Source organism: Neoarius graeffei, chromosome 8, assembly GCF_027579695.1.
Source record: "Neoarius graeffei isolate fNeoGra1 chromosome 8, fNeoGra1.pri, whole genome shotgun sequence".
Taxonomy (NCBI): domain Eukaryota; kingdom Metazoa; phylum Chordata; class Actinopteri; order Siluriformes; family Ariidae; genus Neoarius; species Neoarius graeffei.
The window spans coordinates 70,954,357-71,932,265 of NC_083576.1; the positions used below are offsets into that span (position 1 = coordinate 70,954,357).

The 977,909-nt window shown below is 42.5% G+C and overlaps 10 protein-coding genes across 15 annotated transcripts in view; 2 read left to right on the forward strand and 8 right to left on the reverse strand.

Moving 5' to 3' along the window:
• The window catches only part of kctd15a (potassium channel tetramerization domain containing 15a), a 45,137-nt gene extending 36,801 nt beyond the window's left edge, over positions 1 to 8,336 (reverse strand). The window contains exons 1-3 of the mRNA XM_060928171.1: positions 7,500 to 8,336; positions 3,952 to 4,127; positions 785 to 929 (exon numbers count right to left, since the gene is read on the reverse strand). Of these exons, the coding sequence (XP_060784154.1) occupies positions 785 to 929; positions 3,952 to 4,127; positions 7,500 to 7,511 (333 nt within the window). The 5' untranslated portion in view covers positions 7,512 to 8,336. The remainder of the gene's footprint in view (positions 1 to 784; positions 930 to 3,951; positions 4,128 to 7,499) is intronic.
• A 17,208-nt stretch (positions 8,337 to 25,544) lies between these two features.
• si:ch211-269c21.2 (carbohydrate sulfotransferase 8) lies at positions 25,545 to 181,885 on the reverse strand. The gene is made up of 5 exons (XM_060928172.1): positions 181,831 to 181,885; positions 118,920 to 119,110; positions 31,781 to 31,812; positions 26,307 to 26,771; positions 25,545 to 26,141 (listed from the first exon to the last, which is right to left on the reverse strand). Exons 2-5 carry the CDS (start codon positions 119,077 to 119,079, stop codon positions 25,545 to 25,547), a joined length of 1,254 nt encoding a protein of 417 aa, XP_060784155.1. The 5' UTR covers positions 119,080 to 119,110; positions 181,831 to 181,885.
• A 57,605-nt stretch (positions 181,886 to 239,490) lies between these two features.
• adal (adenosine deaminase-like) lies at positions 239,491 to 272,031 on the reverse strand. Its single transcript, XM_060928173.1, has 10 exons — positions 271,906 to 272,031; positions 258,116 to 258,246; positions 250,354 to 250,414; positions 250,179 to 250,266; positions 250,021 to 250,102; positions 248,405 to 248,531; positions 241,643 to 241,723; positions 241,409 to 241,547; positions 240,351 to 240,451; positions 239,491 to 240,264 (listed from the first exon to the last, which is right to left on the reverse strand). Exons 1-10 carry the CDS (start codon positions 271,948 to 271,950, stop codon positions 240,073 to 240,075), a joined length of 1,047 nt encoding a protein of 348 aa, XP_060784156.1. The 5' UTR covers positions 271,951 to 272,031; the 3' UTR covers positions 239,491 to 240,072.
• A 348-nt stretch (positions 272,032 to 272,379) lies between these two features.
• Positions 272,380 to 274,000, reverse strand: cplx3a (complexin 3a). Its single transcript, XM_060927027.1, has 3 exons — positions 273,843 to 274,000; positions 272,729 to 272,816; positions 272,380 to 272,604 (listed from the first exon to the last, which is right to left on the reverse strand). The coding sequence occupies exons 1-3, from the start codon at positions 273,998 to 274,000 to the stop codon at positions 272,380 to 272,382; spliced, it is 471 nt and encodes a 156-aa protein (XP_060783010.1).
• A 19,513-nt stretch (positions 274,001 to 293,513) lies between these two features.
• csk (C-terminal Src kinase) lies at positions 293,514 to 374,042 on the reverse strand. Of its 3 annotated transcripts, XM_060928176.1 has the most exons (14): positions 373,878 to 374,042; positions 373,602 to 373,772; positions 343,163 to 343,307; positions 341,354 to 341,467; positions 341,083 to 341,195; positions 330,750 to 330,969; positions 311,048 to 311,141; positions 306,694 to 306,759; positions 306,251 to 306,350; positions 305,804 to 305,894; positions 302,534 to 302,607; positions 299,513 to 299,708; positions 299,334 to 299,420; positions 293,514 to 294,517 (listed from the first exon to the last, which is right to left on the reverse strand). In XM_060928176.1, exons 3-14 carry the CDS (start codon positions 343,175 to 343,177, stop codon positions 294,335 to 294,337), a joined length of 1,353 nt encoding a protein of 450 aa, XP_060784159.1. In that variant the 5' UTR covers positions 343,178 to 343,307; positions 373,602 to 373,772; positions 373,878 to 374,042; the 3' UTR covers positions 293,514 to 294,334. The 3 variants fall into 3 exon arrangements, with proteins under 3 accessions (XP_060784159.1, XP_060784157.1, XP_060784160.1); XM_060928174.1 differs by having other exon boundaries at positions 373,602 to 374,042; XM_060928177.1 differs by lacking the exons at positions 373,602 to 373,772; positions 373,878 to 374,042 and adding an exon at positions 343,417 to 343,509.
• A 9,686-nt stretch (positions 374,043 to 383,728) lies between these two features.
• On the reverse strand, positions 383,729 to 404,744 carry edc3 (enhancer of mRNA decapping 3 homolog (S. cerevisiae)). Its single transcript, XM_060928178.1, has 7 exons — positions 404,622 to 404,744; positions 399,516 to 399,695; positions 399,084 to 399,373; positions 388,934 to 389,275; positions 388,635 to 388,788; positions 388,228 to 388,445; positions 383,729 to 385,548 (listed from the first exon to the last, which is right to left on the reverse strand). The coding sequence occupies exons 2-7, from the start codon at positions 399,677 to 399,679 to the stop codon at positions 385,214 to 385,216; spliced, it is 1,503 nt and encodes a 500-aa protein (XP_060784161.1). The 5' UTR covers positions 399,680 to 399,695; positions 404,622 to 404,744; the 3' UTR covers positions 383,729 to 385,213.
• A 304-nt stretch (positions 404,745 to 405,048) lies between these two features.
• On the forward strand, positions 405,049 to 419,419 carry kxd1 (KxDL motif containing 1). Of its 4 annotated transcripts, XM_060928181.1 has the most exons (6): positions 405,075 to 405,195; positions 410,767 to 410,853; positions 414,693 to 414,794; positions 414,883 to 415,035; positions 415,127 to 415,173; positions 418,372 to 419,419. In XM_060928181.1, exons 3-6 carry the CDS (start codon positions 414,700 to 414,702, stop codon positions 418,617 to 418,619), a joined length of 543 nt encoding a protein of 180 aa, XP_060784164.1. In that variant the 5' UTR covers positions 405,075 to 405,195; positions 410,767 to 410,853; positions 414,693 to 414,699; the 3' UTR covers positions 418,620 to 419,419. The 4 variants fall into 4 exon arrangements, with proteins under 4 accessions (XP_060784162.1, XP_060784164.1, XP_060784163.1 ...); XM_060928179.1 differs by lacking the exons at positions 405,075 to 405,195; positions 410,767 to 410,853 and adding an exon at positions 405,049 to 405,068; XM_060928180.1 differs by lacking the exon at positions 410,767 to 410,853.
• A 14,788-nt stretch (positions 419,420 to 434,207) lies between these two features.
• ergic2 (ERGIC and golgi 2) lies at positions 434,208 to 461,070 on the forward strand. The gene is made up of 14 exons (XM_060928183.1): positions 434,208 to 434,381; positions 434,691 to 434,824; positions 436,330 to 436,438; positions 438,945 to 438,991; positions 439,255 to 439,322; positions 439,407 to 439,447; positions 441,031 to 441,132; positions 441,289 to 441,384; positions 448,234 to 448,289; positions 448,498 to 448,596; positions 448,792 to 448,889; positions 453,099 to 453,261; positions 453,348 to 453,427; positions 459,831 to 461,070. Exons 2-14 carry the CDS (start codon positions 434,719 to 434,721, stop codon positions 459,894 to 459,896), a joined length of 1,131 nt encoding a protein of 376 aa, XP_060784166.1. The 5' UTR covers positions 434,208 to 434,381; positions 434,691 to 434,718; the 3' UTR covers positions 459,897 to 461,070.
• Positions 461,071 to 463,457: 2,387 nt separating this feature from the next.
• Positions 463,458 to 470,995, reverse strand: si:ch211-127m7.2 (uncharacterized). The gene is made up of 3 exons (XM_060928184.1): positions 470,748 to 470,995; positions 470,568 to 470,640; positions 463,458 to 464,719 (listed from the first exon to the last, which is right to left on the reverse strand). Exons 1-3 carry the CDS (start codon positions 470,888 to 470,890, stop codon positions 464,417 to 464,419), a joined length of 519 nt encoding a protein of 172 aa, XP_060784167.1. The 5' UTR covers positions 470,891 to 470,995; the 3' UTR covers positions 463,458 to 464,416.
• Positions 470,996 to 488,936: 17,941 nt separating this feature from the next.
• Positions 488,937 to 974,308, reverse strand: magi2b (membrane associated guanylate kinase, WW and PDZ domain containing 2b). The gene is made up of 24 exons (XM_060928197.1): positions 973,790 to 974,308; positions 858,543 to 858,659; positions 716,182 to 716,301; positions 702,636 to 702,851; positions 688,560 to 688,779; positions 687,732 to 687,811; positions 650,112 to 650,169; positions 649,883 to 650,004; positions 638,688 to 638,870; positions 619,767 to 620,275; positions 607,869 to 608,034; positions 574,637 to 574,668; positions 548,019 to 548,196; positions 541,238 to 541,273; positions 532,206 to 532,321; positions 531,526 to 531,721; positions 520,906 to 521,085; positions 520,510 to 520,695; positions 518,521 to 518,977; positions 515,235 to 515,427; positions 512,399 to 512,542; positions 512,082 to 512,220; positions 498,075 to 498,163; positions 488,937 to 488,993 (listed from the first exon to the last, which is right to left on the reverse strand). The coding sequence occupies exons 1-24, from the start codon at positions 974,085 to 974,087 to the stop codon at positions 488,937 to 488,939; spliced, it is 4,092 nt and encodes a 1,363-aa protein (XP_060784180.1). The 5' UTR covers positions 974,088 to 974,308.
• Positions 974,309 to 977,909: the final 3,601 nt, after the last annotated feature.

The following is a 977,909-nucleotide window of genomic DNA, read 5'->3' on the forward strand; positions in this document are numbered from 1 at the left end:
TGGTGCAAAGATATGAAGTTATCTTCTTGTGTTGAAAATATTTCACGATTCGAAGATAAACTTCATATCTTCATGCCACCATGTAATACCGTCTATGTATAAGCTGCAGTATTGCAATACACGAGTTGTACAGGTGTATATGTTCCAATATATCCCATCCATCCATCCATCCATTATCTGTAGCCACTTACCCTGTTCTACAGGGTCGCAGGCAAGCTGGAGCCTATCCCAGCTGACTACGGGCGAAAGGCGGGGTACACCCTGGACAAGTCACCAGGTCATCACAGGGCTGACACATAGACACAGACAACCATTCACACTCACATTCACACCTACGGTCAATTTAGAGTCACCAGTTAACCTAACCTGCATGTCTTTGGACTGTGGGGAAACCGGAGCACCCAGAGGAAACCCACGGGGACACGGGGAGAACATGCAAACTCCACACAGAAAGGCCCTCGCCGGCCACGGGGCTCGAACCCGGACCTTCTTGCTGTGAGGTGACAGTGCTAACCACTACACCACTTAATTATTTTATTAATTTCTAAAATTAATGTTATGTAATTATTTAATTTATTTTCAGAAGGCTTGACTGACTAATATTTTAATATTTACACTGAATATCTCAGTGTTGTATTTTCTTAATTTGAAAAGCAATAAAAATAATGTGTGTATATATATATATATATATATATATATATATATATATATATATATATATATATATCCTCTAAACAGTGAAAGGAATGTGCATTATGTTCCAGTTCTTGGGGAACAATTTTACCTTGAAGTCTTCAGGAAGAAGCAGTTTGCTGGTGCGGAGGTAGCTGAGAATGTAACGGAAAATCTCCCCGTCTCGGTCAATAAAGTAGTGCTGTTTGAGACTGTCCAACACGATCGGCTCGGTGCCGTTAAACAGCCGACTGATTCTGATGAGGACAGAAGAATAAACAGATCATGAATTCAACCCTGATGCAGAGGCTGACTAATAATTACAATCCTTTAACAGAACTGGAGCAATATGGCCATTTTAAATGCAGTAAAAAAATAATGGAGTTTTATTGTTGAACCTGGTTTGAAGAATGAGGTCGAACATTTGGTTTCATGTCTTATGCTATTTCTGCTCTTGTGTTAAATCAACTTAAATCTTGTCATTGCAAAGATGTTCTCATTTCATTTCATTCTCTCCCTCTCTCTCTCTCTCTCTCTCCCTCCCATTCTGGAAACTGATGCAAAACACTTAATAAGAAAACCAATTCCCCCTTTTGTGCCTGCGGTGCTTCTTTTCTCATATGGTCTTGCAGTTCCCCCAGTTAGAATTTCACCATATAGCTTCAGGCAATCTTAGTTTTTCATCTCCGTTTCTTTTTCTTTTTTTTCTCTAAAAAGCAATTAAAATGCTGCCTGCTTCCCCCCCACTTCCCCTATGCTGCTCTCCTCCTCCTCCTCCCTGTCTCTCTATCTACATTATTAAATCAGAGAAGGCCATGGCATGTGTTAAGCTGAGCAGATGTGAGGGTGTGCTCTTCTCTCGCTCTCCTCATACTCTCCTTTTCCTAACAGGTGGTGCTCTTTTCCACCCGCCTCTCATGGGGGAGAGAATTATCAGCAGGACCTCTGAGGATTGAGGATGAGATGCAGCAGGTAGGAATTTCACAGCACCACAAGTGGGAACACACTGCTCCTTTTCATTTGTCTGATTAACACGGACTTCTGTTTGATTCACAATCCAGAAAGCAGATCCGAATCATCTATAGACAATATCCGAACCTGCTACAGTTTCTCTGCAGCATCTGTTTCCTTGCGGTCAATGAGACGCATCGCAGCTGTGACATGACATCAGTTTTCCTCTCATGCAGGATTATGTTCAGTACGGTTTCCTCCACTTTTTATTTGTGTACAAATGACATAGCTTTGACATCATTAAAGACACATCAGCTTTTCTACGGAATAGTGATTTTTGTCTCAGTGAGTTCAGCATTTCTGCTAATAGCTCTGTTATTCAGAGGGAGGGCTGATACTGAGACAAATATACTGAGGATGCGAATGAGGGGGTGGAATTTTAGAGAAGAATTTTCGATCCTCCTGCATAGCCCTGCTGCTTGTGTTTACAGAAAAACTGCAGTAGGCCATGAGGTCTTTGCTTGGCAAAACTAAGAACCACCTGTTCAAACCTCAAAAATGAATATTGCAACAGTGCGGATAAATTTCTGTCAGAAGAGCTCTTAAATTTGGCTTATTTGTCATTAAATAAACATAAATTGTGCTTAATATCGGTTCTGGGGTCATTAAAGGAACAGTCCACCATACTTCCATAATGAAATATGCTCTTATCTGAATTGAGACGAGCTGCTCCGTACCTCTCCGAGCTTTGCGCGACCTCCCAGTCAGTCAGACGCAGTCAGACGCGCTGTCACTCCTGTTAGCAATGTAGCTAGGCTCAGCATGGCCAATGGTATTTTTGGGGGCTGTAGTTAGATGCGACCAAACTCTTCCACGTTTTTCCTGTTTACATAGGTCTATATGACCAGTGACATGAAACAAGTTCAGTTACACAAATTGAAACGTAGCGATTTTCTATGCTATGGAAAGTGCGCACTATAATGACAGGCGTACTAACACCTTCTGCGCGCATTGACAGCGCATTGATACGGAGCTCAGATATCAATGCGCTGCCGAAGCGCGCAGAAGGTGTTAGTACGCCTGTCATTATAGTGCGGACTTTCCATAGCATAGAAAATCGCTACGTTTCAATTTGTGTAACTGAACTTGTTTCATGTCACTGGTCATATAGACCTATGTAAACAGGAAAAACGTGGAAGAGTTTGGTCGCATCTAACTACAGCCCCCAAAAATACCATTGGCCATGCTGAGCCTAGCTACATTGCTAACAGGAGTGACAGCGCGTCTGACTGCGTCTGACTGACTGGGAGGTCGCGCAAAGCTCGGACAGGTACGGAGCAGCTCGTCTCAATTCAGATAAGAGCATATTTCATTATGGAAGTACAGTGGACTGTTCCTTTAAGGGAGTATAAGCAGTTTACAAGCCAATCTCTTGCACATCTGTGGTCTATACGTGATTACCACAAACAATAATTTCAATGTTTCCCTGAAAAAAAACAAAAAACCACCACCCAAGTACAATGTTTTTCGCAAACTGCATTTAATTATGTCTAGCTCATCCAATCAGACATAGGGATCGACATGTGGATCTGATGGATACTGTAACTTTTTTTTTTTTAAAGCATGACTGGAACTACTTTTTACTCTTTTTAAAATTGTAATAAAATTCCATGAGCTTTCATAAAGCTTTTTCTCGTGTCTGATTCATCCTAACACTTTAAATGATCACGTTAATAGATAGAGTTGAATTTGTGTTGTATAGTTAGATATTTTAAATATTCATTCATTCAGTCATTCATTCGTCTTCAGTTAGCGCTTTATCCTGATCAGGGATGTAGTGGATGCCCGGAAGACATGGGAATACACCCTGGATGTATCACCAGTCCATTGTAGGACATGCAACGCACACACATTTACGTTTTGGCCAAATTGTATTAGCAATCCACCTATTAGCTTGGAGGAGGAAACCCGGGAACCCTGAGGAAACTGATGTGGATAGGACTCAAGTTCAAGCTCAGGATCAAACCCATGTGGATAGGATCCAAGTTCAAGCTCAGGATCAAACTGAGGACAATGTGTTGAAATTCATGTTAGTCTCACTTACACACACACACACACACACACACATTAGATGCAATAAATAGAGATTAGGTCAAAACCCCCTGGAGTATTCCTTTAAGAATAAAAAAAATGATTCAAATGTATTTATAGCCAAGCACTTAGAGCATTCAAAATAGATCTGAGGAGGCAATCCATGACATTTGAAGCATCATCATGTTGTCTCTAAGTTTATTCTCACTTCCAACATAGGATATAAATGCGCCCTACCTTGAGTCTGGGTACTTTGTGAGTGTAGCCAGGCTGCTGGTGTACATGTGTCCTCCTACATCGATGTGAACGGGGGCGTTGGCTTTAGTCAGCTGAGCAGGAAGAGGGATGCCCTGCGCAGCCAGAGGAGACACTGGAGAGCGGGTCAAAGACAGGCGAGACATGCTTCTTCCCTCCTGCAGATCAGCACACACAACACACTCTCAGCAGAGCACACACCACCCCACACACACCTGCAGCACTGCTGCTCCGAGTCAGTCTTCTCCCTCCTGATTCCCTGAGCGTAAATGCATGCTTCGGGCCTGTCAACACCTATGAGATCACTCGGCATCCACCTTGTTCCACATTTCGCTCAAGAATTAGCAGCACACCTCTAATTAAGAGAATTTGCATTGCGTCCCCCCCCCCCCCCCCAGAACTGGAGGGGAGGAAAGGATGAGGCTTATTAACGAGCACGAGAAAGGAAGAGAGACAGAGAGGGATAGATCGTACTGTAGGTGTCTACCTGCAGGGAACACTGGGAAAGTGTAAACTCCTAATTAAAGGGAGTGGGAGTGAATGTGAGTGTGAGATGTGAAAAGTTTGACGGCATCCAGAGGTTTGGTTTGGAGCCTAATAAATCAGCATCTTCAGGTGATGTAGAAAAGCAAGTCTTAAAGAAAACTCAGAGATTCAGAATCAAAACATATTAAAATAAGGCACATTACTGTGGTGTTGGTCAGGAGTTAAGAGTTTAAATAATGTTATTGTTAAAAGCAGAAAGTTTGAGAAGTAGAAGTTAACAATCTAGATTGATAAATCAGAGAGAAATTAATTCAGGATGCATTGAGCCACTGATCAGTTTTGGGACTGATACCAGCCTGAAACTCTGGATCAGATGTATATTATTAAATGTTGACTAACTCAGTACAGATGTTGCATTGAACACAGGAAACAAATCAACTCAAATCCTGCCACCATCACGCCTCTGATGTCTCACATCACAAAACTGAATCAGTACCAGATATCAGCGCATGCTCACAACTCAGATATCTGTGCTGTACTGAAAAAGGAAAATGTGCGATCAGTGCTCTCCTACAAATAACAATAGCTGTTCAGCTGGAAGCAAATCAGCATTAGAGTGAACACTGTAGGTCTTCATTAAAACGCAGTGTGAATGCAGTACAGTACAGTAGATGTTCATTCAATTTGGTTTTCTGCCTTTTTTTGGAAACACATCTGTCATTTACAGTTGCACCCTTTCAGAAATCGAACCCGCCATTATGGAGTTAAAAAAACAACAACACCGCCTGCAAATGTTAAGCAGATGGTTAAAAGCTGTTTTGCTCGGGGCACAATGCTGTCGGCGAACCATGTTCATTCATTTTCATCTGGGGTTTAAACTTCAATAACAAGATCAAACACAAACATGGGACGATTCGGATTCGGAAGATCTGGACGGCTCACCTCATCAAAGACATCAACACAAATGCTGGGTCAGAGGCAAAGCAGGTTAATCCGAGAGGTAAAAGCAAATCTAAATGTATCTGAATGATATACAGTATGCAACACCATGCATTCACACTTGCAATAATGAAAATGTGGATACTTTTAGGAACTAATGATGCTGAAAGAAAAAAAAAAAGGTTCCTGGAGATATTTCAACTCAAAGAACCTTTCAAAGATCTTTCAGTAACCTTTTCCCCGAACAATGTGGTTCAAACAGTGATTTTTTAAAAATGGCTTTAAAAATAAATACATACATACATACATACATACATTACAGGCGCCCAGAGCTGAACTCCAGCAAACCAAAAGGTGAAGGGATGAAATGAACGGTTCAGTATCATCTACTATACCAAGTCTGAAATACTTTCAAAACCACAAAGTAGCGATGAACTATACCATAATGCTGATTAGGGATCATACCTTTTGACACATTAGTCTTTATAGTAGGAGTTCACCTTCTCTCAGGTTACAGTATGAGAACTAATAATCCTATGGGTCAAATCACAAATAGGCTACATCACTACTTTGGTAGGCTATACTGTATGAGTGCACTATTGAAACTATGCAATAATGGCACATCAATCCTAGTGCACTAATCTGATCAGGAACTCTCTCTCTCTCTCTCTCTCTCTGATAGGCTATATGAGTGCACTATTGAAACTATGCAATAATGGCACATCAATCCTAGTGCACTAATCTGATCAGGAACTCTCTCTCTCTCTCTCTCTCTCTCTGATAGGCTATATGAGTGCACTATTGAAACTATGCAATAATGGCACATCAATCCTAGTGCACTAATCTGATCAGGAACTCTCTCTCTCTCTCTCTCTCTCTCTCTCTCTGATAAGCTATATGAGTGCACTATTGAAAATATGCAATAATGGCACATCAATCCTAGTGCACTAATCTGATCAGGAACTCTCTCTCTCTCTCTCTGATAGGCTATATGAGTGCACTATTGAAAATATGCAATAATGGCACATCAATCCTAGTGCACTAATCTGATCAGGAACTCTCTCTCTCTCTCTCTCTCTGATAGGCTATATGAGTGCACTATTGAAACTATGCAATAATGGCACATCAATCCTAGTGCACTAATCTGATCAGGAACTCTCTCTCTCTCTCTCTCTCTGATAGGCTATATGAGTGCACTATTGAAAATATGCAATAATGGCACATCAATCCTAGTGCACTAATCTGATCAGGAACTCTCTCTCTCTCTCTCTTTGATAGGCTATATGAGTGCACTATTGAAAATATGCAATAATGGCACATCAATCCTAGTGCACTAATCTGATCAGGAACTCTCTCTCTCTCTCTCTCTCTCTCTTTGATAGGCTATATGAGTGCACTATTGAAACTATGAAATAATGGCACATCAATCCTAGTGCACTAATCTGATCAGGAAGTCTCTCTCTCTCTCTCTCTCTCTCTCTGATAGGCTATATGAGTGCACTATTGAAACTATGCAATAATGGCACATCAATCCTAGTGCACTAATCTGATCAGGAACTCTCTCTCTCTCTCTCTGATAGGCTATATGAGTGCACTATTGAAACTATGCAATAATGGCACATCAATCCTAGTGCACTAATCTGATCAGGAACTCTCTCTCTCTCTTTGATAGGCTATATGAGTGCACTATTGAAACTATGAAATAATGGCACATCAATCCTATGTAGTGCACTAATCTGATCAGGAACTCTGTGTGTGTGTGTGTGTGTGTGTGTGTGTGTGTGTGTGTGTGTGTGTGTGTGTGTGTGTGTGAGATTGAGGATAACTCAAGTCCTTTAGAAATAACTTTCGGAAATTGCTCGATACTTCAGCGCTCAGAGATCTCAACCGATTCGATTATTCGGACAAAATCGACGCTCCGAATCCTGCAAGACATTTAAATCTGCACAAAAAGAAGAAGAAGAGGAGCTCGGCGCGCACCAGCGGTGTGTACAGTAACCTATGTGAGGTCGCTGTAGCTTTAAAAGTCGGTTAACGCACACAGAGAGGAGACAGAGAGAGTTTCCACTAAAAGCGGCTCCATGGGGACGGAAGCTCAGGCTTACCTTGGAAGTCATGGCTCAGTCGGCGTCGCTCGCTTTAAAACATGAGCTCGGTCGTGTCTTGGCCTTTTTTTTCTTGTTTTGTTTCTTTCTTTTTTTTTCTGTACGATTCCGTTTTTGGTTGGAGGGAGAGAGAGAGAGAGAGAGAGAGAGCGCTGAAGCCAGAGATCCTTCCCGAATAACAGTGGAGGAGAGCTGAACAGGAATTCTGGCTCGGGGCTCTGAAAACGGCCCCGGGGGGAAAAGGATTAGGGCTCCAATCAGCTCCGCTCTGCCCGCCTCACCACATTAACATCTCATCCTCAACCTCATCCTCATCCTGCTGCGTGCGCGCGCGCGCTCCTCTGTCATCCTTTAGGCTCACATTTTTATTTGAATTCATTTTCATTTCTATCTCAACAAACTCTCTGTGCGTGTGTGCGCGGTATTGGCGCAAAATCCCGTGCGTGTGTGCGTGCGCAATATTGGCGCAAAATCCCGTGTGTGTGTGCGCGCGCGCGCGCTGTGTGTGTGTGTGTGTGTGTGTGTGTGAGAGAGAGAGAGAAAGATAGAGAGAGAGATAACAGTTTAGATGGTTACCTACAATGTCACCTGAGATGATTATTTAGGTTTGTCATGGTAGTGGGGTGATGATGGTGATGATGGACCTTTTCTAAATAAAGCTAAAATTCATCACTGTTTTTTTTCCCGTCTAAAATAACAATCTAGCCCTTATCTTTGCATCTCTCTCTCTCTCTCTCTCTCTCCTGCGCTCTCTCTCTCTCTCTCTCTCTCTCCTGTTGTGTGTCCGTTCAAACCGGAGTGACGCGGATCGGCGCGCGCCGCACGACAGAGCACAAAGCGCTTCCGGCCACGCGCGCCATTTCAATTACAGCGCGCGGCTGGATGGACGCGACCGACTTTAATGGCATGTGTTCGGAGAGAGAGAGAGAGAGAGAGGGAGAGAGAGAGAGAGAGGGAGGTTCAGCCTGCAGTGGAAAAACAAGCAGATTTTAGATCTACATCAAAGGCGAAAGTTATTTTGTTTTTTTTTTCAGACGCGCGCGCTCTTTGAACCCAAACTCTTTAACCCAAACTCTTTGTTTCCTCCAGAGTGGATGAGTGGCGCCTACCAGTGACCACACCACAGCCTGCTTCTGTGTCAAGAAAGAAGCACAAAGTCATCAGATTACAATATCTGAAATGTTCGGCCAGATATGTTTGTAGGGGGAATTTTTTTTTTTAACAGAGCTTCCTTTAGCTCATCTCATCTCATTATCTCTAGCCGCTTTATCCTTCTACAGGGTCATAGGCAAGCTGGAGCCTATCCCAGGTGACTACTGGCGAAAGGCGGGGTACACCCTGGACAAGTCGCCAGGTCATCACAGGGCTGACACATAGACACTCACACCTCAATTTAGAGCCACCAATTAGCCTAACCTGCATGTCTTTGGACTGTGGGGGAAACCGGAGCACCCGGAGGAAACCTACATAGACATGAGGAAAACATGCAGACTCCACACAGAAAGGCCCTTGTCGGCCCCTGGGCTCGAACCCAGGACCTTCTTGCTGTGAGGCAACAGTGCTAACCACTACACCACCGTGCCACCCTATAAGGGAATGTGTGGATACGTCCATCCATCCATCCATCCATCCATCCATCATCTGTAGCTGCTTATCCTGTTCTACAGGGTCACAGACAAGCTGGAGCCTATCCCAGCTGACTATGGGTGAGAGGCGGGGTACACCCTGGACAAGTCGCCAGGTCATCACAGGGCTGACACAACCATTCACACTCACATTCACACAACTACGGTCAATTTAGAGCCACCAATTAGCCTAACCTGCATGCCTTTGGACTATGGGGGAAACCGGAGCACCCGGAGGAAACCTACACAGACATGAGGAAAACATGCAGACTCCACACAGAAAGGCCCTTGTCGGCCCCTGGGCTCGAACCCAGGACCTTCTTGCTGTGAGGCAACAGTGCTAACCACTACACCACTGTGCCGCCCTATAAGGGAATGCGTGGATACTTCCATCCATCCATCATCTGTAGCCGCTTATCCTGTTCTACAGGCCCGCAGGCAAGCTGGAGCCTATCCCAGCTGACTATGGGTGAAAGGCAGGGTACACCCTGGAGGTTATCGCAGGGCTGACACAGAGACAAACAATCCATTCACACCTCTGGTCAATTTAGAGTCACCAGTTAACCTAACCTGCATGTCTTTGGACTGTCGGGGAAACCGGAGCACCCGGAGGAAACCCATGCAGACACAGGGAGAACATCCAAACTCCACAAAGAAAGGCCGTCGTCAGCCCCTGGGCTCGAACCCAGGACCTTCTTGCTATGAGGCAACAGTGCTAACCACTACACCACGGGAATGTGTGGATACTTATTACATCATAATTAGGCCTGTATAGAATAATATCTTATACAAAGTCGCTTGTCTAGGTCACGTGACATTGTTGATTGATTTATGGAGCACTGAAATGTCTGTCTGTGTGATTTATTGCAAATAGTTTTTTTTTTTCTTCTCTTTCAGGAAAGATTAGCCTTGAAGTGATTTCCATTTCCATTTGGACCAAAGGAGCACCCAGTTTTTTTTTTCTTCCCCACTCCCTAGATAAAACATACAGCAAATGCAACACTTTGCATTTGCATTCAAAATTAGGCTATGTTTCAAATTATTTGGACTAAACGATATTGCCAACTGATTCCTTTTTTCCTAGCCCTCGGCTGAAATTAGTTTCCCTCGTCAGAGCAAAGCAGCAGGAAGACAAGATATTTTTGCTCAATTAAAGCAGCAAGCCTGGAGTTAGTTCGATTACTTGAGGCAGGAGGAAGATGTAAATTTAAAGATTTAAATAGCTTAGGATGTCACCTCGAGCGCCTGCACTTAATTTCCTTCATTTACGGGGGATGTGAAAAAGAGATGGGAATAAACGGGTTATCCAAATGATGTGCATCCCAGTAACACAGCCTCTGTGTGGATACAACACTATCTATCGCCCCATGTTGCAGCTTCCATTCAAGTTCATGGAAATTGCCTGGAGGAAAAAACAACAACAAAACAAAAAAAACCACCAGCATCTCTGTCTGTCTGTCTGTCTGTCTGTCTCTCTCTGAGATTTTGGAACAGCATAACTGTTTGAAGAGATCTTCATAAACCTGTATGCAAACTAGGTTGCATGCTCCACATACATATGATCAAACACACACATACACACACACACACACATATATATATATATATATATATATATATATATATATATATATATATATATATATATATATATATAATTAAATGAGTAGACATTCATTTAAAATATGGGTGAATTGTCACATAAGTCATACGAATCCTCATTTTAATCATTTTTTATTCCCATATGCGTTTTGATTTAAAGAACGACATTTATCTCATTAACAAAGTAAATATTGTCTATTTAGCATCATATTAATGATCACATTTTGAAAGCGCCCTCCGACACCTTTACGCCTCAGAGGCGCCATCTGTTGGATATTTTCAGTATTACACATCTAGGTATCATTTATATCCCCAGTTCACGTGACTCTGCACCTGTTCCGGAAGTAGCCTATCACTGCCTGGTTCGAGTGACCCCGGAAGTACACCTGTGCGCTAATGGAGAACATAATAAAATATAACAGCCTTAATCTATCTTTCTTATAATGTGAATGATCAAAACTTCAGTTTCCACTTTCTAATCAATTAATTTCTAATTCGAGATTTAATGATGATAATATGCTCATGTTAACTTGCCTGAATGTAGTATTTACTGCAAACAATAAGTATTTGCTTAGTCGAATCAACTGATAATCGTAGATACAACTTCAACCCTAACACGGTGGTGTAGTGGTTAGCGCTGTCGCCTCACAGCAAGAAGGTTCTGGGTTCGAGCCCAGCAGCCGGCGAGGGCCTTTCTGTGCGGAGTTTGCATGTTCTCCCCGTGTCTGTGTGGGTTTCCTCCAGGTGCTCCGGTTTTCCCCACAGTCCAAAGACATGCAGTTAGGTTAACGTGGGGCGACCTTGGGCTGAGGTGCTCTTGAGCAAGGTACCGAACCCCTGACTGCTCCCTGTAGTGTGGCTGCCCACTGCTCTGGGCGTGTGTGTGTGTGTGTGTGTTCACTGCTTCCGATGGGTTAAATGCAGAGGATGAATCTCACTGTGCTTGAAGTGTGCATGTGACAAATAAAGGTTTCTTCTTCTTCTTAAAGGTGACATACCCTTTTTCCACAAGTTGAGTCAAGTCGTTTATTTCTGTAGCGCTTTTAACATTAAACATTGTCGCAAAGCAGCTTTAAGAATTTGAATGATTTAAAACATGAGCTAATTTTATCCCTAATCTATCCCCAATGAGCAAGCCTGTGGCGACGGTGGCAAGGAAAAACTCCCTCAGGCGACACGAGGAAGAAACCTCGAGAGGAACCAAACTCAAAAGGGAACCTATCCTCATTTGGGCAACAACAGACAACATGACGATAACATTAACAGTTTTAACTGTTTTTGTTGATGTTATAATTCTTCATTGATGGAAACTTGAGTGCAAAACTGTTCATGGCAACTGTAGTCCTCAGCCATAAAAGCATTACTGTAAGCGTCCAGAGCATCTTCCAAGTTGACACAGCTCTCTGAGGTCTTAATGAAATGTCTGTGACATGCTTAGTCAAAATAGCACAAGGATAAAACACCACAGCTCCCTTTTCACCCTAAATGGCTGATTTGAGTGACTGTTCCTTTAAATGATAATGAGCCACTGCTTGTCCCGCCTTCCTCTTTCTCATGAATATTCATTTACAAGCTATGAGTGGAGATACTCAAATGAGGGGGTGGGATTATTCTAATAAGCTTCACTTGTGACATAGCAGGGGAACCAAGTCTTGTTGAAGCTCATTTTCTGAAATAGGCAGCCCAAAAGAAACTGATTGGGTGTCTTATTTCAGAGTTTGTGGGTTGGTAGACCCTTCAGATACCCAAGTGTAATAATAATAATAATAATAATAATGGTTTATTAGCATAATCCAAAACAAAATTTGGCTCTTACAATGCTAAACTAAACTATAAACAAAGACACACTTAATAAAAATAGGCTAAGGATATGAAAAATTCTAAACAAAAAAGAATAAAAGGGAAAAATATCTAATTATATCCATGTATAACTAAATCTAAGAAAAATCTACAACCCCGATTCCAAAAAAGTTGGGACAAAGTACAAATTGTAAATAAAAATGGAATGCAATGACGTGGAAGTTTCAAAATTCCATATTTTATTCAGAATAGAACATAGATGACATATCAAATGTTTAAACTGAGAAAATGTATCATTTAAAGAGAAAAATTAGGTGATTTTAAATTTCATGACAACACCACATCTCAAAAAAGTTGGGACAAGGCCATGTTTCCCACTGTGAGACATCCCCTTTTCTCTTTACAACAGTCTGTAAACGTCTGGGGACTGAGGAGACAAGTTGCTCAAGTTTAGGGATAGGAATGTTAACCCATTCTTGTCTAATGTAGGATTCTAGTTGCTCAACTGTCTTAGGTCTTTTTTGTCGTATCTTCCGTTTTATGATGCACCAAATGTTTTCTATGGGTGAAAGATCTGGACTGCAGGCTGGCCAGTTCAGTACCCGGACCCTTCTTCTACGCAGCCATGATGCTGTAATTGATGCACTATGTGGTTTGGCATTGTCATGTTGGAAAATGCAAGGTCTTCCCTGAAAGAGACGTCGTCTGGATGGGAGCATATGTTGCTCTAGAACGTGGATATACATTTCAGCATTGATGGTGTCTTTCCAGATGTGTAAGCTGCCCATGCCACACGCACTAATGCAACCCCATACCATCAGAGATGCAGGCTTCTGAACTGAGCGCTGATAACAACTTGGGTCGTCCTTCTCCTCTTTAGTCCGAATGACACGGCGTCCCTGATTTCCATAAAGAACTTCAAATTTTGATTCGTCTGACCACAGAACAGTTTTCCACTTTGCCACAGTCCATTTTAAATGAGCCTTGGCCCAGAGAAGACGTCTGCGCTTCTGGATCATGTTTAGATACGGCTTCTTCTTTGAACTATAGAGTTTTAGCTGGCAACGGCGGATGGCACGGTGAATTGTGTTCACAGATAATGTTCTCTGGAAATATTCCTGAGCCCATTTTGTGATTTCCAATACAGAAGCATGCCTGTATGTGATGCAGTGCCATCTAAGGGCCCGAAGATCACAGGCACCCAGTATGGTTTTCCGGCCTTGACCCTTACGCACAGAGGTTCTTCCAGATTCTCTGAATCTTTTGATGATATTATGCACTGTAGATGATGATATGTTCAAACTCTTTGCAGTTTTACACTGTCGAACTCCTTTCTGATATTGCTCCACTATTAGTCGGCGCAGAATTAGGGGGATTGGTGATCCTCTTCCCATCTTTACTTCTGAGTGCCGCTGCCACTCCAAGATGCTCTTTTTATACCCAGTTATGTTAATGACCTATTGCCAATTGACCTAATGAGTTGCAATTTGGTCCTCCAGCTGTTCCTTTTTTGTACCTTTAACTTTTCCAGCCTCTTATTGCCCCTGTCCCAACTTTTTTGAGATGTGTTGCTGTCATGAAATTTCAAATGAGCCAATATTTGGCATGAAATTTCAAAATGTCTCACTTTCGACATTTGATATGTTGTCTATGTTCTATTGTGAATACAATATCAGTTTTTGAGATTTGTAAATTATTGCATTCCATTTTTATTTACAATTTGTACTTTGTCCCAACTTTTTTGGAATCGGGGTTGTATGAATAATGATAATAATAAACAGCATGTAGCAAAAAAAACAAACAAACAAGCAAACCAACAACTAATGATTATAATTAATACTAAGTATGTACAGACCTGGCGACTTGTCCAGGGTGTACCCCGCCTTTCGCCCGTAGTCAGCTTGGATAGGCTCCAGCTTGCCTGCGACCCTGTAGAAGGATAAAGCGGCTAGAGATAATGAGATGAGATGAGACTAAGTATGTACAGTATAAGCAGTGCAAAACTATGAGCATTTGTTATGTGCGCGAGCAAAAAATAACTTTTTAGTAAGGTTGAATTGTTCATTTAAACTGGTACAGTTTCTTACATTTTTGGGAAGGGAATTAAATGTGTTAGAAGCGCTATCTTGAAAAGTTCTTGATATTAATGCCACCTGAAGCTTAAGCTCACTAGATGAGCGGAGAGACCGTGCTGGTACGTGTTGTTCTAACTTAAGATTAGAAGGCCAATGACTACAATGCAATGCCTTAAATTAAACTCTCTACGCTGTACAGTGGGAAGCCAGCCTAGTTTAAGAATATCAGATGTCTGCGGAATAAAATACTTAGTTTCAAAACTCGCAGCAGCCAGCTGTAAACGCTTAACAAGATAATCAGGCATGGGATAAGATACTGAATCATTACAATCTAATTTAGACAAAATAAGGGACTCAATTAATTGTTTCCTTATGTGAAACGGAGCAAAGTTTTTAAGTTTTCTAACAGCTAAAGTCCCATAGCAGCTAGAGATCTTTGAGTTGATATCATTGTTCCACTTCAAATTTTCTTGAATCTCAGTTCCAAGGAGAAGTGTATGTGTACAAGTACCGAACAAGTGAGTTTTTCATAATATTAACCCTTTAATGCGAAATAAATGAATGCTTTCTGAAATTGGACAAGTGAAGATTGTAAAAACATCATCTGATCTTTTTCCAGTCCTCAGCTGGCAGTTTCAGTGAGTCTGTGATCACTGTAGCCTCCGAGTCCTGTTCTTGGTTGACAACCTGATATGTTCTTCTGCTGTTATTGTAGTCCATCTGCTTCAAGGTCTGACGTGTTGCTTTTCTGCTCACCATGGTTGTAAAGAGTGATTATTTGCATTACTGAAGCCAAAGCCTGTATTTGCATGATTTCATGCATTGCACTGTTGCCACGTGATTGGACAATTGTATGACTGAGTAGGTGTACAGGTGTTCATAATAAAGTGGTTGGATAGTATGTACAGTGGAGGAAATAATTATTTGATCCCTTGCTGATTTTGCAAGTTTGTCCACTGACAAAGAAATGAACATTCTATAATTTTAATGGTAGGTTTATTTTAACTGTGAGAGACAAAACATCAAAAAGAAAATCCAGAAAATAACTTCATATAAAAGATATAAACTGATTTGCATTTCTTTGAGTGAAATAAGTATTTGAACCCTCTAGCAAACAAGACTTAGTATTTGGTGGCAAAACCCTTGTTGGCAAGCACAGTGGTCAGACGTTTCTTGTAGTTGATGACCAGGAGGAATTTTGGTCCACTCCTCTTTGCAGATCATCTCTAGATCATAAAGGGTTTGAGGCTGTCGCTTCGAAACTCGGAGCTTCAGCTCCCTCCATAGGTTTTCTATGGGATTAAGGTCCGGAGACTGGCTAGGCCACTCCATGACCTTAATGTGCTTCTTCTTGAGCCACTCCTTTGTTGCCTTGGCTGTATGTTTTGAGTCATTGTCGTGCTGGAAGACCCATCCATGACCCATTTTCAGTGTCCTGGCAGAGGGAAGGAGGTTGTCACTCAGGATTTTACGGTACATGGCCACGTCCATTCTTCCGTTGATGCGGTGAAGTAGTCCTGTGCCCTTTGCAGAAAAACACCCCCAAAGCATAATGTTTCCACCTCCATGCTTGACAGTGGGGATAGTGTTCTTCGGGTCATTGTCAGCATTTTTCTTCCTCCAAACACGGCGAGTTGAGTTAATGCCAAAGAGCTCGATTTTGGTCTCATCTGACCACAGCACCTTCTCCCAATCACTCTCAGAATCATTCAGGTGTTCATTGGCAAACTTCAGACGGGCCTGCACATGTGCCTTCTTGAGCAGGGGGACCTTGCGAGCACTGCAGGATTTTAATCCATTACGGTGTAATGTGTTACCAATGGTTTTCTTGGTGACTGTGGTCCCAGCTGCCTTAAGATCATTAACAAGCTCCTCCCGTGTAGTTCTAGGCTGATCTCTCACCTTTCTCGTGACCATTGATACCCCACGAGGTGAGATCTTGCGTGGGGCCCCAGACCGAGGTTGATTGATGGTCATTTTGTATTTCTTCCATTTTCGAACTATTGCACCAACAGTTGTCTCCTTCTCACCCCGCTTCTTGCTTATGGTTTTGTAGCCCAGTCCAGCCTTGTGCAGCTCTACAATCTTGTCCCTGACATCCTTAGATAGCTCTTTGGTCTTGCCCATGTTGGAGAGGTTGGAGTCTGATTGATTCTGTGGACAGGTGTCTTTTATACAGGTGTCAATTTAAGACAGCTGTCTTTAATGCAGGTAACGAGTTGATTAGGAGTGTCTAACTGGTCTGTGGGAGCCAGAACTCTTAATGGTTGGTAGGAGATCAAATACTTATTTCACTCAACGAAATGCAAATCAATTTATATATTTTAGAAAATGTGAGTTTCTGGATTTTCTTTTTGATATTCTATCTCTCACTGTTAAAATAAACCTACCCTTAAAATTATAGACTGTTCATATCTTTGCCAGTGGGAAAACTTACAAAATCAGCAAGGGATCAAATAATTATTTCCTCCACTGTATGTTCTACTAAATAGAACAGACACAGATGAGAGAGTCTTCGCTACATCTTCAGTCAGTCCACACTTCTGTTGCTTTCCGGTTCCCTGTACAGTTGGGTCACATAGTCAAAATCCTACCCTTGTTCACCATTATGAGATTTGTTGTGTGATTCTTCAGCTAGATTAATGACCCAGTTGTTTAACTACAAACACCAGGCAGACAGAGAGTCAGATCTGTTTTGTAGGATTCTAAGGAACAGAACAGCGATACATTTCTTTGTTCTGTAACCTTGATGACAAATAGCAGCTGATTTGATGTGCCCTTTGAGTGCCGCAATCTGAGATGTCAGAGCCCAAGGCCGTCCCTCAGAGAGAGAGAGAGAGAGAGAGAGAGAGGGAGGGGTAATAAGAGGGGTGCAGGATGAAAGTGCCCTGAATGCCCCAGGCAAGGGGAGAAGGGACAAGCTTACTGTCGAACATGAGGGGAAGATTTTTAAGCAGATCACTGCTGATGTAAAGAAACAACAATAACTATAGAAAAGAAGCTTTCACATACATTCTTAATTATAAAAATATACAGTTTTATGTTGGAATCCTATTACGCAATTGACCTTAAAAACTGAACCTGTATAACGCAGTTCCACTGTACATGCCATACAAGAACCATGAATTAAAGACATATCTATAACAGGAGTCAAACAAATTTGTTGTATTACACCCTGTACTCGAGTTGAGGGGGGATGGGGGGATGCCATCCCCCCGGAATAAAAAATGGTCAAAATCATCCCCCCTCTAAAACAGGCATCCCCCCTCCCTTCCCTTGAGCAATTTTATCAATAAATGTGGGCATTACTTCTATTTAACATTGGAATTAGAAATGCCATTCCACGTAGCTTTGCTGAAACTGAGCTACCGCGAGAGAGGGCACGCGCAAACGAAGCGTTTGAGGAGGTGACATTCATTTGGGGTTCCGTTATTTTTAATTTCATTTGGCGTCAGTGACAGCAGCGGATTGCAGCATCATGGCCAAGCGGAGTGGACAGCAAGACCTAAGCAAGTTCGGATTTAAGATCGCAAGAAAAAACATTTCAGGAGGTAAGTCAAGAGTTATGAATATCAGTCACACTTTCTGTGAGCCCACTATCATGCTGTAAAGTTACCGATATAGAGCCTAATTTGTGGGCGGCGGATAACAACACAGCTATCATAATGAATGTTAGTTTGGAGTCTAGCCAGCTATCGATAGCTTACTCAGGTTCATGTTAGCTTTGATTTCTTGTATAAGGCCATTAATTTAATCAGTCTGGACATTCGTTTGTTATTCTTCAGGCAACAAAAAGTGTTATTCAAGACAGGAAGGCTAAAATAAACGACACTAGCAGTTTTGAAGGCTTCATTGCCTCATTAGAGAGCCGGTCACAACATGTAAGGCAGAGCAGGATTGGTGTAGGACTTGACAAAGTGTCTGCTAAAATGCAGCTTTCTTTTTCTTTGTCATAGGCTCTTCTTCTGTCTCCTCAATGGGCCTTTTCCCCTTTCCAAAGAAACTTTCCAAAGATGCCTGCTTTTAACTCATTTTGCTAGCTTGTATCCAGTATGTATCAAAGTGCTGGTATGTATCGAAGCAAAGTATCAAAGTATCCAAGGCAGCTCCTTGGTAACCGTCAACGTTAAGGTGTCACGTGACCTAGATAACAGCGGGAATCAACGTTACAGAAAGAATCCGGTCATTTTTCAAAGTTCAAATCCTCGTTCAGATAATAAATAAATCAGAAATAACATTATAAGTACTTTTCTTTCCATTATAATAATAACAACCGGTATGGACATGTATAATTTGCATTACTCATAAGAATAAACACAATAATAACAAAAAGGAAAAAACAAAAAATGCATAATGCCTCAAACATCTTTTAGGAAGTTTAGTCTGATTTACAATTTACTGTTGCTTGTTTTAGCTTATTGGTTCCCTACCTACCTCTGTATTTAACTCAATGTTCCCAATGTTCAGCTTTGAATAAAAATTCTATTGACTTGATATGAAAAGATTCAGTTGTTCATTTACATTGCCTGCTGAGGTTTTAATAAATTATTTACCAAACGATTTAAAAGGAGCCTACCATGACTATGAAGTTACACTTCAAATTTGTCATCTGCATTTCACCCTAATATGGAGAATGTGGTTGGTATGTCAGCCAGGAGACTGACTAAATATGACGCATGACATCCACACTGTGCATGTTTTACAGTAAAATACCAGTGTAGTATGTTTTTTACAATAATAAAAAGGGTACACATTGTGTACTACACACTTTATCAGCACAAAATACTGTATGTCTGGTAAATGAACAAGGTCCACAGACCTACTGTACGTTGTGTGCAAACCCTCCTAAAAGCAAACCAGTTTCCCACCGACGGACCGACCGATGGGTCGACACGCGACTAAAAATTTCACCATCCCCCCGGTTTGATTTTACAACTCGACCACTGATTACACCATCTTAAAACCAGTTTATTTGGTTAAAATTTGGTAATCTACTTCCCCAAATAATCTAATCTGAATACAACATCATCACCAGCAGGAAAGCAATAAGGCAATGGCACATAGATATAATACATTCGACTTTAAAATTAAGACTCTGTCATTACTTTGTGAGGTACATACTTTTTAAAAATACATTATTACATGGTTTCCTTCAAACTCAAACATTTCCAACAAGTACAAATGGGGATATGTGGTGAGTGGCAGTATGCTGTAAGGATAAAGGCATGCTACACTGTGTTGTATGGGCTGTACAGAACACCAAGTCACATCAGACATCCACATCATGGACTTCAAACATCATTTATCAGTGACCCAATAAGAGTGTGTTTAAGCTACTGGTGGCATCATGACACAAAAACTGTGCAAAGTGAGAAAGGTTCAAGACAACAAATTTAAAGTGAAATGGATGATCATTTTAGAACAAATAATCAGATTAAAGTGGAAGGCTGTTCAAAGAGATACAACGAAAGAATTCTGCACTGTATTGGACTATAGAGTAAACCTGGTCAATAACAATGAATAAAGAATTCATGCTTCATTTAAATCCTTAAAATTGTATCACTTAATCCTTAACTATACAACAGCATTACTGAATTCTCAATTCTGATTGGTCAGAAGGTGTTAATTTTCTTTTGTATAAATACACAGGTGGTTATAGGAAATCGTGCGTGCTGATTGGTTGGGAAATTCAGACTATTTCTCGATAATCATCTCAAGCAACTCCGCAAAATGGCGGCTAATTGCTTTGTCAACGTAAGTGAGGAAGAATTACAAATGATGAAAGAAAATGCTGTTCCTAAAAGCACTAAAGATGCTACGAAGTTTGGTCTAAAACTATTCAAAGGTAAGGTGGGATTGTGATTTATTTTATCCATTATAAAAAAAAAAATTTTATGTGAATCGGCGTAGATAAGTGACACAAGTCTGCGCCACGCCTTTATTACATTTGCATGCTGCTTTTGACGTTTGAAATAAATTACTTTTTTTTTCATATGATTGTTTGAGAAAAAAAAAATCACCTGTGTATTTATACTAAAACAATTATCTGCCTCTGCCTCAGGTTCAGTGAATACTGGTGAATAATAACCTCGACTTTGTCGCGATTATTATTCATCGATATTCACTTCACCTTCGGTGAATAATTGTTAAATAGCAGAAGCACTCCTTCTAATACGTTTCCATAGTAACAACTCAATCACATGGACTTTTATTGCAGACGCTCACATACTTTAAGCCTAAGTAAACAGTCAAGCTTGCATTGATTTATCCTTGTGCATAATTTACCACTTACCAGGTTAAACAAACAAACAAACAAACAAACAAACAAACAAACAAACAAACAAACAAACAAACAGAAAAGTCATTTGTTTGTTTGGAAGTTATGGCCGGAAGTTATGGCCGATTAGGTGTTTTTACAAGATTTGACCTTGGTGACCTTGACCTTTGACCTTGACCCACCAAAAACTAATGATGTCTTTGTGTGACCCTAGTGAGTTGTCCTGTGCATTTTGGTGAAGATTGGTCAAGAAATGACGACACTAGAGCACCAACAAACAGACAAACGGACAGATCAACATACTTGAAAAAATCTTCAATTTTCGCAAGTAACAAACAAACAAACAAACAAACAAACAAACAAACAAACAAACAAGCAAACAAACAAGCAAGCAAGCAAGCAAACAAACAAACAATTTATTTGTCCAAATCCATTTTAAAATGTCAGGTAAAAAAAACCAAAAACAAAAACATGTCTACCATTTCAGACTTAAAGAGTAGAGACAGCTGTGAAACCTCAGCTGGATTGTGTGGATTTTTAGGAGATTCTGTATTTAACAGTAAAAAAGTACATTACTGATATAGTTCTTTTACATATCAGTTGTTTAACGTCCACATAGCTGATATTTCCACTGTTGATATGCTGTTGGAATGTGTCTGAGTACTGATTGCGCGCCAGAGCAAGAAAAAGCATATTGAATCACTTTCTAATGATCATAACCATTCACTATTATCACTATATTCACTAACCTCATGCCTGTGTTACCTTCTGGCTCTCTCCTTTTAGTTATGCTGTCATAGTTAGTTGCCGGAGTCCCTGCTTGTACTCGGTGCAATATGTATACTGTTCCTACTTATTCAGGTGACATTGGGCATACCTAACAACCTGTGTTCCCCCCCCCCCAAATCTGTCCCTCTGAGTTACATGGAGTCAACAGGAAATATTTTGGTGGAGACGGTGGGGACCTCGACTGGCTATCGTAGCCTGCAGGGAATCGGCTGTCAGACTTTCTGTCGCATGTCCCAGACCCGGTGAAATGTAACTGAATTGTCTTGGCCAGCCCTAAGGGTCCCATCTGCATCTCATCATTGCTGAGGAGTGTGCTCCCATCACCCAATCAAGCATCCAGCCAGAGCAGGTCATGATATTTTTTTTACCATATTAACATGCCATTGTTGTGTGTTATGCCTGATTTAAAGACTCTCGTCTCTGCGAGCCTACCACACAGATTTAATACTTGTCATTTTTAGGGCATACCTAACAACATGTGTTTTCTTTCTCTCCCCCCCAATCTGTCCCTCTGGGATTGAGATGCTGGCCTCTTCTGCCCCTCGGACCTGCTTGATCCATCCTGGTGCCCTGTGTCTGGTCGGAGTTTTATCGCACCGCTCCTGTGAAGGACGGCCCCATGAGGACAGTTGAGGGTTATACCTGGAGGATGCTCTGGACTCTTACAGTAATGCTTTTATGGCTGAGGACTACAGTTGACTTGCTAACTTTAGGACTGCAGTTATCATGAACAGTTTTGCACTCAAGTTTCCATCAATGAAGAGTTATAACATCAACGAAACTGTCCTCATGTTAAAACTGTTAATATTATAGTCAGACTGTCTGTTGTTGCCCAAATGAGGATGGGTTCCCTTTTGAGTCTGGTTCCTCTCGAGGTTTCTTCCTCATGTCGTCTGAGGGAGTTTTTCCTTGCCACCGTCGCCACAGGCTTGCTCATTGGGGATAGATTAGGGATCAAATTAGCTCATGTTTTAAGTCGTTCAAATTCTGTAAAGCTGCTTTGGGACAATGTTTATTGTTAAAAGCACTATACAAATAAACTTGACTTGACTATTAGTGTTAGATTTGACACTTTGTTGTAGGTCTATTTAATTTTTTTTAGTTCAAAATTTTTGGCCCCAAATCAAAAGCACTGTTTTTGACACTTTTTCGTACAATGTTTGTCATGCCACCCCTAATAAATACAGTGAACTGATGTATACTCATCTCATATTATTTAAAGGGGATACGCAGGACCTTTATTTTTAAATAAATTTCTGAGTGGATAGTATCTCCATCCTTGACTCTTGTATGCTGCATAAATAGGAATAAAAAAAAATTTTTTTTGAGAGTTAAAATCGACCGCAAAGTTGGCATTCGAGCTGCCCTGCTGAGCCAGCCAGCCCTGAGCGCGTGATGTCACAGCGGTAACCGGTTTTAAGGCCGAGGCCTTTGACAGCTATAGACCAAAGTCATATAAATAAAAATTTATGGTGAAAGTAAGAAATACCGTTACCGACTTGCTCAACTAAGACTGATTTGACTTCACTGATTGGGGGTTGACTCTCATTAAAACAGGATAGGGTGTTATAACTTATGCAACATACATGTACATGCATGCATTCTCACTGATAAAATGTAAAAGGCTAATTAAATAATCAGATGAACTGAGACAATCGCATTCTGAAGCAAATTAAATAATCTTATACCGGTAACTTAAATACACAATACAAGTTACATGTATTAATCTAAATGCAGGTAAACAACGTGTGTCGTTTTTGTTGTTTTGTATCCAAATGAGAGTCGGAGCTTACCCGTCTGTGTTCTCGCTTCTTGAAGGCCGATCTTGTGGCCGATTGTTTTGAAACAATCTGACTTTCAGTTGTTCGTTCAGTTCTCCGTTCATTCGCTTCTTCCACGTAAAGGCGAGATGGCAGCAATATCCAGCGGAAAAATCAGACGGCTGCTCCACTCATTCTCCATTTTCTCCATACTGAGTACTCCGCCATTACTGCTCGGCTCAGGCAATTACTAAAACCTGGGATGGGACGGGACGTCACCGGTTTTAGCAACAACCACAGGGAGGTCACTGCCCGAGCAATAATATGTCATGTGTTTTAGTATAGCAGAAATGGCGATGAGACCGATAGCCTTCCTGCTGTGACGTTATGGATGTCAAGGTCATTCACTCAGACCGCTACCTATATGAATCATTTTAATCGTAAAAATTACTATATTACATTTATTGTTAATGCTTAAAACTATTCCTGTGCCATTCTTGAGGTCTCAAGTCATTTATAAATGAAAGCCAGGCCATGGCTCTGCGTATCTCCTTTAAGCTGAACATACTGTACATTGGTACATTTTATTCATCACACTACCCAGTTGATTTTATTTCCCTTTAATGAACTCCAAACATTCTCCATTTATCTTTAAGCCGAGTACAGAGCATGTGAGTTAGGGAGAAAGGGGTGGAGCTTCAAGCAGCGCCGGTTAATATTGCGAGTACAAAACGTATACGCAAATCATTTCAGGTTCATACCTTTGCTGGTGGGGCGGCATGGTGGTGTAGTGGTTAGCAGTGTTGCCTCACGGCAAGAAGATATTGGGTTTGAACCTCATGGCTGACTGGAGACTTTCTGTGTGGAGTTTGCATGTTCTCCCCGTGCCTATGTGGGTTTCCTCAGGGTGCTCTGGTTTCCTACAGTCCAAAGACATGTGGATTGGGTCAACTGGCTACTCTAAATTGCCCAGGAGTGTGAATGGTTGTTCATCTCTGTGATAGATTGGCGACCTGTACAGGGTGAACCCCACCTTTCGCCCAAAGTCAGATGGGATTGGTTCCAGGCAGCATCCCCCACGCCCTTGACTGATAAGCATTATAGATGTCCAATTGTTCATCTGCTGTTTTACTGTGGAGAAAAAAACGGCCCTTTTGGCGTATTTTTAAGTGACAACTGGTACTAGAGTTCCCCAATGTTAAAATGCATAAGCGCTTCTCAGCAAAATGTGTAATGGTTGGCAAGATGTGGTAATATAATACAATCTGCGTAAACGTCAATGGATATCGTGGCAGTGTAAAATCGTGTGGAGATGATTCAATCATTATATCGCGCAAACCTATTAATAATAAACAAATATTTGTTAAAAAAGTGTTATTTAGCAACAAAACATACTGTATAAATGCCACTCCTTTCTGTAAGGAGATGTTTCTTGAACATTTATGAATGCAGACTTCAGTCAGTGTGAGAGCTCTGAGGTAAAGCTGTTCTATTAAGTTTTCTGTCCAGTCATTCTGTCTTCAGGACAGATAGCGGTGTGCTTTGCGATTTTTTAGTTATACTGAGGTTTTTTGTTTCTTTTTAGCTTCAAGAAAGAGAAAAAGAGAGGCTAGGTGAGGGAGCAACTTCTCATAGCTGTTATAATGAAAGTGATAGCAGGAACTAACCTGTTTCACAGGCACTATGCAGTATGAGAGGAATAAAGCATTTTGTTTTATCCAAATAAAAATGTGTTTCCAATAACAGCACACATCATATTTCATTCCTTCATAATATCCTTGTTTATGCCCTGAGAAGGATTAGCATTCCATCCAGGGTGTATTTCCTGCCTCGTTTCTGGTGTTCTGGGGATAGGCTCTGGATCCACCAGGAAAAAGCAGATACTGAAAGTGAGTGAGTGAGCCAGCGAGTGAGCGGACGAGTGAGTGAGAATACCATATTATGCCATCTGAAAGAGTAGTGCAGGCTTGCACAGACCAGTTTGCCAGAATAACCAGACTGATGAATTACATTAAACAGAGAAATTAAACAAAGAAAACAATTAATAATTAGACAGACGTAAAACACAAACAATAGCCGAACAGTTGAAAAGTTCTCGGTCTACATTCACAAACTCCTTAGTACAAATCTGAGAATGGCCTGGAATAGTTAAACATTAGATAATCCATATAGAAAAAGTCATACGTTTTCTGCCTCTCATTTAAAGTCAGCTGAGAAAAATACTCCTGTGTAATGCGTGAGGACGTCCTGGCTGCATTTGGGTTCCTGTCTTTAATGCTGGGGAAAGTCAGGTTCGCAGGTGCTCCGATATGCCTGAGGAGGAAATTGGCTTCCTCCTCGATTGTCTCAAACTTGCCAATGAAGTCATAGTCTATGAGGCAGGGGCTGCAGAGCTGCACCACGCGTTCCCAGTGGATATCCATCCCCACAGGACGCCGAACATCAAGCAGGTACTGGATGAACTCTTTGAAGGTCATACCCTCTCCAGTGAGCAGGGCTGACCTTGATGCGTTAGCACGGTACTTGGCGATGATGGGCTTCCCAAACACTGGGTGATAGTATGAGTTTGGGCTCTCAAACTTGTCCCGAAAAGCTGAGACAAGCCTCTCGAAGGGCTCCCTCAGGAAGAGCACTTTGGTGTAGGTTTTCAGACGACGGGCAATCTGTTTATGGTCGAAGGAATCCAGTCGCTTTAAATGGTTTGCATAATGCACCTGTTCAAGGAACAGGGAGAAATTAAACAGCAAAGACAGTAAAAATGTGAAATATATTACAATCACTGCCATAAAGATCAATTCCAGTTTAATACTTTTATAGATCTTTAATGAAAATGAAACTAGAATTGGTGACTCTTGCTTTAGGATGTTCCCATAATGCACCTGTTCGTGTCGGAGCTCCTTTGTGGAGGACGCCTGGCCCTGCAGGACCATCAGCACACGCTTCCAGTTGGAGCAGCCGGCCTTGGGCACCTCGCAGTACAGGAGCTTGTGTGTGTCCTCTACATAGATGCGGGACACATGCCTGCGGCTTACGGTCCTCGTGAGGCTTCTGTATTTGGCACACACGTCTCTCATCAGCTTGCGGCGAGACCGCTGTATTTGGGTCAACCTGTGGATGTGATTGGAAGCCTGGCCAGCAGGAGTGATGTTGAGCTGCCGAGGCAGGGCTGAGCTCTTCAGAAGAAGCTTGCGATAGTTCTTGGTGATTTGAGGGGCCATGCCTTTGGGGTGAGCGACAGGAGTGCGCTGGTTCCAGAAATGTACTGGGTGAACATGACTGAGTTTTTGGCCGTCTTTTGGACTAGAGGTGTGTGTGTTATTGTCTAGACAATACAGGCACTGGTCCTGCAAAGAAAATGAAGTTTTCGTTATAGATAACCTATACAGTAGCAGAACACAGGGTGTGCTAAGAGTAACAGAGCAGTCACTGAAACAATCATGTGGTTAATGATTACTTATCATAATTGTCTTGATTTCAGATTTAGAGTGACGTGGAGAAACAAAACTTTACTCAAATAGAAAATAAGTGATTCTAAGAGCGATATAGCCTACCACACTAAGTCTAAAAAAACTGAATTATTATGTCTGGACATATATTTGCAAATAAGGCTGTATATTCACAGATAAATGATAATCAGGATTAATTTGTTCATTATAGAAATCATGATGGTTTATCACTTACTCGTGTATTTTAGGAGACAATCATTTGATTGTACTTTATCATTTTATTGCTTTAATGTAACAGAAACCTGCACATTTAAATGAATGAATGAATGTTAAAATGGTTAAACATGAGGGAGCTCATGGCTTTATACGCCACAGTCAATAAAACTTGTTGTTTAATGTATCTAATGTACACTGCCTGGACAAAAAATGTTGCCATTTGGATTTAAATAAGCAAATACTTAAAGGTAGACTGCCTTTCAGATTTTTCAAGTGTAGGTCATAAAAAGAATTTTCCTTGACACGCAATTATTTTTGTTTAGTGGACTGAAAGCTACTGAATTCGAATCACAGACTTCCAATTTTATTAGATTTTCTAAATAGAACAATTCATGAATTTAGCGCCACGTGGCCCTAAATTCTCCGCTATTTTTTCCTGCTTCACCATGACCCAATGCAAGATACTACGTCATGCATCATGTGGTGGGCTTTCCCCATTCACGCAAGGCATTGTGGGATACAAATTTGAAACAGGAGAGAAAAACGGAGGACGTGAGCATGTGAATCAAATGTGAAAGACCGACTACAGTAACGGAAAGCGAGAAGAAAAGACATTATGTTGCGAAGGAAAGGAAACGCAGGACCAAACTAATAAATATCGGCGGTCAGCGAGCACCTCGGTGTGATCAGCTGTTCGTTTAGCAACAGAATGATGGAACTGTCAGTGCACGGTCAAGCTAAACCTGTAGATGGCAGTAATGTAACACTGTGGATGCCAGCTGCTGTAAAACCCAGAAGAAGAAGAAGAAGGTAAACCTACACATGTGCACACGGACTTCCTCTGTCTGCTTGACTGCACGAAGCGAGCGATTTCATGCACTCAGGAATCCCCTCAAATTAAATAACTTCCTAGCCACAGAATGGCCTGATATTTTTTTTGAGATATTACAGAAATAAACATATATCACAATGACCAAATTTCAGAGGGAAATAAATTTCACCGATTTTATGAAATCGAAAGGCTGTCTTGCTTTAAAAGCTTTTGTTTTGATAATTACTGCAGTGATTAATGTGCTTCAGCTGGCAATAATTATTTTAACCCAAACTGATGCAGTGAGTAGCTTCTCATTTCTTAAACATCCATGTCAGAAGATGTATCCCGTGATCTTGGAAAAGATGCTACTGTGTTTCAGAAAGGTCAAATTATTGGCTTGCATCAAGCAAAGAAAAGAACTAAGCAGATTACTGAAAGGACTGAAAATGGGTTAAGAACTGTCCAACACATTTTTAACACCTGGAAGGATAGTGGTGAACCGTCAACTTCATAGAAGAAATGTGGTCGGAAAAAATCTTGACTGACCATGATCAGAGATCATGTCAAAACTTGGTGAAGTTGAATCATTTAAAAAAACAAACAAACAAACAAACAAACAAAAAACCAATCGACAGTAGAACTCACGGCTATGTTTAAATAGTGAAACTAAGAGCATTTCGACATGGATAATGTGATGAGAACTGACAGGATTGGGATTAAACAGCTGTGTGGTCGTAAGAAAACCACTTGTTATTGAGGCTAATCAGGAGAAAAGGCTTCAGTTTGCTAGGGAGCATAAAGAGAAAAAGGTCACGTGGTCTGATGAGTCCAGATTGACCCTATTCTTGAGTGATGGGCGTGTCAGGGTAAGAAGGGAAGCACATGAAGCGATGCACTCATTATGCATAGTGGCCGCTGTACGCACCTCTGGAGGCAGTGTTATAATCTGGGGTTGCTTCAGTTGGTCAGGTCGAGGCTCAGCAACGTTATGGGGAAATAAAATGAAATCAGCTGACGACCTGAATGTACTGAATGACCAGGTTATCATCACATCAATGGATTTTTTCTTCCCTGATGGCACGGGAATAAAATTAGGGCTCAGATTGTGAAAGAGTGGTTCAGGGAGCATGAGGAATCATTTTCACACGTGAATTGACAACCACAGGGTTCTGACCTTAACTCTATTGAAAGTCTTTGGGATGTGCTGGAGAAGACTTTATGGAGTATTTTGACTCTCCTGTCATCAAGACAAGATCTTGACAAAAAAATAAATAAAAATGAATGTAGTTCTGGATGGAAATAAATGTTGTAATGTTACATAAGGCTGATGAAACAATGCCAGTGCAAATGCAGGCTGTAATCAAAGTTAAAGGTCAAACAACATATTAGTGTGCAACATTTTGTCCAGGCAGTGTTTCTAAGCCAATTTGTTACCTCTGTAGAAGCTCATGAATTTCAGTCAATTACGTGTCATTAATTGTGGAAACAAGTAAAATTTTTTAAATTCTCAGTTTCTCACTGCTGCAAACGACTTCTATTAAATAGAATTATTAATGTATTGCACTTCTGCTATGTATGATTTCAAAAGGTAGACCAGTAACTTTATGATATTTTTCAAAGCTCATTTTGAACACATTTCCCAAAGGGAAATTTATGTTGAAATGCTGAGACATAGACAGGTAGCAGATTAAAGGAAAATCCAACATAAGCTGTCTTAATAAGGTGTTGGGCCACCACAAGTCACAAAAACCAGCTTGAGTACACAAGTCTTTGGAACTGTACTGGAAGAATGAACACCAAAACCAAAATATATTCCCTCGGTTTGTGTTTTGATGATGGTGTCTGACACTTCACTCCAAAATCTCTCAACTGGGTTGAGATCTCGTGACTGAAGACCAGAGCATATTATTTACAGTTGTGGTCAGAAGTTTACATACAGTGGCATGAATGTCATCTTGGATATGAATATCATGGCAATATTTGGGCTTTCAGTAATTTCTTTGAACTGTTCTTTTTCTGTGCCAGAATGATTGTACAGCATACAGCTTTAATTTAAAACACTAGAATTTGGTGCACAAGTTTTCATTTTCTTTGGGTTTTCTGAAATCAACACAGGGTCAAAATTATACGTACAGGGTCAAAAATATACATACTCTCACTTAGATTATTAATTCAGAGGTGCTGAAACTTCCAAATTGTCTTTTATTTTGCCAAGGCCGAGGTCTCTTAGCTTCCTGTTCGTGATCGTGATTGACTACAGCTGGTAGCTTCTCTGTGCCTTCATAAAAAGGGTTTGTTTACAGCACTCAATGGATTGATCAACACACAGTAAAATGGGAAAGTCCAAGGAACTCAGTGCAGATCTGAGAAAGAGGATCGCAGATATACACAACTCCAGAATGTCTCTTGGAGTCATTTCTAAACAACTGCAAATTCCAAGATCAATTCAAACAACTGTATCCAAGTTATTGTGAGGTGTAGTCACTTTGCCAAGCCACTTTGCGTCAAGAAAACCCAAACTGTCACCCTCAGCTGAAAGGAAATTGGTTTGGATGGTCAGGAACAACCTGGGAACCACCATGGCACAGCCCTGCCATGAGCTGGAAGCTGATGGTTCACTGTCTACAGTTCAGATGACCATGGACTAAGAGGCTGCTATCCAAGAAATAACCCCCTGCTCCAAAATTGACACCTTCAAGCTTAACTAAAGTTTGAAGCTGACCACACGGACAAAGAAAAAGCCTTCTGGAGGATAGCTGTATGGTCAGATGAGACAAAGATTGAGTTGTTTGGCCACAATGACCACCACGTACAGAGGGACACTGTACCAGCTGCTGGTGGTGGTAGGATCATCATGCTCTGGGGCTGTTTTGCTGCCAGTGGAACTGGTTCATTGCACAAAGTGGATGGAATAATGAAGAAAGAGGACTACCTCAGAATTCTTCAGCATAAACCATCAGAAACTTGAACACGACTTGGGACTTACAACAGGACAATGGACCCAAAGACGCATCAGAGCCGGTTGTGGAGGATAAAGCAGGCTAACATTAAGCTTAAAACAAGTCCTGACTTCAACCCTATTGAAACTCTATGGACCGTGCTTATAAGTCGAGTCCATGACAAGAAAAAAAATTTTAATTGAACTCTACCAATTCTACCATGAAGAGTCATGAAATATCCAACCAGAATTCTGCCAGAAACTTGTTCATGGTAAACAAAAATGTTTGGTCAAGGTGAATCTTGTGAAGAGACATTTTACCCAAATATTAGGTGTGCTGTATGTATATTTATGACCCTGTATGTATAATTTTGACCCTGTGTTGATTTCAGAAAACCCAAAGAAAATTAAAACTTGTGCACCAAATTCTAGTGTTTTTTTTTTAAAATTAAACATGTGTGCTGTACAATCATTCTGGCACAGAAAAAGAACAGTTCAAAGAAATTACTGAAAGCCCAAATAGTGCCATGACATTCATATCCAAGATGACATTCATGTCACTGTATGTAAACTTCTGACCACAACTGTACATCATCAAACCATTGAGTGAACCCTGTGGAGGAGGGCGGAGTCATATTGGAATAGATCACTCCCATCAGGATATAAATATTTCATTATAGGATGAAGGTGATCAGCCAGAAGAACTATATAACTTAAATAATTGCCCCCTATAGCATGAAAGAGCAACTGTTTTTTACCTTTGTCACCTGCTGATTGACATTATATTTGTTCAACCCCAACCACAGTGTGGCGCTCTTGTGCAATTTTTAGGTCTGCTAGTTAATTTAGAAGAAACGGACCACTTTTAACTGAGATGATGGGATTAGTTCCTTGAGATTTTATTGTAATGCACAGAAAATGTGAACTTAATTTACTCACCGACGGCTGCTGTGGGAATATGAGCTTTCTACCTACACAAGAAGAGAAACAGAGCAACGTTTTAATTTAGTATCTTTTCTCACAGTGACTAAAGCAGTGATGTGCGTCTGAGCAAGCAGTTCTTAAAAAACATTAAATCTCTCTCATTTGCTTTACATCAACTCCTCGAGATGTACTGAAAGAAAGGAATAAGGAGATGGAGCAATGCGTTGTATGGAAGAGACAGGCAAAGGGAGGCTGACTCCCACAGCCAGCACTAATGTTTATGCCACTGCTCACTGCAGCATCCAGATGGCAACTCAGCAGCGTCAGGAACACCATTCACACCAAGGTTAGTGTATGCAAACGCATAGGTGTGCACAAGAAGAACAAGAAGTTATCATAAGCAAACAAAAAAACCTGCCTAAGTCAGTACCATTCTTTATAAATAACAGCAAAGCAAGCCCAATGAGAATGATGTACCTATTAGTTAAAGGCACTCCGGGATTTAAAAAAAAAAAATCTCTGCTGCGTTAATACGTTTTGGCAAGTGTGTCTAAAACGTGATATCTCACTTGTGCAGAGTTTGCAAAATTATTGACAGCTGAGGCTTCTCCCCAGCTGCTCTTCACTAACAGCAGTGCCTGACTCTCCAGCATAAAGCAGAGATTAGACCAGGACGTGCGTGAGTCACACTCAGACAGGCACAACTTTGGATGAGGTGTCTCGGTGCCTTGACACTGGATTTATCGTGTGCTGGAAATGTAATCTCTTTATCTTTCTTCTTATTATATATCTTTCCTGTATTATAGAGTTAATAAGCTCCTTGTTGAAGAGACTACTGATGAAATAGAATCTGGTACATAATTAGGAATGTAATGTAATCTTTTCAACCAAAGGAGTAACTTTGATTTTGACATTGGTGGGGACACAAAAGTGATCCCGGGCGGCACGGTGGTGTAGTGGTTAGCGCTGTCGCCTCACAGCAAGAAGGTCCGGGTTTGAGCCCCGTGGCCGGCGAGGGCCTTTCTGTGTGGAGTTTGCATGTTCTCCCCGTGTCCGCATGGGTTTCCTCCGGGTGCTCCGGTTTCCCCCACAGTCCAAAGACATGCAGGTTAGGTTAACTGGTGACTCTAAATTGACCGTGAGTGTGAATGGTTGACTGTGTCTATGTGTCAGCCCTGTGATGACCTGGCGACTTGTCCAGGGTGTACCCCGCCTTTCGCCCGTAGTCAGCTGGGATAGGCTCCAGCTTGCCTGCGACCCTGTAGAACAGGATAAAGCGGCTAGAGATAATGAGATGAGATGAGACAAAAGTGATCCAAGGCAGAGCTTCTGAAAGGTGGTTTTTTCCCATTAGCAATCATAATTTCATGTCATGCAGATCTTATAGGTTAATGAGGGCAGCTGTGGCCTAATGGTTAGGGAGTTGGTCTTTGGATCCCAGGGTTGTAGGTTCAAATCTCACCCTTACATCTCCATCCATGGCTGAAGTGCCCTTGAGCAAGGCACCTAACCCAACATTGCTCCAGGGACTGTCTAACACCAAGTTACATTGCTCCAGCATTCCTTTTCTCTGCAGCTATGCAGTAGCCTAGCTCTGATGCGTCCTGTCACGTTGCTAAACCTGCCTAAGGAGCCGCAGCAATACTTTTATGAAGGGTTTCCATACATCAAAAGGATTTTGTTGAGTTTTTAAAGCTCGACGGAAACCCTGCACTTACATTCTTGACTTTGAAGAAGAATGAACGAATGTCTCGTTTCTTGGGAGGGGGGGGCCGTCATCCATGATACTCAAGTCAGCATGCGAGTCGTAGGGCAAGCATGCATGGACAATTTGTAGGCTGACGGAGAGTGGGGGGTGCGTGAGGTAGGTCAGGTGTGTACGTGTGAGATACGGGGGGTTGATGGGCGGGTAGTCACGGCTGCTGTGGGAAGTGTGCTGCTTTTACAGCAGATGGAGTGACAGCTGGGATAGCCAACCATGTAAGTTAGTGAGAAACAGGTAGCTAATCAGAGAATGATATCTACGTTAGAGGGGTGATTATTAGCAGTGTTATACATTTAACCCTTTGTGTGCCATATAATCATTGCTCAGATTAGGACATCGGTTTTATTGATCGTGATTACACAGTAGCAGCTGAATATTGGTAAGGACACGTCCCTAGCATCCCAAGGTGCTTCCGAAGTAACTGGTGGTGTATTGGGTTTTAACAGACCTGTGTGAACAAAAACAATGTCCTGGTTTAATAAACACATAAAAAGAAAGGGTCATACACTCACCAGGTGTTTGCTTGTTCATTCAAAGTTGTAAAATCATACAGATACAGGTCAGTGGCTTTAGATAACGTTCACATCAAACATCAGAATGGATGAAAAATGTCATCTCGGCGACTCAGCATGAGTGTTGGTGTCAGATGGGCAGGTTTGAGTATTGAGTTCGTTTTTCCTGCACGGAGAATGGCCAGGAAACTAGCTAGACTGATTCAAATGGACAGGAAGGTTACGGTAACCACTGTTTACAGCTACGGTCAACAGAAAAGCACCTCAGAATGCACAACACGTCAACCCTTGAGGCGGATGGGCTACAAAAGCAGAAGACCACATCGAATTCCACTCCTGTCAGCCAAGAACTGGACTCTGAGGCTACAGTGGACACACGTTCACCAAAACTGGACAGTTGACGAGTGAAAAAATGTTCCCATCTTCAATTGTTCAGTTGTTAGCCTGTACTCACTGTAGCGGTCACTGCTGGTGAGAGTATGAGAGTTGGTGAGAGTTAACATTATTAACAGAAATCTTCAACGACAGTCTGGCGTAATGTAGCACTGTTTTTCAATGTTACCATCACCTTTTTGTCACTTTTGGTCACTTTATTTGCATCTCAGAAAAACTATTATTATTTTTAATCGTTATTTCATCTCATCTCATTATCTCTAGCCGCTTTATCCTGTTCTACAGGGTCGCAGGCAAGCTGGAGCCTATCCCAGCTGACTACGGGCGAAAGGCAGGGTACACCCTGGACAAGTCGCCAGGTCATCACAGGGCTGACACATAGACACAGACAACCATTCACATTCACACCTACGGTCAATTTAGAGTCACCAGTTAACCTAACCTGCATGTCTTTGGACTGTGGGGGAAACCGGAGCACCTGGAGGAAACCCACGCGGACAACATGCAAACTCCACACAGAAAGGCCCTCGCCAGCCACGGGGCTCGAACCCAGGACTTCTTGCTGTGAGGCGACAGCACTAACCACTACACCACTGTGCAGCCCTAATCGTTATTTAATTGTTGCATTTATTTAGTTTCATAGTTATAACTGGTGGAATGATTGTTTTCTAAATGAACTGCTGGATATTTGAATTTCCCCTTGGGATAAATAAAGTATCTATCTATCTATCTTTGTCTGTCTGTCTGTCTGTCTATCTATCTACCTACCAACCAACCAACCATCCCTATCTTCTTATGCTGGGCAATAATATTACTATTTGGTACAACATCCTTTCATTTGCAAGCATTATTCTTATTTAAGTCTCACTCTTGTATTGTCGTGTACAATTATGTTCATAGCCGGTGTTTTTTCGTTTTGTTTTTTTTTTGGTTACTTTAAGCACATATTCCATCCTCATTATTTGTTATGCTATGGAATAACATTCACTACCTGGGGCAATATTCTATTTCTATTTGACTTCCAAGTGTTCTATTAGTGCAATATTCTATTTTAGTTGAAGTACTATTCTTATTTAAAGGTAGACTGCCTTTCAGATTTTTCACGTTTAGGTCATAAAAAGAATTTTCCCTGATACCCAATTATTTTTTTTAATGGACCGAAAGCTACTGAATTCGAATCACAGACTTCCGATTTTATTTTATTTTTTTCCTAAAAGAACAATTAATGAACTTAAATCCACGTGGCCCTAAATTCTCCGCCATTTTTTTCTTGCTTCACCGTGACCTCATTCAAGATACTACATTATGCATGACGTGGTGGACTATCCCTGTTCACGCAGGGCATTGTGGGATACAAATTTGAAACAGGAGAGAACAATGTCGGACGTGAGTGTGCGAATGAAACGTGGAAGACCGACTACAGTAACGGAAAGTGAAAAGAAAAGACATTATGTTGCGAAGGAAAGGAAACGCAGGACCAAACTAATAAATATCGGCGGTCAGCGAGCACCTCGGTGTGATCAGCTGTTCGTTTAGCGAAAGAATGATGGAACTGTCAGTGCACGGTCAAGCTATACCTGTAGATGGCAGTAATGCGACACTGTAGATGCCAGCTGCCGTAAAACCCAAAAGAAGACGACGACTCAGATAAACCTGGGCGTGCGCACACGGACTTCCTCTGTCTGCTTGACTGCGCGATTTCATGCACATTATTTGCTCGGGAATCCCCTCAAATTAAATAACTTCCCAGCCACAGAATGGCCTGTTTAAGATATTACAAAAATAAACATATATCACAATGACCAAATTTCAGAGGGAACTGAATTTCACCGATTTTATGAAATCGAAAGGCAGTCTACTTTTAAGCTCCATTCTTATTTAGTTGTGTATATTACGTACATAACCCGCGTTTTTACTTTTTTTATTTTTATACATCAATATATATATTTTTTCTATAGGTTTTTATATTTTATTGCACTCTATTTTTGGTTACTGTTTATTCCTGACTCTTTTTCTATTCCTGAGCTGCTGTAACATGTCAATTTTCCCACCGAGGGATGAATAAAGTTTATCTTGTCTTATTTTATCTTATCTTACTATCTTTAGGACACTGTAAGTCTACAGTAAATCCTGATGGTGCCACAGCCATTCGAGTCAAAGGCACAGATCAAGTTGATCAGGGACCAGTTTCCCAAAAGCATCGTCAAATTAAACTCATCATAATTTGTAGAGATGGAGTTTTATGTGATGCTCAGAAACTCTCATCTAATAATGAACTTTGAGTCGCAATGCCTTTGGGGTACTCGTCTCAGATCAGAGTGACACGAGCATCTGTTAGCTCGGTTACTAATCAGTGCTTCTCTTCTCCAAGTGCGTTTAGCTTGCCTACCTAGTTAGAGCTGAGTGCACACTTTTACGACAGAGTAAGAAGGCAGTGCATTGGGTTTCACAGATGTTACTTCATTACTGCAGTCAACAAAAATACAATTACATATACAGTGGGGCAAAAAAGTATTTAGTCAACCACCAATTGTGCAAGTTCTCCCACTTAAAAAGATGAGAGAGGCCTGTAATTTTCATCATAGGTACACTTCAACTATGAGAGACAGAATGGGGGGAAAGAATCCAGGAAATCACACTGTAGGATTTTTAATCAATTAATTGGTAAATTCCTCGGTAAAATAAGTATTTGGTCACCTACAAACAAGCAAGATTTCTGGCTCTCACAGACCTGTAACTTCTTCTTTAAGAGGCTCCTCTGTCCTCCACTCATTACCTGTATTAATGGCACCTGTTTGAACTCGTTATCAGTATAAAAGACACCTGTCCACAACCTCAAACAGTCACACTCCAAACTCCACTATGGCCAAGACCAAAGAGCTGTCAAAGGACACCAGAAACAAAATTGTAGACCTGCACCAGGCTGGGAAGACTGAATCTGCAATAGGTAAGCAGCTTGGTGTGAAGAAATCAACTGTGGGAGCAATTATTAGAAAATGGAAGACATACAAGACCACTGATAATCTCCCTCGATCTGGGGCTCCACGCAAGATCTCACCCCGTGGGGTCAAAATGATCACAAGAACGGTGAGCAAAAATCCCAGAACCACACGGGGGGACCTAGCGAATGACCTGGAGAGAGCTGGGACCAAAGTAACAAAGGCTACTATCAGTAACACACTACGCCGCCAGGGACTCAAATCCTGCAGTGCCAGACGTGTCCCCCTGCTTAAGCCAGTACATGTCCAGGCCCTTCTGAAGTTTGCTAGAGAGCATTTGGATGATCCAGAAGAGGATTGGGAGAATGTCATATGGTCAGATGAAACCAAAATAGAACTTTTTGGTAAAAACTCAACTTGTCGTGTTTGGAGGAGAAAGAATGCTGAGTTGCAGCCAAAGAACACCATACCTACTGTGAAGCATGGGGGTGGAAACATCATGCTTTGGGGCTATTTTTCTGCAAAGGGACCAGGACGACTGATCCGTGTAAAGGAAAGAATGAATGGGGCCATGTATCGTGAGATTTTGAGTGAAAACCTCCTTCCATCAGCAAGGGCATTGAAGATGAAACGTGGCTGGGTCTTTCAGCATGACAATGATCCCAAACACACTGCCTGGGCAACGAAGGAGTGGCTTCGTAAGAAGCATTTCATGGTCCTGGAGTGGCCTAGCCAGTCTCCAGATCTCAACCCCATAGAAAATCTTTGGAGGGAGTTGAAAGTCCGTGTTGCCCAGCGACAGCCCCAAAACATCACTGCTCTAGAGGAGATCTGCATGGAGGAATGGGCCAAAATACCAGCAACAGTGTGTGAAAACCTTGTGAAGACTTGCAGAAAACGTTTGACCTCTGTCATTGCCAACAAAGGGTATATAACAAAGTATTGAGATGAACTTTTGTTATTGACCAAATATTTATTTTCCACCATAATTTGCAAATAAATTCTTTAAAAATCAGACAAATGTGATTTTCTGGATTTTTTTTCTCATTCTGTCTCTCATAGTTGAAGTGTACCTATGATGAAAATTACAGGCCTCTCTCATCTTTTTAAGTGGGAGAACTTGCACAATTGGTGACTGACTAAATACTTTTTTGCCCCACTGTACATAGTTAATGGTTAATAGTTTAAGATACCGATAGTAAAAAATACAAATCAGTTCGCCTCTCCCCTTTCTGAATACGATATAAATATTCTCTAACACCTTTACTTATGCTTTGCCTTTATAACTGCAGTCAACATTTTTACATACGGCACCTTTAAACAGCTTTTCAAATTCGTTATTCTCTAGAAAGCTGTGGATTATAACGATATTTTCCCCTGACAAAAACAAACACACCACATTTTGCACTTTCATTTTGTAGTTAACAGTCACTTTATCATCTACTATTGAGTGTGCTTGAAGGGTTAACTACAAGAAATCACACAAATCACTTCATCTCGAGCAGACTGAAAGCCATTATTGAGGAAGTAATGAGTGCATTATGGCTTGCCACGATCAATAATGCAAGCAAATAATCAATAAAATAGTAACAATTGTTAGTGAATAGTAAATGTAAGTGTTAGTTTCTCCCACTTCAATTACCAGCGCATGCTTTTTCTAATCAGATTATGGAATCAAGATTAATAATAACACTGATAATTACCTTTTTTAAACTTATTTTTTATTAAAGCTTGATCATTTTTGCATTCATATACAATGCTTCTGCTGTTTTGTTTTTACATTCAAAATGAAGGCGGCACGGTGGTGTAGTGGTTAGCGCTGTCGCCTCACAGCAAGAAGGTTCTGGGTTCGAGCCCCGTGGCTGACGAGGGCCTTTCTGTGTGGGGTTTGCATGTTCTCACCATGTCTGTGTGGGTTTCCTCCGGGTGCTCCGGTTTCCCCCACAGTCCAAAGACATGCAGGTTAGGTTAACTGGTGGCTCTAAATTGACCGTAGATGTGAATGGTTGTTTGTCTCTATGTGTCAGCCCTGCGATGATCTGGTGACTTGTCCAGGGTGTACCACGCCTCTCGCCCATAGTCAGCTGGGATAGGCTCCTGCTTGCCTGTGACCCTGCACAGGATAAGTCAAATTTATTTGTATAGCGCTTTTAACAATAGACATTGTCGCAAAGCAGCTTTACAGAATTTTAGTGACTTTAAACATGAGCTAATTTTATCCCTAATCTATCCCCAATGAGCAAGCCTGTGGAGACGGTGGCAAGGAAAAACTCCCTCAGACGACATGAGGAAGAAACCTCAAGAGGAACCAGACTCCAAAGGGAACCCATCCTCATTTGGGTGATAACAGATAGTGTGATTAGAACATTTTAACAGTTTTAACATGAAGTCTGTTTTGTTGAAGTTATAAACTGTTCATTGATGGAAACTTGAGTGCAAAACTGTTCATGACAACTGCAGTCCTAAAGTTAGCAAGTCAACTGTAGTCCTCAGCCATAAAAGCATTACTCTGAGTGTCCAGAACCGTCTTCCAAGCGTGACTTTCGACTTTCCATATGGGGCCGTCCTCCACAGGAGCGATGTCATGAGACTCCAATATGGATAATGGATGGATGGAAGATGGATTCAAAATGAAACAATAAACTTCCCGCTGATAGTTATAAATATTTTCATCTCATCTCATTATCTCTAGCCGCTTTATCCTGTTCTACAGGGTCGCAAGCAAGCTGGAGCCTATCCCAGCTGACTACGGGTGAAAGGCGGGGTACACCCTGGACAAGTCGCCAGGTCATCACAGGGCTGACACATAGACACAGACAACCATTCACACTCACATTCACACCTACGGTCAATTTAGAGTCACCAGTTAACCTAACCTGCATGTCTTTGGACTGTGGGGGAAACCGGAGCACCCGGAGGAAACCCACGCGGACACGGGGAGAACATGCAAACTCCACACAGAAAGGCCCTCGTCGGCCATGGGGCTCTAACCCGGACCTTCTTGCTGTGAGGCGACAGCGCTAACCACTACACCACCGTGCCGCCCTACAAATATTTTGAATGAGTAAATAAATAAGTATAAATAAAATATAAGGGAAAAAAAGGGAGGAGAGGGAGGAGCGTGTACCGTATGGTGTATATGTACGATATAGTGGTATACGAGTTTGGCTGTGCAGGAGAAATCAAATCACTTGCTGTGATAGCAGAGCGGTAGCAGGACCCCATCTTTTGAAAAATATGTGTCCTTCCTTGAAGTCTCAGAGAGTACGTTATCTTTTTCATCTGGAAATAGTATTTGCAGTAGGTATTATTTTTGCTCTACTCTCAAAACCTGCTGGGGATAGGCCCAGTAGTGCCACCTTTGGATCTCTTGTGAGATTCAGATGAAATATTTCCGTAAGTGTCTCAAACACCTCTTTCCAAAATTTACTCAGTTTTGGGCACGCCCAAAATCTGTGAGTATGGTTGCCAATTCGTGAGCCACATTTTCTAACATAATTACCCTTTTTAAAAGAAAGTTCTGGGATTTTTATTAACCTGGGCCCTATTTTCCTACCTCTTTGGGTCCAAATATTTAATAGGGACAAAAACAATTGAAACCGGTCCATGAACATTTAAATCCCTTGATTATAATTTTAACAATGTTTTTATTTATACTCCTATATAATTAGAAATGCACTTGCATGAAGCAGGCTTTTGGACAGACTATGGTTATTCAAAAAGGAAAGAGATTTTGAATTTCAAATAGATTCCACAACATAATCATTATGTCTCCTCTGTTTTATTCATAGATGCAGAACCCTGCTGATGTCCCCAGGTTTCAGCATAATATTTGTCCCTACATGGCGCTCAGCTTTAAGCTCATAAAGAAAGCAGAAAGCTGTGTAAGTGCCACGTCTGCTGACTCAATGTGCCAAAGTGACACAATATACCACCACAAATGCACCGCTACCTGCAACTGAAGCTTGAAATCATAACTGTTCTGCACTTACCATATGAAAGCATGGTAAATAAAAAGGATTGTGCATAGTGACCTGACAACAGCACTGAAAAATGGTCTTGAACTAAAACTAACCTGCAATGTACAAGCAACGTGGAATAAGTGAAGGAAAATGGAAGCAGGGAGGAAAAGTACAGATGATCTGTGTTAAATGGCTAAATGTCGTCAGTGAGCTCTCCTCCCTACAGGTCCTGGCACATCTCATAGGTCTATTAGATCAGAGTCATGGAACAGACAGGCAGAATAAACGACACGACTCGGAGCTGGAGAGCAGCACGTCAGCACAGTGGGTGCTGGCAAAGATGAAGCACTGCACATAGTGCTCTGATTCAACTCTCCTTATAGCCTTCAGGATAATGTGAAGCAGAGTTACTGTTCCCACCCTGACGTTGACTGTTTTCCAATGAATGGACACGCCAACGTGTTTTATTCCTCCTATACCACATCAATTTGGAATGTTACTGACAAAGTGCAAATATCTCTGTCCTGTAGACTTTTCTGTGCTGGAAAATATAATGCTACATATAATGCTTTAGAGATTTAAAATTGCATTGCATTGTGCAGACACAGACCAACCAGTTTAACAGCAACACCTGAACATTCATGCACTTATCCAACCAGCCAAACATGTAGCACTGGCGCAGTGAATGAGATCATACGGATACAGGACAAGAGAGTTTCAATGTATAATACAACAAAACGGGGAAAACATACAGTATGATCTCTGTGATTTTGACTGTGACATGGTTGTTGGTGCCAGATGGGCTGGTTTGAATATTTCAAAAACTGGGATTTTGATGCATAACCTGGTGACTTGTCCAGGGTGTACCCCGCCTCTCGCCCATAGTCAGCTGGGATAGGCTCCAGCTTGCCTGCGACCCTGTAGGACAGGATAAAGCGGCTGCAGATGATGGATGGATGGATTTTGATGCACAACAGCAGAGGTGGACACAGTACCCAACTTCATTACTTAAAGGTCATAGGCAACGGTCGGAGGTGAAACGTAGAATATCAACTTTATTGTCTAGAAGAATGACGCAAAAAGCGAATTCAATCTTCCTAGTGTCTAATTTGCACCCTAAAGTTGAATAAAACGGTTAAAATGTACTGTTTTGCTCAATTTCCGAAGGTTTGTTTACATCTCACTTATGCGCACTTTCACCGCCAGGGGACCATCATCGTGACGTCATTTAAGCCAAACAGACTGGGAGCAGTTCTGTGTTTACCTGCGAACCGAGCACACATGTACGGACTTTGGTCGTGGGAGGTTGTGTAAAATGTCTGAAAGCGATAGCGATTTTGAAGTAGGAACTCTCCAAATTAAATATTGAGAGGTGAAACCACATATGTATGAACCTCTGGTCGTTGCGAAGCAATCGGTGAATGTGGCTCACTGGTTTGACCGGGCGGCCTCGGAATCGGACAGCGACTCAGCCGACTCTGATCGCGGTGACCCCGGACCTCAACAAGGCTCGCGCCTGAACGATTTATCCTGGTAATATGATAAATTCCTACTTTCGTCGAAATACTAAATAAGAGCCCTTTTGAAGAATAATTAAACCGCCCTCCCCAGTGGATACAGGTAACGATTACTGGACAGTGCACTGGTAGGCCACATTAGCCTGCCATCCGCGGCATTATACTATTTATAGCCTACCCTAAGCGAGGAAATATCCCTTTGTCTCATTTCCACAGTGATCGTACAGGATCCCTCAGGATTCTTGACTTGTCAATTGCAAGCAAAAGTAAACATGTTTACCTCCAATCTTCTCCTTTTTGCTTCAGCATTGCTGGTCTGTTTCTTCTTTGACTGCTTGATTTTGTTTCACGCGCACAATCCACTCTCTCCGCCTCATCTCCTCTTCCGGAAAAAAACAACCCTCTGGCTTCACGCACACAATCCACTCTCTCTGCCTCGTCTCCTCTTTCGGAAAAAGTCAACCCACTCGCTCCGCCTCTTCTCCTTTTTCGGAAAAAGCCAATCCTCTCGCTCCGCCTCTTCTCCTCTTTTGGAAAAAGCCAACCCACTCGCTCCACCTCTTCTCCTCTTCCGGAAAAAGCCAATCCACTCTCTCTGCCTCTTCTCCTCTCTCAGATAAAGGTAAAAACTTCTTCCTGAACTGGTCCCGTTGTTACAATTCACTGCACAACAATAAGGCATGGTTTATCTTTAGAAATTCCTGAACGCATGCCTGCACTCAAGCTGAACGGCAATATAAGTAAACGGAAGTGGACTCAACTCAAATGGTTTGTTTGGCTTAAATGACGTCACGCGCCGAGTGGTCCCGAAAATAGCCGAACAGAAATTCGCCACGGTCCGCGCTAACTTATTTTAATTATTACTTATTAACAATACTTTTTGGGACCAGAAGAAAATTACAGAGGGTTTTTTAACATATAAAGTTTCAAATGTGCATAAAATTAAAACCGTTGCCTATGAGCTTTAAGTCAGAGTACAGATCCCACTGGTCAAATGTTACTCTGATACAAGTGAAAGTTGTCCAGTCAATTTTTTACTTAAATTAAAATACTGAAGTACTTGCTTTCAAAAATACTTAGGTATTAAAAGTACATTTTCTGTCAATGCATTGTTGTATTATTGCCACAACGCTTACAAAACCTAATGCCTCTGAAGCAACTGACTGGATTTACTGACTAGCTTGTAGAACCTGTAGAATAAACACCTGGTAGAATGTTACAAAATGAAACACAACTGAACTGAAAAAGAGCCACTGTCATTTTCATTTTTTTTAAATTATAACACTCCTCCCCACCCCCACAAAGCAGCATGGTAGTGTTCTGACCCAGCTCTGGCAGTGTGTGCACACATGCATGTGTATGTTAATCAGGAAGACAGTGGAATAGCTGTAAACGCAGTTGCTCGGAAAATAAAAATGACAATCCAACCTGCTTAAAACTCAGGTCCACACCTCGAGTTTAATAACTACCCAACAGCAACACTGCTTTAAGCAAGACAAAAAAAAAAAGTGCAAGACCATCATCTGACATCAAAACAAAAATTCCAACAATTTGTTGTGACTGACTAGTACAATACTGTCCATCTCACAGGTCTCACATGCGCATGTATTCATGCACATATGAATCTGCCTGCGGAATCATGGTGGTTTAACATTAAGCTAGCTAGTCAGCTAGTCACCTGACATGCTAGCAAAATCTTTTCAAACTCGAAATCATATTGGGTAGTTAACGTTACTAGAAAAGAAAGATTTCTACATTTTGTTTATTTGGCAAGATTATGCTAAAACATATTTCTGAAAGCACTTCAGATAAGTTAACATTATTCATGTTAGCGTAACTCTGTTTTCACATGCTAACTAAGTGTCCAAGTTAACTAGCTATGTGTTAACGTTAGCCGTGGACAAGGCAACGGCAACTTGGCGGGAAAATCCATAGAAAGTCATTTGACTAATCAGACTGCATAGCTATTGCAACATTATCGCTAGCTCTAAAAGCACAGACTACTTCGTTGTAAGCTTTCTCTTGGAATAAAACATTTAACCTCAATATGCTTCTGTAGGCTGGACGGCAAGTTTTTGTAGGCTGTGATGTGCTCCATTTTAGGCAAACAAAACAAACATTTAAAGCAAAACAACTCTTTAATCCTTTCAGAAAACTGAAACATGGGTTCTAGGTATAGAACCATGGGTGTGTGCGTTCCTCACAAGAACCATCTCCTTCCATTCTGCTATCAACTGATTGTGTTAAGTAACGCTGCTGAGAAATCACTGATCTTGATTTTATCCAGTCTATGGACGTGACGTGACCCTAGTGATTACTGATAGGCTGTCTCAGTGTCACCTGCGAAAAAACCAATTACGTTTTAGAAAAGAAGGAAAGAAAAAACATCCACTTTCAAACCCACTTCATAGGAATGAGTAACGAGGACCTTGACAGAAATGTAGTGGAGTGAAAAGTACGATATTTGTCTTTCAAATGTAGTGAAGTTAAAGTCATAAGTTGCCAAAAAAAACATTAATACTCAAGTAAAGTACAGATACTCAAAAAGTGTACTGAAGTACAGTACTCAAGTAAATGTACTTCATTACTGTCCACCTCTGCACAACAGTCATTTTACATAGAATGGTGCAAAAAAAACAAAAAACATCCAGTGAGTGACATGGCCTAATGGTTAGAGAAGCTGCTTTGGGACCAAAAGGTTGCTGGTTTGATTCCCTGGACCAGCAGAAATGGCTGAAGTGCCCTTGAGCAAGGCACCTAACCCCCAACTGCTTCCCAGGCTGCTCTGGGTATGTTGTACATCGCTCTGGATAAGAGCATCTGGTAAATGCCTGTAATGTTACGTGACGTAATGCGATGTGAGCGACAGATCTACAGGTGAAAAAAGAGATCAGGGTGAGAATGACCAGACTGCTTCAAGCTGACAGGAAGTTTATCTGTCCATTATCCATAACCGCTTATCAGCAGGCAAGCTGGAGCCTATCCCAGCTGACTATGGGTGAGAGGCGGGGTGCACCCGGGACAAGTCGCCAGGTCATCACAGGGCTGACACAGAGACAAACAACCATTCACACCTACGGTCAATTTAGAGTCACCAATTAACCTAACCTGCATGCCTTTGGACTGTGGGGAAAACCAGAGCACCCGGAAGAAACCCACTCAGACACGAGGAGAACATGCAAACTCCACACAGAAAGGCCCCCATCAGCCACTGGGCACAAACCCAGAACCTTCTTGCTGTGAGGCGACAGTGCTAACCACTACACCACCGTGCTGCCACAGTAAGGCTACAGTAACTCAAATAATCACTCTTTACAACTGTATTGAGCGGAAAAGCATCTCAGAATGCATCGCATGACTACGTAACCTTAAAGTGCCATTCCACCATTGGATGTATTCTTTGGCATAAAATACAATATATTTTATGACAACATGACTAGACAGAGAAATCTTTTAGCTTCAAAATGATATATCAAACATAATTTTTTGACAACGACAAGTATATTAATTTTGCGAACAAAGTCACCTACCCTTTTAATTTCCGCGCGGTAGTGAAACGTGATGTCATCAGCAGGTTCCCCTTCTTGTGTACCACGTGTCGGTCTATTTTTAGACCAGGAAACCCCCAAAGTGAGAGAGTCATTTCTCCTCGTATATGGGGGCCAAAAAATTTGCGAAAAATTTTGAGTTAATCTTTCAGTTAGCTAGATTTATTGGTATTAGCTAGATTTATTGGTATTATTTTTATCGCGTTCTATCCACGATTGCTGATAATATGTGCCACGTCACACGTCACGTGGTACACAAGAAGGGGAACCTGCCGATGACATCACGCGTGGAAATTAAAAGGGTAGGTGACTTTGGTCGCGAAATTAATATACTTGTCGTTGTCAAAAAATTATGTTTGATATATCATTTTGAAGCTAAAAGATTTCTCTATCTAGTGATACCATTTATATATGTTGTCAAAATATATTGTATTTTATGCCAAAGAATACATCCAATGGTGGAATGGCACTTTAAGGTGGATGGACTACAACCGTAAATGACCACACCATGTTCTACTCCTGTCAGCCAAGAACAGGAAAGTGAGCTGATCAGCTAAAGATTGAAATAAAAGACTAGGGTAGTCAGTCGTGTAACTTTAATATTCACATTGTAGAGGTGCTACGCGTTAAACCACAGACTTCTAAAAACAGCACTGTGGTTAATTTTAGCTTTTATCATCCATCAGTGCCTAAGTTGACAGGTGTGCGTAAGCCAAAGTAGGGCAGAGACACAGGCGTATTCATGAATAAAAAAACCTGTCATTGTGGCACAGCTGATTTACATTCCAGTCCTGACATGGGAAGAATCAAGCGCTCACCAAAAACAAGCAGACTTTAGTTACTGGGTAATAAGGTTAGACAGATCATTATCCAGTTCATGCACATGATCAAGATTAAATGAACCTCAAAATGTTAAATCAATATAAGGTCATATGTGGTATCGGTGGTTAATTGCACTCATAATTACCGAAGCAAAGCAGATGGTGTCATGGATTATTTCACACACACACACGCCGTACTGCGACGGCTCCTGCGAAGCCTGAGCCTAATCTTAGCACCGACTGCCAGTTTCAGTGTCTCAGACTCGGTGGTGTGTGTGTGTCAGTATGGGGGCTGATATCCATGTTTCAGAAAGTGTTGTTCCATGGTGTGTGTGGTGTGTGATGTGTGTGCATGTGTGTCAGGTACGGTAGTTCTAAAAAAGAAGGCTGTAAGAAATATCCAAAATTGGTGTTCTCAACAATACCAGCAATTGTATCTTGAAAAACAAGTTCGAATGTTTATATATTTTAGGACCCTCCACAATTATTGGCACCCCTTGTAAAGATTAGTAAAAAGGGTTAGAAAAAAATTCACTTTTTGTTGAAGTAGTTTCATCTCACACTGAAAAAATTAGAAAACTCTAACCTTTAATTGAAATAAATGTATTCAGAGAAAAACAAATCCATCAAGAAATAACTATTTTCAACAAAAATACGTGTGGCATTTATTATTGCCACAGCTGGAAATGATAGTGAACACAATGTAACTGAAGCATGTTTCCCATTTAAATTGTACAGTATTTGAGAGTTAATAGGAGCGTGAAGGAACTTTCAAGCTCTAGTCCATGACTTCCTGATTAACTGGGGGACCAATATGAGGTGACACAGAGGCCAAATTCCCTTAGTCGTCCATCAACATGGGAAAGATAAGAGAACACACAAACCAAATGACGGAGAAGTGTGTTGACCTTCATAAGTCAGGGAATGGTTATTAAAAAAAAAAAAAAGCTACTTGCCTGAAAATGTCCATTTCTACTGTTAGGGCAATAATAAAAAAGTGGACACCAACTGGAACTGGTACAAACTCTCCTGGAAGAGAACCAAGCTTATTTTCTCCCCACATACTGTACAGCGAGGAGGAGGGTAAGAGAGGGGGAAAAATATCCAAGGATCACTGTTGGTGAATTACAAGAAAAAGTAAAACCTTAGGGTTTCCAAGTCTCCAAAACCACCATCAGATGCCACCTTCGTGCCAACAGATTACTTGGAAGGTCTACCATAAAAAAGCCTTTGTCAGTTAACCACAAACACATAAGCGCCTAAAGTTTGCAAAACGCTACTACAACTTTGACTGAACCCATGTTCTATGGTCTGATGTAAAAAAATAAATAAATTTTAAAAAATGGAACCTTTTGGTAATTAACACTCAAAGTGGGATTGGCATAAAAAAAGGATGGCTATAATGAAAAGAACCTGAGCCCTACTGTAAAATATGGTGGAATTTCTGTGATGTTTTGTGGCTGTTTTTCCTCCAAAATCCATGGAAGCCTTGTTAGGGTACATGGCATCATGGACTCCATGAAATCCCAGGACATTTTAAATCACAATCTGGCTGCCTCGGTTAGAAAACTAAAACTGGGTCGTCACTGGATCTTCCAGCAGGACAATGATCCAATGTCCAAATCAATGCGAAAATAGTTCACTGAGCACAGACTCAAGCTTCTGCCCTGGCCATCTCAGTCCCCTGATCTGAACCCCCGTGAAAACCTGTGGGTTGAGCTGAAGAAGAGAGAGCACCAGAGAGGGCCTCGGACCCTGGATGATCTGGAGAGATTGTGTAAAGCAGAACGGTCTCAGATGCCCTGCTCTGTATCTCCAACCTTATACAACATTATAGGAGACTCAGGGCTGTTTTACTGGCAAAGAGAGGTTTTACAAAGTACTGTATGAAATGTAGGGGTGCCAACACCGGCGCTTTAAGGGGGGGGCTTCGGGGGGCTCAAGCCCCTGGGCCACAGCCAATCAGGGGCCTCGTAAAGGGGCCTTGTAATATTAATAAAATAATAAACTGTCGGAATCGTGGGCCTGCATTAATGTACGGATAGAAATAAGGTTAGAAATAAATGAGCGCACAGTAGCCTGCTGTAAGAGACATGGTGGATGTGGTTCGCGAAACGAACACCCACAACTGTACCAGAATAAAATGTAACAAAATGTAACGTCACGCACGAAAGCGCGCCAAAGACTGCAGACTACAGAGACACAAATTTAGAGGCTTTGAAAGATGAAGCGTTCACATGTTAGCGGGGCGCATAAAAGGAAAAAAAAAAGAGAGATGCAGGTAATGATAGAATCGTTGCCTAAAGTCACAGACTTTTTTAAGGTAAGGATCACCAATCTGTTCAGAATATCAGCTTTTGAATACGTGTCGTGTGATTTGAGTTATAATCCTGTTAGTTTATATATATATATTTCGATGGGGATAATAAAATGTCTAAAACAGCATCTACTGAAGAAATTGATGAAAAGATTGTAGCCTATAATTTTCACAGTTTGGGCAGCAGACAGAGTAAGCATACTGAGGGGAATAGCAATACAAAGCTAGCGCAGATCCACATTTCTCGCTAGCTGTGTTGGGTGTGTTGTTAACCCGTGTGAATTTAAGTGAAATACTTGAGAAGTTCTGTGGTCAAGACAACGTTTTAAGGTAAGGACATTTGATTATTAATGTTTGCCCGCCGTGGCTTGTTGTTGACGAAAGGCCCACATGATTTTGCCTTATGCAGCTATTGCTAGCGTCATGCTTTGAACTAGGTTAAGCTCATTTGCGCTAAAGGATGGGTTTATTGAAGGACTTTGATGTAGCTAGTTTCTTTTTAAAAAATCGTATGCTCAAAACAGTATGCCCGTGTTCATCATGTTTAACTTTTTTCTTGATGGAGTGCGTGAAATATTGTTGCAAGTGGTATTTCGATGCAGTCATGTCAAAAAGGCAGTTGAATGCACGGTCTTATTCAAGGAGAAGGAAGACTTGCATGATGCTTGAACATAGATCGGTAAAATAGACCCTAGTAGGACTCGGTTTCGTGTATTTCGGTCTGTAGAGTTATGAGTTTGGCTGCTGTCCATGGTGTTTACGTTTCATGTGGCCGCCGAGCCAAGTACCTTGACTTGAGTGAATGTTTGTTTTCATGCCGCCGAGCTATTTTTATGCATTTTATTTTTTAAAAGGACTGGTCTGTAGGTGTGTGTGTTTTATGTTTACAACACATAGGTCTACATTATAGCGCACGCGCGCTTGTGTGGTTATCTCTGGCCATGCCCCTGCGTGAAAGTTACGCAGTATCACTGTCCTGTCCGTGGTAATAATCAGAACCGGCTCTGTAATGATATTGCGTGCGTTCTTCTCTCCCTCTGTGGTCGGATGCGTTGAGCGATGTGAGCGTGGGCCTTACGCAGCTACGCTGAGCCAAACGTAACCTATCGTAGGCTTCTAGGCTATTTACGTGCTTACACTGTAAATGCTTGACACGTATTGCAAATAAAATAAGAGTGTTTTCCTGGCCAACGGTAAGGGTAGGGTTGACAGGTAGCCTATGAGGGGCCTCAAAAAACCCAGTAGCCCCTGGGCCACGGGTGTTGATAAAGCGCCCCTGATAGTGGCACATGTATTTTTGTTGAAAATAATTATTTCTTGATGATGGATTTGTTTTTCTCTGAATAAATTTATTTCAGTGAAAGGTTGGATGCATTTTTCTCATTTTTTCAATGTGAGATGAAGCGACTTCACCAAAAGCTGGATTTTTTCGAAACCTTTTTACTCATCTTTACAAGGGAGGCCAATAATCATACAGGACGCTGAATAACGCAAACCTGACGTAACATTAAAATATTAAAACAATTTACATAAAGGACATAAGTACATTTTGGTATCATCCCTTATTAACATGGATGCTTGTGTTTCACCTATTATAGCTATGTTCTAGCTATAGAATAGTTTATCCCTATGCCCTGGTTTATCCCAAGTGCAAGACCAGACACTTTGTCTACATCCTTGTCTCACAAAAATCTTCAGATTTAAATCCCACTGTCGAAATATCCTACATCTGCAGCGGTGGACAAATCACTATCCTGACCACCAATCATTTCATCATGAAGAGGCATGGGAACTGATAACATTTTATTGATTCGGATGTCATTATCGATTCGGCTTATCGGTCTAATTCTCTATCGATTCCTGATCATTTATCTGTGTGGAACAAAAAGCAGGCCTACACAGGTTTTCAGTGTCAGTGCATCTGTTTTAGTCGAATGTCTGCCTAATAACATTTGAACGTGTTAAAATAAATTTCAGTGCTCCTTTTCTTTAAAGGATATAACTAGGAAAACAAATATAAAACTGATGAAATGAGAGAATATTTGTCCAGCATTGTTTTTCATTTCTTAGTCAAAGAAATACTGTAAAGCCTGCCTGCGTGGCGCTAACGTTATTATAACATAGGATATTTATCCTGAGCGAGAGATGTGCTGTTCGTCTGGGAAACAGCGGCGCTCGTGTGTACTGTCAAATACACAACACTCCTGGAATTTTAGCCTATGAAAGATGTTTCAACATATTGTTGGTGTTTCCATTCTTACTCGAAATTACTATTTTGCAGACATTGCAAATAGCACTGTTGTCATCATTCTTTGTGAAATGAAATCACACTTTGGACCACTTCTTCCTCTCCGCCATGACACCTTCTTGTTGCAGCAGCGTAGACGCAGAGTTTGATGAGTTTTTGCAATGTGCAAGTGTCAGAAAAACATGGTGGCATCGATAAAAGGAATCAGAGGCATACGATTCCAATGGATCGAACAATTTTGGACCGGTTTTCGATTCCAATCCCTAATAGTGAATATTTCTCAGTGGTGTCCAGTGACGGTACAGAAAGCGGCCCACACTTTCTTTTTTTTTTTTCAGGCCCTGCCCTCCACCTACTGCACTACACATGAACCGAAGACATGGCAGGGTTAATACAGTTAACAAAAATGAAGATTAAAATAAAACTAGCAGCGAAAAAAAATTCTTTTTTTTTGAGGCTTCAATGTCAGGAAGGACATTTTAACAGTTGTGTACAAAGCACTCATTGAATCAGCACTTACTTTCAATGTCTCATCCTGGTTCAATTTCATTTCTGTTAAGAACAAGTCAAAGCTTTCTCTGATCATTAATCAAGCAAGTAAAATAACGGGTGAAAACCAAACTCAATTATCTGTACTCCATGCACAAGGAGTTAAAAGGAAGGCTAACCACATTATAGCAGATTCCACCCACCCGCTGCACGTCTTTCCAGTTACTAGCATCAGGTCACCGCTACAAAGTCCCCTTTGCCAAGAAAAACATTTTCCGTAATTCATTCATTCCCACTGCTATAAAAACCTTAAATAAACAATAACATCTCTCGATTTCTATAACCACCGCAATTATATAAACACAAGGCCAATCAGCACATAAACTGTACCATCAGCATTATCATTTTATTCTCCTGTTCCCATCTATCTATCTATCTATCTATCTATCTATCTATCTATCTATCTATCTATCTATCTATCTATCTATCTATCACTAGCTACTTTTATTCTGTTTTTATGAAAATGCCCTTTGTATGTCAATTGTCTGATTGCTGTTTTTGTACGTTGTTGAGCTATGCCTAAGATGATTTTCTGTCTTGACAGACAATAATGTTTTTCTGATTCATCAACTGAAATAAAAATAAAAACGACAACTTTGGAAAAAAAAAACAACTAAATAAAAACTACAATGAACAATGTAACACAAACTAAAATGAACCAGAATTGCAAATAAAATCAGCTTCATTTTCATTTTCGTTTCGTTTTTCCCCTGGAGACAGTAATGGACTAATTCCAGAAGGTGGCAGTAATGTAATGCCAACTAAAACTAGTCAATTCCTCAAAATAAAACTAAAAAAAAAAACTACTTGGGCACTTGTAAAACTACGGAGCCTCTAAAGGGACATGGGTAAAAAAATTTTTTTTGAAAGTTTCTCATGTGCACTATGGTGTACACAATGTCTGTCAGTTGATGTTTGATACCTTCTGGTACATCTCAGGGCGGCACGGTGGTGTAGTGGTTAGCGCTGTCGCCTCACAGCAAGAAGGTTCTGGGTTCGAGCCCTGTGGCCGGCAAGGGCCTTTTTGTGCGGAGTTTGCATGTTGTCCGCGTGGGTTTCCTCCGGGTGCTCTGGTTTCCCCCACAGTCCAAAGACATGCAGGTTAGGTTAACTGGTGACTCTAAATTGACCGTAGGTGTGAGTGTGAATGGTTGTTTGTCTTTGTGTGTCAGCCCTGTGATGACCTGGCGACTTGTCCAGGGTGTACCCTGCCTCTCGCCCGTAGTCAGCTGGGATAGGCTCCAGCTTGCCTGCGACCCTGTACAGGATAAGTGATAATGGATGGATGGATGGTACGTTTTACGTTCTCGCATATATCCGTCTGTACAGCCATTCTCCTCTCAGAAGCGCTTCATCACATTTATGGAGTTAAAGTGCATATCACGGGTAAATTCAGGAGCAAGATCAATGTAATTCTCCTATTTTATATTAAACTTTGGTCAAATATGTGTCACATTTTGCATTTTGTGTAATTTTTTTACCTTACGCAATACCAGAAAAATTCAGTTGAAATCAAGCCATTTGAGGCGAATTGGTCCGCCTCTGAAAAAACTTGGCATTTGGATTTCCCGGCAAACATTGATTTTCATGACGTCACGTGCGGGACGCCTCCTTCTGAATCCTACGTCAGCGCTGGTTTGTTTATGAGAAAACGACCTGGTGGTTTTCTGCAAATTTCTTCAACGTTATCACGTAATTATTAAAATGGTTAACAGATGTATCGTAGGAGGGTGTAGCAACACCAATCTTGATGGGATGAGTACTCATCGTTTCCCACATTGCGCTCAGGTGACAATTCCATATTTCAATGCAAAATCGCTAGCTGCTAAACTTGGTCTACACAGACTGTGCACTGAAACCGTGCAAGCTCGCGCAGCCTGCTGGCGCTTCCACAGGTGACGTCGCGAATCTGGCTCCGGACTCCCTTGGGATTTTTCCAGATGCGTTTTGTTATTTTATTTTTTTCTGCTGTAGACAGATGGCCTTGTGCAAAATTACCGTTCTGGATGAGTGTGTAAAGGGACATTCTTTCATATAAGAAAAACGAATTTGGTCCAGGATATGCACTTTAATGCTTCTCTCAGGTCGACAAAACAAAAACTAATGACATTTTCCAAACTATAATAAATCCGGGACACTGTCTGATTGCTGGTAGGAACTGTTTTTACTAAGCTTATTAATTAGCTTGACCAGATCTTTCCAGAATCAGGTATACAGAGGGATATGGAAACAGTGACTACACTGAGAAAAATACAGTACAGCACGCCAAAAAATCTGTTACTAATGCTCACACGACACAGCCACCTCACATTTAAACACTTCCTCAAGCAAAAATGAAGACACTAACCAGACAAGCAGTGTCTTTATGTTAAACCACAGCCAAAAGACTTTCTTCCTTTTTGCTGAGGATACAAAGACGATCTTTCTTCACCAGAGACATTATGATCATCATGATACAACAGAGACGACTTCTACATAAAACAAGTACTTCGCTTACTTTCCACAGTCTGTTTTAATGCATTAGAGTTACAGCTATAAAGTTACAGAGTACAGCTATAAACGTGCTTCCTTCACCAGACTCTCTTGAAGTTAATCCGTTTATGTGGAGCGGCCACCATACAAGTTCCTGTGTCCCTGCTTTCACTTGGACGTTATCTGATCTCAGCCATGCTATACATCAATAATTATATCCGACAGACAGAAGATGGAAGAAAAGTAAATGTATTTTTCGGACTAAAGGTTTTTTTTGTTTGGGTCACTAAACGACTGATTGGATTGGGGAGACGGACGGACGTGACGGGTGAATGAATGCAAAGATGGATGGATAGAAATGAGCTGCCTCAGTCCTTTTTTATCTTCCTACCAGACTCCAGACTATTTACAACACAATTCATACCGGTAATACAGCAGAAGAACACCTACACTCACCCTCAATTCTTTTTTTTTTCTTAAAAAAAAACCCTTTCAAGTACACTTTGGGAGTGTGAATGTCTGGAGCAGCCTGGTCTTTTATTTAGAGTCTGTCTCCTCATTTATTGTCAGGCACTTCACTTGTTTACTCCTGTTGCGTTAGCAGACCCCCTGATGCCGCTGCCGTCTGTTGTGTGCTGCTGTGCTGAAAGTCAGAAAGTGCGTGTTTCCTCATCAGTGAGCTTCTGTCTCTGCCCTCTACACACCCACGACGAGCCTGCATGCTCTCCAACTCTTCATTAACTTTATTAGCATGCATCGCTCTCCTTACTTCTAAGGTTTCTAACTCTCTAAAGTGCAGAGTTGATTCTCACATTATGGACACCTAGCAACATTGTAATTATTTATAAGAAAAGAAAACACGATTATGATACAGCCAGGACACGAATCCCGGTGACTATTAACCAACTTTACTAAAGCACAGACTATGACAACAATAATATGTTCAGTGACGAGTAAACACCGATTACTTGGTATGTGTATGTCTGTCCTGTTTTATCACTCAGGCCACTTATTACTGGTATGTATACCCAGATTTGTATACAGACAGGACTTGATGGTTTCACTGGACCCTACCAAAAATCTTTTATTGGCAAGATGTATGCTAGCTGGCTGGACCAAAATGGACTGGACAGAAATAGATCTGATGCAGATTCCGGCTCACCAAGGAATATACCTGGCTGGATAGGAAAAGAGGAACAGATGGGGCTAACCCTTAGAAAATATGAGACAAAAGGTCATGCAGCTCTGCCATGCATGAAGTGTAATTGGTAAATAAGATATTCTGAGGGCGGCACGGTGGTGTAGTGGTTAGCGCTGTCGCCTCACAGCAAGAAGGTCCTGGGTTCGAGCCCCGGGGCCGGCGAGGGCCTTTCTGTGTGGAGTTTGCATGTTCTCCCCGTGTCCGCGTGGGTTTCCTCTGGGTGCTCTGATTTCCCCCACAGTCCAAAGACATGCAGGTTAGGTTAACTGGTGGCTCTAAATTGACCGTAGGTGTGAATGTGAGTGTGAATGGTTGTCTGTGTCTATGTGTCAGCCCTGTGATGACCTGGTGACTTGTCCAGGGTGTACCCCACCTTTCGCCCGTAGTCAGCTGGGATAGGCTCCAGCTTGCCTGTGACCCTGTAGAAGGATAAAGAGGCTAGAGATAATGAGATGAGATGAGAAGATGTTCTGACCAATGACTGCATCTCAGTCATTTGTGGCCAGATCCTGATATTGCTAGTAGTGTTTGTTGTTAAGCTTTGGTGACCTGTCCTGATATGCGATCTCCAACATAGACCAAAGCCGTCCATTTGTCCACTGGTCTGCAGTGGTTAGGGCATGAGAAGCAAAGACATCTGGTTGTTCGATGTCATCCTGCAGCTGTCAGAACACCACATCTGCAACACTGCAGCAGCGAACATGTAACAACTAAGAATGGTGGAAGAAAGATGAAAGGCTTGAGCACACTCAATTTGCTCCTTTTTTAAAAGGAGCCTGTGAATGGGGTACCATAGTCTATGAGTATTTGCAGACAGAAGCATGGAAAATATGCAGAATCGCTCCAAAAAAGCAAACCTTATTAGCACAAATGGATTCTGATTAGAGAGAGGTGATGCCCTCAACTGACAGTCGGAGCCCACACAACATGAAGAAAAAGAAGAACTATTTATTTGTCACATGCACACTAAAATTTGTCCTCTGCATTTAACCCATCTGAAGCAGTGAACACACACATACCGGTAAGTGAGCAATGAATACACGTACATACCCAGAGGAGTGGGCAACTACACTACGGCACCCAGGGTGCAGTTGGGGGTTAGGTGCCTTGCTCAAGGGCACTTCAGCCCAAGGCCACCCCATGTTAACCTAACCGCATGTCTTTGGGCTGTGGGGGGGAAAACCCACTCAGACACAGGAAGAACATATGCAAACTCCACACAGAAAGGCCCCTGTTGGTCACTGGGCTCAAATCCAGAACCTTCTTGCTGTGAGGCGACAGTGCTAACCACTACACTACCATGCTGCCACAGTCAGGCCATCCATCCATCCATCCATCCATCCATGTAGCCGCTTATCCTGTTCTACAGGGTCGCAGGCAAGCTGGAGCCTATCCAGCTGACTATGGGCGAGAGGCAGGGTACACCCTGGACAAGTCGCCAGGTTATCGCAGGGCTGACACAGAGACAAACAACCATTTACACTCACATTCACACCTACGGTCAATTTAGAGCCACCAGTTAACCTAACCTGCATGTCTTTGGACTGTGGGGGAAACCGGAGTACCCGGAGGAAACCCACACAGACACAGGAAGAACATGCAAACTCCACACAGAAAGACCCCTGTCGGTCACTGAGCTCAAACCCAGAACCTTCTTGCTGTGAGGCGACAGTGCTAACCACTACACCACCGTGCTGCCACAGTAAGGCTACAGTAACTCAAATAATCACTCTTTACAACTGAACCAAAGCCAAAGGGCATACCTGTGTTTATAAAACAGTACAGAACAACTAAAGAGGTCATGTAACAGAATGCTAACCTTGGCAAGCTAGACAATCCTTGGAAGACAAAGGAGGGCAAATGGTGTGTGGTGAGTCAGTCTATTTCCACAAGGAAGAGTATACAGTTAGGTCCATAAATATTTGGACACAGGCAACATTTTTCTAATTTTGGTTCTGTACATTACCACAATGAATTTTGAACAAAACAATTCAGATGCAGTTGAAGTTCAGACTTTCAGCTTTAATTCAGTGGGTTGGACAAAATTATTGCATAAAAATGTGAGGAACTAAAGCATTTTTTAAACACAATCCCTTCGGGAATTAGACACAGTCTCAGCATTTAAGTCTAGGCTGAAAACATATCTGTTTAGTCAAGCTTTTTGTTAATGGTATTTATGAGGTAAAGGTGTAGATCTAGAGGGTCCTCAGACATAGTGTTTTGGTAAACTGGGATGTATGGATGCTGTCAGTCCCCACTCGCTTGCTCACTCGAGTTTGTTGACTGTGTAGTGGTTGGCTGCTTTATGTCCCGGGGCTCCCTCATGCCTGTGTTACCTTCTGGCTCTCCCCTTTTAGTTATGCAGTCATAGTTGCCGGAGTCCCTGCTTGTACTCAGTGCAATATGTATACTGTTCCTACTTATTCAGGTGACATTGGGCATACCTAACAACCTGCGTTTTCTCCCCCCCCCCAAAATCTGTCTCTCTGAGTTACATGGAGTCAACAGGAAATCTTTTGGTGGAGAGGGTGGAGACCTCGACTGGCTATCGTAGCCTGCAGGGAATCGGCCGTCAGACATTCTGTCGCATGTCCCAGACCCGGTGAAATGTAACTGAATTGTCTTGGCCAGCCCTAAGGGTCCCATCTGCATCTCATCATTGCTGAGGAGTGTGCTCCCATCACCCAATCAAGCATCCAGCCAGAGCAGGTCATGATATTTTTTAACCATATTAACATGCCATTGTTGTGTGTTATGCCTGATGTAAAGACTCTCATCTCTGCAAGCCTACCACACAGATTTAATACTTGTGTCATTTTTAGGGCATACCTAACAACCTGTGTTTTCTCCCCCCCCAATCTGTCCCTCTGAGTTACATGTTGGTCCTGGGATTGAGATGCTGGCCTCTTCTGCCCCTCGGACTTGCTTGATCCATCCTGGTGCCCTGTGTCTGGTCGGAGTTTTATCGCATCGCTCCTGTGAAGGACGCCCCTATGAGGACAGTTGAGGGTTATACCTGGAGGATGCTCTGGACTCTTACAGTAATGCTTTTATGGCTGAGGACTACAGTTGACTTGCTAACTTTAGGACTGCAGTTGTCATGAACAGTTTTGCACTCAAGTTTCCATCAATGAAGAGTTATAACATCAACGAAACTGTCTTCATGTTAAAACTGTTAATGTTATAGTCATGCTGTCTGTTGTTGCCCAAATGAGGATGGGTTCCCTTTTGAGTCTGGCTCCTCTCGAGGTTTCTTCCTCATGTCGTCTGAGGGAGTTTTTCCTTGCCACCGTCGCCACAGGCTTGCTCATTGGGGATAGATTAGGGACAAAATTAGCTCATGTTTTAAGTTGCTCAAATTCTGTAAAGCTGCTTTGCGACAATGTTTATTGTTAAAAGCGCTATACAAATAAACTTGACTTGACTTCATTTCAGGGGCTCAAAAGTAATTGGACAAATTAAATAATTGTAAATAAAATGTTCATTTCTAATACTTGGTTGAAAACCCTTTGTTTGCAATGACTGCCTGAAGTCTTGAACTCATGGACATCACCAGACGCTGTGTTTCCTCCTTTTTAATGTTCTGCCAGGCCTTTACTGCAGCGGTTTTCAGTTGCTGTTTGTTTGTGGGCCTTTCTGTCCGAAGTTTAGTCTTTAACAAGTGAAATGCATGCTCAATTGGGTTGAGATCAGGTGACTGACTTGGCCATTCAAGAATATTCCACTTCTTTGCTTTAATAAACTCCTGGGTTGCTTTGGCTTTATGTTTTGGGTCATTGTCCATCTGTATTATGAAACGCCGACCAATCAGTTTGGATGCATTTGGCTGGATTTGAGCACACAGTATGTCTCGGAATACCTCAGAATTCATCCGGCTGCTTCTGTCCTGTGTCACATCATCAATAAACACTAGTGACCCAGTGCCACTGACAGCCATGCATGCCCCAGCCATCACACTGTCTCCGCTGTGTTTTACAGATGATGTGGTATGCTTTGGATCATGAGCTGTACCACACCTTTGCCATACTTTTTTCTTTCCATCATTCTGGTAGAGGTTGATCTTGGTTTCATCTGTCCAAAGAATGTTCTTCCAGAACTGTGCTGGCTTTTTTTTTAGATGTTTTTTAGCAAAGTCCAATCTAGCCTTTTTATTCTTGAGGCTTATGAGTGGCTTGCACTATGCAGTGAACCCTCTGTATTTACTTTCATGCAGTCTTCTCTTTATGGTAGATTTGGATATTGATATGCCTACCTCCTGGAGAGTGTTATTCACTTGGTTGGCTGTCGTGAAGGGGTTTCTCTTCACCATGGAAATTATTCTGCGATCATCCACCACTGTTGTCTTCTGTGGGCATTGACCCACCATTGACCAGTGCTTTCTTTCTTTCTCAGGATGTACCAAACTGTAGATTTTGCCACTCTTAATATTGTAGCAATTTCTCAGATGGGTTTTTTTCTGTTTTCGCAGCTTAAGGATGGCTTGTTTCACCTGCATGGAGAGCTCCTTTGACCGCATGTTTTCTTCACAGCAAAATCTTCCAAATGCAAGCACCTCACCTCAAATCAACTCCAGGCCTTTTATCTGCTTAATTGAGAATGACATAATGAAGGAATTGCCCACACCTGCCCATGAAATAGCCTTTGAGTCAATTGTCCAATTACTTTTGGTCCCTTTAAAAACAGGGTGGCGCATGTTAAGGAGCTGAAACTCCTAAACCCTTCATCCAATTTTAATGTGGATACCCTCAAATGAAAGCTGAAAGTCTGGACTTTATGTCCATGTCCATTATATAACTATAACCTGAATATGTTTCAGTAAACAGGTAAAAAACAAAATTTGTGTCAGTGTCCAAATATATATGGACCTAACTGTATGGCTTATGCATTGGCAGGTAAAAAAAAATCCTTTTATGTATCCAGGTTTAAGAGAGTTGCTGCTAAGAGTTGTTAATTAAGATCAGAAGAATGTTTTAAAAAATATATGACTCGCGCTGGCGGCACGGTGGTGTAGTAGCACTGTCGCCTCGCAGCAAAAAGATTCTGGGTTCATGGCCTTTCAAAGCCATACACACCTCTTTGTGAGAATATACGTACACACCATTTGCCCTCCTTCATCTTCCAAGGTGAACATTCTGTTACATAACATCTTTAGTTGTTCTGTACTATTTTATAAACACAGGTATGCCATTTGGCTTCAGTTCATCCTGCAGCTGCTTCCAAGGGAGATGTCTGCAGTTATTTCTGGCAGGGTCACTACATATCTCAGTGACACTGTAGTGCACCGGGTGGCACGGTGGTGCAGTGGTTAGCACTGTCGCCTCGCAGCAAGAAGATTCTGGGTTTGAGCCCAGTGGCCAACAGGGGCCTTTCTGTGTGTGGAGTTTGCATGTTCTCCCATGTCTGTGTGGGTTTCCTCTGGGTGTTCTGGTTTCCCCCACAGTCCAAAGGCATGCAGTTAGCATGGCTACTCTAAATTGTCTATAGGTGTGAATGGTTGAAAGGAGTAAACCTCTATATACAGTAAATAATCTAGTAGAAGGCAATGGGAAACCACTACTGTAATTCTTCTCTAGAAACTTGGACCTGTCATCAGGCAGAACACTAAAGATGATGATGACTTGCATCCAGAAGTGGCTGTGAGTGCTTTCTTGTTGCTGTCTGGACTGGTACAGAATGGCAATTGATGAAAACAGTTTCTACATAGTTGCCCAAAAGCAAGGCACTGGTCTTCTCAAGATGCATTCAGATGCAACACACAATCTTCAGAAACATGCCAGATCTTTTCCTATACTTGTTAACTATCATCTGCATTGGAGAAATGGTTCTTATGTCATGGTATAGGTATGATCTCTAATGCTGAATTAAGTAGAAGTTGTGTACTTTGCAAGGAATGTAGATCATTCAACAACCAAATCTAGTTTTCACTAATTGTTGAGGACAAAATTGAAATCACACTTGGTTGTCGAATGCTTGGCATTTCTTACTAGGCAGACTCATCATCAGACTCCAGAAGCAATTTCTTCCGGATTGTATTGCCCAGTGTGCCTTCGATTACTTGATTATATAGCACAACGATCTGCAATCTTATCCGCAACGGGTTGGCATGTGCTGCAGATTTTCATTTCAGCCAAATCGAAGCTACAGCTCATGGTCTTCTGAAGACTCAATTGATTAAACAAGTGGAGGTTGGCTACTGCTTGGGTGGAATGAAAACCTGTAGGCACATTTGCCCTTTATGGGACTCCTGATAAGGTGTATGAAAAAGACACGACGTGGCTAGAACATGTCATTCAGCCTTATCAACTTGAACCAGTCCATTGGGTCTTTGATGGCGTTTTCTCTGATGGACTGTGTACTGTTGTAATAACATACTCTGCTTGCTAGCAAAGTGAGATGTGAGAAGGTGAGTTGCAACATTGAATGTTATAGCCTGGCTGAGTGCCCGAAAGATGCATTGCTCCTGTGTCCTGAGGCAGTCCATGAGAATGGCAGTTTGTCTGGTTTGCCACTCTGCTGATAGTTATATCAATGGGCATTAAAACTTGAGAGTGTACGTCACCATGGGATGAGAGGCTCTTCTTGAACTAAGGGTGTATCTGTAATCATTCTATCCACATTCACTGGATATGAGCAATCACACGCTCTGACTGGCTACTCTACTACTAGGATCTCATCTCATTATCTCTAGCCGCTTTATCCTGTTCTACAGGGTCGCAGGCAAGCTGGAGCCTATCCCAACTGACTACGGGTGAAAGGCGGGGTACACCCTGGACAAGTCGCCAGGTCATCACAGGGCTGACACATAGACACAGACAACCATTCACACTCACATTCACACCTACGGTCAATTTAGAGTCACCAGTTAACCTAACCTGCATGTCTTTGGACTGTGGGGGAAACCGGAGCACCCGGAGGAAACCCACGTGGACACGGGGAGAACATGCAAACTCCGCACAGAAGGGCCCTCGCCGGCCACGGGGCTCGAACCCGGACCTTCTTGCTGTGAGGCGACAGCGCTAACCACTACACCACCGTGCCGCCCCTACTACTAGGATATCAGCTTATATACCATGAGTAGAGAAAAACAAAATGGCGGCGCGTGTTGCTGAACCGACCAAGGATGAAATAAAAACTCTATTGGAAAACAAAACCCCAAAATTATCAAGTATTTAAAAGAAACAGAAATAGCTAAATATCTATTGTTCTACACTCCAACCCAGTCAGTGGCAGTAATGCATCTTTAAGTTGGTTTGCCAACCACCAAAAAACCCTAAAGAAGAAGAAGAAGGAGAAGACGAACCCCCCCCCCAAAAAAAACACAGCAAAATATGGAACAAAAATATTTGATGGTAAAAACACATCTTTTATTTTTCAAGAATTATTATTATCACATTTTTCACAAATTGTTACTGTCATTTTCACCGGTTTGTTTACATCCTAAGCGGAAATGATTTTGTCAGACATTTTGTATAAAGTTTTTATTTATTGAATTTGCAAAAAATAAAAATAAAAATGATCCGTTTCTCAAAATCCAGTGAATGTGGATAGAATAAAACAGCTATTCCACTCAATCTTGTCGTACATGGCTTATAGCTGACTTGGTGCTACGTGCTATCAGCTCATGTACGACTCGATTTCGTGGAATAACTTAATTGTTTAGTGCTTCATATAGATGCAGCTGTATCTGTATTCAGATTTAAACATCCCATCACTAGGCTCATGTAAACACTGTAAAACACTCGGGTGAAAAACCCAGACATGGAAATGCCAGCACTTTCAGCGTGATCTATGAATTCAGACTCTTCCCCAACCCGATATGACTCGTGATGTGTGCGGAACTGTTTTTTTTTTTATCCCAGTGATGAATTTAGTTGGTTCTGTTTCCCAAAATATAAACAAGCAAGTAGACTATTGCCGCTTTTCCACTACAAACGCGGCTGAGCCGTGCCGTGCTGTGCTGTGCTGAGTCGAGCTGAGTCGGGCTGAGCGGGGCTGTTGGAGTTGCATTTCGACTACAACCGCGCTGAACCGTGCTGGCTGGAAGTGGGTGGACATATTGGGTGGAGTTAGCGAAAGTGGGTGGACGTCACGTGATGTCGTTAAGCAGCGCAAACAGTGACATCAGTGACATCAGCGGAACAAGTCAGAGCCGGGCCGGGGGCGGGGCAAATGACCGGGCCCTTTATTAAAGCTTATCATAACATCATTTTAGGCTACAAAATGTCCGCAACTGCGGTGTTTACCAATTTCAACACTACCGGGTGCAACTATGTTATTTAGTACATCAAGTCCTTCAAACGAACATGTAACTCAGAAACAAAAAACATTAGGATACTGTACATGGCTCATAATAAAACATCAATAGCCTATACTGCGCACATTATTTGAAGGGCATACGAATGAGCGCTCAGAGGTTGCAACGGTGACAGGAAGAGTCAGAAATAAAAGGAGGGCGGTGCAAACCTCACTGAATGCACTGTGTTTACCAATTTCAACACTACGGGGTGCAACTATGTTATTTTGTACATTAAGTCCTTCAAACGAACATGTAACTCAGAAACAAAAAAACATTAGGTGACATACTGTACATGGCTCATAATAAAACATCAATAGCCTACTGCGCGCATTATTTGAAGGGCATACGACGAGCCTTGCGCTCCGTGAACTCGTCCACAATGCTCTGTATGTCACTGATTCAGTGAGCTTTTAAGCGGTAGTCTCACGACCCGAATAGTAAACAATAAACATGGAGGACATGGAGTCGTTAGTGTTGCTGGTCTTGGTGCTGTGGCTTTTTGTCACCGACAACGCCAACAGATACTGGCAAGAGCGTATAGATGAGGCGAGGCGCATAAGGCTTCAGAAATCCTCGTAATTCGTAATTATTCTTCTTCCGGGTTTGCGGTGTTTACAGATTCCAGCGCGCTCGCGGGGCGTGTGTGGGCATGTGAGGACACTCCTCCTCACCAATCAGTGCACAGGGGAGTGTCTGCTCACGACCCCAGCCTCACTCGGCATGGCTTGGCTCGCTTCAGCCCCACTCCAAAATGGTGCGAGTTTTAGGGGCTAAGCAGGGCTGAAACGAGCTGAGTCGTGCTGGTTTTTGGTAGTCGAAACGCGAGCCGTGTCGGGCTGAAGTGAGCTGAAGCGAGCTGAAAAAGGGTAGTGGAAAAGGGCCATAATTTAACCACCATGACCCTGAATGACCAGGCAGTTACTAAAGACCGCTGTATATTCATGCCAATTACTATGGTCTTTATTTCAGCTTCATATCTGACAGCTTACTCACACCCACATGGAACTAAAAACCTCCTGCTCATGTGGCATTTTTGTTGCATTCGATGGGACTGCAATGCCAATGCACACCTTAGATGCTATAGGGACCATTCTGGCAATGTAAATAATATATACTACAGAAACAGCAAAGGATGAGGGGAAGGCAAGTTTTAAAAAGGCCATCTTCATTCATTGCCAATTGTTTGGCGCTTTAAACCTTTTTTAACACAGTTCAAACATCTTCATTTTTCTTCACATCGTTTTTCCATTAGATTCCTTTAACGAGACCCGGGAGATGCAGCCTGTGAATACGCCATGATTCTACAAAAGACTGTGTTTGAATAGTTCTCTTTCTGGCTAGTTACTGTGCTCACCTGTCTCTTATCCCACCACGTATGCAGTACAGAGCTGTGTGCATGATTCATTGCTGAGTCACAAGCAGCTGGAAGCTGGTTTCTCTCATGGGACACCACTGAGACCTCGGCCTGATTCTCATGCACTGGCTGAGATGAAGAGATTCAGAGCGAGTGAGCTACTGTGTGCCAGAGGCTCTGAATTGTGTGAAAATATGCCGTATATCTCATGCACGGATGCTGTTTACGCTGCCACATATTACAGCCCCTCATATCTCTCTGTATATGAATGCACAATATTGATGTGAAATGCAATTCTGGGAACAAATTAACGTAGAGATCTCACTTTGAGATTACTGTGGAGTGAAGCAAAAGGTCACCTGCAGCTTGTCATAGATCCTCAGCGCACATGAAGCGCACTGGCTAATATTAAGGCTGAACAAACAAACAACCTAAAAGCCATCGCTTCTTTTAACTTCAGTAATAAGCTCTGATATTGTTTCCCGGATGCTTGACACGACCTTCTTCCTGAAGGATGATGAGGCTGCTGTGTTCCACCTTTTGTTTGCGTAGATTCGTTTTCAGATATAATGAAAATGGATTACTCTCAAAATGAAAATCCAGGTCAGCCCACAAACAGGATTGTGCAAGTGCTCTGCTGCATGCAGAGGATTTGAGCGTTTTCAGTGTTTACAAGTGGCGCAGGAATGTGTGCCGATCTACCTGTATTGATCTTGAGCGGTTTCCTAGGGTAATAGAGCACTCTGCCCTGCTGCTCTGCCAAGCTTTTCTGTATTCTACATGGCTGCTTTGACATTGAAAGTCTTTTGCTTGCACAAAACTATTCCTCATTCTGGACTGAAAACTTTCGAGAGCGAGGTTATCTTTATAATGAGATGAATCAACTGAATAGATTTGTACATACGGATGCAGCAACAGATATTTTGCAAAAGACAAGCCTGAGGTTTCCTGAGGCTGAGTCAAAGAGAATCAGAAATAACCACAAAGTATAGAGTTCACCCAGGGCAATAAGCAAGAATGAGAAATCTCAAGCAAACAAAAGCTAGAACACTATAAAAAAAAAAAAAGGTATTAAAAGTTTGTGTTTTTGCACCACCTGATCCACTCTCACCTCCATGTCTCATCTCATTTTCTCTAGCCACTTTATCCTGTTCTACAGGGTCGCAGGCGAGCTGGAGCCTATCCCAGCTGACTACGGGCGAAAGGCGGGGTACACCCTGGACAAGTCGCCAGGTCATCACAGGGCTGACACATAGACACAGACAACCATTCACACCTACAGTCAATTTAGAGTCACCAGTTAACCTAACCTGCATGTCTTTGGACCGTGGAGGAAACCGGAGCACCCGGAGGAAACCCACGTGGACACGGGGAGAACATGCAAACTCTGCACAGAAGGGCCCTCGCCAGCCACGGGGCTCGAACCCGGACCTTCTTGCTGTGAGGCGACAGCGCTAACCACTACACCACCGTGCCGCCCACCTCCATGTCTTCTTCATAAAACCATGAGTAAGCAATGGGTACAATTACATCCAGTTCTCCAGTTTTACAATAAGACAAACACTCACCAAGGTACTGTACTTCTGTATAAGAGCCCAGAGATTGTTCTGTTATGGGCCTCCAGTTATTTCATTTGTGGGCACTCTACTGGAATAGCACACACTGACCCCCAAAAGAATGAGCCATGAAGGTTTGAAGAACATCATATATAGAAAAGGGAATAAATCGAATGCAATGCTACTCTTGTCCATTAGTGTGAAATGGCTTTGTAAAGGAAGTGGAAACCGTCAAAAACAGAAACTACACAACATACAAAAGCCAGAAAACAATCCATTCTCCTTGTGGAACTGAATAGCAAGACTCAATACTTCTTTTGTTCTATAGCATGGTGTTTATTTCTCAAGAAAACAAAACTGACAGTGATTTTCTAAGCATGGTGTACAAATGTGTATGGAATTTGTGTGTACAAATACTTCACTGTAAAGGATGTGATTTACTAAAATGAACACGAGCTTAGATTTGTGTAAATATTTTTTGATAGTGGTGAAAAACAAAGCTAAAAGCCTATTGTGTTTGTTGAGGAGTGTTTTGTGTTCAGTTAAATCATGGGTCTGGGCTGCTAATATGTTTAGCTAACTAAGAAGGTATCAGTGTTAAACAAATAATAAGGTGACCAGACGTCCCCATTTTCCGGGGACAGTCCTCGTTTTTGGTGGCCTGTCCCTTGCTGGAGGTGTCCCCGGAAATGTCCCCGTTTTTAACCATGACCCAAAAAAAAAACAAAACAACCCAGACTAAATTGTCCGAAATCACTCCCTACTCACTATATAGGGCACTACATAGTGGGGATGCCATTAGTGAGGATTATTCCACCCTATATAGTGCACTCAAAGTATCCCACAATGCATCACAAAAAGTAGTATACAACCGATGGTCACAAACCAAAGCAATATATCCCATCATGCATTACGGTCGCGCTGAAAGAAATCAAATTAAAAGTCTCAAATTTGATTTAATAAAAGGCAGCGGCAAACAAGAAAGTATTCAGCCTTGATTTAAAAAAAAAACCCTGAAAGATGCAGGTACTTTGTATTGATTAATGTGGGAAATGCGCTCAGTATAATATAGATTTATCACAAAAATACATGCATGTATTTATTATTTTGAAAACCCACCAGCCGCCTGATCTGGCACGTTTTAATTGTGCGACAGTAATGATGTAAATACCGGCGCGACGGAATAGTGTCTGAAGGCGTTTTTTCATTGTACCAATGAGCTCACTATATAGTCCTCTATATAGTAATTCCCTATATAGGGAGTAGGGAGTAGTGAACAAGTGAGCGATTTCGGACACAGGGACAGACTGAAACATCTACCAGATTTCAGCAGATGCTTCGCATATTATTTTGTGGCTTGCTTTAAGATGGGCTCAGGCCAATAGTAGAGATGTTCTCGAACACCTCTGGCGATAGCCTTTCCAGTATTTTGATTGGTGGAGCTGAGGAACAACTTTTTAGCGGCGTGCTAGAATCTTTGCCTAAACCAAAGTCATTCATTCAGCTTTGACAGATCGCTTCATCCGCTCCTGGACAGGTGAACCATAGACTTTTCTTGTAGGCCTAAGTGACATTGTTTGTCATCTATGTTATTTAGCCTTTAAACGTGTAAGCTACATTTTGCGTTGTTGTATATGACATAACATTGCTTGCCACACTGTATTGAGATGTAGCGGTTGACCTAACAAACCGTAGCCTACGGTGGCCGATGCTAGCAGGAGAAAGCTCAGTGCGGTGCCAATCAATCAGTTGAAGTTGTTGCTAGATGTAGTGTTGCTGTAACAGAAATCCAGCTGAGGTAAAATTGTAACAGTTCAACGGCATAAGCTAACTTACACACAAATTGGTGTGTTATCCCACAGAGTAGCTGGCTATGTAAAGTTGTAGGCTTATGGTAATGGTACCACAGTGTCAGTAATTTGTAGTGATGTGTAGCGGAGTACACATTTTGATTAAGGCTACTCATTTAGGCGAGGTCATCAGTTCAGCTATGGCTACAATTTAGGCTATGGGAGATCAGGAATCATTTGTATCCTCAATAATAATAATAATAATAATAATAAAAAATTACTGGGTGGCATGGTGGTGTAGTGGTTAGCACTGTCGCCTCACAGCAAGAAGGTCTGGGTTCGAGTCCCATGGCCGGCGAGGGCCTTTCTGTGTGGAGTTTGCATGTTCTCCCTGTGTGGGTTTCCTCCGGGTGCTCCGGTTTCCCCCACAGTCCAAAGACATGCAGGTTAGGTTAACTGGTGACTCTAAATTGACCGTGAGTGTGAATGGTTGTTTGTCTCTATGCCCATGTTTACATTAGACCGTATCAGCGGATCATCAGATTAACGTTTTTAAAACGATTAGTGTGCACACAGCAACACCAATACACGATTTGCGTGCACACAGCAATGCCAATACACGGATACGCTCGGCTCCGCAGGCATCCTGCGCTCCAAATCACTCCGCCCTGAACAGCGAGTGCCCTCTGGAGGGTGCGCACTCCGGCCCTGCGCAGCTCACAGAGCCCGCGAGTGAAGTGAACAAGCTGTGATTCGGGACTGAGCCGCTGTGTGTGTGATCCCAGCGCACATCACTTACCACTTGCAAGTGGAAGGATGGCAAGCCTAAAGACAATCATAACTACACAATGGGCAGTATTTGCATCAGTATTTGCAGTATTTTCATACTTTTATACTCTTTAATGAAAGGTGATACAAGGCGGAAGTCCGCGCCGTTTTTCAGCAGTCGCGTCACATGACCAACGCCAGCGAATCAGGAAGGTGGATGTCACAGTGACGTTGTCCAATGACGACGCCAGCTAGAGCTCAGCACAGCGTATCCGCTTATTCTGAATGTTTACACAGCACCGGAGCTGACACGATCTGGATTGAATACGTGGACCCTGGCGGATTCCCGTTTCCCGGCGTTTCCAGGCGGTTTAATGTAAACGGACAGTGCGAAGAAAACGAGACAGATACGGTCTAATGTAAACGTAGCCTATGTGTCAGCCCTGTGATGATCTGGCGACTTGTCCAGGGTGTACCTCGCCTTTCGCCCACAGTCAGCTGGAATAGGCTCCAGCTTGCCCGCGACCCTGCACAGGATAAGTGGTTACGAATAATGGATGGATAATAAATTACCATACCTTGAAATTGCTTGGATTGAAGTAAACTGTTTATTTAAATTGTGTTGTGCGTTTTGTATATTTTTAAAATACATTGTCCATTACTAGTGACATATATAGTAATTAATTTAATATATTTACTTTCATGCGTCTAAAACATCTATTTCAGCTCGCCTATAATGTAAGAGTTGATAAATCTAAACTATGTATCCATACCAGAGATTTTCACATTGTCTTTAATCAACGTTAACCTAAAGCAGTTGCAGAATCGGCCTACGGTGCACTCAGTGAGGAAAATCCCACTTTTTATGCAATGCATGATCAAAATACATGAAAACTAGAAATGTCCCCCCTTTTTATTACAAAGATGAAAACATGAGATGTTTTAATGACACCGAAAATGTCCCTGGTTTTCTTCTCAGAAATCTGGTCACCTTAAATAAATAGACTAGTGATTAAGCTCAAATCTTAGATTGGGCATGTTAATGAAAGCATGGGCTTATCTCCTTGAGTTGGAGGATGTAACACACACACTCCGGCATCCAGAGAGAGCAATTTTTCAGGGATCACACATTTTTCAGCTGAAAGCTCTGAGTAGCTCAATAGCAGATACTGATTCCCAACACCAGTACTGATAAATTGATGCCATTAGCTGGGACCTCATTTTAAGAGGGAAACCAGGCACACAAATGTGCTACCTGTGCATGCTCAAGTCCTTTCAACCAGATCATTTTTGGCTATGTGATTTCAGACTGAATTTAGGAATATAGCAGTGGCAGCTCCTGAATTTTTTTTTTTTTTTTTTTTGGGGGGGGCAATTTTCCCCCATTATGTCTACACGGACCATAAATGTCCACAGGACTGAAGTAAATTGACCTAGGTAGCAAATCAATTGGCCGAACTTGTTTTTGCCTGGTAAATTCAGATATTAATACAGACAATATCTCTTCTCTCCACTAGGTGGCAACACTGAACAAGTTCATCTCATCTCATCTCATTATCTGTAGCCGCTTTATCCTTCTACAGGGTCGCAGGCAAGCTGGAGCCTATCCCAGCTGACTACGGGCGAAAGGCGGGGTACACCCTGGACAAGTCGCCAGGTCATCACAGGGCTGACACATAGACACAGATAACCATTCACACTCACATTCACACCTACGGTCAATTTAGAGTCACCAGTTAACCTAACCTGCATGTCTTTGGACTGTGGGGGAAACCGGAGCACCCGGAGGAAACCCACGCGGACACGGGGAGAACATGCAAACTCCACACAGAAAGGCCCTCGCCGGCCCCGGGGCTCGAACCCAGGACCTTCTTGCTGTGAGGCGACAGCGCTAACCACTACACCACCGTGCCGCCCACTGAACAAGTTAAAGGTGGCAAACTAAGGTAGCCTAGTAAACTAGACCCACCCGCCTAGCGGCCAAAAATATTTTTGCCTACGAGTGCCTATACCTAACAACCTGTGTTTTCTTCCCCCCCCCCCCCCCCCAATCTGTCCCTCTGAGTTACATGTTGATCCTGGGATTGAGATGCTGGCCTCTTCTGCCCCTCGGACCTGCTTGATCCATCCTGGTGCCCTGTGTCTGGTCGGAGTTTTATCGCACCGCTCCTGTGAAGGATGGCCCTATGAGGACAGTTGAGGGTTATACCTGTTAAAACTGTTAATATTATAGTCAGGCTGTCTGTTGCTGCCCAAATGAGGATGGGTTCCCTTTTGAGTCTGGTTCCTCTCGAGATTTCTTCCTCATGTCGTCTGAGGGAGTTTTTCCTTGCCACCGTCGCCACAGGCTTGCTCATTCGGGATAGATTAGGGATAAAATTAGCTCATGTTTTAAGTCGTTCAAATTCTGTAAAGCTGCTTTGCGACAATGTTTATTGTTAAAAGCGCTATACAAATAAACTTGATTGATTGATTGATTGATTGATTGATGTCAATGAACACAAAAGGCTTTAGTTATTTAGCTATATACACACAAGGTTTTGTAGTCAGTGCAACTTGGCTTAACAAGTTGGAAAAAAGGTAAGGTGCTGCTGGCTCCAATGAACACATACGGTATACTGTACAATATATAAAAACTGAAAATATGCTTAATTTACACCAAGTCAGAGAGAACTTGAGGCTACTGAAATATTCCAAGCATGGCAATGTTAAACTGCCATTGGTAAAACAAAAACATGGCAATGTTAAATTGCCATTGGTAAAACAACTGCCATTGGTAACACACACACAAAACCTTTTACCTAGTAAATTCAAATATCAGATATCACTGTACCGTCTGCTGTGCTACTTCCAGGGTGGAAGAGAACGCAAGGGTAGCAAAAAAGAGCATTGACTACATCCCAGCCAGCTAGCCAAGTTTTCCGGTGGTACCAGTTCTTGTTAAAACCTCTTGAGCAGGTCTTCTCCCCCTTCGTAGACACTTGCTTGATGTTTAAATTCGGTCTAGGAGGTCCTAGCTGTTTGATTGCCGTTTTCTCCTCATTGGTACGACAACTAAAGGGAACTTCTTTCAGAGACGCTATCGTATTGTTGCACTCAACACTCGCCATCTTCTTCATAGAATGTTCACACATTTCCCGCGCAAGTTGCGTTTTCCAGCCCAAAATTATGTTCAGAACCCGCCAAAATGCACTTAAAACCGCCCAATCTGGCAACACTTGCGCGGCGCAACAGGCGTATGACGTAAGCACGCTGCTTGTGCGAGCACATAAAACCTAATAGAAAATGCACTGGGAGCATGATTTTCGAAAAAAACGTACGTACCATTAGTGTCAATGGGAAATTTTGGGGCAAATCTGAACCTGACAGAAATCGCACCAAAAGGGCGTGGCTACACCAGGCGCGACCTTAGCCTGATTGGACAATGACATTACTGTTGCCGTGGTAGTAGGAGTAGATAAAAAAAAAAATCTCCCTCCCTGTTTGGGAGTGCGTCGCCCAAATCGCCCCTATTAACGAGCCGCCAGTGGAATATAGTGGTAATTTCCCAGCCATCACCGAGTAGGATTATGCCTGCAGTTTTCAATTCAATCATTTCTTTTATCCAGTTCCTAATAAAGGCCCACTGGGGCAAGAATCACAGAGCCCCATCCTTGCACTATGACCTTTTTTTTTTTTTTTAGTCTAGGAGGAGGAATAGACAGGTCAGGTAATGGGGTTGCCAGACCATGCTAATTTAAACAATACCCTGTGGTTGCCAACATCTCCCAGCTCATCTCATTATCTCTAGCCGCTTTATCCTGTTCTCCAGGGTCGCAGGCAAGCTGGAGTCTATCCCAGCTGACTACGGTCGAAAGGCGGGGTACACCCTGGACAAGTCGCCAGGTCATCACAGGGCAAACTCCACACAGAAAGGCCCTCGCTGGCCACGGGGCTCGAACCCGGACCTTCTTGCTGTGAGGCGACGGCGCTAACCACTACACCACCGTGCCACCCCAAGAAGTATTATGAAGAGGATATCATAACGTACATCAGATATGTGTGTGCACTGCAGTGACCTTGTTTTCCACGTAAAAGCTGAGAAAAGGGAGAAGAATGTGTCTCCCTTTTCTCAGGCCAAATGTTTTGTGCTAGTTTCAGGTCTTTTGCATGTTTTTAGATGCAATCGGGCTAGAAATTTAGATCAAAATCAAAATCTCTGCTTCAGAAAAAAAGTCCCCCCTCCCCCCTCCATGTTTCTCTGTGGCACGAGTAAAATGTCAGTCTTTTTGATTTACAACTCCAATTCCAAAAAAGTAAACCCAATATGTCACTGAAAATAGTACAAAGAAGACATATCAAATGTTCAAATTGATAAATGTTATTGTTTTTTGAAAAATATATGCTCATTTTGCATTTGATGCCAACAGCAAATTTTAAAAAAGTTGGGACGGGGCATGTTTACCACTACGTTGCATCACCCCTACTTTTAACAACACTGTAAATGTTTGGTAACTGAGGAAACCAATTGCTGTAGTTTTGAAAGAGAAATATTGCCCCATTCTTGCCTGATATACAATTTCATTTGCTCAATAGTTCAGAGTCTCCTTTGTCATATTTTGCGCTTCATAATGCACCAAATGTTTTCAATGGGAGACAGGGCTGTCCTGCAGGCAGGTCAGTTTAGCACCTGGACTCTTTACTATGGAGCCATGCGGTTGTAATATGTGCAGAATGTGGTTTGACATTGTCTTGCTGAAAGAAGGAAGGCCTTCCTTGAAAAAGACATCATCTGGATGGCAGCATGTTGCTCCAAAACCTGCATACATCATTCAGCATTAATGATGTCTTCCCAGATGTACAAGCTACCCATGTCATGTGCACTAATGGACCCCCCACACCATCACAGATGCTGGCTTTTGAACTGTGCACTGATAACAAGCCGGATGGTTCCTCTCCTCTTTAGCCTGGAGGACGTGGTGTCCATGATTTCAAAAAAAAAATTTCAAATCTCGATTTGTCAGACCAGAGGACAGTTTTGCACTTCGCCTCAGTCCATTGTAAAAGAGCTCGGACCCAGAGAAGGTGGTGGTGTTTCTGGATATTGTTTATATCTGGTTTTAACTTGCATTTGTGGATGCAGTAATGAACTGTTTTCACAGATGATGGTTTTCTGAAGTGTTCCTGAGTCCATACAGTGATTTCCACTACAGACACATGTCTGCTTTTAATGCAGTGTTGCCTGAAAGCCTGAAGATTGCAGGCATCCAATGTCAGTTTTCAGCCTTGTCTCTTGCATACAGAGATTTCTCCAGATTCTCTGAATATTTTAATGATATTATGTACCATAGATGATGTGATCCACAAATTCTTTGCAGTTTTACATTGAGGAACGTTATTCTTAAATTGTTGCACTGTTTGCCCATGCAGTCGTTCACAGAGTGGTGAACCCCTCCCCATCTTTACTTCTGAGAGACTCCGCCTCTCTGGGATGCTCTTTTTATACCCAATCATATTACTGACCTGTTGCCAATTTTTAACATTGCACAATTTTTCCAGTCTTTTGTTGCCCAGTCCCAATTTTTTTTTTGAAACATGTTGCTGGAACTAAACTCAAAATGAGCATATATTTTTCAAAAAACAATAACATTTCTCAGTTTCAGCATTTGATATGTTGTCTTTGTCCTATTTTCAATGAAATACAGGGTTTCCATAATTTGCAAATAATCGTATTCCGTTTTTATTTACATTTCACACAGCGTTCCAACATTTCTGGAATTGGGGTTGTAGTTTTGGATGGATTAGTATTTCTATTTGAAACTGAATTCCAACTTGATTTGTGCATGGGAGAGGTCTAAATTTTATTCATAAGAAACTATTCAAAACCTTTTCGAAACAAATGAGAGACCTGATCTGAAGAGACAATACAATACTAAGTTTTTGTACGTCCCCCCCCCGCTGCTCCATACCTTGTCACATAATCAGCATGAGTCTTATAAGTTGAATCAGATATGTGGATTGAGATCCATGCTTTAGCCCAGTGGGTATTTAATACATTCTTCTGCATCTCCTATAAAGCTTACAACTTTATATCCACTCATCCCAGCTTCTGTCTAGGTCAAAACCATAATAAGACCCAATAAATATGAGAACAAGAGGATGACTCATTATGACTCATGAGGTGATTAGTGCCACATAACCAAGGCAGAGCTGATATATGGCACAGATTTGAGCCACACTAAGAGGAATACTGAGAGAAATACTATTTTACAAAGTCATTCATTAAGATGAATTATATTGGCTGGGTGATATAGCAATTCTTACATTTATTGAGCATGAGATCAGATTTCAAAACGACATAATATCTCACTATTGGTCCTGTAATTAAGCAGATGGCTTACAGAAGCTCGTGACAGTGTTAAATGCTCTAGAGACAAAACTATCAGCAAGCATCACAACATCTCAGAAGAGAAGGGAAGTGAGGATAATTACTGGGAAATACAGAGAGCAGTGTTTGTAGAAGACATTAAGCCATCATTCACCTGGATATACAGGACTGTGTAAAAGTCTTAGGCACCCTATATTTTTTTCATACAAACTTTGTTATAGATTTCCATTTTATGACTTCTACATTATTGAGTCGGTACAAAAACATTTTAGAGCTCCAAATGTTCGTTTTCCAGCGCAAAATTTAATGTTACAGAAAAAAAAATGTTTGTACATACCTGAGCAGTATATTACATAAGAGAGCACTTTTCAGATTATAAAAGAAAGCATAATGAAGGCTGCTGGGTTTTGGTGCAAAATTAAGACGCGAATGTGGCAGTCAAAGTGTCCAGAAGAACTGTGGCTGGTTCTGTAAGATGCTCAGTAAAACCTACAGCTCATTTCCTTATCAAACTGCACTCACTGTACCTGAGACGACTATTTTTTTTTTAAAGCAAAGGGTCGTCTCACACCAAATATTGACTTTGTTTCATTTATTATGGCTTACTGATTACTGGTTATAGTATTTTTTTTAACACTGAAACATTTCATTTCATGATTTTTAAGCCGGGGCGGCACGGTGGTGTAGTGGTTAGTGCTGTCGCCTCACAGCAAGAAGGTCCGGGTTCGAGCCAAGTGGCCGGCGAGGGCCTTTCTGTGTGGAGTTTGCATGTTGTCCACGTGGGTTTCCTCCAGGTGCGCCGGTTTCCCCCACAGTCCAAAGACATGCAGGTTAGGTTAACTGGTGACTCTAAATTGGCCGTAGGTGTGAATGTGAGTGGTTGTCTGTGTCTATGTGTCAGCCCTGTGATGACCTGGTGACTTGTCCAAGGTGTACCCCGCCTTTCGCCTGTAGTCAGCTGGGATAGGCTCCAGCTTGCCTGCGACCCTGTAGAACAGGATAAAGCGGCTAGAGATAATGAGATGAGATTTTTAAGCCATTTTTGGTTGACAGCATTTCTTTACATGTGCCTAAGACTTTTGCACAGTACTGTATATAGTTTTCATCTTCATCGGGGACTTGTGAGCCACCATGCCACCCTCAAGACATTATGAGATGTGTAAATGTAAATACTTGTGAAGAACTTCTTTCCTTTCTGTCACAAAACTGCAATTTCATTTTACCTTTATACAAGGATGTTTCGAAAAATTTGATATCATTTCACAATCTTTGCCAATTCTCGTTCAATTGACCTCAAATTTTAACAGCATGTGTGGAAACAGGTCAAAATTATATGTTTAATGGTTTTTTGGTTTTATCTTTTTAGGTATAGAAATACCATTCAATGGAAAAGAAAAGGCGTTTTGTGTGTTAGAGGACGCTCGAGTACGCACAGTCGAACAAGACTGTGCAGCGTGCATTTATGAGAGACAGAATTCTCTAAAAATGCACCAAGTGGGCGGCACGGTGGTGTAGTGGTTAGCATGGTCGCCTCACAGCAAGAAGGTTCCGGGTTTGAACCCAGCGGCCGGCGAGGGCCTTTCTGTGTGGAGTTTGCATGTTCTCCCCATGTCTGCGTGGGTTTCGTCCAGGTGCTCTGGTTTCCCCCACAATCCAAAGACATGCAGTTAGGTTGACGTGGGGTGGCATTGGGCTGAGGTGCCCTTGAGCAAGGTACTGAACCCCTGACTGCTCCCCGGGCGCTCTGGTGTGGCTGCCCACTGCTCTGAGTGTGTGTGTGTGTGTGTGTGTGTGTGTGTGTGTGTGTTCACTGCTTCAGATGGGTTAAATGCAGAGGATGAATTTCGCTGTGCTTGAAGTGTGCATGTGACAAATAAAGGTTTCTTCTTAACTGCAATGCAGATTTGGACATGGCACAAACGGTTCAAAGAGGAAGGCCGTCTGTGTGTGCAGGGCAAAAGGATTTGGATGACCACCAGCATCGGAAAAGACAGTCGAGGGAGTGGGTTCACAAATATTGAAAATTGGTGAAATCGTTCATGGAATCGACATACCTTTGAATTTCTCATTCAAATGTTGAGGAATAAATTGTATATCGCTCAACATTAAAGGGCATATCACAGGTAAATTCAGGAGCAAGATCAATGTAATTCTCCTATTTTATATTAAACTTTGGTCAAATATCTGTAACATTCTGTATCCTCTGCAATTTTTTTACCTTGCGCAATACCAGAAAAATTCAGTTGAAATCAAGCCATTTGAGGCGAATTGGTCCGCCTCTGAAAAAACTTGGCATTTGGATTTCCCGGGAAGCGTTGATTTTCGTGATGTCGCATGTGGGACACCTCCCTCTGAATCCTACGTCAGCGCTGGTTTGTTTATGAGAAAACGACCTGGTGGTTTTCTGCAAATTTCTTCAACGTTATCACGTAATTATTAAAATGGTTAACAGATGTATCGTAGGAGGGTGTAGCAACACCAATCTTGATGGGATTAGTACTCATCGTTTCCCAAAAGACCGGACAATGAGAGAGAAATGGGAGCACTTGGTCTACACAGGCTGTGCACTGAAACCGTGCAAAGCTCGCGCAGCCTGCTGGCGCTTCCGCAGGTGACGTCACGAATCTGGCTCCAGACTCCCTTGGGATTTTTCCAGACGCGTTTTGTTTTTTTATTTTTTTCTGCTGTAGACAGATGGCCTTGTGCAAAATTACCCTTCTGGATGAGTGTGTAAAGGGACATACGGTACTTTCATATAAAAAAAACGAAATTGGTCCAGAATATGCACTTTAAGCCTGCTCAGTTTCTTTTGCCTAGACTATATAGTTTCTGGGATATTTACATCTCAAATTATATCAAATTATTTTGAAACACCCTGTATTTCATGCAAGTTATGCTCAGAGAATTAAAGACTGAATGTGTCAAATGAACAAAGGTCATTAATTAATATCTAAAAGAGGTGTAAGATACTAAATATGTTTTAATACAGAGCTGTGGATAAGAGACGAAACATAAGCAAACCTCTGCTTGAACATTGGCCAACACAAAATTGTGAAAAAACAAACTGTAAATGCAACCGACAATTTGTATTGAGCCATGTAACATATTCCAGTGAGAAATCCATCTATTCCAGCTGGCCGGATCTAGCACAGAGCGGCTGCATGCACCGAAAGGTCTGCACTTGGATGGGTTAAAATAATTAGGTGCTTGTCATGAGAAAGTGGGTTGTGGTGCAATGTTCCTTGAATGCAAGCCCTACAGTAAATTAAATCCAGAAATGCCAAGTATCCAATTTCTTACCATTGCCATTATGGCCACCCACCCATATCCATTTATCAATTTCACCCAGTGATGGCTCTCTGCAGTATATCACAGCAGTGTCTGCTGCGAGGAATCTGTAAACAGCCTCAACTCAAAAACCCACAGTGAGATGGACTTCTTAACACACATACACAATATTGTGTATCTATACCGCTTATCCGTCGTGGTCTCAGACACAGTCGGTCTTTAGTATCAAATAGTAAGTAACAATATTTACAACAACACATTAATGAGGAAGTTAATGTTTACAGACCGTGAAATCTTTCCACATTAAGAGTTGTCCGAGATCTTGCTGTGGTTGCACCAACTCCAAGAGATGAATTAAACCCAGTCTGATCTATTCCAGACCTTTTTTATTGATTCTGTCTGCAGTTAAATTTAAAGCTACTTTCCATCAGGAACAGAGTGTGTTAGTGCTTTCTCATCTATTAGTCTGTTTGCTTAGTCCAAGATAGAATTAAATTTACAGTATACTTTGGGTTTCTTTCCTTTTTGGACATTAGCAGATTCTTGGACATTTTCAAACAAACAAAATATGGTTTCATTGATTTCACTGTTAGAAATATGGTCATAGAAAATCACAGAAATGAACTGAGCACATACAACCCCGATTCCAAAAAAGTTGGGACAAAGTACAAATTGTAAATAAAAACGGAATGCAATGATGTGGAAGTTTCAAAATTCCATATTTTATTCAGAATAGAACATAGATGACATATCAAATGTTTAAACTGAGAAAATGTATCATTTAAAGAGAAAAATTAGGTGATTTTAAATTTCATGACAACAACACATCTCAAAAAAGTTGGGACAAGGCCATGTTTCCCACTGTGAGACATCCCCTTTTCTCTTTACAACAGTCTGTAAACGTCTGGGGACTGAGGAGACAAGTTGCTCAAGTTTAGGGATAGGAATGTTAACCCATTCTTGTCTAATGTAGGATTCTAGTTGCTCAACTGTCTTAGGTCTTTTTTGTCGTATCTTCCGTTTTATGATGCACCAAATGTTTTCTATGGGTGAAAGATCTGGACTGCAGGCTGGCCAGTTCAGTACCCGGACCCTTCTTCTACGCAGCCATGATGCTGTAATTGATGCAGTATGTGGTTTGGCATTGTCATGTTGGAAAATGCACCGTCTTCCCTGAAAGAGACGTCGTCTGGATGGGAGCATACTGTATGTTGCTCTAGAACCTGGATATACCTTTCAGCATCGATGGTGTCTTTCCAGATGTGTAAGCTGCCCATGCCACACGCACTAATGCAACCCCATACCATCAGAGATGCAGGCTTCTGAACTGAGCGCTGATAACAACTTGGGTCGTCCTTCTCCTCTTTAGTCCGAATGACACGGCGTCCCTGATTTCCATAAAGAACTTCAAATTTTGATTCGTCTGACCACAGAACAGTTTTCCACTTTGCCACAGTCCATTTTAAATGAGCCTTGGCCCAGAGAAGACGTCTGCGCTTCTGGATCATGGTTAGATATGGCTTCTTCTTTGAACTATAGAGTTTTAGCTGGCAACGGCGGATGGCACGGTGAATTGTGTTCACAGATAATGTTCTCTGGAAATATTCCTGAGCCCATTTTGTGATTTCCAATACAGAAGCATGCCTGTATGTGATGCAGTGCCGTCTAAGGGCCTGAAGATCACGGGCACCCAGTACGGTTTTCCGGCCTTGACCCTTACGCACAGAGATTCTTCCAGATTCTCTGAATCTTTTGATGATATTATGCACTGTAGGTGATGATATGTTCAAACTCTTTGCAATTTTACACTGTTGAACTCCTTTCTGATATTGCTCCACTATTTGTCAGCACAGAATTAGAGGGATTGGTGATCCTCTTCCCATCTTTACTTCTGAGAGCCGCTGCCACTCCAAGATGCTCTTTTTATACCCAGCCATGTTAATGACCTATTGCCAATTGACCTAATGAGTTGGAATTTGGTCCTCCAGCTGTTCCTTTTTTGTACCTTTAACTTTTCCAGCCTCTTATTGCCCCTGTCCCAACTTTTCTGAGATGTGTTGCTGTCATGAAATTTCAAATGAGCCAATATTTGGCATGAAATTTCAAAATGTCTCACTTTCGACGTTTGATATGTTGTCTATGTTCTATTGTGAATACAATATCAGTTTTTGAGATTTGTAAATTATTGCATTCTGTTTTTATTTACAATTTATACTTTGTCCTGGGCGGCACGGTGGTGTAGTGGTTAGCGCTGTCGCCTCACAGCAAGAAGGTCCGGGTTTGAGCCCCGTGGCCGGTGAGGGCCTTTCTGTGCAGAGTTTGCATGTTCTCCCCGTGTCCGCGTGGGTTTCCTCCAGGTGCTCCGGTTTCCCCCACAGTCCAAAGTCATGCAGGTTAGGTTAACTGGTGACTCTAAATTGACCGTAGGTGTGAATGTGAGTGTGAATGGTTGTCTGTGTCTATGTGTCAGCCCTGTGACGACCTGGTGACTTGTCCAGGGTGTACCCCGCCTTTCGCCTGTAGTCAGCTGGGATAGGCTCCAGCTTGCCTGTGACCCTGTAGAACAGGATAAAGCGGCTAGAGATAATGAGATGAGATGAGACTTTGTCCCAACTTTTTTGAAATCGGGGTTGTAGATCGAAAAGTATATAAAGATCTAGAATAAAACAGAAGGATCTTTGTGTTCTTTTGGCCAAATACACAAACTATTGCACTTCTGGAGCACTAGCTCTGTCCTTTGACACTTATTTCTCAATCTATTGTGCTAGCTTAGCAGCTTGCATGTTAAAAATGCTAACTTGCATAGCATGTTAAAGAGGAACTGGAGGCAATTTTTTTATTATCAAAATTCTATTTCTCTCATTTTATTAAATATCGTAATGCATTTTTGATAGCTATTATGTCACTGCTATAGCAAGTTATGAGTGTTTGAAATATGTTATGGAATATATCAGTCCATATGTCAAAGCAATGGCCATAAACGAGATTCGTTGAGACCTGTGCGAGACATCGTAGGACGGAAGTAAAACATACAGCGGAAATCAAACCAACGTTGTCAAAAGACGTGCGCGCCCTCTTTCGAATGCTGACGTAATCAAGCCGGAAGTTTTGTTTGTTTTGATAACAATCAGGAAAATTTGAAGAAAATAGGCAGTAATCGTCATTTAAACTCATTTTTGTGCAATATTTCGTTTAGAAAACAGTTTTCAAAATGGTGGCCTGACACCTGGCTGACATTTCACGTTTCAAAGTCTCACACAAGTCTGGTGAAGATTGCGAGGATAAGCAACGCCTGCCGTGGACCAAACGAACTGCATTCAACATGGCTAAAAACTGAACAGGCCGATAAGTATAATATTTAATTGCAATTAGTTGCCAATACGAGTCACGATATAAGGCTACTAAAACCGAAAACGTAATTGAATAACATGTTAATTAAAAGCAAGTTTAAAAATGACTTCAGTTCTCCTTTAAATTTTGGGTCGATTCAGGGTTAAATCAAGACAGTATTTAATTAGGGTTGAATCAGGATTCAATCAAAATTGAAACAGAGTTAAATCAGGGTTAAATCAAGGGTTGAATTAAGCTTGAATCAGGGTTAAATCAGGATTGAATCAAGATTACCAGTTTGAAAGAGTATTGAATGATGCCTGAAACAGGATTGAATCAGGGTTCGATCAGAACTGAATCTGAGTTAAACCAGGATTAAATGAATGTTGAATCAAGGTTGACTCAAGATTGAATCAAGGTTAAACCAGGGTTGAAACCAGATAGAATCAGGATTCAATCACAGGTGAATCAGATGCAGGTTAAATAAGGATTGAAACTGGGTTGACTCAGGGTTGAATCATGGCTGAATTAGGATTGAATTAGAGTTAAACAAGGGTTGAATTAAGATTGAATCAAGGTTAAATCAGGAGTGAATCCAGATTACATCAGTTTGAAACAGTCTTGAATGAGGACTGAAACGGGATTGAATTCGGGTTCAATCAGAATTGAATCAGAGTTAAACTAGGATTAAATTGGGATTGAATTAGGATTTAATTACAATTGAAGCAGATCAAGGTTAAATAAGGATTGAATCAGGGTCAAATCAAGACTGAAACTGGGTTGAATGAGGGTTAAATAAGGACTGAATCAGGGTTGAATTAAGATTTAAAAAGGGTTGAATTAGTGTTGTTCACGTTGTAACATTCCATACCTTCACACGTTTGGAGTTAAAACACCAGAGTTCAAGTCAAACTGACTAAACTGACTAAAATATTTGTCAAAGTGCCATGTGAAACTGCACTGAAATGAAGTTGTCATCCTGTCACGCTAAACTATTTTCAGAATGAAAGAGGAGAAAAGGACAGAGCTAAATAGAGCAAATAAAAAAACAAAAATATGCAATTCTGGTTTGTTTTATGTGGTATTTGTATTAGAATACACTAAGGTTTTTTTGGCCACATGATGAAAGATTAGAGAACAGACATGTTTACCATGCCAAACTCTCAAAAATGTCTCAAAATCACTAAGAGAACTTTTTTTTTTAAAGATTTTTTTTTTTTTTGGGGGGGTGGCTTTTTTCACCTTTATTGGATAGGACAGTGTAGAGACAGGAAATGAGCAGGAGAGAGAGACAGACAGACAGAGAGAGAGGGAGGGATTGATCGGGAAATGACCTCGGGTCAGAATCGAACCCAGGTCCCTGGATTTATGGTGTGGCGCCTTATCCACCTGAGCCACAACACCCCCACTAAGGGAACTTTTTAAGAAAACAATTATTCTAGAACACGAAGAAAAGCATTGTAGACAGGAGTGGAAAGCATCGGTTCTGAAAACGTCTTGCAGTTCCTTGATTGGCACCACACGCATCAATGACAGAAATATTTGTATGCAGAGAAGTGCCTCAGTAATACACTTAAGACAATGTGTCAAGTCTTGTCCCAAGGAATGCAAATTTATTACAGCCTGTAGAACACTGGATCTGATGAGAATGACAAATGAAGAACGAGGATCTAATAGATGGATGGATGGATAATAGGACATAACATTATAACGCACCATCTTTCTCTAGAAGATCTCACATTTATTTCAATTACTGTAGGAACATTATAGGCAGCAACAATCCTCTGAATTCATCCATCCCACTGAAACATAACGCATGACATTTAAGTGACATTTACTTTAAATGGCTGCGGCTTAAGTTAATGTGTGGCAAATTAATTATTTAATTGAGACACTCTATCAACGGTTTCTGAAATGCACTGAAAATGTGAAGGGATTTCAGCATTTTCACATGGAATGTAAGTTGCACGTTTCTCTATAAAAAAGCAGAGGGGTTTTTTGAGACTTTTAGAGACAACAGTTAGTGCTGAACTGAGTTTGAACTGTGTGAGCTGTGTTGAAGGATGTCTTGGTTGCTGATGGTCCAGAACGCTGATGATGGAATCAGAAAAAGTGTCTTTCAGCACAACATGTCACAGCCTGGGTTTGAGAGAAAGCTAATGAGTATTTGAAAGACGCTTTACTCACTCTTACCCATCAGCATCCCAGAATCAAAGCTGGTAGAATCTAATTTGGCATAATGTGCATTTTTGCCTCATCTTGTATATGCACAGTCATAGAAATACAAAACTTTAGGGGAAGAGAAAAATGATTTGAATTTAATCGTGTTTTGGTGTTTAATTACTGAAAAGCTTTATGATAACATCATAGATATCTGAAGATGCTAAAAATAATGGTTCTCAAAACAGAGGCTTTTTTGGCACAGTGCTGGAAATTACAACCAACAATCACTAAAATTATATTTAGCATTGATTTTTTTTTTTTTTACAGATTTTAATCCAAAAACCAAGAAATGAAAAACAAGTAGACTTACAAATAAAGTCAGCATGGATAATAGAAACCTCAGGAATAAGGGCCCGGTCCCATAACACCGATAACTATAACTACGGTATACCTATAACTATAGCAATGACTATACCTGTGGCTGAATTTAGTTCTAGTCTGGAGCAGTCACACCACAACTATAATCCCCACTATAATATCGCTTGTCCTGACACTCAGGGAAATAAATGCATGCAACTTAGGAATAGTCATGGAAGTTTTTTCCAAGTAGTAGCACATTATTCCGGGTCGTACTGTACAGCTTGGACTTCAAAACAACCCATGCACACACTCCGGTGGTTGATAAAATATGGATAGGTCACAGACTATGGAAATATAATAAAAAAGGATACACAATACATCGTGGTTACGGATTTTAATACGGATGCATCACGGATGCTAATAATTTACAGATTGATCACGGACATTCCAGTATATTACAGATCGGTTACCGAGTTCATACAGATGATGTCTCATCTCATCTCATTATCTCTAGCCGCTTTATCCTTCTATAGGGTCGCAGGCAAGCTGGAGCCTATCCCAGCTGACTACGGGCGAAAGGCGGGGTACACCCTGGACAAGTCGCCAGGTCATCACAGGGCTGACACAGACACAGACAACCATTCACACTCACATTCACACCTACGGTCAATTTAGAGTCACCAGTTAACCTAACCTGCATGTCTTTGGACTGTGGGGGAAACCGGAGCACCCGGAGGAAACCCACGCGGACACGGGGAGAACATGCAAACTCCGCACAGAAAGGCCCTCGCCGGCCCCGGGGCTCAAACCCAGGACCTTCTTGCTGTGAGGCGACAGCGCTAACCACTACACCACCGTGCCGCCCTACAGATGATGTATCACGGATAAAAAATTAAGAAGTTTAAAACAATTAAATGCCAAACGTTCATAATTAAAATATCCTACCTGCATTTATATGTTTACTTTAGGCCACACCAGTTCAATTAGTTGGTTCTCGGAATCACCGCTTGCAGAAAATGCAAAATGAAAAAATAAAATAAAATCGAAATCAAACTCCCGCCAACAGAAAAGGTCACGTGACGTCGAAAACCAATCAAATCGCCCCTTTCACTTTCGATAAAGACTTGTGGAAGAAACATGCCTGTGGAGGGGAGTCCTGCAAAGCCTGTGTTTGTGATTGTTAGGATATTCAGCGAACAGAAGCGTAAAATCTTTGACAGGTGTGTTGAAATTCTGTTTACTGGTTTGCCTGTATTGTTTGGTCTATTTCCACCGCTAATTTTACCATCAGAGCATTTTTTAAATTTTATTTTTATTTCGCCCGCTCGCTTCATATTTTTCCTGAAAAAATCCGAGACCCAACTAATTAAATTGGTGTGGCCTTATTAATTTACTATTGATATTTCACAGAAAATCACATATCTGTGAATAAAAGATCCGTGCTTTGTATTATAGTTTTTTATTTTCCGTGAATCTGTATTCTGTGACTTCATGATGCAACAAGGATGTACAAAGACGCTCGGGGAAAACAGCATGTGCTCAGAAAACGACACGTAAACAATTACCTGATTGGTCAGATGTTTTATCGGATCAGGTCCAGGCCTGGAAAAAATCGCTCCAGAAGCAATCTCACCGATACGGATAAACCCAGGCCTGGGCTATAAGGATCGTTGTCGGTCTGGTGTGAGCACCAACCACATAAACTGCAGGGGACTGACTTATTTATAGTTATTGTTATAGTTATCATTATCGGTATTGTGGGACCGGGCCTTAAAAGTTTCTCTGTCCAATAAATAGGCAAGATATTACTGTATACATTTCAATAATAAGCCTAATATCTGAATAATAAGTGGAAGTTCATAACCAATCTGGGAACTATATATTCCAGTTAAATTGGTGCCTCGGTGTAAGAGTTAGATACGTAAGAGTCTGAGAATCCCTGGACTAAGAACCATCCTGCTTTCCTTTCCCACTCTAAATAAAAAAAAGGAGTGTGTGGTGTATGAAGAGTAGCCGCTGGCCTCATTGTGTCAGAGTCTCTGCAGTTTGTAAGACCTCTGCTCTGGGTAGCAGTAGGTGGGCAGGCGGTGGCCTTGAATAGGAATCAATTATGGCACGTGTGGTGGAAAAAGCTGGACACAAAGCCATATCCACGTCTACAGGGAAGGCGATAACCTTGACTTGTTCCTGATGTAAGCGTTTTGGTCGCATATTATGCAAAGAGGCATGGCCTCTCATCATCACCCTTCTTTAAAAAAAAAAAAGCAACAATAGGCTATGCTACTTCAGCATAATATGCTCAATGTCATGAATATATTAAGTCTCAGTGACACTAGATGAAAAAAAAAGACAAACTGCATGCTTTGTAATATGGAATGGCATTACCATGAACCGTTTAGTCAGATGGAGGGATGATACAGTTCGAACCACCCAAAACACAAATAAAAAGAGAAAAATCGAAACTGGGGACTCAGAGTGGTTGTGACATTCGTTTTATGAACAGACACCTGCTGCTTAGCCTTGGATGAGTTTGATTTGAAAGATCAGACTTTAGAACATGACCATGCTTTTTTTTTTTCCTTTTTTTTTTTTACAAATCCTCCCAACATACACTGTGTATATATACACCACTGTGCAAAAGTCTTAGGCACCCTTTGTTTATACAAACTTTGTTACAGATTTCTATTTTATGACTTCTACATTATCGAGTCGGTTCAAAAACATTTTAGAGTCTAAACGTTCGTTTTCCAGCACAAAATTAAATGTTACAGGAAAAAAAAAAGTTTGTATCTGAGCAGCATATTCCATAAGAGATGACTTCAGATTAAAAAAGAAAACATAATGAAGGCTGCTGGGTTTTGGTGCAAAATGAAGAAGCAAGTGTGACAGTCAAAGTGTCCAGAAGAACTGTGGCTGGTTCTGGAAGATGCTCAGTAAAACCTACAGCTCATTTCCTTATCAAACTGCACTCATTGTACTTTTTTTTTTTAAAGCAAAGGGTCGTCTCACACGAAATATTGACTTTGTTTCATTTATTATGGCTTACCGATTATTGTTTATAGTATTTTTTTAATGTTGATATATATATATATATATGGCGGCACGGTGGTGTAGTGGTTAGCGCTGTCGCCTCACAGCAAGAAGGTCCTGGGTTTGAGCCCCGGGGCCGGCGAGGGCCTTTCTGTGCGGAGTTTGCATGTTCTCCCCGTGTCCGCGTGGGTTTCCTCCGGGTGCTCCGGTTTCCCCCACAGTCCAAAGACATGCAGGTTAGGTTAACTGGTGACTCTAAATTGACCGTAGGTGTGAATGTGAGTGTGAATGGTTGTCTGTGTCTATGTGTCAGCCCTGTGATGACCTGGCGACTTGTCCAGGGTGTACCCCGCCTTTTGCCCGTAGTCAGCTGGGATGGGCTCCAGCTTGCCTGCGACCCTGTAGAAGGATGGAGCGGCTAGAGATAATGAGATGAGATATATATATATCACAGGTGGCTTCTCCAGTGAGGAGAGGGAGGAAGATCCTCCTTAAAAATTCTAAGAATAAAAAGTTGAAATTGTCTTGACCAATTTAATGAATTGCTGTCCTTGAATATTACTATTTTACTGCCAAATACGACATGTACATTATATTCGTTTCTCTGGGTGAAATTACATTAGCACCCCCTATCGCTCGCTATTAGAAATTACTGCACGGAGGATCTTCCTCCCTTCGGCTCCCATTCACTCCGATTCAAACAGTCTCCGGCACTGGCGGCTCGTGGTTAACATAGACTTCAATGAGAGAGAGGAGGAAAATCCTCCTCTAAGAGGGTGGGACTAGCTAAGAGATCTGACAAGTGCTACAAAATATCAACCAATAGGCTGCAGCCCTAGTTGCGCAATGAACCAATAAGTAGAGGCCTTAGCTGCCTGGGGGGAGGGGTTATCTTATCAAACTTAACTTCTAGATCCGGTGACTCGGGCACTTCGGCAGTCAGAGTGAGAACGGCGAGGTGGAAGTGGATTGACTATGTTATAGATATTCTACGAATAAAGTAATGGAAACAGAGGACGTGGTGAATGTTTTGCTTGCAAAACCCTTCCATGGGCTGAGCTACAGTGAAAAATTAGCCATCAAAGCAGCAGGTAGACCAACCCCTAAAATCGAAATCACAAAACCCAATGGCAAAGGCAGTACAGTGAATGCTACATGGTTTGCTAGGTACACATGGCTCACTGGTAGCGTTACCACCCATCGATTATATTGCTGGCCCTGTTTGCTAATGAACAATGCCAAATCACAAGCGTGGAGTGTTCATGGTTTCAATGATTTAAAAAATCTAGATAGGGCAACCAAACGCCATGAGAAGTGTCAAGACCACGTTGGTGCTGCTATCCGACTGTCCTTACTAGGCACCATGCCAATAGATAGGGTGGTAGACGAGGGTGTGCGGCTGCAAATCCAGCAGCACAATGCTAAAGTGAGTCGCAATAGAGAGGTATTAAAACGTCTGATAGATGCAACAGCCTACCTAGGCATGCAAGAGTTGTCACTGAGGGGACATGAAGAAGGGGGGAATTCGGACAATAAGGGCAATTACAGGGAGCTAGCGGAGGTTATTGCTCGCTATGATCGTGTTCTGGCAGAGCATCTGGAAAGTTCGACTGTCTTCACAGGCATGTCAAAAACAATCCAGAATGATCTAATATCCGCTATAGCTGGTTCAATTAATTCAGAAATCCAAAAGCAACTTAACACGGCACCCTTCTTCTCGTGGCAAATCGACGAGACCACAGACATAAGCTGTCATTCACAACTGTCTGTCATCTTGCGCTATGTCGATAATCAAGGTACAATTCAGGAACGCTTTCTAGGATTTTTTGATGTGTCCAGTGGTCGCAGTGCACAATCCTTGTTCGATTTCGTGCAGACTGAGTTGTCAGGTTTCAATTTCAAGGATAAACTTGTCGCTCAGACTTACGATGGTGCCGCGGTCATGGCCTCGGACTTGAATGGCCTTCAGGCTAAAGTGAGAGAATTGGCTCCCTGTGCAACGTTTGTCCACTGCTATGCACATCGCTTAAACCTAGTTTTAAGTCAGGGTGTTAAGACCATTCCCCAAGCAAAATACTTCTTTGCTCACTTGGGTGGCTTCACGTCTTTTTTCTCCAAGTCCAGCAAGAGGGTTTCTTTACTCGAGGAGTTCAGTTGCGCCCGCGTTCCCCGGAGCGCTCCCACTCGCTGGAACTTTTCCTCTAGGGTCGTGAACACGGTTGCTTCAAATTATGACGAACTACTTCAGATTTTCGAGAACATTACTGAGCGCCCAATGATGGATGATGAGACAATACGTTTAGCTGATGGTTTGAGGTCGAAAATGCAAGAGTTTGAATTTGCGTTTTTACTCTTCACTTTTGAGCAGTTGTTTTCGCACACTGACGTGGTGTTTGACATCTTGCAGCACAAATCCATGGATGTCGCCTTTTGCAAACGGCGAATAGAGAATCTCCTGCAAATATTGGATGAGCTAAAAGTACAGAGCGCCTTTGACAAAATCTACGCCAGGGCTGCCTCTCTAACAGAAGACCCTGACTTGTCTCACAGGGTCAAAAGAAGGCTGCTTAATCCCCGTCAGTCCTACAGAGCACTTTATGATTCCATCCACGACAACTTGCGCACTCAAATAACTCAGCGCTTTCAACACCTCGACCGCTTGCGCTTCATGGAGCTTTTGGATGCGGCGAAATTCGACTCGTTCAAAATATCATTTCCTACGCAGCTACTGTCAAATTTGATGGAGACATATGGCCACCTTTTTGATCAAGAAAAGCTGAGAATCGAACTGCAGCATTTTTATCACAATGCAGAAATAAATTCATCAAGAAAACTTTGCGATGCCCTTGGCTTCATGAAGTCCAGCGGTCTTGATGGGGCGATGCCACAGTTGTACAGGCTCATGTCCCTGATTGGAACAATTGGCGCAACCTCTGCAGGGGTTGAAAGGAGTTTTTCGTGCCTCAAGAGAATTAAAACGTACACACGCAACGCAATGGGGCAGGAGAGATTAAAACATCTGGCCATTATTTCAATTGAAAAAAAGATTCTCAAGACACTCCAAAAAGATCCAGCGTGGTACGATCAGGTCACAGATAGATTTGCAAATCAGACAGCACGGAGAATTGACTTGATATATAAATAGGGAGCCTCAATCAGTTGGCCTGAATCATTCCTTAACATCAATGTTTGTCTTAAACACGGCTATATCCCATGTAAATAGTTGTGAAATAATGTTATTGTTGTTCTTTTACTTGTTGACTGTTGCCAGTTGTTTGACACCGTGGAAAGGATGTTAATGAATTATTCAGGAAAAACTATTATCAACTCAACCTGTGCGTGTAACTATAGCCGGTCCAGCAGGTGCGGTCGCATTGGGGCCCGTGACCTTCAACCAAGCATTCCTTCCTCCCTCACTTTTACAAAAGCCAGCCGCCACTGATATATATATATATATATATATATATATATATATATATTAGGGTGCATCAGTTGCCCTCACTTTCATAAAATCTGATGCATTTTTGTTTGGGTGTTCCTTTTCACCAATAAAGACATCCTGTAAAATTTTTGACCATATTCAAAAGTCTAATGGTGGCACCATGAGGTTCCTTTTTTGCCAAAAAACGCTTATTTTATGTTTTCGCATAAGGTTTGAATCACAATGTTGGACACCGTTTATTGATTTCTTGTGAGCCAGAGATGATGTTAAGAACCTTTGCAAGGGATTGAGAAGCGTTAATGTGATTCATAATACGTTTGTATTGTTTAAAAGTAGTTGAACAATGATTCAATGAACAGCTAAAACTCAAACTGTGCTTGATAATATATTTAGAATATGTACTAAAAATGTGTATCTAAGGCCCACTTTACACGGGGACGGTCTGAAACAAAAACGCAAAAGTCCGTTTTCGTTCTCACTTTTTTCCGCGTCTACACGACCGTTTTCAAGGCGGAAATCTGTGTCTATACGGTGACGCATAAATGTGTGGAATTCAATTGGATGTTGTAATAGAGTATGCCGAGCGGATGGAGTAGTCAGTCAGAATGATGAGCAAAACAAGGAAAATTCTTGTACAAAAATAGTTTTCTTTTTATTCTTAAGCCGGCAGTTAACACAAACAGGACAAACAAACAAAAAAAAACACTGATGACAAAACCAAACAAAAAAAAAATTCTGGGACAAAATGCCCACGCAAGCTAGACTACTCTGGCATTACTCACACAGAGCTCAAGTCACGCGTCCTCTCCCTGCAGAGGCCATCTCCTGAATGAACAGTGCAGCGCATATTTAAAAGACTACGGCACAGTCTTAACACAATTAAAATCAATCAACACATCTAGACAGATTTTAACAGTTCTAAACATTTTCACTGCATGCATTACACTCCTACAACAATGTGCAGACCTTAAATATTACAACAAACACTTACGTAAGATTTTTAGACCATTTCTCTCCGCTCTAATGAGCTGCTTTCCCGCGCATCGCGGAAGAAACCTTGAAAAGCGCTTTCAGACCTGCACTCTGCTTTGGTCCCGCACCCGGAAGACTACAGCAGGTAAATGGCTACAAACATTTCTGGCTGATGTTAGATAAACTCTAGCAGAAAAGGATTCAGATGTTAAACGTGCGCACTTAATGAATCTTTACACGCTATTGTTTATAGTGAAAACTAATAAATGCTTGCGCTGTTTAAACCTGTGTCGCATCTTTTACTATGAACACATGGACCAAACATTTCAGGTTTACATATCTAAAAGTTGTAACAAATGTACCCGTAACAAAACATACTTGTAAAGCCCCCATTACCAAACCCACAACAAACATACAACACCGATTGTATTTGGAACGTCTTTGCAACTGTGGTTTAGTCCATTGCACTTGACCATTGAAACATGACCAGCAGGAGGAACCGCTGTTTAGTGACAGACGCATTGCGCTCTGTCACAGATGTGCATGCCAGGCGGTGCTGTGAAAGACCTCCGCTATGTCTGCACGCATGCGCAACGTCTTCCGTCTTGTCTGATCTGCACATCTGCGCCGCGAAAACTTTGACTACCCTGGCTATGGTAAGTAAGAAAGTAAGTAAAAAAGTAAGAGCATGCTATACCCGCCTCTGTTCATTAACGGTATATGTGCAGATTCGGTATAGGTGTTCGAAGGACTCCTGGACGTTTATTAAAGCTGCCAGAGCAGCTTGAAGGTCCGTTGGATCGATGTAATCAGACATGCTCTTACTTTTTTACTTACTTTCTTACTTCCCGGGCTGGCATGTACAGTATATGACATATGTATGACGTAAACGCATAGCCGACGTGAGCAGATCCGAGCAGAGTTTGGCGTATTGGGTAGTTTAGACGGATATGCAATGGGGGCTGTTTTTAACTTATCCACTCTGGAAGGCGTTTTCAATTTTTTCCGTTTTTCAGCCTCGGAAACGCCATCCCCGTGTAGACGAAAGGGACTTCCGATAAAACATTTAGTCGTTTTTACCCGACAGCGTCCTCGTGTAAACGGGCCCCAAGATATTTGGTATACTCTATAAAGTGCCATAATGTTTCATGAAAAGTGATTGAAGTGATTTGTCATAAAAGTCATAAAATAGCAGCTTTTTCCATAACTTTGAGCTCCTGGTGCCACCATTAAACTTTTGAATTTTGTCAAAATATTTCACCCAGTGTGTTTTTTCTTACCAAAAGGAACATAAAAACAAAAATGCATCATGATCGGAGGAACTTTTCATTTTTAGGGGGCAACTGATGCACCCTAATATATATATATATATATATATATATATATATATATATATATATTTAAATTTTATATAATACACACACACACGTTCATCTCTATAATGAAAATTTTTTTTTGTAATTTAATTCAAAAAGGTTAACTTTCATATATTCTATATACATTACATGTACAGTGAAATATTTCAAGACTTTTTTGGTTTAATTTTGATAATTATGGCTTACAGCTCATGAAAATCAGAAATCCAATATCCCACATTCTTAGAATATTTCCAAAGATCAATCAAAACAGGATTTACAATATAGAAATGCCCAGCTTCTGAAAAGTACAGTATGTTCATTTACACACTCAATACTTGGTTGGAGCTCCTTTACCTTGAACTTTTTCATGATATTCTAATTTTCTGAGATGCACTACTAGGATATGTGTGTGTGTGTGTGTGTGTGTAAGTACATATAGAGATCACTTACACAGTTCTGCAGAACAAAATCACTCAGTCCATCATTTCAAGATTTAATTGGGCGGCACGGTCCCTCACAGCAAGAAGGTTCTGGGTTCGAGCCCAGTGGCTGGCGGGGGCCTTTCTGTGTGGAGTTTGCATGTTCTCCCTGTGTCTGTGTGGCTTTCTTCCGGGTGCGCTGGTTTCCCCCACAGTTCAAAGACATGCGGTTGGGCTGAGATGCCCTTGAGGGAGGCACCTAACTCCCAACTGCTCCCCGGGCGCTGTTAGCATGGCTGCCCACTGCTCTGGGTATGTGTGTGTGCTAATTGCTCACGTGTGCATGTGCATGTTAGTGTTCACTGCTTCAGATGGGTTAAATGCAGAGAGGAATTTCACAAGTGTGTGATGAATAAAGTTGTTGTTGTTCTTCTTCTTAATAATGTCAAAGAATTTTAAGCTTACTGACTACAAAAAATAATCATTAGAGCAACAGTTAGCAATAAGCATGACTAGCTGTTTGGAATCATCAGTTTATACATTATATACAGTATCTATTCATCCATCTATCCATCCATTTCCCATACCGCTTATCCATTGCGGGTTGCGAGTGAGCTGGAGCCAATCCCAGCTGACACTGGGCAAGAGGCGGATACATCCTGAACCAGTCTATCACAGAGACATACAGACAGCTATTCTAGTTCACATTCACACCTAAGGGAAATTTAGAGTAGCCAGTTGACCTAATCTGCATGTCTTTGGACTGTGGGAGGAAACCCACGCAGAGTCAAGTCAAGTCAAGTTTATTTCTATAGCGCTTTTAACAATAAACATTGTCGCAAAGCAGCTTTACAGAATTTGAACGACTTAAAATATGAGCTAATTTTATCCCTAATCTATCCCCAATGAGCAAGCCTGTGGCGACGGTGGCAAGGAAAAACTCCCTCAGATGACACGAGGAAGAAACCTCGAGAGGAACCAGACTCAAAAGGGAACTCATCCCAATCCGGGCAACAACAGACAACATGACTATAACATTAACAGTCCTAACAAAGTCAGCTTCGTTGATGCTATAAACCCCCACCAACGGAAACCCGAGTGCAAAATATGCCATCTAATCACATCCTTGTTATGTTGTGACTTTCAATTGTATGTTGTATATGTACGGACAGGTTGACGGCTAATTTCGCTGGTACATGTGACTAGTGACAATAAAGGGCATCATCATCATCAAAAACCGTTCACGACAACTGCAGTCCTAAAGTCAGCAAGTCAACTGCAGTCCTAAAGTCAGCAAGTCAACTGCAATCCTAAAGTCAGCAAGTCAACTGCAGTCCTAAAGTCAGCAAGTCAACTGCAGTCCCCAGCCACAAAAGCACCACTACAAGAGTCCAGAGCATCCTCCAGTCCTCCAACTGTCCACATGCGGCCGCCCTCCACAGGAGCAATGCAATGAGACTCCAACCAGACACAGGGCACCAGGATGGATCAGGCAGGTCCGAGGAGCAGAAGAGGTCAGCATCTTAATCCCAGGACCGACATGTAACTCAGAGGGACAGATTTGGGGGGGGAACCCATGCAGGCAAAATGAGAACATGTACAACCCCGATTCCCAAAAAGTTGGGACAAAGTACAAATTGTAAATAAAAACGGAATGCAATAAAATAAAAATGCTTTGTTCTTCACAGTCCAGTGAATGTGGATAGAATAAAACAGTTATTCCACTCAAGCTCATCATACATGGCTTATAGCCAACTCGGTGCTACGTGCCTCATCGGCTATCAGCTCATACAACTCGATTTCGTGGAATAACTGTTAACTGTAGGTCCTGTCATATCAATCAATAGTCAAGTTTTTTCTTTCTGATCCTTAACTACAACCCCGATTCCAAAAAAGTTGGGACAAAGTACAAATTGTAAATAAAAATGGAATGCAATGATGTGGAAGTTTCAAAATTCCATATTTTATTCAGAATAGAACATAGATGACATGTTTAAACTGAGAAAATGTATCATTTAAAGAGAAAAATTAGGTGATTTTAAATTTCATGACAACACCACATCTCAAAAAAGTTGGGACAAGGCCATGTTTACCACTGTGAGACATCCCCTTTTCTCTTTACAACAGTCTGTAAACGTCTAGGGACTGAGGAGACAAGTTGCTCAAGTTTAGGGATAGGAATGTTAACCCATTCTTGTCTAATGTAGGATTCTAGTTGCTCAACTGTCTTAGGTCTTTTTTGTCATATCGTCTGTTTTATGATGCGCCAAATGTTTTCTATGGGTGAAAGATCTGGACTGCAGGCTGGCCAGTTCAGTACCCGGACCCTTCTTCTACGCAGCCATGATGCTGTAATTGATGCAGTATGTGGTTTGGCATTGTCATGTTGGAAAATGCAAGGTCTTCCCTGAAAGAGACGTCATCTGGATGGGAGCATATGTTGCTCTAGAACCTGGATATACCTTTCAGCATTGATTGTGTCTTTCCAGATGTGTAAGCTGCCCATGCCACACGCACTAATGCAACCCCATACCATCAGAGATGCAGGCTTCTGAACTGAGCGCTGATAACAACTTGGGTCGTCCTTCTTTAGTCTGAATGACACGGCGTCCCTGGTTTCCATAAAGAACTTCAAATTTTGATTCGTCTGACCACAGAACAGTTTTCCACTTTGCCACAGTCCATTTTAAATGAGCCTTGGCCCAGAGAAGACGTCTGCGCTTCTGGATCATGTTTAGATACGGCTTCTTCTTTGAACTATAGAGTTTTAGCTGGCAATGGCGGATGGCACGGTGAATTGTGTTCACAGATAATGTTCTCTGGAAATATTCCTGAGCCCATTTTGTGATTTCCAATCCAGAAGCATGCCTGTATGTGATGCAGTGCCGTCTAAGGGCCCGAAGATCACGGGCACCCAGTATGGTTTTCCGGCCTTGACCCTTATGCACAGAGATTCTTCCAGATTCTCTGAATCTTTTGATGATATTATGCACTGTAGATGATGATATGTTCAAACTCTTTGCAATTTTACATTGTTGAACTCCTTTCTGATATTGCTCCACTATTTGTCGGCGCAGAATTAGGGGGATTGGTGATCCTCTTCCCATCTTTACTTCTGAGAGCCGCTGCCACTCCAAGATGCTCTTTTTATACCCAGTCATGTTAATGACCTATTGCCAATTGACCTAATGAGTTGCAATTTGGTCCTCCAGCTGTTCCTTTTTTGTACCTTTAACTTTTCCAGCCTCTTATTGCCCCGTCCCAACTTTTTTGAGATGTGTTGCTGTCATGAAATTTCAAATGAGCCAATATTTGGCATGAAATTTCAAAATGTCTCACTTTCGACATTTGATATGTTGTCTATGTTCTATTGTGAATACAATATCAGTTTTTGAGATTTGTAAATTATTGCATTCCGTTTTTATTTACAATTTGTATTTTGTCCCAACTTTTTTGGAATCGGGGTTGTACACAGAAAGGCCCCAGTCGCCCTGCTGGTTCCAACCCAGTGCCTGATTGCTGTGAGGCGACAGTGCTAACCACTACACCACCATTTATACAGTATAAGAGAATCAAAACACAACAGGATGTGCTGTTACAGGAAACTAATCAACATCAGGTTACTGTGATGTGACCTGACACAAAACATCAGTTACTGGTCCCACCCCAAAGGAGATTATTTTCCAGTAACATCACTTCTTAAATTGTTTTATTCCTCTTATAGCACAACAATTTGTCACTGATCTTTAGATGATGTTGTTAGCTTTAGATTATGTTGAGTGTGTGCTATACAAGTCCCTGTAAATGAGCTGGTACAATAGAAACAATCAGGTATTAGAACAAGTACATAAGCCAGGAGTCCTGCCAGAGCAGAACTGCTGTTACAGAAAATGAATCAACAGCTACTGACAAGCGTTCAACAGAACTGTGGTAGAATATATACAGTATATATATGCCATCTAATCCCCCTGCAGAACTCACATCCTGCAGACATCATAAACATTAATAACTTTCATTATTTTGTTCCGAGCAGTCTGTAATCATGCCATCATGCAGCCAGAGTGTCAAACCTTTCACTCTCTTATGGCCTCAAATTTTGTATTCACGTTGATCTTGTTATGTTGTGACCCAGCTTTCCTGACCTTGAATCAAAACACGGTGTTACACTCTTTCCTTTCTGCTGAGGCGTGCTGGAGTGTTGACTTGAATAGTGTAGTTTTTTTTCTACACACTTTACCTTCTTCCTCTGGGTTTGGAACCCTAGGGAGGAAAATGTAATCTACAGCTTCACACCTCAGACTAACTGGAGGCAGAAATGCTTTGCTGTGGTAGAATGGATCTCGCAGGATTGTCTTAGCTTAATTAAGTGACAGTCAATACGCACTAAATAAACACTGACTTTCTGCAGCTGCTGCTTATGACCCTGTATCATATTGGACAAGAAGTGGCTTTGAAATGGTAACCGGTCATGTATCGATCACTGATGCTCATCACTCGGCTACAGGATATCTAAATTAACCACTCATCAATTCATTGATTAGGATGAGGTATTACGTGTGGTTTTAAACATTGTCCTTTCTGGACTGCAGGACGTGGATATATTTTTAACCCTCATCCTACCATGCTATTTTACACCTTAATCTTACCATGTGGGGTCCGTTTGGACCCCAATACTTTTCTTTAAAATTAAAGCTTATAAAGACAAAATCACCAGATAAGTTTTGTTCAGGGCGGCACGGTGGTGTAGTGGTTAGCGCTGTCGCCTCACAGCAAGAAGGTCCGGGTTCGAGCCCCGTGGCCAGCGAGGGCCTTTCTGTGCGGAGTTTGCATGTTGTCCGCATGGGTTTCCTCCGGGTGCTCCGGTTTCCCCCACAGTCCAAAGACATGCAGGTTAGGTTAACTGGTGACTCTAAATTGACCGTAGGTGTGAATGTGAGTGTGAATGGTTGTCTGTGTCTATGTGTCAGCCCTGTGATGACCTGGCGACTTGTCCAGGGTGTACCCCGCCTTTCGCCCGTAGTCAGCTGGGATAGGCTCCAGCTTGCCTGCGACCCTGTCGAATAGGATAAAGCGGCTAGAGATAATGAGATGAGATGAGATGAAGTTTTGTTCAGAACATCTTGTATTAATAACAGCAATACACTAAAGGGCCCAAGGCATAAAGAACACACTTAACCTTCATCCTACCAGCCAATTTTACATACACAAACTACCAGGCGGGGTCCGTATGGACCCCAGGAGGGAATACCTTGAAATCAATGCAGTAAGAACCAATTCAATGCAGCAAACAGACATAACTTTATTGAAGAACAAAATCCACTATGGCTGAATATCAATGATGTATTATAAATGCAATAACATTGCAATAATATTGCAATAACTAGCATACATGTAGCAAATTATAGCGCCACAAAAAAAAATTGGCATTATATACATGATTTTTGCAGCTCATGCAGCTGTAAAACATTCTGGATTACAACTTAGGTCTTTTCTTACAGAATTTAAAACAAAAAAGTAATTGTAAAATAATTTAGGGCTTTTGTTTTGCAGCCTGTGCTTATTGCAGCAGTGGGGTCCACACGGACCCCAAGAAGGAATGCCTTGGTAGTTTCATTATGGAACATAAAAGAAATAAAAGAAGTTAACTTTCAGTGTGCTATTCAATTATAAAATGAAAGACAGATAAACTTTACTCTGGGGTCCGGTTGGACCCCAGTAACAAATTAATTATACCTTCACAATGCAAAAAGCTGATCTTCCGGTGCTTTAGTGTTTTAATTAAGACATAAATTCCGACAAATTCATAAAACGGTGAGGCAGTATGTCACATATTTTTAAAATGGCAAACAAACATATAGGTGCGGGGTCCAGATGGACCCCACTTGGTAGGATGAAGGTTAAGAGATGAGACTGTTAAGATACGGTCAAACAAGTCAAGTTTTATGTTTACGGGATATACCCAATTGATTACGATTTATACTAGGTATAAAGGAAGCCATGGCCTAAAGGTTAGAGATGCAGCTTTGGGACCAAAAGTTTGCTGGTTTGATTCCCTGGATCAGCAGGAATGGCTGGCGTGTCCTTAAACAAGGCACCTGCTCCCCAGGCTGCTCTGGGTACACTGTATGTCGCTCTGGATAAGAGCATCTGCTAAATGCCTGTAATGTAATAAATAAGTACAGTGATGCAATGTGAAGTTCCCCATCAAGCTACACTAAATGGCCGAGAGTTTTAGTTACACCTATTTGCGCTTGTTGAACATTTAATTCCAGATTTATTCCTGCTTTGCTGTGATAAGCACCTCCACTCTTCTGGGAAGGCTTTCCACTTGACTTTGGGGCGTGGTTGTGGGGATTTGAGCATTAGTGAGGTCAAGCAATGATGTCAGGTGAGGAGGCCTGGGGTGCAGTTGGTGTTCCTGTTCATCCCAAAGGTGATCAGTTGAGGCTGATCAGTTGAAAGGGTTGAGGTCAGGGCTCTGTGCAGGACACTAGAGGTCTCCCACTCCAACCTTGGTAAACCAAGCCTTCATTGCGCTCACTTTGTGCACAGGGGTATTGTCATGCTAAAACAAGTTTGGGCTTCTTAGTTCCGGTGAATAATGCTACAGTATATAAATAGATCCTATACAATTGTGTGCTTTCAATTTTGTAGTAGCAGTTTGGGGAAGGACTACAGATGGGTGTGATGGTCAGGTGTCAACAAGCCTTCGGCCATATAGTGTATGATTCATAGAATATGCAGTGGGGGAACTGTTATTATTAGAGCTGGGACTTGAGCTCAGCCAAACCTTAGCCAGACACCAAAAAGCCACAGGGCAAAGGATTTTGCAAGGGATTAATGACAGGCTGCCAGGTCACTTCATTGTGTGCAATTGTCTATGTTGATTTTAAAAGTAACTAAGTAAATTACATGGGGAAACGAATACTTAAGTCTGAGTGAAAAATACTGTATTGAGCGTGCGTGGAAGAAAAGTCTGGAGACAGAAATCTTAGTTTCTCGGTCGTTAGCCTGTGCTACTTACTCTTGATAGCACTGGCTTGACTGCTTTAACGCTACTGATGAACGCTACACCGGCTGGAAGGTGACTGCACTGCCGCACCAACGGCGCCGACTTGCGGACGGTTAAGCTAGCATTGGCGTTCAAGAAGGCCGAGGGCGATAAATTTTTGGTCCCTCCCACTATGAATCAAAATCTGATTGGTTAATTCATCTGTCACTTCCTATATAAGCATACATTGCCGTGGCCTTCTGTCCCGTCCTAACCAATGAGTGAGCAGCTCTAAACTCTTCTCAGTCTAGAGACAACAAACAAACAAATCTCACTGGATAACTCTATGTCAATGTTTTCAGGACAGTAACGCTTTCATTTCTGAAGCAAATTTGATAGGAAATAAGGCCAAATTAGAATTAGAAGAGAATACTTATAATGAAGGGGCGGCACGGTGGTGTAGTGGTTAGCGCTGTCGCCTCACAGCAAGAAGGTCCTGGGTTCGAGCCCCGTGGCCGGCGAGGGCCTTTCTGTGTGGAGTTTGCATGTTGTCCGCGTGGGTTTCCTCTGGGTGCTCTGGTTTCCCCCACAGTCCAAAGACATGCAGGTTAGGTTAACTGGTGACTCTAAATTGAGCGTAGGTGTGAATGTGAGTGTGAATGGTTGTCTGTGTCTATGTGTCAGCCCTGTGATGACCTGGCGACTTGTCCAGGGTGTACCCCGCCTTTCGCCCGTAGTCAGCTGGGATAGGCTCCAGCTTGCCTGCGACCCTGTAGAAGGATAAAGCGGCTAGAGATAATGAGATGAGATGAGATGAGACTTATAATGAAATTATGAAAGAAATTAAAGAATGAAAGAAATTAAATATAACATTTGAAATGCTGATATGTTTGGGCCTTCTCTGAAGACCCTGATGATTCCCCTCTGAGAATATGTATATCTGAAATTGCATAAATATATAAATATACAGTACAAATAACAATAGTGCACACATATATTTGCTTCTGTAGAACAATAGTGAAGACATCAAAACTATGAAATAACATTTGTATGGAATTATGTGAGAATTTTCGTATTTTAGATTCTTCAAAGTAGCCAGCGTTTACCTTGATGACGCTTTACACACTACTGACATTATCTTAACCAGCTTCAGGACGCAGTCACCTGGAATGCTTTTCAATTAACGGGTATGTCTCGTCAAAAAAGTTAATTAGTGCAATTTCTTGCCTTCTTCATGTGTTTTAGATCAAGCAGTAAATAGTAAATAATAAAAATACAGTAAATAGCCCTACTCCATAACAGTGTGGTGGTGCAGTGAGTAGCACTGTACCTCACAGCTCCAGTCTCACTGATCTCAGGTTATTGTCTGTGTGGAGTTTTGCATGTTCACTCCATCTCTGCGTGGGTTTCCTCTAGGTTCTCTGGTTCCCCCCCCCACCTCCCAAAAACACGCAGATAGGCGGCTTTTCTGTGCCAAACTACCCCAAGGTGCCAATATGTGTCCCACCTTGCACCTAAAGTTCCCTGGATACCCTGTGTGACCCTAACCAGGATAAAGATAAATAAATGACTGCAGACTTGTTATTTGCATCACTGGCATGAATCTTTTCACAGACATAAAATTGGTCCTGCCTGTGGTTTATGCAGTGTGTAAAGTGAGCTCCATGGCAATTAAATTAGGATGGGAGGCTGCTGGAGAAGCTTGTGATAATGTAGCTCTCTTCCTCCTACTGAGTACAATATGCTCCACGCAGACTGAACTCCGTTTCGAATTGGAGAGCTCATTCTAAGAGCTGCACAAGCACTTTTGTTGAGACCAAATGATATCACTCTAGTCAGATAATCTCATTGTAATGGTGCTATATCTGACTGTGAGCCTCTCCTGGAGATCTGATAAATCATTATCTCTATGTTAATTACTGAGTTCAGGGGTGTGGCACATCTGTCCCCTGCTTTACAGTAGGCACCATGGGGATATTTTGAAAATTCTGTTTTAATCAACAGTTCTATAGCCTCGGTCACAACCGGCCGTACGTGCTCCTACGGCCGGTCTACGTGCAAAAAACGCAAGAAACGCACGGAGGGCGCGCGTGAAACGGACGGCGGGCGCACGTGTGACGTGCTGATTTTCGAGCCGTAGACCGGCCGCAGACCGGCTGCAGAGGTTCTTTGTCATGTCAAACAAACTCTACGGGCGTTTACGTTTTTTTCAGGTTGTAAGACAAACTTACGGCCAACGTGCATCTTTCTCCACAAACAAAAAAAATGCAGCGATTTGGGAAACGCCAAAAATCGCACGGCCAAAAAATCGTACGTCCGGTTGTGACCTAGGCTTAAGGGATGAATCGTGTTCTTTTTTTCTGTAGTGATTTAACAAATGGCTTTAGGTTTTTTTTTTTTTTTAATCTATTTAGTCTTGTGCAGAAAAAGGACACGTTCAATCTCAATTTAGGTCAGATGAATGTCTTTTTCTACTTTACAAGAAAATTAATTAACACTTTCTGAAGCAATTTCCGGTCTTAATCCTAGAAATAGACTTATTATTAAATTACTGTGCCAGCTGTGATACCCCTTTTTAGTTGTTGCCTAGGCTTGTAGTACTGGAGTCCGACTCGTGCCCTAATTTTAAGGACTTGTGACTCGACTTGGACTTGAGCACTGATGACTCGGACTCATGCATTAACTGCATTCGGATTCGTAAACTGGAGACGAGGACTCGGATTTTTTCTTTATTTTTTGTAACACGCCAAAATGATTTGCCATAAGATATTTATATCTACATTCATTTTGTACTAATTTCGTGCAAGTGTGTCACACCTGCGTGCCTTGGCGCATGCATTAGGTAGACTCTCGGGTGCGTTCTGGACAGCGCGCGCGCCAAGAGGACTCTCGCGCGTGCCGTAAACGACTCGCACCTGCATGGTGCAATCAGCGCGCCTATATAAAAACTGTGAAAACACACTTACTTTGCGAAGTATTGAGCTGTGTTGCTGACATGTTACTGAGCCTTATTTCCTTGTTTGGTTTCCTGATCCCTGATTTCCTGTTTCTCGTCTTTGATTCTGCCGAGTCTACGATAGCCTGTTTGTGCCTCGCTCGACCTATTGCCTGTTTCACTGTTTTACGATTTTGCCTGCCGTTCTGGATCGTTTCTGTCTTCACTTGTATTAATAAACACACCTTCTGCACTTACATCCGTCTCCCAACCATCTCTGACAGAATACTTCACACTCCCTGACAAAGAGAAGCACATTCACCTGTTCATACGTCATGCTCAGGAACAAACTAATGTTAATGGCGCTAAAACAGCCACCGTCAAATGGTGCGGTTGGGGTCTTGTTCTCGGATTCGACTCGGATCAATAGTGGACTTGCCTCGATTTTTTTTTAATGACTTGGAGTTGAATACTGGGGACTTGAGACTGGACTCGGACTTGAGGTTTAGTGACTCGACTACAACACTGTTGTTGCCTAATTGACAAACAGCATGAAAACGCATCATTCCTCTGAACAGTTTCACTGAGGTCCTAAAATGGCCTTTTTCTGTCATAAATGAAAATGATGCCAATTCTGTAGGAAAGATGCTTGCATCGCTGCCTCTATGGCTCTGAGCAACATGGCTAATTAACACCTAGTTTTGAGTGGTGGACAAAATCATGCAAAACTGGATGCCATTAAATGTCCATTAAAAGTTTGTGTCTAAACTCAGCTTTATACTGTGTGATTACAGCAGTATTTTAAGATTATGACTTGTCGCACTGTATGAGATGATCCCAATGAAGTCGGCTGAATTCTACAACAGCCTGTGCAATAACATTCTCCATGTTAGATTACTGATGAAGAGCCTCTAACAAGAGACATGTGATTTAAGACAATTACTACTGTACATTCTGCTTAAGTCATTAATCACATGCTGAAAATGAGGTCACATAATTCTATCCAGATTCACTGGATATGAGCAATCGTGCACTGTAAAAAAAGAATAGTTGAGAATACTTGAAATTTCAAGGCAACAGTCTGCATTAAGAATTTTATGTTTTGCCAACGATGTGCCCATGATAATCCAAACTATGATAAAACTGTTATCTTTATTAAGAATTCTTAATTAAGTCAATTTTCAATTCCTCATTCTGCCAACATAGATTTCTCTTTTTGCTGAACAGTGGCATTCACAGTAGTACAAAAAGGCAATTGAGGTTATCAGACTTTTTTGGGGGGCTTTTTTCACCTTTATTTGGATAGGACAGTGTAGAGACAGGAAATGAGCGGGACGGGAGCAGGAAATGACCTCGGGTCGAAATCGAACCCGGGTCCCCAGATTTATGGTATGGCGCCTTATCCACTTGAGCCACACCCACAACGTGGGTTTTAAAAACTTTATTTCAATATTGAAGTTTTGTAATTGTGTAGAACAATGAAAAAAGGCATGTATAGTTTAATGATAAATTGTGATAAGCTCAGGGGCGTTGCGGCTCAGGTGGATAAGGCGCCATACCATAAATCCGGGGACCCGGGTTCGGTTCCGACCCGAGGTCATTTCCCGATCCCTCCCTGTCTCTCTCTCCCGCTCGTTTCCTGTCTCTACGCTGTCCTATCCAAATAGAGGTGAAAAAAGCTCCAAAAAAATCTAAAAAAAAAAAATTGTGATAACCTCAATTGCCTTTTTGTACTACTGTGAATGCCACTGTTCAGCAAAAAGAGAAATCTATGTTGGCAGAATGAGGAATTGAAAATTGACTTAATTAAGAATTCTTAATAAAGATAACAGTTTTATCATAGTTTGGATTATCATGGGCACATCGTTGGCAAAACATAAAATTCTTAATGCAGACGGTTGCCTTGAAATTTCAAGTATTCTCAACTATTTTTTTTTACAGTGTGTGCTCTGATTGGCTACTCTACTCTATGCTAGCTCATATACCGTGAGTAGAGAAAAACAAAATGGCGGCGTGTGTTGCTGAACCAACCGAGGACGAAATAAAAACTCTACTCGAAAACAAAACCCCAAAAATTATCATCAAGTATTTAAAAGAAAAAGAAATAGCTAAAAGAATATAGTCGTTGTCCCCCCACACACACACTCCAGCCCAGTTGGTAGCAGTAATGCACCTTTAGGTTGGTTTGCCAACTGCCAAAAAAAACCCTAAAGAAGAAGAGAATCCCAGAAAATACAAAAAAGCAACAAAATATGGAATAAAAGTATTTGATGGTACTTTTTTATTTTTCAAGAATTATTATTATTATAGCATTTTTCACAAATTGCTCCTGTCATTTCACCGGGTTTGTTTACATCCTAAGTGGAAATGATTTTGTTGGACGCTTTATATAAAGTTTTTATTTATCAAATTTACAAAAAATAAAAATGCTCCGTTTCTCAAAATCCAGTGAATGTGGGTGTAATAAAACAGTTATTCCACTCAATCTCGTCGTACACTGGCTATCAGTTAATGTACGACTCGATTTTGTGGAATAACTGTTAAATATTCGTCAAAGGGAGCTTGAGGTACAGTATAATAAGGCTATTTCTCTGTCGATTAGTTTACGTTTTGCCGTATTTGCCCATATCAGATGCATTTCATATAATCCTATGTCATGCTCCTATGTGTTGGAAGTGTTTTGGCAATGATCACGCTGAGATTTTATTAAAACTGCCAGGATTTTATCACTGGCAGTTGTTGGTCATGTGAAATTATGAATTCTAAAATCGCAGAAATTGGACATTAAGACTTATGGAATATGTAATTAGCCACATATTTTGCATATGCATATGTATGAGGGATAGACTAGCACTCTGCGTGCTGCTACATGTGCATTTATGCTTCTTTTTTACATAACACAAAAGGTATTTTGCACAGAATGCAGCCTAATTATGCCTGAAAATAAGCACAAACAGCTTAATACAGCTGCCCTAGTATGTTCAGGATTTTGTATAACTCATCTCATCTCATTATCTCTAGCCGCTTTATCCTGTTCTACAGGGTCGCAGGCAAGCTGGAGCCTATTTTGTACAACTATATAGGCTTATTATACACTACCGTTCAAAAGTTTGGGGTCACTTTGAAATGTCCTTATTTTTGAAAGAAAAGCACTGTTCTTTTCAGTGAAGATCACTTTAAACTAATCAGAAATCCACTCTATACATTGCTAATGTGGTAAATGACTATTCTAGCTGCAAATGTCTGGTTTTTGGTGCAATATCTCCATAGGTGTATAGAGGCCCATTTCCAGCAACTCTCACTCCAGTGTTCTAATGGTACAATGTGTTTGCTCATTGCCTCAGAAGGCTAATGGATGATTAGAAAACCCTTGTACAATCATGTTAGCACAGCTGAAAACAGTCGAGCTCTTTAGAGAAGCTATAAAACTGACCTTCCGTTGAGCAGACTGAGGCTACGTTTACATTACGTCGAATCAGCGGATCATCAGATTAACGTTCTTTAAACGATTCGCGTTTACACTAAAACCGTTAGCCGTGTACATAGCAACGCCAATACGCGGATACGCTCGGCTCCGCAGGCATCCTGCGCTCCAAATCACTCCGCCCTGAACAGCGAGTGCCCTCTGGAGGGTGCGCACTCCGGCCCTGCGCAGCTCACACAGCGCGCGAGTGAAGTGCACAAGCAGTGATTCGGGACTGAGCCGCTGTGTGTGTGATCCCAGCGCATATCACTTACCACTTGCAAGTGGAAGGATGGCAAGCCTAAAGACAATCATAACTACACAATGGGCAGTATTTGCATCAGTATTTGCAGTATTTTCATACTTTTATACTCTTTAATGAAAGGTGATACAAGGCGGAAGTCCGCGCCGTTTTTCAGCAGTCGCGTCACATGACCAACGCCAGCGAATCAGGAAGGTGGATGTCACAGTGACGTTGTCCAATGACGACGCCAGCTAGAGCTCAGCACAGCGTATCCGCGTATTCTGAATGTTTACACAGCACCGGAGCTGACACGATCTGGATTGAATACGTGGACGCTGGCGGATTCCCGTTTCCCGGCGTTTCCAGGCGTTTTAATGTAAACGGACAGTGCATCCGCGAAGAAAACGAGACAGATACGGTCTAGTGTAAACGTAGCCTGAGTTTCTGGAGCATCACATTTGTGGGGTCGATTAAATGCTCAAAATGGCCAGAAAAATGTCTTGACTATATTTTCTATTCATTTTACAACTTATGGCGGTAAATAAAAGTGTGACTTTTCATGGAAAACACAAAATTGTCTGGGTGACCCCAAACTTTTGAACGGTAGTGTATTTGTATCCATTTATTTATTCTCTTATATGCTTGGCTATTACGAATATGAGTCATGGTGGACACGAGTAAAGCAGCCAGTGCACTAAATTAACAAATCTGAGCCCAGACATTTTGAAATGAACTGTGAAAAATGTATTCTATTGATCATGTTTCATTACTTTCAATCAGAGCATTTTGCATTTTAGTCATTTACAGATCGCCCAAAGTAAAGCGCTGATACGGATGAGCAGGTAAATCACCAGTGTGCAGTATGTACTGTACAATGGTTCAATACCCAAATACTACCCTAGTTGTGTAAGCCAGTTTGCTGGTTGATGCTTTGTGTTTTTCCACATATCCAGAAAAATTGTTTTTCCTTTGCGATGTACACATAGTTCTATAAAGTGCAGCATCCTCTCCAGTCCGTACTAAGACCGGTGCAAAGTATTTCCTAGTACAGTACTGTGCAAAAGTCTTAAGTGCATGCAAAGAAATGCTATCGACCAAAAATGGCTTAAAAATCATTAAATGAAAGGTTTCAACATTAAAAATACTATAAACAATAATCAGTAAGCCATAATAAATGAAACAAAATCAATATTTGGTGTGAGATGACTTTTTGCTTTAAAATAAAATAGTAGTCTCGGGTACAGTGAGTGCAGTTTGATAAGGAAATGAGCTGTAGGTTTTACTGAGCATCTTCCAGAACCAGCCACAGTTCTTCTGGACACTTTGACTGCCACACTCGCTTCTTCATTTTGCACCAAAACCCAGCAGCCTTCATTATGTTTTCTTTTTTAATCTGAAAAGTGCTCTCTTATGTAATATGCTGCTCAGATACAAACTTTTTTTTCCTGTAACATTTAATTTTGTGCTGGAAAATGTTTTTATACTGACTCAATAATGCAGAAGTCCAACCATCCATCCATTATCTGTAGCTGCTTATCCTGTTCTACAGGGTCGCAGGCAAGCTGGAGCCTATCCCAGCTGACTATGGGTGAGAGACGGGGTACACCCTGGACAAGTCGCCAGGTCATCACAGGGCTGACACATAGAGACAAACAACCATTCACACTCTCATTCACACCTACGGTCAATTTAGAGTCACCAGTTAACCTAACCTGCATGTCTTTGGACTGTGGGGGAAACCGGAGCACCCGGAGGAAACCCACGCGGACACGGGGAGAACATGCAAACTCCGCACAGAAAGGCCCTTGCCGGCTGCTGGGCTCGAATCCAGGACCTTCTTGCTGTGAGGCGACAGTGCTAACCACTATGCCACCGTGCCGCCCAATGCATAGTTCATAAAATAGAAATCTATAACAAAGTTTATATGGAAAAAAAACAGGGAGCCTAACACTTTAGCACAGTACTATAGATTATGTAATAATCCAATCAGACAGTCATACCTACAATCATGCAGGTACAAGTCAAGAGTTTCAGTAAATGTTCACATTAAACATCAGAATGGGGGGAAAAGGGCATCTCAGTGACTTTGACTGTGGCATGGTTATGCCAGACATGCAGGTTTGAGTATTTCAGAAACTGCTGATCTCCTGGTATTTTTATGCACAACAGTCTCTAGAGTTTACACAGAACGGTATAAAAACTTAAAAACATCTTGTTGATGACAGAACTCAGAGACGAATGGCAAGACTAGTTTCCTCGCCCGGGACGGAGTCCACCAGGGGGCGAGGTATTGTTTTCGGTTGGGTTTCTTTGTTTCTTTGTTAACGATATTACGGGAAAACGGCTGGATCAATCTTTATGAAACTTTCAGGATAGATGGGCATTGGTCTCAAATAGAACCTCCAACATTTTGAGGGTCATTCGGTCAAGGTCACCAAAAAGGTCAAAATCGTTTTTGTTGTGTCTACTGCCTTATATAGAGTCTCTAGCCACTACGTCATCGTGCTGTAAGAATGTAAGAGTGTAGCAGTCGTGCACTGCGCATGCGCATACACGGGTTCTGATTAAAATGGCCGGTGAGTGTATACAATTCGGTTCACCTCATCTCATCTCATTATCTCTAGCCGCTTTATCCTTCTACAGGGTCGCAGGCAAGCTGGAGCCTATCCCAGCTGACTACAGGCGAAAGGCAGGGTACACCCTGGACAAGTCGCCAGGTCATCACAGGGCTGACACATAGACACAGACAACCATTCACACTCACATTCACATCTACGGTCAATTTAGAGTCACCAGTTAACCTAACCTGCATGTCTCTGGACTGCGGGGGAAACCGGAGCACCCGGAGGAAACCCACGCGGACACGGGGAGAACATGCAAACTCCGCACAGAAAGGCCCTCACCGGTCACGGGGCTCGAACCAGGACCTTCTTGCTGTGAGGCGACAGCGCTAACCACTACACCACCGTGCCGCCCAATTCGGTTCACCATTTGAAATAAATGGACTAGACTAAAGAAATCACTTTCAGACATGTTTATGCTTATTACAGAGGGAAAGTGCGTTCCACTGAGCTCTAGTGCTGGGCCATTTCCGGGAAATAAGAGTTTGGGTCATGGCGACAGCGTATGTGTGTCAGCCTCGGTTCGGAGGTTTCAGTTTCGAAAACTGTAAGAGGTAAGAGTAGAATAATATAAAGTACAGACTCGTCTCGTCTCGTCTTCTTCCGCTTATCCGGGGCTGGGTCGCGGAGGCAGCAGTCTGAGCATGGAAGCCCAAACTTCCCTTTCCCCAGACATCTCGGCCAGCTCCTCGGGAAGGACACCGAGGCGTTCCTAGGCCAGCAGAGAGACATAGTCCCTCCAGCGTGTCCTGGGACTTCCCCGGGGCCTCCTCCTGGGGGGACATGCCTGGAACACCTCCCCAGGGAGGCGTCCAGGAGGCATTCGAAAGAGATGCCCGAGCCACCTCAGCTGATTCCTCTTGATGTGGAGGAGCAGCGGCTCTACTCCAAGCTCCTCCCAAGTGACTGTGCTTCTCACCCTCTCTCTAAGGGAGCGACCAGCCACCCTGCGAAGAAAACTCATTTCGGCCGCTTGTATCCGCGATAAAGTACAGACACTTGGTATATTTTACTTCTGTGATTTTTAAATTATTCATTTTTGGATTACACTTCATTTTTGTGCCTACTGTCTCATAGAGTAAATATATATGGTATATTTACTGTATGGACATGGGATCAGAAAATAATTTTATTTATAAGTAGTAGTCACATGTACCCATAGGGCACCTATTTTTTTCATGATATCTTCCTTCATATTCATCATACACTATATTGCCAAAAGTATTTGCTCACCCATCCAAATTATCGGAATCAGGTGTTCCAATCACTTCCATGGCCACAGGTGTATAAAATCAAGCACCTAGGCATGCAGACTGTTTTTACAGTTTGGAGCTGGCCCCTTCCTCTTCCAACATGACTGTGCACCAGTGCACAAAGCAAGGTCCATAAAGACATGGATGACAGAGTCTGGTGTGGATGAACTTGACTGGCCTGCACAGAGTCCTGACCTCAACCCGATAGAACACCTTTGGGATAAATTAGAGCGGAGACTGAGAGCCAGGCCTTCTCGTCCAACATCAGTGTGTGACCTCACAAATGCGCTTCTGGAAGAATGGTCAAAAATTCCCATAAACACACTCCTAAACCTTGTGGACAGCCTTCCCAGAAGAGTTGAAGCTGTTCTAGCTGCAAAGGGTGGACCGACGTCATATTGAACCCTATGGATTAGGAATGGGATGTCACTTAAGCTCATATGTGAGTCAAGGCAGGTGAGCAAATACTTTTGGCAATATGGTGTAAGTGCGACTGGGCGAGGTTTGTTTTGCCTGGCAACACTTGTTTGAGTTGACACACAGGAAGGCTATGATAACTCAAACACTGTTGATAACCATAGAAAAGCATCTCAGAATGCACAATATACTGTACACCTTAAGGCAAATGGGCTAACAACAGCAGAAAACCACATTGAGTTCCAGTCCTGTCAGCCAAGAACAGGAATCTGCAGCTATAATGGGAAGAAATTCACTAAACTAGGCAGGTGAAGATTGGAAAAAGGCCAGGTGATGCTTTTCCAATCTTCACCTTTCTATTTTCTGTGAGTATGTGCCTACTGTTCTCAGACACATGATGGGAAGGTCAATTTCAACTATACTAGACCCAACGGCAAACCCAGAATCCACAAGCAGTCCATTACCTTCAAATATTTGAACTGTTAATGACTATTCAGTATGAAAATTGAATTAGGAGGCAGCTTTGATGGGCTACAGATGCATTTCTACTGATAGTACAGTTGGTGCTGTTGCATTAATAACCACTAACAGATAAGAGCTTGTGTTCAGTCTTTGATTTAAGGCCACTCTTGGATTGTTTTTTTTTTTCTAAGGTGGGGTTTACATTAGACCGTATCAGCGGATCATCAGATTAACGTTTTTAAAACGATTAGTGTGCACACAGCAACGCCAATACACGATTTGCGTGCACACAGCAACACCAATACACGGATACGCTCGGCTCCGCAGGCATCCTGCGCTCCAAATCACTCCGCCCTGAACAGCGAGTGCCCTCTGGAGGGTGCGCACTCTGGCCCTGCGCAGCTCACAGAGCGCGCGAGTATAGCGCACGAGCAGTGATTCGGGACTGAGCCGCTGTGTGTGTGATCTCAGTGCATGTCGGGCATGCGCGTCACTTACCACTTGCAAGTGGAAGGATGGCAAGCCTAAAGACAATCATAACTACACAATGGGCAGTATTTGCATCAGTATTTGCAGTATTTTCATACTTTTATACTCTTTAATGAAAGGTGATACAAGGCGGAAGTCCGCGCCGTTTTTCAGCAGTCGTGTCACATGACCAACGCCAGCGAATCAGGAAGGTGGATGTCACAGTGACGTTGTCCAATGACGACGCCAGCTAGAGCTCAGCACAGCGTATCCGCGTATTCTCAATGTTTACACAGCACCGGACCAGACACGATCTGGATTGAATACGTGGACCCTGACGGATTCCCGTTTCCCGGCGTTTCTAGGCGTTTTAATGTAAACGGACAGTGCATCCGCGAAGAAAACGAGACAGATACGGTCTAATGTAAACTTGGCCTAAGACACGAGTGTATTTTGAGAGAATGAAAGAATTTTGAACAATATCCACTCATTTATACTGTTCACAGGAATCTCGTAGCTATATCTGATGTGTTTTTATCTTCAGTATCGGCTTCTGAAAACCACAGGCAAGCATAATACTCTGTTATAGTATACAGTTCATAAATTTTGCATAGGTACTGTGCAAAAGTCTTAGGCTCATGTAAAGAAATGCTATTGACCAAAAATGGCTTAAAAATAATGAAATGAAAGGTTTCAACATTAAAAAAACAAACCTATAAACAGTAAGCAGTAAGCCATAATAAATGAAACAAAGTCAATATTTGGTATGAGACGACCCTTTGCTTAAAAAAAAAATTAGTCGTCTCAGGTATAATGAGTGCAGTTTGATAAGGAAATGAGCTGTAGGTTTTACTGAGCATCTTATAGAACCAGCCACAGTTCTTCTGGACACTTTGACGGTCACACTCGCGTCTTCATTTTGCACCAAAACCCAGTAGCCTTCATTATGTTTTCTTTTTTATCTGAAAAGAGCTCGCTTATGTAATACGCTGCTCAGATACAAACTTTTTTTTTTTCCTGTAACATTTAATTTTGTGCTGGAAAACGAACGTTTGGAACTCTAACATGTTTTTGTACTGACTCGATAATGTCTCATCTCATCTCATTATCTCTAGCTGCTTTATCCTGTTCTACAGGGTCGCAGGCAAGCTGGAGCCTATCCCAGCTGACTACGGGCGAAAGGCGGGGTACACCCTGGACAAGTCGCCAGGTCATCACAGGGCTGACACATAGACACAGATAACCATTCACACTCACATTCACACCTACGGTCAATTTAGAGTCACCAGTTAACCTAACCTGCATGTCTTTGGACTGTGGGGGAAACCGGAGCACCCGGAGGAAACCCACGCGGACACGGGGAGAACATGCAAACTCCGCACAGAAAGGCCCTCGCTGGCCACGGGGCTCGAACCCGGACCTTCTTGCTGTGAGGCGACAGCGCTAACCACTACACCACCGTGCCGCCCCCACTCGATAATGTAGAAGTCATAAAATAGAAATCTATAACAAAGTTTGTATGGAAAAAAATAGGGTGCCTAAGACTTTTTGCACAGTACTGGATATGGAATTATGTGGAAAACAAAAAAAAAGTGTTAAAAAACAAAAAAACTTTCATATTTTAGATTCTTCAAAGTAGCCACCATTTACCTTGATGACACTTTGCACACTATTGACATGCCCTGTGTCCGAAATCGCTCCCTACTAGGGTGCATCAGTTGCCCTCACTTTCATAAAATCTGATGCATTTTTGTTTGGGTGTTCCTTTTCACCAATAAAGACATCCTGTAAAAATTTTTGACTATATTCAAAAGTCTAATGGTGGCACCATGAGGTTCATTTTTTGCCAAAAAACGCTTATTTTATGTTTTCGCGTAAGGTTTGAATCACAATGTTGGACTCCATTTATTGATTTCTTGTGAGCCAGAGATCATGTTAAGAACCTTTGCAAGGGATTGAGAAGCATTAATGTGATTCATAATACATTTGTATTGTTTAAAAGTAGTTGAACAATGATTCAATGAACAGCTAAAACTCAAACTGTGCTTGATAATATATTTAGAATATGTACTAAAAATGTGTATCTAAGATATTTGGTATACTCTATAAGGTGCCATAATGTTTCATGAAAAGTGATCGAAATTTTGTCATAAAATAGCAGCTTTTTCCATAACTTTGAGCTCCTGGTGCCACCATTAAACTTTTGAATTTTGTCAAAATATTTCACCCAGTGTGTTTTCTTACCAAAAGGAACATAAAAACAAAAATGCATCATGATCGGAGGAACTTTTCATTTTTAGGGGGCAACTGATGCACCCTACTCCCTATATATGGCACTATATAATGAGGACACCATTTTGTAGTGCTGTCCGAAACGATAGTGAGGATTATTACACCCTATATAGTGCACTCAAAGTATCTCACAATGCATCATGAAAAGTAGTGTATAACCGATGGTCACTAACCAAAGCAATATCATGCACTGCGGTCACACTGAAAGAAATCAAATTAAAAGTCTCAAATTTGATTTAATAAAAGGCAGCAGCAAAGAAGAAAGTACCGGTATTCAGCCTTGATTTAAAAGAACTGAAAGATGCAGGTACTTTGTATTGATTAATATGGGAAACGCGCGCAGTATAATATGGATTTATCACAAAAATACATGCATGTATTTATTATTTTGAAAACCCACCAGCCGCCTGATCTGGCACGTTTTAATTGTGTGACAGCAATGATGGACTAGTGTCTGAAAGCGTGTTTTCATTTTACCAATGAGCTCACGATATAGTCCTCTATATACTAATTCTCAATATAGGGAGTAGGGAGCAGTGAATGAGTGAGTGACACAGGGATTATCTTAACCAGCTTCATGAGGTAGTCACCTGGAATGCTTTTCAATTAACAGGTGCCTCGTCAAACATTAATTAGTGCAATTTCTTGCCTTTTTAATGCATTTGAGATCAAAGAGTAAATAATAAATCATAAAAATACAGTAAATAGTCCTATTCCACACCTGTAGTAATCCATATTATGTCAAGGACCGCTCAACTAAGTAAACAGAAACAACATCCATCATTACTTTAAGACATGAAGTGACTTTTAATTCATAAAAATAAAGAAAAGCCATTGAATTAGAAGGTGTGTCAAAACTTTTGATTGGTACTGTATGTTTACTAGTACATGCAGGGGCGGTCCTGGGGGCGGGCCGACTGGGCAGCCGCCCAGGGCGGCATCGCGGGGGGGGGGGGGCGCGGCACGAGCGCAGGCGCGAAAAAAAAAAGGTCCCCCCCCCAAAAAAAAGGTCCCCCCCCCCAAAAAAAAAAACAAGACAGGCGTGTGTGTGTGTGTGTGTGTGTGTGTGTGTGTGTGTGTGTGTGAAGTTGCGCAGGTGACATCATCAGTGTGCGTGTGTGCCTAACTTGTCGTAGCCCCATAATATGCACAATCCCGCCAGCGGAACGTTGTACTAGTCATCAAAAAGACTTTACTACAATAGTACTACACTACTATGACATTACACAGAGTCTTAAGTAATACATTACGACTTGATCATTGCCATTCTGGTAACAGCAAATTTATAACGGGCCGTGTCCGCGACGTACAACACACGACGAGAAATGTTTAAACGACCATGTAAAGCTGTTAACATTCTGTTGGCTAATACAGAGCGCAACGCGGGGGTGGGGTTACGAGCGCGGGCGCGAAAAAAAAAAAACGGCCCCCCAAAAAAAGGTCCCCAACCCCCCCCCCAAAAAAAAGACGGGGTGTGTGTGTGTGTGTGTTTACGAGCGCGGGCACGAAAAAAAAAAAAAGGTCCCAAAAAAAAAAAAAGGTCCCCAAACCCCCCCCAAAAAAGACAGGCGGGGGTGGCGCCAGCAGGGGGTTTCGCCCGGGGAGTAAATCACTCTAGGATCGCCACTAGTATGTGTATCGACTTTGGTTCAAACTCCCAGGCTAAACGTATATATGTTAATGAGATGGCTTTGTTAATCTCCTGGTGTTTTTCTACACAATTCTGTATGTGTTGCAAGAAGCCATTTGTCATGTCATATATAATATAATGCAATCTGAACAGAATAATACATGCTCTTAAAGGCATAGTAACAAAAACGGTCTCATTAAAAAGTTCAGAGTAACAATTTAGACACGAAACTGAACCGAGCAAAGTTTAAATAATTATAGAACTTTGAAAACGAGAGCAAAAATTTTATAAAAATAGATTTTACTCATTAGTACAGCACCACTGACCTGCTACCAGTCACACTGTCACAGCAATAAAGTCATTTTGAAGATGATTATATGTCTGTTTATTCATTCAAAGCAGCTTATATAACCTACATAGCAACTTACAACTGTGATTAGGGTTTATGTTCGATATCTGTGACCCATCTATGATCAGGCTTTATGATTTGTTGAAGCAAACCCAGAACATTCCTGGGATCATGGAAGTATTGATCGCTGGAAGAACAAGTTGAAACTATAGACAAGAAGATACCATACAGATGGAGGAGAAGCCCTCCGGACGTTATTGAATTGTTTCTTTAGTTGCCTTCCACTGAGTGCTTACACAGGTTCAGTCAATAGTAATTGATTTGATTCTCTCATCACTGGTCTAGCTATTCTCTAATAGTCAGAACAATGCTTCTCATGATTTAATTATTTGCAGCTACTTTTACCATTCATACAAATTTAAGGTGCCATTTTTGAGGAAAGAAATGCTGAAATGTTGCACGTTAAATACAACTTTCCAGCGAACCTGCAGATTTCATTTCAGCCTTCAGGCATTTTTCTTTGAACTGGGCTGGTAATTGGAAAGTTCAAGATGACAGGAAGGCTATGGTAATAACCTTAATAACCAAATAACCGCTCTTTATAACTGTGGTGAGCAGAAAAGCTGATGGACTACAAGAGCAGAAGAGCACTTGAAGATTGGAAGAAGAGCCTTAAATGCGTTTCTTTCCGTTGGCTTTTTGGAAGCAAAACAGGAAGCCAGCAGAAATTGTTTTACTTTTTGTAAAGCCTAGTACTGACCTCTGTTTTTCAGAGTAAGATAGAGACATACCGTAAAGGGATGAAGAAAAGACATCCTTAGATAACAAACCGCATGTGTATGGCTCCCATGTGTAGCTCAAAATTAGTGTAATATTATTTTCTCATAATGCTCCGCTCGCAGTTATTGCCTGCTCAGTGTGAAAATGTTGAAAACCAAGCTCGTATCTGCTATTTCCAATGATCCAACAGGGAAGATGTAGTGTAATATAGCCTACTAAACATGCTATAGTATGATACCTCTATCAGCCTAAACATTAGATTGATAGAGCTGTTTTAGTATTGACGTTCCTGTAAGCTCTGACACTATGCAGAACGAGCTATGGATTTAATTTAATTTAATTTAATTATTAGGGAACACTTTGGAAAAAGCAGCATATGGCGGTGCTGCATTGGGAGTCACCTGCGCAATAAGCAGTGATGTGATACTCATTAGTCAGAGAGGCAAAGCAAGAAAATGACATTCTGCTTAGTACAGCACATGAAGTAATGCTCAGTGAAAAGTTGGACAAACCTGGAGCCTGTTCATGGAGGGTTTCGGTGACGTACTGTAAGTGCAGCAGGAGCAGCAAACCTCCGGCACTGAACAGCAGCAGGAACAAGAAGATGTATGGCAGCCTCATGGTGGCCAGGCGCAGACACCTTCTGCCTCGGTCTATCACCTTACAGTCCATGGCCTACCGAGTATGGCCCTAAGCCTGGAGCCTACAAACACACACAAAAACACACATAATGCTTTTCTTCAGACAAAATCAATGGCTTTTCCAATCCAAAAGTTAAACATGGGACACTTGATGTACACATGGTACACTGCCTGGCCAAAAAAAAAAAAAAAATCACCATTTGGATTTAAATAAGCAAATACTTAAGCGCTTTTGATTGGATAATTACTGCAGTGATTAATGTGCTTCAGCTGGCAACAATTCTTTAACCCTAACTGATGCAGTGAGTAGCTTCTCATTTCTTAAATAAACATGTCGGAAGATGTATCCCGTGCTCATGGAAAAGATGGTACTCTGTTTCAGAAGGGTTAAATTGAAGAGTTTGGTTCCAAAACGCGATAAACGCCAAATTTGAAAAATTGAAACTCCCGCCACCAAACCATCAGCAATTATCATATCTTACTAGTACCATATTCAGTTTTCGCCAAGACACAATATATGCCATTGATTTACACACTGCATTACGGCCTTTCATTCCAAAACGCGACAAGCACCATCACCGATTTTTCTCAAAACTAGACATATCCATTTGGCCAATCAGAGGCCGCCATTGGCATGAAGTATTCTGAGATGGCTGCGCCCATGAAGTAGGAAATCGCTTTGTCACTTCTTGCATTTATTGGACAATTTCAGGCTGAATTATGAATAATTTCGATAAAATGATCTAAAAAAATAAAATAATCTATAAAATTAAATAATCTGTCATGAAGGAACAGGGTTAAATGCACTTTAAATACAACCCCGATTCCAAAAAAGTTGGGACAAAGTACAAATTGTAAATAAAAACGGAATGCAATAATTTACAAATCTCAAAAACTGATATTGTATTCACAATAGAACATAGACAACATATCAAATGTCGAAAGTGAGACATTTTGAAATTTCATGCCAAATATTGGCTCATTTGAAATTTCATGACAGCAACACATCTCAAAAAAGTTGGGACGGGGCAATAAGAGGCTGGAAAAGTTAAAGGTACAAAAAAGGAACAGCTGGAGGACCAAATTGCAACTCATTAGGTCAATTGGCAATAGGTCATTAACATGACTGGGTATAAAAAGAGCATCTTGGAGTGGCAGCGGCTCTCAGAAGTAAAGATGGGAAGAGGATCACCAATCCCCCTAATTCTGCACCGACAAATAGTAGAGCAATATCAGAAAGGAGTTCGACAGTGTAAAATTGCAAAGAGTTTGAACGTATCATCATCTACAGTGCATAACATCATCAAAAGATTCAGAGAATCTGGAAGAATCTCTGTGCGTAAGGGTCAAGGCCGGAAAACCATACTGGGTGCCCGTGATCTTCGGGCCCTTAGATGGCACTGCGTCACATACAGGCATGCTTCTGTATTGGAAATCACAAAATGGGCTCAGGAATATTTCCAGAGAACATTATCTGTGAACACAATTCACCGTGCCATCCGCCGTTGCCAGCTAAAACTCTATAGTTCAAAGAAGAAGCCGTATCTAAACATGATCCAGAAGCGCAGACGTCTTCTCTGGGCCAAGGCTCATTTAAAATGGACTGTGGCAAAATGGAAAACTGTTCTGTGGTCAGACGAATCAAAATTTGAAGTTCTTTATGGAAATCAGGGACGCCGTGTCATTCGGACTAAAGAGGAGAAGGACGACCCAAGTTGTTATCAGCGCTCAGTTCAGAAGCCTGCATCTCTGATGGTATGGGGTTGCATTAGTGCGTGTGGCATGGGCAGCTTACACATCTGGAAAGACACCATCAATGCTGAAAGGTATATCCAGGTTCTAGAGCAACATATGCTCCCATCCAGACGACGTCTCTTTCAGGGAAGACCTTGCATTTTCCAACATGACAATGCCAAACCACATACTGCATCAATTACAGCATCATGGCTGCGTAGAAGAAGGGTCCGGGTACTGAACTGGCCAGCCTGCAGTCCAGATCTTTCACCCACAGAAAACATTTGGCGCATCATAAAACGGAAGATATGACAAAAAAGACCTAAGACAGTTGAGCAACTAGAATCCTACATTAGACAAGAATGGGTTAACATTCCTATCCCTAAACTTGAGCAACTTGTCTCCTCAGCCCCCAGACGTTTACAGACTGTTGTAAAGAGAAAAGGGGATGTCTCACAGTGGTAAACATGGCCTTGTCCCAACTTTTTTGAGATGTGTTGTTGTCATGAAATTTAAAATCACCTAATTTTTCTCTTTAAATGATACATTTTCTCAGTTTAAATATTTGATATGTCATCTATGTTCTATTCTGAATAAAATATGGAATTTTGAAACTTCCACATCATTGCATTCCGTTTTTATTTACAATTTGTACTTTGTCCCAACTTTTTTGGAATCGGGGTTGTAGAAAGGGATAGGTAGCATTTTGGGGGAAAATGTCGTGGTGTGGATATGTAGCGACTTGACAAAAAAAAATTTACTTGGTTCAGTTAAAAGCTGTTAATTAGTTCTGGATTTCATTTTTGAAGTTTATTATCATTCAGGAGTTAGTCAATAAATTTTAAAACAGGATACAGTGGTTTTCTTTCGATTACGTTCATTATGTCTTATATTGAATATTGTTAGTTTTTTCTTTTTTATCAGACATCTAAATTTTTAGGCTTTTAATTTTTTAGGTTTGTTTACCTGACATGTTTCGACGTACGACTGTCGTCTTCCTCAGAGTGTCACCGGATGTTATTGGTGACGCATCTTTTATCAGCTGATGTTTCCGAAGGCGTGGCCTTCCTGTCTGGATTGACAGGTCGGTCACGCCTTCTACTGTCAGTTCGTCCCCTGCAAGATGGCACTCCAGGTATGGGAGAGCATGTATGCTCCTTCATCTCGGTTGATGGTCCTCGGACTTCGCTTACGGATCTCTATGGCCTCCCTGAATGCCAGAGTCATACGCACAGAAGATAATAAACATCAGCGCTGGATCAGGGAGGCCATAGAGATCCGTAAGCGAAGTCCGAGGACCATCAACCGAGATGAAGGAGCATACATGCTCTCCCATACCTGGAGTGCCATCTTGCAGGGGACGAACTGACAGTAGAAGGCGTGACCGACCTGTCAATCCAGACAGGAAGGCCACGCCTTCGGAAACATCAGCTGATAAAAGATGCGTCACCAATAACATCCGGTGACACTCTGAGGAAGACGACAGTTGTACGTCGAAACATGTCAGGTAAACAAACCTAAAAAATTAGATGTCTGATAAAAAAGAAAAAACTAACAATACAGTGGTTTTCCTTTTATCACTTCCTGTAACCAGAAAAAGTGATTTTTCTCAAATCAGAATTGGATATATAGCGTTTTGGAACCAAACGCTTCAATTATTGGCCTGTACCAAGCAAAGAAAACAACTAAAGAGATTGCTGAAATGATTGGAATTGGATTAAGAACTGTCCAACACATTATTAAAACCTGGAAGGACAGTGGTGAACTGTTAACTTTGTGGAAAAAATGTGGTTGGAAAAAGATCCTGACTGACCATGATCAGAGATCACTTAAATGCTTGGTGAAGTCGAATCATTTAAAAAAATAAAATAAAAATCAACAGTAAAACGCACGGCTATGTTTAATAGTGAAAGTTAGAGCATTTCTACACTCACAATGTGATGAGAACTGACAGGATTGGGATTAAACAGCTGTGTAGTCATAAGAAAACCACTTGTTATTGATGCTAATCAGGAGAAAAGGCTTCAGTTTGCTAGGGAGCATAAAGAGAAAAAGGTCACGTGGTCTGATGAGTCCAGATTGACCCTATTCTTGAGTGATGGGCGTGTCAGGGTAAGAAGGGAAGCACATGAAGCGATGCACTCATCATGCATAGTGGCCGCTGTACACACCTCTGGAGGCAGTGTTATAATCTGGGGTTGCTTCAGTTGGTCAGGTCGAGGCTCAGCAACGTTATGGGGAAATAAAATGAAATCAGCTGACGACCTGAATGTACTGAATGACCAGGTTATCATCACATCAATGGATTTTTTCTTCCCTGATGACACGGGAATAAAATTAGGGCTCAGATTGTGAAAGAGTGGTTCAGGGAGCATGAGGAATCATTTTCACACGTGATTTTTCTGGCTACCACAGAGTCCTGATCTTAACCCCATTGAGAATCTTTGGGATGTGTTGGAGAAGACTTTACGCAGTGGTTCGACTCTCCCATCCTCTACACGAGATTTCAGTGAAAAATTAATGCAACTCTGGGCTGAAATAAATGTGATATTGCATAAGCTTATCGAAACAATGCCACGGCAAATGCGGGCTGTAATCAAAGCTAAAGGCGGTCCAACAAAATATTAGAGTGCATGATTTTTTTTTTTTTGGCAGGGCAGTGTATAATGGATTAACATTTACCACTAACTCTCAGGCAATGTACAGAAGTACTTGCGAACTTAAATAATCTCCAAGACAATTCATTATTAACAAGGGTACACAAAACAATGCGTTCTCTAAAATAGAGAGGCTCCCTGCGAAAACAGAAATTGAGTAATATTTTACCAGTCTCTCTTTTTTTTTGTCCCTGTGCCCCAGACTCACAAAAGCTAAAATGATCAGCTGGCATAAAGAAACTAAATAGTTAATATCATATATCACAGACTTGTATTTAAGCATTTGGTACTAAAATATGTCCCCATATTGGGGATGTAACAAAATATAAATACAGTATTTCAATTGAACATAAAATGCAAAAACAAATACAGATACAATAATATGCAGTATTCTTTTTTTTTTTTTTAGCTTCCCAGGACATCTGCTTGAGACTAGAGGTGTGCATCCGGACTGAAATCCAACATCCCAACAAAAATGTGTGAGTGGCAAATTTTTACTTTCATACTCTCCCAGGGCATTAACCTGGAACTCACGGGACAGAGCCAACATTCATTTACCAATAACAGGCACACTATTCTTCCCCCCCCCCCTATCTGTCACTAGTGGTTTGCTCCAGGAGCCAGACCTAAACCCTGCTTTACTGAGCTCCAAAATAAAACTATAATTCTATCATGTTTTGTACAAACTAGCCTGCAATTCACAAGAGAAATATGGAGCCGCTACTCCATAACTCATTAAGTCCACGCTTTGTGTACAGGTCAGCATATCTCTGCTGGGTCTCCAAAAAATAAGCGTTTAATTCATTATCAAAATACGAACTTGTTCATGTTCATTGCATGTGTTTTTTGTTATTTTTAAAAGAACATTCAGCATCATTTTAAAAAAATATCATGATAACAAAATCCAGTTTAAAGGACCCTGTGGCAGGTGGAGAAGAAGAAGACTTTATTTGTCACATGCACACTCAAGCACAGTGAAATTTGTCCTCTGCATTTAACCCATCTGAAGCAATGAACACGCACACCCACAGCAGTGGGCAGCCATACTACAGCGCCCGCGGAGCAGTTAGGGGTCAGGTACCTTGCTCAAGGGCACTTCAGCCCAAGGCCACCCCACATTAACCTAACTGCATGTCTTTGGACTGTGGGGGAAACCGGAGCACCCGGAGGAAACCCACGCAGACATGGGGAGAACATGCAAACTCCCCATAGAAAGGCCCCGCCATCGGCCACTGGGCTCGAACCCAGAACCTTCTTGCTGTGAGGCAACAGTGCTAACCACTATGCCACCGTGCCGCCCAGGCGTGGTTAAGCAGGACTCTGCAGCAGGTGTATGTGGGGAATGAGCAAATTAATTACCGGTGTCTTATTTGTAAATGCGCATTTAAAGCTAGGGTTGGTTATTTATTTTAGAAAGATTTCTGTTAGAGTTCTTGAAATTCTCTTTACACCCTGATAGCAATGAATAAATCAAAAGATCTGACAATAGAAAGGAAAAAAAAATGCTGTCTGTGACAGTCACAGGGCTGTTAAAAGTCCATCTAAACATTTCAGTCAGGCGGTCCACCTACCTGCCTACCTGCACGCTCTCTGACCGTACACTCGTTGTATGTAACCGGAGTCTTTCACAAGGCTAGGCAGACATATTGTAGACATATTACACAGTCAGTAATTAATTTGTCTTCAACAATGTGCAATTATTGGTACTTGTACGCATCACTTTTACCTATGTGCAATACTGGCGCTTGCCCTACACTCCTTCCCCACACTACCCCCCAAGCATGCACATCTCTTAATTATTTATATTTCTATTTTCACTTTAATTTTCTTCCATTTTTATATTTAGGACTTTGAATCTTTTTTTGTTGCTATACTGTTAAACTCCTGTAGGGCTCCAACGCTGAGAGACTTGTTTCTGGTTCTTATCTTGTCCAACGCATTTCACTGTAAGTTGACCCCGTGTTAAAGGGGAACTGAAGTCATTTTTAAACTTGCTTTATTTCTTAATTAACGTGTTATTCAATTGTGTTTTGGTTTTAGTAACCTTATATCGTGACTCGTATTGGCAACTAATTGCAATTAAATATTATACTTATCGGCCTGTTCGATTTTTAGCCATGTTGAATTTGGTTCGTTTTAGGGCTGAACGATATATCATTAAAAAACCGCGATCTCGGTTCACACCTACATGCGATTCACTTTTTGATTAGAGACGATTCTTCTGTTTGTTTTTTTTTCATCACGAGCCGCGTCACACTTTAGTTTCCCTCTGTGCTCCCGTAAAGTCCACTGTAGTTGCTTTCTCCCTCAACCAATCCTAAATGCACCTGCACATCATGTGGTTGCGCGTACTGTAGCAGCAGGCTTTCTCCCTAAACCAATCATGAATGGACCTGCACGTCACGTGATTCAGCGGCAAGCAAGGCAGAAATGAGCACAGCAGCATGAGTGAGTGAAGAGATATGCGAAGTCTGCATGAGGAAAATGGAGGATGATGAAAACCCAGGTGTTAGCGAAGAGAGCCAGGTAAGTCGTCCAACACAGTTTGTTCCTAAGAGAGGTTCGCATTCTTTGGTGTGGCAATATTTCGGGTTTAAACCAGACGGATATCCACGGCTGTCTGTGCTGGCGAGGAAATATTTAGGCATTCCCGCCACAAGCTCACCCTCTAAGCGGCTGTTCAGTACAGGGGGGAACATCGTGACTTGTCTCCGGTCATCACTGAAGCCTCAAAATGTTGACAGACTTGTGTTCTTGGCAAAGAATCTTTGAGCCAATTATGCAGGGCCATGTCCAGGTCCATATTCAGCCCTTTGTGCTTTATGTTAAAAATCACATACGTTTTTTGCACTTAACGAATGGCCAACTTAATAGTTTTTAATAGTTTTTTCCCCCTTTTGTCAGAATTGTTGGTTATGGTTCAGTCAATGGGTCTTCTCTGTTTTTATTACAGTGTTCTGGCCAACACAATGTGTGTAAATGCCTGTTGTAGGTGAACTTCATAGAGTTCATTGCAGTTCATTTTAGAAGTAATTGGGTCTTCTCTGCATTTTTTATTTTATTTTTTATTTTATTGGTGGGGCGGCACGGTGGTGCAGTGGTTAGCGCTGTCGCCTCACAGCAAGAAGGTCCTGGGTTCAAGCCCCGGGGCCGGCGAGGGCCTTTCTGTGTGGAGTTTGCATGTTCTCCCCGTGTCCGCGTGGGTTTCCTCCGGGTGCTCCGGTTTCCCCCACAGTCCAAAGACATGCAGGTTAGGTTAACTGGTGACTCTAAATTGACCGTAGGTGTGAATGTGAGTGTGAATGGTTGTCTGTGTCTATGTGTCAGCCCTGTGATGACCTGGCGACTTGTCCAGGGTGTACCCCGCCTTTCGCCCGTAGTCAGCTGGGATAGGCTCCAGCTTGCCTGCGACCCTGTAGAAGGATAAAGCGGCTAGAGATAATGAGATGAGATTTTATTGGTGTTCTGGCTAACAGAATGTGTGAATATCTGTTCTAGGTGAACTTCATGGAGGTTATAGCCATGGACATTGTGCACATTGCACATTACCACAACTGCCTTGACCGTATTAGTCGTGCTGTATTTTACTTTAAATATTTTTGGTATGCAAATTGAATAGTAAATTGATTTTGGATTTGAGTTGAATAAAGATTTAAATTTGTTTTTAAAAAAAATCGTGCAGAGAATCGTGATATCAGTTCTTATCAAGAAAATCGTGATACACATTTTTTCCAGAATCGTGCAGCCCTAGTTTGTTTGGTCCACGGCAGGCGTCGCTTATCCGCGCGATCTTCACGAGACTTGTGCGAGACCTTGAAACATGAAGTGTCAGCCAGGTGTCAGTGCCGCCATTCTGAAAACTGTTTTCCAAACGAAATATTGCACAAAAACGAGTTTAAATGACGATTACTGCCTACTTTTTTCAAACTTTCCTGGTTGCTATCAAAACAAACAAAACTTCCAGCTTGATTACATCAGCGTTCGAAAGAGGGCGTGTGTGTCTTTTGACAACGTTGGAAGATGTTGGTCACTTTGATTTCCGCTGTACGTTTTACTTCCGTCCTACGATGTCTTGCACAGGTCTCAGTGAATCTTGTTTACGGCCGTCGCTTTGACATATGGACTGATATATTACAGAGCATATTTCAAACACTCAGAACTTGCTATAGCAGTGACAAAATAGCGATAAAAAATGCATCCATATATTTAATAAAATGAGCTGAATAGAATTTTGATCATAAAAAAATCTGCCTTCAGTTCTTCTTTAACATACATATGACCAATAAAACTGAACTAAACTGAACATATTCCAAAAGCTACCGATCAAGTCGACATCTGTGAGTACTAACAATAGCCATGTTTGGTGTTTACATGCATTATGATAATGTTAGGTGTTTTCTTACAAGGAATGAGACATGATGTATGAGTGATTTTCTGTGTGTGTGTCAGCAGATCTGAACCGAACTGAGCCAAAGCAGTTAAATTTCTGTTTGATTTCTTGTGTTTTTTGCCTTTTTTCCCAGTGTAGGAACAAACACAGATGACAAAAAAAAACAACCCACCACTCCCCAGTCATCTCACCCTGAGTCGGCTGTGTCCTGGAGCTGCTTTGTCTCACAGACCCTGTTTTGACTAGCAGCAGCACTGTGTTCCAGCTTCGCTGTGGATTTTTTGGATCTGTCTGGAATGTAACTGTAGCGAGAATAGCGTGTGGGTGGAGCACAGAGGACGGCAGGACAGAGATCAAGGTTCACAGAAGGCTTTATTGCCGAACTTTTCAGTCTCACAATATAAAACCAACAGTCAGAGACACGCACGCACACACACTGTTGTCTCTGCTGGGGAAGAACCTCCTTTCCGCTCTCCCTTTCCCTCCTTAAGAAGGGCGCGGTTTACTGGGGAAAACACACATAAAACACAGGTTAATTACCCTCAGGTGTCGCGATTCTGCCACTTACCTTCCCCGACTCCGCCCTCCTGTCACAGACCGGCGCTTGACCACGCCCCCGCTGCCACATACCCCCACCGCCCGACTCAGGCCGGGCGCCTGTCCGGCCCGCAGCCGACTCCCCCCCCCTTGACGGGAGAGGAAGTCCGCCATGACCATCTGCGCCCCCGGCCTGTGGACCACCTTGAAGTTGAAGGGTTGGAGTGCCAGATACCAACGGGTGATCCGCGCGTTGGCATCCTTCATGCGGTGGAGCCACTGGAGGGGCGCGTGGTCCGAACAGAGGGTGAAAGAGTGCCCCAGCAGGTAGTAACGGAGGGCGAGGACCGCCCACTTGATCGCCAGGCACTCTTTCTCAATGGTGCTGTAGCGCCCCTCACGCACTGACAGCTTTCGGCTGATGTATAGGACGGGGCGATCCTCTCCCTCCACCCGCTGGGACAAAACGGCTCCCAGCCCTCTGTCCGACGCATCCGTCTGCAACAAAAAAGGGAGAGAGAAGTCAGGGGAGTGCAAAAGTGGCCCCCCACACAGTGCAGCCTTTACCTCAGAGAAAGCCCGCTGGCACTGCTCCGTCCACTGGACCGGATCTGGCGCCCCCTTTTTAGTGAGGTCAGTCAGCGGGCTGGTGACGTCCGAATAATTAGGTATAAACCTACGATAATAGCCAGCCAGCCCCAGGAACTGTCTCACCCCCTTTTTGGTCTTGGGCCTCGGGCAGGCCGCAATTGCTGCTGTCTTATTAATTTGGGGACGCACCTGCCCGTTACCCAAGTGGAAGCCCAGATACCGTACTTCCACCCGCCCAATCGCACACTTCTTCGGGTTGGCAGTGAGCCCCGCCCGCCTCAGCGACCTAAGGACTGCCCTCAGGTGTTGCAGGTGCCGCTGCCAGTCATTACTATAAATAATGATGTCGTCTAGGTAAGCGGCCGCGTAGGTGGCGTGGGGCCGGAGGACCCGGTCCATCAGCTGCTGAAACGTAGCGGGCGCCCCAAACAGCCCAAACGGAAGTGTGACGAACTGGTGTAAGCCGAACGGTGTGGAAAAGGCCGTTTTTTCCCGGGATAATGGAGTCAAGGGGATCTGCCAATATCCCTTCGTCAAATCCAGTGTCGAGTAAAAGCGAGCCGTGCCTAGTCGATCGAGCAGCTCATCAATACGAGGCATTGGGTACGCGTCGAATTTAGACACCGCGTTGACTTTTCTATAGTCCACACAGAACCGGATCGAGCCGTCGGCCTTAGGAACCAAGACCACCGGGCTGCTCCAGTCACTGTGGGACTCCTCGACGATGCCCATTTCGAGCATGGCCTGAAGTTCTTCCCGAACCACCTTTTTTTTGTGTTCGGGTAATCTATAAGGACGGCTGCGCACTACCGCCCCCGGGGGCGTCTCTATGTGGTGTTCTATGAGGTTAGTGCGACCGGGCAGGGGCGAGAACACATCCGAAAACTCGGCCTGCAACTGGGCGACCTCCGTGAGTTGGGTCGGGGAGAGGTGGTCTCCACAGGGGACCGGAGAGGTACGAGATGCCAATGTGCCTTTTTGGACCTCTGGCCCCAGCTCCGCCTTCTCCGGAACTACCGACACCAACGCCACGGGGACCTCCTCATTCCAGAGTTTTAGCAGATTGAGGTGGTAGATCTGTAGCGCCCCCTCCCTGTCCGTTCGCCTAACCTCATAGTCGACGTCCCCGACTCGCCGTGTGACCTCAAAGGGTCCTTGCTACTTGGCGATTAATTTGGAGCTCGACGTGGGCAACAGGACGAGTACCTTATCTCCCGGAGTGAACTCTCTAAGGCGCGTGCCCTTGTTGTACAGGCGGGTTTGCCGTTCCTGGGCCTGCCGCAAATTCTCCTGAGTTAGGTGGGTGAGCGTGTGGAGTTTTGCGCGCAGATCCATAACGTACTGAATCTTGTTTTTGCTCTGTGAAGGTCCCTCCTCCCAATTTTCCCGCAGTACATCTAAGATGCCGCGCGGCTTACGCCCATATAATAATTCAAACGGGGAGAACCCCGTGGAGGCTTGGGGGACCTCTCGCACTGCAAACAGCAAGGGTTCGAGCCACTTATCCCAGTTACGTGCGTCCTCACTTACGAATTTTTTGATAATATTCTTGAGGGTGCGATTGAACCGTTCAACTAAACCGTCCGTCTGTGGGTGATAAACGCTGGTGCGGATCGGCTTAATACCCAGTAGCCCATACAGTTCGCTCAGTGTTCGTGACATAAACGAGGTGCCCTGGTCAGTCAGAATCTCTTTCGGGATTTCAACCCGGGAGATGACGTGGAAGAGGGCCTCTGCAATACTGCGTGCTGAGATATTGCGAAGAGGCACCGCTTCCGGGTATCGCGTTGCATAGTCCACCAGAACCAATATAAAGCGGTACCCTCGTGTTGACCGGTCTAATGGCCCGACGAGATCCATCCCAATTCTTTCTAACGGGGTCTCGATTAATGGTAGGGGGCGCAAGGGCGCTTTTGGAATGGCCGCTGGATTTACTAACTGGCATTCGCGGCACGCCGTATACCACTTACGGACGTCGCCGCGAATCCCCGGCCAATAGAATCGGGCCATTATCCAGGCGAGTGTCTTATCCTGCCCGAGGTGTCCAGCCATGGGATTAAAGTGAGCCGCCTGGAATACCAATTCCCGGCGGCTCTTTGGAATTAACAACTGGGTGACCCGCTCTTTCGTCTGAGTGTCCTGCGTCACTCGGTATAACCTATCCTTCAAAATAGAAAAATGGGGGAAGGACGGGGTGGCATTCGGCTGGAGCGTTTGACCATCGATTACTCTCACTTGGTCAAACGCGTGTCGCAGAGTCTCGTCTCGCGATTGTTCCAGTGGGAAATCCGCGAGGGATTCCCCAATAGAAATAGGAGGGGCCGGGGGCTCCTCACTCTGTCGCGGAGATGACGTAGACGGCTCTGCGACCGCAGCTCCAGCCAAAGAGACACCGGGACCCTCCCCTATCAACCGGCAGGACCCACTCTTTACTAGGCGTGCCATCAAACCCCGAAATCCCGGCCAATCAGTACCCAAGATCAAAGAGTGGGTAAGGCGAGGATTAACCGCCGCCTTCACTATTGATTTTTCCCCTCTGAAATGTATGTGGACCGACACCAACGGGTAGCTGTGAATATCCCCGTGCACACATAACACCTTCACCCCTTGTGCTCCCCCCAATGCCTCGTCTTGCACCAGGCTTTGGCGGATCCAGGTCTGATTGCAGCCTGAATCCACCAACGCCTGATATGTAGCCCCTTGTACACTTACCAGTATGCAATACGCTCCGGCCCGATCGAGGGCAGCCTCTGGCGCGTCGGGGATCCGCACCACCGCCCCCACCTCCATCGCTGCACACTGTTGCTGCAGGTGGCCCGGTTCCCCGCAGCGCCAGCAAACCAGCCCGGGCCTTCCCTCTGCAGCTGTGTTCTGAGGCTCACTCACCTGGGGGGGGGGAGAGACAGACACAGAAGGGAGAAACGGGAGGGCACCACGGGTACAGTGGGCCGGCTGGGGTGGAGCCGGCCCCCGCCTCCGTGGTGGGGGAATGGGGCGAGGACGGGACACGGGAGGAGGGGGGGAGAGAGAGAGGAGAGGAGAGAGAAGATGATGTCGTTGGTTGTCCTGCCGCCGGAACAGCCGCCAGATGATCCTCCGCCAGTCCTACGGCCTGATCCAGCGACGCCGGGTGGTGGCACTGGACCCACTCCGCGGTTCCGGCTGGTAAGCGGGCGATGAACTGTTCCAGCGCCACCTGGTCAATGATTCCCTCGGCGTCGCGATCTTCGGCCCTCAGCCACCGCCAGCAGGCGTCCCGGAGCTGCTGGCCGAACGCGAACGGGCTGTCAACTTCCTCCATCCGAAGCGCTGGCGCTGCTGCTCCGGCGTGCGCCCCACGCGCTGGAGGACAGCCCGGCGAAGGTCGGCGTAGGCCAGCCGGCGATCGGCGGGGAGCTGTAGTGCGGCCAGCTGCGCCTCTCCCGTCAGGAGGGGGAGGAGGCGCGCCGCGCGCTGCTCCATCGGCCACCCCGAGGCTTCGGCAACCTGCTCGAACAACGTGATGAAAGCCTCGGGGTCGTCCTGCGGGCCCATCTTAGTTAAGGTGAGGGGAGACGGGCCCGCGGCCGGGGTGCTGGTGGACCCCGCCGACGCGAGGAGACGCCAGAACGCCTCTCGATCTTCCTGCTGAGCCAGCACCAGGGCTTCGAAGCGGCGCTCCTGCTCCTTCCGGAGCGTGACGAGTGCCTGGTGCTGGCTCTGCTGAGCCGTGGCGAGGGCGTGGACCAAGTCCGCGAACGGGGAGGATTCCATGGGGCTGCAGGACTGATGCTCCACCTTCCCGGGTTTCAGCACCACTGTAGCGAGAATAGCGTGTGGGTGGAGCACAGAGGACGGCAGGACAGAGATCAAGGTTCACAGAAGGCTTTATTGCCGAACTTTTCAGTCTCACAATATAAACCAACAGTCAGAGACACACACGCACACACACTGTCGTCTCTGCTGGGGAAGAACCTCCTTTCCGCTCTCCCTTTCCCTCCTTAAGAAGGGCGCGGTTTACTGGGGAAAACACACACAAAACACAGGTTAATTACCCTCAGGTGTCGCGATTCTGCCACTTACCTTCCCTGACTCCGCCCTCCTGTCACAGACCGGCGCTTGATCATGCCCCCGCTGCCACAGTAACAAAACCCAAAAAGTAAACCTAATAAAATATGTGTTTTTATATTTCTTCCCTAATTTGGTCCTGGCGGCACGGTAGTGCAGTTGGTTAGTGCTGTCGCCTCACAGCAAGGTGGTCCGGGTTCGAGCCCCGTGGCCAGCAAGGGCCTTTCTGTGCGGAGTTTGCATGTTCTGTCCGTGTGGGTTTCCTCCGGGTGCTCTGGTTTCCCCCACAGTCCAAAGACATGCAGGTTAGGTTAACTGGTGACTCTAAAGTGAGTGTGAATGGTTGTCTGTGTCTATGTGTCAGCCCTGTGATGACCTGGTGACTTGTCCAGGGTGTACCCTGCCTCTCGCCCGTAGTCAGCTGGGATAGGCTCCAGCTTGCCTGCGACCCTGTAGAACAGGATAAAGTGGCTACAGATAATGAGATGAGAATTTGGTCCTCCAAGCCACCTCTCCCTTATCATGGGATAGCTACCAACTAGGACGCGTGCTTCCTCTGCATCTTTTTGATGAAATGCTGCTCTGCTATCCACCCTCTTCCACATACATGAGCGTTCACCTACAATTAGCTACTGTCACTGAGTGCGTTTACATGCACATAGAGAAAATTGAATTTCTGCCGTTGCTTGACTGAAATCGAAGTTCTAAATGCCATGGATACACCTTAGCTAGGCTGAAATTGAACCGAACTTGATTTCTCGTAATCGAGCTACACGACCTAGATTATGCGATTTTTGCCGAGCTACTTAGTGCATGTAAACCCTATCGAGCTACGTAGTTGAGCTACTTACTTCAGCACTGCCCCTTCCGGACGTGATGAGTGATGAGACCACAAGCAGGAAACACGACAGCCTCGGTCGGCATGACAACAGTAGTAGCGAGCAGCAGAAGAGGTCAGGAGGAACAAACGAAGAAGAAAAAATGGCGAGCAGAAATGTGAACTTCTGGAGTAATGAGGAGACAGAGTTCATGCTCATTCAGCTTAAGGAGTTGAATATATTAAAATTCATGGACGGGAGAAAAACGCGCAATGGAGAACATGGAACTGATAACTTTGTTTACACTCTTGAATAGCTCTTCTTCATGACGACAACCGGAAGTGTACCAACACGATGGGGCGTGTAGCACCACCTGTGGCTCGGGTGCACAATGTACCTCACACGATAGCTCGATTTCCTTGTGTGCATGTAGGATTGGATTTCTCTGGCACCCCTGCTGGGACCCTTTGCTCGATTACCAACAGCAGCTCGATTTGGATGTGCATGTAAACGTACTGACTGTGATTGACATGAGCGAAAGAGTAAACCCATCCCTCCCACCCAGAGAGTTCGACCAATTGGAGAGCTTGCCCTCTTGGACTCCCGCCCACAGATAGCTGTGGCATCTTCAGGATTTAAACTTGAGATCTCTAGACGATGGGGTAACCACTCTTCTGTTGTGCCAGCTGGAAGCGCCAGATGGCTGTTGCTGTCACATATAATCTTTCCTTGATTTAGGAAAGACATCATTGTGTTGAAAGATACATAGTTCTCTAGCTCCCTTAGGCACATCAGAAAACTTTCCAGGAGTCTGGAGAACAATTATGAACTAAAGTAAAGTAGCTGATGAACTGTACAAGTACAGGATTTAGCCATAGGAATAATACAGTCGTGTTCTGCAAATTGCTATTTGTTGTTATCCTTTGTAAATGAAGAAAAAAATCTTATTATTCCCAGCAGTCCTGTATTTTTCAGTGACCCTGGAGGCGTAGTAGAAGGGTTCACTTAAAAAAAAAACTTCCAATCTAGACCATGACTATTACCGGTTTAAATCCAAATTCAGATATTGATAGAAATATTTTGAGCACTAAATTAATACAGATACAGTACAGACTAGAAGGGCACTCGGTAGCATGCATACCTCTGCCAAGAAAGAAAGCAAGATAGACAAACAGATAGATAGATTGTATTCAAACCTCTTGCAGTAAAATACTGAATTACATGTGGTTGTGCAATATACAATAACAATTACAAAATAGTTAGCACAAATATTTTGAGCCACATATTCGAATTTACATCAAAATATAATCAATTGTTCCTTGGCCCATGGCCAACCTTTTACTCAAAATTTCATCAAAATCTGTTCATTTCTTTTTGAGGTATGTTGGGAACAAACAAACAAACGGAAACGAAAACATAACCTCCTTCAACAAATTTGGCGGAGGTAATAATGCCATTGTGTTACAGCCCCAGTACATATACAAATCAAATGAGAAGCCAAATACAAAAGGAGTCATCAGATTACATATCCTCCCGGCCCCCACATGAAACCCCACTCCAAATTTTCCTAAGTTGAATTGGCTGCCATGGAAATACGGGAAAATTAAAAATCACAGAAATCCCAAAATGTCAAAAGGCACAACTCCTCTAGTCACTTAACATAACTGTCAGGTTTCATGAAAAAATTCCTAATAGTTTTTAAGCAGGGCTGCCAACTTTTCGAAATACCTTGGAGTGAGATTTTTTTTTTGGGGGGGGGGGGGGGTGTCGATGGCAAAATTTTTCCGCACACCATGCAGTAAGTGGGAATTTTGTATTCAGTTTGATATTCACTTGTCCCCCTGCATTCTGGTGTTTTGTTTGTGGGTCGTCCAGCTGGAGATGGACAATGGGGGGGGGGGGGGGGGGGGGGGGGATTGAGATTTTGGATTTAGTAGATGTTCCTGCATTCTGGTGGATTTTTGGAGTGGCCTGCTGTGCCATACCTACATTCTTACACACCCTGACTTGCCAGGCCTTCAGCTTGTGGCCAACAAAAGCACCAAGTTTTGGCTTAAAAGCCCCCACGCTAGAAAACTACAGATGACTGCCAATGTTCCTGTAGCCCTATAGACCTGTGTTTCAGATTTAAAGGCAAGTTCATGTTTGAAAATATTTCATCAGCTAAGCCTAAACACCTTCTGAATTGAAACTAAATGTTAAGTTTTTAATAACTGTTGCAAAAATAAGATTGTCCCTCACTGACTATTCATTATGCATTTAAGGGCTTTCCCCACCACTGGGTTCAGCAGAAGATTGGCATGGGGAAAAATATCAACAGCAAAAGAACAAATAAAATGCTTAAACAGTAAGCAAAATGTGCATGTGCTACAAGAAACATTAAAATGATTAAGTTTGAACAGTATTGAAACACAAAAAGCTGAACCTTGGCCATAGGTGGGAATGTGCACACAAAGTTGGGCTTAAAAATTTTGGTCATACTTAAATAAGCTATATTAATATTTTTCTTATTAATTTATTTCTTATCTATGTTTCTTATTAGTAATAGAGCATTCATCAGGGCCTGTTATCTGACAAATATTCTCTACCTGTCTTGCCCTCTGTGAAACCCTGTCTCCTCAGTATATTGTTCTCTGTCTTTTTTTTTTAATTATTCACAAGTTCAAGTTCTTTGATATTACAGGTGACCATGCTTTATTTAATTTAACTGAGCAATTACATACATCATAAATAATTAAAAATAAATACCCTGTAAATAAACAATAGGTATGGTGGCTAATGGCTCTTCTTTCATTTGTAATATTATCTCTTACTTGCTTTATTTTACAACATTTCCAGTATGGCTTCAAATAAAGTCATAAAGTATGATAACATACAGTAAACAAACTAAAAATGCGCCTTAATAAACGTGTGCTAAGGAGGTGCTCTCCCATGCTGCTTGTTGGGGAAGATAGAGGCTGTGGCACGGCAGTAGGCCTATAATGATTTAGCATGCCTAGTACACAGCTCTCGATATGGCATTAAATATTCTCACAACACTTATAGGCTAAAACGATTCAGAAACTTTATATAAGTTCATAATTACGCCAGTAACACCACACATTGCCGTGCATATGTACAAACCTGTCCGAGACACCCGTCTTCAACTCGGATACCTTCTTCTCTCTCCTCTTCCTCTAAATTGACGGTAGCCAATTATCCAACTTCCAGCGAGTGCAGCATCATTAGATGCGCCACCTACCATAGGGGAGTGTGTACAGAAGGGAACACCTCTCTGCCTGTTTAGCCGTGCGTAAGGCGTAATTGATCAATCGCAAGTGGTTGGCGCGATGCAATGGGTAGCCTAGATTAGATAGATAAACTAGATTTTTTTCTAGCGTGAGAAATCGGAGGTACGGCATGTGAGCGTGTGAAGACAATCAAATGCGTGTGTCTCACGCTCATTGCGTGAGAGTTGGCAGCCCAGTTTTAAGTTATGCTCCAGAAACTAAATTTTTACAGACGGACAGAAAGACAGATGGACGGACGGACAGAGCGATAGCTATATCCCTCCGCATTATATGCCAGGAGGATAATAACGAGGACCAATTTCTTAAGGTCACAAAAACAATGCCTTTAGTATATGAGATATTGCGAAAAGGGTTTTCATTTGGCAGATCCCTTTATCCAAAGTAACTTACCATTTCAAATCTGAGGGCTAATAGCCTAACAGTGGCAGCTTGGTGATACCAGAATTTGAACCATCAATCTTCTAGACAGAAGTTCAGAGCTCAAGCCTCTGAGCCACCACTGTGTTTTCCACAAAGTGTTTTCTGTACAACGCTTTCCAACCTTTTTACTCTTTACCTTGTTCTGTACTTACATAATTTCATTTAATGCCAAGTCAGTTACACAATTATTCAGAATGTGTGCAGTTGTTTCTTTCTCATGTTTGGCATTTAGAGTACAATGTGTGCTCGTTGGATAACAAGGCTGCTAAATTGCACACTTTTGTCAGACATGCTATAACAGTAAAGATGAGGATGTTTTCACCAAGTGCTGTTTGCTGTGTCTCGCCAAGTTATGAGTCACCATTTTCAAAAATTGCCAGCAATATTCCAAAAATGATTCACAACAGTTCGGCGACATCCTAAACCACAGATCTTAAACTGTAATGTCTCATCTCATTATCTCTAGCCGCTTTATCCTGTTCTACAGGGTCGCAGGCAAGCTGGAGCCTATCCCAGCTGACTACGGGCGAAAGGCGGGGTACACCCTGGACAAGTCGCCAGGTCATCACAGGGCTGATACATAGACACAGACAACCATTCACACTCACATTCACACCTACGGTCAATTTAGAGTCACCAGTTAACCTAACCTGCATGTCTTTGGACTGTGGGGGAAACCGGAGCACCCAGAGGAAACCCACGTGGACACGGGGAGAACATGCAAACTCCGCACAGAAAGGCCCTCGCCGGCCATGGGGCTTGAACCCAGACCTTCTTGCTGTGAGGCGACAGCGCTAACCACTACACCACCGTGTCGCCCGTGTGACACATAGATGAAGAAAAAATTCGAAATGGGTTCACTAACAGTGAATTTGCTGAGGTTTTGCTGCACAAAGAGCAAACAGAGCAGCGGTCATGTGCTTCCAGAATGCAGTGACCTGTATGTCAACAAAAACAACACATTGGATTGTGGGAAGAGTAAGCCGGCCCCTTTAAAATGGTGGCTCTTGAGGAATTCATTTCTAATTCATTGTGGGTGTAATCCTTTTCATATGTTGCTCAGGTAAGAGCCTAAATAGGTTCACACACAATATTTTTGAAAGATTTATATTCAGTGTAGTCTTTTTTTGTGATGCTTTAGTTTTACAGAGTAAGTAGTAAAGACATGTTTAAGGTGTCACGTTACTGTTATATTTAACTGTCCTAAGAGTCGCCATAAACAATGTGCTCAAAATGCTAGTTTTTGAGAAGCATGCTCTATTTTATGATAGATGTCATGACATACTTCAAGGTATGTACGGTAACAAGTCACCCAATTCATGATTTGATTCGATTCACAATATTCTGTTCAAGATTAGATTTTCCTACGATATTTTTGAAAGAAAAAAATTAAATGAAGAAAATTGTATTACCTAAAAAAATGCAACATTTGTTTTCCAATTCTTTATCAACTTAAATATTCCATTTGTTAAACTAAAAAGCACCCTTTTATTTCATTTTCTTAATAACCAATAATAATTATTTACCCAAATTTGTAAAGATTGGAGTAAAAACATAGGTGTAATAGTCTCATCTCATGATCTCTAGCCGCTTTATCCTGTTCTACAGGGTCGCAGGCAAGCTGGAGCCTATCCCAGCTGACTACGGGCGAAAGACGGGGTACACCCTGGACAAGTCGCCAGGTGTACCCCGTGACACATAGACACATAGACAGGGCTGACACATAGACACAGACAACCATTCACACTCACATTCACACCTACGGTCAATTTAGAGTCACCAGTTAACCTAACCTGCATGTCTTTGGACTGTGGGGGAAACCGGAGCACCTGGAGGAAACCCACGCGGACAAGGGGAGAACATGCAAACTCCGCACAGAAAGGCCCTTGCCGGCCACGGGGCTCGAACCCGGACCTTCTTGCTGTGAGGCGACAGCGCTAACCACTGGTGTTAGCACTGGTGACCACTGGTCTATTACCTAAAATATTCCTTTTATTAAAAAATGAAAAGTGTTTATAACAAAAAGGCCTTTTCTTAATAAACTTTTATAAATATTTGTACTACCTCCATTTGCTTCTCTGTCCTTCAACTTTCAGCAGTCTGTAAAAAGAGACCTCCAATTTCTTGTCAAATCTATTTGTACAGTCACTTACATAACAGTCCTAGTTTAAATCTGTTTATGTGTTTTAGCAGCATTAGAGCTGTGTTACTTCCTCCTACAGTGAAGTCAGGTGTATTCCTTCTTCTTTCAGCTGCTCCTGTTAGGGGTTGCTACAGCGGATCTATTCCGCATATTTGATCTGGCATAAGTTTACACTGGGTGTCCTTCCTGACACAACCCTCCCCAATCTATCCTGGCTTGGGACCGGCTTGGGCTTGTACAATCCCAGTGGCTGGGTATTGTACCTAACCTGCATGTCTTTGACTGTGGGGGAAACCAGAGCACCCAGAGGAAACCCCTGCAGACACGGAGAGAATATGCAAACTCCACACAGAAAAGCCCCCGTCGGCCGCTGGGCTCGAACTTTCTTGCTGTGAGGCAACAGTGCTAACCACTATTGCCTAATCATGCTTTATATAATTCATAAACAAAGAAAATAACCATCTGAAAGGAAAACTCAATAAAATCCGAGCTCACTGACTCAAACCACTGCACTACTATGCCGCCCTCTGTTGTATGTTATTGCTCCCTCTGCTGACTAAAAACTACACAATTACAGTAAGGGAAAACTAAGAGATTACGCAGCCTGATAATAATTGCGATTCATTTTTTAAATTTCATTGATTCATATCGGGCGGCACGGTGGTGTAGTGGTTAGCGCTGTCGCCTCACAGCAAGAACGTCCGGGTTCGAGCCCTGTGGCCGGCAAGGGCCTTTCTGTGCGGAGTTTGCATGTTCTCCCCGTGTCCGCGTGGGTTTCCTCTGGGTGCTCCGGTTTCCCCCACAGTCCAAAGACATGCAGGTTAGGTTAACTGGTGACTCTAAATTGACCGTAGGTGTGAATGTGAGTGTGAATGGTTGTCCGTGTCTATGTATCAGCCCTGTGATGACCTGGCGACTTGTCCAGGGTGTACCCCGCCTTTCGCCCATAGTCAGCTGGGATAGGCTCCAGCTTGCCTGCGACCCTGTAGAACAGGATAAAGCGGCTAGAGATAATGAGATGAGATGATTCATATCGTCATAAAGTTGTATCACAATTGTACAATATATCGTTACATGCCTACATATATCATTAAAAAATTCTAACATTTGGCAAAATGACATTGTACTATAATTTCCCCTAACAAGTCAGGATTTCCATCATGATCATGCTAATTCAAGTCAAGTGTTAACAAAGAACTTGATGTTACTTTAGAAAGAATAAAAATTGATCAGGGTGTGTCCATGTGTCTAAGGCAACGTAATAACACCCAGTACATCCACAGACAATGTTCTGTTTTTCATGTTTATCTAAAACTCTTGATAAAATGTAAAGGAAGCACTGGGAATTTTGCTCAGCACCTCTAGGACCTGGACCGTAGATAGAGGCTGACTTTTTTTTTCCGGGAATCCTGTGGGACTCCCACAGGATGGGAGTCAGTTTCACTATTAATCAGGTCACTGGGAATCAACAGGAGCAGGAGGGATGGGAATCCTAACAATCTGTCAGTTTATATATATATATATATATATATATATATATATATATATATATATATAATATTCAGTTCTAATATGAATAAACAATACTTTCTCTATTTCAAACATGAAAACAGGATTGGGTGGTAGTCATTCTTCTAGGACTGGGATGAGACTGGAATTTTTGAAATTCTGTCATGGGATTGAGTATTTTTGTGGGAATGGGAAGGAACAGGAGTGAAGATCCAGTCCCATGTCACCCTCCACTACACACGACTCCGCTTGCACACTGTGCTACCTCCACACTGCTTTTATAATATCATACCTCCTTTTATAATATCATGATGATTATAATACCATGAATATCAAACAGCACATAACGATGACAAAGCTTAGCAACAACTCGGCAGCATTCCAGTAATACCGTGTGTGACATAATCACAACAAAAGCCCTGTGCTCATAACAAACAAAACCTGAAATTTTTCATCAGGCCTATGGTGCATTTTAATCACGCCCACCACTCCAGATCCATATAATCATGTTTATTTACTCCATGCTTAACGCATGTTGAACATTTCAAAAATGATGAACAGCGAAACTGTTCAGTGAGAAATTGGCAAATTAGCATTGCTAGTGCGAATGTGTTGGGCTCATAACCTGCTAGTAAGTTATCTGCTACTTATAACGAATCAGTTTCCTGTGTTTACACTTCCTGTGCTATCTTTAATAATCCCTTCACTAAAATAAACGCTGTTGAATTCTTGAATCTGATTGGGCAGGTGTTGAATATTCTATAGCAGCAGTTTTGGCAGTCGTGCTTGTATGGTGGACATCCATGTAACCTAAAACTAACAATTAAGGCTCTTTAAGAAATGTAATTTAACAAAGAAAGAAATAATCATTGATATGAGGATGCTTTCTGTAATGAGAAGTTTTCCACCACATGATAGTCTTCAGGACAGAGACAAAACAAATACACACACACAAAAATACAGCTGGTCATGTTTGACTGATAGACAGACAGACTGATTGATTGATTGATTGATTTACTTTATTGATCCCAAGCTGGGAAACTGTTTTGTTGCAGTAGCAAGTTATCAGACATGTAAAAAGGAAAAGACATTCTGTACAACATAAAATAGAATAAAAAAAAAAAAAAGATTCCAAGAACAAGTAGCCTATACAATATATACAACCCCGATTCCAAAAAAGTTGGGACAAAGTACAAATTGTAAATAAAAACGGAATGCAATGATGTGGAAGTTTCAAAATTCCATATATTCAGAATAGAACATAGATGACATATCAAATGTTTAAACTGAGAAAATGTATCATTTAAAGAGAAAAATTAGGTGATTTTAAATTTCATGACAACAACACATCTCAAGAAAGTTGGGACAAGGCCATGTTTACCACTGTGAGACATCCCCTTTTCTCTTTACAACAGTCTGTAAACGTCTGGGGACTGAGGAGACAAGTTGCTCAAGTTTAGGGATAGGAATGTTAACCCATTCTTGTCTAATGTAGGATTCTAGTTGCTCAACTGTCTTAGGTCTTTTTTGTCGTATCTTCCGTTTTATGATGCGCCAAATGTTTTCTATGGGTGAAAGATCTGGACTGCAGGCTGGCCAGTTCAGTACCCGGACCCTTCTTCTACACAGCCATGATGCTGTAATTGATGTAGTATGTGGTTTGGCATTGTCATGTTGGAAAATGCAAGGTCTTCCCTGAAAGAGACGTCGTCTGGATGGGAGCATATGTTGCTCTAGAACCTGGATATACCTTTCAGCATTGATGGTGTCTTTCCAGATGTGTAAGCTGCCCATGCCACACGCACTAATGCAACCCCATACCATCAGAGATGCAGGCTTCTGAACTGAGCGCTGATAACAACTTGGGTCCTCCTTCTCCTCTTTAGTCCGAATGACACGGCGTCCCTGATTTCCATAAAGAACTTCAAATTTTGATTCGTCTGACCACAGAACAGTTTTCCACTTTGCCACAGTCCATTTTAAATGAGCCTTGGCCCAGAGAAGACGTCTGCGCTTCTGGATCATGTTTAGATACGGCTTCTTCTTTGAACTATAGAGTTTTAGCTGGCAACGGCGGATGGCACGGTGAATTGTGTTCACAGATAATGTTCTCTGGAAATATTCCTGAGCCCATTTTGTGATTTCCAATACAGAAGCATGCCTGTATGTGATGCAGTGCCGTCTAAGGGCCCGAAGATCACAGGCAGCCAGTACGGTTTTCCGGCCTTGACCCTTACGCACAGAGATTCTTCCAGATTCTCTGAATCTTTTGATGATATTATGCACTGTAGATGATGATATGTTCAAACTCTTTGCAATTTTACACTGTCGAACTCCTTTCTGATATTGCTCCACTATTTGTCGGCACAGAATTAGGGGGATTGGTGATCCTCTTCCCATCTTTACTTCTGAGAGCTGCTGCCACTCCAAGATGCTCTTTTTATACCCAGTCATGTTAATGACCTATTGCCAATTGACCTAATGAGTTGCAATTTGGTCCTCCAGCTGTTCCTTTTTTGTACCTTTAACTTTTCCAGCCTCTTAGTGCCCCATCCCAACTTTTTTGAGATGTGTTGCTGTCATGAAATTTCAAATGAGCCAATATTTGGCATGAAATTTCAAAATGTCTCACTTTTGACATTTGATATGTTGTCTGTGTTCTATTGTGAATACAATATCAGTTTTTGAGATTTGTAAATTATTGCATTCTGTTTTTATTTACAATTTGTACTTTGTCCCAACTTTTTGGAATCGGGGTTGTATATACACACACATATATATCGGGGTTGTGTACACACACACACACACACATATATATATATATATATATATAGAGAGAGAGAGAGAAGCATGGTGGTGTAGTGGTTAGCACTATCGCCTCATAGCAAGAAGGTTCTGGGTTTGAGTCCAGCAGCTGATGAGGGCCTTTCTGTGTGGAGTTTGCATGTTCTCCTCATGTCTGCGTGGGTTTCCTCCAGGTGCTCCGGTTTCCCTACAGTCCAGCAGGTTAGGCTAATTGGTGGCTCTAAATTGATTGGAGGTGTGAAAGTGTGTCTCTGTGTGTCGGCCCTGTGATGACCTGGCGACTTGTCCAGGGTGTACCCCGCCTCTCACCCATAGTCAGTTGGGATAGGCTCCAGCTTGCCTGCGACCCTGTACAGGATAAGTGGCTACAAATGATGTGTGTGTATATATAATGTGTATATGTGTGCCAAGCACGCAAGAGCGGTGGATGTATGTGCACAAGTATTTATTTTAATAAAGTGCATATAGACCCCTTCGCAGTAAACGTCATTCATACGTAAGAGGAAATTGCGCGCGCAGCCTGGACCCAAAAAAGACTCAGCGACGGTAGAGACGAGAAGAAATATTTGGAAGAAATGCCTAGTTGTTGTGTTGTCGGGTGTCAGAATCGTAGCAGTGATGGGGTTAAAATGTACAGAATTCCAGCAGGATCTCACCCATTCCAAAAAAATCGCCGACGTCTATGGCTACGAGCCATCAAACGTGTAGACTGGGATGAAAGCACCATCAAAAATGTGCGGGTTTGCAGCACCCACTTCATCACAGGTAAGATCAGGCTATTTATTAAATCTTTCTTTTTTATTCTTTCTAGTCTTCGTTTACTGATGTAGCAAAATACTTTGGTAACATTTGTCTGATTAGCTGGGTTATAATTACACAATGTAATGAATATTGTTAGCATGTTAACTTAGCTTTGCATGCAATTTATTTGTAGGAGAGGTCTCGCTTGACTCAAACAGTCCAGATTTTGTGCCATCATTATTTGTGTATGCCGAAAATCACAATTTTAAAGCAAGGATGGAAAGGTAACATTGTGTGCCCTCACTCTAAATGCCAACTTGCGTTGACTGCTCTAACCTAGCTCCCGCCCCGTTCAGTTTCATTTCTGGTCTCTGCCTCTCGCTTTTTACGCAGCTCTGATTTCTCTTAGCTGCACTCTTTACACTATCATTCCTTTCATGCCATTACCTCCTGCAAATTGCTGTTTAGTGTTGGTATTTGCTGTTGTAGCTAAAGCCACATTGCCATCACATCACTGGCATAATTTGATTAAAACAAAATGAATATGAATGTCCCATTGTTAATCAAGTTGTAGTCTCGCTGTAACCAGAATGTTGATGGCAGGCTACTTTTGTAAATAGGTGGGTTTTTTTTTTTGAGTTTGACATTTTTTGTAAATAGTATGACTGCCTTCAGATATCAGAGGAAAATGAGGAGGGAACTTACTAACATCGTCCGTTCACTCTTTAATTAAATACGGATCCGGTAGGCGATGTCCACTTGTTAGAGTTAACTTATTTATGTAGCATTCTCGATCTTGTAACGACAATTGTTTGGCATAATCTGACAGCTCATAATGCCGGTCTATGGGCAGCGCCATTGTTTCTGAGTCCAGGCTGCGCGCGCATCCTGGCAACAGTCGGTTTGTTTACAGACATGCGAAGGGGTCTATATGTACACAAAGTGCATAAAACACATACAAAAGCAAACAGTCCAAATCGGCAGGCAAGGTCATAAACGAGAATACAGGCAAAGGGTTAGTCGAGGCGCAAACAGTATGTCAGAGGCAAAACAAGAACGAGAACTAGAAACAGGAATCGAGAAACCAGGAAACCACAAACACGGGAAGAAAGGCTCAGTAATGCACACTTAAAGGGCATATTCTGGACCAATTTCGTTTTTTTTTTTTATATGAAACTATGTCCCATTACACACTCATCCAGAAGGGTAATTTTGCACAAGGCCATCTGTCTTTTGCAGAAAAAAATAAAATAACAAAACGCATCTGGAAAAATCCCAAGGGAGTCTGGAGCCAGATTCGTGACGTCACCTGCGGAAGCGCCAGCAGGCTGCGCGAGCTTTGCACGGTTTCAGTGCACAGCCTGTGTAGACCAAGCGCTCCCATTTCTCTCTCATTGTCCGGTCTTTTGGGAAACGATGAGTACTAATCCCATCAAGATTGGTGTTGCTACACCCTCCTACAATACATCTATTAACCATTTTAATAATTACGCGATAACGTTGAAGAAATTTGCAGAAAACCACCAGGTCGTTTTCTCATAAACAAACCAGCGCTGACGTAGGATTCAGAGGGAGGCGTCCCGTACGTGACGTCACGAAAATCAACGTTTCCCAGGAAATCCAAATGCCAAGGTTTTTCAGAGGCGGACCAATTCGCCTCAAATGGCTTGATTTCAACTGAATTTTTCTGGCATTGCGCAAGGTAAAAAAATTGCAGAGAATGCAGAATGTGACAGCTATTTGACCAAAGTTTAATATAAAATAGGAGAATTGCATTGATTTCGCTCCTGAATTTACCCGTGATATGCACTTTAACGTAGCGTAATACTTCGCATCGCCTTAGCATCAGCGCAGTCCTTAAATAGCCCAACACATAGTTCTCTAATTGAGTTCAGGTGCACCTTGTTCACGGTGCACGTGCTGGAGCTCACTCGATGCGTGCGCAGCCTGAGGCACGCCTTCAGGTGCACGTGCCACAGCGCACAGGACTGACATATATATATATATACACACACACACACACACACATATATACAGGGTGTTTCAAAAAATTTGATAACATTTCACAATCTAATAACTTTTCCAATTCTTGTTCAATTGACCTCAAATTTTAACAGCATGTGTGGAAACAGGTCAAAATTTTATGTTTAATGTTTTTTGTTTTTATCTTTTTAGGTATAGAAATGCCATTCACTAGAAAAGAAAAGGCGTTTTGTATGTGTTAGAGTATGCTCGAACACAGTCGAACAAGACTGTGCAGCGTGCATTTATGAGAGAGAGAGAGAGAGAGAATTCTCTGAAAATAAACCAACTGCAATGCAGATTTGGACATGACACAAACGGTTCAAAGCGTAAGGCTGGGGGCGTCGTGGCTTAGGTGGATAAGGCACCATACCATAAATCCGGGGACCCGGGTTCGATTCTGACCTGAGGTCATTTCCTGATCCCTCCCCGTCTCTCTCTCTCCCACTCATTTCCTGTCTCTACACTGTCCTATCCAATAAAAAAGCCCAAAAAATATTTAAAAAAAAAAAGAGGAAGGCTGTCTGTGTGTGTCTGTATCTCAGGCGGCGTGCATATTGAAAACTTGTGAAATTGTTCATGGAATCCACATACCTTTGAATTTCTCGTTCAAATTTTGAGGAATAAATCTTATATTGTTCTCCATTAAGCCTGCTCAGTTTCATTTGCCTGGACTATGTAGTTTCTGGGATATTTACATCTCAAATAATATCAAATTATATATATGCACTTTGTACATGTTACCAAGAAACCAGAGTCCTCTGTCCTGAAGACCTTCCTGTAGTGAAAAACTTACTGTAATAAGTAAGTTTTCTCTCTTATAGAACAAAACCCATTTCTATTGTGCAAACACTCATATCACATAAATCCCCCACAGACTGAAGCTGTCCTGCCCCTGCCTGGTTGGCATTACCCAGCTAGCCTGGGAAGACAACTCTTGGCAGCACCACTATACTAAGCTATAACAGGTGATTCAAAATGTTGAATAATAAACGTGGCTTTCTAAGCTCACAGCTAATGTAGCACGCTAGCATTATTTGTGGTTGGCACTGAATTTGGGTGGCAACAGGCCTATCTGTTTTTTGACGTTCATTGTTGACTGGGCTGGCAAAAAATAAGAAAAACACAACGCTGTTATGAAAGTCAAGTGTACTCGTGGATGATCTGAACAACTGATATGTCTGTCAGTTATTCTTATCAACGAACACAATTTTGTGTCAGCATTATGAACAGGTTTTTTTCTGCATCATCAGAAGTGTGCGACCAGAACAGTGTTGGTAGAGGAACAATTGTTTATAACAGTTAGACAGTAATGGTTTTTATTACAACCCCGATTCCAAAAAAGTTGGGACAAAGTACAAATTGTAAATAAAAATGGAATGCAATAATTTACAAATCTCAAAAACTGATATTGCATTCACAATAGAACATAGACAGCATATCAAATGTCGAAAGTGAGACATTTTGAAATTTCATGCCAAATATTGGCTCATTTGAAATTTCATGACAGCAACACATCTCAAAAAAGTTGGGACGGGGCCAATAAGAGGCTGGAAAAGTTAAAGGTACAAAAAAGGAACAGCTGGAGGACCAAATTGCAACTCATTAGGTCAATTGGCAATAGGTCATTAACATGACTGGGCATAAAAAGAGCATCTTGGAGTGGCAGCGGCTCTCAGAAGTAAAGATGGGAAGAGGATCACCAATCCCCCTAATTCTGCGCCGACAAATAGTGGAGCAATATCAGAAAGGAGTTCGACAGTGTAAAATTGCAAAGAGTTTGAACATATCATCATCTACAGTGCATAATATCATCAAAAGATTCAGAGAATCTGGAAGAATCTCTGTGCGTAAGGGTCAAGGCCGGAAAACCATACTGGGTGCCTGTGATCTTCGGGCCCTTAGACAGCACTGCATCGCATACAGTGCTTCTGTATTGGAAATCACAAAATGGGCTCAGGAATATTTCCAGAGAACATTATCTGTGAACACAATTCACTGTGCCATCCGCCGTTGCCAGCAAAAACTCTATAGTTCAAAGAAGAAGCCGTATCTAAACATGATCCAGAAGCGCAGACGTCTTCTCTGGGCCAAGGCTCATTTAAAATGGACTGTGGCAAAGTGGAAAACTGTTGTGTGGTCAGACGAATCAAAATTTGAAGTTCTTTATGGAAACCAGGGACGCCGTGTCATTCGGACTAAAGAGGAGAAGGACAACCCAAGTTGTTATCGGCACTCAGTTCAGAAGCCTGCATCTCTGATGGTATGGGGTTGCATTAGTGCGTGTGGCATGGGCAGCTTACACACCTGGAAAGACACCATCGATGCTGAAAGGTATATCCAGGTTCTAGAGCAACATATGCTCCCATCCAGACGACGGCTCTTTCAGGGAAGACCTTGCATTTTCCAACATGACAATGCCAAACCACATACTACATCAATTACAGCATCATGGCTGCGTAGAAGAAGGGTCCGGGTACTGAACTGGCCAGCCTGCAGTCCAGATCTTTCACCCATAGAAAACATTTGGTGCATCATAAAACGGAAGATATGATAAAAAAGACCTAAGACAGTTGAGCAACTAGAATCCTACATTAGACAAGAATGGGTTAACATTCCTATCCCTAAACTTGAGCAACTTGTCTCCTCAGTCCCCAGACGTTTACAGACTGTTGTAAAGAGAAAAGGGGATGTCTCACAGTGGTAAACATGGCCTTGTCCCAACTTTTTTGAGATGTGTTGTTGTCATGAAATTTAAAATCACCTAATTTTTCTCTTTAAATGATACATTTTCTCAGTTTAAACATTTGATATGTCATCTATGTTCTATTCTGAATAAAATATGGAATTTTGAAACTTCCACATCATTGCATTCCGTTTTTATTTACAATTTGTACTTTGTCCCAACTTTTTTGGAATCGGGGTTGTAAGAATACATCTTCACATCACCACAGTCGCAGCCCTAGGGCTGAATTGATGTTGTGACATTACAAAATACAATTGTTAACATTAAAAATAGCGTAAAAGATCAATATTCAGATTTATACTCCTAATTAAAACATAGAAAGAACATTTGAACAGTTAAGTGTTGATTAAACGAACCATGTGCGGGATGGCACTAGTTCTGTAACGTTCAGTTCGACACTTAAGAATGTCCAGATTGCTAGCAGAACGGGTTTGACGGCAGCTAATGTTCACTCTTGTAGGCGGTAGAAGATGGCGATATTGTTCAGACACTAAGAGTGATTTAGCAAACTTTAAAGTCAGAGTCGAACGTCTGGAGTGAAGAGATGGCAAACCAAGGTATGCGCAAGCTTCGGTGTAGCAGGTGAAATCATGTCCCAATATGATACGTACCACCCTACGCTGGATTTTTTCAATCTCATTGTTCAACAATGTTGTCAAACCTGGGTGCCAGACAGGGGCTGCGTACTCAGTAACAGGTCGTATGTAAGAAGTATACACAGTAACAAGATCATCCTTTGAAATGTGAAAATGCTTTAGTCTACGGAGAAGAAATAACCGCTGACTTGCTTTGTTATAGATGTAGTTGACATGTGTATTCCATTTTAGGTCCGACTGCAAGTAAACTCCTAGGATCCTCATGACTCCCACTCATTACAGAACTATATAATTTATCTTGAGCAAGGGGGGAGGATACAGAGACCTGCTGAACTGGACACGAAGGACCTTACATTTACACGGGTGAAGGACCATGTGGTTTTCCTGAGACCATGTATTCATCTCATCTCCCATCTCATTATCTCTAGCCGCTTTATCCTTCTACAGGGTCGCAGGCAAGCTGGAGCCTATCCCAGCTGACTACGGGCGAAAGGCGGGGTACACCCTGGACAAGTCGCCAGGTCATCACAGGGCTGACACACAGACACACAACCATTCACACTCACATTCACACCTACGGTCAATTTAGAGTCCCCAGTTAACCTAACCTGCATGTCTTTGGACTGTGGGGGAAACCGGAGCACCCGGAGGAAACCCACGCGGACATGGGGAGAACATGCAAACTCCGCACAGAAAGGCCCTTGCCGGCCACGGGGCTCGAACCCAGGACCTTCTTGCTGTGAGGCGACAGCGCTAACCACTACACTACTGTGCCGCCCGTTTCTGATTTCCAACAAGTTCAAATCATCAACAAACTTCCACCTCTTGGAAGAAGCTTGGTGTGCCGCACCATTTATATAAGCTATAAAGATGAGTGGACCGAGGAGTGTTCCCTGCGGAAGGCCACATGTTACTGAAACACTGTCAGAAAGGACTCCATGATAACAGACCGCCTGTCGTCTGTTCGTGAGGAAATCAGCGATCCATCTGACTAAAGATGGCTGTAATCCAAGCTCGATCAGTCGGCATATCATAAGGGAAAACAGAAAACAATTTGCACAGCATTCCACAGCAAATATAACTATAAACAGTTAAAAAAACATGCCCTGCCATTCAATAATAAATTAATAATGAACAAATTTATCAGCAATTGGGAAATCGCTGTGGTATAAAACACATCTCAGGATGTTCTGTTATTAGAAGATAGTCACCGCTAAAGTAGTGATAGCTTCGCATCAGGCTGCATCACACCACCCTGTTGTTGAATATTTTCCTATAACGTCAAGCCCCCATGTGTTTTATTCCTTATACACTCACCGGACACTTTATTAGGAACACCCACCCACCCACCTGCTGTTTGATGCAGTTCTCTAATCAGCCGATCCCTTGACAGCAGTACGATGCATAAAATTATGCAGATACAAATCAAGAGCTTCAGTTCATGTTCACAATGTTCAAGCATCAGAATCGGAAAAATTGTGATCTCAAAGTATGACTTTCACTGTGGCATGGGTGCTGGTTTGAGCCAGATGGACTGGTTTGAGTATTTCAGAAACTGCTGATCTCCTGGGGTTTTCACACACAACAGTCTCTACACAGAATGGTGCGAAAAACAAAAAACACTGAGTGAGCGACAGTTCTGTGGGTGGAAATAAATGCCTTGTTGATAAGAGAGGTCAGAGGAAAATGACCAGATTGGTTTGACCTGCCAGGAAGGATCTAGTAACTCATAGCAACTCTTTACAACAATGTATCTGTGATGAATCTCAGTCATCCAGGTACATAGTAATCTGTGGTTGGTTGAAGAGAGCAACTGGACTTGCTTGAAGATTCTTGAAAACGTTTCGCCTCTCATCCTAAAGGCTTCCTCAGTTCTGTCTGACTAAAGGGAGTATCCAGTATTTATCCTCTCATGGATCACCATAGAATCCGAATCAGAATGCTGATGGCTGCATTGTAGGTGGCTGATAAAAGATGACGGAGATTCATCACAGATATGTTTCTACACACTTTGGGATGAGTTCCCTTCGACTGGTGCGGGAGTATGAGAGGACTTCCAGAAAACTGGCAGACATCTTAGGCCAAGTTTACATTAGACCGTATCTGTCTCGTTTTCTTCGTGGATGCACTGTCCGTTTACATTAAAACGCCGGGAAACGGGAATCCGCCAGGGTCCACGTATTCAATCCAGATCGTGTCTGGTCCGGTGCTGTGTAAACATTGAGAATACACGGATACGCTGTGCTGAGCACTAGCTGGCTTCGTCATTGGACAACGTCACTGTGACATCCACCTTCCTGATTCGCTGGCGTTGGTCATGTGACGCGACTGCTGAAAAACGGCGCGGACTTCCGCCTTGTATCACCTTTCATTAAAGAGTATAAAAGTATGAAAATACTGCAAATACTGATGCAAATACTGCCCATTGTGTAGTTATGATTGTCTTTAGGCTTGCCATCCTTCCACTTGCAAGTGGTAAGTGACGCGCATGCCCGACATGCACTGAGATCACACACACAGCGGCTCAGTCCCGAATCACTGCTCGTGCACTTCACTCGCGCGCTCTGTGAGCTGCGCAGGGCCGGAGTGCGCACCCTCCAGAGGGCACTCGCTGTTCAGGGCGGAGTGATTTGGAGCGCAGGATGCCTGCGGAGCCGAGCGTATCCGTGTATTGGCGTTGCTGTGTGCACGCGAATCGTGTATTGGCATTGCTGTGTGCACGCTAATCGTTTTAAAAACGTTAATCTGATGATCCGCTGATACGGTCTAATGTAAACCCCACCTTAGCCAGAGAGGATTGTTCATTTTGTCAACCTGGAATGACCATCATTGAACAGAGGTGGGTGTCTATGACATCTTTTATCAGCCACCTACAATGCAGCCATCAGCATTCTGATTCAGATTCTATGGTGATCCATGAGAGGATAAATACTGGATACTCCCTTTAGTCAGACAGAACTGAGGAAGCCTTTAGGATGAGAGGCGAAACGTTTTCAAGAATCTTCAAGCAAGTCCAGTTGCTCTCTTCAACCAACCACACTTTACAACAATGGTGAGCAGAAAATCATCGCAGCATGTAACAGCAGAAGACCACATTCGGTTCCACTCCTGCAGACAAGAACAGGAATCTTAGAATCAAGAACAAGTTCCTATTAAAGTGGCCAGTGAGGATAAATTGTGGATTCTTATATTTTCAGCACCATTTCAGTGTAGAATGTTACTTCAATAGGAAAAGAGGAAAAGTAATAGATCCAAATGCTCATAAAAACATGGCGAATTAGATACAAATCATTTTTAAATATCATTACAACCTATTCCTCTGCATCCATTCAGTGTGTTCTTTCGCAGATGGGCCACATCAGTCCCAAAGGAAACCACCAAAATTGTTTGCTTGATGCATGCAGTTTTGCTTTTTTTTGCAATCACTGGAGATGGTGGCTTTCTTTAACAACAGCTCTGAGTAAAAAATACCCAGCACACCTGCTCACATCTCTTCACCCTCCATCCCTTTATCTTGACTTGATTGCTTTCCTCTGGACTTGACCACTTCCCTCATTACCCGCAGGCTGGCGGCACTGCTGCTCCCTGACCTGTGAGATAGAGGGATTTTAAAGTGTCGGCAGCAGCAGATAGACATCTGATGGATGTAATCTCGCATCCGGTGATCTCAGGGGAAGTGGAGGGTCTTTGTCTAATGAAGTTGTGGACAGTAGAAATAGAGGCAGAGACCTCGGTAGTGACCCAGGGCACCTCAGACACAAGGGTCTGCAGTGCAGAAACAGATACTAGTCACATGACATGTTTTATTCTGACACCTGTCCTCATCTCTGTCTGAACATGTTAAACGTAATCTATGATACATTATTATATGAAGAAGGGGAAAAAAAATATTCACAGGAATCATGCAGCATTTTGAGAAGACCATTAGTACTGAAGTCCTGTCACTTTCTCGCCATGCTCGTCGTTCTGTAATGAAATGAATACGCTCGTCACATCTCAAGCCATTATTCTTATTCCCCTGGTTGCGTGTCTCATTGCAAGTGCACTCAATGATCTTTTTGGTCTTTCGTCTAATTCTCAGACAGATAATATTCCTGGAATGTAATCAGAAATCTGCCCATATTAATGATAATGAGAATATAATTCACTGAGTGTGCTGTGGTCTGTCCCTGCCATAACTAATTACATTGCTCAGAGAGTGGAAATGTAATAATGGAATTTGAAACCACAGCACAGGTTTAGGTGTTTAAATATGCTCAGAATAAATGCAATATACTTGATTTTCTCAGACAAATAGACTTCATTTCCTGTAATTATGGAATAAACTCTGTGTGCTCAGTGGCACTGATTATGCATATGCTTATCACAAGCCGATAAAGTAACATAAGGGATTTGTATGACTAGTAGAAATGAGAGTGTAGGTCTAGTTCTCAAAATTCACTTCATTCAAGTCTGGGAGAAAAAAAAAAAAAAAACTCAGAAAGTTTGCTTTAGTGACTCATTAAACCAAAGAGTCTATTAAGATTGAGCTCCGAATTGAAAAAGAACGATCTTATTATTATTTTCTGCTAAACCAAAGATTTCTGCAGATTTATATCATATTAACACTGATTAACTTGACATTGAATCTTCATCATCCGTTTATTCTCTGTATATCACTCGCATTTATCTTTATCTATATTCCCAGCTCACCTAATGCAGTTAACTGCCTAAATGCACCAGAAATGACTGCAACCATCAGTCAAGGCCTTCACAAAATCAAGAACTGTCGCTAATGTGATCTCAGACATGTCTTGCAAGCCTAATAATAATAATAATAATACCCAAAATGTCGCTTCTGTGACAAGTTTGACGAAACAATAGCTCACCTGGTATCCGCTTGCTCAGTTCTCACACCCAATGAATACATGAATAGACATGGCAGAATCAGACAATACCTTCATTGGAAAATATGCCAATATTTTTGCCTTCCATCAGCTGACAAGTGGTACGAGCACAAACTCCCACCAGTCACAGAAAATGAGCAAGCTACTATTTTATGGGATTTTAACAAACACTGACAGAATCATACAAGCAGACATACTACAACCCCGATTCCAAAAAAGTTGGGACAAAGTACAAATTGTAAATAAAAATGGAATGCGATAATTTACAAATCTCAAAAACTGATATTGTATTCACAATAGAACATAGACAACATATCAAATGTCAAAAGTGAGACATTTCGAAATTTCATGCCAAATATTGGCTCATTTGAAATTTCATGACAGCAACACATCTCAAAAAAGTTGGGACAGGGGCAATAAGAGGCTGGAAAAGTTAAAGGTACAAAAAAGGAACAGCTGGAGGACCAAATTGCAACTCATTAGGTCAATTGGCAATAGGTCATTAACATGACTGGGTATAAAAAGAGCATCTTGGAGTGGCAGCGGCTCTCAGAAGTAAAGATGGGAAGAGGATCACCAATCCCCCTAATTCTGCACCGACAAATAGTGGAGCAATATCAGAAAGGAGTTCGACAGTGTAAAATTGCAAAGAGTTTGAACATATCATCATCTACAGCGCATAATATCATCAAAAGATTCAGAGAATCTGGAAGAATCTCTGTGCGTAAGGGTCAAGGCCGGAAAACCATACTGGGTGCCCGTGATCTTCAGGCCCTTAGACGGCACTGCATCACATACAGGCATGCTTCTGTATTGGAAATCACAAAATGGGCTCAGGAATATTTCCAGAGAACATAATCTGTGAACACATATCTAAACGTATCTAAACATGATCCAGAAGCGCAGATGTCTTCTCTGGGCCAAGGCTCATTTAAAATGGACTGTGGCAAAGTGGAAAACTGTTCTGTGGTCAGACGAATCAAAATTTGAAGTTCTTTATGGAAATCAGGGACGCCGTGTCATTCGGACTAAAGAGGAGAAGGACGACCCAAGTTGTTATCAGCGCTCAGTTCAGAAGCCTGCATCTCTGATGGTATGGGGTTACATTAGTGTGTGTGGCATGGGCAGCTTACACATCTGGAAAGGCACCATCAATGCTGAAAGGTATATCCAGGTTCTAGAGCAACATATGCTCCCATCCAGACGACGTGTCTTTCAGGGAAGACCTTGCATTTTCCAACATGACAATGCCAAACCACATACTGCATCAATTACAGCATCATGGCTGCGTAGAAGAAGGGTCCAGGTACTGAACTGGCCAGCATGCAGTCCAGATCTTTCACCCACAGAAAACATTTGGCGCATCATAAAACGGAAGATACGACAAAAAAGACCTAAGACAGTTGAGCAACTAGAATCCTACATTAGACGAGAATGGGTTAACATTCCTATCCCTAAACTTGAGCAACTTGTCTCCTCAGTCCCCAGACGTTTACAGATTGTTGTAAAGAGAAAAGGGGATGTCTCACAGTGGTAAACATGGCCTTGTCCCAACTTTTTTGAGATGTGGTGTTGTCATGAAATTTAAAATCACCTAATTTTTCTCTTTAAATGATACATTTTCTCAGTTTAAACATTTGATATGTCATCTATGTTCTATTCTGAATAAAATATGGAATTTTCAAACTTCCACATCATTGCATTCCATTTTTATTTACAATTTGTACTTTGTCCCAACTTTTTTGGAATCGGGGTTGTAGTTAAGGATCAGAAAGAAAAAACTTGACTATTGATTGATATGACAGGACCTACAGTTAACAGTTATTCCACGAAATCGAGTCGTATGAGCTGATAGCCGATGAGGCACGTAGCACCGAGTTGGCTATAAGCCATGTATGATGAGCTTGAGTGGAATAACTGTTTGATTCTATCCACATTCACTGGACTGTGAAGAACAGCACATTTTTATTTTTAGCAAATTTGATAAATAAAAACTTTATCTAAAATATCCGACAAAATAATTTCCGCTTAAAATATAAACAAACCAGCGAAATGACAGTAGCATTTTGTGAAAAATGTTATAATAATAATAATAATAATAATAATAATAATAACTGAAAAAAAGGACGTTCTTCACATCAAATACTTTTATTCCATATTTTGTTGCTTTTTTTTGCATTTTGGGGGGTTTTGTTTTCAAGTAGAGTTTTTATTTCATCCTCAGTTGGTTCAGCAACACGCGCCGCCATTTTGTTTTTCTCTACTCACAGTATATGAGCTGATATCCTAGTAGTAGAGTAGCCAATCAGAGCGTCCAACTGCTCATATCCAGTGAATGTGGATAGAATAAATAGAAATATTTCTGTGAAAGAATTTGAAAAAGTATCAAAGAATAAAGACCTACAGACTGAAATAGAAAGAATGTAGCACTTTAAGACCACAATTGTACCAGTGGTTCTTGGAACTTTAGGTCTGATAAAGAAAGACACTGAGAAGCATCTTGAAAAAAAATCCCAGGGAAGCCAAAGATAAAAGAAATCTAAAAAATAGTTTTAAATCGTACAACTCATATCTTAAGAAAAGCCCTCTCGCTTTGACATATTTTTCTATGGCTAAGGATATAAGCGACGACTTTCCCACTGCCTCAGACCTCTGGTTGTGGCCCGGCAGTGGGATTGTAACAAAAGCTGATATAAGGATTTGAAAAATATAATAATAATAATAATAATAATAATAAAGTACCTTTCTAACACTCAAGGTTGCTGTACACAAATATACACCAAAATAGAGTAAAATAGTAGGAAGGGAAGTGCTGGGAAAACCTAAAGGGAACCATTGGGAGAAAAAGATTTTCCACCCACTTTTCTCCCCAGTTTCTTCCCAATCACCTGCCACTCACCCACCATCCAGTTCTCCCCTATCACACCACCTGGGAGAGTGAAGGCTAACAAGAGCTTCCTCTGATACTTTTAAAGCCAGCATTTTTTTAAACTGCTGTTCCTGTTGCGCCACAAGGCAGTGTCACACACTTGAAGGAAAGTGTTATCTGCCCTCTTCCTCATACATGAGCTCACAGAGCCTATGATAGGCTAGTGTTGCCATGATTAACAAGACCAAAGAGAAAGAGTAACAGCATTCCTTCCACCCAGACAGCATGGCCAATTTTGACTCCCAACCATGAATAGCTGTAGCACTGTTGGGATTTAAACTCATGATCTCCTGACGAGGCGGCACGGTGGTGTAGTGGTTAGCGCTGTCGCCTCACAGCAAGAAGGTCCTGGGTTCGAGCCCCGTGGCCGGCGAGGGCCTTTCTGTGCGGAGTTTGCATGTTCTCCCCGTGTCCGCGTGGGTTTCCTCCGGGTGCTCCGGTTTCCCCCACAGTCCAAAGACATGCAGGTTAGGTTAACTGGTGACTCTAAATTGACCGTAGGTGTGAATGTGAGTGTGAATGGTTGTCTGTGTCTATGTGTCAGCCCTGTGATGACCTGGCGACTTGTCCAGGGTGTACCCCGCCTTTCGCCCATAGTCAGCTGGGATAGGCTCCAGCTTGCCTGCGACCCTGTAGAAGGATAAAGCGGCTAGAGATAATGAGGTGAGATCTCCTGACGATAGGGCGTACACTACCGTTCAAAAGTTTGGGGTCACTTTGAAATGTCCTTATTTTTGAAAGAAAAGCACTGTTCTTTTCAATGAAGATCACTTTAAACTAATCAGAAATCCACTCTATACATTGCTAATGTGGTAAATGACTATTCTAGCTGCAAATGTCTGGTTTTTGGTGCAATATCTCCATATGTGTATAGAGGCCCATTTCCAGCAACTATCACTCCAGTGTTCTAATGGTACAATGTGTTTGCTCATTGCCTCAGAAGGCTAATGGATGATTAGAAAACCCTTGTACAATCATGTTAGCACAGCTGAAAACAGTTGAGCTCTTTAGAGAAGCTATAAAACTGACCTTCCTTTGAGCAGATTGAGTTTCTGGAGCATCACATTTGTGGGGTCGATTAAATGCTCAAAATGGCCAGAAAAATGTCTTGACTATATTTTCTATTCATTTTACAACTTATGGTGGTAAATAAAAGTATGACTTTTCACGGAAAACACAAAATTGTCTGGGTGACCCCAAACTTTTGAACGGTAGTGTATGTTGTTCTGTTCTGACAAAAAAAAGGTATGTTTTAAGCTGACTCTTAAAATGTAAGAAAGAAGTGCGGTCGCAAAGATTTTGCTGGACGGCATCCCAAAGCTTGGGGGTTTTGGCACTAAATGATGTCCCATATTGGTGCAACTGGAGTTCTGAGCATGGTGTAGGGCTTTAGGAGCCAGGCTTGTAGTACTCGAGTCCAGGACTCGGACTCGAGCCCGACTCGTGCCCTAATCTTAAGGAATTGTGACTTGACTTGGACTTGAGCACTGATGACTTGGACTCGTGCATTACCTGCATTCGGACTCGTAAACTGGAGATGAGAACTCGGATTTTTTCTTTATTTTTGTAACATGCCATAATAATTTGGCATAAGATATTTATATATACAATAATTTTATACTAATTTCGTGCAAGAGATGCACATTCACCTGTCCATACGTCATGTTCAGGAACAAACTAACGTTAATGGCGCTAAAATGCCTGGAGAGAAGCCCCTAGGATTGTCCGCTTTGCTTATACAGATTTCTCGTGCAGTGGGAAAAAAATGCACTGCTATGTGTTCCATATGTAGAAGAACTATCGAGGAGACGACGGGGACGACCTCGAACTTCAATCGTCATTTGGTAAGACTCCACCCAGAGAAGGAAGTGACACGCTATGTTCATTGCCCTGTTGATAGCGGGGCTTGCTTGCTGAGCGATGAACTAGCTAGTGTTAACCCTTTCTCACGTTATTTGCCTTGTTGATAGTGGGCGGGGCTTGCTGAGCGACGAACAAGCTTATCATCTGTAGCCTTTTAACTAAAATGGGGCAGTCGAGCAGTAACGTTAATCCAACACAGTAGCAGAGACGCTTTCACATAAAGGCAGCAACAGCCACCGTCAAATGGTGCGGTTGGAGTCTTGTTCTCGGACTCGACTCTAAACTTTCTTTAATGACTTGGATTCGAAGACTGGGGACTTGAGACTGGACTCGAGGTTTAGTGACTCGACTACAACACTGGTAGGAGCTCAGAGAGAAAAGGCAGGGCGAGGCCATACAGTGTTTTACAAGTGAGATTGCACAAAGAACGTTTTGTTTGAGTAAGGACTCTTGCAGATAAAGTTTAAATATATTTTAGTCTATTTCAAAGTTTTACCAAAAAATGCCAAAGTAGAGCGAATTAGTGTTCCAAGCATGAGGTTATGAAGGCATGAACCAGGGTTTCAGCCTATTTCAAACTAATCAGGTCAGACAATACTGTGCACGGATAAAAATAAATTGTGAATGAATATAAGGTTCTCATGAAAGTGTGTTGTCAAATACCTAGAGTGAGAACATTTGTAGAAGGAATGAATTAATAATGAACGAAAATGTTGAAAAGTAATACTCACACTCATACCAAACCACAGGAAAGCAGTTTGACCGAGTATGAGTGTGAGGATTACTTTTCACCACTTTTCAGTCGATATCTCTCCTTATCTTGACGTGAAACTGGATTACAGCATGTTAGTGATTGTTCTAATTCTCCACCCTTAATACTCAGCTCAAATTCAGGATCAAATTCAGCAGGAAGGTAAAAGGTATTTAAAATTCTAATACATTCAGGGGAAAAGATACTTTTTCCAGTGGGTGCCTTGTTAAAGACAATTTAATATTTAAACGCAGTTGGAAGTCATTTTCTTCAGATATAATGTTACGGAATTGATCTTCTCTGTCAGCAATAGAAAGTGCTTTGAAACCACATAATGTACAGATTACAGGAATACAGATTATGGATTATGCCTGGATGATTCAGACTTTTTTGTTAAATGTATTAACTAAAATGTTAAACTGCTCATTCATTTATTCATCTTTAGTAACTCTTTTATTCTGTTCAGGGACACAGTAGATTAGTGTTCATGGAAACACTTGGCATGGGGCAGAAATACAACTAGAATATGACGCCACTGCATCATAAGGGACCATGCATACGCGGTCACAGATTCAGTCATATCTAGGGGCAATTAAGAGTCGTTAATCCACCTACCTGCATGTTTTTTAGGAAGTGGAGAGGCCGAGGAAACCAGAGAATGAAAAAAAAAGCCAAATGGACACAGGGAGAACATGAGGAACTCCAGAAAGTTGCAGTTCTGCAGGCGGAAATGCTTGTTTGATGAGAGATGTCGCAGCAGAACTTTTTTGTTTCTTTTTTTACACCATTGTGTAAACTCTATAGACTATGTGCACAGAGCCCGGTCCCTCGATAACTATAACTATGACTATACCTGTGGCTGAACATAGTTCCAGTCTGGAGCAGTCACACCACAACTAGAATATCGCTTGGTCCTGGCACTCAGGGAAATAAATGTATGCAACTTAGGAATAGTCATGGAAGTTTTTTCCAAGTAGTAGCACATTATTCCGGGTCGTACTGTACAGCTTGGACTTCAAAACAACCCATGCACACACGAAATATGGATAGGTCACGGATTACGGAAATATACCGTAATAAAAAAAGAATACAAAACACAGCGTGGTTACGGATTTTAATACGGATGCATCACGGATGCTAATAACTTACGGATTGATCACGGATGTTTCAGTATATTACAGGATTGGTTACCGATTTCATACGGATGATGCATCACGGATAAAAAAAAATTAAGAAGTCTAAAACAATTAAATGTTTGGACTGCCGAAGTTCATCATTGAAACATCTTACCTGCATTTATATGTTTACTTTATTAATTCACTATTGATATCTCATCTCATCTCATTATCTGTAGCCGCTTTATCCTGTTCTACAGGGTCGCAGGCAAGCTGGAGTCTATCCCAGCTGACTACGGGCGAAAGGCGGGGTACACCCTGGACAAGTCGCCAGGTCATCACAGGGCCGACACATAGACACAGACAACCATTCACACTCCCATTCACACCTACGCTCAATTTAGAGTCACCAGTTAACCTAACCTGCATGTCTTTGGACTGTGGGGGTAACCGGAGCACCCGGAGGAAACCCACGCGGACACGGGGAGAACATGCAAACTCCACACAGAAAGGCCCTCGCCGGCCACGGGGCTCGAACCCGGACCTTCTTGCTGTGAGGCGACAGCGCTAACCACTACACCACCGTGCCGCCTTCACTATTGATATTTCACAGAAAATCGCATAACTGTGAATAAAAGATCCGTGCTTTGTATTATATTTTTTTATTTTCCGTGAATCTGTATTCTGTGACTTCATGATGCAACAAGGATGTACAAAGATGCTCGGGAAAAACAGCTGGTGCTCAGACAACAACATGCAAACAATTACCTGATTGTTTCATCAGATGTTTTATTGGATCAGGTCCAGGCCTGGAAAAATCGCTCCAGAAGCAACCTCACCGATACGGATAAACCCAGGCCTGGGCTATAGGGATCGTAATCGGTCTGGTGTGAGCACCAACCACATAAACTGCAGGGGACTGACTTATTTATAGTTATCGTTATAGTAATCGTTATAGTTATAAGTATTGTGGGACCGGGCCTTAAAAATCACAGGAGTTTCGCACAGTTTCTAAAATACTCTAACCATGCCACAGTCAAAGATACTGAGATTTAACTTACCTGTAAATGCATGATTTCATGAAATACCCTGTTGCCACACAACTGGCTGACTGGATAAATGCATCACTGTGCAGGGATACAAGTATTCTTGGTCGGTGAGTGTATATTGTTCACATGATTGACTGGAAAAATACATTTTACGACAGTATTATCATAATCAGGACATTTACCTTATCAGTGATTACTTACAAGTACATTTATTATTAAAAAATATAGAAAAAGAAACAGAATTACCAAAGAAATACAATATGAAATATTGAAAAAGTTCATTTGACTGAGTGGTTATCATTAAATATGTACATTTATCCTGAGTATTGCTCCCAAGTCTAAATGATCAGATAAAAACTGGCAGTGCTCTCCGGCTGTCCACAAGGCTCATGCTAATTTGATTGTGTTTCATATTGATTTCTTCACCTTGAATAAGACATTGCCTTGGAAGTGAAGAAAGTGCCCCTGACGTGACCCGCAGTTTTCCCTCGCTGTAGTCACTTTAATATTGATGGCTGTACACGTCAGACCTGTGCTTTGATTCTTAAGCCTGTGTGAGTGTGGCATTTACTGTGAGAATAAACGGTTTAGAAACCAACATCATTTTCCATTAAACTAATTGCATCGAGGAATAACTTGCAAATGAAGGGAAAGACGGGGAAGAAGGCTATAAACAGCTTGTATGCTTTATCATATAGAACCATGTAGTGTAAATATAAATTAATTTTTGCATGATTAAAAATGTAAAAGACTAACGTTTTTAATGTAAAACTGATTCAATTACAGAGAGTACCACTGAAGTGTAGTTTTCATTCAAATAAACATTCATTCATCTTCAGAATGTGCTTTATACCGAATTTTTTCCAGTAGACTGACTCACAGCTCCAAGGTTCCCGTTGTGATCCTGAGCTTGGGTTACATACCATCTGTGTAGAGTTTTGCACGTTCTCCCCATGGGTTTCCTCCTTTCTTCTCCTTCCACCTAACAACATGCTAGTAGGCAGATTAGCAACACTAAATTGCCTATGTGGTGCTAATCCAGGGTGTATTTCTGCCTCATGCCCATTGTTCCCGGGATCCAGATGCTCCGGATCCAGCATGACACTGACCAGGATAAAGCACTTACCAGAAGGTTATATACACACACACACACACACACACACACACACACACACACACGTACATACATACACACAACCCCTGGCAAAAAGTATGGAATCACCAGTCTTGGATGAGCACTCATTCACACATTTTATTCTGTAGAACAAACTCAGATCACAAACATGATATAATAATAATAATAATAATAATAATAATAATAATAATAAAGTCATTCCAAAGTGCACCTTCTTGGCCTTCAGAAACACTAAAAGAAATGAAGAAAAAGCATTGTGGAAGTCAGTAAATGTTACTTTTATAGACCAAGCACAGGGAAAAAAATATGGAATCACTCAATTCTGAGGAAAAAAATATGGAATCATGAAAAACAGACAAACAAAAGAACATTCAAAACACATCACTAGTACTTAGTTGCACCACCTCTGGCTTTTATAACGGCTTGCAGTCTCTTAGGCATGGACTTGATGAGTGACAAACAGTATTCTTCATCAATCTGGTGCCAACTCTCTTTGATTGCAGTTGCCAGATCAGCTTTGCAGGCCGGAGCCTTGTCGTGGACCATTTTTTTCAATTTCCATCACAAGTTTTCCATTGGGTTGAGATCTGGACTATTTGCAGGCCATGACATTGACTGGATGTGTCTTTCACCAAGGAATGCTTTCACAGTTTTTGCTCTATGGCACGATGCACTGTCATCTTGGAAAATTATTTCATCATCCCCAAACATCTTTTCAATTGAAGGGATAAGAAAACTGTCCAAAATGTCAATGTAAACCTGTGCATTTATTGAAGAAGTAACCACAGCCATCTCCCCAGTGCCTTTGCCTGACATGCAGCCCCATATCATCAAGGATTGTGGAAATTTGGATGTTTTCTTCAGACAGTCCTCTTCGTAAATCTCACTGGAACGGCACCAAACAAAAGTTCCAATGTTGTCCAATGCAGATTCGTGATTCATCACTGAAGATAACTTTCATCCAGTCATCCACAGTCCATGACTGCTTCTCCTTAGCCCATTGTAGTCTTGTTCTTTTCTGTTTAGGTGTCAATGACGGTTTTCTTTTAGCTTTCCTATATGAAAATCCCATTTCCTTTAGGCGATTTCTCACGGTTCGGTCACATACATTGACTCCAGCTTCCTCCCATTTATGCTTCATTTGTTTTGTTGTACTTTTTCGGTTTTCAAGACATATGGCCTTAAGTTTTTTGTCTTGACGCTTTGATGTCTTCCTTGGTCTACCAGTACGCTTGGCTTTAAAAACCTTCCCATGCTGTTTGTACTTGGTCCATATCTTAGATACAGCTGACTGTGAGCAGCCCACATCTTTGGCAACCATGCGTGAAGAGTTACCTTCTTTAAGAAGTTTGACAATCCTCTCTTTTGTTTCAAGAGACATCTCTCTTGTTGGAGCCATGATTCTTGCCAATCCACTTGGTCCAGCAGCCCTCCAAGGTGTGATAACTGCACTGTTTCTAACTGCAGACTAACGAGCAGATCTAATCTGAGGCAGGTGTCAATTTAGGGAAAGGAAATTGACTGGGTGAGTCCTTATTTTCTACCTGAAAATTGAGTGATTCCATATTTTTTTCCTCAGAATTGAGTGATTCCATATTTTTTTCCCTGTGCTTGGTCTATAAAAGTAACATTTGCTGACTATCACAATGTATTTTCTTCGTTTATTTTAGTGTTTCTGAAGGCCAAGAAGTTGCACTTTGGAATGACTTTATTATTGTATCATGTTCGTGATCTCAATTTGTTCTACAGAACAAAACGTCTGAATGAGTGCTCATCCAAGACTGGTGATTCCATACTTTTTGCCAGGGGTTGTATATATATATATATATATATATATATATATATATATATATATATATATATATATTGTCTCTGCAGATACCTCGTGTCAAATCATTTGGTAAATCATCATTTGTTTATACATCCATTAAAGCATTCAATAATCTGCCATCTGACATAAGATCATGTAGGACATTAAATAGTTTTAAATTTGCTGTCAAGCGTCATTTTTTTAGTGAATTGTATCGCCAGGAATTGAGCACTTTTATGTATTTTTAGATAGGTTATTTTTCCGTTTTCCCTGTCATTTTTGTTATCTCACAGGTTCTTCTATCATTATTTAGGTCTAGTCTATATTCTAAGTATATTATTTTTTTATATTTTTGCTATTATTATTATTATTATTTACAGTATTATTTTTTCTTTTTCCCGTCAGTATTATTATTATTATTATTATTATCTTTTTTATTATTATTATTATTATTATTATTACATACAAACATTTTTACCTGTAATCATGATTGCCACGTGACCAATAGGACCACACTGGAAATAAGCAATTTTGCTTTCATGTGTTATCCTGGTTTTTAATTGTCATATTTACATGTATAGTGTTTGTATGATTATTATTTACTGAATAAACAAATCAATATATATATATATATATATATATATATATATATATATATATATATATATATATAGATAGATAGAGAGAGAGAGAGAGAGAGAGAGAGAGAGAGTGTGCAAAAGTCTGAGGCAGCCTTTTTTTCATACAAACTTTGTTATAGATTTCTATTTTATGACTTCTACATTCCAAGCGTTCATTTTCCAGCACAAAATTAAAGGTAGACTGTCTTTCAGATTTTTCAAGTATAGGTCATAAAAAGAATTTTCCCCGACACCCGATTATTCTTGTTTAGTGGACTGAAAGCTACTGAGTTCAAATCACAGACTTCCAATTTTATGAGTTTTTTTAATCGAACAATTCATGAATTTAGCACCACGTGGCCCTAAATTCTCCGCTATTTTTTCCTGCTTCACCATGACCTAATTCAAGATACTACATCATGCATCACGTGGTGGGTTTTCCCCGTTTGCGCAAGGCATTGTGGGATACAGATTTGAAACAGGAGAGAACAATGGAGGACGTGAGTGTGCGAATGAAACGTGAAAGGCCGACTACAGTAACGGAAAGCGAGAAGAAAAGACGTTATGTTATATACGAAGGAAAGGAAACGCAGGACCAAACTAATAAATATCGGCGCTCAGCGAGCACCTCGGTGTGATCAGCTGTTCGTTTAGCGACAGAATGATGGAACTGTCAGTGCACGGTCAAAGTAAACTTGCGCATGCACACACGGACTTCCTTCGTCTGCTTGACTGCACGAAGCGAGCGATTTCATGCACATTATTTGCTCAGGAATCCCCTCAAATTAAATAACTTCCCAGCCACAGAATGGCCTGATATTTTGTGAGATATTGCAGAAATAAACATACATCACAATGATCAAATTTCAGAGGGAACTAAATTTCACTGATTTTATGAAATCGAAAGGCCATCTAGCTTTAAAGGTTTGTATCTGAGCAACATATTACCACTTTTCAGATTAAAAAAAAACATAATGAAGGCTACTGGGTTTTTGTCATGCTCCGCCCTGGACTTCCACTCTGGAGATTACTTATCTCCCAGGTCAGCGCTAATCCGGCGGGAATTCCATCTTGCCTGCATCTCTGCTTTGTATATAAACGCCGTTCTCAGACAAGGACTTCGCCCGAACGTCTCGTCAGTTTTTCTTGCTGTTTCTGTGCCCTTTATGCCTTCATGGTTTTTTGCTCTCGAGCCTGCTTGTTTCTTGTCACGGTTTTTGCTCCACGTTTTGTCTTTTTCATTTTTTTTTTGTGCTAGCGGTTTTTTGTCCTTGCCTGCCTTGTTTTTTGTCCCAAGTTTTGTCTGGACTATTTTTCATGTTCTTTGTGCTAGCATTTTTTTGTCCTTGCCTTCCTCACTTTTTGTCCCAAGTTTTGTCTGGACTATTTTTGCTATTTTTCGTTTGTTAACTTTTTGCCTCAATTAAGGGCGTATTCACACCTACATTGTTTGGTCCAGACCAAACGACCAAACGACCCAAATTTCCCTTGGTCTGGACCTTTTGGGTTGGTCTGAATACAACCCACTGAACTCTGGTCCGGACCAAACAAGTGGACCGAGACCGAGCTGCAAGGTCGGACTCGGTCCGGACCAAAGGAACCCTGGTGCGGATCTTTTGGAGGTGTGAAAGCAGACCGGACCTAATCTGACAGTTTTGCTTTTTTGTACCTCGGGAGCTTCCGTCGTTTGTCGAGCATTATGGGAAACAGAGTCTTGACACTCCACCGCAAAGTGCAAACACTGTTTCGGTTGTCAAGGGAACCTTACAACAGTCGTTCAGTCATTCAGACCAGTGGTAGGCTAGACTACAGAGTACAAAAAATGAGTAGGGGGCAAACGTGGGCCGAGGAAGAAACGCGTACCCTTGTGGATATATGGGCAGATGTCCACATATCTGAGCTTTTGGAGAGAACACACAAAAATGCCGACGTGTTTGCTGTATTCAGTGAGAAAATGAAGGAGAAGGGGTTCATGCGCTCCCCAGAACAATGTCAGCTAAAAGTGAAGAAACTCCGTCAGACCTACATTAAAATCAGGGACATTCTTTCAAAAAGTGGCGGTACTAGCGACTTGCGTGAAGAGCCAGAACTGTCACAACATGATGTGCGCTCATCAGCGCTATCCTCCGTGACTACTTTTGAACTTAACGCTTTGCGCGCGTGTCGTCTCTGACCAATAGCTGAACGACCTCAGGGCGCGTGGCTTTGTTGACAGATTTTGGTCCGCTTACTAAAATGTACAGTGTGAAAGCGAACCGCACCAAAATGAAAAAATTAAAAAAACATTTGGTTCGGACCAAAGCAAGTGAACTATCGAACTATCCTGGTCTGAATACACCCTAAATCACCTTTTTTATTGGGATTACTTGTCAGTGTTCTGCTTTTGGATCCTATCGCACCTCATCTCGCCACCCTTAACAGTTTTGGTGCAAAACTAAGAAGCAAGTGTGACAAAGTGTCCAGAAGAACTGTGGCTGGTTCTGTAAGATGCTCAGTAAAACCTACAGCTCATTTCCTTATCAAACTGCACTCACTGGACCTGAGACTTTTTTTTTTGAAAGCAAAGGGTCGTCTCATACCAAATATTGACTTTGTTTCATTTATTATGGCTTACCGATTACTGTTTAGTACTTTTTAATGTTGAAACATTTCATTTCATTATTTTTACGCCATTTTTGGTCGACAGCATTTCTTTATACGTGCCTAAGACTTTTGCACAGTACTGTATATCTCTGTTCCCTCTGCATGAAGAATATAAGTATACACTCTTAAGTTTGACTAAATCCCTAAGGGTTCTTTGGTTGACCTATTAGTGGAACCAAAGAACTATTTCCCTAGAACTCATTGAGGAAACTAAGGCGGCTTAACCTTTAACTATACAACATGCCCTCGAAGAATCCTTGAATAACCACAATAATTGGTATGCAAATTAATATTCAAAAAGCCTCCGTGTTCACCTGCTAACACAGACCCACCCTTTGCGCCACAATACCCAGGTTATCTGTGACTGTGACTTTCACCAACAACTGAAGAGAGAGCCGGTGCTCAAGAAATAATTATATTAAGGACTAGTGTAAAACATTTTGTGTGTCACATCAACTGTTTTTTTTTTTTTCCACAACCGCTTCAGCTCTGTCCTTGGGTTCAGTTGTTCCCTGTGGCTCAGTTTAGCAGCTCACATGTCCAGAAAAAAAGGCTCACGTCCCAAAATACATGACATGTTTGGTTCACTCTGTACAGCTGAGTTGAATCAGGACTGCTTTCTTGATGCAATGAATCTGCACTATAGGTGGAATAATGCTGCGTTCATGTGCTATGGGAAGACGATATTTTCCAGTTGGGAAGTGGTATTTACCAGTGTGTTGTGTTCATATGCTTTTGTTGTTGTTGACAAATTAAAGATGGTGGACCAGATTCAGAATCAGGCCTGTTATTTGGCTAAAACAATTATAGATTGCCTTGTTCATCAGCTGCAGCAGGAATATGAGTTATCAAAAGTCAAAAGGTAAATAATGCTGAATATTTCCTCATCAGGGCGGCACGGTGGTGTAGTGGTTAGCGCTGTCGCCTCACAGCAAGAAGGTCCTGGGTTCAAGCCCGGGGCTGGCGAGGGCCTTTCTGTGCGGAGTTTGCATGTTCTCCCCGTGTCCGCGTGGGTTTCCTCCGGGTGCTCCGGTTTCCCCCACAGTCCAAAGACATGCAGGTTAGGTTAACTGGTGACTCTAAATTAACCGTGAGTGTGAATGGTTGTCTATCGCTACGTTCACACTGCAAGGCTTAATGCTCAATTCCGATTTTTTTGTGAAATCCGATTTTTTTGTGAGGTCGTTCACATTAACAAATATATGCGACTTGTATGTGATCCTCAGTATGAACGAAAAGCGACCTAAAAGTGTTCCGCATGCGCATTGCAGGATACGACGACGTCACACGCAGTGAGCATGGCCAGTGTTTACGTAAGTAAAACCGCCCGGTTGCGGTATGACCCATCCAATCTAGCTTGAATAGCTGTATCCCCCCAAATGGAAATCAGCTCCCTAACCTCGGCGTCCTTCCACTGAGAAGATTCAGAACCTTCACAGCCCGAAGCGTCCCTCGCATTGATGTCATGCGCAGGGGCGCAGATACGTTTTTTGAACTGGGGGGGACAAAAAACTGGGGGGGACAAAGCTGCCAGCAAACCAACCCCAACCCCGATATGCCTGTCAAACTTGTTGTTAGTAACCATAGCAACCAAGCTCGAGCTCGCAACCTGTGCAGTCTGCACAGCTCAACCAACCGAATATCAGTCTTTGTTTTGTTTTATGTGAGTTGTTGCAACTATGTATACACTGCCGTGCACCTCAATAAACCGAATGGTAATTAGTCTTTTGATTTTTCCGTGAGGTTTGCCTTATGCAAAGAAAGACAGCATAGACGTTTTTTCCTCCCTATAAGTGGGGGGGATCGAACGAGGTGAATTTAAATCTGGGTGGGACGAGTCCCACCCTCTATCTGCGCCCGTGATTATGCGCCATGTTGTTGTAACTTTTTTTGAGAGACCCGCCGCCTACTTCAGCGCAGAATAGTGACGTTTGTGGCTTGTTGATGACGTGTAAGTCGGATGAATGCGACCTGGCGGTTCAGACTGAAGTCGCATATGAAAAGATCGGATAGGAATCGGAATTAGGACCACATATCCAAACGGCCTGGGTCGGATTTGAAAAAATCGGATCTGTGTCGTTCATATTGTCAATAAAAGATCGGATACAGGTCACATATGGGCGAAAAGATCGGATTTGAGTCACTTCAGCCTGCAGTGTGAACGTAGCCTTAGTGTCAGCCCTGTGATGACCTGGCGACTTGTCCAGGGTGTACCCTGCCTTTCGCCCGTAGTCAGCTGGGATAGGCTCCAGCTTGCCCGCGACCCTGTAGAAGGATAAAGTGGCTAGAGATAATGAGATGAGATGAGATTTCCTCATCATGACAAGTAGAGATTTTCTTAACACATTGAATGCCACGCAGTTTTTGGAAATTTGGCTGTAGCCACAATGAGAGTAGCCAGTATCTAGATCATTGTTGGCGTTCTTTGGACAGCCACAGAATATTTTGTATTAGGCTATAATATACATATTATAATAATATAATATACATAACATGACTCGTTTAAAAGGTGAGAGTCAGCTTTCCGTAGGTGAAAACCACTTCTTTCTTGGTTCATAAGCTAGTCTTGTACCGCTCACCGCCATGTTGAAAAGGTTAAAGTTCATCTCATCTCGGCAACTTGTGTATCAAAATTTTCTACGAGTTGCCCAGTGGAAAATACCACAAGAGGGGGCGTTCATGTGTGCTTTCCATGTCGGCGTTTGGTATTTACCATAATTCCCATAGCACATGAACGCACCATAAGACCACATCGCATGGTGTCCGACCAGCTGAAATGGAAGTAAAAACAAACAAACAAACAACAACAAACACTGCACCAAGATTCAAATTAAACGATATGTTCAGCCTGACAGAGAACCGTGTTGTTTACATATGCAGGCATACAGTGCTGAAACAGTAAACACATCCATCACAACAGTCCAAATTCACACACACAAATGAAACCACAACACCCTGACCTTCACCTCATGAGTCGATATGTGTGTTTGCATGCAATCAGAATTTCACTCAGTCATAACACCCTGCATAGAGGCTCATGCTCGCTCGCTCTCTTTCTCTCTCGCTGTCACACACACTATTAGAAATGGACTCGGTGCCATATGTTGACCTCCCATACACATGAGGTGTGCTGTCTCCTGAGGGAAATCAATCACACACTAATGCTGGCTAGGGCTCCTTCCGAAGCAGCTGTTCAGCCTGATGATCTTTAAACAAGAGAGTAGAGCGGCTCTAACTATCCGCATGACCCCAACCCTTCACCCATCCACTCCGCACCCCCCACCCCAACCCCTGCGGCTCTGCTCTGTACTCCAGCCTGGCATCCTACAGTGCGGAGCACTGAGCAGCTTACTGAATGTTAAACCTTTCGTTCTCGTAGGGCCTTATTAATCATACAGAGTGAGAACTGATCCTGTTGCTTTCTCTGCTGGCTGCCTACCACAGTCCTTGACATTCATCCTCACAAGAAGTCTGACAAACGCAGTCAGAAATATTGTGTGGGTTTGTCAGTGTGTGTGCCAGGTATTCTAATGCAGTTTGTGTGTGTGTGCGCTTTTGAAGCTGTTCGTCCTTTCATAAACGACTATACATTACAAACTAAAGCAAGACCACAAGTTAGGTGCAGCAGACCACATGCAGGATTACGTAGCTGTTGGACCATCCTCAGGACAGCAGTGGAGTTTTCAGACAGTGTGTACATGTATTGTATTACATTCATCAATTATGTCATGTGTTTCCATGGGCGGTTTGCGAAATGTCCTTTAGCCTTTCACTGCTGTTGGCTGGATATTTTCGTTTGGGGGACTTCTTTCTCGACTTATGTTCACACTAGCAAGCGATAACACGACAAACAAGTGTTCATTTACTATGTACAAGTACAACACAGAGCTGGGATTTCAGCAACAGCACAACAATTCTATGCAAATTAGGTAGGACAATGTAAAGAGATTAAACCAATGTAACAAGCAACCGATATTAGTTCTTTTGCGTTTAACATACCTTAGGGCCCGTCCACACGAGTACGTTTTTGTCGAATCCGCATAAATACTTTATCGTTTCGGCCTCGCGTCCAGACGGATCTGGCTTTTTCGAGGTGTGAGACCGGTATTTTTTGAAAACAGGTCCCAGAGTGGGAAAATCCTAAAACGCCGGATAGCCCGGAGTTGTCTGGACGGCGAATGCGGATGTTTTTCAGAAACGATTTTTTAAGCCCCGCCTCTCTAACCTTTAACCTCAGCCACCGCCGCTAGACGCGTCATAACAACAACAATGGTGGACTACAGGCTTGTGCTCGTACTGCAGAAACAACTCTCAGAGTTGCGCTGGCCATGATCGTCCTCTTCTCGTGTTATGAGCTTGTTTATAAACAGCGCGTGACCTTTATACGCATGCTCCATGGCTTCTCTTCCAGTTTTAGTGTATTGGTGTGGCGGCATCACAGTGCCACATACAGGCCTGGCATATGTACTACAGCGTTTTGGGTCGTTTCCAGTGAATCCGTGTGGATGCAGATATTTCTGGAAACGACGCCGTGTTTACGGAGATTTTTTTCAAAACGACAGCGTATTGGGTGAGGCCGCGTACTCATGCCACAACTCTGGTAAAATGCAACTGAATTGAACGAAATTGCAATATGCGTATTAGCAACATGTAACAAAGAATCCTGTCAAGTTTCATGAAATTCCTCCAAAAGAATTGCAGAGGAGTTGATTTCAGAAGGTGAGTACCCTTCCCAGGACAGACAGACGGACGGACGGATATTCACCACGACATAATCCCTCTTTGGGCCTTTCAGCCAACTGGGGATAAAAATGCAAGACCGTGTGCACGCTCATAAGGAGCAAAGTCCAAGTGACGTGAGCAATTTGTTGCTTGCTAGTGTGAACAAAGGGTGAACCCAGCAATTATGCTAAAGTTGACTTGCTTACTACCGCAAGTTGGCCTAGTGGTTAGCGTGTCTGCCTCTTGACTGGGAGATTACAAGTTCTACTCGCAGTTGGGTCATACCAAAGACCATCATAAAACTGGTACCTACTTCCATCTGGCATGGCATGCTGCAATACAGATGCGAGTAGGGAGTCAAACTCTTGTGGTTACCAGAGGACTAGCCCCCACCCCCCCACAGTAACCTTAGCTATGTACAGGCAAGAAGGTGAGGGCTATAGAAATGGAGATCGGTGCCACACCCATATGTCTCAAAGAGCTGGGTCGTACTGGGACAGGAGATTGCCTGGGAAGACCAGATCCTGGCATGGGAGGGACTTTGATGTTGATGATGACTAATTAACTTACTTCATTTAACCACTCTAGCTCTTTCCGTCCACCTTTTAGTAGCAGACAATGAAATCCAAAAAAAAAAAACCTTCTACCTCATGGTTATTGCTAATGCATTACAACTTGGCCTTTTGATTGTAAAAATAAGAAATCTGAGGCCCAACAGCGAAGCAAGCGCAAAGAGAAAGAACTGGATGAGGCAAACAAACCCGACAACAAACTGTTACTGTACTTTTAATGCTCCTACTAGTAACTAGTTAGCTAACAGGTACAATTTATGCTATATTGATCAATCTTGGTGTAGTATATAGAAACGCCAACACACTTTGCATAAAGTCTCTCATTTCTTGGTCACGACTCGTAGTTATTGCCCGTGAACCTGATTTCCTCTGAATGGTGCTCTTCTTATATATGTTTTCACTGTGTTCTGTCAAAATGACGTAAATCGCTCCCTGCATCTCCTCAGTGACGTAGACTCAGCCCTAGCGGAAGTCTCCAGCGAGGAGCGCTGACTGCGAGGTCCCGTACAATCGAAACTCTCAGGCAAGTGGGGGAGGGGATTCCCCGCCGAGGCTGTGTGCAGTGTGTTAGCGTGAGCATGTAGCCTATGGGAAATGAATAGTGTGTTGGATTAGCACTCATCCAAACATTGTCTTGGGCCCCTCTGGGGTGTCACCAATCCGTTTGCAAAGTATAAAGAACGTGCGTCCAGCCGTGTCGATTTACAAAAGGTGAACAGACAGAGAGACAGACTTTAGTAAGATAGATAGTTTTGGATATTAAACAGATATAGATATACCGGTCACAAGAAGATTAGCTTTCTTCATCTCATTAACTCTAGCCACTTTATCCTGTTCTACAGGGTCGCAGGCAAGCTGGAGCCTATCCCAGCTGACTACGGGCGAAAGGCGGGGTACACCCTGGACAAGTCGCCAGGTCATCACAGGGCTGACACATAGACACAGACAACCATTCACACTCACATTCACACCTACGGTCAATTTAGAGCCACCAGTTAACCTAACCTGCATGTCTTTGGACTGTGGGGGAAACTAGAGCACACCCACGCGGACAACATGCAAACTCCGCACAGAAAGGCCCTCGCCGGCCACGGGGCCTGAACCCGGACCTTCTTGCTGTGAGGCGACAGCGCTATACCACCGTGCCGCCCCGATTAGCTTTCTTAGGCTACGTTCACACTGCAGGCTGAAGTGACTCAAATCCGATCTTTTCGCCCATATGTGACCTGTATCCGATCTTTTATTGACAATATGAACGACACAGATCCGATTTTTTCAAATCCGACCCAGGCCGTTTGGATATGTGGTCCTAATTCCGATTCCTATCCGCTCTTTTCATATGCGACTTCAGTCTGAACCGCCAGGTCGCATTCATCCGACTTACACGTCATCAACAAGCCACAAACGTCACTATTCTGCGCTGAAGTAGGCGGCGGGTCTCTCAAAAAAAGTTACAACAACATGGCGCATAATCACGGGCGCAGATAGAGGGGGGGACTCGTCCCACCCAGATTTAAATTCACCTCATTCGGTCCCCCCCACTTATAGGGAGGAAAAAAACGTCTATGCTGTCTTTCTTTGCATAAGGCAAACCTCACGGAAAAATCAAAAGACTAATTACCATTCGGTTTATTGAGGTGCACAGCAGTGTATACATAGTTGCAACAACTCACATAAAACAAAACAAAGACTGATATTCGGTTGGTTGAGCTGCGCAGACTGCACAGGTTGCGAGCTCGAGCTTGGTTGCTATGGTTACTAACAACAAGTTTGACAGGCATATCGGGGTTGGGGTTGGTTTGCTGGCAGCTTTGTCCCCCCCAGTTTTTTGTCCCCCCCAGTTCAAAAAACGTATCTGCGCCCCTGCGCATGACATCAATGCGAGGGATGCTTCGGGCTGTGAAGGTTCTGAATCTTCTCAATGGAAGGACGCAGAGGTTAGGGAGCTGATTTCCATTTGGGGGTATGCAGCTATTCAAGCTAGTTTGGATGGGTCATACCGCAACCGGGCGGTTTTACTTCCGTAAACACTGGCCATGCTCACTGCGTGTGACGTCGTCGTATCCTGCAATGCGCATGCGGAACACTTTTAGGTCGCTTTTCGTTCATACTGAGGATCACATACAAGTCGCATATATTTGTTAATGTGAACGACCTCACAAAAAATCGGATTTCACAAAAAAATCGGAATTGAGCATTAAGCCTTGCAGTGTGAACGTAGCGTTATTGTTTACAAAATAAGGGTGTGGAAGTCTGCATGTGTAAATACTTTATGTGGAAAATCAACGTGAGAAGGGGTCAAGTTCCACCACTAATTCAGCATATGGTATGAATGTTTTTACAAGTCCCCAGCTCGATGAAAAATGTCTCAAATGAAACCGTGAATGCGTCCTACACCGACGGTTCCTATCGTTAAGCGCTTGTTTTAAAGCACACCAGCTCTGCACACAGCAAATATCCATTAGCATTGTGCTAAAACAGTATGAGAACTCCCACAAGTGTCGTTTCCTCAGAATTAAAGGAAGCCATTATGGATGCTGCAGCAGCAGAAGTCAAAATCACTTTCAGCCAGTGGAAGAGCTTTTACATAACAGACAACACAGCACTAACCAACCAAAGAAACTAAACCTCCATGGTGGGGGGGAGCTGTTTCCCTGTCATTCATAATTCACCGGCTGCACTCTGAATAACAGCCTTTGAGGAATAGTTTGACATCCCAGATGAATAATTAAAGGGTGCCCTTTCCCCCATTAAAAGAGACAGACAGACAGCATTTCTATCGTCTGATTGGTCAGACGCTGGTCTCTAAAGGCTGCTCCGGCTTTTCCAAATGCCATGCTGTCAGAACTTCAAATAATAAGTCAATTACACTTTTCATCAGGCATGCATTTCATGCCAATAACTTTTTTTCTTTTAATGGATGATTGTTATAAGTTTTTAAATCATTATTAGTCATGTAGAAGCAGACGGCTGTTTAGGGATGTTTTTAATCTTGTCGATTAGAATGAACTTTCTAGCTATGGTTATTATTATTATTTTTTTTATATATACCTGCAGTCGTTAGTGTTGCTTCACTTGCAGACACTGGAATCTGAAATTGAACATGCACAGAATTCTGGGAAACAGAATACTGAAATCTTACATTTAAAATCCATGAGTCTCAATAGTTGCCTTCGCATCAATGCCACACAAAGCCAACGGTATACTGCCAGAAACAGGGGTACAGTAGGAGTCCATTTCTGCCCCCCAAGGTACAGTCTACACTAATGTACCCCCTAGGGCTCATTTTTGGACCTCAAGGTAACTATTACCCCTTTTCCACCAAATCAGTTCCAGGGCTGGTTCGGGGCCAGTGCTGGTGCTGGTTCACAACTTGTTCAACTCGCGAGCCAGCTGAGAACCAGTTTGCTTTTCCATAGCTCGCGGTGCTAAGAGGAGACACGTCATTACGTCGCTGTATACGTCAGTTACGTCGCTGTATACGTCAGTTACGTCGCTACGTTTGCATAAACCTTGGCGCGAATATCGAAGCAAAAACAACACGGAAGAAACAGCAGCAACAACAATAATAATAATAATAAATGACTTCGCGTTTGTACAGCTGCTGCTTCTCGTCGCTTAAAAATGGCGATCTTTCGCGATCTTGTTATTGTTGTTGGTCTTAACAACTCCGCCCCCCGCTGACATAAGCGGTTCTTTCCTCTGGCCCAGCAGAGAGTTGGTGCTAGCCTGGAACCGGTTTTTCTGGCCCCAGAGCCAGTTCTTTGTCAGTGGAAACAGAAAACCCGGTTCCAAACTAAGCACTGGCCCCGAACCAGCCCTGGAACTGCTTTGGTGGAAAAGGGGCATATGTGTATCTTTTCAGGGTCAGAAAGGTACATATATGTTCACAAGCAGTATATAAAGGGTACAAATAAGTACCTGAGAGGTAACTGCCCCAGTGACAACCCACTGTACCCCTAAAGGTACAATAACATAGTTTATTTTCTGAGAGGCTTCTTCTTCTTCCTCCATGTCCAGCACTGTTGCCAGATCAGGGTCCGTGTGGACCCTATTGATCCATATGTCATATTAAAGGAGAACTGAAGGCAAATGTTTTATTATCAAAATTATATTTCTCATTTTATTAAATATAGGAATGCATTTTTTATCGCTATTTTGTCACTGCTATAGCAAGTTATGAGTGTTGGAAATATGCTACGTAATAGATCAGTCCATATGTCAAAGCAATGGCTGTAAACGAGATTCGTTGAGACCTGTGCGAGACATCATAGGACGGAAGTAAAACGTACAGCGGAACTCAAAGTGACCGACATCTGCCAACGTTGTCAAAAGACGCACGCACCCTCTTTCGAACGCTGACGTAATCAAGCCGGAAGTTTTGTTTGTTTTGATAGCAAATCAGGAAAGTTTGAAAAAAAAGTAGGCAGTAATCGTTATTTAAACTCGCTTTTGTGCAATATTTCGTTTGGAAAACAGTTTTCAAAATGGCGCCGCTGAGACATCACGTTTCGAAGTCTCGAACAAGTCTCGTGCAGATCACATGGATAATCGACGCCTTCCGTGGACCAAACGAACTAAATTCAACATGGCTAAAAACCGAACAGGCCGATAAGTATAATATTTAATTGCAATTAGTTGCCAATACGAGTCACAATATGAGGCTACTAAAACCGAAAACGTAACTGAATAACGTGAATTAAGAAATAAGGCCACACCAATTTAATTAGTTGGTTCTCGGAACCGCCGCTTGAAAAAAATGCAAAATGAAAAAAAAAATCGAAATCAAACTCCCGCCAACAGAAAAGGTCACGTGATGTGAGGTCACGTGATGCCGAAAACCAATCAAATCGCCCCTTTCACTTCAGATAAAGACTTGTGGAAGAAACATGCCTGTGAAGCGGAATCCTACAAAGCCTGTGTTTGTGATTGTTAGGATATTCAGCGAACAGAAGCGTAAAATCTTTGACAGGTGTGTTGAAATTCTGTTTACTGGTTTGCCTGTATTGTTTGGTCTATTTCTACCGCTAATTTTACCATCAGAGCATTTTTTTTCGCTTCATATTTTTCCTGAAAAAATCCGAGAACCAACTAATTAAATTGGTGTGGCCTACAGTAAAGCAAGTTTAAAAATGACTTCAGTTCTCCTTTAATTGGGGCATAGTTTTACACCGGATGCCCTTCCTGCTGCAGCCCTCCCATTTCTGGACTTGGGGAAACAACCATTCACAACTATGGACAAGTTAGAGTAGCCAGTTAACCTAAGTGCATGTCTTTGGAGGAAACTGGAGCACCCAGAGGAAACCCATGCAGACAACATGCAAACTCCATACAGAAAGGCCCCCATCAGCCACTGGGCTCAAACCCAGAACCTTCTTGCTGTGAGGCAACAGTGCTAACCACTACACCACCATGCTACCCGTACTTTATTTTCTGAGAAAGTATAGGCAGATTCTACCGTAACTGGATCCATTAACCACTTGCCCACAAAATAAGAAATTTTTCTTGTCCTTTTTTCAGTGAGGTAATATTTTCAAGATTGAAAATATGGTATTTGGTCTTCTAAAACAGCACACCATTTAAAAATACACTGAGTATATCAATAAAAGATTTTTAAAGAATAAAGTTCTATTTCTTTGACATATCTGACAGACATAACTCCCATTTTAAAAATCACTTTCATTATCCCTGTTGCTATCGTCAGTGAATTTCTGTCAGATGACCTGACGATAGACTCGGCCATTATGGATCTTTGGTAGTTACTGTGTGGAAGCAGGCTTTATCATTTTTGGGTGTCAACAGATAGAGTTGAAATAGATTAACAGCGAAAAAACTATTTCGTTCACGAGAGAAGCCCACAGTTATTTTTAAAAAATGCTATCGTCAGTCTGTCAGTCAAATGCACCTGACGATAGCAAAATTCAAGCCCTCGCCACGCACATGTTGACGGACGCAAAGAGGAAATTCTACTGCGCATGATTTTTGTGACGGCAGACATTTACTTCCGGGCAAGACTTGGAGTTCTGACAGCTAGATTTCATCAAATAAATCAAGGTAAGATTTTCTGTCAGCTATCCTGACGATAGAAATTTTTGACGATAGAAACATTGAGAATATATTTGTGCATTCATATTTAAATTTTTCTGGAGGAAAACTATCGTAAGTTGAGATAAATCAGAGCCACTTGCGACCCTTTCGGCCGACAGGCCATTTCAATGTGTTATTTCCCCACGAAAGTGACACAGTCGTGTCTATCGTCACTGTTCTGACAATTATTGTTGATATTTCAATTTTGAAAATAAATTTTATCTTTTTTATTTCAATATTTTATTTTATTATTTGGTTCTAGTAATGAGGTATTTAATATTATTACTAAATTTGTCAGATTAATAATGTAAGAAACAGTTTTGTTGCTATTGTCATCTAGAGTGTCTGTCAGAATATGATGGTAGACGTTAGTTTGTCTGTCAGATTTTGATGATAGAAACCGATGTGTTTCTATTGTCATTTAGCATGTCTGTCATGTCAGGCTTTTATTAATTAGTTACCAGGACTACTGTCCTAAAATTTACTGTGAATGTCCAAGACCCCAAATGCTACTAGAAAAAAACTTAATAGAATGATCAAAATAATCAATTCAGCAATTTAAGGAGATGGGACTTAACTGGCCTCTGTTATGGTAGAATCTGCCTATGCTGTTAGGGCGGCACGGTGGTGTAGTGGTTAGCGCTGTCGCCTCACAGCAAGAAGGTCCGGGTTCGAGTCTCGTGGCCGGTGAGGGCCTTTCTGTGCGGAGTTTGCATGTTCTGTCCGCATGGGTTTCCTCCGGGTGCTCCGGTTTCGTCCAAAGTCATGCAGATTAGGTTAACTGGTGACTCTAAATTGACCGTAGGTGTGAATGGTTGTCTGTGTCTATGTGTCAGCCCTGTGATGACCTGGCGACTCGTCCAGGGTGTACCCCGGCTTTCGCCCGAAGTCAGCTGGGATAGGCTCCGGCTTGCCTGCGACCCTGTAGAACAGGATAAAGCGGCTAGAGATAATGAGATGGGTATACCGTTAATGAGATCAATGAAGTAATAAAGTGCTGCTTTGATTTTTTGTGGGGTGGGGTGGGGTGGGGTGGGGTGTTTGAAGAGTCCTGCTCCACTAAGCCCTGGTCTTTAGTCTGCATCCATTTCCCATTGGCTGGGTGGGAGGAAGAGCAGCCTTGTAGCCTACTATTTATAGCCTGGTGAGAAATAATTCAAAGCTATCCGAGAGAAGATCTCGCAAATCTCTGACAGCAGGAGGAATGGCTGAGGAAATCTTTTGTCTGTCTCCCTAACACTGAGATGATGTTATGTAATGTGCTTTTCCTGTCTGGGAATCAGTAATGGGAATGATCTGAACATGGGACAGTGTTTACAAACACTCTTTAATAGCTAATTATTATTATTATTATTATTATTATTTACACAAAGAGAGAGAGAGAGAGAGAGAGGAGAGAGAGAGGGGCTGGTGCAATAAGATTTACTCACTCATTGTAGTCTAACAATAATGTAATACATCTTTATGATGTTGTGTTTGATTATATTTTGAGTTCAGATGCAATTTAAAAAAGAAAAAAAAAAGAGAAAAAAAGAACCAAACCCCAACACTGACCTTAAGTGTCTTCATTGTGCTCAGAAAGTCCTCTTAGTCGCTTTTCAGTTTTTCCTCAAAACTCTAGCAGAAGCATGGAGAGAGAGAGACAGACAGACAGACAGACAGAGAGAGACAGACAGACAGACAGACAGAGAAACCCAAGTAGCGCGCGCGCGAACGCGGAAGCCGCTTTATCTTTCCAACTTGCGTCGCGTGCCAGGTGTCCGCGAGGTGAGGAGCTCTGCGTCCGCGTGACGCTGCGCTCGTGTACGGCTGAAAGTGTAGCGCGCGCGTTGGCGCATGCCCGCTTCTGTTGCTGCGCTCCCTCGAGACGCTGCGCGCGCGCACTGCCAAGCAACAGCTCCATCTCCAGCACCAAAGCAGCGACGCGACGCGACGACAGCGTCTGCCAAGTTCACCCTGCTTCTGCCTCTGCTTCTTCTTAATGGTTCTGCGCCTCGGTTTCAATTACGACTGGTTGAAGAATCACGGTTTTAACTCCATAAAACACACACACAGTGCATCACAGACAGACAGACAGGCCATTGTTCCATGTTTGAGACAGTCCAGGTGGAGCAAATCCCAGGAGAAATAGGAAAACTCACTCCTGGAGCTTGAATCAACCCGACTGTTGTGTGATTTCTGTGATCCCGCTTTAGTGCACAAGCTGTTTAGGATCAGCACTTCCCATGACTGTAGAATCGTTCTAGACCTGGGCGGCACGGTGGTGTAGTGGGTAGCACTGTCGCCTCAAAGCAAGAAGGTCCTGGGTTTGAGCCCAGCGGCCAGCAAGGGCCTTTCCGTTGCCCCTTTTCCACCAGGGCTGGTTCGGGGCCAGTGCTTAGTTTGGAACCGGGTTTTCTGTTTCCACTGACAAAGAACTGGCTCTGGGGCCAGAAAAACCGGTTCCAGGCTAGCACCAACTCTCTGCTGGGCCAGAGGAAAGAACCGCTTACGTCAGCGGGGGGGGGGAGTTGTTAAGACCAATAACAAGACCGCGAAAGATTGCCATTTTTAAGCGACGAGAAGCAGCAGCTGTACAAACGCAAAGTCCTCCATTATTATTATTGTTGTTGTTGTTGTTGTTGTGTTTGCTTCGATATTCGCGCCAAGGTTTATGCAAACGTAGCGACGTAACTGACGTATACAACGACGTAACTGACGTATACAGCAACGTAATGACGTGGCTTCCCTTAGCACCGTGAGGTATGGAAAAGCAAACTGGTTCTCAGCTGGCTCCCAAGTTGAACGAGTTGTGAACCAGCACTGGCCCCGAACCAGCCCTGGAACTGATTTGGTGGAAAAGGGGTATGTGTGGAGTTTGCATGGTGTCCGTATGGGTTTGCTCCAGGTGCTCCGGTTTCCCCCACAGTTCAAAGGGATGCAGGTTAGGTTAATTGGTGGCTCTAAACTGTAGGTGTGAATATGGGTTGTCTATGTGTCAGCCCTGCGATGACCTGGTGACTTGTCCAGGGTGTATCCCGCCTCTCACCCACAGTCAGCTGGGATAGGCTCTAGCTTGCTTGTGACCCTGTAGGACAGGATAAGCAGCTACAGATAATGGCTGGATGGATGTTCTAGACCTTTTCCACATTCGTAGTGTTACAGGAGTTTCACAGCAACAGAAGTGATTAAGTACTTCTGCTGGGATCAGGATACCTTGGATGGGCTTCGAGCTCAATTGCGCAGGCCAAGCGTATCACATATCTCCACTGCCGATTCCCAGGTTAGCAGCTATTAACACTACTGACGCACTCCAACAACGAGTTCCTATTCACTCTAAGCTACCTGGGTGTAGGAGTGTCAGGGAATGATCTGAGCTACTTATCAAGTTTGGTCTTGAACCTTATCAGGGTAGTAGTAGTAGTTTCATATGGTGTCACACCTCCAGATGAGCATCTCTAAGCCAGTTGTCAAAGGTGTCACCTCCTTCATGTATAGTGACATAACCCCCTGGCACTGCTGTTACTGGGCAATGCAACACTAGGTGGTCAGTGTCTTGTGGGGATTCCTGACATTTAGGGCATATATGTATCCCCAACAGGTGGCATGGTGGTGTAGTGGTTAGCACTGTCCCCTCACAGCAAGAAGGTTCTGGGTTCGAGCCCAGCGGCTGACGAGGGCCTTTCTGTGTGGAGTTTGCATGCTCTCCCCATGTCTTTGTGGGTTTCCTCTGGGTGCTCTGGTTTCCCCCACAGTCCAAAGACATGCAGGTTAGGCTAATTGGTGGCTCTAAATTGATTGTAGGTGTGTGTGTGGTTGTTTGTCTCTATGTGTCAGCCCTACGATGACCTGGTGATTTGTCCAGGGTGTACCCTGCCTCTCACCCATAGTCAGCTGGGACCCTGTACAGGATAAGTGGCTACAGATAATGAGTGGATGGATGGATGGATGGATGTAGCCCCAATGACTCAAACTGTTGGCTGTTCTGGCATGTCTTGATCTAAGTCTGTTTGCTTGAGTCCATTCTCTTTTATTTTGGTTGAGGAAGCCAGGTAGTGGATTGGTGGGGTCCTCTATTAGTTCCCCAACTCTGGGAGCATTTTGGTTCCATTCCTCTCTCCAAGAATTTTTGATGTTGAAGTTTTCCTTCTTGGTCTTATAGAAGGGTTTTCTTGATTTTAATCTTGAGGTGGTAGGTGCTACTGCTATTATTTGTTTGAGCAGTATGGCACTTTCTGTGTTTGAGATGCACTGGTGTTGTTTTAGAGTGATCTCTGTGAAGATGTGGTGGAGCAATGTTGCTCATTGTTGGTAGCCATGTACTGGTATTGATTTGAATGCACCAGATATGATTTGCATGCTACCTCATTAGGGTAGGGATTGACTTGATGTTTACTGGCACCACATTGTAGAGAGCTGGTGCAACCAATGAAAAAGAGTTGAATATCATTGTGTTGACACTGCTGTACCGTGAGTTGTCAAGAGGTCTGATACATGTCATTCCCCTTCTAGCACATTCATTGAACTCAATATTGATACAATTGGGTACAAGGTTGTTCTAGATCTTCCAGACCAAGATAATAATCAGGCTACCAATATGTTTGTCTTTCACGATGGTCAACATGTCAGATTAGGTAATCATAGTGCCTTAAATTATTGTCATGTCTTGGTCGGAAGACTGGCACCACTACAAGTTTGACCCTGACCAATCAATCATAGATCATGTCCCTGTGTCGGGGAGGAGGGTCAAGAAATTGTTAATCGTGACATTAAGGAATATAATGTAGGAGTTTTCAAACTATACTCTCAGAAAACAAAGTATATTATTGTACAGTGTATTAGGGATACACTGGCTTGTCACTGGGGCAGTACCCTCTAAGGTATTTATTTGTACCCTTTATACAGTGCTTGGGAATGTATATGTACATTTTTGGCCCTAAGAGGTCCAATAATAAGCCCTAAGGGGTGCATTAGTGTAGATTGTACCATGGGGTACAGAAATGGACTCCTACTGTTCTCCTATTTCTGACAGTGTAGACAAGAAAATACAAAAAATTCTGGCATGCTACAGTTTTCACTGGGGTGTCGTGGGGCATCCCAGACATCACATTACCGTTCTTCGATTATGTCACACTACAAGGCCCCTTAGTCATTCCTGACATTCATATTCTGCCCTGAGACTTGAAATTTGTTGGCCAAGTTAAAATTGCATAAAAATTGCACAAAAAAATTGTGTAGCCTGATCCCACCATTATGGAATCACAATGTTGTTATTTGTAAATAAGTTTGACTCCCCTAACGTCAATATTTTTTGTAAATTCGTGACAATAATTCCAATAAAATATATATCAGTTTCAGATGGTAACACTATAAAATGTGGAAGAGTTCAAAGGGAGTGAATACTTATGCAAGCCACTGTCGGTTCTACAGGGATGAAAGAGAGAAGGAGAAAAGAAAGAATGAATAAATGAAAGAAAGAAAGGTAAGCATGGATGGATCCATCCATCCATCTATCTGTCAATGCTTACCTTTCTTTCTTTCTTTCTTTCTTTCTTTCTTTTCTCCTTGATGGATGGATGGATGGAGAAATGAATCAAGGAAAGAAGATAAAAGAAATGAGATAAAAAAAAAGAAAGGAAGAAAAGGGGAAGAAACAAGGAAACATTTAGACTGGGTATGGTCCAAGCCGCGGCACGGTGGTGTAGTGGTTAGTGCTGTCGCCTCACAGCAAGAAGGTCCGGGTTCGAGCCCCATGGCCGGCGAGGGCCTTTCTGTGCAGAGTTTGCATGTTCTCCCCGTGTCCGCGTGGGTTTCCTCCGGGTGCTCCGGTTTCCCTCACAGTCCAAAAGCATGCAGGTTAGGTTAACTGGTGACTCTAAATTGACTGTGAGTGTGAATGGTTGTCTGTGTCTATGTGTCAGCCCTGTGATAACCTGGCGACTTGTCCAGGGTGTACCCCGCCTTTCGCCCGTAGTCAGCTGGGATAGGCTCCAGCTTGCCTGCGACCCTGTAGAACAGGATAAAGCGGCTAGAGATAATGAGATGGTCCAAGCCATTGGATTTAATGAAGATATTAACGATGGAGAAAAGTTAAGGATAGGAAGAAAGAGAAATGAGTGGTAATGTTTCAAAATCAACATTTCCAGTGCAATATTTACATTCTGAACATTTTATCCTCCTCTATCACTCACTTTCAGTAAGCAATTATACTGGCTTGGATTGTGGTGATTCTGGAGACGCCAGTCCATTGCAGTGCAACATTCACACACTCATTCACACCTAAGGGCAATTTATTTTAGAAAATCCACATACAGGCATGTTTTTGTACAGATGGAGGGAAAAGAAGTACCCAGATGAAACCCACAAATACATGGGGAGACCATGAACAGAAACTCCATGCTGGCAGTAACTCCAAGTTCAGGACTGGGACGCATCACTACATGCTGCGCCACCATGCTCCCCATCTATCCATATAAACAGATTACTCAATCAGTAAAATCATGAATCAAGAAAGTTCATCCGAGATCATGCCAACCCTGTGATAAACACACAGCCATTATGGGAAGCAAATGCTAATTTCCTCAAACATTCATAAAACCAAATCAAATCATCTCAAAGCATAAACTGAAATAGCAGAGCTGCATGTAATGCAGTTATCACTTACAAAACCATAGTGTATTGAAAAAGCTTAGCATCTGCATACAAAATAATTTGACTATCAAGCGGACTGTCTCCCACCAAATGAAACTAATACATTAATGAGTCGCACCCCAACAGATTTCTGGCTCTGAGATTAAATTATAATGAGGTACTCGGGTGGTGTGCCTCACACCGATCCTGAAAAAGTGAATAGTATATTAAACTCCCTTAAGTGCCAACAAATTATTCAGTTATTCATCTAAGCACATTATTCTAATTCAGGAGCTACATGAAAGTAATGTATTTATGATCAGGCCATTTCTAGCTATGAGCAGTATAAATAGTTACGAAGTAGCACCTCAGAGCCACCAGAGCTGCCGATGAGAATGCAGAGGAGCCAAATAGCATGTTGATTACGGCCATCAAATATTCAGAAGCAGCTACAGTTAAAGAATTTAAGTCTAAACCCACCAGTGGGTGTTAAGAGGTTTTAAGAGGCTTGAAACCGAAATAATCAGTGTTGGATGTAGCAAGCTAGCAATCCTGCTAAATGTAGTAAGTACTGTACATTTTGTAATTGCTTGGCAGTAGGTGAACTGTTTTCAAAATAATGTAGATCTCATCTCATCTCATCATCTCTAGCCGCTTTATCCTTCTACAGGGTCACAGGCAAGCTGGAGCCTATCCCAGCTGACTACGGGCGAAAGCTGGGGTACACCCTGGACAAGTCGCCAGGTCATCACAGGGCTGACACATAGACACAGACAACCATTCACACTCACATTCACACCTACGCTCAATTTAGAGTCACCAGTTAACCTAACCTGCATGTCTTTGGACTGTGGGGGAAACCGGAGCACCCGGAGGAAACCCACACGGGGAGAACATGCAAACTGCGCACAGAAAGGCCCTCGCCGGCCACGAGGCTCGAACCCGGACCTTCTTGCTGTGAGGCGACAGCGCTAACCACTACACCACCGTGCTGCCCGTGAATGTGTCAATATAATAAAAAGAAAATCACACGTTGGCTTGAAGATATGAAGTTTATCTTCTCGTGTTGAAAAACTCATATTTTCCACATGAAATACTTCATGGATCTGAGTGACATACTTAACAGTTATTCCATGAAATCGAGTCGTACATGAGCTGATAGCCGATGAGGCGCGTAGCACCAAGTTGGCTATAAGCCATGTACGACGAGATTGAGTGGAATAACTGTTTTATTCTATCCACATTCACTGGATTTTGAGAAACAGAGCATCTTTATTTTTTATTTTTTGCAAATCTGATAAATAAAAACTTTATACAAAACATCTGGCAAAATAATTTCCGCTTAGGATGTAAACAAACCGGTGAAATGACAGTAACAATTTGTAAAAAATGCTTTAATAATAATTCTTGAAAAAAATACATCCTTACCATCAAATACTTTTATTCCACATTTTCTTGCTTTTTTTTAGTATTTTTTGGGGTTTTGTTTATGAGTAGAGTTTTTATTTTGTCCTCGATTGGTTCAGTAACACACTCCGCCATTTTGTTCTTCTTCTTCTTTAAGGTTTTTTGGTGGTTGGCAAACCAATTTAAAGATGCATTACCGCCACCGACTGGGCTGGAGTGTGGAACAGGAGATATTGGGCAGGGGGGAAAAAAAACTATATTCTTTTAGCTATTTCTGTTTCTTTTAAATACTTGATAACAAAGCCACCATTTTGTTTTTCTCTACTCACAGTATATAAGCTGATATCCTAGTAGTAGAGTAGCCAATCAGAGCGTGCGATTGCTCATATCCAGTGAATGTGGATAGAATATTTCCTGATATTTAACTCCAGTGACGTCACTCCCAGTGTTTTCCTGCTGACTAGATGCGCGTTGTCAAAATGGTGAACCAATTCAAAATTAAAATTCTTTTGATCAACTTGCATTGTTTTTTTTGTGTGGATGTGTCCATATAATATAAAGAACATTACAAAATGGTGTGAAGATATGATGTTTATCTTATGCTGAAAATATTTTTACTTGTTCGCTTCACTCAGTCGTGATCTATACATTCACCACTTGAAGATAAACTTCATATCTTCGCGCAACCATGTAATATCATAGATAGATAGATAGATAGATAGATAGATAGATAGATAGATATTTCACATAACCAGTTCAATAATATAATTTTTCAAATCAAATGAATCACAATGTTCAAACTGTTGCATCCATTCAAACCAAAGTTCAGTTCTTGTGTTTCATGCATCAGCCAATAAGAAATAACAAGTAATGGTGACAAGCTTGAACTAACTACAGTAGCTACAGTAGATATTTCCAGAGTTGAAGTAAACCAAGAGTAGTAGTTAACTGCTTGTACTAAGAGTGTTTTACAAATAGAAACGCAAAATCATCCACCCATCCATACGTTATCTGTAGCCGCTTGTCCTGTTCTACAGGGTCGCAGGCAAGCTGGAGCCTATCCCAGCTGATTATGGGCGAGAGGCGGGGTACACCCTGGACAAGTCGCCAGGTTATCGCAGGGCTAACAAAAGCAAAATCAGTGTTATGGTATACGCTCTAAAAGCATGTAAATTATATTTTGTGCAATAAACGAATAAATAGCTGCACAAATGACACCACAGTTGCTTTTCCTCAGTAGCTTCAGTGAGGAAAAAACTAGCTTTAATATATTGAGCAATATTTTTTAAGTGTAGCTAGCTTCTTGATAAAAAAAAAAGGTAATTTAGCAGTAGCTTAGCTACTTTAAAGCACAAGTACCTTCTAGCTTGAAAGGTTACAATTGCACAGTGGCTTCCCCAGCATTACAAATAATTATAATTTAAATTATTAAGACAGGGTGGGGCGGCACGGTGGTGTAGTGGTTAGCGCTGTCGCTTCACAGCAAGAAGGTCCTGGGTTCGAGCCCCGGGGCCGACGAGGGCCTTTCTGTGTGGAGTTTGCATGTTCTCCCCGTGTCCGCGTGGGTTTCCTCCGGGTGCTCCGGTTTCCCCCACAGTCCAAAGACATGCAGGTTAGGTTAACTGGTGACTCTAAATTGACCGTAGGTGTGAATGTGAGTGTGAATGGTTGTCTGTGTCTATGTGTCGGCCCTGTGATGACCTGGTGACTTGTCCAGGGTGTACCCCGCCTTTCGCCCGTAGTCAGCTGGGATAGGCTCCAGCTTGCCTGCGACCCTGTAGAAGGATAAAGTGGCTAGAGATAATGAGATGAGATGAGAAGACAGGGTGGCATTCATTTTCTCTCTCTCTCTGTCTCTCTTTTATATGGGTTGCCATGTGGTTCTCCTGTTTCCACACACCTCCCAAAAAGATCCTGCTAGGTGGATTTGCTTAGCTAAATTGTCTCTTGATGTGAATTAGCATGTGACGGTTTGTGTATGGTCCCCTGTGTCCCATCCAGGTTATGAATAATAGTTTTATACTGCATTTAGTGCTCAAGCTATAAACAAATCTAACTGATGATTACAGATTACTCTGCACTGATGCAAAATTGCATGCCTGTCTTGTAGTCTGTCAAAATGACCAACAGCCTTTCTCAAAAGATGTCCTGACTCAGATATTATTCATAACCACTTTAATGTTGTAAATTAGTGATGCTCAAAGTGATTTATTTTTAAATTTTTGTTCCAGTGGTGGAAATGATAACTTTATGAAAGGTATGATATTTATTATTGTGTTCCATTGTAGCTACCTATCGCAGCTTGTATCAAATATAAGACATTGGTGCTCGCTTACCAGGCTATCAAGGGGTTAGGGCCAGCATACCTCCAGAGTCAGCTAGAACCCTGCTCTCTGCTGTTACTGTTTGCCTGGCCCCTCCTCCTCTCCTCTCCGCTCCTGCCCAGCCTGCTCAAGACAGCTGTCTGTCCTGGTTCCCCGTTGGTGGAATGACCTTCCCATTGAGGTCAGAACTGCCGACTCCCTAACCACTTTCAATCACAGACTGAAGACTCACCTCTTCAGGCTGCACCTCTCCCCTGCTTCTCTGCTCACTGTGTAACTGCGTATCGGTCTAGACCAACCCAGGCTGTTTACTGTCTAGCCTGGGATTAGCCATTTGAGTTTTATTTTTCTCTATTTAGTTGTACTTTGTGGGGCGGCATGTTGGTGTAGTGGTTAGCACTGTCGCCTCACAGCAAGAAGGTCCGGGTTTGAGCCCGGCAGCCAACGAGGGCCTTTCTGTGTGGAGTTTGCATGTTCTCCCCATGTCCGCGTGGGTTTCCTCCGGGTGCTCTGGTTTCCCCCACAGTCCAAAGACATGCAGGTTAGGTTAACTGGTGACTCTAAATTGACCGTAGGTGTGAATGTGAGTGTGAATGGTTGTCTGTGTCTATGTGTCAGCCCTGTGATGACCTGGCGACTTGTCCAGGGTGTACCCCGCCTTTCGCCCGTAGTCAGCTGGGATAGGCTCCAGCTTGCCTGCGACCCTGTAGGACAGGATAAGCGGTTACAGATAATGGATGGATGAATGGATAGTTGTACTTTGTCAGTTCATTTGCATGGATGGTTTGTTTCCTTGGCTGTTTACTGAGTGTTGGTACTTCAACAGAATATTGCACTTAACAATTATTCCATAAAATCAAGTCGTAGATGAGCTGATAGTCGACGAGGCATGTAGCGCTGAGTTGGCGATAAGCCATGTACGACGAGATTGAGTGGAATAATTCTTTTATTCTATCCACATTCACTGGATTTTGAAAAACGGAGCATTTTTAATTTTTTCAGATTCGATAAATAAAAACTTTATACAAAACGGCAAACAAAATAATTTCTGCTTTGCGGACACATGACAAATCGAATACATGCATGGTAAAATTTTATTTTTCTTAGAGCTTTTGAACCAATCTAAAAAAATTCAACAAATTTTAATGCATAAAGATGAAGAATATAAACCAACCAGCGAAATTACAGGAGCAATTTGTGAAAAACGCTATAATAATAATTCTTGAAAAATAAAAAAAGATATGTTCTTACCATCAAATACTTTCATTCCATATTTTGTTGCTTTTTTTTGTATTTCTTGGGTTTTGTTTTTGAGTAGAGTTTTTATTTCGTCCTTGGTTGGTTCAGCAAAACGTTCCACCATTTTGTTTTTCCTCTACTACACAGTATATGAGCTGATATCCTAGTAGTAGAGTAGCCAATCAAAGCACATGATTGTTCATATCTAGTGAATGTGGACAGAATAACAAGTGTTATTATGTCACTAGAACTTTCTTGTCTAGAAGTTCAGAACTTCGTGTACCTGACTTTTGCACTTGTTGTACGTTGTTCTGGATAAATGCCCTGTAATGTAATTGTGTTCTTCTACAGTAGCCTATTTGTCAGGTCACATTACATTACTTCATGTATGCAGACACAACATACAGTTAGGGGTACTTGCTCAAGGGCACTTCAGCCATTCTTGCTGGTCCAGGGAATCAAACCGGCAACCTTTTGGTCCCAAATTTGCTTCTCTAATCATTAGGCCATGGCTTCCCCACATAAAACTAAAAAACAAGTCGGCTTATACCGTAAATAATTAAATAATGTCAGCTTGGAGCGCATGTCCAATAAATAGCCAGATTATGATTGTCTAAAACATGTAAGTTTCTGGGGCGGCACGGTGGTGTAGTGGTTAGTGCTGTTGCCTCACAGCAAGAAGGTCCTGGGTTCAAGTCCCGGGGCCGGCGAGGGCCTTCCTGTGCGGAGTTTGCATGTTCTCCCCGTGTCCGCGTGGGTTTCCTCCGGGTGCTCCGGTTTCCCCCACAGTCCAAAGACATGCAGGTTAGGTTAACTGGTGACTCTAAATTGACCGTAGGTGTGAATGTGAGTGTGAATGGTTGTCTGTGTCTATGTGTCAGCCCTGTGATGACCTGGCGACTTGTCCAGGGTGTACCCTGCCTTTCGCCCATAGTCAGCTGGGATAGGCTCCAGCTTGCCTGCGACCCTGTAGAACAGGATAAAGCGGCTAGAGATAATGAGATGAGATGTAAGTTTCTTCATGTATGCAGAGAAAGCTTTTGCAAAATGTGGCCTGATTTGAGTTTAGGTTATATTTTATCCTTGTAGTTTAAGCATTTTATATTTATCTCTCTTCTCCTGTGGTGACATGAATTTGTCTATCCGATGCATTTGAATTCAGTAGAGGCACAAGACAAGGGCGACCACTATCACATCTAGTTTTTGTTCTTTCCTAAAGAACTAAAATCATTAGTTCAAGCAATGCAGTAGCACTGAGTCACCTCCTCAAATCACTCTTTCGCACTCTAGACATCATCTTTCCCTTTTTAGGGATGACATCTTGTTGCACCTAGCAAAGATATGATCCTCTATCTCACAGCGGCTTAAAATATTTAACAACTCCAGATGCAGAAGTGGATATAAAATTACTAAGACAAAGTGCATTCTAATGCCCTTGGCACAATCCCACAAGCATGCCTACATAATTCCCGTTAGCACTGATTTATCCAGCAATACAGACTAAGCCTTCACTCCAGTCACGCTATAGATCAGTCAGGACCTACAGAGATGTGGCTCTCTGCAGAGACCGGGAATAGATAATCCACACTTTCCAAGTTTTGCATTTTATTCCTCATAAATCCACTTTGTTTGAACAAAAGGTTTGTTAGGGAAATTGCTTTAAAGCTAGCAAAGAATTGAGCTGGAATAAGAAAACAAATGTAAAACTTTACAAAGACAGACTTACAAATGGGGATTTGAAGATGAGAGATGTTCTGGAGGAATAAAGATTTTGTGAACCTTGAGAGGCTTTTTCCAGTTATAGCAAAGAAAAGAACAAAAATGCACTGAATAAAAAATCAGTGGTCATTTAATGTGTCACAAGACATTTGTAAGTTTATGGGCTTAGGTGACCTTTTTTCTTTTTTTTTAAATATATCCAGTTTCTCCAGTAAGATAAACTGTTTGTCTTTAAGGACTGCCAAGCAGTACTGTACACAACCTCTATAATAACATCAAGGAGAGAGATTTGTTGGCACTTGTGTCTCAAACATTGCAGTTTGGGTTTTTTTTCTCCCAGGACATTCTTGCTTTCTGGCGGCACGGTGGTGTAGTGGTTAGCGCTGTCGCCTCACAGCAAGAAGGTCCGGGTTCGAGCCCTGTGGCCGGCGAGGGCCTTTCTGTGCGGAGTTTGCATGTTTTCCCCGTGTCCGCGTGGGTTTCCTCCGGGTGCTCCGGTTTCCCCCACAGTCCAAAGACATGCAGGTTAGGTTAACTGGTGACTCTAAATTGAGCGTAGGTGTGAATGTGAGTGTGAATGGTTGTCTGTGTCTGTGTGTCAGCCCTGTGATGACCTGGCGACTTGTCCAGGGTGTACCCCGCCTTTCGCCCGTAGTCAGCTGGGATAGGCTCCAGCTTGCCTGCGACCCTGTAGAACAGGATAAAGCGGCTAGAGATAATGAGATGAGACATTCTTGCTTTCTGTATTTAAGACTACGATGTGCTTTACATGCTTATAGTGTACTGTGGGACTCAGCGATCAGCCGTCACACTCTAATGAACTGTTTGAAGTTTACAAATACATGTGGAGCTGTTTCTCTGATTTACAATAAATTACTCTTGGATTCCTCCCACACACTCTCACTGACTGTGATATGGGACAGAACGTTTATTGTTCCAATCAACCTAGGATTGGAAATAAGAAGGCATTTCCAATATTGGTAAAGCACAACATTTTTAACAATAATAAAGGAAGCTTATACTGCTTCTTATATATTTTGCACAAGATGAAACGCCTGTTTATGTTTCGATTTACTCACAAAATCAGTGAGCGCACATATCCACAGTTGCCAAATTTTGGGATCAACATTTGGATTAAATTTGTCCTCAAGATTTGTCCTATTTGTACATATATTTCATATTTGGTCACAGTTTTAGCCAATTATGTCTAACAAACTGTTCATTCACATTGACTGACACGTTAAGGCCAAACTTTGAAGGTGAGCATGTTTTGATTATTCTTAACTCTAGGAATTCCTAAATGGTCTCTGTACTACTTTTGAAGAAGGCCAGAGATATACAGTACCAGTCAAAAGTTTGGACACCCTTACTCATTCATAGGTTTTTCTGTATTTTGACTATTTTCTACATTGTAGAACAATACTGAAGACATCAAAACTATGAAATAACACCTGGAACATATATGAAATTATGTGGTAAACAAAAACAAAATATATTTAATATTCTAGATTATTCAAAGTAGCCAACGCTTACCTTGATGACACTTTGCACACTACTGCCATTATCTTAACCAGCTTCATGAGGTAATCACCTGGAATGTTTTACAATTAACAGGTGTGCCTCGTTAAAAAAGTTAATTAGTGCCATTTCTTGCCTTCTTAAAGGAACAGTCCACCGTACTTCCATAATGAAATATGCTCTTATCTGAATTGAGACGAGCTGCTCCGTACCTCTCCGAGCTTTGCGCGACCTCCCAGTCAGTCAGACGCGCTGTCACTCCTGTTAGCAATGTAGCTAGGCTCAGTATGGCCAATGGTATTTTTGGGGGCTGTAGTTAGATGCGACCAAACTCTTCCGCATTTTTCCTGTTTACATAGGTTTATATGACCAGTGATATGAAACAAGTTCAGTTACACAAATTGAAACGTAGCGATTTTCTATGCTATGGAAAGTGCACACTATAATGACATGCGTACTAACACCTTCTGCTTGCTTCGGCAGCGCATTGATATCTGAGCTCCGTATCAATGCGCTGCCGAAGCGCGCAGAAGGTGTTAGTACGCCTGTCATTATAGTGCGGACTTTCCATAGCATAGAAAATCGCTACGTTTCAATTTGTGTAACTGAACTTGTTTCATATCACTGGTCATATAAACCTATGTAAACAGGAAAAACGCGGAAGAGTTTGGTCGCATCTAACTACAGCCCCAAAAAATACCATTGGCCATACTGAGCCTAGCTACATTGCTAACAGGAGTGACAGCGCGTCTGACTGCGTCTGACTGACTGGGAGGTCGCGCAAAGCTCGGAGAGGTACGGAGCAGCTCGTCTCAATTCAGATAAGAGCATATTTCATTATGGAAGTACGGTGGACTGTTCCTTTAAAGGAGAACTGAAGTCATTTTTAAACTTGCTTTATTTCGTAATTAATGTGTTATTCAATTACGTTTTCGGTTTTAGTAACCTTATATCGTGATTCGTATTGGCAACTAATTGCAATTAAATATTATACTTATCGGCCTGTTCGGTTTTTAGCCATGTTGAATTTAGTTCGTTTGGTCCACGGCAGGCGTCGCTTATCCGTGCAATCTTCACGAGACTTGTGAGAGACCTTGAAATGTCAAGTGTCAGCCAGGTGTCAGTGCCGCCATTTTGAAAACTGTTTTCCAAACGAAATATTGCACAAAAACGAGTTTAAATGACGATTACTGCCTACTTTTTTCAAACTTTCCTGGTTGCTATCAAAACAAACAAAACTTCCGGCTTGATTACATCAGCATTCGAAAGAGGGCGCGCGTCTTTTGACGACATTGGAAGATGTTTAACTTCCGTCCTACGATGTCTCGCACAGGTCTCAACAAATCTCGTTTATGGCCATTGCTTTGACATATGGACTGATATATTACAGAGCATATTTCAAACACTTATAACTTGCTATAGCAGTGACAAAATGCTATCAAAAATGCATTCCTATATTTAATAAAATGAGATAAATAGAATTTTGATAAAAAAATTGCCTTCAGTTCTCCTTTAATGCATTTGAGATCAAACAGTAAATAATAAAAATACAGTAAATAGCCCTATTCCACAAGTGTAGTAATCCATATTATGTCAAGAACCACTCAGCTAAGTCCAGTGAAATGACATCCATCATTACTTCAAGACATTAAGTGTCTTTTAATGAATAAAAATAAAGAAAAGCCATTTAATTAGAAGGTGTGCCCAAACTTTTGACTGGTACTGTCCGATGATTTTAGTATAGTGTACTATATCTGTTTAATCTGGCTACACTAAATTGTCCATAGGTGTGAATGTGTGTGAATGGTTGTTTCCCGAGCCCGGAAATGGGAGGGTTGCATCAGGAAGGGCATCCGGTGTAAAACTATGCTCCAGTTAATATGACATGTGGATCAATAGGGTCCACATGGCAGCGACCCCACACACGTAAGTGGAACAAGCTGGAAGATGTGAGTGAGTGAGTGAGTGAGTGAGATACTATATCTGTTTAATACACCACAATGCTCTCTTTGCCTGTTTCATCTTGAAAAGAAGGCATGGTCAGAGCACAGGGTCAGAGATGCATACTGTGAAATGTGATAATACATTTTCAAATTTGTGAAAGCATGACTCTCATGGGTTTTGCATTTTCTCTCCATGTTTTGTGGGTTTCCTCAGGGTTCTCCAGTTTCTTCCTACTGTCTAAAAACCGGCCGGTACGTGAATCAGCTGTTCTAAATTGCCCCATGTGTAAATGATGGCCTGCCATCTATTAGACTGGTATCCCATCTGGGGTGAAGTCTCCTACCGTGCACTCAGGCTACGTTTACATTAGACCGTATCTGTCTCGTTTTCTTCGCAGATGCACTGTCCGTTTACATTAAACCACCTGGAAAAGCCGGGAAACGGGAATCCGCCAGCGTCCACGTATTCAATCTAGAGCGTATCTGGTCCGGTGCTGTGTAAACATTGAGATACGCGAATACACTGTGCTGAGCTCTAGCTGGCGTCCTCATTGGACAACGTCACTGTGACATCCACCTTCCTGATTCGCTGGTGTTGGTCATGTGACGCGACTGCTGAAAAACGGCGCGGACTTCCGCCTTTTTTCACCTTTCATTAAAGAGTATAAAAGTATGAAAATACTGCAAATACTGATGCAAATACTGCCCATTGTGTAGTTATGATTGTCTTGCCATCCTTCCACTTGCAAGTGGTAAGTGATATGCGCTGGGATCACACACACAGCGGCTCAGTCCCGAATCGTGGCTCGTGCACTTCACTCGCGCGCTGTGTGAGCTGCGCAGGGCCGGAGTGCGCACCCTCCAGAGGGCACTCGCTGTTCAGGGCGAAGTGATTTGGAGCGCAGGATGCCTGCGGAGCCGAGCGTATCCGTGTATTGGTGTTGCTGTGTGCACGGCTAACGGTTTTAGTGTAAACGCGAATCATTTTAAGAACGTTAATCTGATGATCCGCTGATTCGACGTAATGTAAACGTAGCCTCAGTGTTCCTGGATGCACCATGACCCTGAACAAGTTAAAGCACTTAAGGAAGATGAAACGGAAACAACTCTCATGGTTGATTCCAATGGGTCAGGCCTGTGTCATGCTGTACAAGTCCTTGTGTAAGTTGTTACTACAGAAGAGATAGCATATCAGAATGAATGCATTAATAAAATCCTGAGATTTAAATTGTAACCGAAGCTATTGTCAGAGCTGCTGTGATAGAAAACAAGATCAAATGTGAGCTACTGCTCACTTATGTATCCCCCCGCTCTCGCTTATATCAGAATGCAAGCAATCGAAGGAATAGGACACTTATTATGAATGTTGACTTCAACAAATAATGAACCCTGAAACAAGTAAGTAAAGAGCAGTGTCTCTCCCCAGGGATTTCAAATAGCATCCTGGTAAACTGTCATTTTGAAATAGCATTTTGCTTCTCAAAATAGCATCAAAACCCACCCTGTATGTTTCGTAAATACATACCGGGCGGCACGGTGGTGTAAGTGGTTAGCACGGTTGCCTCACAGCAAGAAGGTTCCAGGTTCGAACCCAGCAGCTGGCGAGGGCCTTTCTGTGTGGAGTTTGCATGTTCTCCCTGTGTCTGCGTGGGATTCCTCCGGGTGCTCCGGTTTCCCCCACAGTCCAAAGACATGCAGTTAGGTTGACGTGGGGCGGCCTTGGGCTGAGGTGCCCTTGAGCAAGGTACCTGACCTCTGACTGCTCCCTGGGCGCTCTGGTGTGGTTGCCCACTGCTCCGAGTGTGTGTGCATGCGTTCACTGCTTCAGATAGGTTAAATGCAGAGGATGAATTTCACTGTGCTTGAAGTGTGCATGTGACAAATAAAGGTTTCTTCTAAAACATTCAGTCAGTAAACAGAAAGTCGATGTGCGACAGACCTGAAAATGGTACACATGGTATAGAACCCCAAGCTGAAGCTCAGTACCAAATATCAAGCAGTTGTGATTTGTGGTTGCTGAGAAAAGTGTTACGAAGATTTTGTAAATCCACGCTATATGTTTTGTAAATACATTCAGTCGATAAACAGGAAGTTGATGTGTGACAGACCTGAAAACGGTATACACGGTATGGACCCTTTTCACGTGACGTCACGACAAACGCGGCCGCCATTTTGGACATGTACTACCAGTAGTTTACCACAGCCAACATTGAGGAACGGCAGCAAAGAAAGTGTTTATTTTCAGCAAGACTTCCATCATGCCACTATATTGTTGTGCACCTGGATGTAGTAACCATCAACAAACAAGGCAAGGGTTATCATTTTATCGGATCCCGGTAGATGCTGACCGACGGAGAAGATGGATAGCGGCATACCAACGCTTGTGTAGTGACCACTTTGTTGGAGGTAAGACGAATAAAATTAGCCAGAAAAGGCATTACATTGCTGTTAACATTCCATTCTAGTTTACTGTAATTATGATCTGGCAGCTATTTACACCGGATCCAGTGTAAATAGCTGCCGGAGCCAACATCCAAGGTTCTGGAGCACGCTAGCTCGCGGCCGGCCGGAGCGCGCGGCCGGCCGGAGCGCGCTCCGGCAAGCTCAGACGTTGGCTCCGGCAGCTATTTACACTGGATCCGGTGTAAATAGCTGCCAGATCATAATTACAGTAAACTAGTAAATACAGTTTTCTGCATCTCGCTCCTTTTTCTTTTATGTTTGTTGCCTTCCTCGCATTCAAACCGATTCGAGCCGAAGTCCACTACATGTCCAAAATGGCGGTCGCGTTTACGAAGGTCACGTGACTGAAAAGGGTCTATAGAACCCCAAGCTGAAGTTTGGTACCAAGTGGCTATGATTTGTGGTTGCTGAGAAAAAGGGTGCTTCGGACAGACGGAGATACGGACGGATGGATGGACAGAGGTAAACCAGTGTGTGTGTCCCCCCCCCCTTGGAGCAGGGTATAATAATTAATCAACACCTTCTGGTCAATTAGAATTGAGAATTCAACTATTTTCTTTGATCTTATCATGAATATCCTCTCAGTTTAAAACAGAAAAGCACTTGTTTTAAGTTGAGGCACAAAGAAATAACGGAGTATTGATTGATTGATTTTGTGATTCATGCACTTGCACTGTCCCTCGAGTGCTCACATCAGTTTTCCAATAACATGAAGACTGAAAGTCAGCGAGCCCGGATTTTGTAGAGTTTTCCTTTCAGGTGGTTATTTTCTTTGTTTATGAATGATATAAAGCATTATTATAGCAGTGGTTAGCATTGTCGCCTCACAGCAAGAAGGTTCCGGGTTCAAACCTCACAGCTGACGGGGGCCTTGCTGTGTGGAGTTTGCATGTTCTCTCCATGTCTGCATGGGTTTCCTCCAGGTGCAAAGACATGCAGTTAGGTTAACTGGCTACTCTAAATTGCCCATAGGTGTGAATGGTTGTTTATCTGAGGAAGTGTGAGTGATGATCCATCTCAGATGCCTCCAAGCCCAGAGAAGTCGACGGCGCTTCTGGACTGTTTGCATCAGGCTCCTTTTTTGCACAGTAAAGTTTTAACTGGTATTTGTGGATGTAACACTGTATTGTGGTACTTGACAAAGGTTTGCCAAAGTAATCCCGAGCCCATGTGGTTATATCAGCTATAGATGAATGACTGTTCTTGATGCAGTGCCATCTGAAGGATGAGAGATCACAGGTGTTCAGATTAGGCTTGTGCCCTTGCCCCTTATGCACTGAAATTCCTCCGGGTTCTTTGAATCATTTAATGTTATTATGCACCGTATAGGGTGAAATATCCAAATTCCTTCATAGCTTTCTTTGAAGAATATTGTTTTTAAACATTTCAATAATTTTTTCATGCATTTGTTGACAAACTGGGGATCCTCATCCCATCTTTGCTCCTCAAAGACTAGGCCTTTCCTGGATACTAATTTTATACCAAATCATGATTACAATCACCTTTTGACATCACCTGTTTCATATCATATCATTATTTAATAGTTTTACCTCATTACTAGCCCTAAACTGCCCTGTCACCCCTTTTTTGGAATGTGTTGCAGGCCTGAAATGCAGGAATGGATGTATCTTAACAAATGAAATGAAGTTGACCAGACAGAACATGAAAGATCTTGGGTTCATTCTGTCTGCAATTAAATAAAAGGCAAAATAAATTTAGAAATCACTGCTTTCTTTTTTTATTTGCATTTTCCATAACATTCAAACTTTTCTTCTTTGGGGTTGTCATAATGATGCTTGCTTTCTTTACTTACTTTCCTGACGCTCTGTAGGTTAATTGGCCTGCCAGTTGCCAGCCTCTTACGAGGCCATCTACATCTTATCATGAGCACACTTCATCCACTGCCAGCTTGCTTGACCTGTCACAGCTTCCTCAGATAAACAACCATTCACACCTATGGGCAATTTAGAGTAGCCAGTTAACCTACTCTAAATTGCCCAGAGGTGTGAATGGTCATGTAGAATAAAACTGCAGGCACTGAGCAAATAAACTTCTCATAACAAAACGTCTCATCTCATTATCTGTAGCCGCTTTATCCTGTTCTACAGGGTCGCAGGCAAGCTGGAGCCTATCCCGGCTGACTACGGGTGAAAGGCGGGGTACACCCTGGACAAGTCACCAGGTCATCACAGGGCTGACACATAGACACAGACAACCATTCACACTCACATTCACACCTACGGTCAATTTAGAGTCACCAGTTAACCTAACCTGCATGTCTTTGGACTGTGGGGGAAACCGGAGCACCCGGAGGAAACCCACGCGGACACGGGGAGAACATGCAAACTCCGCACAGAAAGGCCCTCGCCGGCCACGGGGCTCGAACCCGGACCTTCTTGCTGTGAGGCGACAGCGCTAACCACTACACCACCGTGCCGCCCATAACAAAACGTAGCTTATAAAAAAAAAAAAATCAAAAGATTCTAGACACTCCATGAGAAATGTGAGACCAGTTAGGCCCTTGACTTTTCCTCTGGCATTTTTTTTCATCACACACTCACCTCAAAATACACCAAGTTGTCAACTTTACATACTGACCCCCCCCCCAAAAAAAACCCTACATCTTAGCAAATGAAAATAAAATATCTTGAATATAGTCTATCTAGTATTTCCTATTATAACATTACAATAAATCAAATATCTGATTTTAAACCTATCAAAATAATCTGGTTTTAATTGTGGATCTTTTTTCAGATTTGAAATATTAATTTAAAGAAAGGAGAAAAATTATCAGCCAATCAAATAAGAAAATGTAAATCTTGGAATTTGTAAAAGCATCTAAAAACATGCGGAATAAGTTTAGATTTGATTTTTTATAATAATAATAATAATCTCATAAGAATTCTCATCTCCTCTAGCCGCTTTATCCTTCTACAGGGTCGCAGGCAAGCTGGAGCCTATCCCAGCTGACTACGGGCGAAAGGCGGGGTACACCCTGGACAAGTCGCCAGGTCATCACAGGGCTGACACATAGACACAGACAACCATTCACACTCACATTCACACCTACGGTCAATTTAGAGTCACCAGTTAACCTAACCTGCATGTCTTTGGACTGTGGGGGAAACCGGAGCACCCGGAGGAAACCCACACGGGGAGAACATGCAAACTCCGCACAGAAAGGCCCTCACCGGCCCCGGGGCTCAAACCCAGGACCTTCTTGCTGTGAGGCGACAGCGCTAACCACTACACCACCGTGCCGCCCCTCATAAGAATTATTAGGTATATTTACCCATATTCAAATCACCCATATTTTTACTTGCTAAGATCATTTTAAAAACACACACACACACATCTCATTGTTCATTAACACACTGAACTCAGGGACCACACATCTCACTTTACCTCGCTCATTTGCACTATTCCGCACTACCTCATCTTAACAGCTGCTAGTTTGTTTATACTGCTTATTTCATGTTTCATGTTTACCTGCTATACCTCAAGTGCCCTTGACTGTTTGGTTATTTGAACCAATTTATGTATATATGAGTGTTTAGTCTACGTCTAGTTCTTATCTAGTGTTTATACTCTTTATTTATACTGTTTATATTGTTTGAGTGTTTAGTCTATGTCTAGTTCCTATCTAGAGTGTTTATACTGTTTATATTGTTTGCTTTTTTCAATTATTCTATTTTTATTTATTGCATTGCCTGTTTGCACCGTGGGTCAGAGAGGACTGATATTTCATCTGTGCTGTATGTCGAGCATGTATAGCATATTTGGCAATAAAGTTGACTTGACTTAAATGCAGTGCATGGGAATTAAAAGGATCATGTGATTTTTCTGTAGGGGTCTTAAGACTTCCTTACTTGTTAACAAAATAGCTCTGGTGCAAAATGAAGTAAACGTCAGCCACTAAACACGTCTTGAGTAAATAACGATGTTTAAGTTAGGAGAGAACTGCTTTTCGTTTTGGCAGACATATCTCTTTGTCTCAATTTTATATTATGTTTTATCATTATAAGAGCTAAAAGAAAATCTAGTGTGAACCAAATTAATGAAAAGAGAGTGGGCTCTCACTGAGCAGGGTCATAAGCATAGATCTGCTTGCTGGGAGGCTTTTTTTATGGAGAGGAATGATAAAGATGGAGCATCACAGTATCCTCCTGGCGTGCGGCAAACACAACATCGCACTCTGCTGGTGTTCTGTGCCGCATACTGCAGCACACAAGCAGAAGTGTCTTGGTGAGGTCTTTGGACTGAACCATTTCACTGATCACAGCATCCTGGACCTTAACAGAACTTATAGAACATGTGAACACACTGTCAGTGGAGTGTTGTGTGTTTAGTTTGAACAGCACTTTGTTTCCTGAGACTCTCTCTCTCTCTCTCTGAGGCAGTCTCAGAAGACATCATCCTAACTACTGTGACTGAACACACATACTCCGAGACCTCATGATTACACCATATTCAGCAGAGATAAATGTTTTTAGTGTTTATGTCAGACAGACATCACATTATTTTACTGGCTACTATATCTGTGTGTGTGTTTGTGTGAGAGGTCTATCGTGAATTCGGATATATTCCCCAGTTTCAGTTCTGAAGGTGATTCAGCCTCAGGTACAGTGGTGCTTGAAAGTTTGTGAACCCTTTAGAATTTTCTATATTTCTGCATAAATATGACCTAAAACATCATCAGATTTTCACACAAGTCCTAAAAGTAGATAAAAGAGAACACAGTTAAACAAATGAGACAAAAATATTCTACTTGGTCATTTATTTATTGAGGAAAATGATCCAATATTACATATCTGTGAGTGGCAAAAGTAAGTGATCCTCTAGGATTAGCAGTTAATTTGAAGGCGAAATTAGAGTCAGGTGTTTTCAATCAATGGGATGACAATCAGGTGTGAGTGGGCACCCTGTTTTATTTAAAGAACAGGGATCTATCAAAGTCTGATCTTCACAACACATGTTTGTGGAAGTGTATCATGGCACGAACAAATGAGATTTCTGAGGACCTCAGAAAAAGCGTTGTTGATGCTCATCAGGCTGGAAAAGGTTACAAAACCATCTCTCAAAAGTTTGGACTCCACCAATCCACAGTCAGACAGACTGTGTACAAATGGAGGAAATTCAAGACCATTGTTACCCTCCCCAGGAGTGGTCGACCAACAAAGATCACTCCAAAAGCAAGGCATGTAATAGTCAGCGAGGTCACAACAGACCCCAGGGTAACTTCTAAGCAACTGAAGGCCTCTCTCACATTGGCTAATGTTAATGTTCATGAGTCCACCATCAGGAAAACACTGAACAACAATGGTGTGCATGGCAGGGTTGCAAGGAAAAAGCCACTGCTCTCCAAAAAGAACATTGCTGCTCATCTGCAGTTTGCTAAAGATCACATGGACAAGCCAGAAGGCTATTGGAAAAATGTTTTGTGGACAGATGAGACCAAAATAGAATTTTTTTGGTTTAATTGAGAAGCGTTATGTTTGGAGAAAGGAAAACACTGCATTCCAGCATAAGAACCTTATCCCATCTGTGAAACATGGTGGTGGCAGTATCATGGTTTGGGCCTGTTTTGCTGCATCTGGGCCAGGACGGCTTGCCATCATTGATGGCACAATGAATTCTGAATTATACCAGCGAGTTCTAAAGGAAAATGTCAGGACATCTGTCCATGAACTGAATCTCAAGAGAAGGTGGATCATGCAGCAAGACAATGATCCTAAGCACACAAGTCGTTCTACCAAAGAATGGTTAAAACCCTTTGGTGACTGACCCCTTGAAAATGGTTCCTCCAGGAACCATGACATTTCAGTTGTCAAGACAACGGAAAAACTAAAATACAAATACAAATACAAGAGCATTTTGTTTTGTGCACAAGAGCATTGTGACGTATCTTTCTGTTTTTGTATTTTAGTTTTTCCGTTGTCTTGACAACTGAAACGTCATCGTTCCTGGAGGAACCATTTTCAAGGGGTCAGTCACCAAAGGGTTAAAGAAGAATGAAGTTAATGTTTTGGAATGGCCAAGTCAAAGTCCTGACCTTAATCCAATCGAAATGTTGTGGAAGGACCTGAAGCGAGCAGTTCATGTGAGGAAACCCACCAACATCCTAGAGTTGAAGCTGTTCTGTACGGAGGAATGGGCTAAAATTCCTCCAAGCCGGTGTGCAGGACTGATCAACAGTTACCGGAAACGTTTAGTGTTGGTTAGTGAATACGGACCAAAGAACATGCGTGTAGATGGATTGGCTAAAATTAAATTGTCCATAGGTGTGGATAAGGGTGTGAACATGTGTCCAGTGATGGATTAGTAGCCCATCCAGGGTGTATTCACACCTCACGGGAATTGTTTCCAGATCCACTGTGACCCTGAGCAATCAATACATAATGTGTCACATTTTCATGGAATTTAAAATTCATTCATTCATTTTTTATTTCCAGAAACTCTCAGATAAAAGCAGGAATACACCACAGATGAGTACATGTAGGAGATACAGTATATAGAGTAGCCAGTCCACTCTCTGAGAGGTTATAAGAAAATGGAGCCTCTATTTTATATATATATGAGCAATCACGTGCTCTGATTGGCTGCTCTACGACTAGGCTATCAGCTCATATACCAGGAGTAGCGAAAAAGAAAATGGTGGCGCATGTTGTTGAACCAACCAAGGATGAAATAAAAACTCCCCAAAATTAAAAAAGCAACAAAATATGGAATAAAAGTATTTGATGGTAAAAATGTGTCATTTTTATTTCAAGAATTATTATTATAGCATTTTTCACAAATTATTATTGTCATTTCACTGGTTTGTTCAGTGGAAATGATTGTGTATGAAGTTTTTATTTATTGAATATCGAAAAAAATAACAGTGAAAATGCTCTGTTTCTCAAACTCACTGGAGTTAAATATTGGGAAATATTCTATCCACATTCACTGGATATGAGCAATCACACGCTCTGATTGGCTACTCTTCTACTAGGATATCAGCTCATATACCGTGAGTAGAGAAAAACAAAATGACGGCTTTGTTATCAAGTATTTAAAAGAAACAGAAATATCTAAAAGAATATAGGGTTTTTTCCGCCCCAATAGCTCCTGTTCCACACTCCAGCCCAGTTGGTGGCGGTAATGCATCTTTAAATTGGTTTGCCAACCGCCAAAAAACCTTAAAGAAGGAGAACAACAAAATGGCGGAGCGCATTGCTGAACAAACCAAGGACGAAATAAAAACTCTACTCGTAAACAAAACCCCCAAAAATACAACAAAAAAGCAAAGAAATATGGAATAGAAGTATTTGATGGTAAGGACTTTTTTTTCCAAGAATTATTATTAAAGCATTTTTCACAAATTGTTACTGTCATTTTGTCGGTTTGTTTACATTCTAAGTAGAAATTATTTTGTCAGAAGTTTTGTATAAAGTTTTTATTTATAGGATTTGCTAAAAATAAAAATGCTCTGTTTCTCAAAATCCAGTGAATGTGGATAGAATAAAACAGTTATTCCACTCAATCTCGTCGTACATGGCTTACAGCCAACTCAGTGCTACATGCCTCATCGGCTATCAGCTCATGTACGACTCGATTTCGTGGAATAACCGTTAAATAAATGAGTGAGTGAGAGAGTCAAAAGTTTGGACACACCTTCTAATTCAATGTTTTTCTTTATTTTTATAAATTAAAAGAGACACTTCATGTCTTAAAGTAATTGATGGATATCGGTTCTCTTTACTTAGTTGAGCGGTTCTTGACATAATATGGATTTCTACAGTTTTGGAATAAAATGTACTGAAAACCATATTTAAAGGGATAGTTCAGGATTTTTGACATGAATCTATATGGTATCCCCGTCAGCAGTGTCGTGCATCCACACTGACTTACCCCCGACAGTGTTCTGTGAGCCTAGATATTGTACAGTGTTGGTCAGTGCACAAGTAGTTCCGGCAGGTTTGCTGGGGTCTGCAAAGTAACACGTTTTTCTTCTCAAAACAGCTCGTGTTCGAATGAGTGATTTATTAGCATAACAAAACCCTTGTAGTCCAAAAAGTCACACCTTGTAATTGCTTGGGGCTACTTTCTCTCAATAGCGATCAGTGCGCGCTGTCACTGCTAACAGTTGTGTGCGAGCTAGCCAACAACTTTCATTAGTTGTTCGACAGTGTTTAGCAGCAACAAATTGCTTTCCTCCTCAGTATACAAGTGCGCTTCCATGGCAGGGAAAAAGAAACTACCACTGCTGCCTATGTAGTGCCCTATTTATACAAATAGGAGTCATTCAGGATTCAGCCATGACACGGAGCAAAAACATGGCTGAATCCTGAATGACTCCTATTTGTATAAATAGGGCACTACATAGGCAGCAGTGGTAGTTTCTTTTTCCCTGCCATGGAAGCGCACTTGTATACTGAGGAGGAAAGCAATTTGCTGCTGCTAAACACTGTCGAACAACTAATGAAAGTTGTTGGCTAGCTCGCACACAACTGTTAGCAGTGACAGCGCGCACTGATCGCTATTGAGAGAAAGTAGCCCCAAGCAATTACAAGGTGTGACTTTTTGGACTACAAGGGTTTTGTTATGCTAATAAATCACTCATTCGAACACGAGCTGTTTTGAGAAGAAAAACGTGTTACTTTGCAGACCCCAGGAAACCTGCCGGAACTACTTGTGCACTGACCAACACTGTACAATATCTAGGCTCACAGAACACTGTCGGGGGTGAGTCAGTGTGGATGCACGACACTGCTGACGGGGATACCATATAGATTCATGTCAAAAATCCCGAACTATCCCTTTAAAAATCGTCACCCCAGTTATAGCGATGTCGCTTCAGAGAAATCTTGGGTTGAATTTTAAGAAATGAAAGTTCAGTTTTTTCGGACATGATTCTGTTACTGACTTTTCTTTCCTCATAAAAGATTTTGCGTTCAGAGTTAAACAGAGCCAATTTTTCTATGCTTTTTAGGGTCAAAAGATACCACATACAGTGTGAAAGTTTTATTTAATACCATTATCTTGAGTACTGCAACTAAAAAAACAAAGTTACCACATTTTGCTGTGAATGTAATTCTGTTACTGAAGAACTACCCATATATACAGTGGGGCAAAAAAGTATTTAGTCAGCCACCAATTGTGCAAGTTCTCCCACTTAAAAAGATGAGAGAGGCCTGTAATTTTCATCATAGGTATACCTCAACTATGAGAGACAGAATGGGGGGAAAGAATCCAGGAAATCACATTGTAGGATTTTTAATGAACTAATTGGTAAATTCCTCGGTAAAATAAGTATTTGGTCACCTACAAACAAGCAAGATTTCTGGCTCTCACAGACCTGTAACAACTTCTTTAAGAGGCTCATCTGTCCTCTACTTGTTACCTGTATTAATGGCACCTGTTTGAACTCGTTATCAGTATAAAAGACACCTGTCCACAACCTCAAACAGTCACGCTCCAAACTCCACTATGGCCAAGACCAAAGAGCTGTCAAAGGACACCAGAAACAAAATTGTAGACCTGCACCAGGCTGGGAAGACTGAATCTGCAATAGGTAAGCAGCTTGGTGTGAAGAAATCAACTGTGGGAGCAATTATTAGAAAATGGAAGACATACAAGACCCACTGATAATCTCCCTCAATCTGGGGCTCCACGCAAGATCTCACCCCGTGGGGTCAAAATGATCACAAGAACGGTGAGCAAAAATCCCAGAACCACACGGGGGGACCTAGTGAATGACCTGCAGAGAGCTGGGACCAAAGTAACAAAGGCTACCATCAGTAACACACTACGCCGCCAGGGACTCAAATCCTGCAGTGCCAGACGTGTCCCCCTGCTTAAGCCAGTACATGTCCAGGCCCGTCTGAAGTTTGCTAGAGAGCATGTGGATGATCCAGAAGAGGATTGGGAGAATGTCATATGGTCAGATGAAACCAAAATAGAACTTTTTGGTAAAAACTCAACTTGTCGTGTTTGGAGGAGAAAGAATGCTGAGTTGCATCCAAAGAACACCATACCTACTGTGAAGCATGGGGGTGGAAACATCATGCTTTGGGGCTGTTTTTCTGCAACGGGACCAGGACGACTGATCCGTGTAAAGGAAAGAATGAATGGGGCCATGTATCGTGAGATTTTGAGTGAAAACCTCCTTCCATCAGCAAGGGCATTGAAGATGAAACATGGCTGGGTCTTTCAGCATGACAATGATCCCAAACACACCACCCGGGCAACGAAGGAGTGGCTTCGTAAGAAGCATTTCAAGGTCCTGGAGTGGCCTAGCCAGTCTCCAGATCTCAACCCCATAGAAAATCTTTGGAGGGAGTTGAAAGTCCGTGTTGCCCAGCGACAGCCCCAAAACATCACTGCTCTAGAGGAGATCTGCATGGAGGAATGGGCCAAAATACCAGCAACAGTGTGTGAAAACCTTGTGAAGACTTACAGAAAACGTTTGACCTCTGTCATTGCCAACAAAGGGTATATAACAAAGTATTGAGATGAACTTTTGTTATTGACCAAATACTTATTTTCCACCATAATTTGCAAATAAATTCTTTAAAAATCAGACAATGTGATTTTCTGTTTTCTCATTTTGTCTCCCATAGTTGAAGTGTACCTATGATGAAAATTACAGGCCTCTCTCATCTTTTTAAGTGGGAGAACTTGCACAATTGGTGACTGACTAAATACTTTTTTGCCCCACTGTATGTATGTATGCATGTGTGTGTGTGTGTGTGTGGGCTGTCAGGTTTTACCTTCAAAACCAGAAGCAGGTGTAACAGCCACAGCCAGTCTCCAGAAGCACTGTGACAGATTCTCTGAGATGTTTAGAAAAACATACCAGCTCAGTTCTTTATAAAACTGTGGAATATGTACCTCATACTACTGATGCATTTTTAAAAAGCAAAGGGTTTTCACACTAAATATTGACTTTGCTTAGATTATTACTGTTTACTCATCTTTATATTAGAATTTTTAAATAATTTAATTCCATTTAATTTCATTATTTTTTTGAAGGTACCGTTTCCATTTTTAATTGAAAAACTAGAAATATCTATTCATTGGAAAACTACAGTATATTACAAACAGAATAAAGATCTGAAAATGATCAATGCTGACATAAATTGGAAGAAACATTTATATCTTATGGTCAAAGATCATTTACGATGAATACAATATACACCCATGATAAGAATATATTACATTATCGATAAAATGCATTGATTCTTGCGCTCTGGATTTAATGCATAAAATTTAATATGGCTCCCTTATGCATACTTATTGTGCAAAACTGAGAAACAACTGGGGAAAATGCAAAACATAGGGCAGAGAACCTGTGTGTGTGTGTGAATGTAGATACGGATGCCTGTGGAATATTCCATAGTGTAGAAGGATACACTGCTCTCAAGGACACAGCTGTGGATTACTAATGGAGTCAGTGAGGAGAACCAAGCATGTGCTGCGAAATGTTTATATTTATGAGAGATATAGCAGTAATCTCTTCTGAAATAAATGCAAATAATATCATTGAATACATTATATCAGATGAATAAAAATAATTACACAAAAAAGCTCCACACAGACAGAAAAGCAAACTCGCAATCAAACCCCTGACCCTGGAGCTGTGACATGTCAATGCCACCTGCTGTGCCAAGATACTAATATACGGTATAGAAAAACAGACTTGGTTTAATAATTGAATGATTGCCTTATTCCCGGAAAGGCATGCTGTATTAGGAAAACAATCAATCAGTGATGACGAGAAGCAGTTTCTGATACGACCTTGAAGCTGATTATTGTCGTATAATAGCAGTTTCTGAAGTTTTTTTTTTCTTATATCACAGTAATTTTCCAGCAATTACATTTTTTCAATTAATAACCAGCATGTCTTACCTTTAATTATCAGTTTACAGTTTAACATCCGTGAAGCAAGTTACTTCCTGTTTCCACTGACATTATAACACCTACAAACAGTCATTCCTTCACCAGTTTCTCTTTCTTCTTATTTGTGAAATTAATTAGATTTTTAAATAAAACAGCTTGTCATTTTACCAAGGATGTTTACTGCACCATATAAACGATTCTAAGTTTTCTTCATTAAATACCAATGCATTTTTAATCCATTTATTATTACGTTTAGATTATATGGAGCGTCTGCCAAGTCCCTCGGTAAGTTGCGATAACATATTAGAAGAAGCAGGTTGATATAAACTTGCCTTACATTTGGCACTACTGTTCCCTTCTGACCAATCAGCTTCGAGACGCACTTTATATCCATCTCTCCTGCAATCTCTAACCTAACATCCTGCATGGAATCTCCACCCATCCATTTATTCCACCTGCTCAAGTAGTTATGAAGCATCTCACCAGAGGTGGGTAGTAACGCGCTACATTTACTCCGTTACATTTACTTGAGTAACTTTTTGGATGAATTGTACTTGTAAGAGTAGTTTTAATGCAGCATACTTTTTACTTTTACTTGAGTACATTTGTGAAGAAGAAGCGGTACTTTTACTCCGTTACATTGGGCTATATTCTGCTCATTACTCGCTACTTTATTTTTATTGATCCGTGCGATGCGTGGTCTGTTTGTTTATGTTTTGTCGAGACTTCCAGCAGAGGCTCTGTCACATGACCGCATCTCACCGATCAAATGGAGCAGCCAGAGCCATAGTGGGAGGAGCTATGGTTTAACTCCGATTCGCCAATCACACAGAGCCAAGCTGCCGTGCGCGCCCGCACACAAAATTCCCGCGGCAAGAGCAGTCCAGGTGGAAAAGAGCACGGAAGCAGAAGAAAAATGGCAGAGACAACGGCCAGCGTTTCTCATCAAGCCGAAGAGGCACACCCCTGGCCACACATACAAACCATGTTCACTCTCCAAACAACAAAAAATAATAGTTATGTTATGCAGTGTCACACGTGTCTCCCCAAACCAGTGGACGTTTCAGCTTATAAAAACTCAACACCGAATTTGAGGAAACACATTGCGGTAAGTAGGCTGTGTGCTTTTGGCTGTCTTCGTAGGCAGACGTTAGCCCTGTTGTAACATCATAAATAACTGTAAAATACATTGTTTTGTGGAAATGTATTGATGCACTGCGGCCTCAAGGCCAATTTATGCTGACAACCCAGGCCTCGCAGACGGCGTCGCAGATAGCGTCTGCGTAGCCCCCCCCACCTTCGCAGACGCTCTGCGCGCACCTCCCAAAAATTGTGACCACCGCAGAAGCCTCGCAGACAGCGTCGCAGACAAGAGGGCTCTGATTGGTCCACTCTACATCCGCTGTACACGCACTTCCGCTTCCCTACTTTTCCGGTTTGGTTTGTTTTCACGACCGCCATTTTTAAAAACACGAGCGAAGATGGAGCAGCACGAAGAGCGGTTGATCGAGGAAGTGAGGAAGTACGTACATCTATACGACTCCGGTTCTAGTCATTATAAGTAACCGGAGGATAAACACTCCACTAACCACACCCACCAACTACTCCTAGCAATTTCGCGACTTCGCGCCCCCTTGCGTTGTGGCGGTGAATAACATCGTGCACGCCTATTACTCCTCGCTCAATGATAAATTACAACTGTCTGCGAAAAGCTATCTGCGAAAGCCTTGTCGCAAGAGCATGCAGAGGCCTTAACACACACACACACACACACACACACACCAGAGGACCAAGAAATACAACTATAAAAAATCTTCCTAACAATCACTTTTTATTGATGTGAAACCAAAAAATGCTCATGAAAATAAGGTTGCTCGCCTAATGTCAGCTCCTCAATAGCATTACAGTTGTACACGGCTCTGGTCAAAAACAGGGAATGGAAAACTGGTGAAAACTTACTAAATAACAAAACTCGTAACATATCGTTTGTGAAATCTCCATTTTTCAAGCTACTGTATTTGTTGTGGATTAGAGGGATTTGTGAAGACTTTAGGTGTTTTTTTCTGTGAGATTTGTTTTATTATTTGTCTACAAGTGCTTGTTCACAAAAGGAAGGGCATTAGCTTGTTAGCTTGACCGCTTGCTAGCAATCCCCACCACCACCCAGCCAAGCTGGGCACTGGCAGCTAGTTAGCAACCTTTTTGCTTGTTACTTCCACTTGCTAACTCCTCTGCGAGATGGATTCAGTAGACAACTTTTTGGGAGATGAAAGGATTAACATCGTTGATCGCATCTTACAGGATTATTTTCAGTCTTTTTCATACAAGGAGATATTATGTGTGATGTTCAGCTGCTGTTAAAGCTGAACAGTCACTTCACGGAGTGAACATGCATGCGCACACACAGTGTTATGGTTTATGTGCAGACTGCCTTTTTCTTCTTTTTCTTTGTAACCTCTACCCATGGGCGCCGCCAGGGGGGGGGAAAGGTTAGAACAATTCTAGGGGCCCAGCACTGCCATGGGGCCCTTTAAGGGGCTGATAATATGCTTTTAATGATTTTAATAAGACTTTTGAAATAACAACAATGCAATATTCCATCTGGTAAAATGAGCTAATTGAACAAGGTTGTCTATTTCTTGAGTTCTTCAACATATTGTCATTTAACCCTCCCCCTTTTGCGAAATGGTACGGTCCAGTTCTGGTAGAAGCGCGATGCGTTAAATCTGTGTGCTGATCAGTGCAACGCTACTTGCTGCTGTGTCGCGGTGCAGCAGCCAGCCAGCCAGCAGTGGAGTGCGTACAGTCTATGATCGCTAAATATGAAGAGTGGCTGTCAAAAATGTAAAGAAAGGCAGCTGAAAGCTGAGAGGGACCGGAGAGGCAGGCAACTGGTCACTCAGTTTTTCCCAAAGAAAGGTAGCTATCGCTCACGTGTGTGTTCAAAATATCAGCAAATGGTAAATGAACAGTATGAACGTGGTTGGATTAGCCTATCAAGAGAACACTTTTACAGTTTGTACAGTGACATTTTTTCCATTTTAATAACTGAACTGACTTGTGTGATAATAAACAAGATGAAATATTACGTTATGCTGGTGCTAATAACTAGTGCTAATAACCAGTTTCATAACTAATGAGGTGCCCTAAATATGCACAGATTCAGGCTCAAGGGGACCTCCGCCCTACCAAACCACTGAACCCCCCTTTGGAGAAGGAGGTAAGCAGCAATACAGCCCATAAATGCTTTAGGATTGAAGTTTTTAATGAGTGAGCGCCATATACAGTTTGCTAGATTAAAGTGTTGCTAATAAACTTTTTCTATGATTTATTAGCAGTCACATCACACATTTCACTACCAATTGTCCTAGCACAAGAAGGCATGTGGCAAAATCTTGAATTTTCATTTGTGATTGTAAATGCACCAGAATTAGTCACTGTCCAGTTTTCATCTAGTCCCCGGTAGGTTCTCATCTCATCTCATTATCTGTAGCCGCTTTATTCTGTTCTACAGGGTCGCAGGCAAGCTGGAGCCTATCCCAGCTGACTACGGGCGAAAGGCGGGGTACACCCTGGACAAGTCGCCAGGTCATCACAGGGCTGACACATAGACACAGACAACCATTCACACTCACATTCACACCTACGGTCAATTTAGAGTCACCAGTTAACCTAACCTGCATGTCTTTGGACTGTGGGGGAAACCGGAGCACCCGGAGGAAACCCACGCGGACACGGGGAGAACATGCAAACTCCGCACAGAAAGGCCCTCGCCGGCCCCGGGGCTCGAACCCAGGACCTTCTTGCTGTGAGGCGACAGCGCTAACCACTACACCACCGTGCCGCCCCCTGGTAGGTTAATACATAAAATGTAATAACAAAGTCACAAACTCAAGGTCCATGGGCTATCAAAAGTCAAATAATGACAATAGTGCAATTGTGACGAGGGTGGGCAAAGTTGGGGGGCCCAAAATTCTAATCTTTCATGGGGCCCAAAATTTCTGGCGGCGCCCCTGCCTCTACCCATTGTTTTGTTATTATGTTACTTTGTAAAGATTTAATTAATTAATATTTAATTTATTATTGTTTTCACCTGTTCACGGCTAAAAGGTCACAGCTTCACAGTGCAAAATTGAGAGCCAGCTGCTGTTAAAGCTGAACAGTCACTTCATGGAGTGAACGTGCACGTGCACACGTGCGCGCGCACACACACACACACACACACACACACACACACACACTGTTATGGTTTATGTGCAGACTGCCTTGAGCTTCTTGTTATTGTTAATACACAGAACTACACACACACAGTTTATATGTGTGAAATATATATGAAATCTCTGCCTGTTATGACATCCTGATCAATAAACAAAAGTTACTCAGCAGTTACTCAGTACTTGAGTACAGGGGCGTGTTTAGCCTATTTTTGGGGGTGCTCAAGCACCCCCAAAAACGAGCTCAGCACCCCCTAGCTCAGCACCCTCAAAAACACTGCTTTTGGACGTAATTTTCAGAAATAAGTGCCCTTGCACACTGCGCAATGAATGTGTGCGCGGGTGTGTGTGTGTTCTTGAATTCACCTGTTACATGATAGTTCTATGACCAGTAAAATACCTCTCCTCCTTGCGTCCCCTCTGATTGGGTTGCCTGTCCGCGCGAGTGCTTGCTACGACATGGTGTTTTTTTTTAACTGGATTCCACGCCGATGAGGAACTCGAAGTAGCACCTGAGTATTACCGGCATAGCGAGATTTGAAGGTACGGACTGGAGTTACAATTGTTAAACACAGCACAATAATGTAAAATCTAATAATAAATAAATAAACTAATATAAAATCATAATAATACACACTATTATTACACAATAACACATTAATTAACAATTACCACTGTTCAAAATGAATAGCTCCAACATTACAAATGCAGTAGTAGGTCTTGTTTAGTTAAAAATATAACGCAAATATTTGTGTCAGTGGTTGTAAATGTGTAGATATCATAGTTTATTGGGTCAGCTTCTGTTAAAACATTGCATAAGTCTAGTCTTGTCTAGTCTAGTCAAGTCTAGTCTAAATGCGGAATAAACGTGGAAACACTGTCGTTCAAGCCAGGTGCCTCTGTCAGCTCTGGGGGCTAAGCACCCCCAAAGATCAGATGCTAGAATCGCCCCTGCTTGAGTAGTTTTTTCACTTAGTACTTTTTATTCTTACTCGAGTAATTAATTGGACAACTACTTTTTACTTTTACTTGAGTAATATTATTCTAAAGTAACAATACTCTGACTTGAGTACAATTTTTGGCTACTCTACCCACCTCTGCATCTCATGAACTGCAAAAAAGAAAGATTTCCTCAGTGCAGTGGCTTCTCAAAAACACATCCAGACTCCTATATGCTACATGATCTCAAAGTCTCAACTACTTTCATTTTTGCTTTCATTCTTTTCTTCAAAATAATGAACGTCTGTGCTGCATCAGTAAATCCTGGTGCTGAGCTGAGACTGTCACTGGAGTGCAGATACACAACTATAGGCGACAGCTGTCACTCACATGAACCCAGAGGGAGCCCAGACGCCACTCACTGCGTATCTCCAACTGGCAGGTGGCAGCTGTCTCCATCATGGCAGATGCTGACACTTTAAATGCCATGTGCTTTGTGGAGATCTGAACTGACACAATGCTTGCTAAGAGCACAGCCCATTCGCTAATGATGTATGTCCTTACAGTTAATTAGTTAGTTAGTTTGGCCGGGCACCGCCTGAACGGATAATCACATCATCAGTTTTTCTTTCGCTAATCAGATACAAGGTATGCCACTCTTGCTGGAGCAGTTGATGCCTTGCTCAAGGGCACTTCCGTCAGTTCTGCTAATCCAGGGATTCAAACCCGCAAACTTTTGGTCCCAAAGCTGCTTCTCTCACCATTAGGCCATGGCTTCCCATCCTATGTGTTTTTTTCCCCCTCAAACTGTTGCCACAAAGTTGGAGGCACCTGATTGTCTAGAAAGTCTTTGCATGATGTAGCATGAAGATTTCCCATCACTGGAACTAAGGGGCCCAAATATGTTCCAGCATGACACACATGACCCTGTGCACAAAGTAAGCTCAATGAAGATATAGTTTGCCAAGGTTGGAGTGGAAGAACTTGAGTGTCCTGCACAGAGCCCTGATCTCAGCCCCTTTGGAATGCTGATTGGCCTCAGGTCTCCTCACCTGACATCAGTATCTGACCTCACTAATGCTCCTGTGGCTGAATGAGCACAAATCCACACAGACATACTTCAACATCTAGTGGAAAGCCTTCCCAGGAGAGTGGAGGTGATTATAGCAGCAAACGGGGAATAAATCTGGAACGGGATGTTCAACAAGCACATGAATGTGATGGAGAGGTGTCCACAAACTTTTGGCCATAGTGTATTAGCAGCAAATCTTGCCTGATGTAGGCCATTATCTCCCAGTTTTCATCCTGGGTGTTTGGAAATAGCATCAGGAACTGCTGATCTATTCACAGGGGTTTTCTTCAACCATCAACCAACAGCATTCCTTCGATACATTGCTATTGTGCAGGAGAAAATGTTGTGTAATGGGGGAAGCCATGGTCTAATGGTTAGAGAAGCAGCTTTGGGCCCATAAGGTTGCTGGTTTGATTCCCTGGACCAGCAGGAATAGCTGAAGTGCCCTTGAGCAAGACATCCAACCAGGGTACTTTCCCAAAAACAAGATCATGTCAATATTACAAAAAGTTTTTGAAAGAAATTTAGTAGAGATAAATGCAGTTTAATAGCATGAAAGCCATTACAGATTTCTGTTGGTTTTGTAACAGTCTGCACTCTGCAATAGTTAGTAATAATTTTCCAATATGGCTGACATCATGTCTATACTGAACCTTTAGATGGGGACTTGTGACTCCTTCCAGATGCATCTGATGGCTTTCTAAGTAAGAAATAAAGTATTGCATATAGTAATGCTGTAGTCAAGACCACCAAAACTGAAACCAAGTTATGACCAAGACCAGAGTGTATCGAGACCAAAACATGACCAAGACTCTGAGGGGTTGAGATCAAGTCAAGACCAAGGCAGGGCGAGACCAAGTCAAGACCAGAATCAGACCAGTGTGTTTTGTGAAAGGGGGCGGGAAGGAGTGTCGGCCATTAACAGAAAGAACATTTTCAAATTAGCAATGAATCATGTTATTGGTCGTATCTGAAGCAGGAAATTTTACATCCAATCACAGTAACGATGTTAACAAATAAATCAGACAGTACACAGGTAATTTAGTGAAATCCCCACAGTTGTGGTCTTGACCAGTCTCATCTCATCTCATCACCTCTAGCCACTTTATCCTGTTCTACAGGGTCGCAGGCAAGCTGACTACGGGTGAAAGGCGGGGTACACCCTGGACAAGTCGCCAGGTCATCACAGGGCTGACACATAGACACAGACAACCATTCACACCTACAGTCAATTTAGAGTCACCAGTTAACCCAACCTGCATGTCTTTGGATTGTGGGGGAAACCCATGCGGACACGGGGAGAACATGCAAACTCCGCACAGAAAGGCCCTTGCTGGGTATGGGGCTCGAACCCGGACCTTCTTGCTGTGAGGCGACAGCGCTAACCACCACACCACCGTACCACCCTGTCTTGAAATAAAATCCCAAGTCCTCTATGTCTGAAACCGAGACAAGACCGAGTAAAAACGTGGTTGATTCTGAGACGAAACCAATGCCTTCAAAAAGTGGTCTTGAGATCAAGCTCAAGTACTACAACACTAGCCGACAGCACAGCATGGTAAGATATTACATTCACTTAGGTATTTTCCACCTTGGGAACCCACACATCTGTTCAATTTTGATGGGAGAAATGTTGGTTTGGTTCATCTTCGACTCGTTCAGTATCATGCTGGCTGAATGGAACATATCTGATATACCACTCAACACCAGCCAATATTATTTAAAATGTCAATTAGGTCCACAAATATGATTTGATAAAATTTTTAATTTTTCTCTGATTATACTAAAATGGACTTTGCAGGTTTTGTACAATTTACCTTTGCAGGTAAATGTACACTTAGTACATTGAGGATTGTAAAAGAAAGCATTAATACCAATGGACATGCATCCAATCCATCCATCCATTATCTATACCGCTTGTCTGTCAGGGTTCCAGGAAAAGCTGGAACTAATCCCATCTGACTTTAGGCAAGCGGTGGGGTCCATCTTGCACAGCTCACCAATCTGTCACAGGGTTAACGGAGACGGACCACCATTCACACCTGTGGATAATTCAGAGTAGCCAGTTGATCTAATCTTTAGACCGTGGGAGGAAACTAGAGCACCCAGAGGAAACCCACATAGGCATGAGGAGAACATACAAACTCTGCACAAAAAGGCCCCAATCAGCTGCAAGTTTCGAACCCAGAACCTTCTTGCTGTGAGGTGACTGTGCTAACCACTGCACCACTGTTATACATACAACTTCCAAACTATTTCCTAACTTTTTGTTTAACTTGTTGAGGAGAAACTGAGGTAAAATCTGTTTCCTGTTTGCTCCCTCCATCATCCTTGGAGTAAATAATTCAATGCTGCCATCAGCATCACTGATCTCATGTGCAACAGCCCTGTCAGACAGCACAAACCTACTTGACAGTGTGTCAATTTCTCCATCAGCTTATAATTATTCTTGCTTAAAGTGTCACCTCAAGGTCCATCATAATAAGGATGTGTTCGACTACCAGGAGAATAAACTCAAACCTGCTCCTGGAAGCTCGTCTTATTGGGATTAAATCTTGAACAAAATCATGCCAGTTCCTGAAAACGTACATCACTGAGTGTATGAGGGAGGCAACATCTTTTTAAGGCATCATTTGCATTAGAGATGAATATTTTAGCTCCTTGAGTAGAACAGTGCCCAAAGAGGAACGCATTAGCACTTGATTTATGCATCACGGTTATGAAATTGGAAGCCATCTTGCAAAAACAGTTTGCAGCTCAGTTTCCAAGGTGGTTCAATTAATTCATTCATCATCAGTAACGTCTATCCTGGTGGGTTCAGAGCCGATCCCAGGAACACTGGCTGTGAGGTGGGAACCCATACTGGATGGAACGCCAGTCTATCACAAAGCAAAACTGACTAGAACAGTTTATCTGTGAACATATGTAATGGATGATTCACACAGATTGAGGACTTCATCATCGAGCTACTGTTAATCTTCAAATCAAGTTTATTTGTATAGCGCTTTTAACAATAAACATTGTCGCAAAGCAGCTTTACAGAATTTGAACGACTTAAAACATGAGCTAATTTTATCCCTAATCTATCCCCAATGAGCAAGCCTGTGGCGACGGTGGCAAGGAAAAACTCCCTCAGATGACATGAGGAAGAAACCTCGAGAGGACCCAGACTCAAAAGGGAACCCATCCTCATTTGGGCAACAACAGACAGCCTGACTATAATATTAACAGTTTTAACAGGTATAACCCTCAACTGTCCTCATGGGGCCGTCCTTCACAGGAGCGGTGCGGTAAAACTCCGACCAGACACAGGGCACCAGGATGGAAATCTTCTGATAGCTACTGAAGGAGAGGAGTAGAAACAAGACGAAGCTCATCTCATCTCATTATCTGTAGCCGCTTTATCCTTCTACAGGGTCGCAGGCAAGCTGGAGCCTGTCCCAGCTGACTACGGGCGAAAGGCGGGGGACACCCTGGACAAGTCGCCAGGTCATCACAGGGCTGACACATAGACACAGACAACCATTCACACTCACATTCACACCTACGGTCAATTTAGAGTCACCAGTTAACCTAACCTGCATGTCTTTGGACTGTGGGGGAAACCGGAGCACCCGGAGGAAACCCACGCGGACACAGGGAGAACATGCAAACTCCGCACAGAAAGGCCCTTGCCGGCCACGGGGCTCGAACCCGGACCTTCTTGCTGTGAGGCGACAGCGCTAACCACTACACCACCGTGCCGCCCAAGACGAAGCTTATGATACAAAATCTATTTTATTAAAGCATGACCCAGAAATGTTATGTAGATATTTGCATGTACTGTAAATGTGATTGTTTTGTGTAATGAAAGAGAAAACATGTTCCTCCAGTCATCATCTCTGACACACAGTCAGGACTGCAACACATCACTAGCTAGATTAATGGGTGCTAAAAGAGATCTCACACACACACACACACACGCACGCACACCACTAACATGGCATTAAAGCAGCCTGTCCAATGCACATGATTGCATCAGCTCATTTCTCTCTGCAATTACCACCCTGAGTCCTCCAACACCTTAATCATGTTATGTAAAAGCTAATGCGTGACCCGGTTCAGCATTGTACCCGACACACACACACACTTATCTGCTGAACTTCTAAATAAATAAATACATACATACATACATACATACATACATACATACATACATACATACAGTTGTGCTCATAAGTTTACATACCCTGGCAGAATCTATGATTCTTTGACCATTTTTCAGAGAATATGAATGATAACACAAAAACATCTTTTCCACTCATGCTTAGTGGTTGGGTGAAACCATTTATTGTCAAACGACTGTGTTTTCTCTTTTTAAATCATAATGACAACAGAAACTACCCAAATGACCCTGATCAAAAGTTCACATACCCTGGTGATTTTGGCCTGATAACATGCACAGAAGTTGACACAAATGGGTTTGAATGGCTACTAAAGGTAACATCCTCACCTGTGATCTGTTTGCTTGTAATCAGTGTGTGTGCATAAAAGCTGAGAGAGTTTCTGGGATCCAGACAGACTCTTGCATCTTTCATCCAGCCACTGACATTTCTGGATTCTGAGTCATGGGGAAAGCAAAAGAATTGTCAATGGATCTATGGGAAAAGGTAGTTGAACTGTATAAAACAGGAAAGGGATACAAAAAGATATCCACGGAATTGATGATGCCAGTCAGCAGTGTTCAAACTGTGATTAACAAATGGAAAATCAGGGGCTCTGTTAAAACCAGGCAAATGCCACAAAGTATCTCGCCTACAATATGCCAAACAGCACAGAGACAAGACTCAAAACTTCTGGAACAAGGTAATTTGGAGTGATGAGACCAAAATTGAACTTTTTGGCCACAACCATAAATGTTACATTTGGAGAAGTGTCAACAAGGCCTATGATGAAAGGAACACCATTCCTACTGTAAAGCATGGAGGTGGATTGCTGATGTTTTGGGGATGTATGAGCTACAAAGGCACAGGAAACTTGGTCAAAGTTGAAGGAAAGATGAATGCAGCATGTTATCAGCAAATACTGGAGGCAAATTTGCACTCATCAGCCCGGAAGCTGCGCATGGGACGTACTTGGACGTTCCAACATGACAACGATCCAAAACACAAGGCCAAGTCGACCTGTCATTGGCTACAGCAGAACAAAGTGAAGGTTCTGGAGTGGCCATCTCAGTCTTCTGACCTCAATATCATTGAGCCACTCTGGGGAGATCTCAAGCGCGCAGTTCATGCAAGACAGCCCAGGAATTTACAGGAACTGGAGGCTTTTTGCCAAGAAGAATGGGCAGCTTTACCATCTGAGAAAATAAAGAGCCTCATCCACAACTACCACAAAAGACTTCAGGCTGTCACTGATGTTAGAGGGGGCAATACACGGTATTAAGAACTGGGTTAATGTAAACTTTTGATCAGGGTCATTTGGATGTTTTTTGTTGTCATTATGATTTAAAAATAGAAAACACAGTTGTTTATCAATAAATGGCTTCACCCAACCACTAACCATGAGTGGGGAAAAAAGTTTTTGTGTTATCATTCATATTCTCTGAAAAAAGGCCAAGAAAGCAAAAATTCTGCCAGGGTATGTAAACTTATGAGCACAACTGTACATACATACAGTACATAAATAAATAAAACAAGATATGTTCAGATCGGGGGCGGCACGGTGGTGTAGTGGTTAGCGCTGTCGCCTCACAGCAAGAAGGTCCTGGGTTCGAGCCCCGGGGCCGGCGAGGGCCTTTCTGTGCGGAGTTTGCATGTTCTCCCCGTGTCCGTGTGGGTTTCCTCCGGGTGCTCCGGTTTCCCCCACAGTCCAAAGACATGCAGGTTAGGTTAACTGGTGACTCTAAATTGACCGTAGGTGTGAATGTGAGTGTGAATGGTTGTCTGTGTCTATGTGTCAGCCCTGTGATGACCTGGCGACTTGTCCAGGGTGTACCCCGCCTTTCGCCCGTAGTCAGCTGGGATAGGCTCCAGCGCCCCTGTAGAACAGGATAAAGCGGCTAGAGATAATGAGATGAGATGAGATGTTCAGATCGGGGGCGGCACGGTGGTGTAGTGGTTAGCGCTGTCGCCTCACAGCAAGAAGGTCCTGGGTTCGAGCCCCGGGGCCGGCGAGGGCCTTTCTGTGCGGAGTTTGCATGTTCTCCCCGTGTCCGCGTGGGTTTCCTCCGGGTGCTCTGGTTTCCCCCACAGTCCAAAGACATGCAGGTTAGGCTAACTGGTGACTCTAAATTGACCGTAGGTGTGAATGGTTGTCTGTGTCTATGTGTCAGCCCTGTGATGACCTGGCGACTTGTCCAGGGTGTACCCCGCCTTTCGCCCGTAGTCAGCTGGGATAGACTCCAGCTTGCCTGTGACCCTGTAGAAGGATAAAGCGGCTAGAGATAATGAGATGAGATGTTCAGATCACAGTGTCACTGCTGGGTTGTGAATCAGCCCACAAGTACATAACCAACAGCAGTCCTGGAGTCAGAACCTGACACTGATGAAGGACTAGAGGATAAAAGGGTCACACAGTGCAGTGTGTAAAAACTCCAGCAATGCTTTTTTTTGTACCTGATACACTCATACCAATACCACACACACACGCCCACGCCATTACTATGCAGGCTAAGAATGTTCCACAACCCCGAGTGCAGGAATTTTCTCAGCGCTCCATTTTCACTCTTCAGTTTTAAACCTAACCCTAACCTCGGTGAACAAAAGGAATCCTTTTGGCTCTTTTTAGTTTCTTAAATAAAAGCTACATGTCTTGCATAAAATAGTAGCAGTTTCCCTCTTGAGGACCGGCCAAATGTCCCAATAAGGTCAACACTCTCAGATATTCCTATTCTTGTAAGGATATTTGGTCTCTGTCCAGATTACACGCCCGCCCGCCCGCCCCCACACACACCTTACTATTAATATAAATACCTCCTATTGACCTAATTATTAAGGCAGCCATGGCCTGAAGGTTAGAGAAGCAGTCTTGGGCCCATAGGGTTGCCAGTTTGATTCCAAGGACTGGCAGGAAAAATGTGAGGGGGTTGAGTGAATGAACAGCACTTTCCCCTCCCTCTGGGGGTTAGTGAAGCACCTACTGTAACCCCCAGCTGCTCTCTGGGAACAATAGCATAGCTGCTCACGGTATGTGTGGGTGTGTGTGCTCATTGCTCACGTGTGTGCTCATTGCTTCAGATGGGTTAAATGCAGAGGAGGAATTTTGCTGTGCTTGAGTGTTCATGTGACAAATAAAGTCGTCGTCTTCTAACACCAACCCTCACTTTAACCTAATGAACAAAAGGAAACCTTTTTTTTTTTTGGCTCTTTTTAGTTTTTTAAATAAAAGCTTCAGGTCTTCAGGGGGCAAGCAATTAACTTTTTGATGACCAAATGTCCCAATAAGGACAAAACTTTAAGGTATTCCTATATAAAACACACACACACACCTTACTGACATTCCACTGGCCTAATTATTAACCATGTTCCTCCTAAACCAAATCCCAACATTAAAGATATATTTTTTGGGGGGGGCTTTTTTTCACTCCTATTATTGGACAGGATAGTGCAGAGACAGGAAACGAGCGGGAGAGAGAGACAGGGAGGGACCGGGAAACGACCCCGGGCCAGAACTGAACCTGGGCCCCCGGACCCACGGCACGGCGCCCCATCCACCCAAGCCATGACGCCCCCACCAAATCCCAACATTAACCTCAGAACTGTTAGGAAGACAACTTTTGGCACTGCAGTTTTTGTGTGTTGGGGGAGCCAGTTTTCAACACACACACACACACACTGTGTAGCAGGCCACCACAGGGACACTACTGTACAAAGATGGAAAGGAAGTGGAAAGACAAAGAAAAGTGCAGACAAAGGAAAGGAAAGAGAAGAAAAGGAAGGTGCAGACAGGGAAAAGGAAAGAAAACATAAGAAAAGAAAAGGAGAAGAAAAGAAAGGTGCAGACAAAGAAAAGGAAAGAAAAGAAAATATAGAAAAGGAAAAAAAAGAAAATCGGACACAACAATGTTTCCAAAAAAAAAAACTTTTCAGTTCTGTGTTGTGCTACAATCCAACAACTTTCATTGTTTTGTCTCTTGGAAGCTTTTTCTAAGCTAATTAAAGGGCAGTGTTGGCTGGCGAGAGATAATCGTGAATTTAGTGTCAGTGCGACACCGCTTTTGATCCCACAGGGAAGACCCAAGCTTAAAGTGCATATCACAGGTAAATTCAGAAGCAAGATCAATGTCTCTCATCTCATTATCTGTAGCCGCTTTATCCTGTTCTACAGGGTCGCAGGCAAGCTGGAGCCTATCCCAGCTGACTACGGGTGAAAGGCGGGGTACACCCTGGACAAGTCGCCAGGTCATCGCAGGGCTGACACATAGACACAGACAACCATTCACACTCACATTCACACCTACGGTCAATTTAGAGTCACCAGTTAACCTAACCTGCATGTCTTTGGACTGTGGGGGAAACCGGAGCACCCGGAGGAAACCCACGCAGACACGGGGAGAACATGTAAACTCTGCACAGAAGGCCCTTGTCAGCCACGGGGCTCAAACCCAGACCTTCTTGCTGTGAGGTGACAGCGCTAACCACTACACCACCTGCAAGAATTCTCCTATTTTATATTAAACTGTGGTCAAATATCTGTCACATTTTGCGCAATTTTTTTTACCTTGTGCAATACCAGAAAAATTCAGTTGAAATCAAGCCATTGGTCCGCCTCTGAAAAAAACTGGCATTTGGATTTCCCAGGAAACATTGATTTTCGTGACGTCACGTGCGGGACGCCTCCCTCTGAATCCTACGTCAGCGCTGGTTTGTTTATGAGAAAACGACCTGGTGGTTTTCTGCAAATTTCTTCAACGTTATCGCGCAATTATTAAAATGGTTAACAGATGTATCGTAGGAGGGTGTAGCAACACCAATCTTGATGGGATTAGTACTCATCGTTTCCTACATTGCGTTCAGGTGACAATTCCATATTTCAATGCAAAATCGCTAGCTGCTAAACTTGGTCTACACAGGCTGTGCACTGAAACCGTGCAAGCTCGCGCAGCCTGCTGGCGCTTCCGCAAGTGACGTCACGAATCTGGCTCCAGACTCCTTTGGGATTTTTCCAGACGCGTTTTTTTTATTTTATTTTTTTCCTGCTGTAGACAGATGGCCTTGTGCAAAATTACCCTTCTGGATGAGTGTGTAAAGGGACATTCTTTCATATTAAAAAAAACGAAATTGGTCCAGAATATGCACTTTAATATTAACTAACTACAGCTTACACTTGTAACACGCTGCACCACTTTGGATTTATGAGCAGGCAGCACACATATACACACTCGATATTGGTGCTGCAAACACTTTGGTGGTGTTTCTGAGGGTTTTTTTAATGATGGTGCTCCTAGTTTTCTGAAATGTGAGCATCAGTGCCGAAACGAAGTCTGTTTGAGGCCTGCTTTTAAGTCAGTTATGAATTAATAAAGAAATGATTAACATCCAAAAACGTAGACACAATGCTTTCTAGCACAACTCAAAACATCTGCGGTGCGCTAATTGCAAGTCAGATGACATCCTTGTGTCCCTTCCCTTCTCCGGCTCCTGTGTTTTTAAAATATAGGTCAAGTGGCTTATTACATTGTGTAGAGACCTGATTGCCAAAGATCTGCTTGCCTCAGTCCTTATTTGTCCTCATACGTCTTATTCAGGTGTCTGTTCTCTCACACCACCTGCCTCTTTGCTTCTTCCTGTCTCCAATTAGATTCTGCCTTCTGAAATATTTCAGTCAAAATCAGCTCATTTCTCATTGAGAAATATTCAGTACTACTACTACTTAGGTCAATGTCTCAGGACAACGAGAATGATAACGCCAAACGTTCCTATCCAACATGCTAGATTCCAGCTCGTCGATGTGTTGCAGGCCTGTCTCTCTGAGGAGCGTGTCGACGAATGTTGACTGTGGTCTTCCATGTGACGAGGAACTGTGGGTTGGCAGGTGACGACTTGTCTCTGAACACGTGACCAGCAAGATTGAGTCTACGGATTCGAATAGTATCAGAGACTTTTGGTAGTTTACCATATAGCGTCTTGTTGTCAACTCTGTCCCTCCAACATTTAGAACCTTCCTCAACATGTGGGTATAGGTGCTATCTAGAGATATCTCTTCCTGCTTGGTCAGCGACCAAGTGGAGCTTCCATACAGAAGGATCGTTTCAATGGTTGCTTGGAATAACTGTATCTTGATCTTGTTTGGCATATCACTAGTCCAGATTTTGTTGAGCTTGTGTGGAGATTTCCAGGCAAGGGCTTTGCGAGTATAGATCTCTCTCTCTTTGTTGCACCAACAGCCAAGGTATTTAAAATCTTGATTACCACACTCAGTCGAGGCTTGATTTATTTGCAACCCATCCACAGTGTGCAATGGTTGAACATTCACATTGAAGTACATTGCTTTTGTCTGGCCTGAATTGATTCTCAAGCCGACTTTAAGGCACTCCGATTCAACAGCATGAAGCAGTTGGCGAGCTTGGGTGATTTCATTCGACAACACCACAAATTCAATACTTTCACTAATATTTCAAAAGTAAATAGCGTGCATGTCTTACTGCACTGTGTATAAAAAGAAAAAAATCTCAGTCCCACTCTTGTGACCCAGTTATCACTTAATTGCTGATTAAGGTTCATCTCATCTCATCATCTCTAGCCGCTTTATCCTGTTCTACAGGGTCGCAGGCAAGCTGGAGCCTATCCCAGCTGACTACAGGCGAAAGGCGGGGTACACCCTGGACAAGTCGCCAGGTCATCACAGGGCTGACACATAGACACAGACAACCATTCACATTCACACCTACGGTCAATTTAGAGTCACCAGTTAACCTAACCTGCATGTCTTTGGACTGTGGGGGAAACCGGAGCACCCGGAGGAAACCCACGTGGACACGGAGAGAACATGCAAACTCCGCACAGAAAGGCCCTCGCCGGCCACGGGGCTCGAACCCGGACCTTCTTGCTGTGAGGCGACAGCACTAACCACTACACCATCATGCCACCCTGATTAAGGTTCAGGTCTTGAAAAATATACTCAGAGATTTGTGCACTTTTCAGGATTTTGAAGGTTGCAAATTATTTGACTAATATTCCATTATTTGACTGAATGTACAAGTCAGAAAATTTGCTAGTTTTCATAACCTACAGGTCTATTTTGGCTAAAAAGAAATAAAAATTTTAAAAAATAATAATAAAAAAGCTACATTTCAGCATTTGAAGAAGTGCATTGTATATGACATGAAAAATTGATGCTTACCTTGATGTTGGTATTTTTCAGAAATAAAGGCGTCACCTCAGTGTCTTACACCAGATGTTTACTCAGCTTATAGAAATCCAGCAAACTATGACTTCAGGTCACACCAGCGCTGACTTTGGCCAAGCAGGTCGAAGCAGGTACGAATTGTACATTAGACGCTAAAGTTCAGGCTGTCCTGTTTTTTTTTCCCCCTGAAATAAGATGCATCTTATGATTCCACTCTCCAACTCTGTAACAAGCTTTCAAGACATCTGCAGATTTCACCATTAGCGAAATAATGCCTGGTGGTACTGATGCAGGAGCCGTTCTTCTCCTTGGACAACCAATTTGCTTTTACCTCACAAAAGCTTCATCAACATCAGCTAATGAAACAGAAAAAGGAAGCTCCTGCCATTTTGGCTCACCATTCACCATTTAGCGAAATACAGTACCAGTCAAAAGTTTGTACACCTCTACTCATTTATAGGTTTTTTTTTTTGTCCAGTATTTGGACTATTTTCTACATTGTAGAACAATACTGAAGACATCAAAACTATGAAATAACATGGAACACATGTGGAATATGTTAAACAAACAAACAAAAAAAGCATTTAAAATTTTTATATATATTTCATATTTTAAATTATAAATACTGCAGCTTTCCACACTATTGCCATTATCTTAACCAGCTTCATGAGGTAGTCACCTGGAATGCTTTCCAATTAACAGGTGCCTCGTCAAAAGTGAATTATTGCAATTTCTTGCCTTTTAATGCGTTTGAGCTCAAACAGTAAATAATACCAATAGTATTAATACTAATAGTAATATACAGCAAATAGTCCTATTCGACAACTGTAGTAATCCGTATTATGTCAAGAACTGATCAGCTAAGTAAAAAGAAATGACATCCATCATTCATTTAAGACATGAAGTGTCTTTTAATTAATAAAAATAAAGAAAAACCACTGAACTAGGAGGTAGTAGTTTCCACACAAATAGCTGCAGTGCATCAGATCACTGCAATTCCACAATGAGCAAGCAGCACGCTCCAGTGAACAGCAGGAACTTAAATATAAGACCGTACAATAAGCATTTTTAATAGAGTAAACATACCTTTCCCAGTCATGAATCATGGTACTGCCATTTAACTGCGTGATCACAGAGGTGGTACTTTTAAATCCTGGACAGACTGGAGTGATAAAAGAGAGCAGCAGGCATCAGGTGGCCCACACTGAGCTGCAGTGACTAAAGGCAGCTGTGGACTGGGAGGCATTTTGCCACCAGCAAAATGCACCAAGGGAGCAGTTGGGGGTTAGGTGCCTTGCTCAAGGGCACTTCAGCTCAAAGCCGCCCCATGTTAACCTAACTGCATGTCTTTGGACTGTGGGGGAAACCGGAGCACCCAGAGGAAACCCATACAGACACGGGGAGAACATGCAAACTCCTGTAATTCTGTTTTCGTAGAGCTACCCTAAAGCACTTTGCATAAGAAAGGTTCTATTGGTATAATGGATAAATCATTGTTGGAATTCCATTCTATCAAACCTTAAAAACCTGACTGTCTTAACAGCCAAGTCAAGTTTATTTGTATAGCGCTTTTAACAATAAACATTGTCGCAAAGCAGCTTTACAGAATTTGAACGACTTAAAACATGAGCTAATTTTATCCCTAATCTATCCCCAGTTTTAAGTTTTAACAGCGGCATGAAAACTTTTGTTGTTCTAACATGCCTGTCCATTGTACCATGCATTGAGCTCGGGTGTATTTATGCTGCCTTTTCATATCCAGTATGTCGTCAGACCTGTTCTCCTACTTTCTTACTTTACCTTCTACTGCTTTCTGGTTCTTCTTAATCACACCACACTTCAACCATGCTCGCCTTGTGGCAAGTCGTCTTCTCTATGGATAGGTTTTTAAATTAAAATGGATTTTGGCTGGAGGATATGTTAGACACATCATGCCATGTTGCTTTTGTCTCTACAATCAAAATAGCTCATTTAATAGAGAAATAAATACATTTCATGAGCTCTTGAAAGGAGATGTTCTCCCGGTGTCTGCGTGGGTTTAGGTGGGCAGCGCAGTGGTGTAGTGGTTAGCACTGTTGCCTCACAGCAAGAAGGTCCTGAGTTCGAGCCCAACGGCCATTGAGGGCCTTTCTGTGTGGAGTTTGCATGTTCTCCCCATGTCTGTATGGGTTTCCTCTGGGTGCTCCAGTTTCCCCCCAAAGATATGCAGGTTAGGCTAATTGGTGGCTCTAAATTGACCGTAGGCGTGAATGTGAATGGTTGTTTGTGTCTCTGTGTCAGCCCTGCGATAACCTGGCGACTTGTCCAGGGTGTACCCCGCCTCTCACCCATAGTCAGCTGGGATAGGCTCCAGCTTGCCTGTGACCCTGTAGAACAGGATAAGCAGCTACAGATAATGGATGGATGGAACTCTTTAGTATCAAATTAAAGGGGAACAGAGGGCAATATATAGCGTAAATATAACAATAAAACACACGTTAACGAACCTTATTCAAGACTTACAAAAGTTTTTTGTTCTAAGGTTGGAAAGTTATAGTGTTTTGAAAGTAGCTCGAGCAAACTATTTCCGCAGTTTGAACAGCCCGCCATGATATTAATTTTATCCAGTCAGAATGCACGTTCATTTTCTCTGCGTAACACTCATGACGTATGTATGTGCCCAGTTGTGTTGGCTCATTGAGGTTGGGAATAGCTTGTGTGAATCGGAAAGTAGGATGAATTGTAAGTGATCGGCTACACAATGCCACAGTGTGTTGCTTTCGGGTGTAATAACAGGACCAATGGAAAGCATAACGATCCTCCAGACGTGTCTTTTGCGGGATCTCTTCATATGATTCGACAGAGCTGTCGCTTTCACTTGATGCGCCCGACGCCATGATTACACGCTTCTCTCCTAGTGCAGTGGGTAGCGCTGACGTCACGGTCTTTTAAAAATGGCAACTCTTGTGCCGTTTAGCGTACCGACTATTATATTTACAATTACCAAGATATTTCATTGTTTTCTAGTATATAAATTTGATAGAATACTTAAGAATACGTTACTTTGTCACATCAGCAACTGTATATACAACCCCGATTCCAAAAAAGTTGGGACAAAGTACAAATTGTAAATAAAAACGGAATGCAATAATTTACAAATCTCAAAAACTGATACTGTATTCACAATAGAACATAGACAACATATCAAATGTCGAAAGTGAGACATTTTGAAATTTCATGCCAAATATTGGCTCATTTGAAATTTCATGACAGCAACACATCTCAAAAAAGTTGGGACAGGGGCAATAAGAGGCTGGAAAAGTTAAAGGTACAAAAAAGGAACAGCTGGAGGACCAAATTGCAACTCATTAGGTCAATTGGCAATAGGTCATTAACATGACTGGGTATAAAAAGAGTATCTTGGAGTGGCAGCGGCTCTCAGAAGTAAAGATGGGAAGAGGATCACCAATCCCCCTAATTCTGCGCCGACAAATAGTGGAGCAATATCAGAAAGGAGTTCGACAGTGTAAAATTGCAAAGAGTTTGAACATATCATCATCTACAGTGCATAATATCATCAAAAGATTCAGAGAATCTGGAAGAATCTCTGTGCGTAAGGGTCAAGGCCGGAAAACCGTACTGGGTGCCCGTGATCTTCGGGCCCTTAGACGGCACTGCATCACATACAGGCATGCTTCTGTATTGGAAATCACAAAATGGGCTCAGGAATATTTCCAGAGAACATTATCTGTGAACACAATTCACCGTGCCATCCGCCGTTGCCAGCTAAAACTCAATAGTTCAAAGAAGAAGCCGTATCTAAACATGATCCAGAAGCGCAGACGTCTTCTCTGGACCAAGGCTCATTTAAAATGGACTGTGGCAAAGTGGAAAACTGTTCTGTGGTCAGATGAATCAAAATTTGAAGTTCTTTATGGAAATCAGGGACACCGTGTCATTCGGACTAAAGAGGAGAAGGACGACCCAAGTTGTTATCAGCGCTCAGTTCAGAAGCCTGCATCTCTGATGGTATGGGGTTGCATTAGTGCGTGTGGCATGGGCAGCTTACACATCTGGAAAGACACCATCAATGCTGAAAGGTATATCCAGGTTCTAGAGCAACATATGCTCCCATCCAGACGACGTCTCTTTCAGGGAAGACCTTGCATTTTCCAACATGACAATGCCAAACCACATACTGCATCAATTACAGCATCATGGCTGCGTAGAAGAAGGGTCCGGGTACTGAACTGGCCAGCCTGCAGTCCAGATCTTTCACCCATAGAAAACATTTGGCGCATCATAAAACAGAAGATACGACAAAAAAGACCTAAGACAGTTGAGCAACTAGAATCCTACATTAGACAAGAATGGGTTAACATTCCTATCCCTAAACTTGAGCAACTTGTCTCCTCAGTCCCCAGACGTTTACAGACTGTTGTAAAGAGAAAAGGGGATGTCTCACAGTGGGAAACATGGCCTTGTCCCAACTTTTTTGAGATGTGTTGTTGTCATGAAATTTAAAATCACCTAATTTTTCTCTTTAAATGATACATTTTCTCAGTTTAAACATTTGATATGCCATTTATGTTCTATTCTGAATAAAATACGGAATTTTGAAACTTCCACATCATTGCATTCCGTTTTTATTTACAATTTGTACTTTGTCCCAACTTTTTTGGAATCGGGGTTGTATTATATTTGGTACCCCTTTAAACCAACCTGTATGCAAGTCTTCCTGTGCTGTGTGTAAGAAGAAAAAAAATCTGAATTAACCAGTTATTACTTGGTGATCATGGTTTCAAGTTTCGATAAATATACTCTAAGCCTGATAACTTGTGCACTTTTCAGACCACAGGCTTCAGGATCTTGAAGATTGCAATCAAGATCTCTCTTTACACTTCCACGTGCCGGTTTCCGATGGAAAAACAAACATTTAAACTCTGAAACAACACAGACCAACATAGCTATAAAAGGACAAAAAGTATTGCTTTTTAAAAAATAAAGTTGTTAGTCTTTGCCCTATTGTTGAATAAAACTGGTGACACTTATTAAAAAAAATGTAGTGCAGCCCCAGAGGTAGTAGTTTCCACACAAATAGCTGCAGTGCATCAGATCACTGCAACTCCACAATGAGCAAGCAGCACGCTCCAATGAACAGCAGGAACTTAAATATTAGACCGTACAATAAGCATTTTTAATAGAGTAAACATATCTTTCCCAGTCATGAATCATGGTACTGCCATTTAACTGCGTGATCACAGAGGTGGTACTTTTAAATCCTGGATAGACTGGAGTGATAAAAGAGAGCAGCAGGCATCAGGTGGCCCACACTGAGCTGCAGTGACTAAAGGCAGCTGTGGACTGGGAGGCATTTTGCCACCAGTTAAAGAGATTGACAGCGAGAAAAATCAATACAGGTTTGGATGCAAACAGGTGAAATGTCACATGAAAGCACATACACTTTAAATCCCACAGCTTTTAAAATGTACAGACATATAGGACCTAAATCACATCTAGGACCTCATTGATCATTAATCGGTCAGCAACATGAGAAGGCTTCTCAATCTTTTATCACTGTAAAAGAGTCGGCTCCGGCGGCACGGTGGTGTAGTGGTTAGCGCTGTCGCCTCACAGCAAGAAGGTCCTGGGTTCGAGCCCCGGGGCCGGCGAGGGCCTTTCTGTGTGGAGTTTGCATGTTGTCTGCGTGGGTTTCCTCCGGGTGCTCCGGTTTCCCCCACAGTCCAAAGACATGCAGGTTAGGTTAACTGGTGACTCTAAATTGACCGTAGGTGTGAATGTGAGTGTGAATGGTTGTCTGTGTCTATGTGTCAGCCCTGTGATGACCTGGCGACTTGTCCAGGGTGTACCCCGCCTTTCGCCCGTAGTCAGCTGGGATAGGCTCCAGCTTGCCTGCGACCCTGTAGAAGGATAAAGCGGCTAGAAATAATGAGATGAGAAGAGTCGGCTCCATCTTTAGTTCTGCTGAGTGAATCGTTCCGTACATCAACACCATTTCTCCACTCCAGTGATTTGCATCCATGATTAGTGAAGACACAACCATATGGATGTCCGGTAGATACATAAATAACAAAATGGCTGATGTAGTATGACAGCTGTTACCAATCGTGATCATGGAGGAAACCCATCCTGTGGACTGTCACTGTTTTCTCTACTTTAATACACCCACAGTGACTCAGAGAGGGGCTTTTAATGAACTGATGAGAAGGAAGGGTTTGAGCAAAGAAAAATAAATAAATATGTAGAGCAAGCTAACTTTAGGGAACAGGTTGTGACTCAGTGCAGCAGATCGGAATAAAAATCTTTTTAGTTGTGCTTCTGCCCTCTGCTGGTAATCTCATCACACACACACAATCAAGCCAGAAAGTCTGCACACCCCTTTCACCTTCTCGACATTTTATTACGTTACAGACTTATTCTACAATAGATTGAGCTCATTTTTGTCACAAAATAGCCCATAATGACAAAGCGAAAGCAGGTTTTTAGAAAATATGCAATTTTATTTTACTGACAAAAATAGGTTATTTAGTGGTTATATATATATCTGTACAGGGCGGCACGGTGGCGTAGTGGTTAGCGCTGTCGCCTCACAGCAAGAAGGTCCGGGTTCGAGCCCCGTGGCCGGCGAGGGCCTTTCTGTGCGGAGTTTGCATGTTCTCCCCGTGTCCGCGTGGGTTTCCTCCGGGTGCTCCGGTTTCCCCCACAGTCCAAAGACATGCAGGTTAGGTTAACTGGTGACTCTAAATTGACCGTAGGTGTGAATGTGAGTGTGAATGGTTGTCTATGTGTCAGCCCTGTGATGACCTGGCGACTTGTCCAGGGTGTACCCCGCCTTTCGCCCGTAGTCAGCTGGGATAGGCTCCAGCTTGCCTGCGACCCTGTAGAAGGATAAAGCGGCTAGAGATCATGAGATGAGATGAGATATATCTGTACACACCCTTAGCCTAATACTTGGTTGATGCACCTTTGGCAGCAATTACAGCTTCAAGGCGTCTTGGGAAAGAAGCTACGAGTTTGGCACACTTGTTTCTGGACATTTTTGCCCATTCCTCTTGGCATATCCTTGCAAGCGCCGTCAGGTTGGATGGGGAGCATCGGTACACAGCCATTTTCAGCTCCTTCCACAGATGTTCAATCGGATTCAGGTCTGGGCTCTGGCTGGGCCACTTAAGGACATTCACAGACTTTTTCCAAAGCTACTCCTTTGTTCTCTTGGCTGTGTGCTTCAGGTAGTTGTCATGTTGGAAGGTAAACCTTCGCCCCAGTCTGAGGTCCAGAGTGCTCTAGAGCAGGTTTTCTTCAAGGATCTTGGTGTACTTAGCTGATCTTCTGAAAGGTTCTCCCATCTCCACAAGGATACGCTGGAGTTCTGTCAGAGCAACCCTTGGGTTCATGCTCACCTCAATGGCCAAAGCCCGTCTTCCCCGATCGCCCAGTTTGGCGGCCAGGTCTAGGAAGATTCTTGGTGGTTCCAAACTTCTTCCATTTACAAATGATGGTGGCCACTGTGTTCTTTGGGACCTGTAAAGCTGCAGCAATTTTTCTGTACCCTTCTCCAGATCTATGCCTTGTCACAATCCTGTTTCTGAGGTCTGCAGATAATTCCTTTGAACCCATGGCTTGGAGTTTGCTCTGACATGCACTGGCAACTGTGGGACCTTATATAGGCAGGTGTTGGCAATCCCCAATCATGTCCAATCAATTGAATTTACCACAGGTGGACTCCAATTAAGTTGTAGAAACATCTCAAGCAGTATCAGTGGAAACAAAATGCACCTCAGATCACTTTTGGGTGTCATATCAAAGGGTGTGCACACTTGTAAAATATGATATTTTACATTTTGATTTTTAATAAATTAGCACAAATGTCTAAAAACCTGCTTTCACTTTGTCATTATGGATTATTCTGTGTGGAATTTTGTGACAAAAATGAACTCAATCTATTGTAGAATGTATATATAATGTAATAAAACGTGGAGAAGGTGAAAGGCGTGTGCAGACTTTCCGGCTTGACTGTATATATAGTGTTTGTGTGTGTTTGAGAGAGAGAGAGAGAGAGAGAGAGAGACACACACACATTCTAGAATTCGAGGTGCATTTCGCGTCTCTGAGATAAACCTTTTATTTTTCACAAAACAAATCTTTACTGAATCAGTTTTGAACAATAATGCAAACTATGACAAACTTTCACCAATAGCGATGCTTGATGTACATTTTAGACCCAAATTATCCATAAAACATGAACTAAATGACTCCCACTCCTCCCCCCACATTACTGGCTGTCTTCGACTACTGAGTCATACATTCAACTCGAATAAACATGAAGTGATTCAGTCTAACAGTCTGTTTTTTGGGGGCTAATCTGTTAACTGTTATATCATCAATTGCATAGAAAGTCTATCTTCTGTATCATGATATTTCAGTCATTAAAATATATTTTTTATCCGTCCCAATGTTCTTGTCAACTCTGTTAACTCTGTTATAAAACCGCATAAAATCCACAGAGACTTTTAATAATACGCATGACACCTGCACCGAGAGATGTCACTTCCCCTGGCTGGAAACTTCAGAAAGGCAGTGAGGTGTGTTACGTTTCTTCTCTCATTAATTTGAACAAAATGTTGAGGATACGCCAACAGTAGATTAATTATTCGTCAAATCTGTCATTGTGATATTGGAGTGAATCTCTCATTTTTAAAAAAAAACTATGATTAAAGTCCATAAAATTCAGTTTTTATACACGTCACATGGTCGCTAGTTTGAGGTTAGCATGTGGAGTTAAGACACAAAATGGTGGAAAATGTCAACTCTGTTATCGTCAATTCTGTTGATGGATTGCCCAGTTTAGTGATAACAGAGTTGACGATGACTATTAGAGTCAACGCTTGAAATGTACCCGCAATTATAGAATGGGCCATATAGTGGTGCTTGAAAGTTTGTGAACTCTTTAAAATGTTCTATATTTCTGCATAAATATGACCTAAAACATCATTAGATTTTCACACAAGTCCTAAAAGTAAAGAGAACCCAGTTAAACAAATGAGACAAAAATATTATACTTGGTCATTTACTTATTGAGGAAAATGATCCAATATTACATATCTGTGAGTGGCAAAAGTATGTGAACCTTTGCTTTCAGTATCTGGTGTGACTGCCTTGAGCAGCAATAACTGCAACTACTGTAAACGTTTCCGGTAACTGTTGATCAGTCCTGCACACTGGCTTGGAGGAATTTTAGCCCATTCCTCCGTACAGAACAGCTTCAACTCTGGGATGTTGATGGGTTTCATCACATGAACTGCTCGCTTCAGGTCCTTCCACAACATTTCGATTGGATTAAGGTCAGGACTTTGACTTGGCCATTCCAAAACATTAACTTTATTCTTCTTTAACCATTCCTTGGTAGAACGACTTGTGTGCTTAGGGTCGTTGTCTTGCTGCATGACCCACCTTCTCTTGAGATTCAGTTCATGGACAGATATCCTGACATTTTCCTTTAGAATTGTCTGGTATAATTCAGAATTCATTGTTCCATCAATGATGGCAAGCCGTCCTGGCCCAGATGCAGCAAAACAGGCCCAAACCATGATACTACCACCACCACCACGTTTCACAGATGGGATAAGGTTCTTATGCTGGAATGCAGTGTTTTCCTTTCTCCAAACATAACGCTTCTCATTTAAACCAAAAAGTTCTAATTTGGTCTCATCCATCCACAAAACATTTTTCTAATAGCCTTCTGGCTTTTCCACTTGTCCTGCAGATGAGCAGCAATATTCTTTTTGGAGAGCAGTGGCTTTCTCCTTGCAATCCTGCTATGCACACATTTGTTGTTCTCCTGATCATTAACATTAGCCAATGTGAGAGAGGCCTTCAGTTGCTTAGAAGTTACCCTGGGGTCCTTTGTGACCTCGCCGACTATTACACGCCTTGCTCTTGGAGTGATCTTTGTTGGTCGACCACTCCTGGGGAGGGTAACAATGTCCTTGAATTTCCTCCATTTGTACACAATCTGTCTGACTGTGGATTGGTGGAGTCCAAACTCTTTAGAGATGGTTTTGTAACCTTTTCCAGCCTGATGAGCATCAACAGCGCTTTTTCTGAGGTCCTCAGAAATCTCCTTTGTTCGTGCCATGATACACTTCCACAAACACGTGTTGTGAAGCTCAGACTTTGATAGATCCCTGTTCTTTAAATAAAACAGGGTGCCCACTCACACCTGATTGTCATCCCATTGATTGAAAACACCTGACTCTAATTTCACCTTCAAATTAACTGCTCATCCTAGAGGTTCACATACTTTTGCCACTCACAGATATGTAATATTGGATCATTTTCCTCAATAAATAAAAGACCAAGTATAATATTTTTGTCTCATTTGTTTAACTGTGTTCTCTTTATCTACTTTTAGGACTTGTGTGAAAATCTGATGTTGTTTTAGTTCGTATTTATGCAGAAAATTCTAAAGGGTTCACAAACTTTCAAGCATCACTGTATGTGTGTGTGTGTATATAAGAGCAGCATTGTTTACTAAAAAGCAGTTCAATGACTCATTAAAGTAAATATACAATCATTGTTTAATTCCAAACAGAGTGAAACAGCACAAGCACTGATCTACTCCCTTATTTAAGTCGTCTCATAAGCTGCCAGTTGGTAATTTATTATAAAAACACTTTAGTGTAATTGGAGATAATTAATGACAGAGATAACAAATGGCTAAACAGCACAACATCAAAATCACAGATTATTCAGTGCTACAATATAAAGTGAATATTACCCAACAGTAACATTAGAAACTTAGAAAAAGTTGACACAGATGCATAAAACATGGACGGATTAGTAAATCCAGGACCTTTTTTTCACAGGAACCAGTAAACAGTGCCCTGGATCGAACTGCTATTTTCCGAGCATCGTGAATTTAAAACATAAACTAAAACTGTAGATGTCAGGTATAAGGGTCAGGTCTGTGTCGGTAATCACTTGAGGGAGGGAATATATATATAGTAGAAGTGAAAGTACTCCTACAAACATTTGAACAAGTTAATACAGCTAAATTCAAGTACTTCTAGTATCTCGAGAACATCATCTACCCCCACCCAGTCAAGCAAAGAGAGATCAGACCAATACGGAGATCATCCTCATCAGGGAAGGATGTGAGGTTTTAACTCAGCCCACCTCTGCTCCAGACTCTGCTTTAAAGCCTCTGGGGCAAAGCTGTACTGAATTGCCTGCTGGGAAAGAGACCACATGGCCTCCTGACTGAGGCCGAATGTAGACGCAGCCAAGTGATACTCCTGAGAGAGATCGGTGCAAAACACCCCCTTATCATCCGTCTGAGTGGGGAAACAGGAAAACGAGGATGATGAAGTTGTGTTATTTTAAACCTGTCAGTACAAACCAAAATAAGAGAGACACTCACACAAAGCACGCATGGGTGCTGGCGCTCGTACCAGTACTGGAAATGATGCTTGTCATACGAAGGTACTGTGTGAACTTTGACATTAGAGGTCAGGCACAACTCTGGAAAGAAAACGATGAAAGGTGAATCGTATCTTAAACTTAAAGCAACACTAAATGAAAATCAGGGCTTTGAACCGGTTCAAGGAACGAAAACGAAAACCAGGAACTTTTTCTATTTCACATGGAACAGAAATGAAACCAGAAACTTTATTATTTTTTATGTTCCGGGACAGAAACGCTTATTAAAAATAATGGTAACCGGTTAATACCGGTTTTTATTTCGTTCCTCAAAGTTTCCGTAGCCTACAAATAAAAAAGTCATTCTTCTCCTGCGCAAGTTTCTTTGACCCGCTGGGGTTCACTTCCTGTGTGACGTTCGCTGACTGAATGGAGAGAGCGGGAGGGTGGACTACTATCACGTCTCCACATCTTAAATAAGAGGTAAATATTGCAGTCTATCGTTATTCAAAAACGTCAATTTCAAACAAGATAACATGTTTGTCCACGTTAATGAGAGGCTCGCGAACATTAAATGACGTTAACCTCTGTTAGCCTATCAATGCATAGGGCCTGACTAGCCTTTGGTAACACACTAAACGAATTCTCTTTCATTTTTGGCACTTTTTCTGTTTGTGTCGATGGGAAGACATACTGAGAATCCAAATCGCCAACATTTGAAATAATAATCGTTTTGAATTATTTCTTGTCTTATTTAATGAAGGTTGTAATAGAATTAGCCTACATTTGGCTTAAGCTGGATGAGACAGAGACATAATTTTATAGCCATTTGTTAAACAGCTGACAGGGAACGTAATTAACCGTTCCGGGAACGAAATTTTTTTGTTCTAACCGGTTCGGGAACGTCTATTTAATGGTGAAACCCAAAACCGGAAACGTTAAAATTCCGTTTCTGTTCGGAATGAACCAATAGGAAAAAAATTCTGGTTCAAAGCCCTGATGAAAAGTAAAGGCTGATGAAAATTACTAAGGCTGAGATCCTAATTCGAGATTCCTCACCCAAAGGGATGTTTAGTTTACAGACTTTATCCACAAGGCTGTCCGAACCCCCAACTTCAGGGTGTAAAAACGTTCCATGGCCAATTCTGTCTGGAGGTAAATCCAACAGCAACTCCGACTCCTCCTTCTGGGAACGAACCTAAAACAACACGGTCAAATAGTATAAGGCTGGGGTTCAACAACAACAACAAAAAAAGGTTGATAAAAGATTGAAAAGTGTTGCTATGAATAAACCTCGGACATATGCAAAGCCAGCTTGAGCCCACAGTTCCTGGCCCTCTGAAGAGCAGGAAGGAAGTCTTTTCCATGCCCGACCTTTTAAAGGCCAACACAAAACACTTTTAAAAGCCTGATACAATAAAAACAATAAAGCAAATGGGCATAAAAATTGAATCAGGGAATTAAATTTAAGATTAATTAAGATCATTTTACATAATGGTACTAATGCAATTCAAGGCCATTAGTGCAACAATGAGAACTGACTGATGCTGATGATGTAACATGACAGCTTTACTCTGAAGAGGTGAGGGAGTTAATGAAAACTGGCACTTGAAATGTGTAAAAGCATCTAAAAACCAGCTGAATTACATTATATCGGCTTTATAATGATCTCATTATAAGACATTTACGGTACATTTACCCAGAACTTGCTAAAACATTGTTTTTTGCATTGCATCAGCAAACTATGTGTCAGACAACTGAATTTACACTTCTGTGAATGTGAATATTCACACAAAGCAGGCAAAGCCAAGAAAAAAAAAAACATCATCTACTGCATTAAACAAAGGAATGCTGAAGAAGAAAAGGTTTCACTGCTAAACAAAGCCAGCAAGCATTCTGTATTTAGTACAGTCTGCACTTTAGTACAATCTGCATTTCTGCAAGTGGCAAAAGTTGTAGTTAAACAGACACACAATTGTTTTGGTGCAAAAAAAAAAAAATTATTCTGTTCACATTCACTGGATATGAGCAATCACGCGCTCTGAGTGGTTACTCTACTACTAGGATATCAGCTCATATACCGTGAGTAGAGGAAAACAAAATGGCGGAGCACGTTGCTGAACCAACCGAGGACGAAATAAAAACTCTACCTGAAAACAAAACTCCAAAAATTGTTAGAGTATTTAAAAGAAACAGAAATAGCTAAAAGAATATAGTTTGGGGTTTTTTAATTGTTTTCCCCCCCAATTCTCCTGTTCCACACTCCAGCCCGGTTAGTAGCGGTAATGCACCTTTAAGTTGGTTTGCCAACTGCCAAAAAACCCTAAAGAAGAAAACCCCAAAAAATACAAAAAAAAAAGCAACAAAATCTCATCTCATCTCATTATCTCTAGCCGCTTTATCCTTCTACAGGGTCGCAGGCAAGCTGGAGCCTATCCCAGCTGACTACGGGCGAAAGGCGGGGTACACCCTGGACAAGTCGCCAGGTCATCACAGGGCTGACACATAGACACAGACAACCATTCACACTCACATTCACACCTACGGTCAATTTAGAGTCACCAGTTAACCTAACCTGCATGTCTTTGGACTGTGGGGGAAACCGGAGCACCCGGAGGAAACCCACGCGGACACGGGGAGAACATGCAAACTCCACACAGAAAGGCCCTCGCCGGACCCGGGGTTCGAACCCAGGACCTTCTTGCTGTGAGGCAACAGCGCTAACCACTACACCACCGTGCCGCCCAAGCAACAAAATATGGAATTAAATATGTATTTTATGGTAAGAACGTATCTTTTTTATTTTTCAAGAATTATTATTATTATTATTATAGCATTTTCACAAATTGCTCCTGTCATTTCACCAGTTTGTTTACATTCTAAGCCAGACCTGGGCATTGTATGGCCCCAGGGCCACATCTGGCCCTTTACCTGTCCCTGACCAGCCCGCCTGAGGTCAACGTGAAATTACAAATTAAACATAAATAAGTCTACATCAGGCGGCACGGTGGTGTAGTGGTTAGCACGGTCGCCTCACAGCAAGAAGGTCCGGGTTCGAGCCCCGTGGCCGGCGAGGGCCTTTCTGTGCGGAGTTTGCATGTTCTCCCCGTGTCCGCGTGGGTTTCCTCCGGGTGCTCCGGTTTCCCCCACAGTCCAAAGACATGCAGGTTAGGTTAACTGGTGACTCTAAATTGAGCGTAGGTGTGAATGTGAGTGTGAATGGTTGTCTGTGTCTATGTGTCAGCCCTGTGATGACCTGGCGACTTGTCCAGGGTGTACCCCGCCTTTCGCCCATAGTCAGCTGGGATAGGCTCCAGCTTGCCTGCGACCCTGTAGAACAGGATAAAGCAGCTACAGATAATGAGATGAGAAGTCTACATCATGCACACCATACAATGCTGCGATGCTTTTATTTTGAAGTTATTTTATTTTATTTTGAAATCCACTGCTTTTTTTTTTTTATTATTTATGTACGTTCATACATTCATGTGTGTGCGTATCCATCGTTCTTGTTACTGTTTACATGAGATGTGAGTTAGCTGCTAGCCCTCAAAAATGTGGTAACTGGACAACAACCAAATAGAAATAACACATCGAACTTGTATAAAGTTGATTAAATGCTGTTCTTTGAAATACTGCAAAAAAAAAAAAACATGTACATTTTCAATTTGGCCTGCTCTACATTTTCATAGCGTAATCAAAACCAGACAATTTGTTGTTTTAACAAAGTTAAGTTGAGCAGTGTTAAGTTCAGCCTTTTGGTTCGGCCCTCCACGACAGTCCAAGTTTCTCATGTGGCCTCTCGGGAAAATTAATTGCCCAGCCCTGTTCTAAGCGGAAATGATTTTGTCTAATGTTTTGTATAAAAAGTTTTTATTTATCGAATTTGCAAAAAATAAAAATGCTCCGTTTCTCAAAATCCAGTGAATGTGGAAATAATAAAACAGATATTTCACTCAATCTCATCATACATGGCTTATAGACCCTTTTCACGTGACGTCACGACAAACGCGGCCGCCATTTTGGACATGAACTACCAGTAGTCTACCACAGCCAACAACGAGGAACGACGGCGAAGCATCGAAAGGAATATAGCCATCAAAGAAAGTTTTTACTTTCAGCAAGACTTCCATCATGCCATTATATTGTTGTGCACCTGGATGTAGTAACCATCAACACACAAGGCAAGATTTATCATTTTATCGGATCCCGACAGATGCTGACCGACGGAGAAGATGGATGGTCTCTAAAATATTGGCAAAATGATGTTTATTGACATAGCAATTGTGTGTAACGGGAAGCATTTGCATATCCGAAGTGTTGTGTTTACATCAAAGATAAAATAAACCCATATGACAACGACTGCTGCTGCCAGGTTGGGGACACAAACTAGTAGAAAGGAAGTGTGCCAACAGTGCCAACACACTTCCTTTGTGGTCGATTCTGCTTTAAGGTAAGATGCATTTAATAATTCGTCTGCTGTGGGTTTGGAATCGGTAGCCTGACCGATTCGTTCATGTTTGTGGTGCCATTTGTTTGTTGACGCGTGTTGAAATGGAAGATTGGTTGTTGACATGATTTCCAGTGATGCTTTGGTGCTGCTGTGGATCAGATGTGTTGAGTAGCCTGACTGTTTTGTTTTTTTTTCTTGCGTGTGGCATCATTGTTGACGCGAGGTTGTTTTTTGAACATGCCAATGCGGACACGATTTCCCCTGATGAGTTATGACTTCAGACGCGATGCGTGTGTGGAGTCCGCGTGATATGTGCGTAAGATAGGCTTCTCATGTGTTTGGAGATCCGCGCTCTGAGACAAGCGCAAGCACCCCCCCCCAAGGGAAAAAAAGGGACCCCCCGAAAATATCGGCATAGTTCGAACACTGGGTTGGAGAAAGTAATGGCAAATAGTGAGTGCACAAACCATAGAAGGTAAACTGTACACAGCGCCAGGGCAGTGTGATGGTATGTCTACTTTTAGATTGTGTTAGCTTATCAATGAACACACTCGTCACTCGACGAGTTTCACGTCTTTACGACGGATACTTAAATGTGTGTTGGGTATTATTGTTGCGGTCTAAGCAGTCATTGTAGCAGCTAGATGAGCGAGAACCGAAAGGGTCTGTGCCGTAAACCGTTATTTCTTCATGTCCAAAATGGCGGTCGCGTTTACGAAGGTCACGTGAGTGAAAAGGGTCTATAGCCAACTTGGCGCTACGCACCTCATTGGCTATCAGCTCATGTACGACTCGATTTCGTGGCATAACTTAATTATATCAACAATACATCATTACATATAGTTGTGCTCATAAGTTTACATACCCTGGCAGAATTTGTGAAATATTGCCAAAAAAAAAACTATGCCAAACAGCACCTAGACAAGACTCAAATGTTCTGGAACAAAGTCATGCTTTTGACTGGCAATTCGACCCTGAAGTCCATTTTTGTTCAAGTACCAAGGAGATGCATTGTGAAAATGCCACAGCACTTTTTTCCCCCCAGAGAAGCCTGTATTTCAGCTGAAGTTGCTTGTGGGTTGTTGTTTTGCTTTTTTTTTCCCCGCATCACAACCAATTTTCCTGGCAGAAGTGGCTGAAATCTTTGTTCGTCTTCCTGACTGTGGCTTGAACCCTTCATTTTCCACTTATCAGAGTTTGAACACTATTGACTGACATTTTCAAATGTTTGGAAATCTTTTTTTTTTTTTAATCCTTTCCCTGATTTATAAAAGTCCAACACCCTTTTCTTGCAGGTCCTTTAACCGTTCTTTTGCTTTCCCCAGTAAAGTCAGTGCAGCCCTGGATGAAACGTGCAGGGGTCTCTAAAGAGCTAAGAAACACACTGACTATTTATACACAGACATTAATTACAATCGAACAAATCACAGGTGTGGAAACTTAGCTTTAAACCTATACATTTAAACCTGTGTGTGTTAACTTGTGCGTATATTATCAGGCCAAACATTTAAGGGTGTGTAAACTTTGGATTGGGGCCATTTGGATGAATTCAGTTATCATTATGATTTAAAAAGAGCACACACAATTAAGGATCCCTTTAAACAGCTTTAAGGCCCGGTCCCACTGCACTTACGGATGCAAAGAGGATGTAAAACGTAAAAAAATCTTTGCCATCCGTTGGAAAACGCTATGCAGGCTTTCGTCTAAATGGGGGAACAGGGGCGCTGCGCCCTCTTGCTCTCGGCGTGCGCCCCCTTACCGACTCCGTGAAAACATCCCAGCAACACTACGTGACAATGTGTCTGATCATCAAATATGTTATAATTGCTCCAAAAATATTCCAATCATAGTAGATACACCGCCAGACGGTGCAAAAACAATCCGAATTGGCGTTTTCCAGACTGAGGCGCCATGTTGTTTAGTTGTTTACTTGTCGCGGCTGCTCTCGCGAGATTTGACATGGGTTACATACAAGGTCAGCTGACTTGTAGAGCGAGATTTCTTGAGACTGAATGACCTTTCACCCACCGGCGCGGGAGCTTTTGACAGATGTAGTTCGCGAGTTGTTTTTGTTGACACTTGGGCATTTAAAGATGTCATCCCGCGGCACGAAGCGGAAGAAAGCCAAAGACTGTCCGGGGCAGAAGAAGATTACTTCTTTTTCAATGTTGACAGACAATTTGTTACAATTTCCCTCTCAGATAGCCTCAGAATGTCCCATTGGAGCATTTTTCAAAGGCTTTGCACGGCGGGGAGGGGGGGGGGGGGGAGACAACCGGCACCATCTCTCCCCCCTGCTTCGCTCCCTCGCCATGGTGAGCGCCATCATACTAAATTTTTCTAGAAAAAAACCCTGCTATGCATCCGTTGTGTACTCATTGCATACGTGCTTCATACGCTCTATCCATCGAGCATCCGTCCACTGTGATTTCATCCGCGCAAAAAGTTTTGAGCTGCACAAAACTTTTAGAACGGATGAACTTTCCGCCGCGTACGATGTAAATCCGCGACATATACGAGCAACAAACGTTCTATGTCCGTTATCATCCGTTAAACGTCTGCTGTATCCTCTCTGCATCCTCTGGGCATCCTCGCAACTCACATCCACTGCAGCTGAAAACGGAAAGAGGGAGGAAAGATAAGGTACATGAAACGTCTATTCATCGTTAGTAGCACGGAAATAGAAAGGATGTAAGCGTATGCATCTCGTATATAAAGTATTCAAAACGGACAAAGCGTTTATATCTGGGATGTATCTCGTATATTTAGGATGTCTGGAGTATGTCTAGAGTATGTAGAAGGACACCTAGCGGACAATCGGTCTGCATCCGATATACATCCGCGCAACATCCCCTTTGTTTCCGTTAGGCGTACGTGATGCATCCCCTTCATCCGCTATGCATCCGCTCTTTCTGCTATGCGTCCGCTTCTCAGTTATCACCGGTAACCCCTTCGGAGCTGTCATCCACTTCCATCCGCTTTCATCCGCTAGGCTTCCTATGAACATGCGTTTAACATCCCCGCTATATACTACCCACGTCCGTTCTTTTCCGTTCTGTTTTCGCAAATTTTCGCCAATTTTGTCCATTTCTGGAGCGGATGAAAATGGATAGAGCCACCCCCGAAATTTTGCTCGTCCGCTGTGTCCTTTTTGCATACGTTTTGTGTCCATCGGCCAGTGGGACCGGGCCTTTAATAATGATGTTTAAAAAGCAAACGTTCATTAAACTCTTTATACGTCTCAACCTCCGACAAAAGCGTCTTTTCTTTCCTCAGTTCTTTCCTTTGATTGATGACTTTTGTAACACCTGCTTAAATTAAGGTGTGTTTTATGTAAATGAGCTGTATGTGAGGGTTAATTGGGGTGTGACACAGGGATATGATACGTCAATAAGGAACCAGTCGGGAGGGATCTGTCATCCAGGCAGCTGAAGCAGACTCATTTGTGCTCAAATCACTGCTCATTTTGAATTAGACGCAGATTTGTTCCTACGTCACTGTGTGCCATTAAATCTGTACTCGTCTCTATGCAACTTTGATAATTAAGGGCCAATGTGTAGAACAGGGAATTCAAGCTAATCCACTCAAGCAGCTGTACTAACTGTAGGGTCACCGCTGAGGTCCAGTCCCACCACCACACCATCACTGGACAACATGAAATCCTCAGCTAGCTTCACCGTCTCCATAGCAACCTCAGGGCCATTGCTGCGGTCCACGGCCACAAGAAACCTGTTCAACAGAAATTAATTTAAACGGGACATATTATGAAAAAGGGCGGCACGGTGGTGTAGTGGTTAGTGCTGTCGCCTCACAGCAAGAAGGTCCGGGTTCAAGCCCCGTGGCCGGCGAGGGCCTTTCTGTGCGGAGTTTGCATGTTCTCCCCGTGTCCGCGTGGGTTTCCTCCGGGTGCTCCGGTTTCCCCCACAGTCCAAAGACATGCAGGTTAGGTTAACTGGTGACTCTAAATTGAGCGTAGGTGTGAATGTGAGTGTGAATGGTTGTCTGTGTCTATGTGTCAGCCCTGTGATGACCTAGCGACTTGTCCAGGGTGTACCCCGCCTTTCGCCCGTAGTCAGCTGGGATAGGCTCCAGCTTGTCTGCGACCCTGTAGAAGGATAAAGCGGCTACAGATAATGAGATGAGATATTATGAAAAAAAAAAAAAGTCACTTTTTCAGTGCTTGTACACGTACATTTGGGTATCTGGAGTCTACCAACTCACAAACTCCGTAATAAGACACCCAGTCAGTTTCTTTTGTGCTGACTATTTCAGAAAACATGGGCTTCAACAAGCTGTTCAGATTTGTCTCCTCTTTCTATGTCACAAGTGGAGCTCATTAACAGTTATTCCATGAAATCGAGTCGTACATGAGCTGATAGTCGACGAGGCGCGTAGCACCGAGTCGGCTATAAGCTATGTACGACGAGATTGAGTGGAATAACTGTTTTATTCTACCCACATTCACTGGGTTTTGAGGAACAGAGCATTTTTATTTTAATTCTTTGCAAATTCGATAAATAAAAACTTTATATAAAACGTCTGACAAAATCATTTCCGCTTAGAATGTAAACAAACCGGCGAAATGACAGGAGCAATTTATGAAAAATGCGATAATAATTCTTGGAAAAAAAAATTTTCTTACCATGAATACTTTCAAATAAAATCATATGTTACTTTTTTTGGGTTTTGTTTTCGAGTAGAGTTTTTATTTCGTCCTCGGTTTGTTCAGCAACACGCTCCACCATTTTGTTTTTCTCTACTCACGGTGTATGAGCTGATATCCTAGTAGTAGAGTAACCAATCGGAGTGCACGATTGCTCATTTCCGGTGAATATGGATAGAATAATTTGAATTACTCCGCCCTCTCATCTGAGTATCACTCATGGCTTGAGAACTGCCCTTGTGAAAGAACATTCATGAGGAAAGTGCTTCCTGATTAGCTAGTGGAATGAGGGGGGAGGGGAGTGAACAGTGTCTCATTATCATTTAAAGGAACAGTCACTCAAATCAGCCATTTTGAATAGGACTATTTAGACAGGGTGAGAACGGAGCTGTGGTGCTTTATCCTTGTGCTATTTTGACCAAAGCATGTCACAGACATTTCATTAAGACTTTAAGGAACTGTGTCGACTTGTGGAAAAGGGGTACAATCTGTGACCTTTAATGTGTGCCATGATGCAGAGAATTCAACTGAAACGTTTAGGAAGGACTTACAAACCTCACATCTATGTCCACTCCTTCTTGCTTACACTGGCGAATGGCTTCAAGAACTGTCTCAATATATCTTCTTTTCGACAGACCTTGACCAAAAAATTCAGAGTTCATCACCTATTTTAGAATTGTGTCACCACATTTTTGACGTCCGCTAACAAGTACCTGTTCTGGTTTCTTCTCGCGGAGTGCTGCGCAGTTCCATGTACTTCACCCCATCTGCAGCAAACTCCTCAATAACAGCTTTGGCAATCTGTTCAAATTAATATAAAAAAAAAAAATCTACCAAACATTTCACCAGGGGTTCGACACTGAAAGTCAAAATCAAAACTCAATTTACCATCAAAATGTCTTCCTCGGAATCAACAAGTTGATGGATCACTTTGAAAAGCTGGAAGCATCTTTCGAAGGGAATAATGCAAGTGAAATCAGTGATCAGACAGACATGAATATGACACAAACTACATCAGGTTCAGAGAAGTAACAAGTAATCGTTCCTGAATGTTTCATGTTTCGCATCACACTCTCAGACTTCTATAAGAAAGGTAAGAGAGGAGCCAGTAGACCGCGAAAAGAGTTGCAGGACGACCTGAAAGCAGCAGGAACAACAGTTATACAGACAACAATAAGCAATAAACTGCACCGTATTCATCTCCAGTCATACACCTCACACTAAACTTCTCTGCTAAAAAACATAGTACAGAAATGTAAACAAATCAGAACTTCAGAATAAATAAATCGGAGTAAAATTCTTTGGCAATAATTCAGCACTTTATATTTGGAAAAAGAAGGTTTGCGCGGGGCGGCATGGTGGTGTAGCGGTTAGCACTGTTAAGGCCTCTGCATGCTCGTGTGACAAGGCTTTCGCAGATAGCTTTTCGCAGACAGTTGTAATTTATCGTTGAGCGGGGATAATAGGCATGCGCGATGTTATTCACCGGCACAACGCAAGGGGGCGCGAAGTCGCTAGGAGTAGTTGGTGGGTGTGGTTAGTGGAGTGTTTATCCTCTGGTTACTTTGGCCCAATCCCAATTCTAATTTCTACCCCTACCCCTCCGCCTTCCCCTCCGCCTTCCCCTTGGCCCTTCCCCTTGAAACTGAGCTACAAGGGATAGGGCTTGAAATTCAACCCTTACGTATTGGGATAGCCCTTCAACGATCGCATACGTCATCGCGTACCTCCGTCAGCGTTTACGTTAGCAAAACGCGACCAAATGCGTCATTGGCTGCGACCAGCCGCTACAGTCAGAGCCAGAGGCAGAACCAGAAATCTCTGCTGGCAGGGTGTGATTTGTTAACTAACACCACTGAATGGGATATCTTTGGCGCTTCGTGCACCACATCCGACAGAATGAGGTGTCAGAACACTCATGTAAACAATAAAAGCGAGAATAACAGAACAAAACGTACGCAGTAAAGCAACCGAAAACAATACTCACTCCCAAAGCTTTTTAGCAGCAGCTTGGATTTCAGAAATCGCTGCTCATTCTCAGCTCGAAAGCGAATCAAGCGGCGTGTTTCCTCTGGATAACAACTTAAAACACGTAAATAATGGAGAAAATACATTTATGACAATCTTTCGCCGCGGGAACCGCCATCTTTATGAAATCCGCATGAAATCTCGCTGAAATCCGCATGGCATTGTGGGAAATCACTCAAACCCCTTCGTTCGGAGTCTGCTCCAGGAAAATCTCCGTTTGGAGGGGTACAGAAGCCCTCCCCCTTCCCCTACCCCTCCGCGTTAACTGGGATTGGGATACCCCTACCCCTTCACGTGAACGCGCAAAATGGAGGGGAAGGGCTAAGGGGTTGGTCCAAGGGGTGAAATGGGATTCGGCCTTATAATGACTAGAACTTTTTTTTTTTATAATGACTAGAACTGGAGTCGTATAGATGTCCGTACTTACTCAATCAACCGCTCTTCATGCTGCTCCATCTTCGCTCGTGTTTTAAAAATGGCGGCCGTGAAAACAAACCAAACCGGGAAAGTAGGGAAGCGGAAGTGCGTGTACAGCGGATGTAGAGTGGACCAATCAGAGCCCTCTTGTCTGCGACGCTGTCTGCGAGGCTTCTGCGGTGGTCACAATTTTTGGGAGGTGCGCGCAGAGCGTCTGCGAAGGTGGGGGGGCTACGCAGACACTGTCTGCGACGCTATCTGCGAGGACTGCGTTGTCAGCATAAATTGGCCTTTACCCCACAGCAAGAAGGTTCTGGGTTCGAGCCCAGTGGCCGGCGAGGGTCTTTCTGTGTAGAGTTTGCATGTTCTCTTCTCCCCGTGTCCGCATGGGTTTCCTCCGGGTGCTCTGGTTTCCCCCACAGTCCAAAGACATGCAGGTTAGGTTAACTGGTGGCTCTAAATTGACCGTAGGTGTGAATGTGAATGGTTGTCTGTGTCTATGTGTCAGCCCTGTGATGACCTGGCGACTTGTCCAGGGTGTACCCTGCCTCTCTCCCATAGTCAGCTGAGATAGGCTCCAGCTTGCCTGCGACCCTGTAGGACAGGATAAGCGGGAGGGAGGGATGGATGGATGGATGGATGGATGGATGGATGGAGTGTACGATCCCAAGAACACCAGACCCACAGAGAAGTACAGAGCTGAGAGCATCATGATACAAGTGCTGCTTCTCTGCAGACGGTACTGGAGCATAACACATCATCGACGGAAACATGAATGGAGTGATGTACCGGGATGTATTAGAGGAGAATTTAATATCAACAGCCAAGAAACTGACTTTAGGGAGAAAACAGACATTTCAACAATAACCACGATCATACAGCTAAAATAGCTTGAGACTGCTTTATGGAAAAATAAATAATAAGAAGGTGGTGAAGGAGCTTGCATGGCCTAACAGATTAAACCGAAAAACAATCAATCAAAGCTGGAACATTGAGGGATCTTCTTTAAGAAGAACTTTATTGATCACACGTACACTTGTGAAATTCCTCCTCTGCATTTAATCCATCTGAAGCAGTGAACACACACACACAGACACACAGACATTCCCCCAGAACAGTGGGCAGCCATCCGAACAGCGCCCGGGGAGCAGTTGTGGGTTTGATGCCTCGCTCAAGGGCACTTCAGCTCAAGGCCGCCCCATGTTAACCTCACCGCATGTCTTTGGACTGTGAGGGAAACCAGAACACCTGGAGGAAACCCACACAGACACAGGGAGAACATGCAAACTCCACACAGAAAGGCCCTCGCCGGCCACTGGGCTCGAACTCAGAACCTTCTTGCTGTGAAGCGACAGTGCTAACCACTACACCACAGCAATATTCTGGGATTTCTGCGTAAAAACGGTGACAGAAACCCAACAGTGTCCTGATTAATAACAGACCTGTGGTGATTAAATAATTCATTTGTTTATAAAAACTGAAAAGTTTACTGGCTGAATGGAACACCAGTGGACTGAAAGAAAGGGTTAAATACCCCAAATAAAAGTGTCCGAATACTTTCTCCTCACTGCATGTGTGTAATATCTGAGATGTGTGTGACAGACTGTCCTTTTCACATTACAGAGAGTGAGTCATGACAAAAGGTTGACTTCTTGCTTTTGGTTCTTTTAACTATTTTTTTTTTCTTGCCATTTACAAAAACATTTCATTTCCCATTTCTTGAAATCTTTTTTTTTTTTTTTTTTGTAGATACAATATATTAACCAAATATACCGTGCACTGACAGGCTCCGGTTGAAATTATGGATTAGCTTCGGTGACTGGCATCGTACTACTTTGTGAGGGACGCAGCCCTGAAGACCATAGACCTATGCCAATCACCGAAGAGAATCCATAATTACCGGAGCCTCTCAGTGCATGGTATATTTTAGATTTATATCCCTCATCAAAAAAATAGGTACCCTATGGGTACATTTGGCTACTGATTATAAATAAAATAGTTTTCTGATCCCATGTCCATACAGTAAATATAGCATGTATACATGTCATCAATGATACTCACCACATCTCTTGCAAGCATCACTAAGCTGTGAGCAGCATCAGGGCTCGGAGTATTTTGTTTCCTGTGTTTCGTTCAAAATACAGCACTGTGAACCAGATCTATTTTCGAAATAGTAAGAAAGCACTTGTTCATGAATTGTCTTAGAAGCATTATTTAGTACTAATGAGCACATTTTGTTTAATAAGTGTAGTGTCTCATCTCATCTCATTATCTCTAGCCACTTTATCCTGTTCTACAGGGTCGCAGGCAAGCTGGAGCCTATCCCAGCTGACTACGGGCGAAAGGCGGGGTACACCCTGGACAAGTCGCCAGGTCATCACAGGGCTGACACAGACAACCATTCACACTCACACCTACGGTCAATTTAGAGTCACCAGTTAACCTAACCTGCATGTCTTTGGACTGTGGGGGAAACCAGAGCACCCGGAGGAAACCCACGCGGACACGGGGAGAACATGCAAACTCCACACAGAAAGGCCCTCGCCGGCCCCGGGGCTCGAACCCAGGACCTTCTTGCTGTGAGGCGACAGCGCTAACCACTACACCACCATGCCGCCCCTAAGTGTAGTGTAAAGACTCTAAAATAATAAATAAAATAAAAAAAATTATAGCGAATAGAAGACGTTTGATATCGGCTTCTCAATAAATCTGCCTAAAACTTACAAAACCTTTAATTTGACCTTTCAGAAGGACCAAACAAAAGCTGTAATAATCAAAAGGTACATTTTCTTAAAATAAACACCACTTAGTTGATATCGAATCAGTAGCCTCAGCGAACCACGAGGTGAATCTCGTTTATCTTTTTACCTGACGATTATCTTCCGATACTATGAAGTTATAACGAGGTTTCTCTTATTTTGTTTCTGGTTCTGATTGGTTTCCGAAGTTTATCAAGAAGTAGAACGGGTAATCGAACTTGATCAGGATAAGTGCTGATTGGTTACGAAGTTTCGCTATTGTTACACCCATTCTTCCAACACGATATCGCGGCTTCGCCACTCGTTCTTATGTACTTTTGATAACGCAAATCGTATCGCGAGATCACGATTCGCCGTTCTGGTGATTATAATGCTTATGCGTATGCGCAGTGCGCTACTGTTACACTCATTCTTACAACACAGTGACATGGTGGCTACTGCCTCGCTTTGCCTCTATGAGGCAGTAGCCACAAAAATTTCCAAACTAAAAGTGTTAAGATTGAATCTCGGCATAAACTCACTGGAGGCAGCCATGTTTGTTGTTTACATCGGAACGACCTTCAACCTGTGCATGTGCAACATACCATGCTTTTTTTTTTTTTAACTTTACTTATTTATTTGACCAATCATCCATGATGCTATCGCCTGCCTCGCTAGGCATGATCATGATATGTAGATCTTCACACACACACACACACACACACACACACGTTTGCGGAGCCACAGCTGTGACTCGAGTCAGCTATATAGCTTGAAATTGTGACGTCAGTTCATGGCATATTCAGGATATACCATGACTGACTCACACCATATCCATTTTTTTTATTTTTTACGTCATGGGATGCATTGCTTAAAGCTAGACTGCCTTTCAGATTTTTCAAGTGTAGGTCATAAAAATAATTTTCCCGACACGCAAGTATTCTTGTTTAGTGGACCGAAAGCTACTGAATTCGAATCACAGGCTTCCAATTTTATTCATTTTTAAAAAATAGAACAATTAATGAATTTAAAGCCATGTGGCCCTAAATTCTCTGCTATTTTTTTCCTGCTTCACTATGACCCAGTACTACGTCATGCATCACGTGGTGGGCTTTCCCCGTTCGCGCAAAGCATTGTGGGATACAAATTTGAAACAGGAGAGATAAATGGAGGGCGTGAGTGTGCGAATGAAATGCGAAAGACTGACTACAGTAACGGAAAGCGAGAAGAAAAGACACTATGTTCTATACAAAGGAAAGGAAACGCAGGACCAAACTAATAAATATCGGCGCTCAGCGAGCACCTCGGTGTGATCAGCTGTTCGTTTAGTGACAGAATGATGGAACCGTCAGTGCACGGTCAAAGGTAAACTTGCACATGCGCACACATACAGACTTCCTCTGTCCGCTTGACTGCGCGAAGCGAGCGATTTCATGCGCATTATTTGCTTTAGGGGTCAAGGGTCATCCATAATTTTCATCATTATCATGAGTCTACAAAGAGTAGACTTTTGAGCAACCCCCCCTCCCCCCAAAAAAAGTGTACATTAGCGGACAAAAAAAATGATGGATCTACGTGGAATAGGAATTCAAAATAAAACCATGTCTTGTATTACTTTTTATTAAAATCGGATGACAGGACAATACAAAGATTCACAAGAGAAGAAAAGAAGACACAAGACGGGTCCAGAAGTTTTTATAGAAAGCAGGCGATTCATTTTTGAAAATTAGGGACTGTCTTTTTAAGGGGAGCTGACTAACTGTATAAAATTCAACTGACTGCTGACGCAAGTACAAAATACCCATGTGATATCCTACATACCGTTTTACGAGAGAAATAATCCCGAATTGTAAAAGTCGACTTGATTTTTTTCCATCCGGACAATCGCTTGCCGGCACAGCTCAGCTTGCTTTGAAATGGCCCTTTTCCACTACCCTTTTTCAGCTCGCTTCAGCCCGACACGGCTCGCGTTTCGACTATCTCAAAACAGCACGACTCAGCTCGCTTCAGCCCTGCTTAGCACCCAAAACTCGCACGGTTTTGGAGTGGGGCTGAAGCGAGCCAAACTGAGCTGAGTGACGCTGGGGGCGTGAGCAGACACTCCCCTGTGCACTGATTGGTGAGGAGGAGTGTCCTCACATGCCCACACACGCCCCGCGAGCACGCTGGGATCTGTCAACACCGTAAACCCGGAAGAAGAAGAATTACGAGAATTTCTGGAGCCTTATGCACCTCGCCTCATCTATACGCTCTTGCCAGTATCTGTTGGCGTTGTCGGTGACAACAAGCCACAGCACCAAGACCAGCAACACTAACGACTCCATGTCCTCCATGTTTATTGTTTACTATCCGGGTCGTGAGACTACCGCTTAAAAGATCACTGATGTCACTGTTTGCGCCGCTTAACGACATCACGTGACGTCCACCCATTTTCGCTAACTCCACCCAATGTGTCCACCCACTTCCAGCCAGCATGGTTCAGCGCGGTGGTCATCGAAATGCAACTCCAACAGCCCCGCTCAGCCCGACTCAGCACGGCACGGCTCAGCCCGACTCAGCCGCGTTTGTAGTGGAAAAGTGGCAAAACATTCGTTTTTGATTCTTTCCAAGCAGCCTGTCCTGCCCTAACTGCCTCCTCTCAGATGAATGCAGGAAACAATAAACGTTTAAAAACTGCTCGTACTCGTTTGAAGGAGTCTTGTGAATAGCGGTATTTCTGCTATTCACAAATTTGTAAATGCGGTCAAAATCTGGGTCAGCCATTGTTGTTGTATTGACGAAAGAAAGCGTGTAGAGCTAGCTGGCAACACCGATGTGGCGCGAAATTTTTAACATGGCGGCCGCCAATTCACACATTGACGGATCATCATTTTTTCATTTTTAAAAAAAGTGTACGCCTGGTCATTAACCCCCTCCCCCCCGCGTACGGTTTGTACGCTCATGATAATGATGAAAATTATGGATGACCCCTTAATCCCCTCAAATTAAAAAACTTCCCAGCCACAGAATGGCCTGATATGAATATTTTGTGAGATATTACAGAAATAAACATATATCACAATGACCAAATTTCAGAGGGAACTAAATTTCAGCTATTTTATGAAATCGAAAGGCAGTCTCTCTTTAATCAATGGTGGCACTATTTTATGTCATGTGAGCCAATCCCTGCATGGGGATTTTTTGATGAGGGATATATTGTAAAATATCTGTATTTTCATCTTGTCATCTGGAAAACATGGGAGATGCAAACTATTGCTCTCAACTGCTTCTCTAAGTAATTTTGCTTTGAAGAAAACAAATCTTAAAAACTTTCTCTTTTTATAGTTGCACCAGCAGACTGGACTGGATCTTCATGAGTGCAAAAACACACACAATACCATCTTACTAATCTATACCATTAGTGCACTACGAGTAGACTTGTACTATTGAATGACACTGTTCAGTAAAGTGTCGAATACACACTCAACTCAGACAGTGTGCGCTTCTGTCCGCCGTAGATGGCCGTCCTGCTGGACTCGATGTTTAGATGCGGTTTCCGGGTGATGAGTTTCTCCATCGTTGCCAAGCTGAGAGAGCCATTAAGATGTGCATGGAGCTCCTGTAAGCAACAATAAAAGCAGTTTTGAACACATCAATCTGGGACGCTGATGAAGTTTCTGCTGTAAGAAAGATAAGGAGGATAAACGATGGAGGAAAGAATGATACAAGTCAGGGTGTGCTGACATACAGTGGTGCTTTAAAGTTTGTGAACCCTTTAGAATTTTCTATATTTCTGCATAAATATGACCTAAAACCTCATCAGATTTTCACACAAGTCCTAAAAGTAGATAAAGAGAACCCAGTTAAACAAATGAGACAAAAATATTATACTTGGTCATTTATTTATTGAGGAAAATGATCCAATATTACATATCTGTGAGTGGCAAAAGTATGTGAACCTCTAGGATTAGCAGTTAATTTGAAGGTGAAATTAGAGTCAGGTGTTTTCAATCAATGGGATGACAATCAGGTGTGAGTGGGCACCCTGTTTTATTTAAAGAACAGGGATCTATCAAAGTCTGATCTTCACAACACGTGTTTGTGGAAGTGTATCATGGCACGAACAAAGGAGATTTCTGAGGACCTCAGAAAAAGCGTTGTTGATGCTCATCAGGCTGGAAAAGGTTACAAAACCATCTCTAAAGAGTTTGGACTCCACCAATCCATAGTCAGACAGATTGTGTACAAATGGAGGAAATTCAAGACCATTGTTACCCTCCCCAGGAGTGGTCGACCAACAAAGATCACTCCAAGAGCAAGGCATGTAATAGTCGGCGAGGTCACAAAGGACCCCAGGGTAACTTCTAAGCAACTGAAGGCCTCTCTCACATTGGCTAATGTTAATGTTCATGAGTCCACCATCAGGAGAACACTGAACAACAATGGTGTGCATGGCAGGCTTGCAAGGAGAAAGCTAGTGCTCTCCAAAAAGAACATTGCTGCTCATCTACAGTTTGCTAAAGATCATGTGGACAAGCCAGAAGGCTATTGGAAAAATATGTTTTGTGGACGGATGGAGACCAAAATAGAACTTTTTGGTTTAAATGAGAACGTTATGTTTGGAGAAAGGAAAACACTGCATTCCAGCATAAGAACCTTATCCCATTTGTGAAACATGGTGGCGGTAGTATCATGGTTTGGGCCTGTTTTGCTGCATCTGGGCCAGGACGGCTTGCCATCATTGATGGAACAATGAATTCTGAATTATACCAGACAATTCTAAAGGAAAATGTCAGGACATCTGTCCATAAACTGAATCTCAAGAGAAGGTGGGTCATGCAGCAAGACAACGACCCTAAGCACACAAGTCGTTCTACCAAAGAATGGTTAAAGAAGAATAAAGTTAATGTTTTGGAATGGCCAAGTCAAAGTCCTGACCTTAATCCAATGGAAATGTTGTGGAAGGACCTGAAGCGAGCAGTTCATGTGAGGAAATCCACCAACATCCCAGAGTTGAAGCTGTTCTGTACGGAGGAACGGGCTAAAATTCCTCCAAGCCGGTGTGCAGGACTGATCAACAGTTACCGCAAACGTTAAGTTGCAGTTATTGCTGCACAAGGGGGTCACACCAGATACTGAAAGCAAAGGTTCACATACTTTTGCCACTCACAGATACGAGTATGTAATATTGGATCATTTTCCTCAATAAATAAATGACCAAGTATAATATTTTTGTCTCATTTGTTTAACTGGGTTCTCTTTATCTACTTTTAGGACTTGTGTGAAAATCGGATGATGTTTTAGGTCATATTTATGCAGAAATATAGAAAATTCTAAAGGGTTCACAAACTTTCAAGCACCACTGTAGGAAAATAACAGACAGGGCTGTGTGATGTGGCCAGACACAAAGCCGAGTCACTGTTCCATCCTCAAACTGATTATTTTCCAATAACAGCATGTGCTCAAATGTTTTATTATTCTTATTTAAAAAAGAGATTATTTAAAACAAAATGTTTTATTAATGACTCACAAATCATTTATAGTTCGGTTTAATGTTGTAGAACATTCCTAAAACAACTTGGCTCCCATTATTATTTACACTATAGCAGCTATAAACAGTTGTTCCCTCACCTGTCTCTCTTTTTTTCTCACTCTTGAAGAAAAAAAAACAAAAACAAGTCCTCTGTCGTGAAGACTTTCCCATTGTGGAAGACCTACTGACGGTTACAACTGACACTGGAGACTCCTTCCAAAATGTTAAACATCTCCTCACAGAAAACATCACCATATCAACATTTATACTTTTTTCTTTGTTAAAGAACGTTATTAATTAATTTATTACTATTTTTAGAGTAAGTGGAGCATCCTTCATACACGGTCCTACAGTGTTGTAGTCGAGTCACTAAACCTCGAGTCCGAGTCCAGTCTCGAGTCCCCAGTGTTCAAGTCCAAGTCAAGTCCACTACTGATCCGAGTTGAGTCCGAGAACAAGACTCCAACTGCACCATTTGACGGTGGCTGTTTCAGCGCCATTAACATTAGTTTGTTCCTGAACATGGCGTATGAACAGGCGAATGTGCGTTCTCTTTGTCAGGGAGTGTGAAGTATTCTGTCAGAGATGGTTGGGAGACGGATGTAAGTGCAGAAGGTGTGTTTATTAATACAAGTGAAGACAGAAACAATCCAGAACGGCAGGCAAAATTGTGAAACAGGCAATACGTCAAGCGAGGCACAAACAGGCTATCGTAGACTCGGCAGAATCAAAGACGAGAAACAGGAAATCAGGGATCAGGAAACCAAACAAGGAAATAAGGCTTGGTAATGTGTCAGCAATGCAACTCAATACTTCGCAAAGTAAGTGTGTTTTCACAGTTTTTATATAGGCGTGCTGACTGTGCCTTAATCCTGTGCAGGTGCAAGTCATTTACGGTGCGCGCGAGAGTCCGCTTGGCACACGTGCTGTCCGGAGTACACCTGAGAGTCTATCTGATGCACGCGCCAAGGCGCACAGGTGTGACACTCTTGCACAAAATCAGTACAAAAGTTAATGTCGATATAAATATCTTATACCATATTATTATGGCATGTTACAAAAAATCAAGAAAAAAAAAATAAAAGAGTTCTCATCTTGAATTTATGAGTCCGAATGCAGTTAATGCACGAGTCCAAGTCCAAGGGCAGCACGGTGGTGTAGTGGTTAGCACGGTCGCCTCACAGCAAGAAGGTTCTGGGTTCGAACCCAGCGGCCGGCAGGGGCCTTTCCGTGTGGAGTTTGCATGTTCTCCCTGTGTCCGTGTGGGTTTCCTCTGGGTGCTCCGGTTTCCCCCACAGTCCAAAGACATGCAGTTAGGTTAACATGGGGTGGCCTTGGGCTGAAGTGCCCTTGAGCAAGGCACCTAACCCCTGACTGCTCCCCGGGCGCTCTAGTGTGGCTGCCCACTGCTCTGAGTGTGTGCGTGTTCACTGCTTCAGATGGGTTAAATGCAGAGGATGAATCTCACTGTGCTTGAAGTGTGCATGTGACAAATAAAGGTTTCTTCTCAAGTCCGAGTCATCAGTGCTCAAGTCCAAGTTAAGTCACAAGTCCTTAAAATTAGGGTACAAGTCGGACTCGAGTACTACAAGCCTGCAATCCTGTGAATGAACTGTTACTATAGACACCATAATGCGTTAGAACGAGCGCATTACTATAATTACAGCCGGCACTACTGTCAGAGCTGCTGTTATAGAAAATTAACCAATCAATGTCATCCAGAATTAAGAAACTAATACAGAAGGATGATACACAAAGTTTCATAATTATGAAAGTAAATGAAATGCACAAGAGAACTGGTGTAAACTGATGCTCTGAACACAGTATATCAGCTTTTATGCAACAAGTCGTGGTATTTTCAGCCAATTTGTATTTGTTAAATATAATTATTTTGGATAATTTTATTTTAAAGTGCATATCACGGGTAAATTCAGGAGCAAGATCAATGTAATTCTCCTATTTTATATTAAACTTTGGCCAAATATCTGTCGCATTTTGTGCAATTTTTTTTTACCTTATGCAATACCAGAAAAATTCAGTTGAAATCAAGCCATTTGAGGCGAATTGGTCCGCCTCTGAAAAAAATTGGCATTTGGATTTCCCGGCAAACATTGATTTTCATGATGTCGCGTGCGGGACGCCTCCTTCTGAATCCTACGTCAGCGCTGGTTTGTTTATGAGAAAACGGCCTGGTGGTTTTCTGCAAATTTCTTCACACCGTTATCACGGCTCATCTCATTTCATTATCTCTAGCCACTTTATCCTTCTACAGGGTCGCAGGCAAGTTGGAGCCTATCCCAGCTGACTACGGGCGAAAGGCGGGGTACACCCTGGACAAGTCGCCAGGTCATCACAGGGCTGACACATAGACACAGACAACCATTCACACTCACATTCACACCTACGGTCAATTTAGAGTCACCAGTTAACCTAACCTGCATGTCTTTGGACTGTGGGGGAAACCGGAGCACCCGGAGGAAACCCACGCGGACACGGGGAAGGGTGTAGCAACATTACATTCTTCATCCAAAGGTGAAGTAACATTGCGCTCAGGTGACAATTCCATATTTCAATGCAAAATCGCTAGCTGCTAAACTTGGTCTACACAGGCTGTGCACTGAAACCGTGCAAAGCTCGCGCAGCCTGCTGGCGCTTCCGCAGGTGACGTCACGAATCTGGCTCCAGACTCCCTTGTGATTTTTCCAGACGCGTTTTGTTATTTTATTTTTTTCTGCTGTAGACAGATGGCCTTACCCTTCTGGATGAGTGTGTAAAGGGACATTCTTTCATATTAAAAAAAATAATTTGGTCCAGGATATGCACTTTAAATAATAACAATAATGTCATGTTTTACTGATCTCATAATTTCAAGTTTAACAGAAGTATACAGAATTCTGAAGACAGTTTTACAGCGATTCTTCTTCTTCCGGCTGTTCCCGTTAAGGGTCGCCTCCATCTCCTCCTGTCCTCTGAATCTTTTTCTGTAGCTCCAACCGTCCTCATCCATCAGTCTCATCTTTGCTCTTCCTTTTTTCCTTCTACCTGGCAACTCCATCTCCAGCATTCTTTTCCCAGTATACCCTAGATCTCTCCTCTGTACATGTCCAAACCATCTCAATCTCGCCTCTCTCACTTTGTCTCCAAGCCGTCCTACATGTCCTGTCCCTCGAATATTCTCGTTTCTCATCCTGTCCAACTTTCTCACTCCCAATGAGAATCTCAGCATCTTCAGCTCTGCCTCCTCCAGTTCAGCCTCCTGTCTTTTTGTCCAAACCGAACAACATAACTGGTCTTCCTACTGTCTTGTACACTTTTCTTTTCGCTCTTCTGTCACAAATCACAGTTTGTAAAACAAATCATAGTTTCACAAATCAGTTTTACATCGATTAGGAGAAAGAAAGGACTCTTTGCCAGTATTCGGTACTGGAAATTACTGTGTAATCTCTTCAAATACGTATATAAAGTATTTTTAAGTATTAAAAGTTAAAGAATGTTCCCATTTTGTGGGAAAAAAGGCGAAAATACAGTACATGTCCTGCTTTTGTCAGTAAATGTCTCCATCTAGTGGAAACAGGCTGCAACTTCAGTCTGACTTTTAATGTGAATCAGAACATCCGAATAAAAAACTGCTGAATAAAACAAAAACCCAGAATATAAGTTACCTCTATAAGTATTGGCACCCTTCGCCTCAGCCACGTTCCTATTATATCATGTTTTGTAGTTTATCTTTACAACTACACCAACAGGGGTGCAAGTATAAAATTTTCAAAAACCTGAAAAGTCTGACAAAGTCATGGGGGGGTGAGCCCCCCTTAGGACTCGAAAAAACATTTAAATTACAAGTTAAAATAGTTCTTTCTCATGCAATCTCATGCAAACATTTATAATATTAATAGTTATATGATTTGCATGTTCAGGCGGCACGGTGGTGTAGTGGTTAGCGCTGTCGCCTCACAGCAAGAAGGTCCGGGTTCGAGCCCCGTGGCCGGCGAGGGCCTTTCTGTGTGGAGTTTGCATGTTCTCCCCGTGTCCGCGTGGGTTTCCTCCGGGTGCTCCGGTTTCCCCCACAGTCCAAAGACATGCAGGTTAGGTTAACTGGTGACTCTAAATTGAGCGTAGGTGTGAATGTGAGTGTGAATGGTTGTCTGTGTCTATGTGTCAGCCCTGTGATGACCTGGCGACTTGTCCAGGGTGTACCCCGCCTTTCGCCCGTAGTCAGCTGGGATAGGCTCCAGCTTGCCTGCGACCCTGTAGAACAGGATAAAGCGGCTAGAGATAATGAGATGAGATTTGCATATTCACATCAAATGTTTAATACATTTCATCAATTCATCTGAAATAATATTTCAAGTACAAGGCTTGATATTTCAAAACATCTAGCAACTACTAATTTAAATGTTGAAACAACCATTTCTAATATGCTTTTGCTGTGATACCTTTTTTACAATATATACACAGCTTGAGTTAAAATAAGGGACCACATGTCTTGATGTCCTCAGAAACTCCTGGATTTTAGCAAATAAGATTCAGCTTTCTCCATATACAAAAATATCTATATTTTATAATCCATTGCTGACTACAAATGAGTTTTCAACCTAACAACCACATTAGAAAAGATGATAAAAAGCTAACAAACTTATTTCAAGACCTACCTTACTTTTATTTAATACAACCCCGATTCCAAAAAAGTTGGGACAAAGTACAAATTGTAAATAAAAATGGAATGCAATAATTTACAAATCTCAAAAACTGATATTGTATTCACAATAGAACATAGACAACATATCAAATGTCGAAAGTGAGACATTTTGAAATTTCATGCCAAATATTGGCTCATTTGAAATTTCATGACAGCAACACATCTCAAAAAAGTTGGGACAGGGGCAATAAGAGGCTGGAAAAGTTAAAAGTACAAAAAAGGAACAGCTGGAGGACCAAATTGCAACTCATTAGGTCAATTGGCAATAGGTCATTAACATGACTGGGTATAAAAAGAGCATCTTGGAGTGGCAGCGGCTCTCAGAAGTAAAGATGGGAAGAGGATCACCAATCCCCCTAATTCTGCGCCGACAAATAGTGGAGCAATATCAGAAAGGAGTTCCACAGTGTAAAATTGCAAAGAGTTTGAACATATCATCATCTACAGTGCATAATATCATCAAAAGATTCAGAGAATCTGGAAGAATCTCTGTGCGTAAGGGTCAAGGCCGGAAAACCATACTGGGTGCCCGTGATCTTCGGGCCCTTAGACAGCACTGCATCACATACAGGCATGCTTCTGTATTGGAAATCACAAAATGGGCTCAGGAATATTTCCAGAGAACATTATCTGTGAACGCAATTCACCGTGCCATCCGCCGTTGCCAGCTAAAACTCTATAGTTCAAAGAAGAAGCCGTATCTAAACATGATCCAGAAGCGCAGACGTCTTCTCTGGGCCAAGGCTCATTTAAAATGGACTGTGGCAAAGTGGAAAACTGTTCTGTGGTCAGACGAATCAAAATTTGAAGTTCTTTATGGAAATCAGGGACACCGTGTCATTCGGACTAAAGAGGGGAAGGACGACCCAAGTTGTTATCAGCGCTCAGTTCAGAAGCCTGCATCTCTGATGGTATGGGGTTGCATTAGTGCGTGTGGCATGGGCAGCTTACACATCTGGAAAGACACCATCAGTGCTGAAAGGTATATCCAGGTTCTAGAGCAACATATGCTCCCATCCAGACGACGTCTCTTTCAGGGAAGACCTTGCATTTTCCAACATGACAATGCCAAACCACATACTGCATCAATTACAGCATCATGGCTGCGTAGAAGAAGGGTCCGGGTACTGAACTGGCCAGGCTGCAGTCCAGATCCTTCACCCATAGAAAACATTTGGCGCATCATAAAACGGAAGATACGACAAAAAAGACCTAAGACAGTTGAGCAACTAGAATCCTACATTAGACAAGAATGGGTTAACATTCCTATCCCTAAACTTGAGCAACTTGTCTCCTCAGTCCCCAGACGTTTACAGACTGTTGTAAAGAGAAAAGGGGATGTCTCACAGTGGTAAACATGGCCTTGTCCCAACTTTTTTGAGATGTGTTGTTGTCATGAAATTTAAAATCACCTAATTTTTCTCTTTAAATGATACATTTTCTCAGTTTAAACATTTGATATGTCATCTATGTTCTATTCTGAATAAAATATGGAATTTTGAAACTTCCACATCATTGCATTCCGCTTTTATTTACAATTTGTACTTTGTCCCAACTTTTTTGGAATCGGGGTTGTAATTGAAAGGTAATCAAATGTCAAAAAAAAAAAAAAGTTTATAAAAGCAGATACTTGTGATGAATAATTTCAATTCTAGAAGAAAGCACACTGCATTTGCACATCACACAATATCAGATGACAATTTAAATCACCAATAAATGTTTTGAATTCACTTATTACTACATAGCACAAAAATCAGAAAAGCCAATATGTGAAACATGTGAAAACACATGGTATTCACTAGGTACAGGGAGGAAGAAGGGTGGGACGAGCACTAGGGTTTTTTGCACATATTTTTATTTACTTTGTTTATTTTCTATTTTGTTGGTACAGGCAAATATGTTTAATTACTTGTGTTCAGGAGTATGTGATTTAAAAATAGTAAATAAAAATAATAATAACAAAGATAAATAATATATGAGTGATTCCACGCTTATGGGTACTGAAATGGGGACATGAACTTATTTTTAAAAATTCACCTAAAACCATTTCTTTTTTTTACCATCAGGTCACAAAACATGTAGTCTTTAATGAATGATATGTTAAAAGATAACTTTAATTTTCTGAGATGTAATAAAAACATATTTATATGCCAAAGTCAGAACGTAACAGAAGTGTTGTGGACATATAGATTCTCAATTTTAACAATGTAGAATTACTTTTTGAAACATAGGAAGGTGATGTTTTAGCAAATATAATTAATAAACATGTGTAGTAGAATAAACATACACATTCTTTCAATAAGATTAACATGGTATAGAGCTAGATTGTAATTAATTTGTAACAGACGCGAGATGGACAATCGTAACAGAAGTAATGTAACAGACATCATTTTGGAACTCATAGGCTTGACTTTGGCATATAAATATGTTATTATTACATCTCAGAAAATTAAAGTTATCTTTTAACATATCATTCATTAAAGATTACATGTTTTGTGACCTGATGGTAAAAAAAGAAATGGTTTTAGGTGAATAAGTTCATGTCCCCATTTCAGTACCCATAAGCGTGGAATCACTCATATATATATATATATACATATACATATATACACACACACACAGAGGAAGTAAATCTCATCTCATCATCTCTAGCCGCTTTATCCTGTTCTACAGGGTCGCAGGCAAGCTGGAGCCTATCCCAGCTGACTACGGGCGAAAGGCGGGGTACACCCTGGACAAGTCACCAGGTCATCACAGGGCTGATACATAGACACAGACAACCATTCACACTCACATTCACACCTACAGTCAATTTAGAGTCACCAGTTAACCTAACCTGCATGTCTTTGGACTGTGGGGGAAACCGGAGCACCCGGAGGAAACCCACGCGGACACGGGGAGAACATGCAAACTCCGCACAGAAAGGCCCTCGCCGGCCACAGGGCTCGAACCCAGGACCTTCTTGCTGTGAGGCGACAGCGCTAACCACTACACCACCGTGCCGCCAGAGGAAGTAAATAGTATTATTAATTAATTGGAAAGGGGGTAGGACTAAATAAGCTAATGCTTCTTCCTACTCCTTTTCAAACATGTTAAGGGTTGTTTAACAATCAGGGGACAAAGTTTGTGTCACAGGGGTCCAAAATTCAAATTGATTCAAACTGGTTCTTGTACCAGTTTTTAAGTGAAGGACAAGTTAAAGAACAGATTTCAGGTAATTTTTTGACATGTGTGTATGGTAGTTTTGTGTAATCTGCTATAAGATGGGAGAAACAAATGAAGTGATTCTCGGAGAGGACTTTTTTTTTTTTTGACAATTCAGAATCCGCTACTTCCATAGTGCTTTTAAATATAAGGCTGTAAGCTTTGTGTTAGTTGTCTCTAATATTTATGTCCCAATATCTTGACCACATTTTAGGATGAAAATAATCATTTTAGATATGTTAGTTTATATTGAAAAATTAGCTGTCTCGGACGGAGAGGACATTTTTTTGACACAATTACATACTAATTTGATCAAAATAGTCTGAAAACTTACTGCCATTCAACATTAAAACTTAACTATGTTTCCAATGATATGGAACCAAATATTTGTTTTATGGTATAAAGAATGATTTAAGTGCATCCCTTTTGGAGATACCTGTGGTCAAAAAAGCACTTTTTCTAAATGACACGAGTAATTTTGCTAAATATGACACATATTGCCATACATTCACCAAAAATAACGTTATCACCAAAAAAATTTTTTTGCATGGTAAAGAGAGCTGTCACAGGGCTACAATAAACAACCAAGTTTATTTAGTCAAGCCTTTTGATATTGAAGATAAGTGTTAAACGTGATTTTTAGCTTGCGTACCCTGATTGTAAAACAACCCTTAATATTGTTTCCATTGTTTTTATTTGTTCTTTTGTTTGTTTGTTTTTCTCTTCTGTTTTGTACTACTTTGACATGTTTGAAATAAAGCCTTCATCAATATTAGATTAGATTCAACTTTATTGTCATTACTCAGTATAAATACAGGGTAACGAAATGCAGTTAGCATCTAATCGGAAGTGCAAATAGCAGAAATGCAGTATAATACAAATAAATATAGTATGTGCAGATAAGCAATATGTATAGATGAATGCAGTTATGTACAGCTAGTGATGGTTATAGTGAGTAGAGAATGTACAGATAAATAAAGAGGATGTTCAATAGTTCTGTGCAGTATATGTACGGTAGTTAAGGGAGAAGTAATTACAGGTAGGGCTATAAAAAAGGGTGGTTATAATTATAATTATCCTAAGGCTATATACAGAAGTAACTAACTTGCTATGCAGATGTCTTGTGAATATAAAAGAACGAGTTGAATAGGCATACAGAATATACACATATACATCTGTGCAGTATATGTACAAAAGTTATGGGAGAAGTATGTACAGGTAGGGCTATAAAAAAAAAGGGTGGTTATAATTATTCTTAAGGCTATATACTGATGTACTAACTTGCAATACGGATGTCTAGTGAATATACAAACAATAAGAGTTAAATAGGCATTTTGAATATACACATGTAAACTCAAGTGTGGATGTAAGCATATACATATACACACATATGCAAGACTGGCTGTGTAAATAGATCCAACAGTAGAGAATATTGATGAATATGATGAATATGTACAGCTATAGAAGAGCAATTCCAGCGTTATGGACGTGACACTTGAACTCAAAATGGCAACAAATGACCCAGTGCATGTTTTATTGTCTCCCAGTATTTAAACAGGTGTTTCATATTTTAAGGCTGTACCATACTGGAGAAGTGATAGAACAAGAACAATTCCCATAGTACATCTAGGGCATGGCAGAAAATGCCAATAAAAGATGCGTTATGGATGTGACAGAAAAAGTATCACTTTTCTTGGGTGACTGTACATTTTTATCAAACTCTGTGAAATTGTAAACCTAATGTCGAAATGGAGATATCCGTTTGATAGAGGGGTCCAAGGTGAATATTAAAAAATCTTTGTTTAAAATATTTTGTATTTCATGCAGAGTTTCGGAAGGAAAAGTCAGCGTTACGGATGTGACGAAATTCCGTTATGGATGTGACGCGTCTGAAATGGACATGGCATATGTTTAGAAAATCAGCAATTTAACCACCATAACCCTTTGAAAAGTAACATTTTAAACAATATCTCAATGAACACAAACAATTTCCAAAATGTTGACAAGACAAAGTTTAATATAACATCTGTTTAACTCATAACGTGAAAGTAAGGTTAATAATATAACTTGGATTACACATTTTTCAGTTTTACTCAAATTAGGGTGGTGCAAAAATGAGTACACCCCACAACAAAAACTACTACATCTAGTACTTTGTATGGCCTCCATGATTTTTAATGACAGCACCAAGTCTTCTAGGCATGGAATGAACAAGTTGGCGACATTCTGCAACATCAATCTTTTTCCATTCTTCAACAATGACCTTTTTTAGTGACTGGATGCTGGATGGAGAGTGATGCTCAACTTGTCTCTTCAGAATTCCCCATAGATGTTCGATTGGGTTCAGATCAGGAGACATACTTGGCCACTGAATCACTTTCACCCTGTTCTTCTTCAGAAATCCTACAGTGGCCTTAGATGTGTGTTTAGTCTTGTTGGAAAAGTGCACGACGACCAAGGGCACGGAGTGATGGTAGCATCTTCTCCTTCAGTATAGAGCAATACATCTGTGAATTCATGATGCCATCAATGAAATGCAGCTCGCCGGCCCCGGGGCTCGAACCCGGACCTTCTTGCTGTGAGGCGACAGCGCTAACCACTACACCACCGTGCCGCCCCTGTACATACATTTCCTAGATTAAAAATTGTATTTTATTAGTGTGGTTTACTTTAACTGTTTGGATGACATGACTTCATTTCAAGTCATAAGACAGACAGCAGACAAATACTGTTCAATTTAATCTGTTGACTGTTTAAATCTGGTCTACTCCACAGACAAGAGAAACACAACAGTTCCTGATGAACTCAGGACTGTTGAGGGAAGGAGTAATGTTTTGCACTTTGTTTTCTGCATTCTTGGATAAGCAGACATACATGGTGGTTGTGTTTTTGTTCTCTTTTTTTCCTCTCTAAGTAAAAATGTCCCCAAGGTTCACAAAGAGAGTCCCTACACCAAGAACAATTATGCACTTACATTTACAGTGATATTAAGTTCTCAATATATTTAGGGGGCGGCACGGTGGTGTAGTGGTTAGCGCTGTCGCCTCACAGCAAGAAGGTCCTGGGTTCGAGCCCCGGGGCCGGTGAGGGCCTTTCTGTGTGGAGTTTGCATGTTGTCCCCGTGTCCGCGTGGGTTTCCTCCGGGTGCTCCGGTTTCCCCCACAGTCCAAAGACATGCAGGTTAGGTTAACTGGTGACTCTAAATTGACCGTAGGTGTGAATGTGAGTGTGAATGGTTGTCTGTGTCTATGTGTCAGCCCTGTGATGACCTGGCGACTTGTCCAGGGTGTACCCCGCCTTTCGCCCGTAGTCAGCTGGGATAGGCTCCAGCTTGCCTGCGACCCTGTAGAAGGATAAAGCGGATAGAGATAATGAGATGAGATGAGAATATATTTAGATTAGATTTTAAAAGTTCATTGTTGCCCACTTGTACATTATACATTTTTACAGCATTGGCAAAAAAGCATTTCAAGCTTTAAGTATGAGTAATTGCTTTCTTGATCACCCCTTTACTAAAAACACCTACAAAATAAAACATACCACTGCTGCGGGCACCCCACCGCATGGGAGTCCCTTATTTTCATTTCTGAATGGTGGCAACCCTAGTACTAGAAATTGAATGAGGTTTGAACCGAAAAAACCGGAGCTTCCGGCACATGCCGGAAAACGTGCACCCATGCACCAACTGGATGAAGTTTTTCTTCGTGTATCTGAATCGTAAAGGTTCTTCAATCGGGTTTAGGCTCCTAGCTGTTGTTAGCAATATGCTAATTTCCTTCCTGTCTCAATAAACAAAATAAAAAAAAATCAACAGCTGATTAAATACGAACCCTTCTACTTACCACTTTAGGTATCTGTCGATAGAAGAGATCAACCTCCGTGTCCATTAATACTTTTGCTTTATATATATATTTATAATTTTATGCAAAACAGTGCTATTTTTGTATACAATTAACCCGGATTGCTTTCCTGGTTGCACAAAAAAGTGCGTCACTAATAGTGTTCCCTAATACACACAACCTCGCGCAGGTAGTTCCGGCCTTTATTTGCATTCATGCTTTGCAATACTGACACATTAATAGACTTTATCATCATCATCAACAACAAGATATATGAATAATGAGTTTAACAATTATACAAAAATGTACATTAAGTACAAGTTAAAGCGTATTGTGTAGGATATTTGCATAGACTAGAGTATGTGTAAGGAATGTGCTGTTTATGCTTAAATAAGTGATGATTATTAGGAGACCTAATATAAACATATCTCAGATTAGCTCTCTCATCCTGAGCTCTACTGTGTATTAAAGCCTCAATTACATGAGTTCACATTTTTCTGCTGTCTCTTTGAGGTCTCCGAATGTAGCCTGCGCTTTGTCCTTCAGCTGGTCCATATCCACATCCTGTAAGCTGCTGAGATGACCCAGGACTGACTGTTTGTGCTTTTCCTCTTGGTTGTCCTCTGCGATCATCTTAGCTAGCTCTGAGGGCAGCTCCACGTCCTTGTCTGCTGCCTGGATTTGTGTTTCATCCAGCTCGCTCTAAGGTAAGACAAACCCAAGCAGGTAGGCCCAAGATACAGTGAAGAACATTATATACTATATGAGGAGAGGCATGTTAAGCATATTGTACTATAGCTTGGATTTGTTGTGTGATGCTACTTACCTTGGGCAGCCTGTATTTGTCCCTAAAGTGGCTCCTGACTGTGGCTCTCTCTGCTTTCCTCTGTGCAACGCTGGCTTCTCGCTCCATCCTAAGTGAACATGATACACATAATTGGTTTGTAGGATAGTAGACTGAAAAAAAAAACATCTTTAACCAAACATATTTCTCTATGTGTCAAGTTTATAGTGTGAAATGTTCCTGGAGATATACTTGATTGGTCAATCAGCTGCTTTGGTTAAACTCACACAGCAACACAAATTCACACTGTAAAGCTCACTCTACTTCCCTCAGCATTTTATCTTCCCTTCTCTTCCCTTCCCCTTCCCTCCTTCCTGTTTGTCCATTTATTCCTTCCTTGAAATGCCCGTGTGTGTGAATGTGCGATGGACTGGTGTCCCGTACCAGATGTATTCCTGCCCTGTACCCAGCATTCCCGGGATAGCCTCTGGATTCACTGAAGCTAAATGAATGAGTAAATGTCGTAGATGAATGAACATATCAGATGTTTATGCCTTGAAATGTTATAAGATTCCATCCAGAAAACGCACATGATGGAAAGAATAAATAAGATGAGCACATCTGGGGAGAAATAATAGAAATAAAACCTACTCCCAGAATGTGCATCACATCAAGAATAAATTAATATGTGGGGTTCAGTAACTCAAAGAGAAAACTGATTGAGGTGCTGAATAAGAAGAATGCGTATATTTCTAGGTCACTGTGGTGTACATTACTGATTGAAAGTACACTGGTCTGTAATTTAAAACCTAATACCTTCTTTTATTACATGAGATAGAGGTGATGAGGCTATTTTTATATTGTAGGATGGTGGAAACTAAATACTGGGCTCAAATATTTCTGCAAAACTAGTTTTAAAGGTTATTTGAATGTCATTAAAAACTTTTTTTTAAATGCCATTTTAAAAGATGAACAGATTTTTCATTGGATATGGGATCTTAAGACTTTACTGTCATGCCTAAAAGAATAGATTATTATTATTATTATTATTATTATTATTATTATTATTAATGCAACTCTCTTAAGGTGCAGAAGAAAAACACTGCATGAGCTTTTCTCAGCAATAACTTCAGAAATAAGACGTGACCTTACTTACTTCTCCTCTGCCAGCTGCTGCTGGTATTCCTCAAACTCCTCCTGTGTCATCCCCTTAGCCGTGGCTTCGGACTTCTCCCCTTCGGCTTTCTCTTCTCCGAGACCCCCAGTGAGATCCTTCAGCTGTCCACCTATCATGTGTTTCACCATGAACGCCATTGTTCCACGTCTCCTCAACACAAAACCCTTCACAAACACTTCAGAACTGGATTGAAATAGTAATCAGTACTCGGTGTCAAAACATGAAGTAAAACTCCAAATCAAGTGTCCATCTGTGTGGAGCTTTCAGAAGGGTTCCTGCTTCAACACCAGATTCTCGTGGACAGCTCCGTCTCAGTGCATGTGACCATGTGCTCTCTGTCTCTGCCTCTCTCTATATAAATCCATCATGTCCTGTCTGTTTCCTGCGCTCTCTCACTCTCCATCTCTGTCTACAAAGCTGATACTGTACTGTTTCTGTCCCTCTGTCTATGCTGTATATACAACAGTACTTAATAGCATAGAATTTATGTGTACATATCTGAGGTAAGCAGATTAACTTTTGTCAATTAACTTTAATTCAATTAAATTTAAATGTATACATGGTGCTACATTTAGATGCTGCATTTAGGCATGATGTTTCTACTTCCTTGGCATCTCCTGATTTTTTTACATTTTTTAATTTTTATTTAATTTTTTAACTCCCTCTGAAAGTAGACTTTATGACAATGAGCCAGGTCATGATTTTGAGCCTCATGTTTTTTGTTGTTGTTTTTGTTTTACGTTTTTGAAATATCCTTTAACAGTTATTTCACTAAATCGAGTCATGCATGAGCTGATAGCCGATAAGGCGTGTAGCACCGAGTTGGCTATAAGCCATGTATGACGAGATTGAGTGGAATAACTGTTGTTATATGTGCACAATACTGTGCAAAAGTCTTAGCCCCCTTTTTTTCATACAAACTTTGCTATAGATTTATATTTTATGACTTCTACATTATCGAGTCGGTACAAAACCATTTTAGAGTCCAAGTTTTCGTTTTCCAGCACAAAATTAAATGTTACAGAAAAAAATAAAAAGTTTGTATCTGAGCAGTATATTACGTAAGAGAGCACTTTTCAGATTATAAAAGAAAACATAATGAAGGCTACTGGATTTTGTGGCAAAATGAAGACGCGAGTGTGACAGTCAAAGTGTCCAGAAGAACTGTGGCTGGTTCTGGAAGATGCTCAGTAAAACCTACAGCTCATTTCCTTATCAAACTGCACTTATTATACCTGAGACTACTTTTTTTTGAAGCAAAGGGTCGTCTCACACCAAATATTGACTTTGTTTCATTTATTATGGTTTATAGTATTACTGGTTATAGTATTTTTTATGTTGGAACGTTTCATTTCATTATTTTTTAAGCCATTTTTGGTCGACAGCATTTCTTTACACGTGCCTAAGACTTTTGCACAGTACTGTATATATATAAATATAGAGAGGATATTACATGGTAGCGTAAAGATATGAACTTTATCTTCGAGTGGTGAATGTATATATCATGAGTGAGTGAAGCGAACGAATAATATATATTTCAACATGAGAAGATAAACTTCATATTTTTGCACCACCGTGTAATGTTCTTTATATTATATAGACACATCCACAAAAAAAAGCCCTGCAGGTTAATCAAAAGAATTTAAATTTTGAACTGGTTTGCCATTTTAACAACACGCGTCTAGTCAGCGGGAAAACACTGGGAGTGATGTCATTGGAGTGAAATATTGGGAAATATGTCACTCAGATCCGCGATGTATTTCGTATGAAAAATGCAAGTTTTTCAACACGAGAAGATAAACTTCATATCGTCAAGCCAATGTGTGATTTTCTTTTTATTATATCGACACATTCATAAACAAAATGCACCCAAATTTATCAAAACAAATTGATTTCCTGACAAGAGACATATATATATATAGAGAGAGAGAGAGGGCTATCGCGTGACGTCACCGTACCGCGAGATTTTGTTAGGGCGCCATATTGGAAGACCTCAAGTACATACATACTTCTCACAATATTAAACAAACTACGAGTGAGAGTGAAGCGACACTTATCTGTTTTTATTTATATATCTTTGAATTATTTGGACATGGGGAAAAACTATATTTAAAATCCAAAGAGGGATGGAGAGAGGAAAATTAAAACAAAAGAAAGAAATGAAATATATAACATAAATGTGATAAAATTAAGGATGTTTTTATTCAGTAAACAGTTAAAAAAATGTTCTACAACACTCTAGCCTAGTGACTTACCAGTAACAAAATGGCCTGAACATATTCTGTACTGTTGTAGATTTGAAGTATTCAGATCCGCTCTGCATAAAGCAGCTAAATACTCTCTCTGTCTCCTGGCAGAAAGCTCCTTGGTTTGCTCCCCTTGTGTCTCAATCACAGCTGGTATTCTGTAGAACAGTGGCGGCTGGTAGTCTTTCAAACAGGGGAGGCTGGTCGGTTACGACATTTCCAGATTTTAAAAGAAAAAACATCAATTTTGCCCATACTCTTGCCTCTGATCTGGCTGATTGTTGGCAGCATCACAAACTGTGAAATAACAGGTTATTTTGGCCCATTAGCCTACTGTCCAATATACATGATGGTGGTGTTGGGGGGAGGGGTATATTTTAACATTTTATATTTTAAAATTGTGGCATGTTGTTTAAAAATTGATCATTATTGAAAGCAGCTCTTTGTCAGGAACCTCAGCAGTAGAGCTGGGTGCCACACATTTCATTCAATGACACTTTCCCTATATTTTACTTATTTTGACTGAGAAATGTTTTACTGACAATTTTGATAACCCTTCACTTTTAATCCAGGTCTGTAGTGTGAAATGTTCTCGGCTGTGTTTTTGTTTAAAAATGTTTTCCAAATTGTAGCTGTGTTTAATTCATATCCAGAAAAATACTCAGCATAAACATTTTAAATAGATTCTATATTTTTGGTCCATCCATGACATATTACTAAAGTAGCCTATTTACTGTTGTTGATGTGGGTCACTTGCTGTTAGCCAATTCACTTTCTCGTACCAGGAGAGCTGAAAGGAACGAGTATTATTCCCTACCTTTTTCACCAAGTCAATTTGAGGCGTTGGTCTACCCTGCTCTTTAATTTTAATTTTTTCCTCGAAAGGAAGACTGGCAAATGGCTTCGCCAAAATTAAATCAGCAATGCTTGGCATCCGTGCGCAGCTTTCTTGCTAGCTGACTAGCCCCCTCAAGTTCAAGTTCAGTCACTCAAATAAACGAAATTTCTGGAACTAAGATAGCAAACTTGACAACACTATATTTACACTTTATTTACAATGAAAATATATACAAACTAAAAAAGCTGGTAGAAACCGTATGTAATGAATGAAATCGAAATGTAAGCTGATCTCTTACAATACACCACAGCACTTGCGAATCCGCATGGGACTGAACTGAGATTCACCGCTGTGTTAGGACTTGGACTGTTTTGGCCTCTAGAGGCCGCTGTTATTTCCTTTTCGTGTCATATTTATTTTGGCCTCTAGAGGCCGCCACTGTTCCTGTGTTTTGTGTTTTTTTTGTTAATTGCCTGTTAGTCCTAATTATCTTCACCTGTGTCCTTAATTAGTTTGTGTATTTATACCCCTGAGTTCAGTCCTCTTGTCACGGAGTCTTTGTGCTGTTATGTTTATCTCCAGTTTCCTTTGTACTGTGTTTTTTGATCTTCTTAGCTTTTGAATTTTTGCACTTTGCTTTTCTTTTGGATTATACTCTTTGGTTTTTTTTTTGTCTTTTGTTTTGCCCTGTATATAGTGTATATAGTTTAAATAAACCTTTTGATTCTTTTTCTACTTCCGCCTCACGCCTCTGCATTTGAGTCATCCCCCTGGTGGCCTAGTGGGGGTTTGCTGGATTATCACACCAACGAACCAGGTTCTAATCCCAGCAAAACCTTAACAGAAAGACTCCGTCATGACCGACTCAGCAGAGGCTGCTTCAACTGTCTACCCGGCCAACCTTCAGGGAATTATGGCAGCTTTGACACGCTTCGGAGCGACCATGGACGCTCATGGACGTACGCTCACCAGCCAACGTGAGGCCCTCGCTCGCCACGAGGAACTGCTTCAGCAAATTGGGAAAACCCTGGCACAGCTGACATCTCTGCCTGCATCTCCTGCTCCTGATCCAGTTCCTGCTCCTGATCCAGCTCCCACTCCTGCTCCAGTGCCTCCTGCAATGCTGCCTTCTTCACCTCGCGAACCCAGCCTTCCTGCACCACAGAGGTATGACGGCAAGCACAGTGAGTGCCGAGAGTTCCTTACCCAGTGTCAACTCACCTTTGAGCTTCAGCCTACCACCTACACTACGGATCGCCGCAAGATTGCCTTTGTGATCACCTTATTAGCTGGTAAGGTGCGAGCCTGGGCTACTGCTATCTGGCAAAGACAGGGACCTGAGTGCTTTGATTTCCAGCTGTTTTCTGAAGAGATGCTTCGGGTCTTCGATCAGGCAGACATCAGTACCGACGCAGCCCGAAAGCTCATGTCCATCCGGCAAGGAGGAAGCGTCGCAGATTACGCCATCTCGTTCCGAACACTCGCAGCTGTAAGTGGATGGAACGAGACTGCCCTGGTGTCAGCCTTCCACCATGGTCTGTCTGACCCCATCAAGGACAGTCTGGCCTCTATTGGATGCCCAAGTGACCTCGAAACCCTCATCTCACATGCTATTCGTCTGGACAACAGGATGAGAGAACGCCACCAAGCCTTGAGCCCCCCCAGCCTCCCTACCTCTACCTGGAGACCGTCTACCTCCTTCAGTGACTGTCCAGAACCCATGCAAGTGGGTCGTACTCGCCTCTCCGCATCTGAGAGGGAGCGCAGAAGGAGGGACAAGTGCTGCATCTACTGTGGCAAGCCTGGTCACTTCCGAGCATCATGTCCCGAACTCTTGGGAAAAGGACCGCCCCGTCCAGCCGAGGGAGGGTTGTGACGGGGCCTACCCTCTCTCCCGGACTCCCTGGCCAAGGAATCTACATCCCGGTCTCCATCTCCTGGGGTGAGTCTGTCCACTCTTGTCAAGCTTTGATAGACTCAGGGGCGGCTGGGAACTTTATGGATATCCACTTCGCCCAAAGCATCAATGTCCCGACTGCGCCTCTTGAAGTCCCACTGTCTGTGTCTGCCCTCGATGGTCAAGCGTTAGGTGATGGAAGAGTCACCCAAGTTACTTCTCCAGTCTTCCTCCAGTCTCAAGGTCACAAGGAAGAAATATCCCTGCACCTGATTCCTTCACCTGAGTTCCCAGTTATTCTAGGCCTTCCTTGGCTTACTCGCCACAACCCTCGCATAGACTGGGTAACAAGCCAGGTTGTGGAATGGGGCCCTGCATGCCATGCCTCTTGTCTGCTCTCTAGCTCTCCTGTGTCTCCTGCCGAGCCCCCTGATCTCACCGAGTTATCTCAAGTTCCCACAGAGTACTGGGATCTCAAGGAGGTATTCAGCAAGAGCAGGGCCGCCGTTCTTCCTCCGCACCGGGCCTACGACTGTGCCATCGACTTGCTCCCTGGGACTACCCCTCCTCGTGGCAGACTGTTTTCACTCTCTCAGCCAGAACGCAAGGCCATGGAGGAATACCTCAAAGATGCCCTGGTCTCTGGGTTTATTCGACCCTCCACTTCACCTGCTGGAGCCGGCTTCTTCTTTGTCGGCAAGAAGGATGGGGGGCTCCGACCATGTATTGATTACAGGGGCCTGAATAAGATCACTGTGCGCAACCGATATCCCCTTCCGCTGATGTCCACAGCTTTCGACCTGCTCCAAGGCGCCACCGTCTTCACCAAGTTGGACCTACGGAACGCATACCACCTCATCCGTATCCGACAGGGAGACGAGTGGAAGACTGCCTTTAACACCCCGTCTGGGCACTACGAATACCAGGTGATGCCCTTCGGACTCACCAACGCACCAGCTGTTTTTCAGGCCCTAATCAACGACGTCTTAAGGGACATGATTAACCTATACGTTTTTGTCTACCTCTACGACATCCTTATCTTTTCCAAGACCGTGCAGGAGCACCGCCACCATGTCCGCCAGGTTCTCCAGAGGCTGCTACAGAACAATCTGTTCGCCAAGGCCCAGAAATGCGAATTTCATGTTCCCGAGGTCTCCTTTCTGGGATTTATTGTACGGACAGGCCAACTCCAAATGGACCCTGCCAAGACCCTGGCCGTCCGGGATTGGCCTACTCCCAAGTCCGTTAAGGAGGTTCAGCGGTTCTTAGGATTCGCTAACTTCTACCGCAAGTTCATCAGGAACTTCAGTTCTGTGGCAGCACCCATGTCAGACCTCACCAAAGGGACAGGTGGATCTTATGGCTGGTCTCCTCAGGCAGAAAAGGCGTTCAAAGACCTCAAGGACCGCTTCTGCACGGCACCCATTCTGGTTCTCCCGGACACCTCCCAACCATTCATCGTGGAGGTGGACGCCTCGGACAGTGGTGTCGGCGCGGTGCTCGCTCAACGTTCGGAAGGAAAGCTGCACCCCTGCGCTTACTTCTCCCACCGCCTGAGTCCTGCTGAGTCCCGGTACGATGTGGGGGATCGAGAACTGCTAGCGGTCAAACTGGCCCTTGAGGAGTGGAGGCACTGGCTGGAGGGAGCACAACATCCATTCCTGGTTTGGACTGACCACAAGAACCTGGAGTACCTCCAGCAAGCCAAGAGACTTAACCCTCGACAGGCTAGGTGGGCCCTGTTTTTCAGTCGGTTTGACTTCACCCTCTCATACCGCCCCGGCTCCAAGAACACCAAACCTGACGCACTGTCCAGACTGTTCTCTGCCACTAACAGGGAGAATGAAGTCGGGCCTATTATCCCTGTGTCCCGGATTGTGGCCCCTGTCCGCTGGGGTATTGAGGAGGCTGTCCGACGAGCCCAACGCCAGGACCCCGGTCCTGGGACGGGGCCACCAGGCCTCTTGTACGTCCCACATCAAGCCCGGGCCAAGGTTCTCCAGTGGGGTCACTCTTCCCCTCTCACCGCCCACCCAGGAGCTCGGAGGACCCTGGACTTCCTGAAAAGACGCTTCTGGTGGCCTAACATGGAGAAGGAAGTAAGGTCATTTGTCCTGTCCTGTGAGGTTTGCACCAGAACCAAGAACCCACGACAGCGTCCCCAGGGTCTCCTGCATCCTCTGACCATTCCCCGGCGTCCCTGGTCCCACGTGGCAGTCGACTTTATCACGGGTCTCCCTGAGTCACAAGGTAACACGGTCATTTTGGTCTTAGTTGACAGATTCTCCAAGGCCTGCCGCTTCATACCACTGTGCAAACTCCCCTCTGCTCTTGAAACTGCGAAACTTTTGTTTAATCATGTCTTCCGAGTCTTTGGTCTTCCACAGGACATCGTCTCAGACCGAGGGCCCCAGTTCTCCTCCCGAGTGTGGCACGGGTTCTGCAAGGTCATCGGAGCCACTGCCAGCCTCTCCTCTGGGTTTCACCCACAGTCCAATGGTCAGACGGAGAGGCTCAACCAGGACCTGGAAACCACCCTGCGAGGCCTGGCTATGGATAACCCGACATCGTGGAGCACCTGGCTGCCATGGGCGGAGTACGCCCACAACACCCTGCAGTCATCGGCCACCAAGCTGTCGCCATTCCAGTGCCAATTCGGGTTCCAGCCACCTCTGTTCCTGGACCAGGAGGAGGACGCGGGGGTGCCCTCGGTCAACCAATATGTGAGACGGTGTCGCAAGACCTGGAGCAAGGTCAGGAAGACCCTCATACAGACCTCCAGAACCAACCAGACTCAGGCCAACCGCCATAGAAGACCTGCACACGCTTTCCGCCCGGGGCAGCGTGTTTGGCTGTCCACTAAGGACCTTCCACTGCAGGTGGAGAACCGCAAGCTTGCTCCTCGCTACATTGGCCCCTTCAAGGTGGTGCGCAGGGTGAACCCTGTCTCCTACCGGCTCCAGTTGCCCCGGACTCTGAGGATCAACCCCACTTTCCATGTTTCCCTGTTACGGCCCGTACTGACGTCTACGTATGCCCCTGCCCCTAGGAACCCCCCACCCCCCCGCATCTTCCAGGGGCAGACTGTGTTCACTGTGAATCGCCTGCTTGACTCCCGCCGGGTCCGCGGCGGGTTGCAATATCTGGTGGACTGGGAGGGCTATGGTCCTGAGGAGCGCTGCTGGGTTCCTGCTCGGGATGTCCTTGATAAAGAACTATGTCGGGACTTCCATTCGGCCCATCCGGATCGCCCTGGGAACGTCAGGAGACGCTCCTAGAGGGGGGGGTCCTGTTAGGACTTGGACTGTTTTGGCCTCTAGAGGCCGCTGTTATTTCCTTTTCGTGTCATATTTATTTTGGCCTCTAGAGGCCGCCACTGTTCCTGTGTTTTGTGTTTTTTTTGTTAATTGCCTGTTAGTCCTAATTATCTTCACCTGTGTCCTTAATTAGTTTGTGTATTTATACCCCTGAGTTCAGTCCTCTTGTCACGGAGTCTTTGTGCTGTTATGTTTATCTCCAGTTTCCTTTGTACTGTGTTTTTTGATCTTCTTAGCTTTTGAATTTTTGCACTTTGCTTTTCTTTTGGATTATACTCTTTGGTTTTTTTTTTGTCTTTTGTTTTGCCCTGTATATAGTGTATATAGTTTAAATAAACCTTTTGATTCTTTTTCTACTTCCGCCTCACGCCTCTGCATTTGAGTCATCCCCCTGGTGGCCTAGTGGGGGTTTGCTGGATTATCACACCAACGAACCAGGTTCTAATCCCAGCAAAACCTTAACACGCTGCCTGTCTATAGTTGAAACGAGCTGTCAATCAAAGAAAATATCCGGCCGCTTTCACCAATCACCAGTCTCCTCGCGGAAAGCTTTGCCATGTCCCTCCCATGTGAGGCTCGGAGTCCGTAGGCGGGCATTTTCGCAGTATTTGTCCAATAACCATCTTGCATTTTGAGATTGAAAAGCGCAGAGCTCCCAAATGCCATTGCAGTCCACTGAGGCTGGGAGTCCGTGAGACTCCGTGGGCGGGCGTTTTCGCAGTATTTGTCCAATAACCGTCTTGCATTTTGAGATTGAAAAGCGCAGAGCTCCCAAATGCCATTGAAGTCCACTGAGGCTGGGAGTCCGTGAGACTCCGTGGGCGGGCGTTTTCGCAGTATTTGTCCAATAACCGTCTTGCATTTTGAGATTGAAAAGCGCAGAGCTCCCAAATGCCATTGAAGTCCACTGAGGCTGGGAGTCCGTGAGACTCCGTGGGCGGGCGTTTTCGCAGTATTTGTCCAATAACCGTCTTGCATTTTGAGATTGAAAAGCACAGAGCTCCCAAATGCCATTGAAGTCCACTGAGGCTGCGCTGCATCGTGCTGTCACGAGGGGGAAAACTCACGCGCACATTAAAGTTATAAGGGCGTTTTTAGAGGAGGCTGAGCCTCCCTCGTTGTCTTAGAGCAATCGCCCGTGCTGTAGAAAGACTTCTTTTCACCTTTCCCATCAGCTTTGTTAGAACACCCTAACACAGCACAAAAGTTTACCATTGTAGGTTGTTTGATGAACCAAGTGCATGAAATTCTAACGAAAACACCCTAGTCATTAGACACACTAAATGTGTCAGTGGCTGGCTGTAATAAACGCAGCCAAGGGACAAAACCATCAATTAGAGTCAGTTTCTCAACATATCGCTTCCTTTCAGCAGGCTTCAGGGTTTTGAAATAATCTGCCATGTCCACAGATCATGCACAGACTTATCCATTATATCCACAGTTTTTTGCCAAGTCTCACACAGGTTTCTTTCAAGTCTACTGTTGGGCCAATAAATCATAAATAAAACAGCTCAGATTTGTTTGTTTAAGTCGTTTGCCACTCCACTTTATTCTCGTGGGTTCACATACCGCTGCCGTTATTTCCCCCTAATCACGAGTTTGTTGGTCTTCCAATATGGCGCAGGGTCTGTTTACTTCCGGTTCCGGGTGACGTCAGTAATATCCCTCTATATATGTTATTTACCAGCTGGGAGGCCCGTATGGTGAAATACTGTGACCGAGGTCTTGAAAGTACTGAGTGAGGCCCTCTGGGCCGAGGTCAGTATTCAAGGCCGAGGTCACGGTATTTCACCATACGGACCGACCTTAAGCTGGTAAATAATATATTTATTTTTTTCTTTACCAAATTCTAACAGAAAACAAGAGCGCCCAAAAGGGAAAACCGAGCCGAGCCGCCATTTTGAATCCTCATTCACGGCTGTAATGCAAATTGCTCCCTCTTCGGTATACAAGTGCACTTCCATGGCAGGAAAAAAACTACATTTTGCTGCCTATGTAGTCCCCTATTTATACAAAATTGAGTCATTCAGGATTCAGCCATGTTTTTGCTCGGTGTTAGCAAGTTACAGGTTTTTAGCTTTCTCCTGAAATGTTTTATTTTATTTTGTCTTCCTCAGGGTAGTAAAGCTCGCTTTCGCTGTGAACACTGTCGTTATCGTTATCCATGATGTAAAATTAATGCTATTTTGAATCCTCATTCACGGCTGTAATGCAAATTGCTTCCTCCTCGGTATACAAGTGCACTTCCATGGCAGGAAAAAAAAACTACATTTTGCCGCCTATGTAGTCCCCTATTTATACAAATAGGAGTCATTCAGGATTCAGCCATGTTTTTGCTCGGTGTTAGCAAGTTACAGGTTTTAGCTTTCTCCTGAAATGTTTTCTTTTATTTCTTCTTCCTCAGGGTAGTAAAACTCGCTTTCGCTGTGAACACTGTCGTTATCGCTATCCATGATGTAAAATTAATGCTATTCTCCTGAGAAATGCTGGCAAAAATGTATAAGACTTTTGATAATCTTTTAAATAAATCTTATAAAAAAAAGATAAATGTTGACAAAAAAATGCTACTATGTTTATTGTTGTGAACGAGCGAGTCGCCAGAGGTCCGTAACCAGGGTCCATACCGTAGGATACAGACCCGCTCGCCAGCCAATCAGAGTGCAGGATTTGGACCGCGAAAAAAATAGAGATTTATGTCATGGTTTTGGTTCTCCATGTCCTGGATGGAGCTTGTATGAAAAATACGAGTGGTGTATTTCCCAGTAAGCACTTGTGTCCATATAATATATATAGATATATACACCAATCAGCCATTACTTTACCATCTTACCAGAATCTGAGGTTCAGTCAGTATTTCATCACCAGGTCCAAACAGAAGTTTACCTTTTCATGAGGGTTCTTTGTGTTCCAGCTTTCCAAAATAGATCTACATGGAACCTTTCCTGAAATCAAACCACTCTTTTATGGTTCTTATTTCAAACCCTTATATTTGAAGATTTCTCCAGACAAACGGGCTAAAAAGTGTATGAAAGCAGAACATCTACTTGAACATGCTAGGCTAAAGCTGTCAAAAATGTTTTTGAATCTGCTTGCGAGTCGAGTGTTTTTTGTGTTTCTTGCTTGGTTGAAGCAAGTCTCTGCTGGCGACTCATCCAGGGTGTCATCGTTTAGCATGTTCCCTGACCTACGGATACAAGCCGAGAGCCTGAGGTAGAAGCGGCACCGTTTGCTCTGATGCACATCTTAGTTCTTGACTCATTAAACAAAAGCTTATTCATGAATTGATTTCGCCACTGATTATGCAACATTTCTTTAAACCCCACATGAGAGATTGAGCCTGGAGAAATGGATTACGTTAAGATGACAAGATCTCACCAAAACTTGACATCTCAAATGCCTTAAAGCTATGTGAGAAAGCTCGAGGAGGTGGAGCAGCCAGAATAAAACAAAACAAAAAACTCTCCTCCATTTCATATCTTAGCATAGTAAACAAAAATGTGTATTTTATCTGGAATATATTTCTCTGATGTAGCATGTTTTGTTGTAGCCCTAGAACAGAGTCACTGTAATACAGAATCCGTGACATGCACTTATAAAGGTTTATGTTTCAGCCTGACTGCAGCGTCATCGGTTCTCTTCTTTTTGGGATATTGTTACTGCAACATCCTGTCAGCTGTATGGTGTTCTACGCACAGCAGAGGAGAAAAGCAGAAAAATGAGAACTCTGCAGTCTGAAAAGGACGTCCATGATACGGGACGCACAGATAACAACTATGACTTTTTCCACTTTACTTTTTCATCTCTTGTGGAACAAAACAAATATTTTAAAACCTTAAACATGGCCTCCAACGTTTGTATGTACATTCTTAGAAAAGAAAGCATTTCTTGAAAGGTTCTTCGGATACTTGAGAGTTCTTTGTGTCCTAAGTGCAACCTGAGGAGCAATTTTTCCCCAGTAGAACAACAAATGAGTAAAAACAATTCCCCAACATTGACATATCCTGTAAGTCAGTGGTTGTCAAAGTGGGTTCCATTAGGCATAGTCAGAGAGTCTGTGATTTTTTTTTTTTTGTAAAAGTTTGTTTCAGTGTTGGAAAAGCCAACTCGCCATTATCAAGTGCATTGCCTGACCCCCCAAAAAAGTCACCATTTGGATTTAAATAAGCAAATCCTTAAGAGCCTTTGATTGGATAATTACTGCAGTGATTAATATGTTTCAGCCGTCAACCATGATGCAGTGAGTAGCTTCTCATTTCTTAAACCAATATGTCAGAAGATGTGTCCCGTGCTCATAGAAAAGATGTCACAGTGTTTCAGAAAGGTCAAATTATTGGCCTTCATCAAGGAAAGAAAACAACTAAGGAGATTACCGAAATTACTGGAATTGGGTTAAAAACTGTTCAACACATTATTCAAACCTGGAAGAATAGTGGTGAACCATCAACTTTGTGGAAGAAATGTGGTTGGAAAAACTCTTGACTGACCATGATCAGAGATCAATTAAACACTTGGTTAGATTAATATGGGACGGCCTTGGGCTGAGGTGCCTTTGAGCGACGCACCTGACTCCCAACTGCTCCCCGGGCGCTGTTAGCATGGCTGCCCACTGCTCTGGGTATGTACAGTATGTGTGTGCTCGTGCATGTGTGTGTTCACTGCTTCAGATGGGTTAAATGCAGAGAGGAATTTCACAAGTGTGTGATGAATAAAGTTGTGCTTTCTTTCTTTCTTGAAGTCGAATCATTTAAAAAAGACACTAGAACTAATGGCTATGTTTAATAGTGAAAATACGAGCATTTCAATGGGGATAATGTGACGAAAACTCAAAGGACTGGGAACTAAACAGCTGTGTCCATCAGAAAAATCACTTCTTAGTGAGACTAATCAGAAGAAAAGGCTTCAATTTGTTCTGGAGCAGAAAGACTGGACTCTACAACAATGGATAAAGGTAATATGGGTCTGATGAGTCCAGATTGACCCGATTACTGAGCAGAGGTGGACAAAGTACCCAACTTCAATATTTAAGTCAAAGTACAGATCCCACTGGTCAAATGTTACTCCGATACAAGTGAAAAGTTCATTCATTCATTCATTCATTCATTCATTATCTCTAGCCGCTTTATCCTTCTACAGGGTTGCAGGCAAGCTGGAGCCTATCCCAGCTGACCACGGGCGAAAGGCGGGGTACACCCTGGACAAGTCGCCAGGTCATCACAGGGCTGACACATAGACACAGACAACCATTCACACTCACATTCACACCTACGCTCAATTTAGAGTCACCAGTTAACCTAACCTGCATGTCTTTGGACTGTGGGGGAAACCGGAGCACCCGGAGGAAACCCACGCGGACACGGGGAGAACATGCAAACTACGCACAGAAAGGCCCTCGCCGGCCCCGGGGCTCGAACCCAGGACCTTCTTGCTATGAGGCGACAGCGCTAACCACTACACCACCATGCCGCCCCCAAGTGAAAAGTTGTACAGTCAAATTTTTACTTAAGTTAAAGTACTGAAGTACTTGCTTTTAAAAATACTTAAGTATTAAAAGTATATTTTCTGTCAATGCATCGTTGTATTATTGTCACAACGCTTATAATACTTCATGCCTCTGAAGCAACCGACTGGATTATTTTGTGAATTCACAAAACAAACGCATGCTGTGCCATCATGGCGGTTTAACGTTAAGCTAGCTAGTCAGTGAAACTCCACCTGACATGCTAGCAAACTCTTTTCAAACTCAAAATCATATTGGGTAGCTAACACTACTAGAAAATAAAGATTTCTACATTTTGTTTATTTGGCAAGATTATGCTAAAACATATTTCTGAAAGGACTTCAGATAAGTTAACGTTATTCATGTTAGCGTAACTCCGTTTTTACATGCTAACTAACAGTGTCCAAGTTAACTAGCTATGTGTAAACGTTAGCCGTGGACAAGGCGATGGCAACCTGGCGGGAAAATCCATAGAAAGTCATTTGATTAACCAGACTGCATAACTATTGCAACGTTATCGCTAGCTCTAAAAGCTCAGACAACTTCATTGCAAGCTTTCTCTTGGAATAAAATGTTTATATACAGTGCCTTGCAAAAGTATTCATACCCCTTGAACTTTTTCACATTTTTCCACCTTACAACCACGAACTTAAAAGTTTTTTTATTGAGATTTTATGTGATAGACCAACACAGAGTAGCACATAATTGTGAAGTGAAACGAAAATGATAAATGGTCTTCAAAATTTTAAACAAATAAAAATCTGAAAAATGTGATGTGCATTAGTATTCAGCCCCCCTGCGTCAATACTTTGTAGAGCCACCTTTTGCTGCAATTACAGCTGCAAGTCTTTTGTGGTATGTCTCTACCAGCTTTGCACATCTAGACACTGAAATTTTTGCCCATTCTTCTTTGCAAAATAGCTCAAGCTCAGCCAGATTGGATGGAGAGCATCTGTGAACAGCAATTTTCAAGTCTTTCCACAGATGCTCAATGGGATTTAGGTCTGGACTTTGACTGGGCCATTCTAACACATGAATATTCTTTGATCTAAACCATTCCATTGTAGCTCTGGCTGTATGTTTAGGGTCATTGTCTTGCTGGAAGGTGAATCTCCTTCCTAGTCTCAAGTCTTTTGCAGCCTCCAACAGGTTTTCTTCCAGGATTGCCCTATATTTAGCTCCATCCATCTTCCCATCAACTCTGACCAGCTTCCCTGTCCCTGCTGAAGAAAAGCATCCCCATAGCATGATGCTGCCACCACCATGTTTCACAGTGAGGATGGTGTGTGCAGGGTGATGAGCAGTGTTAGTTTTCCGCCACACATTGCGCTTTGCATTTAGGCCAAAAAGTTCAACTTTGGTCTCATCTGACCAAAGCACCTTCTTCCACATGTTTGCTGTGTCCCCTACATGGCTTCTTATGCCTGTCTTTCAACAATGGCTTTCTTCTTGCCACTCTTCCAAAAAGGCCAGATTTGTGGAGTGTACAACTTATAGTTGTCCTGCGCACAGATTCTCCCACCTGAGCTGTGGATTTCTGCAGCTCCTCCAGAGTGATCATGGGCCTCTTGGCTGCTTCTCTGACCAGTGCTCTCCTTGCTCGCTCTGTCAGTTTAGGTGGACGGTCATGTCTTGGTAGGTTTGCAGTTGTGCCATACTTTTTCCATTTTTGAATGATGGATTGAACAGTGCTTCTTGAGATATTCAGAGCTTGGGATATTTTTTTTATAACCTAACCCTGCTTTAAACTTCTCCAGAACTTTATCCCTGACCTGTCTGGTGAGTTCTTTGGGCTTCATGATGCTGTTTGTTCTTCAGTGTTCTCTAACAAACCACTGAGGCCTTCACAGAACAAGTGTATTTATGCTGAGAGTAAATTACACACAGTAGGACTCTTAACTAATTAGATGACCTCTGAAGGCAATTGATTGCACTGGATTGTATTTAGAGGTATCAGAGTACAGGGGGCTGAATACTAATGCACACCACATTTTTCAGATTTTTATTTGTTTAAAATTTTGAAGACCATTTATCATTTTCGTTTCACTTCACAATTATGTGCTACTCTGTGTTGGTCTATCACATAAAATCTCAATAAAAAACTTAAGTTCGTGGTTGTAAGGTGGGAAAATGTGAAAAAGTTCAAGGGGTATGAATACTTTTGCAAGGCACTGTACCTCAATATGCTTCCGCAGGTTGGACAGCGAGTTTTTGTAGAACGTGATATGGTTCGTTTTAGGCAAAGCAAACATTTAAAACAAAACAAATCTTTAATCCTTTCAGAAAACCGAAACATGGGTTCTAGGTATGGCCATGGGTGCATGCGTTCCCCAGAAGAACCGCCTCCTTCCATTCTGCCATCAACGGATCGTGTTAAATAATGCTACTGAGAAATCATTGAACTTGATTTTATACAGTCTATGGACGTGACCCTAGTGATTACTGATAGGCTGTCTCAGTGTCACCTGCGAAAAAAATATCACGTTCTAGAAAAGAAGAAAAGAAAAAACATCCACTTTCAAAGCCACTTCATAGTAATGAGCAATTACCTTGATAGAAAATGTAGTGGAGTGAAAAGTACAATATTTGTCTTTCAAATGTAGTGAAGTTAAAGTCATAAGTTTCCAAAAAAAAAAATACTCAAGTACAGATACTCAAAAAGTGTACTGAAGTACAGTACTCAAGTAAATGTGCTTCGTTACTGTCCACCTCTGTTCCAGAGTGATGGGCGTGTCAGGGTAAGAAGGGAAGCACATGAAGCGATGCACTCATCACGCATAGTGACCACTGTACACACCTCTGAAGGCAGTGTTATGATCTGGGGTTGCTTCAGTTGGTCAGGTCGGGGCTCAGTAACGTTATGGGGAAATAAAATGAAGTCAGCTGATAACCTGAACGTACTGAATGACCAGGTTCTCATCACATCAATGGATTTATTTCTTCCCTGATGGCACGGGCATAAAATTAAGGCTCAGATTGTGAAAGAGTGGTTCAGGGAGCATGAGGAATCACTTTCACACATGATTTTTCTGGCCATCACAGAGTCCTAACATCTTAACCCCATTGAAAGTCTTTGGGATGTGCTGGAGAAGACTTTACAGAGTGGTTCGACTCTCCTATTATCAAAAGATCTCAATAAAAATTTACGCAACTCTGGATGGAAGTACATGTTGTGATGTTGCATAAGGTTGTTGAAACAATGCCACGACGAATGCGGGTTGTAATCAAAGTTAAAGGCGGTCCAAAAAAAACGTGTACAACTTTTTTTTGGCCAGGCAATGTAGTCGATGGCAGGTTTAATGGTTTCTTCAACTGAATGGGTTTAATGCGAATCTAATTAACTGAAAAACAAGTAATCCTATAAACTTGGATGTAATGTGTCCTGTCAGGGGAAAGTTAAGCAATATAAGCCCAATGGCTCTTTTAAGTCGCCAAACAATGTACACATTTGAATAATATTTAAATTGTTGGATTGTGTTCATAAAATAAATCTATGTGGAGGGGGTCAATGGAATTAATTTTAGTCCCTGGCTGCAAAAACTTTGAGAATCCCATTTGTTGGGACAATGACAAATGTCATTCTGTTTCCAAAGAACTACCCTATGGTAGGACTTAAATGTGCTCGTATGGTAGCTCAGAGGTTAAATGAATACTGCTGTTTCAGCCTAATCTGTATCTAATGTGTCTATATTGTATTTGTGATTACTGTGGAAAAAACTGTAACACATTAAAAACCTATTTAAAATCACACACAAGCTATTGGTAGGTTAAACATATATTTAACAGTTATTCCATGAAATCGTGTCATACATGAGCTGATAGCCGACGAGGCGCATAGCACCAAGTTGGCTATAAGCCATGTACGACGAGATTGAGTGGAATAACTGTTTTATTCTATCCACATTCACTGGATTTTGAGAAACGGAGCATTTTTATTTTTTGCAAATTCAATAAATACAAGAGTGCTCTGAGAGCACAATATCCCCCACTGGGAACTAGGCCATAACTCTAGTAAAATGTGACTGAATTGAACAAAATTACAATATGCGTATTATCGACATACAACAAAGAATCGTGCCAAGTTTCGTGAAATTTCTCCAAAAATTGTGAGAAGAGTTGATTTTAGAAGGCGAGTACCCTTCCCGGGACGGACAGACAGACATCCCCACGACATAATCCCCCTTTGGGCCTTTCGGCCAGCGGGGGATAAAAACTTTGCCAAATTGCATGAAATTCCTCCAAATATTGTGAGGAAAATTGATTTCATAAAGCAAGCACACCTTGATGAAATTGCCAAAGTACAAGTTTGTTAATAATCAAGGGTATGACTCTGGTAAAATGTGCCCAAATTTATTGAAATTTCAATATGCGTATAACTGTCATATAACAAAGCCTTTTGCCAAGTTTGGTGAAATTCCTCCATAAATTGTGAGAGTCGATTTCAGAAGAACATACACCCTCATGAAATTGTCAAAGTACAAATTATTTAATCAAGGGTCAAAACTCTAGTAAAATTTTCACAAATGAAATTAAATCGCAATATGCGTATTACCGTCATATAACAAGGCCTTTTGCCAAGCTTCGAGAAATTCGTCCAAAAATTGTGAGAGGAGTTGATGTCAGAAGGCAAGCACACCATGAAATTGTGAAAGTACAAGGTTGTTAATCAAGGGCCACAACTCTGGTAAAATGCGACCGAATTGAACAAAACAATATGCGTACTACCAACATATAACAATGGCTTTTGCCAAGTTTCATGAAATTCTTCCAAAAATCATGAGAGGAGTTGATTTCAGAAGGAAAACACGCTCTTATGAAATTGTCAAAGTATAATTTTGTTAATCAAGGGCTGTAACTCTGGTAAAATGTGACGCAATTTAACAAAATTACAATATGTGTATTACCAACATATAACACAGAATCCTGCAAAGGTTCGGTAAATTCCTCCAAAAATCATGAGAGGAGTTGATTTCAGAAGGTGAGCACCCTTCCTGGGACAGATGGACATCGCCACGACATAATCCCCCTTCGGACCTTTTGGCCAGCAGGGGATTTAAAAAAAAAAAAAAAACTTTATACAAAATGTCTGACAAAATAATTTCTGCTTACAATGTAAAGAAACTGGCAAAATGACAGCAGCAATTTGTGAAAAATGCTAAAAAAAATTATTGAGGAAAAAAAAAAAAAAGATACGTTCTTCCCATCAAATGCTTTTATTCCATATTTTGTTGCTTTTTTTGGGGGGGGGGTATTTTCAAGTAGAGCTTTTATTTTGTCCTCGTTTGGTTCAGCAACACGCTCTGCCATTTTGTTTTCCTCTACTCATGGTATATGAGGGCGGCACGGTGGTGTAGTGGTTAGCGCTGTCGCCTCACAGCAAGAAGGTCCTGGGTTCGAGCCCCGGGGCTGGCGAGGGCCTTTCTGTGTGGAGTTTGCATGTTCTCCCCGTGTCCGCGTGGGTTTCCTCCAGGTGCTCCGGTTTCCCCCACAGTCCAAAGACATGCAGGTTAGGTTAACTGGTGACTCTAAATTGAGCGTAGGTGTGAATGTGAGTGTGAATGGTTGTCTGTGTCTATGTGTCAGCCCTGTGATGACCTGGCGACTTGTCCAGGGTGTACCCCGCCTTTCGCCCGTAGTCAGCTGGGATAGGCTCCAGCTTGCCTGCGACCCTGTAGAAGGATAAAGCGGCTAGAGATAATGAGATGAGATGGTATATGAGATGACAGCCTAGTAGTAGAGTAACCGGCCAATCAGAGCGTGCAATTGCTCATATCCAGTGAATGTGGAGATATATACACATCTCCTCAATAAGTGCAATTTTCAAATGTAAAAAAGAAAGAATCAGCAGTCTTCAGTACAAGCAGACAACTTTATATTTTCTTTCATCATCTTCTTACACTTTGCATACAAAATGCTTTTTTTTTTTCCATGGATCAAAAACATAAATCAGCAAATCTCTCTTCCCATACCACCCCCCCAAGCACCCACCACCCCCTGACCCCTTCCCATTTCCCCAATGTGAATTCACACATGCTTCAAGTTCAGTCTTTTCCAGGGTTAAGAAAGAGAGTCCCATTTTTTTTTTTTAACCAAATAAAAAGACATTAAAATTAAGGTGTGGACACTGAATAAAACTCTAACAGCAACAGCTCAAGGGCAGGGAAGAGTCCAGTGCTCCAGAAACACAAGTTCCACAGAGGAGGACACACAAACGAACACTTGCACATCCACACAAATCCACGGTCATGTGAACACACAGCTTAAAGAGGAACCAGTCTGTATGACGCTGCGCTGTGTGAGCATGATTTAGCAAAGAGGGGAGACGGTAAGACAGTGACTGAAAGATAAAGACGAAAAGGTCAAAAGAAGCTGGAGACTTAAATTATTTAAAAAAAAAATACAAAAGAGAAGGCCCGCCTCTCCGATTCTATAAAACAAATCATGAAGGCACAGCAAAAGAAAGGAACAAATTTTAAAAAAAAGGTGAGGATCGGTAAAACAATTTGGCCATAATTATATTTTCCATATTCGACTCTTCTTTTTCAAGTGTGTGATAATGGAGTGCTGTTCTGAGAGTGTGTATGTGTGTGTGTGTACAGTTCTGTACAGTCCTCCGTGCGCCCTCTCGCTCTCTCTCTTCCTCTCACAGGGAGAGTCCGTCTCGGTGTCCTTGCTCTCACAGGTACAGCTCTTTATCTTGGATGAGCTGCAGGTTCTCTCTCAGTGTGTCGAAGCTGGGCCGCATCACCGGCTCCAAAGTCCAGCACTGCTTCATGATGTCGTACACAGCAGGAGGACAGCCGTCCGGGGCGTCCATCTTGTAGCCCTTTTCCACGCGTGGCACCACGTCTTTCAGAGGCTGCAACAAGACAGACATTTAAGTTGTATTGGTTCAATTTGTGCAATTAAATTCTTCTGAGGTTTAAAATGAATAAAAATAAATGAATCAAAATCATCTAGGGGCGGCACGGTGGTGTAGTGGTTAGCGCTGTCGCCTCACAGCAAGAAGGTCCAGGTTTGAGCCCCGTGGCCGGCGAGGGCCTTTCTGTGTGGAGTTTGCATGTTCTCCCCGTGTCCGCGTGGGTTTCCTCCGGGTGCTCCGGTTTCCCCCACAGTCCAAAGACATGCAGGTTAGGTTAACTGGTGACTCTAAATTGACCGTAGGTGTGAATGGTTGTCTGTGTCTATGTGTCAGCCCTGTGATGACCTGGCGACTTGTCCAGGGTGTACCCCGCCTTTCGCCCGTAGTCAGCTGGGATAGGCTCCAGCTTGCCTGCGACCCTGTAGAACAGGATAAAGCGGCTACAGACAATGAGATGAGATAAAAATCATCTATATTTGCAGCAGACAAACCTATAAATTGTGGACTACTATGCCCCCTGCTGGACACTACCATGTGTTACAAGCTCAGGTATCGTAAATTTAAAGATTTTTTTTTTAATTGTTTTGTCCAGTTTTATTAAAATACAAGATCAACTGTGAGCTACTGCTCACTTGCATATCCCACCGCTCTTGCTTATATCAGAATGCAAGCAATCGAAGGAATAGGACACTTATTATGAATGTTGACTTCAACCAATAATTAACCCTGAAACAAGTAAAGAGCAGTGTCTCTCCCCAGGGATTTCAAATAGCATCCTGGTAAACTGTCATTTTGAAACAGCATTTTGCTTCTTGAAATAGCCTCAAAATCCACTGGATATGTTTCGTAAATACATTCAGTTGGTAAACAGGAAGTCGATGTGCGACAGACCTGAAAACGGTACACACGGTATAGAACCCCAAGCTGAAGCTCGGTACCAAATATCAAGCAGTTGCAATTTGTAGTTGCTGAGACAAGGGTTATAAACATTTTGTAAATCCACCCTATATGTTTCGTAAATATATTCAGTCGGCAAACGGTATAGAACCCCAAGGTGAAGTCTGGTACCAAGTGGCTATGATTTGTGGTTGCTGAGAAAAAGGGTGTTTCGGATGGACGGAGATACGGACGGATGGATGGACAGAGGTAAACCAGTATACCCCCCTCCTTCAGAGTGGGGGTATAATAAAAATGTGCAATAATATGCGAAACACCACACAGAACATAACCCGGGCTCAAACTCAAACCTGGGACCCTGGAGCTGTGAGAGGACAAACGCTACCTACTGCACCACTGGGCCACCCACAGAGCAGTATGATGCACTGCTGCTGCAAAGTATATAGCAATTTGCCAACACAACAACTTTTTACATTTATTAAAGAATGACTCCATGGTTTTTTTAATAAGTGTACAGAGATGTGACAGCATATAGATATAACTAAATACAAGTTAAAACTATGTCTTTGTTTCCAATAAGAGCTGTGATAGAGGTTAGTTTCGATAACATCAGCTAACTGACTAATCTCATCTCATCTCATTATCTCTAGCCGCTTTATCCTGTTCTACAGGGTCGCAGGCAAGCTGGAGCCTATCCCAGCTGACTACGGGCGAAAGGCAGGGTACACCCTGGACAAGTTGCCAGGTCATCACAGGGCTGACACATAGACACAGACAACCATTCACACTCACATTCACACCTACGGTCAATTTAGAGTCACCAGTTAACCTAACCTGCATGTCTTTGGACTGTGGGGGAAACCAGAGCACCCGGAGGAAACCCACGCGGACACGGGGAGAACATGCAAACTCCACACAGAAAGGCCCTCGCCGGCCACTGGGCTCGAACCCGGACCTTCTTGCTGTGAGGCGACAGCGCTAACCACTACACCACCGTGCCGCCCCTAACTGACTAATCCTTGATACTATTTTATTCATTTAGCTGCAATTTAACACAAGCTCCACATTCATAATGTTTGAACACTGCATTTACTCGTGTACTCTGGCGCTTCTTTGTTATATATTTATGAAATGAGACCGTCAGTGACTGCGTAGCTCACTCCGGCCCTGTCTAGTCCAGAAGGAATGATCTAAAGTGGGCTATCTTGTACAATAAATGTTGCAAGCTATATACAAGCTATATATAGAAGTTCTATACACCAAGAATACCGACCTATTTGCCAGAAAGAATCCAAAACGGCGAGGAACTGACAGAGAAGCAGCGATTTTTGTTGCACTGCTCATTAAGGCTTAATTAGTCCATAACTTCATTAGTAATTATAATTCAGCAAATCTGGGTAGAAGTTATATGCACCCTAGGTACCCCTACCTTCATGCCAGAAAGAATCAAAATCGGTGAAGAATTGAGGGAGAAGAAGCGATTTGTCTGGAAACTGCTCGTTAGGATTTAATTACTCCATATCTTCATTATTAATTGCAATTATGCAAATTTGGGTAGAAGCTACAGTATACAGTGGTGCTTGAAAGTTTGTGAACCCTTTAGAATTTTCTATATTTCTGCATAAATATGACCTAAAACATCATCAGATTTTCACACGAGTCCTAAAAGTAGATAAAGAGAACCCAGTTAAACAAATGAGACAAAAAATATTGTACTTAGTCATTTATTTATTGAAGAAAATGATCCAATATTGCATATCTGTGAGTGGCAAAAGTATGTGAACCTTTGCTTTCAGTATCTGGTGTGACCCCCTTGTGCAGCAATAACTGCAACTAAATGTTTCCAGTAACTGTTGATCAGTCCTGCACACCAGCTTGGAGGAATTTTAGCCCATTCCTCCGTACAGAACAGCTTCAACTCTGGGATCTTGGTGGGTTTCCTCACATGAAGTGCTTGCTTCAGTTCCTTCCACAACATTTCGATTGGATTAAGGTCAGGACTTTGACTTGGCCATTCCAAAACATTAACTTTATTCTTCTTTAACCATTCTTTGGTAGAACGACTTGTGTGCTTAGGGTTGTTGTCTTGCTGCATGACCCACCTTCTCTTGAGATTCAGTTCATGGACAGATGTCCTGACATTTTCCTTGAGAATTCGCTGGTATAATTCAGAATTCATTGTTCCATCAACGATGGCAAGCCATCCTGGACCAGATGCAGCAAAACAAGTCCAAACCATGATACTACCACCACCATGTTTCACAGATGGGATAAGGTTCTTATGCTGGAATGCAGTGTTTTCCTTTCTCCAAACATAATGCTTCTCATTTAAACCAAATATTCTATTTTCATCTCATCCATCCACAAAACATTTTTCCAATAGCCTTCTGGATTGTTCACGTGATCTTTAGCAAACTGCAGACGAGCAGCAATATTCTTTTTGGAGAGCAGTGTCTTTCTCCTTGCAACCCTGCCATGCACACCATTGTTGTTCAGTGTTCTCCTGATGGTGGACTCATGAACATTAACATTAGCCAATGTGAGAGAGGCCTGCAGTTGCTTAGAAGTTACCCTGGGGTCCTTTGTGACCTCACTGACTATTACACGCCTTGCTCTTGGAGTGATCTTTGTTGGTCGACCACTCCTGGGGAGGGTAACAATGGTCTTGAATTTCCTCCATTTGTACACAATCTGTCTGACTGTGGATTGGTGGAGTCCAAACTCTTTAGAGATGGTTTTTTCACCTTTTCCAGCCTGATGAGCATCAACAATGCTTTTTCTGAGGTCCTCAGAAATCTCCTTTGTTCGTGCCATGATACACTTCCACAACCATGTGTTGTGAAGATCTGACTTTGATAGATCCCTGTTCTTTAAATAAAACAGGGCGCCCATTCACACCTGATTGTCATCCCGTTGATTGAAAACACCTGACTCTAATTTCACCTTCAAATGAACTGCTAATCCTAGAGGTTCACATACTTTTGCCACTCACAGATATGTAATATTGGATCATTTTCCTCAATAAATAAGTGGCCAAGTATAATATTTTTGTCTCATTTGTTTAACTGGGTTCTCTTTATCTACTTTTAGGACTTGTGTGAAAATCTGTTGATGTTTTAGGTCATATTTATGCAGAAATATAGAAAATTCTAAAGGGTTCACAAACTTTCAAGCACCACTGTATGCACCCCAGGCAGACCCACCTTCCTGCCAAAAAGACTAAAAATTGGGGTAGGATTGAGAGAAAAGAAGCGATTTTTGTGAAATGTGGACGACTCCGGATGGACAACAGACAACACATTATGGCATAAGCTCGACTGTTGACTGGATGAGCTAATAATTTATTGATCAATGAATTAATAATTCATTGACCGTCTACATTTTCATTGAAATCTACATTACATCCATGGGGGGAGCCATGGCCTAATGGTTACAAAAGCAGCTTTGGGACCAAAAGGTCGCTGGTTCGATTCCCTGGACTAGCAGAAATGGCTGAAGTGCCCTTGAGTAAGGGACCCCAACTGCTCCGCAGACTGTTCTGGGTATGCTGTACATCGCTCTGGATAAGAGCGTCTGCTAAATACCATTAATGTAATGTAACGTATAGTTATATTTAGTGTTGAACACCTCTGTTCGAAGTGTAGAAGTTAATTTTTTTAATCAGTTGCATCACAGCAGCACCAGACTCTCTTTCTTCCATCTCTCTCTCGAGGTTAATAAAGTGTAAAATAAACAAATAATAAATATTTTAAAAATGCAGTTTGTCATTTTACCAAGAAACTAAAGCTTTAAAATCATTAAGACTTTCCTCTGATGTAAATCAAGGACTTTACCTTTGACAAAGTCGCAGAAAACAACAATTGCATATTTTTCTTTCTGAAAAGAAATACTGGACTAAATAACCTTGAATACTCACAATTCTCGGATACGGTACGCGACCAAAGGAATAGATCTCCCAGAGCAATATTCCATAACTCCATACATCCGACTTGGTGGAGAATTTCTGTCCAGACACACAGGAATAATCGAATTTAGCCGTGGTCTTCATTACAACTATCTACAGTTTACCTGTCTATTCAAACACACACGCACTACCTTTTCTCTCAGGGCTTCAGGGGACGTCCATTTGATGGGCAGCTTAGCCGTGTCCTGAGTGGACGATGCCTCCTTGGTCAAACCGAAATCACTGACTTTAGCGATGTTGTCATCGGAGACTAAAACATTCCTAGCTGCCAGATCTCTATGGACGAAGTTATTAGACTCCAGATATGCCATGGCCTCGCACACGTCCCTGCACAGAGAGGCCGAGAGAAAGCATTTAATCCGAACAGCAGTAATTCCTAAAATTATTACAGTGATAAGAAGCTGGAATTTATCCACACCAACTTAAAAGGTCTAGTCAAGTCAAGGTGACTGAATTATAGCACACATTTCATGAGATACTATTCATTCTTCCTGCATTTTCAATCTAAGCTCTATCTGCCATATCCATAGCACGTGATTACCACAGACAAGAATTAATCACATTTCTCTGTACAAAAAAAAAAAAAAAAGAGACCAGAAATCCTGTTTACTCTCAACTCATTTATAATGAAATTTAAGGACGACGAGAAATGTTTATGCAAAACACATTTTATACACAAATTTGCCCTTTCAGAGATGGACAGCTTTTCAGAAGGAAGAATCTTCTCATTCACACTTTCTTCACATTCCATGTATGAAACTTAGAGAGTGGTGAAGCAGTGTTTTGTTTTTATGCACCAAACATCCGTGAGGCTCCATCTATCACCGATTTAAAAAAAAAAAAAAAAAAAAACACCCATATTTTTCCCACTTTAGTATTTTAAAAGCTTTTATTATTTGCCTTACTTTGACTGGGAAAGTTATGTTTACATTACATTTATATACATTTTCAATTATTGTCCATTTTTAAACATTTTATATATTTAATTATTATTTTATTCTCTGTCACTGCTATTATTTATTATACAGGGTTAGTAAAATTTTATGTTAACACTTAAATGGTGGTGTAGTGGTTAGCGCTGTCGCCTCACAGCAAGAAGGTCCGGGTTCGAGCCCCGTGGCCGGCGAGGGCCTTTCTGTGTGGAGTTTGCATGTTCTCCCCGTGCCCGCGTGGGTTTCCTCCGGGTGCTCCGGTTTCCCCCACAGTCCAAAGACATGCAGGTTAGGTTAACTGGTGACTCTAAATTGACCATAGGTGTGAATGTGAGTGTGAATGGTTGTCTGTGTCTATGTGTCAGCCCTGTGATGACCTGGCGACTTGTCCAGGGTGTACCCCGCCTTTCGCCCGTAGTCAGCTGGGATAGGCTCCAGCTTGCCTGCGACCCTGTAGAAGGATAAAGCGGCTAGAGATAATGAGATGAGATGAGACTTAAATGGTAGAAACCAATCGGATCTGTAGTGGAAGTTCATCAATGGCGTATTGCTGTGCCATCTGTAAGTAGACGTCTGATGTCATTGTTGGGGTGTCAAAAAAGTAGGGCCCAATTACGCCAGCAGCAGTCTCGGCGCACCACACATTCAGGAGAAAAATAATCCATTAGTGTTAACATAATTTTGACCAGAGGTGGACAAAGTACCCAACTTCATTACTTAAGTCAAAGTACAGATCCCACTGGTTAAATGTTACTCTGATACAAGTGAAAGTTGTCCAGTCAATTTTTTAAGTTAAAAGTACTTGCTTTTAAAAATACTTAAGTATTAAAAGTACATTTTCTGTCAACGCATCGTTGTATTATTGCCACAACGCTTACAAAACCTAATGCTGTTACCAAAGACAGAAATGTGAATTCACAAAATGAACGCATGCTGTGGAATCATGGTGGTTTAACATTAAGCTAGCTAGTCAGTGAAACTCCACCTGACATGCTAGCAAACTCTTTTCAAACTCGAAATCATATTGGGTAGCTAACGCTACTAGAAAAGAAAGATTTCTACATTGTTTATTTGGCAAGATTATGCTGAAACGTATTTTTGAAAGGACTTCAGATAAGTTAAAGTTATTCATGTTAGCGTAACTCTGTTTTTACATGCTAACTAATAGTGTCCAAGTTAACTAGCTATGTGTAAACGTTAGCCGTGGACAAGGCAATGGCAACTTGGCGGGAAAATCCATAGAAAATCATTTGACTAACCAGACTGCATAGCTACTGCAACGTTATCGCTAGCTTGAAAAGCACAGACAACTTCGCTGCAAGCTTTCTCTTGGAATAAAATGTTTATATACCTCAATATGCTCCCGCAGGTTGGACGACAAGTTTTTGTAGGCTGTGATGTAGTTCGTTTTTGGCAAACAAAGCAAAAATTTAAAATGAAATGAATCTTTAATCCTTTCAGAAAACTGAAACATGGGTTCTAGCTATAGAACCATGGGTGCGTGCGTTCCCCAGATGAACCGCCTCCTTCCATTCTGCCATCAACTGATCATGTTAAATAACGCTGCTGAGAAATCATTGATCTTGATTTTATAGTGTATGGACGTGACGTGACCCTAGTGATTACTGACAGGCTGTCTCAGTGTCACCTGCGAAAAAACCAATCACGTTTTAGAAAAGAAAAAACATCCACTTTCAAAGCTGCTTCATAGTAACGAGGACCTTGATAGAAATGTAGTGGAGTGAAAAGTACGATATTTGCCTTTCAAATGTAGTAAAGTCATAAGTTTCCAAAAAAAAAAAAAAGACTCAAGTAAAGTACAGATACTCAAAGTGTATTTAAGTACAGTACTCAAGTAAATGTACTTCGTTACTGTCCACTTCTGATTTTGACTAACCCTGCATATTTATTATCTGTTTGCTTTACTAATTTATTTTATTTATTGTTTTTTGTTTCACAATAAAGCACTGTGCTGCATTTAAATGTATGGTGGGTGCTACAGAAATAATAATAATTAATAATAATAATTAGTTGTGTGTCTCAGTTTCTGCATGATCCGTTTCCAGTTCAACAGCTGCTCTTAAACAGTTTAGGAGAAGCAGATTTTCTATTCTTTCTTAGTAAATATGTACACTACAGCTCTGGTGGATAGAGACTGGGCTGAAAACCACTGAAATATTCCTCTTACCATACTTCGACCAGACCAGTTTAAAAACTCACATGGAGAACTTGAGCAAACAGTCTCCTCCAATAACAGTGCGTCCTCTGGAGCGGAGATAGTCCACCAGGCTTCCCTGCAGAGACACATCATCATTCTGTATTAACGCAGCCTTCCTTTCAATTTGCTCATAAGTTCAGTAAATAAATATGTGCCCATTCGGTCACTCATGATTCACTAGATTACGTTTCATTCTCAAGGTGTTGGACATAAACATTACTAATCTTCAAAAGATAATCCAGTTCACCTAAAAGCTTTGGAAATGTATTTGCCACTGGAAAACAGATAAGTACAATGCTAATGTAACTGGAGTCTACATTAAATTCAGCAAATACGGTGCATTTCTCATCTAACCCATTAACACTGAAAAACCATGCTGTCATTCTGAACATGAAGACCTTCCACATCCAGTGTGTTACAATCCAAAAAGATTTCACCAAGTTATATAAGGAGTGAAAGTCTCTGGGACGTGCTGTTATAGTAAATCACTCATTTTTGAGATACTGTATTAACAAGAATTTCCTATAGACAGACAGATGGCTTGGCAGACTAACGGACAGACCTATAGTTTAAATAAATAAATTATATACACACACATACATTATATATATATTGTGTGTGTGTGTGTGTGTGTGTATATATATATATATATATTTTATATATATATATATACACACATACACACACACACTATATATATATATATATATATATATATATATATATATATATATATATATATATATATATATCTCTGTGGAAACACACATTATATATATATAATATAAATAAAAAGTGTGTGTTATATATATATATATATCTCTGTGGAAACACACATTTTATATTTATATATATATATATATATATATATATATATATATATATATATATATATATATATATATATATAAATATTTTTTTTTTTAATATATATAAAATCTTTTTTTTTTTTTCCCATGTGACGTTAAAAGGGCATATTCTGGACCAATTTCGTTTTTTTTTTTTCTATGAAAGTATGTCCCTTTACACACTCATCCAGAAGGGTAATTTTGCACAAGGCCATCTGTCTACAGCAGAAAAAAATACAATAAAAAGTGAAAGTGCGTTCCACTGAGCTCTAGCGCCGGGCCATTTCCAGGAAATAAGAGTTTGGGTCATGGTGAAAGCGTATGCGTGTCAGCCTTGGTTCGGGGGTTTCAGTTTCGAAAACTGTAAGAGGTAAGAGTAGAATAATATAAAGGACAGACACTTAGTATATTTTACTTCTGTGATTTTTAAATTGTTCATTTCTGGATTACACTTCACTTTTGTGGCTACTGCCTCATACAGTAAAAAAAAATATATATATATATATATATATATATATATATATATATATATATATATATGCGCTATATTTCTGCATGGTATCAGAAAACTATTTTATTTATAAGCAGTAGCCACATGTACCCATAGGGTACCTATTCTTTTCGTGACCTCCTCCTTCATATTCATCATAAGTGCTACCGGGCGAGGTTTGTTTTGCCTGGCAACACCTGTTACAAAAGGAGACGTTACACAGAATTCCGGAAGAAGTCCATTTCCAAAACCTGAATATTTAGCCGATTACAACAATATGGATGAGACATTTGAATTTGATGGCCAGCTCTATTTCTTTGAACCAGGGTGTGTATAACAGATGGGCAAACCTAACAACCTATTCTCTCTCTCTCTCTCTCTGTTGAGTTACACGTTGATCCTGAGATACCACTGATGCTGGCCTCTCCTGCTCTTTGGACTTGCCTGATCCATCCTGATGCCCTACTTCTGGCTGGAGTCTCATCACATTGTTCCTGTAGAGGACGGCCCCATATTTATAGACAGTCGAAATATGCAGTTAGAAGATGGCTCTGGACACTTATGGCCCTTTTCCACTACCCTTTTTCAGCTCACTTCAGCCCGACACGGCTCGCGTTTCGACTACCTTAGAGCAGCGCGACTCAGCTCGCTTCAGCCCTACTCAGCTCCCAAAACTCGCATGGTTTTGGAGTGGGGCTGAAGCGAGCCAAACCGAGCCGAGTGGGGCTAGGGGCGTGAGCAGACACTCCCCTGTGCACTGATTGGTGAGGAGGAGTGTCCTCACATGCCCACACACGCCCCGCGAGCACGCTGGGATCTGTAAACACCGTAAACCCGGAAGAATAATAATTACGAATTACGAGAATTTCTGAAGCCTTATGCGCCTCGCCTCATCTATACGCTCTTGCCAGTATCTGTTGGCGTTGTCGGTGACAACAAGCCACAGCACCAAGACCAGCAACACTAACGACTCCATGTCCTCCATGTTTATTGTTTACTATCCGGGTCGTGAGACTACCGCTTAAAAGATCACTGATGTCACCGTTTGCGCCGCCTAACAACATCACGTGACGTCCACCCACTTTCGCTAACTCCACCCAATGTGTCCACCCACTTCCAGCCAGCACGGTTCAGTGCAGTTGTAGTCGAAATGCAACTCCAACAGCCCCACTCAGCTCAACTCAGCCCAACTCAGCACGGCACAGCTCAGCCCAACTCAGCCGCGTTGGTAGTGGAAAAGCGGCATTGGTTTTGCTACGATGGTTAAGGACTACAATTAACATGATAACTTTAGCACTGTCGAACAGTTCCGCACTCAAGTCTCCATCATTTGTCATGAACAGTCCAGAACGTCAACAAAACAGGCTTCACGTTAAATCTATAATGAATTTCCTGGTTACACAGTTGTACTGTGTGACTATACAGGATACAGTTACAGAAGTGAGTTATTTATAAATCTGTCATCACCCAGATGAGGATGGGTTCCCTTTTGAGTCTGGTTCCTCTCAAGGTTTCTTCCTCGTGTCGTCTGAGGGAGTTTTCCCTTGCCACCATCAACTCAGGCTGGCTCATCAGGGATAAAATTAATTCATATGTTTAAAAAGTCTTTAATTTTCTGTAAAGATGCTTTGTGCCAATGTCTGTTGTTAAAAGTGCTATACAAATAAACTGACTTGAACAGCCTCCATGTGATAATCGACTACGCAGTTTCTTCACAGTTATTGGGGTAACCAGACACAGGTGCATCTCTGTAGGGATCCTTTCCATGTTGCCAGACACTTATATTGTTTAGCTGTTTGCAATTGCTGGGTCTAGTATTCTAAATGTTTACCCTAGTAAAAATTTGGATCCAAAAAGATGGGAAAATAGGACCGGGGTTTAAAAAAAAAAAAAAAATAGCGGAGTTTCTTTTAAACGCGATTCAGGTCACTGACCTTAGCCATGTACTCCGTGACAATGAACAAGCTGCCTTTCTCTTCCACAATCACGCCCAACAGCTGCACCAGGTTATTGTGTCGCAGCTGCCTAAAAAAAAAAAAAAAAAGTCATGGACCAGATTTAATATTTCACCAAGTTCAAGTACCATCATCAGAGCACAAAAATATAGGAGAACATTCACTTTAGTGGGTTAAGAATAACTGCTGACTGGACACCAACACACAGTGTACCTTAGAGACATCACTTATATAATAATTTCTCCTCTCTCTGTACTGCACATATACACACACACACACACTTCATCCAATCCTACCCTGTAACATGCTCCATAGTATTCCGCTCTAAATAATTATCCACTCTGTAACTCTTTGTACATGTCAAATCAAGCTTCAACTTGAACATGGAAATTTCATAAGCGAGTCATGAAAGAGCTGAGAACTTACGTCATGACCGAGGCCTCTGCGATGAAGGCCTGTGCTGTAGCGTCATGTTTGATGCATTTCACAGCTACTTTAGTGCCTCTGTAATCCCCCACCATGACATCTGAGCAAAACATGTCATTCACTCAATAATTAGCACCATGCTTTGAGGTTGTTTTTTTTTTAAATCTTATTTTTGGAGATGGATATGTTGCTCGATATTTTTTTTAAACCTGTTCAAGCATCACATCAGATTCAAGTCAGGAAATGGTGAAAAATACAGTAAATAAATATCAGCGGTCATCTTACGAAAGAGGAAACAGGAAATATCACCTTAGAGCACTAAAATGAGCAATGGACAGCTTCTCCATTACAGAAGCACTGATCAATCAATGAGTCATGCAAAATGCTCTTACATGTTAATAGAATAATTTGAATACCCTGAGATAGACGAGTGTGAAACATACCTCCAAATTCACCCTTTCCAATAGTTTGTATGAGTTTCAGTTCCTTGAGGTTGAGTGCCCATCCACCTGTGCAATAGAAACAGGAAGTGAGACTACGGCTGCCAGCATTGAACCAAAACACCATAACGAAGGAGCTTTGCAAATAAAATGCGTTTCTTTTTATATACAGTCAGGTCTGTAAGTATTTGGACAGTGACAAGTTTTGTAATTTTGCCTCAGTACACATCACATCACATCACAACACTGCGAGTTGGCCTAGTGGTTAGCATGTCCGCCTCTCGAACACTGCAATACAGATGCGAGTGGGGAAGTCAAACTCTCACGGTTACCAGAGGACTAGCCCTCTACTGTAACCCTAGCTGTATAGGCGAGAGGGTGAGGGCTGTAGAAATGGAGATTGGCGCCACATCCATACACCTTAAAGAGCTGGTTAGTACTGGGACAGGAGACTGACTGGGAAGATCAGATTCTGGCGTGAGAGGGACTTTGACACATCACAACAGATCTGAAATCAAGCCATCAAGATGTAACTGAAGTGTAGACTTTCAGCTTTAATTCAAAAATACTTCATTAACCTTTTAGGAGTTACAGCCATTTATTTCATAGTTTAAAGGCTCAGAAGTAATTGGACAAACCAACAATTATAATGATTATTTTTAATATATACACGCAAATCCGGGGCGGCACAGTGGTGTAGTGGTTAGCGCTGTCGCCTCACAGCAAGAAGGTCCGGGTTCGAGCCCCGTGGCCGGCGAGGGCCTTTCTGTGCGGAGTTTGCATGTTCTCCCCGTGTCCGCGTGGGTTTCCTCCAGGTGCTCCGGTTTCCCCCACAGTCCAAAGACATGCAGGTTAGGTTAACTGGTGACTCTAAATTGACCGTAGGTGTGAATGTGAGTGTGAATGGTTGTCTGTGTCTCTGTGTCAGCCCTGTGATGACCTGGCGACTTGTCCAGGGTGTACCCCGCCTTTCGCCCGTAGTCAGCTGGGATAGGCTCCAGCTTGCCTGCGACCCTGTAGAAGGATAAAGCGGCTACAGATAATGAGATGAGATGAGATGAGCTTCGTCTTGTTTCTACTCCTCTCCTTCAGTAGCTATCAGATTTCCATCCTGGTGCCCTGTGTCTGGTCGGAGTTTTATCGCACCGCTCCTGTGAAGGACGGCCCCATGAGGACAGTTGAGGGTTATACCTGTTAAAACTGTTAATATTATAGTCAGGCTGTCTGTTGTTGCCCAAATGAGGTTGGGTTCCCTTTTGAGTCTGGGTCCTCTCGAGGTTTCTTCCTCATGTCATCTGAGGGAGTTTTTCCTTGCCACCGTCGCCACAGGCTTGCTCATTGGGGATAGATTAGGGATAAAATTAGCTCATGTTTTAAGTCATTCAAATTCTGTAAAGCTGCTTTGCGACAATGTTTATTGTTAAAAGGGCTATACAAATAAACTTGATTTGAAGATTAACAGTAGCCCAATGATGAAGTCCTCAATCTGTGTGAATCATCCATTACATATGTTCACGGTGGTGTAGTGGTTAGCGCTGTCGCCTCACAGCAAGAAGGTCCGGGTTCGAGCCCCGTGGCCGGCGAGGGCCTTTCTGTGTGGAGTCTGCATGTTCTCCCCGTGTCCGCGTGGGTTTCCTCCGGGTGCTCCGGTTTCCCCCACAGTCCAAAGACATGCAGGTTAGGTTAACTGGTGACTCTAAATTGACCGTAGGTGTGAATGTGAGTGTGAATGGTTGTCTGTGTCTATGTGTCAGCCCTGCAATGACCTGGCGACTTGTCCAGGGTGTACCCCGCCTTTCGCCCGTAGTCAGCTGGGATAGGCTCCAGCTTGCCTGCGACCCTGTAGAAGGATAAAGCAGCTAGAGATAATGAGATGAGACACGCAAATCCTTTACAGTCAGTCAGTCAGTCAGTCAGTCAATGACCACCTGAAGTCTAGAAGCCACAGACATCACCAAATGCTGAGTTTCCTCCCTTGAGGTGATTTGCCTTCATTTTTGTCTTCAGTAAAGCCCGGCGCACACGGGCGACTTCTCATCGCAAGCGTACTACGATTTTTGGACGCAAGTTTCCCGTCTTGGGTAGCTGTGTGCGCGCGTTATCTGCGACCAGTGAGTGATTTGGGGTGGGGAATGCAAGTCACGTGTAAATCACATGACTACTTTGTGGGCAGCGATTGGTTTAGCCTTTGGAGGTGATCGCTTTGTTATCGCAAAGACACGCACACGCGGCGATATCTCCGCAACAAGTCAGCAACTTGCGATTTTTTGTCACAGAATATCAAGCATGTTTGATACCTGTGATGTCACAAGCAAAAAAAAATTTTTTTTAAACAAACAAACAAAAAAAACCCTGCTGTTGCAAATATCCGCACACGAAGCAATTTTTCACTTACGTCAAAAAGTTGTACGACTAAGCAATTTGGAGAAAAAAATAAAATAAAATATTCGCCCGTGCACCAGGCTTTGGTGAAAAGCATGATCAATTGGGTTGAGGTCAGGTGACTGACTCGGCCAATTAAGGACATTCCATGTCTTTGCCTTAAGAAGCTCTTGGTTGCTTTTTTCGTGGTATGCTTTGGAACATTATCTCTCTTTATTATACAGCACGAGCTACTTCTAGTAAAATCATGCGCTCTGATTGGTTCCTTGCTGGGCAGAATTTCCCTGTAATACCCGTGGACGATTATGGACTTTCTTTCCAAGGCGCCGGCTTGCAATGTTGTAAAAAAACAAACAAAACAACAAAAAAGATAAATTGGAAATCAAAATAAAATAAAAAATGGCCAAACAAGAGTCACAGAGTTATTCAAAAAATGAGCAACGAAGAGTGTTCAAAAACCGCGAACAGAAATTCAGGTTTTGAAACCGCTAGCCGTTAGTCTACACTTCAAGAACATCTTGATCGCTTTATTTCGAATCCATTGTGATGGTGTCCAGAGGCAAAATTATGAAAACTGTGTTACTGTCCAAATACCTATAGACCTGACTGTATGTACAATCCCAATTCCAAAAAAGTTGGGACATTGTGTAAAACATAAATAAAAAACAGAATGTGAAGATTTGCAAATCATGGAAACCCTATATTTCATTGAAAATAGTACAAAGACAACATATCAAAACACTGAAACTGAGAAATGTTATTGTTTTTTGAAAAATATATGCTAATTTTGAATTTGATGCCAGCAACCAGCAACACGTTTCAGAAAAGTCGGGACGGGGCAACAAAAGACTGAAAAAAAAAAGTGTAATGCTAAACAAACAAAACAAAACAAAAACCCCACACAACTAATTTGGTTAATTGGCAACAGGTCAGTAACATGACTGGGTATGCCAAACTACTTTCTGCACATATTAAACTGCATGGCTCCATAGTAAAAGAGTCTGGGTGCTAAACTGGCCTGCCTGCAGTCCACACCTGTCTCCCATTTAAAACATTTGGCACATTATGATGCGCAAAATACGACAAAGGAGACCCCAAAGTATTGAGCAAATGAAATTGTATATCAGGCAAGAATGGGACAACATTTCTCCTTCAAAACTACAGCAATTGGTCTCCTCAGTTCCCAAATGTTTACAGTGTGTTGTTAAAAATAGAGGTGACGCAACACAGTAGTAAACACGCCCCGTCCCAACTTTTTTGAAACGTGCTGCTGAAATCAAATTCAGAATGAGCATTTTTTTTTTTTTCAAAAAACCATAAAATTTCTCACTTTCAACATTTGATATGTCTTTGGACTATTTTCAAATGACTTCCATGATTTACAAATGATCACATTCTGTTTTTAATTACAGCTTACACAGCGTCCCAACTTTTTTTTGGAATTGGGGTTGTAATAGAACCACCCTTCTAGCACGCAATTCTAAATGTAGTAGTTCATGACTCCACACTGAATCCACATTGTACCAGTCGCAGGAAACAGAAGGAACCCCAACCTCTCGGCCAGATCCAATAAATCTTATACAGATTCTTCAGGCTAATCATTCTCAAGGAACTTCGAGAAATATCTGGTCATTTGGCATCCAAAGCCTGTATTAGAAATCCATTATTTTTAAGACATCATTTATTGTGTCCAGAAATACCGAAGAGTGTTCTGCTGCTGTTGGCTTACAGCCAAAATGCAAGGGGGACGCGGCTAGAGATAATGAGATGAGATGAGTTCATACTTATTACTGTCATTAGTATTATGCTGTATCTTATTTTGTAACACACTACACATTTTATAGAGAATACCATAAAGTCATACACAAGATTTCATAAAATAGAGGTGAAAGAAACAGCACTTTAAACTTATTTCTCCAAATGGACAAGAAGCTGCAATAATAAGAGAGGAATGGAGGATGTTCTACGCTCTTACTTCTAGAGAACTCATCCTGCGCTGCCACGGTTCCCTCCATGAGTTTGGGTTTGATGAGCCTGGTGCAAAGTCCATCTGCATCTTTTGTGTAGTGCTGCACACAAAGATCAACACAATCAGAACTGTATTAGACACAGTGCAGATCTTGGGCAGATTTGTTTTGTCTCCACCTTTATCAGCCAGCCATGAAGTTAGAAAATACATCTATACTCATTTGCTGTTGCGTTTCTGTAACGTCTTATATACAGAAGGCAAGAGTGAGCCAAGCTGCAGTTTCTTTTGTTTCCTACATCAACAATTCATCAACAGAGGGCACTCTCAGACACTTAAATTTCTTTTAATAATGAGAAATAAAACAGAAGGTTTTAGAACTTTGAAATATTTAAAAACAAAGAAAGTAAAAATGTTCAATATCTTGAATAGTTAATATTCTGCACTATTTCTGGGTCCGGGCGGCACGGTGGTGTAGTGGTTAGCGCTGTCGCCTCACAGCAAGAAGGTCCTGGGTTCGAGCCCCATGGCCGGCGAGGGCCTTTCTGGGCGGAGTTTGCATGTTCTCCCCGTGTGTTTCCTCCGGGTGCTCCGGTTTCCCCCACAGTCCAAAGACATGCAGGTTAGGTTAACTGGTGACTCTAAATTGACCGTAGGTGTGAATGTGAGTGTGAATGGTTGTCTGTGTCTATGTGTCAGCCCTGTGATGACCTGGCGACTTGTCCAGTGTGTACCCTGCCTTTCGCCCGTAGTCAGCTGGGATAGGCTCCAGCTAGCCTGGGCCCGCCCATCCTAAGCGTGACGCAACACGAGGGCCTGTTCCGAGCTTAGTCTGGCCAGGCAGGCTATCTACAGCATTTCCAAGCTCCCGAAAAATCGGGAACCAATCAACTTTGAGCATCTCCAACGGCCCTGGGTAGAGGCGTGTTCAAGGCAGTGACGTAGTAGAACTGCGACCGGAAGCCATAGATTGTTTACAGAATCTATGCCAGAAGCGCTTCATTCACATCACGAACATGGAGCAGCGGCAAGCCTTTAACACAGCGGTAGATGCTGTATTGAAAGCATTCAACGGGAAGTTCTCATTGAAAACGGAGCAAAGAGCAGTCCTGGAGGTATTTATTGAAAGGAAGGACGTTTTCGCCTTGCTCCCGACCGGCTTCGGTAAGAGTTTAATCTACCAGTTAGCCCCCAGTTTCCGTCGCGTCACATACGTCAGAGGAAAGAGTGATGTGATTGGTTTAAGCTTCGTCACAGCCTTTTCTGGCTTCGACCAGTAGCAAACTGAAGCATTTCAGGGAGGCGGGTCAACCACGGGCTCTGGGAAACGGTTTGGCTTAATAGCTTGGCCAGACCAAATGCTCGGAGAGCTTTGAAGTCGCGTTAGCCAGGCTAGGCTCCAGCTTGCCTGCGACCCTGTAGAACAGGATAAAGCGGCTAGAGATAATGAGATGAGATTTCTGGGTCCCTATTTAAATGTAAACAAATGTGTGCTACTGGCCATGTTAACTGCTTTGTACAAACGATTTTGACTGATTTTCCTCATGTCTAATCTCTTCTATTGAAGCATGTGTTCAAACAGCTCTCCAATGGATTTGTGAAATGGCTCAAACTTGTAGAGTCCATGCCAGCTCGAGTGATCACGGTCATTAAAGCAGAAAAGGGAAGAACCAAAAATACTAAGAAATTCATGTAAATATTTCAAAGATTCTCCTTTTCACTCAAACTCTTCTCAACAGTGGTGAACCATTACTATTAGAGCTGGAACTTGAGCTCAGCCAAAACTTAGCCAGACACACCAAAAAAAAGCAACAGGGCAAAGGATTTTGTAAGGGATTAGCGGCAGGCTGCCAAGTTGCTCCGTTGTGTGTAGCTGTTGATGCTGATTTTAAAAGTAACTCAGTAAATTACATGGGGAAATGAATACTTAAGTCCGAGTGAAAAATACTGTATCGAGCGTGCAGCGTGGAAGAAGAGTCTGGAGACGGAAATCTTAGTTTCTCAGTTGTTAGCCTGTGCTACTTGCTCTCGATAGCACTGGCTTGACTGCTTTATTAGCATTCGCTAACACTACTGATGCACGCTACACTGGCTGGAAGGTGACTTCACTGCTGCACTGACTCGTGGTTAAGCTCGCGTTGGCGTTTGAGAAGGCTTAGGACAATACATTTTTGGTCCATCCCACTATAAATCAAGACCTGATTGGTTAATTCATCAGTCACTTCCTACATAAACATAGCCTGGGAAATCCCGTGCTGCTTTGCACAATCGTTCCGATCTGAAAAGACGGCATGGAAACTATGGTCTAAAGGCTCGCCTGAGTTAGGGAGCCAATCAGAGAGTGGGGGAGGGGTGGAAAGACGGTGACGCGTACTACTCGACAAACGGAAGCTTGTAGTTTATTTGGGACTGTTTACGGATCACATTTAACATGGCGGCGAGCGATACGAACCAAACTTTCGATCAAGCTTTAGACACTGTTCTGAATAGTTTAGAGCAAAAGTTTGTTTTAAAAAAAGAACAGCGTTTGGCGTTACAGTCTTTCTTCGCCTCTTCGTCGCTCTAACTACGTCACCGGGTACAACTGCCATGATTGGCCATGGGCTACGTATACGCCAAATGATAGACATTCGCAACATCCAATAAACGGCCGTTGACAATCGTAAACCACACCTCCCCTACGAGAAATTCAATAGGCGGATTCCAGACCATATTTCACTTGTGATATGGTCTGGTGTTAACCAGACTAACATAAACATACACTGCCATGGCCTTCTGTCCTGGCAATGAAGTCCAGCTCTAAACTCTTCTCAGCATAGATAAAACAAACAAACAAACAAACAAAAAATCTCATTGGATAACTCAATTTTCATGTTTTCAGGACAGTAACCCTTTCATTTCTGATGCAAATTTGATAGAAAATGAAGCCAAAATAGAAGAGAATAATTATAATGAAATTATGAAAGAATGAAAGCAATTAAATATAACATTTGAAATGCCGATATGTTTGGGCCGTCTCTGAAAGCCTCGAAGGCCCTGACGGCTCCCCTCTGCTTCTCAGTGGTAAAATTTGTAATGAAAATTGGTGAATTCAGTTGGAAAAGAATGCAAAATAGAAGCACTTTCACTATTTGAAAATGCTCAGGCTTTTGGACCTTACTGATTGTACACTGACAGCTATAGTAAAGTGCGCAACCTTGTATCCTGAAAATGCACACCTTCAAAACATACAGACTCTGCAGACTGTCTTAGTGTCAAAGATCTTTGCAGGATAGAAAAGAAGATAGCATAACCATTGCAACAGAAGAAGTGTAATAATCGTGCCTCTTAAATGCTTGACCTTCCTCTTTGTCACTTCCTTTTCATCAACTTTTCCAGGAACTGGAGTGCAGGCAACAGGTGAGGCAAAGCAATGTACGTAAGAGAGAGAAAGAATGCTTCACTGGCACACTATCCAAAACAAATCTCACACACACACACACACACACACAGACATACACACCAAACCCACAACTGATACCCAGGATAGGACTCGCATGGCTCCATGAACACACCAGTGATGCATTAGTGATGTAAATGATGGCTAAATAAGTCAGACTTTTTTTTAATCACTAAACTCCACAACGAAGTAACCTTGCTTGCGCTCAAGCTCATGCTATGAGTTCTTCAAACTTTACTGCTGAACGCTATACATTTACGTGAAATCAGGTCTCACAGATCAATAAAGTATCATTTTACGGTCATCTCCTGTCTCGGCTAATGGGTTTTACTGAGCGCACTGAGGTGCTGTAATTCAAACTGAGAACAAAAACAGTCCATCAGTTCAATAGGCATCCATTTAATACAAATGGAGAATCAACAGTATTTAAAAAAAAATAACCTGAAACATGTCTAGACAGCAATTTGTTATTGAGAACAAGTACAGAATTACAAGACACTGTGTGTGAGATATATATAATTTTAACACACACATTATAACAGTCATTCCACAAAATCAAGTAATACATGAACTGAAAGCCAATGAGGCGCGTAGCACTGAGTTGGCTATAAGCCATATACGATGAGATTTATGGCGTATTCACACCTACGTTGTTTGGTCCGGACCAAACGACCAAACGAACCAAATTTCCCTTGGTCCGGACCTTTTGGGTTGGTCTGAATACAAACCACCGAACTCTGGTCCGGACCAAACAAGCGGACCGAGACCGAGCTGCAAGGTCGGACTCGGTCCAGACCAAAGGAACCCTGGTGCGGATCTTTTGGAGGTGTGAAAGCAGACCGGACCTAATCCGACAGTTTTGCTTTTTTGTACCTCGGGAGCTTCCGTCGTTTGTCGAGCATTATGGGAAACAGAGTCTTGACACTCCACCGCAAAGTGCAAACACTGTTTCGGTTGTCAAAGGAACCTTACAACAGTCGTTCAGTCATTCAGACCAGTGGTAGGCTAGACTACAGAGTACAAAAAATGAGTAGGGGGCAAACGTGGGCCGAGGAAGAAACGCGTACCCTTGTGGATATATGGGCAGATGCCCACATATCTGAGCTTTTGGAGAGAACGCACAAAAATGCCGACGTGTTTGCTGTATTCAGTGAGAAAATGAAGGAGAAGGGGTTCACGCGCTCCCCAGAACAATGTCGGCTAAAAGTGAAGAAACTCCATCAGACCTACATTAAAATCAGGGACATTCTTTCAAAAAGTGGCGGTACTAGCGATGCAAAAAAGAAATTCATCTATTGCGTGAAGAACCAGAACTGTCACAACATGATGTGCGCTCATCGGCGCTATCCTCCGTAGCCGCCTTGCCCTTTGTCGTTGATAAATTACTATGCTGTTGTACAAGTAATCGCACAATTGTGAAAACAGTAAAAACTGGAAAAAACATATAGCTTTGATGACATTAAAAAGAATAACAGCACGGAAAGCCTCCATGACTACTTTTGAACTTAACGCTTTGTGCGCGTGTCATCTCTGACCAATAGCTGAACGACCTCAGGGTGCGTGGCTTTGTTGACAGATTTTGGTCCGCTTACTAAAATGTACAGTGTGAAAGCGAACCGCACCAAAATGAAAAAATAAAAAAAACATTTGGTTCGGACCAAAGCAAGTGAACTATCGAACTATCCTGGTCTGAATACACCCTGAGTGGAATAACTGTTTTAATCTAACCACATTCACTGGATTTTGAGAAAAAGAGAGTATTTATATTTTTTGTAAATTCGATAAATTAAAAACTTTATACAAAATGTCCGGCAAACTAATTTCCGCTTAGAATGTGAACAAACCGGCAAAATGACAGTAACAATTTGTGAAAAATGCGATGATAATAATTCTTGAAAAAAAAAACCCATCAAATACTTTTATTCCATATTTTGTTGCTTTTATTTTGTATTTTTTTTTTGGGGGGGGGGTCGAGTAGAGTTTTTATTTTGTCCTCAGTTGGTTCAGCAACACACGCCGCCATTTTGTTTTTCTCTCCTAGTAGACTAGCCAATCAGAGCATGCGATTGCTCATATCCAGTGAATGTAGACAGAATAAACACACACACTGTGTGCACGTGCATGTGTGTGGAAAAAAACCACAAACAAACAGACCGTCCAAGAGTATGTAACAATTTAAACAAATGCAATAATGGTTGGGTTTTGAAAGAACAGAGGGAGCGAGCAGGAAGTAAGAGCTGCTCAAATGTGTCACCAAACCACTATAACACCTCGTCCAAATGTCTTCACATTCACCCAATCAGCACACGCCTCACAAACACATCGTCCCTGTCAGTAAGGAAATAGTAGCAGATAACTTGTACATTATTTCTTAAAAAAAAAACACACATTTGAAATGCTTGCAATCTGAAACTACTCCTGATGTTTCTCCTCCGAAGTGCAACATAGAGCAGAGTTCAAAACTCATTGATTAGCACTTTTGCAGGACATTTTTGGAGGCAAAATAGTTTCAGCAGCTTATGAGCTACTGATCAAGCAAACGTTAAACATTTAGTGATGCCAGGAAAAAAAATAAAGTGCTATGAGGACCTGCAAATAAAATGTGTGTGTCTATACATTTGTGTGCGTTTCTTCACACAGAAGTTCTCTCTGCCTCTGTGGCTGTGTTTGATGTGGGCTGCTTCCTGTTTTGGCTATTTTGAGCCCGTCTGTGACCATCATTAAATAAAAAAAGAAAAAAAAAAAGAGATGGTAGAGAAGAAAGTTTGTTTGACGTATATTTGGGGTGTACAGTTCACATCAAAACTAAAATAAGCTACATTAGGAACTCAGCAACTGCTTTATAAAAATAAAAAATAAAAAATAAAATAAAAAAAACCACAACCAACCAACCAAACAAACAAACAAAAAAAAAAAAGTCCAGACAGGAAGTACACACAGTCCTACTTGGCGGAATATTGTACAATGTTTGTATGGCAACAAATTAAGTTCTGTGTTATAAAATGATATGATCCAAACAACTTAATTCAGTGATCAAACAGGTGAATCAGGCAACACTGATTTTAAAAGGTGGCTGAAAGTGTATTGGCCTAATCACAACATTTTGAAAATTTAAAAGTTCTGTTAATACTGTCTTCATACTGTCCGTTAATACTGTCTTCATATTAATAGCTTGAACACAGATTTTTTTTTGACTACCTGACTATTTTCTGAAGATGGCCACTACAACTAAATGAAACACTGACAAGTACGTGTGTAAAACACTGTTGAAATGTTTACCTCGAAAAGGAAACACTATTCTGTATTAACCTTCTGTCTGCGGCTTCAGTCTTTGCTTAGTGTTTCACTTTGTATTCATTGCTAATTGAATTTCATACTTTTTTTTAACATTCTGCCCTAGGGCTTGACTGATAAGGGATTGTCGTCACTGATGCGGATTTTTTAAAAAGTCTGTGATTTCCCATAACTGATCATCAGCTGATACCTACCCCTCAAGAAAAAGAAAGAGAGACAAACGTCTTCATTCAAACAGAAATGTGTTAAAATATTGCGAATAGTTTAAAAAAAAAAAAAAACCACAACCTTAAATCAGGCCTAAATGTAAATTAAAAAAAAAACAAACTTTGAATTATGCAATGTTAATATCTCATCTCATCTCATCATCTCTAGCTGCTTTATCCTTCTACAGGGTCGCAGGCAAGCTGGAGCCTATCCCAGCTGACTACGGGCGAAAGGCGGGGTACACCCTGGACAAGTCGCCAGGTCATCACAGGGCTGACACATAGACACAGACAACCATTCACACTCACATTCACACCTACGGTCAATTTAGAGTCACCAGTTAACCTAACCTGCATGTCTTTGGACTGTGGGGGAAACCGGAGCACCCGGAGGAAACCCACGCGGACACGGGGAGAACATGCAAACTCCGCACAGAAAGGCCCTCGCCAGCCACGGGGCTCGAACCCGGACCTTCTTGCTGTGAGGCGACAGCGCTAACCACTACACCACCATGCCGCCCGCAATGTTAATATAACTATGATAATCCTTCTGTGCAATTTATTAATAATAATAATAATAATAATAATAATAATAAAAATAGTACTTTTCTCACACCCAAGGTCACTTTACAGTTACAAAACAATCAATCAATCAATCAATCAAGCAATCAGAAGGGAGGGGAAAAAAATAAATAAAATAAAATCCACCAAAAGTGGTCAGGATGCAACTCCAGTGGCGTAGCTGCTCACAGTCCCACCAAAAGGTGCACAAAGTAAAATTTTACTTTCTTTTTTAATTCATGTAGTAGAAACTGTCAAAAAAAAAAACCACACACACACACACACACACACACACACACACACACACACACACACAAAAAAAAAAAAACCTGTGATTTCCCATAACTGATTATCAGCTGATAGGTAACCCATCAAGAAAAAGAAGAAAAAAGACAAACATGTTTTCATTTAAACAGAAATATGTTAAAATATTGTGAATAGTTAAAAAAAAAAAAGGGGGGGGGGAACCCTCAAGGAGGCCTAAATGTAAATTAAAAAAAGAAAAAAAAAAAATTATGCAATGTTAATATAACTATGATAATCCTTTTGAGTATTTTAATAATAATAAGCTTATATTAAAATGTATTAATTTTAACTTATTAAAAAAAAATCTGTACATATGCCATTAATTTATGTGTCCAAACTAAACTGACCATTTTAAAAATAGCTGATCGCCTTCATCTGTGACGCTCTGCTGCTCGCTTTTTTCTAGGTTGAATTGTCGCTCTCACCCACTGATGCACTCACACACAGAAAATAGCAGGCTGTAGTCACGCGAGGCACAAAGCTGACTTGTCCATTACATAGCTAGTAAACATCCAACATAAAACATTCCACGTTGTTCATGGACACGAACTGACAGACTGCCGAGAGGTTCTACTCATTACACTGGAAACAAAACATTTCAAGGCAACAAGTTGCATCAGGGATTTTTTTTCTCTTTTGGTACGTCTGTGTATTTAAACGGGAGAAGTAAAGCATTGTCTGTAAGTGAAAGTGTTAGGACTAGGACTGTTTTGGCCTCTAGAGGCCGCTGTTATTTCCTTTTCATGTCATGTTTATTTTGGCCTCTAGAGGCCGCCACTGTTCCTGTGTTTTGTGTTTGTGTTAATTGCCTAATTATCTTCACCTGTGTCCTTAATTAGTTTGTCTATTTATACCCCTGAGTTCAGTCCTCTTGTCACGGAGTCTTTGTGCTGTTATGTTTATCTCCAGTTTCCTTTGTACTGTGTTTTTTGATCTTCTTAGCTTTTGAATTTTTGCACTTTGCTTTTCTTTTGGATTATACTCTTTGTTTTTTTTTTGTCTTTTGTTTTGCCCTGTATATAGTGTATATAGTTTAAATAAACCTTTTGATTCTTTTTCTACTTCCGCCTCACGCCTCTGCATTTGAGTCATCCCCCTGGTGGCCTAGTGGGGGTTTGCTGGATTATCACACCAACGAACCAGGTTCGAATCCCAGCAAAACCCTAACAGAAAGACTCCGTCATGACCGACTCAGCAGAGGCTGCTTCAACTGTCTACCCGGCCAACCTTCAGGGAATTATGGCAGCTTTGACACGCTTCGGAGCGACCATGGACGCTCATGGACGTACGCTCACCAGCCAACGTGAGGCCCTCGCTCGCCACGAGGAACTGCTTCAGCAAATTGGGAAAACCCTGGCACAGCTGACATCTCTGCCTGCATCTCCTGCTCCTGATCCAGTTCCTGCTCCTGATCCAGCTCCCACTCCTGCTCCAGTGCCTCCTGCAATGCTGCCTTCTTCACCTCGCGAACCCAGCCTTCCTGCACCACAGAGGTATGACGGCAAGCACAGTGAGTGCCGAGAGTTCCTTACCCAGTGTCAACTCACCTTTGAGCTTCAGCCTACCACCTACACTACGGATCGCCGCAAGATTGCCTTTGTGATCACCTTATTAGCTGGTAAGGCGCGAGCCTGGGCTACTGCTATCTGGCAAAGACAGGGACCTGAGTGCTTTGATTTCCAGCTGTTTTCTGAAGAGATGCTTCGGGTCTTCGATCAGGCAGACATCAATACCGACGCAGCCCGAAAGCTCATGTCCATCCGGCAAGGAGGAAGCGTCGCAGATTACGCCATCTCGTTCCGAACACTCGCAGCAGTAAGTGGATGGAACGAGACTGCCCTGGTGTCAGCCTTCCACCATGGTCTGTCTGACCCCATCAAGGACGGTCTGGCCTCTATTGGATGCCCAAGTGACCTCGAAACCCTCATCTCACATGCTATTCGTCTGGACAACAGGATGAGAGAACGCCACCAAGCCTTGAGCCCCCCCAGCCTCCCTACCTCTACCTGGAGACCGTCTACCTCCTTCAGTGACTGTCCAGAACCCATGCAAGTGGGTCGTACTCGCCTCTCCGCATCTGAGAGGGAGCGCAGAAGGAGGGACAAGTGCTGCATCTACTGTGGCAAGCCTGGTCACTTCCGAGCATCATGTCCCGAACTCTTGGGAAAAGGACCGCCCCGTCCAGCCGAGGGAGGGTTGTGACGGGGCCTACCCTCTCTCCCGGACTCCCTGGCCAAGGAATCTACATCCCGGTCTCCATCTCCTGGGGTGAGTCTGTCCACTCTTGTCAAGCTTTGATAGACTCAGGGGCGGCTGGGAACTTTATGGATATTCACTTCGCCCAAAGCATCAATATTCCGACTGCACCTCTTGAAGTCCCTCTGTCTGTGTCTGCCCTCGATGGCCAAGCGTTAGGTGATGGAAGAGTCACCCAAGTTACTTCTCCAGTCTTCCTCCAGTCTCAAGGTCACAAGGAAGAAATATCCCTGCACCTGATTCCTTCACCTGAGTTCCCAGTTATTCTAGGCCTTCCTTGGCTTACTCGCCACAACCCGCACATAGACTGGGTAACAAGCCAGGTTGTGGAATGGGGCCCTGCATGCCATGCCTCTTGTCTGCTCTCTAGCCCTCCTGTGTCTCCTGCCGAGCCCCCTGATCTCACCGAGTTATCTCAAGTTCCCACAGAGTACTGGGATCTCAAGGAGGTATTCAGCAAGAGCAGGGCCGCCGTTCTTCCTCCGCACCGGGCCTACGACTGTGCCATCGGCTTGCTCCCTGGGACTACCCCTCCTCATGGCAGACTGTTTTCCCTCTCTCAGCCAGAACGCAAGGCCATGGAGGAATACCTCAAAGACGCCCTGGTCTCTGGGTTCATTCGATCCTCCACCTCACCCGCTGGTGCCGGCTTCTTCTTTGTCGGCAAGAAGGATGGGGGGCTCCGACCATGTATTGACTACAGGGGCCTGAACAAGATCACTGTGCGCAACCGATATCCCCTTCCGCTGATGTCCACTGCTTTCGACCTGCTCCAAGGCGCCACCGTCTCCACCAAGTTGGACCTACGGAACGCATACCACCTCATCCGTATCCGACAGGGAGACGAGTGGAAGACTGCCTTTAACACCCCGTCTGGGCACTACGAATACCAGGTGATGCCCTTCGGACTCACCAACGCACCAGCTGTTTTTCAGGCCCTAATCAACGACGTCTTAAGGGACATGATTAACCTATACGTTTTTGTCTACCTCGACGACATCCTTATCTTTTCCAAGACCGTGCAGGAGCACCGCCACCATGTCCGCCAGGTTCTCCAGAGGCTGCTACAGAACAATCTGTTCGCCAAGGCCCAGAAATGCGAATTTCATGTTCCCGAGGTCTCCTTTCTGGGATTTATTGTACGGACAGGCCAACTCCAAATGGACCCTGCCAAGACCCTGGCCGTCCGGGATTGGCCTACTCCCAAGTCCGTTAAGGAGGTTCAGCGGTTCTTAGGATTCGCTAACTTCTACCGCAAGTTCATCAGGAACTTCAGTTCTGTGGCAGCACCCATGTCTGACCTCACCAAAGGGACAGGTGGATCTTATGGCTGGTCTCCTCAGGCAGAAAAGGCGTTCAAAGACCTCAAGGACCGCTTCTGCACGGCACCCATTCTGGTTCTCCCGGACACCTCCCAACCATTCATCGTGGAGGTGGACGCCTCGGACAGTGGTGTCGGCGCGGTGCTCTCTCAACGTTCGGAAGGAAAGCTGCACCCCTGCGCTTACTTCTCCCACCGCCTGAGTCCTGCTGAGTCCCGGTACGATGTGGGGGATCGAGAACTGCTAGCGGTCAAACTGGCCCTTGAGGAGTGGAGGCACTGGCTGGAGGGAGCACAACATCAATTCCTGGTTTGGACTGACCACAAGAACCTGGAGTACCTCCAGCAAGCCAAGAGACTGAACCCTCGACAGGCTAGGTGGGCCCTGTTTTTCAGTCGGTTTGACTTCACCCTCTCATACCGCCCCGGCTCCAAGAACACCAAACCTGACGCACTGTCCAGACTGTTCTCTGCCACTAACAGGGAGAATGAAGTCGGGCCTATTATCCCTGTGTCCCGGATTGTGGCCCCTGTCTGCTGGGGTATTGAGGAGGCTGTCCGACGAGCCCAACGCCAGGATCCCGGTCCTGGGACGGGGCCACCAGGCCTCTTGTACATCCCACATCAAGCCCGGGCCAAGGTTCTCCAGTGGGGTCACTTTTCCCCTCTCACCGCCCACCCGGGAGCTCGGAGGACCCTGGACTTCCTGAAAAGACGCTTCTGGTGGCCTAACATGGAGAAGGAAGTAAGGTCATTTGTCCTGTCCTGTGAGGTTTGCACCAGAACCAAGAACCCACGACAGCGTCCCCAGGGTCTCCTGCATCCTCTGACCATTCCCCGGCGTCCCTGGTCCCACGTGGCAGTCGACTTTATCACGGGTCTCCCTGAGTCACAAGGTAACACGGTCATTTTGGTCTTAGTTGACAGATTCTCCAAGGCCTGCCGCTTCATACCACTGTGCAAACTCCCCTCTGCTCTTGAAACTGCGAAACTTTTGTTTAATCATGTCTTCCGAGTCTTTGGTCTTCCACAGGACATCGTCTCAGACCGAGGGCCCCAGTTCTCCTCCCGAGTGTGGCACGGGTTCTGCAAGGTCATCGGAGCCACTGCCAGCCTCTCCTCTGGGTTTCACCCACAGTCCAATGGTCAGACGGAGAGGCTCAACCAGGACCTGGAAACCACCCTGCGAGGCCTGGCTATGGATAACCCGACATCGTGGAGCACCTGGCTGCCATGGGCGGAGTACGCCCACAACACCCTGCAGTCATCGGCCACCAAGCTGTCGCCATTCCAGTGCCAATTCGGGTTCCAGCCACCTCTGTTCCCGGACCAGGAGGAGGACGCGGGGGTGCCCTCGGTCAACCAATATGTGAGACGGTGTCGCAAGACCTGGAGCAAGGTCAGGAAGACCCTCATACAGACCTCCAGAACCAACCAGACTCAGGCCAACCGCCATAGAAGACCTGCACACGCTTTCCGCCCTGGGCAGCGTGTTTGGCTGTCCACTAAGGACCTTCCACTGCGGGTGGAGAACCGCAAGCTTGCTCCTCGCTACATTGGCCCCTTCAAGGTGGTGCGCAGGGTGAACCCTGTCTCCTACCGGCTCCAGTTGCCCCGGACTCTGAGGATCAACCCCACTTTCCATGTTTCCCTGTTACGGCCCGTACTGACGTCTACGTATGCCCCTGCCCCTAGGAACCCCCCACCCCCCCGCATCTTCCAGGGGCAGACTGTGTTCACTGTGAATCGCCTGCTTGACTCCCGCCGGGTCCGCGGCGGGTTGCAATATCTGGTGGACTGGGAGGGCTATGGTCCTGAGGAGCGCTGCTGGGTTCCTGCTCGGGATGTCCTTGATAAAGAACTATGTCGGGACTTCCATTCGGCCCATCCGGATCGCCCTGGGAACGTCAGGAGACGCTCCTAGAGGGGGGGGGTCCTGTTAGGACTAGGACTGTTTTGGCCTCTAGAGGCCGCTGTTATTTCCTTTTCATGTCATGTTTATTTTGGCCTCTAGAGGCCGCCACTGTTCCTGTGTTTTGTGTTTGTGTTAATTGCCTAATTATCTTCACCTGTGTCCTTAATTAGTTTGTCTATTTATACCCCTGAGTTCAGTCCTCTTGTCACGGAGTCTTTGTGCTGTTATGTTTATCTCCAGTTTCCTTTGTACTGTGTTTTTTGATCTTCTTAGCTTTTGAATTTTTGCACTTTGCTTTTCTTTTGGATTATACTCTTTGTTTTTTTTTTTGTCTTTTGTTTTGCCCTGTATATAGTGTATATAGTTTAAATAAACCTTTTGATTCTTTTTCTACTTCCGCCTCACGCCTCTGCATTTGAGTCATCCCCCTGGTGGCCTAGTGGGGGTTTGCTGGATTATCACACCAACGAACCAGGTTCGAATCCCAGCAAAACCCTAACATGAAAGTATACCTGACCTTCGTTCTATAATGGAATAGCTTTGGTTTATTAAAATGTTCCTCCACCAATTACATGCTTTTGAATAAAAAAATAAATAAAATTGCGTAAACATATTGCTTACAAATTCAAGCTAATAAATGTCAGTGTTGAAACTTCGCTCCAAGATCGTTTTGCATGGTCATTTGACTGCAGCTAGTTTAGCATGCTACTTCAAACGATGCTTAACTTGCACCCTTGTTAAAATTTGTGTGCGAGGACTTATCATGTGAGAGGCAGTTAATATGAGTGAGTGATTTTTTTTTTAATGCCATGTCAGCACCTGAGGCTCTCTCATGGCAAAAACATTTTTAGCAGATAGTACAATTACTTTATAACTAAATAATTAAAAAAAAAATTTTTTTTTTTAAATAAATAAATGAGTTACTTTCAAAACACGTGACAGAAACTAACACTTTCGGTGGAGGCACCTTCTGAAAATCATCATCCAAGATATTTTTCCGAGTAAAAAAGTTCTCGTGGTGTGTAGCCCAGGGCAGCAGAGTAAAATATGCTCGATTATCAACAATGTCTTGCAAAGATGGCATGTTGGTGGTTCTTCACCTTTTAATCAAAAACCGCGGGTGAGCTTTGTAGGTCCTATCCGACGCCTGGTGTAGCGTATACCACTTGGTCGTGACTATTTTGGAATGGGGATAAAAATGTCTTTTTAACACCAGGGTTAATTTCGTGCAACTTATTTTCAGGACATTTATCCCATTCAGTTTGCCACATCTCTTAAACACAGAGTGCCAGTGCAGGTCTGAGATCCGAGGCTGGTATTTCTCCAATGAAGGCTCGAGGCAGTACATATCTGCGTGTGTGAAGTAATATAATTTGCTTGTGAGCATGTTTTATCACGTTTGTGATACACAACATAAATCTGATTCCAAAGGAGGTCAGTTGACTTACTAACTTAGACAGCAAGCTTGACACGGATTTCTTAGTAAACATATGCAAGTAATGCATTTGTTCTAGCTAATATCGCCTCTATCAGAGGTGGACAAAAGTACCCAACTTCATTACTTAAGTCAAAGTACAGATCTCATTGGTTAAATGTTACTCCGATACAAGTGAAAAGTTGTACAGTCAGTCAATTTTTTTACTTAAAAGTACTGAAGTACTTGCTTTTAAAAATACTTAAGTATTAAAAGTACATTTTCTTTCAACGCATCGTTGTATTATTGCCACAGCGCTTACAAAACCTAACGCCGTTACCAAAGACAGAAATGTGAATTCACAAAACGAACACATCCTGTGCCATCATGGTGGTTTAACGTTAAGCTAGCTAGTCAGTGACGCGCCACCTAACATGCTAGCAAACTCTTTTCAAACTCGAAATCATATTGGGTACCTAACGCTACTAGAAAAGAAAGATTTCTATATTCTGTTTATTTGGCAAGATTATGCTAATACAATTCTGAAAAGACTTCAGATAAATTAACGTTATTCATGTTAGCGTAACCCTGTTTTTACATGCTAACTAATAGTGTCCAAGTTAACTAGCTATGTGTAAACGTTAGCTGTGGACAAGGCGATGGCAACTTGGCGGGAAAATCCATAGAAAGTCATTTGACTAACCAGACTGCATAGCTATTGCAACGTTATCGCTAGCTCTAAAAGCACAGACAACTTAGTTGCAAGCTTTCTTTTGGAATAAAACGTTTATAGACCTCAATATGCTTCCGCAGGTTGGACGACGAGTTTTTGTAGGCTGTGATGTGGTTCGTTTTCAGTAAACAAAGCAAATATTTAAAACGAAACGAATCTTTAATCCTTTCAGAAAACTGAACCATGGGTCCATAGGCCATGGGTGCGTGCGTTCTCCAGAAGAACCGCCTCCTTCCATTCTGCCATCAACTGATCGTGTTAAATAACGCTGCTGAGAAATCATTAAACTTGATTTTATACAGTCTATGGACGTTACGTGACCCTAGTGATTACTGATAGACTGTCTCAGTGTCACCTATGAAAAAACCAATCACGTTTTAGAAAAGAAAAGAAAAAAACAATCACTTTCAAAGCTGCTTCATAGTAACGAGGACCTTGATAGAAATGTAGTGGAGTGAAAAGTACAATATTTGCCTTTCAAATGTAGTGAAGTCAAAGTCATAAGTTTCCAAAAAAAATTATTCAAGTAAAGTACAGATACCTCAAAAAAAAAAAAAAAAAAAAGTGTACTTAAGTGCAGTACTCAAGTAAATGTACTTCGTTACTATCCACCCCTGACCTCTATAAATAAAACAGCATTTACCTTCACTTGAGGTTCACAATCATGATGGCTTATGCAGCACGTTTCGGCTCACTGCTCATCAAAGCCACACGTACAGTGGGGCAAAAAAGTATTTAGTCAGTCACCTATTGTGCAAGTTCTCCCACTTAAAAAGATGAGAGAGGCCTATAATTTTCATCATAGGTACACTTCAACTATGAGAGACAGAATGAGAAAAAAAATCCAGAAAATCACATTGTCTGATTTTTAAAGAATTTATTTGCAAATTATGGTGGAAAATAAGTATTTGGTCAATAACAAAAGTTCATCTCAATACTTTGTTATATACCCTTTGTTGGCAATGACAGAGGTCAAACGTTTTCTGTAAGTCTTCACAAGGTTTTCACACACTGTTGCTGGTATTTTGGCCCATTCCTCCATGCAGATCTCCTCTAGAGCAGTGATGTTTTGGGGCTGTCGCTGGGCAACACGGACTTTCAACTCCCTCCAAAGATTTTCTATGGGGTTGAGATCTGGAGACTGGCTAGGCCACTCCAGGACCTTGAAATGCTTCTTACGAAGCCACTCCTTCGTTGCCCGGGCGGTGTGTTTGGGATCATTGTCATGCTGAAAGACCCAGCCACGTTTCATCTTCAATGCCCTTGCTGATGGAAGGAGGTTTTCACTCAAAATCTCACGATACATGGCCCCATTCATTCTTTCCTTTACATGGATCAGTCGTCCTGGTCCCTTTGCAGAAAAACAGCCCCAAAGCATGATGTTTCCACCCCCATGCTTCACAGTAGGTATGGTGTTCTTTGGATGCAACTCAGCATTCTTTCTCCTCCAAACACGACAAGTTGAGTTTTTACCAAAAAGTTCTATTTTGGTTTCATCTGACCATATGACATTCTCCCAATCCTCTTCTGGATCATCCAAATGCTCTCTAGCAAACTTCAGACGGGCCTGGACATGTACTGGCTTAAGCAGGGGGACACGTCTGGCACTACAGGATTTGAGTCCCTGGCAGTGTAGTGTGTTACTGATGGTAGCCTTTTTTACTTTTACTTTGGTCCCAGCTCTCTGCAGGTCATTCACTAGGTCCCCCCATGTGGTTCTGGGATTTTTGCTCACCGTTCTTGTGATCATTTTGATCCCACGGGGTGAGATCTTGCATGGAGCCCCAGATCGAGGGAGATTATCAGTGGTCTTGTATGTCTTCCATTTTCTAATAATTGCTCCCACAGTTGATTTCTTCACACCAAGCTGCTTACCTATTGCAGATTCAGTCTTCCCAGCCTGGTGCAGGTCTACAATTTTGTTTCTGGTGTCCTTTGACAGCTCTTTGGTCTTGGCCATAGTGGAGTTTGGAGTGTGACTGTTTGAGGTTGTGGACAGGTGTCTTTTATACTGATAACGAGTTCAAACAGGTGCCATTAATGCAGGTAACGAGTGGAGGACAGAGGAGCCTCTTAAAGAAGAAGTTACAAGTCTGTGAGAGCCAGAAATCTTGCTTGTTTGTAGGTGACCAAATACTTATTTTACCGAGGAATTTACCAATTAATTCATTAAAAATCCTACAATGTGATTTCCTGGATTCTTTCCCCCCATTCTGTCTCTCATAGTTAAAGTGTACCTATGATGAAAATTACAGGCCTCTCTCATCTTTTTAAGTGGGAGAACTTGCACAATTAGTGGCTGACTAAATACTTTTTTGCCCCACTGTATAGTGAATCCTTCAGACTAACCGGTCAGCTGCGTAACTCAGAATCAGTCAGTCACTCATTCACTCACTTCTTCCAGCTTGTCCCACTTACTGTAAGTATGTGGTTGCGTCGCTGCCATGTGGACCCGACTGATCCACCTATTTATGTCGAATGCCCGTCCTGCTGCAACCCTCCCATTTCCAGGCTTGGGAAACAACCATTCACACATACATTCACACCTATGAACATGAAAACTCCACACAGAAAGCTCCCCGCCAGCCACTGGGCTCAAACCCAGAACCTTCTTGCTGTAAGGAGACAGTGCTAACCACTGCACCACCATGTCGCCCAGCTGTGCAACTCAGAATAAAAGGCACCTTACTGGCCCTTGATCGGCCTCGTTTCAGCAGATACCAATAAGCCCCATTATCTACCGATCTTATCGGCCTCTTAATACATTGGTGGGGCCCTGCTACGTACATGTAGACACCATTCACTATTCAAACTAACTGCGTATTTTGGCCACAAAACCAACATAAATGTCATTAGAATGCAATTGTGGGTTTGGGTTCCTAGGGGCCTTGAACATAAACGAGCACAGAATCAAATCTGGAGAACATAAATCATTAAATTAGATTTAGATGCTCATCTACCTTAACGTTCTGTAATGTTTTTAAATTGCAAGTTTTCGTTTGTAAAATGCACAACAGAGATGTCTATTTTGGGAAGCTACATCATCCTTCCTGGTACAAACCTAGCCTGGGAAATCCCATGCTGCTTTGCACAATCGTTCCGATCTGAAAAGACAGCATGGAAACTATGGTCTAAAGGCTCGCCTGAGTTAGGGAGCCAATCAGAGAGTGGGGAGGGGTGGAAAGACGGTGACGCGTACTACTCGACAAACGGAAGCTTGTAGTTTATTTGGGACTGTTTACGGATCACATTTAACATGGCAGCGGGTCCAGCTTCTCTCATATTTGTCTTGCACAAACGGCAGTAATCGTTCGGTGCCATTGTTTTCCTATTTTTGTTTTGCCTTCTCTTTCTCTTTCCTTCTCTTCTTTGCCTCTTCGTCTCCTTCGTCGCTCTAACTACGTCACCGGGTACAACTGCCATGATTGGCCATGGGCTACGTATACGCCAAATGATAGACATTCGCAACATCCAATAAACGGCCGTTGACAATCGTAAACCACACCTCCCCTACGAGAAATTCAATAGGCGGATTCCAGACCATATTTCACTTGTGATATGGTCTGGTGTTAACCAGACTAGTACAAACCCGCACCATTGTTAGTGTCCCACCCCCCTCGCTCCTTCCTATGAGACATTAAGCCACCGTATCTTTTTGAACTGCTGCTCATGCAGTCACAGGGTGTGGTAACACACTCAGGAAAAAAAAGTGCTATCCACCATCTTCCGCATACATGAGCTCTCAGGCACCTGTGATTGGGTAGTGCTGCTCCCTTTAGACGTAGGCTAGGCCATTCCTCCGACCCAGATAGCACGAATACTTCTGCTTTCTTAGACTCAGACAAGGATAGCTGTGGTGTCATAAGGATTCAAGTTCATGGATTTAAAAGGGTCAAAGAGTAAATTTTTCTTTAACACTGGAAAACATACACTTGCAGATTAGACAGGACACTTATGATACTCACCTTCATTAATGTCCTGTCATTTTAAAAATGTTATGAAGGTTTACTCCTATAAAACGCACAATATTTTCCCAGGTAGTAAACCAATGTTTGTTCAACATCCATTTTGGGTTAATCAGCCAATGCTGGTTTTATAGGTGGCTGAAAATCTATTGGCCCAATGTCTGTTCACGTGTTCAGTTATACAGTCACATTTACACTTACTATAATGGCAGAGCGCTTAAAAAAAAAAAAAAAAAAAACCCTTCCATTTACATCACCAAAACAATCTCAAAACCCCAGATTCTTTTTCTGTGATTCTCACCTCAACGAGCTGCATGAGGTTCTCAAAGTACACCTCCTCATCGATGGTGAGTTTTCCGTTGTGGTAGATGATGCGATAGTGCTCCACTTTGCCTTCAGAGCTCACACAGAGCGTGTAGTCTCCGGGGTAGTTGGTGCTCTCACGCACCAGAAACAGCCCTGTCTCAGGCGGGTAGAGCAATCTCTCGGCCTGGTCACGCGTTATCTTACCATGGAACCATCTGAGGAAGACAAAGCAAAATACACGCTCAACACTGCAGGACCAGCACTGGGCAGTGCACTACATTCAGTATACACAGGGTATTTACTGTACACTAAGGACACACAATTCGGTTTTTATAGTGAGCACAATTTTTCTCTTCCCCAGTTATTAAACAATCTACAGCAATGTTAGTTAGTGAGCTTAGTTAAAGTAACTGGGAACAGTGAGATCGGCTTCAACTGACTTAGGGTCAAATCAAAAGCACTCATTGTCTCGTCTAAATGCGATGGCAATTTTTATGTATTTACTTCAAGTCTAATTATTTTTCTGTTTAGCAATTAAAAGGGGGGAAAAAAGCCTGTGTATAAGAAGCAGACTTAATTTTATGCAAATATAATAAATGTGAAAAAGCTGATTTCAGGTTGCCGTTCAGTAAAGCCATTTTGTATGATGGCGTATTAGGGCTGTGGTAGGTACTGTAGGTGGGTTGGATGGATGGATGGATGGATGGATGGATGGATGGATGAAAAAAAAACAGAACTAGAGAAAGAAAGAAAAAAGAACTAGAGAAAGAAAAGAACTAGAGAAAAAGAAAAAACTAGAGAAAGAAAAGAACTAAAGAAAGAAAGAAAAAAACTAGAGAAAGAAAGAACAGAGAAAGAATGAATGAAAAGAACTAGAGAAAGAACTAGAGAAAGAAAAAATAGAGAAAGAACAAAAAGAACTAGAGAGAACGAACAAACTAGAGAAAGAAAGAACTAGAGAAAGAAAGAAAGAAAGAAAGAAAGAAAGAAAGAAAGAACTAGAGAATGAATGAAAAGAACTAGAGAAAGAAAGAAAAGAACTAGAGAAAGAAAGAACAGAGAAAGAATGAATGAAAAGAACTAGAGAAAGAACTAGAGAAAGAAAAAATAGAGAAAGAACAAAAAGAACTAGAGAGAAAGAAAGAACTAGAGAAAGAAAGAACTAAAGAAAGAAAGAAAGAAAGAAAGAAAGAACTAGAGAATGAATGAAAAGAACTAGAGAAAGAAAGAAAAAAACTAGAGAAAGAAAGAACAGAGAAAGAATGAATGAAAAGAACTAGAGAAAGAACTAGAGAAAGAAAAAATAGAGAAAGAACAAAAAGAACTAGAGAGAACGAACAAACTAGAGAAAGAAAGAAAGAACTAGAGAAAGAAAGAAAGAAAGAAAGAAAGAAAGAAAGAAAGAAAGAAAGAAAGAACTAGAGAATGAATGAAAAGAACTAGAGAAAGAAAGAAAGAAAGAAAGAAAGAACTAGAGAAAGAAAGAGAGAATGAACTAGAGAAAGAAAGAAAAGAACTAGAGAATGAATGAAAAGAACTAAAAAAAGAAAAAGAAAAGAACTAGAGAAAGAAAGAACTAGAGAAAAAGAACTAGAGAAAGAAAGAAAAGAACGAACGAGAGAAAGAAAGAAAAGAACTAGAGAAAAAGAACTACACTGCAAAAAATGATATCTTAGCAAGTGAAAATATCTTGAAAATAGCTGAAACGATCTAGCATTTCTTATTAGAAGAAAACAAGACACCAATCCTGAGATTATTAAACCTAGTTCTAGACTGCAACCAACTTATTCTAAGATGTTTTACCAAGTGTAATTATCTTACTGCACTGGCAGATTATTTCACTTGATTATAGTCTAATGTTCTCAAATTTATTATGTTTTTCCTTATATTAGGATGGCTAGTTTTTGCAGTGGAGAGAGAGAAAGAAACTAGAGAAACTAACTAGAATTATTAATGCTCTGCATAATGCTATGCTACACCTAAATTAAATTATGCTACACCTCAGCTTAACCTCAGTAACCAAAATGAAACTTTTTGGGGGGTTTTGTTTGTTTGTTTGTTAATAAAAGCTTCTGTTAAAAATAAACAAACAGTTTTCCTAATGGGGAGCAGCCAAACATCCCCACAAGGTGGAAACCGTCAGATATTCCTTTCCCTGTGGGGATATTTGATCCCCACCAAGATATAAACACACTGAAACGCAGAGTAAAGCAAAAGTTCAGGACAAGAAAAGGCAAATTACAAGGTTCCAAAAGGAGCACAGCGTCGGACGCTTCTGCGGAGACTCTGGCATCAGAACCGTTCAATCTACGTTTCACGATTCCCACTGAATCTTAGCCTCCAGCATAAACCTGACCACTGAAGAGAAAGGAACGGAACCCGTTTGCATAATCTGCTGCATCCAAGTAGTTAAAGCTTGCATATAGAAAATGTATGAAGGTCAGTGGGGACGTTATCAGATGTACAGCAGCAGTCCGTTCAGAGCTGCTAGTATGACAAGTAAGATGATGATCGCAGTTATTTTGGTCAACACTAAACTACAATTATCCAGCAAGTTAAGGAACAAAACTGTTTTATTATTTAAAATGTACACAATTGCATAGGCTTTACTTTCACATTGCACATTATAAACCATCCTTCAAAATTCTAATTCTTTGCATTAAAAGAAGACAATTATTATGTAATATTAATAAATTAGCTCTTTAAACGCTGTATACAGTATAAACATGACTGCAACTTAAATCAATAAAGAGGATGTCATTGGTCAGAAAGCTAAACCATACCACAGAGTGACTGAATTCTTGAGTTCGATTGGTCAGAAGGTGGGGATTAATTCTAGATAACGACAGCACGGCTCAGACAGTGGTTTCAGCCATAACATGAACGACCAGAGCGTCACCGACGCAGCAGCTCACACGGCCGTACCATGAGAAACCAGACTCGTTTATAATTAGCCAAGTTGTTCTTCATGAGAACAATTAGATCAGTTTGATCTTCAAAACAAAATCAGAATCAAAATCCATTGAAAATTCAGGGAGGAGGAGTAGCAATTTTCCTGAAAGTTCATTAACCGGTCTAATTAGCAACTTCATCTCATCTCATCTCATTATCTCAAGCCGCTTTATCCTTCTACAGGGTCGCAGGCAAGCTGGAGCCTATCCCAGCTGACTACGGGCGAAAGGCGGGGTACACCCTGGACAAGTCGCCAGGTCATCACAGGGCTGACACATAGACACAGACAACCATTCACACTCACATTCACACCTACAGTCAATTTAGAGTCACCAGTTAACCTAACCTGCATGTCTTTGGACTGTGGGGGAAACCGGAGCACCCGGAGGAAACCCACGCGGACACGGGGAGAACATGCAAACTCCACACAGAAAGGCCCTCGCCGGCCCCGGGGCTCGAACCCAGGACCTTCTTGCTGTGAGGCGACAGCGCTAACCACTACACCACCGTGCCGCCTAATTAGCAACTTGTTAATGAGAAATCACAAAACCAGGGAGTCACTTTGGTGCAGACTGATTAGCTCTTCCAAACAAAATCAGAATCAAAATCCATTGAAAACTCAGGAAGGAGTCACGATTTTTGTGAATTGTGGATGGACGGATAACGCGTGATGGCAATAGCTCATCACCCTACGGACGGTGAGATAATAATAATAATAATAATAATGTTTAAAGGAGAACTGAAGTCAGGTGATCTTGCTTTATTTCTTAATTAACGTGTTATTCAATTATGTTTTCGGTTTTAGTAACCTTATATCGTGACTCGTATTGGCAACTAATTGCAATTAAATATTATACTTTGAATCTTTCATTACAATTCAACTCCACCTTACATATCCTAAGTTTACTGCGACTATTTTCTCAGTCATTCAGAGTGAGCTCCTTCTAGATGCTGTACTGTACATACTCTAGACCAGACAAGTGCCTTCAAAAAGGCTATGAGTGAGTGGAGGGCGTTTTAGTGAGGTCTTTTTGGAATGCTGTGAGTTAAGTTCAGTGTTGTTGTTTTTTTTATATTTTTTGGGGGCTTTTTTTTTCATCTTTATTGGATAGGACAGTGTAGAGACAGGAAATGAGTGGGAGAGAGAGAGAGAGAGAGATGGGGAGGGATCGGGAAATTACCTCGGGTCAGAATCGAACCCGGGTCCCCGGATTTATGGTATGGCGCCTCATCCACCTGAGCCACGACGCCCCCATTTTATTTTTGTTTGTTTGGTTGGTTTTTTTTGTGCCTGATCTTGTAAACCCCTCGTACACATGAATAGTCAGTGCCCCCAAAATGCACTGTTGCTTTGGCGTTGTGTAAGCACTGCAAGTCAAAATGCGTAGACTTTATTTATTTTTATTTTTTGGTGCCTGAGGTCCTGGGGAAGTGGAATCTTAAGAGATGTTTTAATGTTTGAATGTTTGAATATTGAAATGGGGAAAAAATAAACTTGTTGCAATGCTACACGTGTCGTCAACTTGATTCAAGATAGTCTCTGGTCTCATATCTAGAGTATTTTACTAATTACAGGTCACAAAAGGAGAATCTTTTAAGCTAGCAATGCTTAGTTGTAGAATTTAACAATCCTAATATTAGTATATTTATCTTAAATTCAGTTTTTACTGCTAAGACTTTGTCATGAATTTAAGTGAAATACCCTTAAAATGAAATAAATAAAAATGACTTGAATGGCTAAATGTAAGAAGTACGATCTTGTTATAAGAACTATTTTGATTATTTTGAGTTAGTCAGATCTCGCATAATAAGTTCCCCAATCTTATTTTGGAATTATTTCATCTAAAAACAGGTTAGATTTTTCATCTTACTTTAAGAAATCTTACCGAGTCAAATTTGACTAGTTCCATTGGCAGATTTTTTTCACCTGATTCAAGCAAATCAGATCAAATTTGCTTTGTTTTAATCTTTTATTTCTTATTTTTGAAAGGCCATTTTTTGCAGTGTGTGCTCGGTTCGCAGGTAAACACAGAACTGCTCCCAGTCTGTTTGCCTTGAATGACGTCACGACGACGGTCCCCTGGCGGTAAAAGTGCACGCAAGCGAGATGTAACCAAACCTTCGGAAATTGGGCAAAACAGTATATTTTAACCGTTTTATTCAATTTTAGGGTGCAAATTAGACACCAGGAAGATTGAATTCACTTTTTGGGTCGTTCTTCTAGAAAATAAAAAGTTGATATTCCACGTTCCACCTCCGACCCTTGCCTATGACCTTTAAGACCTCAGGGAACTGTGTCAACTTGTGGAAAAGAGGTATAATAGGTCACCTTTAAGGAGAAGCTCATAACTTAACCCTCTAAAAGTGTAAAGTCAGTCTGAACATCATCAGCATTGCAGCGGATTACTTAAGGAATAAAACATGCAATGTTAATAATTTTCCAATATTGTCTCAAACATTTACCAAAGTTTACTACAGCACATTTGCCAACAATTATTATATACACAAGGGTAAGTCAAAAAGCTCGAAGACAGATGTTATAATTTCAAAAAGGTGTCCGATTTTAATAACTAAAACATGTTAAGATACGTCTCTCAGGCGTCTCGAACAGCTTTGACAAGTTTTACCATTATATCTTTGTCAAGTGTTGAGCTGTGTTATGTTTTATTCGATCAGGTTTTTCAACCCTCAAAAATGAACAATTTTGAAATCAGAGCAAAGATAAAAATTTTGAACCAAACTCGAATGGAAACCTGTTAAAATTATTCAAGCTTTGCAACAGGTTTACGGGGACTCTTCACCATCTAGAGCTGTTATTTATGCTTGGGTTAAGCAATTTAAGGAGGGTAGGGAAGAGCTCCAAGATGACCCGAGGGAAGGAAGGCCTTCCAATGCAAAAAATGAACAAAAAGTCGAGCTCGTGCAGAATCTGGTGGAAGATGATGATCACGGAATCACAGTTGATGCAATCGCCAACGAAGTTGGAATCTCACATGGTTCAGCTTTCTCAATTCTGACAGAAGATCTTGGTCTGAGTAAGCTTTCAGCTCGTTGGGTCCCGAAAGCATTGCGTGAGGATCAACTGGCTCAATGATCTGACCATTCTTTAGCACTTCTGACCAGAAATGAAGCAAATGAAACCAATTTTTTTGAACGGTGCGTCACTGGAGATGAAACATGGATTTACCGATACGACCCAGAAAGGAAAATGCAATCAAAACAATGGCTACCAAGAGGAACAGCTGGGCCTGTGAAGTTCAAAGCAAACAGGTCCGTTCAAAATGTTATGGCAACAGTTTTCCGGGATTCAGAAGGAATAATCCGAATAGATTTTCTCGAAGGACAGAGAACAGTAACTGCTAGCTATTATGAAGGAGTTTTGCAAAAGCTGAAGACTGCACTGGCCAAAAAAAAAAGTTGCAGAACAAAGTTGCACTGCCAGATCCTTTTCCATCTTGCTCGTAACACATTGGCACACTCAGCAAAGACTGTTAGGGCTATCTTATGTGAATTTCAATGGGAAATTCTTCCACACCCTTCTTACAGCCCTGATCTAGCGCCATCTGATTTTTTTTCTTTTCCCAAAACTGAAAGAACGTTTGAAAGGAACTCGATTTCAGTCCTTAGACGAGGCAAAGAAGCAGGTTGTGACCTGGTGTGAAAGACATCCCCCAGAATTCTACAAAGAAGGAATTCTCCAATGGAAACACCGCTTGCAGTAGTGTTTAGACTTAAAGCTCATAGGCAACGGTTTTAATTTTATGCACATTTGAAACTTTATATGTTAAAAAACCCTCTGTAATTTTCTTCTGGTCCCAAGAAGTATTGTTAAGAAGTAATAATTAAAATAAGTTAGCGCGGATCGCGGCGAATTTCTGTTCGGCTATTTTCGTGACCACTCGGCGCGTGACGTCATTTAAGCCAAACAAACTGCTTGAGTTGAGTCCACTTCCATTTACTTACATTGCCGTTTGGCTTGAGTGCAGACGTGCGTTCAGGAATTTCCAAAGAAAAAACATGCCTTATTGTTGTGCAGTGAACTGTAACAACGGGACCGGTTCAGGAAGAAGTTTTTACCTTTTTCCGAGAGAGGAGAAGAAGCGGAGCGAGGGGGTTGGCTTTTTCTGAAAAAGGAGAAGAGGCGGAGTGAGTGGGTTGGCTTTTTCCGAAAGAGAAGAGGCGGCGCGAGAGGGTTGGCTTTTTCCAAAAAAGGAGAAGAGGCGGAGCGAGTGGGTTGGCTTTTTCCGAAAGAGGAGACGAGGCAGAGAGAGTGGATTGTGTGCGTGAAGCCGGAGGGTTGGCTTTTTCTGGAAGAGGAGAAGAGGCGGAGAGAGTGGATTGTGCGCGTGAAGCCAGAGGGTTGGCTTTTTCTGGAAGAGGAGAAGAGGTGGAGAGAGTGGATTGTGCACATGAAGCCAGAGGGTTGGTTTTTTTCTGGAAAAGGAGAAGAGGCGGAGAGAGTGGATTGTGTGCGTGAAACACAATCAAGCAGTCAAAGAAGAAACGGAGCAGCACCGCTCAAGTAAAAAGGAGAAGATTGGAAGTAAACATTTTTACTTTTGCTTGCAATTGACAAGTCAAGAATCCTGAGGGATCCTGTACAATCATTGTGGAAATGAGACTAAGGGATATTTCCTCGCTTAAAGTAGGCTATAAATAGTATAATGCCGCGGATGGCAGGCTAATGTGGCCTACTGGTGCACTGTCCAATAATCGTTCCCTATATCCACTAGGGAGGGCAGTTTAATTATTCTTCAAAAGGGCTCTTATTTAGTATTACGACGAAAGTAGGAATTTATCATAACTACCAGGATAAATCGTTTGGGCGCGAGTCTTGTTGAGGTCTGGGGTCACCGCGATCAGAGTCGGCCGAGTTGCTGTCCGATTCCGAGGCCGCACGGTCAAACCAGTGAGCCATGTTCACCGATTGCTTCGCAACGGCCAGAGGTTCATACATATACGGTATGGTTTCACCTCTCGATATTCAATTTGGAGAGTTCCTACTTCAAAATCGCTTTCATTTTACACAACCTTTCACGACCAAAGTCCGTACACGTGTGCTCGGTTCGCAAGTAAACACAGAACTGCTCCCAGTCTGTTTGGCTTAAATGACGTCACGACGACGGTCCCCTGGCGGTGAAAGTGCGCGCAAGCGAGATGTATACAAACCTTTGGAAATTGGGCAAAACAGTATATTTCCACCGTTTTATTCAATTTTACGGTGCAAATTAGACACCAGGAAGATTGAATTGGCTTTTTGGGTCATTCTTCTAGACAATAAAGTTGATATTCTACATTTCACCTCCGACCGTTGCCTATGACCTTTAAATGGCAGATATGTAGAGAAATAGCTTTGTTATTTTCATAAATAAAAATTTTTTTCAATTTGTCTTACAACTTCTTGACTTCCCCTCATGCGCGCATGTGTGTGTGTGTGTGTGTGTGTGTGTATATAAAATTAAAATTTTTAAAATGTATGAGACATCATTTTTATTCATTTATAATTAATATTGATTAATTTAAAATTAATGTTGTGGAACATTTGCCAAACAAATTTGTTCCTGTTCTCATTTGCATCACAGCAGTTATTAACTACTGGCTCACTTTCTCTTGAAGTTAATAAAACAGACAAATGAAGGAAAAAATTTTAAAAATAAAAACATGCAGCTTGTTATCGAGAAACCACAAAACGAACCGTCTTTGTGGCAGAAAACCGAAGGAAGATCTCAAACGTACTCGAAGTTATGATCCCAATTGAAATGTGAATGAAGAGTGTTGAAAGTTCATTTTCCACTTATAAATCTTTGGAGCAGATGAGGTTGGTGTATGCGACGGTGGATATAATGGCAGGCAGTAATTGAAGAATGACGGCAGTGCTCTTTCCGATGAACTCCATCTCGATATCCACGTGGAGCTTTGCATATCAGAAATATTGAGTGGACTGGGTTGTTTTTTCCATTTCCTGTTCCTGATTAACCTGAACAAGGATATTTATGATATAGTCTGCCTCATCCTGCTTTGAAACCGCCGACTGCTGATTTAAATGAGGCAGCAAGCGCGAGTGCTGGACATACTATCAGGAAGATGTGTCATGAGAATGACTATAATAAGAGGACATCGATGATATCAAGAACATACGGGCCAAGTATAGCTCATCCATGCTAAATGTGGCGTCTATTCTCCTGCATGTCTCGCTATATTTAACAAGCTCTCTTTCTCTTCTACACCCCCCCCAACACACAGTGAAGGCATCTGTCTCTCTCTCTCTCACACACACACACACACACAAACACACACACACACGACTCACAAATCTATGATTTGTCTGTTTGATTTTATAAAATCCGTTACCTGATAGACCGTTCTCACCTACAGAATTTTTACTTTTACTGTCTTATTGTGATTAAACCTCATCTTCACAGCTATAGTAAAATAAAAATACACCCAAACTCAGAGTTAAAGATTCCTTAAAGAAAATTCCTAAAAATCAGCAGGAGCATTACACAATTTATGCACACTATTTCACAAAGCACAAAAAGTGACAGTAACAGCACTATAATTTTTTTTAATATAAATACGCAGGTGATTATAGCAAATCGCGTGTGCTGATTATCAAGAAATAGTCAGAATTTCTGGACCAATCACCTCGAGCGACTCGGCAAAATGGCGGCCAATCGCTTGGTCGCTGTAAGTGAGGAAGAATTACACGTTATGAAAGAATAAACGCTGTTCCTAAAAGCACTAAAGATGCTACGAAGTTTGGTTTGAAACTATTCAAAGGTAAGACAGGATTGTGATTTATTTTATCGATTTCAAAACAAAGTATTTTATGTGAGCCGGCATAAATAAGTGACAAGTCTGCGTCGCACCGTTATTACATTTGCATGCGGCTTTTGAAGATTGAAAAAAAATTTTTTTTTTAAAATAACCACCTGTGTATTTATACTAAAACAATGATCCGTCTCAGGTTCAGTGAATAATAACAGAGGTGAACAATTGTTAAATAATAACCTCAATGTCTGATGCTCATTTTTACATATTTAGCTAGAATAAGGATTTCCTCACTTGAATTTTTTTAAATTTCTTACGCTATACACGATTCACAACTCTCTTCACACATGAAAATCTACATGGATTCTTCAGTGGCAGAAAAAAATTATAGTAAAATATCACGAGTAATAAACGTCACTTTTGGAGCAACCATTTACATGTTTTCTATCTGTTATATATTTTTTTTAAAAAATGAACATCTGTATAAAAAGAAATTAGCATCAATGCTCAGCATTTAGTTCGAGATCTTATTCTACACGATGAGTTAAACGTTTGAAAAGTGAAATTTGTTCTCATGGCCCTCATCATAATACACCAGTACTTACGGCATGAGGCTGAGCTTCCCGCCGGACTTCACCCCTTCACGCTTCTGGACGTAGTTTGCTGGGATGGTCCCCTCTCGCCCCACTGTGTTTTTGGCTTTGTACCAGTTTGGGTCCTGTTATTTTTTTAAAAAAGGTAGTATTTCTGTGAAACTGACTCTGAAACACAAGCAGCAGGTCCTATTACAGGAGAGGACACTGAGAACACAGTGGTGTCAGGAGCATTAATTAATCTTCTGTCACACAGACACACAGGAATGGTGACGACCCTCACCTTAGTGACTCCTATAATGGTGAGGACATCTCCTTTACACAGGGGCAGATCCTGATCGGTCGTGCCTTGGAAGTTGTACCTGGCCACACACTCCGTGCCTGGAGGCCAGATCGTCTAAAGAGGGAGAGATGATGCAATGCTGCTCAGTTAGTGGACACAACACACACACACACACACACACACACAAAAATAAATAAATAAATAAATAAATAACCATACACACACACACGGTCTGCACTTTTGTACTAATTTTTTAAAATCAAATCACTATTTTTGGTTTTTGCACCGAATTAAACAATTAACTGCCATTTTGGAGATTTTATAGCTGAACATTGGCTTAATATTAGATCCTGGATTTTGATAACTTCCTGTTAACAAGTGATAACTTTCTATTTGGTTCCAATTAACATTTAAACAAAAGCACTTGATTAATAAATGTCCGAGAACCTACTGAAGAGATCGGTTTTTCTTTTCTGATCCTTGTCCTGAAACCTGGAGTATAAACTGATAGATGTCCATCCCATATCCTCATTATCTCTAGCCGCTTTATCCTGTTCTACAGGGTCGCAGGCAAGCTGGAGCCTATCCCAGCTGACTACGGGCGAAAGGCGGGGTACACCCTGGACAAGTCGCCAGGTCATCACAGGGCTGACACATAGACAACCATTCACACTCACATTCACACCTACGGTCAATTTAGAGTCACCAGTTAACCTAACCTGGATGTCTTTGGACTGTGGGGGAAACCGGAGCACCCGGAGGAAACCCACGCGGACACGGGGAGAACATGCAAACTCCACACAGAAAGGCCCTCGCCGGCCATGGGGCTCGAACCCGGACCTTCTTGCTGTGAGGCGACAGCGCTAACCACTACACCACCGTGCCGCCCCATCCCATATCTTTTTCTTTAAAATTATTTTTTCACTGAAGCACTGAAACATCCCCCCCACACACAGGAAAAAAAAAAAAAACAACATACACCGTACACAAAACTGCTTTCATGTAAACATTTTCAGTTCCAAGCTTTTCAGTTTGTTACAGGATCAGATTCGAGTCAGTCATTCTTTATTTCCCGAATATCTGATCCACCATTTTGTCTGACATTTGGTCTCAACTTAAGAGCGATTCCGGTCCTGAAATCGGTACCTTCTCTATTTATAAACGTACACCGATAAATAACAAGAGTCATCAGGAGATGACATATCCCCTCAGCCCCGACATGAAACCCCACTCCAAATTTTCCTAAGTTGAATTGGTTGCCATGGAAATACGGGAAAAAAAAGGGGGAAAAAAACAGAAATCCCAACATCATGTCAAAAGGCACAACTCGTCTAGTCACTAAACGTAACTGTCAGGTTTCGTGGAAAAAAAAAAAAATACATATCCTAATAGTTTGTGAGTTATGCTCCGGAAACTAAAATGTTTACAGACGGACAGAGCGATAGCTACATTATGTGTCAGGGGGATAAAAAGGCTCTTAATGCATGATGAGAACATTTCCTTTCTAAATTGGCTGCAAAATTTTGATAAATAATTGCAGCTTCGGTATCAAAACACACACACACACACACACACACGGTTATCTTTTAGCAATAATTATGAAGCTCTAAACCACGAAAACTTCGAAGACCAGGAAAAAAAAAAAACCTCAAGACTATTACATAACACTGGATACACTTTAAAAAAAATTTTTTTAAATAAAAAAACACACATCAAAGATGACACCCAGCATGTCACGGTCTTGTTTAGCAATATCTATACGAGGCAGCAGACACTAATTCATTCCCACTCGTGTGTTTTCACTCTCACCTGTACAGCAGACATGTTGAAGTGGGTGAAAGGACAGAAGGAAAGAGGGAGAGAGGGAAGGAGAAGATCCTCTCAGCGTCCCAGCAGGTGGAGAAACACCATCAGCGCTGAAGCCACACCATCCACCATCAAATGCGTCCAGAACCTAAACACAATAAGATAAAAAACAAAACACAGATATAAAATGATCTAAAATACGATGGAAACAGGATAACGAACAGCTCAATGAGAAGACTTGCGAAACGACAACGTACCAGCATGACCTCTTTATTCACAACCTCATTGTACTATGCGAGGCTGTGACACTCTTTAACCTGTACTCAAATATGAATAAATGACACTTCAGACTTGTCTAAAACCACTAAGTCCCTCCCAGAATCAAGCGATCAAACCAACCAATTCTTCAGAAGAAGTGAACGAGCAGCTTAATAACAGGAAGCACAAACACTTTCGAAGAGGAAGTGTCGGCTGCAGATTTTCCGATGCCTCAGACAGGAACTGGGGCTGTACGAGCAGTGCAGAGCATTGAGTTTGTTTTTAAATGCAGACAAAAAGCGCGGGAGGATCAGGACTGTCTAAAACCACACTCCTCAATATTATCACATGAGCTTACTATAAAGGGAAAAAGAACGCCGGAATATTTTTCACCTTACCACATGAACACATCTGCCTACTGCAGCTGGGTCACAGCGCAACCCATAAACAGAACTGGACAAGGAAATCCTTTTTCTGAACTCAAAAAAGGAAATATCGTCACGTTTTTTCTGTAATAAGGTTTGGACAGTTTAATACAGCACAGCTCTGGTGAAAATGTCCAAGTTTCAGCTAGCACTTCCTGTTCAGAGTTACTGTCATGTACCCCTGACTGCACTTCCTGTTTTCACTGCACTAAGGCCTGCTTTCTGGAAGTTACTTACTGTTTCTCGGTCATCTTAATTAGGCAAAAATGGATTAGTCAGGCTTTAGGAACACACATGCAAACACACAAAGACAGACACACACACACACAAAAAGAGAGAGAGAGAGAGACGCACATGGAGAAACAGGAGAGACATACACAGAGAGGGAGAAAGAAACAATGAGAGACATACATGGAGAGACAGAAAAATGAACAGACACAGATGGATACACAGAGACTCACAGAAAGACACACAGGACGACATGGAGAGACAGAGAGGGAGGGAACGAAAGAGGTAGGGGACTTGAACAGACACAGGGAGAGCTACACAGAGACTCAGACAGAAGGACAGGACATGGAGAGACAGAGAGAGAGAGGAGGGGACATGGAGAGAGATACACAGAAGGACATGGGAGGGGGAGAGAGAGAGAGAGAGAGAGAGAGACAGAAACATGGATACACAGAGACTCACAGAAGGACATGGAGAGACGCACATGGAGAAACACAGTGGAAGAGACATACAGAGAGAGAGAAAAATGGACAGACAGATGGATCCACAGAGACTCACAGAAGGACATGGAGAGACAGAGAGGGAGGAAGAGAAAGAGGTGGGGGACTTGAACAGACACAGGGAGAGCTACACAGAGACTCAGAGACGGAAGGACATGGAGAGACAGAGATACACAGAGAGAGAGGAGGGGACATGGAGAGACACAGGGAGAGATACACAGAGACAGACACAGAAGGACATGGGGAGAGAAAAAGAGAGAGTGAGTGGGTGACACACAGAGGGACACACAGGCAGACCTACAGAGACAGACACACACACACAAAATACTAACTCCAGGTTTGCACAAGAAATATACATCGAATATCACAAGAAGCATTTAAAAATAAATAAATTTAAAAAAAAAAAATCACCAAACATATGATAATTAAAAAGACCCACAGGTTTATACAGCTATATTTTGAATTATCCAGACTGTCAGCTGAAATTTTATATCGAGCCACCAAAATGAAACACATCACAAGTCCACAGCCATAGTTAGTTATTGTGCATTGTTGCTATGAGTTTTACAATATGAGCTCACTTCCTGTGCTGCTCTGAGCAACGCTCTTGTCGTTAGTTCATGATGAACATTATGGGATGGGTGTAGGCTTGAGGCACCGACCGCAGCTCCTGTACGCAGCAGCCTTTACAGTTAGGGCATATAAGCCACTTCCCTTTAAAAACACACTCTTCCTCTGCTGTTCTGATGGCCTAATTTTACACCGCCTGGACAGGAACAGCATGAATCATTAAAAGATAGGACGCATGCTGTCAGGCCTGAAGGGAGACTTGTTATTTCAGACGAGTCGAAAGTTCAGACAGTTAATGGCCAGCTTGCTAAAATGCTATTTCATGTCTCAGAAAAAAAAAAAGACTTTAACAGAACAAATCTGTGAAGTGAAACAACAAACAAATTGAAACATTTGAAGAAAACTGATGTTCCACCCATTCAAAGGGTCTGAAACTTATTGTACACAAGTTTCGGAATCTTAAAGGTCGCGATTTTGACATTTTCCTTTAATTTGTCATCCGTCTGTAGTTACACAGTTTAAAAAAAAAAAACAAAACAAAAAAAACATCATGCATCTAATAATCACAGGAAATCAATACAATAAAATGTACAATCAAAAAATTTAAGCTTTTTTCACACACACACACACACACACACACACACACACACACACACACACACACACACACAAAAAGTTCTCTGGTCGTTCTTAAACCTGATTTATTCCTCAACTCATGAGCCTAGTGAAATTTATTCACCAATCTGGGCCTCCTCGTGAGAACAGCTCATCGTTACCGTCAGCAATGATGAAGACAGGAGGCGTGTTTAACAGGCTGATTCTTCAGCTGCTTTTCAGTCTCGAATGACAGAACTTTCTAAGATCAGACTGTCATTTCACCATCTGTGACATTCGACTACAGTCAGGAAGAGGACGCATGCGTGCATGTACTTACAGCACATGTTCAGTCGTTAAGAGCGAAAGCATGAAACGGCAGTCAGTGCACAGCAAGATGCTTGAACACATTTTACATTGAACTCCATGTTCGACTGGGAAGCCATGGTCTAATGGTTAGAGAAGCAGATTTGGAACCAAAAGGTTGCTGGATTGATTCCCTGGACCAGCAGGAATGGCTGGAGTGCCCTTGAGCAAGGCACCTAACCTCCTACTGCTCCCCAGGGTGCTCTGGGTGCGTTGTACGTTGCTCTGGATAAGGGCGTCTGCTAAGTGTCTGGAATGCTTCAAGAAAACACTTTAAAACATACTGATATTAAAATATACAGTCAGGCCGAAAAGTCTGCACAGACTTATTCTACAATAGACTGAGTTCATTTTTTGCCTCAAACATCAACACACAATCGCCAATAATTATGAAGTGAAAGCAGGTTTTTAGAAAATATGCGATTTTATTTCACTGACAAAAATAGGTTATTTAGGGGTTACATATCTGTACACACCCTTAGCCTAATACTTGGTTGATACACCTTTGGCAGCAATTACAGCTTCAAGACGTCTTGGGGAAAGAAGCTACGAGTTTGGCACACTTGTTTCTGGACATTTTTGCCCATTCCTCTTGGCATATCCTTGCAAGCTCCATCAGGTTGGATGGGGAGCATCGGTACACAGCCATTTTCAGCTCCTTCCACAGATGTTCAATTGGATTCAGGTCTGGGCTCTGGCTGGGCCACTCAAGGACATTCACAGACTTTCTCCGAAGCTACTCCCTTGTTCTCTTGGATGTGTGCTTCGGGTCATTGTCATGTTGGAAGGTAAACCTTCGCCCCAGTCTGAGGTCCAGAGTGCTCTGGAGCAGGTTTTCTTCAAGGATCTTGGTGTACTTAGCTGCATTCATCTTTCCCTCCATCAGGACTAGTCACCCCCCCCCATTTCCGCTGCTGAAAAACATCCCCACATCATGATGCTGCCACCGCCATGCTTCACTGTAGGGATGGCATTAGCCAGGTGATGAGCGGTGCCTGGTTTCCTCCAGACGTGACACTTGGTATTCAGACCAAAAAGTTAAATTTTGGTTTCATCAGACCAGAGAATCTTGTTTCTCATGGTTTGAGAGTCCTCTAGGTGCCTTTTGGCAAACTCCAAGCGGGCGGTCATGTGCCTTTTACTAAGGAATGGCTTCCATCTGGCCACTCTACAATCAAGGCCTGATCTGTAGAGTGCTGCCTGGATGGTTGATCTTCCGAAAGGTTCTCCCATCTCCACAAGGATACGCTGGAGCTCTGTCAGAGTGACCCTCGGGTTCATGCTCACCTCCCTGGCCAAGGCCCGTCTTCCCTGATTGCTCAGTTTGGCCAGGCGGCCAGGTCTAGGAAGATTCTTGGTGGTTACAAACTTCTTCCATTTACGAATGATGGTGGCCGCTGTGCTCTTTGGGACCTGTAAAGCTGCAGCAATTTTTCTGTACCCTTCTCCAGATCTATGCCTTGTCACAATCCTGTTTCTGAGGTCTGCAGATAATTCATTTGACCCCATGGCTTGGAGTTTACTTTGACATGCACTGTCAACTGTGGGACCTTATATAGGCAGGTGTTGGCAATCCCCAATCATGTCCAATCAATTGAATTTACCACAGGTGGACTCCAATTAAGTTGTAGAAACATCTCAAGCAGCATCAGTGGAAACAAAATGCACCTCAGATCACTTTTGGGTGTCATATCAAAGGGTGTGCACACTTGTGTACATATGATATTTTACATTTTGATTTTTAATAAATTAGCACAAATGTCTAAAAACCTGCTTTCACTTTGTCATTATGGGCTATTTTGTGTAGAATTATGTGACAAAAAATGAACTCTATCTATTGTAGAATAAGTCTATAACGGAATAAAATGTGGAGAAAGTGAAAGGGGTGTGCAGACTTTCCGGCTTGACTGTATATTTATATTTGTCATGTGTTTAGAGATTGTGAGAAGTTAGCGGTTGTTACAAGGCGACATTGCTAGCGCAGCTACAATGATATTTAATATGATATGACAGTGGACAAGGGTCTTCTTTTCTCATTCACCATTTTCCAGCAACTTGTTCAAGAACAAGCAAACACTGGACTCAAAGTCCCAGAATGCAATCCTTCCTGGCTAGTTATTAGTGATCATTAGCATGAAAGTCAAAGATTTAGAACCTGATCTGTTCAAGTGTACAGATGAGAATGGGAGAGGATTAGACAGACAAAAGGACTAAAGCACCGCTGCATTGCTCTGTTCAGGTACAGCTGAAGTAAGGCTACATCCACACGACAACGGCAACGAGATGTTATTTAAAAATATATCGCGTCCAAATGGGCAACGATCAGTAAAATATCAGGTCCATATGGCAACGCAACGCTTGCTGAAAACGATGCAATACACATGCCACACCTCTAGGGGCGCTGTAAGACGGTCCCTTCGGAGACACCAGAACAATAGAATAAGTAAGGACACATGCGCATAAACTATTATGCGTGAGACTTCATATTAGCCACAAAGTCAGGAAAATCTGTTTGTAAAATTACGTTATAATAACCAAATACAATGAAAAGTATTTTTCCAGTCTCACCTGTGAAAGGTAATCCCATGTGATCTCGTTTGGACGGCAAACCTGTTGGTACAGTTAAACGCAGCTAATCTTTATTCTCCGCTTTGACCTTTCCAATATGGCGGCGAGGATGACCTATGATTCTACGCAGAAGGCGGCGTCTTTAATGGTCCGGAATAAATTGAATACTACACGTTGATGGATTAATTTGTTGTTTCTCACCTGTGAAAGGTAATCCCATGTGATCTCGTTTGGACGGTAAACCTGTTGGTACAGTTAAACGCAGCTAATCTTTATTCTCCGCTTTGACCTATCCAATATGGCGGCGAGGATGACGTATGATTCTACGCGGAAGGTGGCGTCTTTAATGGTCCGGGATAAATTGAATACTACACGTTGATGGATTAATTTGTTGTTTCTCACCTGTGAAAGGTAATCCCATGTGATCTCGTTTGGACGGTAAACCTGTTGGTACAGTTAAACGCAGCTAATCTTTATTCTCCGCTTTGACCTATCCAATATGGCGGCGAGGATGACCTATGATTCTACGCGGAAGGCGGCGTCTTTAATGGTCCGGGATAAATTGAATACTACACGTTGATGGATTAATTTGTTATTTCTCACCTGTGAAAGGTAATCCCATGTGATCTTGTTTGGACGGTAAACCTGTTGGTACAGTTAAACGCAGCTAATCTTTATTCTCCGCTTTGACCTATCCAATATGGCGGCGAGGATGACGTATGATTCTACGCGGAAGGCGGCGTCTTTAATGGTCCGGAATAAATTGAATGCTACGTTGATGGATTAATTTGCTCCTCTACGCCCTTTTTGAGGAATGTATTGTCGGACTTAAACCATCATCTGAAGAGGTGAGATCGCTCCTTTTTTTCGCTATTTTTGCTGGCGGGATTGACTCTGCCCTACGGGCTATTCTCTCTCTCTCTCTCTCTCTCTCTCTCTCTCTCTCACTTTGCACCATTACACAATAAATATTCACAGTGAAAATATTTTGTAAGCGCGTTTCATGAACCAAGTTATAGGATTTGTTGACAACTCGCATCGCAATGAGAAGATCATTGGCACTACTGGTGTTAAGAATCAGACCATTTCATAAATGAATATTTTGCTGTAGAGCTGCAGTGTTTGTACAATTGCATGTTTTTGCTTCACTATTACTGTCACTATTCTGCTACTTGCATTACTACTGTGAACTAACACTGAACATAATAATAATAATAATAATAATAATATCCAAGCTCGTGTTTCACTTTCACTAGTGCTCTGTAAGGCTTTTTCCTGGTGATATTCGTTACACTTCTACCCGGCGTGAAGCACTCACAGTCATGTGGTTGTGACGTCATCGTAAACAAATCCGTTCTACTCATCCAGACGACTTCACAACGGCAACGTTGCCAGATCTTTCCACTCTGGAACCCGTTCTCAAAAAGATTGCGTTTTGGGCACCCAAAACGCTGGTGCCGTGTGGACGCCAGGCCTAAACAATAAGCAATTGTATCGGAGTCACCTGAATCCGTTGCCGTGTGGACAGGGCCTAAGAGCTCAAATCTTATTGGTGCCGGTATCAGTGTTTAGTATAAATACACAGGTGATTATAGTAAATCACGCATGCTGATTGCTCAAGAAATTCTGACCATTTCTCGATAATCACCTCGAGCGACTCAGCAAAATGGTGGCCAATCGTTTTGTCACCGTAAGTGAGGAAGAATTACAAATTATGAAAGAAAATGCTGGTCCTTAAAGCACTAAAGATGCTACAAAAAGTTTGGTCTAAAACTATTCAAAAGGTAAGGTGGAACTGTGATTTATTTTAGCGATTTCAAAACAAAGTATTTTATGTGGGTCGACAGGGATAAGTGACAAGTCTGCGACACGCCTTTATGACATTTGCATGCCGCTTTTGAAAACCGAAATAAATTTTTTTAAATACAGTTTCTTAAAAATAAATCACCTGTGTATTTATTGTAAAACAATTATTCACTGCACCTGAGGTGAAGATCAGTGATTATTCTTTCCACATTCACTGGATATGAGCAATCACACGCTCTGATAGCCTTGTAGTAGAGTAGCCAATCAGCTTATATACCGTGAGTAGAGAAAAACAAAATGGCGGAGTGTGTTGCTAAACCAACCAAGGATGAAATAAAAGCTACTCGAAAACAAACTCCCCCCCCCCCCCCCAAAAAAAAAAAATGTAAAAAAAATAAAAATATGGAATAAAAAAAGTATTTGATGGTAAGAACATGTCTTTTTTTTATCTCACCTCATCTCATTATCTCTAGCCGCTTTATCCTTCTACAGGGTCGCAGGCAAGCTGGAGCCTATCCCAGCTGACTACGGGTGAAAGGCGGGGTACACCCTGGACAAGTCGCCAGGTGATCACAGGGCTGACACATAGACACAAACAACCATTCACACTCACATTCACACCTACGGTCAATGTAGAGTCACCAGTTAACCTAACCTGCATGTCTTTGGACTGTGGGGGAAACCGGAGCACCCGGAGGAAACCCACGCGGACACAGGGAGAACATGCAAACTCCGCACAGAAAGGCCCTCACCGGCCACGGGGCTCGAACCCAGGACCTTCTTGCTGTGAGGCGACAGCGCTAACCACTACACCACCGTGCCGCCGTCTTTTTTTATTTTTCAAGAATTATTATTATTATCGCATTTTTCACAAATTGCTCCTGTCATTTCGCCGGTTTGTTTACATTCTGAGCGGAAATGATTTTGTCAGAGGTTTCGTATAAATTTTTTTATTTACTGAATTTGCAAAAAATTAAAAAGGCTCCATTTCTCAAAACCCAGTGAATGTGGATAGAATAAAACGGTTATTCCACTCAATCTCATCGTACATGGCTTATAGCAGACTCAGTGCTACGCACCTCGTCAGCTATCAGCTCATGTACGACTTGATTTCGTGGAATAACTTAAACAATGACCTTGACTTCGTCTCTTATTATTCACTGATATTCACTTCACCGTCGGTGAATAATTGTTACGGAGTCGCAATCCAGTGTGGGTAAGAAAGAAAACCGTTAACCAAAGTGAAAATAACCTGAAAATTTTGAAACTCAAAATGTCAACACCACTGAAGATCCTGTATTGGTTATAAATAATGATGTGCGAGTCGTTCGGGGTGGATTTTTCCTTTAAGCTGTTAAACAGCCATCGTTGTCTATAAGCTCTTTAACCTACAAAGATAATCACTGCAGAAACACATGGACGTCACTGCAGAGGGGAAAAATATGATGCAATCGCGTGAAAACACCTTGGAAAAAAAAAAATGTATACCACAACAAAAAAAGAGGATGTTGCCATTTGCCAAACAGCACAAACTGTAAGTTCGATGAAATACAAGCTTGACATTTTTATTTTCATGTATTCGCTAGTAAATAATCGAGACGTTTCATTCTTTTGTGTGTAACAGTGCAGGGTGTGCCCAGACTTGTACCCCATAAAAATGATATCACTTGAGGAATGCATATTCAAGGCACAAGAGCACTTTTCATCGCTGGTCTTTTTAAGAAAGCCTGCACACATGAGGCAACTGGATGCCTGCATGCTGCTCAATGAGACTGAATTCATCTGGATGAAAAATTCATGGAAAATTCCAGAGGAGCCAAAGCTTTTCTCCTCATTCACACAGCACACACAAGTGCTTCTGTATGTCTCCAGCATGATCAGATGAGCCCGGTTCTGTGCACACGGTCTGAATCAAACAAGCACAAGAGGCGGCTTTGAGGAGGAAGGACTGATTTCTCGTGGCAGATTTGTGGGACGGTGTGTTTGCTTGTTTGTCACACAGGGTGTGATATGCATCAGTATGTATAAGTTGGGTGTAAACCTGATCATTAGGTTTCATAAAGAATGCCTGATCAAAGGACTATGGAGAAGGCAGATAAGGTCAGTCTCATCATCATCATCGTCAAGCTGAAAGTCTACCAAATGATAAAGCTAATCAAGAGATCGGCATCACACGCCACACTGAGAAGACCAGAGATGTCGAGCCTGACTGGACTTGAAAAGGAAAGACTGAGAGGGCAACATGAGGAACCAGGAAGTTAGCCTCAATAAGAGTGTGGAGACATGATGTGCAGGCAGATAGGCAATGCAGAACAGAAAGAGGCACACCTGCAGCTTTACAGGCTTCCAGCAACGTCCTTCATGTCGTCTCAAAAACAAGGTGAACCATCAGAGCACACGGAATCAACCACCCTGCTTACGCACTACAGAAACACACTTATTATGAAGTAATATTACACAGACATGAGTGCTTTACTGGGAAATACACCACTCGTATTTTTCATGCAAGCTACATCTGGGACACAGAGAACCAAAACTGTGACAAATCTCTGTACGTCACTCGTGAGGAAATCGATGAATTGTTTTAAAAAGAAAAATCACATGTTGGCTTGAAGACATGAAGTTTATCTTCTCGTGTTGAAAAATTCGCATTTTTCATATGAAATACAGTGGCATTTAAATAATATTGGCTGGCGTTGAGTGGTACTTATCTTCGATTCATTCAATATCATGCTAGCTGAATGGAATATATCTGATATACCACGGAAAAAAGCCATCCAATATCTCATCTCATTATCTCTAGCCGCTTTATCCTGTTCTACAGGGTCGCAGGCAAGCTGGAGCCTATCCCAGCTGACTACAGGCGAAAGGCAGGGTACACCCTGGACAAGTCGCCAGGTCATCACAGGGCTGACACATAGACACAGACAACCATTCACACTCACATTCACACCTACGGTCAATTTAGAGTCACCAGTTAACCTAACCTGCATGCCTTTGGACTGTGGGGGAAACCGGAGCACCCGGAGGAAACCCATGCGGACACGGGGCATGCAAACTCCACACAGAAAGGCCCTCGCCGGCCACGGGGCTCGAACCCGGACCTTCTTGCTGTGAGGCAACAGTGCTAACCACTACACCACTGTGCCACCCAAAAAACGTGGTCGAAAAATATTTTCACTAATATACTTTTACAAAAAAAAAAAAAAAAAAAAAAACACTCATTTACTATGGAATCAATTTTGTGCCAAAAATGTTCATACAATACTTTTGAAATATCAAACAAAAACGACAAATCAAAATACAAAAAAGGAAAAAAAAGTCAATTTTTTTAGACTGGCAAACAAATTATTCGTGTAATCGTGCAAAATATCAGTCTATTACTCTTCAGAAACCTTTTATTTTTGTTCCGCGTCTTTCTCAGTTTTGTTTGACGTAATTTATTTTGGTTGCAATTCCAGCTTTCTCGTTTGCGCTCCCTGACTTTTTGCTTGCAGTTTTGGCACAAACTTCACGTGTGGGTGGGCTGTCCAGGAATGCATTCCCATTGGCTAACTTGTGTTTGACTGACAGCTACGCTCAGCCATTCCCTACTCGGATTCTGGCGGACTGTGTGACGAGTGACCGATCCATTGACGGTAAACAAGGATGGAGTGGACTTCAGTGGAGACTATGATATTGAATTTACACTTTGTTGAATTAATTCAATATCATAGTCGCCACTGAAGTCCTTGTTTACCGTCAATGGATCGGTCACTCGTCAAACAGTCCGCCAGAATCCGAGTAGGGAATGGCTGAGCGTAGCTGTCAGTCAAACACAAGTTAGCCAATGGGAATGCATTCCTGGACAGCCCACCCACACGTGAAGTTTGTGCCAAAACTGCAAACAAAAAGTCAGGGAGCGCAAACGAGAAAGCTGGAATCGCAACCAAAATAAATTACGTCAAACAAAACTGAGAAAGACGCGGAACAAAAATAAAAGGTTTCTGAAGAGTAATAGACTGATATTTTGCACGATTACACGAATAATTTGTTTGCCAGTCTAAAAAAAATTGACTTTTTCCTTTTTTTGTATTTTGGTTTGTCGTTTTTGTTTGATATTTCAAAAGTATTGTATGAACATTTTGGCACAAAATTGATTCCATAATTTACTAAAAGCATTACAAATGAAGAGCTGCGTCAAGTATTGCTCAATATAACCTACATAACATTCAGTTCATGATCATACAGTGGTGTCTTCATAAAATACATTTTTCAATACAGCAAAAAAGAGAATTGTTTGAATATACAGTACCAGTCAAGTGTTTGCACTCATGTTCTAATTCAATAGTTTTTCTTTATTTTTATGAATTAAAAGTCACTTCATGTCTTAAAGTGATGATGGATGATGTCGTTTCTCTTTACTTAGTTGAGCGGTTCTTGACATAATATGGATTACTACAGTTGTGGAATAGGGCTATTTACTGTGTTTTTATTGTTTACTATTTATGGTTTGATCTCAAAACACATTAAGAAGGCAAGAAATTGCACTAATTAACGTTTGACGAGACAGACCCGTTAATTGAAAAGCATTCCAGGCGACTACCTCATGAAGCTGGTTAAGATAATGCCGATAGTGTGCAAAGCATCATCAAGATAAACACTGGTTACCTTGAAGAATCAAAAATATGATTTTTTTTTTTGTTTACCACATAATTCCATATGTTATTTCATAGTTTTGATGTCTTCGGTATTGTTCTACAATGTAGAAAGCAGGTTTTTTCTGTAGTTTAACTATGAATGAGTAGGTGTGACCAGCATGCTTAGGAGAAGTATGTTTCAAACCTCAGAAACCCGTACAGATTTGAGATAAAGAGAAAACTACTTTCTCAGAACAGAGAAGTGGGCTTGATTACATTTAAGTGTTCATTGACCTCACATAGAGGCGGCACGGTGGTGTAGTGGTTAGCGCTGTCGCCTCACAGCAAGAAGGTCCGGGTTCGAGCCCTGTGGCCGGCGAGGGCCTTTCTGTGTGGAGTTTGCATGTTCTCCCCGTGTCCGCGTGGGTTTCCTCCGGGTGCTCCGGTTTCCCCCACAGTCCAAAGACATGTAGGTTAGGTTAACTGGCGACTCTAAATTGAGCGTAGGTGTGAATGTGAGTGTGAATGGTTGTCTGTGTCTATGTGTCAGCCCTGTGATGACCTGGCGACTTGTCCAGGGTGTACCCCGCCTCTCGCCCGTAGTCAGCTGGGATAGGCTCCAGCTTGCCTGCGACCCTGTAGAACAGGATAAAGCGGCTACAGATAATGAGATGAGATGACATCACATAATATAAGCTGCATTATTATGTATTATTATGTAGTCCGTTGAAATTTATTGCTTGAATCAATTCCTGGACATTATCAAAACAAGAGCCTCACATCAAACAATACTTAAATAATATTCATTAAAGCTTCCATATTTAACGAAGCAAACCTGGTGGCCATGTTTGTTTACATATGGTCAGAGTTGCTTGCTAGTGCGGAACTTTAACACGTAATACGTACCTTATTAACCCCGCCGACAGTAGTCGGAGGGGTTATTATTTTCACCTGCGTCAGTCTGTGTGTGTATCTGTCTGTCTGTCTGTCTGTCTGTGTGTCTGCAAGATATCTCAAGAACCAATGGATCGATTTGGACCAAATTTTGTACGTGTTGCCAATCACCCAGGAAGGAAACCATTAAATTTTGGAGGTCAAAGGTCAAGGTCATGGCAGAACTTCGAAATTTTCGCCCAATGTATTTTAATAGGGAAAAGGCGGGGTTTGCACTCGTTAGAGTGTCCCTGTCTAGTTGCATTTTCCATTCACCGCGTAAGTTTACTGCAGGCACCGCCGGCGAAGAAAGAAATGCTTCTGCGCATGCACAGCAGAAAACTCTTTCATGGAATATTCGCATCAGCTCCGACGTGTGCCGTACTGTTGTCTTGACAACCATGCGATATCGTAAACCATATTCAACGCTCATTTTCCATTGGGTAGAATGACATTATACACGTAGGATAAGCGATACGCTCACAATATTGCATGCTATCAAACCGAATTAATAAAACCGCTAGAAGGGAATAGAACACGTTTTTATTCCATCGAAAAAGTATCCTGTATGTATAATAAAATATGATACGCCACAGCGGTACACCTGTAGAGACGTCCGAATCACTACGTTTCGTCACAGCCATTCACAAATATCATTACTATTTCTAGAGTCGTCTTATTTGGTCAGTGCTAATATTCGTTAGTAAGGTGCGTTTACTTCTCGGATGAAACAAAACAGTGTCTCCTATTTATTCATATTAATTCCTGGATACTTTATTCACTAATCTGTTGTTTTTCATCAAGCTGGAGATGAAATTTAGCTTAAATCAAATCACTGGGTGCTTTTAGAAAGTAAATACAGGAAACCTACAAGACAAATACGTGTCCTTAGACACACATCTGCCTGCCCCTTTCTAGCAAATCAATAATTGATAGTTAATATAATAATAATTCCCCACACTCGGCCACTTTAAGGAATATTCCAGTGGAGTGCATGAGCCAGGAGTGCATGCGTAATTACTCAGGACAAGAACCGACATGTTTCCCTGAACTGAGAAATGAACAGAAATCTTGTTTACTCAAAAGCAGCTGTTGCATTTTGTCAGTTAGTATTTAAAGCATGATTATATTATGCATATTTACGAGGGGTAGACAAAAGAAAAAAATTATTATTTTGCACCGTTTATTACAAATAAGCGTCACAAATAGGTGTATCATTTGTCTGCATTATCTCCATTTTGTTCAGTGTTCCAGCACTAAACAAGGGTCTGTGTTCCTTTTGAAAAAAACGTGATTCAATTCGAATTTGTCGCACTTTTAAGCTTGTTATTTGGCTCACCCTTGTACACCTATAAGCATTACACTCTAATAATAAAGCCTCAGGATGACAAAGACAAATTCTTATCAAAATTATTTTGTTATTGTAGTTTTATCTAAATTTCCAGTGAAAAAAAAAAAAAAAAAAGCTTTTTTTTGGCTACCCATCAGAATTCCCACCAACCATTACATTACAGGCACTCTTATTCAGAGCAACATACAACATATCCAGAGCAGTTGGGGGTTAGGTGCCTTGCTCAAGGACACGTCAGCCATTCCTGCTGGTCCAGGGAATCGAACCAGTGACCTTTTGGTCCCAAAGCTGCTTCTCTAACTATTTGGCCATGGCTTCTCCAGCCAGCTGTCCTCTATCTTACAACACCAACCAATTGGGGACGTACTGACTTCACGCGTCTCAGAGCCAACCTTACCTCACCTTTCTGGAGCTGCTGCACATGCTGCATCACAGGGCAGCGTACCATGCTTGTAGGAAAGTGCCATCTACCCTCTTCTACATACATGGCCTCAAGGGCACCTACAATTGGCTAGTGTTAATGTGTGTGAGAGAGAGAGAGAGAACGTACACCATTCTGCCACCCATCCCTCCCAAAGGCCAACTTGGCTCTCGCTTACAGATGGTTGTTGCATCATTGGGATTCAAAATTGTGATCATATGACAATGGAAAATATGCAACTCCATTGGTAATGCATGATCACAAAACCCAAAGGAGAAGCATCCTCTCTGATTTCCAGCTTAATTAACAAATTTGCAGATATTCAACAGATATTAGGATATAAAAAAAAACCACCCACACAACAGTGAATTCCTTTAATGCCATCAGTGTTCCGAGATCTGAAAGAGGAAGCAGTTACAAGCATGTTGCGGAATGATTCTTCCCTCAAAAGGAGTGTGTGAGGGCAAGATCAGACAGGCCATGAGTGCTCTGACCCTTGGTCATGGAGCACTCTTATTCTCGCTATTACTCACATACAAGCTCATTTCCTATAATTAACTAGATACGAACCTCCCTTAAAACAGATCTGACTTTATTGCATTTATCCAAACAAACACCATTTCATTTAATACTTGCTCAAGCGCAGAGTCAAATCAAAGAAAGCTATAAAAATCAATCGGAAGTAGCTTGCAGCTCAGATATCTCAAGTTAGCTCTGGAACTGAAGCCCACATGTGGATCAGTCAGAAGCCTGGGTGTCTGCGAGAAGCAGGTTTCAAATTCAAGATACTCACTTTTGTGGGCAGCTGCAGAAAATAAACCCTACTCCTTATTGACCTGCAAACAAAAGTTCTCATTTGGTATGGAGCCAGGTTTGCACTTAATGGTGGTGTGATGCATCTTGATAAGCCATGTTTCCAAATCCCACCGTCTGCTGCACTGCACATATTGACTTATGGAAGAATGATTTTTACTTGCTGGATTAATAAGTGTACACGGATGACTGATGAACTTCGGTGAAACACTGAAGAAACTGTGCAAAATAAATAAAGGCACAAAGCTGTCAAAGACCTCTCCTGCTATAAGTAAGTCTCCTCACTGTTGAAGCAGCATTATGTAGATATTTTAAGGTAAAATCGCAGCTTGAAAATCATTTCATGTTACACTGACATTTAGCCTGAGAATCGCTCGTCTTCCATCTTGTCTCAGCGCCTGTTTCGCCAGTTACAGCACAATGTACCTCTGGTGGCACGTCCTGGAGACCTCCCACGAGAAATGCCTAACGCTTTATGGCACTTGCTAGATAGCACTCGGACACTGGTAGAGGTAATAAGTGCCCTTGTGCAGTGTTGTAGTCGAGTCACTAAACCTCGAGTCCGAGTCCAGTCTCAAGTCCGAGTCAAGTCCAAGTCATTAAAAAATAAAAATAAATAAATTGAGTCGAGTCCGAGAACAAGACTCCAACCACACCATTTGACGGTGTCTGTTTCATCGCCATGAACATTAGCTTGTTCCTGAACATGACGTATGGACAGATGAATGTGCGTTCTCTTTGTCAGGGAGTGTGAAGTATTCTGTCAGAGATGGTTGGGAGACGGATGTAAGTGCAGAAGGTGTGTTTATTAATACAAGTGAAGACAAACAATCCAGAACGGCAGGCAAAATTGTAAAAAAGCGAAACAGGCAACAGGTCAAGCGAGGCACAAACAGGCTATCGTAGACTCGGCAGAATCAAAGACGAGAAACAGGAAATCAGGGACCAGGAAACCAAACAAGGAAATAAGGCTCGGTAATGTGTCAGCAATGCAACTCAATACTTCACAAAGTAAGTGTGTTTTCACAGTTTTTATATAGGCACGCTGATTGTGCCTTAATCCTGTGCAGGTGCGAGTCGTTTACGGTGCGAGCGAGAGTCCGCTTGGAGCGCATGCTGTCTGGAGCGCCCGAGAGTCTATCTGATGCACGTGCCAAGGCGTGCAGGTGTGACACTCTTGCACCAAATTAGTACAAAATTAACATAGATATAAATATCTTATGCCAAATTATTATAGCATGTTACAAAAAGAATTAAGAAAAAAATCCAAGTCCTCGTCTCCAGTTTACGAGTCCTAATGCAGTTAATGCACAAATCCAAGTCATCTGTGCTCAAGTCCAAGTCGAGTCATGAGTCCTTAAAATTAGGGCACGAGTCAGACTCGAGTACTACAAGCCTGCCCTTGTGTCAGTTTGTTGGCTAGCTTGTCCACTCCCAAGTTTGCATCACTTTACAGTATGTCGGGGTATCCAGGCTTTGTAAGATTAATTTAGTTGACTAGTTGTTCTTTGTCCATAAGCATCCCCAAGCATTAGGTATGTTGGTACGGTATTAGCAGCATATTGTCAACAGTTCTGGTTACATTAGCTTTGCATGCTACTATTTTGAGCGGTGTGCAATATTTGTGCAAACGTTAACTGCCGCACAGCAAAAGAAAACGTCCGAGTTTGCACGTTTACTTCAAGACATAAGTAGTTACACTACCGTTCAAAAGTTTGGGGTCACCCAGACAATTTTGTGTTTTCCATGAAAAGTCACACTTTTATTTACCACCATAAGTTCATCTCATCTCATCTCATTATCTCTAGCCGCTTTATCCTTCTACAGGGTCGCAGGCAAGCTGGAGCCTATCCCAGCTGACTATGGGCGAAAGGCGGGGTACACCCTGGACAAGTCGCCAGGTCATCACAGGGCTGACACAGAGACACAGACAACCATTCACACCTACTGTCAATTTAGAGTCACCAGTTAACCTAACCTGCATGTCTTTGGACTGTGGGGGAAACCGGAGCACCCGGAGGAAACCCACGCGGACACGGGGAGAACATGCAAACTCCACACAGAAGGGCCCTCGCCGGCCCCGGGGCTCGAACCCAGGACCTTCTTGCTGTGAGGCGACAGCGCTAACCACTACACCACCGTGCCGCCCCCACCATAAGTTGTAAAATGAATAGAAAATATAGTCAAGCCATTTTTCTGGCTATTTTGAGCATTTAATCGACCCCACAAATGTGATGCTCCAGAAACTCAATCTGCTCAAAGGAAGGTCAGTTTTATAGCTTCTCTAAAGAGCTAAACTGTTTTCAGCTGTGCTAACATGATTGTACAAGGGTTTTCTAATCATCCATTAGCCTTCTGAGGCAATGAGCAAACACATTGTACCATTAGAACACTGGAGTGATAGTTGCTGGAAATGGGCCTCTATACTAGTCTGGCTAACGCAACTTCAAAGCTCTGCGAGCATTGGTCTGGCAAAGATATTAAGCCCAACCGTTTCCCAAAGCGCGTGGTTGACCCGCCTCCCTGAAATGCCTCAGTTTGCTACTGGTCGAAGCCAGAAAAGGCTGTGACGAAGCTTAAACCAATCACATCACCCTTTCCTCTGACGTATGTGACGCAACGGAAACTGCTTGAGTAGCAGGAAGAAGATAAATACCTCCAGGGCTGCTCTTTGCTCCGTTTTCAATGAGAACTTCCCGTTGAATGCTTTCAATACAGCATCTCCCGCTGTGTCAAAGGCTTGCCGCTGCTCCATGTTCGTAATGTTTCTAGTGAATGAAGCGCTTCCGGCATAGATTCTGTAAACAATCTATGGCTTCCGGTCGCAGTTCTTCTACGTCACTGCCTTGAACACGCCTCTACCCAGGGCCGTTGGAGATGCTCAAAGTTGATTGGCTCCCGATTTTTCGGGAGCTTGGAAGAGCTGGAGATAGCGCCTCTGCATGCTCTTGCGACAAGGCTTTCACAGATAGCTTTTCGCAGACAGTTGTAATTTATCGTTGAGCGGGGAGTAATAGGCGTGCGCGATGTTATTCACCGCCACAACGCAAGGGGGCGCGACGTCGCGAAATCGCTAGTAGTAGTTGGTGGGTGTGGTTAGTGGAGTGTTTATCCTCCGGCTACTTATAATGACTAGAACTGGAGTCGTATAGATGTATGTACTTCCTCACTTCCTCGATCAACCACTCTTCGTGCTGCTCCATCTTCGCTCGTGTTTTTAAAAATGGCGGTCGTGAAAACAAAACAAACCGGGAAAGTAGGGAAGCGGAAGTGCGTGTACAGCGGATGTAGAGTGGACCAATCAGAGCCCTCTTGTCTGCGACGCTGTCTGCGAGGCTTCTGCGGTGGTCACAATTTTTGGGAGGTGCACGCAGAGCGTCTGCGAAGGTGGGGGGGCTACGCAGATGCCATCTGCGAGGACTGTGTTGTCAGCATAAATTGGCCTTAAGTTCGCAACAGGCCCCCGTGTTATGTCACACTTAGGATGGGCGGGCCCAGGCTACCTCTATACACTTATGGAGATATTGCACCAAAAACCAGACATTTGCAGCTAGAATAGTCATTTACCACATTAGCAATGTATAGAGTGGATTTCTGATTAGTTTAAAGTGATCTTCATTGAAAAGAACAGTGCTTTTCTTTCAAAAATAAGGACATTTCAAAGTGACCCCAAACTTTTGAACGGTAGTGTATCTGTCTCACAGATAACAGTAAAACAATGACAACCTGACAGCAGAGTGCACATCCCTGTCAATGTTATTTATGAAAGGCTGTAACCTTATCGGTGTTATCCCTGCCTCACTGAGAGTTATAGTTTTTCCAGATGACACAAGTCAACTAACCTTGGTTCCATCTCAGGCTAGCATGCAAATATATAAATTCATCTTACGGCAAAACATTTGGTCAGCCTTTCTCAATCTCACACCAAATAAACCTTGAAATAAATAAAACTATGCAGTCATATTTGTGTAATACATTACAGGATTTTACAAGATCTACCTTATCGGTTGACATAGTTCTTTGGTTTCTGCCGATTCCGTATCCTTCAGTTCGTAAACAAATGCACGCGGACGGTTGTCCATGAGGGGAGCTCAAAGAGCGATTTTTATTTACAACAGTGGTGTAAAAGTGAATTACACTCCATAACTATAGAGGGAGCCCAGGAGCAAAAAATAACACTTCTCGCATAATACTGCTTTAAACACAAAGACGTTAACCAAACTTGAATAATACCTTTTACATACAATGTAAAGACACCAAACTAACCCCAAATCTCTCACCCAAAACACTGGCCAATGACTTGCTGAAGAAGATAAGAATCATATACTTGTTTGTTTCCCTTAGTTTATACTAACGCACTTAACTAGCTTGCAATATGTTATTACTTTAAATTAGCTACCGATGTGTAGCCTAGACAACTGATGTCAATTACTGAAACATGGACTTGGGCAGCACAGCATAGCTTTTACATGCTAGCAAATGCATTTATTTTTTAAATCTGTCTTACCCCTCAGACTACGGAAGTTAGACTGTTATGCATTGGAAAAAAAAAAACATAACATTGCAAACCTTTATCAACTTCTAAATACCACAGAATGGAGAAACCATTCTACAGAATCCAGACATTCAGTTTCAAAAGGCACAGTAAAATAACCACTAAACATCATGAAAACTTTTTTTTTTTAATCCTCTCGCAAATTCCCTCATGGATCAAGCATAAACCTCAAATACTAAAGCATCAATTCTTCAGCCTAGGAGGCAGGGCAGATATTACAGCTATCTTCAGTAGGCATGTAACGATTCAGTTCATGATTTGATTTTCCCAGGATATTTTTGAGAAAACTAAAAAAAAAAAAAAAAAAAAAAGAGAGAAAACTATTTTTAAAAAAGCAACATCTCATCTCATTATCTGTAGCCGCTTTATCCTGTTCTACAGGGTCGCAGGCAAGCTGGAGCCTATCCCAGCTGACTACGGGCGAAAGGCGGGGTACACCCTGGACAAGTCGCCAGGTCATCACAGGGCTGACACATAGAAACAGACAACCATTCACACTCACATTCACACCTACGGTCAATTTAGAGTCACCAGTTAACCTAACCTGCATGTCTTTGGACTGTGAGGGAAACCAGAGCACCCGGAGGAAACCCACGCGGACACCATGCAAACTCCGCACAGAAAGGCCCTCGCCGGCCACGGGGCTCGAACCCGGACCTTCTTGCTGTGAGGCGACAGCGCTAACCACTACACCACCGTGCCGCCACTAGAGTAAGATATATTTTTTTAAAAAGTTAACAACAAATAGGCCTCTTCTTCATAAACATTTATACTACCTCCATTTGCTTGCCTTTTCTTTAGGTTTCAGCAGTCTGTAAAATGAGAGCTCTGATTTCTGATTAAATATATTTGTACAGTCAATCATACAACACCAGCTCTTTCCCAGTTTAGATCTGGTTTTTGGGTATTTTTGCAGCATTCGAGCTGTGTTACTTCCGCCTAGGGTGAAGTTACTTGCATTCCTGCTATTGTACATTATTGAGCCCTCCACTGTCTAAACAGCGCAATTACAACCTAAGAGATTACACTGCCTGATAATCATTGTTCATTTTTATTTCAATTCAAACTGTCACAAATTTGTATCATGATTTCTTATTGCATGGTATACTTTGTTATATGCCTAACCTTCAGTTTGCAAATTATGAGAATAACTACTTACATTTCAAGTCAAACTCGACAGGACTTGAGTTTTGGTTTTTTGCTTCAGAGAACACATTCATGATTCAGTGGCAGGTGCTTAGAGAGAAAAGCTAAAGATTAGAGGTATTTGTTCACAGCCATATTGCACAGCAGGAGAAACAGCTAGGTCTCTGAACGTTCCGGGAAAAGTTGCATTTGTATGCAAAGCAGCGGGATTATAAAACAAACAGCGTGTATAAAGATTCAGACATGCAGACTGAGACATCACATCACATAACAATGTTTCAATATTACATTTTAATAACATCACACCGGCCTATCCTTTTACTGTGCTTTAAAACATTATTACAATGCTGGATTTTTTTAATTCGCTTTATTCAGAGGGGTTAAAGCTGGGATGTGAAAATTTTAGCCAGTTAATTACAGTGTGTGCGCGCGCGCGTGTGTGGGGTGGTGGTGAGGAGTTCCTTTCAATTTGTTCAAACTTCAAAACTACTGAGGAACCAAAACTGCCAAAAGGTATAGAGATGATTGTTTTGCAAGTTTCAAAATATCTCTACATGTGTGCACAAGTACTGCATAACTACACAGGGCTGGAGAATTAATTATCAGCTCATGCCTCATTTCTGCGAGAGTCCTAATAGTTTTAATTTTAAAAATAGTTTCAACACTATTAGAAATATATACAAGTGCTGACCCATTACTATTAGAGCTGGGACTTGAGCTCAGCCAAAATTTAGCCAGACACCAAAAAAGCAACAGGACAAAGAATTTTGTCAGGGATTAGCAGCAGGCTGCCAGGTCGCTCCGTTGCGTGTAGCTGTCTATGTTGATTTTAAAAGCAACTAAGTAAATTACATGGGGAAATTAATACTTAAGTCTGAGTGAAAAATACTGTATCGATTGTGCAGCGTGGAAGAAGAGTCTGGAGACAGAAATCTTAGGCCCTGTCCACACGGCAACGGATTCAGGTGAATCCGATAAAATTTTTTATCGTTTCGGCCTGGCGTCCACACGGCACCGGCGTTTTGGGTGCCCCAAAACGATATTTTTTGAGAACGATTTCCAGAGTGGAAAAATCTGGCAACGGCACCGTTGCGAAGTCGTCTGGATGAGTAGAACGGATTTGTTTACGATGACGTCACAACCACATGACTAGAACAAGCTAGCCTGGGCCCGCCCATCCTAAGCGTGACGCAACACGAGGGCCTGTTGCGAGCTTAGTCTGGCCAGGCAAGCTATCTACAGCTCTTCCAAGCTCCCGAAAAATCGGGAGCCAATCAACTTTGAGCATCTCCAACGGCCCTGGGTAGAGGCGTGTTCAAGGCACTGACGTAGTAGAACTGCAACCGGAAGCCATAGATTGTTTACAGAATCTATGCCGGAAGCGCTTCATTCACTAGAAACATTACGAACATGGAGCAAGTTCTCATTGAAAATGGAGCAAAGAGCAGCCCTGGAGGTATTTATTGAAAGGAAGGATGTTTTCGCCTTGCTCCCGACCGGCTTCGGTAAGAGTTTAATCTACCAGTTAGCCCCGTCGCGTCACATACGTCAGAGGAAAGAGTGATGTGATTGGTTTAAGCTTCGTCACAGCCTTTTCTGGCTTCGACCAGTAGCAAACAGGCATTTCAGGGAGGCGGGTCAACCACGCACTTTGGGAAACGGTTGAGCTTAATATCTTTGCCAGACCAAATGCTCGCAGAGCTTTGAAGTCGCGTTAGCCAGACTAAGAACAAGCAGCACTCACTCATTCACGCCGGGTAGAAGAAGGGGTTTATGCGCATGCGTCCTACTTCTTCTATTGTTCCGGTGTCTCCGATGGGACCGTCTTACAGCGCACGTAGAGGTGTGGCATGTGTATTGCATCGTTTTCAGCAAGCGTTGCGTTGCCATATGTACCTGATATTTTACTGATCCGTTGCCCATGTGGACGCGATGTTTTTTTTTACCCGCTAAAAAAAAATCTCGTTGCCATTGTAGTGTGGATGTAGCCTTAGTTTCTCGGTCGTTAGCCTGTGCTACTTGCTCTCAATAGCACTGGCTTGACCGCTTTATTAGCATTCGCTAACACTACTGATGAACACTACACTGGCTGGAAGGTGACTTCACTGCTGCGCTGACGGCACCGAGTCGCGATTAAGCTCGCGTTGGCCTTCGAGAACGCCGAGGACAGTAAATTTTTGGTCCCTCCCACTATAAATCAAAATCTGATTGGTTAATTCATCTGTCACTTCCGACATAAACACACACTGCCATGGCCTTCTGTCCCAGCAATGACGTCCTAACCAATGAGTGAGCAGCTCGAAACTCTTCTCAGCCTAGAGACAACAAACAAACAAACAAATTTCACTGCATAACTCTATAGTAATGTTTTCAGGACAGTAACCCTTTCATTTCTGAAGCAAATTTGACAGAAAATGAGGCCGAATTAGAAGATAATTGTAATGAAATTATGAAAGAATGAAAGCAACTAAAGAATAGAAGAAATTAAATATAACATTTGAAATGCTGATATGTTTAGGGCTTCTCTGAAAGCCGAGAAGGCCCTGATGCTTCCCTTCTAGATTTATATAAATCAATGGCAAAAAAAAAATCTACTTTTGAATATTAAATCACAATCTGGGATCTTCAAATCACATGACACAGACCTATCGAATTTCATTTGGTAAACTTTTTTGACCATTTTTGTTGCTTGATGAATGAAAGCAGGTCTGAATAAACAGATCACTTGCAGCATATTTTAATTTCACATTTTTAAACCTTAATTTTCTTACATAATAAACTAAAATTAGTGCCTAAAAGCAACACAAATCTACATTCGTAACAATTTCTAACGCCACTTTTTAAATGTTTCGTTTGTCTGTGGCTGGATTCCAAATGGTGAGAAGATTACAAACATAATTCAAGAAAGATGACAAGCGGAGTAAACGAATCGAACTCAACACCTACAGCATTGATATTGGGGGGGCTCTGCAACCAGGAAGCCATTTAAGAGGAACCATTTCAGACATTCGGCCTTGCTCTTGTCAAGATCAGATTTAAAATCTAATCAGTTCATCCGCTGGTTACGAAGATTTTTCCATTTACAAACGTTGAAGAAGAAGTGTTCATTCTTGAGATACCTCGTTAACGAGAATCTCAGACGGATATTGCTTTTTTGGATATAGTGTGTAGAATTGTAGCACTACTCCTACTACTACAGTACATGTTTGCAGTATAAAAATATTTGCATAATAATATGCCTTTAAATACTAAACCTTTCATAAAACCTACGCTTTGAATATGACACAACCGAACTGCAGTTCAAGTACGATAGATGTTAAACATGCAAGGCTGAAATGAGTTGGGCTTTGTGCACCAAAAATAGAAGCTGGAAGGAAGACGTGCAGTTTGAGCCCACAGCATGTCCTTCGCCTCGGTAATTATTCCAATCCAACCTCTCCATTTCTCTGCCTCCGCTTCACTCTACTCTACTCTCACAGATCGGGGTCTCTCTGATCACAATTCCCTCATCCAGCTCTGCTTGGTGATCAGTCCGGACCTCGTCAACACTACAAGTAATCCAGCAAGCAGCGAGTCGGCGAAAAGGAGCTGCAAAGTCAAAACAAGAGGATTCCAGGAACTTAAAAAAGGATCTAAGGAAGAGAGCTGGGTTTGTAATAACATGTAAGGAAGCAATGCGGGTTTGTGTCGTCTCTGTGTGTGTGTGTGAGACAGTTGACAAAAAACACAGGAGAGTTGGCCAACCTTACTCCACCCTGAGCAGCTACAGATGTTTGTCTTTCAGAGACTTGAGCTCTAGACCAACGAAACAGCTGCATATATCTGGGAAAATTCCATAAACAAACAATCAAACTGTGAGGTGAGCAATACAAGTTCTCTATCATTCATCAAGGGCCGTTCATCTTGACGCGGACTGTGTGAGTGCAATCAATAAAGATCTTCTGACTAATTCACAGTTATTCCACGAAATCGACTCGTACATGAGCTGATAGCTGACGAGGTGCGTAGCACCGAGTTGTCTATAAGCCATGTATGACAAGATTGAATGGAATAACTGTTTTATTCTGTCCACATTCACTGGATTTTGAAAAATGGAGCATTTTTATTTTTTGCAAATTTGATAAATAAAAACTTTATACAAAACGTCCGACAAAATAATTTCCGCTCAGAATGTAAACAAACCGGCGAAATAACAGTAGTGATTTGTGAAAAATGCGATAATAATAATTATTGAAAAATTAAACAAATATTGGGTGGCACGGTGGTGTAGTGGTTAGCGCTGTCGCCTCACAGCAAGAAGGTCCTGGGTTCGAGCCCCGGGGCCGGCGAGGGCCTTTCTGTGTGGAGTTTGCATGTTCTCCCCGTGTCCGCGTGGGTTTCCTCCGGGTGCTCCGGTTTCCCCCACAGTCCAAAGACATGCAGGTTAGGTTAACTGGTGACTCTAAATTGACCGTAGGTGTGAATGGTTGTCTGTGTCTATGTGTCAGCCCTGTGATGACCTGGCGACTTGTCCAGGGTGTACCCCGCCTTTCGCCCGTAGTCAGCTGGGATAGGCTCCAGCTTGCCTGCGACCCTGTAGAAGGATAAAGCGGCTAGAGATAATGAGATGAGATAAACAAATATATATATTTTTTTAAATATACGTTCTTGCCATCAAATACTTTTTATTCCATATTTTGTTGCTTTTTTGGGGGTATTTTTTAGGGTCTTGCTTTCGAGTAGAGCTTTTATTTCGTCCTCGGTTGGTTCAGCAGCACGCTCCGCCATTTTGCTTTTCTCTACTCATGGTATATGAGCTGATATCCTAGTAGCAGAGTAGCCAATCAGAACACGCGATTGCTCATATCCGGTGAATGTGGATAGAATAATCACCTTTATCCAGTAGTGAAATATTTCTATCCTGATGGCAGTGGTCTCTTTCAGGATGACTCCACCTCAATGTGCAGAGCAAAAGGGTTCACTGAATGTTTTGATGATGATCAGAACAACGATGTAAATCACATCCTATGGCCTTCACAGTAATCAAGCAGCAGCATAATTCAATATTTCTAGAAGATTTTGTTTTGCAGCATGTTAGACCTTCGAACATCATAACAACATTCAATGCTTAAAAGGTAGACTGCCTTTCAGATTTTTCAATTGTAGGCCATAAAAAGAATTTTCCCGACACGCAATCATTTTTGTTTAGTGGACCGAAAGCTACTGAATTCGAATCACAGACTTCCAATTTGTATTCGTTTTTTAATTTTTTTTAAAAATAGAACAATTAATGAATTTAGTGGCCCTAAATTCGCCGCTATTTTTTCCTGCTTCACCGTGACCCAATTCAAGATACTACGTCATGCATCACGTGGTGGGCTTTCCCCGTTCATGCAAGGCATTGTGGGATACAAATTTGAAACAGGAGAGAAAAACGGAGCACGCGAGCGTGTGAATGAAACGTGAAAGACCGACTACAGTAACGGAAAGCGAGAAGAAAAGACGTTATGTTATATACGAAGGAAAGGAAACGCAGGACCAAACTAATAAATAAATATCGGCGCTCAGCGAGCACCTCGGTGTGATCAGCTGTTCGTTTAGCGACAGAATGATGGAACTGTCAGTGCACGGTCAAGGTAAACCTGCGCATGAGCACACACACGGACTTCCTCTGTCTGCTTGACTGCGCGAAGCGAGCAATTTCATGCACATTATTTGCTCGGGAATCCCCTCAAATTAAATAACTTCCCAGCCACAGAGGTATTACAGAAATAAACATATATCACAATGACCAAATTTCAGAGGGAACTAAATTTCACCGATTTTATGAACTCCAAAGGCTGTTTCTCTTTAAGCTCTTCATCACCACCATCATAAGACTAACCGAGGGAATATATACTCCAGTATCATTCCAGAAACTTGTCAAACCTGTGCCATTTTTAAACTTTCATCACTTCTGGAGTTTTAACAGTCCAGCTGCACCATGCTTGATGATTTCTGCATCATATATACAGGCTGTGGATGCGAAGGTGTAATTAGTGTGGCAGTGGCACAGCTTCCATCCTGCAAATGTGCTCTTACAAGCCGTACTGTCGCGTTCATGTTCCTGATGCGCCATTTGAATAAACCCCGAGACGTTGGTGTTTCCGTCATTCAGTTTGCATCTTAATTAAGCGTGCGTGGTACATCACAGGATCGACGGGAGTGTGTCCTGCTGATGCAGTGTGACAGCTTGTTTACAGTCACACTGACACTCGGCCTTCTGAACAGTTCCTTCTCTGTGAGAGCGGCTTGTGCTTGAGAGAAGGCAGCTGCCAAAGTCAAAGGCCCGGGGGATGCACACCAAACGCAACGTTCATCCTGTTTACACTCTGCCTATGAGGGTGGATTTCAACTGAACACTTTATCAAGAGACCATGTGCAAGTGAAGCACGCTGGAGCTGCTGCAAGCGATGAAAGCATCAAAGCCAAGCCTGTTTTCTAAACCACTGCATGCTTGAAAGGTAGCTGCGTTTGTGCTGGATGGAAACTGTAAACAATGTGATCGGTTCGGACTACTGTAAATACCACAAATCGGGGCCTATAGAAGCCTGAATAAAGACATTTCGCCACGTTTCAAGGCATATAGGAAAGGAGGCTGAGTAAATAAAAAATAATTCAGGGGAAACCCTAACACAAATAACAGGACTGAGTGTCTAAACACATGCAAAACGAAAATGTCTCTGGAACAGTTAAAAAAAAAAAAAACTCCTCTCAGAGGTCAAATTGTAAAGCTTATGATCAGTCTTACAAAGGCATCCCATTAGTTACCAATCAAAATATTAGCGTCAGTATTATAGTATCAATACTACTGTCAAGAGCACTGCGCATTATCAGTACAAAGCTGATCTGTAATAACACGGCTGACTGTGTGGGATGGTGCAGGCTGTGGGATTTGATTGGAACTTGCCGGAGTGCCAGTGAGGTCAGAGTGTTCGCTTTGTGCCGAGAAGGAGGAAGTGACCTTCTGAGGCCAGCGCAACTAAATCCATCTCTTGTTCAATAATTCAAATCAGCTCCAAAAAAACCACACTGGGCCTTTTTTTGACACCAGAAGACGACAAGCATTTGAATAATTGCCCATTTGACTAGTGGGAATTTTGTGTGTGTGTGTGTGTGTGTGTGTGTGTGTGTGTGTGTTCCATAATATTTTAATAACAAAAGGAGGCATTTTTCTGAACACTGGTACGCTTACTAACATTAATGACCAATTTGAGGCAATACTGTATCCATGTTTAGATGATTAGATATGTGAAAATGTACCATGCATTAAAACAGACAATTCTGGCAAGTATGAGACTTATTAAAATCTCTAAATCTCTCTCGCTCATTTTATCACACACACACGCACTTAATTCAGTGGTTTTTAATAAATAAAAATAAAGATGGAACTTCATATCTTAAAGTAACGACGCACTGTCGTTTCTCTTTACTTAGTTCAGTGGCTCTTGACATAATATGGATTACTGCAGTTGTTGAATAGAGCTATTTAGTGTATTTTTATTATTTACTATTTGATCTGAAACACATTAAGAAGGCAATATATATTTAACATGCACAATATTAATGTTCTGGAAATTTCATATTATTACCATGATCATTTATTTAGTAAGCGGTTTATCCTGTTCAGCGTTGCAATGGACCACACATTCACACACACATTCACACCTAGAGACAACTTCGAGACACCAGTTAACTTGCCAGCATGTTTTAGGACGCAGGAAACAAAGGATCACCGCAATTTTTTACAATTTTCCATGACCAACTTGATGTTGAAACGATTACAACGATTACTATTTCTTCAATTAAAATTATACTTGAAACCCAAAGGACTTTTTTAGGTCTTACAATTAGATTAGATTTTAGATATAGATTTATTGTCATGTCACAATTTATATATAGGAATAAAAATGAGTGAAGTCGCAAAACTCCAATGACGTGTCAGGCAGTTAAAGACGAACAAAGTAGATGGAAGGGGAAAAACAAAATACAAAAAGATATACGTTGTTTACATAGAAACAAGAATTTTCGTATAGAACAAGGCAATGAGTAGTGATGCAGCCTCTGAAGAAACAGCATGCAGTATGAAACACAGATAGTAACCGAACCCAAGTTCAGGCTTGAACTGAGGACCGTGAAGCATGTGAGACCGCGAGTTACCCGCTGCACCACAGAACTGACCCACCATGCTACAAGATTAAACAGTTGCCATTAAATTTTCTGACATCAATAATGATTCATCACGGTATATATTTACTCTTCTCAGGGAAACTGAAATCACACGCCTTTTCCAAGGACAGTGAAAGACCCTTCATCTCTCATTAAAAAAAAGATGCTCACTTACAAAGTAGAACGCAGAAACGTTGTTGTTTTGAAGTATCCATGTTAACAATGTCATTCTGATCTATTGTCTAAATGATCAGCGCAAGACTACGACTTCCACATTCTTGCATTGTCAGAACTGCCATTTCTTCAGTTCCCAGATTTGTAATGAGGTAAGGACATAAAGCCATCACATCCCCACGGTCCAGTTAACCATAATGCACTGGGGGGGTCAATCCACAGCCCGAGTAAAGAACTCACGTCCTCCACTCAGACACACTGGCTGGACTCAACAGGACATTGTGCGCCATTTTAGTCTACGTTACTGGGAATTTACCAGACCGTTACCAAAACCCACTTGAGAGCTGGTCACAAAGAGACAGTGAAGCTTCACCACAGCCACTTGAGACAGCAGAAGTGGGACAGCTGAGCCATGTGGAGGCCAAAACCCCTCGACATTCTTCATATCCTGTACAATGTGCCCATTTTAAGTGTTCTTCAAATGACTACATTGTGTACGGAGTAGAAATGAACTTGTGCATGGATGAGCAGTGAGAAGAAAGACGTCAGCTCAATATAACAAACATAAAAGAAGAAGAGACCCGAGTTATGACATGATATGCAAGTTGTGATTTCATGGATTTGTGAACACTATAGTGACCAAAAGGAAGCGGGTTCGAGGTGTTAAACATCCATCAGGAGATGATAATAACAACAAGTCAGGTTCAATGCCCGAACTGATAATCTGCATCATCAGTTTTTCTTTGGCTAATCAGACACAAGGTACGCCACCACTCTTGCTGCCAGAGCGGTTGGGCGCCTTACTCAAGAGCACTTAAGCCAGTCCTGCTGGTCCAGGGAATCGAACCAATAACCTTTTGGTCCTAAACCTGTGTCTCTAATCATTAGGCTATGGCTTCCCCTAAATAACAATAATAATACTACTGACCTGCTTGCTGAGTTGAGTTTTGCAGCCCTCACTGATGACTGATGAATAGTAAATTAGGATGTTTTCCAGATTTTTCTCCTAATAATTCGTCTTCAGGTTTCAGGTTCGAGTCAAAACCATGCAACAGTCAGCCGAGCAGCTCTTCCTGTCCTTCTCTCAAGTGAGATTCAGCTTGTTTCATCAACACAGACAATAGAGGAGGAGAAGGCGTAAACCTAAAGCCTTAAAACATTGTGCAAGCTTCAGTCACAGCAACACTGTAGCCAGCGCTCTCACCATAAACCGGATCAAAGCAAAGGGCTGTACCGCAACACCTTAGACAAAGACTCTCACGCGCTCCGCCTGTGTTGTCGCACGTTTCCAGTCTGTAATGAGAGCGAAGCCCTTCAACAAACCTGCTCCCTCTCTCTCTCTCTCTCTATCTCTCTCTCTCACTCACTCACTCACTCACGTGCGCGCCCTGAAAAGGAAGCAGACGACTTCTCTTTTTTTCTTTTCTTTTTTTTCCATCACCATGCCAACCGACCCTAAGCGACATGACATAGAGAGATTCCAAACACAAGCATTCATACTCGCGTGCTAAAAGTATGACGTAAATGGTATACAAAAACAAACCTTTTATACTATTTAGTACACTAGTAGCCTGGACTGGGTTGTGCTCGAGGCCCCTGAGTCTTACACTACAGTAGGTTCACAAACTGCATCACGTTTGTTGTTTGTTTTATTTTTACAAATATTTAATATTTATGTCTATCAATGCACGGTGGTGTAGTGGTTAGCATGGTCACCTCACAGCAAGAAGGTTCTGGGTTCGAGCCCAGAACCCAGCAGCCGACGAGGGCCTTTCTGTGTGGAGTTTGCATGCTCTCTTGGTGTCTGCATGGGTTTCCCCCACAGTCCAAAGACATGCAGGTTTGGTTAATTGGTGACTCTAAATTGACCGTGAGTGGTTGTTTGTTACTATGTGTCAGCCCTGTGATAACCTGGCGACTTGTCCAGGGTGTACCCCGCCTTTCGCCCGTAGTCCACTGGGATAGGCTCCAGCTTGCCTGCGACCCTGTAGAACAGGATAAAGCGGCTAGAGATAATGAGATGAGATGTTTCTGTCTATCTATGCACGGTGGTGTAGTGGTTAGCATGGTCACCTCACAGCAAGAAGGTTCTGGGTTCGAGCCCAGCAGCCGACAAGGGCCTTTCTGTGTGGAGTTTGCATGCTCTCTTCGTGTCTGCATGGGTTTACTCCGGGTGCTCCGGTTTCCCCCACAGTCCAAAGACATGCAGGTTTGGCTAATTGGTGACTCTAAATTGACCGTGAGTGTGAGTGGTTGTTTGTTTCTATGTGTCAGCCCTGTGATGACCTGGCGACTTGTCCAGGGTGTACCCCGCCTTTCACACATAGTCCGCTGGGATAGGCTCCAGCTTGTCTGCGACCCTGTAGAACAGGATAAAGCGTCTAGAGATAATGAGATGAGATGAGATGTTTCTGTCTATCTATGCATGGTGGTGTAGTAGTTAGCACTGTCACCTCACAGCAAGAAGGTTCTGGGTTCGAGCCCAGCAGCTGACGAGGGCCTTTCTGTGTGGAGTTTGCATGTTCTCCTCGTGTCTGCGTGGGTTTCCTCCGGGTGCTCCGGTTTCCCCCACAGTCCAAAGACATGCAGGTTAGGTTAACTGGTGACTCTAAATTGACCGTAGGTGTGAATGTGAGTGTGAATGGTTGTCTGTGTCTATGTGTCAGCCCTGTGATGACCTGGCGACTTGTCCAGGGTGTACCCCGCCTTTCGCCTGTAGTCAGCTGGGATAGGCTCCAGCTCGCCTGCGACCCTGTAGAACAGGATAAAGCGGCTAGAGATGATATGAGATTTATTTATTGAGGAAAATGATCCAATATTACGTATCTGTGAGTGGCAAAAGTATGTGAACCTCTAGGATTAGCAGTTAATTTGAAGGTGAAATTAGAGTCAGGTGTTTTCAATCAATGGGATGACAATCAGGTGTGAGTGGGCACCCTGTTTTATTTAAAGAACAGGGATCAATCAAAGTCCGGTCTTCACAACACGTTTGTGGAAGTGTATCATGGCACGAACAAAGGTGATTTCTGAGGACCTCAGAAAAAGTGTTGTTGATGCTCATCAGGCTGGAAAAGGTTACAAAACCATCTCTAAAGAGTTTGGACTCCACCAATCCACAGTCAGACAGATTGTGTACAAATGGAGGAAATACAAAACCATTGTTACCCTCCCCAGGAGTGGTCGAACAACAAAGATCACTCCAAGAGCAAGGCGTGTAATAGTCGGTGAGGTCACAAAGGACCCCAGGGTAACTTCTAAGCAACTGAAGGCCTCTCTCACATCGGCTAATGTGAATGTTCATGAGTCCACCATCAGGAGAACATTGAACAACAATGGTGTGCATGGCAGGGTTGCAAGGAGAAAGCCACTGCTCTCCAAAAAGAACATTGCTGCTCATCTGCAGTTTGCTAAAGATCACATGGACAAGCCAGAAGGCTATTGGAAAAATGTTTTGTGGATGGATGAGACCAAAATAGAACTTTTTGGTTTAAATGAGAAGTGCTATGTTTGGAGAAAGGAAAACACTGCATTCCAGCATAAGAACCTTATCCCTTCTGTGAAACATGGTGGTGGTAGTATCATGGTTTGGGCCTGTTTTGCTGCATCTGGGCCAGGACGGCTTGCCATTGTTGATGGAACAATGAATTCTAAATTATACCAGTGAATTCTAAAGGAAAATGTCAGGACATCTGTCCATGAACTGAATCTCAAGAGAAGGTGGGTCATGCAGCAAGACAACGACCCGAAGCACACTAGTCATTCTACCAAAGAATGGTTAAAGAAGAATAAAGTTAATATTTTGGAATGGCCAAGTCAAAGTCCTGACCTTAATCCAATGGAAATGTTGTGGAAGGACCTGAAGCGAGCAGTTCATGTGAGGAAACCCACCAACATCCCAGAGTTGAAGCTGTTCTGTATGGAGGAATGGGCTAAAATTCCTCCAAGCTGGTGCGCGGGACTGATCAACAATTACCGGAAATGTTTAGTTGCAGTTATTGCTGCACAAGGAGGTCACACCAGATACTTAAAGCAAAGGTTCACATACTTTTGCCACTCACAGATATGTAATATTGGATCATTTTCCTCAATAAATAAATAATCAAGTATAATATTTTTGTCTCATTTGTTTAACTGGGTTCTCTTTATCTACTTTTAGGACTTGTGTGAAAATCTGATGATGCTTTGGGTCATATTTATCCAGAAATATAGAAAATTCTAAAGGGTTCACAAACTTTCAAGCGCCACTGTATCTCGTAAACTCAGGTAATAATACACTGTCAGAAACAAAGGTACAGTAGGAGTCCATTTCTGTCCCACAAGGTACAATCTACACAAAATATAACCCCTAGGGCTCATTGTTGGATCTTTTCTGCGCCATGATGCATACATGTCTCCCAGCATTGTATAAAGGGTACAAATAAGTACCTTAGAGAATACTATGAGCAGCATGGTGGTGTAGTGGTTAGCACTGTCGCCTCACAGCAAGAAGGTTCTGGGTTCGAGCCCAGCGGCCAACGGGGGACCTTTCTGTGTGGAGTTTGCATGTTCTCTCCGTGTCTGTGTGGGTTTCCTCCACAGTCTAAAGACATGCAGTTAGGTTAACTGGCTACTCTAAATTGCCCATCTATGTGAATGGTTGAGAGGAGAAAAACTCTATAATAATCCAGTAGAAAGCAACAGGAAACCACCACTGTAATTCTTCCCAAGGAACTTTGATGGCTGAAGCAATCAGGGCGGACCTGTCATCAGGCAGAACATTAAAGAGAGAGAGAGAATTACCACAGCGACATGCTGTTGTACCCATAAAGGTATAATAACGTACTTCATATTCTGAGAGTGTACATAATATGGTAGTCTATGTGAATTTTCATGTCTCCGTGGGTTTCTTCAGGGTTCACTGGTTTCCTCCCATGTCCCAAAAACATGCCCACAGGTAGGTATACTGCTACTCTACATGTGAATGTGTGTCCATGACACCCTGTTACTCCTTTTCGGCCAACAGGGAATGTGTTCTTGGAACCTTGGCGCCAGCTAGTGAACTGGCCTACGTTTTCATCAGTTTTGAGCGGAACTGTTGTAATCAAGGATGCATCATGAATGGATGGCGTTGTACAATGCACAACAGTAATAAACCATAGCAGTAAGACAGCGGTGCACATCATTGATTACCTGCGAGCTTTTGTTCTGTTATTGCAGAAGTTTGTTTGCGTTCCATCCTCTTCTGTTGTGTTCTCCCATTGCTGTGCTCTGCTTCCTCTCCAAACTAATGACACACCCACTGATGTCCTTACAGCTCATGCTAGAAAAATGAGCTATACTAGTGCATCTCAAAAAATTAGAATACCATGAAAAAGTTCCTTTTTTTCATAATTTAATTCAAAAAGGTAAACTTTCATATATTCTATATTCATTACATGTAAAGTGAAATATTTAAAGTCTTTTTTGTTTTGATTTTGATGATTATGGCTTATAGCTCATGAAAATCAGAAATCCAGTATCTCAAATTATTAGAATATTCCCTAAGATCAATTAAAAAAAAAAAGGATTTACAATACAGAAATGTCCAACTTCTGAAAAGTATATTAATTTATACACTCAATACTTGGTTGGGGCTCCTTTACCATGAATTACCGTATCAATGCGGTGTGGCATGGAGGTGATCAGTCTGTGGCACTGCTGAGGTGTTATTGAAGCCCAGGTTGCTTTGATAGTGGCCTTCAGTGTATCTGTATTTTTGGGTCGGGTGTTTCTCATCTTCCTCTTGATAATACCCCATAGATTCTTTATGGGGTTCAGGTCAGGCAAGTTGGCTGGCCAATCAAACAGTAATATCATGGTCAACAAACCATTTGGTAGTAGTTTTGGCACTGTGGGTAGGTGCGAAGTCCTGCTGGAAAAAGAAATCAGCATCTCCAAAAAGCTCGTCAGCAGATGGAAGCATGAAGTGCTCTAAAATCTCCTGGTAGATGGCTGTGTTGACTTTGGACTTGATAAAATACAGTGAACCAACACCAGCAGATGACATGGCACCCCAAATCATCACAGACTGTGGAAAGCCTCTCCACTCTTCCTCCAGACTCTAGAGCCGTGATTTCCAAATTAAATGCAAAATGTACACTACTGTTCAAAAGTTTGGGGGCACCCAGACAATTTTGTGTTTTCCATGAAAAGTCACACTTTTATTTACCACCATAAGTTGTAAAATGAATAGAAAATATAATCAAGACATTTTTCTGGCCATTTTGAGCATTTAATCGACCCCACAAATGTGATGCTCCAGAAACTCAATCTGCTCAAAGGAAGGTCAGTTTTATAGCTTCTCTAAAGAGCTCAACTGTTTTCAGCTGTGCTAACATGATTGTACAAGGGTTTTCTAATCATCCATTAGCCTTCTGAGGCAATGAGCAAACACATTGTACCATTAGAACACTGGAGTGAGAGTTGCTGGAAATGGGCCTCTATACACCTATGGAGATATTGCACCAAAAACCAGACATTTGCAGCTAGAATAGTCATTTACCACATTAGCAATGTATAGAGTGGATTTCTGATTAGTTTAAAGTGATCTTCAGTGAAAAGAACAGTGCTTTTCTTTCAAAAATAAGGACATTTCAAAAGTGAACCCAAACTTTTGAACGGTAGTGTACTTTCATCTGAAAAGAGGACTTTGGACCACTGAGCAACAGTCCATTTCTTTCTCTCCTTAGCCCAGATAAGACACTTCTGACATTGTCTCTGGCTCAGGAGTAGCTTGATATTAGGAATGCGAAAGTTGTATCCCCTTTCTTGAAGATGTCTGTTCGTGATGGGTCTTGATACACTGACACCAGCCTCAGTCCACTCCTTGTGAAGCTCTCCCAAGTTCTTGAATCAACTTTTGACAATCCTCTCAAGACTGCGGCCATTCCTGTTGCTTGTGCACCTTTTCCAGCCACCCTTTTCAGCAATGACCTTTTGTGGCTTACCTCCTTGTGGAGGGCAGCAGAGATCATCTTCTGAACAACAGTCAAGTCAGCAGTCTTCCCCATGATTGTGGTTGTGTGTACTGAATTAGACCGAGAGATACACTGTGTTCATACTGTTTTACTCAAACTCGAAATGAAATATTCTAATATTGAGATTTTTTTTTTGTTTTTGTACTGTATGCCATACTGATTAAAATTAAAATAGAAAAATGCTTGAAACATTTTAATTTGTGTAATGAGTATAATATAACATTTTCACTTTCTTACATAACTGATAGAAAATATTGAACTTTTTCACAATATTCTAATTTTTTGAGATGCACTGGTATTTTGGTTCCAGCTAGGAACCAGCTTTTCAGTTTGTGAACCGATATATTTTTGGCCGAAATCCTCTGAACGGTTTAAAATTTGGTGCATGAATCAGAACGGAAGCCGTTCCCTGTTGGTCAACAAGGGGTATCTGATGGACTGGCGTCCGGGTGTCCCCTTCAAATACCCCCTTTCAGTGCTAGTTCCAGTGCAGAGTTGGTTCAACTTGCAAACCTTCTAAAAGGTTTGCTTTTCCACAGGTGAAAGAGCCACACCATTATATCACTGTAATGTCTGTGTGCATCTCTGATTTCCCAGCAACACTAACACCAAGCACAGCAACAACACTGGTGGACTACTGGATTAAGCAAACGAGGCACTACACTAGCACTGTTCCCCCCCTTTAATATTAGTCAAAAGATTTTAGTTGGTCACAATAATCTCAACCCATCCCCTGGTGTAAGTGGGTCCTGGTTCTAAACTAGCAATGTTGGTGCTGCTCTCAATCCCGTTTTCCTGGAAGACAGCTGGATCTTTCACTAATGAAATGCAAAGAACTGGTTCGAGATTAGGCACTAGTTCTGAGCCGGCCCTCGAACAGCCTTGGTCCAGGGACTGGCTCCAGAGCCACTGTGACCCTGACCAGGATAAATGCAGTTCTTGAAGATGAATTAAAAAAAAAAAAAAAAAAAAAAAAAGCCAAAAAGAGCAAGGAATCTAATTACATGTCTGGGTTTTTAGACCAGAGGCCACCACGTATTCTTTGATAGAACAAAGTTGTATTTCCATGCAGTGGTTCTCAAGCAGGGTCTGTAAAACAACCACAGGGTCCACGATTTTCTAATTTTGTTACCTACCAAAAGTATTTTATGCCAATAAATGTCAAATGGAATCTCATTACAGTTGTAATAAAATGGGTTCTGTGGGTGGAAATTCGGGAGGAGGAACCACAGCGGCTCCAATAAATGGGTCAAGAAATTTGTGCCCAATTTTAAAAAATTACGTTTTTTTTTAAACAAACAAATCTGTGCTTGGGGGGGGGGGGGGGGGGGGAGTTTTCAGAACTGCTGGTTCACAGAAATGGACAAAAACTGCTCAGCGTTTTGAGGACAGGACAGACCATACCACTGGAAGTACCACAGAGTTTGTACCATGTGGAGATGTGAAACAGTCCCGTTGTATTCTGGTCTGGCATCGCCACCTTGTGAGGAATCTGCAGTTTGTTATTAGCTTTGTATTAAATAACTCGAATACTAAAATGGAATCCTGCATGAAAAACCTGGTCCAATTGTATTAATAAATCATGGTTTATTACTTTAGGCAAGATTGAGTGCTAAAACTCACCGTTATATGAGGTCATGTTCCTTATATGTAGGCTGTACGCAATGCATAAAAAGGTAGATTCGGATGTATAAATCCTATTACAGGACAACAGAACTGCAGTAAAGACTTTTATTCATTCAATCTCAAGTTTAACATTTCAACTGAGAGAACTTTCAACTGGATTAAGTCAACAATAAAATGTATTGACACCCAAACCCTTCTCAAGATTGATGTTATACATCAGTGACTTGGAAATAAGATCATTCTTTCACAAACCAAGCCACAGTAGTCAAACTAAGTCATACTTTGCAATTAGTTTATGCTCCAGGAGAGTGAAATAGTGTCAGTTTTGTTGTAAGCTTTTCTTAGACACAGTGGATAGTGGAAAGGGGGGGGAGAAAAAAAAAAAAAAGACCAACAGGAAATGTTTTGCATTTTTAAGATAGCCCCAAGTCTTAACAGTGAACATGACTACAAACAAAACAAAAACACCACAAGGCCCCATTATGACCAATATTGGCTTTAGATGACCAGGGGGGCCAACACCCACTCTCACTGCAATACAAGAAAGTAAAAGGGAGAAGAAAAAGAAAAGAAAATTGGCTAATGACAACTGCAAATGACCACAGGAAAAACATCATAGTTTGGGTGTCGTGTTTTTCCTCCACAAAACATTTTGGGTCTGTTTTCAGAGATAATCCAGTTAACAAACCTCTCTGGGGGCCATGGGGGTTTAAATCTCACATTCCTGGAATGATACAAGTGCATTTCCCTGCACACAATATGCTCAACTCCGTGCTTAAGCTAGAACACACAGTCACTGCTTTTTATTTACTTTAAAAAAAAAAAAAAAATCCGCTGAAGTGAAGCGAGGCCAATGGGTTTGAGCTGAACCGCAATATTTAATTAAAAAAAAAAAAATCATTGCAATAGAAATAAACCTTGACCAAAATCAAGTCTAGCTTCATTTCAGGTTTCCAAAACTCCAGATATCGAAAGCGTTGGGTGGAAAAATACATACAAAATGCAAATAAATGAGGTTATTCTTTAGGAATATTAGAAAGATTCAGTTTCCACCTTTCTTGCTTACAACACACTTAAACAATTTTTAAAAAAATTCATAATGCTGAAAACTATACCAGAACATCTTACATTAAAGGCCAGTTAAAAGTCAGTCAGTTGTGTGACAGCCTACTGCCTTGACAGACACGCCCGATCTCAAAACACACACTGATTCTACTTTTACCAAAAATTCACTGCACAGATTTAAGACTGCAAATAAGTCGATGACAACAAGACAAAAACCCAAACCCTGCTGGCTGCAAATTAGAGAACTTATTAGCAGCTGAAAGCTAGACATCTTTATACCCATATTTTAAGTGTCTCTGCTTTCTGACACCAATATCTTATGCTTCAGGAAAGATAGTTCAGGTGCTGCTGATCCGTTACGGACGTCTAGAGTTCAACTCAGCGACACATTTGGCACTTTGTACAACATTTTTACAACTGCCTTCTGGTCTTTTCCTATATGATTGAACATGCTGATGTTACGCCTCTCATACTTTACATTTTCCTCTCAACACAGGACAGGTAAGGATCCTAGCTTTGTATTTTGCAAAAACGAAAAGCATCATCGAAAACCACCCTTCTCATTTTAAAGACTTATCAAGCAGTTCTTCTCTCAAATTAGCTAATATTCACTGCTTGACAAATAGTGAGTGAACAGGTGACCGGGAACAGGCAACAATATACTGTTATCGTCACCCATTAAAGAAGCACTTCATAGACATTTTCTCTTAATTCTAACATCGCCCACAACATATCTATAACTTTCACTACATTTCACAACAGGTGGCCTATCCAGGAATTCCCATACAGCCACTTTAATGCTAACACTGGAAACAGAGAGAGGGGAGAACAAAAACATTACCCATGTGGCTCCTTAAAGTGCCATTCCACCATTGGATGTATTCTTTGGCATAAAATACAATATATTTTGACAACATATATAAATGGTATCACTAGATAGAGAAATCTTTTAGCTTCAAAATGATATATCAAACAATTTGACAACGACAAGTATATTAATTTTGCGACCAAAGTCACCTACCCTTTTAATTTCCGCGCGTGATGTCATCGGCAGGTTCCCCTTCTTGTGTACCACGTGACGTGGCACATATCAGCAATGGCGGATAGAATGCGATAAAAATAATACCAATAAATCTAGCTAATACCAATAAATCTAGCTAACTGAAAGATTAACTCAATTTTTCGCAAATTTTTTTGGCCCCCATATACGAGGAGAAATGACTCCCTCACTTTGGGGGTTTCCTGGTCTAAAAATAGACCGACACGTGGTACACAAGAAGGGGAACCTGCCGATGACATCACGTTTCACTACCGCGCGGAAATTAAAAGGGTAGGTGACTTTGGTCGCAAAATTAATATACTTGTCGTTGTCAAAAAATTATGTTTGATATATCATTTTGAAGCTAAAAGATTTCTCTGTCTAGTCATGTTGTCATAAAATATATTGTATTTTATGCCAAAGAATACATCCAAATGGTGGAATGGCACTTTAATCATACTTTGTCATGTATCAAATGCAGCATCTTGAATACCATGATGCTTTCCTAGTCATGTGTGATGTTAAGTTAAACTGTGGAAACCTCTCCATGTATATCCAAATCCATTTGTAAATTTCATGACTGACAGTGCATGACAAACAGGCCTAAAGAAAAGAAACAAAACCCATTAAAAAAAAGGGGGGGGGGGAATAAAATGACAAAATTCTACAAAACTTAAGGGGAAAATGAAAAAAAAAACAAAAAAAAAACACATCGCTATTTAACAAGACAGTAAAAATGTTTTACGTTGAACAATTCAGGTTCCTTTTCTAAAGCAACCAAATTGTAGATTTTCTTTAAAGACAACTCAGTTTAAAGTAAAACTGAAAAAGTGTTCAAATACAAACAGCTTGGACTTTGACAGCTTACTGTTGTATCTCTGTTCATCCTGAAACTCGTATAAAAGTGCGCAACGTCACATCGTATATGTGTAGCTCCGTTTCCAAATAAGGTTCTATTATAGTCGCATCACACAAAAGGTACCTAAACTGCTCCACAACTCTTATACAAAAAATAAACCATCTGAATAAGTGAGGTGGAATGTTGGTGTTTGTCTGTCATTCAGGCCAACAAATAAAATTAGCCAGAATGGTACTGAGAAAACCAAGAAAGGATATTTTCAGTAAGAATCCTACCTGCTTGGGCAACAGAAAGTCGAACAAGGCTTTGATTACCTCTTTAAATAACCCAAAGACTTTAGATTCTGCAAACCAGTGCTTACTTTGATCACATTTGGCACAAGCTTGGAGGGGAAAAAAAAAAAAAAAAAAAAATCCCTAACTGCTACAATTCCCCCCCAGACAAAGAAAAACCAAATTCATCTCAATACAAAAGAACTCGAGCACTGAAAGGAATCTAAGCAACATAGACTGGTTAACTCAGATAAACGAGTCCCAAGCAGGATTATTCTGGTTCTGTGTTGATGTCATCTTTATACAGCATTTAACAAGATGAAACATCGCATCTTTGTGCAAATGGATCTGAGCTCCGCAGCTCAAACCACATCATTCGTCTGTAAAGACTAACAGTCTTTCATTGTTTCTTTAAATTCAAAACAACATGCGGAAAGTGTCAGAGGCTGGTTCCACGGTAAACACACGGACAGATGGAAAGTAGGCGGAACCACAAGCTGGGTGTGTTCCTCCAGTCTTCTTCCCTTTTCCCAACTCACCATCCAGGATTTGAAGATCGCTTTAAAGAACGCAAAAGAAAAACGATGCTGAATTCAGTACAACAGAAAGGGCTCGCTCACACCGATATCTGATCACCCCGGGATTTAAGGCAGGTTCTGGCTAACTGACCCTGGGCCAGTATGTTTACGTCGAGTGCAGCGGGATGACGAACTTGCAGCCGAAGGGCGAGTGGTACTTGATGCCCACTTCCTGAAACACTTGGCACGGGATGCCAATGTCGCACAGGTAGACTCTACCTGCTCTCTCTGGCAGTGGGAGCGGAAGGCCCAGACAGAGGGACCACTTCGCCTCCACAGCTTGCTCCTGCCCGCTCACTGGAGGATCTATACTCAGCACAGGGGCTCGGTTCTGATTGGCCCAGTCAGCCGCTACCCGGTACCACGGCTGCTCACTCAGGAAAGTGTTCTCGTGAGAGTCCAGACAGTTTATGACCAGGTCCACTGGGGTATCTGGTAAATCTGAGAGAAAACAGAAAAAGATAGTGACTTAACTTTATGCATACAAAAAATAAACCCAAATTGGCGAGACCTCAATTTAGAGGTAAATTCAAAAATCAATATATTTCACCAATGTTTATTTAAACAAAAAGAAGTTCTACCATTTTACAACTTCAAAGCAATGTGACTTTTCCCTTCCATTGCTCACATCACAAAAGGCTGCAACTACCTTCAACCCCATTTCCAAAAAAGTTGGGATGCTGTGTAAAGACAGAATGCAATGATTTGCAAATCATGGAAACCCGATACATTTCATTGTTGAAATGTTGAAAATTTTCCAACATTCAATGTAAAATTGCAAATGATTTGGGGATCATGTCATCTACAGCTACAGATTTCCAAAGAACATTAAAAGAGAGTCAGAGAATCCGGAGAAATCTCTGTACGCAAGAGACAAGGCTGATCTTCAGGCCCTCAGGTGACGTTGTATGAAAAACAGACAATTCTGCAGTGGAAGTTACTGCATGGGCTCAGGAACACTTTAAAAAAAAAAAAAAAAAATCATCTCTGAACACAGTTCATCACTGCATCCACAAATACAAGCTCAAATTCTACGGCGTAAAGACGAAAACCATAACAAAATAATATCCAGAAACACCACCACCACCACCTTCTCAGGGCCCAAACTTTTATGATGGACTGAAGCAAAAGTGGAAAACTGTACTGTTAGACTGGTACAAAAATTCAAAAAAAGTGCTTATTTAAGGAGTTAAAGGCATTTTTGAGACAAAGTTGGCAAACAGTCTTATTTTGTCAATTTGGGTGTGCCGAATTCAAATCTGCAATATGCCGAGCTCTATCTGACCTCTGTTGACCTCTAGAGGTCATTGAACTTTGGGCCTGTAAACGTCTCAGCTGAACCCAGTTTCTCAGCTTTCTAAGGAATGAAATGTACTAAAATGATTAATGAAGTTAGCAAATGGCCTTGTTTGTTAAATGTTTGGGTGCTGAATTCATTTTTCATTTGTAAAACGACATATGACCTCTGATAACCTCAAGGTCATTAAACTTGGCCTATAGGCCTATGCATTTAACGGCATTTTTAAACTGACTTTACTCCCCCAAAAAGAATATGAACAGACAAAAAACAAATAGAAAGGAACAAATACAACATTAAATGCCAGTCCATGTGACTTACTTTTCACAGTGAGAATGCCTAGGCGATCACCTTACATAACATTGCATTACATTTAGCGGTTATTGTTTATACAAAGCTACTGAAAAAAGGACAGATTCAGCAGCATATAAAATGTGGGGGCATACAGGTTAATCAGGGTTAGTATATATGAGAGTTTTTTTCTTTGTTTTGTTTTAAATGGGGTAAAGCCTTTACAAAAAACAAAGAAAAAAAACTCTCATATATACTAACCCTGAAAAAGCACTGAGCATCTAAACCTTCAAAACCTCCCAACACAGCAAAACTGAAACGCAACTGAGGTTTTTGTTCATGACTTGATTTGCGATTAGCTCCTGTTACAAATAAGCAAATAATACAGGCTTTAAAGGAACAGTCCACCATACTTCCATAATGAAATATTCTCTTATCTGAATTGAGACGAGCTGATCCGTACCTCTCCGAGCTTTGCGCGACCTCCCAGTCAGTCAGACGCGCTGTCACTCCTGTTAGCAATGTAGCTAGGCTCAGTATGGCCAACGGTATTTTTTGGGGCTGTAGTTAGATGCGACCAAACTCTTCCGCGTTTTTCCTGTTTACATAGGTTTATATGACCAGTGATATGAAACAAGTTCAGTTACACAAATTGAAACGTAGCGATTTTCTATGCTATGGAAAGTCCGCACTATAATGACAGGCGTACTAACATCTTCTGCGCGCTTCGACAGCGCATTGATACCTTCACTCCTCTTCGGGCACGGCCAGGCGGGCGAATGTCCTGGTCCATCCGCCCTGTCTAAAAAATGGTACAACTCGAGCCCCATGGTAAAATTGGGACTGTCATTTTTCCGCATGAGGCCCATGGTAAAACCACACTTCCAGGAGGCTGCCGTCTGCCTCCCAAGCCGGCCGAGAGCGCTCCTCGTCGGGCACGGCCAGGCGGGCGAATGCCCTGGTCTGTCCGCCCTGTCAAAAAAAAAAAAAAAAAAAAAGTACAACTCCGAGTGAAGGTATCAATGCGCTGCCGAAGCGCGCAGAAGGTGTTAGTACGCCTGTCATTATAGTGCGGACTTTCCATAGCATAGAAAATCGCCACGTTTCAATTTGTGTAACTGAACTTGTTTCATATCACTGGTCATATAAACCTATGTAAACAGGAAAACCGCGGAAGAGTTTGGTCGCATCTAACTACAGCCCCAAAAAATACCATTGGCCATGCTGAGCCTAGCTACATTGCTAACAGGAGTGACAGCGCGTCTGACTGACTGGGAGGTCGCGCAAAGCTCGGAGAGGTACGGAGCAGCTCGTCTCAATTCAGAGAACATCATATTTCATTATGGAAGTACGGTGGACTGTTCCTTTAACCTTGCTAAAGAACAGCATCCCTTTTGATTTGCATTATACTGCTGATTTTCTTTACTCAAGTCATAAAAATAAATATTTGAATACTGAAATGTGCTTCAATGCCAAGTTTACACAGGAGTTACTATTAAGTACAGCACTAACATGTTTGATTGCACAGGTACCTTTGACGCTGGAAACCTGTTTGCCACCCGTCTTGCTGAACAGTGCAAGTTCACTATTGATGGCTTCTAGCATCTTGACAAAGTTTGGGAGGAAGAGGACGACCTCCACTTCATGGTTGGCCAAGTGGCGGCCGCAGCTGATTCCCTGAGCTCCCTGTACATGCGGCCCGCACAGCAACGCCACCGTTGGACGCTGGTGCAGATTTTTAGGTGTAAGCCTACAAACAAAATTAGTATAAATAACACAGTCCTTGGTTTTTCATAAACATAGATGTACACTGGTCTGGCCAAAAGCACCACCTGAAATATGAAGCTTGCTCAAGTGATTATTACGCATCTTGATTAAAATTAAGAATTCAAAATAACTAATGCCCCATACAGCGTTCAACACCGTTATTCACACTGACCTGTTTGGGCCTCCAAGCAGTGTGAGAGCCATCTGACTGGCACACACACCGGTCATCTCCAGCCTGCGCTCCAGAGAGAGACCGTAATTCTCAGCCACACTCAGCAAGCGCTTGTGCAATTCATATGAGATACTGGGGACCACCAGCCCCGAATCTTGAAATACAAAAAAAAGAGCCCATGTTAAGTTATTACTTACACGATCTCAAACAAAAACTCAATCTTAGAAACAAATAACAATTACAACCATCTTGTAAAAAACACAATCATCAGTAATTTGCAATATTCACCATATTCTTACCAGTGCTATATTCCTTTGCCCCCGACTGAGGCACTATGATCTGTCTGTACACGACAGGCTTGGCTTCCAGAATGTTCTCGTCATGTCTGTAACGCGAGGGCGTCTGCTCTGCAGGATTCCCCCGTGTCCGTGCACCGTTACCTCTCCGATCTGACGAATCGATCTGCGAGAAGACGGCGGCTTTGTCGAAGAGAGCCAAGTTCCCCTCAAAGTCAAAGTCCTCATCTAGAACGTCATCCATGCCATCGCCAAAACATTCATCATCTTTGTTCTTCATTTGGCCATTCTTTGAGCCGTTCTTCTTCGGCGTGACCTGATTTGCTCCTCTACTGCTGGACGACCCTGAAAGGAAAAGAAACAGGCGCCAATTATTCAAGCCACATTCACTGGATATGAGCAACTGCACACATTGATTGGCTACTCTACTCCCAGCTCATATACCATGAGTAGAGAAAAACAAAATGGCAGCGTGCTGCTGAACCAACCGAGGACGAAATAAAAACTACTCGAAAACAAAACCCCCCAAAATTAAAAAAAGGCAACAAAACAGAATGAAAAGTATGTGATGGTAAGAACGCATCTTTTTTTCAAGAATCATTATTACAGTATTTTTCACAAATTACTACTGACATTTCACCGGTTTGTTTACATTCTACACTACCGTTCAAAAGTTTGGGGTCACCCAGACAATTTTGTGTTTTCCATGAAAAGTCACACTTTTATTTACCACCATAAGTTGTAAAATGAATAGAAAATATAGTCAAGACATTTTTCTGGCCATTTTGAGCATTTAATCGACCCCGCAAATGTGATGCTCCAGAAACTCAGGCTACATCCACACGACAACGGCAACGAGATGTTATTTAAAAATATATCGCGTCCAAATGGGCAACGATCAGTAAAATATCAGGTCCATATGGCAACGCAACGCTTGCTGAAAACGATGTAATACACATGCCACACCTCTAGGGGCGCTGTAAGACGGTCCCTTCGGAGACACCAGAAGAATAGAAGTAAGGACACATGCGCATAAACTATTGTGCGAGACTTCATATTAGCCACAAAGTCAGGAAAATCTGTTCGTAAAATTACATTATAATGACCAAATACAATGAAAAGTATTTTTCCAGTCTCACCTGTGAAAGGTAATCCCATGTGACCCCGTTTGGACGGTACAGTTAAACGCAGCTAATCTTTATTCTCCGCTTTGACCTATCCAATATGGCGGCGAGGATGACGCATGATTCTACGCGGAAGGCGGCGTCTTTAATGGTCCGGAATAAATTGAATGCTACACGTTGATGGATTAATTTGCTCTTCTACGCCCTTTTTGAGGAATGTATTGTAGGACTTAAACCAACATCTGAAGAGGTGAGATCGCTCCTTTTTTTCCCTATTTTTGCTGGCGGGATTGACTCTGCCCTAAGGGCAGAGTCTCTCTCTCTCTCTCTCTCACTTTGCACCATTACACAAATATTCACAATGAAAATATTTTGCAAGCACGTTTCATGAACCAAGTTATAGGATTTGTTGACAACTCGCATCGAGTTCGTTACACTTTTACCCGGCGTGAAGCACTCACAGTCATGTGGTTGTGACGTCATCGTAAACAAATCCGTTCTACTCATCCAGACGACTTCACAACGGCAACGTTGCCAGATCTTTCCACTCTGGAACCCGTTCTCAAAAAGATTGCGTTTTGGGCACCCAAAACGCCGGTGCCGTGTGGACGCCAGGCCTAAACGATAAGCAATTGTATCGGAGTCACCGGAATCCGTTGCCGTGTGGACAGGGCCTCAATCTGCTCAAAGGAAGGTCAGTTTTATAGCTTCTCTAAAGAGCTAAACTGTTTTCAGCTGTGCTAACATGATTGTACAAGGGTTTTCTAATCATCCATTAGCCTTCTGAGGCAATGAGCAAACACATTGTACCATTAGAACACTGGAGTGAGAGTTGCTGGAAATGGGCCTCTATACACCTATGGAGATATTGCACCAAAAACCAGACATTTGCAGCTAGAATAGTCATTTAGCACATTAGCAATGTATAGAGTGGATTTCTGATTAGTTTAAAGTGATCTTCATTGAAAAGAACAGTGCTTTTCTTTCAAAAATAAGGACATTTCAAAGTGACCCCAAACTTTTGAACAGCAGTGTAAGCGGAAATGATTGTCAGACAGTCTGTACAAAGTTTTTATTTCTCGAATTTGCAAAAAAGCTCTGTTCCTCAAAAGCCACTGAACGTGGATAAAATAAAACAGTTATTCCACTCACTCAATCTCATCATACATGGCTTATAGCCAACTCGGTGCTATGTGCCTCACCAGCTATCAGCTCATGTACGAATTGATTTCGTGGAATAACTTAAATATACAAATTATAAGCCCATTATACCTTTAGTGGTGAAAATCTAAAAACTGCTGTTCCAACAGGGTGTAAAAGTTACACCAACCCAGAAGCGTGTGCAAAGTCAGATTCTACTCTGTTCACTGCAATGGTGTCATGAGAAACCGCTTCATTTGTGGGTTTTGACAAATGATTTATTAAATTACTGAGATGGTGGCAGGAAGTTTTGGATTGGGGGGGGCATGCCGTGCGCTGAAAGCGCAGGGTCATGCCACCCCCGGGAAATTTTGGAATTTTTAACCCTCCAAAACACTATTTCCCACATTTTGAGAGGCAAATTTTGGTGGAGTAAAGCTAAGTTTAATGTCTCTATTAGAGTACGTTTCATCCATGTATTTTTTTTCTAAATGAAACAGAACCAATGATATAACCCAGCTACGTCTACTTAGTACCGTTGAGAGGATAACACCCCCTTAGCATGGGTTTGGTACTTTCTACTGTGTTTGCATGTGAGTAAATACACATACAACGTTCAAATGTACCTTGCTTAATTGAAGGAACCAAAGTAGTGCATTCTCTCATTACGAAAGACGAGAAGGCAGCAGCAAAAGATTTGCGAAATTTGACTTGGGATGTTAAAATTTATACTGAAAACTTACCTCGTTATCATCAAGCAACTTGGGTGCCTTTGTCAAGCCCAGAAAGTTTGCAATGGATATTTGTCTGAAACTTCTCTTCATACTGATTTTCAGTGAGTGGTCAGGGCAGCAAGCAAATTCATATACACTTGTGTTCAAAATAATAGCAGTCCAACACGACTAACCAGATCAATCACTGTTTTTGGTGGAAATTATATTACTACATGGCAAATAATTTACCAGTAGGTGTAGTAAAGTCATAGAAAACCAACAGACCCAACATTCATGATATGCATGCTCCTGAGTCTGTGTAATCTAATAATTAAGTGAAAGGGACGTGTTCAAAATAATAGCAGTGTGGAGTTTAATTAGTGAGATCATTCATTCTGTGAAAAAACAGATGTCAATCAGGTGGCACTAATTTAAGGATGAAGCCAGCACATGTTGTACATCCATTTCTCTCTGAAAACATGAGAAACATGGGTCGTTCCAGACATTGTTCAGAAGAACAGCGTGCTTTGATTAAAACGTTGATTGGAGAGGTAAAACGTATACTGTAAAGAAGTGCAGAAAATGATGGGCTGCTCGGCTAAAATGATCTCCAGTGCTTTAGAATGGACAGCAAAACCAGAGAGACATGGAAGAAAACAGAAGACTACCATTCGAATGGATCGAAGAATAGCCAGAATGGCAAAGACTCAGCCAACGATCAGCTCCAGGGTGATCAAAGACGGTCTGAAGTTACCTGTGAGTACTGTGACAATTAGAAGATGCCTGTGTGAAGCTAATCTATCGGCAAGAAGCTCCCGCAAAGTTCCACTGTCTCGTCTTCTTCTGCTTATCCAGGACCGGGTCGCGGAGGCAGCAGTCTAAGCATGGAAGCCCAAACTTCCCTTTCCCCAGACACCTCGGCCAGCTCCTCGGGAAGAACACCGAGGCGCTCCCAGGCCAGCCGAGAGACATAGTCCCTCCAGCGTGTCCTGGGTCTTCCCCGGGGCCTCCTCCCGGGGGGACATGCCTGGAACACCTCCCCAGGGAGGCGTCCAGGAGGCATCCGAAAAAGATGCCCGAGCCACCTCAGCTGGTTCCTCTCGATGTGGAGGAGCAGCGGCTCTACTCCGAGCTCCTCCCGAGTGACTGTGCTTCTCACCCTATCTCTAAGGGAGCGCCCAGCCACCCTGCGAAGGAAACTCATTTCAGCCGCTTGTATCCGCGATCTTGTTCTTTCTGTCATTACCCAAAGCTCATGACCATAGGTGAGAGTCGGAACGTAGATCGACCGGTAAATTGAGAGCTTCGCCTTTTGGCTCAGCTCCTTCTTCACCACGACGGACCGGTAAAGCGACCGCATCACTGCGGAGGCTGCACCGATCCGCCTGTCGATCTCACGCTCCATCCTTCCCTCACTCGTGAACAAGATCCCGAGATACTTAAACTCCTCCACTTGAGGCAGGACTTCTCCACCAACCTGGAGAGGGCAAGCCACCCTTTTCCGGTCGAGAACCATGGCCTCGGACTTGGAGGTGCTGATTCTCATCCCAGCCGCTTCACACTCGACTGCAAACCGCCCCAGTGCATGCTGAAGGTCCTGGTTTGAAGAAGCCAACAGGACAACATCATCCGCAAAAAGCAGAGATGAAATCCTGTGGTTCCCAAACAGGATTCCTTCCGGCCCCTGGCTGCGCCTAGAAATTCTGTCCATAAAAATTATGAACAGAACCGGTGACAAAGGGCAGCCCTGACGGAGTCCAACATGCACTGGGAACAGGTCTGACTTACTGCCGGCAATGCGAACCAGACTCCTGCTCCGTTCGTACAGGGACCGGACAGCCCTTAGCAAAGAGCCCCGAACCCCATACTCCCGAAGCACCCCCCCACAGAATACCACGGGGGACACGGTCGAATGCCTTCTCCAGATCCACAAAGCACATGTGGACTGGTTGGGCAAACTCCCATGAACCCTCGAGCACCCTATGAAGGGTATAGAGCTGGTCCAGTGTTCCGCGACCAGGACGAAAACCGCATTGTTCCTCCTGGATCCGAGGTTCGACTATCGGTCGAATTCTCCTCTCCAGTACCCTGGAGTAAACTTTCCCTGGGAGGCTGAGAAGTGTGATTCCCCTATAATTGGAGCACACTCTCCGGTCCCCTTTCTTAAAAAGAGGGACCACCACCCCAGTCTGCCACTCCAGAGGCACTGTCCCCGACCGCCACGCGATGTTGCAGAGGCGTGTCAACCAAGACAGCCCCACAACATCCAGAGACTTGAGATACTCAGGGCGGATCTCATCCACCCCCGGTGCCTTGCCACCGAGGAGCTTGCAAACCACCTCAGTGACTTCGGCTTGGGTAATGGACGAGTCCACCTCTGAGTCATCAGCCTCCGTCTCCTCAGTGGAAGACATGACGGTGGGATTGAGGAGATCCTCAAAGTATTCCTTCCACCGCCCGACAATGTCCCCAGTCGAGGTCAACAGCTCCCCACCCGCACTGTAAACAGTGTTGGCAGAGTACTGCTTCCCCCTCCTGAGGCGCCGGACGGTTTGCCAGAATTTCTTCGAGGCCGACCGATAGTCCTTCTCCATGGCCTCCCCGAACTCCTCCCAGTTCCGAGTTTTTGCCTCCGCAACTGCCCGAGCTGCAGCACGCCTGGCCTGCCGATACCCGTCGGCTGCCTCAGGAGTCCCGGAGGTCAACATGGCCCGATAGGACTCCTTCTTCAGCTTGACGGCATCCCTTACTTCCGGTGTCCACCACCGGGTTCGGGGATTGCCGCCACGACAGGCACCGGAGACCTTGCGGCCACAGCTCCGAACAGCTGCGTCCACAATGGAGGTAGAGAACATGGTCCACTCAGACTCAATGTCCCCCGCCTCCCTCGGAAGCTGGGAAAAGCTCTCCCGGAGGTGGGAGTTAAAGACCTCCCCAACAGAGTGCTCGGCCAGACGTTCCCAGCAGACCCTCACCATACGTTTGGGCCTGCCAGGTCTGTCCAGCTTCCTCCTCCGCCAGCGGATCCAACTCACCACCAGGTGGTGATCAGTTGACAACTCAGCCCCTCTCTTCACCCGAGTGTCCAAGACATAGGGTCGGAGATCAGATGACACGACTACAAAGTCGATCATCGACCTCCGACCTAAGGTGTCCTGGTGCCACGTGCACTTATGGACACCCCTATGCTCGAACATGGTGTTCGTTATGGACAAACTGTGACTAGCACAGAAGTCCAATAACAAAACACCACTCGGGTTCAGATCGGGGAGGCCGTTCCTCCCAACCACGCCCCTCCAGGTGTCACTGTCATCGCCCACGTGAGCATTGAAGTCCCCCAGTAGCACAATGGAGTCCCCAGTCTGAGCACCCCTCAGTACCTCTCCCAGGGACTCCAAGAAGGCCGGATACTCTATACTGCTATTTGGCCCGTAGGCACAAACAACAGCAAGAGCCCTCTCCCCAATCCGAAGGCGCAGAGAGGCGACCCTCTCGTTCACTGGGGTAAACTCCAACACATGGCGGCTGAGCTGGGGAGCTATAAGGAAGCCCACACCAGCCCGCCGCCGCTCACCACGGGCGACTCCAGAGAAGTGGAAAGTCCAGCCCCTCTCGAGGAGCTGGGTTCCAGAGCCCAAGCTGTGCGTGGAGGTGAGCCCGACTATCTCTAGCCGGTACCTCTCAACCTCCCGCACAAGCTCAGGCTCCTTCCCCCCCAGCGAAGTGACATTCCATGTCCCAACAGCCAGCCGCTGTGTCCGGGGATCAGGTCGTCGAGGCCCCTGCCTTCGACTGCCACCCAATCCACACTGCACCAAACCCCTACTGCTACCTCTGTGGGTGGTGAACCCACAGGAGGTCGGGCCCACGTCGCCTCTTCGGGCTGAGCCCGGCCGGGCCCCATGGGCAAAGGCCCGACCACCAAGCGCTCGCATACGAGCCCCAACCCCGGGCCTGGCTCCAGGGTGGGGCCCCGGCTGCGTCCTACCGGGCGACGTCACGGTCCTGGATTTTTTCTCCATAGGGGTTTTTTGGTGAACTGCTCTTGGTCTGGCCTGTCACCTAGGACCTGTCTGCCTTGGGAAACCCTAACAGGGGCATAATGCCCCCGACAACATAGCTCCTAGGATCATTCAAGCACACAAACCCCTCCACCACAATAAGGTGGCAGTTCTAGGAGGGGAAGTTCCACTGTTAAAAAAAAAAAAAGACGTGCTGAAGAGGATACAATTTGCCAAAGAACACATCGACTGGCCTAAAGAGAAATGGAAAAACATTTTGTGGACTGATGAAAGTAAAATTGTTCTTTTTGGGTCCAAGAGCCGCAGACAGTTTTTCAGACGACCCCCAAACACTGAATTCAAGCCACAGTACACTCTGAAGACAGTGAAGCATGGTGGTGCAAGCATCATGATATGGGGATGTTTCTCTTACTATGATGTTGGGCCCATTTATCGCATACCAGGGATCATGGATCAGTTTGCATATATCAAAATACTTGGAGGTCATGTTGCCTTATGCTGAAGAGGAAATGCCCTTGAAATGGGTGTTTCAACAAGACAATGACCCCAAACACACCAGTAAGCGAGCAGCATCAGGGTTCAAGACCAACAAAATGAAAGTTATGGAGTGGCCAACCCAATCCCCGGACCTTAATCCGATAGAAAACTTGTGGGGTGACATCAAAAATGCTGTTTCTGAGGCAAAACCAAGAAATGCAGAGGAATTGTGGAATGTTGTCAAATCATCCTGGGCTGGAATACCTGTTCACAGGTGCCAAAAGTTCTCAGAAACCGTGGTTATACAACTAAATATTAGTTTAGTGATTCATAGGAATACTAAATCCTTAAGATTTTTTCAGTTTATACAGTAAATATTTGGAGTTTGTAATGAAAAATGCAGACACTGCTATTTTTTTGAACAGCCCAATGCTCATTTTTCTTCATTTTCTGTAAAATAATTAAAATATTCATACATTTTTCTTCATGTTTTGATGTAGAATATAATGTGCATTGTTCCCAATGCATGGAAATAAAAACTATTATAAGGATTTTGAGCTTTACTCACGTTTTTAAACACACTGCTATTATTTTGAACACAACTGTAGATCTAGAGCAGCATCAAGTTTTTGGGCACCCAAAACTGCTTGTACGCCTCATGAACGCTATTTAGCCATCCGAACAGGACACGAGTTATCAGTCAGATACAAATGTAGCGACAAATGTCATAGCCTTGCTGTCACAGGGTCCCCACGGAGACCAGACATGTCGAGACAGTTGCCACAGCAACAGGTTAATTAGTCCACAGAATATTCATAAATCAGCTTGTCTACTAAAAGTGATGGGTTTTGCAGTTCTGCATAAGCCAAATAAGGAAAATCCCAGAAAGTGGAGGCAATCGGTGACATCAGGGCCAGGCTAATTTGCATCAGTTTTGGTGTGAATGGGTGCTACCAACCTACATGTTTTGTTTTTTTTCCATTTCCGGTTGAGAGTACGTCATGCGCGTTCTGGCTGCCGCTTCTCACCAGAGCTTTTTTATTTTATTTTCATTTTATTTAGTTATTTTTTTTTCCTGTGTGTTTGTGTAGTTTGATGTTTGAGTGTTTTGTCCACCGGTTGTGGTGTAGCTCCAGACCCAGTTTTGGGTGTCGGTTCCTTCCAGGCCTTGGTTCACTGTGGGTGATGCCTGTGCTCCCAGCTATGGACTGCAGTGAGCTCGTTGCTCATTTTACATCGTGGTTGTCCAGCGCTCTGTGCTTTAATGCTTGGCATGATGTTACGAGCGATGTTGCTCGGTGGTGTCGCGGCAGCTGTGCAGGCGGTTTGGGACACACCAGCGCTCTGCGTGGCGGAGCTTCTCTGCTCGCTTTGTGGATCCACGGCGCGGTGTTCGAACGATGTTGCTGACAGCGTCACGGCGGCGGTGCTGGAGATGTGGGACTCGTTTTCGTGCGCCTTTTGGTGGGACTGTGGCTGCTACACCACGGGAATTACATCCTGACCCCTATTTGGTGGACTTTTTACTTTTTATTTATTATTATTATTTTTTTTTTTCCCTTGTCTATAATTGTAAAGGGTCCTTGGGTTTCTTGAAAGGCGCTATATAAATTTAACTTATTATTATTATTACTACATTACAAAGGAATACTGCCGGGATGAAGGGACGCAGCAGGATTTAATAAGGAAAAACAAAGGTGTGCAGCAGGCTGTTTATTCACACAACTCTCTCCTTTTCTTCCTTGTAAACAGTCAAAGGACTCTCCCCCCCACTGAATTAATAATAAATTTATAGTATTATTTGGGGAAGCCATGGCCTAATGGTTAGAGAAGCAGCTTTGGGACTAGAAGGTCCCGGTTCAAGTCCCTGGACCAGCAGGAATGGCTGAAGTTCCCTTGAGCAAGGCACCTAACCCCCTACTGCTCCTCAGGCTACTCTGGGTATGTTGTTCTGGAGAAGAGCATCTACTAAATGCCTGTAATGTAATTCATCAGAATTTGTTTGACAACAATTTGGTCAATATTTTGTTGTCCTGTCCATTTTGTGTATTTATTGAAAGTTTTACATTAATCTCACACTCGTGCATGCACCCTTTATGCAGTCCTGAAGAAATGACACTGCATTCTAATGTACAGAACCAGTCAAAAGTTTGAACACCCCGACTCGTTCATAGGTTTTTCTGCATTTGGACTAATTTTCTACATTATACAATACTGAAGACATCAAAACTATCAAGGAACATAACGGAATGATATGGTGAACCAAAAGTATTTTTAAAAATATTTCATATTTTAGATTCTTCAAAGTACCCACCATTTACCTTGACACCACACTATTGTCATTATCTTAACCAGCTTCATGAGGTGGTCACCTGGAATGCTTTTCGATTAATAGGTGCCTCGTCAAAAGTTAATCAGTGCAATTTCTTGTCTTAATGCATTTGAGAACAAAAATACAGTAACTAGCCCGATTCCATAACTGCAGTAATCCATACTGTCAAGAACAGCTCAACTAAGTAAAGAGAAACGACATCCATCGTTACTTTATGACATGAAGCGGCTTAATTCATAAAAATAAAGAAAAACCATTGAATTAGAAGGTGTCCAAGCTTTTGACTGGTATTGTGTAAAAATTATATAAACGAATGCGTTGTGCAAGCAGTCCTTGTATACTTACAAGAGTTGTGTCTTCGTCTGAAGCCTTTACTCTGGCCTGCCAGCTCTACATGGCGTTCTACATAGCTCTTGGAGTAGTGCTGTGAAGGAGACATGCCTCCATCACGCAGCCTGGGCTCAGCTTTGGGCACATTTACAGGAGCACTGTTGCCTCCGCTGTTACCTCCACCTTTGTCCTTGCGTCCAGTGTAACCAGTTATGGAGGAGCTAGATTCAGGAACACTCCGCTTCGTGATTCCATTGGAGCCATTACGAATTTCCAAGATTTTGAGCTCTTTGATGTCCATAGCGCTGTGAACACACAAAAGGAGAAGCACTGTCAGAATGCAGGAAATATTTCATCTAGACAATAACATCCCAGAAGCACAACAGGCTTAGATGTACTCATCTGTGATTGTTACACAGGGGATGAATTTTGAACCTGAGCCCCTACCTGAAAGTGACCTCAGGCACTGGACACTTGATGCCATTGTGAAACGGTTGTTTGAGAGAGATGGTTTGACTGGCCTGATCAACCGAGGACACTTCTCCTTGGTACACTCCCAAAGTCGGACCACAATTGATCGAAACAAGGCTGCCCAACCAGTCTGCTGCCATTCTGTCTGATAATCACCTTTATATCAGGGGAGAAAAACAAAAAACAGAGTAATGTGGACAGGATTATAGCTTAAGCCACATCCAGGTGTGTTCAATCCTGCAGACGGAGTCAGGCATCTTCCCAATATAGTCTATATTCTACACAAGCTAGAAACCTCACCGGTTTGCAACACATTGTTCAAGCAAATGATGTGTGTGCCAGTATTGACCGATTTATTAATTAAAAGAAATTCCATATTACTATAGGCTCTTGCAAAAATGCCCAGCTATGTCACAGGGTTTTATTTGAGCTGGCTGGTATTTCCCAGCACATCCACCAAGTTAACTAGCTAGTTTTAATATAAAAAAAAAAAAAAAAGGTCAGCCTGACTTATAATTAGCTACCAAGCAGATGTACATGTACATTTTAAAATCAGTACTGCACAAAAGTCTTAGACGCATGTAAAGAAATGCTGTAGACCAAAAATAATTAAACGAATTGTTTCAACATAAAAAAAAAAGTATTTTAAACAGCAATAAGCCATAATAAATGAAACAAAGTCAATGTTTGGTGTGAGATGACCCTTTGCTTTAAGAAAAAAAAACAAAAAAAACCCCCAGTAGTCTCAGGTCCAATGAGTGCAGTTTGATAAGGAAATGAGCTGTAGGTTTTACTGAGCATCTTACAGAACCAGCCACAGTTCTTCTGGACGCTTTGACTGTCGCACTTGATTTTTAATTTTGCACCAAAACCCAGGAGCCTTCATTATGTTTTCTTTTTTAATCTGAAAAGTGCTCTCTTATGCAATATGCTGCTCAGATGCAAATTTTTTTTCCTGTAACATTTAATTTTGTGCTGGAAAACGAACATTTGGAACTCTAAAATGTTTTTGTACTGACTCGATAATGTAGAAGTCATAAAATAGAAATCAATAAAGTTTGTACAAAAAAAGGTACCCAAGACTTTTGCACAGTACTGTATTTAGACACTACTGTGCAAAAGTCTTAAGCGAATGCAAAGAAATGTTGTAGAGCAAAAATGTTTCAAAAATAATGTTTCTACATTAAAAAATACGATAACGAGTACAACAGTAAGCCATAATAAATGAAACAAAGTCAATGTTTGGTGTGGGACAAGTCCTCCCTTTGCTTTAAATAAATAAATAAATAAATTAGTCTCAGGTACAGTGAGTGCAGTTTGATAAGGAAATGAGCTGTAGGTTTTACTGAGCATCTTCCAGAACCAGCCACAGTTCTTCTGGACACTTTGCCACATTCGCGTCTTCATTTTGCACCAAAACCCAGCAGCCTTCATTATGTTTTCTTTTATAATCTGAAAAGTGCTCTCTTACGTAATATGCTGCTCAGATACAATTTTTTTCCTGTAACATTTTAATTTTGTGCTGGAAAACGTACTGACTCAATAATGTAGAAGTCATAAAAATCTATAACAAAAGTTTGTACAAAAAAAAGGTACCTAAGACTTTTACACAGTACTGTATTTAGACCTGTGCAAAAGTCTTAAGCACATCCAAAGAAATGCTGTAGAGCAAAAATGTTTTAAAAATCATGAAATTAAACGTTTCTACATTAAAAAATACGATAACGAGTACGACAGTAAGCCATAATAAATGAAACAAAGTCAATGTTTGGTGTGGGACAAGTCCTCCCTTTGCTTTAAGAAAAAAAAAAAAAAAAAAGGTCTTAGGTACAGTGAGTGCAGTTTGATAAGGAAATGAGCTGTAGGTTTTACTGAGCATCTTATGCCGCTTTTCCACTACCAACGTGGCCGAGTTGGGCTGAGCCGTGCCGAGTTGGGCTGAGTCGAGCTGAGTGGGGCTGTTGGCGTTGCATTTCGACTACAATCGCGCTGAACCGTGCTGGCTGGAAGTGGGTGGACACATTGGGTGGAGTTAGCGAAAGTGGGTGGACGTCACGTGATGTTAGGCGACGCAAACAGTGACATCAGTGACCTTTTAAGCGGTAGTCTCACGACCCGGAGAGTAAACAATAAACATGGAGGACATGGAGTCGTTAGTGTTGCTGGTCTTGGTGCTGTGGCTTGTTGTCACCGACAACGCCAACAGATACTGGCAAGAGCGTATAGATGAGGTGAGGCGCATAAGGCTTCAGAAATTCTCGTAATTCATAATTCTCCTTCTTCCGGGTTTACGGTGTTTACAGATCCCAGCGTGCTCGCGGAGCGTGTGTGGGCGTGTGAGGACACTCCTCCTCACCAATCAGTGCACAGGGGAGTGTCTCCTCACACCCCTAGCCTCACTCAGCTCGGTTTGGCTCGCTTCAGCCCCACTCCAAAACCGTGCGAGTTTTGGGGGCTGAGCAGGGCTGAAGCGAGCTGAGTCGTGCTGTTCTTAGATAGTTGAAATGCGAGCCGTGTCGGGCTGAAGTGAGCTGAAAAAGGGTAGTGGAAAAGGGCCATTACAGAACCAGCCACAGTTCTTCTGGACACTTTGACTGTCACACTCGCTTCTTCATTTTGCACCAAAACCCAGCAGCCTTCATTATGTTTTCTTTTATAATCTGAAAAGTGCCCTCTTATGTAAATATGCTGCTCAGATGCAATTTTTTGTAACATTTAATTTTGTGCTGGAAAACATACTGACTCGATAACGTAGAAGTCAAAAAGAAACGTATAGCAAAGTTTATATGAGAAAAAAATAGGGTGTCTAACACACAAACACACAAGTGCATCTCAAAAAATTAGAATACCATGAAAAAGTTCCCTTTTTTTCCTCATAATTTAATTCAAAAAGTTAAAAACTTTCATATATTCTATGTTCATTACATGTAAAGTGAAATATTTAAAGCCTTTTTTTGTTTTAATTTTGATGATTATGGCTTATAGCTCATGAAAATCAGAAATCCAGTATCTCAAATTATTAGAATATTCCCTAAGATCAAGCAAAAAAAGGATTTACAATACAGAAATGTCCAACTTCTGAAAAGTATATTAATTTATACACTCAATTGGGGCTCCTTTACCATGAATTACTGTATCAATGCGGTGTGGCATGGGGGTGATCAGTCTGTGGCACTGCTGAGGTGTTATTGAAGCCCAGGTTGCTTTGATAGTGGCCTTCAGCGTATCTGTATTTTTGGGTCGGGTGTTTCTCATCTTCCTCTTGACAATACCCCATAGATTCTCTATGGGGTTCAGGTCAGGCAAGTTGGCTGGCCAATCAAACACAGTAATATCATGGTCAACAAACCATTTGGTAGTAGTTTTGGCACTGTGGGTAGGTGCGAAGTCCTGCTGGAAAAAGAAATCAGCATCTCCAAAAAGCTTGTCAGCAGATGGAAGCATGAAGTGCTCTAAAATCTCCTGGTAGATGGCTGTGTTGACTTTGGACTTGATCAAATACAGTGGACCAACACCAGCAGATGACATGGCACCCCAAATCATCACAGACTGTGGAAACTTCACACTGGGCTTCAAACACCTTGGATTCTGTGCCTCTCCACTCTTCCTCCAGAACCGTGATTTCCAAATTAAATGCAAAATGTACTTTCATCTGAAAAGAGGACTTTGGACCACTGAGCAACAGTCCATTTCTTTCTCTCCTTAGCCCAGATAAGACACTTCTGACATTGTCTCTGGCTCAGGAGTAGCTTGATATTAGGAATGCGAAAGTCGTATCCCCTTTCTTGAAGATGTCTGTTCGTGATGGGTCTTGATACACTGACACCAGCCTCAGTCCACTCCTTGTGAAGCTCTCCCAAGTTCTTGAATCAACTTTTCTTGACAATCCTTTCAAGACTGCGGCCATCCCTGTCGCTTGTGCACCTTTTCCAGCCACCCTTTTCAGCAATGACCTTTTGTGGCTTAAGGCCAATTTATGCTGACAACCCAGTCCTCGCAGATAGCGTCGCAGACAGTGTCTGCATAGCCCCCCCCACCTTCGCAGACACTCTGCGCGCACCTCCCAAAAATTGTGACCACCGCAGAAGCCTCGCAGACAAGAGGGCTCTGATTGGTCCACTCTACATCCGCTGTACACGCACTTCCGCTTCCCTACTTTCCCGGTTTGGTTTGTTTTCACGACCGCCATTTTTAAAAACACGAGCGAAGATGGAGCAGCACGAAGAGCGGTTGATCGAGGAAGTACGTACATCTATACGACTCCAGTTCTAGTCATTATAAGTAACCGGAGGATAAACACTCCACTAACCACACCCACCAACTACTCCTAGCGATTTCGCAACTTCGCACCCCCTTGCGTTGTGGCGGTGAATAACATCGCGCACACCTATTACTCCCCGCTCAACGATAAATTACAACTGTCTGCGAAAAGCTATCTGCGAAAGCCTTGTCGCAAGAGCATGCAGAGGCCTTTACCGTCCTTGTGGAGGGCATCAGTGATCATCTTCTGGATGAGAGTCAAGTCAGCAGTCTTCCCCATGATTGTGGTTGTGTGTACTGAACTAGACCGAGAGATACACTGTGTTCATACTGTTTTACGCAAACTCAAAATGAAATATTCTAATATATTTTGAGATGGGGTTTTTTATGTTTTTGTACTGTATGCCATACTGAGTAAAATTAAAATAGAAAAATGCTTGAAACATTTTAGTTTGTGTAATGAGTCTATAATATATAACATTTTCACTTTCTTAAATAACTGATGGAAAATATTTAACTTTTTCACAATATTCTAATTTTTTGAGACACACATACATACATACATACATACATACATACATACATACACACACACCACGTAGTCAGGACTTCCTAAAAACACCAATACTTGAAATACACACAAAGAAACCAGCAAACCAAAAACAGTTATGTCGGCTGACTTATTTCTCTACGACAAAATTACGCAATAATTAGCAGCTAGCTAGACGAATGCTAGCTTTTGGCTAATTAGCAACTCGCTTGCTAGCTCGCTTATAGGTCACAGTTTTGGTCGGTTTTAACGAATTATACTCAAATACACACCTGGCAAAATTCAACCGAATTTTAAATTAGTAAACGATGAGATGAGACGTTTCAATAAATTTGCGTAGTGCAGCTTTTTTTTTTCCTCTCTCACACTCTTTCTTCTCCTCTTCTTCTTCTTCTCCTCCTCACACGCCACTAAGGGTCAATATAGAGCGCCGTGTTTGCACAAAACTCACTACCACCACCTGCTGTTAAGGAGGTAAACATGAGGCGGAAGTAACAGGAAAAAAAAACATATATTTTATACTTTATATTCAGAATAACAGACACATTCCGATTGTTTATTAGGTCGAGATATTAAAATTGTATTACAAGTCCCGGAAAAGAAATAAAACAGCTAATTTATCCGATAAAGATGAATGTTTAAAAAAAAAAAAACTCCGGTAGTGACACTCATGTCACGTGACATATCCACTCATGTCACATGACTGCATCCACTGATAGGTTTGTTTATGTACACAAAGGTGGCGAGTGTATTTATTTGCTGTTGCATATTATGAAGATTTTTTTAAATATATATATTTGAAGATTTGTAACACCACCTGGGTTTGGGAAGAAAGAGGCCTGTCAGGTAATAGCAGTGTTTGGTATATAGCTAGTTAGCTACATTGCTAATTACAGTAGTGTTCTAGAGCAACTGTTATATTTACTACAGAGAGGTGAGGTTTGTTTTGCTCTGATGGATCATTTATGAAGACTTTTGCATGTGTGCTAATTAGATAATGAACAGATTCGCATTTATTTGTTTTAAATTGCACTTTAGGAGATTTTAGTTATAGCACTACTTTTCTTTTAGGCTTACAACACACTGCAGCTGCTTTACAGCTGATATGTATAATATACAGTACTGTACAGAAGTCTTGGGCCTCCTGTTTTTTCATACAAACTTTGTTATAGATTTCTATTTGATGATTTCTACTTTTTTCTTTTTTTGAAAAATATTTTTATTACATTTTCTCAAAACGCAAAACACACCGAACTGCTCAGACACGACAGAAAAGGGAAAAAAACCCAGCAGAATGTGGGCATGTGGGTACAGTAAATAGAAAATAATTATGAAAATAAAAATAAATGACAGTGGGAACAATCTCCATCCAGCCCCCTCCCTTTCTTGAAGTGTGCATGTGACAAATAAAGGTTTCTTCTTCTTCAATCTCCTGCAGCAAGACATGGCAGAATCCAGAGAGGAATCAATTGAGGTTTTTCACCCACGTGACCAAGTCATGTGATGCATCGTTAGGCTGCCATTTTGGACGTCACGGCTCGAATCAGTTTGAATGCGAGGAAGGCGACAAACGAAAAACATAAAAGAAAAAGGAGCGAGATGCAGAAAACACCTTCACTATCCAGCGACGAAGGGCATTTACAGGGCGAGCAGAGGGAGAGGTATTTGCAAAAATTGAGGTTAGCAGGCTTAGAGAACGACGTTTACCTGCTTCCACCAGGATTGTTCACTGACGTACCGAAGTACACGAAGCCCTCGTCTTTACCTGACTTCGGCCCACATGATCTGTATACCTATGTCGTTAAAAACCCATCGCCATACACAGGTATTGATCTGAAAGCGTATAAGAGTTTGGATGCCTACAAATATTTTGTGTCAGGCTGGGTAACATGCCTACATCAGCGGGTCGTCCCTGGAGCCGGTGGTCGCCATCTTATTACAGCTAAGGTTTGTTCACATTTTCATTTACTTTCGGTCCTCAGGATAAACAAAATGTTATTAAATGTCACTGAAATAACTTCTTAGTCTGTTGAGACATGGCCCGTTATAAATTTGCTGTTACCAGGCAATGACCAAGAACTGTATTATTAGGGTCGGTGTCTCTGTTGTAGCAGTGTACTAGCAGCTAGCTGTTAGCACTAGCTAATGTCAACAACATAGTAGCTAGTATGTTACTGTAGCAATGTTTACATTCAGTCATTTGGATGACTGTTAAAACCTTTCAGTCTCAAGTTTTTCCTTTACTGTATTTACTAGTTTACTGTAATTATGATCCGGCAGCTATTTACACCAGATCCAGTGTAAATAGCTGCCGGAGCGCTTGCTCCCCCTCAAATTAAGCAGCACACTCCGGCTTGCTCCCGGAGTGCTCCGGCCGAGGTTCCGGAGCGCGCTCCGGCTTGCTCCCCCTCAAATTAAGCAGCGCGCTCCGGCTTGCTCCCGGAGTGCTCCGGGAGCAAGCCGGAGCGTGCTGCTTAATTTGAGGGGGAGCAAGCCGGAGCGCGCTCCGGCAGCTATTTACACCGGATCCAGTGTAAATAGCTGCCGGATCATAATTACAGTAAACTAGTAAATACAGTAAAGGAAAAACTTGAGACTGAAAGGTTTTAACAGTCATCCAAATGACTGAACATAAACATTGCTACAGTAATATACTAGCTACTATGTTGTTGACATTAGCTAGCTTGACCTTCAAAATGGCGGACACCGGGGCGTCACATGACCCTGTGACGTCAGGTGAAAAACCTCAATACAGAGCGTACAAACATAGCAAGGCTACAAGGTGTTTGTTAGATAGTGAGCACTTAAAACAAAGTCACGAAGACAGACTAGGCTGATCTGGGAAATCCACGAAGCAAGGAAGGGCCCAATATGCTGCAAGTAAGGGTCCCAGACCTTATAGAAAGCATCTATTTTGGAGTGAAGCATGCACGTGATGTATTCACTAGGAATGCAGTCCATAACAATGTTGTGCCATGATTTTTTTTGTTGGAGCAACATTCTTGATCCAGAAGAAGACACTTCAAGCACAGTGAAATTCATCCTCTGCATTTAACCCATCTGAAGCAGTGAACACACATATGTAGCCACACTAGAGCGCCCGGGGAGCAGTCAGGGGTCAGGTACCTCGCTCAAGGGCACCTCAGCCCAAGGCCGCCCCACATCAACCTAACTGCATGTCTTTGGGGGAAACCGGAGCACTCGGAGGAAACCCACACAGACACGGGGAAAACATGCACACAGAAAGGCCCTCGCCGGCCGCTGGATTTGAACCCGGAACCTTCTTGCTGTGAGACGACCGTGCTAACCACTACACCACCGTGCCGGCTCTCTCTAGAATGTTCTTTCTAGCAGCAAAAGTCAGTATATTGAAAAGTCTCCTGTGTTTAGTACTGTCAGTGATCTGACCATCTGGGAGACCAAGTATCAGGCACATAGCCTAGGGTCCATCCGTATTGGGACACCAAAGATAGCAGTCAGTTCATTCACAATACTAGACCTTTGTAACTTCACACTTGACCAGAAGCAATGAGCATAATTACCGGTCTCAGAATTGCATTTCCAACAAAGCGGGGAAATATTAGCGTCCATTTTGTTCTTGACAACAGGTGTTATATGTGTGCAATGTACAATTCTGAACTGTATGGATTTGGTGCGGTTACGCACAGAAATGTTCATGGCTTGAGATCAGACTTCCTGCCAGTCAGCATCATCTATAGCAACGCCTAGATCTTTCTCCCAAGCTTGCTTGATGGTTTGTGAGGTAAGAGGAGAATTAGAGTTCAGGGCTCTGTAAAAAATAGTAACGTATTTCTTATTAATCTGTAGAGACAAGGCCTTCTCCACACATGAAGTGGTGTTATTAGTCATTCAGGTGGTGAAATCTCCAATTTGTAAATATCTGTAGAAATCACCTTGATTAAATAAACCAAATTGCTGTTGCAACTGCTGAAAGGATAGTAAAATCTGGGCTTTAAATAGATCACCTATTTTCTTCAGCCCTTGGGTGCTCTATGCTTTAAAGCCCTGGTCCTTACAGCCTGGCAGGAAGTCCGGGTTATCAAGAATGGGAGTGAGAAGAGATGATAAATGAGCCCGGCCTTCTATAGGCAAGGCAAGGCAAGTTTATTTATATAGCACATTTCATACACAATGGCAGTTCAATGTGCTTTACAGAAGTAAAAACAAAAACAGTAAACAATAGAGAAATAAAATTACATAAAATAATTTTATCTTTATTCTAAAATAATTAATTAAAAGAATTAAAAGAAAATAATAAGAATTAAACAATAGTAGAAATAAAATATTAAAATGCCAAAAAGAAAAAGGAGAAAGAGAAAAAAAAAAAACCTAGCAGAATAAAATAGAATAAAGTTAAAATAAATTTAAAACATGCAGAGAAAAAGATTATAAAAAATGTAAAATATTAATTATTTAACAGAAAGCATCTGAAAACAGCTTGGTCTTTAGTCTAGATTTGAAGCTGCCAACAGCAGGAGCATTTTTAATGTCCTCTGGCAGTTGGTTCCATAGCTGCACTGCATAGTAGCTAAAAGCTGCTTCACCACACTTTGTTTTAACAACTGGTTTTAATAGTAAATTTTTCTGCTGCGATCTGGTAGATCTGATTGGGTTCGGCCGCTGCAACATATCAGAGAGGTAATTGGGCCCTGTACCATTTAGAGATTTGTACACCAGCAGCAATGCTTAGAGGGAATGGATCTCCAGGCTCTGATGGTACTGAGAGTAATAGGGTTAGAGCAGTATTTTTAACAGATTCAAGATTATTCAAAAACAATAGATTCAACAAGGGACACTTCGACTGAAAGGATTCAATATCATGCCAAATCGAGGCTAGATCACATTTGTGCCAGCTTGCAATCACCCGCAGGTGTGATGCCAGTTGGTAAAATCTAAGATTTGGTACTGATGATTTCTACATTATTGAGTCGGTACAAAAACATTTTAGAGTTACAAATGTTCATTTTCCAGCACAAAATTAAATGTTACAGAAAAAAATGTATATATCTGAGCAGCGTATTCCATGCGAGAGCACTTTTCAGATTAAAAAAGAAAACATAACGAAGGCTGCTGGGTTTTGGGGCAAAATTAAGAAGCGAATGTGACAGAGTGTCCAGAAAAACTGTGGCTGGTTCTGTAAGATGCTCAGTAAAACCTACAGCTCATTTCCTTATCAAACTGCACTCATTGGACCTGAGAGACGACTGTTTTTTAAAGCAAAGGGTGGACTTGTCTCACACCAAATATTGACTTTGCTTCATTTATTATGACTTACTGTTGTACTCGTATTTTTTAAATGTAGAAACATTTAATTTCATTATTTTTAAGACAGGGGCGGCACGGTGGTGTAGTGGTTAGCGCTGTCGCCTCACAGCAAGAAGGTCCGGGTTCGAGCCCCGTGGCCGGCGAGGCCCTTTCTGTGCGGAGTTTGCATGTTCTCCCCGTGTCCGCGTGGGTTTCCTCCGGGTGCTCCGGTTTCCCCCACAGTCCAAAGACATGCAGGTTAGGTTAACTGGTGACTCTAAATTGAGCGTAGGTGTGAATGTGAGTGTGAATGGTTGTCTGTGTCTATGTGTCGGCCCTGTGATGACCTGGCGACTTGTCCAGGGTGTACCCCGCCTTTCGCCCGTAGTCAGCTGGGATAGGCTCCAGCTTGCCTGCGACCCTGTAGAACAGGATAAAGCGGCTACAGATGATGAGATGAGAGATTTTTAAGACATTTTTGCTCTACAGCATTTCTTTGCATGTGCCTAAGACTTCTGCACAGTACTGTGTATATACACATCAATATTATGTGTAATTAGGTATTAAACACATTTTATTGGAAAAGGATTTTCTTTTCCTGTTCATTTATTTTTTGACCCAAAACACTGGACGCTAATGTCCAAAAGTGTTTGTCATAGGAAACCTTACGAATCATGTTCTGAATTTCTTCTGCAGTTTTGTTATTAAAAAGAGATCAATTCATTATATCACAATTTTGGACCTGGTGTCTGAGATTTGCTCTCGTCTCGGGGGGATGCTATGAGTGTTTCTTATGATGAATGTTGTGTCTGGAAGAAGTTAAGCCATTGATGCGAATCTGTGCTGGAGCTCAAGTCCAAATGTTTTTAGATGTTGAGATCAGACTGATGATAGAATGCAGAATATTGTGAAAGGAGAGGCGAAGTGGATGATCTGTAACTTTAGTACCTCGGAGCAGGGGCAGGGGGAATAGATGTGCTAGCAGGGATGTAAGAAATGTCTTATTTGAGCTGAGAGATTTCAGCTTGCTTCAGTGATGCATCTGACGTTGTTGGCAGTGATTAAGAAGGCACAGTCATGGGTGTAATGAATGTGAACGAGTTGGATTGTTTATTCATTTACATATTTAATCAACCTTTTTGCTCTCTTAAGGGAAGGGAAGGGAAGCTAAAGTAGACAGACTAAGCTCATATTGTCCCATCAAAATACAAATCACACAAAAGGACAGACGGCAGAGCTGTAAGTTTAATGTTTTGTAAGTTTGAAGGATTTGGAACATTTTATTAAAAAATTAGAAATCACAAATATAGCTGCTGGTCTGATTTTAAGTGTGTGTGTAATGTTTGCGCCATATCATTATTATTATACTAATCAATGTGACCTTGTGCTACAATGCATTGGTCAACCGTAATAGTTTCATTGTTGAGCCTTTGATAGATATTACATTTTGCCCCTGACTTCACTGCCTAGAAAATGGAAAAACGTCCAAGAGAACACAATCGAAGGGCAGTCCCAGTGCATTAATGTGTTGGAGCGTCCCTAGATATTTTCTTTGGCATGTTCCTGGTTAACTTTACATTTTCTTAAAGGAACAGTCCACCGTACTTCCATAATGAAATATGCTCTTATCTGAATTGAGACGAGCTGCTCCGTACCTCTCCGAGCTTTGCGCGACCTCCCAGTCAGTCAGACGCAGTCAGACGCGCTATCACTCCTGTTAGCAATGTAGCTAGGCTCAGTATGGCCAATGGTATTTTTTGGGGCTGTAGTTAGATGCGACCATAACGTACTAACACCTGCGCGCTTTGGCAGCGCATTGATACGGAGCTCAGATATCAATGCGCTGCCGAAGCACACAGAAGGTGTTAGTACGCCTGTCATTATAGTGCGGACTTTCCATAGCATAGAAAATCGCTACGTTTCAATTTGTGTAACTGAACTTGTTTCATATCACTGGTCATATAAACCTATGTAAACAGGAAAAACGCGGAAGAGTTTGGTCGCATCTAACTACAGCCCCAAAAAATACCATTGGCCATACTGAGCCTAGCTACAATGCTAACAGGAGTGACAGCGCGTCTGACTGACTGGGAGGTCGTGCAAAGCTCGGAGAGGTACGGAGCAGCTCGTCTCAATTCAGATAAGAGCATATTTCATTATGGAAGTACAGTGGACTGTTCCTTTAATATAACATACTGTATAACAGCTTTTATTCTATCCACATTCACTGGATATGAACAGTAGCATGCTCTGATTGACGACTCTACTTCTAGGCTCATATACTGTGAGTAGAGAAAAACAAAATGGCGGAGCGTGTTGCTGAACCACCCGAGGACAAATAAAAACTCGACTCGAAAACACACACACACCCTCCAAAATTATCATCAAGTATTTAAAAGAAACAGAAATAGCTAAAATAATATAGGTTTCCTGTTCCACAGTCCAGCCCAGTCAGTGGCGGTAATGCAAATTTAAGTTGGTTTTCCAACTGCTAGAAAACCCCCAAAAATACAAAAAAGCAATAAAATATGGAATAAAGATATTTCATGGTAAGAACTAGAGATGCACCGATTGCAATTTTTTGGGCCGATTCCGATTTCCGATTTTCCATGGAGTGTGACCTGCCGATACCGATTTTGGCCGATTCCGATTTCATTTTTTCAAACCACTTCACAGCACACAAACTATTTTCTTTTTATCTTTTCTTTAATAGAACATTCTGCCAGATTTTCAGTAATAAATTTAACACCTCAAAGGTTGAAAACAAACAAAAAGACATTGTTCTTTGTAAAATCTTTCTTCATGTTTGGTATTAACATATTAATTCCTGAAATAGGAAATTCACACAAACATTTTTTTCTTTTCCCATCCAATATCTGGCACAAAACCAACTTCCCCCTCATATATTATTTGCCTACTGCTATGGAACACACTTTCATAAGCCTGTTTAGATCTGAAAACTTGTGCCTTATAGAACAACCCATTTCTTCATTCAGTATCAAAATACAAAAATAATTTCCAGTCATACTTATACCATAGCCATTCTATCATCTTTGTCAAATGTGTATTTGTAGAGTAATTTCCAATGGAATCAAGTGCAACCAAGGCTGTAAAACAAACAAAAAGGCATTTTTTTCTTTCTCTCTTTGTACAAATCTAACTAGATGTTTGGTAATAGGCTAACATTCCTGTAATGGGAAATTCACACAACCACAAACGTTTTCTTCTTTTCACATCCAATATCTGGCACAAAAATAATTTCACTATATGTGGATATCCAAATATAGTGAATTTCGTTGTTGTTAACGGCGCGCGCACCGGAGCTCGTTAGGCGCGCAGGACTGACACTGTTCTGCGCAAGCGCAACACAATCGGACTAGAAAGCATGTTCAAGCTGCCAGTGGAGCTGCAGCCTTTTAGTTGCGAATTACGAGTATTTCCACTTTCATCTCTATGTGATACACAAGTTTTGATCGGCAGAAAATCGGCATATTTTAATTTTGACCGGCCGGTCGCCGGTCATGGCCGATCACGTGAAAATCGGCCGATTCCGATCGGCAGCCGGTCAATCGGTGCATCTCTGGTAAGAACATATCTTTTTTTTATTTTTCAAGAATTATTATTATAGCATTTTTCACAAATTGCTCCTGTCATTTCACCAGTTTGTTTACATTCTAAATGGAAATCATTTTATCAGACGTTTTGTATAAAGTTTTTATTTACAATTTTGCAGAAAATAATAATGCTCCGTTTCTCAAAATCCAGTGAATGTGGATAGAATAAGGGCCCGTTTACACGAGGACGCTGTTGGGTAAAAACGACTAAATATTTTATCAGAAGTGCCTTTCGTCTACACGGGGACGGCGTTTCCGAGGCTGAAAAACGGAAAAAATTGAAAACGCCTTCCAGAGTGGATAAGTTAAAAACAGCCCCCGTTGCACATCCGTCTAAACTACCCAATACGCCAAACTCTGCTCGGATCTGCTCACGTCGGGTACGTGTTTACGTCATACATATGTCATATACTGTACATGCCAGCCCGGGAAGTAAGAAAGTAAGTAAAAAAGTAAGAGCATGTCTGATTACATCGATCCAACGGACCTTCAAGCTGCTCTGGCAGCTTTAATAAACGTCCAGGAGTCCTTCGAACATCTATACCGAATCTGCACATATACCGTTAATGAACAGAGGCGGGTATAGTATGCTCTTACTTTTTTACTTACTTTCTTACTTACCATAGCCAGAGTAGTCAAAGTTTTCGCGGCGCAGATGTGCAGATCAGACAAGACGGAAGACGTTGCGCATGCGTGCAGACATAGCGGAGGTCTTTCACAGCACCACCTAGCCGCCTGGCATGCACATCCAATTGAATTCCACACATTTATGCGTCACCGTATAGACGCAGATTTCCTCCTTGAAAACGGTCGTGTAGACGCGGAAAAAAATGAGAACGAAAACTGACTTTTGCATTTTTGTTTCAGACCGTCCCCGTGTAAAGTGGGCCTAAAACAGTTATTCCACTCAATCTCGTCGTACATGGCTTATAGCCAACTCGGTGCTACGTGCCTCGTCGGCTGTCAGCTCATGTGCAACTTGATTTCATGGAATAACAGTTAAGTATATTTATAATGTTGGGGGGGTTTTTGGGAAGATTAGGTCTCTGACCGTTGGCGGGCTCGACATTTGAAAGATTCCCACCCATCTTCAGGAAGTTCTGCCCCCAGGATTTTATGTGGCTCTTATAGTGTCTGTAAAATAACTGAGAGAAGGGCCGTCCAAACACAAACAAGCATTCCAAGCAGCGGGTTTTCTCAGGGATGTGAATAATTTAAAAAAACAAAAGAAAAGGAAAAAATTAAGGAATAAAAAAAAAAATCAACTATTGTACTTGTAAGTTTATCATACAGTAAAGGAAAGTGATGGGGGAGAAAAAATGATTAGGTATTTACTCCTCTACTGATTTGTAACATACATGGCCAGGAGCTCATATGTTCGAACACATTTCATGTTATATAAATGTTTTGACACGGTGCGTAGTACAGTATCAGCTAAAGCGGACCCTCCTGCTTGTTTTAAAGCTGCAGAATGGAGCCGACTGCCTCTGGAATCTTCTGCAGCAGGATGCTGAGTATGGTCAACTCAGAGGACGTAAACGCAATCATCCAGGCCCAGAGACACATGTGAGTTCTTTTCAAATCATCACATTTTCATACCATTTACCACGAAGAGGCTGTAATTCTAAACACTTGTGCAACTCACTCTGTTAAGGCTGGACCGCTTCGAAAAGACCAACGAGATGCTCATTAACTTTAACGGCTTGTCCAATGTGCGGCTGCAGCAGATGAACGACCGCTTTCTGCTCCACACTCGCACTTTAATTGAAATGAAGAAGGACTTGGACAGCGTTTTTCGCCGAATAAGGTTATCTTTTTGCTTGGCATAAGATGGCGGTATGAGGGATAGTTTTTATGTGAACGGACTAATTAAATGTTAATTATTGAATCCTTTGCAGGACATTGAAAGGCAAGATTGCCAAGCAGTATCCAGAGGCCTTTAGCAGTGAGTTTTACTTTTTTTTTTCTTATCATGATATTAAAGTATTCCTCAAATTGTCATTTTAAACCTGTAAAAATAATCAAAGTAGAATAATACATTGATGTTCTGTTTTGCATAAAATGGCCTCAAATCAATCAATCAATCAAAGTCCTTCCCACGCCATGTGGCGCATAGGGCGGCGTCGATCTCCGTAGCCCTCGGCTTCTTGCCTATTACATAGCTAGGGTTACAGTGGGGGGCTAGTCTTCTGGTAACGGCGAGAGTTTGACTCCCCACTCACATCTGTATTGCAGCGTGCCTTGCCAGATGGCAGTAGGCACCGTTTTCATGATAGTCTTTGGTATGACCCGACCGTGAGTAGAACTCGTAATCTCCTGATTGAGAGGCGGACACGCCTCTTTTTCCTTATAAGAAATACTAGGGTTTATAAATATACAAATTCCTCCATTCCTTCCTTCTACCTTCATGTCTTCATGCCATTTCAAATAGCTAGCTGGCTCAATAACAGCGAATAATTTAGTTCAGAAATGTGATTTCAGTATCTGAGCTTCTGTGACTAAAAGTTTCAAGTTACTGTGTAATTCTCTCATAAATTACATATCAGAAATTTTTGGTTAAAAGCTGTTTGACATTTTGTGACATCACAAACTGACCTCTATCTATCTATCTATCTATCTATCTATCTATCTATCTATCTATCTATCTATCTATCTATCTATCTATCTATCTGATTTAACAGTGTTACATGAGGTTACTTTGTGATGTCACAAAATTGTACTTTATTAGATTGATTTGATTGATTACTGTTAGCGCTGTCGCCTCACAGCAAGAAGGTCCGGGTTCGAGCCCCGTGGCCGGCGAGGGCCTTTCTGTGTGGAGTTTGCATGTTCTCCCCGTGTCCGCGTGGGTTTCCTCCGGGTGCTCCGGTTTCCCCCACAGTCCAAAGACATGCAGGTTAGGTTAACTGGTGACTCTCATAAATTACATATCAGAAATTTTTGGTTAAAAGCTGTTGGACATTTTGTGACATCACAAACTGACCTCTATCTATCTATCTATCTATCTATCTATCTATCTATCTATCTATCTATCTATCTATCTATCTATCTGATTTAACAGTGTTACATGAGGTTACTTTGTGATGTCACAAAATTGTACTTTATTAGATTGATTTGATTGATTACTGTTAGCGCTGTCGCCTCACAGCAAGAAGGTCCGGGTTCGAGCCCCGGGGTCGGCGAGGGCCTTTCTGTGCGGAGTTTGCATGTTCTCCCCGTGTCCGCGTGGGTTTCCTCCGGGTGCTCCGGTTTCCCCCACAGTCCAAAGACATGCAGGTTAGGTTAACTGGTGACTCTAAATTGACCGTAGGTGTGAATGTGAGTGTGAATGGTTGTCTGTGTCTATGTGTCAGCCCTGTGATGACCTGGCGACTTGTCCAGGGTGTACCCCGCCTTTCGCCCGTAGTCAGCTGGGATAGGTTCCAGCTTGCCTGCGACCCTGTAGAACAGGATAAAGCGGCTACAGATAATGAGATGAGATGAGATGATTGATTACTTTATTGATCCCAAGCTGGGAAATTTTGTTACAGCAGCAAGTTATCAGGCATGCAAAAAGAAAAAGACACAAAGTACAACATAAAATAGAATTTTAAAAAAATCACAAGAACAAGCCAACTCTACAATATACAGAAAAAAAGTAACGATATAAAAATATATCTGTAAATGTACCTTGTACATGTGAATATGCATTAAAAGTAGACGGCCTTTCGATTTCATAAAATCGGTGAAATTTAGTTCCCTCTGAAATTTGGTCATTGTGGTATATGTTTATTCCTGTAATATCTAAAAAAAAACCCAGGCCATTCTGTGGCAGGGAAGTTATTTAACTTGAGGGGATTCCTAGCAAATAATGTGCATGAAATCGCTCACTTTGCGGAGTCAAGCAGACAGAGGAAGTCCGTGTGCGCAAGAGCAGGTTTACCTTAGTCATCTTCTTCTTTTGGGTTTTACGGCAACTGGCATCCACAGTGTCGCATTACTGCTATCTACAGGTTAACTTGACACATCATTCTGTCGCTAAATGAACAGCTGATCACACCGAGGTGCTCGCTGAGCACTAATATTTATTAATTTGGTCCCGCGTTTCTTTTCCTTCGCAACATAACGTCTTTTCTTCTCGCTGTCCGTTACTGTAGTCGGTCTTTCACGTTTCATTCACACACTCATCTCATTATCTCTAGCCGCTTTATCCTTCTACAGGGTCGCAGGCAAGCTGGAGCCTATCCCAGCTGACTACGGGCGAAAGGCGAGGTACACCCTGGACAAGTCGCCAGGTCATCACAGGGCTGACACATAGACACAGACAACCATTCACACTCACATTCACACCTACGCTCAATTTAGAGTCACCAGTTAACCTAACCTGAAACCGGAGCACCCGGAGGAAACCCACACAGGCATGGGGAGAACATGCAAACTCCGCACAGAAAGGCCCTCGCCGGCCACGGGGCTCGAACCCGGACCTTCTTGCTGTGAGGCAACAGCGCTAACCACTACATCACCATGCCGCCCTCATTTCCACACTCGCGTCCTCCATTTTTCTCTCCTGTTTCAAATTTGTATCCCACAATGCCTTGCATGAACGGGGAAAGCTCACCATGTGATGCATGATGTAGTATCTTGTATTGGGCCATGGTGAAGCAGGAAGAAATAGAGAACTTAGTGCCACATGGCCCTAAATTCATGAATTGTTCTATTAAAAAAACTAATAAAATTGGAAGTCTGTGATTCGAATTCAGTCGCTTTTGTTCCACTAAACAAAAATAATTGGGTGTCGGGAAAATTCTTTTTATGACCTACACTTGAAAAATCTGAAAGGCAGTCTAGCTTTAATAGTGAAAAGAGTTAAAAATGTGAATTATGATGAATGAAGATAAAAACCATGCAAAGGTAGCAGTATTGAATGAAAGATAAATAAAAACAAATAAACTAATGGTGTAAAGTGACTGGTGACCGAAGTATATAAATAAGTATATACAGTATACTGAGAAAATCTGAGGTTTAATGTGAGGTCAAGGCCGTTCGCTGCTCTTTTATTCATGCAGTAAAGCACTGAATGTTGTTCTTTAGTCTTTTTTGCTTTTCACAAACTGTCCCTTTTTCTTTTCCAATTTTACCTCATCTTTTTTTTATTCATCCACAGACATTCGTGAAGCTTCCAGTCTGGAGGATGATGATGATGACTTTGACCCTGTCCCCCCCAGTGTAGCCACAACCACGGCCACCTCTGAACAGAGCACTGAATCTTGTGACACGAGCCCTGGCGTTATCTCTCCGACCATCAGCCGCTGCTCTGAGGAGCTTTCTCAGGAGAATCCAGACACTCCAACCTCGACCAGCCCTGAGAGGGCAGTGCTGCTGGATGAAGGCCCAGATTCAGTCAATATCTAGAGAATCTATAGATTTTTGTGGACATGTTGCTAAAGATTTGGAATAGCCGTGTGCTTTGCATTTATTAGCCGGAGTGTGTTTGATGTAACAGGTCATTGCACGCTGTTTACTATGAGGAAGTGAATGCTGCTGTACTTGTGATATAATGTTGAAAATGTTTTGCCATATTTCTTGTGGGATTCACTAATTCTTCATCAGGTCTTCTTAAGTCCAGTCATGCAGACGTACTACTCCGAAACATTACCCAGAGCTAAAATATGCTGTAAATGTGTTTGCTAAATGTGTTTTTAGTCAAAACGATCAGCTCTTGAAGTACGTGAAAATTTTGTCGATTTTTCTTTTCATTTTTAGATAATGTTATATGGTGTTTTATTATTTCAGATGAAGTTTCATGTCCGATTAAAGTAATATGTATTGCCTAATAAAGTTCTACAATCTTTTAATCTCTAACTTATGCTGGTTTTGTACACATGATGTTTTAATTACTGATTCGTTAACTGATGTGGAATGAATCCATTTGTTTTAGTGTCTGTAACAGTTATACAGTTTGAATTGTCTTGGTGGTTTGCTTAGCTATTCCAACTGGGCCATGTAAAATAAATATGACCGTGTGGAAAGACAGGTTTGATATCTTATTGTGAATACAATGATCACATTAAGGTCTCTGTTAGGATGAAGAAGTGTTTGTGTATGCTTCATTCGCACGAGCAAATATAACCTGTACTGGTGTTTTGTGTTCCCATCAAACAATGTTAACACGTTTTTATAACCAAAAAATAAATAAAAATCCGTTAACATTATGTTGACTCATGATTATAACAAAAGTTATCCATCTATCCAGAAAGCCTACAGTAAAAATATTAACGTCTATCAGATTGTGGTGGTATTTTGCATGATTTTCTATATTCCTTGTTTATTTACATGTATAGATCGGGAAAAAAAAAACCCTACCCATATTATTTTTTTCCATTTCATTTCAATTACTCTAATGCGAGCCAAGAAAATTGATTTGTAAGTACAGATTAGTTGAAACTTTTATTTTTCTAATTTACCTACCAAAATAATAAGAAGAAAACTTTGTTCGTCACATGCACACTTCAAGCACAGTGAAATTCATCCTCTGCATTTAACCCATCTGAAGCAGTGAACACATGTGCACGCACGCGCGCGCGCACACAGAACAGTGGGCAGCCCGGGGTTCAGTACCTTGCTCAAGGGCACCTCAGCCCAAGGCCGCCCCACGTCAACCTAACTGCATGTCTTTGGACTGTGGGGGAAACCGGAGCACCTGGAGGAAACCCATGCAGACACGGGGAGAACATGCAAACTCCACACAGAAAGGCCCTCACCGGCCACTGGGTTCGAACCCGGAACCTTCTTGCTGTGAGGTGACCCTGCTAACCACTACACCACCGTGCTGCCCTATAATAAGCACATTATGTATATCTAAGCACACTATTTGACTCTTAGCCTGTGATGTGAGCCATATATTAACATACATTTGTATGTAAACAGACCCGTTTTCGTTATTTTGACCTTTAAACTTGCATGTAGTTACGAGGTACACAGACTTGCCTCTCAAATTAAGAGGTCAGGAAATATACACAGTGCTTAAAACCCCGACACTACACTACACAGTGCTGTGCTGAGAATAGTTCACCACCCAAATCTTTCTGTGGATGAACCCTTTCTTTCTGGATAATCACAGTCTTTGGATATTGTAAGCTTGTACCTAAGGACTGCTGCTGTATTCATAAAGACAGTCCTGTGCTCAACTCAGGACTTGTTCATTCTGGAAAGTTTGACTTTATAATACAGTATACACTTATAGATGAGTAATGATTTATCATTCCAGTATCCAGTACCACCCAGAAGAGGATGGGTTCCATTTTGACTCCAGGTCCTCCTTAAGGTTTCTTCCTCATGACGTCTCGGGGAATTATTTCTTGCCATTGTCACCTCTTGCTTGCTCATCCATCCATCCATCCATCCATTATGAATTAAGTCGTTTATTTGTATAGCGCTTTTAACAATAAACATTGTCGCAAAGCAGCTTTACAGAATTTGAATGACTTTAAACATGAGCTAATTTTATCCCTAATCTATCCCCAATGAGCAAGCCTGTGGTGACAGTGGCAAGGAAAAACTCCCTCAGATGACATGAGGAAGAAACCTCGAGAAGAACCAGACTCAGAAAGGGAACCCATCCTCATTTGGGCAACAACAGACTACATGACTATAACATTAACAGTTTTAACATGGTCAGTTTCGTTGATGTTATAACTCTTCAATTGATGGAAACTTGAGGGCAAAACTGTTCATGACAACTGCAGTCCTAAAGTTAGCAAGTCAACTGTAGTCCTCAGCCATAAAAGCATTACTGTAAGTGTCCAGAGCGTCTTCCAAGTGTGACTGTCAACTGTCCATATGGGGCCGTCCTCGACAGGAGCGATGTGATGAGACTCCAACCAGACGTAGGGTATTAGAATGGATCAGGCAGGTCCGAGGAGCAGAAGAGGTCAGCATCTCGATCTAAGGATTGACATGTAACTCAGAGGGACAGATGGGGGAAGAGAGAAAACACAGGTTGTTAGGTATGCCCAATGTCACCTGAATAAGTAGGAACAGTACACATTTTGCACTGAGTACAAGCAGGGACTCCGGCAAAACTAACTATGACAGCATAACTAAAAGGGGAGAGCCAGAAGGTAACACAGGCATGAGGGCGCCCCGGGACATAAAGCAGCCAGCCACTACACCGTCAACAAACTCGAGTGAGCAAGTGAGTGGGGGACTGACAGCATCCATACATCCCAGTTTACCAAAACACTCTGTCTGAGGACCCTCCAGATCTACTCCTTTACCTCATAAACACCATTAACAAAAGGCTTGAGTAAACAGATATGTTTTCAGCCTAGACTTAAATGCTGAGACTGTGTCTGATTCCGAAACATTACTTGGAAGGCTGTTCCATAACTGTGAGGCTTTGTAAGAAAAGGCTCCGCCCCCTGATGTAGCCTTCACTATAGACCCCTTTCACATGACGTCACCGTGCCGCGAGATTTTGTTAGGCGCCATATTGGAAGACCAAGTACATGCACTCACAATATAAAACAAAGTACGAGAGAGAGTAAAGTGACACGATGGATGATAATTCTGGTTATGTGAGTACATTACCAGCTGCAGAAAGGGCACGGTATGTGGAGAAACTGGCTGTGATTGATGGGTTTGACCCATATGATAAGACTCGCGGCAAGGGAGAATGGAAACATAAGGAGGACCGGACACCAATTCTGCCATCTGTTTGCTACCCAGACATTGTAAACTATTTGTTGTTTACACCCAGTGCCTACACTCAGTGTTCGAACTATGCCGATATTTTCGGGGGGCCCCTTTTTTTCCCTTGGGGGTGTGTGTGCTTGCGCTTGTCTCGGAGCGCGGATCTCCAAACACATGAGAAGCCTATCTTACGCACATATCACGCGGACTCCACACCTCCACACACGCATCGCGTCTGAAGTCATAACTCATCAGGGGAAATCGTGTCCGCATTGGCATGTTCAAAAAACAACCTCGCGTCAACAATGATACCACACGCAAGGAAAAAAGAACAGTCAGGCTACTCAACAACCAACCTGGCAGCAGCGAGCAAGCCCCAAACCATCCTAAATTATTATTATTATTAAATTGTAGAAGTCTGGGAGGCTTGCTCCTCATACAGTTATCAACTTGGGGCCAATTTAGCATGTTTTAAATCTGAATTTCTTGCGTTTGCTTACCTCAAAGTGTCCGCAGATCATGCACAGACTTATCCATTATATCCACAGTTTTTTGCCAAGTCTCACACAGGTTTCTTTCAAGTCTACTGTTGGGCCAATAAATCATAAATAAAACAGCTCAGATTTGTTTGTTTAAGTCGTTTGCCACTCCACTTTATTCTCGTGGGTTCACATACCGCTGCCGTTATTATCCCCTTATCACGAGTTTGTTGGTCTTCCAAAATGGCGCAGGGTCTGTTTACTTCCGGTTTCGGGTGACGTCAGTGAAAGGGGTCTATATGAGGTACCAGCAGATAGCCTGCACCTTTTGATCTAAGTAGGCGTGGCGGGTCATAGAGGACCAGAAGTTCACTCAGGTACTGTGGTGCGAGACCATTCAGTGCTTTAAAGGTCAATAGTAGTATTTTATAATCAATATGAAATTTGATTGGGAGGCAATGCAGTGTGGATAAGACGGGGTGATGTGGTTATATTTTCTAGTTCTAGTAAGGACTCTTGCTGCTGTCTATTATGAGACGTTACAGTCTATCCCTTATCACTTAGGGTCATGATGTAAGCTGGAGCCAATCCCAGTTTAGAGGCGGGATACACCCTGGACAGGTTGCGGACACAGAGACAAACAATCTATTGCCATCCATCCATTATCTGTAGCCGCTTATCCTGTTCTACAGGGTCGCAGGCAAGCTGGAGCCTATCCCAGCTGACTATGGGTACCTGGACAAATCGCCAGGTCATCGCAGGGCTGACACATAGACAAAGACAACCATTCACACTCACATTTACACCTACGGTCAATTTAGAGCCACCATTTAACGTAACCTGCATGTCTTTGGACTGTGGGGGAAACCAGAGCACCTGAAGGAAACCCACACAGGTACAGGTAGAACATATACACAGAAAGGTCCCAGTTGGATGCGGGGTTTGAACCCAGAACCTTCTTGCTGTGAGGTGACAGTGCTGCCACCCTGGCTTGTTCATTAGGAATCTAAATCTGTATCTGGATTTCTATATGAATATATAGATATATTATGAAATGCATTTAAAAAATGCAAGGCCAAAGAGAAGATACATGGATGTGGCATACTTGCCAACCCTCCCAATTTTGGCGGGAGGCTCCCGATTTTAGCCTCTGTCTCCCGCCTCCCGATCATATTTGTTAAAAACTGGATAATCTCCCGGTTTGGGGAAATCCCTACCACCAAGTTAAAAATACTCCCGATTATGTCCAATCAGAATCGTATGAGAAACACTGCTGACGTCAACTGATTTTTAACCAATCAACAAACAGAACAACAGTCACTTCTGTAATGTAGGATTCACCCAGGCTGTCCGACATTTTTTACAAGCATTCATTCATCATCACGGCCACTAAACCCAATACCAAACGGCAAAAATATGAATGCAAATACCAGGTTGCATGGGAGAATGAATTTCTATGGATAATGTTCGACCAGCCAGTTACACGTTTTAAGGTAAAGATACCTTAAATCAGAATATAATGGACATTTGAGTGTGAAATTAAACTAGTCTTCCATACCATTTCAGAAACAAACTGTCCAACTTCTAAAGTGTTGAGTGAAATTTTGCATGGCAGAGAATTTGTTTGGTGAGTGTATTTGAATAGTGTCGTAGTGTCTTAGTGCTATTTTGAATTTATGTTTGAAAGTTTACAAGTGAATTATCTGGAAAGTGACTGATTTTGATCGAGTTTTGAGGTTTTAAGTGAAAGATTACTAGTGAGTGTATTTTGGTCGTACTAAAATTTTGCGTTCGAGTGAATTTCTTTGTGGAGTATGTTTTGATAGTATGGTAGTATTTATAGTGCCATTTTTACATTTTGTTTGAAAACTTTCAAAGTTTGCAAATGAGCAAATTCCTCTGATGTATTCCGATAAGATTTTGATAGGATTTCTAGTGCTTTTTAAAAATTCTGTTGGAAAGTGTTTAGTGAGAGAGATGCATTTTAGTAGTACTAAGACAGTGCAGTATTTATTTAATTGAGTTGTTACTATTTTGGGGCGGCACGGTGGTGTAGTGGTTAGCGCTGTCGCCTCACAGCAAGAAGGTCCTGGGTTCAAGCCCCGGGGCCGGCGAGGGCCTTTCTGTGCGGAGTTTGCATGTTCTCCCCGTGTCCGCGTGGGTTTCCTCCGGGTGCTCCGGTTTCCCCCACAGTCCAAAGACAAGCAGGTTAGGTTAACTGGTGACTTTAAATTGACCGTAGGTGTGAATGTGAGTGTGAATGGTTGTCTGTGTCTATGTGTCAGCCCTGTGATGACCTGGCAACTTGTCCAGGGTGTACCCCGCCTTTCGCCCGTAGTCAGCTGGGATAGGCTCCAGCTTGCCTGCGACCCTGTAGAAGGATAAAGCGGCTAGAGATAATGAGAATGAGAATGATGATATTATAGTTCTCTGTATTTTTACATGAGCTTACAGAAGGAAAACACATTTGATGCAATCCAGTAATACTTTCATTCACTGTGACTATTTTTAGAAATTATAAACATTCTTCTAAAGAAGTTTGGGTGAGACGAGACAGTTTGGGTGAGACGGCTGTGGAGTTCCTAACGAGATTGTTTAATAAGATCCTAGAGAATGAGAAAATGCCGAATGAATGGAGAAAGAGTGTGCTAGTCCCAATATACAAGAATAAGGGAGATGTACAGAGCTGCAGTAATTACAGAGGAATAAAATTGATGAGCCACACCATGAAGCTATGGGAAAGGGTATTGGAGGCGAGATTGAGAAGAGAGGTAGCAATCTGTGAACAGCAGTACGGGTTTATGCCAAGGAAGAGCACGTCGGATGCAATTTTTGCTTTAAGAATGTTAATGGAGAAGTACAGGGAAGGCCAGAGAAAGCTACATTGTGTGTTTGTAGACCTGGAGAAGGCATACGATAGAGTGCCGAAAGATGAGTTATGGTATTGTATGAGAAAGAGTGGAGTGAATGAGAAGTATATTAGAGTGGTGCAAGACATGTATGAGAACAGTGAAACAGCAGTGAGGTGTGCAGTTGGAACGACTGAATGGTTCAAGTTGAAGGTGGGACTCCATCAAGGATCTGCTTTGAGTCCTTTCTTGTTTGCCATAGCAGGGCTCGAAATTCGCGGTGGTCCGGTCGCCCGAGGCGACTTAATTTGTCATTTGGCGGGTAATTCCTGTCACTAGCCAGCCTGGCTGGCTAGTTGAAAATAAAAAATATATATGAAGTGAAGATTCAGACACGGCGGCACGGTGGTGTAGTGGTTAGCGCTGTTGCCTCACAGCAAGAAGGTCCGGGTTCGAGCCCCGTGGCCGGCGAGGGCCTTTCTGTGTGGAGTTTGCATGTTCTCCCCATGTCCACGTGGGTTTCCTCCGGGTGCTCCGGTTTCCCCCACAGTCCAAAGACATGCAGGTTAGGTTAACTGGTGACTCTAAATTGACCGTAGGTGTGAATGTGAGTGTGAATGGTTGTCTGTGTCTATGTGTCAGCCCTGCGATGACCTGGCGACGTGTCCAGGGTGTACCCCGCCTTTCGCCCGTAGTCAGCTGGGATAGGCTCCAGCTTGCCTGCGACCCTGTAGAACAGGATAAAGCGGCTAGAGATAATGAGATGAGATGAGATTCAGACACACCGTCAACTAAAGCCGCCACATATTAAGTGTGTGCCGTGTCTGTGTTAATTGATGTGTTTATCGGCAGGACAGAAAATACCGAAGAATTCCGAATCATATCGTGTACGAGTCAGGCTGTCGTTTTTTTCACTACTGCACATGCATATAACGCACAGTGTTGCCAGATACTGCTGATGTTTTCCAGCCCAAAATATGTTCAAAACCCACCAAAATACACTTAAAACCACCCAAAATGTAAAATGTACTTGATGCCTATCTTGTAAAGTAAAAATATGCAGCTAAAGACCAGTATACTATTTGTAAATCGAACAACAATGCAAACAACTTCTACAGTAAATGGCAACATGAGACCGTCAGTGCTGCAGGTGAAAAATCTGCTGTCTGGTACTAGGCTCCGTATGGTTGAATCAGATTATAACTTTGCAATCATCTGCTGTGTTCTGAATCCTACATGCACCAGTAGGTGACGCACATGCAGAATATTATGTAGGCTATGTTAGGCTATGATGCAAATCTGACATCTGCATTGCTGAGGTTATTTATTTTTTATTTGTCTTTTATTTATTTATCTTTTTATTTATCCTGTTTGTTTTATTAATTTTATAGTCCTAGTTATTCTGCTTAATTTTTTTTTGTCTACATCCATGTAATTTCGTCATCTGTTATCCTGATACTGTACTTTTTTTTTGTATTTTTCCCACTTTGGCATCTTGACTAGCCGTCGTTCACTAACTGCACTCTGTGTCGTGTGATGCCCACGATCTCTGACTGGGTCACAGAAGTGTTTAATATGGATTGGATTGGATGTAGACTAGTGGACGTATAGTACATAGAATGTGCTGCATCAAAGTCCTTCTAAGGCTATATAAGTGTCTCTGGCTGTATTCTCACACAGAACGTTGGTGCGAAATATTTATAAACATCTGATAAAAACCCGCCAAACTAATGTCAAACCCGCCCAATTTTTGTCAACCAGCCCAAGCCATTTTTTGCCCGCAAAGTAGAATTCAAAACCGCCCAGTCTGGCAACACTGATAACGCATCTCGTTTGAATATCGCTGTCTCGCTGAGCCGTGACGCTGACATAGCGCGCAGGCAGACATTTGCCGGCATTTTTAAATCCCTGCTGTCCTGTCCCTATTCTCATTCACTACGTTTACATGCACATAGAGAGAATCGAATTTCTGCCGTTGCTCGACTGAAATCGAAGTTCAAAATGCCATGTATACACCTTAATTTGGCTGAAATTGAACCGAACTTGATTTCTCGGAATCGAGCTACACGACCTAGTTTATGCGATTTCTGCCGAGCTACTTTGTGCATGTATACCCTATCGAGCTAGTTGTCGAGCTACTTCCGGAAGTGACGAGTGACGAGACCACAAGCGGGAAACACAACAGCCTCGGTCGGCATGACAACAGTAGTAGCGAGCAGCAGAAGAGGTCAGGAGGAACAAACGAAGAAGAGAAAATGGCGATGTAGAGCTCTCTGAAGTGTGGGTGGAGCACAGAGGACGGCAGGACAAAGCTTCTGGTACTAATAGGCTTTTTATTGTCAGGCTTTTCAGTTTAACAGCCTACTTTTATTCTTGAGAGAAAAACAAACAAACAAACACACACACTGTGTTCTAGTCCCGGGATGAGCTCTCCCTCTGCCTCCTTAAATAGGGCGCGGTTACTGGGAAGACACACAAACACAGGTTAATTACCGTCAGGTGTACCGTCGTTCTGCCACTCACCTTCCCTGGCTCTGCCCTCCTGTCACAGACCGGCGCTTGACCACGCCCCCACTGCCACAGGCAAGCAGAAACGTGCACTTCTGGAGCAATGAGGAGACGGAGTTCATGCTCATTCAGCTTAAGGAGTTGAATATATTAAAATTCATGGACGGGAGAAAAACGCACAATGGAGAACACGGAACTGATAACTTTGTTTACACTCTTGAATAGCTCTTCTTCATGACGACAACCGGAAGTGTACCAACACGATGGGGCGTGTTGCGCCACCTGTGGCTCGGGTGCACAATGCACCTCACACAATAGCCCGATTTCACTGTGTGCATGTAGGATTGGATTTCTCTGGCACCCTGCTGGGACCTTCAGCTCGATTACCGACAGCAGCTCGATTTGGATGTGCATGTAAACGTAGTCATTGTCACCACCGTATGTACTGTTTAAGATCTCTTTCATATTGTCATTAATCACCATTTGCCATAGATTAATTATGCAGGGCCAAACTTAGTGTTTAGAGTGCAGGGAAAGGCCTACCGGCACTTCTAGATGGCTATTGTTTGTGCATCTGACTCATTCAAAATATTCGCTTGAAACATATTGTCATTTTCCTTCTTCATCTGTATAATCTTTGTCTAGTATCAAAAAGTAAAATAATTCACACTGGCTGTTAAAAACTTCATTTATTGGTTAAAACTTTTGTTATTACAACTCCGGTAGCAATTCACTCACCGGCGTTCAAAACGTACTTCTGTGTCTCGTTTGGGGAAACAGAGGGACTGTTCCACTGGGGGGGAAATAGAGTGGTTTCCCGGGTTCTTTGTGGGGCCATCCTTAAAAAAAAATCCATTTCCTGTCCACCGGGTGAGCAAAAAAGTTTTCAGTCGGGAGGGAGGGATTTTTTTTTTTTATGGATGGATAAGAAATCGCAATGCTGTGTTTGCTTTTTCTTTCAGTACTTTTTTATTACAAAAGCAGACACATTTAATAAAATATGACAGTTTAATCAACTGAAACTTGTACAAAAACTTTAAGTTAGCATTTTAAATGCTGACTGCAAAATTTGCAAAACTTTTACAAAGGTACTTAAAATGTCCGACGCACGGACTTTTTGTAGTTCTAAATCGAGCGTTAGGCCTAGTTCGGATGAAATTACACTATTAAAATGATCACTGAATGATTTGTTTTTCTGAATCTTTACTATTTTGTTGTTCGCTAGAATACCATTTTGCGATTTCACACTTAAGCAAATGTTTGAAAACTCCGGATCTCCTTCCTTCATGGTGGCTGCCATTTTTTTTGTGCCGCACGGCGCATGCGCAGAGCTGATTCAATTCTATATTCTGCGCGGAATGCAGGGCTTTCCACAAGCGCCGGCTGCCGGCCACACAATTAAGTCCAGCCAGCTACTTTAATGACTATTATTTTTGTAGCCCACAGGGTCTAAATATTAATTTTCGATTTTAATAAAATTAAATGTTTATCTAACGGACTGACAATAATGTCAAACTGAACCGCACTCATTTAAGTTGTGATTCGCGCTGTTTGTACCGATAATAACCACAAATTCCCCGCCGACTTCGTTGATCAAGGGAGAGTAACTCATCCGCGGCCCCGACATGCGGTGTGTGCGCGCTCACTCGGCGGAGGCAGTAGTGTGTCGGGGCCGTCGGAGGCGACATCAGAGGGAACAGAAGCAGAGATGATGCTTATTTTGTCTCCGGTAAACCAGTCTTCTCTCGTTCAATTACGTGCTGGCATCAAAAGGCACCGTTGGTTGTAAATGAAACCAAACTGAGTTGTTGGAGTGTATTTGCATACACAAATGGAGAAATGTTCGCTGAGTGTTTAATTGTGTAGCCACCACTGCAGACCGTTGTCGTTGTTAATTCATAGCATGCTCAGCTGCGTGAATGTGTCATGCACCGAAAATAAGAGATTTACAAGCCAGGAACGCCTCATGATGCAATACGCAAGAAAAGAAAGAAGATTTACTGCCATTTTACTTTGTATTTGAGTAAAGTGAATAAATAAATGGTCTGTGGAAAATACATTTAATCCTGGGAACTGCGTGCACAGGAGTTTATTTTGTGTTTCCTCGCCCCCGGCTGTCTACTTGTTTGTCATGGCTGGCTAGTATGAGCCTTAGTGGAAAGCCCTGGGAATGCGTAAATGTCAAGTTCGAGTTTAGATTTACGAACCCGAAAAAAATGTCGAAAAACCGGCGTTAAAAAAAAAAATTTAAACCACACAAACGGCACTCACCCGGCCGGTGGACCGGAAACAGAACATTTTTTAATAATGGCCTGGGGTAGCCCATTGTGATGGGGGATTTTAGGGGTAATGACTTGAAAGCCATTTGGAGGGTTCAATAAGGTATTTTTGTGCATGCCAGTTATTGTATGCATTTTTGTGTTATGTTTTCTTATTTGATTTATTATTTGGTAATAATTATGTTGTTTAGTTAATTGATTATTTTTGACAGTGGGGCTATCGTTAGCAATGCTCTATATTAGGCCTAAGAGCCCTCAGTAGGTGAGGGTTGATGGTGAAGTGAATCTCATCTCATTATCTCTAGCTGCTTTATCCTTCTACAGGGTCGCAGGCAAGCTGGAGCCTATCCCAGCTGACTATGGGCGAAAGGCGGGGTACACCCTGGACAAGTTGCCAGGTCATCACAGGGCTGACACATAGACACAGACAACCATTCACACTCACATTCACACCTATGGTCAATTTAGAGTCACCAGTTAACCTAACCTGCATGTCTTTGGACTGTGGGGGAAACCGGAGCACCCAGAGGAAACCCACGCAGACACGGGGAGAACATGCAAACTCCGCACAGAAAGGCCCTCGCCGGCCCCGGGGCTCGAACCCAGGACCTTCTTGCTGTGAGGCGACAGCGCTAACCACTACACCACCGTGCCGCCCCGGTGAAGTGAATGTGGCTTGTTAATTGAAGTTGCTCTTGATAGTAGTTCAGGGTCTGAGGACTTAGCCTGGCTATTTATGCTTGTTTATTTTTGTTTTGTACAGTTTTTGTATATTTTTTCACGCACGCTTGCCATTGTAAATATTTGCACACTTGTAAAAAAAGAGCAAAAGAAAGAAAAAATAAACGAAGGCTTTTCATTGAAAACTATTTGGTCTCCTCCGTCTTCTCTGCTGCTGTGTCTATCCTGCCATAATCATGGTAATCACGTTATCAAATTCAATAGATGTGGCCACATTATCGCCCACTTAAACACGTGTTTTTGTTGTTGTTTACATCTACATCTGCCAAAGCTACGTTGCGATGTGGAATTTTCTGAAAGGTGTACAGAAACCGGCAGAGACGAGGACAAAGCGACCTCGGTCTGAAGAGGAGATAAAGGCCGCCGATAAAGCGTACGAGAAGGAGAAACGACAAAGGACTTATAAGCAAATGTGGGAGCAGGGTAGGCCTTGCTGCGATACAATTTTTATGGAATAATTAATTTTTTTCAAGTTGATTCCTAGTCAATATGAAGCTCCTAATGCTTTCTCTCTCATAAATGGTTAAATACAGAAAGCATGTTGGACATATTTTGGGTGCTATCGTCATGATAGTAAGTATATGGGTTTTCAATACTCATACGCCAAGTTTTCCAATATATTATTTGTTGATATTATATTATGGTGCTCTGTGTTGTTCTCATTTATGTATTTAACAACAGTTTCAAAAATACTCTGGTCTTGAAATAAATGCACATTAGTTATGAACAATGGTAACTACTCTCTTTTGTGTTATTTTTGACAGAAGTAAAATTCATACATGAACAAATTTTGGCGAGTTGATTTTCTGTTTGGCGAGTTACTTTGGAAGGTAACTAGTCCGGCTGGCTGGTGAAAAAATATATGAATTTCTAGGCCTGCATAGTGATGGATAGCTTGACGGACGAAGTGAGGCAAGAGTCACCATGGAACATGATGTTTGCGGATGATATTGTGATATGTGGTGAAAGTAGAAAGGCGGTTGAGCTGGGTTTGGAGAGATGGAGGTATGCATTGGAACGAAGAGGAATGAAGGTGAGCAGTAGCAAAACAGAATACATGTGCATCAATGAGAATGGGGATGAGAGTGTAGTGAAGATGCAAGGAGTAGATGTAAAGAAAGTTGGTGAATTCAAGTACCTGGGGTCAACTGTGCAGGAAAATGGGGGCTGCGATAGTGAAGTGAGAAAGAGAGCACAGGCAGGGTGGAGCAGTTGGAGAAGGATTTCGGGAATCATTTGTGATAGGAAAGTCCCAGCAAAAGTGAAAGGTAAGATGTATAAGACAGTAGTGAGACCAGCTGTGATGTATGGATTGGAGACCGTACCCTTAATGAAGAGACAGGAGGCAAAGTTGGAGGTGGCGGAGTTGAGGATGTTAAGGTTTGCGATGGGAGGTTGGACAGGATAAGGAACGAACACATCAGAGGGACAGCACATGTGGAGAGCTTGGGAATTAAGCTAAGAGAGATGAGACTGAGATGGTATGGGCACATCCTGAGAAGAGATGCAGAGCATGTGGGAAGGAGAATGTTGAGGATGGAGCTGCCAGGCAAACGAAAACGAGGAAGGCCAAAGAGGAGATACATGGATGTGGTGAGAGAGGACATGAAAGTGGCAGGTGTGGTCGAGAAGGATGTGGAAGACAGGGAGCAATGGAGATGAAAGATCCGCTGTGGCGACCCCTAATCGGGAGCAGCCGAAAGAAGAAGATAAACATTCTACTAAAGCATCACTTGTGTTATTTTCTGTGGATCTCTGTATGTATACAATATTCAGGCATGAGATTTTTCAGCTAAAAATCTGATTTAAGACTTCCCTTTCATTGTTATTATTTTAAAATTCAAGACAAGAGTATTATTTCAGATTTTTCACTCTGAGCTCTCTCATGCCTGACACATGAATCCCATAACCTATAGTAATTATTCTTCTCCGCGCTCTCGCGGAAGGCAGTCGCATTTCTCTGCCTCTCCCTTCCCTTATCTTTCCTGCTTCTGCTGTCTTGTCTGTCTAGTGTCTATACTTTTGAAAGACTCTCTCCGCACTGCTCTCCAAACTAAAAACCATGGAATTGATAAACTGGTCTCTTCATGCAATTGACACAATCTTCTCGACGAGCAGCCTGGGTTCGGGGGAACCGGCCTGTCCTGCTGGAACGTTCGTAGCTGGCTACACGATGGACGCATGGGAGAAGTGGCGGGTCGTGTGCCTGGCGGTTCTTTCTGTGGAGGACATTGAAGACATCTACCTATTCGGAACCATGATTACAGGACTTTTGCTGATTGGATTAGGCATTGCCCTGGTTTATTGAGGAAATCAGAAAACGGTGACAGCTGTCCAAAGCCCCATAAAGCTGCCCGACATGATTGAAGCGGTGGGCAGAGCTGTGGGCACTCAGACTGTGGCTATTCAGAACTTGAACCGCAACATGGATAACATCATGGAGAAGCTTTCGGCTTTGCAGAGGAAAACGGATTCGGAGACCAGAATGGACAATCAGAGTAGTCGTGTAAAGGAATGCGTCTACTCGCCCCAAGACCAAACAATCCCAATCTTATCTGCTTTCGGCTCCCTCAGACAGCACTGGCCTTGGCCAAGGCCGTTGGTGGGGAAACAATTCCCCCCCGGAGGTCACTGCTGTTAGACTCCCTCGTATTCCTCCCCCCCTTCCCACGGTCGCTACTACCCCCAGTGTGACAAGCGGGTGCATGACCAGCACCATCATGGCTGCAGGAACAGTTTCTCCCCCATGAGAATTTTGAAAAGTTGCTAAGTATGATGTGGTGAGAAAGGACATGAAACTGGCAGGTGTGGTCGAGAAGGATGCTGAAGACAGGGAGCAATGGAGACTAAAGAGCCGTTGTGGTGACCCCTAATCGGGAGCAGCCAAAAGAAGATGATTTTAAAAAATACAAATAAAAACAGGGCGGCACAGTGGTGTAGTGGTTAGCGCTGTCGCCTCACAGCAAAAAGGTCCGGGTTCGAGCCCCGTAGCCGGCGAGGGCCTTTCTGTGCAGAGTTTGCATGTTCTCCCCGTGTCCACGTGGGTTTCCTCCGGGTGCTCCGGTTTCCCCCACAGTCCAAAGACATGCAGGTTAGGTTAACTGGTGACTCTAAATTGACCGTAGGTGTGAATGTGGGTGTGAATGGTTGTCTGTGTCTATGTGTCAGCCCTGTGATGACCTGGCGACTTGTCCAGGGTGTACCCCGCCTTTCGCCCGTAGTCAGCTGGGATAGGCTCCAGCTTGCCTGCGACCCTGTAGAACAGGATAAAGCGGCTAGAGATAATGAGATGAGAATGAGACTGTACAGAGGAGCCACCAGTGGTCCTGATGTAGCTGCTGTTCTGAATGGTGAATCAAAAGAATCAAACTCGCCAAGATTCGGTTCACATCATCAGGTGGTTCAAATGAATCGACTCAGGAGTCCAGGAAGTACAACAACTCCCATGATGCAACAGCAAGGCATCGTCACGACTCCACTCCAGCCTCAAAGCCCTAGCGGGTCTGTCTGATACAACATTTTTCATTTTTACTCCGTTTACATGTTTACTAACCCCGCTTTCACAGGGGGAATGTTTGGATTCGGTACAGTGAATCAACGATGATTATTTAACACAGAATTTTACAGGTAGGTGCATTTAAAGCTAGCTAGCTTGTTACTAGCGTGTGAAATTACAGGTGTTTGCTAGCCGTAGCTGGTCATTCCGGTGGTTGTTTAGCTTCGGGTCTAAATAATAATAATTTCTTTTTTTAGTTTTCTTTCTTCTCGGTGTCAGACAGACAGTTTGGAAATGGCTTCAGTATAGCTGTTAGAGAGAAGCTAACAAAAGTCGCTAGCTGGAGTTAAGAGATAGCAATGCGTGCTAGCTGCTAATATTGTGGTTCTGTAGAGTAATAAAACAGATGTTCTGGTATTTATCTGATGAATTCCTCACAGGTTTCAGGAGTGCTCTGGTTCTCCAAAGATGCGGAGACTGTCTCGAAAGAAAGCTCTGAATTTAGTAAAGGAGCTGGATGCTTTCCCTAAGGTTCCTGAGAGTTATGTAGAAACAACAGCTAGTGGAGGAACTGGTGAGTTCTCATCCCATTCAGTTCATCTACAGGTTCCCACAAGCCTGGTTCTGGTCCTGAAGCACCAGTGGGTGTGTTAGAGCAGGGAAACCACTCAAATGTGCAGGCAGTCGGTCCTCCAGGTCCAGGCTTGTAGAAACCTGTGATTTAGAGTGTTTTCACACCTGGTCCCCTTTAAAGGAACCAGACTCAGTCCTCTTTCTGTTCACACCGGTCCTCTAGAGCCCTCAGACCCCCAGTGCATGGAATTCTGGGTAATTTTCTCTTGAATCAAAATGTCTGCTGCCATGCTTGCCCTGCTGTATTCTTTGATCAAAATAGTGCGGATTAAAGGAACAGTCCACCGTACTTCCATAATGAAATATGCTCTTATCTGAATTGAGACGAGCTGCTCCGTACCTCTCCGAGCTTTGCGCGACCTCCCAGTCAGTCAGACGCGCTGTCACTCCTGTTAGCAATGTAGCTAGGCTCAGTATGGCCAATGGTATTTTTTGGGGCTGTAGTTAGATGCGACCAAACTCTTCCATGTTTTTCCTGTTTACATAGGTTTATATGACCAGTGATATGAAACAAGTTCAGTTACACAAATTGAAACGTGGCGATTTTCTATGCTATGGAAAGTGCGCACTATAATGACAGGCGTACTAACACCTTCTGCGCGCTTCGGCAGCGCATTGATACGGAGCTCAGATATCAATGCGCTGCCGAAGCGCGCAGAAGGTGTTAGTACGCCTGTCATTATAGTGCGCACTTTCCATAGCATAGAAAATCGCTACGTTTCAATTTGTGTAACTGAACTTGTTTCATATCACTGGTCATATAAACCTATGTAAACAGGAAAAACATGGAAGAGTTTGGTCGCATCTAACTACAGCCCCAAAAAATACCATTGGCCATACTGAGCCTAGCTACATTGCTAACAGGAGTGACAGCGCGTCTGACTGACTGGGAGGTCGCGCAAAGCTCGGAGAGGTACGGAGCAGCTCGTCTCAATTCAGATAAGAACATATTTCATTATGGAAGTACGGTGGACTGTTCCTTTAAGGAAAATAAATTTTTATATATATATATATTAGTTATATTATTGTGGCCGACTCATCAGTCAGTAAGTTCAGAGAACTGTAAAGCGGCTGTGGTAAGTTCCAAAAGGAAGCTGAGTTTCCCTGCTACAGTCACGTGACCAACTACGGCAAACGAAAAAGGTTAAACTACAGTGAAAAAGGCGAAGTGAACCCGGTGCGCTTTTTGTTCACAATGCGCAGATTAGGCGAACCGTACCGTTGATTTTTAGCGAACCGTATTGAGACCACCTCCTGAGGTGGTCTCAGTTCGGTTCGCTTTAAAGGGGTCTGGGTACGGTTGGAGTGTTCACATATGTGCAAAAAATGCCGAGTCATCGATCTGAGTTCGGTTAGATGGCTGAAAGGGACCAAGTGTGAAAACACCCTTAATCCTACTGGTCCATTAGGTGAAGGGGTGTGTTTCTTTGTTTTTTCTTTCCTCAGTGTCTCTGATCGCCTTCACTGCCATGGCACTGCTGGCCTTCTTTGAGTTTTTTGTCTATCGGGACACGTGGATGAAGTACGACTATGAAGTGGATACAGATTTTACAAGGTAATCAATTTTCTTCATTAACGCATCACACACTGTACAAGACTGGGTTGTCTGTATGCAGTCGAATGATGCAATCGGGCCGGCACGGTGGTGTCACCTCACAGCGAGAAAGTTCCGGTGTTCTGATAAACGGTCCTACATCCGCAAAGCGTCCTACGGTAGGAGGGGATGTCAGACATGTCTGTCGAACAGTCCTACATTGCAGGAAATCCTACAGTGTGATTTAACTTTTAGTCATAGTTCGCGTTTTTTCCCTCTGCAAAGAACATGCTTCTACATTGATACAACGTCCACCAACCCTGTCAGGATTCATATGAATGTAGGACGTTCTGACAGTTCAAACGACTCCGTCAGAATATGCTTTTACATTCATATATTAATGTAGGAAGTTCTGACAATTCAAACGACTCCGTCAGAATATGCTTTTACATTCATATATTAATGTAGGACGTTCTGACAATTCAAACGACTCCGTCAGAATATGCTTTTACATTCATATATTAATGTAGGACGTTCTGACAATTCAAACGACTCCGTCAGAATATGCTTTTACATTCATATGAATCTAGGACGCTCTGACTCTTCAATTGACCCTGTCAGAATATGTAGAATTAAGGTTGTTTTTTTTGTCACTATTCACAAGTACCATTTGCTCTATTAAAATGAGTGTAGGACGTTATTACAATTCAAATGACGCCGCAGGACGTTCTCATAACTCGTATGACCCCATCAGAATATGCTTCTACATTAATAAATGAATGTAGGATGTTCTGGCAATTCAAAAGACCCCTTCAGAATATGCTTCTACATTAAAATATGAGTGTATGTTCTGATCTGTAGGATGAATATGCCCAAACCCCAAGAAATGGCGTGTTGTGTTGTGCGCGTGCGCAGTGGGGCTTTGAAGGACGAGTAGGGTGTAGAGCAACTACACCAGCTGATCAGATAGGTCAGAAGTTGAAGCGCTTTGGTGGAAGATCGTGAAGGGGAGATATTTCAGATGTATTGCAAGACTCCCGCAATGGTTAGAAATCAGCATTATGTTAGATGAAGTAGTAAAGATTGAATGCACGCCGTTAATCTGCACCGTTTATTCTGCACCGTTTATAGCACAGCTGATGTAGGACAAAAATCCGTTCAAATGCCAAGAAATGACGTTTTGTGCTCTGCGCATGCGCAGTGGGGCTTTGTAGGGCGCATTGACGTGTAGGACAGTTTATCAGAACACCGGGTTTGAATAAGTCAGCCGACAGGGGCCTTTCTGTGTGGAGTTTGCATGTTTTCTTCGTCTGTGTGGGTTTCCTTCACAGTTCAAAGACATGCAAATTCGGTACAATGGGGCCACTGTAACTGGCGCAAGCTGTGGTGGTTTCCCAGCCATAATGTATGTACGTGTATACAGTGTTTCTCCTACGTTTACTGGTTTGGGGTGGGGGATGCTGAATGAGCATGGTCACTTGCAGGACCCCTCCCTGCGGCTCCTGTTGCACAGAATTTGGATCTGAACAAACCGTTAAAGGAGTTGTTTTAAAGTGCATATCACGGGTAAATTCAGGAGCAAGATCACTGTAATTCTCCTATTTTATATTAAACTTTGGTCAAATATCTGTCACACTTTGCATTTTGTGCAATTTTTTTTACCTTGCGCAATACCAGAAAAATTCAGTTGAAATCAAGCCATTTGAGGTGAATTGGTCCACCTCTGAAAAAACTTGGCATTTGGATTTCCCGGGAAACGTTGATTTTCGTGACGTCGCGTGCGGGACGCCTCCTTCTGAATCCTACGCCAGCGCTGGTTTGTTTATGAGAAAACGACCTGGTGGTTTTCTGCAAATTTCTTCAACGTTATCGCATAATTATTAAAATGGTTAACAGATGTATCGTAGGAGGGTGTAGCAACACCAATCTTGATGGGATTAGTACTCATCGTTTCCCAAAAGACCGGACAATGAGAGAGAAATGGGAGCGCTTGGTCTACACAGGCTGTGCACTGAAACCGTGCAAAGCTCACGCAGCCTGCTGGCGCTTCCGCAGGTGATGTCACGAATCTGGCTCCAGACTCCCTTGGGATTTTTCCAGACGCTTTTTTTTTTCTTTCTGCTGTAGACAGATGGCCTTGTGCAAAATTACCCTTCTGGATGAGTGTGTAAAGGGACATACTTTCATATATTTAAAAAAAAAAACAGAAATTGGTCCAGAATATACACTAAGTCTTCACATTTGTTTTAGAACAATAATTAGAACAATTTTTACAATAGAACTGCACTCCTGCCCCCCCCCAACCAACCTTTTTGTGTGTGTGTTGGGGGGCGTAGGGTCCCATGGGGTTTGGTGGGGGGAGTGCTGCCAACCTAACACCCCCCAATATAATGATAGAGGAAACACTGCTATATCTTGCTATGGCAAAGCTAAATAAAAATTTTATGAAAATGTTAATGAATGAGACTATGAATAGATCAAAAGTCTTGACTTCTGATTTTTTTTTTCTTTTCCTCCTCTCTTCCAGTAAATTAAGAATAAATATAGATATTACAGTCGCCATGAGGTGTCAATGTGAGTATGTTTTTTTTTTTTAATATGCAAAAGGTCACATGACAAACTATGTATAAACAGACTAATTGATTCAATGAAAGGCAGGTTGAGTTTGAAGAGCAGATATTTTTCCCAGAACTGGCCGAATGATTTTCAGTCAAGGAGTTGTGTTGAGATTTTGTTGAATACACTGTCTGAGTGCTTCATGTGATTTGATGATCTGTTCTGGAAAACTGAATGAATCGCATTCATTCCATCTCGTGAAATTGTCTTTATCTGTCTAGTTGTGGGTGCAGACGTGTTGGACCTGGCTGAAACTATGGTAGCATCCGATGGCTTGAAGTATGAACCGGTGAGTATGAACACAATGGGCACAGCTGATGTGAATAATGTCTTGCGGCAGTGGTTATAGCATGTTTTTATGGCTCTTTTGCAGGCGATGTTTGAGCTGTCTCCTCAACAGAGACTATGGCACAGGTAAATTAATCGCGCTCTCTTTTATATGTTAGATGCTATCGAAATGGCCAGCGTGTTACTTTCCTATCACAGCAGCTCTGATGTTCGTGCCAGTTGTAAAAGATTATCATTTCTGTTCTAACAGCATACATAGGGATTTGTATCTACATGGTCTGCACTGTACATTCCAAATTTTTTTTTAAATTTATATATAAAGTATTCAATTGATGATACGGTGAAGCTTTCTCTTCGGAGACATTTAATTAATTAATAAATATTTAGTGAAGGCATGTCTGATCTGTCATCTTGTAACAACAGGACAGAAGACTTTACCCTATGCAGGTTCTTGGGAACATAGCAAGCAGTGTTTTAATCTTTAACTTCATGAGGGAGAAAAAAAAAGTCTGAGTGACAGAATGACCTTTATAACTTGTTTCTGGGACGTTCACAGCATTCATTGTACTGTAGCTATAAATGCATAAGTGCGATGCATCATATTTCAATCGATATAAATAATGTTGGGAAATTACTGTGATGTAAGGAGAAAACACTTTGGGATGTGCAGTTATTGGAAAATAATCATCCTTTGGGTAACAATAATAGAACTCTGCTTTGTGTCGTGTCAGATAGCATCTCGCCACCCTGTCGCTGATTTGTTTTCCTATAGTAAAACACTCCGGAGTGTTTTTTTATTCCTTAAATATACTCTAGAAATAAATATTCTCCTAAAATCCAGGTGATAAGGTATTAGTATGTGCAGTTTACTTGACCACATGAATAAGGATCGTGTGTTATAGGTTTGCATGCAAACTCGTCTCTAAATGTTTGTTCCTTCTAGCATTTCAGCAGTTAAAGGAACAGTCCACCGTACTTCCATAATGAAATATGCTCTTATCTGAATTGAGACGAGTTGCTCCGTACCTGTCCGAGCTTTGCGCGACCTCCCAGTCAGTCAGACGCAGTCAGACGCGCTGTCACTCCTGTTAGCAATGTAGCTAGGCTCAGTATGGCCAATGGTATTTTTTGGGGCTGTAGTTAGATGCGACCAAACTCTTCCGCGTTTTTCCTGTTTACATAGGTTTATATGACCAGTGATATGAAACAAGTTCAGTTACACAAGTTGAAACGTAGCGATTTTCTATGCTATGGAAAGTGCGCACTATAATGACAGGCGTACTAACACCTTCTGCGCGCTTCGGCAGCGCATTGATATCTGAGCTCCGTATCAATGCGCTGCCGAAGCGCGCAGAAGGTGTTAGTACGCCTGTCATTATAGTGCGCACTTTCCATAGCATAGAAAATCGCTATGTTTCAATTTGTGTAACTGAACTTGTTTCATATCACTGGTCATATAAACCTATGTAAACATGAAAAACACAGAAGAGTTTGGTCGCATCTAACTACAGCCCCAAAAAATACCATTGGCCATGCTGAGCCTAGCTACATTGCTAACAGGAGTGACAGCGCGTCTGACTGACTGGGAGGTCGCGCAAAGCTCGGAGAGGTACGGAGCAGCTCGTCTCAATTCAGATAAGAGCACATTTCATTATGGAAGTACGGTGGACTGTTCCTTTAAGCTTGTTTTTTGTTTTTATTTTTATCAGGACACTCCTGCTGATTCAGGACCGACTGCGTGAGGAGCACTCCCTCCAGGACGTCCTGTTCAAAAATGTGATGAGAGGAGCCCCCACTGCACTACCCCCAAGGTCAGTCCTCGTCTCCTCGCAGTCTGTTTTTTCTTAACACATTCTTCACGTAGCATCAGATCTGGAAACAAACATGCTGGTGAAAGTTGAGAAAATTGGTATCGTGCTGTCTCAGGAGTGCAGTTAATCAGTGTCCTGTTGCTTTCCTCGCCTCAGGGAGGACAGTCCTGTACAGCCACTCGACGCATGCAGAATACACGGACACCTCTATGTTAATAAAGTGGCTGGAAACTTCCACATCACGGTCGGCAAGTATGCATTTCCCCCACCATCACCCCTGCGTTTATTGTTAAACCCTTTTGTAAGTTGGTGATAGACATTTGCTACTTAACGACCTGTGAAACATCATGACATTTACAGTGGTGCTTGAAAGTTTGTGAACCCTTTAGAATTTTCTAGATTTCTTCATAAATATGACCTAAAACATCGTCAGGTTTTCACACAAGTCCTAAAAGTAGATAAAGAGAACCCAGTTAAACAAATGAGACAAAAATATTATACTTGGTCATTTATTTATTGAGGAAAATGATCCAATATTACACATCTGTGAGTGGCAAAAGTATGTGAACCTTTGCTTTCAGTATCTGGTGTGACCCCCTTGTGCAGCAATAACTGCAACTAAACGTTTGCGGTAACTGTTGATCAGTCCTGCACACCGTCTTGGAGGAATTTTAGCCCGTTCCTCCGTACAGAACAGCTTCAACTCTGGGATGTTGGTGGGTTTCCTCACATGAACTGCTCGCTTCAGGTCCTTCCACAGCATTTCGATTGGATTAAGGTCAGGACTTTGACTTGGCCATTCCAAAACATTAACTTTATTCTTCTTTAACCATTCTTTGGTAGAACGACTTGTGTGCTTAGGGTCGTTGTCTTGCTGCATGACCCACCTTCTCTTGAGATTCAGTTCATGGACAGATGTCCTGACATTTTCCTTTAGAATTCACTGGTATAATTCAGGATTCATTGTTCCATCAATGATGGCAAGCCGTCCTGGCCCAGATGCAGCAAAACAGGCCCAAACCATGATACTACCACCACCATGTTTCACAGATGGGATAAGGTTCTTATGCTGGAATGCAGTGTTTTCCTTTCTCCAAATGTAATGCTTCTGATTTAGACCAAAAAGTTCTATTTTGGTCTCCTCTGTCCATAAAATGTTTTTCCAATAGCCTTCTGGCTTGTCTTTTAGCAAACTGCAGACGAGCAGCAATGTTATTTTGGAGAGCAGTGGCTTTCTCCTTGCAACCCTGCCATGCACACCATTGTTGTTCAGTGTTCTCCTGATGGTGGACTCATGAACATTGGCTAATGTTAATGTGAGAGAGGCCTTCAGTTGCTTAGAAGTTACCCTGGGGTCCTTTGTGACCTCGCCAATTATTACACGCCTTGCTCTTGGAGTGATCTTTGGTTGACCACTCCTGGGGAGGGTAACAATGGTCTTGAATTTCCTCCATTTGTACACAATCTGACTGTGGATTGGTGGAGTCCAAACTCTTTAGAGATGGTTTTGTAACCTTTTCCAGCCTGATGAGCATCAACAACGCTTTTTCTGAGGTCCTCAGAATTCTCCTTTGTTCATGCCATGATACACTTCCACAAACATGTGTTGTGAAGATCAGACTTTGATAGATCCCTGTTCTTTAAATAAAACAGGGTGCCCACTCACACCTGATTGTCATCCCATTGATTGAAAACACCTGACTCTAATTTCACCTTCAAATTAACTGCTAATCCTAGAGGTTCACATACTTTTGCCACTCACAGATATGTAATATTGGATCATTTTCCTCAATAAATAAATGACCAAGTATAATATTTCTGTCTCATTTGTTTAACTGGGTTCTCTTTATCTACTTTTAGGACTTGTGTGAAAATCTGATGATGTTTTAGGTCGTATTTATGCAGACATATAGAAAACTCTAAAGGGTTCACAAAGTTTCAAGCACTACTGTACACCAGAGTAATTATTTAAAGCATTCTGTATGGACCAAAGGTTTTCTCATGCAGCCAGTATGAATTTAGCATTTTGTATTTATGACCATTGTTCAGGAAAAATAAATGTTCTGCATAGAGCCAAGTGTAAAGTCTGAGTCAGTTACCACATTTCCATTCATCATTAATCACTAAAGCAAGCTTTTATTCAGTTGATGCATATTACTTCCTCAGAATGTTTTTGCATGACATTGAAATATGTTCTGTTCTCAGTGTTAAGTAATTTCTTGATTTATTTTTTTTCGGAATGTGCTTGAGTGATTTTTTCAATTAATATGAGATTGAATCAGTTAGTAATATCCAGTATGCATTATGGTCCCTACTGCTTCAGTGAATAAATAAATATATACATGCATCCATATGTGGGCCTTCCCTAAACTTCAGCCACATGAACTAAGCCCAAACCTCTTTTAGCATGACAATGCCCCTGTGCACAAAACCAAGCTCCATGAACACGTGCTTTCTCAAGGTTGGTGTAGAAGAACTTGAGTGTCCTGCGCAGAGCCCTGACCTCAACCCCACTGAACACCTCTGGGATGAACTTTTTTGGGGGATGAACAGGTGGTGTAGTGATTAGCACTGTCGCCTCCACAGCAAGGAGGTTCTGGGTTCTAGCCCAGTGGCTGACGGGGGCCTTTCTGTGTTGCGTTTCCCCCACAGTCCAAAGACATGCAGGTTAGGTTAACATGGGGCAGCCATGGCCTGAGGTTGGGCTGAAGTAAGTGTGTGTGTGTGTGTTCACTATTTCAGGTGGGTTAAACGCAGAGGAGGAATTTCACTGTGTGCTTGAGTATACATGTGACAAACAGGGCTCGAATTATTTTTTCTCTTTCTCCACCAGCCAGCTGGACTAGTTCCCTTCCAAAGTAACTAGCCAAACAGAAAATCAACTCGCCAAAATTTGTTCATGTATGAATTTTACTTCTGTCAAAAATAACACGAGAGTAGTTACCATTGTTCATGACTAATGTGCATTTATTTCAAGACCCGAGTATTTTTGGCCCTTTTCCACTACCCTTTTTCAGCTCACTTCAGCCCGACACGGCTCGCGTTTCGACTACCTCAGAGCAGCACGACTCAGCTTGCTTCAGCCCTACTCAGCACCCAAAACTCGCACGGTTTTGGAGTGGGGCTGAAGCGAGCCAAACTGAGCCGAGTGGGGCTAGGGGCGTGAGCAGACACTCCCCTGTGCACTGATTGGTGAGGAGGAGTGTCCTCACATGCCCACACACGCCCCGCGAGCACGCTGGGATCTGTAAACACCGTAAACCTGGAAGAAGAATTACGAGAATTTCTGAAGCCTTATGCGCCTCGCCTCATCTATACGCTCTTGCCAGTATCTGTTGGCGTTGTCGGTGACAACAAGCCACAGCACCAAGACCAGCAACACTAACGACTTCATGTCCTCCATGTTTTATTGTTTACTATCCGGGTCGTGAGACTACCGCTTAAAAGGTCACTGATGTCACTGTTTGCGCCACCTAACGACATCACGTGGCATCCACCCACTTTCGCTAACTCCACCCAGTGTGTCCACCCACTTCCAGCCAGCACGGTTCAGCGCGGTTGTAGTCGAAATGCAATGCCAACAGCCCCGCTCAGCTCGACTCCGCCCAACTCAGCACGGCACGGCTCAGACCAACTCAGCCGCGTTGGTAGTGGAAAAGCGGCATTAGATACTGTTGTTAAATACATAAACAAGAACAACATAGAGCACTATAATATCAACAAATAATATATTGAAAAACTTGCCAACTTGGTGTATGAGTATTGAAAACAAATATACTTACTATCATGACGATAGCACCCAAAATATGTCCAACATGCTTTCTGTATTTAACCATTTATGAGAGAGAAAGCATTAGGAGCTTCATATTGACTAGGAATCAACTTGAAAAAAATTAATTATTCCATAAAAATCGTATCGCAGCCAAGGCCTACCCTGCTCCCACGTTTGCTTTTAAGTCCTTTGTCGTTTCTCCTCTTCAGACCAAGGCCGCTTTGTCTCTGGCGGTTTCTGTACACCTTTCAGAAACTTCCACATCGCAATGTAGCTTTGGCAGATGTAGATGTAAACAACAAAAAGACACGCGTGTTTTAAATGGGCGATAATGTGGCCACATCTATTTGAATTTGATAAAGTGATGTGGCAGTGGGGGCGTGGCCAAGCGGCGGTCTGTGAATGGAGGGCGGAGTCAGGGAAGGTAAGTGGTGGAATCATTGCACCTGATGGGGATTAACCTGTGTTTGTGTGTCTTCCCCAGTGACCGCGCCCTTTAAAAGGAGGGGAGAGCAGAGAAAGGGAGCTCTCTCTCCCCAACCAGAACACGTGTGCGAGCGCATGCGTGTGGCTGGGAAGTGATAAAAGACTGAAAAGCTAGCAATAAATAGTTCATTGAAAACGCAGTTCTGGCCTGTCGTACTTCTGTGCTCCACCCACCTGGTCCAATACTACACGTGATTACCACGATATTCAACGAGATGCGTTATATGCATGCGCAGTAGTGAAAAAAACGACAGCCTGACTCGTACACGATATGATTCGGAATTCTTCGGTATTGTCTGTCCTGCCGATAAACACATCGATTAACACAGACACGGCACACGCTTAATATGTGGCGGCTTTAGTTGACGGTGTGTCTGAATCTCATCTCATTATCTCTAGCCGCTTTATCCTGTTCTACAGGGTCGCAGGCAAGCTGGAGCCTATCCCAGCTGACTACGGGCGAAAGGCGGGGTACACCCTGGACAAGCCGCCAGGTCATCACAGGGCTGACACATAGACACAGACAACCATTCACACTCACATTCATACCTACGGTCAATTTAGAGTCACCAGTTAACCTAACCTGCATGTCTTTGGACTGTGGGGGAAACCGGAGCACCCGGAGGAAACCCACGCGGACACGGGGAGAACATGCAAACTCCACACAGAAAGGCCCTCGCCGGCCCCAGGGCTCGAACCTAGGACCTTCTTGCTGTGAGGCGACAGCGCTAACCACTACACCACCGTGCCGCCGTGTCTGAATCTTCGCTTCATATATAATTTATTTATTTATTTTCAACTAGCCAGCCAGGCTGGCTAGTGACAGGAATTACCCGTCAAATGACAGATTAAGTCGCCTCGGGCAACCGGACCACCGCGAATTTCGAGCCCTGACAAAGGCTGCTTCTTCTTAACTTGAACACCATCTGAGCCCACAAATCCCCACAGCCACACTCCAAAATCTAGTGGAAAGCCTCCCCTGAAGAGTGGAGGTTATTATAACTTCAAAGAGGGACTAAATCTGGAATGGCATGTTTATCAAGGACATATGGTGGTGCAGTGGTTAGCACTGTCGCCTCACACTAAAAGTCCTGGGTTTGAATCTCATGGCCAACGGGGGCCTTTCTCTGTGGAGTTTGCACGTTCTCCCTGTATCTATGTGGGTTTCCTCTGGGTGCTCTGGTTTCCCCCACAGTCCAAAGACATGCAGATTTGGTAAAATACCCAGCCACCGGGGTTGCACAAGCCAGTGTATACTTGGCACCAGTCCCAAGCCCAGATGGCTGCATTAGGAAGTATCCGGTGTAAAACCTATGCCAAATCAAATATGCAGAACAGATCCGCTGTGGTGACCCGTAACGGGAGCAGGCAAAAGAAGATATGGCCATATGATCAGGTGTTCAGAAATTTTGACCGTGTATTGGTGAAGAATGATGAATACTGTCAGGATATTCAACAGTTATTCTACGAAATCGAGTCGTACATGAGCTGATAGTAAGTGCCAAGTTGGCTGTAAGCCATGTATGATGAGATTTGAGTGAGTGGAATAATTTTTATTCTATCCACGTTCGCTGGATTTTTGAAAAGCATTTTTATTTTTTTGCAAATTTGATAACTTTATCCAAAACGCCCGACAAAATAATTTCTGCTTGGAATATAAACAAACTGGCTAAATGACAGGAGCAATTTGTGGAAAAATGCGATAAATAATTCTTGAAAAATAAATGTTCTTACCATTTAATACTTTTATTCCTTTTTTTTGGGGGGGGTGTTTTTCAAGTAGAGTTCTTAGTTCATCCTCAGTCGTTTCAGCAAAACATGCCGCCATTTTGTTTTTCTCTACTCACGGTATATGAGCTGATAGCCTCATAGTAGAGTAGCCAATCAGAGTGCGCGATTGCTCATATCCAGTGAATGTGGATAGAATATTGGTTATTCGTTATGACTGGGATTTCACACCGTACTTCACAGTAATGAGGCCCTTGACCACTGCAGGAACTGAAAATATGATGTGAAGATTTTTGGTGCAAAAAAAATTGTAGTTCCTTTTGAACTGTTGGGGTTGAGTTTGAATGCTGAATGTAGCTGATTGGTCAAATGCAAGCTTGACAGACTGAACAATGTTCTGAGGTGGTGTTTACATTAGACCGTATCAGCGGATCATCAGATTAACGTTTTTAAAACGATTCGCGTGCACACAGCAACGCCAATACACGGATACGCTCGGCTCCGCAGGCATCCTGCGCTCCAAATCACTCCGCCCTGAACAGCGAGTGCCCTCTGGAGGGTGCGCACTCCGGCCCTGTGCAGCTCACAGAGTGCGCGAGTGAAGCGCACGAGCAGTGATTCGGGACAAATAGCAGGAAGTGAAGTCCGCGCCGTTTTTCAGCAGTCGCGTCACATGACCAACGTGGCATGACCAACGCCAGCGAATCAGGAAGGTGGATGTCACAGTGATGTTGTCCAATGACGACGTCAGCTAGAGCTCAGCACTGCGTATCCTCGTTCCTCAATGTTTACACAGCACCGGATCAGATACATACTGGGTTGAATACGTGGGCCCTGGCGGATTCAAACTGTTCCGCCTATGGAGTCGTTTCCTGACGTTTTAATGTGCACGGACAGTGCATCCGCGACGAAAACAATACGGATACGGTCTAATGTAAACACCACCTGAGTCAGTAGGCGCTTCACTAACAAGAAGTTACTCAAGTTATATCACGCACAGAATCTAAACGAATGCGTCTCCCATTCAGCATCCTGCTTCAGCATTCAGAACAGACTCCATCTGCAATGCATACATTACCTTATCTTTTCACACAAGTGTGTATTCTGTATTGCAGGGCCATCCCACATCCAAGAGGCCATGCTCACTTAGCAGCACTCGTCAGCCATGAAAGTAAGTTGAGGGAAAGATCCAGGACTGACAAGCACCAGTGTTTTACTTGTGTGTAAATGGACACTTTGCTGCTGTTGATATTAAAGTAAAACCAGGAGCTTGTAAGTGATCTAAAGATGGGGGGGTCGTTTTATTGCCATTGAAAATTTATGCAACCCCATCCTGTGAGTGCTGCAGTCTTTCATGCAGTGTTCTTATCAATCCACAGCGTACAACTTCTCCCACCGAATAGACCACTTGTCGTTCGGCGAAGTAATCCCAGGCATTCTGAACCCGCTGGATGGCACAGAGAAAGTGTGCACAGATCGTAAGTGACCTGGAAAACAGGTTTCACAGCACAGCACCCGTGTGATCCTCAGCTCATACCAGGAAATCACATTCCTTATAAAGAAGTGTAGTGCTTTGTTTACAGCATAAAAGCTCTGTTAATTCTTTTGTTTGCTTTTTCTTTCATCCTAGTATTTTGTCTGTTTATTCCTTTTTAATCTGCTGTTTCTGCCAGGTAATCAGATGTTTCAGTACTTCATCACCATTGTACCGACTAAACTGGAGACCTACAAAGTGACAGCTGATACGCATCAGTACTCCGTTACAGAACGGGTAGGTTCATGAAGACACGTGGTACTTGTGCTTTTGAAACCACAACTACTTTTTTTTTTTTTATTTAAATTCTTGAAAATGCAGAACTTCTAAAGCAGTGGCACAGTTCTTAATTCACTGAATTATGGTGATTCACTACATGTACTGAGATTTTGTCATCAGCTTAAGATGGAGAATAAAGATCCAATGTCTTTTTGCTGAGAACGTTTGCTTAAAAAAGGAGCAAGTGTGAAAATGAAAAGGTGTGGTCTGTTTTCATGTGGAAAGGACTAGAACCTGTTGCAGAACTAGTGACAAAGGCATCTGATGATCCTGCTTACAACTGGCTTTACTTGTCACTAAATAGTAACACGTAGAATTGTATTTCAAATTAAAACCAGGTAATACACAACAGGCTGAAAGAAAAATGCCGCTAACTATACATAAAGTCTGATTTAATCGAGAAAAGTGACTTGTGTAGTGATGCAGTTCTAAAAGTTTGAAAACTAAGCCAGCAAAGACAGCACAGCAAATCTTTCTCTTAAATCTGATTTTTAGAAAAAGTAAAATGTTTGTTCAGATCTTACTTTCCATTGGTTGCCATAACAGTACAGATGTGTGTTTTGAGGAGTATGAGGCAGTCAAGTTAAATAGCTGGTGGTGTTTTCTACCATGGCAATGTCTAGAGCGCGCATAAGCTCCAGCTCTACAGTCTATAGAGATCTTGCAGTCACGTGACCGGAAAGTACACAACCGCCATCTTGTCGGTCAAAAATACCGCTGAATACTGCTGCACTCGTGTACAGAATGGATCAATTTCAACCGACGGACTACACGGCTCATTTTTCTAATGAACAGATAACTAGATATATGTCTAAAATAAACGATCTACAGATTTGTGACCCTTATAGCTTACCGGACGGAGTTTTCACGACCGGATTTTGAACTGCCAGTGGAATACCCGGACGTGTATAATTACCTCATTAACTTTCCCTCGCTGTTCAGTGGTGAAGCACTGCGTGCTTATAAATCTCTGGACAGTTATCTCTACAGAAATTCAGGATTTGTCAGCGACTCAGATGTGGCATCTTGTAAACAAGAATCCTCATTGGATGGGTAAGTCACTTAAGTATTGAGTATAGCACTGACCAGCCGATTATAGAATAGAATAAGGTAATTCCAGCTGTAATTCCAAATTGTCCGTCTTGTTTACATGGATCTGGCGTTGGAGAGGTAGAGGCTTGGCAGTGGAGATTTGAGTAGCTGTTTTCTGAGCTTAGTCAACAGGCCGGCTCTGCAGCCTCGCTTTTGCTTCCGCTCCTGGCGCCGCCTCCTTCGCTTTGCTTCCGATAACAATCCACGGAGACCCCGCTGGTCTCGCTATCTTGTCCGGAATTTTTTTTTTTTTCTCGTCCGGAATGTTGTGCATGCGATGGAAATCGCTACAAACCGTCATTTTCTGCTGGAAACCAATGTCCAGTAAGTCCATACGGTTGTAGTGGATATTGAAGTCCGGTACAGACGAACAACACGCAAAAATACACACAAAAAACATAAAAAACGTGCACAGGTAGGGAGAGCTTGTAGCCGCAGCCGTTGTAGTAGAATTGTATATAGTAGGGTTTTCCAGAAGAAAAGGTAGAAGTAAAAGCAGAAGTAGAACTAGAAGTAGAAGGCGGAATATGGCGTTTGACCGACAAGATGGCGTCTGTCACAATCTGGATCGGCTGTGACGTCACATGCAAGTGCTCCATAGTTTTCCCAGACCTGCCTTCAGCTCTGCTTTTATGTATTTACATCCCCCACCACCTGATTTTCTCCTTAAAGCAGATACGCAGAACCTTTATTTTTAAATGCATTTCTGAGTGGATAGTATCTCCATCCTTGACTCTTGGATGCTGCATAAATGGGAATAAAAATATGTATTTTTGAGAGTTAAAATTGACCACAAAGTTGGCATTCGAGCTGCCCCGCTGAGCCAGCCAGCCCTGAGTGTGTGACATCACAGTGGAAACCATTTTTAAGGCCAAGGCCTTTGACAGCTATAGACCAAAGTCATATAAATAATTTATGGTGAAAGTAAGAAATACGGTTACCGACTTGCTCAACTAAGACTGATTTGACTTCATTGATTGTGGGTTGACTCTCATTAAAACAGGATAGGTGTTATAAGTTGTGCAACATACATGTACATGCATGCATTTTCACTGATAAAACGTAAAAGGCTAATTAAATAATCAGATGAACTGAGACAATCACATTCTGAAGCAAATTAAATAATCTTATACCGGTAACTTAAACACACAATACAAGTTACATGTGATAATCTAAATGCAGGTAAACAACGTGTTGTGTTTTGTGTTGTATCCAAATGAGAGTTTGAGCTTACCCGTCTGTGTTCTCGCTTCTTGAAGGCTGATCTTGTGGCCGATTGTTTCAAAACAATCTGACTTTCAGTTGTTCGTTCAGTTCTCCGTTCATTTGCTTCTTCCACGTAAGGGAGAGATGGCAGCAATATCCAGTTTAGAAATAAGACGGCTGCTCCACTCGTTCTCCATTTTCTCCATACTGAGTACTCCTCCATTACTGCTCGGCTCAGGCAACTACTAAAACCCAGGACGGAACGGGATGTCACTGGTTTTAGCAACGACTGCAGGGAGGTCACTGCCCGAGTGATATGTCCTGTCCCGTTCCGTCTTGGGTTTTAGCAACAACCCTCGGCTCACTCCGGAAGGACTGGTGGAACTGAACTTTCCTTTTTAAAAATTTTTTTAAAAATAATTACTTTTTCTTGTTTTCTTTTCCTTTAATTGTTGATACTGCACCCTCTTTCAATATGGGCTTATAGCCAACACTCCTCAACAGATCAGAGGTCTCATATGAGTCTTCAGTAAAATGTGCAGAGCAGAGTAGAGACCACTTCGTAGGCGCCCAATGTGCACGTGAACTACTCGCAAAACGCGTCCAAATCTTTGCAGTTTGAACATTCTTGGGCCATGAATGTAACGTAAATCCACCTTCTGTCATGTTGCTGCACCGGCCAGCAACACATCTACATGGCATGGCGATAAATTAGCTCAAAATGGAGAATCGGCGTTGCAGTCAGCTGTGTTTTAGTGTAGCGGAAATGGTGATGAGGCCATTCTGCGGTGATGTTACGGACGTCAAGGTCATTCACTCAGACCACTGCCTATATAAATCACTTTAATCGTGAAAATTACTATATTAGATTTATTGTTAGCGCTTAAAACTATTCCTGTGCCATTCTTGAGATCTCAAGGCATTTATAAACGAAAGTGAGGCCATGGTTTTGCGTACATGTTTTTAATTTGCTCTTAGCTAATTCCCACCGTCCAGCCAGCTCTCCCCTATCACATGACAGATGCCAACCAAGGAGGGTGAAGGTTATGACGTGCTTCCTTTGAGGCACATGCTGCTGATGTAACACTCTGAGGAAAGTGCTATCTACCCACTTCTGCATGCATGAGCTCACAGACACCCACGATTGGCTAGTGTCGCTGTGATTGATGGGGGAGGGAATTCACGTTCCCTTCCTCCCTCCCTGAGAGCATGGCCAGTTTTGCTTTCTTGGACTCCCGGTCACAGATAGTTATGGTATCATTTGGATTTGGAGACTCAAACTCTCTCTGATAGCTCCGTTGTTCTTGTTGAAGATATCTGATGTTGAGAAGTGCTGAGCAAGCCTCAGCATCATGAGCAAAAAGGACAGCTATGTTTCCTGTTAGTTCTATGTCGTGCGTTATGACTAAGCTAAATAAGAGATTTGTTTTTCATTAACGTTTATTTTTTAATATCTACTCATGGTCTTTTATACAGGGATATTACTCTTATTTCTGTTAGAAAGGAAGGCATTGTCTCAGTTTTGGATGTCAGAGATTCATTCTGATCGTTGAATTGCTTTTTAAGGCTTGCAGCATTTTTTTTTTTGTGTGTGCGTGCTTCATTTTGTCAAGTAAATTAGATTTGGTAAGAAAGTAAAATGGCTAAGTGATGGAGGACAAATGTGAGTCCTGTGGCTGGTATTTATCCAATAATGGCTGGAGCAACAGACAGAGAATCAATATATAAAGCCCTAGATTTAAAACCTCACTCTAACAGCAACTATTACTATACCTGACTGAAAACATTCTGCTTTATTTTCACTCCAGATGTATTTGTTGTCTTCTATATGTATCAGTTTAGAGCTGCTGAATCTTTTGGTTGTTGCAGGAGCGGGTGATTAACCATGCAGCAGGAAGTCATGGGGTGTCGGGAATTTTTATGAAGTATGACCTCAGCTCACTCATGGTCCGAGTAACAGAGCAGCACATGCCGTTGTGGCAGTTCCTCGTGCGTTTATGTGGCATCGTCGGAGGCATCTTTTCTACAACAGGTACAATAAACATACTTGGTGGGGTATTTTTATTTATTTTTTCTTTAAATATAAAGAATACTGCATTAGTGTTTGTTTTTCCCCAGGCATGTTGCACAACCTGGTGGGCTTCTTCGTAGACGTAATCTGCTGTCGCTTTAAACTTGGAGTCTATAAACCCAAACAGGTACCTTATTTTTCTACTTTCGCAACGTTTTCATCCCAGCAAATTGAGGTATACGTAATAACCCTAATATGATACTGTTTTCAAATATTTTTACTTCTACAATGCTTTTCAAAACTGTTTTGTCAGAAGGTGTTGAGAGATATATAAATATTTTTTTCCATGTGTTTATTGAACATCCCATTCCAGATTTAGTCTTCCTTTACTGTTTACTCTCCACTCTTCTGAGAAGGCTTTCCACTAGATTTTGGCGTGGGGATTTGTGTTCATTCAGCTAACAGAGCATTAGTGAGGTCGGGTGAGGAGGACTGGGGTGTAGTCGGGGTTTCCAGTCATCCCAAAGGTGTTCAGTGAGGTTGAGGTCGGGGATCTGCAATTCTTCCACTTGTACTTGAGTTCTTCCACTCCAAGCTTGGCATACCGTGTCTTCATGGGGGTTGCTTGGTGCACAGGGGCGTTGTCAGGCTGGAACAGGTTTGGGCCTTTTTTCTTTTCCCCCCCAGTGAAGGGAAACTGTAGTACTACAGTGTATAAAGACATTCAACACAATTGTGTTTCATCTTTGTGGGAACAGTTTAGGGAAGAAACACACGGGTGTGATCGGGTGTCCACATACTTTTGGCCATGTTGGGTGCTCCAAGTAAAATGTTTACTTAAAGGTGGAGTACGAGATTTTGGAATAACTGTTCCCGCAAGCCATATTTTGAAAAGAAACACGCCTGCCGCCGCGGCACGGTGGTGTAGTGGTTAGCGCTGTCGCCTCACAGCAAGAAGGTCCGGGTTCGAGCCCCGTGGCCGGCGAGGGCCTTTCTGTGTGGAGTTTGCATGTTCTCCCCGTGTCCGCGTGGGTTTCCTCCGGGTGCTCCGGTTTCCCCCACAGTCCAAAGACATGCAGGTTAGGCTAACTGGTGACTCTAAATTGACCGTAGGTGTGAATGTGAGTGTGAATGGTTGTCTGTGTCTATGTGTCAGCCCTGTGATGACCTGGCGACTTGTCCAGGGTGTACCCCGCCTTTCGCCCATAGTCAGCTGGGATAGGCTCCAGCTTGCCTGCAACCCTGTAGAAGGATAAAGCGGCTAGAGATGATGAGATGAGATGAGAACACGCCCGCCCTCGCCATGCTCCCACCCCCCGCGTCTCCACCCCTCCTCCCCCTCCCCCGCGTCTCCACCCCTCTCCCTACCCGCGCCTCCAAAGCATGTTGCCAAAACCATGTTTATGTGAACATAATGGTACTTACAGGTCAGAGCCTGAGAGTGAATCCGAACGAATAGTGGATACGGGAGGAGGAGGTGGTTTCAAAAACCCATGCTTCATTGGTGTCGAACTGGCTTGTGCCATGCCTTCATAACTAAGAAAACAATAAATAAGAGTTATCGTTTGTGCCACATACAGCTAAGCTAACAAATCGTTTGTATGCATGAAATAAATACCATGGAAAAACTACCATCAAGGACGTAATACGACTATACGCGTTAGTATAACAATCCGTGTCAGCTAACTTTGCAAATCATGCTAACTTGGCAAAACCTACATTGTGGTCCATATCATCGGTTATGCTCTGGCTGCCAGGGTGTACACTTGTTAAAACGACAACACTGTCCTATCTGAAAATGTAATAAATACATAATGTTATCTTACCTATCGAGTAGAAACAGGCCCACCATTGCATGGTAGGCTATCTATCCGTTGCTTTGAAATGGCTGGAGTGGTCCCTGTGCATACTGTACGCGCAAGGGTAGGAGGGGTGGGGTTTGGGGTTGCGGGCTTCAGTCTGATTGACGTTCCAATCATTTTGAGGTGGTTACCTTGATAGGATTTGATGGCATTTTTCCTTTATTTTACACTGTAGACTGGATTAAAATATTTCGTTTTTGGGTCAAACCTTCTATTGTACTGCTTGCAACATGGGTGTGAGGAGCCTTTCAAGCAATATGGTAAAAAATACTCCTGAAAAAAATCTCGTACTCCACCTTTAATGATTTTGGAAGTGTCGGAGCTTTGTAGCAGACGCTCTACTCAGGCTTGTACTCGAGTCCAGCTTGTGCTTGTAACTCGACTTGGACTTGAGCACTGACTCGGACTTGTGCATTAACTGCATCAGGACTTGGATTTTTTTTTTTTACTTTTTTGGTAACGTGCCATAATAATTTGGCATAAGATATTGATATCTACATTAATTTTGTACTAATTTCATGTCAGAGTGTCACGCCTTGGCGCGTGCATCAGATAGACTCTTGGGTGCGCTCCGGACAGCGCCTGCCAAGCAGACTCTCACCTGCACAGGATTAAGGCCCTATATAAAAACTGTGAAAACACACTCACTTTGCAAAGTATTGAGTTGCATTGCTGACACGTTACTTTTCCTTGTTTGGTTTCCTGATCCCCGATTTCCTGTTTCTCGTCTTTGATTCTGCCGAGTCTACGATAGCCTGTTTGCACCTCATTCGACCTATTGCCTGTTTAACGATTTTGCCTGCCATTCTGGATTGTTTGTCTTCACTTGTATTAATAAACACGCCTTCTGCATTTATATCCGTCTCTCAACCATCTCTGACGGAATACTTCACGCTCCCTGACGCACATTCACCTGTTCATACGTCATGTTCAGGAACAAACTAATGTTATGACGCTAAAACAGACACTGTCAAATGGTGCGGTTGGAGTCTTGGACTCGACTCAAATATATATATATTTTTTTAAATTGACTTGAACACTGGGGACTTGAGACTGGACTCGGACTCGAGGTTTAGTGACTCGACTAGAACACTGACTGTTATCCAGAGCAATGTAGAATATAGCCTGGGGAGCAGTTGAGAGTTCAGGGACTTGAACCAGTGACCTTTTGTTCCCAAAGCTGCGGCTTCGCTGAAGTTAGCAGCTGAACTCAACATTCATAACAGTAAAGCTCTGTTGGGATTTGAACCCAGGATCTCCTGTTTACAAGATAGGTGCTTTAACCTACTTCAGCCATAGGGCTTGGTCAGGAACTTGCTTGTTTCACAGGTTTGCACAACAAATGGTGATAAATGTAACTGATTAAAATCATGATGTGTTCTTTAATAAATGTGGTGTTCAGGTTGTATAACGCGAACCAGTAAACTTTGAAAAACTCTGACTTATTAGCAATATTACCTTCATAATTAAAGAAGCTAGTTTTGTACTAGATGCTTTGGCTTGTTAGCTACATTTGAGCATTTGGAGTGGTTCTGTATATTGTCGAGGTTTTATTTTTGAGTGAGCTCTCCTGTCAAAGGAATTATGTAGAGTAAACCAGGAGGTCAGGGATCTGCAGTAAGTAGTAAGCCAGGAGATTCAGCGTTTGAATAGATTTGCTTTTAACCTACAAGAGTTCACCAGAGATGTAAAAATACAGCTTTCCAAAGGTATTTTGTTCCTTTTTAAAAATGAGTCGACGCAGTTTTAAAAATCTTGTTCTGTATTTCCAGGGAACTAACTCGCCATATATTTTGATGCTAATCTAAAACCTAGAAATGTCAATGCTAGTCGACGCATTTGTGAGTTTTGCCTACAGTGGTGCTTGAAAGTTTGTGAATCCTTTCGAATTTTCAATATTTCTGCATAAATATGACCTAAAACATCATCAGATTTTCACACAAGTCCTAAAAGTTGATAGAGAACCCTGTTAAATAAACGAGACAAAAATATTATACTTGGTCATTTATTTATTGAGGAAAATGATCCAATATTACGTACACTATATTGCCAAAAGTATTTGCTCACCCATCCAAATTATCGGAATCAGGTGTTCCAATCACTTCCATGGCCACAGGTGTATAAAATCAAGCACCTAGTCATGCAGACTGTTTTTACAGTTTGGTGCTGGCCCCTTCCTCTTCCAACATGACTGTGCACAAAGCAAGGTCCATAAAGACATGGATTACAGAGTCTGGTGTGGATGAACTTGACTGGCCTGCACAGAGTCCTGACCTCAACCCGATAGAGCACCTTTGGGATGAATTAGAGCGGAGACTGAGAGCCAGGCCTTCTCGTCCAACATCAGTGTGTGACCTCACAAATGCGCTTCTGGAAGAATGGTCAAAAATTCCCATAAACACACTCCTAAACCTTGTGGACAGCCTTCCCAGAAGAGTTGAAGCTGTTCTAGCTGCAAAGGGTGGACCGACGTCATATTGAACCCTATGGATTAGGAATGGAATGTCACTTATGGCCCTTTTCCACTACCCTTTTTCAGCTCACTTCAGCCCGACACGGCTCGCGTTTCGACTACCTCAGAGCGGCACGACTGGGCTCGCTTCAGCCCTACTCAGCACCCAAAACTCGCACGGTTTTGGAGTAGGGCTGAAGCGAGCCAAACTGAGCCGAGTGGGGCTAGGGGCGTGAGGAGACACTCCCCTGTGCACTGATTGGTGAGGAGGAGTGTCCTCACATGTCCCCACACGCCCTGCGAGCACGCTGGGATCTGTAAACACCGTAAACCCGGAAGAAGAAGAATTACTTATTATGAGAATTTCTGAAGCCTTATGCGCCTCGCCTCATCTATACGCTCTTGCCAGTATCTGTTGGCGTTGTCGGTGACAACAAGCCACAGCACCAAGACCAGCAACACTAACGACTCCATGTCCTCCATGTTTATTGTTTACTATCCGGGTTGTGAGACTACCGCTTAAAAGGTCACCGTCACTGTTTGCGCCGCCTAACGACATCACGTGACGTCCACCCACTTTCGCTAACTCCACCCAATGTGTCCACCCACTTCCAGCCAGCACGGTTCACTGCGGTTGTAGTCGAAATGCAACTCCAACAGCCCCACTCAGCTCGACTCAGCCCAACTCAGCACGGCACGGCTCAGCCCAACTCGGCCGCGTTGGTAGTGGAAAAGCGGCATTAGGCTCATATGTGAGTCAAGGCAGGTGAGCAAATACTTTTGGCAATATAGTGTATCTGTGAGTGGCAAAAGTATGTGAACCTCTTGGATTAGCAGTTAATTTGAAGGTGAAATTAGAGTCAGGTGTTTTCAATCAGTGGGATGACAATCAGGTGTGAGTGGGCACCCTGTTTTATTTAAAGAACAGGGATCTATCGAAGTCTGATCTTCACAACACATGTTTGTGGAAGTGTATCATGGCACGAACAAAGGAGATTTCTGAGGACCTCAGAAAAAGTGTTGTTGATGCTCATCAGGCTGGAAAAGGTTACAAAACCATCTCTAAAGTGTTTGGACTCCACCAATCCACAGTCAGACACTGTGTACAAATGGAGGAAATTCAAGATGATTGTTCCCCTCCCCAGGAGTGGTCGACCAACAACGATCACTCCAAGAGCAAGACGTGTAATAATCGGCGAGGTCACAAAGGACCCCAGGGTAACTTCTAAGCAACTGAAGGCCCCTCTCACATTGGCTAATGTTCATGAGTCCACCATCAGGAGAACACTGAACAACAATGGTGTGCATGGCAGGGTTGCAAGGAGAAAGCCACTGCTCTCCAAAAAGAACGTTGGTGCTTGTCTGTAGTTTGCTAAAGATCATGTGGAAAAGCCAGAAGGCTACTGGAAAAATGTTTTGTGGGTGGATGAGACCAAAATAGAACTTTTTAGTTTAAATGAGAAGCATTATGTTTGGAGAAAGGAAAACACTGCAGTCCAGCATAAGAACCTTATCCCATCTGTGAAACATGGTGGTGGTAGTATCATGGTTTGGGCCTGTTTTGCTGCATCTGGGCCAGGACGGCTTGCCATCATTGATGGAACAATGAATTCTGAATTATACCAGTGAATTCTAAAGGAAAATGTCAGGACATCTGTCCATGAACTGAATCTCAAGAGAAGGTGGGTCATGCAGCAAGACAACGACCCTAAGCACACAAGTCGTTCTACCAAAGAATGGTTAAAGAAGAATAAAGTTAACGTTTTGGAATGGCCAAGTCAAAGTCCTGACCTTAATCCAATCGAAATGTTGTGGAAGGACCTGAAGCGAGCAGTTCATGTGAGGAAACCCACCAACATCCCAGAGTTGAAGCTGTTCTGTACGGAGGAATGGGCTAAAATTCCTCCAAGCCGGTGTGCAGGACTGATCAACAGTTACCGCAAATGTTTAGTTGCAGTTATTGCAGCACAAGGGGGTCACACCAGATACTGAAAGCAAAGATTCACGTACTTTTGCCACTCGCAGATATGTAATATTGGATAATTTTCCTCAATAAATAAATGATCAAGTATAATATTTTTCTCATTTGTTTAACTGGGTTCTCTTTATCTACTTTTAGGTCATATTTATGCAGAAATATAGAAAATTCTAAAGGGTTCACAAACTTTCAAGCACCACTGTATATCCCATAAGTCACAGTGTTTGCTGTAGCAGTACACTAGACTATTTCAAACCCTGAAAATGTGTTGTAACTTGAATCCTCTGTGTTGTCGCAGGTCAGTCTTGTGGATGGCCATGCAAACAGCCAAACGCCTCTACTGTCAGAGAACGGTGGACTCTAGCAGCTCTGTGTTGGTTCCCCTGTACCCAAGCCGAGACACAAGCACATCATGGGACTAAACTAAAGACGAGCAGCTCGCCAAAGCTGCTGTCATTGACTTCTCTGGCAGTGTGGTATTGTGAAGGGCTGCCTTCTCCAAGCACATAACTGTAACTCAGGCTGTAAACAAAAGTGTTGATTTTGCTTTCATTCCCAGCAGGACACGTCAACATTTCTGTCATTATGATGAGTGTTAATCATCTATCCTGCATTTCCACATTCAGCATCTTCGATGTTACATTCTGAGAACCTGTTTTTTGTTTTTCTTTAAAAAAAAAAAAAGTGCTTGTGAGAGGCAGTGCTGTCATTTTGAAACCAGCCTGAGAGTTTAAATATGTTTTAGACTCGTTTATTTTTTGTTCAGCCTTCACTACAGTATCATCCACTTTTTACCCAGACTCCTTTGATAATTTTTTTTTTTTGTATAATAGCAATGCCACTCGAGATGTGACTCTTGTATCATTAGCCCTAACTGATAAATTATGACTTATTTTCCAAGTGGGGTGGGTAATTTAACAAATTCAGTGAATCGGGGAAACCTGGAAGATGCAATGACTTATAAGTATTCTGATTTATGTGGAAGTCACATCGTGTTCAGCCTTGAATGATTAGATGTATGTGGATATGGAGTGTGTTTTGGATTTGTTTTTAGCAATTGGGCACTTTTTCCTCAGGATGATGTGCAGTCGAAAATAAATGATACTGGATTGAAGAGTGGCTCTGGGACTGAAAAGAGGAAAACTCCTGAGAACTTGAATTCTGCATGGCTTCTGTTTTGTGTTGGACAGGTAGAGTGTATTTGGTAGCACTAGATGAATGTATATGTAATGGGAAAGTTGACTTGGGTGTTTTTTTTAACTACAAGGATTAGCTGTAGCAAGGGAATTTATCAGCAGTTAGTTGAATGGAAGGTTTTAGACAGATCAGTGTGATTTTGGTTATACGTTTTACAGTGGTTATAAAAATTTGATTGCTCGATCACCCTCTTATGCGTATTCCTCATCTATTGTGTTTATCTGAAACCGAAAGGGTTTAAGAATGTAACTTGTACACACATCTGATGGACCGTCTGTGCTTGTGTTGGTTTGAGTCCTTTGCTCTGATGCAAGTCTTGATAAAATCTTGTTTTCTCTGTCTGTCCTGTTTTTGGAGAAATACCTAATATTACTCTTGGGTATAAACAGACACTTTATTGCCAAGTATGACGAACATACTGGGAATTCTTCAGCTTTGGTGACAGTCAACATGTAAAATCATGCAGAAGGTGTACAACGTATGACGTTTTATTCATGGCAGCTGTTTAGATCTTCTCACTTTTCATAGAAATTCAGTCAGACCATACCAATTGTACTTTTTAGTAATAAAACCTGTGTGTGGGGTACCAGTCAAAAGTTTGGACACGCCTTCTAATTCAATAGTTTTACTTTATCTTAATTAATAAAGACATTTCATGTCTTAAAGTAATGATGGATGTCGTTTTTCTTTACTTCGTTGAGCAGTTCTTGACACATGGATTTACTATAGTTGTGGAATAGGGCTATTTACTGTATGTTTGTTATTTACTCTTGGGTCTCAAATGCATTAAGAAGGCAAGAAATTGCGCTAATTAACTTTTGACGAGGCACGTGTTAATTGAAAAGCATTCCAGGTGACCACTTCATGAAGCTGGTTAAGAAAATGACGATAGTGTGCAAAGCATCAAGGTAAATGCTGGCTACTTTTGAAGAATCTAAAATTTCAAACATCAACACTTTTTTCTGTTTAACACAATTCCATATGCTATTCCATTGTTTTATCATCTTCAGTATTCTTCTACAATGTAAAGTCAAAATACGGGAAAAACTTAGGAGTAGGTGTGTCCAAACTTTCGACTAGTATTGTATACAAATATACAGAGCTGACACATTTAAATAAAAACCTGAATAAAGTACAAATTTTGCACACAGACAGCAATTTGCATCCTATGATATTGTTTGCATGTAAAAAAATGCAAAGCGACTATGATTTAGGCTCAAGCTGGCCAAAGGAAATGTGTTTCTGAAATAGGGATTGTTATTGGGCAGGAGGGCAAGTGCTTCAGTTCCTAAGTGTTTAACCTCCTAGGGCTTAGCGGTCACATGCGTGGACAGCACTTTTTAGAAATTCGGAACAAGAATCCACATATGTGGACATACTTTTTCTCTAAAAGTACATCTTATCAAAAGATGATGCTTAGTTTTTATTCTAATCAGGTTCTAATAAGCCCAAATAGCAAAGAGAAATAAAAAATGCATGTAAAAAAACAGCTTGGGCCTTAGGAGGTTAAGTAAGAACTGAATAAGTGACTGATGTGATATATGCATTTAGGTTTAGAAAGCAAACAGGGATGAAAACTGATTGAAGCACAGGATGTGATGAGTCTCAACAAAAATCAACAATCATCCAGAGATGTGTGTAATAGTAGAGCTGTCGGGTATAAATCACCTCACTACACGGCCGAATGCATATTGCAGGGCTCGTTGGTGCAAAAAGTATCCATGCTCTCGACTAGTTGGTGCGTGAAAGCATGTGTGGTGTAACACAGAAAAGTACTGTAGGGTGTTTTTTAACCCCTACACTGAGGATGTTCAGGGGCGCTGGGAGATCTTTTACTCTGGTATGGTTTAAGTCCACTTGTGCCCTTAAAGACGGGACACGATGCAGAGAGCTTCTGACTGATCTTTATCCTATGGCATTAACATTTACATCCTGGTCTCTAACAGGATGACTCCACTCCCACCCACAGACCATGAAGGTTCACTAAGTGGTTTAATGAGGATGTAAAATCATAAGCTATGGGCTTTGCAGTCATTATCTCTTTTAGCATAATTGAATAATCGTTCACGGGAGAGTTTAAGATGACATGTTGAGACAGTGCTCTACACCACCATCATCCTAACATCAGTTAAGGGAATATCTTTTGGAAGAACAGCTTTCATCAGTCCAGTACCCTTCCAGAGACTTGCAGTATCTTTACCAAGATGGCTTGAATCTGTTCTGGTAGTTGGTGGTGGCCCAACACTTTACAAAAACAAGTAATGTTTAATTTGCCACCCTTTATTTATACCTATATCTCTTCTGTTCACTTCCCTCTAAAACCCAAGCTCTAACGAGTTTAACTGATGCCGACCTAAACTTTGTGGCAACGCCGGACACTCAGCATGACAGCTTTGCACAGAATTAACTGGTGAATTACTAGCTTCTCAGTAGGGTGCATCAGTTGCCCTCACTTTCATAAAATCTGATGCATTTTTGTTCGGGTGTTCCTTTTCACCAATAAAGACCTCCTCATTCTCATTATCTGTAGCCGCTTTATCCTTCTACAGGGTCGCAGGCAAGCTGGAGCCTATCCCAGCTGACTACGGGCGAAAGGCGGGGTACACCCTGGACAAGTCGCCAGGTCATCACAGGGCTGACACATAGACACACAACCATTCACACTCACATTCACACCTACGGTCAATTTAGAGTCACCAGTTAACCTAACCTGCATGTCTTTGGACTGTGGGGGAAACCGGAGCACCCGGAGGAAACCCACGCGGACACGGGGAGAACATGCAAACTCCGCACAGAAAGGCCCTCGCCGGCCCCGGGGCTCGAACCCAGGACCTTCTTGCTGTGAGGCGACAGCGCTAACCACTACACCACCGTGCCGCCACCAATAAAGACATCCTGTAAAATTTTTTGACCACGGGGCGTCGTGGCTCAGGTGGATAAGGCGCCATACCATAAATCCGGGAACCCAGGTTCGATTCCGGCCCGAGGTCATTTCCCGATCCCTCCCCGTCTCTCTCTCCCGCCCATTTCCTGTCTCTACACTGTCCTATCCAATAAAAAGGTGGAAAAAGCCCAAAAAAATATCTTTAAAAAAAAAAATTTTTTTTTGACCATATTCAAAAGTCTAACGGTGGCACCATGAGGTTCATTTTTTGCCAAAAAACGCTTATTTTATGTTTTCGCGTAAGGTTTGAATCACAATGTTGGACTCCACTTATTGATTTCTTGTGACCCAGAGATGATGTTAAGAACCTTTGCAAGGGATCGAGAAGCGTTAATGTGATTCATAATACATTTGCATTGTTTAAAAGTAGTTGAACAATGATTCAATGAACAGCTAAAACTCAAACTGTGCTTGATAATATATTTAGAATATGCACTAAAAATGTGTATCTAAGATATTTGGTATACTCTATAAGGTGCCATAATGTTTCATGAAAAGTGATTGAAATTTTGTCATAAAATAGCAGCTTTTTCCATAACTTTGAGCTCCTGGTGCCACCATTACACTTTTGAATTTTGTCAAAATATTTCACCCAGTGTGTTTTCTTACCAAAAGGAACATAAAAACAAAAATGCATCATGATCGGAGGAACTTTTCATTTTTAGGGGGCAACTGATGCACCCTACTCCTCAGTTTTGCTGCAGTGAACACAAAACCCTTCAGTACTCATGTTTCACCATCAGCTAAAAAAAAATCTCTCGCAGCACCTGCAGAGCTTCATGATCATAATCACTCCGAGAGTTGTCCTTCTCAGACTCGACTTCCTTCTCCAAAACCACTGATGAAGCTCGACGCCGCTCATCAGAGTTCTCTGATGCACTACTGCGCCGTCTCTCCTCTAAACGCTTGCTGTATGGTACTGTCTCTTGCTCAGCAATATCCACGGCTGCCTCTGAAACTTCAGAGTCCGTCGTCTCTTCGTGATCAGTCTCTGGAATCACTGTCGTTTCAGTGTGCGATGGAGCACATCTGTCTGCTGCAGCTGTCTTTCATATAAAACACAAACAAGGTTACAGGATGGATAGATAGGATGCAACAAAAGACATGATGCATTGTGGATAATGTAACTACCTTTATGTTCTGAACAATCTTAGGGAGTTGATAAAGGGTTAGAATGTAAAGGGGATTCAGGAGTATAACCGTGCTGATGAATCCAACGAGGTCTGAGAAGTTAACAGATGCCAAAACACAGGCTAAGCTGCTCAAATATGGAATGCTATATTTGTCAATATTAAATAAATAAAATAGAGATAAATGCAGGGCGGCACGGTGGTGTAGTGGTTAGCGCTGTCACCTCACAGCAAGAAGGTCCTGGGTTCGAGCCCAGGGGCCTTTCTGTGTGGAGTTTGCATGTTCTCCCCGTGTCTGCGTGTGTTTCCTCCGGGTGCTCCGGTTTCCCCCACAGTCCAAAGACATGCAGGTTAGGTTAACTGGTGACTCTAAATTGACCGTAGGTGTGAATGGTTGGTTGTCTCTATGTGTCAGCCCTGTGATGACCTGGCGACTTGTCCAGGGTGTACCCCGTCTTTCAGCCATAGTCTGCTGGGATAGGCTCCAGCTTGCCCACACAGCATAAGCGATTATGGATAAATCCAGCAATGTAATTAGTTAGATAGATAGCTGGATAGGTTTCTCTTTCAAAGGACTACTTTTATTCATTTCAGGAGACTTATTTCCTAATGCCACATTTATTTCTCAGATCTTCATTTCCATCTGTTGTTATAATCAAATGAATGGGGTGTGGTTATCTCAGATTCAGACCAAAGCAATAGCACTGAATACACAAGAAAGCCATGAAATTTTAGGATAACAACAATATTCATCATAAGCTTGTGAAATTCCTCTCTGCATTTAACCCATCTGAAACAGTGAACACACATGAGCAATGACAGCGCGCACACCTCCCCCCCAGAGCAATGGGCAGCCATGTTAACAGCGCCCGGGGAGCAATTAGGAGTTAGGTGCCTCGCTCAAAGGCACCTCAGCCCAAGACCATCCCATATTAACCTAAATGCATATCTTTGAACTGTGAGGGAAACTGGAGCACCCGGAGGAAACCCACACAGACACGGGGAGAACATGCAAACTCCACACAGACACGGGGAGAATGTGCAAACTCCACACAGACACGGGGAGAATGTGCAAACTCCACACAGACACGGGGAGAACATGCAAACTCCACACAGACACGGGGAGAATGTGCAAACTCCACACAGAAAGGCCCTGCCAGCCGCTGGCCTTGAACCCAGAACCTTCTTGCCGCAAGTTGACCGTGCTAACCACTTACACCACCGTGCCGCCCTTTTCTCACAGATGGAAGGACAGTAGTCTCCATGGCCGTTCCTCATTGTTCATTTGCGTACGAAGTCCGACTTTGAGAAAAGCATCTCAGAATTATTAAGGTGCTGCCAACCTTGTCAACAGGACGGTATTTCGGAGCCCATCGATGTCTTCTATATTGCCTGCACAACAGCTTGCTTATATAGAGTCGGTACCAAAAAAAAAAAATCTCCTCAGAAGTGCTTAGCTCTGAAATGTCACTAAAACTCAAAATTTGCAGCACTGCTGCAGTGCTGTTGCTTTGGTCTGAATCTGTGATAGCCACACCCCTTTCATTTGAATTTCCTCCTGGGAACCAAGAAAAAAAAAATCTTTCAATTTCTCTTTTGTTGTGATTTCCTTACTAGGAATTTCCCAGCGACCCTCCTAGTCACATGATATATCATTGGAAAGCCCAGGATGTACTCTTTACAAGACACCAGGATTCAAGTGAATAGCTTGAAAAAGAGTAAGAGGGTGTGCACGTAAAACAAATTTCAACTACAGAGGACACAAGTCTATGGGTTGGCTCTCAGGAGGATATAACATGTAAATTTAAAGAAGAAGCTGGGAATAAATGTGGCATTAGTATAGGTAATCGTATGGTTCCTCGCAAAATTAACGATTAATTTCACAAGTGATTTCGAGGTTTTGAAAATTGCCCAAGTCATGAAGCGACGAGGGCAGTTTCAAAACTTTGAAATCACACGTGAAATTGATCCTTAATTTTACGAGGAACCATACGATTAGTTGTTTATAATATATAGGGCCAAATTCATACTTCGGAAGCCATTCAAGTTCACAACATTTGTCATTCACGTTTTCTGAACCAATCAGGGCGTGAGACTATCTTGCACGTTTGAATCAGTTTCTAAAGCATTCCTTGTTTTCGCAAATCTCTCGCTTTTCCCTCGAGGACTTTTCGTGATTCTTGAAAAGTAACATCTTTCAGGATGGATCCTGGATATTTCTCTCGTCTCATATGCCGATCCAATGCTGCCTGCATTACTTTAAGAGAGTCTGGTTCGTAGTTTTCTCCATTTTCTTTTCTCACTTCTGCATAAAACTGTGATAGCACCTTGTCTAGCATTCATATGCCACTAGAGAGTCATTTATTTGTCTTTCTGCGGCCCATTTCTTAAACACGGAAAGCCAAAGATTCGTACTTTTTTGGTATTTTCATTTTCGCTTGCAGCTTTCAACTGGTTTATCATTTCTTCGTCAAATATAGCGAAACGCGGCATTGCTGAGTCAGCCATTTTGTTGACAAAATTTGCTAATTTTTGTAACCGTAACCAAGCAACGAACTAGCCAGTAGCATTTCAGAAATACAGCCCCGTGTTAAAGTGCATATCATGGGTAAATTCAGGAGCAAGATCAATGTAATTCTCCTATTTTATATTAATCTTTGGTCAAATATCTGTCACATTCTGCATTCTCTGCAATTTTTTTACCTTGCGCAATACCAGAAAAATTCAGTTGAAATCAAGCCATTTGAGGCGAATTGTTCCGCCTCTGAAAAAACTTGGCATTTGGATTTCCCGGCAAACATTGATTTTCTTGACGTCATCTGCGGGACGCCTCCTTCTGAATCCTACGTCAGCGCTGGTTTGTTTATGAGAAAACGACCTGGTGATTTTCTGCAAATTTCTTTAACGTTATCACGTAATTATTAAAATTGTTAACAGATGTATCGCAGGAGGGTGTAGCAACACCAATCTTGATGGGATTAGTACTCATCGTTTCCCAAAAGACCGGACAATAGAGCCCTGCACTCCCGCGGGAGTCCCACGGGACCCGACGCAAAGCAGTACGCCACGCGGGACAAATTTTGAAAGCTCATTGCGGGCGCGGGCGGGAGGGGGAGTGCACAATGCGGGAGCGGGCGGGAGAGGTGATAAGCTGCAGTCCCGCTAACTAAAAACGTGTTTAAAATAAAATTAATAAATTATTAATTTATGTCTATCATATATAATTTGTGCTGGATATTTTATTTGGCATTAATAAAAACATTTTAAGATGCCTAAATTTGCGGATGTGGTCTAATCTCGCGTACGTTTCCGATTCCTTTCCGCTCTTCCGTGTTTGAGATCTCCGATCATGGCAGAAGAGCAGAGCTCCTCTAGTGAAGCTCACAGTGCTTCAGAAGTAAGTGCTGCTTTAAAAAGAGCTACATTTACCGTTAAAAAGTCAAGAGTCCTGAAATCAGACCTTTGGAAGTCGTTCTCACTCGTGTACGACGCAGAGCTCAGCATGTTTAATTCCCCAAGCCAATGACAATTTGGCTGGATTTGCGGGCGGGAGCGGGACTGAAAATCATAATTCTTTGCGGGAGCGGGATTGCACAATGCGGGAGCAGGACTGAAAATTCTGTCCCGCGCAAACCTCTACCAGACAATGAGGTGGTGTTTACATTAGACCGTATCAGCGGATCATCAGATTAACGTTTTTAAAACGATTCGTGTGCACACAGCAACGCCAATACACGGATACGCTAATCACATGACTAATTAGACGGCACATAAGTTGAAATGTGTCAGTGCGGCTCAGCGCTTCCTCCTCAGCGGCTGCGCTCCAAATCACTCCGCCCTGAACAGCGAGTGCCCTATGGAGGGTGCACACTCCGACCCTGCGCAGCTCACAGAGCGCACGAGTGAAGCGCACGAGCAGTGATTCGGGACTGAGCCGCTGTGTGTGTGATCCCAGTGCATATCGGGCATGCGCAAGTCACTCACCACTTGCAAGTGGAAGCATGGCAAGCCTAAAGACAATCATAACTACACAATGGGCAGTGTTTGCATCTTACCATGAACAACATTAAGAATGACAAAGCAAAGCATTATATTCATACTTTTATACTCTTTAATGAAAAACAAAAAGGTGATACAAGGTGGAAACAATAGCAGGAAGTGAAGTCCGCGCCGTTTTTCAGCAATCGCGTCACATGACCAACGCCAGCGAATCAGGAAAGTGGATGTCACAGTGACGTTGTCCAATGACAACGTCAGCTAGAGCTCAGCACTGCGTTTCCTCGTTCCTCAATGTTTACACAGCACCGGATCAGATACGAACTGGGTTGAATACGTGGGCCCTGGCGGATTCAAGTTGTTCCGCCTGTGGAGTCATTTCCCGGCGTTTTAACGTGAACGGACAGTGCATCCGCGACGAAAACGAGACGGATACGGTCGAATGTAAACACCACCTGAGAGAGAAATGGGAGCGCTTGGTCTACACAGGCTGTGCACTGAAACTGTGCAAAGCTCGCGCAGCCTGCTGGCGCTTCCGCAGGTAACGTCATGAATCTGGCTCCAGACTCCCTTGGGATTTTTCCAGACGTGTTTTGTTATTTTATTTTTTTCTGCTGTAGACAGATGGCCTTGTGCAAAATTACCCTTCTGGATGAGTGTGTAATAGGACATACTTTCATATAAAAAAAAAAACAACAACAACACGAAATTGGTCCAGAATATACACTTTAAGGGAAAAAAAAAGCCCTCCTTGATTCACCAATCAGAATTGAGTAATTTGTCCCTATAAGGAAATAAAAAGGTACCCTTGAAACACGTCATTTTGAAAAGAAAATATTTATGAAACAATATTGACTCATTTATTGATGTCGGAAACGCATTTGTGTATTCATTCATTCACTTATGCCGCTTTTCCACTACAAACGCGGCTGAGTTGGGCTGAGCTGTGCCGTGCTGAGTCGAGCTGAGCGGGGCTGTTGGAGTTGCATTTCGACTACAACCGTGCTGAACCGTGCTGGCTGGAAGTGGGTGGACACATTGGGTGGAGTTAGCGAAAGTGGGTGGACGTCAGGTGATGTCGTTAAGCAGCGCAAACAGTGACATCAGTGAGCTTTTAAGCGGCAGTCTCACGACCCGAATAGTAAACAATAAACATGGAGGACATGGAGTCGTTAGTGTTGCTGGTCTTGGTGCTGTGGCTTGTTGTCACCGACAACGCGGACAGATACTGGCAAGAGCGTATAGATGAGGCGAGGCGCATAAGGCTTCAGAAATTCTCGTAATTCGTAATTCTTCTCCTTCCGGGTTTGCGGTGTTTACAGATCCCAGCGCGCTCGCGGGGCGTGTGTGGGCATGTGAGGACACTCCTCCTCACCAATCAGTGCACAGGGGAGTGTCTGCTCACGCCCCCAGCCTCACTCGGCTCGCTTTGGCTCGCTTCAGCCCCACTCCAAAACCGTGCGAGTTTTAGGGGCTAAGCAGGGCTGAAGCGAGCTGAGTCATGCTGGTTTTTGGTAGTCGAAACGCGAGCCGTGTCGGGCTGAAGTGAGCTGAAAAAAGGTAGTGGAAAAGGGTTATTATTTATTTTTGACTTCAGTGGCACTCCATAGTCAAACTGATACACCATCAGTGCCAGATTCCTTATTATTTTTTAAATCCATATTTACTGCCAAATAAAGGTGCTATTATTATTATTATTATTATTATTATAACCCATGTCCCATCTTTAGGGGCTGTGTAAACAGGATTTCTTCCTTGAAAGCCTCACCTCTCTGTTCTCTCTCTCCAGAACACTGAGTGCTGTTTCCACAAGCTCCTGTTCATTCATCCAGTACATCATTCTACAAACAAACAAACAAAACCCATCTGTTCACCAAGACATCATTTCTGCTTACAAATAAGTATCAGGGGAAAATAAATCCCATTCAGCTTATTTCTATAACTATACCTTTTGGTGCACTTTTTTCTTACACATCTGTCAGGGTTTATTTCCGGTTTCCTCTTTACTGCCTCTCTCATCTGCTTTTCTTTACCACTTTTATTATCAGATGCGACCATCCAGACTGGAAGATTCCGTTTTGCAGACATCATAAATCAACACTCAATTTTAAGCTAATCATAAACACAATGAAACACACCACTCCACACCATTTCCTGTCTCGTTGTCGCCATGTTTTCCTTCTTCTTCTTCTTCTTTTTAATGGCAGATTGTCACAATCTGTGTATACCGCCACCTACTGTACAGGAGTGTGTGAAGGGACTGGACAGATTCTATGTCAGATTACTAGGCTACAAAAAAATAAAATAAAAAAATTTATATTCTTTTCATTAGACCTGTATCATTAAGATAAATGATTAGTGCTTTAATTCTATTTCGCTGTATTCCTTCTTCCTTTAGTATGTTGTGAATGTCTGAGCCTGCTTCAAGCTCCAACCATTTCTGTCTTTGAGAACTGTATTTACTACAATGGAATAAAACATGCTCAACATCTTCCTTAACTCTACATCCTTGACAAAGACCATCACTTTTACCTAATATCTGTAATGTTGCGTTAAGACCTGTGTGTCCCAGTCTTAATCTTGTATATACTACCTCCTCATTTCTGTTAAATCCCATTGATGTTATTCTTTTCCCCCATACCTGACTCTGCATATTAAAGTATTGTCTACCTTTGGGTTCTGTTTCCCATTCTTTTTGCCATCTTTTCATAATCTCTGTTTTTTTCATTCTCATAGGGTGCGTCTCAAATCAACACGACCCACACACTATTTTATGAACCATGTGCTATGTGGTAAATACCAGAGGTGGACAAAGTACCCAACTTCATTACTGAAGTCCAAGTACAGATCTCACTGGTCAAATGTTACTCCAATACAAGTGAAAGTTGTCCAGTCAAATTTTTACTTAAGTACTTGCTTTTAAAAATACTTAAGTATTAAAAGTACATTTTCTGTCAACGCTCCACCTGACATGCTAGCAAACTCTTTTCATCTCATCTCATACAGGGTCGCAGGCAAGCTGGAGCCTATCCCAGCTGACTACGGGCGAAAGGTGGGGTACACCCTGGACAAGTCGCCAGGTCATCACAGGGCTGACACATAGACACAGACAACCATTCACACTCACATTCACACCTACGGTCAATTTAGAGTCACCAGTTAACCTAACCTGCATGTCTCTGGACTGTGGGGGAAACCGGAGCACCTGGAGGAAACCCACGCGGACAACATGCAAACTCCGCACAGAAAGGCCCTCGCCCTCGCCAGCCACAGGGCTCGAACCCGGACCTTCTTGCTGTGAGGCGACAGCGTTAACCACTACATCATGGCTCATCTGTCCTCAAAATTTCATCAAAATGTGTTCACAACTTTTTGAATTACATTGGGAAGAGACAAATGGAGGTAAATGTATAACTTCCTCCAACCCAGTTGGTGGACGTAATGAATGAACAGTATAAACATTAAGAGCCAAATCCTTTAAGTGAACGTTGAGAGCCAAATCTTTTAGGTGAACGTTGAAAGCCAAATCTTTTAGATGACCGTTGAGAGCCAAATCTTTGAGGTGAATGTTAGGAGCCGAATCTTTGAGGGGAACGTTAGGAGCCGAATCTTTGAGGGGAACGTTGAGAGCCGAATCTTTGAGGTGGACATTGAGAGACGAATCTTTGAGGTGAACGTTAGGAGCCGAATCTTTGAGGTGAACGTTGAGAGCCGAACCTTTGAGGTGAACATTGAGAGACGAATCTTTGAGGTGAACGTTAGGAGCTGAATCTTTGAGGTGAATGTTAGGAGCTGAATCTTTGAGGTGAACGTTAGGAGCCGAATCTTTGAGGTGAATGTTAGGAGCCGAATCTTTGAGGGGAACGTTAGGAGCCGAATCTTTAAGGTGAACGTTGAGAGCCGAATCTTTGAGGTGCACGTTAGGAGCTGAATCTTTGAGGTGAACATTGAGAGCCAAATCTTTGAGATGAACATTGAGAGCCGAATCTTTGAGGTGAACGTTAGGAGCCGAATCTTTGAGGTGAATGTTGAGAGTCGAATCTTTGAGGTGAATGTTAGGAGCCGAATCTTTTAGGTAAACGTTAGGAGCCAAATCTTTTAGGTGAACGTTAGGAGCCGAATCTTTTAGGTGAACGTTGAGAGCCGAATCTTTGAGGTGAATGTTGAGAGTCGAATCTTCGAGGTGAACGTTAGGAGCCGAATCTTTGAGGTGAACGTTGAGAGCCGAATCTTTGAGGTGAACGTTAGGAGCCGAATCTTTTAGGTGAACGTTAGGAGCCGAATCTTTTAGGTGAACGTTAGGAGCCGAATCTTTGAGGTGAACGTTAGGAGCCGAATCTTTGAGGTGAACGTTAGGAGCCGAATCTTTGAGGTGAACGTTAGGAGCCGACTCTTTGAGGTGAACGTTGAGAGCCAAATCTTTGAGGTGAACGTTGAGAGCTGAATCTTTTAGGTGAACGTTAGGAGCCTAATCTTTGAGGTGAACGTTAGGAGCCGAATCTTTGAGGGGAACATTGAGAGCCGAATCTTTGAGGTGAATGTTGAGAGCCGAATCTTTGAGGTGAACGTTAGGAGCCGAATCTTTGAGGTGAACATTGAGAGCCGAATCTTTGAGGTGAATGTTGAGAGCCGAAACTTTGAGGTGAACGTTAGGAGCCGAATCTTTGAGGTGAACATTAGGAGCCGAATCTTTGAGGGGAACATTGAGAGCCGAATCTTTGAGGTGAATGTTGAGAGCCGAATCTTTGAGGTGAACGTTAGGAGCCGAATCTTTGAGGTGAACATTGAGAGCCGAATCTTTGAGGTGAATGTTGAGAGCCGAAACTTTGAGGTGAACGTTAGGAGCCGAATCTTTGAGGTGAATGTTAGGAGCCGAATCTTTGAGGGGAACGTTAGGAGCCGAATCTTTGAGGTGAACGTTGAGAGCCAAATCTTTGAGGGGAATGTTAGGAGCTGAATCTTTGAGGTGAACATTGAGAGCCAAATCTTTGAGATGAACATTGAGAGCCAAATCTTTGAGGTGAACGTTAGGAGCCGAATCTTTTAGGTGAACATTAGGAGCCGAATCTTTGAGGTGAATGTTGAGAGTCGAATCTTTGAGGTGAACGTTAGGAGCCGAATCTTTGAGGTGAACGTTAGGAGCTGAATCTTTTAGGTGAACGTTGAGAGCCAAATCTTTGAGGTGAATGTTGAGAGCCGAATCTTTGAGGTGAACGTTAGGAGCCGAATCTTTGAGGTGAACGTTGAGAGCCGAATCTTAGAGGTGAACGTTGAGAGCCTAATCTTTGAGATGAACATTGAGAGCCGAATCTTTGAGGTGAACATTAGGAGCCAAATCTTTGAGGTGAACATTAGGAGCCGAATCTTTTAGGTGAACATTAGGAGCCGAATCTTTGAGGTGAATGTTGAGAGTCGAATCTTTGAGGTGAACGTTGAGAGCCGAATCTTTGAGGTGAATGTTGAGAGTCAAATCTTTGAGGTGAACGTTAGGAGCCGAATCATTGAGGTGAATGTTGAGAGCCTAATCTTTGAGGTGAACGTTAGGAGCCGAATCTTTGAGGTGAACGTTGAGAGCCTAATCTTTGAGGTGAACGTTAGGAGCCGAATCTTTGAGGTGAACGTTGAGAGCCTAATCTTTTAGGTGAACGTTAGGAGCCAAATCTTTTAGGTGAACGTTAGGAGCCGAATCTTTTAGGTGAACGTTGAGAGCCGAATCTTTGAGGTGAATGTTGAGAGTCGAGTCTTTGAGGTGAACGTTAGGAGCTGAATCTTTGAGGTGAACGTTGAGAGCCTAATCTTTGAGGTGAACGTTAGGAGCCGAATCTTTGAGGTGAACGTTGAGAGCCTAATCTTTTAGGTGAACGTTAGGAGCCGAATCTTTGAGGTGAACATTAGGAGCCGAATCTTTGAGGTGAACGTTGAGAGCCGAATCTTTGAGGTGAACATTAGGAGCCGAATCTTTGAGGTGAACGTTGAGAGCCTAATCTTTTAGGTGAACGTTAGGAGCCGAATCTTTGAGGTGAACGTTGAGAGCCGAATCTTTGAGGTGAACGTTAGGAGCCGAATCTTTTAGGTGAACGTTAGGAGCCGAATCTTTGAGGTGAACGTTAGGAGCCGAATCTTTGAGGTGAACGTTAGGAGCCGAATCTTTGAGGTGAACGTTAGGAGCCGACTCTTTGAGGTGAACGTTGAGAGCCAAATCTTTGAGGTGAACGTTGAGAGCTGAATCTTTTAGGTGAACGTTAGGAGCCTAATCTTTGAGGTGAACGTTAGGAGCCGAATCTTTGAGGGGAACATTGAGAGCCGAATCTTTGAGGTGAATGTTGAGAGCCGAATCTTTGAGGTGAACGTTAGGAGCCGAATCTTTGAGGTGAACATTGAGAGCCGAATCTTTGAGGTGAATGTTGAGAGCCGAAACTTTGAGGTGAACGTTAGGAGCCGAATCTTTGAGGTGAACATTAGGAGCCGAATCTTTGAGGGGAACATTGAGAGCCGAATCTTTGAGGTGAATGTTGAGAGCCGAATCTTTGAGGTGAACGTTAGGAGCCGAATCTTTGAGGTGAACATTGAGAGCCGAATCTTTGAGGTGAATGTTGAGAGCCGAAACTTTGAGGTGAACGTTAGGAGCCGAATCTTTGAGGTGAATGTTAGGAGCCGAATCTTTGAGGGGAACGTTAGGAGCCGAATCTTTGAGGTGAACGTTGAGAGCCAAATCTTTGAGGGGAATGTTAGGAGCTGAATCTTTGAGGTGAACATTGAGAGCCAAATCTTTGAGATGAACATTGAGAGCCAAATCTTTGAGGTGAACGTTAGGAGCCGAATCTTTTAGGTGAACATTAGGAGCCGAATCTTTGAGGTGAATGTTGAGAGTCGAATCTTTGAGGTGAACGTTAGGAGCCGAATCTTTGAGGTGAACGTTAGGAGCTGAATCTTTTAGGTGAACGTTGAGAGCCAAATCTTTGAGGTGAATGTTGAGAGCCGAATCTTTGAGGTGAACGTTAGGAGCCAAATCTTTGAGGTGAACGTTGAGAGCCGAATCTTTGAGGTGAACGTTGAGAGCCTAATCTTTGAGATGAACATTGAGAGCCGAATCTTTGAGGTGAACATTAGGAGCCGAATCTTTTAGGTGAACATTAGGAGCCGAATCTTTGAGGTGAATGTTGAGAGTCGAATCTTTGAGGTGAACGTTGAGAGCCGAATCTTTGAGGTGAATGTTGAGAGTCAAATCTTTGAGGTGAACGTTAGGAGCCGAATCATTGAGGTGAATGTTGAGAGCCTAATCTTTGAGGTGAACGTTAGGAGCCGAATCTTTGAGGTGAACGTTGAGAGCCTAATCTTTGAGGTGAACGTTAGGAGCCGAATCTTTGAGGTGAACGTTGAGAGCCTAATCTTTTAGGTGAACGTTAGGAGCCAAATCTTTTAGGTGAACGTTAGGAGCCGAATCTTTTAGGTGAACGTTGAGAGCCGAATCTTTGAGGTGAATGTTGAGAGTCGAGTCTTTGAGGTGAACGTTAGGAGCTGAATCTTTGAGGTGAACGTTGAGAGCCTAATCTTTGAGGTGAACGTTAGGAGCCGAATCTTTGAGGTGAACGTTGAGAGCCTAATCTTTTAGGTGAACGTTAGGAGCCGAATCTTTGAGGTGAACATTAGGAGCCGAATCTTTGAGGTGAACGTTGAGAGCCGAATCTTTGAGGTGAACATTAGGAGCCGAATCTTTGAGGTGAACGTTGAGAGCCTAATCTTTTAGGTGAACGTTAGGAGCCGAATCTTTGAGGTGAACGTTAGGAGCCGAATCTTTGAGGTGAACGTTGAGAGCCGAATCTTTGAGGTGAACATTGTGAGCCGAATCTTTGAGGTGAACTTTGAGAGCCGAATCTTTGAGGTGAATGTTGAGAGTCGAATCTTTGAGGTGAACGTTAGGAGCCAAATCTTTGAGGTGAACGTTGAGAGCCGAATCTTTGAGGTGAACGTTGAGAGCCGAATCTTTGAGGTGAATGTTGAGAGTCAAATCTTTGAGGTGAACGTTAGGAGCCGAATCTTTGAGGTGAATGTTGAGAGCCTAATCTTTGAGGTGAACGTTAGGAGCCGAATCTTTGAGGTGAACGTTGAGAGCCTAATCTTTTAGGTGAACGTTAGGAGCCGAATCTTTGAGATGAACATTGAGAGCCTAATCTTTTAGGTGAACGTTAGGAGCCGAATCTTTGAGGTGAACATTGAGAGCCTAATCTTTGAGGTGAACGTTAGGAGCCGAATCTTTGAGGTGAACGTTGAGAGCCTAATCTTTTAGGTGAACGTTAGGAGCCGAATCTTTGAGGTGAACGTTAGGAGCCGAATCTTTGAGGTGAACGTTGAGAGCCGAATCTTTGAGGTGAACGTTGAGAGCCAAATCTTTGAGGTGAACGTTAGGAGCCGAATCTTTGAGGTGAACGTTGAGAGCCAAATCTTTGAGGTGAACGTTAGGAGCCGAATCTTTGAGGTGAACGTTGAGAGCCGAACCTTTGAGGTGAACATTGAGAGACGAATCTTTGAGGTGAACGTTAGGAGCCGAATCTTTGAGGTGAATGTTAGGAGCCGAATCTTTGAGGGGAACGTTAGGAGCCGAATCTTTAAGGTGAACGTTGAGAGCCGAATCTTTGAGGTGCACGTTAGGAGCTGAATCTTTGAGGTGAACATTGAGAGCCAAATCTTTGAGATGAACATTGAGAGCCGAATCTTTGAGGTGAACGTTAGGAGCCGAATCTTTGAGGTGAAAGTTGAGAGCCGAATCTTTGAGCTGAACGTTAGGAGCCGAATCTTTGAGGTGAACGTTGAGAGCCGAATCTTTGAGGTGAACGTTAGGAGCCGAATCTTTGAGGTGAACGTTGAGAGCCGAATCTTTGAGGTGAACGTTAGGAGCCGAATCTTTGAGGTGAACGTTGAGAGCCGAATCTTTGAGGTGAACGTTAGGAGCCGAATCTTTGAGGTGAACGTTGAGAGCCGAATCTTTGAGGTGAACGTTAGGAGCCGAATCTTTGAGGTGAACGTTGAGAGCCGAATCTTTGAGGTGAACGTTAGGAGCCGAATCTTTGAGGTGAACGTTGAGAGCCTAATCTTTTAGGTGAACGTTAGGAGCCGAATCTTTGAGGTGAACGTTAGGAGCCGAATCTTTGAGGTGAACGTTAGGAGCCGAATCTTTGAGGTGAACGTTGAGAGCCTAATCTTTTAGGTGAACGTTAGGAGCCGAATCTTTGAGGTGAACGTTGAGAGCCGAATCTTTGAGGTGAACGTTAGGAGCCGAATCTTTTAGGTGAACGTTAGGAGCCGAATCTTTTAGGTGAACGTTAGGAGCCGAATCTTTGAGGTGAACGTTGAGAGCCTAATCTTTGAGGTGAACGTTAGGAGCCGAATCTTTGAGGTGAACGTTGAGAGCCTAAACTTTGAGGTGAACGTTAGGAGCCGAATCTTTGAGGTGAACGTTGAGAGCCTAATATTTTAGGTGAACGTTAGGAGCCGAATCTTTGAGGTGAACATTAGGAGCCGAATCTTTGAGGTGAACGTTGAGAGCCGAATCTTTGAGGTGAACGTTAGGAGCCGAATCTTTGAGGTGAACGTTGAGAGCCTAATCTTTTAGGTGAACGTTAGGAGCCGAATCTTTGAGGTGAACGTTGAGAGCCCAATCTTTGAGGTGAACGTTAGGAGCCGAATCTTTGAGGTGAACGTTAGGAGCCGAATCTTTGAGGTGAACGTTAGGAGCCGAATCTTTGAGGTGAACGTTGAGAGCCTAATCTTTGAGGTGAACGTTAGGAGCCGAATCTTTGAGGTGAACGTTAGGAGCCGAATCTTTGAGGTGAACGTTGAGAGCCGAATCTTTGAGGTGAACGTCGAGAGCCGAATCTTTGAGGTGAACGTTGAGAGCCGAATCTTTGAGGTGAACGTTAGGAGCCGAATCTTTGAGGTGAACGTTAGGAGCCGAATCTTTGAGGGGAACGTTGAGAGCCGAATCTTTGAGGTGGACGTTGAGAGCCGAATCTTTGAGGTGAACGTTAGGAGCCGAATCTTTGAGGTGAACGTTAGGAGCCGAATCTTTGAGGTGAACGTTAGGAGCCGAATCTTTGAGGTGAACGTTGAGAGCCGAATCTTTGAGGTGAACGTCGAGAGCCGAATCTTTGAGGTGAACGTCGAGAGCCGAATCTTTGAGGTGAACGTTAGGAGCCGAATCTTTGAGGTGAACGTTGGGAGCCGAATCTTTGAGGTGAACGCTGAGAGCCGAATCTTTGAGGTGAACGTTAGGAGCCGAATCTTTGAGGTGAATGTTAGGAGCCGAATCTTTGAGGTGAACGTTGAGAGCCGAATCTTTGAGGTGAACGTTAGGAGCCGAATCTTTGAGGTGAACGTTAGGAGCCGAATCTTTGAGGGGAACGTTGAGAGCCGAATCTTTGAGGTGGACGTTGAGAGCCGAATCTTTGACGTGAACGTTAGGAGCCGAATCTTTGAGGTGAACGTTGAGAGCCGAATCTTTGAGGTGAACGTTGAGAGCCGAATCTTTGAGGTGAACGTTAGGAGCCGAATCTTTGAGGTGAACGTTGAGAGCCGAATCTTTGAGGTGAATGTTGAGAGCCGAATCTTTGAGGTGAACGTTAGGAGCCGAATCTTTGAGGTGAATGTTAGGAGCCGAATCTTTGAGGGGAACGTTAGGAGCCGAATCTTTGAGGTGAACGTTGAGAGCCGAATCTTTGAGGTGAACGTTAGGAGCCGAATCTTTGAGGTGGACATTGAGAGCCAAATCTTTGAGATGAACATTGAGAGCCAAATCTTTGAGGTGAACGTTAGGAGCCGAATCTTTGAGGTGAATGTTGAGAGTCGAATCTTTGAGGTGAACGTTAGGAGCCGAATCTTTTAGGTGAACGTTAGGAGCCAAATCTTTTAGGTGAACGTTGAGAGTCGAATCTTTGAGGTAAATGTTGAGAGTCGAATCTTTGAGGTGAATGCTGAGAGCCGAATCTTTTAGGTGAACGTTAGGAGCCGAATCTTTTAGGTGAACGTTGAGAGTCGAATCTTTGAGGTGAATGTTGAGAACCGAATCTTTGAGGTGAATGTTGAGAGCCGAATCTTGGAGGTGAATGTTGAGAGCCGAATCTTTTAGGTGAACGTTGAGAGTCGAATCTTTGAGGTGAATGTTGAGAGCCGAATCTTTAAACGTTAAGAGCCGAATCTTTTAGAGGAACGTTAAGAGTTGACACTTTCAGAAGGTAATGTTATTTTTTTACTATAAGGAATAAGACTTCACATAACATCTTATTAGTTGAATATTTATCTTATAACCATTTTTTTCCTCTATACTGTATGGGTTCATACATACAATGTTTGGTTGCAAAAGCACGATACAACATGTAAGTTGTGGTGTCAAAAGACTGATAAATGACTTTTTTTTTATTCATTGGATTTAAATTTAATTGAATTTAAATGTAAAAACAGATGCATTCATTCTCAAACTCTCCTGACATCTAGTGGTGAGATCCTGTCATTACAAGTAAAATCATTCACACCACGGTGATTAATACGGTACATTAGAAGCTGATTTTGTCCATCCATCCATCCATTATCTGTAACTGCATTATCCTATACAGGGTCACAGGCAAGCTGGAGCCTATCCCAGCTGACTACGGGCGAAAGGCGGGGTACACCCTGGACAAGTCGCCAGGTCATCACAGGGCTGACACATAGACACAGACAACCATTCACACTCACATTCACACCTACGGTCAATTTAGAGTCACCAGTTAACCTAACCTGCATGTCTTTGGACTGTGGGGGAAACCGGAGCACCCGGAGGAAACCCACGCGGACACGGGGAGAACATGCAAACTCCACACAGAAAGGCCCTCACCGGCCCCGGGGCTCGAACCCAGGACCTTCTTGCTGTGAGGCGACAGCGCTAACCACTACATTATCATGCCGCCCATTAAAAATCATTAACTCTTTAATTTTTACAAAGCTTTTTTACTGTTCTGCTGCAATCCAAACATTCATAAGTTACAGCTAGTCCAAAATTTTGCTGCTTGAATTCTATCTGGGCAGCGCAAATATGATCACATAACACCAACTCTCAACGAACTGAATCTTTTGCCTGTGTCTGATTTATTAACCATAAGAGATGCCGTACTTATATATAAATATACGGCAAATCTTGCCCCTAATTATTTTACTAGCTTGTTCAGGAAACGCTCCAGTATACATCCACATAATACCAGGAATAGTAACAATCTAAATATCCCTAAGTGTTGTACTGCCAAGGCACACAACTCATTTCTTTATCGAGGGGTCTCTGTCTGGTCTGGATCTCACTCCCAGAGGCAATTTCCAAGTCTCTATAAGCATCAATTTTTAAACGTAACTTAAAATTGCATCATTTTGAGAGGTGGCTGAACACCGAGTCCTGATAAGTTTGATGATAACATTGTAAATAGTACTCTTATTAGGTTTTAATAATAATAATAATAATAATAATAATAATAATAATAATAATACCTTTCTATATACTTCCATCGAATATTTTCATTTATTTCTATATTATTTGTAATGGGGCGGCACGGTGGTGTAGTGGTTAGCGCTGTCGCCTCACAGCAAGAAGGTCTGGGTTCGAGCCCCGGGGCCGACGAGGGCCTTTCTGTGTGGAGTTTGCATGTTCTCCCCGTGTCCGCGTGGGTTTCCTCCGGGTGCTCCGGTTTCCCCCACAGTCCAAAGACATGCAGGTTAGGTTAACTGGTGACTCTAAATTGAGCGTAGGTGTGAATGTGAGTGTGAATGGTTGTGTGTCTATGTGTCAGCCCTGTGATGACCTGGCGACTTGTCCAGGGTGTACCCCACCTTTCGCCTGTAGTCAGCTGGGATAGGCTCCAGCTTGCCTGCGACCCTGTAGAAGGATAAAGCGGCTAGAGATAATGAGATGAGATGAGATTATTTGTAATTAGAATTATTTATATTTTATAAGCACTTGTAAATTAGGTCTGAAGACCCCATTTTGGGAACCTAATAAAGATTATTAGCTCATCCGGCCAACAGGCGATGAGTTTATCCCATCATGTGCTGTCCATCGTCTGGCGTCGTCCACATTTCACGAAAATCGCTTCTTCTCTCTCAATTCTTCACTGATTTTTATTCTTTTTGGCAGGAAGGTAGGTCTGCCTGGGGTGCATATAGCTTCTACACAAAATTGCAAAATCGCAATTAATAATGAAGATATGGAGTAATTAAGCCCTAACAAGCAGTCTTCACACAAATCACTTCTTCTCCCTCAATTCTTCACCGATTTTGATTCTTTCTGGTGTGAAGGTAGGGGGACCTAGGGTGTATATAACTTCTACCCAGATTTGCTTAATTACAATTATTAATGAAGTTATGGACTAATTAAGCCTTAATGAGCAGTTCAACAAAAATCGCTTCTTCTCGGTCAATTCCTCGCTATTTTGGATTCTTTCTGGCAAATAGGTTGGTATTCCTCGGGTGTATATAGCTTCTATATATAGCTTGTATCGTGTACATAGTTTGCAAAATTTATTGGGCAAGGTGGCCCACTTTAGATCGTTCCTTCTGGACTAGACGGGGCCGGAGCGAGCTATGCCGTCATCGACGGTCTCTACTGGCTCGACAAAATAGAGATTTGTGGCAAGGCTACTGGCTTGGCGCACCAACTCCATTGGCGATTTTTGCAAACATTTAGAACAAAATACAATATAAACTTTCTGAAACGTAAGCACTTTAAGGAGCTCAAAAAAAATACAAGTCTTTCATTCTGATCATTTCTTTTATTTGCGTTGTTCAGTACCGTTAACAACCGCTCACACTCATAGAAACGGACATGAGTATAATGAGTACTATAAAATGAATACTTTACACCATGTCAAGAGTTTATTTGACAGTATTTCAGAATATCATACAGGTAAACAAGAGTTTAGCAAAATTTAATATATCCGCACTGTTGCATTTCATAAAAATATTTGATCACTTAAGTCTTTGAAACTATCAATAATACATTAAACCATATTTATAGGAGTACAGCTGTACAAGGTAAATACACATCTAACACTACACAGTAATATCGATCTGAAATGGGCCCCTTGAATGTGCCATCTTTCACAGATTCAATATTTTCCTCAGTAATATAAAAGTTTTTTTTGTTTGTTTTTGTTGTTTTTTTTTCCCACAGCAGGCAGGATACAGCTTCATCAGGAAAAGCTTGAGCTGTGCAATAGATGCTCTGTCTTTCTCTTCCTACGTCTCCACATGTAAACAGCGATTAAATCTAACACACTTCAACCACTCGGTTGCGAATCAGTAACTGGTACAAATGCAGGTTGTAGGTACAAAACTATCAGGGCCATATTATGAACACTTTCAGGGCATTTTCACATTTTCACTGTGGCACATTATCTTCTTCTTGTTTTTTTTTTTTCATCACATTTCCCCCAAAATTTAGGTCTCTGATATGTGACTGGATTGAATGCAGCTTCGGTATTGATCTTAGATATAAATGTTTCCATACTGCTTCGTATTTATTAGTTACATTCCATGTACTTGAGTATCGTCTTGTGTTGGCACGGTTCTCAGGCTGTGTGTGGGCTGGAGAGCAGCAGAGGCCCGCTGTAGTTTCATCACAACATACTGCACATGAAGGCGAAGCAGAGAGAAATGTTTGCATGTCTTACAGAATCATTTTATGGCACAAATTACTTCTTACACTGAAAGTAGCCGAGCTTCCACTCTTACACGCGATGCAGTGATCCGATCGGTCACGCTTACTTTTCAGCTAAAGACTAAAAGATGTTATGAGACTAAAATGTTACAACCTCAGGCATGTACCAGTGAAAAATATGCAGGGTGAGTTCGAAATGTAGAACTGCTTCACAAGTGATAGTGACTCATGCGCTCCAGTAAGGTCAGCTGGGAGAATCGAGTGTCTCTCTAGTGAGAAATGTACGTCTAATGTAGCCAGGACTTTCGTAACACAACCTTTTAAAGAATATTAAAATAATACTCGATTGGCATTTTCCAACTTCATCTCAATCTCCTGAATCTGTAGTACAGTATGTGATTACTACAGACAAGAATTTTGACACTTTTCCCTGCACTAAGAAATATTCTCGCTATATTCGTCTGAGCCAATTCCCACCCACCAGCCAGCTCTCTTCTATCAGAAAACTGCTATCAACCAGGGAGGGTGAAGGCCAACACGTGCTTCCTCCGAGACATGTGAAGCCAGCAAACCTCACTGATCACAGAGCAGCATAACACACTTGGAGGAAAGTGCAATCTGCCCTCTTCTGCATACATCAGCTCACAGGCAGCCGTGATTGGTTAATTGGTTAATTGCTGTGACTGACAGCAGAGAGACAGTATGACATCCCTCCCACCCTGAAAGCACGGCCAATTTTTGCTCTCTTGGAATCCTGGCTATAGATGACTCATGGCCCACAGCATCTTCTGAAGTCAAACTAGATCTCGTGAATGAAAAGGGAGCCCAGAAGATTATTTGATTAAAAATGAGCTTATGATGGAAGTCCAAGACCAGTAGACCTCCTCGGCTCCATTAGAGTGCTGTGGTCATGTGGTTTGAAATGGGTAAACAAATGCCTACACACCTCATGTGCTTGTATGGATTATCTAGGATATTCAGGAACTACAAAGTCTGAGATATAGCTCAATATGATGCATCATACATACAGGACACTTTTTCGATGGAATAAAAACATGTGTTCTATTCCCTTCTAGCGGGTTTCATTCATTTGGTTTGATAGCATGCAATATTGTTAGCCTGTCGCTTATTATGTCACTCTACCCAATGAAGAATGAGTGTTGAATATGGTTTACGATATTGCATGGTTGTCAAGACAACATAATGTCACACATCGGAGCTGATGCGAATATCCAATGAGAGAGTTTTCTGCTGTGCAGAAGCATTTCTTTGTTCGCCAGGAAAGAGAAAGACACGTTGAAAGGCTACCAAAACTTCATTATATATTCTTCCCGAATATTTACAAGAGAAAAACATACCAATGGACATCGAAAAACTGGAAAAGAGACACGTCGGAGATGTAAAACTTCTGCGCTAGCGAGCGACTGTGACAATTTGTAAACAAACATGGCCACCAGGTTTGGTTCGTTATATACAGAAGATTTTGAGAGAATTTTGAAAGAGAAAGCCGTGCTGAACACTCAAAAGGCTACCAAAACTTCATTAGATATTCACGCATATTTACAAGAGAAAAACAGGAGTTTTTGGAGTTGGACTTTTTTGGAGTTGAATCGTTTTTACTGTTAGAACTTTGACTTTGTACATGTACATTGGATTGACAGAACACTGAATTACATTTGATCAGAATCAGCATTGGATATTGGTAAGTTACCCCCCTGTTCTTAACTTTTTGTAAAATCTATAATTGTTCCATTAAATGTGTATGTATAATAATAATAATAATAATAATAATAATAATGGCTTTTTTCATGGTACATCAGATATATTCCATTCAGCTATAACTCATCTTCAACTCATTCAATATCATGCTAGCTGAATGAAATATAGCTGATACACCACTCAACGCTAGCCAATATTATTTAAATATTGCGCAGCTTATGGCTGCAATAACAATTCAACTGATAGTAGTCGATCATTTCATTCTTTTCCGAGCGATAAAAGACTACAGGAGGTAAGAAATTATTAGATTTACAAACAAATTCACATTGTTTGGAAGTTGTGCACGCTGTAGTATTGAAACCTTCATTTGCCACACTTTGAAAGATGATTTGCGATAGTAATCGTGGACACATCATTTTATCAAGATTTTTTTGTCCAAATTGTATCACTGGCTGCACTCGTAGAGCTATTAGCGACCGCCATTTTGGATTTGTGTTTACCCATTTCAGATCACATGATCTTGAGTCTGAGGAGGTTTGTTGTCAGGGCACACAAGAAATGTTAACAGAAACCATTTTTTTTGTACAATGCTTTAATGAATTCCTTGAACGGATTCTTTGTAAATTCAAAATCTGTAGAATTTGTTCGATCAGAGATGGGACCAATTTTCAAGACAAGAAACACAGAAGTGTCTGACTTTCCAGCTGACACTTGGATATGGATGTCACCAAACATCTTGGAAGGGAGCTGTAGTTTTATGCTATACACTCATTTATCTTGAGCGACTGTTTATCCTGGTCAGCGTCGTGGTGGATCGAGAGCCAGTCCTGGGAATACACATAGGCGTTAGAGGTGATTTTTGAAATCAGGTGAATTTGGAGTCACCAAGGTGATTCTAGATGTACTGAGGTGAATTAGGATTTAGGGTTGGGTTTAGGGTTGGGTAATCTAGTGGAATGTTTGATTTCTTTGTTGCACCTGAATTTTCTGTGGTGTAGTGATGAACGGGTGGACTTCAAAGCAGAAGATCCTGAGTTTGATTCCCAGCAAGGACAGTAACAAGAGTCATCAGGAGATGACATATCAACCCCCCATGAAACCCCACTCCAGATGTTCCTAAGTTGAATTGGTTGCCATAGAAATATGGGAAAAAAATAAGAATCACAGAAATGTCAAAAACCACAACTCCTCTAGTAACTTAACTGTTAGGTTTTGTGAAAAAATTCCTAATAGTTTTTGAGTTATGCTCCAGAAACTAAAATGTTTACAGACAGACGGACGGACAGCGCGATAGTTATATCCCCCCACATTATATGCCGGGGGGATAAAGAGTGTGTGTGTGTGTGTGGGTGGGGTGGGTGGGGGGCACCAAATAAAATTTGAAAGATAGGTATATAAGTGTAATTCTGGGTAGAGAGGTATAAGAGGATAGAAGATATAAAGGGGATGGGGTGAGTGAGAAACTTGGGGGGGGGGTGAATAGAGAGTGGTTGTCGAAGTATTGTCTTTCTTTTATGAACCCCTTAAAAAAAATCCAAGCCCCTTTTTGTTTTAATGACCCCCCCCCCCCCAAAAAAAAAAAAAAAAAAAAAATCCTTTTATGAATGTCAACCTCATTCACCGAAGTAAATCTAGAATCACCTTGGTGAATCCAGACTCACCTGATTTCAAAAATCACCTGTAACGTAGGCATAATTTCGAGTTGCTAATCCACCATCATACACTCCACAAATTTACTGAGAGAATTCAATCACTTCCCTTAGACTTTCGTGATAAGTGAGTTTCAGAGAAACAGATTATGCTTTTGTTTTTTCTCAGTATGGGGAAATTTGCAATTCTTGACCTTCATACCCACACGTTTGTTATGATTTTTAATTATGCTCTTACTTCTTTTAACAGCGCTGGTTATTATCTAGGCTGTGCATGGTAGATGGAATGTCTTGACTGATTCTCTTGCCTGGTATTATGTCACGGTGTTAGGTACTAATTGTCTCATACTTCAAGAAAAAAGGTGGTTTAAAATTAAATCTGCATGGAGTGAATGGTATAAGGAACAAAAAAGTAGAACTAACCAATAAGTCAAAACGTTATAGCGCTTTTCCTGGAGTACCAAGCACATACTGATGGACACTATTTTCAGAGACATTCCCAACAACTCTGAGAGCTGCATGTTTTAATGTAGAAAAGGAGAAATCTCCAATCTAGTCCGCGTAAGGACTATGTGTTGTCTTGGAAAACGAGTTTCATGCTGTATCCATTCCTGCCAATAAGGCACTCTGTCCCATACAACTGGGTCTCTGTTCACACTATACACACTCTGTTATTCCCCCAAATCCCACAAGCTCACACGTTCATGAGCAAACACTTTCAATTTACTTCGACTCCCATAGTCTCAGATAGCACAGTTCAATCCCCCATTTTCTGGATGTAATCCAACCACATAGCTTCCACCTACTAAGGTCCGTTTAGCTTGATGGCCTTGAGGCAAAAGGAGACGACAGAGGGCCGATTATAAGGATCGGGACGGGGCCCCGGCCCCACAGTGGTGTGGTTCATGAAGCACAGTACAGGGACAATGAGGCTGGAATGACACACTGAGGCTTCTGCGAAATCCTGCACAAAGCGTAATACGCAGGTTTGGCTCGGTAGTCCACAGTCGTTTTAAAAAAAAAAAAAAAAATCTTGCCTTCATAACATAAATGGAGTGCATTTCATATTATTATAATAATGTATTACCAACATGATACTGTAGAGGTACAAGTCTTCACGATTGTGTCGCTGACTGATATGTTTATTTATATGATGCTGTTTGTTGATTTTCCCTTTGTTTATGATAATAAAAAAAAATTATAATTCACAATTGACAGCTTTTCTTCGCTAAATCATGTTTTCTCGACCGAAAAATGGTATGCGATGAAATGATCTTCGGCTCGTTTTATCTTTCCGTTCACATCGGTGCACATGGGAAGGTCTACTCTGGACTAACACTGACAAATAATGAAACACAATACTGCAGAAATATTCCAGTTCTTCATGGATTTCTGGTGGCTGTGGTACCTTTCATGCTACACATAGGTATTTGAATTTCTTCACTGGTTGCCCCAGGGATTAAAGGGGCCTGTTGTATAAGCAACTCAAAATAATACAAGCAAACCCTCCGACATGATCAATCAACCAAGTATGTGAACGGGATTGAATCCCGATCAGATGGTGAGTGGAGCACAATGAGAGCGAATCCAATGGGCAGGAAGATCAGACTTAAACAGTCCGGTCTGGTCTTCTTGGACGTCCTTGGATCCAGAGTCAAACTGCCGAGTGCCTGTGCAAGCCAGGTGGGTTAAATCTGGCCTGGTGGCCCTTCCACGTTTTCATTACCACAAAAAAAAAAAAATTAAAAAAACAAACCAAACAACAACAACAAAAAAAAAAACCCGGATCAGACAATCCACGACTGGCATTCATCTACTGACTTCATACCAGACACTGTTTATCCTTTCCCAGGACTTTCCTTCCTGTTCATACACAGCTCTTCTGGATGGACCTGCCACCCCTGCTCTGTGTGCAACTCTACAATGCTGGTGGCACTGAGCTAAGCTGGCCTCCAGTGAGCACCATGTCTGGTCCAGGCCCAACATGCAGTGCCTGTGAGAGAGAAAGAGACAGCGGGGAGCGGAGCGAGTCCAGGGGGCAGGGCTGGGTGAGATGATGGGCAATGACGAAGGGCACAAATCGATTAACGGAGCCACGCTACTTCCGGCAAGGCAGCGGGGGCTGGAGGGTCAGAACTCCAGGAGGTGGCACCGTCTAGGGAAAAACAAAACAAAAAAACAAATGTCATACATCACCTTAAAATAAACTGTTAATATACCAAACTGCATTAAGGCTTCAGCAAAAGTAGCAGTATTTGGATTAGATCAGGGGTTCCCAAACATTTAGAGCAAAATGTACCATATGAATTTTCTGCAACTCCAAGCCTTGACTACAATATTGTATTGCTTCCATGCCAGAAACAGAAAACCGGATCAGTATCAGGTTTTAGTATAAATACACAGGTGATTATAGGAACTCGCGCATGCTGATTGGTCGAGAAATTCGGACGATTTCTCGATAATTACCTCGGCAAAATGGCTGTCAATTGTTTTGTCACCGTAAGTGAGGAAGAATTAAAAATGATGAAAGAAAATGTTGTTCATAAAAGCACTAAAGATGCTACGAAGTTCGGTCTAAAACTATTCAAAGGTAAGGTGGGATTGTGATTTATTTTATTGATTTCAAAACAAAAGTATTTTATGTGACTCGGCGTAGATAAGTGAAAAGTCTGCACGACGCATTAGATTTGCATGCTGCTTTTGAAGATTGAACTAAATGATCTTTTAAATATGATTTTTATTGTATTTTTTTGAATAATCACCTGTATATTTATACGAAAAAAATTATCTGCTTCAGGCTCAGTGAATATCGGTGAATAATAACCTCGACTTCGTCTCGGTTATCATTCACCGATATTCACTTTGCCTTTGGAGAATAATGGTATAATAAGTAATACATGTTGTTATTTAACATACAGGACACTTTCTCGATGGAATAAAAACATGTATTCTGTTCCCTTCTAGCGGGTTTCATTCATTTGGTTTGATAGCATGCAACCGGAGCTCTTATTTTATTTCTTTTTCTATTTTTTTTCTTTCCTGTGTGTTTGTGTAGTTTGATGTTTGTTTGAGTGTTTTGTCCGCCGGTTGTGGTGTAGCTCCAGACCCAGTTTTGGGCGTCTGTTCCCTCCAGGCCTTGGTTCGCTGTGGGTGATGCCTGTGCTCCCAGCTGTGGACTGCAGTGAGCTCGTTGCTCAATTTACATCATGGTTGTCCAGCGCTCTGTGCTTTAACGCTTGGCGTGATGTTCCGAGCGATGTTGCTCGGTGGCGTCGCGGCGGCTGTGCAGGCGGTTTGGGACACACCAGCGCTCTGCGTGGCGGAGCTTCTCTGCTCGCTTTGTGGATCCATAGCGTGGTGTTCGAGCGATGTTGCTGGCGGCGTCACGGCGGCGGTGCTGGAGATGTGGGACTTGTTTTCGTGCGCCTTTTGGTGGGACTGTGGCTGCTAAACCACGGGAATTACATCCTGACCCCTACTTGGTGGACTTTTTACTTTTTATTATATTTTTATTTATTTATTTATTTATTTCCTTGTCTATAATTGTAAAGCGTCCTTGGGTTTTTTGAAAGGCGCTATATAAATTTAACTTATTATTATTATTAATATTGTTAGCATATCGCTTATCCTACATGTATTACGTCATTCTACCCAATGGAGAATGAGCGTTGATTATGGTTTATGATATTGTATGGATGTCAAGACAACATGACGTCACACGTCGGAGACGTAAAACTTCCGCGCTAGCGAGTGACTGTGACAATTTGTAAACAAACATGGCCGCCAGATTTGCTTCGTTAAATACGGAAGATTTTGAGAGAATTTTGAAAGAGAAAGACGTGTTGAACACCCGAAAGGAATGTGTATGAATAATAATAATAATAATATTGGCTGGCTTTTTTTCATGGTATATCAGATATATTCCATTCAGCCAGCATGATACTGAATTTGTCTTCTACTCGTTCAATATCATGCTAGCTGAATGGAATACATCTGATATACCACTCAATGCCAGCCAATATTATTTAACTGTTTATTGTGATGAGATACTTTCACATTATTACGACATACAAACTTATCATGTTATAAGAAGAACTATTTCCAATTATAACAATAACAACGATAATTTATCTTATGATGTGAAACATTTCATGTTAAAAAAACAAGATAAATAGTACAGTGTTATAACTAGAAAAGTTTCGTTATAATGGGAAAAGTTTGTATATTGTAGCAACGTGAATATATCTTGTTAATACATGAAAGCTATCTTGCAATAACAGTAAACTTTTCACGTTATAACATGACACTGCTCCGTTTTTCTTTTCCTGGCATGGTAGCAATACAGCAAAACGCTTCTGTACTGAACCATCCTGCATTTTATTCCAGATTTATTTGGACATGTCAGTAACATACTGTACTGTATGTGTAATGTGAACGATGCCTACAAACAGAGATCACTGTTTTCAGTAGACGCAAAGGTACATTTGTTTACTGTTTGTTTTTTTACAGTGTTATTAACCATAAATCTGTGTAAATCCATATTCAATAAATGCTTCCACAGAGTTTCATGTTTGATTTCTGTTGCTCCACTGAGTCAGAGTCACTTGACGTTACTGAGGAACTTGCAGCAGTAGATGGACAAAGAAATCTGTCCATTTTTATCACTAAGCTCCGATACTACTAAGGCTGAAGGACTCAAGGACGGTCTCAAGAAGTTCTCTCTAATTGGGCTTGTCTCGGTCTTGGACATTTGTCTCACTAACTATGGTCTTGGTCTGTAAAAATAATGGCAGTCATTTTATCAAGCTGGATATGACCAGATTTATTCATAAATTGTTTGCATGAGCATTTTTAGGGCGGCACGATGGTGTAGTGGTTAGCACTGTCGCCTCACAGCAAGAAGGTTCTGGGTTCGAGCCCAGCGCCTTTCTGTGTGGAGTTTGCATGTTCTCCCCGTGTCTGCGTGGGTTTCCCCCACAGTCCAAACACATGTGATTAGGTTCACATGGGGCAGCCATGGCCTGAAGGTTGTGCTGAAGTGCCCTTGAGCAAGGCACCTAACCTCCAACTGCTCCCCGGGTGCTGTAGCATAGCTGTCCACTGCTCTGGGTATGTGTGTGTGCTCAGTGCTCACTTGTGTGTTCACGGCTTCAGATGGGTTAAACGCAGAGGAGGCATTTCCCTGTGCTTGAGTACATGTGTGATAAATAAAGGCTTCTTGTCTTTATACAAGGAATTTGGTATTCGTGAAAATCCTGTACATTTATGCAGAAGAAGACTAATATAAATGATTGTTTGGCTTCACATCATAAAACTGTGATGAGTTACTGCACTTTTATATATAGATTACATTGTGAAATTGAAATAGTTGGTGTATTTTTAGTTAGGCACACAAATTTAATGACAATGAAACGTTTGTGAATCCCTGCCCTTTCATATTAATGGCATTAACTAAAGAAATATTAAAATATGAAAAAAATTAAAAGAAGCAAGCTGGGTTGTCTACTCCCGAGTGTGGTGTGGACCATTTGCGTCCTGCTTTTTTTAAACATGGCCTCGGGGAGGATGTGAGGGATTTCTCGTGGCAAGTTGCCGAGTCACTTCATTTCAAATTCAAAAATGAGCAGACAGCAGTTTTTATGCATGATGTGCTTGGTGTCCACTATCACCTCGGTACAGTAGATCTATTTTTTTCTTCATTTTCATGTCAAGCCATTTTCTTTTCACCATCTAACTCTACTCCTTTTCTGTAATTTGGCTCCAGATGTTGGCCTTTTGGGTGCTGTGTTGTACTTTGCTGGCAGAGTTGTGAGTCTAATGCCGCTTTTCCACTACCAACGTGGCTGAGTCGAGCCGAGCGGGGCTGTTGGAGTTGCATTTCGACTACAACCGCGCTGAACCGTGCTGGCTGGAAGTGGGTGGACACATTGGGTGGAGTTAGCGAAAGTGGGTGGACGTCAGGTGATGTCGTTTGGTGGCGCAAACAGTGACATCAGTGACCTTTTAAGCGGTAGTCTCACGCCCCGGATAGTAAACAATAAACATGGAGGACATGGAGTCGTTAGTGTTGCTGGTCTTGGTGCTGTGGCTTGTTGTCACCGACAACGCCAACAGATACTGGCAAGAGCGTATAGATGAGGCGAGGCGCATAAGGCTTCAGAAATTCTCGTAATTCGTAAATCTCCTTCTTCCGGGTTTACGGTGTTTACAGATCCCAGCGTGCTCGCGGGGCATGTGTGGGCATGTGAGGACACTCCTCCTCACCAATCAGTGCACAGGGGAGTGTCTCCTCATGCCCCTAGCCCCACTCGGCTCGGTTTGGCTCGCTTCAGCCCCACTCCAAAACCGTGCGAGTTTTGGGGGCTGAGCAGGGCTGAAGCGAGCTGAGTCGTGCTGTTTTTGGATAGTCGAAACGCGAGCCGTGTCGGGCTGAAGCGAGCTGAAGTGAGCTGAAAAAGGGTAGTGGAAAAGGGCCAAAAGTAACCTTCACTTCTACCTCTCAGAGAGTCTATTTCAGCTGTGTGGGCTTTGCCTTTTATGGAGCGTTGTGGGCGTCACCAAATGCAAATCAGCTGTGCCTAGTACACGCCTGGTAATTTACGGGTGATTGGTTTTCATTGAACTGGCTTCTGCAAACATTTACACACGACTTTAATAAAAGATAAAGATAAATGTTTAAGATGATAAATGAAGCCCAGTGTTTGTGTTGTCTTTTATTTTGACATACACAAAGTTTGACAAGAAGTAATTTCTTCTTCTGGAAAACACAGAGGAATCATTGACACAATACGTGAAAGAAGCCAACATGCTGAAGTACAAGCCTGGGCTCGAAAAAGGTTTGAAGTTCGGTCCTGGTCTTGACTCTACACTGACAGCAACAGGGGTACAGTAGGGGTCCATTTCTGTCCCCCAAGGTACAATCTACACTAATGTACAGTGATGCTTGAAAGTTTGTGAAGTCTTTAGAATTTTCTATATTTCTGCATAAATATGACCTAAAACATCATCGGATTTTCACACAAGTCCTAAAAGTAGATAAAAAGAACCCAGTTAAACAAATGAGACAAAATATTATACTTGGTCATTTATTTATTGAGGAAAATGATCCAATATTACACATCTGTGAGTGGCAAAAGTATGTGAACCTCTAGGATTAGCAGTTAATTTGAAGGTGAAATTAGAGTCAGGTGTTTTCAATCAATGGGATGACAATCAGGTGTGAGTGGGCACCCTGTTTTATTTAAAGAACAGGGATCTATCAAAGTCTGATCTTCACAACACATGTTTGTGGAAGTGTATCATGGCACGAACAAAGGAGACTTCTGAGGACCTCAGAAAAAGCGTTGTTGATGCTCATCAGGCTGGAAAAGGTTACAAAACCATCTCTAAAGAGTTTGGACTCCACCAATCCACAGTCAGACAGATTGTGTACAAATGGAGGAAATTCAAGACCATGGTTACCCTCCCCAGGAGTGGTCGACCAACAAAGATCACTCCAAGAGCAAGGCATGTAATAGTCGACGAGGTCACAAAGGACCCCAGGGTAACTTCTAAGCAACTGAAGGCCTCTCTCACATTGGCTAATGTTAATGTTCATGAGTCCACCATCAGGAGAACACTGAACAACAATGGTGTGCATGGCAGAGTTGCAAGGAGAAAGCCACTGCTCTCTAAAAAGAACATTGCTGCTCGTCTGCAGTTTGCTAAAGATCACGTGGACAAGCCTATTGGAAAAATGTTTTGTGGGTGGATGAGACCAAATTAGAACTTTTTGGTTTAAATGAGAAGCTTTATGTTTGGAGAAAGGAAAACACTGCATTCCAGCATAAGAACCTTATCCCATCTGTGAAACATGGTGGAAGTAGTATCATGGTTTGGGCCTGTTTTGCTGCATCTGGGCCAGGACGGCTTGCCATCATTGATGGAACAATGAATTCTGAATTATACCAGCGAATTCTAAAGGAAAATGTCAGGACATCTGTCCATGACCTGAATCTCAAGAGAAGGTGGGTCATGCAGCAAGACAACGACCCTAAACACACAAGTCGTTCTACCAAAGAATGGTTAAAGAATAAAGTGAATGTTTTGGAATGGCCAAGTCAAAGTCCTGACCTTAATCCATCGAAATATTGTGGAAGGACCTGAAGCGAGCAGTTCATGTGAGGAAACCCACCCAACATCCCAGAGTTGAAGCTGTTCTGTACGGAGGAATGGGCTAAAATTCCTCCAAGCCGGTGTGCAGGACTGATCAACAGTTACCGCAAACGTTTAGTTGCAGTTATTGCTGCACAAGGGGGTCACACCAGATACTGAAAGCAAAGGTTCACATACTTTTGCCACTCACAGATATGTAATATTGGATCATTTTCCTCAATAAATAAATGAGCAAGTATAATATTTTTGTCTCATTTGTTTAACTGGGTTCTCTTTATCTACTTTTAGGACTTGTGTGAAAATCTGATGATGCTTTAGGTCATATTTATGTAGAAATATAGAAAATTCTAAAGGGTTCACAAACTTTCAAGCACCACTGTACCTCCTAGGGCTCATTATTGGACCTCAAGGTAACTATGTGTACTTTTTTAGGGCCAAAATATACATGCATGTTCCCAATCAGTATATAAAGGATACAAATAAGTACCTTAGAGGGTACTGCCCCAGTGACAAGCTGTTGTGCTGCTAAAGGTACAAAAATGTACTTTATTTTCTGAGAGTGTAGCTAGTCCTGGTCTTGGACTTGACAATGGCAGTCTTGTGGTCTCACTGTCTATTTATTTTTATATCACTATAAAAATATAGCGGCTGGAGCTGCTCTGACGGCTCCAGCCATTAGTTTCTAGTGATTTATGAAAAGTGGTAAGTGGCCTTCTACTGGATTATTATAGAGATTTTCACCTCTCAACCATTCACACCTATGGGCAATTTAGAGTAGCCAGTTAACCTAATCACATCTTTTTGGACTGTGGGGAAACCAGAGCACCCAGAGGAAACCCAATGTGCAAGCTCCACACAGAAAGGCTTCCATCAGCTGTGAGATTTGAACCTGGAACCTTCTTGCTGTGAGGTGACAGTGCTAACCATTGCACCACCTGGACTCACTATAGATTCACCAATTGTTAATGTCACCCAATGTAGCGACTTGGAGGAAAACTGCAGAAATTTGGGATGATGAAAAATGTGACAACACCAGCCAATAAACATGCACCATCTTTTTCTTTACCTTCATCTTCTTTCACTGAGCCCTCGTGGTGATCTAAAGGTGGTGTCCATTATGTACAAAATGTAAAGTACTCTGTGTTTGTTCATAATGATTTTTTAAAATTATATCATTTAGTCTATTATTTCATCCATTATCCAGTAACACCGGTCCATTATCAAATTATCTCTTCCAATAGCAATAATACATTTCAATTAAGAGACAAATAAGGAATGTGACCATTTTAAACAATGACAAGAAGTTTGACATTTACTAAGTTATTCCATGAAATCGAGTCGTACATGAGCTGATAGCTGACAAGGCGCGTAGCACCGAGTTGTCTATAAACCATGTACAGCGAGATTGAGTGGAATAACGGTTTTATTCTGTCCACATTCACTGGATTTTGAGAAACGGAACATTTTTATTTTGATTTTTTGCAAATTTGATAAATAAAAACTTTATACAAAACATCTGACAAAATAATTTCCGCGTACAATGTAAACAAACCGGCGAAATGACAGGAGCAATTTGTGAAAAATGCGATAACGATAATAATCCTTGAAAAACAAAAAAGATACATTCTTACCATCAAATTCTTTTATTCCATATTTTGTTGCTTTTTTTGTATTTTTGGGGTTTTGTTTTCGAGTAGAGTTTTTATTTCGTCCTCGGTTGGTTCAGCAACACGCTCGGCCATTTTGTTTTTCTCGACTCACGGTATATGAGCTGATATCCTAGTAGTAGAGTAGCCAATCAGAGCGCGCGATTGCTCATATCCAGTGAATGTGGATAGAATAACTGAAGAATGTGGATCTAAATAGTATTAACAAGCCAAAATTAAAATGTGAAATTTAAATGCTTTATTATACTATAAAATTATTATGCAATTATTTCACATATTTTATCACGTTGACCACACATCAGTAAAATATGATGCTGTTTTCCTAAAACATTACGTAAACATTACTAAAGTCAAAAGCTAGGTGTAATTGATTTAAAAAGTAAGAGTTGAAGATGAGCTGCAGTGCTGGTGTCTGTCTTGGTTTTAAATGTTTATGTATCACCCATGTGCGGCTATTAAAGTCCATCTCTGCTTTACATATCCAGCACAGCATCATGCTGGAAAAACCTTCCACACTTCCGACTTTACAGGTCTTGCCTTCTTTGACTCTTTTCTCGTTGCAGACGTTGTTTAAAGTTCTGTCTGTGTGATGTGCGAGTTCCTTGCAAGTGGTGTTGCTGCGAAACCCGAAGCAGTGTATGACATTCTACGCAACAATACAATATCTCGTATTATTCCATCCATGTTCACTGGATATGAGCAATTGCATGCTCTGATTGGCTACTCTACTGCTAGGATATCAGCTCATATGCCGTGAGTAGAGAAAAACAAAATGGCGACGCGTGTTGCTGAACCAACCGAGGACGAAATAAAAACTCTACTTGAAAACAAAACCCCCCAAAAATACCAAAAAAAAAAAGCGCAACAAAATATGAAATGAAATTTGATGGTAAGAACACACCTTTTTTATTTTTCAAGAATTATTATTATAGCATTTTTCACAAATTGCTCCTGTCGTTTGTTTACATTCTAAGTGGAAATGATTTGGTCAGACGTTTTGTATCAAAGTTTTCATTGATTGAATTTGCAAAAAATCAAAATAAAAATGCTCTGTTTCCTAAAATCCGGTGAATTTGGATAGAATAAAACAGTTATTCCACTCAATCTCGTTGTACATGGGTACAGCCATCAGCTCGTATTCGACTCGAGTTATTCTGTGGAATAACTGTTAAATATAATGTTTTTGTCACTCGTAAAATCCATGTTGATGTAAAGACAGTGTTTTCATTGTGTGTGCAGGAGAGGGCGCAGAAAATTACAAACCGCCCCTTTAAAGGTGTAAGTAGCAAGCAAGTCATTAATAAAAAGCACTCTATCTGCTGGAAAACAGGTATTATGTGTGAATAAAAGAAGGAAAGAAGCAGAACCAGAGAAAAAAGAAAACAAAACAACCAAGCATGCAGTTTGCCACAAACCGTATCTTTAGAGTGTCCCATTATGAAGAAATAAGGAGAGGCAAGAGTGTCGCTTTTCATGCACATGGAAAGGTTGGAAGGTACCATTCCTACGAGACAGGGAGTAAAGACCTACTCTATCACTGGTATTAAGAGTAAAAGCAGAAGGAGAAGACGAGTTAATACTACAAGCAGTTAGAGAACAGCATGGTGCAAAATAACGTCTTATCTCTACTAGCCAGGTTTCAGCTTGCTGATTTTCCGACGTCCGCTTTGTCATTAGAGTCTGGCAAAGCAGCTCAAAGCTGGCTCAGTCATCCTGCTTTTACTTTCTGATCCAAATGTGAATTTGTGTGATGAGGCTGACTGGCTCCTTGCCAGAGACCTGAGTGCTCTCTCTCTCTCTCACACACACACGCTTCGTGTTCAACGAAGTGATTAGAAATAAAGGTAGCCAAGCGCACTGACAATTAAAATTATATAAACTATTAAAAACAAATCAGCTGCCTCTGTATACCGTGAACTTCTCAACGAAGCAGGTGCTATCCTTAAATTGCCTTCATTAAGGTTGCTGACTTTTTCAGCCATCAGTAAAAAAAAATAAAAATAAAATAAAAATTCGTACATTCTTATGGATTTTTCATTTCGAGCGACTAACTGAACCCAGCCAGTAGAGACCAGAGAATAAAGAATGACATTTCAGAGAAAATTTATCAAACACACATTTTTCCTCAAATGTAGTCAATCAACCATTTCGAGTCTTGATATTCTCTCATTCTGAGCTTTGAAAATAATGTTTCTAACAGGTCTAAAGGGAAGACGATCGTGAGAGCAACACTGAATTTATGACAAAATGTGCTTCATTTCACAGACCCAAAAAAAAAAAAAAAATCACAAGTATTAATAGAGAAAGTCTATATTTCATGGTATTTGTTCAAAATCATTTCAATCACACAGGACGAAGAGTAAGAGCAGCCAAGCCTAAAATAAGCACACGTACTTACCTCAGTGCCTGTGGTGACTGACTGTGCTGCTCGGCTTCACGCGCTTCAGTCTGAGATCAACAGGCACAGTTCAGGCATGTCAGCGTAATTCAGCGAGATTAGGCAATCTTGCTTCAAAAGGCTTCCAAAAAATTGACAGTGTGGCGTACGCCTCTTGTGCAATGTTTGTAGATGTGTATTTCTGATGTACGTCGCTTTTCTCAAAGTCATGAATGGGAGTGTTGAGTGAGTTTTAAATCCACTGTCGAAAGGAGAACTTTCTCATGTCTAATCTAAACTTTCTAATCTTTGCTTTCAAGAATTATACTGGTGCTTCGTCATTCCGTTAACGAAGATACCAGCTAATGTTAGGGGCTTGGCTGAATGTTTGGTTTCAACCAAAAAGCTTGCTTATATTCTAGATTTCATGTCAAATTGTCAATAAAATAAAATAAAAAAAAAACACCTGATTTCAGGGACCATGATGCATTTTTCTCAGCCTTCACTTTGGTTGGACTCCATTTATAGCTATCAGGGACAATACAGTATAGAGCCAAAATATATAATCCTTAATCCTACCATGATTATTATTATATTACATTACATTACAGGCATTCAACAGACGCTCTTATCCAGAGCAACGTACAACAAACCCAGCAGCCTAGGGAGCTAGGTGCTTTGCTCAAGGGCACTTCAACCATTCCTGCTGGTTCAGGAAATCAAACTGGCGACCTTTTGGTCCCAAAGTTGCTTCTCTAACCATTAGACTATGGCTTCCCTGATGTGTGTTGTGCCAAAGGAATTTTTGAAACCAGATGCTCTGTTTACAGAATGTGTAGAAACAGCATTGAAAAGCGCAAAATATTTTGCACCGTTTTCGTTAGCTGATCCAGTAACTATTAATGATTATTATACATACAGGACACTTTTTCCATGGAAGAAAAACACGCATTCTATTCCCATCTAGCAGGTTTATTGATGGCATGCAATATTATCATATTGCTTATCCTCCATGTATTACGCCACTCTCCCCAATGGAGCATGAGCATGCAATATTGTTATAATATTGCGTGTTGTCAAGACAACACGACGTCACACATCGGAGCTCATGCAAAGATCCAGTGACAAAACTTTTCTGCTGCGCACGCGCACGATCATTTCTTTGTCAGCCAGGAAAGAGAGAAGATCCAGTTCTAGGTTTAAGCACTAAATAAATCAACTGAAAACTGAAACGAAAGATGTGCTGAACACCGGAAAGGCTACCAAAACTTCATGATATGTTCTTCATGCATATTTACAAGAGAAAAACATACCAATGGACATCGAAAAGCTGGAAAAGAGACACGTCGGAGATGTAAAACTTCTGTACTAGTGAGTGACTGTGACAGTTTGTACACAAACATGGCGGTGAGGTTTGCTTCATTAAAAGCAGAGATTGAAAGAGACAGACGCACTGAACACCCGAAAGGCTACCAAAACTTGACTGGATATTCTTCATGCATATTTACAAGAGAAAAACATACCAACGGACATCGAAAAACTGGAAGAGAGAGCAATAGTGGAAATATTTTGTCAAAGTTCTACTTGGAGGTGAGGAAAAGTGACGGAGACTTTTACAAGAGGACTTCACTCAGCAAAGCCCTTTTGTTTTGAACAACTGCGATGTAACAATTAGCTACGACCAAAAGTAACTTTGAACTTGAACTGTCTACCTGTATATAGCTTGTATATAAGTTGGGTTGTTGTTCAGGCGTTTTGGACTTGTACTATTTTTATGGTTAGAACTTTGACTTTGTACAGAACATTGAATTACATTCGATCAGAATCGGCATTCAATATTGGTAAGTTACCGCCCTGTTCTTAACTTTTTGTAAAATCTACAATTGTTCCATCGAATATGTATAATAATAATAATAATACTGGCTGGCTTTTTTCGTGGTATATCAGACATATTCCATTCAGCTACTCGTCTTCAACTCATTCACTATCATGCTAGCTGAATGGAATATATCTAATATACCACGAAAAAAGCCAGCCAATATTATTTAAATAATTCCCTCAATAGCGTCCCTACGGGATACATTTACCACTTTTAACATTATCCATGACTGTGTTGGACTGAGGCTGGTTCTAGAGGACTTGAGACAGGGACTCGTTTTAAATGACTCCTGTGTAGTTACTGTCCAGAACTGGAAATGAATCAACGCTCGACTTGACAGTGTCCATTCATTGTCCATGTACTGACTGATCCTGAGTTCTGGTTTCCATGTTTTCAACACTGCATGTTCAGAGGTTAGAAAGAATAAAAACACATTTTATGACTATCTTGTATCAACAACAGTTCCAGCTTTGTTGGTAACATTTTGTACAGGTTAAAGATGGTCCTGTATTAGAAACGGAGTATCGGCGACTAATATTCTGACATAATCTCCCATAGGGGTGCTATTGAGGTGATTATTTGTTGATAGTTACTGGATCAGCCAGCGAAAATGGTGCAAAATATCACACGCTTTTCAACATCATTTCTATGCATTCTGTAAACAGAGCATCTGGTACAAAAATCCCGTGGCAGACATATATATTTTTAAGCACTTGATTACAAACTTCAAAGTATATTATAAAACAGATTTATATAGGTCTATTACAACCCCAATTCCAAAAAAGTTGGGACAAAGTACAAATTGTAAATAAAAATGGAATGCAATGATGTGGAAGTTTCAAAATTCCATATTTTATTCAGAATAGAACACAGATGACATATCAAATGTTTAAACTGAGAAAATGTATCATTTAAAGAGAAAAATTAGGTGATTTTAAATTTCATGACAACAACACATCTCAAAAAAGTTGGGACAAGGCCATGTTTACCACTGTGAGACATCCCCTTTTCTCTTTACAACAGTCTGTAAACGTCTGGGGACTGAGGAGACAAGTTGCTCAAGTTTAGGGATAGGAATGTTAACCCATTCTTGTCTAATGTAGGATTCTAGTTGCTCAACTGTCTTAGGTCTTTTTTGTCGTATCTTCCGTTTTATGATGCACCAAATGTTTTCTATGGGTGAAAGATCTGGACTGCAGGCTGGCCAGTTCAGTACCCGGACCCTTCTTCTACGCAGCCATGATGCTGTAATTGATGCAGTATGTGGTTTGGCATTGTCATGTTGGAAAATGCAAGGTCTTCCCTGAAAGAGACGTCGTCTGGTTGGGAGCATATGTTGCTCGAGAACCTGGATATACCTTTCAGCATTGATGGTGTCTTTCCAGATGTGTAAGCTGCCCATGCCACACGCACTAATGCAACCCCATACCATCAGAGATGCAGGCTTCTGAACTGAGCGCTGATAACAACTTGGGTCGTCCTTCTCCTCTTTAGTCCGAATGACACGGCGTCCCTGATTTCCATAAAGAACTTCAAATTTTGATTCGTCTGACCACAGAACAGTTTTCCACTTTGCCACAGTCCATTTTAAATGAGCCTTGGCCCAGAGAAGACGTCTGCACTTCTGGATCATGTTTAGATACGGCTTCTTCTTTGAACTATAGTGTTTTAGCTGGCGACGGCGGATGGCACGGTGAATTGTGTTCACAGATAATGTTCTCTGGAAATATTCCTGAGCCCATTTTGTGATTTCCAATACAGAAGCATGCCTGTATGTGATGCAGTGCCGTCTAAGGGCCCGAAGATCACTGGCACCCAGTATGGTTTGCCGGCCTTGACCCTTACGCACAGAGATTCTTCCAGATTCTCTGAATCTTTTGATGATATTATGCACTGTAGATGATATGTTCAAACTCTTTGCAATTTTACACTGTTGAACTCCTTTCTGATATTGCTCCACTATTTGTTGGCGCAGAATTAGGGGGATTGGTGATCCTCTTCCCATCTTTACTTCTGAGAGCCGCTGCCACTCCAAGATGCTCTTTTTATACCCAGTCATGTTAATGACCTATTGCCAATTGACCTAATGAGTTGCAATTTGGTCCTCCAGCTGTTCCTTTTTTGTACCTTTAACTTTTCCAGCCTCTTATTGCCCCTGTCCCAACTTTTTTGAGATGTGTTGCTGTCATGAAATTTCAAATGAGCCAATATTTGGCATGAAATTTCAAAATGTCTCACTTTCGACATTTGATATGTTGTCTATGTTCTATTGTGAATAGAATATCAGTTTTTGGGATTTGTAAATTATTGCATTCCATTTTTATTTACAATTTGTACTTTGTCCCAATTTTTTTTGGAATCGGGGTTGTATATTTTTCCATGTAACACTCTTTGTAGTTTTATTTTATTACTTTTCTGTATTTTTGTATTTTGATATTCATGTGTTTTTTTTTAGATATTTTTCCCTTTTTAGCACAAGGGGCAATTTTCAGTTGGGCCACGAGCCCTGTTATTGTCCCTTGCCACCATGTTGATTGTTTTATTTATTATTTTGTATTTTTTTGTGTTTGGTTGCATTTAATTCTGTTTGTTTTTGTATTTATTGTAATCATTTTATGTTTTTGTGGCAAACCACAATAAACTAAACTAAACTAAAGTTTGTGGACACCTGACCATCACACCTATATGTGGTTCTTCCCCAAACTTAGAAGCACATAATTGTATAGAATGTCTTTGTAAACCTGTTCCAGCCTGACAGCGTCCCTGTGCACAAAGCGTGCTCCATGGTTTGTCAAAGTTGGAGTGGAAGAACTCGAGTAGGCTGTACACTCCTTACCTCGACACCAATAAATACCTTTGGGATGAATTTGAACGCTGACTGCACCCCAAGTCTCCTCATCCAACACCATGACCTGACTTCACTTATGCCCTTGTGGCTGCTGTGCTCCAAAATTTAGTGGAAAGCCTTCCCAGGAGACTGGAGGCTGTTATAGCAGAAAAGGGAGACCAAATCATCTTAATGCCCACGGATTTGGAACAGGATACTCAATAAACCCATATGGACATGACGGTCAGGCGTGCACAAACTTTTAGCCATATACTGTATAATCATAAATCAGCACGCATTTGCCTCAAAAACACAATTTGTCTAAGTAAACCTGTTTTCCTCATTAGTTTTATACAATGTGCATTTACAGCATTTGGCAGGTGCCTTTATGCAGAGCAACATCAGCAGAATTCATATTCATAAAAAAACAAGATCAACTGTGAGCTACTGCTCACTTGCGTATCCCCCCGCTCTCGCTTACAGTGGGGCAAAAAAGTATTTAGTCAGCCACCAACTGCAAGTTCTCCCACTTAAAAAGATGAGAGAGGCCTGTGATTTTCATCATAGGTACACTTCAACTATGAGAGACAGAATAGGGGGAAAGAATCCAGGAAATCACATTGTAGGATTTTTAATGAATTAATTGGTAAATTCCTCGGTAAAATAAGCATTTGGTCACCTACAAACAAGCAAGATTTCTGGCTCTCACAGACCTGTAACAACTTCTTCTTTAACTTCTACACTGTCCTATCCAATAATAAAAAGGTGAAAAAAACCCAGAAAAAAATCTTTAAAAAAAAAGAGGCTCCTCTGTCCTCCACTCGTTACCTGCATTAATGGCACCTGTTTGAACTCATTATCAGTATAAAAGACACCTGTCCACAACCTCAAACAGTCACACTCCAAACTCCACTATGGCCAAGACCAAAGAGCTGTCAAAGGACACCAGAAACAAAATTGTAGACCTGCACCAGGCTGGGAAGACTGAATCTGCAATAGGTAAGCAGCTTGGTGTGAAGAAATCAACTGTGGGAGCAATTATTAGAAAATGGAAGACGTACAAGACCACTGATAATCTCCCTCGATCTGGGGCTCCACGCAAGATCTCACCCTGTGGGGTCAAAATGATCACAAGAACGGTGAGCAAAAATCCCAGAACCACACGGGGGGACCTAGTGAATGACCTGCAGAGAGCTGGGACCAAAGTAACAAAGGCTACCATCAGTAGCACACTACGCCGCCAGGGACTCAAATCCTGCAGTGCCAGACGTGTCCCCCTGCTTAAGCCAGTACATGTCCAGGCCCGTCTGAAGTTTGCTAGAGAGCATTTGGATGATCCAGAAGAGGATGTCATATGGTCAGATGAAACCAAAATAGAACTTTTTGGTAAAAACTCAACTTGTCGTGTTTGGAGGAGAAAGAATGCTGAGTTGCATCCAAAGAACACCATACCTACTGTGAAGCATGGGGGTGGAAACATCATGCTTTGGGGCTGTTTTTCTGCAAAGGGACCAGGACGACTGATCCGTGTAAAGGAAAGAATGAATGGGGCCATGTATCGTGAGATTTTGAGTGAAAACCTCCTTCCATCAGCAAGGACATTGAAGATGAAACGTGGCTGGGTCTTTCAGCATGACAATGATCCCAAACACACCGCCCGGGCAACGAAGGAGTAATAATAATATAATAATAAGTTCAACTTATATAGCGCCTTTCAAGAAACCCAAGGACGCTTTACAATTATAGACAAAGAAAAAAATAATAACAATAAAAAATAATAAATAAATAAATAAATAAATAAATAAATAAAAAGTCCACCAAGTAGGAGTCAGGATGTAATTCCAGTGGTGTAGCAGCCACAGTCCCACCAAAAGGCGCATGAAAACGAGTCCCACATCTCCAGCACAGCCGCCGTGATGCCGTCAGCCACATCGCTCAAACACCACGCCGTGGATCCAGAAAGCGAGCACAGAAGCTCCGCCACGCAGAGCGCTGGTGTGTCCCAAACCACCTGCACAGCCGCCGCGACGCCACCGAGCAACATCGCTCGGAACATCACGCCAAGCATTAAAGCGCAGAGCACTGGACAACCACGAATGTTAAATGAGCAGCGAGCTCACTGCAGTCCACAGCTGGGAGCACAGGCATCACCCACAGCAAACCAAGGCCTAGAGGGAACCAACGCCCAAAACTGGGTCCGGAGCTACACCACAACCGGCGGACAAAACACTCAAACAAACATCAAACTACACAAACACACAGAAAAAATAAATAAATAAAATGAAAATTGAAAAAGAAAGAAAAAAAAAAGCTCTGGTGAGAAGCGGCAGCCAGAATGCGCATGATGTACTCTCAACCGGAAACGGAAACCAAAAAAAGTACCATTAGTGGCTTCGTAAGAAGCATTTCAAGGTCCTGGAGTGGCCTAGCCAGTCTCCAGATCTCAACCCCATAGAAAATCTTTGGAGGGAGTTGAAAGTCCGTGTTGCCCAGCGACAGCCCCAAAACATCACTGCTCTAGAGGAGATCTGCATGGAGGAATGGGCCAAAATACCAGCAACAGTGTGTGAAAACCTTGTGAAGACTTGCAGAAAACGTTTGACCTCTGTCATTGCCAACAAAGGGTATATAACAAAGTATTGAGATGAACTTTTGTTATTGACCAAATACTTATTTTCCACCATAATTTGCAAATAAATTCTTTAAAAATCAGACAATGTGATTTTCTGGATTTTTTTTTCTCATTTTGTCTCCCATAGTTGAGGTGATGAAAATTACAGGCCTCTCTCATCTTTTTAAGTGGGAGAACTTGCACAATTGGTGACTGACTAAATACTTTTTTGCCCCGCTGTATATCAGAATGCAAGCAATCGAAGGAATAGGACATTTATTATGAATGTTAACTTTAACCAATAATTAACCCTGAAACAAGTAAGTAAAGAGCAGGGTCTCTCCCCAGGGATTTCAAATAGCATCCTGGTAAACTGTCATTTTGAAATAGCATTTTGCTTCTTGAAATAGCGTTAAACTACACACTATATGTTTCATAAATACATTCAGTCGGTAACCAGGAAGTCGATGTGCGACAGACCTGAAAACGGTATACACGGTATAGAACCCCAAGCTGAAGCTCGGTCCCAAATATCAAACAGTTGTGATTTGTAGTTGCTGAGAAAAGTGTTACGAAAATTTTGTAAATCCACGCTATATGTTTCGTAAATACATTCAATCAGTAAACAGGAAGTCGATGTGCGACAGACCTGAAAACAGTATACACGGTATAGAACCCCAAGCTGAAGTTTGGTACCAAGAATTCAGTGGCTATGATTTGTGGTTGCTGAGAAAAAGGGTGTTGTGGACGGACGGATGAACGGACAGAGGTAAACCAGTATATCCCCCCACCCTTCGGAGCTGGGATATATATGAGTGATTCCACGCTTATGGGTACTGAAATGGGGACATGAACTTATTCACCTAAAACCATTTCTCTTTTTACCATCAGGTCACAAAACATGTAATCTTTAATGAATGATATGTTAAAAGATAACTTTAATTTTCTGAGCTGTAATAAAAACATATTTATATGCCAAAGTCAAGCCTATGAGTTCCAAAATGATGTCTGTTACATTACTTCTGTTACGATTGTCCATCTCGCGTCTGTTACAAATTAATTACAATCTAGCTCTATACCATGTTAATCTTATTGAAAGAATGTGTATGTTTATTCTACTACACATGTTTATTAATTATATTTGCTAAAACATCACCTTCCTATGTTTCAAAAAGTAATTCTACATTGTTAAAATTGAGAATCTATATGTCCACAACACTTCTGTTACGTTCTGACTTTGGCATATAAATATGTTTTTATTACATCTCAGAAAATTAAAGTTATCTTTTAACATATCATTCATTAAAGATTACATGTTTTGTGACCTGACGGTAAAAAAAAAGAAATGGTTTTAGGTGAATTTTTAAAAATAAGTTCATGTCCCCATTTCAGTACCCATAAGCGTGGAATCACTCATATATATATATATATATATATATATATATATATATATATATATATATATATATATATATATTACACACACACACACACACACACACATAAACCTGCAACTGAAATGGATTTCATGAGATGTTTCAGGCCACAGCTTCTCTGTGAGCCTGGAATCTGCATCAGTGACACCAAACTATGTGCTGAGAGAGAAAGTGGTCTGGATTTAAGTTTGCTGCAATAGTTTGTGGGTTCCCCCCCACTTTAAACGTAATGTCAGAAAAAACATAACAATTTGTGCTATTCGGGGAGAGTGTGTGCTGATTTATGTTTGCAGGTTGTGTGTTATGGTGCTGAACCGGAGGATAAAAGCGTTTCTTATGAGCTAGCCATATTAGCTTTAAAAAAAACAAAACTAAACTAAACTTCAGACACTATTGACTGATCGACTACATTTGGGGTACATAGGAAATTGTGTCAATTTCATATTTGGATTTAAAGTCATTCATAATAAAAGGTAATATTTCCAGAGATATACAGTGGATATAGAAAGTGTACACACCCCGTTAAAATTATAGGTTTTTCTGATGTAAAAAAAAATGAAACCACGATAAATAATTTCAAAACTTTTCCCACCTTTAATGTGACCTATAACCTGTACAATTTAACTGAAAAACAAACAAATCTGTTCAGGGGGAAAAACATAAAAAATAAAAAATGTACAATAACGCTACGTTCACACTGCAAGGCTTAATGCTCAATTCCGATTTTTTTGTGAAATCCGATTTTTTTGTGAGGTCGTTCACATTAACAAATATATGCGACTTGTATGTGATCCTCAGTATGAACGAAAAGCGACCTAAAAGTGTTCCGCATGCGCACTGCAGGATACGACGACGTCACACGCAGTGAGCATGGCCAGTGTTTACGGAAGTAAAACCGCCCGGTTGCGGTATGACTCATCCAATCTAGCTTGAACAGCTGTATCCCCCCAAATGGAAATCAGCTCCCTAACCTCTGCGTCCTTCCATTGAGAAGATTCAGAACCTTCACAGCCCGAAGCGTCCCTCGCATTGATGTCATGCGCAGGGGCGCAGATACGTTTTTTGAACTGGGGGGGGGGACAAAAAACTGGGGGGGGGGGGGGGGGACAAAGCTGCCAGCAAACCAACCCCAACATGCCTGTCAAACTTGTTGTTAGTAACCATAGCAACCAAGCTCGAGCTCGCAACCTGTGCAGTCTGCGCAGCTCAACCAACCGAATATCAGTCTTTGTTTTGTTTTATGTGAGTTGTTGCAACTATGTATACACTGCTGTGCACCTCAATAAACCGAATGGTAATTAGTCTTTTGATTTTTCCGTGAGGTTTGCCTTATGCAAAGAAAGACAGCATAGACGTTTTTCCCTCCCTATAAGTAGGGGGGACCGAACGAGGTGAATTTAAATATGACTCGTCCCACCCTCTATCTGCGCCCGTGATTATGCGCCATGTTGTTGTAACTTTTTTGAGAGACCCGCCGCCTACTTCAGCGCAGAATAGTGACGTTTGTGGCTTGTTGATGACGTGTAAGTCGGATGAATGCGACCTGGCGGTTCAGACTGAAGTCGCATATGAAAAGAGCGGATAGGAATCGGAATTAGGACCACATATCCAAACGGCCTGGGTCGGATTTGAAAAAATCGGATCTGTGTCGTTCATATTGTCAATAAAAGATCGGATACAGGTCACATATGGGCAAAAAGATCGGATTTGAGTCACTTCAGCCTGCAGTGTGAACGTAGCCTAAGTTGGTTGCACAAGTGTTCACACCCTTAAACTAATACTTTGTTGAAGCACCTTTTGATTTAATTACAGCATTCAGTCTTTTTGGGTCGGAGTCTATCAGCCTGCCACATCTAGACTTGGCAATATTTGCCCACTCTTCCTCGCAAAAGCGCTCCAAATCTGTCAGATTGCGAGGGCATCTCTAATGCACAGCCCTCTTCAGGTCACCCCACAGATTTTCAATTGGATTTAGGTCTGGGCTCTGGCTGGGCCATTCCAAAACTTTTGTCATGCTGAAAGATGAAATTCCTCTTCATCTTTCGAGCAGACACCTGAAGGTTGTGGGCCAAAATTGACTGGCATTTAGAACTGTTCATAATTCCCTCCACCTTGACTAAAGCCCCTGTTCCAGCTGGAGAAAAACAACCCCAAAACATGATGCTGCCACCACCATGCTTCACCGTGGGTATGGTGTTCTTTTGGTGATGCGCAGTGTTGGTTTTGCGCAAAACATACCTTTTGGAATTGTGGCCAAAAAGTTCAACCTTGATTTCATCAGACCATAACACATTTTCCCACATGCTTTTGGGAGAATTGATGTATTTTTTTTTGCAAAATTTAGCCGGGTGTGGATGTTTTTCTTTGACCCTACCTCATAGTCCAGACATATGGAGAATACGGGAGATTGTCGTCACATGTAGTACACAACCAGTACTTGCCAGAAATTCCTGCAGCTCTTTCAGTGTTGCTGTCGGCCTCTTGGCAGCCTCCCTGACCAGTTTTCGTTTTGTCTTTTCATCAATTTTGGAGGGACATCCAGTTCTCGGTAATGTCACTGTTGTCCCATAGTTTCTCCACTTCTTGATGACGGGCTTCACTGTGCTCCATGGTATATCTAATGCTGTGGAAATGTTTTTGCACCCTTCTCCTGACTGATACCTTTCAACACTGAGATCCCTTTGATGCTTTGTAAGCTCTCTGTGAACGCTGGCTTTTGCTGGAGGCTGCAACTGAGTAAATATCTGAACTTTATTTGGGGTTAATCAGAGTCATTTTAATTGATGGCAGGTGTGAACCCAAAAAGACTGAATGCTGTAATTAAACCAAAAGGTGTTTCAACAAAGTATTAGTTTCAGGGTGTGCACACTTACGCAACCAGCTTATTTATTTTTTATATTTTCCTCCTGGGGCGGCACAGTGGTGTAGTGGTTAGCGCTGTCGCCTCACAGCAAGAAGGTCCGGGTTCGATCCCTGTGGCCGGCGAGGGCCTTTCTGTGTGGAGTTTGCATGTTCTCCCCGTGTCCGCGTGGGTTTCCTCCGGGTGCTCCGGTTTCCCCCACAGTCCAAAGACATGCAGGTTAGGTTAACTGGTGACTCTAAATTGAGCGTAGGTGTGAATGTGAGTGTGAATGGTTGTCTGTGTCTATGTGTCAGCCCTGTGATGACCTGGTGACTTGTCCAGGGTGTACCCCGCCTTTCGCCCGTAGTCAGCTGGGATAGGCTCCAGCTTGCCTGCGACCCTGTAGAACAGGATAAAGCGGCTAGAGATAATGAGATGAGATGGGATTTTCCCCCTGAACAGATTTGTTTATTTTTCAATTGAATTGTACAGGTTATAGATCACATTAAAGGTGGGAAAAGTTTTGAAATTATTTATCGTGGTCTCATTTTTTTTACATCAGAAAAAACGATAATTTGAATGGGGTGTGTACACTTTCTATATCCACTGTGTTTAAGTTCATACAGCAGAGAAAGCACATTATGATTGTTCTTACAATATACTTGATAATATGCTATATATACACACACATATTCCATGAAATCGAGTCGTACATGAGCTGATAGCCAACAAGCTGCGTAGCCATGTACGATGAGATTGAATGGAATAGCTGTTTAATTCTATCCACATTCACTGGATTTTGAGAAACAGAGCATTCTTACTGCTATTTTTTGCAAATTCGATAAATAAACCTTTACACAAAACGTCCGACAAAATCATTTCCGCTTAGAGGACACGTGACAAATTGCATACATGCGTAGTAAAATGTTCAAATTTGACAAGATTTACATCAACAGGCATTTATTTAATTCTTTCTTGGACATTTCGGTTGTGTAATTTTCAAACTTCTTTGAGCTTTTGAACCAGTCTAAAAAAATTAAACAAATTTTAATGCTTAAAGACGAAGAATGTAATCAAACCGGCAAAATAACAGGAGCAATTTGTGGAAAATGCTATAATAATAATAATAATTATTATTATTATTATTATTATTTAAAAATAAAAAAAAGATATGTTTTTACCATCAAATACTTTCATTCCATATTTTGTTGCTTTTTTATTTTTGTATTTTTTGGGGTTGTGTTTTCGAGTGGAGTTTATATTTCATCCTCAGTTGGTTCAGTATCACGCTCCGCCATTTTGTTTTTCTCTACTCACGGTATACGAGTCGATATCCTAGCAGTAGAGTAGCCAATCAGAGCATGCGATTGCTCATATCCAGTGAATGTGGATAGAATAAAAATGATATATAAATATGTCTGTAAGGTGATGAGTGTAATATGATACAGACCATATTCAGGTACCTGCCCTGTGCCCCGTTTGAGCAGCAGACGCACTCGTCGGCCACCTGCCTTGATGAGCTCAATGGCCCGGGCGTGACTCATGTCCCGTGTGCTCTCGCCATTTATCTCAATGATCTGATCACCCACCTAAACACACACACAAAAAAAAAAAATCACGACATTTTCTGTCTCTCCAAGCCTAATTCCCAGAAACAGATTATAATGACCAAATTCATTTAGAGAGCATCCTAGAGACAATCTGGTGTCTGGAACATTGAGGCTTCTGGGACACACCCATGCACTGACACACACACACTGGACTGACCCTCATCCTGCCGTTACGTATAGCGGGGCCGTCCTCAGCCAGACGGAGCACGAACAAATCCATCTTGTACTCTCTCCCTCCTCTGATGCTGAAGCCGAAGCCCTTGACACTCTTCTCCAGCTCGACTGTGAAATAATCGTAGTCCTGTACAGAACACAACACACGAGTCACTGCTCTTCTCGCTTTCAGCACTGCTTACTCGATTACATTTCCTCACTGCAAGTGACACTATATTAATGCTCATGTTCTAATGGAGTTTTAATTCCCATGCCCAGGGTAAGGCTGAGTCAGCACCCACACGCAGCTGAGACTCGAACACAAGCTTCTGTTTCAAAGATTCTCTTAAACACGGGGCTGCACAATAACGCCGGAAACGTGAATTGTGTTTATCTTTCTCGATACGGAAATTAAAGTTATCGCAGAAAAACTTCAGGCAGTTTATGAGCAAAATAGTTTTATTTTCAATGAAATCAGGCTAGATATAAACACAAACAAACTCAATACATATGGTCAGCGACAGAATTATTGACACCCCTCAGAATAAGCCAGAATGATTGTTTAAAATGAACAGTACATGCAACAAGTGATACAGTATTTTCAGCTGGAATATATAGGTTGCTGTCTGGTTTTATTTCAACGCAATAATAAATTTTAGTATAAATATAAGTGATGAACCATTACTATTAGAGCTGGGACTTCAGCTCAGCCAAAACTTAGCCAGACACACCAAAAAAGCCACAGGGCAAAGGATTTTGTAAGGGATTAGTGGCAGGCTGCCAGGTCGCTCCATTGTGTGTAGCTGTTGATGTCGATTTTAAAAGTAACTACGTAAATTACATGGGGAAATAAATACTTAAGTCTCAGTGAAAAATACTGTATCGAGCGTGCAGCGTGGAAGAAGAGTCTAGAGACAGAAATCTTAAGCTACATCCAAACGACAACGGCAACGAGATTTTTTTTTTAAAATATCGCGTCCACATGGGCAACGGATCGGTAAAATATCAGGTACATATTATGGCAACGCAACGCTTGCTGAAAACGATGCAATACACATGCCACACCTCTACGTGCGCTGTAAGACGGTCCCATCGGAGACACCAGAACAATAGAAGTAGACGCATGCGCATAAACCCCTTCTTCTGTAGCATCAGCCACATAAAGTTTTGATTATTAATCAGTAGCGTAAAACGAAAGATGCGGAAAGAGGAATGAATGGGGGTAGATGGAAGCCGGTACGCCAACATTCTGAGATCCTCCAGAATTCTTTAATGGTCTGGAATAAATTGAATGCTACACGTTGATGGATTACTTTGTTCTTCTACGCCCTTTTTGAGGAATGTATTGGACTTAAACCAACATCTGAAGAGGTGAGATCGCTCCTTTTTTTTCCCCTATTTTTGCTGGCGGGATTGTTTTTGTTTTTGGAAAGCAGTGAAAATATTTTGTAAGCGCGTTTCATGAACCAAGTTATAGGATTTGTTGACAACTCGCATCGAGTTCGTTACACTTCTACCCGGCGTGAAGCACTGACAGTCATGTGGTTGTGACGTCATCGTAAACAAATCCGTTTTACTCATCCAGACGACTTCGCAACGGCGCCGTTGCCAGATTTTTCCACTCTGGAACCCGTTCTCAAAAGATTTCGTTTTGGGGCACCCAAAACGCCGGTGCCGTGTGGACGCCAGGCCGAAACGATAAACAATTTTATCAGATTCACCTGAATCCGTTGCCGTGTGGACAGGGCCTTAGTTTCTCGGTCGTTAGCCTGTGCTACTTGCTCTCGATAGATAGCACTGGCTTGACCGCTTTATTCACATTCGCTAACACTACCGATGAACGTTACACTGGCTGGAAGGTGACTTCACTGCTGCACTGACGGCGCCGACTCACGGTTAAGCTCGTGTTGGCCTTCGAGAAGGCAGAGGGCGGTAAATTTTTGGTCTCTCCCACTATAAATCAAAATCTGATTGGCTAATTCATCTGTCACTTCCGACATAAACATACACTCCTGTGGCCTTCTGTCCCGGTAATGAAGTCCTAACCAATGAGTGAGCAGCTCGAAACTCTTCTCAGCCTAGAGACAACAAACAAACAAATCTCACTGCATAACTCGATTTTAATGTTTTCAGGACCGTAACCCTTTCATTTCTGAAGCAAATTTGATAGAAAATTAGAAGAGAATAATTAAAATGAAATTATGAAAGAATGAAATAAATTAAATATAACATTGAAATGCTGATATGTTTGGGCCTTCTCTGAAGGCCCTGATGATTCACTTCTGATAAATACACAGGTGATTACAGAGAATCGTGCGTGCTGATTGGTCGAAAAATTCGGACTATTTCTCAATAATCATCTCGAGCGACTCGACAAAATGGCGGCCAAATCACTTTGTCACCGTAAGTGAGGAAGAATTACAAATGATGAAAGAAAATGCTGTTCCTAAAAGCAGTAAAGATGCTACGAAGTTTATTCTAAAACTATTTAAAGGTGCGCTGGGATTGTGATTTATTTTGTCGATTTCAAAACAAAGTATTTTATGTGACTCGGCGTAGATAAGTGATACAAGTCTGTATGCACCGTTATTACATTTGCATGCTGCTTCTGAAGTTTGAAATAAATGATTTTTAATATGATTTTAAAAAAATAATAAAATCACCTGTGTATTTATACTAAAACAATTATCTGCCTCAGGCTCAGTGAGTATCGGTGAATAATAACTCAGATGAAGTATGAAGACGATAATATGACGACAGTTCATGTGAGGTCATGTGACTGTGATATCAACCCACTCCATTAGCTCCATTCTCCACACGCTTGGTGTTTGCAGTCCTACCTGTGGCCTGTAATCTGGGATTGAATGCTGTCTGTAGTCGATGAGAGGAGGCGGGTGTCTGTAGTCCATAGTCGGAGGCTGTCTGTAGTCTGCTACTGGGGGATGTCTGTAGTCCACCGGAGGCTGTCTGTAGTCGGTGTACGGCGGCTGGCAGATATCCGGTTTAACATCCTGTCTGGCTTTTACCTCCGACCTGTAGCTACCAACAGGTTTCAATTAGAAGAAAGCCCAGTGATGTAGTAACGGCATGCACCATGTTTTCCACATGTCTCTACACCACACTCCTGCCAGTCGGGTGTTCAAGATGCTGCCGTAACGTTTTACACATCCAACAGCTTTTTCAATGTCAGCAGTCCATTAACATAAAGCTTCAGAAGCTTTGCTTTCCTCTGTCTTTGAGCTAGAGCCAAATCTGCCAAGGCTCAGTTCTACTCTAAAAGCTGAGTAAGACATGTGGACAGATCCCTGAGCCAAGAGTCATGTTTTATTGAGCAGATATCTGCTGGTAAATAATTCAGAATCAGAAGCTAAGCGACAATATGAACTGAGTGAAAGAATAGTTTGGTTCTTCAGGTACCAGAACTCATCAGCCCAAAGAACAAAAGAAACGTTTAATATCAAACAGCATCCGATTCTTCAGTCTGAGGTACAAAGGTATGTACTGAGGTACAAAGCAAATCTAAAATGTGTCTAAAATGTTTCATACTTAAAATTAAACCAAATATGGAACTAAAGAAAGCAAGAATTTCTCGCATTTTTCGAAAAGTAAATTTACCACATTCTGAGGCCCACTTTACACGGGGACGGTCTGAAACAAAAACGCAAAAGTCCGTTTTCGTTCTCACTTTTTTCCGCGTCTACACGATCGTTTTCAAGGAGGAAATCTGCGTCTATACGGTGACGCATAAATGTGTGGAATTCAATTGGATGTGCATGCCAGGCGGCTAGGTGGTGCTGTGAAAGACCTCCGCTATGTCTGCACGCATGCGCAACGTCTTCCGTCTTGTCTGATCTGCACATCTGCGCCGCGAAAACTTTGACTACTCTGGCTATGGTAAGTAAGAAAGTAAGTAAAAAAGTAAGAGCATACTATACCCGCCTCTGTTCATTAACGGTATATGTGCAGATTCGGTATAGATGTTCGAAGGACTCCTGGACGTTTATTAAAGCTGCCAGAGCAGCTTGAAGGTCCGTTGGATCGATGTAATCAGACATGCTCTTACTTTTTTACTTACTTTCTTACTTCCCGGGCTGGCATGTACAGTATATGACATATGTATGACGTAAACGCGTACCCGACGTGAGCAGATCCGAGCAGAGTTTCGCGTATTGGGTAGTTTAGACGGATATGCAATGGGGGCTGTTTTTAACTTATCCACTCTGGAAGGCGTTTTCAATTTTTTCCGTTTTTCAGCCTCGGAAACGCCGTCCCCGTGTAGACGAAAGGCACTTCCGATAAAATATTTAGTCGTTTTTACCCGACAGCGTCCTCGTGTAAACAGGCCCTCAATGTCCAAGCGTTTTCTCGAGGCACTCCAGCTATCAGAATCAGAATCACTTTATTGCCAGGTATGTTACACACACGAGGAATTTGACTCCGGTTCGACTTCGCTTTCATAGTACAGACAGAAAAAAGTATAGAAAGAAAAGAAAAAACACACACACACAGAGTCTCACTGCAGTGAACTCCAGGGGGAGAATCGCGTTTCTACAGCGACGGCCTTGAGGCAGTGCTGGCTAGGGAGCCAAGATAAGATTGGAATTTGTTTAGACTTAAGATGGGTAGACGTGTCCTTTTTCGCCTAACCCGCTTGTCCATTCTGGTCACCAAAACGATCCATTTCTCTTTGCAAAGCCATCAACTTCTCCACGATGTTATCCATGTTGCGATTCAAGTCCTGAATAACTACAGTCTGAGTGCTAACAGCTCTACCCACCGCTTCAATCATATCGGGCAGCTTTGTGGGGCTTTGAACAGCTGCCACCATTAACTGATTTCCTCGATACACCAGGGCAATGCCAAGTCCAATCAGCAAAAATCCTGTGATCATGGTTCCGAATAGGTAAATATCCTCAATGTCCTCCACGGAAAGAATCGCCAAGCACACCACACGCCACTTCTCCCAGGCATCCATGGTGTATCCGGCTGTAAACGTTCCGGCAGGACAAACAGGTTCCCCCGAACCTAGACTTCGAGTCGAGAAGATTGTGTCAATTGCGTGAAGTGACCAGTTGATCAGATCCATAATTTCGATTCAGAGAGCAGTGCAGGAAGGGTCTCTCAGACAAGACGAGTCCACAGAAGCAAAGCAGGAGAGAGGCTTGTCAGGAAGGGAGAGGCTGAGAAAATGATAGATGAGAGGAAAAAACACCCACACATTTCGCTCCTATCAGGACCGGACTGTGTAGGCATTAAAAAACCCCTCAGTGCAGCATTCCGTGAAGCACGGAGAAGAATTAACACAACAATTACACAAAAACATAGAAAGTACGAGAGAGCAAAGTCCCGTGGCAGACGTCTGCGGCGCCATCTTGGATCCCACATATTTATCATCTTCCTGCAGCAGTGCTCCTCATTCTTAACAAAATCACCTTCACTACTGGTGGAATGTAACAAATACATGAGCGGGTGTATAGACTGTCCTTAAGACAGGTTTGATGATTAACAGTTAATCCACAAAATCCAGTCCGTACATGAGCTGATGGCTGATGAGACGCGTAGCACCGAGTTGTCTATAAGCCATGTACGATGATATTGAGTGGAATAACTGTTTTATTCTATCCACATTCACTGCATTTTGAGAAACGGAGCATTTGTATTTTTTGCAAATTTGACAAATAAAAACTTTATACAAAACGTCCGACAAAAAAATTTCCGCTTAGAATGTAAACAAACCGGCGAAATGACAGTAGCAATTTGTGAAAAACGCGATAATAATTTTTTGAAAAATAAAAAAAGATATGTTCTTACCATCAAATACTTTCATTCCATATTTTGTTGCTTTTTTTTGTATTTTTGGGGTTTTGTTTTCGAGTAGTTTTTATTTCGTCCTCGGTTGGTTCAGCAACACGCTCCGCCATTTTGTTTTTCTCTATTCATGGTATACGAGCTGATAGCCTTGTAGCAAAGTAGCCAATCAGAGCGTGCGATTGCTCATATCCAGTGAATGTGGACAGAATAATACACTTTATTCTAAAATGCTGTTAAATTCTCAAACTGCACAACTGAAGTAGTTCTATGTGCTGTATGTGTTTGTCCCCCCCATAAGAATGTGATACACTGTACCTGCTGTCATGGAGGTAGAGCTGAGGCGGCACTGCGACTGGCACCCCGCCTATGGTGGTAAGCTGAACAGCTGGGACACCTGGGATGACTGGGATTGCCTGAACAACAGGGACGCCTGAAACAACTGGGACGGCCTGGACGGTTGGTAGAGGGACACTCTGATCCCCCGCTGGTCCTGCCTGACTCACTATCGGGCCTGAGTGCACTAGCTCGACGCCGGGCTGAGTAGTGGGCTGGTTGGCCTGAGTGACCGGTGTGGTGCTCTGTGCTCCTGCAGGACTTGGCTCCATTCGCTGGGGGCTGGACTGTGTGGTGGCGGGGCTCGGGTGGGGGGCTGGGGGGCTTGGGTTGGCCATGCTGGGACTCGGCTGATTTGCAGAGGTCGAAGGGCTCTGCTTCTGAACCACCAGGGGGCTCTGTTTCTCTGAGGTAGGGCCAGAGTGGGGGCCATTTACATCTGGCAAGGGAAAAGAATGAGCAAGTAAAATGCAGCTTAAAAACAGGAATAGTCAACAGCTGCATTTTCGCTGACTGGCTGTACATGGGGGGAAAAACCCAACAACAACTGAGCAGCAATCAAGGGAGACGGAGGCATCAGACTATCATTAGCACAGACTGTTTACAGATGGTTTGACATTATATAAAAGTAGAGCTGCACAATATATGAACACTATAACAAGCTACAATATATTATTATTTGTGCAACCAATCAGAGGTGCTAAATAAAATTCTGCGAATGTTTGGATACATCACGAGATTATAGTTCTGAGCCTAACTCCACCCACTGCATAAATTTAAAAATGCTTAAAAAAAAATAATAAAAAAGTAGGCAAGGGGCTGGGGGTGGAGTAGAGGGGGTAAACTCCTGTGAATGATGAGCTTCTACGGTATTTGCATATGACTGAAAACGAGTGTGGTTTCACTCAGCGGTAGGGATTGAGGGAGGTGGGCCAGTAAAACGTGTGAACATTTTTTAAAAAATATAAATTTCAAGACGCAGAGAAGCACCATACAGTCGACTCTACGTCAGCATCAGCCTTGCAAGGTTCAGGATGATTTTAACCAGTAGATGGCATTTTGAGCCATTTTCAACTCATAAAATGCAGGTTTTTTTATTTTAAAACAGATAATTTTGTCAATATGAACCCCAGTATTGTGTTTCATCACAGTACAGTCATATCATTTAGTTTACAGCTCAAAAACAAATGAATAGTGAAAGAAGAGTGACCCATAACATTGCAAGTCAAAGACAATATCATGACAATGTACGACTAATGCTGCGTTCATGTGCTATGGGAAGATGATATTTTCCAGTTGGGAAGTGGTATTTACCAGTGTGTTGTGTTCACATGCTTTTGTTGTTGTTGACAAATTAAAGATGGTGGACCAGATTCAGAATCAGGCCTGTTATTTGGCTAAAACAATTATAGATTGCCTTGTTCATCAGCTGCAGCAGGAATATGAGTTATCAAAAGTCAAAAGGTAAATAATGCTGAATATTTCCTCATCATGACAAGTAGAGATTTTCTTAACACATTGAATGCCACGCAGTTTTTGGAAATTTGGCTGTAGCCACAATGAGAGTAGCCAGTATCTAGATCATTGTTGGCGTTCTTTGGACAGCTACAGAATATTTTGTATTAGGCTATAATATACATATTATAATAATATAATATACATAACATGACTCGTTTAAAAGGTGAGAGTCAGCTTTCCGTAGGTGAAAACCACTTCTTTCTTGGTTCATAAGCTAGTCTTGTACCGCTCGCTGCCATGTTGAAAAGGTTAAAGTTCATCTCATCTCGGCAACTCGTGTATCAAAATTTTCTACGAGTTGCCCAGTGGAAAATACCACAAGAGGGGGCGTTCATGTGTGCTTTCCATGTCGGCGTTTGGTATTTACCATAATTCCCATAGCACATGAACGCACCATAATACTAGTGCTCATAAAAAAAAAAATCCTAATCATTGTTAAACATTCTGTCTGACCTTCCTCGGGGATGATGTGCAGAGTAACAGTGAGTCCTGCATCTTTGATCAGCTTCACAATGTCAGCATGAGGCATGTTGATAATAGACTGATTGTTGACAGCCATGATGCGGTCGCCAACCTTCAGCTTCCCGCAGCGGTCAGCCGGACTGCCCTCGATTATGCGTCCAATTTTGTGTGGCACGGCTAAAATGAAGTGTGCGAGATCAGTTTGACTTCAGACAGTAACAACAGAAACATGGACGACATGCAATCAGTTCACTGAATGAAGCAGCTCAGACACTAGACACTCTGATTTATCAACTTTTAGGATTATAGTTGGTACTTTAAACCCAAAAAAGGAATGAGTGCTGTATGGTCTTGCTAAGCAAGTGAAACAAGGAAACAGAGACTAACAGATTGTGGTGGTGTTCTCCGGTCTGTTCAGAGAGCTGATGATGACGAAGCCGAAGCCTTCGGTCTCTTTGCGGTGGATGACTACATCAGTGGTGGGCGGCAGGTTGACTGGACACACGGCACGGCTTCGGGGAGAGCTGCTCTGATTGGCTGCTGATCCGTTCTCTCCACAGGGTTGGCCTGCAGGGGGCAGCAATCGCAATCTGAGCCGCTGCTTAATATAGGCTTTAGCTTCCCAAACACAGGAAAGCTATGCTGTTCTGACCACAGACAGGATGGCTGACCAATTAAAGAGTCATCAACTGTCAGTGAACGAACCCACAATTCTGTTTATCTTTCAGCACTGAAGTGACGCTCAAATGTTTGGTTTTTAAATGTGGCTTCTGCTGACCATTTGGCTCCGCCAGCTTGCCATTTTGGCGAGGATAATATACACTTAAAATACACTGGCCCCAGGATAATACATATTAATCACTCATTAGCCTTCCAGACACATGAATAGATACTTAATAGATTGAGCTGGCAGCAGGATGCACGATGGCTACACTGAGCACAGCATAGTGTCCAAGCAAAACCACAAAAACTGCCCTCACTGACCGCAAAGCTGCACACAACAGCATCCTAATTCTTAGAGCCTGCAGTACTACTGACACTGGATGCTAATATAGTGCTCTGCTGGCTTTTTTAATGGTAAAGATTTTCGACTGAATCTCTCACACTCGCAGGGCAGCACTTTTGTGGGTGTAGATCTGTTCACATGTATCCTTTAAAGTAATCAGTGGTTATTGATCGTTTCCTTTTTAGAAATAGAGCATGAATATTTAAAAATCTAGAAATTGGAAAGTTCAGCTCCAAAGCAGATCCTGTCCAGATGCAGTCAGATATTTCAATTTGGCAATATTTCCTGTAGAAACTTCATGTCACTCAGACGGTTCATTTAGAAGAGATTAGTTTTACTGAAAACTCGATATAACTGGATTGTTCAGACCTTAAAATATGTAAAACATTACTGATTTACCCTGCTGCTTTCCTTCCAATTAACCTGCAGTGTTCTCATCTCATCTCGTTATCTCTAGCTGCTTTATCCTGTTCTACAGGGTCGCAGGCAAGCTGGAGCCTATCCCAGCTGACTACGGGCGAAAGGCGGGGTACACCCTGGACAAGTCGCCAGGTCATCACAGGGCAGACACAGACAACCATTCACACTCACATTCACACCTACGGTCAATTTAGAGTCACCAGTTAAAGGGATAGTTCGGGATTTTTGACATGAATCTATATGGTATCCCCGTCAGCAGTGTCGTGCATCCTCACTGACTTACCCCCGACAGTGTTCTGTGAGCCTAGATATTGTACAGTGTTGGTCAGTGCACAAGTAGTTCCGGCAGGTTTCCTGGGGTCTGCAAAGTAACACGTTTTTCTTCTCAAAACAGCTCGTGTTCGAATGAGTGATTTATTAGCATAACAAAACCCTTGTAGTCCAAAAAGTCACACCTTGTAATTGCTTGGGGCTACTTTCTCTCAATAGCGATCAGTGCGCGCTGTCACTGTTAACAGTTGTGTGCGAGCTAGCCAACAACTTTCAGTAGCTGTTCGACAGTGTTTAGCAGCAGCAAATTGCTTTCCTCCTCAGTATACAAGTGCGCTTCCATGGCAGGGAAAAAGAAACTACCACTGCTGCCTATGTAGTGCCCTATTTATACAAATAGGAGTCATTCAGGATTCAGCCATGACACGGAGCAAAAACATGGCTGAATCCTGAATGACTCCTATTTGTATAAATAGGGCACTACATAGGCAGCAGTGGTAGTTTCTTTTTCCCTGCCATGGAAGCGCACTTGTATATTGAGGAGGAAAGCAATTTGCTGCTGCTAAACACTGTCGAACAACTAATGAAAGTTGTTGGCTAGCTTGCACACAACTGTTAACAGTGACAGCGCGCACTGATCGCTATCGAGAGAAAGTAGCCCCAAGCAATTACAAGGTGTGACTTTTTGGACTACAAGGGTTTTGTTATGCTAATAAATCACTCATTCGAACACGAGCTGTTTTGAGAAGAAAAACGTGTTACTTTGCAGACCCCAGGAAACCTGCCGGAACTACTTGTGCACTGACCAACACTGTACAATATCTAGGCTCACAGAACACTGTCGGGGGTAAGTCAGTGTGGATGCACGACACTGCTGATGGGGATACCATATAGATTCATGTCAAAAATCCCGAACTATCCCTTTAACCTAACCTGCATGTCTTTGGACTGTGGGGGAAACTGGAGCACCCGGAGGAAACCCACGCGGACACGGGGAGAACATGCAAACTCCGCACAGAAAGGCCCTCGCCGGCCACGGGGCTCAAACCCGGACCTTCTTGCTGTGAGGCGACAGCGCTAACCACTACACCACCTGCAGTGTTGTTAATCCATCCATCCATTATCTGTAACCGCTTATCCTTATCCTATCCCAGCTGACTACGGGCGAAAGGCGGGGTACACCCTGGACAAGTCGCCAGGTCATCACAGGGCTGACACATAGACACAGACAACCATTCACACTCACATTCACACCTACGGTCAATTTAGAGTCACCAGTTAACCTAACCTGCATGTCTTTGGACTGTGGGGGAAACCGGAGCACCCGGAGGAAACCCACGCGGACACGGGGAGAACATGCAAACTCCACACAGAAAGGCTCCTGTCAGCCACTGGGCTTGAACCCAGAACCTTCTTGCTGTGAAGTGACTGTGCTAACACTACACCACCGTGCCACTAATAATAATAACAACAACAACAACTTTATTTAGCACTCTTTTGAGAAAAAGATAATTGTATAATTAAAGAGGATTTCTACAGAAAAGGAGCACAAGTCACTTGGAAGTAGTTAAGACTAATCGAGCCAAGAGGCTTGGGCCAAGCGATAATAGTTATAAATTGTAAATTGCAGCAGAATACATCAATAACTCTCACATGCAAGAAAATGTCACCCACCCACCCACAAAAAAATCAAACACACACACACAAAAAGCCTAAGGGGAAAAAAAATCTAGCAAGGAAAATATACAGACAAGAAAATTTCGACATGAAACGAAATCAAAGAATTAACTCAAGTGACTAGCTATCAATATAGCTATCCAGAAGAGAATCAGTTCATAGTCTCTTGAAGGAAGAACGGGACTTACATTTGAAGTTCTCTTGAACTGAATTCCAGATTTTAGGACCAAGAAAACGTCTGTTAAATTTTCCATAGTTAGTTCTAATTTTCGGAAGGTAGTACGACTTCTTACTGGCAAGTTTAGTGTTATATTGATATATTCTGCTTATAGCTGTGGAGAAACAATTCCCCCATGGGTGTAGACGTCAAGTGTTAATTTCCCCATGGTTGCTGAGTCAGTTTTAGATTAAAATTAACTCATCTCATCTCATTATCTCTAGCCGCTTTATCCTTCTACAGGGTCGCAGGCAAGCTGGAGCCTATCCCAGCTGACTATGGGCGAAAGGCGGGGTACACCCTGGACAAGTCGCCAGGTCATCACAGGGCTGACACATAGACACAGACAACCATTCACACTCACATTCACACCTACGGTCAATTTAGAGTCACCAGTTAACCTAACCTGCATGTCTTTGGACTGTGGGGGAAACCGGAGCACCCGGAGGAAACCCACGCGGACACGGGGAGAACATGCAAACTCCGCACAGAAAGGCCCTCGCCGGCCCCAGGGCTCGAACCCAGGACCTTCTTGCTGTGAGGCGACAGCGCTAACCACTACACCACCGTGCCGCCATTAAAATTAACTTTAAAATGTTATCAACGTTCAGTCCTTTTAATCTACAGTACCAGTTCGGACACCCCGACTCATTCAGAGGTTTTACTGTATCGTGACTATTTTCTACATTGTAGAACAACACTGAAGACATCAAAACTATGAAATAACATGTGGAACATCAATTGATGATGTTTTGCATACCATTAGCATTATCTTAACCAGCTTCATGAGGTAGTCACCTGGAATGCTTTTCAATTAACATGTGTGTCTCATCAAAAGTTAATTAGTGCAAGTTCTTGCCTTCTTAATGCGTTTGAGATCAAATAGTAAACAGTAAATAATAAAAATATAATAAATAGCCCTATTCCACAACTGTAGTAATTCATATTATGTCAAGAACCGCTCAACTAAGTAAAGAGAAACGACATCCATCATTACTTTAAGACATGAAATGACTTTTAATTAATAAAAATAAAGAAAAACCACAGAATTAGAAAGTGAGTCCAGACTTTTGACTGGTCCTGTACTTCGCTAAAGTGTAAGAAGAAACTGTAACTAAAAAGTTCAAGAGCATATTCATTATAAAATACTGCTGCACGGGTCATTCTAGAATTTGAGGTAGATTTCACATCTCCGAGATAAACCTTTTGTTATTTTCCTCAAAATAAATCTTTATTGAATCAGTTTTGAACAATAATGCAAATTATGACAAACTTTCATCAATAGTGATGCTTGATGTACATTTTAGACCCAATTTATCCATAAAACATGAACTAAATGACTCCCATCCCTCCCCCCACATTACTGGCCGTCTTCGACTTTTGATTCATCCTTTCAACTTGAATAAACGTGAAGTGATTCAGTCTAATAATCTGTTTTTTGGAGCTTATTCTATTAACTGTTACAACATCAATTTCAGAGAAAGTCTATATTCTGTATTATGTGAAATTTCGGTCATAAATCTCTCTCTATTTTTTTTTTATCTGTCCCAATGTTCTTGTCAACTCTGTTAACTACGTTATAAAACTGCATAAAATCCACAAAGACTTTTAATAATACACATGACACCTGCACCGAGTGATGTCACTTCCCCTGGCGGGACACTTCAGAAAGGCAGTAAGGTGTGCTCTGTTTCTTTTCTCAGTAATTTGAACAAAATGTTGAGGATTTAATACACCAACAGTAGATTAATTATTCGGCAAATCTGTGATTGTAATATTGGAGTGAATCTCTCTCCTTTTTTAAAAACAATAATATGATTAAAATCCATAAAATTCTGTTTTTATACACGCCACGTGGTCGCGAGTTTGAGGTTAGTGTGTGGAGTTAAGACACAAAATGGTGGGAAATGTCAACTCTGTTAGCGTCAATTCTGTTGATGGATTGCACCGGTTTAACGGTAACAGAGTTGACGATGACTAACAGGGCCAACGCTTGAAACGTATCCGCAATTATAGAGCGGGCCGCACACAGCAGTTTATAAAAGTTATGTAGTTAATGTATTCTGCCTTTTCACTCAATACAGGAAAACATCTGAAGAATGACCTCAGTTAGGTAAGCAGTTTAGTTTTCTTGCCATAAAATGTCCAGCAAATAGATTTAAAAGTGATCCAGAGCAGTATATAAACTCTGCCAAAAAAAACAGTAGAGCAGTTCAGGGCAATGAAAACTAAAATGAAAGGCAGAAGCAGAAAGTCAAAAACCAGCAGCTGTAAATTTGAATCGGGAGTCAAATGGAGCAAAACTGGCCGTGCTCTCAGTTTGGGAAGGAAGTTATACTCTCTCGAACCTATCATGGCCATGTGAAAGCTTGTGCATGCAGAAGAGGGCAGATAATGCTTTCCTTTAAGTAGGTTACACTGCCCTGTGATGCAGCACGAGCAGCTTTTTTAAAAAGACGCACTGGCTGGATTCATGTGTCTCGGAGGAAACCCATATTAGCCTTCCCACCCACGAACTGTGGAAACTGGGAAATTGGCAAATGGGAGAAAAACAAAGGGTGTTTTCACACCTGGTCCCCTTTAAAGGAACCAGACTCAGTCCTCTTTAAGTGGACCAAAAAGTGGACCAACAGAAAAAGAACTCAGTTCTTTTTGTGTTCATCTCATCTCATTATCTCTAGCCGCTTTATCCTTCTACAGGGTCGCAGGCAAGCTGGAGCCTATCCCAGCTGACTACGGGCGAAAGGCGGGGTACACCCTGGACAAGTCGCCAGGTCATCACAGGGCTGACACATAGACACAGACAACCATTCACACTCACATTCACACCTACGGTCAATTTAGAGTCACCAGTTAACCTAACCTGCATGTCTTTGGACTGTGGGGGAAACCGGAGCACCCGGAGGAAACCCACGCGGACACGGGGAGAACATGCAAACTCCGCACAGAAAGGCCCTCGCCGGCCACGGGGCTCGAACCCAGGACCTTCTTGCTGTGAGGCGACAGCGCTAACCACTACACCACCGTGCCGCCCGTGTTCACACTGTGAATTTATTACAAAGAGGAGTGGGTTCTCTTTCTGGTCCAGTTAAGCTTTGATGGGGCCTCAGTCCTCTTTCTGTTCACACCAGGTCCTCTAGAGCCCTCAGACCCCCAGTGCACGGAATTCTGGGTAATTTTCTCTTGAATCAAAATGTCTGCTGCCATGCTTGCCCTGCTGTATTCTTTGATCAAAATAGTGCAGATTAAGGAAAATAAATTTATTATATTATATATATATATATAAACATTATATATTTATAATATAGTTATATTACTGTGGCCGACTCATCAGTCAGTAAGTTCAGAGAACTGTAAAGCGGCTGTGGTAAGTTCCAAAAGGAAGTTGAGTTTCCCTGCTACAGTCACGTGACCAACTACGGCAAACGAAGAAGGTTAAACTACAGTGAAAAAGGCGAAGTGAACCCGGTGCGCTTTTTGTTCACGATGCGCAGATTAGGCGAACCGTACCGTTGATTTTTAGCGAACCGTACTGAGACCACCTCCTGAGGTGGTCTCAGTTCGGTTCGCTTTAAAGGGGTCTGGGTACGGTTGGAGTGTTCACATATGCGCAAAAAATGCTGAGTCATCAATCTGAGTTCGGTTAGATGGCTGAAAGGGACCAAGTGTGAAAACACCCAAAAACAGGAGTAACAAACAGAAAACAATATTTTGATGAGTTCTACATGCAGGTAAGTGAGAGTGAGCTAATTCATAGTGGCTCCAGAATTTATGGTGGTTTTTAAAAATGTAATTTAACCACTGCACACTTCATCAGTCCCAATCACACACACACAAACAGTCTCTTTCACTTGTGCTGCTGTTTTTATTTCTCAGCCTGAATAAATAGACCAGACTCTTTTGGAGCGAGTGAGAAACTGATGAGGTGCTGAATGAGGGTACAGGTTATACGAGGCAAAGTTTGGGGTCTAAAAACAGGACTGTAAAGTGGTGTGTTTGCGATACAAAAACAGTATAAACAAGCAGAAATATTTTTATTCCTTCTCTGATAATATTGATTATATAAGAGGTTTTTAAGTGGTGATAAAGTCCTTGCAATAATCATTTGATATATTTACAATTGCAGGGATTGACCAAGGATGGCTCACGAGACATAAAATAGTTCCACCACCGATTAAGCAATGTATCTAGTGACGTTTAAAAAAAATAAATAAATAAAAATATGGTGTTAGTCAATCATGGTATATCCTGGATATACCATGAACTGATGTCACAATTTCAAGCTATACTGCCGACTCAAGTCTTTTTTTTTTTAAGGAGAACTGAAGTCATTTTTAAACTTGCTTTATTTCTTAATTAACGTGTTATTCAATAAAGTTTTCGGTTTTAGTAACCTTATATCGTGACTCGTATTGGCAACTAATTGCAATTAAATATGATACTTATCGGCCTATTCGGTTTTTAGCCGTGTCGAATGTAGTTCGTTTGATCCACGGCAGGCGTCACTTATCCGTGTGATCTTCACGAGACTTGTGCGAGACTTCGAAACGTCAAGTGTCAGCCAGGTGTCAGTGCCGCCATTTTGAAAGCTGTTTTCCAAACGAAGTATTGCACAAAAATGAGTTTAAATGACGATTACTACCTACCGGTACTTTTTTCAAACTTTCCTCATTGCTATCAAAACAAACAAAACTTCCAGCTTGATTACGTCAGCGTTCGAAAGAGGGTGCGCGCGTCTTTTGACAACGTTGGCAGATGTTGGTCGCTTTGATTTCCGCTGTACATTTTACTTCCGTCCTACGATGTCTCGCACAGGTCTCAACGAATCTCGTTTACGGCCATTGCTTTGACATATGGACTGATATATTACATAGCATGTTTCAAACACTCATAACTTGCTATAGCAGCGACAAAATAGCGATCAAAAATGCATTCCTATATTTAATAAAATGAGATAAATAGAATTTTGATAATAAAAAAAAATTGCATTCAGTTCCCCTTTAACAATAAAGACAGACAAAAATAGAAGTCATTAATACAATCAAAACAAAAACATTAACATTTCAGCCAGGGGGATTTTCAACTGAACACATTAAAATAACCAGACAAATCAGTAGTTTTAATAGCTTTCTGATTTTGAGAGCCAGTAATTGTTTTTATGTATTGCTTGGTCTCTTTTTTAAATACCAAAAATAACAGTTCGTAACTGACTCAAGTCACAGCTGTCACTCGACGGGCATTTATGTGTGTGCAGACCTACGTCTCATTATTATACCTGCCGAGGCAGGCGATAGCATGGCAATCAATCAATAAATATTTAAAAAAGGTTAAAAAAAAAGCGATAGCAAGGTACAGTGCATATGCGCAGGTTGAAGGTTGCACTGATGTAAACATCAAACATGGCTGCCTCCAATGAGTTTATGCCGAGATTCAATCTCATAGACAAAAGTTAAAAAGTTAACACTTTTAGTTTGGAATTTTTTGATGAGGGATATAAATCTAACATACCATGCACCAAGAGGCTCGGTGTCTCCCATAACCCGGTACGGAAAGTATGAACCGGAACAGGATGGTACATTACAATAACGTTACGTTTTCTAAATATTCAGGGGTTTCGTACTTAACATCTTGTACTCACACGTATCCCTCTCATGTATTCTTTGATCATCCAGTATTATTATATCCTGTCACATTGTATTAACGTTATATTCACAATATTTTCAATCGAAATTGATCTAAAAGCCCGGAACTCCAATTACGGAATATACCTCGGCGTGACGTCACAAAGAAATCACGCGTGGCGGATAAATTTGTTGAGAAAACTGATCGATACAGAACCATTCATGTAAAAAGGCTTTACTGTAGTTGTACGTTACCGGAAGATTCAGATTTGTATTTTATGTGCAATGAATGTAAAATGTGGTTTCACACTGATTGTGAAAACGTGGGCCATAAAACAGAAGCACAGATCAAAACAGATAAGAACTTGAAATGTATACAATGCCAGCTGAAGAAACAAAAAGGTAGAGGTAGGGGAAGAGGCAAGAAATTGTAAAATAGGTGGATAAACAGTAGTTAAGTTATATGTTTTGACAATAACACAACTAAACAATATATTTTGTTCTTCTTCTAACTTTATTTATCATACGTGATGGGACGGGTTCATCTATAAAGGCGGGATGACTAATGTAAATACCGATTAATAAAAAAGTGGACGTGACGGATGTGTCTGTGAAACTGGAACAAAAAAGGTAAGATTATACATCATCTCATCTCATCTCATTATCTCTAGCCGCTTTATCCTGTTCTACAGGGTCGCAGGCAAGCTGGAGCCTATCCCAGCTGACTACGGGTGAAAGGCGGGGTACACCCTGGACAAGTCGCCAGGTCATCACAGGGCTGACACATAGACAACCATTCACACTCACATTCACACCTACGGTCAATTTAGAGCCACCAGTTAACCTAACCTACATGTCTTTGGACTGTGGGGGAAACCGGAGCACCCGGAGGAAACCCACGCGGACACGGGGAGAACATGCAAACTCCGCACAGAAAGGCCCTCGCCGGCCACGGGGCTTGAACCCGGACCTTCTTGCTGTGAGGCAACAGCGCTAACCACTACACCACCGTGCCGCCCATTATGCATCATGTAAATAAATAAATGTCACAAAAATGGTATTGCGGGACGGAACACTTGTTATACATGGGACGGAACAGCATATAAAAACCAGGAAGGAAAATATAAGAAAATACGTGACACTAGATTAAAATACATGACGGTACTGTTCCGTCCCGTACCGGGTTATAGGAGATGCAGAGAGGCTCCGGTAATTACGGATTCTCTTTGGTGACTGGCATAGGACTATGTTCTTCACGGCTGTGCCCCTCACAAAATCATACTATACCAGTCACTTCAGAGAATCCATAATATCAACCGGAGCCTCTCAGTGCACTGTATATTTAATTACTATCAACAACAATGTGAAATAACTTTTTAAAAATTGATTTTTATTGTTATTGACAGCATTGAGAGTCTCTCAGTCAAAAGCAGTCTGGACCACCACGAACCTGAGAGTTTAAAAGGCTAACAATGATGTCATGTCCATCTTATGACCTCACAGGTGTCAATCACACACTATTTAAATAAATCAGTAGAACCGATGGCAGCCTTGTTTGAGATTCACACACAAGTCCAGTCACCTACAGTTACTCAGGTTAGAGAGCACAGCTTCCTCTGGAGACAGAAATTCTGATCTTATACACTTAGCACTAGCTACTGTGCCATTGCATGCATTAATATTTATTTAGACTTGCCTTATGTTGTGAAATGCAATACAGCTACACTGACATGGTTAATAAAGTCCTGCATTATTGAACAGGTGTATGGTTTGGTCTGATGCTGTGTGGAACTCACTGGGATGAGGCACGACTCTGCGTCTCACAGTAAGCGTCACTTGGCCGTTGCGTGCCGCTGCATGCATGAGGTCAATGACATAACTGTGTGGTCGACCCGCCACTGGCATCCTGTCTACAGACACCAGCTCGTCACCCGGGCGCAGACGCCCATCCCGCTCCGCCGGGCTGTTCTCGATAATCGCTCCAATTACGATCTGTGACAGTTAATCAGAGGTGAACATATATTAATATAAAGGCAACAGGGCTTTACTACTATTTATTACTATGAAGCAAACACAGTGAGGTAACAGGAAGAAGCAGAGGTTTGTTTGTAGACCCCAGACGGTCCCTTATTGCTAATATGTTTGTGGGCTTTATCTGGAGTGCTAGTCACAGCTAGATTAAAAAGTGCAACTGAGTGGGCAGTTCTACCCACGATAACAAGCAATTATTATGCAGGAAGAAATGCTGAAGATGACAAGCTAAGCTCTGTCCTGCCAAGAGACAGCAAAGAAAAGCAATTCAGCTTCCAACAATCGCCTGTTGTTCTGGTATATCTCAGCCTGCTCGTTAAAGCTCAGATTTGCAACTTCTATTTGATTTCCTCTCTCTCTCTCTCTCTCTCTCTCTCTCTCTCATTTCCTGAGCTGGAATGAGGAAAACGGATTGCTGGGATCTCCTCGGTCGCCCCATACGAGCCTTGTCACGGGCCTCCGGACTCACAGCCTGCACCGCCTCGTCTCCTCCGAGGATGCGGAAGCCGAAGCCCGTCTTCTCTCTCAGCAGGTGAACTTCTACCTCTTGGTACTCCACACCTGAAAAAACAGAGGAGCTACGTTCATAAATAGCTAAACAGGATTACTCTGAGAGCACAATATCCCCCGCTGGCAACTATGCCAGAACTCTGGTAAAATGTGACTGAATTGAACAAAATTGAAATATGTGTATTACCGACATATAACAAAGAATCCTGCCAAGTTTTGTGAAATTCCGCCAAAAATTGTGAGAGGAGTTGATTTCAGAAGGCGAGTACCCTTCCTGGGACAGACGGATGGATGGACAGACTTCGCCAAGAGATAATCCCCCTTCGGGCCTTTTGGCCAGTGGAGGAGGATAAAAATTGTGAGGGAAGTTGATTACAGAAAGCAAGCACACCTTGATGAAATTGCCAAAGTACAAGCTTGTTAATAATCAAGGGCATAACTCTGGTAAAATTTGCCCAAATTAAACGAAATTTCAATCTGTGTATAACTGTCATATAACAAAGCCTTCTGCCAAGTTTGGTGAAATTCCTCCACAAACTGTAAGAGGAGTTGATTCCAGAAGAACGTACACCCTCATGAAATTGTCAAAGTACAAGTTATTTAATCAAGGGTCAAAACTCTGGTAAAAATTTCACAAACGAAATTAAATTGCGATATGTGTCATATAACAAGGCCTTTTGCCAAGCTTCGAGAAATTCATCCAAAAATTGTGAGAGGAGTTGATGTCAGAAGGCGAGCACACCTTCATGAAATTGTGAAAGTACAAGGTTGTTAATCAAGGGCCGCAACTCTGGTAAAATGTGACCGAATTGAACAAAATAACAACAATATCCGTACTCGTGACATATAACAAAGAATCCTGCCAAGTTTCGTGAAATTCCTCCAAAAATTGTGAGAGAGTTGATTTCAGAAGGTGAGCACCCCTCCCAGGACGGACGGACATTGCCACGACATAATCCCCCTTTGGGCCTTTTGGCCAGCGGGGGATAAAAAAAAAAAAAAATAAAAAACAAAATGAAGGCATCGGACAAACCAAATTGCATGTCAAGCACATCTCAGTGTGTTGATCCTAAGCTCATGATATTGTGATTTGCATCTTCTCTCCAAGCATTTTCTCTGGGTTCTATGGTTTCATCCCATCTCCCAAAAAACATGGCTGTCATTGGACTGGCTATGCTAACTACAACACACCCCTAGGTGCTCCTGAGTGTGTGTATGATGCCCTGCAATGGACTGGTGTCCCATCCCGGGTGTATTTGCACCTCACACTCTGTGTTCCTGGCACAGGTTCCAGATCTACCGCAATCCTAACCGGAATAAAGCAGTTTCTGATGATGCATGAATGAAAGGTTTAATATAATTCTGACTATCACTGAGTTACGGTATTACTATGTTTTGCTGACAGTTTGTCATGTTCTTGCAGTAATACTGACACAATATATGCTGTGCCACATGTATTTGGTCTGAATTATATACACTCACCAGTCACTTTATGAGGTACACCCATCCACCTGCTGTTTGATGCAGTACTCTAATCAGCCGATCCCTTGACAGCAGCATGATGCATAAAATCATTCAGATACAAATCAAGTGCTCTGTGTTCCTGGCACAGGTTCCAGATCTACCGCAATCCTAACCGGAATAAAGCAGTTTCTGATGATGCATGAATGAAAGGTTTAATATAATTAATGTTCACAATGTTCAAACATCAGAATGGGAAAAAACTGTGATCTCAAAGTGCGACTTTCTCTGTGGCATGGGTGTTGGTTTGAGCCAGATGGACTGGTTTGAGTATTTCAGAAGCTGCTGATCTCCTGGGGTTTTCACACACAACAGTCTCGAGAGTTTACACAGAATGATGCAAAAAACAAAAAACATTGAGTGAGGGAGCGACAGTTCTGTGGGTGGAAATAAACGCCTTGTTGATCAGAGAGGTCAGAGGAAAATAGCCAGATTGGTTCGAGCTGCCAGGAAGGATCTAGTAACTCATAGCAACTCTTTACAACCGTGGTGAGCAGAAAAGCATCTCAGCATGCAACAGCAGCCTATTTCGCTGCCTTGAGATTTGACTCAGATGTCCTCATTTGATAGCTATACTATATAGCTATATGAATTACATATATAGCTATACATATATAGCTATATGAATTACAGTCAATGCCTAAAACATTCTTCCAGCTGGATATGTTTTGGTATGGTGTACAAACAGTCACATGACCCTGTATTGGTCATGTGGTGTCCTGTCATTGTCTGACAGTGTGTTATTTACTTTTTTTGCTCTTTTAGTGTGTTTTGGAGCAAATTATGGCAAGAAAGAGATATACTGCAGGAGAAGTGAGGGACATAATATTTAGGGAGACAGAACATAGAATTGGGAAGTAGTGATGAAGATGAAAGTGGAAATAAGAGCAGTGGAAGTGATTATCAGGGCAGTGGTGCTGATGGATCATCTAGTGATGACAATGAGGACCGCATACCTGATTTCGTCATCAGAGGTAGGAGGCAAGTTGTAGCTAGAGGCCTTGGTAGAGGCAGAGTTAGAACTAGAGGTGGTGGAAGAGTAATGCCTAGAGGGAGAGGGCCACGCAGGTGAAGTGGTAGGGTGCATGTATGTGGTGGTGCACGTGGTCGAGGACATGGTACGGGAGGAGATAGTGAGACTGAGAATGATGCTGCTGTTGTAATGTTCACATTACAATTAATTATGGGTGGCAGCCAAGGGGTTAAAGCAGGGGATCCGGCCCGCAAGATGATTCATAATTACTCACACACACATACAAAAATTAAATTAGAAAAAATGAGACCGCAATTAATAAAATAGGTGAGTGGTTGTCTTTCTGGGCCAAGGTCAGGGTCCTGAACCCCCACGAGCAGAGCGTGGTCATGCACGGTCACGTCACGTCATTTAGTAGGCATAGACAGACTGTTTAACGATTTCACCAAAATGCACCATGGTGAGTCTGAAGAAGAGAAAGGTAGATGCGGACTGTCACGCTCTTCAGGAAAAATGGACAAACGATTATTTTTTTCGTAGAAGTAAAAAGCAAGCCAGTTTGCTTAGTTTGTGGGGAAGCATTTGCAGAGATGAAAAAGGCTAACCTGGAGCGTCATTACAGCACCAAACACGCCAAGCTGGACGAGCTGAAAGGACAAGTGCATGTGGATAAAATTAATGCTCTTTGGCAGAGTTTGGGTGCCCAACAAGCAACATTCACAAGACCTCAAGGTAACCAAGAAAACGTTACACAGGCTAGTTTTGTGGTAAGTGAGCTAATCGCTAAGAAACTGAAACCACATTCAGAAAGGGAGTTTGTGAAGGAGTGCCTTGTTGCTGCCGCGGAACTGCTCGCACCGGACAAAGTGAAACTTTTCCAAAGTGTCAGTTTGTCTCGAAGAACCGTCTCCGATCAGATTACTGACATGGCACAAGACATTGAGAAAACACTGAAGGATACCGCGAGGGATTTTCAGTTTTTCTCTTTAGCCTGAGATGAGACAACAGACATCACAAATACTGCCCAACTCGCCATTTTTGTGCATGGGATTACAGCTGAGTTTGATACGCGGGAGGAAATGCTGTCTTTGCAAGCCGTGCATGGCACTACCAAAGGTGAGGATTTGTTTGAGCTGCAAAGCAACGATGAGCTCAAAGCTAGGTACAACAACCTTCCTCTGATTGAGTTCTACAAACTGTATGTGTGTCCTGAGGATTTTCCCACTCTGAGGAGACATGCACTGAAGTTTGCATCACTGTTTGGGACAACCTACTGCTGTGAGCAGTTCTTCTCAAAACTGACCCTTGCAAAGAATCGGTTCTGCTCAAGACTGACTGACCCAAACCTGGAAAACCAGTTGCAAGTAGCATTGTCATCTGTACCAGCTGACATTAGATGCCTCGCCAAAGAGAAGCAGTTCCAGCCTTCACATTAGGTCGGCCAGATATAATAATAATTGGTAAAATATTATTATATTGTAGCATCTTCATTACATAAAATGCTCAAAGTGCTTTACATCAGTACATATAAAATCAATAAGAATACAAGACTAAAACTAGAGCATTAAAACAATAAGAGGTGGATAAAATTTAAAAAGAAAATGGGAAGATTAAAAAGGGATAAAACAGAAAGTTGCACCAATAAAGTTGCTTTTTTTATTTGAATAGCATGAAAGAAAGCTAAAATAAATGGGCTGCATCTTACAATTTTCAGCAGAGGTTATGGGTTAAAAAAATTTAGTTTGGCCCCCACAGGATGTTATAAAACTTGAAATGGCCCTTGATAGGAAAAAGGTTCCCCACCGCTGGGTTAAAGGAACCACCAGCCTCTTTGAAATTCTAGTAAGAAGAAGAAGAAGAAGAAACCTTTATTTGTCACATGCACACTTCAAGCACAGTGAAATTCATCCTCTGCATTTAACACATCTGAAGCAGTGAACACACGCACACACACTCAGAGCAGTGGGCAGCCACACCAGAGCGCCTGGGGAGCAGTCAGGGGTTCGGTACCTTGCTCAAGGGCACCTCAGCCCAAGGTCGCCCCACGTTAACCTAACTGCATCTCTTTGGATTGTGGGGGAAACCGGAGCACCCAGAGGAAACCCACGCAGATAGGGGGAGAACATGCAAACTCCACACAGAAAGGCCCTCGCCAGCGGCTGGATTTGAACCCGGAACCTTCTTGCTGTGAGGCGACCGTGCTAACCACTACACCACCATGCCCACCACTACACCACCGTGCCGCCCACAAGATGTATGATGTCGACAAGGTGCCCTTAGAGTCCCCTCTGCTCTTTAACATCTACAAGTACTGTGTGGTGAGAGTAGCCTGCAGCGAAATACTGAAAATGTTCCCCGAGACTGGCTTTAGACTGGAGTACTGCATTCCAAATGAAGTATCACCATGAGAACTACGTCACAAAGTACCATCATCGGGTCGCAGTCAAATCACTGAACTACTCTACGCTGATGACCAGGTTATTTTTGCAAACTTAGCAGAGGAACTTCAGAGCATTCTTTCAATCTGTGACAACACTTTCAAACGATTTGGGATGCAACTATCCCATGACAAGACCGAGACAATGGCATTCAATATAGGTGAAGAACTGATGCAACGGGAGAGTCTCATAACTCTTGGAGAAAACAGGATAAAGAATGTCAGAAGTTTCAAGTATCTTGGGTATACCATCACAAACTCTGAACACACCTCATTCTCCGTCCACGCAAGAATCGGGGCAGCATTCCAAAAATGGAATGAGTTAAAGGATGTGTTGACCGACAAGTGCATATGGCTGGTGACTAGAGTTAAATTTCTGACAACATGTGTACGATCACGCCTGCTCTATAGTGTCCAAGCGTGGGAACTGTCAGAGTATGAGCTCAGCAAAGTGGAAGTAATATGGCATGACTTTCTTAGAAAAATGGTCCGTGGAGGTTTTGAGAGCAAGAATGCTCTGAGTTGGGTTGATTGTAGAAAGGATAAGGATCCGAACACACAAGTGGACGGTGATATTAACTGGAGCTTTAAGACAGCCAACAGAGATCTTGCATGTGACGTCACAGCCAATCCAGATTGTGACAGACGCCATCTTGTAGGTCAAACGCCATATTCCGCCTTCTACTTCTAGTTCTACTTCTGCTTTTACTTCTACCTTTTCTTCTGGAAAACCCTACTATATACAATTCTACTACAACGGCTGCGGCTACAAGCTCTCCCTACCTGTGCACGGTTTTTATGTTTTTTGTGTGTATTTTTGCGTGTTGTTCATCTGTACCGGACTTCAATATCCACTACAACCGTATGGACTTACTGGACATTGGTTTCCAGCAGAAAATGACGGTTTGTAGCGATTTCCATCGCATGCACAACATTCCGGACAAGAAAAAAAAAAAAAAAAATTCCGGACGAGACCAGATTGCGAGACCAGCGGGGTCTCCGTGGATTGTTATCGGAAGCAAAGCGAAGGAGGCAGCGCCGGGAGCCGAAGCAAAAGCGAGGCTACAGGCAGAGCCGGCCTGTTGACTAAGCTCAGAAAACAGCTACTCAAACCTCCACTGCCAAGCCTCTACCTCTCCAACGCCAGATCCATGTAAACAACACGGACGATTTGGAATTACCTTATTCTATAATCGGCTGGTCAGTGCTATACTCAATACTTAAGTAACTTACCCATCCAGTGAGGATCATTTTCTTGTTTACAAGATGCCACATCTGAGTCGCTGACAAATCCTGAATTTCTGTAAAGATAACTGTCCAGAGATTTATAAGCACGCAGTGCTTCACCACTGAACAGCGAGGGAAAGTTGATGAGGTAATCATACACGTCCGGGTATTCCGCTGGCAGTTCAAAATCCGGTCGTGAAAACTCCATCCGGTAAGCCATAAGGGTCACAAATCTGTAGATCGTTTATTTTAGACATATATCTAGTTATCTGTTCATTAGAAAAATGAGCCGTGTAGTCCGTCGGTTGAAATTGATCCATTCTGTACACGAGTGCAGCAGTATTCAGTGGTGTTGTTGCCCGACAAGATGGCGGTTGTGTACTTTCCGGTCACATGACTGCAAGATCTCTATAAACAGATATATACGGGATATAACCTGAACACTCTCAATTCGTGACTTTTGCTATCTGCAACATCTCAAATATATAGGTCACGTATGCTGGCTGGAAAACGGCGAACCCCAGAAGCAGGTGCTGCTAGACATGAGAAATTCAAGAAGGATGTGTGTGGCAGTGGGGGCGTGGCCAAGCAGCAGTCTGTGAATGGAGGGCTGGGTCGGGAAAGGTAAGTGGCTAAGTCCTTCTACCTGCTGTCAATTATTGTGTGTGTTTGTTACAGGGATGGAGCATAAAAGGAGAGAGAGCAGAGAAAAGGGGCTCTCTCCCCGACTACAACCCATGTGTGAGTGAGTGAGTGAGTGAGTGAGTGAAAGAAAGAAAGCTGAAAAGCTCAATAAAGTGTGTGTGTAACCATCAAGACTCGCCTGCCATGCTTTTGTGCTCCACCCACATCAGGAACTGTTATAGTGGTGCTGAAACCCGGGAGAACAGAAGGAAGCCACCTCCAGATGGTCCCCTGCCAGCTCGATGGCTCATTCCAGCGACACCGGGCGGTGATACTGGACCCATTCCACCGTTCCTTCCGGAAGTCGAGAAATAAACTGTTTCAGTGCCACCAGATCGATGATCTCATCAGCGTTGCGGTCTTCCGCCCTCAGCCACCGCCGGCAGGCGTCCCAGAGTTGCTGGCCGAATGCAAACGGCCGGCCGACCTCCTCCAATGCCAGCGTCCGGAAGTGCTGGAGATGTTGCTCCAGGGAGCGGCTGAGCCGCTGCAGGATGGCTTTCCTCAGGTCAGCATAGACCAGTCAGCTGTCAGCAGGGAGCTGCTGTGCTACGCCTCACCAGTCAGGAGCGGGAGGAGGCACGCTGCATGCTGCTCCAGCGGCCACCCCCACGCCTCAGCTGCTTGCTCGAAGAGAACGAGGAACGCTTCTGGATCGTCCTGCGGTCACATCTTCATGAGGGTGGCGGCAGTGGTGGCCAATGCCCCTGCTGACGCAAACAGGTGCTGGAACGCCTGGCGATCTTCCTGCTGGGCCAGCATCAAGGCTTCGAAGCGTTGCTCCTGTTCCTTTCGGAGGGTGATCAGCGCTTGATGCTGGTTCTGCTGGGCGGTAGCGAGGGCAAGGATGAGCTCTTCGAATGGGGAGGACTCCATGGGGTGGTTCCCTTCTGTTCTCCCGGGTTTCAGCACCACTGTAACAGTTCCTGATGTGGGTGGAGCACAAAAGCACGGCAGGCGAGAGTTGATGGTTACACACACACTTTATTGAGCTTTTCAGCTTGCTTTCTTTCTTTCTTTCTCTCACTCACACATGGGTTGTGGTCGGGGAGAGAGCCCCTTTTCTCTGCTGTCTCTCCTTTTATGCTCCATCCCTGTAACAAACACGCACAATAATTGACAGCAGGTGGAATGACTTGGCCACTTACCTTCCCCGACCCCGCCCTCCATTCACAGACTGCTGCTTAGCCACGCCCCCGCTGCCACAATATGGAATAGAGTAGAAAGGCTGCTGAGCATCGACGCGCAGCAGGCTAGAAGGACCATGGTAGATAGAGTGAAGTTTATGCAACTGCTGGATCGTGTATTCAGTCAGGAGCGCCCCAAGGCTGTGTGTGAGCCAAGAGTGAAACCATGATGATGATGATGATGAGAAGAAGACCACACTGGGTTCCGCTCCCGCCAGCCAAGAACAGGAATCTTAGAATCAAGAACAAGTTCCTATTAAAGTGGCCAGTGAGTGTATATATTTATATTTACTGAAAAATTCAATACATTTAATAACTTGCCATTTCACTTCAACTCAATGTCTCCTAATACCACATCAATATCTTATTTTGCGGAGATATTTGCCACAATAGCTCATTATTTTTGAGTTACTACTCTCATTATTTCTACATATTCTTTAATATTTAACACCCCACAATCTATCAGTAAGACTGCTTTATTGAAAAATTAGATTATAATTCTTATTCTTCATGCTGCCTCTTATACAGCAAATAAGCCAAAGGTCGTTTTATTTACTGAAATTTATTTGACACATATATGTCTAATGATTGACAAGTCATTAAATGCGTTTAATCCAGACAAAACCCAAAGCCAGTCAGGGGAAAAAAAAAAAACAAAACCATCCCAGCAGTATGAATCATTCATTTGAAAATCATTCATAATTCATTTTGCTTCATTTTGTGTACATACAGTATGTAGGTCACCTGACACAGCACACACAGTGGTGCTGAAGCTTATGATGTAGTACTGAGCAGTCATGCTGTTACATATGTAGATAAATACAGCCCTGAGATCCACTGGGAATATAACGTACACAGATGTATAAGCTATTGAATCTGGTACAACCGGGTGTACGCGCTATAACAAGGAAAAACAAATTGCTGCATAATGGACTTGCCTGTTGAGTCAGTCAGTGTTCGTGGTGGGCCAGGCTCTGGAAGAAAAATAACATGGAGATCGTAATCAGAGAGGCTTTATAACGCTAAATGGTGCTTGTGTGTGGATGAATAGTGTAGATTGGTATTCATTCACGTGTGATTACAGTCAAATGTGTGGGTGAGTGAGTGTGTGTGTGGTTACATAATGTCAGAATGATTACTTCACAGCAAGAAGAATGTGCGCTGTAATGACCTCGGGGTATCATAGCCAAATCCTGGACTGACTGAAGGCCAGGTCTGTCAGTGAGTTTAAAGTGCATATCCTGGACCAAATTCGTTTTTTTTTATATGAAAGTATGTCCCTTTACACACTCATCCAGAAGGGTAATTTTGCACAAGGCCATCTGTCTACAGCAGAAAAAAAATAAAATAACAAAACGCGTCTGGAAAAATCCCAAGGGAGTCTGGAGCCAGATTCGCGATGTCACCTGCGGAAGCGCCAGCAGGCTGCGCGAGCTTGCACGGTTTCAGTGCACAGTCTGTGTAGACTAGACCCCGAAGCCGCCGCCAGGCGCCGCTAAAACCGCCATTTAGAATTTGAGCCGCCACCAGCCAGTAATTTTGTAAGCCAATTTGAGCCGCTATCTAAGAAAATTTGGCTGAGCCACTAAGAATTGTGTACATCAAATAATGGGTTTATCCACATCATGAGCTACAAGAAAAGTGACACAAACATGATCAACTGTACACACTAGTAGTAACACAATAGAGACGTATAGGCATACACTGTAGAGATTTAGAACTGATATCACAGCACAGAGAGCCACCACAAGCTTGCCGTTGTGACTACCTGTCTGGCTTCCCGCCCCTCACACCGTTACCACGATACACTGGGGAACCCGGGAACCCACCCAGAGCATCAATCGACTCCGATATCGACGAGATGGCTGCATTCTTTGCCGCTGCTGAGGGAAAGTGTAAAGGTATTTTTTTTTTGTTTGTTTGTTTGTTTCACATACTTCGAGATTGATAAAAAAAAAGTACTCCACCACTCTACTTTCATCATAGTAAGATAGCTGCCAGTCCTTCACTGGTCATTGCTAGTGAGAGTAGATAGCTAGATGCCTTCCTCGAACAATCCAGATTAGCTTATTATTAGCATTGAACTACAATCTTGCTAGATTTATATTTACAATGAAGTAAGAGACCAGGGGACCTGTGGTAATTTGCTATTTATTCCCCCCATTTGTTTGATCCGTTCGCCCGGATATATGCCACACAATGACGTCCAGTATCAGCCATTTGTAGCCATACACATTTTGGTGGCTGCAGCAGCCATTAAGGTTTTGGCTGAGTCAGCTAGCCAGCCAATAATTTCATCAGCCAGCCATTATCCTGAAAACAAACGGCTTCGGGGTCTAGTGTAGACCAAGTTTAGCAGCTAGCGATTTTGCATTGAAATATGGAATTGTCACCTGAGTGCAATGTGGGAAACGATGAGTGCTAATCCCATCAAGATTGGTGTTGCTACACCCTCCTACGATACATCTGTTAACCATTTTAATAATTACGTGATAACGTTGAAGAAATTTGCAGAAAACCACCAGGTCGTTTTCTCATAAACAAACCAGCGCTGACGTAGGATTCAGAAGGAGGCGTCCCGCACGCGACGTCATGAAAATCAATGTTTCCCGGGAAATCCCAATGCCAAGTTTTTTCAGAGGCGGACCAATTCGCCTCAAATGGCTTGATTTCAACTGAATTTTTCTGGTATTGCGCAAGGTAAAAAAATTGCACAAAATGCAAAATGCGACAGATATTTGACCAAAGTTTAATATAAAATAGGAGAATTACATTGATCTTCCTCCTGAATTTACCCGTGATATGCACTTTAAAGTAATGCTACAACAATCAAGGCTTTTAATAAAACAACTAGTGCTGTTTCATCACTGGACATACTTTTTGTTTTTTTCTGCATCCCTGCATTTCTCTATGGGTGCGAGGAATGGCACGGCATACTTTTTTCCCCCCGTCAATCACAGTAACACTAGCCAGTGGTGGGTGCCTTTGAGCTGATGTATGCAGAAGAGGGTTGACAGCACTTTCTGCCAAGTGTGTTATAGTGTTGTAGTCGAGTCACTAAACCTCAAGTCCGAGTCATTAAAGAAAATTTCAAGTCCGTTTGACGGTGTCTGTTGCTGCCTTTACGTGAAAGCGTCTCTGCTACTGTGTTGGACTAACGTTACTGCTCGACCGCCCCATTTTAATTAACAGGCTACAGATAAAAAGCTTGTTCATCGCTCAGCAAGCCCCGCCCACTATCAACAGGGCAAATAACATGCGAGAGGGTTAACACCAGCTAGTTCATCGCTCAGCAAGCAAGCCCCGCTATCAACAGAGCAATGAACATAGCGTGTCACTTCCTTCTCTGGGTGTGGTCTCGCCAAATGACGATTGAAGTTTGAGGTTGTCCCCGTCGTCTCCTCGATAGTTCTTCTACATATATAGTGCATTTTTTCCCACTGCACGAGAAGTCTGTATAAGCAAAGCAGACAATCCTAGGGGCTTCTCTCCAGGCATTTTAGCCCCATTAACGTTAGTTTGTTCCTGAACATGGTGTATGAAAAGGTGAATGTGGGTTCTCTTGCACAAAATTAGTGTAAAAATGAATGTAGATATCAATATCTTATGCCAAATTATTATGGCATGTTACAAAAAATAAAGAATAAAATCCGAGTCCTCGTCTCCAATTTACGAGTCCGAATGCAGTTAATGCACGAGTCCGAGTCATCAGTGCTCAAGTCGGACTCGAGTACTACAAGCATGGTGTGTTACTGTGGCTTCATGTGTCTCAGAGGAAGCATGTAATAGCCTTCACCCTCCTCTGTTGGTAACTGTCATATGACAGGGGAGAGCTAGGTGACAGGTGGGAACTGGTCAAAGTTAAATTAGGGAGAAAATACTTCAGATTTATACAAGTGTACTGCCTATATAAGCTCTATGCTCAGATATACAGTACTTTGCAAAAGTCTTAGGGCCCGTTTACACGAGGACGCTGTCGGGTAAAAACGACTAAATATTTTATCGGAAGTGCTTTTCGTCTACACGGGGACGGCGTTTCCGAGGCTGAAAAACGGAAAAAATTGAAAACGCCTTCCAGAGTGGATAAGTTAAAAACAGCCCCCGTTGCATATCTGTCTAAACTACCCAATACGCGAAACTCTGCTCGGATCTGCTCACGTCGGGTACGCGTTTACGTCATACATATGTCATATACTGTACATGCCAGCCCGGGAAGTAAGAAAGTAAGTAAAAAAGTAAGAGCATGTCTGATTACATCGATCCAACGGACCTTCAAGCTGCTCTGGCAGCTTTAATAAACGTCCAGGAGTCCTTCGAACACCTATACCGAATCTGCACATATACCGTTAATGAACAGAGGCGGGTATAGTATGCTCTTACTTTTTTACTTACTTTCTTACTTACCATAGCCAGAGTAGTCAAAGCTTTCGCGGCGCAGATGTGCAGATCAGACAAGACGGAAGACGTTGCGCATGCGTGCAGACATAGCGGAGGTCTTTCACAGCACCGCCTAGCCGCCTGGCATGCACATCCAATTGAATTCCACACATTTATGCGTCACCGTATAGACGCAGATTTCCTCCTTGAAAACGGTCGTGTAGACGCGGAAAAAAGTGAGAACGAAAACGGACTTTTGCGTTTTTGTTTCAGACCGTCCCCGTGTAAAGTGGGCCTTAGACCCCCTATATATTTTTTTTCATACAAACTTTCTATTTGATGATTTCTACATTATCGAGTCAGTACAAAAACATTTTAGAGTCCAAACGTTCATTTTCCAGCACAAAATTAAATGTTACAGGAAAAAAAAAGTTTGTATCTGAGCAGCGTATTACATAAGAGAGCACTTTTCAGATAAAAAAAGAAAACATAATGAAGGCTGCTGGGTTTTGGTGCAAAATGAAGAAGCGAGTGTGACCGTCAAAGTGTCCAGAAGAACTGTGGCTGGTTCTGGAAGATGCTCAGTAAAACCTACAGCTCATTTCCTTATCAAACTGCACTCACTGTACAAACTACTATTTTTTTTTAAAGCAAAGGGAGGACTCGTCTCACAACAAACATTGACTTTGTTTCATTTATTATGGCTTACTGTCGTACTCGTTATAGTATTTTTTAATGTCGAAACATTTAATTTCATTATTTTTAAAACATTTTTGCTCTACAGCATTTCTTTGCATGTGCTTAAGACTTTTGCACAGTAATGTCTAAGTACAGTACTGTGCACAAGTCTTAGGGTGTATTCAGACCAGGATAGTTCGATAGTTCACTTGCTTTGGTCCAAACCAAATGTTTTTTTTATTTTTTCATTTTGGTGCAGTTCGCTTTCACACTGTACATTTTAGTAAGCGGACCAAAATCTGTCAACAAAGCCACGCGCCCTGAGGTCGTTCAGCTATTGGTCAGAGACGACACGCACACAAAGCGTTAAGTTCAAAAGTAGTCACGGAGGATAGCGCTGATGAGCGCACATCATGTTGTGACAGTTCTGGCTCTTCATGCAATAGATGAATTTCTTTTTTGCGTCGCTAGTACCGCCACTTTTTGAAAGAATGTCCCTGATTTTAATGTAGATCTGACGGAATTTCTTCACTTTTAGCCGACATTGTTTTGGGGAGCGCGTGAACCCCTTCTCCTTCATTTTCTCACTGAATACAGCAAACACGTCGGCATTTTTGTGTGTTCTCTCCAAAAGCTCAGATATGTGGACATCTGCCCATATATCCACAAGGGTACGCGTTTCTTCCTCGGCCCACGTTTGCCCCCTACTCATTTTTTGTACTCTGTAGTCTAGCCTACCACTGGTCTGAATGACTGAACGACTGTTGTAAGGTTCCCTTGACAACCGAAACAGTGTTTGCGCTTTGCGGTGGAGTGTCAAGACTCTGTTTCCCATAATGCTCGACAAACGACGGAAGCTCCCGAGGTACAAAAAAGCAAAACTGTCGGATTAGGTCCGGTCTGCTTTCACACCTCCAAAAGATCCGCACCAGGGTTCCTTTGGTCCGGACCGAGTCCGACCTTGCAGCTCGGTCTCGGTCCGCTTGTTTGGTCCGGACCAGAGTTCGGTGGTTTGTATTCAGACCAACCCAAAAGGTCCGGACCAAGGGAAATTTGGTTCGTTTGGTCCGGACCAAACAACGTAGGTGTGAATACGCCCTTAGGTACCTTATTTTTTCGTACAAACTTTGTTATAGATTTCTATTTTATGACTTCTACATTATCGAGCCAGTACAAAAACATTTTAGAGTCCAAACGCTCGTTTTCCAGCACAAAATTAAATGCTACAGAAAAAAAAATGCTTGTATCTGAGTAGCACATTACATAAGAGAGCACTTTTCAGATTAAAAAAGAAAACGTAATGAAGGCTACTGGGTTTTGGTGCAAAATTCGAAAGAAAGAAAGAAAGAAAGAAAGAAAGAAAGAAAGAAAGAAAGAAAGAAAGAAAGAAAGAAAGCACAACTTTATTCATCACACACTTGTGAAATTTCCTCTCTGCATTTAACCCATCTGAAGCAGTGAACACACACACACACACGTGAGCAATGAGCACACACACATACCCACAGCAGTGGGCAGCCATGCTAACAGCGCCTGGGGAGCAGTTGGGACTTGGTGCCTCGCTCAAGGGCACCTCAGCCCAAGGCCGTCCCATATTAACCTAACTTAATTAAGAAGCGAGTGTGACAGTCAAAGTGTCCAGAAGAACTGTGGCTGGTTCTGTAAGATGCTCAGTAAAACCTACAGCTCATTTCCTTATCAAACTGCATTCATTGGACCTGAGGCGACTATTTTTTTTTTTTAAAGCAAAGGGTCGTCTCACACCAAATATTGACTTTCATTTATTATGGCTTACTGTGTACCGTTTATAGTATTTTTTTTAACGTTGAAACATTTCATTTCAGTATTTTTTTAAGCCATTTTCGGTCGACAGCATTTCTTTACATGTGCCTAAGACTTTTGCACATTACTGTCGTTATAGAATCAGACATCATAGTTACGCTCTGTAAACAGTGGATAATTGTGCCCATTATAGCTGTTTGGAGACTGTACGGGTTGAGTGCCTTTCTTTGAGAAATCCTGCCTTTTCTTTGCTGTTATTGTTTGGGTTATGGAGAAAGAGAAGATATTATAGTCATCTTCCCTTTTTGTTTGGAATAAGCAAGGTACTTAAAAAATCTCTTGCTTATTATTTTGATGTTACTCACCTAGATACTACAGTACTTCTCCAGCAGCAAGCATCTCTTCTGGTTTTTCAATGCATTTTGCATCAAAGCGACAAATCCGCTGTCTGGTTTCTTTGACTTATAATTACTATTTACAACCTTTGCTTTCCCATTCCTACACTGGTCCCAACTGTTCACATGTTTTTAGAGATGAACAAAAAAACCTCATATTTTCAAATAAAAATAAGCTTAGCTCACATCTTTCGCTGTATAATCCCTGTACTAGTAGAACTGTTCTTCTAAAGAGCACAGTAACCTGATGCAGAAGTGACTGTGTCCTGAATACACATGCACGCGCGCGCGCACACGCACACACACACACACACACACACACACAGCTCCGGCACATGATACACTGTGCAGAGGTCAGCGTTGGGTCACACTCACTGCAGAGCAGCATCTGAGTTCAGCTGTTTTAAAAGGTGAAGGTGAAGTGAGATGGAACGTTCCCCTCACACCTCCTGAGAAAGTGCTTGAGTCAAGAAGCCGTGTAACTTACGTCTGCTCTCGTATAAAGCTCGAGATTTCTCGTAGAGGTCGTAGGGGTCAGGTTTGCTGAGGTGAGCTCCGTCCGGGTCAGGGGCCGATGTGCAGTGGAGCGTCTGACCCACATGAGCAGCAGTGTGAGGGAGGCCAGGGGCTGAGAGGCCGGTCTGGGGGCTTCCCTGGGGGTCCCACTGCACGCACACACACACACAAAATAATCAGATCCAATTATGTAGTCCATGTTAAGAGTCTTGGTGCTGCAAATATGTAATCTTTTATTTTTCAGACTGTTCAGTAGAAACAAAATATTGTGATATTAAATAATCTTTTTTTTAAATTTATTAATTGGTTCGTCTATAGCAACGGGAAACTTTGTACATGTGTAGGTGGGTGTGTGGGGGATTTATCTGGCAACCCCTCAAATGGTTTGACACTCTCCCATTTTGGTCTTTTTTTCCCCTCTTATTCTTCTACTTGCAATAATTTAAGCATTGGTTATAAGGCACTTCTATATAAAAATCTAAAAAAAAAAAAAAGACACAAATACAGTCAACTAATAGCAACTGGAATCAAATATATGACAGAAAAATCACAAAAATCTGTCTCTGGCAAATGTTTAAAACCAAGCAAATTGATTTGTACAGCTGCAGTGGGTTCAGTAAGCAGAAAAGCTGAAGGTTTTGGATCATTTTTATTCAACAGACTTGCTGTTTGTTTAGCTGAAGGTGCACTGATTCTGAGTTCTGTTCAACTAGAAAAAGCAGGAAAAGCACAACGTAACATCACTCGGTGTTGGATTTCTAATTTCTGATCTCTGACTTCACAGAGAGGCATTAATGTGACATTACACGAACATGGCAGCATGCAGGGAGATTTATACCACTAATGGTAAATAAATAAGATTTTTTTTTTTACAACCCCAGTTCCAAAAAAGTTGGGACAAAGTACAAACTGTAAATAAAAACGGAATGCAATAATTTACAAATCTCAAAAACTGATATTGTATTCACAGTAGAACATAGACAACATATCAAATGTCGAAAGTGAGACATTTTGAAATTTCATGCCAAATATTGGCCCATTTGAAATTTCATGACAGCAACACATCTCAAAAAAGTTGGGACAGGGGCAATAAGAGGCTGGAAAAGTTAAAGGTACAAGAAAGGAACAGCTGGAGGACCAAATTGCAACTCATTAGGTCAACTGACAATAGGCCATTAATGTGACTGGGTATAAAAGGAGCATCTTGGAGTGGCAGCGGCTCTCAGAAGTAAAGATAGGAAGAGGATCACCAATCCCCCTAATTCTGCACCAACAAATAGTGGAGCAATATCAGAAAGGAGTTCGACAGTGTAAAATTGCAAAGAGTTTGAACATATCATCATCTACAGTGCATAATATCATCAAAAGATTCAGAGAATCTGGAAGAATCTCTGTGCCTAAGGGTCAAGGCCGGAAAACCATACTGGGTGCCCGTGATGTTCGGGCCCTTAGACAGCACTGCATCACATACAGGCATGCTTCTGTATTGGAAATCACAAAATGGGCTCAGGAATATTTCCAGAGAACATTATCTGTGAACACAATTCACCGTGCCATCCGCCGTTGCCAGCTAAAACTCTATAGTTCAAAGAAGAAGCCGTATCTAAACATGATCCAGAAGCGCAGACGTCTTCTCTGGGCCAAGGCTCATTTAAAATGGACTGTGGCAAAGTGGAAAACTGTTCTGTGGTCAGACGAATCAAAATTTGAAGTTCTTTATGGAAATCAGGGACGCCGTGTCATTCAGACTAAAGAGGAGAAGGACGACCCAAGTTGTTATCGGCGCTCAGTTCAGAAGCCTGCATCTCTGATGGTATGGGGTTGCATTAGTGCGTGTGGCATGGGCAGCTTACACATCTGGAAAGACACCATCAATGCTGAAAGGTATATCCAGGTTCTAGAGCAACATATGCTCCCATCCAGACGACGTCTCTTTCAGGGAAGACCTTGCATTTTCCAACATGACAATGCCAAACCACATACTGCATCAATTACAGCATCATGGCTGCGTAGAAGAAGGGTCCGGGTACTGAACTGGCCAGCCTGCAGTCCAGATCTTTCACCCATACAAAACATTTGGCGCATCATAAAACAGAAGATACGACAAAAAAGACCTAAGACAGTTGAGCAACTAGAATCCTACATTAGACAAGAATGGGTTAACAATCCTATCCCTAAACTTGAGCAACTTGTCTCCTCAGTCCCCAGACGTTTACAGACTGTTGTAAAGAGAAAAGGGGATGTCTCACAGTGGGAAACATGGCCTTGTCCCAACTTTTTTGAGATGTGTTGTTGTCATGAAATTTAAAATCACCTAATTTTTCTCTTTAAATGATACATTTTCTCAGTTTAAACATTTGATATGTCATCTATGTTCTATTCTGAATAAAATATGGAATTTTGAAACTTACACATCATTGCATTCCGTTTTTATTTACCATTTGTACTTTGTCCCAACTTTTTTGGAATCGAGGTTGTAGTTCTAATGAATTAAAATACAGAGTTGAGTCAAAGTTAATGAAGAACCTGACAAAGTTAATCACAAAATGGAGCATTCGCTTATTCAGCAATGTAGCTGTATAGCATAGAACATTATTATACATACAGGACACTTTTTCCATGGAATAAAAACTGTTCCCTTCTAGCAGGTTTCGTTCATTTGGTTTGACAGCATGCAATATTGTTAGCATATCGCTTATCCTACATGTATTACGTCACTCTACCCAATGGAGAATGAGCATTGAATATGGTTTACGATATCACATGGTTGTCAAGACAACATAATGTCATACGTTGGAGCTGATGCGAATATCCAATGAGAAAGTTTACTGCTGCGCATGCGCACAAGCATTCGCTGGCGGTGCCTGCAGTAAACTGTTACAGTGAACTGAAAATGCCATAAGATACGTATTACAAGCAGTTACAAGCAACATCCCCTCCTTCTTAACTTTTTGTAAAATCTATAATTGTTCCATTGAATGTGTATAATAATAATAATAATAATAATAATAATAATAATAATAACAACAAACAACAACAACAACAGCAACACTGGCTGGCTTTTTTCGTGGTATATCCGATATATTCCATTTAGCTAGCATGATATTGAACTCATCTTCGACTTATTCAGTATCATGCTAGCTGAATGGAATATATCTGAAATACCACGACAAAAAGCCAGCCAATATTATTTAAATATCTCCTTTAAGATTCAGTAACAGCACAGAATTTTCAGTTGTGGATTTTCATTTATACTGTAGTGTAAATTGTTATTCACTCCAATTTGCAGTCTCTGCATACGTGCGAATGCATCTCTTTATGGATGAAAGACGTTCAGACACCCCCCCCCCCCGATATCCAAACCCTGGAAAAAATATGAAGAACTTTACACATCTGACATGTTTGTTTGGAATGCAGCCGAAGCCTCGCCTTGATTCTTTAGTCTTTTGTCATATTCTTTCATCTTCTATCTAATAAGCTCCTGGCAGACAACAAGAAGGAGAGAAAATCAAGTTTCAGAGATAACGTTGATTTAAAAAAAAAAGTCGGTATCCATAAAAAATGTTCTTCATAAGAGATGAATGTACACGAACAGTGTAAGTGTTTTCCATGTGTTGCCCTACATTTTAATCCTTTAAAAGGTCCATCATGGTGCCTTGTGCCATGAAAGATCATGAAGGATCGTGTCTTACATACTGTTTAATAATTTAGGACTGATTTGGCAAAGACAAACATTTCATTTTCACGCAAAGATCTGTAAAGCTACGGTCACACTATAGCTCGTGATGCTGTGCGATGGGTTATCGATGAAAATGAGGCGTTTTGATGGCAATGCATGCCGATGTACAGGAGAGCTAAAAGCTGTGGTCACACAGCAGGCAAACACTTGACTGTCATGTCGTCGCGCACTCATGGAGTGCGTTGTGTGCACTCTTTCTTGGGCCACAGTCATTATGGGAAACACCTGATGCTGACTTGAGCACAATCAGCACACGCATATAAGAACACTGTTTTCACCGAGACTTTACAAAGTATCATCATTATCACTGTTACATTTGTTTCTAGCCATGTTGATGACACTGGTTAAATACTCTGCTTTATAATTCTGTTTTGGTTTCGTTTGTGTTTTGTTACTCTGATCTTGCCCCACATTTTGTTTTTGTAAATATCCACCTGCTAATAAACACTCTTCCTGCACTTACATCCGTCTACTGCTGCATACCTGACAGAATACTTGCAAAGTCTTTGTGAAAACAGCGTCCTGATATGCGTGTGCTGATTGCACTCAAATCAGCATCAGTTGTTTTCTATAATGACTGGGTCCCAAGCGTGTGCACAATGTGTTCTGAAGGATCCCCGAATGTAAATGCACTTTTTAAGTCTCGGCGAAGGTAAGGATATGTCGAGCTACTGCTCCTGCGAGCATCAGGGACATGGATTTGAGACAAATACATCAAGAGGTTCGATGAAGGTTTTTTTGAGCTTTGGGAAATATTCCCAAACTCATCTGAGAATATTCACTGCTTAGTTTGCTGATGAAAACATCGCCACCAAACTTCAATGCATGCATTGAAATTTTTCATGACGTTTTTTGGTCACTCACAAGGCGGGGGCAAAAAAAAAAAAAAAAACTCGTGAAGCTCAGAGAACATTCGCCGTGCATTGGACGATTGGTGGTGATGCGACCAATTTGCGACCAATTTTTCATCGCCAAGTATTCGCATCGCAAACCCATCGCGAGCTGTAGTGTGACCAGGGCCTAACGCACACACAAAAAAAAAGACTGGCAAGAAGACAGTCATCTACTGTATATCCCCCGCCCTATATACCAAGTTTCAAGATATTATTTGTCACATTTTTCAAGTTCTGCTGCAGGAAACCAACCCTACCTCTTTACACTGACCTCAGCAGCCCATGGCATAAGCCCACCGGACCTGTTAAACCTGTTAAATTAAAATTTCTCACATTTCTTAGTACCAAAAGGCACATATAGATTACTTAATACCCACTTTCAAGACCGTACCACTCATAGTTTTCAAGTTCTGCTCTGGAAACAAAACCTACCCCTAAGACTAAAATTTAAATTTCTCAAATTTCTTAGTATGAAAACACACATCTACATCCCCTTGTTAACATGTATACCAAGTTTCAAATCCATATCATGAATAGTTTTGGATACATGCTCCTGAAACAAACATTGCTCTTAGAAACTAAGTCAAAATCTATTTTTTATGTAAAAATTTGAAAAATACTTTTTTTCAAAAATCGAAAATAACAAAAGGCACCAGTTCACATGTTGCTTGATATGTATACAAAGTTTCATGAAGACATCTTCAGTAGTTTTAAATACGTGGCCTGGAAATGAAAACGTGACCAGACGGACAGTCGGATGGACCGCCAAACTTTGTTTGGGCGGGGGATAAAAATCCACTTGTAGAGTCATAGTTTAGTAGTAAAAACAATATCCATCCATACATTGTGTATACTGTTTATCTGTTATGAGTCGAGAGGTGGGGTACATCCTGGACAGAACACCAGTCTATCACAGGGCTGATCGACACTTTTTGTGATTTTTATTTGGATTCTAAACCAGAATTCTGCTAAGTTAAATCACAAATATGTCGCTTTTCAAACAAGACCTTTTAAATAAATCATCAATTTTGTTATTCAGTCCCTAAACCAATCATAAATCAGGTTTATGTGCTTCATCAATCCCTCTGTGCTGTAAAACACTACATACTGACATGTTTATTAACTCGGTATAAAAGAAGAGGTGTGTATCAGTAACGGTTAATGACTATTAGCGCCACAGACAAACCACAAAGGTAGAGTATAGCTATTAAAGTGTCCAGGCCAAGACCTAAATTGTGTTATGTACTTAATGATGTATTAATAGGCTGCTCTCAGATCCAAACCGGACGCTAAATGGTGCTTAAATGGCGGTGCAGTTGGAGAGGAAACCAATTATACAACAGACTTGCTAGCATTGTAAGAGAGATACATGTTTTGTGCTCGTAGTGCTTAATTAAAATGATAGAGATGCACTAGATCAATTTTTTTTTTTAGTTTTGGGTTGTTTTCAAGTCAAATTCAAATACATCATATCATGAGCCCACTGCTTGACATTTTTTTTTTCGTCAAGTATGTTTTATTATAGGCGGCACGGTGGTGTAGTGGTTAGCGCTGTCGCCTCACAGCAAGAAGGTCCGGGTTCGAGCCCCGTGGCCGGCGAGGGCCTTTCTGTGCGGAGTTTGCATGTTCTCCCCGTGTCCGCGTGGGTTTCCTCCGGGTGCTCCGGTTTCCCCCAAAGACATGCAGGTTAGGTTAACTGGTGACTCTAAATTGACCGTAGGTGTGAATGTGAGTGTGAATGGTTGTCTGTGTCTATGTGTCAGCCCTGTGATGACCTGGCGACTTGTCCAGGGTGTACCCTGCCTTTCGCCCGTAGTCAGCTGGGATAGGCTCCAGCTTGCCTGCGACCCTGTAGAACAGGATAAAGCGGCTAGAGATAATGAGATGAGATGAGATGTTTTATTATCAGTAGATTGTATATGTATACTGTTCCTACTTATTCAGGTGACATTGGGCATACCTAACCACCTGTGTTTTCTTTCTCTCCCCCCCACCCCAAATCTGTCCCTCTGAGTTACATGGAGTCAACAGGAAATCTTTTGGTGGAGAGGGTGGAGACCTCGACTGGCTATCGTAGCCTACAGGGAATTGGCCGTCAGACATTCTGTCGCATGTCCCAGACCCGGTGAAATGTAACTGAATTGTCTTGGCCAGCCCTAAGGGTCCCATCTGCATCTCATCATTGCTGAGGAGTGTGCTCCCATCACCCAATCAAGCATCCAGCCAGAGCAGGTCATGATATATTTTTTACCATATTAACATGCCATTGTGTGTTATGCCTGATGTAAAGACTCTCGTCTCTGCGAGCCTACCACACAGATTTAATACTTGTCATTTTTAGGGCATACCTAACAACATGTGTGTTCTCCCCCCCCCCATCTGTCCCTCTGAGTTACATGTTGATCCTGGGATTGAGATGCTGGCCTCTTCTGCCCCTCTGACCTGCTTGGTCCATCCTGGTGCCCTGTGTCTGGTCGGAGTTTTGTCGCCCCGCTCCTGTGGAGGACGGCCCCATGGGGACAGTTGAGGGTTATACCTGTTAAAACTGTTAATATTATAGTCAGGCTGTCTGTTGTTGCCCAAATGAGGATGGGTTCCCTTTTGAGTCTGGTTCCTCTCGAGGTTTCTTCCTCATGTCGTCTGAGGGAGTTTTTCCTTGCCACCGTCGCCACAGGCTTGCTCATTGGGGATAGATTAGGGATAAAATTAGCTCATGTTTTAAGTCGTTCAAATTCTGTAAAGCTGCTTTGCGACAATGTTTATTGTTAAAAGCGCTATACAAATAAACTTGAAACTTGAGATTGCATAATGTAGGACAGGAAAACAGTCTACATCTTCATTATGAAGAAAGAAAAAGAGAAAAAAAATACAAAGAAATACAACAAATGGTGTCCCACCTAAATAAACACAAAAGTACACTGTTAGTATTCTTGGGTTTCATGTGACGTCACATCCGCCTCATTAGTTATGCAAAACTTTAGCTGGTGGTCTACCAAAGCTCAGTTTGACAAAGCGTTTGTACGGAGAAGGTGCATTGCTTGCAGGAAAAATGCCTTACGCTTGCGCTGCTTTCGAACTGGTCAAACCGTGAAACTGATAAACGTTTCTTCAGAGTTCCCTGTGAACTAATAAAAAAGGGTGAACGAACACAGGATTTCACAAAAAGATGTCGAGAAAGGTGGCTTTTGAACCTCTCACTGAAATCGAAGGGAGCCGAGTCGAAGCATGCTCGAGTTTGCAGTGATCACTTGGTGAAAGGTTTGTATCTCCCTCTCAGCTACATCCTTAGTGTTTTCCAAGTACTTTTCTTGCTATGTGTCATTATTTTACAGTACTTTTTTTAGTCACGAAGCGTTAAAGTCCCCAGCTGTTTCTTTATTTCCTCCTCACAGAGTCCATATGCATGCAGGTCGCGACAAAATTCTTACCCAGCCATACAGTTACAACGCGCTGTGATCACTACTTCTTCTTGTTTAACTAAGATCCAGGTCTTTAAAGGGGTTTCTGATGATCTTTGTGAATGATTTAGCTGAGAGATAAGAGCCAACACAAGTGAGAATCAAGCCAACTGTTGTTTGTTTACACTTCAACTTGCAGCGCTTCGTTGTAAAGACGTGAACGAAAAGTTTAAAAAAACATACTTACACGGGCAAAAACAATATAGGATTCATTCAGCAGCGCATTGATAGCGAGATCCTTTACCCAGACACATACAAAAAAGTTGTAAGCCTCCATACTCTTCTACACTTTCATCTGTTTTGTGGTGTAGAAGGACGTCTGCAACTCCAGATAGTTCGAGATGTTGGGGAACTTGACTGAAGGGTAGTTTTCGAGATCATACGACAAATCCTTCTTTCCCAGACTGCAGGGGTCGATTCCATTGCACACAGCAATCTTCTGAATATATCTAAAGCGAGCAGTGGCTTCTAGATTACGAGCATACTCTGATAAGTTATCGCTAGGTGTTTGCGTTACGGCAGCCGTTTTGGTTTGCTAGATCACCAGCAGTTTTACTGGAAGTGAGATCGGTAAAAAAAAAAGTCACGTGACTGAAACCCAAGAATACCTTCCCTCTCTACCCCCTTCTGCTCAGAACATTATACAGTACCAGTCAAAAGTTTGGAAACACCTTCAAATTCGATGTCTTTATTTTTTTCCTACATTGTAAATTAATACTGAAGTCATCCAGACGATGCAGCAACACGTAAGGAATCATTTAGTAAACTTTAAAATGTTAATCAAACCAAAATATGTTTTAGATTCTTCAAAGTCGGCACCTTTTGCTTTGATTACAGCTTTGCACACTCTTGACATTCTCTCAATCAGCTTTATGAGGTCATCACTCAAAATGGTTTTCCAACAGTCTTGAAGGAGTTCCCAGAGGTGCTGAGTACTCGTTGGCTGCTTTGCCTTCACTCTGCGGTCCAACTCATCCCAAACTTTTTCGGATTGACTGACCTTCATTTCTTAAAGTAATGATGGACTGTTGTTTTTCTTTACTTAGTTGAGTAGTTCTTGGTATAACATGGATTAGAACAGCACTCAAATAGGGCCATTCACTGTATACCAACTCTACCTCTTCACAACACAACTGATGGTCTCAAACACATTAATACCCTGTCCACACTAGGGATTTTGTACTGATACGAAACTACTTTCATACCGCAACATCTGTCTACACTAGCAACTATACCGGTACTGTAGTGGTATAACTGTATCGGTACGAAACCCACAAATGTATGGGTTTCGTACCGGTACAGTATCGGTACTCAGTGGCGGCTGGTAGTCTTTCAAACAGGGGAGGCTGGTCGGTTACGATATTTCCAGATTTTAAAAGAAAAAACATCAATTTTGCCCATACTCTTGCCTCTGATCTGGCTGATTGTTGGCAGCGTCACAAACTGCGAAATAACAGGTTCTTTTGGCCCATTAGCCTACTGTCCAATATACATGATGGTGGTGTTGGGGGGGGGGTATATTTTAACATTTTATATTTTAAAATTGTGGCATGTTGTTTAAAAATTGATCATTATTGAAAGCAGGTCTTTGTCAGGAACCTCAGCAGTAGAGCTGGGTGCCACACATTTCATTCAATGACACTTTCCCTATATTTTACTTATTTTGACTGAGAAATGTTTTACTGACAATTTTGATAACCCTTCACTTTGAATCTAGGTCTGTAGTGTGAAATGTTTTCGGCTGTGTTTTTGTTTAAAAATGTTTTCCAAATTGTAGCTGTGTTTAATTCATATCCAGAAAAATATATATTCCAATATAATATACTCAGCATAAACATTTTAAATAGATTCTATATTTTTGGTCCATCCATGACATATTACTAAAGTAGCCTATTTACTGTTGTTGATGTGGGTCACCAGCCCACGACTGACCAAATCACGGATCCGGGTTTAATCAAGAGGCATGGCCAACAATACATTTTCCTCGTCACTGAACTTGCTGTTAGCCAATTCACTTTCTCGTACCAGGAGAGCTGAAAGGAACGAGTATTATTCCCTACCTTTTTCACCAAGTCACTTTGAGGTGTTGGTCTACCCTGCTCTTTAATTTTAATTTTTTCCTCGAAAGGAAGACTGGCAAATGGCTTTGTCAAAATTAAATCAGCAATGCTTGGCATCCGTGCGCAGCTTTCTTGCTAGCTGACTAGCCCCCTCAAGTTCAAGTTCAGTCACTCAAACAAAATTTCTGGAACTAAGATAGCAAACTTGACAACACTATATTTACACTTTATTTAGAATGATAATATATACAAACTAAAAAAGCTGGTAGAAACCGTATGTAATGAATGAAATTGAAATGTAAGCTGATCTCTTACAATACACCACACCACTTGCGAATCCGCATGGGACTGAACTGAAATTCACCGCTGCCTGTCTATAGTTGAAACGAGCTGTCAATCAAAGAAAATATCCGGCCGCTTTCACCAATCACCAGTCTCCTCGCAGAAACTGCCATGTCCCTGCCATGTGAGGCTGGGAGTCTGTAGGCAGGCATTTTCGCAGTATTTGTCCAATAACCGTCTTGCATTTTGAGACTGAAAAGTGCATCGCTCCCAAATGCCATTGAAGTCCACTGAAGCTGGGAGTCCGTGAGACTCCGTGGGCGGGCGGTTTCGCAGTATTTGTCCAATAATCGTCTTGCATTTTGAGATTGAAAAGCGCAGAGCTCCCAAATGCCATTGAAGTGCACTGAGGCTGGGCTGCATCGCGCTGTCACGAGGGGGAAAAACTCACGCACACATTAAAGTTATAAGGGAATGATTTCGCACTGTAGTGGGTTGAGCACATATATTTCTATGATTCTGGATCTGAAATAGCAATGTTATAAGGTCGGCTATAACATAAGCCTAGCGCAATTCATCCTACATGATGTTCGCCATTTTTAGAGGAGACTGAGCCTCCCTCGTTGTCTTAGAGCAATCGCCCGTGTCGGTACTGTAGCGCTTCGCTGTAGTGTGGACAGATGATGTTAGGACTTGGACTGTTTTGGCCTCTAGAGGCCGCTGTTATTTCCTTTTCGTGTCATATTTATTTTGGCCTCTAGAGGCCGCCACTGTTCCTGTGTTTTGTGTTTTTTTTTGTTAATTGCCTGTTAGTCCTAATTATCTTCACCTGTGTCCTTAATTAGTTTGTGTATTTATACCCCTGAGTTCAGTCCTCTTGTCACGGAGTCTTTGTGCTGTTATGTTTATCTCCAGTTTCCTTTGTACTGTGTTTTGTGGATCTTCTGAGCTTTTGCATTTTTGCCTTTTTCTTTTTGAATTATACTCTTTGTTTTTGTTTTTTTTTGTTTTGCCTTGGATTGTATATAGTGTACATAGTATAAATAAACCTTTTGTTACTTTTTCTACTTCTGCCTCACGCCTCTGCATTTGAGTCATTCCCCTGGTGGCCTAGTGGGGGTTTGCTGGATCATCACACCAACGAACCAGGTTCGAATCCCAGCAAAACCCTAACAGAAAGACTCTGGCATGACCGACTCAGCAGAGGCTGCTTCAACTGTCTACCCGGCCAATCTTCAGGGAATTATGGCAGCTTTGACACGCTTCGGAGCGACCATGGACGCTCATGGACGTACGCTCACCAGCCAACGTGAGGCCCTTGCTCGCCACGAGGAACTGCTTCAGCAAATTGGGAAAACCCTGGCACAGCTGACATCTCTGCCTGCATCTCCTGCTCCTGATCCAGTTCCTGCTCCTGATCCAGCTCCCACTCCTGCTCCAGTGCCTCCTGCCATGCTGCCTTCTTCACCTCGCGAACCCAGCCTTCCTGCACCACAGAGGTATGACGGCAAGCACAGTGAGTGCCGAGAGTTTCTTACCCAGTGTCAACTCACCTTTGAGCTTCAGCCTACCACCTACACTACGGATCGCCGCAAGATTGCCTTTGTGATCACCTTATTAGCTGGTAAGGCGCGAGCCTGGGCTACTGCTATCTGACAAAGACAGGGACCTGAGTGCTTTGATTTCCAGCTGTTTTCTGAAGAGATGCTTCGGGTCTTCGATCAGGCAGACATCAGTACCGACGCAGCCCAAAAGCTCATGTCCATCCGGCAAGGAGGAAGCGTCGCAGATTACGCCATCTCGTTCCGAACACTCGCAGCAGTAAGTGGATGGAACGAGACTGCCCTGGTGTCAGCCTTCCACCATGGTCTGTCTGACCCCATCAAGGACGGTCTGGCCTCTATTGGATGCCCAAGTGACCTCGAAACCCTCATCTCACATGCTATTCATCTGGACAACAGGATGAGAGAACGCCACCAAGCCTTGAGCCCCCCCAGCCTCCCTACCTCTACCTGGAGACCGTCTACCTCCTTCAGTGACTGTCCAGAACCCATGCAAGTGGGTCGTACTCGCCTCTCCGCATCTGAGAGGGAGCGCAGAAGGAGGGACAAGTGCTGCATCTACTGTGGCAAGCCTGGTCACTTCCGAGCATCATGTCCCGAACTCTTGGGAAAAGGACCGCCCCGTCCAGCCGAGGGAGGGTTGTGACAGGGCCTACCCTCTCTCCCGGACTCCCTGGCCAAGGAATCTACATCCCGGTCTCCATCTCCTGGGGTGAGTCTGTCCACTCTTGTCAAGCTTTGATAGACTCAGGGGCGGCTGGGAACTTTATGGATATTCACTTCGCCCAAAGCATCAATATACCTACTGCACCTCTTGAAGTCCCTCTGTCTGTGTCTGCCCTCGATGGCCAAGCGTTAGGTGATGGAAGAGTCACTCAAGTTACTTCTCCAGTCTTCCTCCAGTCTCAAGGTCACAAGGAAGAAATATCCCTGCACCTGATTCCTTCACCTGAGTTCCCAGTTATTCTAGGCCTTCCTTGGCTTACTCGCCACAACCCTCGCATAGACTGGGTAACAAGCCAGGTTGTGGAATGGGGCCCTGCATGCCATGCCTCTTGTCTGCTCTCTAGCTCTCCTGTGTCTCCTGCCGAGCCCCCTGATCTCACCGAGTTATCTCAAGTTCCCACAGATTACTGGGATCTCAAGGAGGTATTCAGCAAGAGCAGGGCCGCCGTTCTTCCTCCGCACCGGGCCTACGACTGTGCCATCGACTTGCTCCCTGGGACTACCCCTCCTCATGGCAGACTGTTTTCCCTCTCTCAGCCAGAACGCAAGGCTATGGAGGAATACCTCAAAGACGCCCTGGTCTCTGGGTTCATTCGACCCTCCACCTCACCTGCTGGTGCCGGCTTCTTCTTTGTTGGCAAGAAGGATGGGGGGCTTCGACCATGTATTGACTACAGGGGCCTGAACAAGATCACTGTGCGCAACCGATATCCCCTTCCGCTGATGTCCACTGCTTTCGACCTGCTCCAAGGCGCCACCGTCTTCACCAAGTTGGACCTACGGAACGCATACCACCTCATCCGTATCCGACAGGGAGACGAGTGGAAGACTGCCTTTAACACCCCGTCTGGGCACTACGAATACCAGGTGATGCCCTTCGGACTCACCAACGCACCAGCTGTTTTTCAGGCCCTAATCAACGACGTCTTAAGGGACATGATTAACCTGTACGTCTTTGTCTACCTCGATGACATCCTTATCTTTTCCAAGACCGTGCAGGAGCACCGCCACCATGTCCGCCAGGTTCTCCAGAGGCTGCTACAGAACAATCTGTTCGCCAAGGCCCAGAAATGCGAATTTCATGTTCCCGAGGTCTCCTTTCTGGGATTTATTGTACGGACAGGCCAACTCCAAATGGACCCTGCCAAGACCCTGGCCGTCCGGGACTGGCCTACTCCCAAGTCCGTTAAGGAGGTTCAGCGGTTCTTAGGATTCGCTAACTTCTACCGCAAGTTCATCAGGAACTTCAGTTCTGTGGCAGCACCCATGTCAGACCTCACCAAAGGGACAGGTGGATCTTATGGCTGGTCTCCTCAGGCAGAAAAGGCGTTCAAAGACCTCAAGGCCCGCTTCTGCACGGCACCCATTCTGGTCCTCCCGGACACCTCCCAACCATTCATCGTGGAGGTGGACGCCTCGGACAGTGGTGTTGGCGCGGTACTCTCTCAACATTCGGAAGGAAAGCTGCACCCCTGCGCTTACTTCTCCCACCGCCTGAGTCCTGCGGAGTCCCGGTACGATGTGGGGGATCGAGAACTGCTAGCGGTCAAACTGGCCCTTGAGGAGTGGAGGCACTGGCTGGAGGGAGCGCAACATCCATTCCTGGTTTGGACTGACCACAAGAACCTGGAGTACCTCCAGCAAGCCAAGAGACTGAACCCTCGACAGGCTAGGTGGGCCCTGTTTTTCAGTCGGTTTGACTTCACCCTCTCGTACCGTCCCGGCTCCAAGAACACCAAACCTGACGCACTGTCCAGGCTGTTCTCTGCCACTAACAGGGAGAATGAAGTCGGGCCTATTATCCCGGTGTCCCGGATTGTGGCCCCTGTCCGCTGGGGTATTGAGGAGGCTGTTCGACGAGCCCAACGCCAGGACCCCGGTCCTGGGACGGGGCCACCGGGCCTCTTGTACGTCCCACATCAAGCCCGGGCCAAGGTTCTCCAGTGGGGTCACTCTTCCCCTCTCACCGCCCACCCGGGAGCTCGGAGGACCCTGGACTTCCTGAAAAGACGCTTCTGGTGGCCTAACATGGAGCAGGAAGTAAGGTCATTTGTCCTGTCCTGTGAGGTTTGCACCAGAACCAAGAACCCACGACAGTGTCCCCAGGGTCTCCTGCATCCTCTGACCATTCCCCGGCGTCCCTGGTCCCACGTGGCAGTCGACTTCATCACGGGTCTCCCTGAGTCACAAGGTAACATGGTCATTTTGGTCATTGTTGACAGATTCTCCAAGGCCTGCCACTTCATACCTCTGTGCAAACTCCCCTCTGCTCTTGAAACAGCGAAACTTATATTTAATCATGTCTTCCGAGTCTTTGGTCTTCCACAGGACATCGTCTCAGACCGAGGGCCCCAGTTCTCCTCCCGAGTGTGGCACGGGTTCTGCAAGGTCATCGGAGCCACTGCCAGCCTCTCCTCTGGGTTTCACCCACAGTCCAATGGTCAGACGGAGAGGCTCAACCAGGACCTGGAAACCACCCTGCGAGGCCTGGCTATGGATAACCCGACATCGTGGAGCACCTGGCTGCCATGGGCAGAGTACGCCCACAACACCCTGCAGTCATCGGCCACCAAGCTGTCGCCATTCCAGTGCCAATTCGGGTTCCAGCCACCTCTGTTCCCGGACCAGGAGGAGGACGCGGGGGTGCCCTCGGTCAACCAATATGTGAGACGGTGTCGCAAGACCTGGAGCAAGGTCAGGAAGACCCTCATACAGACCTCCAGAACCAACCAGACTCAGGCCAACCGCCATAGAAGACCTGCACACACTTTCCGCCCTGGGCAGCGGGTTTGGCTGTCCACTAAGGACCTTCCGCTGCGGGTGGAGAACCGCAAGCTTGCTCCTCGCTACATTGGCCCCTTCAAGGTGGTGCGCAGGGTGAACCCTGTCTCCTACCGGCTCCAGTTGCCCCGGACTCTGAGGATCAACCCCACTTTCCATGTTTCCCTGTTGCGGCCTGTACTGACGTCTATGTATGCCCCTGCCCCTAGGAACCCCCAACCCCCCCGCATCTTCCAGGGGCAGACTGTGTTCACTGTGCATCGCCTGCTTGACTCCCGCCGGGTCCATGGCGGGTTGCAATATCTGGTGGACTGGGAGGGCTATGGTCCTGAGGAGCGCTGCTGGGTTCCTGCTCGGGATGTCCTGGATAAAGAACTGTGTCGGGACTTCCATTCGCCCCATCCGGATCGCCCTGGGAACGTCAATAGACGCTCCTAGAGGGGGGGGTCCTGTTAGGACTTGGACTGTTTTGGCCTCTAGAGGCCGCTGTTATTTCCTTTTCGTGTCATATTTATTTTGGCCTCTAGAGGCCACCACTGTTCCTGTGTTTTGCATTTTTTTTTTGTTAATTGCCTGTTAGTCCTAATTATCTTCACCTGTGTCCTTAATTAGTTTGTGTATTTATACCCCTGAGTTCAGTCCTCTTGTCACGGAGTCTTTGTGCTGTTATGTTTATCTCCAGTTTCCTTTGTACTGTGTTTTGTGGATCTTCTGAGCTTTTGCATTTTTGCCTTTTTCTTTTTGAATTATACTCTTTGTTTTTGTTTTTTTTTGTTTTGCCTTGGATTGTATATAGTGTACATAGTATAAATAAACCTTTTGTTACTTTTTCTACTTCTGCCTCACGCCTCTGCATTTGAGTCATTCCCCTGGTGGCCTAGTGGGGGTTTGCTGGATCATCACACCAACGAACCAGGTTCGAATCCCAGCAAAACCCTAACAGATGAAGCGGCTCTGTATCGATACAAATATAATGCGCATGCGCAAAGTCACACACCTCAATCGATGTCTTCGCTGAATAAAATAGTGAAGAACGGAGATTCGTTTGTTTCTTTCTCAACTGCCTCGCGCGTTTTATACGATTCGACTGAATAAATGACCATCAGAAATACAGACTGTACACTGACAACAAAAAGCACACACATGTTGTTTCATCCGTACGGAAGCCGCGAGAGGCCCTTCATATAATCCTTTTTTTTTATTCACCTTGTTATCCCGAGATAACGACATAATTAATTCAGGATCTCGAGAAAACAACACAACTAATTCGAGATCTCGAGAAAACAGAACCGTTTTTTCGAGATCTCGAGAAAACAAAACAATTATTTCATGATCTCGAGAAAACAGCTGAGAAATGGTTCATTCAGGTGCGCCAAGAGACTTGTGATATGCTGACTTTGGGGCTATTTCTCATTCTGTATAGACGCAACTTTGGTCATTAGAATGTCTGGAATAATCGATCTCCTAATAAGGCAATATTTTGATCAGGGGTTGACACAGGGAGAGATTGCATTAAGTCTTTTAAAAAGGGATCATTTCAAAATTAGTCCGCGGCACCTCCGCAGAAGACTGGCCCGGCTTCGTCTCTACCGACGGAGATACAGTGATCCAGCTGAGATCATGAAATAATTGTTTTGTTTTCTCGAGATCTCGAAATAACAGATGCCATATATTCTCGGAAGGAAGTTACTCGGTAACCACAGAAACATTTCGCGCACGCGCATTTCAACTACCGTGAAAGAAAACCACAAACATTTCTCGCTAGTGTGGACAGATGCACTAAACTGTACCGGTATACTTTGTATCGATACAGTTATACCACTTTCGTACCAGTATAAGTGTGAACACAGCATAAGAGGTCAAGAAATTAACTCTTGACAAGGCACAGCTGTAAACTGAAAAAGCCATTCCAGGTGACTACCTCGTAAAGCTGACTGAGAAACTGCCAAGATGTGCAAAGCTGTCATCTAAGCAAAAGGTGCCTACTTTGAAGAATCTAAAATATAAAACATATTCTGGTTTGATTAACACTTTTTTGTTTACCAAATAATTCCATATATATTTCTTCATAATGTCGATGACTTTAGTATTAATCTACAATTCAGAAAATTTTAAAATAATGAAAAACCACTGAATTAGAGGCGTTTCCAAACTTTTGACTGGTACTGTATATGTCGATACATGTAGTGATGGATAATTAAGGACAAAAAAAAAGTGATAGCGGACAGTCACTTACGCAAGGAATGTCAGTTACGGGGACAGTCACTTACGCAAGGAACGTCAGTTACGGGGACAGTCACTTACGCAAGGAACGTCAGTTACGGGGACAGTCACTTACGCAAGGAACGTCAGTTACGGGGACAGTCACTTACGCAAGGAACGTCAGTTACGGGGACAGTCACTTGCGCAAGGAACGTCAGTTACGGGGACAGTCACTTGCGCAAGGAACGTCAGTTACGGGGACAGTCACTTTCGCAAGGAACGTCAGTTACGGGGACAGTCACTTTCGCAAGGAACGTCAGTTACGGGGACAGTCACTTACGCAAGGAACGTCAGTTACGGGGACAGTCACTTACGCAAGGAACGTCAGTTACGGGGACAGTCACTTACGCAAGGAACGTCAGTTACGGGGACAGTCACTTACGCAAGGAACGTCAGTTACGGGGACAGTCACTTATGCAAGGAACGTCAGTTACGGGGACAGTCACTTATGCAAGGAACGTCAGTTACGGGGACAGTCACTTACGCAAGGAACGTCAGTTACGGGGACAGTCACTTACTCAAGGAACGTCAGTTACGGGGACAGTCACTTGCTCAAGGAACGTCAGTTACGGGGACAGTCACTTACGCAAGGAACGTCAGTTACGGGGACAGTCACTTACTCAAGGAACGTCAGTTATGGGGTTGTTTTTAAGGTAATGGACCAAGGGCAGCCAGATCTTGTTAAATTGCAACTCTCTGCTCCTCAGAGCAAACCTTATTTTTTCAAGGTGGAGGGTGTGAGGCATTTCTTTGAGCCACATCTTAAAAGTAGGAGCCTCGTCTTTCTTCCAGAATGTCAAAATCCTTTTTTTTTTGGGCTGTAATCAGACCATAAGAAAGAAGTTGCCTTTGTGCTCTTCTCAATATTGATGTGGAGTCTGAAGCTCCCAACACAACATATACAGATTGTTCAAAATCTCTGGACTGACTGGAAGTGTGTTTTTAAAGTGTTCTCTCTACTGGGAGTAAAACCTCTGTTTATCTCACAGAGCAGAATCTGAAATACCTGAATCCCGGTGTACGAGGCAGCACATGATTCAGTAATATTTAAAATGCAGTGCACACAAATCAGCTCCAGATGACAGTACACAGGCATAACACGTTATTGCATCACTTCGCATGCACACAGAACTGAATTTCCTTCTTCTTTTGTTTTGTGTTGGTAAAATATACCAGAAAATATCCACACATACATTTGTGTGTGTGTACAAGTGACAGCAAGTTGACTAGAGTGCATGCAGTGCAAGGTGAAGATGAACCAGCTCATTATTCCTGTGCTCTCGCGTTCAGTTCCTCTGCTCTGAGAGAGCTGCCTGTCCCTGCAGGAGATGGATTGAGCACTGAAAGAGTGTGTGATGTGTGGCAGGAGCGCAGCAGTGTCACAGTCTGATGCCTCGGGCATGACGGATCTCAACGGATACCTGTGAGCTTTTCACTCCAGGTCTGTCTGCCTGCTAATGCGGCTCACGGTCAGAGCCAAAGAAGCTAAGACGAGGATCCAGTAAACCTCGACGCTTAACGTTAAAAGTGGCTTTGTCTTTAACACGAAAGCAAACGGTTAAAAAAATCCTCGTCCGTGTTGTTCAAACGATCCTGGTGTGAATTTCTAATTTCTATTTCTGTCTCAATTTGACGATCTAAATTTATACACTGTGATTATACACTGTGGTACACACTGTAATTTTGTTTCTTTTAACACTATATTAGTTTCATCCATCATGAAAAATCAGGCTTTAATGTCTCTCCTTTAGAACGGTTTAAAATAAAACCTGAATTGTATCTGAACTCAGATAACAGGACCAGGTGATAGGACGACGATGATATAATATCGAGATCGTGATAAATTATTTCAAGATGCACTTTGCTGAGATATCACTGGTATCATGACATCTTTTTTAAAAATAACTTTTTAAACAGGGCGGCACGGTGGTGTAGTGGTTAGCGCTGTCGCCTCACAGCAAGAAGATCCGGGTTCGAGCCCTTTCAAGCACCACTGTATGTCTGTAATACGCATATTGCAATTTCGTTCAATTCAGTCACATTTTACTAGAGTTATGACAGAGTTGCCAGTGGGGGATATTGTTCTCTCAGAGCAGTCTTGTTTTAATTTGTTCAGGGCGGCAGGGCGCAACTTTCCCTCATCAAGTGTCCTCTTACTGTTCCGGATCTATAGGGTACAGTGACCAGCCATCCCGGTTTGTAACAGCTAGCGCAAATTACTGTGACTTTAGTCACAGTGTCTCTCTAGTTCCCCTTTACAGTGTCACAGGTTTTGTAGACATTAAATAAAAGTATCATCATTTTTTTTTTTTACAATTCTTAATTTTTAGTTTACAGTGGTGCTTGAAAGTTTGTGAACCCTTTAGAATTTTCTATATTTCTGCATAAATATGACCTAAAACATCATCAGATTTTCACACAAGTCCTAAAATTAGATAAAGAGAACCCAGTTAAACAAATGAGACAAAAACATTATACTTGGTAATTTATTTATTGAGGAAAATGATCCAATATTACATATCTGTGAGTGGCAAAAGTATGTGAACCTTTGCTTTCAGTATCTGGTGTGACCCCCTTGTGCAGCAATAACTGCAACTAAATGTTTCCGGTATCTGTTGATCAGTCCTGCACACCGGCTTGGAGGAATTTTAGCCCATTCCTCCGTACAGAACAGCTTCAACTCTGGGATGTTGATGGGTTTCCTCACATGAACTGCTCGCTTCAGGTCCTTCCACAACATTTCCACTGGATTAAGGTCAGGACTTTGACTTGGCCATTCCAAAACATTAACTTTATTCTTCTTTAACCATTCTTTGGTAGAACGACTTGTATGCTTAGGGTCGTTGTCTTGCTGCATGACCCACCTTCTCTTGAGATTCAGTTCATGGACAGATGTCCTGACATTCTCCTTTAGAATTCGCTGGTATAATTCAGAATTCATTGTTCCATCAATGATGGCAAGCCGTCCTGGCTCAGATGCAGCAAAACAGGCCCAAACCATGACACTACCACCACCATGTTTCACATATGGGATAAGGTTCTTATGCTGGAATGCAGTGTTTTCCTTTCTCCAAACATAACACTTCTCATTTAAAACAAAGTTCTACAACCCTGATTCCAGAAAAGTTGGGACAAAGTACAAATTATAAATAAAAATGGAATGCAATAATTTACAAATTTCAAAAACTGATATTGTATTCACAGTAGAACATAGACAACATATCAAATGTCGAAAGTGAGACATTTTGAAATTTCATGCCAAATATTGGCTCATTTGAAATTTCATGACAGCAACACATCTCAAAAAAGTTGGGACAGGGGCAATAAGAGGCTGGAAAAGTTAAAGGTACAAAAAAGGAACAGCTGGAGGACCAAATTGCAACTCATTAGGTCAATTGGCAATAGGTCATTAACATGACTGGGTATAAAAAGAGCATCTTGGAGTGGCAGTGGCTCTCAGAAGTAAAGATGGGAAGAGGATCACCAATCTCCCTAATTCTGCGCCGACAAATAGTGGAGCAATATCAGAAAGGAGTTCAACAGTGTAAAATTGCAAAGAGTTTGAACATATCATCATCTACAGTGCATAATATCATCAAAAGATTCAGAGAATCTGGAAGAATCTCTGTGCGTAAGGGTCAAGGCCAGAAAACCATACTGGGTGCCCGTGATCTTCGGGCCCTTAGACGGCACTGCATCACATACAGGCATGCTTCTGTATTGGAAATCACAAAATGGGCTCAGGAATATTTCCAGAGGACATTATCTGTGAACACAATTCACCGTGCCATCCGCCGTTGCCAGCTAAAACTATCGTTCAAAGAAGAAGCCGTATCTAAACATGATCCAGAAGCGCAGACGTCTTCTCTGGGCCAAGGCTCATTTAAAATGGACTGTGGCAAAGTGGAAAACTGTTCTGTGGTCAGACGAATCAAAATTTGAAGTTCTTTATGGAAATCAGGGACGCCGTGTCATTCGGACTAAAGAGGAGAAGGACGACCCAAGTTGTTATCAGCGCTCGGTTCAGAAGCCTGCATCTCTGATGGTATGGGGTTGCATTAGTGCGTGTGGCATGGGCAGCTTACACATCTGGAAAGACACCATCAATGCTGAAAGGTATATCCAGGTTCTAGAGCAACATATGCGCCCATCCAGACGACGTCTCTTTCAGGGAAGACCTTGCATTTTCCAACATGACAATGCCAAACCACATACTGCATCAATTACAGCATCATGGCTGTGTAGAAGAAGGGTCCGGGTACTGAACTGGCCAGCCTGCAGTCCAGATCTTTCACCCATAGAAAACATTTGGCGCATCATAAAATGGAAGATACGACAAAAAAGACCTAAGACAGTCGAGCAACTAGAATCCTACATTAGACAAGAATGGGTTAACATTCCTATCCCTAAACTTGAGCAACTTGTCTCCTCAGTCCCCAGACGTTTACAGACTGTTGTAAAGAGAAAAGGGGATGTCTCACAGTGGTAAACATGGCCTTGTCCCAACTTTTTTGAGATGTGTTGTTGTCATGAAATTTAAAATCACCTAATTTTTCTCTTTAAATGATACATTTTCTCAGTTTAAACATTTGTTATGTCATCTATGTTCTATTCTGAATAAAATATGGAATTTTGAAACTTCCACATCATTGCATTCCGTTTTTATTTACAATTTGCACTTTGTCCCAACTTTTTTGGAATCGGGGTTGTAATTTGGTCTCATCTGTCCACAAAAAATTTTTCTAATAGCCTTCTGGCTTGTCCACTTGTCCTGCAGATGAGCAGCAATGTTCTTTTTGGAGAGCAGTGGCTTTCTCTTTGCAACCCTGCCATGCACACCATTGTTGTTCAGTGTTCTCCTGATGGTGGACTCATGAACATTAACATTAGCCAATGTGAGAGAGGCCTTCAGTTGCTTAGAAGTTACCCTGGGTCCTTTGTGACCTTGCCGACTATTGCACGCCTTGCTCTTGGAGTGATCTTTGTTGGTCGACCATTCCTGGGGAGGGTAACAATGGTCTTGAATTTCCTCCATTTGTACACAATCTGTCTGACTGTGGATTGGTGGAGTCCAAACTCTTTAGAGACGGTTTTGTAACCTTTTCCAGCCTGATGAGCATCAACAACGCTTTTTCTGAGGTCCTCAGAAATCTCCTTTGTTCATGCGATGATACACTTCCACAAACATGTGTTGTGAAGATCAGACTTTGATAGATCCCTGTTCTTTAAATAAAACAGGGTGCCCACTCACACCTGATTGTCATCCCATTGACTGAAAACACCTGACTCTAATTTCACCTTCAAATTAACTGCTAATCCTAGAGGTTCACATACTTTTGCCACTCACAGATATGTAATATCGGATCATTTTCCTCAATAAATAAATGACCAAGTATAATATTTTTGTCTCATTTGTTTAACTGGGTTCTCTTTATCTACTTTTAGGACTTGTGTGAAAATCTGATGATGTTTTAGGTCATATTTATGCAGAAATATAGAAAATTCTCAAGGATTCACAAACTTTCAAGCACTACTGTAAGTTTTAATGCAACATTACTTTTTTCCCAACAGTTTGTTAGCCAAATTATACCCTCACTGTCCACTTTATTAGGAACACCTATACACCTGGACATTAATGCAGTTATCCAATCAGCCAATCACGAGACAGCAGCACAATGCAGATACAGATCAAGAGCTTCAGTTAATGTTCACATCAAACATCTGAATGGTGAAAAAGTGTGATCTTTGTGACTCTGATCGTGGCATTGTTGTTGGTGCCAGAAGGGCTCGTTTGAGTATTTCAGAAACTACTGATCTTCTGGGATTTTCATACACAACACTTTCCTTTTATGTAGCAAAGCAGCATTGCTTTTTTTTTACATCAACCTTAAATTATGTTTCATGCTGAATGAAGACAGTGATGGATTGAGCGTTCCAACATGAAGGACACTGACCCCAAACACACATCAACACAGATTATGGAATTAATAAATCAGACTAACATTTAGCTTAAAACAAGTCCTGACCTCATCTCTATCGAAAATATGTAGACTGTGCTCAAGTTAAAAGCTGGGTCTGTGCCAGAAAACACACAAATATAATTGAACTTGACTAATTCTACCAAGAAGACTCGACAAATATTCAATGAGTTCTGCCAGAAGCTTGGTGATGGTTACCAAAAGCATCAGGTCAAGGTGAAACTCGCTAAGGGACGTTTAACCATATATTAGGTGCTGCATGTATAATTTTGACCCCGTGTTGATTTCAGAAAACTCAAAATAAATTTAAACTCATGCATTCTATTAAAGATGTATGCTGTACAATCAATCCTTCTCCTACAGAAAAAGAACAATTCAAAGAAATCACTGAAAGCTCAATACTACCATAACATTCATGTCCCTGGATGTAAACTTATGACCGCAAATGAATAGTAAAGACCTTCTGAGCTATCAGAATCGAGAACTCAACAGCACTGATAAAATATAGTCATATATGTAAATATTTAACAGTTATTCCACGAAATTGAGTCGTACATGAGCTGATAGCCGATGAAGCACGTAGCACCGAGTTGGCTATAAGCCATGTACGACGAGATTGAGTGGAATAACTGTTTTATTCTATCCACATTCACTGCATTTTGAGAAACGGAACATCCATCCATTATCTGTAGCCGCTTATCCTGTTCTACAGAGTCACAGGCAAGCTGGAGCCTATCCCAGCTGGCTACACCCTGGACAAGTCGCCAGGTCATCACAGGGCTGACACATAGACACAGACAACCATTCACACTCACATTCACACCTACGGTCAATTTAGAGTCACCAGTTAACCTAACCTGCATGTCTTTGGACTGTGGGGGAAACCGGAGCACCCGGAGGAAACCCACGCGGACACGGGGAGAACATGCAAACTCCACATGCAAACTCCTGGGCTCGAACCCAGGACCTTCTTGCTGTGAGGCGACAGTGCTACTCACTACACCACCGTGCCGCCCCTAGAAATGAAACATTTTTATTTTTAGCAAAGTCGATAAATAAAATCTTTGTCCAAAACGTCTGACAAAATAATTTCCACTTAGAATGTAAACAAACCAGCGAAATGATGGTAGCAATTTGTGAAAAATGCTTTAATAATAATAATAATAATAATAATAATAATAATAATTCTTCTTGAAAAATAAAAAAGATACGTTCTTACCATCAAATACTTTTATTCCATATTTTGTTGCTTTTTTCTATTTTTTGGGGTTTTGTTTTCGAGTAGAGTTTTTATTTCATCCTCGGCTGGTTCAGTAACACGCACCGCCATTTTCTCCTTCTTCTTTAGGGGTTTTTGGCGGTTGGCAAACCAACTTAAAGGTGCATTACCGCCACCGACTGGGCTGGAGTGTGGACCAGGAGATATTGGGGGGGGGGAACCCCCCACTATATTCTTTTTGCGATTTCTGTTTCTTTTAAATACTTGATAAAGTGATATCTCTGACCTGATGCGCGCCGCCATATTGTTTTTCTCTACTCACGGTATATGAGCTGATATCCTAGTAGTAGAGCAGCCAATCAGAGCGCACGATTGCTCATATCCAGTGAATGTGGATAGAATAAGTACTATTATACCATATGCACATATCAAAATTTTACACAGAAGCAACATGGACCTTGATTGGAGTTTCAGACGGTCTCTAAGCTGAAAGGTTTCCTGTTTGGAACGATTGTCTTTTTTTTTTTTTCATTTTTCAACTCTACATAAAAATTGGATTCTGCCATTTTGTGCATCAGTGAAAAATCTTTCATGAGCAAAAATATGACACGTCTAAGAATCGATTGTTTTTTTTCATCTGTACCAGAAGGTTTTTATTTGCAAAACAGTCTTGGATTCTGGACGAGTCATGAAGTCGATGATAAAATACTGGAATATACTACGCCATAAACCGTATCACGGCGTGATGAGGGTCGAAATTTCACAGCGAGACAGCTTGCGTTTTTACATTCAGTTGGGACAAAAGCTTGTTCATGGTCTGGCAAAGCAATTCGCCTTCTATGACAGCATGATGAAACAGTGAGATCTGAAGGAACAGGGTGCAGGAATATCAATTGAGAATGATCTGCATAATCGTTGAACCTGGAATCGTTTCTCTTCCTGACAAATGCGCTTTGCCTCCACACACACACACACACACACGTACACATAGACGTCAGCTTCAGTTACAGGTCTTTGTTTTCTAACACGGGAGTCACGCTGAATTGGCAGACCACCCGTGGTGACTGCATTAAGGTTTCTGTCACTCTGTTCTTGTATCTTTCCTCATTTCTGACGCTCAGTGATGCAGTGACGATGGGATTTACCTGTTGTTCAGCAATATTACTTGAACGCAAATCTGCGCTTACCACACTAAGAATGGTTAAAAGAAAGATTAGGTTTTGGGGAAGAATATACGGTGTTAGATCAGCGCTAAAGGCCAAGCTCTACTGGCAGCCAGATCCTATTATACAACACGAAGATGTGATTTGATCCTTTACCCCATGAGGCTTTCAGTTTTTTTCCAGCACTGTCACTGCAGATCGGAAAGGAAAGGAATAATATCTGCATTTGGATTCCAGAGTTATTACATGACTCATGGAGATATACTGTGTAGATTTATTTATGTCACATAACCATGACAGTACCTCATTTTTAAAATGACACTCCTCCAAAAACCAGTTCGGATTTCTGATTACTCCCATCAAAGTAGGATGCCTATACTTATTCACACTCACCATCTAAAATATTACATGTCAAGCATCAGACGACACAGAGATATTGAGAAGGAGATATTTCAGATCTGTTTACCTGTTTGGCACCATCCCAGGAAGAGAAGTGTCCTAACGGAGAGAAGAGAGAAAAAAAACAGATTAAATCACAATCCGTTCCTGAACTGTCACTTTCATCACCAGTAAATGACAATGAGTCGAGTTTATTTGTGAGATAATTACATCATAAGCTTCAGCCCAGGATTGGAATTAATGGCATGCACTAGTACTGCTTCATTTTGTGCACTCGTAAAATACGCTCTAATACCAACAACCAATTCCAGTGTCCTCCACAATTATTGGCACCTCTTCTAAAGATGAGTAAAAAGGTTTCGAAAAAATCCACCTTTTGGTTAGCCTGGCAAGCCAGACTAAATGTGAATATTTAGTCTGGCCTCGATCCGTAGACATTTCCGAAGCGGGTGGGAGGAACAAACCGCTGTCTTTCAAACTGTCTCTGTGCGTATAGGCCAACGCTCTGACCAATCAGCGCAACAGTGACTGTGACGTAGTCAGAGCGACAGAAAGCAGTGGGGGAGGCCTTGAAATAAATCATTTTTCAAAATGCGTATTAATTAATAAACAGGTTCTAGATATTAAGAAGTTTGGAGATAATGACCACAAGTTTGGAGTCTGTACCACATACACATTTTTTTCCAAGTGTTTTTCAAGGGTTTGCTTAAACTGTTTTTGAGAGTTTTTATTTAGTGGTGTTTGGTGAAATAATTTCCCTTAAATTTAAAATAACGGGAAAATAAGAAACAATCAAAAAGTAATGTTTCAAAGCTGTTTATTAATTCTTCGTACTGCACAAACTAGCCCCATCCTTTTGGCTACGAGCGGAGCCAGCTGGTAGATCAGACTTTTGCCATAGCCGGTCGGCAAAACAGCGAAAACGTCCTTCTTGAAAAGGAATGAGCGGAGAGCCTCTTCCTGCTCATGTTTCAACGAAAACTCCAAGTCTAATTCTTCTAAAACTGATTCCAAAGCGGAGTCAAACGCGCGCTGTTCACTAGCCGTAGCCATCTTTCCTGTTGTGCTTTCTCCAGCGTCGCGCAGCTTTGTCGTCACTCCTGCAAAAGCCCGCCCAAAGAATCCAAACAAAAACCTTGCGTTGTGATTGGCGGGCACGATTTGATGCCCGGGGTGTTTTTGTTTATATGGTGCGAGGCTAGACCCACTCGCTAGGCAAAAATATTTTTGGCCGCTAGGTGGTTGGGTCTAGTTTACTAGGCTACCTTTTGGTGAAGTCGCTTCATCTCACACTGAAAAAATGAGAAAAATGCATCCAACCTTTCACTGAAATAAATTTATTCAGAGAAAAACAAATCCATCATCAAGAAATAATTATTTTCAACAAAAATACATGTGCCACTATTATTGGCACCCCTACATTTCATACAGTACTTTGTAAAACCTCTCTTTGCCAGTAAAAGAGCCCTGAGTCACCTATAATGCTGTATAAGGTTGGAGATACAGAGCAGGGCATCTGAGACCGTTCTGCTTTACACAATCTCTCCAGATCATCCAGGGTCCGAGGCCCTCTCTGGTGCTCTCTCTTCTTCAGCTCAACCCACAGGTTTTCACTGGGGTTCAGATCAGGGGACTGAGATGGCCAGGGCAGAAGCTTGATTCTGTGCTCAGTGAACTATTTTCGCATTGATTTGGACATTGGATCATTGTCCTGCTGGAAGATCCAGTGACGACCCAGTTTTAGTTTCCTGACCGAGGCAGCCAGATTGTGATTTAAAATGTTCTGGGATTTCATGGAGTCCATGATGCCATGTACCCTAACAAGGCTTCCATGGATTTTGGAGGAAAAACAGCCACAAAACATCACAGAAATTCCACCATATTTTACAGCAGGGATTGGGTTATTTTCATTATATAAAAGATTATATTCTTTTCATTATATATTTTCTTTCTGAAAAAAAAAATATAATATAAACTCAGTATGAAAAAGTATGTAAGACATTTTGCTAAAAAAAAAGGTGTTAATTTCCTTTGTGCATGGAGACTTTTTGGACATGCTGTAGAATAAACCTTTTTGAAGAGTTTAAATGAAATGAAAGTCAGTAACCTGGTGAAAATTAAAAATATATACATATTCGTCCTTATTATTCATTTAATCAGAGTAAATTTATTTTACGTATTCGGTTAAATTAATATCGTTAAACCGAATAAGACTTGCCTAATTTAGTGCATTTTGCATGATTTCTACATCTCGTCTCATCTCATTATCTCTAGCCGCGAAAATTACTCAAACTTGTAATATTTTATGAAATATTTTCGGTTTTGTTTCGTTTACTTTTTTGTGTCTTATCTGCATACTTGCCAACCCTTCCGATTTCGGCGGGAGGCTCCCGATTTTAGCCTCCGTCTCCTGCCTCCCGATCGTATTTGTTAAAAACTGGATAATCTCCCGGTTTGGGGAAATCCCTACCACCAAGTTAAAAATACTCCCGATTATGTCCAATCAGAATCGTATGAGAAACACTGCTGATGTCAACTGATTTTTAACCAATCAACGAACAGAACGGCAGTCACTTCCGTAATGTAGGATTCACCCAGGCTGTCCGACATTTTTTACAAGCATTCATTCATCATCACGGCCACTAAACCCAATACCAAACGGCAAAAATATGAATGCAAATACGAGGTTGCATGGGAGAATGAATTTCCATGGATAAGCAAATGTTCGACCAGCCAGTTACACATTTTAAGGTAAAGATACAGCGGGGCAAAAAAGTATTTAGTCAGCCACCAATTGTGCAAGTTCTCCCACTTAAAAAGATGAGAGAGGCCTGTAATTTTCATCATAGGTACACTTCAACTATGAGAGACAGAATGGGGGGAAAGAATCCAGGAAATCACATTGTAGGATTTTTAATGAATTAATTGGTAAATTCCTCGGTAAAATAAGTATTTGGTCACCTACAAACAAGCAAGATTTCTGGCTCTCACAGACCTGTAACAACTTCTTTAAGAGGCTCCTCTGTCCTCCACTCGTTACCTTTATTAATGGCACCTGTTTGAACTCGTTATCAGTATAAAAGACACCTGTCCACAACCTCAAACAGTCACACTCCAAACTCCACTATGGCCAAGACCAAAGAGCTGTCAAAGGACACCAGAAACAAAATTGTAGACCTGCACCAGGCTGGGAAGACTGAATCTGCAATAGGTAAGCAGCTTGGTGTGAAGAAATCAACTGTGGGAGCAATTATTAGAAAATGGAAGACATACAAGACCACTGATAATCTCCCTCGATCTGGGGCTCCACGCAAGATCTCACCCCGTGAGGTCAAAATGATCACAAGAACGGTGAGCAAAAATCCCAGAACCACACGGGGGGACCTAGTGAATGACCTGCAGAGAGCTGGGACCAAAGTAACAAAGGCTACCATCAGTAACACACTACGCCGCCAGGGACTCAAATCCTGCAGTGCCTGACGTGTCCCCCTGCTTAAGCCAGTACATGTCCAGGCCCATCTGAAGCTTGCTAGAGAGCATTTGGATGATCCAGAAGAGGATTGGGAGAATATCATATGGTCAGATGAAACCAAAATAGAACTTTTTGGTAAAAACTCAACTTGTCGTGTTTGGAGGAGAAAGAATGCTGAGTTGCATCCGAAGAACACCATACCTACTGTGAAGCATGGGGGTGGAAACATCATGCTTTGGGGCTGTTTTTCTGCAAAGGGACCAGGACGACTGATCCGTGTAAAGGAAAGAACGAATGGGGCCATGTATCGTGAGATTTTGAGTGAAAACCTCCTTCCATCAGCAAGGGCATTGAAGATGAAATGTGGCTGGGTCTTTCAGCATGACAATGATCCCAAACACACCGCCCGGGCAATGAAGGAGTGGCTTCGTAAGAAGCATTTCATGGTCCTGGAGTGGCCTAGCCGGTCTCCAGATCTCAACCCCATAGAAAATCTTTGGAGGGAGTTGAAAGTCCGTGTTGCCCAGCGACAGCCCCAAAACATCACTGCTCTAGAGGAGATCTGCATGGAGGAATGGGCCAAAATACCAGCAACAGTGTGTGAAAACCTTGTGAAGACTTACAGAAAACGTTTGACCTCTGTCATTGCCAACAAAGGGTATATAACAAAGTATTGAGATGAACTTTTGTTATTGACCAAATACTTATTTTCCACCATAATTTGCAAATAAATTCTTTAAAAAATCAGACAATGTGATTTTCTGGATTTTTTTCCTCATTCTGTCTCTCATAGTTGAAGTGTACCTATGATGAAAATTACAGGCCTCTCTCATCTTTTTAAGTGGGAGAACTTGCACAATTGGTGACTGACTAAATACTTTTTTGCCCCACTGTACCTTAAATCAGAATATAATGGACATTTGAGTGTGAAATTAAACTAGTCTTCCATACCATTTCAGAAACAAACTGTCCAACTTCTAAAGTGTTGAGTGAAATTTTGCATGGCAGAGAATTTGTTTGGCGAGTGTATTTGAATAGTGTCGTAGTGTCTTAGTGCTATTTTGAATTTATGTTTGAAAGTTTACAAGTGAATTATCTGGCAAGTGATTGATTTTGATGGAGTTTTGAGGTTTTAAGTGAAAGATTACTAGTGAGTGTATTTTGGTCGTACTAAAATTATGCATTCGCGTGAATTTCTTTGTGGAGTATATTTTGATAGTATGGTAGTATTTATAGTGCCATTTTTACATTTTGTTTGAAAACTTTCAAAGTTTGCAAATGAGCAAATTCCTCTGATGCATTCCGATAGGATTTGGATAGGATTTCTCGTGCTTTTTAAAAATTCTGTTGGAGAGAGATGCATTTTAGTAGTACTAAGATGGTGAACTATTTATTTAATCGAGTTGTTACTATTTTGGTTAAATCTTATTAAAGTGTAATTTATACATGATATTATAGTTCTCTGTATTTTTACATGAGATTACAGAAGGAAAACACATTTGATGCAATCCAATAATACTTTCATTCACTGTGACTATTTTTAGAAGTGATAAACATTCTTCTAAAGCATCACTTGTGTTATTTTCTGTGGATCTCTGTATGTAGACAATATTCAGGCATGAGATTTTTCAGCTAAAAATCTGATTTAAGCAGACTTCCCTTTCATTATTATATTAAAATTCAAGACGAGTATTATTTCAGATTTTTCACTCTGAGCTCTCTCATGCCTGACACATGAATCCCATAACCCAGTGGTTCCCAAACTTTTTTGGCCGCGCACCCCCTTCTATACTCCAACCAGGTTGACGCACCCCCAGTTCCCCAGTTTCAAAAAACACACGCTTTCTTATAAAGGTAGCATCTTTAATCGTGCTAAAATGATAACAAACATCGTTTGCCACACCTGCAGGAAACCACAAAAGTGAAAAAAACAAAACAAAACAAAGGCAGCACGTCGTGCTCGAATGAGAACATCGAATCACCTTAACATATCATGCGCTCTTGTATTTGAATTAGATAGAATTTGATTGAAATGTAACAGTTTTAAAACGTCGCAACACGGTAAATGCGCAAATTCATTACAAAGGGAGATCACATCGAGGCATGTAGTCTACCAGCCAGATATGGGGAAAATATGATTTTCATCCGTGTTTAAAACACTAGCAACACAACCCTGTCATTACAAGGTTATGAAAATGAATTGAGAATGAATTTAATTTGCAAAAAAGTTAACATATAATAACAGTAAAAAATAGCAATGATAATTATGAACGTATGCATTTTAAAGAGATACAACAATTAAGGAGCATATCCGCTGCAATCCCGTCTCCCTCTCTTCTCTCCTCCTCACCAATTGCCCCCGATTCCTCCCTATCTGTTGGGGTTTCTCCTCCTTCATCCCTGATTTGTGGTGGCGCATTTAGTTTTGCCGATTTCAACCAGTTGAGCATCGCGAATGAATGAATGAAGCCACAAACTACTGCAGAACCGTTACGGCGTAGAAGAAGAGTTAAAAATCGCCATTACATTTTTTATCTTGCGCACCCCCTAGTGGCAGCTTGCGCACCCCCGGAGGTGCGCGCACCACACTTTGGGAAACCCTGCCATAACCTAAAGTAATTGATAGAACAATATCAACAATTCAAAAACTCTTTAATTGTATAAATTTCAAATGGTTCGCAATTAACTGGGATCCACTGTTTTTATCGTTTCAGCCGCGCATCAGACCCTCGGCCAATTGAAAATGTCGTTCACGCACTTTTCTCCTCCATGAGAATTTTGAAAAGTTGGCAAGTATGTATCTGATTAAAAAAACAAAACAAAACAAAAAAACACATAAGATGCCACATATCATATGACCCATACGGACCTGCATGCGCGCTCTTAATAAAACCATTGGGAAAAGTCACATGACTGGGCAGATATGGATTTCTAAATCCGGTCCGGAAAAAGCCGTATGTGGATCTGTTTCCCTCGCTTGTATTGATGCCGTCTTCATCAGCTGACCTGAGTTTGAACCGACTCATGATGTTATCTGAAAATCGTTTTCATTTTGAAAGAACGGTAAAGTCAGCTGTATTTTATAGAATTCAAACTGTTATTTCAAACAAAGGTGATTCAGCATATAAATGGTTTTCTGTCAATCAAATAAAAATTGATTGGTTCGTTTTTTGCACACTGTGCATGTTAGTTAAAAATGTTCCTGTTCGGCCCGCCCACTCAGTCAATCAGTACATATTACTTTTTCCAGCGTAGTGTACACCCACTGACCACTTTATTAGGAACACCCATCCGCCTGCTGCTTTATGCAGTCATCTAATCAGCCGATCCCTTGACAGCAGATACAAATCAAGAGCTTCATTTAATGTTCATTTCATTCAAACATCAGAATGGGAAAAACGGTGATCTCAAAGTGTGACTTTCTTTCACTGTAGCATGGGCGTTGGTTTGAGCCAGATGGACTGGTTTGAGTATTTCAGAAACCGCTGATCTCCTGGGGTTTCACACACGACAGTCTCGAGAGTTTACACAGAACAGTGCGAAAAACAAAAAACAGTAGTGAGCGACAGTTCTGTGGGTGAAAAAAAAAAGTCTTATTGATAAGAGAGGTTCAGAGGAAAATGGCCAAATTGGTTCGAGCTGTCAGGAAGAATATAGTAACTCATAACAACCGTGGTGAGCAGAAAAGCATCTCCGCATTTAACAGCAGAAGAACACATTTGGTTCCAGTCCTGCAGCCAACAACAGGAACCTTAGACTCGAGAACAAGTTTCTATTATAGTGGCCGACGAGTGTACAGTATGTGTGTGGACGTGCTTGTATTATTGCATCCCAATCAGTTCCAGTACACGGATTTACTGAAATCACACACAGAGAGCAACACACTTGATCCTAGAGAGCAGCGTTCTATAAGGTTACAGTGATTTACTGCAAATTTATTCCCAATATATGCAGCAGAATCCGAGTCCAATCGCACAAACGGCAGAGAAATCGAGCCCCATGCTGTGTGACAGAATGAACAGAGTCAACAGGATGGACTGGAATCTGAGAGTTTTGTTCACTTCGGATGGTGTGAAGCAGCTGATCAGTATGGACAGTTGTGTGTGTGTGTGTGTGTGTGTGTGTGTGTGTGTGTGTGTGTGTGTGTGTGTGTGTGTTACAGAAAGGCAAAATAAAACTTGTGTGTAAAATGTCCTCTCAGCTCCCTCAGGACCGGGCATCTGCCAGTTCAGTGGCAGTGTGAAGCGAGGCTTAGTGCAGACACGACTTGATCAAAAACTGACATCAGACAGAACACATGCAGAAGGGAATTAAGACATATATGTCAACCTATACGGACTGTCCGGAAATTATACAAATTTTAGCTCATTTCAAGGGCGTACGGGCGTATAAACAAAGTCTTACCGATTTTCAGTATTTTCTGACCTAAATTTATTTTGTGTATCTTAGGGCGTATTCACACCTACGTTGTTTGGTCCGGTCCAAATGACCAAACGAACCAAATTTCCCTTGGTCCGGACCTTTTGGGTTGGTCTGAATACAAACCACCGAACTCTGGTCCGGACCAAACAAGCGGACCGAGACCGAGCTGTAAGGTCGGACTCGGTCCGGACCAAAGGAACCCTGGTGCGGATCTTTTGGAGGTGTGAAAGCAGACCGGACCTAATCCAACAGTTTTGCTTTTTTGTACCTCGGGAGCTTCCGTCGTTTGTCGAGCATTATGGGAAACAGAGTCTTGACACTCCACCGCAAAGTGCAAACACTGTTTCGGTTGTCAAGGGAACCTTACAACAGTCGTTCAGTCATTCAGACCAGTGGTAGGCTAGACTACAGAGTACAAAAAATGAGTAGCGGGCAAACGTGGGCCGAGGAAGAAATGCGTACCCTTGTGGATATATGGGCAGATGTCCACATATCTGAGCTTTTGGAGAGAACACACAAAAATGCCGACGTGTTTGCTGTATTCAGTGAGAAAATGAAGGAGAAGGGGTTCACGCGCTCCCCAGAACAATGTCGGCTAAAAGTGAAGAAACTCCGTCAGACCTACGTTAAAATCAGGGACATTCTTTCAAAAAGTGGCGGTACTAGCGACGCAAAAAAGGAATTCATCTATTGCGTGAAGAGCCAGAACTGTCACAACATGATGTGCGCTCATCAGCGCTATCCTCCGTGACTACTTTTGAACTTGACGCTTTGTGCGCGTGTCGTCTCTGACCAATAGCTGAACGACCTCAGGGCGCGTGGCTTTGTTGACAGATTTTGGTCCGCTTACTAAAATGTACAGTGTGAAAGCGAACCGCACCAAAATGAAAAAATAAAAAAAACATTTGGCTCGGACCAAAGCAAGTGAACTATCGAACTATCCTGGTCTGAATACACCCTTACTTGAACATCGTCAGCTGATCGTCGCAAAAACATACAAAAGCTCGATTTATAGACAAAGAACAGCGTGTATGCAGGGGCAGATAACCCAGACTATGTGAAACTGGATGTTTATTCCTCAAGCCTCGTGCAGTATCGCGACTGCGAGACTTCGCTCGTTCCGGTCATGCGCACGATCTGCATTTAAACGCGCCAAACGGTCATTGTTCGAACGATTTTCTCATTGTGCAGAGCGACATTGTTTACACCTGAAAGATTTTGAATAGCGTCTGCTGAGTGAAAGAATGGGAACACCGAGAAAGAAAATGAGATACGGCTGGCGGTATCTTCCTGAATGGAAGGAGACATTTAATGGTGTCATTGTTCAGGCGAAAAATGAGGAGTACGCGCACTGAACAGTTTGTGTGCGAGATATAAAAGTTGCGGCGTCCGGAGTTTACGACGTGAGGGAACACATGAGGTCCAAACTACATCAGCGAAATTTGCACCAGAAACAGAATCAGCCGCAAATGACGATGTTTGCAAAGCCTAAGACCGATGATCAACCAACAAGTGCAATAAGAGCAGAAGTTACGATCTGTAATTGTATTGCTCAGCACAATTTGCCGCTAGCCGTTGAGGACCACCTGACAGAACTGTTGCCGCGAATTTGCACGGACAGTACGATTGCGAAATCTATCAGCTGTAGGCGCACCAGAACAACGCAAATAATCAAAAAGAGCTTGGCCCCCGAAGCTACACTACCGATCATCCAGCACTGCCGGACGTCGCCATTTTCCTTGATGATCGACGAATCCAATGACAAAAAGACGGACAAGCGACTGGCCGTTTTGGTGCGGATCTTCGACATAAACAGAGGGGCGAAGTCAAGAATCACAGACATGCCCGTGTGCAATATCGGCACGGGCGAGGCGATTTTTGACATGCTGGACGAAGTTCTCAGGCAAGTTCTCATCTCATCTCATTATCTCTAGCCGCTTTATCCTTCTACAGGGTCGCAGGCAAGCTGGAGCCTATCCCAGCTGACTACGGGCGAAAGGCGGGGTACACCCTGGACAAGTCGCCAGGTCATCACAGGGCTGACACATAGACACAGACAACCATTCACACTCACATTCACACCTACGGTCAATTTAGAGTCACCAGTTAACCTAACCTGCATGTCTTTGGACTGTGGGGGAAACCGGAGCACCCGGAGGAAACCCACGCGGACACGGGGAGAACATGCAAACTCCACACAGAAAGGCCCTCGCCGGCCACGGGGCTCGAACCCAGACCTTCTTGCTGTGAGGCGACAGCGCTAACCACTACACCACCGTGCCGCCCATCTCAGGCAAGTTATATTTACTTATTTATTTATTAAGTTTGGTGCGATTCGAAGGCTATAAGGATTTTATGTTGATTTTATGGATATCTTCCTCTGATACTACAGGTGGACGCCCAAAGGGGTTGACATGCATGTTAAGATCGCTTTAAAAGCGAATTGATATTTCTGTGCTAAAATATCGACAAACTCAAATAGTCAGAAGTTAAACTATGTCTAAAAGTACACTAAAGGGTCACCTTTTTTCCCCCAGACACGAAGTGTAATGGAAATTACACTTTAATCCTTAAAGTAGCCCTATGTGTGTTTAAAAATCGATATAGATTAAAAATATGCTTTTTTTTTTTTTAAATGTTCACAGATCTTACATGATATTCCTAATGTACCAAAAATGAAGTGGGATCAGTGTATCACTGCAAGAAACTATGTTAATCTGAGCATCTCTGCACCTTTCTATTAATATACTCATGCATATTCATGAATATGCAAATTACAAATGCCCTCATGCCCTACTGTCATCTCAGATTAGCTAGCTCACACTGGTCACAGTATCTGAGTCCTAATTTGCACTGCTATATTATCAACAATTTATTTAACAGCAAATCTGATAAAATATAAGGTTAGCATAACAACAACAACAACAACAATAATTTCGTTCACTAGCCTTAGCTAAATTAGCACACAGGGTCTGGAGAGAAAAAGTTCAAGTCCAAATTCATCCTGCAATCATTTGCATATCAGATGTGATGAGTAAAGCACGCGTACGGAGTCCTACGACTGTTCAGTTTTATTATGAATGTTCAGTAATATACATAGCGTGGCCCTGATTTGTTAAGATCCAAAGTGATAAGTGCTAATTTGCATGAATAATGGGATCAATAGCATATATATATATATATATACACACACACACGTGTGTGTGTGTGTGTGTGTGTGTGCGTGCATGAATTACATCGTGTGTAAACTCAGATGAGGAGAAGGTACGCAAGTGTGAACGAAACCCTTTTCACAGTGTGTCTGATTTCTGCTGGCATCACAGATCTGAACACACAGCGCATATCTAATACGGCTGAGTAAATATTATCATTTACTCTTCAACTGACAGAAACAGGCATCCGGAAATTTAACGAATACTCTCCGGATTTATTAACCTGTGCACGTATATATGTTCCCAAAGTCTCATCTCATCTCATTATCTGTAGCCGCTTTATCCTGTTCTACAGGGTCACAGGCAAGCTGGAGCCTATCCCAGCTGACTACGGGCGAAAGGCGGGGTACACCCTGGACAAGTCGCCAGGTCATCACAGGGCTGACACATAGACACAGACAACCATTCACACTCACATTCACACCTACGGTCAATTTAGAGTCACCAGTTAACCTAACCTGCATGTCTTTGGACTGTGGGGGAAACCGGAGCACCTGGAGGAAACCCGCGCGGACACGGGGAGAACATGCAAACTCTGCACAGAAAGGCCCTCGCCGGCCACGGGGCTCGAACCCAGAACCTTCTTGCTGTGAGGCGACAGTGCTAACCACTACACCACTGTGCCGCCCTCTGAAATAATGTTTACAATATTTTACTTATTACATTAGCGATTATTAAACTAGAAGGGCACTTGGTAAAATCCATACCTCGGCCAAGCCACACATTATCAACATCAAACTCAAAATCACTTGAAGTTGGGATAAGAGTAAAGCTGTACACCAAATTTCATCAAAATCCGTTCACTACTTTTTGAGTTACGTTGGGAACAAAGAAAGAAAGAAACAAAAAGAGGTGAAAACAATCTCTTCCAACAAAGTTGGCGGAGGTAATTAATTATGCTGTATATTCAAGGATTTGCTTTCAATCAATCATCCATCCATCATCCGTAACCACTTATCCTGTGCAGGGTCGTGGCCAAGCTGGAGCCTATCCCAGCTGACTACGGGCGAGACGCGGGGTACATCCTGGATAAGTCGCCAGGTCATCACAGGGCTGACACATAGACACAGACAACCATTCACACTCACATTCACACCTACGGTCAATTTAGAGTCACCAGTTAACCTAACCTGCATGTCTTTGGACTGTGGGGGAAACCGGAGCACCAGGAGGAAACCCACGCGGACACGGGGAGAACATGCAAACTCCACACAGAAAGGCCCTCGCCGGCCACGGGGCTCGAACCCAGACCTTCTTGCTGTGAGGCGACAGCGCTAACCACTACACCACCGTGCCGCCCACCGCCAATCATCAAACAGAAATATTTAAAACATTGACTGTACAGTTTGTTGTTTTGAGGAGGAAAATATACATCACTCCTCCCAGTTAGCTGGCTAATTTGTTCCTAAAAAGAAAACCATGTAGGCGTAAATGGTGCCATTCAGAGCTCCAACTTCCACCATCTGAGGTAAGTTCAATGATGTATGAATGTGCAAAATGTACATACTATTTTACTCAGATGAGAGACAAAGTCTTCAAAAGAAATTTGGTATTACTGAATAGATAAACGTCGCTGCCTATTTTTGATACGTTTTGATCTCATTTGATTAAATACAGGATTAACCTTGGTGAAGAAAATTAGCAGCGCTGACGCCTGCACAAAGAGTAGCACTGCTCTATCAGTGCTGGAGAGAAGAGAATCTGGGCAAAACACACAAGGAACTCAAGGTATCTTTTGGCATCAGTATGAAAAATTCTTAAACCGAGACGGCCTTTCGAGTTCATAAAGTCGCTGAAATTTAGTCCCCTCTGACATTTGGTCATTGTGATACATGTTTATTTCTGTAGTATCATCTCAAAATATCAGGCCATTCTGTGGCTGGGAAGTTATTTAATTTGAGGGGATTCCGGAGCAAATAATGTGCATGAAATCGCTTGCTTCGTGCAGTCAAGCAGACAGAGGAAGTCCGTGTGCGCATGCGCAGGTTTACTTTCTTCTTCTTTTGGGTTTTACAGCAGCCGGCATCCACAGTGTTCCATTACTGCTATCTACAGGTTTACCTTGACCGTGCACTGACAGTTCCATCATCCATCCATCCATTATCTGTAGCCGCTTTATCCTGTCCTACAGGGTCGCAGGCAAGCTGGAGCCTATCCCAGCTGACTACGGGCGAAAGGCAGGGTACACCCTGGACAAGTCACCAGGTCATCACAGGGCTGACACATAGACACAGACAACCATTCACACTCACATTCACACCTACGCTCAATTTAGAGTCACCAGTTAACCTAACCTGCATGTCTTTGGACTGTGGGGGAAACTGGAGCACCCGGAGGAAACCCACGCGGACACGGGGAGAACATGCAAACTCCACACAGAAAGGCCCTCGCCGGCCACGGGACTCGAACCCGGACTTTCTTGCTGTGAGGCGACAGTGCTAACCACTACACCACCGTACCGCCCATTATTTTGTCGCTAAATAAACAGCTGATCACACCGAGGTGCTCGCTGACCGCCAATATTTATTAGTTTGGTCCTGCATTTCTTTTCCTTTGTATATAACATAACGTCTTTTCTTCTCGCTTTCTGTTACTGTAGTCGGTCTTTCACATTTTATTCACACGCTCACGTCCTCCATTATTCTCTGTTTCAAATTTGTATCCCACAATGCCTTGCGCGAACGAGGAAAGCCCACCACGTGATACATGATGTGGTATCTTGAATTGGGTCATGGTGAAGCAGGAAAAAAGAGTGGAGAACTTAGGGCCACGTGGCGCTAAATTCATTAATTGTTCTTAAAAAAAAAAAAAAACTAATAAAATTGGAAGTCTGTGATTCAAATTCAGTAGCTTTTGGTCCACTAAACAAAAATAATTGGGTGTTGGGAAAATTCTTTTTATGACCTACACTTGAAAAATCTGAAAGGCAGTCTAGCTTTAAACAATACCAAGCCCTACACTACCGTTCAAAAGTTTGGGGTCACCCAGACAATTTTGTGTTTTCCATGAAAAGTCACACTTTTATTTCCCACCATAAGTTGTAAAATGAATAGAAAATATAGTCAAGACATTTTTCTGGCCATTTTGAGCATTTAATCGACCCCACAAATGTGATGCTCCAGAAACTCAATCTGCTCAAAGGAAGGTCGGTTTTATAGCTTCTCTAAAGAGCTCAACTGTTTTCAGCTGTGCTAACATGATTGTACAAGGGTTTTCTAATCATCCATTAGCCTTCTGAGGCAATGAGCAAACACATTGTACCATTAGAACACTGGAGTGAGAGTTGCTGGAAATGGGCCTCTATACACCTATGGAGATATTGCACCAAAAACCACACATTTGCAGCTAGAATAGTCATTTACCACATTAGCAATGTATAGAGTGGATTTCTGATTAGTTTAAAGTGATCTTCATTGAAAAGAACAGTGCTTTTCTTTCAAAAATACGGACATTTCAAAGTGACCCCAAACTTTTGAACGGTAGTGTATGCTGCTAGAAAATCAGCGAGCATGTTTTATGTTTGCACATCATTACACCTTCAAACATTTTGCAAATTATAGTATAGAGTTGATGATATAACCCCAATGAACCGCCTCCATTTCCTCCTCCAATTTGGTCATTTGCCAATTCCCATCCCACCCAGAAAGGACGAAAGCTAACACTTGCTTCTGCTAAGACACATGAAGCATCTTTTCAAACTTCTGCTCCTGCTGTGCAGGGCAACGCACTTAAAGAAAAGCTCTATCTGCCCTTTTCTACATACTCTACATGAGCTCATAGACACCCATGACTGGCTCGTTTTGGGGAGAGAGTGTATTAAATCCCTCCCACCCAGACAGCATGGCCAGTTTTGCTCCACAGGTCCTGCTACATATTGCTGTAACATCATCAGGATTCAAACTCGTGATCTCCACACAACAGGGAAAAAAACCAAACCAAAACAAACCAGGATTTCCTGCCACAATGATGTGAAAAATATGATGAAAAAGTCCTCTGAGCTGAAAGAGCTTCAGCTAAATTATCCCAGATGTGTGCAGCTGACATTTGTGGACGCATCTGTGATTTAATTAAAACCCGTGAAGTGTACAAATTAATAACGCAAAAACACAGAACCAGCGTGGAAAGGCTTGTGAGCGGCGCAAGGTTTAGGCCATGTACACACGTAGCCGGGTATTTTTAAAACCGAACATTTTCCCCCCCTCCGTTTATAAAAATGTTTTATCCACACCACCTCGTCTTCGAAAAAAATCCCTTCCACACATAACCGAACATCTGCGTTTTCAATCACATTCATAAGCATTCCAAACCTGTAGATGGCATTATTTCCCCAAATCCTACCCCCTAATCACATCAGAATAGCCCTCTGTTGGCGTCACTTCCGCCTAAACGTAAAACATCGCGCCAAGCTCGTTCGTCTGGACAGACTCGGAGACAGAATTGCTTCTAAACACAATTTTGGAGTATAAACTTCAAAAGACGCAAGAAAACGTTGATTGGGAATCTTGTCAGTAGTTGGGCTTCTAAAATTAAACATGTAAATAGCACCTGCACAATAATTAACGCTTTCAAGGCACTACTGCGATCCATTACTCTTTGTCCATGCTTAATCTGGCTTCTGCAGTAAACAAAGGTCGCACGTTTGACGTCAGGGCAGATTTGTTGTCATTTTTTTGGCGCAGATTGTGACGTTCTAAAACGCAAAACTCCGGTTATCTCTGTCTACACGAAAAGGCATACACGGAGTTTTCAAAAATCTTCACTTTGCCCGGAGTTTTTTTAAATATTCGTTTTTGATGTGTTTTCATGTGGATGACAGGCCAAAACGTAGAAAAATATCTTCGATTTAGCAGATACCCGGCTACGTGTTAGGTTTAGTCTTTCAAAAGCAAGTGTGTCATAGCCCATATACGTAACCCGTCTGCTCTTTGCGATGCACCTGTGTGAACAGTATGTGTACGTGCACATGCATGTGTGAAAGTTGAGAGGGAGCCATTTGCATGCCTGCTTTGACTAACAGGATTACACCGAAAGCTATAGGACCGGGACGGAGCTTGTCTGAACCGCTAAGAGTGGAACGTGAAGCCAAATGTACGCCGCTGCCAAAACACTGAGCCTCTTGTCCCTGAACACAAACTCAAATCTGAGATAAACCAGCTGAGATTTCAAAGCAGACGACGGCGTGCAGTCCATTTTGTCGGTTCTGTTAAAGGCAGGACTGACACTTGTTTTCCGAAAGAGAAGGATAAGAGATTTTTTAAAATTTAACATCCCATCCACATAAACAGTGTGTTTACAGTGGGGTGAAATATCATGCCTGTCGGGGATTAAGATACAGATCAATAGTGCTGAGTGTCTGAAAGTCTGGGTTTTTTTTTTTTTTTTTAGTTCGCATCAAAACTGACGCATGATCAGACATCCAAAGCCGTTTGGGTCTGATGGGAAATTAAAAGCAAATTTTAAATAATGTACAATAGATCCAGTGGTGCAATATGGCAAATAAATCATGAAGCATAAAATCATTTAACACTCCACTACATTACTGATTAAAAGCATTGATTTCTTAAGCCCTATTCTTAAATCCAGTCATCTGGAAACTAGTGACCTTGTGCTGATTGATTTTAATTAAGTTCACTTTAATTTGCCAGCAGTTTGATATCACTTGTAATATTCTCAAAAGTGGACTGAATTAAATTTGAGAATTAAATCTATAAAAGTGATACGACGTAACAACATTAATCGTAAGGAATAGACAAAAAGGATGGCAGATTTATTTTTTTATTTTGTCATTCTTTTCTGACCAGGACATCAGCATCACTTTGTCAGCTCAAACACGATCCTGAACACAAGCTCAAGCAAACCAATACAGATAACAGGATGCACTCGATGGCCTTATAATCCATCCATCCATTATCTGTAGCCGCTTATCCTGTACAGGGTCGCAGGCAAGCTGGAGCCTATCCCAGCTGACTACGGGCGAAAGGCGGGGTACACCCTGGACAAGTCGCCAGGTCATCACAGGGCTGACACATAGACACAGACAACCATTCACACTCACATTCACACCTACGGTCAATTTAGAGTCACCAGTTAACCTAACCTGCATGTCTTTGGACTGTGGGGGAAACTGGAGCACCCGGAGGAAACCCACGCGGACACGGGGAGAACATGCAAACTCCACACAGAAAGGCCCCTGTCGGCTGTGAGGTTCAAAACCCAGAACCTTCTTGCTGTGAGATGACAGTGCTAACCACTACACCACTGTGCCACCCCTTATAATATATATATTGTATATATTTTAAAAATACCGCGGGTGGTGTAGTGGTTAACACTGTTGCCTCACAGCAAGAAGATTCCGGATTTGAACCTGACAGCCGACGGGGGCCTTTCTATGTGGAGTTTGCATGTTCTCCCCGTGTCTCCTCTGTGTGGGTTTCCTCCGGGTGCTCCGGTTTCCCCCACAGTCCAAAGACATGCAGGTTAGATAAAATACCCAGCCAGTGGGGTTGCACAAACCAGTCCATACTTGGTGCCAGTCCCAAGCCTGGATAGACTGGGGAGGGTTGCATCAGGAAGGGCATCTGGTGTTAAACCTCATCTCACCTCATTATTTCTAGCCGCTTCATCCTGTTCTACAGGGTCGCAGGCAAGCTGGAGCCTATCCCAGCTGACTACGGGCGAAAGGCGGGGTACACCCTGGACAAGTCGCCAGGTCATCACAGGGCTGACACATAGACACAGACAACCATTCACACTCACATTCACACCTACCGTCAATTTAGAGTCACCAGTTAACCTAACCTGCATGTCTTTGGACTGTGGGGGAAACCGGAGCACCCGGAGGAAACCCACGCGGACACGGGGAGAACATGAAAACTCCGCACAGAAAGGCCCTCGCCGGCCACGGGACTCAAACCCGGACGTTCTTGCTGTGAGGCGACAGCGCTAACCACTACACCACTGTGCCGCCCGGTGTTAAACCTATACCAAATCAAATATGTGGAACAGATCCGCTGTGGCGACTCCTAATGGGAGCAGCTGAAAGAAGAAGAAGATATTTTAAAAATACCGTGAGTTGGCCTCGTGGTTTGTGTGTTTGCCTTTCGACTGGGAGCTCGTGAGCTCTACTTGCAGTCGGGTCAAACCAAAGACCATCATGAAAAATGGTACCTACTGCCATCTGATGAAGCACGCCGCAATACAGATGTGAGTACGGAGTCAAACTCTTAAAGGTACTGAAACGGAGATTGGCGCCGCCCGATATGCCTTGTGGCATGGGAAGGACTTTGATATTTTAAAAATCATCACTGATTTTGAAACAAGAACTGTATTTGAAGTTGTCCCAGAGTACTGGGGATGCCATGGCCTAATAATTAGAGAAGCAGCTTTGGGAACAAAAGGTTGCTGGTTCGAGTCCCTGGACCAGCAGGAATGGCTGACATGCCCTTGAGGAAGACACTTAACCCCCAAATGCTCCCCAGGTTGCTCTGGGTATGTTGCACGTCACTCTGGATAAGAGTGTCTGTGAAATGCCTGTAATATAATTGCTAATTTATTATTTTATGACTGTAAAGTATTGTAAACCCGACCTATTCCTTGAAAAGAAAGCGCTGATGGTAAGTGTGATTAAAATAAAACGCCGGATCCTGGATTTCATTCATAACATTGTCAGTAAGTATTCCGTGCTTCTTTTCTTTCCGGTGTGAAGTGTGGAAGCTGCAGACTGGCGCTCAGTGAATCATCGAGTATGTGGAGGACGTCTGTGATTCCCATGAGGCTCGGCATGATGAGTGGCTCAGATGAGATCAGAGACTGGAGGAGTGAAGAAAAGGGAGTTGTCCAAGGTACTGAAACGCTGCGGGTTTGAGAGTAGCTAAAATGCCACGGCTGAAGCGATACTGCACGTTGGCTACGGAGTCGGGGGAAAAGACGTATCAACCTGCCCTATCATAACAGTGCTGTGAATAGCTCTGACAAAGGCGCTACTGCAAACACAGAGAGTGCACAGAGGTAGGCACGAGAGCGGGAAAGAACAACACAGAGGCGGGCAAAAGCAAAATGATCAAAGGTTCTGTTCAGACCCGGTATGAACATCTGTCTCAGGTGATCTGAGCACAAGTGGACAGCTGAGACGGAGAAGCCCTGGCATTTTCGTGTCTCACGGTGTCGGAACAGACGTGCTGGATTTACTCCTTTAGGTGTATTTAATGTGGATACTAAACATTTACTTTTCCACTTAACTGAATTTTGAAAGCCACAAATGTACTTTTCGCTCATTAATTCTGCTTCTTCCTGCTTAGACCTACATAAATTCAGTATATACTACACTTTGCCGACCCTAGAATGCCACTACATTATACATTTTACATATAGCATATGAAGCAGAGGTGGACCAAACAAAATAAATAAAATGGACAGCAACATCAAGACAGCACTTCATCATGTGTCCTTACATGTACTAGTAAAACCATACAGGGTGCTAGATCACATAGATGGCATTTCATCTTACTTTATAGCATACAGTGGAGTCTATAGGGCATTTCATCATGGTTTCTCACACATAGGAGGACCTAATTGGGCAAGTTGTCATGTTTTCTCACATGTAGGAGCACCCTAGTGGGCACTTAATCACATTTTCTTCCACGTAGGAGCATCCTAGAGGGCACTTCATCACATTTTCTTCCACGTAGGAGCACCCTAGAGGGCACTTCATCACATTTTCTTGCACACAGGAGCACCCTAGTGGGCACTTAATCACATTTTCTCACATATAGAAGCACCCTAGAGGGCACTTCATCACAGGTTCTTCCATGTAGGAGCACCCTTGAGGGCACTTCATCAAGATTTCTCACACACAGGAGCACCCTAGATTGCACTTCATCACATTTTCTTGCATATAGCAGCACGATAGAGAGATTTTTATCAAGTATTTAGACCATGAGGGCATGGGAGACCATGGGTTTGTGGTTGTGAATGAATTACAATACATCTCCAGGCCACATTTGACACTATTCAAACCTGTACTTAGGGCGGTCCACTTGGGATCAAATCACCAGAAATGATGTTAATATCGGGATGCAGTGAGGAATGGACCACTTCCGTCTCATTCTTTGAAGAAAGAGAGCTGGAAGAATCATTGGAAAATCTGAGATGGTGTTGAAAATGTGACAGGTGGGGGTGTGGTATGTATAGTTGGGGGCGTTAATTTGCATACTGATAAAATCTGGATTTCCTGATGAAGTTGAAAGTGTAGATGTTTGTGCCTTTTTCTTTATTTATTTTGCTTGATGCTTCATTTTCTGAGACTGTCATGTAAGTTGGCTAAATTAAACAATTTAATATTAAATATAAAAATGTATGATGTATATAATCTTTATCTATATATCTATATATGCTTTTCTGCTCACCACGTTTGTAAAGAGTTGCTATGAGTTACTATTGGTTAGCACGGTCGCCTCACAGCAAGAAGGTTCTGGGTTCGAATCCAGCGGCCGTTGAGGGCCTTTCTGTGTGGAGTTTGCATGTTCTCCCCGTGTCTCCGTGGGTTTCCTCCGGGTGCTCCGATTTCCCCCACACTCCAAAGACATGTGGTTAGGTTAATATGGGACGGCCTTGGGCTGAGGTGCCCTTGAGCGAGGCACCTAACTCCCAACTGCTCCCCGGGCGCTGTTAGCATGGCTGCCCACTGCTCTGGGTATGCCTGTGTGTATTCACTGCTTCAGATGGGTTAAATGCAGAGAGGAAATTTCACAAGTGTGTGATGAATAAAGTTCTCATCCCGTCTCATTATCTCTAGCCGCTTTATCCTTCTACAGGGTCGCAGGCAAGCTGGAGCCTATCCCAGCTGACTACGGGCGAAAGGCGGGGTACACCCTGGACAAGTCGCCAGGTCATCACAGGGCATGAATAAAGTTGTGCTTTCTTTTTCTTTCTATATCCTTCCTGGCAGCTCGACCCAATCTGGCCGATTTCCTCTGACCCTCTCTTATCAACAAGATGTTTGTTTCCACCCGCAGAACTGTCGCTCACTTGATGTTTTTTTGTTTTTCACACCATTCTGTGTAAACTCCAGAGACTGTTGTGTGTGAAAACCCCAGGAGATCAGCAGCTTCCGAAATACTCAAATCAGTCCATCTGGCTCAAACCAACACCCATGCCACAGTGAAAGTCACACTTTGAAGTCACAATTTTTCCCATTCTGATGTTTGAATTAAGTGAACATTAATTAACTGAAGCTCTTGATCTGGATCTGCATGATTTTTATGCATCGTGCTGCTGTCAAGGGATCGGCTGATTAGAGAACTGCATCAAACAGTAGATGTGTGGGTGTACCTAATAAAGTGGCCGGTGTGTGGAAATAAAACTATCTTTAATAAATTTAAATAGATTAAACGATATAAAGATATCATGTGGGGCTCAGATGCAGTGCGACAGAAAAGCAATTGCCCTATCTTTCAGAGATCGCAATTTCAAGTCCTGACGATGCGACAGCCATCTGTGACCAGGAGTCCAAGAGAGAGCAATTGGCTGTGCTCTCTGGGTAGGAGGGCTGGTGTTACTCTCTCCCATGTCAATCAGAGCGAGACTAGAGAATCGCATTCTCGCACTCAGTTAGCACTTTCTTCCCAGTGTGTTGAGCTGCTCGGTTTGAAAAGAAGCTTCACATGTTTCTGAGGAAGCATGTGTTAGCCCTCACCCTTCTCATTGTTAGCTGAGAGGTCATAGGTGAGAGAAAGCTAGTGGGTAGAAACTGGCAGATGACCAAACTGAGAGAAAAAAGGTATAGTTTTGATGTGGAGTCTTTCGATCCTTGAAGATCGCCATGTTGTTTTCGGTGACAATGTTTATTTAATTTCAGACGAAGCAGATGAACCTTATGTGATGTACCAGCCAATGCCGGGGTGGCCCTATATTTAGCCGGGACCATCCCCGGCCCAAACCATCAATGGTGGCCTGCTTGGAGCATGGGGAAAATAATTTTCACTAATTTTGGTCACTGATCTTATTTTTGCATTAATCATCAATTCAACTGCACTCTGCATTTTCACATGGCAGCCCAGACGCCGACAGCATCGCAGCAGATTAAATAGGCGCTACCAAATAAGGAAATTCTCCCCTCCCCTCTATTGCAGTTGGTTTGGTCCAAGACTCCTCCTCTGTATTGCGGGGAACTTAAACAACATTGGCGCGAAACAGCGCGCGTCAGTGATGGAGGGCAGAAAGAGGCCAGGTGGAACCGAAAGGGCGAAGCTTAAAAAAAGGAAGGAGGTGGCAGCAAAATGTGCCAAATTGACAGATATGTTCTCAAGACCAGCTGGTAGGTTACGAAAGATATGGAGTATGATAACCCTGTTTGTCGATTTTATCAGTCTATGCTAGGCCTATAATGTGTCGATAGTTTGCGATGTCAATTCAGCTTTTTGATGTTTTTGAGCTTTTTGAGGCTCCCTCATGCCTGTGTTACCTTCTGGCTCTCTCCTTTTAGTTATGCTGTCATAGTTAGTTGCCGGAGTCCCTGCTTGTACTCGGTGCAATATGTATACTGCTCCTACTTATTCAGGTGACATTGGGCATACCTAACAACCTGTGTTTTCTTTCCCTCCCCCCCACCCCAAATCTGTCCCTCTGAGTTACATGGAGTCAACAGGAAATCTTTTGGTGGAGACGGTGGAGACCTCGACTGGCTATCGTAGCCTGCAGGGAATCGGCTGTCAGACTTTCTGTCGCATGTCCCAGACCCGGTGAAATGTAACTGAATTGTCTTGGCCAGCCCTAAGGGTCCCATCTGCATCTCATCATTGCTGAGGAGTGTGCTCCCATCACCCAATCAAGCATCCAGCCAGAGCAGGTCATGATATTTTTTACCATATTAACATGCCATTGTGTGTTATGCCTGATGTAAAGACTCTCGTCTCTGCGAGCCTACCACACAGATTTAATACTTGTCATTTTTAGGGCATGCCTAACAACGTGTTCCCCCCCCCCATGAGGACAGTTGAGGGTTATACCTGTTAAAACTGTTAATATTATAGTCAGGCTGTCTGTTGTTGCCCAAATGAGGATGGGTTCCCTTTTGAGTCTGGTTCCTCTCGAGGTTTCTTCCTCATGTCGTCTGAGGGAGTTTTTCCTTGCCACCGTCGCCACAGGCTTGCTCATTGGGGATAGATTAGGGATAAAATTAGCTCATGTTTTAAGTCGCTCAAATTCTGTAAAGCTGCTTTGCGACAATGTTTATTGTTAAAAGCACTGTACAAATAAACTTGATTTGATTTGATGTCATGTGAAATCTCGCAATTTACACGGTATAGATGTGGTGTAGGTCTTAATTCTAAGAAGAACCGGACATTGCTTTACATCCCAGTTATTAACAATTTTAGATGAACAGGTCCCAAATGTGCTGTTGTGCGTTATTTCCTCATCCAGCCTATTTCATCTTGCTGTCACACCGTGCATTTCCACAGGCGTGCGCACATTGTGGTTATGAACACATAGGCCTAGAAGTCATATTTGATGTTAAATAATTGTTGTTAAATATATAACTTAGAAGAGGTGTATGCGTATGCCAATATTCTAAGCAGAATCGAACACTTGCTTTAGCCTACATTTCATTTAACCATTTTTGAGTTGCCTAATGCGCCCTCACGCTTTATCTGCCGGTTGCTGAGTACCCAGCATTGTTGATTTGCCATTATTTTCGAGGTGTATGCGGCATGTAATGCACAAGCATTGGTTCAAATCAGGGCTTTGAACCGGTTCAAGGAACGAAAACTGGGAACTTTTTCTATTTCACATGGAACAGAAACGAAACCAGAAACTTTATTATTTTTTATGTTCCGGAACAGAAACGCTTATTAAAAATAATGGTAACCGGTTAATACCGGTTTTTATTTCATTCCTCAAAGTTTACGTAGCCTACAAATAAAAGTCATTCTTCTCCTACGCAAGTTTCAATGACCCGCTGGGGTTCACTTCCTGTGTGACGTTCGCTGACTGAATGGAGAGAGCGGGAGGGTGGACTACTATCATGTCTCCACGTGATAAAGTGAGTAAGTGCATTACTGAGTGTCTCTGAGCAAAGGAGAGCCTGAACGATGCAACCTCCCTATTGGCTGTTTATTGGCTGTTTGTAAAAATGTATCAGTTGTTGCCCTTCCCACGGGAATCATCGCGGGCTCGAGAGACGAGACCTGACGAGTTAGTTCGTTGGTAGCAGAACAAAATGTCTGGACACAAATCGGGTTTTCAGAAAAGGAAAGAAAATAAACGGAGGGTCGAAAATACAAAAAAGGAGGCAGAAAATGCAAAACGAGTTTTAAGGTAGGACAAATGGTTACTTTTTAAGGCAGCCCGCCGTGGCTGCAGGCTTTCAGTTGTCATTGAATGGTTACTTTTCTGAGGCAGCCCGCCGTGGCTGCCTGCAGGCTTATTTATTATAGCCCATTTAGTTAAAATAGTTGATATAAAATGTTTATAGTTATGTGATGGTTGTCCTGATTTAGACACTTTTTGGGGGGGGGGGGGGGGTGCGCGATGTTGCACGATGTTGCACCCGGGTCCAGATTAGGGCAGAACCGGCCCTGGCTACATTTCAGGTGTAGTTTGTTTTATGTATGTATGTACTTGCATAGATGTGTACTTGGTCTTCCAATATGGCACCTAACAAAATCTCGTGGCGCGGTGACGTCATGCGGTAGCCCTCTATAGGGCCTGACTAGCCTTTGGTAACACACTAAACAAATTATCTTTCATTTTTGGCACTTTTTCTGTTTGTGTAGATGGGAAGACATACTGAGAATCCAAATCGCCAACATTTGAAATAATAATTGTTTTGAATTATTTCTTGTCTTATTTAATGAAGGTTGTAATAGAATTAGCCTACATTTGGCTTAAGCTGGATGAGACAGAGACATAATTTTATAGCCATTTGTTAAACAGCTGACAGGGAACGTAATTAACCGCTCCGGGAACGAAATTTTTTTGTTCTAACCGGTTCGGGAACGTCTATTTAATGGTGGAACCCAAAACCGGAAACGTTAAAATTCCGTTTCTGTTCGGAACGAACCAATAGGAAAAAAATTCTGGTTCAAAGCCCTGGTTCAAATGCACGCGAGATGGGTGCTTTCGTTATTTTAAGACTATGTGACTAAAAATGTGTTGTGTAATTCGTCTTAAATAACGCGAAACAATCAGCCATACTCGCTGCTTTGCTATTTGGAGTGGCAGTCAGCTGGATTTCGCCCCCGACGTAAAAGTTCATTCCCACACCCGGGCCGAAGATGCCGATTTCTGAAGATGCATGTCCTTTGGATGTGTTTTCAAATATTTTCACTAAGGAACTTTGGGACATGTCCATTGATAATGACATTGTCATCAACAAACTTGCAGAGAGAAGTGCTTTGCTGAAGAGGCTTTTGATGTTCTAACATCCTAAATATGTGTAGTGAAGCTACAGTAGAACACCAGCAGTTTGATTGGTTAAATAACTGTACAAACAACTTTTATTCTTAATTTTTATCTTTCGTTTTATGTTAATTTGAATTATAACCTATACTGTATTGTTAAAGTGAAGTGAAGTGAAGTTTACCTGAATTTAAACCAAATAAAAAGCATTGTGAAAGAACAGTTATTTGTTTTATCTTTTTTAATGTACTCAAATTCCTCCTCCATTTCAAAGTGGCCTGAATGTGAATTAAACTCCCGGACTGAAAACAGGGCCCACTCCGGCCCTGGTACCAGCCCTGGACTGGCTTATTCTGTAACTATCCCGCCTGTCGATTAAACATCTTCATTCTAACTGGCGCAGAGTGCTGCCGGTTTGTGGTTTGTGGCTCAGTGTGAGAGCTGTACGCTAATCACAGCACTGAGAGAAGAGAGCTGTGAACATGGCTGACTCTGGCTGGGACCTTGGCAGCGTGCCGGCGCTGGAATTGAAAAGTCTTGCGCTCAGTAAGCCGGGATTCACTCAGATTGTCTCTCGCTTGCTTATTTGAAAGCTCACGGTGTGTTTGTACTAGAGAGGTCTTTCAGGGCCACAGTCTTATAGACAGAGGATGAGAAGAGGCGTGAAACATCCCTCCCCTTCCCCGGGAATACAGACAGGACTTTAGCATCTGGAATTAATCCAGCTTCATTCTGACAGCAGGATGAAATGAGTGAAGCGTGTGATCATTTGCTGTAGTGGTCGTACTGGTAGATCGGCGTGATTCAAGGTGGGAATGAAAAAAATAAAAATAAAAATCAGGCGCTGATCTGCTTGTTTAGGTTTTGATCTTCTCTGGGATGATTGCTTGTTCTGAGTTCAAGCAAAAGGTCAGATATGAATCACCCAGGTGAGAATGGGCCGCCTGGCTGCACTGCTTGAGGTTGCAAAGAATTCAATTAAACCCATAATGTAATAAAAACCTCAAAGCAAAATCACAAGACGTGCTAAGAAGACAGAGGTCACTTCAAGAACATCATAAACAGAGAAGCCATGGCCTAATCCTTAGAGAAAAAGCTTTGGGCCCAAAAGGTTGCTGGTTCGATTCCCTGGACCAGCAGGAATGGCTGAAGTACCCTTGAGCAAGGCACCTGCTCCCCTGGCTGCTCTGGGCGACTGCTAAATGCCTGTCATGTCATGTAAATACATGCAGGATTATCAATAATAGTGAGCAGAGGTGTCAAAAGTATTACCATTTATTACTCAAGTAGAAGTATAGATACTATGGTTTAGAAATACTTTTCATGAAGTAAGAGTATCAACTGAAGCTTTTTACTCAAGTAAAAGTAAAACGTATACTGATTTCTAAACTACTTTAAAGTACAAAAGTAAAAGTAATGAAAGAGGAAAAAATGCTATTAAGGACAAAGGCGCAGCCTAGAAGTCCACATACAGTCCATTCTCCTCCTGACCCATTCAAATGTGTTTCATGGAGCACAAGTAATAATGACTTGTTGTCTGTAAGTGTTGTAATGGTGTAAAACTTCATACCTCAGAAATAAGTTATCAATACATTTTTATTGAAAATGTATATATTAAAAAAAAAACCATTGTAATGTCCAAAATATTGTATAACGCAATATTTTTACAGTATGCTGGCAATCATTTTGTGTCCAAAGTTGCATTGCATTCACTCAGTGCGTTTACATGCACATAGAGAGAATCGAATTTCTGCCGTTGCTCGACTGAAATCGAAGTTCAAAATGCCATGTATACACCTTAATTCGGCTGAAATTGAACCGAACTTGATTTCTCGGAATCGAGCTACACGACCTAGATTATGCGATTTCTGCCGAGCTACTTAGTGCATGTATACCCTATCGAGCTAGTAGTCGAGCTACTTACTGCCCCTTCCGGAAGTGACGAGTGACGAGACCACAAGCGGGAAACACAACAGCCTCGGTCGGCATGACAACGGCATGAATCTTTTCTTTTTGTGGCATTGTTTGCACTGTTAAAATTTAGCTCACTTACTGTATCACCAAATACATCTGTACAGCTGTTGCATAGCTGTGAATTGTGTACATAAACAAGTCATTGTATTTGTGTGTGTATATATGTGTGTGTATGTCCAACATCTGAAGAATGTCAATAAAAACAAAACAATTGAACTTTGTGTGTTTATTAAGACACAAGTTAAATTGTAAGCAAAAAAAAAAATTTTTTTGTAAGCAAAAAACGGACTTTAGAAAAATATACAATTGTGCAAAATAAGTTGTCTTACAAAACAGTGGTCTGCGCAGGACAGTTTGTAGCCATACAGTCTGTTAGAGCAAGCCTAACAGCTTGAACACGGAACTGCCAGTGTTGCCAGATTTTAAGTGCATTTTGGCGGATTTGAACATGTTTTGGGCTGGAAAACGTCAGCAGTATCTGGCAACACTATAGCTCTTCTTCATGACGACAACCGGAAGTGTACCAACATGATGGGGCATGTAGCGCCACCTGTGGCTCGGGTGCACAATGCACCTCACACAATAGCTCGATTTCACAGTTGCATGTAGGATTGGATTTCTCTGGCACCCCTGCTGGGACCCTTTGCTCGATTACTGACAGTAGCTCGATTTGGATGTGCATGTAAACGTACTGACTGTCTAAACGGCAGTAATAATACAGTATTTGAATGCTATGAATGAATGAATGAATGAATACTACACTAACACTACTGTAAAATTGCAGTTTTTTTCTTTTTCATATGGGACGTGCAGTAGAGGCAGCAGGTTCCAGTTAAAATGCAAGAAAAACACTTTCTCATCCCTACTAGTTACTGGCTCACCGAGAGAAGTCAACAGAATGTTTGTGTTCCAGCAATGCGAGGCTGAACACAGGCGAAGAGAGAAAGGGCGGCCGCTGGAATGCCGACACACTACAAGCTAATATAACGTTTACTAAGCTAAGACCTGTCACTTTACTCACTAACACCCACCAAGATACCATAACTGCGTTTGTAAACTTAACCTGACTCAGAAAAGAGAATGCCGCATATGGTTCGTGGGGGGGGGATTCCACTCCTGACAAACGAACGAGAGCCCGCAATTTACTAACGGTGTCGAAGTCAGAGCTCTGATTGCTGTGTGCTTGGAGCGCCCTGAGCAGTGTTGCCAGATACTGCTGACGTTTTCCATGTTCAAAACCCGCCAAAATGCACTTTAAACCCCACAACTGGGCGGGAAACCGCCCAATCTGGCAACACTGGCCCTGAGTGGCAGTTTATTAGGTGGACAAAGTAATATAAGTAATATAAAGATTGTCGCAATGAAATGCAAGTAACGAGACTATTATAAACGTAATGAAGTAAAAGTAAATGCTTGAAAATGTAACGAGTAGAGATAAAAAGTAGGTTGAAAAATTATTACTCCAGTAAAGTAGAAAGTACCAAAATTTCTACTTAAGTAAAGTAACGAAGTATTTGTACTTCGTTACTTGACACCTCTGATAGTGAGCAGTGTGTGATCAGAGACTGATATTAACCAATTATGATGGCGTGTCTTAGAATGAGCATTAAACATCATCACTCGTGTTTACCAGGATGTTCTGTGGTCCCACGGGCTTAGGATGAAGCCAGCCAAATGAGTCTGAAATGATGCCATGGTATTTTAACTCAAGCTTCTATACACCCATTGACATCCACAATCTCTCTCTCTCTCTCTCTCTCTCTCTCTCTCTCATACACACACACGCCACAGTCTGGTCAGTGCATGTACACAAGTGGTGTGATCTGAGTTGAATGCTCTCTCCTCAGGCAATATTTTCACATCAAAAGGACATCAGATGTCACAGCGTGTTTACACAGATCTTAACTGAACCCTACATTACATTCCTCAGGCTGGACACGAAGCTGTTTAGCACAACACTCAAAAACACAAACAAGAAAAAAAAGCATTAAAGTCATGAATAAAGAAGACAGGATGTTATAAGTATTGCACTCGAAAGAAATTGCACCAATTTAGCAAATCATGCAGCAAAAATAATAGTAATAAAAATGCAGAACTCCTTTGTGCATCACAGACCAATATCAATAAACTTTAATATCATATTTTTCTTTGCAGGAAATTTGCAGTCCAATGTGTTAATGTTTGTAAAATACAAGATGCTTATTTATTTAACAGTTATTCCACGAAATCGAGTCGTACATGAGCTGATAGCTGATGAGGCACGTAGCACCGAGTTGGATATAAGCCATGTACCGTACAACGAGACTGAGCGGAATAACTGTTTTATTCTATCCACATTCACTGGGTTTTGAGAAACAGAGCATTTATATTTTTATTTTTTGCAAATTCGATAAATAAAAACTTTATACAAAACATCCGACAAAATCATTTCCGCTTAGAATGTAAACAAACCGGTATAATAATAATTCTTGAGAAAAAAAAAAGATATGTTCTTACCATCAAATACTTTCATTCCATATTTTGTTGGGTTTTTTTTTTGTATTTTTTGGGGGTTTTGTTTTCGAGTCAAGTTTTTATTTCGTCCTTGGTTGGTTCAGCAACACGCTCCGCCATTTTGTTTTTCTCTACTCACGGTATATGAGCTGATAGTCTAGTAGTAGAGTAGCCAATCAGAGCATGCGATTGCTCATATCCAGTGAATGTGGATAGAATAATGTAGTATACATGCCCTTGTTGCGCCGTATATCTGTTTAGTGTATACCCCAGTGTCCTGGTGCACTGTCCTTGCACACGGTCTTTGAGAGATTGAAAAAAAAAAAAGCTTCTTTGACCATAAACCTAGCAAAATATGAATTTGCTAAAGCTACAATAACCTATCTTGGTAAACAAATAAGGCATGGGCAGGAAGAAAAAGCCCTGGCCATTAAGAACATCCAAATTTCTTCCACCAGGCAGGAGCTGCGACAATTCTTTGGTAATTTTTTGGTCCTTACATCCCTACTTAATCCTTCCGTGTCATTTCTGAGGACCCAGTGTTGTCAGCATGCGTTTGATAGTATCAAGACTTTGCTTTGTAAAGCTCTCATACTTTTTGAAACCTTTTAAGTTGGAGGTGGACACCAGTGCCCATGGTGCAGGGGCTGTACCAATCCAAGTGGACAATATGGGAAACTTCATCCAACCTGGACATGGGAAGGATTGACAGATGGCTAGCTCTTTCTAGATTCTGTAGGTGGTGGTGGTAGATGGCCTCATTTGGTTGATGGAACAATTGTCTGTTAATTCTGTTAACGAGTGAAACCATGGCATATGAAATACAACCCCAATTCCAAAAAAAGTTGGACACTTAGTAAACTATAAATAAAAACAGAATGCGATAATTTGCAAATCCTGGAAACTCTGTATTTCATTGAAAATAGTACAAAGACAACATATCAAACATTGAAACTGTGAAATGTTATTGTTTTTTGAAAAATATGTGCTCATTTTGAATTTGATGTCCGCAACACGTTTCAAAAAAGTTGGGACAGGGGCATGTTTACCTCTGTGTTGCGTCACCGCTACTTTTAACAACACTCTGTAAATGTTTGGGAACTGAGGAGATCGATTGCTGTAGTTTCAAAAGAGAAATGTTGTCCCATTCTTGCCTGATCTACAATTTCAGTTGCTCAACAGTCTGGGTCTCCTTTGTTGTATTTTGTGCTTCATAATGCACCAAATGTTTTCAATGGGAGACAGGTCTGGACTGCAGGCAGGCCAGTTTAGCACCTGGACTCTTTTACTACAGAGCCAGTTTTAATTTGTGCCGAAAGTGGTTTGGTATCGTCTTGCTGAAAGAAGGAAGGCCTTCCCTGAAAATGGTTTTGTCTGGATGGCAGCATATTGCTCTGAAATGTGTTTATATCATTCAGCATTAATGAGGCCTTCCCAGATGTGCAAGCTACCCATGTCATGTGCACTAATACCATCACAGATGCTGGCTTTTGAATTGCACACTGATAACAAACCGGATGGTCCCTCTCCTCTTTAGCCTGGAGGACGTGGTGTCCATGATTTCTAAAAATAATTTCTGCTTTTGATTCGTCAGACCTTGGGACAGTTTTCCACTTCACCTCAGTCCATTGTAAAAGAGCTCAGACCCAGAGAAGCTGGCGGTGTTTCTGGATATTGTTTATATCTGCTTTTAACTTGCATTTGTGGATGCAGTAATGAACTGTTTTCACAGACGATGGTTTTCTGAAGTGTTCCTGAGCCCATACAGTGATTTCCACTAAAGACACGTGTCTGCTTTTAATGCAGTGTCGCCTGAAGATCACAGGCATCCGATGTCAGTTTTCAGCCTCGTCTCTTGCATACAGAGATTTCTCCAGATTCTCTGAATATTTTAATGGTATTATGTACCATAGATGCTGTGATCCCCAAATTCTTTGCAGTTTTACATTGAGGAACGTTATTCTTAAATTGTTGCACTGTTTGCCCACGCAGTCTTTCACAGAGCGGTGAACCCCTCCCCATGAACCCCTCCCCATCTTTACTTCTGAGAGACTCCGCCTCTCTGGGATGCTCGTTTTATACCCAATCATGTTACTGACCTGTTGGCAATTAACCTAATTAGTTTTTTTTTTTTTTTTTAGCATTGCACAACTTTTTCAGTCTTTTGCTGCCCCGTCCCAACTTTTTTGAAATGTGTTGATGACATCAAATTCAAAATGAGCATATATTTTTCAAAAAACAATAAAATTTCTCAGTTTCAACATTGGGGCGGCACGGTGGTGTAGTGGTTAGTGCTGTTGCCTCACAGCAAGAAGGTCTGGGTTCGAGCCCCATAGCCGGCGAGGGCCTTTCTGTGTGGAGTTTGCATGTTCTCCCCGTGTCCGCGTGGGTTTCCTCCGGGTGCTCCGGTTTCCCCCACAGTCCAAAGACATGCAGGTTAGGTTAACTGGTGACTCTAAATTGAGCGTAGGTGTGAATGTGAGTGTGAATGGTTGTCTGTGTCTATGTGTCAGCCCTGTGATGACCTGGCGACTTGTCCAGGGTGTACCCCGCCTTTCGCCCGTAGTCAGCTGGGATAGGCTCCAGCTTGCCCGCGACCCTGTAGAACAGGGTAAAGCGGCTAGAGATAATGAGATGAGATGAGTTTCAACATTTGATATGTTGTCTTTGTACTATTTTCAATGAAATACAGGGTTTCCATGATTTGCAAATCTTCAAATTGTGTTTTTATTTATGTTTTACACAGCGTCCCAACTTTTTGGGAATTGGGGTTGTAGTTGCGCAGCCCCTCATGTTTGCTCTGTTAGTGTTGTATTGTCTGTCCCATTGCTACACATTGATATTGCATCCCGTGCTGCAACCCTCGGGAGGACGAACAGGTGAGCAGGTGCGTGCACATACATAATCCTCATGTAGGAATTTCTCTGTCTAGACACACTATGGAAGTGGACGGATACCACCTCTTGTATGTTTAAAGGATTAATGTACAGTAGAAGCTAGTGGTTTTTGGCAGTTAGGTACGAGAGTGAATCCAGTGTAGGGTGTAGAAGCGTATCTTATGCTCTTTCCTTTGGTGCCGTCTAGTTCTTTCCCTAGGAGAGGGACTGCTGCATTGGTTGTCCTTCCAAAGCATCTCCTGTGCATATGGTAAATGCATGCTGTAAGTGTAGCCCAGTTCCAAAGTCTCTTCATTCCCCACCAACTCAGCTTTTCATCATCTATCCCCAGCTCATGTTACTAAACCTGCACTATTCCCCTCGGCCATCATCAGGAAGGAATTTAATAACTCGTTTAAATTGTGAAAATAAGAAAGACAGACATCCTCGTACCTGCTCCTCCTCCTCTCTGGATGACGAGGGTGGCGTCGGTCCCCACGGCACAGTCCTTGAGGATCTGCACCACCTGTGAGTGATTGAGGCCCTGCAGCCCCTGCTGGTTAATCTCCACTATCAGATCCCCTTCACACAGGCCCGGACACCCCTGTGGCTCCAGCACCTGAACAAGCCATGCAACACATAATAATGTTCTCAACTGCTACACCGTGTAATAAAGCTACACTGATAATAATACAGTTAGTGATGTGCAGAGTATTAGTATGGGCTTCAACATCAGTACTGGATGGAATTAATAAATGCATATCAGATGAATAAACGGCTGGATAAATAAAAACAGAACACGAGCTAATCGGTGTATAAATCTGGAATGACTGACAGTTGCGCAGGTGTTTTTAACTGGCATCGGTTCATGTCAATATTTACACAGGCAAAGTGATGTGGATTCACAGACGGGTGATGCAGCTGCTTGAGTTGATTTTCTGAGCTCCTCATTACGATAATGCAAATCACCGATGTGTAGTTCACACCTCTGTGGTTGTTTGACTTTTCTTGAGTTTAAGCATCTGAGACAGGGTTTTCCAATAACATCGAGACCACTGACGGTAAACACAAGCACTTGCCTTTAAACCCAAAACACTGAAGACAGAAAATGATGACGAAAACGGAGTTTTTTCTTTGCTGTCAAAAGTAACGCGATGTAACATAAAAGCAAGAGACAATTTAAAAATGAAAAATAAAAAGAGTACAACAACAATGTAAGAATGAGAAGATGCCAAGCTTTGAAATAAACATCTAACGGGAGTCTAGAATATAGCTAGAATACTGCTGGTTTAATTTACATACATTTAAACCAAATGGCTTCTGGCTTTACATTTACGTTCAAAGTCCGTGCTAAACACAACCAGTGTTCCCAACTTCTAACCAAACTCCAATTTACTCTCACCACCAAAGTCTCATCTCATCTCATTATCTCTAGCCGCTTTATCCTGTTCTACAGGGTCGCAGGCAAGCTGGAGCCTATCCCAGCTGACTATGGGCGAAAGGCGGGGTACACCCTGGACAAGTCGCCAGGTCATCACAGGGCTGACACATAGACACAGACAACCATTCACACTCACATTCACACCTACGCTCAATTTAGAGTCACCAGTTAACCTAACCTGCATGTCTTTGGACTGTGGGGGAAACCGGAGCACCCGGAGGAAACCCACGCGGACACGGGGAGAACATGCAAACTCCGCACAGAAAGGCCCTCGCTGGCCCTGGGGCTCGAACCCAGGACCTTCTTGCTAAGTTGTAATCACATTATATATATATATATATATATATATATATATATATATATATATATATATATAAGTAAATGAGTGACTGACAACAGATGTGGCCACAAACTAGAACTATTACAAATACAACTACTAATATTACTCCTACTAAAACTCCTCCTCTTTCTCTTGCTACTACTAAAATTACTCCTCCTCCTATTACTATAACTCCTCCTCCATCTCCTCCTCCTTCTACTACTACTAGAACTTCTCCTCCTCATCCATGTACAACTCATCCTCCTCCTAATGCTACTACTACTACTTCAACTTCTCCTCCTCCTACACTTCCCCTTCCTCCTTCTACTAAAACTCCTTCCTCTCCTACTGCTTCTGCTACAACTGCTCTTCCTCCTCTCCCTCCTACTACTACAACTTCTCCTCCTCCTACAATAACTCCTCCTCCTGCTGCAACAACTCCTCCTACTACTACTAGATCTCCTCCTACTGCTACTACTAGAACTCCTTCTCCCCTCCTCCTACTGCTACTACAACAACAACAACTCCTCCTTCTATTACAACTCCCCCTTCTCCTACTACATACTAGAACTCCTCCTACACCTACTACTAGAACTCCTTCCCCTCCTCCTTCTACTACTACAACTCCTCCTACTACTGCTATTACTCCTACAACTCCCCCTCCTCCTCATACTACTAGAACTCCTCCTCCTGCTACTACTCCTACAACTCCTCCTACTCCTAGAACTCCTACTACAACTCCTCCTACTACAACTTCTACTCCTCTACTAGAACTCCTCCTACACCTACTACTAGAACTCCTTCCCCTCCTCCTTCTACTACTACAACTCCTCCTACTACTGCTATTACTCCTACAACTCCCCCTCCTCCTCATACTACTAGAACTCCTCCTCCTGCTACTACTCCTACAACTCCTCCTACTCCTAGAACTCCTACTACAACTCCTCCTACTACAACTTCTACTCCTCTACTAGAACTCCTCCTACACCTACTAGTAGAACTCCTTCCCCTCCTCCTTCTACTACTACAACTCCTCCTACTACTGCTATTACTCCTACAACTCCCCCTCCTCCTCATACTACTAGAACTCCTCCTCCTGCTACTACTCCTACAACTCCTCCTACTCCTAGAACTCCTACTACAACTCCTCCTACTACAACTTCTACTCCTCTACTAGAACGCCTCCCCTCCTCCTATAGATGACTTGCAACCAAATGATTGATCAAAATATGCTACGTCATAAGCGTCCGCCATGATGGTGGAAATACAAAGCAACTAGGATGGCAGCCGGTGAAAGCGAGTCTGTAAACAATGCTGAATCTTCTCAGTATTACCACGATTTGAACGGTTGAGTGAAGATTCGATACAAAGAGAAGATCGATATGTGTGGTTTTGACCCATATTATTTAAAAAAGTCCGGCTTTTCTGAGGATAAGATGCATCTACCGACCATCGAGTACCGTACGAATACAGGTCATTTAATCCCATGACCATTTTGTCCAAAGCCTTTTTCATACGCACTATCAGTTATTTTACATTTCAGGTATTTGTTTGTTCGAAAAAAAAGGAGGAATGCTCAATGGAATTCGACTAAAGCAAAAAGCATTTTTGTCAAGCAAATGAGTGCCATAGTATGGCTCATGTTAAGATTTTAGGCACCGAGCAGCGCTCTCGTGGGGGCTTCATTTGAGAATCCCGGGCCGAGGCACGGCCCTACCGACCCGAGACCGTGCTCTTTCCAAGGGTGAGGCTTAGAGTGAGGTGCCTGTCAAATTTGGCTTCACTGTGAGCTGCGTTATTAATTAAATAAAGCATCTATATAATTTTATAGCTCATTAGAGTGATGCAATCAAAGCAAATTAAACACAAACCACCTCCAGTTTAAAAGGTTTGCCACTGGCTTCCTCATAGTGCTGTCCAGGTACACAGAGAAACACAGTCAAGCAGCTCTGGGATTCAAGGATGTAATATGTTTTAGTAAAGTGGATGTAAAAGCACCTGTTTCATCTCATTTGTCCAATTACAGTGTTTTAGTAGCACAGGAACATGTGCTACGCCATATTAGACCACGGTCATGAAAAATGGTTTTGTGTGGCTGTGCTTTAATTCCTTTTTTTTTTTCGGGATTGCTCTATTAGATTGAGTCAAAAGTTTAATCACGCTTTGAAATCAATACTCTTCCCTGGATACTGCATCCTAAACATAAAAACAAGAAGGAGTAACCGTTTAGATTGGGTTTGTATTATATTTACCTACTGCTATTTTACTTTGTTATTTCACAAACAGATACAAGAATAATTGATGCCATTTTAGCACAAGAGAACATAAAATTTTAAAAGTAGACGGCCTTTCGATTTCATAAAACCGGTGAAATTTAGTTCCCTCTGAAATTTGGTCATTGCGATATACGTTTATTTCTGTAATATCTAAAACAAACAAAAAAACCAAAAGGCCATAATGTGGCTGGGAAGTTATTTAATTTGAGGTGATTCCTGAGCAAATAATGTGCATGAAATCGCTCGCTTCACGCAGTCAAGCAGACAGAGGAAGTCCGTGTGTGCATGCGCAGGTTTACTTTCTTCTTCTTTTGGGTTTTACGGCAGCTGGCATCCACAGTGTTGCATTACTGTCATCTACAGGTTTACCTTTGACCGTGCACTGACAGTTCCATCATTCTGTCGCTAAACGAACAGCTGATCACACCGAGGTGCTCGCTGAGCGCCGATATTTATTAGTTTGGTCCTGCGTTTCCTTTCCTTTGTATATAATGTAACATCTTTTCTTCTCACTTTCCGTTACTGTAGTCGGCCTTTCATGTTTCATTCGCACACACGCGTCCTCCATTTTTCTCTCCTGTTTCAAATTTGTATCCCACAATGCCTGGTGTGAACGGGGAAAACCCACCACGTGATGCATGACGTAGTATCTTGAATTGGGTCACGGTGAAGCAGGAAAAAATAGCGGAGAATTTAAGGCCACTTGGCGCTAAATTCATTAATTGTTCTATTAAAAAAAACTAATAAAATTGGAAGTCTGTGATTCAAATTCAGTAGCTTTCGGTCCACTAAACAAAAATAACTGGGTGTCGGGAAAATTCTTTTTATGACCCAAGCCTGAAAAATCTGAAAGTCAGTTTACCTTTAAAGGGGAACAGAGGGCAATATATAGAGTAAATATAACAATAAAACACACATTAACGAACCTTATTCAAGACTTACAAAAGTTTTTTGTTCTAAGGTTGGAAAGTTATAGTGTTTTGAAAGTAGCTCGAGCAAACTATTTCCGCAGTTTGAACAGCCCGCCATGATATTAATTTTATCCAATCAGAATGCACGTTCATTTTCTCTGCGTAACACTCATGACGTATGTATGTGCCCAGTTGTGTTGGCTCATTGAGGTTGGGAATAGCACGTGTGAAATACCCGTTTCTGCCTCTTGCGACGATTTCGCAAGTCCACGGGTGGCGCCTATCTCATTGCAGCAAATAAATTCTGCTGGACTCGTGAGCAACTCCACGTTACATTTTCCGCACGAGCACCACGCCGTGTCACCTGCACGCAGACGCTCTGCCCCACGCTCGCCACGCCCATGGTCAGCATCAGTCTCATCCTCGCCGTCATCCGAGCTTTCTTCTCTTATTTCATCACCGGAGTCGAGAGTACCTCTCCTAGCTATTTTAAGTTCGTTTCTTAAGACAAGGATTTTTTAAGATGTTACCTTGTTGACAGTTTCGGCGAGAATCTTCCGCCTTCTTCAAAACAGTCACCAGATGTGTCCTGGGGGAGCGACTTGACAGCAGGAGGCGTGAACTACCTGTCAAATTGGGCGGGACGTTCACGCCTCCGTAGCGTAACATCAGCTGATAAGGCACGTCACCACTCGACGTCTGGTGACTGTTTTGAAGAAGGCGGAAGATTCTCGCCGAAACTGTCAACAAGGTAACATCTTAAAAAATCCTTGTCTTAAGAAACGAACTTAAAATAGCTTTAATAGTTATACATAATGAACTTCCACTACATAGTACCTCTCCTAGGTTCAAACTGGAACCCTTCTAAGCCACAGCCTGCTTGCAGTGTGTCTTGTGGGATCTCTTCGTATGATTCGACAGAGCTGTCGCTTTCACCTGATGCGCCCGACGCCATGATTACACGCTTATCTCCTCTATTTCGGAGAGTTCCGCTAGTGCAGTGGGTAGCGCTGACGTCACGGTCTTTTAAAAATGGCGACTCTTGTGCGGTTTAGCGTATAAAGTATTATATTTACAATTACCAAGATGTATTTCGTTGTTTTCTAGTATATAAATTTGAGAGAATACTTAAGAATACATTACTTTGTCACATCAGCAACTGTATATATTATATTCGGTACCCCTTTAAAGAAATTGAAGGCAGTAGGATTAAAGCTGAAAAACAAACTCTTTCCTGATTCTGAAAAACAGCAAAAACTCTCCCTCATTCACAAATTTCAACAATAAAATGTAACCTTTAACTCGCTATCTGTTTATAGCAAGCAAAAAAACATCTCAATACTGATTAGAGTTTTGGTAAAAACAGGTCATTATCTTACCATAATAAATTCTTACTTGGCTTTCTTCAGCTTTTATCCCCCCCCCCCCTTTAGATTTGGATGCATGATGAAATTAAGCTACGTCTTTATTTTCCATTATACAGCAATCAATGATATGTAGACTACAGTCTGTGGAAATGACAGAACTTATGTAAGAGTAGCCTGTGGGGGTGGGAGACTAGAAAGTTAGCTCAATAAAATAACAGCATGTATGCTATTTTCATATTATTGAGCTATGAGTCAGCAAAATATTTACAAAATGCTAGTTTTATAAATGTCGAGAAGTAGCCATGGTATAAAGAAGATAATGATAAAAAAAAAAAACAGAAATCATCTTTGGTAACACTATCTTGCTTATACCATCGTAAGTGGCATTTATAAACAGTGTACCAATAAACAAACAAACAAACAAACAAACAAACAAACAAACAAACAAACAAGTCATAATGAAAAGCAATGAGACTATAATGCACTTGGCAGCTGGAAACACTCCAATGCGTAACCTCATCTGTTATTTTCATTTCATTTCATGACATTTCACTGGATATTTATTTCATAAGGAATAAAACACTCCTGGGTGCGCTGTTACAGTAAAATAATCAACTTCTGTAAGAGTATTTCTTATTTTATATGAGTGATTCAACGCTTATGGGTACTGAAATGGGGACATGAACTTATTTTTAAAAATTCACCTAAAACCATTTCTTTTTTTTACCATCAGGTCACAAAACATGTAATCTTTAATGAATGATATGTTAAAAGATAACTTTAATTTTCTGAGATGTAATAAAAACATATTTATATGCCAAAGTCAGAACGTAACAGAAGTGTTGTGGACATATAGATTCTCAATTTTAACAATGTAGAATTACTTTTTGAAACATAGGAAGGTGATGTTTTAGCAAATATAATTAATAAACACGTGTAGTAGAATAAACATACGCATTCTTTCAATAAGATTAACATGGTATATAGCTAGATTGTAATTAATTTGTAACAGACGCGAGATGGACAATCGTAACAGAAGTAATGTAACAGACATCATTTTGGAACTCATAGGCTTGACTTTGGCATATAAATATGTTTTTATTACATCTCAGAAAATTAAAGTTATCTTTTAACATATCATTCATTAAAGATTACATGTTTTGTGACCTGATGGTAAAAAGAGAAATGGTTTTAGGTGAATAAGTTCATGTCCCCATTTCAGTACCCATAAGCGTGGAATCACTCATATGTCTTGCTTTATTCCTTTTATGCCACAGCAATTTAAAAACAATTCTAAATTTGAATTTATCTGTAAATAAAACGTTTCACTTTTTATCCATTTAAGGTTACATTAATTTTGTGGCCCATATAATGACTTACATTAACAGCGTTCCTTCACCAATCTCTAAAAAGCACAGCTTGTTATGTTGTTATTTTTTCTCTCCGTGCTTTCACGGAAGGCGGTCGCATTCTGCTCTCCCTCTCCCTCCTTTTTTTCCCTGCTTGTGCTTCTGTGTCTTGTCTCGTCTGCTGTACTTTTTGAAGAGACTCTTCCTGCATTACTTTCTAAACTAAAAAAGCATGGAATTGATAAACTGGTCTCCTAACGAAATTGACACCGTTTTCTTGACGAGAAGTTTGGGTTCGGGGGAACCCGTTTGTCCTGCCGGAACGTTTGTGGTTGGTTACACGATGGACGCGTGGGAGCGGTGGCGGGTCGTGTGCCTGGCGGTTCTTTCTGTGGAGGACATTGAAGATATCTACCTATTTGGAACCATGATTACAGGACTTTTGCTGATTGGATTAGGCATTGCCCTGGTTTATCGAGGAAATCAGACAACAGTGACAGCTGTTCAAAGCCCCACAAAGCTGCCCGATATGATTGGAGTGGTGGGCAAAGCTGTTGGCACTCAGACTGTGGACATTCAGAACTTTAACCACAAAATGGTTGTTATCTCGGAGCAGCTTTCAGCTTTGCAAGGAATACGTTTTTCGGAGATCAATTTGAATAGAATGGACAGATATGGACGAGCGGTGTGGACGTGCAAAGACTGCGTCTGGAAAGACCAAACAATTCATATCTTATTGACATTCGGCGCCCTGAGACAGCACCGACCTTGGTTTAGGCCGTTGCTGAGGAAACATTTCCCCCTGAAGTTCGCTGCCAGGAGACACTCTCATTCCTCGCATTCCTCTCTAACTCTCCGCGGTCGCCATTTTTACCCCCAGTGTGACAAGCGGGTGTGTGACCAGCGCCTTCATGGCTGCAGGAGCGGACGGCTGCTTGCTTGCGCTGGATTACCTCCTCCCCTCCCCCCCTTACCCTTGATTCCCCCCCCTGTGTTTAAAGTCCTGTGTTTAAAGTGTACTTGTGTTGTTGTGTGCTTATGCAAAGGTTTTTTTAAATGTTCCCACACTGTACTCCTGACAGGAGCATAGTGGGGGGTGTTCTTTTTTTTCCCCTTATCTCTCCTCATGTTGTGTTTCCTTTTTATCTTTATCCCTGTCTTCCTGTCCTGTCTACCTTATGTTAATTGTATGTTGTATATGTACGGACAGGTTGACGGCTAATTTCGCTGGTACATGTGACTAGTGACAATAAAGGGTATATCATATCATATTATGCTCCTGAGAAACTGAAGTCGTCTGACCTGAAGACTTCCCATGGTTACAAAGCACTGACACTGGAGACCCATAAATGTTAAAGGTACCCCTTTTCCACGGGTTGACACAGTTTCCCGAGGTCTTAATGAAATGTCTGTGACATGCTTTGGTCAAAATAGCACAAGGATTAAAAAAAAAAAAAAAAAACACAGCTCACTTCTTACCCTGTTTAAACAGCCCTGTTCAAAACGGTTGATTTGAGGAACGGCCTGTTCCTTTAAATGATAGTCACTGCTCACCCCACCCCCTCTTCTGTGAGCCAATCAGATAGCGATTTGCTCATGAATATTCATTTCCAAAAGCAGTTCTCAAGCCATGAGTGGAGATACTCAGATGAGGGGGTGGGATTATTCTAATGAGCTCCACTTGTGACATAGTAAGAGGAGCCAAATCTGATAGGCTTGTTGAACCAAACAAACTGACTGGGTGTCTTATTTCAGAGTTTGTAGGTTGGTAGGCTCCACATACCCAAATGTATGCGCGCAAGCACTGAAAAAGTGACTTTTTCATCACCATATTGTTTTTCTTTCTTAAGTTATTTGTTTATATGTATTCTGTGCGGGTTTTTTTCTTCACTTGTAAAGCACACGTACTCTGTACTGTTGATCTTCTTACTTGTACATTACATGTACTTTGTACTGTTTTTTTTTCACTTGAAAAGTACCGTATTGGCTCGAATACAAGATGGTGTTTTTGTTGTAAAAAATAGCTCTTAAAAAGGGGGGTCGTCTTAAATTCGCGGACTAGACAAAATGCCGCCAAAAACGAAAGTGAAAGTGAGGACAGTGAGAGTGAGCAAAGTGAGGCTGCGGATCTCTGTGCTGAGTAGCTGTAATTTAGCAAACTACCCTTTCCATTGTTTCAGTTGTTTAATTTAAGGTTTAAAAAACCTTAATGTATTGTTTAATGCATTGTTTAAAGCATTTGCACTGTTCTGCAAATTTATTCCATATACCCGTAGGCTATGGGAAGTTAATGCATTGACATTCTGAAGTTTATGAACTTTCAATCTAAACCTGACAAATTTGTTGAATTAATACAATTTAAATGTTTTAATTTGGCTTGTCTAGTAGCCTGCAGTTTAGCCTCTTTTTTTACTTCTATGAAAAGTGTTCACGGAAATGAGACTGAAATGACCTCTATTTAAATGTGAAAAACAAAAGCCTCTAATTTTAAACAGAATTTTGAAATAAATACGCTTTATATGAATGAACATTTGGTCTTCAAAAAACTTTTTCCCCAAAGATGAACTTGGAAAAGGGGGGGTCGTCTTACATTTAGGGTCGTCTTATATTCGGGCCAATACGGTACTCGCACTAAAGAGAACGCTGATCAAGGCTAATGGAATGGAGGCGAGATTTGGTCGAGGGGAAATATGACGTACAAGTGCAAGAATACGGACTGATATTTCTAAAGATATATTCAACATGAAGGGAAAAAAATATTTTCAATTTCTATAATTACAAGCAAGTGTAACTGTATATAATATACATCTCTGTTGTGTTTGTATGTATGTAGTTGTCAAATAAAAAATAAGTTCAAAAAAAATTATTTGTTTATTATTAGGCTTAGATTATATGGACCATCTGCCACAGATGTCCCTCTGAGAGAATTAATATAACCCTTTGATTTGCCTTTCAACCAGAACTACTGTCAGAGCTGCTGCTATAGAAAACGAGTCAACGCCTCCTGACCAATCAGATTTGAGAATTCAACAAGTACAGTATCCTGCAAAAGTATTCATCCCCCTTGGTGTTTGTCCTGTTTTGTCACATTACAAGGTGGAATTAAAATGGATTTTTGGGGGGTTAGCACCATTTGATTTACACAACATGCCTACCACTTTAAAGGTGCAAATTGTTGTTTTATTGTGACACAAACAATAAATAAGATAAAAAAAAACAACAACCCAGAAATCTGGAGTGTGCATAGGTATTCACCCCCTTTCGTATGAAACCCCTAAATAAGAGCTGGTCCAACCAATTCACTTCATAAGTCACATAATTAGTTGATTAAGATTCACCTGTGTGCGATCAAAGTGTCACATGATCTGTCACATGATGTCTGTATAAATCAACCTGTTCTGGAAGGACCCTGACTCTGCTACACTACTAAGCAAGCAACATGAGAACCAAGTAACCTCCAAACAGGTCAGAGACAAAGTTGTGGAGAAGTATAGATCAGGGTTAGGTTATAAAAAATATCCCAAACTTTGAATATCCCAGGGAGCACCATTAAATCCATTATAGCAAAATGGAAAGAATATGGCACCACTACAAACCTGACAAGAGAAGGCCGCCCACCAAAACTCACAGACCGGGCAAGGAGGGCATTAATCAGAGATGCAACAAAGATCTACAGTGGAGATGGGAGTATCTGTCCATAGGACCACTTTAAGCCAGAAGAGTGGCCAGAAAAAAAGCCATTGCTTAAGAAAACACATTTTGAGTTTGCCCAACAGCATGTGGCAGACTCCCCAAACACATGGAAGAAGATTCTCTGGTCAAATGAGACTAAAATTGAACTTTTTGGCCACCATGGGGAAATGCCATGTATGGTGCAGACCCAACACCCTGAGAATACTGTTCCTAGAGTGAAGCATGGTGGTGGCAGCATCATGCTGTGGGGATGTTTTTCATCTGCAGGGACAGGAAAGCTGGTCAGGACTGAAGGAAAGATGGATGGCACTAAACACAGGGCAGCTCTGGAGGAAAACCTGTTTGAGTCGGTCAGAAGTTTGAGACTGGATCGAAGGTTCAAGTTCCAGCAGGACAATGACCCTAAACATACTGCTAAAGCTACACTGGAGTGGTTTAAAGGGAAACATTTAAATGTCTTGGAATGACCTAGTCAAAGCCCAGACCTCAATCCAATTGAGAATCTGTGGCATAACTTGAAGATTGCTGTACACCAACGCAACCCATCTAACTTGAAGGAGTTGGAGCAGTTTTGCCTTGAGGAATGGGCAAAAATCCCAGTGGCTAGATGTCCTAAGCATATAAAGACATACCCCAAGAGACTTGCAGCTGTAATTGCAGCAAAAGGTGGCTCTACAGAGTATTGACTTTGGGGGGTGGTGAATACCTATGCACACTCCAGATTTCTGTTTTTTCATCTTAATTATTGTTTGTGTCACAATAAAACAACAATTTACACCTTTAAAGTGGTAGGCATGTTGTGAAAATCAAATGGTGCTAACTCCCCAAAAATCCATTTAAAATTCCAGCTTGTAATGTGACAAAACAGGACAAACACCAAGGGGGTGGTGTTGAAAGAACGTTCAAAGAAAGATACTGGTTGAAAGACACTGTACTAATATAAAACATAGAATGTTATAAGAAACTTATTAGATTGCATTAACATGATGTTGCACCTGTTTGACCCTCTGGCCTGTCGGACTGTCTGCGATGGTGAACCCGAAACCTTCAGCTCCTTTGGTCATGGTGAGGCTCAGAATCTCTGGTGCTGCTTGAGCGCCGGCTGTTGCCCCGGATGATGAAGCCATGGAGACGGCATCATCGTGCAGAGGCCCTGGTGTGTTGAGGGACGGCGGCTGTGATCCATCCAGGTGTGTGTCTCCAGGATGGGACGCCTGGGACAAAGCGTCTCCGTGCTCAGGTAGCAGGCGTCCCGTCAGAGACATGTACTCCATGTAGTTATCGTAGGTGCTGCGTCCATTGAGCAGGAGCGAGGGATCCACTAGGCCCAGAGGGGGCACTGTTGAGCTGGCTGACGGCTCCTCGGGATCGTAGGGCAGCGGGTAGCCTCGGCACAGCACAAGAGTCACACTTTGGCCGATGGGCACTGACTGAAAGAGCTTGACTACGTCTGCATGAGTGGTGCCCAAGACGCAGATGTCGTTGATGTAGACGATGACATCGCCTGGGTGAAGAAGAGGAAGGGCTGAGGTCAAATCACATGAAGAATATCAAATGACTAAAGGGCATACTTTCAACATACTGCACCACTCACGGAGAGCTGGTGCCACTTACAACCTCTCTGAAAGAATTCACATAAATCAGCTTCAAGGATTTATATCATGATGACGTCCATCATATCACTTCAATCTAAGCATATATTCTCTCTCAATAGATTCACCAGAGTGCCCTGAACATAAATGAGTCAGCATGAACCTTCCCTACATCGCTTCATCTGGCCCATGTGGTGAGACATCTGAAGCACCAAAACATCTGTTTTAAATCATATTTTACACAAGAAGCAAAATACGACATAGTGTGCTGCTGGAGAAAAATAATCCATAACAATGTGGTGTAACACATTACCACCCTGAAGTGGATTGTTTTTGATAACAGCATGTCGCAAAGTCTTATACAGAGCAATTTGGGAACAACTGTAATTTTTATTTAGTAACAAATTAATTTAGAAACCTTTTATTAGGCATATCAGACGCTCGCTGGCCGTGCTGTGAAAATTCTGCATGCAGACGCTCATCCGAGCTGCCAAATCTGTCACTGCTTAACTCTTGAATATTTTCTATCCTGAACACCATCATTAAAAAGCTTATAATCTCTACTTTCCGAATAAATTTATCTCGTTAAGATCTGTTCAGTACTTTGGGAGTAACGGCAGGTTGAAGTTGGTACAACAGAGTGCGCTCTCTGCTCGCGGGACATTGGGAAACTACTGGTGCTTTTTGAGTCACGGGAAGGTGATCAGGCTCTCTCTTCTGATCGGTTTCAGACCGCATTACTCGTCAATATCAATCAGACAGCTTTTATAGGGATGTTCTCTCGCTCTTACTGTTTCTGATGAAGTATTCAGCAAAATTTTCCGTCTGCTAGTTTTGATGTTATGCTTCAGGGAGACTCTGAAGTGAGTTTTCATAGCTTTACCTACTTATTTTTTCAAATCAAACTGATTTATGTAAATAAATAACCATTTTAGAATATAACTGTAGTTGTTTTGAGGAAAAATATTGAGATCTTAGTGGTTGGAATGATTTTTTTTTTAAAAACTGGAAGTCAGAAACGTGTCAATTTCAGTTCAGTTAACTGGAATTGTTTATTGGATGCGGCTCACACAGTTTTTCGAGATTCGCCTTGAAAGCTGTGAATATTAATCGAAATAATCATTTACATTCTTTCATATAAACACTAGTAGGCCCTACTTTTGAGAAATACAAAGGTCTCCAGAGCACAAAGAGGGTATTAGTAATAATCTTTTATTACTTTTTTATTGAGTGTACTGATTTAACTTTTTTACCCATCTCATTATCTCATCTCTCTAGCTGCTTTATCCTGCTCTACAGGGTCGCAATTAACATAATTAAATACTAATTTGCAGTTTTTGTTTTTAGTAATTTTTCAAAATTTGTATTCAGCATACAACCATCTATGTAAATATATTGAAAAAAAAGGGGTGTTCACACGGCACATATTTGCATCGACGCTGCACCGATGTATTTTGTTGCGATATATCTTACACCGGTGTAAATTTTGTGGAGTGTTCACATGTCACAAACCTGCTTACTAGAGAGAAGTGTGTTAGCACCGGTGCAGCCCCACTTGCGTTCACACGGCAGTTTTTGCGACCGTGCTATACGATAGTAATAATGCGGAAATTAAATATGTGCATGCGTGAAAATGTACTTCCTTTTCCCGGTTGTCATGGCATCACCAAGCGCCGGGAAAACAACGTGGATGAAGACACCAGTGTTGCCAGATACTGCTGACGTTTTCCAGCCCAAAATATGTTCAAATCCGCCAAAATGCACTTAAAACCGTCCAATCTGGCAACACTGGAAGACACGCAGTTCTGTTGTTGTTGATATTCGCCATTTTGGAAGCGCAAAATACCAGGATGCAAATTATGCAATGCCCGTATGTAATCAACTCTCCTCACGCGTAGCGAGTCTACCCCTGTAGCGTTCAGACGTCCCATTTTATATCGGTGCTGCCCCGCAAACTAGCATTTACTCCGGAGTAAATTTCTTAAACCACCTCCCGAACAGGGTTAGATTTGCACTGGTTTAAGCAGCTTTCAGGGGCTACACCGGTATAACTTTGTACCGTGTGAACGCTCTACCGGGGCAGCCCTGGTGCTACACCGGAGTAAAAGTTGCCGTGTGAACACCCCTATAGAAAAGTTATTAAGAAAAAAAAACATTCGATCTCAGGGGCGGCACAGTGGTGTAGTGGTTAGCGCTGTCGCCTCACAGCAAGAAGGTCCGGGTTCGAGCACCGGGGCCGGCGAGGGCCTTTCTGTGTGGAGTTTGCATGTTCTCCCCGTGTCCGCGTGGGTTTCCTCCGGGTGCTCCGGTTTCCCCCACAGTCCAAAGACATGCAGGTTAGGTTAACTGGTGACTCTAAATTGACCGTAGGTGTGAATGTGAGTGTGAATGGTTGTCTGTGTCTATGTGTCAGCCCTGTGATGACCTGGCGACTTGTCCAGGGTGTACCCCGCCTTTCGCCCATAGTCAGCTGGGATAGACTCCAGCTTGCCTGCGACCCTGTAGAAGGATAAAGCAGCTACAGATAATGAGATGAGATGAGATGACATTCGATCTCATTGGTTAATGAGGCCCATTTTGGACCATGTGATCCTCATACAGAATATTACGGCAATTTTCTAAAAATTAAGCCTTTTTTTCAATCTTTGATTTGTAATATTTCAAGAATGGATAAACACATTTTAATTCTGTAAAAGTATGTTTTTCTGCATTCATTTCTGAATTCAGTGAGAGCAGTTTCAAGCAATTTGGACTGAATTTGAATTTTCACTTGGTATGCCTACTTTTACAGTTGCGGTTACTGTTGTTGGATGTCTGTGAGACAAGTCCCTTCATGTTATCACTTACTCTACTGTATATTCTAGCAGCTATAAATGGTCAATCCCTCACTGCCATCGCTTTCTTTCCTCTCTCTTTAAGTTAACAAGACAAAATAATGCAGCTTGTCATGTTACAAAGAAACTGGAAATGTTTAAAATAGAGCTGTGGAAGTTAATGCGATTATAATGCGTTAATGCAAATTCCTTGAACCGCCACAAATTTTTTTGACGTACGATTAACATGCGCATGTTCTGTGCCCCTCCTCCGTAGTTTGGGAAATCAGGAAGTAATGTAGTGCGAGCGAGCGATGTAGCGAGTAGCTGGTCGGTGTAAGTCGTGATAAAGTGCGCTTATGTACAGAATCAACTTGTATTGTTGTATTCTGACCGTATTGTATTGTATTCTGTTTACATAAAATGTTTGTATTTTTATATGCTTTTGATGGTACAGAGGGGAGAGAAGAAGACGTGTTAAAGGAACAGTCCACCGTACTTCCATAATGAAATATGCTCTTATCTGAATTGAGACGAGCTGCTCCGTACCTCTCCGAGCTTTGCGCGACCTCCCAGTCAGTCAGACGCAGTCAGACGCGCTGTCACTCCTGTTAGCAATGTAGCTAGGCTCAGTATGGCCAATGGTATTTTTTGGGGCTGTAGTTAGATGCGACCAAACTCTTCCGCGTTTTTCCTGTTTACATAGGTTTATATGACCAGTGATATGAAACAAGTTCAGTTACACAAATTGAAACGTAGCGATTTTCTATGCTATGGAAAGTGCGCACTATAATGACAGGCGTACTAACACCTTCTGTGCGCTTCGACAACGCATTGATATCTGAGGTCCGTATCAATGCGCTGTCGAAGCGCGCAGAAGGTGTTAGTACGCCTCTCATTATAGTGCCGACTTTCCATAGCATAGAAAATCGCCACGTTTCAATTTGTGTAACTGAACTTGTTTCATGTCACTGGTCATATAAACCTATGTAAACAGGAAAAACGTGGAAGAGTTTGGTCGCATCTAACTACAGCCCCAAAAAATACCATTGGCCATACTGAGCCTAGCTACATTGCTAACAGGAGTGACAGCGCGTCTGACTGACTGGGAGGTCGCGCAAAGCTCGGACAGGTACGGAGCAGCTCGTCTCAATTCAGATAAGAGCATATTTCATTATGGAAGTACGGTGGACTGTTCCTTTAAGATCCAGGTGTGTGTGTGTGTGTGTGTGTGTGTGTGTGTGTGTGTGTGTGAGAGAAATGTGTGAGTGGTGTAAAAGTGTTTATAAATGCAGCTTTTGCTCATGAATGTTCTGTATATTTACCAGTGAGTTTTTGCATTTTACTGGAAAACATCTTTATGAGCTGTGCAGCTTAACAAATGTATTTATTTGGGTTTTGTATTTTTATTTTCTTTATTGAAAGATAGCCACGACTGTTGTCCAGAGCCCACATCACTGAGTTTGTTTATTTTATTGCATAGTTTGAGGCTGGAAGTTAAGTCCAGACCTCGAGGAAAATACTGTATTGTTTTGTTCACACTGAATTGTGTGAAACCCTCAAAATTAGAAAGTTAACGCTGCTTTATTTTTTGAATCGAGCGGGGGGAGTAAAATCTCATCTCATTATCTCTAGCCGCTTTATCCTGTTCTACAGGGTCGCAGGCGAGCCGGAGCCTATCCCAGCTGACTACGGGTGAGAGGCGGGGTACACCCTGGACAAGTCGCCAGGTCATCACAGGGCTGACACATAGACACAGACAACCATTCACACTCACATTCACACCTACGCTCAATTTAGAGTCACCAGTTAACCTAACCTGCATGTCTTTGGACTGTGGGGGAAACCGGAGCACCCGGAGGAAACCCACGTGGACACGGGGAGAACATGCAAACTCCGCACAGAAAGGCCCTCGCCGGCCACGGGGCTCGAACCCGGACCTTCTTGCTGTGAGGTGACAGCGCTAACCACTATACCACCGTGCCGCCCCGGGAGTAAAATACCCACAAAAATAATTTTTGCTGTGTCCAGGTTTATCCTTCCTGACCTGGCCACATTCATTTGAATCAAGCAAGCAGATTTGTCCACTCCTCCTCCCCAAAAACATGAAAAATATCCCTTTAAGGAACATTTAGAACCGATAAAAAAGTGTGATTAATCGCAAGTTAACTATGGACAAGAATGTGATTAATCGCAATTAAATGTCATGCTCCGCTCCGGACATCCACTCCGGAGATTCTGAATCCGGAACGGGAATTCCTTCATGCCTGCATTCACTTCCTGGTTTTCTCTGCTGTTATAAAAACGCCGTTCTCAGACAGGAACTTTGCCAGAACGTCTCGCTTTGCTTCTAGCTGTTTCTGTGCCTCTGTGTTATGTTTTATGGTTGTTTGCTCAAGCTCGTGTTTCTAGTTCATGGTTTTTGCACTAAGGGTTTATTCTAGTTCATGGTTTTTTCGCACTAGGGTTTTTTTCTTGTTTTTGGTTTCTTGTCCTAGCGTTTTTTGTCCTTGCCTGTTTCGTGTTTTTGTCTAGTTTTCTGTCTCTTGTTATCTGGATTATTTTTACCATTTGTTTTTGTCCCGTTTGTTTACCCTTGTGCCACGCCCTTTTCCCTGGATTAAAACTCTCTCTATTTATTTGATTACTGTTTGTGTTCTGCTCTTGGATCCTACTCACCATATCTCACCTCCCATAACAGTAAAGGCCTAGAGAAATGCATTTTTTTTTTTTTTTTGTGCTAAAACAGAAAAATTTGGCGAGGTTTACTGAGTCCCTGGACAAAGGCAACTATTCTCTAAACCGCACGGTAGTGGACATATTCGCGGATAAAAGCCAAGTAAATTTAGCCCTTTTAGAAGTAGCAGACAAGAGCTGCGTGATGTCACAGGTGTGTGTCGGCCACGAACAACATCATGAGCGAGCAAAGCAAGCAGGAATTTAGTTCCTCATCAGTTCAAGTTGATGACAATGTCCTGACAGAGGAAGAAGAAGTGGCTGGCGATAGGGAAGAAGAGGGAGGTATCGAACCGTACCGAGTCGAGCCAGAATTGTCCGATGAGAGCGGGGTCAGTAACAGCGATGAACCTAAAGTTTCAATTTGATCCACGGCTTCAGCTGGCCCTTTAAACATTCATAACTCGGCCACTGGAGGTCACAGCGAAGCCAAATTTTGCAGGCATCTCCCTCTCCAAGAACCAGCACGGGCATGGCCTGGTAGGACCACACCTCAGGACGTTATTCGCCCTGGCACGAGCTCACCACCGCACCGTGCACTTTAATACAAGCCACAGCTCTGGGTGGACTTTAAAAATTCATAACTCGGGCAGGGAAGCTAACAGCGAGGCCAGATTTTGCATGCACCTCCGTGCCCCCTAGCCCTCGCAAACCAGCACAGGCACGGCCCGGTAGGACTGCGCCTCGGGACGTTATCTGCCCTGGCGCGAGCTCACCTCTGCGCCTTAAGGAGTTTGGATGACTGGAAGTTGAAGATGCATTCCTCAAGTTAGTAGTATTACAGTACGTTGGAAACAAAATGCTTTGCAGTTCACTGTAGCAAAGTCTTGACTAATTAGTGATTACCTTTATCTTTCAGGAAAAGGAACAGGGCCACTCCCTCCATGGCATTTGTCTTGCTGCACCCAGCAATGATGCATCGCTTTCCCTTTTTTCTCTCCCCCTTCTTCTCTATAACAGTCGTAGATTGTAGGTGTACGATTTGTCTCTCTATCTACATCGTGTTCTGTCGCAAGTTTCCGTCAAAATGAAAATCTAACCGAGAGTCGGACAGAAGTTACACTGTGTGGACGTAAGTAGAAAAACCGCAGGTAAAACCACTCACGCTCCTGACGTCACGCGAAAGCCAGCTTAATAACGCCGATGTTGGTACCGGGATTCCCTTGGCGGGAAATTTAAACTCGACAAATTCAGAATGTTTCCGACATTTACGACATGGGTTTCTATTATAAGGTTTCGTTGTCGGGACTTGCATTATCATCATCCAAGGAGTAAGGGGGTACATTTCTCTCGGCCTTTAAACATTTGTAATCGATTGACAGGCCTCATTTAAAATGTTAGATAAATGCGTGCTTAAAGAAACCTTAATCATATCAGCAAGGAAACATATTTTTCTTTGTTAAATAACATGTTTTTAATCCATTTATGATTACTCTTAGATTGGTGCATCTGCCATAAACAAATCCCTGTTAATGAGCTGTTACTATAGAAGGAAAACATATTAGCGAGTACAATAATAAACTATTACTTGAATTCTAGCCAGAACTAGTGTCAGGGCTGCTGTTATAGAAAATGAATTAATCATCTTCAGATCTGAGAATTCAGACAACCTGATGTTGGTTTTGTTTCACATTCTATATTTAGTACAAATGGCATGATATCGAATTTTCCGATACAGATACTCAGTGTTGTAGACGAGTCACTAAACCTCGAGTCCAAGTCCAGTCTCAAGTCCCCAGTGGTCAAGTTCGAGTCATTAAAAAAAAATTGAGTCGAGTCCACTGGTGAGTCCAAGACTCCAACTGCACCATTTGACAGTGGCTGTTTCAGCACCATTAACATTAGTTTGTTCCTGAACATGATGATCTCTGTGGGAGACGGATGTAAGTGCAGAAGGTGTGTTTATTAATACAAGTGTAGACAAACAATCCAGAACGGCAGGCAAAATGGTAAAACGGTGAAACAGGTTGAACGAGACACAAACAGGCTGTCATAGACTCGGCAGAATCGAAGACGAGAAACAGGAAATCAGGAAACCAAACAAGGAAATAAGGCTCGGTAATGTGTCAGCAACGCAACTCAATACTTCGCAAAGTAAGTGTGTTTTCACAGTTTTTATATAGGTGCGCTGATTGCGCCTTAATCCTGTGCACGTGCGAGTCGTTTATGGCGTGCTTGAGAGTCCGCTTGGTGCACGCGCTGTCCGGAGCGCCTGAGAGTCTATCTGATGCACGTGCCAAGGCACGCAGGTGTGACACTCTTGCACTTAGTACAAAATTTAATGTAGATATAAATATAGCCTCGGTCACAACCGGCCGTACGTGCTCCTACGGCCGGTCTACGTGCAAAAAACGCAAGAAACGCACGGAGGGCGTGCGTGTGACGTGCTGATTTTCGAGCCGTAGACTGGCCGCAGAGGTTCTTTGTCATGTCAAACAAACTCTACGGGCGCTTACGCTTTTTTCAGGTTGCAAGACAAACTTACGGCCAACGCGCTTCTTTCTCCACGAACAAAAAAACTGCAGCGATTTGGGAAACGCCAAAAATCGCACGGCCAAAAAATCGTACGTCCGGTTGTGACCTAGGCTTAACTTATACCAAATTATCATGGTGTGTTACGAAAAATAAAGAGAAAAATTCGAGTCCTCGTCTCCAATTTACGAGTCTGAATGCAGTTAATGCACGAGTCCGAGTCATCAGTGCTCAAGTCCAAGTCTCATCTCATCTCATCTCATTATCTGTAGCCGCTTTATCCTGTTCTACAGGGTTGCAGGCAAGCTGGAGCCTATCCCAGCTGACTACGGGCGAAAGGCGGGGTACACCCTGGACAAGTCGCCAGGTCATCACAGGGCTGACACATAGACACAGACAACCATTCACACTCACATTCACACCTACGGTCAATTTAGAGTCACCAGTTAACCTAACCTGCATGTCTTTGGACTGTGGGGGAAACCGGAGCACTCGGAGGAAACCCACGCGGACACGGGGAGAACATGCAAACTCCACACAGAAAGGCCTTCGCCAGCCACAGGGCTCAAACCCGGACCTTCTTGCTGTGAGGTGACAGCGCTAACCACTACACCACCGTGCCGCCCCGGGAGTAAAATACCCACAAAAATAATTTTTGCTGTGTCCAGGTTTATCCTTCCTGACCTGGCCACATTCATTTGAATCAAGCAAGCAGATTTGTCCACTCCTCCTCCCCAAAAACATGAAAAATATCCCTTTAAGGAACATTTAGAACAGATAAAAAAAAGTGTGATTAATCGCAAGTTAACTATGGACAAGAATGTGATTAATCGCAATTAAATGTCATGCTCCGCTCCGGACATCCACTCCGGAGATTCTGAATCCGGAACGGGAATTCCTTCATGTCTGCATTCACTTCCTGGTTTTCTCTGCTGTTATAAAAACGCCGTTCTCAGACAGGAACTTCGCCAGAACGTCTCGCTTTGCTTCTAGCTGTTTCTGTGCCTCTGTGTTATGTTTTATGGTTGTTTGCTCAAGCTCGTGTTTCTAGTTCATGGTTTTTGCACTAAGGGTTTATTCTAGTTCATGGTTTTTTCGCACTAGGGTTTTTTTTCTTGTTTTTGGTTTCTTGTCCTAGTGTTTTTTGTCCTTGCCTGTTTCGTGTTTTTGTCTAGTTTTCTGTCTCGTTATCTGGATTATTTTTACCATTTGTTTTTGTCCTGTTTGTTTACCCTTGTGCCACGCCCTTTTCCCTGGATTAAAACTCTCTCTATTTATTTGATTACTGTTTGTGTTCTGCTCTTGGATCCTACTCACCACATCTCACCTCCCATAACAGTAAAGGCCTAGAGAAATGCATTTTTTTTTTTGTGCTAAAACAGAAAAATTTGGCGAGGTTTACTGAGTCCCTGGACAAAGGCAACTATTCTCTAAACCGCACGGTAGCGGACATATTCGCAGATAAAAGCCAAGTAAATTTAGCCCTTTTAGAAGTAGCAGACAAGAGCTGCGTGATGTCACAGGTGTGTGTCGGCCACGAACAACATCATGAGCGAGCAAAGCAAGCAGGAATTTAGTTCCTCATCAGTTCAAGTTGATGACAATGTCCTGACAGAGGAAGAAGAAGTGGCTGGCGATAGGGAAGAAGAGGGAGGTATCGAACCGTACCGAGTCGAGCCAGAATTGTCCGATGAGAGCGGGGTCAGTAACAGCGATGAACCTAAAGTTTCGATTTGATCCACGGCTTCAGCTGGCCCTTTAAACATTCATAACTCGGCCACTGGAGGTCACAGCGAAGCCAAATTTTGCAGGCATCTCCCTCTCCAAGAACCAGCACGGGCATGGCCCGGTAGGACCACACCTCAGGACGTTATTCACCCTGGCACGAGCTCACCACCGCACTGTGCACTTTAATACGAGCCACAGCTCTGGGTGGACTTTAAAAATTCATAACTCGGGCAGGGAAGCTAACAGTGAGGCGAGATTTTGCATGCACCTCCGTGCCCCCTAGCCCTCGCAAACCAGCACAGGCACGGCCCGGTAGGACTGCGCCTCGGGACGTTATCTGCCCTGGCGCGAGCTCACCTCTGCGCCTTAAGGAGTTTGGATGACTGGAAGTTGAAGATGCATTCCTCAAGTTAGTAGTATTACAGTACGTTGGAAACAAAATGCTTTGTAGTTCACTGTAGCAAAGTCTTGACTAATTAGTGATTACCTTTATCTTTCAGGAAAAGGAACAGGGCCACTCCCTCCATGGCATTTGTCTTGCTGCACCCAGCAATGATGCATCGCTTTCCCTTTTTTCTCTCCCCCTTCTTCTCTATAACAGTCGTAGATTGTAGGTGTACGATTTGTCTCTCTATCTACATCGTGTTCTGTCGCAAGTTTCCGTCAAAATGAAAATCTAACCGAGAGTCGGACAGAAGTTACACTGTGTGGACGTAAGTAGAAAAACCGCAGGTAAAACCACTCACGCTCCTGACGTCACGCGAAAGCCAGCTTAATAACGCCGATGTTGGTACCGGGATTCCCTTGGCGGGAAATTTAAACTCGACAAATTCAGAATGTTCCCGACATTTACGACATGGGTTTCTATTATAAGGTTTCGTTGTCGGGACTTGCATTATCATCATCCAAGGAGTAAGGGGGTACATTTCTCTCGGCCTTTAAACATTTGTAATCGATTGACAGGCCTCATTTAAAATGTTAGATAAATGCGTGCTTAAAGAAACCTTAATCATATCAGCAAGGAAACATATTTTTCTTTGTTAAATAACATGTTTTTAATCCATTTATGATTACTCTTAGATTGGTGCATCTGCCATAAACAAATCCCTGTTAATGAGCTGTTACTATAGAAGGAAAACATATTAGCGAGTACAATAATAAACTATTACTTGAATTCTAGCCAGAACTAGTGTCAGGGCTGCTGTTATAGAAAATGAATTAATCATCTTCAGATCTGAGAATTCAGACAACCTGATGTTGATTTTGTTTCACATTCTATATTTAGTACAAATGGCATGATATCGAATTTTCCGATACAGATACTCAGTGTTGTAGTCGAGTCACTAAACCTCGAGTCCAAGTCCAGTCTCAAGTCCCCAGTGGTCAAGTTCGAGTCATTAAAAAAAAATTGAGTCGAGTCCACTGATGAGTCCAAGACTCCAACTGCACCATTTGACAGTGGCTGTTTCAGCACCATTAACATTAGTTTGTTCCTGAACATGATGATCTCTGTGGGAGACGGATGTAAGTGCAGAAGGTGTGTTTATTAATACAAGTGTAGACAAACAATCCAGAACGGCAGGCAAAATCGTAAAACGGTGAAACAGGTTGAACGAGACACAAACAGGCTGTCATAGACTCGGCAGAATCGAAGACGAGAAACAGGAAATCAGGAAACCAAACAAGGAAATAAGGCTTGGTAATGTGTCAGCAACGCAACTCAATACTTCGCAAAGTAAGTGTGTTTTCACAGTTTTTATATAGGTGTGCTGATTGCGCCTTAATCCTGTGCACGTGCGAGTCGTTTATGGCGTGCTTGAGAGTCCGCTTGGTGCATGCGCTGTCCGGAGCGCCTGAGAGTCTATCTGATGCACGTGCCAAGGCATGCAGGTGTGACACTCTTGCACTTAGTACAAAATTTAATGTAGATATAAATATAGCCTCGGTCACAACCGGCCGTACGTGCTCCTACGGCCGGTCTACGTGCAAAAAACGCAAGAAACGCACGGAGGGCGTGCGTGTGACGTGCTGATTTTCGAGCCGTAGACTGGCCGCAGACCGGCCGCAGAGGTTCTTTGTCATGTCAAACAAACTCTACGGGTGCTTACGTTTTTTTTCAGGTTGCAAGACAAACTTACGGCCAACGCGCGTCTTTCTCCACGAACAAAAAAAACGCAGCGATTTGGGAAACGCCAAAAATCGCACGGCCAAAAAATCGTACGTCCGGTTGTGACCTAGACTTAACTTATACCAAATTATCATGGCGTGTTACGAAAAATAACGAGAAAAATCCGAGTCCTCGTCTCCAATTTACGAGTCTGAATGCAGTTAATGCACGAGTCCGAGTCATCAGTGCTCAAGTCGAGTCTCATCTCATCTCATTATCTGTAGCCGCTTTATCCTGTTCTACAGGGTCGCAGGCAAGCTGGAGCCTATCCCAGCTGACTACGGGCGAAAGGCGGGGTACACCCTGGACAAGTCGCCAGGTCATCACAGGGCTGACACATAGACACAGACAACCATTCACAACTACGGTCAATTTAGAGTCACCAGTTAACCTAACCTGCATGTCTTTGGACTGTGGGGGAAACCGGAGCACCCGGAGGAAACCTACGCGGACACGGGGAGAACATGCAAACTCCGCACAGAAAGGCCCTCGCCGGCCACGGGGCTCGAACCCGGACCTTCTTGTTGTGAGGCGACAGCGCTAACCACTACACCACCATGCCGCCCCTATGTAAAGTATTTGTCAGAATATTGCTGTAGATTTATCGTGTACCTCTGAACAAATAATGTACAGTCTGAAAGAGAGCCCATTTTCTGCTGATTTTTAAATGCAATAAATCGACTTTGCTCCGAAATTAGCAGATTAATTAAAACCATCATTTCAATAAATGAGTTAAATTATCGTTCATTATAATTTTAAGTGTTATGATTATGCAGCTCTTGTCAGGATAAAGGGTAATTGTATGCAACGGAGTGCAGAACATAAACGTTACCCTGGAAATTCAACTTTTAACTTTACACTGACCCCATCCACACAACCAACCCATTCTCTCTCTCTCGCTCTCTCTCTCACACACACACACACGAGCGGACAGCAGGATCGTTTTAAAGGCATGTAGGCGTGTGATAATGGACGACGTAACCATCTGGCCAATAATGAGAGACCGCAGTGTTAGCGAAAACCTGAGGCTGTTGCTCAGCTGGCGTACCGGAGAGAACAGAGAAAGCAAGACAAAGACAAAATGAGAAAACAGATTTTTTTAAGCAGCTTTTTCTTCATGGTTAAATCTGAACCTCGGTCACGCGGCATTGTGCGAAAATGAACGCGGAGCTAGTGTGCATAATTATGTACGAGGCCTCAGGAGCCGACGGAGCCTATAGACACGGCTCACTTGCTGTGTGCCGCTCAAGAGCTTGGGATCAAATCAAAGTTGAATTAAAGAACTTCTACGCTGACTAAAAAACAAAACAAGTACCTTTGCCTCAAGTACATAAGCTCTCTAGGCAGTAAAAAGTAAAAGGCGCTGGCATCAGACTGTGCTGCTTCATAAAAGCAGGTTCCTGTCATGGAACAGAGCCACAACTAATGCAACCCTGTGTAAGACAAAACAAGTATGTTACACATCACTATATTATTTATGTTGAACATATCCAGGATGTGCACATGTGCTGATTTTTATTCTAACATTTAGTAAAATATGAATAGAAAAACATCTCACCTAGATCGAAAAGATTATCTTGTGCAAGAGAATTCTGCCTCAAATTTTGGTTTGGGCTCAGAATGTGTTGGGATTCCCGTAGACTTTCTGGCTCTGTGGGCACCAAAAGGTGTGAAGATCTCGGTCTCTAGGCATGGTTATCTTATTGATCCATTGTTGACTAGATTAGAAAGACTGCTCTCCCATTTTAATATTATATGGGCCTCACACCAACACACACACACAAACATGCATGACAAACACAGACTCGTTATTAAAGGGCATATTTTGGACCAATTTTGTTTTTTTATATGAAAGAATGTCCCTTTACACACTCATCCAGAAGGGTAATTTTGCACACGGCCATCTGTCTACAGCAGAAAAAATAAAATAACAAAACGCGTCTGGAAAAATCCCAAGGGAGTCTGGAGCCAGATTCGTGACGTTACCTGCGGAAGCGCCAGCAGGCTGCGAGAGCTTTGCACGGTTTCAGTGCACAGCCTGTGTAGACCAAGCGCTCCCATTTCTCTCTCATTGTCCGGTCTTTTGGGAAACGATGAGTACTAATCCCATCAAGATTGGTGTTGCTACACCCTCCTACGATACATCTGTTAACCATTTTAATAATTACATGATAATGTTGAAGAAATTTGCAGAAAACCACCAGGTCATTTTCTCATAAACAAACCAGCGCTGACGTAGGATTTAGAAGGAGGCGTCCCGCATGCGACGTCATGAAAATCAACGTTTCCCGGGAAATCCAAATGCCAGGTTTTTTCAGAGGCGGACCAATTCGCCTCAAATGACTTGATTTCAACTGAATTTTTCTGGTATTGCGCAAGGTAAAAAAATTGCAGAGAATTCAGAATGTGACAGATATTTGACCAAAGTTTAATATAAAATAGGAGAATTACATTGATCTTGCTCCTGAATTTACCCGTGATATGCACTTTAAGTAGTAAAACCCTTAGAAGGCCATATGGTAAATGCTAGATGGATAGATAGATAGATTTACTAAACACAAGATCCACTCAGCTGATTCATGGATTCCATTGGAGACGTGTATAAACTTGTGCTAATAATCTATATCTACATTATTAAATTTGCAAAAGGTATAATATAATAGGGGCGGCACGGTGGTGTAGTGGTTAGCGCTGTCGCCTCATAGCAAGAAGGTCCGGGTTTGAGCCCTGTGGCTGGCGAGGGCCTTTCTGTGCGGAGTTTGCATGTTCTCCCCATGTCCGCGTGGGTTTCCTCCGGGTGCTCCGGTTTCCCCCACAGTCCAAAGACATGCAGGTTAGGTTAACTGGTGACTCTAAATTGACCGTAGGTGTGAATGTGAGTGTGAATGGTTGTCTGTGTCTATGTGCCAGCCCTGTGATGATCTGGCGACTTGTCCAGGGTGTACCCCGCCTTTCGCCCGTAGTCAGCTGGGATAGGCTCCAGCTTGCCTGCGACCCTGTAGAACAGGATAAAGCGGCTAGAGATAATGATAATGTATAATATAATAACTAATATAACATAAGTCATATACAATAGTGAGACAAACATATGATTAATAATGAATAAAATTTGTATCTAAATACCAGAAAAGTGTTTCCAATAGTTAATTCTACATTTCTTAGTCGTCTCAGAGCTCTTAACATAGTTGGGCAGAGAATTATATAACATGGCAACTGAAAAAGTTAAAGTCTTGTGGCCTGATTTTGAGTTTATTCTCATGATATGAATATTGTTCTTTACTCTTCTGTTATAATTATGGACACCGGAGTTTTTAACAAGAGGGCTCTGAGAGCACAATATCTCCTGCTGGCAACTCTGCCATAACTCTGGTAAAATGCCATAACTCTGGAAAACAGTCTCATGAAATTGTCAAAGTATAATTTTGTAAACTGAGGGCTGTAACTCTGGTAAAATGTGACCCACTTTAATGAAATTACAATATGCGTATTCCCGACATATAACAAAGAATCCTGCCAAGTTTCGTGAAATTCCTTCAAAAATTGTGAGTTGATTTCAGAAGGTGAGCACCCTTCCCGGGACGGACGGATGGAAATCACCATGACATAATCCCCCTTCGGGCCTTTCGGCCAGCAGGGGCTAACAAAAACTCTAGTATGTCTGTTTTCTTTTGAAAAATAGCGGAAAATGTTTCAGCCAATCAGGAGTCTGTTTCAAACAAAGAAAGTCCTTTTACAATGATTCCAATAGGAGCTGCCATTTTGGTTTGGGATGGTCCTGTGGTGGTCCTAGAGCGGGTCTCCTAAATGGGAACCCAACTTAAAAACTGTTAACAAGAGTTCAGACCTCGGTGCTTCCCAGGATTCACTCCCACTTGCAGAATAAAAGCGTTTAAGGCAACTTCTTTTGTGGAAGTATATTTTTTTGGCTACTTTTGAGTTACAGACTTCCACGACACTTGCACTGTTAAAGCCTCGTGAATTGAATTTTGAGAATTGAGGTCCTCTGGTGAGATCACCCTGGCATCGGCTCTCCAAAACTAGTTTAAGTGTAGCATGTTTCTGTAGCTGTTTATGATCCCGTATTGCACAACCAGCCTGAACACTGTCTGCTTTATAGTGAGAGTACAAGAGCCCTAGGAGAGTATAAAGCCTCTATTTCTGTAAACACATTTAAAGTTTTATGATTCGGGTGCAACACAGACTGCAGATCTGATCAACTGTCGAAAGTCCTGACCTGGCACCTTGCAAAATGCAGCACCATTATAAAAAGGAACTAAACTCGTGTGTAGCTTAGGGCTTTGATTCACATTTGTACTTTTTTCCACACCAACACTGTTTGTACTGTACATTTGGTACAGACGTGGTATACGTGGAAGACGGCCTCAAACCCAGGTGTGCAGTGAACTCACATGATGAGGTACAGTATGAAACTTACAGCATCGTGTCTGAAAGTGTTCCACTCAAGGGGCTGTCCAGCAAGTAAGGTGATTCGTTCAAAGTGTCACACTACTTCCTGTTTCAAGTTTCACAATGATGGGACAGCTGAAGATTGGAAAAAGACCAGGTGGTGTTTGTCCAATCTTCAACTGTCCAGTTTCGGTGTCCAGTGTAGCCTCGGATTTCTCTTCTTGGCTGACAAGAGCGGAACCCAGTGTGGTCTTCTGCTTTTGGAGCCCATACACTGTAAGCTTCTGAGATGCTTTTCTGCTCAATACAGTTGTAAAGGGTGCTTATTTGAGTTATCATAGCCTTCCTGTCAGACCGAACCAGGTTGACAATTCTCCTCTGACCTCCCTTATCAACAAGGCATTTCCTCCTGCAGAACTGCTGCTGATGTTTTATGATCTTTGCCCCATTCTGGTCCCATAAATGCTAGAAGCTGCTCCCGGGAGATAAGCAGTTTCTGAAATACTCAGACCAGCTACAAGCCACGGTCAAAGTCACTGAGATCACATTTTCTCCCGATTCTACTGTTTGATGTGAACATTAAATGAAGCTCTTGAACTGTAGTCACATCATTTTATGTGTTGCTCTGCTGGCATATACATACACTCACCGGCAGGTACACCCATACACCTGCCGTTTGATGCAGTTCTCTAATCAGCAGATCTCTTGACAGCAGCACAACGCATCAAATCATGCAGATACAAATCAAGAGCTTCAGTTAATGCTCACTTCAAACATCGGAATGGGAAAAATTGTGATCTCAAAGTGTGACTTTCTTTCACTGTGGCATGGGTGTTGGTTCGAGCCAGATGGACTGGTTTGAGTATTTCAGAAACTGCTGATCTCCTGGGGTTTTCACACACGGCAGTCTCGAGAGTTTACACAGAATGGTGTGAAAAACAAAAAAACATCGAGTGAGTGGGCGACAGTTCCGTGGGCGGAAACAAACGTCTTGTTGATCAGAGAGGTCAGAGGAAAACGGCCAGATTGGTTCGAGCTGCCAGGAAGGATACAGTAAAGGCCTCTGCATGCTCTTGCGACAAGGCTTTCGCAGATAGCTTTTCGCAGACAGTTGTAATTTATTGTTGAGCGGGGAGTTATAGGCGTGCGCGATGTTATTCACCGGCACAACGCAAGGGGGCGCGAAGTCGCTAGGAGTAGTTGGTGGGTGTGGTTAGTGGAGTGTTTATCCTCCGGTTACTTATAATGACTAGAACTTTTTTTTTTTATAATGACTAGAACTGGAGTCGTATAGATGTCCGTACTTCCTCACGTCCTCAATCAACCGCTCTTCGTGCTGCTCCATCTTCGCTCGTGTTTTTAAAAATGCCGGTCGTGAAAACAAAAACCGGGAAAGTAGGGAAGAGGAAGTGCGTGTACAGCGGATGTAGAGTGGACCAATCAGAGCCCTCTTGTCTGCGAGGCTTCTGCGGTGGTCACAATTTTTGGGAGGTGCGCGCAGAGCGTCTGCGAAGGTGGGGGGGCTACGCAGACACTGTCTGCGACACCGTCTGCGAGGACTGGGTTGTCAGCATAAATTGGCCTTCACTCATAGCAGCTCTTTACAGCCGTGGTGAGCAGAAAAGCACCTCAGCATGCAACAGCAGAAGATCAAATTGAGTTCCACTCCTGCAGCCAAGAACAGGAATCTTAGAATCAAGAACAAGCTCCTATTAAAGTGGCCGGTGAGTGTACATATTTATTGCAAAATTCAAGATAACTTCTTGAAGTATTGATTAATGTAATAACATGATGTACCTTTCATCATCCCAGTTGGATACAAAGCAAAAATAATGCATTTTTGGAAGAAATCTTTGTGTTCAGTAAACATACACTTATGACCCAACCTCCTCACCCCCAACCCACAAAAATGAACCCTGAGTCAATCCTGGGTGCATCCATGCATGTTCAGGCCAAACTATCTGACTGCACAGAAGAGAATAAGAGAGACAGGAGGCTCACCGGTGGCCATCTTGCCATCCTGCGCTGCTGGACCGTCTGGAATGACGCTCTTCACTTGCAGGAACTCGTCCGGTTCGTCTCCGCCGATGATGGTGAAGCCGAAGCCCATGCTGCTCTTCTGCAGTGCGGTGGACAGAAATGTGCCTTTCAGCTGGGTGGCGTCTCGCGTGAACGGAGGCTTCTCTGTAAATGTCACATGCAAATACATTATTAACCCACACCACACAAACTGTCAGGAAAATGATCATCAAGTACCTTTCAAGAGCACGAGTCATCTCACAGCCAGGTTTCTAATAAATGCGTATTTCCTTGGTCAATTTCTTTATAGAACATACAACCCAGGTTTATTTTAAAGAGAACAATATCATACTAACAAATATTTGCATCCAAAACAAAAAATCTATACAGTCATGAAAACACATCTTTCTCATTTCTAACCCCTGCACTGTTGTTTCCTACTAACTGCCCGGTGTATGAGCATGAGTTACAGTGAATGAGTGCAGATAAATGGCAAAAAGATGATTTATTATCCATAAATCAGAGTTATAATCGTGAGGCTGGGGTCAAACACGAGTTACAAACCTGGAAAATACTAGAAAAAGCTGCCTTGGAAGTGGACAGTGTATAAACTGAAAACAGGGCATAAAAACAAAGACAAACAAAAGTGAAATCAATTACTGAAGAGAACGAATAATGAAATGAGGAAGGAGACAAAGACCAAGACAAACTTAAACCCAAAACAAAAGCCACAGAATGAGACAGAAAGTCTCGCCAGGGGTATTCAAGTAAACCGTGTGAAGATCCAGTTACATAAAATTCCTTGTTTAAAAAAAAAAAGTCTGGATGAGCAACTACTCTGACTGAATAGCAACTATAGTGTTTACGCGTTGGTGAGTAGATTATCTCATCTCATCATCTCTAGCCGCTTTATCCTGTTCTACAGGGTCGCAGGCAAGCTGGAGCCTATCCCAGCCGACTACGGGCGAAAGGCGGGGTACACCCTGGACAAGTCGCCAGGTCATCACAGGGCTGACACATAGACACAGACAACCATTCACACTCACATTCACACCTACGGCCAATTTAGAGTCACCAGTTAACCTAACCTGCATGTCTTTGGACTGTGGGGGAAACCGGAGCACCCGGAGGAAACCCACGCGGACACGGGGAGAACATGCAAACTCCACACAGAAAGGCCCTCGCCGACCCCGGGGCTCGAACCCAGGACCTTCTTGCTGTGAGGCGACAGCGCTAACCACTACACCACCGTGCCGCCCCGTGAGTAGATTAGTTAGTGATTAATAGCACAATGGTGTAGTGATTAGTACTATCCCCTCACAGCAAGAAGGTTCTGGGTTTGAGCCCAACAGCCGGCGAGGGCCTTTCTGTGTGGAGTTTGCATGTTCTCCCCGTGTCTGTATGGGTTTCCTCCAGGTGCTCCGGTTTCCCCCACAGTCCAAAGACATGCAGTTAGGTTAAACGTGGGGCAGCGTTGGGCTGAAGTGCCCTTGAGCGAGGCACCTAACCCCCAACTGCTCCCCAGGTGCTGTAGCATGGCTGCCCACTGCTCTGGGTATGTCTGTGTGTGCTGATTGCTCATGTGTGTGCGTGCATGCATGCGTTCATTGCTTCAGTTGGGTTAAATGCAGAGAGGAATTTCACTGTGCTTGAGTGTCCGTGTGATAAATAAAGTTCTTCTTCTATAGTGATTATGACAAAGATGTGGTTATGTTTTTGTTTCGCATTGGCACTTGACACTTTCGATGAATCTGTTTTGAACTTTGGCTGCTGACTTTTTTCCCCACAAACTCTCATCACTTTGCTAATTAGTTCAGCGAGGACAACTGAAATGCAAACCTATGAAAGACTGTACAAGCCCTGCCTTTCCTTGATGAATTAGTTTCATCTAAATAATTTACATAAATGCAGAAGCAACAGACGATCTGCTGCAGAAGATACAGCAACCAAGATACCGTACAACCCCCCCCCCAAATTACATTCATGGCATTTAGCAGACGCTCATATCCAAAGTGGCGTACAACATACCCAGAGCAGCCTGGAGAGCATTTGGGGGTTAGGTGCCTTGCTCAAGGGCACTTCAGCCATTCCTGCTGGTCCGGGAAATCAAACCGGCAACCTTTCGGTCCCAAAGCTGCTTCTCTAACCATTAGGCCACAGCTTCCCCCAATTTGGTCACTTCCTAATTCCTACTCACTTACCAGATCTCCATGATCACATGTCAGCTACCAACCAGAGATGCTGTAGGCTAACATCTGTTTCCTCCAAGACACTTTTTGAAATGCGCTATCTACCATCTTCTGCATACATGAGCTCAGAGGTACTCACGACTGCCTAGTGTTACTGTGATTAACAGGGGAGTGAATACTGCCATCCCTCCTACCTGGAAAACAGCCAATTTTGCTCTCTTGGGCTCGCCACCATGGATGACTGTAGCGTTACTGGGATGTAAGAAGGAAAGCTTTTCTGTTGCTTCACTCGGAAGCTTCGCAACAGTACATTTTTAAATAAAACTCTCTGCTGGGTCGGTATTCAGACCTCAGTCTGTTAGTTGATGACTTCTGGTTTAGATGTTTTCCCGAGACACTGCTACGGCTCCTGCTGGAAGTCTTACAGATTTATCTGAATCATTTTGACCACATTCAGCTAAACTGAATTACATGACCAAGATGGCCATTAAATTGTATCCAGAAATGCCTTGTACTGTATCTCTACAAATATCTTTTTTTTTTAGACAATTAGAAAAAGGCAGGGTGTCCCAAATGTAATAGCAAGCAGTATATATTCAACGTTTGCACTCTATTTTCAGGAAGTTACTTTCAAGTAATTGTAATGAGTCACTAATTTAAAAGTGGTACTTAATTATTAGTACAAAAAGCCCTTCAGAACAACAAATCAGTGACAGGGTTTAAAACATCCTATAAACTTTGACTACAATACTAAAAGGCAGTTAAAAAAGAGGAAAAAAGAAGAAGAAAAAGAGACATGCTAGCAGCCTTGCCCAGCCTGGAACTGGGCATTCCTCCAAAGTAGGCCACTGAGAAAGGGGAACCTAATCAGAGAAGCTATCAGGAGGTCGGCATCACCTTTAAAGACGATCCAGACTTTTTAATTGCAGGGGCTGGTCATACTGAGTACTGGCTAACACCTCATCTAGCCCATGGAGTGAAGTGTCACAAAAGCTGCCATAGATCAGGCTCATTCACTTAATTGTATTTTACATAAGCAAAAACATGCTCGGAAGTCAGTTGTTCAGCTCCTGCCAGAGGAAAGGGTCAAAAATACACTGCAGTGCAGAAAAAAAAGAAAAAAAAAAGAAAAGTGACCTGCAGCATTTGCGAAAAAAAAAGAAAAGAAAATACAGCTTTCAGGGTCACACTATACTATGCCACGTAACTAAACCTCAGTGACTAGAGAAGGGAAGAGCACATGTCCTCAAGTGGCCTAGTTAGAGCATGACCCAAATCCAAAAACACTTCCAACAAGTAATAACTGGGGTGTGGTGGTGAAAAATCCATTTATGAACATGAACTTCCACGAACACAGGAAATCTAAGAGCTGATACTTTTTATAGATACGGTGGAGTACATCGAGAGTAAAAGAAGCTCAAAATGTGCCACAGAACGACAGACAGATCAAGAGTTGGTTTCAAATCATGCTCGTCTCAGAGCTTTTAATACACGTCTTGAAGTTATGGACACCAAAAAAAATGATCAAATAGATGTTTTGCTTCTTGTGTATGACATTTTGCATCCAGTTCAACATAATAACAATGTTAAATTTATATAGCGCCTTTCTCATACCCAAGGTCGCTTTACAATTATAGGAAAAGAAAAAAAAAAAGTCCACCAAAAGGTCAAGATGTCATTCCATTGGTGTAGCAGCCACAGTTCCACCAAAAGGCGCATGAAAATAAGTCCCACACCGCCTGCACAGCCGCCGCGACGCCACCGGGCAACATCGCTCGGAACACCGCGCCATGGATCCACAAAACGAGCACAGAAGCACCACCACGCAGAGCGCTGGTATGTCCCAAACCACCTGCACAGCCACTACGATGCCACCGAGCAACATCGCTCGGAACACCGCGCCAAGCACAAATGCACCGCTGCATAAAGCGCTGGACAACCACAATGTTAAAAGAGCAACAAGCTCACTGCAGTCCATAGCGAGGAGCACAGGCATCACCCACAGCGAACCAAGGCCTGGAAGGAACCGACGCCCAAAACTGGGTCCACAACATTATAGCACAAATATGCTGCTGTTAGCAGCAAGCATCAGTCATCAGTGCAATTTTGGTTATGCAGCTTCCCACACTTTATTCATCAATCCATTATCTGTAGCCGCTTATCCTGTGCAGGGTCATGGGCAAGCTGGAGCCTATCCCAGCTGACTATGGGCGAGAGGCGGGGTACACCCTGGACAAGTCACCAGATCATCGCAGGGCTGACACATAGAGATAAACAACCATTCACACTCACATCCACAGTCAATTTAGAGCCAACAATTAGCCTAACCTGCATGTCTTTGGACCGTGGGGGAAACCGGAACACCCGGAGGAAACCCACACAGACACGGACAGAACATGCAAACTCCACACAGAAAGGCCCCCATTGGCTGCTGGGCTCGAACCCAGAACCTTCTTGCTGTGAGGCGACAGCGCTAACCGCTACACCACTGTGCCACCCTTCCCACACTTTATTCACTTTCCAAACCAAGTGTGCCTCTGTTTCCATTCTCCCTCCAAAATCTGCTAATTGATTCCGGATTAAACATGTCCAACCTCATTCCAAAAAGAAATGCTCTTCTCAATCTTTTTAACTATGTAAACTGGACCGCAAAGCACTACACTTTCTGTAAAGCCACGGTCACACTACAGCTCGCAATGCTTTGCGATGGGTTATCAATGAAAATGAGGCGTTTTGGTGATGATGCCTGGCGATATATACAAGTGAGCTAAAAGTTGTGGTCACACAGCAGACAAACACTTGGCCATCACACCTTTGTTCACTCGAGAGGCCACGCTCGCTCACAGGACACAGTCGTTATGGGAAACACCTGATGCTGATTTGAGCGTAATCAGCATGCGCATATAGGGACACAGAGGTTTTGCGAAGTATTATCATTATCACTCAGTGCGTTTACATGCACATCCAAATCGAGCTACTGTCGGTAATCGAGCTAAGGGTCCCAGCAGGGGTGCCAGAGAAATCCAATCCTACATGCACACAAAGAAATCGAGCTATTGTGTGAGGTACATTGTGCACCCGAGCCACAGGTGGCGCTACACGCCCCATCATGTTGGTACACTTCCGGTTGTCATCATGAAGAAGAGCTATTCAAGAGTATAAACAAAGTTATCAGTTCCGTGTTCACAAGAAGAACGACGACGTTCGTTCTCCTTGTTCCTCCTGACCTCTTCTGCTGCTTGCTATTACTACTGTTGTCATGCCGACCGAGGCTGTTGTGTTTCCCGCTTGTGGTCTCGTCACTCGTCACTTCCGGAAGGGGCAGTGCTGAAGTAAGTAGTTCGACTACGTAGCTCGATAGGGTTTACATGCACTAAGTAGCTCGGCTACAATTGCATAATCTAGGTCGCGTAGCTCGATTACGAGAAATCCAGTTCGGTTCGATTTCAGCCGAACTAAGGTGTTTCCATGGCATTTAGAACTTCGATTTCAGTCGAGCTAAGGCAGAAATTCGATTTTCTCTATGTGCATGTAAACACACTGACTGTCACGTTTGTTTCTAGCAATGTTTATGACTCTGCTTTCGGTTTCGTTTTTGATTTGTTACTCTGAGCTTGCCTCACATTTTGTTTTTGTAAAATATCACGCCTGATAATAAACACTCTTCCTGCACTTACATCCGTCTATCGCCGCATACTTGACAGAATACTTCACAAAGTCTCGATGAAAACACCATCCTTACATGCGTGTGCTGATTGCGCTCAAATCAGCATCAGGTGTTTCCCATAATGACTGGGTCCCAAGCGTGCACACAACGCGTTCCGAAAGATCCCCGAATGTAAAGTCTCTGCAAAGGTTAGGTTACACTGAGCTGCTGTGTTGATGAGGCTTCTGTGAGCATCGAGGACATGGACTTGAGACAAATACATCTCAAGAGGGGTGGCACGGTGGTGTAGTGGTTAGCACTGTCGCCTCAGAGCAAGAAGGTTCTAGGTTCGAACCCAGCAGCCAATGAGGGCCTTTCTGTGCAGAGTTTGCATGTTCTCCCTGTGTCTGCATGGGTTTCCTCCTACAGTCCAAAGATATGCAGGTTAGGTTAATTGGTGGCTCTAAATTGACCGTGAGTGTGAATGGTTGTTTGTGTTTCTATGTGTGTGTGTCAGCCCTGCGATGAGCTAGCAACTTGTCCAGGGTGTACCCTGCCTCTCACCCATGGTCAGCTGGGATAGGCTCCAGTTTGCCCCCCGTGACCCCGCACGGGATAAGCGGCTACAGATAAAACAAACACCTCAAGAGGCTTGAAGAAGGTTCCCTGAGCTTCGGGAAATATTCCCAAACCCATCTGCGAGTACTCGCTGCTTCGTTTGCTGATGAAAGCACCGACTTTCAATGCATGCAATGTTTTTGGCCACTCACGAGGCGGAGACACACCAAAAAACAACTTGTGAAGCTTGGAGAACATTTGCTGTGCATCACACGATTGGTGGCAATGCGACCAATTTTTCATCGCCAAGTATTCGCATTGCAAACCCAGCACGAGCTGTAGTGTGACCGTAGCCTAAAGACTGTACAATATAGACAAAAAAGTGATATGATAAAGTTGATGGATAGAATAAATTATGAAAATTCTTTTTGGCACAGTGGTGCAGCACCTCCGACAGTCCAAAGACAGTCCGAAGACGGATTAGGTTAATTGGATCCTCGAAATTGTCCTCAGATGTGAATGTGAATGGCTGTTTGTCTTTCGGTGTTAACCCCGCGACAGACTGGCGACCTGCCCAGGGTATCTCTCACCTCGTGTCAGCTGGGATTGGCTCCAGCTCACCCATGACCCGCAATGAATAAACAGTATAGATACTGAATGAATGAATGAATGAATGAAAAGCAAACCCTTTTAAAACTGCTCTTAAAACAGTTATTGGAAAATCCTCCACTGTTTAACAAGTTTTACATAAAATGTGGCACTAAGATGGAACTCGTTCAAACTGAAAAATAATGCTAGAGATGTGGCTCTGCTTCGGAATATCGATTCTTCACGACTTGCGTTCTTGTCCCTTTTCTGGTATTTGACCCAACACCAGTCATCTTTTTCAGCCTAATTAATAAATAAATATATCACTGTAGTTTCTCCTACACTACCGTTCAAAAGTTTGGGGTCACCCAGACAATTTTGTGTTTTCCATGAAAAGTCACACTTTTATTTCCCACCATAAGTTGTAAAATGAATAGAAAATATAGTCGAGACATTTTTCTGGCCATTTTGAGCATTTAATCGACCCCACAAATGTGATGCTCCAGAAACTCAATCTGCTCAAAGGAAGGTCAGTTTTATAGCTTCTCTAAAGAGCTCAACTGTTTTCAGCTGTGCTGACATGATTGTACAAGGGTTTTCTAATCATCCATTAGCCTTCTGAGGCAATGAGCAAACACATTGTACCATTAGAACACTGGAGTGAGAGTTGCTGGAAATGGGCCTCTATACACCTATGGAGATATTGCACCAAAAACCAGACATTTGCAGCTAGAATAGTCATTTACCACATTAGCAATGTATAGAGTGGATTTCTGATTAGTTTAAAGTGATCTTCGTTGAAAAGAACAGTGCTTTTCTTTCAAAAATAAGGACATTTCAAAGTGACCCCAAACTTTTGAACGGTAGTGTATGTTTTCACTCTGCATTCATACTCTCGTGATGTCACCTGCATACATGCGCACGCACACACGCACGCACACAGCACAATAATCTCTGCTGGTGAAACAATTTCAATGGCGCCATTATTCCTAGCATTTAATCTATTTAAGAAACTCACATTCCATCCACGATGAATAAGGAATAAAACACGACAACACGTGCTGTTACAGGAAAATCATTTTTCCACCCCTGAATATTTATTCTCATCCCAAATTTTCAGTACCAAAGTATTTACGTATCTTATACCACAGCAATTAACCATCGATTACATTTCTTTATTTATGAAAGAACACCACATCGTACATTTTAACCTGTTTATAAGGGTTAAAACACATTTAATGTTGTGGAAGGTCGACAAAAAAGTTTGTTCCTCTCATCACTTACATTATCACAGCTATAAACAGTCGCTCCTTCACCATCCTCTCTTTTTTCCCCCCCTCAGTCTTGAAATTAATCTCGTCACGTGAAAGTCTTTCACATGTTTTTAGATTTGAAGTTTACCTTCGCTTTACCTCCAACAGTTACAAAGTGCTGATTTTGGAGACTCTGAAATAATACAAAATGCTAAATAAACGTCTCATGTCAACAATTACACACTCTGCTTTTGTGCAGTGTCCACCATACAAGTGCAAGTGTCAGCTGTTACCATAGAAACTGTAATATATATTAGAAAGAGTGCATTAATAATAATAATAATAATAATAATAATAATAATAATATAAACCTGTGATTTGAATTACAGCTGAACAAGACTTTGAGATATCAAGAATCCTAATGTCCCGCTTGGGAACCTCGATGATCCCGACCAAACTCTCAGCTGCATATTTAGCCAGCTTGTTTCGATTTGGTAGAATGTAATATATCCCAAAAACATTGTTATGGAAATCAGGGAAGCCTTATGACATGCACCTTTCCTAACTTGCTGTTTCGAAAGGAAGTAAGGTTCCTGTCTGTGAGCCATCCGTGGCTGGAACTCCAAGACAGCAAACGTGTCTGTGCTCTGTGTATGGGAGGGATGGAGTTATTCTCCATCCTGTCAATCAGAGCAACACTGACCAATTGTAGGCATCTTTGAGCTTGTCTATGTGGAAGAGGGCTGATGGTGCTTTCTTTTGAGTGTGTTAGGGTCGGAATATACTTGACGCTCAGAACGCTTCTGCGTTCCCAGTGGTTTTTTGACGCATCCTCTGAGCACGTGGTCAGAAATGAACGTGACACGTGCTCAGAGTGGGCGGCACGGTGGTGTAGTGGCAAGCAAGAAGGTCTGGGTTCGAGCCCCGTGGCTGGCGAGGGCCTTTCTGTGCAGAGTTTGCATGTTCTCCCCGTGGGTTTCCTCCAGGTGCTCCGGTTTCCCCCACAGTCCAAAGACATGCAGGTTAGGTTAACTGGTGACTCTAAATTGACCGTAGGTGTGAATGTGAGTGTGAATGGTTGTCTGTGTCTATGTGTCAGCCCTGTGATGACCTGGCGACTTGTCCAGGGTGTACCCCGCCTTTCGCCCGTAGTCAGCTGGGATAGGCTCCAGCTTGCCTGCGACCCTGTAGAACAGGATAAAGCGGCTAGAGATAATGAGATGAGATGAGACGTGCTCAGAGTTGCAGTACCAGCAAAAGTTGGGGTGGGAGTGTGTTCATGTTCTGGTACATGACGTCAGCATCGTTGTTTACTAGTCTGAAGTTATCAGCATGGCTGAATGCGTCGAGGGAGAGCTGATAGAGCAGATTAGAAATTACGATGTGAGGGGTGAAGTTCTCGCATACTGTCTTCTGTGTCACTGTTGCTGTCTTTTTTTGCACCTTCACAACAGAATCAAAATGAAAAAAATGCAAAAAAAAAAAATTAAAAACTATATCATATGAAATGTCAAGGACGTACAGTAGTGGCTCATCTGGCCTGCCATCAAAACAACCATGACGACCGAAACATCAAACAGAACCGAAATGTGACGATGTGAGAGAGGACCAACCTCCACAACTAATTGTTTACAACATGAAAAACCAACGAAGGACTAAATTTTGCTCCCCAAAACATCGATCAGAACTGAATTCGCATGATAAATGAGAGCGGAGATACAATTCTAGTCAGAAGAAAAGGTCTTAAGTTGACCTGATTACTAATTTGTTAGCAAAAAATTGACCAGGTTTGTGCAGAAGGTCTAGTTCTTTCAAATAAAACAATCAGAACTGAAATCTATTAAGAACTGAGGGAGGGAGGGAGGGAGGGAGGGAGGGGACACGATTTCACTGAAAATAAACAAAGTTGTAAACAAACCGTTTACAATTTGAGGGAAGATCGACCCAAAACATCGATCAGAACTGAAATCGGGTGAGGACTGTAAGAGGAGATACAATTAAAATGAGAAGTCCAAAAAATTTGTTAAGTTGACGTAATTAGCAGCTCGTTAGCAAAAATGTGACAATAAAACGATCAAGCGTTGTTCAGAAAGACTAGTTCTTTCAAATGAAACAATCAGAACTGAAATCCATTGAGAATGCAGGGAGGAGATACGATTTAACTGAAAATAAACAAAGTTGCAAACAAATTGTTTACAGCAGGAAAATCAACACACAAATGACCAAGTTTTGTTCCTCAAAGGGAAGATTGGCCCGAAACATCGATCAGAACCGGAATCGGATGAGAAATCAGAGAGGAGATACAATTCTAGTGAGAGGCCTGGGATATTCGTTAATTTAGCCTCATTAGTAGCTCGTTAGCGAAAAATCTGACAAAACAACGACCAGGTTTTGTGCGGAGTGATGAGTTCTTTCAAGCACAACAATCGGAACGGAAATCCGTGGCGAACTGACGGAGGAGATATGATTTAACCGAATTGTGGATGACGGACGGATGACGGACGCCACGCCATGGCAACAGATCATCGGCCTTATGACTAGATGATCTAATCATCACGGTGATTTCTCCTCACACTGCCACCTGCTGGAATCCTCCAGATTTACATAAAGTACACACACAAGTACAGTCAGTACACTGCTTGCGTACGAGCCACGTACCGTCAAGTATGTCCCGGCCGTTAATCTGCCTTGTGACGGAGCATGAGCAGCAGCTCAGGATTAAAAGGATAGATTAAATGTGACGTGTCATGGAGGAAGAATGTGTCAGTTAGCCTTCACCTTCCCTTATTGGTAGATACGTGATATTGAAGAGCTCGAGTGAGAATTGGCAAATGATATCCAAACTTCCAGAAAACAGGTCAACATAGAGGATTAAATAACGTCCCTGAAGGCATTACGCATTTCCCGATGCGTGCATGGGTGCGTGTGTGTAAAAGACGGTACCTCTGTAAATGGTGGGCAGCGGCAGGGACGACAGGCCTTGGCTCTGCATTTGCTGCTGCTGCTGGATTCTTCTTTTGGCCTCCAGGACGGGGTTTTCGAACTGCGTCCTCCTGTTAATGTGGCTGCAAGGGAGGAAACGCAGAGCTCTCGTTTGAATGCTGCTTCTCTCTCGCTCTCAGTTGCTACACAATGACACGCTTGTGAGTGAACGTGGGGTGACGACACTTACTCCACATAGTAACTGCCATATATAGGGTCGTCTATTTTCTCCCAGCCGTACGGCAGCTCTGTGAGGGGAAGGAAGAGGTAAAAGAAGAGAGGTGTGAATGGGATACTGCTGCGTCCCGAGGATTCCTGCTGTTTAACGTGACACCAGGGCATTGTTAAAAAAAAAAAAAAAAGACTGCCTTGTTCCGAAAACAATTTCATCGCTTTTATTTGATCTGGATCAAGTGGAAACATCAAACCCGAAACGGCCTGTGTGTGCGTGTGTCTGTATTCTCTCGGAAAGAGTGCGTACGTGACCCAGAGGCGTTAAAATCAGTTAAGCTGTGATGTGGAAACTGTAATTAGTTCATGATGAATGAATTGCGTCGATACAGAGTCTGCTCGGAGATTCTTTTCACTCGATACCGAGGTGTTATTGGTGCATAAAACTAGGATTTAATATCTGTTATTTTACGAGCACTCAGTGTCAAAACCCTGCACGAGTTCAGGATTTGTTCTCGTTGAGGTTTTCGTGTCCCAGTCAGTGATTCTTATCAAAGGTCATTATTGTGTTTGCTTCCTATAACAGCAGCTCTGACGGTAACACTGGCTGTAACTCAAATCACAATCTTACAATAAATATACTCGTTCTCATACAGTGTTGTTTCTATGGCAACATCTCATTCACAGGGTGGATGTAATTCCCCACAGTACTCAAAGTCTAATAACAAACAGATTAAACCCTGATTTCTTTTCAGAAATAATGTTTCTCTGAGGAGACATTTACTGAACATTTACAGAAGGAGTCTCCAGTCACAGCACATTGTAACGTTCAGAGGTTTTCCGCAATGAGAAAGTCGAAGGGTGGAGGATTTTGTGCTTTGTAGTGTCTCGTTAACGAGCTCGTTTGTTTCATGACTGTTTACAGCTGCTAAAACATCACTGATAACAGGAACTGTTCCACGGATGGTCCATAACATTAAATATTACTATACAGGAACAAAAAAGTTAACTCGGTCTCACAGGGGAAAAAAAAAAACAGAGTACCTTCTGTATGGTGAACAACACTGTCGCAAGCATACGTCACGTATTAATGTCTCATCTCATCTCATTATCTCTAGCCGCTTTATCCTGTTCTACAGGGTCGCAGGCAAGCTGGAGCCTATCCCAGATGACTACGGGCGAAAGGCGGGGTACACCCTGGACAAGTCGCCAGGTCATCACAGGGCTGACACATAGACACAGACAACCGTTCACACCTACAGTCAATTTAGAGTCACCAGTTAACCTAACCTGCATGTCTTTGGACTGTGGGGGAAACCGGAGCACCCGGAGGAAACCCACGCGGACACGGGGAGAACATGCAAACTCCGCACAGAAAGGCCCTCACCGGTGGTTAGCGCTGTCGCCTCTTGCTGTGAGGCGACAGCGCTAACCACTACACCACCGTGCCGCCCACATATTAATGTATCAAACAAATTGTACACTAATGTATGCGATTTTAACCACGCCCACCTCTACCACTATGCTACTTGATTATAGTTGATGGGCAATACTTTTTTTACGTTTTTAAACATACTAAACAACCACACGTCACATGGTAACGTGGGCATTTTCAAAACACAGTCTTTAGGCTGTAAATTCTTTACACTGCCAGAAACAGGGGTAAAGCAGGAGTCCATTTCTGTTCCCCAAGGTACAGTATACACTAATGTACCCCCTAGGGCACATTATTGGACCTCAAGTGTACTTTTTTAGGGTCAAAAAGGTACATATATGTTCCCAAGCAGCATAAAGTGTACAAATAAGTACCTTAGAGGGTACTGCCCCAGTGACAAGCTAGGGTACCCCTACAGGTACAACGATGTACTTTGTTTTCTGAGAGTGTAGTTTACAAAGATCATCGACTATATTTCCACGTTTTGAAACAACCTGAGTTATCGTGACTTGCTAGTCTGACTGTGTTTCCAGAGAAGAACGTCAGGTTCATGAAACTGGAAAGTCTCATCATGACGTGTGTCATGAAAAGCACAAACTTTACACACGAACTCAGTTATGCTTAATATGTTTTTAAAAAAAAAAAAGAGGTTAAAATTAACTTGCATACATATGCAGGTGATTATAGAAAATCGCGTGCGCTGATTGGTCGAGAAATTAAACCAATTTTTTTTGTCTTAAGAAATTCATTAAGGAGAAAAAAAAATAATTGCCTGGTGAGGGAATGTATGTTTCGAGCTCTTATAGTGTAAAGTGATAACAGGAACTAACGTTCAGACATTCCAGAACATAAAATGTAACTACAAATAAATAAAAATACAATAAAAAATGAAAAATTGCTGTGGTATAAGAAGAATAAAACACTTCAGGATGTGCTGTTATTGGAATTTAGTATAAATACGGAGGTAATTATAGAAAATATAATCCGAATTTCTCAATAATCACCTCGAGCGACTCGGCGAAACAATCGCTTCGTCATTGTAAGTGAGGAAGAATTACAACCCCGATTCCAAAAAAGTTGGGACAAAGTACAAATTGTAAATAAAAATGGAATGCAATGATGTGGAAGTTTCAAAATTCCATATTTTATTCAGAATAGAACATAGATGACATATCAAATGTTTAAACTGAGAAAATGTATCATTTAAAGAGAAAAATTAGGTGATTTTAAATTTCATGACAACACATCTCAAAAAAGTTGGGACAAGGCCATGTTTACCACTGTGAGACATCCCCTTTTCTCTTTACAACAGTCTGTAAACGTCTGGGGACTGAGGAGACAAGTTGCTCAAGTTTAGGGATAGGAATGTTAACCCATTCTTGTCTAATGTAGGATTCTAGTTGCTCAACTGTCTTAGGTCTTTTTTGTCGTATCTTCCGTTTTATGATGCGCCAAATGTTTTCTATGGGTGAAAGATCTGGACTGCAGGCTGGCCAGTTCAGTACCCGGACCCTTCTTCTACACAGCCATGATGCTGTAATTGATGCAGTATGTGGTTTGGCATTGTCATGTTGGAAAATGCAAGGTCTTCCCTGAAAGAGACGTCGTCTGGATGGGAGCATATGTTGCTCTAGAACCTGGATATACCTTTCAGCATTGATGGTGTCTTTCCAGATGTGTAAGCTGCCCATGCCACACGCACTAATGCAACCCCATACCATCAGAGATGCAGGCTTCTGAACTGAGTGCCGATAACAACTTGGGTCGTCCTTCTCCTCTTTAGTCCGAATGAAACGGCGTCCCTGATTTCCATAAAGAACTTCAAGTTTTGATTCGTCTGACCACAGAACAGTTTTCCACTTTGCCACAGTCCATTTTAAATGAGCCTTGGCCCAGAGAAGACGTCTGCGCTTCTGGATCATGTTTAGATACGGCTTCTTCTTTGAACTATAGAGTTTTAGCTGGCAACGGCGGATGGCACGGTGAATTGTGTTCACAGATAATGTTCTCTGGAAATATTCCTGAGCCCATTTTGTGATTTCCAATACAGAAGCATGCCTGTATGTGATGCAGTGCCGTCTAAGGGCCCGAAGATCACGGGCACCCAGTATGGTTTTCTGGCCTTGGCCCTTACGCACAGAGATTCTTCCAGATTCTCTGAATCTTTTGATGATATTATGCACTGTAGATGATGATGTGTTCAAACTCTTTGCAATTTTACACTGTCGAACTCCTTTCTGATATTGCTCCACTATTTGTCGGTGCAGAATTAGGGGGATTGGTGATCCTCTTCCCATCTTTACTTCTGAGAGCCGCTGCCACTCCAAGATGCTCTTTTTATACCCAGTCATGTTAGTGACCTATTGCCAATTGACCTAATGAGTTGCAATTTGGTCCTCCAGCTGTTCCTTTTTTGTACCTTTAACTTTTCCAGCCTCTTATTGCCCCTGTCCCAACTTTTTTGAGACGTGTTGCTGTCATGAAATTTCAAATGAGCCAATATTTGGCATGAAATTTCAAAATGTCTCACTTTCGACATTTGATATGTTGTCTATGTTCTATTGTGAATACAATATCAGTTTTTGAGATTTGTAAATTATTGCATTCCGTTTTTATTTACAATTTGTACTTTGTCCCAACTTTTTTTGGAATCGGGGTTATACAAATGATGAAAGAAAATGCTGTTCCTAAAAGCATTAAAGATGCTACGAAGTTTGTTCTAAAACTATTCAAAGGTGCGGTGGGACTGTGATTTATTTTATCAATTTCAAAACAAAAGTATTTTATGTGACTCGGCATAGATGAGTGATACAAGTCTGTATGCACCATTATTACATTTGCATGCCGCTTTTGAAGTTTGAAATAAATTATTTTTTAAAGTACAATTTTGTTTAAAATAATCACTTGTGTATTTATACTGAAACAACTATCCACTTCAGGCTCAGTGAATATCGGTGAATAATAACCTCCACCTTGTCTCAGATATTATTCAACAATATAATATTTCACCTTTGGCAAATAACTTAATTATTCTATTCACATTCACTGGATATGAGCAACTGTGTGCTCTGATTGGCTACTCTACTACTAGGCTATCAGCTCATATACCGTGAGTAGAGAAAACAAAATGGCGGCACGTGATGCTGAACCAACTGAGGATGAAATAAAAACTCTACTCGAAAACAAAACCCCAAAAATTGTTATCAAGTATATTAAAGAAACAGAAATAGCTAAAATAATATAGTCAGTCCACGTGGGTTTCCTCCGGGTGCTCCGGTTTCCCCCACAGTCCAAAGACATGCAGGTTAGGTTAACTGGTGACTCTAAATTGACCGTAGGTGTGAATGTGAGTGTGAATGGTTGTCTGTGTCTATGTGTCAGCCCTGCGATGACCTGGCGACTTGTCCAGGGTGTACCCCGCCTTTCGCCCGTAGTCAGCTGGGATAGGCTCCAGCTTGCCTGCGACCCTGTAGAACAGGATAAAGCGGCTACAGATAATGAGATGAGATATAGTCAGTCCCCCCCAAAATCTCCTGTTCTACACTCCAACCCTGTCGGTGGCGGTAATGCACCTTTAAGTTGGTTAAATTGCTAAAAAACCCTAAAGAAGAAGAAGAAGAAAAAGAAGTAGAACCCCCCCCAAAAAAAGCACAACAAAATATGGAATAAAAGTATTTAATGGTAAGAACATATCTTTTTTTTCAAGAATTATTATTATCGCATTTTTCACAAATTGTTCCCGTCATTTCGCTGGTTTGTTGACATACTAAGCGGAAAGTATTTTGTCGGATGTTTCGTATAAAGTTTTTATTCCTCGAATTTGCCAAAAATAAAAATAAAAAAATGCTCTGTTTCTCAAAATCCAGTGAATGTGGATAGAATAAAATAATTATTCTACTCAATCTCGTCGTACATGGCTTATAGCCAACTCGGTGCCATCAGCTCTTGTACGATTTGATTTTGTGGAATAATTATTAAATATTACATATCAATCTTATTAAATAGTCTTGTGAGCTAATTCAAGCAGCTCACAGCAAAACAAAAATTCAGTCCTGCCTTAAACGTGTATCTGATGGACAAATTCGAACTCAAATACTCTGATCTCCTGCTAAAGACTGCAGGTGTAGATGTATGTTGGATCAGTGCCCTTTTAACTCATTCGACTTATCAGCAAGTCCAGGCTTATGTTCCTGATGAGGTTCACTGGAGCTCCTGAAAAACACACAGTATTTCCTGAATAACCTGCTGCAGGATGAATCAACATTCAGCACATTTCTCCTGTTTGTGAAACACGCACATCAAATTTTGGCCTGCCGCTGAATCACCATGACGACCAAAATGGAATAGCCTGCAGCATCATTATATCACCACATTATTATTATTTCTGTCATTTTTCTCTTTATTTTACTCAGTGTGTACATTTACAGAGCTTCGCTTCCGTGATGTTACTCGATGATAAATCCTGTTCATGGCAAACATGCATTTCACTTTGTGTTACAAAAACACACTCGTCGGTGACTGTGACTGGGGTATGTTTTCATACAGGCTGGTCCCTATGAGGTTACGTATGTAGTCATGCTCTATAAACTCCAGATAACCCTAGCGTTCCCCGTCTGTCAGAACCGACGCCAAACTTAGCAACAAGGTCCCAAAGGGAGTGCTGGATATTATTACTAGCATCTTAAAATGTCACAAGGTCACCATGTGACATTGAGTTACAGGTCTTAATGTGTGTGTCTCAACACTTTCGATGTTTAAAACCATCAACCAGTAAATATTAATGATAAATAATAAAAATACAGTAAATATCCCTATTCCACAACTGCAGTAAACTATAATACTCGTGATCCATGGAAACCTCTGACTTGTACTGTATACATACACTCACGCATGAGTGGTGAACATATTCACGAGTGAGTGGAAATATTTTCGACAGGAGAAGATGGACTTCATATCTTCGCGCCACCGTGTAATGTTCTTTATATTATATGGACACATCCACAAAAAAAACTACAAGTTGATCAAAATAATTTTAATTCTGAACCAGTTCGCTATTTTGACAACGCACGTCTAGTCAGCAGGAAAAAACTAGGAGTGGCGTCATCAGAGTGAAATATCAGGAATTATTATACATACAGGACACTTTTTTGATGGAATAAAAATGTGTTCTATTCCCTTCTAGCAAGTTTCATTCATTCGGTTTGATAGCATGCAATATTGTTAGCGTATCACTTATCCAACGTGTATTACTTCACTCTACCCAATGGAGAATGAGCGTTGAATATGGTTTACAATCTTGCGTGGGTGTCGAGACATGTCACATGTCACAGCTGATGCGAATATCCAAGGAGAAAGTCTTTTGCTGTGCATGCGCACAAGTGTTTCTTTGTTTGCTGGGAAAGAGAAAGACGCATTGAACACCCGAAAGGCTCCCAAAACTTCATGAGATATTCTTATTTACAAGAGAAAAACATACCAACAGACATCGAAAAACTGATAGACACATCGGAGACGTAAAACTTCCGTGCTAGCGGGTGACTGTGACAATTTGTAAACAAACATGGCCGCCAGGTTTGCGTCGTTAAACAGGGAAGATTCTGAGAGAATTTTGAAAGAGAAAGATGCATGCAATATTGTTAGTGTATCGCTTATCCTAAGTGTATTGCGTCACTCTACCCAATGGAGATTGAGCGTTGAATATGGTTTACGATATCGCATGGTTGTCAAGACAACATGACGTCACATGTTGGAGCTGACGCGAATATCCAATGAGAAAGTTTAATGCTGCGCATGCGCACAAGCGTTTCTTTGTTTGCTGGTGGCGCCTGCAGTAAACTGTCTCAGTGAATTGAAAATGCCATAAGATATGTATTACACTAACCCCCCTGTTCTTAACTTTTTGTAAAATCTATAATTGTTCCATTGGATGTGTATGTATAATAATAATAATAATAATAGGGGCTTCAAAGTTTGGGAGAATAGCAGGGTACAAATAATTTACAGCAGGGTGCAAAATGGTAAAATGTCTGCCAGCGGCAGACATAATGCACGCAAAGCGTGCAGGGATAGATAGATAGAGAGAGAGAGAGAGAGAGAGAGATATGCAAGTACGAATTTTTCATGGGGCGGGATGGTTTGGAACAGGTCGTCTAAAATTGGGATAACATTTACCCGGGACGGGTATTTGAGGCGGGTCGTCTAGCTTAAGCTTGATTAGCGTTGTTACGCACGCCAGTGTTTCCCACAGAAATTTTGGAGACTATGGGGGAGGCGCGGGGGTTGTTTAAAATTGAGTGATATGTTAAATATTAAGTTATTACTGAAAAACTATTGATTAAAAAAACAGACACTGAGAAATGGTCCTACAAACAACTTTACCAATATAAAAGATTAGCAGGACTACAAAAATGCAGAAAAATAGGCTTTACTTATCCAAATGCACCTGTTGGTTCAAATGTTAAAGTGCAGAGAACCTCACAGCACAACATGAAGTTACCTTAAAATATAATATAAATGCCTCAGCTTTCATGTAAGAAAAAAAAACTATTAATACTAGTGCTGTGTGCAGGCAGTCTCTCCTGAAGACTAAATTAAACAATAATTATAAACTAATAAAATAAATGGCTCAGGCTTCATAGAAGAAAAAAAACAATTTGAACAGAATCTCACAGTATGATGCTGAAGCTGCCTAAACAATGGAAAATAAAATACCATTTTGGCAAAAACGTTGGCATCCATTAATTTCTTGTATTAAGTAAAAAAATATGTTGCCAGATACTGCTGACGTTTTACAGCCCAAAATATGTTCAAAACCCACCAAAATGCACTTAAAACCTCCCAAATTGGGCGGGAAAACGCGCAATCTGGCAACACAGGCGGCAGTAATGGCTGCACTCGTGTCGAGGATGTAAACACAGTTGACACGGCAACGGACATACATGACATAGTGGATGTAATTTACGTTCACAACTTTTTTTGCTGTCAGAAATATTTAATATTAAATTTTGTGACTTGACTGACAATAGCCGGCGGCATAGCAAGCCATAGCCGGCGATTTGCCGCCGGTGACCGGCTACTTTTGAGACCGCTGTAATAATAATAATAATAATAATGGCTTTTTTGTGGTATATCAGATATAAAACAGAAGTAATTCTATTTGGGAAAAAAGATGAAAGACTCAGGATTACCACTATTCTTGACACAAAGGGGATTAAAACAAAAAATATGGTTAAAAATCTTGGTGTTTTCATTGACAGCGAGCTAAACTTTGACAGTCACATGAAAGCAATCACTAAATCGGCATTTTATCACCTAAAAAACATTTCCAAACTAAGAGGACTTATGTCAAAAAATGATCTGGAAAAACTTATACATGCCTTCATCTCTAGTAGGGTTGATTACTGCAATGGCCTTTTCACAGGCCTGCCAAAAAAGACCATCAAACGACTTCAGCTGGTTCAAAATGCAGCGGCGAGGGTTCTCACACGAACTAAAAGAACAGAGCACATTACTCCAATTCTAAGGTCCCTTCACTGGCTTCCAGTAAGCTACAGAATTGACTTTAAAGCATTGCTGCTGGTGTACAAATCTCTAAATGGTGCAGGGCCCAATTACCTCTCTGATATGTTGCAGCGGCCTAACCCAATCAGATCTACCAGATCGCAGCAGCAAAATTTACTGGTAAAACCTGTCGTTAAAACAAAGTATGGTGAAGCAGCTTTTAGCTACTATGCAGTACAGCTACGGAACCAACTGCCAGAGGACATTAAAGATGCTCCTGCTGTTGGCAGCTTCAAATCTAGACTAAAGACCAAGCTGTTTTCAGATGCTTTCTGCTAAATGAATATCGTCATCTTTATGTTTTAAACTTTACTTAACTTTTACAGTCTTTGCATGTCTTAAACTTTACTTAACTTTTATTCTATTTTATTCCGCTGTTTTTACTGAACTTTCTCTCTTCTTCCCCCTTTATTTTATGTAATTTTATTTTCTATTGTTTACTGTTTTGCTTTTACCTCTGTAAAGCACATTGAACTGCCACTGTGTATGAAATGCGCTATATAAATAAACTTGCCTTGCCTTACTTCATTCAGCTAGCATAATACTGAACAAGTCGAAGAGGAGTGGAATATATTTGATATACCACTCAACTCCATCCATCCATCATCTGTAGCCGCTTATCCTGTGCAGGGTCACAGGCAAGCTGGAGCCTATCCCAGCTGACTATGGGTGAGAAGCGGGGTACACCCTCGCCAGGTCATCTCAGGGCTGACACAGAGACAAACAACCATTCACACTCACATTCACACCTACGGTCAATTTAGAGTCACCAGTTAACCTAACCTGCATGTCTTTGGACTGTGGGGGAAACCGGAGCACCCGGAGGAAACCCACGCAGACACAGGAAGAACATGCAAACTCCACACAGAAAGGCCCTCGCCGGCCCCGGGGCTTGAACCCGGACCTTCTTGCTGTGAGGCGACAGTGCTAACTGCTACACCACCATGATGCCCTCAACACCAGCCAATATTATTTAAATGTGTCACTCAGATCCACGATGTATTTTGTATAAAAACTATGAGTTTTTTCAACAAGAGAAGATAAACTTCATATTTTCAAGCCAACGTGCGATTTTCTTTTTATAAATTGACACATTCACAAACAAAAAGTCCCCAAATTGATCAAAACAATTCATCGATTTCCTCACAAGTGACATCTAGAGATTGATGGTCACAGTTTTGGTTCTCCATGTCCTGGATGGAGCTCGTATGAAAAATACAAGTGGTGTATTTCCCAGTAAAACACTCTTGTCCATATATATATACTGTATGTATGAAGCTGGTTAAGATAATGCCACTAGCGTGCAAAGTGTCATCAAGGTAAATGGTGGATCACTTTGAAGAATCTAAAAATATGAAACACATTTTGTTTTGTTGTTTAACACTTCTTTTGTTTACCACATAATTCCATATGTTATTTCATAGTTTTGATGTCTTCAGTGTTGTTCTACAATGTAGAAAATAGTCTCATCTCCTCTCATTATCTCTAGCCGCTTTATCCTTCTACAGGGTCGCAGGCAAGCTGGAGCCTATCCCAGCTGACTACGGGCGAAAGGCGGGGTACACCCTGGACAAGTCGCCAGGTCATCACAGGGCTGACACATAGACACAGACAACCATTCACACTCACATTCACACCTACGGTCAATTTAGAGTCACCAGTTAACCTAACCTGCATGTCTTTGGACTGTGGGGGAAACCGGAGCACCCGGAAGAAACCCACGCAGACACGGGGAGAACATGCAAACTCCGCACAGAAAGGCCCTCGCCGGCCACGAACCCAGGACCTTCTTGCTGTGAGGCAACAGCGCTAACCACTACACCACCGTGCCGCCGTAGAAAATAGTCAACATACAGAAAAACCTATGAATGAGTCGGTGTGTGCAAAAGACTTAGGCATATGCAGAGAAATGCTGTAAAAATGCCTTAAAAATAATGAAATTAAATGTTTCAACATTAAAACCAATCCATAAAGTGCAGTCAACAGTAATAAATGAATCAAAGTCAAGATGGTGCAAGATGAGTCCACCCTTTGCTTAAAAAAAAAAAAAATATATATATATATATATATATATATATATATATATATATATATATATATAGTAGTTTGAGGTCCAGTGAGTGCAGTTTGATAAGGAAATGAGCTGTAGGTTTTACTGAGCATCTTCCAGAACCAGCCACAGTTCTTCTGGACACTTTGCCACACTCGCTTCTTAATTTTGCACCCAAACCCAGCAGCCTTCATTATACTTTCTTCTGTCTGAAAAATGACATACAAACATTTCTCTGTAACATTTAATTTTGTGCTGGAAAACTAATATTTGGAATCTGAAATGTTTTGTACTGACAATCGATAATGTAGATAATGTTGAAGTCATAAAATAAACATCAGTAACAAAGTTTGTACTCAAATAAAACAGGGTGTCTGAGACGTTTGTACAGTAAGTTTAGATGTGACAACATACCACTCGAACTTTTCTGATACTCATCCTGAAACCTTGAGTAACACCATTTCATAGTTAAACTGTAATTTCACACAGAATTCACTCACACTTTCAATACAATGAAGTGGAAAGATCATCAAATCAGTCTTAATGAAGGAAAAAACAAACACTCGAATCTCTTTAAATGCAAACGATTCCGGTTCCAAAAATGCATTTCTTTTCCGAATCCAAGTCCAACCCTTTCTATTTGTTGCTGATGCTGTGTATGGGATCGGTGCCATCTGTAGTGGTAACACTTTTTTTAGTTGAGAAGAAAAACAATAACAATAACAACAAAATGGCCTGCCAGAAGTTGCCACAATTTTACTTTGAGCCAAGTATTTTTTTTTTCCACTGTTGCATTAATTAGCTGTGTTATTGATTATGTCAACGGAAGGTCCTCCCAAGGATAGTAAGACAAATGCATATATATGTGTGTGTGTGTGTGTGTGTGTGTGTGTGTGTGTGTGTGGTGTCCAGGCAGGCTACTGATTTCCTTTAGCCTGTGCTGGCAGAGTGAGCTGTGGACACTCATTGTGTAGAGCAAATGCTTTGGGCTAAAAGCCAGAAGACTTGAAATTGACCAGCTTTGACAGTGATCACTGATGGCAATGGAGAAGACTCCTGGAGGTTTATACAGGTCAATTCCCCATCACCCACACACACTAGAACGCAAGCTAACATATCAAGATCTGACAAATCTGGGTTATTTCAGCATTAAGAGGAGACTGTCGCTGCTCAAATACGCGTCGACGCCGAACGTTCAGCGAAGGCTGAGTGGGAGAGAAAATGAGTCACCCTCAGCAGCAGCATTTTCTTAATGGAAGACAGAGCGGGCTGACTTAAGCCAACCTGATTGCCTGATCCATGAATTAAACCTCTTAACAGACAAATAATACAACGTTCAGCTCCACACAAGTTGGAGCTCAGTGTTCATCTTGTTCTTCTCTTTTTTTTCTAGTTTCAGCGAACTCAGGTTCTACTGTACAAAACCCATCGTCTGTCTCGAGAACATCTCCAAAGCAGAGCTTTCAATCCACACATCTGTAACGTGAACTTCCGAACGAGGTTCAAATTTATAACCACAGCTTACGCAATCAGGTAAAAATGTCTTTTGCAACTAGTTTACACAATAAACTGGTCAAAGTCTAATCAGAAGTCCAATTTCTTATTTAAATAACTGTCTCAGCTCAACACACACACACACACACACACACACACACAGACTAAGAGAGACTCTGAAACAGACCACCTTAAATATCAATCTCACACAAACCACCTTAAATCACTGGTCCTCCATGGCTAGTTGCCATGGCAACTGCAGAAGTCATCTCTTTTTCAGGCTCTTTCATTCACCAAGTGTTTTATGTATATTTGAGAGCGTGGATGAGTCTAAACATGAGCGCGCGCGGGTCCGTATGTCTACATGCGTGTGTGTGAAAGACACGAACGTCACAGTGTATATGTGTCTTCCGTCAGGATTTGAAGATTTACTAAACGTGAAATAAGATGGATTCGGTTTCAATAAATCACTGCTCCATGTTATTACACAACAGCAAAACTGCAAACTGAAGCAAATGTCCTCGACACAAATAATAATAAATAATATTATGTGTATCATATGCATAAAACAGACAGACAGAAATAGATACAAATCTATAAATGCAGTACATTATATATTGTGTTATAGCCTCGGGGAGCTCAGAGCACTTTTTATATGTGTCCATCAGAATTTCATGAGTGTTTCTCCTGTGGAAGTCGCAATTCTTGAGCAGAATCCTTAGACAACTTATCTTGGTTCCACGCTGAACCACCATGAGCCATCAGACACCCTCAGTGCACCCTGACACACGTTCTTCAAATGGAGTTGAACACTGTTCTTCAAAAGATTTCCCCTCATTTGTATTTTGACGTTGGTGGTCGAGAGCACTGTCTGACACGTCACTCCAAAATCTCCCCGATGTGTTCAGTTGTGTTGAGATCTGATAACTGTAAAGGCCAAAGCACAGGATTTACATCATTTTCATCCTCAGAGAGCGCTCATACCCATAGGATAAATCTGATCAGTCAGAACTTTGTATTGATTCGCAGCGATGCTTCCTTCTAACAGGGCAAGTAGACGCAAACAATGCTCGCAAGAAATCAATGCCCACCAAACCATAACAGAGCCACTGGTTTGTCTGTTTTTTCCCTTTATCACTGTCTGTACATACTACACACTGTACTGTGTCTCCTTCATCACAACATAATACACGATTAACTAAGTGATAAATATGACAACATGACCATTGAATACAATAATACAACTGTAAAGCACTGTAATAAATGTTATATATTGTGATTCGGTATTGTGCAAGCAAAAGCCACTAGACATGACAGTTCACCCAATTCACGATCCGATTCGATTCACGATATTGTTAAAGTGACACAGGTCGATGTATTAAAAAGATGAATAGTCCCTGTGGAGCTAGAATAACCCCTAAGTACTTGAATCACATGCCGTATTGCCCGCTGCCTCACATCTGTGAAGGAGAATGAGCTGGAAAAACACCACGCGCTAATGTTTACACTTGGGTACAGAAATAGCTGAGGTTTATCCTCGTTATAATATTATAATGAGCGAGGTCGCAACAAACATGGTGGAACCGGCGGCCTCCGACACAGAAGTGAGTGCTCGAGAGCCTTCCAGCTCAGAGGTGCTTTTAGATTTAGAATATTTCAATTCTAACCTAAGTTGATCTGGGCGAGGGGGCGTCGTGGCTCAGGTGGCTAAGGCGCCATACCATAAATCTGGGGACCCGGGTTCGATTCCGACCCGAGGTCATTTCCCGATCCCTCCCCGTCTCTCTCTCCCACTCATTTCCTGTCCTGTCTCTACACTGTCCTATCCAATAAAGGTGAAAAAAAGCCCAAAAAATATCTTTAAAAAAAAAAAAGTTGATCTGGGCGTTCTACCATGTTTGCTTTGGCTCGCGACCTCTGACCTGTGCATGACCTCACGTGACTTTTCCAAACTGGCTGCCGAGCGGTTTGTAAACAGACTAACACATGGTTAGGATGCCCCGCGTTAGGAAATAAAATGTATTGAAATAAAATGATGCATACCAGCTATGGGGATGGGTATCAGCTCAAACAATTCAGAAAGGGGAGTGGATTCAATGATTCCTGAACCAGCACATTGACCAATGTCACTTTAAAGGTAGACTACCTTTCAGGTTTTCAGAACGCTACTGAATTCGAATCACAGACTTCCAATTTTATTATTATTTTTTTTAAATATAATTTTTAAAAATAGAACAATTAATTAATTTAGGGCCACGTGACCCTAAATTCTCCAACATTTTTTCCTGCTTCACCATGACCCAATTCGAGATACTACGTCATGCATCACGTGGTGGGCTTTCCCCGTTCGCACAAGGCACTGTGGGATACAAATTTGAAACAGGAGAAAACAATGGAGGACGCGAGCATGCAAATGAAACGTGGAAGACCAACTACAGTAACGGTGTGACGGTCTTTCACTAGAACTTTCACTAGAACTAACAAGCTAAGAGGCCACACCTCCTTCACTGAGACTGGGACTTACAGGTACAGAGGCCACACCTCCTTCACTAGAACTTGGACTGACAGGTACAGAGACCACACCTCTTTTCACTAGAACTGACAAACCCAAAGGCCACATCTCCTTCACTAGAAGTGACAAGCTAAGATGCCACGCCTCCTTCACTGGGACTGGGACTTAGGATACAGAGGCTACACCTTCTTCACTAGAACTTGGACTGACAGTTACAGAGGCCACACCTCCTTCACTCGAACTGAAACTCAGAAGCCACACCTCCTTCACTAGAATGGACACGCCCAGAGGACACACCTCCTTCACTAGAACTGACAGGTACAGAGGCCACACCTCATTCACTAGAACTTTGACTGACAGGTACAGAGGCCATGTCTCCTTCACTAGAACTTGGACTGACAGGTACAGAGACCACACCTCTTTTCACTAGAACTGACAAACCCAAAGGCTACGCCTCCTTCACTAGAAGTGACAAGCTAAGATGCCACACCTCCTTCACTGGGACTGGGACTTAGGATACAGAGGCTATACCTTCTTCACTAGAACTTGGACTGACAGTTACAGAGGCCACACCTCCTTCACTCGAACTGAAACTCAGAAGCCACACCTCCTTCACTAGAACGGACACGCCCAGAGGACACACCTTCACTAGAACTGACAGGTACAGAGGCCACACCTCCAGGGCCGTCGACAGGGGGGGACAACCGGGTATTTTGTCCCGGGCCCAGGCATGAGGGGGGGCCCAGAACTGGTCCCTCATGAAGATGCCATTAATCATTCTGTTTCATTTCAAAATGTGTTGATTTGGGGGAGAAAAATGTGCTATATTTGCATTCAATGAATGATTTCTGGTTCTTTTGCCTTTATTGTCTTCGAAAATAGATTCAAGAACCCACCTACCACCCCTAATGCAGAAATGGTTTGGTCTTTGATTAAGGCGCCAAATAACACGGCACTATTCCATCATAACGCTTCGACAATAAGCGTGCGAGCCCGTTTGCCAACATGCACAAGTCAGGAGCAAAGAAAAGAAAAGAGAAAAAGAGATGAAGAAGCCAAGAGCCTCAGAGGCTCACTGCATAGATATTTTAGAAAAAATTCAGATGATGCAGCAGGTGGTGAAGGCAGTGGGGCAGCTGAGCCAGGTAAGAACACAGATAACTTTTTTCCAGCCCCGTAATGTAACCCCAGCACGCGCGACGCGCCATTCATAATTATAAAGTAGGGGATAGCAGGGTACACTGAGTGAACACTGAAATGCACAGGGCATTGAATTATTTCATAAACATATCGGTTTAATAACACTGTGTTGCATATATCTCAATGAAGCAAAGAATAGCACATTGGCCCGCAATCATATCCAAATGTTTTAGGCACGCTTGCTGAGCTGCGCTGAGCTGGACTCCGGTTAGCTGAAAGCCCGTGTAACGCTGCCTCTTGTTAATTAAACCTTATTTTGTTGGAAATCATCCCGTGTAGATACGACGGCATGTGAAATTGCCAGCTAGATAGAGTTTAATGTAACGAATGGGCTATAAATGGGGTGTTTTGAGGTTAGTCTGTTGCAAAACATTAAACTTTCGCTTAGACTGGATACTCTTCAAACAATTCCCTTGCTCAAGTGAAAAATGATAGGCCTGTATGAAAAGCGCAATTAATGAAAGTAGCCTAATAAGCCCTAAATGAATAAAACAACCTCTGTTTTATTGTTGTTGCTTATACGTTAAGATTTTGAAATCTTCTCGGTCCAGTTCTATATCCAGGGAACGTTGTAATCCTTTTGGTTTATCCGTAATAAACGTGTCAGCCCCCAGGTCAGATAGGCTAATGTTACGTGGTTGGGAGGGTGTCAATTTTTTTTGTAACATTCTAAATCGAGTACGGAAAGGACGTTTATGAAAAACAAGACAAAAAAATACACTGAAAAACTCACTGTACACATCACTAGTGGCACACACGGACTGGCCATTGGGAGTAGCGGGAGTTTTCCCGGTGGGCCGGTGGTTCAGTGTGGGCCGGCGGAGAAAAAAAAAAAAAAAAAAAACAGTTGCGCGCTGGCCTTTAATATGATAAGCAATGTTAACAGTTTCTTAAAGAAACTGTTAACATTGCTTATTACAGTTGCGCGCTGGCCTTTAATATGATAAGCAATGTTAACAGTTTCTTAAAGAAACTGTTAACATTGCTTATCATATTAAAGGCCAGCGCGCAACTGTATTTTTTTTTTTTCTCCGCCGGCCCACGCTGAACCACCGGCCCACCGGGAAAACTCCCGCTACTCCCAATGGCCAGTCCGTGTGTGATAGTGGTGATGCTTCTATGTTCAGATTTTGGGAAAGCCATAACTCCGTTCTCATTGAGGCCCAGTTCCATCCCGTAAACAATCATTTTGGTTTATCAACTACCTGCGCTCAAACATGTCACAGGAGAGGCTCAATGGGCTGGCTATGCTCTCTATAGAGCGCGAACTTGCAAAGAAGCTGGACTTCAATGACCTTATTGACGACTTTGCCACAGCAAAAGTCCGGCGCATTGCATTTCGCACCTGAATAGTTGCAGACTAAGGAAATGTTCAAACTGTAAAATATGTTGAAATGTTGAAATAAAATGGTTGACTGTTATAATGGGCTTGGAATACCTGTTATTTAAGGGTTGGAGTGAATGGAGACTGTGAAAAGAGGGGTTGGGTGTGGGTGGTTGCTGTGTGGCGATGTGCGTGCGCGCGTATGTGTGTGTGTGTGGGGGGGGGCACTCAGATTATTTTGGGGGGGCCCACTCAGATTATTTTGTCCCGGGCCCAGCCAAAGCTGTCAACGGCCCTGCACACCTCATTCACTAGAACTTGGACTGACAGGTACAGAGGCCATGCCTCCTTCACTAGAACTTGGACTGACAGGTACAGAGGCCACGCCTCCTTCACTAGGACTGACAGGTACAGAGGCCACGCCTCCTTTACTAGAACTAGGAAGCTTAGAATCCACACCTTCTTCACTAGAACTGAAAGGCATGGAGGCCATGCCCCACTGGGACTGCTAGGTACAAAGCACAAAGGCCACACCTCGTTCATCAGACCTGACTGGCTCAGAGGCTCTGCCTCCTTCACCGGGCTTGGCAGTCAGAAAGGCCACACCTCCTTCATACATCTCCTGACTGGCACAATGCCATGCTTTCTTCACTAGAACAGACGAGCTCGGATGCAACCCACCCTTCCCTGAGACTGACAGACATATAATCACACAATCCCAAAGGAAATCTGCTAACCTTTAAAAATATTATCCTCGTAAAAAACAGATGGCAGCACGATTTCCGCCTTACAGACATGCTCGCATGGATTCAGTTGCAATCTGAACTTTTGCCTTCTGGAACATAATATTTTATGTACACAGAAAAGGAGCCACCCTTAAAACCAAACATCGCAACTGGGCTGCACACAAACACACTGGAGAAGGCTTTCAGCCGCTGAGAGAAGCAAAAAATAGATTGGTGCTCTAATGGGGAGAGGAGTATTAGCAGTCAAGTCACACAGAAGCACTTAACAGACTGGTAGAAAGGGATATTGATTTTTTTTCTGGCCCTGATAAGCTGCACTTCGACTACGGAAAGGCTTTCTAACACGGTATGTTTTGGTGGAGAACTCAGTGATAACTAATAAACATACGAAAAAGCCACATTCAACCTTATGAGAAATTTCTGCCACATAAAGAGGAGAAACAAAAGGCTGCATCGATTTGTCTCTCGTTTGGTTTTTTGCTTTTGGATCAATGAGTTGAGGACATTACCAACATGTTAAATAGTTTAAACTTTCAGTGAGGTGCACTCATCTATTCTGCGTATGTGATACTAAATGAATTCTAATGTTTTATTTAATGCATGGAAATTCGGTCGATACGCAGAAATAAAACCCTACTGTAGAGGTTTTTCCTCAGAAAAACAGGAAAACAGGAGCAGAAAAAGTTTTTATATACGTCTTTAATGAATAACAAACTTCAATTTGTTTATAAGTTCAGAAACACTTGTAAAAGTAGCATGTATTTCTTAGAGTGATGATACACAGGGGCGGCACGGTGGTGTAGTGGTTAGCGCTGTCGCCTCACAGCAAGAAGGTCCGGGTTCGAGCCCCGGGGCCGGCGAGGGCCTTTCTGTGTGGAGTTTGCATGTTCTCCCCGTGTCCGCGTGGGTTTCTTCCGGGTGCTCCGGTTTCCCCCACAGTCCAAAGACATGCAGGTTAGGTTAACTGGTGACTCTAAATTGACCGTAGGTGTGAATGTGAGTGTGAATGGTTGTCTGTGTCTATGTGTCAGCCCTGTGATGACCTGGCGACTTGTCCAGGGTGTACCCCGCTTTTCGCCCGTAGTCAGCTGGGATAGGCTCCAGCTTGCCTGCGACCCTGTAGAAGGATAAAGCGGCTAGAGATAATGAGATGAGATGAGATGATACACAGGGCAACTTTTTGGGCAATGTTGCTGGCAACCAGGCGAGAGACAGGGCAACTAATTAGGGCAACAGACAATCGGCAACAACCAATCAGACAAGAGCAAATCTATTGCCAGGGAGACAGAGACAAGGCGGTATGGTGGTGTAGTGGTTAGCACGGCTGCCTCACAGCAAGAAGGTCCTGGGTTCGAGCCCAGCAGCCGGCGAGGGCCTTTCTGTGTGGAGTTTGCATGTTCTCCCCGTGTCTGCGTGGGTTTCCCCCACAGTCCAAAGACATGCAGGTTAGGTTAATATGGGACGGCCTTGGGCTGAGGTGCCCTTGAGCGAGGCACCTAACTCCTGACTGCTCCCCGGGCGCTGTTAGCATGGCTGCCCACTGCTCTGGGTATGTGTGTGTGCTCACTGCTTCAGATGGGTTAAATGCAGAGAGGAAATTTCACAAGTGTGCGATGAATAAAACTGTGCTTTCTTTTCTTCAGACACCGCAAAGATAGACACAAACATTTGCAGTCATCACTGCTGTCTTGGCTTCAGCCTTTATTTCAGTCAAGTAAGCATCACTTCTGGAACTAAACTGAATACATAGCGAGCGATAACTTTCAGCTAACTATGTTAGCAAAAACCACCGCTAGTTAGCTAAATCCCATTCAATCTCTATGGAGCGGTGGTTAGCTAACAGCAGTTTACACTTAGCTGAACCCCCCCCGATGTCTTAATTACAATACGATCACATAAAAATAGATGTCTGTTGGTTTTCTAAGCATTTGATGAGGTAAATTCACCACTTTGGGTTTACACAGAACAACTTACTGGCATAACAAGATACAAGTTGTCTCTCTTTTTCTTCGCTCCCACTGAGCTCTATATAAAATCTGGAGAGCTCATAGCTTATTCCCCGCTATAGATAGTTTTCACTGACGTCACTGACGTACTTTCAAGTGAAGAAATTCACTTGTTTATACAAGGACAAAAACACCATTAAAAAATAAGTATGACATGAACGTTTTCAAAAGATTTCTTGCTGAAGTTAAGGAGGAAAGAGACATTAGTCATCCTCTCTAAGGAGCGAGACAGCTCGCTATGTAGTTTCTACATACAAGTGAAGAGAAAAGGAAATTTAAACTCTGAACCTGACACTTTGTCGTCCTTTTCGTGAAATATTCAACGCTACCTTGACAACAACAACAGGAAGATAAACATCCTGAAAGACGAAGACTTTAAAAAGTCCAGGGAAGTCCTGAAATCCAAGCACAGAGACCTCAGAAAAAATGGAAAAGGCAACAAACCGAGTGCCACAGAAGCCTTGACTTGTGCAAAGGCGATTTAGCATATAAATGGTTTGCTGTCAATCAAATAAAAATTGATTGGTTCGTTTTTCGCACACTGTTGTTCACTGTTTTCCACTGTGTATGTTAGTTGAAAAAGGTCATATGATAAAATGCTTATTGACTGAGTTAGGTCGGGCCGGATGGGAAAGTTTGCGTACCCAAAGTTTACATTCGGTTATTTCTTTTCATATACTACCTCAATATGCACGCTCAACTCTGCACCTTATGTTGCTCGTGTCTGCACTTTATATTGTTTGTGTCGTTTATTGTCTGTTTATTGTTTGTCTATTCTGCCATTTACTGTCTGCAGTGTTGCACTCATTGCACTTGATGTTGTTATACATAGTTTTCACTGATGTCACGGCATTCCGGGGAACGCCCTCCAGCCGCCATCTTGTGGGTCAAACAAAACGGACCATCGCCATTACCGGCTACGTTATCTCGGACGAATTTATGAAGTTATATAGTCAGTTTTCTAAAATAAAGATCAATGTTGGCAAAATCAAGCAAACAGAAGTATATAGATACATTAGACGACATCTCACGACAACGGTATGCAGCCAAACTGGCCTTGATTGGGGGAATTGACCCCTACGAAGTGGACAAAGATGCATTTTCAAGTGACTATGCAGGGCTGCCATCCATATCATACCCTGATATTGTGAACTATTTCGTGAATAGTAAAAGTGCCTACACACTTGACGACCTCAAAGCATACAAGTCGCTGGAGTCATACAATTATTTTGTCTGTGGCTGGGTCCGTGAAGTCCACCATATCAAAACAAGTGACAGTCGTGTCCTAATTACAGCCAAGGTATGTAAACATTGGAATTTTAGAGCTCTCAACACTGCATATAAATATATGTGTGTGTATAATATCGAGTTGATTTAAGACAAATTTTACATCCATTAGTGGTATTATAGTACCATGTCAGTTCCAGTTAGGCATCCTCCAGAGATTGTTCACATGATGTTTTGGTTTCCAAAAACAAACTTAAACACAATTGATTGTTTATTTAAACAACTTACCACTTATAAAATGATCGGAGCAGACTTTGCTGTGTTTGGAAGGCTGATAATCCTTGCGGTTGATTCTTGCAAGCCATAGATTTCTCCTTTGTATGCTGAGTTTCTTTGTTTGCTCGCCTTCGTGCTCCCGTACAGTGGGAATTCCATAAAAGCTCCGCTTGACGTCATCATCTGACCTATTACGACAGCCGTGAATACAACAGGTGTGCACCATTGCTAGCTTTAAATAGCCTGCTTGGGTTCTTTTGAAGACTTTGTACTCGCGCGTTACAATGTGTGCTCAGTCACCCGTACGGTAAGCTTGACCCGCAAGATGGCCGCCACTAGGGAATCCCCGACTCTGTGACGTCATGTGAAAACTATCTATAGAGACGAGTGAAGCCATCTGGCTGCCATATTACCACTCCCATCGCATGTATTTGGCTTGTGTGTTAAACTGTGGTATCCGATCAAATTTGCCGCAAGGAAAGCATCGCCTGACTTTTTTTCTCTTTCATTCCCTCCTCTTATTTTCTCGACTTTACCCACATTCCTTACATATCTTTATAGCGCTTCCTTTCACTGTTATTGTTTTTTTTTCCCTTTTCCAGTTCAGTCTCCGATCATTTTTTTAATGGCTCTTTTTTACTACTGTAATTATTTTTACAGAGATTATTTCAGCTTTTCTCTTATACAGTGTACCTTTCTCTTTCATACGCATATTTCTTCTTCCTTTTATATAATTTTTTTTCCTATATAATAAGCGACAAAATTTGTTTGTTTGTTTGTTTGTCTTGAGCTAACGTCACCATTTCTCAACGGATTTTCACCAAATTTGACAAGTAGGTCCGGGGATGACCCAGAATTTTGTAGATATAAACAAAATTCATGTATGGGCCCAGGGATGTTCCTGGGGGGCACAACATCCACCCACCCCCTCCCTCAATGCCTTTCACGTTACATTTATCAACACAAACTCTCGACAGATCTTCACTAAACTTGGCACGTAGGTACAGGAGATAGCCACAATTTAGCAGAACTCAGAAATCCCATATTTGGGTCCCTGGTGGGCCCCTGGGTGGTGGATGTTTGGATTTTCGTTTGCCTTGGGTTAACATTACCGTTTCTCGACAGATCTTCAACAAATTTGACATGGAAATCTGGGGGCAACTGAGAATTTTGCAAAACCTGGGCAAATTGTCCTTTGACCTGACGATTTGTACAGTTCGCTGCTGCCCATGGAGGGATTTTTCTTCTAATTTTTCCTCACCAACTACATAAATAACTCATCCAATTTTATGTAGCTTCCAGTAGTCTAAATCAATGTTTCTCAACCTTTTTTCAGTCACGGCACCCTTCAGAAGTATGCAAATCCTCAAGGCACCCCCATATAAAATATACGCAGTCACGCTGACCATACGCTGACCCAGGCAGTGATGTTGTGACATGGGAAAGGGGGCCGTGAGACAAATTTTGATGATGCATGAGGCGGCGATGATCTGCATTAGTGTAACTATCGTTTTTTGGAATTTTAATTCATTTTATTTATTTCAATGTTAGAATATATAATTTTTTGACGGCACCCCTAACGAAGCCAGATGGCACCCCGGTTGAGAAAGGCTGGTCTAAATGACCGTTCCGCTCCACGATGCGAGTGGTAAGATGGCGGCCAGCTGGCTTCACTCTGACGAACCTATGAGCTCTCCAGATTTTATATAGAGCTCAGGGTTCGCTCCACTGCCGTTGAGACACCGCCATCTTTGCTGAAAATTTCGGAAGCTCTCAGGTGGTCATGTGATTCACTGCTAGCACTCTGATTGGATGATCTTAAAAAGTTGCCCAAAACAATCAAAATTGTTCAGCTAGAAATTATGTTGCCCAATGTCATTGTGAAAGTGTTGAAGTGCAACGGCCTGGTAACATTGCCCAAAAAGTTGCCCTGTGTATCACCTTTACAACTTTAAAAAGTTACTCATGAATGCTTATTATTACGCAGAGCTCAGCTCTGGTTAGGAATCTGAGAAGAACATCTGAGAAAGTCAGGAACTGCAGACATAGCACCGCAGTTAGGGGGAAATAGTGAGGGAGTGGAATAAAAATTAATTTCACATCACACCAAATAAGGAATTCTAAATACCAAAATCAAATCAGTGTCGATGCAGCAGGAAGTGAAACTGTTAACCACACAGCTAGATGAAATGTATCAGCTATAATACACACTTAAAGTCACCTTTTGGTGTTGCTCTGGCTGACTTACAGTAACATTAACTTCATCAAAAATCAACTCTTAATAATGAGGTACCTGTACTTGTTCAGGAACTGTCACTCTGAAGACGTCAGCATCCTGTTTTCTTCAGTACGACAGCAAACAGAAGCTCAGCTCCATTTCATATGTAGATACGCTTTACTATGCCAGACGTGGCTTTTCTGTTGCATTATGTATGACTTATTGATTGGGGTGTTGAGCTTCACATAGTGGAGAATTTCACTGGTGAAAGTGCTGTCCTTGTTTGACTGAATCAACAACCAAAGAACAACAACACAAAACAGCCATGTATAATGAGGCAAATATTCACTATCATCAAACTCATTTGGCTAAATACTGACTGGGTTATGGGGTGGCATGATGGCATGAGGCAGTGGTTAGTACTGTTGCCTCATCCTCATAGCAAGAAGGTTCTGGGTTTGAACCTCATAGAACACCTGGGGCCATCCTGTATAGAGTTTGCATGTCTTCCCCGTGTCTGCATGGGTTTCCTCCCACAGTCCGAACACATGCAGATTTAGGTCAAGTGGCTGCTCTAAATTTCCCGCTGGTGTGAGTTTTTATTTGTCGCTACATTAGACCTGCGACAGATTGGTGACCTGCCCAGGGTGAGCCCCACCCAAAGTCAGCTGGGATTGGCTCCAGCTTCCTCCATGGTATAGATAATGGATGAATGGATAGATTGACGGATGTAGCATTATCCATCCATCCATCCATCCATCATCTGTAGCCGCTTATCCTGTTCTACAGGGGGGGGGGGGGGGGGGGGGGGGGGGGGGGGGGGGGGGGGGTCGACGGGCAAGCTGGAGCCTATTCAGCTGACTATGGGTGAGAGGCAGGGTACACCCTGGACAAGTCGCCAGGTCATCGCAGGGCTAACACAGAGACAAACAACCGTTCACACTCACATTCACACCTACGGTCAATTTAGAGTCACCAGTTAACCTAACCTGCATGTCTTTGGACTGTGGGGGAAACCAGAGCACCCGGAGGAAACCCATGTGGACACGGGGAGAACATGCAAACTCTACACAGAAAGGCCCTCGCCGGCCACGGGGCTCGAACCCAGGACCTTCTTGCTGCGAGGCGACAGTGCTAACTACTGAAAGTAGCATTATAATTTGTATAATCTATGTGCACTGCTATTTATGGATTACAGTACGGCTTCAGTTTTCTCTCGTATAAATACACTGGTGTATTTTGACAATTTATAAAATGCTATTTTGTCTCCGGTGGAACCTTAATATATTTGTATGAACTGCTGGTTTTCTAATGAGCTTTTCTAACATAGTAAGATGCTCTGACAGCTGTCTCCTTATTATATTTATACAGAAGTTACGCTTCTATATCAGCAGTGGTTAGCACTGTCGCCTCACAGCAAGAAGGTTCCAGGTTCGAACCTCACGGCCAACGGGGGCCTTTCTTTGTGGAGGTTGCATGCTCTCCTCGTGTATGCATGGGTTTCCTCAGGGTGCTCCGGTTTCCCCCACAGTCCAAAGACATGTGGTTAGGTAAAACACCAGCTACTGGGGTTGCACAAGACCGTGTATGGATAGTTTTCACATGATGTCACAGAGTCGGGGATTCCCTAGTGGCGGCCATCTTGCGGGTCAAGCTTACCGTACGGGTGACTGAGCACACATTGTAACGCGTGAGTACAAAGTCTTCAAAAGAACCCAAGCAGGCTATTTAAAGCTAGCAATGGTGCACACCTGTTGTATTCACGGCTGTCGTAATAGGTCAGATGATGACGTCAAGCGGAGCTTTTATGGAATTCCCACTGTACGGGAGCACAAAGGCGAGCAAACAAAGAAACTCAGCATACAAAGGAGAAATCTATGGCTTGCGAGAATCAACCGCAAGGATTATCAGCCTTCCAAACACAGCAAAGTCTGCTCCGATCATTTTATAAGTGGTAAGTTGTTTAAATAAACAATCAATTGTAAATCCGTTACAGTCCATGAAACATACCAAGTATAAGGATGAGAAAAAACAGTGAATCGGAAAGCTGCACACATTTGCGCAGCTTCGCGCAAATGTGCGCAGCTTTCCGATTTAAATCAATTCTGATTTAAATCAACTCGATATTATACACACACATATTTATATGCAGTGTTGAGAGCTCTAAAATTCCAATGTTTACATACCTTGGCTGTAATTAGGACACGACTGTCACTTGTTTTTATATGGTGGACTTCACGGACCCAGCCACAGACAAAATAATTGTATGACTCCAGCGACTTGTATGCTTTGAGGTCGTCAAGTGTGTAGGCACTTTTACTATTCACGAAATAGTTCACAATATCAGGGTACGACATGGATGGCAGCCCTGCATAGTCACTTGAAAATGCATCTTTGTCCACTTCGTAGGGGTCAATTCCCCCAATCAAGGCCAGTTTGGCTGCATACCGTTGTCGTGAGATGTCGTCCAATGTATCTATATACTTCCGTTTGCTTGATTTTGCCGACATTGATCTTTATTTTAGAAAACTGACTATATAACTTCATAAATTCGTCCGAGATAACGTAGCCGGTAATAGCAATGGTCCGTTTTGTTTGCCCCACAAGATGGCGGCTGGATGGCGTTCCCCGGAATGCCGTGACGTCAGCGCTGGTCCCAAGAATGGATAATTTGGGGAGGGCTGCGTCAGGAAGGGCATCCGGTATAAAACCAATGCCAAATCAAATATGCAGATCATAAATTGGATGATCCGCTGTGGTGACCGCTAACAGGAGCAGCCAAAAGAAGAAGGTAGAACTTATGCTTGATATGAAGTTTATCTTTGAGTGGTGAACATATTCATGAGTGAGCGACGGGAACAAGTGAAGATATTTTCAACACGAGAAGATAAACTTCATATCTTTGCGCCACTGTGTATTATACAGTGTGCTGCACTGTGTATTCTTTATATTATATGGACACATTCACAAAAAAAAAAAATACACAAGTGAATCAAAAGAATTTTAACGTTGAACCGGTCCACCATTTTAACAGCACACGTCAAGTCAGTGGGAAAACACTGGGAGTGACATCATCGGAGTGAAATACTGGGAATTATTATACATACAGGACACTTTTTCAATGGAGTAAAAACATGTTCTATTCCCTTCTAGCGGGTTTCATTCATTTGGTTCGATAGCATGCAATATTATCATATTGCTTATCCGACGTGTATTACGTCACTCTACCCAGTGGAGAATGAGTGTTGAATATGGTTTACGATATTGCACAGTGTCAAGACAACATGACATCACATGTCGGAGCTAATGTGAATATCCAATGAGAGAGTTTCTACTGCGCATGCGCACAAGCATTTCTTTGTTCGCCGGGAAAGAGAAAGATGCGTTGAACACCCGAAAGGCTACCAAAACTTCATTAGACATTCTTCACGCATTTTTACAAGAGGAAAACATACCAACAGACATCGAAAAACTGGAAAAGAGACACGCCAGAGACATAAAACTTCCGTGCTAGTGAACGACGGTGACAATTTGCAAACAAACATGGCCACCAGGTTTGCTTCGTTAAACAGGGAAGATTCTGAGAGAATTTTGAAAGAGAAAGACGCTTTGAACACCCAAAAGGAATGTGTATGTACAACAACAACAATAATAATAATAATAATAATAATAATGGCTTTTTATGGTATATCAGATATATTCCATTCAGCTATAACTCATTTCACTTGTTCAATATCATGCTAGCTGAATGGAATGTACCACTCAACGCCAGCCAATATTATTTAAATATGTCAGTCAGATCCGCGATGTATTTCGTATGAAAAATGTGAGTTTTTCAACACAAGAAGATAAACTTCATATCTTCAAGCCAACGTGTGATTTTCTTTGTATTATATCGACACAGTCACAAACAAAAAGTACCCAGATTTATCAAAATTTCTTCACGAGTGACGTCATGGTGGGTGGCATGGTGGTGTAGTGGTTAGCGCTGTCGCCTCACAGCAAGAAGGTCCTGGGTTCGAGCCCCGTGGCCGGTGAGGGCCTTTCTGTGTGGAGTTTGCATGTTCTCCCCGTGTCCGCGTGGGTTTCCTCCGGGTGCTCCGGTTTCCCCCACAGTCCAAAGACATGCAGGTTAGGTTAACTGGTGACTCTAGATTGACCGTAGGTGTGAATGGTTGTCTGTGTCTATGTGTCAGCCCTGTGATGACCTGGCGACTTGTCCAGGGTGTACCCCCGCCTTTCGCCCGTAGTCAGCTGGGATAGGCTCCAGCTTGCCTGCGACCCTGTAGAACAGGATAAAGCAGCTCGAGATAATGAGATGAGATGAGATGAGGTCATGGTTTTGGTTCTCCATGTCCTGAATGTAGCTTGTATGAAAAATACGAGTGGTGCATTACCACTCGTGTCTATTCAATATATAAAAAAAGTTAGACTTTAAAAAGTAAAGATGTACTTACCTGAGCACAAACCAAGTTGATACGAGTATCTATAACAGCACAGAAACCTCTTAGTACTTACATTATACCTGTTTATAGTCTATGTGTAACTAAACAGGAACGGACACTTCATCTAGGCGGCATGGTGGTGTAGTGGTTAGCGCTGTCGCCTCAGACCAAGAAGGTCCTGGGTTCGAGCCCCGTGGCCAGCGAGGGCCTTTCTGTGCGGAGTTTGCATGTTCTCTCCGTGTCTGCGTGGGTTTCCTCCGGGTGCTCCGGTTTCCCCCACAGTCCAAAGACATGCAGGTTAGGTTAATTGGTGACTCTAAATTGACCGTAGGTGTGAATGCGAGTGTGAATGGTTGTTTGTCTCTATGTGTCAGCCCTGTGATGACCTGGCGACTTGTCCAGGGTGTACCCCGCCTCTCACCCACAGTCAGCTCCAGCTTGCCTGCGACCCTGCACAGGATAAGCGGTTATGGATAATGGATGGATGGACACTTCATGTCTAGTGATGAGCTTGGTTCTGTGTGTTTCGAGTTTAGCTCGATATGGCCTTGTTTGCTGTTGCTTACGCAGATTCAGAACCTGAAGGAAACCCTACAGACATGAGAACATGTGAGACGGTAATCTGAGAGCAGGATTGAACTGGGGATCCTGGAGCTGTAAGGCTTGTTCTCTTTGTTTTAACATGTAAACAAGTCCTCTTTCCCCAAATCCACATACGTCTGGGTCTGATTCTTATCACTTTATTTGAAAGCCTGTTACTGTGGCATGAGAACTGCCGCCATTTCTGGCTGAAAAATCACATCACTATGATAAAATGTCTCAAAAGGAACATCAGATAGCTTACATGATTGTCGTTTGTGAAGGTGGATGAATATTCACTCTCTCATTTACAGGTGTGTCAGTCACTGAAACTACCTGTCTGTCTTCAGGCGAGTTTTTTGTGTCGGTAGGGATTTTTTTTTTTAAATCGTTGTTAGAAGCAGCAAAACAAAGCTTTGTCACAGAAAGCTGCAGCATTTCAGGATGAACTGAAGCTATTTGTTGAGGAGACATCAGCAGACATAATAATGCTTCATTATCAGGGAGCATCCTCTTAACCAGGGTGGTGATTAATAGACATAACCACTCAATCACATACAAGAGAGGCTCTGCTGTAATTATAGCAAATCTTCACTCAAACAGATGAGCAGTTAAATGACAGAATGACAGCCTGGCAAGACTTCGCTGCTTGTGTTTTGAACTTAAACACTGAACTTGTAAGGATTTAAATTTAACAACGGTTTGACCAAACAATAGCCAAAAACAAGCACTGGAGCAACATGATGTGATGTAAAGAGACAGAAACAAATCATTGCAGAAACGTTGACCAGTGACTGGAAGCTTTTTGTCCAGCACAAACACAATGCGAGACACCAGAACCTTTCCTTAAAGAGGAGAATGAACATACAGTACCTTAGTCTGTATTAATGCGCTTAACTAGCTAACTACCACACCACACGTTACATCACAGACCACTTTAGTTAGGTTTCTGGGAAACAAAACATGAGACTGAGCAGCACACTGGGCTAGTTATTAAATCCGTCCACCATTTTGAGAAGTAAAATATCTTAAAATCGCAAAATAAACTCTGACCAATTCTTGTACAAGGAGAGCAAACACACATTCCAGCTTCTAGCTATGACTGTTGTAGCCTTGCAACATCCTTTAAAAAAAAAAAGAAAAAGAAAAGAAATAATAGTGCTATGGATGATGCTACAGAACATTATGAAAGGTAAAAGGTAAATTCTAACTTCAGCCCTTATCTTAATGTTTGTACAGTATACAACCTCAATTCCAAATAAGTTAGGATGCATAGTAAACAGTAAATAACAACAGAATGCGATCATTTGCAAATCATGGAAACCCTATATTTCATTGCAAATCATACAAAGACAACATATCAAATGTCGAAACTGAGAAATTATTGTTTTTTGAAAAATATATGCTCATTTTGAATTTGATGTCAGCAACAGGTTTCAGAAAAGTTGGGACAGGGGCATGTTTACCACTGTGTTGCATCACCTATACTTTTAACAACACTCCCCTTAGCAAAAAGAAGTTTATTCAAGTGTACTATGAGTATACTTATTTTTTACTAAAACTGCAGAAGTATACTTGAAGTTGACTTTTTATAAACTATATTTTATATCCTTAAGAATAGTATAGTGAAGTATACTTGGCTTATACTGAAAAGTATAAATAAAAGTCTAAGACTAAGTACATTAATACTAAGACTTATACTTTAATACTAAAACGTATACTTTAGTATACTTTTCACGTTTTTCTGCCACAAAGTACTAATACTTAGTATATCTTGCTCCAAGTGCATAATAAGGTCAAGTCATTGACTCATGCTTAACATTTAATTTATATATTAATATAATATAATGCTGGAGTTTAAAACTTTACAGTATATAGTATGTGTGCTCAATTGCATTATCTTTATGTACCTTAAAATCATACACAAAAACAGAAAAACTTTTGACTTGACTTTATTGATCAATTTCTCCAGTAAGGAAGGACTTGATTTCATAGGTCTTTATTTTTGAAATGTTTGAAAATATATCAAACTTGTTTTCAACATTCTGTCTTGTGATTTTGTAAATGCATCACACTCTTGTGTACATACAGTATGAGTAAACTTTAAGAATACATTAAGGAGTATATTTCCAGTATATAAATAGTAAGCTACAAGTAATATGCCAAGCAAACTTAAAGTATAACAAGTAAACTAGTGAAATAACCAATGTTTATAACAGTATACTTAAAGTATACAATAATAAACTAAAAAATAGGGACTTGAAGTATGTAACTAAGGGGTGTTGTGGCTCAGTCAACTAAAGCGCCGTATCATAAATCTGGGGACCTGGGTTCGATTCCAACCCAAGGTAATTTCCTGATCCCTCTCCTGCTCATTTGCTGTCTCTACACTGTCCTATCCATTAAAGGTGAAAAAAGCCCAAAAAAAGAAGTATATCGATAAGTGTACTTGTGGTATACTTTAAGCATGCAAGAGGGATATACCAAGTACATTGATAGTATATAGATGAGTGTACTTGTTGTATACTTTAAAGTGTACTTTTGCAAACTTAAAATGAACTTTAAAGTATACTTTTATAAACTTGAAATGTTCCAATTTAGTCCGAAAAAGTATTAAATTTGTATACTTTCTAGTACACTAAAAGTACATGGTCTGTAGTATACTTGCTATACTTATACTCATACTGAAGCATACTTAATAAAATGAACTTTAAGTATACTACTTTTTGCTAAGGGTCTGTAAACATTTAGGAACTGAGGAGACCAATTCCTGGAGTTTTGAAAGAGAAATGTTGTCCCATTCTTGCCTGATGTACAATTTCAGTTGCTCAACAGTTCTGGGTCTCCTTTGTCATATTTTGCACTTCATAATGTGCCAAATGTTTTAAATGCGAGACAGGTCTGGAGTGCAGGCAGGCCAGTTTAGCACCCGGACTCTTACTACAGAGCCATGCAGTTTTAATTTGTGCCGAAAATGGTTTGGTATTCTCTTGCTGAAAGAAGGAAGGCTTTCCCTGAAAAAGATTTTGTCTGGATGGCAGCATATTGCTCTGAAATGTGTTTATATCATTAAGCATTAATGATGCCTTCCCAGATGTACAAGCTCCCCATGTCATGTGCACTAATGCACCCTCATACCATCACAGATGCTGGCTTTTGAACTGTGCACTGATAACAAGCCGGATGGTTCCTCTCCTCTTTAGCCTGGAGGACGTGGTGTCCATGATTTCTAAAAAGGATTTCTACTTTTGAGTCGTCAGACCTTGGGACAGTTTTCCACTTTGCTCCAGTTCATCGTAAAAGAGCTCGGGCCCAGAGAAGGTGGCGGTGTTTCTGGATGTTGTTTATATCTGGCTTTAACTTGCATTTGTGGACGCAGTAATGAATTGTTTTCACAGACGATGGTTTTCTGAAGTGTTCCTGAGCCCATACAGTGATTTCCACTACAGACACGTGTCTGCTTTTAATGCAGTGTCTCCTGAGGGCCTGAAGATCACAGGCATCCGATGTTGATTTTCAGCCTTGTCTCTTGCATACAGAGATTTCTCCAGATTCTCTGAATATTTTAATGATATTATGTACCATAGATGATGTGATCCACAAATTCTTTGCAGTTTTACATTGAGGACCGTTATTCTTAAATCGTTGCACTGTTTGCCCACGCAGTCTTTCACAGAGCAGTGAACTCCTCCCCATCTTTACTTCTGAGAGACTCCGCCTCTCTGAGATGCTCTTTTTATACCCAATCATCTTACTGACCTGTTGCCAATTAACCAAATTAGTTTTTTTAGCATTACACAACTTTTTCAGTCTTTTGTTGCCCCTGTCCCAACTTTTTTTGAAACCTGTAGCTGACATCAAATTCAAAATGAGCATATATTTTTAAAAAAACAATAACATTTCTCAGTTTCAACCTTTGATATGTTGTCTTTGTACCATTTTGAATAAAATATAGGGCTTCCATAATTTGCAAATTTTCACATTCTGTTTTTATTTATGTTCTACACAGTGTCCCACCTTTTTTGGGAATGAGGTTGTATTTTTCATACTTGAGCTGTTGACCTACTGCTCACCATTTTCAGGTAAAATTATCATTCTTTAACCATAGAAAAGCCTTTACTCTCAATCCCATGCTTGTGAGGACCTCGTGTAACGCTCTTTAACACTAAGACAAATGCTGCGTTCCATTTACCTCGGAAATCAGAAGTCGAAGCTTGGAATGACATCACACCCGAGTTGCACGTGTTCCAGTACAACAAAGTGAAAAACCAAGGTTTCCTCCAGGAAAACATTTCTTGTGCTTTCTCTTTCAGAATACAGACAACTAGCCAGGTTAGCCATTGTTAGCTATGATCATTCAAATTATTTTTTTACGCCATTTTGATTGGCTGAGCGAACTGCAAATAACTGCCTACAAGTAATGGTCCGCTCATGTGCAGTTACTTCGCATTTTTGTCAACATGGCTCAATTTCTTTATCATTTGACTCGTTGCGTGAACTTTATAATCAGTATTTCAAAAAAAATTTGAATGAGTAAACAATTATTGAACTCAGTTTTCACAAAATATCCTGATTTATTAGTGTCTCACAAGCAATTATTTGCTTCTGCCTTCATCATCGGCAAATAACTCTAAATAAATCTGACTTTAAAGCTAGACGGCCTTTTGATTTCATAAAATCGGTGAAATTTAGTTCCCTCTGAAATTTGGTCATTGTGATACATGTTTATTTTTGTAATATCTCACAAATTATCAGGCCATTCTGTGGCTGGGAAATGATTTAATTTGAGGGGATTCCCGAGCAAATAATGTGCATGAAATCACTCGCTTCACGCAGTCAAGCAGACAGAGGAAGTCCGTGTGCGCATGCGCATGTTTACCTTCTCCTCCCTCTTCTTTTTCTTTTGGGTTTTACAGCAGCTGGCATCCACAGTGTTGCATTACTGCCATCTACAGGTTTACCTTTGACCGTGCACTGACAGTTCCATCATTCTGTCGCTAAACGAACAGCTGATCACACCGAGGTGCTCGCTGACCGCCGATATTTATTAGTTTGGTCCTGCGTTTCCTTTCTTTCGCAACATAACGTTTTTTCTTCTTGCTTTCCATTACTGTAGTCGGTCTTTCACATTTCATTCGCACTCTCACATCCTCCATTTTTCTCTCCTGTTTCAAATTTGTATCCCACAATGCCTTGCACAAACGGGGAAAGCCCACCATGTCATGCATGACATAGTATCTTGAATTGGGTCATGGTGAAGCAGGAACAAATAGCGGAGAATTTAGGGCCACGTGGTGCTAAATTCATTAATTGTTCTCTTTAAAAAAACCTAATAAAATTGGAAGTCTGTGATTCGAATTCAGTAGCTTTCGGTCCACTAAACAAAAATAATTGGGTATTGGGGAAAATTCTTTTTATAACCTACACTTGAAAAATCTGAAAGGCAGTCTACCTTTAAGGGGTGTTCTGGTTAAAATTTCCAACTGGATACATGGAAATTCTGACTTCCCAGTTCAAATGGAACGCACCAAAACCCTCTCCGATACAAAGTCCATTATGATCCTAACACTAAAATTTGCTTAAGTAAAAATACAACTCCTTTTTAAAATAAGTATTATTTTAAAAGCTAAAGTAGAGAAAGAAAAATTCACAAAAGAAAAAGCCACCTGCTGATTTTAGTTACTGATAGAACCAAGGAATGTAGGAAAAGATTTAATAAGGCTAACTAACAACAACTTTATTCCTAAGGCCAAACAAAAAAAAAAATTGTTTCCTATTACATGCCGAAAAAATGTTTCCATGGCGGGGTGGCACGGTGGTGCAGTGGTTAGCGCTGTTGCCTCACAGCAAGAAGGTCCAGGTTCGAGCCCCATGGCCGGCGAGGGCCTTTCTGTGCGGAGTTTGCATGTTCTCCCCGTGTCCGCGTGGGTTTCCTCCGGGTGCTCCGGTTTCCCCCACAGTCCAAAGACATGCAGGTTAGGTTAACTGGTGACTCTAAATTGACCGTAGGTGTGAATGTGGGTGTGAATGGTTGTCTGTGTCTATGTGTCAGCCCTGTGATGACCTGGCGACTTGTCCAGGGTGTACCCCGCCTTTCGCCCGTAGTCAGCTGGGATAGGCTCCAGCTTGCCTGCGACCCTGTAGAACAGGATAAAGCGGCTAGAGATGATGAGATGTTTCCATGGCTATCACCACTCTTTTGTTTCTGGATAACCGGAAACAAAGTATTTTTTTTGTTTGGCCCAATCTCGCAAGCGTTAGCTAGCATGATAATATGGTACAAACTAGCTGAATGGCAATAGCTAGCTGCGACAATAAACTGCCTTAATAAATACACTACCGTTCAAAAGTTTGGCGTCACTTTGAAATGTCCTTATTTTTGAAAGAAAAGCACTGTTCTTTTCCCCTGCACAGCAGGAGCAGAAGTTTGAAAAGATGCTTCATGTGTCTTAGCAGAAGCAAGTGTTAGCTTTCGTCCTTCCTGGGTGGGATGGGAATTGGCAAATGACCAAATTGGAGGAGGAAATGGAGGCGGTTCATTGGGGTTATATCATCAACTCTATACTATAATTTGCAAAATGTTTGCAGGTGTAATGATGTGCAAACATAAAACATGCTCGCTGATTTTCTAGCAGCATACACTACCGTTCAAAAGTTTGGGGTCACTTTGAAATGTCCTTATTTTTGAAAGAACAGCACTGTTCTTTTCAATGAAGATCACTTTAAACTAATCAGAAATCCACTCTATACATTGCTAATGTGGTAAATGACTATTCTAGCTGCAAATGTCTGGTTTTTGGTGCAATATCTCCATAGGTGTATAGAGGCCCATTTCCAGCAACTCTCACTCCAGTGTTCTAATGGTACAATGTGTTTGCTCATTGCCTCAGAAGGCTAATGGATGATTAGAAAACCCTTGTACAATCATGTTAGCACAGCTGAAAACAGTTGAGCTCTTTAGAGAAGCTATAAAACTGACCTTCCTTTGAGCAGATTGAGTTTCTGGAGCATCACATTTGTGGGGTCGATTAAATGCTCAAAATGGCCAGAAAAATGTCTCGACTATATTTTCTATTCATTTTACAACTTATGGTGGGAAATAAAAGTGTGACTTTTCATGGAAAACACAAAATTGTCTGGGTGACCCCAAACTTTTGAATGGTAGTGTACATAGTGTACATATAAACACACAAGCTACAAACTGTTAATATTTAGGAATTTCGATCAACTGCTTGAAGCTGTCCAGTGCTAACAAGGACATAGTGGCTCATCTGGCCTGCCATCAAAACAACCATGACGACCAAAACATCAAACAGAACTGAAATGTGACGATGTGAGAGAGGACCAACCTCCACGACAAACTGTTTACAACAGGAAAATCAACAAAGGACTAAATTTTGTTCCCCAAAACATTAATCAGAACTGAATTTTCATGATAAATACAATTCCAGTCAGAAGAAAATGTGTTAAGTTGACCTAATTAGCAGTTCGTTAGCAAAAATTGACAATACAATGACCAAGTTTTGTGCAGAAGGTCTAGTTCTTTCAAATAAAGCAATCAGAACTGAAATCCATTGAGAACTGAGGGAGGGAGGAGACACGATTTAACAAGAAAATCAACAAACAAATGACCAAGTTTTGTTCCTCAAGGGAAGATCTACCCAAAACCTCGATCAGAACTGGAATCGGGTGAGAACTGCAAGAGGAGATACAATTCTAACAAGAAGTCACAAAATTCGTTAAGTTGACCCAATTAGCAGTTTGTTAGCAAAAACTGGACAATACAATGACCAAGTGTTGTTCAGAAGGACTAGTTCTTTCAAACCAAACAATCAGAACTGAAATCCATTGAGAATACAAAAGGGAATAAACAAAACTGCACTGGGAATAAACAAAACTGCAAACAAATTATTTACAACAGGAAAATCAACAAACAAATGACCAAGTTTTGTTCCTCAAAGGAAAGATCGACCCAAAACATCGATCAGAACTGGAATTGGATGAGAAATGAGAGAGGAGATACAATTCCAGTGAGAGGCCTGGAAAATTCGTGAATTTGGCCTAATTAGTAACTCGTTAGCAAAAAATTTGACAAAACAACAACCAAGTTGTGTGTGGAGTGATGAGTTCTTTCAAGCAAAACACTTGGAATGGAAATCCGTGGAGAACTGATGGAGCAGATACGATTTAACTGAATTGTGGACGCCAGATGGATGACAGACGCCACGCCACGGCAACAGATCATCAGCCTCATGCCCAGATGAGCTAAAATTGTCATCTTAAGATGTTAAGAGAAATGCAGTGCTGCAATGTCGATCTACATTTCTTCTTAAGTCAAGAGTATGAACGAGAAGAAAAACTCAAGTTAAGATAGAAATAAGCAAGCTTAAGTTCTAGCGATGCTAATCTGAAACCCAACCTTCACCATCTCTATAACTTGGCTTTGGCCACCAGACATCTCTAAACACCAAGATAACGCAATCATTTCTTGGAACAACCTTCCAGTTTCACTATCTGGAATTGCACACATTCACTATTCTCACACACACACACACGAATCCACTTACCGTCATCCTCACACTCCTCTGGTGGTTTGGCCTTCTTGGCTAATCGAGGATCAAGCCATGATGTTGTTTTGGTGTTGTGACTAAGAAGAAATGGGGGAAAGAAAGGAAAAAAAGTTGGATGAACCACTGACTGAGATATTTACTGCTCGATTTTCCTGCAGCCCTTCTGGGATTATAAGACAAATGAAGATTTATTCCAACACGAAGCGTCTCCACCTCCTTCTGTAATACAGCTGCTATATGTGTCTCCATCAGCAAATGACTTATAAAGAGCTACTCAGGGTGATAAAGCGTTTGCCTGAGTGGTATTAAGTACACAATGAGCAAGATTCAAGATATCCCACAAGGCCATTGGCGCAGAGGGTGGGAAAGTTCCAGTTAACAGAGGAGCTATCAATAATTTTAATGAGTCTCTTGCCTCCCATTAAAAGGGGAATAGAGGAGGAGAAGGAGGAAAACATCTCTCTCTCTCTCTCTCTCTCTCTCACTCACCCTTCTAGTCTTTATTCCATCTTGTCTCTGAAACCAATTTAAGCTCCATTCATCAGCATGATTCATCTAAAACTCAATATGATCTGCTGTCCCAATTCATGACCAAACCCAAAATAAAAGGATTACAATCTGATTAAATTTAATACATAAAAAAGCTGAAACTTTTCGGTTCTCTCTCACACACATGAATAATTCATATATCCATGACACCATGCAAAACGAGGCTACGCTAATTTCTCCACATCATTCATAATGCTGCGCAGACGCTCTCCACTACCCAACTCCATATGCTCCGTGTCTTAGTCTGAAACATGCTTTAAAGTGCACTTCACTCACTCGATGAAGTAGACTTCTCCTTTCTCGGTATAGGCCATCTCCCAGTTGTCGGGTAGCGGCCCGAGCTCGTCGTTGCTCTGTGAATCGGCCGGGGATTTGGGGGCATCGTGCTCCTCTTCGGGGGCATCTGTGCCTGTCAGGGTGGGCGTCTCAGCGGGGCATGACTGCGGAGGCACGTCGCCTGATGCATCAGTGCTCTTGTCTTCGTGCTCACTGGATTCTGTAGAGGAGAAATTTTATATATTTAAAGCAGAGGGGATCTTATGACCAAAGGGATTATTTACACTCAAATGTAAAGAAAAGATTAAAGACTGTAAAATGGACAGGCTGGTGGGAGTTGAACAGGACGACCAGAGAATGATGAGGTACACACTTAAAACATGGACCAGCAGGTAATAAATAACAAACTGACAGAAGACTGACACCCTGTGTCCGAAATCACTCCCTACTCACTATATAGGGCACTACATAGTGTGGACGCCATTTTGTAGTGCTGTCCGAAACCTTAGTGAGGATTATTTACACCCTATGTAGTGCACTTAAAGTATCCCACAATGCATCACGAAAAGTAGCGTACAACCGATAGTCACTAACCAAAGCAATATATCCCATCATGCATTGCGGTCGCGCTGAAAAATCAATTTAAAAGTCTCAAATTTGATTTAATAAAAGGCAGCAGCAAAGAAGAAAGTATTCAGCCTTGATTTAAAAAAAAATTGAAAGATGCAGGTACTTTGTGTTGATTAATGTGGGAAATACGCTCAGTATAATATGGATTTATCACAAAAATATATGCATGTATTTATTATTTTGAAAACCCACCAGCCACCTGATCTGACACGTTTTAATTGTGCGACAGTAATGACGTAAATCCCGGCGCGACGGACTAGTGTCCGAAAGTGTTTTTTCATTTTACCAATGAGCTCACTCTTTATAGTCCTCTATATAGTAATTCCCTGTAGAGCAGACCTGGGCATTTTACGGCCCGCGGGCCGCATCCGGCCCTTTAGGTCATTCTGACCGGCCCGCGTAAGGTTAATTAGAAATTACAAAATAAACGTATTTTCTAATTTTACCTCATGCATGGACTGAATGTGCATTGCTTTTATTTTGAAGTTGTGTTCAACAAAAACGCAATGTGCGCGACATGAACATGACATGAAATCCCACGAAACCTAATCCCGCGATAACTACTTCCGTAATTTGTCCAGACCAACCACAAACTTGTACGTCATCCTTCAAACGGTCCAGCCAATCACACAGTGTGACGTCACCAGCAGGCGCCGGAGCCCGAGCCGATCTGTAGATCTGATCCCTACACCGAATCGACTGATGATCATCTGTCAGCTGTGCTTCGCATCTCCACCTCAGACATTCAACCTGACTCTGATGCACTCGTTAAAGACCAACAGAGACTAGATTTCTCTCACTGAACAAATAAAAAACTGAAAAACATCAAATGAGGTGATTAGACTACAAATGTGGGCATCATTATTATAATCTGATGTATCTTGCTTGATATTTGGAGTAGAAAGACAATATTGTGATGTCTTTATTGTGTTTTGGGGTGAATGTGACTGAAAAAAAAAGTACAAATGTTCACATTTTGTTAACCATTGTTTTGGGAAATTTGACTGAATAAATGACATTTTTTGTAAGGCAACCTCGTTTTTTCCGTACTCTTACCAGTCTTAGCAGCTTGTAAAAACAATGTTATTTATTGCTTTATATAAAAGAAATACACTTAATATTATGCAGAATTTAGTTCAGCCTTTTGGTCCGGCCCTCCACAAAATTTTCTGTTTCTCATGTGGCCCCATGGAAAAAATAATTGCCCACCCCTGCTGTAGAGGGAGTAGGCAGCAGTGAACGACTGAGCGATTTCGGACACAGGGACAGTCTCTCATGCCGGGATCAGACTACACAAATTCAGTCCAGTACTGATATGATTTTTTCTTCGCCGCAAATTTCCAGTGTCGGGTTTGAACACGAACGTCAGGAACGACAAATTCGCCTTATAGGTTAGAGGAGCAGCCTTGGGCCCAAAGGGTCCTCGGGTTGATTCCTGGGACCGGCAGGAAAAATATGAGGGAGGTTGAGTGAATGAATAGCACTTCCCCCTCCCTCTGTATCATGGTTAAAGTGCCCTTGAGCAAGGCACCTAATTCCCAACTGCTCCCTGGGCTCCCTAGCAGAGCTGCCCACTGCTCTGGGTATGTGTATGTGCTCATTGTTCACTTGTGTGTGTTCACTGCTTCAGATGGGTTAAATACAGAGGAGGAATTTCACTGTGCTTGAGTGTACATGTGACCAACTAAAAGGCTTCTTCTTGAAGTGTGACATAATCGAAGAACAGCGATGCCCCATGAAACACCTCCACAGGGTTCTCCAGAAAATCTGAATCAGGCGGCTAAAAAAAAAAAAAAGTAGTACCATATTTTCTGGACTATAGAGCGCACCTGTATATAAGCTGCATCCGCTCTATTTTTTTTAAAAAATTAAAAAAAAAAGATATACAAGCCGCACCGGGCTATAAGCCGCAGATATCTATGGTGAAAAATTAGATATTTACTGCATGTACAGAACGATTTTGTACTGTAAATGTACATGTATGTACCTGAACAGATTCTTTCCGAACAGTGCCTTTTAACACGGCAGCAACTTTGCTGATTAAAACGGAACAGAACCAAGAGAAAATAACCGGTATTTATTTACCTTCATTTCTCCTGTGTTTGAAACCACAAGTCACTTTAATCATCTTCGCTGGATTTGAAAATAATTACCAGTTAGTAATTTGTCGTGCGTGTTCTATCTGCTAAAGATCTGCTAATTCTTCTTTGCATTGATTGTTCGTCTATCTTATTTTTGATTCTACTTCCGGTTAGAGCGCCCCTAGCGGTGGAAGAAAAATCCACAGAATAGCCGCACCTTTGTATAAGCCGCATGGTTCAAAACCTAGGAAAAAAGTAGCGGCTTATAGTCCAGAAAATACGGGAGGCGGCTCTGAAATTCTGTTGCTGCACACTAATGCGAGAGGGGTCTGGGGGCATGCCCCCCCGAAAGTTTTTGAAATTTACATGCCTTCTGGTGGTTTCTGGTGCATTCTCAGCTAATAAATTACTAACCATTTCTCTGTAAAATACTTGCAAAATCTGTATGAAATTTCTGTCCAGATGTGTGTGTGCTTGGCTTTCTCAGTTACCCTCTTGTAGTATGCTGCCTGGCTCTGTAACATAACTACATACGCTACGGTGTGGTCACGTGGTCCGGCTCAGCCAATCAGAACACGAGACTCGATCAACAAATATGGCGTTTCTTACGGTCATGACCTGAATCAAAGATAATTTCATGGTGGAATAACTGAATTTGCAGCAAGTTATGGGCAGAGGAGACGATATAAATCGCTTGAACAATGAAAGGCAAGTTTTTATTTATTTTCTGGGATCGTGTAGCCGGCGCAGGCCGTCTGTGTAGGTGGAGAAAACCGCCGGTTGCTGGTGCTTCTGAACATCTCTGCCTCCATGAAAAATCTAGCATGTCTGATTTTTTTTTTTGTGTGTATTTTCTCGCCTAGCTTGACAATTCATACGACGTGTTCCTTGATAGCCATGACAGACAATTTCTTGACCCTCCTCCCTGACGACATGCAAGGATGTGATCTACAGTGGTGCTTGAAAGTTTGTGAACCCTTTAGAATTTTCTATATTTCTGCATAAATATGACCTAAAACATCACCAGATTTTCCCACAAGTCCTAAAAGTAGATAAAGAGAACCCAGTTAAACAAATGAGACAAAAATATTATACTTGGTCATTTATTTATTGAGGAAAATGATCCAATATTACATATCTGTGAGTGGCAAAAGCATGTGAACCTCTAGGATTAGCAGTTAATTTGAAGGTGAAATTAGAGTCAGGTGTTTTCAGTCAATGGGATGACAATCAGGTGTGAGTGGGCGCCCTGTTTTATTTAAAGAACAGGGATCTATCAAAGTCTGATCTGCACAACACATGTTTGTGGAAGTGTATCATGGCACGAACAAAGGAGATTTCTGAGGACCTCAGAAAAAGCGTTGTTGATGCTCATCAGGCTGGAAAAGGTTACAAAACCATCTCTAAAGAGTTTGGACTCCACCAATCCACAGTCCGACAGACTGTGTACAAATGGAGGAAATTCAAGATCATTGTTCCCCTCCCCAGGAGTGGTCGACCAACAATGATCACTCCAAGAGCAAGGCGTGTAATAGTCGGCGAGGTCACAAAGGACCCCATAGTAACTTCTAAGCAACTGAAGGCCTCTCTCACATTGGCTAATGTTCATGAGTCCACCATCAGGAGAACACTGAACAACAATGGTGTGCATGGCAGGGTTGCAAGGAGAAAGCCACTGCTCTCCAAAAAGAGCATTGCTGCTCGTCTGCAGTTTGCTAAGGATCATGTGGACGAGCCAGAAGGCTATTGGAAAAATGTTTTGTGGACGGATGAGACCAAAATAGAACTTTTTGGTTGAAATGAGAAGCGTTATGTTTGGAGAAAGGAAAACACAGCATTCCAGCATAAGAACCTTATCCCATCTGTGAAACATGGTGGTGGTAGTATCATGGTTTGGGCCTGTTTTGCTGCATCTGGACCAGGACGGCTTGCCATCATTGATGGAACAATGAATTCTGAATTATACCAGACAATTCTAAAGGAAAATGTCAGGACATCTGTCCATGAACTGAATTTCAAGAGAAGGTGGGTCATGCAGCAAGACAACGACCCTAAGCACACAAGTCGTTCTACCAAACAATGGTTAAAGAAGAATAAAGTTAATGTTTTGGAATGGCCAAGTCAAAGTCCTGACCTTAATCCAATGGAAATGTTGTGGAAGGACCTGAAGTGAGCAGTTCATGTGAGGAAACCCACCAACATCCCAGAGTTGAAGCTGTTCTGTACGGAGGAATGGGCTAAAATTCCTCGAAGCCGGTGTGCAGGACTGATCAACAGTTACCGGAAACGTTTAGTTGCAGTTATTGCTGCACAAGGGGGTCACACCAGATACTGAAAGCAAAGGTTCACATACTTTTGCCACTCACATACGTAATATTGGATCATTTTCCTCAATAAAGAAATAATGAAACACTTCCGCGGTGCTCCCCAGCCAGCAGCTCCAATCCTGGATCCAGCTTAATGAAATCATCAGGAGGAACCATGGCAGCCAGTTTCAGCCCCTACTCCTCAACTGCCTTCTGCCATGGCGGGGCCCCTCCCTAAAGAGGCTTCAGAAGAGCTGGTGCTGACTGGGACATCATGAGCTAAACATATTACAGATAATACTAGCCTAGCCACACTTTGTCATCACGCTTCAGCCAAATGAAATACGAAGCTTTCTCTGCTGCCTGTTGCAATGCAGCTACCAACGTTCTCAATTCCCTAGTAGTAAATCAAAACCGACCACGCATTACCATTACCAGTTCTCGGCTAACATAACCATGGCAACCAACAGCTAGGTGATAATACTCTGGATTCCAGCCAGCCTCTCTACAAGCATCAATCAGTTCCTCGTACCGCCTGCACTTCCAGTCTTCTGCATCTCCAAAGTTCTCTTCCCACAGCACTGTTAATTCAAGAAGGATCACTTGCCTGGCATCGACACTCCACACCACTAAGTCTGGACGCTGACTAGTTGTTACAACCGGAAAGACAAGGGAACTGCCCAGATCTGCCTCCACTTTCCACGTTCCCTGCCACCTCTCGTCCACTACTTGTTTCTTTGGGGATGGTTTTGTTGCTCCCTTCTTCCCTTCTTGATGAAACACGACTTTTCTTTGACACTCCTTCATCGGCAACTTCCCTTGAATAATATCCACCTTCATTTCAATAGCTTCTACAATGACTCTTAATACCTGATTGTGCCGCCAGGTGTACCGATCTTTCAAACCCATAGGGCAGGCGGACAAGATGTGACGCAGTGTGCCATACTGTCCACGCTGGCACATGCTGTCTTCAGACACTTTCCAATGTACAAGGTTAGCTGGAGATGGAAGCATGTCATAAGTCGACCTCACCAAGAAGTTCAGTCGCGCCGGTTCCCATGCCCACAACTCTTTCCAGGACAACTTCCTTCCAATCACAAGCTCTTCCCACCTTAGACACTGCCCTTGCTGACTACACTGCACCAGGTGTACGTACCTTCTCTCTGTGGTTGGTTGAAGAGAGCAACTGGACTTGCTTGAAGATCCTTGAAAACGTTTCGCCTCTCATCCTAAAGGCTTCCTCAGTTCTGTCTGACTAAAGGGAGTATCCAGTATTTATCCTCTCATGGATCATCATAGAATCCGAATCAGAATGCTGATGGCTGCATTGTAGGTGGCTGATAAAAGATGTCATAGACACCCACCTCTGTTCAATGATGGTCGTTCCAGGTTGACAAAAATGAACGATCCTCTCTGGCTAAGATGTCTGCCAGTTTTCTGGAAGTCCTCTCATACTCCCGCACCAGTCGAAGGGATCTCATCCCAAAGTGCATAGAAACATATCTGTGAAGAATCTCAGTCATCCAGGTACATAGTAATCTGTGGTTGGTTGAAGAGTCCAGGTGCTCTCTTCAACCAACCACAGATTACTATGTACCGGTACCTGGATGACTGAGATTCTTCACAGATATGTACCTACTCTTCCGTTCCATCCACTTCACCTCATTCACAACCGCGTCTCTTCTCTCCTTGTCATTGCTCTGGCAAAATGGTTTGAAGTTATGCGTACCTAGTCCCCTCCTGTCACTTTGAACTGCTCCTACAATGTCTGAATACCTCAAACTACTCATCACTTTATCTACCTCTTCCTCGGCATTCCACTTCTTACCAGTGCTCACCTCTGGAGGGTCCTCTCGAATGGCCTGGTCCTTTGAATACCTCAACATCATTACTGTTCTCACCTTACCTACCTTATACTCCTCAAAAATGGATGTAAGAGGTAATTCTAGTTGACCACCCTTCCCATACAGTGCTGTGTTATTAAGCTGTCTTGGAAGTCCGAGCCATTTCCGTATATAAACACTGCAATGACCAAGTGTAATATTTTTGTCTCATTTGTTTAACTGGGTTCTCTTTATCTACTTTTAGCACTTGTGTGAAAATCGGATGATGCTTTAGGCCAGGGGTGTTCAAACTGATCCATAAAGGGCCATGTGGCTGCAGGTTTTCATTCCAGCCATGCAGCAGCACACCTAATTTGGCTTATTCAATCAACTGACACACCCACCCTTTAATCAAGGGTGGGTGTGGCTGCAAGTATTTGACTGTGTAAAGACAGTTCAGTTGATTGAATGAGCCAAGTCAGGTGTGCTGCTGCATGGCTGGAATGAAAACCTGCAGCCACACGGCCCTTTATGGATCAGTTTGGACACCCCTGCTTTAGGCCATATTTATGCAGAAATATAGAAAATTCTAAACGGTTCACAAACTTTCAAGCACCACTGTATGACATGATTGATCAAGGTCAAACTTGTAACGTTGCCAGTCTCCCAACCAAGACACGGCAAGAATTTATGGCACCACGATTGCCTAATCTGACATGGTGACCATCGTGAAAGCCCAAAATATCGTGCAGTCTGCTCTTGGCATCAGTTTTAGTGTTTGTATTTTTTTTACTGGTCCCAAAAACTATTCAAATCCATTAGGAACTCGGCAACTTTGTTTCCAACAAATTTCCAAAAACAATTCATTTCCTCTGCTTCAGTAAATTTTGTCAGACACAGACATTTCTACCATCTTTGAACGGCGTGACTACAGGGTTGGTTTCACAGTTCAAAGTTTGCAGGAAAAAATAAACAGTAATAGAGTTATGGAGGCAAATAATGGTCGACATTACAAAAGGCTCAGTCATGAGACTAATTTTAGATTGATTTTTTTTCTTTGAGTTACTTTCATTCAAATGCTCAGGAAGAAAGATGACGAGATGTGTGGTACAGTGTTCGTGATGCTCTTTTATTCCAGACTCGATCACGTAACACGCTTTATGTGGGAAATTGTCCTGCATTTCCTTTGTGTTGTTTCAGATAGTGGTGTTGCTGTATCAGTCGCATACATACATTATACGCCCTTTCACCAAAACACTGCAAGTCGAGAACAGTAAGGAGCAACCTCTTCTATAAAACAGACAAAAATCTGTATTTTCCGAGCCCTGTGCTGAGTGCTGTCTGGGGAAAAAGGACAGTCTACATCACACACTACTGAAAGTAAAGTAAATAAATAAATTACAATGGCAAGCTATATCAATAAACTGAATTTCAATTTCAAAACCATGCCCTTCAGATCTACTGAGAAGCCTCTGAGTGTATTCAAAACACTTCCAAGAAAGACTTCAAGTTTGAACTTGCAGCAACTTTTTTCAAACCGGGACTCAAACAGGACTCCATATTTCAGTGGAGTGTTGTAGGGCAGACAATATCGACAAACATCACATCCACCAACAAAAGAAAAAAAAAACCAATGCGAGCTAGGCGAAGTCTGAGTTCTCTCACTGTCTCGCACCACTATCAGGTCAAACCAACGGCATAAAAAAGGAGCAACTTATATGCAGATTATAAGCATTATGCAACTTGTATGAAACTTATTATGCATATATGCATGTGATGCAGCCTAATTTGGATTGTGCACCATTATGCAACTTATACGCAGATTATATGCAGATCATATGCATTATATGCAGATTACGTGAAAAAAGAAACAACTTAGATGCAGATTATTAACCTATATGCATATTATATGCAGGTTAAATGTATTATATGCTATTTATATGAAAATAAAAACTGGAAACTTCTGTGCAATCTATATGCAGATAATTAACTGATATGCAAATTGTATGCAGATTATATGCATATTAAATAAAAAGGAACAATTTTTCATGCAACTTATGTGCAGATTATTAACCTGTATGCAGTTTGTATGTAGATAATTAACTTGTATGCAAATTATATGCAGATTATATGCATTATATGCAGATTGTATAAAAAGGAACAACTTTTATGCAACTTACATGCAGATTATATACAGATTGTTTTGCAACTTATACACTACCGTTCAAAAGTTTGGCGTCACTTTGAAATGTCCTTATTTTTGAAAGAAAAGCACTGTTCTTTTCAACGAAGATCACTTTAAACTAATCAGAAATCCACTCTATACATTGCTAATGTGGTAAATGACTATTCTAGCTGCAAATGTCTGGTTTTTGGTGCAATATCTCCATAGGTGTATAGAGGCCCATTTCCAGCAACTCTCACTCCAGTGTTCTAATGGTACAATGTGTTTGCTCATTGCCTCAGAAGGCTAATGGATGATTAGAAAACCCTTGTACAATCATGTTAGCACAGCTGAAAACAGTTGAGCTCTTTAGAGAAGCTATAAAACTGACCTTCCTTTGAGCAGATTGAGTTTCTGGAGCATCACATTTGTGGGGTCGATTAAATGCTCAAAATGGCCAGAAAAAGGTCTTGACTATATTTTCTATTCATTTTACAACTTATGGTGGGAAATAAAAGTGTGACTTTTCATGGAAAACACAAAATTGTCTGGGTGACCCCAAACTTTTGAACGGTAGTGTATGCAGAACCTTCTAAATTCTGGCACAAATACTCATCGCATACAGTGTCGGGCAACTTACTCAGGAAGAGTGATTAGTTACTTTTACAAATTACTGCCTTTAAAAAGTAATCAAATTACTTCAGTAATTACTTCGTATCAAAAGTAATTAGTTACAGTACTCGTTCCATTACTTTTGCTCCCCCCCCTCTGAAAAAGTGAAAGCTTTTATTGTTAGCTGTCCAGATGTCCGCTGTGCTGGACCCAGAGTTTACCTCTCGGAGTGTGGCCTTCAAATTAGATTCCATCACCGTATATTCGCTCTCGAGGTCGTCTTTCTCTGTAGCAGCCTAGCACTGCTCTTCGTAGGCATTTTCTCTATAATATGTCAAAATGTGGGCGAGTCAACACTGGAAAGAGGTAACAGCTCTTCTACGATCTAATCAGCGACGAGCTTCTTCACATCCTTTCCACTTAACCTCTCTCTCCCACCGTTTTCTGTTCTGGAGTCCAGCTGTTGTTTAGCCGGAGTTCATGCATCTCTCTCAGCGCCTTTTCCATAAGTTTCACATTGCTGTGTCGCCGCGTCAGACGCGTCAATAAATTTGATGATGTATTTTTCGCAGCTGGAAGCGTTTTGTTGCTCGACTGACAGAGTTTACGACGGACGACAACGTTCTGTGCATCTCTGGTTGTCACAAATTCAAAAGAATGGCAGTATTTCCAACTTTGGGAAGCAAATTTCTCGTCCACTAGCTCATCCTCCATCACTGTTTGACCTGCTGCGCATTCACGTCATAGATAACCAAGACCTTGGATTAATAACTGCAATATAATTACCGTTTTAGAAATTGTAATCCGTTACATTACCCATTACTGCGGAAAAGTATTCAGATTACAGTAACAGTTACTGAGTAACACTGGTCGCATATCAACGTGACAAATATTCACTCAAATGTTCCAAACATGACATTCTGCACTAATGTAATTTAACCAAGCCCACCTTTACCACTAAGCTATTTGAAAAACATTAATATGTAATCAGTCATATTACAGCTTTTATCAGGCTTGTAGTACTCGAGTCAGACTCGTGCCCTAATTTTAAGGATTTGTGACTTGACTTGGACTCTAGCACTGATGACTCGGACTTAACTGCGTTCGGACTCATAAGTTGAAGACGAGGACTCTGATTTTTTTCTTTATTTTTTGTAACGTCACAATAATTTGGCATAAGATATTGATATTTACATAAATTTTTATACTAATTTCGTGCAAGAGATGCACATTCACCTGTTCATACGTCATGTTCAGGAACAAACGAACGTTAACGGTGCTAAAATGCCTGGAGAGAAGTGCCTAGGATTGTCCGCTTTGCTTATACAGACTTCTTGTACAGTGGGAAAAAAATGCACTGCTATGTGTTCCATATGTAGAAGAACTATCGAGGAGACGACGGGGACGACCTAAAACTTCAATCGTCATTTGCCGAGACCACACCCAGAGAAGGAAGTGACACGCTATGTTCATTGCTCTGTTGATAGCGGGGCTTGCTGAGCGATGAACTAGCTAGTGTTAACCCTCTCGCATGTTATTTGCCCTGTTGATAGTGGGCGGGGCTTGCTGAGTGATGAACAAGCTTTTTATCTGTAGCCTGTTAACTAAGGCCCTGTCCACACGGCAACGGATTCAGGTGAATCTGATAAAATTGTTTATCGTTTCGGCCTGGCGTCCACACGGCACCGGCGTTTTGGGTGCCCCAAAACGAAATCTTTTGAGAACGGGTCCCAGAGTGGAAAAATATGGCAACGGCACCGTTGCGAAGTCGTCTGGATGAGTAGAACGGATTTGTTTACGATGACGTCACAACCACATGACTGTCAGTGCTTCACGCCGGGTAGAAGTGTAACGAACTCGATGCGAGTTGTCAACAAATCCTATAACTTGGTTCATGAAACGCGCTTACAAAATATTTTCACTGTGAATATTTATTGTGGGGCGGCACGGTGGTGTAGTGGTTAGCGCTGTCGCCTCACAGCAAGAAGGTCCTGGGTTCGAGCCCCGGGGCCGGCGAGGGCCTTCCTGTGCGGAGTTTGCATGTTCTCCCTGTGTCCGCGTGGGTTTCCTCCGGGTGCTCCGGTTTCCCCCACAGTCCAAAGACATGCAGGTTAGGTTAACTGGTGACTCTAAATTGACCGTAGGTGTGAATGTGAGTGTGAATGGTTGTCTGTGTCTATGTGTCAGCCCTGTGATGACCTGGCGACTTGTCCAGGGTGTACCCCGCCTTTCGCCTGTAGTCAGCTGGGATAGGCTCCAGCTTGCCTGCGACCCTGTAGAAGGATAAAGCGGCTACAGATAATGAGATGTGTGTGATGTGATATTTATTGTGTAATGGTGCAAAGTGAGAGAGAGAGAGAGAGAGAATAGCCCTTAGGGCAGAGTCTTTAGTCCAAACACTGCGGAAGCTAATGTGGCTAATGCTACAGAAGAAGGGGTTTATGCGCATGCGTGTACTTCTTCTTCCATTGTTCTGGTGTCTCCGATGGGACCGTCTTACAGCGCACCTAGAGGTGTGGCATGTGTATTGCATCGTTTTCAGCAAGCGTTGCGTTGCCATATGGACCCGAAATTTAACTGATCCGTTGCCCATGTGGACGCGATATTTAAAAAAAAAAATCTCGTTGCTGTTGTCGTGTGGATGTAGCCTAAGTCGAGCAGTAACGTAAGTCCGACACAGTAGCAGAGACGATTTCACATAAAGGCAGCAACAGCCACCGTCAAATGGTGCAGTCGGAGTCTTGTTCTTAGTGAATCCCATTGCTAGCCGAACAGAACCTAGCGCTAGCATTCGAGGGCTTGTAAACATTTCCATGGTAACAGCAAGCTCCGCCAAATCAGACACTGCAGTCAGAAGTGTAGCCGAGTGCTTCTAAATGAAACCGCGATTAAAACAGTGTGACAGCTGTGTCATTTGTGTCGGACTCGCCTCGGATCAACAGTGGACTCGACTCGAAATTTTCTTTAATGACTCAGACTTGAACACTGGGGACTCGAGGTTTAGTGACTCGACTACAACACTGGCTTTTATAAATATAACAGGCACAGCTCAGTTCATGTGTAACATTTGCGCTTTTCACGACATGATTAGACTTCCTGCTCTGCAAAACCAACAGGGCTCGTACCGGCACAGACATATAAACATAGACGCCACATTCTGCGTAGAATCATACGTCATCCTCGCCGCCATATTGGATGTGGCAAAGTGGAGATTCTTCAACCGTCTCTGGTATAGCGTCTAGACAGTAGCCGAGAATAAAGATGCCTCATTCACGATGGTACCAACAGGTTTACCGTCCAAACGAGATCACATGGGATTACCTTTCACAGGCGAGACTGGAAAAATACTTTTCAATACTGTTCCTTCAGTCTGCAGTTTCCCAGCTCATCTCCACCGGGTAGGTGTAGAGTTACAAGCAGTGAGAATTAGATAGTACAGTGCCACACTATGATGAACGTTTTTGAACGTATGATGAATGTTTTTAACCTTTCTGAATGTGAAGGAATCAGTGATGTATTTTGTTTTGGTATGACGTTAGAACCTGGCCAAACTCAGTTTGGCGGTCATTCAGCTCACTTTATTCAACGAGAGTAGGTCTGTGTGGTGACTCAATAAATAAAACAGTACATTTTTATTTTCATTCACTATTTCCAGTTTTTCCACTATTTCCATCATTTATCATATTCAGTCTTGTAGGTTGGTTATTGTGGCCTCAGGTTTTGGTAGCTTGCTACGGTATGCTGACTGATTAGCTTACCTGAGCTATCTATCGCGTATCTGTCGCTAGTTTGCAGCGTACAGGGTATTTCGCACACTATTTATAACCATCACATTAAAAGTTATATATGTTGTTTTGATGCCTGTTTGTTTCCCAAATATATACGTGTGTGTCTTAATGGGTGAATAAAAGGCATCGAGTTAAATATTATTGTAGAAAGGGGCTTTATGAAGTTCAGTCCATTTACTTGCATTGGTTTACGGGGAAGATTTGCCACATCCAATATGGCGGACACTCTGACGTATCCCAGCAACGGGGCCACCAGCTCAATGCGGCGTCTATGTTTATATGTCTGTGCGTACCAGTATGTCACGTGTTAACATGGTACAGTAACGTGGGTGTTTTCAAAAGATTTTAGTCTGTAAATTCTGTAAGGCTACACAGAATACGGAAACTTTCAGATTTTGAAAATACCCGCGTTACCATGTGATTTGCAAGGCTGGCTCATTGTGTTTGCAGAGAAAATGCAAAGTTTCATGAGCCCATGTTGTAAACACATGAAGCGAGCCAATCCTGCCTCGAGTTAGTTCTTCGGAGCCGAATCGTCCCTTGGACTGAGAGAAAACCTCAGCGCTTACTTCATTAGTGGTGTTTACAAGCTTCATTGCCACTTTCCAACGTTCTATTAGAAGCAAACAACAAGCAAACACGTCTGTTCCCCTTTGAGCAGGCTATGCTAACCTGGCGTGATAGCGATGCCGTTGCCGTTAACGACAGGACTCTCCTCCTCCTCTTCCTCGGGAGGCTCGATGCTTTCCTTCTCCATGTTGCTCACTGACTTGTTCCTCTTCCTCTTCCCCTCAGCGCTGGGGCGAGCACCTGGCAGCAGCTGGTCAGTCACATTAAACAGCATGTGCGTGGGCTCCGCCGGGGGCTTGGGCGTGCCATAGAAGTTATCTAGAACCAAAAGAGAACCCCTTTTACTCATCTCCACCTGAGAACCTGAGTAACCTTCAGGCTTTATCATCCAATCATTCAGCACAAAGATCTCATGAAAGACTAGGTGCCAAAGTCCAAAATAAAAACCATGCTGTAACTTGAAGTGAAAGAAACTTTGCTTAAAAAATGCACGTCACGCACTGGGAACTGCTCTGTATGCGCCTTGGTCACAAAGAACCCAAACTTTTTATTCAAGATTGAAAAAGAAGTCATGCGTATCGGGGGGGATCTGGTTTAATGATTAAAAACTGTGTGTGTGTGTGTGTAAAAGGCAGAGGTTTATGAATTCATTTGCAGCTCTTTGAGGACAGAGAGGACGGCTGATGCTGAAGTCCAGAGCTGTAAGGAAAAGTTCAATTACACCCTCTGACCCAGAATTATACCCACATACTGAAACCTCTTCTTATAGAGAAAGTATACATAAAACCATAGAAGCGTTTTCATTTTTCATCAGCAGAAACTGCTACGGGTTACTAGAGATGTGACAGCATGTGGCTATAACTAAATACTAGCTAAAGGAAAGGTCAGAGCAGGCTGTATCTGCTGCGGAGACTCCGGTCTTTTGGAGTGCAAGGGGCGTTCCTGAAGACCTTTTCTGACACTGTGGTGGCGTCAGCCATCTTTCATGGCGTGGTTTGCTGGGACAGCGGCATCTCCACAGCTGACAGGCAGAGACTGGACAAACTGATCAGGAGGGCCAGCTTGGTGCTGGGATGCCCCCTGGAGCCAGTAGAGGTAGTGGGTGGGAAGAGGATGATGGCTAAGCTGTCATCTATGACGGAGAACGCCTCCCACCCCCTGCAGGACTTACTCACTGGACTGCAGAGCTCCTTCAGCGGGAGGTTGCGCCATCCTAAGTGTGTGAAGGAGCGTTACCGCAGATCATTCCTTCCTGCAGCTGTTAGACTGTACAACCAGCACTGCTCACAGCAGATTCACATCTGTATGCCTGTCAATAGTTGTTGCACTGTTTTCTGTTTTTTTTTCTGTTTTATCTTTTGCAGTTACGACCACCTGATATGTGCAATAAGTGTGTTTCATCTACTTCATAATTCCTCTAATTTAGTATTTATCTCATCTCATCTCATTATCTCTAGCCGCTTTATCCTGTTCTACAGGGTCGCAGGCAAGCTGGAGCCTATCCCAGCTGACTACGGGCGAAAGGCGGGGTACACCCTGGACAAGTCGCCAGGTCATCACAGGGCTGACACATAGACACAGACAACCATTCACACTCACATTCACACCTACGGTCAATTTAGAGTCACCAGTTAACCTAACCTGCATGTCTTTGGACTGTGGGGGAAACCGGAGCACCCGGAGGAAACCCACGCGGACACGGGGAGAACATGCAAACTCCACACAGAAAGGCCCTTGCCGGCCACAGGGCTCGAACCCGGACCTTCTTGCTGTGAGGCGGCAGCGCTAACCACTGCACCACCGTGCCGCCCTAATTTAGTATTTATCTTAGGTATAATTTTTACCTGTGTGGAATTCCCCCCTCCCCCCATTGTGGAACAATAAACGTCTTCTTATCTTATCTTAAAACTGCATCTCTGTTTCCAATAATAGCTGTGATAGAGGTTAGTTTAGATGAGTGTTTCTCAACCACTGGGCCATCAGTGGGCCGCGAAGCGCCATCTAGTGGGGCGCGAATTTTTTTCAAGTTTGAAGCCAAATACTAAATAGTTCAGGATGTCATAGTGTCCCAAAACCGGTAGCTGGTTTGCTGTACGCTTTTCAAGTGGAATAAATGTATTTGTGAGTAAATTAAGAAGAACAAGCTTTTATTTTTGTCACATTCCTCCTCTGCGTTTAACCTGTGTGTGCGTGCACACATACATGCACACAGAGAGAGAGAGAGAGAGAGAGAGAGAGAGAGAGCACGCAGCGGGCAGAATAAATACGTTTGTGGGTAAATTCTATGGATCTGTAATGCCGGCTGGAAGAGAAGAGCAGGGAGGATTGAGAATCGAACAGCCGTGGTTTGTTTACACCCGATACTAAAACTTGTAGCGTCCTAGCAACCTTCTCAAAGATGCGTACAGAAAGCCCAGCAATTCCTCCTTCCCGGGGCAAAAACGATACAGGATTTATCTTTTAGTGTTTTGATCCCCAGATCAAAATACAAAAAGTTGTACTCCTCCATGATCTTCCAGGTTTTCATCTGTGTCCCCGTACGGAACGATGTCTGCAGCACCAGGTAGTTTGAGACGTCAGGGAACTCAATGGATGGATCATTTTCCAACTCATAATAAATGAATGAATAACTTTATTTAAACGCGATAAGTTGATCAGCAGAGCTAGTGTGGTCATGCATGTACCGTACAGGTACAAATAATCACAAATACAAAAGACTAAAAATAAACACAATCTTTAAAACAACAACAACAAAAAAAACACCCAACCTTTAAAATCTTTAATCCCTTTTGAGTGAGAATGCCCTGCATGCATGGTTTTATGTTGGCTTCTGGCACATCCATACAGTTTTAAATACCATACTTACAGTTAAAAACATGTTTTTATTGCATTTATTTAATTCCTGGGCTCCCATCTGTAACAGGGAGTGATGTTGCATCCCATTAATACACTTTACAGTAGATTATTAGATTCTAATAGAATAGATGAGCCAAAATAATTGGGGATCTTTTTTAATGGGCCTTGACTCGTTACAAGTATGAATAGGTGGGCAGTAAAGTAGAAAAGGTTGAGAATCCCTGGTCTAGATCATGTCAGCGAACTGGCTAACCCTAGATTGTTGCGATGGACCACGTCATTAGTGGAAGCAATAAAATACATTTTTGTATCAATTTATTGATTTCTTTCATAAGTAGCCATGCGCTAAGTGGGATAATGCACAGCAGGTCGATCATTATCGTGAAATAAACCACTTCAATGTGATTCAAGACCCATCCACTTCCTGTCAGGGTCCTGATCAAGCTGTCGTAGTTTATTTCGCAATAATGACCAGCTCGCTATCCCTTACGCAATAAATACAAAGTGCTGTTTATTATTAATATAAACATTTTAATCAGTGGTAAATTGCTGTGCTATAAAGATAAATACTCTGGGATGTGGTGTTATAGGAAAATCAACTTTACGGTAGTAACAGTAACTCTGCTTCATGACATAGCTGCACTATCTATGTCGTTGATTGTTTTCCTGTATCAGCACACCCCGTTGTATTTTACTCCTTGCTTATTTTATAATCCTTCCCAAACACTCTTTGGAAATCTTAACCGTGGTTCATAATGGACCCGAAACCCGTACATGTTGCCTTTTGCCCTCTTTTCAGTGCGGGGCTGTAAGCAAGAGTCCAAAACACATGAAATGAAAATGAAAGGTGTGCTGTTGACAAACAGGAATGGCTATGAGCCGAGTCAGTCTCCATCTCCCACACACTGCTCTCACACTGCGCTACACACATGGCACCATGCTGCAGTATGAAAGAAGAGCAGTGTAAAGTCTGGACCCAAAAGAAACCTGCACCTGAAAACTAGTGCACGCACCTGACAGCGAGCTCCCTGAGGCCCAGACTGCGAAATTCTTCCTCTGTGTGTGCGCGCGAGACGTGTACCTGAGTTTACATATCACCGTGTCACAATATATTCATTAATGGTGTGTATGTGCATTCTGGGAAGATGTTTCAGAAAAAAAAACCCCCAGAAACTTAGATTGAAAAATGGGAGTAAGCCAGTTCATGAGTGTGAATCCTTATGGGTAAGTCTGATACGACTATAGCAGATTATATCTCGTATGTGAGGAGTTGACTTACTGCTCTGACTTTGGCTGTACATTTATTTGATTAAGACATCTCCAAAGTACGGAAGCCGCGAGAGGCCCTTCATATAATCTTTTTTTATTCACCTTGTTATCCCGAGATAACGACATCATTAATTCAGGATGTCGCGAAAACAACACAACTAATTCGAGATCTCGAGAAAACAAAACCGTTATTCCGAGATAACGACACAATTAATTCAGGATGTCGAGAAAACAACACAACTAATTCGAGATCTCGAGAAAACAAAACAATTATTCCGTGATCTCGAAAAAACAAAACAATTATTTCATGATCTCGAGAAAACAGCTGAGATTTCTAGCAGAGCTGCGCCCCCTGTGGGTCAGAAAACGAAGACTTAGAAATTGGCGGACATGTAACAGAGCAGAAATGGCTTTTTACGATGCCTTGAGAGAGAGGGGTCCCGGAGGAGAACATCACTCGGATGTGAAATAATTGTTTTGTTTTCTCGAGATCTCGAAATAACGGTTTTGTTTTCTCGAGATCTTGAATTAGTTGTGTTGTTTTCTTGAGATCTCGAAATAACGGTTTTGTTTTCTCGAGATCCTGAATTAATTATGTCGTTATCTTGGGATAATAAGGTGAATAAAAAAAAAAGGATTACCGTATATGAAGGGCCTCTCTCGGCTTCCGTACCAAAGCAATAAACAGTGCCTTTAAATATACCGTTATGGTCAGAAGTTTACATACACTGACATGAATGTCATGTCAATATTTGGGCTTTCAGTAATTTCTTTGAACTGTTCTTTTTCTGTGCCAGAATGACTGTACAGCATACATTTTTAATAATAATAATAATAATAATAATAATAATAATAATAATAAAACACACTAGAATTTGTTGCACAAGTTTTAATTTTCTTTGGGTTTTCTGAAATCAACACAGGGTCAAAATTATACATACAGGGTCAAAAATATACATACAGCACACCTAATATTTGGGTAAAATGTCTCTTCGCAAGATTCACCTTGACCAAACATTTTTGTTTACCATGAACAAGTTTCTGGCAGAATTCTGGTTGGATATTTCATGACTCTTCATGGTAGAATTGGTAGAGTTCAATTACATTTTTTTTTCTTGGCATGGACTCAACTTATAAGCATGGTCCATAGAGTTTCAATAGGGTTGAAGTCAGGACTTGTTTTAAGCTTAATGTTAGCCTGCTTTATCCTCCACAACCGGCTCTGATGCGTCTTTGGGTTCATTGTCCTGTTGTAAGTCCCAAGTCGTGTTCAAGTTTCTGATGGTTTATGCTGAAGAATTCTGAGGTAGTCCTCCTTCATTATTCCATCCACTTTGTGCAATGAACCAGTTCCACTGGCACCACAATGGAAATAAGCCTGTGGGCTTTATTGTGTCATCCCTGACTATTTATTTATGTATAACTTATGATGCAGTTTGCTGTTCCATATTTTTTATACTAAGAATGGTCAATAAAATCAATCAATCAAGCAAAACAGCCCCAGAGCATGATGATCCTACCACCAGCTGGTACAGTGTCCCTCTGTACATGGTGATCATTGTGGCCAAACAACTCAATCTTAGTCTCATCTGACCATACAGCTATCCTCCAGAAGGCTTTTTTCTTTGTCCGTGTGGTCAGCTTCAAACTTTAGTTAAGCTTGAAGGTGTCAATTTTGGAGCAGGGGGTTATTTCTTGGATAGCATCCTCTTAGTCCATGGTCATCTGAACTGTAGACAGTGAACCATCAGCTTCCAGTTCATGGCAGGGCTATGCCATGGTGGTTCCCAGGTTGTTCCTGACCATCCAAACCAATTTCCTTTCAGCTGAGGGTGACAGTTTGGGTTTTTTTGAAGCAAAGTGGCTTGGCAAAGTGACTACACCTCACAATAACTTGGATACAATTGTTTGAACCGATCTTGGAATTTGCAGTTGTTTAGAAATGGCTCCAAGAGACATTCCAGAGTTGTGTATATCTGCAATCCTCTTTCTCAGATCTGCACTGAGCTCCTTGGACTTTCCCATTTTACTGTGTGTTGGTCAGTCCAATGAGTGCTGTAAACAAACCCTTTTTATGAAGGCACAGAGAAGCTACCAGCTGTAGTCGATCATGATCACTAACAGGAAGTTAAGAGACCTCGGCCTTGGCAAGATAAGAGACATTTTGGAAGTTTCAGCACCTCTGAATTAATAATCTAAGTAAGTGTATGTAAATTTTTGACCCTGTATGTATAATTTTGACCCTGTGCTGATTTCAGAAAACCCAAAGATTAAAACTTGTGCACCAAATTCTAGTGTTTTTTTTAATTAAATTAAAGCTGTATGCTGTACAATCATTCTGCCACAGAAACAGAACAGTTCAAAGAAATTACTGAAAGCCCAAATATTGCCATGACATTCATGCCACTGTATGAAAACTTCTGACCACAACTGTACATCTGAAGGATCCGTCCTTTTCTCACCACCTACTCTACTTAGCTCCTGATCCAAGCACTGATCCGCTCCTGCTTGAACGACTGTAACTTTCTCCTTGCTGGCCTTCCAGCTTCTGCCATCAGACCCCTGCAGCTCATCCAGAACGCCGCAACTCGCCTGGTCTACAACCTCCCTCATTCTTCCCATGTCCCCCCTTTGCTTGCTGACCTGCACTGGCTACCTATCGCAGCTTGTATCACATATACCGTAAGACATTGGTGCTCGCTTACCAGGCTCTCAAGGGGTTAGGGCCAGTATACCTCCAGAGTCTGATCCGCCCCTACATGCCAGCCAGATCCCTACGCTCCACTATTACTGGTCACCTGTCCCCTCCTCCTGTCCAGCCCGCTCAAAACTGTTGTCTGTCTTGGTTCCCCACTGGTGGAAAGACCCGTCATTGACAAGCTGTTGCGTCCCAGTCAAAATGGATTCCGTCCACAGTGTTCAACATCATCACATATTCTCGCTTTACACCGTACCGTTGAGAAGCTGCATAATCATGACAAAGAAGTAGCCGTAATGAAAGGCTGTTTACATAATAACCATAATGGTATAATTTTTGCAAGCAGGTAATCACCTGATGCTTGTAGAAGGCACCTGTTACCTGCCAAAATGATTTTCCCCCAGAATGAAGCGTCTCACCGAGAAAATAATCACCACTTAATGTTCAGGGGGCTCGCATTATGCACAAGGAAAACACTGCAAAATTCAACACTGTAAAACGTTATTATTGCTCAGGCCTTTTGTTTTAAATTAAGCACAGTGACGAAACATCCACAGACAAAACGTAAATATGTCCAGTATTTATAAAGCTGTAGAATTTTGTACTGAGGTTACAAAGGATGGAAACATCCAGAGCTGGAGCCCCTGATTCAGGGCCAGAGCAGCAGCACCTCTATCTACGGATTTGAAAATGCGCAGTGAGGCGGAAACCCGACCAGCCAAATATAGTCCGGAACAAAGGTTCTGTCACACGGCTGTGAATACAATGTGGGCCGCCTCACATTTACACACAGAGCGAGTGAGGAGGGGAAAAAAAAAAAAAAACGCCAGCCAAAGCCAAACATTTACTATGTGATGGTTATGGGAGCAGATTTCCGGAAACAAAACAGCAAATGACTGAAATCGCCGCATACAGATGTTGAAAAACCCATATACTCCATGTCATGCTGTTCCTCTTCTCACCTGGAGCTGTTACAATGGCTGAAATGAACACCCCGGTACTGACAACAATGAGCCCAAATTAAGCAACTCTGTCCATCCTACTACCTCTGCTGTCACACTGGTGTGAAAATGGGACATTTTCATAAACAGGGCAACAACATTATCATTTATGTTAGTAAGCAGAAGATATACCGACGCTTGAAAGATCCAAACACTCGTTCCCAACTCCACGGTAATGAGAACGGCTGATAATGAGCATGGTGTTCAGATGCGGCGTGAAAACTGGGTCACCGGGCTGCTTTCTCACAAGTTCACCTTTTGTACCCTTTTAACTAGAGAAACATAATTGTACAGAAACATCATGAAGGTTCTAAACTGAACCTATATGGTAAGAACGCTGTTGTACCTTTGAGAGTACACACAATGGTGCAATTAACAATACATACTCCATCCATTCTGGCATATCGCTACAGTGACGTGGCCGCTCTGATGCCTTCAGCCGTCAAGGTGTCTCAGGAACATTACAGTAGTGGTTTCCTGTTGCCTTCTACTGGATGATTATAGAGGTTTTCTCCTCTCAATCATTCACACTCACACCTATGGACAATTTAGAGCCACCAATTAGCCTAACCTGCATGTCTTTGGACTGTGGAGGAAACCTATGCAGACATGAGGAGAACATGCAAACTCCATACAGAACGTCTCCCGCCAACCGCTGGGCTCGAACCCAGAACTTTCTTGCTGTGAGGCAACAGCGCTAACCATTTACACCAGGCAAGCTGGAGCCTATCCCAGCTGACTACGGGCGAGAGGCGGGGTACACCCTGGACAAGTCGCCAGGTCATCACAGGGCTGACACATAGACACAGACAACCATTCACACTCACATTCACACCTACGGTCAATTTAGAGCCACCAATTAGCCTAACCTGCATGTCTTTGGACTGTGGGGGAAACCGGAGCACCCGGAGGAAACCCACGCGGACACGGGGAGAACATGCAAACTCCGCACAGAAAGGCCCTCGCCAGCCACGGGGCTCGAACCCGGACGTTCTTGCTGTGAGGCGACAGCGCTAACCACTACACCACCGTGCCGCCCCAATACATACTACTATTTGAAAATACGATGTCCATATTCTATTGAATATAATAAAAGTGTGCATAAATAAAGGACTGAAAACTAAGTGCTCAGCACATCGGGTAATATCCACAGATCAGTTACGCGTTCAGTGAGGATTTTATACGGAAATCTAAATCTCAAAAGTATCTCCGAACTTAAGCTCTGTTTAGAAGGTGTATATGAGTTACATAGAAAAATGGCTTAAAAATACTGAAATGAAATGTTTCAACATTAAAAAAATACTATAAATAGTAATCAGTAAGGGCGGCACGGTGGTGTAGTGGTTAGCGCTGTCGCCTCACAGCAAGAAGGTCTGGGTTCGAGCCCCGGGGCCGGCGAGGGCCTTTCTGTGCGGAGTTTGCATGTTCTCCCCGTGTCCGCGTGGGTTTCCTCCGGGTGCTCCGGTTTCCCCCACAGTCCAAAGACATGCAGGTTAGGTTAACTGGTGACTCTAAATTGGCCGTAGGTGTGAATGTGAGTGTGAATGGTTGTCTGTGTCTATGTGTCAGCCCTGTGATGACCTGGCGACTTGTCCAGGGTGTACCCCGCCTTTTGCCCGTAGTCAGCTGGGATAGGCTCCAGCTTGCCTGCGACCCTGTAGAACAGGATAAAGCGGCTCGAGATGATGAGATGAGATGAATGAGTAATCAGTAAGCCATAATAAATGAAACAAAGTCAATATTTGGTGTGAGACGAGTCAAACCTTTGCTTTAAAAAAAAAAAATAGTCGTCTCAGGTCCAATGAGTGCAGTTTGATAAGGAAATGAGCTGTAGGTTTTACTGAGCATCTTCCAGAACCAGCCACAGTTCTTCTGGACACTTTGACTGTCACACTCGCTTCTTCATTTTGCCCCAAAACCCAGCAGCCTTCATTACCTTTTCTTTTTTTAATCTGAAAAGTGCTCTCTTAAAGTGTAATATGCTGCTCAGATGCAAACATTTTTTTTCCCTGTAACATTTAATTTTGTGTTGGAGAACGAACGTTTGGAACTCTATAATGTTTTTGTACTGACTCAATAACGTAGAAGTCATAAAATAGAAATCTATAACAAAGTTTGTATGAAAAAAAATAAGGTGCCTAAGACTTTTACACAGTACTGCATATGGGCGGAGTTTGGCTAAAAAAGAAGTGTGTCTTATTTATGCACAATGCCGATCTAGGACTTATCAAATTGTGTCACATGAGGCCAGTATGAAATATAACATTAAGTAATACTATCATCCATTTAAAATGGCTAAATTAAACACTTACGGAGCATGATATTACAAAACTACTAAAGAATAGGATGTGCTGGAACAAGTGCTCTTTTATCAGCTGCTGAATAATGAGAATGGAAGCCATTTTGTAATTGGGAGCCAAGTTGGTAAATTTACAGTGATTACTGTGATAATTGCAATGAGCACTATTTATATAGATATACAGTGGTGCTTGAAAGTTTGTGAACCATTTAGAATTTTCTATATTTCTGCATAAATATGTCCTAAAACATCGTCAGATTTTCACACAAGTCCTAAAAGTAGATAAAGAGAACCCAGTTAAACAAATGAGACAAAAATATTATACTTGGTCATTTATTTATTGAGGAAAATGATCCAATATTACATACCGGTATCTGTGAGTGGCAAAAGTATGTGAACCTTTGCTTTCAGTATCTGGTGTGACCCCCTTGTGCAGCAATAACTACAACTAAACGTTTGCGGTAACTGCTGATCAGTCCCGCACACCGGCTTGGAGGAATTTTAGCCCGTTCCTCCGTACAGAACAGCTTCAACTCTGGGATGTTGATGGGTTTCCTCACATGAACTGCTCGCTTCAGGTCCTTCCACAACATTTTGATTGGATTAAGGTCAGGACTTTGACTTGGCCATTCCAAAACATTAACTTTATTCTTCTTTAACCATTCTTTGGTAGAACGACTTGTGTGCTTAGGGTCGTTGTCTTGCTGCATGACCCACCTTCTCTTGAGATTCAGTTCATGGACAGATGTCCTGACATTTTCCTTTAGAATTGTCTGGTATAATTCAGAATTCATTGTTCCATCAATGATGGCAAGCCGTCCTGGCCCAGATGCAGCAAAACAGGCCCAAACCATGATACTACCACCACCATGTTTCACAGATGGGATAAGGTTCTTATGCTGGAATGCAGTGTTTTCCTTTCTCCAAACATAACGCTTCTCATTTAAACCAAAAAGTTCTATTTTGGTCTCATCCACCCACAAAACATTTTTCCAATAGCCTTCTGGCTTTTCCACATGATCTTTAGCAAACTACAGACGAGCAGCAATGTTCTTTTTGGAGAGCAGTGGCTTTCTCCTTGCAACCCTGCCATGCACACCATTGTTGTTCAGTGTTCTCCTGATGGTGGACTCATGAACATTAACATTAGCCAGTGTGAGAGAGGTCTTCAGTTGCTTAGAAGTTACCCTGGAGTCCTTTGTGACCTCGCCGACTATTACACGCCTTCCTCTTGGAGCGATCTTTGTTGGTCGACCACTCCTGGGGAGGGTAACAATGGTCTTGAATTTCCTCCATTTGTACACAATCTGTCTGACTGTAGATTGGTGGAGTCCAAACTCTTTAGAGATGGTTTTGTAACCCTTTCCAGCCTGATGAGCATCAACAACGCTTTTTCTGAGGTCCTCAGAAATCTCCTTTGTTCGTGCCATGATACACTTCCACAAACGTGTTGCGAAGATCAGACTTTGATAGATCCCTGTTCTTTAAATAAAACAGGGTGCCCACTCACACCTGATTGTCATCCCATTGATTGAAAACACCTGACTCTAATTTCACCTTCAAATTAACTGCTAATCCTAGAGGTTCACATACTTTTGCCACTCACAGATATGTAATATTGGATCATTTTCCTCAATAAATAAATGACCAAGTATAATATTTTTGTCTCATTTGTTTAACTGGGTTCTCTTTATCTACTTTTAGGACTTGTGTGAAAATCTGATGATGTTTTAGGTCATATTTATGCAGAAATGTAGAAAATTCACAAACTTTCAAGCACCACTGTATCTTGCCAATATACTGTCAAATGCTTGCCATCTTTTTTTATCACTGTATTAATCTTTTTTAATGTCACTTCACATGACATTTGACAGCAAAGAAAAATAATATTTCTTTATTCAGTCCACATTTCCTATTCCTGATTATTATTTTTTTCGAGTGGTTAAGATGCCAATGAAAAATCTCCATCTCAGATGCTTCTAGTCAAGAATTTACATCATCTCAATGCTGCACCCAGAAAGTCAAATTTGGTTCCTGACTCACTAAAGTGAGTAAATTTCATCGTATTAAAATTGACATAACTTTTGAAAAGTCTTGGTCATTAGTCACCAACTTATCATATATGAAATATGTTTCTTTTCAAACTGAAGTTTGGACACACCTACTCATTCATATTAATGAGAGTGTCCAACCATGTGACTGGTATTGTATGTGATAAGTGACGATTATATTCTTACAAGTTAATAGTAACATGGATTAGCAAATGATGCTACAAAACTTCAGTTAAGCTAATAGAAGTCTTTAGCTAACAATATATCGAGGATATTACACACTGGCCCAAAGATATGAAGTTTATCTTTGAGTGGTGAATGGATATTTCACGAGTGAGTGAAGCAAACGAGTGAAAAATTTTTCAACACTAGAAGATAAACTTCATATCTTTGCGTCACCGTGTAATGTTCTTTACATTACATGGACACATCCACAAACAAACAAACAAACAAACAAACAAACAAACAAACAAACAAACAAAACCACCACAATTTAATGAAAAGAATTTTAATGTTGAACTGGTTCACCATTTTGACAATGGGAGTCTAGTCAGCGGGAAAACACTGGGAGTGACATCATCGGTGTGAAATATCAGGAATTATTATACAGTACATACAGGACACTTTTTCGATGGAATAAAAACGTGTTCTATTCCCTTCTAGCGGGTTTGATAGCATCATTTGGTTTGACAGCATGCATATCGTATTGTTAGCATATCGCTTATCCTGCGTGTATTACACCACTCTACGCAATGGAGAATGAGGGTTGAATATGGTTTACAATACTGCATGGTTGTCAAGACAACATGACGTCACACGATGGAGACATAAAAATTCCGCGCTAGTGAGTGACTGTGACAATTTGTAAACTCGTCTTTGACTCGTTCAGTATCATGCTAGCTGAATGGAATATATCTGATACTCAACGCCAGCCAATATTATTTAAGTATGTCACTCAGATCTGCGATGTATTTTGTATGAAAAACGTGAGTTTTTCAACACGAGAAGATAAACTTCATATTATGTAGACACATTCACAAACAAAAAGGACCCAAATTTATCAAAACAATTCATTGATTTCCTCACGAGTGACGTATAGAGATTTATCTCATGGTTTTGGTTCTCCATGTCCCGGATGGAGCTCGTATGAAAAATACAAGTGGCGTACTTCCCAGTAAAACACTCATGTCTATGTAATATAAAGTAATAAATACCATGTTGCAAATATATAGCTATTATATCGAAAATTAACACTAGCTAACATACTGAGAGCTAACACTCGCCACCAAACTGAAAGTTATGACGAGTAAAACTACTGAGCACTAACACCAGTTAACATACTGAGAGCTAACTCAAGAGCTAACGCTAACAAGATATCGAAAGCTAACTCTCAATAAAATATAATTAGCGAACATGAGCAAGAGCTAATTGTAGTTAAAATCTGTAAAAAAAATTATATATACACGTTACTCACCTTCATATGTTCCACTCTCTAGTAAAGCACCACTTTTCTCTAATTCCATAAACCGGTCGACACTCACAAAGTTGTAGTCCACGCCTGGGACCTCGCCTTCTTTCGGCTGTCGCGTGGTGCCTGGTAATAGAGAAAATGTGCTTTTCAGAATTCATGCAAAGGTTACACACACACACACACACACACACAATATATATATATATATATATATATATATATATATATATATATATATATATATATAAAAATCTGTTCTGTTTTGCCGCAGCGCTATTAAATTCTCACTTATGATTACTCAAGAAACTGTTGAAGTAAATTTCTATAGCAGCAGCTCTGACCATAATTATGACTACAGCTCAAATAACAGGTTTATATTAATGCACTCAGTCTGACGCGTTATCATTTCTATAGCAGCAGCTCATTCACGGGGACTTGCATGATGGATAATGGATATAATCTAAGGCTAATAATAAACGGACAAAGAAAAAACAGGTTTTATTAAGTCATTGGTATGGTTATGTTTATTTCACATTTATGGAACGTGTCTCACATGTTATCGCTTTGTAAAGGTTTTCCTCCATGTTAAAGTCTTCAGGACGTTATGTATTTTCCGGTTTCTGGGCAACAAGACAAGCTGCAGGTTAAAATGTAAGTAAAAGTCAGCGTGAACTTGACTTGTGGACTTTCCACAATATTAAATTCAATTACAAATTGTTAAAAAGTACGATGTGTTGCTTATTAATACAACCCCAATTCCAAAAAAGTTGGGACAGGGGCAACAAAAGACTGAAAAACTTGCGCAATACTTGAAAAAACTAATTTGGTTAATTGCCAACAGGTCAGTAACATGACTGGGTATAAAAAGAGCATCCCAGAGAGGCGGAGTCTCTCAGAAGTAAAGATGGGGAGGGGTTCACTGCTCTGTGAAAGACTGCGTGGGCAAACAGTGCAACAATTTAAGAATACCGTTCCTCAATGTAAAATTGCAAAGAATTTGTGGATCACAGCGTCTATGGTACATAATATCATTAACAGATTCAGAGAATCTGGAGAAATCTCTGTATGCAAGAGACAAGGCTGAAAATCAACATCGTATGCCTGTGATCTTCAGGCCCTCAGGAGACACTGCATTAAAAGCAGACACGTGTCTGGAGTGGAAATCACTGTATGGGCTCAGGAACACTTCAGAAAACCATCATCTGTGAAAACAGTTCATTACTGCATCCACAAATGCAAGTTAAAACCAGATATAAACAATATCCAGAAACACCACCAGCTTCTCTGGGTTCCGAGCTCTTTTACGATGGACTGAGGCAAAGTGGAAAACTGTCCCAAGGTCTGACAAATCAAAAGTAGAAATCCTTTTTAGAAATCATGGACACCACGACCTCCAGGCTAAAGAGGAGAGGGACCATCCGGCTTATCAGTGCGCAGTTCAAAAGCCAGCATCCGTGATGGTATGAGGGTGCATTAGTGCACATGACATGGGTAGCTTGCACATCTGGGAAGGCATCATTAATGCTGAATGATATAAACACATTTCAGAGACATGCTGCCATCCAGACAAAATCTTTTTTCAGGGAAGGCCTTCCTTCTTTCAGCAAGAGAATACCAAACTGCTTTCGGCACAAATTGAAATTGCATGGCTCCAGAGTAAAAGAGTCCGGGTGCTAAACTGACCTGCCTGCACTCTAGACCTGTCTCGTGTTTAAAACATTTGGCACATTATGAAGCACAAAATACAACAAAGGAGACCCAGAACTGTTGAGCAACTGAAACTGTATATTGGGCAAGAAATGAACAACATTTCTCTTTCAAAACTACAGCAATTGGTCTCCTCAGTTCCCAAATGTTTACAGTGTGTTCTTAAAAGTAGAGGTGATGCAACACAGTGGTAAACATGCCCCTGTCCCAACTTTTTTGAAACGTGTTGCTGATATCAAATTCAAAATGAGCATATATTTTCTCAGTTTCAACATGTGATATGTTGTCTTTGTACTATTTTCAATGAAACCTAGGGTTTCCAATGATTTGCAAATCTTCATGTTCTGTTTTTATTTATAGTTTACACAGCGTCCCAACTTTTTGGAAATGGGGTTGTAAATTAAGACGTAATCACTGGCTAATCGATTGTCTAAGTCAGGGGTGGGCAATTATTTTTTCCATGGGGCCACATGAGAAACAGAAAATTTTGTGGAGGGCCGGACCAAAAGGCTGAACTAAATTCTGCATAATATTAATTGTATTTCTTTATATAAAACAATAAATAACATTGTTTTTACAAGCTGCTAAGACTGGTAAGAGTATGGAAAAAAACGAGGTTGCCTTACAAAAGATTTCATTTATTCAATCAAATTTCCCAAAACAATGGTTAACAAAATGTGAACGTTTGTAACATTTTTTTTTTCAGTCACATTCACCCCAAAACACAATAAAGACATCACAATATTGTCTTTCTACTCCAAATATCAAGCAAGATACATCATATTATAATAACGATGCCCACATTTGTAGTCTAATCACCTCATTTGGTGTTTTTCAGTTTTTTATTTGTTCAGTGAGCGAAATCTAGTCTCTGTTGGTCTTTAACGAGTGCATCAAAGTCAGATTAAATGTCTGAGGTGGAGATGCGAAGCACAGCTGACAGATGATCATCAGTCGATTCGGTGTAGGTATCAGATTGGCTCAGGCGCCTGCTGGTGACGTCACAATATGTGATTGGCTGGACCGTTTGAAGGATGACGTACAAGTTTGTGGTTGGTCTGGACAAATTACGGAAGTAGTTATCGCGGGATTAGGTTTCGGGGGATTTCATGTCATGTTCATGTCGCGCGCATTGCGTTTTTGTTGAACACAACTTCAAAATAAAAGCAATGCACATTCAGTCCATGCATGGGGTAAAATTAGAAAATACGTTTATTTTGGAATTTCTAATTAACCTTACGCGGGCCGGTCAGAATGAACTAAAGGGCCGCATGCGGCCCGCGGGCTGTAAAATGCCCAGGTCTGGTCTAAGTGGACTAAAACGTCTCAGGACATGCTGTTATTGGAAAATCATCAACTTCTTCGCAATAATTTGGCAGCTTTGTGTCGGATCACATCACACCACAGTGACCTTGATTATTTTCCTATAACAGCGTGCCTGTATTCCTATAAGTGTGTTTCATTCCTTATGTAATGACTGACTGTGCTGCGAATCAAGCCGTAGACACCAGCTTAAGTCCTGACTCTAATCTAAGAAGCAGTGAAATATAAGCAGGCTCTGAGCTACAGATCTAGCAGCGTTGATATAATTTTATCCTTAAAACTCTCTCAGTCCCTTCACACTTCTCTGATCCCTTCAAATTCTGTTAGACTTTTTTTCTTTTCTTTTTTTTTTTAAGAGTTCAAGTTAAACTTGAAATGAGTTTCCAAATAGAGTCGGGAAGAGTGAACTGCCCAGTTGGAGACAGAAGTCTGCAGTCAAGCCAAATCTCGGCTAGCAGCAGGTTGCTGAGCTTTACAGTGACCCCCTGACGAGTCGCTCTCACACAGAGACAAGGCAGTGACAAACCTGACACTCTTCACAACTTCCTGCAGGATTTCGACCTCCATCACAGTTACCACAGTAACACCACAGTTACGCGTTCAAACTCCGGAGACTGAGTCAACGAAAGATTCGAAGGCGTTTAAGATAAATGTTAGCGCGTTGACGGGGATGAGGACAGGGAGTACATTAAGGATGTCGTTTTATCGGAGCTCATAGCGTGAGAACAGATATGCTATTACAGGTCTTCAGAGAAGCTTAATAATCATAATCAATAACAACAAGCATCCTGTAATCAGGGCAACGTGATTACACGAAACCCTGCAGCTCCTGACCGAGGAGAAAGATTGAATCATGAAACAGAAATGAGATTTGCATCGTGAGTACAAGGTGTACAGGAGAGGACTCTTGTATAAAGGATCTCCTACGGTATCAAAGCATCTTTTGTTAGGAGAAAATTGGAACCTTGAAGAAAAATTGACTTGAGAGAGAAAATCTGAATATCATGCAAGAAAACGTACATTGATATCGAATCACAATCATGAGCGTTGCTTCAGCCAACTAATATCAGTGATGCTATTAGAGCGAATATGACTTTAAAGTGTACTGGTACTGGTCATGCTTACAACATTAATCGTGCTTTATGTATTACTTATAGACAAAAGACATGCACATTCAGTCAAAAAACACCGTAAAAGCACTTCTGTGGACAATTTTATTTCGTGAATTACCCGCGGGGGCAGAATCAATGGGGAGCAGACATTGCCGGACGGAAGTGACGTACAGTCGTTGATTCCGGGTTATCGGGTGCGAGTAAGCAAACAGTGTTCTGTGGGTCGAGATTCGAGGTGAAAGAAGGTGTTAGGCCCCGGTCACACCGCCCGAACTTTGCTGGAGCGTTCCTTGAACGGTAGGGAGGGGGGGCCGAATTTCGACAACGCTCGTCACCGCACACAAAATGGGAAAAAAATCGAAAACACGGGTGTTGGCTTAGCGGTGCATCGCTGAAGCCGGTGTTGCTTTAGCGTTGGTTTAGCGGTAGCGAGCGGTAGCGAGCGTTGGTTTAGCGGTGACGCGAGCGTTGGTATAGTGGCGTTCTGCGCATGCGGGCTTTGGCTTGGTGGGGGTATAAAGTTGGTTTAGCACCAATCATAGCAAGTCTCTCAGCATCCATGGTGATACAGTTTTACTGTAACTTTGAGCAAATTCGATATAGATGAGGTCTGAACTCAACGGCAGCTCGATTCCAAATGAGCTCCTGGTCCATTTCTCCCCGTATTTATAACCAAATTCTGGTCCCGCTCTGACACCTCTATACCAACGCCAAACCAAAGTTCATCGCCGCCATGGATAGCTGCTTCAACGCCCGACACCGTTCCAGCAACCCCGTGTCTGCTTGTAAAACACTTACAACCGCTCCACCGAAGTTTGTGCAACGTTTAATCGCCGCCCGGGCAACGCTAGCGAAGCAGCGGTGGTCCAGCGTTCAAGATTTCTGCGTTGGCCTAGCGGACCCAAGCGTCCACGAACTTGCGTCTAGCGGTGCCAAACTTTGACTGGGCGTTGGTGGAGCGGGGGTGAACTTTGCCGGGGCGGAAAATTGCCCCCTCCTCACCGCTCGCAATATTTTGTACAGCTCAAAACTTTCGGAGCGGTAGGAGGGCCCCTCGAGAAACATCAGCGGTGGCCGAGCGTATACAGCGTTGCTTTAACGGGGGCCAACTTTTGTTAAACGGTGGTGAACGGTTACGAGCGGTGATGAATTTTTTTCACCGCTCCAGGAACGCTCCAGCAAAGTTCGGGCGGTGTGACCGGGGCCTTAAAGAAGCAAAAATACGGCTAGCAACTTTGATTAGAGAGAAAGAAGGCTTGTGAGGACAGCGAGTCATCACATTCTAGTGATTCGGAGGAGGAAACTGCCGCAAGAGATGTGCGTGACGGTAGATCCAAAATGGCTACCACTCCATGGTGTCGACGTGGGCAGTGCTCTGCCATGAGAACTGACATTGCTGTCAAGAACATGAACTCGTTGCAGACCGCTTTGACGGCTGCATTACAGTCCATCCACCCCGAATCTGCACGAATATGTCCTTCACAAACCGTCCCTGGAAATGGCCTTCGTTGACGGCATGATCCGCAGGTACCTCCGGGAACCAGCACCTGAAGGGGAGCTGATGAACAGTCAAGTTCCCAGTCAAGTATCTTCAGAACACGTTGAATAAATACAGATCTAATACTTGTAGTAGATCTTTATTTTATGGCACATATCGATTATTTCATGGCATTATGTGCAGGTAGGTTTGCAGTCGGACAAAACAACAACTGTGCGTCACTACCGGTGCTGGAACAGCCCGTGAAGGAGGCAACATGTCACTGGCCATGCCTGACTGACGGAGCAGTGACTTAAAACCTGCACGTTCTTGACAAGAGCTTATGACGAACGTTACATGACGGAACCACTGGTATCATACGTGATCTTTTGAAAGAGCTAGTAATTAAAATTCACTACAGGCACACTTTGACAAATGCACACTGTGTACGTTAAGCCTGGTTTATGTTTCATTATGAACACGCTAACATCCAGCTAACAGTCGGGCATTTCCTTTGAGAACAGTTTTGGTTTTCAGGACATAAAAAAATTAAATAAAATTCGGCCGAGATTTCTGATGTTTTGAGAATGTTAACAAATAAATGTTCTTGTCATGTTTTGTTAGGAATGTTAAAACTAGTGTTTCCATATTTATCTTCGTTTCTACCTGAGAATATTGCGTGAGCAGATACAATTAGGCTATGTTCAGACTGTCAGTCAAAATCCCTTTTTTCCATATCCAATCCGAATCTGATCTTCCTGACTGACTGACCACATTATACTGTACACCCATCCGCCTGCTGTTTGATGCAGTTCTCTAATCGGCCGATCCCTTGACAGCAGCACAATACGTAAAATCATGGAGATACAAATCAAGAGCTTCAGTTCATGTTCACAATGTTCAAACATCAGAATGGGGATATATGTGATCTCTCTCTCTCTGTGACTTTTACTGTGCCATGGCTGTTGGTTTGAGCCAGATGGACTGGTTTGAGTATTTCAGAAACTGCTGATCTCCTGGGGTTTTCACACACAACAGTCTCTAGAGTTTACACAGAATGGTGCGACAAACAAAAAAAACATTGAGTGAGTGAGTGGGCGACAGTTCTGTGGGTGGAAACAAATGCCTTGATGATAAGAGAGGGCAGAGGAAATTGACCAGATTGGTTTCGAGCTACCAGGAAGAATATAGTAACTCATATAAATCACTCTTTACAACTCAGGGCTTTCCCCAGAAAAAAAAAAAAAAATCAGAGTGGTGGTATTTCTGGCTCAAACCAACACCCATGCCAGAGTGGTGGTAAGAAGAAGAAGAAGAAGAAGAAGGGGGTACTGATGTGAAGCCCAGCCCGTAAGGGCCGGCTACGAGGGAGGTCCAGGGGCATGCTCCCTCGGAAAATACTGAAATTAGAAACTTCAAAATGGTGCATTCTGGTGGCATCTAGGGCTGATTTAGGCACAAATTAGCTGGTTTTCACCTGGGCGGCATGGTGGCGTAGTGGTTAGCACGGTTGCCTCACAGCAAGAAGGTTCCGGGTTCGAACCCAGCAGCCGGCGGGGCCTGCCCCATGTTCTCCCCGTGTCTGCGTGGGTTTCCTCCGGGTGCTCCGGTTTCCCCCACAGTCCAAAGACATGCAGTTAGGTTGACGTGGGGCGGCCTTGGGCTGAGGTGCCCTTGAGCAAGGTACCAGACCCCTGACTGCTCCCCTGACTGATGTCACACAGCGCAGCGGAGTGCTGCGTATCCGCGCTTTGGGGAAAGCCTGCACTCATGGTGAGCAGAAAAGCATCTCAGCATCCAACAGCAGAGGATCACATTGGGTTCCACTCCTGCAGCCAAGAACAGGAATCTTAGACTCAAGAACAAGTTCCTATTAAAGTGGCCGGTGAGTGTATATTGTAACTGATAAGGGATGGGTTTCCCAAAAGCCTCTTAACACAAAGAGCATCTTAACTAGGAGACACGGTGTTTATTGTGCTGCTCACGCTACAATTTAATGATGATCTTTGTGCTACAATCAGGCCAGATGTGATCTGCGTGTCCTTGTGGGATATAGGTCATTTCGTCCAACGACCATTTCGTCTAATAGTTAAGACATTTCGTGTACTCGCACTTGCCAGATATCCTTGACAAGTGTGAGATATGAGATATGATATCCAGATCATACAGAACAAAAAGGTAAACCTAACAGGTGGAAGAAAAGGGAAGCAAAGTAGGGCTCACTGTTAACTCTGTCAAGTCTAAAGTTACGGCAGTCTTGAAGGAAAAGTGCGAGCTTACCATTACCATGAACAACCAGGACACGTTGGAGAACGTGGAGAAGTTCATTTACCTGGGAAGTACAATAACACATAACCGTGATCTCACTCCCGTTCAATAAACTTCTAGCTATTATGTATCATAAATCCATCCGGCTGCGAACAGAAATGGCAATACATCAAGCCATAGTGATCTCAACCTTACTATATGGCGCTGAAGCTTGGAATACCACCTACAAGAAGAGAAGCGCTTGGCGGCTTTTCATATGAGATGCCTTCGCAGAATTCTTGGTGTGTCTTGGAGAGACCACATCTCAAACGCAGAGATCTTTGAAAGAACTGGTCAGGCTCTTCTAATTAATATCCTGCGACAGAAACAGCTATCATGGCTCGGCCACGTCATACGCGTGCCTCGAATGCGCTTACCGCACGGCCTGCTCCATTGGTTACTATCAGGACGGCGGTGCCCAGGCAGGCAACTCATGCGATGGAGCGATGCGGTCTCAAGAGACTTATAGGAGTCGGGTATCTCGTTTGAGGAGGCAGTGGTGGCAGCGCAGGACAGGAAGCAATGGCGATCCTTTGTGTTGGTGCTATGCGGGCACGGCCCACTGCAGCAGTAATGTAACGTAACCAGATAGGAGAAAACGTGCGTTTTCTCAGTCTTTATATAGGCACGCTGATGCCTCTCGATCATGTGCAGGTGAGCCTCATTAACAGCGCACGTGCGAGAGTCCGCTCGGGTGCGCTCTGGACGGTGTGCGTGCCGAGCGAACTCTTGCACGCGTGCTTTTAATGAGGCTCACCTGCACATGATCAAGAGGCCTCAGCATCGTGCATATATAAAGACTGAGAAAACGCATGTTCAGTGCGAAGTATTACACCACGTCAGTGCGCATTACCGAGCCTTATTCTCCTGTGTAGAGTCCCTAGGTTTCCGATCCTGTTTCCTGTTCTCAATTTCTGTTTTTGTCTTTTCCCGATTTAGCCTGTTTGTGCCTCGCCCGACCTTTTGCTAGTTTCACGTTTACGAGATTGCCTGCCGTTTTGGATTGTTTGCCTGTGTGTTTTCACAATTGTTAATAACCGCTCTGACAGTGGGAGGTACGTATAGGTTATTAGGTATATAAACCGGCTTAATGCACTCCCTTAAATGAATAAAATACTATTTAAATAAAATATTTATTGAACCGGCAGCACGGTGGTGTAGTGGTTAGCGCTGTCGCCTCACAGCAAGAAGGTCCGGGTTCGAGCCCCGTGGCCGGCGAGGGCCTTCCTGTGTGGAGTTTGCATGTTCTCCCCGTGTCCGCGTGGGTTTCCTCCAGGTGCTCCGGTTTCCCCCACAGTCCAAAGACATGCAGGTTAGGTTAACTGGTGACTCTAAATTGACCGTAGGTGTGAATGTGAGTGTGAATGGTTGTCTGTGTCTATGTTTCAGCCCTGTGATGACCTGGTGACTTGTCCAGGGTGTACCCCGCCTTTCGCCCGTAGTCAGCTGGGATAGGCTCCAGCTTGCCTGCGACCCTGTAGAACAGGATAAAGCGGCTACAGATAATGAGATTTATTGAACCATTTTACTGATTAAGGCTGTGTTGGCCTTATTAAGACTGCCTATATGATGAATTAAACGGCTTCACTGGACTCAAAGCTCAGAGAGCAGCCTGTAATGGTCAGGGTCTACTTGTTTACACCCCTTACACCGCTCTTTTGTGTCAAAGTGCTCGTACTACGCCACTCGTTTGTTTTACAAAAATTGTTTATTTCCATTTATTACAGGGAGACACTGTCATCAACCTGCTTAATGCACTCCCTTAAATTATAGTTTGTTTATAGCTCGATCTTGTCGCACATATAAAATAATTGACAGTGCGTAAGAAAAAGGCTTTGGACAAAAGGTCTCAACTATTGGACGAAATGGTCATTGGACGAAGTGTCCTGATCCCTCCATGTGGCAATCCTCATTTTCAGTCTTATTCATGCTGGTTGCTCAAGTAATGACGTTGCCCCCGGAAGCAGTAATGACATTGAGACCGAAAGTAGAAGTAGGTGACAAACAGACCAAAATGGAGGGTAATGAAATGGGCTTGCTTATTTACCTCATGGCAATGTGAAGCCGCCGTGCAGGTTTTAGAAAAATAATGAGACAGTGTCAGAGATGGAGGCGTCTTGCCTGCTCCACTTTATTTCATGCACCACCAAACTAGCATGTTTCCCGATCTATGTCTTCTTTTGGCTGCTCTCGATTAGGGGTCGCCACAGCGGATCTTTCGTCTCCATTGCTCCATCTTCTGCATCCTTCTCGACCACACCTGCCACCTTCACGTCCTCTCTCACCACATCCATGTATCCCCTCTTTGGCCTTCCTCATTTTCGTTTGCCTGGCAGCTCCATCCTCAACATTCTCCTTCCAACATGCTCTGCATCTCTTCTCAGGATGTGCCCATACCATCTCAGTCTCATCTCTCTTAGCTTAATTCCCAAGCTCTCCACATGTGCTGTCCCTCTGATGTGCTCGCTCCTTATCCTGTCCAACCTCCCATCGCAAACCTTAACATCCTCAACTCCGCCACCTCCAACTTTGCCTCCTGTCTCTTCGTTAAGGTTACGTTCTCCAGTCCATACATCACAGCTGCTCTCACTACTGTCTTACACATCTTACCTTTCACTTTTGCTGGGACTTTCCTATCACAAATGACTCCCGAAATCCTTCTCCAACTGCTCCGCCCTGCCTGCGCTCTCTTTCTCACCTCACTATCACAGCCCCCATTTTCCTGCACAGTTGACCCCAGGTACTTGAATTCACCAACTTTCTTTACGTCTACTCCTTGCATCTTCACTACACTCTCATCCCCATTCTCATTGATACACATGTATTCTGTTTTGCTACTGCTCACCTTCATTCCTCTTCGTTCCAATGCATACCTCCATCTCTCCAAACCCAGCTCAACCGCCTTTCTACTTTCACCACATATCACAGTATCATCAGCAAACATCATGTTCCATGGTGACTCTTGCCTCACTTCGTCCGTCAAGCTATCCATCACTATGGCAAACAAGAAAGGACTCAAAGCAGATCCTTGATGAAGTCCCACCTTCACCTTGAACCAAATCTGTGCCAAATCTAACGTTTCCTCATCTATATGTGGTGTCAAAATTCAGATGTTAAAAAAAAACAAAAAAACAATGGAAATCCAATCAGAGCAGTCAGACCTAAACAGATTCGCAAAAAAAAAAAAAAGCAATTTGAACCATGTGGATCGAAACAGATTTGTAAAAATAAAAATGGATCTCGTGTAATTTTTGGCCGTTCAGACTCGCTACATATGATCAGATTCCAATCGGATAGAAATCGGATTTGTACTGACAGTCTGAACATAGCCTTAGAACCCTGGTGGAATTTTGTTTTCATAATGTTACAGACAAACCATAACATTTCCGAAATGTTTTGATAATATAGTTACACGTAGTTAGCTATGGGTAGCCTTTGAGAGTTTGGAAGAGCATCAGGAAAGCACCACCACAGCGAGTATCCATGTATGACCAGGTATGAAAGGGTTGGTTGATCCTTTTTTATATCGCAGTTTTGTAACAAAGAAATAAATACAGAGTAACTGGCTTTATCATAGGACCAGTATGGACCCATGCACACGCTTTTAATAAAACCACTGGGAAAAGTCACATGACTGAGCAGATAAAGATTTTTGAATCCGGTCCAGAAAAAGCCGTATGCGGCCCCAGACCCCTTTCCCTCGCTTCTGCTGTTTTCATTTTTCTCTGAATTGTTACTTTGAAAAATGAACGACTCGACTGAGCACAGTGAAAGCGAATTTTATTATCCAGATGATTAATCAGACATGGACCTACAGCGCCCTCCACAATTATTGGTACCCCTGGTTAAGATGTGTTAAAAGCCTTAAAATAAATTCAATTTTTATTGCAGAAGCATAATCTCACACTGAAAATTGTAGAAAAATGTAACCCTTAACTCAAGTGAATTTAAAAAAAAAAAAATCCCTGACTAAGAAATAATTATTTTTCATAAAATCACCTGTTCCACAATTATTGGAACCCATAACAATTCCTAGAAAATAAATGTAATTGAAGCATTTCTGTCACTTCTACTGTAGTTTATAAAGTTGATCAGAGTATCTAGGAACCTTTAATTAGTAATTCATCACATCCTGTTTCCCTGGGGTATAAATATGATGTGACACAGAGGCCTATTTCTCTTATCCACTCTTCAACATGGGAAAGACAAGAGAACACACCATTCAAGTAAGGCAGATGTGTGTCGACCTTCATAAGTCAGGCGATGGCTACAAGAAAATAGCCGCTCGCCTACACCTGCCCATATCTACAGTCAGAGGAATCATCAAGTTTAAAACAACTGGAACAGTGGCAAACAAGCCTGGACGAGGATGCAAGTTTATCTTGCACAGTGAGGAGGATGGTAAGAGAAGTAAAAAGTTCTCCAAAGCTCACTGTTAGAGAATTGCATCAAAGAGTAGCATCTTGGGGTCACAAAGTCTCCATAACAACCATCAGGCGCTATCTACACGCCAACAAGCTGTTTGGGAGGCATGCACGGAAAAAGCCTTTTCTCACTTACAAGCATAAACGTAAATGTCTGGAGTTCGCTAAGTGGTACTGGGACCGTGTACTTTGGTCAGATGAGACCAAGATAGAGCTTTTTGGCAACAAGTACTCTAATATATCACAAAAGATGAGTATGCGGAAAAGCACCTCATGCCCACTGTGAAGTATGGGGGAGGATCGGTGATGCTATGGGCCTGTTTCTCTTCCAAAGGCCCCGGGAACCTTGTGAGGGTGCATGGCATCACGAACTCTTTGAAATACCAGGACATTTTAAATCAAAATCTGGTGGCCTCTGCCTGAAAGCTGAAGATGGGTCGTCACTGGGTCTTTCAGCAAGATAATGACCCTAAACATGTGGCTAAATCTACAAAAAATGGTTCACCAGACACAAAATCAAGCTCCTCCCATGGCCATCTCAGTCCCCAGACCTCAACCCAATTGAAAACCTGTGGGGTGAGCTGGAGGAGAGTGCATAGGAGAGGACCCAGGACTCTGGATGATTTAGAGAGATTGTGCAAAAAGGAATGGTCGAATATCCCTCTCTCTGTATTCTCCCATCTTGTGAAATGTTATAGGAGCATATTAAGTGCTGTCTTGTTGGCAAAAGGGAGTTGTACAAAGTATTAACATCAGGGGTGCCAATAATTGTGGCACACATGATTTCATGTAAAAGAATTACAGTGGTGCTTGAAAGTTTGTGAACCTTTAGAATTTTCTATATTTCTGCATAAATATGACCTAAAACCTCATCAGATTTTCACACAAGTCCTAAAAGTAGATAAAGAGAACCCAGTTAAACAAATGAGACAAAAATATTATACTTGGTCATTTATTTATTGAGGAAAATGATCCAATATTACATATCTGTGAGTGGCAAAAGTATGTGAACCTCTAGGATTAGCAGTTAATTTGAAGGTGAAATTAGAGTCAGGTGTTTTCAATCAGTGGGATGACAATCAGGTGTGAGTGGGCACTCTGTTTTATTTAAAGAACAGGGATCTATCAAAGTCTGATCTTCACAACACATGTTTGTGGAAGTGTATCATGGCACGAACAAAGGAGATTTCTGAGGACCTCAGAAAAAGCGTTGTTGATGCTCATCAGGCTGGAAAAAGTTACAAAACCATCTCTAAAGAGTTTGGACTCCACCAATCCACAGTCAGACAGATTGTGTACAAATGGAGGAAATTCAAGACCATTGTTACCCTCCCCAGGAGTGGTCGACCAACAAAGATCACTCCAAGAGCAAGGTGTGTAATAGTCGGCGAGGTCACAAAGGACCCCAGGGTAACTTTTAAGCAACTGAAGGCCTCTCTCACATTGGCTAATGTTAATGTTCATGAGTCCACCAATAGGAGAACACTGAACAACAATGGTGTGCATGGCAGGGTTGCAAGGAGAAAGCCACTGCTCTCCAAAAAGAACATTGCTGCTCGTCTGCAGTTTGCTAAAGATCATGTGAACAAGCCAGAAGGCTATTGGAAAAATGTTCTGTGGATGGATGAGACCAAAATAGAACTTTTTGGTTTAAATGAGAAGCATTATGTTTGGAGAGAGGAAAACACTGCATTCCAGCATAAGAACCTTATCCCATCTGTGAAACATGGTGGTGGTAGTATCATGGTTTGGGCCTGTTTTGCTGCATCTGGGCCAGGACGGCATGCCATCATTGATGGAACAATGAATTCTGAATTATACCAGCGAATTCTAAAGGAAAATGTCAGGACATCTGTCCATGAGCTGAATCTCAAAAGAAGGTGGGTCATGCAGCAAGACAACGGCCCTAAGCACATGTTGTTCTACCAAAGAATGGTTAAAGAAGAATAAAGTGAATGTTTTGGAATGGCCAAGTCAAAGTCCTGACCTTAATCCAATGGAAATGTTGTGGAAGGACCTGAAGCGAGCAGTTCATGCGAGGAAACCCACCAACATCCCAGAGTTGAAGCTGTTCTGTACGGAGGAATGGGCTAAAATTCCTCCAAGCCGGTGTGCAGGACTGATCAACAGTTACCGGAAACGTTTAGTTGCAGTTATTGCTGCACAAGGGGGTCACACCAGATACTGAAAGCAAAGGTTCACATACTTTTGCCATTCACAGATATGTAATATTGGATCATTTTCCTCAATAAATAAATGACCAAGTATAATATTTTTGTCTCATTTGTTTAACTGGGTTCTCTTTATCTACTTTTAGGACTTGTGTGAAAATCTGATGATGTTTTAGGTCATATTTATGCAGAAATATAGAAAATTCTAAAGGGTTCACAAACTTTCAAGCACCACTGTATTTCTTAATGTGGGATTTTTTTTCCCCCACTGAATAAATGCACTTGAATTAAAGGTTGGATTTTTCTCTTTTTTTGCACTGTTGTCCTATATTATTTAAAAAAAAAAGAATTTATTAGAAGCCCAAGAACATATATCTTAACGAGGGGTGCCAATAATTGTGGAGGGCGCTGTAATCGAACAAGCTGAAATTGCTGAAGAAAATGAAAAAAAAAAGTACTTTCGAGTGAAGAAATTCACTTGTTTATACGAGGACAAAAACACCATTAAAAAATAAGTATGACATGAACGTTTTCAAAAGATTTCTTGCTGAAGTTAAGGAGGAAAGAGACATTAGTCATCCTCTCTAAGGAGCGAGACAGCTCGCTATGTAGTTTCTACATACAAGCGAAGAGAAAAGGAAATTTAAACTCTGAACCTGACACTTTGTCGTCCTTTTCGTGAAATATTCAACGCTACCTTGACAACAACAGGAAGATAAACATCCTGAAAGACGAAGACTTTAAAAAGTCCAGGGAAGTCCTGAAATCCAAGCGCAGAGACCTCAGAAAAAAATGGAAAAGGCAACAAACCGAGTGCAACAGAAGCCTTGACTTGTGCAAAGGCGATTTAGCATATAAACGGTTTGCTGTCAATCAAATAAAAATTGATTGGTTCGTTTTTCGCACACTGTTGTTCACTGTTTTCCACTGTGTATGTTAGTTGAAAAAGGTCATATGATAAAATGCTTATTGACTGAGTTAGGTCGGGCCGGATGGGAAAGTTTGCGTACCCAAAGTTTACATTCGGTTATTTCCTTTCATATACTACCTCAATATGCACGCTCAACTCTGCACCTTATGTTGCTCGTGTCTGCACTTTATATTGTTTGTGTCGTTTATTGTCTGTTTATTGTTTCTCTATTGTGCCATTTACTGTCTGCAGTGTTGCACTCATTGCACTTGATGTTGTTATACATAGTTTTCACTGACGTCACGGCATTCCAGGGAACGCCCTCCAGCCGCCATCTTGTGGGTCAAACAAAACAGACCATCGCCATTACCGGATACGTTATCTCGGACGAATTCATGAAGTTATATAGTCAGTTTTCTAAAATAAAGATCAATGTCGGCAAAATCAAGTAAACGGAAGTATATAGATACATTAGACGACATCTCACGACAACGGTATGCAGCCAAACTGGCCTTGATTGGGGGAATTGACCCCTACGAAGTGGACAAAGATGCATTTTCAAGTGACTATGCAGGGCTGCCATCCATATCGTACCCTGATATTGTGAACTATTTCGTGAATAGTAAAAGTGCCTACACACTCGATGACCTCAAAGCATACAAGTCGCTGGAGTCATACAATTATTTTGTCTGTGGCTGGGTCCGTGAAGTCCACCATATAAAACCAAGTGACAGTCGTGTCCTAATTACAGCCAAGGTATGTAAACATTGGAATTTTAGAGCTCTCAACACTGCATATAAATATGTGTGTGTGTGTATAATATCGAGTTGATTTAAGACAAATTTTACATCCATTAGTGGTATTACAGTACCATGTCAGTGTACAATGTAAACGTACACTCAGCGGTTCCAGTTAGGCATTCTCCAAAGATTGTTTACACGATGTTTTGGTTTCCAAAAACAAACTTAAACACAATTGATTGTTTATTTAAACAACTTACCACTTATAAAATGATCGGAGCAGACTTTGCTGTGTTTGGAAGGCTGATTATCCTTGCGGTTGATTCTCGCAAGCCATAGATTTCTCCTTTGTATGCTGAGTTTCTTTGTTTGCTCGCCTTCGTGCTCCCGTACAGTGGGAATTCCATAAAAGCTCCGCTTGACGTCATCATCTGACCTATTACGACAGCCGTGAATACAACAGGTGTGCACCATTGCTAGCTTTAAATAGCCTGCTTGGGTTCTTTTGAAGACTTTGTACTCACGCGTTACAACGTGTGCTCAGTGACCCGTACGGTAAGCTTGACCCACAAGATGGCCGCCACTAGGCAATCCCCGACTCTGTGATGTCATGTGCAAACTATGTATATGTAGACTTGTAATCCTGTGATGTTTAACATAGCACCATGGTCCTGGAGAAACGCAGTTTCGTTTTAACTGGTGTACTGTACCAAATGTATATGGTTGAAATGACAATAAGACCAATATAGTCAATAAGTACATATTTTTTTCGCGGTCTGGTTTCCATCAAATCGTGCGCTCTGATTGGCTCACGGGCGGTCCGGAATCCTACGATCCGGACCCCGGTTACGGACCTTTGGCGACTCACTCGTTCACAACAACAAACAACATAGTAGCAATTTTTTTGTCAACATTTTTGTCGCCTAGATCAGGGAAGTGATCTAGATCAAGTTTTCTTTTCGGAAAATTCCAAGCTGACGTAACTTGTCACAGGTTTTTGACGAGCTTGTAGCAGGTTTGTTCAAAATATGGTTTCCCTTTTGGGCGCTCTCATTTCCTGTTAGAATTTGGTAAAGAAAAAAAATTAATACAGTTAGGTCCATAAATATTTGGACAGAGACAACATTTTTCCAATTTTGGTTCTGTACATTACCACAATGAATTTTGAACAAAACAATTCAGATGCAGTTGAAGTTCAGACTTTCAGCTTTAATTCAGTGGGTTGAACAAAATGATTGCATAAAAATGTGAGGAACTAAAGCATTTTTTAAACACAATCCATTCATTTCAGGGGCTCAAAAGTAATTGGACAAATTAAATAATTGTAAATAAAATGTTCATTTCTAATACTTGGTTGAAAACCCTTTGTTGGCAATGACTGCCTGAAGTCTTGAACTCATGGACATCACCAGACACTGTGTTTCCTCCTTTTTAATGCCCTGCCAGGCCTTTACTGCAGCGGTTTTCAGTTGCTGTTTGTTTGTGGGCCTTTCTGTCTGAAGTTTAGTCTTTAACAAGTGAAATGCATCTCTAGCCGGTACCTCTCAACCTCCCGCACACACAGCTTGGGCTCTGGAACCCAGCTCCTCGAGAGGGGCTGGACTCTCCACTTCTCTGGAGTCGCCCGTGGTGAGCGGCGGCGGGCTGGTGTGGGCTTGCTTATAGCTCCCCAGCTCAGCCGCCATGTGTTGGAGTTTACCCCAGTGAACGAGAGGGTCGCCTCGCTGCGCCTTCGGATTGGGGAGAGGGCTCTTGCTGTTGTTTGTGCCTATGGCCCAAATAGCAGTATAGAGTATCCGGCCTTCTTGGAGTCCCTGGGAGAGGTACTGAGGAGTGCTCAGACTGGGGACTCCATTGTGTTACTGGGGGACTTCAATGCTCACGTGGGAGATGACAGTGACACCTGGAGGGGCGTGGTTGGGAGGAACGGCCTCCCCGATCTGAACCCGAGTGGTGTTTTGTTATTGGACTTCTGTGCTAGTCACGGTTTGTCCATAACGAACACCATGTTCGAGCATAGGGGTGTCCATAAGTGCACGTGGCACCAGGACACCTTAGGTCGGAGGTCAATGATAGACTTTGTAGTCGTTTCATCTGATCTCCGGCCCTATGTCTTGGACACTCGGGTGAAGAGAGGGGCTGAGCTGTCAACTGATCACCACCTGGTGGTGAGTTGGATCCGCTGGCGGAGGAGGAAGCTGGACAGACCTGGCAGGCCCAAACGTATGGTGAGGGTCTGCTGGGAACGTCTGGCCGAGCACTCTGTCGGGGAGGTCTTTAACTCCCACCTCCGGGAGAGCTTTTCCCAGCTTCCGAGGGAGGCGGGGGACATTGAGTCTGAGTGGACCATGTTCTCTACCTCCATTGTGGACGCAGCTGTTCGGAGCTGTGGCCGCAAGGTCTCCGGTGCCTGTCGTGGCGGCAATCCCCGAACCCGGTGGTGGACACCGGAAGTAAGGGATGCCGTCAAGCTGAAGAAGGAGTCCTATCGGGCCATGTTAACCTCCAGGACTCCCGAGGCAGCTAACGGGTATCGGCAGGCCAGGCGTGCTGCAGCTCGGGCAGTTGCGGAGGCAAAAACTCGGAACTGGGAGGAGTTCGGGGAGGCCATGGAGAAGGACTATCGGTCGGCCTCGAAGAAATTCTGGCAAACCGTCCGGCGCCTCAGGAGGGGGAAGCAGTACTCTGCCAACACTGTTTACAGTGCGGGTGGGGAGCTGTTGACCTCGACTGGGGACATTGTCGGGCGGTGGAAGGAATACTTTGAGGATCTCCTCAATCCCACCGTCATGTCTTCCACTGAGGAGACTGAGGCTGATGACTCAGAGGTGGACTCGTCCATTACCCAAGCCGAAGTCACTGAGGTGGTTTGCAAGCTCCTCGGTGGCAAGGCACCGGGGGTGGATGAGATCCGCCCTGAGTATCTCAAGTCTCTGGATGTTGTGGGGCTGTCTTGGTTGACACGCCTCTGCAACATCGCGTGGCGGTCGGGGACAGTGCCTCTGGAGTGGCAGACTGGGGTGGTGGTCCCTCTTTTTAAGAAAGGGGACCGGAGAGTGTGCCCCAATTATAGGGGAATCACACTTCTCAGCCTCCCAGGGAAGGTTTACTCCAGGGTACTGGAGAGGAGAATTCGACCAATAGTCGAACCTCGGATCCAGGAGGAACAATGCGGTTTTCGTCCTGGTCGCGGAACACTGGACCAGCTCTATACCCTTCATAGGGTGCTCGAGGGTTCATGGGAGTTTGCCCAACCAGTCCACATGTGCTTTGTGGATCTGGAGAAGGCATTCGACCGTGTCCCCCGTAGTATTCTGTGGGGGGTGCTTCAGGAGTATGGGGTTCGGGGCTCTTTGCTAAGGGCTGTCCGGTCCCTGTACGAACGGAGCAGGAGTCTGGTTCGCATTGCCGGCAGTAAGTCAGACCTGTTCCCAGTGCATGTTGGACTCCGTCAGGGCTGCCCTTTGTCACCGGTTCTGTTCATAATTTTTATGGACAGAATTTCTAGGCGCAGCCAGGGGCCAGAAGGAATCCTGTTTGGGAACCACAGGATTTCATCTCTGCTTTTTGCGGATGATGTTGTCCTGTTGGCTTCTTCAAACCAGGACCTTCAGCATGCACTGGGGCGGTTTGCAGTCGAGTGTGAAGCGGCTGGGATGAGAATCAGCACCTCCAAGTCCGAGGCCATGGTTCTCGACCGGAAAAGGGTGGCTTGCCCTCTCCAGGTTGGCGGAGAAGTTCTGCCTCAAGTGGAGGAGTTTAAGTATCTCGGGATCTTGTTCACGAGTGAGGGAAGGATGGAGTGTGAGATCGACAGGCGGATCGGTGCAGCCTCCGCAGTGATGCGGTCGCTTTACCGGTCCGTTGTGGTGAAGAAGGAGCTGAGCCAAAAGGCGAAGCTCTCAATTTACCGGTCGATCTACGTTCCGACTCTCACCTATGGTCATGAGCTTTGGGTAATGACCGAAAGGACAAGATCGCGGATACAAGCGGCCGAAATGAGTTTCCTTCGCAGGGTGGCTGGGCGCTCCCTTAGAGATAGGGTGAGAAGCACAGTCACTCGGGAGGAGCTCGGAGTAGAGCCGCTGCTGCTCCACATCGAGAGGAATCAGCTGAGGTGGCTCGGGCATCTTTTTCGGATGCCTCCTGGACGCCTCCCTGGGGAGGTGTTCCAGGCATGTCCCCCCGGGAGGAGGCCCCGGGGAAGACCCAGGACACGCTGGAGGGACTATGTCTCTCGGCTGGCCTGGGAACGCCTCGGTGTTCTTCCCGAGGAGCTGGCCGAGGTGTCTGGGGAAAGGGAAGTTTGGGCTTCCCTGCTTAGACTGCTGCCTCCGCGACCCGGTCCCGGATAAAGCGGAAGAAGACGAGAAGTGAAATGCATGCTCAATTGGGTTGAGATCAGGTGACTGACTTGGCCATTCAAGAATATTCCACTTCTTTGCTTTAATAAACTCCTGGGTTGCTTTGGCTTTATGTTTTGGGTCATTGTCCATCTGTATTATGAAACGCCGACCAATCAGTTTGGCTGCATTTGGCTGGATTTGAGCACACAGTATGTCTCTGAATACCTCAGAATTCATCCGGCTGCTTCTGTCCTGTGTCACATCATCAATAAACACTAGTGACCCAGTGCCACTTGCAGCCATGCATGCCCAAGCCATCACACTGCCTCTGCCGTGTTTTACAGATGATGTGGTATGCTTTGGATCATGAGCTGTACCACGCCTTTGCCATACTTTTTTCTTTCCATCATTCTGGTAGAGGTTGATCTTGGTTTCATCTGTCCAAAGAATGTTCTTCCAGAACTGTGCTGCCTTTTTTAGATGTTTTTTAGCAAAGTCCAATCTAGCCTTTTTATTCTTGAGGCTTATGAGTGGCTTGCACTGTGCAGTGAACCCTCTGTATTTACTTTCATGCAGTCTTCTCTTTATGGTAGATTTGGATATTGATACGCCTACCTCCTGGAGAGTGTTGTTCACTTGGCTGGCTGTTGTGAAGGGGTTTCTCTTCACCATGGAAATTATTCTGCGATCATCCACCACTGTTGTCTTCTGTGGGCATCCAGGTCTTTTTGCATTGATGAGTTCGCCAGTGCTTTCTTTCTTTCTCAGGATGTACCAAACTGTAGATTTTGCCACTCCTAATATTGTAGCAATTTCTCGGATGGGTTTTTTCTGTTTTCGCAGCTTAAGGATGGCTTGTTTCACCTGCATGGAGAGCTCCTTTGACCGCATGTTTTCTTCACAGCAAAATCTTCCAAATGCAAGCACCACACCTCAAATCAACTCCAGGCCTTTTATCTGCTTAATTGAGAATGACATAACGAAGGAATTGCCCACATCTGCCCATGAAATAGCCTTTGAGTCAATTGTCCAGTTACTTTTGGTCCCTTTAAAAACAGGGTGGCACATGTTAAGGAGCTGAAACTCCTAAACCCTTCATCCAATTTTAATGTGGATACCCTCAAATGAAAGCTGAAAGTCTGGACTTTATGTACATTATATCACTATAACCTGAATATGTTTCAGTAAACAGGTAAAAAAACACAAAATTTGTGTCAGTGTCCAAATATATATGGACCTAACTGTATATTATTTACCCAAATATATTATTTATGGTCATGAGCTTTGGGTAATGACCGAAAGAACAAGATCGCAGATACAAGAGGCCAAAATGAGTTTCCTTTGCAGGGTGGCTGGGCGCTCCCTTACACTACGTTCAGACTGCAACCTGAAACGACCCATATCCGATTTGTTGTGAAATCCGATTTTTTTGTTAAGCCGTTCACATTACCAATTATATGAGACTTGTATGCGATCTCCAATATGAATGGAAAATGACCCAAAAGTGTCCCGCATGCGCAAATTGACACGTAATAAGCACATCTACATAATATGTAAACAAAAAAAAAAGCGCACTCTTCAAGTTTCCACCAAAGAGGCGGGATTAGCCAACGCAGAATAGTGATGTTTGTCTCTTGTTGATGACGTGTAGGTCGCATGAATGCGACCTGTCCGGTCAGACTGCAGTCGCATGTGAAAATAACGGATATGCATCGGAATTAGGACCACATATCCAAGCGGCCTGGGTCGCATGTGAAAAAAATCGGATCTGTGTCGTTCAGATTGTCAATAACAAATCGGATACAGGTCGCATATGGGCAAACAAATCGGATATGGGTCGTTTCAGGGTGCAGTCTGAACGTAGTCTTAGAGATAGGGTGAGAAGCACAGTTACTCGGGAGGAGCTCGGAGTAGAGCCACTGCTCCTCCACATCGAGAGGAATCAGCTGAGGTGGCTCGGGCATCTCTTTCGGATGCCTCCTGGACACCTCCCTGGGGAGGTGCTCCAGGCATATCCCCCCGGGGAGGAGGCCCCAGGGAAGACCCAGGACACACTGGAGGGACTATGTCTCTCGGCTGGCCTGGGAACGCCTCGGTGTTCTTCCCGAGGAGCTGGCCGAGGTGTCTGGGGAAAGGGAAGTTTGGGCTTCCATGCTCAGACTGCTGCCTCCGCGACCCAGCCCCGGATAAAGCGGAGGAAGACGAGATGAGATATTATTTACCAGCTTAAGGTCAGTCCGTATCGTGAAATACCATGGCCTCAGCCTTGAAAATACCGACCTTGGCCCAGGCCAAGGTCGGTATTTTACGACACGGACCTCCCAGCTGGTAAATAATATATATGTATTGTGGTTGATATGTCAATCGTTTTGTTTGTTTTTGCTCCGCTGATTAAAAAATTCCAATAGAAGTTGAAGGTGGACAGAGTGTTGCGAATTGTCAGTGTAGTAACGGTTACAATGTAAAGAACTATTGTGAGATTTGGGATATTATGTTTTTTTGTGAACACACACAAGTGGAGCGAAGAAGATACACTGTCATGCCCCAGTACATTTCCTAAACACTAAATATATCAGCACTTTTGGAATGTCATTAGTCCAATCAAATTAGTGGATCAGAACTAACCGAATACCCGAATCTGATTGGTCAGGAGGCAAATCATAGGTTTATACATATTAGCGTCCTTGTTCTAATACATTACCGTTTCTATAGTTACAACTTACACAGGGGCTTATATGAAGGACGATTAAAAGGACACAGTAAAGTTTACTGAGAGATGTTTATTACCTCACCTGTGACGGAGTAAGCGGGGCGAAGTATTGTAATCAGTGCAGTTTGTTTGTTTATTTGTGTGTGTGTCTGTTAACAATCTAGCGTCTAGACGGTTGCACTGATTGACTTCAAATTTTCAGGGTAGGCGGGCAATGGTCCTTAGATTACCTGATTAAATTTTGGGGGTAATCAGATCAAGGTGAAGGTCAAGGTCACCGGAAAGGTCAACCTTTCAGTCAAAATAACATATTTTCCATTATAACTCAAAAACGGTTGCCGATAGACAGATGTTTACTATTATGAGCATATAGGAACTCCCATATGGCCTTTCGTTTGGCACCATGAGCTTTGACCTTGAGTGACCTTGAAAGGTCAAACTCAAGGTCACAGATTTTCAGAGGGCTGAAACTTGAAAACGGTTGATGGTCGACAGATATTTACCATTACCAACTTATAGGAAGTGCCGTATGGGCTTTCATTTGGCACCATGACCTTTGACCTTGAAAGGTCAAACTCGAGGTCATGGATTTTCATAGGACTATAACCTGACAGCTGATTGAGAAATATTACCATTATCAACATATAGGTATCAAATAAGTGCTGCCGGGTGAGATTTGTTTTGCCTGGCAACACTTGTTTCATATTTTTGGAAGGAGTCTCCAGTGTCGATCAGGGATAAAGCTGTAACTTTACATTTTCTGACACAGGAAAAGTTTTCATTAAGGATGGCTTTGTTTCTTTATCAACAATACATGCTGTGTTTTAGTATTGTATTAACTTCAAGACAGGAAAAGACAGACTGGTGACGGAACAATTGTTTATAGCTGCCAGAACATTGCCCTCCGCGGACGACCACCTTGTTGTGGTGGATGGCCTTGCATGTCTTGATCTTTATAGAGCTATGCTGGTGGGAGCTAGTGCTCCTGATAGGGCCACCCAAGCCAGACAGGTCAAAGGGAAGAGGCCAGTAGTCCAATTTTACCCCAGTTACCCCGTGGTCTAAAACTACCAGGTTGGCGTCTGACAGGGGATAACCGTGTCTCATGGGGAGGACGGGCTCTTTAGGCTTGGTTGACAATATTCCTAGAGATGGTGTCTCAAAAAATACTTTGGTTCCCCCAATGTTCTGGTGGTGTGGCATTGGGAGTGGTCCAACTGCCACTGTGGAGGGGACTCCACAGGGACCACTTAGCCTTATGAAAAGATTATACTGGCGCACAAGCTGCTGTTCTGGGACCCAAAGCATGGACAGCGAGGACACGGGCGTCCCCACCTTACATTCCTTGACATGTTTTACAGAGACACCGAACTTGACAGTGTTGCTGAGATAAAGAGCCTGATGCTAGACAGACATGTGTGGCAATGTACCATAGCATCTCAGACAATGAAGCTGCCCTAAGGAGGATAACATAACATTACATTACAGGCATTTAGCAGACGCTCTTATCCAGAGTGACGTATAACACACCCAGAGCAGCCTGGGGAACAGTTTGGGGTTAGGGGCCTAGCTCAAGGGTACTTCAGCCATTCCTGCTCGTCCAGGGAATCAAACCAGTGACCTTTTGTTCCCACACCTGCGTCTCTAACCATTAGGCCATGGTGTATAACATAAGCAATACAGGAACTAAATTATTTTGCCAACATTACACAACATTAAACATATCTAGAAACTGATAAAAGTATGATGTGTTGTTTATTATACACAAACAACTGCTAACATTTGCTAGTTTCTGTGGGAGAGAATCAAATCAGCATCACACAAGTCTTTTAAAATCCTTTTTAAATTATTTTCCTAACAGTACAGAATCAAAGAATAAATATTTTAAGGAAGTACAAAGGACAAATGTGACCCCTCACCGGATCCAGGGACACATGTCGGCCGAAACGAATCCGAGATAATCGCAAAAGAAGCTTTTTTTTTTTTTTTTTCGAAATTTGTGATTTTTGTTTTTTTCCATCATGTGCAAGTTGAGATCTTGAAGAATGCAATCAGTATTTCAGATAATAGACTGTTTTGTTGGAAAAGCATACATTTTTTGTTGCAAATTGTCTCGTTTTTGTCAGGACTGTAGCCTGCTGGGGGGTGTGGGTAAATTACCATATGGGCCATTCACATGATGATTTAAGTCTTTTTTTTTTTTCGCGAATCAGCTGTATGATCCGAGTTGAGCGCATGGCTACTTAACTGCATACAGGCGTGTGATTTCACTATGGAATGAGTTACTAAACAGAGCGCAGAGGAGGTGACGCACCGCGAAGCAAACAGACGCACGGTATTTACATCGGAGATAACCATTTCTAGCAAAAAAAACCGCAACCTCGTTTTCCAGATTGAATGGAATACTTGAATGATCGGATGATGCACGGACCGTTCTAGGACTACATTCCATCGGAGGCATTGGTGTGTGCAAGGCGCCGTTTCTCTTTCTGATGGGGTAAGTTTATTAATCTAAGGCTGTGTGGTTATTTTTGCATGTAACGGAGAGTGTTGTGGTTTGGTTAAGCCTAGGTCACAACCGGACGTACCATTTTTTGGCCGTGTGATTTTTGGCGTTTCCCAAATCGCTGCATTTTTTTTTTTTTGTTCATGGAGAAAGACGCGCGTTGGCTGTAAGTTTGTCTTGCAACCCGTAGAGTTTGTTTGACATGACAAAGAACCTCTGCGGCCGGTCTGCGGCCGGTCTGCGGCTCGAAAATCAGCACATCACACGTGTGCTCTCATGCGTTTCATGCGCGCTCTCTGTGTGTTTCTTGCGTTTTTTGCATGTAGACCGGCCGTAGGAGCGCGTACTGTACGGCCGGTTGTGACCGAGGCTTTACATGAAACTAGTGTTGTGTTAGTTGTGTCATCATCGTGCTATCTTTCTTTCTTACGGTGTGAGTAATTTTTCAACCACAAAACGTTAAAATATACTTTAGGACTTATTTTTGTACTTCATAATTGTTTTGGGCATACTTTGCATGGAAGGAAAATTGACGTGGTGATCTTTGTTTACATGAAAGTAGCATCGTGCTAGCTAGTAGGGGGTAGGGCTTTCCTTAATGTCATGCAAATGAGCACCATTATGTGCCCGCCCTGCACCCAGAGTAGCTGAGATGGAAGACTTTGAGGGCGATTTTCTCCCTTTTCTGTTTTAAGAAGTATACACTTTCAAAAGGCCACACATTCTTCAAATATTGTCAGATCTCCACATGGAAGGCATCATTGGAAAGCTTAGAAACTGTACTTTCTGAATCTGTCAATAACTCAAAATGCCCCCGGGCCGACATGTGTCCCTGGATTCTGTGATCTGCCACAAATAACTGCTACCTAATTACAATCCCACTTGTAGTCATCGGTCAGATAACCGTTCATCATTTACATCATTAAACTCATTCAGGGAAGGCGGACGGAGTTCAAGTCGCTGCCAGAGGACGAATTTTAATACCAATTATTCAGCACTGAAATGCGATGAAGAGAACAGACATGAGCTGAAATATTTAAAAGTATACCACAGTGACTAATTATTAATTTCTCATTTTTATTTTGACTTTTTATGTTTCTTTAAACATTTGATGTTCGCCCAGCGGGGAAGCTTATTCTAAAGGATCCCTTTGCACCTTGGAATTTTATCTCTCCCTGAATACACATTTCCTTCTCTCGAAACACTTTCCTGAGACCATGGAGATGGAAGAGTCGGGTTACATAATGACTCTGTCTGAACAAAACAACAAATCACGTGGTGCAACCAATTATTCCTGACTGTTTCTTAATCCGCCGGCTTCTTGTTTGATGGACAGACTGCAAATAGCAAAGAATCTTCTATTGTTCTTAAAAAAACAAAAAAGCCTGAAGGCTTCGGGCTTTCAGACGTTCATTTCAGGTCGATTAGGACAAAAAAAAAAGGAATTCTTTTGGGCAGGCAAAAGAGATATCACAGGTATCATCAGGACATCATTGTTACTCACAGTAATTGGCATTAAAGTCTATTTTTGAATCACCTGAATCATTTTCCATAATAATAATTTTTTTAATGGAGGTTTATTAAATCAGAGGCTACTGTTTTGCTGGATTTGTCAGCAAACCTAAATAATATGTATGGGTGTTTAAGCCCACCCTTAAGGCCCAGTCCCACAATACCTATAACTATAACAATAACTATAAATAAGTCAGTCCCCTGCACAGGGCTTTGAACCAGAATGTTTTTCCTATTGGTTCGTTCCGAACAGAAACGGAATTTTAACGTTTCTGGTTTTGGGTTCCACCATTAAATAGACGTTCCCGAACCGGTTAGAACAAAAAAAATTTCGTTCCCGGAACAGTTAATTACGTTCCCTGTCAGCTGTTTAACAAATGGCTATAAAATTATGTCTCTGTCTCATCCAGCTTAAGCCAAATGTAGGCTAATTCTATTACAACCTTCATTAAATAAGACAAGAAATAATTCAAAACAATTATTATTTCAAATGTTGGCGATTTGGATTCTCAGTATGTCTTCCCATCTACACAAACAGAAAAAGTGCCAAAAATGAAAGATAATTCGTTTAGTGTGTTACCAAAGGCTAGTCAGGCCCTATGCATTGATAGGCTAACAGAGGTTAACGTCATTTAATGTTCGCGAGCCTCTCATTAACGTGGACAAATATATTGATATCGTGTTTGAAATTGACGTTTTTGAATAACGATAGACTGCAATATTTACCTCTTATTTAAGATGTGGAGACGTGATAGTAGTCCACCCTCCCGCTCTCTCCATTCAGTCAGCGAACGTCACACAGGAAGTGAACCCCAGCGGGTCATAGAAACTTGCGCAGGAGAAGAATGACTTTTTTATTTGTAGGCTACGGAAACTTTGAAGAACGAAATAAAAACCGGTATAAACCGGTTACCATTATTTTTAATAAGCATTTCTGTTCCAGAACATAAAAAATAATAAAGTTTCTGGTTTCGTTTCTGTTCCATGTGAAATAGAAAAAGTTCCTGGTTTTCGTTTTCGTTCCTTGAACCGGTTCAAAGCCCTGCCCCTGCAGTTTATGTGGTTGGTGCTCACACCAGACCGATAGCGATCCCTATAGCCCAGGCCTGGGTTTATCCGTATCGGTGAGGTTGCTTCTGGAGCGATTTTTCCAGGCCTGGACCTGATCCGATAAAACATCTGATGAAACAATCAGGTAATTGTTCACGTGTCGTTGTCTGAGCACCAGCTGTTTTTCCCGAGCATCTTTGTACATCCTTGTTGCATCATGAAGTCACGGAATACGGATTCACGGAAAATAAAAAATATAATGCAAAGCGCAGAGCTTTTATTCACAGTTATGTGAGATCTTCTGTGAAATATCAATAGTAAATTAATAAAGTAAACATATAAATGCTGGTAAGATATTTTAATTATGAACTTCGGCAGTCCAAACATTTAATTGTTTTAGACTTCTTAATTTTTTTATCCGTGATGCATCATCCGTATGAAATCGGTAACCGATCTGTAATATACTGAAACGTCCGTGACCAATCCGTAAATTATTAGCATCCGTGATGCATCCGTATTAAAATCCGTAACCACTCTGTATTTTGTATCCTTTTTTACTACAACCCCGATTCCAAAAAAGTTGGGACAAAGTACAAATTGTAAATAAAAACAGAATGCAATAATTTACAAATCTCAAAAACTGATATTGTATTCACAAAAGAACATAGACAACATATCAAATGTCGAAAGTGAGACATTTTGAAATTTCATGCCAAATATTGGCTCATTTGAAATTTCATGATGGCAACACATCTCAAAAAAGTTGGGACAGGGGCAATAAGAGGCTGGAAAAGTTAAAGGTACAAAAAAGGAACAGCTGGAGGACCAAATTGCAACTCATTAGGTCAATTGGCAATAGGTCATTAACATGACTGGGTATAAAAAGAGCATCTTGGAGTGGCAGCGGCTCTCAAGTAAAGATGGGAAGAGGATCACCAATCCCCCTAATTCTGCGCCAACAAATAGTGGAGCAATATCAGAAAGGAGTTCGACAGTGTAAAATTGCAAAGAGTTTGAACATATCATCACCTACAGTGCATAATATCATCAAAAGATTCAGAGAATCTGGAAGAATCTCTGTGCGTAAGGGTCAAGGCCGGAAAACCATACTGGGTGCCCGTGATCTTCGGGCCCTTAGACGGCACTGCGTCACATACAGGCATGCTTCTGTATTGGAAATCACAAAATGGGCTCATGAATATTTCCAGAGAACATTATCTGTGAACACAATTCATCGTGCCATCCGCCGTTGCCAGCTAAAACTCTATAGTTCAAAGAAGAAGCCGTATCTAAACATGATCCAGAAGCGCAGACGTCTTCTCTGGGCCAAGGCTCATTTAAAATGGACTGTGGCAAAGTGGAAAACTGTTCTGTGGTCAGACGAATCAAAATTTGAAGTTCTTTATGGAAATCAGGGACGCCGTGTCATTCGGACTAAAGAGGAGAAGGACGACCCAAGTTGTTATCAGCGCTCAGTTCAGAAGCCTGCATCTCTGATGGTATGGGGTTGCATTAGTGCGTGTGGCATGGGCAGCTTACACATCTGCAAAGACACCATCAATGCTGAAAGGTATATCCAGGTTCTAGAGCAACATATACTCCCATCCAGACGACGGCTCTTTCAGGGAAGACCTTGCATTTTCCAACATGACAATGCCAAACCACATACTGCATCAATTACAGCATCATGGCTGTGTAGAAGAAGGGTCCGGGTACTGAACTGGCCAGCCTGCAGTCCAGATCTTTCACCCATAGAAAACATTTGGTGCATCATAAAACGGAAGATACGACAAAAAAGACCTAAGACAGTTGAGCAACTAGAATCCTACATTAGACAAGAATGGGTTAACATTCCTATCCCTAAACTTGAGCAACTTGTCTCCTCAGTCCCCAGACGTTTACAGACTGTTGTAAAGAGAAAAGGGGATGTCTCACAGTGGTAAACATGGCTTTGTCCCAACTTTTTTGAGATGTGTTGTTGTCATGAAATTTAAAATCACCTAATTTTTCTCTTTAAATGATACATTTTCTCAGTTTAAACATTTGATATGTCATCTATGTTCTATTCTGAATAAAATATGGAATTTTGAAACTTCCACATCATTGCATTCCGTTTTTATTTACAATTTGTACTTTGTCCCAACTTTTTTGGAATCGGGGTTGTATGTTTCCATAATCCGTGACCTCTCTGTATTTTATCAACCACTGGAGTGTGTACATGGGTTGTTTTGAAATGCAAGCTGTACAGTACGACCCGGAATAATGTGCTACTATTTGGAAAAAACTTCCATGACTATTCCTAAGTTGCATGCATTTATTTCCCTGAGTGTCAGGACCAAGCGATATTATAGTGGGGATTATAGTTGTGGTGTGACTGCTCCAGACTGGAACTAAATTCAGCCACAGGTATAGTCATAGTTATAGTTATCAGTGTTGTGGGACCGAGCCCTTAATGTGAGTGTATTGTATTCACACATCTGACTGATTGAAGGAATGCCCGATATACAGAGAGCTAATGAAACGTGTGTTTAAATGCTTAGAAACACTATTACCTTGCCATGTAGAAGGACAGTTTTTACCTTGTGGGGACATACGGCCGGTCCCCTGGAGAAAAACATCCTTGTTTGTTACCTCCAGCAATTTTGTTGGAGGAGGTTATGTTTTTGCCTCCCTTTGTTTGTTTGTTTGACTTTTTCCAAAGTAACTCAAAAAGTAGTGAACGGATTTTGTTGACATTTTGAGAAAAGGTGAACCATGGGCCAAGGAAGAATTGATTAGATTTTGAAGCAAATCCAGATATGTATGTGGATCCAGGATCTTTTTTTTGTCTGTTTCCAACGTAACTCAAAAAGTAGTGAACAGATTTGGATGAAATTTGGTGTACAGCTTTAGTATTATCCTAGGTTCAATCCATCCATCCATCCATCCATTATCTATAACCGCTTATCCTGTGTAGGCACGCTGGAGCCTATCCCAGCTGACTATGGGTGAGAGGCAGGGGACACCCTGGACAAGTCGCCAAATCATCACAGGCCAAACTCCACACAGAAAGGCCCCCGTTAGCCACTGGGCTCGAACCCAGAACCTTCTTGTGTGAGGCGACAGTGCTAACCACTACACCATCGTGACGCCTTCCTAGGTTCAAGTCATTTGATTTTGATGTTGATAACATGTGGCTTGGTGGAGGTATACACGCTACCAAGTGACCTTCTAGCTTGTTTTTTTTATTGCAGTTTTTGTTTACAACAAAACTAAAACCGCCAAACGTTTTCCTTTTCGTTCCTGAGGTTAAGGTTAGTGTTGGTTTTAAAGGGGAACAGAGGGCAATATATAGAGTAAATATAACAATAAAACACACATTAACGAACCTTATTCAAGACTTACAAAAGTTTTTTGCTCTAAGGTTGGAAAGTTATAGTGTTTTGAAAGTAGCTCGAGCAAACTATTTCCGCAGTTTGAACAGCCCGCCATGATATTAATTTTATCCAATCAGAATGCACGTTCATTTTCTCTGCGTAACACTCATGACGTATGTATGTGCCCAGTTGTGTTGGCTCATTGAGGTTGGGAATAGCACGTGTGAAATACCTGTTTCTGCCTCTTGCGACGATTTCGCAAGTCCACGGGTGGCGCCTATCTCATTGCAGCAAATAAATTCTGCTGGACTCGAGAGCAACTCCACGTTACATTTTCCGCACGAGCACCACGCCGTGTCACCTGCACGCAGACGCTCTGCCCCACGCTCGCCACGCCCATGGTCAGCATCAGTCTCATCCTCGCAGTCATCCGAGCTTTCTTCTCTTATTTCATCACCGGAGTCGAGAGTACCTCTCCTAGGTTCAAACTGGTACCCTTCTAAGCCATAGCCTGCTTGCAGGATCTCTTCGTATGATTCGACAGAGCTGTCGCTTTCACTTGATGCGCCCGACGCCATGATTACACACTTATCTCCTCTATTTCGGAGAGTTCCGCTAGTGCAGTGGGTAGCGCTGACGTCATGGTCTTTTAAAAATGGCGACTCTTGTGCGGTTTAGCGTATAAAGTATTATATTTACAATTACCAAGATATTTCGTTGTTTTCTAGTATATAAATTTGATAGAATACTTAAGAATACGTTACTTTGTCACATCAGCAACTGTATATATTATATTTGGTACCCCTTTAAGTATTGGCATAGCATTAATGAGCTGCTTTCAGAATGATACCAATAACCTTATATAGATTTGACCTGATTATCAGGGGAGTCTGTTCATTTTTTTGTCTCCTCAGTGATAAATCTCTCGCATATGGATTGCAATAAAATTACCATAGGAGTAAGGAGATGTTTTTTCCGAGTGAGTGGATTTTCTAGTAATGTTATATTGTCCTGCTGTAATGTTTGATTACTTCTTAAACGCCATTAACGCTGTCCTTGCAGGATGTTTGACGTGGGTGGCCAGAGATCTGAGAGAAAGAAGTGGATTCACTGCTTCGAGGGCGTAACCGCCATCATTTACTGCCCTTCTATGAGTGACTACGACCTGGTTCTGGCTGAGGATGAGGAAATGGTACGTTCCATCCTCAGCATCACTTCCTGCTTTTACTGTAACACAGGCCTTGGGTCTGAAATCACTCACTACTCACTATCTAATGGACTATATAGTGAGTTCGCCATTTTGTAGTGCTGTCCAAATGTACAGTGAGAATTATTACACCCTATAAAGTGGACTCATAGTATCCCACAATGCACCATGAAAAGTAGTGTACAACCGATGGTCACGAACCAAGCAATATATACCATCATGCACTGCGGTTGCGCTGAAAGGAAAAAAAAAAGGTGTTGGGGTGACTGGACGGAGGAAGAAACATTATAAACGGACATTCAGGTGCAATTAAAAATAGTAAGAGAATCGAAAACAAGCTAAAATAGAATAAGACAGATAAAATACAAGAATAAAAGTTAGAATACAGAGCGAGGAATTAATCAAAAGCCTCAAATTTGATTTAATAAAAGGCAGCGGCGAAGAAGAAAGTATTCAGCCTTGATTTCAAAGAACTAAAAGATGCAGCAGACACAAAGTACTTTGTATTGATTAATGTGGGAAATACACCCAGTATAATACCGTATTTTCCGGACTATACGTCGCTCCGGAGTTTAAGTCGCATCAGTCAAAAAATGCATTATGAAGACGAAAAAAACATATATATGTCGCACCGGACTACAAGTCGCACTTTTTTGAAGGGTTATTCTATCCATAGAATCTGTGATTGTATCTGATAAGCGGCGCGTGGTTACTGCGCGACTGCATTGTTTATTTAATAAACGAATAGCCGAGCAGTGATGACGCGCCCTTTGCCCTGTAAGTAGCCTAGTCTGATTATTTTAAATATCTACTACTATCTTTAATACTATCACTATAGTTATTACTAATAGCCTATATTATTATTATAACTAATATTAGTAGCCTATTACTGATGCATTAGTCAGTTTGCTTTTAGAATATTTTTACCGGTAGGGCTTATTATCGCCCCATGGCTCTTTCATCTTTGTTATTAAAGCTGTAGTCATCATCGAGGAGTGTCATTCTTCATTTCTGTCGAATTTTATTTCATCAAATCAGAGGCCAAGTAGGCAATACGGGGAGGCGAAGTGGCCAAGTGGTTAGAGCACTTGACCACTAAGCGAACGGTCCCCGGTTCGAGCCTCGGCTCGACGGGGATCTGGGGCTCGCTCCCTGTCCACCCAGCAGTGAATGGGGACCTGGTGGAAACACTGGGGGAAGAAGGCGGTGAGGAAAGGAACTGGCCACCCTACCTCACTATGCCGATGGCCCAGGACAAGTGCGCTCTCTAACAGGCACTCCCCCAATGTACGAATCGTATATGGGACCCTCTCTTCTTCTTCTTAGGCAATACGGTAGGTATATCATCTCCAAAGACAGGTACGGTAGTAAAAACAACCGTCTAGTGAAAAAAAAAAACCCAACAACAACCGCTCAGAGAAAAAAACAGGCAGAAAGTGCGCCTGCCAGTTAACGTCATATCAGATAAAAACATTAAACGTTATTCAGACCATTAACACCATAACATCAGAGACGAAGAATAAAGTTCATCTTGGAAGGAGAGTTATTTTTAAAAATGCTTTGTTTTGTTGTTGTCAGTTGTAACGGTATTTTTTTTTCTTTCAGTGGTATTAATAGAGTACACGGCACATACTTGCATGCAAAGCTACAGTACATAGCGCCCTCTCGCGGTGAAAAAAATATATATATACGTCGCACCGGAGTATAAGTCGCATGGCCAGCCGAACCATGAAAAAAAGTGCGACTTATAGTCCGAAAAATACGGTATGTATTTATCACAAAAATACACGCATGTATTTATTATTTTGAAAACCCACCAGCCGACTGATCTGGCACGTTTTAATTGTGCGACAGTAATGACGTAAATACCAGCGTGACGGACTAGTGTCCGAAAGCTTTTTTTTTTTCCATTTTACCAATGAGCTCACTATATAGTCCTCTATATAGTAATTCCCTATGTAGGGAGTAGGGAACAAGTGAGTGATTTCGGACACAGCCAAGGTCTAGATCGGGGTGTCAAATTTGCTTTAGGTAACAAACCACATTAAGGTTAGCTCAGATAAATAAGGGAATGAACATCAACGACTCCACTTAATTATGATCTTTTATCAGTGTTTATCAGAAAGGTACATGGTGCATTAAAAAAAAAAACCATACAGTCCTACGTAAAAGTCTTCGGCACATGGAAAGAAATGCCGTCGACCAAAAATGGCATCAAAAATAATGAAATGAAATGTTTCAACATTAAAAAAAAATACTATAAATAGTAATCAGTAAGCCATAATAAATGAAACAAAGTCAATATTTGGTGCAAGATGACTTTTTGCTTTAAAAAAATAGTCGTCTCAGGTATAATGAGTGCAGTTTGATAAGGAAATGAGCTGTAGGTTTTACTGAGCATCTTCCAGAACCAGCCACAGTTCTTCTGGACACTTTGACTGTCACACTCGCTTCTTCATTTTGCACCAAAACCCAGCAGCCTTCATTACGTTTTCTTTTATAATCTGAAAAGTGCTCTCTTATGTAACATGCTGCTCAGATACAAACTTTTTTTTTCTGTAACATTTAATTTTGTGCTGGAAAACCAGAGTTTGGACTCTAAAATGTTTTTGTACTGATTCGATAACGCAGAAGTCATCAAATATAAATCTATAACAAAATTTGTACTAAAAAAGGGTGCCTAAGGCTTTTGCAAAGTACTGTACATAATTACAGAAAACTAAAATGATGATATTGCTCATATGTGAATATAAACGTATAAAGCGCTTTATACCTGTAGCTGCTGTTATAATGGCTCATTTAATCAGGCTGCAGGATCTCGCTTTTCTTAAAGATTTTATTTTCTTTCTCCTTCTGAAAATGTTCTCCCAGGAAGCATGTACAGTTGATGTAGTTGAGGTTTTATCACCCAGGCCAAATATACGCCTCGTTTTAAGCATCCGTTTTTCATTTTGTGATCCAGGAAATGTTGAATATCTGGGGGAGGATCACTGGTACGAATGTTACAATAAGCAGCAGCAATCGAACATCTTTTTGTCCAATGCCAGGTGACATCTCATCTCATCTCATCTCATTATCTGTAGCCGCTTTATCCTGTTCTACAGGGTCGCAGGCGAGCTGGAGCCTATCCCAGCTGACTACGGGCGAAAGGCGGGGTACACCCTGGACAAGTCGCCAGGTCATCACAGGGCTGACACATAGACACAGACAACCATTCACACTCACATTCACACCTACGGTCAATTTAGAGTCACCAGTTAACCTAACCTGCATGTCTTTGGACTGTGAGCACCCGGAGGAAACCCACGCAGACACGGGGAGAACATGCAAACTCCGTACAGAAAGGCCCTCGCCGGCCCCGGGGCTCGAACCCGGACCTTCTTGCTGTGAGGCGATAGCGCTAACCACTACACCACCATGCCGCCCCTGTATGACAAGATTGAATGGAATAACGGTTTTATTCTATCCACATTCACTGGATCTTGAGAAACGGAGCGTTTTTATTTTTTGCAAATTCAATAAATAGAAACTTTACACAAAATCTCATCTCATCTCATTATCTGTAGCCGCTTTATCCTGTTCTACAGGGTCACAGGCAAGCTGGAGCCTATCCCAGCTGACTACGGGCGAAAGGCGGGGTACACCCTGGACAAGTCGCCAGGTCATCACAGGGCTGACACATAGACACAGACAACCATTCACACTCACATTCACACCTACGGTCAATTTAGAGTCACCAGTTAACCTAACCTGCATGTCTTTGGACTGTGGGGGAAACCGGAGCACCCGGAGGAAACCCACGTGGACACAGGGAGAACATGCAAACTCCACACAGAAAGGCCCTCGCCGGCCCCGGGGCTTGAACCCAGGACCTTCTTGCTGTGAGGCGACAGCGCTAACCACTACACCACCGTGCCGCCACTTTACACAAAATGTTGGACAAAATAATTTCCGCTTAGAATGTAAACAAACAGGAGCAATTTGTGAAAAATGTGGTAATAATAATTCTTGAAAAATAAAAAAAAAGACGTTCTAACCATCACATACTTTTGTTCCATATTTTGTTGCTTTTTTTGGGGGGGGGATTTTGTTTTTGAGTCGAGTTTTTATTTCGTTCTCAGCTGGTTCAGCAACACACTCCGCCATTTTGTTCTTCTTCTTCTTTAGGGATTTTTTTTGGCGGTTGGCAAACCAATTTAAAGGTGCATTACCGCCACCAGCTGGGCTGGAGTGTGGAACAGGAGACATGGGGGGACCATATTCTTTTAGCTATTTCTGTTTCTTTTAAATACTTGGTAACAAAGTGATATCTCTGACTTGATGCACTCCACCATTTTGTTTTTCTCTACTCACGGTATATAAACACAGACATGGATGATCTCATCTCATTATCTCTAGCCGCTTTATCCTGTTCTACAGGGTCGCAGGCGAGCTGGAGCCTATCCCAGCTGACTACAGGCGAAAGGCGGGGTACACCCTGGACAAGTCGCCAGGTCATCACAGGGCTGACACATAGACACAGACAACCATTCACACCTACGGTCAATTTAGAGTCACCAATTAGCCTAACCTGCATGTCTTTGGACTGTGGGGGAAACCGGAGCACCCGGAGGAAACCCACGCGGACACGGGGAGAACATGCAAACTCCGCACAGAAAGGCCCTCGCCGGCCACGGGGCTCGAACCCAGACCTTCTTGCTGTGAGGCGACAGTGCTAACCACTACACCACCGTGCCGCCCAGAATAAATATACATATAATAATAATAAAGTATTACGTAAGAAATGCAAACTTTTTTAGAAGCAAGGGATTTTACAAAGTTATACAGTTCTATTATGATCTTGTACACAAAGGTGAAGCAGCCAGTCACGGATTAAATCTCTGCTAGTCACAGATTAAATCTGAAATAACGCAGGCCTATAGCCCAGAGTACCAGTGTAATGGTTCGGCACGCGCAGCAACATTATTCCTGACAGCAACATTTCCAAAGGATCTCGGTCATCTTTTTCCAGTGTCAGGGCTTTTATCACAGCCTGAACAATGCTATCTATTTTTATGCTGAATGTCTCACCATAAGAGGGCCACTCGACGAGCCCGTATGGGTTTTATCGGCTCCTCCTGCACACTTCTTTGTGAGTTATTGTTTTCTGTTTTAATCTCAAAATAATAATTCTGCAAGTACTACTTGTTTTGTATTAAGGCATGTTTCCCAGTCCAGATGTGCACTCGTGCTTTGGAAAATGCTAATCCCAACCTGAGCGATTACTCAGATAGAAGATTCTGCTCACATTTCTTCAGATACGTTGCTTTGTTTGTGAAGCCTCCTAATTGCTTCATAAATACGCTCTGACACCTGTCACAACTACTTATCAGCAATTAGATCATTGTGCAACAGATGCCAACTATGTGGCTTTAAATGCCCTGCAGGAATTAGAAATTAGTCAATGGGTCCCCAAGAGGGACTCGCCTAGTTCGTAAACACCATCCAGGATCAGCATGTAAGTGAATTACAGCTGCAATGTGGATAGCCAGTGGCATCCAGGCTCCTCGTTCACATAAACACACTGCGGAGAAGAGAGAGAGAGAGAGGAAAAAAAAAAAAAGAAGCATTTAATGGAGACTTACGCAGCCGACAACAACCTAATCAGACACTGGACAGTCGTATTGCGGAACAATTGAATGTGGCTGCGATAAGTGGTTTTGTTTAACGGACACGGACAGTCTCCACTTTTACAATTAATGGAGTAGACAACATTTCCCACAGTAGTGTGAGACAGATAAAAAGAAAATAATTTTCTGTATTATAGATAGTTTATCACGAACATCATAAATATACCACTACTTTGTGTTGTTACAATAAACAACGAGTTTACCTGTATACGTATTCATGCTGTTTATACACGTTATGCATTACGTCAAGAAAAAAAACCCCAAAACGCTATATGATGTTAGGAAAATAATCAGCAGTAGGGTCATGTGATGCTGCCTGCCATGAAGCAGCTTTACTCTTACCACCTCTAAGCTGATTTTGAAAATAACAGCACATCATGAAATGCTTTATTCCTTTTATACTACAGCAAGTTACTCATCTCATCTCATTATCTCTAGCCGCTTTATCCTGTTCTACAGGGTCGCGGGCGAGCTGGAGCCTATCCCAGCTGACTACGGGCGAAAGGCGGGGTGCACCCTGGACAAGTCGCCAGGTCATCACAGGGCTGACACATAGACACAGACAACCATTCACACTTACGGTCAATTTAGAGTCACCAGTTAACCTAACCTGCATGTCTTTGGACTGTGGGGGAAACCGGAGCACCCGGAGGAAACCCACGCGGACACGGGGAGAACATGCAAACTCCGCACAGAAAGGCCCTCGCCAGCCACAGGGCTCGAACCCGGACCTTCTTGCTGTGAGGCGACAGCGCTAACCACTACGCCACCGTGGCACCCACAGCAAGTTACTAACAATTATAATTTTTACGTCACTGCACTTTTTATCCATTCATAGTTACACTTACTGTTGTGGAAAACAACATCTGCAAAACAAGGTGCAACAAGGTGCAATATCACTTACAGCACTCTGTTAAAGTTTATAAGACAAAAAAACGCAGCTTGTCACGTTAAAGAGCTGTTACAAAGAAGTCCTCCATTTTGAAAACGTCCCCATGTCCAAAATCGTAACGTTACAGCTTTACATCTGATTGTTACGAAGCACTGACACTGGAGACTCCTTATAAAATTGCTAAATGTAAATGTAAAGGCAGGTAATGCAGAGGGGAACCGTGAGGGTCTTCTCGGCTTTCAGAGAAGGCCCAGACATATCAGCATTTCAAATGCTGTATTTAATTTCTTTCATTCTGTCATAATTTCATTCTAATTATTCTCTTCCAATTCTAATTTGGCCTCATTTTCTATCAAATTTGCTTCAGAAATGAAAGGGTTACTGTCCTGAAAACATTAAAATCGAGTTATGCAATGAGATTTTTTTGTTGTTGTTGTTGTTGTTTCTAGGCTGAGAAGAGTTTCGAGCTGCTCACTCATTGGTTAGAACTTCATTGCCGGGACAGAAGGTCATGGCAGTGTATGTTTATGTAGGAAGTGAGAGATGAATTAACCAATCAGATTTTGATTTATAGTGAGAGGGACCAAAAATGTACCGCCCTCTGCCTTCTTGAAGGCCAACGTGAGCTTAACTGCGAGTCGGCACCGTCAGTGCAGCAGTGAAGTCACCTTCCAGCCGGTGTAGCGTTCGTTGGTAGTGTTAGCGAATGCTAATAAAGCGGTCAAGCCAGTGCTATCGAGAGCAAGCAGCACAGGCTAACGATCAAGAAACTAAGATTTCTGTCTCCAGACTCTTCTTCCACGCACGCTCGCTCGCCACAGTATTTTTCACTCAGACTTAAGTACTCATTTCCTAATGTAATTTACTTAGTTACTTTTAAAATCAACATTGACAGCTACACACAACGGAGCGACCTGGCAGTCTGCCGCTAATCCCTTACAAAATCCTTTGCTCTGTTGCTTTTTTGGTGTCTGGCTAAGGTTTGGCTGAATTTGATTAATTGTCTCAGCTCTAATAGGAACAGTTTGCCACTGCTATAACGATTCACGCAGTTCACAGTTGGATTCCTTTCACATGATTGGGTTTATGATTGAATTTTCCCATTATATTTTTCGAAAAAATAACAAATGAAGAAAAATTTATTACTAAAAAAAAAAGCAATATTTATTTTCATATCAACTTAAATATTCCTTTCGCTAAATTAAAAAAAATTGTTTCATTTTCTTAATAACCAACAATAATTATTTGCCCATAATTGTAAACGTTGGAGTAAAACATAACAGCTGATTAACTACAACATTCCTTTCATTAACTAGATAGAACTCGATGCCAACGCCGTTGATGGGGATGCCTCCGCCTGGTAGACTACACGCCTTATTAAGTTGTGATTTGGGGATGGACGTTTGACCTCACAGTAATCTTGACCTGGTGAAATTACTTGTATTAGCCTTGGAGATATTGTGTTCACAAGGTTTTCGGACAGACATTTGACCTCACAGTGACCCTGACCTTACACCTTTTGATCTCAAAATCTAATCAGTTCATGCTTGTCCCAAAGCGCACAAATGGTGAAAGTTTGGTGAAATTCCTTTCATTAGCCTTTGAGATATCGCGTTCACAAGGTTGCGGGACGGATGCACGCACGCACAGACGGACGCATGGGCAGACGGACAACCCGAAAACATAATGCCTCCTGCACCTTGCACAAATGGTGAAAGTTTGGTGAAATTCCTTTCATCTGCCTTGGAGATATTGTGTTCACAAGGTTTTCGGACAGACATTTGACCTCACAGTGACCTTGACCTTAGACCTTTTGATCTCAAAATCTAATCAGTTCATGTTTGTCCCAAAGCGCACAAATGGCGAAAGTTTGGTGAAATTCCTTTCATTAGCGTTTGATATATTGCATTCACAAGGTTTCGGGACGGACGCACGCACGCACGGACAGACGGACAACCCGAAAACATAATGCCTCCTGCACCTTACGGTGTCGGAGGCATAAAAATTAAAAAAAGTTAACAAATAGGCCTTTTCTTAATAAACATTTATGACAATTTGTACTGCCTCCATTTGCTTCTATTTGTACAGTCACTCACAGAACAGCTCTTTCCCATTTTAGATTTGTGTGTTTTCACAGCATTAGCGCTATGTTACTTCCACCTAGGGTGAAGTCACATGCATTCCTGCTATTTTACACCCTCTGCTGTCTAAACAACGCAATTACAGTGAGGAAAATCTATTGTTATGCAGCCTAATAATACTTTTATTTCATCGATTCGAAACGTTATAAATTTTTGGGTTCCTGCTGGCGCTCATCACACTCATCACTGACGAACATAATCCATCAGTGACAAAGAGAAAATTACGAGCAGTTGTCATAATGATGAATGTATTTGTCATCATTATCACGAGTCTTTTTTTTTTCTAGAAATCCCTCCACAAATCCCTTCATTTGCCGAAATCCAACCCTAGTGAAGAGATGGCGGGAAGCCAGAGTGTAAACTATGAGCACGTGCTTGTGACCAATAAAAATCAACAACACATAATGACCAAATGAGCGCCAAGCTTTTGACCAATCGCAGTGCGTCTTAATCGTTCTGGTGTGGTGGTGTAATCATCTCTGCATGAACCAAACAATGGTGCATTCGAAGCTGATGAAGTTTTTTTGGGCGGGCTTCTTCAAGCACTGAGGATGATTTAAGGGCTGAAACAGCCACATGGGAGGCACAATCAGAGCCCATACCGTGCCCAAGCCCATCAGACAGTGTCAGGAATACAGGGGTCGGTAAAAAACACTCAGAGCCCTGACTGTCCCTGAGCCCATCGGACAGTGTCAGGAATACAGGGGCCGGTAAAAAACACCAAAGTGTTTGTTGCAGCAACTGACTGAAGGCTCGATGTTTTGGGTGGCTTGGCATCCTTAGGCCCCATCGCTCGGGCTACCGTATACCCCCGGTTATTTTCGCCCTCAAAAAAGTAAGAGATTAATACAAAACAACTGCCTGGGATGTCAACTGGGATTTTGAATGTTGTAATATAATAATGTAGCTTAGAACTGGTGTCTTTGTGGTCCTAAAGGAGAGATATGAGAGTGAGAAATGATATATTTATTAAACTAATGATAAGTTTTACCAGTGAGGTTTAAGTCAGCTGGCACATACATCAGTTTCCTGAGACATTATGGGTGTTGATGATGATAATAATAACGAGACAGAAACTGCAGTGAATGATATAAATTTAAAAAGAGCAGAGAAAAAAAAAGTCACTAATCTTTGAATGTCTCATCTCATCTCATTATCTTTAGCCGCTTTATCCTTCTACAGGGTCGCAGGCAAGCTGGAGCCTATCCCAGCTGACTACGGGCGAAACGCAGGGTACACCCTGGACAAGTCGCCAGGTCATCACAGGGCTGACACATAGACACAGACAACCATTCACACTCACATTCACACCTACGGTCAATTTAGAGCCACCAGTTAACCTAACCTGCATGTCTTTGGACTGTGGGGGAAACCGGAGCACCCGGAGGAAACCCACGCGGACACGGGGAGAACATGCAAACTCCGCACAGAAAGGCCCTCGCCGGCCACGGGGCTCGAACCCGGACCTTCTTGCTGTGAGGCGACAGCGCTAACCACTACACCACCGTGCCGCCATCTTTGAATGTGTATGGATAATATTTCTTGTAAAGTTATACAGTGGGGCAAAAAAGTATTTAGTCAGCCACCAATTGTGCAAGTTCTCCCACTGAAAAAGATGAGAGAGGCCTGTAATTTTCATCATAGGTATACCTCAACTATGAGAGACAGAATGGGGGGAAAGAATTCAGGAAATCACACTGTAGGATTTTTAATGAATTAATTGGTAAATTCCTCGGTAAAATAAGTATTTGGTCACCTACAAACAAGCAAGATTTCTGGCTCTCACAGACTTGTAACTTCTTCTTTAAGAGGCTCCTCTGTCCTCCACTCGTTACCTGCATTAATGGCACCTGTTTGAACTCGTTATCAGTATAAAAGACACCTGTCCACAACCTCAAACAGTCACACTCCAAACTCCACTATGGCCAAGACCAAAGAGCTGTCAAAGGACACCAGAAACAAAACTGTAGACCTGCACCAGGCTGGGAAGACTGAATCTGCAATAGGTAAGCAGCTTGGTGTGAAGAAATCAACTGTGGGAGCAATTATTAGAAAATGGAAGACATACAAGACCACTGATAATCTCCCTCGATCTGGGGCTCCATGCAAGATCTCACCCCGTGGGGTCAAAATGATCACAAGAACGGTGAGCAAAAATCCCAGAACCACACGGGGGGACCTAGTGAATGACCTGCAGAGAGCTGGGACCAAAGTAACAAAGGCTACCATCAGTAACACATTACGCCGCCAGGGACTCAAATCCTGCAGTGCCAGACGTGTCCCCCTGCTTAAGCCAGTACATGTCCAGGCCCATCTGAAGTTTGCTAGAGAGCATTTGGATGATCCAGAAGAGGATTGGGAGAATGTCATATGGTCAGATGAAACCAAAATAGAACTTTTTGGTAAAAACTCAACTTGTCGTGTTTGGAGGAGAAAGAATGCTGAGTTGCATCCAAAGAACACCATACCTACTGTGAAGCATGGGGGTGGAAACATCATGCTTTGGGGCTGTTTTTCTGCAAAGGGACCAGGACGACTGATCTGTGTAAAGGAAAGAATGAATGGGGCCATGTATCGTGAGATTTTGAGTGAAAACCTCCTTCCATCAGCAAGGGCATTGAAGATGAAACGTGGCTGGGTCTTTCAGCATGACAATGATCCCAAACACACCGCCCGGGCAACGAAGGAGTGGCTTCATAAGAAGCATTTCAAGGTCCTGGAGTGGCCTAGCCAGTCTCCAGATCTCAACCCCATAGAAAATCTTTGGAGGGAGTTGAAAGCCCGTGTTGCCCAGCGACAGCCCCAAAACATCACTGCTCTAGAGGAGATCTGCATGGAGGAATGGGCCAAAATACCAGCAACAGTGTGTGAAAACCTTGTGAAGACTTACAGAAAACATTTGACCTCTGTCATTGCCAACAGAGGGTATATAACAAAGTATTGACATGAACTTTTGTTATTGACCAAATACTTATTTTCCACCATAATTTGCAAATAAATTCTTTAAAAATCAGACAATGTGATTTTCTGGATTTTTTTCCTCATTCTGTCTCTCATAGTTGAAGTATACCTATGATGAAAATTACAGGCCTCTCTCATCTTTTTAAGTGGGAGAACTTGCACAATTGGTGACTGACTAAATACTTTTTTGCCCCGCTGTATCTAACCGCACCAACATATCGATACCAATCTCCCTTAAAAAATACAAGCCCCAGGAAAACTAGATTTAGCCCCTGGGCTAACTAACGCATGATGAAAAACGTGGTGTCATTCTGTGTTCGGTTCGTAAATCGACGGGAAATTCGGATTCCTTCACTGTTGGTTGTTCCGAGACTCTTCTCGACTCTGTTCAGTTGTAAATCAAGTTTTGTGTTGAAGTAAAGGCTAAAATGGAGTCCTAATACCTCTTTTGAATAATTCCTTGCTAAAATAACCTTCAGTAAGCTCGAACTAAAGAAGTTCATTTTAGCTTGACGGTGCACAGGCTGTCCAAAATCACGTCTTTCTTATTAGAGGCTGGAGTGGAGCCCAAATTGTATATGTAATGGAGAGAGCTGTATCTCTATAAATATTTGAATTGTGCCAGTTTGGTTGGTATAAACCTGTATTAAGTCCACTCTGATAAGTCGGTAACTAAGAAAAAATACAGACGAAAAAAGTGAAGAATACTTCTTTGACTTTATTTTTCGAATAAAAAAGTGGAGAATATTTTTCAGAACCTGGGAGGAGCGCTGAAATTTGTACCAGACTTTATCGCCGCACGGTACACTGTTAGTGTAAACATCTCCTCGCAGAAAACCACGACACTGCAACAATTACAAGCTTTTTAAAGCCTGTTTATGTGGAACATCCACAAAACAAATGCGCGAGAATATTACAGAATACTAATCAACACCTTCCAACCAATCAGAATTGAGAATTCAACACCGCTGTGGTATAAACAGAAATCGCATACAATCTTCTTGTAGACAGTAAACATAAACAGATGTTGATACAAGAGACAGCTTGATGATCTCAGGTTCTTGGCAAACATTTTCTCCGAGTTCCCGTCAGTGCTCCTGCTAAGCGCAGAAGTGTTGCGCTACATCACTGTGAGAAATCACAGCTGCCCCAGGTGTCTCTTTTAGATCATTTAGAACAAGAAAAGTCCATTCTGACTGTAGGATGAAAAATACATCGAGCATCCATGTGGCTCTAAAGCGCTGATGCACTGCTGAATAATAAAACAGCAAGACACCAAACTCTAATCAGCTCAGTCTCAGTCTTGTGAGATTTAGGGAGGGTACAAGAGAGAAATAAAGACTGTGTGTGTGTGTGAGAGAGAGAGGGAGAGAGGAGAGCGAGGGAGGGGAAGAGAGAGGGAGAAAGAGGAGAGGGAGAGAGGAGAGGGAGAGAGAGGACAGCGAGAGAGACAGCATGCACGGCTTATATAATACGCGACACAAGACGGCTTATTCAGGTTCTGAATATTTTAATATTCAAATAAAACATCCTGTCTTTGCCATTTCTCAAAGAATATTCTGAACGGATCTAAATATGGAAAGTGTTGATACTTCTGAATATTCAGCGCGTGTTATTGGAGACATAGATGTCTGGTGGCGAAATGTTAAGCCGTGTTCAAACTGTGAAAAGCTATATGACTAAGAGTGATGCCGTCTTATAATGCTCAAATACACGGAGAGGAAAAAAAACACCAGAATATATTTATATGTAATCCAGAATCCTCTAAATATGAATCGAACAAAACAGAGAATATCGCAAGTGAAAAAATTGAACAAATACATAAAATATAGCTTTCTGCATTCAGAAAATACATTTTGTAAATGGGACATGACATCAGTGGTGGCACTTGACAGCTGCAGAGCCAACAATACTGATAAGCAACGCGTCAGAAAGCACACGGTTGGCCTGCACTAAACTGTAAAGATATTATACAGTTTCTATTCCCCATTTTATTCTGTCCGCATTCACTGGATACGAGCAATCGTGTGCTCTGATTGGCTACTCTACTACTAGGCTATCAGCTCATATACCGTGAGGAGAGAAAAACAAAATGGCGGAGTGTGTTGCTGAACCAACAGAGGATGAAATAAAAACTACTCGGAAACAAAATCCCAACAAAATATGGAATGAAAGTATTTGATGGTAAGGACGTCTCTCTTATTTTTCAAGAATTATAGCATTTTTCATAAATTGCTCCTGTCGTTTCGCCGGTTTGTTTACATTCTAAGCGGAAATGATTTTGTCGGACGGTTTGTGTCAAGTTTTTATTTATCGAATTTGCAAAAAATAAAAAATGCTCCGTTTCTCAAAATCCAGTGAATGTGGATAGAATAAAACAGTTCCTCTACTCAATCTCGTCATACATGGCTTATAGCCAACTCAGTGCTACGCGCCTCGTCGGCTATCAGCTCATGTACGACTCGATTTTGTGGAATAACTGTTGTTATTATTATTATTATTATTATTATTATACACTACCGTTCAAAAGTTTGGGGACAATTTTGTGTTTTCCATGAAAAGTCACACTTTTATTTCCCACCATAAGTTGTAAAATGAATAGAAAATATAGTCGAGACATTTTTCTGGCCATTTTGAGCATTTAATCGACCCCACAAATGTGATGCTCCACAAACTCAATCTGCTCAAAGGAAGGTCAGTTTTATAGCTTCTCTAAAGAGCTCAACTGTTTTCAGCTGTGCTAACATGATTGTACAAGGGTTTTCTAATCATCCATTAGCCTTCTGAGGCAATGAGCAAACACACTGTACCATTAGAACACTGGAGTGAGAGTTGCTGGAAATGGGCCTCTATACACCTATGGAGATATTGCACCAAAAACCAGACATTTGCAGCTAGAATAGTCATTTACCACATTAGCAATGTATAGAGTGGATTTCTGATTAGTTTAAAGTGATCTTCGTTGAAAAGAACAGTGCTTTTCTTTCAAAAATAAGGACATTTCAAAGTGACCCCAAACTTTTGAACGGTAGTGGATATACATTTTTTAACTTAACCTACATTAATCTATATTTTACTCTGTACTTGAGCTGCTGCAACACCTGAATTTCCCCTCATGGGGCTCATAAAGGAATATCTTATCTAATACCCCGTCCACACTAGGGATTTTGTACCGATATGAAACTACTTTCGTACCGCAACACCTGTCCACACTAGCAACTATACCGGTACTATAGCGGTATAACTGTATTGGTATGAAACCCACAAATGTATGGGTTTCGTACCGGCACAGTACTGGTACTGTAGCGCTTCGCTGTAGTGTGGACAGATGAAGCGGCTCTGTATCGATACAAATATAATGCGCAAGCGCAATGAACCATTCCTACGTCTTCCGGGTTATTCATACAATACAATACAATACAATACGCACGCGCTTTCCAGCTGTAAATAAAACGTCAAAATGGCTCAAAATGACCGTGGAGCTACATGGAGCAAAGAAAGGGGGGAGGAAGAAAGGAGGAAGAGGGGAAAAGGGAGAGAAAGGGAGGGGAAGAGAAGGGAAGAGGGAGAAAGTGAGGGGGGAGAAAGGGAGATTCGTTTTCTTTGTTTCTTTCTCAACTGCCTCGCACGTTTTATACGATTCGACTGAATAAATGACCACCAGAAATACAGACTGTACACTGACAACAAAAAGCACACACACGTTGCTTCATCCGCCATATTCTCGGAAGGAAGTTACTCGGTAACCACGGAAACATTTCGCGCACGCGCATTTCAACTTCCGTGAAAGAAAACCGCAAACATTTCTCGCTAGTGTAGACAGATGCACTAAACTGTACCGCTATACTTTGTATCGATACAGTTATACCACTTTCGTACCGGTATAAGTGTGAACACAGCATAATCTAATCTCAATAAAACATGATTTGAAACCTTTAACATGTGTGAACGCTGTTGTACTGTTCACAAACCGAGCGCACTGCTTGTTATTGCGTCTTTTCTGCTTTCCTGTTATCTTGAGATCGTGTCGAAGGGTCGTGTAAAATATCACATGCTACGTCTGATATTTTTGGAAGCTACTTTGCTGACTGACTCCAGCCTTATGTTTCTCCTCAAAAGATCAGACGAGCTGCAATTTGAAAACAATATTCAGACAACAGCAACAACAAAAGCCATTAGAGGCAACAGCTGAGACTGTACATATGTAATGACTCACCCTCACAGTCAGTCCTGTTCCACCCCAGACAGTGATGTCCTATTACGAAACCCTTTGTACTGACAAATCGGAAGCATCGCAAGAGAACTGTGTGAACCAGGGAGAAAAGAAAACCTTTACCCTGTGACACTGTTCATAAATGTTCCTGCTATCTTGTGAAGTGAGAAAATAACTGATCGGTGCGTTTAGCTGCAAGGTAACAGTTTATCAACAATTAAAGCAGACTGGAGAAAACTCTTTTCCGAATGCACAGTACTGTATAAAGGTCTGAGGCACCCACTTTGTTATAGATTTCTATTTTATGACTTCTACATTAGGCGGCACGGTGGTGTAGTGGTTAGCGCTGTCGCCTCACAGCAAGAAGGTCCGGGTTCGAGCCCTGTGGCCGGCGAAGGAGTGTGGAGTTTGCATGTTCTCCCCGTGTCTGCGTGGGTTTCCTCCGGGTGCTCCGGTTTCCCCCACAGTCCAAAGACATGCAGGTTAGGTTAACTGGTGACTCTAAATTGACCGTAGGTGTGAATGGTTGTCTGTGTCTATGGCCCTGCCCACATGGCAACAGATTCAGGTGAATCTGATAAAATTGTTTATCGTTTCGGCCTGGCGTCCACACGGCACCGGCGTTTTGGGTGCCCCACAACGATATTTTTTGAGAACGGGTTCCAGAGTGGAAAAATCTGGCAACGGCGCCATTGCGAAGTCGTCTGGATGAGTAGAATGGATTTGTTTACGATGACGTCACAACCACATGACTAGAACAAGCAGCACTCTCGCTGTTTTGTATGAACCACTGCATTGCATTCACTTTTGTATACAGCTTTTCTTTTAAATAAACAAGTAACTGAACCATTTCTTGAATTTCTTTTTTTTTTATTGGATAAGACTGCTTTTCGGGCGGCACGGTGGTGTAGTGGTTAGCGCTGTCGCCTCACAGCAAGAAGGTCCTGGGTTCGAGCCCCGGGGCCGGCGAGGGCCTTTCTGTGCGGAGTTTGCATGTTCTCCCCGTGTCCGCGTGGGTTTCCTCCGGGTGCTCCGGTTTCCCCCACAGTCCAAAGACATGCAGGTTAGGTTAACTGGTGACTCTAAATTGACCGTAGGTGTGAATGTGAGTGTGAATGGTTTTCTGTGTCTATGTGTCAGCCCTGTGATGACCTGGCGACTTGTCCAGGGTGTACCCCGCCTTTCGCCCGTAGTCAGCTGGGATAGGCTCCAGCTTGCCTGCGACCCTGTAGAAGGATAAAGCGGCTAGAGATAATGAGATGAGATGAGACTGCTTTTCAAAATGTTCACACACAATATAAAAAGTTATATAAATTATATAAAAATGCTTTTCAAAATGTTCACACACAGTAAGAACATTAAGTTATATAAAACTATGCACACTAATAAAACTAATTTGTACACACAGAAGGCACGATTTCCTCGCGTAGTCGCAGCCATCTTCTTCTTGTTGTGTGCTTGTTCCTGACAGTGCTTCACACAGGGTAGAAGAAGGGGTTTATGCGCATGCGTTTACTTCTTCTATTGTTCTAGTGTCTCCGATGGGACCGTCTTACAGCGCACCTAGAGGTGTGGCATGTGTATTGCATCGTTTTCAGCAAGCGTTGCGTTGCCATATGTACCTGATATTTTACTGATCCGTTGCCCATGTGGACGTGATATTTTTTTAAATAAAATCTCGTTGCCGTTGTTGTGTGGATGTAGCCTATGTGTCAGCCCTGTGATGACCTGGCGACTTGTCCAGGGTGTACCCCGCCTTTCGCCCGTAGTCAGCTGGGATAGGCTCCAGCTTGCCTGCGACCCTGTAGAACAGGATAAAGCGGCTAGAGATAATGAGATGAGATGAGACTTCTACATTATCGAATCAGTACAAAAACGTTAGGGTTCCAAACGTCTGTTTTCCAGCACAAAATTAAATGTTACAGAAAAAAAAAAAGTTTGTATCTGAGCAGCATATTACACTTTAACAGACCAGTTTTCCAATTAAAAAAGAAAACATAATGAAGGCTACTGGGTTTTGGTGCCAAATTAAGAATGCAGTGTGACAGTCAAAGTGTCCAGGCTGGTTCTGGAAGATGCTCAGTAAAACCTACAGCTCATTTCCTTATCAAACTGCACTCATTGGACCTGAGACTACTATTTTATTTTTTTTTTAACCAAAAGGTTGACTCGTCTCACACCAAATACTGTTTAATTTATTATGGCTTACTGATTACCGTTTATAGTATTTTTTTTTTATGTTGAAACATTTCATTTCAGTATTTTTAAGCCATTTTTGGTCGACAGCATTTCTTTACATGTGCTTAAGACTTTTGCACAGTACTGGATCTGACTAGCTGTTGATAATAAAGTGTTTATCCGAAGGACAGCCATTCAGCACTGCATCGCTCTTCCACTTTGTTTAACAGTTGTAGCTGAAGCAGATAGACAGTACTGTTCATACTGACGCAGTGTTGTAGTCGAATCACTATACCTCGAGTCTGATGCTGTGTTCACACTTATACCGGTACGAAAGTGGTATAACTGTATCGATACAAAGTATACCGGTACAGTTTAGTGCATCTGTCCACACTAGCGAGAAATGTTTGCGGTTTTCTTTCACGGAAGTTGAAATGCGCGTGCGCGAAATGTTTCCGTGGTTACCGAGTAACTTCCTTCCGAGAATATGGCGGATGAAACAACGTGTGTGTGCTTTTTGTTGTCAGTGTACAGTCTGTATTTCTGGTGGTCATTTATTCAGTCGAATCGTATAAAACGTGCGAGGCAGTTGAGAAAGAAACAAAGAAAACAAATCTCCCTTTCTCCCCCCTCACTTTCTCCCTCTTCCCTTCTCTTCCCCTCCCTTTCTCTCCCTTTTCCCCTCTTCCTCCTTTCTTCCTCCCTCCCTCCCCCCTTTCTTTGCTCCATGTAGCTCCACGGTTGTTTTGAGCCATTTTGACGTTTTATTTACAGCTGGAAAGCGTGTGCGTATTGTATTGTATTGTATGAATAACCCAGAAGAAGTAGGAATGGTTCATTGCGCTTGCGCATTATATTTGTATCGATACAGAGCCGCTTCATCTGTCCACACTACAGCGAAGCGCTACAGTACCAATACTGTACCGGTACGAAACCCATACATTTGTGGGTTTCATACCAATACAGTTATACCGCTATAGTACCGGTATAGTTGCTAGTGTGGACAGGTGTTGTGGTACGAAAGTAGTATCGTATCGGTTCAAAATCCCTAGTGTGGACAGGGTGTGAGTCTAGTCTCGAGTCCCCAGTGTTCAAGTCTGAGTCATTAAAGGAGAACTGAAGGAAAATTTTTTATTACCAAAATTCTATAAATATCGGAATGCATTTTGACAGCTATTTTGTCACTGCTATAGCAAGTTATGAGTGTTTGAAATATGCTCTGTAATATATCAGTGCATATGTCAAAGCGACGGCCGTAAACGAGATTGGTTGAGACCTGTGCGAGACATCGTAGGACGGAAGTAAAACGTACAGCGGAAATCAAAGTGACCAACATCTGCCAACGTTGTCAAAAGACGCGCGCTCCCTCTTTCGAATGCTGATGTAATCAAGCCGGACGTTTTGTTTGTTTTGATGTCAATCAGGAAAGTTTGAAAAAAGTAGGCAGTAATCGTCATTTAAACTCATTTTTGTGCGATATTTCGTTCGGAAAACAGTTTTCAAAATGGCGGCGCTGACACGTCATGTTACAAAGTCTCGTGAAGATCGCGCAGATAAGCGACACCTGCCGTGGACCAAACGAACTAAATTCAACATGGTTAAAAACCGAATAAGCCGATAAGTATAATATTTAATTGCAATTCGTTGCCAATATACAAGTCACAATATAAGGTTACTAAAACCGAAAATGTAATTGAATAACACGTTAATTAAGAAATAAAGTTTAAAAATGACTTCAGTTTTCCTTTAACCTCCTAAGGCCCAAGCTGTTTTTTTACATGCATTTTTTATTTCTCTTTGCTATTTGGGCTTATTAGAACCTGATTAGAATAAAAACTAAGCATCATCTTTTGATAAGATGTACTTTTAGAGAAAAAGTATGTCCACATATGTGGATTCTTGTTCCGAATTTCCATAAAGTGCTGTCCATGCATGTGACCGCTAAGCCCTAGGAGGTTAAAGAAAATTTAGAGTCGAGTCCACTATTGAGCTGAGTCGAGTCCGAGAACAAGACTCCATCCGCACCGTTTGATGGTGGCTGTTGCTGCCTTTGTGTGAAAGCGTCTCTGCTACTGTGTCGGACTAACGTTACTGCTCGACTTAGTTAACAGGCTACAGATAAAAAGCTTGTTCATCGCTCAGCAAGCCCCGCCCACTATCAACAGGGCAAATAACATGCGAGAGGGTTAACACTAGCTAGTTCATCGCTCAGCAAGCCCCGCTATCAACAGGGCAATGAACATAGCGTGTCACTTCCTGCTCTGGGTGGAGTCTTACCAAATGACGACTGAAGTTCGAGGCCGTCCCCGTCGTCTCCTTGATAGTTCTTCTACATATGGAACACATAGCAGTGCATTTTTTCCCACTGCACGAGAAGTCTGGATAAACAAAACAGACAATCCTAGGGGCTTCTCTCCAGGCGTTTTAGTGCCATTAACATTAGTTTGTTCCTGAACATGACATACAATGGTGCTTGAAAGTTTGTGAACCCTTTAGAATTTTCTATATTTCTGCATAAATATGACCTAAAACATCATCAGATTTTCACACAAGTCCTAAAAGTAGATAAAGAGAACCCAGTTAAACAAATGAGACAAAAATATTATACTTGGTCATTTATTTATTGAGGAAAATGATCCAATATTACATATCTGTGAGTGGCAAAAGTATGCGAACCTTTGCTTTCAGTATCTGGTGTGACCCCCTTGTGCAGCAATAACTGCAACTAAACGTTTCCGGTAACTGTTGATCAGTCCTGCACACCGGCTTGGAGGAATTTTAGCCCATTCCTCCATACAGAACAGCTTCAACTCTGGGATGTTGGTGGGTTCCCTCACATGAACTGCTCGCTTCAGGTCCTTCCACAACATTTCCATTGGATTAAGGTCAGGACTTTGACTTGGCCATTCCAAAACATTAACTTTATTCTTCTTTAACCATTCTTTGGTAGAACGACTTGTGTGCTTAGGGTCGTTGTCTTGCTGCATGATCCACCTTCTCTTGAGGTTCCTGGACAGATGTCCTGACATTTTCCTTTAGAATTGTCTGGTATAATTCAGAATTCATTGTTCCATCAATGATGGCAAGCCATCCTGGCCCAGATGCAGTAAAACAGGCCCAAACCATAATACTACCACCACCATGTTTCACAGATGGGATAAGGTTCTTATGCTGGAATGCAGTGTTTTCCTTTCTCCAAACATAAAGCTTCTCATTTAAACCAAAAAGTTCTATTTTGGTCTCATCCGTCCACAAAACATTTTTCCAATAGCCTTCTGGCTTGTCCACGTGATCTTTAGCAAACTGCAGATAAGCAGCAGTGTTCTTCTTGGAGAGCAGTGGTTTTCTCCTTGCAACCCTGCCATGCACACCATTGTTGTTCGGTGTTCTCCTGATGGTGGACTCATGAACATTAACATTAGCCAATGTGAGAGAGCCCTTCAGTTGCTTAGAAGCTACTCTGGGGTCCTTTGTGACCTCGCAGACTATTACACGCCTTGCTCTTGGAGTGATCTTTGTTGGTCGACCACTCCTGGGGAGGGTAACAATGGCCTTGAATTTCCTCCATTTGTACACAATCTGTCTGACTGTGGATTGGTGGAGTCCAAACTCTTTAGAGATAGTTTTGTAACCTTTTCCAGCCTGATGAGCATCAACAACACTTTTTTTCTGAGGTCCTCAGAAATCTCCTTTGTTCGTGCCATGATACACTTCCACAAACATGTGTTGTGAAGATCAGACTTTGATAGATCCCTGTCCTTTAAATAAAACAGGGTGCCCACTCGCACCTGATTGTCATCCCATTGATTGAAAACACCTGACTCTAATTTCACCTTCAAATTAACTGCTCATCCTAGAGGTTCACATACTTTTGCCACTCACAGATATGTAATATTGGATTATTTTCCTCAATAAATAAATGACCAAGTATAATATTTTTGTCTCATTTGTTTAACTGGGTTCTCTTTATCTACTTTTAGGACTTGTGTGAAAATCTGATGATGTTTTAGGTCATATTTATGCAGAAATATAGAAAATTCTAAAGGGTTCACAAACTTTCAAACACCACTGTATGAACAGGTGAATGTGCAATCTCTTGCACAAAATTAGTTTCAAAATTCATGTAGATATAAATATCTTATGCCAAATCATATGGTGGTGTAGTGGTTAGCGCTGTCGCCTCACAGCAAGAAGGTCCTGGGTTCGAGCCCCGTGGCCGGCGAGGGCCTTTCTGTGTGGAGTTTGCATGTTCTCCCCGTGTCTGCGTGGGTTTCCTCCGGGTGCTCCGGTTTCCCCCACAGTCCAAAGACATGCAGGTTAGGTTAACTGGTGACTCTAAATTGACCGTAGGTGTGAATGTGAGTGTGAATGGTTGTCTGTGTCTATGTGTCAGCCCTGTGATGACCTGGCGACTTGTCCAGGGTGTACCCCGCCTTTCGCCCGTAGTCAGCTGGGATAGGCTCCAGCTTGCCTGCGACCCTGTAGAAGGATAAAGCGGCTAGAGATAATAATGATAATGCCAAATCATTATGGCATGTTCCAAAAAAATCCCAGTCCTCGTCTCCAATTTACAAGACCGAATGCAGTTAATGCACGAGTCCGAGTCATCAGTGCTCAAGTCCAAGTCAATTCTCGAGTCCTTAAAATTAGGGCACGAGTCGGACTCGAGTACTACAGGCCTGTATTGATGGCATACAAAACTGTGCGAACAATACTGCATGCCATCTCCTGCAATACAGAATACATGTGCATTTCAGTGGAGGGTCAGTCAGACAGTCTCGGATCGCTAATAAAGTAAGTACGGTCATAATGCCGCCTGCTTGGTGAGTTTAAACTCCACTGACACGTAGGACTCAGATACAGACTCGTCCTTCACCAGCTGTCGTTCTACTCGCTTGTTCCATTCAGACTGATTCACACATGACAGGACAAATCAGAATGAATCATGGCTGATGATGAACCCCCCTCCCCCCGGCTGGAGTTATCTCAGGGCTCCGACGATGCAATTTTCATGCATGCACAAGACACGAGAGCACTCGTTCACGGGATCGGACACTCTTCCTGTGTGCACGTGCACACAGGAAGAGCGCTCACAAAAGGCCCGAAAATAACACGAGGAAAGAGCAAAACGGGGCTCTTATTTGCATGTGCGACATGAATATTTATAAGGTTTGTCTGGTTGTTGGATTAATATGAATCTCCGCAAATGTCTTTTTGTCTCATGTTTGCAGCACGAGGTCTAAAATCGGAAATGGGAGGAGCTGTTATTTATTTATTTTTTGTTCATTTCTCATCATGGATCGGAAACAACCTAGAGAAAGACTATCTGATGAAACAGGAAATGTTATATTATATAGGCACGAGTGTTTTATTGGGAAATATACCACTTGCATTTTTCATACAAGCTACATGAACATGAAGAACCAAAACCATGACATAAATCTCTAGTATAAATATGAGGGTGATTATTGAAAATCGTGCGTGCTGATTGGTCGAGAGATTCGGACTATTTCTCGATAATCACCTCGAGCGACTCGGCAAAATGGCGGCCAATTGCTTCGTCACCGTAAGTGAGGAAGAATTACAAATGATGAAAGAAAATGCTGTTCCTAAAAGCACTAAAAACATGCTACAAAGTTTGATCTCAAACTATTTAAAAGGTAAGGTGGGATTGTGATTTATTTTATCGATTTCAAAACAAAGTATTTTGTGTGAGTCGGCAGAGATAAATGACACAAGTCTGTGCTTCTGTTTAGGGCTGTGCCGATAGACGATGCCATCGTCCATCGACGATGGTGGTCATCCATCACGATGGAGAGCCACCATCGTGATACCACGCCCCCTCCTGTCATAAACATGCATATACGGTATCATCTGGGCCTATTTAACCTAAAAAGTTAGTTTTTTGTTAGTTTAGTTAGTTAGTTTTGTTTAATATATAAATATATTATATAACGTAATTATATATGGGGCGGCACGGTGGTGTAGTGGTTAGCGCTGTCGCCTCACAGCAAGAAGGTCCTGGGTTCGAGCCCCGTGGCCGGCGAGGGCCTTTCTATGCGGAGTTTGCATGTTCTCCCCGTGTCCGCGTGGGTTTCCTCCGGGTGCTCCGGTTTCCCCCACAGTCCAAAGACATGCAGGTTAGGTTAACTGGTGACTCTAAATTGACCGTAGGTGTGAATGTGAGTGTGAATGGTTGTCTGTGTCTATGTGTCAGCCCTGTGATGACCTGGCGACTTGTCCAGGGTGTACCCCGCCTTTCGCCCGTAGTCAGCTGGGATAGGCTCCAGCTTGCCTGTGACCCTGTAGAAGGATAAAGCGGCTAGAGATAATGAGATGAGATAATTATATATAAATACTTAATTATATAAATCATTATAAAGTAATATCCTATTACCGCTTGTTCACATAGGCTATGGTGCAGGGACGTGCTAGTGAACATAACATGTGGTTACACAAATACAGTATGCTACTAATAATAAATTTTGACTTCATTTTTTAGCCTACACTATACTTTTAATATAAAATTTGTCATGTTGTTCAAACAAATAGCCACTATTAACGACTTCAGTCGGGAAATATTGCACCTTATCAAACGGCAGTGAAGCGCAGACTTCGGCAGAAGTCAAATAACTTGAATCTGGTAAATAGGCCTACTTTCAGACACAAAATGGTCCACTCTAAGCCATAATGTCAAACCAAAGGGACGAATGAAGGTGATTCTGATAAATGTAAAGACAGTAAAAAAAAAAAAATATATATATATATATATATATATATATATATATATATATATATAAAATCATGATTTTAAAAGCTGGTGCAATAATTCAAACACTAATAAATTGGAAAAATTAGCGCGTTCAAGTGCGCACTAAAGGCCGAAACGCATCTTCAATTGATATGGTGTAAATAAACAATGAGTAATAGCTTAAGTGTAGTTTCTTCTCATAGTTTGAATACTAGTCTTTCATTGTTAGAGCAGATTAATAACTTGCGGTGATCAGTGAGTGCTCGGGGAGGTTCATTTCCACCTGCGCTTTGCGCAGCTCATTTCTCCGAGGCCAGCTGTGCGCAAACGCAGTGTTGACTGCTCGGCAAACTCCAAACGCTCGGTCTGTACTGGCCCTCTGTTGCGCAAGCGAGTTGGTTATGGCCAGGTTCAAATTGTGCCCAAAACAACTTAACCACGGCCATTTCAATTGCCTGATGGCTGTGACAATATTCGCCCCGTTGTTATACAGGCGATCTTTTTCTCCTCTATTTTCCATTCGGCAAGTGTCTCGCGCAATGCGTCTTCTAAATTGTCCGCTGAATGTGTCTCTGGCATGAAACTCGTCTGCAGGCATTTGGACTGCATTGCCCACTCTCGGTCCACACAATGTACGGTAGCTGACATATAGGGCATCATGTTGCAGCTGGACCACATATCCGTTATCAAGGCCAAATATTCCACATCACCTAGCGCTTTTTTTTCTTTACGTGCCAAAGCCTCGGATGAGTATCTAATACTTTTAATAATAATAATATAATAATATATTTAATAATGTGGTATTAAAATCCCCCCCCTCGCCCATGATATGATCGTCCATCACAATGTTTGCACTGTAAACATCGTCGATGCCAATTAAGGGGACATCACACAGCCCTACTTCTGTTATTACATCTGCATGCTGCTTTTGAAGTTTGAAATAAATGATTTTTTTTAAAATACGATTTTTAAAAAAATAATCACCTGTGTATTTTTACTAAAACAATTATCCGCCTCAAGCTCAGTGAATACTTCTTAAATGTGTCACTCGTGAGGAAATCGATGAATTGGTTTGATAAACTTGAATACTTTTTGTGAAGGTGTCTATATAATAAAAAGAAAAAAAATAATCACACGTTGGCTTGAAGATATGAATTTATCTTCTTGTGTTGAAAAACTCACATTTTTTCATACGAAATACATTGCAGATCTAAGTGACATATTTAAATTGCTTTGAGTGGTCTATGAGATATACTCCATTCAGCTAGCATTATACTGAACAAGTCAAAGACGAGTAGCTGAATGGAATATATCTGATATACCATGAAAAAAAAGTCAATATTATTGTTGTTATAATAATAATAAATACACAGTTGATGGAACAATTATAGATTTTACAAAAAATGAATAACGGGGGGGTAAACTTACCAATATTGAATGCTGATTCTGATCGAATGTAATTCGATGTACAGAGTCAAAGTTTTAACAATAAAAAGGGTACAAGTCCAAAAAGCCTGAACAACAACCCAACTGTAACGTGTCTGTGACAAACCAGACGCTCGCAGATTAAGAATAAACTCAAGGTTTTAATAGACACAGTGAGAGAAGACAATGTACAATATTCAGGCCAGGTCAATACTGGGAAATCCAACAAAGTAGTGAGGGCTAGACAAATCGAGGTCATGAAACGGGTAATAGTCCAAGAACCAGAAATCAGGAAAACATAGGCAAGATAAACACAAGGGCTAGGCAAATAGGAGTCGAGAAACAGGCGAAGATCGAGATACCGCGAAGCGAGAGAAATGAGCAGATAAACACAAGGGCTAGGCAAAACGGGAAGAAACCGGAAGGCAAAAAGGGTCATACACAGAAACGCAATCAGAAATATAACCGCTCAGTAGACTCATGGAAACGTGGAGGCAATACTGTGCAAAGAACAAAGCAAACAGAGGGGTATAAATACAGACATAAACAAAAAGGTACAGGCGATGAGAATTAGAACTCAGGGGAGCCACTCCTAGGAAGTGGCTCTGGGTTGGCTGATGGAGTGCACGTGGAAGTGTCAGGTGTGTGAGTGGGAATGTGGGAAGTGGAGTCCAGAGTGTTGGGTGAGCCCGGGAGCGTGACACCAACTTATATACAAGCTATATCCAGGTTGACACTTCAAGTTCACAGTTACTTTTGGTCGTAGTTAATTGTTCCATTGCAGTTGTTCAAAATAAACAGGCTTTGCTGAGTGAAGTCCACGAGTGAAGTCCTCTTGTAAAAGTCTCCGTCACTTTTCCTCACCTCCAAGTAGAACTTTGACAATATTTCCACTATTGCTCTCTTTTCCAGTTTTTCGGTGTCCGTTGATCTGTTTTTCTCTTGTAAATATGTGTGAAGAATATCCAGTGAAGTTTTGGTAGCCTTTTGGGTGTTCAGCCCATCTTTCTCTTTAAATCTTCCGCTTTTAATGAAGCAAACCTCACGGCCATGTTTATATACAAACTGTCACTCACTAGCGTGGAAGTTTTACATCTCTGACGTGTCTCTTTTCCAGTTTTTTGATGTCCGTTGGTATGGTTTCTCTTGCAAATATGCATGAAGAATATATAATGAAGTTTTGGCAGCCTTTTGTGTGTTCAGCGCATCTTTAGTTTCAGTTTATTTATTTAGTGCTTAATCCGAGCACTGAATTAACCCTGTCTTCTGTCTCTCTTTCCCAGCCAACAAAGAAATGATTGTGTGCATGCGCAGCAGAAAAGTTTCGTCATTGGATCTTCACATGAGCTCCGATGTGTGACGTCGTGTTGTCTTGACAACGTGCAACATTATAACAATATTCTCTATTGGGGAGAGTGGCGTAATACATGGAGGATAAGCGATATGATAACAATATTGCATGCCATCAGTAAACCCGCTAGAAGGGAATAGAATATATATGTTATTTACAAGCTGGGAGGTCCGTATCATGAAAGACCGTGACCAAGGTCTTGAAAGTACTGAGCAAGGCCCTCTGGGCCGAGGTCAGTATTCAAGGCCGAGGTCATGGTATTTCACCATACGGACCGACCTTAAGCTGGTAAATAATATATTTATTTTTTTCTTTACCAAATTCTAACAGAAAACGAGAGCGCCCGAAAGGGAAAACCGAGCCGAGCCGCCATTTTGAATCCTCATTCACGGCTGTAATGCAAATGGCTTCCTCCTTGGTATACAAGTGCACTTCCATGGCAGGAAAACAACTACATTTTGCCGCCTATGTAGTCCCCTATTTATACAAATAGGAGTCATTCAGGATTCAGCCATGTTTTTGCTTGGCATTAGCAACAGTTAGAGGTTTTTAGCTTTCTCCTGAAATGTTTTCTTTTATTTCTTCTTCCTCAGGGTAGTAAAACTCGCTTTCGCTGTGAACACTGTCGTTATCACTATCCATGCTGTAAAATTAATGCTATTCTCCTGAGAAATGCCGGCAAAAATTTATAAGATTTTTGATAATCTTATACTGTAAATAAATCTTGTAAAAAAAAAGATAAATGTTGACAAAAAATGCTACTATGTTTGTTGTTGTTGTGAACGAGCGAGTCGCCAGAGGTCCATAACCGGGGTCCGTATCGTAGGATACGGACCCGCTCGCCAGCCAATCAGAGCACAGGATTTGATGGAAACCAGACCGCGAAAAATAAATGTATTTATTCCATGGAAGAAGTGTCCTGTATGTATAATAATTCCAGATATTTCACTCCCAATGTTTTCCCGCTGACTAGATGCACATTGTCAAAATGGTGAACCGGTTCAAAATTAAAATTCTTTTGATTAACTTGCGTATTTTTTATGGATGTGTCCATATAATATAATATAAAGAATATTACACAGTGGCGCAAAGATATGAAGTTTATCTTATCATGTTGAAAAATATTTTCACTTGTTTGCTTCACTCACTTGTGATATATACGTTCACCACTTAAAGACAGGTGTCATGTCTTCACACCACTGTGCAATATCCTCTATATAGTTTAAGTATATTTTATTTACTTGTATTATCATTATTATTATTATCTCATCTCATTATCTCTAGCCGCTTTATCCTGTTCTACAGGGTCGCAGGCAAGCTGGAGCCTATCCCAGCTGACTACGGGCGAAAGGCGGGGTTCACCCTGGACAAGTCGCCAGGTCATCACAGGGCTGCACATAGACACAGACAACCATTCACACTCACATTCACACCTACGCTCAATTTAGAGTCACCAGTTAACCTAACCTGCATGTCTTTGGACTGTGGGGGAAACCGGAGCACCCGGAGGAAACCCACGCGGACACAGGGAGAACATGCAAACTCCGCACAGAAAGGCCCTCGCCGGCCACGGGGCTCGAACCCAGAACCTTCTTGCTGTGAGGCGACAGCGCTAACCACTACACCACCGTGCCGCCTATTATTATTATTCGTTTTTTCCTTTTCCTTTTTAAAAGGCAAACTCATGATATCATGACCATCATGTAATCCTTGCAAAAACACCTGCAAAGCTGACAACATCTGGAGCGCTGATTAAATAGGTCCACAATCTTATTACAGTGGGCTCAAAGAGTGGCTTAGTGTCCCATCTCTCTCTCTCTCTCTCTCTCTCTCTCTCTCTCTCTCCTCTCTCTCTCTCACACACACACAGAGCATTAGATGTGATTAGGAGTAATGATGACAGATCTGAAATCGCATGCAGATTGACCTGTTCTCGTTTTCCAGCGCTTTCATCCAAACCCAGGGTGAAGAGCAAACAAGTAACACTGATCGCCTCTGTGCCATTGCGTCTTGTCAAGCAGAACCACAAAAACAACAACAACAAAACTACATGGCAGTAAGTGTTCTCAGATTACTAATGAAAACATGTACCGACATTACTTTCTTCATATCCAGTCCAGTGGTCACACTTTACAAGCACAGCGTGTTATTTCCCCATCCTGTGTTCGAACAAATATCTTTTTCAGGATTTTGTTCGCTGGTACGTTAGTGGTAAAGAAACCTTTATTTGTCACATGCACACTTCAAGCACAGTGAGATTCATCCTCTGCATTTAACCCATCTGAAGCAGTGAACACACGCACACACACACCCAGAGCAGTGGGCAGCCACACTACAGCGCCCGGGGAGCAGTAGTTTTCCTGATTTTACGTCTCATATTGTGATTGTTCTGCACAAGGCATACGTTCGCATGCTTTCGTTGTCCTGCTCCAGACCCCCACTGATTCTCATTTAAGATCAGTTTCAGCTCATAGTGACGTATCCTTCATTCTAAGGTAGCTGACAATATTTTAAAGAAGGCTACAGTCTGAACTCAGGCTTGCATGACGATGCTTTATTACTATTCAAACAGTAATTCAGACAAAGTCTTTGATTAAGGCCCGGTCCCACAATACTGATAACTACAACTATTGCCGCTTTTCCACTACAAACGCGGCTGGGCCGTGCCGTGCTGAGTCGAGCTGAGTCGGGCTGAGTGGGGCTGTTGGAGTTGCATTTCGACTACAACCGCGCTGAACCGTGCTGGCTGGAAGTGGGTGGACACATTGGGTGGAGTTAGCGAAAGTAGGTGGACGTCACGTGATGTCGTTAAGCAGCGCAAACAGTGACATCAGTGACAGTGGCGGAACAAGTCAGAGCCGGGCCGGGGGCGGGGCAAATGACCGGGCCCTTTATTAAAGCTTATCATAACATCATTTTAGGCTACAAAATGTCCGCAACTGCGGTGTTTACCAATTTCAACACTACCGGGTGCAACTATGTTATTTAGTACATCAAGTCCTTCAAACGAACATGTAACTCAGAAACAAAAAACATTAGGATACTGTACATGGCTCATAATAAAACATCAATAGCCTATACTGCGCACATTATTTGAAGGGCATACGAATGAGCGCTCAGAGGTTGCAACGGTGACAGGAAGAGTCAGAAATAAAAGGAGGGCGGTGCAAACCTCACTGAATGCACTGTGTTTACCAATTTCAACACTACAGGGTGCAACTATGTTATTTTGTACATTAAGTCCTTCAAACGAACATGTAACTCAGAAACAAAAAAACATTAGGTGACATACTGTACATGGCTCATAATAAAACATCAATAGCCTACTGCGCGCATTATTTGAAGGGCATACGACGAGCCTTGCGCTCCGCGAACTCGTCCACGATGCTCTGTATGTCACTGATTCAGTGAGCGTTTAAGCGGTAGTCTCACGACCCGGATAGTAAACAATAAACATGGAGGACATGGAGTCGTTAGTGTTGCTGGTCTTGGTGCTGTGGCTTGTTGTCACCAACAACGCCAACAGATACTGGCAAGAGCGTATAGATGAGGCGAGGCGCATAAGGCTTCAGAAATTCTCGTAATTCGTAATTTTTCTCCTTCCGGGTTTGCGGTGTTTACAGATTCCAGCGCGCTCGCGGGGCGTGTGTGGGCATGTGAGGACACTCCTCCTCACCAATCAGTGCACAGGGGAGTGTCTGCTCACGCCCCCAACCTCACTCAGCACGGCTTGGCTCGCTTCAGCCCCACTCCAAAACGGTGCGAGTTTTAGGGGCTAAGCAGGGCTGAAACGAGCTGAGTCGTGCTGGTTTTTGGTAGTCGAAACGCGAGCCGTGTCGGGCTGAAGTGAGCTGAAGCGAGCTGAAGTGAGCTGAAAAAGGGTAGTGGAAAAGGGCCATATATCCCTTACGAAAATCTACCATGGTTTACTATGGTTTTACCATGGTTTTTATGTAGTAACCATGGTTCTACTATGGTATCTCATGGTTATTCTAAGTACTATGAACCAACCATAGTATTACTATGGTTCATCCATGGTAGTAACCATGGTTCTACTATGGTATCTCATGGTGATTCTAAGTACTATGAACCAACCATAGTATTACTATGGTTCATCCATGGTAGTAACCATGGTTCTACTATGGTATTTCATGGTGATTCTAAGTACTATGAACCAACCATAGTATTACTATGGTTCATCCATGGTAGTAACCATGGTTCTACTATGGTATTTTATGGTTATTCTAAGTACTATGAACCAACCATAGTATTACTATGGTTTATCCATGGTAATAACCATGGTTCTACTATGGTATCTCATGGTGATTCTAAGTACTATGAACCAACCATAGCATTACTGTGGTTTATCCATAGTACTGCAGTAGCTGTGGTAGCATCATAGTTGTATGTGTAATAGGTCATAGTAACTACGAAATTAGTTTAAAAAGGGATAGTATGGTTTTTAAAAGGATGCACTAACTGTAGTATTACCATGCTTTCGTCCAACAGTCAATGCTGTAGAGAAGGATCTCGAGTAACAGCCCAGATACATTAACATTTACTTAGATCCTAAAAATTTAAGTGAACATTGAGGTAAAATGCACCATGGTTTTCATGGTTACCCAAAAAACCATGAAAACCATGAATAACTATAAACCATGGTAAAACCATGGTTAGTTTTCATAGTAAAACCATGGTTAATTTTTGTAAGGGAACTATAAATAAGTCAGTCCCCTGCAGTTTATGTGGTTGGTGCTCACACCAGACTGATAACGATCCCTATAGCCCAGGCCTGGGTTTATCCGTATCGGTGAGGTTGCTTCTGGAGCGATTTTTCCAGGCCTGGACCTGAGCTGATAAAACTTCTGATGAAACAATCAGGTAATTGTTTACGTGTCGTTGTCTGAGCACGTGTTGTTTTCCCCGGGCATCTTTGTACATCCTTGTTGCATCATGAAGTCACAGAATACAGATTCACGGAAAATAAAAAATAGAATACAAAGCACAGATCTTTTATTCAGAGTTATGTGAGATCTTCCGTGAAATATCAATAGTAAATTAATAAACATATAAATGCTGGTAAGATATTTTAATTATGAACTTCAGCAGTCCAAACATTTAATTGTTTTAGACTTCTGAATTTTTTTTTATCCGTGATGCATCATCCGTATGAAATCGGTAACCGATCTGTAATATACTGAAACGTCCGTGACCAATCCGTAAATTATAAGCATCCGTGATGCATCCGTATTAAAATCCGTAACCACTCTGTGTTTTGCATCCTTTTTTATTATGTTTCCGTAATCCATGACCTCTCTGTATTTTCATACATGTCAACCTATACGGAATGTCCGTATTTTATACGGATTTGATTCAATAAACGTAGTACACGGGTGTATAAATAAAGTTATACGGATTCTTTAAAAAAACTTCAATATTTATTTAGAACTATAATCAATTCCCACGATGATAAAAGAGCGCATAATATTTACAAATGTACTGTACACCACAGACAGCCAGTAAAGAGTCTTATGAAATCGCGCGTTATCTTGTGGTAGCGAGACTTCGTTCCACTTTTGATCATGCGCACACCGCATTGCGAGAATCCCGCCAACCGGGAAGCCATAGACATATAAACATAGACGCCGCCTTCTGCGTAGAATCATACGTCATCCTCGCCGCCATATTGGATGTGGCAAAGTGGAGATTCTTCAACCGTCTCTGGTATAACGTCAAGACAGTAGCCGAGAATAAAGATGCCTCATTCATGTGCTGCGTTTAACTGTACCAACAGGTTTACCGTCCAAACGAGATCACATGGGATTACCTTTCACAGGTGAGACTGGAAAAATACTTTTCATTGTATCTGGTCATTATAACGTAATTTTACGAACAGATTTTCCTGACTTTGTGGCTAATATGAAGTCTCGTGCATAATAGCCGCTCGGTGAAACCTGTCTCCAAACAACGAAGTATTTCCTTCGTAACTACGCTGATAACACTTTGTGTTTTTGTCAAACATTGCAGCTTTGTATTCATTCTGAAGGTTTATTGTTATTAATATTGAATAAAAAGTAACTGGGATATATCATTGTTAATTATCATTCAAATTTTAGGTAAATTATTTTAATTTGCATCTTATACGGATTTTATAAGGGAAATACGGATTTTGGAGGTTGGTTATACAGGTTTGATTGACCAAAGGTTGACATGTATGTATTTTATCAACCACCGGAGTGTGTGCATGGGTTGTTTTGAAGTCCAAGCTGCACAGTACGACCCGGAATAATGTGCTACTACTTGGAAAAAACTTCCATGACTATTCCTAAGTTGCATGCATTTATTTCCCTGAGTGTCAGGACCAAGCGATATTATAGTGGGGATTATAGTTGTGGTGTGACTGCTCCAGACTGGAACTAAATTCAGCCACAGGTATAGTCATTGCTATAGTTATCGGTGTTGTGGGACCGGGCCCTTAGTCAAGTTTCTATAACTAAAACAAAAACTGATTCAGAACATCCCCATTTTAATTTTTTTTATTACTGCACCTAAATGTTAATAAACAATAGAAAAAGAATGTATCAAACTGCACTTCAATTAACCACCATACACAGGCTACAAATTACTTTTTCAGCTTCAATGCTTTTTAAGGCCACGCTGTTAGTGAAGAAAATAAATAAATCAGTGCAAGGGCAAGGTAATAAATATGTGCATCTCATTACACGATTTTCTTAAAATGCACTAGTCTCGACAACCTGGCAGCTAAAATCTTTGATTCTGAGAACGTAGCATGCAAGCTCATGTCCATCTACAAAGCCCTCCTGATAGCTCAATGACCAGCTTTCCATGGATGGAGGATATAATGCCTACAGCAGCGTGGAGGTTTAGGAGCTTCTTCCAGGCTGATAATGATCCAAGAGTTGAATATACAGTCCCACACTCTTATGGTGATGATACACGGGGCAACTTTTTGGGCAATGTTGCCGAGCAATGTTGCTGGGCAATTGCGTTTTGACTCTTTTCTATTGAGATTGGGCAACATTGTTTCTTTCTGAATGGTTTTGATAATCTCTGGCAACTTTTTGAGATAAGCCAATCAGAACGCGAGTATCGAGTCATGTGACCTCCGGTGAGGTTCGGATCAGAAATTTCAAACAAATATGCCGGCCGCTCAGTGTCAGTGGAGTGAAGAGATGGAGAGACTCCTCATCTGTTTTTACGCCGGTAAGTTGTTATTTTAATATTCTATATGGAGGAATTTACCTCACCAAAGCTCTAAAAAACAACAGACAGCTTGATTAAATGGTCACAGCAAAAATTAAGACATCGATTTTTTTTAGCTAACTGTAAACTGCCGTTGCTAACTGTTGTTGCCCATTGTTAGTTGCCCTGAAAAGTTGCCCTGTGTCTCACCTAGTTGCCCGTTGCCAGCAACATTGCCCAAAAAGTTGCCCCGTGTATCATCACCATTAGAAGGAATGTGTAGAAAAATTGCACAAATTATTTGCAGCACTGGGCGGCATGGTGGTGTGGTTAGCGCTGTCGCCTCACAGCAAGAAGGTCCGGGTTCGAGCCCCGTGGCCGGCGAGGGCCTTTCTGTGTGGAGTTTGCATGTCCTCCCCGTGTCCGCGTGGGTTTCCTCCGGGTGCTCCGGTTTCCCCCACAGTCCAAAGACATGCAGGTTAGGCTAATTGGTGGCTCTAAATTAACTGTTGGTGTGAATGTGAGTGTGAATGGTTGTTTGTCTCTATGTGTCAGCCCTGCAATGATCTGGTGACTTGTGCAGGGTGTACCCCGCCTCTCGCCCATGGTCAGCTGGGATAGGCTCCAGCTTGCCTGTGACATACTTATGTGTAGATTTAAAATGAACACAATCTGTGAATTTGTTCACAATATTCAGCACAACATGTGTCACCTGATCTACTCGACACAAACTCAGTGTCAGTGTTTTAATGTATGAGCTGTTTGATTTCGCCAGCACATCATCTGAGCATGACACCGACTCACCATTTTGTTTTCATTTTATTGTATTTTGTAGATAAAATATCATGTTTTATATTGTAATTAATTTCACTACGTGAATCGCTAAAAATTCCATAGCTCAGTGGTCGATGAACGCCTCTGAACCATACCTGTCAACCCTCCCGTTTTTCCCGGGAAATCCCTTATTTTGACTTATTTCCCGCTGTCTTCCTGTTTTTTTATTTTCCCGAAAATATCCCGTATTTTGACATTATATAAAAGTCCCGTATTTTCACAATATAAAAAAGTCGGTAGGTCCAGAATTCATGACGCGCCTCTGACAGGAGTTTACAGCAGGAAGTCGGGCCATGAATTCACGTCCCCGCCCTCTCAGGCATCAGTAATTACAGAACTCCGTCCGGAGGCGAGGCTGAACAAGTGATTAGGTCCAGTGTTGCCAGATTGGGCGGTTTCCCGCCCAAGTTGGGCGGTTTCAAGTGCATTTTGGCGGGTTTTGAACATAATTTGGGCGGGAAAACGTCAGCAGTATCTGGCAACACTGATTAGGTCTGAGGTGAAGATGGCGATGCTAATAGCTAAGAAAAACATTAGCCTCTCTTTCTTTGATGATTTCAACAAGTGCGTGGCTGGAATGTTCCCAGACTCTTCCATCGCAAAGAAATTTTCCATGGGGAAAACGAAAGCCTCCCAAATAATCAAAGGTAAGCTACACATGTTTACATTAAGTATGTCCTGGCTAAGACCTCATAAATAGCCTAGTGTAAACTAATTGGTGTATTAACTGTTTTATCCACTCATTGTCTATTTTATTTTCTATCTGAAACTTACCCATTTTAAATCACTCTTGGTTTAATATTTTATATTACTCTTTATCTATCTATCTATCTATCTATCTATCTATCTATCTATCTATCTATCTATCTATCTATCTATCTATCTATCTATCTATCTATCTATCTATCTATCTATCTATCTATCTATCTATCTATCTATCTATCTATCTATCTATCTATCTATCTATCTATCTATCTATCTATCTAGTGTTCCGAGGCCATGATTATAGTAAAACCATAATAAATTGCAATGGAATTGAATTTATTGACTGGTTATATAATGACCTTTCTTATTTTAACATAAGATACGTATTTTAGCCCTTAATTTGGGAAATAACTGGTACCACTGAAAGCAAATAAAAATAAATGTATAGTTTATTCACAAATGCACTCTATAAATCATAAACATATTGAGTTTGGGTCTTGGCTATCACCAACATGCACCAGAGTACAGGAAATCACAAATACTAGATAGAAAATTGCCCCCCATTCAACTACACACCCACTTTGGGTGAAGGGTATGACTTTCCGAAATTTTCCCTTATTTTGAGTTAAAAATCTGAGAAATATCCCTTTTTTTCAAACCTCAAAGTTGACAGGTATGCTCTGAACATCCTGTCCGTTTATCAGAGACGATGGAAACAACACTGCTAACTATCTAGCCATTTAGAAGCTAATCAGTATTTACTTCCTCCTCACAGTATAATACACCAGATAAGAGTGAAGACTTTTGTTTTCAGCCCCCTAGAAATCTGCGGAATGACAATAACTCAGGTGAGGGATTTCAGTGGGGAATTTTAACTCATGCCATTACCCAAGTAGTGTTACATTAACGCTGGCTCTCTCTATCTTCAGTGTGAATAACTTTAGCTTGATACTTGTTTTTAACAGCGATATTCAGTGTGCTCTTGTAGCAGGTAAAGGCTGGTTTATGTTGTCGTTACAGTTGTAGTTAGTTAATTGGTTTTGGTTGGCAAATGTGTGTTTCATGCACAATGTCACTAACTTCCAGTGGGTTTGGCCAGAGTGTGTGATAATCATCGTGGGACTTGTAGGACGTCAAAACCGCCATTTTGACGGGGAGAGGATTCTCACCGGTGACAGCTAGCAAAAGGTGAGTTCTGGAGGTAAGCTGTACTTGAAATCGTTTCTTAACATATATTTTCATGCAAAAACGACATCATCTGCTGCTGTTATTTTAAATACTGGTTTAGTTTGGTTTCTAACAGAACTGTTACAGACTGTATATTTTACTCCAGATTAACTTTAGACGTTTAGAAAATTTTGCTCACTTTAACATCAAATGGCACAAATCCAGCAGGGAGATTTTTTTTTTAAGTATTGTTGCTCAGCTTGCAAGATGGAAATTTAACTTGTGAGATATTTTATGCAGCTGTCTGCTATTTTTATTAATATTTAGTTTATACTTGGTATTATTAAAGAGCCTGACTACAACTATAAGCTTTACTAATTTACTCAGCGTCATGAGACAGGAATATTTTTTTTTCTTCTTCTCGCTAACTACTTTAACTTTGCTGTCTAGCAAATTAAGACGTTCCTCATATAGCCATGACTCACTTAATCCAATTATTTTCCATAAGAGCAATCAATCCTTTTAATACAAATATATTTAAGAAACTATAGTTCAGATCTGTCAGAATGTTGGTGTATAAAAGTGTCACTGCAGCCTCATGTTCCCTAATATTAAGTGTGTAGATTTTATGTTTGGGGGGGATCAGATATGATATCGGCTAATGCTTTGTGTAAAAAAAAAAAAGGAGCTGCTGCATTATTTGTCTAAATGTTAATATTTTATTAATTAATTATGTAGAAGATGATCACCGACCAGTGATTCCTGGGTCCTTGGATGATCAGATCTCCATCAATCCAACATACAAAGCTTTGAAATAAGTGAAATACTGTATATATATATATATGTTATTTACCAGCTGGGAGGTCCGTATCGTGAAATACCGTGACCGAGGTCTTGAAAGTACAAGGCCGAGGTCACGGTATTTCACCATACGGACCAACCTTAAGCTGGTAAATAATATTTTTTTTTCTTTACCAAATTCTAACAGAAAACGAGAGCGCCCGAAAGCGAAAACCGAGCCGAGCCGCCATTTTGAATCCTCATTCATGGCTGTAATGCAAATTGCTTCCTCCTCGGTATACAAGTGCACTTCCATGGCAGGAAAAAAACAACAACTACATTTTGCCGCCTATGTAGTCCCCTATTTATACAAAATTGAGTCATTCAGGATTCAGCCATGTTTTTGCTCGGTGTTAGCAAGTTACAGGGTTTTAGCTTTCTCCTGAAATGTTTTCTTTTATTTTGTCTTCCTCAGGGTAGTAAAACTCGCTTTCGCTGTGAAGACTGTCGTTATCACTATCCATGCTGTAAAATTAATGCTATTCTCCTGAGAAATGCTGGCAAAATTTTATAAGATTTTTGATAATCTTATAAATAAATCTTATAAAAAAAAAGATAAATGTTGACAAAAAATGCTACTATGTTTGTTGTTGTTGTGAATGAGCGAATCGCCAGAGGTCCGTAACCGGGGTCCGTACCGTAGGATACGGACCTGCTTGCCAGCCAATCAGAGCACAGGATTTGCTGGAAACCGGACCGTGAAAAAAATAAAGAAGGTTATGTGTCATGTTGCCGAATGAAATTGGAAAAATAACTGTTTTGTCCTACATCAGACATTTCCTTTGTATTGTTCTATTCTGCAGTTTCATTTCTATGCATCTTATTGTTCATACTTTATGATAATAAATGTGTTGAAGTCATAAATAGTGTATTATTGCCATTAACTGATTTTGTGTCAAATAACACTTTTTTGTGTCGGGTTTTAGGCATGTTATTAACACAATGTGTGTAGCCAAGAACAGCACATTATGTGTTAATATTACACACGTTTACACATGTTCATGTTCACCTGACGCATTAAGAAGGCAAGAAATTCCACTGATTAACTTTTGACGAGGCACACCCGTTAACTGAAAAGCATTCCAAGTGACTACCTCATGAAGCTGGTTAAGATAATGCCAGTAGTGTGCAAAGCATCATCAAGGTAAACGCTGGCTACTTTGAAGAATCTAAAATATGAAACGTTTTATAGAGACGAAACTTTTGTTCCAACACATAAGGACTCGGACGTACCCGAATTTACTCCAGTCCTTGTCAAGGAATGAACATCTGCTTCCGGCACATGACTTTTCCAACACATGATTGGAGCAGAGGGTCAAAAGTCGTCGATAACCGGAACCTCCCCTCGTCTTTGTTTAGAGTAGCTTGAAGGGCCCTGACCCCCTGCTCCAATCACGTGCTGGAAAAGTCACGTGCCGGAAGCAGAGGTTAATTCCTTGACAAGGACTGGGGTAAGCCAGTTGAAAATTCGGGTAAGTCCCAGTCCTTACGTGTTGGAACAAAAGTTTAGTCTCTATAATGTCGTTTACCAACACAGGTGAGTCTACATGTGAAACATATTTTGTTTCCAACCCTTTTTTTTGTGTTTACCACATAATTCCAGATATGTTCCATATGCTATTTCATAGTTTTGATGTCTTCGGTATTGTTCTACAATGTAGAAAAACCTCTGACTGAGTAGGGGTGTACAAACTTTTGACTGGTTCTGTAGATGTAAATTCCAGCCATAGGAGCATCTGAAACCATGTCTGGGTTGTTGCTCTAAACTTGCTGAGTGGGATTTGATAGTGACTTGCAGCTCTCGGCACTGCATGTGCTCTTTCATACAGCACTATGCACCAGTGTAAGAATTGTATTTAAGTTTCACTTAGCGTACAAAAATAAGCGCGGGAGGAATTCTTCTGTCAGTGGGCAGAAATGAAGCCAAGTGATACCAAAGTGTTAATGGTCCAATAAAGCAAATGAAGATAATTAAAAAAGATGTTTCCCAGTATACTCTTGCACAGTTGACTGCAGAACTGGCTTCATCTCGTTTGAAATTTTGTAGTATTAAAAAGTCTGCTCTCTTTACAGTCTTTCTCACTAATTTTATCCAACACCTTGATTAGTTGATGGAATAGCATATCTGTGAAGATACTCAGTCATCCAGGTACATAGTAATCTGTGGTTGGTAGAAGAGAGCAACTTTTTATTAGGTAAAGGAGGAGATCTGGAGGATCCTCAGGCATAGAGTGTTTTGGTAAACTGGGATGTATGGATGCTGTCACCCCCCACTCTCACTCGTTCACTCGGGTTTGTTGATGGCGTAGTGGCTGGCTGCTTTATGTCCCAAGGCTCCCTCATGACTGTGTTACCTTCTGGCATTCCCTTTTAGTTATGCTGTCATAGTCAGTCTTGCAGGAGTCCTTGCTTGCACTCAGTGAAAAATGTACACTGTTCTTAACCATTAGGTGGCACTGGGCATACCTAACAACCTGTGCTCTCTCTCTCTCTTTCTTTCTCTCTCATTACACATCAATCCTGTCCTGAGATACCGCTGATGCTGGCCTCTCCTGCTCTTCAGACCTGCCTGATCCATCCTGATGCCCTACTTCTGGCTGGAGTCTCATCACATCGTTCCTGTAGAGGACGGCCCCATATTTACAGACAGTCGAAATACGCAGTTAGAACACGGCTCTGGACACTTACAGTTTTGCTACGATGACTGAAGGCTACAAGCACCGCGATAACTTCCGGACTGCGGTTGTCATTAACAGTTTTGCACTCAAGTTTCCATCAATGAACAGTTTATAACGTCAACAAAATTGTGAAATCTATAATGAATCTCCTGGTTACACAGTTGTACTTTGTGACTATATAGGACACGGTTACAGAAGCGAGTTATTTATAATCATGCTGTCTGTTATCACCCAGATGAAGATGGGTTCCCTTTTGAGTCTGGTTCCTCTCAAGGTTTCTTCCTCGTGTCGCCTCAGGCGTGCTCGTTAAGGATAAGTAAATGTATTAGGGATAAAATTAGCTCATATGTTTCAAGTCTGTATTTTTCTGTCAAGCTGCTTTGCGACAATGTGTGCTGTTAAACGCGCTATACAAATAAACTGACTTGACTAGTTTACATCCCCACAGCAGGTACTAGTTAGTAGCTAGCTAGTACGCTAGTTGTGTTTCACATCTAGTTGAACTACATCCCAGAAACTCAATGAGGAGAAAAACACCATTTCTCCTGTTTACATCAAAAGACTTTGCAAGTAAAAGGTGATGAACATGGAAGAACATGAGCCTCGTGACCTGATTAATGATTTGCACACCACTTAAGTTTTTCTGTTTTATCTCCTTGTTCCCAGTCTTTTCTTTTTTAACCCGGTCTACAAAGCTGGCAGCTGACAGCCCACTCCTGCAGCCCTCGATTACCTGACTCAGTCACGCTGAAAGCCGGAACACAACAGAAAACGTGATGTGCCTTGGGTCCTTAAAGAAAGAAAACCTCAGAGCTGGAGTACTGCTCTAAGTGTCTGTCTGTTAATACTTTAACTGGCTTCCCAGTGGACGTGACTGCTTTCAGAAACAGAGGCGGGCATGCAGGTGGAGGTTAGGTGAAGGCTGACACTGAAGTGCTGCACTTGCTGTGCAGCAGTGAAGCTGTTACAAAAGCTCGAGATGTCTGACGGCTGGAGGCCTGAAATTTGTCTGTAATTGTGTGCAGCTCGGCGCTGACACTCAGAAACAGGGGGAGCTGTGTTTCACTCTAACCCACAATCGGTCAGTCCAACCTTGAAGCTACATGCCGCTCTGCGTGCTGAATCTCTAATGCCTGAATAAGGCGAACAAGCTGCAGAGTGGCTCGGGCATGAACCGACACACACAGATTCTGCGCTGTCGTGGAATGGGATAAATGAAAAATTAGACTGGGTTCAGGTTTTTTTTATTGTCCTGGTACAGATACTAGTACACTGAAGTGCAGCTTGGCCTTGGTGATGAGAGAGGTCAGGGGAAGATGGCCAGACCGGTTCGAGTGGATAGAAAGGCTACAATAACTCACATAATCACTCTTTACAGCCGTGATGAGCAGAAAAGCATCTGCGCATCAGCTTTCATTCCTGTCAGCCAATCTGAGGCTACAGTGGACAAGTTATGTGCAGAAAAATAGACATAGACATGGATGTTGTTCTGGCCAATGGATAAAAAGTTGAATATGTGCATTGCATGTACCACATGATTAATAATTATGTACTTGAGAAATATGTACAGTATATACAACATGAAGAGTGAACAGTCAAAGTCCTTCCTGCACCATACATGGCGTGTTTGGCGGCGCCGATCTCCGTTTCGTAGCCCTCGGCCTCTCGTCTATATTACATAGCTAGGGTTACAGTGTGGGGCTAGTCCTCTGGTAACCACGAGAGTTTGACTCCCCACTCGCATCTGTATTGCCGCGTGCCTTACCAGATGGTAGTAGGCACCATTTTTATAATGGTCTTTGGTATGACCTGACCGTGAGTAGAACTCGCGATCTCCCGATCGAGAAGTGGACACGCTAACCACTAGGCCACTCGCAGCGTGAACAGTACAACACTGTAAATAATGCGTAAATAAAGTGTATCGTATAATAACCAAATAATTCAATGTACTGTTTTATAGAATGAGCATTGGTGGTGCAGTGGTTAGCACTGCTGCCTCACAGCAAGAAGGTTCTGGATTCAAACCTCATCGCTGACTGGGGTCTTTGTGTATGGACTTCTCCTCATGCCTGAGTGGGTTTCCTCTGGGTGCACAGGTTCCAAAGACATGAGGATTAGGTCAACTGGCTACTGTAAATTGTCCATAGGTGGGGCTTTCCCCAAAGTGCGGACATGCAGCACTCCACTGCACTGTCACTTGCACATCAAAAAAAAAAAAACACATAAATTGAATAACGCAGAGTACTTTCCGCACCTAAATATCTCCTACTCCCTTCTGAAACTGAGTAATAACTATACAAATAGGAAGATACTGTAATATATAGGTCTGGACTATCCTGGAACTCAACCCAGAAGTGAAAATAAAGTGTTTCGCTGTGTGCACTGACTGCCATTCGCAACCACACATAAAACCATGTTCCAGGTGCTGGTCGCTAGATGGCGCTGTTGCATGAGTTGACCTCGATTCTGTTCCTAGAATCTATCCATCCATTATCTGTAACCGTTTATCGCAGGCAAGCTGGAGTCTATCCCAGCTGACAATGGGCGAGAGGCGGGGTACACCCTGGACAAGTCACCAGATCATCGCAGGGCTGACACATAGAAACAAACTCACATTCACACCTACGGTCAATTCAGAGCCACCAATTAGCCTAACCTGCATGTCTTTGGCCTGTAGGGGAAACCGGAGCACCCAGAGGAAACCCACGCAGACACAACATGCAAACTCCACACAAAACGGCCCTCGTCGGCCACGGGGCTTGAACCCAGAACCTTCTTGCTATGAGGTGACAGTGCTAACCACTACACCACCGTGCCACCCTTCCTGGAATCGGAAAATGAAGAGGCATGCTACAAAGTGTTTTCATTTCAAATCTAATGTTGCCTTTTAAATTTTGCCCCCTTGCATATTTGACCAGCAAAATTAATAATGTTGAATTGTGCCTAAATCAGCCCTAGATGCCACCAGCCCTAGATGCACCATTTGAAGTCTGTAATTTCAAAATTTTCCTGGGGAGCATGCCCCCAGACCCCCCTTGCAGCCTTCGGGGCCTTCCGGGCTGGGCCAGCCCTTGTGGGCTGGGCTCCGCATCAGTAGCACCACTTGGATATTTTTTTCTGGGGAAAGCCCTGAGAGGTGTGAATGTGTGTGTGATGGTTGTTCATCTCTGTGTTAGCCCTGTGATAGATTGGTGACCTGCCCAGGATGTACCCCGCCTCTTACCCAAAGTCAGCTGGGATTGGCTCCAGCTTCACCTGTGACCCTGAAGAATAAGTGCTATAGAAAATGGATGGATAGATGGATGGATGGATGGATGGACGGACGGAATGATGGATGGAAGGATGAATAGCTCGATAATGAACATGTTCAAAAAGTAAGACAATAAATGACGTGCAGCATTACAGCAGTAGCTGAATTATTCTAATCTTTGCTTAGGGAACATATTCAAATATTCGATAAGAAGAAGAAGCCTTTATTTGTCACATGTACTCAGGCGGCGGCACAGTGGTGTAGTGGTTAGCGCTGTCGCCTCACAGCAAGAAGGTCCGGGTTCGAGCACTGTGGCCGGCGAGGGCCTTTCTGTGCGGAGTTTGCATGTTGTCCGCGTGGGTTTCCTCCGGGTGCTCCAGTTTCCCCCAAAGACATGCAGGTTAGGTTAACTGGTGACTCTAAATTGACCGTAGGTGTGAATGGGAGTGTGAATGGTTGTCTATGTGTCAGCCCTGTGATGACCTGGTGACTTGTCCAGGGTGTACCCCGCCTTTCGCCCGTAGTCAGCTGGGATAGGCTCCAGCTTGCCTGCGACCCTGTAGGACAGGATAAAGCAGCTAGAGATAATGAGATGAGATGTACTCAGGCATGAGTGCATTCCTCTGCATTTAACCCATCTGAAGCAGTGAACACACACATGTGAGCAATGAGCGCGCACACACAGCACTGGGCAGCTATGCTACAGTTCATTCACTCACTCAACTTCACATTTTTCCTGCTGGTCCCAGGAATCAAACCAGCGACCCTTTGGGCCCAAGGCTGCCTCGCTAACCTTCAGACCATGGTTGCCCCCAAAAACCACAAAAAGGACTGCTCTTATGTCCTGATCACACTGCGTTGTGTAAAATTTAATGCAATCAACAGAAGTATAGTGAAATATCCATATGTACTGTACCCTTTTTACCAGCACAGCCAATTAAACCAAGTCGGAAAAAGTTTTGTATGGCTTTAGTGAATTTCAAGCACTTTCCCAGCACTTACAAAACGGAAACTCGAAACACAGATCAACATTAAATTCCATTTATTTCATGCCTTATTCTTAAAAAAAAAAAGAGTTTGAAGTAAAAGCAGTAGCTACATTTCTAACTGAAAGGAGCTGGATAGCCCTGATTCCAGATAATTATCCAGATTTCAACCATCAGTTTGTAAAGTACATCATTTTCTATCAAAGTAATTGTAAATGTCAAGACATCGATGTCTCTCTCACTGAGGTTTCAGTAGGCTTATATGGAAAATACAGTAGGTTCGGCCCTCGCTGTGAACATTACACCCTATAACAGTGCTTCCCAACCGCTGTGCCGCGGCACATTAGTGTGCCGTGAGAGATCATCAGGTGTACAGTGGGACATTTTCCAATTTCACTTAATTATTCAGAAAATTATTTATTTACTGCAAATAATTTGTCTTCGTTCGTCTATGCCAGCGACGTATAGTGACCGGCAGAACAATTAAATACTCTTCCAATAGATAGCAGCAGGTAGCTGATTAACCTGTGTATCTACCTGTTGCCATTCAAACAATAGAATTAGTAATGCTTCGGGTGTGACAGCGGTGATAGCGATAGCAGGGATGAGAGTTTTCCGCTTTTCGGCAGATTTCCGCTTTTTCTGAGTAAAAATCGACCTTTTTATATTGTGCCAAATCCGTTGAGATTTTTTTTCATTTATTGAGGGGGGTTGGGGTATGTTCCTTCGTGATACTCAAGCGTAATTCATTCCTACGACGATGTTACATGTTTACGGTAGAATACGTGTTATCTACAATGTAATTGGCCAAAACATCGCTGGCGAGAGCATGATAGCCAATCATAACAGTTCTTACAAAAGAGAGGACTGACAAGCTTTTGTCTTTGGCCAAAAAGCTAAAGAAGACGTCGAAATGATCAAATGAAAATGAGAAGTGACTGTGAACTATAAATAATTGTATAAAGTGTACATAGACATTATCCCATAAACTTAGCATTCGTTTGATTTAAGACATTGAACATGTATATGATAGATAGTCAGTAAATCTGAATTAACGCTGACAGTTTTGAAACCTGGGGCAGCACGGTGGTGTAGTGGTTAGCGCTGTCGCCTCACAGCAAGAAGGTCTGGGTTTGAGCCCCGTGGCTGGCGAGGGCCTTTCTGTGTGGAGTTTGCATGTTGTCCGCGTGGGTTTCCTCCGGGTGCTCCGGTTTCCCCCACAGTCCAAAGACATGCAGGTTAGGTTAACTGGTGACTCTAACGCTACGTTCACACTGCAGGCTGAAGTGACTCAAATCCAATCTTTTCGCCCATATGTGACCTGTATCCGATCTTTTATTGACAATATGAACGACACAGATCCGATTTTTTCAAATCCGACCCAGGCCGTTTGGATATGTGGTCCTAATTCCGATTCCTATCCGATCTTTTCATATGCGACTTCAGTCTGAACCGCCAGGTCGCATTCATCCGACTTACACGTCATCAACAAGCCACAAACGTCACTATTCTGCGCTGAAGTAGGCGGCGGGTCTCTCAAAAAAAGTTACAACAACATGGCTTCGATGTTCCTTTGAACGGAGGTTGCAGTCACTACCCCGCAGAACGCCTGAGCCAAAACCCTTGCCCTCTTCCTTCTCAACCTCCTCCTTAACATCAGGCTATTGTGCATGTTCTGGCTCCGTCGCAACAACAACTGCATCATCGCCAGGTACTCCATGCTGGCTACTGTCATACACAGGAAACTTTAGGTTACTTCCGTAAACACTGGCCATGCTCACTGCGTGTGACGTCGTCGTATCCTGCAATGCGCATGTGGAACACTTTTAGGTCGCTTTTCGTTCATACTGAGGATCACATACAAGTCGCATATATTTGTTAATGTGAACGACCTCACAAAAAAATCGGATTTCACAAAAAAATCGGAATTGAGCATTAAGCCTTGCAGTGTGAACGTAGTGTAAATTGACCGTAGGTGTGAATGTGAATGGTTGTCTGTGTCTATGTGTCTGCCCTGTGATGACCTGGCGACTTGTCCAGGGTGTACCCCGCCTTTCGCCCGTAGTCAGCTGGGATAGGCTCCAGCTTGCCTGCGACCCTGTAGAACAGGATAAAGCAGCCACAGATAATGAGATGAGATGAGATTTGAAAACTTAAATATTTCAAAAGACTTCTTGAAGAAATCACATGCAACTAATGAGGACATAGGGAGAAAAGGTCAGTCACCCTAAGAAATTTTATTTAATATATGAACATTTTGATAATTAATAGAACTTAAGTTTAATGTGAATTTAGTTTGTCATTTTTGTTGATCATGAATTATAACCATACCCTTGAATGTAGAATGTGATTTTATTTTGAATTCAAACAATACTCCTCATCTCATCTCATTATCTGTAGCCGCTTTATCCTTCTACAGGGTCGCAGGCAAGCTGGAGCCTATCCCAGCTGACTACGGGCGAAAGGCAGGGTACACCCTGGACAAGTCGCCAGGTCATCACAGGGCTGACACATAGACACAGACAACCATTCACACTCACATTCACACCTACGGTCAATTTAGAGTCACCAGTTAACCTAACCTGCATGTCTTTGGACTGTGGGGGAAACCGGAGCACCCGGAGGAAACCCACGCGGACAACATGCAAACTCCACACAGAAAGGCCCTCGCCGGCCCCGGGGCTTGAACCCAGGACCTTCTTGCTGTGAGGCGACAGCGCTAACCACTACACCACCGTGCCGCCCCAATACTCCTATTGATTTGAAACATATTTTCATGTAAATATATAAAAAAAGACAGCAGATTTTTTTTTTTAATCTACTACAGCTCAGATTGCAGGAAAAGTGGTTTGTAAGGCCTTATTTTTCAAAATTTTATTTTTAATTCAAACAATACTCCTATTGATTTGATACACATTTTCATGTAAATACACTAAGTAACTTTAAAAACGCACATTGATAAAACTTGCTGAATTCGTGCTGAGTTTATCTCAAGAAGAAAAGAAATATATCACAATGGAAAAATAACTTCGTTCCGCCCGAATAAGTTCCAAATCTGTGCTCAAATCAGAATTTAAGGGAGTTGTACTCAATAACGTACAATATGACTCGGGTAGTCAATGACATGGACAGGCTTTAATTTTCAAACAAATTTTGCATACACTGTACACACACAATCTTGCCTATAAATACCCGGGGGAAATGATGGGAAAATTGTCATTATTGAAGATGCCACGCCTAAGCCAAAATCAACGTGAACAGGCCATCGGGATGTTGAGTGCCGGAAGTACACAGACAGAGGTTGCCCGGCACTTCGGTGTTCATCATTCGACCATTTCCCGTTTGAGTCAGCGTTACAGACAGACAGGGAGCACCAGGGATCGTCCACGCCCTGGTAGGAGTGGGCGATATATCGAGATTTGCGATATATCGATATGTTTTATGAACACGAAAAAGATTTTGGCATATCGTATATATCGAGATAATGCTCTAAATTAATATGATTTCGCCACTGTGCTTAATTTCCTTCACTGTGCTATGGTGCTGCCCGCCCCGCCTCCTTCTTATGTCTGTACCCCCTCCCCTCGCGTGTAGGCAGCGTGTTAACTCATTCAACATGGCGGCGCCCACAGAAAGCCCGGAGGCGGCAGAACTCGTACCAAAAAAAAGGACAAATGGCTCCATTATATGGAGATATTTTGGTTTTAAACCGTCGGACGAACAACAGAAAGAGGTCTACTGCCGGGAATGCAAGAAATTGGTGGCAACCAAAGCATCGAGCACCACGAACCTGTTCAACCATTTACAGGTACGCCACAAACTTTTGTACGAGGAGTGTGCCAGGCTGAGAGTTAATGCAGTGAGATGAGTTTGAGTTTTGTTTTTAAGGAAAAGGAAGGCAATATGTATTATTTCTATAAGTCAAATTATTATTTATGAAATGAGGTTTTTTTTTTTTGTTACTTAAACGTTTAAGACGCACTTTATAAGAACTGCCTACCCTCAGGTTTTATGTTTGTAATTAAAATAAGGCAATATACTACTTCCTTGGTTTGATAATTCATGTTAAAAATGGTGCACAAGCACTTTGTTACTAGTACCTGTCTACCTCTAGGCACCTGGTTGCCTACCTGTTTGCACTTCAATAAAAAAAAACACCTTGCTGAATTTGGTGTGTCTGTTTTTTGGGGGTTGTTTTTCCTGCATAGATATCGAGATATATATCGTATATCAAGATATAGCAAAAATATATCGAGATATTTTTTTTTCTCCATATCGCCCAGCCCTACGCCCTGGTCAGCCTCGAGTCACGACGCCAGTTCAGGATCAGCACATCAGGCTAGCTCACCTCCGTGACAGATTCCTGACACCCTCAGTCACTGCTGCTGAGACCCCTGGACGACACAGACCCAGAATCTCCAGCATGACGGTCCGAACATGGACCAACTCTCACTTTGAATTTTTTTTATTGTGAATTAATTCTTGAGTTTGACAATAAATGTCCTTTATCGATGTTTCAAGATGTGTGTGCATTACATACAATATCCTAAATTTCAAATATATGCATGGATCTAAAGTGACATCGTGTTGAATTCCATTGTGCGTTTTTAAAGTTACTTAGTATATATAAAAAAAGACAACAGATATTTTTTATCTACTACAGCTCAGATTGCAGGAAAAGTGGTTTGTAAGGCCTTATTCCTGGGGGGGTAACGGGTGATGTCAAGAGCTGATTGTAATCATGATTTGGTATAAAATCAGTATCCAGGAAAGGCCTAGTCCAGGGGTGGCCAACCAGTTAGAGCCCAAGAGCCACAATTCTTACTGTGTTACGGCAAAGAGCCACATCGGCACATGAACATGGGCACACAAATATTACCCTACCTTCTGCGCATGCGGACACACACACACACACAGCCACATTAATGTCACACTCCAACTTAACCAATGCCCCACACCAACATGATAATGATACATTTACTGCAGTACCAAGACCACAGGCCAATCATTTTCAACAGTGGCGACTGGTGAAGAAAATTGTAGGTGGGGCACAAAGGCAGACATTGTTTACATGTGGGAATTCCCCCCATTGGGGGGGTTCCGGGGGGCCTCCCCCGAAAAATTTTGGATTTCTTAGATGCAATTTCCTGTATTCTAGTGCATTTTGGAGTTACCTGTTTAACATCGAAAATGCAAAAGCCATTTTGATTCAGCTTGAATTCTCAATTGCATGACCTGCACAAGACCTGCATTCAAATAAATAAGTATTCAAATAAATACAGTCAGTCGGAAAATGGAAATTACAAAGTGCTAATTTAATTTCCTCAAACAGTACGAGCTCCATAGGCACTGGGAACAGTGATCAGTGCAAGTGCAAATATAGATAAAATATAATACAATGCTCAAATTTTTGAAAGAAGAACACACGCGCACACACAAATTGATAACTGGAAAACAAATGAACAAATACATAATGTATATACACTACATGCCAAAAGTTTGGACACACCTTCTCATTCAATGTGTTCTGTGTTCTCATGACTATTTACACTTACAGTATACTCTACTCTCACTCAAGGCATCAAAACTGAATGAGCACTCACCCGCTACTCAGGCTTGCGCGCCCAAACGCACCTGCGCATTTGTCATGATGTGAAAATACCGTAATGAAACCAAGCGAAGCACCTTTAATAAAATAACCGTAATTAACTGCAGTGAAGCGAAAACGCACATAAAACCACAAACGAACACCAACTTGGACGTGAAGGTGAGAGCCGCATGACACCAGGCAAAGAGCCGCATGCGGCTCGCGAGCCGCGAGTTGGCCACCTATGGCCTAGTCTTTGAGAAGAGAAGATGGGCTGAGGATCTCCAGTCTGTCAGCAAATGTGTGAGAAAATTATGGAAATGTTTAAAATCAAATGTACTTCAAAGAAAGTTAGGAAGGGATTTGGATATTTCACCATCTATGGTGCATATCATCATTAAACGATTCAAGGAATCTGGAGGAATTTTGGTGGGTAAAGGGCAAGGGCTCAAGCCAAAGCAAAACACCCGCAATCTCCGATTCCAATCCCTCAGACGGCACTGCATCAAGAACCGTCATTCATCTATAGCTGATACAACCACATGGGCTCGGGATTACTTTGGCAAACCTTTGTTTGTGTAAAGGGCAAGGGCGTTATCATTTCTATAGTAGTAATTCATTCACAGAGGCAGGTATGATAAAACAAAATGCGATCAAACAACAAAAACAGAAACATTGCTCCAGTGAAGTTTTCTGTCAGATGTTTATTTAACATTTAGGAAAGAAGACTTGATTCAGTGCCAGTGCTTTGAGGGTTTCCACTATGAGACAGACTTCAGGATTTTCTTTGGGCTTTGCGGTTTCTCAGTAACGTGACAAGCTGCGTTTTTGCCTTATTAAAGGTAGACTGGCTTTTAGATTTTTCAAGTTTAGGTTATAAAAAGAATTTTCCCTGACACCCAGTTATTTTTGTTTAGTGGACCGAAAGCTACTGGATTCGAATCACAGACTTCCAATTTTATTAGTTGTTTTTTTTTTTTTTTAAACAGAACAATTAATGAATTTAGAACCACGTGGCCCTAAATTCTCCGCTATTTTTTCCTGCTTCACCATGACCCAATTCAACATACTACGTCATACATCACGTGGTGGGCTTTCCCCGTTCGCACAAGGCATTGTGGGATACAAATTTGAAACGGGAGAGAAAAATGGAGGACGCGAATGAAACGTGAAAGACTGACTACAGTAATGGAAAGCGAGAAGAAAAGATGTTATGTTGTGAAGGAAAGGAAACGCAGGACCAAACTAATAAATATTGGCGCTCAGCGAGCACCTCGGTGTGATCAGCTGTTCGTTTAGCGACAGAATGATGCAACTGTCAGGGCACGGTCAAAGGTAAACCTGTAGATGGCAGTAATGCAACACTGTGGATGCCAGCTGCCGTAAAACGCAAAAGAAGAAGGTAAGCCTGCGCATGCACACACGGACTTCCTCTGTCTGCGTGAAGCGAGCGATTTCATGCACATTATTTGCTCGGGAATCCCTTTAAATTAAACAACTTCTGAGCCACAGAATGGCCTGATATTTTTGAGATACTGCAGAAATAAAACAAGATCAACTGTGAGCTACTGCTCACTTGCGTATCCCCCCGCTCTCGCTTATATCAGAATGCAAGCAATCGAAGGAATAGGACACTTATTATGAATGCTGACTTCAACAAATAATGAACTCTGAAACAAGTAAGTAAAGAGCAGTGTCTCTCCCCAGGGATTTCAAATAGCATCCTGCTAAACTGTCATTTTGAAATAGCATTTTGCTTCTTGAAATAGCATCAAAATCCACCCTATACCTTCCAGTCGGTAAACAGGAAGTCGATATGCGACAGACCTGAAAATGGTATACACAGTATATAATCCCAAGCTGAAGCTCGGTACCAAATATCAAGCAGTTGTGATTTGTAATTGCTGAGAAAAGTATTATGAAAATTTTGTAAATCCACGCTATGTTTTGTAAATACATTGAGTCGGTAAACAGGAAGTTGATGTGGGACAGACCTGAAAACGGTATACATGGTATAGAACGCCAAGCTGAAGTTTGGTACCAAGTAGCTATGATTTGTGGTTGCTTAGAAAAAGGATGTTTCAGACGGACGGAGATACGGATGGATGGACAGAGGTAAACCAGTATACGCGCCCCCCCCCCCGGAACGAGGGTATATTAATAAATATATCACCATGACCAAATTTCAGAGGGAACTAAATTTCACCGATTTTATGAAATTGAAAGGCCTATGGAATCAATGTTGTGCCAAAATGTTCATACAATACTTTTGAAATATCAAACAAGAACGACAAATCAAAATACAAAAAAACAAAAAAAAAGTCAATTTTTTTAGACTGGCAAACAAATTATTCGTGTAATCGTGCAAAATATCAGTCTATTACTCTTCAGAAACCTTTTATTTTTGTTCCGCGGCTTTCTCGGTTTTGTTTGACGTAATTTATTTTGGTTGCGATTCCAGCTTTCTCGTTTGCGCTCCCTGACTTTTCGCTTGCAGTTTTGGCACAAACTTCACATGTGGGTGGACTGTCCAGGAACGCATTCCCATTGGCTAACTTGTGTTTGACTGACAGCTACGCTCAGCCATTCCCTACTCGGATTCTGGCGGACTGTTTGACGAGTGACCGATCCATTGACGGTAAACAAGGATGGAGTGGACTTCAGTGGTGACTATGATATTGAATTAATTCAACAAAGTGTAAATTCAATATCATAGTCGCCACTGAAGTCCACTCCATCCTTGTTTACCGTCAATGGATCGGTCACTCGTCAAACAGTCCGCCAGAATCCGAGTAGGGAATGGCTGAGCGTAGCTGTCAGTCAAACACAAGTTAGCCAATGGGAATGCGTTCCTGGACAGCCCACCCACACGTGAAGTTTGTGCCAAAACTGCAAGCGAAAAGTCAGGGAGCGCAAACGAGAAAGCTGGAATCGCAACCAAAATAAATCACGTCAAACAAAACCGAGAAAGACACGGAACAAAAATAAAAGGTTTCTGAAGAGTAATAGACTGATATTTTGCACGATTACACGAATAATTTGTTTGCCAGTCTAAAAAAAATGACTTTTTTTTGTTTTTTTGTATTTTGATTTGTCGTTTTTGTTTGATATTTCAAAAGTATTGTATGAACATTTTGGCACAAAATTGATTCCATAAAAGGCCGTCTAGCTTTAACTTCAAGGGAGAAAAAGAGACGTTGGTGAGGGAATGACTGCTGATATCTGATACAAAAAAAAAATAACAGGAGCTAACTCGTATCTCGGATGTTCCACAACATTAAACGTAACTATATTCATGAAACCTATGAAGGTATTTAATGAATGCAAATTGTTAATAATTGTCAAATAGTTGTCTGTGGAAATAGCTGAGGAATATTTGTCATCAAAAGCTCAGGGGCAAAACACACACACTTTTTTTTTTCTGTAATTGGAATACATTAGCATGGTAACACCACACCACTGCACTGTTTATTTTCCCGTAACAGCATGTCCTGTCATGTTTTATTATTTACTTGAGCACTACACCTTCAGTGGGAGTGAAATCCCACCACATTTAAAATGTACCAAGAGGCAAAGTAAAATAATAGAATCCTTTTGGTTTGGACAGCAAGTTATTTCGTTCACTTAGAAAGGAGATTCAATCATTCGATCAATCTGGTCATTAATTAAACCTATGTTAATGACTGTAAACACAAGCTCAAGGCACATTTTCAGTTTCATCTTCCTTACTAATGTTAGCTGAAAAGTTGTCTCATCTCATTATCTCTAGCTGCTTTATCCTTCTACAGGGTCGCAGGCAAGCTGGAGCCTATCCCAGCTGACTACGGGCGAAAGGCGGGGTACACCCTGGACAAGTCGCAAGGTCATCACAGGGCTGACATATAGACACAGACAACCATTCACACTCACACCTACAGTCAATTAATACCCTGTCCACACTAGGGATTTTGAACCGATACGATACTACTTTCGTACCGCAACACCTGTCCACACTAGCAACTATACCGGTACTGTAGCGGTATAACTGTATCGGTATGAAACCCACAAATGTATGGGTTTCGTAACGGTACAGTATCGGTACTGTAGCGCTTCGCTGTAGTGTGGACAGATGAAGCGGCTCTGTATCGATACAAATATAATGCGCAAGCGCAATGAACCATTCCTACGTCTTCCGGGTTATTCATACAATACAATACAATACGCCCGTGCTTTCCAGCTGTAAATAAAACGTCAAAATGGCTCAAAACGACCGTGGAGCTACATGGAGCAAAGAAAGGGGGGAAAAAGGAGGGAGGAAGAAAGGAGGAAGAGGGGAAAAGGGAGAGAAAGGGAGGGGAAGAGAAGGGAAGAGGGAGAAAGTGAGGGGGGAGAAAAGGAGATTCGTTTTCTTTGTTTCTTTCTCAACTGCCTCGCGCGTTTTATACGATTCGACTGAATAAATGACCACCAGAAATACAGACTGTACATTGACAGCAAAAAGCACACACACACACGTTGTTTCATCCGCCATATTCTCGGAAGGAAGTTACTCGGTAACCACGGAAACATTTCACGCACGCGCATTTCAACTACCGTGAAAGAAAACCGCAAACATTTCTCGCTAGTGTGGACAGATGCACTAAACTGTACCGGTATATTTTGTAATCGATACAGTTATACCACTTTCGTACCGGTATAAGTGTGAACACAGCATTAGAGTCACCAGTTAACCTAACCTGCATGTCTTTGGACTGTGGGGGGGAAACCAGAGCACCCGGAGGAAACAGGGAGAACATGCAAACTCCACACAGAAAGGCCCTCACTAGCCACAGGGCTCGAACCCAGACCTTCTTGCTGTGAGGCGACTGCGCTAACCGCTACACCACCGTGCTGCCGCTGAAAAGCTGTATGAAAAACTAAAGTATTTCAGTACCACAACATTCTCCTGGTTGATAGTTTTTGTGCTTATTTTACACTTTTCTTCTTCTTCAAAAAACAACTAATCTTATGCAGGTGTGTATGCAAATGTTGGGTACAACAGATGTGCACCATTTGCATGATGCAGATTTTCATTTCTTTTTCAAATTAGGCAGATTTAGGAAATGCATTTGGCTCGTTACAATTCCACACGGCGTGCTGAGAGAAGTGTGTGAGTTTAATTACACTTTATTTATCTATGTCGGAACTTGATTTACAATTATTACATCGATCCTTTTTTATCTGAAACAATATTTACACGCGCACCGTGAGGGATGTAGCGGCTCCTGCAATACAATTCTGCAAGGCCAGACACAGCGTAATTGGAAGGGAATTGACTTTTGATGTACCGTAACACAATAATGCAGTCAGTGTGACTGAGGTTTATCCAGCAATAGTTTGATCAAAATGATGCAGAAAAGCTGTTTCTCTCAATTTCACTGTTATTTAAATAAATAATCAAGTCTGGGTTATTGCTGTTGATGTGTTTTTGGTTTGTTTTTCTTTTCGAATCTGGCAATACAACAATTCAGCATCTACACTAGAATATTAGGGGTCAAAGAACAGATCTACAGTTAGTTCTAGAATTATTGGCACCCTGGCAGGGCCGTTTCTAACTTCTGAAGAAAAGACCAGGGGCGAAGTCGAGTTTTCCTGGGGCTTCTATTTTTAATGGAGATTGGCATCGATAGGTTGGGGAGGTTATATCCAGAGGTGGACAGTAACGAAGTACATTTACTTCAGTACTGTACTTAAGTATACTTTTTGAGTATCTGTACTTTACTTAAGTATTATTTTTTTGGAAACTTTTTTTTGGCAAATATCATACTTTTCACTCCACTACATTTCTATCAAGGTCCTCGTTACTCGTTACTATCACGGGCGCAGATAGAGGGTGGGACGGGTGGGATTCGTCCCACCCAGATTTAAATTCACCTCGTTCGGTCCCCCCCACTTATAGGGAGGAAAAAATGTCTATGCTGTCTTTCTTTGCATAAGGCAAACCTCACGGAAAAATCAAAAGACTAATTACCATTCGGTTTATTGAGGTGCACAGCAGTACAGACATAGCTGCAACTGCGCAGACTGCACGGGTTGCGAGCTCGAGCTTGGTTGCTATGGTTACCCACAAGTTTGACAGGCATATCGGGGACAGCTCCTCCTAGTTCAGGACCCCAACACGGCATGATGAAGGGTGCCAAAAGGCAGAAAACGATTGCATCGGTTTTTTCAAAAAAAAAACAAAAAACGGCTGTAAGTAAACTGTGCCTTACTTTATCATACCACCTTGCAATTTTTTGATAGTCTGTTCAAAGTAATGTCGTAGTGAAAGTAAAATCGTACGGAGTAGAGAAGCCTTTCTGGTAGCCTCCTTCTTTCGGTGGTAGCCTGTAGATACAGTGCTCAGAAGGCAGTTTTAATGTTTAATCTGGCGTTGCCTGCCATAATTTCAGCGAGCATATTGTTTCATAAGGAAACTTTGCGAAGAGTTGTTGACTGACTGCCGCTCACGCAACACACAGGCATAGTTAGAAAGTCAGGATGCACTGGTTTACACTTTACACACACACACACACACACACACACACGCGTAGCCCAGCCTCTCGCTATGTTTAACAGTTGGAACTTAGCGGTTTTAAAACTAGTTTTGCAGTTTTGCAATTTCTGTGCATGATGATAATGTGTAAACTTTGAATTTCCATAGGCTATGTTAAAATGTTATGTCACACTTTTATTTACCATCATAAGTTGTAAAATGAATAGAAAATATAGTCAAGACATTTTTCTGGCCATTTTGAGCATTTAATCGACCCCACAAATGTGATGCTCCAGAAACTCAATCTGCTCAAAGGAAGGTCAGTTTTATAGCTTCTCTAAAGAGCTCAACTGTTTTCAGCTGTGCTAACATGATTGTACAAGGGTTTTCTAATCATCCATTAGCCTTCTGAGGCAATGAGCAAACACATTGTACCATTAGAACACTGGAGTGAGAGTTGCTGGAAATGGGCCTCTATACACCTATGGAGATATTGCACCAAAAACCAGACATTTGCAGCTAGAATAGTCATTTACCACATTAGCAATGTATAGAGTGGATTTCTGATTAGTTTAAAGTGATCTTCATTGAAAAGAACAGTGCTTTTCTTTCAAAAATAAGGACATTTCAAAGTGACCCCAAACTTTTGAACGGTAGTGTGTGTGTGTATATATATATATATATACAGTGCCATGAGAAAGTTTGGGCACCCCGTCTGAGGTTGTACAATAATTGACTCTGTCTCCACAGAAAAACACCCTAGTGGCATGTCCTTCCTTTGCCCATCAGAGCCAAGTGCTGGGTTGTTTTGCAGACACTGATTTTAATTATTGGTGTATTCCTTTGTATGAAATTAAATCAAATGTGAAAAATAGGCTGTGCAAAAGTATGGGAACCCTTGACATTTTGTTGCTTTGAAAACCTGTAACTAATCATCACAGAGTAATTGAAAACATCAAGTTGGTTAAGTGAGCTCATTAAGCCTTGAACTTAATAGGCAGGTGCATCCAATCATGACAAAGGCTATTTAAGGTGGCCAAATGCCAGTTCTCTTTCTCTTTGACTGTCCTCTGAAGAGCTGCAAGATGGGGGCCTCAAAACAACTTTCTCATGACCTCAAAACGAAGATTATAGAGCAGTATGGACTAGGGGAAGGCTACAAAAAACTTTCCAAAAGATTTCAGCTGTCAGTGTCTACCGTGAGGAACATTGTAAGAAAATGGAAAGCCACAGGCACAGTCCTTGTCAAGGCCAGAAGTGGTAGGCCAAGAAAAATTTCAGGGAGGCAAAGACGAAGGATGCTGAGAATTGTTAAAAACAACCCACAGACCACCACCAGAGACTTGCAAAGGGATCTAGCTGCAGATGGGGTCACTGTGCATAGGGCAACAATACAGCGCAATTTGCATGAGGAAAGACTGTACGGGAGAGTGATGAGGAAGAAGCCCTTTCTTCGCAGTCGCCACAAATTGAGTCGCTTGAACTATGCAAAAGCACATTTGGACAAGCCAGTATCCTTTTGGAATAAGATCTTGTGGACTGACGAAACAAAAATCGAGTTATTTGGTCACAACAAGAGGCAATACACATGGCGTAAAAAGAACACAGAATTCCAAGAGAAACATCTGCTACCCACAGTGAAATTTGGTGGAGGTTCCATCATGCTGTGGGGCTGTGTGGCGAGTACTGGTACTGGGAACCTTGTTAAAGTTGACGGTCGCATGGATTCCACTCAATACCAGCAGATTCTTGAGGATAATGTGCTAGAGTCTGTAACAAAGTTGAAGTTGCGCCGGGGATGGATGTTTCAACAAGACAATGACCCGAAACATTGCTCAAAATCCACTCGGGCATACATGCAGAGGAACAAGTACAATGTCTTGGAATGGCCATCCCAGTCCCCAGATTTGAATATCATTGAAAATCTGTGGGATGAATTGAAGCAAGCTGTCCATGCTCGTAGACCTTCAAACCTCAAGGAATTAGAGATGTTTTGCAAGGAGGAGTGGGCCAAGATGCCTTCGTCCAAGATCCATACACTCATTGGTGGCTATAGAAAGCGTCTAGAGGCTGTAATTTTTGCAAAAGGAGGCTCCACTAAATATTGATGGAATGTTTCTGTTAGGGTGCCCAAATTTATGCACGGGCCTATTTTTGTTTTGCTGCATATTGCACTTTTTCTGTTAGCCCAATAAACTTCTCTTCAATGCTGAAATATGTCTGTGTCTTTTATTTATTTCATATGTCAAGACTAAGTTGTAGAATCAAACACCCAATTATATATGAATGAAAAATACTGGGATTTGTCAAGGGTGCCCAAACTTTCTCATGGCACTGTATATATATATATATATATATATATACAAAATGGAATCATTTGCTGACAGCTCAGTCCCCCCCAGTTCAAAATTCCTATCTGCGCCCCTGGTTACTATTAAGCAGCTTTGAAAGTGGATGTTTTTTCTTTTATTTTTCTAAAACGTGATTGATTTTTTCGCAGGTGACACTGAGACAGTCTATCAGTAATCACTAGGGTCACGTCACGTCCAAAGACTGTATAAAATCAAGTTCAATGATTTCTCAGCAGCGTTATTTAACACAATCAGTTGATGGCAGAATGGAAGGAGGCGGTTCTTCTGGGGAACGCACGCACCCATGGCCATACCTAGAACCCATGTTTCAGTTTTCTGAAAGGATTAAAGATTTATTTCATTTTAAATGTTTGCTTTGTTTACCAAAAACGAGCCACATCACGGTCTACAAAAACTTGCCGTCCAACCTGTGGAAGCATATTGAGGTCTATAAACGTTTTATTCCAAGAGAAAGCTTGCAATGAAGCTGTCTGTGCTTTTAAAGCTAGCGATAACGTTGCAATAGCTATGCAGTCTGGTTAGTCAAATGACTTTCTATGGATTTCCCCGCCAAGTTGACGTAGCCTTGTCTAAGGCTAACGTTTACACATAGCTAGTTAACTTGGACACTGTTAGTTAGCATGTAAAAACAGAGTTACGCTAACATGAATAACGTCAACTTATCTGAAGTCCTTTCAGATATATGTTTCAGCATAATCTTGCCAAATAAACAGAATGTAGAAATCTTTCTTTTCTAGTAGCGTTAGCTACCCAATATGATTTCGAGGTTGAAAAGAGTTTGCTAGCATGTCAGGTGGAGCGTCACTGACTAGCTAGCTTAACGTTAAACCGCCATGATGGCACAGCATGCGTTCATTTTGTGAATTGACAAAATAATCAGTCGGTTGCTTCAGAGGTATGAGGTATTATAAGTGTTGTGGCAATAATACAATGATGCGTTGACAGAAAACGTACTTTTAATACTTAAGTATTTTTAAAAGCAAGTACTTTAACTTTAGTAAAAATTTGACTGGACAACTTTCACTTGTATCAGAGTAACATTTGACCAGCGGGATCTGTACTTTGACTTCAGTAATGAAGTTGGGTACTTTGTCTATCTCTGGTTAGATCTAACTTTACAAGAAATATCATCACCCACACACATTCAAAGATTATGAGCTCTTTATTACTGATTTTTTTTTCACGGCTCTTTTTAAATTTGTGTCGCTCACTTCAGTTTCTGTCTCCTTATTATGAAGTTATTATTAACACCCATAATGTCTCAGGAAACTGAAACATGTGTCAATTGACTATTAAATATCACTAGTCAAATTTATCATCAGTTTAATTAAAATATATCATTTCTCAGTCACATATCTCTCCTTTAGGAACACAAAAACACAAATTCTAAGCTACATTATTATATGACAACATTCAAAATCCCAGATGACATCCCGTCTCACAAGACTATGATCAGATAAATATGTCTTCCAAGTTTTTCTCTCTCTCTCTCTCTCTCACACACACACACACACACACACACACAAATACCATTTTCTCCAATGCGTCCAGACTCAGCTGACTGCAGCAGCTCATTTGTAGTATCTGGACAACACAAATTTATGTTGACATTAATATTGCATGGCAAAACAAAAAAACAATTTTATCCCTCTATGTGAATAATATGCCAAAGGCTGGCTATGGGATGGTCGGCTGGCTGGTTCTGCGTAGGCTACATGCAGCATTAAAACGTATGCTTAAATTATGTCAGGGCAACTATTGGTGTCTACATGAACACACATTATTGTTGACCTGTTAAATAAACTTAGTCGGGGCAAATAGACCACCACTGTAGATATTCATTAATATTCACTCGAACCTTTGAGCTTGCTTGGTACACTAATCATACAGACCCTACGCTGTACATTCAACATAACCGGGTTTTTTTGTGCATCAACATAATTTGATAGGTTACACTGTTAATACTTTCTATATACACACCTACGGTCGATGACTTACTGTCTGTTTTCATCTTGAAAAATCCAACAATGGTGGATTGGTTTTTTGAAGTCGTCTTCCAACCAGTTCTGAATGTTGTTCTTCAATTGGCGGTGACCAAAATTTTGAATGTGCACTGTGCAGCGCTCAATTATGCATCTGTGCCAGATCTGGGTTGCTTTGGGTTGGAAATGACACGGACCGCACAGTGAGGTTTGAGTGTTGTGCATTAATCTACTGTTTCTTTTGGATGGTCCCGTTCAGGGACGCCGTAGCAGATATCCATCCATCCATCCATCCATCCATCCATCCATCAAGTAACTGCTTATTGCGGGCAAGCTGGAGCCTATCCCAGCTGACTATGGGCGAGAGGCGGGATACACCCTGGATAAGTCACCGGGTCATCACAGGGCTGACACGTAGAGACAAACAACCATTCACACTCACACCTACGGTCAATTTAGAGCCACCAATTAGCCTAACCTGCATGTCTCTGGACTGTGGAGAAAAGCGGAGCACCTGGAGAAACCCGGACAGACACAGGGAGAACATGCAAACTCCACACAGAAAGGCCCTCATCAGCCACTGGGCTCAAACCCAGAAGCTTCTTGTTGTGAGGCGACAGTGCTAATCACTACACCACCGTGCCACCCACAGCGAATCTCATCTCATCTCATTATCTCTAGCCGCTTTATCCTGTTCTACAGGGTCGCAGGCAAGCTGGAGTCTATCCCAGCTGACTACGGGCGAAAGGCAGGGTACACCCTGGACAAGTCGCCAGGTCATCACAGGGCTGACACATAGACACAGACAACCATTCACACTCTCATTCACACCTACGGTCAATTTAGAGTCACCAGTTAACCTAACCTGCATGTCTTTGAACTGTGGGGGAAACTGGAGCACCCGGAGGAAACCCACGTGGACAACATGCAAACTCCGCACAGAAAGGCCCTCGCCGGCCACGGGGCTCGAACCCGGACCTTCTTGCTGTGAGGCGACAGCACTAACCACTACACCACCGTGCCACCCACAGCGGATCTGTTCCGCATATTTGATTTGGTACAGTTTTTACACCGGATGCAACCCTCTCCAGTCTATCCAAGCTTGGGGCCAGCACTAAGTATGCACTGGCTTCCAGTGGCTGGGTATTTTACCTAATAATTTTACCCAACCTGCATGTCTTTGGACTGCGGGGGAAACCGGAGCACTCGGAGGAAACCCATGCAGACACGGGGAGAACATGCAAACTCCACACCCATACCCCATCAGCCGTGAGGTTCCAACCTGGAACCTTCTTACCGTGAGGCAACAGTGTTAACTTCTACACCACCGTGCCGCCTGTTAATCTACTATCTCAGCCAGTGTGAATGCGGAAAACGTAGCGTGGATTTGTCTTACTGAGAATGGTGCCCAGCTATATGGGAGAAGCAACATTAACATAATGCTGGCTGGATATTTGTCAACTTGTGAGGCGATATTATATCCACTAATGCGATACAACAAAGGCGAGGTACTTTTATCATTTATATTTCATTATAAAGTAAGGCAATGCTGTTAATAAATACAACCCCGATTCCAAAAAAGTTGGGACAAAGTACAAATTGTAAATAAAAACGGAATGCAATGATGTGGAAGTTTCAAAATTCCATATTTTATTCAGAATAGAACATAGATGACATATCAAATGTTTAAACTGAGAAAATGTATCATTTAAAGAGAAAAATTAGGTGATTTTAAATTTCATGACAACAACACATCTCAAAAAAGTTGGGACAAGGCCATGTTTACCACTGTGAGACATCCCCTTTTCTCTTTACAACAGTCTGTAAACGTCTGGGGACTGAGGAGACAAGTTGCTCAAGTTTAGGGATAGGAATGTTAACCCATTCTTGTCTAATGTAGGATTCTAGTTGCTCAACTGTCTTAGGTCTTTTTTGTCGTATCTTCCGTTTTATGATACGCCAAATGTTTTCTATGGGTGAAAGATCTGGACTGCAGACTGGCCAGTTCAGTACCCGGACCCTTCTTCTACGCAGCCATGATGCTGTAATTGATGCAGTATGTGGTTTGGTTTGGCATTGTCATGTTGGAAAATGCAAGGTCTTCCCTGAAAGACACGTCGTCTGGATGGGAGCATATGTTGCTCTAGAACCTGGATATACCTTTCAACATTGATGGTGTCTTTCCAGATGTGTAAGCTGCCCATGCCACACGCACTAATGCAGCCCCATACCATCAGAGATGCAGGCTTCTGAACTGAGCGCTGATAACAACTTGGGTGGTCCTTCTCCTCTTTCGTCCGAATGACACGGCGTCCCTGATTTCCATAAAGAACTTCAAATTTTGATTCGTCTGACCACAGAACAGTTTTCCACTTTGCCACAGTCCATTTTAAATGAGCCTTGGCCCAGAGAAGACGTCTGCGCTTCTGGATCGTGTTTAGATACGGCTTCTTCTTTGAACTATAGAGTTTTAGGTGGTAACGGTGGATGGCACGGTGAATTGTGTTCACAGATAATGTTCTCTGGAAATATTCCTGAGCCCATTTTGTGATTTCCAATACAGAAGCATGCCTGTATGTGATGCAGTGCCGTCTAAGGGCCTGAAGATCACGGGCACCCAGTATGGTTTTCCGGCCTTGACCCTTACGCACAGAGATTCTTCCAGATTCTCTGAATCTTTTGATGATATTATGGACTGTAGATGACGATATGTTCAAACTCTTTGCAATTTTACACTGTCGAACTCCTTTCCGATATTGCTCCACTATTTGTCGGCGCAGAATTAGGGGGATTGGTGATCCTCTTCCCATCTTTACTTCTGAGAGCTGCTGCCACTCCAAGATACTCTTTTTATACCCAGTCATGTTAATGACCTATTGCCAATTGACCTAATGAGTTGCAATTTGGTCCTCCAGCTGTTCCTTTTTTGTACCTTTAACTTTTCCAGCCTCTTATTGCCCCGTCCCAACTTTTTTGAGATGTGTTGCTGTCATGAAATTTCAAATGAGCCAATATTTCACATGAAATTTCAAAATGTCTCACTTTCGACATTTGATATGTTGTCTATGTTCTATTGTGAATACAATATCAGTTTTTGAGATTTGTAAATTATTGCATTCCGTTTTTATTTACAATTTGTACTTTGTCCCAACTTTTTTGGAATCGGGGTTGTAAACAGCCTACCTCACTGCTTGAAAGTGAGGTCATGACAGTTTTTGCTAATCCGAACTCAAAGACAGGAATAAGGGGGAGGCTCAAGGAGTAAAAAAGAAAATTAAAATGTTGCTGAACTCCACCGACAAACGCACCTTTACAATCTGCTTCTATTCACACATTCTACCCAAAAGCAACCTCAAGCCCTAACCTCTGAAAAGCACTCTTATCTCATAAAACAATTTTCCTGTGATGCATTAGTATTTGGCGAGGATCGTATTAAATGGGCCACGTGCTGTATGTATTTCCCCTATACAGAGACTAATGAACTGTAGATGTCCACTACTGTCCCTATACAATGTATAGTAAGGTTAATGTAGACGAAGCTACACTAAACTTTAGTGAGAATAATACACAGTAGATTTCCAAAGTACTGTCTCTATTTAGTGTTTAGTGAAGGTCATACTCAGTAAATCTCCTAGTCAGCTTCCTGTGACGTGCTCACAGCTAATCTCTACATGCACTGACCTCAAACATCTGACGCTGTTCCAGGATGTTTTCTTTGGACGTGAATTTTTCGAAAACAGACCACAGTAACAATAATCACACTGCTCATGGAAGTACATTTGATTATTTTATTATGCAAAAACTGGGTAAAATTGAAATCTTATCAATAATCGGAGAAAAAATATCAAAATCAATAACTTCTTTGGCATGTTAGATGATGTTTTGTGGCTTTGTCACAAATATAAGTATATGACAAAAAATTCCTCATATTAGCAGTGTGAAAGAAGAGAGATTTTTTTTTTGCGGTCCGGTTTCCATCAAATCCTGCGCTCTGATTGGCTGGCGAGCGGGTCCGTATCCTACGGTACGGACCCCGGTTACGGACCTCTGGCGACTCACTCGTTCATAACAACAACAAACATAGTAGCAATTTTTGTCAACATTTATCTTTTTTATAAGATTTATTTATAAGATTATCAAAAATCTTATAAATTTTTGCCAGCATTTCTCAGCATAATAGCATTAATTTTACAGCATGGATAGCGATAACAACAGTGTTCACAGCGAAAGCGAGTTTTACTACCCTGAGGAAGAAGAAATAAAAGAAAACATTTCAGGAGAAAGCTAAAACCTGTAACTGTTGTTAACGCCGAGCAAAAACATGGCTGAATCCTGAATGACTCAATTTTGTATAAATAGGGGACTACATAGGTGGCAAAATGTAGGTTTTTTTCCTGCCATGGAAGTGCACTTGTATACCGAGGAGGAAGCAATTTGCATTACAGCCGTGAATGAGGATTCAAAATGGCGGCTCGGCTCGGTTTTCCCTTTCTGTTAGAATTTGGTAAAGAAAAAAATAAATATATTATTTACCAGCTTAAGGTCGGTCCGTATGGTGAAATACCTTGACCTCGGCCTTGAATACTGACCTCGGCCCAGAGGGCCTCGCTCAGTACTTTCAAGACCTCGGTCACAGTATTTCACGATATGGACCTCCCAGTTGGTAAATAACATATATATATTCTATTCCCTTCTAGCGGGTTTACTGATGGCATGCAATATTGTTATCATATCGCTTATCCTCCATGTATTACACCACTCTCCCCAATGGAGAACGAGTGTGCAATATTGTTATAATATTGCACGTTGCCAAGACAACACGACATCACACATCGGAGCTCATACGAAGATCCAATGACAAAACTTTTCTGCTGCGCACGCGCACAATCATTTCTTTGTCAGCCAGGAGAGAGAGAAGATCCAGTTCTAGGTTTAAGCACTAAATAAATAAACTGAAAACTGAAACGAAAGATGTGCTGAACACCGGAAAGGCTACCAAAACTTCATGATATGTCCTTCATGCATATTTACAAGAGAAAAACATACCGACAGACATCGAAAAACTGGAAAAGAGAAACGTCTGAGAGGTAAAACTTCCGTGCAAGTGAGTGACTGTGACAATTTGTACACAAACATGGCCGTGAGGTTTTCTTCATTAAAAGCGAAAGATTTAAAGAGACAGACGCGCTGAACACCCAAAAGGCTACCAAAACTTCACTGGATATTCTTCACACATATTTACAAGAGAAAAACAGATCAACGGACACCGAAAAACTGGAAAAAAGAGCAACAGCAGAAATATTGTCAAAGTTCTACTTGGAGGTGAGGAAAAGTGACGGAGACTTTTACAAGAGGACTTCACGCGTGGACTTCACTCAGCAAAGTCCTTTTGTTTTGAACAACTGCAATGGAACAATTAGCTACGACCAAAAGTAACTTTGAACTTTCTACTTGTATATAGCTTGTATATAAGTTGGGTTATTGTTCAGGCTTTTTGGACTTGTACTATTTTTATTGTTAGAACCTTGACTTTGTACAGAACACTGAATTACATTCGATCAGAATCGGTATTCAATATGGGTAAGTTACCGCCCTGTTCTTAACTTTTTGTAAAATCTATAATTGTTGCAGCGAATGTGTATGTATAATAATAATAATAACACTGGCTGGGGGTGTTGTGGCTCAGGTGGATAAGGCACCATACCATAAATCCGGGGACCCGGGTTCGATTCTGGCCTGAGGTCATTTCCCGATCTCTCCTGCCCATTTCCTGTCTCTACACTATCCTATCCAATAAAGGTGAAAAAAGCCCCCCCCCAAAAAAAAATAATAATATTGGCTGTTTTTTTCATGGTATATCAGATATATTCCATTCAGCTCCTCGTCTTCAACTTGTTCAGGATCATGCTAGCTGAATGGAATATATCTCATAGACCACTCAAAGCCAGCCATATATATATCTCATCTCATCATCTCTAGCTGCTTTATCCTGTTCTACAGGGTCGCAGGCAAGCTGGAGCCTATCCCAGCTGACTACGGGCGAAAGGCGGGGTACACCCTGGACAAGTCGCCAGGTCATCACAGGGCTGACACATAGACACAGACAACCATTCACACTCACATTCACACCTACGCTCAATTTAGAGTCACCAGTTAACCTAACCTGCATGTCTTTGGACTGTGGGGGAAACCGGAGCACCCGGAGGAAACCCACGCGGACACGGGGAGAACATGCAAACTCCACACAGAAAGGCCCTCGCCGGCCCCGGGGCTCGAACCCGGACCTTCTTGCTGTGAGGCGACAGCGCTAACCACCACACCGCCCTATATATATATATATATATATATATATATATATATATATATATATAAACAGTATATATATTAATTACATAGACACGAGTGTTACTGGGAAATACGCCACTCGTATTGCTCATACGAGCTCCATCCGGGACATGGAGAACCAAAACCATGACATAAATCTCTATATGTCACTCGTGAGGAAATCAGTGAATTGTTTAGATAAATTCGGGTACTTTTTGTTTGTGACTGTGTCTATATAATAAAAAGAAAATCACGTGTTGGCTTGAAGATATGAAGTTTATGTTCTCGTGTTGAAAAATATTTTCACTTCGCTCACTCGTGACATACCGTATACATTCATCACTTGAAGATAAACTTCATATCTTCGTGCCACCGTGTAATATCCTCCATATATCAATAACAAAAACTATAAAAATTGAATCCTTTTGATTTCTACCTTACAAATCCATAACACACCTCAATAATTCAAATTAAAATCTCTTCCTTACTTATGACGTTGGTTGAGTGACCTCCTCTATTCGTGCTCTCTCTCTCTCTCTCTATGTGGTGAAGGATGAGGGAAGGAGGTCACTTGTGTATGTGGATGACTCTGAGAGAAGTGAAGTACAGAGAGCACCCAGGCGGACTGAAAGGCCATTAAAGAGTTTCGTTCTGTCACCCAGTGAAGCTGTAAGACGGTTAAGCCCTGCCAAGCACGCTTCGGCTGAAGACGGGAGAGAAGACAGCACACTGAAGGGCGCTCACACGTCTAGTCTGCACACTTACACCAACCTGACTTCTTAAACCGTCATGTAAGTCTCCACTGCATACGGTCTCCAGCGCTCACATCCAGCCTTTTCTCCTGAGAGCATTTAATGATTAATTTTTCCCCGAGATTCTGTAGTTAGAGAGTTTTATTATAATAAAACTGCGATCAGAGACCTGTCATAAAAAAAAAAAGGAAAACTCTCATGAATCTTTGACTTAGATCATCTTTAAGAAGTGGTAATTATGAAGTAAAAATTGGAGTTGCAGAGAAAAGAAATGAATGTCAAGTGGGAACATAATCTGCTGACAGTCTTTCACTGGCATAATTTAAACACCTCATCAAGGGTATTAGCAAACAAGAACAGTGCACTGTAGTGACATCCAAAACACGTACGCCACTTCTTCTGAGGGAATCAGTCCGTGTCAATCAAACAGCTGGAGCTTCCGGACGCATTCCAGCCGAGCGGAGACAAGTGTCCCCTGAACAAGCAGATGCAGGGGGGACGGTTTATCACGCTCATCATCTGCAGTTCAGCGTGGCATGTTAAATAAAATCGGGCACAAACAGAATAATCAATAACGCACGCACACACGTCTTAATCCACTGGAACAGTCCCAACACTGCAACAGGGATGGAGTAGCAAGTAGGGATGGATGACGAAATGCCCCAATTCATTCATTTTCCGTTACGCTTTCCTCCTGGTCAGCGTGGTGATGAATTCATCACAGGACACCATGAATAGATGACAAATCCATCCATTCCATCCATTATCTGAAGCCGCTTATCCTTGCTTTTTTTTTGTGGATGTGTCCATATAATACAAAGAACATTACACGGTAGCGTGAAGATATGAAGTTTATCTTCAGATCAGAAGAATTGTCGACTTCAATCAGATACCGATTCAGTGTATAATGCGAATAGTATATAAGCCTCCAAAACCAGCAGTCAGTCCTGAATGAGCTCATCACACGATGAATATTTTATGTGACGGTCAAAGATTTGCCTGTGTTATTTTGCCGAAAATGATCTGGTTGATTATTTGTTGGGATTGTCTGAGAGATGCTTAAACATAGAATAAATCATCCAGCTAAAGGTCAGACTCTTCATTTCTAGAGTCATGATATATTTTTTACCATATTAACATGCCATTGTGCGTCATGCCTGATGTAAAGACTCTCGTCTCTGCGAGCCTACCACACAGATTTAATACTTGTCATTTTTAGGGCATACCTAACAACGTGTTTTCTTTCTCTCCCCCCCCCATCTGTCCCTCTGAGTTACATGTTGATCCTGGGATTGAGATGCTGGCCTCTTCTGCCCCTCGGACCTGCTTGATCCATCCTGGTGCCCTGTGTCTGGTCGGAGTTTTATCGCCCCACTCCTGTGAAGGACGCCCCTATGAGGACAGTTGAGGGTTATACCTGTTAAAACTGTTAATATTATAGTCAGGCTGTCTGTTGTTGCCCAAATGAGGATGGGTTCCCTTTTGAGTCTGGTTCCTCTCAAGGTTTCTTCCTCATGTCGTCTGAGGGAGTTTTTCCTTGCCACCGTCGCCACAGGCTTGCTCATTGGGGATAGATTAGGGATAAAATTAGCTCATGTTTTAAGTCGTTTAAATTCTGTAAAGCTGCTTTGCGACAATGTTTATTGTTAAAAGCGCTGTACAAATAAACTTGAAACTTGATTCATTTGTATACACTACCGTTCAAAAGTTTGGGGTCACCCAGACAATTTTGTGTTTTCCATGAAAAGTCACACTTTTATTTACCATCATAAGTTGTAAAATGAATAGAAAATATATAGCCTGGCAAGCCAGACTAAATGTGAATATTTAGTCTGGCCTCGATCCGTAGACATTTCCGAAGCGGGTAGGAGGAACAAACCGCTGTCTTTCAAACTGTCTCTGTGCGTATAGGCCAACGCTCTGACCAATCAGCGCAACAGTGACTGTGACGTAGTCAGAGCGACAGAAAGCAGTGGGGGAGGCCTTGAAATAAATAATTTTTCAAAATGCGTATTAATTAATAAACAGGTTCTAGATATTAAGAAGTTTGGAGATAATGACCACAAGTTTGGAGTCTGTACCACATACACATTTTTTTCCAAGTGTTTTTCAAGGGTTTGCTTAAACTGTTTTTGAGAGTTTTTATTTAGTGGTGTTTGGTGAAATAATTTCCCTTAAATTTAAAATAACGGGAAAATAAGAAACAATCAAAAAGTAATGTTTCAAAGCTGTTTATTAATTCTTCGTACTGCACAAACTAGCCCCATCCTTTTGGCTACGAGCAGAGCCAGCTGGTAGATCAGACTTTTGCCATAGCCGGTCGGCAAAACAGCGAAAACGTCCTTCTTGAAAAGGAATGAGCGGAGAGCCTCTTCCTGCTCATGTTTCAACGAAAACTCCAAGTATAATTCTTCTAAAACTGATTCCAAAGCGGAGTCAGACGCGCGCTGTTCACTAGCCCGTAGCCATCTTTCCTGTTGTGCTTTCTCCAGCGTCGCACAGCTTTGTCGTCACTCCTGCAAAAGCCCGCCCAAAGAATCCAAACAAAAACCTTGCGTTGTGATTGGCGGGCACGATTTGATGCCCGGGGTGTTTTTGTTTATATGGTGCGAGGCTAGACCCATTCGCTAGGCAAAAATATTTTTGGCCGCTAGGCGGGTGGGTCTAGTTTACTAGGCTAGAAAATATAGTCAAGACATTTTTCTGGCCATTTTGACTACGTTCAGACTGCACCCTGAAACGACCCATATCCGATTTTTTTGCCCATATGCGACCTGTATCCGATTTATTATTGACAATCTGAACGACACAGATCCGATTTTTTCACATGCGACCCAGGCCGCTTGGATATGTGGTCCTAATTCCGATGCATACCCAATATTTTCACATGCGACTGCAGTCTGACCGGACAGGTCGCATTCATGCGACCTACACGTCATCAACAAGAGACAAACGTCACTATTCTGCGTTGGCTAATCCCGCCTCTTTGGTGGAAAACAACAACATTTGTACAGTTTTCAGAATTTAAATAGACTTTTATAGAATTGATCAAGCTAATGGTGGATTTGGTAGGGACCTGGATGTTGATCTGTTAGCCTGATTAAATAAAACAGTTTCTATAACTGATTTATAACTTAAACCATCCTGTATTTCAAGATTATAAGATTGTTCTGGAAATTTCCAGTAATTTGACACCTTCGGTCTCATTAGTCTGCTGCCCACATTAATCAGGTTATTGTGTGAGTTCCGCCGCCGCCACAAAAACCACATCGCCAGGTCTCGCCTCATCTCCATGCTTTACTTGCAAACTTGAAGAGTGCGCTTTTTTTTTGTTTACGTATTACGTAGATGTGCTTATTACGTGTCAATTTGCGCACGCGGTACACTTTTGGGTCGTTTTCCGTTCATATTGGAGATCGCATACAAGTCTCATATAATTGGTAATGTGAACGGCCTGACAAAAAAATCGGATTTCACAACAAATCGGATATGGGTCGTTTCAGGTTGCAGTCTGAACGTAGGTGTTTGAGCATTTAATCGACCCCACAAATGTGATGCTCCAGAAACTCAATCTGCTCAAAGGAAGGTCAGTTTTATAGCTTCTCTAAAGAGCTCAACTGTTTTCAGCTGTGCTAACATGATTGTACAAGGGTTTTCTAATCATCCATTAGCCTTCTGAGGCAATGAGCAAACACATTGTACCATTAGAACACTGGAGTGAGAGTTGCTGGAAATGGGCCTCTATACACCTATGGAGATATTGCACCAGAAACCAGACATTTGCAGCTAGAATAGTCATTTACCACATTAGCAATGTATAGAGTGGATTTCTGATTAGTTTAAAGTGATCTTCATTGAAAAGAACAGTGCTTTTCTTTCAAAAATAAGGACATTTCAAAGTGACCCCAAACTTTTGAACGGTAGTGTATATCCATGCATTCTGCTAAACAATCATGCTCTCAATCTTTTTTTTTTGCATGTCATAAATATGCATCGTTAGTTGCTACTGATTTTAATCAGATAGACACACACCACGGTATGCTGATGCATACAAACAGGTTCAAACAGATGAACTTCTGACTCCGACAGCCATGTATCAGCCAGTCATGGTGATGCTCCAGTCATTCACACCAACGTAGAGGTGTGAGGTAAAGGTGAGGAGGGAAATCTAAGCTCTAACTCATCCAGAGTTGGAAGATCCAGTGCTGAGAACCTATCTCTCAGGGAAGCCCATGTGTTTATCAAATAAACAGAAAAGCTCAGACATTCCACCTAAAATTTCCCCTCCACACAAACCATCAAAGTGTATTCAAGAAAATATCTCGCAAATAAACAAACTGAGCTAAAAGTCGGTCTTTATGTCTGTCCTTTATTAAAAAAACAAAGCTGCATTTTGAATTTGTTAACGATATAACCACTAAAATGATGAAAATAGACAGGACTATTTTTTGTCATGGAGGCCGCCATAACCCCATCGTGCGTGATGTCATTTTCCGCGAGCACTGCGGAGGTGTACAAGTGCATGCTATACTAGTGCCAGCGGGGCGCAGTATTCTGTCAGGGAGGGTTGGGGACGGATGTAAGCGCAGAAGATCTTTATTATAAAGATAAGCGCAAACAGTCCAAATCGGCAGGCGTATATCGTGAACGGTAAAACAGGCAAAAGGTTGAGTGAGGCACAAACAAAATATCGTAGACAGAAGCAGGGTCAAAAACGAGAAACAGGAATCAGAAATCAGTCAGGAAACAAGGCTCGGTAATGTGTCACGACAACGCAATACAGTACTTCGCAAAATAAGTCTGCAATCTGAGTCCTTATATAGGCGTGCTGATTGCGCCTTAATCCCGTGCAGGTGTGCGCCATTCGTGGCGCGCACACGTGAGTCAGTTCAGAGTGTGCGCCATCCAGACAGTCCTTCTGTTGTGACAACTAAACTACAGTATAATATTATGGTCTAGCACAGGGGTTTTCAAAGTGTGGGAGAGTGAGCCCCCCTCAGAGAGCAAATAAACAACAGCGCCCCCCCCCCCCCCCCCCCCCCCTACAATTTTTGTTGTTGCTATAAATAATGTTCCATTTGTATTTTAAAAAAATGGTTGTTGTACACATTTTTATTTTTTTCTTTTACACATTTTAAACATCTGTGCTTTTTGAAATCATCTTTTTTTTACACATTTTAAACATCTGTGATTTTTTAAAATATCTTTTTTTACACATTTCAAACATCTGTGCTTTTTGAAAACGTCTTTTTTTACACATTTAAAACATGAGCTTTATTAAAACATCTTTTTTTACACATTTAAAACATGAGCTTAATTAAAACATTTTTTTACACATTTTAAACATCTGTGCTTTTTTAAAACATCTTTTTTACACATTTTAAACATCTGTGCTTTTTTAAAATATCTTTTTTTACACATTTTAAACATCTGTGCTTTTTGAAAACATCTTTTTTACACATTTAAAACATATGAGCTTTATTAAAACATCTTTTTTTTTACACATTTTAAACATCTGTGCTTTTTGAAAACATCTTTTTTACACATTTAAAACATATGAGTTTTATTAAAACATCTTTTTTTTTTACACATTTTAAACATCTGTGCCTTTTTTTTTTTTTAAACATCTTGTTTTACACATTTTAAACATCTCATAGCATCGTTAGCTAGCACCTCTTGGCAGACAACACATTGTGACAGTGGAGCATCTTCAGATCCAGTCCATGAAAATCCAAACTTTAAATAATCGTGGTCATACTTCCTTCTTTTTTTTTACTTGGCCCAGACTCTGTCTCCTCACTCACTGTAGCTTTAGGTACTAAAAATCGATCCATTTTGTCTCTGGCAAAGGCTAGCTGAAGTTCGCTAAATGTCCGCAATAGTAACTTATTCTGGTTTATTTTTCCTCACGTTGCACCCCCCCTGAAGAACTCTGGCGCCCCCTAGGGGAGGCGCGCCCCATACTTTGAAAAGCCCTGGTCTAGCGTGACTTCTCAGTCAATTTGTTTGCATTTCTCCACAAAAATTATGCCAATGCAGTATTAATCAAGGAATCAAAATAAAGTAGTGGCTCGTTTATTGCCTGTTTATTTTTTTTAATTTACCTTCCATTTACCTTCTTTATCTTCCATCCATTTGATATGTGACACGGTATGCTGCCGGTGTCGGTGTTTTGTGGTGAAACAAAGTCGGGATTGCGTCTGGCTTCAGTTGTCATTTCTGCCTCGTGTTTCGCGTCTTTCCAGTGATTTTTTTTCACACAAGTCCTCCACAACACAATCTTCTATAAAATGCTCACGGAGTAAAGTTTTCTCGCCACTCGGCCAAACGTCTTTGATCCAGGACGGAATGAGGAAGACGTGTGGAATCCTACGTCACGCAGTGCCGCCCTCGTTTTCGTCTACTAATACACCTATATATCTGGCTAATCCAGTATGGCCACGCCCGGGAAATGGCCCAACAGACTGATGTTACAACTTTAACATGTTTTTTAAGCTAAAGTCCGGTTAATTTTTTTCATCCAGAACATCTTGTATTAATGTGTAATGATGACATTTCATAACCCCGTCATTTTAAAATCTCCTAGTTAATCGCTTTACGGTGACAAGAGTCATCAGGAGATGAAACCCCACTCCAAATTTTCCTAAGTTGAATTGGTTACCATGGAAATACGGAAAAAATAAAAATCACAGAAATCCCCAAACGTCAAAAGGCACAACTCCTTTAGTCACTTAACTGTTTGGTTCCGTGAAAAAAAATTCCTAATAGTTTTTGTAGCTACTGCCTCACAGAAGTGAAGCGAGGCAGTAGCCACTATGTCACTGTGTTGTAAGAATGAGTGTAACAATAGCGCACTGCGCATACGCATAAGCATTACAATCACCAGAAAGCGAATCGTGATCTCACGATACGAACAGTTGATTTTGCATTATCAAAGGTAAGCCTAGGTCACAACCGGACGTACAATTTTTTGGCCGTGCGATTTTTGGCGTTTCCCAAATCGCTGCGTTTTTTTTTGTTCGTGGAGAAAGACACACGTTGGCCATAAGTTTATCTTGCAACCTGAAACAAACGTAAGCGCCCGTAGAGTTTGTTTGATATGACAAAGAACCTCTGCGGCCGGGCTGCGGCCAGTCTACGGCTCGAAAATCAGCAAGTCACACGCGCACCCTCCGTGCGTTTCACGCGCGCCCTCCGTGCGTTTCTTGCGGTTTTTGCACGTAGACCGGCCGTAGGAGCACGTACGGCCGGTTGTGACGGAGGCTTTACACAAGAACGAGTGGCGAAGCCGCTATGTCATCGTGTTGGAAGAATGTAAGAATGAGTGTAACAATAGCGAAACTTCGTAACCAATCAGCACTTATCCTGATCAAGTTTGATTACCTGTTCTACTTCTTGATAAACTTTGGAACCAATCAGAACCAGAAACGAAATAAGAGAAACCTCGTTATAACTACGTAGTATCGGAAGATAATCAGCAGATAAAAAGATAAACGAGATTCACCTCATGGTTCGCCGAGGCTACTGATTCGATATCAACTAAGTGGTGTTTATTTTAAGAAAATGTACCTTTTGATTATCACAGCTTTTGTTTGGTCCTTCTGAAAGGTGTGAAGGAAATTTAGTAGATGAACATTCCTATTCTCTGTGTTTCTGTGTCCTTGACTCAACGGCTGGTGATAAGCAGGCTGCCTTATTTACGTTTCATGTTATGTTATGCCTAACCACGCATCCGCTGCACATCTCAGAGCACACCAGGTGCATGCTCTAACAAAGAACCGATGTTTAGCTTCAAGGGCAAGCCTCGAGCCAATCACGTGCAGACGCGAGCAGTAAGCGAATGCCTTTAGAGTATAATAGATAACAGCCACTAAGACACAACTCAGAGTGCGCACTCTCGGCATCACCTGAGGTGGTGTCTTCTTTTCCTGTTTTATATCTCTGTTTTATAAGATCTACTATAATAAATAACTGAAAAGACAACTGCTAAGCGTTCTGAAGTGTTTATTAGAAGTTTCCACTACAAAGGTCAAATGAAAGGTTTCTTAAAGTTTTTTTTTTTTTGAGCTTTTTGGCAGATTTATTGAGAAGCTGTTACCAAACTTCTGCTCTTCGCTTAAATTTTTCAATTTTATTTTTTATTTTAGAGTCTTTGAACTCAAAATGTGCTCATTAGTACTAAACAATGCTTCGAAGACAATTCATGAACAAGTGCTTTCTTACTATGTTGAAAATAGATCTAGTTCACGGCACTGTATTTTGAACGAAACACAGTAAACAAAATACTCCGAGCCCTGATGCTGCTCACAGCTTAGTGATGCTTGCAAGAGATGCGGTGAGTATCATTGATAACATGTATGCTATATTTACTGTATGGACATGGGATCAGAAAACTCATCTCATCTCATTATCTCTAGCCGCTTTATCCTGTTCTACAGGGTCGCAGGCAAGCTGGAGCCTATCCCAGCTGACTACGGGCGAAAGGCGGGGTACACCCTGGACAAGTCGCCAGGTCATCACAGGGCTGACACATAGACACAGACAACCATTCACACTCACATTCACACCTACGGTCAATTTAGAGCCACCAGTTAACCTAACCTGCATGTCTTTGGACTGTGGGAGAAACCGGAGCACCCGGAGGAAACCCACACAGACACGGGGAGAACATGCAAACTCCGCACAGAAAGGCCCTCGCCGGCCACGGGGCTCGAACCCAGACCTTCTTGCTGTGAGACGACAGCGCTAACCACTACACCACCGTGCCGCCCGGATCAGAAAACTATTTTATTTATAAGCAGTAGGCACATGTATTCCCATATGTTACCCATTTTTGAGTTATGCTCTGGAAACTAAAATGTTTACAGATGGACGGACAAACGGACAGCTATCCCCCCCACCCAATTATAAGGCAAGGGGATAAAAATGTACTCCGAATGTAGCCACTATTTGTAATTAGGCAAATATTGCAAAGAACTTTGTGTAGCATTGATATGTTTACCAAAAAATCCTCGATTCAGACCAAGCAGGATGAAAGGACAGGATGCAACACGGAGCCTTGGACAAGTGGCCCAAGTTACCTGACTGAATTTGAAGATCTTGATGAAGAGCTTCAAGATTGAAGATCTTGGAAATTGGTGTTTGCTTCCGAATGACACCAAACTCGCTTTACAGCTGATAAATGATGAAAAGTCGATGGCAGCAAGCAAGAAGTTTTCTCTCTGAAGCAAAAAGTGTTCATTAAGCAAAAAACGCCACAGGGAACGGAGATGTTACTGACAGTACTGATGATGAAAGAGGTTTTTTTGTTGTTTTTTTTTTGGAAGAAGTATATGCACAGTGCATGCATCCATAGGAAAGCAACCATCACAGGACCTGCAGCTCGAACGCTGACTGCAGGAAATGTATAATCAAGAGGACACAACGTTCAGCCACACAGTGGGTTATTTTTAAGACTCGGAGGCTGAAGGCTATTTATAGAATGATGCATTTCACCTCGCTGCTCCAAGTGTAAATATTTCACTATCTATTCCCCTAATGATTCACATGTTCTTCATGGTATGTCTGGATGCTTGTATTTTTCCTGAACTACTCTTTAACCTGAGGATATTGGTTCTGGAGATTAGCTGTGTTTAACCTTTTAAACAGATACAGTATTTATCTTCCTACCGATGAAAGCAGCGCTGCCCAGGCTAATAATGTCACCTCAAAATGGCCGTGTTTTTTTGTTTGTTTGTTTGTTTGTTTGTTTTCTCGTTCATCCAGCCGATAGGCGATGAGCTTATGCAATCATGTGTTGTCCATTGTCCATCTGGCATCGTCCACATTTCACGAAAATCGCTTCTTCTCTCTCAGTTCTTCACCGATTTTTATTCTTTTTGGCAGGAAGGTAGGTCTGTCCGGGGTGCATATAGCTTCTAGCCAAATTTGCATAATTGCAATTAATAATGAAGATATGGAGAAATTAAGCCCTAACAAGCAGTTTCCACACAAATCGCTTCTTCTCCCTCAATTCTTCACCGATTTTGATTCTTTCTGGCATGAAGGTAGGGGGACCTAGGGTGCATAGAACTTCTACCCAGATTTGCTTAATTACAATTATTAATGAAGTTATGGACCAATTAAGCCTTAACAAGCAGTTTAACAAAAATCGCTTCTTCGCATTACATTACAAGCATTTAGCAGCTGTTCTTATCCAGAGCCACATACAACGTACCCAGAGCAGCCTGGGGTTAGGTGCCTTGCTCAAGGGCACTTCAGCCATTCCTGCTGGTCCAGGGACTCAAGCCGGTGACCTTTTGATCCCAAAGCTGCTTCCCTAACCGTTAGGCCATGACTTCTCAGTCAAAGCGTCGCCGTTTTGGATTCTTTCTGGCAAATAGGTAAGTATTCTTAAAGTGTATATAGCTTCTATATAGTGTATATAGCTTGTAACATTTATTGCGCAAGGTGGCCCACTTTAGACAGGGCCGGAGAGAGCTACGCCATCGTTGACGGTCTCGTTTTATCATCAAATCAACAATTCACAGCGCGGGCTGCTAAAGAGAGCTGTTGCTTTCTGTGATTCACCTCATCAGGAAGAGGACCAATTCAAACAGGGCCATGAACCCTTGAGGAATTCAAAGCCCTCACAAATCCACTCTCCTTTCTTTACGTATCGATTCAGCCATATTCCCTCCACTCTCTTATCCTCGAGCTCTTAAATCTGCCCCTGACGTCCAGGAGAGTCCCGCAGGGGCCACTGGCTCTCGATACGGCCTTAATGAGGGCTCGGTTGAGGGATGTAATGGGTAACTTCAGTGTACTTGAAGATTAAAAGAGAGACGTGCCCAAGCACAGATGACAGAAATTGTGTGCGCTGTGGCTTTCCATCACTGTACAGACTGTTTGTCTTTGGCTTGTCCGAAAAAGCGCCGAGGCACTTTTGGAACGTCTGTTGTGACTTATTTGGAAATCACTTTGCTTCCCAGACACAACTGAATGGACAGAAAAATTCTGCATGTGGAGGCACAAACCAAAACCAAAAAGAGATGTAGCTATAATTTAAAAAACTAATTAGAGACTGGGACTAAAGTCACAGTGCTAGGTCTTACAAACCGGGACGTCTGGTCACCGTACCCTATAGATCCGGAATGGTAAGAGATAGAGAATGACGCTTGGTGAGGAAAAAAAGCCCGTTTTTCATGCATCATTCCGGTTCGGTGATCCAGATCAGCACCAAAAGTCATAGCAGCTTAATTCAGCCTAGAGGTATTCTTCATGTGAAATTTGGTGATGATTAGTTGAAAACTGAGGGAGAAATAGCATCCTAAAAACATTAGAAGAAGAAGAAAATAAAGTAGAAAGATCCTGAATGAGATTAACAATTTGCACCAGCGCAAATTAATAATAATAATAATAATAATAATAATAATAATAATAACAATAATAATAATAATAATAATAATAATAATAATAAATAAGCTGATTTCAGAGCGGTTATTTTTAAAAATAACCAGCATGCACATCAGGAATTTATCTTGTACTCACATGCTAGACATAACAAATCTGAAGCAGTCGAGTTCCAGAACAGAGGTCATTTTTCTACCGTCTGCAATGGAGTGGATTATCAAAATGTGCAGAGTTTGTGTCTTTCGTGACCCACTTTGACATTTAATGTCATTTCTGGGACAGATACAGCTCTACATTTCACCCAATTAACAAGAGTAGGAGGGCAAACCTGCAGCATGCATAATGCACATGCCCTGTGGCTGACAGTTCTCCCTGCTCCATCATGTCTTTCCAATACAGCAGAACCGTGTTCCTGCACTGGGGTAAAACATGATGTTACCTAAGCACAGAGACCGCCGAAGGTCCATGCGTTCACCTCGTTTAACCTGCCTGAGCAAGGTTTCAAAGGATGCAGCGAACCAAAATGCGACTAATATAATGCTAAAGCCGAGAGAGAAAGAGAGAGACGCCGAGACCTCATTATATTTTCCACAAATTATTTTGTTCATGTAGAAGACCAGAACGTCAAAGACGTAGTATCTCATCTGGCCTGCCATCAAAACAACCATGACGACCGAAACATCAAACAGAACCGAAATGTAATGATGTGAGAGAGGACCAACCTCTATGACTAATTGTTTACAACATGAAAAACCAACAAAGGACTAAATTTTGCTCCCCAAAACATCGATCAGAACTGAATTCGCATGATAAATGAGAGCGGAGATACAATTCTAGTCAGAAGAAAAGGTGTTAAGTTGACCTGATTACTAATTTGTTAGCAAAAAATTGACCAAGTTTTGTGCAGAAGGTCTAGTTCTTTCAAATAAAACAATCAGAACGGAAATCTATTGAGAACTGAGGGAGGGAGGGAGGAGACACGATTTCACTGAAAATAAAGTTGTAAACAAATTGTTTACAACAGGAAAATCAACAAACAAACAACCAAGCTTTTTTTTTTCCCCCTGAGGGAAGATTTACCCAAAGTCTCGATCAGAACTGAAATCGGGTGAGGACTGCGAGAGGAGATACAATTCTAATGAAAAGTCCGAAAATTTGTTAAGTTGACCTACGGTAATTAGCAGTTTGTTAGCAAAAAACTGACAATACAACGACCAAGTGTTGTTCGGAAGGTCTAGTTCTTTCAAACGAAACAATCAGAACTGAAATCCACTGAGAACTGAGAGAGGGAGGAGATACGATTTCTCATCTCATCTCATCTCATTATCTGTAGCCGCTTTATCCTGTTCTACAGGGTCGCAGGCAAGCTGGAGCCTATCCCAGCTGACTACGGGCGAAAGGCGGGGTACACCCTGGACAAGTCGCCAGGTCATCACAGGGCTGACACATAGACACAGACAACCATTCACACTCACATTCACACCTACGGTCAATTTAGAGTCACCAGTTAACCTAACCTGCATGTCTTTGGACTGTGGGGGAAACCGGAGCACCCGGAGGAAACCCACGCGGACACGGGGAGAACATGCAAACTCCGCACAGAAAGGCCCTCACCGGCCACGGGGCTCGAACCTGGACCTTCTTGCTGTGAGGCGACAGCGCTAACCACTACACCACCGTGCCGCCCAGATACGATTTCATTGAAAATAAACAAAGTTGTAAACAAATTATTTACAGCAGGAAAATCAACACACAAACAACCACGTTTTGTTCCTCAAAAGGGAAGATCGACCCAAAACATCGATCAGAATAGAAATCGGATGAGAAATCAGAGAGGAGAGACAATTCTAGCGAGAGGCCTGGAAAATTCATTAATTTGGCCTAATTAGTAACTCGTTAGGAAAAAACTGACAAAACAACGACCGAGTTTTGTGCGAAGTGATGAGTTCTTTCCAACAAAACAATCGGAACGGGAATCCTGTGGAGAACTGACGGAGGAGATACGATTTAACTGAATTGTGGATGATGGACAGATGACGGACGCCACGCCATGGCAACAGATCATCGGCCTTATGGCCAGAGGAGCGAACAGTCCTCCCTAGACCCTGCTTTATCATGTTTGTAGTCAAGTCTGCACATATGTGCTCACATTTTCACAACTTTAGTTGCTCAGGACCATCGTCTTGTTTCCACCATTTGCTCTAGTGTGGTGTCTGGAACATCTGAAGCGATCACAAAAGACGAGATACAGAGCTGTTTGGAGCAGCAAGAGAAAAAACAAACAAACATCAGTCCTTCGATTCAAGTCAGACCCGGTTATGGGATTCACTGTTGTGAGATTGGCATATATCGAAATGTATCCTTGTCCAAAAAGCGAAGTGATGCTGTACGGTAAGTCTCAACAACAGCGTCACCTGGAAAATCAGAGCGCCTCTTGACTGAACAACACATCGCTGTGCTGACAAGCCGAGTGAAAGCTTCAAGCAGCCTGACACATGACGGCGGCAGAATAATGTCTCTCTTCCGTCTTCGCGTCGTGCTCCTCTTCAGCGCTCGGCGGTCTGAGACGGAGGGATGATAACACCGTGCCACAGCACACGGCTACTTAAAGGACATTTATAAGTGGCAGGTTAATGAAGGGTCTTTGTAACGAGAGGCTCAGGAGCAAACGTGGTGAGGGAAGCACACAAGTCTGTGAGAACTCTACGCTGGGGGTAAATCACGGCTCACGCTGCCCCTGTGGAAGGACAGGCCTTCATTATGCATCCTGGTGTCTGCTCACTAACTGACTGACAGAAAGAGACGGCAGCGCAGGCCCGAGGTGGAGGCTCAGTGGATGGTGCGCAAATACAGCGGCTGGCAGACGGACTTCAGCGTCGCACTGCAGGACTGTTGTTTGGTTATCACATAGAAACAAGCTTGTGAAATGTTTACCAATGTGTGAGCCATTCAGAAGGCAATGTGAGCTCTATAAATTTGGCTTTGCATGCTAATGGATGGAGATTCCGCTAAAAAGTGTCATTTTTTAAAATAAAGCCATTTAACACATCGGTTTAAATTCCCAATCCCCAACACTCAAGCTGAAGTTGAAAGGACTTATACTGAGATATGCAGAAAAACAGAAATAAATAGTAGAGATTACTGGCGCTGAGAGCCTGTAGCTGAAAATCGCCAGTTTCGATGTCAAAGGATTTGGAAATACACAGGAACTTTAACACGTAATTAACAGTTATTCTATGAAATCGAGTCGTACATGAGCTGATAGCCGACGAGGCGCGTAGCACCGAGTTGTCTATAAGCCATGTGTGACGAGATTGAGTGGAATAACTGTTTTATTCTATCCACATTCACTGGATTTTGAGAAACACAGCATTTTTATTAATAGCAAATTTGATCAAGAAAAACTTTATACAAAATCTCATCTCATCTCATCTCATTATCTCTAGCCGCTTTATCCTTCTTCAGGGTCGCAGGCAAGCTGGAGCCTATCCCAGCTGACTACGGGCGAAAGGCGGGGTACACCCTGGACAAGTCGCCAGGTCATCACAGGGCTGACACATAGACACAGACACCCATTCACACTCACATTCACACCTACGGTCAATTTAGAGTCGCCAGTTAACCTAACCTGCATGTCTTTGGACTGTGGGGGAAACCGGAGCACCCGGAGGAAACCCACGCGGACACGGGGAGAACATGCAAACTCCACACAGAAAGGCCCTCGCCGGCCCCGGGGCTCGAACCCAGGACCTTCTTGCTGTGAGGCAACAGCGCTAACCACTACACCACCGTGCCGCCCCACTTTATACAAAATGTCTGACAAAATCATTTCCGCTTCGAGTGTAAACAAACCGGCGAAAGGACAGTAGCGATTGGTGAAAAATGCAAAAATAACGAGACCGTCAATGACTGCGTAGCTCACTCCAGCCCTGTCTGGTACAGAAAGAACGATCTAAAGTGGGCCACCTTGCGCAATAAATGTTGCAAGCTATATACAAGCTATATATAGAAGCTCTATACACCCTAGGAATACCGACCTATTTGCCAGAAAGAGGAATTGAAGGAGAAGAGGTGATTTTTGTTGAACTGCTCGTTGAGACTTAATTAGTCCATAACTTCATTAATAATTGTAATTAAGCAAATCTGGGTAGAAGTTCTATGCACCCTAGGGACCCCTATCTTCATCCCAGAAAGAATCAAAATCGATGAAGAATTGAGGGAGAAGAAGCGATTTGTGTGGAAACTGCTCATTAGGGATTGATGAATTACGCCATATCGTCATTATTAATTGCAATTATGCAAATTTGGGTAGAAGCCATATGCACCCCAGGCAGACCCACCTCACTGCCAAGAAGAATAAAAATCAGTGAAGAACTGAGAGAGAAGAAGTGATTTTCGTGAAATGTAGATGACGACGGACAGATGACAGATGACACGTGACGGCATAAGTTCGTCGCCTGTCGGCCGGATGAGCTAATAATCATCTCATTATCTCTAGCCGCTTTATCCTGTTCTACAGGGTCGCAGGCAAGCTGGAGCCTATCCCAGCTGACTACAGGCGAAAGGCGGGGTACACCCTGGACAAGTCGCCAGGTCATCACAGGGCTGACACATAGACACAGACAACCATTCACACTCACATTCACACCTACGGTCAATTTAGAGTCACCAGTTAACCTAACCTGCATGTCTTTGGACTGTGGGGGAAACCGGAGCACCCGGAGGAAACCCACGCAGACACGGGGAGAACATGCAAACTCCACACAGAAAGGCCCTCGCCGGCCACGGGGCTCGAACCCGGACCTTCTTGCTGTGAGGCGACAGCGCTAACCACTACACCACCGTGCCGCTCCGAGCTAATGATCATTCTTGAAAAATAAAAAAAGATACGTTCTTATCATCAAATCCTTTTATTCCATATTTTGTTGCTTTTTTGTATTTTTGGGGTTTTGTTTTCGAGTAGAGTTTTTATTTCGTCCTTAGTTGGTTCAGCAACACACGCTGCCATTTTGTTTTTCTCTACTCACGGTATATGAGCTGATATCCTAGTAGTAGAGTAACCAATCATAGCGTGCAATTCCTCATATCCAGTGAACGTGGATAGAATAATATACAGTATATCTAATATAAAATTCAGCATTGTAATCAGTTACTGCGATGATCTGAGTCTGGGTGAACACATCACAAACTGGAAGGGCACTCTGAGAACATTAGGAAAAGGGAAACTACATCCGTGGAGCCGCCCCTAGACTCCGATCCACTCCAGAATGTAATGGGTTCTTGCTTGGCCCATGCTTCACCCTTCCACCAAGTTTCATGGAAATCAGGTCAGTAGGTTTTGCTTACAGACAGACAGACTGCACCGGAAACGTAACCTCCTTGTGGAGGTAATTATGGACCTTTTTCTTTCTGTGTGTTGACGAGACCATTTTACCATGCTTTTATTTTGTCAAAGTACCTCTTCCACAAGAGTACTGCTTTTAATTTGTTTACCTTCTCTCGTCATTTATTCATTGGTTAGTCACCAATTAATTAACTACATAGGCTGTACGTAATAAATTACCACTACAGTTTGTCAAAGCTATTTCTTTCTTTCTTGTTTCACTCTCTTTAAGTTAATAAGATGATAATGTTATGATCAGTCAATCAGAATCAAGCATTTAACAGCACTGTGGTGTAAATGCCTATATTATATGGACACGAGTATTTTACTGGGAAGTACACCACTCGTATTTTTCATACAAGCTCCATCCGGGACAGAACCAAAACCATGACATATATGTCACTCGTGAGGAAATCGAGGAATTGTTTTGATAAATTTAGGTACTTTTTGTTTGTGAATGTGTCTATATAATAAAAAGAAACTCGCACGTTGGTTTGAAGATCTGAAGTTTATCTTCTCGTGTTGAAAAACTTGCATTTTTCATATGAAATACATCGCGGATCTAAGTGAAATATTTAAAAAATATTGGCTGGCTTTTTTTTTCGTAGTATATCAGATATATTCCATTCAGCTAGCATGATACTGAACGAGTCGAAGACGAGTAGCTGAATGGAATATATCTGATATACCGCGAAATAAAGTCAGCCAATATTATTATTATTATCATCATTATTATTATTAATCCATCCATCCATTATCTGTAGCCGCTTATCCTGTTCTACAGGGTCGCAGACAAGCTGGAGCCTATCCCAGCTGACTACGGGCGAAAGGCGGGGTACACCCTGGACAAGTCGCCAGGTCATCACAGGGCTGACACATAGACACAGACAACCATTCACACTCCCATTCACACCTACGGTCAATTTAGAGTCACCAGTTAACCTAACCTGCATGTCTTTGGACTGTGGGGGAAACCAGAGCACCCGGAGGAAACCCACGCGGACACGGGGAGAACATGCAAACTCCACACAGGAAGGCCCTCGCCGGCCACGGGGCTCGAACCCGGACCTTCTTGCTGTGAGGCGACAGTGCTAACCACTACACCACCGTGCCGCCCTACTATTATTATTATTATTATTATTATTATAGGGTGGCACGGTGGTGTAGTGGTTAGTGAGTGTGAATGATTGTCTGTGTCTATGTGTCAGCCCTGTGATGACCTGGCGACTTGTCCAGGGTGTACCCCGCCTTTCACCTGTAGTCAGCTGGGATAGGCTCCAGCTTGCCTGCGACCCTGTAGAACAGGATAAAGCGGCTACAGATAATGAGATGAGATTATCATTATTATAATAATACATACACATTCCTTTCGGGTGTTCAACGCGTCTTTCTCTTTCAAAATTCTCTCAATATTTTCTATATTTAATGAAGCAAATCTGGCGGCCATGTTTGTTTATAAATTGTCACAGTCGCCCGCTAGCACGGAAGTTTTACGTCTCCGATGTGTGACGTCATGTCGTCTTGACAACCATGCAATATCGTAAACCATATTCAACACTCATTCTCTATTGCGTAGAGTGATGTAATGCACGCAAGATAAGCGATATGCTAACAATATTGCATGCTATCAAACCAAATGAATGAAACCCGCTAGAAGGGAATAGAACACGTTTTTATTCCACTGAAAAAGTGTCCTGTATGTATAACAATTCCTGATATTTCACTCCAATGACGTCACTCCCAGTGTTTTCCTGCTGACTAGACACACGTTGTCAAAATGGCTAACCGGTTCAAACCGGTGGATATGCCCATATAATATAAAGAACATTACACGGTTACATAAAGATATGAAGTTTATCTGCTCATGTTGAAAATATCTTCACTCGTTCACTCCGCTCTCTGGTCAACATGTTCACCACTCGAAGATAAACTTCATATCTTCGTACAACCGTGTAACATCCTCTATATACACAACACCTTGAAAAGAATAGAACATACAGGATGTTTTCAGTTTGGAAGAAATGCCGGGGTACATGCAAATGGCACAAAATTAACTCCAGTGCATCTGCAGAGAGCTGAATGATCAATCAACAGGATTCCAAAAGTGTGTGTAATGAGGCAAGAGAAACAGAAGAAGAGCTTCTGTTGTGTCTGGTTCTGCCAAAGATCTGCTGCCCGCTCTGGCTGTCTTCGAACGCTCGTGTTTTGAACAGGAAATGTTGATTTGAAAGTTTACATCGACAACATGATGTGTTCAAGTTTTGTGTGCGAATGTACTATGTAATTTAAGGCTTTTGTATTTGGAGGAAAGGTTTCATCTACTGATATTACATATTACCAATAATTTATAAAACAGCACTGTCCATCCCTCTGTTATCCGTAGCTGCTTATCCTGGCAGGGTCGCGGCCAAGCTGGAGCCTATCCCAGCTGACTACGGGCGAAAGGCAGGGTACACCCTGGACAAGTCGCCAGGTCATCACAGGGCTGACACATAGACACAGACAACCATTCACACTCACATTCACACCTACGCTCAATTTAGAGTCACCAGTTAACCTAACCTGCATGTCTTTGGACTGTGGGGGAAACCGGAGCACCCGGAGGAAACCCACGGGGAGAACATGCAAACTCCGCACAGAAAGGCCATCGCCGGCCACGGGGCTCGAACTACACCACCGTGCCCCAAAGAGCACTATTCAGACCCTCCAGGATTTCGCGATGTTGCGATTTGCAACTTCAACGCAAATTCAACCAATCCCCGCGAATTCAGGGCGGTGTTGCAATTATATCCAATCACCGCAACTTTCCCGCAAATTTGACCAATCGTTGGCGTCGTCTTGAGGTGACGTCGACAAACTACCTTCCGCCTTACTTCCGTGTATACGTTCAAGAGAAGCAGCATGTGCGCAGTGTTCCCAGATTGGGCGGTTTCAAGTGTATTTTGGAGGGTTTTGAACATATTTTGGGCTGGAAAACGTCAGCAGTATCTGGCAACACTGCATGTGTGAGTCAGTGTTTATATAGGCTTAAATTCTGTTACTGAAAGTGTGTTATGTTTACAGTGAAGGACTGTGTGCACTTTACATTATTTTTTTTTTTACTTAATACAAGAAATTAATGGATGCCAATGTTTTTGCCAAAATAGTATTTTATTTTCCATTGTTTAGGCAGCTTCAGCATCATACTGTGAGATTCTGTTCAAATTGTTTTTTTTCTTCTATGAAGCCTGAGCCATTTATTTTATTAGTTTATAATTATTGTTTAATTTAGTCTTCAGGAGAGACTGCCTGCACACAGTACTAGTATTAATAGTTTTTTTTTTCTTACATGAAAGCTGAGGCATTTATATTATATTTTAAGGTAACTTCATGTTGTGCTGTGAGGTTCTCTGCACTTTAACTTTTGAACCAACAGGAGCATTTGGGGCGGCACGGTGGTGTAGTGGTTAGCGCTGTCGCCTCACAGCAAGAAGGTCCGGGTCCGAGCCCTGTGGCCGGCGAGGGCCTTTCTGTGCGGAGTTTGCATGTTCTCCCCGTGTCCGCGTGGGTTTCCTCTGGGTGCTCCGGTTTCCCCCACAGTCCAAAGACATGCAGGTTAGGTTAACTGGTGACTCTAAATTGACCGTAGGTGTGAATGTGAGTGTGAATGGTTGTCTGTGTCTATGTGTCAGCCCTGTGATGACCTGGCGACTTGTCCAGGGTGTACCCCGCCTTTCGCCCATAGTCAGCTGGGATAGGCTCCAGCTCGCCTGTGACCCTGTAGAACAGGATAAAGCGGCTAGAGATAATGAGATGAATGAGGAGCATTTGGATAAGTAAAGCCTATTTTTCTGCATTTTTGTAGTCCTGGTAATCTTTTATATTGGTAAAGTTGTTTATAGGACCATTTCTCAGTGTCTTTGTTTTTTTTAATCAATAGTTTTTCAGTAATAACTTAATATTTAACATATCACTCAATTTTAATCACAAAAAGAGAAAATCGCAACAATTTCTCGCACCTTTCACTTCCTCCCACAATGTAATCGCAACAAAAACCTAAGAAACACCGCAACTTTCATCACAATTTTTTGGAAACCCCCCGCAACATCAGACATTTTAGCCCGCAACAATCACAAAAAAGGCCCGCGGAATCCTGGGGGGACTGAATATTGAATACTTAATATTTATTAGTCAAAAAGCAGTCATTTATATTTATATATTTTAATGTGCTTGATCTAATATGGTATCACTTCTGTAGTAACAGATGATTAAACGGCCGCTCCACGTAAACAGACTACAAATGCGTGGAATTCTTGATGGTATTTTAGCATGTTTTGGAACGAGTCTCCAGTGTCTGAGCTTTCCAACAGTTTGGCTTGTAAGAGTCTTCAGGACTGAGGATTTTGCGCTTGTGGTTCCTTGGAATCATTCAGCCTGCTTTTTTCTTTTTGTCTTATTAACTTCAAGAAATAGAAAAGAGAGAGAGAGAGAGAGAGAGAGAGAGACAGGGATATGACTGTTTATAAGGGCTACAGGTTTCTCCAGAAAATCTGAAGAAGCCGGCTAAAAAAGTAGCAGGCGGCTTTGGAATTTGTGGTCGCAAAGCCGCCGCGGCACACCAAAGGCACGCTAATGCTAGGAGGGTCTGGAGACACACACACACACACACACAGAAAATTTTGAAATTTATATGCCTTCTGGTGGGGCGGCACGGTGGTGTAGTGGTTAGCGCTGTCGCCTCACAGCAAGAAGGTCCTGGGTTCGAGCCCCCAGGCCGGCGAGGGCCTTTCTGTGCGGAGTTTGCATGTTCTCCCCGTGTCCGCGTGGGTTTCCTCCGGGTGCTCCGGTTTCCCCCACAGTCCAAAGACATGCAGGTTAGGTTAACTGGTGACTCTAAATTGACCGTAGGTGTGAATGTGAGTGTGAATGGTTGTCTGTGTCTGTGTGTCAGCCCTGTGATGACCTGGCGACTTGTCCAGGGTGTACCCCGCCTTTCCCCCGTAGTCGGCTGGGATAGGCTCCAGCTTGCCTGCGACCTGTAGAAGGATAAAGCGGCTAGAGATAATGCAGATGAGATGAGATGAGATGAGATGAGATATGCCTTCTGGTGCATTCTGAGCGAATAAATTACTCACCATTTCGCTATAAAATACTTGCAAAATCTGTATGAAATTTCCCCCAGTTGTGTGTGTGCTTGGCTTTCTTAGTTACCCTCTGTAGTACGCTGCCTGGCTCTGTAACATAACTACATACGCTACACTACAGCGTGGTCATGTGGTCTGGCTCAGCCAATCAGAGCATGAGAACTGATCACCAACTATGGCATTGCTTCGGGTTTCGGGTACGCTAGACCTAAATTGAAGACAATTTCATGGTGAAATAATTGGATTTGCAGCAAATGATGGGGCAGCGGAGACAATATACCGTAAATCGCTTGAACATTGAAGGGCAAGATTTTGTTTTTTTTTTTAATCTGGGATTGAGTAGCCGGCACAGACCGTCTGCGTGGGCAGAGAAAACTGACGGTCGCCGGTGCTTGTGCATCCTGTATCTCTGTGCTATAATGTAAATTTAGGGCGGCATGATGACGTAGTGGTTAGCGCTGTCGCCTCACAGCAAGAACGTTCTGGGGTTCGAGCCCAGTGGCTGACGGGGGCCTTTCTGTGTGGAGTTTACATGTTCTCTCCGTGTCTGCATGGGTTTCCTCCGGGTGCTCTGGTTTCCCCCACAGTCATGCAGTTAGGTTAACTCGCTGCTCTAAATTGCCCATGTGTGTGAATGACCAAGAGGAGAAAACCTCTATAATAATCCAGTAGAAGGCAACGGGAAACCACTACTGTAATCCTTCCGGAGAAACTCGGACCTGCCATCAGGCGGAACACTAAAGAAGAAGAACGCACATGGTAACAGGAACTTGAGTTCTATAACATTAAAAGTCACTAAAAGTAAAGATGCACCAGTCGTGATCAGAACCGGCCCGTTTTCTTCGTGATCAGCATAATTTTCGCCAGTTTTCTGATCCGATTGTGTCCACTTGTCCGAACTCGGTTTCCATCCACACTCTTGTGTTGCCCGCTCTCCCCCTGCTGGCAGCGTGTGCACGTGCTCCCTTCTACCTCAACATTAGAGAAGCGTCTGACTGCCCCCAGCCCCAACATAAATCAACTGAAATGCTGATTAGCCTAACATTTCCCAATATAAACCAAAAAAAAAAAGTCAGAATTGTTCATACCGTATCATGTGCTGAATGCCACTGGCCTCTGTGAAACTGCTGGAAACTGTGGCTCTGCAGACAGACAGATATTATTGCAGTGCTGCGTGAAGCCACACGATCTACACACTCGAGGGAAAAATGTCTGTTGCTTGCAGACATTTTAGTGTGTTGGAGCAAGATGTAAAATTTGCATCATTCTGCCCCGGTGTGCGATTTTCGATAGCATGCCCGTGTTCAGGAATCAGAGGCGTGACATGTTACACAACAGCGTCAGTGTCTAGTGTGACACTTAACATATGCATCGGAAATACGAGCATAATGGCATAGCTTTCATAATACACCGGAAATATGAGCATACCAGTGTTGATTTTTTGTGCATATTTGAGGACATCTACAGGAAGCGATGTCTCAGGAGACCCATAAACATCAACAAAGACCTCCTGCCACCCAGCACACAAACTATTCACTCTCCTGCCCTCTGGAAGGCGCTACAGGAACCTTCAGACCAAAACCACCAGGTTCAGGAACAGGTATTTTTTTTCCTTCAGCTGTCTCACTGCTGAACTCCCCCCCCCCCCCCCCCCACACACACACACACACACACACACGGTCCCCCCCCCTCCACACACACTCAAGTCAAGTCATCTCATCTCATCTCATCTCATTATCTCTAGCCGCTTTATCCTTCTACAGGGTCGCAGGCAAGCTGGAGCCTATCCCAGCTGACTACGGGCGAAAGGCGGGGTACACCCTGGACAAGTCGCCAGGTCATCACAGGGCTGACACATAGACACAGACAACCATTCACACCTACGGTCAATTTAGAGTCACCAGTTAACCTAACCTGCATGTCTTTGGACTGTGGGGGAAACCGGAGCACCCGGAGGAAACCCACGCGGACACGGGGAGAACATGCAAACTCCACACAGAAAGGCCCTCGCCAGCCCCAGGGCTTGAACCCAGGACCTTCTTGCTGTGAGGCGACAGCGCTAACCACTTCACCACCGTGCCGCCCCAAGTCAAGTCAAGTCAAGTTTATTTCTATAGCGCTTTTAACAACAGACATTGTCCCAAAGCAGCTTTACAGAATCTGAACGACCCAAGACATGAGCCAATTTTATCCCTAATCTATCCCCAATGAGCAAGCCTGTAGTGACGGTGGCAAGGAAAATCTCCCTCAGACGACATGAGGAAGAAACCTCGAGAGGAACCAGACTCAAAAGGGAACCCATCCTCATTTGGGCGACAACGGACAACATGACTATAACATTAGGCGACTCATTTTAGATTTTTCGGATCACGGATCCGCCGACGGAAGTTAAATACTACTGCTAGAAAAATAAAAAGCCTGTGTGTATTTTTATTTTTACCGCCGAAATGTACAAAAAGAAATGTAAAAAAAAAAAATAGTCACATATTTTTCTTGTAACAGCACTGTATCCCTTGTACTAGGTCATATTTCTTTAAGTAAAAAATATTAGCATCGCAAATACAAACGACAATGTGTGTTGTATATATCCACTTCAGCCGAGTCCGAAAACGAAACTATTTACGACATTGAGTATTCACTTGAATGTTTTTATGGTATTTACGACCGCTTTACGACAGTGTCGACCTCGTGCTGACCATGGCTGACGCTGACAGCATGGATTCCGAGCTATCGCCTCAACTGTACGTAAGCGTAAAGTGTGGTAAAGAAAAGTCTTTTCACTGTCTCACTAACCAAAACGTGGGCGCGTGGGCGATTTCGTCTCTCAAGCGTTGAAAGTAAACAATGAAAAGATCAAAACGATCTTTGGTTCTCAGAAAGAAGGTGCTGATGTAACGAGCGCGATGCCGAATACGCCTGCCATAACGTTAGTACGTGATTTTGGCTGCAAGTATCTGACTGTGGAATTAGAAGAGGATGGTGCCGCAGAGAGTCCTATCGAATCAAGTAGCACGAACGTATCAGCCTTCGATGTGCTCATGAGAGCTCAATGGTCATATGACCACATACCTTCAGAGAAGTAAGTACTGGAATGCTAGTCTGTGTTATAAACTTATACACAAGAACACACACACACACTATATATATATATTATATATACACACACTGTACTCGAGTTGAGGGGGGATAGGTGGGGATGCCATCCCCCCGGAATAAAAAATGGTCAAAATCATCCCCCCTCTAAAACGGGCATCCCCCCTCCCTTCCCTTGAGCAATTTTATCAATAAATGTGGGCATTACTTCTATTTAACATTGGAATTAGAAATGCCATTGCACGTAGCTTTGCTGAAACTGAGCTACCGCGAGAGAGGGCACGCGCAAGCGAAGCGTTTGAGGAGGTGACATTCAGTTGGGGTTCCATTATTTTTTATTTCATTCGGCGTCAGTGACAGCAGCGGATTGCAGCATCATGGCCAAGCGGAGTGGACAGCAAGACCTAAGCAAGTTCGGATTTAAGATCGCAAGAAAAAACATTTCAGGAGGTAAGTCAAGAGTTACGAATATCAGTCCCACTTTCTGTGAGCCCACTATCACGCTGTAAAGTTCCCGATATGGAGCCTAATTTGTGGGAGACGGATAACAACACAGCTATCATAATGAATGTTAGTTTGGAGTCTAGCCAGCTATCGATAGCTTACTCAGGTTCATGTTAGCTTTGATTTCTTGTATAAGGCCATTAATTTAATCAGTCTGGACATTCGTTTGTTATTCTTCAGGCAACAAAAAGTGTTATTCAAGGCAGGAAGGCTAAAATAAACGACACTAGCAGTTTTGAAGGCTTCACGGCCTCATTAGAGAGCCGGTCACAACATGTACGGCTGATTTACAATTTACTGTTGCTTGTTTTAGCTTATTGGTTCCCTACCTACCTCTGTATTTAACTCAATGTTCCCAATGTTCAGCTTTGAATAAAAATTCTATTGACTTGATATGAAAAGATTCAGTTGTTCATTTACATTGCCTGCTGAGGTTTTAATAAATTATTTACCAAACGATTTAAAAGGAGCCTACCATGACTATGAAGTTACACTTCAAATTTGTCATCTGCATTTCACCCTAATATGGAGAATGTGGTCGGTATGTCAGCCAGGAGACTGACTAAATATGACACATGACATCCACACTGTGCATGTTTTACAGTAAAATACCAGTGTAGTATGTTTTTTACAACAATAAAAAGGGTACACAGTGTGTACTACACACTTTATCAGCACAAAATACTGTATGTCTGGTAAATGAACAAGGTCCACAGACCTACACTGTGTGCAAACCCTCCTAAAAGCAAACCAGTTTCCCACCGACGGACCGACCGATGGGTCGACACGCGACTAAAAATTTCACCATCCCCCCTGGTTTGATTCTACAACTCGACCACTGTATGTATATATATATATATATATATATATATATATATATATATATATATATTAGTGCTGTCAAAAATGTTGCGTTATTAACGCGTTAACTTGACTCAATTTTAATGGCGATAATTTTTTTATCGCGAGATTAACGCTCTGTGACATGATGCCACGCCCCGCACAGCCAGAGTCCTCTGCCCTCCCCCGAAGAGCTACGGTGCTCGGTTTAGGTTTCGTTTTCCCATCGGCGGCTCCAGCCCCACTTTGCAGTGGCTGTGACAAGACGTGTTATGCTCTGCAATAAAAAAAAAAACATTGGTACAACCAGTGTTCGAACTATGCCGATATTTTCGGGGGGTCCCTTTTTTTCCCTTGGGGGTGCTTGCGCTTGTCTCAGAGCGCGGCTCTCCATCGCGCGCTCACTTCGGATATGCAAATGCTTCCCGTTACATACGATTGCTATGTCAATAAACATCATTTTGCCAATATTTTAGAGACCCCCCCAACATTTCCCAAATCATGTTTTCAAGGGATCTCATGTCTGTTTCAGACGATCTCGGATCCCCCGAGTACCCCCGTAGTTCGAACGGTGAGCAAGCCCATTCACTTTTTTATGCTGATAAGAGAATTACAATGGTTTTTCATGTGACAAAAATGTGCGATTAAATTGCAATTAATCGCGAGTTAACTATGACAGTCGCGACATTAATCGCGATTAAATATTTTAATCGCTTGACAGCACTAATATATATATATATGTGTGTGTGTGTGTGTATGTAAAGTGTGTCTCTTGAATTTAAATTATTTTGTCATCTTAATCCGACATTGAAATTTTGCCATGCAAAAAAAAAAAAAATTGGACAAGGACACTTTTATTTTTATTTCGATCGACATCATCAAAAATATGTTGAAAAAATCCGTGAACCTAAAGATAAAAAATAGGTGGCCTTAACAGTTTTAACATGAAGTCAGTTTCATTGATGGAAACTTGAGTGCAAAACTGTTCATGACAACTGCAGTCCTAAAGTTAGCAAGTCAGATGTAGTCCTCTAGTCTGGTTAACACCAGACCATATCACAAGTGAAATATGGTCTGGAATCCGCCTACTGAATTTCTCGTAGGGGAGGTGTGGTTTACGATTGTCAACGGCAGTTTATTGGACGTTGCGAATGTCTATCATTTGGCGTATACGTAGCCCATGGCCAATCATGGCAGTTGTACCCGGTGACGTAGTTAGAGCGACGAAGAAGACGAAGAAGCGAAGAAGAGAAGGAAAGAGAAAGAGAAGGCAAAACAAAAATAGGAAAGCAATGGCACCGAACGATTACTGCCGTTTGTGCAAGACAAAGCTTGATTGAAAGTTTGGTTCGTATCGATCGCCGCCATGTTAAATGTGATCCGTAAACAGTCCCAAATAAACTACAAGCTTCCGTTTGTCGAGTAGTACGCGTCACCGTCTTTCCACCCCTCCCCACTCTCTGATTGGCTCCCTAACTCAGGCGAGCCTTTAGACCATAGTTTCCATGCTGTCTTTTCAGATCGGAACGATTGTGCAAAGCAGCATGGGATTTCCCAGGCTAGTAGTCCTCAGCCATAAAAGCACTACTGTAAGTGTCCACAGCGTCTTCCAAGTATGACTTTCAACTGTCCATATGGGGCCGTCCTCCACAGGAGCGATGTGATGAGACTCCAACCAGACATAGGCATCAGGATGGATCAGGCAGGCAAAGCATTGTGAGCTGTAGTGTAACCGTAGCCTTTAAGCCAACCCCCCACCGAACAAACTGAATTGACTTGAACTGACTTCACTGCACTATCACCATTTGCACTACTGTTTATTCATACCGTGTTTTGTATATACTGCAAATATCTGTATCATATCATACCACTGCACTATAGTACATTCATATTGCACATTTGTACATACTGTAAATATCTATCATATCATTATACCATTCCATACGGAAGCCGCGAGAGGCCCTTCATATCATCTTTTTTTATTCACCTTGTTATCCCGAGATAACGACATAATTAATTCAGGATCTCGAGAAAACAACACAAATAATTTAAGATCTCGAGAAAACAAGACAATTATTCCGTGATCTCGAGAAAACAAGACAATTATTTCATGATCTCGAGAAAACAGCTGAGATTTCTAGCAGAGCTGCGCCCCCTGTGGGTCAGACAACGAAGACTTAGAAATTGGCGGACATGTGACAGAGCAGAAATGGCTTTTTACGATGCCTTGAGAGAGAGGAGGGCCAGTCTTCTGCGGAGGTGCCGCGGACTAATTTTGAAATGATCCCTTATTAAAAGACTTAATGCAATCTCTCCCTGTGTCAACCCCTGATCAAAATATTGCCTTATTAGGTGATCGATTATTCCAGACATTCTAATGACCAAAGTTGCGTCTATACAGAATGAGAAATAGCCCCAAAGTCAGCAGATCACAAGTCTCTTGGCGCACCTGAATGAACCATTTCTAAGCTGTTTACTCGAGATCACGGAATAATTGTTTTGTTTTCTCGAGATCTCAAAATAACGGTTTTGTTTTCTCGAGATCTCGAATTAGTTGTGTTGTTTTCTCGAGATCCTGAATTAATTATGTCGTTATCTCGGGATAACAAGGTGAATAAAAAAAAAGGATTATATGAAGGGCCTCTCGCGGCTTCCGTAATTCCATACCCTGTAATTCCTGTACATTGAGGGCCCGTTTACACGAGGACGCTGTCGGGTAAAAACGACTAAATATTTTATCGGAAGTGCCTTTCGTCTACACGGGGACGGCGTTTCCGAGGCTGAAAAACGGAAAAAATTGAAAACGCCTTCCAGAGTGGATAAGTTAAAAACAGCCCCCGTTGCATATCCGTCTAAACTACCCAATACGCGAAACTCTGCTCGGATCTGCTCACGTCGGGTACGCGTTTACGTCATACATATGTCATATACTGTACATGCCAGCCTGGGAAGTAAGAAAGTAAGTAAAAAAGTAAGAGCATGTCTGATTACATCGATCCAACGGACCTTCAAGCTGCTCTGGCAGCTTTAATAAACGTCCAGGAGTCCTTCGAACATCTATACCGAATCTGCACATATACCGTTAATGAACAGAGGTGGGTATAGTATGCTCTTACTTTTTTACTTACTTTCTTACTTACCATAGCCAGAGTAGTCAAAGTTTTCGCGGCGCAGATGTGCAGATCAGACAAGACGGAAGACGTTGCGCATGCGTGCAGACATAGCGGAGGTCTTTCACAGCACCGCCTGGCATGCACATCCAATTGAATTCCACACATTTATGCGTCACCGTATAGACGCAGATTTCCTCCTTGAAAACGATCGTGTAGACGCGGAAAAAAGTGAGAATGAAAACGGACTTTTGCGTTTTTGTTTCAGACCGTCCCCGTGTAAAGTGGGCCTTATATTTGTACATTACACATATGGCCCTTTTCCACTACCCTTTTTCAGCTCACTTCAGCTCGCTTCAGCTCACTTCAGCCCGACACGGCTCGCGTTTCGACTACCAAAAACCAGCACGACTCAGCTCATTTCAGCCCTGCTTAGCCCCTAAAACTCGCACCGTTTTGGAGTGGGGCTGAAGCGAGCCAAGCCGTGCCGAGTGAGGTTGGGGGCGTGAGCAGACACTCCCCTGTGCACTGATTGGTGAGGAGGAGTGTCCTCACATGCCCACACACGCCCCGCGAGCGCGCTGGGATCTGTAAACACCGCAAACCTGGAAGGAGAAGAATTACGAATTACGAGAATTTCTGAAGCCTTATGCGCCTCGCCTCATCTATACGCTCTTGCCAGTATCTGTTGGCGTTGTCAGTGACAACAAGCCACAGCACCAAGACCAGCAACACTAACGACTCCATGTCCTCCATGTTTATTGTTTACTCTCCGGGTCGTGAGACTACCGCTGAAAAGCTCACTGAATCAGTGACATACAGAGCATCGTGGACGAGTTCGCGGAGCGCAAGGCTCGTCGTATGCCCTTCAAATAATGCGCGCAGTAGGCTATTGATGTTTTATTATGAGCCATGTACAGTATGTCGCCGAATGTTTTTTTGTTTCTGAGTTACATGTTCGTTTGAAGGACTTAATGTACAAAATAACATAGTTGCACCCCGGAGTGTTGAAATTGGTAAACACAGTGCATTCAGTGAGGTTTGCACCGCCCTCCTTTTATTTCTGACTCTTCCTGTCACCACTCTGAGCGCTCATTCGTATGCCCTTCAAATAATGTGCACAGTATAGGCTATTGATGTTTTATTATGAGCCATGTACAGTATCCTAATGTTTTTTGTTTCTGAGTTACATGTTCGTTTGAAGGACTTGATGTACTAAATAACATAGTTGCACCCGGTAGTGTTGAAATTGGTAAACACCGCAGTTGCGGACATTTTGTAGCCTAAAATGATGTTATGATAAGCTTTAATAAAGTGCCCGGTCATTTGCCCCGCCCCCGGCCCGGCTCTGACTTGTTCCGCCACTGTCACTGATGTCACTGTTTGCGCTGCTTAACGACATCACGTGACGTCCACCCACTTTCGCTAACTCCACCCAATGTGTCCACCCACTTCCAGCCAGCACGGTTCAGCGCGGTTGTAGTCGAAATGCAACTCCAACAGCCCCGCTCAGCCCGACTCAGCTCGACTCGGCACGGCACGGCTCAGCCGCGTTTGTAGTGGAAAAGCGGCATTATGTTATTTACTGCTGTGCACTTCTGGTTAGATGCAATCTGCATTTCGTTGCCTTGTACCTGTGACATGTGCAATGACAATAAATTGGAATCTAATCTCATCTAATCCAATATTTATAATGCACTCTTTTCTCTCTCTGTGTAAACAATTTGCTTTAATAAGATTGTGGACAAAAAAATCTGTAGTCTTTCAACCTCATGTAACTTTTGTTTTTTTTTTATTGAAAAGATACATACGGCTCTATATTTTCATTTGAAGGAGGTCGGATAAGCTCCTGCACCCTTATTGTTTTGAGTCGTAAAAATTATTTTAGATTACTTTTTATATCCCCTTATTTCTTATATGATCAGTCATTCCTGTAGCCTGTGGGGGGTGTGGAAAGAAGAAAGAGGAAAGGGAAAGGAAATGGAAAGGGGGGAGGGGGGAGGAAATAACCAGTGGCTATTTTGAAAAATCTAAAATATTAATCTTTTTTTTTTGTAACACTTTTACTATGTCACATAGTTCCATGTGTGTTCCACATGTTGTTTCAGAGTGTTGGTGTCTTTAGTATTATTCTGCAGTGTGAAAAATGGGAATACAAAAAAAAAAAACTATGAATGAGTAGGGGTGTATAAACTTTTGACTGGTATGGTGTATATACTACAAATCACTGACACTGTATGAATCACTTAAGGATTTAATTTGCATTTTAAAAATCTACCTCGGGCGGCACGGTGGTGTAGTGGTTAGCGCTGTCACCTCACAGCAAGAAGGTCCGGGTTCGAGCCCCGTGGCCGGCGAGGGCCTTTCTGTGTGGAGTTTGCATGTTCTCCCCGTGTCTGCGTGGGTTTCCTCCGGGTGCTCCGGTTTCCCCCACAGTCCAAAGACATGCAGGTTAGGTTAACTGGTGACTCTAAATTGACCGTAGGTGTGAATGGTTGTCTGTGTCTATGTGTCAGCCCTGTGATGACCTGGCGACTTGTCCAGGGTGTACCCCGCCTTTCGCCCGTAGTCAGCTGGGATAGGCTCCAGCTTGCCTGCGACCCTGTAGAACAGGATAAAGCGGCTAGAGATAATGAGATGAGAAGAAAAATCTACCTCTTCCCTTGGTTCATTACACATCTTGTATTCACCGTCGATGCACTACTGTCTTTGTCTATAGTCTTTGTTTTGTGATATTGTACAGCCTTTGTGTTGGTATAATTAAAAATAAATAAATAAGGGCGGCACGGTGGTGTAGTGGTTAGCGCTGTCGCTTCACAGCAAGAAGGTTCTGGATTCGAGCCCAGTTGCCAACGGGGTTCTTTCTGTGCGGAGTTTGCATGTTCTCCCCGTGTCCGTGTGGGTTTCCTCCGGGTGCTCCGGTTTCCCCCACAGTCCAAAGACATGCAGGTTAGGTTAACTGGTGACTCTAAATTGACCGTAACCGCGAGTTGGCCTAGTGGTTAGCGTGTCCGCCTCTTGATCGGGAGATCGCGAGTTCTACTCACGGTCGGGTCAGACCAAAGACCATCATAAAAATGGTACCTACTGCCATCTGGCAAGGCACGCTGCAATACAGATGCGAGTAGGGAGTCAAACTCTTGTGGTTACCAGAGGACTAGCCCCACACTATAACCCTAGCTATGGAATAGGCGAGACGCCAAGGGCTACAGACATCGGCGCCGCCCTATGCACCACATGGCGTGGGAAGAACTTTGATTGAAATTGAGCGTAGGTGTGAATGTGAGTGTGAATGGTTGTCTGTGTCTATGTGTCAGCCCTGTGATGACCTGGCGACTTGTCCAGGGTGTACCCCGCCTTTCACCCGTAGTCAGCTGGGATAGGCTCCAGCTTGGCCACGACCCTGTAGAACAGGATAAACGGCTACGGATAATGGATGGATGTTACAAAAGTCATTTTAATTTGATTGCAGGAAAGTGAGTCCATTAATAACTATTATAAAAATCTAGTCTTTTAATATTTTAAAAAACTGGAATCAGCCAGGATCGGTATCGGCAGGTCAGATTTAAAACAAACTCAATATCAGCAATGTAAAATGTAAATCGGTTCATCTTTACGACAAAGCGATAGAACATGTGATGTCTCATTCTTAACAAATAAAAATTTGCTAATGTGGGTGAACTGGAAAACAATCAACTACAGCGATGGAACAGTAACTCAGATTTCTGTCAGTCTACAACACACCACCGCATCATTGATTATTTTCCTAGAACTACATGAATTGTTGAGTTTTATTCCTTACATACACTGCTGTCGGCACGGTGGTGTAGTGGTTAGCGCTGTCGCCTCACAGCAAGAAGGTCCTGGGTTCGAGCCCCGGGGCCGGCGAGGGCCTTTCTGTGTGGAGTTTGCATGTTCTCCCCGTGTCCGCGTGGGTTTCCTCCGGGTGCTCCGGTTTCCCCCACAGTCCAAAGACATGCAGGTTAGGTTAACTGGTGACTCTAAATTGACCGTAGGTGTGAATGTGAGTGTGAATGGTTGTCTGTGTTTGTGTGTCAGCCCTGTGATGACCTGGCGACTTGTCCAGGGTGTACCCCGCCTTTCGCCCGTAGTCAGCTGGGATAGGCTCCAGCTTGCCTGCGACCCTGTAGAAGGATAAAGCGGCTAGAGATAATGAGATGAGATGAGATACACTGCTGTGCAAAAGTCTGAGGCGCCCTATTGTTTTTTTTTCATACAAACTTTGTTATAGATTTCTGTTTGATGATTTCTACATTATCGAGTCAGTACAAAAACATTTTCGAGTTCCAAACGCTGGTTTTCCAGCACAAAATTAAATGTTACAGGAAAAAAAAAAGTTTGTATCTGAGCAGCGTATTACATCAGAGAGCACTTTTCAGATTAAAAAATAAAACATAATGAAGGCTGCTGGGTTTTGGTGCAAAATTAAGACGCAAGCGTGACAGTCAAAGTGTCCAGAAGAACTGTGGCTGGTTCTGGAAGATGCTCAGTAAAACCTACAGCTCATTTCCTTATAATAAAACTGCACTCATTGGACCTCAGACTACTATATTTTTTTAAAGCAAAGGGTCGTTTCACACTAAATATCGACTTTGTTTCATTTATTATGGCTTACTGCTTCCTGTTTATAGTATTTTTTTAATGCTGAAACATTTCATGGCATTATTTTTCAAGATATTTCTGGTCTACGGCACCTAAGACTTTTGCACAGCACTGATATAATTAGAACCTCTTCTTCCCCATGTCGGGAAGTTTGAAAAACAATAAATGTGGTGCATGAAACAGAAAATAAAACTGGATTTAAATTCAAAAACCTTGACTTGAGTAATAAGTCAGGGACTGGAATACATCACGTCAACAATTTATTCAGAACTCGAATGTCTCCTGTCAGAAACACATGCAATCAAGAACAGCTTTATTTCTGGAAGTGTACGGTTTCACATATAAACATAGATCATCATGATTCAATTAATACAGTTTTCTTAAAGGTAGACTGCCTTTCAGATTTTTCAAGTGTAGGTCATAAAAAGAATTCCCCCCCACACACCTAATTATTTTTGCTTAGTGGACTGAAAGCTACTGAATTCGAATCACAGACTTCCAATTTTATTAGTTTTTTAACAGAACAATTAATGAATTTAGCGCTACGTGGCCCTAAACTCTCCGCTATTTTTTCCTGCTTCACCATGACGCAATACAAGATACTACCGTACGTCATGCATCACGTGGTGGGCTTTCCCTGTTCGCGCAAGGCATTGTGGGATACACATTTGAACCAGGAGAGACAAATGGCGGACGCGAGTGTGCGAATGAAAAGTGAAAGCCCGACTACAGTAACGGAAAGCGAGAAGAAAAGACGTTATGTTATAAACGAAGGAAAGGAAACGCAGGACCAAACTAATAAATATCGGCGGTCAGCGAGCACCTCGGTGTGATCAGCTGTTCGTTTAGCGACAGAATGATGGAACTGTCAGTGCACGCTCAAAGGTAAACCTGTAGATGGCAGTAATGCGACACTGTGGATGCCAGCTGCTGTAAAACCCAAAAGAAGAAGGAGGTAAACCTGCACATGCGCACACACACACACGGACTTCCTCTGTCTGCTTGACTGCGTGATTTCATGCACATTATTTGCTCGGGAATCCCTTCAAATTAAATAACTTCCCAGCCACAGAACGGCCTGATATTTTGAGATATTACAGAAATAAACATGTATCACAATGACCAAATTTCAGACGGAACTAAATTTCACTGATTTTATGAAATCGAAAGGCCATCTAGCTTTAATGAATCATTCATGAATATTAGAAGCTAATCCAGATTGTAGTTAGTCCCATGAGAGAAAATATAGACGATAATGTAAACATCTATATTGCTAACCCAGGAGACATCGTCAGTGCGAGTTTCCATATCGCAGTAATACTGCAGGCGATAATCATCATTCTATTATTTTACTTTAATGTCCGTGTGGGGGTGTAAAACCTTTCAGCAAACAATAATTTCTCTAAACGCGCACTGAAAGTAAATGAGCTCAACTCATGAGAACGTGTGCAATTACAGCAAAGTCAGGAAGGCTTTGTTTTGTATTATGTGAATGATACGAGCCACTGTTTTATTTCCCAGAAATGTGAAAATTCACTCAGTTCCTTGTTTATTTCTGTCTTTTCTCATGTAAAACCTCATTCCTGCGTATTTGCAATTACAAGGCAAGATTAGCCATACAAGTCACCTGCTCTCAGCTAGTGTATCTGACGCATAGTTAACATTATTTTGGCCTCTCTCTCCCAATCCGTCCCTCTCTGTGTTTCCCATGAGGCTTCTCGGTTACGTTAATGACGTACGGGATGGATACGTCTCGAGCCGTCTGCCCAGGACTGTGCGGCACGAGCATGAATCAAAGGTGCCGTTTCTTGCCCGCCGCTGGGTAATTGTGATGTTTTGCGCTGTGCTGTGGAGGGGGAGGGGGCTCCATGAGCAGGACTAGAGAGAGGGATGGTTGCCTTGGAAACCCCGGCCTCAGACAGAGGGAGAGAGAGTGATGGAAAGACAGACGGAACGGATGAACGACAGCTACAGAGTACAGGACAACGCCGATGTGCTGGAGTACGTGAGAAATGAACAGCTGGATGGAACGAGGTCGAATCCTGGATGAAAAGTAAGAGAGAGAGAGAGAGAGACGTAGATAAGGAAAATGAAAGAATGGGGAAAATGGAAACATAAAAGCAGGAGGAGAAAATGACTGATTTGAGAGATTCAGCCCAAATTGCTCATCAGTGGAGAGGTGAAAAAAAAAATTTCAGGTGCAATGACGTAGCTTTCCTCAACAAGAAGAGTTCTAATGAGTTAAACGTTGCAATTTCCAGCCCTTTTCACATTTTTTCAAATCCCAAACGGATAGAGATCATCAGATATCGTTCGGGTCACGGCACCAATTCGAAAAATTATGCATGCTTTTAAAAGTGTGTGTTTATTTGTTTGAATGCACACTGCGCCACTGTTAATCCGTAACAGAACCAAATCCGTTAATAGTGCCGTTCGGAAAACCAGCAAACGCCACCAACACACGCATTTTGCATTCAGAAGGTGGAGATAAGCAAATGCACAGCTTTCACATTCCCGCTTTCAAACAGAGCAAACCCAAAGGTACGAGGCTGATGCGGATTCTCTCTTAATTAACTGCCATGTAACTGCAGCATCTGCTCCAAATTAATTTTCTTTTCTGCAAGTCACTGTACAAGTTCAAGAGCAAACATCCCAAACCCTAAACCAATAGGTTCTTGTTTGCTCGTGTAAACAGCTCCATGATTCACTCTGCATTACACTGAAGCAGCAGCCAAACATTGATTCTTTTCACAATGAAAACCGTTGATACAATGACATCGTCGTTGTCATCGCAGCCACTGATATGGAGATCAGAGAAATTCAAATGCACCGCACATGAGGATCTGAACATCAACAAGGCTTTGCTGTCGGGCTGCGTTCAGCAACCCCGTTCCTGGAGATCAGACCGAATTTACTTCCACCTGTTCTGGCTTGATTCATTCCATTTAAGTTATTCCATGAAATCGAGTCGTACATGAGCTGATAGCCACGTAGCGCCGGGTTGTCTATAAGCCATGTACGACCAGACTGAGTGGAATAACTGTTTTATTCTATCCACATTCACTGGATTTTGAGAAACGGAGCATTTTTATTTTTTGCAAAGTTGTTAAATAAAAACTTTATACAAAACGTCCGACAAAATCATTTCCACTTAGAATGTAAACAAACCGGTGAAATGACAGTAGCAATTTGTGAAAAATGTGATAATAATAATTCTTGAAAAATAAAAAAAATACGTTCTTACTATCAAATACTTTTATTCCATATTTTGTTACTTTTTTATATTTTTTTGTTTTCGAGTAGTTTTTATTTCATCCTCGGGTGGTTCAGCAAAACGCTCCGCCATTTTGTTTTTCTCTACTCACGGTATATGAGCTGATATCCTAGTAGTAGAGTATTGCTCATATCCAGTGAATGTCTCATCTCATTCTCATTATCTGTAGCCGCTTTATCCTGTTCTACAGGGTCGCAGGCAAGCTGGAGCCTATCCCAGCTGACTACGGGTGAAAGGCGGGGTACACCCTGGACAAGTCGCCAGGTCATCACAGGGCCGACACATAGACACAGACAACCATTCACACTCACATTCACACCTACGGTCAATTTAGAGTCACCAGTTAACCTAACCTGCATGTCTTTGGACTGTGGGGGAAACCGGAGCACCCGGAGGAAACCCACGCGGACATGGAGTGAACATGCAAACTCTGCACAGAAAGGCCCTCGCCGGCCACGGGGCTCGAACCCGGACCTTCTTGCTGTGAGGCGACAGCGCTAACCACTACACCACCGTGCCGCTTGAATGTGGACAGAATAATTAATTTTATTTGTATAGCCCTTGGATGGCCTCACTGTTTCCTCACATGCCCCTTTTCCACCAAAGCAGTTCCAGGGCTGGTTCGGGGCCAGTGCTTAGTTTGGAACCGGGTTTTCTTTTTCCACTGACAAAGAACTGGCTCTGGGGCCAGAAAAACCGGTTCCAGGCTAGCACCAACTCTCTGCTGGGCCAGAGGAAAGAACCGCTTACGTCAGCAGGGGGGCGGAGTTGTTAAGACTGACAACAATAACAAGACCGCGAAAGATCGCCATTTTTAAGCGACGAGAAGCAGCAGCTGTACAAACGCGAAGTCATCCATTATTATTATTGTTGTTGTTGCTGCTGCTTCTTCCGTGTTGTTTTTGCTTCGATATTCGCGCCAAGGTTTATGCAAACGTAGTGACGTAACTGACGTATACAACGACGTAACTGACGTATACAGCGACGTAACTGACGTATACAACGACGTAACTGACATATACAGCGACGTAACTGACGTATACAACGACGTAACTGACGTATACAGCAACGTAATGACGTGGCTTCCCTTAGCACCGCGAGCTATGGAAAAGCAAACTGGTTCTCAGCTGGCTCGCAAGTTGAACGAGTTGTGAACCAGCACCAGCACTGGCCCCGAACCAGCCCTGGAACTGATTTGGTGGAAAAGGGGTAACAGAGTTTCAAACCTTGCTGCTGACTTTCTGTACGGAGGTGTAACCGTGCCTGTGTGGGTTTCCTCCGCGTGCTCTGGTTTCCTCCCACAGTCCAAATACATGACCAGGTCAACTGGCTACTCTAAATTGCCCACTGGTGGAAATGAGAGTGTGAGTAGTTGCTCATCTCCGTGTTAGCCCTGCTAGAGTGACAGACTGGCGGCCTGCCCAGGGTGTACCCCACCTCTCACCCAAAGTCAGCTGGGATTAGCTCCAGCTTTTCCTGTGACAAGGACAGATAAATGGCCTAGATAATAGACGGAGACAGTAGACATTGCCATTTATTCTATCCACATTCACTGGATATGAGCAATCGCGCGCTCTGATTGGCTACTCTACTACTAGGATATTAGCTCATATACCGTGAGTAGAGAAAAACAAAATGGCGGCGCGTGTTGTTGACGCAACCGAGGACAAAATAAAAACTCTACTCGAAAACAAAACCCCAAAAATATACAAAAACAAAAGCGCAACAAAATATGGAATGAAAGTATTTGATGAAGAAGGAGCTGAGCCAAAAGGCGAAGCTCTCAATTTACCGGTCGATCTACGTTCCGACTCTCACCTATGGTCATGAGCTTTGGGTAATGACCGAAAGAACAAGATCGCGGATACAAGCGGCTGAAATGAGTTTCCTTCGCAGGGTGGCTGGGCGCTCCCTTAGAGAGAGAGTGAGAAGCACAGTCACTCGGGAGGAGCTCGGAGTAGAGCCGCTGCTCCTCCACATAGAGAGGAATCAGCTGAGGTGGCTCGGGCATCTTTTTCAGATGCCTCCTGGACGCCTCCCTGGGGAGGTGTTCCAGGTATGTCCTCCTGGGAGGACACGCTGGAGGGACTATGTCTCTCAGCTGGCCTGGGAACGCCTCAGTGTTCTTCCCGAGGAGCTGGCCGAGGTGTCTGGGGAAAGGGAAGTTTGGGCTTCCATGCTTAGACTGCTGCCTTCGTGACCCAGCCCCGGATAAAGCAGAAGAAGATGAGACGAGACGAGACAAAAGTATTTGATGGTAAGAACGTATCTTTTTTTTTATTTTTCAAAAATTATTATTGTCGCATTTTTCACAAATTGCGACTGTCATTTCGCCGGTTTGTTTACATTCTAAGCGGAAATTATGTTGTCGGATGTTTGGTATAAAGCTTTTATTTATCGAATTTACAAAAAATAAAAATAAAAATGCTCCGTTTCTCAAAATCCCGTGAATGTGGAAATAATAAAACAGTTATTCCACTCAATCTGATCGTTCATGGCTTATAGCTATCAGCTCATGTACGAGTCGATTTCGTGGAATAACTGTTAAATAGCTGCGTTACAAAAATCTGGATGTAGATTTTGGTACAGAATGAGCAAAACAGAAGAAGTGACAGTGGTACGGAGGGAAAAAAAAAACTCCTTCAGATGAGACGAGCTTTAGGCATACGCTGGTTTTGGGAAGCGTAATCCGGTGAGTGGCCTAGTGGTTACCTACTGCCCTCTGGCAAGGCACGTGGCAATACAGATGCGAGTGCGAAGTCAAACTCTTGCGATTACCAGAGGACTAGCCCCCCCCACTGTAACCCTAGCTATGTAATATAGGCGAGACATGCAGAAGGCTACAGAAACGGACATCGGTGCTGCCGAACCCGGCACGAATGGTGCAGGAAGGACTTTGACTGAATCCAGATTAGTGAGATGTTGGGGGTTGGAACTGAATTGTGCAGGAAGGTGGCTCTCCAGGAACAGGGTTGCTTCAGGAATTCATCCTCACATAATCATATAATTCAAACACAGTCCCCTGATTGGACATGGACTGCCAAACCCTGTGTGGATTAAGCAAGATCTAAGCCCTCCAACTCAAATTTACAGTTGCTTTTACAGCATTTTAGTCGACATTCTTATCCTGAGCAGCTTAAAGAAGCGCTTTGTAGTCCCCATCAAAACCATATCCTCCTGCTACTCCAAACAGGTCACAATCTAAGAATACCATCAAATACAAACCATGTTAGTACAAGCAAGAACAACACACAAGTCAAAACGGATTTGTAAATGATTACCTGTTTAAGGGCTGCATTTGTAGAATTCCCTTTCCGGATAACATCACTTCGATTTCAGAACTCATCAAAAATCAATCAATAAACCTTGTTGTGGAGTCAGGGTTTAAGAAACAGTAAGAAGTTGACTTACAGGGCACAGTGCGGAGGTAGAGGTTATCCCGTATGATCTGCTGGAGCTCGTGGTCCACTGATCCCTTCTGGAATCGGAGGTTAAGGTAATGGCGAAGGTCTTTATCTACGACACCTCCTGCAAACGGAAAAAATAAAAATAAAAAAATAAACCTCAGTCAGCGGTGTCTCCTGAGAACACAGCTAGTTGTCTCTGTTCGGCTTTAAACTTGTCAGGTTTCAGGATGGAGGCTCATCTCAAACACACCAATATTGTTATTGATCAGGGTCTCCGCGGATAGGGGTGAGGGAAAGTAGAAAAGATTTGCTGAAGAACATCTTGGAGTGTTTGTTTGTAGTTAAAACTAAGCGAATGAAAGGTTAAAAAAAAAATATCGAAAAAGGAGTCTTTGATCAATTCCCCTTGCTTGAATCTAGATTGTCAGCACTAAAACCATCAGAAAGAAAAAGCACGAATGGATGATCTATAGAGATCCTTAACCATGGCAGATGCTCTCTCTGTCCTTCCTCTCTCTCTCTCTCTCTCTCTCTCTCTTTCCCCATCATAACCTTGAACATTTAGTATGGCCAAATGTAGCCAGCCATTAATGGATGAACACAACAGCTAAGCTCCTCACAGTGCTCAGTGTGGCAGTGTCTAGTGTTGCCCGGTACGTAATTACACAGCTTACACACACACACACACACACACACACACACACACACACACAAACATACACACACACAGGTGAACAAAAAGCCAGAGCTGGCATTCTGGACATTCTTGATAGATCAAGCCTCGACCAATCAGCTTTGCAAAACCAAAAGGTACTGCAGTGATGTCTTTATAAGCACACATGCAAACATACCAGCGATTGGTGACACATCTGTGGTATTACTAGCGCAATAAATTCTGCTTTGACATTGGGAATGGAACATGTTGATCGGGGAAAAAGCCACAATGGGAAAAAAAAAAAGAATACCGCCACGCAAATCCAAATCCAACATGATGAAAAAGACAATAGAAGCTAGTGCAAATTGTGCTGAATGGAAATTAATTTCTACATCCATCCTTCACTGTTCACTGTTCATCATACATAATTAGCAAACCCCCCCCCCCTTCTCCCTCAACCCAGAAACCTCATCGTAGCATCGTTTGAAATCCAGCGGTCGCTTTCTGCTGCATCTCCAGATGATTCTTTACTCACCAGTTCTCTCGAGCAAAATCCTTCCTCCCTGACAGGTGACTTCAAATTCAAAACAATCCCATCGTTCATGTTTCAGTGGAAGCAGACACGAAGTCTCCCCCCTGCATGTAATCTAACCGTGAGCGGACAGACGAAGAGAGAGAGAGAGAGAGAGAGCAGAAGATGGAGAGTCGTCCACAGTCAGTAGACAATAGTGGAGAAAAAGCTCTCCCAGCAAGGAGCCTATCACAACAGTGGCTGGATTCTGATTGGCCTGAGGAATAGCACGGTCCTACAGCTCCCCCTGTCTGCTCTGTGTGTGTGTGTGTGTGTGTGTGTGTGTGTGTGTGTGTGTGTGTGCCAAATGCTTTTAGACACTTCAGCAAAAAGGCCAACTTCTTTGCACCAGATGCTTTCTGTTAGCTGGCATTTAGTGAACTTGTTGGCCTCATGAAGACAGAGACATGAACGAAGACAGGAAGGAGCAGAAACGTCACCAAAGGGCCAGCGCACGCTAAAGAAGCGGATCTGAGGAGCGTTTGAATTGCCGTCTATTGACTACTTTCACATTACCCATAATGCTTTGCGCCTTGGGGGGGGGGGTTAACCAGTATATAAACAAACTAAAACAACATGCCGTCGCACACTGACCGTAATCTCATCTCATCTCATTATCTCTAGCCGCTTTATCCTGTTCTACAGGGTCGCAGGCAAGCTGGAGCCTATCCCAGCTGACTACGGGCGAAAGGCGGGGTACACCCTGGACAAGTCGCCAGGTCATCACAGGGCTGACACATAGACACAGACAACCATTCACACTCACATTCACACCTACGGTCAATTTAGAGTCACCAGTTAACCTAACCTGCATGTCTTTGGACTGTGGGGGAAACCGGAGCACCCGGAGGAAACCCACGCGGACACGGGGAGAACATGCAAACTCTGCACAGAAAGGCCCTCACCGGCCACGGGGCTCGAACCCAGACCTTCTTGCTGTGAGGCAACAGCGTTAACCACTACACCACCGTGCCGCCGACCGTAATCTTTCGAATTTAAATCTCACTCAAACCTTCAGAAAAGTGTCAAGACTAACGAAACCAAAGCTTAAAGAAATCTACAAAGCCTTTTCTGTGGACTTCGAGAACTCAATCAGTAACAAGAGTGCTCTGAGAGCACAATATCCCCCGCTGGCAACTAGGCCATAACTCTGGTAAAATGCGACTGAAATGAACAAAATTGCAGTATGTGTATTACTGACATATAACAAAGAATCCTGTCAAGTTTCGTGAAATTCCTCCAAAAATCGTGAGAGGAGTTGATTTCAGAAGGTGAGCACCCTTCCCGGGACGGATGGACATCACCATGACATAATCCCTCTTCGGACAGCGGGGGGATAATAAAAATTGTGAGGGAAGTTGATTTCAGAAAGCAAGCACACCTTGATGAAATTGCCAAAGTACAAGTTTGCCCAAATTAAACGAAATTTCAATCTGTGTATAACTGTCATATAACAAAGCCTTCTGCCAAGTTTGGTGAAATTCCTCCACAAATTGTGAGAGGAGTTGATTTCAGAAGAACGTACACCCTCATGAAATTGTCAAAGTACAAGTTATTTAATCAAGGGTCAAAACTCTGGGAAAAATTTCACAAACGAAATTAAATCGCAATATGCGTATTACCGTCATATAACAAGGCCTTTTGCCAAGCTTCAAGAAATTCGCCCAAAAATTGTGAGAGGAGTTGCTGTCAGAAGGCGAGCACACCTTCATGAAATTGTGAAAGTACAAGGTTGTGAATCAAGGGCTGTAACTCTCGTAAGGCAAAGGGGAGTCCCATATACGATTCGTACATTGGGGGAGTGCCTGTTAGAGAGCGCACTTGTCCTGGGCCATCGGCATAGTGAGGTAGGGTGGCCAGTTCCTTTCCTCGCCGCCTTTAACTTCCCCAGTGTTTCCACCAGGTCCCCATTCACTGCTGGGTGGACAGGGAGCGAGCCCCAGATCCCCGTCGAGCCGAGGCTCAAACCAGGGACCATTCGCTTAGCGGTCAAGCGCTCTAACCACTTGGCCACCTTCGCTCCATAACTCTCGTAAAATGCAACCGAATTGAACACAATTACAATACGCATACTACCGATATATAATAAGGCCTTTTGCCAAGCTTCGAGAAATTCCTCCAAAAACTGTGAGAGGAGTTGATTTCAGAAGGAAAACACGCTCTCATGAAATTGTCAAAGTATAATTTTGTTAATCGAGGGCTGTAACTCCGGTAAAATGCGACCCGATTTAACAAAATTACAATACGCGTATTACCAACATATAACAAAGAATCCTGCCAAGTATTGTGAAATTCCTCTGAAAATTGTGAGAGGAGTTGATTTCAGAAAGTGAGCACCCTTCCCGGGATGGACAGACATTGCCACGACATAATCCCCCTTTGGGCCTTTCGGCCAGCAGGGGATTAAAAATGTGCTTGTAAATATCATACTGAACGCCTTGAACATGTCTACCTCGGGTGACAGTCAGCAGCCTTCTCCGTCTGTCAACACGGATGTTCCAACAATAACTGACCTGCAGAAGAGCTTCGAAAGATCGACACTGATCATAGAAGAATCCACAGTGAAACTGTTTTTGCTGGGCGCTGGTTACGACGAGAAAGCTGTAAGAAAATACAAAACGCTTCGTGCGTGGGAACACGAGCAAGGAATTTACTCAGTCGAGTCAGTACTGTAAACACAGCAGAACTGTCAAATTTTGTTTTGAAGTTAAAGTTGATTTTGATTTCCTTCGCTCTGATTTTCCTTGAGCTCATATGCTATCAGATTACAGCAATCTTTGGGCTGTTAGAGGAAGCTGTTAGGGCTACAGGGTCAAATACTACATTCGTTCTCCCTGAATAAACACTAAAAGCCGAAGGACATCTATGCTTACTTACACTGCATTGTTTCTGCTCTGTTTTGGGAGTTGATCCTTCAACAAAGTTGTCCTTGTTTTTCAGTTTTCGTACTTTTTACGACTAAACACAAAGACAGAGGGGTTATAGGTTTCATGACTTCTATCACCAGACTTTACCATACATGTCAACCTTTGGTCAATCAAACCTGTATAACCAACCTCCAAAATCCGTATTTCTCTTGTAAAATCCGTATAAGATGCAAATTAAAATAATTTACCTAAAATTTGAATGATAATTAACAATGTTACTTTTTATTTTATATTAATAACAATAAACCTTCAGAATGAATACAAAGCTCCAATGTTTGACAAAAACACAAAGTGTTATCAGCGTAGTTACGAAGGAAATACTTCGTTGTTTGGAGACAGGTTTCACCGAGCGGCTATTATGCGCGAGACTTCATATTAGCCACAAAGTCAGGAAAATCTGTTCGTAAAATTACGTTATAATGACCAAATACAATGAAAAGTATTTTTCCAGTCTCACCTGTGAAAGGTAATCCCATGTGATCTCGTTTGGACGGTAAACCTGTTGGTACAGTTAGACGCAGCACATGAATGAGGCATCTTTATTCTCGGCTACTGTCTAGACGCTATACCAGAGACGGTTGAAGAATCTCCACTTTGCCACATCCAATATGGCGGCGAGGATGACGTATGATTCTACGCAGAAGGCGGCGTCTATGTTTATATGTCTATGGCTTCACGGTTGGCGGGATTCTCGCAATGCGGTGTGCGCATGATCAAAAGTGGAACGAAGTCTCGCTACCACAAGATAACGCGCGATTTCATAAGACTCTTTACTGGCTGTCTGTGGTGTACAGTACGTTTGTAAATGTTATGCGCTCTTTTATCATCGTGGGAATTGATTATAGCTCGAAATAAATATTGAAGTTTTTTTTAAAGAATCCGTATAACTTTATTTATACGCCCGTATACTACGTTTATTGAATCAGATCCGTATAAAATACGGACATTCCGTATAGGTTGACATGTATGCTTTACTCCACCCCCAAAGTGTGCAGAACACGGTCGCGTGTTGTCTGTCGGTGTAAAATTCTGACGGCGAATTCTGTCTAACGACACTTAGCTTCATTGGGAAATCTATAAAACTTGAAATCAGGGAAAGTCATTCTTCCCCATGTGAATTAGAAGAAATGACTGAGGTTATCTGACTTAATAAAAAATATAGCGCCTGGTTACCCCCCAAGGCACAAGGCATTGTGGGTAATGTGAAAGTAGAGAATTAATTTTCTTATATAAGCAATGAAACGAATTGAAACAACGAGTGCAGGCTGGACTCTATTTTTATCATCTGCCACCGCACACAGTTTACTTCCAACTCACCTGGCTGGAACGACTGAAAGTTTTAATTAAGTGGATCAGGTGTGCTGGAGATGAAATTACACTTCTGAAATCTCCCCAGGAGGACAGCTGGACTCCCAGGTTCCAGGGACTCATCATCGTCGCCGTCATCATCTTCGCAGAGAAACTCCACCAAATCTGAGCTCTGTCTAGACTATGCCAGTGTACACATAACTGTCTACTGTGTTCAAAAACAAAAAACGGATTATACCAGTCGTATACCAGCAGGATCAAACCGAGCGCTTGAAAAATACTGCAGGAGAGTGGTTGATTGATGGAAAAACAGCAACTCCAGCTTTTTAAACACGAACCGTCATGCCTTCTGCAGCAGATTGCTTATTGCTGGCAACAAAATCAACAAAAAAAAATCGACTTTCGCAGTTGTTTTTGGTTTTAATTTATTCCCCCTCTCTGGGCTGATGAGCAAGCTGACTTGAAGACACGTCAAATAGATGCCTCTGATTAAAAGTAGACGGCATTTCGATTTCACAAAACCGGTGAAATTTAGTTCCCTCTGAAATTTGGTCATTGTGATATATGTTTATTTATGTAATATCTAAAAAAAAAAAACCAGGCCATTCTGTGGCTGGGAAGTTATTTCATTTGAGGGGATTCCCAAGCAAATAATGTGCATGAAATCGTTTGCTTCGCGCAGTCGAGCAGACAGAGGAAGTCCGTGTGTGTATGCATGCGCAGGTTTACCTTGACCGTGCACTGACAGTTCCGTCATTCTGTCGCTAAACGAACAGCTGATCACACCGAGGTGCTCGCTGACCGCCGATACTGCGTTTCCTTTCCTTCGCAACATAACGTCTTTTCTTCTCTCTTCTCATTACTGTAGTCGGTCTTTCACGTTTCATTCGCGTCTTCCATTTTTCACTCCTGTTTCAAATTTGTATCCCACAATGCTTTGCGCGAACGGGGAAAGCCCACCATGTGATGCATGACGTAGTCTCTTGTATTGCGTCACGGTGAAGCAAGAAATAATAACGGAGAATTTAGGGCCACGTGGCGCTACATTCATTAATAGTTCTATTTAAAAAAAACGAATAAAATTGGAAGTCTGGGATTCGAATTCAGTAGCTTTCGGCCCACTAAACAAAAATAACTGGGTGTCAGGAAAATTCTTTTTATGACCTACACCTGAAAAATCTGAAAGTCAGTCTACCTTTAATAGCCATGAACTAATCACTGATGGTTAAGCGTTAAACAGTGACTGCTGGTTGACACGTTACATCACTTGGATTGATTTTCTGAAACATTACAAGGTTAAGACTTGGATGACTTGTCTGGGGTCTGACTCAGGTACTACGAGGTAATTTGTTTTTTCATGTTATTACCCGGGGCGGCACGGTGGTGTAGTGGTTAGCGCTGTTGCCTCACAGCAAGAAGGTCCGGGTTCAAGCCCCGTGGCTGGCGAGGGCCTTTCTGTGCGGAGTTTGCATGTTCTCCCCGTGTCCATGTGGGTTTCCTCCGGGTGCTCCGGTTTCCCCCACAGTCCAAAGACATGCAGGTTAGGTTAACTGGTGACTCTAAATTGACCGTAGGTGTGAATGTGAGTGTGAATGGTTGTCTGTGTCTATGTGTCAGCCCTGTGATGACCTGGCGACTTGTCCAGGGTGTACCCCGCCTTTCGCCCGTAGTCAGCTGGGATAGGCTCCAGCTTGCCTGCGACCCTGTAGAACAGGATAAAGCGGCTACAGATAATGAGATGAGATGTTATTACCTCACAAAAGAGACAGATACCAGATAGTGAAGTACCCGCTGTATAATTAACAGGTATTAACAGGAATAATTGTTTTATTCTCTCCACATTCACTGGATTTTGAAAAACAGAGCATTTTTAATGTTAATTTTATGCAAATTCCATAAATAAAAACTTTATACAAAACGTCCGACAATCATTTCCGCTTAGGTGGATTTCTTAAAAACCTATCGATGGCGGCACGAATTGACTTTACTGTTGTTGTTTTTTGGTAGAAAGTGCCATCTTGTTGTCATGCCGAGGTATAGAATAGCTTTAGACATTTATTTAATTCTTCCTTGGACATTTCGTTGTGTAATTTTCAAACTTCTTTGAGCTTTTGAACCAGTCTAAAAAGATTCAGCAAATTTTAATGCTTAAAGACGCATAATGTAAACAAACCGGCGAAATGACAGGAGCAATTTGTGGAAAATGCGATAATAATAATAATAATTCTTGGAAAAAAAAAAGATATGTTCTTACCATCAAAACACTTTTATTCCATTTTCATTGCTTTTTTTGTGGCTTTGTTTTCGAGTAGAGTTTTTATTCCGTCCTCAGTTGGTTCAGCAACACGCTCCGCCATTTTGTTTTCCTCTACTCACGGTATATGAGCTGTTATCCTAGTAGTAGAGTAGCCAATCAGAGTGCATGAATGCTCATATCTAGTGAATGTGGACGGAATACTACTACAGGGTTTCCCATACATAGACCATGGATTCCTATCGCCACACAATCAGACTCGTGATTAAAAAAAAAAAAAATCCGTTGCGTATCGTTCCGTTCATTCATAATGCTCTTTCTTCTCGTTCACGCGTGAGAGAGACAGAGAGAGAGAGAGAGAGAGAGAGAGAGACGGAGAGGCGTGTACACAGGCCTGCCGTTGCGCATATACCCGGACTGCAAGTAGGCCTGTTAGGCTAATTAAAAATAACGCAGCCTTCCTGATTCCCCTTCCGACCCCTTATTTTAAAAGGTAGCCTACATCATGCTCGTGATGAGCTTTATCATAGCCTTCTTGGCTTACAGGAAACGGACATCCCTGAGTCAGGCTATAAACCAATTTTGAAGCATACAGTAGCAGCTTGACATGAGGAACCAGCCTTATTGCATTATCCCGTTTATCCCGCTTCAGCATTCATGCAAGTTATTAATAATGGCTTGACATTCACAATAAATAAAGATTTCCCACTAGCCTAAATAAAATGTTATACTCGCGGGGATGCCTAGTTGATGCTATCTGAAGCATAAAATCTGAATATTTTAAGAAACATCTTTATTAGCTTTAAATGGCGAAGTAGATAAACCATCACTGCATCACTGATACACACACACACTGGCAGCTGATTCGCCCACTCCTCCTCTCCACGCATACTGCTCGCATAGGGCACTTGAGTTTTTTTTCAGGAAGCCACGCAGAATTAAATGTTCTGATAGGGCATGCAGGCTTTGCACCAATTAGGGTAATGCTTTTTCATTATTGTTAGTTGCCTTGGTGTTACCTTAAGTGGTTTCTTACCGTACATCTAATTATGATATTTTATTATTATTTTGTTGTTGCATTATACTATTTATTTCATTTTAGTATTGGTTGAGGTAAGTGTTGAGTTCAATATTTAAAATAAAAACCTCCAGCTTGTTTTTTGTAATTTATTCCTTGAATGTCAACTAAAGAATGATTGAAAGATTGCCACCAAAAAGGCAAAAAACTAAGGTGAAAAACTTCAATTTTGGTGAGTAATTTTCATAAATTTAAAAGACAGGTTTTCCACCAACATCAAGCCCAGCAAACTAATGGCCTGCCCTGTAATGTAAAGTTGGGTCGAGGAATGAAACCAGGCAGGGTTCTGGTAAAAACTGTTTTAGCTGTCTTCTCTTAAAGAACTTAAAAGAATTTAGATTGAACTGAATAATCTCAAATGCTTCTTGTAGCTTTAAAATAGTCCCAGCAGGTGACTCTGAAGAAAAATACTGTGTGTTTGAACACCACCCGCTGTAAACACTTTGCATACACCCCAATGACCGACTCCACCGACCGCCACGACACCACCGCGCACGAGTCCCTCATCAGCACAGTGGAGCACCACAAATTGCCACCTGGTCTGTGGGAAACACTGTACTAAATTACAGTGCATTTTGAGACATACAGTGGATATAAAAAGTGTATACGCCCCGTTAAAATGATGGGTTTTTCTGATGTAAAAAAAAAATGAGACCACGATAAATAATTTCAAAACTTTTTCCACCTTTAATGTGACCTATAACCTGTACAATTCAATTGAAAAACAAACAAATCTGTTAGGGGGGAAAAACATAAAAAATAAAAAATGTACAATAACCTGGTTGCATAAGTATGCACACCCTTAAACTAATACTTTGTTGAAGCACCTTTTGATTTAATTACAGCATTCAGTCTTTTTGGGTTGGAGTCTATCAGCCTGCCACATCTAGACTTGGCAATATTTGCCCACTCTTCCTTGCAAAAGCGCTCCAAATCTGTCAGATTGCGAGGGCATCTCTTGTGCACAGCCCTCTTCAGGTCACCACACAGATTTTCAATTGGATTTAGGTCTGGGCTCTGGCTGGGCCATTCCAAAACTTTTTTAGGGTCATTGTCGTGCTGAAAGATGAAATTCCTCTTCATCTTCAGCTTTCTAGCAGACACCTGAAGGTTTTGGGCCAAAATTGACTGGTATTAAGAACTGTTCATAATTCCCTTCACCTTGACTAAAGCCCCTGTTCCAGCTGAAGAAAAACAACCCCGAAACATGATGCTGCCACCACCATGCTTCACCGTAGGTATGGTGTTCTTTTGGTGATGCGCAGTGTTGTTTTTGCGCCAAACATACCTTTTGGAATTGTGGCCAAAAAGTTCAGCCTTGGTTTCATCAGACCATAACACATTTTGCCACATGCTTTTGGGAGAATTGATGTTTTTTTTTTTTTTTTTGCAAAATTTAGCCTGGCCTGGATGTTTTTCTTTGACCCTACCTCATAGTCCAGACATATGGAGAATACAGGAGATTGTTGTCACAAGTAGTACACAACCAGTACTTGCCAGAAATTCCTGCAGCTCCTTCAGTGTTGCTGTAGGCCTCTCGGCAGCCTCCCTGACCAGTTTTCGTCTTGTCTTTTCATCAATTTTGGAGGGACGTCCAGTTCTCGGTAATGTCACTGTTGTCCCATATTTTCTCCACTTCTTGATGACGGTCTTCACTGTGCTCCATGGTATATCTAATGCTGTGGAAATGTTTTTGCACCCTTCTCCTGACTGATACCTTTCAACACTGAGATCCCTTTGCTGCTTTGTAAGCTCTCTGTGAACGCTGGCTTTTGCTGGAGGATGCAACTGAGTAAATATCTGAACTTTATTTGGGGTTAATCAGAGTCATTTTAATTGATGGCAGGTGTGAACCCAAAAAGACTGAATGCTGTAATTAAATCAAAAGGTGTTTCAACAAAGTATTAGTTTCAGGGTGTGCACACTTACGCAACCAGCTTATTTATTTTTTATATTTTCCCCCTGAACAGATTTGTTTGTTTTTCAATTGAATTGTACAGGTTATAGATCACATTAAAGGTGGGAAAAGTTTTGAAATTATTTATCATGGTCTCATTTCTTTTACATCAAAAAACTCGATCATTTTAACGGAGTGTGTACACTTTCTATATCCACTGTAGCCCAGGGTTTTGAGGGGAATTTTTTTTAGATTGTTTTGGGCAATCGGAAAAATTATGTTATATGACTCAGTATGATTCTTGATTCTGATTGGTCAGCTGTAATTCAAATCACACGTTTATACCAATGTGCTTGTTCTAATATGTACTATAACTGTTTCCATAGTAACGAATTACACTGGGATCAGTATGACGGATGTTTGGCATAAGCAGATTAAAAATACGTGTTTACTGATATGAAGATTTTATGTGAGGATGTTTGTTGATGGAGAGAGAAAAAGAGACACTGGTACTGCTATAACACACAGTACTAGTCAAAAGCTTGTAATTCAATAGTTTTACTTTATTTTTATGAATTAAAAGTCACTTCATGTCTTAAAGTAACGATGGATGTCGTTTCTCTTTACTTAGTTGAGCGGTTCTTGACATAATATGGATTACTACAGTTGTCGAATAGGGCTATTTACTGTATTTTTATTATTTATTATTTACTATTTGATCTGAAACGCATTAAGACAGCAAGAACTTGCACTAATTAACTTTTGACGAGGCACACTTGTTAACTGGAAACCACTCCAGGTGACTACCTCATGAAGCTGGTTAAGATAATACCAATAGTGTGCAAAGCGTCATCAAGGTAAACGCTGGCTACTTTAAAGAATCTATAATATAAAACGTTTCGGGTTTTTTTAATACTTTTTTGTTTACCACATAATTCCAGATAATTCCATGGCAGGTGGCGCCACCTGGTGAACAACTCTTGTTGGAATATGTCTTTAGAGTCTTCTGGGTGAGTTTCAGTGAAAATGTCCGAGCAGTTTTTGGTTTGACGAGTCACCCAAAATTTTCAAACACCCATAAAATGTTAAATATGGCAGGGGGCGCCATCATCTTGACAACTTTTATACATACCAACCTGGGGAACATTCCATATGAGTTTGATCAAAATCTGATCAATCCTGTGGGATGAGTAGCGATTTTTGTGAAACTGCACATGAGCCCTGTGTAGCCGCATCCATGGCAGGTGGCACCACCTGGTGAACAGCTCTTGTTGGAATGTGTCTTTAGAGTCTTCCAGGTGAGTTTCAGTGAAAACGTCCCAGCAGTTTACGAAGAGTAGTTTTTGGTGTGACGAGTCACCCAAAAATTTCAGACACCCATAAAATCATAAATATAACAGGTGGCGCCACCATCTTGACAACTTTTATGCACACCCACTTGGGGAACATTGGATGTAAGTTTGGTCGAAATCCGATCAATCCTGTAAAAGGAGCAGCGATTTTTGTGAATTTGCTTATGACCCCTGTGTCGTCGCATCCATGGCAGGTGGCACCACCTGGTGAACAACTCTTGTTGGAATATCTCTTTAGAGTCTTCTGAGTGAGTTTCAGTGAAAACATCCTAGCAGTTTACGAACAGTAGTGTTTGGTGTGACGAGTCACCCAGAATTTTCAAACACCCATAAAATGTTAAATATGGCAGGTGGTGCCATCTTCTTGACAACCTTTATACCAGCAACCTGAGGAACATTCCATATAAGTTTGATCAAAATCTGATCAATCCTGTGGGAGGAGTAGCGATTTTTGTGAAATTGCATATGACCCCGTGTCGCCACATCCATGGTAGATGGCGCCACCTGGTGAACAACTCTTGTTGGCATATGTCTTTAGAGTCTTCTGGGTGAGTTTCAGTGAAAACATCCCAGCAGTTTACGAAGAGTAGTTTTTGGTGTGACAAGTCACCCAAAAATTTCAGACGCCCATAAAATTGAAAATATGACACATGGTGCCACCATCTGGACAACTTTTACGCACACACACCTGGGGAACATTGAGAGTTTGATCGAAATCTGATCAATCCTGTCGGAGGAGTAGCAATTTTTGTAAATTGTAGACGGACGGACAATGGACGGACGATGCGTGATCGCAAAAGAGCTAATGATTAGACATATTTTTGGATAAAAACGTTCCAAAGAATAGACAGCCGAAGAATAAAATTATTCCACAAAACATATCTGAGCATATTATTAAGCTTAATAGGCTTACAGGAAACAGCATGAAATGACTTTCAGTGTGATTTCTTGCAACTTAATGGCAATGAATATCAGATTATACTGCCATGACCAAAACAAAATGCAACAATAATGAAGACAAAATGTCATGAATGTAATACTGAGTGTATGAAATAATTTGCATATAATTTATTGGTATTATATCGACTTTAGTACTGAACAATCCCAGTTGACCTCTTTCTTCATTTCGTATGAGATCACGGTTTCCTTCTGAGGAAGATAAATTCTACCTTATCACCTCTCTCTCTACTTATTAAAAATGCTATAAAGAAATGCTTAGGTTGTCTTTAACTGAACCACAGGGCTGATTTCACGACACTGCTCTTCCTCTATGCCGGGGTTCTCAACCGTTTCTGCTTCGAGGCCCACCTATTCATACTTGTAACGAGTCGGGGCCCATTATAAAAGACCCCCAATTATTTTGGCTCATCTATTCTATTAGAATCTAATAATCTGTTGTAAAGTGCATTAATGGGATGCAACATCACTCCCTGTTACAAATGGGAGCCCAGGAATTAAATAAATGCAATAAAAAACAAACTGTTTGTTTTTAATTGTAGGTATGGTATTTAAAACTGTATGGATATGCCAGAAGCAACATAAAACCATGCATGCAAACCATGCATTCTCACTCAAAAGGGGTTAATGATCCAAAAGTGGAGTCTGGTCCATTAACACAAGAACTTATTGCCATGCTTGTGTTCAGCAAACAAGGAGGTTATTAAAACCAAGAAGTACACTCAAAAGAAGTAGATATAGAAACCGCTCAATGGGATTAGATCCTTACACGCTAACAAAGAAGGATTTTTTCTTATGAGTTGGAAAATTATCCATCCGTTGAGTTCCCCGACATCTCATGCATCATTCCCCGATGCAGACATCGTTCTACACGGACAAACAGATGAAAACCTGGAGGTGTACCACTTTTTATATGTGGCTGGGTTAAAGATCTGGGGATCAGGACACTACAAGATAGACAGCGGTAGATGGATCTAAGTGCAGGAAGAGTGTTTATTAGCAGGTGTGATATTTACAAAAACGAAAGCAGAATCATTAAGCAGAGTATTTAAACAGTGTTATAAACATGGCTCGAAACAAATGTGACAGTGATGATACTTCGCAAAGCCTCTGTGAAAACAGCGTCCGTATCTGCATGTGCCGACTGCGCTCAAATCAGTATCAGATGTTTCCCATAATGACCGGGTCCCAAGAGTGCACACTACGCGCTCCGTGAGCATGCGTGGCTACTCAAGCGCGCGAAAGTGCGACAGTCAAGTGTTCGCCTGCTGTGCGACCACAACTTTTAGCTCACGTGGATATCGCCACCAAAATGCCTCATTTTCATCGATAACCCATTGCAAAGCATTGCGAACTAGTGTGACCATAGCTTAATGAGGCAGATGTGACATCAGATTAGAGCCCTGCACTCCCGTGGGAGTCCTGCGGGACCCGACGCAAAGCAGTGCGGCACGGGACAAATTTTGAAAGCTCACTGCGGGCGCGGGCGGGAGGGGGAGTGCACAATACGGGAGCGGGCGGGAGAGGTGATAAGCTGCAGTCCCGCTAACTAAAAACGTGTTTAAAATAAAATTTATAAATTATTAATTTATGTCTATCATATATAATTTGTGCTGGATATTTTATTTGGCATTAATAAAAACATTTTAAGATGCCTAAATTTGCGGATGTGGTCTAATCTCGCGTACGTTTCCGATTCCTTTCCGCTCTTCCGTGTTTGAGATCTCCGATCATGGCAGAAGAGCAGACTACGTGAGCTGTAGATATTTATGCTCAAATTCACTCAAAGTAGGGGGCAGGGCACCATCACGCTGTGTCTTTAAATTATATGAATTTCTTATAGGCCTACTTGTATTTCCTAGAATGTAAATGTGAGGAGTGACATATAAGCTATGTGCAATGTACAATATTCTTAATATCCACTGTAGATTTTGGTAGGTGTGTTGGGTATCTCTGTAAAGCCTCAGCTGCGCATGCCGCCTGGCAACGCGCATCCTTGCGATGTGCGCTAGGTGAAGGATCGGTCAGTGAAGAGCTCAGCTAAGCTCAGCATGTTTAATTCCCCAAGCCAATGACAAGAACTTTCGTGAGAAATAACGCGAACGTCTGCATCATGCGGGATTTGCGGGCGGGAGCGGGACAAAATATGGCAGGCGCGGGACTGAAAATCATAATTCTTTGCGGGAGCGGGACTGCACAATGCGGGAGCGGGACTGAAAATTCTGTCCCACGCAGACCTCTACATCAGATGCAACCCTCCAATTGTACCCTCCTACAAGTAAAAATTAGCTTCAACTTGGAAAAATAATTCGCGGCCCACTTGATGACGCTTCGCAGCCCAGTGGTTGAGAAACACTGCTCTATGCCATATGTGTGTAAATAAAGCTGAACGTCATCAACTTCTGATGGTTGTAAGAGACTCAAAGCCTGTTAACGCTGTTAGTGCAAAAAATTCAAAAAGGTTAAACAAACAGTCTGATTGCTTTCCACATTATAGATGTTGTCTGAAATCCTAGCCGTGCACGCTGCACCAATGCCGTGTAGTAAAGATTGGACTAGGTGACCTTGACACATGGAATGAAATTCTAGGCTTGTTTCCAAATATGCAAGGGGGAAAAAAAAAAAAAAAACCAGCACAAAAGAGGCTTCCTGTTTCCGAAATGCACCACGGCACAAAGATCAGTGTAAGATGACAGAGAGTGTTGCTTTGAGCCGCTGAAATTAGCATAACACTACAGAGCTTTCAGGAAAAGCGGGGACAGATTATAAACCTCTGATCACTCACGTGTCTGCTAGATGAAGGAGGCTTCATGCTGCTATGCTGGAAATCTCTTTTGCATTGTCAAAACCAAAAGCTTTGATGAAAGCAGTCGCAGGTGTGTATTTTGGTGTTTGTATATTGCCTGCGCTGTCATGGTACAGAAATAAGACGTACTTAAAACAAGAGTGCTTGGAGAGCACAATAGCCCCCGCTGGCAACTATGCCATAACTTTGGTAAAATGTGACTGAATTGAATGAAAATACAATAAATTACAATATGTGTATCCTCCAAAAATCGTGAGAGGAGTTGATTTCAGAAGGTGAGTACCCTTCCTTGGATGGACGGATGGACATCACCACGACACAATCCCCCTTCGGGCCTTTTGGCCAGCGGGGGATAATAAAAATTGTGAGGGAAGTTGATTTCAGAAAGTAAGCAGACCTTGCTGAAATTGCCAAAGTACAAGTTTGTTAATAATCAAGGGCATAACTCGGGTAAAATTTGCCCAAATTAAACGAAATTTCAATATGCATATAACTGTCATATAACAAAGCCTTCTACCAAGTTTGGTGAAATTCCTCCACAAATTGTGAGAGGAGTTGATTCCAGAAGAACGTACACCCTCATGAAATTGTCAAAGTACAAGTTATTTAATCAAGGGTCAAAACTCTGGGAAAATTTTCACAAACAAAATTAAATCGCAATATGCGTATTACCGTCATATAACAAGGCCTTTTGCCAAGCTTCAAGAAATTCGCCCAAAAATTGTGAAAGGAGTTGATGTCAGAAGGCGAGCACACCTTCATGAAATTGTGAAAGTACAAGGTTGTTAATCAAGGGCCACAACTCTGGTAAAATGCGACCAAATTGAACAAAATAACAATATGCGTACTACCGACATATACAGTGGTGCTTGAAAGTTTGTGAACCCTTTAGAATTTTCTATATTTCTGCATAAATATGACCTAAAATATCATCAGATTTTCACACAAGTCCTAAAAGTAGATAAAGAGAACCCAGTTAAACAAATGAGACAAAAATATTATACTTGGCCACTTATTTATTGAGGAAAATGATCCAATATTACATATCTGTGAGTGGCAAAAGTATGTGAACCTCTAAGATTAGCAGTTAATTTGAAGGTGAAATTAGAGTCAGGTGTTTTCAATCAATGGGATGACAATCAGGTGTGAGTGGGCACCCTGTTTTATTTAAAGAACAGGGATCTATCAAAGTCTGATCTTCACAACACATGTTTGTGGAAGTGTATCATGGCACGAACAAAGGAGATTTCTGAGGACCTCAGAAAAAGCGTTGTTGATGCTCATCAGGCTGGAAAAGGTTACAAAACCATCTCTAAAGAGTTTGGACTCCACCAATCCACAGTCAGACAGATTGTGTACAAATGGAGGAAATTCAAGACCATTGTTACCCTCCCCAGGAGTGGTCAACCAACAAAGATCACTCCAAGAGCAAGGCATGTAATAGTCAGCGAGGTCACAAAGGACCCCAGGGTAACTTCTAAGCAACTGAAGGCCTCGCTCACATTGGCTAATGTTAATGTTCATGAGTCCACCATCAAGAGAACACTGAACAACAATGGTGTGCATGGCAGGGTTACAAGGAGAAAGCCACTGCTCTCCAAAAAGAACATTGCTGCTCGTCTGCAGTTTGCTAAAGATCACGTGGACAAGCCAGAAGGCTATTGGAAAAAAGTTTTGTGGACGGATGAGACCAAAATATAACTTTTTGGTTTAAATGAGAAGAGCTATGTTTGGAGAGAGGAAAACACTGCATTCCAGCATAAGAACCTTATCCCATCTGTGAAACATGGTGGTGGTAGTATCATGGTTTGGGCCTGTTTTGCTGCATCTGGGCCAGGACGGCTTGCCATCAGTGATGGAACAATGAATTCTGAATTATACCAGCGAATTCTGAAGGAAAATGTCAGGACATCTGTCCATGAACTGAATCTCAAGAGAAGGTGGATCATGCAGCAAGACAACGACCCTAAGCACACAAGTCGTTCTACCAAAGAATGGTTAAAGAAGAATAAAGTTAATGTTTTGGAATGGCCAAGTCAAAGTCCTGACCTTAATCCATCGAAATGTTGTGGAAGGACCTGAAGCGAGCAGTTCATGTGAGGAAACCCACCAACATCCCAGAGTTGAAGCTGTTCTGTACGGAGGAATGGGCTAAAATTCCTCCAAGCCGGTGTGCAGGACTGATCAACAGTTACCGGAAACGTTTAGTTGCAGTTATTGCTGCACAAGGGGGTCACACCAGATACTGAAAGCAAAGGTTCACATACTTTTGCCACTCACAGATATGTAATATTGGATCATTTTCCTCAATAAATAAATGACCACATATAATATTTTTGTCTCATTTGTTTAACTGGGTTCTCTTTATCTACTTTTAAGACTTGTGTGAAAATCTGATGATGTTTTAGGTCATATTTATGCAGAAATATAGAAAATTCTAAAGGGTTCACAAACTTTCAAGCAGCACTGTAACAATGCCTTTGCCAAGTTTGGTGAAATTCCTCCACAGATTGTGACAGGAGTTGATTTCAGAAGGAAAGCACACTCATGAAACTGTCAAAGTATAATTTTATTCATCAAGGGCTGTAACTCTGGTAAAATGTGACTGAATTTAATGGGGAACTGAAGACAAATTTTTTTTATCATAATTCTATTTATCTCATTTTATTAAATATAGGAATGCATTTTTAATCGCTATTTTGTCACTGCTATAGTAAGTTCTGAGTGTTTGAAATGTGCTATGTAATATCAGTCCATATGTCAAAGCAATGGCCGTAAACAAGATTCGTTGAGACCTGTGCGAGACATCGTAGGACGGAAGTAAAACGTACAGCGGAAATCAAAGTGATCAACCCTGTGTCCAAAATCGCTCACTCGTTCACTACTCCCTGTATAGGGAATTACTATATAGAGGACTATATAGTGAGCTCATTGGTAAAATGAAAAAACACTTTCGGACACTAGTCTGTGGCGCCGGTATTTACGTCATTACTGTCGCACAACTAAAACGTGTCAGATCAGGCGGCTGGGGGTTTTTCAAAATAATAAATACATATATTTTTGTGATAAATCCATATTATACTGAGCATATTTCCCACATTAATCAATACAAAGTACCTGCATCTTTCAGGGTTTTTTTTTTTTTTAAATCAAGGCTGAATACTTTCTTCTTTGCCGCTGCCTTTTATTAAATCAAATCTGAGACTTTTAATTTGATTTCTTTCAGTGCGACCGCAATGCATGATGGGATATATTGCTTTGGTTAGTGACCATCGGTTGTACGCTACTTTTCATGATGCATTGTGGGATACTTTTAGTGCACCATATAGGGTATAAATAATCCTCACTTGCCCCTTTTCCACCAAAGCAGTTCCAGGGCTGGTTCGGGGCCAGTGCTTAGTTTGGAACCGGGTTTTCTGTTTCCACTGACAAAGAACTGGCTCTGGGGCCAGAAAAACCGGTTCCAGGCTAGCACCAACTCTCTGCTGGGCCAGAGGAAAGAACCGCTTACGTCAGCGGGGGGGCAGAGTTGTTAAGACCAACAACAATAACAAGACCGCGAAAGATCGCCATTTTTAAACGACGAGAAGCAGCAGCTGTACAAACGCGAAGTCATCCATTATTATTAATGTTGTTGTTGCTGCTGCTTCTTCCGTGTTGTTTTTGCTTCGATATTCACGCCAAGGTTTATGCAAACGTAGCGACGTAACTGACGTATACAGCGACGTAATGACGTATACAACGACGTAACTGACGTATACAGCGACGTAATGACGTGTCTTCTCTTAGCACCGCGAGCGATGGAAAAGCAAACTGGTTCTCAGCTGGCTCGCAAGTTGAACGAGTTGTGAACCAGCACCAGCACTGGCCCCGAACCAGCCCTGGAACTGATTTGGTGGAAAAGGGGCAACTAAGGTTTCGTACAGCACTACAAAATGGCATCCTCACTATGTAGTGCCCTATATAGTGAGTAGGGAGCGATTTCGGACACAGGGCAACATCTGCCAACGTTGTCAAAAGACGTGCGTGCCCTCTTTCGAATGCTGATGTAATCAAGCTGGAAGTTTTGTTTGTTTTGATAGCAATCAGGAAAGTTGGAAAAAAGCAGGCAGTAATCGTCATTTAAACTTGTTTTTGTGCAATATTTCGTTTGGAAAACAGTTTTCAAAATGGCGGCGCTGACACCTGGTTGACACTTGACGTTTCGAAGTCTCGCCCAAGTCTCGTGAAGACCGCGCGGATAAGCGACGCCTGCCGTGGACCAAACGAACTACATTCAACATGGCTAAAAACCAAACAGGCCGATAAGTATAATATTTAATTGCAATTAGTTGCCAATACGAGTCACGATATAAGGTTACTAAAACCGAAAACGTAACTGAATAACATGCTAATTAAGAAATAAAGCAAGTTTAAAAATGACTTCAGTTCCCCTTTAACGAAATTGCAATATGTGTATTCCTGACATATAACAAAGAATCCTGCCAAGTTTCCTGAAATTCCTCCAAAATTTGTGAGAAGAGTTGATTTCAGAAGGTGCGCACCCTTCCTGGGACGGACGGACGGAAATTGCCACGACATAATCCTCCTTCGGGCCTTTCAGCCAGCGGGGTAAAAAAAGTACTAAAAAAAAAAAAGATCTCCGCTGTAAAAAGCTGAGTGTACCAGATTGAGCAGCAGTTCATTGTTTGTCAGAAGCCATGGACAGGGTGAACAACAGCAAAACGTATAATGCAAGCAGTCAGGAAAATGGCCATCTCGAATCACTCACTTAAACACTCTCTGTCTCCACGCCATCATCTCTATTTCTTTCTCCTCACCACACTGTTCCTCTGCTCTGTCACGTCACAGCTACCTGCTCTGTGTACTGATGACAGATGCATGTTGATTAGCAGATCAATAAAACAGACATGCACGTACACACACACGTGCACACACACAAATCACTAAAAGGCAGAGAAATTGCCTGCCAAACCTATAGACGGTGTAAATACGTAGTACATTTTCAGTATACTCCTTTCACAAACCACTTGTCTAATGTAGAAACTGCAGTGTGCACATACACCCATTGGTCACTTTATTAGGAACAGCCACACGCCTGCTGTTTTAAGCAGTTCTCTAATCAGCCAGTCCCTTGGGAAAAATTGTCATCTCTGTGACTTTCACTGTAGCATGGCTGTTGGTTTGAGCCAGATGGACTGGTTTGAGTATTTCAGAAGCTGCTGATCTCCTGGGGTTTTCACACACAACACTCTCTAGAGTTTACACAGAATGGTACGAAGGGAAAAAAAAAACCACTGAGTGAGTGGGCGACAGTTCTGTGGGTGGAAACAAATGTCTCGTTGATAAGAGAGGGTCAGAGGAAAATGGTCAGGTTGGTTCGAGGTTTTTTTTTGCCAGGAAGGATATACTACACTACCGTTCAAAAGTTTGGGGTCACCCAGACAATTTTGTGTTTTCCATGAAAAGTCACACTTTTATTTACTGACATAAGTTGTAAAATGAATAGAAAATATAGTCAAGACATTTTTCTGGCCATTTTGAGCATTTAATCGACCCCACAAATGTGATGCTCCAGAAACTCAATCTGCTCAAAGGAAGGTCAGTTTTATAGCTTCTCTAAAGAGCTCAACTGTTTTCAGCTGTGCTAACATGATTGTACAAGGGTTTTCTAATCATCCATTAGCCTTCTGAGGCAATGAGCAAACACATTGTACCATTAGAACACTGGAGTGAGAGTTGCTGGAAATGGGCCTCTATACACCTATGGAGATATTGCACCAAAAACCAGACATTTGCAGCTAGAATAGTCATTTACCACATTAGCAATGTATAGAGTGGATTTCTGATTAGTTTAAAGTGATCTTCATTGAAAAGAACAGTGCTTTTCTTTCAAAAATAAGGACATTTCAAAGTGACCCCAAACTTTTGAACGGTAGTGTAACTCATAGCCACTCTTTACAACCATGGTGAGTAGGGCTGTAACGATATGCGTATCGAAATTGAAATCGCGATACGCAGAGCCACGATCCGTATTGCGATACAAGAAGGCAGAATCGCGGTACACCCTTTCAAACTTCTCCTCAGCCCAAAAACAGAGGCGCTTCCAAACTTCAATTTATGAATACTTTACTTTTTATTTAAATTACATTTTAAACTTACTTAAATTACTTTTATTTTTTTATATCTATTAGTAAGTCGTTTTTTCGCCGACCTGCAACAATCTTCTGCGAGTCACGCAACGTCCACACTCGCCACTGGCAGAGCATTCATTTCTTTTAAGCGGTCGCCATTCTGGTTGCGACGCGGGGAGCGAATCTGTAAACAAGCAGCTCATTGGCTGGCTAGGTGTGCCACAAGCCAATCACAATCACTTGACCGGAAAGGCATGCAGTGTTGCCAGATTGGGCAGGTTTAGGTGCTTTTTGGCTGGTTTTGAACATATTTTGGGGTGGAAAACGTTAGCAATATCTGGCAACACTGAAGGCATGTCTGCTTGGGCGGAAGCCTTCTGCGGCAGTTACATTTTGACACGCGAGCAATGTTTCACCATAAAAATTCCGTAATTTCCATCTGTTTTCCGCGATCACAGAAAATCATTGGCCCTATGAGAGTGAGACAGTGAGAGAGCCACCCCCCCAAAAAAAAATCTTAACGGATTTACACGATTTGGAAAAATGACTTTTTCAGAACCGAAAAAACCAGAGCTTCCGGCTCAACAGTATTATTTTGAGAAATAAAACAGTCTTTGGATATACATTTGTTCATTTTTGCATACATATTACTCATTCTCTGCAGTTGTCTGAATTATTTGTTATTAAATAGTTAATGTAAGTAAGTAAATGTTAATAAGTCAAATTTACTACTTTAAAAATTTTTTTTTTAAAAATCGTGGGCGTATCGAATCGTGGGTCAAAAATCGCGATACGAATCGAATCGTGAGTTGGGTGTATCGTTACAGCCCTAATGGTGAGCAGAAAAGCATCTCAGCATGCAACAGCAGAAGACCACATTGGGTTCCGCTCCTGCAGCCAAGAACGGGAATCTTAGGGTGTATTCAGACCAGGATAGTTCGATAGTTCACTTGCTTTGGTCCGAACCAAATGTTTTTTTTATTTTTTCATTTTCGTGCGGTTCGCTTTCACACTGTACATTTTAGTAAGCGGACCAAAATCTGTCAACAAAGCCACGCGCCCTGAGGTCGTTCAGCTATTGGTCAGAGACGACACGCGCACAAAGCGTCAAGTTCAAAAGTAGTCACGGAGGCTTTCCGTGCTGTTATTCTTTTTAATGTCATCAAAGCTATATGTTTTTTCCAGTTTTTACTGTTTTTACAATTGTGCGATTACTATGCTGTTGTACAAGTAATTTATCAACGACGACGACAAAGGGCAAGGCGGCTACGGAGGATGCGCTGATGAGCGCACATCATGTTGTGACAGTTCTGGCTCTTCACGCAATAGATGAATTTCTTTTTTGCGTCGCTAGTACCGCCACTTTTTGAAAGAATGTCCCTGATTTTAATGTGGGTCTGACGGAGTTTCTTCACTTTTAGCCGACATTGTTCTGGGGAGCGCGTGAACCCCTTCTCCTTCATTTTCTCACTGAATACAGCAAACACGTCGGCATTTTTGTGTGTTCTCTCCAAAAGCTCAGATATGTGGACATCTGCCCATATATCCACAAGGGTACGCGTTTCTTCCTCGGCCCACGTTTGCCCCCTACTCATTTTTTGTACTCTGTAGTCTAGCCTACCACTGGTCTGAATGACTGAACGACTGTTGTAAGGTTCCCTTGACAACCGAAACAGTGTTTGCGCTTTGCGGTGGAGTGTCAAGACTCTGTTTCCCATAATGCTCGACAAACGATGGAAGCTCCCGAGGTACAAAAAAGCAAAACTGTCGGATTAGGTCCGGTCTGCTTTCACACCTCCAAAAGATCCGCACCAGGGTTCCTTTGGTCCAGACCGAGTCCGACCTTGCAGCTCGGTCTCGGTCCGCTTGTTTGGTCCGGACCAGAGTTCGGTGGTCTGTATTCAGACCAACCCAAAAGGTCCGGACCAAGGGAAATTTGGTTCGTTTGGTCCGGACCAAACAACGTAGGTGTGAATACGCCATTAGACTCAAGAACAAGTTCCTAATAAAGTGGCTGGTGAGTGTATACAGGGTTTTACATTTACCATGAGGGGCTTAAAGGGAATAAACGCTGCAGCTGCTCATCTGTTTTCATGAAGACGCGAGAAAAATCAGAGACAATATGAGATATCTAGACATAACACGATAGCACCGTTGTGTCCTTTTATTTAAATAAGCACTTTCTACACCTGCCTAAGAGAAAAAGTACTAAATAAACACTATGGGGTGTACTGTTATGGGAAAATACTCGAAGTTCTAGTTTTATTTCGGCTGAGTATATTGTTCCAAAAGAGTTCTGGTTTGTCGGAATGTTTTTTATCATGTATCTGTGCTTCTTTTTTAGCAGAGGAGTTTAATGTGAGGTGTAGGACCAAAGATGAATATGGTGCAGTTCACGGATTATTGTTTTCCGTCTAACTGCTGTTCCGGCTGCTTTCAGGTCGTCCTGCAACTCTTTTCAAGTGACTATTGGTTTCTCTTTTACAGTCCTTATCATTAGTCTGCGAGTTTTAATAAAAAACTTGTACATGTAAACACTGAGTGTCTACGTCTTAAAGGTAGACCGCTGTTCAGATTTTTCAAGTGTAGGTCAGAAAAAGAACTTTCCCCGGCACCTAATTATTTTTGTTTAGTGGACCGAAAGCGACAGAATTTGAATCACAGACTTCCAATTTTACTACTTTTTTAAAATAGAACAATTAATGAATTTAGCACCACATGGTCCGAAATTATCAGCTATTTTTTCCTGCTTCACCATGACCCAGTACAAGATACAACATCATGCACCGCGTGGTGGGCTTTCCCTGTTTGCGCAAGGCATTGTGGGATACAAATTTGAAACAGGAGAGAAAAATGGCGGACGTGAGTGTGCGAATGAAACGTGAAAGACCGACTACAGTAACGGAAAGCAAGAAGAAAAGACGTTATGTTCTATACGAAGGAAAGGAAACGCAGGACCAAACTAATAAACATCAGCAGTCAGCGAGCACCTCGGTGTGATCAGCTGTTCGTTTAGTGACAGAATGATGGAACTGTCAGTGCACGCTCAAAGGTAAACCTGTAGATGCGGCACTGTGGATGCCAACTGCCGTAAAACCCAAAAGAAGAAGATGGTAAACCTGCGTATACGCACACGGACTTCCTCTGTCTGCTTGACTGCGCAAAGTGAGCGATTTCATGCACATTATTTGCTCGGGAATCTCCTCAAATTAAATAACTTCCCAGCCACAGAATGGCCTGATATTTTTTGTGAGATATTACAGAATTAAACATATATCACAATGACCAAATTTCAGAGGGAAATAAATTTCACCGATTTTATGAAACTGAAAGGCCGTCTCACTTTAACTAACACAGATGCAGCTTTTTCCCCCAAACAGTGTTTGGTGGTTACTATATAACCCAGTTTATTCTGTCCACATTCACTGGATATGAGCAATCGCGTGCTCTGATTGGCTACTCTACTACTAGGATATCAGCTCATATACCGTGAGCAGAGAAAAACAAAATGGCGCCACATGTTGCTGAACCAACCGAGGACGAAATAAAAACTCCACTCGAAAACAAAGACCCCCAAAAATACAAAAAAAGCAACAAAATATGGAATGAAAGTGTTTGATGGTAAGAATGTATCTTTTTTTATTTTTCAAGAATTATTATTATCGAGTATTTTTCACAAATTGTTACGGTCATTTCGCCAGTTTGTTTACATTCTTTTTTTTTTTTTAAAGATATTTTTTGGGGCTTTTTGCACCTTTATTGGATAGGACAGTGTAGAGACAGGAAATGAGCGGGAGAGAGAGAGACGGGAAGGGATCGGGAAATGACCCCGGGCCGGAACCGAACCCGGGTCGCCCGCATCCACGGCATGGCGCCTTAACCACCCGAGCCACGACGCCCCCAAGTTTGTTTACATTCTAAGCGGAAATTATTTTGTCGGACGTTTCGTATAAAGGTTTTTATTTATTGGATTTGGAAAAAATAAAAATAAAAATGTCCCGTTTCTCAAAATCTAGTGAATGGGGTTAGAATAAAACAGTTATTCCACTCAATCTTGTCGTTTGTCATTGAGGAACAGACAGCATTTTTAATCACTTTGTAAATATCATTATCACTGGCGTAAAGTATACCCCCGCAGCCCCCGCCAGGCGGGGGGCCGATCGCTAGGGGGGGCCCGTCGCCCGATGTGATTCAATGCACGAAAAAGTCCGATGAAACATGAAAATAATAAACACAACAATGAAGCGTACCAGAGAAAAAAGTGGTGCTCAAAAGCAGCAAATCAAAAAGAAAAAAAGAAGAATTTACATCCACACTGCCCAAAATTTCATCCGTTTTTGGGAGAGTTAGGCCTTATCCTCCAGTTCATGATGCGCTAACAGGTAGGGCCATGGGGGGGGGGGGGGGGGGGGGGGGGACTAGTGCAGTTAAAACGAGGCTAATGAGTGAAAAAGTACCTGATTTAAAATGGGATTTGAATAAAAGTTACTTTTTATTATCTTTCTTCTCAATAATTCAATGTTTCTTTTTCTTAAATATTGTTCTCCATGACCACCAGCCATCATCCAACACACTGATCCAAGATCTCATCTCATTCTCATCTCATTATCTCTAGCCGCTTTATCCTGTTCTACAGGGTCGCAGGCAAGCTGGAGCCTATCCCAGCTGACTACGGGCGAAAGGCGGGGTACACCCTGGACAAGTCTCCAGGTCATCACAGGGCTGACACATAGACACAGACAACCATTCACACTCACATTCACACCTACGCTCAATTTAGAGTCACCAGTTAACCTAACCTGCATGTCTTTGGACTGTGGGGGAAACCGGAGCACCCGGAGGAAACACACGCGGACACGGGGAGAACATGCAAACTCCACACAGAAAGGCCCTCGCAGGCCCCGGGGCTCGAACCCAGGACCTTCTTGCTGTGAGGAGACAGCGCTAACCACTACAGCACCGTGCCACCCCTGATCCAAGATAGGTTATGTAAAATAGTTTAAAAAAAACTGCACACAAGGTAGCGTAATTTTCTTTAATTTCCGCCAGATTGTTTTATTATTGTGCTGCATTTCATTTTTACTCAGTAGGCCTTTTCAGGCCTCGTTCCATTGTAATTGAATAAGACACCTAGGTCAAAATTTACTTGAGTAAAATAAAAATGACTCATTTTTATATTACTCATAAAACTTCTCATAACAGTAACGCGAGTAAATGTTAGTTGCTTGCACCCCTGTGTTTGGCAGATTTATTCTTTATGCAAACTTTTACTTAAACTTATGATGTATTTTATTTAACCATACTCTGGCTTTTAAAACAGTTTCATTTTTATTTTCCTAAACCTTATTGAACCTTATGTAATTATCATTAGTAATGTTACTGTTATCGTTACTGCTTACTGAGCTGTATGAACTGTGAGCTTTGTCACGTCATACACCATTTTTATTGTTGGATTTATTTGTAATAAATGGATAGCCGGGGCGGCATGGTGGTGTAGTGGTTAGCGCTGTCGCCTCACAGCAAGAAGGTCCGGGTTCGAGCCCCGTGGCCGGCGAGGGCCTTTCTGTGCGGAGTTTGCATGTTCTCCCCGTGTCCGCGTGGGTTTCCTCCGGGTGCTCCGGTTTCCCCCACAGTCCAAAGACATGCAGGTTAGGTTAACTGGTGACTCTAAATTGACCGTAGGTGTGAATGTGAGTGTGAATGGTTGTCTGTGTCTATGTGTCAGCCCTGTGATGACCTGGCGACTTGTCCAGGGTGTACCCCGCCTTTCACCCATAGTCAGCTGGGATAGACTCCAGCTTGCCTGCGACCCTGTAGAACAGGATAAAGCGGCTAGAGATAATGAGATGAGATGAGATGGATAGCCTACTCTGCTGGTGTCCTGAATATGAATGAATTAACAAAACATCTAGGCCTATGGGTTAGGCAGTCCTATACGTGTTAAAATGGGCCTGGGCTGTCAGGGGCTGAGCCCTGGCACACTTTTCAGCAATCAAAAGAGAGATATACAGAGAGAGAGTGAGAGGGAGAGAGAGAGGAGGCCGTGGCAGGGTGGCCTGGGGGGGGCCCACACTTTTAGTAGCTGCAGGGGGCCCCCAAGTACTTGCGTTACGCCAGTGATCATTATGATTATGAACCAAACAGCGCACTGAAAAATTTGGTCTGAAAATATTCACAAAAAAAAAAAAGGGACATTTTTTTTGGCTGGACTCCTTCAGTTGCATCCCTGACAAAGAGTTAACTGATGTTCACCATATACTTGTCAAATGTTAGGAAGCCAAACATATAGTGATAGATTTTCTTTGACATCAGTAAACGCAAACGTTCTCCATTTACCTTGACTGAAAGCGAGGCTGCATCTTTCCAGCAAGAAAATCGAAGCAAGATTGTGGGATGGGGAAGGGAGTTGGGTATCCAGAGGGTCAGTTAATATCGCAGAGTTCAAAACGTACACAACTGCAAATCATTCCAGATTCACGTGTTAATTCATTTATCTGCCGTTTTACGAAGGGAGGAAGCTTTTTGCGTCTTTTTGAGTGATAACTCATAGCAGCGTACGAGAACGCGGAGTTCGTATACAAACTGCATAAAAGTTAGCAGGTCCACACACACACACACACTTCTGATTCTTTAATGAATTACATACCTGGCAGACACACAAGAGGCTTTACTAATTCAGAAAGGAGATTGAGGCTTCAGGCATGTGGCGATAATTGCTCATACAATATACAACAATATTCAACAGCCATGTGCAATTACTGGCACGCGCCTGGAGCCTCAATCTCCTTCCTGCATTATGAATATTATTATTAGCATGAATCATCACTACCTCTACATGTGATCTGCTCGTTAGTCGTGCTGAGATACCTGTCTGGCCGTTAGATCGCTCTTTGAAAGAGAAGCTACTCTTATTACCTCGCCCGGGACGGAGTCCACCAGGGGGCGAGGTATTGTTTTCGGTCGGGTTTCTTTGTTTGTTTGTTTGTTTGTTAGCAACATTACGGGAAAACAGCTGGACCAATCTTCATGAAACTTTCAGGATAGATGGGCATTGGTCTCAAATAGAACCTCCAACATTTTGAGAATCAAGGTCACCAAAAAGGTCAAAATCGTTTTTTTTTCACGATATCGTCCTTCATATTCACCATATTTACTTCAAACCAATTCCAAAATGTTCATCTTTCAAGTCTACTTCCATTGATATGCTACATGACAGCGTATCTCTCATAGCTTTCTTTCAAACTTTCGTTTGTTGGTTTGCTCGTTTGTTTGTCTGTTAGCAATCTAGCATCTAGACGGTTGCACCGATTGACTTCAAATTTTCAGGGTAGGTGGGCAATGGTCCGTAGCTTACCTGATTAAATTTTGGGGGTAATCGGATCAAGGTGAAGGTCAAGGTCACCGGAAAGGTCAACCTTTCAGTCAAAATAATATATTTTCCATTATAACTCAAAAACGGTTGCCGATAGACAGATGTTTACTATTATGAGCATATAGGAACTCCCATATGGCCTTTCGTTTGGCACCATGATCTTTGACCTTGAGTGACCTTGAAAGGTCAAACTCAAGGCCACGGATTTTCAGAAGGCTGTAACTTGAAAACGGTTGATGGTAGAGAGATATTTACCATTATCAACTTACAGGAAGTGCCGTATGGGCTTTCATTTGGCACCATGACCTTTGACCTTGAAATGTCAAACTCAAGGTCATGGATTTTCATAGGACTCTAACCTGACAGCTGATGATTGAGAAATATTACCATTATCAACATATAAGTATAAAATAAGTGCTGTTGGGCGAGGTTTGTTTTGACTGGAAACACTTGTTTAAAAGGTGATATGACTCAACGATTATATTGTGATACTTTTAATGGTATTCCCTCCATACAGAGGCAAAGTAAACTCTCACGCTGCAGACGTGTGTGTGTGTGTGTGTGTGCGCACAGATGTCAAAACAGTGCTGCTTGGTCAAGGGCAGAAAAACATTTGGCATAACATCGTGCCAAAGTTGACTATTTAACGATTATTCGTTGATAATTGCTGAGCCAGAGGCGGATAATTGTTTTCGCATAAATACACAGGTGATTATTCTTTTTTTTAATTTAATTGCATTTTAAAAATCATTCATTTCAAACTTCAAAAGCGGCATGCAAATGTAATAATGGCGCGGCGCAAACTTGTGTCACTGATCTACACCGAGTCACGTAAAATACTTTGTTTCGAAATCGATAAAATAAATCACAATCCCACCGCACCTTTGAATAGTTTTAGACCAAACGTCGTAGCATCTTTAGTGCTTTTAGGAACAGCATTTTCTTTCATCATTTGTAATTCTTCCTCACTTGCGGTGACAAACTGATCAGCCACCATTTTGCCGAGTCGCTTATCGCGAAACGGTCCGAATTTCTCGACCAATCAGCACGCACGATTTTCTACAATCACCAATTCCAATAACAGCACGTCCTGAAGTGTTTTATTCTTCTACCACAGCAATTTTTCTTTTTTTTACTGCATTTTATTTATTTGTAGTTACATTTCATGTTGTGGAATGTCTGAACGTCATTTCCTGTTATCACTTTATCTCACTTGACATTAGGAGAGCTCTAAACACTCATTCCCTCACCAGGCAATTTTTTTCTCCTTCATGAATTTCATTAGACAAAAAAATAATAATTACCGTGAAACTACAAAGCATGACGTCTTCGGTTGTAAAGATTCTTCTTCCACAGAAACCTTACTTGCAAAGCGCTGACAATGGAGACTCCTTCCCTGATTGTTAAATAAACTTCACCTTACAGAAAACTTCACCATATTTAAGCAATATTGCATGAGCAAGACTGCAGTTATACATTTTATATTATATGAAACCACACCCTTGCCCATGCAATATTGCTTTAAAACAGCAGTTCTCTAAACAAGAATTTAACCAGAACGTCAAGGACGTAGTATCTCATCTGGCCTGCCATCAAAACAACCATGACGACCGAAACATCAAACAGAACCGAAATGTGACGATGTGAGAGAGGACCAACCACCACGGCTAATTGTTTACAACAGGAAAATCAACAAAGGACCTAAATTTTGTTCCCCAAAACATCGATCAGAACTGAATTCGCATGATAAATGAGAGCGGAGATACAATTCTAGTCAGAAGAAAAGGCGTTAAGTTGACCTGATTACTAATTTGTTAGCAAAAAAATGACAATACAACTACCAAGTGTTGTACAGAATGACTAGTTCTTTCAAATAAAACAATCAGAACTGAAATCCATTCAGAACTGAGGGAGGGAGGGAGGGAGGAGGCACGATTTAACTGAAAATAAACAAAGTTGTAGGGGGCAGCACGGTGGTGTAGTGGTTAGCGCTGTCGCCTCACAGCGAGAAGGTCCGGGTTTGAGCCCCGTGGCCGGCGAGGGCCTTTCTGTGCGGAGTTTGCATGTTGTCCGCGTGGGTTTCCTCCGGGTGCTCCGGTTTCCCCCACAGTCCAAAGACATGCAGGTTAGGTTAACTGGTGACTCTAAATTGACCGTAGGTGTGAATGTGAGTGTGAATGGTTGTCTGTGTCTATGTGTCAGCCCTGTGATGACCTGGCGACTTGTCCAGGGTGTACCCCGCCTTTCGCCCGTAGTCAGCTGGGATAGGCTCCAGCTTGCCTGCGACCCTGTAGAAGGATAAAGCGGCTACAGATAATGAGATGAGATAAACAAAGTTGTAAACAAATTGTTTACAACAGGAAAATCAACAAATGACCAAGTTTTGTTCCTCAAAGGAAAGATCGACCCAAAACATCGATCAGAACGGAAATCGGATGAGAAATGACAGAGAATATACAATTCTAGTGAGAGGCCTGGAATATTCATTAACTTGGCCTCATTACTAACTCGTTAGTAATTTGACAAAACAAGGACTAAGTTTTGTGCGGAATGATGAGTTCTTTCCAACAAAACAGCTGGAATGGAAATCCGTGGAGAACTGACGGAGGAGATACGATTTAACTGAATGGTGGACTACGGATGACGGACGGCAATGGACGCCATGCCATGGCAACAGCTCGTCTGCCTTATGGTCACATGCGCTAATAAAAGGTGGCCATGGCCACATGGTTACAGAAACAGCTTTGGGACTAAAAGGTTGCTGGTTTGATTCCCTGGACCAGCAGGAATGGCTGAAGTGCCCTTGAACAAGCCATCTATCCCCAAACTGCTCTGGGTATGTCGTACATCAGTCTGGATGAGAGTGTCTGCTCAATGCCTGTAATGTAATATCAAATAAGACAATATAATCAGATGTTCTGTTTGTTTTTTCCTCCCCTAGCAGAAATAGATTCTGAACAAGCTACAGTTTATAGCGCATCAGCTAGCTGGCTAGCTAGCTCAAATTGATTTGTACATTCTCTTTAAAGGTGCTTCAACTCAAACTGCCGTCCCTTCTTCCTTTTCATCTTCATCTGATGAGCTTTCACATTTTAAGTCAAAAGTTATATTCTGGAAAATTACATTTGCCATGTCCTCTGAAGATATCGCCAACACACGGCAGGAACGTTTTGAACTAGGAAGTGGAATTTTACGTGGCGAACACAGACGGGCGGAGTGATACATGATGAAATGTCAACAATGTAGTTAGAGTAAATAGAGGCACTCTTGGAATGTCTGGAACTAAAGGCCAATTTATGCTGACAACGCAGTCCTCGCAGATGGCGTCTGCGTAGCCCCCCCCCTTCGCAGACGCTCTGCGCGCACCTCCCAAAAATTGTGACCACCGCAGAAGCCTCGCAGACAGCGTCGCAGACAAGAGGGCTCTGATTGGTCCACTCTACATCTGCTGTACATGCACTTCCGCTTCCCTACTTTCCCGGTTTGTTTTGTTTTCACGACCGCCATTTTTAAAAACACGAGCGAAGATGGAGCAGCACGAAGAGCGGTTGATCGAGGACATGAGGAAGTACGTACATCTATACGACTCCAGTTCTAGTCATTATAAGTAACCGGAAGATAAACACTCCACTAACCACACCCACCAACTACTCCTAGCGATTTCGCGACTTCGTGCCCCCTTGCGTTGTGGTGGTGAATAACATCGCGCACGCCTATTACTCCCCGCTCAACGATAAATTACAACTGTCTGCGAAAAGCTATCTGTGAAAGCCTTGTCGCAAGAGCATGCAGAGGCCCTTACTGCTCGATGATAATCTTTATTCTTCTTCGTTAAATAACAAGATATTTTGGATCGGTTTCTTATTAGACTTGGATTACATGAGGCGTCCACCATACAAACTGTTGTCATAGAACAGAGGTGGACAGTAACGAAGAACATTTACTTGAGTACTGTACTTAAGTACACTTTTTGAGTATCTGTACTTTACTTGAGTATTGGTTTTTTTTGGAAACTTATGACTTTAACTTCACTACATTTGAAAGACAAATATCGTACTTTTCACTACATTTCTATCAAGGTCCTCGTTACTATTAAGCAGCTTTGAAAGTGGATGTTTTTTCTTTTCTTTTTTTTCTAAAACGTGATGGTTTTTTCGCAGGTGACGCTGAGACAGTCTATCAGTAATCACTAGGGTCACGTCACGTCCATAGACTGTATAAAATCAAGTTCAATGATTTCTCAGCAGCGTTATTTAACACGATCAGTTGATGGCAGAATGGAAGGAGGCGGTTCTTCTGAGGAACGCACACACCCATGGCCATACCTAGAACCCATGTTTCAGTTTTCTGCAAGGATTAAAGATTCGTTTCATTTTAAACGTTTGCTTTGTTTGCCAAAAACAAATCACATCACGGCCTACAAAAACTCGCCGTCCAACCTGCGGAAGCTATAAACGTTTTATTCCAAGAGAAAGGTTACACTGAAGTTGTCTGTGCTTTTAGAGCTAGCGATAACATTGCAATAGCTATGCAATCTGGTTAGTCAAATGACTTTCTATGGATTTTCCCGCCAAGTTGCCATCGCCTTGTCCACCGCTAACGTTTACACATAGCTAGTTAATTTGGACACTGTTAGTTAGCATGTAAAAACGGAGTTATGCTAACATGAATAACGTTAACTTATCTGAAGTCCTTTCAGAATTATGTGATAGCATAATCTTGCCAAATAAACAGAATGTAGAAATCTTTCTTTTCTAGTAGCGTTAGCTACCCAATATGATTTCGAGTTTGAAAAGAGTTTGCTAGCATGTCAGGTGGAGCTGACCCCGCCTTTCGCCCGTAGTCAGCTGGGATAGGCTCCAGCTTGCCTGCGACCCTGTAGAACAGGATAAAGCGGCTAGAGATAATGAGATGAGATAATGAGATGAGATGGAACCAAATATTTGTTTTACAGTATAAAGAATGATTTAAGTGCATCCCTTTTGGAGCTACCTGTGATCAAAAAAGCACTTTTTCTAAATGACACGAGTAATTTTGCTAAATATGACACATATTGCCATACATTCACCAAAAATAACGTCATCACCACATTTTTTTTTTTGCATGGTAAAGAGAGCTATCACAGGGCTACAATAAACAACCAAGTTTATTTAGTCAAGCCTTTTGATATTGAAGATAATAAGTGTTAAATGTGATTTTTAGCTTGCGTACCCTGATTGTAAAACAACCCCTAACATAGTTCTATGATATAGTTGTTATGGAAACATGAATTATGCTCCTGTTACTCCTCTCATCTCATCTCGTTATCTCTAGCCACTTTATCCTGTTCTACAGGGTCGCAGGCAAGCTGGAGTCTATCCCAGCTGACTACGGGCGAAAGGCGGGGTACACCCTGGACAAGTCGCCAGGTCATCACAGGGCTGACACATAGACACAGACAACCATTCACACTCACATTCACACCTACGGTCAATTTAGAGTCACCAGTTAACCTAACCTGCATGTCTTTGGACTGTGGGGGAAACCGGAGCACCCGGAGGAAACCCACGCGGAGACGGGGAGAACATGCAAACTCCGCACAGAAAGGCCCTCGTCGGCCACTGGGCTCGAACCCGGACCTTCTTGCTGTGAGGCGACAGCGCTAACCACTACACCACCGTGCCGCCCGCTCCTGTTACTGTCCTTTCAATTTTAACTTAAGCTATTACTCTTTTGCCATATCAAAAATCACATGCCTTGTCCCTGTAACTTAGATATGCATAGATAACCTGACCTGATATAAAGTGGGCGCTGCAGACGCGAGCATTTTCGACTGTGTCCTCATTCCAGTCAACACGTTTAATCGCTTGCAGCCACAGACGACGCCGGTTGCTCTGAAATGGTCGTGATCCTGTCAGAACCCTGTAAAACTTCAGTCGGCTGGTGGAATATCGATCCTGACAACCAGACATTTTGATGCTGGAAACAGTTTTTATTCGATTTTAAACGTTGGCCACCTCGTCTGTGTCGGTCAGAACGGCTGGGGAACAAGACCACTTCCGTTGCTTAAGTGCGTGCGCAATTTTTCATGTCGTCGGCTGCGAAGGGATCTATCGCTCATGAGATGTTTTTTGTTTTCCGCGCCGTTCCGCGTAAAGACCGTTGTGTGTGAAAACCCCAGGAGATCAGCAATTTCTGAAATACTCAAACCAGTCCATCTGGCTCAAACCAACACCCATGCCACAATGAAAGTCACACTTTGAGATCATAATTTTTTCCCATTCTGATGTTTGAATGACGTGAACATTAACTTGATTTGCATCTGCAAGAGTTGATGCATCGTGCTGCTGTCGAGGGACTGGCTGATGAGAGAACTGCATAAAACAGTGCGTGGATGGGGGTTCCTAATAAAGTGGCTGGTGAGTATAAATTAGGATAAGTGCTTTTTAATATTTTATATATAAAAGCACTTTGGGATTCTGGACTCAAATTATTCATCAAGATTATAAATATCATTATTACTCAGAAATAAGAAATGAAATGAAAGGAAGAGAGACTAATGCAAGGCTGACACTTGCACGACTTTTGGCCATGATTTTGTCGTGGCAAGTTGTCCCATTTTGGGGCACGAACTGGGAGGCTCCCGCACTGTTCACGACTAGTTCACGCATAGTTCATGACGAGTTCACGAATGCGTGCCCGTCCACATTCACGAACTGGCACGACGAGTTCACGCATAGTTTGCGCATAGTTTACGCACTTCCTGCATTGGCACGACGAGTTTGCGCAATTCGGACGGTGTCGTGCCGACTTGGGCACGCCATATAAAAAGGGGGCCTCCCCAACCCCTGGTCATTTTTGAATTGGCTGTGGAAGAGACAACATGCTGAATACCAGAGACACAATCATTGCAGAGAAGAGAAGATGCTTTGTTTTTTTAGGCATGTTGTCTCTGTGATATAAGTTGTCTCCTCGCTGGTGATCTCTGGAATGGCGAGAAGTGTCCGGGAAGCCCTATATATACCCCCGCACCAATGCGAGCGCCACTGTCGCGCAGTAGTCGTGAACTCGTCATGAACTGCTCGTGCCATCAATGCGTGCCCGTGTCAGTGGGAAGGCACGGCCACGCTGCGACGCGCACCAATTCGTGAACATGTCGTGAACTACTCGTGAACTCGACGTGAGCTGTTCGTGAACTCATCTCATCTCATTATCTCTAGCCGCTTTATCCTTCTACAGGGTCGCAGGCAAGCTGGAGCCTATCCCAGCTGACTACGGGCGAAAGGCGGGGTACACCCTGGACAAGTCGCCAGGTCATCACAGGGCTGACACATAGACACAGACAACCATTCACACTCACATTCACACCTACGGTCAATTTAGAGTCACCAGTTAACCTAACCTGCATGTCTTTGGACTGTGGGGGAAACCGGAGCACCCGGAGGAAACCCACGCGGACACGGGGAGAACATGCAAACTCCGCACAGAAAGGCCCTCGCCGGCCACGGGGCTCGAACCCGGACCTTCTTGCTGTGAGGCGACAGTGCTAACCACTACACCACCGTGCCGCCCCTGTTCGTGAACTATTTGTGGCAGTTCGTGACAGTCGTGGCATGGCGCGCACTTCCACGCACTGGCACGCATCGTCCCGCATCGTCCCGACGAGATCACGAACAGTTTGCGCATAGTTCACGACCCGGTCGCGAAATTTTGTCGTGACCAAAATTTTGAACATTTCAAAATTCTCGTCCCGACATGGCACGCAGTCACGACGGGTTTACGCACACTTCACGCCAGTTTACGACTAGTTTGCGCACTGGCACGACTCGAGTCGTGCCAATGCGTGCCACGGAATCGTGCAAGTGTCAGCCTTGCATAAGGAGTTGACTCTTCGAGGCTATCACTCTTACAGTAAAACCGTGTCCCTGGATCTTCCATAACAGTCTGTAATTTATCTCCTTATTGATTTTGGTAAATGGTGGCGAGGTTAATAAAACATTCCACGGTGTTTTCGGTGTGCCTTTCGACAGCATAATCATCGCCGACACTCTTGCCCTTGAGGAAGACAAGCAAACAGGAAAGCAGATTATTGATCCAGTGAAAGTTTCGTCTCTCTGAAAGCTACCGGACAGTGAAGCGCAGCTGAAATGGGCTTCAGAAAAGAAAGAAGAAGAAAAAAAAAACATCGTGCCATTTGATCGATACCTCTTTCTCTGCCATCCACTCCTACAACAGGGCAAGCTGTGCATCTGATTAAGACTTTGTACACACATCCACAAGATGCACGAGCATGGTGCCTCTCTTCTTCTTCCGAAGAAGAAACCTTTATTCGTCACATGCACACTTCAAGCACAGTGAAATTCATCCTCTGCATTTAACCCATCTGAAGCAGTGAACACACACACACACTCACTCACTCAGAGCAGTGGGAAGCCACTGAGCAATCAGGGGTCAGGCACCTCAGCCCAAGGTCGCCCCACGTCAACCTAACTGCATGTCTTTGGACTGTGGGGGAAACCGGAGCACCCGGAGGAAACCCACACAGACACGGGGAGAACATGCAAACTCCGCACAGAAAGGCCCTCGCCGGCCGCTGGGTTCGAACCCGGAACCTTCTTGCTGTGAGGCGACCGTGCTAACCACTACACCACCGTGCCGCCCATGGAAGATTCACAACCGTGGAAGATTCTGTATCAAGCCAACCTGCTTTCTTCTACCTGTGGAAGAGCATCTGGGACTGAGTGCCGAGGCAATGGCGCCTCGTTCCACCGTATATCCTCTCTCTGATCTCCACACTCAGACCTGCCATCAAACTAACCACATTACTCATGTATAATTCTGGAGAGAATAACTACAGCTGTCAGTCTCATCACTTTCACCTGTGAACGACGTGAACGCAATCGGTCATCGGCACAGGAGGGAGGAAGTGACCGCTGCCTGTGACTCACTCTGTTGATCCTGAAAGCGTTTAAGTCTGCATATCCTTCTGTGTAACCACCCGCCGCTGATTACGAGCTAAAATAAAGAACATTTCAAATCAGCATGCCTCATGTCAAACTGACCAGCGCTGCACGAAACTCACAATTCAACGCTTTTTTCTTTTTCTTTTTTTTATTGCTAGCACCAACGGTGTTCTTTTTCCTGTCAATCAAGCCGAGACATGACCTCAGTGCTATTGGCCAAACCATGGTAGTCGTCCATTTTTTATTTTGAACATTTTATATGCAGGTAAAAGACTAACTAAATCATCTAGGATTTGTTTTTGATAATCAAGATTGTTGATGTCGATCACTTTTAATGGCCACCAAATTTCACATGGATATCTGAAAGCGTTTTTGAGTTGTAAGTACAAACGTCACCCACAAATGGCCATTTTTGAGCTCTCATTTCAAAAAAATGTATTTTCAAACTAAATTTTAGTACTTAAATCAAGAAAATTGGCGGATATTAGAGAAAGTTATGGCTGAATAACAGAGAGAGGTGCTTTTGCCAAAAACTCTAAATTGCAAAGGGTATTCTTTGTTATATGCTTGCAAAATAGTGCAAACAACAGATTTTAAGAATGAAAATTAACTTGCTCGACTCATTTTTGATTATGACTCACAGAATGATTACATTTTTTGCAAGCAAAGATCACACGTAAACATTTCTGGGGATTCAAATTCTGAATTTTGAGGAAACAAAAATTTGTAGTGTCCGTAACCAGGCAGTTCTATCTTTTAAAGGAGAACTGAAGGCAAATTTTTTATTATCAAAATTCTATTTATCTCATTTTATTAAATACAGGAATGCATTTTTGATCGCTATTTTGTCGCTGCTATAGCAAGTTATGAGTGTTTGAAATACGTTATGTAATATATCAGTCCATATGTCAAAGCAACGGCCGTAAACGAGATTCGTTGAGACCTGTGCGAGACATCGTAGGACGGAAGTAAAACGTACAGCGGAAATCAAAGTGATCAACCCTGTGTCCGAAATCGCTCACTCGTTCACTACTCCCTGTATAGGGAATTACTATATAGAGGACTATATCATGAGCTCATTGGTAAAATAAAAAAAAAACGCTTTCAGACACTAGTCCTTCGCGCCAGTATTTACGTCATTACTGTCGCACAATTAAAACATCAGATCAGGCGGTTGGTGGGTTTTCAAAATACGTAATAAATACATGGATGTATTTTTGTCAGAGATCCATATTATACTGAGCGCATTTCCCACATTAATCAATACAAAGTACCTGCATCTTTCAGTTCTTTTAAATCAAGGCTGAATACTTTCTTCTTTGCCGCTGCCTTTTATTAAATCAAATTTGAGACTTTTAATTTGATTTCTTTCAGCGCGGCCGCAATGCATGATGGGATATATTACTTTGGTTAGTGATCATTGGTTGTACACTACTTTTCGTGATGCACTGTGGGATACTTTGAGTGCACTATATAGGGTGTAAATAATCCTCGCTAAGGTTTCGGACAGCACTACAAAATGGCGTCCCAACTATGTAGTGCCCTATACAGTGAGTAGGGAGTGATTTCGGACACAGGGCAACATCTGCCAACGTTGTCAAAAGACGCGCGCGCCCTCTTTCGAATGCTGATGGAATCAAGCCAGAAGTTTTGTTTGTTTTGATAGCAATCAGGAAGTTTGAAAAAAGTAGGCAGTAATCGTCATTTAAACTTGTTTTTGTGCAATATTTCATTTGGAAAACAGTTTTCAAAATGGCGGCACTGACACCTGGCTGACACTTCACGTTTCGAAGTCTCGCCCAAGTCTCGCCCAAGACAGCGCTAACCACTACACCACCCACAATAATCTTTATCAGTTTTAAACATCTTCGTTAGTTAAGCAAGAAAGCCAAACTATTTTTAATGTAAGTTCATTTAAAGTTGCTTTTTTTTGAGCTTGGAAAGGTTACGGACACTACAAAAATTGCTGCCAAATTTCAATATGAAAATTTCCTGACTTATTATTGGCTTATATTTTGACTTCTTGATCAAAAACGGGTTATTTTTCATTGGGCAATATTACATCATCTGTCCACTGTTGGAAAATGCAAAGATTTTGGCTGATGCAGCAATGTTTACGATGTCATGCTGCATCATCCAAAGGGTCTCATTTCTTTGAAAAGTACACAGCTCAGCTCTGATGAAGGATCTGTATGAAAACAGTTCATGGCTGGTAAAATGCTTTCATAAAATCCTGTTAAAAGCCCTAAGCAATGGAAACCAACAATGTTGCAAGGTTCAGTGATGCCCCAGATATGTATATAAAACCATGACTCAATTCATATATGTGAAAGTTCATTTTTCCACCACGGTGAGACACTTTAGTGGACAAATACCATGTTTTGGCCGTATAGCTATAACTTTCTATTTACAAAATGCTAGCAAGCGTGCAAACCCTACTAAGAACTATTTTTATTCGCCAGAAATTATATTCATGCTAGGATGTACATATTAGTGCACTTAACTAGCTAACTGGCTAATCATACATTTTGGCTCAATTGTGTAGCATATTTAGTCAAGAGCTAAATATGCTACACAACTCTAGTTCTCTATATGCTCTCTAGTTTGAGTGCTAGTTTGTAACATACTTAGCTAAGAACTCTTTTTACTGTTCAGATAAATTATGTTTACATTACTAGCTAACTAGCTAATCACAAACTTGTGTGAACTTTCATTTCTGGTCATATTTTAGCCTAGTTAAGGCTGCTCGCTAGTTCTCAAACATCCTTTTTTTTTCTCTAGTTAGCAAAATGTTAGCACTCGTAAGAAGTTAGTCTTAGCTAAGAACTCTTCTTAATGATTAGATAAATTATCAGTTTATATAATGCGCTTAATTAGCTAAATACCTCTTTATGAAATTGGATTAAATTACATTAGCTACCATGTTTGGGTACCATTAGCTACCCTTGCTAAGGTTAGGTATTTATCAAATTACCCTTGCTAGCTAGTTATCTTTCTATAGTTTCCAGACTAGTTTCAAGAAGTTAATGCTTCTAAAACTAGCATGACCATATTTGGGTTTTCAAAAAACAGGACATTTGGGGCGGGATGGCGGGCGTTGGCGTCAGACGTAGTTTACCTGTAATGGGTGGAAGGTTGGGGGGATTCAAATAATTGGTGCCACCAAGCACGGGCGCAGATAGAGGGTGGGACGGGTGGGATTCGTCCCACCCAGATTTAAATTCACCTCGTTCGGTCCCCCCCACTTATAGGGAGGAAAAAACATCTATGCTGTCTTTCTTTGCATAAGGCAAACCTCACGGAAAAATCAAAAGACTAATTACCATTCGGTTTATTGAGGTGCACAGCAGTACATACATAGTTGCAACAACTCACATAAAACAAAACAAAGACTGATATTCGGTTGGTTGAGCTGCGCAGACTGCACAGGTTGCGAGCTCGAGCTTGGTTGCTATGGTTACCCACAACAAGTTTGACAGGCATATCAGGGACAGCTCCTAGTTCAGGACCCCAACATGGCATGATGAAGGGTGCCAAACCGAAAAGGCAGAAAACGATTGCATCGTTTTTTTCAAAAAACAACGACTGTAAGTAAACTTTGCCTTACTTTATCATATCACCTTGCAATTTCTTGATAGTCTGTTCAAAGTAATGTCGTAGTGAAAGTAAAATCTTACGGAGTAGAGATGCCTTTCTGGTAGCCTCCTTCTTTCGGTGGTAGCCTGTAGATACAGTGCTCAAAGGCAGTTTTAATGTTTAATCTGGCGTTCCCTGCCATAATTTCAGCGAGCATATTGTTTCATAAGGAAACTTTGCGAAGAGTTGTTGACTGACTGCCGCTCACGCAACACACAGGCATAGTTAGAAAGTCAGGATGCACTGGTTTACACTTTACACACACACACACGTAGCCCAGCCTCTCGCTATGGTTAACAGTTGGAACTTAGCGGTTTTAAAACTAGTTTTGCAGTTTTGCAATTTCTGTGCGTGATGATAATGTGTAAACTTTGGATTTCCATAGGCTATGTTAAAATGTTATCATTGTCCTGGCCTGCAGGTAGTTCCTGGTGATGGCAGTGAGGGAGGTGAAATAAGTGATCCACAGGAGGGTAGTAGTAGTGCACTAGGCACTAGTATATTCCTCGCACAACACATGGTGGGGTTGGGGTTGGTTTGCTGGCAGCTTTGTCCCCCCCAGTTCAAAAAACGTATCTGCGCCCCTGCCACCAAGGTGAAGTGTATGGGGTTGGTGTGGGGTTTAAATAGTTAACAAATCTGTCCACAATCATGCAACTATGAGATTTATCTTTAGTTCATTAACAGTCTTTAGGCTACAATCACACTACAGCTCGCGATGGGTTTGCAATGCGAATACTTGGCGATGAAAAATTGGTCGCATCGCCACCAATCTTGCGATGCACGGTGAATGTTCTCCGAGCTTCATAAGTTGTTTTTGGTGTGTTTCCACCTTGCAAGTGGCCAAAAACATCGTGAAAATTTTCAGTGCATGTATTGAAAGTTGGTGATAACATTTTCATCGGCAAACTAAGCAGCGAATACTTGCAGATGGGTTTGGGAATACTTCCCAAAGTTCGGGGAACTTTTGTCAAGCCTCTTGAGATGTATTTGTCTTGAATCCATGTTCCCGATGCTCACGGGCACGTCATCAACACAGTGGCTCGGCATAGCCTAACCTTCCCCAAAGACTTAAAAAGTGCATTTACATTCAGGGATCCTTCGGATCACATTGTGCACGCTTGAGACCCCGTCGTTATGAGAAACACTTGATGCTGATTTAAGCACAATCAGCACACGTATATAAGGATGCTGTTTTCACAGAGACTTTCACTGTGTCCGAAATCACTCACTATATAATGGACTATATAGTGAGTTCGCCATTTTGTAGTGCTGTCCGAATGTATAGTGAGAATTATTACACCCTATACAAGGGCAAATACAGCCCCAATTACATACCGTATAACGGCGCCCAAATTACGGGCTTGTCAAAAGGCACAAAATAGAACATACGAAAATCGCCCAAATTAGAAGAAAAAATCCTGTTTCATAAGGGTGGAGAACCCAAAATATTTTTAAATTATTGATAAATGTCATTTTTTGGCATATATATTTCAATTTTTTGTTGCCGCTTCATAACATGAAATGCGTCTAGCGATTACCGTAAACCGTGTCTGAGTCTCTGACGTCTGAATGTCGTAAAATATACTTCCTTTGTTTGTTGTGAAATTCTCAACGATTCATGATAACACGTGGCTGTCGGTTTGTGATACTGTTGATAGTATAGATTGACAAGTGGTCATCATGCCGGGTCGTGGTAGACCTAAGACAACTAGTAAATCACATAATAAGAACAGCAGTTCATATATTCATGGAAAACGCACAATCGATGGCATTATTAAGTCTACAGGCGAGGGAATGGGGAGGTTTATCACACGACAGAACAGTCAGAAGACATCAGACGATATTGTTGACAAGGTCAAGGTCATTGACTTGGCGTCTGCAACAGCTGCCTTACAGTTGCCAGGTACGCTATGGATTTTTATTACATATTTTATGTGAGACTTTTATGTAATCTGCTTTGTACCAGCTTATTTTTAAACTTAAGTGAAAATTATTTTTATCCCATTTATGCCCAAATTAATTTATACCAAATTGTATTGGAAGTGGGCGGCACGGTGGTGTAGTGGTTAGCGCTGTCGCCTCACAGCAAGAAGGTCCTGGGTTCGAGCCCCGGGCCCGGCGAGGGCCTTTCTGTGCGGAGTTTGCATGTTCTCCCCGTGTCCACGTGGGTTTCCTCCGGGTGCTCCGGTTTCCCCCACAGTCCAAAGACATGCAGGTTAGGTTAACTGGTGACTCTAAATTGAGCGTAGGTGTGAATGTGAGTGTGAATGGTTGTCTGTGTCTATGTGTCAGCCCTGTGATGACCTGGCGACTTGTCCAGGGTGTACCCCGCCTTTCGCCCGTAGTCAGCTGGGATAGGCTCCAGCTTGCCTGCGACCCTGTAGAACAGGATAAAGTGGCTAGAGATAATGAGATGAATGAATGAATGTATTGGAAGTTGAATTGAAATAGATGTACGCCCAAATAGATGCTGTGATCATAATTAGGCTTACAATATATAGCATAAGCTATTATATCTAGTACTTGATTTTTTTACTTTTCATGTTTAGAAACATGGCTTAACTCATACATTTAATTATAATAATAATTATTAACCCCGCCGACAGTAGTCGGAGGGGTTATTATTTTCACCTGCGTCAGTCTGTGTGTGTGTGTATCTGTCTGTCTGTCTGTGTGTCTGCAAGATATCTCAAGAACCAATGGATCGATTTGGACCAAATTTTGTACATGTGTTGCCAATCACCCAGGAAGGAAACCATTAAATTTTGGAGGTCAAAGGTCAAGGTCATGGCAGAACTTCGAAATTTTCGCCCAATGTATTTTAATAGGGAAAAGGCAGGGTTTGCACTCGTTAGAGTGTCCCTGTCTAGTTCTTTATTATTCTTTAAGGGCTGCACTAAAAATGATACGTCAAAAATTTTCGGCAAGCTACGCGCTAAAATAGTAAAAAAAAAAAAAATTTTAACCTGTCTTTGCCCCTGCTATATAGTGGACTCATAGTATCCCACAATGCATTGTGAAAAGTAGTGTACAACCGATGGTCACTAACCAAGCAATATATACCATCATGCATTGCGGTCGCACTGGAAGAAAAGCTGTTTCAAAAGGACCATTAAGTGTTTTACATTGAGTATAGCAGGAATTTGTTTTTCCTTATGACAACGGGCACGAGACAAATTTATAAGTTGTGGTGCGAAAATGGCAATAATATCGTAGTGTGTTGGGGTGAATGGACGGAGGAAGAAACACTGACTCACAGACATTCAAGTACAATTAAAAATAGTAAGAGAATAGAAAAAAAGCTCATATAGAATAAGACAGATAAATTACAATAATAAAAGTTACAATGGAGAGTGAGGAATTAATCAAAAGCCTCAAATTTGATTTAATAAAAGGCAGCAGCGAAGAAGAAAGTATTCAGCCTTGATTTAAAAGAACTGAAAGATGCAGCAGACAAAAAGTACTTTGTATTTATTGATGTGGGAAATACGCCCAGTATAATATGGATTTATCATTTTGAAAACCCACCAGCGGACTCATCTGGCATGTTTTAATTGTGCGACAGTAATGATCTAAACAAGAAGACATGGTTATCACTATCCCCTGCCACGAGTATTTTATGAAAACCTCTTAACACTTATGACCTTATAAGCCCATTGCTTTAATAGTGACTTATGATGTTGTAAGTGCTATGACACCTTCATAAAACGCTACCCAGCTTTTTTCAGTAATATGAGCATGCAAAGTTTCATTGATGCAGCTTATGTAGTTTCTGAGAAAACTTGGCCAGATTGAAACGGACGGACGGACTCCATTCTTATATCCCCCTGCACACTTTTACCCCTTTTCCACCAAATCAGTTCCAGGGCTGGTTCGGGGCCAGTGCTGGTGCTGGTTCACAACTCATTCAACTTGTGAGCCAGCTGAGAACCTGTTTGCTTTTCCATAGCTCGCGGTGCTAAGCGGAGCCACGTCATTACGTCGCTGTATACGTCATTACATCGCTGTATACGTCAGTTACGGTGCTACGTTTACATAAACCTTGGCGTGAATATCGAAGCAAAAACAACACGGAAGAAGCAGCAGCGGCAACAACAACAATAATAATAACGGATGACTTCGCGTTTGTACAGCTGCTGCTTCTCGTCGCTTAAAAATGGCGATCTTTCGCGGTCTTGTTATTGTTGTCGGTCTTAACAACTCCGCCCCCCCGTTGACGTAAGCGGCTCTTTCCTCTGGCCCAGCAGAGAGTTGGTGCTAGCCTGGAACCGGTTTTTCTGGCCCCAGAGCCAGTTCTTTGTCAGTGGAAACAGAAAACCCGGTTCCAAACTAAGCACTGGCCCCGAACCAGCCCTGGAACTGCTTTGGTGGAAAAGGGGAGTCTGTAGCGTAATTAATCGTAAAAGATTTTCGAACTCAACTTAGATCATGAAAAGTAATATTAGTACGCAAAGTTTCATTGATGCAGCTTATGTAGTTTCTGAGAATACTTGTCCAGATTGAGTCCACTTGTATAAAGTCCAATAACAGGGTACACCCTGGACAAGTCACCAGATCATCGCAGGGCTGACACATACAGACAAACAACCATTCACACTCAATTTAGAGTCACCAATTAGCCTAATCTGCACATCTTTGGGCTGTAGGGGAAACCCACATAGACACAGGGAGAACATGCAAAAAGAACACTGTTGCTCGTCTGCAGTTTACTAAAGATCACGTGGACAAGCCAGAAGGCTATTGGAAAAATGTTTTGTGGACAGATGAGATCAAAATAGAACTTTTTGGTTTAAATGAGAAGCGTTCTGTTTGGAGAAAGGAAAACACTGCATTCCAGCATAAGAACCTTATCCCATCTGTGAAACATGGTGGTGGTAGTATCATGGTTGGGGCCTGTTTTGCTGCATCTGGGCCAGGACGGCTTGCCATCATTGATGGAACAATGAATTCTGAATTATACCAGCGAATTCTAAAGGAAAATGTCAGGACATCTGTCCATGAACTGAATCTCAAGAGAAGGTGGGTCATGCAGTAAGACAACGACCCTAAGCACACAAGTCGTTCTACCAAAGAATGGTTAAAGAAGAATAAAGTGAATGTTTTGGAATGGCCAAGTCAAAGTCCTGACCTTAATCCAATGGAAATGTTGTGGAAGGACCTGAAGCGAGCAGTTCATGTGAGGAAACCCACCAACATCCCAGAGTTGAAGCTGTTCTGTACGGAGGAACGGGCTAAAATTCCTCCAAGCCGGTGTGCAGGACTGATCAACAGTTACCGCAAACGTTTAGTTGCAGTTATTGCTGCACAAGGGGGTCACACCAGATACTGAAAGCAAAGGTTCACATACTTTTGCCACTCACAGATATGTAATATTGGATCATTTTCCTCAATAAATAAATGACCAAGTATAATATTTTTGTCTCATTTGTTTAACTGGGTTCTCTTTATCTACTTTTAGGACTTGTGTGAAAATCTGATGATGTTTTAGGTCATATTTATGCAGAAATATAGAAAATTCTAAACGGTTCACAAACTTTCAAGCACCACTGTATGAGCACGCAAAGTTTGAAGGGTGACGGACTCCATTCCTATATCCCCCTGTGCACTTCGTGGCGGGGGATAATAACGGCGCGGCAGAGTAGTGTCCAAAAGTGTTTTTTTTTTTTCATTTTACCAATGAGCTCACTATATCGTCCTCTCTATGTAATTCCCTAGATAGTGAGTAGGGAGTAGTGAATGAGTGAGTGATTTCAGGCACAGCTCCTGATTACAATTTTGTTTATGCTTTCTTATCCACTTATAGTTGCATGTACGGTATAATCTTCCTTGAATCAAGTTAGTTCCTGTTATTACATACATTACAACAGCTATAAACAGTCATCACTCTCTCTCACTCTCTCTGTTGAAATTAATAAGGAATTAATAAGAAACTAACAAAACAAAATGCAGCTTGTCGTGTTACTCACGACGCACAAAGCACATCTCCTCACGGAAACTTCACCATATCAACAATTCATGCATTTTTTAAAAATGTTTTGGTGATCATCCACCATAAAAGTCCTTGACTTAGCTGTTTTATTAGAATGAGTGCATGAATATAAACGTGTGATTTAAATGACAGCTGGTACTACTGTCTGCTGTTATAAAAAATTCAACAGTGAAGTGAGACATTTAATGCATAAGAGAAGTGTTAATAAGCATTAATCCACTTCATATGAACGTGTTTAATAAAGCTGGCATTTGCTTTGGCGAAGAATCTACTCTGGCCATCACTGCTGTACCGTAGCGTGCATCAGTTGCCCCCTAAAAATGAAAAGTTCCTCTGATCATGATGCATTTTTGTTTTTATGTTCCTTAAAATTAATATTTTGACAAAATATTTTGACAAAATTCAAAAGTTTAATGGTGGCACCAGGAGCTCAAAGTTATGGAAAAAGCTGCTATTTTATGACTTTGATGACAAAATTTCGATCACTTTTCATGAAACATTATGGCACCTTATAGAGTATAGAGGTTTTCGACGTGACGTCACAGGTGACGTGACGCCCCGGTGTCCGCCATTTTGAAGGTCAAGCTAGCTAATGTCAACAACAGTAGCTAGTATGTTACTGTAGCAATGTTTACGTTCAGTCATTTGGATGACTGTTAAAACCTTTCAGTCTCAAGTTTTTCCTTTACTGTATTTACTAGTTTACTGAGCTAGCGCGCTCGGGCAGGCTGGGAGCGAGCGCGCTAGCTCGGGCAGGCTGGGAGCGAGCGCGCTAGCTCGGGCAGGCTGGGAGCGAGCGCGCTAGCTCAGTAAACTAGTAAATACAGCAAAGGACAAACTTGAGACTGAAAGGTTTTAACAGTCATCCAAATGACTGAACGTAAACATTGCTACAATAACATATCAGCTATGATGTTGTTGACATTAGCTAGTGCTAACAGCTAGCTGCTAGTAAACTGCTACAACACAGACACCGACCCTAATAATACAGTTCTTGGTCATTGCCTGGTAACAGCAAATTTATAACGGGCCATGTCTCAACAGACTGAGAAGTTATTTCAGTGACATTTAATAACATTTTGTTTATCCTGAGGACCGAAAGTAAATGAAAATGTGAACAAACCTTAGCTGTAATAAGATGGCGACCACCGGCTCCAGGGACGACCCACTGATGTAGGCATGTTACCCAGCCTGGTTTTTAACGACATAGGTATACAGATCATGTGGGCCGAAGTCAGGTAAAGACGAGGGCTTCGTGTACTTCCGTACGTCAGTGAACAATCCTGGTGGAAGCAGGTAAACGTCGTTCTCTAAGCCTGCTAACCTCAATTTTTGCAAATACCTCTCCCTCTGCTCGCCCTGTAAATGCCCTACGTCGCTGGATAGTGAAGGTGTTTTCTGCATATCGCTCCTTTTTCTTTTATGTTTTTTCCCTGGTATTTCCCACACGCCTGACTGCAGGTCAGGAAGATCACCCACGCTGCAGCGCTGCAAAGCCAGAAAAAGATAGCCTGGTAACGTGTACGGATCACGTACACCAGCACCATTGATTTTCTGGTGATATCGCTTCTTACTTGCGTCATCTAGGCCGGATAAAATACTCGACAATGAGACTTCGTCATGATCAACAGTGTATCGCTATCGGTAGTCGCCATATTTGTGACCGTCAAAATGGCGCCGGCTACTTGTTGACATGGCAACGGTCACGTGGGTCGAAAACCTCTATACCAAATATCTTAGATACACATTTTTAGTACATATTCTAAATATATTATCAAGCACAGTTTGAGTTTTAGCTGTTCATTGAATCATTGTTCAACTACTTTTAAACAATACAAATGTATTATCAATCACATTAATGCTTTTCAATCCCTTGCAAAGGTTCTTAACATGATCTCTGGGTCACAAGAAATCAATAAATGGAGTCCAACATTGTGATTCAAACCTTACACGAAAACTTAAAATAAGCGTTTTTTGGCAAAAAATGAACCTCATGGTGCCACCGTTAGACTTTTCTCATCTCATCTCGTTATCTCTAGCCGCTTTATCCTGTTCTACAGGGTCGCAGGCAAGCTGGAGCCTATCCCAGCTGACTACAGGCGAAAGGCGGGGTACACCCTGGACAAGTCGCCAGGTCATCACAGGGCTGACACATAGACACAGACAACCATTCACACTCACGGTCAATTTAGAGTCACCAGTTAACCTAACCTGCATGTCTTTGGACTGTGGGGGAAACCGGAGCACCCGGAGGAAACCCACGCGGACACGGGGAGAACATGCAAACTCCACACAGAAAGGCCTTCGCCGGCCACGAACCCAGACCTTCTTGCTGTGAGGCGACAGCGCTAACCACTACACCACCGTGCCGCCCCATTAGACTTTTGAATATGGTCAAAAAAATTGTACAGGATGTCTTTATTGGTGAAAAGGAACACCCAAACAAAAATGCATCAGATTTTATGAAAGTGAGGGCAACTGATGCACCCTACTGTCCCCTCATCCCATCATTCCTACTGCGATGTTTCAACACAATAACGTATATCAGCTATGCAGGGAAAAAAAAAAAAAGTCTGGCAATCATTTCTCTCCTGCTTTGAAGACTCAAACAGGTTAATTTTTTATTACCTTTTTTTAATTTCTTGATTTTTTTTTTGTTTAAAGCAGCAGTGAAATATGTGAACTGTGCACATTTCTTTCATGTCCTCTCCAGCACAGGACTGTTTTAGGAGCCCCTGATAAGGGTGAAGTCTGAAAGCTATCAGTCTGAACGTGTTTAACAGGGCTTCGACAGAAGGCAATAAAACAGCCACACTTCTCGAAAATAAATGGCTGCGGAGCCTTGTGCTCTTCTGATTGAACCAAATGCACTAATGTACACTATTCAGCCTGGTGCCTATTAAGAAGATGGAGATCATTTAATCTGGATACATCAAACCGTGGCTTTTGTTTGCTAAAGCAGGGAACGAAGTGAGACTTCATAACTGAAATGGCACTGTGATAACGATCATGTTCGATGACTTATTCTATCAGTGTTTATGAAGGAAGTGGAATTGGAAGGAAGCCGTAATTCTTTTGAGGAAAAGAAAAGTCAGACTGTATCATCACCAACAGTCACTGAGATGACCACAGTGTTCATTCTTCTACAACCCCAAATCAGAAAAAGTTGGGATGGGATGGAAAATGCAAATAAAAAAAAAGAAAGCAGTAATTTCTAAATTTAGTGACTTGTATTTCATTGTAGACAATATGAACCAGTGTTGTAGTCGAGTCACTAAGGCCCTGTCCACACGGCAACGGATTCAGGTGAATCTGATAAAATTGTTTATCGTTTCGGCCTGGCGTCCACACGGCACCGGCGTTTTGGGTGCCCCACAACGATATTTTTTGAGAACGGGTTCCAGAGTGGAAAGATCTGGCAACGGCGCCGTTGCGAAGTCGTCTGGATGAGTAGAACGGATTTGTTTACGATGACGTCACAACCACATGACTAGAACAAGCGGCACTCTCGCTGTTTTGTATGAACCACTGCATTGCATTCACTTTTGTATACAGCTTTTCTTTTAAATAAACAAGTAACCGAACCATTTCTTGAATTTCTTTTTTTTATTGGATAAGACTGCTTTTCAAAATGTTCACACAATATAAAAAGTTATATAAATTATATAAAAATGCTTTTCAAAATATCCACACACAATAAGAACATTAAGTTATATAAAACTATGCACACTAATAAAACTAATTTGTACACACAGAAGGCACGATTTCCTCGCGTAGTCGCAGCCATCTTCTTGTTGTTGTGTGTTTGTTCCTGACAGTGCTTCACACCGGGTAGAAGAAGGGCTTTATGCGCATGCGTCCTACTTCTTCTATTATTCTGGTGTCTCCGATGGGACCGTCTTACATATGTACCTGATATTTATGTTACATATGTTGCCATATGTACCTGATATTTTACTGATCCGTTGCCCATGTGGACGCGATATTTTTTTTAATAAAATCTCGTTGCCGTTGTCATGTGGATGTAGCCTAAACCTCGAGTCCGAGTCCAGTCACAAGTCCCCAGTGTTCAAGTCCAAGTCATTAAAAAAAATTTCGATTAGAGTCTGAGTCCAACACTCCAACCACACCATTTGACGGTGGCTGTTTTAGCACCATGTTTCCTGAACATGATGTATGAACAGGTGAGTGTGCATTCTATTTATCAGCGAGTGCGAAGTATTCTGTCAGAAATGGTTGGGAGACGGATGTAAGTGCAGAAGGTGTGTTTATTAATACAAATGAAGACGGGTAAACAATCCAGAACAGCAGGCAAAATCGTAAAATAGGCAACAGGTCGAGCGAGGCACAAACGGGCTATCGTAGACTCGGCAGAATCAAAGACGAGAAACAGGAAATCAGGAATCAGGAACCCAAACAAGGAAATAAGACTCAGTAACGTGTCAGCAATGCAACTCAATACTTCGCAAAGTAAGTGTGTTTTCACAGTTTTTTTTTATATAGGTATGCTAATTGTACCTTAATCCTGTGCAGGTACGAGTTGTTTACTGCATGTGCACGAGAGTCCACTTGGCACATGTGCTGTCCGGAGCGCACCCGAGAGTCTATCTGATACATGTGCCAAGGCGCACAGGTGTGACACTCTTACATGAAATTAGTACAAAATTAGTGTAGATATAGATATCTTATGCCAAATTATTATAGGACGTTACAAAAAATAAAGAATAAAATTCGAGTCCTCGTCTCCAATTTACGAGTCCGAATGCAGTTAATGCATGAGTCCGAGTCATCAGTGCTCAAGTCCAAGTTAAGTCACGAGTCCTTAAAATTAGCGCACGAGTCAGACTCAAGTCAGAGTCCTGGATGTGAGTACTACAAGCCTGGTATGAACCCAAGATATTTCATGTTTTGTCTGGTCAACTTCTCATCATATTATCTCAAGCCGCTTTATCCTTCTACAGGGTCGCAGGCAAGCTGGAGCCTATCCCAGCTGACTACAGGCGAAAGGCGGGGTACACCCTGGACAAGTCGCCAGGTCATCACAGGGCTGACACATAGACACAGACAACCATTCACACTCACATTCACACCTACGGTCAATTTAGAGTCACCAGTTAACCTAACCTGCATGTCTTTGGACTGTGGGGGAAACCGGAGCACCCGGAGGAAACCCACACGGACACGGGGAGAACATGCAAACTCCACACAGAAAGGCCCTCGCCGGCCCCGGGGCTCGAACCCAGGACCTTCTTGCTGTGAGGCGACAGCGCTAACCACTACACCACCGTGCCGCCCTGGTCAACTTCTTTTTGTTTATTAATATCCATCTATTCCTGCGTTTCAAGCCAGCAACACATTCCAAAAAAAGTCGAGACAGGGGAAATTTAGGGCTAGTAATGAGATAAAACAATTAAATTATGATGTGAATTGAAACAGGTGATGTCAACAGGTGATTGTAATCATGATTTGGTACAAAATCAGCATCCAGCAAAAGCCAAAATTATTGAAATGCTTAAAAACAATGTTTCTCAAAGAAAGATACGAAGGGCAGAGATGTCCAGAAGCGCCAGCGACCGGCGCTTTTCTCCGCCTACACGGATGGTCTGCACCGGCTACTCAATCCCAGAAAAAAATGTAAACTTGCCCTTCAATGTTCAAGCAATTTATATCGTCTCCACTGCCCCATAATTTGCTGCAAATCCAGTTATTTCACCACGAAATTGTCTTCAATTCGGGTTTAGCTTGACTGGAAGCGATGCCATATTTATTGATTGATTATCGCATTCTGATTGGCTGAGCTGGACATGACCACACCGTAGCGTATGTAGTTATGTTACAGAGCCAGGCAGCGTACTACAGAGGGTAACTGAGAAAGCCTAGCACACACACATCTGGGGGGAAATTTCATACAGATTTTGCAAGTATTTTGCAGGGAAATGGTTAGTAATTTATTAGCTGAGGATGCACCAAAAGTCACAAGAAGGCATGTAAATTTCAAAATTTTCTGGGGGGGGCATGCTCCCAGACCCTCCTAGCATCAGCGTGCCTTTGGTATGCCATGGCGACTTTGCTGCTGCAAATTCCACAACCACCTACTACTTTTTTTTAGCTGGCTACTTCAGATTTTCTGGAGAACCCTGGAAGGGATTTGGATATTTCACCTTCTACAGTGCATGATATCATTAAACAATTCGAGGAATCTGAAGGAATTTTGGTGCAAGGGCACAAGCCTAAGCTGAACACCAGTGGTCTCCGATCTCTCAGATGGCACTGCATCGAGAACCGTCATTCATCTATAGCTGATATAACCACATGGGCTTTGGATTACTTTGGCAAACCTTTGTCAAGCACAAAAATACAGAGTTGCATCCACAAACACCAGTTAAAACTTTACTGTGGAAAAAGGAAGCCTTATGTTAACTGTGTCCAGAAGCACTGTCGACTTCTCTGGGCTCGGAGGCATCTGGGATGGATCATCACACAGTGGAAACGTGTATTGCGGTCAGACGAATCAGTATTTCAGGTCTTTTTTTGAAGGAAATGGACGCCATGTGCCCTGAACCAAAAACTAAAAGGACCATCCAGATTGTTACCAGGTACAAGCCCAACAGCCAGGGTCTGTCATGGTATGGGGTTGATGTCAGTGGCCTTGGCAAAGGTAACGTACACTTCTGTGATGGAGCATTAATGCAGAAAAGTACATTGAAATTTTCAAGCAACATGTGCTGCCTTCAAGACGACATCTGCACATATTACAAAGGCATGGCTGTGGAAGAAGAAGGTGTCTGTCCCCTCTGTCCCCAATAGAGAATGTGTGGCAAATTCTGAATTGAAAAATATGACAATGATGACCCTGTATTGTTGTACCTTAAGTTCTGTTTGCAGGAAGAATGGGACAAAATAAATAAGACCTGAAATGCTTCATCACTTGGTGTCTTCAGTCCCTAAACACCTTTTCAGTGTTGTGAGAAGAAATGGCAACATTACAAAGTGGTAAATGCTTGACCTTCCCAACTTTTTTTGAAATGTGTTGCAAGAAGGACAATTTAAACGTGTTAATTTTGAAAAAACAATAAAATTCATGAGGTAAAACATCAAATCAGGCTTGTAGTACTCGAGTCCGACTCGTGCCCTAATTTTAAGGACTCGTGACTTGACTTGGACTTGAGCACTGATGACTCGGACTCGTGCATTAACTGCATTCGGACTCGTAAATTGGAGACGAGGACTCGGATTTTTTTCGTTATTTTTTGTAACATGCCATAATAATTTGGCATAAGATATTTATATCTACATTAATTTTTATATTAATTTTGTGCAAGAGAATGCACATTCAGGGCGGCACGGTGGTGTAGTGGTTAGCGCTGTTGCCTCACAGCAAGAAGGTCCGGGTTCGAGCCCCGTGGCTGGCGAGGGCCTTTCTGTGCGGAGTTTGCATGTTCTCCCCGTGTCTGCATGGGTTTCCTCCGGGTGCTCCGGTTTCCCCCACAGTCCAAAGACATGCAGGTTAGGTTAACTGGTGACTCTAAATTGACCGTAGGTGTGAATGGTTGTCTGTGTCTATGTGTCAGCCCTGTGATGACCTGGCGACTTGTCCAGGGTGTACCCCGCCTTTCGCCCGTAGTCAGCTGGGATAGGCTCCAGCTTGCCTGCGACCCTGTAGAACAGGATAAAGCGGCTAGAGATAATGAGATGAATGAGATGAGAATGCACATTCACCTGTTCATACGTCATGTTCAGGAACAAACTAACGTTAATGGCGCTAAAATGCCTGGAGAGAAGCCCCTAGGATTGTCCACTTTGCTTATACAGACTTCTCATGCAGTGGGAAAAAATGCACTGCTGTGTGTTCCATATGTAGAAGAACTATCGAGGAGACGACGGGGACAACCTTGAACTTCAATCGTCATTTGGTAAGACTCCACCCAGAGCAGGAAGTGACACGCTATGTTCATTGCCCTGTTGATGGTGTGGCTTGCTGAGCGATGAACTAGCTAGTGTTAACCCTCTCGCATGTTATTTGCCCTGTTGATAGTGGGCGGGCTTGCTGAGCAATGAACAAGCTTTTTATCTGTAGCCTGTTAACTAAGTCGAGCAGTAACGTTAGTCCGACACAGTAGCAGAGACGCTTTCACACAAAGGCAGCAACAGCCACCGTCAAACGGTGCGGATGGAGTCTTGTTCTCAGACTCGACTCAGTGAGGACTCGAGACTGGACTCGGACTCGAGGTTTAGTGAATTGACTATAACACTTCATCAAATAATGTGCTGCTGTATTGTTTCGAGTGCAATACAAATTCCTTCTGGCTCTCCCCTTTTAGTTATGCTGTCATAGTTAGTTGCCGGAGTCCCTGCTTGTACTCAGTGCAATATGTACGGTATACTGTTCCTACTTATTCAGGTGACATTGGGCATACCTAACAACCTGTGTTTTCTCTCTCTTCCCCCCCCCCAGATCTGTCCCTCTGAGTTACATGTTGGTCCTGGGATCAAGATGCTGACCTCTTCTGCTCCTCGGACCTGCCTGATCCATCCTGGTGCCCTGTGTCTGGTTGAAGTCTCATCACATCGCTCCTGTGAAGGGCGGCCCCATGTGGACAGTTGGGGGTCGCGCCTGGAGGACGCTCTGGACTCTTGCAGTGGTGCTTTTGTGGCTGGGGACTGCAGTTGACTTGCTGACTTTGGGACTGCGGTTGTCGTGAACGGTTTTGCGCTCAGGTTTCCGTCGGTGGGGGGTTTACAGCATCAACGAAGCTGACTTTGTTAGGACTGTTAATGTTATAGTCATGTTGTCTGTTGTTGCCCGGATTGGGATGAGTTCCCTTTTGAGTCTGGTTCCTCTCGAGGTTTCTTCCTCATGTCATCTGAGGGAGTTTTTCCTTGCCACCGTCGCCACAGGCTTGCTCATTGGGGATAGATTCGGGATAAAATTAGCTCGTATTTTAAGTCGTTCAAATTCTGTAAAGCTGCTTTGCGACAATGTTTATTGTTAAAAGCGCTATACAAATAAAATTGACTTGACAAGTCAATGATTATTTACAAATCATTGTTTTCAGTTTTAATTTCCATTTCAACTTATCATCCCAAATTCTTCTGAGTCTGGGTTGTAAATCCATACAATTTTTCATTATAATACCGGTCCTAATGCTTCATATAATTTGGCGCTGACGTGGCAGAAGACTTATTTCCTTATTTGTGAAAGCATAGCCTCTCTAACTGATTAATAGCTGCTGTTCCCTATTTGTGTCTTTTTCATATAATCATAAATTATGACCACTTTATTCACAAAATATTGATTTTTTTTACACTGCTCTCCAAATGCCATTGTACAAATGTACTTGCATAATCATAAATAAACTAACAGACATTTTGATTGTAGAATACACCGTGAATTACATACAAACAGGCTGAAATATCAACCCATCAAACCTCAGACTGGGTAACGACCGACACGCTGATCTGTGTGGTACGTCCATATTTCTGAGAAAAAAAATAATAATGTCCAACGCTGATGCGTTTCCTCACAGGGCGTCTTGTGTTTCTGAAAGCACGTCTTTCAGATATCCAAGGACTCCCTAAAGTGAATGACGCATGAAATGGAATGACGAATGACAGGTAGTAAATTTGAACAATAAATGGTCCCTTGTCATTCAGATTCTTACAAATGGAATAACGATTGAAATCTTTAGTTTTAGACCTCCCTAGGATAAGATAAGTGGGTGCTTGGTGGGATATCAGCTTTTACAAATGGAATGACAGGGTTTCTATATGTATTGACTTACTTTGAGCTAATGTTGTCAGTGATATCACCTTTTACAAATGGAATGATAAGGTTTCTAGGTGGAATGACATACTTTGAGGCAATGTTATCAGTGATATCAAATTAACAAATGGAATGACATTGTTTCTAGGGTTAGGGTTAGGTTATAGGTGATATCACTGATAACATTGCCTCAAAGTATGTCATTCCACCTAAAAACACTGTCATTCCATTTGTAAAAGGGGATATCACTGATAACATTAGCTTAAAGTATGTCATTCCACCTGGAAACGCTGTCATTCCATTTGTAAAAGGTGAGATCACTGATAACATAACCTAAAAGTATGTCATTCCACTTAGAAACAATGTCATTCCATTTCACGAGCTGAAAGCATGTCATTCCACCTACATTTCAATCGTTACTCCATTTATAAGAATCTGAATGACAAGGGACCATTTATTGTTCAAATCACTAGCTGTCATTCGTCATTCCATTTCATGCGTCATTCACTTTAGGGAGTCCCAGATATCCAGTGTTTGATAACAGCAGATCAGATGACTGGCCCTGACCGCACAGATTAAATAGGACGATGCTGAAGTCATGTCAAACATGTCCCTCCCTCATGGACTGTTCAGAAGACAGTTCCACCCAGTTCCTCCTGCAATCTCCTTCCGTCTGCTGGAAGAAGGTCACAGTTATTTGTCAGAGAAAACATCTTGAATGTAGGGTGCTCACAGCGTGCGAGGCCTCCTCGATGGCCAAAACGACTGACCTGATTTCACACCACTGACATAATTTCCTCTTTCTTTGTGTAGCAGTCAGTGCCTCTTATGAAATCCTCTTGACGCTTCATTTGATGAAATAATCATCAAAAGAAATTCGACCAGAATAGATTTTAATAAGCGGCATGCACGACCACTCAACAATTCGCTGATTAAACTTGTCATCTCTTCGTCCTCATGTCAGTGGGGTGCTGTGTTATTTGGACTTTTGAAAGAGTATTAAACTGTTATACCACAATCACTGTTGAATGTTCATTGCGCTGACGATGTTGATTAATTTTCTATTACAGCAGCCCGGACAATAGTTCCGGCTGCATGATACTGTTTCTATAGTAACAGAGACCTGTATGGTGGATGCTGTACATGTCAGATAAAACTATAATTGGTACCTTTTCAAATTTGATGGAACTATCCCTTAGAAAACCTCAAGGTTCAGTCCTAGGACCTCTTCTTTTTATCGTGTTTATCAATGATCACCCAAAGTCGATTCATCGTTGCAAGATTGTTCTCTACACAGACGATACAGCCCTGTTCTTTGCTAGTAAGGATATCCATTCTATTACTTCTCGAAGAAAATCTTCATGCCCTCAATAACTGGTTTTCTCTTAATGAGTTAATCGTAAATTGTACCAAAACAAAAGTCATGTTTTTTGGTTCTAACCAACGACTTAAAAGATCTCCAAAGCTAGTATGGTCATTCGCAAGAACTGATTCTTTCAGGAAGTTACAGATTCTTTCAAGTACCAAGGTCTGACCTTTGATCCTACTATGACCTGTCGAAATCATATTGATGACCTGTCTGGAAAAGTAGCTCAAAGATTAAACCTTTTGAAGAGGATTAGAAAGTATCTCATTGTGGACACGTGCAAATATCTTCACGGCTCTTTGGTTCAGCCTCTTCATGAATATTGTGATGTGGTCTGGTCTAATGGGTGGCACAGTGGTGTAGTAGTTAGCACTGTCGCTTCACAGCGAGATAGTTCTGGGTTCTAACCCAGTGGCCGACAGGGGCCTTTCTGTGTGAAGTTTGCATGTACTCCCTGTGTCTAGGTGGGTTTCCTCCGGGTGCTCTGGTTTCCCCCACAGTCCAAAGACATGCGGGTTAGGCTACCTGATGGCTCTAAATTGGCTGTAGGTGTGAATGGCTGTTTGTCTCTACGTGTCAGCCCTGCGATGACCTGGCGACTTGTCCAGGATGTACCCTGCCTCTTGCCCATAGTGAGCTGGGATAGGCTCCAGCTTGCCTGCGACCCTGCACAGGATAAGCAGTTACAGATAACGAATGGATGGGTCTGGTCTAATGCTGACAAGACAAGCCTCAACAGTTTACTAAGGTTGCAGAAGAGAGGTATCCGTATTATTCTACAAAAGAAGACGGATCTGAAAACGTCTTTAGAGAGTTGGGTTGGATCCCTTTAACTGATTGTTGGACTTTCCATAAATGCCTATTTGTATTCAAATGCTTGAAAGGGCTTTGCCCATTATACAGTACCTCAGGAACATGTTTACCTGTAATTGTGAAGTACATAACCACAAACACTCAAAACAAATCTAACATTTACACGGTCGAAATATCATCCGAGTCTGGTCATAGATCCGACAAATCGTCAGGGATCAGTGTTTGTGCAGAAGATGACTTTATTAATAAAAGTGACAACGGGCAAACAATCCAAATCGGTGAGCAGAAATCAGAAACGTTAAACAAACAGAAGGTCCGAGGCACAAGCAGACTATCCAAGGCAAAGACAAAAGCACAATCAACAAACAGGAATCAGGAAACAAAGAGATTGAAACAGAATCACGGCTTGGTAAAAAGTGTCACTATAAACTCAATACTTCACGCTGAGCATGTGTTAACACAGTCCTTATATAGGCGTGCTGATGCGCCTTAATCCTGTGCAGGTGTGCATAGATAGTTATTTTTTTCTTCACTTAGTCTGTATTTTTCTTAGTTACCGACTTATCAAAGTGGACTTAATACAGGTTTATACCAACCAAACCGGCACAATTCAAATATTTGTACAGATACAACTAGGCCTCTCCATTACATATAAAATTTAGGCTCTTTACTTCGAGCTTACTGAAGGTTATTTTAGCAGGGAATTATTCAAAAGAGGTATTAGGACTCCCCTTTAGCCTTTACTTCAACACAAAACTTGATTTACAACTGAACAGAGTCGAGAAGAGTCTCGGAACAACCAACAGTGAAGGAATCCGAATTTCCTGTCGATTTACGAACCGAACACAGAATGACACCACGTTTTTCATCATGCGTTAGTTAGCCCAGGGGCTAAATCTAGTTTTCCTGGGGCTTGTATTTTTTAAGGGAGATTGGCATCGATATGTTGATGCGGTTAGATATAACTTTACAAGAAATATTATCCATACACATTCAAAGATTATGAGATCTTTATTAGTGATTTTTTCCATTGCTCTTTTTACATTTATATCGTTTACTTCAGTTTCTGTCTCATTATTATCATCATCATCACCCATAATGTCTCAGGAAACTGACACATGTGCCAACTGACTTAAATCTCACTGGTAAAGTTAATCATTAGTTTAATAAATATATCATTTCTCACTCATATCTCTCCTTTAGGACCACAAAGGCACCAGTTCTAAGCTACATTATTATACTGCAACATTCAAAATCCCAGATGACATCCCAGTCAGTTGTTTTGCATTAATCTCTTACTTTTTTGAGGGCAAAAATACCCGGGGGCTATAGCCCGAGCGATGGGGCCTAACGACGCCACTGCGTTAGCCACGGGAACTGTGAGATTTTCCCGTAAAGAATTCACACTCAGTTAATAAGCAGTTAAAGGTAGACTGCCTTTCAGATTTTAAGTGTAGGTCATAAAAAGAATTTTCCCGACACCTAATTCTTTTTGTTTAGTGGACCGAAAACTACTGAATTCAAATCACAGGCTTCCAATTTTATTAGTTTTATTTTAATAGAACAATTAATGAATTTAGTGCCACGTGGCCCCAAATTCTCCGCTATTTTTTCCTGCTTCACCATGACCCAATTCAAGATACTACATCATGCATCACGTGGTGGGCTTTCCCTGTTCGCGCAAGGCATTGTGGGATACAAATTTGAAACAGGAGAGAAAAATGGAGGACGTGAGTGTGCGAATGAAACGTGAAAGACCGACTACAGTAACGGAAAGCGAGAAAAGACATTATGTTCTATACGAAGGAAAGGAAACGGAGGACCAAACTAATAAATATCGGCGGTCGGCGAGCACCTCGGTGTGATCAGCTGTTCGTTTAGCGACAGAATGATGGAACTGTCAGTGCACGGTCAAAGGTAAACCTGTAGATGACAGTAATGTAACACTGTGGATGCCAGCTGCCGTAAAACCCAAAAGAAGAAGAAAAAGAAATCAAAGAAGAAGGTACCGGTAAACCTGCGCATGCGCACACGGACTTCCTCTGTCTGCTTGACTGCGTGAAGCAAGCGATTTCATGCACATTATTTGCTCGGGAATCCCCTCAAATTAAATAACTTTTTTAATTTTTTGTACGATATTACAGAAATAAACGTATATCACAATGACCAAATTTCAATGGGAACTAAATTTCACCGGTTTTATGAAATCAAAAGTCTGTATAGCTTTAATAATAATAATAATAATAATAATAATCAGTTGAGTATGAGAAAGACAGGACCCTATCTGCTTGCTCGTTTTCGGTTGTCCCTTGCTTCCAAGATTGGTGGATTTGTGGAGATAAAGTTTCTATTAGCTCAGCACTAAGTGAATTTTATTCATGTCACGTCTGCTTTATTCATCGTGCACAGTCACATTTTCTTCATATTTTCATTATGATCACAGCTTTTAACCTTCCTAATTAACATCATCCACAGTGTTTGTACTGAAATCTTAGAGGTCGATATTGATAGAACATCTAAAACTATGTTTTTTACAGTACTGTTTCGGCTTCCTTCGACTTACGCTGGCATTGCAGAAGACCCCCAATCACATTATCTAAACCTGTCTGTCTGATTTATTCAACATCTGCAGTAATACAGTATTATGAAGTAAAGTACAATGTAAAAGGGATGGTACTGAAAATGTTTTAAGGTTCAAATGCAATCTAATGACGTTCTTTTAAACAGCCTGAACATAATTTCAATATTTAGAAAAGTAATCAGGTTTATCGTTTTGGCTCTTATAGTACACCAGGCTTGTAGTACTCGAATCCAGGACTCGGACTCGAATCTGACTCGTGCCTTAATTTTAAGTACTCGTCACTTGACCAGAAATCGGAGACAAGGACTCCGATTTTTTCTTTACTTTTTTGTAACATGCCATAATAATTTGGCATAAGATATTTATATCTACATTAATTTTGTACTAATTTTGTGCAAGAGTGTCACACCTGCGCACCTTGGCGTGTGCATCAGATAGACTCTCAGGCGCACTTGTGACAGCGCGCGCGCCAAGCGGACTCTCGAGCGCGCCGTAAACGACTCGCACCTGCACAGGATTAAGGCACAATCAGCGTGCCTATATAAAAACTGTGAAAACACACTTACTTTGTGAAGTATTGAGTTGCATTGCTGACACATTACCGAGCCTTATTTCCTTGTTTGGTTTCCTGATCCCCGATTTCCTGTTTCTCGTCTTTGATTCTGCCGAGTCTACGATAGCCTGTTTGTGCCTCGCTCGACCTGTTGCCTGTTTCACCGTTTTACGATTTTGCCTGCCGTTCTGGATTGTTTCTGTCTTCACTTGTATTAATAAACACACCTTCTGCACTTACATCCGTCTCCCAACCATCTCTGACAGAATACTTCGCACTCCCTGATAAAGAGAAGCACATTCACCTGTTCATACGTCATGTTCAGGAACAAACTAATGTTAATGGCGCTAAAACAGCCACCGTCAAATGGTGCAGTTGGAGTCTTGTTCTCGGATTCGACTCGGATCAGACTCGGATCAATAGTGGACTCGACTCTAATTTTTTTTTAATGACTTGGACTTGAACACTGGGGACTCGAGACTGGACTCGGACTCGAGGTTTAGTGACTCAACTACAACACACACACACACACACATTAGCAGACACACCTGGTGTTAAAAACAATGAGTACTGATTAGTTTTAGGCCAAGTTTACATTAGACCGTATCTGTCTCGTTTTCTTCGTGGATGCACTGTCCGTTTACATTAAACCGCCTGGAAACGCCGGGAAACGGGAATCCGCCAGGGTCCACGTATTCAATCCAGATCGTGTCAGCTCCGGTGCTGTGTAAACATTCAGAATACGCGGATACGCTGTGCTGAGCTCTAGCTGGCGTCTCATTGGACAACGTCACTGTGACATCCACCTTCCTGATTCGCTGGCGTTGGTCATGTGACGCGACTGCTGAAAAACGGCGCGGACTTCCGCCTTGTATCACCTTTCATTAAAGAGTATAAAAGTATGAAAATACTGCAAATACTGATGCAAATACTGCCCATTGTGTAGTTATGATTGTCTTTAGGCTTGCCATCCTTCCACTTGCAAGTGGTAAGTGATATGCGCTGGGATCACACACACAGCGGCTCAGTCCCGAATCACAGCTTGTTCACTTCACTCGCGCGCTCTGTGAGCTGCGCAGGGCCGGAGTGCGCACCCTCCAGAGGGCACTCGCTGTTCAGGGCGAAGTGATTTGGAGCACGGGATGCCTGCGGAGCCGAGCGTATCCGTGTATTGGTGTTGCTGTGTGCACGCAAATCGTGTATTGGCGTTGCTGTGTGCACGCTAATCGTTTTAAAAACGTTAATCTGATGATCCGCTGATACGGTCTAATGTAAACATGGGCTTAGTGAAGCAGAACAACCTGGTGTACCAAGAGCTCTGCATCAGCAAAATGGCACCTTATGATATACTTACACTACCGTTCAAAAGTTTGGGGTCACTTTGAAATGTCCTTATTTTTGAAAGAAAAGCACTGTTCTTTTCAATGAAGATCACTTTAAACTAATCAGAAATCCACTCTATACATTGCTAATGTGGTAAATGACTATTCTAGCTGCAAATGTCTGGTTTTTGGTGCAATATCTCCATAGGTGTATAGAGGCCCATTTCCAGCAACTCTCACTCCAGTGTTCTAATGGTACAATGTGTTTGCTCATTGCCTCAGAAGGCTAATGGATGATTAGAAAACCCTTGTACAATCATGTTAGCACAGCTGAAAACAGTTGAGCTCTTTAGAGAAGCTATAAAACTGACCTTCCTTTGAGCAGATTGAGTTTCTGGAGCATCACATTTGTGGGGTCAATTAAATGCTCAAAATGGCCAGAAAAATGGCTCGACTATATTTTCTATTCATTTTACAACTTATGGTGGTAAATAAAAGTGTGACTTTTCATGGAAAACACAAAAATTGTCTGGGTGACCCCAAACTTTTGAACGGTAGTGTATTTCTGGGGTAGATGGTGAACTGTACTGAGAACGGACTCGATTCCGGAGCGCCTTCCATCCCCTGGGATCAGAGAAAAAGAGGCTCTTCAGCACACTCATTCGCTGTGTCTGTTTGTAATCTATTCACAATCCTGTGACATCTTCACCTAGCTGATTAACCCCGTAAACACCCAGGTAATAATAGTAAGTAGTTACAAAACAGAGGAATGTAAGTCTCTTCAGCTTGAATAGGTTTAATAGTGACCTGCAAAGTCATGGCTGTGGATATGAAACCCTTCCTTTCCTCCACAGCCTGCATTCACTGAGATTAATGTCCAGCTGCGTGACACAACAGCACCATGGCGCACATGCAGGCTCCTACACTTGTGCATTAAAGTAAATGGAACTTTCCATGCCAATCTCCATTTGAGAACTGACAGAACTGGAACAGCATCTTACAGCATGATAGATGCTCGAATCCATATCCCAGAGGCCCAAAGGTAAAGACAGAATGGCTACAGCAGCATAAACATATGAAACATCTCATCTCATTATCTCTAGCCGCTTTATCCTTCTACAGGGTCGCAGGCAAGCTGGAGCCTATCCCAGCTGACTACGGGCGAAAGGCGGGGTACACCCTGGACAAGTCGCCAGGTCATCACAGGGCTGACACATAGACACAGACAACCATTCACACTCACATTCACACCTACAGTCAATTTAGAGTCACCAGTTAACCTAACCTGCATGTCTTTGGACTGTGGGGGAAACCGGAGCACCCGGAGGAAACCCACGCGGACACGGGGAGAACATGCAAACTCCACACAGAAAGGCCCTCGCCGGCCACGGGGCTCGAACCCAGGACCTTCTTGCTGTGAGGCGACAGCGCTAACCACTACACCACCGTGCCGCCCCATATGAAACATTATTAGCTTAAAGGTGACCTTCATGAGAGATGCACATCCCTATATAACTTAATACATAAACATGAAATAATGATTAGTCAATTCTCTAAAAGCCTGAGTTTTGGAAAAAAAAAATGCACAATGGGTTTTTGAGACAGTAAACGAGAACTTTCAGAAACAAGTAACTTTCTGTTTAATGCTGAACACATTACTCTGATAAGTCACGTGTTATAACACTAGGTAGGTTTGAAGAAGAATAAGAAAGTGGGAGTGGAACAACAGAAATGCGTTTGCTCTATTGTCACTAAGTTGCGAGTCCAAATCCTGGTGATGTCCCAGTCATCACTCACTAGCCACTTGTTGAGCTCATGCAGGGTTCCCGCTGGCGCTTGTCACGCTCGTCATTGACGAGCATAATCCATCAGTGATGAAGAGAAAATTACTAGCAGTCATCACAGTGACGGATGCATTTGTCACCTTTATCATCATCATAAGTCATCTTTTCTAGAAATGCCTCCACATATCCCACCGTTTGCTGAAATCCAACCCCACTGAAGACACAGAGAAAAGCCAGAGTGTAAACTATGAGCATGTGCTTGTGACCAATTTTTAATTAAATAAATAGACTACACATGATGACCAAATGAGTACCAAGCTTTTGACCAATCGCAGTGCGTCTTAATTGGCCTGGTGTGGTGGTGTAATTATCTCTGCATGCACTAAACAATGACCATGAGTTGGCCTAGTGGTTAGTGTGTCCGCCTCTCAACCGAGAGATCGCGAATTCCACTTGCGGTCAGGTCATACCAAAGACCATTGTAAAAATGGTACCTACTATAGTCTGGCAAGGCACACTGCAATACAGATGTGAGTGGGGAACTCAAACTCTTGTGGTTACCAGAGGACCAGCCCTCCCACTGTAACCCTAGCTGTATAAGCGAGAGGCCGAGGGCTATCGAAATGGAGATCGGTGCTGCACCTATATGCCTTAAAGAGTTGGTTAGTCCTGGGACAGGAGACTGCCTGGGAAGACCAGATGCTGGTGTGAGAGGGACTTTGACTTTGCACCACACAATGATGCAGTCTAAGCTCATCTCATCTCATTATCTAGCCGCTTTATCCTGTTCTACAGGGTCGCAGGCAAGCTGGAGCCTATCCCAGCTGACTACGGGCGAAAGGCGGGGTACACCCTGGACAAGTCGCCAGATCATCACAGGGCTGACACATAGGCTACGTTTACATTACGTCGAATCAGCGGATCATCAGATTAACGTTCTTAAAACGATTCGCATTTACACTAAAACCGTTAGCCGTGCACACAGCAACGCCAATACGCGGATACGCTAATCACATGACTTTAGACGGCGCGTAACATGATCCCAGTGCATTTCAGACGGCGCGTAACATGATCCCAGTGCATTTAGGGCATGCGCAAGGCTCACCACTTGCAAGTAGAAGGATGGCAAGCCGCGCAAGGCTCACCACTTGCAAGTAGAAGGATGGCAAGCCTAATACACGGATACGCTCGGCTCCGAAGGCATCCTGCGCTCCAAATCACTCCGCCCTGAACAGCGAGTGCCCTCTGGAGGGTGCGCACTCCGGCCCTGCGCAGCTCACACAGCGCGCAAGTGAAGTGCACAAGCCACGATTCGGGACTGAGCCGCTGTGTGTGTGATCCCAGCGCATATCACTTACTACTTGCAAGTGGAAGGATGGCAAGCCTAAAGACAATCATAACTACACAATGGGCAGTATTTGCATCAGTATTTGCAGTATTTTCATACTTTTATACTCTATAATGAAAGGTGATACAAGGCGGAAGTCCGCGCCGTTTTTCAGCAGTCGCGTCACATGACCAACGCCAGCAAATCAGGAAGGTGGATGTCACAGTGATGTTGTCCAATGAGACGCCAGCTAGAGCTCAGCACAGCGTATCCGCGTATTCTGAATGTTTACACAGCACCGGACCAGATACGATCTGGATTGAATACGTGGACGCTGGCGGATTCCCGTTTCCTGGCGTTTCCAGGGGGTTTAATGTAAACGGACAGTGCATCCGCGAAGAAAACGAGACAGATACGGTCTAATGTAAACGTAGCCATAGACACAGACAACCATTCACACTCACATTCACACCTACGGTCAATTGCAGTCTAAGCTGATCAAGTTTTTTGGGCGGGCTTTTTCAAGTACTGAAGATGATTTAAAGGCTGAAACAGCCACGGGGGAGGCACACTCGGAGCCCCTACCATCCCCGAGCACATCAGACAGTGTCAGGAATACAGGGGTCAGTAAAAAACACTCAGAGCCCCAACCGTCCCCGAGCACATCGGACAGTGTCAGGAATACAGGGGTAGGTAAAAAACATTCAGAGCCCCTGCCGTCCCCGAGCACATCGGACAGTGTCAGGAATACAGGGGTCGGTAAAAAACACTCTCGCGATTACCAGAGGACTAACCCCACACTGTAACCCTAGCTGTCTATATGCAAGAGGCCGAGGGCTATCGAAACGAAGATCGGTGCTGCACCTATATGCCTTAAAGAGTTGATTAGTACTGGGACAGGAGACTGCCTGGGAAGATCAGATTCCGGTGTGAGAGATAAAAAAACACTCCGAGCCCCTGCCATGCCCGAGCATATCGGACAGTATCAGGAATACAGGGGCCGGTTAAAAACACACAGAGCCCCTGCCATGCCCGAGCACATCGGACAGTGTCAGGAATACAGGGGCCGGTTAAAAACACTCAGAGCCCCTGCCGTCCCCGAGCACATCGGACAGTGTCAGGAATACAGGGGCAGGTAAAAAACACTCAGAGCCCCTGCCGTCCCCGAGCACATCGGACAGTGTCAGGAATACAGGGGTCGGTAAAAAACACTCTTGCGGTTACCAGAGGACTAACCCCACACTGTAACCCTAGCTGTATAAGCAAGAGGCTGAGGGCTATCGAAACGGAGATTGGTGTTGCACCTATATACCTTTAAGAGTTGGTTTGTACTGAGACAGGAGACTGCCTGGGAAGACCAGATTCTGGCATGAGAGGTAAAAAACACTCAGAGCCCCTGCCATCCCTGAACGCATTGGACAGTGTCAGGAATACAGGGGTTGGTAAAAAAAAAAATGCCAAAGGAAAATGCAGTCAGCCAGCAAGTGACTGAAGGGAGCTATGTTTCGGGCGGCATGGTGTGTTGAGTCCCCGTGGCGAACATACAATAAAAAAAACGTGGTGTCATTCCGTGTTTGGTTCGTAAATCGACGGGGAATTCAGATTCCTTCACTGTTGGTTGTTCCAGGACTGTTCTCAACTCTGTTCAGTTGTAAAACAAGTTTTCTGTTGAAAGGAATCCTAATACCGCTTTTGAATAATTCCATGCTAAAATAACCTTCAGTAAGCTCAAACTAAAGAGGTTTATTTTAGCTTGACGGTGCACAGGCTGCCCAAAATCACGTCTTTCTTATTAGAGGCTGGAGTGGAGCCCAAATTGTAATGGACAGAGCTGTATCTCTATAAATATTTGAATTGTGCCAGTTTGGTTGGTATAAACCTTATTAAGTCCACTTCGATAAGTCGGTAACTAAGAAAAATACAGACTAAGTGAAGAAAAAATAAGTTAAGAATACTTCTCTGACTTGATTTTTCAAGGAAAAAAGGTAGAGCTGGGCGATAAATCGATTTTATCGATTAATTCGAATTTACAGTTAAGGACGATGTGTTTTTATGAAAATCGGTGTTCTCTCAGTTTTAACTTCCGCCACCGACACTCCCCTCTGCGCATGTGCAGAACAGATCAGGCAGCAGGGACGGATCGGGCACTGACACTATAGCCCTCCTCCCGCGCGCTTGCCATAGACACACACAAACAGCATGGCAGCGATTGGGGGAAAGCCGCAACTTGCGCCCAAGGAGTAACTTCCTCCGTGATCTGGAATTGGTTCGGTTTTGCGGCGTCGGACGCAGACCAAATAAGTCCTCGTTGTAAGGTGTGTTTGAAAACGGTTGCTTCCAAAGGAAGCAGCACGATGAATTTATTCCAACACCTTAAACAGAAGGCTGCAGCAGAGCGGGAGAAGTGCTGCTCCCAGCGGAATGAAAACAGCCGCAGCACGAGCGCACCATTCAAAGTAAAGCAAGCAACTGTCCCCGACACATTTTCGAACTGTGTGCCATATAATAAGAATGGGGCGCGGTGGAAGGCAATCACAGATGCTATCACGATATTTATTGCAAAAGACATGGTGCCTATACATACGGTGGAAAAGTCTGGATTTTTTTTCCTATTTTGTCAGTTTTATCGAAAAGGACAGAATTTTATTTATTTATTTATTTTCGCGGTCCAAATCCTGCGCTCTGATTGGCTGGCGAGCGGGTCCGTATCCTACGATATGGTAGCCTGGGCCCGCCCATCCTAAGTGTGACGCAACACGAGGACCTGTTGCGAACTTAGTCTGGCAAGGCAAGCTATCTACAGCTTTTCCAAGCTCCCGAAAAATCGGGAGCCAATCAAATTTGAGCATCTCCAACGGCCCTGGGTAGAGGCGTGTTCAAGGCACTGACGTAGTAGAACTGCGACCAGAAGCCACAGATTGTTTACAGAATCTATGCCGGAAGCGCTTCATTCACGAATGCTGTATTGAAAGCATTCAACGGGAAGTTCTCATTGAAAACGGAGCAAAGAGCAGCCCTGGAGGTATTTATTGAAAGGAAGGACGTTTTCGCCTTGCTTCCGACCGGCTTCGGTAAGAGTTTAATAATAGGATGTCTATGGTTTAATCTACCAGTTAGCCCCGTCGCATCACATACGTCAGAGGAAAGAGTGATGTGATTGGTTTAAGCTTCGTCACAGCCTTTTCTGGCTTCGACCAGTAGCAAACTGAGGCATTTCAGGGAGGCGGGTCAACCACACGCTTTGGGAAACGGATGGGCTTAATAGCTTTGCCAGACCAAATGCTCGCAGAGCTTTGAAGTCGCGTTAGCCAGACTAACGATATGGACCCCAGTTATGGACCTCTGGCGACTCGCTCGTTCACAACAACAACAAACATTGTAGCATTTTTTTTCAACATTAATCTTTTTTTTATAAGATTCATTTATAATATCAAAAGTCTTATAAATTTTTGCCAGCATTTCTCAGGAGAATAGCATTAATTTTACAGCATGGATAGCGATAACTGTTCTCCTCATGTCCGCGTGGGTTTCCTCCGGGTGCTCCGGTTTCCCCCACAGTCCAAAGACATGCAGGTTAGGTTAACTGGTGACTCTAAATTGACCGTAGGTGTGAATGTGAGTGTGAATGGTTGTCTGTGTCTATGTGTCAGCCCTGTGATGACCTGGCGACTTGTCCAGGGTGTACCCCGCCTTTCGCCCGTAGCCAGCTGGGATAGGCTCCAGCTCGCCTGCGACGCTGTAGAACAGGATAAAGCGGCTAGAGATAATGAGATGAGATAGCGATAACGACAGTCTTCACAGCAAAAGTGAGTTTTACTACCCTGAGGAAGAAATAAAATAAAACATTGCAGGAGAAAGCTAAAAACCTCTAACTGTTGCTAACACCGAGCAAAAACATGGCTGAATCCTGAATGACTCCTATTTGTATAAATAGGGGACTACATAGGCGGCAAAATGTAGTTTTTTTTCCTGCCATGGAAGTGCACTTGGATACCGAGGACGAAGCCATTTGCATTACAGCCGTGAATGAGGATTCAAAATGGCGGCTTGGCTCGGTTTTCCCTTTCGGGTGCTCTCGTTTTCTGTTAGAATTTGGTAAAGAAAAAAATAAATATATTATTTACCAGCTTAAGGTCGGTCCGTATGGTGAAATACCGTGACCTCGGCCTTGTACTTTCAAGACCTCGGTCATGGTACATTCAAGACCTCGGTCACGGTATTTCACGATATGGAAAGACCATAAGCTGGTAAATAACACACACACACACACACACATATATATATATATATATATATATATATATATATATATATATATATATACACACACACACACACACACACACACACAGATAGTCGTCGACTTACGACCTATGCGACTAATGACCGATTGACTTTACGACCGTCTGGTTATAACTGGCAAGTGTTTCCCAGCTGAGCTAGCTGAGCGTACGACAGTTTCCGCCCCAGCTCCTGGCAGCGCCTCTCGCCGCGTCCAACAGTTTCCGCCCCAGCTCCAGGCACACAGGCAGTCTCTCTCACGCTCCCTCGCGCACTCTGTCATACAGTTTCCGCCCCAGCTCCTGGTTTATGAAACAAGCAAATGCTCCTGCCAGCCCGAGCGCTGCAACAGCTGATGATGACGTAGACGACCCACAGCCAAGCACCAGTGATGCCAGCGGTCACTAAATTTTGTATTTTGCTATGTTTTACATTTGTATTTTGGTATGTTTCAAACTAAAATGTTTTCTGTTTTTCACACCTGTATTTCGTATTTTTTGTTTTGCACATATTAAACGAATTGTACTGTACGCAGTGTAGTATGCAGTGTTTGACTTAAACCAAATAATGAGCCAAGGTAATGAAATAAGAAAATGTTGATAAAATAAGACTTTAAGATGATTACAATATCATTACACATCACAATATACTTACGTTCATTTAACATAGGCCGACTTACGACCAGATCGGTTTACGACCGGTCAGTTGTAACCAAACGCAGTCGTAAGTCGACGACTACTTGTATGTATATATAATTTTTTTTTTTTGGAGGGGGCATTTATTTATTTATTTTTTAAAGTTTGAGGGTGCATTGTGTCAGTGCCAGTTTGAAAGTAAGCTATGTTGGAGAAAGCGTTCTAAAAGTTACTGTATGTTCTCACTATTTACAATGGCATGGTCTGCCATCTCATCTACAAGCTTGTTTTTTGGCTTCTTTTTGGTTTCTGGTTGCACTTTAACCCCAAAGGGGAAATTTAAGTGAAAACAAAATAAAGGTAAAACTTGTTTTGAACCATTTCTTTGTCATCTGTAGTTTGATTTTTAGTAGGGGAAAAAAATCGATTAAAATTGAAAATCGAATTTTTTGTGAAAAAATCGAAGATTTTTTTTTAGGCCATATCGCCCAGCTCTATAAAAAAAAAAAAAGGTGAGAATATTTTTCAGAACCCAGGGGGAGCACTGCTCAGGCATGTGAAAGGTGGTAGGTAGTGCTTTTTACAAGCCACTTTAGCTGACCTCAGTAATGCTCTTGTAGCTGAATAACATCAACAGCAGGGACTAAATCTGGAATGGGACGTTCAATAAGTGCATATGGCAGTCATGGCCAGGTGTCCACAAATCTTTGGCCATATAGTGTAAACGGGGGAAACACATCAGACCTTAATGTTGCTGAAATCTGGCTCAAAAAAATAGAAATGAAATTTTTGGCCAAAATTGCTTTTCTGCCTCTAACATACTTTGATGCCTCAACTTTAAGAATCACCAAAACTATTTCATCACATTACAGGCATTTAGCAGACACTCTTATCCAGAGCAGCATGCAGCATACCCAGAGCAGCCTGGGGAGCAGTTAGGGGTTTGGTGCCTTGCTCAAGGGCACGTCAGCCATTCCTGCTGGTCAAGCGACTCAAACCGGTGACCTTTTGGTCCTAAAGCTGCTTCTCTAACCATTAGGCCCCCAAAACTGACACAAAAATTTGTTGTTGTTTTTTAACTGTTTAATCTTGCTAAGGGTGGCATGCTGGTGTAGGTGTAGTGGTTAGCACTGTCACCTCGCAGCAAGAAGGTTCCGGGTTTGAATCTCATGGCCGACGGGGGTCTTTCTGTGTGGAGTTTGCATGGATTTCCTCCAGGTGCTCTGGTGTTTCCCTACAGTCCAAAGACATGCAGATTAGGTAAAATACCCAGCCACTGGGGTTGCACAAGACCAGTGTATACTTAGCGCCGGTCCCAAGCCCGGATAGATTGGGGAGGATTGCGTCAGGAAGGGCGTCCGGTATAAATCCTATGCCTAATCAAATATGCAGAACAGATCCGCTGTGGGCATGGTGGTGTAGTGGTTAGCGCTGTCGCCTCACAGCAAGAAGGTCCTGGGTTCGAGCCCCGTGTCCGGCGAGGGCCTTTCTGTGTGGAGTTTGCATGTTCTCCCCGTGTCCGCGTGGGTTTCCTCTGGGTGCTCCGGTTTCCCCCACAGTCCAAAGACATGCAGGTTAGGTTAACTGGTGACTCTAAATTGAGCGTAGGTGTGAATGTGAGTGTGAATGGTTGTCTGTGTCTATGTGTCAGCCCTGTGATGACCTGGCGACTTGTCCAGGGTGTACCCCGCCTTTCGCCCGTAGTCAGCTGGGATAGGCTCCAGCTTGCCTGCGACCCTGTAGAACAGGATAAAGCGGCTACAGATAATGAGATGAGATGAGATCCGCTGTGGTGACCTCAAATGTACAGCAGCAGCCACAAGTAGAGGAAGAACGTTGCTTAGGTTATCTTCCTGTACCTTCCTGTGAAGATGATATTGGGTAGAGACCCAGTCTCACCAACACAATGTTAAAAACTATCAGTTTGCCTAAAGATGTCCAAAGCCCTGCCACTGTAATGTCTGGCTTTGATGAAGCTGTTGGGTAGTTGCATGCTGTCGGGAAACAGACAATTCAATTCGTAAAAAGATACCGGCTGCCAAAATGCCCATGATGCTCCTGCACTGCACAGAATCAAATCTTCAAATGCAATTTTCACCTGTTTCACTTTTGGGAACAAATTTCAAGTCAGGAAAGCCTGCAGTTTTCAGATTTATGTAGAGCAGAAAATATCAAAAAGGGTTTTCCCAGGCCACCACACATATGCCAATAATCAACTCAATATTGCAGGAAGCCAGGCTTGTAATACTCGAGTCCTAGCCTGGGAAATCCCATGCTGCTTTGCACAGTCGTTCCGATCTGAAAAGACAGCATGGAAACTATGGTCTAAAGGCTCGCCTGAGTTAGGGAGCCAATCAGAGAGTGGGGGAGGGGTGGAAAGACGGTGACGCGTACTACTTGACAAACGGAAGCTTGTAGTTTATTTGGGACTGTTTACGGATCACATTTAACATGGCGGCGAGCGATACGAACCAAACTTTCGATCAAGCTTTAGACACTGTTCTGAATAGTTTAGAGCGAAAGTTTGTTTTAAAAAAAGAACAGCGTTTGGCGTTACAGTCTTTCTTCGCCTCTTCGTCTTCTTCGTCGCTCTAACTACGTCACCGGGTACAACTGCCATGATTGGCCATGGGCTACGTATACGCCAAATGATAGACATTCGCAACGTCCAATAAACGGCCGTTGACAATCGTAAACCACACCTCCCCTACGAGAAATTCAATAGGCGGATTCCAGACCATATTTCACTTGTGATATGGTCTGGTGTTAACCAGACTACTCGAGTCCAGGACTTGTGCCCTAATTTTAAGGACTCGTGACTTGACTTGGACTTGAGCACTGATGACTCGGATTTGGACTCGGACTCGTGCATTAACTGCATTCGGACTCGTAAATTGGAGACAAGGACTCAGATTTTTTTCTTTATTTTTTGTAACACACCATAATAATTTGGCATAAGATATTTATATCTACATCAATTTTGTACTAATTTCATGCAAGAGTCTCACACCTGCGCACCTTGGCGCGTGCATCAGATAGACTCTCGGGTGCGCTCCGGACAGTGCGCGTGCCAAGCAGACTCTCACGCATGTGCCGTAAACAACTCGCACCTGCACAGGATTAAGGCACAATCAGCGTACCTATCTAAAAACACACTTACTTTGCGAAGTATTGAGTTGCATTCCTGACACATTACGAGCCTGATTTCCTTGTTTGGTTTCCTGATTCCTAATTTCCTGTTTCTTGTTTTTGATTCTGCCGAGTCTACGATAGCCTGTTTGTGCTTCGCTCAGTGCCGTATTAAGCCAATGCGGTGCCCCTGGGCACTATACCTCAAGTGCCCCCCCCGCACACACTCACAAACCTTGCCCTTTGCTGTCAAAAATACACAGCAAATTCCTCAGTGTTGAATTAACACCCAGAGTGTTTATATTGGTCCAATTGGACCAATATAAACACTCTGGGTGTTAATTCAACACTGGGGAATTTGCCGTGTAGTAGCATATACATAAACAATAGTACACATAAACAAGGTCATTCTTCCTCATTGAAAATGTATTAAGTAGGCTACATCAGCCCATGCCCTGTGATGACCTGGCGACTTGTCCAGGGTGTACCCCGCCTTTCGCCCGTAGTCAGCTGGGATAGGCTCCAGCTTGCCTGCGACCCTGTAGAAGGATAAAGCGGCTAGAGATAATGAGATGAGATGAGATGAGACATCAGCCCATCAAATTCACTGAAAACAACCAACGATATGCATGGAGGCATATTGAAATGTCTTATTCAAAAATGAGCAGCATTTGTATGTCTCAAGGGGATCCTCATCGTGTTTTCATAAAAAAAAAAACGATCTAACACTGGAACATTTTTAATTACAGCTACACGCCTGGAGTCTTTCTCTTTTTTTTATTTTCTCTTCGCACAACCACTCAATTGATGTCTGTCCATTTTTCATTTCTACCGCGGTTTTTAAAAAATTGATACCAACGATATCACCGTAGATGGACTGGTTCAACTGACAGGTTGAGGAAAGGGGGGTTAATGGTCACATAGGCCACTCTTGCTCAGAATTATGATTATTGTTGTTCTTATGAAATTAGTGTTCATAATGAATTATATATGACTATTTAACAATGTCAAGTGTATAACCATTTTAAGTGTACAAACATTCACGAAAAATATTTTTAAAGGTTCTGTCATGTGGTGCCCCCCCATTGGCTGGGAGTGGTTAGTGCCCCTGGGCACTGTGCCGCAGGCCCATATAGTTAATCCGGCCTTGGCTTCGCTCGATCTGTTGCCTGTTTCACCGTTTTACGATTTTGCCTGCCGTTCTGGATTGTTTCTGTCTTCACTTGTATTAATAAACACACCTTCTGCACTTACATCCGTCTCCCAACCATCTCTGACAGAATACTTCACACTCCCTGACAAAGAGAAGCACACTCACCTGTTCATGCGTCATGTTCAGGAACAAACTAATGTTAATGGAGCTAAAACACCCACCGTCAAATGGAACGGTAGGAGTCTTGTTCTCGTATCAATAGTGGACTCGACTCAAAAATTTTTTCTTGAACACTGGGGACTCGAGACTGGACTTGGACTCGAGGTTTAGTGACTCGACTGCAACACTACAAGAAGCCATGGCCTAATGGTTAGAGAAGCAGCTTTGGGACCAATAGGTCTCTGATTTGATTCCCTAGACCAGCAGGAATGGCTGAAGGGCCCTTGAGCAAGGCACCGAACCACCAACTGCTCCCCGAGCTGCTCTGGATTACCCCTTTTCCACCAAATCAGTTCCAGGGCTGGTTCGGGGCCAGTGCTGGTGCTGGTTCACAACTCGTTCAACTTGCGAGCCAGCTGAGAACCAGTTTGCTTTTCCATAGCTCGCGGTGCTAAGGGAAGCCACGTCATTACGTCGCTGTATACGTCAGTTACGTCGCTACGTTTGCATAAACCTTGGCGCGAATATCGAAGCAAAAAGAACACGGAAGAAGCAGCAGCAGCAACAACAACAATAATAATAATGGATGACTTCGCGTATGTACAGCTGCTGCTTCTCGTCGTTTAAAAATGGCGATCTTTCGCGGTCTTGTTATTGTTGTTGGTCTTAACAACTCTGCCCCCCTGCTGACGTACAGTAAGCGGTTCTTTCCTCTGGCCCAGCAGAGAGTTGGTGCTAGCCTGGAACCGGTTTTTCTGGCCCCAAAGCCAGTTCTTTGTCAGTGGAAACAGAAAACCCGGTTCCAAACTAAGCACTGGCCCCGAACCAGCCCTGGAACTGCTTTGGTGGAAAAGGGGCAGATGTGTTGTACGTTACTCTGGACAAGAGCATCCGCTAAATGTCTGTAATATAATGATTAGTGCTGTCAAAAATGTCGCGTTATTAACGCGTTAACTTGACTCAATTTTAACGGTGATAATTTTTTTATCGCGAGATTAACGCTCTGTGACATGATGTAGGTTTTTCATAAGCTTTTGAAACTGCCAGGAACTTGCAACAAAGACTTTGCTTAGAAAAACGATAGCAGCTAGCCATGCCCCGCACAGCCAGAGTCCTCTGCCCTCCTCCCTCAAAGAACCAGCGCGGGCAGAGCGCACTAGTAGAGATGGGATTTATGGCTCTTTGATGGGATCCGCATCTTTGTGATCGGTTCTTTGAAAAGAGCCGTTCAAAAGACTGGCTCATTTGGCTCTTTTTAAATATTCATTCAGTTTTAAGAAGACAGCGTCTAAAGAAGCCAGATCCCTCTGAACTGTAAACTCAATGCTATCCCAGAAATCCTTCCTGTAATATGCAAATTTGGCCGCCTCTGATTGGACAGCGCGACGCATCAACAGGCAGAAAGTGTAAAAGTACAAAATGTGTTAAGTGAGCTGAAACAGTAAAGATCAGATTCAATGCAATATTTATCAACGAACAACTTAAAGTTAATATAATAGTGTACTTTATATTGTAATCAAGCATGTCAAGCCTACCGTCACTGTGTAACCTGTCTCTCTGATAGACTAACTCAAGCAGTAGATCACTTCACTCATGGTTCTCTTGTTAGTCTCGGGATGAAGAGCCCCGGTGCTCAGCTTAGGTTTCAGTTTGCAGTGGCTGTGTCAAGACGTGTTATGCTTTGCAATAAGAAAAACATTGGTACAAAACAAGCCCATTCACTTTTTTATGCTGGTAAGAGAATTACAATGGTTTTTCGTGTGACAAAAATGTGCGATTAAATTGCGATTAATCGCGAGTTAACTATGACAGTCGCGACATTAATCGCGATTAAATATTTTAATCGCTTGACAGCACTAATAATGATATATTCAGCACATTATTACGGTAAAATCTTTTACACTGTTGTCACTCGCTGTTACATTAACAATAAGGCTTTCTGAGTAGGCTGTATGGCCAGACAAGATGGACATAAATAGCAGGTTACGACTATAATACACTGCAATGCATTTTGCAATTTCCTTTGCAATATATTTTTAAAAAACCCACTGAAGCAGTGATGTATGAGGGTTATGAGGGTTAAAGGCTAAATTAAATTTAGCAAAAAATATCTTTTTGCCATGATTTATCACCAAGCACACAGCAAACCAATCTGAATCCTTTGAAATACTTCGAATCCAAAGCATTTTTTTTTAAGCAAACTAAAAAAGCATTATTTGTGCTCAGCCTTCTGCAATATCATTATATTAAAAGCCAGTATTGCAACAGAGTACTAACAAACAATATTTTGTTCAGAGTTAGTAGTCAGCGTGAAACATTTTCCCCCATGTCCAATGGACAGTCTCGAGACAATTGTCTTCTAAGATTTCCTACTGTGTCTAAAAAACAATCCTGTGATTATATTTATCTGATTAGTGGTGCATGAAACATTTAAAAAACTGGATAAGACTCTGCTAAAACATTGAAATAGTTTTGCAATACTGTGCAAAAGGCTTAGACACCCTTTTTTTTCATACAAACTTTGTTATAGATTTCTGTTTTATGACTTCTACATTATCGAGTCAGTACAAAAGCATTTTAGACTACGTTCAGACTGCACCCTGAAACGACCCATATCCGATTTTTTTGCCCATATGCGACCTGTATTCGATTTGTTATTGACAATCTGAACGACACAGATCCGATTTTTTCACATGCGACCCAGACCGCTTGGATATGTGGTCCTAAATCCGATGCATATCCGATATTTTCACATGCGACTGCAGTCTGACCGGACAGGTCGCATTCATGCGACCTACACGTCATCAACAAGAGACAAACGTCACTATTCTGCGTTGGCTAATCCCGCCTCTTTGGTGGAAAACAACAACATTTGTACAGTTTTCAGAATTTAAATAGACTTTTATAGAATTGATCAAGCTAATGGTGGATTTGGTAGGGACCTGGATGTTGATCTGTTAGCCTGATTAAATAAAACAGTTTCTATAACTGATTTATAACTTAAACCATCCTGTATTACAAGATTATAAGATTGTTCTGGAAATTTCCAGTAATTTGACACCTTCGGTCTCATTAGTCTGCTGCCCACATTAATCAGATTATTGTGTGAGTTCCGCCGCCGCCACAAAAACCACATCGCCAGGTCTCGCCTCATCTCCATCGCAAACTGCACTGGTGTTTATGCACTTTGAGCCAGCGCTGAGAGAAATTGCAGAATTCAGCTGGCTATAAACAATCTAAATAAATATTTATAAAAATGTAGAAAAAGTTTATTAATATGACGAAATAAATATGTGCATATTATTAAGCCTGAATTAAGAGTTTGGTAATACAGCGGCCGTATCCCAAATGACTGCCTACTGAAGCTCGAGTGCACTATATAGAGTTTAAAAATCCATTACTTCCTAGTAACATGTAGTGCACTTATATAGAAATTAGAGAGACATTTAGGAGCCAACCCTCGTTACCAGGCTACACGTTTTCATTTCAGTTCAGAAACAAAAACACACATGAGACCTCACACTTTAACCAGATAATTAAAGAAACAAAAAAAAGAAATCATTAAACATGAAGAGTGCGCTTTTTTTTGTTTACGTATTACGTAGATGTGCTTATGGGTCAATTTGCGCATGCGGGACACTTTTGGGTCGTTTTCCGTTCATATTGGAGATCGCATACAAGTCTCATATAATTGGTAATGTGAACGGCCTAACAAAAAAATCGGATTTCACAACAAATCGGGTATGGGTCGTTTCAGGTTGCAGTCTGAACGTAGTGACAGAGTCCAAACATTCGCGTTCCGGCACAAAAGTAAAAAAACATGTTTGTATCTGAGCAGCATATTACATATTTTTATACACACAGGACACTTTTTCGATGGAATAAAAACACGTGTTCTATTCCCTTCTAGCGGGTTTCATTCATTTGGTTCGATAGCATGCAATATTGTTAGCATATCGCTTATCAGTGTTTCCCCCAGCACTTTCCAGGCAAGGCGGCCGCCCTGGGTAACTCGACCGCCCGCCCTAGCAAGGTTCCAAGAAAAAAAAAATGCGTCCAAAAAAAAAAACCCGAAGTGGTAATGCATTTCAGCACAGGGACTGACAGCTAGACTAAACTGCGGCACCTAGTGGTTGGATATATTACTACGCCATATGTCCTCGAGGCCAAAACAAACATTTTAATTTTAAATTCAACGGTTCAGCGGGAAAGTCGAGACGTTGCCATTATCGTCGGTGGAATAAGAAGGTAAGTTGTATTTGTAACTGCTCATCTAAACGGTGCATTTGCACTGTTACAGTGAAATTTAATTTTCATGTACTAATATAAGTAAGATAATATAATAATATAGCCTAATGCTATATAATGTTCATGTGCTAATATAAGTAGGCCTAATATAAATGTATTAAGGTAGGCAATATAAATTATGGCTGTAGGCTACATTCGTGGGACCCTTCCGTTATTTTTGTTGGTCCACCCAGCGAGATTACTCTCGTTGGGTCCACCGGAGGAAAACAGGGAATGGTCACGCAACTTTTTTTGTGGAAGGAAGGGGCAGCTATTTAGTCTGGATGTTATGAGAGAGGGTCATGCATTTTCCTCCTCAACAAAAGGGGAGGGTAATCATAGGCTAGATGGCAAAGCCATACATTTTTCGCCGTTGCACACCAACATTCCTCTGATGGGCCGTAAATAAATTATAATAGTTAAAAAAAAAAACGATCTGTCCCAATGATTGCATGATTGACGCTAACTTGAGAGCAGAGCACTGGAGCTGTTTTTTGAAAAACCCAGAAGGATGGCCTGCAAGGACAAGACTTGCAAGATGTGCCATAAGTAGCCTAGTAAATGTTGCACTCTATGTTGTTTCTAACCGTTTTTCCCTTATGTAAATGACCTGCACTTTTTGTTACTTTTTTCTTGCTGCTGTACTGAGAGCACTTTTATTGGCCAGGAAACCATTTTACCTCAGTTTTTGTAAGTAGTTGTGACATTTAATTTCAATAAATACCTATTTTACAGTTCTACACAGCTTTGTTATTATTGTAGTACTACTACCCCCCCCCCCGGACTATCTGTGCAACGTGTGACGCGTTACGGCCCGACAACCCCCCCCCCCCCCCCGGACCACTATCCGTGCCGCGCGTGATGCCCACCGAAGACTCACCACCTTGACTAAGCAATTTTCTGCGGGAAACACTGGCTTATCCTACACATATTACGCCACTCTACGCAATGGAGAATGGGCACTGAATATTCTTACAATATTGCCCATTGTCAAGACAACATGACGTCACACATCGGAGCTCATGCGAATATCCAATGACAAAACTTTTCTGCTGCGCATGCGTAGAACCATTTCTTTGTCCCTCCGGGAAAGGGAAAAGACGAGGCTAATCCAGTGCTACTGCTAGGATTAGCTATGCTATAATTAAGCACTAAATAATGAACTGAAAACTGAAACTAAAGACGCGCTGAACACCCGAAAGGCTACCAAAACTTCATTAGATGTTCTTCACGCATATTTACAAGAGAAAAACATACCAACGGACATCAAAAAACTGGAAAAGAGACACATCAGAGATGTAAAACTTCCACGCTAGCGAGCGACTGTGACAATCTGTAAACAAACATGGCTGCCAGGTTTGCTTTGTTAAAAGCAGATTTTGAGAGAATTTTCCCTGCCAGGTAGCTCTGTTGTGTGTAGCTGTCAATGTTAATTTTAAAAGTAACTAATGCTGTGTTCACATATATACCGGTACGAAAGTGGTATAACTGTATCGATACAAAGTATACCGGTACAGTTTAGTGCATCTGTCCACACTAGCGAGAAATGTTTGCGGTTTTCTTTCACGGAAGTTGAAATGTGCGTGCGCGAAATCTTTCCGTGGTTACCGAGTAACTTCCTTCCGAGAATATGGCGGATGAAACAACGTGTGTGTGCTTTTTGCTGACAGTGTACAGTCTGTATTTCTGGTGGTCATTTATTCAGTCGAATCGTATAAAACGCGCGAGGCAGTTGAGAAAGAAACAAAGAAAACGAATCTCCCTTTCTCCCCCATCACTTTCTCCCTCTTCCCTTCTCTTCCCCTCCCTATCTCTCCCTTTTCCCCTCTTCCTCCTTTCTTCCTCCCTCCTTTTTCCCCCCTTTCTTTGCTCCATGTAGCTCCACGGTCGTTTTGAGCCATTTTGACGTTTTATTTACAGCTGGAAAGCACGGGCGTATTGCCGGAAGAAGTAGGAATGGTTCATTGCGCTTGCGCATTATATTTGTATCGATACAGAACCGCTTCATCTGTCCACACTACAGCGAAGCGCTACAGTACCGATACTGTACTGGTACGAAACCCATACATTTGTGGGTTTCGTACCGATACAGTTATACCGCTACAGTACCGGTATAGTTGCTAGTGTGGACAGGTGTTGCGGTACGAAAATAGTATCGTGTCGGTACAAAATCCTTAGTGTGGACAGGGTATAAGTAAATTACACAGAGAAATGAATGCTTAAGTCTGAATGAAAAATACTGTAGTGAGCGTGTGTGGAAGAGGAGTCTGGAGACAGAAATCTTAGCCTGTGCTACTTGCTCTCGATAGAACTGGCTTGACTGCTTTATTAGCATTCGCTAACACTACTGATGAACGCTACACCGGCTAGAAGGTGACTTCACTGCTGCGCTAACAGCACTGAGTTGCGGGTAAGCTAGCGCTGGCCTTTGAGAATGCTGATATGAAGAAAGAATGTATATAATAATAATAATAATAATAATAATAATAATAGGGGCGGCACGGTGGTGTTGTGGTTAGCGCTGTCGCCTCACAGCAAGAAGGTTCTGGGTTCGAGCCCCGTGGCCGGCGAGGGCCTTTCTGTGCAGAGTTTGCATGTTCTCCCCGTGTCCGCGTGGGTTTCCTCCGGGTGCTCCGGTTTCCCCCACAGTCCAAAGACATGCAGGTTAGGTTAACTGGTGACTCTAAATTGAGCGTAGGTGTGAATGTGAGTGTGAATGGTTGTCTGTGTCTATGTGTCAGCCCTGTGATGACCTGGCGACTTGTCCAGGGTGTACCCCGCCTTTCGCCCATAGTCAGCTGGGATAGGCTCCAGCTTGCCTGCGACCCTGTAGAAGGATAAAGCAGCTAGAGATAATGAGATAATAATAATAATAATAATAATGGCTGGCTTTTTTTCATGGTCTATCAGATAGATTCCATTCAGCTAGCACTTGTCTTCGACTCGTTCAATATCATGCTAGCTGAATGGAATATATCTGATATACCACTCAACAGCAGCCAATATTATTTAAAGAGAGCACTTTTCAGATTAAAAAAAGAAAACGCAATGAAGGCTGCTGGGTTTTGGTGCAAAATGAAGAAGCAAGTGTGACAGTCTAAAGGGGTGTTCACACGGCACATATTTGCATCGATGCTGCACCGATGTATTTTGTTGCGATATATCTTACACCGGTGTAAATTTTGTGGAGCGTTCACACGTCACAAACCTGCTTACTAGAGAGAAGCGTGTTAGCACCAGTGCAGCCCCACTTGCGTTCACACGGCAGTTCTTGCGACCGTGCTATACGATCGTAATAATGCGGAAATGAAATATGCGCATGCGTGAAAATGTACTTCCTTTTCCCGGTTGTCATGGCATCACCAAGCGCCGGGAAAACAACGTGGATGAAGACACCAGTGTTGCCAGATACTGCTGACGTTTTCCAGCCCAAAATATGTTCAAATCCGCCAAAATGCACTTAAAACCGCCCAATCTGGCAACACTGGAAGACACGCAGTTCTGTTGTTGTTGATATTCGCCATTTTGGAAGCGCAAAATACCAGGATGCAAATTATGCAATGCTCGTATGTAATCAACTCTCCTCACGCGTAGCGAGTCTACCCCTGTAGCGTTCAGACGTCCCATTTTATATCGGTGCTGCCCCGCAAACTAGCATTTACTCCGGAGTAAATTTCTTAAACCACCTCCCGAGCAGGGTTAGATTTGCACCGGTTTAAGCAGCTTTCAGGGGCTACACCAGTATAATTTTGTACCGTGTGAACGCTCTACCGGGGCAGCCCCGGTGCTACACCGGAGTAAAAGTTGCCGTGTGAACACCCCTAAAGTGTCCAGAAGAACTGTAGCTGGTTCTGGAAGATGCTCAGTAAAACCTACAGCTCATTTCCTTATCAAACTGCACTCATTGTACCTGAGACGACTATTTTTTTTAAAGCAAAGCATTGTCTCACACCAAATATTGACTTTGTTTCATATATTATAGTTTACTGCTTACAGTATTTTTTTTTATGCTGAAACTAGTGCTGTCAAGCGATTAAAATATTTAATCGCGATTAATGTCGCGACTGTCATAGTTAACTCGCGATTAATCGCAATTTAATCGCACATTTTTGTCACATGAAAAACCATTGTAATTCTCTTATCAGCATAAAAAAGTGAATGGACTTGCTTTGTACCAATGTTTTTTTTTTATTGCAAAGCATAACAAGTCTTGACACAGCCACTGCAAAGTGAAACCTAAGCCGAACACCGGGGCTAGCAAAAGAACCATGAGTGAAGTGATCTACTGCTTGAGTTAGTCTACAACTCTAATCAGAGAGACAGGTTACACAGTGACGGCAGGCTTGACATGCTTGATTATAATATAAAGTACACTATTATATTAACTTTAAGTTGTTCGTTGATAAATATTGCATTGAGTCTGATCTTTACTGTTTCAGCTCACTTAACACATTTTGTACTTTTACACTTTCTGCCTGTTGATGCGTCGCGCTGTCCAATCAGAGGCGGCCAAATATGCATATTACAGGAAGGATTTCTGGGATAGCATTGAGTTTACAGTTCAGAGGGATCTGGCTTCTTTAGACGCTGTCTTCTTAAAACTGAATAAATATTTAAAAAGAGCCAAATGAGCCAGTCTTTTGAACGGCTCTTTTCAAAGAACGGATCACAAAGATGCGGATCCCATCAAAGAGCCATAAATCCCATCTCTACTAGTGCGCCCTGCCCGCGCTGGTCCTTTGGGGGGGAGGAGGGCAGAGGACTCTGGCGTGGCATTACAGTCTAGCTGCTATCGTTTTTCTAAGCAAAGTCTCTGTTCCAAGTTCCTGGCAGTTTCAAAAGCTTATGAAAAACCTACATCATGTCACAGAGCGTTAATCTCGCGATAAAAAAATTATTGCCGTTAAAATTGAGTCAAGTTAACGCGTTAATAACGTGACATTTTTGACAGCACTAACTGAAACCTTTCATTTCATTCTTTTTAAGCCATTTTTGATCGACAGCATTTCTTTACATATGCCGAAGACTTTTGCACAGTATACTGCATATAACCCGTGATAAAAGGTTCGGCAATCATCTGGATAAAATATACTATAAGTGTTTTAAACTCAGAGCCAGACTGCTACATTTATTTACTCTTTTTTTGGATGAACTGCCCTTTACAAACACGTCTTGCTGATTGCAATCAGTCTCTGTCCATCTTCATGCAGGCAGCCTGTAATCATCTCACCAACACCAACCAATAGCTGTCACACTAATAGTCCTTTTACGCAATGGGCCAGCACTCGGAGCCAAAAAGCAGCATCGTGAACCAAATTGGTTCCTCTCACTGGGCCCAGACTTCCGATGATTAGTTCTGCAGTCACAAGTCTTCTGTTTGAAACGATCTTTCATGAAGCAGTACAAGAATAGGTTATTTTAATGCATAACAAGCACTTCACATGTTATGAGTGCTCGACTCGGTGAAAAGCTCGATGACGCCACAGCAGCCAGAGTGCACCAGAATAGCACATGCTCGAAGATGTTGAGGATGAGGAAGTGAGAAAGAATAAAAAACATTGGGATTGGGCTTAATATTTACGCTGGTCAATAACGTTTTTTTTTGTATCTCTTCGAAACATCTTGTTATGAAAGTAGTGTTTCACAACTGATTCTCAAACTTGACAAGCACAAGAAGAACTGTCTATTTCTAAACGTGTGATCTTTGTGCTATTTTTCCCTCCTTTACCATCCTCCTCACTGTGTGCTCATGGGTCCAATTCCTGGCAAATTTTCAACTTGACACTTTCTGTTATGACCCTGATTGTGCTTAACTTCAAATTTTATGCATTTTCTTAATCGATTACCTGATTTGTGCAGGTCAACAACCGTCTGTCTCTTTTGTATTGAATGTTCTTTGGTTTTTCCCATGATAACAGATAACAAAGGGACAAAAGGATGAATACCTCAGGGAAACAGGGCATTTTAAGACTGATTGAAAAGTGAAAATACAGTGGTGCTTGAAAGTTTGTGAACCCTTTAGAATTTTCTATATTTCTGCATAAATATGACCTAAAACATCATCCGATTTTCACACAAGTCCTAAAAGTAGATAAAAGAGAACCCAGTTAAACAAATGAGACAAAATTATTATACTTGGGGGGCGTCGTTGCTCAGGTGGATAAGGCGCCATACCATAAATCCGGGGACCCGGGTTTGATTCCGACCCGAGGTCATTTCCCGTCTCTCTCCCGCTCATTTCCTGTCTCTACACTGTCCTATCAATAAAGCTGGAAAAAGCCCCCCAAAAAAATTATACTTGGTCATTTATTTATTGAGGGAAACGATCCAATATTACATATCTGTGAGTGGCAAAAGTATGTGAACCTTCCTGTTTTAGACCTAAAACAGGAAGCAGGAAGTACAGCGCCTCACAGGCAGCACACTAAATTCGGCTTTGCCCTTTTTTATCGTTCAGCGCTTTACCGCTATCAAATACGGCAATTTTATAATTTATTGAATTCGCACTCATGGCCTTAACTTATTCAAGATCAAAGCTAGTTGCTATTTCGTTTGCTTTACAGAGAAATTCGCTTAGTCCTAGTTTGTGGCGTATTCTAATTGAGAATGGGATATCAACAACTAAGCCCACTCGCCGAGGCTGCAGAGCTGGCGCCAGGAAACAGCAAACGCGGAATTCATGCAGCCAATCAATTCTTCCATTGTTTACAAATGATATCATTCCGAAACTCAGTGGATTTACTCCCGCTTCATCGTCTTCGGCGGACTCAATCCAAAATGGAGGAAATTTGCATAATTTCACTGCAACTTCATTAAACATTCAAGATCACTCTTCCGGAACTGCCGATGTAAACAATGACATCCTGCAAATCGAGCAACGAAAGCATGACGTGCGGGTTTATTTTATCTCTTCGCGCATTACGGGTCGACATCAATTGAACTTGGTCTCGAACGAAAGGTGGGGTGTTTGTGCTGCATATTTGATTAATATCAAATCTTTGCCGACACCATACAACTTCCCAAGATTATTCCTTAGTAACACCTGTTCTATGGTCAATAAATTGGACGAAATCGGCTCAGTTGTCAAGCACAATAAATGCAACATAGCGGTAATAACGGAGTCTTGGTTATCTTCAAATATATCAAACAATCTCATTAGTGTCCCTGGTTTTTCCAGCACCCGTAGGGACCGCCCCGATGATCAGCGCGGCGGCGGATTGTGTACCTATATAAAATCAGATTTGGATTTTACGGAATTAAGTGATCTTTCCGATCCATTCTTCGAAAGTCAATGGTTTCTATTAAAGCCCAACCGACTACCTCAGAGAATTAACTCTATTATTCTAGCCTCTGTCTACCATCCTCCGCAAAACAACGACAATGCTTTGCGAATGCACTTGTTCCAGTCTTTGGAAAGTGCCCTATTACGGTTCCCTAATGCTGGAATAATCATCATGGGTGATTTCAACCAATTCAAGCCTGGTGCTTTATTGACATCATTTTGCCTCAAGCAAGTTGTAAACAAACCTACATGTGGCAAGAATATACTTGATAAAGTATATACTTCTATGCACAAGTACTATGACAAGGTCGACATCTTACCACCGATTGGTCAATCTGACCACTCTTGCGTCCTGTTACAGTCTACAATATCTCGTGCTACCCATCAACAACCTGTTTACTCTATTAGGAGAAAATGTAAACCCGCGAACAGACAGGCATTTGCTGAGGCTTTGTCTTCCATAAACTGGACCCCCTTATATCGAACGGTATCTGTAACTGACCAGTTTGACCTCTTTTCGCACACTTTGTCATCTACCATGGACGCTCATCTACCACTGCATAAAGCTAAGTCCCATCCTAAAGACAAACCATGGTTCACAAAGGATATTAAAGACATCATCTCCAAGAGACAGCGGGCTTGGTCACCTGGACACACCCTCAAGTACAACTTCTACAGAAACCGAGTCAGAAAACTCTGCAAGTCAGCTCGCAGTAAATACTACGACAGCAACATCCTCGATACCAAGAACCAAGTTGGCGCTGACAAATGGTGGAAGAACATGAAAGCTGTGGCTGGTCTATCGAAATCTGAAGCACTGTCAAGTATTTCGCATGAAGGTCAGTTCAAGGAAGGGATTGAGCTCGCTGAGCTAATTGTCTCCTCATTTTCTGATGTCGCCAACAGCCTGCAACCTCTCCAGTTTGAAAGAATTCCGGTAGACCATGTTCCAGACTCATTTACCATCACAAGTCAGGAAGTGGAATCTGAATTAGAAAGACTTAGCATCCATAAAGCTAGTGGTCCTGATGATATCCCTAATTGGATACTGAAGTCGTGCGTACCTGAACTGGCTAGACCAATCTGTTCTACCTTTAACTCTAGTGTTGCACAGGGAACCGTACCCTCTCTTTGGAAATGCGCAGATGTAATCCCTGCACCAAAAATAGCTAAGCCCAAGGCGGTTGACTCAGATTTAAGACCTATCTCGTGAACACCTGTCTTGAGCAAGGTATTAGAAAGCTTTGTTTCATCTTGGCTGCTACGGTACATCGGGCCTTACACTGATAGCCTCCAATTTGGGAACACTAAAAACTGCTCTACAACACATGCTCTGATTCATTTGATTCACAAGTGGCTACAGGCACTCGATAGCCCTAGTAGTGTCATTATCAGAGCTTGTATGATTGATTTTTCCAAGGCCTTTGATCGAATTGACCACAATATTCTCATCATGAAATTGCAAGTGCTTGGAGTCCCGCCGATTTTGCTCAATTGGTGCGCAGACTTCCTCAAAGAACGCAAGATGCGGGTCAAGTTTGGTCAAGTGAAATCATCTTGGCATGGGATAAACGGATCAGTACCACAAGGCACCAAACTGGGACCAATCTTCTTCTTGATCATGATTAATCATCTTGGATCCCATCTCCCAATGTACAAATATGTCGATGACTGCACTGTTTACGAAGTCGTCTCAAGGTCGTCTAATTCCTCACTCCAGGCCGCTGTTGATAACATCGCTAAATGGACTGATCACAACAGCATGCGTTTGAATGTCAAGAAAACCAAGGAACTTCGAATATCTTTCATTAAGTCTCCTTTGGCACTGGAGAGCCTTTCCTTGGCTGAAACTGAGATTGAAGTTGTTGATCACTTCAAGCTTCTTGGTGTAACTATTTCTTCCAACCTTACCTGGAATTCCCATATCAATGACATATGCACTAAAGCCAGCAAACGGTTGTATGCTTTGCGTATCCTGAAACGCTCTGGCGCCCCACCAAAAGATCTGGTAACCGTCTACTGTGCATTCATTCGTCCTGTTCTTGAGTACGCCTGCCAGGTTTGGCACTTCGCTCTGCCACAGTTCCTTGCTGAAGAACTAGAATCCATTCAACGTCGAGCACTAAAGATCGCTCTACCAAGCTTGTCTTACAATGATGCTCTCTACCATACTAAGTTATCCACCCTCAGCCAACGAAGACTGGCTCAATGCCAGAGACTCTATAAAGAAATCACTCTTCAAGAATCTAAACAAACTGAGGGATCTGCTATCGGATACAAAAAAACATTCATACCATCTCCGGAACCCACGCAACTATCAGACGTTCAAGTGCAGGACCAAGCGATTTCAAAGTAGCTTTGTACCTAGCTGTGTTAAGATATGGGATAATGATTTATAGGACTTGATTTTTTTATTATTATATTTTTATAGAGTAACAAGATTATTATTTGTACATTTGTAAATATCTATTTTTCAAACTGATGGTTTGCAATTGATATTAATAAAATATCATTATTATTATCATTACGTGAACCTTTGCTTCCAGTATCTGGTGTGACCCCCTTGTGCAGCAATAACTACAACTAAACGTTTCCAGTAACTGTTGATCGGTCCTGCACACCGGCTTGGAGGAATTTTAGCCCGTTCCTCCGTACAGAACAACTTCAACTCTGGGATGTTGGTGGGTTTCCTCACATGAACTGCTCGCTTCAGGTCCTTCCACAACATTTCCATTGGATTAAGGTCAGGACTTTGACTTGGCCATTCCAAAACATTAACTTTATTCTTCTTTAACCATTCTTTGGTAGAACGACTTGTGTGCTTAGGGTCGTTGTCTTGCTGCATGACCCACCTTCTCTTGAGATTCAGTTCATGGACAGATGTCCTGACATTTTCCTTTAGAATTGTCTGGTATAATTCAGAATTCATTGTTCCATCAATGATGGCAAGCCGTCCTGGCCCAGATGCAGCCAAACAGGCCCAAACCATGATACTACCACCACCATGTTTCACAGATGGGATAAGGTTCTTATGCTGGAATGCAGTGTTTTCCTTTCTCCAAACATAACGCTTCTCATTTCAACCAAAAAGTTCTATTTTGGTCTCATCTGTCCACAAAACATTTTTCCAATAGCCTTCTGGCTCGTCCACGTGATCTTTAGCAAACTGCAGACAAGCAGCAATGTTCTTTTTGGAGAGCAGTGGCTTTCTCCTTGCAACCCTGCCATGCGCACCATTGTTGTTCAATGTTCTCCTGATGGTGGACTCATGAACATTAGCCAATATGAGAGAGGCCTTCAGTTGCTTAGAAGCTACTCTGGGGTCCTTTGTGACATCGCCAACTATTGCATGCCTTGCTCTTGCAGTGATCTTTGTTGGTCGACCACTCCTGAGGAGGGGAACAATGGTCTTGAATTTCCTCCATTTGTACACAATCTGTCTGACTGTGGACTGGTGGAGTCCAAACTCTTTAGAGATGGTTGTGTCACCTTTTCCAGCCTGATGAACATCAACGATGCTTTTTCTGAGGTCCTCATAAATCTCCTTTGTTCGTGCCATGATACACTTCCACAACCATGTGTTGTGAAGATCAGACTTTGATAGATCCGTTCTTTAAATAAAACAGGGTGCCCACTCACACCTGATTGTCATCCCATTGATTGAAAACACCTGACTCTAATTTCACTTTCAAATTAACTGCTAATCCTAGAGGTTCACATACTTTTGCCACTCACAGATATGTAATATTGGATCATTTTCCTCCATAAATAAATGACCAAGTATAATATTTTTGTCTAATTTGTTTAACTGGGTTCTCTTTATCTACTTTTAGGACTTGTGTGAAAATCGGATGATGTTTTAGGTCATATTTATGCAGAAATATAGAAAATTCTAAAGGGTTCACAAACTTTCAAGCACCACTTTATTTACTCGGGGTTTCGACAGTTTTGGCACATGTACACTACTGTGCAAAAGTCTTAGGCCCCCTATTTTTTTTCATACAAACTTTGTTATAGATTTCTATTTTCTGACTTCTACATTATTGAGTCAGTACAAAAACATTTTAGTGTTCCAAACGCTGGTTTTCCAGCACAAAATTAAATGTTACAGAAACAAAAAAAAAGTTTGTATCTGAGCAGCATATTACATAAGAGAGCACTTTTCAGTTTATAAAAGAAAGCATAATGAAGGCTGCTGGGTTTTGGTGCGAAATTAAGAAGCGAGTATGACAGTCAAAGTGTCCAGAAGAACTGTGGCTGGTTCTGGAAGATGCTCAGTAAAACCTACAGCTCATTTCCTTATCAAACTGCACTCATTGGACCTGAGACGACTATTTTTTAAAGCAAAAGGTTGTCTCACCCTAAATACTGACTTTGTTTCATTTATTATGGCTTACTGTGGACTGTTTATAGTGTTTTTTAATGCTGAAACATTTCATTTCATTGTTTTTAAGCCATTTTGGTCTACAGCATTTCTTTACATGCGTTTAAGACTTTTGCACACTACTGATATAAGTGTCATAAGTCATGAGTCCTTCCCACGCCATGCCCTGGTTTTCCCAAGCACTCTCCCGTCCCAGTACTAACCAGGCCCTTAAGGCGCATCAGGCGGCGCATCAGGCGGCGCCGATCTCTGTTTCCATAGCCCTCGGCCTCTGGCTTATACAGCAAGGGTTACAGTGAGGGGCTTAGTCCTCTGGTAGTATATAAGAGTAAATACTCTTAATTTAAAAGGTAGTTCTCATGAAAAGAAAGAAAAATAGTTTCTCCTTTTGTTAAAGTAAAAATATTGAATTGTGATTTTACAATCATTCTTTGAAGGGTGCCAATAACTCTAGAGGACACAGTCATCTCTCCATCAGTAAGCTATATATGAGCGATAATAAAACTTTGTTTTATCAATGTTTTATCTCAATAATCAACAGTGATAATGTTCAGAATTGTGCTTGGATGTTGATAGTCTCTCTCCCTCTCTCAGCCAATCAGAGCCAGCCAGTACAGCATGGCAACCAATGAAAACATAGAGGAGGGGCGGCACAGTGGTTAGCACTGTCGCCTCACAGCAAGAAGGTTCTGGGTTCGAGGCCAGTGGCCGGCGAGGGCCTTTCTGTGTGGAGTTTGCATGTTCTCCCAGTGTCTGCGTGGGTTTCCTCCGGGTGCTCCGGTTTCCCCCAAAGACATGCAGTTACAGTAGGTTAAAGTGCATATTCTGGACCAATTTCGGGGTTTTTTTTATATGAATGTCCCTTTACACACTCATCCAGAAGGGTAATTTTGCGCAAGGCCATCTGTCTACAGCAGAAAAAAATAAAATAACAAAACGCGTCTGGAAAAATCCCAAGGGAGTCTGGAGCCAGATTTGTGACGTCACCTGCGGAAGCGCCAGCAGGCTGCGCGAGCTTTGCACGGTTTCAGTGCACAGCCTGTGTAGACCAAGCGCTCCCATTTCTCTCTCATTGTCCGGTCTTTTGGGAAGCGATGAGTACTAATCCCATCAAGATTGGTGTTGCTACACCCTCCTACGATACATCTGTTAACCATTTTAATAATTACGCGATAACGTTGAAGAAATTTGCAGAAAACCACCAAGTCGTTTTCTCATAAACAAACCAGTGCTGACGTAGGATTCAGAAGGAGGCGTCCCGCACGTGACGTCATGAAAATCAATGTTTCCCGGGAAATCCAAATACCAGGTTTTTTCAGAGGCGGACCAATTCGCCTCAAATGGCTTGATTTCAACTGAATTTTTCTGGCATTGCGCAAGGTAAAAAAATTGCAGAGAATGCAGAATGTTACAGATATTTGACCAAAGTTTAATATAAAATAGGAGAATTACATTGATCTTGCTTCTGAATTTACCCGTGATATGCCCTTTAACATGGGGCGGCCTTGGGCTGAAGTGCCCTTGAGCAAGGTACCTAACCCCTAACTGCTCCCCGGGCGCTGTAGTATAGCTGCCCACTGCTCTGGGTGTGTGCGCGCGTGTGTTTACTGCTTCAGATGGGTTAAATACAGACGATGAATTTCGCTGTGCTTGAGTGTGTGTGTGTGTGTGTGTGTGTGTGTGTGTGTGTGTGTGTGTGTGTGTGTGTGTGTGTGACAAATAAAGCCTTCTTCTTCATACTACACCTTATCTTACCTTAAGTCTGATCTTATGCTGCTCTTACTAATAAAACTTTCGACTTCCTGCAGCTCCTGAAGTTGCTGTTTATTCCATTTGCATATATTTTATTTAATGTTTAATTTAGTGTGTAATCAGTCAGCAGGACTTTTCACGCGTAAACTAACATCGCGGCTCATTTAGAACTTTTCCCTAATTATTTTCACAGAATCGTGATGAAAGTACTTATGAAGGGCTAAAATAAACATGATTTTTTTTTCTCTTCCCTTTTGCAAGTACTGTTCATCCTTTACTTTCTAAACCCAAAGGATTTTCTGAGTCTTGTGACTCTCCAGAGTCTGTCTGAACCCTGTTCCTGGTCTGCAGATGCTTTATTCTTCAATCATTTCTTTCTTCCCTGGATGCACATGATGTGGTAAACTGCAGGAGGATCATCACTCGAACGCTATCTGTTATGACTTGGCCTCTCCGGACTGTAGTCACGTCTGTGCTCTTGATCAAATCAGCTCAAATGAACTCTCCTGCAGCATGAGGACGATTCTGGACAGTAGTACTGTATGTGGAAGAGATTAACATAGATATAGAAAGAACTGTAAAGGAATAGATGCTGCAGGGATTTGGGCTTTGGTTTTGTCACATGCTGAGTTTCATGTTATACCCTTTTTTTTTGGACATTATGGTGTTCTTAAATAGACTGTTTCCTAAATAGCGATAGACAAATCCTAAACCCATTAGCAAGCTCACCAGGCATGTGAAGGCTCTAATGTGCTGCTCTAATGTGTTTTGGTTGCCTGAAACCCTAACTGACTAGGCTAAAAATGGTAGGTAATATAACAAGTTATAGAAAGCTAGTTAGCAAGTTAAATGCATTAACAGAGACAACGAGTATGTAAATTCCCACACAGTAGATGTAAACCTTTTCTAAGAAAGTGTCTGAGGTAGCATATTGTGTTTGAACCCTCGACAAAAAAAGTCATTGTCTAATGTGTCATAAAAAAGATATTATTCTGGGGGCGTCGTGGCTCAGTTGCCATACCATAAATCCGAGGACCCGGGTTCGATTCCGACCCGAGGTCATTTCCTGATCCCTCCCCGTCTCTCTCTCCTGCTCATTTCCTGTCTCTACACTGTCCTATCCAATAAAGGTGAAAAAAGCCCAAAAAAAATCTAAAAAAAAAAAAGATATTATTCTATCCACATTCACTGGATATGAGCAATTGCGTGCTCTGACTGGCTACTCTACTACTAGGCTATCAGCTCAAATACCATGAGGAGAGAAAAACAAAATGGCGGAGCGTGTTGCCGAACCAACCGAGGGCGAAATATAAACTCTACTCGAAAACAAAACCACAAAAAAAAGCAACAAAATATGGAATAAAAAGTATCTGATGGTAAGAACATATTTTTGTAGTTTTCAAGAAGTATTATTATCGCATATTACACAAATTACTCCTGTCATTTCGCTGGTTTATTTATATTCTAAGCAGAAATTATTTGGTCGGACGTTTTGTATGAAGTTTTTATTGATCAAATTTGCAAAAAAATACAAAAAAGCAACAAAATATGGAACAAAAGTATTTCATGGTAATCTTTTTCGCCAGCTGACTACGGGCGAAAGGCGGGGTACACCCTGGACAAGTCGCCAGGTCATCACAGGGCTGACACAGACACAGACAACCATTCACACTCACATTCACACCTACGGTCAATTTAGAGTCACCAGTTAACCTAACCTGCATGTCTTTGGACTGTGGGGGGAAACCGGAGCACCCGGAGGAAACCCACGCGGACACGGGGAGAACATGCAAACTCCGCACAGAAAGGCTCTCGCCAGCCACGGGGCTCAAACCTAGGACCTTCTTGCTGTGAGGCGACAGCGCTAACCACTACACCACCGTGCCGCCCTTTTTTATTTATCAAATTTGCAAAAAATCAAAATAATGCTCTGTTTCTCAAAATCTAGTGAATGTGGATAGAATAAAACAGTTATTCCACTCAATCTCATCGTACATGAGCTGATAGCTGAGGTGCGTAGCGCCTATATGAGTCTGGTTAGCATCTTTTTTTGGGGTGGGGTGGGGTGGTTAGCCCGTATTGTCCCCAGTTTAGTTGGTCACACATTCCAAACCAACAGCCACCTCTCCACTGTCTTCCAACCAGCTACCAACCAAGGAAGGCTAACACGTGCTTCCTCAAAGACATGTGAAGTCAGCCAACACATCTTTTCGAGCTGCACACACAACTACAACCGGCTAATGTTGCTGTGACTGACGACAGAGTATACCATCAGAGAGAGAGTATACCATCCCTCCCACATTGCCAATTTTGTTCCCTTGGCTCTCAGTGACAGACTGCCAACTCCTGAAGATCGGGTGAACACTTTTTTTTATTTTTTTTTTAGAAAAAGAAGCCTTCGCATGTACACTCAAGCACTGTGAAATTCCTCCTCGGCATTTAACCCAGCTGAAGCAGTGAACTCACACATGCACACACATACCCAGAGCTTTTTTTTTTGCCAAAAGAAAAAAAAAAAAGGGCAAAGATTTTGACCCAAAAGATGAAAGAGGGCGAAAATAAAGAGTCAAATTTTACAATTTATGAATAGCAGTAATCATGATGATAATTAGACAGACATGAAATATGCTGACTGGAGCCCTCCTATAGAGAGTACGGAGGAAATGCTGGACATGTGGATGTTAGATAACCGATTTCTAAAAGAATTGCATAACGGAAAGTGGCGTTAAGTTCTCTTTAACTGTTTACCTGTGCATTACTCCAGGAACACAGACGAATCCTCCACGCAGAGTTTTTGTGATTGCCACATTTCCCGAATTCACAGCTGGTAATATTATTAGGCTTCCGCTTCTTTCTGTAATACTGAAATGATCCGAAGCAATTACTTGTTTTCCTGTCTTTCTTTTTTATGCTCACAATTAAATAATTTATTGCAATATTTTTAAATAGAAACTTGTGAGCAGGAAAACAAATTAATATTGCACAAGCTTATACTGTGTCTGGAACATCCAGTCGCCCACTATAAAGCCCACTGTACAGTGAATCACCATTTTGTGGGCATGTTCGCATTCTTAAGTGTAAATTGCACTCACTATATAGTGCACTACAAAATCACTGTGAGGCACAACAAAACGGAGTGTACAGGTTTTGTACCTTACATCGGTCAATGCAGACCATGATGCATTGCAGCCCGTCACGTGAGTTTGAAGAGTTTTATTAAAAAAGTTTTTATCCATCCATTATCCGTAACCGCTTATCCTGTACAGGGTCGCGGGCAAGCTGGAGTCTATCCCAGCTGACTATGGGCGAAAGGCGGGGTACACCCTGGACAAGTCGCCAGGTCATCACAGGGCTGACACATAGACCCCTTTTCCACCAAATCAGTTCCAGGGCTGGTTCGGGGCCAGTGCTGGTGCTGGTTCACAACTCGCTCAACTTGCGAGCCAGCTGAGCACCAGTTTGCTTTTCCATCGCTAGAGGTGCTAAGAGAAGACACGTCATTACGTCGCTGTATACGTCAGTTACGTTGTTGTATACGTCATTACGTCGCTATATACGTCAGTTACGTCGCTACATTTGCATAAACCTTGGCGCGAATATCGAAGCAAAAACAACACGGAAGAAGCAGCAGCAACAACAACAACAACAATAATAATAATGGATGACTTCACGTTTGTACAGCTGCTGCTTCTCGTCGCTTAAAAATTGCGATCTTTCGCGGTCTTGTTATTGTTGTTGGTCTTAACAACTACGCCCCCCCGCTGACGTAAGCGGTTCTTTCCTCTGGCCCAGCAGAGAGTTGGTGCTAGCCTGGAACTGGTTTTTCTGGCCCCAGAGCCAGTTCTTTGTCAGTGGAAACAGAAAACCCGGTTCCAAACTAAGCACTGGCCCCGAACCAGCCCTGGAACTGCTTTGGTGGAAAAGGGGCAATAGACACAGACAACCATTCACACTCACATTCACACCTACGGTCAATTTAGAGTCACCAGTTAACCTAACCTGCATGTCTTTGGACTGTGGGGGAAACCGGAGCACCCGGAGGAAACCCACGCGGACACGGGGAGAACATGCAAACTCCACACAGAAAGGCCCTCGTCGGCCACGGGGCTCGAACCCAGAACCTTCTTGCTGTGAGGCGACAACACTAACCGCTACACCACCGTACCGCCCCTAAAAGTTTTTATAAAAGTTCTATTTTACTTCAACGTTGTGAAGAGATACCTCAATGTGTACTTATCCAAAAATAGCAAAGTTGGTATCCATGTGCTGGCGTCTGTTTATGCAACAGTCATAATAATTACGATTATTCTATCTACATTCACTGGATATGAACAATCGCGCGCTCTGATTGGTTACTCTACTACTAGGATATTAGCTCATATACCATGAGTAGAGAAAAACAAAATGGCGGAGTGTGTTGCTGAACCAACCGAGGGTGAAATAAAAACTCTACTTGAAAAACAAAACCCCAAAAATTGTTATCAGGTATTTAAAAGAAACAGAAATAGCTAAAAGAATATATATTTTTTATTTTTGTCTCCCCCCCCCCCCAAAAAATATCTCCTGATCCACACTCCAGCCCAATTGGTGGCAGTAATGCACCTTTAATCAAAAATCAAAGTCCTTCCCATGCCAAGTGGCGCATAGGGCAGCGCTGATCTCTGTTTCCGTAGCCCTCGGCCTCTTGCCTATTACATAGCTATGGTTACAGTGGGGGGGGGCTAGTCCTCTGGTAACCACGAGAGTTTGACTCCCCACTCACATCTGTATTGCAGCGTGCCTTGCCAGTAGGTACCATTTTTATGATTGTCTTTGGTATGAGCCGACTGTGAGTAGAATTCGCGACCTCCCAATCGAGAGGCGGACACATTAGCTAATCACTAGGCTAACTCGCGGTTCAAAGAAGAAGAAGAAAACCCCCCAAAAAAGCAGCAAGATATGGAATAAAAGAACGCATCTTTTTTATTTTTCAAGAATTATTATTATTATAGCATTTTTCACAAATGTGACCCCTCACCGGATCCAGGGACACATGTCGGCCGAAACGAATCCGAGATAATCGCAAAAGAAGCATTTTTTTTTTAAATTTGTGATTTTTGTTTTTTTTTTCCATCATGTGCAAGTTGAGATCTTGAAGAATGCAATCAGTATTTCAGATAATACAGGGCTTTTCAAAGTGTGGGGCGCGCCCCCCCTGGGGGGCGCCAGAGTTCTTCAGGGGGGGCGCAACGTGAGGAGCCTTTACCAGAGACAAAATGGATCGATTTTTAGTACCTAAAGCTACAGTGAGTGAGGAGACAGAGTTTGGGCCAAGCAAAAAAACCCAGAGCCTCCAGGATGTTGCGATTTGCAACTTCAGCGCAAATTCAACCAATCCCCGCGAATTCAGGGCGGTGTTGCAATTATATCCAATCACCGCAACTTTCCTGCAAATTTGACCAATCGTTGGCGTCGTCTTGAAGTGACGTCGACAAACTACCTTCCGCCTTACTTCCGTGTTTACGTTCAAGAGAAGCAGCATGCGCGCAGTGTTCCCAGATTGGTTTTAAGTGCATTTTGGCAGATTTTGAACATATTTTGGGCTGGAAAACGTCAGCAGTATCTGGCAACATTGCATGATGTGCGAGACAGTGTTTATGTAGGCTTAAATTCTGTTACTGAAAGTGTGTGATGTTTACAGTGAAGGACTGTGTGCACTTTATTTTTTTTTTTTACTTAATACAAGAAAGTAATGGATGCCAACATTTTTGCCAAAATGGTATTTTATTTTCCATTGTTTAGGCAGCTTCAGCATCATACTGTGAGATTCTGTTCAAATTGTTTTTTTTTCTTCTATGAAGCCTGAGCCATTTATTTTATTAGTTTATAATTATTGTTTAATTTAGTCTTCAGGAGAGACTGCCTGCACACAGTACTAGTATTAATAGTTTTTTTCTTACATGAAAGCTGCAGCATTTATATTATATTTTAAGGTAACTTCATGTTGTGCTGTGAGGTTCTCTGCACTTTAACTTTTGAACCAACAGGAGCATTTGGATAAGTAAAGCCTATTTTTCTGCATTTTTGTAGTCCTGGTAATCTTTTATATTGGTAAAGTTGTTTATAGGACCATTTCTCAGTGCCTTTGTTTTTTAATCAATAGTTTTTCAGCAATAACTTAATATTTAACATATCACTCAATTTTAATCACAAAAAGAGAAAATCGCAACAATTTCTCGCAACTTTCACTTCCTCCCGCAATGTAATCGCAACAAAAACCTAAAAAACACCGCAACTTTCATCGCAATTTTTTTGGGACCCCCCCGCAACATCAGACATTTTAGCCCACAACAATCACAAAAAAGGCCCGCGGAATCCTGGGGGACTGGAAAAAGAAGGAAGTATGACCACGATTATTTAAAGTTTGGATTTTCATGGACTGGATTTGAAGATGCTCCACTGCCACAGTGTGTTGTCTGCCAAGAGGTGCTAGCTAACGATGCTATGAGATGTTTAAAATGTGTAAAACAAGATGTTTTAAAAAGCACAGATGTTTAAAATGTGAAAAAGAAATAAATAAAAATGTGTACAACAACCATTTTTTTTTAAATACGAATGGAACATTAAGTATAGCAACAACAAAAATTGTACGGGGGGCGCTATTGTTTATTTGCTCTCTGAGGGGGGGCTCACTCTCTCACACTTTGAAAACCCCTGAGATAATAGATTGTTTTGTTGGAAAAGCATACATTTTTTGTTGCAAATTGTCTCGTTTTTGTCAGGACTGTAGCCTGCTGGGGGGTGTGGGTAAATTACCATATGGGCCATTCACATGATGATTTAAGTCTTTTTTTTTTTTTCGCGAATCAGCTGTATGATCCGAGTTGAGCGCATGGCTACTTAACCTGCATACAGGCGTGTGATTTCACTATGGAATGAGTTACTAAACAGAGCGCAGAGGAGGTGACACACCGCGAAGCAAACAGACGCACGGTATTTACATCGGAGATCACCATTTCTAGCAAAAAAAAATTCCAGATTGAATGGAATACTTGAATGATCGGATGATACATGGACCGTTCTAGGACTACATTCCATCGGAGGCATTGGTGTGTGCAAGGCGCCGTTTCTCTTTCTGATGGGGTAAGTTTATTAATCTAAGGCTGTGTGCTTATTTTTGCATGTAACGGAGAGTGTTGTGGTTTGGTTAAGCCTAGGTCACAACCGGACGTACGATTTTTTGGCCGTACGATTTTTGGCGTTTCCCAAATCGCTGCGTTTTTTTTTTGTTCATGGAGAAAGACGCGCGTTGGCCGTAAGTTTGTCTTGCAACCTGAAAAAAACGTAAGCGCCCGTAGAGTTTGTTTGACATGACAAAGAACCTCTGCGGCCGGTCTGCGGCTCGAAAATCAGCACATCACACGCGCGCTCTCGTGCTTTTCACACGCGCGCTCTCGTGCGTTTCATGCGCGCTCTCCGTGTGTTTCTTGCGTTTTTTGCATGTAGACCGACTGTAGGAGCGCATACGGCTGGTTGTGACCGAGGCTTTACATGAAACTAGTGTTGTGTTAGTTGTGTCATCATCGTGCTATCTTTCTTTCTTACGGTGTGAGTAATTTTTCAACCACAAAACGTTAAAGTATACTTTAGGACTTATTTTTGTACTTCATAATTGTGTTGGGCATACTTCGCATGGAAGGAAAATTGACGTGGTGATCTTTGTTTACATGAAAGTAGTATCGTGCTAGCTCGTAGGGGGTAGAGCTTTCCTTAATGTCATGCAAATGAGCAGCATTATGTGCCCGCCCTGCACCCAGAGTCGCTGAGATGGAAAACTTTGAGGGCGATTTTCTCCCTTTTCTGTTTTAAGAAGTATACACTTTCAAAAGGCCACACATTCTTCAAATATTGTCAGATCTCCACATGGAAGGCATCATTGGAAAGCTTAGAAACTGTACTTTCTGAATCTGTCAATAACTCAAAATGCCCCCGGGCCGACATGTGTCCCTGGATTCTGTGATCTGCCACAAATTGCTCCTGTCATTTCGCCAGCTTGTTTACATTCTAAGTGGAAAGGATTTTGTCGAACGTTTTGTGTCAAGTTTTTATTCATCAAAATTTGCAAAAAAATCTAAATGCTCTGTTTCTCAAAATCCAGTGAATGTGGATAGAATAAAACAGTTCCTCTACTCAATCTCGTCGTACATGGCTTATAGCTCATGTACGACTCAATTTCGTGGCATAACCGTTAAACATCCAGCACACAATCAAGTAGCAGCATACAGTAACATCCCATCCCAGTGTCCGAAATGTATCGACACCTGCCTGCCCTTATTCACTAGCGAGTATTCTATGTCGTGAACACTATATAGTGAGCGAGCGAGTGAGTAAGTGATTGGAATAATGGATAATCCGAAAACGGCCTTAGGTGGGGTTTACATTAGACCGTATCAGCGGATCATCAGATTAACGTTTTTAAAAACGATTAGCGTGCACACAGCAACGCCAATACATGATTCGCGTGCACACAGCAAAGCCAATACACGGATACGCTAATCACATGACTAATTCGGCATGCAAGTTGAGAAATGTGTCAGCGCGGCTCATCGCTTCCTCCTCAGCGGCTGCGCTCCAAATCACTCCGCCCTGAACAGCGAGTGCCCTCTGGAGGGTGCGCACTCCGGCCCTGCGCAGCTCACAGAGCGCGCGAGTGAAGTGCACGAGCAGTGATTCGGGACTGAGCCGCTGTGCGCAAGTCACTTACCACTTGCAAGTGGAAGGATGGCAAGCCTAAAGACAATCATAACTACACAATGGGCAGTATTTGCATCAGTATTTGCAGTATTTTCATACTTTTATACTCTTTAATGAAAGGTGATACAAGGCGGAAGTCCGCGCCGTTTTTCAGCAGTCGCGTCACATGACCAACGCCAGCGAATCAGGAAGGTGGATGTCACAGTGACGTTGTCCAATGAGACGCCAGCTAGAGCTCAGCACAGCGTATCCGCGTATTCTCAATGTTTACACAGCACCGGAGCTGACACGATCTGGATTGAATACGTGGACGCTGGCAGATTCCCGTTTCCCGGCGTTTCCAGGCGTTTTAATGTAAACGGACAGTGCATCCGCGAAGAAAACGAGACAGATACGGTCTAATGTAAACTTGGCTTTAGTGAGTCGAGTTTTTTCACCCACTGGGTGTTGAATGAGAGCAGATGCTCGTGATCTCTAGCCTACTTGTCCACCATAAATAAATAAAAATAAAAATAAAAAATGAATAGCCCAGACACGTACTTTTCTTGTCCCAGGCACCCAGACGAGTGATTTGTCCACGTCTAACCAACAGAGTTACAGCAGCAGAAAAACTGTCTCAATAAATACAAGCTTTATGGCTCGAACTCTCTCCGTCCTCGGGAGGTTTGCTGACTAAGATCTGCTCTTCTAGAAAATGACTCAGTCGAGCACGGAGTATATTGTACTGAGGAGAAAAAAAAAAAAAACTTAATTAAAAGATAAGTTAAAGAAGAAACACCAAAGATCTCAGAGGACATCCTGATATACTACTATTAATAATCTGAAATATCAAAGGAAAATATACTTCAAAACATCATTTTCAAGCTGATAACAGTGTCTATTTATTCACTGAAATTAAATGGGTTACAAGATTAAAAAACAAAACAAAACACACATTTAACAACTGAAAGCTGCTTCAAGTAATGCTCATCAAAATTCAGGAAGGAAAAAAAAAGCAATTCAAAAAGACGTGACTCTAACTAACAACAAGCCAAGACCATGAGAGACGGACCAGTTAAAGGAGGCATATTAAAGCGATGTGCAAGAAGAACACTGAATTTACACCAGAGTGACCAATATGAGAAAACTATATTGTTTTTTCATTAGATCTTTAGAGAACTTAAAGAAAAGCCTCCTGAATAAAGCTCCTCATACAGCTGTTTGAGACGATACCAAGCATGCGCTTGAGGAATGCTGTGAAGAATTTAAAATAATTCATAAAATCATTAATAAAAAAAGTTATAACTTTGAAAATAGTTTAACGTTTCTTAGTCGCTGCATAATTCCGTGTGCTCTTTCATAATGAAGCCAACAGTGAACACTATTATCCTAAAACAGTCGAAAACTGAAAGTAAAAACGAAATTCCAGAAGAAAAAAGGCCAAATTTTTTAACTGGTAGTGTATGTAAGCTGTACACTCGTGGTTAAGCAGATTTCTGGGCATTAAATAGCCACTGGAACTGGAACTGGCTCTTTAATGCCCCTTTTCCACCAAAGCAGTTCCAGGGCTGGTTCGGGGCCAGTGCTTAGTTTGGAACCGGGTTTTCTGTTTCCACTGACAAAGAACTGGCTCTGGGGCCAGAAAAACCGGTTCCAGGCTAGCACCAGCTCTCTGCTGGGCCAGAGGAAAGAACCGCTTACGTCAGCGGGGGGGCGGAGTTGTTAAGACCAACAACAATAACAAGACCGCGAAAGATCGCCATTTTTAAACGATGAGAAGCAGCAGCTGTACAAATGGGAAGTCATCCATTATTATTATTGTTGTTGTTGCTGCTGCTTCCGTGTTGTTTTTGCTTCGATATTCGCGCCAAGGTTTATGCAAACGTAGCGACGTAACTGACGTATACAGCGACATAATGACGTATACAGCGACGTAACTGACATACACAATGACGTAACTGACATGACTCCCCTTAGCACCCCGAGCTATGGAAAAGCAAACTGGTTCTCAGCTGGCTCGCAAGCTGAACGAGTTGTGAACCAGCACCAGCACCAGCCCCGAACCAGCCCTGGAACTGATTTGGTGGAAAAGGGGTATATGATGACTCTGGCATCCAGCTGTCTATAAACCCTCGGTCACAACCGGCCGTACGTGCTCCTACGGCCGGTCTACACGCAAGAAACGCACGGAGGGCGCGCATGTGACGTGCTGATTTTCGAGCCGTAGACCGGCCGCAGACCGGCCACAGAGGTTCTTTGTCATGTCAAACAAACTCTACGGGAGCTTACGTTTTTTTCAGGTTGCAAGACAAACTTACGGCCAACGTGCGTCTTTCTCCACGCACAAAAAAAAAACGCAGCGATTCGGGAAACGCCAAAAATCGTACGGCCAAAAAAATCGTACATCCGGTTGTGACCTAGGCTAACCAACAAGAGAGAGTCTCGCTTAAGTGCCAGCACACTAGTGTTGTAGTAAAGACCACCTCGACTGAGACCAAGTCATGACCGAAACCGAGACAAGACCACGACTTTGAAGGGTTGAGATCAAGTCAAGACCAAGACCAAGGCAGGGCGAGACCAAGTCAAGACCAGAACCAGACCAGTGTGTGTGAAGGGGTGGGGGAGGGGTGACGGCTGTTAACATGAAGAAAAATAGGTACTCTATGGGTCCATGTGGCTACTGCTTATAAATAAAATTGTCTTCTGATCCCATGCCCATACAGTAAATATAGCATATATACATGTTATGAATGATACTCACCGCATCTCTTGCAAGCATCACTAAGCTGTGAGCAGCATCAGGGCTCGGAGTATTTTGTTTACTGTTTCGTTCAAAATACAGCACTGTGAACCAGATCTACTTTCAACATAGTAAGAAAGCACTTCTCATCTCATTATCTGTAGCCGCTTTATCCTGTTCTACAGGGTCGCAGGCAAGCTGGAGCCTATCCCAGCTGACTACGGGTGAAAGGCGGGGTACACCCTGGACAAGTCGCCAGGTCATCACAGGGCTGACACATAGACACAGACAACCATTCACACTCACATTCACACCTACGGTCAATTTAGAGTCACCAGTTAACCTAACCTGCATGTCTTTGGACTAGGGCTGTCACGATTACCGGTGTACACGGTTACCGCGCTAAAATATTTTGACGGTGACCACAACCTTCTGAGTGTCAAAACCGCGATAGCTTCCATTTTCGCGAGACTTTGAACTTTCGTGCGAGTTTTCCCGCCGACGCCACTCAAGTTCACTCACTCACTGTCCGAAGTTCAAGCATGGCGGAAGGAGGAGACTGTGGTGGTCATCAAGATGAAGACATCTATCCGCCTTCCAAGCGGATAAAATCGGAAGTGTGGAAATATTTTGGATATTTCAAAAATTCGGAGGGACAACTTGTTGATGACGGTGCTCCTGCATGTAGAGTGTGCAGAAAAAAGGTGTCAGCGAAAGGCAGCAATACATCAAATCTAATGACTCATCTGCGAGACCATCATCAGCATCTGTACAGCAAGTGCAAGGTAGGTAAACGTGTATGTTTTAGCTGAAATGCGCAAAGTAACTTTTGACTTTTGACGAGGGAAGATGAAACAATTATTTCCGACTGTCAATAATGTTAGACCTTGATGATAATCTTTATTGTCGAAAGACGGCCACTGCTAGCAGTTTTAAAATGCATCTATCATCTGCGAGACCACCATCAGCATCTGTACAGCAAGTGCAAGGTGGTTAACGTGTATGTTTTAGCTGAAATGCGCAAAGTAACTTTTGACGAGGGAAGATGAAACAATTATTTCCGACTGTTAATAATGTTAGACCTTGATGATAATCTTTATTGTCGAAAGACGGCCACTGCTAGCAGTTTTAAAATGCATCTAGCACTAGCTGTGGTTAGCGCTATTCTGAGGTAAACATCACCATTCTAAGCCAAGTTACACAGCTAAACTTTCATTCGCCACAAGACGGTGAAAATGGATCAGTGAAACACACGAAGTAACGTATGACTTCGGGTCGAGGGAAAATACAACAGTTGTATCCGACTGTCAATAATGTTAAACTTTGATAATGATCTTTATTGCGAAGTGCGCCCACTGCTAGCATTTTAAAATGTGTCTAGCTGTGGTCAGGATCCACTTGTCCACAGTCCAAACTTGAAAACCTGAACCACGCCCACTCAAATAACCGTGATAATACCGTACACCGCGATAATTTTGGTCACAATAACCGTCATGTTAAATTTTCATACCGTGACACCCCTACTTTGGGGGAAACCGGAGCACCCGGAGGAAACCCACGCGGACAACATGCAAACTCCACACAGAAAGGCCCTTGCCGGCCACGGGGCTCGAACCCGGACCTTCTTGCTGTGAAGCCACAGCGCTAACCACTACACCACCGTGCCGCCTAAGAAAGCACTTGTTCATGAATTGTCTAAGAAGCATTATTTAGTACTAATGAGCACATTTTGTTTAATAAGTGTAGTGTAAAGACTCTAAAATAATAAATAAAATAAAAAAATTAAAGCGAATAGCAGAAGTTCAGAAGTTTGGTATCGGCTTCTCAATATATCTGAGGAAAAGGTCCAAAAAAAAAAAAAAACCTTACAAAACCTTTCATTTGACCTTTCAGAAGGACCAAACAAAAGCTGTGATAATCAAAAGGTACATTTTCTTAAAATAAACACCACTTAGTTGATATCGAATCAGTAGCCTCGGCGAACCACGAGGTGAATCTCGTTTATCTTTTTATCTGCTGATTATCTTCCGATACTATAAAGTTATAACGAGGTTTCTCTTATTTCATTTCTGGTTCTGATTGGTTCCGAAGTTTATCAAGAAGTAGAACGGGTAATCGAACTTGATCAGGATAAGTGCTGATTGGTTACGAAGTTTCGCTATTGTCACACTCATTCTTACAACACGATGACATTGCGGCTTCGCCACTCGTTCTTGTGTACTTTTGATAACGCAAATCGTATCGCGAGATCACGATTCGCCGTTCTGGTGATTATAATGCTTATGCGTATGCGCTATTGTTACACTCATTCTTACAACACGATGACATAGTGGCTACTGCCTCGCTTCGCCTCTATGAGGCAGTAGCCACAAAAATTTCAAGTTAGCAATGAGTCACGTTATTGGTTGCATTTGAAGCAGGAAATTTTACATCCGATCACAGTAACGACGTTAACAAATTAATCAGACAATACACAGGCAATTTAGTGAAATCCCTGCCGTTGTGGTCTTGAAACTAAATCTCGACCGAGTGAAAATGCGGTCGATTCCGAGATGAGACCGAGACCTTCAAAAAGTGGTCTCGAGACCAATCTCAAGTATTACCACACCAGGCCTGTAGTACTCGAGTCCAACTCGTGCCCTAATTTTAAGGATTTGTGACTTGACTTGGACTTGAGCACTGATGACTCGGACTTGGACTTGTGCATTAACTGCATTCGGACTCGTAAACTAGAGACGAGGACTGGGATTTTGTTTTCTTTATTTTTTGAAACACGCCATAATAATTTGGAATAAGGCCACACCAATTTAATTGGTTGGTTCTTGGATTTTTTCAGGAAAAATATGAAGCGAGCGGGCGAAATAAAAATAAAATTTAAAAAATGCTCTGATGGTAAAATTAGCGGTAGAAATAGACCAAACAATACAGGCAAACCAGTAAACAGAATTTCAACACACCTGTCAAAGATTTTACGCTTCTGTTCGCTGAATATCCTAACAATCACAAACACAGGCTTTACAGGACTCCCCTCCACAGGCACGTTTCTTCCACAAGTCTTTATCGAAAGTGAAAGGGGCGATTTGATTGGTTTTCGCCGTCACGTGACCTCATGTCACATGACCTTTTCTGTTGGTGGGAGTTTGATTTCGATTTTTTTTTTTCATTTTGCATTTTTTTCAAGCGGCGATTCCGAGAACCAACTAATTAAATTGGTGTGGCCTAAGATATTTATATAGACATCTACAGCCCAACAAAGCAAATCCAAGTTCCCTGCTATGTAGAAGAAGAAACCTTTATTCGTCACATGCACACTTCAAGCAGTGAAATTCATCCTCTGCATTTAACCCATCTGAAGCAGTGAACACGCGCACACACACCCAGAGCAGTGGGCAGCCACACTATAGCGCCCGGGTAGCAGTCAGGGGTCAGGTACCTTGCTCAAGGGCACTTCAGCCCAAGGCCGCCCCACGTCAACCTAACTGCATGTCTTTGGACTGTGGGGGAAACCGGAGCACCCGGAGGAAACCCACGCAGACATGGGGAGAACATGCAAACTCCACACAGAAAGGCCCTCGCCAGCCACTGGGCTCGAACCCAGAACCTTCTTGCTGTGAGGCGACAGTGCTAACCACTACACCACCATGCCGGCCCATAGTTCCACGGTGTCAGAATCAAAGCTTTTGTCTTTGAGATGCATCATGTTTGTGTAACATGGTTCTGTTTTTGAAATCCACACAAGTGCATTTGTTCCAGTAAAGCACATTAGTATTATGTTTTTGACATGGAGGCTTAACATTAGTGCCACCAGTCTTTTCCTAAATATTCCTGAGAGACGGTCTCGTCTCATCTCATCTCATCTCATTATCTCTAGCCGCTTTATCCTGTTCTACAGGGTCGCAGGCAAGCTGGAGCCTATCCCAGCTGACTACGGGTGAAAGGCGGGGTACACCCTGGACAAGTCGCCAGGTCATCACAGGGCTGACACATAGACACAGACAACCATTCACACTCACATTCACACCTACGGTCAATTTAGAGTCGCCAGTTAACCTAACCTGCATGTCTTTGGACTGTGGGGGAAACCGGAGCACCCGGAGGAAACCCACGCGGACACGGGGAGAACATGCAAACTCCACACAGAAAGGCCCTCGCTGGCCACAGGGCTCGAACCCGGACCTTCTTGCTGTGAGACAACAGTGATAACCACTACACCACCGTGCCGCCCCTGAGAGACGGTATCTTTTTTTTTGTTGTTTTGGTGAATTTATTGTAGGCTATGGTACGGGACATAGTGTTCATCTTCACATTGCTCAAAGCTATCGGTGTTTTCGAGAGTGTGCATGTGTGACAGCTGTGTCATTTGTCTCAGACTCGACTTGAAATTTTCTTTAATGACTTAGGCCCACTTTACACGGGGACGGTCTGAAACAAAAACGCAAAAGTCCGTTTTCGTTCTCACTTTTTTCCGCGTCTACACGACCGTTTTCAAGGAGGAAATCTGCGTCTATACGGTGACGCATAAATGTGTGGAATTCAATTGGATGTGCATGCCAGGCGGCTAGGTGGTGCTGTGAAAGACCTCCGCTATGTCTGCACGCATGCGCAACGTCTTCCGTCTTGTCTGATCTGCACATCTGTGCCACGAAAACTTTGACTACTCTGGCTATGGTAAGTAAGAAAGTAAGTAAAAAAGTAAGAGCATACTATACCCGCCTCTGTTCATTAACGGTATATGTGCAGATTCGGTATAGATGTTCGAAGGACTCCTGGACGTTTATTAAAGCTGCCAGAGCAGCTTGAAGGTCCGTTGGATCGATGTAATCAGACATGCTCTTACTTTTTTACTTACTTTCTTACTTCCCGGGCTGGCATGTACAGTATATGACATATGTATGACGTAAACGCGTACCCGACGTGAGCAGATCCGAGCAGAGTTTGGCGTATTGGGTAGTTTAGACGGATATGCAACGGGGGCTGTTTTTAACTTATCCACTCTGGAAGGCGTTTTCAATTTTTTCCGTTTTTCAGCCTCGGAAACGCCGTCCCCGTGTAGATGAAAGGCACTTCCGATAAAATATTTAGTCGTTTTTACCCGACAGCGTCCTCGTGTAAACGGGCCCTTGGACTTGAATACTGGGGACTCGGGACTGGATTCAGACTCGAAGTTTAGTGACTCGACTACAACACTGTACCACACTAACACACAACTGTTCATCAAAGCCCAGTTCCCTTCAGTCGGCTCACTAGGCCAGGACACGCCAGTGTGATGCGTTAGTTTATACTGGGCCCATATCACAGTCACATAAGACAGTCTTCTTCATACGACCAACATATCAGCAATATGATCTTTTTGCCAAATCGCTCACCCTCCCTCAAAGATCTACCAAGGACTTTGTAAAAGGTGTATTCTGGTTCTACCCTGGTTCTATGATGGTATCTGATATTATATTCCAATACACCATGCTATTTTTCAGGAGCAGACAACCAGATATCAACGTCCCATGGTAGTGTCTGGAGATTTTCACAAACGCTGTGTAACTTGTCAAATATCCGGGGCAGTTACAGAGGCGCAAACTGCTCCTGTGGGATTTCTGTAGGAAGTCAGGACAATCCAATTTACTCCACTTCAAATCACATCTCCGCCACAAAGCGTGCAGGGGGATATAGGAATGGAGGCCGTCCATCCGTCCGTTTCAGTCTGGACAAGTTTTCTCAGAAACTACATAAGCTACATCACTGAAACTTTGTGTGCTCATTTTACTATTCATGATCTAAGTTGAGTTCGAAAATCATTTATGAGAAATTATTATTTTCAGAGTTACGGCCCTTGATTTTCGTTATTGGACTGTGTACAAGTGGACTCAATCTGGGCAAGTTTTCTCAGAAACTACACTAAGTAACTTTAAAAACGCACATTGATAAAACTTGCTGAATTCGTGCTGAGTTTATCTCAAGAAGAAAAGAAATATATCACAATGGAAAAATAACTTCGTTCCGCCCGAATAAGTTCCAAATCTGTGCTCAAATCAGAATTTAAGGGAGTTGTACTCAATAACGTACAATATGACTCGGGTAGTCAATGACATGGACAGGCTTTAATTTTCAAACAAATTTTGCAGACACTGTACACACACAATCTTGCCTATAAATACCCGGGGGAAATGATGGGAAAATTGTCATTATTGAAGATGCCACGCCTAAGCCAAAATCAACGTGAACAGGCCATCGGGATGTTGCGTGCCAGAAGTACAGTACACAGACAGAGGTCGCCCGGCACTTCGGTGTTCATCATTCGACCATTTCCCGTTTGAGTCAGCGTTACAGACAGACAGGGAGCACCAGGGATCGTCCACGCCCTGGTCAGCCTCGAGTCACGACGCCAGTTCAGGATCAGCACATCAGGCTAGCTCACCTCCGTGACAGATTCCTGACACCCTCAGTCACTGCTGCTGAGACCCCTGGACGACACAGACCCAGAATCTCCAGCATGACGGTCCGAACATGGACCAACTGTCACTTTGAATTTTTTTATTGTGAATTAATTCTTGAGTTTGACAATAAATGTCCTTTATCGATGTTTCAAGATGTGTGTGCATTACATACAATATCATAAATTTCAAATATATGCATGGATCTAAAGTGACATCGTGTTGAATTCCATTGTGCGTTTTTAAAGTTACTTAGTATACATAAGCTACATCACTGAATCTTTGCATGCTCATATTACTGAAAAAAGCTGGTTAACGTTTTATGAAGGTGTCATAGCACTTATGACATAAGTCACTATTAAAGCAATGGGCTTATAAGGTCATAAGTGTTAAGAGGTCTTCATAAAATACTCATGGCAGAGGATAGTGATGACCATGTCTTCTTGTGATACGAGCACGCAAAATTTCACTGATGTAGCTTATGGAGTTTCTGAGAAAACTTGTCCAGGTTGAAACGGACAGACAGATGGACGGACGGATGGACTCCATTCCTATTGCTGGGTTTCACGTGACGTCACATCCGCCTCATTAGTTATTCAAAACTTCAGCTGGTGGTCTACCAAAGCTCAGTTTGACAAAGCGTTTGTACGGAGAAGGTGCATTGCTCGCAGGAAAAATGCCTTACGCTTGCGCTGCTTTCAAATCGATCAAACCGTGAAACTGATAAAAGTTTCTTCAGGCTTCCCTGTGAACTAATAAAAAAGGGTGAACGAACACAGGAATTCACAAAAAGACGTCGAGAAAGGTGGCTTTCGAACCTCTGACTGAAATCGAAGGGAGCCGAGTCGAAGCATGCTCGAGTTTGCGGTGATCACGTCCTGAAACGTACATTTGTATCTCCCTCTCAGCTGTGTCCTTAGTGTTTTCCAAGTACTTTTCTTGCTGTGTTGTTTATTTTCACGAAGCGCTAAAGCCCTCGGCTGTTTCTTTGTTTACTCCTCACTCTTCACAAAGTCCGTACGCATGAAGGTCGCGACAAAATTCTTACCCAGCTGTACAGTTACAACGCGCCATGATCACTTCTTCTCCGTCTTGTTTAACTAAGATCCAGGTCTTTAAAGGGGTTTCTGATGATCTTTGTGAATGATTTAGCTGAGAGATAAGCGCCAACACAAGTGAGAATCAAGCCAACTGTTGTTTGTTTACACTTCAACTCGCAGCGCTTCATTGTAAAGACATGAACGGAAAGCTGAAAAAAAAATACACGGCAAAAACAATCCAGGATTCATTCAGCAGCGACTTGATAGCGAGGTCCTTTACCCAGACACATACAAAAAAAGTTGTAAGCCTTGATACTCTTCCACACTTTCATCTGTTTTGCGGTGTAGAAGGACGTCTGTAACACCAGATAGTTCGAGATGTCGGGGAACTCGACTGAAGGGTAGTTTACGAGATCGTACGACAAATCCTTCTTTCCCAGACTGTAGCGATCTTCTGAATATATCTAAAGCGAGCAGTGGCTTCTAGATTACGAGCGTACTCTGATAACTTATCGCTGGGTGTTTGCACTATGGCAGCTGTTTAGACCACCAGCTATTTCACTTCCGGTAAAACCGCTAAAAAAAAGTCATGTGACTGAAACCTAGCAATATGCCCCTGCGCACTTTGTAGCGGGGGATAATAAATCATATCCCGCTCGTGCTAATTTTAATCTCCGTTGTTGAGTTATATGTATTTTTACCATATTCTTTGAATATTACAAAGCTGATACATGACATGAGCCGATATGGTATTATTCGGCAAATGCAAGAATTTGGCATGGTGGTGTAGTGGTTAGCGCTGTCGCCTCACAGCAAGAAGGTCCGGGTTCGAGCCCCGTGGCCGGCGAGGGCCTTTCTGTGCGGAGTTTGCATGTTCTCCCCGTGTCCGCGTGGGTTTCCTCCGGGTGCTCCGGTTTCCCCCACAGTCCAAAGACATGCAGGTTAGGTTAACTGGTGACTCTAAATTGACCGTAGGTGTGAATGTGAGTGTGAATGGTTGTCTGTGTCTATGTGTCAGCCCTGCGATGACCTGGCGACTTGTCCAGGGTGTACCCCGCCTTTCGCCCGTAGTCAGCTGGGATAGGCTCCAGCTTGCCTGCGACCCTGTAGAACAGGATAAAGCGGCTAGAGATAATGAGATGAGATGAGATGAGATGCAAGAATTTGTATTTGCTGTGTAGAACTACCATCGGCTCAGCGGTACCACCCGTCAGTGTGTTCCTGCCTGTTTCTGTGACCAAAAATAATCCATATCGTCATGGATCTAAAAACAGGTTTGTTTGTTTATTTATTTATGTGTTACGTTCTGAGCAAATCTGAGCAGGGCTTTTCATCGTCACCAGGGATTCGACCCATGCACATCTGATATACCGTACACACAGCATGTGTGTAAGGCTGTAGGTGTTCATGTGCAGATGTGTATGAACACACTTCTGTCTTCATTCCACACACACACACACAACCCTTCCTGATCCTGAGCTTTGTTTCCTAAAGCAAGCGCGTGATGTTTTGCAGCATCAGTTGCACAGAACTGGTTGAGTTCTAAGCCCAGGCCGTGGACCAGCCTAAATAAACACAGAACAGAGCGGAAGACATGTGTAACCAAGGCAACAACACGCCGCCAAATCCAGTAGATAGGCCAGTGTGTGTGTGTGTGTGTGTGAGATGATGTTGACGCCAAAAAAAGCACGATGGCGTCCAAACAAAGCCACTGGCACCTACTGTAATCATCCAGGGCTGTTTAGGCTTCACACACACACACACACGACAGAACGGAGGCAGAGAGACGGGAGCGCGCAGCGGGGGCGCGCCGCTGTTGACGCCGCTCGGCAGCTGTATCCAGGCCGTGTCTCTCTCTCTCTCTCTCTCTCTCTCTCACCTTGCTTCACACACTTGAGGCGAAACGGGTCTTTGCAGTGCTTGATGACGGCCAGCACGTCCCGGGTGGTGAGGCCAGCCACCGGCGTGTCGTTGACCTCCAGCAGCAGCTCGTCGGCGCACAGCTTGCCGCTCTGGATGGCCACCTTTCCGTGCTTCACCTCTCCGAAGTAAGGGAAATTGCCGTTCTCAGCGCCGCCGCGCAGCTCGAAGCCCAGCTCGCCCTCCTTGTTGCGGGTGAGCACCGCTTCATGGACTTTGTTCGTCCAGTGGTTCTTCTTCTTCAGACTCTTGGACATCGCGGATAGAATTTCCTTCCGCTTAGCAGCGCGTGTGTAACGGACGGCTCTTCATCGGGACGCTCGGTGGTCCAACGCCGGTACGAGGCGCTCTTCTTCTTCTTCTTCTCCTCCTCCTACTTCTTCTGCTGCTTCTTCTTCGCTTCTTCTTCTTCACGCCAGTGTCGCGGCTGCACGCGCGGCTGGTGGAGCCATGTAGCAGCACGTAGCGCGCGCTGATACCGAGAGCTGGCTGCAGTAGCTACGCAACCGGAGCAGACCGTCTCACAAGCGCGCACACACGCACGCGAGCAGCGTTGCCAGATTGAGCCGTTTCATACTAAACCCAGTCATAATAATCTAGCTATCCATCCAGTCATATTAATCCATCCATCCAACCATCCAGTCATATTAATCCATCCATCCAACCATCCAGTCATATTAATCCATCCATCCAACCATCCAGTCATATTAATCCATCCATCCAACCATCCAGTCATATTAATCCATCCATCCATCCATCCAGTCCATCTATCCATGCATCCATCCTTCCATCCAGTCATATTAATCCATCCATCCAACCATCCAGTCATATTAATTCATCCATCCATCCAGTCACATTAATCCATTCATCCAACCATCCAACCATCCATCCATCCAGTCACATTAATCCATCCAGTCATATTAATCCATCCAATCATCCATCCATCCAGTCATATTAATCCATCCATCATCCATCCAGTCACATTAGTCCATCCAGTCACATTAATCCATCCATCCATCCATCCAGTCATATTAATCCATCCATCCAGTCACATTAATCCATCCAGTCACATTAATCCAACCATCCAATCATCCATCCATCCATCCATCCATCCATCCAGTCATATTAATCCATCTATCCATCCATCCATCCAGTCACATTAATCCATCCAGTCACATTAATCCAATCATCCATCCATCCATCCATCCAGTCATATTAATCCATCTATCCATCCATCCATCCAGTCACATTAATCCATCCAGTCATATCCATCCATCCATCCATCCATCCATCCATCCATCCAGTCATATTAATCCATCCATCATCCATCCAGTCACATTAATCCATCCAGTCACATTAATCCATCCATCCAACCATCCAATCATCCATCAATCCATCCATCCATCCATCCAGTCATACTAATCCATCCATCCATCCATCCATCCAGTCATATTAATCCATGCAGTCATATTAATCCATCCATCCAGTCACATTAATCCAATCATCCATCAATACATCCATCAATCCATCCATCCATCCATCCATCCAGTCATACTAATCCATCCATCCATCCATCCATCCATCCATCCATCCAGTCACATTAATCCATCCAGTCATATTAATCCATCCAGTCACATTAATCCAATCATCCATCCATCCATCCAGTCATATTAATCCATCTATCCATCCATCCAGTCACATTAATCCATCCAGTCATATCCATCCATCCATCCATCCATCCATCCAGTCATATTAATCCATCCATCATCCATCCAGTCACATTAATCCATCCAGTCACATTAATCCATCCATCCAACCATCCAATCATCCATCCATCCATCCATCCATCCATCCATCCATCCATCCAGTCATACTAATCCATCCATCCATCCATCCATCCATCCATCCATCCATCCATCCATCCAGTCACATTAATCCATCCAGTCATATTAATCCATGCAGTCATATTAATCCATCCATCCAGTCACATTAATCCAATCATCCATCAATACATCCATCCATCCATCCATCCAGTCATACTAATCCATCCATCCATCCATCCATCCATCCATCCATCCATCCAGTCACATTAATCCATCCAGTCATATTAATCCATCCATCCATCCATCCATCCATCCATCCAGTCATACTAATACATCCAGTCACATTAATCCATCCAGTCATATTAATCCATCCATCCATCCAGTCACATTAATCCAATCATCCATCAATACATCCATCAATACATCATCCATCCATCCATCCATCCATCCATCCATCCATCCATCCATCCATCCATCCATCCATCCAGTCATACTAATCCATCCATCCATCCATCCTTCCAGTCACATTAATCCATCCAGTCATATTAATCCATCCATCCAGTCACATTAATCCATACATCCAATCATCCATCCATCCATCCATCCATCCATCCAGTCATACTAATCCATCCATCCATCCATCCATCCATCCATCCATCCATCAATACATCCATCAATACATCCATCCCCAGAAGGTGGAGCAGAAGGTGGAGCAGAAGCTGAAGGAGAACAGCATGACGGAGGTCTGGGAAGGTGTGAAAACCATCACAGGCCACAATACAAAGACCAGAGTCATTGAGGGGACAGTGGAGAGGGCGAACGAGTTGAATGACTTCTTCAATCAGTTCAACCAGCCCACGTCCCCCCCACCCTCTCCCTCACTGCAGCCATTTCTCCTTCTTCTCTCAACACACCTCCCCCCAGTCATCACAGCAGCCCCCTCCTCCCCCACCTCAACACAGACTCCTCTATGCATTACTGCAGACCAGGAAAAGCAGAAAAGCAGCAGGCCCAGACAAGGTGTGTCCACGACTACTGAAGACCTGTGCTGCTGAACTGGGTGAACCACTCCAACGCATCTTCAACCTCAGCCTGCAGCTGGGGAGAGTGCCAACCCTCTGGAAGACATCATGTATCGTTCCAGTTCCCAAAAAGAATTGGCCCAGCAAGCTGAACGACTTTCGACCGGTGGCGCTCACTTCACATCTGATGAAGATGTTGGAGCGGCTCTTCCTCAGCCTCCTCAGACCCCAGGTACAACATGCCCAGGGCTGTCTGCAGTTTGCGTACCGGGCAGGTGTTGGTGTGGAAGACGCCATCCTCTACCTGCTACACCGAGCCCACTCGCATCTGGATAAGGGAAATGGCACAGTGAGGATCCTCTTCTTGGACTTCTCGAGTGCCTTCAACACCATCCAGCCCCTACTGCTTCAGGACAAACTGAACAGGATGCGAGTGGACCCCTGCCTGGTCACCTGGATCTCCAGCTACCTCACTGACAGGCCGCAGTACGTCAGGCTGTAGGACATCACGTCTGACACTGTAATTAGCAGCACTGGAGCACCCCAGGGCATGGTGCTGGCCCCTCTTCTCTTCACCCTGTACACCGCAGATTTCTGCTACAACTCGGAGCTGTGTCATATTCAGAAGTTTGCCGATGACACAGCCATTGTTGGGTGCATCAGTGACGACAGAGACGAGGCGTATAGGAGCCTGGTGAGGGACTTTGCTGTGTGGTGCAACAGGAACCATCTGCAGCTCAACACCTCGAAGACCAAGGAGCTGGTCATTGACTTTGGGAGGTCCAGACCAAGGTCACGACCAGTTCTGATTGAGGGAGTCGAGGTGGAGGCTGTGGATTCCTACAAGTACCTCGGGCTGTGGCTAAAGCTGGACTGGACTTGCAACACCAATCACTTATACAGGAAGGGACAGAGCAGGCTATACTTCCTTAGGAGGCTGCGGTCCTTTAACATCTGCAGGAAACTCCTGTGGATGTTCTATCAGTCTGTGGTCGCCAGTGTCCTGTTTTACACCATGGTGTGCTGGGGGGGCAGCACATCCATGAAGGACACATCCAGGCTGGACAAACTGATCAGGCGGGCCGGCTCTGTGGTCGGCATGAAGCTGGACTCTCTGCTGAAGGTGGCAGAGAAGAGGTCTATGGACAAACTATTGAACATCATGGACGATGCCAGTCACCCTCTGCACACCGTCATCAGCAACCAGAGGAGCCTGTTCAGTGACAGAATGCTC

Coding starts and splice junctions, on each gene's coding strand:
- si:ch211-269c21.2 (XM_060928172.1), bottom strand. CDS start 119,079: ATGGACTGTAAGGTGATAGACCGAGGCAGAAGGTGTCTGCGCCTGGCC. Junction 31,813..118,919: donor CCTCCATGAACAGGCTCCAG/GTTTGTCCAACT, acceptor CTTCTTGTGTAG/GTAGAAAGCTCATATTCCCA. Junction 26,142..26,306: donor AGGAGCTCCGACACGAACAG/GTGCATTATGGG, acceptor TTCCTTGAACAG/GTGCATTATGCAAACCATTT.
- adal (XM_060928173.1), bottom strand. CDS start 271,950: ATGGACACGGAGGTTGATCTCTTCTATCGACAGATACCTAAAGTG. Junction 250,415..258,115: donor CAGAAGCGCACACTGTCTGA/GTTGAGTGTGTA, acceptor TCCCTTCGAAAG/ATGCTTCCAGCTTTTCAAAG. Junction 240,452..241,408: donor TAAACTAAACATCCCTTTGG/GTGAGGAATCTC, acceptor TTTTCTTTCCAG/AGTTGTGCCTGACCTCTAAT.
- cplx3a (XM_060927027.1), bottom strand. CDS start 274,000: ATGGCGTTCATGGTGAAACACATGATAGGTGGACAGCTGAAGGATCTC. Junction 272,817..273,842: donor CAGCAGCTGGCAGAGGAGAA/GTAAGTAAGGTC, acceptor ATGTTCACTTAG/GATGGAGCGAGAAGCCAGCG. Junction 272,605..272,728: donor ACAAATACAGGCTGCCCAAG/GTAAGTAGCATC, acceptor GTCTTACCTTAG/AGCGAGCTGGATGAAACACA.
- csk (XM_060928176.1), bottom strand. Junction 330,970..341,082: donor GGGAAGCTCAGCCTCATGCC/GTAAGTACTGGT, acceptor TGTCTTCCTCAG/ATGGTTCCATGGTAAGATAA. Junction 302,608..305,803: donor TCACGGAGTACATGGCTAAG/GTCAGTGACCTG, acceptor GTGTCTCTGCAG/GGAAGCCTGGTGGACTATCT.
- edc3 (XM_060928178.1), bottom strand. CDS start 399,679: ATGGCAGCAGACTGGTTGGGCAGCCTTGTTTCGATCAATTGTGGTCCG. Junction 389,276..399,083: donor CAGACGAAGACACAACTCTT/GTAAGTATACAA, acceptor TTTTCCTTTCAG/GGTCGTCCAGCAGTAGAGGA. Junction 388,789..388,933: donor GGCAAAGGAATATAGCACTG/GTAAGAATATGG, acceptor TTGTATTTCAAG/ATTCGGGGCTGGTGGTCCCC.
- kxd1 (XM_060928179.1), top strand. CDS start 405,049: ATGACTGCATCCACTGATAG. Junction 405,069..414,692: donor ATGACTGCATCCACTGATAG/GTTTGTTTATGT, acceptor CTTGTTTTAAAG/CTGCAGAATGGAGCCGACTG. Junction 414,795..414,882: donor ATCCAGGCCCAGAGACACAT/GTGAGTTCTTTT, acceptor CACTCTGTTAAG/GCTGGACCGCTTCGAAAAGA.
- ergic2 (XM_060928183.1), top strand. CDS start 434,719: ATGCGGAGACTGTCTCGAAAGAAAGCTCTGAATTTAGTAAAGGAGCTG. Junction 441,385..448,233: donor TTCCACATCACGGTCGGCAA/GTATGCATTTCC, acceptor TCTGTATTGCAG/GGCCATCCCACATCCAAGAG. Junction 448,290..448,497: donor AGCACTCGTCAGCCATGAAA/GTAAGTTGAGGG, acceptor ATCAATCCACAG/CGTACAACTTCTCCCACCGA.
- si:ch211-127m7.2 (XM_060928184.1), bottom strand. CDS start 470,890: ATGATGTCTGCAAAACGGAATCTTCCAGTCTGGATGGTCGCATCTGAT. Junction 470,641..470,747: donor AGAAAAAAGTGCACCAAAAG/GTATAGTTATAG, acceptor GTTTGTTTGTAG/AATGATGTACTGGATGAATG. Junction 464,720..470,567: donor TGGAGAGAGAGAACAGAGAG/GTGAGGCTTTCA, acceptor TTTATATGAAAG/ACAGCTGCAGCAGACAGATG.
- magi2b (XM_060928197.1), bottom strand. CDS start 974,087: ATGTCCAAGAGTCTGAAGAAGAAGAACCACTGGACGAACAAAGTCCAT. Junction 574,669..607,868: donor CCAGAGAGGAGGAGGAGCAG/GTACGAGGATGT, acceptor TCTCTCCGTTAG/GACACTTCTCTTCCTGGGAT. Junction 518,978..520,509: donor GCACATCATCCCCGAGGAAG/GTCAGACAGAAT, acceptor TTCCCTTGCCAG/ATGTAAATGGCCCCCACTCT.